Below are 1,153,433 nucleotides of genomic sequence, written 5' to 3'. Positions count from 1 at the left end.
CTGAAAATCCGCCCCTATGTCAACTGGTTCAGCTTTATCCACATGTTTATATATACCTTCACAAATATCTAATAGATTGGTAAGGCAAGACTTGCCTTTGCTAAATCCATGTTGAATTTCCTGCTGCGCTGCCTTATCTATTGGGCCGATACAGTAAAAACGTGGGAGAGCGGGCGAACGCTCGCTCTCATGGCGCGCGCACAGGCCACTCTCCTGTGCGTGCGATACAGTATCTTAATTTATTTAAATTAGGCCTGGCAGTAAAAAGAGGCGCTAGGGACACTAGCGCTTCCCTAGCGCCTCTTTTTTGACAGAAGCGGTGGCTGTCAGCGGGTTTGACAGCCGACGCTCAATTTTGCTGGCATCATTTCTCGAGCCCACTGACAGCCACGGGTTCGGAAACTGGATGCCGGCAAAATTGAGCGTCCAGTTTTCGACCCGACAGCCGTGGGCCCATTTAATATTTTTTTAAAAATTTTTTTACTTTTTTAAACTTTCAGGACCTCCGACTTAATATCGCCATGATATTAAGTCGGAGGGTGCACAGAAAAGCTGTTTTTACTGCTTTTCTGTGCACTTTCCCGGTGCCGGCAGAAACTAGCACTTACCTTTGGGTAGGCGCTAGTTTCTGAAAGCAAAATGTGCGGCTTGGCTGCACATTTTGCTTACTGAATCGCGCGGGAATACCTAATAGGGCCATTAACATGCATTTTGCATGTTGCAGGCGCTATTAGGTTTGGGGGGATTGGACGCGCGTTTTGGATGTGCTATTACCCCTTACTGATTAAGGGGTAAAGCTAGCGCGTCCAAAACGCGCGTCCAAATGCCGACTAACAGCCGACTAACAGTGCGCTCCGTCGGAGCGCACTGTTAGCCGTCGGAGCACACTGTTAGCCGTCGGAGCGCACTGTACTGTATCGGCCCATATGTGATTAGCAATTTTGCTTTTAAGAATAGCTTCTACCATTTTGCCTAGCAACAACATCAGGCTCATGGTCTATAGTTTCCCAGATCACTCCTGGAACACTTTTTTGAAAACTGGCTTTACAATGGCCGCTCTCCACTCTTCAGGAACTGTGATTGTTCTAAATGATAGGTTATAGGTGATAGGTTTGCAATTTCATGTTTGAGTTCTTTCAGAGCTAAAACATGAATGAACAGTTTGTGATTTCCATTTTCTTTCTCCCCTAATAGAAAAATGGAACATTTACAGAAAACAATCCTCTCCCCCACAAAGCCAAAGCCACAGAGAGACTGCTAAATTGGCTCAGTGTGCATTAGTCACCTTGATTAACTTATCTGTTATCAAGCTTTACATTAATCTTGATTTTGGCCCTTCAGTTTGTGAATATAAAAACATATAAAAATACTGGGTCACAGGTTATGACTGTCAGACCAGTATAATTACTGTTATGTAAGATAACAATTAATTAGTCCTCTTCTTCATGTGCAACTCTGCCATAAATTCATTAGGTTGAGTATATATATTTTTAGAAGCATAGGCATTCAATATTCAAAAGATTTATTTGGTTAAAATTGACTTGTAACCACATAAATCTAACTGATTAAAAATTCTTTCTCACCTCAAACCCTCTCTCATCCAGCTAAACTCATTGAGGTTGATATTCAAAAGCTACTGTAGCAAGCTACTATAAATCTGGCTTCTGCCCCCACAAGCGTATCATGTGTTGGAGCCTTACAATGTGGAATGAGCTGCATCTGGATCTGAATGATGTGCTTGGACCTGCCAAAAAAGGTTCAGTCCTGCAGAAATTGCAAGCTTCCACAGCCAAGGTGAAAGAATATAAAAATACATCAAAACTCCTATGTGCTCTTCTGTGAATGACAACTGTTCTGCAAGAACCAACATCCAGCAGTCACAGAAGTAACAAGTTGGGAAAAGGACTGTAATGTTTAGCCTGCCCTGAGTACAGCATTACATAGCCAGCAAAGGATGAAGCCAAAGGAACTCAGGGAGACCATTTAAGATGCAAACTGGCTGGCTCTGTCTATGTGTGAGGGGTGAGGATAGCCAGGAGTTGGAGCCAGGAAGAGAGGAATGTATCTGGCAGCACTGTAATGAGTTCTTCTCCTATTGAACTAATTATTGAGAGCAAGAGACAGAATCTGCGCTGTGAGGAAATAGCGAAACAGACAGCTATTCTTGCTTTATAGCTGAGCTACATGTAAAATCCCAACAGGGAGAGAGGAACCAGAAGCTGAGAAACTGAAAGAGTGCTTTTCCAGAGATATCCAGGCTCAGGAGCACATGGATGGATTACCCTCCTAAGAGTCTGAGTTTGTTATAATCTGCTATGCTGATGGGAGGAGCAATCAGATAGGCGTAGCAATCTGATGTATTCCGTAGGCGGAGTTAGCAATCTGTTAGAGATCTGCTAGGGAGTTAGCAATCTCTTATGCTTCGACTCCTGAGAGGGGAGGAGTTAGCAATCTGTTATGTGTGAGCTCCTCTGGAAAGAGGAGCTAGCAATCTGTTATAGTTAAACTCCTATGAAGGGGAGGAGTTATAAATATTGTTAGGAAAGCTCTGTGTTAGAGCTAGGAGTAGCAATCTGTTGTGTACTAGCTCCTGAAGGAAAGGAGTAGCCATCTGTTACCAGCGGAGTGCTTGGAGAGGACACTCAGCTGTAGAGGAATGTAGATAGGTGAATCCTTGGGCCGATGGCAGATGACTGCGCCCCCAGGAGGATATCCTGAGAGGAACCACCGGCTAGGCTTGAGTATGGAGAGACACAGATAATTCTTTTATTAGACAGGTTAGTAGAACCACCAGAGGTGGCAGTAGTGAGCTGCAATGCCCGTCAGGCCTGAAGTCCCTCAGGTACTGGAACCGTAATCCCAGGGTTGCTGAGCTGTAGAGTTAGCAATCTGTTATTATTTAGGAGAGTTGTGGGTGGATCCTTGGACGAGTGGCAGATGACCACGCCCCCGGGGGAAGATCCCGAGAGGGACCACCGGTCAGGCTCAGAGTTAGGAGACAGACACACACTAGTTCTTTTATTAGACAGTATACTGAACCACCAGAGGTGGCAGTAGTGAGCTGGAATGCCCGGCTGGGCTGTAGTCCCTCAGATACTGGAACAGCGATCCCTGGAGGCTGAGCTGTAGAGAAACTGAGATATAGTGAGTAGGCAGGGTATGCAGAGTTCATGAACTGAACCTGATGGTAACACTCACACAATGTTTCATAGAAGCCCAGGAGCTGGAATGAAGTAGACCCTCGAGGAGCGAGACCCTGATTCCAGGGAAAGCTCCGAGAGAGCGATGGTAACTCACAGATGTGGTAGGCAGCGATGACTTCCAGGAGGAAGTGAATTCAGAAGACGTCCAGGAACGAGGGCCCTCGAGGAGCGAGTACCGGTTCCAGACTACAACCTACAAAGCAAGAGAGAACGAGGCCCCCGAGGAGCGGGTACCCCTGGTTATTCTGAGAAGGCAGAGTAGAGTAGATAGAACTAATCCTTATCCATATCCTTGCTAACTCGACTGTTAGCAATTCAGAGACCTTTAAATATCTGAAGCGGATGATGTCATCTCAGGGGGACGCCCCTGAAGTTCGAGCCACTTCTGGTACTTGAGGCGGGGCTGCGCCGCACGCTCGCCCCTAGGCATCAGGTCAACGTGGCAGATTGCAGCGTCAGGCCGGTCCGGGGACGCTGGATGAGGATGAGGATGGCCGAAAGATGCCGCGGCAGCCAGCCTTCCATTAACCCCGGAGGGAGTTGCCAATGAGGTAAGGTGGGCGGAGTGGAGACGTCGGGCAGCGACGGTCGCAACAGGCTTCTGTGTTCCTGGCTATCCGCTTCTCAGAGGGCCTTCCTGCCTTGAACCTCTACCTGTCCCGCTTCTCGGGACACTCTCCTGGGACTATCTCTTGTGAGTACATTCTACAGACTTCAACGATACCAGCTTACAGAAGTTTCTCTACGGTGTACCCCGGGCTCCGGGCCACAGAGTATACAGAAACAGAAGTTGTTCCTGTATACTCTGTGTTGAGGGTTGTGCCGTTCCAGCTACGAGATCCACTTCCAGGTTCCTGCATCTCTGTCTACCTCACTAGCACCATCTTCAGTACAGACGTCCTCGGCATACCTCATTCCGCGGGCCACTACCGGATCTGCATTTCTAAGGTAATCTCTAATCATCTACAGTGTCTTCCTGGCGTACCCCACTCTGTGGGCCACTACTGGATCTGCACTTCTGAGGTAACCTCTACTCGTCCGAAGGGACTTCCTGGTGTACCCTGCGCTGCGGGCCACTACTGGACCTTCACTTCAGTGACATCACCCTGGGTATACCCCATTGCTCAGAACTGTATTTATTTACATCTCCTGCTCTTCAGGCTCTGCCTTCCTTCCTTCATAATAAAGTCTCTGCCTAACAGCTGCGTCCTGCGCTGTTGAGACCGCGCCTGCTGATGGTGAGGCTCACAGGACTCCTCCCTATGGGCAGAGACTCCTCTCATCTCAGCCCAGGGTTCACATCCATACAAAAACATAACGGTGGGTGGGTTTAGTCTGCTGGTTCTTCCTCCTGCAGGCCGGGGGGGGGGGGGGGGGGCTGGTTTCTGAGCACGGCCTAGTGAGGAGGTAGGTTGGGTCAAGACCCACCGTGGAGGTGGTTCCGGTCGCCGTGGAGGAGGGTCCGGTCACCATGGGGGTGGGTTCGGGTGGCGGGGTTGAGGCCTACCGGTCTCGCTCTCGCGTTCGCGTCTGGAGAGAGAGCTGGGTCTACCGGGATGGTGGCCTGGTCTTGGCTGGCGCCAGAGGCTCACTCACCTCTCTTTTGTAGTGTCCATGTCCCTCGCTGCCGCCTAGTGTGCGTCAGTGGGCAGGTTTAGTCTGCTGGTCCTTCCTCTTGCAGGCCGGGGGGGGGGGGGGGCTGGTTTCCGAGTGCGGCCTAGCGAGGAGATAGGTCGGGTCAAGTCCCGCCGTGGAGGAGGGTCCGGTCGCTGTGGAGGTGGGTCCAGTCGCCGTGGAGGAAGGTCCGGTCGCTGTAGAGGTGGGTCCGGTCGCCGTGGGGGTGGGTTCGGTCGGTGGGGTCGGGGCCTACCGGTCTCGTTCTCGCGTTCGCGTCTGGAGAGAGAGCTGGTGGCAGCTGGGCCTACCGGGAGGGTGGCCTGGTCTTGGCTGGCGCCAGAGGCTCGCTCTAATTCAGTTTAAACTATTTTGTTTGGTATATAAGTTACTTTGATGGAATCACCCTTCTTATTTGGAAAGTCTTTTAATTGTTTATTCCCCTATGAGAGTTTTTCATTCTTCTCAGAAGGGCTTGCTGGAAATGCCTTTCTATCTGAAGCTAGAGTTGACAGGGTGTTCTACACTCTTAACATAAGGCTTGGGGTAACTGGCACAGAGCAGCAGTTATTACCATAAGAAACTTGTTGGGCAGACTGGATGAACCATTTGGTCTTTTTCTGCCGTCATTACTATGTTACTATGTTTAGCAGACTCCTTTTCTGCGGAACTTATTGCCATTTACCGTTTGTGAAGAGTCTAATTATATCAAATTTTGGAAACTTGTTAAGGCATGTTTTTTTTAGTCAATCTTTTAAATAATTCTGTTTAAGGTTTTTGTTTTTTTTAATTTTTGTTTATTTTATGTCTGTTATTGTTATTTTATGTTATTTTATTAATGATGTTTTATTGTAAACCACTTTGCTGCTGGAAAGGTGGTATATCAAGTGCCTTAATGAACTAAACTAAATTAAACTTAACTAAACTAAACCTACACTATTTCTTTTAAAGGCAAGGTGTCACTAAATTGGGGCTCTATTCATCATGGCGATCACTGAAGTTGTGTCTATATGAGAAATTATAATTAAATAAGGCATCCAAAAAGCTTTCTGCTTCTCCCACTTCTCACTATGGACATGTGGTTGGATCATACTCTCGATCTTCTTGCTAGGAATAAAATAACCAGTAGCAATGAAGTTAATTAACTACTCATCCATTTGAAAACAAGGACATTCAACAGGGATAAAAGGTTTTCCAACACAAGGACAACCACAATGTCCATGTCTATTGAAAATAAAATGAGGAGAGACACTGACATTAAAAAAGACATGCTTATTTTTTTTTAAATATTTACTGCATTGGAGAACATTTGTTAGCAGTATCTGGACACAATGGTCGGTTCATACACAAGGAGGAGTATGAAGGGAGATAAATGGAGCACTAGAAATTGAAAATAAGGTTGAGCTCTTTGACCACAGATATTTTTTTTTGGTTTTAGCTTATATAGCTCTCTGAAGTTACAAATAAATTAACACGGTAGTATTAAATGTAGTTGCCGTCACTTGATCCTGTATGACTGCAGTATCCAGAACAGTTCTGGATACTCTTGTCCCTGTGATTTAAGATATCTGGATGATTCTTCCCTTTCAGTATCTCTTTAGATCTCTTTTTTTTTTCTAGACTGAAAATGTTCTATTACTTTCATCTTTGCATGTTATTGAAATCCCTCTCCACAGGGGATTATGTGTCATGCTCTCTTCCTGGTATCCTAGTTACTACTGTTGTGTCCTTCTCGTAGCATGGTGATTGAAGCAGGAGACTTATTTTTCTTATATTACAGTGTATTTTACAATTTCTCACTTGAAAGTAATGTGCATGCTGCATTTTTCCAGGACCATAAATCCACAATGCTTGTCTCTTCATTGGCACCAGACGTTCGGCCTTTTTCATACGTCCTCGTATAGTAGTTCTTCTTTAGAACAAACTGTAAGAAAGCCAAGGGATTTGTGTCATGAAAAGAATTTGTTATAAAAGAACATTGACTGTTATAAGAAATACTGAGAAATTGGGGAATATTTTTCATGTATAAGCTTCAAGGTTTTTATTTAATTAAAGAGTTTGCAGTTTAGGAAGACCACTGCAAATCCTCAGAGCTTTGGCAGACGTCTTCACCTGAAGAAGAGATCTGCTTTTCCTCTGAGATTTTTTTTGTGGCTAAGCTTTATCATTTACTATCTGCACTACTGAACATTTTACCCAGAACCAGCATTCTACAGAATATAAGAACATAAGATTTGCCATACTGGGTCAGACCAAAGGTCCATCAATCCCAGTTTCCTGTTTCCAACAGTGGCCACAAGTACCTGGCAGGTCCCAGAAAGGTAAATAGATTCAGTGCTGCCGAACCCAGGGTTAAGCAGTGGATTTCCCCAGTATGTATTGTAGTGAAGGTACCCAAGTCACCCGTGCAATACTGGACAAATTCTGTCCAGGGAAGCTTGGACATATGCTAGGTATACAACCAGATTTTTCTTGCCTTTTTATTAATAGGAAAGCCTGCTAGACCCAGCACTGTACAAGAGAGGAATTCTCAGATGTATGGATAACGAGGTGAACCTTCCAAGCTCACATTCTGAGGGGTGTGCATTTTGTGCCCCTCACAGCTACCAAGCAGGTCATCCTTAGCACTCTGCCAATGCATAGTCTATCCGTAGGAAAACAGACTTGTGATATTGACCAGATAATCTAGAGCAGGCCCAGCATCATGGGAGACCATTAGGAGGCATTAACTTTTCCCCCCTCCATCCCCCCAGTTTCCTTACTGAGATCCAGCAGCTTGGCAGGACAAGGTTTCTCCTGGGCTACCTCCCTGATTGTACAACAGCGATGCCAAGTTTGTTCAAAAAGAGTCGAGCCAGATGTACTCCGGGGAGCTGGTTTTTCAGGCCAGTCATACTTTTCTTGCCTGTGGCTGGATTCAGCCCATGAATCTTCAGAGTTTTTCCGCTCATGGGGATGGTGACGTCAGTAAGCCTGGTGGGGCTTCCAGGTCCCCTAACTGAAGAAGATGATGATGTGTGTGTGTGTGTGTGGGGGTGGTGAAAGCAACCAGGCTGGCAGGGTTCCCAGAGACAGAGTCAAAATACAGACAGAAAGAAGTAGAACAGGAGCAAAGAAAGAGGGAGAAGTAGACCAGAAAACAAAACCAGAGACACCAAAGGTTGGAAATCTATTTTATCTTCTGAAAAAGAGCTTTAATTCACTAATCGAAATATAAAGCTCTTTTGCCATTACTTAATTAAATCCATTACACTACACCATGGAACATGCCAGCAGGAACATGCCAGCAGGAACTTTGACTCCTGCTGGCAGGCTGTTAAGTGTTTCAGTCCAGTAAGGGACTGAAACACTTGGAGTAAGGATGCCTGAGGAAGGGGGAAAGGTGTTCAGACAGAGACCCTGAAACCACAGCCACCCCAGCTTTTCAGCAGGACCCTCAAACGAGAGCTGTAAGTGGGAAGCGGCTGAGCATTGGCATCTGAGGTGCCAGTGTTGTGCATGGCTCTTCTGGGACAAGGGAAGCAGCCCCAGAGTTTTTGGCACAGCGGCCAGACAGTAGCGCACTTCTGGATCTGGGCTGGGCCCAGATGGGGTCTTTTATGCCCTAAAGAAAAGGATTTCCCCCACATGGCCTTGAAGACTCAACTCAGAACTCTCAGTAAGAGGCCAGCATCTTAGTTCTGAGGAGCTGGGAGAGAGGAGACATCAAGACAATAAGAAGAGAAACAGTGACAACACAGACTGCATTTTTCTTTCTGTTGCAGAGGCCTGCAACTGTTCTACCTCAACCATAAATACAAACCATTGGGAGCACCAGCTCCGTGTGTGGCTTGCTTTGTACACAACTCTGTGTTCCCAGCCACCAAGGCACCATTTCAGTATCTACATGACAGTTAAATGAGACTTGGATCACCTCCACCCCTGTAACCAGGACAGGAGAGAGCTACAAAAATAAAGAATCGTGGGACCCAATTCAAACTGTGTACATTTCACATATACGGAGGATTTATACTCTGGAAAAAAATGAATTTGATGGACTGATTTGGCTCCCCCGCAGCAGTTTCCTGTTGCTTCTTAGAGCTTCTAGCTCAGTGGGAAAGTGGGGCTGGGATGAACCTTCATTCAGGACTACTTGGGTATTTTCCCCTTTATTTATTTATCCCTCCCAATTCACTTAGCTTAGTTATTGTGATGGAGGTCCTTGGTGCAGGCCATGCACCAGGGTGCCATCCAGAACCCTAAAATCATGGGTCCTAAATCCAGCCACTAGGTGTCACTGTTGCATAGTTATTAGGACTCCCTCCCCCCCCCCCCCCCCCCCCAATCCCTTATCCAACAGGGGGGCTGTGAATGTGGCCCTACTGTAGCATCCACAGCCCTGGCAATCCAGGGGAATGGAAGACCCGACGCTAGGAATCAAACCAAGCACTTCCACTGTGCCACAGGGTCAGCTCTTGCCCTCTCTGTTCTGTGCCTGTGGAGAAAATCTTTATTGGATAAGGCCTTAGAACTCAAATCAGATAACAATAAAATATGCTGAATGGAACTGCACTATGAATGCAAAAGCAGCTTTCTAATATATTCAGCTGTAAATGAGAAATGAAAACTTCAATTAGGCAAGACAGATTAATTCTGGGTGAATCATCCCTGTCCACTGAAAACAAACAATCCGTAATGAGGTAAAGAAAAATCTAGTTTTTGCTTGCCTTGACTGAGCCTCAGCTTACCTCTGCCAAAGGATATTTTCTAAAAATCGTTTTGTGTAATTAATACAGTCATTAAAAACCATGGGCCTCATTTACTAAGCATTTTGTCCCATAAACACAGATTTACTAAGAAAAGCCATAGTAAATCAGGCTGCATGAATGCATGTAGTTAAAGTTGTCAAATTGTTTCTTCAAAACACTCACCTACTTGAATAGATACATTTTGTAGTATATTTCATCATTCATCTTGCCTCACTCAGCAGTGAGAAATCACACACTGCGAACCTCATGGCCACCCAAGGAAAACTCAGCACACGATTAATTATTCTCCAAATCTTCCAGTAAGGAGTGCGCTTAGCTAAATTAGGACTCTAAACCAGTGTTTCTCCGCCCAGTTCATGGGCTTCCATACCATTCTGTTTTGTTTTTTTTAATTTTCATAATGATTATGCACGAGATATATTTGCGTACATTGGATACTCGGGTATCTATGCAAATATATCTCGTGCATAATCAATATGAAAAGCCTGAAAAGCTGACTTGTTTTGCTGTGAGGGGAGGACCCGAGGACCACCAGTGCTCTAAAGAAAGTCTTGAGCAGCAATAGGCTAACATCAAAACCTAGCTCTGAGCCCACTCTCTTTATTATGAAGACAGCCACTACCTTCAGGATGTCGTTTGCTTCCGTATACGGTATTTCCAAACTCTGATGATGCTCCATAATTAAAACGGTAGCCGCATATAAATTCTGTACCTAATTAACTATAAACGCCTGCCCCCTATTTTTCCAGAAGGTCTGTGGATGGTATAGCAGCTTCCTTATTAGTTATTTTAAGAGTAATTTTAATAAAGTTAGCGCATAATCTGTTTTTATTTCAAGCCAATCAAGCAGCTCTAACTTTACTGATAATCTAAAAGTACATTTAAAAAAAATATATTTTTATCAGAAGACAATGCAAATACAAATAGAAGTTGTACACCATTCAAATAAGACTGCTGTAATAATAAAGAGTACCTGAAAACAGTGTCACATATAGCTTAATCAAAATCATAAGCAGTGATAGAACAAACCTAAAATAGCCAAATATTGCTCAACTACTCCACACTCACCCCTCATTCACAATTCAGTTTTGTTGAGCTCGTGGACCCTTGGACTGAGGTGCAGTTGGTGCAACTTGCAGGGAGGAGCCCTGGAGGTCCCTACTGTTGGCAGGTGGAGTTGGACAAGGTAGAAGCCCAACTGGAGCTTCGCCTTTACCAGCCCATGTTCTCCTCAGGTTAAGCCTTTGGGTGCTGGGGCCAGCAGATATTAAGTGGGGGCCTCTGCTGATGATTGGAACATCCGTTGAGGTCTCTGGGATGGAGCAGATGCAGAACAGGTGAAGCTGAAGCAGATTGAGGTCAGAAGCGGGCGGCGTTAGGAAGATCCAAGGGATAGGCAGTGGTCAGTGCAAGCAGCATTCAGGAAAGTCCAAGAAGCAGGCAATGATCAGTGGTAGGCGGAGTTCAGGAAGGTCCGCGAAGCAATTGATGGTCAATACCAGGTATCCGTCCGAAGGGCAAGGTGGGACGGATAGTCAGGGCAGGATGGCAAGGATCAAGACAGGCGGGCAGCCATGGACATGAAGACACTGATGCTGGAGCTGGAGAACAGAAGAGGGACCATAAGAATTGGAAACATAGACAAGGACCACAGGAACTGAAGGCAAAAGCAGGAACTGGAACTGAGGATGCAGATGTTGAAGCAACTCACACTAAGAAGCTGTAGGGAGACCTGTTCCAAAGGCACTGGTGGAGCGTCTACCGAGGTCTTATATAGGCCAGAAGGAGTGATGTCATCCAGAGGAATCTCCTGGGTTTTCCCACTGTGGGCCCTTTAAAAGTAATGAGATTGGGTGCACGCAGGAGGAGTGGGGCCTGGCACCGTTGTCGGCGTCCTGCTACATCAAGGTGCGTTGTCCCATTGCGCTGGAAGGAAGGGCAGTTCGGCAGCTTCACAGAGCAATGGAGGAGGCCTGACGTGAGGGGTAAGTGCGGCGGTTCATGGGAGGAGTCCGTGGACCACCAAACACAACAGTTTTCCTTGTGTAGGAACAATGCCCCTTAACAACTTATATTCCTTAAATGACTTTTTGGATTCAAAACCCAATTCAAAATCTCAAAGAAGCTTTCTACTTTATCAATTGCTGCCAATGCTCCCTAGGCAGTTCATTATCATCTAACCAATGCTTATATATGGTTTCCTTCGCTAACAATACATTTCTTTTTCACTTCAGACATAGAAGCTATAATAAAGACAAATCTCCCAATAGAACTAAATAAGACTGCTCCACCTCTTTCCCCACAATCTGTTCAATACTTGAGAAAACCTCTGCCCAGAATTTTGTTAAAACATGAGCACTCCAGGAAGGAGTGGATCAATGCAGCTTGTTCATTGAAGGTAATTGGGTGAGTCCTAAAGCTTTATGACAGTTCCTTTTTCTATACAGTATGTACTCTGCGCAACACTTTGTAATGAATTTCCTGCAGGTTCATGTTGGCTGCCCAGAAACAGGAACATTCAAAGAAACATTCCATGTTTTCTCTAGAGATCTCCTCTCCCAAGTCAATGGACAACTTACAGAGTCATTTATCAAATCGTGTTATGGTGTTTTTTTCATGCGTTAAAGCGGTAATCACCATAACGCATGGTGCGATGCAAATTTTTAAAAGGGGGGGGGGTTGGGAAGGAGTCGGGGGCAGGAATTCCGTACAAGTGGGCTGGTATCGCGAAGTCATAACACACACAGTTTTAATGCCGAAAATAACTACACCTTTTTCAATTGCGTTAAGTTGTGTGATGTCATGCAAATTGCCCATAACACAATTTGTGATTTTTTCACAAATTCCATTTTGGGCATTTTTAGGCTGGGGAAGGACCTGAGATGTGGGAGGAGAGTGGGGGAAGGACCTGAGAGAGTGAAAGTGAGAGAGAGAGAGAGAGAGAGAGAGAGAGAGAGCCTCTGGGAGTGGCAACATAGTAACCAGCTATTTATGCTACTATTGGAGGCCCACCTAATAACTGGAGGTGAGATTAGGTAATAGTGTAGGGATTAGGGGTCATTTTTACATGCAGAGTGAGACGTTCCTGGCGTTGATCCTGTGTTGCTGCGATCCTGATCCTGAGTTCCTGTATTCGTTCCTGCTTTGTTCCTGATCCTGAGTTCCAGTATTCGTTCCTGCTTTGTTCCTTCACCCTGCTCTCTGGACTGACCTTGGCTCTTGACTTGGACTGTTCCTGACTACGAGTTTGCCGCCTGGCTCTGACCCCTGGGCCGGATCTGACTTCTCTCTGTTGTCTGATGTGGCCACTGGCTTGTATCCTCACTTTTCCTCATCACACCCCATGCTTGGCCGTCCCCGGGATCATCCACGCAGAGGCCCACCTAAGACCAGCCGGCCCCGGTACCCAAGGGCTCAACCTGAGGGGAACATGGGCTGGTATTGGCAAAGCTCCTGCTTGCCACTGCTTCCCATCTGGCCTCGCCTCTCGACGGTTGGGAGGCCAGATGGGGATTCGCCCTCACAGGTAGCGCTAACCCCACCTCGGGTCAAGGGTCCACCTCCGAAACAAAGTCTAGAGGACAGAAATGAGAAAAGCGTGCGGTTAACTTGCTGGTGTGGCAGTTGCTACTCTTAACAGAAGACATGGAGATCACTACCCTTAACCAATATGCCTTGATGATTCTAATGCAACTGTAACATTGCTCCCTCCTTCAATGGAATGGGAAAAGGGGAATAGGATACAGACAACAACCAAGAGGCCTGACTTCTACGGTCTGGGTACTGATATGCAGACATAAGGGAAAAGGCACAGGACGGCTTCTACAACCAAGTCCACAAGCAAAACACATCAAGCAGCACTGTCTGAATTTTCAAGAAAGCTCATCACCCAGTAAAAAAAATGTTGCTAGCTTCAATTTTGATGAGTATCACAAGGGCTTGGGGATAACTGCACAGAAGCGACTGTTACTACCCTTAAGAGAAACATGGGGACTAACCTGCACAGAGTGGCAGTTTCTACCTTAAGAAGCTTGCTGGGCAGACTGGAAGGAATCCTTTTCTGCCGTCATTTCTATGGGTCTGTTTGTGTTTGGCATCTGTGAACAAGGACAGGTATTCTCCTAAGGTGTAATGTCCTGTGTGTTTTCCCCAACAAGAAATGTAGTGGTGTTCTAGGGCCTACTGGAAGTTAGTGCTTTTTGGTGCTACATAGGTGCTGCATCACAGAGTGCCCGGTAATGGAGGGAGTTTGTGTTACTGAGGTGTCACCAGAATCTGAACATTGTTTTGTATGCTGAGTTAAAGAGGGAAACTCTTATTTCTGTCCTGCACTCATTGTTGGAGACGTTGGATGCGGTGTGCATATTTACACAATCTTGGAGGTGCTGTATTTATCTTGTATTCATCCTACATAGTCCTCAGACCTCACTGTTGATGTACAACCTTCTTTGAGAGGCTGGGAGGGTAGGGTGATGGCACCAGGAGTGCCTAGAGGTGGCAAAACCCTAAAACCACCTCTGGGTCAATGTACTAAAGTGCGTTAATGTTGCATGGACACTTTTAATATAGCTTAGTACATTGGCTCAAAGATCAAGGAGGGACAGGTTCAATAAAAAAAGAACAATGTCTTTTCTTTTTTGAGCAAGACATTCTGTAGATTTGTCAATATTAGATTCACAAATCTAATATTGACAAAGCTACAGAATGTCTACTTTTTCAGGTGAAATTTAAAAAACCGGTCATATTTTAGAAATATTTAACTGGTTATTAACAACAAAAGCAAAAGGAGTAATTTATTCTTGACAGGGCACTGAGCTTATACTGTATTATTTTCATCCCTTTTCACATACTCCCTGGGAAAACTATTATTTCCTGTTAAATGGAAATGGAAAAGTGAGTATTTGTAATGCCCTGATAATTGCAGTTGTCAGTAACCTTAGCATTATGTGTTATGCCACCGTTATTTATTTATTTCCATGATCCTACAGAAATTGATTTCAGTTTTTACTAAATTGCTATTTATGTTGTATTTCTAATTTAAGGGCTCTGACTGGCACTCTTTAGTTGCTGATATCTTGGTAGCATTCAGAAAGGAAAGACATCTGTGGCTCAGACGGCAGGAGATGGAAGGAGAAATGTTGACTTTGAGCTCAGCATTTCAGACAAGACCCACACTCTCTTCCCAGGAAGGGTAAGCCCTGTGACTTTTCTGTCCTGATAATCTATGCTTGTGTTTAGGGAGGGGTAAGGTGAGTGGTGCACAGTAAAGTCTCCAAGGTGAAGATGAAGCTTGACCAACAATCAAGTAAAATAAAATTAGAGGCTTCGTTGCAACATTAATATCTCTGAAATTTTCTGCACAAGATCCACTGACAAACATAGAAACATAGGCTAGAACAGCAGGGAAGTACTGCAAGGCCTATGTGGTCTGCAAGTTTCATCTTCCTACCATAGGGGCTGATGTAGTAAACCGCTCTAAGCCATCCGCGAGCTTTCTGCGTGGGTTTTCCGGCACTGACCTTACTCATGTATATAATAAAGTTTTTAGCATCGCAAAAACCCACACAAAACACATGCGGTTGGTTTAGCGTGGGCCCATGCAAATGGCATGCAAATAAAGCTATCAGCTATTTCTGGGCAATGCAGAGAGCCGCACAAGCAGGGAGACCTGTTAGTGCCCATTTTTGTGCACAATTTTATAGTGCCTAGGTCAGAGCCAGAGTAAAACTTAAAGCACCTGCTTGGTGGCCATTTTACTCCATTGCTAGCATTTGTGTGGCTGGGTGTAAGATGCTTTTCTTGGTGTAATCATGGATTAAATGCACTTTTCTCTGATGGTTTGGTACATTTTGCTGGTCAGCTTAAGAATAACAGCGACAGAAGCTTTATAGCATGGCAGAGAGCGGGAACAGGTTGAGAGAAGACAGTTGCTTGCTGAAGGAGGGCTCACAGGCTTTCCTGGCTCATGCCGCTCACAGAAGGGTACGCAGGCAGTGGCTATTCTGCCTGAGGACAACATTGCTGGGGCTGCTGGAGACAGATGTGGTGCATACCTATAGACTAAGTTCCAGGTTAATTCTTGCTCTCTATGAAGAAATCAAGGATGATATAGATTCTGTAACAGAGCGTGGATGTGCCATTCTTGGCTTGGTCAGGCTTCTCTGTGCCTTGCATTTTCTCGCCATGGGCTCATACCAGAAGAACACAGATGCTGTGGTGGTTGGTATGGACCAGTCAACATTTTCAAGGCAAGTAAGCCAGGTACTGAGGGCCATGATGAAGTGGGTCAGGTGGTACGTCAAGTAACCACAGCAGCTTAAGGAGTGACAGGAAATCAAGTGTGCTTTTTTGACATAGCTGGCATGCCGAATATAATGTGCACAATTGATTGCACCCATGTTGCTCTGACCTCCCCCACATGGGAGAGAAATGGCATACCATAACAGGAAGTATTTCCACTCCCTGAACATACACATTGTCTGCAATGCACAGCTGAAGATCCTCAGTGTTGTCTCCAAGTTTGCTGGAAGCAGCCATAACACCTTCATCCTTGCGCAGTCAGCGCTGACACAAAATTTCACTGAAGGGAAATACAGTGAAGCTGGTTGCTTGGTAAGTTCTAAATCAAGTCAAAACAAAGAACATACTATTCCACTATAGCATGAAGCGGATTGGGGCAGGTGTCAAAAGATCCAAAAGTTTAGCTAAAAAATTTCAATGTAAGTTCTCTGGTGCGGGTACCAAAGGTAGAATAGTATGCACTTTTTGGTACATGATGCCAAAGCATATACTAATCTGTTACACCAATGGCTGGAAATTTGCTAAACAATAGTGCACACGTTCCTTTTTTTTTTTTTTAATAGGAAATATTGGATACAGTTACAAAGTTTGGTTGCTCCCTCCCTAGTCTGCACCACATACAGCAGTGGAAGTCCATTCTAATGAGACACACGCAAAAACCAGAACAGTAATCGAAAGTACATTTGGTGTTTTGAAAAGCAGGTTCTGCTACCTTGACCACTCTGGAGGTGTGCTGCAGTATTTGCCAGAGAAATAAGTGGATATTGTAGTGGAGTGCGCCATGCTGCAAAAGATCACTCTCCAGCATGGCATAAATCAAGATCTGGATCCGGACCTGGTACCAGAGCCTGTAATATTCGTACCTGCTGCAGGTGGAGATAGCACAGCAAGGGGGAATGAGGTCTGTCGCAAGGTTGTTGCAGACTACTTCAGAGTTATGTTTTGGGATGGATTGATCAGGTGGTGTATAGAGTAGGATTCTGACTTCAAAATTTTTCTTTTCTCAGATTGGAGCCAACCCTTGTGGAGATGAATGCCAGAAGGATGCATCGTTTTTCAAAATGTTCAAATTGTAAATATGCCTGTTATTTAAAATTTTGCAATGTGCCTGTTTAATTAGTAATCAACATTTTTTTATTGCATTTCAAACCTTAAACATACAATTTAAACCTGATAGAGAGGGTTTCTTCAAACCATCAGGTAAACCAGCAAGATGAGAAAAAACATTTTTCTGAAAAGCCATAAACCCCCCTTCCCCTCTCCCTATCTTTTTTTTCAAAATAATTTTTATTAACAGGAAGACGTTACACACACTTGGGATAACAATAGCATATGCAAACAGAAAACCGCGTACAATATAAGCGTTGCACGTACATGATCGGTCCAACAACCGAACCCACTGTAAACGTATTCCTGGTTTTCCTTTTTTTTATTCTCTCCCTATCTTGAATGCCTGTTTAATTAAATCTTTTTTTTTTTAAACAATTTTCTATTTTAAATGCAATTTTAATGAAGTTAAATTTTTGAATGGCAGCCTCGTTCTTCATTGGTCTCATTCTTCATCAATGTGAATGCTAGGTCTGTGACATCCATGAAACAGAGGCCCAGCACCTTTTCTCCAGAGAGGTTTTCACAGTGGTGTGGGAAGTCTCTGGAGCAAAGATGTGGGCCTCCTTTTCATGAGCATTACAGTCCCAGCTGAGCCTTGCTTGGGTGGTTCATGGGTGTCACTGGCCCTGCGTCCTGGCTTTAGAAGGACACCAGTGTGGAAGACTTTGCAGCAAGGAAGCTAGGCCTGTGACAATTGTGAAATAGCATCTTTGCTCCAGAGATTTTCAAGACTGGTCTCAAAAATATCTGGTCCAAGGATATAGGCGTGGGCCATCCCTTGATAGACCCTAAATAAAAAAAAAAACCCACAAGACACATAAAATTTCTCAGATTGTTTATTTGACTTCAAAAGCAATTGCACAAGTAAACATTTGGAATTGACTTCAAAGTTATTGCATAAAATGCAAGGTTGCATATGCAGCAGAAGTCCACAAATTTCATCAACAGGTCTATAAACTGAGAAACCCCCACCGAAAGTCTGGCAAGTTAGAGAAAGCATCTGTTTTCTGAAGAAAGAGTTGTAGACCAGCAGGTTTAAAGTTATCTGGCTAACCTAGCTGGATTATACCTGATATTCGGCTAGGTTAGTCAGATATCTCAATCCCTCCCCAGAACATCCCTGAAGTGCTGGATAACCAGCTGAATATGTTGCATTAGCCATTTAAACGGATAACTCATGCGTTATCCATCTAAATTGTTGTGCTTGGCCGATCGAGGACACACCTGTGACTGGCAGCTCTTATCTTCTGCCCTGAGTCGGAGAGGGACCACTGAACGAAGATGCGGCAGGCCACTGCCCAGGCCCGACACGCCGTGCTAGGAACAGTGCTCAGCTGAGCGGGGCGTCCCTAGGTGTGTGTGCGGCTCAGCTCCATTTAAAGGGCCTGTGGTGAGAAACCCAATGCAGAGCCTGCAGATGACATCACATGCTCTCCACTATTTAAAGCTTGCTCAGACCTGCCTCAGATGTCCTGGCAATAGGTCGAACTCTTCAGAGTAGCTGATTGCCTCGTTGTTCCTGGTTCTTGATCCTGCTTTGGTTCCAGTGGTTTGTCTTCCTGTTCCTGGTTCCTTCCTATGTCTTCAGAGTTCCTTTATTCCTGTTTTGTGGTACCTCGTTCGTCTTCAGTGTCTTCCTGCTGTTCCAGTTTGCCTCTTTCCCCCTGGATTTAATTCTCGGCTTGACCTTGGTTCGGATCCCTGGTTTGTTTTCATTTGGATTCCTGGCTTGACCTTGAACTGCTTCTCGACCACATTGTCTTCTGCCTGCCCTGTGACCTCTGCTAGCTTCTCGTTTTGCTGTACTCCACCTACTCTTGATCTAGGTCTGCTCTCATCTCTGCTGTCTGCTGCCTGCCCTGATCTCTGCTTGGACTGACTTCATTTTATTCCTGTTGGCCACAACCTCTTCACAGAGGCCCGTGCCTAAGTCCAGCTGGCCTCGGCACCCAAGAGCTCAACCTAAGGGGAACAAGTTTCCTGTTGGGCCTCTGCTCCAGCCAGTTCCTCTTGCCGACATTGAGGACCTGTGGGGCTCCTCCCTGTTGGTAGCATCAACCTCACCTCGGTCCAAGGGTCCAGTTCCGTAACATAAATGGTTTTTAAATATTGACCTCAAGGTATCCGAGTGGGAGGAGCAGCCACATAGAGATAAGGCATCTGAGTGGAAGAAGCATGTGCACCCAAAGGAAGAGGAGGAATGCAACCAGCATCTCCACACACTGCAGAAATGAGCGTTGATGATGAAGATGCACTCACCTTCAAAAGAGAAAAGGAAAAGAGAAAAAAGTGAGAAGAAATGCAAGTAATAAGCTATTTAGCCTACTGGGGAATCAGCAGGAATAACACTGTAGAATGTTGGAGTGTGAATACTCACAGGAAGAGAAGAGACAAGCATCGGAGGGTGGTGGGTCAAGTCCTAGCAAAGACAAGGTGTCGAAGAGGGGGGAAGCATCTGCATAGAGACATCGCATAGAGACAAGACGTCAGAGCAAGAGAAGCATATGCACCAGAGGGAAGAATCGGAGCGCAACCACCATCTCCGCACACTGCAGTGATGAGTGATGATATGGTAGGGTTCAGGTACTGTTATTGGTGGTTGAGCATGGCAAGGTTAGGGATTGTCATTAGTAGTTCAGCCTGGCAATAGACTGCGGGATACTCATTGGTGGTCTGGCATGGCAGATGACATTAGTGGTCCGGCATAGGGCTGGGATGGATCCAGGTGAAGTCAACAAAAGTGGAAACTTACCTTGAGGATGTGGTTTGTGACCATGGCCATCACCTCTGTCTCTGTATAAGGGTCTGCGGCATTCTGTAGTTTCAGAGGAGGGCGTGTGCTTGCCTCCTGGGGGAACATGAGCCTGGTCAGACAGTTCAGTGTCCAATTGATATCCCGCAAAATGGAGTCAGGGCCACTTAGGACACTAGCAATGTTATCAGATGAAGTGTGAATGCAAGCCAACATCATATTGGCTGCAGATGTACTCCCTCTCACTTACATTATGACCTCTCTATGCATCTGGTGCATTTTTTTTTTTTTTTGCATTCACTCCATCTCTCTATGTATAGCCCTCCATCCAGTAGTCATACTGGACTCTACAAGTTCTTACCTAGTAATCAGTTGCATCACCAGCTGATCACCATGCCTGCCAAGGAGGGGAGTGGTGCTTGTATCAGCCATATCATCACCTGGAGACTCACTGCCCATACAGATGCCCACACAGATGCCAGGTGTGACTGGTACATCCAAGATTTCAGGCAAAGATGTGTCTTGCCACATGATGTGGAGTTCAACCATCTTACTATCCTCTTGTGTGGCTTCTGCGGTCTTGTTGGTTCTTCAGTTCCCATCAGTGTATCCTGGGTCTGACTCTCTTTGGCAGGTACCTCTTTCTCTGTCCTTTGCTGAACTCATTCTTCCACAGTGTCTGAATCTGTGCCCTCAGTATGGACACTTGTCACATAGTCTGCAGAGTCATCTGACCAGTTCTTTTGTCAGCATCAGCTGCACCTCAGATGGCGAGCCCTTTTCTGCCTGGTGCTTGGACCACTCAATCTATATCAGTTTGGCCTTAACAGCCAATCTGGTGTCCTACCAACGGTGTTTGAGCTGCTCCACTGTTCTGCTGGCTACCAACAAGTTGCTGATGTCCTTTGCACTGCTCTCCCATACCTTCCTGCCCCATTTCCCCTCCCTGGCTTCACTCAACTGACTCACCTATCACATTCCTCCTATCCAGTCCATCAGCACTCACCCACTTGTCATGCTCATCTTCTCCCACACTCACACCCCCTCTGTCATGCTCCATTTTCACCACAGCCACAAACACCCACCCTACTCTTTCAGGAACCTAAACAAGCAGACAAAAAAGACCACTCGGAATATGGTGAATTTTCATGGATGGGGGAAATTCACATAGGTTCCTGAAACTCAGCTACTGACCTGAATAATAGAGGAACAAGGCAGCCTGTGTTGTAACATAAATTACAAGTGTAAGAATACATTACATATGTAATTCACTTATCCAATAGAAAATGAAACAAAATATATTTAACAAATTATCTTGTATCTATACTTCAGAAAATTAAGATGCATATGTTCAACATTTACGTATAAGGCACACTTTACATGCGTGATTTATCACGCAATACTGAGGTCAATCTAAAAGCAGTGAACAACTTGTCCCATTAATTCTTAGAATATCTTGCTTTTTTGTAGCATCTTTTTTCTATTCCAATGCTATAGCTACATCACTTTGGTTCTCGCTTTTAGCATGTTCTAGACATCTAAATAAAGCTTTTCTGCGCAGACTCTATTTTGTGGCAAGGCGAGGTACAGCTGTGGCGGCCGGGTTTAAAGAACCCGGCAGCGTCTGACGTCACCAGGAGGGCTGTCCTGCGATTCCCGCACTGGCCCCTTTAAATGCACAGCCCCGGCGTGCGCGCGCGCCTAGGGGGCGGGGCCAGCCGCGGGCCATCGGCGGTGTCTCCCTCTCATGGGGAGCGCCGCGATAGGCCGCGTTCCAGGCCTGGGGGGCCGACGAAGGTCTCCTGCGGCCGGACCGGGCCGCGTGGTAAGTGGAGGTCCCGGGGCACGGACCGGGACCATAATAGTAATATTGTTTTTCCAAAACAGACGGGAGTCGGATTGACAGCTAGGAAGAGCAACTATTAAGAAGAATTACATCATAATTAAAGTATTATTTGGATATATAAAATAAAAATAAAAAAATATATATATAAAAAAGGGTAAAGCAAAAACATATAAGAAAGTTTGGAAGATCTTTTGGAGATCAAAGACAGTATGCAAAATAAATGGTTTTAACCATAAAGTGGTTATTACACACATAGAGCTACCGCACATAAAAACTCATCATAAAATTTCCCCTAAGTAGTTGTGGGTTGGAGATATTGTTTGGAGAGGGGAATTGAGGCTTGTAGTTCGTAGTTCAGTCTGTAAATCCAGCAAATGGCCAGCCTGCACTGCTTTATAGGCAGACATTTAATCAAACAAAGCTTGAGCAACAGTGCCTTCTTTTGAGGGGGGTCTCTGAAGCTCAGGTTATGCAAGTGGCTGCTGTCTGCTCACATAACTTAGGCAGAAGACCCTCGTAAAAGAAATTTGTGAGAGCAGTCTGATTTCTCTCATTATTGGGTCCTCTAATCCTGAGTAAATTACATACATTTCAACAAGTTTGCTCAGAAATTCAGATGGCTTCTCAGTTGGCATCATTGTACACTGTAAGATCCTTGGCCAATCAGTCTTAGTGGGGGACAATGTCTAACGCTCCTGCAAACAGCCTTTTCCTCACCTCTTCAGAAGGGGAGGTAGGGTTTGGAAATGGAGGGTTCGTACCAGTTAGCCTTGCTAAACGAGCTAAGATGAATATTTCTTGGCAATACAAGTTTTAAAAGCTGGTCCACATCTATGAACGTCGGGTTGTATATGCTAAATAAGGCCTCTAGCTCCTCAATCCACTTTCTGGGTTGTTTTCTGTAATGAAATCGTCGGCTCAGTGTGCTGCAGCAGTCAAAAAAGCAAACAAAATGTTAGGAATTAATAGGAAGGGAATGGTTAATAAAACAGAAAATGTCTTAATGCCTCTGTATCACTCCATGGTGAGACCGCACCTTGAATACTGTGTACAATTCTGGTCGCCGCATCTCAAAAAAGATATAGTTGTGATGGAGAAGGTACAGAGAAGGGCAACCAAAATGATAAAGGGGATGGAACAGCTCCGCTATGAGGAAAGGCTGAAGAGGTTAGGGCTGTTCAGCTTGGAGAAGAGATGGCTGAGGGGGGATATGATAGAGGTCTTTAAGATCATGAGAGGTCTTGAATGAGTAGATGTGACTCGGTTATTTACACTTTCAGATAATAGAAGCACTAGGGGGCACTCCAAGAAATTAGGAAGTAGCACATTTAAGACTAATCGGAGAAAATTATTTTTTACTCAATGCACAATTAGGTTCTGGAATTTGTTGCCAGAGGATGTGGTTAGTGCAGTTAGTGTAGTTGGGTTTAAAAAAGGTTTGGATAAGTTCTTGGAGGAGAAGTCCATTAACTGCTATTAATCAAATTGACTTAGGGAAAGGCCACTTCTATTACTGACATCAGTAGCATGGGATCTTCTGAGTGTTTGGGTAATTGCCAGGTTCTTGTGGCCTGGTTTGGCCTCTTTTGGAAACAGGATGCTGGGCTTGATGGACCCTTGGTCTGACCCAGCATGGCAATTTCTTATGTTCTTATGAGGCAAAGATTGCTTAATGGCTAACAAATCATTTTACGGCCATGAAACATAAACCTCCTGAGTGCCTCCCTTATTGTTAGCTAGAACTGTCTGCAAGGGAAAGCAGAGTAATATTTTCTGTTACAAAAGGATCAGATTTCTCAGGGGAGTTGTGGAGTTTCTCATGGGAACACTCAGCGCCCCTGTCATACCCTGGGTAGTTGAGGAAGCACTGCGGGGTTTGTGGGGAGCCATGGGAAGGAAAGGACGTGAGGAAGGATGGGGGCTTATGGATGGTTCAGCAAGGAGGAGGCAGATGGTCGGAAAAAGAGGGAGTGGAACAGTTAACTGCCAGAGCAGACAAGCCCTTGACCCCCTCTTCAGGGTAGGGAGACTATTCCCCCAAGATTATGGAGCACCTGACTCTTACAAAATCAGTAACACTGTTGGACACAAACAGACCCAACAGCTTATGCCTTGGCTGTGCCAGTAACAAATGCACTTTGAATCACAATACACCATTCACACCCAGGCACACCAGTACTGGGACACTGCAGGTACTGGGGCGTTTCCTTTTTCTGCCACTATACACAGGTAGGCGGGAAACCCGAATCCCTATCACAATTATCTATATATATAGCTAAAGTACAATAATGAATACTATGTGTGGTTACATGGTAAGAAACAGACTCAAAGCTGCACAAGAAACAAAGAGAGAGAGAGTGAGAGAGCGAGAGAGAGAGAGAGAGAGAGAGAGAAAAATTACCACAACTGGGGGGGGGGGGGGGGTGTAGGAATGCGGCAAAATCCAGCAGAGCAGACAGCCCAGTACCACACAGCCCAAAAAATTATGTGGAAGAGGAAAACAAAAATCATGGCACAATCAATACAATTTGAAGACCCACAAAAATCCTGGGGGTCCAGGGGGGAATCATCTTGTATGGTAAAAATCAGAAAAAAGACAGAAGAAAAGGATGGAAATTGCTGCAGAGCAGGTTCTGGGGGAGAATGAACAATTCTCCAAGACACCTCCACCCCCGAGGGTTTCAGCACCAGAACCCGTGGTGAATTTTCCCCTGATAGGGGGAATTTAAGTAGGTCCATGAAACTCAATTCTGCATATAAATGTCAAATAATAATACAAAAAATTCAAATAACATATAGACAGGATATAATCAAACTTCCCTTTGTATTATCAGATAGTATGTATATCTGAGAGCCCAGGCTATCGATTTGAATAAAAGAGAAACAAGCCTGCCTGTGTTGCAGCAGAAATTACATCTTATAAGTATAAGAGCAAATTGCATATCTAGTTCGCTTATCCAATAGAAAATGACACAAAATATCTTTAACAAATTATCATGTTGTCGCTAGGCGTAAGAATATTAATATATAACATTTACATATAAGGCACACTTTACATGGTGAAATATCACGCAATACTGAGGTCAATCTAAAAGCAGCAAACAACTTGTCCTATTAATTCTTAGAATATCTTGCTTTTTCCTAGCATCTATATTGCAATGCTTTAGCTACGTCACTTTGGTTCTTGCCTTTAGCGTGTTCTAGCCATCTAAATAAAGCTATTCTGCAGAGTCTCTATTTTGTGGCTGCTGTTATCCTCACTGAAAAAGGAATTTAACAAGAAACTCTTAAAAATTACCACAGCAATCATAAAAGAACGCCAAACATCAGCTCTAACCACCAACTCCAACCAGCTCCTAACAGCACGCAACACATTGCCTTGGAAAGAGCTTTTTTCCCCAGAAAATTTGATGGACATCTGTGCACATCAATTACATTTCAGTTTGGCCCATGTCACTTTAAACAGCTCATAAGCAACTCTGCAGTGTTTTTTTCATTAGCACCAATTTTTGGCCCCTGTTTTTTCCGCAGGTTTCTGCATCAAGGCTTTAATTTGTTTTTGTGCATGTTTTTTTTGACTTGCATGGGATTTTAGCACAGGTCTCATTTGCATATCATATTATTACATCCAATGGGGCCACCTTTTTTTTTTTTTTTTTACCATGCGTGCTATCAAAAATGGGTGCAAAAACTTGGTCTAAATTTTGGAACAGGTTTAATTAATCGGCCCCATAATGCTGTAGATCCTACTTGGTTCCTGGTTTTGCTCCCTCTTGTATTCTGCCAAGGACCTGCTTTTCTTGTCCCTTGCCCCCTTGAATTCTGATAACATATTTTCCTCCATGACTTAGGTATGTCAGAAGGCTATCCCATGCAACAACCACCCTTTCTGTGTAAAAATGCTTTCTTAGGTCATGCCTTAATCCTCTTTCCTCAAGGCTCATAACATGATCCCTTTTTTTTTTTTTGGAGATGCCTTTTCTCCAAAATATTGTTTGCTTCTTGTGCCTTACTTATACCTATAAGCTAGTTACTTGAAATATAATGAAGGTAGTACCTGCATTTAAAATAGCCAGACAGAATCATTTTAGGAGCACCTAGTGATAATAGAGCATTTTTTTGGTCCTTTCCTTCTCCCATTGTTGTAAGCTATATTTCTGTCGTCAGAGGAGGAGAGGAAGAGAGATGAAACGTGTGATGGAGATTTTTCTGACTACTCAGAAATCAAACTTAAGAAAATTTTAATAGATCTGAATAATTTTGGTAGCATAGGATATGGCAGCAGGACCTCAGTGGGGATAGCAATTGTCTGATCGTCACGAGCTGCTTCCATTACTTCTAAAATACAGCTATCCATTTACATTCATCAGCATGCCTACGAAATCACAAAATGTAAAGTTTTTAATAATTTTTCTTTCTTGTAATAGCTGCCGGGAGACTATCAGAAACCTGAAGCCTGACATTTCCTTCAACATTCTTTTATATCAATGTCTGCTGCAAGTTCCTAGAATTAATTAGAAAATAATTAAAAGCACAGTGCACCTTACTCTAGAGGTCCTTGTTGCAGCAAATATTAAAGGAAATCAAGGTGGGTGTTTTAATGCAGACTTTTCAGTATAAACAGATTTCAACAGTAGATTCAGGAACCCCTTGGCTGGAGGGGGAAGGGGGCAGGGATTTAATTACTAGTGCAAGAGCTTCTGACTTGGACAGAAGGGGATATATGCTTTGAGGAGGCCCCGGGGAAAGGAAAATAACTGGTCTGAGATAACATAGAATTTGGAGGTGGGTCAAGAGTCTAGAGCAGCCCTTTGTTAATGCCTGATTGGAATACCAGTCAACACCATCCTCCTTATATATCACTATAAGCAGAATTGATTGGGTTTTTTTTTTTTTAAATTCTTTTCATTTCAGCAGAATTTGGAAGTACAACATTACATACCAAATGTGTATGATCAAAATAACATCAAATAAATGCAGAGAGATCTAATGTGATCAAACAACAATAACTAGAGCCCAAACTCTCTTTTTTTTTTTAAGCCCTAGATATGTGTCTTTTTAACACTATTCATTATCTATAAAGAATAATTATCGCGGGCACACTGTTATCATTAATATGTCACTCCAGAGCTTGTACAAGATTCTTGTTGGCTCTGCTGGACATCATGCTTTCCCCCAGACACAGACACAACCATATTCTGTGTTCCAAATATTATCCACCCCTTGATTTAAATCCAAAATAAGCTTTTCAGGGGCTGACAACATTTTTTTTTTTTCATAATCAGCACTTGCCTCTGATCAGGTTATCACCTGGTGGGGTTCAACAAGCATTTTGCCTTTTTTTTTTTTCTAACATGCATCAGAATTACACAGTTGCAATTTCCTGACCTTTGTTAAGAGTTTTAGGAAAGGCACGATATCTTGAGAAAAGGGGGTAGGATGAAGCATTGCACTTAATATCAGGTTTGAACTTTGCATTGTGCTTCCAGCTGCAGGCATTCTGGGCTAGCATCAGGTTTTGTTTTCCTCTAGTAAAATATTAAACAGATGCAGCCCATCTGTTCCTTTTGTCCTATAGAGGGGCCTTTTTCTTTGTTTACATGGCTGGAAAGTCTTCTATTGTTCCTCTTTTGTCGTCCTTCAATCTGCTGTACCTTTCACTTTATTTTAATATCTTTATTGCCTACAGGAAGAATTGAGCTGTGAGGTTAGCCTGCATCTATGAGTCATGAATCCAGAATTTAAAGCTACCTTTACAATTACATTCTGTCCTATCTTACTTAGCCAGATAAGTAGCAGTTTTTGAGACTTATCTGGCTAAGTGGCGCAAATTTCCTACACCCGAGTATTTGTGCTCCTAATTTTAATCATTTACACGTGGATATCAGTCAAGACAGCAAGACTAACACAGGTAAGAGAAAGGGCATTATCCTTAGCAGGACCCATATTATGGAACTCAATGCCATTGGAATTAAGACTACAAAGAGAAAACAAAACTTTCAGAAAAAATCTTAAAACTTGGCTATTCAAACAAGCCTTTCAAAAAGAGAAGGGAGAATAGAATCCAGGGAAATGCAAGGTTTAAACCAGGTAAGTGCAAGGGACAAAACACCCACGCAAACAGAAATCACTAAGGATGTATGTTTTTGTTTTTAATAGAATTCATCAGTAAAGGATAAGTTACTTATAGAATGAGTCCTTGACTCAAAACTGCTATAGAATCAAACGGGACATGATAGCGTTCACTCTCATTTAACAACTAACATTGATTAAAACTATGTTACCGAACATTATGGCACCTGTGTAAACTGATAGAGGTTAATAGCATTACTTTTGTGCCTTACTGTAAACCGTTGTGATGGTACCCACCTTAACGACGGTATAGAAAAAGTTTTAAATAAATAAATAAATACATACATACATAAATCATCAAATTTTGTAACAGATGTGTGTGAAGAAAATTGCCAGTTTTACCAATTAGTCCACAAGTTTGCCCAGTCTATCTCTAGGTCACCAAGACTCTCCCAGTCCTTCAGTCTGAACTGCCCTCAGTTTACCTAGACCCCTCACCCAGTCACAGTATTTGACTATAAAGAATTTTATTCTCACTTACAGCAGATAATTAGCAGGTGTAACTATATGCAGGTAACAGACGTACACACGTTGCTTTGGCAGGTTATAAAATAGCAACTTATTCACATAAATGTTGGCCATGCCACGGAACGCCCATGGCCTGCCCCTTTTTTTTATACGAGGACATTTATTTGCGCGCCATTACTGTTATGATCCTGTTGTGGACCCCATCCCGCGGACATGCTCTCACCTTTCTCCCTCTCCAGCCCGACGCTGCTGCCTTTTCATCGTGGTCTGGACCACCGCCAAGCCGCGCCTCCCTTCTTTTTCGTGGCCTTGCTGCCGCTGCTGCTTCCTCCTGTGCGGCTGTAGCTGCGCCACCGACTCCTCCTTTGAGGGAAATCCCCGACAGGATTCCCTCCTCCTCCGCAGCCCGAGTGCCGCAGTCGGAGCTCCTCTTCAGCGGCACAGTGTCGCCGCTGTCTTCCTTCATCTTCGGGGCAGGATGTCGCCCCCAGCATGGCTTCTTTTTGCGGCAGGAAGCTGCCGCGGCCTGCCTTCTCCTCCTCCATGTGGCAGGACGCTGCTGCAGGCCTCAGCTCCATTCTCCAGCCTCTGGGGTCCCTCTAGGCGCGGGCACGCGTCTTTCCTCACTATTTAAAGGGCTAGAGACAGGAAGTATTCTTCGGCCTCGTCAGATGACGTCTTCAGGGCTTTTCCTGGACCTGCCCTATTTAAAGGCCCTGCTTCAGTTCCTCAGGGCCTTTGAATGGAGTTACAGCTCCTTCCTTGGAGTTACATCTGCTCCATGGACTTCTCTAGCCCATGGAGTTCCATCGTTGTCCATCTTGCTGCTCCTGGCCAGATGACTTCTCATTCCATATTCTTCATGTTCCTGATGTCTCCATCCAATGTCCTGGTCTTGTCCCTCATTGAATCTCCTGCGTGTTCCAGTCCTCAGTTTCCCTTCCTGAAGTCCTGGAGTTCCTCGTCTGTGTCTAGATGTCCAGTCGTCCCCTTGTCCAGATGTCCTCTCATCCGATGTCCACTTGTCCAGATGGCCACTTGTCCTGATGTTCTTCGACCACTCGCCCAGATGTCCAGATGTGCACTCGTTCAGATGTCCAGGCGTCCAGATGTCCTTACCTTCGGGGGTACCATTCTCTTGTGTACTGATCTCCTTCATTCCTCATCTCGATCCTGAAGAATCCGCAGCTGCCTCTGCTGTCCACCGAACTTCGTCTCTAGCCATCCTTCTTGGGAGTAAATCCGTCTCATTCAGTGTCCGTCTTCAGTGACTGGAGTCCCCTTCCATCTAGTCCTCTCTCAAGCGCTGTCTGGATCCTTCTCTCCGTCCTGTGCTTGTTCCGCTCCCCGCCTGGTCCACGACCAACTACTCAGGTTATGTAGGGAGCACAGCGGGACAGTGGGACTGTGACCAGTCCATGTCAGGCTGTGTAGGGTGCCCTGTGGGACAGTGCCTTCCAAGTTCCAAGAGTCTCATCTCTTCCAAGTCACCAAGAGTCTCGTCTCTTCCAAATTCCAAAGAGTCTCATCTCTTCCAAGTTCCAAGAGCCTTGTCTCTCCCATGTTCCAAAGAGTCTCGTCTCTTCCAAGTTCCAAGAGCCTCATCTCTCCCATGTTCCAAGATTTTCATCTCTCCCATGTTCCAAGATTTTCATCTCTCCCAAGTCTCCAGTCTCATTTCGTCCAAGTTCCAAGAGTCTCTTCTCATCCAAGTCTCCAGAGTCTCATCTCGTCCTCGTCTTCGTTATGTATTCTGAGTCTTCTCTCATTCTAGGATCAGGAGCCTCCCATTCCATTCCCGTTTCCAGCCCTCTGCCTCCATCTGACTTCACTGGTGCATGTTGGCTCAGTGGGGACTGAACTCGATTTGTCCCAGCTCCTGTGTTCTTGCTCTGTCTGTGCCTGAACTCGCTCACCTCCCTTGGGGCGTGCCTTGGGGCTCCTCCCTGAGTCACCCCTTGGGCCAAGGGCTCACTCTCTCCCAGGAGCAGATGATTGCACCTCTGCGTCCCTCCTCAGGGCCTGCAGGGTGCGTTCGCAGCAATTACTTGCACGTGTATGTCTGAGGTTTATAAAATAGCATTTATGTAAATATGTGTTATTTGCATGCGCATCTGCTAATTTTTACACACGCAACTCTTTGAAAATCAGAAAAATCAGTACAAAAACAATTGGCACAACATTTGGAAGTAAATAACATACTATACCCAGCTCAACATGGTTTTAGGAACAATTTTAGAACTGAAACATTACTTCTCTCGCTATCAGATACAATACTACGAGGCTTCGATTATGGGAATCAATACTTACTCGTTTTATTGGATTTATCAGCCGCGTTTGATATGCTAAACCATAATATACTATTACAGAGATTGAATGAGATTGGACTGTCTGAGAACATGCTCTCATGGTTTAAATCGTTTTTATCCAATAAATTTTATCAGGTACAAATCAATAATAAATTATCAGATAAAATAGACTTAATAACTGGAGCTCCTCAAGGATCTGCACTGTCGGCTAAACTTTTAATATTTATATTTTACCGATCTGTCATTTTTCATCTGGTCTTGGAATTTTATATTTTATATATGCAGACGACATTCAGTTACTATTGCCAATTGACGATACCATTGAAAAACCTCTGGAAACAGCAAAACTATGCTTAGATCTATTAAACAACTCCTGACACAGATGGAATTAATAATAAATATAAACAAAACTGAATTTATACATCTGGAGAGAAAACAAACAAAAATTGTACAAACACCAATTACACTAAAGAACAACCTAAAAATTGAACTAACAGAAACAGTATGGAACCTGGGGGTAATAGTAGATAGAGAACTAAATTTCAAACAACACATATCAGTAAAAGTAAGAGAGGGTTACGCAAAATTGATGTTATTAAAAAATTTCAAACCGCTACTACCATTTTCACATTTCAGATCAATACTACAGGTTTTAATATTCACAAGCACCGATTATTGTAATTCTTTCCTACTCGGTTTACCAGAATCAACGATCAGGCCATTACAGATACTTCAGAATACAGCAGCCAGATTTTTAACAGGCACGAAACATTCAGAGCACATCACTCCAATATTAGCAGATTTACATTGGCTTCCGATCGAATACAGAATTCAGTATAAAATATTATGTATGTACTGTTCATAAAATATTATATGATGATAATACCGAATGGCTTAACACTAAAATTCGAATACATGTCCCACAAAGTAACCTGCGATCCGCTAATAAAGGGATTTTGTCAATTCCATCATTAAAATCAGCGAGGCTCACACAAGTAAGGGACAGAGCAATATCACTAGCAGGCCCAACACTGTGGAACACGATGCCACAAGAAGTAAGAGTGATCACAGAGCATAAACGTTTTTAAATCTGATCTTAAAACTTGGTTGTGCACGCAGGCATTTACATCCGAGAGCAATGACACGTAGAATTGATTTATAGCTTTTATTAATTTTACTATGTGTGTAGGTTTTTAAGAATGTTTTACTTAATGTATTTTATGTTGTGCACAGGATTTTAAGATTGATGGTCATTTCATGCTATAGATTACGTTTTTAGAATTATTAATATTAGTGTTTTTTATTTTTTAATATGATTACCATGTAATAATGTATTTATTTAGATGTTTGGCACTTGTACTAATTTTATTGTTTGTATTTTATTAATTTATATTTTGTGCCATGTGAACCGTTGTGAAGGAATCGATCCAAATGACGGTATATAAACCTTACTAAATAAATAAATACATTTACCTTAACGTGCGCATAATATTTGAATTAAATGCTTTCTGAGGTTTGTCATCTTTTAAAGTTTCGTTTGAAGACATGGGAACTAAAGCATTTTCTGTTACATTCTCTGTCAGCTGCTGATACATTTTGTCTTGTGATAACAGCCAAGCAATGGAAGACACAGATTTAATAGGGACAAAGAAAACCTGCAACTTTACCAGAAAACCTGTAATAGGGACAGAGAAAACCTACAAATCAGATAAGGAAAGGAGCGTGAGTTATACAACGCAACGCCAATGAAATATGCACAGAAATACATTGCCTACTGTGCAGTGGAAAATACAAAGGGGTCGATATTCAAAAGCCATTTAGACCGATAACTGAAAATTTGTCTAAATGGCAAAATGGCGATATTCATTCCCATAGGCGGCTAATGTAAAGGGTAGCGAGTGAGTGAGCCCTTTGGGCTGTGGCAAAGTTGATGCAGCCTTGAGGGCAAACCCACGAAGCCTACACCGGCAGCTGGAGGAAGCACCCTGTAGTGGGACAGTCTGGAGCTTCACCTTTACCAGCTGCCTCTCCTGCAGGCTGAGCCCATTGGGTTCTGGCAGTCGGCAGATCTTAGGAGGGGCCCTAGGGCGATGAAGATAACAGAAGTCCGCAGGCACACTGAGGTCAGGACAGGCAGCAGACAAATGGAGAAGGGAACAGGTCAAAGTTGAGGCAGGCAGCTGGCAAGAGTGGTCAGGGTCCAGCAAGGGGTCAGATCCAGGCGGCAAGCAATCATGGTCAGGTCAAGACAAAGGGTCAAGATCTGGGGAGTCAAGCCAAGGGTGGACAGGGACATACAGAAGTCACTGGAAAAGACAGGCAAGGCTGGACGAAGACGTCAAAGCAAGGCTGGATGAAAAAGGCAAGGCATGGCAGGACAAGGTGAGAGTCACAGAAAGGAATCAGGAACCACACACAGGAGCAACACACACGACTCAGAAGTAGAAGACCCACTGCTGAGGAAAGGCAGGGAAAGCCTGAAAGCCTTTAAGTTAGGGCTATGTTGCTGACGTGACCTTAGGGCATTGCAGGCTTTTCCCACCACAAGCCCTTTAAATGTTGGCAGGTCGGGCATGTGCGCACCTAGGAGGAGCAGGAGGACACGCGGCCCAACAGCATTCCAGGCCACTCTCAGCGAGGGCTGGTGGCGGGCAGTGTCCAGGCAGCGAAGAGATGTGGGGGTAAATGCAGTGGCTTGTGAGACCATGCTGCGAGCCGCCAAATGTAACAGCTACATTCTAGCCGTATAATGAGTTATGCGGGAGGCGTTTCTGGGAGGAGCAGAGTCAGCCTGTAAGTTATGCGGCTAACTCTGATATTCTGAGTTAGCCGCTTAACTTATGCGGCTAATTCTGGTCAAGCTGTAGGGCTGTCCTAAAGTTAGCCGGAGGGTGAGGGGAGGCTAACTTTGATCCACTTTGCAATGCTCCTGGACCATCCTCAACTTAGCCGGCTAAGGTGTTTAGCTGGCTAACAACTTAGTTGGATAATTCAGGGGTGGTCAGACAGGCGCGAATTTCAGATCCCAGAGGTTTGTTCCGCTAAGTAATAACAGCAGACAAACCTCGTTGAATAACAACTTCATTATGTATTACTTTGGCAACACATGCAAAATTGTCATGTCAGTAAAGTTATTTGATTCAGAATCTGATATCCCAGAAAACATAATTTATATTATTTTACTAAAACTAAATAATTTGACTTTAAATACAGAATAAGAAGGCCTCCCTTTTATGGTTTTACGTATTCGTCTTGCTAAGGCACATGACTTTCTGATGCCCATTTAGTCATCATAGTTGAACCTACAAACACCAGGCTTAATGCAAGGGAAAGCCTGAGATTAAGTGTGGGATGTAATGGGATGCAAGGGAAGAGGCTTGCAGGTGAAGCTTTTCTTTTTTAGCTCTGTCTTTGAGAGAAGTCACCCTGCAATGAATAAATAATGAACCTGCACACTCATACGACCAGGAGCTGGTGACTAATGTAGATTTGGAAAAAAAGGATGTGCTTTTTCTCATTTACTGCAGTTCACTTGAGGATGTAGGTCCTCATGATACACCTTGAACAATAGGGATGGAAACATACAAACAAACAAACACATTGCCGGGTGCTTCAGACATAAACTCCTTTTTGTTTGCAATTCTGTTGAAAAATTCCCTGCTTCTCATTATCCAAGGGACACAACAGAGAAATGTTCTTCCTTTTCGCTGCTGAGCGCAGAAATATGGTTCAATTGCCAGTTGGTAGAGTTTTGAATCTGAGAGATGTAATGCTCTTGTCAGATTTGGAACACGTGCTAATTCAACCATTTCTCTTTTGTTCTCTCGTGTTCAGTAGATTCTGTGTTGTTACTCCCATCGGTCGCAGACGGCTGCGACCTCTCATGCTCACCTATTTTTTCCCTGCACCGTCAATCCTAGGAAGCGTGGCGGCCTCCGCCAGCCAACGCTGACCTCCCCGGCGTCTCCGGGACGGCATGGGTGCTGACGACCACCATCTTGTTTCCGGAATCACCTAAGATGAGTGCATGCACACAAGGGCCTCCTTTGTATATGTCATGGAGAGAACCTTGGGGGCATCCCCTCCAGATGACGTCAACTCGCTGCTGTACTTAAGCTGCCCGGCCCGTTGCTTCCACGAGTTAGCAAGGAGTTCCCTCATTGTTGAATCCGCTCCATTCTTGAACTTCAGTTCCAGATTCTCTCTTGGCGTGTGGACGTTCTGGGTACTGTTATTATTTAGGAGAGTTATAGGTGGATCCTTGGACCGGTGGCAGATGACCACGCCCCCGGGGGAAGATCCCAAGAGGGACCACCGGTCAGGCTCAGAGTTAGGAGACAGACACACACTAGTTCTTTTATTAGACAGTATACTGAACCACCAGAGGTGGCAGTAGTGAGCAGGAATGCCCGGCTGGGCTGTAGTCCCTCAGATACTAGAACAGCGATCCCTGGAGGCTGAGCTGTAGAGAAACTGAAATATAGTGAGTAGGCAGGGTATGCAGAGTTCATGAACTGAACCAGATGGTAACACTCACACAATGTCTCATAGAAGCCCAGGAGCTGGAATGAAGTAGGCCCTCGAGGAGCGAGACCCTGATTCCAGGGAAAGCTCCGAGAGAGCGATGGTAACTCACAGATGTGGTAGGCAGTGATGACTTCCAGGTGGAAGTGAATTCAGAAGACGTCCAGGAACGAGGGCCCTCGAGGAGCGAGTACCGGTTCCAGACTACAACCTACAAAGTAAGAGAGAACGAGGCCCCCGAGGAGCGGGTACCCCTGGTTATTCTGAGAAGGCAGAGTAGAGTAGATAGAACTAATCCTTATCCATATCCTTGCTAACTCGACTGTTAGCAATTCAGAGACCTTTAAATATCTGAAGCGGATGATGTCATCTCAGGGGGACGCCCCTGAAGTTCGAGCCACTTCTGGTACTTGAGGCGGGGCTGCGCCGCACGCTCGCCCCTAGGCATCAGGTCAACGTGGCAGATTGCAGCGTCAGGCCGGTCCGGGGACGCTGGATGAGGATGAGGATGGCCGAAAGACGCCGCGGCAGCCAGCCTTCCATCAACCCCAGAGGGAGTCGCCAATGCGGTAAGGTGGGCGGAGTGGAGACGTCGGGCAGCGACGGTCGCAACAGGTACCCGCTTCTCAGAGGGCCTTCCTGCCTTGAACCTCTACCTGTCCGGCTTCTCGGGACACTCTCCTGGGACTATCTCTTGTGAGTACATTCTACAGACTTCAACGATACCAGCTTACAGAAGTTTCTCTATGGTGTACCCCGGGCTCCGGGCCACAGAGTATACAGAAACAGAAGTTGTTCCTGTATACTCTGTGTTGCAGGATAGTGCTGTTCCAGCTATGAGATCCACTTCCAGGTTCCTGCATCTCTGTCTACCTCACTAGCAGCATCTTCAGTTCAGACGTCCTCGGCATACCCTGTTCCGCGGGCCACTACCGGATCTGCATTTCTGAGGTAATCTCTAATCATCTACAGTGTCTTCCTGGCGTACCCCACTCTGTGGGCCACTACCGGATCTGCACTTCTGAGGTAACCTCTACTCGTCCGAAGGGACTTCCCGGTGTACCCTGTGCTGCGGGCCACTACTGGACCTTCACTTCAGTGACATCACCCTGGGTATACCCCATTGCTCAGAACTGTATTTATTTACATCTCCTGCTCTGCAGGCCCTGCCTTCCTTCCTTCATAATAAAGTCTCTGCCTAACAGCTGCGTCCTGCGCTGCTGAGGCCGGGCCTGCTGACGGTGAGGCTCGGTCTCACTGTCTCTCCTGTGGGCAGAGACACCTCTCACCTCAGCCCAGGGTTCACACACATACAAAAATAAAACATGTGTATTGTCTGCATAATTCTCTCTACCAAGAAATGTTCCAGTGCACAGGGCAAGAAATAATTCCCAAGTATTCTTTCCCATAGCAGGGTAATGGGTTCTGCAGTAACAAGAAGTGACCTGGTGGTGTACTACTGCTTAAATGGTCTTGTGGCTCATTTTAGAAGAATATCTACAGGAAAATTGTGTATCTATATCTATATCTATCTATATATATATATATATATATATATATATATATATATATATAAAATATGCACCATACAAGGAACTCTCCATCACTCTCCCCCCACAGAAATAACTCACTCCCTTGAAAGGTCAGCAAGGCAGGGAAGGATGGCAGGAGCAGCCCTGACTTATAAATACTTTTGTGGCCCTAGGGGAACCACCAACATTCCAGCAAAGGGTTACATCCTTCCCCTCTTTCCCCACCTTCCAAGGGAGTGAGTTCTTTCTGTGGGGGGAGAGGAAAACCCAGGTGACGGAGAGTTCCTTCTATGGTGTGTGTGTATCTTTCTGGTGTGGTGTTCTCTTCAAGGACAGATAGGTTGGGTGTTCAAATCACATTTACTGATTAGCTCCAAAAGATCAATCATTGTCCCACAAACCTTTAGCAAATGAAACTGTACAGTTGGGCTATTTATACGGGGGTCTCTGCTGGGATGCTGGTGTCCATCTCTCCAGCTCCTGGGAGGGAGCTTGCCACTGCCTACTCATCTGTGCAACAGCCCAGTAGAAGGAGAATCCTAGTGGGAGGGCCCCATGCCATGAAAAGATCCTTCCTGAGTCCAAAGTTCAGTCTCATGCCCACAGCCTGTGTCCCGATCCCTATGGGGTGGAGATCCAATTGGAAGTCTCCCAAGGCTTAATGGTAAAACTTTGAAGGACCTCTCAGGGAGGGAGGCCAAATGTTCCAGTTCAGCTTTCAACTCTCTATCTCCTTCACCAGGTTGTGCAGAGGGGTGGGGGACAAAAACCTTCACACGAAAAAAAAAAAATGGGAAGAAAGAAAGAAAGCTATCAGGATCAGAGGGGGTTGCTCCTTTCCCAAGGCACAGGTTGTTCCCCAGAATAAGAAAAACTTATCAAAACTGGACCAAAATCTACAAAATCCTTAACTCTCTACAACGAGAGAGGCAGAACCTCTCAGACAGGGAGTGCACTGAAAAGGGATTCTCCTCTAAAAGCAAGAAAAATTGCCAAGCTGGGTTAGTAGGCCCAGCTCAGCAGGGAGAATACAAAAACAGCTCCTTACTGCTCAGCCTCTAACGGGGGGGTGGGGTAGCGAAGCGTGGGGTGGCCTGCGGAAGCCGGCAGCGATCGTACCTCAGCGGTGCTATCGCTGCCGGCTTACACACCCAATAGTGCCATCGTAAAAGGTGGTGCTATCGGGCGCAAAACTGGCGGTGAAAAGGGACCTTACCTTTTCACCATCAGCGACGTCTTCGCGGCTTCCGCCCCGGAGCCGCCCCGATTCCTCCCCTTCTGGAGCAGACGCCGCCCAGAACCCGCCCTGATTTAGCTATCCCTTTTCGCGTGCGATCCGCATAGAAAATGACCCCCTTAGTTACTCCGTCCTGTGCTCAGGGAAGCTTATAATTAGTGTTGGTCCCTAAGTCTCGTCTCCATTTGTGTAAGGCTTGTATGCTGAAAGGAGGTGACCTGACCAACAAGAGGATTGTTATTCTCTCTGCTTGTTTCATTCCGGAGAGCACCGAATAAAAGTCCTTTAGGATCAGTAGAATTTGGTGTCCGTTTTTCTCAAGATGGCAGGGGTGAATCTCTCTCAGGGAAAGACAGCAGAGTGAAGCTGTTTACATCATTGTCCCAGCTCTGTGATAAAGTGTGTGGACACTTGGCCTTCCACATAGGCCATTTTGCAGCTTGTCCTTTGAGGCACTGTTTCCAGAAGGTGGCAAGAGGCATAACTTGTATTAATTAGGCCTCTGTCTCCAGGTATGGAAATTCCTTTCCTTTCTAGATTCTGTGCTGGGGAAATCTAACTGGAATAATACTTAACATGCTAGAACAGGGGAGGAGCCAAGATGGCCGCCGCCAGCAGACGCTGAACCGAGTTGCTCCGCACTGCGCTTATAAGTTTCCTGTTTAAATCTTTTCGATTAGAGGTTCAATTTTGTTCAACATGCCTCATAAGCGCAAAGGAAGGGTAAGAGTTTATCCCTCAAGCCTACCCAGCCCAGCGGGACAACGATATATCACTGAGTTCGCGTTGGTATCTCCAGTGGTGGGAACTTCAAGCGCCGCTGTGGTGGAGCCGGGAGAAGCGGCACTATCGCCAGGCGAGATCACCTTAAGTCCACCAATACCCCGAAGCCTGCTGAGCAGCTCTCCCCTCCGTATGAGCAGTGGAAGTGTAACCCCGGATGCAAAGTCTGCTGCGGGCGAACAACGAGAGGGATCTACTCCTCTACACGGAGCAGGGCTTCCCCTCCCCCATCTGTTGGAGGTATGTGAAAGACCCGCGGAGACTTTGGTAAACGCGGGCAATGAGGAATCTCAAGGGACATCGAGAGAGGACCTACTGGGGGAATTGGGAGGAAACATTCTACGTCCCCTGGAGTTTGAGAAACCAGCAGTTATAACACTGGAAGCCATTTGGGAACTAATGGCTACCATGGCTCGTACTTTGAATACTCAATCCCAATTGATTGGCAAATTTGATTTAAAAGTTCAGTCTGTAAAAACAGAGCATATTTTGTTGATTCAAAACCATACAAATTGCATTCAAGAATTAACTGCTAAGGTAAACCAGACACAGTCCCAAAATTCCTCAATTATGAAGGATTGTTTAACATCACAAAGGAGACTGGAGTCAGTTGAGAACTATTTACGTTGCTCTAATGCAAGATTGGTTAATTTCCCCAAAGTAATGGGTGAACCGGTTTTGGTGACTTTTAAGCGCTTTGCGATGGAAACACTCAAGATTGAAGCTGAAAAGTTCCGACTGTTAAAAAACTCTTCTTTTTAAGGAGTAGTTCACAAATTCCTATTGGAGGAGAAGGGGAGGATCCCAACAACTTGACACAATACTTGGAGAATTCTGAAACGGAAATCACGGAAAGGGCCACCCTGTTTGTCCAATTTTACACTGAAATAGAAAAAAATTTCTTGATGAAAGCTTTTTTTCAAAATATTAATAATGAATTCATGGGAGGGGTAGTAAGGGTATATCCTGACCTATCACGCCCTACCCAACAACGAAGGAGATTATTCTTAGCTATGCGCCCAGAGGTTCTGGCCAAAGGGGCTAGCTTTGCTCTCCGTTTTCCGTGTAGATGCATTGTAAAATCTGCTGGAAATTTATTTGTTTTCTTTAAGCCAGACCAATTGAGAAAGTTTTTGGATGGAAGGGCCTAAGTTAAATGTTCGGAGTCAATATATAGTGAGATACCATATTTAAGTGAATAATATTTCAATAATGTACTTCTCTATTTTTCCTTTGGTTTTCCTCCCCCACCTTTTGCCTATGAAAAACAAATGAAACTGTTTGATGTATCCATTAGTTATGAATATATATACTAATGGTAGTTATATTATTTCATCTTATAACAATTTCTGTAATTTCAGTCAAGGTATATTCTTGTAATTATATTGAAAAATTTATAAATAAAGAATTAAAAAAAAACAAAAAAAACCATGCTAGAACAACCAGTGAGTAAATTGTTGTAAAGCAAAATAAGAAAATGCAAACTTACTGGCATACTTGGTAAACTCTGAATAATTGAGAAACTATTTATTCAGAGAGTGGATGCGCCAAAGGAAGCCAACAGTATGTCTCACCATGGGAGAGACACTTCAAGTAAAAGCAGCAAAACAGTGAATGGAACTGTATGACAGCAATCAGAAAAGTAATTTTATTTTGACGTTCTAATTGGAGCAGGTAATTTCTGCAGTTGCTCCTGCATGATATTTGCAATTTTTACAAGAAGCGTCGTTAAAAGCACTTGAGTTGGGCTGATCCTGATGGCTCTCAGCAACTGTGGAGTGTGCCGCATGAAAATCAGGTCCTGAGCTGAGACTTTGCTCACTGTGCTGGCTCAAACTCAGTGCTGAGACTTTGCTCACTGTGCTGGCTCAAACTCAAAAAAACCTCAACCCAAAAGATTTAAACAACTACCGCCCAATATCAAACCTTCCCCTTTTTGCTAAATTAACAGAAAAGGCGGTTCTGAAACAACTAAACGAACACCTGGACGACCACAAAATTCTATTTCCCACACAACACGGTTTTAGAAAAAACCTCAGCACAGAAACCCTACTACTCAATCTCTCTGACACCTTATTAAGAGGCTTTGATAACAAACTAGATCACCTTCTGATCCTCCTCGATTTGTCAGCAGCCTTTGACACTGTGGACCACAAAAGGCTTATTTTTAGCCTGGAATCCATCGGGCTCGCTGGAAAAACCCTCAACTGGTTTTCCTCTTTCCTTAATAACAGATTTTTCAAAGTTTTCTACAACAACTTTTCATCTGAGGCCATCCCTCTAGATACTGGAGTTCCTCAAGGGTAGGCTTTATCACCTATTCTCTTTAATATCTACCTTCTTCCTTTATGCCATCTTTTAACAAGCCTTAACATCATTTTCTACATGTATGCTGATGACATACAACTTCTCATTCCCATTACTTCGTCATTAGAAGAAACAATGTCAAAAGCAGCCTCACACCTGAAAGAAATACAAAATCTGCTGAACAATCTAAAATTATGCTTAAATATGAGCAAAACAGAATGTATATTAATTACAAGAAAAAACTTTTGTATAACTTCCACTCCACCATTCCAATTTGATAACATTCAAATTCAACTCAGAGACAACGTTAAAGACCTGGGTTTCTGGCTAGATAATGAGCTAAATTTTAAAAAGCACATCACAACAAAAACAAGAGAAGGCTTTTACAAAATTCAAATTCTCAAACACCTAAAACCGCTGCTTCATCCCCAGGATTTCAGAACCGTTCTTCAAGCCCTCATCTTCTCCAGTTTGGACTACTGCAACTCCCTTCTGATAGGCCTCCCTAATTCAACATTAAGACCTCTGCAGTTACTCCAAAACGCAGCTGCCAGAATCCTGTCTGGTAAAAGAAAATCCGACCATATATCCCCAGTACTATACTACTTACAATGGCTACCAGTTAAAAAAAGAATAGAGTATAAAGTACTCACAATCCTACACAAATCAATTCACAAAGTTGACTTCTCTGCCCTGGACAATATTATACATCTACATAAATCTTCACGTACAACAAGATCTACATATAAAGTTCAGCTGGATGTCCCTTCTTTACCTCAAGCCAAATTATCCTCCACTAGAAATAGAGCCATCTCCATCATCGGCCCAAAATTATGGAGCGCATTACCTCAACACCTCAATTCGCAAGAAAACTTTAAATCTTTTAAAAAAGATCTCAAAGATTGGTTACTCTCACAGTCGTACAATGACTGCTCACCTAATGACAACTGAACATAATCTGTTTCATATCCACCTTCACGTTCCTTTTTATGCCTGCAATCCCCTCCTTCTGTATTCCATCCTGTCTTGCAGAAACCTTTTTCTCTTTAACGGTGTCAACCGTCTACTTCAAGTGTTGCTTACACTAATAACTATTGTTCAATGTATGGTTCAATGTATTTATTGACTTTTTAAGTTAATGTTCTGATTCATTCTCTTTACACTGTTATGAATTTTAAATGTAACTGGTTTGGTTATAATGTAAACCGGAGTGAAGGCTATGTCAGCTGTACCTCGGTATATAAACAAATGCTAAATAAATAAATAAATAAATAAAACTGCGACACCCAGTGGCTTGACTCGGGACCACTCTACCTTATTATGGGGGAGCTGTGGCCTGTGGCTCCCTGGTGAGGAAGGTTGTTGCAATGGCTGGGGTAAGTTAGGTAGAGAAGGATGTAAAATAAGGGAAAACCCCAAGTAGTGCGAACAAAGTCTCATGTTGTGACACAGTCTGAGTATGAAGTAAATAAATTATTATTAGTAGTATGTAACAGCGGCCAATTCTGATTGAGTTAGAAGCCCTAAAGGAGCTGGAAGAAACTGCTGAGCCAAAAAAACTAAACAAGAACAAGGCCAAGATGGCGCCTTGAAGGAGGGACGCGTCTGTTCAGCTCCAATATCTGTGCAATTTCTTTTTTCCTTTTTGGCTCTTACCAACATCCCCAGCTGCTGTGCCAGAGGCCTCGGTCCCGCCCCACCCCCACCCCGCCCCTTTCACAAAACCCCAGGGACATACGCGCGTCCCGGGGCTTGCGCTCGTCGCCGGGCCTATGCAAAATAGGCTCGGCACGCGCGTAACCCTTTGAAAATCTGGCCCTAAGGATGGAATCCACAGACTCTCGTTCTACAAGAAGATTCACAATTTTAAATTTTGATCAGGTTATAACTGTAATGTATTTGCTTAATGACTGCATTTTTTTTTACATGTTAATATATTAAATTACCTTGCCAAATATAGTAGTGTTTTATACAGAATGATATTTTAAAGATAAAACTGATTTGATTTCACTATATGTCCTTCTTTTAGTCATTATTTTTCCCATCATGGTTTTTAAAATATCTTTTTATTGTATATTAAACAAGTCAAATTATGTTTTCCATGTATGTACCAATCGCAGGCCTTCTTTCCCGGTGCCTATAGTTCATGTTAGTAAAATGGAGGACAAAAAATCTCGTGAGTGCTTGATACAAAGGGAAAAATAATATTATGGATGTATGTGGCTGATGACAGAAAATGTGAATTGTTGTCTTTTGCCAAAGTAATTGGCACAGAGGAAGTGGTTTTCTGTTTTCTGTTTACAGCAAGCCATGGCACATTCATTAACATGAGGACAGCTAGTAATAGACTAAATAGTAAACTGATGCTGTGTTTTCATTAAATTCTAAATTTAGTTACAACGGTTTGGAAAAAGCCATCTAAGGCAGAGCCAGATGGTTTGCTGTTCATGGATAGACATAATGAACTGAAACCTTTCAGGAATCATGATTATAGGACTACTGTTGCAAGCAATAGACCATATCCTTCTCTGATCGTTGGTATTACTATTCGGTTTGAAATACACATTTTTCTTGTACTGTCAAGAAAGGGATATTCATGACCAAGGGTGACCAGTTCTGGCTTTCAGGAAATCCACAATAAATTTGCACATATATTTGCATGCACTGCATCCATTGTATGTAAACATGATTCCTAGATCCATGAAACCTAGGTCCATTTTGTGGCTCCTGAGAACTGGAGTTGGCCATTCCTCATCACTCCAGTGAATGGAGAAATATAGTAGTATATAGGGTACACATCTGGTTTAAGTCCCGTCCACTTTCCTGCCTTCAGCCAATCAGCGTTCACTTCTGGGTCACACCCCACCCACAGGTCCCACCTCCTAGCCAATCAGTGTTCACTTATGGGTTAAGACCACCCCTCCACCTTAACCTGCCCCTTTGTTGACATTCAGCCTAGCTCCACCCAAGCCATGCCCCTTTTTGCCCAAGGGGGCAGCCACTTTGGCTGCCTGGAGGCCACCATCTTGGATAACATCATGGCTAAAAGGGGATTACCATCTTGGATGACTTCACCGGAAATGACATCATGGCTAATGGGGGCAGCCATCTTGGATGACATCATGGCTAAAAGGGAAGGCACCGTGTATGGTGAATGACAACACAGTAGTGTTCCTCTTCCCCATACAGAGGGGCATGCCTAGAAAGGCCTTTCAGGAGCAGTAGGGGGGAGTGGAAAATGCAGGGCTAAAAGCAGTTTTTGTGGGGTAATAATGATAAAAATAGTTTGAATAATATATTTCTTAACAGGATATTTAAAGGCGAACCACCACATTTTTTTTTTTAATTACAGAGGTTTAACATGTAACCACAGAGCAGAATTAGCTTCCCCTTACTATTCTCCATGCAAAAAAAAGAGAATATCTTCATTAACAGTGACAAATTACCATAGCCTACACCCCCACAGCTCTGTAATACTGCACATAATATTCAAATTCTGGTGTCCTTCCTTCATACTTTGTTTTATATCTAAAAAAACCCTTTTTCTACAGTGTACTTCAGAATATGTAGAAGCCATTTAATTTAAATCCTACAGCCAAATGATGATAATAATAATTTGAATAATACATTTTTAATAGGATATTTAATGTGAACCACATTTTTTTTTTAATTCACAGGTTTAACATATAATCACAGAGAAGAATTAGGAGCTTCCCCTTACTATTCACCATGCAAAAAAAAATATTCTCATAAACAGTGACACAATACCACAGCCTGCACCCTCTCAGCTCTAACACTGCCAGAATATTCAAATTCTGGAGTCATCACTGCATTTTTTTTAATTCACAGGTTTAACGTTTACCAACAGAGCAGACTTAGGAGCTTCCCCTTACTATTTTCCATGCAAAAAAGAATACTCTCATTAACAGTGACACAATATCACAACCTGCACCCCCACAGTTAAGTTGCTTTTCTTTGGCAGAGCATAAGTATAGAATTAAAGGCATTTTTCTTCTTCTCCTTACTGATAAAAAATTTGCAAGCAGGGAGCTATACTTGATATAGTGAGGGAGGAGTAGACACACTGCCACACACCCCTCCATGCCCTGTCATAATATTATAGACTTGAAATGATGCAATATGTGTTAGAAAAACTATATTATTGAACCCCACAAGCCATTTTAAATGCTGTGCATGTTTGAAAAATAACAGCATATATATTTTTTATCATTTTAAGAAAAATTTAATTCATTTTTTCTTACCTCGGTACCAGGTCACATAGTTTTGCAGAGTTCCAGCTGGAAGCTTTTTAACATACTCTCTGGATTCCTGTTTTTTGTTTGAAATCTCTTAAAAAATATAGTAAGAGTGTCATATCAACTGCTTCCTCTCAGCTTTCTAAGAGGCTTTTTACAAATAAAAAAATTATACAGAGCAGTTTTTGAGATATGCTGTAACTGTCTAGCCATGCTGTGGGAAACAGAGCAACCGTTCCTTCATCTGTTCAAGTCTGGACAAGTCTTCATGACAGCCAAGGGAAGTCAGGAATAAGGCATGATGGGGGATGTAGTCTTTGTTACCACCCCCCCCCTTTCTTCTTGTATCTCCTAAAAGCAGATATTCTTTTGTTGTAACATGCCCAAGGACATCCAGGGCAAGTATGGAATTAGAAGAATAAAAATACTTAACAGGACATTTTAAGGTAAAAAAACCCTCTATGTTCTAAGCAAATTAAGATGCTTTGTTTGTCTACTATTTAAAAGAATTAGCATGTATGCCTTATGTCATAAAGAATGATATAAATACATGTATAAAAATATAATGTATTTCAACTGGAAAGCAGAGATGGTATGAAAGGGTCAGTTTGTGTTCTGTCCCCAGCAGTGGGTACATGTCTGTATCTGTATATACTGTAGATTAACTGTGTTTACTGCAGCCTCTCCCTTCCAGGAACACTTGATATTGAAACACTTTTTGTAACCCATGATAAAAGTCTGGGTGCCCTGCCTTTAAGAGGAGCTTTGTCCTTAAGACAAAACACACCCCCTTGCTTTCTCTCACTTGGGAAGTGTCTGCATGCCCTCTCAATCTAACTTGAGTTTTCTTAAGTGCCTTATTGGCTCAAGGGACTGCCCTTCATGCTCCCCCTGTGTCACATGGGTCCTAGGTTCGCTGCCATTGGACCTTGCCCCCTGTCCCCAGCTTGTGGAGATGTTTTCTGTAATAACTCCCTAGGATTGTTTCAGTCTTGACCATGCGGTTTCAAAACCAGGAGCACTTGTAAAGCTCTGTGATACGATCAGCTTTTTTACATTCCTTCTTATCGCTTTATTTCTAAAGATTAAATCAGCTTCAGTTCTCCTCTCTCCTACCTATTTCCAGCTACAAAGATCTTTGCCTGGGGCTATACGTTTGGAAGCAACAATTGTAAGTAATGAAAAACTACTTGTACAATAAATAATTTCAAACTTAAAGGATCTTTGTCTGAAGACTGATTGGGAAGGAAAGTTAGCTGTCTGGATGAGAGAAACTTGGATGTTTCTTATTGAGCCAGCACAGTTTGCATTTTAGGAAACATGACATTTGACTAAAGTCTGTGTCCTGTGTTCACAGACAGGAACAGGACTTTTGCATACTGGGTATTGTCGTTGCCCCATGACTGTGACCTCATGCAGCAAGAGGCAGTGGGTAGGGAAAAAAACTATACTGTAAGTAAACCAAGAATCTTCAGCCCTCAGAATGAGGCATGATGGGGGATATAGTCTTTGTAACCCCCCATCCTTTTACTTTCTTAACTCCTGGAAACAGATATTCTCTTGTAGTAGCATGCCCAAAGACATCCAGGGCAAGTCAAGAATGAGACATGATGGGGGATATAATCTTTGTCTCTAGCCCCTCTTTTCTCTCTTATCTCCTGGAAACAGATATTCTTTTTTTATATATCTCTTTGCATGGGGCAGATTTTGGAAAAGGGTAACAATGCAGTTTTTGTTTAGCAACACATAATCGTTGCTAGTTGCAGATACCCTATCAACAGTTTTTTCTAATTAAAGGTGATATGTGCACATACTAAACCTTTTGCGCTAAAGTCTGACTTGTGACAAATTTGATATTTGACTTTGAGGTCACTGGGCAGTGCTGTAGTGTACAGTGCATGTGAGTCACAGCCAAAACATGGACTCATCATCATCTTCTTCTTCTGATAAAGAGGTAAGTTTGAGAAAAAGAAAATTATTTTTTTTTTTAGAAAAATTGCACTGTGACATTTTCCAGCAGCTGTCTCTATTTTAATAGTAATCAGAGACTGTTTGTTTTTTGTTTTTTTTGTAAAATACAAGATCAGAATGCTGGAGAAATATTTAAAAAGAAGGTTAATCACACCTCCTATAAAAATACTTCAGAAAGACAGGCAGTCCAAAAATTAGTACAACAATGTAAGCGCTCTTAGTTTTATTATTATGGTGTATTGTAAGAAACAAATAAGCCAGGGTAGTGGGGTGTTTATACCACTGTATGTTTTTATTTCACAGTTGAAGAGAAATGCTTACAAATCCAAACAGAGCATGTTTATTACAGAAAGAAAAAGCATTTGCAGAAACAAAAATATAAACCTATTGGATGTGTCATTACTCACACTGGGGCAGATTTTAAAAGGGTTACACACGTGTATATGAGCGTAACTCTTTTAAACCCATCCTGTGAGTGCTGAGCCTATTTTGCATAGGCTCGGCGACGCACGCAAGCCCCGGGACGCGCCTATGTCCTGGGCTTGAAAAAAGGGGCGGGGGTGGTCCAGGGCTTGGCGAGGGCATGGCCAGAGGCCTCCAAAGGCCTACTCGGCCAGCGTGCGCAGCCTACGCCTGCCCAGGCGCAACTTAAATAATAAAGGTAGGGGGGGATTTAAGTAGAGTGGGGGGCAGGTTAGATAGGGGAAGGGAGGGGAAGGTGGGGGGGGGGGGGGGGGGCGAAAGGAAAGTTCCTTCCGAGCTCGCTCCCGATTTCGGAGGGAACGGGGAAAGCCATCGGGCTCCCCTAGGGCTCGGCGCGCGCAAGGTGCACAATTGTGCACCCTCTTGCGTGCGCCGACCCCGGATTTTATAACATGCGTGCGGCTGCGTGCGCATGTTATAAAATCGGGCTTAGATTTGTGCGTGCCAGGATGTGCGCACAAATCTACGCCCACGCGTAGATTCGAAAATCTGGCCCACAGGTTCTATGTACGAGACCCTGCAAAGTGGAAATGCATTACAAGAGCAGGGGGCACAACACTCAAGTAACTTTTTAATTTTGGGGTCTTTCAAAATGTGAAAAGCAGATGGTGAGTCTATTAATATAAAAAATGTTGCTGTATAAAGGGCATTGCCGTTATCATCGGTCTTTTTTTTCTGTTTTAGTCCCCTAAGCTGAAGAGCAGGGGGCAGCCCAAAATGCTGCACCAGCAGAACACACATCACAAGAACCTGAGCCTGTACAATGCAAGGTTCAAGAACAGGGTACAGATGAAAGCACTGAGGCAGTACAAAGAAAAGAACCAGGAGGTCCATATAAGAGACCAATAGCAAGCTGTAAGTGAAAAAAAAAACCTGTGCTTTCCAAAAATATATCATCAAGAGTTATCAAGTTATTAGTTTATCCATGGAGCTCTTTTTCTATGAATATATTAGCACAAATGCTTTTTAAATATACTATATATTATATAATATATATATAGGATATATGTCTTCACCATATAGTTCAAGAGCTGAGCACAGACAAAAACTCTGCACACCAGAGCTGTTATAGTAAGCCAAAGGATAAAAACAAACACTACAAAAGAAAACATAGCGAGTCTGCTTTTCACATTTTGAAAGACACAACAATTTGAGTATTGTGCCTCCTGTTATTTTAATGCATTTCCACGTTGCAGGGTCTTACGCTTATACTTTTGTTTCTGCATACACTTTTTCTTCCTATAATAAGCATGCTCTATTTAGATTTGTAAGCATTTCTCTTCTTGAACTGTGAAACAATAAAAACATACAATAGTATAAAAAACCCACTACCTGTTTGTTTGTTTGTTTCTTACAATACAGCATAATAATAAAACTAAGAACACTTACATTGTTGGATTCATTTTTGGACTGTCTGTCTTTTCTGAGATATTTTTATAGGAAGTGTGATTATCACTCTTTGTCACTATTTTCCCAGCATTCTGATCCTGTATTTTACAAAACAAAAAACATACAATCTCTGATTAATATTAAAATAGAGGCAGCTACTGGCTAATGTCATAGTCTAATTTTTTCTAAAAAAACCCAAAAACGTTTTAAAATTCAAACTCACTTCTTGATCAGATGAAGAAAATGATGATGAATCCATCTTTTAGCTGTGACCCATGTACACTATATTCTACAGTAGGGATGTGCATCGTTTTTTTGACGTATGAAAATATCGTGCGATATTTTCTAATCCATCAAGTATCGGGGGTCCCTGAAAACGATAGGAAAACCCCACAAAATTTTCATGTGGTTTTCTTATCATTTGGGGGGGGGGGAGGGGGAAGAAAGGGCACACAGAAAAAAAACCCCCCAAACCCACCCCGACCATTTAGATCTAACTATTTACAATCCCCCACCCTCCCGACCCCCCCAAAAACTTTCCTAAAGTACCTGGTGGTCCAGCGGGGGTCCCGGGAGTGATCTCCCGCTCTCGGGCCGTCGGCTGCCACTAATCAAAATGGTACCGATGGCGCCTTGAAGGAGGGATGCGTCTGGTCAGCTCCAATATCTGTGCAATTTCTTTTTTCTTTTTTGGCTCTTACCAACAACTATGCCGCAAAGAAAACAGAAGGGCAAACTGAGAGAGGCAGCCCCAAGTTCCTCATCGGTTGGCCTGACCCAGCAGAGGATCGAGAGCAATTTCAGCACAGACCCTGGTTGAACTCCAGAAGCAGGAAACGCTGTGACTACCAGCATGGAGCGTAGATCGGCGTCACTTGTTTCACAAACATCCTTGTATCCTGGAGCGCTGATAACTCCTTCCCCCCCCTTTGGTGACCCGACCCTAGGGTCACCAAAGGGGGGGGGGGGAAGGAGTTAACAGCTCTCCAGGTATTTGGGTAATTGGGTAATTGCCAGGTTCTTGTGGCCTGAATTGGCCACTGTTGGAAACAGGATGCTGGGCTTGATGGACCCTTGGTCTGACCCAGCATGGCAATTTCTTATGTTCTTATGTTCTTAGGATTGAACTGACCGGTGGGACGCCTGGATATAGAGCAGTCAACACCGGAGGTTGTTGGGGAAAATGCTGTGGTTGAAGCCAGGATATTTGAAGTAAGTGGAGATCCAGCTACCTTACTTCAATCGCCGGTTCAACATACTCCGGTAGACTTGGAGTACCGTGATTTGTTTGCTATAGCGCCGGTCTCTACGGGGGAAGGATGTTCTTCTAGTGGCCACAGTAATGTGGGAATCCCTAGCGGCTCTGATATGGTTGGCTCTATTTTCAAAGCTAATCTGGTCAAACCTTCTACTATTATATTAGACTCAGTATGGTCTGCTATAATGACTTTGGAAAAATCCATTTCTTCTTTAATTTTCTTAATTGTGGATGAACATTTATCGACTGGGAGGGAGGACCTGTGGGTGCAGTTTAACACAGAAGTGAATGCTGTTTGGCTGAGTTTGGGAAAAGGGGCAGGGCTTAAACTGGAAGTGGCCGTGGCTATCTGTCGAAACAAAGTTTTGACAAGATGTGTACCCTATATACTATTAATGGTTCATCAATATCAAAACCAGTAATTCCTATCTCAGTCCTTGGGGACCACCCAGCCAGTTGGGTTTTCAAGATATGTGCAGTGGATATGCATGAATGTATTTTGTACAACAGTGCCATCTAATATATCACCTGCATATTCTTTGTGGATATCCTAAAAAAAACAGACTGACCAGGTAGTCGTCAAGAAATGGGTTGAGAACCTCTGATTGAAATGACATATACTAAAAACCATAAACAGGTGGTCTCAAAAACCTGTCTTCATGGATTCCCTGATTGGCTGGAAGTCCCTGAGGATAATTCTGGGACATGGGAAACACTATCATACATGCAAGAATTAGTACAATACATCTCATTGCCAATCAAATGATGATCCTTGCTAACTGCTTGTATTTTACATTCTTTTTTTGGTGATTGAAGCCAGTGACTGGAAAAATGTACTTAGTAATGTAGAATCTTAGCTTGACATTTAACCAGTGACTCAATTAATATTTTTGTTTCATTCAAGTTGCCCTTTTATAAGCAACTACTATTCAAGAATAAGATAACAAGTGCCATAGAAACAGTTTGGATAAGTTCACACTCTCTGAGTGTAAAGACCGTTCAAGGACATCCTTGGTGCTTTTGTTTCTTCAGCAGCAGAATACATTGTAAAGGCCACAGCTATGAATCACCAAATACATTTATAAATAAATGACCTGTTTGTCTTAGATATTTGAGAAGGTAAAGACAAAAATACATAAGTCTGGTTGCCTATGAAAAGGTGGATCCCTCTGTACAAGAGAGAATAGGATAACAGTTTCCAGCCTTATAGATCCTCAAGCTTAGGGTGTTGTAGAACTAAAATTTGTCTTAGTGCAAGATTTAAAAAAAAAATAAAGCCATTTCAAAGGCATTCTAATAAGTATAAATTCTGCCATAACAATAACAAAGTTCATTGGTGTTTGTGCCCAGTGAAACAAGCAATCTGGTTAAGAAGAATTCAGATTACAGTGTAAGCCCTGGGTGGGACAGGACACTGATAATAGACCCAGGGGCACAGAAATATAATAGACCAGTTCTCCATCTTTTACTTCTGAGGTCCAGGGTCCCTGTAGGGAAGGAAGCATAGCTTCAAGGACCTTTTTTCATTAATCAAAGTACACTGGCCCTTTTCCAGTCCCTGTAGATAGCATAGCTAATCTCCACAGTCTACAACAGCAATAGAGAGGCCATGTGGTTTTCAACTCCTTTACTGACAGTTGATATATTGATTGAAGATTCTTTACAGCACTTAGATGTCAAATAAAATTGATGGACAATAATGAAGAATAAAGCTTAATAAATTTGTGACTTCACTCTTCTAGTAAAGGCTTTTTAATTTATGGAGCCAATTCCTTAACAATTTATCTCCATTTCTTTCTTAGTTGTTCAGCTTGAAGAAAGTGAAATCCTTCTTCCAGTTCCCAAATTTATCACAATCTTCTCCCCACTGTAGGATGGTTAGAATTTAGTCCCAATTACTTATCATAATACAAGAAGTCCCAAATCTGTCACGAGGGCTTGGGTCTGGAGCTACCCTCTTAGCAGCAGGGCAGGACCACAGGGCAGAAACTGGGATTATCCTATGCCTAGCCAACCCTCTCCCCCCGCATGGTGAGCGCTTGGGTTCCAGGGGCTAGCAGGACTTGGCTATGTTGACTGAACATCATGATTGAAGCTGGGCTGGTCTTCTGCCTAGCCATCCCCCTCCCCGTAGGTTAAACCCTTGGGTTCTGGGGGCCAGTAGGGCTCTACAGGACAGGCTGGACAAGGCAGGGCACTCAAAGGCTGGACGAAGTGAGCAGAGACAGGCTGAAGCTGAGGTCCGGGTGTAGGCATTGGATACTGGAACAGGCAAGATGCTGAGGACTGGATACTGGGACAGACTGAGGATTGAATACTGGAACAGGCAAGTAGCTGAGGACTGGATACTGGGACATACAAGGGCAAGACAAAGTAGGAAATGGATGCTGGGGACTGGAATGAGCAGGGCACGACTAGACCAGACAAGGCAGGAATAAACAAAGCAGACTAGGGCAGGACTTAGACAAGACAGACAAGGGTAGGAGCAGACAAGGACAACACGGAACAGAGAACACTGAGGCTCGAAGGAGGTGATACAGAAGGCCCGTAGGCCATAAGGCAGGGAGGCCACTGAGTGAGGAGAGGCTAGAATAAGCCACAGAGCAAGATCAAGAAGGCCCAGAGGCCACAAGACATAGAACAAGGTTAGAGTGGCCAGGTCAGAGAGCCAAGGGTGACTTCATGAAACAGCATCTAGGTTCTGGTAAGATAGGGTTAAATGGGACTGGAACTTGAGTGTGGTGTGAGCAACAAGGCGGAGCTTGACAAGGCTGGAGATGAAGCTCACTGAGGTCCCCTGCTGGAGAAGAAACTGCACCACAGACTGAATCAGGTGGCCAGTGAGGAGATGGCGTGGATAGCTTGAAACATAGCTCACTGGAAGCTTCTGCTCGTGGGGCGATGTCCCAGTGGACTGGATCAGGGCATGGTGAGACTACACAGTGGGCAAAACCATGTCAGTACTCCCCACTTCAAGACTTCCTCCTCCTGGGTCCTACTTGCTGAGGGGTTGGTAGCCAGAGGAGATTTGACTTTTCGGGTACTGATTGGTGGTGGTAGCATCTCTAGGGGACTGGATGGTAGGAATGGAGTCTTTTGGGAGATGGACCAATAATTTAGGCTCCCTCCAAGGCTGGAATAAGGACTTGGGCTTTCCACGAGCCTGGACTGAGGCCACTAGATGTCATGGTGGATTAGTCCCTGGCACAGAGCATCTTGGAAGCTTGGACTCTGGCACAGGGCATCTTGATGGGTTGACCTCTAGTACAGGGCATCCTAGAGACTGGGTTTCCAGCTGAGTGTTTCTTGAGAGCTGGGCTCAAATTTTTTGGATATTGAGTATCTGGGCCTGAAGCTTCCTGGCATACTGGGCCAGGTTCCCTCTGGCATTGGATGTCTTGAACAGCACCTTCCCCAGGTGCTCGATGACTGGAGCAGTGCCTCCCCCTGGGTGTTGACAGCCTGGAAGTGGGCATCTGGCAGGGCACCTCCTCCTGGGTGCTTGGCAGCCAGAATAGCACCTCCTCCTGGATGTCCAGCATCTGGAAGTGCACCTCTGTCTGGACTCTGGAAGTCAGAACTGCGCCTCCCTCTGAGTGCTTGATGCCTGGAGCAGCATCCCCCTCTGGGCACTGGGAGTCTGGAGCCAAACCTTCCTCTGGGCATTTGGCGTCTGAAAGGATGCCTCCTCCTGGGCGTTCAGCATCTGGCAGGGCGTCTACTTCTGGGTGCTTGGCAGCCAGAACAGCACCTTCTTCTGGGCATTTGGTATCTGGAAGTGCGCCTCCCTCTGGATGCTGAGAGTCTGGAACTTCTCCACCCTCTGGGCATTTGGCATCTAGAAGAGCACCTCCTTCTGGGCATTCAGCACTGGAAGTGTGCCTCCCTCTGGGTACTTGATGTCTGGCACAGCAACATCTAGAGCAGCACTTACCTCTGGGACTGAATGTCTGGAACTGCACCTCCTTCTGGGTGCTGGGAGTCTGGAACTGCGCCCCCTTCTTGGTGCCGGGAATCTGGGATTGTGCCCCCTTCTGTGCACTGGGAGTCTGGAACTAAGCCCTCTTCTGGATCAGGGCATGGTGAAGCTATGCAGTGGCAACACTATGACAACCTCATACCTCTCTTGTAGTCTTCTTAAATATCTTAGATCTCCTTCTGAAAGCACCAAGCAAGCCACTCTCCTTTAAGTGAAGCATACTCGAGTCAGTAGAGAAAAAAAAAAGCCACTCGAGGAATACCTTCAACTCCTTCCCTCTGGTAATGGGCAGGGATCCATTTCTCTCTTGATAAAACCTCCTCAGGCTATTTCTAGGTGAAAGACACCTCTTCTCCCACTGGTTTGGAAACTCAGTTCCAACAGGAACAAAAATAGAATTGGACTCAAAAGGGAAAAAATGAAGGAGAGACAGGAAGGGTGAAAAAATGTACTTATCTCCCATACGAGAAGATAGTCACGGAGGAAAAACAAATCAAATTTGAAACTTCTCTGCTTCGGGTCACTAATGATCTACCCACTGGAGGTGAGACAGCAGCAGAATCATCCCTACTCCTTGATCTAACTTTATCCAAGGACTCCCCAAATCCTCTGGGAAGGGGGTATCAAGGATCTCACGGGAAAGGTTTCCAAAAATGGATCAAAAAGAGCAACTAAGCCAAAATAGGACAGACAAAAAAGTGTTGACCCGCAAGAAGGCAGCTCAGGAACGAGTTATTTAATAAATTAGCAAATATAATTAACAGGAAACAGGGACATCCTGCCTTCTAAAACATTAAGGGGTAAATAAAAAAAACAAAACGCACGAGTATCCATGTGCATGTGGTTCCCACCGCGCACACATGGATGCGTCGATTTTATAACATGTGCATCGCTGCGAGCACATCATAAAATCCAATATCCATGTGCACATGCGTGCATGATTTTATATTGGCGCTTGCAATGGGGGTTATTTTGTAAAAAAAAAATGCATGGCGACAACAGACAACAGACAATAAAGAAGCTGACAGGGAGGGAACTTCCCCATCCCCCTAACTAACTTTCCTCCCTTTTCCCCTTTCCACCCCAACCCCTAAACCACCCTAACTACCCTATTTTTTTTTTTGTTTAAAAACTTACCTGCTCTTCCGAGCAGAAGTAAGTTGCGTGCTCCGGCTGGCTGCCGGCACGCGCTTCACCAGGACAGTGCAAAATGGCGCATACCGGGAGCTATGCGCGTGGCCGGGCTGTTTCGAAAATGCGCTTGGCACACACGTGGCCCGGCCACGCACGTATCTCCTGGGATTTCCGTGTGCCGGGGATTTAAAATCCCCCCCGCAAACGAAAATCCATACTCTAAGATGGTGGCAGGGGTTTATAAGCCACTGGAGCACACCATTTGTGGCTCCTACTTAAGGGAGTCGAAACCCAAATCTTCCTTCTCTAAAACTCTCCGAACCTCCCCAGCTACATAGTAAATTCTTTTTGGTAAGGAAACCACAGGTTCCTTACAAAACGTTTGTTGGATTAATAGCTCAGAAGCCCAAAATGCACATGGCGACGAGAAGTTTCAAGAACTATAGTCATTTAGAGCCCAGCTTTCAAAACTACCCACGGTACACCCTTTATGTGCATAAGTGGGCAGATGGAGATTTTTGCTTGCATTTTATAAACTATGGTGGGAGCTGAACCGTTTATAAAAAAATACCACATATTTCTGACCGCAAAGTATGGGCATATATTTGTAATGCAGGAGCATGCATACTTTCTCTACTCATTTTATAAAAATGGACATGTATATTTTACACGTGCAATACTTGTAACAATTTGCATGTAATAATTCCAAATTAAATGCAGAGACAGATATTTTATAAAGTATGTGTGTACTTTGCTTCTGAAAATACTTGCATGCGAACAATTTGCCCAGACAGAGCTTCACCATTTCACCGTAGACCCTCCAGTACTTCAGCTGAACCCCTACCAGTTCACCCAGACCTCCCACCCAAAAAACAAGCCTGATTTCAAATGCGTGATTTCAAATAGGGGGTGTAAAAAATGTGTGGCCAGGTCTGCATGTATACTTCTTGCAGATTAACAGCTTGCACGTGTACGAATGAACTCCACCCTGGAACACTCCTAAACTGCCCCTTTTTGCTCCTGTTAACATTTAAGCGCGTACTCTCAAAGTGTATCAAATAGCATATATGCATGTAAATGCTGCTTATGTGCTTATATGCTAATTTCATGCACACAACCCCCATGTAACTCTTTGAAAGTTGCCTCCTTAAAGTTTTTGACATCCTGGGGCAAACTACAAAACTTGATTTACAGAGACAGAACTCTGTTTGTAATTACAAATACACGTAAGCTCTTTTGCAGCCAAATGAATTTTGACCCATTATGGGAATGTTGACTCAGAATCCGAATACTGATTTTGTAAACTGCTGTGATCTCATTTTGGAATGACGGTATATAAAATGCATAAATAAATAAACGATAATTTATGTATAATTTACTACAGATTCTCCTGTCACTCCATCAGTCATGCTTGAAAACCTCTCTTTCACCATTTTTAAACGTCTCGGTGGTTACTCTCTCCTTCTCCCACCTCGCCTCACCTTATCTCATCTTATAGCAATAATTATTTTCATCAAAAAAAGTAAATTAAAGCAAAAAAAAAAAAAATCATTCTAAAACATTGCGGGATCTCCTAAGAGGAAACAGGTATGCTTATGTATGCATCAGCGAGAGCAGGGGCTCTCAGCCAGTCAGGGTCTCAGGATATACATAATGATTATGCATGAGATAGGTTTGCATATTAATGGAGGCAGTCAGTGGCGAGGCGTGTCTCGAGCATTGGGCTGAGAATCCCTGAGCTAGAGCTCCAGTACAATGCTCCTTCTCCCTCACTGTCTTCAACCTGCTTCCAGGGTGCCTCTCCCCTCCCTGTTCCTCCTCTCTCAGACTGCTCTTTTGATCCTGCCGTCCTCAGGGTGCCTTTCTGCTCTGGCACAGGCAGGCCAGGATGCCCGGACTGCTTGCATCGGCCGCCTCCCCCCTCCCTCTCTCGTACAGATGCACAGGCTGCACTATCAGAAAGCGACAAGCAGGCCCCCGGCAAGCACAGCAGCCCACCCCGCACACATTGAAGCAGGCACAGAAGGTGGCTGGGGAGGGGGCAGGGAAGAGAGGGCTAGGATCAAGATGGGGAGGGGGAGACAAGCGAGATGGGGGTCGGGCTGGGGAGAGAGAGTGCGGTGGCATAACAAAATCAAGGGCATAGAATAAAATATCTAAAACTTAACATTTACAACATTAAAACAATCACATAAGTTACACTACGTCACATGTTATATCCCTATCGATCGTTTGCATATACAGAGGTTGATATTCAGTAGGCCGTTTAGTGGACGAGTTGTTCAGCTAAGGTTAGCCGGATAACTTGTTCTGTGTATTCAGTTGGGTAAACACCCTGCTGAATAAACTTGCTTGAAGTTATCCAGCCTCATGAATATATCCGCTTAGACAGGAAGTTGTTCTGCCACACGAGGCCGGATAACGTCGTCAGGCTGCTCTGAAGCAGGCCAGAGTCATAGGCTGAGTCAGAAAGGGCTGTACCTTCACCATCTTCCTTCTGAGCCTGGCTTGAGAAATGTTCTGGATTCTGAAAACAATTCCCTTGTCCTAGTTTTGTTCCTTTTTCATCGCAGAGGGAGGCAGGCAGGCAGCCAGGAGCAGACTTTTGTCTGTTTTCCCGTTGATTTCTGACCCTTTTGTCTCCCCCCCCCCCACACACTTTTATTTCATAAAGAAAATTTCCCTCTCTGTTGACATGATGACTCAATTTATTTCTCTGCTGGTTATATGTTTTTGGGTCACCGGTTGACAGTGGGAAGGGAAAGAGGCAGTCATTGCTGCTCAGCAGTCACCAGTGTCTGTTCTGAATTACTCTTTGAGAAAAATTACATTTATGGCAAACTTTGCATAATTACTATTGAGACACTTTGTAGAGAAGACATGATATAGGTCTCTTTTGGTACCAGATTTCCCTTCGCTTGAGAACTATCCAAGTGTACAGCTCTCCGTAATTATCCTAAAAATCTATGAGCCCGATAGTCAAAGCTACTTAAGCCGGATAAGTAGCAGCTGCTGAATATCTGGCTACGTTCAGCAGTCACCTCTTAGATAGAGAAGTCACCTATATGGCTCTATATATAGATAGCTGGATAAGTCAGGGGCGGGCAATGAACATAAGAGGGTGGCACTACTCATTCAGTTAACTTAGACCTACCATAGAGCTGTTTTATTTTCGATATTGACCTCAATAACTCTAAACAGGCTTAACCAAATTCTAGAGAGAAGCTGGTGGAAGGACCCACAGCAATTGATAATTCTTCCTGTGTAGTGGGAGGGAATTGAAAGAAATTTGCTCATTGTATGCAGATATATCTCATGCTTATTCATTGTGGAAATCCTGAAAAATGGATAGCAGTTGAGAACCACTGGTTTAAGCCCTTTCACAAGGTTTACCTACCTTGCTTTCTCCTCCATTCCTAACTCATGCTCTCCTTAGTGTTCTTTCTTTCTCACTCAGATGGTTATAGCCCTCCTTAGTAAAGAATAAGGCAAAGAATTCATTCAATTTTTCTCTAAATTCTAGTCCTCTCTGAGCACCCCCTTTCACCCCTCAGTCATCTAGCAGCCTAACTGATTCCCTCACAAGCTTTTTGCTTCAAACGTGCTCGAGAAAAGATTATGGGGTAGATTCTCAAAAAAGACGTGTGGTTTTATAACGTGCGCGTTGGCGCACAGGTGTTATAAAATTCCAGGTTGGTGCGCAAAAGCGGGGGTGTACTTTAGCAAATTCACACGGTGTTGCATCGGGGCCTTCCCCAGTTCCATCCCAGTCTGCTCCAATTAAGGAGCAGACTGGGAGGGAAGTTCCCAAAACCCTACCCTAACCTCCCTTCCCCTTCCCCTATCCTACTCTCCCCCTATCCCTATCCTATCTACCTCTATTTTTTTTATTTTATCTTTTGTTCCTGCCAAGGAACAGGAGCAAGTTATGCATTCCGGCACCCTGCCGGTGCGCAATCCCCCGGCGTAGTGGCAAATGGCCAATGTGTTACGCTCCTGCCCATGGACTTCATCCCGAGGACAGGCTCTCTACTCACCGGCCTGACTCCGCCATTTCTGGGGCATTGCTTGTGCGGCCGTGTGCTGACGACATTCCTCTTCGCGGCTCTTGAAGCCGCCGCCACTGACTTCATCTTCGCGGCCTATGCGCCACCGCCAGGACCTCCAGCGCAGTGTGGAAGCCGCCTCCGGCCTTGCTCCATCGCGGCTGGATGCCGCCAATGCCATTCCATCCTCCGGGCTCTGCCTAGGCGTGAATGCGCGCCTCAGTTCTGTATTAAAAGGGCCAGTGGCGGGAAAAGCCTGCAGCACCACCAGATGATGTCATCACTGTGTTCCTGGATCACCCCTGTAAAAGGGCTCTGCTTCATTTCCTCAGGGCCTTCGGACTGGTTTGCACAGTGGTCTGTGGTCTTCCATCCGGTCCAGGTCCTCAGTGGTCTTCCTGTGCCTTGATGGATCTTCGTTCCATGCTCTTTGTGTTCCTGATCTTCTTCATCTTGATGTTCCTAGTCTCGTCCCTTGTCGGAGCTCCTTCGTCGCTTGTTCCTTGTTCCTGATGCTCCAGATGTCCTGCTGTCCAGTCGTCCTGATGTTCCATGTCCTGATGTCTCAGTCCTGAATCCGTTTTCGTCTCCAGCTCTTCGTCCAGTTCCCAGGTTCCTTGTCTGTCTACCTTTCTTGGTGTGCCACCGTCGTGGTCCGTGACCAGCCCATGGGGGGCTGTGTAGGGCGCCTCGTGGCACAAGACCTACCTTCTCATCTGCAGCGCAAGTCTCCGGAAGACTCCTATTCTTAATGCCTAGCTTCTGAATCCTGAGTCGAATCCTGAGTCTTGAATCCTGTCCCAGTCTTTGGAGTTCCTTGTGCCTGCTTTCGTCCATGCCTAAGATTCTGCCAGAACCTGCTCCACTTCAACATGGTCCACGACCAGCCACCAGCGGCTGTGTAGGGCTTCAAAGTTCTACTGCTTCGTCTGGAGTCTGCTTCGCCTTCAGCGTGGTCCGCGACCAGCCATGGACAGCTGAAACCTCCAAACAACCTGAATCCTTGTCTGAGTCTTCTGAGTAACCTGAATCCTTGTCTGAGTCCTCCGAGGATCTTGAGTTTTCGTCTGAGTCCTCCGAGTATCCTGAGACTTGTCTGAGTCCTTTGAGTAACCTGAGTCTATGTCCGAGTCTTCTGAATATCCTGAGTCTTCGTCTGAGCTTGTTCCTGCCCTCAGCCTCCGTCTGGCCTCACACACTCGTCTTTCCCAAGCAGCGGGTCCAGAAGGGCTATTGAGTAGCCGGAGGGCTACTATTGAGACCAGCATTGCGTTGCTGGGTCTCATTGGTGCGTGTAGGTCCAGTGGAGGGCTGAGCCTGCCTTGCTCCTGTTCCAGTTGTCCCTTGCCTTGTCTTCAGTCCAGCCTTGTTCCTGCTCTGTCCGTGCTGGTACTCTCCCACCTCCCACGGTGTGCATCTTGGGGGCTCCTCCCTGAGCCGACCCGAGGTCCAAGGGCTCACAATCCCCCTTGAGAAGTGACTGCGCCTCCGCGACTCGTAGCACACTGTACCGGGCACCTCTAGCCTCGCCCCGCCCCTGGACCGCCCCCTTTTAAAGCCCCCAGGATTTATACATGTCCCGGGTTTTACGCGTGTGGCTGGGCCTGTTTGAAAATTGGCCCGGTGCGCGTAAACCCCAGGATTTATGTGCGCCAGGGTTTTTAAATCTTCCCCTATATTATTACTTTTTACCTCATTGGTAAGCTTCTTCTCAAATTCTCTCTTGGCCTGTCTTACTACTGTTTTACATGTATTTTGCACTTGCCTATTTTCATCATTTGGGATCGTTTTCCATTTTTTTGAACGATGTCTTTTTAACTTTAACTGCCTTCTTTACATCACCATTAAACCATGCTGGCAGCGGTTTGGTTTTCCTTTGATCTTTTTTAATGCATGGAATATATTTTATCTGGGCTTTCAGAATGTTATTTTTAAACAATGTCCATGTGTCTTGCAAACTTTTAACCTTTGCAACTGCTCCTTTTAGGTTTTTTGGGGGTTTTTTTTTTAAACTAATTTCCTCATACTATTATAGTCTCTCTTTTTAAAGTTATATGCTAGTGCGGTAGTTATATTTAATATCCTCCTTCCAGTGATTATGTCAAAATTGATTGTATTTTGACTGCTATTGTTTAGTAGTTTCATCACAGTAATTCCTTGCACCAGGTTGTGTGTTCCGCTCTTGTTGATACTAGGACCGACTGCTCCATGAACAATCATCTATGGCATTTAGATATGTAACCTCTCTAGCATATCCCGATGAGACATTGACCCAATAAATACTAGTGCTCTCTCCCCTCCCCCCTCCCGGAGCAAGAGTTTCTTTGTCTGTAAAAAATGCATAATGTAGATTGAATGCTTATAGGCATTGAGTGATGGGATGGGAACAGGCGCTGAAGCTTTGATGATGTGGTTACTGCTGATGAGTTCCAGACTCTGCTGATTCAACTGCCTTTCTACGTGCTACCACATTTCCAAAAAAATGGGACTTTATGTATATTTTTTATGTTTTTAGGAAAAAGAAAAAAATTGTTCAATGCACAAAGCAATCTCATTTTACTCAGGACAGTCATAGATAGCGCTGGCTATGCTTGAAGTATATTTACTGTTTTACAAGCACATACCTGAGAGCAGACCTCAGGTCACTCGTGCAATACTGGGACAGTATTGATTCTTTCATTCCTGTCTCAGGATCTTTCCAGTATCGATAGTCCTGCATTTCAATATGTAGATTATCTCAGTCTTAGACTAAATATATGCACTGCAGTAGAACTCATGAACATTTATTGAGGCTATCCTGAAAACTAGACTGGTTGAAGGTCTCAGAGACTGAGTTTGAGAATCACTGAGTCTTAGGATTCTAACTGCTGCTGAATGCTAATTTAAGTACAGAAAATCATTCTTATACTCTCTTGTTCTCCTTTTCGCTCCTTCCTGCTCCCTCTATCTTTCCCCCTTTCTAGAACTGTCTTATTTTACAGGGCTGTCTGCAAGAGAGGCAAGCTTCAACTCCTATAGGAAAATCTAACAGTTTCTCTCTTTTGGTCCTTACACAGTCCAGAATAAATCGAAACCGTAAATTTTAGCAGGAATAATTGCAAAAAAAAAAATAAAAAAATAAAAATCACATTTCTATTTCAGATTTCCAAGGGTGCATTTTCTCTGTGCAAAAGAAAATGTTTCACTTTTATTAGACAGCAATAAAATGTTGTTTCCTATTAAATATTAATCCTATTTTATATTAGGATATATCAACTAATAGAACTTTAGTGCTCTTGACTTTGCCAGCTCTTTGTAATAAAGAACAGTCTTGAACATGAAATTTTTTCATTATGTCCCCTTGTAGAATTGTTCCATGTTAAATATATGTTAGACAGATATTGTAAATATTTTTTGGAAATGCAGTCATATATTTTCTGGTAATTGTATATGACTTTTACAACTGCAAGTAAAAAAAATACATTTCTAATTTAAAGTTTCTCATTTGCTCTTTTTTTTCATCTCATCTATCTTTTTTTCTGCCTTCTCTGTTTCTCTTTCTTTGAGATAAAGGTAGTAAACTGCGGCTAAACTCAGAAAGATGAGTTAGCATTTCACAACTGCTGTTAGCGCACATTAAACGGGGGACCATGCACTATCTGCAAGTAATGTTTCTTACTTCTGCAAACAGTAGTTTTAACACAGGTACTTTATCTTTTGAGAGTTTAAGCACAAAACACAATGCTAATGGGGTACTGTGATGCAAAATTATGCAAAACAGTTCATTAGCTATGAATGCAGTGTTGAAAGTATGTGTGATAACAGCTTCACTAAAGCAATATTGCAAAAAGTTTAACTACATCTCAGGGAGGTGTAGTTAAGGATTTTATAATAAAGTCTCCTGGTAAAGTATATGTCCTATTTGCCTGTTGGTTTCATTTACATGTAAATCAAGCATGCACAATAAAAAGTAGTAAAAATGATTTACCATGCTTTCTTTTGCAATGTTAAGTGCCGGTTTGTATTTATTTATTTATTTATTTACAAATATTTAGATTCCATCTACATCGACCAATGCATGCTAGGCAGATTACAATATCGTAAAACATTGACATTTTAAAATAGAATCTTGTTTTTAAACAATAAAACAAACATATCAAATCATAATTTAAACACTTACAGGTAGATTTTGTAACGCGCGGGTGCGCGTCCATGTGCGCATGCTTCCCGGCGCGCACACATGGATGTGCTGATTTTGTAACATGGGTGCGGTTTACAAAATCAGGGGGCTGCGCACACATTCCCAGCAGATTTTATAATCCGTGTGCGCATGTGTGCACAAGGGGGGGGGGGGGTAAAGTTCAGCAAATTCACACGGCCTTCCCCAGTTCCCTCCCAGTCTACTCCAATTAAGGAGCGGACTGGGAGGGAACTTCCCTACTCCCCTACCCTACCCTACCCTCCCTTCCCCTTCCCCTCTCCTCCCCAACCCCTAAATCCTACTGATTTCTTTTTTTTTGTTTTGTTCCAATACTTATTTCAGCGCCCAACCTGAAGTAAGTTGTGCGCGCCGGTAGCCGGCTAGCGCGCGAGGGTCCGGGACAGTAATGAATGGCGCTGTCCTGGCCGCCCCCTTCACCCCTGGGACCGCCCTTTGGAAGACGTCTGGCTTTGGTGCGCGTAGAGGGGGTACGCGCGCGGCTGGGCCCCTTCTAAAATGTGCGCGGCGTGCACAAGGCCCAGCCATGCACGTAACCCCCATTTTCCTCGCGCGCAGGGGATTAAAAATCAGGCCTTTAATATGCACTTCCATAAGCTCATGATTCAAAAGTTTGTCTAAACCGAAGCATCTTAAATTGCTTTGTAAATAATTTAAGATCATTACAGGCCCACACAATCTCAGGTAGCTCATTCCACAGTTTTGGCCCAATAACACCGATAGTCCTAGTCCATGACTCTTGCAATCATGCTATCTGAATAGTGGGACTTTCCAATAAGTTCTTATCTTTGGAGCATAAAGACTTTGGCTTCTTATGCAGAGCAATGTTTCAGTAGTTGCATTGATTGTGGAGAAAGCTGGATTCCTGGCAGGTTGTGGTACCTTTTACTGAACCAGTATATGAATTATTCAAAGATGGTGTTTTCCATGAAATTTTGAGAACATAGAGAGCCTATCTTTAGGGATAGTAAGGTTTATGAGAAACCTCCATCACCCAAGCATGCCATATGGTTGTCACTAAGATGTTTCTTGTATTTTTTATGTAGACTTCAGAGCTCTTTCCTATTATTTCTCTTTTTTGCTGTAGAGGGTAATTAATAAAGTCATTTTCACATGTAAAGCAGTATTTTACCTGTGTGTGGGTAAAAAGACGTGTATAGACCTGTAGGCGCATACTTTTACTGGTGTCTGTGGAGACAGGGCTTGGGAAGGGTTTGCACTCTTGTGCAAACCTCTACGTTTTCAAAATGTATAGCTATATTTTTTCCTAAAAAAAACTATTTGCCACACATTAACAGGTGTAAGGTAGTTTTGGTGGGATCATTTCAAAACCGGTTTAAAGCCTGCGGGTAACTGACTGAATGCGTGTGGGCAGTTACAAAATTACATCCTTAGTGTCTGTGCACATTTTCGGTCCTGATGTTACCCTATTGTTGCAAAGGTTTTGTACCAGAGGTACAATAAGGGCTCTGGTCCCTGCAGTAGATCTGTATAATCCAAAACACTGCCGGCCTTGATAGATCTTCAGTCGTAACTGAGTTCTTCGTGAAGTTAACTTATTTCCACTACAAAGATAACCAAATTGCATTCTGTTTATACAGGATCATAACAGCAGGAAGCACGAACATTGAAGAGCAGTCTCAAATTAGCAGATTTGTTTTTATAATAGCACATAAATACTGCAAGTACACAGTAAGAACAGCTGAATAAACAGAGAAGTATTTAATATAGCTGGTTCAGCTTGCTGATATATATATCCTAATTCATGGAAGATATCAAATGCTGATGGTCTTTTCTGGATGAATGACACAGAATCGTATGAGACTGGCACCCAGTGGAATTACTGTTGTAGACCACCCAAGTGAATACATCTGACCCATCTGCTCATGATAGAAACTGCAAACTGGAAGCTTTCTTTCCGAGAGGTGTCCATTTGTGCAGAGCCGCCAGTTGTAGCACCCTGTACAATCTGCAGTTGCTATGATGTGGTTGCAACTGCAGTTTCATTGTCATTTTTCTATTCGCACACTGTTTTCCAATTTATGATTAGGAAAAGAAAATGGCAGAACTAGAATTATAATATAATAGAAAGGCCCTGGACCTTCAAAATATTTCTGGATGTTTATATTTCCCCCCATCTGTAATAAATGCTCTGCAAGTCTTCTGCTTAAGATATTTATGGCCTGGCCTAGAACTGTTGATTTATGTTTCTTACAGCAAAGTGTCAAACAGGAAGCTCCATAGAGAGTTGGTCAGGATTGTCAGCAATGTAACAAATATTGGTTTATAAGTTATGGCATGGATTCTCAACCCAGTCCTCTGGACACACTTAGCCAGTCATTTTTTCGGGCTATCCGTATTGAATATGTAGGAGATAGATGGGCGTACAATAGAGACAGTGCATGCAAATCTATCTCCTACGTATTCATTACGGATGGCCTGAAAGCCCAACTGGCTGGGTGCGTTTCAAGAACTGGATTGAGAACCACTGAGTCATGATACACCTTTCATTTAACTCTCTCCCAAATGTATCTGAAACTGGCTTCATGTACATTGAAAACATGCTCAATGGTGGTTAACGTGCAGAGTTATTTGCACTGACGCTGGAGGAACTAAATACTTCTAGCTCCCAATAGCTTTTATTGGAACGATAAGAATCATGTGGCACATGAGCTTTCTAGACCACACAGGGCCTCATCTGAAGAAGGGAACTGCAGGGCAGGCTTTGGGGCGAGCGAGGAGCATGTGGGGCAAATACATGGGGCCCCAGCACCACAAGGAGCCCCCTTGGCAAAACTGAGTTGATATGACTTAGGCGGCATTTCAGGATGCCTGGTACTGGCTGGGGCAAATCCTCCTCAGTTTCTACCCTGGGTAACACCAGCCCTGGGGACCTATGTGGGCTTAGGAGCTAATGTGCCATTTTGTTCTTGCTGGTTGAATGGAAGGTTTGACAAGGTGGCTGAGGGCAGATAAATGTATAGGTTTCAACTACTATGAAACTTATCTCCATAGAAACAAGGTTGAAGACTGCAAAACAAACTTATCAGGTTTTATGTTTTTGTATTTATTTCTAATCTTTAGTATTTTAGTCAAGTTCCTTTAGGTGTTAAGTGTGAGATGCCCTATTAGGCAATCAAGGTTATTCTTCTGCATGTAGGTAGGATTTCAGGCTACACCTTTCACTAAACCTAAGGGAATATATATATCTTGCAATTAGAGGCAAACAAATAACTATACAAGTAATCAGGTCTGGGGCTTGTTTTCAAACAAATCTGTGCTGTAGGAAAATGACTGCAAGAGTTCAGTCGTATCTGAAATGTTTTCCACTATATAGCCCCTGCCCTGCGGGCAACCTGGGCACAGGGGCTCACATGTGAGTGCTGAGGCCATTTTCTGAGGTGGGAAGGTGGGGAAGGAAATCTTCCAAGACCTTTAAGTCTTCTGGAGGTGCTCTGCAACAGTCAAGTAAAAATAAACACATACCATCACTGGAAGTGTTCAAAAATAAAACTTCTTTATGTTTTGGTCTATATGACCAAAACATATAGTCCACACTCATGGACCAACTTTCCCATTACGGTAGGCTGTCAGGGTACAAGGGTACAATTTTTCCTATTTGTGATAAGTTGACGATTTCCCCTAGTCTCTCTGAATTCAAGGTGGTTAAGCTTGGATTTAAATATTTAGGAATAAATGTGACACAATCTTATGTTGATTTACATAAGTCAAATGATAGCACACTCCTCACTAAGGTTAAAGAAGATATTAAGAAATGGGCTGACCTCCCAATCTTGTGGATGGGTACATGCAGTCTGTTAAAGATGAACATATTTACCTCAGATATTATACTTATTTCAACATCTCCCAAGCAATGTCTCGGTGGCAGTGTTTGCCGAGCTGCACAGAGTTATGGCCCAATTTTTATGGAAAAATAAACAGGCTGGGATAACGTTAAGGCATCTTTGGATGCCTAAATGCCAGGGCAGGTTAATGTTACCTAACCTCAGGTTTTATTATTGGGCAGCGCGACTGGTATGCCTTAAATCCTGGTTCAGTGAAAGCGCATGGCTCCCTCTTGAAAAAGAACAAGCCAGGGCGGTTGAGTTGCTGACTTTATTATCGTTGCCAGCATACTTATGTCTAAGCTGGCTGACTTGTAGAAATAGCCAGAGTTTGGTATATACAATGGGGATATGGAGACAGGCGTCTCATTTTCTGGGCCCTCCTGTCGACAGTCTGTCCCCATTGGTGCCTATATATAAAAATCCCACTATTGCTCCATGTACTTTCAGACCATTTTTTTAAAGAATGGAGAGATATGGGTTTATTTGCTTTAGTACATCTTTGGGATGATGAAGGGGTCAAAACATTTCAGATGCTTCAACAAGATTATGATTTAGATGGACGTCCTTGGAGGCCTATCACCTGCTGACAGGGGTTCTGGGAAATCTTTTTGATTTGCACAGACCTTTCAGAGAGGACTTCTTAAGTGATGTGGACACCTATAAGAAAGGATTTTCTTTTATTTACTGGGGTATCCTGCAGGCCAAATACGGCAAAATAGCACCAACTGAAATTATTTATTTATTTATTTATTTATTTAAGGTTTTTATAATGGAATACTGATTTGGGGATTAATCTTGATGAAATTGTGTGGAAATTGATATGGAAACTTGCTCACAGTGCCTCGATTTGTGCCACTAAAGTGGAAGTGTCAATCAAATTGCAGCAAAGAACACATCGTACACGAGTATATTTTTCTAATCTCTATTCTGAGTCTGATGCCAGTTGTTGATGGGGCTGTGGGAAGCAAGGCACCTATATTCATATGTGGTAGCACTGTCAAGGGATAAGGGCTTTCTGGGGCAACACAGCACAAAAAATCTCAGACATCATTGATTCCCCGGTAAACCTAACATTACAGCTTGGTTTAATTGGAAGATGGGAGGGTTGGCTAGCCCCATCCAGACATAGGCTATTAATCTTGCAGCTCCTTCTCTCAGCATGGTTCACTTACTAGAAATTTAACCATGTTTTGATTTGTGCAAGGTTATGGAGAGTGACTTTTGATTGGTTGATTGTTTAAATTCAGTATGGGATTGGTAGTTTAAATAGACGTTAAGGAAATGGAGATTGTGCAGTCCATAATGGATGAAATGGCGACAGTGTTGCTTTGAACAGCTTGGCTTTTGTCAAAAGAATATGTGAAGTTTAATGATTACATTGTTTATTTATGTTGGAGTAGGGTTGAATTTGGTGGGTGTCAGAGGAGTCAGGCAAATCCTACCTGAGGATCCTGATCAGGGTTCAGGAGGGTATTCTTTCCAGTCCACTCACTGGCTGATAGGGATTTCCCTCTGAGTTGTTTTTTTTAGGTTGTATTCTTTTTCATGATAGGAACACTCGGGCCGATACAGTAAAGTCCGCGGGACAGCGGACGAACGCCCGCTCTCCCGGCGCACGCACCGGCAAAGGGTCGGTGCGCGTGATTCTGTATTTAAATTAGGTGACGCGGTAAAAACGGGGAAAAGGAGGCGCTAGGGACACTAGCGCGTCCCTAGCGCCTCCTTTTTGACAGGAGTGGCGGCTGTCAGCGGGTTTGACAGCCGACGCTCAATTTTGCCGGTGTCGGTTCTCGAGCCCGCTGACAGCCACGGGCTTGGAAACGGGATGCCAGCAAAATTGAGCGTCCGGTTTTCAGCCCAACAGCCGTGGGCCGAATTCAAAAAAATTTTTTTTTTAATTTACCTGTGCGCCTACCTGTGCGCACAGGTAGGCGCACATACCTAATAGGGCCATCAACATGCATTTGCATGTTGAGGGCGCTATTAGGGGCTGCGGGTTGGACGCGCGTTTTCCTCCCCTTACTGAATAAGGGGGTAAGGGAAACGCGCGTCCAAGAGCAGGCTAACAGTGCGCTCCATCGGAGCTAACTGTACTGTATCGGCCTGACTGTGAGATCCTGGGGCATCATCTGGACTTCAGTTTGAGATCCAGGAGGAAGATTTTTGGCTGCCCCTTCCTTCCTGCAATAGAGCAGTGAGTGCTGTCTGTTCCAAGGGGATCCCTCACATCTGGGATTCTGAGAGTGCGCGAGAGCATAAACAAGGCTCACCTAACCCTGAGTAAAAGAAAATATTGAGACCATAGAGGGCACTCACCAGGAGTCTTCATTCCCTGGGGAGAGAGAAAATTAACTCTCTGCACAAGGACTGTGTTTCATCATTTTACCAGTTTGGAAGGGGTAACCCTGCCCACTTGGGAACTCCATTTAGCCAAGCCCTGAAGGGTGGAAGTTTTCCCTATCCCTGATGTTGAGATTTATGTACAGACAGAGGAAAATACTGTAAGAGAAAAAAAAAAGAAAATTGTAGTGCTGAGGATTTTTTTATTTCTGCCATTCTGCAACCTGATTGCCCATCAGTATAGATTTTCATTGACACTGACTGAGTGACTCCAGAATGCTTATTTGGGCACCAACAGCACACACATACATACAGGCCGATAGCTTTACCCCTTATTCAGTAAGGGGTAATAGCACGTCGAAAACGCGCGTCCAACCCCACCGAGACTAATGGCGCCCGCAACATGCAAATGCATGTTGATGGCCCTATTAGTCATTCCCGCACGATACAGTAAGTAAAATGTGCAGCCAAGCCGCACATTTTACTTTAAGAAATTAACGCCTACCCAAAGGTAGGCGTTAATTTCTGTCGACGCCGGGGAAGTGCACAGAAAAGCAGTAAAAACTGCTTTTCTGTGCATCCTCCGACTTAATATCATGGCGATATTAAGTCGGAGGTCCCGAAAGTTAAAACAAGTTAAAAATAATTAAAAAAAATTTTTTAAATGGGCCCGCGGCTCGAAAACCGGATGCTCAATTTTGCCGGCTTCCTGTTGCCGGCTTCCTGTTTGAGAACCGACGCCGGCAAAATTACGGTAAGCGTCGGCTGTCAAACCCGCTGACAGCCGCCGCTCCTATCCAAAAAGAGGCGCTAGGGACGCGCTAGTGTCCCTAGCGCCTCTTTTTTACCACAGGCCCCAATTTAAATAAATTAAGTTACTGAATCACGCGCACAGAAGAGTGGGAGCTCGCCCGCTCTCCCGCGATTTTTACTGTATCGGCCCGATAGTGATAGTAATACATTGAAATCGTCAGCTCAGTGTGCTGCAGCAGTCAAAAAAGCAAATAAAATGTTAGGAATTATTAGGAAGGGAATGGTTAATAAAACGGAAAATGTCATAATGCCTCTATATCGCTCCATGGTGAGACCACACCTTGAATACTGTGTACAATTCTGGTCGCCGTATCTCAAAAAAGATATAGTTGCAATGGAGAAGGTACAGAGAAGGGCAACCAAAATGATAAAGGGGATGGAACAGCTCCCCTATGAGGAAAGGCTGAAGAGGTTAGGGCTGTTCAGCTTGGAGAAGAGACGGCTGAGGGGGGATATCATAGAGGTCTTTAAGATCATGAGAGGTCTTGAACGAGTAGATGTGACTCGGTTATTTACACTTTCGAATAATAGAAGGACTAGGGGGCATTCCATGAAGTTAGCAAGTAGCACATTTAAGACTAATCGGAGAAAATTCTTTTTCACTCAACGCACAATAAATCTCTGGAATTTGTTGCCAGAGGATGTGGTTAGTGCAGTTAGTGTAGCTGGGTTCAAAAAAGGTTTGGATAAGTTCTTGGAAGAGAAGTCCATTAACTGCTATTAATCAAGTTTACTTAGGGAATAGCCACTGCTATTAATTGCATCAGTAGCATGGGAACTTCTAGGTGTTTGGGTAATTGCCAGGTTCTTGTGGCCTGGTTTGGCCTCTGTTGGAAACAGGATGCTGGGCTTGATGGACCCTTGGTCTGACCCAGCATGGCAATTTCTTATGTTCTTATGTTCTTATGCACTCCCCAGAGGCAAAGAGAGATGTGTGTCCAAGCCACCCGTAGCACTCAGGGCTCTGAAAGAAAAAAATCTCCCCTCCTCCCCAATAGAAAAGGATCCAGGCCCTGGGGGGCTTGATCCCATGAGAGAGCTAGCCTGAGGTTCCAGCCCCAAAGACTAAACACGTCTTTTATGGTCCCAGTGCAGTGCAGTCCACCTCCGGGGATGGGGTTACATAGATATATTTAGCTGTCCTATAATCAGATTACAACATCTAAACTAAAACAAGCTGGTAAAGCAGGTATTTAATAATTTTATTCCCAGAGATGTTTCAATAAACTGAAGCATTTTATTAACAAAAAATGTACAGATCGGATATTAAATGCCTGTGTAAAATATCAAATATATTGCTGAAATATTATCTATTTTACAAATAGTGGGCCGGATTTTAAAGGATTTACGCACGTAGTGGGGGGGTTACGCAAGTCGCCGGGCCTATTTTATAAAGGCTCGGCGACTTGCGTAAGTCCTGGGGCATGCAAAAAGGGGCGGTCCGGGGGGCGGGGAGGAGTGGAGCAGGGCCAGAGGCCTCTGACATAGCGGCTATTTGCCACTGTGTCAGAAGATCGCGTGCTGGCAGGCTGCTGGTGCGCGCAACCTGCGCCTGCCCAGAAGCAGGCACAAAAGGTAAGTCAAAGGTCAGGGGGGGTTTTAGAGTAGGGCTGGGGGGGGGGGAAGGTTAGGGGAAGGGGTGGGATGGTCAGGCTAGGGGGAGGGAAATGGGAGAAGGCAGCGTGGCTCGGCGCGCGCAAGGTGCACAATTTTATGACATGCGCGCGCCTGCGCCGGGTAGCGCACGCACATATACGCCCGCGCGCACCTTTTAAAATCTACCCCTGTGCTGCTAATGGAAAAGCTACTCATGTTGTCAAAGGGAAAAATGACAAAAACTCAAAAAAAGTCTGAAACAACTCAGGAGAATTTGTAACGAGAAGGCATGAAGACTACCATAAAATTTTATTATTTTTAGTTGCAACCAAAGTAAAAAAATAAACTAAAGAGCACTTTTTTAATTTAACAAGGAGATGCGTGCACCTTTGCATGATGTCTGTTATTACTTAGCATTTCTGTGGCACTGCTAGATGTCTGCAGCACCTTACGGAGCCACATAAGACAGTCCCTTTTCTGTGGAGCTTACAGTCTAGTCAAGACATACACAGACGTTTCAGGAAATATATCTGTTACAGCAGGCATGGCTAAAAGTGACAAGGCTGTCGCTCAGGAAGAGCCAGGCTATGATATTTACTGTTACTTTACTGTTAGTTATTTATTTATTTTTATTTATTTATTAATTGTTATTTTATCTATTTATGATTACTTCTTAATTGTTAACATTATTATATATATTTTCCTGTTATTTGGATTAACCATGTTCATTGTAAACCGCTAACTTGAAGCGATAGTTACTGTTCCTTGTAAACCGGGGTGATATGTATATTATACAGGAACCTCCGGTATATAAATCCTTAAATAAATAAGATAAATAAATATTTAAAAGCAATCTCAAAAGGTGGGACTTGAATGTGACCAGAAAGGGGCGATGATGCGCCTGCTCAGGAAGACTTTTCCAGGCATATAGCAGCGTGGAGCTGTGAGCTGTCCCTGGAGAAGGGTGCAGAGAAGATCAGCTTACCTGATGGAGGAAGGAGGAGATAAGAGAGGAGAGGCAGCATGGAGCTGCAGTTAAGACACTTGTAGGCCAGTAGGAAAGTAGCAGAAGCTTGAATCGTATGCGGAAGCAGATGGGGAGCCAACTTAAGTCATTGAAATCCGCACATGGTAATGACAATGTTCATAGTGCGACTTTCTGTTTAATAAGTACGTGGGAATCCATGCCGGGTTTTTCCTCTTGCTGGCTATTATTAGTCAGCAGATTTCACCTTAGCATTGGTTTATTGTAGATTTTGTTTTCTCTGTGCACCGTCTGAGGGGGACAGCTCATCTCTCATGAACATTAAAGATTTTACAGCAGTCAAGTAAGCCGTCCATTTCAGGGGTTACTTGCTTTACTGTAGACAGCAGCTTTTCCTACTAGTTCTAGGACCTTCCCTGGCTAGGCTCTCCTATTAGGTTTCCTGGCTCTCCTGAGCCAGGCTTGCTATAGTTAAGCCTGGCCTTGGCTCCTTTCACGCCTTGCTTCAGGACACCTAAGCTTCCTCCCATCTGCCTGCAGGCAGTCACACCTTTTCTGCTTCCTTCCAGTCTGTTTTAAACTGCAAAACTCTCCCCCGCCCCCTTTCCCCCCCCCCCCCCCCCCCGGTGAGTCAGCACCTTTCTTTTTAAGCTGGATCCATCTAATTCCTGCTAAGGGTATCTTCCTCTACCCCTTACAAAGAACATCATTCAACCAACGGCAAGGCAGTTTTAAAAATACTCCGTGACATCATCATGTATTCTGATCTCCCTGAAATTTCGATTGAACTGAACTAGAATATTTCCCTTTGAGACAAAAAGAAGAAGGGATCTTAAGTGTGAGGGGGGGGGGCATGAAGCACAAGAAAAGTGTGAGCTGTGGATCACTGAGTCCTCTACTACCTGTGGCACAAATCTGAAAGAAATTGGATGAACAGTTCAAAAGGTTTGGGGGGGGGGGGGGGGTGATGGGAGGGGTTGGGCTTGGCCACAGACAGATCGACATCATGATCTTACAGGGCCCTTTCCATCTGGGAAACCAGGACAAAACACAGTCTGCATATCTTTGATATTCCTCTACATTAATGCATCCCATTACCAAATAACTAAGTTTATTCTTTCGACTCATCCTAGTCCACTCAGTTCACCTCTTACCCATCTGCTGACCCACTTTTCTCCGGTCCTTTCAGGATTCCTAGGAGAATTTTAACCCCTTAGCTTTTTCAAACAGAGCATAATGAGGTCCAGATAGAGAGCTAAGGATGTAAACATTCTGAAAGACAAGGTCATAGGCTGAGACTCTCTGGATCCAAGCTCCTGATTGGTTGAGGCATTCTTCTAGCATCCCCGTGATTGTGAGGTTATAGGAAACATTATACAAGTTTAGGCACGTGTGTCCACAAAATATTGCAGTACATATTACAGCAAGAAGAGTATGGGAATCCCTATCTGTCTGTCATTTTATAAATGCAACTTTTAATATTTATTTTAATATTTTTATTTAGATTCGATTTCTCGCTTTTCCCTATATACCTCAAAGCGAGTTACAACTACAAATAGTTCCATAAAAATACAGCAATATTAAATGGAATAAATTCCCAGAAAACCCATCCCTACAACAGAAAAGAAAAAAAAAAAGCAAACATGAGCCCATGTTCTTATTACTAAAGGCTTGTTCAATCAGCAATGCCTTTCATTTCTTGCAGAATGATAGATGACCGTTTTCTGGGAGAAGCTCTACAGGAACATAGTTCCAAAGATGGGGAGTGTAATAGTTAAATGCTCTTATGTTGGTAATTGCAAGGTCAGATTTCAGCTGGGCCCACAGCAGATACACTTATCCAGCTAATTTATGCTGGATCTTCAGCGTGCGGGCGGGCTGATGAATATACCCAGCTGGTGGGAAGTTAGCTAGATAATTTTATCCGGCTATCCTTAGGGCTGTTTTCAATCAGCCCTAAAACTTTCCAGCTAATTTATCCAGATAACTCCAAATATCAGCATTATCTAGCTAACTTATAGGGAGATTTATCAATTCCTGATAGTTTTATCACGGGAGCGGCCAAATTTACAGGCCGATACAGTAAGGAGCGGTAGGGAGAGCTGCGTTAGTGCCGGGTGCACCCGCGGTTGCCGCACGCACAGTCCAGCTCACCTACCGCTCGATACCGTATGTAAATAGCTTGCAAATGCAAGCTGCGTCTAAGAAGCGTCCGTGAAGCGTTAGGCCCACGCAACTTACTTTTTTTGCAGCCCCCCTCCGGAAACGGACATCGGCGATGAGGGACCGCGGCTCCCCTGCCTCCAGCTGCCCACGAAGATGGACGCATCGCACGGGCGAAAGCGGCCCCTGTGCGTGCAATTGGGCCGCTCAAGATGTGACGTCATGACGTTTGGCGTCACGGCATGTGACGTCACGTCTTGAGCGGCCCAATTGCACGCCCAGGGGCCTCTTTCGCCCGTGCGTCCATCTTCGCGGGCAGCTGGAGGCAGGGGAACCGCGGTCCCTCGTCGCTGATGTCCGTTTCCGGAGGGGGGCTGCAAAAAAAGTAAGTCGCTTCGTTGCTTTTCACTGCCAGTCCTCTTTCCCCTCCTCCCGAAAAGCAAGGCTGCTTTTCGCGCCTTGCTTCGGGAGGAGGGCAATCCCGAGTGTAGGATTGCCCGTCCTCTCTCCCCTCTCTCTCTTGCAACTTTTTTTATTTCGCTTTTTCGCTTTTTTCCGCTTTCGTTGCTTCGGGAGGAGGGGAGAGGACTGGGGCTGCCGCGGAGACCGGCACCCATGGACGCGGCCAGGGCAGGTGAGTGGGGGCTGGGGGAAAGTTTGCCGCCTACCCTTACCCCTGCCTCTAACGCAGGGGTAAGGGTAGGCGGTAAGTTAGCAGGTTAAACGCGCGGCAAAACGGCAGGGTAAAAAAGCGATAGTCGGGGGGGCGCGCGTTACTGTATGGGAGGGAATAGCTAATTCGATCGTTTACATGTAATATACATGCCGCGGGCGGAAGGGGTTGCCCGGTGATTTAAGGACGCGGTAGGAGTAGGTTAAAGGGGATTGTGTATCGCAGGAAGGGCTAACGCGGCTGAAAAGTGGGTAGAAAGCGGGTTAGGAGCAGGGTAACCGCGGCCGCACTTTACTGTATTGACCTGATTGTGGGGGAAGTGGGGCGTTGCCACAATATTTGGCTCCTCCCTGACAAACTATCGCGGCTATACAAATGAGCGACAAAAGCTGTACCACAGTACGGGGCTTTCCAGTGCAATGGCAGTCCACCTCGGCTGGGGGCCACCATTGCTTAAAGGGCTCAAGGTCCATAAATGCCCCACCTCCTGCAAAGAAGTAGAAAACTACCCTCGGGTGAGGCCTGGTTGGCGCCATTTGGAAAAATGGCATTGACTGGGCCTGGGGCTAGAGAGCACCGCAGACCTTCCACTGAATACTAAAAATTGCTTTTAGTGATACAGGGGTCTGCCTGCCCCCTCCAGACCATCAGGGTCATTTTTGGGGGGTTGGGGCGAGGGGAACACTAGACATCAGGGACATGCATTTATTTGGATGGGGTGGGGAAAGGAAGGGGATTGGGTTGGGGGAGCTAAAGCCTAAAGGAGCACTTTTAACGAATAAGGGGGAGAAGTGGGGGCAGGGAGCAGGCCATCGCTGCATCGCTGCATCGCTGGCATCATTCATTTTTTTTTATTTCACAGGGCCAGTGCTGCCTCGGAAGGCAGATGGGAGAAGGGGAGGATGGCGGGCAGGGGTTACCATTGGCCCCCTGGGTGTTTTGTGACCTTGGAGGGAAGGGTATTTTTACACTTTGGCACCTTTAATTTTCCCATGGGACCATTGGGTCCCCACGTTGGCATCCCCAATGCTCATGAGGAAATATAGCTACAGCTCCCTGAAATACACTAAAATAACAAGGCTGACTCTTTTGTTTTTAAGTCAGCTGTGTAATTTTATTTACATAAGATTTTCTATGCATAAGCTGCTTTGCATATATTAGTCAATTTTATGTATATAAATGCACGCAAAGCAGCTTATTTCCATAGGGAGGAAATCTTGTGTTCTATCATGCGATATTTTACAATAAACAGCATTTAACGTGCACTACATGCTGTTTAATTTGCAATATCGCCTTATTGCAGCTTAGTAAATCCAGCTATTAGCCAGATAAATCAACTCTGCCTCCAGAATGCCTCCAGTTTATCCGGATAAAATGTATCCGGTTAGTTACTTAGCCAGAACCTGGGGGCATTCAGCAAGTGTGAATTATTAAATCCTGCCATTTGTGTGGTTATGTCGCAACTTAGCCAGACAAACATGCTGAATACTGACCTCTGCATGTTTAGTGGTGTATAGTGAGGGGTTAGTTAATAATGCTTTCTGGGGTGACCATAAACAGCACTTAACTTGATTTTTCTTGTGCGTGTGTAGTCCTAAGAGAGTGCCATCTTCATTAGCTTGCTAAAGCTCATTAAATGGTGCCAACATTAATTTGTGCAGTGTGCGTGCACGTATGTGTGTGTATGCAGTACAGTAAAAGCTCCATTATGCAGCATTTTACCATTCAGAATACTCTGTTGTTTACTGGCATCTAGCCCAGTCAGCATCTTTGGTGTGGGGGGAATAACAGGATGGGAGGGGTTGGATTAGGGAGCTGAGTGGCTTTTCTTTGCTCTGTGCTGTCCACTCCAGCCTCACCCCCTCCTCTCCTGTTCCCTGCTTGAGATTAGAAGGCCTGGAGCAGGAAGCAGAAGGTACTCAGCTAGTGGGCATATCTGATTAGCTGGCCTCCCCCGTTCCCCATGCATGACAGATAATAAAGCTTCTACCTTACATTGCATTTGCACATTCAGATACATGCCTGCTGCATATCTAAATCTCTCTAAGCCCCCTTCGCCTGACAGATTGCCCTTGGGAGTAGTTCTCCAGTGACTGGCAGGCTGCTGGGTTGTTTTTTTTTTTCCCCCTTACTCATTCTCCTCTTTCACAGACATCATTGGGTGTTACTGTGCCCCTTTCCTTCCCCTCGGGCCATTTAAACTTAGATGAGGAAGAGAAACGGGAAAAGAAGACAAGGGAACTTGGCAGGCCAGCTGAATATGAGAAGAAAGAGGAAAACGGGCTGATTCAGGCCTGGATAATCTTCAGTGCAGCTTCAGCTGCCTGCTGAAGGTCAGGACTGCTAAATCAGTACTCTTTTTTTTTTTGTTTTTGTTTTCCCCAGTTCTACTCCCTAGTGACCACACTTCCACAGGACCATGGTATTCCAACACTAACTCGTCTGGCAAACCCCTGCTGGTATTATTAAAGTACGATGCACTGAATGTGTCCCCAATACCTGTGAAAAAAAAAAAAAAAAAAGGTGTAACCAGCCCAGTCTTAAGCACAAGCAGACATGGTATCTAGTTCGGGCTCCCTGGTTTCATATCCATCCAACTGAGGTTTTTTTTTTTCCATCCTCCCTCCCCAAACTCCAGTGGCCTGTAGGTGAAGTCACACCCTGCAGCTAAGCAGTAATTCATCAGGCATCAGGCAGACACCAGATCTGGCCTCCCCTTCCAGGAGTGCTCCCTTTAGAAAGCTCACAGCAGGCGCCCGCTCATCAGGCGTTTATAGGTCAGGGTTAAACTGGAAAGATAAACAATGGTGAAATTGCATTCGTTTTAATTAGTGGGAGTTGAAAGCTACTCTTCCAATGGGGTGATCCCTCTCCCCCCCCCCCCCCCCCCCCCCCATACGATAAAAGGAGAGTTGCCATGGAAACCATATCCAACCAGGCCGCAACCCTGCAGCCACATGAACAAACAGGAAACTGATGCAGGGACTCAGATCTAATCTGGCACCTGGCAAAGAACACCCCCTTGCCACGCATGCCCGTCCAATCCCAAACCGAAAGCACACAACTTTGTATGCAAAGTCTTCCCGGCCCAGGAATTTACAGTGTGACCCCCACCCCGGTGTGCCCGTCCTGCACGGGTGGGGGGGCCATAAAATTACTTTGTCAGTTCTTTGGGGCAGGAACCCAGGCTAGCTCTTTCCTGCTCCCCTTTCCCCAGGGTGTGGATCCTTTGGTTTGGGGGGGGGGGGGGGGGGAAAGGGTTCCTTTCGGGTCCTAGTGCAGGGGTGGCCTTCATCCTTTCGGTTAAGGGGGGAGCCTCTCTTCTCTGTGAGAGCTGTGTGCCCAAACAGAGATGCTGGATGCCCTGGGCGGGAGTCCAAACTTAAATTTACCGAATAAGATAGTGGCAGATGGCACAATAAATACGCTTCCAGCGCCTCAGTCTTTCTTCTCTCGGTTACAGTATCCACCTCTCTCTGGGCTGGATCCTACCACCCTCCTGGGTTAGGTGAGATGGACGTCCCGATGGGCAGGGCGACCTTTCAGCCTGGGCAGGCAAATCCCATCCACGGATAGCCAAAAGTCCTGTCCTTGCACGGGGATCGATTTCTTTCCTCTCCCCAGGGGCCGAAGACGCTTGATGGGCGTCCTCTGAAATCCTTACAGTTCTGCTACTGGCGGTAGGCAGGTTCGTTCACTTCTTTAGATTTATCTCAGTCCCTCACTCTGCTCTGAATCCCTGGAAACTGGTTCTCTTACCCTCTCCACCGCAAAAATCTTCCTCCTGGACGCGTCAACTTAATGTCCTTTTCCTTTACCACCCCCCCCCAATATAACCCCGGAGTTACTCCCTCACAACGGATCAGCACCTCTGAGGGCAGGTCTTCCTTATTCCCGGGCATCCCGAACACACGGCTCCCCGTGCCCCCCGTATCCAAGAAAGGCCCCGCGTGTCCGGTGAGGCTCCTACCAGGGAAAGCTCTAAATCCCAAAATAATCCAGAGGGTTATCCAAACAGCTAGGGAGCAGACTGGCAGGAACGCCCTCCCGACCCTGGGTTAAGCCTGTTCTCTCTCTGACTGGACCTAAAAATGCAACAAAAGGTAAGCGCCTGCCACCTCCTAACTATCCAAAAATCATCGCAAGACTGCCTCCAGACCCTCAGGAGAGAGCTGTTATAAAGTCTCCTAGGGGGGTGGCCATTCCCAGGCCCCTGAAAGGGAGGCTCTGAATTTGAGTGGGTCCTCCCCCCCCCCCCCCCCATTCACTAACCTATTCTACCTAGTGCTTCCCTGGGCTTACTGGGAGCCAGAGAATGGCTCTTGGTTACAAAGGTATTTTCTCCTGCTCCGTCCGAGCTTCCTCTTCAGAGCAGTCGAAAGCAGTTTCTCCACCAGGCTGAGGCACCAAGATCCTTCATTTGGAGCCTCCCGGGTTATTTCTCCCCATTTTGTAACCCTCCCACTTAACCTGTCCATTGAAGGGGATGGTCCTCGGTCAGGGGCTTGCTCTGCACCAATGGCCTGCGTGCGAGTCACTCAGGGATTGCAAATGATAACGAGGACGTCAGAGAGTGGGCTCCATTTAGCGTCCCCCGATCAGCAGTTAGGGGTACGGAAATGCCAAGCCACAGCCATAGAGTATAAAATAAATAATTAAATAGAATGGAGCTCTTTAAATTGCTAAAGGTGAAATGTGAAATTTTTTAAACGTAATTTGTATATATATATTTTTTTTTAGCAGCATCCACAGACTTGTCCTCTTAGCTTGTCTCCCCTTCTGCTAAGTTTTCTCCTAGAAATGTTGCAGGTGTAGACGTCAGGACGAGGCATCCTGACAATGCCCTGCACAAGCGTCATGGTGGGAAGGCTGCTATGATGGCCAGAAAACAATCACTGAGCCAATCCATTTTTGTAAAAAGTTAGTTGTTGCTTCTGAGGGAGGTGCGGTGCTCTAGCGTGCTTTCCTAGATATGCACTGAGCTGCATTATGTTGACAGTTGTACAGTGCTAATCAATGCCAGCTAGGCAACCTTCGAAAGGAGTCATAATTAAAAAAAAAAAAAAATGGAAATCTCGCTGCTGAATTCTAAAAGCTGCAACCAAGTCTGTGAAAGGGCCCAGCAGTAGGGCTGCAGAGCACCTGGAAGCACAGCACCAAGAACATATCCTCCAAAGACAGGGGACGGTAAGTTCCAAAGAAAAAGACTACATCTCCACTGTATGTTTAGTGCTATACGCCCAATGCATTTCAATATTGATGCATTTGTGCTGTTATCAGCTGTACCAGGTGTATTCTTGCCTTACAAATTCATTATCTTAATATATTAGTGATGGGGTCGAATGCTCGTCTACTGATTCTGTCTTGGTTTCCATTCAATAAGGGTCCATGTCATTTAAAAAATGATTCAAATAGCAAACAACTGTAAATAGACTCTCTCTCTCTCTCTATATATATATGTAAAGGAGTCTTATTTATTTGATTTATATTCTGCTTTTCAACACAGAATGCATTCAGGTATTGTAGGTATTTCCCTATACCCAGAAGGTTTATAATCTAAGGGGGTCATTCTCTTAACGCTATCGCACGTGAAAAGGGACTTTTCGCGTGCGACAGCTAGCTCGGGCCGGAGTCGGCCCCGGAAGAGGAGGAGTCGGGGCAGCACCGGGGCCGGCGCTGTGGACACAGCACTGGTGGTGAAAGGTAAGACTCCTTATCGCCGCCAGTTTCGTGCCGAATAACTACACCTTTTATGGTGTAGTTATTTGGCGTGAAAGCCGGCAGCGATCGCATGGCGGAGGTGCGATCGCTGCCGGCTATCGCAGGACCGCCCCCCCCCCCCCCCCCCCCGCCTCCCGTTACCGCCGGATTCTCTAAGGTCGCAGACCTTAGAGGTTCCAGGCCCTAGTTTGTACCTGAAGCAATAGAGGGGAAAGTGACTTGCCCAAGGTCACAAGGAGAAGCAGCTGGATCTGAACACTGGCCTGTGCCCTGGTTTACAGCCCCACCGCTCTAACCACGAGACTACTCCTCTACTCGTAAAAGTGGCCACGAGTACTTATTCAAACCTAGTGGTGGTGCCGCAATGTCAACATCGTGACCCTCCATGAGTATGTAAAGTCCCAAAGACTTTTTTTTTTTTTTTTTTTTGCAGTTAAAATATATAACTTAACTTATACCCCTATAGAAGACCAAGCTCAAAATGCGGTCTGTGTCTGATGATGTGATGGAGTGATACACATGCTGCAAGTTAAGTTAGATATTATAATCGCAAAAAGAAAAAAAACAAAGAAAGCCTTTGGGACTTTACATACACCTGGAGGGTCACAGTGCTGACATTGTGGCACCACCATTAGGACTGAGTAAGTGCTGGTGGCCATTTTTATGAGTAAGTCCCCCATGTGTATGTATGTGTGTGTGTGTATAGCCTATTTCAATTATTTGTTGGTTGTGATTCGAGTGATTTTTGAAATATTTAGTAACAGTTCACTCGGCAAGGTGGTTCTTGGGTTATTAGTATGAACCCTTATTCAACATCTAGTACATATAAGTCTTTAGGGGTTCCAGCTGTTTCTCCTGCAAGGGCCCCGTATAACTGGCTCTGCTTTTATTTCTCATTCACATTTATGCATATCACGTACAGACAAATTGTATTTCACATTAATAGGTCTTCCATGGTTAATTCTGAAGCATTGTTTTTACTCATTTTCCTGAAAATTCTTAAGCAAATTACAGTAAGACATAGCAGTGTGTATGCTAATGAGGCAGTTAATTGCTAGCATTTCTATGCATTAAGGACATAATTCAAACCACATTTTCACATTTTGATTTAAGTACTTCTTGGGGGGGAAAGTAGAGTTTTAAGCTTCAGTTTCCTTATTTATCTATTTATTTTAAAATGTATATTCTGCACATTAAAAAAAAAATGCTCAGGGCAGATTTGCAATGTGATATGAAAAACCTTTACAATCCCATTAACTCAGAACCCTGGAAGCAAGAGCTGATGTACCAGAGCTTTTCCACTGCTTGAATACAGCTTCAAATCATTTAAAGTGGTGGGAAAAACACAGTCTCTATAAAAATAATAATTATTATTTATAAAACAAAGAAACAGAGAATATGACAGCAGAAAAAGGCCATAAGGCCCACTTAATCTGCTCAAATACCTAACTGCATTTGAGTAAATAGAGGGCTAATTGACTTGTCAAAGGTGAAAATGGCAGAGCAGTGATCTGAATTCAGAAGTGCCTAATTTCCAGTTTATGACTTTAATACTAGATGCTTTTGGACTAAAGGCAATGTACAAATGAAAATCATACCTCTAGCTCAGTGTATAAACTTCTGGTAGTGATCTGATTACGTACATTATGCTGTTGAGCATAATTCAAAATACAAATCCAAAAAGCATTTTTGGTACCACAAGGGCCATCTTTTCATCTTTGGAAGTGCTGTAAAATCTTTCATTTACCAGCTATGGCTGTCTTTAGACCCTGCTGCTGGGGCTGGGAATTCTCCTTGTGCAAGAAGAGGTGCAGCAGAATATTTCTCATAATGCACCCGGGCACTGCCCACCCTACTTATCTCATGCCTGGAAGCAGGTTGTCAATAGCATGGGATATAGTTCCCATAAAACAGGGATGGCCAGTTCTGATCCTCGACAGCCACAAACAGGCCAGGTTTTTAGAATATCTGCAATGAATATGCATGAGATAGATCTGAATGCAATGGAGGTGTTGCGTCCGTCGGTGCTAGAGGGCTTCACCTCATTTGCCTCACCTTATTCACGGCTCCTCCTGCTTACCTAGGAAAGATGGCTACTGCCGCGTCTACAAGCCAACCTCTCCGGCGTCCTCGAAACAGCTATGGTGCAGCCTCCCGCCATGCTCCTCCCAGGTATCTATAAGTGTGTCGTTATATATCTAGATGACATCTTGATATTTTCTCAAGACATGACCACTCATCTGGAGGATGTCAAAAGAGTACTGCAAAGACTCCGTGAGAACCATCTCTACGCCAAGCTATCCAAATGTGAATTCTACAAGGAATCAGTGCCTTTCTTGGGCTACATCGTTTCCAACCAAGGTTTTCAAATGGATCCACAGACGCTGGAGAGCTTCAAGAAATGGGCACAACCCACCAGTCTAAAGGCTCTCAGACGTTTCTTAGGTTTCACCAACTATTACAGGACTTTCATCAAGAACTACTCCTCACTCACAGTTCCGCTTACAGCTATGACAAAGAAAGGTGCCAATGTTGCAAATTGGTCTCCAGAGGCAATAGCTGCATTCCAGAAATTAAAGGATGCCTTTTCGAGTAAGCCGTGCCTCCGACATCCGGATCCCACCAAGCCCTTCATCGTTGAGGTTGATGCCTCAAACATTGGCGTAGGGGCCGTGCTAAGCCAGGCCAGTGATTCGAAGGTTCCACAACCATGCTCATTCTTCTCCCATCGCTTCTCTCCAGCAGAGAAAAATTACATAATAGGAGATAAAGAGCTCCTGGCTATAAAGATGGCATTCGAAGAATGGCGCCCTTGGCTCGAAGGAGCGCAACATCAAGTCACTGTCTTTACAGACCATAAGAATCTGGAATACCTCCGCTATGCACAGCGCCTAAATCATAGACAAGCGAGATGGTCTCTGTTTTTCAACAGATTCAACTTTGTGCTAAAATACCGCCCTGGAGATAAGAATATCAGAGCAGATGCCTTGTCTCGCTCATTCCTCTCAGAGGACATTCCAGAGGAATCGCAACACATCATTGACCCAGAAAGGGTTATTTTGGCAGCTACTATCTCAGTACCTGCAGGAAAGACCATCGTACCCAAGAACCTCAGAAAGAAGTTGTTAGCATGGGCTCACGACTCTAAACTGGCAGGACACCCTGGCCAATGCAGAACTCTGGCTAAGCTACAAAACTTTTATTGGTGGCCCACCATGAAGGAAGACACATTCTCCTATGTTGCTTCCTATGCTAATTGTGCCAGACAGAAGACGCCATCCGGTTGTCCTTGGGGTTCGCTCCAACCCTTGCCAGTACCAGACGAACCATGGACACACATCGCCACAGACTTTGAGGTAGACTTACCACTTTCAGGAGGAAACAACACGATTTGGGTAACTGTAGATTGGTTCTCAAAGATGGCTCACTTTGTGGCTCTCCCTGGCTTACCCACCGCCATGGAGCTCACCAAGTTCTTCATTATGCACATCTTCTGCCTCCATTGCTTCGATTGAGGAGCCCAATTCACAGCTAAGTTCTGGAAGGCACTATGCAAGACATTTGATATTTCTCTCGACTTCACCTCAGCATACCATCCACAATCTAACGGGCAAACAGAGAGAATGAACAGGACACTCAAGCAGTTCATTCGTGCCTATGTGAACACTCGCCAGAATGATTGGAGTGAACTGTTGCCCTGGGCTGAATTTGCCATCAATTCTCATCCAGCAACCTCCACTGGATCAACACCATTCGAAGTGGTTTATGGATGACTACCACTGGCACCACTGCCACTTCCATTATCAGTGTCGTCCCCGGCAGCTCAATCTACTGCCAAAGATATTCAACAACTTTGGTCTCAGACAAAAGAGATGCTTCTTAAAGCAGGACTTCAAGCTAAAAGAGGATACGATGTTCACCATTGCAAGGCTCCAGAGTTCCAGCCTGGTGACAAAGTCTGGCTATCCACTAAGCACTTGAGACTTAAACTACCTTCAGCTCGCTTCACTCCTCATTTCGTTGGACCATTTCCCATTCTCCGACGACTAGGCAATCTCACCTATAGTCTGAAGCTACCATCTACATTGAAGATCCACAATGCGTTCCATGTCTCACTATTGAAGCCATTGATCCTTAGTGAGTTCTCCAACAAGACAACAGAAGCTACATAGATGAGGAAGAAGACATTGAATACAAAGTAGATGCTGTTCTCGATGTGAGAAAGAGAGGCAGAGTATGGAAATACCTCTTATCATGGGAAAACTCTTGGACTCCATTGACTAATATACTGGATAAAGAGATGCTACAAGACTTCCATAGATTGTATCCTCAGAAACCAAGACCTGGTAGGAAACAGCATGGACGCCCTTTGAAGGGGGGTACTGTTGTGTCCGTTGGTGCTAGATGGCTTTGCCTCGTTTGCCTCCCTTATTCACGACTCCTCCCGCTAACCTAGGAAAGATGGCTACCACCGCGTCTACAAGCTGACCACTCCGGCGTCCCCGGAATGGCTATGGTGCAGCCTCCCGCCATGCTCCTCCCAGATATCTACTAGGGCGTGCACTCGTCACCCACATCTTTATTCCAACCTTGGCGCAAACCTCGGGGGCGTCCCCCCTTATTGATGTCACGCCATCCGGGTATATAACCTCTAATTTGCTAGATCGTTGAGTTAGCAAGGACTTGATTTGGACTTGTTCCTGGACTCGATCCGTTCCTGTCTACGCTACTCTGCCCTTCCGTGCTGCCACTGGAAGCTCTCTCTCTGCCCTACGGGGTAACTGCTATCCTGGGTACCCGCTCCTCAGGGGCCCTCTGCTTTTTTTCAGGTGCCTTACAGGGAACAGGTACTCACTCCTCGAGGGCCTGGTCTCCCTGCCTCGGTGCCTGTACCTTCTTCTACAACCTGGTGGAATCGCATACTTACAGCAAACACCTAGTGAGTACTCTGACTCTCAGTCTATCTCATCCACAGTACTTCCTTGCTGGGAAACCTGCTTTGGAACCTTCCAATACCAATGGGGTGAGAAGGGCTCCCTCTGCCGAGGTCCCTGAGACTGCAATTACCAGACTGCCTCACTACTGCCATCTGGTGGTACTCTTCAAGCTGTATAATAAAGAACTAACTGTGTTTGTGCATTCTGAGTTTAGCCTAGTACTGTGGCTCCTCAGGGGGCTCCTCCCCGTGGGTGTGGTCATCTACCACAGTTCCCAAGGATCCACCCTAACACCGCTCAACCATAACAGGATGCAGTGCATGCAAATCTATCTCATGCGTATTCATTGTGGATATCCTGAAAACTAGGCCTGTTTTTGGCTCTCGAGGGCCAGAATTGGCCACCCCTGCCACAAAGCAATGGGGCATTCCCAATCCCTGCCTTTACTGTCACATGATTGGTGCTAGGTTGTAAACAGCATGGAATATTTCTGAGATAATTATATTGAGACATATTTTGCATAATTTCTTTTTTCAGGCTTATTACAAATGCTCTCAGGAACATAATTTGAGTGAATTCTTTACAGTCGGTCACAGCTATACCTACAGTCCCTGAATGTAATCCGCTTTGAAATGCTGAAAAGTAGAATATAAATAAATAAATGTTCTTGGACCAGCATTATCCAAAAATGACACTCGATGTGAGTTTTAGGGCCACCAGACAGCTCCAGGCCATCAGAAACAGTTAGAGCCCGTTCTGTTTTTTTTCTTTTAGCATACAGGCACATGCAGGTCTAACGTCATGAAAGAATAACTCCTCACGAGTGGAAAAATATCTCAAAATGAGAAAAATGAGGCTTTAATAATAATTTTGTTGAAATTGCCACAGACTAATCTAAAAAAGAAAAAATGATTCTGCTGCCTCCAATAGATGCAGCGCCGTGTGTACACGCTGTACTCGGCCTTTAATAATCCTGTAACATTTATGATTTCAGAGAACAAATAGTCACTGGAGACTAGAGCAACCATACCAGGAAATGGAAAATATTAAACAGGCAGGTAGGCTTGCCAGCTATCTCCTTTTACTTAGGAGAGGCCGACCCACTGTTAGACCAAAGCATGCAGGGACCTGTAGTTTTGATTTTCACAGGAACCTCAATAAAGAAATCAGAACTACAACTCCCTGTACACAATGGGATAAAACTAGGCCTGCATCAAGCCGTCCTGACTAAAAAAAAAAAAATAGAAAAGACTGCTAATCCTAGGGGCAAGGCAAAACATTCCAGTTTAGAAAGCTTTCTCTTTTCTGACTTTTCATTTGCTCCTTCACTTGTTTGTATACCCCCCTGACAGTGCTTATTTTACTGCAAAACACCAGTCTCTTGGTAGAATCCAATGACAAATCAGTCAAGCAGATGGAGTAGTGGATCCAGGTCTAGAGGCAAGGAAAAAACTGCTGAATTGAGCAGGGAATCCAAAATCACCCAGGCCTCTCTTGTATGAAATCCCTCTCTGACTGTTCTCCCAATCTAGTTCCCAGAAAACCATGCAGGTAGGTAAAATGGGTATTCACTCAGGTATATTTAAACTGACTTTTATTTTCTGGGGTTATCATTAGTCAGAATTTACAAAATAGCATTAAAAGTCCCTGATTAAATCAGAGGTTCACAGGTTCCCACAGCCAGGCTGTAGCAGAATCAACTCTCAGTACCAAACTTATTGGCTAGAACTTACTCTTAGAAACTAAACTATTACTTCCAAAAATGATTCTAAATGCATTTCACAGACAACTTTCTCAGTCCCAGAACATCACAAGTTCTATTCAGTTGACTCATCTTAATACCAAATCCAGTACCCAACCAATAATTCCTCTTACCTTCTTGGAGTCACATCACATCCTCCTGTGGACAGCACAAGATTCCTCCTTGAAATAAAGTTGCCACCCTGGTATATAAAATGCTAGCCCTAGACTCATGCTCATAGGTCAATGCCTTGTTTCACATATTTAACCCAACATGGGTTCTGCGCTCCTCCTAGATGGGCTTACTAGAAGTTCCTAGTATGAGGTATGCTAGACTTGTCAAAATGTGAGAATGTGCTTTCTCAGTAGCTGTCCCTGAGATTTGGAACTCTCTTCCTTTTGCATTACGCATGGAAGGGTGCACAAATACTTTCAAAGGGCTGTTAAAAATCAATTTGTTTTGCCAAGCCTATTCTTTATGAGCTTGAGCTGATGAATTTCAATACTGCAATTTGTTGATTCTGTGATTTTTGCATTTTGTCTTATGTACATTTATGAATGTTTTCTGTATTGCCTATGGCATTGGTGGTATAAAAATGTTAATAAATAAAATACATCTTGGCAAGAGTTTTCCCCAGATTCTCAAGTTCAAGCCTCTCCGAAACCTCTTTCCATCAAGATCCTCCACTGACTGTGGGACCCAATGTCACTCCTCCTCCTTCAGAACCCAGGTCGGGTTCCCTGGTTATTTCCTCTCCAGTCTTGCCTTTCCCCTAGAGGGGAAAAACCCTTGTAGAGTCCTCTCCTTGAAGAGCGACATCTTGAGCAACCCATACCCCTTGTGGGTCCATGGGATCTCCCCAATTTCTCCCACCAAATGTCAAAGTCAGGATTATATAGTCCCAAGACTACACCCCCCTAGAGGGTGTCTCTCCCCAAACCTCTTAAATGCGGAAGTCAACGATCATCCCTTCCACATTTTTTTACAGTCCTCATGCATGCATAGTAGGGATGTGAATCGTTTTCCATATCGTCTTAACGATAGAAATCGTGTGGCAGGGCAAGAAAATCGTCTTAGGCACGATTTTTTAGTTAAAAAATCGTTAAAAATCGTTTTTTCCGATTAGTGCGCACTAACTCGAGTTAGTGCGCACTAACGGGAGTTAGTGTGCACTAACTGGGAGTTAGTGCGCACTAACTGAAAATGATACAATTTGACACTTTTCAGGTCAGTTAAGGTCAGTTTAGGAATGAATATGTATTCCTATTGGCTGCCCTCTTATTTATTCATGTTACCAAGTTTCCTACTGACAGTATATGGGGGATGGGAAATGGAAACAGTTGGTAGCTTGACAAAACAAGTAATGTGATCAGTCAATGTGACTAGAACTTGTGCCCTAACCCTGATACCAGGGGTATTGTGATCTTCCTGCACACAGTGCCCTATCCCTATTAATACCAGGAGTGTTGTGATCTTCCTGCACACAGTGCCCTATCCCTAATACCAGGGGTGTTGTGATCTTCCTGCACACAGTGCCCTATTCCTGATACTGGGGGTGTTGTGATCTTCCTGCACACAGTGCCCTATTCCTGATACCGGGGGTGTTGTGATCTTCTTGCACACATCCCGGTATCAGGGATAGGGCACTGCATGCAGGAAGATCACAACACTCCTGGTATTAATAGGGATAGGGCACTGCATGCAGGAAGATCACAACACTCCTGGTATTAATAGGGATAGGGCACTGCATGCAGGAAGATCACAACACCCCTGGTATCAGGGATAGGGCACTGTGTGCAGGAAGATCACAATACCCCGGAGGAGTGAGGGTCAGGCAGCTCCCCCCTGTCTGTGAAGCCAGCCTCTCACTAGTAATGCAGGGAGGGAGCTGTCTCAGACTTCACCATCCTCCCCCCCCCCCCCTCACCCACACACCATTCACTAGCTGGGACATGGGGGAAGTCAGGAGTGAGGGTCAGGCAGCTCCCCCCTGTCTGTGAAGCCAGCCTCTCACTAGTAATGCAGGGAGGGAGCTGTCTCAGACTTCACCATCCTCCCCCCCCCCCTCACCCACACACCATTCACTAGCTGGGACATGGGGGAAGTCAGGAGTGAGGGTCAGGCAGCTCCCCCCTGTCTGTGAAGCCAGCCTCTCACTAGTAATGCAGGGAGGGAGCTGTCTCAGACTTCACCATCCTCCCCCCCCCCTCACCCACACACCATTCACTAGCTGGGACATGGGGGAAGTCAGGAGTGAGGGTCAGGCAGCTCCCCCCTGTCTGTGAAGCCAGCCTCTCACTAGTAATGCAGGGAGGGAGCTGTCTCAGACTTCACCATCCACCCCCCCCCTCACCCACACACCATTCACTAGCTGGGACATGGGGGAAGTCAGGAGTGAGGGTCAGGCAGCTCCCCCCTGTCTGTGAAGCCAGCCTCTCACTAGTAATGCAGGGAGGGAGCTGTCTCAGACTTCACCATCCTCCCCCCCCCCCCCCTCACCCACACACCATTCACTAGCTGGGAAATGGGGGAAGTCAGGAGTGAGGGTCAGGCAGCTCCCCCCTGTCTATGAAGCCAGCCTCTCACTAGTAATGCAGGGAGGGAGCTTGTCTCAGACTGGTATCAGGGTTAGGGCACTGTGTGCAGGAAGATCACAACACTCCTGGTATTAATAGGGATAGGGCACTGTAAGAGATGACTGTAGTAGATTGAATAAAGATCTGATGTTTCTGCTCTCCTCACACCAAACAAAAACAACACACAAGCAGAGAAGCCCTTCTTACAAAGCTGAGCTAGTGAGTTAAGTAGGAGGAAAAGTAAACATACTGGTGCCAGTGTGGCTACTTAAAAAATACACTTACCAACAATCAATTACATATATTTGAACTGTGTACAGTTCCAGCCAGGACCACCTTTCTAAAATGCACAGTGATTGGCAAATTCAACATGCACTAGCATTTCAGGTGCCTGCTAACAAAAATAATAAACAAACAAGTTCTAGTCAGGTGAGTGCTGATCATTACATTACTTTTTTGTCAAGCTTCCAACTGTTTCCATTTCACATCCCCCCAACCATATTGGTAACATCAATAGATAAGAGCACAGCCAGCCAATAGGAATACATACATACATATTCATTCCTAAGTGACCTTTACTGACCTGGGAAGTGTGAACACTTTGTTTCATTTTCTGTTGGTGTTCGTTAGTTTCCAGTTCCATTTCCCATCCCCCCAACCATCACCTCAGTGGTAACCTTGGTAACATCAATAGATAAGAGGGCAGCCAGCCAATAGGAACACATATTCATTCCTAACTGACCTTCAGTGACCTGGAAAGTGTTTATTTGTATCATTTTCAGTTAGTGCGCACTAAATCGAGTTAGTGCGCACTAACACGATTTAACGATTTTTAACGATAAATCGTTAGAATTTCTATTGTATCGTGTTCTATAACGATTTAAGACGATATAAACATTATCGGACGATAATTTTAATCGTTGAAAAACGATTCACATCCCTAATGCATAGTGTAATTTGAACATACATGATGCCATCTAATGGTGGTTCAATGGAATTACTCTATTAGTAATGTTCCTATTCACAGCAAATAAACCATTATCAAACCATATACAAAATAATAAGTAGAGGTCATGCAGACTTTCCTCACCCATAATCCTTTCCAGGGAACTCTTTTGTGATGCAGGCCTCTATTTGGGATGCCCGTCTCTGTGATGGGTACCATGTGGCAGTCCTGTTTTCTGGTTCCAGTAGTGCTGCTACTCGGCTGACACATTTCAGTGAGGCTTTACAAAACAGTAACCAGCAGACAGCACTTGGGCATCTCACAGATGACTTGATTCTGCTTCCCACTACAATTAATCTTTCATCTAGGGGTGATTTCTTCATCTTGGGCAGGCAACCTTTCAAAAGTGAATTGCCAAGTCTTCAACTATTTAGTCTAATTTAGGATTTGGTATTGTGTGACAGTAACAGATTCTAACCTTAATGTGTCTCAGTATTTTATTCCAGTTATAAAGGAAAATAAAAGTTTTTTTTAAAATTATTAAGAAGTAACTCTTAAAAATTAAATTAAAATAAAAAAGTACGCAGGACCAAATGGTGGCAGTGTGAGCAGACTGCTAGAATGGAGCTTGCTACCCTATGGTTTTACCTATATGACTTGTTCTATAGCCATGAGGTAGATTGAAGAAAAGAAAGGGGAAATCTCATATTACTGGTAATTCTTCCTTTACTCTGATGTCTGTCCCCAATTAGCCCCATATCGATTCCTTCATGGTCTAGGTTCTTGGCTTTGCATTTGGAGTGTGCTCCACTGGCAGGCCTGCTTGGAGTCTGGAGCATCTGGGTCCTAGTGCATCAAATATGCCCCCATAGAAACATAGCAATGATACAGGAAGAAGACCAATAGGCCCATCCACTCTGCCCAGCAAGCTTTCACACTTATTTTCTCATACTTATCTGTTACTCCGACCACTGAGTTCAGGGCCCTTATTGGTAACTTTTTAAATTCTAATTTCCTTCCACCCCGCCTTTGATACAGAGAGCAGTGTTGGAGCTGCATCAAAGTGAAGTATAAGGCTTAATGTTTGAGGGTAGTAGCCTTCGTATCGAGCAAGTTACTCCAATGTTTGTATACTCATACTGCTCAGATCAATGCCTTGTTTGATGTTGTCTGGATGTAAATTCTATTTCTTCATTCCCCCCTGCCGTTGAAGCAGTGAGCTACAGTAGATATGCATTCAAAGTGAAGTATCAGGCTTAATTTATTATAGGTAGTAACCACCGCAATAAGTAAGCTACTCCCACGCTTATTTGTTTACCCAGACCGTGCAATTCAGTCCTTGTTGGTTGATGTCTGAATATAAATCATCTTTCCTTCATTCCCCCTACCGTTGAAGCAGTGAGCTGTGCTGGATATGCATTCAAAATGAAGTAACAGGCTTAATTGGTTTGGGGTAGTAACCGCCACAACAAGCAAGCTGCTCCCACACTTATTTGTTTACCCAGACTGTGCAATTCAGTCCTTGTTGGTTGTTGTCTGAATGTAAATCCTCTTATCTTCATTCCCCCTGCCATTGAAGCAGAGATCTATGTTGGATATGCATTGAAAGTGAAGTATCAGGCTTAATTGGTTTGGGGTATTAACTGCCGCAACAAGCAAGCTACTCCCACGCTTATTTGTTTACCCAGACTGTGCTACCTTGTTGGTTGTTGCCTGAATGCAAATCCTTTTCTCCACATTTCCTCTTGCCGTTGAAGCATAGAGCAATGTTGGAGTCGCATTAACCTGGTGAACATTTATTGAATAATGGTATTAATCACCAGGTGGTAGCCATCATTCCCGCAAGTCACCCCCATCTCTTCATTCCCATCCTCCAGGCTTTATGGATCCACAGTGTTTATCCCACGCCCCTTTGAAATCCTTCACAGTTTTGGTCTTCACCACTTCCTCTGGAAGGGTTGGACTGACTATTGCTGAAGTCTTGGAATCTGCTGCAATGGAAGAGAAGCAGGGAGGAGATTGACTCCACAGCTCCATGGAAGATGTGATGGAACTTGTGGAAGGTTTGCCTGCAAAGTCTTTTGAACAGACACGTGATGTTGCGTAGCCACAGGAACAGACAGCTGAATGGCAAAAGGGCCCTGGAGAGATCTGAGAAAGGGTAAGCATTCCAATTCCATTTGTTTCAGCCTTGGGAGACTTGCTGCCTAGAAGAGCTTTGGTTTTGAAGCTGGACGAGAGACATTAAGTAAATCTACACCTCTAGCATTAAACTTTCAAATGGAAGACTGAAAATGAGTAAAACAGAAAATAGAAAACAACTGAAAGGTACAGCTACAAAGGTTAAGAGTATATAACAGGCATGGATATTTTTTAAAAATACAGTCATAGAAGCCCAGTCCAGATGTATTCCACATGGTAAAAAAGGTAGAAGGAAGGCCAAATGACTGCTGGTATGGTTAAAAAGTGAGGTGAAAGAGACTATTTTAGCCAAAGGAACTTCTTTAAAAAATTGGAAGAAGGATCCATCTGAAGAAAATAGGAAAAAGCTTAAGCATTGGCAAGTTAGATGAAAACATTGATAAGACAGACTAAGAGAGAATTTGAAAAAAAGTTGGAAATATAGTCATAATAAAAGCTTTTAAAAATATATCCAAAGCAGGAAAACAGGAAATTACGAAAAGACTAAAAATCTCTTTGCTTTAGTGTTTCCAAAAGAGGATGTTGGGGAGATACTTGTTCCAGAAACAGTTTTCAAGGGTGATGATTCCGATGAACTAACCAAATCACGGTGAACCTGAAAGTAAGGCAAACTGACAAGCTAAAGAATAGCAAATTGCCCAGACCAGATGGTATACATCCCAAGGTTTTGAAAGAATTAAAAAATGAAATTTCATATCTATTACTAGCAATTTGTAACCTAACATTAAAATAGTCCATTGTACTTGAAGACTGGAGAGTAGCCAATAGAATCCAAATATTTAAAAAGGGCTCCGGAGATAATCCAGGAAACTATAGACTAGTGAGCCTGACTTCAATACAAGGGAAAAGTCTTTGAAACTATTCTAAAGAACAAAATCCCAGATAGATAGACATGATTTAATGGGACACAGTCAGCATAGATTTACACAAGGGAAGTCTTGCTTCACAAATCTACTACATTTTTTTGAAGGGGTTAATAATCATGTGGAAAAAGGTGAGCCAGTAGATTTAGTGTATTTGGATTTTCAGAAGGCATTTGACAAAGGCCCCCATGAGAAACTCCTAAGAAAATTAAAAAGTCATGGAATAGGAAGCAATGTCCTTTTCTGGACTGCAAACTGGTTAAAAGACAGGAAACGGAAAGTAGGACTAAATGTGGAAAAAGGTAAATAGTGGAGTAGCTCAGGGATCTGTACTTGGACCGGTGCTTTTTAATATATTTATAAATGATTTAGAAAAGGGAACAAAATGTTATGTTTTCCGACTTGCGGGATGCTCCCGACGCTGCTACACTCATCCCGCTGGTTATCTGGCCTCCCTCCTATGGCAGATGCTATCAACCTCCATCCATGAGGCAAGATGCCGCCTCAGCCACTGCCATTTGTGCGCATCCTTAGGCACGCATGCAGCTGGCATCAGGTTTAAAGAGCCCGCAGTGGGAATAGGTCATGGTGCCCCTGTGATGTCACTTCTAGAGCCCTATTTATGAGCTTTCCTGCTGCCTTTTTGCCTCAGCAATGGGTTGCCTGCATCCTGTGTGTAGTGTGAATTACTGATTCCTGACTCCTGCATTCCTGGTCCTGTGTCTGCGTTGTCTCTCCAGTCCAGCCAGCCTCATCTCTCTAGTCCAGTCCGCCTTGTATTTCCAGCCTGACCAATCTTGTTTTATCCAGCCCTTGTCTCCATGCCTGCCCTGCTGTGTCAGTCTTTCTCCTTGTCTCCTAAGCTTGCCCTCGGATTGACTTCTGGATTTACTCTAGCCCGGACGTTGACCATTCTTGTTCACTCCTTACTTTTGACCTTTGCCTGGATACTGACCATTCTTGTTTGCTGCCTGCCACTGACTCCTGCCTGGACACTGACCATTCTAGCTTGCTGTCTGCCTCTGACCCTAGTCTGGCCCTGGTCCTGCACTTATGCCACTTGCATAGAGTCTCTCGCCTAAGACTGCTGGCCCCTGGGACCCAAGAGCTCAACTCAAGGGGAAAGGGTTAGTATAGGTGAAGCTCCTGTCCCCATGTCTCCCCTGTAAGCTTAGCCAACCTTCCCAAAGCAAGAAGGATCCACGAATCTTGCACAAAATTATTCAGAGTTGTTAAATCACAAGCGGATTGTGATAAATTGCAGGAGGACCTTGTGAGACTGGAAGACTGGGCATTCAAATGGCAGATGAAATTTAATGTGGACAAGTGCAAGGTGATGCATGTAGGGAAAATTAAATTATGCTGTAGTTACATGATATTTGGTACTATATTATGGGTTACCACACAGGAAAAAGATCTAGGCATCTTAGTGGACAATACATTGAAATCAGTAGATCAAAAAAGCAAAAAGAATGTTAGGAATGATTAGGAAGGGAATGGTGAATAAAATGGAGAATGTCATAATACCTTTATATTGCTCTATGGTGAGATCGCACCTTGAGTACTTGTGCAATTCTGGTCGCCACTTCTCAAAAAAAATATAGTTGCACTAGAAAACGTACAGAGAAGGGTGACCAATTTTATAAAAGGGATGGAGCGCCTCCTCTATGAGGAAAGGCTGAAGACATTAGGACTGTTCATCATGGAGAAGAGATGACTGAGGAGGGATATGATAGAGGTCTACAAAATCTTGAGAGGACTAGATTGGGTAAATGTGGATCAGTTATTTACTCTTCCAGATAATACAAGCACTAGTGAGCACGCCATGAAGTTAGCAAGTAGCACAAATTCTTTTTCACTCGACACACAACTAAGCTCTGGAATTCATTGCCAGAGGATGTGGTTAAGACAGTTAGCATAGCTGGATTTAAAAAAACCTTTGAACAAGTTCCTGGAAGAGAAGTCCATAAAATGCTATTAACCAAGCTGACTTAGGGACTAGTGTTGCGCTTGGAGGTGGACCCTTGTCCTGGAGCAGTAGAGAACGGCTCCCTGGTAGGGACCAGGAAGCACCTGCCCCCAGGGGGCAGAGCACTGGAGGAGACAGAGGCTAGGATGAGCTTCACCACTGGAAGCCCGCGGTCCCCCCAGGTGGAGCCCATAGGGACCCGGGCCGCTTGGACTTAGGTGGGCCTCGCAGGGTCTCCTGGAGAGGTAGTAGAGAGGCGTGCCCACGGACAGCAAGGGAGCATGGTCGGACTCTAGGCTGCAAGTCTGGAGGAGCAAGGAAGACCAGATCAGGAGAAGTGGTCAATGGCAGCAGAGGTCAGAATCCGAGGATCAGTCCGAGGAGTAGTCAACAAGGCAGGGGTCAGGTTCTGGAGATCAGACGAGGTCACAAGGCAGGCAGAGGTCAGGATCCAGGCAGCGAACAGAATGGTCAAGGAGCAGGCCAAGGTCAGTATCAGAGAGACAGTCCGAGGGTACTACCTGGGGAGACAGGACAGATAGACGCTGGAACAGAAGAACGCTGGAAGGCTGGAACAGTAGGATGCTGGAACAAGACTGGAACAAGACTGGAACAAGACTATGAACGCGGAGGCAAACTAGTACACTTACAGTGCCGACCCGATTGCCAAGGCAACGAAGTGCAGGCAGGGACTTCCTTATATTGTTCAATCAGTCAGGTCATGCCGCGGAGCTAGGACCCGCCCCTGGCCCTACAAGAGGCCAGGCGGTCCGCGTGCACGCGTGGGTAGGGGCGAGGCCAATGCCACTGGAGATGCCAAACTCCGGCATGAGGCCTGGTGCGCAGTGGAAGGCCCGGCAGCCACTGCTGCGGGACACCAAGGCCTGGAGGAGCTTGCGGCTGCCACTGGGGAGGCCGACCCATGACCTACAGAGGAGCTAGCGAGGTGAGCAGGCCAGTGTGTGGGCCAGATGTGGACGGGGCGCGCAACAGTACCCCTCTTCCAAGCCTCCCTCTATGCGGTCATGGCTTTTCAGGAAAGGTTCTATGAAAAGTCCTGAGGAGCTCTTTGTCGAGAATGTTGTGGGAAGGTTCCCATGAGTTCTCCTCGGCCCCATAACCCTCCCAGGCTAACAGGTATTCCCATCTACCTTGATGCCAATGGACGTTGAGGACCTCTCTTACCTGGAGTGATGAATCTGGTTCGGCAGAGATCTGTGGAGGTGAAGGATCTCCACGATAGGGCCAGTAGAGGACCAAAGGCTTTAACAGAGAGACATGGAATGTGTTGTGGATACCCATGGCACGAAGCAGCTGGAGCTGATAATACACTGCTAGCACTCTTTGAAGCACTGGAAACGGGCCGATGTACTTGGGAGCCAGGCGTTGAGAAGGAAGTCTCAACCTTATGTGTCGGGTGCTTAACCACACCTGACCAGGACAGAAGAGTGGAGCGGGACGTTTATGGGCATCAGAAGTACGCTTGGAGCGCTCAGCGGCCTGAGTAAGGTGTTCTTTGACTTGATTCCACACCTGGCGAATGGTGTGGGCCATGAATTGTGTAGCTGGAGAAGGAACAGTCAGAGGAACTGGAAGTGGTAGCCGAGGTTGTTGTCCGAATACCACGGAGAATGGAGATACATCGGTGGCAGCAGCGACGTGGGTATTATGCGACAACGGGTAGCAAATCAGACCAGTTATCCTGCTGGTCATTCATGTAGGAACTAAGGAATGTTTTCAAGGTCCGGTTGGTCCTTTCAGCTTGACCATTGGCCTGAGGGTGATAGGCCAACGTGAAATTCAAGACGATGTTAAACTTTTTGCATAGGGAGCGCCAGTACCTGGCGGCAAACTGGGGTCCTCGGTCGGATATAATTTCCTTTGGGAGTCCATAAGGACGGAAAATGTGCTTTAGGAACAACTTGGTTAGTTCTGGGGCCAATGGGAGGCTCGGCAAGGGAATAAAGTGACCCATTTTCAAAAAACGATCGATGATGACTCAGATTACGGGTATTGTTCTGGGACAGAGGCAGATCTGTGATGAAGTCCGTTGAGATGCTGGACCATGGTGCTGGAAGCGGTTGGAGTAGGCCCCAAGGCCGTCCTGTAGTTGGCTTCTGTTGGGCGCAGATGGGACATTAATCTACATAGTTACGCAAGTCTTACACCATGTTGGGCCACCAGTAATATCTTCACAGCATCCCTAAGGTTCTGGTACGACCGGGTGTCCTGCCAACTTGGAATCGTGGGCCCATTTCAGAACTCGTTCACGTAATCTACGTGGTTCAATGGATTTCCCCACTGGAACTGTAGTGGTCACGGCAAGGAATACGCAGGCAGGATCTATGATGTATCTGGGAACATCGGGAACATCCTCTGGTTCGAAGGATCTTGATAGTGCATTAGCACAGAGGTTCTTGGAAGCTGAGCGATAACGTAGAACAAAATTGAACCGTTCAAAGAAGAGCACCCATTGGGCTTGTTTAGGATTCAAGAACTGAGCTTCTTTAAGGTGCTCAAGATTCTTATGGTCGGTGAAAATGGTAAATTTATGTTGCACCTCTTCCAACCAGGGGCGCCACTCTTGGAGCGCCAACTTGACGGCAAGAAGTTCTCGGTCACCAACAGTGTAGTGCTGCTTTGTAGGAGAGAACTTGTGTGATTAGAATGAACAAGGTATCAATTTACCCTTTGGAGAAAACCGACTTAAGACGGCTCCTGCTCCAATTGCAGAGGCGTCGACTTTGATGACGAATGGACATCTTGGGTCTGGATGCTGTAGACAAGGACCAGAACAGAAAGCTTCATTTAGCGTCTGAAAGGGGCTTGTGCTTTGGGAGTCCACACAAGTGTTAGCTCCTTTCTTGGTCATGGTGGTGAGCGGAGCAGCTAGGGTAGAATAATTGGCAAAGAAGCTCCTGTAATAATTAGTAAAGCCAAGGAATCGTTGTAAGGCCCGTAGGCCTACTGGCTGGGGCCAGTCTTGGATCCCCTGGACTTTATCTGGATCCATGGAGAAACCTCGATCAGATATGATATACCCTAGGAAGGTAAGTGATTTCGCTCGAAGAGGCACTTTTCTAACTTGGCATAGAGATGATTTTATCTTAGACATTAGAGGATGATCCGAACATGATCTCGATGGGATTCAAGGTCTTTGGAAAAGATCATGATGTCATCAAGATATACGACTACGAATGAGTACAAGAGGTCTCGGAATATTTCGTTCATAAGGCATTGAAAGACCGCTGGGGCATTGCATAGCCCAAAGGGCATCACAGTATATTCATTGTGACCATCCCTCGTGTTGAATGTGGTTTTCCAGATATCTTCAGGTTGGATGCGTACCAGATTGTACATACCCCTCAGATCCAACTTGGTGAAGATCCGTGCCCCTTGAAGGCAGTCAAACAGCTCACTAAGGGGCAGGGGGTAACAGTCTTTGCGGGTTATGGCGTTGAGCCCTCTGTAGTCAATACAAGGGCATAACCCGCTGTCCTTTTTCTTGACGAAGAAAAAGCCCGCTCCAGCAGGAGAATCAGAGGGATGAATAAACCCTTTCTCTAAGTTCTCTTTGATATACTCAGACATGGCTAGGGTTTCTGGATGAGACAATAGATAAGTTTATCATTCATTTTATCATTTATTAAAATGTATTAATCGCCTAACACAAACAGGCCTAGGCGATATACAATGCAAACATACATAATAAAAACATGTAATTAACATATACTTAACACACAAAAACTTTAGTTTCACAGAAGCTAAATAACCAATAAATAACCAATTAAATAATCATTAGTTCTAAATCGTATATAGTATACCTCGCAGCCTAATTTAAGAATTATTCTCACTTAAATCACTCTAACATACATTAAAGGCACGATGGAGCAAATACTCTTTCAATAGATGTTTAAATTTTTTTTACATCTCCTAAGGACCGGAGTTCAAATGGAATAAGGTTCCTCTGAGCTGGTGTGGCAATGGAAAAGGAGGTCTCTCTAGTACAAAACAAATTTGCTTGCAGAACCGATGGAATTTCTAAGAGATACAACTGGGAAGATCTTAAGCTTCTTACAGGTTTATAGATTCGCAGTAAAGCGTTTAACCAGAATGAAGAATCTGAAGCTAAAAGCTTAAAGACAATCATGACAATTTTAAAAACGATACGATCAGTTACTGGTAACCAGTTAAGTCTACACAAGATGGGGGAAATGTGCTCAAAACGTTTTTAATGAGAAACAAGCCGTGCAGCTGCGTTAAGCAATAATTGCATCGAATGTAATGTCGCTTTAGGAAGTCCAGTGTAAAGACTATTAGAATAATCTACATGCGGGAAAATGATCGCTCGTACGACTGTAAGAAGATCATGATCATACAATAAAAGCCGTAGACCTGCAATAAGCTGAAGTTTGAAAAAACCAATTTTAATGAGAGATCTAATCTGAGATTTGAACGAGAGTGTTGAATCAAGTAACACACCCAAACTCATGATAGGTTTATCAAGAGAAAATGAGTTATTATCAATGCAGATCGAATCATGGAGAGTTGTAGAATGGGGCCGATGAATCAGCAAAATATTGGTCTTATTGGTATTTAACAAAAGTTTGTTTTGTTTTAACCAACGTTTGATAGTGTCCATACATAGATGAAGGGTGTCAACTGTTTCCTGCCACGAGTTTTGAACTTTAATATAAAACTGAATATCATCAGCGTAAATTTTAAAGCCATCCGTAATGATGGCCAACAATTTTGCAATGGGGGAAAGATATAAATTAAATAACATTGTCGACAAGGCAGAGCCTTACAGCATCCCAGCTTCTGCCCGGGCACGATGCTTCCCAAGTTCTGCCCTTGGGAGGCGTCGTGCCCGGCAGAAGTTCTATGGAGCAATCGAACTTGCGTAACGGAGGCAAGGTATCCACCTTCTGCTTCGAGAAGACATCTTCGAACTCAACATACTGAGTAGGTGTTATGGTTATGCGGTGTTTGGGTGGATTCTTGGATACTGTGGCAGCTGACCTCGCCCACGGGGAGGAGCCCCATGAGGAGCCACAGCACTGGGCTAAACGCAGGACGCACAAACACAGAATTAATTCTTTAATTATACAGTTTGAAGTACACCAGCAGAGATGGCAGTAGTAGTCTGGATTTAGCAGTCTCAGGACCCTTGGCAAAGGGGACCCTTCTCACCCCGTTGGTAAAGGGGAATTCCGGTGTAGGTCTCCCAGTAAGGCAGTACTGTGGATGAGATAGACTGAGAGTTAGATTACTCACTAGATGGTTGCTGTAGGTGTGCGATTCCATCAGGTTGAAGATGGTGGCACAGGCACCGAGGCAGGGAGAGCAAGCCCTCGAGGAGTGAGTACCTGATCCCTGTAAGACACCTGAAATAAAGCAGAGGACCCCCGAGGAGCGGGTACCCAGGTTAGCAATTACCCCGAAGGGCAGAGAGAGAGCTTCCAGCGGCAGCACAGAAGCAGCAGAGTAGCTTAGACCGGCCAAGACCAAGTCCTTGCTAACTCAATAAGCTAGCAACATAGTACAGGCTATATACCCGGATGGCGTGATGTCAGTAGAGGGGAACGCCCCCGAGGTTCGTGCCATAGCTGGAATAAAGACGTGGCGTGCGCGCGTGCACCCTAGTAGGCCCTTGGGAGGAACATGGCGGGAGGCAGCACCATAGCCGTTCTGGGGACGCCGGAGAGGTCGGCTTGTAGACACGGCGGCAGCCATTTTCCCTAGGGATGCGGGAGGAGCCGAGAAGCTGGTAAAATTTCGTTGAAATTGCCTAATTCGTCCTAAACGATTGCACATCCCTAAAGGAAACTGCCAGTGTTTGCCTCTTGTATTCTACTGGCTGTTTCCCCAGCCACAACTGCCCCAAGTTTCCACACTGGGCTTAAAAAAATGTTTGGACAATTTTCTGGAAGAAAAGTCAATAAACCATTATTAAGGTGGACTTGGGGAAATCCACTGCTTGTCCCTGGGATAAGCAACATGGAATTTGGGATCCTGCCAGGTGCTTGTGACCTGAATTGGCCACTATTGGAAACAGGATGCTGGGCTTGATGGACCTTTGGTCTGACCCAGTATGGAAAATCGTATGCTCTTATGATAATTAAGTGGCATACAGGCTTCCATGAGGGGGGGCAGAGGACTGACTTCACGTGTGAAAATACCGGTTCCCGCAGGTTTGAGGAACGGCTGCAAACGCTGAGCATGGTTACTGCAGAATTATTGGCTCCGCAGCTCCCATTGCTGTGACAGCTATAATTAATTGTGCACGTGCTCAATGAGAAAGCAGTGTTAATCGTCGGCAGTACTGATGAATAAACCCACCGCAGAGGTCTTCCTTAAAGCAGGATGGGGGAGGCCCTCGTATGTCTGCTGGTGGTGAGTGCCTGATAGAAGTGGCAGGCACGTCCTACGCCCCAGATCTCTGGAGGTGTATAAAGAGCAGGGTGCGAGGGCTGTGGGAGGGGGAAGAGAGACTGAGGAGGAGGAAGGGCCTGTCATTTACATCACAGCAAGCACTAGGTGTAGGGATCCGGATCCCCCCCTAGCTGCTCGCTATGCCTCCACGGCCGGGCTCAGTGCAGATTCCAGCTACGTCTCTACCTTGGGTCACTCTGTGGTTGAGTGACGGCGGGACAGGGCGGAGCTAGGCAGACTGCGAGTCTTGACTCACCCTGTCACTTCTGGCTGGGCATATATGGGCCGTTTTAAACCATTATCTCCCCATGTCCTATTTAGAGGACAGCTTCTTAAAAAAATGTTTGGGACATAGTGGATTAAGGCAGTGACCTGACTAAATGCTGAAAGTGAACCAGCAGTGTGACTGCCAATCAACACTGCCTCGCAGGCTTCCTACGGCACATGCGCCAGAGGCTGCCAACCCCTGGTATTTCTTCTTATGGCTTAACAGCCGAAGAGATCTTCTCCTTTTCTTTACCTTGTATCCTTCTATCCCCTTTATACATTATATCTATCTTTCAGCTCCCCCCCCCCATCTCTCCCCGCTCTCTTCTGTTCTTCCTCCTCTGGGGGAGGAGGGTGGAGGAGTGAGTTGAATTGACAGGTGAGCTCCATCAAACTGCAGCTGCTCCTCCTCCTCTTCTCCTTGATCTTGAAATGGGATCCTCCTTTTAGGTGGTGCAGTCCATGCTTTGGTGGGTTACAGTTGACCGTGAACATTTTCTCGATGCCTTCGGCATCTGGGCACCTGATTATTTGCCTGCCTAGCCTAAAGTTCTAAAAACACATCAATTCTTTTGAGCAATGGTTCCTGTAAGTTTATTTGTTCCCCACATAGGTATTTATATGCTCCCTCTAAAATTTAAGCAATGGTGTGTGTGTGCACTGCTGCTGCATACATAACTTTTAAGTGTGCAGGGTGAGGGGTAGAGGGCCTCATTGTGTGCTCTCTCCCCTCCATCCTCTCTCCCCCAAATCTTCCCCCCCCCCCCCAGCAACCTTCCCATAGTGCTGCCTCCTATCTCTGCCACCAAGAAGGACCCAAGTTCTAACTTTCTCCTCCTTTCTCCCTAGTTCTCATCATCTTTCTTTTCTCAGCTTCCATCTATTCCTTTCATTGCCATCTCGTCTCACGTCTCCTTAGCTTCTCTCACATCTTTCAGCTTCCTCATCTACACCTCCATTCTACTTTCCTCTCTCCTACACTGCCATTCCTTTTTCTGTCTCCCATTCACTCCACCTCTTTCTCCTATTCTTCCATCCTCACATCATTTCTCATCCCTATAATGTCTCCTGTCCCATCCCTCCACATTTCATATACCTTGCCTTCACCAACCTTCCATTTTTCTCCCTCTCTATCCCATCCACCCTCTGCTTCTTTTCCTCTTTTTTAGCATCTGACCCTTCTTCTTTTCAATCTTCCCAGCATCTGCCCCCTGCCTTTTCCCCAGCACCTGCTTCTCGCCTCCTTCCCCTGAATCTACCCCCTGCCTCTTTCCTCCCCAGCAGAGGTGGACCCTTGACCCGAAGTGGAGTTGGCGCTACCCGTGGGGCAAGCCCCCACGGGTCTCCACCATCAGGAGGTGGGGCTGAATGGGAAGCAGAGGCCGACTGGAGCTTCGCCAATACCAGCCCTCGTTCCCCGCAGGTTGAGCCCTTGGGTACCGGGCCAGCTGGTCTTAGGCGGGCCTCCGCGTGGTTGATCCCGGAGAGAGTATCCAAGGCAGGGAGCCAGGAAGCAGTGGAGACACAGAGTCTGAAGGAGCAAGGTAGAAGACAAGGCCAGGTTCCAGAAGCCCGGACAGACTGAAGCAAGCGAGCAGTTAGGAACAAGTTAAGTCCAGGCTTGAGAATAGGCAGGTGCCTAAGAAAGGTCAAGTCCAAGGCAGTCAGCTGGAGATAAGATCAGGTTCAAGCTGAAGTCAGGGCAGGCTGCTGGAGACAAAATCAGGTTCAAGCAAGGGTCAAAAGCCAAGGAATCTGTCCAGAGCATGGTCAGGAACAAGCGAGGGTCAAAGCCAAGGAATCCGTCCAAAGGGAAGTCAGGAAACAGGAAGCTGGAGCTGGAGCACAAGGACTGGAACAGGAACACTGGAACTGGAACACAAGGACTGGAACAGGAACATGGACACTGGAACAGGATCAGGTACTGGAACAAGAACACGAACGAGAGGCAACTAAGCACATGACAGGAAGCGAGGAGATTTGTTGCCAAGGCAAAGACCAAATGGTGGAGCTTGCCCTAGTAAGGCCGAGAGACGTCATCTGGGGCTGCGGGAAGGTTTCCCGCCATGGCCCCTTTAAAGTCAGTGAAGGTGCGTGAGGTGCGCCTAAGGCGGGCAGGCTGGAACTAGGAGATGGCAGCGTCTCCCCTCAACGCATGTGGGGAGACCTGGCCAGGACCAGAGGAGGCCGCGGAACGAAGCGGGAGTGCGTAGGTGACTGCCTACCGCTGCCAAGGAAGAAGGGCCAGGTCCGGAACCCGGGCGTCGGGGGTGAGTGGAACCAGCTGCGGGCCTGATGTGGCCAGGAAACGCAACACCTCGTGTCTCTCCCCCTCCCACCCCTAGAATCTGCCCCACCTTTTTCTCCCCTTCCACAGCATGCATCCCACTACATACATTTATTTATTTTATTTATTTAAATTCTTTTACTATACCGATACTCAAGACGAGGTCTTATCGTACCGGTTTACAATAGAACAAGGGAAAACCAATTAACAACTATATAGAAGGTAAAGTTACAATAAACAGGGAGCGAAAACATGGGAGATGGAAGACAGGAAAGATATATTAACGATAACAACTGGAGAGAGATACAATAATCAACGAAAAAACAATAGGGTAGCAAGGCATAACATAGTATATCCTGTGGAAGGTGGAGACATGGGGAGGTAAGCAGGGGGGGTGGTGTCAGGGCAGGGACTAGAGCGGGGGGGGGGGAAGGAGTTAGGGAAGAGGTCGGAGGGTGAGAGTCAATATTGGTTGATAGAGGTTACTTCAACGGTAAGCTTGTGTGAACAGCCAGGTTTTCAGTTTTTTTCTGAAGGAGAGATGGCATTGTTCCTGGCGTATATCTGGGGGAAGCAAATTCCAATGGAGCGGACCCGCTGTTGAAAGAGCTCGTTTATGAATGGAGTTGTGAATCGAGGATTTGTTAGGGGGGGCTTTGAGCGAACCTTTGTAGGCGGATCTAATCGGCCTTGCGGAAGTATGTAATTCAAGAGGGATGGCGAGTTGGAGTGTGGATTGCTGGTAGACGGATTTGTGGATGATAGAGAGAGCCTTGAAGAGTATTCTATATTGGATGGGTAGCCAGTGTAGGATTTTTAGGATTGGAGTGATGTGGTCCTTACGACGTGTGTTTGTAAGGATCCTGGCCGCTGCGTTTTGCAGCATCTGTAGGGGTTTGGTAGAGGAGGCGGGGAGACCGAGTAGTAGAGCGTTGCAATAGTCTATCTTTGAAAACAGTATGGCTTGAAGCACTGAACTGAAATCCTGGAAGTGTAAAAGCAGTCTTAGTTTCTTCAGGACCTGTAGCTTGAAGAAGCATTCTTTGGATGTAGCGTTAATGAACTTTTTAAAGTTCATTCTAGAGTCGAGGGTGGCCCCAAGGTCTCTAACCTGGCTTGCTAGTGGAGTAATAGTATTATTAGTGAAGAGGTTGTTATCGCTAGGGGAGATAACCATGAGTTCTGTTTTGGATGTATTAAGGACCAGGTTGAGACTTGAGAAAAGAAGGTTGATGGTGTGTAAGCAGTTGTTCCAAAAATTTAGAGTAGAGGAGATGGGGTCCGAGATGGGGATTATGATTTGCACATTGTCCGCGTATATAAAATGGGTGAGGTTGAGGCTATTGAGTAGCTGGCATAAAGGGAGTAGATAAATATTGAACAGGGTGGGGGAAAGTGAAGAACCCTGTGGTACTCCTTGATTTGAAGGTATAGGGTGGGATTCTTTGTCATTTAACTTTATAGTGCCTGTTGTTCTTCCCTTCCCTCTTAGCACACAGACCACCTCTTCCCTCCCTCCCTCCCTCCTGTACCTGGAGGGGAAAGACACTGAGATCACCTTGATGCAATAAGTTCTGTTTTGCTTCCCATATCCCAACCTCAAGGCAGGCCACAGGCATGAGGACTCAGCTGATTGGCTGCAGGCAGAAGCAAGTCGTGGAAGAAGGCCAGGAACAAGAGAAACTTTGACTCTGCTGTGCCCCCCTCACCTCAGGACTGCAGGAGGTGGGCAGAAGGGCTCATGCAGGCTCAGCAGAGGAGCTGCAGGCAAACAGAATGTGGAAGTGGAAGCAGCCGTGCACGGATTGGGGGGTGGAGGGGGGAGTTAAATGTTATGGTCCTCCGCACACCCACTCATCTCACAGGGAACACTGACCACCACCACCACCACCCCTGCCTCCTTTCTAAAGATGGCCGGTGTTGCATTCAAGGTGGCGGCTGCATAGAAGATGCGGATGCCACTCCTGCTCCTCCCACCTGAATGGCACTACCGCTCTCTCTCTCTCTCTCCAGCAGTGACTGCCTGCCCTGTTCTTCACTCTCCCTGATATGCCAAGCCTCTCCCAAAGTCTGCGCATCAGCCAGTAAACGCTAGCATTTCCCACATTCCCGGCCTGTCCTGTAACCTTATACATGTTTCTAACTGTGCTGGAGTCCAGAGGGACGGAGGCAGCTCTGCCACGCCATTTCCCAAAGACTGGAAGGGGAGTTTCTGTAATAATGTCTGTGTAATTACAGCCGATTTCCAGCTAAAGCCGTATAATAATTCTTAGAGGAAATGAGGCACATAGCAAAGAAAATGGAAGGCTTTCCCCAACCTTTGAATATAACCCTTAGGGGGGGAAAGTCAGACTATTTTGTTTGGGTTGTTATCATTATTATTATTTTACTTAGGTGATTGCATGCACTTTTTTTTTTTTTGAGAGTTCTTTTCTCTTCTAGAAGGAAATTAAACCCTCAAGCAAACCGGACTTATAGATGTTTTTGTCTTTTTTTTTTTGTGTCCCCCTTCTCAGACCTGACCCACACGATGTCTTAGAGGTTACATGACTGGAATCTCTGGGAACCTGACCAGAACGCGGTACAAAGGCCTTTGTTCTCTTAACCAATGACGTTCGCCCTCCCTTGCCCTAATGTTGCCACTTTTCTAGGACTGCATTGTTACAGTTACGAGCAGCGCATGAGGCAAGGAAGCAGGGAGAGATTGTATGAAATGTTCTTACTGGGAATAATGAGGATTAAAGTACTTCCTCCTTGCACCCTACCTAATCTCCTCCCCCTTCTTCTTGGAGGAAAGCCTTACCTTCTCTTTGCCTTTCCTCCTTTTCTTTCCAGGCACATCCTGCTCGCTGTTCTTCTCATTGGATTCGCTGAGGACAATTTTTTTTAAAGGAATCAGCTTGGGTAGCTAAGACCTTGAGTTGAATATTGCCCCTAAACCGACCCCCCCCCCCCCCCCCTCAGCAGCCAAAATGATGTGCACTGCTTCACAAAGAATCTACTTCTGTAGTGAAAAGGGGCAGGGCATTTTGAAATGCAAGGTCCGGGGCTACACTGTGGCCCTGGATTTTCAAAGGGAAACTCCATGGGGGGGGGGGGGGGGTTTCCCTTTGAAAATGAGCTTGCAGGGCTTTACAAACTGCCTCGTAAATCTCCTTCCTTCTTCACTGTCTATGTAACTGCATTTGTTAAACCGGGTCCGAAATTCACTAAGAAAATTTACAGACCAGAGTGGACGATCCTCCTGCTGGTGAGGAGGGCAGCACTTTCTGATGGGTGGGAAGGGGGAGGGAAGAGGAGGAGGAGGAGAGAGGGAAGAGAGCATGGGGGAGGGGGGGGGGAGAGGAGGTGAAAAACAAGAATGGTGTTATGTGAAAGCAAACCAGGACTGCACAGTGTAGGCAAACAGAGCTACAAGGAGAACCTCCTCTCTCAAATACCAGCACTACAGTGCCATGAGCCTTCATTCACAGCAGAGGTTTCCCCTCCAACAAAAAAAAAACAAAACAAGCCATTGGTTAGGGGCCCACAAACCACAGCTGCCACTAAAAGCCGGTTAACATGGACCTTGAGACCAGCCACTGGATACTACCTTTAAGAGATGACTTGAGATATAAAGAGAGAAATATGTGCCGGGTCTCATTGTGGATATCCCAAAAGCTGTGGGGTCCCCCAGGACTGGTCTGCGAAGCCCCTGCCTCGGGGGCTATGATCGCTACCTCTGTAGCATCTTACAGCATCCCCAGCTTTGACCTTTCTGGGGAGCAGAGTCCTGGCCCAGGAATCAAAAACAGGTCCTCTGCAAGGCAGTGCACAGCACTTGTAGCTCTGCCACTAGTTTGTCCCACTATAATTAGATATTTATGATAGCCAGGTTTTGCAATTTTTGTTGTTTGTTTTATTTTTCTTTTATTTTTTTCTTTAACTTTTTGAATACTATAAATTATCTTATTCCTCTGTTTTGTACGTTTCTCTGTGCGCTTAAGTTTGATGATTTTTTTTTTTTTCTTGCTTGGCAGCCTTGTCCTGTGCTTTCCATCTCAACACAAAATATTTTTTTTTAATTTTAAAATAACTACATCTTGACCGGGGAGCAGAGAGTGTAAGTGGATGCAGAGACTTGAAGTCTGTGGCCTGTGGGCTGCTGTGAACCTCCTCTCCCCTCATGCCTGTAAACAAAAGGATAAGCAGGGAGTGTCCAAGATACACAATGTATCAAGTGAAGGCAAGCCACCAAGGGCAGCATCGAATCCCGTTCCAAAACCAAGTGGAAAAGAAAGTTTAGAGCTCCAAGGGGCCGGACAGTAAGGAGAATAATTAGAATTTCCAATAGGACGCTATTGCATTTTGGATGTGAGCATGTTTAAATATTTAATTGAAAAATCCTGAAATAGCCAAGTTTCAGAAATGCATGTAGAAAGTTGATGAGGCTTATAGTAGAAATGGTGGTGATTTATAATCTTTCCCATATATTGTGCTCTAGCCCCTTCTTTCCAGGCTTTTTTTTTTTTCTTAAACGCTGTTTCAAGGTCACCCTTTTGCCAGCCTCCTTTCTTCTACACCCAGAGCCTGTACCTGGGAACCCTCTGGTGGTGGTCTGCAGTTTCCGGGTCTTCCACGGGCTTCCCAGGCCCGCGGCGCCGTGTCCATGCCTCCGGTGCGGCTCCTGTGCTAGCTGTCTCCAGTGATGCTGCCGGCAAGCAGAGAGAAGCTGCACAAGAACGCAGGGCAGGAAGCCCTTAACTCCTGCAGTTTTGATCCTGCTACTGATTGGTTTTAGGGCAAGGCACTAATCATTTGGTGGTAGGAAGAGAAGTGCCAGAAGGAAGCTCTGGTGATCTTTTTCATTCGGTTGCAGGTCCGGCTGCCTTGAGCGTCAGGCCAGACGCTCAAGGAAGCGGCCATGGACGTTGGAAGGCAGCGGGGTCTCCGATCTTGAGCGTCCGGGCGGGAACGTCCATGAACGGAAGCCCCGATCTTGGACGTCCGGAAGGGCGCTCAAGGCAGCGGGGTCTCCGATCTTGAGCGCCCGGGCGGGAACGTCCATGAACGGAAGCCCCGATCTTGGATGTCCGGAAGGGCGCTCAAGGCAGCGGGGTCTCCGATCTTGGACGTCCCGGCGGGAACGTCCATGAACGGAAGCCCCGACCTTGGACGTCAGGACAGGCACTCAAGGCAGCGGGGTCTCCGATCATGGACTCCCGGGCGGGAACGTCCATGAACGGAAGCCCCGATCTTGGATGTCCGGAAGGGCACTCAAGGCAGCGGGGTCTCCGATCATGGACTCCCGGGCGGGAACGTCCATGAATGGAAGCCCCGATCTTGGATGTCCGGAAGGGCGCTCAAGGCAGCGTACATGGACGTTGGAAGGCAGCGTTTCTCTCTTTCTGGGCGTCCGTGCTCGGAAGCCCCGACCTTCACAGACGCCCGGACATCCTTGCACGTCCTTAAGCGCCCGGACGTGGAAGGTTGGGGGTGGCCACCGAACAAGGAAGTACAGATGCTCAGGACAGACCATGCGGGGTCTGTAGAAAAGAATCATCCACTTACCTGGTGGAATGACACCCTGGATACTCTCTCCGCTCTATACAGTAAAATGCATTGCAAACGCCTACCGCTTCATAGGCGCGCTTTGGACGCTCGTTTGCCATCACTTGGATTTGCGTCTAATTTGAATACTGAATCGAGCGGCTTGTGAACCAAAATGTGCGCGCATCAAACGAGCGGGCGCCCGGCATTGCCGCGCTTTTTCTTACGCGTCGGTACTGTATCGGCCCGTGTGGGAGGTAACGCTGGAGGGGCGGGGGGAGGTAATCAGGTTGGGGAGGGGGGAAGATCGGCGGTGAGATTGCAGGTCCGTCTTTCCTGCAGGTGGGTGCCACCATCAAGGTTTCTGCCCATTCCCTTAAACTTAACCTTGTTGCTGGCACCTACCTGCTAGAAGGAAGCATTGGCACCTGCCCACCAATTTGTGATGCTTTTATGCATGCGCCCAGTCTCATCTGAGGGTAAGGAAAAACCTAAGCATTCCCAGGTGTGCATGGTAATTGGGATACATTTTACAGTGGGGGTGCAGAAGATTTGATTTTGATCCATGTATAATAGAAGCCTGCATCCCCAGCACCTCTGGTTCCAACACCTTAGAACAAAGAACCTTACCTTTAAACCACTCCTCAGCCCACCTGGCTGCTCTCTCTGCCTCCTTGAGAGCGGAATTTGCTTGTCCAGTTTTAAAATAGCACGCGCTTTACCTGCAGCTTGCCCTTTGATATGACTACGAAATTCTTTGGCCTGCAACGGTTTGGTAAAATGTAAGGGATGCGCTCCAAAATGAGGAACCTCGTGCACAAGTACTACCTATGCAAAAGCCCTCAGTGCCACCTAGTGGTCTAGGAAGAAAAATACTTTTCCAGTCCTGAAACGGCTGCTAACAGGCGAGTGAGATGTAAATGACACTGTGCGCCCTAAAAAAAATGTACCATGATGATGGTAATAAAGGAGGAAAACGCATTTTGAATTCTCTTCTTTTGCACTTAAAAGCTCAATTTGTTTCTTGGCCCCCAAAATTTGCTTTAGCTATAAGGAGTAAGGTAGAAGTGGACAAAGAAACCTCACATAAATCCAAAGTCATCAGGAGAACGATGTGAGGAAAGAGTCAAAATTCCAAATCAGCAAACATGAATCTAGATGCTTCTCAAAGCCTCAATGCAGTATTTATTTCAAATACAAATTTCAACATAACTTTGTATTATCACTGTGTCCAACTTTAAGCATTATGGTCCCCCAACATAGCCATGTTTTACCATGTGGCTTAATTGGGAGGGACTATAGCTGTCAAATTACACAAAATACAGAGTGTCAAAAACATATAAAATACATGGACAAAACAGTATGCAAATAATCTTACAGGTTAAAAAAAATAAATATATATATTACCTATGTTAAGAACTCTACACCAGTTGTACTATCTTTCTATGCTGCTTTCCCGCGTTTCTCTTCGCCCACCTGTTTTATTCCCTTGTTAATTGTATTTTCTATTCATTTTGTTATATTGTAAACCGATGTGATGTTCACACTAACACCGGTATAAAAAAGGTTTTAAATAAATAAATATATGTTAGATATTGATAAATATCGTAAACCGTTATGATGGTTATATCCAAATAGTGGTATATAAAGCTTTTTCAATAAAATTCAAAAATAAAAATTCAAAAAACTTATAGCATCTTATTACAAATTAAACAAAAAACAACACATACCTGGAGAGCAAGACAGTAACTTTCAAACCAGCACACAGGTGCACTTGTGTGCGCCAGTGCAATGGCCCGTGCCCAGGGACACGGCTATTTTATAACTTGCTTGCGTATATGCACTCATGTTATAAAATATCCTGGCTGTGCATGCATATGCACCAAATACTGCATTGATACGTTGAGATACATGTTTGCTGATTTGGGATTTTGAATCATTCCTCACATCGTTCTCTTGATGACTTTAGCTATAAGGAACCATGAACAACTTATCTTAGAGTGTAAGGCAGAGGTAAGCACCTCTGCAAACAGGTCTGGTTTTCAGGATATTCAAATGAATATGCATGAGATGGATCTGCATGTGCTGCCTCGTTCATCATAATGTTCATTATGGATATCCTGAAAACCAGACCTGTGTGTGTCTCTTCAGGACCAGAGTTGCCTACATCTGGTATAAGATTGATTATGTTTGTTTATTGCCTACCCATTAGCAGCTCTGGGCAATGCCCAGATCATTCAAAATAAACAATCAGGAAGAGTTTGATTGTCCACATACATCAAAATAACAGACAGCAATACAGGTGTTGGATTAAGAAACAGATATAGCCAACATTATTATCCTAAGATAAGTAATACATACTGAAAGGAGCATCAATTAACAAATAAAAATAAAAGAATAGAAATGATCAAATTCAAAAAAATGGCATTATGATGATCCTGCAGAATATGTAAAATCAAATACAGTCCAAAACAAAAGTCACATTCCAGATCTTAAGCAAACTCAAATGCCATAGTAAAGAGCTACATCTTCCAGTGGCTGCTGAAAGTAAGTTAATTTCAGGTCTTTAGGAATAGAATTCTACAAAGTAGGACCTATGCAAGAAGATTTCTTACTGGCATCCAATAAACCAATCTTCTTTGCAGGCAGTACACGAAGAAGGTTATCCTGAGAAGAAGAGAATGTCAGTTTTGGTACATACTAATCCAAGAGGCTCTAAAGCTATTTGGAGTCCATATTGTTTAGTGCCTAGAATATTTAATATAAGGTTAAAAGAAAAATGTAAAAAAGAAAATAAAAACAAAACAAAATAATTAATACCTTTCTAATGTTCTCTTTGAATTAAGAATCTAGTAAATAAAATAAAAATCAATAGTCAGGAGATAGCTGGGGGCAGAGCTGTACCGTGGTTGCTGAGAGCAGATCTCACAGAGATTGCTGGAAACAGGCAGTCGGCGACAAGAGAATGGATTGAAACTTGATAGCATGTTCAATAAACTTTAAATTGCATGTTGCAGGGAAATTAAATACAGCATAATTCTGATGATTTGAAAGCTTTTAGTACAGAATGATAGGAAGTAGGAAAAAATATTATTTCGAAGATAGTCAAAACAGAAGACCATTGCTAATGGGACTATAAAGCATTTTCATCCTACTTTTCATCATTTTTTCCTAAATTTCTAAGTGCTCTTTTATCATACAGGTTATAGTACAGCCTCAGTTTGCTGAGATGGCTGCTCAGTTTAAATGCTTAACTCCTCCTATTGGCTCTATTCCGCAGTGGGAGGGAGGAGGGGACGCGTGCATAGCCAGAGAAGTACTGATAGTTTCTGTAACTTGGCTGCTGCGAAATCTCATTTAGTAATTAGGACGATCCCTTTTCTAGCCCACAGAGCTCGGATCAAGCCCTCGGGATGAGTCACAGCTCCCCCTGGCCCCTTATGGAAGGGGAATGGGTGGGGCTGAACAGAAATCAGAGGAGTGAGCGTACCGCGCAGACTGCTGTGGGAACAGGGACAGTCGTGCACAGAGAGCGCTCCCAGAGACTGCTGCACAACAGTTACAGGGACAGACAATGGGTTTTTTTACTGTCAGTCTCACAGGCCAACGCAGAAAGGTGCATTTTGGCCCAAGGCAGAGTTTTACCCGCAGCTGTGTGTTAATTTTCTGCAGGAAAGCCTCGCCTGCCTGCCGAATGATGCAGTAAGGGGTTTTGCACGCAGGAAATGTGTGCTTGAAGATGGGAGTGCTGCTTAGCACCCTCGCATGGAAATCCCATGCAAACGAGGGCATTGAGCAATACTCCCCAATGCAGAGAACTGTGCTGGCCAAGCGCACTCTTTCTTATCGCTGAGAACTTAAGTCCAGGGTCAGAGATGGCGTTAAGCTTCCGGAGCTGCTGTCCTGGCATCTAAAAGTTTTAAAAATAATCTTTTCCCTTTCGCTGCCAATTACCTGGATGGGCCTAAACGTAACCCGGGTACATGGGAGAGGCCACCGCCACGTACCTGGGTGAGTGGCAGTGGCAGTGGCGACTAACGGTGTGGATTGGCCGCTCAGAGACATCCCCCTCCTTACCGAATTAAAATGTGCATTTTACTCTAAATACGCCCAGCACAATGTACTTTAATTTGAGCAGGTTATTATATTATATTTATTTAAAATATTTCTAAGTTCTTTAGATCTTTGGCCATTTACAATAATTCAAAATTTAAAGGATAATACTCATGACATTGTTATCAATGGCTGCCGCCAGTGTTTCCAGGAACGTTCGTTGCTCACTGATTCTTTGTGCCAGGGATGGCCTGGATAGCTGAGACCTCTGCCGGGTCCATGGACTCGGCAAGCTGTTAGGATTCGTGGGTTTCGTGGACCCTTGGCCCGAGGTGAGGGTTGATACCACCTGTGGGGAGGAGCCCCCCACAGGTGCTCACCGTCGGGAGGCGAGGTCAGCTGCAGCAGGAGATAATGTAGTGGCAGAGGAATCGAGCGACCTGCGTCACAGCCACGTGATCGCAGGAGCCTGTAGAGAGAGAGAGTGCCGTGAGGGATCCCGAGGAGCGGGGGAAGAGACACAGTTCGAAGGGGAACCCACAGTGTAAAGGTAGAGCTGGAGATGCAGGTACCAGAGCAGGAACCTCCAACAGGGAAACGCTAGGCAGGCCCCGAGGAGCGGGGAGCGCGAGACAGGAACTTCTGGAGGAATGCAGCAGAGACTTTCCCGAGGGGCGGGGCTGCATAGCGAGAGAGGCTCTGGGTGATGGCGTAGGCCGTCTCGCGGAGCGGGGAAGCCCAAGTCGAATCTCCGAAGTAGTGACGTCAGCAACCCCGAGGAGCGGGGCTGTGCTTGAAGGGATCTCTGATAGAGAAATGTAGGCACTGCCCCGAGGAGCGGGGGAAGCGCTGGTATAGCCACCGATGTAGGCACTGCCCCGAGGAGCAGGAAGCGCCGAGTCGAGTCTCCAAGGCAGTAGGGCAGTGCGAGGGACAACCCCGCGGAGCAGGGAAGCCGGCAGGCAGGAACTCTGAAAGGCGCAGGGCTAGCCCGAGGAGCGGGGGAAGCCTGGAGACCAGGTCTCCAACTGGAGCGCAAGCAGGCCCCCTCGGAGCGGGTACCCGAGCCAGAATAGCAGAGAGGTCCGATGCAGGAACCACGGTCCGAGGAGACAGGAGCAGTGAAGGAACTCGTTGCCAAGTCAGTTTGCAAGGGGGCGAAGGCGGTGCTTGAGAATCCCAACCTAGTGATGTCATCAGTCGGGGACGCCCCTGAGGTTCCCGCCATTGGGCCTTCAAAGGGAGGCCCGGTGGCGTGTGCCCACGTGACTAGGAAGGGCTGGACTCGGCGAGGGTGGCGGCAGCGTCCCGGCCGCCACGAGGAGCCAGAGGTATGGAGCGGTAGCGGCTAGCCCCAGCCACGAGTAGAGCCAGAGAAGAGAGAAGGGCAGCACAAGACGTGAACTGAACCAGTCGCAGCCGTCTGCGACCGACGGTCACAACGGGCCTGTGTTGAAAAGCCAGGCGTTACCTCCTACTCAGGCATCAGAGTTGCGGCCAGATTCTACCTTCCCCTCTTTGGGCAAATTACTAGAGAAAAGTGTTCCGAAGCAATTTGAATATTTCCGGGAAGAAAATAATTGTGCGGCAGTTTGGTTTTTAGGAAAAAAAGAAAACCCATAGCACAGAGACTCTTTTATTGTCCTTTTAGATTTTCTTTATTGTAAACCAGATCACGGAGCGACAGTTGTGCGAGTACAATTGGATTTAACTGCCGCCTTTGATGTCGTAAAACATAATTTTCTACTTGATCGTCTACGTAATGGAGGGGTGGGGGAGGGGAGAGTTTTAAGATAGTTTGAATCTTTTCTCAACATAGAACGCAACGAGCGAGAACAGAAGGAAATGTTTCTTCCTGGTGGAACATAGAATGTGGTGTGTGGCGGGGTTCCGCCCTCTCCTCTGCTTTATTCAGTATTTATCTACAGCCCCTCTGTGAGCTTTTACATAGAATTTTTACATAGAATGTGGTGTGCGGCGGGGTTCCGCCCTCTCCTCTGCCTTATTCAGTATTTATCTACAGCCCCTCTGTGAGCTTTTACATAGAATTTTTACATAGAATGTGGTGTGCGGCGGGGTTCCGCCCTCTCCTCTGCTTTATTCAGTATTTATCTACAGCCCCTCTGTGAGCTTTTACATAGAATTTGTACATAGAATGTGGTGTGCGGCGGGGTTCCGCCCTCTCCTCTGCCTTATTCAGTATTTATCTACAGCCCCTCTGTGAGCTTTTACATAGAATTTTTACATAGAATGTGGTGTGCGGCGGGGTTCCGCCCTCTCCTCTGCTTTATTCAGTATTTATCTACAGCCCCTCTGTGAGCTTTTACATAGAATTTGTACATAGAATGTGGTGTGCGGCGGGGTTCCGCCCTCTCCTCTGCTTTATTCAGTATTTATCTACAGCCCCTCTGTGAGCTTTTACATAGAATTTGTACATAGAATGTGGTGTGCGGCGGGGTTCCGCCCTCTCCTCTGCTTTATTCAGTATTTATCTACAGCCCCACTGTGAGCTTTTACATAGAATTTGTACATAGAATGTGGTGTGCGGCGGGGTTCCGCCCTCTCCTCTGCTTTATTCAGTATTTATCTACAGCCCCACTGTGAGCTTTTACATAGAACTTTTACATAGAATGTGGTGTGCGGCGGGGTTCCGCCCTCTTCTCTGCCTTATTCGGTATTTATCTACAGCCCCTCTGTGAGCTTTTACATAGAATTTGTACATAGAATGTGGTGTGCGGCGGGGTTCCGCCCTCTTCTCTGCCTTATTCAGTATTTATCTACAGCCCCTCTGTGAGCTTTTACATAGAACTTTTACATAGAATGTGGTGTGTGGCGGGGTTCCGCCCTCTTCTCTGCCTTATTCAGTATTTATCTACAGCCCCTCTGTGAGCTTTTACATAGAACTTTTACATAGAATGTGGTGTGTGGCGGGGTTCCGCCCTCTTCTCTGCTTTATTCGGTATTTATCTACAGCCCCTCTGTGAGCTTTTACATAGAATTTTTACATAGAATGTGGTGTGTGGCGGGGTTCCGCCCTCTTCTCTGCCTTATTCAGTATTTATCTACAGCCCCTCTGTGAGCTTTTACAGTCTTTCGGCATAACATGGTACACTGATGATATTCAGTTTTACTTGCCCTGCTCCGCAAAAACCTTTTAATAAGTGTTTGGGTGCAGTGAATACTTGGCTGTGTAATAATTCCTTATTATTAAACTTACAGAAGAGTCGCTTTTGTGGATAGGAAAATCTCGCCCCCGCCCCCTCCCCCTCCCCCGTCCCTCACACATATGTGACCCGTAACACCGAGATACTTCACATTTTCAATCCCTGTCTTATACCGCCCATGCTGGAGTTCAAATGCCCCTCTGCTTTGAAGCGCAACATTTAGGAATTATTATTGATTTTCAATTATCTTTTAAGGCACACTTGAGGCATGTAACTCAGGTGGCTTTTTATAAACGTTGCAGCCTCTAAAATATATATTACCTAAGACACGTTTCTGTTCTCTGCTTTCAGCAATCATCATAGGCCAACTTGATTATTGTAATGGCCTCTACACTGGTTTACTTCAAAGCTCTATGACCGTAACTTTCAAACCAGCGCGCGGCTGCACATGCCTACACGGGCGCGCGTGGATCGGCCCGCGCCCAGGGACACAGCTATCTTATAACTTGCCAGGCGTATATGCGCTCATTTATTTTATTTATTTATTTAGAAACATTTATATACCGGTAATTGTGGGGACATCATACCGGTTCACATAATAACTGGAAGCTTGGAAAGTACATTTCAACAGGGAGAGTAACTGGGCGAGGGATAAACAAGAGGCAGTAAGAAAGAAAGAAACAAGTAAGTCATAACAAGAGGAAAATAAATTTACAATTTACAATTTACATTTAGTATCTCCTAGGAATGAGGGGAGGGCGAACCTCTGGGGGGGGGGGGGGGGGTACGGACTACGGACTATGAGGTTATTCTGTGTAGGCATGGTTGAACAGAAATGTTTTTAGTTTCTTTTTGAATTTGATTGCACAGGGTTCAAGGCGCATGTGGACAGGCAGTGAGTTCCAGAGGGCCGGACCGGCAATAGAGATGGCACGGTCGCGGGTGGAGGAGAGGTGAGCTGTTTTCAGGGATGGAACATGAAGGGTGCCTTTGTTGGTAGATCTGGTGGCTCGGGTGGACAAGGAGGCAGTGAATGAGAGGTCGAGCCAGTTTGAATTGTGGGTGTGGATGGACTTGTGTATTATAGTCAGGGTTTTGTAGTGTATACGGGACAGGATGTTTTGCAATAGTTGGAGTGGTTTTATTGAAGACTGGGGGAGTCCTAAGAGGAGAGCGTTACAGTAATCAAGTTTGGAGGTGAGGGTGGCTTGAATCACTGTGCGGAGGTCATGCGTGTAGAGCAAGGGTCTGAGTTTCTTTAGAACATTGAGTTTGAAGAAGCCAGTTTTGAGGATGGAATTGATGTGGGGTTTCATATTGAGATTGGGATCGAGAAGGACTCCTAGGTCCCTGACAGAGGGTTGAGCAGTAAGGAGGTTCAGTTTAGGGTCGTTTGGCGGGAGGTCACGGAGGTCAAGGGGATGCGAAGAAATGTGGAGGAGTTCTGTTTTATTTGTGTTCAGAGCAAGCTGAAGGTTTGTGAGGAGTGTGTTGATAGCTGCTAGACAATTTTCCCAGTGCTCCAGGGCGTCAGATATGGAGTTGTGAATGGGAATGATGATCTGTACATCATCAGCGTATAAGTAGAATTTGAGTTTAAGGTCAGAGAGGAGGTGGCAGAGTGGTGTGAGATAGACATTGAAGAGGGTTGAGGAGAGAGATGAGCCTTGTGGGACTCCTTGTTGTAAAGGGTAGGATGCAGATAGGGAGTTTCCAATTTTGACAGAGAACTTTCTGTTAGAGAGATAGGATTTGAACCAGGCGAGGGCAATTCCTGAGATGCCGATGCTTTCTAGCCGTGTCAGGATGTGGTGGTGGCTGATGGTGTCGAAGGCCGCTGAGATATCAAGGAGGGCGAGAAGGTAGCTGTGGCCTTGTCCCAGACCTCTGAGGAGATGGTCGGTGAGGGAAAGGAGTAAGGATTCAGTATTAAAGTGTTTCCTGAATCCAAATTGGGAAACATGGAGGATATCATGGTTTTCCAGGTAATCCATAAGTTGGGAATTGACCACCTTTTCCATTAGTTTGGAGATAAAAGGGAGGTTGGAAATGGGGCGGAAGTTGGAGGGGTCTTTTGGGTCTAGGGAAGGTTTCTTGAGGAGGGGTTTGACAACAGCGTGTTTGAGGGAGTCTGGGACAGTCCCCTGGGTGAGGGAGCAGTTGATAATGTCTGCTATAGAGCTGGCTATGCTGTCAGGGATGGCTATTAGAGCTTTGGTGGGGATGGTGTCATTGGGGTGAGAGGCTGGCTTGAGTTTTCGAATGAGGCTAATGATTTCTATAGAGGAGGTAAGGTCAATTGTGGCCATTGAAGGTTGGGAAAGAGGGTGAGACGAGTGTAGATTAGTGGGGGGACAAGGATTGGTGGGGGGAAATCTGGAAAGCAGGGTGGAGATTTTAGTTTGAAAATAATTTGCCAGTTCTTCACATTTAGCCGCAGCCTCTGCATCTGGAATGGTAGGAGAGATAGGGGTGGTGAGGCTAGAGACATAGGAAAAAAGAACTTTAGGGTTATAGAATATCCTGGCTGTGCAGATAAATTCACTTTATTTCATATATATATTAGGCACTGCTTATATTTATATTTATTGCTATGTTAAATAGTTATACTTCTTATATAAAATATTATATTTCTTTATTTATTACCAGTTAAAATATTATTACTTTATTTAGCCCCAAGGGCAGGCAGGAAGAATCTGCCTAGGGAAAAAAAAAAAAATCTGTGCTCGATTTAAAAGAGAAAAAAGGGAGGGGTGGCTGCGGCCGGCCACTCCCCCCCAGCCCCCAAGTGTCCAGTCCTGCTCCATAGAAAAGTTGGCAACCCTACCCACCGAGACCCCGCCCACGTCCCACCCCTTTTAAAAAAACCTTCGAGGTGTGTGTGCTGCGGGAGATATGGGCATATCTCGGCAGCTTTTAAAATTTGATTGGCGCGCTAGCCTAACTTATTCACGATTGATGCAGGCGTCAGGCTTTTAAAATTCACCCTTATGCCCGGATTTTAACTGATCCAGAATGCCGCAGCTCAGCTAATTGCTGGGAGCTCTCAAAATACAAAATAACTTGAATTACACTGGCTCCCTGTGCAGTGGCGTACTCCGTGCAGAATTGCAATATTAATTCATAAAATGATTTAGTCAGATGCCTCTAATTTCTTAAGTAAGAAACTGCAGTTTTATAATCCCTCTCGTATTTTAAGATCTACCAGTACTAACTTATTAGGTATTCCTCCATGGGCGAGAATATAACCTGCAGCAGATGCAAACTCGAGCATTCTTGTGCTTGGACCTCGTCCTGTGGAATGGATTACCAGCAGAATTAAGGTGGATCGAGACATAAAGAGGATGTGGTGAAAGCTATTAGTATAGCTGCGTTTAAAAAGAGAGAAAAGTCCATAAGCCATTATTATGGTGGAGTTGCAGGAATCCACTGCTTATTCTTGGGATAAGCAGCTTGGAATCTGTCTACCCCTTTGGATCCTGCCAGGTACTTGTGACCTGGCTTGGCCACTGTTGGACACAGGATGCTGGGCTTGCCATGCTGTGTCCTTGATCTGACCCAGTATGGCAAGACTTATGTTCTTAGAAAATAACTTAAAGTTGTATAGTTTAATGAAGCTTTTAACTAATGTTTTATTTAATATAATTATTTCTATTTGTACTATTACATCCATTTGAAATATTGTTTTTAGATATTGTTTAATTTGACATGTTTTTTTTTTTATGAATGTCTACTATGTAATTCATCCAGAACATCTGGGTTACTTGGGTTGCAGAATATAAGATTTTTAAAAATTAATAATTAGCTGGTGTAAAAATACGCAAATAAATTGGAAAATGTACGCGTGTAACATTTAAATTAGCAAGTTATGCATATAAATGTTGGCCACGTATTGGAATGCCCATAGACTGCCCCTGTTTACACACATATATGTGTGCGCATAAGTGAAAATACGTATGTATTTTGAAATTTTATAAAATAAGAAGTATGCTCATTTTTATGCACGTAACATTTTGAAAATGAATCTTTAGGTATTTTGGTACTCACTTGATCCATATGGATTTCCTGTGTGTTGTCTACAGAGCAGCACCTTCCTGGGAGCAGGATGTGCTGACAAATCCTGCTTCTTTCATACTACCACTATTCATGCTTTTCTGTCTTGCTGTCAGCCATGTAGGGATGCCTTTGATAAAAGAAAATGGTACTGACTGACCCTCTAAATCATTTCCTTTTTGCTTTTAGTCCTTAGCATAGTATGAGCAGTTGTTGCTTTGTTAATGGACATAGATTAGCTGATTGCAGGATCATCATTCCAAGCTCCAAACAGTAAAAAGGAGGTCATAGTTGAAGTCCTACTGCCAGGTCTGCTCTTGTAGGCTGGCAAGTGGAGGAATTTACTTGTGCTACCTATTCCCTTTACAGCTGGATTATTTGAAAGATCAGAAAATAGCTTCTGTACTTGGACAAAATAGGATTTAGTGTATAATGAACTAATCAGGATTGATATTCTTATGCACTGGGGACAGTGTAATTAGATTTCAATGCATATGACTTTCTTAACAGTGGCAGCATAAACCTGGCAGCAAAATTGTCCTCTGGGATATTCACATTTATGTTGAATACAGGCATACATAAGGAGGCATCAAGTACACCCAATGGCCAAAATATTTCATCATTGGTCTTCCCTGACATAAACTTACTTTCTCTTGAATCCCAAAATCCTTTGAGTGCATGATAAACTCTCAGCCTCCTGCAGCATATTAAACGGGTGGACAGCATTGCCACTGGCTAGGTTGGACTTGTCCTGCAGATAAATGGAGGACCTTCATTTTCAGTGATTCAGACTAGCTCCTCTCCAGGGCCAGTGCAAGAATATTTGGCACCTTAGGTGAACCTTCGGTCATGCACCTGCTTCTCCAACTTACTTATTGGTGGTAGTGGATCCAGCACAGCGTTCCTTTCTTTTGCAGGGATTGGCTGCCTATATTTTTCCCCCCTACTATAATCTTTTTACCAGCAATCTGAGAATGTAAAAAAATTACACAAGGCCATTTGTCTTAGATAATAAAAATTATTTTATTAGGGATATAGTTTATACTAGGAATTGTCACAATGATTGTCAAGGAAACAAATTTGTTACTAGAAAATAGTTCAAAAGATTAATTATACTTAGCAGATACTATGTTTATGTTTATTTTTTCTTAATGAATTACAGCTTATTACATTAGTATAACAGAACAATATACATAGCAAATTAATATGAATAACTAACAATAACACTAGCAGATATAAAATATAAAAACATTACAAAAAATTAAATAAACCAGAAATAAACCTAAAAATATAAAAGGACAATAAAACAGCATAAAAAACATATACAAATATAAAGCGTAATAGAGGGAAAGAAGTTTAAGTTGGCACAGAATTAAGGTGCGGATAAACTTGTAGAAAGAAATGAATGTTAAGAGCCTTTCTAAATTTCAGATGTTCTTTTTCAAGACAAATATTTAAGTGGTAATGAATTCCATAGGCAAGGAGATAGGAAAGAAAAATATTTCCCTAGATCTTTCAAAATGTATTTCTCTGACAGAAGGAGCCACTAAAAGCTCTTGCTGAGAAGAGCGTAGTGAATGTGAAGGCAAGTAGAGGGAGATTAGAGAAGAAAGATATAAGGGGGTGCCCCAACATAAAGTCTTGAAAGTAAGGCATCCAATCTTAAATTGGATGCGTAAAGTCATTGGGAGCAAATTTAGTTTAACCAGGAAGGGAATTACATGATCGAACCTGGACTTTCCAAAAATAAGCTTAGTGGCAGTATTCTATACTATTTGAATTTCTCTAATCTGTACGGTAGAAAGATGATGTAATAACACATTGCAATAATCTAGTCTGGAGAGGACAAGTGTGTGAGTTAAGGTTTTAAGATCTGCAGAAGCCAGAAAGGGTTGAAGACGACATATAAACCTCAAGAGAAAAATAAGAAATCTGCACGAGGTTAGAAATGTGATGCAAAAGCCCAAGTTGATTGTCAAGAGTTATACTTAAGGTGGTTACAACATTCTTTACTGGTTTGTAACCAGTAGGTGTTGGGAAAAGGACAGTAGAAGCTAAACCAGTAAACCAGATTGCTTCTGAATTTACAGGATTGGTTTTAAGTTTGAAAGATTTTAACCAATCTGAAACCTTAATTAGACAGGTATTAATGTCTGAGAGCATATGAGTAGAAGCTGCGTTATAGCTAGCAACAATCGGCATGACATCTGCAGAAAAATAGCCTGAGAAACCAAGGATCTGTATTAAGGCTGCAAGAGGAGCAAGATATAAGTTAAAAATTACAGGTGAGGGAACTAGAAAATCAGCAAGACAATAACATATCACATTAGCCTGGACTTCTAGCCAAAAGTAGCTAAACAGCCTAATTGACTTACCCATAGATAAGAACTAGGAGAAAACCCCAAATCTCACCTGCAGATTGTCTCTGGTTTCTGGTATGTCCGAGGTATTTTGTTGGTCACGGAAATGGTCTCTGCTTGTTTCAGCACTTTGCTTTGCCAAGTGGAGGCTCACCTTGTCCCATGAGAGGAACAAGGCAGGTTCGGCCCTAGGCTTAAGGTGTATCAAGGGAGGGAGGACTTAAATGCTGTGCTGTGGCCTCTGCTGATTCTGGATCACGGCAAACCCGAATGCAGGAAGGGGCTGATGGCATTGTACTCTGAGGGTGATGTTTTTCTTGATAGTCAAGAAGATCTTGATGGCAGTGCCACGTATACTTTCCTCCTTGCTATTTTAAGACCTTAGCTATGCATTATTCAGTGAGCTAATGCATATGTCCATGATTAGAGGTGTGATTGGTTCCTTTTTCCCACTTTGGACATCCTCTTTGTCCTCTCTGGTGGGTAAGATTCAGGCCAGAGTAACATTGAACAGGGGCCTATGGCTGACACCTAGTTGATAATTCTTCCATTGCAGATTGGCTGACTTCTTACTAGGCCCATAAACCTGGCCATCTCTGGGGGTCCAGTGGTGTCTGTTTTTCCACACACACAAGCCTTCCATTGTCTTTATGTTTTCTCTGTGTTTACAAAGAATAGTCATCTTTATTTGCAGGTGGCTCTGTAAATGGTCTGTCTTTGCAGAACAGATAAGTCAGGCACGTACAATGTCTGACTGGAGAAGTCTATCATCTCTACATACAAAGTGCAGAGAAAAACAGGCCAAGTGTCCATTTCATGCTAATCATAGAATCCATTTTGGGCTGCATGTACAGTTAGTGAAAATTCAGGGTTCACCCCAATACTTTGGTGGTATTGGCTCTGGCACAGCATCCTTCTGGGCCTTGCATTGGTATATTTTGCTGCCTCCAAAATTCTGGTGCTCTAGGTAACTGCTTAGTTTGCCTAATAGAAGCATCAGCCCTATTCCTCTCCAAGGACTAGAGTGCATGAAAGTAACAAAGAGAGCACTGTGATTTGATATCTTTCCATGCAGCCTCTCTGAAAATGAAAAATAAAAGTTTGATTTGAGGGTCAGAATAGAAGACTATCCAAACTTTATTTTTTTATATGAACTTTTCTTGGCAAGTATTCCCATACAAATATTAGAAATGATTTTGAAAAGGATACAAAATGTTAAATACGTTTTAGTCGAGGGTGCGTCATCAATTTGGCTCAGCTCCAAACCACCTTCTTCCACAGCAGCATTTGAACCAGTGGCAATACATCAAACAGGATTTTCCATTAATGCTTTAATTGAAAGTGATCCCTAATGGATCTTTCATTTCAAAACATAAACTCATCAAATGAAAGTACTTTCTGTTCAATCGGGCGTTGACAAAGTCAGAACTGTATATAAGCTGAGCGGAAAGAAAAACAGCAGACGGACCAAAGCAGCAAGAATATCTTCAAAGCGTTCGGTATAAAAACATAGATAATACAACAACTGCCACACTGCGTCAGACCAAAGGCCCTGCTGACCCAGCATTCTGTCTCCAAGCGTGCGAGCAGTGGGTGAAATGGAAGTATATAAGAAAAGAGCAGAGTGAGCCATCCCTGAGTGTTATGTTTGATACAATCTGATTGACTGATTTTATCTTCCATAAACATGTCTCATCCCTTTTAGAAGCTGCCTATGCTATTTGCCTCTGCAACGTCCTGTGGCAACCTGTTCCACCATGCGTTGTGTGCTGAAGTACTTTTTTTTTTTTTTTTTTTAACCCTGCCTTCTTATAATTTCATCATGTGCTTCCTAGCCCTTGCACTGGAAGGCACATTCCATATATACTTTCTCAAGACAAATCAAGGTAACTGGTTTTTCCATCTGCAGGAAAAGGATACAGATAAATGGCTACCATCCAGAGGCTTTCATTCACTGGCAAATGAGTAGATTGTTATGAGCAGCTCTATGTGTTCCTCGTCACTCAGAGTACACTGGGCCCTGCCTCCCAAATGAAGTATTGTCATCACGGGGGAGAACAGGAAGCCAGTGGGACAGAGTGGAGAAGCTGAGGCCATCAGAAGGGATCTGCTTTTCACCCAAGAAGTCAATGGATTGTGAGATCTTCAAAGAACAAGATCTCTCCTGTCTGGAAGATAAGGAAACGCATGCACTGGAACCTCAGAGGGCCCCATGAATCTAAGTCAGCATTCAAGGCTGAGGGGGCGGCCACTTCATACAAACCAGGAAAGGTAGGCAGAAACCCAGACACTTCTGTTTAAAACGTTTCCCCAGTGACTAAATATATCCTGCTGGGTGCCTACTGAAGTTAACCATACTAGGAATGTGTTTATTTAGTATAAGGCTTTGAGCACTAGGAGCTGGAATCAAGGTAGGAACGTGGAACAGATGAATGGCCCTTAATAAAGACAGCTACTCAGTATCTGGTGTGACACATGGGTGAGCCTGAGCATCAGCTGCATCCGAAAGCAGCAGAAAGCACAGTGAGGACAGGAAATGGAGAGAGATTGCCCTGAGAGACTTATTTTGATTTGTGGATTTGTTGTAATCATCATAACATTGTTGTCAGTGGTAATATAAGCCTGCCTCAGACATGGTGGAAGGGTAAGGTGGTCATGGGCCACTCTGTTTTACACTGTCCACAGGAATGGCAGATTTTGGTCCCAAGTAATACTAAATAAACACATTCCTAGTATGGTTAACTTCAGTATGCACCTAGCAGGATATATTTAGTCACTGGGGAAACGTTTTAAATAGAAGTGTCTGGTTTCTGCCTACCTTTCCTGGTTTGTATGAAGTGGCAGCCTTTGGCTTTTCACCCTGATCTACATCCTTGGCAGGCTGGTGGTAGCCTTGCTGCAGATGAGAAGAGAAAGGACATTTTTAGTACACAGGAGTACTTTGGCACCATTCAATTTGATTTGCATTTTCCTTGACATCTTCCCCTTAGATTTGTCATAATTATCATTGTAAATGTCACTATCATTATAATTACACTTTAATTATTTTCTATGATTATTATGCATTGCGTGTCGAACAGATTAATATTTAATAGTGTGGCGAGTGGAATAGGCATGCAAGTAAAATTATCCAGGTAATTGTATCTAGATATTCATCTGGATTTAGCCAGATACGTCTGTCGTTGAATGTATCCAGATAAAGTTAGCCACTTAACTTTAACTGGCTAATTTTAGGACAGCTAGTTGTGTGACCAGCCTTACATGGCTAAAATTTAACCACAGCCCCAGGGACAACTCCAGCATCATCTGAATGTTGTCCGGTAACAAGTCACCCAGATAAAATTTAGCCAGTTTGGGGCGGGGGGGGGGGAGTTATATCTAAATCTCGGGTTTCTCCAGAAGTTAGCCGGACAAATGTATTGAATATTGACCTGGGTCTATTTCTTATAGCTAAAAAAGTGAGGCAATGCTTTTAGATATTATAAAGTACCCCTCAGTTGTCTAATTGGGAAACTCAGATGCACAATCTTCCTTTAACAGATTACCAAACAGCGAAAAAAAGTCTGGTCGTTCTGGATTTGAAAAATTTGTACCAAAAAATAATCCTATGTAATGCATCAGATATAGTGGATCAATGCCATGAAAATAAATATGAATGTGAAACCAATGGGCTATCAGATATCTTCTGAGCTTATTAACTTGACTTTAGTTGTCAGAATCAACCCGCTATCTGTACTCTATCATTTTTCCCTGAGCAAGTGTAATTTCCATGGCTCCCAAAAACTTACACAAACATGCAACCAAAATTTTAAAAAAAAATCCCTTCTCAAAACAAAGTTCAAAACACCCATAGGCTTACTTTATAAACTGTTCAGTCATATTATCGTGGATGCTTCTTGTCCTGTCCTGACATCGGCCGACGTTTTGACAGGATGCCTCTGTCGGGAAAATAATGAATCAAAAGTACTTAAACTGGTTCTGAAGATCATACACTATCATGGTCATACAGATCACAAAGCTGAAAGGCCAAGTGTATACAACATGGAGCCCAACACCCTAAACCACTGCCGGCAGATCATAAAAAAACGCTGTGGCCTACATGATAAGAAAGGTATTTATTTATTTAAAACATTTCTTTAAAACATGCATATGCCGCATATGTGCACAGATCAAAAGGTCAGACAAATGTTCCCTTTTGATCCTTATTCTAAAAACCCTACACTGGTTTCCGACACTTGGTCCTAGCCTATAAGACACTCAGAGGCCTGGCCCCGGCCTACCTCAGGAAGTCTCTTACACCCCACACTCCTGCTTGCCTTCTGCGCTCGCAAACTCAGGCATGGCTGGAGGTCTCGCCCCCAAAAATGATGAAGCCTCTTCAACAACAGAAAGGAAAACCTTCTCGGGTTCAATCCCAACCCTTCGGAACTCCCTGCCACCGCACACCAGGCTCGTCTTCAAGAAACTGGTGAAAAACCCTGTCTACCGTAACGCTACTGGACCGCGTCTCTGCCCTTAACAAATATAATTACTATGCTGTACGGTTTCAACAATTCCATATGTAACATGCTTTGAACTCCCCGACTGGAAAAGCATGGCATAAATGAGATGATGATGGTGTTAATATATAGATTATTTTGTGAGGAAAGCAAGATTAGGTTGTTGGGAGTAATGAGGGGAGTATAAAAGAAAAATACATTTTATGTTATATTATTCTAATGATTGGTTGCACAAACATGTTATGAGAGCAGAAGCAATGTTGCACCATATTATATTATCTTTAATACGGTAATAAAAAGATTTAAACTAAATCTGAGGCAAAGGCAGAGGGAGAAAGGGAGATGGAGACTGCAATACGTAACACCAAACAGGGCAAGCCTTTGACAACAACAGAGCTGCATGCGGAAAGCCGTTTGTTTTGGACAGATTCCAGAAATGGACAAACAGTATGTTATTTTTTTTTTTTCTTTGCACAACATAATCATTCCACCTTCTGAAATGTCTTCCGTTCCCTCCCAGTCATAGTGCGAAGATCCCCCATCGTCACAGAAACCCCTCTGGTTCAATAGATTCAGTGTTGCCCAGATTGGCATTTATAACACAGTTACATTTTCAGAAACAGGCCACTCTCTATGAATAGCTGGGCTGATCTGCCATTGCCCTGGCATGTACTGCCAAAACGCCTTGCAAATTATTTTGTACCTTCCAGAGTCATCTCTGGAACACAAAGAGGTCTCTCTCCATTCTGAGCCCTTCCCTGCTTCTCTCTCGCAGACTTGGGGGCATTGTCATTGTACTTTTTCTGCTGTGGAGAAACTGGTTCTCAGATTTAAAAATGTGGGATGGGCTCTCTATTCTCTGTGCCAGCGATCGCAGAAATAAAAAAGATACTGGGTAATATATCCCAAGGATGGACTTCTGTGATCTTGAAAACGCATGAATAGCATCATGAACAACATCAAATGTGAATAATGCTTGAGCACACATAGAGGGGTGGTGGTAACACTGGGAGGAGAGAAAGAAGGGGGCCTTAGCACTATTTATATGACGCCACCTCAATAAGACTGTGCTTCAGTTATTATTAACTGCACCTCACTTTTTCACACTTTTGAAATTTTAGAGTGCTTTGCCCTTAGTAATTAATAGTCTTTTGGAATACTGCAGGGTGAAACATTTTCCAAGGAGTCTTTGAGTCTTTAAGGAACCAATATTGTATAATGAAATTTGTGTCTAGCTGGAATAAGTTCTTAAACAAGTATTCTCTTGATTTAATGATACTCATCATTGAACACAACAAAGGGTCTAAGCCTTAGACTCAAAGCAATCTGTCTACAAATATGGATCCGGTAGGGACCTTTTGAAGAAGTAGTAAAAGTTGTCTCAGAGGCTTCACTAGTGGTTTGTGGTTTGTGAACCTTAGGCAAGTACCTGAAGGTAAAATGGAATATAAGTCAAATAAATAAATAGGTAAAAGAATCTTCATAAATTCCATTTTCTGAAAAGCTAGTTCTTAGCATTAAGAAAACCATATCCCCAAGTCTGATCCCACTTATGGTTATAGTTATGGTTAAATTTATTTGTATGCCACCCAAATCCTAGGCAGCTAACCATGTACATACACAATAAAATATTAAATATTAGTTAAACATGGCTAAGGAAATTAAAACCTGACATGGACAACTTTACACTTAAGGGCAAGGTGGGACCTTCATCCAAGAACGGATAAAATGTAGCATCAACCAACTGCTGTAAAGTGTCTGAAATATAATCCTGAGTATCCACAATTGTAACTGAACCATCTGCTGGTTTAATGGTAATAGCCATTCTATAAAGCAGCTAGGGAAGTTTTCTCCTCATAAATGATATTAGAAAATCCTTCATGACATCTCAAAAAAAGGCCAAATCATTTTTAACCAACTCATGAGAAGCATGAATAGCTGGATCAACCGGACCTTGCGGCATCTACCTTGATTTTTTTCCGAGCCAATGATAGACTCTTAAACATTTAAAGGGTTCATATTTGAAACATTGGGGGAAAAAATGTTAAAAGCCTAGAAACTCTCAGCAAATGGGAAGGAGAAGAAAGAGGAGGGATTGTTCTCTCACTTGGGTTGTGAAACACAACTGTGAGCTGGCAAAGTAAAAAAGAGGAGGCAAACATACAGGGGCTGAAACTCGTCCGAGAGCTGGCACTCAAAAGGATTTTCATCGTGTTACTTGAAGCAGGATCCAGAATCCAGGGCAGTATTGCTCTCTTTATTTTTGGCCCATCGAATGTCTGATTTTTCGCTGCAAACTCTGAAGAGTCCTTTCCCAAACAGAGTTAAGATCACCTACAGCCCACAGTTTTGTGCAGCTTAACAGAGCACTCTGCAGCCAACTGAAATCATATCCTTGAAGAAAAGTAAACTACACGAACAGAGTAAGTATTAGATAAATAATAGCAGGATGGAGAATATATAACTGGTGCATTTATTGTAACCTTTTTCTCAAAGCAGCAGCTGAACATACTCCTCGTCGGAAAAAGGTACCCATGTTTGGCCAACCCTGTTAGCCATGCTGAAGAGCTGTTGTACCTTTGGGTTTGAGTCAAGGGTTGAAGGAATTGTATGTGTTATGGAGACAATGTGCTCAATCCCAGGGAAGGAGAGGAAATGACTACCAGTAGGAAGGCAGTCCCTGCTGGCCATAAGTAGCATCACTGAAGAATCATTTTGGAGATGTCCCATCAGCCCTCAGGGCTGGCGAGAGCTGCCAGTGCTACCCTGCTATCTGGATTTGGAGGAGGTGGAATTGGTTTAAAAGAAGATAATGGGTGGAAAAAAAAATGCTGAGGGTAAGCTGATCTGCCTCAGGTGCAGCAGCAAGATATGTAAATAGAACATTCTGCCAAGTTAGGTTTACAGGGATCGGGGAGCAAGGGGTGGAAGGTGTGTGATGACTTTTTCAGAGGAGTGAGGAAACTGACAGAAAAACAACAAAAGATATAGGATTAGGATGCCAATGTATAAAATGGAAACGTGAAAAAAAAAAAAGAAAAAAACAAATAATGCATGCAGTTTCATTTGTGAAATATTGCGCATACCATTTACTAGTTTTACTAGGTAATGAGCTGCATAATTATGCAAAGCAGTTCATTACCTGGGTTTGCAAGCTAAATTTTACATGAAAATTTTTGCAAAACTGATTTTTTTTTGTGAAACATAACTACACTTCAGTAAGTGTGGTAAAGTCCATGATTGCATCATGGACTTTACCACAAAAATAATTAATGCAAATCCAAGATGGCAGCATGAAATAAGGACATATTGGTAGCCTCCATAGTTTAGTCTTTAAAATTAATTGTTTATCTTCGATATTTGCCTTACACGGTTAAATGTAAGAGGAAAGTTAGAAGAGTTTCCCTAACTCCATCTGGAATGAATCCTTCACGTCAATGTAGCTTGGAGGGATTTCTGGTGCAGGTTATGGATGAGCGGCGCGGTTCCTTGACTGTAGAGGTCCAAGCAAGCTCACAGTTGGAACTGGAGACATCTTTGAGTCCTAGCACTGAGACAATTTCTGATCTCCCTTGTTTTGAGGAGATTAACTGTAGTGTTCAGCTTCCTCTGATGACGCTAATAGATGCAACACCTGGGGGAGAGTATCTGTCATCCAAGGAGCTTGGGTGAGGGGAGCAGATGATCAGGTGGGGAGATTTGGATAACCACCCAGGAAATATTGAGACCAGGTTTTCATCACATGGTACTATGAATAGTACTTTGTTGGCAGGCCCACTGCCGTCTGAGGCATTGACCAATTTAGTGGCAAAATCCACTCTGATTAAGCCCAGTACCATTACAATGGATTCCTTGTGGTTAGCAGTGGCATCTTTGTAGAAAACAATTTCTTTTTTTGGCAATTTTAACATTGGAAAGTGCACATGGGGATAATGGATCAATTCAAGCACATGTTAATCAAATTTCAGATCTTCAGTTTGATATTAAGTCAAACAATTTGATGATTTCATGAAAGGTTGAAAATTTGAAGAATTACTCAAGGTGTCTAAATATACGAGCTATACATTTTCCTAAAATTCCTATTGTTGACCCTGTTGAGATTTTTAAGGAATATTTAGCTCAGGTTCTACATATTTCTTCTGGGGTAATTCCATCAATAAGTAAAGCTTTTTTTCTTCTAGTTTTGAGAATATATGGGGAAATAAACCTAGGAGCCTTTCAAGAAGAAGGCTCTTTTCCTTTTAATAGTCTGAATCTTACAGATATACTGGAAAGATCTAATACAACTGAAATTGAACAATGGGGGTACAGTTTTAGTATCATTTGTTTTTCCTCAAGATAAAGACTTCATCATGAAGTTGGTTTGTTATGTAATTGTACCTCTTTATGGTCAAAAAGCATGGCTTTTCCCAGATGTTTCCCAGAGTACTGAAGTTCGCAGGAAGACATTTCTGGCACTTCGCCAGGAGTCTGTTGGCCTTGGCGCAATATTTATTATATGTTTTCCTTGCAAATGTATACTGTATTTTAATAATGTAAAATATGTTTTCTTTGAGGCTTTGCAATTGCCTGCTATCTTAGATGCTAGGAAACTCCAGGGATCCTGACTGCTGGTATTTCTATTTAGTGGCATGTCTCAGTTAGGAATTATTGCTATTTGCACTCTCTATTTGAGATTTCTTCGATAAATTTTCCTTAGTGTTTTCCTCGGAACCTGCTTGGCATTTTCCATTGTGATCTCAATAGGACAAATCTTTTTCTTTGTTTTGGTTTTTTTTAATAATTGACTAATAATTGATTTTTGTTCTTGTTTGTGCCTTCACTTCTAATTGATTGTTCTTGTGCTGTATTTAAAATTAATTAAATACAAGTTTTTACAATATCAGACTAGTTCTAGTAGACCTTCACTGGTTACCAATTACTGAATGTATTCAATACAAAACTGGTACCACTGTTTTCAGACTTATCATCAGTCCCTCCTAGGTGTAATGCACTGTTGCACGTCTACTACTCAACGCGCCAATTAAGGTAATCACAGAGGGGACTGTTGGATATTCCATCTCTGGAACAAGCTAGGCTCAGTAGTCGCAAGAGACTGCCTTCTCGGTTGCAGCATCCACTTTCTGGTATTCTCTACCAGAAGCACTGGGGCAGATTTTCAAAGGGTTACGCACACCGGGCCTATTTTCAAAAGGCCCGGCGGCGCGCGTAAACTCCTGGGGCGCGTGTAAGTCCCGGGGCTTGAAAACATGGGCGGTCCGGGGGCGTGGCTGGAGGCCTCCGCACGGCTGCTGGGCTGGGGGATTGCGCGCCGGCAGATGGCTGGCGCGCGCAAGTTACAATTGCTTCTGGCAAGCAAAATTTGTGAGATAAAGGTACGGGGGTTTTTTTTCGGGCTGGGGGGTGGGTCAGGTAGGGGAAGGTGGGGGGGAGAAGGAAAGTTCTCTCCGAGGCCGCTCGGATTTTGGAGCGGCCTCGGAGGCAACGGGGAAAGCCAGCTGGTCTCCCCGAGGGCTCGGCACGCGCAAGGTGCACTAGTGTGCACCCCCTTGTGCGCGCCGACCCCTGATTTTATAACATGCGTGTGGCTGCGCACGCATGTTATAAAATCGGGCGTACATTTGTGCGCGCCGGGTTGTGTGCACAAATGTATGCCGTGCACATACCTTTTAAAATCTACCCCAGTATGTGTGTGGCCAACAGTATGAAAACCTTCCAGACATTACTTAAAACTTGGCTATTCAAGAAGGCATATTATTAACCATTTCCCTGCTAACTTTGGATATTTCTAGAGCAGGGGTGTGCAAGCAGGGAGGTGTACCCCACCCCGGGCGGGGGCTCCAAATGAGCTTCCAGGTGGTTACAAATGTCGTACAACAGGGGAAGGCACATGCGACTGCTGGAGGTCCCAAACCCACTGGCGGATGAAAATCAGAGAAAGAGGCCATGCAGCTGCCAATCAGGCCGATACAGTACAGTGCGCTCCGGTGGAGCGCACTGTTAACCTGCATTTGGATGTGCGTTTTCGACACGCTAGCTTTACCCCTTATTCAGTAAGGGGTAATAGCGCGTCGAAAATGCTCTGTTTTTCGTCCGCCAGTAAGGGGTAATAGCGCGTCAAAAACGCGCGTCCAACCCCCCCCCAAAACTAATAGCGCCCGCAACATGCAAATGCATGTTGATGGCCCTATTAGTTATTCCCATGCGATACAGAAAGTAAAATGTGCAGCCAAGCCACACATTTTACTTTCAGAAATTAGCACCTACCCAAAGGTAGGCGTTAATTTCTCTCGGCACCGGGAAAGTGCACAGAAAAGCAGTAAAAACTCATTGTCTGTACACCCTCTGACTTAATATCATGGCGATATTAAGTCGGAGGTCCCAAAAGTTAACAATAAATCAAAAATTAAAAAAAAAATGTAAAATCGGCCCGCGGCTCGAAAACCGGACGCTCAATTTTGCCGGCGTCCGGTTTCAGAACCCGTGGCTGTCAGCGGGTTTGAGAACCGACACCGGCAAAATTGAGCGTTAGCTGTCAAACCTGCTGACAACCGCCGCTCCTGTCCAAAAAGAGGCACCAGGGACGCACTAGTATCCCTGGTGCCTCTTTTTACCGCGGGTCCTAATTTGAATACATTTTTTTCTGAATCGCGCGCACAGGAGAGTGGCCTGTGCGCGCGCCGGGAGAACGGGCGCTCGCCCGCTCTCCCGGGACTTTTACTGTCTCGGCCTGAATGAGAGTAGCCCTTTTTCTATGCCGATCTCGCAATGCACAAGGTCAGCATGGAGGAATGCTGGTCCTGCCAATTTTTAATATCGTGGGGCCTGCACAGAGGAGGAAGCAGGTGTTTGGGAAATTTTAAAAATATGCATATGATTTTAATAGATGTTTTTCTATTTGCAGTAGTTCTGAAATATTTATTCTTTTATTAGGATGATTCTACTATTATAATTGATGCTTTATGTTTCTTGATTTTATTGTTTTATGAGGAATGGCAGTTCTGTTTTTCTATTGTTACACTGTAGGCAGAGTCCTGCTTCTTGGGGTTTCCATTTCAGTTTTTGGCTGCATATTGCTGGTTCTAATTTGTGATCCTTTATTCTGTTTTTGGTGAGGATCTATTTCTGCTCTGTGCGTGTGACCAAGGGAGAGATTTTGCTAGCGTGTAGTGTCTGTTTAGGGATCTATAGCAATCGGGTTTGTTTCGTTTCCCCAGTAGGTTCTGTATTGGTATTCTGGGACTCAGTGCAAAATTTACAGTGCTGCTTTTCACAGGTAGGGTTCTTGTTTGAATTCTTGGTGTTACTACTGTTACATTAAGATAAGTTTGCAGTATAGATTTTGATTGTCTTTTTTACAATGTCTCTGGAAGTGGGAGGAATTTGTGCTGCTGTTACTGTGAAGTGCCTGCCTGGATGTGGTGCTGTATCTGCCTCTCTTTGTGTTTGGGTGCATCTGATTGCTCCTATCAGCAACCTGAAGAGAATCAAAACTGGCATTTTGAGCTTCTGGCTGGCAGCATGCTTGCCTGCTATGTGCAAATGGCTCAACAGCTGATTGGTTGATGAGAAACTTTGACACATGCAACCAAGCTTTGGTGGATGGGAGGGCTCAACAAATTGTATGGATGGAAGTTTGCTCGCCCCTGTTCTAAAGCATGAAAAACTGCTGTCCCATTTACATGTCTTTTATGTTCTGTGAGTCTCACGCTTTTATGAGTGTTTTATTTGTACATCGCTTAGTATATAAGCATAGGCAATTTACAAATTTTTCAATAAATATAAAGATTAAATATTCCAGTATTGTGAGAAAAAATTTGCACGGTATCGGCTGATTCCTGCGAATTCTCTCATGGGTTAATACATTAGCGCCTAAGTCTGGGAATGTGTAGCATGTCAGTTTTCCCCATCACATGCTTTGCAACTGTTTACAGCTTTGAAAACCAATGCCACTATGCCAGCATTGTAGCACAACTTGTAATTTACTTGTATATTCGGGCCGCATCATCAATAGCTCATTCTGCACTGCCCTGCCGAACTGTGCCGGTGCGAAGGTATTTGGCACCCTAGGTGAACCTTCTGTCATGCACTCTTCTCCCCCAATTGACCTTCAGCATTACACTCCCTCCTCCAGCAGTAGTGGCTGCGGCATACTGCTCTTTTCTTTGGCGCTGTTGGCTCTGCACAGCACACCTCTGGGCCTTGTGCTGGCAGGATTTTGCCACCTCCAAAATGTTGGCACTCTAGGCAACGGTCTAGTTTGCCTAATAGAAGAACCCGCTCTGCTGCCAAAAGAAGCAGAGCTCTCAAAATCCAGTTGTAAATATATTACGTTAATCCATTAGAAAGCTGTCGCCTACAATTTGTTTGTTGACCTTTATTTCTGGGATATGGCTGAATGTGTAGCAGAAATTCATAGTTATAAGAACAGTATATGGTTAAACTGAATTACAGACCTGGGACAGCTGATAGGACTTAATGATGGCTTTGTATTCTCTATGCCCTAATTGCAACTGTCAAGGTTGTTTATCTTTTGGTTGGTTTCTTCATTCATCTTTCAGGGAAACAGCATTTTTCCTTGAGTTCCTGGCATCTATTTTTAGGCCCCTCCTGCAGCAAAGATTTGCCTGTGAATGTCACTGGTGACAGACACTATTCACTTCAAATTTTGTTCATGCTCTGCCACTGTAACTGTAAACCAGTCATTTAGCAACAGGACAGCAGTCTTTGTTAACGACAGTTTGGGAAAATAAGGGGGTCTATATTTATTTAGCTGCATTTAGCTGGATAATGTTTGGATAATGGATAATGATTGGCTGAATGCTGGCTGAGGACTGCACGAACACCGACGTCTGAAGCGTCGACTTCGATGATGAATGGTCGTCGGGGATCGGGATGATGTAAGCATGGTTCTCATAGGAATGCCTCCTTGAGCTCCTGGAAGGCAGTCACGACTTCGGGCGACCACTGGGAGGGATTTGCTCCCTTTCAAGTCATAACTGTGAGTGGGGCAGTCAGTGTTGAATAATGGTGGATGAATGATCTGTAGTAGTTCATAAAGCCAAGAAATCTTCGTAGTGCCTTAAGGCCTGTTGGTTGAGGCCAATCCCGAATACTCTTAGTCTTTTGTGGGTCCATCTAGAACCCTTGGCTTGAGACTACATAGCCTAGGAAATGGTCAGACTCCTGGTGAAAGGAACATTTCTCCAGTTTGGCATATAACTGGTTATCCCTTAAGCATTGCAGAACATTGGCAACCTCGTGGTGATGGCTCTGGAGGTCTTGTGAAAATACCAGGGTGTCGTCCAGGTAGACCACGACACAACTGTAGAGCATGCCTCTGAAGATTTCATTCATCATATTCTGAAATACTGCTGGGGCATTGCAGAGGTCAAACGGCATTACCAGATATTCAAAATGGCCGTCGCAGGTGTTAAATGCAGTTTTCCATTTGTCGCCCTGGCGTATCCTGACCAAATTACACGCTCCTCTGAGGTCCAATTTGGTAAATATCTTGACCCCCTGAAGCTTATCAAAAAGTTCAGAGATTAATGGCAAGGGGTAGCAGTCCTTCTGTATAATCTCATTTAAGACGCGGTAATCTATTCACGGCTGGAGGGAGCCATCCTTTTTTCCCACAAAAAAGAACCCTGCTCCAGCAGGAGATTTGGAAGGCTGAATGAAGCCTTTCGCCAAATTCTCTTGTATATATTCAGACATGGCCTTTGTCTCAGTCAGTGAAAGTGGGTATACCCTTCCTCGCGGAGGCTCAGTGTTAGGCAATAAATTTATAGCGCAATCAAATGAGTGATGAGGTGGTAGGGTGTCCACGGCTTTCTTTGAAACACGTCCTTAAAGGAGGAGTACTGCAGCGGAAGACCCAGAATGGATGTTGTAGTAGCTAGGCAAGGCATCAGGGACACAACCTCCAAGCACTTTCCATGGCAGGAGTTGCCCCAGTGGGACAATTGTAGAGTGCTCCAATCGAATTGTGGAGTGTGTAGTTTTAACCATGGCAGCCCAAGGACCACAGGATGTATAGCCTTATCCAGTACTAGAAAGGAAATGGTTTCCATGTGCAGTGATCCAGTGCGATGGCAAATGGGGACCGTGGAGAAGGTAACTTCGCCTGGTAACGGTTTGCCATGGATAGAAGAAAGTAGTAATGGTGGTGACGTCCAGATGGTGGGGATCCAAAGGTGTTCTACGAGTTGTCTGAGGATAAAATTTTCACCGGCCCCGGAGTCAACCAGTGCCAAGGTGTGAAATTCCTGAGCGTCCAAATTAATTGAGATAGGCAGAGTCAACAGAGAAGAGGGTGTGGTCAGGCCTAGGACTGGGAGTTTCCTAGGACTGGGAGTTTCCCAGACAGAGTGGACAGAAGGGTATCGCATGACCTGGTTGACCACAGTACATGCAAAGACCGGATCCTTGACGACGACGTTTCTCCTTTGCGATAGATGGCTATGACCCATTTGCATCAGTTCCTCCTCCTCGATGCTTGGTTCAGGAGCGGTCTGGGAGGATGGCGTTGGGCGAGTGCGTTGAGTACCTGAAGACATTCTCTTGGATCCCCTGGCCTCGTGCGAATGCTCATGCAGACGACGGTCAATGCGACCGGCGAGGTCAATCAGAGAATCCAGTGCCTCAGGAAGTTCTCGTGCTGCTAATTTGTCCTTAATGCGTGGGCTCAGACCTTAAAGAAATATAGCATGCAAGCAGCCCAGATCCCAGTGCAATTCCAACGAGAGAGACTTAAACTCGATGACATAATCGGTCAGTGATCTGGAACCTTGTTGCAGATGCAGGAGCGTAGATCCGGCGATGGCCTTTCGACTAGTGTCATCAAATATGGAGTGGAATAGGGCAAGCAAGCCCGGTAAGTCATTAGGGATTGGATCCATTCACTCCCAAAGGGGTGACACCTAGGCCAATGCTTTTCCGTCCAGGAGGGATAAGATGTATGAAATTTTGGAGACTACATCAGGGAAATATGCAGGTTATAAAGAAAAGTTTATGTTGCATTGGTTCAAGAAGCAGTGCCGGCCTCCAGTGCCAGCAAGGGCACTGGAGGCCAGAATGGTGATGCATGTGAAGTGGGGCTTGGCTTGGCAGGCGTCCGGACAGAGTCCAGCCGATTGCTCAATTGATTTATGGCGTTAGCAAAAGTCTCTAGTACCTTTTGCTGTTCTGTAATTCACTGGGCGAGGCCAGGGATGGCCTGAATCACCGAGACCTGTGCCGGGTCCATGGACTTGGCAATCTGTTGGGATTTGTAGGTATGTGGGCCCTGGGCCGAGGTGAGAGATGGTACCGCCCACAGGGAGGAGCCCTATAAGCCTCACCGGCGGGAGACGAGATCTCAGCTGTCGTCAGACACAGATGGGTTACTAGAGTCTTTATTAAAGAAGTAGAGTGACACTGCCTGCAGAGCAGGGAGTGCACGAGAAAGTCACTCAGGCATGGGGGTGCCACAGAGTCTGTGAAGTGGGGAATACCCAGGGAGGATACCTCAGTAGAGAAGATATGGCAATGGTCTGCAGAGCGGGGTACATCAATGAGGCTCCTCAGTAGAGATGATACGGTAGTGGTCCGTGGCGTGGGGTACACCGATGAGGGTTCCTCACTAGAGATGATATGGTAGTGGTCCGCAGAGCAGGGTACATCGATGAGGGTTCCTCACTAGAGGTGGTACAGTAGTGATCCGCAGGGTGGAGTACTCACAGTAGCGATGGTTCCAGGTGAAGCCCCGGGGAACAGGGCAGGCAGCATTCCAAAGCGTAAGGCCCTCTGAGGAGCGAATAGCCAGAGACGAGGAAGGGCCCCCGAGGAGCGGGTACCCGGGACGTCTCACGCCGAAGAAGCAGGAGCTGGAACAGAAGTCCGTAGTGAGTGAAGCGGAATCAGCAATGAGGGAACTCATTGCCAAGTCATAGGCAAACAGGGCCAGCTGGCTTAAGAGTCCGTGAAGATTGACGTCATCCGGGGGGGATGCCCCCGAGGTTCCCGCCATGATGTGCTTAAGACTGGCCCGAGAGCGTGTGTGCACCTAAGGAATTCCAAGGGCAAGATGGCAGTCGGCAGCGTCCACGCCGACCAGGGAGGCCTGGGAACAGGAGTGAGTAGGCCGGCAATAGCTGGTGGAGATAGCCAGTCCACCCAACGAAGTTCAAGCAGGGGAGCAAGAGGTGAGTAACAGCGGTCGCAGCCATCTGCGACTGACGGACGTAACAGCTATCAGAAACGGTTTGTCTTTTTACAGGTGATCCCAAAATCTGTAACAGCCGAGAAACCTAGGAAGGTATGGAAAACATGAGGAGGGATCTAGTGAAGCCTGAGAAATGATCTAGAGTTTGACAGCTAAGATTTTTGTTATAAAATGCAAAGTCATTCATTTGGGCTGCAAAAATACAGTATAGGAATGAAATTATTCTAGGCACAAAACAAGAACGAGATCTGGGTTTGATCATATTTGTTGATCTTAAGGTGGCCAAACAGGTGGATAAGGCAATAGCAAAAGCCAGAAAGATACTTGGGTGCATAGGGAGAGGAATATGGTCAGCAGAAAAAAAAAAGTGATATTGCCTCTATGTAAGTTCCTGATGAAACCTCATTTGGAAAACCAATGTACAATTCTAGTGATTGCATCTTAAAAAGAGTCAGTCCAGAGGGAGGCTGCTAAAATGATCAGTGGTCCTCATTTTACAGCACACGGGGACAGACTTAAATATCTAAACATGAATGCCCTAGAGGAAAGGCGGGATAAGGAAGATATGATAGACATTTAAATAGTTCTAAGGTAACAATGTGCAGGAAGTGAGCCTCTTTTAATGGAAAGGAGTCTCTGGAACATGGGGTCACGCATGGGATGAGGGTTAAAGGAGATAGACCCAGGAATAATCTAAGGAAATATTTCTTTACATGCATGGAACAGCCTTCCAGTATATATGGTGAAGATAAGGAAAAGCACAGAGGATTTCTAAAGCAGAGTTAGAGATTTTAGAGCCAAGCAGTTGTGTGGATAGGCAGATTAGGTGGGCCATACAGTCTTTTTCTGCCATCGTGTTTCTATGTTTCTATTACAAACGTCCTCTTCCATCTATGTACTGATTCCTTGACTATCCAAGCTCATCAAAAGTGAAAGGATTAAGAAAGTACAAGAACTGTCTTCATTTTTCCAGGTCAGCTGAACTCTATAAATCCATAATAAATTTAAAGGCTGAAGCTGCCAGAAGTGTTATCCGAGGCTTGTGCTTTAATTTATTTCTTCACACAATGTGTTCTTTTTGGAATTTAGCATGTTGAAGGCTAGAATTAGTCTTAAAAATAGAAAAAACCCCACATAAACAAAACTAAAATGAATAACGTTCTTTGCATTTTCTCACCTTCAAGTCATGATGTAAAACTTTATCACTTGATATTCATAAGAACATAAGAACATAAGAAATTGCCATGCTGGGTCAGACCAAGGGTCCATCAAGCCCAGCATCCTGTTTCCAACAGAGGCCAAACCAGGCCACAAGAACCTGGCAATTACCCAAAAACTAAGAAGATCCCATGCTACTGATGCAATTAATAGCAGTGGCTATTCCCTAAGTATAATTGATTAATAGCCGTTAATGGACTTCTCCGCCAAGAACTTATCCAAACCTTTTTTGAACCCAGCTACACTAATTGCACTAACCACATCCTCTGGCAACAAATTCCAGACCTTTATTGTGCGTTGAGTGAAAAAGAATTTTCTCTGATTAGTCTTAAATGTGCTACTTGCTAACATCATTGAATGCCCCCTAGTCCTTCTATTATTCGAAAGTGTTAATAACCGAGTTACATCTACTCGTTCAAGATCTCTCGTGATCTTAAAGACCTCTATCATATCCCCCCTCAGCCGTCTCTTCTCCAAGCTGAACAGCCCTAACCTCTTCAGACTTTCCTCATAGGGGATTTGTTCCATCCCCTTTATCATTTTGGTTGCCCTTCTCTGTACCTTCTCCATCACATCTATATCTTTTTTGAGATGCGGCAACCAGAATTGTACACAGTATTCAAGGTGTGGTCTCACCATGGAGCGATATAGAGGCATTATCACATTTTCCGTTTTATTGACCATTCCCTTCCTAATAATTCCTAACATTCTGTTTGCTTTTTTGACTGCTGCAGCACACTGAGCCGATGATTTTAAAGTATTATCCACTAAGATGCTTAGATCTTTTCCCTGGGTGGTAGCTCCTAATATGTTTATAGTTTATAGTTATACCGTAACATCGTGTAACTACAGCAAGGGTTATTTTTTCCTGTATGCAACACCTTGCACTTGTCCACATTAAATTTCATCTGCCATTTGGATGCCCAGTCTTCCAGTCTTGTAAGGTCCTCCTGTAATGTATCACAATCCACTTGTGATTTAACTACTCTGAATAATTTTGTATCATCCACAAATTTGATAAACTCACTCATCGTATTCCTTTCCAGATCATTTATATATATACGAGCTGTACCCGGCCACGCGTTGCCGTGGCTCAGTCTGGTTTAATTTCACAATGCGCATTTGCTCTGCTCCGGCCGTCCCAACTCCCTCCCCCCTTCCCCGACGGTGGTCGGACTGGCTCGGCGACTCTTCTACCCTTTCCTCCTCCTGTGTGTAACTGTCCGGCAGTCCCTACTCCCTTCCCCCTACCCCAGCAGCGGAGGAACGGAGCAGCCGTTTCTCGGAGCGGCGACTCGTCTGCCCTCTCCTCCTCCCCTCTGTGACACCCAGCACGTAGCGCAGAGCTCTATGGTCCACACATGTGTGGTAGAGCTGCTCTCTACTGCGCATTTGCGGTCCATCGGTCAGAGCCCATTTATATTGTAGATAGCCTGTGTTTCTTTTACGTCCAACAGATGGTGCTGTTTTTCCAAAAAAGCATGTTTTTACCTGTCACAGGTGTGACATCTATATAATATAGGTATATAAAAACACGCGCGTATTTGAATGCAATGTTGTGTCAAAATTTCAAAGAAATCAGTGAAGAACTTTCGGAGATTTAAGATTTTGAACAAACGAACATTTACATTTTTATTTATATAGATTGAAAAGCACTGGTCCAAGTACCGATCCCCGAGGCACTCCACTGTTTACCCTTTTCCACTGAGAAAATTGACCATTTAATCCTACTCTCTGTTTCCTGTCTTTTAACCAGTTTGTAATCCACGAAAGGGCTGTGAGCTCAGTAACCAACATGTACATTCCTTGGTTTGATCGACCATTAAATAAACTTCCTATGAGCATTATTATGTTAAACTTTCCTTAAACATTATGTAAATAGGTTTCCTTTTAAAATGAGTGCTACTTTGGAAATGGAATGAGATAATGGGGGTCAGGTTTGATAATAAATAATCTATGGTCCGTCATATCACAAGGTATATCATGCCCCATTGCAAACCTACCTTTTATAGCCAAACTAATGGAAAAGCTGGTCAATAGCAGACTCACAGACTACCTTGACTCTCACAATATTCTCTACCCTTCTCAATTCGGATTCAGGAAACACCTAAACACAGAATTCCTCCTTCTTTCTTTAACGGACAACATCCTGATGGGCCTTGACAAGGGACAATCCTATCTACTAGCCCTACTCGATATTTCCACGGCGTTCGACACAGTAAACCATTCTATCCTCATCAACCGTCTAATGGAAATAGGCATCTCTGGCTCAGCACTGCTCTGGTTCAAATCCTTTCTGAACAACAGGCACTACAAAGTTAAAATAAATGACAAAGAATCCCACCCCATACCTTCAAAACAAGGAGTACCACAGGGTTCTTCACTTTCCCCCACCCTGTTCAATATCTATCTACTCCCTTTATGCCAGCTACTCAATAGCCTCAACCTCACCCATTTTATATACGCGGACGATGTGCAAATCATAATTCCCATCTCGGACCCCATCTCCACTACTCTAATCCTAAAAATCCTACACTGGCTACCCATCCAATATAGAATACTCTTCAAGGCTCTCACCATCATCCACAAATCCATCTACCAGCAATTCACACTCCAACTCGCCATCCCTCTTGAACTACATACTTCCGCAAGGCCGATTAGATCCACCTACAAAGGTTCTCTCAAGGCCCCCCTTAACAAATCCTCGGTCCACAACTCCATTCAAAAACGAGCACTTTCGACAGTGGGTCTGCTCCACTGGAATTCGCTTCCCCCAGACATAAGCCAGGAACAATGCCATCTCTCCTTCAGAAAGAAACTGAAAACCTGGCTGTTCACACAAGCTTACCGTTGAAGGAACCTTGATCAACCAACATTGACTCTCACCCTCCGACCTCTTCCCTAACTCCTCCCCCCCCTCCCCGTCCCAGTCCCCGCCCTGCCACCACCCCCCCCCCCTGCTTACCTCTCCTTGTTCCCTCCATCTCCTCCATATATCCCTCCATGTTCTCCATATATCCCCCCTTCCACAGGATATATTATGTTAATAATTGCCTTGGATAAATCTTACAGCCGAGATCAGCAATCTGTTTACATCTCACTACTCCATTGTTTTTCGTTGACTATCTTTATCACTCTCAAGTTGTTATCGTTTTTAAAATCTTTCCTGTCTTCCAGCTCCCAAGTTTTTTGCTCCCTGTTGTAATGTAACTTTACCTTCTATATATTTGTTATTTGGTTTCCCCCTGTTCTATTGTAAACCGGTACGATAAGACCTCGTCTGGAGTATCGGTATAGTAAAGGAATTTAAATAAATAAATAAAAATGCTGGTTTCACACAACTGCATCTTATTGGCTAAGCGTGGTACATTTTGACACCTAAACATCTAACAAGTATAGTCCAGGTTCTTGTTCTGGCACACCTTGTTAATTGAACTGCCTGAAAAATACTCCCATGTCATACGGCTGGATAAGAATGCAGCAACCCACGAAGGGGCAGATGCAAAAAAAGAACTCTGAAAGCGGGCACTGATATTCAGCACCTGTTTTCCTAGCGTGCCCCCAGGCACCTCTCCTGGGGTGCCATGTAATATTTAAATTAGGGATCGCGTTGTCAAGGAGGTGGTAGGGTCGATTGCGCTCTAGGCAGGTGTTAATTTCAGAGCGCAAAACTGTGCGTTTTGGACGCACATTTTTTTTTTTTTTGCATTTCGGGTGAGTAACATAGCCTCATCAACATGCATTTGCATGGGATGACCGCTATTAGTTTTGCCGCGTGTTGGAAGCACGTTGTAGAGGCCATTGTGGCGAGCACTGCTTTCGAGCTGTCCTCTGAAGATGTGGTATAAAAATGGAATAAATAAATATAGAGCGATGATGAGTCCTATTTTGAGATCACTGCATTGGCTTTAGTAGTGATATTACTCACAGTTTACAATACTGTGTTTGGTGTTTAAAGCTATTCATGATTTTGCTGCGGAGTATTTATGAAATCGAGTCTTTTTATATACCCCCTATTCGGCTGCTTTAATTTTCTCCAGGTTTTTCCCTAATCTATCACTTCTCTGAAAGATACCCAGCTCAAAGCAACATATGACAGGACCTTTTGTTAGCTTCGTGGATCCTTGGGCCGACCGGAACCGATGGATGGAATGCTGTGAGGGTTTGCAGCAGTGGTCCCGACCGGGAGGCGGCAGAGGCGGGCTCGAGGATGGCTGGAGGAAGAACCACAGAAGACCCTATGCGACCAAGGGCGCAGAAGGAAGATGAAGAGGAGGCGAGGCTGGCCCGGTGGTAGAATGTCTTCACCCTGGAAGCCGGTACTCCCCCGAGAGGAGCTCGTAGGAGTTCGGCCGCTGGGACTTAGGCGATTCACCCTGGAAGCCGGTGTCCCCCCAGGAGGAGCCCGTAGGGACCCGGCCGCTGGGACTTAGGCGGTTCTTCGGAGACGAGGTCTTGACGGAGTCCAAGGTGGGGAACCAGAGGGTCACCGAAATCCAGTCCGAGTCAGGAGTAAGGGAGAGCAGGAGCCGAAGCAGGAACACCACAACTGGAAGCAGGAACACCCTGGGAACCTCGATGCAAGGCAGGGAACCCCGGGACTGCAGGGCTAATATAGCCCTGCAGCGTCTGACGTCATCTAAGGGAGGAGCAGGGCTTTCCCGCTCTGGCCCCTTTAAATTAAATGCTGAGACGCGCGCGCGCATCTAAGGGGGCGGGGCTAGCCGCGGCAGGACGCCGACTGCTCCGTCGGAGCAGGAGCGCGGCGCTAGAGGCCCCAGCAGGCCTAGTCGAGGTGGGCACGGGCCGGGACCGCGTCGGAGGTAGGTGGCGATCCCGGGGTCGACCCGGGATCGCAACACCTTTAGCTGTATGCGTCCATGTTTGTGGAATTGCTTGCTACCAGAGGTGAGGTTTCTTCAGGAATTTGTGGCTTTTCATAAAATCATAAAGTTTTGTTTATCTAAGTCATCTTTTGGCTAATCCTTTCTTGATAGCCATAAATATTCTGAGTTATCCAGATAGGATATTTTTTTTATTATGATTTAGGGTTTTGATTGGGGTGGGACATTACATGTTTTTATTTTTTTGTTTTTACTTTTTTTGTTGTTATTTATTGTTTTGATATTATTGTTTGTGCTTTCTTGTGAAATTATAGTTTATATTGATTATGTATGTGATTTATGTAGCATATTTTACATATTGTATGTATGTTTTATTGTACCATTTATTGTACCATATTGTACCATTTATTGTACCATATTTTACATATTGTATGTATGTTTTATTGTACCATGTTAGGGATGCTTTGGTGATCTAGCATGAAATAAATTGGAATAAATAAATTCAGTAAGTAAATGCAAGAGTCCTCAGCCAATCAGATTTGATTGATATCACAGAGTCAGCTGCTTTCACAGTGATTGATGACCTTACAAACGAAGCCTGACAGCACCAACCACACAAAAGCAGCCTAAAGGTTCTCTGTCAGCAGTTTGTTTAGTGCTTTATAAGCAAAATGGCATTCGTATGTATCATAAAGAAAATATATGAGCCTTCATAGAACAGTGGTTCTCAACCTTTTTTCTGCTGGGACACACCTGGCAGATAAAGCTTACATGTACGACACAGTGAACACGTGACCATCATGGGCTAAATGTAAACATATACGGCCGAATTTTAAATTGGCTACATGTGTAAGTAAGAGGAGCAGCAAGTAATAAAATAAAAAAACTCTGGCAAGGTAGGTTAGGTTTAGGGGGTGGAGAGGAGAGGGGAAGGGGAAGGAAGGTTAGGCAGGGGGTTAGGGAAGTTCACTCCCAGTCCGCTTCTTAATTGAAGCGGATTGGGAGGGAATTGGGGAAGACCCAATTGTGTCACCGCACGGACTTCGCAAAAATTCACCCCCACTTGTGCGTGCTGCCCGCACATGCGCACGCGGATTATAAAATTTGTGTGCGTGTGTGCATGCGGCCACCTGATTTTATAACATGTGCGCGCATGTTATAAAATCGGCACATCCATGTGCACATGCGAGTATGTTTGAAATTCTACCCCATACTCTGCATCCACAGGAACCTGCCCCTCCCCCCTAGTCCCCAAACAATGGATGCAAAGGAGATTTCCCTGTAAAACTCAGCATATAAAAAGATATGGTGATATAAAAAGATATACAATTGTAAACCATTGTGAAGGTCCAAAAAAACGAACATTGGTATATAAAAACTGATTAATAAATAAAATAAATAAATAAATATTCTGATTCTGGTGCTATCTCAGTAACAGAAACACAAACTCCCTTACTACCAGGTGCATTATAAAATACAAAACCTGAAAAATAAAAACACTCAGCTCATGTAGAGCAAACCTTCCATATCAGTGCAACATTAATTCCAAGAACTGAAACAGCAATAGCCCTTCCTATGAAAAGGCAGCAGTGCAGCACCAATGCATGCCCTATTGAGAATGAGAAAATGCAACGAAGAAGGTTGATACAAATCCCTACCTACTAGTAAAATACCTCACCTCAGTCACACATACAGATCTGATCTTCACCAAGTACAGAATAAAAGACTGCAAATTACAAATGTGGAGACAAAAACTGCAATGAAAACCTCAAAAAGCCACTCTGCAAGCAGTGCAAAACTGGAGAGCTAGAAACAGAAATACATATCCTCCTACACTAAGCCAAGTACGAAGAAGGAAGAAACGCACATTCCCAGAACTGACACATGATTCTTGCTTCCTGTCACTCCCCCTCCATGCCTCCATCAAGCTTCACTTCCACCAGTTACTCACCTTCATTCATCTGACACTCACATCCTTGCCCGGCATACCTGACCTCCCCATATCTTCTTCCTTGTGCTCCCTGTCCTCCCCTGCTTGACTCTCCCTACCTCCTTCATCCCACCCCCCGTCCCCGCCCATCTATCCTGACCCTTGTTTCCCACCTCCATCTGTCAGAATCCCCAACTTCCTTTCCCCCCACCCTTCACAGGATGAGGAGATCAGCAGCAGCAGCAGCATCGCTCCCAGATTCAGAAGGGGAAGATAACGTTTGTGTCCCAGCGGGGCCCAGAACAGCAGGTGTTGGCAATGTCTCGCTCTGATCTGGGTGAAGGAGGAAACAGCCTCCCACTGGGCCAGAAAGAGGAGCAGGAAGTGAGAGTCGCCTCCCATCAGGCCCAATGTAAGAGATGTCAACCAGCTCCCACCCAGGGTGATAAGGAGGCAGCCTCCTGCCGGCCCTGCGACACACTTCCTGTTACGATCCCCCCTGTTGCTGCGCTACAGGAGGTATCTTACCTTCCTCCCGGAGGCTGCTTCGAAGCCAGGGCCTCTCCTGTGCACCATCCGGGACTTGCTCCAGGGCCTGGGAGGCCTAGCGGTTCCTGAGGCCTGCCTGTGGCTTGCTTGCCGGCGTTTGGACTTCCTGTTTGGCGACGCCCTTCTCCTAGGGGCCGGCCCACAGCTCTCTACCCCACTTATAGGGCCAGTGAGGGGCGGTCCTGGCAAACTCCTCCCAGGGAGTTGCCTACAACCTCCAGTATATAAGGACTTTCTTGTTACTTGCAACTTGCCTTCGGATTGAGTGCTACAGTTGCCTGTACCTCTTCCTCGATCCAGGTCTTCCGTGGTCTGCCTTGTATTGATGGCTCCTTGTCTTGTCTCTGTCCGGATGTTTGCTTCCTGATGTTACTGACGTCTGCCTTGATGTGTTCCTGATGTCCTGATCCAGTTCCGCTTGTTCTGCCCTACGTCCTGTCTGGCTCCTGAGCCTTCTGGCCTGTTGGGCCCTGGAGTGGCCAACAGGTGGGATTCTTCCCTGCGCTCTGGAGCTTCCCTGCCTGCCAGCCGAAGGGGCTTCGGATGTCAGTATCCCAGCATCGGAGTTCCTGCTCGCCTGGATCTTCCCTGCGCTCTCCTGTTCTCAACGTGGTCCGCGACCAGCCTTCCTGGGCTGTGTAGGGCGCGTATGGGACGGGGTGGTCCGCGACTCAGTCCCGTGGGTGGGCTGAGTAGGGCGCCCTCAGGGACAGTGCCCGTGTCTCCTTCCAGCTCACCTCCCACGGTGTGGCTTTGGGCTTCTCCTTGAGTCCTGCCGTGGCCCAAGGGCTCACCACCCGCTGGAGACGACCGCGCCTGCGCGCGCTCGTAACACTTCCCAACACCTCGTGAAACACCAGCGTGTCCCGACACACCTGTTGAGAACCACTGCCCTAGAATGCAGTGCTTTTTTTTTTTTTTACCGTTTCCTCATGAAAGCAGCAGTTTCCACAAATAATTCCTGGTTTGTCATGTGTGAGTTACTGAGATACCTCCTTCCACTCATAATAAAATCTTTTGCCATGGGCACGTAGACAGAGTCACATACATGTAGCTCTTTTGGCTTGGAGTAATATGAGACGGGCTTTCCAAGATTCCTGTCATGGGGGGAAATAATATGTTTTTAAGTCTGTAGTGGTGGGAAACACCCTAACGTAATCCACTTCGATTTGTAATGGAAAGGCGGTATAGCAAAGTAATTAATCTATGAAAATAAACAGTACTCTGCCTCTGCAAAAAAAAAACCAATACAAATGTAGGTTTTGCATTTCCCAAATTGTGTCTTTACTTTCAGAAACTTAAAACAGAAGATTACAATCTTCATGTTCAAACTTTTTTATTAAGAATCACTCTAAACCTAAATACTATACACCCAAGGATAATGGCTCCTGTGAATTCCTGGGATATAATAACACAAGTTTTGCCATATTTTACATGGAAATACCCCATCCCCCTCTCCCCACCCCTCCCTTAAAAGGATTACAATCTTCAAATGTAAGCAGAGTTTCTTATATTCCATTCAAGACAATACATGACCGCAATCTGGGTGCTTTAAAGTGAGATCTTTCAGAATAATGTTCAGTCTTAGCCCTGCAAGGCTACACAGTCTCAAAGCAAAAAATACTAGTGAACTAGCACTTTCCGATCCAAGATGTTAAATCAATAATCTGGTTACCTGAATACCTATGGAATATATGTGTGTGGGTCAGTTCCTTAATCCTAAATGAGTACAGCAGCAGAATTGTCAGGATTTCTAAGTCTGGAGGGAAATATCCCAAAGATCTCATCCCCAGGAATCGGTTTCCAATCACCGGGCTCAACCTGCAAACTGGCAGGCGAGGCACAACTAGTTACAGGAACTAATGCAACAGAGAGCTTCTGCAGCATTTCTAGTTCCTATGGTTTTTAGGATATTCCTGGAGTCATTACTTCCTCTTCCCTCTCCTAGAGGCAAAGACCCAGACAGAGGTCTTTACACCACCTCATTCTCGGAGGGGAAAGGCCCAACTCTGTCTCCCTCTAGAGGTTCTTATCCGTCCTGGCAAGCACATACAGAAAGTGCACACATTAGAAGAGTAGTGTGTAACTGGTTAATACCATCTCTGATTTCGAACAGGGATTCATGGTAAATCTATTATGTGACCACAAGAGCCACACAGAGAAGAAGAGTTGGATTACAGGTTTATTTGTTAGACTTTATTCAATTTATTTAGGTAATACATTTGATTATTCACCCTTTGGATAACCATATGGCTTCAATACTAAAATCAAACACCGCACAATCAAAAAGTCGTCCCTCCCTACATAATAATTGTTGTGTTTGGCTGGCCGCAAGTACGTCCCACAACCGAAATTTCTTACTTGCAATCCCGGACCAGGAGACGTTTCCTGTGACGCCAACCAGAGAAATGCGGCCGTCTGCTGCACAGGGCCAACGTGACCCGCGAGGGATGCTGCTCAGCTGAGTGAGCAGCCCTAGGCACACACGTGCCTGTCTGAGCCAGCCTTAAAGGGCTCGCGGCAGGAAAAGTACCGCGGCGCCTCCAGATGACATCACAGACCTGCTCTGTCCAACTTCAGACACCTCTGCAATAGGTCGAATGGCTGAATGCCACACGACCACCAAAGACACAGGAACAGGAACCAGGAATCGAAGACAGGAAACAGGAACGAAGCAGGAGCAGGAACCAGGAGCAGTTCCTGCTCCTGCTTCATTCCTGCGTCCTGTCTTCGATTCCTGGTTCCTGTTCCTGTGTCTTCGGTGGTCCTGTGTCCTCATCTGGTGATTCCTTGTCCGTCTTCTCTCCTTGCTGTACTGCCTTGCCTTCCTTCCTTCCTCCTTCTGGATTGAATCTTTGGCTTTGGACCTTGGCTTGGACCCGATTTCATCTTCATTTTGGATTCTCGGCTGACCTCGGACCTCCTTTTGACCTCGTTTGATCGCTGCCTGCCTTGACCTCGGTTTGTCCTCATCTCTGCTATCTGCTGCCTGCCTCTACCCGAAATGACTTGTCTTCTTCTCGCTGGCCTTCTACTTCAGCGATGGATTCTTCATCACCCATGGGCCCGTGGCTAAGTCCAGCCTGCCTTGGCACCCAAGGGCTCACCCTGTAGGGAATGTGGGTTCGTATTCGTGAAGCTTCTGTTGGGCTTCTGCTCCAGCCAGTTCTGCCTTCTGACAGTAAGGACCTGCAGGGCTCATCCCTGCGGGTAGCGCTAACCTCGCCTCAGCCCAAGGGTCCACACTTGCAACAATAATTACATAATCTCTCCCCATATTAAGCCCTAGATCCCTTACAGCCCCAGCACCAGACCAGTCCCATTCCATCTTTATTTAACAGAAAGCCTAGCTAAATAACTGTGCCTTAACCTGTCTCCTGAATCTCTGTTTTCTTCCCTGCTGATCTCTATGGGCAATTTGATTCATAGTGATGGATCATAATAACTAAAAGCTGTACACCAGGAAACATTCACTCTGAATCCTACTAGACATGGCATCTCCAAAAGAAATTGCTGTGATGATTTATTTTTTATTTATTTTTCAATGCCCGGGTGGTCACATACCAGGACAGCATATCTACAAAACATTGAGAGAGACCTTGATGAATACACTTAAAGGCCAATACCAACACCTTACAAAAAATCCTTGACTCAATCACCAACCAATGAAGCTCCCGTAAAATCGGTATGACATGATCATGCTTTGGTTCCTTCGACTAACAACCTAGTAGCCATGTTCTGAAGCAACTGCAAATCTTTTAATCTGACCTCATATAAACCTTGATGCATTGAGTTATGGTAATCTATTCTACTATCCCTTTAGTAGTCAAAGTCAAGTCTTTAGCAGCAAATGCTTCTAAAGATGTGGGATTTTTTTCCAGGCTTTTAAACTTTGAAATCTGAAATTCAAAATGACAGCCCTATCAGTTTATAGCGATAATCTCCCCATAGTTGCTGACTTGCTTTGCACGTTGGTTTTTTAAGACCTTGGAAATTGTCTGTGTGTTTATTTTCTAAGCAGACCCACAGGCTCCAATAGCTGCTGTCAGCTAAGTTTCTGTAACAATGAGAGCTCTTTAACAGGAAACACTTTAAGGAAAGAGAATTTCATTTGCTCCCCACACTTCAAAGGGATCTACTTCAATGATTTCATTGCTAAAATGCATGCACAAATGGCTCTGTATAGGCAATTCAGTTTGACTGGGAACCACATATGAGAATCAAAGCAGGAAGGCTTACGTCAGCTCAGGGTAGTCACAGTAACATTAGCAGTCAATATTCAAAGAGGTTTGTCCGAGTAACTTTCAAGTTATCCGAAGAAACCCTAAGGTTTTAAATTCCTGCCCCTCTAACCAGATATATTTTACCTGGGTACGTTATTAACTGGGTAAACTTGATCCAGGTAGAAGAGTAGAAATGTGAAATATCCACACTATACAGAGAAAAAGAGTAACAGAGGATATAATGGCAGATAATGCCCGAGTCCTTCCTGGTGAAATGCCGTAGACTCCCATTGCTCTGGCTTTCCCTTCACTTCTTTCCCAGTAGGGATAGGAGGCGATGTCCTTTCATGGATTACAAGCTGGTTAAAAGACAGGAAACAAAGAGTAGGATTAAATGGTCAATGTTCTCAGTGGAAAAGGGTAAACAGTGGAGTGCCTCAGGGATCTGTACTTGGACCGGTGCTTTTCAATATATATATAAATGATCTAGAAAGGAATACGACAAGTGAGGTTATCAAATTTGCAGATGATACAAAATTATTCAGAGTAGTTAAATCACAAGCGGACTGTGATACATTACAGGTAGACCTTGCAAGACTGGAAGATTGGGCATCCAAATTGCAGATGAAATTTAATGTGGACAAGTGCAAGGTGTTGCATATAGGGAAAAATAACCCTTGCTGTAGTTACACGATGTTAGGTTCCATATTAGGAGCTACCACCCAGGAAAAAGATCTAGGCATCATAGTGGATAATACTTTAAAATCGTCGACTCAGTGTGCTGCGGCAGTCAAAAAAGCAAACAGAATGATAGGAATTATTAGAAAGGGAATGGTGAATAAAACGGAAAATGTCATAATGCCTCTATATCGCTCCATGGTGAGACCACACCTTGAATACTGTGTACAATTCTGGTCGCCGCATCTCAAAAAAGATATAGTTGCGATGGAGAAGGAACAGAGAAGGGTGTCCAAAATGATAAAGGGAATGGAACAGCTCCCCTATGAGGAAAGACTAAAGAGGTTAGGACTTTTCAGCTTGGAGAAGAGACGACTGAGGGGGGATATGATAGAGGTCTTTAAGATCATGAGAGGTGTAGAACGGGTAGATGTGAATCGGTTATTTACTCTTTCGGATAGTAGAAAGACTAGAGGGCACTCCATGAAGTTAGCATGGGGCACATTTAAAACTAATCAGAGAAAGTTCTTTTTTACTCAACGCACAATAAAACTCTGGAATTTGTTGCCAGAGGATGTGGTCAGTGCAGTTAGTATAGCTGTGTTTAAAAAAGGATTGGATAAGTTCTTGGAGGAGAAGTCCATTACCTGCTGTTAAGTTCACTTAGAGAATAGCCACTGCCATTAGCAACGGTAACATGGAATAGACTTAGTTTTTGGGTACTTGCCAGGTTCTTATGGCCTGGATTGGCCACTGTTGGAAACAGGATGCTGGGCTTGATGGATCCTTGGTCTGACCCAGTATGGCATTTTCTTATGTTCTTATACATTTCTACAAGGTAGCAAGAACATTTAGTATTCGGCAATTTGGGGTTGTTGGCCCCCACAGTATACCACACTATAGAATAGAAGGGATATAAGATATATAAAGCATATATATATATATATATATATACATAAAGTCCGCTCGACAAGGACTACTGACAAATTACAATTAATCATTTCCCCCCTATCATCTGCGAAACTAACCATCACGAGAAATAGAGCCTTCTCCATCGCAGGTCCTAAAGAATGGAACTCTATTCCTTCCTACCTAAGTTCTATAAGAGACTCCAAATCATTCAAAAAAGAACTCAAAACATGGTTGTTTAGACAATCATTCTCAGTCTGATCTGGATAACCTTAGTCCTTATCATATTGTATCCATATCCTTCATTACTAAGATCTCACCTAAATTGATTTGTAAATTGTTATCTGCAAATCTGTTATACGTTGCCTTTGCGGTGATGTTACCTATCACACAGTTGTTCTTACGTTATAATATGTTTCATGTATGATGTTGTTTTTCTCTATAAACCGGGGTGAAGGCAATTTGCTATACTTCGGTATAAAAAGAATCTAAATAAATAAATAAATAAAGATAGATATATAAGAGGTCATGGGATAAGCATAGGGGATCCTTGGTTGCTAAAAATGAAGAGACATGAGAAAGTACAAACTAGTGGCACATGTTTAAGTGTTTATAAGTGCCGTACTAGACTAATTCAGCATTAGGTGTTGGGCTGCCAGAATGAATGGCAAAGTGCATTAAGATGCAATGTTAGAAAGAAACACAGGCAGTCATGTGCCCAGGATATCCTGGCAGGCTGTGATGGCAGAATTGACTTCAGCAGCTGGGTCTGTCTGGCAGGTGGCACATACTATAATAACTAGCAAAAACACAGGCGCTCAAGTAGCCAGGTCTATCGAAGGCGAAGCAGGGAACCTAGGAGACTCACTGGTAAAGGCAGCTATTTAGATCAGGCTGTGATGACCGAATCAAATAGGCATCTGGTTCTGTCTGGGCAGGCTGCACATGCTGTAATTAACTAGAAGATCCAGTGGAAATGCAGGCACTCACGTAATCAGCTCTGTCTGGCAGGCTATGTAAGGGTTCTAGTTTGATGGATGTTTGGGCAGTGACCATGCTAGCATTGCTGCCTAATAACATTATGACAGAGCTTTTATCATTAGACATGAGAAAGGTGGGACAGGAGTGAACTCAGGATCTTGTTTGCTCATCTTCCAAGATGGTGGAGAACCAAGGAGGAAGACATTAAAGGCTACCTGAAATAAGGAGAGATATCTTGCAGGTGGTCACATTTTGTGGCTGGCAGCTGGGATGCATCCTAGCAGTGTGGAGAGAATCAGGCCACGTGTGACCGGGTGTGTATACTGTGCATTTGCATGGAGTGGCACACCCGGGGAGGCGGCGGGCCAGTGGCAGCAGGAGAGTTTGCGGGCCGCCAGCGGCTGAAGAAGGAGAGCACCGGTGACAGAAGGAGAAGCCTGACTTTCGGGTGCGGGCATGCGTGAGCGCATGCCCGCGCACAGTTTTTGCTCCCTCCCCCAACCCCCCCCCCCCCCCCAAGCAGGAACATCGGTGGGCTGTATGGGCGGAAGATAGCAAGAGGTCCGCAGCACCATGGTGAAGCTCATCCCACCATGGCCCAAAGACAGCAGGAGACCATGTGTGTATGTGAGCTTATATGTATGTATGTAATACCCCCCCTCCAGTGTATTTCTTCCTTGGTTTTGTTAAGGGCTACGCCCTAAAGTTAACTGTATTTATCTGTTCCTTGTAAGGGCTTCGCCCATAAAGTTCATGTTTTACTGTGAACCGATGCGATGTGCGAACGGACATCGGTATATAAGAGACATTAAATAAATAAATGTGTGAATGAGTGAGAGCCTGTTTGTGTGTGTACATGTGTGTGTGTCTGTGTGAGAGCCTGTGTGTGTGTCTGTGTGTGAGTGTGAGACTGTGTAAGAGCCTATAGGCTGAATTTTGAAACAACCACGCGCATGTTATAAAATTGGCACATTTTTTAAAATCTACCCCTATGTGTGTGTGTCTATGTGAAAGCTTTTGTGTGTGTCTGTGTGAGAACCTGTGAATGTATCTATGTGAGAGCTTGTGTGTTTGTGTATGTTTGTGTCCCTGTGAGAGGCTATGTGTCACAATATAGCCTATGTAACTCACCTTCTGTGTCAAACCTGTACACCTTTGTGAACCAATGGTTCTCACATGGAATGACGGTATATAAAACACTCAAATAAATACATAAATAAATAAAATATAGGCTCTCACAGGCTCACATACACACATAATGTAACTGTGAGAGTGAGAGAGAGGCAGCCTGTATATGTTAGAGAGAGGGAGTGTGTGAGAGAATGAATGTGTTATTGTGCATGTGTGTAAGAGAGAAGATAAAATTTGTGTGGCCCTACCTCCCCCAATCCACAACAATCTCAGGGTGACTGGAAATCAGATCCCAGGTATGGAGAGCAGATTTTAAAATCCTTATTAGTTCTAATTATTGGGTGTAATTTGATGATTCTGCTCTTTTGAAATATTTATTTTTTTCAGGAGGGGGGAATAGAACATATTTTAATTGGATTTTCTATTCATCAGATTTTTGAAAATTTTTGGGGGGGTTTGGGAAATTTTCGATATTCTAGTCATTAACTGGTTTGAAATATTCTTTTTATGAATATGATTTTACTATTATGATTGTTTTATTTTCTTGATTGTATTATTTAATGTTTTATGAAGAATGGTAATGTTCCTGTTTTTCCATCGTTGCTCTGCATGTTGACGCTGGCTTCTTGTGGGTTCCAGTTCAGTTCTTCTCAGCACATTTCTGTTTATATTATCTGATCTTTTCATTCTGTATCAGGGTCTCTCTGTGTGCTGCGTATGTGACTGAGGCGAGGTATTTTGCTAGCATGTAATTTCTGTGTAGGGATCTATGGCAGCCTGATTTCCTAATAAGAGTTTTATTAGTATCCTAGGGCCTGGTTTAATGTGTGCAGTGTTGCCTTTTCATAGATAAGTTTATTACAGTTGTGTTGGTATGGGAGGTTTACTATATTGTAATGGTAATTCTGTTTGTTCATGGCTTTCTGAGGGCCAAGCGCACACCCAATACACATTACAAAACGTCTAATCCATAGAAGCTCCAAGTGTGTTTTTTACAGAGTTTTCTAACTGGCACCACAGGAGTGCATGTAAATATAATATGCATGTTGTAAGTGATATTTTTGCCTCAGAAGACTTTACTCGAATGTTCTTTTCAATGTATAATTTGTTATATATGCATAATTTGTGTCTATAAAAGGGGTGTGTGTCTGTGGGGGGGGGGGGGGGGGGGGGGTGGCGGCATGAGTGTAAGGCTGTAAGGTTTGCCTAGGGTACCTAATACCCTTCCCTATCCATGGGTTCTGGGCGGGGGACTTGTCAGTTTATAAAAATTTAGATTGCAGGACGGAGCTGGGCTTTATTGGACAGGCCCAGGACAGGCACTGAATGAATTGGGGGGGGGGGATCCAGCACAGTAATTTTTTCGCACAGGGCAGCAAAAAAACTAGCATCGGCCCTGGACAGAATGGTTGGGCAGATCATGTGTGTTACACGCCACAGATATGCTGACTAAAAGGCAGGTGTCAAGCACTCATTACAGCAGACACACAGGCTATACAGATCACTCTGTGTCTCTATTTGTGCCTGTTCATGTAACAAGGAGAAGGCAGACATGTTGTTAACTGCCAATTGGTAATTAATCATTCTCATGGCAAATTCATGTAGCTTATTGTAACACATGCCTTGGAGAGAGTCTTGCCGGGTGGGGGTGTAAGAGATGTATCCATTTTGGGAGACAGATGAGGCTGCAATTCCCACCTCCCCTACTCTTTTTCTTCTGCCTTGCTCTATATAGCACCATTGCCAGATGTGGAGGGTTGAACAATGATTACTTTGAAGTGTCCAGCGTGTTCTCTGCATACCATTTCACCATGCTGCAGACATCAACAGAGCAAGTTTGCATGTCCAAAAAGAAATAATAAGCCCTTCTAGTTCCATGTAAAGGCATCGCCTATTAGTTCTGAGTTAAATGTGCACCGATACGATGTGCAAACGGCTGTCGGTATATAAAAAATATTAAATAAATAAAAATAAATAAAAATATTGGGATGAAGCGGATAAGTGCATTGCACACCGGAAAGAAGAAGCTGGCCTTAAATTCCAAATAAAAGGGTTTATTCAACTTTTCTGAGCTGCATCTTGGAGTATTTTTCAAACAAAGGATAGGAATACATTTATTCACCCAACGTGGCAAGCCATTTTTGACCATAAATGTTTCTGACTCTTGAGAAGGAATGAATCGGGTCGTTGCATGTATGAATTATAATATTCCACAAAGTGCTGTATAATATCACTTCCTAGCCATAGCTATATTCAAGTTCAATCAAACAGCACATGCTTCTGAACCCATGCATCACAGTTACAATGGGCAGCCAGCTCTACAATTAGCACACAGCTGCTCCAGCCTTCAAAACAAAAAGGGGAAAGTTGTAAGATACTTTAGCAATTAAGAGTAGGAAGAACAGGCAAAGCATTTTAAAATACTATTTTGGATGCTTTCTTTGGAAAGTCGAAACATTGCCAAAAGCAAGGTCATTTACTATAGAAAACTCAGCAAGCTTCAATGCTTTAATCCAATTGGGGAAACATGATTACAAATAAAAGGGTCTTTTGTCCAGCAATGATTGATTTTCCAGGATATCTGGGAAGGGAGCCAGACAGAAGGATACCTGTGCCCTCTTCCCAGTATCTCCTAAGTAATCCTTTCGGAAGCTGCTATATTCCAGCAACACTTTCTCTGCAGCCTTAGGTGTTCTCCTACTCCTAATGAAAACTGAATGCTTGTTTTTGTAAGTTTTCAACTCTTGCTTATGGAATTTCTACAGGCAGAATTTGGAACATGGAACAAAACGTGAGGCAAAAGAGGAATTTTTATAACGCTAGCTCTTCCCACCTTAAATATGTGTTATATTTGGACTAAATTCATAGATCCCCTTTCAGACCTCTGGATTGTAACTAACTAGCTTGCTCTGTGAAGAGGCTCTGATCCGCCACAGAATTGGAAGAGATTGACTGCACATTTTAGCCCTGCGTCTTACAGCAGGAGCTGCCCTTAGGCCGCGGCAGAAAACAGTGCATAAATTGACAGAAAACACTAGAGCCAGTCTCAGCTAGAGCTGATTTTCTGCCAGGCCACACCAGGTCAGCAACCTGGAACCTATCTGAACTATAGCAAATTGCTTAATGTTTTGCCCCCCCCCCCCCCCCTGCATTCGGATTGGAAAAAGTGCTGACCCCGACCCCATTTCTTTCTTTTCAGAAGATCAACGCTGGTAACAACCGCAGCCAGAAGAATCACACATTCACACACACACACACACAACACTGAAGGCCTTCAAAATAAACAACAGGCAAGGGCTGTAACTGGAGGTGGGCGAGGTGCCGTTGCCCAGGGCGCAGAACCCCCTGGGAAGGGAGAAATGAGCAGAATGCAAGCATGGGTCAGCAGTGGATGGAAGAATGCAGTCCTTCTCCTACCATCCAGGTTGGGATGAGAGAGGAAGAGGACTTGGGGTCAGAGCAGAGGGGAAGCAGAGCAAGAGGAGGAGTAAGCAGGGGAAGTGGGGGGGTCAAGCGTGGGAAGGAGGGTGAAACTATGCTGTTAAAAATGACTACCCTAGCTATGGCTCTGATACTGGGCACTGGGAATCACTAATAAGTTATGGAAATATTTCTTCATAAGCAAAAAAAACCCAAAACCTTTCTATAGAAAATATTTTTTTCATTAAATAATGAGTAATATGAGTTTTCAAGTAACACAGTACAATAAAAGAAAACTGTTGCGCCTGGGGGTGGACCCTTGTCCTGAGGCAGTGAGGAATGGCTCCCTGGTCGGACCCAGGAAGCACCTGCCACCAGGTGACGGAGCACAGGAAGAGACAGAGGCTAGCTGGAGCTTCACCACTGGAAGCCTGCAGTCCCCCCCGGGTGGAGACCTTGGGGACCCGGGTTGCTTGGACTTAGGTGGGCTTCGCAGGGTCTCCCTGATAGGAAGTATAAAGGAGTGCCCACCAGGATCAAGGGTGCGCGGTCGATGTCTTGACTGGAGGCCTGAGGGATCAAAGAAGGCCAGTCCAGAGTCTGCGATGACAAGGCTAGGAGCAGGGCCAGAATCAAGGAGGTGTGGTCAAGGATAGCCGAAGTCGAGTTCCAAGGATCAGTCCGAGAGAGGTCAGCCAAAGCAGGGGTCAGGTTCCAAGGATCAGTCCGAGAGAGGTCAGCCAAAGCAGGGGTCAGGTTCCAAGGATCAGTCCGAGAGAGGTCAGCCAAAGCAGGGGTCAGGTTCCAGAGCTCAGACGTGGTCAAGGAGGCAGGCAAAGGTCAGATTTCGGGCAGCGATCAGCATGGTCAAGGAGACAGGCAAAGGTCAGCACCAGAGAGTCAGTCCAAGAAGTACTACCTGGGGGAACGCAGGAACAGACAGACACTGGAACACGAGGACGCTGGAACACGAGGACGCTGGAACAAGGCTGGAACACGAGGACGCTGGAACACGAGGACGCTGGAACACGAGGACGCTGGAACAAGGCTGGAACACGAGGACGCTGGAACACGAGGACGCTGGAACACGAGGACGCTGGAACAAGACTGGAACACGAGGACGCTGGAACACGAGGACGCTGGAACAAGGCTGGAACACGAGGACGCTGGAACACGAGGACGCTGGAACACGAGGACGCTGGAACAAGACTGGAACACGAGGACGCTGGAACACGAGGACGCTGGAACACGAGGACGCTGGAACAAGGCTGGAACACGAGGACGCTGGAACAAGGCTGGAACACGAGGACGCTGGAACACGAGGACGCTGGAACACGAGGACGCTGGAACAAGACTGGAACACGAGGACGCTGGAACACGAGGACGCTGGAACACGAGGACGCTGGAACAAGGCTGGAACACGAGGACGCTGGAACACGAGGACGCTGGAACACGAGGACGCTGGAACAAGACTGGAACACGAGGACGCTGGAACAAGGCTGGAACACGAGGACGCTGGAACACGAGGACGCTGGAACAAGGCTGGAACACGAGGACGCTGGAACACGAGGACGCTGGAACACGAGGACGCTGGAACAAGACTGGAACACGAGGACGCTGGAACACGAGGACGCTGGAACACGAGGACGCTGGAACAAGGCTGGAACACGAGGACGCTGGAACATGAGGACGCTGGAACACGAGGACGCTGGAACAAGGCTGGAACACGAGGACGCTGGAACACGAGGACGCTGGAACAAGACTGGAACACGAGGACGCTGGAACACGAGGACGCTGGAACACGAGGACGCTGGAACAAGGCTGGAACACGAGGACGCTGGAACACGAGGACGCTGGAACAAGACTGGAACACGAGGACGCTGGAACACGAGGACGCTGGAACACGAGGACGTTGGAACAAGGCTGGAACACGAGGACGCTGGAACAAGGCTGGAACACGAGGACGCTGGAACACGAGGACGCTGGAACAAGGCTGGAACACGAGGACGCTGGAACACGAGGACGCTGGAACACGAGGACGCTGGAACAAGGCTGGAACACGAGGACGCTGGAACACGAGGACACTGGAACACGAGGACGCTGGAACAAGGCTGGAACACGAGGACGCTGGAACACGAGGACGCTGGAACACGAGGACGCTGGAACAAGGCTGGAACACGAGGACGCTGGAACACGAGGACGCTGGAACACGAGGACGCTGGAACAAGGCTGGAACACGAGGACGCTGGAACACGAGGACGCTGGAACACGAGGACGCTGGAACAAGACTGGGAGGCAAACTCAGTACACACACGATGTCGATCCAATTGCCAAGGCAAGGAAGTGCAGGGAGGCACTTCCTTTAGTAGGACGTTCAATCAGGGCGCGCCACGGAGCTAGGACCCTCCCCTGGCCTTATAAGGGACTGGGCGGTCCCCGCGCGTGCCAAGGGGCGGGGCCGACGCCACGGAGGACACCAAGCCCCGCCGTGAGGCCTGGTGCGCTGAGGAAGGCCCGGCGACTGCCGCCGCGGGACGCCGAGGCCTGGAGGAGCTAGTAGCCGCTGCCGGGGAGGCCGACCCGGGACCCGCAGTGGAGTTGGAAAGGTGAGCAGGCCCGTGCGCAGGCCGAGCGCAGACGGGGCGCGCAACAAAAACTACCCAAAAGTAATTCCCTTTATATTTATTTACCAAAAATGTATGTTCCGCGTATTATCTCAATGTTCAAACGTGGATTACAAAATACATTCATAAAATATAGAGTTAATACAAATATAACAACAATAAAACTAGATTCAAATTATAAATTCATACAAACGCACCTATGACTATTATTGAACTATGACTAAAACTGTTACTATGCTCCAACCTTCCCTCCTGTAAAAGCCTCACAAAATAATCCTGCCTTTACTCAATTTCTGAATTTTAAATTCTCTATGCACCCCCACTGATAAATGATTCCATAAAACTGGAGCACAAAGCGAAAAAGCCTTTGTTCTGGTTCTGTGCATTTTATAGTTTTGCAAACCGGGGACTGACAGCAATTCTTGTCCTGAGGAGCGCACAACTCACATTGGCACATACCCCTCCCTCAATCTTAAGAACATAAGAAATTGCCATACTAGGTCAGACCAAGGGTCCATCAAGCCCAGCATCCTGTTTCCAACAGTGGCCAATCCAGGCCATAAGAACCTGGGAAGTACCCAAAAACTAAGTATATCCCATGCTACTGATGCCAGTAATAGCAGTGGCTATTCTCTAAGATTTGATTAATAGCAGGTAATGGACTTCTCCTCCAAGAACTTATCCAAACCTTTTTTAAACACAGCTACACTAACTGCACTAACCACATCCTCTGGCAACAAATTCCAGAGTTTAATTGTGCGTTGAGTGAAAAAGAACTTTTTCTGATTAGTTTTAAATGTGCTACATGCTAACTTCATGGAGTGCCCCCTAGTCCTTCTTTTATCCGAAAGAGTAAATAACCGATTCACATTTCCCTGTTCTAGAGGGGAAGCAGAGTGGGAGGCAGCAGGGCTGGGTGTGACCTGTGTGAGGTCCTGGATGTTCATTCTCTCTTAAACACACACACACACACACACACACACACACACACACACACACACACACGCATATATGTGAGCACATCCAGTACCAGCAGAAGCAGTGAGGCTGAAAGGCATACATCTCCTGTCTCTTCACCCTTCCCCATCCACTCTGATAACCTTTCAATTGTGCCAGGAAATTGCACAAAAATCAAGGCCATGTGGCTGCTTTCATCTTGGGGTAAGCAGTGCCAACGCTTGCTGATCTGCTTTCTCTGGGACCTGGAAGAGATGGGGAGCGGGCGCGGGAATGCTCCTGCCACCAGCAGCTCTGCTCAGTTTCTGCAGGGAGCTGGGACTGATCCGTCTCCTTCTGTCCTGGAGAAAATGTGGCAGAATGCCATTCTAGGTTGTTCCAGAAATTAAGCCCCGAGTAACAGACACAAAAAAATGGGCTGAATCAGCACAAGTTTGAAACTTGTAAACCGCATCACAAAGCCAGCGTTGAAGCCTTGACGACTGGCACTACTGCACGTGGGTTTAAAACGTTTGATATTTCAATCTTCTCTTGCGTCTGCTTTTCTGCTCTGCAGCATCTGCTCCTCCTGTTCTCTGTAGAGGGAAGAGACTGGATGAGGGAGTAGAGTGGCTTTTCTCTGCTTTGCCTTCTCCAGGCTCACCCTCTGGTCTCCTCTTCCCTGCAGGCTGCCCGAAGGGGAGGGGCTGGAGCAGCTCAGGTACTCTCCCTATTAAATCTGAAAAGAAGTGGTCATTCCCCCCTCCCCAAATTAAGCCCTGTTCGTATCACATATTATATAATATGCAAAACAATGTAAAGTCAAACAGCAACAATGCCATATAATCCCAAAATAGCTCCTGGAAGATCATGCTCCGACAATTCATTTGTCTTCTTCAGAAGGAACATATCAGATCAGTGCAGAGGCAGAATACCAGTCACTTCACAACCTTTGCTTCAGCTTGTTGCAGAGATTTATTTTGTATATCACAGTCAATGTTAATGGCACTAAGGAACCTTTAATGTGGGGCCAATATTTAGCCAACCACTTGTCTCAAAAAAAAAAAAATCTAAGTTTCCACATCGAACGTAATCCAGGCTGCCAAGGGTATGTATGGGAAAATACCAAGACATCATGTGTTATGTCCTTAGTATTCACACCCATTGCCCATGCAAAGAAATATCCATTTGAAAAATCACAGGAAACCATTTTGTGGTGTTACCATCCTGAATGTTTCAGCTTAGCCTCGGGACCAGTTGACATTATTACCATAACCAAAGAGCTTCCTGTCTAGAGGGAAAGAAAATCAAATGCAATGCAGTAACATGAATTGTAAACACCCAGCTCATTGACTGGGGGGGGGGGGGCAGAACTCCTCTCCAAAACCGTACAGTGAAATCGCAAAGGTCTTTCACGTGCCAAAGCACAACATAGGACACAGTGTATGTGGTTCCCGGAGCAAAGTCTCTCTCCTTGAGGAAAAGTGGCAAGGAAAAAGTATTTACAAAAGAAAACAGATAGGGGTTGGTTTAGCTGATCTGTTTATTAATCTGTTTATTAACTGCATTGTTAATTTTGCACTGTTGCATGTGTAATTTGTGTTCCGGATTTCTGTAGATTCATGTTGTGATGTTGGTTTGCTGTTCTGCTTTGAGCATGGCTCACGGGGGAGCTGGACTATAAATCTAATAAATGAAACGAAGAGGAGCAAGGCCATCCCCGTGCTCCAGCACACAGTGCAAGCGTGGCATCTGTTGGCGGCAGTGACCAAAGCCACCACCGGGGGCAGTCTGTGCCTTCATGTGGAATGCCAAGGTGGGTCCTGTGAATCCTGCGGTTCCTTTTCCAAGGGGGCCCCTAAAGGAGAGGAAAGCAATGCCCAGCCTCACTGCCCATACTTTGAAACTTCTTTGACTGCTCCTGAATCAGAATCACCCCGAGCAGGAACAAACATGGGGTATTTTCTGCCCCGGGTCTTCGTCCTCCCATCCCGGAGGAGGCTGGGCTAGGAGAAGTGGGCGTGTTCACTGCTCCGCAACTGGACTCTACCCCATGTGCCACACCAGGGTGGAATGGTTCGTGGCTACAGCACGTCACGTCAGCCATATGGAAACCAAGCGCCATCTACAAAGCGATCTGCACAAAGGACACTGTGGCATCTGTAAGTAACCTTAGCAGAGGTCACCCGCCCCCTCGGTGTGGCAGAGCATCACAGCCAGGAGACTGACACACAAGCACAAAGACATTGCATGGATGGCTATACAGGGCAACCTGTCTGTTAAAGACCTGCCTGTAAGTGGCCTCAGCCAGCACAGGCAGTGCCCAAGAGACGGCAGAGCAGAAAAACAACCCTTCACTTGCACTGGGAATCTCTTGTTTTGCACAGAACTTGCTGATGGCCCATGGGCAGCAAATTCCGAGACTACATCCCAGGGAAATGAATAAGCCACAAATCAATGGACTGTTTCCAGACGATGCCTGGAGGCGTCTCTGCTGCATCGGAGATCTCACTCAGGCCGATTCTGTAAAGTGTGCTCGGCCGTGTGCACTGTTCGGCCGTGTGCACTGTTCGGCCGTGTGCACTGTTCGGCCGTGTGTACTGTTCAACATGCGCTCGGCTGCGTGTTTTCGAGGGGCGTCTATTACCTCTTATACTGTAAGGGGTTTAGCACCTCAAAAAGGCATGGCCAAAGCCCCTGAAAACTAATAGCGCTCATCACATGCAAATGCATGCTGATGAGGCTATTAGTCAGTCACCCGGGATTCAAAAAGTAAAATGTGCAGCCAATCAGCCCAAGGGCAGGCGTTAATTTATGAGCAACCTGTTAAAGTGTACAGAAAAGAGGAAAATACTGCTTTTCTGTACGCCCTCTGACTTAATATCCTAGCAATATTAAGTCGGAGGAAACAAAAATGTAAAAAAAAAAAAAGTGCCGGCCGGTCTGGTTAGGAGAATGGACGCTCAATTTTACCGGCGTCCTTTTTCCTAACCGATCGCTGTCAGCGGGTTTGGAAAACCAACGCTCATAAAATTGAGCATCGGTTTCCTGAACCCTCTGACAGAGCCACTTCTCCTGGCCCAAGGAGGCATTAGGAGCTGTAATCGCCCCTAGCGCCTCCTTTTAGCGCGAGCCCTCATTTAAATACAGGATCGCGCGCCCAGGAGAGGTGGCTGAGTGCGCGTTGGGAGAGCGGGCGCTCAACAGGGAGCGCCTGCTCTCCTGCGATCTTTACAGAATCGGCCTGACTCCCTTTGCGTATTTGTTGAACAGCCTGTATATAATCTTTTCAATTTATACCTACATTCTATCTTTAATTCTGGCACAAGCAATTTAAATATTCAAGTGTGAATAAAAGAATGCAAAAGAAGCCACAAGCCCATCTCCGAAGGGTTTCCACGAATTACACTTTCCACGTGACTATTTTATAGACCAATAAAGGGACAGCACTCTTTCACAGTTGGCTTCTTTTGCAATGCCAGTGGTGGAGCATAGTCTCCTTGGGTATATTAGGGACACACAGAAGAGCTAGAAGGTGGTTTACAGCTCAGGGTTACCCATGATATTCTTTCCTATGGACTGAGATGGAAGATGTTTGGAAGACCCTGTACTTTGCTGAACAGCAGTCCATCATCGAAAAAACACACTACCACTTAGCACAGCTTGGCTGGTCGTACTCAGAGAGACCCAAGAGTCTGACTACTTCCTCTATTACATACCAACCAGCTGATCCAGTCCTGCTTTTTCTCCATTGCACACACAGATTTGTACTTGTTGTTATTGTTTTCTCGTAAGGACATCAGAGGTACATGCACACAGTGGAAAACAAGGATGATCAGCCTGGTGGCGTATAAAAGAAGCAGCCTGGCAAGGCAACCCTACTGTCATCCAGGAGGTTGTAATCCAGGGATCATCAGCTCGGGTCCTTCAGGACCGCAAACAGGCCTGGTTTTCAGGATGTCAACAATTAATATTTATCAGATATATTGCATAAGCTTGGTCAAAGGATCGTTAATTTGCATATTTTAGTTACCAGGAGCGGACTGCAGGAAAATATCAGCGCGGGGGATTTTTTTCAAAACCGGCCCACAGGGTATCTGACTCCCTCAGGCACTTTTTCTCTGCAGCCCGTGAGCACGGGTCTCTGCCGCTCCCTAAAGCACACCAAGTTGACGCTGGAACCTGAAAGAATTAAGCCTCAATATCTCCAAAATAAATTTCTCATTTTTCCTAAATAAGGAAGAAATAGAGCATATTCTAGACCAGCAGGGAGTAAACAAAGCTGTAGACCCAGTTCCAGCCATTCAAATCGGTTAACATACACACAGAAATAACCTGGTCTGGCCAACCAAGCAGCTCTTGAACTAGTGAAAGTAATGAGTCAACCATACTGCCAGCCAGTGTCAGACACACACACGCTCAGTCACACAGACAGATTTATAGATTGCAGAAACTTTATATATACTGACACATACTCTCTTTCTCAGACACTTTCTCACAGACACACAGATAAACCCACACACTGAGAGCGAGAGTGCATGTGTGTGTCAGAGAGGGACATCCACACACGCACTCTCCCTCTGACACAAAGTATATGTATAGGTATGAAACATAGAAATGATGGCAGAAAAAGACCAATCGGCCCATCCAGTCTGCCCAGCAAGCTCCCACACTTATTTTTCCATACTTATCTGTTTCACTGATCACCAAGTTCAGGGTCCTTGTTGGTAACTGTTTGATTCAAATTTTCTACCATCCCCTGTCATTGATGCAGAGAGTAAGGTTGGAGTTGCAGCAAAGGTGAGCAGAAGGCTTAATGGTTAAGGGTAGTAACTGCCACATTCAAGCAAGTTACCCCGATGCTTATTTACCCAAACTGCACAGATCAATGCCTTGTTGGATGTTGTCTGAATGTAAATCCTGTTCTCCACATTTCCCCCTGCTGTTGAAGCAGAGAGCAAGGCTGGATATGCATTCAAAGTGATGTATCAGGCTTAATTGGTTTAGGGTAGTAATCTCCGCAATAAGCAAGCTACCCCCACACTTATTTGTTTACCCAGACTGTGAAGTTCAGTCCTTGTTGGTTGTTGTCAGAATGCAAATCCTCTTTCCCTGTACGTACCCGGATCAGTCCAGACCGCTGGTTATGCCTCCCTTCCAGCAGATGGAGTCAGAGAAAAAGCTGAAAGGCACCCCCTGATAACCCGGTGTGCCACCTGCGATCCTTCAGTATTTCCCTGACTCCAGCAGATGAAGGATGGCATAACCTGCGGTCCTGATCCTTTACAAAATTCTTGATTATTAATTAAGTGAAAGGATTATTTCTTCTTAGCTCCTTTGACTAGATCAGCTGGTAGTAAGTAAAAAAAAAGAAAGCACACATACAGACAGGTGACAGATTACTTTATAATAGCAGGCAAGGCTGGGCTTCTGCCCTATGGCCTTAATAAGTTGGGGGGATTTACCGGTGGGCCAGTCCCTCCCCCCATTGAATTCCAGGGATGGTTAATCCCTCTGATGAGAGCTATTGCTCTCATCAGAGGGATGTACTTTTCCCCTGGTTGAGCAGCTCTGAGAAAAATAAATAAATAAATAAATAACAAAGTACTTTTGAAACAGAGCGAGCCTGCTGAGTTCTCCCAGGTCTCCAGAGGGGGTGATTTTCTTCACTCAGCTGATTTTGCTTCCCTGCTTACCTTACCATGCTGCGGGGATCGCTTGTGGAGAGCTGGCAGCACGACTCTCACGTGAAAGCCTCTGTTCACGCTGTCTCCCTGGGGGCGAAGGGCCTTCACGGGTGCCGATTGCAGGGACAAGATTAGCTTTGCCACGATTACGCGGCTTAGATAAGAATCAGCCAACTCACAAGCAGAGGCCTGCCCCGTTCCCAATAAACGTGGGAATGGCAGCCATTTTGTCCAACTCGGGCTCCGATGCTGCACAGGGCTCAGGGGGAGGGGATTTCCCACCACTTTCTCTGCCTACGTTGAGCCCTGAAAGGCCTCACGATCCGGGGGTCTGATCCTTCTCCTCCCCCTACATTGCCTCCGGGGGGGGGCCCTTAAAGAGAAGGCATCCGTTTTCTTCACAGTTTATTTTATTACTGCACAAAGCTTACATGGAAGCTGAGACAGACTTAAATTTCCAATATGCTCCTCCTGTAAAGATCCCCAGACCTGCGGAGGATCAGGGGACTCCTAGAATCCTACTACCCCATCCAACCCCTGACGCGGAGGTACCTGTACCTGCCACTCCTCCTGGGCCCACACTACCTGACCTCCCCCTCGGCAGACGCAAGCGATGACGTGGATAATTCCGCTCAGATCGAAAGGGATGACCGTGGGTGCTCCAGTTATTTCATAGGGAGGAGCTGGACCCTTTGATTCCGCATGTGCGAGCGGAACTGGATATTCAGGCACCACAGCAGGTGGCGGGTGTTTCTTCAGGGGATTCTGTTTTGTTGCGTCTTCGGGCTCTTCCTAGAACCTTTCCTTTTCACCCGATGCTCTTACAGCTTATGACCCGGGAATGGGATGCGACTGAAGCCACCGTACGGGTTAGTAGGGCCATGGAAAAGCTTTACCCGCTGCCGGACGAATTCTTAGAATGTCTTAAGATCCCTAAGGTGAATGCGGCCGTTTTGGCCATTGCCAAGCGCACAACGATTCCGGTGACGGGAGGGGCAGCTCTTAAGGATCTCCAGGATAGGAAGCTGGAGATTCTCCTCAAACGTATTTTTGAAGTTTCAGCGCTCGGAGTGCGGGCTGCTGTCTGTAGTAGTCTCATGCAGAGAGCTATCCTTAGGTGGGTCCAGCAATTGCTCACGGCTCAGGTGATGCCTCCAGTGGAGGCGGAACAGGTGGACCACATGGAGGCAGCAGTGGCTTTGTACGATCTACGTACCTTGGAACGCATGATGTCTTCGGCAGTTTCGGCGAGGAGGCTTCTTTGGCTCCGCAATTGGTCGGCTGATGTCTCTTCTAAGTCTCAGTTGGGTTCCTTCCCTTTTAAAGGAAAGCTTTTGTTTGGGGATGATCTGGAGCAACTTATTAAGTCCTTAGGGGACAACAAGGTTTACAAGCTCCTTGAGGACAGGTCCAGGTCTTCCCGCCCCTTCAGTGCATATCAGGGTCGTTTTAGGGGTCAATGCCGTTTTCGTATGTGTGGGGGCCCGTCCTTTGCTCCTCGGCAGTCGTCAGCAAGGTCCCAGGCTTGGGCTCATTCCTTTCATGGTAGAATACCTCCTCGCGATGGATCCTCTCAAGGATTCTCTACCAACAAGGCTCCCCAATGAAGGTGCGCTGGCCCATTCCTCAGTCCCGGAGATCGGGGTTCATCTCTCCCTGTTTCACGAGGAATGGGTCAAGATAACTTCAGACCAGTGGGTTCTAGATATCTTAGAACACGGTTATGCTTTGTATTTTGCTCGCCTGCTACGGGATCTGTTCCTGGTGTCTCCTTGCGGGTCTTGGGCAAAACAGCAGGTGGTGCTCCAAACCCTGTGTCGGTTAAAGGCTCTGGGAGCGGTTGTCCCGGTGCCACCGGATGAACGTCGAACCAGCAGGTACTCCATTTATTTCGTGGTCCCCAAGAAGGAGGGCTCATTCCGGCCGATCTTGGACTTGAAAAAGGTCAACCAAGCGCTACGGGTACCTCATTTTCGCATGGAGACATTGAGGTCCGCCATTGTGGCCGTCCACAAAAGCAAATTTTTGGCCTCCTTGGATCTGACGAAGGCTTATCTTCACATAGGAATCCGAGAGTGGCACCTAAGGTTTCTGCGGTTCATGGTCTTGGGCGAGCATTACCAGTTTCATGTTCTGCCGTTCGGTCTGGCGACGGCTCCCTGCGTTTTCACCAAGGTGATGGTGGTAGTGGCAGCGTGTCTTTGGCAGGAGGGAATCTTAGTTCATCCCTATTTGGACGACTGGCTCATTTGGGCGAAATTGGAGAATCTTTGCATGGTGGCGGTTCAGTCAGTCCTGCATCTCCTTCATTCGCTTGGATGGGTAGTCAATTACTCCAAGTGCCAATTGGTACCATCCCAGGTGTTGGAATTTCTGGGAGCACTTTCAACACTACTGTAGGCAAGGTTTTCCTGCCTCAGGAGAGGATGGGCAAACTGATGTCTCAGGTTTGACGTCTTTTGGTCCTTCCTTTGCCCAAGGTATGGGATTATTTACAAGTTCTTGGTTCTACGGCGTCTACTCTGGAGTTGGTTACCTGGGCGTTTGCTCATATGAGACCTTTGCACAGGGCGTTGCTTTCCCGTTGGGACCCCAAGTCTGAGGAGTTCCACTTGCCCTTGCCCCTCCTGGATCCAGCCAGGACCAGTCTGGAATGGTGGTTGCTTCCCGATCACTTGCAACAGGGCATGGTCCTTGAGAATCCCCAGTGGATAATCGTGACAATGAATGCCAGCCTTTCCGGTTGGGGGGCAGTCTGTCAGTCACGATTGGTGCAAGGTCAATGGACAGCGCAGGAGTCCAAGTGGTCCATAAACCGGTTGGAGACCAGGGCGGTTCGTCTAGCACTGCACCATTTTCTCCCGCTCATCCAGCATCGTTTGGTGAGGGTTCTGTCCGACAATGCGAGACCGTGGTGTACATCAATCGTCAAGGGGGAACAAAGAGTCGGCCGGTGACCATCGAGGCGCACAAGTTGATGGTCTGGGCAGAGCGCAATCTGACCTGATTGGCGGCGTCCCACATAGCCAGAGTGGACAACGTCCAGGCAGATTTTCTCAGTCGTCAGTGACTAGATCCCAGAGAGTGGGAGTTGTCCGAGGAGGCGATGCGGCTCTTGATTTGCAGGTGGGGGGGTCCCCCATCTGGATTTGATGGCAACTTGGCTGAATGCGAAGGCAGCTTGGTTCTTTAGTCGCAGAAGAGAGCATGGGGCGGAAAGAGTAGATGCCCTGGTCCTTCCGTGGCCCCACGACGCACTCCTCTATGTGTTTCCTCCTTGGCCATTGGTGGGGAAAGTCTTACATCGAATAGAGTCCCACCAGGGGCCGGTTATTCTCGTAGCTCCGGAGTGGCCGTGGAGACCGTGGTTTGCAGACCTGGTCAACTTGGCGATAGACGGTCCCTTGCGTCTCGGTCATCTTCCGAATTTGCTTCGACAGGGTCCAGTATTTTTTGATCAGGGGGTTTGCTTTTGTCTAGCGGCTTGGCTTATGAGAGGAAGCAGTTGAGAAAGAAAGGTTATCTGGAGGCGGTTATTACCACTCTACTATGCGTGTGAAAGACATCTACTTCACTTACCTATGTTTGGATATGGAATGTTTTCGATTCTTGGTGCGGTGGGTTGAAGGTGTCCCCCCACCAGGCCTCGATTGTGCACATTCTCGCGTTCTTGCAGGAAGGCTTAAAGAAAGGTCTGGAGTACAGTTCGCTCCGGGTTCAGGTAGTAGCGTTAGACTGTTTAAGAGGAAAAGTTGATGGTACGTCCCTTGCAGGACATCCTGATGTGGCACGTTTTTTGAAAGGGGCCAAGCATTTACACCCGCCGGTGCATGCATTGTGTCCTTCATGGAGTTTGAATTTGGTTCTCCGTGGGCTCTGCTGTCCTCCCTTTGAGCCTATCAAGCGGGCTACGTTGAAAGATTTAACACTCAAGGCGGTGTTCCTCGTAGCTATCTGTTCGGCCCAACGAATATCTGAGATTCAAGCGTTGTCTTGCAGAGAGCCCTTCTTGCGGATCTTGGACTCTGGGGTTTCACTTAGGACAGTGCCTTCTTTTCTGCCAAAGGTGGTATCGGCGTTTCACGTAAATCAGTCAGTTAAGTTACCGGCTTTCCCAGGTTTGGATCGGAATTCTCCTCAGGCTCATGATTTGAGAAGATTGGACGTCCGCCGGATTCTTCTGCGGTACTTGGAAGTGACTAATGCTTTTCGATTGTCAGACGATCTTTTTGTCATATGGAGCAGTCCTAAGAAAGGATGTAAGGCTTCCAAGACTACTATTGCCCGATGGTTGAAGGACGCTATTGCTTCAACATACATATGTCATGGGCGGCAAGTGCCAGATGGTCTTAAGGCTCATTCGCTCAGATCTCAGGCGGCATCTTGGGCAGAGAGCCAATGTGTTTCGCCGCAGGAGATTTGCAGGGCAGCTACTTGGAAATCTTTGCACACTTTTGCTAAGCATTATCGTTTGGTCGTCCAGGCTCTGGATGTTGATTCTTTTGGCAGAAGGTGCTTCGAGCGGGACTCTCCGTATCCCACCCCATTTAGGGCAGCTTGGGTACATCCCAGCATTCTGGACTGATCCTGGTACGTAGAGGGAAAGAAAACTTGGTTCTTATCTGCTAATTTTTATTCCTGTAGAACCAAGGATCAGTCCAGACGCCCACCCAGGGGTATAGTGTTCCGGAGAGTCCGCTCGATTGATTTTTCTTCCTGCAGTGTTTTGATGGTTCTGAAGAATTTAAGAAAAGCTCCTCTCCTTTTCTGGGAACTTTAAATTCCAGTCACCCTGAGAGTGTCATGGATTAGTAAGGGGTGGGAGATATGCACAAACTTTCTTCTCTATCACATATACAAACTCCCTTATATTCTGTCTCACATACATGCTCACTAGATCGCACGTTCTCCCTCATACATACTCACTGGCTCACATGCTCTCTCAGACATGCTCACTGTGTCTCACACTCAAGCTCTTGTTCACACATATGCTCACTGGCTCACTCATGCTCTCTTATATATATGCTCACACACATGTTCACTGACTCGGTCTTGCTCATACACATGCTCACTGGCTCAATCACTCTCTTTTACACTCACACTCAGGCCCACTGGCTTAAATAGTCCTCTTGCTCAAACATATGCTTGTTGGCTCACTCATTCTCTCTTGCTCACAAACATGCTCTGGTAACCACAAGAAGCCCAACTGTATTATGCAGTGCAACAGTGGAAATTAGAATCATAATCACTCAACATCAAGCAATAAAATCAAGAGATATAAGACATCATTCATAATATTAAAACCATGAAAAGAATAAATATGTCAAAATAGCCCACAAACATAGGGGGCTCTATATTCTATATCCTTTTGTAGCTGATTTTGCAGGCGCTTGGCTGAGGCCCAGAAATAATGACAGCGTGGTCTTAATGTAAAAAATGGAAAGTTTAGCAAAACAACAATAAAAAAGACAAGCAGCAGCATTTTGTTGCATCAGCAAAAATATTGCCTGATGCTGCCTTGTAAATTGGGTCTGGCCAACTCCCTTATATGACTAAAACGTTAGCTGCATAAGTTGTGAGTGGAGCGACTTAGCCACATAACTTATGCAGCTAAGGAGCAATATTCAGTCTTGGTCGCATAAGTTAACCGGTCACATTAGATGCAGCTAAATAAAAATATATATGTGTACATTCAGTGACAAGCCGTGCCACTGAACGTACCATGTAATTTAGCCGGATAAGTTATATCCAGCCAAGTTACTTAAATGGCCATCTTTAAATATTGGGCCCCTAATGATTTAAAAAGTCACATAAATTTGTTCTAGTTCCCAAACACCAATAAAATATTTTAAAACAGCAAACACATGAAATAACACCCCATAATTTAAAATAATAAATAATTAAATAATTTTAAAAATCTCCTGCTCGCCATACCATTAAATAAATAAATACCTGGCGTCTTTTGATTTCCCAGAGATTGTTGTGGATTTGGGTGAAGGGGGCCATACCATCTTTATCCTTTCTCTCTCTCCTTCAGACACATAGCAATCTATCTCCTATACACATGCAGGCTCTCACACACTCATTCAGGTTCTGTTTCTCATACATACATGCCAGGCTCACACACGCATGCTCTCTTATATATACATGCAGGTTCTCTCTCTCATACAAATCTGAAGGGTATCATGCACACATGCAGGCACAATCTCTCTCTCTCTCATCCACATGTAGCTCTCATACACATGCAGGTGCTCGCTCTCTCATACACACACAGGCACTTTCATGCACATATGCAGGCTCTCTCTCTTTCATACACACATGCAGTCTCTCTCTCAGACACATTTGCAGGCTCTCACTCCCTCCTGCACACATGCAGGTGCTCTCTCTCATATACATACATGCAGGAGCTTTCTCTTATACTCATGCAGGAACTTTTATGCACATAAGCAGGCTCTCACTCCCTCATACACACATGCAGGCGCTTTCTCTTATACTCATGCAGGCACTTTCATGCACAATTGCAGGCTTTCGCTCTTTCATACACATATGCAGACTCTATCTCTCTCACATACCCATGTAGACTCTCCCTCATACACACATGCAGGCACGCTCTCTCATGCACACTTGCAAGCACTTTCTCTTATACAAACACACACACACACCCCCACAAACTCCTCTCAGGAGTCCTCCTTTCTTCTGTGCCTTGGTTGTGCCCTTGATACTCCTTATTTAGTGCAGGAGGGGAGGTGGGAGGTTGGGAGAAGGCAGCCCTGCTACTGCCAGGTGTGTCTTTTTGCTGACCCAGGGCCGTAAGCCTTTCTTCTGGCCATGGTGGACTGGGCCCCGTCGAGGAGCCCCCCGTGACCTGCCTCGGGTCGCGTCGGGTCGGGCTCAGTCGTGGCCCTGCCGAGACCTCCCTCGGGCTGCGACTGGTTGGATTCTGTCGCAGCCCCACCAAAAGCCTTGTTCCACGGCTTCATCTCAGCAGGAGATGAATACGTGTGAAACAGATTTGCATGCACTGGCTAGGTTCTGCCTCCAAGAGGGGATTTGGAAATGCTGACCTGATTAAACTGAGACTCTGCGATTCCTATAAAGTCTGAATACAAGTAGAGAAGCAGACTCAGGGAGAATTTATTTCAAAAAGAAAAAAAAATGTGTATTGCAATAAAAAAACCAAAGAAGGCCAAATGACAGTAATAGGCGAGGAGATGTTCTTAGCCAACTAGCTTGGAATGCTGCTTTAACAAGTGAAATCTGGGAGTTGGCCAGACCCAATTTACAAGGCAGCATCAGGCAATATTTTTGCTGATGCAACAAAATTCTGCTGCTTGTCTTTTTTATTGTTGTTTTGCTAAACTTTCCATTTTTTTTACATTAAGACCACACTGTCATTATTTCTGGGCCTCAGCCAAGCGCCTGCAAAATCAGCTACAAAAGGAATCTCTTTATTTATTTACAAATGTATATATACACTGCATAATAAATAAACTCTCTGGACGTGGTGCACAACCATACATACATACATACATACATGCATTGCAAGGTATAGTGATCAATAATAAAACCGGCATCCGCACTGACAGCCTCTCAACACCTGAAACAACCAGACAAGTTTAAAAAAAAAAAAGCATGAACAGGCCTTTTTACTTTCTCATAATATTAGAGAAGGCGCAGAAGGAAAAGTGCAGTGTGCGTCGGTGTGCGTTTGCCCCAGTTGTGGAACAAAGCAGCACAATAAGGTAACAGAGGAATGTGCTGTGATTTTTAAGAGTGGGCCCTATGGGAATAGAATAAATAGTAGGTCTTGGTCTATCTCTCTCTCACATGATTCGAGTTAGAAAGCAATGCACATGCCTGCTGAAACTACTTTGCAGTCACCGGGCTGCTGTAAATAAACTGAAAGGGGGGGGGAGGGCTCACTTTCAACCCAGAGTAATTAAACGATACAATCCAGAAAGCCTACGAGTGGATGCAAGTTTAACTGCTGGCCAGCATTTTGGGGCATTTCAATCTATTTGGGCAACTCCCTGAGCCAGACGGGAGTGTGCAGATCAATATTAATGTCAAAGTCCATCCTCTTTTAAGGTAAGAAGACGTGGAACATGGCATTATGAGTAGTGGTATCTCATAAGAAAATTACAAATGGATATTGGAAAAATAATTGTCACAGATGTGCCTGCTGTGTGGTCTTCCCGTTCCAAGGTTCAGTTTCCTGCACAGTCTTCCCTCCACCAGGAGTCCTCAGCGAGCTTTGCTCATTACCTTGCCAGTTACCTCCTCACTGACACCACTATGCTCCAGCCTCAGCCCTACTTAAGCCAGCCTGCTCAATGCCTCAGTGCCTCCTTGAGACACCTCAGCTCTCTGACCTGGCCACACTTTCCTTGCTATTCTACCTCGCCCAGCCTTGTGGCCTCCAGGCCTCCTGCCTTGCCTTGTAGCTTCTCTTGGCCTCTCACCTTGCTCTGTGGCCTCTCTTCACCTCTTGCCTTGCTCAGGGCCCTTCCAGGCCTTCTGGCCTCGCTCTGCGGTCTCTCTGTGCCCAATTGGGCTTTTCTGTCTTACCTTACAGCCTCTGGGCTTACTAGGATTACCTTGCCCAGTCTTGGGCTCTGTTGTTCCATGTTACCTGCATGTCCGGTCCTGTCCTTGTCTAGTCCACTCCTTGTCCAGTCCTGTCCTTGTTCAGTCCCATCCTTCTCCGGTTCTTTGTTCTTCCTTGTCTATTCCCCAGGCCTTGCCTTTATCCTTTGCCTCAGATCCAGCCCCAGCTTGTGCTCTGTATCCAGCCCTCAGCCAGTACCTGTGTCCAGCTCTCAGTCTGTGCCTGCCCTCAGCTTCCAGCCTGCCTTGCCTCGCCCAGCCTACCCTGCCTCGCCCAGCCTATGTCTGTAGTTAGCTCCCAGTCTGTGCCCTGATGTTCCACAGAAAACAAGTCCTACCTGCCCCCAGAACCCAAGGGCCCAACCTGCGAGGAAAGGGTTGGTTAAGCAGAAGACCAGCTACAGTTCTGTCCTGCAGCCCTGTACCACGTCTGTGGGGATGCTCCCTGACACCAGCCTGCCAGCCCATGATAATAATTTTCCTGCAGAAAAGAAAGATGGCCTGATAGTGAGGAATTTGGCAAAATGCACAGGTCTCTCTTTCCTACAGATGGTTTCTATAAAAACAGAAAACAGAACAGACCGTATGATACCCAACAAAGTTACCAAATGCCAGGCAGGAGGTGAGATTTGGGACTCTGGTTGTTACTAAACTGTGATACATGTATTGCTTATCACAGGATACCCATGCAACATGCATTGCATGCACAACATATCATCGTGTCGCATCACACAGAGAAACTATTGTCTTCCTTGCCCCTGACTCTCTTGATATCTGCCTATCGAAATAAATGCAGCAGAGTTACATGCTGGTTCTGTAGCTGCAATATTTTCATAATCGCTGTCGTATTCCATTTCTTTTGGACATAATGGAAAGTCTTATATTGAAAAAGAGAAGCGTTTATTTCCTTTAACCATTTCATCTCCGTTCTGTGCTATGAAAAATATTTAAGCCAATTTGTGTTTCCCTAGTCTTTTACACTGTATTTCTGGATTAGTGAAGTTATTCTCTTCTACTAAGTTTCCTCCTGTTCCTTTCTGCTTCCAGCCCAATCAGCTTTATTGGGCTATGGTGCCATGACCTTTATTCACATCTCCCTGGGGATTCCCCCCCCCCCCCCCTCCTCCTATTTTTATATACCACCAACTCAACTCAGCCCAGCCATCACAGCCACAGTCCCTAGAACCCAATTAACATGGACCCTTAGTCTGGCCACCAGGTGTCACTGATGTGCAATGGCTATGACTCCCCTCTTCCTCTGCACCAGTATCATCTCCAGCCCTGGCTAGCCCTGGGAATGGAAATGGACTCTGAGACTTTCAGGTTAAAGCACCGTTTTAAGCTTTTAATTCGTACGCTCTATGGTAACACTACTTATTTATTACCGGCCTTTCTTCTTTCCAGCTTGTTGTAAGCTTCCAAGTTCTCTCTCCCTGTTGATTGTAACTTTGACTTATTCCTTCCTTTTGTTATCTTTCGTTTACTTGAATTGTTACTCCAGTTATTCCCTTGTTAAATTGTAAACCGATCCGATATGGTTATTTACTATGAAGGTCGGTATAAAAAACTGTTAAATAAATAAATAAATAATAAAATATGACCTGGGAATCGATCCCAGACATCTCCGAATTGCCACTGGGCCACCAGGCCAGTCAAATTATATTTATCTTTATGGGAACATTACCATGTGTTGGTGGTCCGCGGCCCTGCCACGCTCACCCTCCCCCGGGTGCTATTGCAGCCAATGCCGGCGCCCAGGGAACTCTGGACCCACTTATCCACCGACTTAGTGTGGATCTCCCTCTCTTGAACAGCTGGACTGTTATTTGGGTCGTGACTGACCATTTCTCAAAGATGGCTCATTTTGTCCCATTTCCTGGGCTTCCCATAGCTCTAGAACTAACCCAGCTATTCTCCCAGCATGTCTTTCGCCTGCATGGCTATGTGCAGTCATTTGCAATGAAATAGGAAATAAAGACGAAATTTCCTATTTCATTTCTTTTCGGGAATAAAAAAAAAGATAGGAAAACCCTTGACATTTTGTGGGTTTTCCTATCTTTTTTTTTTTTTCAGGACTGTATTGTATCACAAACCAATTATATTGTTTAAAAAACTATGTACCAAACCATTATGGCACCTGTGTAAATTCATATATTTCATCATCCTTATTTTATGTGCCCTATTGTAAACCGTTGTGACGGACCCTTCTTAACGACGGTATAGAAAAGATTTAAATAAATAAATAAACTGCACGTCTCAGGGAAAAAAAACGAAAACATCCCAGTCCTTCAAATTTAACTAAATGGAAAGCCTCCACCCTCCTGATTCCCCCTCCCAAGACTCACTCAGTGCCCCTGGTGGTCCAGCAGGGGGCCCGGGAGCTCAGAACAATCTCCAGCTCCTGGGGGCCATCAGCTGCCAGTATTCAAAATGGCGCCAGCAGCCCTTTGCCCTTACCATGTGACAGGAATGGGAAAAGAATTTCTGATTTGGGGGTGGACCAAAATGGCACACCTCCGAACCGAAAAACGAACCAGCACGAAAATTTTTTTGTGCACATGTCTATGCCCCAGCATGTGGTCTCTGACTGAGGCTCCAAATTTACAGCCTGGTACTGGTGGTCTCTGTGTAAAAAATTTAATATATCACTGGACTTCACAATGGCATATCATCCTCAAGCCAATGATCAGGCTGAACGGACCAACTGCACCTTGCAGTGTTTCCTTCACGCCTACTCTATTGAGAGGCAAGATAACCGGGCATCTCTCTTACCTTGGGCCGAGTTTTCACATAATTCACACATTAGCTCTGCTATGGGGGTCCTCTCCATTCTTGATTGCATATGGCAGACAACTGGCATCACCTCTGCCGATCCCACTATCCGTTCCATCCCCCACGGCCCAACTGACTACCCAACAACTACAGAAACTCTAGAACTGCATGACTGAGACCCTTCAGAAAACAGCGGACAGGTTTAAGAAGACTGCGGATGCCCATTGTAGGCCAGCACCCCGTTTCAAACCCGGAGACATGGTCTGGCTGAGCATGCACCTCATCCATCTTCAGATGCCTTTGATGCAGCTTGCCCTTCATTACATCGGGCCTTTTCCCATCCTCCGTCAGTTTGGTCCTGTGACAAACCAGTTACAACTTCCCACCTCACTAGGATCCATAACATGTTTCATGTGTCCTTGTTGAAGCCGTTGATTCTCTCTTGTCCCTTGAGAAGGCCACCTGAGCCCCAGGAGTTCGCCGCTGAAGAGGACACTTTGTATCAAGCGAAAGAGGTCTTAGACGTCTGACAATGAGGCAGGAAATGGGAGTATTTGGTTGTCTGGGAAGGTTATGGGCCAGAAGAAAACACTTAGGAACCTGCTTCTAACATCCTTGATAAGAGCCTGCTGAAGGAATTCCGCGCTTTTCACCCCAAGAAGTCTAAACCCTCAGGGAGGGGGTTTAGAGGGGGGAGTACTGTTACGTTTGGCGGTCCATGGGCCTGCCATGTGGACTGCCACACTCACCTTCCCCTCTGGGCCTGGCCCGGGCCCTCCTCTTCTCACCGTGGCACTCGCCACATTTTGCTGTGCCTCTGATCTTCTGGTGCACAGTGCAGCTTCGCCGGGTTCATGCCCGTCAGTGGTACTTCCCCTCTTTGGCGATGCTGGGAGGCCTCATTCCTTTCGACACCACTCGTCCTGGGCCTCTCTAGGGTGTGTGCACACCAACCATCAGTCTCTTAAAGGCCCAGTGGTGGGAAAGTCCTGCAGGTGCCTGCTGATGACATCACGGCCTGGTTCAGATATAAAGAGGAGCCAGCCAACTATCTAGTGCCTTGGTAATAGGTCATCTCATCTTGAGAAATGCATTGCCTGTGTTCCTGTTCCTGATCCTCGCTCCTGAATGTGTTCCTGTGTTGGTTCCTGGCTTTCTGGTTGGTCCTCCCTTCATCAGTCTTCAGTGTCTTGTCTTCATCTCTCTTCACCGCTCCTTACTCTCTGAATTGGACTCCTGGCTTCTTGACCTCGGACCGGTTCCTGGCTTCTCCTTGCTTCTCCGTTTCGGCATCTGACATTTGGCTTGGATCTCGTTGCTGCTAATTCTCTGCCTGCCTCTGATCATGGCCTGCTCTTGCTCCTGACTGCACTCCGCCTGCCCTGACCTTATCTGGAACCTCGATGCTGTCTGTTCGTTGCCTGCCAAAACCTCAGCTTGAATTCGATTCCGCTCGCTTTCCCTGTTCTGGCGGTCGCATCCTCATCTCGACGGATCTCCACCTGCCCAGATAACCTGTGCCTAAGTCCAGCTGGCCCTGGCACCCAAGGGCTTAACCTAAGGGGAACGAGGGCTGGTATTGGTGAAGCTCCAGTTGGGCCTCTGCTCCGGCCAGCTCCGCCTGCGGATGGTGGGGACAGTCCAAGGGTCCACATCCTCCACACCATGTGCCAACTGTTATGAAATTCTTCTCATTTCTGTCTCCAGATATTAGCCATCCTTTGTGAACCCATGCTGCAATTTAATCAGTTCAAGCTAATTATTTCCATTCTTTTTCTGTTAAATATAATATTAAATTGTGGAGGCAGGCTTCTATATAGACTCAGGTTTAATATTTCCCTGAAAAGAGTGATTATTGCTTGTCATGACAATCACATCAGCCAACAATGTACGATTCCCTTCTACTTATCTCCATTGTTGGCTCTTTTCTGATTCACCAGTGTATGACCCTGTTTCCATCTAATAATCCCAGGAGAGCAGAAACCTGATATTGTATACTCTGGCAGCATCCTGACTTGTGTTTACCTCTAAGGCAGCTGAACACAGCTGTTTTGAGAAACAAGCATCTGGAATGGATATCCTTCATCTATTATTCTATTCATAAACTGGTTTTTCTTTTCCCCAGTCCATCTTTTGAGGGAACCTATTAACAATTTTGGTTTATTATTCAATAGTTATTCATTTATTTTTATTTCAGCAATATTCTGTGTCCCTTATTGACTTCTACGGTGTGCTGTGTCAGCTGTTTAAGATCAGATTCTAGCACATTTTATTTCTAATCTTGTTTTTATTTTGCAATTGATATTTCACCAATCATCTAGTGTTCAGTTTCTTGCTGATACCCATGAATGAAAAGCCACAAACTGTACAAATGTGAGCTTTTAACGTCTCCCACATATTTGCGGAGTATGCCTTGCATATTTGTGCTGAGTATTACCGAAACGCATGTTGAATTTAAACTTCTAATATTTTGCCTCGTGTATTTCAAATAAGTTTGTCCTAGATCCTTTCTGTGGGCTCCTTATGTTGTTAATGCTCTTGCTGTTCCTTTTTTGTTATAACATTTTTCCAGTGCAGTTTCTGTAGTGTATTTATAATAAATGAATCATACATTCTGGATTATTGTGATACTTCTCCTTGCATGTATGCTGTCCTAACAGACAATGCCACCCTTATTAAATTTGATCACATACAGAAGCCTGTCTCCACTATTCTCTATCAAATTAACTGGTTACGTCTTTATTTTGTAGGTTTTATTTGATCCTCTACTTCTCTTATATTTTCAAAAAGTGCATGCGCTTACTCTTTGTGTCTGTATTTTACTTCTGTCCAAATGTCTTCTTGTACCAAAAAATCACATCTGACATTTAGTTTTATCTGCACCCATTGTTATAAGTGCCAGAGCCAGGAAGGGAAGTAGATTGAAAGAGTTAAGAGGTTTGTTTGTTGATGACTCTTTATACATAACTCATGTGCCTTTGGTTTTTCATAAATCAATATGCATTGTACAGAGAGTAAGATCATCCTTTAGGAGACAGGAGGATATACACTCAACCTGCTCAAACTGAATTCCAGAATACGCAAAAATGTGTGAATGCAAAGAAAATTGGTAGTAGGGAGTAAGATAAATAAGAACACAAAAGGAGGAACAAGCAAGTTAATGGTTTCGGGAAACCCATCAAGTACTGCTAATTGTAGGCTCAACATCCTTCTCATTCCTTTTCTTTTTTGATTCAGTAGTTTCCTCCTGTACCTTTCTTTCTTTATTTGATTTATATTCTGCTTTTTCAGGCGGCGCCTCCAGCTTAATCAGAGCCAGGGCTGGGATCTGGTGCTGTGAGTCTTTCGTTTGCAACTTCCCGGGAATATTCCCCCTATTTTATAAACCACTCCCCCTCGTTTCAAGCTACCTAACCTGGTTATTGGAGTGACCGGCGTCGACCGGGTGCCATGTACTAGAGTTCCCTTCAGAAGCCTGCAATCAAGGGCCCTGAATCCTGCCACTAGGTGACACGAGTGATGAGCACATCTGTTTCCCCCCCCCCCAAAAGGGGCTGTGAACGCTGCCTCTGCAGCACCCTCAGCCTCGGCTGGCCCATAGAACAGAAGACTTGACTCGGGGCTCAGTTCGTTGGACAGTCACTGAGCCACTGGGCCGATCCACCTAACTTGAAAGCCAAAGAATATATTTGGGTTTTGTATATTTCTTTAAATACTCTTCATATTTTTTATATTAGTATGAAATGTAAAATTAGAGGAATGCTTGGAACTACCTTACTATTCAACTCCACTTTTATTCCAGTCCTGTCACTCACGTGAGCAGATATTTATGTCAACGGATTCTCAGAAGTTGTTTAATCAGAGGACAAATATTTTGAGTATTTCATGCCCCCTGGCACAAACACATTCTTTTTTTTTTTTGTCAGAAGATGGTTCAGGTCATTTTCTTCCATTCTTGGAAAGAACTCATCTTCTTTTACCCTTAGCATGGAATGTGATGCATTCCTTTATTTCTCTCTCTCTCTAGGTTTTGAGCAACAATTTTTCTCCATTCTATCCTGCTGTAAAGCAGGGGCAGCCTTGGATTTGTTTGTTTATGAACATTTGGTATTCCGCTTTTCCCTAAAGGTTGGTCCCAAGGCAGATTGCAATAAATTTAATGAACGGAGTCATTGGAACAGCTTATCAAATCAGAATTTGCCATTCAGGTAGAATTGGGATTCAGCATGGGAAAACTCATTGATGGCCATCACAGAGCGGTGTCACGAGACATGCAGCTGTGGGCCTTGTTTTCAAGGGCTGCCTGCCTGGGATTAACCAGTTTCCCTGCGGGCGGTTCCCCCTTGTGACGTTGGCTATGAGCTGGAAGCATTGTAAAAGCCAAGAGGAAGGTGATGGAGTCAGCCCTCCTAGGCGAAAAGCGAGGTCCATGCGGTTCTGCTGATTGAGGGGAGCTCTTGGCTCTGGTGGACATATCTACAACTCTGGTGAGAGGGAAGGGGAGTAAATGAAGATACGGTGGCAAGGGGTTACTGGAGAATGTTCTGTTCTACTACAAAGGGATAAATTCTGTAAAATTACTGAGGATGAACCATTTTAGGCTTAATCCTTTTTACTAAGCTTGGAAAATAACTATTTTATTTCTGAGGTCCTTTTAAGGTAGGTTGCTTCTGGTTGTTCTATGACAACATTTTGGGGGATGGGCCCTCCGTGTAACCTATCCGAAGTTTAAGCATAAAGCCCTAAAATAATTTTTGGAGTTGCAAATGGCCTACATAAAATCAATTTTTGGAAGTATTTGCAACTTAGGGACTGTCTGAGACAGAGAGGCCTAAAGTCCATGGAGGATAATTCCTGGCCTTGCCAAAGAAACTGTAAACAGAGGTGCACTGGTTTTTTGGGTTTTTCATATGATTTGATATTGCCCTCCTGTAGAAACGTTTTGGCAAAGGATTTTGGGGATCAGGCGGTGGAATCTCTGTGTCCTAGAGAGCTCTGGTGGGTTTTTATTGGGTGTTGATTCTACAGGAAATTTCCCTGAGCCTGGACATCATCAATGGAGCAGAACTGTGTATTGTGTATAGGCAAAACAGTCATCTTGAGAAGTTGAAAGATTGTCCATGATGATTTGTTTAAGGAATGGATGGATATAATTTCTCTTATGGCAACTTATGAAGAGATGATTGCCAGATTTCAGGAGAAATCCACAGGTTTTCAGAAAGTTTGAGGCTAATTTTTAAAGTTTAAGAAAGGTTAATGTTTCCTTGGTGCTATTGAGGTATGAATGAAGGTTAAACATACACAAATTACACAACATCACCTATCTCATTCATAAGATGTTGTGTAATTTGTGTATGTATAAGCTGCTACTTTAATAAAAAAATTGTATACAGTTTTGTAAAAAACTTTATTGTATCTGTAAGAATATTTCCCATTGGTTAGGTGTTTGTATATGATTACATATTAGGAGTAATGTGCAGTTACACCCATTTTGAAATGTTTTCATCTATTAGGTTTCCAGTATGAGTGAAGGTACATATCTCAAGATAGGTTGGTAAATACGATGATGTATGTGCATAAAACATGTTTTATGCTCAGAAAACATGATTGGGCTCAAATTGTGCTTTACATGCATTAACCTCGAGTGTTCACGCACCATGAACACCAGGCTCTGCCCCATAAACTAAAATTAGTCCCAGAAACTTTACTCCGCCTCTGACCAGGAGCTAAATTTCCAGCTTTAAGAAAATATGGGTTAAGTTAAGCTCCTCTCTGCAATGGGGAGTAATAACTATTGCCTTGATTAACATGGGGTTTGCATTCAGGGAGCACTAATTTAGGTGTACAGGTTTGCTCATGTTTGTGCGCACAGTTTCTATAAAGTTGCGTGCACGCGGATATGAGTAAACCTGTGCACGTAGCTGAGCGCACCTTCTTAAATCCAGACCTGTGTGCTTTGTCTTGTTCATGTGTGGGATCAACATTACTTGTATTTGTAAATGGAGGACTTACATATTCTTAACCTAATCAGGCCACAGGATGCAGTGCTCAAAGCACATGGTTTTAGAAATATAGAAACATGATGGCAGAAAAAGACCATATGGCCCCTCCAGTCTACCCATCTGTCCAATTTATCTAGCCCTTACAATTCCCATCCCTCCTTAGAGATTCCCTCCATTTATCCCATGCTGTCTTGAATTCTTATGTTGGGTGAGTGAGTAGTGGTTGTGGTGGTGGTGTGCATCTATATGAGGCTGATGCAATATCAGTGTGAGTAAAATGGGCACTCATGATTGACGTGTGCCGATCCATCTCTCCCAGGTGCCTGATTTAATATTTAAATGAGCTGCCAAGGTAAAAAGGAGTCGCTAGGGGAAACTGTGCAGCTCCTTGGCAGCGGCACAGCCACAACCATGTTTCCTGACCTGACCTCCAGCAACTTTCTTTTTTTTCCCTTACTCCTTTTTTCGGTTCCTCCAACTTAATTTTGCCAGGATATTAAGTCGGGGGAACTACAGAAAAGCAGTATTTTCTGCTTTTCTGTTAATTTTAGGGGCTTCTCAAGCATTAACGCCTGCTCCGAGCTACTCGCTGGTTTGGATGCGTGTTCTGGACGTGCTAATCCCCTTATTGCGTGTATAGGCATGCGCTCGGCTTAGCGCACTATATTGCATTAGCCTGTATTTTATTTATTTATTTATTTATTTTTAAACTCTTCTATACGGTCGTTAAGTTAATTCACCATCACAACGGTTTACAGTAAGAAAAAAAACAACCTATAATTGGTATAGATTACAAATTATTCATGTGCCAACACAGTACGGTAACATATTTTAATAAGACTATGTGTTAATTAAGGCATATGTCCGTTGAAAAATTGTCAAGCGATTCAAATCTAGCGTTAATGTGCAATTGGAGATATTAGAGTAAAAAACTGATTACTTGGTGCGTCAGTATCTTTCAAATGTTTTCCTCCTTTTCTTTATCTTTATAAAATGCTTGTTTAAAAAGCCAGGTTTTCAGATTAGTTTTGAATAATTTCAGATTTGTCTGTAGTCTTATTTCGAGTGGCATGGAGTTCCATAGAACAGGTCCAGCCAGCGACAGAGCTCTCTCCCTTACTTGCGTGAGATGTGCTGATTTAACAGAAGGAATAGTTAGTAGAGCTTTATTAGCAGATCTCAGGTTTCTGTGTGGTACATGTACGCGCAGTGCTGTGTTAAGCCAGTCGGCCTTTTCATCATGGATTAGTTTATGAATTATATACAATGCTTTGTATTGTATTCTTTATTCAATTGGAAGCCAGTGTAGTTCAGCAAGTGTACCTGTGATGTGGTCTCTTCTCTTTTTGCCTGTCAAAATTCTAGCAGCGGAAGTTTGCAATATTTGGAGTGGTCTAATGGTAATTTGAGGTAGCCCTAATAGCAGAGAGTTACAGTAGTCTGTGCTCGTAAATATCATTGCATGTAGGACTGTGCGAGGGAACGGTTGGGTTTGGGAGCAGGTTACAAATGGTTAGCAGAACTGTTGTGTTTCTCAGAATTCAAAATTTTTTTTTGTGAAATATTTCTCCAATAAAAGATGTTGGTTATATATTAAAAAGAAGCTTAAGTAATTAGAGCCCCTTATACTGAGTGTTTTCCCCATAGACAAGATATGATGGAAAAAAGCCTTAGTAAATGGGGCCATCCTAGTCTGGGAAACCTTATTCAGTGTATCAATGGCAAAACATTTATGCCTGCAAAATATTCAAAATTCATTGGATCATTAGGTCTTTCAGCCAGTAAATCTCTTCATAAATTAGTCTTTTATTTACAGATATTCTATTTAATGGTGAGACAAATCTTTTATTCCTAGAGTGCTGTTTAATCAGTTGGGAGATGGTTAACATTACCATCATTTAATTGTATATAATTCTGCAAGAACATGCAAGGGAAAGGCATTTCTCATTGTAGAAACCTTCGGCTCATTCTGTTTGGCCACGTTTGTGCTGCAGATAGTGATTCACATTTCCTGTTCTCGGACAATGGGGCCAGATCCTTTCAGAGGTTTTATTGACTAAAGCACATGTTCCATAAGCCAGCATGGGCAGATCCGAGGCCAAGGTACAACCATACATGTGCTTTTGAGCACTGCATCCTGTGGCTCGATTAGGTTAAGAATATGTAAGTCCTCCATTTACAAATACAAGTAATGTTGATCCCACACATGAACAAGACACAAGCCTGGATGTAAGAAGGTGCGCTCAGCTACGCGCACAGGTTTACTCATATTGTGTGCACACAACTTTACAAAAGCTGTGTGCACAAATGTGAGCAAACCTGTACACACAAATTAGTGCTCCCTGAATGCAAATCCCATGTTAATCAAGGCAATAGCTATTACTCCCCAATACAGAGAGGAGCGTTATTTAATCCATAACAGGGGGTCCGCAGGAAGTGAGCAGAAATAGAAGAAAGTCCGCGCCATGAAAGAAGAGGCCCCAGAAGTTGCCAGCACACCTCAGCCAGAGAAGATTGAAGGAGGCAGCAAGGCTTCTGGCGCACCCGTCCCGCCGGTGGCTGAAGATTAAAGGAGACCCACAGGCCGTCAGTGCACCCATTCCACCGGCGGCTGAAGACTGAAAAATGCCACGGGGCCACCGCCACTGCATCCCAACCTGCTGGCAGCCTGAGAGAGGATGAAATAACGGACCCTCCCCCAGGAAATAAAGAGGAAGAGGCCCGGGTGAGAGTGTGGGTGTGAGAGCCTGTTTAAATGAGAGAGAAGGAGTGTATGTGTCTATGAGAATGTGTGTATGACTGAGAATGAATGTGAGCGTGTGTGTGTGTGTGTGTATGTGTGAGCGTGTGTGTGTGTGTGTGTGTGTGTGAGAGAGAGAGAGAGGGACCATGTGTGTATGAGTGAAAATGAATGTGAGCATATGTATATGAGAGAGAGGGACTATGTGTGTATAAGTGAAAATTAATGTGGGTATGTGTGTGTGTGTATATGAGAGAGAGGGAGTTTGTGTGTGCGTGAGGGAGGGACCATGTGTGTATGAGTGAGAATGAATGTGAGCATGTGTGTATAGATGAGAGAGAGAGGGAGCATGTGTGTGTGTGTAAGTATGAGAGAGATGGACCATGTGTGTATGAGTGAGAATGATCATGAGCATATTTATAAGTGAGAATCAATGTGTATATGTGTATGTGTGTAAGAGAGGAAAAGTTTGTGTGCTCCCCTTCTAATCCACAGCAATCTCAGGGCAACTAGAAATCAAAGTTCCCAGGTATAGAGAGTGGGACATTTTTTAATTTTTTATGAAGAATGCAATGTTTTTGTTTTTCCATTGTTGCATTGTGGTTACCAGTTCAGTTTTTGTCTGCGCATTTGAATTAATACTTTATGGTCTCCTTATTTTGTATTTGGCAAGAATCTGTCTGTGTTTTGCATGTGTGACTTAGGTGAGGTATTCTGCTAGAATACCAGCTATACTTGCTCACGTTTCCTAACAGGAGGTATATTGGCATTTTAGAGCCTGTTGTAATATTTGCAGTATTGCCTTTTCATAGGTAGGATTGTTACTGTTTTGAGTCTGGCAGTTAGGGTGTTATGATATGGCAGGCTTGCTATAGGTACCAAATACATTTTTTACAGGATTTTGTATTATATAATTTCCCTAGTAGTGGAGGGAGTTTGTGTTACAGGCATAGGTTGGGGCAGGCGGCGAGTCTCTTTGTCTGGGTGCAGGCGTAGGTCTGGGCAAGTGGCACGTCTCGTGGTCTGGACACAGGCGTAGGTCTGGGCAGGCAGCGAGTCTCGTGGTCTGGATACAGGCGTAGGTCTGGGCAGGCAGCGAGTCTCGTGGTCCGGATACAGGCGTAGGTCTGGGCAGGCAGCGAGTCTCGTGGTCCGGGTACAGGCGTAGGTCTGGGCAGGCAGCGAGTCTTGTGGTCCGGGTACAGGCGTAGGTCTGGGCAGGCAGCGAGTCTCGTGGTCCGGGTACAGGCGTAGGTCTGGGCAGGCAGCGAGTCTCGTGGTCCGGGTACAGGCGTAGGTCTGGGCAGGCAGCGAGTCTTGTGGTCCGGGTACAGGCGTAGGTCTGGGCAGGCAGCGAGTCTCGTGGTCCGGGTACAGGCGTAGGTCTGGGCAGGCAGCGAGTCTCGTGGTCCGGATACAGGCGTAGGTCTGGGCAGGCAGCGAGTCTCGTGGTCCGGATACAGGCGTAGGTCTGGGCAGGCAGCGAGTCTCGTGGTCCGGGTACAGGCGTAGGTCTGGGCAGGCAGCGAGTCTTGTGGTCCGGGTACAGGCGTAGGTCTGGGCAGGCAGCGAGTCTCATGGTCCAGGTACAGGTGAGAGTCAGAGTCCACAGGCAGGTCAAGATTCAGGAACGCAGAAACAGAACCTCCAGGAGCGGAAGCAGGAGCCAGGAAGCCAAGGCAAGGTCTGAAGATCAGGCCTGTCTTAATATAGGCCGGGGTAAGGAGGGAGGAGCTGTGGCACCTCCTGTAGAGGGCCCTTTAACTAGTGTCCGATGACGCGTGCGCACGCCTGGGATGCCCGGCAGTGCAGATGGGCCTGGGTGGAGCTCGGCTGCGTCCTGGCCAAGGAGGAGCGTCGGCAGCGGAAGTCCGGCGGGGAGTCTGCTTGGGCGGGGTGCGTCTGCCGCGGCTCCCCGTCACCACCAGACTCCCGGGGCCGGCGAGAGGTGGGCCGTGGTGCCAGTAGGTTGAGGGAGCCGGTTGTGGGCCTCCGCGGCCGGTTCCCATAACAATGAGGTGCCACCAGAACCTGATTATTATTTTATGGTGAATGCTTTTGTTCTGCTCTGCACCCTTTGTTGGGGGAGATTCTTTGAATGCAGTGTATTGCAGAACAAGTGCAGGTTTTATAAGAACATAAGAAAATGCCATACTGGGTCAGACCAAGGGTCCATCAAGCCCAGCATCCTGTTTCCAACAGTGGCCAATCCAGGCCATAAGAACCTGGCAAGTACCCAAAAACTAAGTCTATTCCATGTAACCATTGCTAATGGCAGTGGCTATTCTCTAAGTGAACTTAATAGCAGGTAATGGACTTCTCCTCCAAGAACTTATCCAATCCTTTTTTAAACACAGCTACACTAACTGCACGAACCACATCCTCTGGCAACAAATTCCAGAGTTTAATTGTGCGTTGAGTAAAAAAGAACTTTCTCCGATTAGTTTTAAATGTGCCCCATGCTAACTTCATGGAGTGCCCCCTAGTCTTTCTATTATCCGAAAGAGTAAATAACCGATTCACATCTACCCGTTCTAGACCTCTCATGATTGTAAACCAGTGGCGTAGCCACGGGTGGGCCTGGGTGGGCAGGTGCCCACCCAACTTAGACCCAGGCCCACCCAACTGGCACCGGAACTGCAAGGCTGTCGCGGGATCCCATCCCCGCGACAGCGAACAAGAGAACCCACGCCTCGCGCGCCATCACGGCACACATGGGGAAGCGCTGCTGCGGCCGTACGGCCAACCGGTCTTCCGCGCCGCGCGCAGCTTCCGCTTCCTCCCCCCAATGCAGGAAGATCAGCTGCCTCTCCTGCTGCCACCCATTCTCCTGCTATCTTCGGACCAAACGGCCCGCCGAACGTCCTGTTTGGGGGAGCGGAAGCGCCGCCCACAGCTTCCGCTTTCTCCCCCAAAGCAGGAAGATCAGCTGCCTCTCCTGCTGCCACCGGCCTCCTGCTATCTTCTGGCGTCGGGCCGTACTGCCCGCCGATCTTCCTGCTTGGGGGGGGGGGGGAGGGAGGAAGCGGACGTTGTGCGCTGCGCTTCCGCTCCCCCCCCCCGACAGGAAGTTCGGCGGGCAGTACGGCCCGACGCCAGAAGATAGCAGGAGGCCGGTGGCAGCAGGAGAGGCAGCTGATCTTCCTGCTCTGGGGGAGAAAGCGGAAGCTGTGCACGTGCTTGAATGTGTATGTGTGGATGAGAATGGGAGTGTGTGTGGGTGAAAACTGGAGCCTGGGTGTGTATGTGGGTGAGAATGGAAGCTTGAATATGTGGGTGAATGGGAGCTCGAATGTGTGTATGTGTGGTTGAGAAAGGGAGCCTGGGTTTGTGGGTGGGTGAGAATGGGAGCTTGAATGTGTGTATATATGGGTGAGAATGAGAGCCTGGGTTTGTGTGGGTGGGTGAGAATGGAAGCTTGAATATGTGGATAAGAATGGGTGCTTGAATGTGTGTATGTGTGGGTGAGAATAGTACCTTAAATGTGTATATGTATGGATGAGAATGGGAGCTTGAATATGTGTGGGTGAGACTGGGAGCATGGGTTTGTGGGTGAGAATGGGAGTCTGGGTTTATGTGTGTGGGTGAGAATGGGTGCCTGGATGTGCGTCTGTGTGTGCATAAGAATATAAGCCTGGGGAGGGGTGAGAAAGTGAGAACTTGAATGTGAGCTTGTGGGGGGGTGGGGGGGGGGAGAGCATATGAGAGTGACAGCTTGAGTGTGTGAGAGGGAGTCTGTGAGAGAAAGCGTGTATGTGTGTGTGTGTGTGTGTGTGTGTGAGTGTGTGTGTGGAAGGGAAGAAGACAGTAATAGAAGAAAGACTCTGAAAAGGAATTAGGAAATGAGCTATAAGGGAAAAAATGGGAAAAAGAGACCAGGACCAACTGATTAGAAAAATACAAAGATCAGACAACAAAGGTAAAAATATATATCTATATTTTGAGATGTTAGCAATTTAAATATAAGCAACACAACCGCTCTCTCAAAATTTATGGACAGGTAGGAGCCGTGTATAAAATCGTAATAATAAGAAGTCTAAAGTACCACAAATCACCGTGAATTATGTTTGTATCATTAAGTAAACCTCATACTTAGGCGTAGATGTGAATGCTATGCTGCATAATTTGGCATTATTTATCAGTAAAAAAACAACTAGTAGACCTGCATGCCTACAGCCCACCCATGTTAACCTTGTGCCCACCCAAAAAATCAATTCTGGCTACGCCACTGTTGTAAACACCTCTATCATATCCCCCCTCAGCCATCTCTTCTCCAAGCTGAACAGCCCTAACCTCTTTAGCCTTTCCTCATAGGGGAGCTGTTCCATCCACTTTATCATTTTGGTTGCCCTTCTCTGTACCTTTTCCAGCACAACTATATCTTTTTTTGAGATGCGGCGACCAGAATTGTACACAGTATTCAAGGTGCGGTCTCACCAAGGAGCGATACAGAGGCATTATGACATTTTCCGTTTTATTAACCATTCCCTTTCTAATAATTCCCAACATTCTGTTTGCTTTTTTGACTGCTGCAGCGCACTGAGCCGACGAAAAGCAGTCCACACTCCCAAAATGTTTGGGAGCCCCTTGTATGGAATATGATATATGAAAGGCTAGCCAAAGCCTGGCATACATATTTATTGATTTTATTTATTTAATTGGCTTTTATTCCACCTTTCCATGACAGCGTGGAAAACTGGTTTTATCCGTGATTACCATTATCCATCTTGGACTTTGAGGAATACATTTAGAGAAGTGCCTGCCTACAGTTCAAGGGTTAATTTGCCAGCCCTCCCCCCTTCATTCCTGCCTTTGTTTTACATTCCCAGGACATAGACTGCCACAATGGTCAATCTTGGGTAAAAGGAAGTTCCACCTACATATCAGAAACATACCATAGAACAAACAAAGAAAACGTAAAGTTTTAATTATTTCAAATGCTTGCTCCTCTTGTAATTAATCTGAGTGCTTGCTGCTTGACTAGTCAGGCCTGGATTTGCCAATAGGCACACGAGGCCTATGCCTAGGGGGGCAAACATCTGGGGGACAGCAGACCAGCTGAAGATTTGCTGCCTCCCTGCTGTGCTGAATCTCACTCAGCAGAGAGCAGCCCTCTGCTTCCTGCTCCAGTTCCTCCCCCTCAGCAAACAGAACAGGAGGGGATGGCAGAGGCTGGGGCAGATCAAAGAACATAAGAACATGCCATACTGGGTCAGAACAAGGGTCCATCAAGCCCAGCATCCTGTCTCCAACAGAGGCCAATCCAGGCCACAAGTACCTGGCAAGTACCCAAACACTGAGAAGATCCCATGTTACTGTTGCTAGTAATAGCAGTGGCTATTTTCCAAGTCAACTTAATTAATAGCAGGTAATGGACTTCTCCAAGAACTTATCCAGTCCTTTTTTAAACCCAGCTACACTAACTGCACTAACCACATCCTCTGGCAACAAATTCCAGAGTGAAAAATAATTTTCTCCGATTAGTCTCAAATGTGCTACTTGCTAACTTCATGGAATGCCCGCTAGTCCTTCTATTATCTGAAAGTGTAAATAACCGATTCACATCTACTCGTTCAAGACCTCTCATGTTCTTAAAGACCTCTATCGTATCCCCCCTCAGCCGTCTCTTCTCCAAGCTGAACAGCCCTAACCTCTTTAGTCTTTCCTTATAGGGGAGTTGTTCCATCCCCTTTATCATTTTGGTTGCCCTTCTCTGTACCTTCTTCATCGCAATTCTATCTTTTTTGAGATGCTGTGACCAGAATTGTACACAGTATTCAAGGTGCGGTCTCACCATGGAGCGATAAAGAGGCATTATAACATTTTCCGTTTTATTCACTATTCCCTTCCTAATAAAAACTGTTCTATCTGCTCTGTGCAGGGAATAGGAGGTTAGGCCAGAGCACACAGCAAGGAGCAAACAAAAAACACTCTGCTTCCTAGAAACATAGAAATGACAGCAGAAAAGGACAAAATGATCCACTCAGTCTGCTCAGCATGCTTATGCCAGTATCTGCTGCACTGTGCAGGTTACTAGAGATGTGCATCGTTTTTTTGACGGATGAAAATATCGTACAATATTTTCTAATCCGTCATGTATCGGGGTCCCCGAAAATGATAGGAAAACCCTACGAAATTTTCGTGTGGTTTTCTTATCGTTTTGGGGGAGGAGAAAGGGCACACAGAAAAAAAACCCCAAACCCACCCCGACGCTTTAGATCTAATTATTTATTATCCCCCACCCTCCCGACCCCCCCAAAACTTGCCTAAAGTTCCTGGTGGTCCAGCGGGGGTCCCGGGAGCGATGTCCCCCTCTCGGGCCATTGGCTGCCACTAACCAAAATGGCGCCGATGGCCCTTTGCCCTTACCATGTGACAGGGGCTATCGGTGCCATTGGCCGGCCCCTGTCACATGGTAGGAGCAATGGATGGCCCACACCAGTCCCATCTCTACAAGTTACCCCCATGTTTATCAGTTTCCTAGATCATAAAAGTCAGGACTCTCGGATGCTGTTTGAATCCAAAAGTATCAGGCTTAGTGATTAACAGTAGTAAAAGCTACATCAGCAAGTTACTCTCATGTTTATTTGTTCCCCAAACCGTTAAAGACGGGGCCTGCTGTTGCCTGTGAACAGACGGACACCCCCCCCCCCCCCATCCTCCACCATTCCCGCACTACCCCCGGCCGCTGATCCGCAGACAGCCACCAGCAAAGTCCAATCTCGGTGCTGTCACAATCCCCCACACTGGATTACATTATTTATAATGTCGTGGAAGCAGGTGTTGAAATCATGTATGCCAATAAGGGATAGCGACAACACCGGGATCAGACCCACCAACAGCTATCCACAAATCAACAACCAAAGGCAGCGCAGGGAGAATGTCTGCTCACAAGCAGCAGCTGCCGGCCTCATCATTTTCTGCTCTTAGGCAGTGGGGACTCTGATCTCCATATCTCCGGGACACCCTCAGTTGGCACACAGCAGGCTATCTGAACTTTACATAGAAGCTACTTTCTGGGATGAAATGGTGTTCTAGCAGGCCGCAAACAAACCGAGGTCCATAACCATTAGGCTGGGGAGTGGACAAGTCAGCAGACCCTGTCCTCTATATTTAGCAGGATACATGTGCCACCTAATCAATTCACCCTACACTTACGCAGCTATTATATGGCCAGGAAACTGTAGGCCTAACCGGCCAGCGTGTTAATATGGCTGAGTAAGCCTAAAGTGATCCGGCCTTGTGAGGCTGGCTCACTGTCTACTTTCCAGGATATCTTTTACAGATATGTGGGAAAGTAGCACTCTGCCTTGAAAAACATAACATTATATTGGAGTCCTAGAAGGCCTCCTGCCACCCCTGTCCCTCAAGTGTCATCAACCCGTTGGCCCTGACCCCCTCCCCCATCCCCTTTATCATGTGAATCAGAAAGTAGATGGCACCACACCGGTACTTGCCCTTCCCCTTCCCTCCATCCCTGGCTCCCCCCAAAAAGTAGATATCATCTAGTGCTCCCCCCCACCCCCCCAAACCACCACTTCCTCCCTGGCACTGATGCTCTCCCACCTACCCACCTACCCACCCAATTCTTAACAAAAAGGCCCACTAAAGGTACTGGGTGGGAAAGTGTGCCGGGGGTAGGAGGGAGGTGTAAACTATAGCCAGATGTTTATGTATGTGGCTATAATGTAGCCATATAAGTGGCTGAAAATGGAACATTAGTTGTTTAGAGTATCACTTTACAATTGCCCTTCTAAATGGCTTTTGATGGTGGACCTTAGGATATATAATGTACTAATATAGAGAAGGTGGTATACCGTACACCCACAAATCATGTACACAACTTTCTCTGATGCAGACAAGACTCACATGCTTTCAATGTGCTCCAGAGCAGCAGAACACCACACACCATAGTAACTGTAACGTGTGTACAGCTCAGCTACCTTGCAACACACTGAAAGCTGTAGCTACAGGTGTGCTACTCCCACACTCTCTGCTTGCATTGCACAAGTGAAGCTAGGACTATTTGGCCTTGGAAGACAGATACTGTAAACAATGTGTAAGTCCCACCACCCATTTGCCAAGGAATGGTGTTTTGCATTGGGATGGCAAGTTGCAATGCATAATTGTCTTGATTTTACATACTCATTATCAGATTTAAATACTAACGCATGTTGCAATAATTAGCGCACGTCTATCACGCACTAGACCCCATTTAGCGTGCGATGATGCCCTAACGCAGTTTGATGAATGACCTCGTTCAATTGTAAGCCCTGAATGCAATCTGCTTTGAATTGCCGAAAAGCGGAATTTAAATCAAATAACTAAAGGACCAATCTCCGTCGAACAAGTGTTCTCGCCTTGAGAAAGTGATTGGCTCTAGGAATACGGATGTTCTGAATTCAGTCTCTTTCCTCCTGTCATTCAGGGACATGAGGGGAGACTACGTGAGCCTGGAGCACATACGTGAGCCTGGAGCAGATACTGCAGAGCAGCAAAGAAGGTTGTGCCCTTAGACCTCCATTTTCTGGGAGGGGGAAGGAGACAACAGGATCAACAGTACCAAGAGGTGGCAAAATCCTAAATCCATCACTGTAACTAGTGTTTTATTACTATTGCTTCTTGAGTTATTTATTGAGTGAACATTGTCCAAGATGCATAAGAAACTGCAGGGAGGGTACACATGTGTTAGATTTAAGACTGCATTAGTCCCTTCTTTCAGGTGTCTGAAGAGACCAATGTAGTCTCAAAAGCTTACATAGAAAAACAATCGTTGAAAAATTCATATTTTGTCCGATAAAAGGTGTCCGAACCTGCAAAACTTTCTTTTTTTTTTTTTTCAGGCCAGACATGACTACTAGATCTCTGCCTATACTACCAAGATGGTAGTATAGGAATGAGAAAGATGACAAAAACCATTCCGGATAAGGTGATATCTTACTAGCAGTCACACTTTATGGCTGGCAGTTGCGATATATCCTTAGCAGCGTGGACAGGAATAACTGGGAGGACTGAATGGGTCAGTGGGTCTTTTTCTGTCCCCTTCTACCATGTTACTATATGTTGGGAATGAGAGAGTAAGGTATTCTGACACAATATCTATGACATTATTTATTAATGTGACATCATGGTAATAGACGTTATTTACAGAAAGTTATTTACATACCACATGATTGCATATGCCATCCAGCACCCTTCGTGTCATCAGCCTTGTATCGAGGAGTCGTCAGGTCAGCAAAGGCGAGAAGGGGGTTTTCAGTGTCCTGCACTCTATACATCTATAGAGGCAATATCTCCTACTCCCGCTGGACACTGGAAAGTCCTGCTCTTTTATACCGTGCCGTAAACAAGGGTGCGTGCGAGAGAGAAATGATTGATCACTATCCCCCCATGTTATGTGTCAACAGTTGCTACTGCCCACTCGGACTCATCCTGTCCTTGGCATGTAGGGGTTGATCAGACCGCCTTATTCCTGACAGGGAGCCAGAAAGCTGAGCTGCACAACCTGTTTAACAAGAACATGCTTATCCTACAACATACAATCTTCATACCACAAAGCAATGTAATAGACTAAATGCCTCACCAGCAGTACTTGTTTCAAGACCTTACCGTCCGATTTCCTCAAGCCGAGAAGCGGGGGCTGACATCAGGAGCGGTCTACTGCAGGGAACTCCCAGCATGCGTCCATGCTACAGGTTCTGCTTCTGACTTTGCCCAGGCCTCTCTCTATATTTAAACAAGAGTGTTTGCGAAGAGGCTCCTGATTACTAATCCCCAGGGGAGTGATAGCATTGTTACTGGAAGCAGCAGGATTGCACAAGGAGGCCACCCTTGTCAAACTGCCTCTGCCCAGCACGTAGCCTTCCTGGGCATTGCTAGAATTTTCCCTTCACTATATTACTATGGAGGAGACCTAAAAGTAGTAGCACAAAAGGGGGTAGGGACGGGGCGGTGGAAGCACTAGGTGGACTAGACAGCCGCCTAGAGGGCCAAGGTTTTGCAGGTGGCAGCAGCAGGACTGGCTTGGGCCAGCATCGATTGAGACCTGAGCCTCCCGTTAGTGGTGAGAAGTTGCCGCTTCCTCTACCTCCCTTGATCTGCCAACTCTGCTGTGGTGGCGACCTTTGAGCGGTGCCTCATCCTAGCTTCGCCTCTGGGTTTGTGGCAGCTCCGATACTGCTGGCCGTGCGCCTAGGAGCTCACCTGCAGTGGTGGGAGCCAGCAAAAGTGCTCCTTTCTGCTTTTTCAGCACACCCTGGGGCTTGGGGAGCGGGGGGGGGGGGGGGGGGGGGGGGGGGAAACGACATCACGTGCACACCCCAGTTAAGTGCGCCAGTGTTTGCCTTGCTCACTATTGAAAAATAACAGTCCGCTGTATTTGCCAGATGACAATTTGGATTGAGTGCTGATTGTAGCTGAAGCCTTGATATGGAACTGCAGTCTACAAGGTTCAGACTTTAACCAGGTCCAGCGTACTCTACATGCTTATGTGCGAACCAAAAGAAACTCTATCCAGAAATGAGGTTAACAGAGGAAGGACTGGAGCCGAGAAACAGGCAGCGTGCTCTTCTGGAGTGTGCAGTTAGCACTCGCCCTGAGCAGCGGACAAAGCCGAGGAAACAGGAGACGGCCTAAATAATTTAGCCGAGCAGGAGAAAGGCTGACCTGTGACAGACTGTAAAATGAGGAGGCCTTTCTAGCCTTCAACCTGGTATTTAATTGATGAGGGCTTCTTTCACAATGACAAACCGCGGACAGAGGAAACGAAAGCAGGTACAGGGAGGGATGTAACTGATAGGCCGCTACGGCTAAACAAGTCGCCTTTCAGTTTCAGAAGCACAAAGCAGCTTTGAAATCTCACAGGAATCCGCAATATGTTGTGTTGGGTGCACGGCAGCGCTGCCTGCCAGGGCAGAGTCACGTTGTTTTCAAGAAGCTGGACAGGAGGGAGGGCAAAGGGGACAGCAGGCTGGAATCTGTAGGGTCATGGTTTCCTCTCCAGCTGCTGAGAAGTGCTTTTTTCACAACATGGTTTATGTTTTCTCTGCATTCTGACCTGGAAAGGTTTTATACTGTAGGAGTAGTCCTGTGATTGAAAGTGCATTTCGCTTTTTATTCCGAGTTGGAAAACAGGGAACGTGCTCCTTAAAAGTATTAATACATTATTTTCCTTCTAACAATGGGTAGTGGGTCGGGGGAAACAGAACATTTTCTTCCGCACTGCTCTGTGCCAGGCTTTGCCCATTCTTGCGTTGGTTGGTAGGACAGCGGGCATCCCTGGGGGAGAGGAGAGAAGAGAAGAAAGGAAATACACAAAGCATGACGCAGCCACAACTGGAAGGAGCAGCTTTGTTAGGCCTCAGCTTTCTCACAGGCTCTATGCTACTTTTCTCTTCCTGTTCTCAGGCCAAAGCTACAATAGTCCTTCCTGCCTAGTCACACGAGGTCTCATAAGGATGCAAATAACCTCTGAAGGGCCTGTCAGTTTCAAGAGCGGCTATGCTATGGCAGCTGGGCAGAACAAGCCAAAGCTTACCCTGTAAAATTAAGATACATCCTAGTTCCCAAATCCTTAAAATTGGTGGCTTATTTTTTATTCTTCCATTGCACAGAAATTGTGTTTTGTTTTGGTGGTCTTTGCTAATCTTATGGGGTGGAAATCTTTTTTAAAATGTATGTTTTCATGAAATTCCACTTTTGACTGACTAACTCTGCCCTTGTGGTGCCACCTGCTGCGTGACAATCTGACTGGCAGTTAAGAAAGCCAGGTCAGGCAGTCCCACACTATGCAAACCACAAATGTCACCGCCGCCATTGCTGTACAAGTGAACTGCCGGGGCTGTCGAGGGCACTGGGCGGGTGTGAGAGTTTAGGTTGAGGTGGAGGAGCAGGGCAGGGAAGGGGAGGGGAGGGGAGGAGAGGAGTGGAGAGCAAGAAGCACTGAATGAAGATTTATCCAAACTTGGGAGAGGAAAGCTGCCCAGCAGACCGTTACCTGTTTTATTTTAAAATTGTTCTTGTAGGGATTCAGGAGCAGGGCCACAGGCCCATGCATCATTGTTATTTTTTTTTTCCCACTGTGCCACTAATCTATCTATTTTCTTTTGAATAAAGTCTAAAGTTTTTCGGCCATACGCAGCTGGATAACTTTAGAACCGCTCTGAGGCAGGCCAAAGTTATTGGGTAACAAGTTAGCCAGATCACTCGCCCCCAGAATGCCTTTTTATTGTCTGGCTAAATTTTAGGCTCCAAAACCGCCCTCCTGTGCCTTCCTATTTCATTGGTATCTCCACATGTACCAGGACAGTCGTCTCCTCCACAGCACCTTCTAAACTCTCACCTAGGTGGCACAAGAGGTTCAGCTCCCTCTGCACCAGGCAGACAAGATGCCAAGCAATCTTCACGCCCCACCTACCACCCAGCTATCTCATTTCCTAATGATGGAACCACCCTCAGAATCACTTAAGGCTTCCCAGAGCCATAGGATTTTAAACAAGCAGCAGGAGGAGGTTGCTGTTAAGGAAGGCTCACATATATCTGGAGAGCCTCATTTTTCAGATTTTATTTTCCTTGGGAATGTAACTGTGTTTGTTGCAACAAGAACCAAAATGATATTTACCTGGAAAAACGACAAGTCATTTTTTTTCCCCACTGATTTTTCCCGTTTTTGTTGTGGTAAACACTGATAAGTGCCCAGGAAGAAAAAAACAAAAGCTGAAAACAAAAGTCCCTGCATGCATCATGTAATAGTTCAATGCAGGTCTTAATTCATATCTCTTTGCACAATTTGCAATAGCTACAACGCTGCACGTTAAGGAGGAGCAATCCCTTCCCAAACAAAACGCGTCTGCTTTTAACTCCCCTGAGTTTTCAGTCTTTGCTCCACCTCTCATACAGTAGTGGTGAGAGGATGAAGCCGAAGAACAAGAGGGGTCTACAGCTGTTTTTTGCAGGTAGAGAAAGTGAGCCGCTTGGCTGGATCTGAGTCATTATATATCATCAGTTTCTCTGTGCCCCTGTCCATGTCCTCCCGCTCTCTGTCTCTCTCAGTTGGGTCCAGTTACTGCAACACGCCTCTTAACCACCTTCCAGTTCAGTGTGTTGTGTTTTTCTTCAAGTTTTAAGCCTGTAAGAAGCTAGCTGGATGACATGGTGGCTTTATGCTAAACTAAGGTTACAGTGTAATAAGCCTTTACTGTCCCAGCAGGGAAGGATTATTAAGCATGCGTGCAATGCCTAAAGAACATCTAAGGTGGCCTGTGGATAGTCCTGCCCTCCACTTCACAGTATGAGCCACATTCATCTGGAAGGCTTGATGAGAAACACAGGCACTGCCCTGGATGCAAGCAAAAGCGATTTCACTTTCTCTTCATAGAAGTGTAGGCGGGTGTACATTGGACTCCTAACAGCGCACCCAGAAAAGATCATTGCAGTAGCACAAGCTTGAAACAGGCGTTACTGCTTCTGAGTTTCAAACTCGTGTTTATTCAGCCAACATACAGTCAAGAACTGTTGTGTTTCAGTTCCCTACAGATGGTAAAATACCAACCACAGTTCTTGCCGCCTCAATCCTGAATCTTGGAGACGGAGTAAAACCCAGAACTGGCCCGGGAGGAGGTGCCCAGCTAGTGATCCGATCCCTTCTCCCTATCAGCATCCTAATCAGGGTATAGAAATGCCAGCTTCATGCCCCTTTCCTGTTAGTCAGTGTTTGTCCTGCCTTTACTTATTTCATTTTAAGGACAGTGTTTTGCACAATTGCAGAAGACTCTCTTGCTGCATTAAGGATTCTTGGCAAGCTGTGTGCTACCTTTTTTTGGGTCCCTTCTGCGGTAACGTCTTGTCTTTGGGTTATTCGTGTGTTCGTCCAATGTAAGATTTCATGCAACCTGCAAGAGATCCGGCATTCTCCAGGACTAACAACAGCTTCGGGCTTTCTGTATTAGCTGCAGTGGCCAAACCAAGGGTCTCTGGTGCCCGGGGGGGACCCAATACATTTATGATGTCCCCCTTACCACCACCATCACCATCATCCTCTTTGCAGAAATGCTTTAAGGTCAAAGAAACAACAGACATTTCAACACTTTCTTTTCGCCTTCTACAAGTCTGCTGCTGAGAAAACCCAAAGAAAACAAAAACAGGTCCCCAGGCGCCTCCTTCAGCCTGGTGCCTGAACCCCCCCCCCCCCCCCCCATCCCATCTTTATGCCACTAATTTCTGCATTAAGGTGACACATGAGGATCTTGTGTCTGATCTGGCTGTAATTGAACTCGTTTCGCTTTGAAGCTAGTTTGGAGAACTTAAGAAAAGAAGCAGCTGGCCTCGCAAGCCAGAGCTCTGTGGAAATAATCAGGGTATCCATTTGAACACAAGTTGTGGAGGAGTAGCCTAGCGCTTGGAGCAGGGTTCAAATCCCACCACTGCTCCTTGTGACCTTGGGCAAGCCAGCCCTCTGGGGACAGGGAGATACCTACAGTACCTGAACGTAATCCGCTCTGAAGTGCCAAAAAGCGGAATATTAAAAAAAAAAAAAAAAAAGATGTGGCCCGTGTTCTCAAATATTAGTTAAAAAAAAAACCAAAACAAAACTTCCAAAACAAAAATCCTTAAGATGTATAATTGTAGGAAGTACAGTATTTATTTATTCCTTCAAGACAGCAGAGATTATAGTGCAGATCTCATTAAGGGCGTCTTACACTGTAACATCTGTTTGTAAACATTTGCTGCTCAGCTCCACAACAATATTATTGATGTTGCACAGCTGTGCTGATCTCAGCCATATTCTGAATCATCTGAAAAGGTGGCATAAACCCCTTTTTGTTGCTTCTTCTGCACAAAGGCGCATAGCATGTGTTCACTTACAGTGGCAGAGATCACAACTCCAAAAAAAATTCTGCTAGTAAAGCACTTTGCTGTTTTGGCTACGCTCTTTGGACCCTGGTGTGGAGGGGTTGGTGACCACAGCTCCACCTTGGCAGGACATTGGAGAGGTGTTTTGCCATTCCCATCTGCAGCCCTCAGCACCTAGTGACCCCCCCCCCCCCCCCCGATCCAAGTACTTCCCAGGCCTGATGTTGCTTGGCTTCTAATAAGGTTCTGAGGGTGACTCTGAGGCTGCTGATCTCAGATGTTCCTTTTAATGTTCAGGCATTGATGTTTAATGTCTGTTATTGTTCTGAGGGTGACTCTGAGGCTGCTGATCTCAGATGTTCCTTTTAATGTTCAGGTATTGATGTTTAATGTCTGTTATTGTTCTGAGGGTGACTCTGAGGCTGCTGATCTCAGATGTTCCTTTTAATGTTCAGGTATTGATGTTTAATGTCTGTTATTGTTCTGAGGGTGACTCTGAGGCTGCTGATCTCAGATGTTCCTTTTAATGTTCAGGTATTGATGTTTAATGTCTGTTATTGTTCTGAGGGTGACTCTGAGGCTGCTGATCTCAGATGTTCCTTTTAATGTTCAGGTATTGATATTTAATGTCTGTTATTGTTCTGAGGGTAACTCTGAGGCTGCTGATCTCAGATGTTCCTTTTAATGTTCAGGTATTGATGTTTAATGTCTGTTATTGTTCTGAAGGTGACTCTGAGGCTGCTGATCTCAGATGTTCCTTTTAATGTTCAAGCATTGATGTTTAATGTCTGTTATTGTTCTGAGGGTGACTCTGAGGCTGCTGATCTCAGATGTTCCTTTTAATGTTCAGGTATTGATGTTTAATGTCTGTTATTGTTCTGAAGGTGACTCTGAGGCTGCTGATCTCAGATGTTCCTTTTAATGTTCAGGTATTGATGTTTAATGTCTGTTATTGTTCTGAGGGTAACTCTGAGGCTGCTGATCTCAGATGTTCCTTTTAATGTTCAGGTATTGATGTTTAATGTCTGTTATTGTTCTGAGGGTAACTCTGAGGCTGCTGATCTCAGATGTTCCTTTTAATGTTCAGGTATTGATGTTTAATGTCTGTTATTGTTCTGAGGGTAACTCTGAGGCTGCTGATCTCAGATGGGCTCTTTTGCTGCCTGGGATTTTCTTGTGGAATCTCTCCCAAAGAGCATATTGTCATTTTCCAGATTCAGATCCAGAGTAGGGTCGTTTGCTTCCTGAGTGAAGCATCCACTGGCACGGTCGTGCACCTGCTTCCTTAGTTCTTGGCCTCCCTCCACTAGCTCCTCTGTACTTTCTTTCTCCTCCAGTTCCTCCTCCTTCTTTACATAGGAAATGCATGCTTTTTTGGAGTTCCTGCCCTATTTACAGCTCTTTCCTTCCCTCTTCTCCTGCTGCGTGAGCCTGTGTCCCTCTGTAACCGTCTCTTTTTAGTCAGTAAGGAGGTCCAGACAACTGATCCGTAAAGATAGACTTTTATTGCCAGCAAGATGCAGCTAAGACAAAGGCTCAGTACAACTGCATGCCCCTCCCCTTCAGGAGCAGACTCTTATGCACTTTACAGTTCTTATCTTTTACACATGCGTTCTAAGCATTGCTGAGCAAGCATATTCCGGCTGAAGGGGCTACTGACCCCCTCCCTAGACACCCTGGAACTTTCGTGAAACTTCTCCCATGTTCTGCAGGAGAGGCTGCTGGGACTTGCAGTTCTGGAAAGGAATTCGCGAGTCTGCAGTAATACAGCCCATCACATATTACATCCATTGTTCTAATCTAGGTTACAGCAGTGAGAGCTTATCAAAAAATGAAAATGTGCAATGTGCTGACAGAGAGTTTCTCAATGTCCTAATTACAGCTGTATTGCAGACTGTAAGTAAACCCGTCATGAAGCAGGGAATTCTGGTACATGAAGTCCTTTGTCAGGTTGAAGCGTTCAGACCCCTTCATTCCCCCCCTTTGATACTTATCATTCTTTATGAAAAGTATCACAACCATCACAACGCAACTGTGGAGCTGAAAGAAACAGAAACAAGAAAAATTAGCAATTTGAGTTCTCAGGGGGCCCTAATTTCCCAAACAGTCCGATGGTTTCTTCACGGGTTTGAGACGGATGGGCCCTAATGGCTCCACCCCCCTTTGTAGCCCGAACTTGTCATGTATGGGAAGATGTCCCAGGATAAAACATGAGGATGGTTAAACAGGTTCTATAGGCTCAGAGGAATACATGTACAGTGACAGAAGCTGCGTGGCTGTTTTGCGTTCAGCAATGTCCTTCATCACCCGACGAAGGCGGTTTGAGCAAGAAAGGAATAATTCAGGGTCCTAAAGACAAAACAGAATTAAACTGGCTGGGATAACAAACAAGCTCTTAAATCCACCGATCATGGAAAACCAACCACGGAATCCATTGGTCCAGTCCCAAGCACTATTCCATTGCTGGACAGGGACGTGTGCCATCTTGACCATGCGATCAGTGATGTCTTGGATAACCTTGTTTTGGTCATCTACCTGTAAACAACAATTGGAGAGGTTAAATGTTCCACAAACCCTCCTTCCTGGGCCAGAGGATAATCTAAAACCAATCTATTCTGGTACACTGCAGTCATAATTTTGGTATTTTGTTTTGCCCAGAGTTTAAGAGCGAAAGCAGTCGTTGGTGATGAGCTCCAGGACTGCCTGAAGCCTGATGATTCGATGCAATTAATACTGCTTGGAAGGGTTCCCGAGTTGCCCCTTTTTGCTGCTTCATCTGCTCTCTGATTTCCTTGACAATAGGGTTTGATTTCCTGGTGTGTGCTTTGCAATGCATTACAGCCACCTTGCGAGGTAGCCAAACTGCGTCTAGTAATTCACGTACTTCTGATGCATTGTTCAATTGTTTTCCCTCTATAATGCTCCATGCACTTGGATTGTAAGGAAGGCATATTTAGAGTCTGTATAGATATTTACAGTTTGTCCTTCTGCCAACTGCAGAGCTCGAGTAAGGGCAATTAGTTCAGCTTTTGTGCAGACGTTCCTGGGGGAAGAGGTTGAGCCTCAATGATTTCATCTTCGGATACAACAGCATATCCAGCAGAACGTATCTCATGAATGATTTGGCTGCTCCCATCAGTGAATAAAGTCCAAGCTCCTTGCCAGGGGTGATCCCTCAGGTCTGGTCTACTGTAATGTATTGTAGTCATGACTTCTTCACAGTCATGGGCAACTGGTTCAGGTGCCGGCATAAGAGTGGCCGGGTTCAAGTTTTTGCTGTCCTGTATTTGAATTTCAGGAGTTTCACATAACAGAGCTTGATACTTTACAAGACGTGAATTAGTCATCCATTTTGGCCCATGAGTTTCTAGTAGTCCTTGGATAGTATGAGGAGTTGTTACTTGTAAAGTTTGTCCAAATGTTAGCTTAACAGCTTCGGGTATCAGTAGACATGCAGCAGCAATGCTTCGGAGGCATCCCGGCCATCCTTTTGACACATTGTCCATTCCTTTTGACAGATATGCAACAGGTCGTTCCCATGAGCCTAGAGTTTGAGTCAATACCCCAATGGCCATTCCTTTCTTTTCATCGACGAATAGATGGAATGGTTTCATTACATCTGGCAATCCTAAAGCAGGTGGTTCAATTAAGGCTTCTTTTAGTTGACGTAAGCTTGCCAGTTTGTTTCCTTCCCATTGGAAGGGTTGAGATTCTGCCTCTTTACCCCGCAGCTTGTTGTACAGGGGTTGGGCAATAACTGCATAGTTAGCAATCCACAGCCTACAGTATCCTGCAGCTCCAAGGAACGCTCGGAGCTCTTTCTTGCAAGTGGGTACAGGTTGATCTCTTATAGAACTGGTGCGAGAAACTCCCAGACAACGGGTTCCTCCACGTATTTGGAAGCCTAAATACTCTACTTCCAATTCACAGATTTGCGCTTTCTTTTTACTTGCACGATACCCTTTTGAGTACAACGTCTTTAGCAGCTGAAGAGTGGATACCGCACATTCGAGGTACGTCTCTCGAAACAACAGAAGGTCATCCACGTATTGTATGACTGGCCCATACTTTACTTGATACATCTTTAAGTCTTTTGCCAGTTGCTCACCGAACAGCGTAGGTGAGTGCCTAAACCCTTGAGGCAACCGAGTCCATGTGTACTGCTGCTTTACTCCAGTATCTGCATCTTCCCATGTGAAAGCAAAAATCTTTTGACATTCCTCCGCCACCGGGACGGAGAAGAAGGCATCTTTGAGATCAATGACACTGTACCACTTGGATGCAGGGGAAACTTGAGCCAAGATTGAATATGAATTTGGCACGAGGGCTACTAGATCTTCTACTTGACTATTCACTTTCCGTAGGTCTTGTACTGGTCGATAATCATCAGATCCAGGTTTCTTTACGGGCAACAAAGGGGTGTTCCAAGCAGATCGGATTCGTCGGAGAATGCCCAAGTCGTACAGTCTCTGCAGATGTATCTGGATTCCTTGCCTGGCCATATATGGAATGGGGTATTGAGGTTGATTAATCACCTGTGCATTCTGTTTCATCTCTATCCATATGGGGGTAGCGTCGATAGCTATTCCTCCCGGGATCTGTTCGAACCATACTTGGGGTACACTATCCATCAGTTGTCTTCGTTTTTGTTGAGGGGGGTGTTGTTTTCATATCGATGTTCGATGGTTCGTTCGACTATGGGAAGATGTAGTCTCCATTCTTCTTGGAGGGGACAGATGAGTATCACTGGATGGTCCCCGAAGGAGGCTTTAACTTCCCCTGTTGGTTGAAATCTCAATGTGGTCTGTAGCTTACACAGCAGGTTCCATCCGATAAGGGATACCATGGTCCCGCCTACTTGTATAGTTCATTCTTTCTGCAGAGGGGCAGTGAGTACCTGACCTGAGGCACCCACTATAGAAACAGTCTCTTTCGTCAGGGGGGCCGATTGGTGCAGTCATGACAGATCGTTGGCCTCTGAGTCCAACAGGCCCCTGATTTTTGTTGTGTTACCTCGTGGATCTCCACCAGAGGGTCAGTGGGGATTCTTCCCTCCCAGTCTCTTCAGGCTGTATGCTCCTTGTCGCCTCCCCCGCCATCTGCCAGTGGGGGTTGTCCAATCTCCTTCCTCCTCGGCCCCTTTGTGTCGGTGCAGGTCCATTTTTGTCGTTAGTATTCATTGCAGGGCTCCCGTATTTCTTTTGCCATTCTTCACAGTCTCTCTTCCAATGGCCTTCATTTTTGCAGTACGCACACTGATTCTTTCCCAAAGGGGGGTCTTGTTCCCCCTCCTCTTCGCGGTCTGCCATTGTCTTGGCTCCTTCCCGTCCGCGTGTCCTCGAGAGCGGCGGCTAACAGTCACTTTCTCCTTCATGTCTCTACTTGCTTCTCTCTTTTCTCTTCCACTTCTCTATTTCCACATACCTGGTCTGCTATAGCTTTTAACTGGCTGAGGCTCATGCCCTCAAAGCCTTCGGCCTTCTGCAGCTTCTTTCGGATGTCGGGTCTCTATTATTAAGTTCCTGGTTGCAGGGACGGGCCCTTTTCTTCTCTTCCTGATCCCTGTTCCCATACATCTCAAAATACGATGAGAAGATCACAATCCATCTGGAAATTGAATAGGTGACCTGCGCCTGGAGGCAAATCAGTTCTGACGAGGCTGAGAAGCTGCAAAACATTGCTTCCTTCATACTTGTAAGTTTGGCATTGGGTTAATTCAATAAAGTCAACCTGGATCTGCAGGCAAGGATCCAGGGGGGGCGCTTTAGGTGTGCAGGAGTGATGATCAAACCCTTGGAAGCCTTGTATCAATTACATTGCAAACACTAAGAACATATGGTAATAGCCAGAGCCCAGCCCCCACCAGTGGTAAAAGAACATAATTGCAATATATATATATATATATATATATATATATATATATGTGTGTGTGTGTGTGTGTGTGGGCCACTACTTTATCATTTGGGCCGACTCATATTTGCTCTTGTTCCTAATCTTGCATAGTGGCCCCTTCTCTTGCCCACAACTTCCAATAATCCTTATCTTGCGCCTGCCACTGAATCAAAATTTTTAATATTAAGTCTTTGTTTTATTGTCTTTTTTTTTTTTTTACAAACGGCATCCTGTAATTCCCACAGTCAGCGCTGCACATGCTTGGCTGTCTTATCTTGCCAGTTCCTTAAAACAAGGAGTAGCTCTGCATATTTAACTACTGCTAGCCAAAGAAGCAGCAAGAAAAACTTTAACAAAGAACCCATTCTTAATCATTTCTCTAAATTTCCCAGAGACAGCTTCAAAATAAACTGCGTCAGCAAAAGGGAGTTCATACTTTATCATGCGTTCCAATGTAACTTTTAAATAACAGATAATATATAGGAGACAAGTAAGAACAATAATTAACATGGTATTAGAGAATAGAAAGATAAGCATAGGGAGGACACTGGGATAGAAGATATGAGAAAACTAAAAACTTCTGATTAGCAACGCCAGCATTGAAACGCACAGCCATATTGAATGCCTACGCACTACGTACTGACACGCAGTGGGACGCACCACCATTCCACTTTGTACTGTAACAATTAATTTGCTGCTATAAAATGTCTTAAAAATAGCCCGCATCATAAGGCACTAAATGATTTGTAAGGGACCCTTGGTTCTGGTATTTCTTTGCAAGTAGCAATCCTTTGTCAGATTACAGACAGTTTTAGCAAGGACCTTGGAGAATAAATTTAATCAGCAGAAACTCGGAGCTACAATCTTCCTTTCTTTTAATTAACATACCACAATTCTATCTTTATTCACATACGCACACCATCAACTAACTTTCAATAATGTTCTGTTAAAACAAACGAAACAATTTTCATTCACCCAGACTAGCCCAATGTCCCCTTTTTTTTTTTTTTTCTTTCTCTTCTCTCTCTGGCTCGATCCCCTTCTCTCTCCTGTAATTATCTCTGCCGTTAACCCTTAACTGCCATCAAGTTCTAAACTTCAACACCAGTAAATGCATTCTCAGTAATCAAATCAGTATTTTAACTTAACACTGTAAATTAATTTGTTGTATAGTAGTCTTGTGCAGCATCTGTAAACCAAAATCTCTTCTTATTAGGGTTTAAAACAATTAAAAATCCCTGGTACATGTGCTTGCAATTCACAGATAGCAGTTACATACATTACAATCCTTAATTAATAATTTGAAAACCCAAACGTACCAGAGAAATGTTATAGGGGTTAAACTGTCCCGCTGCCCAGCCAAATTAATTAACTCTCAAGCTCCCAACAGCAGCTAACTGCCACTGTTCAGCACACATATACAGATAAATAATTCACAATCACTTTTAATAAGTTTTCCTTAAGTAAAAATAGTCTGCATCACCAGAGTAGATCAAAAGAAATAATGCATTTGATCACAAAAAGAAATTTGTCTAACCGATCTACCACAGTAGAATTTTTTTTTTTTTTACAGGTACCTTACAGACAGACAGACACTGGGGACTTCCGGTTCCCCATTTTGCGTACTTGAGTTACCATTACGAGGGCGGCTCCCTCTACTAGCTTCTTTGCCCACGACGGAGGATTTTCAATAACTGCAATCCAAGCGGTTATGTACGGTATATCCTTAGGGCAACCCGGATTCCCTTCTTGTATAACTATATTCTGGACCCTTGTGGCCGTTTGGAAATCGAAAGTTCCTACCGGAGGCCAATTTACACACAAACTGGGCCACCTATGGGTGCATCGTTGAATCATTCCGGGTTTAGTACATTTATGTCTATCGAACACTTCCCTATAGTGTTCCGTCATGACTTTTAATGGAGTCGAACCGCCCCCTCCCATCAGGATAGAATTCACAGACAGAGGAGGGAAGGGAAGACGGATAGGTAAGGGGTCCGTATCCGTCAGACACAAAAGGGTCACAATCGCCCCGACTAGGACGCGGTCAGCCCGGCCTAGAACTGCGAGGCCATTCACTCTCTTTCACACAACAAGAAACCTATTCCCACTATCGTATGCGTTACTTCTTTTTCCTCTTTTTATGCGCGTGGCTTTCGGAATGCAATTCCTACCAAACCACCGCTTGGGGTGTGATCAAAGCCCCCTCGGTCCCCTCACGGATGGACCGGTTATTTGCTACTCTTTTAGCTATTCTTCACTTTTCCCATCATTCCCATAATACTCGCCTGCAGGGTTCTTCCGAACGTCATGAAAGCCTTCTTCCCTGATCACCAGCCCAAAGGTCTCAGAGGATCTCCGTGGAATGACCCCCTCAGATACCTGATCACTGAACTCAGCGGTGGCCACTCACCAGGCAAGTCTGGGGGATCACTCCGCCACAAAATCTCCTGGACCAACTGGGGGGCTAAAATAGCGGCCCCTGTACCTCCTGGCTGAGCTCGCCAAATGTAACCGTCTCTTTTTAGTCTGGAAAGGAATTCGCGAGTCTGCAGTAATACAGCCCATCACATAATACATCCATTGTTCTAATCTAGGTTACAGCAGTGAAAGCTTATCAAAAAATGAAAATGTGTAATGTGCTGACAGAGAGTTTCTCAATGTCCTAATTACAGCTGTATTGCAGACTGTAAGTAAACCCGTCATGAAGCAGGGAATTCTGGTACATGAAGTCCTTTGTCAGGTTGAAGCGTTCAGACCCCTTCACCTCCACCCAGGGTATCTCGGGCTTGAGCTCCCTCCTCCAACCCTCTGACCTGACTACTCTGCTCCTGCCCTGCCATTACCTTTTCCCTCTTTGCCTCTTCCTGCACTTTTGTAGGCCTCCTTCACGTAGCCTCCTTCACTCTCCCCTGACACCCCCATCCCTCCCCCTCTCCCTCCCTCTACACTTTCACATCTCACACACACCTTCCACTCCTACCCGCATGCACAGGTGCTCACCCACTTCTGTGCTCCGTTCTCTCACCAACCACATCCTCTCACTCTTCTCGTTCAGGACCCTCACCGACACTGAACAACACGTACTCACCCATTCACTCCCCGCCCCCCTCAGCCACAGACATGGAACAATGTAGAAGACACAGTGCAAGTCATGCAGACAATCTGCTTTCTCCTCTTCTGCTCTCCCTATTCCTCTGGGCTCCAGTTGTCCTCCCATTTTTATTCTCAGCACCGCCAGCCAGTCAGTGCATGGCTTCCTTTTATACAACCCTGAGGTAAGGCGGCGCGAGCATGGTCCATTCAGCATATATTTTTATTTATTTATTTATTTATTTATTTATTTATTGTTTTTGTTATACCGAGTTTCATGATAGGCATCACATCAACCCGGTTTACAAATAACAAGGAGTGTAAAGCATAACGTAACGTAAAAAACAATATTTTCAATAAGAAAATACACACATATGCATTATTATATGTAGTGCTCACATGCTATTTAGTGCTCAGGCAGAACTGATATGTGGACCCTGTACATTTTGTGTTAGCATGCAGCCTAATAATTGCATATGCACGCTATGGATGCTACACTTTACCGGGTGTGTAAAAAATGTAGTGAATCACTCTCGAAAGAGCTGTTTTAGTGTGTGTGCTAAAAATTTGTAGAGGTAGTTTCAGTGCACAGCCCACTTTGTGGCTCGTATACTGATTTAGAGAGCTCCGTCATCTATTTAAACATGTGACCCGCACGTACAGTAACTGGAAAACAGCAGAGAACGCTTACCTGTCCTTCCCACAGGTTATGGCAACTAGCAAAATGCCAGCTAGCAACTATCCTTTCCCTAAGTAAATATACTGTGCATACAATCTCTGCATCATAATTACTGAGATGCCTCCGAAAAAAAAATATTCTAAGGCCAAGAAGATTTAAAGATCGGCCTTTCCTTCTAAGGCAGAACCGTTATTATGAGCTTTGATACGTTTTAATTCCCAATCACACTTGTTTTATTTTTCAGAGCAATTTATTTACTTCATATTCCATATATTTTTGGGTGGAGAGTATTATAATCTGGCAAAAGGCACTTTTCTAGTAAAAGAAAGAAGAAGATCTCTGCAGAATTTTTCTTTTTTATTCACTTTCTGACTGGTTCCTTATGCCCTCGGGAGTCCCAAAGGGGTCAGCAATTTCTGCATTACTTTTTAACATCTTTCTCGCCCCACTCTGACCTACCTCTGAGTGGGCTTCCAAGTACATGCAGATGATATTCAGCTCTATGTGCCATTAGAACATTCTTGAGCTAAGACAACGTTTTCTATGCATTTCTATTAATAATGCCTGGCTTTCGGCCAATAGACCTGCTGTAAATTTAGCAAAAACAGAGTTAATGGTACTAAAATACCACGAGTCCAAACCTCTACTGCTAAGCATGCTAATCGATGGCCAGGAGCTTAGAGTTGTTTGTCAAGCTAAAAGTTTGGGAGGTGGAAGCTGTTGTAAAGAACAGATCTTTTAAACCTCGGCTTTTGCGCGGGATTAAACTTCTTATGCATTTCAGTAATTTTAGAATTGTTGTCTAGATGCTGATTTTACAAATTTTAGACTATTGCAGCTCATTATACCTAGATCTGCCAAATATCACTCTTCATGCTATGCAGATTCTACAGAACGCAGTTGCTCGTTTGGTTTCTGGGCTGGCAATTCACAAACATATCTCAGCTGTTTTGAAAGATTTACATTGGCTTCCTGTTCATACAAGGATCAAAAACAAAGTTACCATTCTGTATATAAGCTACTTGCCCAAGACTCATTACTAGGTTGTGATACGTTATTGGAAAGATAACGTCCAAGCAGAACTCTGTGTTCTTCCCAAGGAGCCTTGCTGGAAATACCTAGCATTCGTTAGGCTCATTTAACAGTGACTTGGCAATGATCTTTTTCAATCGCAGTACCCCACAGGGGGTTTGAACAATCCTGAAGGAAGGGGGCCACACTGGTGGTTCAATCAAGGAATTAAAAAATGGCTATACTGTTGAGTCTTGGTGCTATGAAAGCACTGCAAGCTCAGGAGGGAGTGAAGTACCAGAACATAGTGACCTCATTAGCCATGTGTATATTTTGTTGGGCCAGGGAGAGGAGCTGCTTTTGCTGTGGTAGGGTTGGGGGAAGCTCCTTACTTTGTGGCAGAATTGGACATGGGAGCAGCCACCACTCTCATCTCCAGGCCAGTTGGGTCAGAAATACCACGTTCCAGTGCACTGGGGTTCCTCCGGTGCGCCCGGCCACCGTTTGCGGTGGGAGTATCATCACCCGAGTCAGTATGCTGCCTGGATTTGCAGCCGAGACGCTGCCACCAAGCCTCTATGTGGCATGCGCGCACATCCTTTTTAGAGACAGACGGAAAGAATAGTGAACTATCTACAGGAGGCTTGCTGGTCCTGAGGCAGCATGGATTCACCAGGGAAAGGTCCTGTCAGACAAATCTGATTGATTTTTTTTGATCGGGTGACTAAAGAATTGGATCGAGGAAGAGCGCTCAATGTCATCTACTTGGATTTCAGCAAAGCTTTTGATATGGTCCCACAATGATCAAGGACGGATTCTTTAAACTACAAACCCTGAAAAAACTCAAACCCCTTTTTCATGCCCAAGACTATCGAACCGTCCTCCAAACAATAATCTTTTCCAAGCTCGACTACTACAACACACTTCTCCTTGGCCTCCCCAACACCACCATCAGACCACTACAGGTACTACAAAACGCCGCTGCCAGATCCATCACTAACATCAAAAAATGCGACCACATCACCCCCACTCTCAAAGAACTACACTGGCTACCCATCAGCCACAGAATCCAATACAAAAACCCTCATACATAAAAAAATGATCAACAACAAGATGGACTGGTTAAACTCTGCTATACTCTCATACTCTCATACTCTCATACACCCCACACAGGAACCTCAGATCCACAGACTGGGCTGCTCACCATCCCCAACTCCAAAATAGCGCACCTGTCATCTACCCAAAAACACGCCATATCAGTAGCCGGACCCACGCTATAGAACTCCCTCCCCCCACCTCAGAACAGAACCATCGACTCAAATCTTCAAAAACCACCTTAAAACCTGGCTCATCTTGAAAGCCTTCCCGCCAGAAACTTAGCCCCCCGCCCAGGCTCTATCTCTGTTTAGAAGTGAATCTTCCTTTCCCCTTTATTGCACCCCCTAAATGCATCCTCTCGCAAACCTGAATACATCCCGTAATCTTCCTCTTCCTCCTTTGGCACAAGCATATCAACCCATCCCTGCTCTCCTCACATTGCCCCCTTTTCCCCCGTAATTCCATACCTTATTGTAAATGCACCCCACCCTTTGTCATACTCTTACCTCTTTGCAAGACACCCCTGTTTTCCTTATCACCCCTTCTACCCAGTCCCCCTCATCTACCCTATTTGTTCCCCCTTTAAAAAGTCACTGTAAGTAGTTAATTCTGTTTCATTTTATTTTTATGTCTATTATCTTCAAATCACTTGTTAAATGTTATCATCTCGATGTTATTATGTAAGTTAACCTTCCTAAATTCTTATATGAGTTACAATGTAAAATAAGCAACCAATGTCTTATTTATGTTCAGTTATATGTGAACCGATGTGATATCTCGATCAAATGTCGGTATAAAAAAACAAATAAATAAATAAATTAAATTAATCTACAGACAGGAGGCTTGCTGGTCCTGAGGCAGCATGGATTCACCAGGGACAGGTCCTGTCAGACAAATCTGATTGATTTTTTTGATTGGGTGACTAAAGAATTGGATTGAGGAAGAGCACTCGATGTCATCTACTTGGATTTCAGCAAAGCTTTTGATATGGTCCCACATAGGAGATTTGTGAATAAAATGAGAAGCTTGGGAATGAGCGCCAAGGTGGTGGCATGGATTACAAACTGGTGGATGAATAGAAGACAGCATGTAATGGTAAATGGAACCTACTCTGAAGAGAGAATGTAGTTAAGTGGAGTGCCACAAGGACTGGTGTTGGGACCGGTCCTGTTCAATATCTATGTGAGCGACATTGCAGAAGGGATAGAAGGTAAAGTTTGTCTCTTTGTGGATTATACTAAGATCTGCAACAGAGTGGACACGCTGGAAGAAGTAGGGAGAATGAGATGCGATTTAAGGAAGCTTGAATAGTGGTTGAAGATATGGCAGTTGGGATTCAATGCCAAGAAGTGCAGAGTCATGCGTTTGGGGTGTGATAATCCAAAGGAGTTGTATATGATGGGGGTGAAGGGCTGTTGTGCATGGAGCAAGAGAGGAACCGTGGGGTGATAGTGTCTAGCGATCTAAAGATGGTGAAGCAATGTGACAAGGTGATAGCTAAAGCCAGAAGAATGCTGGGCTGCATAGACAGAGGAATAACCAGTAAGAAAAAGGAGGCGATAATGTCCTTGTACAGGTCCTTGTTGAGGCCTCACTTGCAGTGCTGTGTTCAATCCTGGAGTCCATATCTCAAAAGGGACATAGTCAGGATGGAAGTGGTCCAAAGCACTCCAGGAGAGAGGGGGTGCCAGCATGGCCATTTGGCTAGGGCCTACAATGTTCAAGGGGCCTACTTTTGTTGGGCAAAATTTTTTTAAAAAAGCTAACTATATCTATTTCTAACATGTATAAATAAACATTTCAATTGTAATTGAAGAATTTGCTAACAAAAAAGCTCGTAAAGCCTTCTTAAATAAATAAAAATGATTTGGGAAATTTAGAAAACGATTTCTCTTATTAAGTATCACATCAGAATCTTACTTAGGGGCCTACTTTTCTTAGCTGGCATGGGCCTTGTTCCTGCTCTCTCCAGCCCTGGTCCAGAGAAAAGCAACCAAAATGGTGTGGGGTCTGTATGAGAAGACCTGTGAGAAGAAGCCGAAGGATCTGAATATGTACACCCTGGAAGAGAGGAGGTGCAGGGGAGATATGATACAGACCTTCAGATACCTGAAAGGTTTTAATAATGCACATTTGACAAACCTTTTTTCTTTGGAAAGCAATCAGTAAAACTAGGGGTTGCGAACTGATACTCCAGGGAGGATGACTCAGAAACAATGTCAGGAAATATTTCTTAATACTGTCAAGGGAGTTAGGTCCACGCTCCATGGATAGTACAAAAAAAAAAAAAGGAGGAGTGTGGAAAATCCCAAGTCCTTCAATTTTCCAAAAGTAGTATTTATTTTTATCATTCAGAAAATGAACAGATTTTTATTTCAAAAAGATTCCTGAGGATCAAAAAAAAATTCTAAAACAGCAATTCAAGATGACCCTAGACATAGACATCATGTTTCGCCGAGGAAGGCTGTGTCGGGAGGGACCGAAAGACTCCTGACCAGACTCCTGAATGGCATTGTCTTTCTGTCCCTCCCGAAGTTGCCTTCCTTGGATAAGTTAGGAGTAGTAACCACCGTAACCAACAAGCTACTCCCCACATTTTTTGTGACTGGAAATCTTTTTTTTTTTCCCCACATTACCTCTTGCCGTTGAAGCTTAGAGTAATGTTGGAGACGCATTAACCGTGTGTATGTTTATTGAATAAGGGTATTATCTCCAGGTAATAGCCGTCATTCCCGCGAGCCACCCATTCTTCATACACATCCTCTAGACTTTATAGATCCATAGTGTTTATCCCACGCCCCTTTGAAGTCCTTCACAGGTCTGGTCTTCACCACTTCCTTCGGAAGGACATTCCAGGCACCCACCACCCTCTCCGTGAAGAAATACTTCCTGATATTGGTTCTGAATCTACCTCCCTGGAGCTTTAAATCGTGACCCCTGGTTCTGCTGATTTTTTTTCCGACAGAAAAGGTTTGTCGTTATCTTTGGGTAATTAAAACCTTTCAAGTATCTGAAAGTCTGTATCATATCACCTCTGCTCCTCCTTTCCTCCAGGGTGTACATATTTAGATTCTTCAATCTCTCCTCATAAGACATTTGATGAAGACCCTCTACCTTTTTGGTCGCCCTTCTCTGTACCTCCTCCATCCTGTCTCTGTTCCTTTGTAGATACAGTCTTCAAAACTGAGCACAGTACTCCAGGTGAGGCCTTAACAAGGACCTGTACAAGGGGATAATCACTTCCCTTTTCTTACTCGATATTCCTTTCTCTATGCAGCCCAGCATTCGTCTGGCTTTAGCTATCGCCTTGTCACATTGTTTCGACGACTTCAGATCATTAGACACTATCACCCCTAGGTCTCTCTCCTGCTCCGTGCACATCAGCCCTTCACCCCCCCCCCCCCCCCCCCCCCCCCCATCGAATACAGTACTTTTGGATTTCCACACCCCATATGCAATGCTTTGCACTTCTTGGCATTGAATCTCAGCTGCCATATTTCGATCACTCTTCCATCTTCCTTAAATCTCATCTCATTCTCTCCACTCCTTCCGGCGTATCCACTCTGTTGCAGATCTTAGTGTCATCCGCAAACAGACAAACCTTACCTTCTATCTTGTCTGCTATGTCGCTCACATAGATATTGAACAGGACCGGTCCCAACACCGATCCTTGAGGCACTGCTTAACACCGCTCTCTCTTCAGAGTAAGTTCCATTTATCATCACACATTGTCGTCTGTCTGTCAACCAGTTTGTAATCCAGGCCAACACCTCGGCACTCACTCCTAAGCTTCTCATTTTATTCACCAGTCTCCTATGCGGGACCGTATCAAAAGCCTTACTGAAATCCAAATAGATAACATCGAGTGCTCTTCCTTGATCCAATTCCCTAGTCACCCAGTCGAAAAAGTCAATCAGATTTGTCAGGCAGGATCTTCCCCTGGTGAATTCATGCTGCCTCTGGTCCAGCAATTCCTCAGACTGTAGATAGTTCACTTTTCTTTCTTTCAGCAGCGACTCCATCACTTTATCCACCACTAAGGTGAGGCTAACCGGCCTGTAGTTTCCAGCCTCCTCTCTGCTCCCACTCTTGTGAAGCGGGACCACCACCACTCTTCTCCAATCACTCGGCACCACTCCCATTTCTAGTGATCTAGTGAACAGGTCTCACAGCGGACCCGCCAGCACATCTCTGAGCTCCCTCAGTATCCTGGGATGAACCTCATCAGGCCCCATAGCTTTGTCCACGTTCAGTTTTCCCAGCTCTTCCCATACATTCTCTTTTGTAAACGGAGTTACATCTACTCCACTCCCCTCCAGTTTCTTGATAACTAGTGACGGTCCTTCTCCTGGGTCCTCTTTAGTGAACACCGAACTGAAGTATTTGTTTAGTATTTCTGCCATTTCTTCATCTCTCTCTACACATTCATCCTTTTCACCTTTCAATTTCACTATACCACTTGGAACTTTTCTCCTTTCTCTGATGTATCTGAAAAATGTTTTGTCACCTCTCCTTACCTCTTTGGCAATCCTTTCTTCCGCTTGACTTTTTGCTGTCTTGGTTACTTTCTTAGTCTCCCTCAGTTGTACCAGATATTCTTCTTTGTGCTCCTCCCTTTGGGATCCTTTATATTTCTTGAATGCTGTTCTTTTAGCTTTTATTTTGTCAGCCACTTCCCTTGAGAACCAGATAGGTTTCATTTTTCTGTTGCTTTTCTTTACTTTTCTAACATATAGATTAGTTGCCGTGATAATTGCACCTTTTAGTTTGGTCCACTGTGGATCCACATCTCTCATATTCTCCCAGCCTTTTCAGTGGAAAACCGTGATCCCCCACGGTTTGAACAAAGAAGTTGAATGGAAAGTGCTTCTGTAACAACAAGGGATATAGAGATGAGTTACACCCATCAGTAAGCGTCCTTGATAACATAACTACTGGGAGGAGGGGGGAGGGACAGAGATATGATGCGGTATGGCTCACTATCGCTGGGAGTTTTTGTGTGTATGATTGCGGGTATAGAATGGGGGAGGGATATATTTGATTGGTATTTTAGATTGAGTATGTGTGTTTTGGGCAGAAGTGAAGGTGAATACTGTTAGGGATTTGGAGTATACTCCCGCGGGGGATGATGACGTTTAGGGGGGAGGAGTTGGGAGATTTAAATTGGAGAGGGAACATGGAGAATGCCACTGATGCTGAGATACGATCAGTAGAAAGGTGTGGTTGGACAACAGCGGGTGAGTATATTTCCTTAGTGTATTTTGTGGCTGTGGTTGGGCTGCAGCTTGTGTGTTCAGTGATGAATTTTAGCGTGGGTATGGATGGGTTTATTATGGAGATTCGAATAAGAGGAAGAGGTAATAGTTTGAGTGTTTGGGTATTAAGAGTATATATGAATGTAGAAATGAAGGTGAAAATCATTAGGAACCTAGAGCATACACCTGTGGGGAATGTTGACGTATACGGGGGGAGGAGTTGGAAGGTTTAAATCTGAGAGTAAATATGGTGAAGGCCACCGATGCTGAGAAATGACCAGTAGAAAAGTGTGGTTGGATAAGAGCGGGTGCGTGTATAGTTTTAGTGTATTTGGGCTGTGGTCGGGCTGCAGTACGTGTGTTTGGTAATTCATTTTAAAGGGTGTATGAATGAGAGGAAGAAAATATGACATGTTCATTATGGGGAATGAGAATTTGTTATGTATATTACATTTTTCAGATGATTCGGATGGTGCTTTAAAAATTGTAAGAATGTGAACCAGTAGCAAATCATTTGCAGCGGTTTCTGTCACAAGAAATTGAGTGCATCTATGACAAATGCGGCAGCGGGAATTGAACATTTAATAAACGGTTTGGACTGAGAATGAAAATGGCAGTAGTTTGTACACATGGGATGCAGGGCTCGGGTTTGAGACACTGAAGGATAGCCTGTACAAAAGCGACTCTGGATATATCGATTGGAAAATCATTGTGGTGGAGTTGAATATGTTGATATTCTTGTGAAGTGCTCCTGATGCAGGCAGGACGCCACCGAAACGCCATGGCATCGGGCTTTTGAAACACTTATATTTTACTTTCCACCATGGGAATTGAGTGGACTCGTAGAAATCACTGCATTCTATGAACTGGGCTGTTGGAGTAATAACATTATGTGAATTCAGATATTTGACAGTCATCGTTGGAATTTTGATTATGGGATATTGAGCTCTGAACCATTAGAGAAAATAAAGAAAAAAAGGAAAAAGAAAAAACGCTAATGAGAAGTTAGCATTCATGTTTGGACTTATGGGATATGCACATTTGGGGTATGAAATAAGTGTGGTGTTTTTATATGTACTAGTACATTTTTAGTGTGAATGAGGTGTGTATGTTGGTTTGAATACAGTGAAAACATTGTGAATATAGAATTTATGAAATAAAGACATTTAATCAATATGATGAGGTATATATATTGATAAACTGGTGAGCAGAACAGTAATATCTTCTTGTTATTTTTGAAAAATAAGTATTATTGGACAAGGGATTTTCGGTTTTGGTATTGTTTGTAGTGATATGAAACCATACCATTTGATGATCACTTGTGCTGAGGTGGGCGCCCACTTAGACATCAGAGACATTATCTCCATTAGTGAGTACTAAATCGAGTATAGCTTCCTCTCTTGTGGGTTCCATTACCAATTGTTTGAACAAAGCCCTTTGCAGGGCATCCACTATTTCTCTACTAATGTTAGATTCAGCAGAAGGGATTCTCCAGTCTACATCTGGCAGATTAAAGTCTCCAATGATCACCACTTCTCCCGTCTTTCCCATCTTTTGGATGTCTTCAACCAGATCTCTGTCATGCTCTTCCTTTTGATTTGGAGGCCTGTAAACCACTCCAATAAAAATGGATGCCCCATCATCTTTTTTTAGGTGGCCCATATAGCTTCTTCATTTCCCCATCTTCCTTGCAGCTCAGAAGCTTGGATATTGTTTCTGACATAAAGAGCCACTCCTCCCCCTTTCCTATCCTCTCTGTCCTTCCTTAACAAGTTGTAGCCCGGTATGGTCGTATCCTAATCATGAGATTCCGTGAACCACGTCTCCGTGACAGCAACAATGTCCAAGTCTGCCTCCACCATTAGGGCTTGCAGATCTGGGATTTTATTGTCCAAACTACGGGCATTTGTGCTCATAGCTTTCCAGCTTTTCTCTTTCAGCTCACTGCTATTCCTGGACTCCTTTTGTGACTTTAGTTGAGTTTTGTTTGACCTTAGTTGAGTTTTGTTATTCACTTCACTTTTTCCCATTGCAATTGTGCAAAGGAAAGGATTATTGCCTCTGATGACAGATTCATCCATTGCAATGAGCTTTTTCCTTTGGTTACTGATCTGCAATTTCTGTATGCATTGGGTTTCTTCTCTCTTCTCAGTTAACACTTCAATCTTTTTCTCAAGAACTTCTTCAGTATTTAATACAGAGAAGGCTTTTTGTACTTGTACTTGATATAGTGTGTGTCTCTGCATCACAGGTCTAATTCTACCGGAGCCCACTGTAATCATGTTTTTTGAGTTCTTTAATGCCCTGTGTGAGTGGGGGTGGGGTTGGACTTGTGGGCTGCACAGCTGTAAAGAATGGGTGTCTGTGGTCACAGGTCTTATCCTACCTGAGCCCACTGTGTATCTCTTTTTTCTTGACTCTTGTTTTTTTTGTGGTAATGGGGAATTAATTCCTGAATATTGAAAAGTGGGTGAGACTTTCCTTATTGAAGCTAATTCAGCTTTAACATCAGCCAGCTCCTTTTTCAAGGAAGAGAGTTCTGCACAAATGGGGCAAGCCTTAAGTTTCCAGATGATTTCCCTCAGAATAAAGGCTCCACAATAGCTACATTGGATAGTCCTCATTTTGGTAGTTTATTGATGATTAACATCTAAGGAAATACCAATTTATTAATTTGTCTTGTTGCCAATTATGAATTTCGGTAGACTATATCAGAAAAACAAACCTAGAGGTGGGTGGGCAGTGGGGTAGGGTGGGAGGGAGATAAACACTTGGTCAAGCTGGGTAGAGCAGGACACTTTCTGGAGCTTTACCTCCATTAGCTATGAATGATCCTACAGCTCTTTATGCCCAATATTAGTATCTAAACAGAAATTAATAGAGCCAGCTACATGCAAAAGAGAGGGATACTGATTTAAATGCTGGACTGTTTTGTTTTTTTTCCTGTGGAATCTTAATGCAACCAAATAGTAAGAAAACAAACAAATTAATATACAAAATCCTTAACTAGAAGAGATACTACCATAGATACTACCATAGGCTTGCTGGGCAGACTGGATGTACCATTTGGTCCTTTTCTGCCATCATTTATATGTTTCTATGGATCTCTGCCTCGCTGTGCCCATCTGTTTGTATATTTGTGAACTTAGTTCTTTCAGCAACTTGAAGAGAAACAAAATGGGAGCTTTTAGCCACTGCTTGTGATGGCCTGGTGAATACCCTTCATATATGTGTGTGTGTACATAGATACATAGATAGATATAAATAGAAATCCGTCTTGGGGGCCCAACCAACTGCATGAATGGAAGGGGGAGGCCACAGCTCAAAACGTTTGCTCACCCGGTTTACCTCACACTTAGGATTATAGCGTGCCCCAAATCTTTTAAATCCTTTTTAAAACCTTCCTCTTTAAGAATGCCTATTTTAATAATTATCCCTCTCAATCTTTTTGGTGGTTGTATCTTGGTGTATTTTAACATTTTTCCTTTTTAATGACTATGTATTTTAGCAATTATTGCATTGTTGCATTACTGCATCGGTGGCTGTATCCTGCCCATGAGTCTTTTGGTGCATTTTAATATTTTCCTATTTTAATGACTATATATATTTTATTCTTCTTGTTAATCCCCTTCCTGTCTTACATATACCAAATCTTTCCGCTTATATTTTCAATTTATTTCTCTTTTCACAATATGTAGTACAAGATTTAATCATACTAGTTTCACAACCTCGCAATTTTTTGCAACTTGTATTTTAACTTATTTTATTTAAAACGTGTTTTGATCTTTTAACTTCTTAATCTCTGATTTATCTAATTTGTACTTCATCTTCTTCACCTGTTCTTTAGATGTAACTAGTATTGTTATTATTCTAACCAGCTCAATTGTTCATGTGTAAAGCACCGTTGCTAGATGTTGCGTTAATTGTAAACCGATGTGATGTTACTAAATGAATGTCGGTATATAAAAGCTACAAATAAATAAATAAATAAATAATTCATTATTGCATTTTTTTTCTATTGTTTGTCCATCTTTTTGTGAATGCCCTTTATTTAAGCCACCTAGGTAAATTTTGTATAAACGGAATATAAATAAAGAAACCATAAAAACTGTATTCTTTTCCAAGTATAAATATCATGGACCAATTTGTAGGAATGACTCCCTACCCCCCCCCCCCCCCCCACACACACACATATGTTACAGCTTATCATACATATTAATTTACATAGGCCCCATTATTTCCAATGGGGACAATTCACTAAACAAGGTGCGATAACCTGCATTGAGGGCAGCACTCCTAAGCCCACTCTTAAGAGGAGAAAAAGACTTTTGCCCATAAAGTATCTCTTTTTTTTAAAAAGTTTCTTTAAACTGCTGCTTCAGATTTCATTTCTCAGTGAGCTTCACTAAGTCAGAAAGTAAGGAATGGGATTGTGTTGTCTGATGGAGCGGCATTCCAGTTTGGAATTGTGCTCTTGGAATCTCTGAAGTTGAGGCTTAGAAAAGATTGCACGGCGTCTGATAGCACTTCTCTTCCCCAGCTCGCTGGGAGTAAACAACTCAAAGAACTTCTGAACTTGTACTTTGCTGTGTTGAATGTTCAGCCTATATTTTTTGTTTATATATGTCTTTTGTGGGTAGACTTGTTTTGAGTTCATTCTTTCTGGTCATAATTATATTCTATGAGAAGTAGCTAGCAAGCATATTTGGCTCCAGCTGTCAAAGCAAAATCTCCCACCCTTTGATTGATATACATATGTTCAGAATTATTGGACAGATGGTTGTCTAAATGTGGGGGAAGTTCTTAATCTCTATATTGTATGCATATGCAATTTACTGATTGACTACCACAGAAATAATTGGTTCATAATATTGTAAAAAGGGTTGGCTTGTATGCTATGCATATGACATAAATCATTTGTAAATAACGTCAACGGATGATAACTTAGGACTGTTGGTAGTTTACCAAGTAATAAGAACATAAGGTATGCCTATGCCATGCTGGGTCAGACCAAGGTCCATTGAGCCCAGCATTCTGTTTCCAACCGTGGTCAGTCTGGCTCACAAGTGCTTGGCCAATCCCAACAAGTATCCAGAAGAGTCCATGTATATCTTGGAATACAAAATGAATAAGTTAACTTTAAGTAGTTTGTATGTTGGTATAAATCTACTTACTGTATTTGGCATCAAAATATTTTGACTTATTTTATCATGCAGGCATACTTATTGTGTAAGTGAGTTCTAGTTGTAAGCAAGAGAGCCATACTGGAATAAAAATTGGAAAAGCAGCAGATAGCCCAAAAGCTTGGACTTCGATATTTGACATATGTTGAAACTAGTTAGAAGGAAATCAGAATAAATCTATTGGAGTATCGTAGATTGTTGAAAAGTGCTGTAGAGTTGTGAAAGAATAATTATGGGGTTATGTCGGCACTATGGAAAGATGTTGGTACAGCTCCAGGGATTTTGTCTTTCTACTTCACCAGCAGTTATGCTGGCGGTTTCTTCCAGAGGCAGAACTCAAAGGAAAGTACATGGGTTGAATCACTGGAGCCATAGGATAATCTTTTAAGCACACTTTCATAAAATATGCTTTCATATTTCATCTGCCGTCATTTACTGTTTTACTATGTTTACAGCTTGACAGCTTAGTTTGCTTGAAAAACTATTTAGAACAGAATGAAGAAAGTTAATTTAATGCCCAATTGCGCGGATCCACATCATGCCCAGCAGGTTTTGCGCTGAGGCCCAAGCTGCTGCTGCTTTAGAATTTATCATCTTAATTGACAAAAAAAAGATGAACTGTTCATCTTTTCATGAGGATCTGAGGCATATTATAGATTCCTAGAGTATCATGAGGATCTGAGGCATATTATAGATTCCTAGAGTATCAGTGCCATGAATATTTTTTATGATCTAGGAGGGAGAAGTGTAGATATACAAAAAGAGGGATATAATAAATGTAACACAAGTCATACAGGTACAACAGGTAAGGGAATTCCCTCCCTATTATATCCAGCTTGCAATCCAAGTGGGAAGAAAAGGAGACATACCAGAGATGAGAGAGTGGACAGTTCCAGGGATGGCATGATGAGCGTTCACAAAGCCAGCGGTGGGATTAATGGAGCTAGAAGAACACCTCTCTAAAGACAGCAACAAGCTGCAACTGATGAAAACCACTACTATGTTCCTTCCTCCTTGAAGGGTGTCATAAAGTCCAGGAGCCATAAACAGCCCCTCCAGGCCCTGCACACCAGAAGCAATGGCATATATCTTTCTGACATGTAATAATCAGAAAGTGCATTGGTACACTGTTTGAATAAAATAAGTCACCACACGCATTCAAATTATTAGTAGTATTACAGATCCAGTCGTATCAGCCGAGTTATAAAACACCACCACAGAGGTCTCTTGTCCTGAGGAAGCCAAACCTCTTGTTTCCTGAAAGGAAAGCTTGAGAGCTTTAACAAGTTTATAAGATAAGGGACTGCCACCTTTTGGGGGAAAGCTTTTTTTTGTCAATTAAGATGATAAATTCTAAAGCAGCAGCAGCTTGGGCCTCAGCGCAAAACCTGCTGGGCATGATGTGGATCCGCGCAATTGGGCATTAAATTAACTTTCTTCATTCTGTTCTAAATAGTTTTTCAAGCAAACTAAGCTGACAAGCTGTAAACATAGTAAAACAGTAAATGACGGCAGATAAAGATGGGAATGACCCATCTAGTCTGTCCAGCAAGGTGTTAAGGGTATAATTGCTGCTCCATGCAGATTACCCTCTCACTTTCTTTTTAGGATTGTAACTGTTGCTCCATACAGGTTATCCTCTCACCGAAATGTTACAACAAGCTACCTCAGTGCTACATTTCCATCCTCTAGCCACTAGTGATTCTGTGGGTTTATCCCATGCCCTTTTGAATTCTGTCACTGTTCTTGTCTTCACTTTCTCCTCATGGAGGGCACTGCAGGCATCCACCACCCTTTCCGTGAAATAATATTTCCTGACATTGTTTCTGAGTCTGTCCCCTGCAGCTTCATATCATGACCCCTAGTTTTACAGCTTCCTTTCCACTGGAAAAGGTTAGTGTCTTAAGCATTTTTAATATCTCTCAAGAATTTTAAAGTATGTATCATATCCTCTCTGTCTTTCCTCTCTAGACCAGTGGTTCTCAACCTTTTTCCCATCGTGACACACCTGACAGACCACACTCACATGTGTGACACACTGCTCATTACAATTCACGGCGGAAATAAAAAATAAAGGTCTAGTATTACTTTTTTTGTTAAAAATGACTCAAGGGAAAGATAAGTACTCTGTCTGAACAGAAACTGCATAAATAGTAAACATCCCATACCAAAATAGCACCAATTTCCAGCACTCAAACAGTAAATACCTTAGCTAAGAAAAGGCAACACTGAAAATATTACACCAGGCCTTAAGACACCAATACACCTCCTATTAGGAAAACGGGCCAAGCCAGGCTGCTATAGAGCACACGCCAGCAGAATACCTCACCTCAGTCACATGTGCTGACCCTCACCTAACAAAGAATAAAGAGATCATAAAGCATAACTAGAAACATGCAGACAAAAACTGAACTGGAAACCGCAACATACCAGAGAGACTGTATGCAGTGTAACAAAGGAAAAAGAGAAGCTTCACCAGTTCTCATAAAACAAATCAAGAAATATAAAATCAATAGCAGTAAACCATACTAACAAAAAGAACAGATTTCAAAATAGCTGATGAATGGAATATCTGATAATTAAAAACATATAAAAAATTTCTACATACTAATAAAATATTTTAAAAAAGCAGACACAAAGACCCAATAATGAAAAATAAGGATAAAAGAATGCTTTGCTCTGCATACCTGGGAATGACTGATATCCAGGTGCCCTGAGATTGTTTTGAATTTGCAGGAGGGATGGTTTTCTTGCAACTTTCTCCTCTCTCTGTCACACACAAGTGCTCTCTCTCAATCATACACATATACACATGTGTTTGGGTAATTGCCAGGTTCTTGTGGCCTGGTTTTTGGCCTCTGTTGGAAACAGGATGTTGGGCTTGATGGACCCTTGGTCTGACCCAGCATGGCAATATCTTATGTTTCTTATGTTCTTATGTTCATGTTCTCTCTCTCATTTACATAGGCTCTCAATCATTCACATATACACATGCATTTTCTCTCTCATTTATATAGGCTCTTAATTACACAGTTACATACATGCTGTCTGTCTTTTCACACTTTCACAAACACACACAGGCTTTCAATCACATACATACATGCTGTCTCTCTCACACACAGACTGTCAGTCACACACACACATTCTCTCTCTTTCTCTCACTTTCTCACACTTACACACAGACTCTCAATCACATACTCACATGCTGTCTCATCTATACTGGCTCTCAATCATAGACACACATGTGCTCTCTCTTAGTTATACAACCAAGCTCTTAATCATACAATCACATGATCTCTCTCACACATACAGATTCTCAATCATACACTTATATTCATGCTATCTCACACACAAAGGATCTCAATCACACACAGGCTCTCAATCACACACTCTTTCACACAAACAGGTTTTCAATCACACACACACGTACAGACTCTCAATCACTCACTTACATATATGCTGTCTCTCACACACACACACATTATTTTATTTATTTATTTATTTATTTATTTATTTATTTAAAGTTTTTATATACCGACTTTAGTATGTACATCATGCCGGTTTACATAGAACATTGTTAACTGGAAAAAAGAGTTACATGAAACTGGTTCAGGGTTAACAGAGGAGTTAAGGAACTTAAGTAGATTCAGGAGAGGAAAAACTGGAGTAAAATAACTATATGAGAAAGATCAATAACATAACTATATGAGAAACAAGGCTATATGGTAACATAGTGGAGGCCAAACCAATTGTGAGATTGCAAAGAGTAATGTAGCAGGCATGAACAATGGAGGGGATGAAGGAGGAGCCAATTGTGAGGTTGTAAATGCAATGGAGTATGCAGGATTAGGGGGGTGGGGCATGAAGGGGGTTGGGGAGATAAAGGTTTGGGCTGAAAGGTGCAGAAGGAAAAAATTTGTTTCGATTCATTTTTCGTTTTGCCGGGACCCAAATTCATTGCATTAGTTTCATAGGGGGAAAAACCAATTTGTTGATTCGTTTTATTCGTTTTTCGTTTCCCATTAAAGTCAATGGGGGAAGTATTTGCAGCCTATTTTTGGCGGCAGAATTGGGGTTTTCTTATCAATTCTGATGAAACGTCCGGGGAGCAATCATCAGAACGAGAAAAGAGCTCCAAGGTACTTAGACTGTGGCAAAGTGGCAAAAAAGTGGCATGAATAGCCTAAGGCACTGTAAAGGGGCAAAGGGGTACCAGGAGTGGCAAGAGTGCTTTAACAGAGGTGCAAAGCAGCAGCGAGAGTGTCAAAAACACACCACAGCTTCAAAAGAGAGCACCGATAACCGTTGCATGAACCCTCGAAGGCAGCACGACAGGCAAAGTGGCAAGACAAGTGGCATCAACATCCTACAGCACAATGAAGGGGGAACAAAGCAAGGAGAAAGACTAGCACCAACACACTGAGGAACCATGATAGTGGCAAGAACATCACAAGGAGTAGAGTGAGTCATCTGGTGTATGGCAGCAAGGCAGAGTGGCAGAAAGTTGATAGGGGTAAGACAGGCTGGCAGTGCGGAGGTAGTCTGCTCCCTGTGGTTTCGATAGGGGCAAGACAGGCTGGCCCCAGGGAGAGTTCCCTTTCCTTTGTGCAAGAAAGGGCTCCCTAGAATGGGTTCGCCCCTAGAGTGGGGTGGTTCCTTTGGCATCTAGTGAACTCTTGCTGGTCTTTTAAAATCTGGTGGACGTAGCAGATATACAAATGAGAATTTTGAAGGCTGAGGCGGGGGAGGTTTCCATGTGAACAGTGGTTCAACATCAGTCAGAGGGTGTTAAGAGATAGACTGGCTACACCCAGGGAGAGTTCCCTTTCCTTTACACAGGAAAGGGCTCCCTAGAATGGGTTGTTGGCCCCTAGAGTGGAGCACGAGTCTTCAAAGTATGGCGAGTTGACGTGGAGGAGGTTTCCATGTGAACAGTGGTTCTGGTTCAACATGGGTCAATGGGTACTAAGAGATAGGCTGGCTACACCCGGGGAGAATTCCCTTTCCTTTATGTAGGAAAGGGCTCCCTAGAATGGGTTGTTGGCCCCTAGAGTGGAGCACGAGTCTTCAAAGCGTGGCGAGTCGACATGGAGGAGGTTTCCATGTGAAAAGTGGTTCAACATGGGTCAGCGGGCATTAAGAGATAGGCTGGCTAAACCCGGGGAGAGTTCCCTTTCCTTTGCACAGGAAAGGGCTCTCTGGAATGGGTTGGTCCCTAGAATGGAGCACGAGACTTCAAAGTGTGGCGAATCGATGTGGAGGAGGTTTCCATGTGAACAGCGGATCTGATTCAACATGGGTTAACGTGTACTAAGAGATAGGCTGGCTACACCCAGGGAGAATTCCCTTTCCTTTGCGCAGGAAAGGGTCCCTGGAATGGGCTGGCCCTGAAAGTGTGGTGGTTCCGTTGGCGTCTAGTGATTACCCAGAAGCTATTAACTGTACTTATGTACTTCAGCTGATGACAAAGGAACATGAAGAGCTCTCAGAAATAAGAAAACTGCTACTCAAGTCCAAATCTACAATATCAACCAATGTTAACTTTGTACCCTACAGTGCCTCTGTAAACTATGGGAACACAGAGGATGAACAAGAGTACAACTACCACCAGTTTTCTATAGTACTAGAAACGTTAATGTTGGCACCTAAGAAAGATTTAGGGAAAATGGCCCATATTATGAAGGTCATGAAAACTACTGAGCATATGAAATATCCAAGCTCCAAGCCGGACAGACAGGCACAGTGTTTGAGGTCAAGCCCTTGTAGGGACGTAAGGCCTGGATGGACAGACACAATTTTTTAGGTCAAACCCTTGTAGCTATGTAAGGCCTGGACAGACAGGTACAGCGTTTGAGGTCAGGCCCTTGTAGCTACGTAAGGCCTGGATGGACAGGCACAGAGTTTGAGGTCAGGCCCTTGTAGGTACATGTGGCCTGGATGGACAGGCACAGAGTTTGAGGTCAAGCCCATGAAGGGACGGAAGGCCTGGACGGACAGGCACAGCGTTTGAGGTCAAGCCCTTATAGGGATGTACGTCCTGGACGGACAGGCATAGCTTTTGAGGTCAGGCCCTTGTGGTGACATAAGGGCTGGACAGACAGGCAGAGTGTTTGAGGTCAGGCCCTTCAGGTGACGTAAGGGCTAGACAGACAGGCACAGCGTTCGAGGTCAGGTACATGTACTGATATTATCTGGAGCATATGAGGCAGTTGGAGCTGCTGCAAGGCTTTAAATTGCTTTTATTCATCTTGCCATTCACAGGGAAAATTTGGAAACCCAAGCAAAGGCATGTTTATTTTCAAAAGCACTAGCATTTCCATCAACTCTGGTGCCACCCTTGAGCGGTGAAGGCTCATGATATCCCCTGTCATTGAAAATACACGTTCACTGGGCACACTGGTTGGTGGACATGATAGATATCACTGAGCCACTTTGGCTAGGAGTGGCCAGACAGTGGACTTGTGTGCCCAATATACCAGCGGATCTGTCTGCATGTCCTCTGTGGGCTCTGTGAGATACCCTGTCACTGACATTTGTGCTGGTGTTTCCTTTGCTTGGGTGGGCTGAGAGTCCTTCTTGCCAGCTGCTTTCGCTCTAGCCCGTTCCAGAACAGATGCTTGTTTATGGGCAACATGGCTTTGGCGTACTGAAGTGGAGCAGGAAGTACTAGCTGTCGCTGACAGAGTACTGCTCCTACTTGGGCTAGCACTACTTTCTGAAGTGCCCGCTGTTTCCTCCTCTGCTTCATGCCTAATCTGTCTCTGCCTATGGCGCTCCTGTTCACGGACTTTTAATAACAGCAGGTCCTTCACAAATGTGAGACAATCGGATTGTAGGGCGAGTTTCCCTTTCACATGGGAATCACAGACTGTGGCGAGCAAGTATGTGTGGTCTTTTGTTAAAGGTTTTAATCTCTCTTGCACCTGCTTCTGCAAAAAGTCCAGACAATGCAGCACCTCTGCTGTCATTCCCTCTTCCTGTTTAAAACCCTCCAAATTTTCCTCCAGAAAATTAACTATAGGGATGATGTCATCCAAGGTGGCACTTCTGGAACTCAGCTCCTCTGTGGCATCCTTGAAGGGCTGCAGGATTTTTACCAGTTGACTCATGACTAACCAATCATGATGCCCTAGGGGACTATGCATACCTATCTCCATTTCCAGAGAAAGGTCATGAAGGGGTGTCTGCTGCGCCACTAACCTCTGCAGCATCATATAGGTGGAATTCCACTGGGTGCCAATGTCTTGAATGAGATTCTTGTGAGGCATCTCCAAATCAGTCTGCTTTTGTCGGAGAACCTGCTCCGCCTTCACACTTCTGTGGAAGTGTGCTGCTATGTTCCTGCACTTGTGTATTAACTTATGCAGGTATTCATTCTCTTGGTGATTGGACGCCAACCCCAGAGCTGACTTCACTACCAGGGGCAGAGTGTGTGCAAAGCATCGGATGTTCTGAAAGTGCCCGTCGCATATTGCTTTTACCATGTTTGCACCATTGTCTGTGACAAAGAACCCTGCCTGAAGATTCCTGTCTCGCTGGTATAGCTGCCAGCCCGCCAGCATCTATCTAATGCATGCTAGAATATTGGCTGAGGTATGGGCCTCATCCGTCAGGTGGGTGTGAAGTAAAGCCCACCTCCACCCTGATACTTGTTCACTAATAGAGCTGCTGCCTGCCTCTGCCTCAGCCAGGTCCCACCAGTGTGCTATCAGGGAGAGGTAAGAGTATGCAGCATTCATGGCGGTCCAGATATTGCAGGTGAAATGCACATTCCCCTGTGTCTTAGCTAGCAGTGCTTGGATGCGACTGCGACACTGGTTGTACAGGCTGGGGATGACCTTTCTGCTAAATGTGGTTCTGGAGGGGACTTTGTAATTTGGAACTAAGACCTTCAGCAAATTCTTGAAACCCACATTCTCCACTACCTGCAAGGGCTGGTCATCAAGGGCAATCATTTCCCTGATGCTCCTGGTAACAACTTTTGAGACTGCCTGCCTCCTTCCCCGGTATAGCATTACCGAACACCACCCCATTTCCTCCATGGTGGGTTGTCGCTTCTGACACATGGCAGGGGGCTGCTAGCCTGCCACCTGACTGCTGGAAGGGGCTGAGTGACTCTGCTTCTTTTCAACCACTTTACACTACCTGGAAAAAGAGTCCCCTGACTGGTACTGCCACCATCCCCAGATGGAAGTACTGTTGGGTGTTGCTTCTGCATATGATGCATCATGCCAAAATTAGTTAGATGTCCCATTTGCTTGCCTCTGCTAATAGCCCTGGCACAGTAATTACACTGAGTAAAACGCGGATCCTCCATCACTTTAAAGTGGCTCCAGATTGCAGATTTCTTTCGTGATCCCTTCTCTATAGCCTTTAGGGTGGATGCTGGCACTGGAGCTGAAGTAGTGGGTGCAACCTCAGAAGCAATGCCAGGGGTATCAGTCACACTCTGTGCCTGAGCTGACTGCTCTTCCTTCTCATCATCATCAGTTTCATCTCTCCCCTGCAGCACTGAAGTGGAGGCTAAGACAGAACTAACTAATCCTCCCAAACCTTCTTCAGCTATTACTTCTTCCATTTCTGATGATGAGAATCCCACACAAGATGATTCTTCATCGGAATCAGAAGCAAACAGTGCCTGCGCTACATTTTCAACTCTAAGTCAAGGCTGCTGTCACACTGCTGCTTTTGGGTCTCGCTCTTTTGTCTTGCATGATTCAACCTCCCCTTCCCTCATCATCTTTAAATTTCAGTTTTTTCCGGCTTGAACTGCCTGCCCCTCCAGAGATTTTGGATTGGAACAGCTCCCTTTTTAATTTTAATGGGGGACTGGCACTGCCTTTTGAAGTGCCTCCTCTGCCAGTCCCAATCACTCGACCACGTCTACCTTTCCCTGACATCATGGATTTAATGTCACTGCCTAGTGCCTACTAGGCATTTTAATTAAACTTAAAAGAATTATTTCTTTATTGGTGAATGAACACCTCTGTCCCAATATATATGAGTCTGCAAAACTGCCCACAGAAGCATGATGCAGTGCTTTGACGAACACTACAACTGAGACCGCTGTATATGCACACACCAAACTTGTAACTACAAAAGTGGACTACTGGGGATTTGGCTTAAAAGAGCACTGCTGTTCAAATATATGTGAGGCTGCAAAACTGCCCACAGAAGCATGATGCAGTGCTTTGATAAACATTACAACTGAGACCGCTGTATGTGCGCACACCAAACTTGTAACTACAATAGAGGCCTACTGGGGATTTGGCTTAAAAGAGCACTGCTGTCCCAATATATGTGAGTCTGCAAAACTGCCCACAGATGCAGGGCAGTGCCTTGATATACACTACAACTGAGACTGCTCTGTGTGCACAAAAAAATGAAACAGCAGAGAAAAGTCTTGACTGGAAGCCTGAGCCAGCACAATTCCTAGTGATGCTGCTTCTTGTTTGAAAATACCAACTCACACTATCTCCCACTCACACCCTGCCTGTGCATACAACTACCTACCCCAGGGGGATGATAAGCAGCAAAATGCCACTGCTAGCAGCTTGTCTCAGTGGGAGAGAGACCATCTGAGTTCAATTTAAAAAAGTGCGGTCAAAAAAAGCCTGGCTGGCTGGCACTCCAGCAAAAACGAACAAATATCTTTTTCAATGGAAAATTCTATCAAAGTAGCTAGCAATTAAATACAGATTTGAGACACTCAGACTAGCTCTGAGTAAAGCCACCTCCCCAGACTACCCCTGCAAAGAAAGAGCGTGGCTCGCCACGTGCTTACGGTATAACTAGTACAGCGTCATCAGGAACAGCATCACAGAGCACTGAGTGAGAGCGGCGATTGGCTGCATTAGAAAAATGCTTAGCTCTGATAGGTTGCATTCTCATCTCCTTGCCAACCTGTCTGACCCACTCTATGACAGGGCTGTGAGGTCACTTATGACTCACAGGAAAGGGCTGGTTTTTTTTATGGATACTCCCACATAGCCTGCTCCTATTTCAAACGGCCGCTAAGAAATCACTGCAAACCAAAAGAATGAAACTAATATGATATGTTTTATTCGTGGGGATCGCCATGTGTTTCGCGAACCCACAAATCAAACGAACAGGGACTTATGAGTTGCAGATTGCACATTCGTTGAAAACGAATGCACATCCCTAACACAAATACCCACACAGGATCTCAAACACATATGCTTGCTCACTCACTCACTCTCTCTCTCTCTTCCCACTGAAATAGCGGCAGAAGCCACCTCCACTTCCAGCCCTCGCGGCCTTGAGAAAGGACTCCCATCGGCTGTGGGGGCTGACATTGCTCCTCTTTTGCTCTGCGCCACACTGCTCTTCTTCAGGCCGCGCATCTCTTCTTCGGGCCGATGCTGCATGCACTAGCATGGTCTGTTCTTCCCACACACACACAGCCGCTGCATACCACTTCCCCTTCCAGGCCGCGGGGGTGGGTGGAAAGAAGAGACCATGCTGGTACAGCTGACTCCAGCTCTCCTGCCAAGTTCCGCCCAGGCTATCAGCATTTTAAGCCCGGGTGGAGGATGAATTCCTATTTCGCTGGGGCTGGGGGAGCATCTGGATCAGCAGAGGACTGGGAAGTGTGGCAACACACCTGGGTGTGCTTGGTGACACACTGGTGTGTCGCGACACACCGGTTAAGAACCGCTGCTCTAGACTATACATATTTAAGTTCTCAAGTCTCATATGTCTGTTGATGCAGACTATGCACCATTTTGGTTGCCTTTCTCTAGACTGATTTATCTCTGTCTTTCTTGAGATGCAATCTCCAGAACTGAACATAATACCCCATGTAAGGCATCACCAGTGACCTGTACAGGGCATGATCACCTCTTTTCACCTGCTGACTATGCATTTCTCTATGCAGCACAGTGTATCCCTTTGAGCCTAGTCGCCACCTTGTCACACTACTTCAGATCATCAGACGCTATCGTCCTGAGCTCTCTCTCCCAGCCCGTGGACATCAGTCTCTCACCAACCCCATCATGCATAGCCCCTTTGGATTTCTGCACTCCAAATACATGACGCTGCACTTTTTGGTTCTGAATCTTAACTGCCAAGCAATTGTCCACGTCTTAGGTCAGTTCTCATTTGCTCTACTTCTTCAGGGGTGTCCACCCTGTTGCAGATTCAAACTTTTCCTTCTAACCACTCTACGGTATTGCTCACAAAAATGTTGTACAGAACCGGCCATAGAAACCATCCCTGAGGCACTTCAGTAATCACCTGAGTGAATTTCATTTTTACTACTTCCTCTGTTGTCTATTAGTCAACCAATTTCTAATCCAGACTTTCAAATTTGGGGCTCACTCCCAGGCTGCTCATTTTATTCATGCGCCTTCTATACAGAACAGTATCAAAAGCTTTGCTGAAATCCAAGTAAACTACATCCAGTATATCTAGTTCTCTAGTCAGCCAATCAAAAAAAAAAAAAAATCTATCAGATTCATTTGACACAATCTTCCTCTGGTAAAACTTTGCTGCCTCAGTTCCTGCAACCCGCTCAGTTGTAGATAGCTCACTATCCTTTCCTTCAGCAGAGACTACATTAGCTTTCCTACTAGTGAGGTAAGGGTAACCGGCTTGCAATTTCTGTCCTCCTCCTCTCTCTCACCTCTTTTGTGAAGCAAGTCGGCAACTACCCTTCTCCAATCTTGCAGCACCACTCCAGTCTCCAAGGCTCTATTGGACGGGTCCCGCCAGAACTTCTCTGAGCTCCCTCAGTGTCGTCATCTGGCCCCATGGCTTCAACCACTTTCAATTTTGCTAGTTCCACACAAACACTCTCTTCCAAAAACTGCATGGTATCTACCCCATCCCCATGTGTACCCTAGCCAACCAGAAGCAGTCCTTCTCCAAGGTCGTCTTCGGTGAAGACCGAACAGAAATATTTGTGTATCTTTTCTTCTTTTTGCTCATGTCTCTCTCCACACATTGCTCTTCATCTCCTTTCAATCTTACAAATCCACCTCTGGCCTTCTGAAACTCTGTTTATATTATGTTGGCCTGGAAACCGATTATACTTGGTTACTGTATAGTTAAGCCTTTCCTGGCATACAGAATATGGCATTTAAAACATGGAAATTTTTTTTTTCTCAAATTATGGACTGCTTCCAGTTATTCACTTGTAAAAAAAAGTCTATATCCATAATGTAATTAGAGATCCAGAATGGGAAAAAAGCCTATAGTGAATCAGTGCTCTAGTGTACACTCCATTCCCTTTCACATTTAGGAGTTACACGTGGGATCCAGTACAAGGAATTTTTTAGCAAGGTTGGGTTGAAATTTAAGCAGAAAATGAACATTGTTTACTTCCCAGAGATGTTTTATGTACGTTTCTGAAGAGTTGTGAGTGTTATTTGGATTCGGATCGTGTTTGGGACGAGGTGATCTCCAGAAAGTCTAAAAATTGTAATAACTACTAGCAGTGTATGCTGCACACTGCAGTGGCTTTGAAATTGTGTTTTGAAGCCTGTCCCTTTGTAACCCCATCTATCAGAATGCAGCTTTGCGTTCAAGCACGCATTCATATTCCAGACAGCAGCAGTGCTTCTAAACTTACCTTGGAAAATATATTCTCTTTTTGGTAATGATGGCAGTGGAGGTGCTGTATCGGAAGTACCAAAGTATACATGTTTAGATCTTCATCTCCCCTCCCCACTAAAATTAAAGCTAAAAAAAAAATGGACACTTTTGCATGCAGTAGCATGGCCTTGAGTGTAAGTAAGTGAAAATGGTCCAAGTGATGCTGAATTACAACAGAAAATAAATTTTCTGTAGCAGGATGCAAAGGGCAATTTCCAAACTCCTCTTTGTACCCGTGGGCATTGAACCTAAACTTTTAAAGGAAAGGCAAGCACATACATTGCCTGTGAAAACTGCCCATGGGTACAAAGGACCCACAGAAGATACGCCGGCTTTTTGTGCGGGTGAAATTTCAATGGAAAATTAAGGTGCCTAAATTTGAAAATGCTGTCCCTATGCATTCTTTTCCTTGCCTGATCTACAAATGCTCCTGAGAGCACCTCCCCGCAGTCTTTGCTAAAAAGCATGTACACTGCAGAAGACTGTGAGGCTGGACATTTAGCCAGATTGAGGGCGCCCCATTTTCAGAGAGCCAATTTACTGACCAGTTCATCTGGGACCTCTTGATGGGCTTACGTGTTTCCCCTTCTGTCTCTTTGGACAAGTGTGTTTCATCACAGGAAAAACCAATTGCCCTGATTTCAGTTGCCACCTCCCCCCACCCCCCCACACCTACACACACACAATCCAAGTGCTAGAGATGTCTTAAATGGCCACGTGTCTCCTATGCAGAAATCTTCTGGGAAGAGTTTGTTTCGTGCATAAGGAGAAGTGGGATCAAACTATATAGCAGCCAATAGCTTTGTGTGCTTTTAAAATGGGCTTATCTGTGGGACTCTAGGCTAGCATGAATGTGTGTAGGCTTCTGGGACTATGGTTATGTGAATTCCACTGTTGTAATATATTCCTTGTCATCACCTCTGCTGACATCACTATTTCCTACTTTGAGCAGCATTGTCTGCCCATATTTGGAACATAAAATATATTCATGTATTTATCTTTCATTAAAACACAGGCGTAGATGAATTCCCAAAATGTATTACTACCGAAAATGCTTCAAAAAAAATGTGAACTTTTTTTTCACTCTTAAAAATGAAACCTAATACAGCCCCTACTCATAGATGCTATGATACTATCATAATAATAACGATGGGAAGTGGGGGGAAGACTGACAATTTTTTTTCTGTACTAAATAAAGAATTTGAGATCTGGTGTGTATTTGGAAAAGGGATGGAGAGGAGAAGTGATTCAGGAGGATCTGAAGAGTCTGGAAGGATGGGGATCACAGATAATCAGCTCACTGAATAGTGATTGAATGGAGATTGTTACAGGTTGCAGTGGGAATCATGGTAGATCAGAAGGACAATGGTTAGTGCCCGAGAGAGTTAACCCGAACAGCTTAACCTGGGCCATGTAAGGTGAGATGCCGGAACTTAGCCAAAGGCAATCAGCGTGGGATTTGTGGAGAACAAACACAACACAAGGCAATTCCATATTTCTTTCATGTTTGAAAATAATATTTATTCCTAACTATTTATAGAGCTTCAACTGTTTTGAATTCAGCCTGATAGCTTTAGACAGTAGACCGCGCAGATGAAATGAAATACTGTTTCTCACCCTTACAGAGATGAATAAAGATGGATATGAACGAAGATAAATTGCTTTCAATTTGCGGTTATCCATTATGCTGCGCCTTCTTGGTTAGCATGCAGGTCGTCTTTCCAAGCAAGGAACCAACTTACTGGTGTCTTTCTGGATGAATATAAAGCATTATACTATAATACTTTCTGGATTGTCCCTTCCAAGTTACCAAAATGTTTTTTGACCTTCTGTACTGAAATAAAAAGGCTCCTTTTCATCTGGTTTCAATTTTACTGTTTGTGCACCTTGCCATATTTATTGTTGGATTCCAGGAGTCTTCTCCTTGTTTCATGTTCTGAGGATTTATGAGAAATTTCTGATCCAGATGTTATCTTTGGCATCTTATGACTTCTTTAAGAATGCTGAGAAAGTAAATGCAGGTTTGAACTGCTCAGTATTCCAACATGATCTCCTTATGTTCCATAATCAGATCTTCCTACTTCTGTAGAACATTTTGCTCAGATTTCTTTTGCTAATTACTGGAATAAGAAAAAAAAAAGGGGATAATTGAATTAAGGTTTAATTTTGATTTTTTTTTAATATAAATATTGTCTAGTTTCTTTATCTAGACTAGGCAGACGATGGGAAACATTATAAACTTTTAAGAGGAAAAAAGATTTGAAGAAAAAGTCATTGCAGTCAGACAAAGAGGTGATGTATTTATTTTGGGAGGTGGCGCAGATAGGACTGGGCTGGAGGCAAGAGCAGCAGGCTGCAGGTGGGACCCTCAGTCCGAAGAATGCAACAATTTTGGCACACATTGGAAAAGTTTCAATTTGGTATAAACTAGAAAAATAAGGAGTAGATAATGCTCACCTGCAAACACCAGCACTTGAATGGTCAAGTGAACTGAGAGGAAACAGCAGTAAAGAGATTAGTAAGACCAATGAAACAACATACAAAATCAAGACTGGTGCAAGAGTATTTGGTGTCCTAGGCAAACCGTCAGTCATGCACCCTCTTCCCCAACAACTCTAGCACAGCACTCCCTCCTGCCAGTGGCAGTGGTGGTTTCGGCATTGTGCTCCCTTCTTTGGCAGTATTGCCTTTGGCACAGCACCCTTCTTGCCCTTGTGCTGGTGGAATTTTGCCACCCCCAACATTTTGTCCTTCTAGACAACGGCCTAATTTGCCTGATAGAAGCATTGGCCCTATACAAAATGCTACATAGTGAAAACTTAAGGGAAAAACAATTCAAATTATTGCACAGAGCCTTTGTCATCAGGGTAATGGACTATGAAATGAAACGTAAACAGAAATGTGTGATAGGAGTAACATTAACCAAAACAATTTTTTTGCACATTGTCCAAAACGTGGGAATTTTTGGTATCAGATTATGGCCTGTATTAGGAAAGTTCTGATTCGGTCTCTAGATTGGACGAATAGAATGTAATGTCGATGGATGAAATCTCAAGAACAATACAAGAATTTTTATACACAGTGATAACAATAACAAAAAAGGTCTATTTTGATATGCTGGAAAGGTATAAAGGTTCCACATTATGGCAAAAAAGATAAAACAATGCTTAACATGTTACGGGCCCGGAGTCTGGGAAACCCACTGCTGGAGAGATATGGGACCGCAAGGCAGGACTCATGATATGACAAGGGCTGGTCTTCGCCTAGCCAGCCCCCTTCCCCGCAGGTTGTGCCCTTGGGTTCTGGGGACCAGTAGGTCTCTGCAGCGGCAGTACATCATAGTGGTGAGCACACAGGCAAGGCTTGGACAAGGCAGGCTGGAGACAAGGCTTGGACGAGGCAGGACCGGGCAGGACCGGGCAGACTTGGCTGGCAGAACAAGGCAAGGCTGGATACTAAGCAGGACCTGGAACTAGATAAGGGTGAGACAAGGCAAAGACAGAACTCTGACACAGGCAGTAGTGGAGACTGGAACAGACAGGACAAGACCAACAAGGCAGACTAGGGCAGGACTTAGACAAGGCAGACAAAGGAAACATTGAACAAAGATTACAGAAGGCTGAAGGCAGCAAGGCTTAGATCGGGCAGAACAGACCTGAAAGCCTCAAGGCAGGATACAATAGATCAGCGGTTCTCAGCCGGTGTGTTGCGACACACCAGTGTGTCGCCACACTTCCCGGTCCCCCGCTGCTCCCCCTACCCGAGCAAAACAGGTCCTCTGTCCGGGCTTAAAATGCTGATAGCTCGGGCGGAATGCGGCAGGACAGCTGGAGTCAGCGGCACCGGCATGCTCTCTTCTTCCCATCCCCCCCCAGCCCCGCAGCCCGGAAGAGGAAGTGGTGAGCAGTGGGTGCATGCACGGGAAGAAGAGACCATGCTAGGGCAGGCAGCATCAGCCCGGAGAAGAGAAGCGCGGCCTGAAGTATGAGCAGCGTGGCTCGGCTGCTGCTGCCTTTAGGGTTGGAAGTGGAGGAGGCCTCTGCTGCCTCTAGTCCGTGGGGGGGGGGGGGGGGGGGGGAGAAGTGAGTGAATGAGAAAGCATATATGTTTGAGGTCCTGTGTGTGTGTGTGAGACAGCGTGTATGTGAATGATTGAAAACCTGTTTGGGTGAAAGTGTATGTGTGTGTGATTGAGGTCCTTTGTGTGTGAGAGAGATCATGTGTATGTATGATTAAGAGCCTGTGTGTATAAGTAAGAGAGAGAGCATGTGTGTCTGTGTGTGATTGAGAGCTGGTTTAGGTGAGGGAGCATGTGAGTATGTGATTGAGAGCCTGTGTGTAAATGAGAGAAAGAGAGGACATGTTTGTAAGCATGTGAATGAGAGTCTGTGTGTGAGAGAAAAAGACAGCATGTATTTATGTGATTGAAAGCCTGTGTGTGTGTGTAAGCGTGAAAAGACAGACAGCAAGTGTGTAAATGTGTAATTAAGAGCTTTATAAGTGAGAGAGAAAAAGCATGTGTATATGTGAGCGACTGAGAGCCAGTGAGAGAGAGAGAGGAGAAAGTTCCAAGCAAACCACCCCTCCTCCTGCTAATTCAAAACAATCTCAGGACACCTGAATATCAAACGTTCCCAGGTATGCAGAGCAGAGCATTTTTTGTATCCTTATTATTTTTCATTATTGGGCCTTTGTGTCTGCTATTTTGAAATATTTTATTGGTTTCTAGAAATTTTTGATATAAGTTTTTAATTATTGGATATTCCATTCATCGGCTGTTTTGAAATAATCTGTTCTTTTTATTAGTATGGTTTGCTGCTATTGATTTTATATTTCTTGATTTGTTTTATAAGGACTAGTAATGTTTCTCTTTTTCCTTTGTTACACTGCATACAGAGACTCTGGCTTTTTGCAATTTCCAATTCAGTTTTTGTCTGGATGCTTCTAGTTATACGTTTTGGTCTCTTTATTCTTTGTTAGGTGAGGGTCAGCACAAGTGATTCAAGTGAGGTTTTCTGCTGGCGTGGTTTCTGTGTGGGGCTCTATAGTAGCCTGGCTTGTTCCGTTTTCCTAATAGGAAATGTATTGGTGTCTTAAGGCCTGGTGTAATATTTTCAGTGTTGCCTTTTCTTGGGTAAGGTGTTTACTAACAGGCCTATACAGTATGGTGCGCTCGGCCGAGTGCACAGTTAGTCCCCATTTGGCCGCGCATTTTCGATGCGCTATTTTTACCCCTTATATAGTAAGGAGTAATAGTGCGTGGAAAACACTGAAGAAGTCTCTAGTAGAGATGGTAGTGGCCCGCATGGTGGGGTACACCAGAGAATGTCCTTAGTAGAGCCGGTAGTAGTCTGTAGAGCAGGGTACGCCGGGAAGGCCCTTGGGAGAGATGACAGTGGCCTGCAGAGTGGGGTACACAGATGAGGTCCTTGTAGAGATGGTAGTGACCCGTGGAATGGGGTACGCTGGTGAAGGTGCTCGGTAGAGATGGTAGTGGTCCACAAAGCGGGTGTGCCAGTGAGGTCCTCAGTGGAGTTGGTAAAGCATTGGTAAAGCGAGATAAAGCAGAGAGTAAGCCAAAAAGGGATTTAAAAAGAGGGCCCGTGACCGGAGGCGCCACGCGCCGAAGGGGCGCGACAAAGGGGCATGCACTGCCCCTTTGTATGCCCCTTCGTACGCCTGAGGTACACCGAAAGAGAAGGAACATCAAAACACACGACAAAATCAACGCATGATGGAATCGCTAAAAGGAGGGGATGGATTGTCAACACAACCCATTGAAATCTGCATCAACAAAGGTAAATTCAGCAACGAATACAAATACTTGAGGCAATCAAAAGAAAGCTATAAATCATTAGCTATGAAAGAAACCAAATTAAGTAATCTCATACAAGTAAAAAAGACTAAAAATCCAATTACATTAAGTCTGAATAAACTGTTAACTTTAACGTTCATTCTAGTAAATGCTCAATCTATAACAAAGAAATTCCAAATAGTAACTGACCTACTGTACGACATCAAACCAAGTTTCATCACTATCACCGAATCATGGCTAAAAAAATCTGACATTATCCTAAAAAACCAAATAGCACACAGAAATTATAACGTATTTTCAATTCCTAGGATAAATAAACGCGGAGGTGGCTTAGTTCTAATTATTGAAAAAAATTCAAGTGTAAATTGATTCCAACAACACCCCCTCAAAACCATAAAATTGCATTATTTGATACTGAACTCACTCAAATATGCCTTATTTACTGTCGCCCGTCGCCCCCCAGCCTACTGGACCTAAACATATCCCCGCTAATTGAATATTTAACTATAAACCTAAACACTTCCAAACCAACCATCATGCTTCGAGATTTTAACCTTCACATGGACGTGCATCCATTATCAAACACATGCCAGACACTAAACGATATGATGCAAGCACTAGGATTCACTTTAATTACAGATAAACCTACACACAAAGCAGGACATGCACTTGACCTAACATACATCAACAACAGCTTCCTTGAACACATGAACACTAATTATAGTCAAATTCCATGGTCAGACCATTTCCTAATTCAGTCCAATATTAAATGCATAAAACCAAAAGAAATACAGAAAAATGAACCTTTAGAATTTAAATATCGTCCTCCCTTTAACACTGATATTCTAAAAAACAAACTAGAAGAAACACTAATTCACTTTGGCCACAAAGACTGTGTAGCTGCAAGAACAGAATGGCTGACGAACACTAATAAATTGGCGGATGAAATTAACCCCACTAGAACAAAAAACCCCATGGTTTAACGGGAAGATAAAAGAAATCAAACAAAATCTGAGGAAAAAAGAAAAGAAGTGGAAAAAAGACAAATCAGCAGAAAATTTAACAAAATTTCGGAGGCAACTAGCCTATTACAAAAAAGTAGACGCAAAAAAACTATTCTTTAGTTCAAAAATTGAAAAATTTGCTAACAATCCAAGAACTCTATTTAATATAGTTAAAAATCTGACTAATGATAAAACAGAGACGCCCCAAACCCCACAAGAGAATAAATGCAACGATATAGCACACTATTTCTCAGACAAAATCAAAAGCCTTAAAGCAAAGATTCCAATCTTAACAAAGCAGGAAATCTAGATGCACAAAAGAGACGTGACACAATGGTCCACATTTGACGAGGTGTCCCAGCTCGAAGTGGAATCCATGATAAGAAATTTGAATCCCGCCCCACATAAAATTGACACCATTCCCACCATGGATATAAAAAAACTAGCTGATATAACTTCCTACACAATAGTCAAAATAATTAATCTATCACTTAGCGAAGGAGTAATGCCAGACTCACTGAAGAATGCAATAATAAAACCAATACTGAAAAAGAAAAATAGTGACACAAATGTCTTCAGTAACTTTAAACCTGTTTCAAACTTACCTATGCTTGCTAAATTAATAGAAAAAGCGGTACAAAAGCAACTAGCAGAACATCTAGATAACAATAACATACTTTACCCCTCGCAACATGCCTTCAGAAAACACTATAGCACCGAAACATTACTAATCTCCCTAACAGATACCTTACTATGCAGATTTGACAGCGGAAAACACTACATTATGATACTATTAGACCTGTCAGCAGCATTTGACCCAGTAAACCATAGCATACTACTGAGAAGGTTAGAAGAAATAGGATTATAAAACAAAACAATTGATTGGTTCACATCCTACCTTAACAATAGATTGTTTCAAATACAGATAAAAAACACAATATCAGACAAAATCAAACTAAAGACAGGGGTCCCCCAAGGTTCAGCACTTTCAGCAACCCTATTTAACATTTACCTGCTGCCCCTTTGCCATCTAATGGCAGGGCTAGGTATCATACATTACATATATGCGGACGACATTCAGCTAATTCTACCAGTAGAAGAAACAATTGAAAAAACACTGAACTTTGCAATGTTGTACCTAGATATAATTAAACAACTACTAAACTAAATGGAACTAGTAATTAACATCGAAAAAACAGAATTTATACATCTTGAACGAAAAAACATTGAAATAATTCAGAATCCCATCAAACTTAAAAATGACAAAACAGTGGAGCTAACTGAGAAAGCTCAAAACCTAGGAGTAATAATTGACACGGAACTCAACCTTAAGCAACACATATCACTGAAAGTTAGAGAAGGCTACGCCAAATTAATGGTCCTTAGGAGACTAAAACCCTTATTAACCCAAGAGCACTTTCGAACAGTTCTGCAAGCACTAGTATTCGCTAGCACAGACTATTGTAACACACTCTTCCTAGGATTACCATATACAACACTTAGACCACTACAAATACTACAGAACTCGACTGCCAGAATACTTACTGATAAAAGCAGAAGAGATCATATCACTCAAACACTTGCCGATTTACACTGGCTGCCAATAGAACAAAGAGTGCAATTTAAAACGCTATGCACAATTCATAAACTAATCGATGAAAATGCCGATTGGCTAAACACTGCACTACGATTGCATGTACCACAGAGAAATCTCAGATCAGGTAATAAAGCTCTACTAACCATACTCTCGGTCAAAACAGCAAAACTGACCCAAGGTAGAGAGAGAGCACTTTCTTTAGCGGGGCCAATATTATGGAATGCATTACCACTCGAAATAATATTAATGAAAGATTTAAAACTCTTCAAAAAAAGCTTTAAAACATGGCTCTTCAAAAAAGCCTTTCACAGTGAGATTGCTGAATAAGAACACCGACACACAGCTGAAAGTCATCCAAAAGCATAAATGCTTATGTTATTATTTTTAACATACTTAAGTATTAGATTAAGAAAAGGACAGTATAAAACACATATGATTATCCTATTAATCATATAAATGGAAACTCCAATCCACATTTCATATAGGGTATATTATTGAAACATGTAACCGAAAATTGTTTGGCATCCTCTAGATAACTTATAAACAAACCAAACTTATTTATGTGCCTAAGTGTAAACCGTTGTGATGGTGTACTACTGAACGACGGTATAGAAAAGTTTTTAAATAAATAAATAAATAAATAAATAATGGCCGGCAGAGCGAGTACATCCGAAGGAGCCCTCCATAGGGATGGTAGTGGTCCTCAGAACAGGGTACACCAGGGAGGTACTTGGTAGAACAGAAGAAGGTCCGCAGAGTGGAGTACTCACGAAGAGTTGTGTAGGTTCCAGGAAAGCCCGGGGAACGGGGTAGGTTGAATCCCAGGCATAGGCCCTCTGAGGAGCGGATAGCCAGGATGAGGAAAGGGCGAGGAGTGGGTACCCGGGACGTCCACGCCGGGAAGCAGGAATTGGAACTGGAGCGAAGGTCCTCAGGAGCGAAGGTCCTCAGGAGTGAGATGAATTTAGCAAGAAAGGAACTCTTTGCCAAGTCGTCCATAGGCAGGGCCAACTGGCTTAAGTATCCGAGTGGGATGATGTCATCCGGAGGGGACGCCCCCGAGGTTCCTGCCATGTTGTGGTTTAGACTGACCTGTGTGCGTGTGCCTAGAGAGTCCCGATGGCAAGATGGCGGTTGGCGGCATCAATGCCGACCCGGGAGGCCTGGGAGCGGTAGACAGGTCGTCGGCAGCTAGTGGAGGCTGCCAATCTATCTCATGGAGTCAGGGAGGCAAAGAAGGAGGTGAGCAATAGTGGTCGCAACCGTCTGCGACCGACGGTTGTAACATGCTGTTTGAGTACTGGAAATTGGTGTTGTTTTGGTATGGGATGTTTACTATTTATGCAATTTCTGTTCAAACAGAATACATATCTTTCCCTTGTGTCATTCTTAACAATAAAACTAATACTGGGCCTTTATTTTTTATTTCCACCGTGAATTGTAATGAACAGTGTGTAACATGTGAGCGTGGTCTGTCAGGTGTGTCACGATGGGAAAAAGGTTGAGAACCACTGCAATAGATAATAGGCCAAAAAGACAGAGAACAAGGCAGGATAGGTCCGAGATCCTCAAGGCAAAACAATTCGAGACAACAAGGGTCAGGTCATGGAGCTAGGAGTGACACCATGAGAAGACTTAGTGGGTACTTGCCAGGTTCTTGTGGCCTGGATTGGCCACTGTTGGAAACAGGATGCTGGGCTTGATGGACCCTTGGTCTGACCCAGTATGGCATGTTCTTATGTTCTTAAGACAAGGAGCTTCTGGCAAGGCTGGTTTACATAAGACTGGGACTTGGGTGTGGCAAGGGCAGTGAGGAGGAACGTGACAAGACTAATGAGGCATATTGAGGGCCTCTGCTGATGGGGAGCATCATGAAGGTAGGATAAAGCTATATAATATGTAAAATCCTAACAGTACCTCCTCTTTTAAGACCCCCTCCTTCTGGGTCCCAAGTTTTCTGAGGGCTTTGGACAAGTAAACAAGGCATGGCTTGGCTGGAGTGACAAGGCAAAGCTTGACTGGAAGGTAGGATATCCAAACTGGCATCAGAAGAGTTGGCTGCTTCTGGGCACTTAGCATCAGACTGTGAAAGAGTGCCCCCTTCTGGGTGGTCAGGCTGTGACAGCCCCCTTCTGAGCAATCTGAGTGCTTAGGCAAGAGCACTGCTGATTTGGAGTGTCCAAAAGGCAGAATCATTGGCACAGCGAGAGGGGTTTCCTATTTGGAGATACCTGTTGTGAACATCGAGGGCTGCTGTGAGCTTCCTTGGGGTTCCGGTTCTAGCCACGGCAATGCCCCTTCCCGCCCTCGATGCCACCGCTGACATCATCAACAAGCAACATCTGCCTCTATAAAATCTAGAGGCCTACACCAAGTGAGTGTGGGTTTCCTATTTGAAGATACCTGTTGTGAACATCGAGGGCTGCTGTGAGCTTCCTTGGGGTGCCGGTTCCAGCTGCAGTGACGCCACCATCCCCCCCTCAACGACACCGCTGACAACTTCAACAAGTGACATCTGCCTCTATAAAATCTATAGGCCTACGATGCGAGCCGTCGGCGCATGGCTTTGTTTTGTCTTGTTTTGATGGGGGGAAAAAAGAAAATCGAAGATCTCTACGACACCTGCTTCAGCTGTATTTTGAGGCCCTATGGACAACCACTTATTGCGGATGGGTGAGTTGTCCACCAGTGACTGCGTTGGAAGCTCTTCTATGGGAGCTTCCTTGAGTCCTGTTAATTGTAAGCTTCCTGCCCAATCATCGGCTTCTTTATTACAAGATGTGAGGCTGGATTATCCCCCATTATTAAGATCTATCGCTGGGGAAGACCCAAATTCTGTTCAACAGGCAACTAATAATATTTTGTTTGGTGGCCTGATGGGTATTGATAAATCTGGTTCTGATGACCCTGAGGGTAAAATTAAAGTACCATCTATAGATATAGGTAAAGACCCTGCAAGTGTCACACTTGCTGACTTATGGTCATTGATTAAGAAGTTGGATAATGATGTAAATCAATCTATATTTCAGTTTAATGTTTTTATGGCTGAAACAAAAAATGTTATATCATTACAACAAAAGAAATTACAAGATTTGGATAAAATGACATCTGTCTTGAATACACAAATTCCATTGTTACTTAATGCTGAATCAACCCATATTAAGGACCGTTTGGTGCTACATAATGAGGTTGAAGCATTGATGAATCTTGCAATAGTTAAAAATCTTCATATAATTAATTTTCCATACATTAGATTACTATCAGCATTTGAATTGTTTAAAAACTTTTTACAAGAGGACTTGGCCTTTTCGGAAACTGAGGTACCTTATATCTCTAAGATATTTTTTTATGTATAAGATGAAGGGACCCGACCAGATCAACCAACCTCCTAATTCAGAGAGCCCTGGTCTCTCAACATTTCTTGAGGAATAGGTAGATCTAATAAGTAATAGAGCTACTTTAATAGTTTCCTTTTGTGCTGAGAGAGAAAAAGATTTGGTGTTTTACAGATACTTAAAAAATAAGGATGTCTCCTTCTGCGGACAAAAGATACAAATGTTTCCTGATGTCTCTCATCCTACACAAGTACGTAGAAGACACTTTCTTTCTTTAAAAAATAAGGTCCTTGCATTAGAAGCAACCTTTTTTCTTAAGTTTCCGTGCAGATGTTTAATTACGCTGAATTCAAACAAGTTTGTGTTTACCGATCCCTTACATTTCGAAACTTTTATTTTTAATAAAAATGCTGAGAAAGGTTTAGTAGACCAGCATTAATGTTTTTGGTTAGTGAATAAGCTGTGGGGAAAGTCTTAATAAATATTGAAATTCAGGTATATTTCTCCTTTTCTTGTTAACATATATGTTATGTTAATTTTCTTTGCTCCCCATTTTATTGGGCATATGATTGCTATATATTAGTTTATATTGAAGATTATACTTGGTATTTTGCTTTACAACAATTGTATTTTCTTTTTTCATATTGTAATTAAATGAGAAACTGAATAAAGATATAATTAAAAAAAAAAAGCATAGGCACAGGGTGACTGAAGTGTAAAACCACTGACTCAGGATCCTTGGAAAACTGGACCATCAACACCAGGTGAGTGGAGGGTAGAACCACTAACATGGGGTGCGTGGAGCATGAGACCTCTGGCTCAGGATCCCTTGACTGGATTATCGGCACAGGGTGAGTGGAAAGTAACAGTTGACATGGTAAACTGGGGCTCCTAGAGTGGCATGGTCAGACTGAGCTGCTCCTGGAGCGGCACAGCTGGACTGGAGTCCCTTGAGGTTGGCAGAGCGCAGGCAAGGCAGGCTCCCACAAGGATAAGACCGTGGCTTCAGGTTCTTCCTGAAGTGGATTATCTGGACTGGAGTTCTCTAGAGGCTGAGGTAGAGCCATGGCTGCTGAATCATGCTTCTCTTGAAGTAGAGGCTTGAACAGTGCTCTCACTTCCCTCACTGGCTGATAAAAAGTGGTCAAGGTACCTGGATGCAGAGTTTTAGTCTCTGAGCTTGAGGAAGAGTTTTAGTCTCTGAGCTAGATTCTGGAACAACAGGCAGGGAAAAAATGCAAGCCAATTTCTTCTTAGCTGTCAGCATTGAACTCGTTAACAAGTTGCTGCTACAAGATGGGATTTTCTGGGTTCTAGAGGTAGGCTTAATTAGCTGTGTTTGCCTCACGATTTCTACTGATGGGGACAGAACTTGATTAAGCAGTGCTTTCACTTGTCCCAGGGGCATTAAGCTGGAATCACAAGAAGATTTTACTTTTCCAGGTAAGGGATTTAAACCAATTGAACATGCTGTGGCAGAAATAACTGTTCAATTTAAATTAGTTGTGTATTTAGAATTAACTTGGCAAGCTGTGGTTTTCAAGAGATCTGTGCTTTCAAATAAGAATAAGACCCCTCTTCCACACCAAAGACTTCAGAACCATCCTCCAAGCTCTCATATTCTCCAAATTAGACTATTGTAACTCTACGTTACTTGGCCTCCCCTCCTCCTACACCAAACCGCTCCAAATGGTCCAAAATGCAGCAGCCAGACTACTAACTAACACCAGGAAGAGAGACCATATCTCCCCAGTCCTAAAAGACCTCCACTGGTTACCAATTCATTTCAGAGTAATTTACAAATCTATCACCTTAATATACAAAATCATTCACCAACACACTACAATTGACCTACAAATTCCTTTACGTCCACACATATCCACAAGACCGACCAGAGAAGCTTACAAAGGATGCCTCATTGTTCCACCTACCAAAACCACTAACCACAGTACCTTAAGACACCGAGCCTTCTCCACAGCAGGCCCACAATTATGGAACACTATCCCACCAGATCTCAGAAGTGAGCCATGCCTCCTAACTTTTAGGAAAAGACTTAAGACATGGCTGTTTAGGCAAGCCTTCCCGAACTCCACTTAACACGCCAACCATTAAAGACTCCACTCAGCAACTATATATTTCGGATTATGTATATATACTGTACTATTGTATATAATTAACCTCCTCTCTCTCTCTCTATTTTTCCTCCTCCCAGTTTACAGCCCCTGTTAATTGTAACTGCATCTCTTCATCACGTTTAGTTATGTTCTTGGTTTGTTCTTCACACCCCTGTTTCATGTAAACCGGCATGATGTGAACGCTTTCATGAATGCCGGTATAGAAAAACCTTAAATAAATAAATAAATAAATAAAATAAACCTATGCTGGGAGGTGTTTCAGTAGCTTACAAGAAGAACATGTCTGCATAGCAAGGAGTAGCAACCTGACACTTTTGGCATTTCCACCTATCAGGTTAAAAAAACACCCCAAAAAACAGTAGGTGCAGTCAAAATGTACCTACAGTAGCTGAATGTAATCCACTTTGAAGCACTGAAAAAAGTGCAAAAAAAAAAAGTGGAATATAAATCTAAATAAATAAAAATAAGGTGAAAGGACTCTGAGCTTGACAAACAGGGCAGTCAACATTCAATGTGGACACATTGAGTTACTAGGGCAGAAACATTACTACTCTTGGGACTTGGGACAAACCAAGGGCTGGTCTTCTGCCTAGCCAGCTCCCTCCCCTGCAAGTTGAGCCCTGAGGTTCTGGGGCCCAGTAGGTCTCTCTCTCTATAGCAGCAGTAGTACATCATAGTGGTGAGTCCACATAGGCAAGGCTTGGGCAAGGCAGGCTGGAGGCAAGACTTGGATGAGGCAGGACCAGGTAAGGCTGGATTCTAAGCAGGACTGGAATTAGATAAGACTAGGGTGAGACAAGGGAAGGACAGGACTCTGGTACAGGCAGGACTGGAAACTGGAACAGACAGGACAAGACCAACAAGCCAGACTAGGGCAGGTCTTAGGAAAGTGGACAAAGGAAACACTGAACAAAGAACTTCAAAGGTAGCAAGGCTTAGAACAGTGCTCTCTTGTGAAGATTTGATGACCTTCGGAGTGAGGAAACTCACCCAAAGATGAGATTTGTGCAATGTTCTCTCAACCTAGCTTGATGGACTCTCTACCTGGGTGTGGCAAGAGCCCTAACGCGATTTGCTAAATGAGCCTGTTAAAGCATGCACACATGCATATACTCCATTTATAAAATAAATAAATGGGTGTGAACTTCAAAACCCTGTCCTGGATCATTCTCAAAATGCTCTCTTTCTGTGCACTTACTTTTATGCTTGGCAGCAACAGTATGCGCATACTCCCACTCTTTTGAAAAATATTCTTATCTTGTATCTATATGCCTATTTTACTTGCACACACCCCAAGTAAAATTTGATCCTTACCCCCATAAAGTCATAGATGGCTTAGAGTTGACTGGATAAGCTTATGCCCCTGCAGAGTTTTAAGGCAGTCAACAAGACTATACACCTTTCTGGAGGCAAAATACTTAAAATGAACTGGAAAGAAATGAAGCCATTGACCATGATGAGGCAAGGAGCTTTCAAACAGCTGACAAAATGTCACTGGGCAATTATTCCCATCTCTCTGGCACATTCCATCTTGGCTGCCCCACTGGTGATAACTTGCTGAATATACTTAGTCATTCTGGATGATACCTCACCCACTGTCCTAGAGCACACAGGATGCTAGCCACATCCTCTCAGAAACAGATGAAAAAGCATGAATGGCCACTGTGGTCTGGAGTAGGGTCATTTCCAGTTTTCAGCAGTTCACCATTCCAGATGATTGATTCGGGTTTGGATTTTTTTTTTTGGTTTGTGTTCTGTCACTCATCGCATTCAATACTTTACAAAGGTTCTGTGCTTCGCTCTATACTCTAGCAACTAGACTTTTCCTGGACTCTCCTTGGTACATTTTTAAATAGCTCTTTACTTCTCCCCTGCAGCAGCAAAGGTGTTTATTAATGTTAGTGACAGTGGTCAGTGATGTATCTTTCTTTTGTTCATAGTGCATGAATCAAGTGGTAGTATCAGTCCACTTAAGACACATGCAGAAAAGAAAGGTATAGGTGACACCTTTTATAGTGAACTAACACTGTATTTGTGACCAGCTTTGGGGAGTTAAACTCCCTTCATCGGGTATTTCATTTGCTGCATGAATTTAAGAGCTCATCAAGCAAATTCACCAAGATGATAGGCGGGCACGTTTTCCCTCGGGACCGTGTTCATATCACATAAATAGTGAAGGATGTAATATTATATTCAGCAGTTCTTCCAGCACAAACAACACAAAAGATATGTTCCATGTCACGGGCCAACTTTGCTTCATTGCTAAATTCAGAGGCACGAGCTCCCCCTAATGAAAACATACAAGTAGGACACTGTCAGCCTTCAGGGCACAGAAAGATTAAGAAAATAAATTAAACTCAAAGGTGTTTTATTTTCCTCGTTAAAGAATAGCAGAAAGTATCTCTAATGAAATAAAATGGATCAAGAGTCTATAAACTCTCCCCACCACTTGCCAAGCACACTTACAGGTAATAATAAAAAATAAAAAAAGCAGTTTAGCCAGCAGCATTGTCTACTGCTGCACTGGCAAGGCAGAAGCCACCAGGGAGTCCTGCTCCTGCCCTGTCTAGATGGAAGATGTGGGGTTATAAGGTTGAGGGGAGGCCTGGAGGGATCAAGAGAAAACCTAGAAGGATTTTTGTTGAGATGGGGCTGGACTTATACAGAAAGTACCTACCCACTACCAGAATACCTCGCCTCGGTCTCACATGCAGCAAACAAATAACAGGCTCTCACCAAATACAGAACAACATCATAACATAGTTAGTTAGTGGTGTCGGATAAAGACCAAAGTGGTCCATCCAGTCTATCCAGCAAGTTGCTTAAGTAGTAACTGCTGCCCTGTGCAGGTTACACACATTCCCTAAATAGAAACATGCAGACAAAACTGAACTGGAAACCGCAGCAAATCAGACTCTATGCTGTGCAACAAGGGAAAAACAGCAACATTGACATTCCTCATAAAATATCAAACAATAATATCAAGAAATATAAATCAGCTATAAAATAAAACCATATTAATAATAAGAATATTTTTCATAACAACTGACAAATAGAACAACATCTAATAATTAAAATCTCATACAAAATATTTCAAAACAGAAGACGCATCAAATATCACCCAATAATTAAAATTAACAAGAATAAAATTATCCACCGCTCTCCTTACCTTTGAACTTTTGATTTCCAGATGCTCATGGATTAGTGGGAAGAAAGGGGACATACACACACACTGTCTCTCTCTCTCTCTCTCCCTCATAGAGGGCGGATGCTATATATATGTCACCAAGATGAGGTATTCTGTTAGTGTGTTGTTTTTGTGTAGGGATCTATAGCAGCTTGGCTTCCTCTGCTTTCTTCATAGGAGATGTTTTGGTGTTTTGAGGGCCTGGTGACTAAGGGAGGAGGAATAGCCTTGTGGTTAGCAGTGGGCTATGAACCAGGAGACCAGCCTTCAAGTCCCTCTGTCACTCATTGTGACCTTGGGCAATTCACTTTACCCTGCATTGCCTCAGGTACAAACTTGCAGGCCGATACAGTAAAGTCTGCAGGAGAGCAGGCAAACACCTGCTCTCCCAGCACACACACCGGCCACTCACCAGTGCACACGATTCAGTATTTAAATTAGGTCCAGCAGTAGATCCGGGTAAAAGGAGGCGCTAGGGACACTAGCGCGTCCCTAGCGCCTCCTTTTTGACAGGAGCGGCGGCTGTCAGCAGGTTTGACAGCCGCCGCTCAATTTTGCCGGCGTCGGTTCTCGATCTCGCTGACAGCCACAGGCTCGGAAACCGGACACCGGCAAAATTGAGCGTCCGGTTTTCAGCCGAATTCAAATTTATTTTTTTTTTACTTTTTTTACTCTTTGGGACCTCCGGCTTAATATCGCTATGATATTAAATCGGAGGGTGCACAGAAAAGCAGTTTTTACTGCTTTTCTGTGCACTTTCCTGGTGCCGGAAAGTAAAATGTGCGGCTTGGCTGCACATTTTACTTTCTGTATCCCGCATGCATACCTAATAGCGCCTGCAACATGCATTTGCATGTTGCAGGCGCTATTAGGTGCCGCGGGTTGGACGCGTATTTTCCTCCCCTTACTGAATAAGGGGTAAAGGAAAACGCGCGTCCAATAGCAGGCTAACAGTGCGCTCCGTCGGAGCACACTGTACTGTATCGGCCTGTTAGATTGTAAGCCCTCTGGGGATAGGGAAATACCTGAATGTAAACTGATGTGATATCTCAGATCAAATGTCATTTCATAGATAGAGTTTTTACATTTGTAAGCTGGCTGTTCTGATATAGGAGGTTTACTATATTGTAATTGAAATTCAGTTTATGCCTGGCTTTCTGCAGGCAAAGTATACACCAAACATGCATTACAATTGGCCTAATACCCAATGGGATCCAAGTGTCTCTTATGCAGGGTTTTCTAGCTGGCACCACAGCAGTGCATACAAATATAATGTGGCACCCTATGGGTAGGTCACTAGATGTCTCTAGTTCCCCATAGGAATAGGAGTTGGCAGCTCCTCCCCTGTGAGGTAGCTGAAGAGGTGGACCTGGCTGTAAGAGTCTCAAGGGGAGATTTTGCAGGGAGGAGAGAGTTTCTGTGGGAAAGGAGCCCTAGAGTGAAGCGTTCTTTCCCACTGGAGATGCCTACAGCCTTTCCCTAATTCTTTTGAGAGAATTAAACCTGTGCACATCTTGCCAAGTTAGGAGCTGCATGGAGGGAAGTAAAGCAGTTCCAGTGTTTGGACTGAGTCTGAAATAATTCAGCCTGGGCTTTGAGGAAGTTTACCCCTGGTTGAGCGGCCAGGTCACCAATTTCTGACCATACTCTGTGAGAATAAGAAGGAGAAATCCCCAACTGCAGATCAAGGGAGCAATTTTTTGAAGACCATTTCCAGGATCTTCAGGCAGGAGACAGGTGCAGGTCGGGGCATCCTGTGAAGTCTGCGGGACCCAGCTAGGACTGGGGAAGATTGATCCCAGGGAGCTGGTGCCATTCGGGGCCAGCAGGAGCAGGAAGCCACCACAGTCCCCAGTTCAAGGCAGTCAGGACCCACCCCCTGGAGCCAGGAAATCGGCACTTACACCAGGACAGTGAAAGGATAATCCTTGTACAGACAATTACACTTGGAAATTGATTTGCCATTATCATAATCAGTAAACTTTTTATTTGAGCACCCATCCTGTGTTCAGTCTCCCTGATTACGCATCCTCAGAAAATACTATCACAAGCTTCCCCCATAGAACGAACTCACCCCTGGGGACAGTGGCAAGGAAAGAAAGCCCCAAGAGACAATACATTTTGTTAGGAGATGCCCCTCAGGGAGAAAGGGCTACAATAATATTGTAAGTGATATTTTGAGCTCAGAAGACTGTATTTTGGGTGGGAGTTCCACTAGGAGGAGACAAGACTGCATGGCCCTTTAAATCTGAAGCGCCCTCTTCAGCAGTTTCCTGCTCGATTATCTGGATCTTGGAAGCAACTAAGCGGTATTATACATTCCCGAACAGTATCCCCTTTGATGCTGCTTCTGCCTATACACAATGATTTTTGGACCCCTCAGCCTTATTTACTCTTCTCACATATAGTTTAATTCGATGGTTTCAAATCTATGGAATCTTGTTTCCCATGGTTCCCTCCCAACGCAGCCCCTACAGCCACGGCCGTGTCGGGGGACTGCATTCTATGGATTTTTTTTGAAGCTTTGAGTAAATCGCTAACCTGAAGACATAATTGGAACACTTAGTGCTGTTCCAGGTAAACAAAAATATCTTTGATTGTACATCTTGCCTTGTTGGTTAGTTCATGCAAACTGCCACATCTGTAGTTCTTCTTTTTTTTTTTTTTTTTTTCGTGAAAATGGGCCCATAAATCATTTCTTGCAGGTCTGTTTTTGCAAAATTACCCAGTAATGAGTCTGCATGGTTTTGCATTGCAGTAGCTCATTACTGGGGAATTTAATTTAAACTTTAGTGTGCAGCAGACTAGGTGCAATGCTGCCATGCTCAGTTTTGTGAAAACATTTTTTTTTTTTTTTTTTTTTTGCGAAAAGGCTTTTGCATGCAGGGATTTTGCCCATTTCTGTGTGTTTGCACTGTTTTGTGAGAAAATTCGCAGCTTAATTCATCTGCTTCTTAAAATGGGAAACGGGTTGTCGCTTCTCCGCCGCCTTGGCTCCAGGCACCATCTTCTTCCTGAGTTATGTTCCTTTACAAGTACATCCTGTCTCATGGATGAAGCCTCATCCTTGCCTCGGCATTCCCTGATGGCAGTTCCTCAATTGCCATCAGGGAATGCTGATTCTGTATATTTTGAACTCATTTCTTGACTAATATTAATGAGATGTGGCAAAGGCTCGGTGCCAGGGTCAAAAAGGGGAACATGCCAGAGGAAGCAGAAAAAGAATAGAGCCGTATGAACAGAGGAAACAGAAAGCAAAAAAAGAGGAAAGTGAAACAGGAAGACCATGTGAAAACAAATCCATTAGTCATCGTTTCAAATTTAAACAAAGAATGTTCACTCTAGTCCCTTTTTTTTACATTGAGAATGAGTTATTGTCTTTTCCAATCGTATTTTTAGCATGAGATTTCTCTGTTTTTATAACCTTTTCCTTCGTTTTGCTCATAGTCTCTATAGCAATCAAAATTTCCAGCAGCCAAATGGTAAACTAATAACTAGAAGGATTATTTATTGGCAGCCAGTATCATTTAAATTAAACTTTTTTTTTTAATGCAAGCTAATTTAATTGCTTCTTAAAGTAGACATGAAGATAAATATAAGTATTGCTAATGAAGTTTTCTTGGGGTGTTAACCACAACATCGAAAGGAAGTTACAAATGAGACAGAGAAAGAAGACCAAATGAAGATAAGCAGAAAAGCATTTTAAAAACTGCTCTTAATAGAAGAAAATTTTGATCAAAAGAACCTGATTGTTATTTCTGAAGGAGAAAGATATCATATCCGCCCTCAGCCGTCTCTTCTCCAAGCTGAAAAGTCCTAACCTCTTTAGTCTTTCCTCATAGGGGAGCTGTTCCATTCCCTTTATCATTTTGGTAGCCCTTCTCTGTACCTTCTCCATCGCAATTATATCTTTTTTGAGATGCGGCGACCAGAATTGTACACAATATTCAAGGTGCGGTCTCACCATGGAGCGATATAGAGGCATTATGACAGCCCGAGTGCAGGAGATCGCTCCTGGACCCCCACTGGACCACCAGGGCTTTTGGCAAGTCTTGGGGGACCCTCCTGACCCCCACAAGACTTGCCAAAAGTCCAGCGGGGGTCTGGGAGCGACCTCCTGCACTCGAACCGTCGGCTGCCAGTATTCAAAATGGCGCCGATAGCCTTTGCCCTTACTATGTTACAGGGGCTACCGGTGCCATTGGTCAGCCCTGTCACATGGTAGGAGCACAAGATGGCGCCGGCCATCCAGTGCTCCTACCATGTGACAGGATCCGGCCAAAGGCACAGATACCCTGTCACATGGTAAGGGCAAAGGGCCATCGGCGCCATTTTGATTAGTGGCAGCCAACAGCCCGGGAGCGGGAGGATGGCCCAGAGAGGGAGATCGCGGGAGATCGCTCCCGGGACCCCCACTGGACCACCAGGTACCCCACTGGACCACCAGGTACCCCACCCTCCCGACCCCCCCCAGTTTTTGGGGGGGTCGGGAGGGTGGGGGAAGCTAAGGGGTTACTTTTAAAGGGTCGGGGTGGGTTTTTTGTTTATCGACTCGGGCGCAGCCGATAAACAAAACCGTGATCGGGCCCGATTGAAAAAAACCCACATGTGAATCCGAACCGGAATCCGAACCGATTCCGGTTCCGATTCACATCTCTACTATATGTCTGGTAGTGGCCTTCAGGGGTCTGATCAAATTCTCAATAAAGTTTTTGTTGTTGTTGGTGGTGGGGTTTTTTTTATGAAAGTGGCACCTGCCTATAAATTAAAGGATGAGCTAGGGGTGGGTGGGTTGGGAAATACAAACAGTCTAACTTCAGTTAGTCAGCCAGAGTAACTCACTGCTCTCTTGATTAACAAATGTTAGTACCTATTCAAACCAAGTCACACTACCTCAACACCTTTCAAAGGTGAGTAACTGGACTGAACTTTCCAACCTTTTTACTTAGGTATACACTGCTCCTGGCTACTTTTTTTTTGTTAGTATGTTTTTTTTTTAAATACAAATACTCAGTTTTGCTTACTAGCTGCCTTACAGACTTTTAAAAATAAACACACTACCTACTGCTTTCTAGCTACCTGACTGACTATTTAAAAATACAGTCTAACTTGTTTATTCACTCTTACTGACTATTAAAAGCACAAATACACACACTAAATAATATTCCCAAATAGTTAACTTTGCCCCAATACTATTAAGAAAGACAATGTCCCAAGCAAAAACTTACTGATTCCTTTCAGCCACCAACAAGGTGATCCTCTCCTCTCAGTGTTCCCAGGCAGGAGCCGTGGATTCTAGCGTGCCTTTCCTGCACAGCGGGCCCGGCCACCTTGCTCCAACGCGGCTGGAGCTGCCGACGCCCTCTCCTTCTTCACGGCCCGGAGGTCGCAGTTCCCGGGCTTTCCAGGCAGCTGGAGCTGCCCTCAGTCCTTCCTGCAGCGGCAGGAGCCGCTGCTGACATCGGGGCCTGCTCCACGGCCCAGCTCTTGCTTCAGCTCTGCTCCTCCAGCCACGCAGCAGCAGCAGCATGGCCGCTGTCCATGGTCCTGCACACTTCCCCCTAAGGGGCAGGGCCACATCTTCCTTGAAGATTTAAAGGGCCTGTCTCCTGGCCCCACCTGGACTCTGCCTTGGGCTTCCATGGCCACCAGTCAAGTCTGATCATTGGCCCACTTATCATGTAGTTCATTTAAAAATGACTGTAATTTCTGCAGCTGGTCATTCAGCGCGGCAGAGACCGCAGGGGTGATTTCCCTAATCAGCGTATCTGACACCCCCTCAGGAGAAAGCATGGTCTCCGCCGCCATCTTGTCCTCAGTCCCAGCGGTCTTGTCCAGGAGAGGTTTTCGTAGCCGACTCGTCATCTCAGGGTTTTTCCCAACCGCGACTTAAGTTCAAATCAGCAGACTATAGCGTCTCGACTTATCCAGGAGAGGGGCCGTTTCCAGAGGGGGGAATAGCAGCAAAATATGAATTTCGTCGCAGACTTTCAAGGAGCCCGGAGAGGGACCTCCGCTCAGCCTGACGTCATTGCCGGAAGTCCCGTTTTTTATTGTTTCTTTGTGGGCTCAACAACAGGCTGTCAAAAAGTTGTCAGATAATTGTGATGTAGTGGTTAAATCCACCGATAAGGGGTGGGGGTGGGGGCCCATCATGGAACAGAATAGAAGGGATTATGTTCAAGAAATTTATCGTCAATTAAAAGATACGACATATTATCGGTTATTACCAGGGGACTCGACTCCAGAATTACAAAATTGGATTGGAGAGATCATTGGTTTAAGCACAAAAGAGGATTTCCTTTCAAATAGAGAGATACGGGCATTGAAGTTAGATCACCCTATTTGCCCAGTGTTATATCTTTAAATTTAACATCTCCTCCGGGGCACCCGATTGTAGCCAGTAGAGGATCGATCTTGGAACCATTATCTAAGTTTTTGGATTATTTTTTAAAACCTTTTGTACAACGCACAGCCTCATTCCTACAAGATACCACTCAGATGTTGGTGCTATTACAGTCCCTTCCTCCTTTGCCTAAAGATTGCATTCTGGCAACATTAGATGTTGAAGCGTTGTATACAAACATCTCCCAAATGGAAGCTTTTGAATTATGGAAAATGTTTTGGAAATACGTGAACATCCACATCGAGTGCCCACGTCCTTTCTGTTGTCTTTACTAGAGCTGTTGTTATTTCATAATTTTTTTATGTTTGAGGACTGCTATTATCTGCAGGTCCAAGGCGTCGCAATGGGGGCAACAGTAGCCCCAGATATAGCTAACTTTTTTGTGGCCCATTTCAAGGAAAAAGTGTTGTATCCTTCAAAGTGGTTGAAGAATATACATATTTGGCAGTGTTATACAGATGACATCTTTTTTATTTGGTTAGGATCCTGTGAAGAGTAGCAGAATTTTGTATCATGGATCAATAATCAAAGCGCCAATTTGAAATTTACTATGCAATACCATCCATATTCCTTAGCATTCCTGGATATAATCATTGTTAGAGAAGGAGAAGGTTTGCAGACATTATTTCAGAAGGATACAGACCATAATCAATTTTTATAGTACTCAAGCTGTCATCCGAGGAAGTTATAGTTCAACAATTTTTATTGAGCAGAAACAAAATACAATGCCCGGGATGCATGGACACTTATACACCCCGGGAACACATGACTACAACTAGCATAGACAAACTCATTTACAGTTTATCCTCTGCCCTGCAAACTCGATTGACCCTTCTCCCCCCACCCCATATCTTTGGATTCTTGTCCACTGAAGAATACACAGAACTCCTGGGCATTCGAAAGCAAGCCAGAAAACACGTAAGATGCCAGGCTGTCCCATAGGCCTACCTGTCCAAAACGTGGAAGAGAAGTCACATTCAGTCATTTAAGATTAAACTCCTAGCACAGAGTTTAATCTTGACCCATCAGTCAATTTTTACATTTGAAGAGGGTATGCTCTATGATGTCCGAGTTTAAGATACAATCAAAACTAATGTTGTCTCGATTTTTTGAGCAAGGATATCCACGGTCCGTTGCGAAAAAAGCCTATAAGAGAGCATTATTTGCTAACAGAGGTCATCGTTTGGACTACAAAGCTGAGCGGGGAAATGAGGGGTTAATTTGTGTTTTACATTACAGTAATCAAGTTAAAGAGATAATTGGGATCTTACAAAGACATTGGTCTATACTGTCCTTACATGAAAAGTTGGGTATGCCTCCACGTTTTGCTTTTGCCAGAAATCACAATCTTCGTGATAAAATAGTGAGAGCTTGCGTAAGATCGGAATCTCAAGAAAGCCCTAGAGAGGAGATTAAAGGAAATTCCCTTTGTGACGCATGTGAGATGTGCGTGTTGGCATTGGTCAGGTCGGAATGGCAGCACCCGGGTTTGAAACGGAAATTTTTTTTTTAATAGGTCCATGAATTGCAACTCTAAATGCGTGATTTATATTCTCCATTGCCCATGTAATTTAGTTTATGTGGGTCGAACAAAGAGGAAACTCCGGACGCGTTTACTAGAACAAAAGAGTTGTATTAAGACATCAAAATTGACTGCTCCTGTTGTAACTCATTGTGTGGAAAAGAGTCATCAATTTAAAGAATTTAAATGGACTATCTTGGAGTCAGTATATATTTCGGAGAGAGGAGGAGATATTCAATCAATGTTAAACCGCCGTGAACAATTTTGGATCTTTGAATTAAAATCAGTGAAACCTGAGGGTTTGAATGAAGTGATTAATTGGTATTCCCTAATTTAAAAGTGACATCATTTCCTCCTATGGATATAAATAGTGGTGGTGGATGCCATGTTTTGTTAAAGGTCTTATGAAGAGATTTCGCAAATGCAGCTTTTTGGGGAGTGGAGCGATGAATTAAAAGGATGAGAGAAGTGATTATATCATAGAGAAGCTCCCTGATGCAGATGGGACATTGAAACATGGATCCATGTTGGGGCAATGATTGATTGAAACATCTAAGCTAAATCTGGGTTATTTTGTTCTCTTTGATGAAATAAGACACTAATAAGATGGCTCCTGCTGGGGACCTTTATTATGAGCATATGATCCGGAGATCCAGTTGAAAGTTTTTAATATAAAATGAAGTTGAGAGAGATGTTGAAAAAATTGTAAAAATAATAAAGTAAAGTTGGACTTGCAGAGAATGCAGTTTGCATTGATTACAAACTGTACTCGTGAAGGTCCAACAAAGAAATATAATAAAAAATAATATAAAAGACAAAAAAAAAAGCAAAAGAGAAACTATGAGTTTAATGATATGAAATATACAACTGGGTGACACTGTGGTATCTTTTGTGTTATTTGTGGTATGTCCCCAGATTACTGATTGTCTGGGCTTATAGTTTATGATCTTGTGGTCCATATATCTGTGCCATAAACAGAGGAGCAACTGGGACCCAAGGAGAGAGTGTGCAGTCGAGAAGTCCCTGATGGGTATGTGTAGAATTTGACCAATAAGTCTCGGTCCGCTTTGGGTCAGACTTTTCCTTCATCAATAGGAGTAATGGCAACATAAGGGGAATATCATAAGCACCTTGTCTGCAAGGACTACAAGTAACATTTGGAATAATACAGGATATAACAGTAAACCAATTAATAGTATAACTAATAAAATGAGTGCTGAATTTGGTAAAACTGGCATTGGTTGGGTGTACACAACCACAAGGGGGGCCAAAGGGACCACTGGAAAGCTAAGGTGAAACAAAGCAGTATATGCATCTGCATTAAAGCATCTATCCCTGGTACTGTAGTCAGAACGTCGCTGTAACAGGTATCGATACATTAAAACATACATGCACCGTTGCCATTTTCCACCAATACTACACCCTTTACCTTTTGATGAGAGAGGTAGTAACCCAAGAAACTTCAGGAAGTGGGTAAAAGGCGGGCCTAAAGGGATTAAAAATGTATACAACTGCACATGGTAGAGGGAGGTGGGGTTTTTCAAGTTTGGAGAGATAAGTAGAGTAGTTGGATATAGTTAGGCTTTCAAAAAGGATACAGGCATTAATGGGATAGGGGATAACAGGAGCATCTGGGTGTTTTGACACCACACCAAGGCATATTGCATTGGATAGTGGTCAAAAGTGGGACGGGATGATTAGACAAAGAAACCAGGCCAGCTTCTATTGAAAGAGCCAAAGGAGAGCATATCAAGCAATCGGAGGTATTTAATTGCCTAGCAGACTCAGGCAGCAAATGCACAAAGGAATTAGAGGTCATAGGGCTAGAAAATAACACAGAACGTTTGCAGTGGCTTATTGAAATGAAACCCTTCATAGCAGGTAATATTGCCAAAGGAGTCCAGCCCTATGCACACAAAATTAAAGGTCAGAAAAAACAAGGTAATGGCAGTAACTATTATTAAAGGAACCTCACTTTATCTGGACAAATGGATAGGGACGAATACCTATGAGATGGTAATAAGGGACTGTTCCAACTAGCTGTGCTGCTGTTGGGGTGAGTGACGTAAGTTCATAAGGTCCCATGTGGACCGGATCTTTCCATGTCTCGAGAGTGTAATTTCTTCTGATAGACCAAATCCCCTGGGGTGTAGGTGAAGCAATCTGGAGGTGGTGCCCAATCAGTTTCCAGTCGTTGAGCTTTCAGTTCCCAAAGGGCTTTCTGCAAACCAGAAACATAGGTAGACAGAGTATCAGGATATAAAGTAACATCATGAAAATACAGGTAGTCTACCGAGCATATGGGGTGCCCAGTACAGAGCTGAAATGGGGTCCAGCCTGTTTGTTTCATAGGTGAATTCCTGAGGGCTGGTAGAGCAGCAGACAGAGCCTGCAGCCAGGTTACAGGTAAAGCATTGAGAGTTTTCTCACCGGAGTTTTTGAAAGACCATAAAACCATTCTACCAAGCCATTACAGATGGGACACTATACAGAATAGGGATGTGAATCGTTTTTCAACGATTAAAATTATCGTCCGATAATGTTTATATCGTCTTAAATCGTTATAGAACACGATACAATAGAAATTCTAACGATTTATCGTTAAAAATCGTTAAATCGTGTTAGTGCGCACTAACGGGGAGTTAGTGCGCACTAACTCGATTTAGTGCGCACTAACTGAAAATGATACAAATAAACACTTTCCAGGTCACTGAAGGTCAGTTAGGAATGAATATGTGTTCCTATTGGCTGGCTGCCCTCTTATCTATTGATATTACCAAGGTTACCACTGAGGTGATGGTTGGGGGGATGGGAAATGGAACTGGAAACTAACGAACACCAACAGAAAATGAAACAAAGTGTTCACACTTCCCAGGTCAGTAAAGGTCACTTAGGAATGAATATGTATGTATGTATTCCTATTGGCTGGCTGTGCTCTTATCTATTGATGTTACCAATATGGTTGGGGGGATGTGAAATGGAAACAGTTGGAAGCTTGACAAAAAAAGTAATGTAATGATCAGCACTCACGTGACTAGAACTTGTTTGTTTATTATTTTTGTTAGCAGGCACCTGAAATGCTAGTGCATGTTGAATTTGCCAATCACTGTGCATTTTAGAAAGGTGGTCCTGGCTGGAACTGTACCCAGTTCAAATATATGTAATTGATTGTTGGTAAGTGTATTTTTTAAGTAGCCACACTGGCACCAGTATGTTTACTTTTCCTCCTACTTAACTCACTAGCTCAGCTTTGTAAGAAGGGCTTCTCTGCTTGTGTGTTGTTTTTGTTTGGTGTGAGGAGAGCAGAAACATCAGATCTTTATTCAATCTACTACAGTCATCTCTTACAGTGCCCTATCCCTATTAATACCAGGAGTGTTGTGATCTTCCTGCACACAGTGCCCTAACCCTGATACCAGTCTGAGACAGCTCCCTCCCTGCATTACTAGTGAGAGGCTGGCTTCACAGACAGGGGGGAGCTGCCTGACCCTCACTCCTGACTTCCCCCATGTCCCAGCTAGTGAATGGTGTGTGGGTGAGGGGGGGGGGAGGATGGTGAAGTCTGAGACAGCTCCCTCCCTGCATTACTAGTGAGAGGCTGGCTTCACAGACAGGGGGGAGCTGCCTGACCCTCACTCCTGACTTCCCCCATGTCCCAGCTAGTGAATGGTGTGTGGGTGAGGGGGGGGGGGAGGATGGTGAAGTCTGAGACAGCTCCCTCCCTGCATTACTAGTGAGAGGCTGGCTTCGCAGACAGGGGGGACCTGCCTGACCCTCACTCCTGACTTCCCCCATGTCCCAGCTAGTGAATGGTGTGTGGGTGAGGGGGGGGGGGGGGGGGAGGATGGTGAAGTCTGAGACAGCTCCCTCCCTGCATTACTAGTGAGAGGCTGGCTTCACAGACCGGGGGGAGCTGCCTGACCCTCACTCCTGACTTCCCCCATGTCCCAGCTAGTGAATGGTGTGTGGGTGAGGGGGGGGGGGAGGATGGTGAAGTCTGAGACAGCTCCCTCCCTGCATTACTAGTGAGAGGCTGGCTTCACAGACAGGGGGGAGCTGCCTGACCCTCACTCCTGACTTCCCCCATGTCCCAGCTAGTGAATGGTGTGTGGGTGAGGGGGGGGGGGGGGGAGGATGGTGAAGTCTGAGACAGCTCCCTCCCTGCATTACTAGTGAGAGGCTGGCTTCACAGACAGGGGGGAGCTGCCTGTCCCTCACTCCTGACTTCCCCCATGTCCCAGCTAGTGAATGGTGTGTGGGTGAGGGGGGGGGGGGTGGATGGTGAAGTCTGAGACAGCTCCCTCCCTGCATTACTAGTGAGAGGCTGGCTTCACAGACAGGGGGGAGCTGCCTGACCCTCACTCCTGACTTCCCCCATGTCCCAGCTAGTGAATGGTGTGTGGGTGAGGGGGGGGGGGAGGATGGTGAAGTCTGAGACAGCTCCCTCCCTGCATTACTAGTGAGAGGCTGGCTTCGCAGACAGGGGGGAGCTGCCTGACCCTCACTCCTGACTTCCCCCATGTCCCAGCTAGTGAATGGTGTGTGGGTGAGGGGGGGGGGGGGGGGGGGGGAGGATGGTGAAGTCTGAGACAGCTCCCTCCCTGCATTACTAGTGAGAGGCTGGCTTCACAGACAGGGGGGAGCTGCCTGACCCTCACTCCTGACTTCCCCCATGTCCCAGCTAGTGAATGGTGTGTGGGTGAGGGGGGGGGGGGGAGGATGGTGAAGTCTGAGACAGCTCCCTCCCTGCATTACTAGTGAGAGGCTGGCTTCACAGACAGGGGGGAGCTGCCTGTCCCTCACTCCTGACTTCCCCCATGTCCCAGCTAGTGAATGGTGTGTGGGTGGGGGGGGGGGGGGGGGTGGATGGTGAAGTCTGAGACAGCTCCCTCCCTGCATTACTAGTGAGAGGCTGGCTTCACAGACAGGGGGGAGCTGCCTGACCCTCACTCCTCCGGGGTATTGTGATCTTCCTGCACACAGTGCCCTATCCCTGATACCAGGGGTGTTGTGATCTTCCTGCATGCAGTGCCCTATCCCTATTAATACCAGGAGTGTTGTGATCTTCCTGCATGCAGTGCCCTATCCCTATTAATACCAGGAGTGTTGTGATCTTCCTGCATGCAGTGCCCTATCCCTGATATCGGGATGTGTGCAAGAAGATCACAACACCCCCGGTATCAGGAATAGGGCACTGTGTGCAGGAAGATCACAACACCCCCAGTATCAGGAATAAGGCACTGTGTGCAGGAAGATCACAACACCCCTGGTATTAGGGATAGGGCACTGTGTGCAGGAAGATCACAACACTCCTGGTATTAATAGGGATAGGGCACTGTGTGCAGGAAGATCACAATACCCCTGGTATCAGGGTTAGGGCACAAGTTCTAGTCACATTGACTGATCACATTACTTGTTTTGTCAAGCTACCAACTGTTTCCATTTCCCATCCCCCATATACTGTCAGTAGGAAACTTGGTAACATGAATAAATAAGAGGGCAGCCAATAGGAATACATATTCATTCCTAAACTGACCTTAACTGACCTGAAAAGTGTCAAATTGTATCATTTTCAGTTAGTGCGCACTAACTCCCAGTTAGTGCGCACTAACTCCCGTTAGTGCGCACTAACTCGAGTTAGTGCGCACTAATCGGAAAAAACGATTTTTAACGATTTTTTAACTAAAAAATCGTGCCTAAGACGATTTTCTTGCCCTGCCACACGATTTCTATCGTTAAGACGATATGGAAAACGATTCACATCCCTAATACAGAAACAAAGCAGAACTTAATTTGGAGATCCTGAGTTAACAGAATAATTAATTGCAAAAATGTGAAGCATTATCTGTACAAATACGGGCAGGAAGCCTGAATCGGGGTATTATTTGGGTTAGCAGTGTTCGTGCCATGACCTCTGCTGTTTCAGTTTACAGGGGTATCCCTCCACCCATTGGGAGAAAGGGCAAACTAGCACCACCAAATATCAGTATCCCAATTCAGCACTATCCAGATCAGTAAAGTCTGCACACCATTCCAGAAATGGGCCCTGAGGCATGGACAAATGCCCCTGTGGCACCCGTGGTCCACGCTTGGGAATAGAGACAGAACAATGTACAGTTTTTGACAAAATCGGTGCATTTCTGTTCTAAATTTGGAGCCCATAAATAATTGGACAACTGTGAAAACATCTTGGCAGTGGACAGATGTTCAGGGTAATGCAATGCATGCAAAATAAGGTGTAAAGCAGGCATGGGAATACATGGCAAACCGCTTGGAGAGTACCAGATATCCCACTTTCCCTTTCTTTCACATCCCTGTGTCTCCCGTGCTGAGGTTTCACTGATGGGCACTAAGCTTTGCATAGAAATTACCTCCTAAACATCAGGATTTACTTCGAGTCATACACATTAAACCAGCTGTCACTTCCTGAGCTGCCTTATCTGCTTGCACATTACAGTAAGAAATCCAATCCTCTTTTCCTGTGTGGGCTCTTACCCAACAGACTGAGGTTTTTAGTCCTTTGTCATATCTTTCTTCCAATAACTCCAGAGTGGCAGCCCAGGAGCGGGAAAAAAGAAATAGGCGACCCTCTGGTGTCCACAGAACCTCTTTTATGCCACTTCCGGAGCTGTGTCAAGAGAAGAAACTACACATAATGCGAATCTCTGTAGATGTTAATGACAGGGACTGTGACAAGACCTAAGCCACGGCAGACAGTTCAGCACATTGGGCACTATCTGTGTTTGGCAAGGTTCGTTGTTCTTGATGAGCAGCCTGAAAGGATTGCCACAGAAAGGCCAGGGTGGCAAACCGTGCCTTCCGCTGGGTACAAGAACCATCAGTAAACCAACTGAGAGCTCCTGGCAATGGACTAGTTCCAACAGTAATTCCCCAGGGCAAGGGCAACATCTCTACCCCACAACCATGCTCTGGGCACCAGGGAATACCCTGTAACATTTGGGACAAAAAAGCATAGGGTGGCTTTTTTTGGGGGGGTGGGGGGGTGGGGGGAGGTTTCACTGTGATCCGGGAGCTTAGTAGCAATGCTTGACATTTTCCTAGCCTGGGAGCAGAAAAACTAACCAAAGAATCCTTCAACATTTGAATATCTGAATGTGGGGCCATTAAGGAAATGTCAGCCTCAGGTATGTGCTTATGGAGCTTTTGGACTGCCTGTGCACATGCAACTATCACTTGTTCACACTCAGTGAAAGAATCCTCTGCAGTAGAAAATGATCCTGAAAAGAACACCAAAGGATTCTCTGTTTCCTCCTGAGCAGCTACAGCTGCCCAGCCCACAAATCCATGGTTCGCTATCAAATAGACGGAATGATAAAAGGGACGCTGCGCTGACTGCTTGTACCAGTTCAGAAATAATCTCCTGATCCTCTTGCGTGAATGTTATCAGGTCTGATCCTTTTACTTCCCCCGCCCCTCCTTTTACATGTCTCCTCAAGGGCTTTGATTGGGTGCTATAGGAGGGAACCATAGTCTACAAAGTTTCAATAATCCCAGAAGTTCTCTCATCTGTTCACTGTTTTGGGTGTGGCCATCCTGCAGCCTTCCTCCTGCATTTCCTTATCTATTTCTTTTCCCTGTTGACCAATCCATACTCCCAAAAATGTAACCCTAGGAAAGCCTTTGCAATCCTCATCTGCTAGAAGCAGCAGTAGTTGCTTCATCCATAATTGTACAGAAACGACCAAAAGGCCTGTGAGGAGTAGGTCATCAACATACTGTATTAGTGTTACATCGGGTGGTAATTGGATGTGGAAAGGCGCCAGAACCTTAGCTAGGACAGTGGAAAAGATAGAGGGGCATTCAGAGTATCCCTGGGGAAGGTGAGTCCATTGGTATTTCTGTCCTTCGTATTGCAAAGCTGTCAAGGGGTGTGAGGAGGGAGGTAAGAGCACACAAAAGAAGACATCTGACAAGTCCAAGACAGTGTGCATGTTCCCAAGTAGGTGGCTGGGTTTTCTTCACAAAAGAATTCAGGGGTCGACCCGATAATTAAGAAGCCAGAGGTTTATGTACCATGCACCAACAACCACTGTCCTTTTGGACCGGGTACAGGATGTATTGTACATGGAATGTGAGGATTCTATGATACCATGGGTTAACAATTCTGAAATTTCCCCTCATATTTCTATGACTGCCTCTGGGGGACGATCATCTTGGGCTCTTTGGGGGTCGCAGTTCACCACTCCACAAATTAATCTGGCCTGGCGGTGCTGATTTGGCCAAATCAAAGTGGGGATTTGGGAGTGGCCCACACATGAGAGCCTGGCAACAAAATGGGGACCGGTGAGGACTCGGCAACAAGTTGCAGTGACTGCTGCAGGAGCTGAATCGTTTCGTCCTCGAGGGGGAACAAGGATAACTCAATATCAAGTTATACTGATAGGTCTCTTCCTAAGAGTTAATGGGACATTGTAGGGAATATGAGTGGAGCTGTGAGTGTTTGGTCTAAGGATTCTATTTGGCATGGATCGGTCAACCGAGTCTGGGAATTGGAACCCTCATAAGGACTCTGATAACAGAAAATCATTGCTTGAATGACTTATAAGGACAGGGAAAGAAAATAATCACTGAGATGGGACAGTGTGTGGGGAAAGGACCTACATGGGTTTATAATAGTGTCAGTAAGCCCGGAGTGAGCAGATGGATGGGTGGTGATTGGAGAAGGCTGCGAAAAGTATTTGAAAGCAAAGAAGAAATGCATTAGAAATAAAAAAAACTTCATAGAAGTTGATTGTTAGGTTAGATTTCAAAGATGAGCTTGAGAAAAGCTCAAAGATGAGAATTCCATTGGCAAATGTAAGAAGAATGAAGGGTGCAAAGACAACTATATGAGGAAAGGATCGGACAAAGAACAGGACAGAAGTAGAGAGAAAGCAGAAGGAATGGAAAGGGACATACAGAGGAAGACAAGGGTGGAAGTCAAATAGGATGGTATACAATGGAGTCTTATAGACAAATGTGATGCTCAGGTATCAAATGACATTCAAATGCCCAAAAGATATAAATAATACACAAGGAGCAAGCAGTTTTCAGTGAAAAGGACATTGTAAAAGAAGAGATGGGAGTGAACTCATGAACGGCATCAGAAAATATTTCTTCACAGAAAGGTTGGTGGATGCATTGAACTGCCTCTCTGGGAAAGCAATAGAGATAAACACAGGAACAGAATTCATGAAAGTGCAGAAAGCTGAAGATCGTCTGGGGTCTATGGCAGGGGTGGCCCATTCCGGTCCTCAAGAGCTACAAGAGGCCTGGTTTTCAGGATATCGACAATAAATATGCATGAGAGAGATTTCCATTGGTGTTGTAACAGGAAGTAAATTTGGCAGGTTAGATGAGCCTCATGGCTCTTATCTGTCATCATATTGCATGTTTCTATGGGCCAGCTTAGGGTAAGGTGGATGTCGGGCAGCAGGAGAGGTATGAATCATCTGGTATAAACAGTGGATGATCCAGGCGACAGGGTTTTGGAATGGATGGGTTAAGAGGAGCAGATGAGATAGCATGAACCAGGACTTTTCATTAAACCATCGGCATACGCACGCCTCTGAGTCCAGCCAGTTAAAATGTCCCTTTCCCTGTACACCGTGTGCTACATTCAAGACTCAGCCTGATAATCACACCGAGTTTGTACACTGTCTTACTTAAGGAATAATGTAATCAAACAATAAGGGGCAGGAACAGTCAGAACCTCAAATGAAAACAGAGATTCAATTTTTATGTCCATTTTTTTCTACCAGTTTGAATGAGAGAAAAAAGTGAAAATTTAAAAAGATGGTTATTATAGTACAAACACACTTACATATTGTAAATGAGAATAATAGAATTAGGCTTTCAAGCATGTTGGACTGCACCAGCCCACTATATCGCCATGAATTCTGAAAGAAAGGAAGTTGTAAGACTGCATCACAGAACAATTTACTTCACACAGGCAGAATATTGAATATGCAGTACCATAGTATAAGCATTATGGGACACACACATTCCAATAAACTTTTTCCAGTTTGCCTTTTGATTCTAAAAATACCCCAAAGTGCTGAGGCTCAGCTGTGCAAACAGAAAGAATCATTGAAACAGGAAGAGAATATCCTCTGGAGAAAAGTATATTGTAATGTTTGACCCAATCAACCCACTTCTTGCTCGGCAGATACTGTACACATAGATTTGAAAAAGCTCGCCAACCCAGCCGGTGGGGGAATGTGTGCAAAAGGGATGTTGTTAGATTTGTGGACCCTTGGGCTGTGGTGAGATGGTCACAACCTACAGGGAAACCCCTGCAAGTTCTCACCGACAGCTGGAAGAGCTACGCTGGACAGAGACTGGTCAGGAGCTTCACCTATACCAACCTCTTTTCTCTCAGGTTGAGCCCTCGGGTTCTGGGAGCCGGCAGGTCTTAGGCGAGAGTCTCTATGAGGTAGGGCTAGTATCAGGCAGGGGTCAGAGGCAGGAGGCAGACAAGAGTAGTCTGTATCCAGGTGGCAATCCAAGGGCAGACAACAGAGGACTAAGAGAAGGACTGATTCAAAGGCAGGGAAGATGATGGAGGCTGAATAGGAGAGGATAGGCTGGGCTGGAACAGGAATAGGAACACAGGAGCAACTCATGCTACAGGATATAATCAACTCATTGCTGAGGCATCGGTTCGTTGCATAGATGAGGTTTAAATACCCAGCCATGTGACATTATCTCAGTGCCAGCAGAAGCAGTTCCCGCTGTGGGACTTTCAAAGTGGGTGTTGTGATCCTGCCCGTGAGAAGCGTGGGCAGGCTCTTACCTTGTTACAGCCACAGCCAGTCGGGCTGCTTCTTTCTCCCTGAATCAGCTGGGGCCGTTCCCACAGCTGTTGCCATGCGGTCTGCTCCTCGGCTGCTGTCTCTGCCTTTCTCCGAGGTGCTGCTGCGATCCCGGGACCTTCAGCAAGCAGGCCGTCTCTCCCAGTGCCTGTTTCAGTCCGGGTCCTTGCCTGGCTGGGAAGCCGTCCCTGCCAGTGCCTGCAGCCTGCTTCAGCTCTCTGCTCTGCCTGCTGTCTTCACGGCATGGAGCCGTTCCTGCAGTCAGCCCTTCCCCCGCTTCCTCTGCAGCCAGCCTTACCTCTCTCTGCTTCCTCCTGCTTCTGTCCTTGCAGCTGGGAGCTGCTCCAGTGACCTGCCTTCACCCAGCTCCAGTCCAGGGCTGCTCCGCGGCTTCCTTGGGCCCTCCACGTGGCTGAGGACGCCACCAGCTTCCAGCTCTTCTCTCCAGTTTCCTAGGGCGCGGGCGCGCGCCTCTCTGCTCCTCTTAAAGGGCCAGCCAGGTGTGGCCCCCTGCTGATCCCTCCCTGGGCGTTGTCCACCTCAGCCCTACTAAAGGGCTCAGTTTTCAGTCTGTCTTTACCTTCGCAAGGAGTTGGTTACTCCTGAGATCCTTCGCTCCAGGAAGTCATCCGTGTTCCAGCACTTCTGCAAGGTCCTATGTTTCTTGTTACCTGTCGGAGCTCCTCGTCCAGTCCTGATGTCTGCCTGCCGTTCCAGTCCCAAGGTCTGTCTCTTGATCCAGTACCTGTGTTCCAGTCCTGATGTTATCAGCTGTTCCTGATGTCCATGTTCCTGCCCTGAGGTGTGTCTCCTGTTCCAGTATCCGTGTTCCAGTCCTGATCTTACCTGCTGTTCCAGATGTCCTTGTTCCAGCCCTGAGGTCTGTCTTAATCCTTGTTCCTGATCCTGATGCTTCAACCTGCCTTGAGCTACCAGGAGTGCAGCGAATCCTGCTTTGGCTGCCGGTGTGCAGCAACCAGCTTCTTTCCTGTTACCTAGATGTCGGTGCCAGATCCAGTTCCTAATCTAGTCCATATGTTCTGCCCTTCGTCTCGTCTGGCTCCTGAGCCTTCTGGCCTGTTGGGCCCTGGAGTGGCCAACAGGTGGGATTCGTCCCTGTGCTCTGGAGCTTCAGTTCCTGCCAGCCGACGGCACTTCGGATGTCAGTATCCCAGCATCGGAGTTCGCTTCGCCTGGATCTCTCCTGCATTCTCCCGCTCTCAGCGTGGTCCGTGACCAGCCTTCCAGGGCTGAGTAGGGCGCGCCTGAGACAGGGTGGTCCGTGACTCAGTCCCGCAGGTGGTCTGAGTAGGGCGCCCTGAGGGACAATGCCCATGTCTTCCTTCAACCCTTATTCCTGAGTCTTCATCTGCACCTTCAGTACCTCGCTTCTGAATCTAACTTTGCATCTTGCACCTTGTTCCTGAGTCCACGTCTGTTTCTGAGTCCACGTCTATGCATCCAGTACCTCGTCCTGAGTCCACGTCTGTGCCTAAGTCCATGTCTATGCATCCTGCACCTCGTTCCTGAGTCCACGTCTAAGCCTGAGTCTACGTTGTTCCTGAGTCTCGTCCGAATCCATGTTCCAGTCTTCGCTGACCTGGCCTCCATCCGGCCTGCCGCTTCATGCCGTACCGTGCGGCAGGTCCGAAAGGGCTAGGAACGGTCGGAGGACTGTTCACAAGACCAACATTGCGTTGTTGGGTCTTCCGAAGTGTGCAGGTCCGGAGGAGGGCCTGTCTTCCATGTCACTCCAGCCCTGCTTTCGTCCAGCCCATGCTCGGGCATGCCACGCCTCCCGCGGCACCTCTTCAAAGCCCTCTGGGGTTGAGCCGTGGCCCAAGGACACACATCACCTAGGAGTGGGATCGCTCTCCTAGCGCTCCACAACAGTGGGTGCACACCACATGAGTGTGCACCTAGAGGAAGCCCAGACACCATGGTGGCAGTGTCCCCTCTGCAAAAAGAGGAACAGCATGTATGTGGTGTTGGGGGGAAGGTGTGTGTATGTATGGCTGGGGGCACTCTTTCATCCCTTGCACTCTCCATTTTGTCCTATCTCTTCATCCCTGTGTGGGTGGGTGGGAGGAGTAGGGGTGTGTGTGTCACATTCTCCCCACCCTTGCCCTCTCCATATGGACCCAATCTTATGATTCTCATGATTGGGATGCAGCCATCCCAGGCTATAACTTGTTTAGGAAGGGCAGAGGACTGAAAAGGGGAACGATTAGCTCTTTATGTCAAAAACAATATCCAAGCAACTGAATTCCAAGGGACGTGGGGTAGAGAAGAAACATTACGGACCATCCTAACAAGAGAAGATGGTGCTTCCATTTTTACTGGTGTCATCTACAGGTCTACTTCTGAAACAGAAGAACTGTACAGAGATCTGATCGAAGATATCCAAAAGGTGGGAAAGAAGGGAGAAGTGTTGCTCATTTTAAACTGTCGGATGTGGATTGGAGTATCCCTTCTGTGAAATCTACAAGAAGTAGAGAAATTGTGGATGTCCTTCAAGGGACTCTGCTCAAATGGTAATGGAACCCATGAGGGAGGGTGTGAAACCTGACCAAGTGCTCACTAATGGGGACAGCGTCTCTAATGTCCAGGTAGTGGGCCAAATTAAAAGGAGCCATTACAAAGGCAACAAATCTATATTTTAGAAAAGTAAACAAATGAGAAAAAAGAAACCGATCTGGTTCTCAAAGGAGTTGGCTGCAAAATAAAGGCAAAACCAACAGCATTCAAGAAGTATAAAGGATCCCAAAAAGAGGAATACAGGGAAGAATAACTGATGAAGTTCAGGGAGACGATGAAAGAAATCAGGAAAATGAAAGACCAGATGGAAGACAGGATTGCCAAAGAGGTAAAGCGAGGTTACCAATCATTTTTCAGATATATCCGAGAAAGAAGAAAGGCCCGAAGTGGTATAGTGAAACAAAAATGATGAGGAGTAATGTGTGGAGAGAGACTAAGAAATGGCAGAAATATTAAGCAAATACTTCAGTTCAGTGTCCTCTAAAGAAGACCCTGGAGAAGGACTGTTGCTGGTTGACAAGCAAGGATGGGGTGCTTACAGAAGAGAATGTATGGGATGAGCTAAGTAAACTAAAAGTGGACAAGGCCATGGGGCAGGATGAGGTTCATTCCAGGATAATGAGGGAGCTCAGAGATGTGCTGGTGGGTCCGCTGAAAGATCTGTTCAATAGATCCCTGGAAACGAGAGTGGTGCTGCAAGATTGGAGAAGTGCAGTTGTGGTCCCCTTTTCACAAGGGTGGTAGCAGAAAGAAGGTTGGAAACTACAGGCCAGTTAGTCTCACTTCGGCGGTTCGAAAATGAATGGAGACTTTGCTGAAGGACAGTGAACTATTTACAATCAGGTGGCTTGATGGATCCAAGGCAATATGGTTTCACCAGGGGAAGGTCCTGTCAGACCAATCATTGTTTTGTTTTGGGGTTTTTTTTATTGGGTGACTAGAGAACTGGATCAAGGAAGAGCACGCGATGTGATCTACTTGGATTTCAACAAAGCTTTTGATAACACAGCATCCATCCCTGCCTCTCCAGCGTCCACTCCAGTCTCTCCAGCATCCACTCAGCATCCATTCCAGTCTCTCCAGCATCCACTCCAGTCTCTCCAGCGTCCACCCAGCATCCATCCCAGCCTCTCCAGCATCCACCAAGACTCTCCAGCATCCACCCAACATCCATTCCAACCTCTCCAGCGTCCAACAAGACTCTCCAACAAGCAACTCTCTCCAACAAGCAACTCCAACAAGACTCGCCACCCCTCCAGGACTCCAGCATCCACACAGCAACTCCAACAAGACTCTCCACCCCACCAGGACTCCAGCATCCACACAGCATCCTCTTAAAACTCTACAAATCCACTCAACAACTCCACTCAAACGAATCCAGCATCCCCTATAACAACACCTACAATTAAAATGGATCTAGTCTCTAAAATGCATCAAACATTCTCAATCCCAATCATACATCACCATCTCTTACAGGAAAGAAATCTAACCAGACAAGCAAACCATCGAAACCTAAAAACACTCACACCAATCCTAATAACTCCGATAACCCAACTACTAGGCCTCACCCTATTCACTCTATCGCTATTCAATGTGCAATCTATAACCAAAAAATCACTAATCCTCAATGACTACCTCACTGACGCTAAACCAGACATTTGCGCAATAACAGAAACATGGCTGAAACCCTCTGATACTGCAATAATAAACCAACTACCGACGCTAACCTACGACATCTTCTCCCTTCCTAGACTGAAAAAGAGGGGAGGAGGAATCCTCCTTGCAACTAAAAAAGACATCAAATTCTCACAACATCCGGTCCACTCCGATACTAAACTGGAAATTGGATTCTTCACATCACATCACACCAACTCCAAATCCTTCTCGTCTATGTCCCCCCAGGACTCTTAGAATCTGACGTCTCACCCATCATCGAAATAACCACTACACTTCTCAACCTGGACGCCCCAGCAATAATATTAGGAGACTTCAATCTACACATGGACAACCCTACTCTCTCAACTAGCTGCCAAACCCTTCTACTAGCATTCTCAGCGATGGGCTTTTCCCAAATAGTCAAAAACCTGACACATAAAGCAGGACATACGCTGGACCTGATATTTATCAACAAAGGCATAAAATCATCTTCCCCACTAAAAAACTTGAAGGTACCCTGGTCGGATCACTCCCTGATTTCTACCTCATTCTCACTGGAAAAATCTATTACCCCTCATACTCCTTCCCCATCCTTCACCTACAGGAAATCCTGCAACCCCGATGACCTCACCAATCAATTGACCAAACACCTTCCCGCTATAGTTCTCACTGATCCCAATACTGCCCTACGCTCCTGGAATACTATCACAGAATCCATAGCCAATAAGCTCTGCCCCCTTACAACAAAAAAACCTCACCCAGATGCATCCAAAAAACAACCATGGTTCACAAACGAGCTGAGAAGGCTTAAACAAAATCTAAGACAAAAGGAATCTAACTGGAGGAAAAATCCAAATGCCAGAACACTCTCAGCATACAAACTCACGCTACAACAATACAAGGCCTACACCTCCAAAGCAAAAAGAGACTTTTTTGCCTCCAAAATTCACAACTTAGTCTTTGACGCGAAAGCTCTATTCAACTATGTTTCCACCCTCACCCAAGTTCCCTCACCAGAATGCCCTAGTAATCAAGCTCAAGCCAAAGCAGATGAACTCGCTCTCTTCTTTCAAAACAAAATCACGAATCTTCTTACTCAACTTCCCTCCAATATCACTCCCCTACCTCAAGCTCAAATGCCTCACATCAAAAACATTCACCTAGAAATGTTTGAACCTACCTCTTCCTCCGAAATCCAAACCATCCTTAGAAGAATGAAACCATCTTCGCACCCAGCGGACCACATTCCCACAAAACATCTCCTCTCAATACCAGACACCATCTCCAAAACTTTGGCTGACATCATCAACTGTTCGCTTTCCCAAGGTTCCTTCCCAGAAGACCTTAAACAAGCCTCACTCAAACCACTTTTAAAAAAACCCAACCTGGACCTAACAGACCCCAACAATTACCGCCCAATAGCTAATCTCCCTATCATAGCTAAGATTATGGAAAAGCTTGTGAACTCCCAACTATCGGACTTCATTGAAGATAACAAACTTCTATCCGCCTCACAACATGGATTCCGCAAAAACCGGGGCACAGAATCCCTACTTACTTCCCTAACAGACCTCCTCGTCCTAGGTACAGACAAAGGACAATCATTTCTATTGGTCCTTTTGGACCTTTCAGCAGCTTTCGATACCGTAAATCACGCTATCCTCATCAACCAATTAGCTGCGATTGGAATCTCTGGATTAGCGCTCTCCTGGTTTAAATCGTTTCTAACCAACAGAGGCTACAAGGTAAAAATCCAGAACAAAGAATCATCTCTCCATGACTCGACCATCGGAGTCCCTCAAGGTTCTTCTTTATCCCCTACACTCTTTAATATTTACCTCCTACCACTCTGCCGACTCCTTACCAACCTCAATTTAATACACTTTCTCTATGCGGACGACATCCAGATCCTGATCCCCATCAAAGAATCATACTCAAAAACCCTCGAATACTGGGAAACCTGTCAACTAGAAATAAAAAGCCTCCTCAACAGCCTCAATCTGGTACTAAACTCATTCAAAACTGAAGTTCTACTCATAACTCCTGATAACAATCTAACAGCCTGTCTCCCAACCACCCTACAAACCACTCATGTGAGGGATCTAGGTGTGCTAATCGACAATAAACTGAACTTCAAAGCCCACATCAACAAAACTACCAAAGACTGCTTCTATAAACTACAAGTTTTAAAGAGAATAAGACCACTATTCCACGCCATAGACTTCAGAACCATCCTCCAAGCCCTCATTTTCTCCAAATTAGACTACTGTAACTCTACGTTACTTGGCCTCCCCTCCTCATATACAAAACCGCTCCAAATGGTTCAAAACGCAGCAGCCCGTCTACTAACAAACACCAGGAAAAGAGACCACATCTCCCCAGTCCTACAAGACCTCCACTGGTTACCAATTCATTTCAGAGTCATTTACAAATCCATCACCTTGCTATACAAAATCATTCACCAACATACCATAATCGACCTACAAATTCCTCCCCGTTTACACAAATCCACAAGACCGACCAGGGAAGCCTACAGAGGATGCCTCCTTGTTCCACCCACAAAAACTACTAATCACAGCACCTTGAGAGACCGAGCCCTCTCCACAGCAGGCCCTCCGCTATGGAACTCCATCCCCCCAGATCTCAGAAATGAACCATGCCTCCTAACCTTTAGGAAAAGACTTAAAACTTGGCTTTTCAGGCAAGCCTTCCCGAACTCCACCTAACACGCACCATCAATAATCTCTCTGCTTAGAAGCTGTATATAGTGGACTCCATATTTATAATGTACACTTGTATATAATTAATCTCCTCTATCTCACTTTATTTTCTTACAATCCCAGTTCATTTACCCTTGTTATTTGTAACTGCATTTCTTCATCACGTTTATTTATGTTTTTTTGTTCTATTTTTTGCACCCCTGTTTTTCTGTAAACCAACATGATGAGAACGAGTTCTTGAATGCCGGTATAAAAAAAACCTTAAATAAATAAATAAATAAATAAACAAACAAACAAACAAATAAATAACTAACAGTCCCACATAAGAGGCTTGTGAATAAAATGAGAAGCTTGGGAGTGAGCGCCAAGGTGGTGATGTGGATTACAAAATGGTTGACTGTGTGTAATGGTAAATGGAACCTACTCTCAAAAGAGAACCATGTTAAACAGAGTGCCACAGGGAACAGTTTTGGGACTGATTCTGTTCAATATCTTTGTGAGTAGGTGATGTGAGGGCGGGGGTGAGTGGTGATGTGAGATTGGGTGTGCACACCCAATCTCCTTTGCATGCTCCACTTTTGTAGTCCTCTCCTACTCCACTCCCCAATGCAGTATGTGTGTGGGCATGTGGGAAGTGGTGTAGATGAGGTGTGGGATGGGGCAAGAGCGTATGGCTGGGAGACATTTTCCATCTCACTTTCCACATTGTCCCCGTTTGTGCATGTGTGGGAGGGAGGGATGCTGTAGATGGGGGTGTGTATGTGCGTATGTGCGTGGTGCCCCCTTGGCTCAGCCACTAAATGGCCCTAGGTCCCTGCTTAGAACCCTTACAGCTATGAGCCTTCCAGCCCTTTCAGCCCCTCCCATGCTGGAGGGCTGTGGGTGATTGCCTGCTCCTATTTAGTGCAGCCATTTTTAATAATCCGTGGAGTCATTTTGAGTTAGCATCAAGGCAGTGAGGATGCAGTTTTTACATTCCCTGATGATGCCACTCAGCTTTATCATGAACTTTTATTTCTGAAGAGCTTCCTCTCTGGGCACACCCTGTCAGAGGATTGTCCTGTATTTAATTGCACCGAGACAGATTTTTGCCAGACTTCCTTTGGGGCAAAAGGACTCTCAACCCAGACCCGTGAGTCCACTCTACACCCTAGGTGACGCAAGCACCACTGACAGATCCTTCTGTGTAAAGTTTTGATGGCCAAAATGTATCCTGACTTTTTTTTTCTGCTTAAACCTTGCACCCTATGGAGAAGGCTCCCCAAGGTCACAAAGAACAAGGGCTAAAGACCCTGTAATCCCTAATCTGCTCCCTAGATGGGGCAAGCAGCAGTCACCAAGAGATTTTTCAGAGAGAAAGAATTTCTCTATGGCTCATGGGGAGATTGTTTGACTCGCCCTTTCCCACAGGATTCCAGGGCCAGGAAAGCCCGGTTTCCATATTCTAAAGACTTTTCCTGCAAGAGAAGTCACCAGTACCAACATCGGGAAAGGAGGATCAAGATTCTGGAATTTCCCACTCGGATCTCCACAGCATGGGACCAGGACAAGCTGGGGAATCGTGAATAAACTGGACTCGGGTAGGACTTTTCTGTGTTTGAGGGAACCCCCTCCAATAGGATTCGCATTTGGCCCACTGGGAGAGCTTTGTGCACTTTAAAATCATCATGGGAAGCTTTTCACCAGATACCTGAGATAAAAGAACACCTATCCAGTAAAGAAACACCACCTTTGTACATCAGTCAGCTGTACATTCATTTTTATTAAAATGGTCTTAAATTTAAATGTTTACTGATGTTTTATCTATTAATTAAACACCCAGGGGTAGATTTTCTAAATCTATGAGCGCGCGAACAAAAGTACACCGGATTTTATAAGATACGCGCATAGCTGCGCGTATCATAAAATCCGGGGTTGGCGGGCGCAAAGGGGTGCACATTTGTGCAACTTGCGTGCGCTGAGCCCTGCGCGCGCTGCCCGGTCCCTCCGAGGCCGCTCCGAAATCGGAGCGGCCTCGGAGGGAACTTTCCTTCTACCCCCCCCCCCCCCGCACCTTTCCCTCTCTTCCCCTACTAACCCACCCCCCCCCCGGCCCTATCTAACCCTTCCCCCTACCTTTGTTGGCAAAGTTACGCCGGCCGGAGGCAGGTGTAACTCTGCGCGCACCAGCGGGCTTCTGGCGCGCCATCACCCAACCCGGGGGCTGGTCTGGAGGCCTCGACCACGCCTCCGGGCCGGCGCCACGCCCCCACCACACCCCCCGGAACGCCCTGAAAATCGCGCCACCCACCCGGCACGCCCCCGACACGCCCCCCCTTGCGAAGCCCCGGGACTTACGCGCGTCCCGGGGCTTGCGCGCGCCGCCAAGCCTATGCAAAATAGGCTTGGCGCGCGCAGGGGATTTTTAAAAGGGTTACGCGCGTAACCCTTTTAAAATCCGGCTGCCAGTGTCTTGTCCTGCCTGGTTTGACCCAGCATCTCACCCCTTGAGATGCAGCATCTAACACCAGACACAGACAGGGAGAAGCACACCATTGCCTGGCCCATAAACGAGTAAAGTTATGGGAGAAGTGCTAGCTGGAGCAGCCCCGAAAAAAGCCCTTGGGGCTTAAACCCCACCCACAGCAAGGGTTACATGTGGGTGAGAGCATTCTTACTCCCTCTCCTCATCTCTGTGTGTTATGGGGAGGAGGGGGGTGTAGTATTTATGGGGCCGATTCAGTAAAGTCTGCGGGAAAGTGGGTGAACGCCCACTCTCCCGGCGTGCGCAGAGGCCACTCACCTGTGCGTGCGATACAGTATTTAAATAAGGCCCGGCGGTAGAAACGGGCAAAAGGAGGCGCTAGGGACACTAGCGAGTCCCTAGCGCCTCCTTTTTGACAGGAGCGGCGGCTGTCAGCGGGTTTGACAGCCGACGCTCAATTTTGCCGGCGTCGGTTCTCGAGCCCGCTGACAGCCACGGGCTCGGAAACCGGACGCCAGCAAAATTGAGCGTCTGGTTTTCGACCCAACAGCCGCCAGCCGACTTAAAATCTTTTCCTTTTTTTACTCTTCAGGACCTCCGACTTAATATCGCTATGATATTAAGTCAGAGGGTGCACAGAAAAGCAGTTTTTACCGCTTTTCTGTGCACTTTCCCGGTGCCGGAAGAAATTAGCGCCTACCTTTGGGTATACCTTTGCCTATAGCAATAAATCGTGCTAGGCGGATCACAATTAAAACAAAATCATAATATTCAAACCTAATACATACAAGAAAAGAAAAATATAAAACATATTAGCAATAATATAAAATCAAAAACAAAATTCCTGCATAAACACCAAGGAGCAATGTTTATCCCTGCAATTCATAGGCCTGCATAAACAAATACTTATGTCAATAACGATTATGGGCAGAGTTCCACAATTTAGGCCCTGCTGCTATCTCGAATGTGTCTTTTGCTGTAGGGATTGATAATAAATTTTTATCACCAGATCTCAACATGTGATTAGGAGTGTATGGCATCAGTAGATTTGCCAAATAACTGGGACTCTCTGATTTCAAAGCCTTGTGTACCAAAACTACTATTTTGAATTCAATGCAATATCTTATGGAAGCCAGTGCAGCTCCTGTAACCTCGGGGATATATGCTCCAAATGCTGACCGCCTGATACCAAGCGGGCTGCAGAATTTTGCAATACTTAAACTGATTTTAAGGAAATACCAGGCAATCCTGTAAGCAAGTTTAGGGGTGCAGGGATCTGTCTGCTACAGGACACTGCCAGCTGTTCTCCCATTTTACTTGCGATCCTAAGTCAGGAAAAAGGTCATAGTGTATTCTCCTCAGAAACAGACTTTTATTTATCAGATTTGGTGTGATATAACATTTAGAAAATAACAAAAATTCCTGTCTCTAACATCTTGGTCACTAAGCATCAGTTTTTCCCTAAAGAAAGTTCTGTACCATGGGTAATTTCACACATGCCATAAACCTTAGCCTGCTTAATATATTAACACTTATGGCTACCTTACCTCTGATTCCAACTTCAGGCGGTATCTGTATACTGCTGAAGCAGGATCTAGCTGGAGAATATGGGCAGGGGAGAGGCTTGTTTCCTGGGCTTGGCACTGGCAGAGATCCTGGCAGGCAATCCTGGAAAGAGACTTGCTTCCGGCTTTGGTACTTGCTGAGTCGTCTGGGAGTGCCCTTGCCCCTCCATGTCTCAGATTTTGTCCCACTCTGGGCATCTGAGCAGGCACCTCGTCTCTCCGGGCTCCAGGCCGCACATAGTCTTCTCTCTTCTCGATAGCAGGGAGTGCTGGTCTGCTTCTGGCCCCCCTCCCCCTTTCGCTTTTAGGGAGGCTTCAGGACAGGTTTCAGGGTCGCTCTCAGGATCCGCTCTCCAGGTTTTCTCCTAGGGTTTGCATTCAAGGTTTGTGCCTTCCTTTTCCTCCTTGAGGGGGTCCTTCCCTTCCACCTTTCTCTTTGCCCCCATCTTATACTTTCCAGCTGATGAATATGCATAATCTTATGATTAACCTCTGATGGGTGGAGGGTCTTTTGCTGCTTTGCAGGTCTTTCCCCCCTCCCCATTACATCAGGAGGAGCCCTGCCACGTTGCAGGTCTTGTTCCCTCTCCCCATTTCTTTGGGGGGAGAACTGCCATATCTGTATGCCAAGCTTTCTGCCAGCGTCAGTGATTCCTCCATCTCTGCCATCCTCCTCCTCCCCCACCAAGGGAGAGGGTCTTTCTGACCTTTGCTTGCCTTGGCTCATCCATGGGCTTAAGCTGTTGTCCCTCTGTCTGCTTTTTTTGTTTGGAGAGACGTTTACATCAGGCAGATCTGATAAGGTATTCTTCAGTGTATCAGGGCAAAAGTTCTTCATTTTCCACTGAGACAGTGCAGTTTTAAAGTGCACCTGGGTAAAGTCTTTTACTGTGACAGTGCTTGGGGCCTGTCAGTTTCTTGGCTATTATGATTCATATTTGATTTGGTGGTAAACATGAGACATCTCCTTACAGTCCCACAAACAGGGGAGGTGCAGTAATCAACAGCGGGCAGAACAAATGAAGGCCGAAAGTAATTCAAATCCAATACATGTTTTAAATATCTCACTAGTCTGCTTAAAATATCTAGATTTTAAACATGCTGAATGTGAGCCCAACATCAAATATAAAACCAAGATTACATACTGAATCTTTAAACGGAACTGTAGCACCCAATATGGAGAGCATACTTATATTGTTTAGCCAGGCAATTAGGCTTTTGCGAAAAGAAATTGCTTCAGTCTTAGGTATATTCAAGATCAAATAGTTTTCTTTCATCCAATCATTAATTAGTTGGACATTCATTACTATGTGATTAAGGCAGCTCTAAAAGTTCTATTTACTACAAAAAACAACTGTAGATTATCAGCATGCATTCTAAATTTAATTCCCTGCTTGTCCAAAACAGAGCAAAGGGGCCGTTAAATTAATATTATTAAATAATGCTGCCGCCAATACAGAGCCCTGGGGAACTCCACAAGGAATGCTGAACCAATCAGACTGATTCTTAATAAAAGCTGAACAAGGCAAAGACAGCCCCTCCAATCCCCATAGATTTTAACCTCTCCAGCTACACATTGTGAGAAACCGTATCAAATACTGAAGCTACGTCCAAAAACAAAGCAATTATTGCTTCCCCATCAAATGCCTGGAGCAAAAAGTCTAGAACAGAACAGAGAAGAGTCTCTGTACTATAGCACATCCTAAATCTGCATTGATATTGATGCAGGACCTGATTAACTGAAAGAAAATCAGAAGGCTGCAAACAGAACACTTTGGGGTACATTTTAAAAAGTGTGCTTGCTTCCCGCCACCCATACATGGACGCGCCGATTTTATAACATGCGAGCGGTGCATGCAAGGGAGAGAGAATTTATGCAAATTCCACCCCACGACACATTCAGACCTTCCCTAGTTCCCTCCTTAATTGGAGCGGACTGGGAGGGAACTTTCCTAACCCCTACCTAAACTCCCCTCCCCTCTCCTAAACCCTACCTTTTTGTTTTAGAACTTACTTCAGCCTGGGGGACCTGAAATAAGTTGCACACGCCGGCCGGCTGCCAGCACTCGAGTCTTAGGGACAGCATTCAGTGGCGCTGTCCTGCCCCCCCCTTTGAAGAGGACCAGCAGTGATCATATAGTGGGGGTTTATGCCCATGGCTGGGCCTCTCTGAAAACGTGCCTAGCTCACGCAAGGCCCGTGGGTTAACAGTGCGCTCCGGTGGAGGGCACTGTACTGTATCAGCCTGAAAATATGGAATTTGTTGCCAGGGGAGGTGGTTAGTGCAGTTAGTGTAGCTGGGTTTAAAAAGGGGTTGGATAAGTTCTTGGAGAATTCCAGTACCTGCTGTTAATCAAGTTGACGTAAAAGATAGCCACTGCTATTACTATTATCAGTAGCATGGAATAGACTTAGTTTTTGAGTACTTGCCAGGTACTTGTAGCCTGGATTGGCCACTGTTGGAAACAGGATGCTGGGCTCTTGGTCTGACCCAGTAGGGCATGTCTTTATGTTCTAGCTTTTCAGGAATCCATCTAAATAAAAATCAAGTGAAAACACTGAAGGTACACCATTAGTTCTTATTTTGGTAGCAAAGTTTCAAAATTCATCTAACCTAAAAAAAAATCAGCTTTGTGCACTCTATTCATCAGATCTGATCAAAAAGCTTATTATTGAAGAACTACAGCCCCCTAGAGGTGAAACCTACCACTGTAAACTAGAAACATGAAAACAGATTTTAGCTAGAATATAATTCTGCCCTACATGAAATTGCTATGCTCTGCTCTAAACATCAGCTAAGATAGTGGAGGGTTTTTTTTTTTTTTTTAACATCAAATGATTTACAGGATGCACTCAATACCAGGGACTCTGAGCTCAAAAATCATGCTGGCACATTGGAGAAAGGAACTCAGTAGGAGGCAAGTACCAAAGCTATTTTTGTCCCTTATGAATTGGCCCAGATCAATTACTTAGCATCTACTAGTGCAACCCATCACTCAAAAGATGTTGAACCTGATGGACTTTTGCTTTTCATCTTACCAATATAAACAGGATTTCCCAGAAATCAGTTTATATGCAAGCTCTGCACCTACAAAAGATCTAATTAAATACAATAGGGGCCTGCTCTCGCTCGAAGTATATGGTTACATTAACAGGTTCTCAGCATGGCACAATCCCCATAAAGAGACAGCAGATGCCAATAGTACAAACCAAACATTTACCTTAGATCAAGGCAGCCAACTCTACAGCATTAATAATTACGGTGTAACAGCAAACAAGTATCATGTACAGCAATATTACCCATTAAGTCATTACATGTTGCCCAGGCAGCCAAAAACTTGGGTGTATCTCTCAAAGCCATTTATAATGTAATGATCGTACAAAAGAGTTCTAAGCAGTTAGTGTAGCTGGGTTCAAAAAAGGTTTGGATAAGTTCTTGGAGGAGAAGTCCATTAACGGCTATTAATCAAGTTTACTTAGGGAATAGCCACTGCTATGGTATTAATTGCATCAGTAGCATGGGATCTTCTTAGTGTTTGGGTAATTGCCGGGTTCTTGTGGCCTGGTTTTGGCCTCTGTTGGAAACAGGATGCTGGGCTTGATGGACCCTTGGTCTGACCCAGCATGGCAATTTCTTATTCTGAGCTGTTCATAACTTTGAATTGCATAGACATATATATATTAACATTGTAATCCATGCTCCTATAATGAAACTGAATCCTGTATTATAAATCACTATTGGGACTATTTTTAATTATTGTCAGAGAATAAGATAAAAGTAAACATGGTACAAAATCTTTATTGCACATTAACTTAAAATCCAATCAGACAGACATTCTAGGCTCTTGTGTTTATGGTATGATGTACATAGAACTCTGCATGGTCAGAATCGCATTTATTCCTCAGACTCTGACTCCTCATCTTGGCTGATCTGGAAGTAACGAAGCTCATAAGTCTCCTTATCAGCTGCCACCACACGCAACCAATCACGAAGATTGTTTTTCTTGAGGTATTTCTTTGTAAGGTATTTCAGGTACCTAGGAAATCAAGATAATTAGAAATATATAAAGACAGATTAACTACCCCTTTCAGATCCCAGAGCTTAATCATGCATGATAATTTAATAGTAAACACTAGGTTTTCGATTGTCATTTACAAACAGCAATACTAGCTCTATTATTCAATGTTAACCTATTTTTTTTGGTTCTATGGCTTCTTTTGGGAATATTCCTAAATCTTCCTCATTGGTCTTACTATTTTTCATTTTTGGAATAAACAGGTGTGAATCTATTATGACTATCTTGTAAATAATTCTTGCATAGGTCTGAGCTTTTATATTCATATTTTCCACATCTAGTTTGTATATGGGATGTACAAAAGTGTCCCAATTACTCAGACTTAACAGCATTCAAATTTAAACATTAAAATTGTCAGGGATGTAAATAAAAATAAGAATAAAGAGGGATCTTAATGAATAAATTTGTTTGTCAAACTTATTTGGAAGTGAAGCTCAGACACTCATATTAAAGATGTCAAGCAGTTTTGCACAGCACATGTTCCAGCACTAGTGGACACTCCCAATCACTACCAGGCAGTATGTTGGGCACTGTTTGCTGAAAACAGTATTTCATTTAATTGTATTTTAATTATATGTATGTAAAATATAACCACCTTTATTTTCTGCTGTATCAGTTATTCAACCTGGAATAAAAATACTGCTGCTGGTTCAACCAGCACTATAAATGTCTTAACTGTTACAGTCCAGAACAGCCATCACTTGAATCTTGCTTACAAGGATTCACACCTTTTGTTGCTATAAATGTAATGTCCTTTGATAGGGTGCCTTCACGTTATACACCTGCACTCAATTTAGTTTAGATAGATGACCTTCTTGATATCATCTTTCTTCAAACAGTAACCAGAGTAATGAAGGCAAGTACCGAGGCAAAATGACCCATGTCTGTCCAGTTGCTTTGTTGACTTGGGGTAAATGAGCATAATAAATTCACACACACACACACAGCTTCCCTTAGCCATATGTTACCGGACCTCTCTTAACCCTCTACTTGCCACTGCCCTCTATAGACGTCCCAAGCATTCCCAAAATCTGTTAGAGTGATGGCCTCCCATCTCCTCTGCTAAGAGATCATTTCATACTTCCCATGCTCACTGGGTTTTAACCAGTCTCTCCGACTAGGTCACCCCAGCTTTACTGGAAAGCCTGACTGTTTTACCACTGCTGTGCCTTGCAAGTTACCCCAGGGCTTTCATGGAAGCCCAACGCGCTCATAGCCTTGTTCAGAGCTGTAACTGCTGCTTGATGGAGGCTACTCCAAAGTCTCAGAAACAGAATGCAACTGCTCTGTGTAGGTTACGCCAGGGCTTGGTTACCATTTTCTTGTCACTAGGGATCCTCTGTTTATACCACAATTTTTAAGACTCCTGTTACTGTTTGTCTCCACCATCTCCTCTGGGAGGGCTTTCCATGAAAACTGTGTCCTGCTGTCGCTCCTAGTCTACTGTGCTTGGAGTTTAGCTCCTTGTTCTACAACTTCCTTTCCACTGAAAAAGGTTTGTTTCTGGACTTTCTAGATTGCACTATCCATGTTCTGCTCTGACAACAGTACACTGGTACTGCTATATGATTTTACTGAGGAACACTGTCCTATTTACTACTTATGCTAAGCCCCAACCTGCTGGAATCCTGTTCTATACCGTACTGCTAGGGAAATAAACAAAGCATGGCAATTCTTTAAATACTGAAAAGCACATGCACTAAAAGTCACAGATGCAGGTCCAATCCCAAATGTATAGTTAGGTTACAGCAACACATTCCAGCCTGTGAATGGAACACCTCAGATTGAAGGCTTACATAATACTCAAAGGCTCTGCTACTTGCAAGCCTGAATGCATTATCCAAAGGTCCCAATTCCTTGAAGGTCTGCATGTGTTAAAACAAATGCCCTGCTCCTGGGAAGTCTGAATTACTTATGTTTCCTGTTCCTTGAAGGCTTGGACAAATTTACTAGGTCAAGTCCCTTTTCCTTCAAAGCTATATTCCTTCTCCTACTGTACTTACATTACTACTTTTGTTCAAAGTATTTTGCAAACATCAATTCATTTGGTACTATAACTTGACCCACTGCCAATATCCTACAGCTAAGACAGGATTCCTTCCTTCCTTTGGAGAGATGAATCAAGTCTTCCTGTAAAATCTAGAATCAGGAGTCAGACATCTTTTAATCTATTGTCTAAATGGCTTTCAATTTTTATTTGTGCACATCTGGCACCACTCCAGCGTCTCTACTAAATGGCCCTTTGTACAAGCCCAGTCTAAAATATTTCCTTTTACCCATAAAATATACCTTCTGATCACATTAATTTTATTTATTTATTTTTATTTATTTAACAGCTTTTAATATACCGGTGTTCGTGCAAGCACATCACACCGGTTTACAATAAACTTGAGAAAGGAGGAAATTACAAAAAACAGGGAGTGGGGGATGGAGCAGGAGCGAAAAAAAAGGGGGGGAGAGAGAGGGAGGAAGGTAAGGAGGAAAGAGAGCAGCTGAGAAGGTAAAAGGAACGTAGCAGTATTTACAAGAGAGGTTGCTTAACGGGGTTATACATTGTTGTTTAATTACAGCGGTTAAGAGGGGGGTAAAAAGATTATATAGGGGAGAAAAATGGATGCTTACTTACAACAGTTATGGGATATAATGAAAACTTATTTGAACATTTAAAAACACAAAGATGTAAAATATTAGCTTATTTACAACAGTTATGGTTATAGCAGGTACTAAAAGGGAGCTTGATTTAAGGTTTATGGCGCAGGTTAAATGTTTTAAAATTGATAATACAGCGGAGGACGGTAGTGGGTAGTGCAGGAGTGAGGTGGGCTGGGGGGGATATAGGAACGGGTGAGGGGAGGGAGGAGGCTGGGGTGGATTAAGGGAGGCTGGGGTGGAATAAAGGAGGAGAGACTAGGGAGAGACTAGAGGGGGGAGACTGGGTGGACTAGGGGGGAAGGCTACGAGGGGCTGGAGTTGGGGTAAGCTTGCCTGAAGAGCCAGGTCTTAATGCCTTTTTTGAAGATGGGTAGGGAGGGTTCAAGACTGAGGTGTGTGGGGAGGGAATTCCAGAGGATGGGGCCTGCGATGGTGAAGGCTTTTTCTCTGGTGGTGGATAAGCAGGCTGTTTTGAGGGGGGGGGGGGGGTGAAGGGTGCCTGTGGAGGTGGATCTTGTCTGGCGTGTTGAGAGGTGGAAGTGGGGCATTTCTTTAAGCCAAGGGGGGTTATTTTTGTAGAGGGTGTTATGAAGGATGGTGAGGGTTTTGTATTGGGAGCGGAAATGGATGGGCAGCCAGTGTAGGTCTATTAGGATGGGTGTGATATGCTCTCTTTTACGTGTATTGGTAAGGATTCGAGCCATGGCGTTTTGGAGCGGTTTGATGGTGGAGAAAGGGAGGCCTTTAATGTACAATAAAACAAACTAGGACTGAATCTGGACCACACATGTATATACACACACATTCAGCATAGCTAGAAAATTATGTTCACCTTTTAGAAAACTGCTTCTCGGACATCACTGTGATCTTGTTCTTAAAACGTTCAATATGAACAATGTTCCCCAGGTTTCCAGTTTTTCCATTGACCTTCACCTTCTCCTTCAGAAACTGCTCCTATTTAAGCAGAACAAAGAATGGGACACTAGGGAAAGGAGCCCTAAGTGTCAACTAGGGAAGAGAACCCTAGTTGTAAGAATGTTAAAGTCAAAGTTAAGTATGTTTCAGTGTCTACAGAAAACCAAAATCTCCCAGGCAATAATTTTGTAAATAACTGGAAAGGCTAGTAAGACAATACATCGTGCACATCAGATCTATTGAAGGTGGCGTTCTACACAACATTCCTGTAGAATGTGTATGAAACTTCAATATTCTATTATAAAACTTATGTAGAACAGACTTCTTAAAAATTCAAGTTACTGTGCATTGGCCAGCATTCCAAAAGTTCTCAAGCTAACGGTCCCTACTCACTCTGCGGAACTTGATAATGTATTTTTGGATGCATGTACTTAGTAGTTTCTGTAAGGTATTTGCTATAATTTGTGACATCTAACAAGGACCAACTGGCAGCTTTCATAACAGCTGGGAACTGTGGGCAGGGGCAGATGTTACATTATTTAAAAAAAAATAATGGTTTATATGAAAGTTTAACAATTTTATACAGTGCCTGCTATGCACACATTTGAGATACTGCCCAGTGGGTTATGATAAATTCAGGAAGGCAGTATACTGGATATGCACCAGTTTAGCCAAGCGTTCCCATACCTGCTGGCTCTCCCAGGGTCAATGAGCCCATACCATTTAACCCCATGGGGGGGACGGGACGGACTAAAAAACAGTAACTTGAAGTGCTGAACCACACAATTTTTTTTTTTTTAATTTATGTCTACTTACAAATGTTTCAGGCTTAAGCAGAATACTGTACACTTACTGCACCACCATCTATGGTTACTTAGAGACTTCAAGTCATCCAGGTCAACTCAAGTCTTTTAGTTTAAGAACTAATCAGAAGTCTGTCATTGTGTCAAGATTCAGACTGTTCTAGGACTCAAGATCCAATTCAAATGAACATTTTAACAGTAAACTTTTTCAACTATACCACACTGACACTGCATGTTATCCACTATGTGACTATGAGAAGCTCATAGTAATTTTGCAAAACACGAGGAATTGTAAGAGATAAACATATCATATACTGACTATTTCACATTGTTTGTAACTGATGATTTTACAGAAATGGTAGAAATAATCATGGTGTAAAATCTGTTTCTTGTGCTGAAACCTTTTTTTTGAGAAAGAAAGGTGAAATCAATACTCATCTGATATTTCTTTTCCTCTAGGACAGGCAGGCCAGTCCATACAACTGGATTATAAACACCAACCAGCAGATGGAGACAGATCAGACCCTCTGGTGTCACTTTCATATACTCCTGCACTGACATCAGCCTGCCAGTATTCCTGGAAAAGTTAACTATGGACAACATTAAATTTCAAAAAAACCCTTTTTTAAACTTCCAGAAAAGTGAAGACAAACAGCGAGGACAGGAATGAAGAGGTAGAAACTTACCAGGTCTAGGCCACACAGCAAGCCTGCAAACACACAACCTGAAAGTTTAACTAAGATCAAGAAGCATAGGGCAAGAATATGAACTGACCTCCCTGTCCTAGAAAAAGAAATTATCAGGAAAATTGTAATTTCACCTTCCTCTTTATCCATACCACTGGGATGTATCAAAGCTATTTCCTCGCAGAGCGAGAAGCTGCCTGAACTGCCTCCAGCCCTGCAGTCGTAAAACATGAATTCTCATTAGCTTGAACATCCAGATAATGTCTGGAAAAAGCAGGCAAGAAAGACCATGTCGCTGCTTTACATCTCTGATAGAGATACTAGCTGCAACTCCACCCTGATATCATTTAGTAACCTTGAGATAACACAAAAGATGCCCGTCTACATCTAGGAGATGCAGCTGCTCAAATTCTCACTCATCCATCATCCCATCTAGAGGAAGCAATGAGAATTGATTTAAGTGAAATCCTGAAACTATCTTTGGCAAAAAGGATGACTGTTTGAGTTTGCACCCTATACAGAATAATCAAGAAAGATTCCCTACAAGAAAGGGCCTGCAATTCAGATATCTAATGGGCGGAAAAGACTGCAACTGTCTTTAACATAAGCGGATTTCCTTTCAGTTGCTTAAGAGGAAGAAAAGGAGGCCCTGACAAAATTCAGGACTAATTTCAGATCCCAAAAATAGCACCAGAAGTCGCATTGGCAGTTGAATATGTTTAATGCCCCTCAATCTTGAAACATCTGGGTGCGAAGAGATAGCTCACCCTGGAATATGCCCGCTATAAGCAAGCAAGGGCCACTACCTGCACTTTCAGAATATTAAGAGCCAACTCCTTAACCAAACTTTCCTGTAGATACTCCAGAATCAGAGGTATGGACACCTGAGCTGGTAGGCTCCTCCAGTCAGAACACCAATCCTCAAACACCCTCCAGACATGGATATAAACCAGGGATGTAGAATGCTTACAAGTTCAACAACACGCTCACCACAGCTGAGGAATAAGCCCTCTTTAGCAAGCGAGCCCTTTCAAGAGCCAAAATTGATCCCGATTCTTATAAAGAACTTGCTCCTGGCGAGCAAATCCTTGCACACTGGCTTATGAAGAGGACTGTTGACCAACAGGTGCCGAAGGTCTGAGTACTAAGGCTTCCAGGGCCAATGCAGAGCCACGAGTAGAACCAATCCTGGATATCCAGCTATTTTTTTTTTTAAACACTCTGCCAGCCATGGGCGAAGGAGGGAAGACATTCAGCTTGGCATCCTGTGGACAAACTTGCACCAATGCATAGATCCTAGCTGCCCTCTGATTCTGTCTGTGGCTGTAGAACCAGTGTACCTTTGCATTCACATTGCTTGCCATCAAATCCAGCATCTGACGACTCCACTGGGAAACAATTAGCCAAAAGATTTCACTTGTCAGCTCCCATTCTTCCAGGGCCAGATCATGGCAACTGAGATAATCTGCTTGAACTTTATCTATGCCTGCTATATATGAAACACTGACTGGGCCTGAAGATGCTGTTCCACCAAAGGCAGAATCTCCATTTCCAGAGAAGCTTGACTCTGGGTGCCTCCCTATGATTTATGCACGCTACTGCAGTGGCATTGTCAAGTCCGTTGTACTGCTCACCCAGTGTCTGCAAACTGAAGCACCAACCTCCATGCAATCAATGGACCACTTAAGTCTCCTCAGGAGGCCAACACCCCTCAGCCACCAGCTTTTGCCAGTGAACTCCCCATCCATGGTCACCACTGTCCAAAGTGGAGCCTTCAATTCCATTCCCCTGGCCACATATTCTCGCTTCAGCCATCAGCACAATTTTGGACTCGCCTACTTGGGAAGAGAATCTATGGTGGGCCTGGGGATTCCATCAGGAGAATAAAGCCTTCCAAGAGGGCATGTGTGCACTGGCCAGCGGAACCAATTCCAGGGTTGCCACCAAGGATCTGTAGGTATGACCACATGGAAGGACAACGGGCCACCCTGAACTCCTCTGACTCCACAAGTTTCAGAATCTGCAGCTCTGGTGGCAAAACCTTGTCTTAAGCCATAATCGAACTAGGCTCTTGGTTTCACCAGCTTCTGAGGGGGTTACATGCTGCTCTTGGACGTCCCAATCACGGCAGGCCTACAGCCACAGAACAGGGTACACGTCCACTATCGGATGGAGAGAGAGAATGCTGGCAGGTGGTTAGCGCAGAAGTATATGAAGGTGACATCAGTGAATCTGTTGATGTCTTGTCTCCCTCTGCTAGTTGGTGGGCATAACCCAGTTGTATGGACTGGCCTGGATGAAGAGGTTTCCTTAAAACTAAAGAACTTTTCTTAAGGATCTTTTATACAAGGAAGAACAGGACTTACATAATATAGAATATATGCTTGTGATACTTTTTAGTATAAAAATGCTCAATAGTACCATAAACAAAGAAATACTTACAAAATTTCCAGAATCAAATATTCCATCTTCTATGGGATGAGTAAGGTCAAGAATAAATTTCCAAGTTTTCTTGGATTTTTTATCTTTCTGTTAAAACAATAGTTATTATGAAGTAGTTTAACTACATATTAACATGTAACAAGATTAAAATATGTATATAAAAGATTAAGCCTTGAAAGTGCTGCATAGCACTTGCAGCGCTATTAACTTCTATCCATTATTTTAGTTGACACAACATAAAAGTTTAACATCTGTAATCCACATTTGCGTTGGTGATGGTGGTCACTTTATAGACTACAAGCATGGTCAGAACATTTTTTCAATGCATAATGTAGGATGCTTTTGCTGCTTTGCATTCATATTGCATAACTGTTTCCAAAAATATATAAAAATTTGCCTACATACAACAAACTGAAATATGACATGGTAAAGCTAATGACTAATTACAAAAGGTGTTTAAAAACCACAGGCAGCCAGTGGCATTAGTATGGTGGTAATATTTACCACAATGTCCAATTATAAAAGTTTTAGCCAGTGTGAAAGAAAATTCTAGTTTATAATACAATGTATGCACTACTTATTACATACATGGTCTTTCACAATAGGAGCACATTGTTTGATAGCTGCCTGCTGTGGAACTTTATTCTATCTGTGGCAGTTATTAGCCTCCATCTGAAATGAAGAGGCACTTATCAGATTGTGCAGATGTCTGTCTCTATCCCCCACCCTGAAATTTTGAATGACTGGACCTAGCTCAACCAAATCTGGTATAGAGATAGATCACTGGTGGGGGGGACAGACTTTTGATGTGCATATTTAGGGATTAGACAACATTTGTACACTATGCCATAAGAAATACACTGGGACTAGAATAGAGACTAGATAAAAATGAAATATTCTAACACTGTAAAATGAAAATGAATCCAAAGTTCAGAATGTGTTAAGTTACAAACCAGACCTTAGGGTAACTTAATGGCAATAGAGGAGGCCGTCTCCTGATTGTACAAAAAGTTTAGTTTGCTGTACTTAGTAAATTTTTAAAGTATATTTTGACAGCACTGTCAATTTAGTTCTGTTAATATGTATATCCAATTACATAATGTTGTCAAGTTACTAGCATAGCTCTAGTGAGGCACAAAGCCATAATGTAAAAGTCAAAATTACTAATAGCCATTAGGAGACGTTGATGCTCTGACTTGTGTTCATAAGATTTAATTTTTAGCACTTGGCTGCCAGTGTAGACTTGCTATGTAGCTTTTATCCCCAATCATAACATTCTTAGAAATAACAGGTAAGAACTATAGCCAAAGGTAACTGTGGGCAGATTCATATATATCAATACACACCCTGTGAGTGCTTACCCAATACCACGAGATTCTAGAGATTTTTAGCAGCATACACTAAGTCTTGCAATGTCTGACTACTATTTCTTTAATCAAAAGGCAAATGCAAGGTTTTTAAGTCTGCTTCACTGTTAAAAGTAGACCAGCAACTTTAATACTTACAAGTCACGGCACATCTAAATATCTTAAAACCAAATAAAAAAAAAATAGATATGGATTTGAAAAGCTAAGCTAAACTTAGTAAACCGAAGTTTTACATCTCCTCTTAATTTGCATCATTTATATTTTATTTTGAATAACCAAGGCCTCCCTCTAGTGTAGTTACATCCTTCTGCACTTTTTGCATTAGTATTTGTTTGCACAATTATAAAAAAGCTAGTCTAATTCTGCTTTTAGTACTTTTATATTAGCTTTAAACAGATTTAAAGTAATTTATACTTTAGTTTTATATTAAGGAAGATTACAAACTCTTCACTTCTATTTTATTTAGAAGTTTTTATATACTGTCATTTGGTAACTTCCATCCTAACAGTTTACAGCAACAGCAGAAAATTTCTAGTACATTTCAATTCCTAAAAAAAAACCCACACACATCACCATATTATCAAGACTAATAAATGTAAAATATTCCTAAAACTTAGTTAAAATGTTAATAGCATATAAATACACTATAAAAGCATTTAAATCCGTGATAAAAATAAAATGACAAGTAAAACATTCTTATTAAAAATTCATAAAATGGTAGTGAATTAATAATACAGGGGTCTGAGAACTTATTGTTGAAGAATAAAAATGTTAGCGGATTTCAGAAAAAGCCTTCCTAACAGCCAAGTTTTAATTTCTTTTTAAAAAATGTTTTTTTGAAGGCGAGTTTCAATCGGTAGTGAGTTCCATAAACTTGCACTCGCTAATGAAATTGCTCTCTCACTTGTATTAATTGGGCAGTTTTTATTGAAGGAATAGGTAAGAGTCCTTGATTCATGGATCGTAGATTTCACTGTGGTATATGTATTTTTATTGCAGTATTGAGCCAGTCTGGGTTTTTTTTTACCAAATTTTGTGTGTTAAAATTTTGCATTCAATTCTATGTTTTAAAGGAAGCCAGTGCAGTGATATTAAAACCGGTGTGATGTGGTCATGTATTTTGTATCTGTAAGAATTCTTGCTGCTGTATTTTGGAGAATTTGTAGTGGGCGAATTGTTGTTAATGGTAATCCTAGAAGCAAGCCATTACAATAATCAAGGTTAGCAAATATTCAGGCAGATACGTGGCCGCGATTACCCCGTTTCTAACCCGCTTTGTACCCGCAATTTGGCTGCATAAGTCCAACCTGCAGTTCACTATCCCTTTTAACCCATCCTTACTGCTTCTTTAAATCAACGGGTAACCCTTTCCGCCCGCGGCATGTATAATGATATGTAAACGCTCCGATTAGCTATTCCCTCCCATACAGTAACGTGCGCCCCGACTATCGCCTTTTTAACCTGCAGTTTAGCCGCGTCTTTAACCTGCTAAATTACCGCCTACCCCTACGTTAGAGGGTAGGCGGAAAAGTTTGCCCATGAAATTTCACGGGCAAACTTTTCCCCAGCGCCCACTCACCTGCCCTGGCCACGTCCATGGGTGCCGGTCTCCCATACGGGCCCGCGCTGACAGGGACAGGGACATTGACTCACAAATGTCCCTTCACTTTGTCTTTCAGCATGCCTTCTCCCGCTTTGGCTCATGTCGTCCCTTCACTTTCTCTTTCAGCATTCCTTCTCCCGCTTCAGCAGCCCGGGGCGGATCGGGCGCTCTCAGTGAGGCGGCTTCCAGCAGCCCCCGCCGGCTAAGATGCATGAACGCACGCCTGTACTTCCAATTTGGGGGCTCAAGGCACCTTCGCTGGCTTGAGCGCCCAAATGGGACATACAGGCGGTGCGAGCTCATCATGCCAAAAAAGTTGCACTGGCAGGCAACTGGAAGATTGCCAGAAAGGCTGAGCCGGGGGGGGGGGGGGGGGGGCACGGGAGGGGGTGGGGCAGCGGCTCCCCTACCTTTCCTGCATGCAGGGCAGCTCCTGCTCACCTCCCTCCGTTCCGCCGCTCACTGCCTCCCCAGTGCCATCTTGCAGCTTGTGACGTCACCTGACCCTTGAGCGTCCAAACGAAGGCGAAGGTGCACGAATGCACGTCCAAGTTGGGCGCTCAAGCAGCAAAGGCGCATGAGTGAACTCCGTGACCTCGGAGGCCCATCCGGGCGCTCAGGTCATGGTGAGCCGGAGCTGCCCCGCATGCAGGAAAGGTAGGGGAGACGCCACGCACCCCCCCCCCACCCACACACCCCCCCAGCCCTGGCTCCGCCGCTCTGGCAATCTTCCAGTTGCTTGCTGGTGCAATTTTTTGAAATGACAGGTACCAGCGCACCCATTTTACTGTATAGTGCTCTATACAGTAAAATGGATTGCACTTCATGGACGCAGCTTGTATTTGCATGCCATTTAAATACTGTATCGAGCGGTATGTGATCCGAACTGTGCACGCGGCAAACGAAGGTGCGCCCGGCACTGCCGCACTCTTTCTACTGCATCCTTACTGTATCAGCCTGATTAATAGTTGAAGGATAGTTCTAAAACCATTTTGATCCACGTGGGGCTTCAATCATTTTAAAATTGCTAATTTGTGATAACCTTCTTTTTGTTGCAATATGTGCTTTACAGTTTAGTTCATCATCAATAATGAAGCCCAAATCACAGACCTGTTGCATCGGTTTAATTCTTGTTCCTTTATCCTCTAATGTCAATGGAGGTAAAAGTTCATTAGATGATTTTCTTTCCAGCTCTATAATTTCTGGTTTGGAAACATTTAAGATGAGTTTCATATGGGTAACTTTTTTTTGTATATGAAAAGGTACATGGCAAGTTTTTTGTATACGGCTTCAATGGCCCTTAATTTTTTAGCCACCAACTTTAAAGGGGTAAGAAAGTAAGGACCCTTGAGGTATGGCTTCTAATCAGGAATGGGTAGTTGGCATATAAAAAAAAATTGTGTTTTGGGCAAGTCAGTTTATGCTTTTTTTTCTGAACTATAAATTAATATTGGATACGATGTAAGTCGTCACAAGCTGTGATAAAGCAACTAACAAATCGAAATAAAAACACAGCCCGCACACTCTGGCCAGCTGAACCAACGTTGTAGAGAAACAGCCAGCACAGCTCTTCTGATGAAGCAGTAGTAATCCTCCACACAACCTTTTCGCTTCCCCTTAGTCAGGGGAAGAGCAGGGCATCAGAAGGACACCCTACGTTTAACGATGACTTCCAACAACATTGCTCCTTAGCAACAGTTTTTAAATTAAGGTTTCCCAAGCAAGATTTACAAAACGGGATACGAAGGAGACTCTTCGACTTTTGCACTAGGACCCCAGAAACGCTAGCAAACAATTTTCATTTCCAGCCTTGGCTGCTACACGCGCTCTGAATACCAATGGCCGGCATTCTTCTCCCACGAGCGCCCAGCGCCAACACCTTACCAGGGCTCGCAAGAATCTCGACCCTCTAAACCAGATACCCAGAGGAAAAGGCCCTGCCAGATAGCACCCAGCGGCCACAGCCCGCACTCACCGGCGCCATGACGGCCACAGCAAGGAAGCAAGAGAGCAAGGTGACGTGGGCACGCGGTTTTTAAAAACAGGAATGACGTCATACGCCGCTGGCCAGCCGGAAGCAAAAAAAAAAAAAAAAAAGGCACGCAGGGCGCGGAGACGCTTCCTAACTGTTCCACTTCCCGTTGCGAACACCATAGAGCTGAAGGATTCTATCTCCCACAGCGCTCATCTCAGCGTCCTGCGTTGGAACGTGCTGGGGGGGGGGGCGGAGCATGAGCAGCTCGCCCGGTAATCACGCCCTCCTGAGGAGGCGGGGTTATGGCCCACTACGGAGGGCTTGTCTGGCTTCCGGGCCAGTGTTGCCAACCTCGCTTATTTACCGCGAGATTGGGCTTCTTTTTGTAGTCATTCGCGGGGTTTTTTTTTTTTTTTTCGATTCGCGGGTTGCTTTTAATTGGGCTATGTTTTCTGCCAGTCGCGTTTTTTTTTGGGCTTGTTGGGCGGGACTTGTGCTCTGAATCATGTTACAGTGATTGGCTGCTGCTGCTGCTGCTGCGATGCAGCCTGTCCATAGCAGGCGCACCCTATCCCTATATTGCAGCAGTAAGCCAATCAGAGCAGAATGCAAGTCTTGTTGATGCACACGACACATTTTGTGGGCAGACCCAGCCAGCACAGCACAGCATCACACGTGGGCGGAACGGGAAGGCCAGCAGCAGGGCATTGGAGCGCAACAGCAAAGGAATCCAGAGTGTGTAGCTACAGCCAGGTATCAGGAGGGGAGGAATTAGTATGTTGGGAGGGGGGAATGAGAGTGTGGGGGCCAGAGATGTGCTTGGAGGGGGCTGGGGAGAGGGGAATGAGTGTGTGCGGGGCCAGAGATGTGCTCGGGGGTGGGGAGAGGGGAATGAGTATGTGAGTGCCAGAGATGTGCTCGGAGGGGGGAATCGGTGTGTGCGGGGCCAGAGATGTGCTCGGAGGGATTAGGGAGGGGGGGAATGAGAGTGTGCGGGGCCAGAGATGTGCTTGGAGGGGTTAGGGAGGGGGGAATGAGAGTGTGCGGGGCCAGAGATGTGCTTGGAGGGGTTAGGGAGGCAAGAATCAGTGTGTGCGGGGCCAGAGATGTGCTCGGAGGGGTTAGGGAGGCGAGAATCAGTGTGTGCGGGGCCAGAGATGTGCTCGGAGGGATTAGGGAGGGGGGAATGAGAGTGTGGGGGCCAGAGATGTGCTCGGAGGGATTAGGGAGGGGGGAATGAGAGTGTGGGGGCCAGAGATGTGCTCGGAGGGGTTAGGGAGGGGGGAATGAATGTGTGGGGGCCAGAGATGTGCTCGGAGGGATTAGGGAGGGGGGAATGAGAGTGTGGGGGCCAGAGATGTGCTCGGAGGGGGGTGGGGAGAGGGGAATGAGTATGTGAGTGCCAGAGATGTGCTCGGAGGGGGGAATCGGTGTGTGCGGGGCCAGAGATGTGCTCGGAGGGATTAGGGAGGGGGGAATGAGAGTGTGCGGGGCCAGAGATGTGCTCGGAGGGGTTAGGGAGGCAAGAATCAGTGTGTGCGGGGCCAGAGATGTGCTCGGAGGGGTTAGGGAGGCAAGAATCAGTGTGTGCGGGGCCAGAGATGTGCTCGGAGGGGTTAGGGAGGCAAGAATCAGTGTGTGCGGGGCCAGAGATGTGCTCGGAGGGGTTAGGGAGGCGAGAATCAGTGTGTGCGGGGCCAGAGATGTGCTCGGAGGGATTAGGGAGGGGGGAATGAGAGTGTGGGGGGCCAGAGATGTGCTCGGAGGGATTAGGGAGGGGGGAATGAGAGTGTGGGGGCCAGAGATGTGCTCGGAGGGGTTAGGGAGGGGGGAATGAATGTGTGGGGGCCAGAGATGTGCTCGGAGGGGGGTGGGGAGAGGGGAATGAGTATGTGAGGGCCAGAGATGTGCTCTGAGGGGGGTGGGGAGAGGGAAATGAGTATGTGAGGGCGTTAAATGCTATAACAAATAAAAAGTTTCAATCTCACGTGTTTTGGGCTTGTTTTTTTGGAAAAAAAAGTGCTTGTTCTTTCATGAAAATCTGGCAACACTGCCAGAGTGTGCAGCTACAGACAGGTATCAGGAGGGAAGTAATTAGTATGTTGGGAGTGGGAAATGAGAGTGTGGGGGCCAGAGATGTGCTTGGAGGGGGCTGGGGAGAGGGGAATGAGTATGTGAGTGCCAGAGATGTGCTCGGAGGGGGGAATCGGTGTGTGCGGGGCCAGAGATGTGCTCGGAGGGATTAGGGAGGGGGGAATGAGAGTGTGCGGGGCCAGAGATGTGCTCGGAGGGGTTAGGGAGGCAAGAATCGGTGTGTGCGGGGCCAGAGATGTGCTCGGAGGGATTAGGGAGGGGGGAATGAGAGTGTGCGGGGCCAGAGATGTGCTCGGAGGGATTAGGGAGGGGGGAATGAGAGTGTGCGGGGCCAGAGATGTGCTCGGAGGGGTTAGGGAGGCAAGAATCAGTGTGTGCGGGGCCAGAGATGTGCTCGGAGGGGTTAGGGAGGCAAGAATCAGTGTGTGCGGGGCCAGAGATGTGCTCGGAGGGATTAGGGAGGGGGGGAATGAGAGTGTGGGGGCCAGAGATGTGCTCGGAGGGGTTAGGGAGGGGGGAATGAATGTGTGGGGGCCAGAGATGTGCTCGGAGGGGGGTGGGGAGAGGGGAATGAGTATGTGAGGGCCAGAGATGTGCTCGGAGGGGGGGGGGGGAGGGGGGAATGAATGTGTAGGGGCCAGAGATGTGCTCGGAGGGGGGAATGAGTGTGTGTGGGGCCAGAGATGTGCTCGGAGGGATTAGGGAGGGGGGAATGAGAGTGTGGGGGCCAGAGATGTGCTGGGAGGGGGGAATGAGAGTGTGGGGGCCAGAGATGTGCTGGGAGGGGGGAATGAATGTGTGGGGGCCAGAGATGTGCTCGGAGGGGTTAGGGAGGGGGGGAATGAATGTGTAGGGGCCAGAGATGTGCTCGGAGGGGGGAATGAGTGTGTGTGGGGCCAGAGATGTGCTCGGAGGGATTAGGGAGGGGGGGATGAGAGTGTGTGGGGGGCCAGAGATGTGCTGGGAGGGGGGAATGAGAGTGTGGGGGCCAGAGATGTGCTGGGAGGGGTTAGGGAGGGGGGAATGAATGTGTGGGGGCCAGAGATGTGCTCGGAGGGGTTAGGGAGGCGAGAATCAATGTGTGGGGGCCAGAGATGTGCTCGGAGGGGTTAGGGAGGGGGGGAATGAATGTGTGGGGGCCAGAGATGTGCTCGGAGGGGTTAGGGAGGGGGGGAATGAATGTGTGGGGGCCAGGGAGGGGTTAGGGAGGGGGAATGAATGTGTGGGGGCCACGGAGGGGTTAGGGAAGGGGAATGAATGTGTGGGGGCCAGAAATGTGCTCGGAGGGGTTAGGGAGGGGGGAATGAATGTGTGGGGGCCAGAGATGTGCTCGGAGGGGTTAGGGAGGGGGGAATGAGTGTGTGGGGGCCAGAGATGTGCTCGGAGGGGGTGGGGAGAGGGGAATGAGTATGTGAGGGCCAGAGGTGCTCGGAGGGGGGTGGGGAGAGGGAAATGAGTATGCGAGGGCGTTAAATGCTATAACAAAAAGTTTCAATCTCACGTGTTTTGGGCTTTTTTTGGGCTTGTTTTTTTGGAAAAAAGTGCTTGTTCTTTCATGAAAATCTGGCAACACTGTTCCGGGCACGCCGGGAGCAAATTAGTGAAAAGACAAAAACCATATTGCAGCTGAATTTCCAAACCCAGACCTGCTTTTCCTAATTTTTTAGTATATAACTAACTGAGCATTTAGGATGAGAAAAATAACAAAGCATGGCAACAACTGCGTGAATAGGCAAGCTTAATAGTGCAGTAATTCAACACGGACAGACCTTAAATTTAGGTTGTATAGCACAGGGGTCCCCAACCACCGGTCCGCGGACTGGGCCGTGGGAGTTTTTTGCCGGTCCGCGGCGCTGCCAAGCACCGGCAGGTGTGTCGCGCGCTCCCGGTCTCTCCCGCTGCTCTTCCTTCCCTTCTGCCGTTGCCGCTGGGCTATCAGCACGTTCAAGCCCAGCGGGAACGGCAGCGGTGCAAAAAAAAAAAAAAAGCTGTGGCATCCGCGGCTGGCCTTTTCTTCTTCCCGCCCCCCCCCCTCCCTCTGACCCGGAACAGGAAGTGATACGCGGTGCGCGGGAAGGAGAAAGAGCCGTGCCGCATGAAAAAATAGCAGCGGCGACAGCAGCATCGGCCCCCGCGCAATCGAAGCAGCTGATAATAGGTAAAGGAGACAGCAACGTGAGCCTCCCGCGGCCGATGGGATTCTTCTTTCTTGGCCTGCGGGGGCTGGAGGAGGAGGTGGTGCAGCTACCGTTTGTGCTCGGGGGGGGGGGGGGGGGGAGAGGAAGCGAGTGAGAGAAAGAGAGAGAAGCAGGCAGCCAGCATGTGTGTGATTGACTGGTCAGAGAGCTGATGTGTGTGTGTGTGTGTGTGTGTGTGTGTGTGTGTATGTGAGAGACAATGAAAGTGACTACTCAAGGAGATGACTGATGTGTATGTGAGAGTGTGAGACATTAATCAGGGAGGTGACTGATGTGTGTGTGTGTGAGAGAAAAAAAGCATGGAAGTGAGAAGTCTGGGTATGTGGGAAAGCATGGGCGTAAGAAGCCTGGTGTTGTGGTGAAAGAAAGCATGGGAGTGAGAAACCTGGGTGAGTGTGCATGCATGAGAGAGAGAGACTGCTTGGTAAGGTGACGGTGTGTGTGAGAGAAAAAGACTGGTGTGTGTGAATGTGAGAGAATGTGATTCAGGGAATGAGAAGCCTGTGCACGTGGAGAGTGAGCATGGAAATGAGAGAGACTGGTGTGTGTGTAACAGAGAGAAAGTGATTATGGGAATGAGAAGTCTGTGCATGTGAAGAGAATGAGCATGGGAGTGAGAAACCTGGGTGTGTGTGAGACACAGCGTGGGAGGGAGAAGCCTGTATATCTGAAAGAGAACATGGGAGTGGGAAGCCTGTGTGTGTGTGCATGCATGAGCGAGATCAGGTGACTGGTGTGTGTGTGTGAGAGAGAGAGAAATAAAGTGATTATGGGAATGAGAAGCCTGTGCATGTGAAGAGTGAGCATGGGAGTGAGAAACCTGGGTGTGTGTGAGACATCATGGGAGGGAGAAGCCTGTATATCTGAAAGAGAACATGGGAGTGAGAGACTGGTGAGTGTGTGTGTGTGAGAGAGAGACAGAGAAAGTGATTATGAGAGTGAGAAGCCCATATATGTAAGTAGAACACGGGAGTGGGAAGCCTCTGTGTGTGTGTGTGTATGGCATGAGAGAAACTGTTCAGGAAGGTGACTGGTGTGTATGTGCGCCAAAGACTGTTTGGGAGATGATTGATGTGTGAGAGACAGAAACTGGTCATGGGGGCATGACTGGTATGGTGTGTGTGTGTGAGTCATGGGCACTAAGGAAGAGGACCATAAGTATAGAGCTTAGCCACTACTGCTGCTTCTGGTGTGTGCCACGGCCTGCAGGGAAGGGGGGAGTAGGACAGCTGCTGGAGGGGGTAAGTAAAAGTGGCTTTTTAAGTTTATTTTTCTTGACTGCCATTTTAATTGTGTGATGTCTGCTTTTTTGAAATATTTTATTGGTGTTTGGAGAATGTTTAATAGTTTTTATGAGTTTTTAATTGTTGGATGTTATTCTGTTCATAGCTGTTTTGAAACATTTATTCTGCTTATTAGTATAGTTTTACAATTATTTCTGTGTGGGGATCTATAGCTGCTTGCTAGTTCTGTTTTACTAATAAGAGGTGTATTGGATTTTAGGGCCTGATTTAATATTTGTAGTGTTGCCTTTTCATAGATAGGGTTGCTCCTGTTTGAGTGTATTCCATAATACAGGTGTAACTGTGTGCGGATTAGTTTATATGCATTACTACAGATCCTGGGAGTATGTTAGGTTGGTTCTGTGTCTGTTACCGAGATGAAATATTTTGCTAGCATGTAAGCGTTTGTATCGGTCTTATTTGTTGTGTTTTCTCAAGAGGACATGCATTGGTGGTAAACTGCTGTCTTTTCATAAGTAGGGCTATTGAGCCTGGAAGTAGAAGGAGTTTGAGTTGCTGTTACTGAGATGTCACCAGAACCAGAATATCTTTTTTGTAGGGTGCGTTGTATGGGGAATGTCAGAATTCTGCTTTACATCCATTATTGTGGGTCAGGTTGGGTTCCCGTGGATACAAACTGTACTTTTACATCTAGCCCCATGACGATCATGGGTCAGTGTGCCATGCATATGAGAACCTATGGTGAGTTGAGTCACATTCACATTATAAATGTCATAATTAAATGATAAGTGTGCACTAAAATCCAACCCCCTCCATAACCCCACCCTCATATGACCAAAGCCCCGCCCCTTGCCCCACCCTGCCGGGCCATGGAAAAATGGTCTTGCTTGAAGCCAGTCCCTGGTGCAAAAAAGGTTGGGGACCACTGGTATAGCAGATATAAAACTATTGAGAAACTTTTTCTCCCTACCATTTGCCTTTTGGCATATTCCCTTATTTCGAATTGTGCGTGAATTTTCTTTAGGGGCACTTTGGGGCTGTGCGGATGGGCCATTATGAGAACTGCAGGGTGGTTAGGCTGTTGTGACTGTTTAATTCTTGCTTTTTGTACACTCGGGGGTCAATGCAATGAAGTGCACCCAGCCTCATGCACATGTTTACAAGCTATTGAGTGCGTGTTCAAGATGCTCTAGACTAGCACCAGCTGTAGTAAGATTAGTGCATCCAAAATGCCCACCCTAACAAATAAAAGAAATGCATACGCTTTCACGTGTAAATTCCATGTAGATGAGAGAATTAGCGATTACCCTCCCTGTGCAGGGCACCCAACAACCACTTTTTAATGCGGCAAATCTAACTTCAGCCTCGGAGATGGAGTAAAGTTAACTCGCAGTCAAGGGCTCCCAAAAAATATAGGCTACTTGGTGTTGCTACAAGTTGTCTTCCTCCCTAGTATCATTGTGACATTTGAATTTACCGCTTGCTGTAGAGAAAAACAAATGTATATTTTGACTTGACGAAAAGAAATCCACTTTTAATGGACACAATGTAGAAATCCATAGCAAGGGGCACCTAATATTTTGCTGAGGTTGCTGAGCTATATTATAACAAAGAAGCATGGTGAAGAGAGATTCTCGAAGTGAGCACCTGTTGCAGTTGGGCATCCAGTACAAAAAACGATTGAGCGCTACAGTTGCCCAATTCTCCTTTAGCATGCCCTTTTTAACACTCCTTTAAATATTGGATTGGGCACCCAGAGGGTGTGGCTGTGTGCACATTAAGACAACAGGTGCTTAATACTAGCATGTTTTCAGCTTGTGTTTTACTACATCAGCCCCCTTAGTTTCATAATTCAAAGGTTTTAACAGTGGAAATACCGTTAACATTCTAAGGCAAATTTAAGCATCAGTAATTTGTTGGGAAATTTCCTTCCATTACTCCTATCATGCTTTCATTCTCCCCCCCCCAGCTCTCTGGGTAAGATGTCATTAAGCTTCTTCTGGGCAGGTAAGATGTTTTAAATAACTACTCTTTTTTTTTAAGCATAAAGACCAATAGAAATGTCTGTAGGGAGGGACATATTCAGTCAGCCCGCAAGCAGATAACTTTAGGTGGATAACTTGTTCTGGATATTCAGCAGGATAAACTTGCCGCCGAGTATATTCACCTAAAGCCCTCAGGCTGTACAGTATGGCTGGAAAACTTAAAAACCTAACCAGCTATGTCTAACTATAACGAATTAGGTTTTAAAGTTATCCAGCCACATGTGGCCAAATAACTTGCCACTTCTGGCAATGTGTCACACATGGCCCTGCTAGCCCGCTCAGTCACCAACCCCCCTCAGATGTTTAGAAAGATGATGTGGTGTCTACCAGTTGGGCCTCCCATCTTCTGTCAGAGAATCTCTGGAAGCATAAGCTGCAGGTACCTTTATACTTTCAGAAATCCTTCGGTCAGAGCAGCGCATGGAGTGAATAAGAGACTACTTCATTCCCAGCTGGTGTTTAGCTTGGTGAGGAAGAGATAGCAGGTGGGTAAAGGGAGGGCAAGAAAGAGGAAGATTTAAATTTGTTTCTTTTAATTCCTTCTGAATATTGGAGGGGGTTTTTTTTTTTTGTTTTGGGAGGGGGCAGTAGCGGGGTGAGTACCATGCTGGGCAATTTGTTACACAGAGGGAGGGAGATGGGAATTGGCCAAAGGCCCACATGACACTTTTTTTTTTTTTTTTTTTTTAACACAGTGCCACTTATTTGGATATCTTCACAAGTGTCCCATTTAGTGGCAAGTTTTCCAGCCACACCAACCCAGATAATTGTAGACTTGCTGTGATGCAGGTCTAAAGTGATCTGGCTCAGTAGCCAGATAACATAGACCTGCCCTGGAACTCTTCTTTTTAATCCAGACCTATTTTAGCTGGATAATGACTTAGCTGGCTAAATGGACCAATATTCAAAAACTTGCTATTTAGCCAGATAACTTGTGAGTTACGTGGCTAAATGCCTTTGACTATTTATCTCTTACTTTTTCCACAGGCTGCCATGGTCTAACTAGAGTGAGAAATAACTCGGAGCTCAGCCTCTAGTATTTTAGCTGGCTGTATTGTTATGACTTGGTTAGCAGAGGAAATGTTGTGTAGTTTGTTTCCTTTTTTTTTTTTTTTGGGGGGGGGGGGGGTGCTTCATATGTTCAAAAAAATCCACTATTTCATCCCTTACTGTGTTTTCCTGTAAAGCAAAGTTGATGTCAATTCTTAAGAAGTTTCCTCAGCCCATAGAACCAGCTAATAAAATGCTGCTGAGCATTAGTGAAGCCTGGCTTGCTGTTTGTATGCATCTGCTGCTGGCCAAGCTGCTTGAAGCCATCCATCCCTGCCTTTTGGTGGTAGTTCAAGCTGAGTTACCTTCAGTGGCAGAGGTAGTTCCTTGTCCGCAGCGGGCTTAAGGGCCCAATGGAGGAAGAGGCCTTTTCTAGGGGGAGGTAAGACACAGGCTGAAGTTTTACTTTTTTTTTTTTTTACTCACCTCTTTATTACATTGTGCCAAAGCCTGGGGTGAGGGAGTGGAAGGTGATGTGACTTGGCCAAGCTCACAAGGCGCATTATCAAGATTTGAACATTGGCTTCCCCTATTCCACTTCATCTGAAGGCATAGGATAGTCCTTCTGCTAAAAGTTGCACATCCTGCACTATAATGGAGAGCAATTTCTATGCCATTTTATAGAATGTGTACACTTACAAATATCTTTCTCTCTTGTTATAGCAGTCTAATTTTTGCACCCTTTATCTTATTTGGTTTTTATACATTGTCAGCATGTGGCCCAGGGCATTTTAAGTTCACATCAAACCTGTTCTGTACATTGGCTGTAGGTTTTACTACAGCCAAAGCTTAATGTAGATGTCACCATAGTATCTCCAATGCCTAGACATCCATTGATAAACTAAGCTCTCTCAAGTAGACCTACACCCCCTTCCGGAAATATTTTCCACTAGTCTGCCCCCTCTCTAGCTACAGTATAGCCCTTGCAGCCATGAAAACAACCATAATCAAAGACTGGAGGGATGGTTATTTGCATGTGCATTGGGGCAGATTCAGGGAGAGCTAGGGGTTGGGTTGATGATTTTACCTGACAACTGTCAATAAGGGCATGTGGTAGTTTGTTTCTTTTTTTTTGAACTGCACTTGGGCTCATCATTTTGAGTATAAGATTTACATCCATACATGCACATCAGATCAAGTTGCATTACATTAGGACATGAAAAATTAGATCAAAACATCCCTGGCTTAGAAATTACTGGTAACAAGTGTAAAGGAAGGTGAAACATGGGATGCTTCCAAAAATAAGTTAATGGTATAATATGACCAACCATACACAACCCTGTCCCTACATTAGATTATATTGTTTCCTTTAAAAAAAAAAAACAACTAACAAACAAACCTCTTGCCTGCACAGTGGTCTAAATAATGGGGATCCTATTGTTTTTCTCTTTCCTTTCTGGCTGTTTTTGTTGGATAGATAGATGTCAGGGGTAGCTAACTCCAGTCCTCAAGAGAGACAAACAAACCAAGTTTTTCAAGATATCTGAATGAAACCAAACAGCCCCTGCTCTATGGAGTTCACAATCTAGATGAGTCAGACAAGTCAACATATCAGATAATTTAATAAATAGTAATCACTTAAGATGTTCCATTAAATGTTTTATTGTAAGAGGATGGAATTTATATATAGGCATGATTACAATTAGATAATTTCTAATGTTTGTTTTTGCTTTTTTCCCATATGTAAAGAATCTGGATTTAATTTGTTTTGCTGTAAAGAAGAATTATAACTTTTGCTCTTTATTCAGAAAGAATGTAATCATGCCTAAAATATTTTACTTTTCTGTATTTGAAAACATAAATAAAGAATTAAAAAAAAAGATGTTCCATTAAATGTTTTATTGTAAGAGGATCAATAGCAGCAAACATCAACGGTTCTGAATTTAAAGCAAATTCAAGCTTCTGAGCCTTTGCAATACTGTCTACTTCTTTCATGTCCTCATAAGCAAGGAGTCTCTGTGCTTATCCAGTGTTTTCTTAAATTTTATTTTCAGTCCTAGGTGCAGGACTCTACCCCAACCATGCTTGCTATGCCTATATCTGTGCATAGGTCTACCTTTACAGATGTCAGTGCTGGCCAACTATCTCTATGACCCAGATTGGTAAAATAGCCTATAAGCCTTTCCTCATCACCCTACCCTATGCAATTTTAGCACTGTAGATGAATAGTGCCCATTTTTGATATGGAATAAACCATGTCATGCACACAGGCGTGAGCATGGAGAGTGCATACTGAAACTCTCCCCTCTGAAGACATTTTTATATATTGATTTTCTTTCCAAGAATCCTGCTACAAGAGAGAAGTAGGTTATGTCCCCCTACCAGCAGTGGCAGTAGAGAAGAGTTTTCCTTGGTGCACTGTGTCAAAATGGTGAAGCACAGGAACAACTCTATTTCTATAAACGAAGCACTAACCACATCACACAGCCACATTGCGTGAAACCTTCAACAAACTTTATACTGTTTGATTGAAAGAAAATTCACTTATTCATTACGTGGTCATACCATTTAAGGAATAAGGGAGAACAAAAATAAACACAGCCAAAAGGCTCACAGGACAATCACACCCACTATAACATCTGTCTAGGACAGAAAAAGGAGAATAAGCCTTCATCCTTGATACAGCTCAACTGGACTGGGGTAGAAGCATTCATGTTTTGTCAGCCTGGCAAGTGTTATTGTCAGGCTATTTCTTAAAGCATAAAGGGTCTCCAACAGACTAAAGCCTGATCGGTCTAGCTCCTCAGGTTCTAGTCACGCCCTATGCTAAAGGAGAGCAGGTTCACCCTCTAAATGCCAGCAGTAGTGCTTACTACCACTTTTACCAGAAGAAGATCCAGAGGTTGTCTAACTGAAGCTCAGACGACGACTGCTGCTCACTTGCAGAGGCAGAGAAGCCTCCTGATCACTACGGCTAAAGCCACGCCACTAGCCATCCTCAGCCAGAACATAGCCTCACCTTCTGCACATTGCTGAAGGCAGGGCAAGAAGACCCAGGACCCAAACCGCTACAAGAAGAAGTTTGGACAGCAAGAGCAATTGAAGTAAACACATGACTCAAAGGCAGCTCAATGCTCTTGTCCTAAAAATACTGAAGAAGTAAACTACAATGATCATGATTCATCTAGTAACAGCCATAAGAGCATCCAGCAGCAATAACAGGATTAGGCAGTAAACCACCACATGAGAAGGAATACAGCCTGTTAAAAACGCTTCAAGCCCCCACAGCCATTTTCCAGCGACTCCCACTAAGATAGCAGCATGTGCTCCACCTCAGATTGAAAGAAGTTAAGTACCTGCAGACCTCTTTAACTATTGTTAAAGAGGTCTGCAGGTACTTAACTTCTGGGGGTCCCAGCCAGGAGCCTGTTCCACCTTAAAAACCTGTATGGGTAGTGAAGTTATCTAAACAGAGGGCCACAAATTCATCCCCATGAAACAAGCAAAAAGAGCGCCTCACCGAGGCGCATCTGGTGGAGCTGCCAGCTTTTCCTACACCACATCTGGGATGGAGAAACCAACTCAAGTTTCCCCCTCTGTAACTGTCACTGGGGATGGAAGCACCAGGCTAAGATGTAGCACTAAGCCCTACGCTCACAAGGCTACTTCCTGCAATAGGAAGACCTGAGGCAAGAATCTGAAAAATTCAGACTCTTACACTATTGGTGTATCCAAGGTGGGCTACGGGTGTGAGAACAAGCCAGAAAGGTGGCTAATTTGCTGGAGTAAAGTGGTATGTTCTTTTTTTTTTGTGTGTTTAAGTGACCACAGAGCTACTGCAGGGTAGCAGTTTTTAAGAGGGATATTTTCAGTGCATAGTAATTCATGCATAAAGATGACAGTTGCTGGCTACTGCCCCCCCCCCCCCCCCACTGGGCTTTATAATATACAGAACAGGCAATTATGGGCAACTCTGGCTGCATGCAGGGCAGGGGTAGGCCACAGAGGCACCAACAAGACACAGGGGGCTACTCCTGTTCAGCAGCCATCATTGCAGAGGCCAGTAAGCACCATGGAAAAGGGGGGGGGGCCCCAATTCCCAACTTAAGGCCCCCTCTTGCTCAGATGACTTGGGGGGGGGGGGGGAGGAGAGGAAGTGTAGTCTAAAGTATCCTGCTGCACCTAGTCCTAGGCCCCTCTCCTCCGCACTAGCAACTTATGTAGGTCACGCAGTAGCATCCTCATTTAATGATTTATAGGCCACCTCACTATAATATTTATGCCTCTCCCAGGCCATGTGCCGATGTTTTTAAATTTTCCTCCTTCCCACCCTCTGTCTGCAAGAGCCAAGAACACAACAGCAGCAGGGTGGAAGCATACATTTACTCTTAGTATAGTAATGGTCCAAGGGGGTGTGCACCTCTTTCCTTTCTGGATTTCTACTTAGAACAAGAACTGCACCGTGAGAAAGGGACCACAGGTTGCTTGATGCAACAAACTTCGCCAAAGCTAGATCTTTTGCCTACCTTTATTAGCATTACTTAGCAGCTAAAACCAATCGTGTTAGGAACACAGGCATATTTAAACAAACGATGCAAGCTAATATTAAATTATCCCCAGCGATGTACAGTATTAAAAAAAAAACCCATCTAAAAAGGGTTTGCTCTGGCTTAGAGGGAGCGACAGGTATTCTAGAAGAAAGATTTTCACAGAACCCCCATACCCAGTGACAGCAGACCAAGGACTGAATATCACCACACTTATGCCAGTTACAGAGCGCTGCTGCCGTGAGCAGAAGCACAGTGCATCCAGCAGCATTCTGTTAACAAAGCACTGCCAAGCATGGATTGGAGGACGTTTAAACTGGCACACTTTGTGGTGCTTGGGTATCAGATCAGGTAAGCCCACCTGACTTTTTTTTTTTTTTACCGTTTTATATATTGTTTAAAATTAGATATTAACTGTTACCTGAAGACATTTGACAAAGTAGCTAGAGTTATAAGTATAGCCTTTTATTTTCTGAAACAAGGTAGAAGATATGTCTTTGGATTTCTGAGCTTTAAGTACACTCTTGGCAGTGGGGGCCTGAAGCAAAAAAAGTTTGAAAAACAACTTACGGAAAGCCTACTGGCACCTCCCTCCCACAAAAAAAAGAGTAGCAGAGAACAGAAATAGATAAGGACTCTGGTAGGGGTTGTATTGAGCCTTCTTCCACCAAAAGTGCCAACTGAAGTGACAGTAACACAAAACAGGTTTAAAAACAAAACAAAAAGACCAGCTCACATTCACCAGCAGTAACTCACTCATATACAGATAACATTCACCTACTATCTATACACAGACAGAAGTTGTGCAGTATGCACACGAGAAGGTATGGTGGATGAAGCAAACTTTAGTGTATAAAATGTTATGCACCATCACTTCCTCCTGGATCCAGACTCCGTGTCTTGATTGAACCTGTTTTCATGTGGACCCCATGTTAAGAACATTATCAATTTTTTTTTTTTTGAACTGTACATTTTGTGCAGTCTTAAACATTTATTGGACAAGGGTGATTTTCGAATCTTAGTACAGGCTTCTATCCTCCTGATGGTGGACTCTTGTAATTGTTTTGTTAGGCTTCCCAGTCCTAACTTTGACACCTCTCCAATTGCTTCTAAATGCTGCAGCTCGTCTTATTACCAGCACCAAAAGACCTGAGCATATTACTCTGGTTCTCATTGACTTGCATTGGCTTCATATTTGAGCATATGAAGTACAAGGTTACAGTGATTTCAAATTATTTCTGCTGCTGCTGTTACTCCATGGTGTAATGGCTTGCTGCACCTGTTTTGCCCTGTCACCTTTCCTCCTCTCAGGGGCCTGCTGGATGTACCCTCACCTGCACATAGGCTCAGCTGTACAAGACTGCATTCAAATTGCAGCTCCACCTCTGGAACACAGTCTGAAACGCTAGACTGGCAGACAATTTAAAGACCTTCAGTCTCTGAAAACATGGCTATTTAGGAAGGCCTTCTATTAGTTGTCCATTGTGTCCTCCATGTACTTTTTTTTTTTTTTAATATAACTTGAAACATGTTGGTATGATGTTTGTACATTTGTTTGACATTTTATGTATGTTCTCTTATTGTAATTCACTTAGTATTTAGGCGATTGAAAATTTTTCTTTATCTTCATTCAAATTTGTTATGGAACCTAGGTCGGAGACAGCCAAGGTAAAATGAAAAGCTGATTTTAGCTTTCCTCACTGCAGTAGTTGACTATAGCCACTACAAAGAAAAACCTAATACTTTGCATGGATTTGCACTTTTATTTTTAAATTTGTTCATATTACAATAAAAATCATACATACCTCTTAGGTCTAAAACAAGATTGCACACAAACTACAGCCTTTCTAAAGAAGAACTTAAGATAAAACCATAGATTTAGCTTTACTGGTTGTCAGGTATTCAAAGTAGGACACTGCCATATTGATAATTTGTTAGTTATAATTAAGCTTTAATTGGACATTTAAAGTTGCAGTAAAAAGGAGAACAGGAGATAAGCTTCCATGGCTAGCAAACTAAATAAAGCCTTAGGCTTGTGAATTGGATAATTGGGCAGAATAGATATGACAACTGGTCTTTACTCTTCTAGTAGAAGAAGGCTGCCACCTGCTAACACAAATCTATTCCAGCCAGGCATGGACTTTTTAAATTTAAATACTTTACTGCCTAGTGGAGCAGTGTCATCCTGCAGCCAGCTTGCTGAGTAGGCACAGAAAAGAAAAAAAAACCCTATATCCTTCTTACCTGTAACAGGTGTTCTCCCAGGACAGGAGGATGTTAGTCCTCACATATGGGTGACATCAGATGGAGCCCCGTCACAGAATACTTTTGTCAAAGTTTCAGCATGCCACTAACCCTGTAACCACCAGGGGTCCCCCTTCAGTCTTGTTTGTAGAAAATGTACAAGCGAAAAATTAAATAAAACATAAGCGAACCTAGCTCCGCAGGGTGGCAGGTGGGTTTTGTAAGGACTAACATCCTGCTATCCTGGGAGAACACCGGTTACAGGTAAGCAACTCTTTCTCCCAGGACAAGCAGGATAGGCCTCTGCCAGCTACTCACAAACCTTAACCTAATTCACTACTTATACGCAGATGACGTTCAGATCTTGATCCCTATAAAAGAATCCCTTCCAAAAACGCTCTGCTACTGGGAGAACTGCCTTAAGTCCATCAACCACCTACTCACCAGCCTTAACCTGGTACTCAATGCAACCAAAACAGAAATCCTTATCTCTCCCGACCACTCAATCAGCCCTGATCAGACAGCGTCAATCCCTCAGACCACTCATGTTAAAAATTTAGGAGTCATCCTCTATAACCATTTAAACCTAAAGAAAGCAATCAACAATGTTACGAAGGACTGTTTCTACAAGCTTCAAGTTCTGAAAAGACTCAAACCCCTTCTTCATCTCCAGGACTTCAGAACGGTCCTCCAGTCAACACTTTTCTCCAAAACAGACTATTGTAACTCTCTCCTCTTAGGACTCCCAATCTCTGCCACCAAACCTCTACAGATGCTCCAGAACTCAGCAGCCAGGATCTTAACCAACACTAACCGGAGAACTCATATCACTCTTATACTTAGAAACCTACACTGGCTACCTATTAAATACAGAATCCTGCACAAAGCACTCACCATAATCCACAAATCCATTCACAACCAACTACCGCTAGACCTACAGCTCCCTTTCAAACTATACACTTCTGCAAGACCCATCAGAGAGGCACACAAAGGAACCCTTCAAGTCCCCCCAACTAAATCCACTCGCCTAATCTCTACCAAAGAACGAGCACTTTCCTCTGCGGGTCCCACCATCTGGAACAACCTACCGACTGATCTAAGACTGGAACCTTGCCTGCTAACCTTCCGAAAAAACTCAAGACGTGGCTTTTCCTCCAAGCCTACCCTTAAGTTCTAATACTTCAACAGTACCCTCTTTCAGTCCCAACCCAATCGGCTAAATATGCCCAGTCTAGCCACAACATAGACATTCTTATCAACCTAGTTTTTTCTGTCCTTTATTTCCAAGCTACTCTAGCCCCCAAGTTCACTCTCCCTGTTATTTGTAACTGCGCCTTGGCCTTCCTGTTATATGGTTATGTTCATAGTTAATACCTAAGTTCCATGTAAACCGGTCTGATATGAAGCTTGTCATGAAGATCGGTATAGAAAAATGTTAAATAAATATGGGTGAATAGCAAGCTACAAGTTGACTCATAACATAGGAGTCCAACCAGCACTCAAAATGTGCAACAGGCACAACTGTGGTGTTGGCAATAACGAGGCAGCCTGAAATTCACTGCGGGTCGAGGTAGGATGATTTGGGTTTCTACACAAGGAATTTATTCCTTAGGACAGACTGGCCAAAGACAGAATCCTGTCATCCAGCCTGGTCTAGACAGCAGTGAGCTGCAAAGGTGTGGAGAGAGCTCCATGTCGCAGCCTTGCAGATGTCAGCAATAGTTACTGAACAGTAGTGTGCTACTGATGTTGCCATTGTTCTGACGGAGTGTGCCTTCACTTGTCCCTGTAATGGAAGGCCTGCTTGTTTGTAGCAGAATGCAATGCAGTCTGCCAACCAGTTAAGAGTGTCTGCTTGCCCACTTCAACTCCAAGTTTGTTTTTATTAAAAGAGTCAGAGTTGGGTGGACTTCCTATGGACTGCGGTGCGGTCTAAATAAAATGCAAGCACATGCTTACAGTCCAAAGTGTGCAGAGCTCACTCACCCGGGTGAGCGTGCAGCCTTGGGAAGAAAGTGGGCAAGACTATGGACTGATTTAAGTGGAAGTCTTACCACCTTAGGAAGGAATTTATAGGGTGAGTGCGAAGAACCACCCGATCATGGAGGAACCTTGTGTAAGGTGAGTAGGGCACAAGGGCTTGCAACTCACTCAGCGAGCAAACGTGATGGTTACTAGGAAATGTGCTTTCCATGTAAGATATCTGGGTTCGTAGGAGTGCAAGGGTTCAAAAGAAGTGTGCATGAGTCTTGCAAGGACAACATTAAGGTCCCATGCCAGGACCGGTGGCCAAAGAGAAGGCTTAAGCTGTAATAAGCCTCATGAAGCGACTCACTAGGGGTTGAGCCGTTATCGAGGCATCCCCTACTCCCTGATGGTAAGCAGAGATGGCACTAAGGTGTACTCTGATAGATGTCTGGAGACCAGATTCCGAGAGGGGCAAGAAAAGGGATCCAAACCATTCTGTGTGCACCATAAGGTAAATCTCTTCCATTTAGAGCGGTAGGATTTCCACGTGGAAGGCTTCCGTGAAGCTACGAGGACTCGAGACACGTCACTTGAAAGACTGAGTGGTTGTATCAACCTTTCAACATCCAGGCCGTCAGAGACAGGGTCTGGAGGTTTGGGTGGCATAACCTGCGTGATTCTGTGTTATGAGGTTGGGCGATGGGCCCAGGCAAATGCGTCCTGCACAGAAAGGTCGAGAAGTATGGGGAAGCAAGCTTGGCACTGCCAATACGGGGCTATGAGTATCATTAAACCCCGGTCTTGTTGTAGCTTCATGAGAGAGTCTTGCTTATTAGCGGAATTGAAGGATTATGCATAAAGCAGGCCTGTGTTCCAGGGATGAGCAAAGGCATCCATGGTTGGTGCTTATCTGTCCCCGAGTAGTGAGTAGAAGCGTTCCACTTTGTGGTTCTGACTGGATGCAAAGAGGTTGATGGTCAGCTGACCCTCACCGGTGGAAGATTCTGCTCGCAACAGAGGGATCCAGAGTGACTCGGGCTGGAAATGTTGGCTGAGGCGGTCCACCAGTGTATTCTGTGTGCCCGCTAGATAAGTGGCTTACAGAAGTATGGAATGAGACAGGGCCCAGGCCCAGATCTGCACCACCTCCAGGCAGAGCAGATAAGAGCCCGTACTCCCCTGTTTGTTCAGGTACCACACTGCAACTTTGTTGTCTGTTTGAATCGACAACTTTGTTGAAGAGGCAGTCCTGGAATGCATAAAGGGTGTATCGTATCACCTGAAGCTCCAGAAAGTTGATCTGAGAGGTTGCTTCAGCTGCTGTCCAAGTCCCTTGAGTTTGAAGGCCTTGGACATAGGCTCCCCAACCTAGGTTGGAAGCAGCCATAGTTAAGGTCACCTGAGGAGCCGCTTGCTGGAAAGGAAGACCCACTTGTAAGTTGGCTGTGTGTCCACCAGGCAAGGGACAGATGAAGCAACAGCGGTTGAGTAGCCTGTAGCCATTGAGATTTCAGAGTCCATTGTGCTACTCATGGCGAGGCGTGCCATTGGGGTGAAACTGTAGACACCATATGGCCGAGCAACTTGAGTAGTTGGCCAGCGGAGACTCTTTTCTGATGGTGGATAAAGCTGGCAAGGGTGGACAGCGTAATCACACAAGAATGCTTTGGATAGCGTCTTGTCTGCTCCTATAAAGGAGAGATGGTAAGACTGAGTCAAATGGGATTTGGAGTAATTGTTTAGAAATCCCAATGAGTTCAGAAGTCTTATGGTGAGTCCGAGGGAGTCGAGGGCTCTTTATGAGCCAGTCGTCCAGCTATGGAAAAACATATGCCTCTGCTGTGTAATTGTGCAGCCACGACTGGCAGGCACTTTGTAAAGACTCTGGGTGCAGAGGCCAGGCCAAATGGCAGTATTGTATTGATACCTTGTATTGATAGTGACTGTGACCCATCACAAATCGCAGATATTTGCAATAAGGGAAGATTGCAATGTGGGCATATGCGTCTTGAAGGTCCAGAGAGCAGAGCCAATCCCCTTGTAGTAGAGTAAGCATGGTGCCCAGGGATACCAATCTGAACTGTTCCTTGTTCAAGGCACAGAGATCCAGAATAGGCCAGAGGCCACCAGTCCTTTTTGGAATTAGGAAATATCTGGAGTAAAACCCCTTTCCCTGCTGATTCGATGGAACCGGTTCCACGGCTCTGACAAAAAGGTCGAGAGTTCTGACGAGTATTCCCGTGTGATCGTCCCAACTCCAGCATGGATTGGGTGGGAAGTCTGGGGGTATTTTTGAAAAATTTAGATGGTAACTGTGGGCTGATGGACAATACCCACTGGTCCGTGGTAATTGGGTGCCAATTTGTTGCAAAGTGGCAAAGGCTGCCCCCCACTGGAGAATGGCTGCTGCTCTCTGGAAAGGAGTAAAAATCCAGCCGCAGGGCCAACTTGTGGAGCTGGCTGCGGTCTAGGTGTTCTTACTTGGCGCACATGTCTCCTCTGAGGTGCCCGCGCCAGTCGTGCAAGGGAATGCAGGAGGGTAATATCTGCGTGGCCTATAGAATTGTTTCCTGGGTTCCCTATGTGTGACCCTGCGGGTTACGGAGGGAATATCTGGGGAGACAGTTGACAACTAGCACAGGGTCTCATGGTGGTCTTAACTGGGCCATTGCATCCTGGATCTTGTCTCCAAACAGGTGGTCTCCTGTACAGGGTAGATCTGCCAGTTTGTCCTGCACTTCCGGACATAGGTCTGAGGCCTTCAGCCAGGCCCAACACCTAGCACTGATGCCCCCTGCTGAGACTCTGGATGCTGTTTCAAAAGGATCATAGGCAACTGACTTCATGTTTGCCTGCTTCGAATCCTTTATGTAGGATGGAGGACAAAGTCTCCTGTTGTTGCTAAGGTAATGTCTCCGCAAACTCCTGGGCTTGTTTCCAGAGATTTCTACTCTATTGGGTCATGTATAATTGGTATGCTGCTATTTACGCTCTCAACGTGGACCCTTTGTAAACTTCATCCAAATGCATCCAATGCCTTCTGGTCCTTTCCAGGAGGGGCAGAGGAGTGTGGACGGGATCATTTAGCCCTTTCATGAGCTGATTCCACGCCTACAGAGTGGTGCGGCAGCTGACTTTTTTTTTGAAAGCCTGGGGCTTGTTGGACCAGGTACGTAGCATCTGTCTTTCTGCTGACTGGAGGGACAATACCAGTGCAAGAGGTCTAGAACTTCATGCACTGGTATTGCCATTATTTCCTTTGGAGCATCTACGAATTGTAAGACCTCCAACATCTTCTGGAGAGCGTCTTCCTCCGTAAAGTCTCAGAAATCTGACAAAACTAGCAGAGGAGATGTCTTCTGGAGGAGATACTCACTTTTCTTCTGGGCATGAAGGCTGTGAGCAAGTCCTCGGAAATTATAGAGAATTTCCCCTTCTCCCAGTGAACTTCCTGAAGGAGGAAGTAAGCCAAAGCCGAGAGGACTGGACAGCATTGATGGATGCGGCACCGGCATCAATGGAATCTATGCTGGCAGAGGGCACCAGAGCAGATGAGGTGCACTTAGGCACCAGTAGCCCCGATGGCCCTGGCATTGATGGTTCCCATGGAGGGATCTGGCCAGAAATAGATTCTTCCCCCACAGAGGAACCCGGTATTGGAATCGAGACCTGCGGAGGCCTCGATGGACAACTCTGTGCAAGTGTGTCTGGTGGCAGGAGTTGGTAAGGCACTGATGAGCGTATCGAGGCGTGGTGCGAACATCAAGGGAGCTGGTTCTGGGGCCGGTGCTGGCGGCGATTGGAAGCCTCGTAAGGCTTTCAAGCACTGCCTCTTGGACCATGCGGTCCAATTCCTCCCAGAAATACAGCATGGCTTCTGGGATAGGAGGCAGGCTAGGCGTCACTGGAGCTTCCACAGGGGCCCGTGGAGTCTGTGCCTGGCACCGGATATGAAACACCTAGGGATCTTGTGTCCAGAGGAGGATGGGGGGCTCCTTCCCCGGGCCCTCTTCACAGGCGGCTTGATGGAAGTAGATGCTGACAGCGGTCGGGGACGCCCGGTGTCTTGCTTCCCTTGGCACTCTGTCCAGTCCTCTGGCACAGAGGACAATGATGTCGATGTCCGTCAGACTCCAGTCACCCTGTCCATGGTGTTCCTGACGAAGCATCTCAGAGGTTGATGGACCCTCCACAATCGGTGGTGCTTGAACTGGCATCGATGGAGCAGTATGTTTTGAAGCAAACTGCTCCATCTTATCCAGGCGAGCGCAATGGCCTTTGGGGGTCATTTGTGCGCAACTGGGGCATAGATGGACGTCGTGTGAGGGACCTAAGCACAAAACGCAAACTCGATGCAGGTCCATTATGGACATGGTCCTCTGACACTCAGGGCATTTTCTAAACCCGGTCGCTATGCAGAAAAATGGCAGGCGCACGGTAGGTGACCGTCTGGCACAGAGACTGTAAGCTGCTGGGAACCGACCGCAAGTACGGGAAAACACACTTAGAGTGGAGGGAACAGAGCGTGATGGGGTACACCAGTGAGGGATTTTTTAAGATAAACTTCAAATATTTCCGTGAGGAAAGTTGTGAGAAATTTCTCAGAGCTCCTAAACCATGAGGCAACTGCTGTGTGGGAAAAAAAAATGAAGGGGACCCCTGGTGGCTACAGGGGTAGTGGCATGCTGGGCATGCTCAGTGTGCCAGTAAAAAAGTTCTAGAAACTTTGACAAAAGTATTCCATGATGGGGCTCCATCTGATGTCACCCATATGTGAGGATTACCATCCTGCTTGTCCTGGGAGAACAAACTAGCTGCATGAGTTTTGTATGCTAATAAAACAACTTCCTTTATTGAAGAATTTTGTAGCACTTTTGCAAATGTTTTATTTTGTTGAGACTAACAAAATGAGGGGGATACATAGGAATACTAAAACAGAAAAACAAGTTATTAGTTTTTATAAGGAATCAAACAAAATACTCTGTCCCTTTTATATGTACCAACATCTCAATCATAATTCACCCCAACCTCTGTACATTGTTGGCAGAGATTTATATTTCTAGCTATATATTCAGGTAAAAGACTGCAGGGTACTGACATTGCATCAACAATAAGACAATGTTCTGTTTATTAGTGCAAATCTTAAGGAAAAAAAAAGTACAAAAGTGAAAAAATTCTAAATCAAAATGGTATAAAGGAGTAATCAAAGCCTAGCCCTACATCAAATTTTGCAGTTCTGTCTTAAGTGTACTACTTTCAGAGAAGATAAACATTTTTGACAAGGATCTTTCTGTGAAGTATAACAAGATATTTAGCTCATTCACAACTTCATCACCTTTTCCAGTTAATCCAGTACAAATGCTCAGAGCAAAGTTGGCAAGTGATTCTGCATAGCCAAGGCCTGTAAACTAGCTTGCAGAAAGTGCAGTTGCTTACCTGTAACAAGTACTCTTCTAGGACAACATGTGGGGGACATCCGATGGAGCCCAGCACGGAAACAGTTTCTAGAAGCTTTGACTGGCAGACTAAGCATGCTACCATCCGCGTGTCCACACAAGGCCCCCCTTCAGTCTCGTAACAAAAAATACGAGTGAAAACAAAAACCGGAAGGAGACCCCAACTCCATGGGGAGGTGGGCAGGATTCCTGAGGAGAAAATCCTGCTGTCCTAGGAGAACACCTGTTACAGGTAAGCAACTGCATTCACCTAGGACAAGTAGGATGGTAGTCCTCACATGTGGGTGAATACCAAGCTCCAGACTGTCCCCATTAACAGGTGAGACCAACAGCGACCGAACAAAGTGCCAACAGGCACAACTGCAGAGCTGTAGGTCAGCAGGGGACTGGCTCCCACCAGGGGCACAAGGCAGGAAGAGTTGTGTTTAGGTCTGGAACAGATTGCGCAGGACGGATTGACCAAAGGTACTGTCCTGACACCTATCCTTGTCCAGGCAGTACTGAGCCGCAAACATGTGAAGAGAACTCCACATTGCGGCCCAGCAAGTTTCGATGAAGGGAACTATTCGCGGATGAGCTGCTGTCACCATGGCCCGCACAGTGTGAGCCTTAACTCTGCCGGCCAGTGGAAGGCCTCCTTGCACATACCAGAAGGTAATCCAATCCACCAGCCAGATGGATAAGGTCTGTTTACCCACCACCACTCCCAGCCTATTGGTATCAAATGACAATTGAGTGGACTGCCTGTGGACAGCTGTACAATCTAAATAGAAAGCCAAGGCCCTCTTGCAATCCAGGGTATGAAGAGCCCGTTCCCCTGGGTGGGAATGAGGCCCAGTGAAGGTGGTGGGTAAAACGATGGACTGTGAGGTGGAAATCAGTCACAAACTTAGGCTGCATACAAAAGACTGCATAATTGTGGAAGAACCTGGTGAATGGCAGGGCCTGAAGCTCACTTACTCTACAAACCAAAGTAATCTCCACCAGGAATATTTTATTTTATTTATATTCTGCTTTTTGCACCTTTTTTAGTGCTTCAAAGTAGATTATATTCAGTTACTGTAGGTATTTCCCTATCCCCAGAGGGCTTACAATCTAAGTTTGTACCTGAAGCAATGGAGGGTAAAGTGACTTTCCCCAAGGTCACAAGGAGCAACAGCAGGACTTGAACCCTGGTCTCTACTCATAACTTTCCTGGTGTGGAACTTCAGGTTGCAGGACACAACAGGTCAAAGGGAGGGCTCATGAGCCACACCAGGACAATGTTGAGGTCCTAGGACACAGACCAAAGAGGGGGCTTCAATTGGAGCAGGCCCCTCATAAAACAACCTAAAGGCTGCACCAATATGGGTGTGCCAGCAACACTGATGGTACACACTTACTGCGCTAAGATGGACTCTGAGCTGGTTTGAAGCCCAGACTCAAGGTATCACAAGTAGTCCAACAGCCGGGGAAGGGAGCATGTGAAGGGATCCAAGCCATGCCCCACACACTAGACAGAAAATCTTTGTCACTTCAAACTGTAGGACTTCCTGGTGGAAGGTTTCCTAGAAGCCACCAGCATCTGGGAGACACAGAGGGCCAAGGGCTGAAGGACTACACACTCAACATCCAAGCCATAAAGGCCAACGCCTGGAGGTTCGGATGGTGCAAGGTGCCCCGATTCTGCATGATCAGATTGGGTGCAGTCTGCAGCCGGCTGGGAGCCCTGACGGACAGGTCCCACAGGAGAGGGAACCAGATCTGTCTGGGCCAAAAGGGCACCACAAAGATTATGGTCCATCTGTCCTGTTGAAGCTTTAGCAGTGTCTTCAAGAGGAGCGAGAGGGTATGCATACAGCAGACTTCTCCCCCAGTGGAGGAAGAAGGCATTGCAGGCCAGATGTCTGCTCCTGACAGGAAGCAGAACCTGCTCACCTTGTGATTGTGGCAGGAGGCAAAGAGGGCCACATCTGGCATACCCCACAGATGAAACAGCTTGGCTGCTACTTCCAGGTTGAGGGACCACTCGTGTGGCTGGAAAGAACGACAAGCTGGTCCACCAGCATGTTCAGATTCCCAAGCAGGTACATTGCTCGTAATGACATCCCCTGAGAAAGGGCCCAGGTCAACACCTGCAGTGCCTCATGACAGATAAGTACTGAAGCCTGTACCTTCCTGTTTGTTGATATATCACATTGCCACCTGGTTGTCTGTCCGCATCAAGACTTCCTTGCACGAAGCTCCAGAAAGTTTATCTGGTAGTAGGCTTCGTGAGCGGTCCAGAGACCCTGCATGTGGATACCCTCCACATTGGCTCCCCAGCCCTGAGAAGAGGCATCTGTGGTGAAGATCACTTGAGGCAAAGCAGTTTGGAAGGGATTCCCCTGCTCCAAGTTGGAGAGGTTTTCCCACCAGGACACAGACACCTGCAGAGTTCTGTGACTGCAAGTCTTGAGGTCTTGAAAGGCCTGTCACCACTGACTTCAAGGTCCATTGAGCCCTTTGCATGCACAAACAGGCAAGAGGAGTGACATGGACAGAAGTTGCCATGTGGCCCAACAAATGGTGCAGAAGCCAGGCAGTCACCTGCCAGCTGCTGCAGACAAAGATTGCTAGCGAGGAGAGGGCCAGAGCCTGATCATGGGGCAAAAATGCTTTTGCTTGTGCAAAATATACTCAACTGGATACAGATTTTTCTTTGAGTATATTTTGCACTGGATGGCATTGGGTAATTTTAAATAGAAATTTTTCAAAGTTTTTTTACAATATTTGCATAGAAAATAAAAAAAGGAGGAGGTTGGCGGTTCTATGATTATGTATAAACAATTAATCGCTAAAGTCAACCTCTATATTTAAGTATGAGATGGGAATTAATATAGTGTATATAAAATTATGAATCCCCACACCTCTTATTGTAAACATTTAACTGCGCATGCTAATTGACCGTCATAATAGACGTCATTGTGTGGCAATCCATGCCATATGCATAATCATTGGTCAGTCCATATACCTCTTTTTTAAATTTTTTTGTGCTTAAGTGCTCTGTGTTAAAACTCATCCATTAAATATTTACTATAATATTGAACGATATTAAACAATCTTCTTAATACTTCTTACAACTTAGCTTTTGTTTTTTTGTTAAATGTAGTAACAGCCGAGTTTCTCCAATCCGATGGTCCAAGCAATGTGACCACTACCACATTGCCGTGTCTGTGCCCGACACTGTACAGGTTTCGGACGTTATCGTCCTTCCTCAAGGGCAAGAATCTGCGCCACAAGAAAAATGAATCAATACAATTTAAACATATTTTCTCCAGAACTCAATCATGTAGCAGCTACTTACTCGTTACCGCATCATGATGGCTCTCAGCGTTTTTTGTGCATCTCTTCCGGTTTAAATTCCCCGCCACCATTTTTAAAGCCCCATGTCATTACGTAACGTAGACGTTACGTAATGACATGGGGCTTTAAAAATGGTGGCGGGGAATTTAAACCGGAAGAGATGCACAAAAAACGCTGAGCCATCATGATGCGGTAACGAGTAAGTAGCTGCTACACGATTGAGTTAAATTGTATTGATTCATTTTTCTTGTGGCGCAGATTCTTGCCCTTGAGGAAGGACGATAACGTCCGAAACCTGTACAGTGTCGGGCACAGACACGGCAATGTGGTAGTGGTCACATTGCTTGGACCATCGGATTGGAGAAACTCGGGCTGTTACTACATTTAACAAAAAAACAAAAGCTAAGTTGTAAGAAGTATTAAGAAGATTGTTTAATATCGTTCAATATTATAGTGAATATTTAATGGATGAGTTTTAACACAGAGCACTTAAGCACAAAAAAATTTAAAAAAAGAGGTATATGGACTGACCAATGATTATGCATAAGGCAGAGTGATTGAATGGCATGGATTGCCACACAATGACGCCTATGACGGTCAATTAGCATGTGCAGTTAAATGTTTACAATAAGAGGTGTGGGGATTCATAATTATTTTATAGGTTCTATGATTATAACATGCCAAATGAGGCAGGGTTGCCTACACGATTATGAGACCCTTCCAACCCTTCTACAAACATTTTTTCATTATATTTAATAAAGAGAATTCCAGTTTGGTAGGTGCATAAAATTTAAAAATATTCAAAAAATATAAAAGCTTTGCAATAGTATATACATATATGTAAGCAGGCCAAAATATTTGAGCTAGGAACATCCTACAAAGAATGGGAAAAAACACCAAAAATAGAACCAAAAGACTTATCTGGCTACAGAAACATTTGGAAGCTATTAACAAAGAGTGCACAAACTTTTGAACATATGCTTTATTCTCCGTTTTATTTTGAGTCTGTAAGGCTGCGAATAAATAGTAATTATGCTTTAAAATTGGCAGAAAACATGGAACAAAGTTAACATTAAAGTTGCATCAGCTTCTCTTCAGTTTGATCAAGGTGCCTAATCTTTTGTGCACACTTTAAGTGCCTCAGTTTAAACTACTTATGTTTTTAATGTTCAAGTCTACTACATGTAAAGAATCTATACATCCATTTTTTTTAAATTATAAAACATTTCTGCATTTTTTTCTATATGGATCTAGCTTAAGCCATTCTTGAGGCTGGTACAAGGGCACTGATAAATAAAATGTGTATTTCCCCTAAAACAGCTAAGAACAGCTCCTGAAGCTCATTACAAAATATGCTTGTATTCATTTTTCTATGAAGCAGCATAAAGTCCTCAAGTTGTGGATTAAGTGAAAGAACATGAAGGTTAAGCAGAATTTTTATATGCTTGTAAATCACTTAATGCTTATATTTATATGATTTTTAACTGTAGTATGAAATGATTGTACAGCACCCAATGTGCCACTAGATTGTCAGATTTGAAAGTGAGTCAAAATAAAGCACCAATCACAATCAACTAGACAGACCTAAAGTTTTAGATAAGGGGTGGGCAATTCCAATCCAAGGGCCACCAACCAGCCTTGTTTTCAAGATCTCAGCAATATGCATTAGATGTGTTTAATTTGTATTCTGCTTTTCAGGCACATTGTATGCAAATCTCATGCATATTCATTAGGGATATCCTGAAACCTCAAGCGGTTGTAGCCCTTGAGGATCAGAATTGCCCATCCCAGTTTTAAATCCTAAATTGGTCACAGATTTAGAAGTAACACCTTTTAAAATCTAAAGACTAATCATTTACAGCTCAAAACTAAAGTGAAAAACCTGAGCAGCTTTATTGGATTCAAGTTGGCATGAATTTGTTGTACATCTAAAAATATGTTCAGAAGAGTAAATGTAATAAATCTTTCTATACCCAGAAATCAGAGAAGCTGAAAGCAACTTTTTCACCTCAGTAGGTCTGCATGAACATGTTTACAAAATGATGTGGGGTCACCAGTAACGATTTATGGGACAGAAGAGATATTAGAGAAGGGCCAAATGGTTTCCAGTCTTCAACCCCAGGCCTGAGATACCTAATTCACCACTGGTAAAGAATTACTGGACATCAAAAGTACTTTTACTATTTTTGCCTGGGTTGGAAAAAGCCCTCAAATGTTTCAGAGATTGCTTTGTAATTATCAAAATAGCAATCTGTGGTCCAATTCACCCTGGTCATGAGCACATACTAGACACAGACCAAGTCTGGGATCACTGATCACCATTTGTAAACTTTAGTTTACATACACTAACAGCAAGTCATTCAGTAATTTGTGCAGGTTATGGCTTGTTTGACCACACAACAGGCCTGCCACTTGGAAATCAGCTCACTTAGAAAGGTTATCAGGTGCTGAAGAAGTTTTCACTTTTAGTGACTATGAAACTATAGTATGAAAAGGCTCAGGGCAAGCTTTCCTCACTGGAATCAATCATTTATATAATACACCTAGTTAGTATATTTTGACTGCACATTAGCTTAAGATACAAAATTTCCTCCAATTTTGAGCCTGTATTCTAAATGAGCAGGTCATGTATTTTGTATGATCATGGTGCCACAAAGGAAGCCAAGGCTAACAGCTATTCAAGGTGGTGGGCAACACTTATTTGCCCTAGGTCCATGCAAATGGTGAAGTCAAAGGCAAAAATCCTTAAAAATCAGAAACAAACCACCAATGGACTTAGCAAGCTGCATGAGAAACTGTCATGAAAGGCTAGTGTCCCCTAAAGTATATTTAAAAAAATAAGAGTTGCCCCTCCCTACCCCAACTACACAATTTTCATTTTGTATGCTCCACTCACAATAGTCTCCTCCATGAAAGGATAACATGCACAGGAAACTAGTCATCCACTTTTAGCTTGTACATACACAGTATGTAATCTGATCTCTGCGTTGCTATAATGGGCCCTGCAACCCCAAGCAAGGCTAGGGCCCTGGTTACTAGACCCTCACGTGTTACCAACAAGGACTCATCACTGCACCTCTTACCCTACATCCCCAGTGAGAGCACATGCCTTCACACCACTACACCTCCCTCCTCCACTGCAAGCACTTTGCTACTTCCCACTATGCAGTCAACCTGCAATATTTGTTAATCTAAGTTAGGATGCCAGCCATGCATCAGAATACTTCAACATGCTATGTACGAGAGACATACAAAGATCAAAGCACATACATATGACTAGTAGAAACTGCACAGGTATTTTATAATTAGTTATGATATACATGTTTTATAAAATATGCATCTCTACCCTGCAACATGTGCATATGTAGGCTTGTGTGCAAGCACATGCAATGCATTGTATGTACAAACTTCATATTTAAAAAATGTGCATATATTTTATGCATGAAATTGAGAGGACTTGTTTAAAACATGCACGTGTAAATGAAAATCAGATTACCATTAGTTCACCAGTTTGCCCACTCTTTAGGTCATCAAGATCTCCATGGTGCTTCAGACTGAAATCCCCCCCAGACCTCCCACTCAGTCAGTACTACAAATATTATTAATATCACTTACACCAGATAAATATCAAAGTGTAAGATTACAGAAGATGGCAAATGTGTCAAAATAAAACTCACATTAAAATGCCATTTCAGGGCAGGGCCAAACATGTGAATGCAAAAGTGAAGATATGCAGAAAGCAGAATTGCTTACCTGTAACAGATGTTCTCCCAGGACAGCAGGATGTAGTCCTCTCATGTGGGTGACATCAGCAGACTGAGCCCTATCACAGAAAACTTGTCAAAGTTTCTAGAACTTTTGACTGGCAAACTGAGCATGCCCAGCATCCCATAATCCCTGCAGCCACAGGGATCTCCCTTCAGTCTTGTTTGTTGCAAAAGGTGCGAGTGAAAAAATAACAGATTCGGACCCAACTCCGCAGGGTGGCAGGTGAGTTTCGTGAGGACTGCATCCTGCTGTCCTGGGAGAACATCTGTTACAGGTAAGCAACTCTGCTTTCTCCCAGGACAAGCAGGATGGTAGTCTTCACATGTGGGTGATTAGCAAGCTACAGGCCGACTCATTTAGTTGGACCAACAGCATACAACTTGTGCAACAGGCACAACTGGTGTACTGCTGGGAAAAATGAGGCTGCCTGAACATCACAGCAGATGGATGTGGAATGAGTTGGGATTAAACTGGAAAGACGGATTGGCCAAAGGCAGAGTCTTGATGTCCTTCCAGGCAGTAATGTGCTGCAAATCTGTGAAGAGAGCTCCATGTTGCAGCTTTACAGATGTCAGCAATCGGTAATGAACGATAGTGTGCTGAGGTTGCCATGGCTCAGTGTGCCTTCACTCGGCCCTGGAGAAGAAGGCCTGCTTTTTCATAGAATTTGATACAGCCTGCTAGCCAGTTGGGAGTGTTTGCCCACTGCAACTCCTGGTTTGTTTATCAAAATAAACAAAGTTGGTGGATTTCCTATGGACTGCAGTGCGGTCTAGGTAAAATGCAAGTGCACATTTACAGTCCAAGGTGTATAGAACTCACCCTGGTGAGAGTGAGGCCTTGGAAAAAAGGTTGGCAAGACTATAGACTGATTCAGGTGAAAAGTCAGTTACCACCTTGGGAAGGAATTTAGGGTGAGTACAGAGGACCACTCAGTCATGGAGGAACCTGGTATAGGGCGAGTATGTGACAAGTGCTTGTAACTCACTAACCCTTCGAGCAGATGTAATGGCTACTAGGAAAACAACTTTCCATGTTAGGAATTTAACATCACAGGAGTGTAGAGGCTCAAATGGAGAACACATGAGCCTTGTAAGTACAAAGTTTAGGTCCGATTCAGTAACTGGTGGCCGTAAAGGGGGCTTAAGTTGTAAAAGGCCCTTCAAACAGACTCACAAGGGGTTGCGCAATTATTGGGGCATCCCCTACTCCCTTGTGGTATGCTGAAATGGCACTGAGATGTACATGTACTGAGGAAGTCTGGAGACCAGAGTCTGAAAGGTGCCAGAGAAAGTCTAATAGAGATGGAGTGGGGCACTATAAAGCGCAGGTATTTATGGTAATGTGGGGATTTGGGAATGTGCGCATAGGCATCTTGAAGATTTATTTATTTATTTATTTTATATACCGACATTCGATCGAGATATCACATCGGTTTCCTGATAACTAAAGGAATAGTGTGGTAACAGCCCTATTTTACATTATAACATGGTAATAAATGGATCCAGAGAACAGAGCCAGTCTTTGTTGAAGAGGAAGCATGGTGCCTAGGGACACCATCCTGAATTTTTCTTTGTAGAAATTTGTTGAGATTGCGGAGGTCTAGAACAGGTCAGAGGCTGCCTGATTTCTTTGGAATTAGAAAATAGCAGGAGTAGAATCTTCTGCCCTGCTGTGCCAGGGGGAACAGTTTCCACAGCCCTGGTACTGAGGAGGGTGGAGAGTTCCGACTTTAGGTTGTATGATCTCTTTGGATCCACAGTGGATTGGGTGGTGAATTTGGGGGTACCATAAGGCAATTTTGATATCATCCCTGGGTTATAATGGATATTACCCATTGGTCAGTTGTAATGCGGCACCAGTTGGTGATAAAGTGGTGTAGCTGACCTCCTACAGGCAATTCTGGTCTTGGATTAGTAAAGTGGCTGCTGTTCGCTGGCCAGATTTCAAAATCCAGAGGCTGGGCCTGTTAGCGGGGCTGGCTGAGATCTGGACGTTTTGGCCTGCCATGGATGTCCTCTAAGGTGGTTTGGCTGGTCTCACGTGAGATGTAGGTGGGTAGTACTTGCGTGAGCGATAAAAGGGTTGTCTAGGGTCCCTTCTCATGGTTTTTGAGTAGAGGTGGGAGTTTCGGTAGTCACTGTGGAAAGTTGACGCAGGGTCGCATGATGATCTTTTAGTTGAGCCTCTGTGTCTTGTATCTTGTCACCAAAAAGATTATCTCCGGTACATGGGAGATCAGTGAGTTTGTCCTGGACTTCTGTTTGCAAGTCAGATGCTTTAAGCCAGGCCCATCTTCTGGCACTGATTCCTGTTGCTGATAAGTGAGATGCTGTCTCAAAGGAATCATATGTAGCTCAGATGTCGTTTTCCTGCCTCGAGGCCTTTCTGGAGAATGGCAGCGAGGTGTTCTTGTTGAGGGAGAGAGTCCACTATCCCTTGGACCTGCTTTCACAGGTTCCTCTGGTACTGTGTCATGTATAATTGATAGGCAGCTATGTGTGACACTAAGAGCCCTGAAAGATCGTTCAACCCAAACCATGCAAGAATTTTTGGTCCTTTCCAGGGGGAGCTGAAGAATGGAGCCGCAGTCTCTTGGTCGTCTTCTACGCAGATTCCACTACCACTGATTGGTGGTGTAGCTGTGGCTTCTGAAACCCTGGAATACGCTGGACCAGATAAGTTGCATCTATCTTTCTATTAACTGGTTGGAGAGTGCAATGGTGTTCCCATAGGCGATGTTGCAGATCCAAGAGCACCTCGTGGATGGGAATGGCCATAATTTATTTGGGGGCATCTACAAATTGAAGGACTTCCAATGTCTTGTGAAGTGTGTCCTCTTCGGTGACTAGGTCAAAAGGGATGGTCTGACATTTCCTTTATAAAATTAGCAAAGGAGAGGTCTTCTGGAGGAGACAGTCTCCTTTCTTCTGGAGGAGATGGCTCTGAGTGTATGTCCTCTGTAGAAGGGTCAGTGTCAACATCCTCCCATGGATCATACGGGGTCTCTGGCTGAGAGCCCGAGGGAGGGAAAAGGCCTGCACATCCTGGAGTATCAAGCAACGATGGAGGCTCGATGGTCTTGATGGAGGATGTGGCGGCACAGATGGAGCCTTAGGCGGCATCAATGGCAGAGGGAACTGTGGGTGCCTCTATGCCGAGAGCCCCGGACCAGGAACCGGTTCAGGCATTGGCGGAAGCGGAGCTGGAATAGGACTACAGTCCATGCCTTTGTCCTCTGAGGACCCCGGAATGGATATCGGGTGTTTTGGTAGGCCATCTTGGTACTGATGGCCCAGGCTGGGTCAGAAGGGCACCAATGAGTGTATCCAGGTGGTCGAGCAACGGTGTAAAGAATAGCAGCTCTGGTGTGTGCCAGCATAGATGGTGGATAAAGGTTTCAGAAGACATAGAGGACCACCTGTCGGACAAGTATGTCCAGCTGCTCCCTGGAAGCTAGTATAGGTAACAGCTGCAGAGGGGAGGGCAGGTTAGGTGCTACTGGCACTTCCACAAGAATCTGTGGGGGCTCCGTACCTGGCACAGATATCTGTGTGTGTGTGTGTGGGGGGGGGGGGGGTGTCGCCTCTGGGTCTCTGAGGTTGGAGGCTCCTCTTCTCGTGCCTTCTTTGCAACCGGCTCGATAGCCATCAAAGCAGATACAGTGTCTGTGCCGGTGACAGTGTACCCTCTGTGCTCAGTCAGGTCCTTCTCTGGCACAGAGGAAGACAATGCAGATACCCTGGATGTTGTCTGTGACAGATAGTCACTGCTGCTGGCGAGGTTTATCGATGGATTTTGACGATGTTCCTGCCAGTGATGACTGGGTGGATGTGGATGGAGTTTTGTCCAGGCGGGCACACCTGCCCTTCGGGGTCATTTGAGCACAGCTAGGGCATAGACATACATCGTGTGATGAGCCAAGGCACAACACAGACATCATGCGGGTCAGTAATCAACATGGTACGTGGACACTCCAGGCATTTTCTAAAGCCCGTCGCCATGGTGGAAAAAAAGGGGCCGTGAAAACGGTCAGAGGCCTGTGGGAACAGAGGACAGGTTAGCAGGAACAGACTGAAGACGGTGGAAGTTACCGAGCGACAAGAGACCCCTATGAGGGAACTTTTGTGAAGAAAACTTCAAGATTTTCTTTGAGGAAAAGTAGTGAGAAAATTCTCAGAGCTCCTAACCGTGAGGCAAACTGCAGCAGAGAAAAAAAAAGACTGAAGGGAGACCCCTGTGGCTGCAGGGATTATGGCATGCTCAGTGTGCCAGTCAAAAGTTCTAGAAATTTTGACAGAAAAGTTTTCCGTGATAGAGCTCAGTCTGCTGACGTCTCCCACATTTGAGGACTACCATCCTGCTTGTCCTGGGAGAAGCTACTTATGCAAATTTTGAAAATTCACCTATGCCTAGACAGGCTCCTTTAAATAGGGGTGCTGGACACAGTAAACATGCAGGGGTATGTTCATAGACAAGATGGCAGCTAAACCACATTGCTACAATTAATCCTCCAGAACCATTACTGGGATGAGGTCTTGTGGGTCCTCTTCTCAACTCTAGTCCATTGCTAATGTAAGTCTTCCCTAATACTGTTTTTAATTTGACTTCACTTTTTTTTTTAAATTGTGATTTTTAGACCAACCCAGAAATTATGGCTGAGCCTGGTCCAGCAGTTGGGGTAATGCACCTTTCATCCTAGCTGAAGGGTACTCACTATCAGCCACTCCCACAGAGGATTCACCAGGCCCCTGCCTCACTTTCCCTGGAAGGGGAAAAATGTTATGCAAAAAAAAAAAAAAGTCTACACAACATTCTGTAGACCTTTGGCATCCTTTGTGATTGAGTAACATGGCAAAGCAATCCATTATCTTTGAAGTGTTATTTATATTTGTTGAAATGTAGTAGTGTCCCTTATATACAAATATCAATCATGCCATGAGATTCAGGAACGCTGCAGAGGCAGTCACTCCACTCTGGCTCAGTAAGAGTCCCAGACATTCAGTGACCCCCTCTGAACAGAAATTGCACACCAGATTCTACCAGCAATCAAGTCCATGGATCTTGCTCATGGATTTTCAGGTAATGGCAGGGTGGAACACTGACCCTGGCTAGTTGTAAGTGAAAGCTCATGGGGCCAAAATACTACAAGACAATCTGGAAAAAACCCAAAACAGCTAGACCCAAAAATTAAAATGCTAGTTTTATTGAAAATTTGAAATTAGTATTTAGAATATGAATTGAAATATTGTTTTATGCAAAACACCTTAATTCTAAAAGAACCAGAACTAAAATGAAAGTTTGCCACAAATAGCATTAAAAAAATACAAAAAACTGTTCAATTTTTCAGTATCACCAGTAAAATTACTAAGTTTGCTCACTGCAAAGTGTTTTCTGCAGATAGCAGGATGAATTAATCATGAGGCAAGTGATGTTATCCAGCAGCACCAGACAGATTCATCTCTCCTAGCTAATACAGCATTGAGCTCTGAGCATTTGCAGAAGTTTCTGCACAGGTGTTTGTGAACCCCCTCAGTCTACCTCCCTCCCCCGGAAGGCGGTGGGTTAATTGTCAATAAGCAGGCTGAATTAGCCATTACATACAGAAGTACCAAATTGAGGGTTGCGTGGAGCGATTACTGTACAAGCAATCCAGAAGCCACAGTGGAGAGTAGACCACTGCAAGAACATGTTACGTAAAACTGCTTGTCTGAGTTTACTGTGTGTCCGAGAGGTTGCTTAGAAAGCAATGGGACAAAGATGTGAACTGATGAACAAGTTGCAGCTCTGCAAATGTCCGAATAGCACGGCTCTAAGATGAGCAGCAGTAGAAGCAATAGCTCTAACTTTATAAGCTTCCACTAAGTGTGATCTGTAGTCCTATTGAGGCATAGCAATGCTGAATGCATTTTACTATCCAGATAGACTATATACAATTGGCAACTAGGAATGTGCAATCATTTTAGACAATTTCAGAAAAAAATTGTTTTTCGGGTTAGCACGCACTTATCCGAAAATCGGGGGTCCCAGAAAAAAAAGAGGCCCGCACTGCAGGAAAAATTTCCCACGGCAGGCCGAAAACAAAGCCCAAAACAAAAATTATACCCGATTCACATCTCTATTGGCAACTGTTACATAAGACTGCTAGGGTCATATTTTATAATCTAAAATGTATGAAGGTCTCTTTCTCCTTCATGGACATGCAATCTTGGAAAAAAGGTAGAAAGTACAATGGATTGATGCTGAAAGTAGAGAACATCTTTGGAAGAAATTTCAGGTGAATAGGAACACACTACTGATCAAAGAATCACCATGTACAGCATATAGCAAACATGAGCTTAGAGCATGTTAAGACTTGTAGCTGAGGTAACATGAGGAATGCTACTTTCCAGATCAGTAATTTTAAGGAAAAACATCTGTAGCGGCCCAAAAGACAGCTTCATGACCTGAGAAAAGACAACATGCAAGTCCCAAAGTAGAGGATTTCATGAGAGGGTCTTATTCGGCACAAGCCTGTCAAATCTCAATATCAGCAGATAAGTAGAGATGAGTTTACTGTGGTAAGCTGCTAGGCATAAATGTATTTGACAATGTGGTGAGGCCAGAGACAGAATGTAGGCCCAAGTACAGTATGAAGTGCTTGATCTCACAAGAAACTGGGTCCAAGTTTTTTTCTGTGTTGGCACCATTTGGAATATCCAATCCATTTGAAGGCAAAGCTCATTCTGGTAGATGGCTTTGATCGCTCAAGGGAATGATGAAGATCACAACACAGAGTCTGTCCTGCCACCACTGTAATTCATTTCAAACCTGGACTGTGGTTAAATGTAAGATTATTCATTTAAGAATTAAGTACCTTTATGCTTAAGAACATCAGACATTCAAGCTAAGTTCTCAGACTATTAGCCCCTGAAGCTTTGGGCAGGTGAACCAAGGGTCCTTGTTGGGGCCTCAAGAAGGGAACTTCCCTTTTACGTTTTGTCTAATATATTTATAATCAAAGTGAAGTTTGTCTTTGGATATATGTTGTAGAAGTTCATCGTGGGATAAAAATTCATAAAGACCTTTAGGGTAAAGGTACTGGTCAACTATGAGCTAAAGCAGTGGTCCCCAACCCTGTCCTGGGGGCCCACTAGCCAGTCAGGTTTTCAGGATATCCACAATGAATATGCATGAGAGAAAACTTGCTTGCACTGCCTCCATAACATGCAAATTTTCTCTCATACATATTCATTGTGGATATCCTGAAAATCTGACTGGCTGGTGGGCCCCCAGGACAGGCTTGGGGACCACTGAGCTAAAAGGATACTGCTGTAGTTCACTTCCTTGTGGCTATAATAGCAATGTGTAAGCTTGAGTACACCGGCCCTTTAATCACTCATGAATTTATGGTTTAAGTTCATATATATATATAAAAAGTTACCACTATTTTGTAGATTGTTAGTGGCATTTGATTTTATAGTATTGTACCTGTGATCAAAGAGTTGAGTCACCTGATCCCATTGACAGAGACCCCAGTGTATATAATGGCATGAAGGTGGGTCAGCGGGAACATGTGCAGTGGCCATTGCCATATGACCTGATGCAATGAGAACTGCTCTAGCAGTCACACATTGAAAGGGTCAGTTTGTGTATGAGTAAAATCATGGCGCACAATCCCTTGCCAGAACACTCCTGCAGTGAGTCTCTCCATGCTCCAATAGATTTTTTTCTTCTAAGCAGATACTAAATTTGATTTCTCACAATTGACTAGCAAAGATCAAATTTTGTAGAAGACTGTGTAGCTAAAGCAATAGATTGCTGCGATTAGCCAGTTATCCAGGTACAGGAAAAAACTTTATGCAGGTGCATAGCTCCCACTGTTAGGCGTTTGGTAAAGGCTTTCGGAGCTGCCAACAAGTATGGGAAGATTCCACCTTGAAGCGAAAGTATGAGCATATGCATCCTTCAGATCAAAAGCACAAATCCATTCCTGCCTTCGATGTAAGGGAGAATCATGCTGAGGGAATTCATTTCAACATTAAATGTTTTGTCCAAGGGCGTCTCATCCAAAATGGGTCTTATTCCTCCTGATATTTTTGGGATGAGGAAACATTAACTAGTTCTATTGTTCAGTGGTGATGTGATTGCACTTGTTGGTGAAGGTGCATCCAGTGAGACAAATGTGGATCAAGATTTGAGTAGTGTGAAAGGAATGGTTTCCAGGAGAAACAAATTGTATCCAACTTCATGATGCGGAGGACCCCTATGAACTGGCACCATATCTCCAAGAATAATTGGATCTTGTCCCTCCCCGAGCCTAGTACAGAGTTCAGCAGATCAAGAACTAGACCTAGGCATATACTGCTGTGTAGTCTCAGGGTGATAGAATTCACGCTTCTGGTGTCCAATGCTGGACCAGAAAAGTGGTAGGTGACATTGTTGAAAATAAAAGTTGATGCCAGTGGAAAGTTGTAGAAAGTGCTCAGGGACCTCCAGAGGGTTGGACTGCTACATTCCATTCTTAATTTGTCACAGAGACCAGGTAGATTTAATAACACTTCATGGACATCTTAGATGCTGCTCGCCCTAAGCAGAGGCACACACAGCTCCAAATGAAGCACCGAATGCACTGGAAAAACTTGTAGACAGAACAGAAGGTGAAAAATGTATTACTCTGCTTTCAAAAGCTGTTGTGGGTAAGACCACCCTCCCTTCCGCAGGCTGTAGAAAAGCCTTCAGATTCTGAATACAATTGCGAGAATATTGCATCATGTAGAGATATGGGCAGTAAACATGGAGCTTTGGAAGAATTTTGCCAAAATTGTCTAGCAGCCTTCTTCAGGCCTGACACCAACTACGGCAGATGGATAACGTCAAACCACAAATTTCTAGATTCTGTATTTGAGATCCAGCTTCCCAGCTGTACCATCACCAGAGATGAGCATTTCCTATGTTCTCATCTGTAGCCAGTGTAGAATGCTTTGGACCAAGAGAGCTGCTGGTTCTGAAAGGGTAACCAATACCTTGAGGGGCCCAAAGAGCAAAGACTTCTAAACAAGGGGTCCTGACACTTTGAATGAACTTTGAATAAGAAGTATTCTGGTCAGGCATGTCTAGAATGGATTAGACAGTATATCTAAAGCCCACTGCTGAATGCAAGGGTTTACCAACCCAGGAGCACAACTATGGTGAACATGGGGGTTGGGAGGGGGGGAACTCTGGTCAACCACTTCTGAGCAACTTGATTCTGTCATTGAATAAGAATATAAAGAACACTATTAAGGTTTCTGATTAGTCATGACATTCGGAATTCAGACTAAGGCATCACCACAGTATCTTTAGATTAAGATGTAGAGAGATTTCTCCATTAGATCTGCAATCTGATCAAGTGATTGTTTCCTCTGATTTGAATGATGTGGAAGAACTTTTTTGGGGGACAAGGAAAGGTTCCTGCACCTCAGTTTTTTTTGTTTTTAAGTGACATGAAGCATACCAGAACTGGAGACTAATCGGAAGCCTTCCACTATCAACCTAGAAGGAATAAGGCTGTGGGAGAGGAGTGAAGGTAAGAGGACCACCTTCAGCAAATGGGGCTCAATGATTCATGTTCAGTGCATTGAATGCTTCAATGGAGTGTATGAGAATGCATGCCTTGACAAAAACATTTGTTGCATCAAAGGGACTTCCTTTGAATGGGCAACCATGCTCTTTTTTTTTTTTTGGAGCTGTACATCAATGGACCTTTAGGATAGTGTATTGATGCTTCCTGTGCATGGATGGATGCATCAGAACACCATGCATACTGATGCTGACATTTGCAGAACAAATGTATTACTTGACCTTGTGGCTTTGATTTGAGCTGTTGGGGGGAGTCTGAGGAGCTCCTGGTTAACTTTTATCCCAGCAAGGCTCATGCTGCTGCACTGTGGGAGGATCATCCACTGCAGCTTGAGGGACTTATGCAGTTCCTCCATGCAGTGTGGCCTGGAGTATTGAGAACACAGGTCATCTTATCCACAAGCACAGTAGTCTGCCTGGTCATGGTCCAGAACGAAGCAAGGATAACATTCAGTGAGGCCTTACCAAAGGAGTTCTTTAATCCAGTTTGGGAGTCTCCCAGCTATTTTGAGGAGGGGGCAAACTTTTTTTTTTTAGCGTTAAAAATAAAAACACGGTTTTGGATATTGTTGAAATGTTCTTAAGGTCAGTTAACTCCTGACATGGAACATTTAGTTTAGCTGAATTATGCTTAGACCCTTCTGTGGGTTCAGTGCTGTAAAGAAACTAAAGTAGGAAGACAAATGAAATTTAAAGGTGTGGCCAATACGAGGCTATGAGTATCATTAAGCCCCGGTCCTGTTGCAGCTTCACAAGTCTCTTGCTTATTAGCAGAATTGGAGGATATGTATATAGCAGGCCTTTGTTCCATGGGCTCTTACCTGCACCACCTTCTGGTGGTGCAGGTAAGAGCCCATGCCCCCCTGTTTGTTCAGGAACCACATTGCAACTTGGTTGTCTGTTTGAATTAAGACAACTTTGTTGGAGAGGCAGTCCGGGAATGCATAAAGGGCATACCGTATCGCCCGAAGCTCCAGAAAGTTGATCTGAGAGGTTGCTTCGGCTGTTGTCCAAGTCCCTTTGGACTTGGACAACAGCCAAAGCAACCTCTCAGATCAACTTTGAAGGCCTTGGGACATGGGCTTCCCAACCTAGGTTGGAGGAGTCTATGGTTAAGGTCACCTGAGGAGCCGATTGGTGGAAAGGAAGACCCACTTGTAAGTTGGCTGTGTGTGTGTCCATCAGGCAAGGGACAGACGAAGTTGGCTGATTATGTGTACCAGGGACGAAAGCAGTTGAGTAGCTTGTTGCCACTGAGCTTTTAGAGTCCATTGTGTCACTCGCATGGCAAGGCGTGTCATTGGGGTGACGTGGACTGTTGATGCCATATGGCTGAGCAACTTGAGTAGATGGCCAGCGGAGGCTCTTTTCTGACTGAGGATAGAGCTGGCAAGGTTGGACAGCATAGTCGGGCAGTCTGGTAAGAATGCTCTGGTTAGCGTCATGTCCAGATCTCTTCCTATAAAGGACAGATGGTGAGACAGGGTCAAATGGGATTTGGAGTAATTGATTAGAAATCCCAATGAGTTTAGAAGTCTTAGGGTGAGACAGAGGGAGTCTAGGGCTCATTTGGACTGGCTTTTTATAAGCCAGTCGTCCAGGTATGGAAAAACATATGCCCCTGCTGGGTAACTGTGTAGCCATGACTGCCAGGCACTTCGTAAACAATTGGGGCGCTGAGGCCACACCAAATGGTAGTACCTTGTATTGATAGTGCCTGTGCCTTACTACGAATCAAATACTTGCAATGAGGGAAGATTGCAATGTGGGTGTGTCTTAAGATCCAGAGAGCAGAGCCAATCCCCCTGTTGTAGCAGAGGAAGCATGGTGCCCAGGGATACCATTCTGAACTGTTCCTTGTAAAGAAATGTGTTCAAGGCATGGAGATCCAGGACAGGCAAGGGGCTGCTGGTCTTTTTTGGAATTAGGAAATATCTGGAGTAGACCCCCCCCTTGCTGATTCAGTGGAACCGGTTCCACGGCTCTGGCCGACAGAAGGGTCGAGAGCTCTAATATTCCTGTGTCATTGTCCCAGCTCCAGAATGGATTGGGTGGGATGTCTGGGGATTTTTGAAAAATTTAGACGGTAACTGTGGGCTATGATGGACGATACCCACTGGTCCATGGTAATTGGGTGCCAATTTGTTACAAAGTGGCAATGGCTGCTGCTCTCTGGAAAGGAGTCAAAATCCAGCCGCAGGACCAGCTTATGGAGCTGGCTGTGGTCTAGGTGTTCTTGCTTGGCATGCATGTCCCCTCTGAGGTGCCCGAGTTGGTCATGCACGGGACACAGGGGGGTAATATCTACGTGGCCTGTAGAATAGTTTCCTGGAATCTCTACATGTGCCCCTGCAGGCTAGGGTGGGAACATCTGGGGAGTCAGTTGACAACTGCTGCAGGGTCTCATAATGGTCTTGAGTGGGTCACTGCATCCTGGATCTTGTCCCCGAACAGGTTGTCTCCTATACAGGGTAGATCTGCAAGTTTGTCCTGCACTTCCGGGCATAGGTCTGAGGCCTTGAACCAGGCCCAGCACCTAGCACTGATGCCCACTGCCAAGACTCTGGCTGCTGTTTCAAAAGAATTGTAGGCATCTCTGACCTTGTGTTTGCCTGCTTCCAATCCTTTTAGCTGCGGTAATGTCTCTGCAAACTCCTGGACTTGTTTCCAGAGATTTCTATTATATTGGATCATGTATAGTTGATATGCTGCTATTCATGCTATCAACATGGACCCCTGAAATACTATAGAGTGGTGGGGCAGTTGACTTTTGAAAACCTGGGGCTTGTTTGACCAGGTATGTAGCATCTGTCTGTTGACTGGAGGTACCGTACCTGGATGGTCCCAGGTCCAGGAGAACTTCATGCACTGGTATTGCCACTATCTCTTCTAGATCTACGAATTGTAAGACCTCCAACATCTTGTGGTGTCTTCCTCCGTAACTAGCGAAAATGGCATAGTCTCAGACATCTCCTTGACAAAACTTGCAAAGGAGAGATCATTGCCTTTCCTCCGGGGGGTGAAGGCTCTGAGAGCAAGTCCTCGGAAGCTTGTGAAGAATCATCTGAGGATGCATCTTCCCATGGATTATAGGTGCTTTCCTCTTCTCCCGATGGGCTTCCTGAGGGAGGAAATATACCAAAGTCGAGAGGGCAGGAAGGCATCGATGGATGCGGCGCAGGCATTGAGGGCACCGGGGATGAGATGTGCTTAGGCACAGACTCCTGCATTGGTGGCTCCCGTCGAGGGTGGGCGTGTGGTCAGTGACCGGGCGTTGAAGTGGCAAGCTGCCGGGAACTGACTGCAAGTACGGGAAAAACACAGAGCGGAGGGAACAGTGTGATGGGAGACCCCATGAGGGATTTTTTTTTAAGTTAAACTTCAAATATTTCCGTGAGGAAAGTTATGAGAAATCTCAGAGCCCCTAAACCTTGAGGTAACTGCTGTGCAGGAAAAAAAAAAAAAAAAAAAAAGACTGAAGGTCTCCTGGTGGCTACATGGTTAGTTGCATGCTGGGCATGCTCAGTGTTCTAGCAACTTTGACAAATGTATTCCGTAACAGGGCTCCAACTGTCACCCATATGTGAGGACTATCATCCTGCCTGTCCTGGGAGAATGAAGTCTGTACAGCATGCCGAGCAAGGAGACAAGAGGAAGTCTTACTAAAAACCCTTCTGTGAAGATAAAAAAGTTTTGTAACACCTACCTGGGCTCAGCGCTTACCGGCTGAATATAGACTGTCTCCAGCTGCAGGGGTAGAGGGCTTTGGCTATCACCGCCACACTCAGTTTCCTGCATCTGCTGCCGTTCAGCTGCTTGATCAGCACAGTCTACACTGGGAACTGGCCCAAGGCACACCTCTGAGGGATCTCTGAAATCACTTCAAGAATTCTCAACTGGGAGAGGGACCTTTTAGGTATCACCACAGGAGAGGAGGGAGTGTATCTAGGGTGACATCAGCTCTGAAACCTGACTCCGTCTCCATCTGCTGGCAGAACACAACCGATTGGTCCCGAGTCCATCTGGCTACATTATAGGAAATTTAACAATTAAATTAAAAGCTCCAGTACCTTTTAAGGATCAGTAACATGGGAACTGTTGGTGACCTTCTGCCTTTTAAATAAAATTTTGCTGGAAAAGTTTTGAAAAAGGATCTTTGATAATTTTTCCCCTCCACATTCTTAAATATTCAATTATAAATAAGACTTGTTTGGTCTCTGTAGCCATTCATTATTCAAAACTTCAATGCTAAAGAAAACTATACAATCAAGCAAATCACACACAAATTAAAGCTTCCCAACTAAATGCACTATGTGAACTTATTTCATTTCTGAGTTTATGCTAATTAGAAAGCTATACATTTGCTATTCAACAAAACCATGCTCTTACACTTATGGTCTTCCCCTTACTGAAAAAATGAATTTTGAATCCTGGGATTTTTTTCTAAAAGCTACAGTAACATTGAGCAAAAAGCACTAATTTGGTGTTGTATGGTACACTAGTCACTGGATTTACAATATAGAAGTCAAATACTCAGAAGCCAAATATTTTTATATTTCATACATGTTTACAGATGAGAATTTAAAATACAGGGCAAAACAAATACAAAGTCATCTTCAACATGGGTTTTTTGATGGATTATAACAATTTCTACTGCATGTCATCACACCTACAATAGCCAAAAGTGATAAGAATTATATTTGCAGCGTACAACTGGAATTAAGCTAGATTCTAAATTGCAATTTTACAAAAATTTTTAATCAAGTATTTAAAATCTAACGATTTCTAAATCTGCACAAAACTTCAGATAACCATAGTAATTACCCAATAACTGAACTTCTGCATGTACTATTGAAGTATCACATTTCTGGAGTAAAAGCATCTGCCAGATCAGACAATATACATGCTATTCTAGGATTCAAAACTCCTTGAACTAAAGCATTTACCAGCAATATTAAATCTTGAGTCCGTTATACCTAATATAAAAGACAAGCCATACTCCAGTATAGATATGCAGACAATTCACATGTAAAACCTTTAGTTGTCAAAGGTAATATACCAACACTTGAGGCATTAACTGATAAAATAATTGTGCTGTACAAGGCTAAGATTGCAGTAGTTACTGACCATGCTTGCCCAAGTGTCATTTTCAAAATGAAATACGTAAGTACTCAAGTGTACTTTCCAAAGCCTTAACCTATACCTAAAGTGTCATTTTAGCAGAATTTTATTCATGCTTCAAATACCTAATTTTGCAGATGACACTGAAGCAACTTAGTGTACTAATATTCAAAACAAAAACTAAAGGATCTTGATAAAATGCAAAGCCCAAGGAGCTTGCCAAAAAAGTGAATCAACTTTATAGTGATGAAGTCATATAAAGATAATACTAACTTGAACTTCAAGCTGGTAATTATAAAGTGAGAAATCAATGACAGTTTCAAATCCACCTTATGCTTAGGATTAACTTGTATATTTAAATCTTAGATTTTATCCATGACCACACTAAACCATGCTTCTGATTAGACAGGCAGGACATGCTAAAATGTCACTTTCATTGTCCTTCACAGCTACCAGCATATGCATATGGTACCATTATAACCAAGGACCAATATCAGTAAGGACAAATCTGGTTTAGAGCTATGATCATTCACCTCCCAAACCAATGGAGGTAAGCTGCCCAGTTCTCCTACTAGCCAGGAGTACAGCTAATACCATAGGGCTAGAAATCACTTTGTGGCACTCAACCACCATGATTTGTCCAGCACTGAATGTAGGAACCAAATTTATTTGGAACTATAAAAATTAAGCACTAGATTTTCTACATCTAAAAATATTTTATCTATGGCTTCATGAAATTTAAAAAAAAAAAAAAAAAGGAGTGGTTTTGGTGGAAATGCCTTTCACCTACTGAATACTGGTAAAAAAAAAAGTAAAAGTTAAACCAGAACCATTTATAGAAGTTATGCAGACATGTACTGCATAAAAACTGCTCAAAAATAGGCAAATGGCTGACCTGGGGTAGTTAAGTGTCCAGAACCACTCAGCCACCCATGCCACAAAGCCATTTGACATGTACTAAATGTTCTCAGACCAATTTGGAAGTACTGCTGTAGAGCACAGCTACACAAAGTTTTACAGAAGGATCCCTATTTCTTTAGAATTTTAAATGAGGAACTGTGTAGACGTCAACTTAAGTGTTTGGTTGTACACAATGCTAAAATTATACTTGGCAGTTCATTTTTTGAACCATTAAAACACAAGAGGACTCAAGTTAACAAGACAAACACATACATTGTTTTTATTAAGGTCCAGTTGTATGTGTAGCTTCACAAAAAAATACTGAGCGAATAAGGCAGAAATTGTTTCAACTTAAAACATTAAAGTTACGAAATGTCAGCATTTCAGATTTTAGCAAACCCTTAATTGTGCCTTTTAAATATATTTTCACACTAATATCTGTTGGAGGTTCTGATCCCTTTTTGACTGAACTAGCAAAGAAATTGCACAGATGCTATCACATACACATGGCCATGTGGGTCCTTTTCAGTCATTTCAAAAGCCTCAGACAACTTTTCCTAGGACCAACATGGCTACAGTCTTTCCCTTAGTTATGTAAAAACACTTCTACAGAAACTGGGATAACTCCACCTTAAACTGAGGAATCTTTAAAGCTTCCTGGCCCTAAAATTAAAAGCTACACTACAATTCACATAAGAAGTTCTCTGCATTTACCATGTTTTCATGTATTAGAGCATTATATCATAATACATATCAAACTTGGCCTAACACTTCCTGTTGGTGATCATTACTACAAGCTGCATGATTAAACAGGTAAAAAGTACCTATAAGAGGCAACAGGTATTACAGAAGTAAATGCTGAAAAGTAAAGTTGTGTTTTGCTGTGCTTTAAAAGTTGTCCATGCATAAAGCAAATAAAGGTGTACTAGAAAAGTACTGAGCTTCTGTAAGCTTGAAATTCAGGTGTCTTGCGATGGACTCAGTCTACTAAGTGTGGGCTTTCATGCCTTTTTGGTTTCAAAACATTTGCTTTATATAACAAGTAGACCGATGGTCAATTTCTCTTCATATGCAGAGCTCAGATATACAAAACCTTGCTGCTATGAAGGTCTACAATGACAAATATTCAGTTATTTGCTGTTATGCCCCAGTGCTCAGTCTGTTGTCAAATATTAATCCACTTTACATCAATACTTGTGAAGTCCAGATTGCTGTTTCAAATAGTAAAATGACATGAAATTGCAGAAGTGCTCACATAATCCTATGGCAATACTATGCAAAAGTCTTACTTCAGAGGTTACAGTAATTTTCAACTCAACATGGATGTGCTCAAAAGGGAAAAAACACTAACACAGAACAAGTTTGCAAAAGAACTGATGATTATACACAATTGAGAATATTGCTGCCCATAGAAGTTATATTCAGAAGACAAATTCTAGGCTCTATAAGATGCAAGTCAAAGTCAGGTATTTTTTGAAAATAAAGTAGGTACAATTAAGTTCTATTACAGTTTTGCATTTATAAAAATTACTTTCCAAGTCAAGCTTCTAAATTTTGTTGAACGGAGATGCACAAATCAAAACTGTTTCATCAACAGTAAAACTTGGAAAAAATGTACTTTTCAAAAGTGAATTTAGTGCATGTTAAATGTGCCAGATCAACAGCACTGAAAACCAAAGCCCTCTATTAATCCACAGAATTGGTACAGTATGGACAGTGGCAGTGCAAGATTATCCCCCCACTGCACCTAAACCATGCTCCAAAATGGAAAATAGAAGCAACTGAATTACCCTATATTTATACCTACTCAAGCCTTAGAGCCTGTGCCAATTAGTGCCCGCGCAAGATAGTGTTTTTCATTCCTCTGTACGCTTGTCCAGTGGGAACCAGACAGACCAGCAACTCGTTTCTCATAGGCCACAGACAGCAGTAACTTTGATCATAACCAATTTGAGCTGGATTTCAACTGGTCATCTAGCAGTGGAAAGGCTGTGCCAGTTCAGTCATCCAGTCCTCTTCTCCCCAGAAACTTTAACACATGTGCTACAGCTCTTATACAACTAATAGCTCTTGTAATATGGTGTAACATGACTGAATTCTACATGCAAATCATAATTTAACTTATTATATGTTCATATCTACTCCATATCCATAAGTGGAACTTTAAAGAACTTGTAACAATCCTGCTTTCTAAAGTATGAAACTTTCAAAAAGCAGAACATTTTCAAGCTAATCCCACACAAAGTTATTTTGATTTAAAAAACTGTCCAAAAAGTCACTTATAACCAAAATTAGAATCCAAACAGCTGTACTTAAAAAAACAACGGAAGCACTGCAAATAAATTCCTGGGAAGTTCTTTACTCCTTTTAATATTTCAAGATAAATACAATAAAAGAAAAAGCAACTGAACTGCATTTTTCTATTTTTATTTTTTTTTCAGTCTGATGACAAAGGCCTCGAGTGAAAATCTGTAGCTTTAACTATCCCCCGATCTGTGCCACTTTTTACCTATGCAGCATCCACCCAACACTGAGTGCCTGTCTAAACCATAGACAGGCTGCGATGCCATTTGATAAGGTTACAATATGTATGCCAGGTTGGCATAGTAAAATACAGAGGTAAAACAGCAAGTTGCACATGGCCAACAGGATGTATTTGGGGACAAGGAGGGAGGGGAGCAAGTCAACTGGCATTTTTCATCACTTGAGTTTCGCAGTCCAAGAATTATGATTGGTACCTAGAGCTCAGAACAGTACAATTGCATATAATTTAAAAATTGGCTGTATAAGTTAATACAATTTTAGATTTGTGTAATTTAAATTTTAATATGCTGTTTAAACTATTTCATACTGTACATTGATTTGTGTAATTATAAGCCCCAGGTGCCTTTTATCGAATTAACTGAAAGCCTGATGCATCACCTGTCCATATAAACAGATATGCTCAAGCAAAAAAAATATATATATACTGACTAGAAATTGAACAGGTTTCTTGGACCCACAAACTGACCTACAGGAATGTTAAAGGTAAGACAACTATAAAGAATTCAAAACTTCCGTGATTTTGAAAATTGCCAGTTAACTTGCAAGACTAATCCAGAATCCAGCACTATTTTGAAACCATTCAAAAAGAAATGAGGTTGTTTGTGAAGGCCATAGCTTTGGTGACGATCGAACCAAATTTTAGATCTATGGTTTGGACCTGAGCAATCAGCTCGAGCCTGGTGATCCCTGTTTATTTGGTCATGGGCTTGATGGCTACAGCACATTCTTCACTCATTGCAGACAGGACTGAAATCTGAAAAAAAATGTTACAGTTCATGAACTTTTAATTCTTAGCATGAAATTATCTATGAAATTGACATGTTTTTCAGTATTAACTAGGCTTCAAAAGACCCTGTCCAAAGAATACACACATGGAATAAAAACACAAGAGTAGTCTACTAAAATGATAAATAAAACAGTGCACCAAAGTTCAAAGACAACCCTTCTATAAATTAGCTATTACTTGTTAACTAATGTTAATTATATTAAGGGGTAAAATATTAACTTTGAGGACACTACTTTGAGTGAGACAGCTTACTGGGACAGTTGAGCAGTACATATAGTCTCATCAGCTATCCTTGGACAAGAGTGTGGAGAAGAACTTGGGGTGGGGAGACTGAAAAAACAGCACACTTGAGGAATCTGAGATGTAGGCAGCATAGTTCTGCTCTCTGCAGAGGTACAGCAGGATAGTCCCGGGATTCCCATTCATCTACTGGTGACCCTCATGGCCAGTCAGGCTTTCAGGATACTCAATGAATACATGAGATCTGTGTGCACTAGAGACCCAACATTTACTAAGTTTTATATGTTTATTGTGGGTACCCTAAAAACTATACAGGTTGTGGGTTCATCATGACAGATTTGAGAAGCCCCACTACTCACATCCATGTCATACTAAGCATTTTATACCAGTGCTGGAGAAAAACCCAGCCCTGGCATAACCAGGTATGTATAACATGCATTCACATACAGGGACACACTGTGGTGGGGGGGGCCAGTAGCAGAAGCAGCCCCAGGCTGCCGGTGGAACTTAACCTTCTGTGGCTGAAAATGAGGCCCAGTGTTCCCTTTTATTTGCATGCCTACACAAAAAATGTTTCCTGTTGGTACACATAGCTTCCGCTCCCCCCCCCCCCCTCAAGCAGGAAGGCTGGTGGGCCGTGGTGGAGCTCATCCCACAGTCCAATGACAACAGGAAGCTGTGTATGTGTGAGCAGGAGCCTGTCTCTCACATAGGCTCACAGGCATGCACACCCCCACACAATGTTATCTATGAGGGAGCTTGTGTACGTCAGTGTGTGACAGAATGAAATGTTAGTGTGCAAGAGAAGAAAATTTGTGCAGTCCTCCTTCCCCCAATTTATGATGATCTCGGTGACTAGAAATCAAAAGATCCCAGGTATGGAGAGCAGAGTTTTAATCCTTAATTTTAATTACTGGGTATGATTTGATGTTTCTATTCTTTGGAAATATTTAATTTTGGGGGGAAATTAATTTTAATTGGATCTTTTATTCAGAAGTTTTGAAATTTGGTGTTGGAAATTTGATATTTTAACTGGTTTGAAATATTTATGAATATGATTAATATTCTATTTTATATTTCTTGATTTTAACGTTTTATGAAAAATGGTAAAAGCAAGTTTGCCTAACTGTAAACTGTTTTCTGTAGGTAGCAGGATGAATTAGCCATACTGTCTCGTATGTCTCCCAGGCAGCCAGAAGCAGAATCCGAGCTGTGCTCTGCAGGCCTGCGCAGCCATTCCTGTGCCATTACTCAACTCAATTGATAGAAAGCACACATGAACAGCAAACAGAAGAAAAACAGACAGAATGAGTAATGAGCTGTCCAGGGAGGAGGTTGGGATCGCATGGCTAATTCATTGTGCTATCTATGGAAAACACTGTTTACAGTATGCAAACTTTTCCCCCATCGATAAGCAGGCTGAATTAGCCATTTCTGTCTGGGAGTTTCCAGCTAATGGTCTCTTGATCACATCTTTAAGACTGGCACAGGTTGAGAGGCTTGGTGTGCGAGAAACTGCCTTCAGTGGACAGCTTTACATGTGCGTAGCAAAGCACAATATTGCCTCACCCACTGCTGCATCTGATCTAGCTTGTCAGAAGCAATAATGGGCTGTGAAAATATACAGAGATGACCAAGTAGCTGATTTGCATATGTCCACATCTGAGGTGAGCTATGGATCCCACTGTGGCTCCGAGTTGATGCACTCACTCCATCCAGAAGTCAATCCTGATGAGTAGCAGAAATGAACACACTACAAACAACCAGTTTGCCAACGTCCTTTTAGCAACCCGTAAACCTGGCATGTTCAGGTTGAAAGATGAACAGTTGAGAATTTTGCTCTGAGGATTGAGTATGTAATAAGCCAGGGCCCTTTTGCAGTCTAAAGGTATGAAGGACCCTCTGTCCATGGCATATGGTTTTGGAAAGAAAGTCAAGGCGATTGTCTGATTCGAGTGAAAGGCTAAGATCACCTTGGGGAGAAAGGATAGGTGGGTCCGCAAGGTGACTCATGATAGAACTGCAAATAAGGAGGGTAGTGCACAAAAGCCTAAAGCTCACTCACCTGTCTCACTGAAATGGCCACCAGGAACAAGAATTTCCATGTACGATTTCATGGTGGCGGATTGCATCAGTTCAAACTGTGGATGCACGAGTTTCTCCAAGACCAGGTTGATATCCCAGGGAACTAGGAGATGAATCTAATACTCTTCATGAAGAGAGACACTAGTGGATGCATTGAGATTGATCTCATGTGCGGAGTGATATGCTGCAATAGCACTGAGGTGCACTTTAGACATCGTCACAAGAATATACCATGCAGATATTGAAGTATTTGCTTTGGAGACCTTGTGAGGTCTATTGATACTGTGGCAATCCAATTGGAGTACCTGTGCCATTTGCCAGCATAACTCTTCCTTATAGATGGTTTCCTAGCAGATAAGAGTATCAATGTCCCTAAGGAAGAGGTGACCTAAGGCCTTTCTAAGCCATTAGAAGCAGAGAGAAGCGTAGCGGATGCACGAGCGTGCCTCCTTCCTGCAACAGTAGGTCTTCCTGTTTCCCAAGGGAATTGGTGGTTGAATCATTAGCTGTACAAGATAGGCAAACCATGGTTCTCTGGGCCACGCTGGTGCAATAAGGTTGAGATCTGATTAGTCTTTGTTGTACTTATGGGTCACTCGCCCTATCGGGTATATCAGCAGATATGCATAGAACAGCTTCTCCGTCCAGGGAACTGGAAACTATCTTGGGCGACCCTGTGCGTACTAGGATAGACAGCAAAGTTGCAGCTGTCTTGTGTTGGCTTCTGTCCTGAAGAGGTCCATGCAGGGGGTGTGGGTGTGTGTGTGTCTTCCATGGAGCCCAGATCCTATGTGTATTTAGGTGCAGTACATGATGCATACATTGTCATAGCAATCTGGTGCTGTAGAATTCGAAATGGTGCTCCTGTTTCCAGCACCTGGGGAGATAGCCACCAGTCTATGACGAGTCTTCACGATGTAGTGGTTGTGCTGAGACCACTGTAGAGTCCCCACTGTAGGTGCCACATATGAAGGCAGGTGTGCGATACAACATATCTAGCTGCTGCCATATGACCCAGAATGGTAAGTATTTGACGTGTGGAGGTTTGCAACTAACATTTCAAGGTGCGAGCCAGTTCACTAAATGTTTGGATCCTCTGTTGGGAGGAAAGCTTAGAACATGCCAAACTGGGTCAGACCAAGTGTCCATCTCGCACAGTATCCTATTTCCAACAGTGGCCAATTCAAGTCACAAGTACCCAAACATTATACAGATCCCAAGCTACTATTCCTTATTGATAGTTTATGGACTTCTCTAGGAACTTATCCAAACCTTTTTTTAAAACGCAGTTATACTAACTGCTCTAATATCCACTGGCAATGAATTCCAGAGCTTAACTACACACTAAGTGAAAAATAGTTTTGATTTGTTTTAAATAAGCTACTTACTAACTTCATGGAGTGCCCCCCTAGTCCTATTACCTGAGAGAAAATAACCAATTTACATTAACCAGTTAAAGTCCTTTCGTGATTTTGTAGACCTCATATCCCCCTTCAGTTGTCTTCTCCAAACTGAACAGCCCTTCCTTAGGAAAGGCTAACAGGGCAGCTGTTCCATGCCCTTTTTGGTCACCCTTCTCTGCACTTTCTCCAATGTAATTATCTTTGAGATGAAGCAACCAGAACTGCACAAAGTATTCAAGATGCGGTCTCACCATGGAGCAATACAGAGGCATGACAACATCCTCTTTTGCCATTTCCCTTCCCAATTCCTAATATTGCTTGCTTTTTTGATCACCACAGCACACTGAGCTGACAATTTCAATATATAATACACTATGATGCCTAGATTTCTTTCTTGGGTGGTAACTCCTAAGATAGAACTAACAATGTATAACTACAGCAAGGCAAAAAGACTTGAGGAAAAACTGCAAACTTGCAGAATGTTTAGATTCATAAATCTTTATTCCAAAGGAAATTCAAACACTAATAGGGGGTGGTAGCAGAAAAACTAGTGCTCCAGTCTCATGGGCTCTTGCCCTTACAGGGCTACAACCCCTCTCTTATATTGGTGTTTGAATTTCCTTTGGAATAAAGATTTATGAATCTAAACATTCTGCAAGTTTGCAGTTTTTCTTCAAGTCTTTGTTTTGCGATTTTGAATTTGAGGAACTGAGCCATTGTTTTTGTGATAACTACAGCAAGGGTCATTTTTCCCCTATATGCATTACTTTGCACTTGCCACATTAAATTTCATCTGCCATCTGAAAGCCCAATCTTCCAGTCTTGCAAGGTACTTCTGCAATTTATCACAACCGCTTGAGAATTAACTACTCCACATAATTGTGTCATCTGCAAATTTGTTCTCTCATTGTACCCCTATCCAGATCATTTATAAATATATTAAAAAGCACCGGTCCAAGTACAGATTCCTGAGGCACTCCATTGTTTACCTTTTTCCACTGCTTTAGTCTCACTTTAGTTTAGAGACCTCAAAGGCTGTAAATATAGTACCCTGGGAAAAGATCAAGACCCATCTGAGATATTCATGACATCTATAATCAGAGTCTTAACATGAAGCTCCTCCACAGTGAAAACCACTGAGATGCACCTTTTGGATGTTAGTCTTATGCTGCTTGTGCATCGAAGGTGTTGATGAATGGTAGTCCTACATCAAACAGCTATTTTTCCTTTGCCCTTTCAACGCATGCATCGATAAAGCCTGCATCAGCATCGAGTTGTGCATCATTGATCCCCCTGCGAAGACTTTTGCATGTCTTGCGAAGGTGCCATGGCGCATCCTACTTCATGTGTCGACTTGCGTCATGGTTTGCCTTCTGAACCACTGGCTGCTGCAGGGCAGCTCTTGGTTTTGCTGGCACCATCTGGTCTTGTTGGGGTTTGTCTCCCGAACCCCTACCATCAGGCTCTTTTGGGGGGGCACCTGACCTTGTCCCTTGGAAACTGGATCCAGCAATGCTGCTCATTTACCTGGGGTTAGCCTCTTCGATGGCAGCACCAGGGACGACTGAGTGGAGTGGTGTCTGTGCATAGGAGCCCGATGACCTGTTTTCCCTTAGCCTGGCAATCTTCAGAGTGTTGGCATTGGGCCCAGGCACATGTAGCAATAGCTAAGTCCATCACAGACATAACTTTGCCAAACTGGCAATATTTGAATCCGGGGGCTTTGGGTGCCATTAGCAGCACTTAAAAGTGCTTTTTGGGTACACAGAGGTGTATAATGAAGAAAAAAAGAAAAAAGGCATGAGAGAAGAATCCACATGAGCTGTGTAGGAAGAACGAAAATGGAGTCAGGTAATGGCATAGGAACAGCCATGCAGAGCACAGCTCAATATGTGGAGAAAGTTTCCACTTTGGGCCACCAGGGGGATGTCTCTGCATGGCTAATTCAGCCTGCTTATCAATGGGAAAATATTTTTCATCCAAAAATAGTTGAAAATCCACAAGTGTATGTAGCAAGTCAAAAAAAGAGTATTGTGAAAAATACACTAAATTGAAATTTCTAAAGACAAAAGCTTAATGTTCTCGCTCTTAAGGATCATAACACCAATGCAGTTACTTTTACATATGACTGGCCAAGCAGAGGAAAAGTTCTGTCTAGAGTTATTTGAAAAAACTTCAGGTGAGAATTTTGCTTTTTACAATTTGCTCATACACACTATGAACTTATCAATTGTAAATTTGTGATGAATTACTGCTCACTCATTTTTAAGTATGAATGAGCAGTAATTAATCGCAAATTTACAATTGATAAAGTCAGTGTTAGCAAATTTAAAAAAGCAATTCTCACCTGAAGTTTTTTCAAATAACTGGTGGACTGATTACATATGACTGACCAGGCAGAGGAAATGTTAAGTAACCGCTTCGGTGTTATGTTGATCCTTAAGAGTGAGAACATTAAGCCTTTGTCTTTAGAAATTTGAATTTAGTTACTCAAGTGTATTTTTCATATTGGTTTCCCATTGTTACTCTGAATATAGAGGCTGTCTTGTTGTGGGTTCCAGTTCAGTCCTTCTCAGCACGTGTTTATACTTTCTGATCTCTTTATTCTGTACTTGTCAGGATCTCTGTTCTGAATGTGAGACAGAGGTGAGGTAGTTTGCTGGCATGTAATGTGTGCAGGGATCTAACAGCCTGGTTTCCTAAGAGTTTTATTGATGTACTAGGGCCTGGCAAAATATGTGCCGTGTTGCCTTTTCATAGAAGAGGGTGCTAGCGTTTTGGTATGGAAGATTAATATATTGCAATAATTCTGTTTATTCATGGCTTTGAGGGCCAAGCCCACACACCAAACATTACAAAAAGTTTAATTCCATAGGAGTTCCAAGTGTCTTGCAGTTTTCTGGTTGGCACCAAAGCAGTATATGTAAATATAATATACATGTAATTTTTGCCTCAAAACTGCTTTTGAATGTTTTTCATGTAAAATGTGTTATAAATGCTAATTTTATTCGGTTTGTAAAGGGTGTAGGAGTAAGTGGGGGGTGGCAACATGTGCAAGGCTGTAAGGTTTGCCTAGGGAACCTAATACCCTTCCCTATACATGGGTTAGGGGGCATGTCAGTTTTTAAAAATAGATTGCAGGAGGGAGCTGGGCTCAGACAGGCTTGGGACAAACACTGAATGAATCGGGGAGGGGGCAATAACTCGCACAGGGCAGCAAAAAGCCAGCACCAGCCCTGGATACAAGACTTTATCACTTCAAGGTCGCAAAACAAAGGGTCCTAAGATTCTCTGCCCTACAAGTCTAAAAGCAATGTGTTTCATTTATATATGCATTTTCTCTTACTATTTCGCACACATTTCAGTGTTTTCCTTTACTTTTATGGATGTCTTATAGACCACCTTGATAGCAATGCCAAAGGTAAAGTATGTGTGAGCTAGAAACTAAATTTGCACGTGATGTCAACCTGCATGATTCTGCAGGATACTTTATCCTACTGTCCCACTATAGTATCCGAAATCTCAAAGAATTTACTATGTATGTGATTTACAATAGTCCTTAATATTTTAACATTTTATAACATTTAACTTTAACCTCTAGTAAAATTTAAAAACCATTGAATTCTTCAAAACAAGAACAAAGTTCATCTTAGCCCTGTTCAAGGTTCTCTTACACTTATGAACTTGTCACCCATGCAAAATTAAGTTAAACATTTTGTTATTTAAATAAAAAAGGGGATAACAGTAAATATTGCACTCTGAGGTTCATAGAGGGTCAATTGGTTGAAGCTGCCTTCCAACATTTCAGCTTACAAAGATTCAATGATAGAGGCCACAGTTTTCACAACCATGCAACTCCTAACTATATATTCAACTTACCAGTATCTCTTCACCTGCTTCATTTTTTGATTCTATTTCCTTTCCCAGATCACCTTCTGGCAGTCTCAGATCATCACGAACGTCACCACCGTCACCCAGAAGGGACATGAATTGTTCATTAATATCAAGCAGCTAGTAAAAGAACAAACTACTGTTAAATTACATAATATTGACACCACTGAATAATCTAACACATTATGTATTTAAATATTTTTAGAATCTCTCAACATGCAAATCTGCACAAACTAAATCAACTTGAAGTGGGCTCTATCTGAAATTTCAATAAACTGCAGCTAACATTTCAACTGATGCTTTTAGCAGCTGAATGACATTTATCAGAGAAAAGTAAGTACATTATGTGCACATAAGTCATTGGGAGCATGTGAACAGAATTTGAATTTTGATGCACCACCACTTATGCACTGTTCAGGCTTTAAAATTTTACACAAGATACTTCATTCATACCTTCCTACAACCTAACAGTACAGAATTATTTCAAATCAAGCTATCAAACAAAGATCAGGAAAATAAATGTTTAAAAAAAAACAGGATTGTTTAGCACAAAGTATTAATGGTTAGGACATTTACACATTTCCCAATTTAATAGAATAAAAATTCAGCAGCAATTGTCAATTTGTAGGAAGTGAAGTGAAAGATTTTAAAGGAAGCTGGAACAAAGGGTAGTTAATTTGTTCAAAAGTGTTGAAGCATGACAAGAGAATTTATAGGAACAGTGTTTAAATGAAAATTATTCCTTACCTGCTAATTTTCGTTCCTGTAGTACCATGGATCATTCCAGACGGTGGGTTATGTCCCCTGTCCAGCAGATGGAGTCAGAACGAAAAACTCAGGGGGGTGCCTTATAGCCATGCCTCCCCTGCTTCAGCTTTCAGTAAATAGAATATCCAAGCCAAAATAAAGATTTGTAAACCAGAGGGATCAAGTTCTCCAAAAAACAGTAAAACTGTCGACCCAACAGGGGCTCAGACAACAAATTTAGTAACAAAATATAAAAACTGCACCAAAACTTGTAAACAGTACTGCGTGGAAGAAAACAGACCTGCAGTATCAGAAGTACAGATAAAGAGAAAAAAAATTAGAGACAGGTTAGCAGGGATGTCCCACAGAGAAAAACCCCCAAAAACAAGGGAGGGTGTCTGGAATGTTCCACAGTACTACAGGAACGAAAATTAGCAGGTAAGGAATAATTCATTTCCCTGTATGTACTAGGATCATTCCAGACGGTGGGATGTACCAAAGCTTTCCCATCACGGGTGGGCTACGGACAGCCCTGCCCGAATGACCCTGTCTCCTAGTTGCCCGTCCGAGGACGTCTGAACGTCTAGACGATAATGTCTGGTGAAAGTATGAAGAGACTTCCAAGTGGCAGCCCTACAGATTTCTCGGGTGGATACAAAAGAGCTTTCCGCCCAAGAGGTGGCCTGAGCACGAAGAGAATGCGCCTTGACCACTAATGGCGGAGACTTACCTGATCCCAGATATGCCGCTACAATAGCTCCCTTCAACCAACGAGCAATGGATTGCTTGGAGGCCATGCATCCTCTTCGGGGCCCCAACCAGAGGACAAAAAGGTGGTCAGAAAGACGAAACTCATTCGTAACCTCCAGATAGTGTATCAGAGAACGTCGTACATCTAGCTTATGTAGATCACCCGACTCCGAAGAGGGAAAGGATGGAAGTTCTACCGACTGGTTAAGGTGAAAGCCTGACACCACCTTGGGTAGAAAAGAAGGTACCGTACGCAAAGAAGCTCCAGTAGAAGAGAATCTGAGGTATGGCTCCCGACATGAGAGCGCTTGTAACTCCGAGATCCGTCATGCAGAAGTAATAGCAACAAGAAAAATAGTCTTGAGAGTGATATCCTTGAGGGAAGCAGACCGCAAAGGTTCAAAAGGCGAAGCACAGAGAGCCTTAAGTACCAAATTCAAGTTCCATGACTGACATGGAGGACATATCGGAGGTTTTATATGCTTCACTCCCTTGAGGAATCGCAGAATATCTGGATGGGTAGACAGAAGGCTGTCATCCATCCCCTGACGTAAAGCCCCCAGAGCCGCTACCTGAACCCGGAGGGAGTTATAGGCGAGACCCAAATCCAGACCCGCCTGTAGGAAAGAGAGAATCTGTCCCACCGATGCCTGCGGAGCCTGAATATCTTGGGAAACGCACCACTCAAAAACCTTCCAAACTTGAACATAGGTGACCGAAGTGGACGGCTTTCGCGCCCGAAGCAGGGTGGATATAACTGGTTCCGGATAACCTCGACGTCTCATCTTACGCCTTTCAAAAGCCAAGCCGCAAGACAGAAGCGATCTGCCACTGGCAAAAATATTGGCCCTTGACGTAGAAGTCGGGGGAGATGACCGAACCAGAGAGGGTCGTCTACTGCTAGATGGAGAAGATCCGCGAACCACGGCCGACGGGGCCACTCTGGTGCCACGAGAATCACCAGACCCTGATGATCCTCTATTCTTCAAATGACCTTTCCCACTAGCGGCCACGGTGGAAACACATACAGAAGACACTGACGTGGCCATGGGAGAACTAGAGCGTCGACTCCTTCTGCTCCATGTTCTCTTCTTCGACTGAAGAAGCGGACGGCCTTGGCATTTCTGGCCGTCGCCATGAGATCTAGACGGGGAGTTCCCCAGCACTTGACTATCAGAGACATCGCTTCTTCTGAGAGTTCCCATTCTCCGGGATCCAGACACTGCCGGCTGAGGAAGTCCGCCTGTATGTTGTCGACTCCCGCTATGTGGGAAGCTGCCAGTCGGAGAAGATTGAGTTCCACCCACTGCATCAACCTGTCGATTTCCAAGGAAACCAGTCTGCTCCTTGTGCCTCCTTGACGGTTGATGTACGCGACTGTGGTGGCGTTGTCCGATAGAACTCGTACCGCCCTGTGGTGCAACAGGTGTAGAAATCCTTGTAGGGCGAGTCTCACGGCCCTGGCCTCCAGACGGTTTATTGGCCAGGTTGATTGGTGTGTCGACCAACGTCCCTGAATCGAGCTGTCCTGACAGACCGCTCCCCATCTGGAAAGACTGGCGTCCGTGGTTACTACCACCCAGTTTGGTAACTCCAAGGATACTCCTTGAGCTACTTGTTGTGGATTTAGCCACCAATCGAGACTTAGTCTTGCATACTCTGGAATCGGTAGAACAGCCTGATAATCCCGAGAGATCGGTTTCCAGCGGGATAGCAAAGCCCTCTGAAGAGGTCGTAGGTGAGCAAAGGCCCAAGGCACCAAATCGATGGTGGAGGCCATGGTTCCCAGAACCTGTAAATAGTCCCACGCCGTCATGACCTCGAGAGACAAAAACCTGAGGATCTGCTCGCGTAGAGCCTGCGCTCTCTCCTGAGTAAGGAACACCATCGCCACATTCGTGTCGAAGTGTGCTCCTAGAAAATACAGAGTCTGGGAAGGACGTAGTCTGCTCTTTGAGTAGTTGACAATCCATCCCAGTGAGTGGAGAAACTGAAGAACCCTGTTGACTGCTTGAATTCCCTGACTTCTGGATCTTGCTCGGATGAGCCAATCGTCCAGGTAAGGATGTACCAGGATCCCTTCCCTTCTGAGAGCCGCCGCCACCACTACCATGATCTTTGTGAAGACCCGAGGGGCCGTGGCCAACCCAAAGGGTAGAGCCCGGAACTGAAAATGTTGTTCCAGAATCTTGAAGCGAAGGAATCGTTAGTGGTCTCGAAGGATCGGAATATGTAGGTACGCCTCCGTAAGATCCAAGGAGGCTAAAAACTCTCCTGGATGTACCGCAGCTAATACAGAACGGAGGGTTTCCATGCGGAACCGAGAAACTCTGAGGGAGTTGTTTAAGGTCTTGAGATCCAGAATGGGCCGGAAGGTCCTTTCTTTTTTGGGTACCACAAAATAAATGGAATAATGGCCCCGACCCAATTCGGAGGCTGGAACAGGATCTATCGCTCCCAAGGCAAGGAGACGAACTAATGTCTGTCGAACAGCCTGGCGTTTGAGCAAAGACCCGCATGGAGAGAATAGAAACCTGTCTGGAGGAGGATGAACAAAATCCAACGCGTAACCTTGTCTTAAGATATTTAGTACCCATTGGTCTGAGGTTATGTGGACCCATGCTTCGTAGAAAAGCATAAGCCGTCCCCCCAAATGGGGAACTGGCTCGTGGGTCCTCCTGGCATCATTGGGATGATTTCTGAGCTGTACCCGTTCCATGTCCGTCCTTACCAGAACGTCAGCCCCGAAAGGACCGGTTCCAAGTATGGGAACGGGAAGAAGGAGGTTGAGGTGGCTGTTTCATGGGCCGATTTGCGCTGATTTCGGAACCTATTTCTGCCAGTGTTGAAAGATCTATAAGAGCGGGGGCGATCCTCTGGTAGCTTATGAACCGCATTTTCGTTAAGAGACTTAATAATCTGATCCAGATCTTCCCCAAAAAGGAATCTACCCTTGAAGGGAAGAGATCCTAGGCGGGTTTTGGAAGAGGCATCAGCTGCCCAATTCCGTAACCATAGAAGACGGCGAGCTGATACTGCAGCAACCATGGCTCGAGCCTGTACTCTGATAAGATCGTAAAAGGCATCTGCTCCGTAAGCCACCACGGCCTCTAATCTGTCTGCTTGCTGAGCCTCGGCATCTGGCAAAGACTGAGATGTAAGAAGCTGTTGGATCCAACGAAGACCCGCACGCTGAGCTAACGAACTGCAAATAGCAGCTCGCATACCTAGAGCCGAGACCTCAAATACCCGTTTGAGGTAAGCCTCCAACTTTCGGTCTTGAGTATCCTTCAATGCCGTCCCTCCTGTAACAGGAATGGTAGTATGCTTTGTCACTGCAGAATCTACCGCTGGGACACGGAGAAGCTCTAAGAAATCCGTCGGGAGAGGATACAATTTATCCATGGCTCTTCCAACTCTAAAGTTAGATTCTGGAGTATCCCATTCTCTTGAAATCAGCTGTAAGATATTGTGAGTGGGAAAGGCTTTTGCCATAGGATGGAGTCCCGCTAGAAGTGGATCCCCTTTCTTAACTTGGATCCGGCGTTACTGGATCTGGAGGAGGATCTATATCCATCTCCTGGAGGAAGTGTGGAATAAGCTCGTCTGGAGTAAGAGGGATTGTCGATAAGCGGGTCCACAAGAGGATCCCCATCCGCTGCTGTCTGAGGTGCTGCTGGAAGATGGAGATCCGAGAAGTCCCTGGAACTCCCACTACAGGAGGAACCTGGGGAAGAAAACTCCGCAAGGGAGTAGGCAGACATGGTATCTTAGGTGGAGGAGGCCCCCCTCCACCTGGTAGAGAATCCCTGCTATGCACAAAAGCCCTATGCATTAATACAATAAACTCTGGAGAGAAAATTCCTCAGAGTTTGCAATAGGCTGTGCAAGCGATTTAATTCCGCTAGTAGGAAAAGGCAGGGAAGAAGAGAACTGAGCCCCTGCGTCGTCTGCCGAAATGCCGGTGCTTGTCTCCTGATTCAAAATGGCCGCCGTTCCCACGCTCGACAGGAACGGAGCCTGACGCTTTCTGTGCGCTCGTTCCTGAGGGAGGTCGACTTCGTCTGGGGAAGGGCTATCCTCCCCTCCCGAAGAGACGCTGAAACGCCGACTGTCACGGGACAGGGATTCCCCCTGTACCCCGTCTCCTTCAGCCACTAAATGTCTCTGCATTTCGGCGCAAAAAAGGAAGGCTGCTCGAGCGCGCAGAATGAAAACAGGTAGTGTATAACAAGGCTGAGGGTCCAGCCCGGTTCCACCCCCAACAACCCACAAGAACTGTCAGGGAACGGGACTTCCAAACGGTTGGCGGCCCCGGGGAATGTAACTTCGCGGGGCCGCAGGTTAAAATACTTCCTCACGCCACCGGGAAGGGGGGAGGGGGGGGGATAAATGGCAATGCACATGGGCAAGAGGGGAGTGAACGGTACCACCGATATGCCCCTCTGTACCATTTGTACCTGAAAAATAAAAAGAAACTTACCTCTAAACCTGAAGGAAAACAGACAGGAAGAGGAAGAAAAAGAGACAGTAACAGTCTGTCAAGCAAGTTCCGAGAGCCAGAAAACCTGACTAAAATATTTAAAGAGAAATTTAATTTAATAAATCTTTCCTCAAACAAAAACTTGATCCCTCAATCAAATAAAGATTTTCACAAAATAGAAAAGCCTAAGGCTAAATGCTGGGGACCTCCATGTCCCCTGCTCGCATCTACTGGAGTCAGAACTATACTGAAAGCTGAAGCAGGGGAGGCGTGGCTATAAGGCACCCCCCTGAGAGTTTTTCGTTCTGACTCCATCTGCTGGACAGGGGACATAACCCGTCTGGAATGATCCTGGTACGTACAGGGAACCCATTATTTGCAGTTTTTATATACCAACATTTGTTTAGTAACCTCACATCGGTTCACAGATAAACACTGCAGCTGTGCGAACTAGAACATATGCAACAGTGCTTTACAATAAACATTTACAATAATCAATAAACTTTACAATAAACTTGTTACTTAAAAAGCATGTGTGGAGAAGTTACAGAAGTTGGGTACTAGACAAAAGTTTAGAACCAGAACAAGTGGATTTTGCTCTTTGTTCTATTATGCTTCAATTTTTTTGTAAACTTTTTTCTGGGCTATTGTGCATTAGAAGAGGGGGGAAAATGAGCGCTCTTTGGTTATATTTGCTTCTCAGAGCTGCTTCTACCTCCATCTGTGGGGAAAAAAGTGGACATATCCCTCTTAAACCTTGCAATCTAATGCTTCCTACATCCATCTTTCACCTCACTTTTCTCCATCTCTTCTAACATGTTCTACTGGCTTCCTTATTTCCATTTTGTTTCACTTCTCCATCTAAATATCACTCCCTTGTTTTTCCTGTTCTACCAGCCTGCACAGAACAGAGTAAAGTTCTAGGAATTTTAGATTTCTGCCTTCATTTAGCTGCAAGTTCTCTATCAATTACACCAAGAAACACTGACAATACATTGAATGACAGAAAAAAAATTAGAGAACAAATTATCCATCCTATTTAAAATCAAGCATGGAAGAATATAGGAAATTAAAGTTAACAAAAACAAATGTTTGTTATAGGTTAACACTCATACCCAGCAACTATCCAGTAGGTTCCATATAAGGAGAGCTTGACAGTGGCAATTACCTACTCAAAAAACCCTCAAGTTGATCAGGCTCAAAGAACAGTGCCATTCAAACTGACATTTTAAGAGGCTAAAACAGCATAAAGGACACTCAATGCAAGCATGGCCATCAAATGATATCTTGTGTATCCTGAGACATCAGTAAATAAGGAAATCCTATGCCCAAGATGTTTTTCATCTTAAAGATGAAAAACATCTTAAATGTCCACATTTTGTCAGGTTCTAACAAAAGAAACCAGTAAAGTAGCTATAGATTGAATATTTGACATGATGCTCCTGCTAGCATTAGCACTATGTTCAAAGTTCATAATTCTCTAGAGCAGGGGTCAGGAACCTTTTTGGCTGAGAGAGCCATGAACGCCACATTTTAAAATGTAATTCTGTGAGAGCCATACTAACTACAACCCCCCACCCTCCTGACTCCAAGACCTACCAAATTCATTTACTACAACCCCCTACTCTCCTGACACCCCCCAAGACCTGCCAAATTAATTTACTACAACCCCCCCAAGATCTGCCAAAAGTCCCTGGTGATCCAGCAGGGGTCCAGGGCTCGCTGACAAATCTTTAATAAAAAAGTAAAAATCTAACAAAACCCCCCACCCTCCTGACGCCCCCCAAGACCTCCAAAATTAATTTACTACAACCCCCACCCTCCTGATGCCCCCCAAGACCTGCCAAAAGTCCCTGGTGGTCCAGCGGGGGTCCAGGAGCGGTCCAGGAGTGATCTCCTGGACTTGGGCTGTTGGCTGCCAGTAGTCAAAATGGCGCCGACGGCCCTTTGCCCTATGTCACTGGGGTCGACCAATGGCGGCGGTAGCCCCTGTGACATAGTAAGAGCAAAGGGCCGTCGACGCCATTTTGATTACTGGCAGCAGACGGCCCTTTGCCCTTACAATGTCACAAGGGCTACCGCCGACATTGGTTGACCTCAGTGACATAATGAGGGCAAAGGGCCTTCGGCGCCATTTTGACTACTGGCAGCCGACAGCCCAAGTCCAGGAGATTGCTCCCGGACCCCCGCTGGACCACCAGGGACTTTTGGCAGGTCTTGGGGGGGTCAGGAGGGTGGGGGTTGTAGTAAATTAATTTTGGAGGTCTTTGGGGGGGGGGCGCCAGGAGGGTGGGGAATTTTGTTAGATTTTTACTTTTTTATTAAAGATTTGTCTGCGAGCCAGATGCAGCCATCAAAAGAGCCATATATGGCTCCCGAGCCATAGGTTCCTGACCCCTGCTCTAGAGGGATGGTGATCAGCTAATCAGCAGATATCTAGTCACAGTTTAGTTAAGAAATCTAGAGAAACACTCATGTAGTCGGCCCAACTGGGTGGAATCAGCTGCCTCTTGCATTCCATAAGGAAACCCAGTTTTAGATCTTTAAGAGACTTTGAAGGCCTTAAGAGCCTCCAATCTACCCCCTGAATAACTCAAACTCGATTACAGTATTTGTAAAATCTTGTTTATGTTCTGACTTACAAGTGAAGACCACTATACTGTCTATACATGGTCTCAAATTTTAGTTTTATTGTATGTGTTATTGTAATTTTATGACTATTCCCATTGTGAGCCACTTAGAACTACAGATAAGATGGCATAAATAAATGAAATAAAATAAGTAAATATTTGTGAACCCTGCAAACACTATCAAATTTCCAGGATCCAACTGAGAATCAGGTGTACCGACATTCACACTTCCCTAAAGGTATCAAACTTTAGAGACTGGAGGAATGGATTCAGACAAAACTGTATGAAATGATTATATGTAATGGAATAACCAAGGAGGATTTAGGGACATTTAAAAAAGTTAATGCAGTTTTTTGGAATAAATATCAAGGATTCAACTTTATGATGTAATGATTGTGTCCCAAACCAGAGTTACATTTTATGCAATACTTTACACTATGTATCAAAGACCACAAACATCTTTTAAGCCCTGCACTTGTCTGTTTCTGGGAATTCACCTGCAACTGCAGTTCCATAAAGGCTGAGATAACATTGTCAAATAGATACAGATCTTTCTAGTCCCCTAATGGCAGCACATAACATCTCCAATGTAATAGATGGCGTTTCACGTGTAGAGATTAAGGTAGAACCAACTACACCGTGTGGGACAACCTCAACATGTTCCCAGGGCCTGCTTCCATCACCAGCAGTCTGGCCACCACCTCCAAAGTACCCTCCCCCCCCACACACCCCAATATTGGGAGGAAGATAAATTGGGTGATCAAGGAGACAGCAGTTCCATCCAAAGTGGTTCTAGAAGAGCCTAGTTTATCAGATCCCAATAATGCCCTAACATTCGACAAGAGCATAGGCCCCTCAACTAATGGGGAGAGGGCCAAGCTCTGGAACAGTGGGACCTAATAGAGCAGAAAATAGATACACTACTCACAACCCGGCACCTTCTTTCACCAGAATTCTTTCCTAGAGGCGCATCCCCTTTGGCGCCCAGCTTCAGCAGCATGCCGGCTGCTGCACGCCTCCAGATGACTTCAGACACAGGGCTGAAGAAACGGGACCTTCCCCGCAACCAGACAGGAATCACTGAGAAGGGAAACCATGTCGAGGGGGTATCCTCTCTCGTACTGCCTCAGGATCACTGCACAACACTGCCTTTTGCCCTCTTATTGTACCCCCAGACATCAGATGCCAGGCTGAAGAGAGATCTTCCTCATGGCAAGACAGGAGCAGCTGAGAAGGAAAATATCTGCTTTTGCACTACCCCCATAATTATACTTAGCTTGGAGTACTACAAGGTTAAATGCCTACCCATGGTCCCTCAAACTACTTGTGAGAGCAGAATGATTTACTAAGGTGATGAAACCAAGGCAAACATTCAGGGGAAATCTTTAAGATGTAAGAGCAATTTCTGTTTGTTACTTATTATAATTGTACTTGAGATATTTGACAAGTGAATACTTGTATATATTTAAAATGCAATAAATAAAAAATTAAAAAAAAGAAGATGTAAGAGTTTGAACTGTTTTTTGTATTTTTATTTTAAGAATCCCTAAGATTTGTAGACAAAAGGTGAACAAGCAAAAATACAAGGTAATTTAAAAAGTTGAGATTTGTTTTAAATGACAAATTGTGATGATACATCAGGTAAACTAAGGGAAAGAAAGTTTGGGTTCAAGTCTAAATTTCTTACCAATATGAAAAAGATGAGTTTCTTACAGATGTGACTTGCACACAGCATGCAAAATAGGGAATATAAAATACTAACAGTAGTTAGCTTTACTTGTATTTACATCATGTGCTACTAGCACAATAGTTGTGCCTATGAGATTAATGCAGACAGAAAATGCTGTATAAGCATCTTCATTTTCTCCCAAAATCAGACTGGTAGCAGACATTTCACCACTAGACTTTACCGCATTAACTAAAATGCCCCCTGTATTCTAGTATTTAATATCATATGCTTATGCTACCACACCCTAGTCAGGGTGCTATACCATATGGATATCCAATTAAGTTTAAAATTTTAGCATGTGAAAATAAAATTATTTTCTAGTTATTGAAACAGCAAAGGGTTGAAGAACTACAGGTGGTCTGTGAGACTAGACTGGGCTTCTAAATGGCAGATGCAATTTAATATGAACAAGGGCAAAGTAAAGCATGTAAGGAAAAATAATCCCAACTACAGGTACATGATACTGGGTCCTGTGCTAGGAGTCACCATACAGCAAAAGGACTTCAGAGTCCTTGTGATCAATACTTTGAAATCTTCACCTCTGTGGCAGCAATCAAAAAGGAAAATGAAATATTAGGAATTATTTGGAAAGGAATAGCAAACAAAGCTGAGAATCTCATAATGCCTTTGTCAACCCCATTTCTTAAAAAAAAAATAAAGTAAAAAAATAGCAGATAAAGGCACAGAAGGGCAACAAAAAAAAAGGGAATTGAAAAGCTTTATGAAGAAAAGCTAAAACGATTAGGGCTCTTTAGCTTAGAAAAAAAGCCAGGGGATATGTTTGAAATATATAAAATCATGAGAGGGGAGGAACAAGTAAATAGGGAAGTTATTTACCCTTTCAAACACCACTAGGAACACTGAAACTAGCAACCAGTAGATTTAAAAGGTTGTAGAAAGGACTTTCACACTCAGCACCCAAGCAGGTTATGGAATCTTGTCAGAGGAAGTGATCAAGGAAACCAACAGTGAGATTCAAAAAAGGACGAGGCAAGCTCCTGAAGAAAAGTCCATAAATGGATATTAACCAGGTAGGCTTAGAGAAAGTAATGAAAAGCCCAACCTTAATTTATATGCACTACACTGACTAGTTCTCAAATGTGTGGCAGTCAAACCACCATTCTAGGAAGAAAAACTTCTATACATAAAAGTCAAATGCTAATTGAAGCACTCAAAACAAATAGCTGATTCCTAGATCATGTATGAAGGGGTACAATTCTCTTTTTAGGGAAAAAAGGCACTCAACTGAAGAATACATAGCCTTAGTAACAAAAGTTGTTTTAGCAACATTGGGAAACACCCTAAGTTTTAAACATAAATCCTCCCAATCCTTAATTTTAAGCAGCCAGTCCTTATCTGGATCCAATACTAGTGAAACAATCCCTGGTATTACTCTTATTAGAAGTTTCCAAAAAAGTTAAATCCAAGAAATCAGATGTTGAAGAAAGAAGAGCCAGGGTTTCTCTCAGCCATCTTAACAGTAGATGATAGCTAAAACAGGAGTCTCAGGTACTTTCAATGTCTCAAACGTCTTCAGCATATCTAGGGGACATACCAATGGTTTAAGATGCAAACTGCAGTATTTGATTTGGAAAATTTTCCAGCAGAGGTTGTCCTTAATTGTAGCAATCTCCTGACCTTAATCCAGTGATGGCCAACCTTTTGCACTCAGTGTCAAAATTCATTTAAAAAAACGAGCATAACACTACCACAAAGGACTGCTTTTACAAACTGCAAGTCCTCAAAAAACTTAAACCCCTCCTTTACTTCTCCGACTTCAGGCTAGTACTGCAATCCATCATATTATCTAAGCTCGACTATTGCAACTCCCTTCTGCTAGGTCTACCCATCAACACCATCAAACCATTACAGATGGTACAGAATTCCACTGCTAGAATTCTCACAAGCTCTAACAAAAAAGATCATATCACCCCAATCCTTCGTAACCTACATTGGCTCCCTATTAAACACAGGATACTCTATAAGGTACTCACACTCGTCCACAAAGCGACAAACAAACTAGCTCCTATTATGTTAAGCTCTCAACTCCAACCGCACACATCTTCTAGACCTATTAGAAGCGCATACAAAGGAACACTGCATGCCCCACAAATAAAATCATCATTGAGCAAACGAGAACTATCTTCAGCAGGCCCCCACCAGTGGAACTCGCTCCCCCCAGATCTAAGACTTGAACCCAATCAAGAATTCAAAAAAAGACTGAAGACCTGGCTTTTCCAACAAGCCTTCCCAGACTCTTAATGCTACTCAGACAGACATCCTAAATATGAGGTATCCCCAAATTATGGACACCGCACCAAGTCCTACTATTAGGACCCTGCAACTGTACAACAATCTTTGAGTCCAAAAGTTCATCATATTTTATTGTATCTATTTTGCAGCGTTAATATGTCATTTTCTATGTTAAATAGTTAAACTGTATATATAATTTATTTATTACTATGTTAAATTGACATACAGTTATATCGTTCCATCTGTTCTACGGTTCTATGTAAAGCCCCTTTCTCTGTTGGGCAGTTTATCGTTTTATGTAAACCGGAGTGATTTGTAGTTCTTACAAGAACTTCGGTATATAAAAATTAAAAATAAATAAAACAAAACACTGGTGGTGTGTCACTTCTAGAAAAATCCGTAATTGTGATATTTGTAGCTCTAATATTAACAAAAAGTTAATTTTAATATATGTTCTGTATTTATTAATAAAGCAAAAACAAATAATTCTTTACCTTACCTGCTTAGTGACTTTGTCACTGAATTTCATTGGCTAAATCTTCAATTAAAACACTCTCCCCCCCTCCAAAACTTACTCCCCTGGATTTTCTCATACACACTCATGCTCTCACACTCACTGGCTCCCTCACATACACACAAAAACACACACCCAGGCAGGCTCCCAGTCACTCCCGCTCCATCCTCCAGGCAGGCACCAATTCATTCTCATGCAGGCACCCATGCATTCACACACATACACCCCCATGCAGAGAGTCCCATTCATACACATGCACACACTAAAGGCAGACCAGACCCCCCTCTCTTTTGCCAGCAACCTCAGAACCTCTCTCATTCCTCTGCTGCCACTGTCACTGCTGCCGCGTGGCTATTGGGGAGATGCCAATTGCTGCTACTGACACTGAAGCCCATTCTGCTGCCTCCTCTGTGCGGGCCCCGTGGGCTTCCATTTTCTCCATGCAGATCTCGTACATTGTGAGATCTGCATAGAGAAAGTGCTATTCTTGCACATTCCCAAAGATTACATGTGCCAATCACTAAAAAGTAATTAATTTTGTTTACCTTTGCTGTCTGATCTTCATTTTCCAATTGGTTGGTCACAGGCTTTTTTTCCCACCTTCCCTTTATTTTTTTGCCAATTCCTTTTATTGTCTTTTTTTCTGTTTTTCTCTCCATCTTCTTCCCTCACACAGTCAGGTTCTCATTCTCACATGCATTTCTCACCCAGGCTCTCACTGTCACATGCTCTCATACAATCATTCATACACAGTCTCACTCCCACATGCTGTCTTGCTCAAGCACAGGCTCTCACTCCCACATGCTGTCTTGCTCAAGCACAGGCTGTCTCTGCAAACATTCAGGTCCTCACTCACACAATCTCTCAACTCATCTCATACACGCACACACCCCCTCTACAGACCCTCAGCCTCTCTCACCTCTGGGCCTCCTCTTCGCGGGTCGTCGTAGGATGGGCTCTGCGGCAGCCCTGCTACCAGGCCTCTTCCTCTTCTCGGGCCACTGCGACTTGGAATTCGCAGCTGCCTGTAAACGATGCTCCTCTTCTGCACACGCCGATGCTTCGCCTCCTTCCAGCCCACGTGGCTCCGGCAACGTTTACTTCCGGGGCCGCACAGGCAGGAAGGAGGAGGAGCATCAGCGCGTTTAAACGTGATTTTTCTTCGGGCCGCGGCCCTGCCTATCGCTGCGCCCGGGGGCATACTAAAAAACTAGTTTTAAAGGGTCGGCGCAGCCGATAAAAATAGGCTCAGCGCAGATTTAAAAAATTCCCGATAGTCCACGAAACGCTGCGCATGTCAGCAAAAAGTCTCGGCGTGTCACCTGACACACGTGTCATAGGTTAGCCATCACTGCCTTAAATCTGTAGTCTTTCCTCTCTCCTACATGTGGTTCTGAATACGCTCCAGTCTTCAAGGCCTGCGTCTTTTCCAAAGGGGAAACAGTGCTGTAAGTCTGTCCCAGTCCCACAATGTCCTTTCAGATTTAGTGAACTCTATGGGCTTTGCCAGATGAAAAACTCCCTTGCTCACCTCTTGTTCTAGGGGTTCATCCAGGTACCTGCTCATTTTAGACTCCATTCCCACTGAATTGTCAACTATGCAGATCAAACCCTACTCCTCTGAAGCTGCTAACTATAGTTGCCTGCTGCCAGCTCCAGCATCGCTCGAATGGCTCTCCCTTCTTCTGGGCTCTGGGAGCCATGTTAAACAGATCTCCTACAATCAGCACAGGACTTTGTGAGATACTACAAGTAAGGAGAGGCAGCAATGCCCCCCTCAACACATTCTGCATCTCTCTCCCCAACATCAATTCCTCAGCATTCAAAGGGATTAACTGGAACCAATGCAGCAGCAGACTGAGAAACTGGAGAGAAGTCACCGATATGACTTGTTCATGACTATCATTTATTTATTTATTTTATTTATTTTATTTATTTAAGGTTTTTATATACCGGCAATCATGAGCACATATCTTGCTGGTTTACATGGAACGGGAGTGCATTAAATACAACAACTAGAACTGTGGTGATCGAAGGAGCAGTTACAAATAACAAGGGTAGCAGAACTTGGATAAGAAGGAAGAGATAGAAAAGAATAAACGGTTAAACGGTATACAAATAAATTAAATGCTATGTAAAAATTTGTAAGAAATATGTAAGAAATACATGATTTCTTACTATCATGTAAGAAAGGGGACGAAAGCTTCACTATAGGCTGCAATCCTTAGGTGCCATCTTGCTCCTTCCCCTTAAACCATCTCAGAAAATAATTTTGATGTAGGGCAAAGATATTTATAGCATAAGACATGAGAGGAGGGAGTTTCCATGCCCCTCAAAAGTTTCATTCATTGCAGACACCATCATAAAGCTCAAGGCATCATAGAGAAACTACTGAGACCATGAAATTTTGAAAGTGACTGAAAAAACATCTACAAAACTAATCCAGTTAACCACACCACAATATTCCTGATAGTGCTACAAGACAGAATAGCTGTAGACTGTCCTGAAACAATACTCCTTAGGCATAATAGCACTAACTTTATTACCATCACCCTGTGAACATTAGGTGCACTACTTAAGTGTCAAGTATATGTAGCAGACTGAGAAAAGCAGCAAAATAGGGGAAAAGCAAGAAAACATTAAATGTAGAAGATCCTACACCCAAATGACAAAGGAAGTAATGCAGAAGCAGAGCTTCTGGAATGTTTTCCAACAGATTTTTAAAGAGGGTGTACTCAATCCATAGGTTTCATAAGAAAATCGGCATATAACAAAGCTAGTCTGCAAGACTTGATCCCTGTGTAGTTCACTGAAGGGAAATATCCACTGCTCCCAGAAAGCATGTATTAAAACCCATATTTCTAAAACAGAAAAAAAGGATTTTGGATGCTCAGAAACAGAGGCTGCAGAAACCTGATTTCAACTCAAAACAAACTCAAGATAGAGACAAGGAATCCTTATTCTTTTTCCTAATCAAAATGAACTGAACAGGATCCTTGAAAAGTCAACTGTTTATATGCACATTTTTAGTTACCCTACTCACCTACAAGCCAAAGAATTTACCTCCAAACCCAGTCATTAAAATCACTGTCTTATCCACGGGTCAATCTACATAATGCCGGTACGATAGCACTTGCATAAGCATGTCCTTCCCCCCTGCCCTCGAAAGCCAGGGTCTGATTGGTGCACTTAGAACCACATGGTTCAAAGTGTACCACTGGGACCCCATGGGGGAAGGAGGGAAAATGTATCCTCATAGCAGCAGCGAAGAATCCAGAGTTGTGGGGGAGAAGCTGTCCTACCACTACACTGGGAGATGACCGCAGGGGAGGAGGAAGGACATCCCTGAGCAATTGCCATCATTGCTCAGATAACAGGTAAATTAAGGAACTGGGAAGGTGGAAGGATTCAAACAGGAGCAGAAGCCATGGGGGGGAGGGAAGGATTCAGACAGCAGGGACAGTCAGAATAATGACATCTTGCTCTCAGGAAAATGAGCACCGAGAAGAAAAAGAGCACCTTAAACTGCATTGCTGAAGGTTATAGAACGTGCAAAGGAGGCCAATAATTGTGTAGCTGCCAAGAGAATTTGACATTAGTGAAAAACTCAGACTGGCAAAAAAATGAAGAAAAGCTACTAGAAATGCCAGTCAAAGCCTTCGTTTCAAAATTTGCCTTTTGAAGGAATGGGAAAAGCCAAAGGTCTGAAAATCCACAGCATCGTCTGGTTGATGTTCACGATTCATGAACCGATGTGGATTATTGCCTTTGTCAGTGCACAAAGATTTCACAGAAACTGCCAAAAGAGCTTGATGAAAAGATCTGTTCATTCCACAAATTAGTTATTCAGAGAATAAAGAATCATTTTGATATGAACATTGGTTATATAGATGAAACCTATGAATTTGATATGCCTGGCTATCGAACTATAACTGGCATTGGGGAGAAGACCATACTTGGAAAAACTAGTCATGAAAAGACCCATTTAACGGTGGTCTTGTCTTGCCTGGCAGATGGCACAAAACTGCATTCAGTGGTAATATTCAAGAGGAAAACAATGCCAAAGAACCTAAAAATTCCAGCAGGCATAAACGTTAGGTTCATCCTAAAGGCTGGATGGATAAGGAGGGAATGAAATGGTGGCTGTGGCGTGTGGGGTAGGTGATCAGGTGTGGGGTTAAGAAAACAGTCACTATTTGTGTGGGATATGTTCCGTGAACATAGAGGATGCGAAGTATGATGCAAAGAAAATAGCAATCACTTTGCAGTGATTCCAGGAGGTCTGACAATGCTCCAGCCTTTAGACGTCTCAACAAGCTCCAGTGGTGCAACTGGATAGCATGTGCTACTTATAGAGGGTGGTGGATGCCTGGAATGCTCTTCTGGAGGCAGTAAAGAAAAACCGTGAAAGATTTCAAAAGGGGCATGGGATAAACACTGGATCCCTAAATGCAAGAGAATGGAAATGAAGAAAAAAGTGCATGGAGGTAACTTGCGGGAATGGCGGTTACTACCATTAACTAATAAGCTTTCATACTTGATGCAATACTATCATTGCTCTACTTCAACTACAAGAGGTAACAGGGAATTGGACTCAGACAGCAACCAACAAGGACCCTGACTGAGTGAGAAACTGATAAATATGGGGGGGGGGGGACTTGTATGGCGAGGCAGACACTACCATAGGCTTGCTGGGCAGACTGCTTGGCCCTTTTCTGCCATTTGTTAGCTTTTCAAGGACCAGTTGCGGCATATGTAACAATGGATGTATTCTGGTCAAGTAAAGTTTACAAGAGGAGGGAACCTGATGAAACCAGACATTGATTTGGTAGCAAAATGGGTAAAGGATGCATGGGAGTCAATTCCATCAGAAATGGTTAAGTCGTCATTAATGAAATGCAGCATTAGTAATGCTAAGGATGGATCAGAAGATGATGCCATATATGAAGACACAGACGAGTCAGATGATTCAACAGATGGAGAAAGCAAAAATATTTACTCTGATGGCATCAAAGAACAGTTCCACGATTTGGATATTCTGATGAAGAATGTTGAGTAAAAATATTCAAGCTTGGGGGAGGGAGGCAAAAATACATACAGCAGGGACATTCTTAGTGTTTATGAGACTATTATGCTTTTAAGAAAATTGCTTTTTTTTTTAGTTGTGTTTTAGTAAGATTTCACCATTTCATAAGCCCCCTAAGGCTTTCCCTTGACATCCATAGGTGACAGATTAATCTTGATTTGGGGGCCTAAAAATACCCTCGCTTATACATGAGATATACTGTTTATGCTTGTGTATAAATCTAGCAACCTAGCTTACCTGTCTTATGGTTAATTAACAAAACCTACTTTAGGCTGAAAGTATAAGAAGCTGCTAGCCTGCATATGTCCAGAGATCCCAGAAATCTTTGGGATCCTGTTATGATTCCTCTGAAGGATATCAAAAAATTAATCCTGCCAAGGAGCAAAATCTGAGAACAGGACACTTGAGAAGTTTCCATTTCAAATACTTCCAAGTCTACTGCCCCAGGGAGCCTGAAATGTTCTGACATGTAATGACTATGGTCAGCATTAATGGTCTGGTTCACTATACTTTTTTCCCCAGACAAAAAAAGACCCTTTGTGAATCAGGCCATGTTTTCTCTATGATAGCCTGGCAGCCTCTGCCCTAATCATTTGAGTCTATTCAGAAACTGCCCCAATACTGCTTACTGTCAAAGGGCTTACATTTGCAGCCTTTTCCATTTTTCTTAATCCCTCTTAGCCTAACCATTACAGCTACTGTCCAGTGGGAGGCAATGGTCACACTGGAAGCCAGTACTAGAATGCCCTTGAGCAATGACTGAGGTACACTGTCTTCCACCACATGAATATTTGAACAATGTGCAATAACTTCTAGCCTCAGCAGCAGACAGGACTATGGCTTAAAACCACTATACTCTGCATGACAATGCTGTCACTGAACTACACCCTGGTATTGTATATTTAGAAAAATATTTAGTACATATAGCCCATTATGCCAGCCATATTCCTAGACACATTAAGCTTAAGGCCATTTTTGCTAACCACAGGAAAAGCATTTTTAACATGTAAAACCAACACACCACTACATTGTTCTAACTCCTGAAATATGTTGTGTGCAGCCGCCACTCAGAACTGGGAAAAAAAGTGTGTCAAATGCATCACTCAGACCACCAACTTGGGCCAAATATAAAGCTCAATCTTGCAAGCCAAACTTGTTTTAGTTAGGAAATGAAATGTACATAGATTTTTTCTTCTTTAAAGTAGAAATACTATTCACTCACTTGGTAGTCACACCTCTTAATATTTGGAACATCCATGTTGTGGGTGGAAGGGCAAATATCTTCATATTTCTTGCCAGTGAAAATATCAATACCAACCAGGTGAACCTACATATTCAACAAGGACAACAAATCATTTTCCATTCATCAAAAAAAGGATTCTCTTAAAGATATCTAAAGAAATGTTAAGATTTTCATTCTGTCAAAATGTTTCTAACAAGATGAAGACATCCCCCTCCTGTAAATCTTGGGCTCCTTTAAATTTGTAACAGCTTAAGCTGTTTGCAAATTACCAGTACCCAAAATAGGAAAAATGGCAGCAAAACTATCAGTCTATAAAACTTAGCTTAGTTTCATACTTCCTACTCAAGTATTTGATTCTAAACATGGAAAGCAAGGTTTTAATTTGTAATATCCAGTCTGTACATATTCAAAAGGGTACTAAATTAAAGATACATTTGTTCAAGAGTCCAGCACACAAATGCAAACAGAAAGAAAACTATTTCAATGTGAAAACCTAATGGTCCAGGAACAAGAGGATTTTGCACTTGCTCAGATATTATTTACTTGATGAAAATAAGACTGCAGCAGACAGTTATCCTCTGTTAATCTTATTTCTAAGAAACCAAGAACATACCAAAAGGAGTAAAAAATTTGGGGATGGGTACATAAGAGCATAGATTAAAGGAGGCATATCCTCTCACTATCTAGAGAATATGAGGTAGTGCCACAAGGAATTTCAGTGCAATTTTTTTTTTTTTAAAGAACTGCAGCAGTTTTGTCTGGAAACTAGTCAAGCGAAACTGCAATCAGTGTGCAGAAATAAGCACTGAAAAAGATACCCAGTAGTCAGGTTACCTAAAACTTGGTAGCTTTTGCCTAAAATTACAAAAAACAAGTTAGAAACAGCAAAAAGTTATAGAAGTTAAAAAAAAACAAGCTTAACAGCAGCAAGGAGCTAAAACAGCAAGGATAAGATTCCCTGACTTCTACAAATTAACTTGTACTTAAGTCTTCTAAATATATTTCCATCCTTGCTTCTAGCTTTATGCTTCAGACATGAATAGGGCTGAAATTTTCAGAGAAATATTAAAAAGCAACAGCTTATCTTGTAAACCATAAAGACAATATCTGATTTCAATTCAAATGGAGCCAGGCTCAGCCTGCATTAACCAGATTTGAGCGTATACAAAATTAGTGAAAAACATACAGCAAGCTTTGCTTCAAAAAACTTACTGATGTATAAATGCTCCGTATTTACTAGACAGAAAAGTTTTTATATAAACCTGAATCATAAGATACCTGAAACTATTAAGTTTACATAAAATACTATATCAATTTAAAAATGCCAGAAATAAAGATGTGGCAGATTAAAGAATAAAGATTTTACAAAATGTAAACTTTACAAAAATATAGCACGTTGCTGAATTTAGCAGCCTTCCTCTAGTCTAAGCGATCCATTTACCGTAGCAAACGGATAAGGTCTTTGACAACAAATGCAAGTAACTCTGAGTTAAGCCAACAAACTATGTTTTTATATTTACCTTGGCATGCCCGTGCTTTCCAGTCTTTGAGGTTGACATTTCAACAATCTTGCAGGGACGTCCTTTTAGTACCACAAACCCATTCTTGCGCAGAGCAGAACATTGCATGGGAAAAGTGGCGGAAGCCCCGGCATCTCCAGTGGTAAAGTCAACCTCATCGGCCATATTGAAAATTTCTACTGGGTGCTACAAAGATTTTTAAAATAGGTTTATTGTACTTTTGGTGCAAAGTTACTAAACTTACCCTCCTCCCAACTCAAGGATCAAAAAATTAAAGTTAAATGGCGTGGGTGAGGTGGGGAGCATTTGACAAACATTCATAGTTTCGGCACCGTTCAACATGCAACCCTCCATATACAGTGCAGATGTGCGGTACAGCGAACCGAGCACCCCCAATCCCACGCCCTATCCACGTGTTTAAGGAGAAAAACCGCCTGAACCCTGATCCAGGAAACGGAAACCCCGATTCAGGATCCTTGCAAAGTCATGCTTCTTTTTCTAAGACCAGGGCCTATTCAAGCGCAACGGACAAGTAAATCAGATTCGCTGAAAAAAAAAAAAGTTTAGTTTATGCATTCAGAGAAACGCTTAATAAAGAAGAAGTGATTGCACTCCACCACAGACAGTAACCAAAGAACCCAATCTACTACAGACGCACTTAAAAGAAAGGGGTGGAATAAAGGGTTGTTCTGTAACCTCCATGCAACCCTGCCTTCGGAATAAAACAAAGTAGTGGGTGAACCGTTAGGTACACGAAAGCGGTAAGAGGCGGCTGCTGCAGGACGGGCGCGCAGGCTTATGCACTCGAAAACCCTGCCAGTGTCAAGCGATTTGTTAAAATACAACGCCTCATCCGTGCCACACAAACCAAAAAAAAAATGCGCAACGCGAAAGAGTAAACGTAGTAGTTGGACATCTGTAAGCTCAGGAAGAGACGCGGGCAGCAGCAGCTAGCGGCCCTCGGAAATCTCACCACCAAGGCCGCGACGCCACAACCGGCTCGCTCGCGCGCGCGTGCCCAAGCCCGGCCCCAGCCCTTTCTCCCCCTTGGACGAGCACGCGCGCTCTCGCGCTCTCTCTCTCTCTCAGGCCCCCAGAGCTCCTCCGCCGGCCCACCCTCTTCCTCCCTCCAACGGCCAAAAGACGCGCCAAGTACCCACCCCTGCCGGGCGACGACTCTCCCACCTTTCAACAATAATAAAAAAAAAATAACTAAAAAAAAAAAAAGCACCGCCGCTCACACCAGACGGTCCGTGTAGCGGTCTCCTTAGCCCCCCTCCGGCAGCGCTGCCCTCCCTCCGCCTAAGTTTTAAAGGGCTTTTTTAAAGTTATCGCCGAGAGAACCACGCGCCATGCCAGTCCTTACCTTCCAACAAAAAAAGGAACGTCACTGCGCATACGCGCCCAATTTCACTGCGGCAACCCGGCGGGGGGTGGGGCTAAAGGAAGAATTTCCCAGCCGCCCTCGGCTTCCGGCGTGCGCGCCGTCAATTCGCTCCGACGCTACCCCCCGCGTTCCATCGCGTCGTGGGTGGGTGGGTGGGAGGGACGAGGCCGCGTTGTGACGCACAGCCGCTCGTTTGTGGGGGGGCGGGGTTAGGTGGGTTTTGCGAGTCTTTTGGGTGGGCACCGCTGGTTTCTGGCTGTAGCTTGGAAGGGCGTTAGGTAAAGGGGAAAGTATACTCGTGTTTAAATTAATTGTAAAGACAAAAAAGGACAATACGTCCTTTTTTTGTCTTTACAATTAATTTATGCATTATTAATTTATGGATTATGGATACAGGCGATCCATAATCGCCTGTATCTTTATATATTTATGTATCTTTAACATATAGTTTTTTGTTGATTATATATTTATCACTCTCCAGTTGTTTTAGTTTAAAACCTGTCCTGTCTTCCATCTCCCATGTTTTACGCTCCCTGTTTAATGTAACTTTACTTTCTACCTAGATGTTAATTGGTTTCCCCTCAGTTATATTGTAAACCGGTACGATAAGACCTGGTCTTGAGCATCGGTATAGTAAAAGAAAGAAAGAAAGAAAGAAAGAAAGAAAGAAAGAAACGTCTTGGGCTGGGTCGTACAGTTGTATGCGCCGCTGTTTTGTGTATCGGTAACAAGGAAAGGAGTGGAATAAGGAATGTAAGCTTACAGCGTTGCTGGTGTTAGGGCTCAGGAGAAGGGGAGCTGTAAACGGGTGGGGGTCCCCGAGGCGCTTCCAGGGAATACGCTGTGACCTGCGCTCACCTGCAGGCTGGGCGAGCCCTATCTAGACAACTGTATCCGCATCCTGCTATTGCTAACCTCCCATTTTAGCTATTATGGGGAAACAAAAAATGCTTTCTGTGGCTATCTAAGTTCTTCACGTTTCGCGCGATGTTATCTGTACTGAACATTTTCTCAATGGGGGGCAAACTTTTAATAAAAAGTGTTTTTTTTTCTCCGATCAGTATGAGTGTGTTGGCTACTCTTTTTTTTGTGTTTTATTTAACAGGAGACTTGCAATTGGGGGGGGAGAGATGGCATGGTATCCACACAAAAGGGTTGAATCGGCACAAGTGTTTAAGGCTTGTGTGTGAGAGTCACTAACAGGCCGATGCAATATAGGGCGCTGAGCCTAGCGCACAGGTTAACGAACACTGGGATGTGCATTTTGGACAGGCATCCATAACCCCCGGTGCAATAAGGGGGGTCAGCGTATCCAAACTTGTGCGTAGCTGATAGTGCTCATCACATGTAAATTCCTTGTAGATAAAGCTATTGGCTATTACCCTACAATGCAAAAAATCCCTGTGCGTGCACTTTTTAATGCCTGCCTAGATCAGGCATAAACTATTCCTGCACTTCAAACGGTAGCATAGCCATGGGTGGGCAGTTGCCCACCCAGTTTGGACCCAGGCCAACCCAACTGGAACTGGAAGAGAAGCTCCGGAACTACAAGGCCGTCACGGGATCCCATCCCCACGACGGCAAAGAGGAGGACCCAGGCCCGGCGTGACCAGGTGTGCCAATCCGTGCATTTGCATGGTAACTGAGCAGCACACATTGGGAAGCGGCATGCCGGCAGCAGGAGGAGAGGCTGTGGGTTGGTGGCTGTATAGGCTCTGCCAGTGGCCCATGGCTTCTCCTGCTGCCGTACGGCCCACCAATCTTCCTGCTTGGGGGGGGGGGGGGGAGTGGAAGCGCCATGCACAGCTTCCGCTCCCTCCCCCCAAGCAGGAAGATTGATGGGCCATGCAGCCCAAAGATAGCAGGAGGCCGGCAGCAGCAGGAGAGGCCAACTAATCTTCCTGCTTTGGGGAGAAGCTGTGCGTGGGCTTGAATGTGTATGTGTGGATAAGAATGGGAGCCTGGATTTGTGTGTGGGTGAGAATGGAAGCTTGAATATGTGTGACTGAGAATGGGTGCTTGAATGTGTGTGTGGGTGAGAATGGGTGATTGAATGTGTGTATGTGTGGGTGAGAATGGGAGTCTGGGTTTGTGTGTGGGTGAGAATGGGAGCCTGGGTTTGTTTGTGTGGGTAAGAATGGGAGCCTGGGTTTGTTTGTGTGGGTGAGAATGGGTGCCTGGATGTGCATCTGTGTGTGCATAAGAATGAGAGCCTGGGGAAAGGTAAGAAAATGAGAGCTTGTGTGTGTCTGCAGAGAATGCGAGCTTGTGTGTGTGGTGGGAGAACATATGAGAGTGAGAGCTTGAGTGTGTGAGGGAGTCTGTGAGGGAAAGCATGTGTGGGTGTGTTTGTGTGGAAGCGAAGAAGGCAGTAGTAGAAGAGAGACACTGAAAAGAAATTAGGAAATGAGCAACAAGGGAAAAAATAGGAAAGAGAGACAGGACCAATTGATTAGAAAAATACAAAGTTCTGACAACAAAGGTAAAAAAAAAATTATTTTGAGATGTTAGCAATTTAAATATGCCATCTTTGGGAATGTGCATTTCTTATATTTTTGTATTTTGCTCTTTCTTCAGTATTCCACTGTTCAGAAACTAGTTTCTCAGGCTTTCTATTTGGGTTTTATCTGCATGTTTCTGTTTCTAATTTGTAGTCTCTTATTTCTGTATTAGGTAAGGGTCGGTCTCTGTTTTGCCTGTGTGTGACTGAAATGCGGTACTTCTGCTAGTATGTAGTTTCTCTGTAGTAGGCCAGCTTGTTCTGTTATTCCAGTAGGTAATGTATTAATGTTTTAGGGCCTGGTGTAGTATTTGCATTGCTGCTTTTCCATGAGGTTGCTATTATTTGAATCCTGAGAGTCTGTGCTGTGACTGTATGATATGGCAAGGTTCTAGAAGTCTTTCTTTGCGGGAGTTTGTATTACTTCACAAAATAGCAGTGGAGGGATAATTTTTGCTGAGGTGGCACCAGAATTTGAATTTTGTTTTTCATGTTAGTTGTAGTGTGAATTGTCCTAGCTCTGCTCTGCACCTGTTCTGATGATTAATGATAGTTTATTGTAGTTATGATGATTTCTGGCTTTCTAAAAAGAGGATTCATGAAAGATTACATTAATTTTTGTTTTATTACATGATTAGATCTGATTGTTTTCTTTGCTTTTTACACGATATACTTGTGCGTTTATAAACTGCAATAAATATAAAATGAATTCAGATTAATAAGGAATTTTAATTCTGGTAAGTGCTTGAAATAATTGAGGTAAATTATTTTAAAGTTTCACACATGATGCATAATGGCTGTTGCGAACTACTCAGAAAGCCATTGTAAGGTGCAGTATATGGCATTATTTATCAATAAGAATACTAGTAGGTCTCAGACCTGCATGCCTACTGCCCACTCATGTTAACCTTGTGCCCACTCAAAAAATCAGTTCTGGCTACGCCACTGGCTTCAAGGGCTCGACTTAAAAACAAAAAAGCTGCTTTTGTGTGGTTCCTTCTGCTTAGTTTCATCACAATATTAACTAGGAGAACCACAGAAAGCATCACCATGTAAAAAAACATTTTTTATGTAAAAAAAAAAAGTGGGGGTGCACAATATACACACTCAGGGCCATGTATAGTGTGCCAGTAAATATATATACACACTCAGGGCCATGTATAGTGTGCCAGTAAATATATATACACACTCAGGGCCATGTATAGTGTGCCAGTAAATTAGCTGCTGTGGGATAAAGTGGGCGCTCGTAAATTGAGCTTCCATTTTGGTAACCTGCACACAGGGCACTTAATATTAATTTAATCACTGCTTCACTTACAGCCGATTGGTCCATTCACTGTCACATTAGTGAAAGGACCAAGTCCCTTTCAGAAGGCTGTCAGTGAAAAGGACCAATCAGGAACAGCCCTGTGGGGAGGAGGGAGCTCTGGTCAGGCTATTGTGGACGCACAGCCACTTCTCTTGGGCGTCCGATGCAGAGCACAAATTATCCACTGCACATCCCTTTATCTCGGTAACTTATTTGCGTATTTCATTGAGCGCACAGGAGAGGTGGATGTGCGTGCGTTCATAAAACATGCATCCACTTTGGATGCACTTTTTTTGCGCGCATGATAATGCATCATTTGCAAGTGTCCAAGATGTATAGATATAGATTTTTTTATATGTATTCTGCAACTGTATCATTGATATTGTATCAGAATAAATGGATTCACTGCTAGGTAAGGCACTCACTTTTCTGTGAGAGACTCTAAAAATGTATTTTAAATTGCACTAATATGGACAGTTTAAAAGACGAAACAGAACTACCAAACTTTGAAATTTTTATAGGAAGAAGGTGAAGATTAGGACAGGAACCGTAGCAATTTATTTATTTATTTAAACATTTTTATATACCGGCATTAGTTGTGGACATCATGCCGGTTTACATCAAAACTGGTAAAGTATGGAAATTACATTTTAACAGGGAATTAGAAAACTGGGAGGAGGGTAAATAATTAAATAGGATAGACGAGAAATAACAGTAACATTAACATGGTTCCTCGGTGTGAGCGAGGAGAGAGGATAACAACATATGTTTCCTTAGTATGAGGAAGATGGAACAGACGCAATGTGGTCTATTTTTTATTGGAGGAGGTGTGAGTTTTTATTCTGGGTAGGCATGTTTGAACAACCATGTTTTCAATTTCTTTTTGAAGTTGTTCATACATGGTTCAAGGCGTAGGTCAGGCAGCAGTGTGTTCCAGTGAGTGGGACCTGCTATGGAAAGAGCACAGTCACGTGTAGAGGTGAGATGGGCTGCTTTAAGGGAGGGCACAACTAGGGTGCCTTTATTGGTCGTTCTAGTCGGACGATTGGACTGTGTGGTTATGAAGGGTAGGTCTAGCCAGTTGGAGTTGTGGGTGTAAATTGCTTTATGCATTATGGTGAGTGTTTTGTAGATAATACGAGAGGCTATGGGGAGCCAGTGTAGGTCTCTGAGTATAGGGGTGATGTGGTCGTATTTACGAGAGTTTGCAATGAGTCTCGCTGTGGCAATGTATGTATTGCCACAGCAATGTATGTTATTTTCCCCATTATGGTCATGGCTTTGTTCCACAAATCTGCTTCCTAGGTACTAAAATTATGCTTACCCTCAAGCCCCAATTGCCCTGTAAAATTCCTTTTCCTGTTAATGTTTACATTTCTTAGTTAAGCCCTTAAAAACCAAGAGTTAGCATTTTACAGCCCTTTTCCCCAATCCAAGGGTGAGGTGAGTAAATGAAGGATTTACTTTGATACTTAAAGTATCAAAAATATATGCATCGTGTACTGATTTTTTATACATCTATGTAATATATTTACATGTTTTTATATTCCCCCCCTCCCCACACCTCCAAAAATGTTTTGATTTGAGCAGAGGGGAATTGGTTTTTCAGAATGGGTGGGGGAGGAGGGAAGGTCAGAGATGGTGTGTACAAGAAACTAGAGATAAAAAATGAGGAAAACACGGCGTCACGTGATTCCCCGCGGGTTCGCTCCGGGACCCTCGTTGGACCCAAAAGGAACTTCTGAATGCTATATTGTGTCACTTTCTTACTGAACTTGGCCTCAAATTCTACCTCTACGCAGACGATGTGCAGATCCTTATCCCCATTCACAACTCTCTCACCGATGCCCTTGCATTTTGGAACACTACCCTTGCCTCTATAAATGACTTCCTCACTAATATCCACCTCGCTTTAAACTCCTCCAAACCGAGCTGCTCCTACTCTCTCATCACCAACCCCCCAAACCCCTTATAGCTAATGACCCAGCCTTCAACACCCTATCATCCCAACTCTCTGTTAGAGACCTTGGAGTAATTCTAGACCAACAACTCAACCTAAAAAAACAGATCAATTCCATCCTCAAAGAAGGGTTTTTCAAGCTCAGTGTCATAAAGAAACTTAAACCCCTCCTCCTTCAGAGAATGCTACCCTGGGGTTCTGGATTTAATCTTTCTACCTAAGAGCCTAAATTTGGCTTCCAGAACCTCCCTCCCACATTTTCCTATGTCGTTGGTGCCCACGTGTACCACGACAGCCGGCTCCTCCCCAGCACTGTCTAAAATCCTATCTAGGTGACGCGTGAGGTCCGCCACCTTCGCACCAGGTAGGCATGTTACCAGGCGATCCTCACGCCCACCAGCCACCCAGCTATCTACATTCCTAATAATCGAATCACCAACTATGACGGCCGACCTAACCCTTCCCTCCTGGGCAGTAGGCCTTGGGGAGATATCCTCAGTGCGATGGGACAATTAAACTCCCAGAGTGGAGACAGGATGTCAGCATTCTGTTTGAAGAATACATTTTGGAAGTCTTCATACGAATCAGGTAACCCGGTCAGGGTTGTAGAGTTCAGAACGGTGACCGCTGGAGATACTTGACGCAGGCAGCGGTTTTGGCACTGGGATCCCCACTGAATTAACTGCAGGGATTGCCAGTTGAAGTAAGGTCCATGCACTTGGAGCCATCGATTTCCAAGGATTACTGGGTGCGTAGAGCGCTTCAGGAGAGTTCCCATGGAGAGAAGAAAGGCTGCGGTGCGATGGGTGATACGTCCAAGAAGATGCTCTCCTTGGATGGACGCAATGCGGAGGGGAATGTCCAGAGGCTGGAGTGGGATCTGGAGCAGTTTGACAATATCATCCAGAATAAAGTTGCCACTCGCCCCGGTGTCCACAAGGGCGGTTGTGGCAAAGGACCATGACTCTTTGGAGAGAGACACAGGAAGTAGTAGATGGGGGCCAGTAACAGTAGCGCCCAAGCTCGGGACCCCCGCCAGGCTCAGGCTCTGCAGTTTCCCGGACGAACTGGACAGGCTTGTAGGAGATGTCCAGAACTGCCACAGTACAGGCAAAGACCTTCCTTCTTACGTCAAAGGCGTTTTTCAGGAGACAAGCGCCCGCGGTTAATCTGCATCGGCTCTTCGGGTGATGGAGGAGGTGCCGGTAAGGCCTTTAGCTGAGGGTTGGTAGCACGAACTGGGCGTAAGGCAGAAGGCCGAGAGACGTTTACCTCCTGATGACGATGACATAGGTGGTGATCGCTCTTGCCAACCAAGGAGATGATATCATCTAGAGATGTGGGAATCTCACAAGCAGCCAGCTCATCCTTGAGAGCAGGAGATAAACCATCCAGATAGATTGCCCGTAGGCAGTCCTCTTGCCATCCCAGTTCTGTGGCCAGTGTCCTGAATTCTACTGTGAATTCAGTGAGTGAATGCGAGCCTTGACGGAGATGGAGGAGCTGGTGGCCCGAAACTGCCTGTCGGCCGGGGTCCTGGAAGGTTCGCTTGAACACGGAGATGAAGTGGGAAAGATGACGGAGGATGTCATCAGAATGTTCCCAGAGTGGGGAAGCCCATGCCAGGGCCTCCCCTTCAAGACGTGAGAGGATGAAGGTGATCTTGGTATTTTCGCTTGGAAACAACTCAGGCTGTAGTGTGAATTGCATAAAGCATTGGTTGAGGAAACCTCGACAGAGGTACGGATCCCCATTGAAACGGGGTGGAGCAGGAAGGGCCATAGATGCCTGTGAGGGCGTGAGCTGAGCCCAGCCCCTTGAGTTGGCCTTAAGAGAATCCTCAAGTTGAGATTGTAGTCTCTCCACAATCAAAGTCAATGTTTCTAGGGTTCGCTGTTCTCAGACGTGAGCATATAGGCCAGGGATGGCCTGCAAGGCAGGAGACTCTGCCGAGTCCATAGCCTTGGCAATTTGTTGTGCTGGAATGGCCCTCCGGTCGGACTGGAGAGTGCCTGCCACCAGGAGGCGGAGCATGGGCGGAGACAGAGGATAATAGCTGGAGCTTCGCCAATAGCAACCCGGGTTCCCTCAGGTTGAGCCCTTGGTTACCCGGGCCGCCTGGTCTTAGGTGAGCCTCGCAAGGTCTCCAAGAGAGAAAGTTCAAGGGTGTGCCCACCACAAACAAGGGTGCGCGGTCGGTGTGCAGACAGGGAAGTCCAGAGGTTGCAGGAGGCCAGAAGAGAGTGTCTGAGTGTATTTCGAGGATCAAGGCCAGAGTATCAGTCCAGAATGGTCAGCCAAAGCAGGGTCGGTAACAGAGGTCAATCCGGGCATAGTCAGGTCAGGCAAAGGTCAAGTTCCAGACGGCGATCAAGAGTAGTCAGAGTTCAGGCAGAGGTCAGGTCAGGCAGCAATCAAGAGCAGTCGAAGTTCCAGGCAGAGGTGAGGTCAGGCAGCAATCAAGAGTAGTCAGAGAACAGGCAAAGGTCAGTACTGTGAGATCAGTCCGAAGGGTACTACCAGGAATGGAGAGACGAAGGAACAGGATAAGTTCTTGGAGGAGTCAATTAATGGCTATTAATCAAGTTTACTTAGGGAATAGCCACTGCTATTAATTTCATCAGTAGCATGGGATCTTCTTAGTGTTTGGGTAATTGCCAGGTTCTTGTGGCCTAGTTTGACCTCTGTTGGAAATAGGATGCTGGGCTTGATGGACCCTTGGTCTCACACTGGAGGGTACGACCCGATTGCCAAAGCCCTGAGCTAAGGGCTGAGCTGAGGTATATATATCTTGCATGAGTGATGTCAGAATCGGGCACTGCCCAATGTCTTCCCACGCTTGGCTCTTTAAATTAAGCAGAGCTCCGCGCACGTGCACTAGGGGGGGCGGGACCGACTCCAAGGAGGACGCCGAGCCCCAGCATGAGGACTGCCACGATGCCAAAGGCCGTGAGGGTGCCAGGGACACCCGTGGAGGATGTGGTCAGACAGAACAGGAACTCGAGGCAGCGCTGGTAAAGGGTCGCGTCAGGTAAGCAGGCCTGGTCGCGGAGCCAACGCAGCCGGGAAGCGCAACACATATGGAATTATTTCCAGTATGCTAAAAACTAGTGCATTTTCTTTACTTCCCTTTTAGCACTGATTTTTTGCTTCAACCCTTGAGGTGAAGTAAAGTTTTAACTTCCATTTACTTCCATGGGTAGTTGATAAAAAAAAAAAAAAAAAAAATCACCCACTCACAGATCTGAGCAAAATGGTAGTAAAAAAAAAAGGGTGAGCTAAAATGGCTACTATTTTAGCTACCAGGTGCAGTACATATCATGATCTTATTACATCGGAAGTAAAACTTTATTTTTTTATAGCATGGTAGTTAAAAAAAAAAGGTCTTCCTTAAAGCTCAGCACCGGTTATTACTGCATTGTTATTACATCGGCCCCCTTTGTGAAAAGGAGGAGATAGGTATTACTTTTCCCTCTTCCATAAAATGACAATTTTATACTCTCCTCCTCCTGAAGATGAAGAAAGCTACAAACATGAAATATGGTTCAGTGGGTGAATACCTGCTCTCAGTTTCTCAGCGGTGAAGATGCCTTATCTGCCCAGTCTTGATAAATTGCCATAATACAGTTGGGGGAGGTTGCTTCTTTGGTCCCTGCTTTTGCTATGCAGTTTCTTCCAGCTAACGGTCTGACACCACTATGGGAAACCTTGAGGAGAAAGGCACCTTTGAACTGGTCTCTGTTGTATTTCATTGGTTTGTCTACAGATGGGGCTAGTTACCTATCGTAATCTAGCAGAGCGCTGAAGAGATTATAGAGAAGACTGAAAACTTGATTTCACACAATGATTTGCGAAACACCCTAAGTCAAGAACTTCCTGTGATAGGCTTCTTGAAAATGGCCCAATCTCCATGTGGAGAGGGTGGTCCCGGGAGGGGCAGGGTTAGGTATGGGGCGTTTTTGTATTTTCAAAACTATGCACATTTTTGGGGAGGGGGTTTGAAAAAGGACCTGCAGAAAAAGCAGTTGCTAATCTCTGTGGGTCCTTTTTATCCTGCAGCAGTAGTAAAGGCAAAACTACATGTATAATTTTAATTACCAGTACAGACTCCATGGGTAAAAACTACCCGTGGTGTTTAACCCAAATGTGGTCACTTTTAATTATTGCTGCTACTGTGTATACACCTCATAGGCTGAAACATATTTCTTTTATAATTGCTACAACTAATATACGGGCCGATACAGTAAAGTCTGCGGGAGAGCGGGCGAACGCCCGCTCTCCCGGCGCACGCACCGGCCCTTCGCCGGTGCGCGCGATTCTCTATTTAAATTAGGTGACATGGTAGATCCGGGTAAAAGGAGACGCTAGGGACACTAGCTCGTCCCTAGCGCCTCCTTTTTGACAGGAGCGGCGGCTGTCAGCGGGTTTGATAGCTAACGCTCAATTTTGCCAGCATCGGTTCTCGAGCCCACTGACAGCTACGGGCTCGGAAACCGGACGCCGGCAAAATTGAGCATCTGGTTTTCGGCCCAACAGCCGCGGGCCGAATTACATTTTTTTTTTTATTATTTATTTATTTTTTTACTCTTCGGGACCTCCGACTTAATATCGCTATGATATTAAGTCGGAGGGTGCACAGAAAAGCAGTTTTTACTGCTTTTCTGTGCACTTTCCCGCTGCCGGAAGAAATTAGCGCCAACCTTTGGGTCAGCACTAATTTCTGAAAGTAAAATGTGCGGCTTGGCTGCACATTTTACTTTCTGTATCCCGCGCGCATACCTAATAGGGCCATCAACATGCATTTGCATGTTGATGGCCCTATTAGGTGCCGTGGGTTGGATGCGCGTTTTCCTCCCCTTACTGAATAAGGGGTAAGGGAAAACGCGCGTCCAATAGCAGGCTAACAGTGCGCTCCGTCGGAGCACACTGTACTGTATCGGCCTGATAATGCACTGTTATGCACTTGCTTAGAAAGTTAAAATCATTAAATATGTACTGCTTAATTAGGTTTAGGGACCCTTAGATTCCTTGCAAAGTAAAACATATCTCCTTTTAAAGAGGTATTTTGGATTATACGGAGATAGTGTGATCCCTGTGGGAAGTTTCTAGAATGGATTAGGTTGGTGAAGATATATAAAGACTCCCTAGAGTTTCCAGAAGGATCCATGAGAAGCAGGGAGGCACGCAGATAATATAGAACTGCAGACCTAAGGCTGTATTCCCCTCTTCAAAGAGTTAAGAAGGAGAAAGGAAGTGTAAAGCTTTTCCTTCATAGTTTTCTTTTTTCAGTTGAGGATGGAGAAGAAGTGAAAGATAGCTCTCACCCTTAGGATTTTTCTCAGGGAAGGAGACATTCCTGTTTCTAAGCACCACAAGAGTTCTATTTTGAGTTGACAGAAAGAAAACCTGCACGGCAATCCACCGTGAGTTTTTCAAGCGAGAAGGAATTTCTTTAGTGGCTTCTCTAGTTAGTGTGAATGGTGCCCACAAGGGACTACACAGTAGGGGAGAAGAGGAGTCAGCGCCCACCAGGCGCAGGAAAGACGAGAGAAGACTGTCCTCCCAAGAAGCAGAGTAAAGTGGAGCTGTCGGATATCAAATACCAAGGGACGTCCTAAGGTATAAGAATTCCCAAACCTGCTCACTAAAGAGATCCTGCAGTAGAGAAGCAAGAGGATACTGTTTATGTTGTTAGTGGATGGGTGGATATGTGGATATGTAGAAGAAACAGATTCATCATATTGCGTAGGAGGTGGCTTCTTGGGCTGAGGTGGGGTTGACGCAACCCGTAGGCCCTCATCAGCAGGTGGAGTGGGTTGAAAGCTGGAGGCCACTGGAGCTTCACCTATACCAGCCCACGTTCCCCTAGAGTTGAGCCTTCGGGTGCCGGTGCCGGCAGGACTTCGGCGGGCCTGGAGGTTGGGTATCAGTAGTAGCTGGTTCAGCCAGACAGCAGCCAGCAGGTGGCGTGATCCTATCCCGGACAGGATGCGGAGCGGAAACCCTAGCACCAGGGAACTGGAGGATTCTGAAAGTGCCTGAGCAAAGGAAGGCCGAAGCCTTAATAGTCCATGTCCAGAGGATAGGGACAGAGGCGTCACTGTCAAACTTGAGTAGAAGCGGGCGGCACTTGGAAAGTGTAGCAAGCAATGTGGAACTCTGGACCCAAGAGATTCTGAGGCGAAGTCGTACGTAGCAAAGTTCAAGGAATGGAGAAAACAAGCGTGGTCAGACGTAGCAATGGTCAAGGCACGGAGAAGGCAGGTGTGGTCAGACGTGGCAATGGTCAAGGCTCGGAGAAGGCAGGCGTGGTCAGACGTGGCAATGGTCAAGGCACGGAGAAGGCAGGTGTGGTCAGACGAAGCAGTGGTCGTGCTTGGAGAAGGCAGGTAGGCGAAGTCAGGCGAAGCAGTGGTCAAATCCAGGAAGTCAATCAAACACAAGACGAGACAAACAGTGGAACAGGAACCGGGAACTTGGAGAATCAGGAACACGAACAAACAAGTACTGCAGCAACGAGCACTCGGAAACCAGGAACAGGAGACCTGTTGCAAAGGCGACGCTGAGGAGCGTGACCTGAGTATTAATGTGCTGAAGGATCTGACGTCAGCGTCCAGGTCCGCAGCCAGGTTCCCGCCACGGGCCTTTTAAATTATTCACTGATGCGCGCGTGCGCACCTAGGGAGGGGCGCGGTGCTGCTGGTGGCGTTTCTCCGCAAGGCCCACGGAGAGGCACGAGGAGTGGAGGCATCCTGGCTGGAGGTCCCGGGAAGCGGAACAGGACCGGAGGTGCTGGCGGGAGTCCGAGGTCGAGACTGGCGGCCCACTGCCGCCAGCGACGAGGAGCTGGAGCTGGAAGCTTGTGCAGAGAGGTGAGAGGACCGCACCATGGGGCTGCCGCGGGCAGCGAGCGTAACACATCATCAAACAACTATACTGTTTGCTAGATTTTCAGAAATCTAGCAAACAGTATAGTTTGCTAGATTTCCGAAAGTTTTGGAGCAGTAACATTTTCAGTTGGGACACCAGTATATGTGTACAGACTGCTCAATACAATTTTGTTACATTTTGTTTTTATAATGAAATGGGGAAAACAATTTTGTCTGTTTTAATTCAAATTATCATGGCCCTGGCCCACCACAAAGCAAACCCAAACCAGCTTCTTATCCCATCTGTGGTTGCTTCATGGGGCAGGAGCCAGTTACTCCTGCTCCCTGTAAAACAAAATGGCACAGGCTGAATCATTTTGAATTACTCCAAAATGGTGCCAGCTGACTTGAGGCTGGCATGATTTTGACGAAAGACAGTAATACAGAATGGTGCCATTTTGTATTACTGTACAGAGGGGCAGGAGTGACAGGGAATCGTATCTACTCTGTGAAGAGCCCGTGGATGGGGTAAGAGGCTGGGGGGAGGGAGGGTCTAAGGGCTCGATAAGAGTGCCTGGGAATAATTATTTTTGTTTGCTTTTATGGTGGAGAGAAAGTGCAGGCCGGACTGAGCTGACATTTTTTAAATATCTTTTCATTTTTCATTTTTCTTTGTTTTTTGTTAGTTTGTTTAGTTTTTTTTGTTTGGTTTTTTTTGTTTCAAATAAAGGACATGAAACAAAAAGAAAAAAAACCCCATCAAAATGAAAACATTTTATGTGCATACCCCTGCTAATTGGGCATTAGAGACACTTTCTCAATTCGTAAGTACCTTACATTTAGCGAATGTATCCACTTCTAATATAATTACTAGAAATCCACCCCCTATCTATATATCATATCTGTAGGCATCCATTACTTACGCACGCATTGCTTTGTTACTTTATGTAATCTGCTTTTGGCCCGCTGTAGGAATTTCATATGGTTGTAAATAATACCAGGTCAGCATCGCAGATTCCCTCATGGGTTCCATTTGTCTGAGGAAAGCCCCTTGAAGAGGGTGCAAGATCCTCTCTACTTCTGAGACCACACACAGCAGGTTAAAATCGCCCACCAAGGCCTCCTCCCCCAAAGTGGCTTCTTAAAGCCTTCCTTAGCCTAATCTAGATATTGTCTCTACTGAACAATATGTTTCTCGTAACATTTTAGCCCTTTGTACAACAAACACACAAGAGATCATGATATGGAGTTGGAAGCCATGTGAGAAAATAGTAATTTATAGGGAAGGTATTGAATATGTGAGAGCACTCTTCTGGTAAGAGATGGAAGCAAAGCTGGGATATAATTCAGGCATGCTTGGGATAGATACCGAAGCTGGTAGTAAAGGCAAAGGAAGGTGATAAAAGGAGATCCAATAGCTTCTGCCCTTATCTACAGACGTTACCCTGGACACAAAGCAGAAAGCAGCATGTTGGAAATGTTTGGGGTCAGCCAGAATGGGGCTGGGTTTCACGTAAGCTTCAAGACGCTGTTCTGATTTGGGATTTTGGATCTGGAACCAATGCATTTCATACGACAAAATTCCCAAATTCGCCTCGCCAAAAGCAACACTCCCCAAGTTTGAAAACTGAAACTGTCTGTCTCCCCAGTGACCTAGCTCCATAGCAAGTTTGTTTGAGCTAGGGGGAGAGGGAGACTTACGTAAACATCAATACAATATGATAAGCCTTTTTCCTATTGAACCAAGGCTAAAAAAGGATTGAATTAACACAAGTTTGGTATTGGAAATTAGGGGAAAAGTAAAGCTTTATATCCTTCCCCCCCCCCCCCTCACAAGCATTCATAGGTCCCTAAAAGATCTGGGGCATGGGACTCCTCTTCCCTCCCTCCCCTCCTGAGATTTTGATAATTAACTCAGTGACAATCGGCAGCTTCCCCTCCCCACAAGGACAATCCTATAAAAACCCTAACTGGACATCACACACAGGATCTCTGTTCTACATTCCCATTCAGCTGTCATCAGGGCGTCACCCTGTTAGTTTGATCCTGGCAGGGGTCCAATGGCTTTCTCCACACCCACTCCTTACCAAATTCCATACCTGTAGAGACAGGGCACCCCTAATCAAAGGAGGAGGCACCCCCAAGAACATTTTGCATTGTTGTCACAAGACGCTAGGCATGCATGTCTCCAGACAGAAGGACCTTCTAAGTAACAAAGAAACCCCTGGCCAGTTTCAACATCTAGTAAAACCACAACTAAACTTATTCAAGAGCATCAATCAATAAAAATTCTATATGGGAGTGAAGTCTGGCTAGGACAGACTGAATATAATACCCTGCATTCAGAGAAACTCCCCCAACAAAGGGTGCAGAGACAAGGACATTTCTCCATACCACTCACCATAGAAAAATATTCAAATTCTGGTATTACCTCAGTAACAGCAATACAAACTCCCTCCGCTACCAGAAGCATTGTGTAATAATTCAAAATCCTGAAAAAAAGTGCTCAGAACCTATAGGAAAACTGCCATACCATACACACTAACTACCACACTCAAGCAGTAAACTTGAGCAATGGATGGCCCGAGCCATTTTTTAAGATGGCTCCGGCTGTCCATTGCTTCTACCATGTGACAGAGGCCGGCCAATGGCACCGATAGCCCCTGTCACACAGTAAGGGCAAAGGGCCATCGGCGCCATTTTGATTACTGGCAGCCAATGGCCCGAGAGCGGGATATTGCTCCCGAGATCCCCGCTGGACCACCAGGGAATTTTGGCAAGTTTTGGGGGGGGGTCAGGAGGGTGGGGGGGTTTGCAATTAATTACATTTGAAGGGTTGGGGGGGTTGGGGGTTTGTTTGTTTTTTTTACAACCCCGTTGTAATTAATTAAATTGGAAGAGATGGGGCAGGTTTCGGATATCGTTTCGGAGTCAGCCGAAATAAAATCGGTCCGAACCGATCTGCCTGCCATGGGAAACAAAATTTCCCATGGCAGGCCGATAATCACATCTCTACAGAATACATCATCTCAGTAACACATGTAGAACATACACCCTCATCAAATACAGAATAAAGAGACCATAATGTAGAAATTGAAATATACAGACAAAAACTGAACTGGCAACTGCAAGAAGCCACACTGTATACATTGTAACAACAATAAAACAGAAACATCACCATTCCTCATAAACATCAAACAAAATCAAGAAATATAAAATACCAATCATAGAAAACCATACAAATAAAAATAAATATTTCAAAACAGCTGATTATTGGATAGAACATAATCCAATAATTAAAAACTCATATAAACATTTTAAAAAATTTAGCCAGCACCAATAAAATATTTCATAACACTCTCTCTCTCTCTCACATATACACACACTTCCACAGGCTCCCTCACACACACATGCTCTCTCTCATTCACACATATTTTCTCAGGCTCCCTCACACACACTCCCCACAGGTTTCCTTGGGCTCCCTTACACAAACAGACACAGGCTCTCACTCCCGCAAGGTCCCTCACACATATGCTTTCATTCACTCACAGACATACTCACATAGGCTCTCTCTCTGAGCCGCCCCCTCTTTTCTGGGCCTCTTTTTTGACTTCCACTGAGCTAGGAAGTTTTATTTGTTTTATTTTGTTGTACATTGTTTTGGGTCTGTCAAAGGCCGTCTATAAGCTGAACAAATGTATGTGGACATGTTTCTCTATGAATCTGATTGAATGTGTTTATAAAAAGAAAAATAAGTTTGGAGAAATCTATTTCAAGGCATTGAATGAAGATCTGGTCTTTGGAGTTTAGCTAAGACACCTATTGTACCATGTGACAGGAAGCAGAATTAGAGGGATGGCTCCGTTTGAGAGTTTATGAGGCACTATTTTATTCCTTAAAACTTTTAACATAAATACTTTTATAGGAAATGCAAATAAATAAGACCACCAAAGGGATTATTTTTGTCCTGGGAAGAAAAATATTATTCAATAATATCTATGAATTGTTGGCCATTTAATTTAAATCATATCTTTATGGGGTTGGGCATGTTCTGAATAGATTATTAAAACACCAGTACGTCTCTCTGAAGAAAAATCACACCAATAATGCTGAACTTAAATAACAAATGACAGAGTTATAAACAGCTTTGGCAGAAAATATGTAACTACCTACACTTTCAATGTGCTGAGTTTGTTGGATTGCAAAAAATAATTTTAGATAAAGTAATTTATTTATTTAAATTCATTTTATATTCTACTGATCCATTAGGGAGATCTTGGCGGAACACAATATAGCATTCATAGTAACGATCAAAATAACAGACAGAATAAAAATACAATCAATAAAAAGAAGGTGATCAGATAGAATAAAAAAAATTTCCCATAAATAATACAGAAAACTAGATAAAAATGCCTGATTAATTCGGGAAGGCTTGTTTAAAAAATAAAGTTTTAACTTGTTTTTGAAAAGTCATATAGCAGATCTGTAATCGTACTTCAGTGGAGAGTGTTAGTCCACTTGAATGCATGGAAATAAGGTTTAAAAAATATATAAGGTGATACCTTTTTTATTGGACTAACTTAAAATGCATATCTTGATTAGCTTTCAGGCTATTTGGAATAATGTAAGGAGCTGTTGATTCCCTAAAGCTAGACAAGGAATGTATTTTCAAGTTAGTCCAATAAAAGGATCTGGCCTTATAATATTTGTTTTTGCTTGCTGACCTCTATTTCCCTGAAAAAAAAAATAATTTCAGAATTATGCTAGAGAGGGGTTAGGACCTGGCTGTCACCAGCCATTTGTCTGATGCAAGTGAAAGAGACCCACATAATGACAGTCTAAGTATATTAAGTTAGCAGAGCCCTGCTGACGCTACACAATTCCCCTCCCCCCCCTTATTAATGAGCTAGCAGAGTGACCTTTCAAGGTATAATGTCCAGTAAGTACAACGTCCATTACACTGTTGACTAATGACTTTGTTTTCTTTGCTTTAATAGTTAAACTGTAACATTTGTGCTAAAAAAAACCCAAAAACACTTCTGTTGCTGAAACTGGGATGGAAGGACAAGAACAGTAGAAGTGGTTTTAAGAAAAAGAGCTTTTAGCAAAGCAGGGCACGCAATCTCTGTTACAAAATCCACATTTTTAAGGGACTTGACGTTAAACTGCACTTACACTACATTCAGAAATGTGTTTTCTTTTTTTTTTTTTTTTTGCAGTCATTCTGGAAGATGGTTAGGAATAGGTCAGGAGGGGTGTTTGATCTCTGGTGGTGAGGCGAATTAACACTTTGAAACAATCAGAGGTTCATGTGATACGGAGCATTATGTTGCTTCCAGTTAAATCAGGATCAAATAAGCTTGGGGGAGGGGGGAGCACTAATGCTTGCTATTGGTCTTGCTTCTTCTCAAGGCTTAAAAATAACCATTTATATTATTCCTAGCAAGAGAGCCTTAGGTGCATGTGATCGTTGCACCCTTAAGTATTACATGTGTCATGAATTCATTTATTATATAGAAAGTACTCCAGTCCCCTCCTGGCCTCTATATCCTTCCCCTTCCTAATTTTACTCTATTTCTGTCTATGTGTGTACATTTATAGAAAGTGTCTTGCAGATATACACAGTAATCCAAGTAAAACAATATGCATACTTCATTCAGGGAAGAACTGGTAAATACCCAGATGCATGTTATATCATTTTCAGACTAGCTGGGACAATCAGAATCATCTGGCTATACGTTTTCCTTTTGTACTTACTTTCTTTTCTTAAGCAAAATAAGTGTTTGGAATGTAAGGGGGGTCAGCAAAGTGTGCATTGGAATCTTCACAGATGCTGGATGTGCGATGTCAGAGAGAGCAGAAGTGTGTAGTGTTCCCTGACACTTCCCAGTGGGAGGAGCCTTGTAAGGGAATATGTTTAGCTAAACTCCTGAGCCCCCTTTGGCTTATGTTCTCCTTCATCTTGTCTCCCATCCTGGGAAGGTGGCTGAGGCTCCCTCAGGCCTTCTAGAAGGTAGGGAGTTTTCTTGGCATTGAATCCCAGCATCCAAACCTTCAGTTTTATTAGATCACTGTTCATTTTCTCATTCTTTCAGGTGTGTCCATTCTCTTGAAGATCTTAGTGTTGTCCACAAAAAGACAAACTTTACCTTCTAACAGTCTCCACTATATCGCTTGCAAAGATATTGAACAGGACTGGTCCCAGAACCCATCCTTGAGGCACTCATCATTGTTCTCTCTCCAGAATAGGTTCTATTTACTATTACACTCTGTTGGCTTTCAATCAACCAGTTTGTAATCCATTCTACCACTTTGGGACCCACTCCTAGTCTTCTCATTTGATTGATTAACCTCTTATGTCAGACTGTATCAAAAGCTTTACTGTAATCCAACATCAAACGTTCTTCCTTAGTCACCCAATCAAAAAAGTCAATCAGATTAATTTGACATGACCTTCCTCTGGTAAAACCATGTTTCTCAGATCCTGCAACCCACTGAACTGTAGATATAGTAGTAATTCACTATTCTTTCCTTCAGCAGAAACTCCATTAATTTTGCTTCAACTGAGGCCTGTAGTTTCCAGCCTCCTCTCTGCTACCACTTTTGTGAAGCGGGATTGCAACTGCCAATATTGTGGCATTGTGAACAGGCCCTTCAGCAGACCTGCCAGCATCTCTCTTCAGCGCCCCCTAATGGTCAGCGCCATAGGCAACCTCCTAGTTTATCTAATAGGTTGCGCCAGTCCTGCTCATGGCCTTGTCCACTACCTCACTCCTGTCTGAACTCTTGCCAACAGCATTGGCCCTTCTCCAAAGTCTTCTTTAGTGAACAATGAACTGAAGTATTTGTTAATATTTCTGCTGTTTCATTACATTTACATTTAAAAAATTTATTAATCGCTTAACACAAAAGGCCTAAGCGATATACAAAATGAACATACATAATAAAAGACAAAAAATTTTACAAAAACAAAACAAACAAACATTATAAATTATATAAAATAATAAAAATGCAATGATATCACATCTAAATATAAAATAACATTTTCACTTCAAAAACAATAATCATGAATACAGAAACAAAATGAGAATCAATTCAATATATTACAACCTGAACGCACGGGCTAGGAGAAATTCTTTATAGGATGATTTAAATTTCTTAACGCCCTCAATAGATCTCAATTCTATAGGGATTGAATTCCATTGAGAGGGTGCCGCAATTGAAAAGGAGGTCTCACGAGTACTAAACAGACGAGCTTGATGAATAGAAGGGACTTCTAAATTGTTTAATTGTGAAGATCTCAGGCATCTCGTTGGTTTATAGATTCTCAGTAAAGCATTAAACCAATGTGACGAGTTGGAGTTACATAATTTAAAGACAATTAAACCGATTTTAAAGGAAATCCGGTCCGAAACAATTAAGATGGCAGAGCACTGGCGAACAATTAAGATGGCAGAGCACTGGCGAAATTCTCTCAAAACGTTTTAGATTGGATACCAACCGAGCAGCTGAATTTAATAACAACTGAATAGAGTGAATTTGACATTTTGGTAACCCAATGTAAAGTCCGTTACAGTAATCGATATGCGGAAATATGAGCGCACGAACAACAGTCAGAAAATCCCTCTCGTAGAGCAAATGACGTAATCCAACAAGTAAACGCAATTTGAAAAAACCAGTTTTGATAAGCATTCTAATTTGAGGTTTAAAAGATAAATTGGAGTCCAGCAAGAAACCCAAACTCTTAATCGGAGACAAAAGAGAATATGAAATATTATTGATAGACAAGGAATTCTGGATAGGAATGGATAATGATCGATGAATTAACAGCATAGTCGTCTTATTAATATTGAGAAGTAGTTTATTATGTTTCAGCCAGCGATTGATTGTGTCTAAACATAAAGTAAGAGTGTCTACTGTTTCCTGCCAGGATTTCTTTACTTTAACGTAAAATTGTATGTCGTCTGCATACAACTTGAAGCCATCAGTGATGATGGCTAAAAGCTTAGTTATTGGAGCCAGATAAATGCATTGCACCTTGTCTCCTTTCAGTCTTACAATACCACTTCCTCCTTTCCCTGATATTTATTTATTTATTTATTTATTTATTTAAAGGGTTTTTTTTATACCGACATTCGTTTGCACATTGCAAAAAGCAACTGAGACCTGGAATTCCACTCTAACGGTGATTAACACACTATTGACTAACAACTTCTTAGCACTCAACACTGCCAAGACAGAGATACTACACATCACCCCTCCTAACATCTCCCTCCCCTTGCACCTAGGCCACAGCCCCCTTCCCCCATTGGCGTCAAACGAACATGTTCGCAGTCTTGGCGTCACCTTTGATAACCATCTCTCCTTTAATAAATACTTTAACAACACATTCAAAGCTTGTTACTTCAAACTACACACCCTAAAAAAAATCAAACCCTTACTACACCTCAGTGACTTTCGAACTATTCTACAAGCATTCATTCTATCCAAAATCGACTACTGTAATGCCCTTCTCCTAGGTTTACCCAAAAGCACACTTCAACCTCTGCAATTACTCCAAAATGCTGCTGCACGCATCCTCACTAACACAAACAAAAATGATCACATCACCCCTGTGTTAAAACACCTTCATTGGTTACCTGTCGCAGAGAGAATAACATACAAAACCCTCACTCTCATCCACAAAGCCCTCTATAACCAAAACATGCACTGGTTCTCTGAGCACCTTACCTTTCACAGCTCAAACAGAGCCATAAGGCAGCAACACAGAGCAACACTACCCATCCCTTCCCCCAAGAAGTATAAACTCTGTTCCACTAGAGCCCGGGCAGTATCCTTGGCGGGACCCGTCCTATAGAACAAGCTCCCTTCCTATCTGCGTCAGGAACCCTGCCACAAAAAATTTAAGCCGAACCTAAAACATCCCTGTTCACACATGCTTACTCGTAACTGCCTTCCTCCCCTCTCAATACTTTGTTACTCTGACTTATATTTATGAACTCTAAGTTATCTTAACTTATAGGACATTGTTTTATTATATGTATTTATTCACTGCTTATTCCCACCCCTTTTGTACATAATTCAGTTTTAATTTTGCAATATGCTCTAGTTGACTCGTCCCTTTTATTTTATTTATTTATTTATTTAAGAATTTTAGAATTTTTTTTTTGTATACCAACAACCGTTTGCACATCGTATCGGTTCACATATAACTTAGAATTAAGACAGAATAGCTGTCATTGAGGCATAGCCTTTACAATGAACAAGGATAACATAAGAACGTATAAAAGAGTAAATAGGTGCATGAACACTAGCAGGGTGTAGGTGATGAAGGTACTAGGAGAAAAACATTTTGAGATGGGTGCTGGGAGAAAAGTGCATACAAAGTACTAGATACAAAAATTTAGGTTGAAAAGAGGGGGAAAGGAACTGAAGGATAGGGGGAAGATACAACACAATTGAGCATTACACATTATACATCGGTTATACAATAAAAATATGAACTAATGCTTAGCAGTTAGTTGCCGGGATGGCTGTTCAATTGTTATGAATTGTTCACCGTTCTCTGTAAAGCTCGTTTGCTGCTTTTTTGTTTACTGTGAACCGATGAGATGTTCCCAACATTCATCGGTATATAAAAGCTTTTAAATAATAAAAATAATAATAAATTAAAAAAATCACATTGGTTTACATGAAACAGGTATAACAACAACGTATGAGGTTTACATGGAACTGGTTGCACAATAACTGTTATGGTTGTGGACCCTTGGGTCAGCTGAGACGGTAGATGTTATATTGTGGGAACCCACAGGAAGCGTCATAGCCGGGAGGTGGCGCTGAAGAGACTGGAGAAGACTTCACCACTGGAAGCCCGAGGTCCCACCTGGAGGAGCCTGTAGGTACCCGGACCTCTTGGACTTAGGCGGGACCCTACGCGACCAAGGATCCGGGAAGCGGCTGAAGAGGCAGACGATGAGGACGGTTGGGTCCAGGAGGCAGGAAGAGTCTTCACCCTTGGAAGCCCGCGGCTCCCCCAGGAAGAACCCGTGAGAGCAGAGCTGCTGGTACTTAGGAGAATCCTCTGGGCCAGCAAGTACCGGATACCTGAGGTGGTGGTAGAAGCCAAAGTTGGAGTCCAGGAGCGAAGCCAGGTCAGAAGCCAGAGATCCAAATCAAAGCCAGGGGCGGAAGCTCAAGACAGAGTCGTGGGACGGAGCCGATTCGGAAGCCAGAAGTCAATACCAAAACCAGGGGCGGAAGCTGAAGACAGAGTCCTGGGACGGAGCCGGGTCGGAAGCCAGAAGTCAGAAGTCAATACCAACACCAGGGGCGGAAGCTGAAGACATAGTCAAGGAACGGAGCCAGGTCAGAAACCAGAAGACAGCAGAGACGTTGCAGAATCAAATGCAGCAACTAGTAACTCAGGGGAACTGAGCGAACCTTGTTGCAAGGCCCCATTCTAGTGAAGCTGCAGGGTTTAAATACCCTGCAGCATCTGACGTCATCCAGGGCGTCCTCCTATGTTTTCCCGCGCTGGCCCCTTTAAAACTTCAGCCCCTTGGCGCGCACGCACGCCTAGGGGGTGGGGCCAAGCGCGTCGGGTCAGCAGCGTCTCCCTTGCACAGGGAGAGCCGCGGCAGGCTGTGGATCGGGCCTTCGCGGCTGAAGAGGAGTCCGTGCGGGTCTGGTCGGGCCGGCCCCAAGGTAGGAGGAGGGACCGGGGCACGGCCCAGTCCCATAACAATAACCAGGGCCGGAGGAACCACTAGGCGAGCTAGGCCTGTGCCTAGGGCGCCTAGACTTAGGGGGCGCCGTGGCAGGCAGCCAGCTCCCGACTCGCCCTGCCTCCCCGCCAATGCCACCCTCCCAACACCCCCAAGTGGTCCAGCGGAGGTCCCGGGAGCGATCTGCTGCTCCCGGGGCCTAGACTGCCACTAAGCAAAATGGCGCCGGTGGCCTTCAGCCCCTACCATGTGACAGGGGCTACCGGTGCCTTTGGTTGGCCCTTGTCACAAGGTAGGGGCTGAAGGTAACTGGTGCCATTTTGCTTAGTGGCAGCGGCAGATCGCACCCGGGACCTCCGCTGGACCACTAGGGGGGTGTCAGGAGGGTGTCACTGGCGGGGAGGCAGGGCGAGTCGGGAGCTGGCTGCCTGCTGTGGCACCCCCTAAGTCTCGGCGTTTTTGGGTACTTGCCAGGTTCTTATGGCCTGGATTGGCCACTGTTGGAAACAGGATGCTGGGCTTGATGGACCCTTGGTCTGACCCAGTATGGCATTTTCTTATGTTCTTATGTTCTTAATCATACGACTGATAGTTTGAAGAAAGACACTTGCTTTATTGCCTGAAAGCGTAAAACAAGAGAAGCTGTACGGTGTGGGTGGCTGTCCCTTGGGAGGAAAGAACCTGAAGGAAAGGTGTCATTTTGTCTTTTGATAGGAATGTGGTTTTCTTATTTAACGGTTGGGAGCATCACTTTCACTTTTAGTAAAAGTGAAAAATGCTGCAAGTCTGAAAACAAGGTGCTTCTGTGGAGTGTAATGTGTATGTGAGACAGGGAGGGTGCTTCGTGTATGTGAGACAGGGAGGGTGCTTCTGTATGTGTGTGGTGTATATGTGAGTCAGGAAGGGTGCCTGTGTGCGTCAATGTGTGTGTGCGAGAGAGATGGAGCATGTTTTTGGCTGGCTTGTGGCTGTGAGAGAGGGCATGTGTGTGATTGAGCCTGTTTGTAAGTGAAATAGAGCATGTGTGTGATTGAAAGCCTGTGTGTAAGTAAGAGAGAGCGAGAGCATTGTGTGATTGAGAGAGACTGGCCAGCGAGGTGATGTGTGTATGTGTGAGAAAGACTGATCAGGGAGATGACTGGTGTGTGTGTGTGTGTGAGAGAGAGAGAGAGAGAGAGAGAGAGACTGGTTGGGGAGATGATTGGTGTGTGAGAGACAGAAACTGGTCCTGAGGGTGTGACTGGTGTGTGTGTGTGTGTGTGTGTGTGAGAGAAGAGTCTGGTTGTGGTACCTAAGGAAGAGGACTGTGAGGACAGCTTCAGCAGCTACTGCTGCTTCTGGTATGGCCTGCAAGGGAAAGGAGTAGGAGAACTGCTGGAGAGGGTAAGTAAAGGTGGCTTTTTAAGTTCATTTTTCTTGATTGACTACTATTTTAATTATTGGGTAGTATGTGATGTGTCTGCTGTTTGAAACATTTTATTGGTGTTTGGTAAAGCTTTCAAAATTTGCACGAGTCTTTAATTATTGGATATTCTATTCATCAGCTGTTTTGAAATTATTTTATTTGTATGATTTTATAATTATGATTAATGATTTATATATCTTTATTTTATTGATTTGTTTCACGAGGAATGGTGAAATTTTTGTTTTTCCATTGTTACACTGTATAGAGTCTGGCGTGATGCGTTTTACAGTTCATTTTTTGTCTGCACATTTCTATTTATACTTTATATGGCTTTATTCTGTATTTGGTGAGGGTTTGTGTTCTGCATGTAAAGACTGAGATGAAGCATTCTTTTAGCATGTGGTTTCTCTGTAGGATCTGTACTAGCTTGGCCTGTTCTGTTTTCCTGATAGGAGGTGTATTGATATTTTAGATTCTGGTGTAATATTTTTGGTATTCTTTTTCATAGGTAGGGTTGTTTGAGTGTTGGCAGATAGTACTGTGTTGATACGGGAGGACCATGCCGAAAAATATCATAATAGGTATGATGCCATATGAATTCCAAGATGCAAAGTTTTCTTGTTGGCATCACAACAGTGATCACTACCTACTTCGGTATCTAATCTCTTGCTGCAGGACACTTGAGACTTTCTCACTTATACGTTATAATTTTTATGCTCAATAAGACCTGTCAACTTAATTGTTTAAGTCTTTTTTTTTTTTTCTCCTTTATCTTTTGGTCATCAATGTTACAATATTATTGTTAAATTTTGAACTTATGTACACTGTTCCAAGTTTCATAACCTTGTTCTATGTAATGCCTTTTGGCAATTTTCATGTTCTGTTTCAATGTAAACCGATGTGATCTTTATTTCATATAGGAACACCGGTATATAAAAATCTAAAAATAAATAAATAAATAAATAAACAGTGCATGAAATTATCACAACAACTTGTATATTAATTTTACCTCAGAATGTCATTTTTCATGTAAAATATGTTATAAATGCATAATTTAAAATTGTGTATGGGGAGGGGGCGCCAGACTGTAAGGTTTGCCTAGTGTGCCTAATACCCTTGCTCCGGCCCTGACAATAACAATAACATGGAACTGGTTGAGCACTAACAATAATAAAATCATTAAGGAATGGTAACAGGGAAAGATAATATCACAGGACCCAAAAGGCGGATTGCATCATGTATAGATAAGGTTGATAATAAGGAGATGATAAAGAAAAGGGGCAAGGCAAATAGCAATAACTACATGAACAATAACTACATGAACTTTTTACATGAGCAATAACTACATGAAAGTTTTCAATGGAATGGAGGCTCTAGAATGAGGGGTTGTGAGTTGAGGGTGAAAGGGAATAGATTTAGGAATAATCTTAAGAAATATTTACAGAGAGGGTAGTGGATGCATGGATTAGCCTCTCACTGGAGGTGGTGGAGACAAAAATGGCATCTGAATTCAAGAAAGCATGGGATAGATGCAGGGGATCTCTGATGGGAATTGTATGGGCTACATAAAATTGGACGGATGGGTAGGCTAGATTGGCCATATGGCTTTTTTCTGCTGTCATGTTTCTATGGTGCTTAATAACCTTGTACCGGCCCTGTCCATCGTCAGCTCCCATCTCCATGCTTTCCACTTTGCTGCACTATATGCCTGGAACAGCCTTCCAGAGTTAGTGCATCAGACCCCCTTCCTCACCAAGTTGCTGTCCTGCCAGAAAACCCACTCTTTTCAGGTAGTTTTAAATCTTAAACACTGGTTGTCCATGATCACAGCCTTCATGATTTAGGCCAGTAAATTTCCTGAAACTTTCCCTCTGCCTTGACTAGATTGTAAGCCCCATGGAGGAGGAACGGTCCCCTACGGACACCGCTGCATACATCTAGTAGCAATAGAGAAAGTAAAAAGTAGCTGTAGAAACTTCTCAAGCCACTGGCCCCATCTTGGGAGGATCATTTGCGTGCAGTAACAAGGAGAACAAAGGAGAAATAGTAACTTAGGAAATCCAGGCTAAATTTCAGGAACGTGGAAAGCCATTATTCATAACACCCTAAAAAATAAACATTCTGGGCACTTTCCTCCTCGTCAAAGTGGGACACTGGACCTCTTTGTGCTGAGCGAGGACTGTATGTTACCCCATCTGGAATAATGTGGAATAATTATATGATATGAAGTTGTGCTCATACGTTTACACACCCCTGGCAGAATTTGTAAGATGTGTACATTTTAAGAAAACATGAGTGATCAGACAAAACACATCTGCTATTTTTAATGTGTTTCAAATTAAACTATTATGCACAACAGAATAACACAATCATTAAACCATAGCAATATGGGAAATAATAAAATGTCCTGTTCAAAAGTTTGCATGCGCTTAGTTCTTAATATTGTGTATTGCCCTCTTTTGCATAAATGATGACTTGCACTCTTTTGTGATAGTTGTGAATGAGGCCCTTTATTTTCTCCTGTGGTAAAGCTACCCAGTCCTCTTGGCACAATGCCTCCAGATCCTGAAAATTCTTTCAGGCTATTCTAATAAAAGGTGCGGGAGAGCTGGCACTCCAAGTTGCACTCCAAGTTGCGGGAGAGCTGGCACTCCAAGTTGCTCTCCCACCGCGTGCCCAGACACCTCTCCTGGGTGCGCGATTCTGAATTTAAATTAGGCCGGGTGCTAATAAGGAGGCGCTAGGGACAATAGTGCGTCCTAGCGCCTCCTTATTAGCGGAAGAGTCAGCTGTCAGCGAGTACGACAACCGACGCATAATTTTACCGGCGTTGGTTTTCTGCTTTTCTGATCACTTTTCCTGGTGCTTTCTAAGTTAATGTGAATAACTAATAGGCTCATCAACATGCATCTGCTATTAGTTTTGGGGGGTTGGCCCCACGTTTTCCATGTGCTATTACCCCTTACCGTATAAGGGGTATAGGAGCGTGTCGAAAACGCACATTCAAACGGTTGTTTAACTGTGCTCTCAGCCGAGTGCACTGTACTGTATCGGCCTGTTTGGTTGTCTAGCATGAACTACATGTTTGAGTTCTCCCCAAAGTGGCTCAATGATGTTGTGGTCAGGAGACTGTGATGGCCACTCCAGAGCCTTCACTTTCTTTAGCTGCAGCTGCTGAAGGGTCAACTTGGCCTTATGTTTTGGATCATTGTCATGTCGGAAAGTCCAAGTGCGCCCCATATGCAGTTTCCTGGTTGATGAATGCAAATTCTCCTCCACTATTTTCTGATAAGATGCTGCATTCATCCTGCCATCAATTTTGACTAAATTCCCTGTGCCACTGTAGCTCACACCCCCCCAAAAGCAGCAGAGATCCATCTCTGCTTCATGATAGGGATGGTGTGCTTCTCGTCATAGTGTTTAAGGTTGTGACCGTAAAGTTCAGTTTTGGTCTCATCACTCCAAATATTTGTTCCAGAAGTGCTGAGGCCTCACTAGGTGCTGTTTGGCATATTGTAAGTGGGCTGTTTTGTGGCATTGGTACAGAAATGGCTTTTTTCTGGTAACTCTATCATACCATTTTTGTTAAAATATCACCTTATTGTACATGCTGAAATACTCACACTACTTTGTTTCAGAGAAGCCTGTATTTCAGTAGAAGTTGCTTGTGGATTTTTCTTTGCATCCTGACAAATTTTCCTGTCTGAAATCTTTCTTGGTCTACCTGACAGTAACTTGGTATTAAAAGAACCCATAATTTTCCACTTCTCCATGAGTTTGAACACTACCGATTGACATTTTCAAATCTGGATATCTTTTTTATATCCTTTTCCTGATTTATAATGTTGAATTACTTTTGCTCGCAGATCCTTTGACAGTTTTTTTGCTTTCCCCATGCTTCTGTAGCCACCAACGTCAATACATCCCTGGATGAAATGCACAAGGGTTCCTCAAGATCTAAGAAACTCATTGACTATTTATACACAGGCACTAATTACAATCAAGCAAGACACAGGTGTCGGTATCTACTATCTACCCTTCATTGCCATTTCTATCTATGTGTATCAAAACATTCAAGGGTATTCAAAACATTCAAGGGTATGCAAACTTTTGAACAGGACAATTTTATTATTTCCCTTATTATAGTTTGTTTAATGATTGTGCTATTCTGTGATGCATAATAGTTTAATTTGAAACACATAAAAATAACAGAAGAAAACCGAAAGGCTCATCTGCATACTGCTCCCAGCATCCCCTGGGAGAGGAGTCCAGAAGTCACCGCAAGCAATCCAGGGACTGAAATCCACATCCCCAGCTTCCAGAGGCCCCGCACCCTTTGCAGTAGAAGAGGACCGGAAGCGTGCACCTAATAGCGCGTGAATCTCAAAGCCTTCAAGGACTGAATTGCACAGGCTGAGTAAACAAATAAGTGTGGGAGTAACTTGCTTGTTGCGGCGGTTACTACCCATAACCAATTAAGCTTGATACTTCACTTAGATGCAGCTCCAGCACTGCTCTCTGATCAATGGTGGGGGTAGAAGGTAACTAGAACCAAAATGTTACTGAAAAGGGCCAAGAGTAACAGATAAGTATAAGAAAAAAACAAGTGTGGAAGCTTGCTAGGCAGACTGGATGGGCCATTTGGTTTTCTTCTGCCGACATTTCTTTGTTCTATGTTTCTATATGTTTCAATTAACTGAGGGAAGATGAGTTTAATGGTGGTTAAAGAGGATTGATAAGTATAGCTTTGGGAAATCTTTGGACTTATAAAAGTTTTGTGAAAGATGAAATAGAGGGATATATTCTTTAGAGTTTGTGTGTGTCTGAGGTAATAAGCAAACCAGAGATAGTTAATTCTAGTGTCTGTCTTTCCCACCCACTTAACCCTTGATTTTTAGGCACGAGACACTTTCTCATTAAAAATCAATCAGGGTCTTATCTAAATCATACTATTGTACCAGCCCTTATTGAAAGTTTAATCATCCCCTTGTAGGATACTAGCTGATTAATTAGTAAATTCACTTGTAAATTTAAAGTACTCTAATTCTAACTCCCTTAGTATCCTAAACTTAAATAGCAGATTAATTAGTAAATACTCCTGTAAATTTAAAGTACTCTAATTCCAACTCCCTTTGTATCCTAAACTTAACTAGGAACTCAATAAAAATAAGATGAAGGCAGCAGTCCAACAGCAAGAGGGGGGCTTTCCAGTCTTTTGCATTGAGTGTCACATGTATGATTTTTTAACCCGCCGGTGAGAGATTGTATGTGCACTCGGTGCAAAGAGCTCCTGGCTCTCAGGGAAGGAGTCCAAACTCTGGAGGCTAGAGTAGCAGACTTGGAGGAGCTGAGGGAGACAGAGAGTTACATTGATGAGACCTTCAGGGACATAGTAGTCAAGTCCCAAATCCAGTCTGGCAGCCCCAGTGCTGCCTTGGATCAGAAAGGTCTCCCAGTAAGAGAATATCACCCTGGTGTAGCAGGAAGTGATCCTGTAGCAAGGACCTGCTCTCCAGGTTCTATGTGAACCAGCATGATGGGACTGCGTTCTCGAATGCCGGTATATAAAAACCCAAAATAAATAAATAAATAAATAAAATGTATTGCCCTCTCGCACTGAGGACAAGCCTCCCAGGGCTACTGCCCAGGAGGGAAGGGTTAGGCCGGCCATCATAGTTGGTGATTCAATTATTAGAAATGTAGATAGCAAGGTGGCTGGTGGACGTGAGGACCACCTGGTAACATGCCTACCTGGTGCGAAGTTGGCAGACCTCACGCGTCACCTAGAAAGGATTATAGACAGTGCTGGGGAGGAGCCAGCACTGTCTGTCGTGGTACATGTGGGCACCAACGAAGTAGTAAAATGTGGGAGAGGTTCTGGAAGCTAAATTTAGGATTTTAGGTAGAAAACTGAAATCCAGAACATCTACGGTTGCATTCTCTGAAATGCTTTCTGTTCCACGTGCAGGTCCCCAGAAGCAGGCAGAGCTCCAGAGTTTCAATGCGTGGATGAGACGATGGTGCAGGAAGAGGGATTCAGTTTTGTAAGTAACTGGGGAAACTTTTGGGGAAGGGGGAGGCTTGGGCTCCACCTTAACCAGAGTGGAACCAAGCTGCTGGCACTAACTTTCAAAAAGGAGATAGAGCAGCTTTTAAACTAGAACAAGGGGGAAAGCAGACAGTCACTCAGCAGTGCATGGTTCGGAGAAATGTATCCTTGAAGGATACTAATCAAACAGGAGAGTTAGGGCATCCCAATAGAGAGGTTCTAATAAAAGCAAATGTAGTCCATGTGCCTATATGTAAAAAATCACCGAAGCTAATAATTTCCAAATTATCCCTAACAACTGAAAAGCAGGTTGTTAATACAAACAAAAAACACACTTTGAAATGTCTGTCTGCCAATGCCAGAAGTCAATGATGGGAGAGTTAGAGTGTATAGCAGCGAATGATGAGATTGACATAACTGGCATCACAGAGACTTGGTGGAAGGAGGATAACCAATGGGACAGTGCTATATCAGGGTACAAATTATATGCAATGATAGGGAGGATCAACATGGTGGGAGTGGTGGCACTTTATGTCCGGGAGGGTATGGAGTCCAACAGGATAAAGATCATACAAGAGACTAAATGCTCAGTAGAATCTATATAGGTAGAAATCCCATGTATGTTGGGTAAGAGTATAGCGATAGGAGTATACTACCATCCACCTGGACAAAATGGTCAGACAGATGATGAAATGCTAAGAGAAATCAGGGAAGCTAACCAATTTGGCAGTGCAATAATAATGGGAGATTTCAATTACCCCAATATTAGGGATGTGAATCGTTTTTTGACGATTTAAAAAAATCATCAGATATTTTTTAAATCGTCAAAAATCGTTAGAGTCGCGATACAATAGAAGTTCCCCCGATTTATCGTGAAAAATCGTAAATCGGGGGAGGGGGGGGAGGGCGGGAAAACCGGCACACCAAAACAACCCCTAAACCCACCCCGACCCTTTAAAACAAATCCCCCACCCTCCTGAACCCCCCAAAATGTTTTAAATTACCTGGTGGTCCGGCGGGGGGGGGGGGGGGGGGCCCCGGCGCGATCTCCCACTCTCGGGCCATCGGCGCCATTTTGTCTGCCACTAATATAAATGGTGCCGATGGCCCAATAAAAAAAAAACCCACCCGACCCTTTAAAATTACTCCCTTAGCCTCCCCCACTCTTCCGACCCCCCCCCCAAACTTTTTACACATACCTGGTGGTCCAGGGGGGCCGCGAGAGCGATCTCCCGTTCCCAGGCCATCAGCTGTGCTAAAAAAAAATGGCACCGATGGCCCTTTGCCCTTACCATGTGACAGGGCAAAGGTAGCGCCGGCGCCATTTTGAATACTGGCAATATGGCCCGAGTGCAGGAGGTCACTCCCGGACCCCTGCTGGAGCCCCAGGGACTTTTGGCCAGCTTGGGGGGGGCCTCCTGACCCCCACAAAACTTGCCAAAAGTCCAGCGGGGGTCCGGGAGCGACCTCCTGCACTCGGGCTGTATTGCCAGTATCCAAAATGGCGCCGGCGCTACCTTTGCCCTCACTATGTCACAGGGGCCGACGGTCGGGTACTGGAAAGAGCTCTGGTATATGGTCCTAGGCCCAGGATCATCAAGGTAAAGCACAGACTATTTATTTTGGGGGGGAAGGGATTGAATATAAAATAGAGGAAAAATCCCTAGTTTGTGAATGAAGACCCATGGCACCAGGATCCTTTACTCAATTTTGATTGCAAGCTGCTTTGTACCTATTTTGGATGTTTCTAGATAACCAGCCAAATCAATATGGGCAGTGTCATTAAACAACACAGCATGGAGCTGAGACTTTTCTCAAGACAAGCTATATTATCCTGCCTGCTTACGTGTAATATAAATTTACTTCTAAAATGCACCAGATTATCCTATTATTTCCGCAAGAGTCTCACTCAGCTCATCAATTGGCTTGACTTGGGTCTCTTTCAACAGAAAGGAGACTCTGGAATGAGAGATCGTGGGACGAGGGTGAAAGGAAGTAGACTGAGGAGTAACCCAAGGAAGTATTTTTTTACAGAGAGAGTGGTGGGTGCATGGAACAGACTCCCAATGGGGATGGTGGAGACAAGGACAGTATCTGAATTCAGGAAAGCTGAGGGAATGGTAGGGGTTTTAGAGTTTAGTAGATAGTGTGGTTGGGCAGACTAGATAGGCTGTGTGGTCTTTTTCTGCTGTCATGTTTCTATGATTTTGCCTAAAATGCCTACTTTGGAGTGTCATATGTTGGAGGGTATAAAAAGATCAAGAGAGTCTAAATATTAAGAGGTCATGCTGTGTTTTTTGTCTACCCATTACTAAATATCTGACAAGGCAACAAGTTGCCAAAATGCTGATAAAAGATCTGAGTAGGCAAACCCTTCAGGACTGAGGCCTTCTACATTCACAACTGCCCAGGAGAAATGATCCTTTGGAGAATCAGTTGCAGTTGAAAGTGCCCAGTCTCTACACAACCAACCTGCTGTGCTACCCTGGAATAAACATTTCATTTCAACACACATTGTTTCTTTCCGCAGGAATTCAGAGTAGTAGAGTTGTGCATCTTTACAGTATTTGGTCTGAAGTTGCATGTTTGATAGACTTGCCCATTCAAAGTTGTTTTTTTATACAAATGAATTTTATCAGTTTGAATGATAGAGGGACCCCACAGGGGATATGACAAGATGTAAGGCTGGATCTACATGTTTACAACAGCTACGATGTTCCCTCTAATTTTTGTGGGCTCTGTGTGCAAAAAAAAACAAATGTTCTCATATGCACCATAGTTGTCCAAATTTCTGTGCAGTGTTCTTTGAAACAACATTCTATTTTCCTTGTACTTTGTGCACTATGTTTTCCTGTGTTTGCCGCTTACACTGTAACAGATTCCAAAAAATAATAGGTCACAAATGCAAGAAAAATGTAAAAATTACTCAGTGACAACTAAAATACTTAAAATAGTGAAATTGCAACACTAAATGGTTAGAAGTGATGTAAACTCACTCTTAATATTATATAATCAGTATTATATTATATTATACAGTATAATTGTATCCCTTCCCCATTCCCCTGGTTTGTTTTTTTGTAATTTTCCTCTCTATAGTTCGATGTAAACCAATATGATGACTCCACTAATATTGGTATAGAAGACTCTTTAAATAAATAAATAGATAAATAAATATGCATTACATCTGCTATAGCTATTCATAGCATCTACTAGCATGACTGAATACAGGGGCCAATGAGCATCAGAACCAATAATGTGTTTCTAGGTCATTCAAAACCTTGATTTAAAACCTGTATTGCTTTACCTTTAATTATCTTTCCTGTAAAGCACAGACATGTGCACACACAAAAAATGATAAAGGTTTTCTTTATTGACAAAGTCAATAGCCACATTTTAGAGGTATGTATTTTAATATGTTTTCTGATGATCTGTACATCCCTTTAGGAATTCAATAACCGGTGTTAAAATAATACAGGAAGAATGCTAACACTGATATAAATCATTTATATTAAATTGTAAAAATATCTAATGTGTCAAACCCATTGACCTACCATGAAAAAGTTATAAATAAAATGTGTTTAATAAATGTTTGTTAGATATTTATTTGGCATTTATTTGGCATTTCCCATTACCACAGAAAGGGAGAACAGGCTTAGTGAGTCAGGCCACTTGTATTTAGAAGAGGGACTAGATTTGTTATTTTGAGGGATCTATGGGCATTTATCTGGACTCCAGTTCTTCTTCTGGTGTTCTCATTTTCAATATTCCTATATAATTTGAGTTTTTTTTGGAATTGGGAATGTGCTCTTAAACACGGGAGCACCTGTAAAGGGTACTGATCGCCTCCCTCTGGGATTTGTAAACACAAATGAGGTCATTTGCTTTGCTTTCATCTCCTTCATGCACTCTCTCTCTCTCTCTCTCATGACTGGGGGCAGGTTCTCAAGAGGTCAGGAAATCAATGCCACGATAGTGAACTGCAGAAGAGATCCGAGTGCCTACTGCAGTCAGTCACCTTCACAGCAGGGCCAGAGGAAGGAGCCTGCCAACCGGGCGGCTGCCAGGGGCCCACCTGCCTGTGGGAGGTGCTGGGGGGCTTGAATGCCCGGGCTTCGTGCCTCCGCCACTCAGCCGCTGCAGAACCAGCGGGACTCCGGGTCTCCCACCCAGCCGGGGGGGGGGGGGGGGGGGGGGCGGCTACGGCTCAGCTGAAGTGGGACAAGGAAGGCGGGCAGAGTGGAACCGATGGCAACTGCCCCTCAGCACTGGCAGCTACTGCTGTTGGTCCAGGGAGGTGGCTCAGTTGTGACTCCCAGCCCACAGACTCCACTGCCGGTAAAAATGAGAACAAAAAAAAACTGGAGTACCTTTCGTGCTAAATGAAAAAAAAAAAAGAGAGAGATAATTTTTCATGGTGGTATAGAAATATCACAGAACCGCAAAAGAAGAAAAAACTTCCTTGTAGAGAAACTGAAGCTGCTCTGTGTTCAGTGGTATTAAGCCCTTTCATTTATTCACATAACTTAAACAAAACAGTTACAATAATCAGAGAAAGACAGAAGGGCATGGGCAGCGTCTGAGATATCTGTTTCTAGAAAAAAAAAGTGGGTCTGCTTTAGAGGGAATGTTTTATTGATAAGTAGCTGCCAATTCTTTGCCGCTAGCTGATTCGGGAGAAATTATTCAAGAAATGACGGCCCCTAGTCAGAGGCGTCACCCACTTTTTATATTACAGATGTAGGTGTTTTGCGAGCTGTTGTGCAATAGTTAATAGGGATGTGAATCGTGTCCTCGATCGTCTTAACGATCGATTTCGGCTGGGAGGGGGAGGGAATCGTATTGTTGCCGTTTGGGGGGGTAAAATATCGTGAAAAATCGTTTAAAAATCGTTAAAAATCGAAAAATCGAAAAAGCCGGCACACTAAAACCCCCTAAAACCCACCCCCGACCCTTTAAATTAAATCCCCCACCCTCCCGAACCCCCCCCCAAATAACTTAAATAACCTGCGGGTCCAGCGGCGGTCCGGAACGGCAGCGGTCCGGAACGGGCTCCTGCTCCTGCATCTTGTCGTCTTCAGCCGGCGCCATTTTCCAAAATGGCGCCGAAAATGGCGGCGGCCATAGACGAAAAAGATTGGACGGCAGGAGGTCCTTCCGGACCCCCGCTGGACTTTTGGCAAGTCTCGTGGGGGTCAGGAGGCCCCCCACAAGCTGGCCAAAAGTTCCTGGAGGTCCAGCGGGGGTCAGGGAGCGATTTCCCGCCGCGAATCGTTTTCGTACGGAAAATGGCGCCGGCCATACGCGTATGGCCGGCGCCATTTTCCGTATGGAAAATGGCGCCGGCAGGAGATCGACTGCAGGAGGTCGTTCAGCGAGGGTTCCGGCGCCTCGCTGAACGACCTCCTGCAGTCGATCTCCTGCCGGCGCCATTTTCCGTACGAAAACGATTCGCGGCGGGAAATCGCTCCCTGACCCCCGCTGGACCTCCAGGAACTTTTGGCCAGCTTGTGGGGGGCCTCCTGACCCCCACGAGACTTGCCAAAAGTCCAGCGGGGGTCCGGAAGGACCTCCTGCCGTCCAATCTTTTTCGTCTATGGCCGCCGCCATTTTTCGGCGCCATTTTGGAAAATGGCGCCGGCTGAAGACGACAAGATGCAGGAGCAGGAGCCCGTTCCGGACCGCTGCCGTTCCGGACCGCCGCTGGACCCGCAGGTTATTTAAGTTATTTGGGGGGGGGTTCGGGAGGGTGGGGGATTTAATTTAAAGGGTCGGGGGTGGGTTTTAGGGGGTTTTAATGTGCCGGCTCACGATTCTAACGATTTATAACGATAAATCGTTAGAATCTGTATTGTATTGTGTTCCATAACGGTTTAAGACGATATTAAAATTATCGGACGATAATTTTAATCGTCCTAAAACGATTCACATCCCTAATAGTTAACTTCTGTGTCCCTCAGAAGCAGACCCTACTTACACACTCCTGTCCAAGAATACCCCAGATACATTTTTTTGGTACTAATGTGTGCTTTTCTTGGTTCCTTACAGTTCTGCAGCACCTGTTAAAATGCCTCAAGAACATAAAAGGACAGATACCTTGACATTAAAATTTAAGCTGAAATATTTAGAATTAATATATTTTTAGATAAAGCATAAAAAAACATAGTTAAATTTAGCATGTAAAAGGCATAATAATCTATGCACATCAGTACAGTTTTTCTGCAACTGAATGAACACTTTAAAAGAACTTCTTTACAATCATATGTAAAATATTTGCCTCTGCCATTTTGCCATGTGACTGGTATGATATCCGCTTGTAAACAAAAAAATTGCAAAGTGGACTTTTCAGAATTTGTAGTTAGATTTAAGGACCCCTTGTAGGCTGCGATGCCATTCTTTAGAATCAGACCAAAAGATGGCGTTGTACAGGAGCTTTTCAGACCATGTCGGCTCCTCCTTCCAAGCTCATTCTGATGAGACCTCAGTCAGACGATATCCGAAGTAGGGACCAGTGTGGTCTGAAAAGCTTGTGCCCTGCGACATCATTTCTTGGGCTGGCGCAGCAGAAAGCCTGCTAAAATTCGAGGTTTCTCCAGGATTACCGAAATTTGGTTACTGGAACGTTTGTAGGGGAATTGCCGTGGTTCCCGTTTTAATGTGGAGCATTTCCTCCAAAATGCGTAGAAGCTTGCACACCGCACTGCAAGTCTTTGCTTTTCAGGGTCACCGTTCAAAAAAGAGAGGGCAATTTCCTTCGACAAGCTTTGTAATTTCGTTTTTGACTCTCTCTTATGTCAAATGTGGTAATTCTTCCAATAGCGTGTGTGTTCTCAAATTGCTTGATCCTGATGGATTTATCAGCAGAAATGTTACGTGGTGCATGGATGATAAGTCACATAACTTATTATCAAATTAAACGGATCAGCATGCATATTTTGGCTTTGTACAGTGAGAATACAAAGAAAAACTTGAAGGACATTAGTGGGGGGGGGGGGGGGGGGTCGGGAGAAAGATTAATTTGTACTAAAATCAATTAAATCAAGTGTGTTGTTCTGACAATGAGAAGACAATCTCTGCTGGAGACAGCCTGACCCTACCAAACCTGGCTTCTAAATAGTGATGAGAAGCAGAGAAGACCCTTGGGAGTCTGTTTATTATTTAATATTTTTTTTTTTTTGGGGGGGCAGATGTTTCCTCCTGTTCCTTTGGGCTTCTGATGCCATCAAAACTAGGATGTTCTGGTTTTAAGCGATAGGGAACTCACAATGGACATTTTGTTTCATTTTGTGACATTTTCCATCGTAAACAACAAAAAAAAACCCCTAACCCCCTAAAATTGTGTTTCGTTTCTGCATTTTAGCCGGCACTAAATAACTAGCACACACTAAATGGTTTAGCAAAAGAACATAATAAGAACATAAGACATGCCATACTGGGTCAGACCGAGGGTCCATCAAGCCCAGGATCCTGTTTCCAACAGTGGCCAATCCAAGTCACAAGTACCTGGCAAGTACCCAAACATTAGATAGATCACAAGATGCCAGTAAAAGCAGTGGCTAATCTCTAAGTCAACTTAATTAATAGCAGTTTATGAACTTCTCCCCCAGGAACTTATCAAAACCTTTTTTAAACCCAGCTACACTAGCTGCCTTAACCACATCCTCTGGCAATGAATTTCAGAGTTTTTTTAAATTGTGAGTTGAGTGAAAAAGATTTTTCTCCAATTTGTTTTAAATGTGCTACTTGCTAATTTCATGGCGTGCCTCCTTGTCTTCTATTATCTGAAAGAGTAAATAAACAATTCACATATACCTGTTCTAGTCCTCTCTTGATTTTATAGACCTCTATTATATCCCCCCTCAGCTGACTCTTCTCCAAGCTGAAAGGCCCTAAGCTCTTTAGCCTTTCTTTATAATGCACATTAACATAATTTAGCACATGCTAAACTTCAGTAGTCCATGTTTAAATATCAGGAAGTATTTCTTCACGGAGAGGGTGGTGGATGCCTGAAACGCCCTTCCGGAGGAAGTGGTGAAGACCAAAACTGTGAAGGATTTCAAAGGGGCGTGGGATAAACACTGTGGATCCATAAAGTCTAGAGGATGTGAATGAAGAGAAGAGGCATGGGGGTGGCTTGCAGGAATGACAGCTATTACCTGGAGATTAATTCCCTTATTCAATAAACATATACACGGTTAATGCGACTCCAACATTGCTCTATGCTTCAACGGCAAGAGGAAATGTGGAAAAAAGGATTTGCATTCACAAAAAAGCGGGAGAATAGCTATCTGCTTCAACAGCAGGGGGAATGAAGAAAAGAGGATTTATATTCAGACAACAACCAACAAGGACTGAATTGCACAGGCTGGGTAAACAAATAAGCGTGGGAGTAGCTTGCTTATTGCGGCAGTTACTACCCCTAACCAATTAAGCTAGATACTTCACTTAGATGCAGCTCCAGCACTGCTCTCTACATCAATGGCAGGGGTGGAAGGTAAATAGAACCTAAAAGTTACTAATAAAGGCCAAGAGTATCAGATTATGAGAAAAAATAAGTGTGAAAGCTTGCTGGACAGACTGGATGGGCCATTTGGTCTTCTTCTGCCGTCATTTCTCTGTTTCTATGTGAAATGCAGAAATGAAAAAAAAAAACAACAAAGGTTTTCCCATGCGCATCCATAATGGAAACTGGTCTCCATTGCACTATGGTGCTCTGAGGCCTCAAATTCCCCTTTATCTTATATCCCCTCCCAACTTTCATCCAGTCATTGCAATGAGAGTCCTTGGCCAGGGTCCACATCAGGCTGCCTCTTATAGTCCTGGCTTGGGCAGTATCCCCAGCCCAAGCCAGCCCAGGGAGCAGAAGACCCAACCAAATTCAGGTTGGCCCTGGTTAACATAATTTTTGGAAAAAAAGAAACAGGGCAGTGCCTGTGAGAACCCCTTGTTGAGAAACTAGATACATGTCACTGATCCTAACTTATTCTGGCAAAAATACCAAGAAGCAAATTGCTAAACATGGACGTCTGTCAATTACTCATTTTCTGCTTTCTTTAATGTTCGACAGGCAAAAGCACCAAGAAGAGATTTCCGTATTTCATTCCTTAACACTCCTCTTTCAGTCTACCCTTTGATCCTTCTGCTCCTGTGCCGTGTATAACACAGTCTGGCGGAGGAAGGAATCTGAATCCCCTGCTGCAAGTTTTTCCCTGAGGATTTATTATACTATCTGCATATATACAACATCTTCCTCTCTCCTTTCTTTACTGCCAAGTTGCGGCAATTGCTAGATTGAAATCCCTAGACTATAACCCTACATGACCTAGATCTCTGAAGCCATGGGATCAATTGACTTTCATTCCAGACTATCGTTTCTGTGGGATCTTAATTTTATGTGAAGTAGAGGTTGAGTGCCATGCCATTTTAGTGTTTTTAGAATAAATTGATAAAATCGGTTTTCAGAAATTATCACATCTTACTCATCTCGGGAAGTTATGTAACAAAAAAACCCCTCTTTACAGTATACATGTGTATATACTTTTGTTTTTTCTGAAAATATTCTCCGTAAGCTAGTCCTTGTGCGATGGTTTAGGCATCTGTGCTACTTCCAAGGTATTCCATTTCGGTAACAGCTTTGGGTCCTCTTCGTGAACCTGTCCTCTTCCGACGGAATTCAGCAGAAATTTGCTCAAATGATTTTCCTTTTGTTTCTGGGACTTTGAAATATGTAAATATGGTAAAACCAAAAAGCAGGATAGCAAAGATGATAAACACGTAGGATCCACACAGGTCCTGGCAGAGAGAAAAATGAACACAGGAATATTGTTAGTAATATGACATGGTTTGTGTTAAATCTGTGGCCAATGGTAATATATTAATTACTAGTTACAGCTAATGCAGGGGTGGCCAATTTCGATCCTCAAGAGCCATACATAGGTCTGGTTTTCCGGATATCCATGACAAATTTGCATGAGATAGATTTGCATGCACTGCCCCCATTGTATACAAATCTATCTCATGCATATTCATAACAGATAGCCCAAAATTCAGGCTTGTTTGAGGCTCTTGAGGACTGGAATTGACAACCCTGAGCTTATGTATCATTAACAGGGAAGTAGCATTTTAGATAGGATTTAAGACAGAACGAGTAAGAAGCATTTAAATTCAATTCAATTTTCTTACAGCTATATACTGGAAACACATTCCAATGATGAAGTTGCAAGTCCAATTACAGCAGCCAGCTACTGCCATAGCTGCAGGGCGGGGCCCTTGGCCAAACAGCTCAGCAACAATAAACCAGGGGATTGGTCCAGGCCCAATTTCAAAGAAAGCTACAAAAAGGAAAATGGCCACCATGCTCAAGTAACTTGTCCAAGTATATTTGCTCTGTAAAAAATGAAAGTGAGAGCAAAATTTGTTACTGTGTAGTGCACTATGTGTATATTAATCCCTATCGTCATTTCTCAAAATCCATTACTTTTATGTTGATATCTAAAATGCAGCACAAAGAATAATGAAAGGAGCAATACCACAATGCAAAACCAGCAATCCAGTAATGAATGTAACTTTGGCTTGTTAATATATGAATGTCTTATTGCACCAAACTGCAACAAAAATTAGAAAACACAAGTTTTGTTTATTGTATTCTTGAAAAGCAGCCCAACGCACCTCTACACTCTTGTTACCTTCGGTTTGGAAATATTCGTGAATCACCTTTTGCTTCTGCCTTATATTCCCTATTCTTTCCTTCTGTTTCTGCATGTTAATTTCAGTGAGTCTTGGGTAGTGTACACAAAAAGCAGCAGGGTAGGCGATCCAGTGAAACCGTAGGCAAGCAACAAACAGAAGGATGCCAAAGAGCGTCTTTTTCAAACTTTAATCAAGGAGACGTAAAAACTCAAAATTGCCCGACTCTGGCCAAGTTTCGCCACCTGCAGTGGCTGCCTCAGGAGACGAACATTGTTGGTGCAGATACGAGTTATGAATATACATTGTTGATTTTATTCGGACCATCACCTGAACACTGTTCTTTGATTATTCAGCCCCTGAGGCAGCCACCGCAGGTGGCGAAACTCGGCCAGAGTCGGGCAATTTTATTTGAGTTTTTATGTCTCCTTGATTAAAGTTTGAAAAAGACGCTCTTTGGCATCCTTCTGTTTGTTGCTTGCCTTGGGTAGTGTACAGCCCCTAGCAAAAATAAGAAACAGGAAGCAACCATGCTGCTGACCCTTTTTAGTTAAAGTGGAGAACATGGGGCAGCCTCTTTCTGGCCTTGTCTTGCTGATAGAAAGTTTGACTTAAAAGAAAAATTGTGGCTGCTCATGTCCTATATTCTAAAGATTCTATCCCATTCTATATCGATGATACAAAACTGGCAAAAAGGACCCATTTACAGTTTGCTAATATTTTTATTTCAACCCTGCAGTTTCCTCTTGCTCCTTTGGATTTTCAGTTCTGTTGGCTTTGACATCTATTAGGTTATAAAACCATAAGCCTTCATTCACCGCTGCCCAAGGCTTTCCTCTATTCTATAACTTCTCACGTAATCCAGCTACTGCAGTGATTGTCTATGGCTGTGGGTGGGGGTGGGGGGGTCACAGACCGCAGCTCCTGAGTCTGGCCAGTAGATGTCGCCATTGTGCACAAGCTGGACCTGGGAATCGAAGCCAGGTTTTCTGCACAGCAGCACCCAGCACTGCTGCCAAACCACTGGGCTGGCTCATTTTTCTTTTCTTTTTTTTTTTTTACACCCACTATCTTTCTCCTTTCTGACATATATTAGCCCCGTCGGGGGAAGGTCAGTTAATTTAACCCCCACCCGGACGGTCTCGGCCCCGATCGCACGACCGCTCCGGCTCCGGCAGAACCTACAAACATTAAAAGAGAAAAAAAAAACCGCGCCGAGGCCCGCCCACCACCCAGCGGCCACCAATCAGAGCCAGCCCCGCTGGGCTTTAAACGGGGCTCTGCGGGCGCCATTCCTCCTCTTCGTGTCTTCAATCCTCGCTGGATCGCCGCATCGGGGGAAGGCCTGCGCGATCGGCGCCAAGCCCCGTCGGGGGAAGGTCAGTTAATTTAACCCCCACCCGGACGGTCTCGGCCCCGATCGCACGACCGCTCCGGCTCCGGCAGAACCTACAAACATTAAAAGAGAAAAAAAAACCGCGCCGAGGCCCGCCCACCACCCAGCGGCCACCAATCAGAGCCAGCCCCGCTGGGCTTTAAACGGCCCTCTGCTAGGCGCCGCGCGCCGAGCGTCGCGCGCACGAAGGAGCGCAACAAAGGGGCCTGCCCCTTTGTTTCGCCCCTTCGTGTCGACCCTCGCTCATCCCGAGCAGCACCCTCTCATACCCCCTAACCCATACCCAGAAAGGTGTTTAAAGCCAAGAGCATCCTGCCTGGAGCCGCCGCACCTGTCATCTCAGAAACAAGAACGCGCACCAAGAGAACCACGCTCTCTAAAGACAAGACATAGACCGCTCCTCCAGATAAATCCTCCATCACACTTTACCCTCACCTCAAGCGTATTATACGTAAGTGTGTCTCCTTCAAATGACTATCTCGGGGAAATGACGTTACAGTATCCGCATCGCATAACATATTCTTCCTATTTGCCTTCCCACACTGTACTATTGCATTTCTCTGTTCACTGGTATACATCTGATCAACTACATCTATCTGTTCAACTGCATTTATCTGTTCAATTGCATTTATCTGTTCAACTGCATTTATCTGTTCAACTGCATTTATCTGTTTCACTTGCATTCAGATGTTACAACAGCACTACTCTGCTCAACCGCATCTCTCTGATCACCTGCAGTCATCTGTTTTCAATTGCATTAATCTGTTCAATTGTCCTACTGTGCCCGCATCGTACAACCTGCCTCTCTCCCCAATACACATCCACTAGCCCCCCTCCCAATAATGCCTCCACACACTTACCTCTGCCCCCCCAATTACTTTTTCAGATACCCCTCAAAGCTATCCCTCCCCCCCTACAGCCAACACAACACTCAAAAAAGGCGCCTTACCCCCATCCCCATATCTCCTAACTCTCAAGCCCTCACCCTCTCCCTCATTACTCTCCTACTCATTAACGCCCAATCCCTGAAGCAAAAAACTCACCTTCTCCACGATATTTTAACTGACTCCAAACCAGAAATTCTTGCAATTACTGAAACATGGTTTAAACCCTGTGACACCCCCCTCATTAACCAACTGCCTACTGAAACCTATGACATTTTCTCTATTCCCCGCAAAAAGAAAAGAGGAGGGGGCCTTCTCCTCATAGCAAAAAAAGAATTCAAACTTACCTCACAAACCTGCAACATTCCCAATCAATACGAAGTAGGCTTTTTCAAATCACAATCCCTCCAAATCTGCCTTATCTATACCCCTCCTGGTCTACTAGAAAAAGACCCCTCCCCCTCATCGAATTCCTCACCGCCTCCCTCTCCCCTGACATCCCCACGATAATCCTTGGCGATTTTAATCTCCATGTCGATTCCACTCCACAATCCCCACCATGCGAAGCCTTCATCTCATCCTTAGACGCAATGGGCCTCACCCAACTTATTCACTCCCCAACCCACAAAGCCGGTCATACCCTCGACCTCATTTTCACTAACTCACTCATCAACGTCATCCACCCCCCTACATGCCTCCCTATCCCCTGGTCTGACCACTCCCTTATCAATACAACCCTTTCTCTACAAACCCCCTCCATCCCCTCTCCCTCTCAGCCTAAATCCTTCCAACTTTGTAAAACCTGCTCCCTAGACACCCTAGCAACGGCTTGCTCCAACATCCCTAATCACATTGACCTGGAGACAGCAGACAGCGCCATATCCTCCTGGACAGAAACCACCCAAAAAATCGCCAACAACCTATGCCCAATCATTCAAAAAACTATCACACAAACCAAATCTTCCAAAAAACCCTGGTACACCCATACGCTCAAATCCCAAAAAATCCAGCTTAGAGCAGCTGAAAGACACTGGCGCAAACACCCCTCCCCCGCCACAAAAACCATCTATTACCAACTCATGCACACATATAGAAATGCCATTCAAACAACCAAAAAAGAATATTATGCTAAGAAAATTCACCACCTCCAATTCAACCCAAAGGCTCTATTTACCCTAGTCTCAAATCTCACCAAACCTAACACGTCTACACCCCAAATCCCCTCCACACAGAACCGATGCAATGAAATTGCCCTCTTCTTTAAGAACAAAATATCCAACATCACTGCCAAGTTCACCCCTAATACCAAGAACCCTAACACCAACAGCATAACCCCTCCCACCCCACATACACCCACCATCCTCGCTTCGTTTGAACCCTCCTCAACTCTAGAAATAGAAAACATCTTAAAAAAGATGAGACCTTCCTCCCACCCCTCGGAAACCATCCCAACTAAACTCCTTCTCGCTATTCCTAAAACAATAGCCACCACACTCTCCAAAATCGTGAACTGCTCCCTGGAACACGGCCTGGTCCCTAACTCCCTGAAACAAGCTGTGGTCAAACCTATCCTAAAAAAACCCTCCCTTGATCCCTCCAATCTATCTAACCTCCGTCCTATCTCCAATCTCCCTTTCCTCTCCAAAGTCATTGAGAAACTAGTAAACTCCCGTCTCTCTGACTACCTAGAAGAATCCAACATTCTCCTACCCACACAATACGGCTTCCGTAAACACCTCAGTACGGAATCCCTACTCCTTTCCCTTACAGACACAATCATCAAAGGAATGGATGCCGGTAACTCCTACCTCATTGCCATGCTAGATATTTCCGCTGCCTTCGATACCGTAAATCACAACATCCTCATCAACACTCTCATCAGCATAGGAATTTCAGGTACTGCTCTTTCTTGGATAAGGTCCTTCCTCCAAAACCGTACCTACACAGTCCTCACCGACAACTTTACATCCCTCCCTGTTAATCTCGACTGTGGCGTTCCCCAAGGATCCTCCCTCTCTTCCACCTTATTTAACATTTACATGCTCCCCCTCACAAACCTCCTCTCCAACCTTGGTATCACACACTTCATCTATGTGGATGATGTGCAAATCCTCATCCCTTTCAAAAACTCTGTTCTCACTGCACTCCAAAACTGGAACACCATTCTCGCCTCCATAAACCAGCTCCTCACTGACATGCACCTAGCCCTCAATCCGCAAAAAACTGAACTCCTCCTCGTCTCCTCTAGACATGCAGCCGCACCCACTCTCTCCACTCTCCATTCCCCCAACTTTCTCTCCGACACAAGAAACCTGGGTGTTATACTTGATAACCAACTAACATTCAAACCATACATCAAATCTATCCTTAGCAGCTGCTATTTCAAACTTCAAACCCTCAAAAAACTCAAACCCCTTCTCTACTTCTCCGATTTCCGCACGGTACTCCAATCCATAATTTTCTCAAAAATTGATTACTGTAACGCTCTCCTACTTGGACTCCCCTCTAGCCACATCAAACCTCTACAACTCCTCCAAAACGCTACTGCACGCATCCTCACCAATGTCAATAAGAAAGACCACATCACTCCCACCCTCATTGATCTCCACTGGCTTCCCATTCACTCACGAATTATTTACAAGACCCTCACCCTCATCCACAAAAGTATTACTAATGAACACTGCAACTGGCTAAACCCACCCTTCCTCCCTCGTACCTCCACAAGACCCACCCGTGCTTCCCTCCGTGGAACCCTTATCCCTCCCTCCATAAGATCCACTAGACTCATTTCCACCACCAATAGAGCCCTTTCCCTTGCAGGCCCCTCCCTCTGGAACTCTATGCCTCTTAATCTACGTACCGAAACCTCCACACCTACTTTCAAGAAGAAACTCAAAACCTGGCTTTTCCTCCAAGCATACCCCCATTCTTCATCATCTTCACCAACTAACACGCTAGCCCAACCATCATTCCTCTCCAATACCCCCCTTTCAGAACCTACACCCAACCCCCTCCCCCACTAAAGTTTCCTACATCTCCTGTATATAACCAGTGTACAACATCTGTATATATATCCAGTGTACAACTTCTGTATATAACCATTGTACATATTTCTTCCTCGAATCCCTATTCACATTTTATCCCCATGTATCTGTTTGCACCCTCCCCCTGCCCCCCCCTTGTATCGACCCCCCCCCCCCTCATCCCTCCCCAGTTACTTAGTTATTTGTTCTGTTACTGCGTTTTACGTTATACACCGTTCTCTGTAAAGGCTATGCCTATATACTTTCTGTTGTAAGTTACTTGTGAACCGGCACGATGTGCAAACGGTTGCCGGTATATAAAATTAAATAAATAAATAAATAAAAATAAATATACATTCCACCTGTTCCCCATCCCCTCTCTCACTTTTCTCTCCACTTCCTGCTGATTCTCTACCTTCCCTGTCAATTTTCACCCTCCTCTGAATTCCTGCTGCTCATTCTCTCCTGCCAGTTTTACCTATCTATGAAATGCATGAGTGGTGCCTTGAACTGCATTCCCCTATTTTGCTGCCTGGGACTCAACTTGGGTTTGAATAACCTGTAGAGGAGGATGCACATTTTCTTTCTAATGTCGGCTGATCAGTGCACAGGATTTGGGGGGGGGGGGGGGCAGCGTAAGGTGCATACCCACACATGCACCTGTCTATTTTGCATATTGTGCTGATCTTTGAAACAGAGAAACATGATGGCAGAAAAAGACCATATGGCCCATCTAGTCTGCCCATCCGTCCAATCAATCCAGCATTACAATTCCCATCACTACCTCAGAGATCCCCTGTATTTACAGAGCCGTAGTGTGCCTATGGCCAATATGGCCAAGGCCATAGGTGCCGCTACCAAAAGGCACCAACGAGAGCAATGTGGCCGGCCGCCGGTGGGTTCTCAGCATAAGAAAAGCAGCACTGCCCCGTTGAAATTGATGGCGTGGTCAGTGCAACCTTAGCAAGTGGAAAAGCAGTGCAGCCCTGCTGGCAACGCTGCTGATTCTGGTGGGGCTGCGCTTACCACGTCGACAATTTCAGCAGGGCCGCGCTGCTGAGGAGGAGGAGGAGGAGCACGCCCTACTGGAAATAGTCCGATGCCCTTGGCCATGGGGGCTGAAGGAGATTGCTGCTGCCTCTACGTCAAGGAGGAAGTGAATGAGAGAGAGCATGTGTGTGGGAGAATGAGAGAGCATGTGTGCTTGTGTGTATGTGAGTGGGGAGAGTGAGAGCATGTATGAATGAGAGTGAGCATGTGTGCTTGTGTGTGGGACAGAGAGAGCATGTGTGCTTGTGTGGGAGAGTAAGAGAGAGCATATTTGTGGAAGAGTGAGAGTGAGCCTATGCGCTTGTGTGTGGGAGAGAGAGCATGTGTGCATGTGTGTGGGAGAGAGCATGTACTTGTGTATGTGTGTAGGGGAGTGACAGAGAGCATGTGTGTATATGATAGGGAGCATGTGTGTGCACAGCTATCCCAGTTACTCTCTGCCTGCTAATCCATGACAATTTCAGGGCATCTGGAAATCAAAAGTTCCAAGGTAATTTTTTTAAATTCTTATTTTAATTGTTGGGTGTTATTTGATGTGTCTGTTTTGAAATATTTTGTTGATGTTTGGAAGATTTGTAAATGAGTTTTTAATTATTGAATGTTATTCTAGTCATTAAATTATTTTGAATAATTCTTTTTATTGGTATGGTTTTACTTATTTTGTTTTATGAGGAAAGGTAATGTTTCTGTTTTTTACATTGTGCATACAGAATTTGGCTTGTTGCAGTTTCCAGTTTTTGTCTGTACATTTCTATTTACACTGTATGGTCTCTTTATTCTGTATTTGAGGCTCTATCTGTGTTTTGTATGGGTGACTGAAGTGAGTTATTCCATTACGGGGGAATTTTAAATCCCTGGTGCGTGCCAATACCGGGAGATATGTGCGAGGCTGGGCCATGTGCATGACGAGCGCATTTTCAGAGCGGCTTGGCCATGCACATATCTCCTGGTATGCGTGGGAGTGCTGGGCTTTAAAAAAGGGGGCGGGTCAGGGGCGGGGTCTGAGTAGGGCGGGGCGGAGGCAGGCTGGGACAGCACCATTAAGCGCTGTCCTGGTGAAGCCGGCGCGCGGAACTTACTGCTGCTCCTGGGAGCAAGTAAGTTTTAAAACAAAAAACATTTAGCTAGATAGGTAGGGTTTAGGGGTTGGGAAGGAGTTGGGAAAAGGGGGGGAAGGAAAGGTAGGGGGTTATGGAGGAAATTGGGGATGGCCTGATCTCATCGCCACACGTTCATTAAAAAATCCACCCCACCCCCCTTGCACGCCTGGGTTTTGGATTTTATAACATGTGTGCTGTTTGAGGGCTGGCAGTTAGTGCTATTTTTATACAGAAATTATTTTTTTCTCGTGGCTCTCGGAAGGTCATGCCCATGCACAAGATGCATCACAGTAGGCCTAATTGTTGCGCGCCCCGTCCGCGTCCGGCCCGCGCAAGGGCCTTCTCACCTTTCTGGCTCCTCTGCAGGTCCCGGTTTGGCCGCCCCAGCGGCGGCCGCAAGCTCTTCCAGGCCTTGGCGTCCCGCGGCGGCGGTCACCGGGCCCTCCACTGCTCACCAGGCCTCACGCCGGAGTTCGGAGTCTTCCGTGGCATTGGCCACGCCCCTATGCGCGTACTCGCGGACCACCTGGCCTTTTGTAGGGCCAGGGGCGGGTCCTAGCTCCTTGGAGCGCCCTGATTGAAGGAACTATTTAAGGAATTCACTGCCTGCACTTCCTTGCCTTGGCAATCGGTTGGCATTGTATTGTGTGCTAGATTGTCACTGTGCTCTAAGCCTTGTTCCAGTCTTGTTCCAGGATCCTACTGTTCCAGCATCCCTCTGTTCCTGCATCTGTCTGTCCGTCTCCCAGGTAGTACCCTCGGACTGTCTCTCTGGTACTGACCTCGGCCTGTTCCTTGACCTCTCTGCCGCTGCCTGCCTCCTGACCTCTGCCTGCCTTGTGACCTCGTCTGACCTCTGGAACCTGACCTCATCTGCCTCGTTGACTACTCCTTGGACTGACTCCCGGATTCTGACCTTTGCCTGATTGACCACGCCTCCTGATTCTGGCTCTGTGCCTTGCCTTGTCATCGACTACGCTGTTCTGGTCTTCCTTGCTCCATCAGACTTACAACCTCGAGTCTGACCACGCTCCCCTGCTGTCTGTGGGCACGCCTGTCTACGACCTCTCCAGGAGACCCTGCGAGGCCCACCTAAGTCCAAGCGGCCCGGGTCCCTACGGGCTCCTCCCGGGGGGGGGGGGGGGGGGGACGACCTCGGGCTTCCAGTGGTGAAGCTCATCCTAGCCTCTGTCTCCTCCAGTGCTCCGCCCCCTGGGGGCAGGTGCTTCCTGGTCCCTACCAGGGAGCCGTTCTACACTGCTCCAGGACAAGGGTCCACCCCCAAACGCAACACTAATACCAATCGGATTCCAAGCATCTCTTGCTTTTTTGCAGGGTTTTCTGGTTGGCACCACAGCAGTGCATGTATATATAATATATATATTGTAAGTGATATTTTTACCTCAGAAGACTGTGCTTTGAATGTTCTTTTTCTTGTAAAATCTGTTATTATAAATGCATAATTTTTAATTGTGTGTGAGGAGGGTGTGATGAGTTGGGGGTGCAAGGCTATAAAGTTTCCCTAGGGCCTCTAATACCCTTGCACTGGCCATGGGCATCGCTGCACAAACATTTAACAGAGTCTCCCAACTCGTGGTGTCATGTGGTGTGTAAAGGGGGAAGGCGCAGTTTTTCACTTAGCCATAGGTGCCAAATTGCCTGGCTACAGCTCTGTGAATGTATCCCATGCCTTCTTGAATTCAGATACTGTTTTTGTCGGTACCACTTCCACTGGGAGGCTGTTCCACGCATCCACCAGACCTCTCTGTAAAAAAATATCTCCTAAGATTTCCTCCTGAGTCTACCCCCTTTCAACCTCATCGCATGACCCCTTGTCCTAGAGCTTCCTTTCCATCGAATAGTCACCTCTGAATATACTCGTACGTTTAGGTCACAATTTATTTATTTTTTTTAAAGCTGGCACATGCTTAATTAGTATGAACTACAGATACATAAGACATCCTATTTGTTTTCCTCTAATGTGATATAAAGTTCATAGATTTCACATGTACACATGCTTTATGAGTTCCTAAATAAGCTTCTTGCAACTCACCAACAGCTCAAGTCCAATAGTCATGATTATAGTGCACACGCCCATACCAGCCAAACCCACAAGAAACAGAAATCGCCTTCCTGCTTTTTCCACAAGAAATACCTGTAAAAATAGAGACACAGATAAAAGTTCTGCAATAAAGCAATAAGTGACTTCACATAGATTTAGAGCCATGATAGGCAACTATGTGCAACGCAAGCAAAGTACATCCTTTGCTTTAAATTGGTTCTTTATTTCTGATCCCAGATAAATGTGTTTTTGTGTGTGCACACATGGCAGCACTTCAGTCTAATGAGATGGAGGGGAAGGTAAGATGAACTGTCACTATTGTCAGAGGAAGAGAGTAGAGCACCTCAACTTGATCAATGATAAATTTATGTGCTGAACTTACTTCCTTTGAGGACAGGGACAGTTCCTCTTTCATTCCCCTCCATGTTGTCAGATATTGATTATTGGGTTGGCATAATAATCTTATAAACAAATAATACACAAAATCGAAAGTAGGCGTGTCCTACACAGCGTGCTTTTGTTTGAAATACAGTAGAGTAGGGAGGAAGTCCCTTCCTAAGACGTAAGAGTAGGGAAGGGGTCCCCTCCTAAGATGTGGGCTCTTCTCCACTGGCCTTCTCTCAGGTGAGCAGCAGCAACCTTGTCCAGTTTGCCCCTTTCAAAGTGCAAGGATTTGCAGGCTGCTTTGAAAACAGCGGCATTTGGGGCATTGGTAAATAGAATTGATCCCATGGACTCATGCCTACAATGCCTTTGATATGATACTTAAGCTAGGGCTTCTCAAACCTGTCCTGGTGGCTCCACAGCCAGTTGTGTTTTTAGAATAGCCACAATGGATGTATTTATTTATTTTATTTATTTAAAAAGTTTGTATACCGTCATTCACAAGAAACCTCACAACGGTTCACATCGTAGAATCATAAAATCATAAAAGCAACAATAAATTCTGGTAGTTAAAATACAATAAGATATTTAAACAAAATAAAAATTATTAATAAAAGGACGGGTAAAAAAAACAAAACTTAAAAATAATCGCTTATTCGTTCTAACTACTTCTTTCCTCTAAATGTTCTGCGTAGGCCTGCTCGAAGAGCCAAGTCTTCAGTGCTTTCTTAAACGCCTTAAACTCAGTTTCCAGACATAGGTTCATATGGATATGCATGATATACATTTGAAGACCCAGTATGAATCACTGAAGACCCAGTATGCAAAATATATTTCATGTGTTGCAATCGTGGACCCTTGGCCCAAGATGGTGTTGGCGCCACCTGTGGGGGAAACCCCCACAGGTCCCCACTGTCGGGTGGCGAGGCCGGATCAGAAGCAGAGGCCAGCTGGAGCTTCGCCACTACCAGCTCGTGTTCCCCGCAGGTTGAGCCCTTGGGTACCAGGGCCAGCTGGTCTTAGGTGGGCCTCTGTGTGGATGATCCCAGGGAGTAGATGAGAGAGCACGGTGGCAACCACAAGAGAGAGGCCGGAGGCCCGAAACCCAGGGTGGCACTGATCCAGTCCAGTAGGCCAGGCTAGACAGAGAGCTTGGCCGGGCCTGGCCCAGGAGAGCAGAGGGACAAGGCGAGGCCGCGTCCGGGCCAGAGGTGAGCAGCGGAAAGCGTGGTCAGGTCTGGTCCAGAGGTCAGAGGCAGGGAGCGGTAGCGAGGTCAGGTCCAGTCCAGAGGTCAGAGGCAAGCAGCGGTAAGCAAGGTCAGGTCCGGTCCAGAGGTCAGAAACAGGCAGGAAGCCAGGAAGCTGCAGGACCGCGAGATGATCCAGTGGGCGTCGCTGGTGCCGAGAGGTGAGAACAGGTCTTTTGGGACTGTAAATTGTAACATCATGCATATTCATTGAGGATATCCTGAAAATCTGACTGTCTGTGGGGCCACCAGGACAGGTTTGGAAGCCCTGACCTAAACACAAAGATTCCATAAATATGTGTACTGTGGTAATCATAGCACAGAATGACCTTGTTTTCTAGTGTATGTCTTATCCTTAATTACACTTTAATATGCTGGGTCTCCTAGCACACATAAAATCATAAAGTAGTTGATATGACGATTGTAAAATTATTATCTAGAGTGCTTGCTAACAGAGCTATAACTAGGACATTTTAGTGCGCAGAGCAGACATTTGTGCCACAACCCCCTTAATCTCGGCTTCTCTCTCCCTTCACCTCTTCCCCTCTGCTTCTCAGTCCTCTTTCCTTCTCTCCCCACCTTGGATGGTAGGCGGAGAGTGGCACTTTTCTTGGCTTTCAATCCGCAATTGGCACACACTTGCATTTCCACTTGGGAAAGCTTTGCATGCCCCTTTTGTCCATCCTCAGTTGCTGCAGATTTAGAGACCTCATCCTGTTAAGAACAGCATTTTAAATCTGAATTTTCAAACTAAACTTCAAATGAAGATTACAAGTGGAAAAAGACCAAATGAAAATTCACAGCAAAAGCAAATGGTAGGTTTTATGCCTTTGCATTAACATTTTTAAAGATATACATGACATTTTTCAGCATGGACTTTAATATGGAAAAATATTTCATCCAACCAGATGAAAACCAGTAACGTTTTCCCATTTTGCTACATTCTCAACATTCCATTCTTCTAGTTAGTTTTTTAAATAAATAAATAACCTGCAGATTTCTGGTGATGAGGCACTGTCCGAGCTCCTTGGAAATCAGTGGCAAGGGTTCATTTTTCTTGGTTTTTAGAACTCACACGATTCTTTTTTGTTTTTTCATTTTTGCTTATTTGACCTATTACATGGACAATTTCGTTTTTAAGAAATCCGCTGAAATGTCTGGCAGTCAAAAAAAGAATATGTGTTGATAAGGCTGTGATGGTGGAAGACAAGATTGCACCTCAATCAAATTGCATTATAGATGGAATTTCTGATACTTTGCCGAGAGAGTTGACAAAATTGTTTTTTGCAGCACTGAATGACAAGTTACAAAAAGTGCAGTTCTTTAGATGAATTAAATGATAAAATGGAGCATAATAACTCCATTATTGCCGCTGTCGACCAGAAACTAGCATCATATGAAGAGCACTTAGAAACGATGGACACTTCCATAGTGCAATTGCGACGAAAGCCCGAAATGCTGAAAAACAAATTAGATGATTTAGAAAATCATTGTCACCACAATAATGTGCTCTTTATGGGCCTTCCGGAATGCCGGCAGGAAGAGGTATTGCCCTGGTGGTGTGAAACGGGGTTGCCGGAGGAGCTTGGAATCGATTGGAAAAAACGCCCAATCCTGGTGGAATGTGCTCATTGACTGGGCCCAAATGTGAGTGGCGAACATAAGCCCAGGCTGGAAATTGTTAAATGTTTGAACATCACAGATAAAATGAAATCCCTAAATGTGTATCATATGATGGAAGAGTTTCGCTATGACACTGCTAAGATTTTTCTCTTTCTGGATCACTCTGCAACCCCATATCACTTGCAGCTTCATCAAAAAGATATCAGACTTTCTCTCCAATTCCCTGCTCAGCTAAAGATTTGCTCAAATGGGAAAATGAAGACAATCACTGATAAAGAAGAGCTTTTTGTGGAGAAACATTGACTGTGTTCTTGGTCCAGCTGCTGGATTTTGTTTTTTTTTACTTCCAGTGCTGCTGGAATCCTGATGCTACTTTAATGTTAGTTTACGAATGAGAAAAGTTCTCACTTTCCGTTACCTGGTGTTCACCTTGAACTTTAGAAGTCAGTTTGTTTTTTGTTTGCCATCAGGGTCAGGGTATTTTTTAGTCTATAGCTTTTGGAACTTTATTGCAATTTGCAGTTTGCTGACATTGAGACTCATTTGTGGCAGGAGGTCTGTTACTTGTGGTTCCTGATATGTGCTGCTGGTTTCCGGAGTCCCCCATTGAGTTCATGCATGAGACCTATATCTGTAGAAGATCTTTGGCTTCTGTTCATTTTTTGGGGTGAAGGGACTTTGCTATGGGTTTGGAGGTTTGGGGGTGAAGAGAGAGGGGAGAAACTTGTAGGGGGTGAATGTATGTGGTATGAATGTGTGGTGCGTTTTGATGTTCATGTTTTTTTTTCTTTCTGAACTTTGTTTTGCTAAGTAAGAATCGATAGAGCTCACAATTGCAGGGGAAGGAATTTAGGGTGGAAACCCCTTCTTATTTCTTGTCACAAACTCGTGGTTCATAATATTTGAATTTTTGGATGCTGGCTAGTCTTAAATTATATTCATTAAATATTGATGGTCTTTATTCACCCATTAAGAGAGAGAGAGGAAATATTAAATGTTTTCATAAACATAATACTAATATTGTTTTCCTCCAGGAAATGTATTTTGATGATTTGGAGCACCAGAAGTTGTGCTGTGAGTGGCTGGGGCATTGTCATTTTTCTTTATTTTTTTAAATTTTCTTCCAGACAACAGGGTGTTGCTATTTTAATTCACAAAAATATTTTGTTGGATGTTGAGCATCAAATTACGGGCATGTTATAAAATCGGGGGTCTGCACACGCAAGGGGGTGCACGCCGATGCCCGAGGGCTTCCCCTGTTCCCTCCCCTCTAAACTGACCTTCCCACCCCTTCCTCTAACCTTTCCCCCCTAGCCCTACTCTAACCCCCCCAATTTATTATCTCACCTTTTGTGCCTGCGCTGGCAGCCTGCTGGCACGCGATCCTCCAACACAGCGGCAAATAGCTGTTGTGTCGAGGCCTCTGGCCCTGCCCACTCCCCACCCCCAGACCGCCCCACCCTGCTCACGTCCCCCAGACCGCCCCTTTAGTAAAGTCCTGGGGCTTAGAAGCGTCCCAGGACTATGGGTGTCGCCGGGCCTTTATAAAATAGGCCCGGCGCATGTAAGCCACTCTATGCATGTAAGTCCACTGGATTTACGCATGTAGAGCTTTTAAAATCCGGCCCATAGTTTTTTTCACCAGTATTGGATCAAAACTATTGCTTGGGAGTTCTACATTTGTTAGTAGGAGGTGATTTTATTGTCACTGACAATCCTCTTCTAGACTGTAAGCCACCTAAAACTCCTAAAAAAAATACCAGTCAGACATTGGTGTGGGATATTTATGTAAAGAATTATCTATGATCAATGTCTGGAGAGCTAATTACCTCGATGAGTTTGATTATACTTTTTCTTCAGTGGTCCATGGAGTATATTCTCTGAAATATGGTTTGATAAGCTGGAATCTGCTCATTTGATTGAAATGTCTATATTATCTAATCATGTGATGGTCACTATGCAGGTTGGGGTCTTGGATAGGGATTGTAGACCTTGATCCTAGAGGATGTCCCCTTTTTTGCATGAGTATAAATGTTTTACACAGTATTTGAGGGAAAAGTGGTCTGAATATAAGCAGAATACTTCCTTTTAGGAGGTTGGTCCAATGACTTTTTGGAATGCAGTTAAGTCAACCCTTCAAGGTCACATTATTTCCTACCAGGCACATCAACATAAACAGAGCCAAAGACAATTTTTGGATTTGTACAAATAGACCTTTTGCAACATATTAATATCCATAATATGACCCCTGAGGTTGCCAGTTTCAGCTGCAAAATTTGAGAAGACAAAACCTATTCACTGTAGTTCATGTCACAGTGACCACATGATTGTATTATTGTAATGCACTATACAAGGATGAAATAGATAAGGCCCTCCACAAACTTTAGATAATACAAAAGTCTGCTGCATGATTGATAGAAGGATACAAAAAGCACAGCCACATCTCACCTGTCCTACAAAAATCAATACTGTACAAATCAAAATTCAAAACGTTAGCATTGATGATTATTTAAAGCACTATCTACCTTATAAATGGGCTCTGACCGACGGCCCGCAAATGCGCAGTAGAGAGCAGCTCTACCGTGCATGCGCGGGCGGGAAAGCATGTCGGTCAGAGCCGAGCGCGACCTCTTACAACACAGCGCGGTGAGGAGCAGTAGCGGCGGCGAGGAGCAGCGAGCCCGGTGGTGAGGCGCGCGCGATCTCTTACAAGATGCCGCTGGGAGGAGCACTAGCGGCGGCGGCGAGGAGCAGCGAACCTGGTGGTGAGGGGCGCGCGAGGGAGGGATCCCCGGAGACCTCCCGTCTGCACCGTCCGAGGGAAGGGGTTGTGGATGAGGGGAAGAAAAGGGAAGATGAGAGGGGATGGAAGGAACAGGGATGTGAGTGAGTAAGTGTGGAGGAAGGCTGAGGGGAGAGGGAAGGGGTTGTGGATGAGCTGGGAAGGGATGAGAGTGAGGGATGGGATGGGATTGAGAGAGGGTGGGGAGTGACTGAGGGAAGGGGAGGGAGAATGAGGGGGAAGGTGAGAGTGAGGGGTGGGAGACAGAGGGATGTGCGTGAGTAAGTGGGAAGGGTAAGAAGGTGTGGAGGAGGGCTGAGGGAGGGGGAAGAATTGTGGATGAGCTGAGAGGGGCTTGGAGGAGATGAGAGTGAGGGATGGGATTGAGAGAGGGTGAAGAGAGACTGATGGAAGGGGAGGGAGTGGGAGGGAGAATGAGGGGGGGGGGGGGTTGGGGAGAGTGAGGGGAGGGAGGCAGTGGGAGACTGAGGGGTGAGTAAGACTGAGGGGAGGGAAGAGATGAGTAACCGAGGTGAATGAGCGAGGGGAAGGGGGAGTGAGGGAGAAAAAGTATGGAAGGGTGCTGTGTTCGAAAATGGACCGAAAATTTTTTTTTTTAATATAGCCCGTGGGCTTAACGGCTTGTATATTTATTTCTATCAGGCTTTTGCTGATATTAGAATATTATGATATTAGAATATTATATAACCATGTATACAACCTCTTCCCCACGAGTGTTGTATACAGGGTTATATAACCATGTATATACCCTGTACATAACAAATGTTATTTACCAAATCCTGTATATAACCTTCCCTTGTACCGTGGAGGGGTAACAGTGACCCCCTCCCACCCTCCCTCCTCTGTCTCGCCTAGCCTCAATCCCCATTTCTAATTTATCTAGTTGTTACTTATTTGTTACTGCGTTTACTGTTTTTACTGTTCTTTGTAAAGGCACTGCCTATATTTACTTTGCTTGTAAGTTACATGTAAACCGACACGATGTGCAAACGGTTGTCGGTTTATAAAACTATCTAAATAAATAAATAAATAAAATAACCTGAAATGTAAGACTTGAAATGACTTTACCTGGATTTGTGCCTCAAATGATGCTTTGCTGAAAATGAACAAGATTACTACAATAGCTATTCTTGTGTAAATCATTCGTATTCTCCTCTAGGCTGCTGAAGAGTTTTAGTTAGTGTTTTTCGTATAAAACTTAGTTCTGAGGTACACCTTTAAATTGCAAAGCAAAATGTGAAAGCTGCTATTTAAATGGATGCACACACGGCACTGCAAAGCTACAAATGACCTTTGCTCGTATGCTGCTGTTCTAACGTAATGTAAACCGCTTTGAGAGAATCGTGTATTCCAAAGAGCAGGTAACAAATCCAAAGAAACAAAACTGCTCACATGGGTTGGCATATGGCTCTCATTATGGCTTATTTACTTTTCACACATCCTTAAGTACAAATGAAGTGCCAAGCATTTCTATTATACCTGCTCATCCTTATTGGAGAAAAAAAACACAACCTGCTTTTTTTTTTTTTTCTCTAATAAAAATCCCATGTTGTTCACTGGGAAATTATATTTTATTTACCTATTGGCACATATTGACCAAGAGAAATTGCTTGCAGGTTTTATGTTGTAGCTTTGATATCTGGCTCGTTTTACTACCTGTCCTAGCACTTGTTTGCCATGTATATTTAAACATTACCTAATAGTGGTTGGTAATGAGTTACAGGCGTAAAGGCCCTGTTTTGCAACATCAGCATTAACGTGGGGTTGGCCCTTGATAGGGAAGAGAAAACAAAGCACTGCCGCCAGTTCCTATTGAGCTGTGATTGTGTTTGCAGCTCAGAAGAGGGCTCATCCTATAGCACTGTACATCTAATCCATGCAGGAGGAGTGGCATTGGCAGGCAAGATAACAAAGTTATATCTCATTTCTAAATACATGGCAGCCTCAACATATTTTCATTCTGGTGATGCATTTCCTTCTCAGTCTGTTCAGGAGCGGATTGCAGGAAAATAACGGCCTGGGGGATTTTTTTTCAAAACCGGCCCATGGGGTATTATCTGATGCCCTCATGCACTTTCCCTGCAGCCCGTGTGTCAACAGCTCCCAAAAGCCAAGTCCGCCCTGGAACCTGGCAGAATTGAGCCAAAATATCTCCAAGATAAACTTCATCTTTCCTAAATAACTAAGAAGTTGAGCACATTCTAGAGCAGGGGTGAGCAGCACTGCAGCCCCCGTCACATCCATGCAAATTGGTTGGGCCCCCTACACATCTGCTTATATCTCTTATAGACATTTATCTTGGGTTTCCCAGTCTGGTTCTTGAACCAGTTGCAAGTAATGACACTGCCGGCCAGTGTCAGACACACACACACACACACACACACGCTCAGTCACAAAGAGATTTTTAGTTTGCAGAAACTTTATTGGCACATACACACTGACACATACTCTTTCTCAGAAACAAAGACACACCCACACACTGAGAGTGTGTGTGTGTGTGTGTGTGTGTGTGTGTATGTCAGAAAGAAAGATACCCCCCACACACTTTCTCTCACAGACAAAGTATGTATAGGTGCGAATCTCGCTCTGTCAATCTCTCTGACACAGACACACACACACACTCTCTCTCTCACAGTCTGTATGGGTGTGTATCTCGCTCTCTCAATCTCTCTGACACAGACACACACACACACACACTCTCTCACAGTCTGTATGGGTGTGTATCTCGCTCTCTCAATCTCTCTGACACAGACACACACACACACACACTCTCTCACAGTCTGTATGGGTGTGTATCTCGCTCTCTCAATCTCTCTGACACAGACACACACACACACACTCTCTCTCACAGACAGTCTGTATGGGTGTGGATCTCGCTCTCAATCTCTCTGACACAGACACACACACACACACTCTCTCTCTCACAGACAGTCTGTATGGGTGTGGATCTCGCTCTCAATCTCTCTGACACACACACACACACACACACACACACTCTCTCTGACATGCTAATGTGCTGCTGTTGCTTATGTGCTCACACAGTGAGTGCCCCCAGTTCAGCACTACTGCATTATAGTGTAAAGTTCTTGCTTGCTGCTAACCCTTCCCTATTCTGCAGCAGCCCCTCCCTTTCCCAGTCCCATTCTCTAGGACAGTGGTTCTCAACCTTTTTTCAGCCAGGACACACCTGACAGATGGTTCTCACACGCGTGACACACTGAAAATGTGACCGTCACAGGGCTAAATGTAAATATACATTCTGCATCCTCAGGAACCCCCCTGACTCCCAAAAATGGGTGCAGAGCATAACCAGGGCATTACCCCGTACAGCTCACCATACAAAAAAAGATATTCTGGATCTGATGACATCTCAGTAAAAGCAAAACAAACTCTCTTTACTGGCAAGCACAATACCCCTCCTTAGGAAAAGAGAATAATTTACGACTACAAATATTTAACCAGGCCCTAAACACTAATACACCCCCTATTAGGAAAACAGAACAAGCCAAGCTGCTATAGATAGATCCCCACTTAGAAATAATTGTAAAACTATACTAATAAATGTTACAAAACGGCTGATGAACAGAATAACATCCAACAATTAAAAACTCATAAACATTATTAAAAATTGTCCAAATATCAATAAAATATTTCAAAACAGCAGACACGTCACATAATACCCAATAATTAAAATGGAAGTCAATCAAGAAAAATAAACTTAAAAAGCTGCCTTTACTCTCCAGCAACTCTCCTACTCCTTTCCCTTGCAGACCAATAGCACTCACCAGAAGCAGCAAGGGCTGCTGAAGCTCTGTCCTCACAGTCCTCTTCCTTAGGGCCCACAACCAGTCACAACCAGTCTCTGTCTCACACAGACCAGTAACTTCCCTAACTAGTATCTCTTCCTCACACACACACACACCAGTCACCTCCCTGACCAGTCTCTGTTTCTCTCTCTCTCACACACACACACACACACACACACACACACCAGTCACCTCCCTGACCAGTCTCTGTTTCTCTCTCACACACACACACACACCAGACACCTCCCTGACCAGTCTCTGTCTCTCTCTCACACACACACACATACACACCAGTCACCTCCCTGACCAGTCTCTGTCTCTCTCTCACACACACACACATACACACCAGTCACCTCCCTGACCAGTCTCTGTCTCTCTCTCTCACACACACAGACACACACACACAGACACACACACACACACACACACACCAGTCACCTCCCTGACCAGTCTCTGTCTCTCTCACACACCAGTCACCTCCCTGCTCTGTCACTTACAACCACACACACTGCCACTCATGCACCCATTGTACCCCCCCCCCCCCCCCCCCACACACACACAAGCTCTCACTCATGAACCCAGGCACCCATTCTATCACCCAGGCACCCATTCTACCACACACACACACACACACACACACACACATACACAAATCTGCCACTCACGTACCCAGGAATGCATTCTAACACACACACACAAAGCTGCCACTCACACACCCAGGCACCCATTCTACCACACACACACAAAGCTGCCATTCACGCACCCAGGCACCGATTCTACCACACACACACACACACAAAGCTCCCACTTATGCACCCAGGTACCCATTCTACCACACACACAAACAAGCTCTCACTCATGCACCCAGGCACCCATTCTACCTTACACATACACACTCATGCACCCATTCTAACACACACACACAAGCTCATATGGAGCCTCTTCTCATTGTTTGGACCAATAAGCCTGGCCTCCGCTTCTCAGCCGCCTCTGGCCTGACCTCCGGTGGTGTGCAGGGTCTCTCCGCTCTTCAGCCACTGGCAGCGGCGCACAGCATCTCACCATTCTTCGGCCCCGCCGATGGCGGCACACAGATCTCTTCAGTCGCCGGCGGCAGAGCGCAGCGTCTCACCATTCTTCGGCCCCGCCGGCGGCAGTGCGCAGGTCTCTCTACTCTTCGGCCCTGCCGGCCTGGCCTCCAGCGGTGGCGCGCAGCGTCTCTCCATTCTTCAGCTCCGCCCCTGGGGAGAAGGGATGCACAAGCGGGGCAGTGGAACACCGGGAGCCGCGACACACCTGCCGGTGACTGGCAAGACACTGGTGTGTCGCGACACACCGGTTGAGAACCGATGGTCCCAGAGTCGGCTGCTTCTCTCAGAGCTCAGTTCAGTCACCTCAGACAGAAGCCTCCCCAACACTGCACAGGCACTTCCTCCTGGCTTGCCCCCTTCCTTCCTGTGCCTGTAGTTTGCCTCCTCCACAACCCTCCCACCACTCTAGTGCATTCCCATTGACTGTAGTCTATACACTGTGCTTTTATGGTTCCCAGGCTGTGCTCTTCCTACCGACTCCGGGGGTGGGGGCAGAAGGAATCCATACTGTTCCCTGGGCTTTTAGGAAGAGAAAAGCCCTGGCCGAGACTAGGGAGAGCCACTAACCCAAAGTAGTACAGCTCCAGATGGACTCCTGCTTGCTCTTGTGGAGCCAATGCAGACAGGACTGGTGCAAGGGTATTAGGTATCACAGACAAACCTTGCAGCCTTGCACACACTCCTAGCCCCAACCTTCTCACAAATAATTTAAAAATATGCATTTATAATAAAAGATTTTACATGAAAAAGAATCTTCTGTGTTCTAAGGTAAAAATATCATTTATAATATGTATATTATTTACAAGCACCGCTGTGGTACCAACCAGAAAACTGAAAAAAAAAAAAGACACCTGCAGCCATATTTTATTGGGACTATTGTAAAACATGTCGGCTGTCAGAAAGCTTTAACTAAACCAAATTACAATATAGTAAACTTCCCATACAAAAACAGCACTAACTGTCAGCACTCAACACAGCAAATATTACACCAGGTCCTAAAACACCAATACACCTAATATTAGGAAAACAGAACAAGCCAAGCTTAAGAGCCTGACACAGAAAATACATGCTAGCAGAATACCTCACCTCAGTCATACATGCAGAACCAAATACAAAATAAAGAGTCAATAAAGTATAACTAGAAACATGCAGACAAAAACTTAACAAGACAGACTCTGGAAAAACAGAAACATCACCATTCCTCATTAAACATCAAACAATAAAATCAAGATATCTAAACCATCAATCACAATAGTAAAACCAGACTCATAAAAAGAACAAATATTTCAAAGCATCTGATGAATAGAACATCCAATGATCAAAAACATATGACGTTGTTTTTAAAATTTTCCAAACATCAATACAATATTTCAAAACAGTAGACATCAAATAACACCCAATAATTAAAATTAATGCTAAAAAAAAAATCCCCTGCACTCCATACCTGGGAACTTTAGACTCCAGTCACCCTGAGATTGTCATGGATTAGTCAGGGATAGGAGGTGTGCACAAACTTTCTCCTCACTCTCATATATACACCCTTTCTAACATACATGTTCATTCTTACACAAACTCCTTTATATTATTCTCTCACATACATGCTGGCTGATTCACAGACCCTGGCTCTCACACACATTCACTGGCTCACTCACACACATTCACTGGCTCACTCACACACATTCACTGGCTCTCACACACATTCACTGGCTCACTCACACACATTCACTGGCTCTCACACACATTCACTGGCTCACTCACACACATTCACTGGCTCTCACACACATTCACTGGCTCACTCACACACATTCACTGGCTCACACACACATTCACTGGCTCACTCACACACATTCACTGGCTCACTCACACCCATGCTCTGGAAACCACAGTAAGCCTGACTGTATTATGCAGTGCAACAATGAAAAAACAGAAACAGCATCATTCCTCATAAAATATTTGTTATGATTCTGCCTGTAGCGGGAGCTACGGGGCAGCCTCTCACCTCTTTTTCCTCCTTTTTTTTTTTTGGCCTGGAGGCCGACCTCTGCACGGCTGGAGCCGCTATCACCGTTCTTCCTCTTGCAGTCAGGAGGCCGCCTGGAAGCTCCTCTTCACGGCCCAGAAGCTGTCGCCGTTATTTCCTTGCGGCTGGAGCCGCCCTCGGTCCATCTTCTGTGGCGGGGAGCCGCCTCCAACATCGCTAGACCGAGGTTTGCGCTCTAGCTCTGCTCCTGCGCTCAGCGGCAGGGATGCCGCTCTCCAGTGTCCTGCCGTCCATCTCCTTAGGCGTGGGGGCCGCGCCTCTTTTCATCTTTTAAAGGACCAGCGTGGGAGAGGTTCTTCTTTGATGTCATCGTGGGAGCCTCCTCTTCAGCCCTATAAAAAGGGCCTGTCTTCATTGCTTCATTGCCTTCGCAAGGAGCCAGTCCTCCCTAGGACTTCTCTTCCATCCTGCTTCTCGTTGGCACTCTGTTCCATGTTGGAATTCCATGTCTTCGTCTTCGTCAAGGTCTCTTGTCGGATCCTGTGTCTTGTTCGTCCAGATCCTGATGTTCCTGATGTATTGTCCTTTGGATGTCTTCTCGTCCTCAGCTTCCTTTATACAGATGTCATCTGCATCGGCACTGTAAGCCTCCAGAAGATTCCGGCTTTTAATCCGCCGAGCTTCAGGTTCCACACGCCGAGTTCACTCAAGCTTCGCGCTGAGCCTTTTACTCCGAGACCCTGGGATTCTGAGGCCCTTCTCCTTTTCCTGTATCCTCTCCGGGTCTTCAGAGCCTCGTGCGTTTGCCTTGTCCATATGAATGAACTCTGCATAACCTGTATCGTGATAGCGTGGTCCATGCCTTGCCGTAACTAAATGTGGAGGACGCGCCTCGGTGTAGGCCTCGTCAGAGTCTTTGTTGTGGAACCTCCGAGTAACCTGAGATGGGAACCATCAGCGTGGTCCGCGACCAGCCTTGATTGGCTGAGTAGGTCGCGTGGTGTGGCAGTACCTATTCAGAGTTCTTCAAGTATCTTTGTGACGCTTTTGGTGTCCTTCTCTTCAAGAAACCTGAGTCCGTCGCAGTTCTTCAAGCAACCTGAGTCCGTCTCAGTTCTTCAAGTCTTCATGTCAATTCTTTAAGTATCCTGAGTCTCGTCTCAACCTTCAAGTCTTCGTCTCAACCCTCAAGTATCCTGACTCTTCGTGTGTATCACCACGTATCCTGAGTCTTCGTCTTCGTCTGATGTCTTCGCCCTTCAGCCTCTGTCCGTCCTGTCGCATTTGCTGTTCCATTCGGCAGGTTCGAAAGGGCTATCGAGTGGCTGGAAGGCTACCCCAGAGACCAACATTGCGTTGCTGGGTCTCTTTGATGTGATCAGGCTCAGCAGAGGCCAGGGTTCTACATCTTCAGCCTGTGCTTGGACACTCTTCACCTGCCTCGGCGCTTCCCGGAGCTCCTCTGTGGTCGTGTCGTGGCCGAAGGGTACACAATCTCCCAGAAATGGGACATCCTCCAGCATTCCCACAACAATATTAAGCAATAAAGTCAAGAAATATAAAACATCATTCATAATATTACTCATAAAAAGAATAAATATGTCAAGCAGGCAACAGTCAGTGAACATCCAGTAATTAAAATGACTCACATTTTTTCTGATATTTCCCAAACACCAAATATTTCAAACAGCAGACACATGAAATGACCCCCCAAAATTTAAAATATTAGAATGAAAAATCTCCAGCTTTCCCTTTCTGGGATCTTTTGATTTCCAGTCATCCACAGATTGTTGTGGATTGGGGAAGGTGATCCTCACAATCTTTATTCTCTCTCTGCCCGCCCCCCCCCACACACACATGCTGTCACACACACAGGCTTTCTCTCACTCACATATATGCTGTCACATACACAGGTTCTCTTGCTCTCACACACCCACGCAGTCTCTCTCGTTCTCATATACACACAGATTCTCACAGACACATGCAGGCTCTCTCGCTCTCTCATACATAGGCACTTTCTCACACATAAGCAGGCTCTCTCACTCTCTTATACACACGCAGGATTTCACACACACATGCAGGCTCTGTCGCTCTCATATACATGCAGGCTTGGACACGCACATACAGGCTCACTTGTTCTCTCATGCACACATGCAGGCTCTCACACACATACATGCAGACTGTCTCATACATACACACAGAAGTTCTCTCTCACACACAAACACAAGCATACACACCTACAGCTTTCAGCCTCTTTCCTCTGGGCTTTGTCTTAGCCGCTGTTGGATGGCGGCACAGCTGCTCACTGCTGGAAGGGAGGTGGAAGGAGGCCACTGCTACTGCGCAGTTCCTGCAAAGTTGGGGGAAGTAAAGGTTGCGCAGCCTTGCAGGCCTATCTCCCAGCCGTGGCTGGATGGGCTCTGGCGTGGTCTTGCAGGCCTCTCTCCCAGCCGTGGCAGGATGGGCTCTGCTGCGGCCACACAGGTTTCTCTTCGGGCCACAGCAGCCCCACATGATGGGAGCGACTGGCCCACCGGGGGGGGGGAAACCCAATCCTCTGACAGGGCAATCCCCCTCTGAGTCTGTTGCACATTCACTTGTATCTACATTAAGCCAATTGATTCTACTTTTTGACTACAATTATAGCACTAAGTCCTGGAGGGCATAAAAGACATTTGCAGCTTGCGTTTGCTTTGCTTCTATGAACCTGCTTCTTACTCCTCCTTGCCAATCATTCATTAAAGATATTGCAGTTGAGACAATGAAAACATGGAAACCTTGAGAACATGACAAAACAGATATACCTAAAAGATCCTGCCAGAATCCTTTGATTAAGATTCACTAACTATTAACTAAACATTTGCACTCTAGTAGCTGAAATGCCTCATGCCCAATAAGTTTTTAGAGCCTACTGGACTTCTAGCAGCACATGCAAATTGATTTTATCCAAAGACAAATGGTATAAAGTTTAATAAACTAATCAGCTAAATTAGTATTGCAACATAATAAGCTTCCACACAACAACACAAAGGCCACCTCCTTGGTTATCTTCGGGGAAAAAAAAAATCAAAACTGGTCTACCTTAATGCTTACTCTCACTTTACTCTCATGGATGTATCCACCTAGCAGTTCATTCTCTATTGCTATTTTTCTAGTGGTGATTTTCTGCCAGACCATGCCGTCAACAACCTGGAACCTTTTCATTCATTTAATTTTTTTTTAAGAACATGATTACTGTATGTTTCCATCTGTTTTAAAATGTCAAGGAATATCTCGGGTACAGCTAAATATAAAAACTGAATGTAAGTAAATGAGACGTAAATAAATAAACATTTAAATGTGTTCTCAATGCAACCTCAGTGTAATGTCATTTTAAAGGCTGATATTTCTTCTATATTTGGCGTCACTCCCCAAGTCAAATTTTTAGCTATTTAAAAAAAAAAATGTTTCTTCCCTTGGCTCCTCCCCCTAACATCTCCCCAGTACCCCTGGATTCTGCCTTTCCCTGTTGATATTTACATTCCTTCATGAGCGCTCCTAAGGAGCTCTGAACCAGTATGATCAGCTCTCAATGACCCAGTTGTGAGGTGAGTGAATTAAAGATTCACTTTTCGTATTGATAGACTTTTCTTCTAACTTCATAAAGTCACTGAATGATGAGGGCTAATGAAAGATGCATGACTGGTGCAATAGCTAGAGTTGAAGCCTTGACAACTGGTACCAGGGCTCACAAGCTTCAAACTGGTGCTCGTTCAGTCCCTTTGGGTATCCGCATACAACTCGCTACTGCTATGCAAATGGCAGGTTTGGACTGAAATGCAAAGTACTGCCTTCTAAAATGGTGAATGGATGGGTTTTAAGGGAAACATAGATTTCCAGGGAAATATGGTGACATCATTGCCATCTCAACAACTTTGCCAAGCCTACAATATGTAGCAGCATCAATAATGGTCCTGGGGAAAAATAAAATGTTATCTTTTCCCTACCTGCAGTTACAGTACTTCAGTAAATAGACAAAGGGTCAGAGGTACAATCCATTTTTCCCATTGACACAAAATGGGGAAAATTCTTCAGTACTTGTGGCTCAAAAGTTGAATAAGGAAGCCCAGGCGTGATACACCTATTAAATGACATCTGTCATAGCTGCTGAAAAGCTTCGTTCCACATTCATTACAGGGAATTCTTTAATTTACAATTAAATGCAACCCTATTTCTACAAAAGAAGACAACAGAAATGTTGGAATGAAAGCTGTGCACTTACTGAGATTACCGTGAACACTGTGTTCACCACACCCACTCCAATGGTTGCGTACACTGGTTTGCCAATCCCAGCTTTTTCAAAAATGTTCGTGGAGTAGTAAAAGATCTGTGGAGGTAGATTGCAATGAACCGTTAACTGGAGGACAGTAAATGGATTGAGTTTGCTTTTTTAGTTTCTGGTTATCGTTTTCTGCAGTCAAGATTCCAAACATCTATTTTAAACATGCAAACACAATGGGAAGAGTCAGGGAATGGGGGAATGGGCCCATTGAGATGTGCTTTCAATACTCTCAAAGGGAAGACCTCTGCGGCCACGCCGGCCTTTAGCTCTCCCTTAGTGTTCATAAGAAAAGGCTAACGTTCACTCAGTTCAAAAACAAAGCTCTTGATTAGCAAACATTTTGGGGAATACCTTTCAGAGATCTTTTGTTAAGACTGTGAACATTATTAAAACTGATTGCAAGGAATTACCTGTACAATTTGTTTTTTAAAACTATCGAAATAATACCTCCTTGTATTGTCATTACTGCTTGCCTTTCATCAGACAAATAATTCCACCTGCGTGATGAATGCCGAAACATGCAGCTGCTGAAGTTTTTGTTTAGGGAGCTTTGCACGGGTTTTTACCGCATTGATTCCGGAGAACTGCTGAGAAATGTGAAGGACCAGCGCCACGATGAGCGGCTGCCTGTAACTGAAGGACTTCAGAAGCTGAAAGATGGAGACTTTCCTGTCGCTTGCCGCCTCTTCTCTTTCTTTCTTCATCTCTGCGATGTCTCTAGTGGAGTCGTAGTTTCCTCTCAGTTTCTTCAAACCTAGAAAGAATGTTACGGGCACATTTCTAGTGCTTCCCAAAGCTTCGGATGTGGTAGTTCAGCCTATTCATTTGGAGAAATGATAACTTTCGTTAACGTGAACTGATCAGGTTTAAAACCTTGGGTGAAGGCCAACCACGGGGCTTACCCTACTGAGTTTCACCAGAACCTGATCAGGGAAATGTTTAAATGTGCTGCAAAATATGTGCATTGGCTTGGTTTTAATTACTTGGTTTTGAAAGTACTAATCATTGCATATATAACTAACAGTAACCAGTCTGCCACATGTTTTTGGGTCATAAGATGAAAGACAATACGCTTGAAAATAAAGAGCACGATTCAAATGGAAACTCATTACTCCAAAAGAAATAAAAAAAACTACAAAGCAACATTTGAAACTGAGCCATTGAGATCATAATTAAGCTTTGTGAATATATGTTTGCGATGAGTTTCATCCACCACATGGACTCAGTGGTGCACTCTAGAAACTAGAAGTCTGTCAACTAAATGGGGTGTTCTGGGGAAAAGGAATTGAACAGCCCCCCATCATGCTGTCAACATGAAAACTTATTTTGCATTCAGAATTTTTTTTTTTTTTTTTTTTTGGTCTGGCAGTTTTCTCCTGCTCCATTGGGTCTCCAGCTCAGTCAGAACTAGAACTAAGATCATTTGCAACTATCTGAGGGTTGCCACCCCCCTCCCCCATTTACACCTCCCCTAGCCTGATTGTTGCGGGAACCCTGCAATCATAGGCCCTGAATCTGGCCACTGGGTGCCACTGTTAAGGAATGACCATGAGCTCCCCCTGCTGGGGGGCTGTGAATCCTGCCTCCGCAGCATCCCCAGTCCTAGTCGACCCAGACCCGACTTGAAGATTGAACCGGGGACAGTCTGCTTCTTGGCATTGCAAAGCTGTGCCCACTGAGCCACCGGGCAAAGATTTGCCATTTGAATTCTATCACTTGTAAAATAAAAAAAAAAATAAAAGGAAAGGTAATAAAATGACTTCTAGAATTTTAAACTTGAGGCAACGTAGTATACAGCGGGAGAAAGGTGGCATTCACCTAAACAAAATCTTGATTTGCAAAGTCCAGATCGTCAACAACGTGCACTAGGGCTTCCAAAGCAGGAAAAATCATTCCAGTTGTAAATGGGTAATAACTATCTAATTTATGTATAAAGTGCTTTCAACACAAGTGCTCTGTATAGGGTCACATGAATTATTAGCAATATTATAGTGATTCTTGATTGGTACAATTGCTACTTGTATAATTCAATTTCATTAAAAGGGAGATTTTAAAACAGCCATTTCTATGCAAAAAATTGGGTGCTAAGCATGGAAACGATTTTTGAAAATTACACCTACAGGTACATTTTGGGGTGGATTTTAAGATCTGCGCACGGGCGTACACGTGTGCGTGCGCTACCCGGCATGCACACGTGTACGCCCGATTTTATAACATCTGTGCGCAGGCGCACGCATATTATAAAATCGGGCGTCGGCGCGCGCGAGGGGGTGCACAATTGTGCACCTTGCGCGCGCCGAGCCCGCACCGAGCCGCGCTGCCTTCCCCCGTTCCCTCCCAGGCTGCTCCAAAATCAGAGCAACCTCGAGGGAACTTCCATACCCCCCACCCCACCTTCCCTTCCCTTCCCCGGGGAGGTAGGGGAAGGGAAGGTGGGGGGGGGGGGGGTAGGGAACAGGGGAAGGTGGCGGGGCTTGGCGCGGGCTCGGCATGCACAAGGTGCACAATTGTGCACCCCCTTGCACGCGCCGACACCAGATTTTATAACATCTGCGTGCGCCTGCACGCAGATGTTATAAAATCGGGCGTACACGTGTGCGTGCCGGGTAGCGCACGCACATGTATGCCCGCGTGCAGGTCTTAAAATGTACCCCTTTGAAAATAGGCCCAGCGTGTAGGGCTTTTAAAATCCGGCCCTTTATTTTCCTGCCAGTAACCCTGCACCTAGTAATCTGTGCCCCTTTAGGTACTTACTACCAATTTTACAGTGTAGTTGTGCGTTCCCTCATCAGGACTATAAACCTTCTGTGATCGCTGGAACGCTGGTATTTTAATGTACATTGCAAAGTGATTCAGCACTGGTGATTGCAGCTGCTCCCTTGAATTGTCCTTTGGATCTGGTATGCTGCTTTTTTTTTGTTTTGTTTTGTTTTTTACGTTGCTGCCTAGCGTGGAAAGCTGCAGCCCAGAAAGAGTAATAAAATGAATTCTGTTATTTTATTGTTAATGCTATGCTATGTTGATAAGTTTGTTATTATGTGGTTAGGCTCTGTTTGAAGAGTGTCATTCCATGGAAAGCCGAGTCATCCTTATGATGAAATAAATAAATTCGAACTGTGGACTGTGCAGAGCTTTTCATGATTAGATAGTTGTGGCTAAAATCTAAATTGATCGTTACTCATTAATAATGTAATCATTAATGCATAGTAACCAGCACCAAAGAAGAGGTTCTCTCTGTCTTGCTGTCTTAGTTCCCACAGAACACCCAACCGGATCGCCGGTTAACAAAGAACTGCATTTTTCACTCTTGCCCAGTCTCAGTTACAAAGGATCACCAAAGCCTGGAGTAGGCCGCAGTACAATTCCCGAGGGTGTCTACATTTTTAATAAATACATGGAAAGTGGAACGAAGGGGAAGCCTTACTTTTTCTAGCTGCCTCTTCCTGTCCCAGGTTAATGTAAAGGTACCTCGGGCTCTCTGGACAGAAGAACAACAGAATGATCTGCAGGATGGCAGGCACTCCAGACAGTGCAAGCAACAGTGGCCACAACTGTTCACTCCCCAGCAGAAAGCTTAGACCAATAATCTGAAATGACAGGTACAGATTACAATTGCAAAGCCTAGACAGGCAGAAGCAGCACTGCTGACTCAAAGGTTATTTATAGTGAAACACTACTCTCACCCCCACACCCCCATACTAAGTCCTTCCTTATATGTGAGGTTCCAGCTGGCCTCTAGCATCCTGTTCTGGTACAGCAGGGTCCTATTAAGACCTGGCAGTGGGAGGTAGTATCTAGTTTTGACAGACTTTAGCAATCACGGCCTACCATGTTACTTTGATTTTCCTGGCGGGATACTGCAGTGGCTTGCCATTGCTTTATGCAACATTCAACACCAGGAAGCTGATGTACAAAGCTGTTATAACATAGGCTATCACATGTTAATCACATGCAAATGAGTTTGAATGTAAACCGTGCTTGCTAAATTTCTTGTGTTAACACGGCTATTATCACAAAAAAATCAACTGCACTGTCTTGGCGGTGAACATAAGAACATAAGATTGCCATACTGGGTTAGACCAAAAGTCTATTAAGTCCAGTATCCTGTCTCCAACAGTGGCCAAGCCAGGCTACAAGCACCCAGCAAGTACAAAAAACACTACGAAGATCCCATACTCCTGATGCCAGTAATAGCAGTGGCTATTCCCTAAGTCAATTTATCCAAACCTTTTTTAAACACAGCTACACTAACTGCACTAACCACATCCTCTGGCAACAAATTCCAGAGTTTAATTGTGTGTTGAGTGAAAAAGAATTTTCTCACATTAGTTTTAAATGTGCTACTTGCTAACTTCATAGAGTGCCCCCTAGTCCTTCTATTATCCAAAAATTTAAATAACCGATTCACATTTACCCGTTCTAGACTTCTCATGATCTTAAAGACCTCTATCATATCCCCCCTCAGCCGTCTCTTCTCCAAGCTGAACAGCCCCAATCTCGTTAGCCTTTCCTCATAAGGGAGCTATTCCATCCCCTTTATCATTTTGGTTGCCCTTCTCTGCACCTTCTCCATTGCAACTATATCTTTTTTGAGATGCGGCGACCAGAATTGTACACAATACTCAAGGTGCGGTCTCACCATGGAGCGATATAGAGGCATTATGAAGTTTTCCATTTTATTCATCATTCCCTTCCTAATAAGGCCTAACATTCTATTTGTGTTTTTGATCCCCACAGCACTCTGAACCGATGATTTCAATGTATTATCCACTATGACGCCTAGATCTTTTTCCTGAGTGGTAGCTCCTAATATGGAACTTAACATTGTGCAATTATGTTCCTTGACATAATGGCTCCGTATTAACATCTGCACATTTTAACATGTATAATTTTGCTTCGTGAACATGTATAATTTTGCTTTGCTTTAATGATCTGATATACATAATTATTCAGCTTATTACATTGTTCTGCATAGATGTTGTACCGAATTTCGCAATAGCTAAATAACATACTAAAACGGCAAATAAAATTTCTCAAACAGAATAGCATCATTTTGGTGCGTGCTAGAACATTTGTGAATGTCAGCACATTTAGTACATTGACCTGGTCGTTTAAGATGGCCTTTCATCCAGGTGCTAAGATCTGATGGTCTTTGCATACTCGGGCCTGTTCTGCTGTGGTCCTGAGTATGCAAAAGGCCCAGTAGGGTACTTAAAAGACTGCTGAGGGGAAAGAACTGAGAGCTCCTGGCACACACGATCTATGAAATATAGGATCAACTAACTGTAAAAAAAAAAAAGTTATTTTCTAATGCTAATGATGTGCATTGCCATACAATGTTGCTATAACCCTTTAAATTAAAATAAGTAAATAGCACTGAGGACTATGTATACAGGCAGATTTAGGAATATAAAAAATTACTAAAATAAAAATCTATTTATATGACAGAGGCCAAAAAGCAAGAAAATTAGCCTGAGGAATGGAGCAATAGATTTTTATCCGAGTAGTTTTTTTTTTTTCCTAACAGGAATGGAGCGGCATTTGAGGCTCTAGTGTTGCCTTTCTTTACTCAGTATCTGTATTTGACTATCCTTGGCAGACATGCAAGGCACAAAGTTAAAGGTTTTGTTTGTTTGTGGATGCTTATTTCCATGTGATTAGCAGCAGGCGTAACTCCATCAAATAAGGTGGGTGGGTGGGGGGGGATTTAGGTAGGACCGGGGGGGTGGGTTAGTTAGGGGAAGGGAGGGAAAGGGATCCAAAAAAAAAGCTCCCTCCAAGGCCGCTCCGATTTCGGAGGGAACGGGGAAAGCCATCGGGGCTCCCCTCGGGCTCGGCGCCCACAAGGGGGGTGCACATGTGTTCTTTATTCCTCTGGAGATCTGCTTGTTATACTGATGCGGAAGATGCCATTTGCTGAGGGCTATTGTATTACCTTGCAGCCTTTTAAAATCCCAGGATGAGTGGCTATGCAAGCATTAAAAGATGCACTGGGTACCAGCACTGCAGTGACCAGAGAAAGTGTGTTTGGTAGGGGGAAGATTACTTGACCAGGCCCTGAAGAGGAGGGGGTGCTCTGATTTACAGAAAAAAAAAAGGGAACTTAATGGGTTAAATCAATTTCTGATAGTCAACAGTGCAAAGACTGACAAAAACGCATGCGCAGAGCCCAACTGCTTGCTCCAGGACCTAAGGAAGGTGGCACGAAACACACATTCCAGATGAATGGGATCCTATTTTCTGTTTAACAGTTTTTATAACCTGCGACTTCCACCCTAAAAGCAGATTTAAAATTCACTTAGCATGAAAACTTAATGGAAGGGGCATATGGATTATCGTGTCCAATGCTGAGTACACTGATGGTGCTGCAGTGCTATAGTATCTATTATATTTGTACTCTTATTAGGGAAAGTATACACGGAGAGCGGTGGATTGGCATAGGGATAGAGAGAGACCCATTTTCTTTAGTTCGACGAAGAGAAACAAGGGCTATGATTGCAGATGAAGATCCTAGGACCTCTCTACTCTGTCAAGTTTATGTCCTGGTACCATGCCAGAGGCCCCCAGCTGATCTGGATGTGGATTTGGAATCTGGATTTACTCACATTTCCAAACCCATGCTCAAGACAATTTGAAATTCAAATGCAGTAGGTAGATCCATGCCCCAGAGAGGGCTTGCAATCTGTTGGCATCTGGCTTTTCTCTCACTTTTCTGCAATTAGGAATCCTCTGTGATTGTCCCGCGCTTTGTTGGAATTCCGTTATTGTTTTTTTTACTTCCGTCGCCTCCCCTGAAAGTCTGTTCCATGCATCCACTATCCTTTCCATGAAGAACTATTTTCCGATGCTACTCCTGAATCTACTCCCTGGGAGGCTCATATCATGAACTCTTGTCCTAGAGCTTAATTCCAACTGGAAAAGCATTGTTTATAACTTTGAGGTATTTGAATGTCAAGAAATGTTTCCCCATCATTTCTAGGAATTGAACTGGAGGTACCAGGGCTCTCAGGAGGTTATTCACCGGCTGTTCAACAGAGCTTTGCCATCAGAAATTTAAATTTGACTTAGGTCAGTCATTACTGGAAATCATTCCCATGTAAAAGCCATGTGGTGACCTATGTGAAATTAGGTGGCAGTCTCCAGTCAGGTCCTAGTGGATGGGTGTCTACACCACTAAAAGTCACCAGGACTGATGGGACAGGTTTTTTTTTTTACTGGCAATTAAAGAATAGTGACCAAGGACAGAATGTAAGTGTTGGAACTGAACCTCCAATCCCACCCAGAACAAGACTGATACCATCTATCAACAAGGCAGCCTCTTGAAGCTTACGCTGAAACTGCCAGTGCTGCACTGTTTGTCTTCTAGTGTCATCAATCTGGTGCCATTCATGAGCAGTAATTTCAGTACACACACAAAAAAATACATTTTGAAAACTGAATAAGGAAATGATCTCTTTCTCTAATTAAAGGCTCTACTGGGATGGTCGGACAGTATTTTCTCTGAGAACAAGCAGGATGCTAGTCCTCACACATGGGTGACAATCATAAAATGGAGCCCCAGCATGAAAAACGTATGTCAAAGTTTCTATAACTTTGACTTGGGCACATTGAGCATGCCCAACATGCCCTATATCTTGAGTCCACGTGGGGCCTCTCTCCAGTCTTTTCTTTTCTGCAGAGCTGCTGCATCGCGGATAGTGAGCCTTGGCTTTTTTTGGCCTATTTTTGGCAAACTTTCCGTGTGATTTCTTTGTGGTCTATAGTGGTTGCTGTACCAGAGATCAATGCTGGGTTCCTCTCAGTCCTCCCTTTAGCGTCTTAGTTAGGGTTTTTGATGGTTTTAGTAAGTTTCCTTTCGTAATTGTTACCCCTGGTGCGGCAGTGCAGTCGGTGCCCACCGGCCATCAACGGCCACTGCCAAAGAGTTTGATTTAGCATCTGGGTTTAAGCGATGCCCACGGTGCCCAAGGACCATGTCCATTATGAACTCCCATGATGACTGTGACCTCTGCCTGGGGGCATCGCATGATATCCGGGGTTGTCACAAATGCGCCCAAATGACCCTCAAAAGGACGTTGGCTTTGACTCAATAAGATGGAGCACCTCTTTGGGTCAAAGAAGTCTGAGCCATTGGCATCTGTATCAAGGGACCACGGATCCACACCGATAGACACTGATTGTCGAGCATCAAGGGAAGCCAAAAAATCATCGGCATTGGTCCCTATCAATGCATGCTGCAGGGCACAGGAACATACCAGCTCATGCTGTGATTCCCCTCGAAGCAACCATGTGGTGAGTATAGCCAGTCCTGCACGGTAGGGCATGCTGGGCATGCTCAATACGCCCTAGTCAAAGTTTTAGAAACTTTGACTAAGTTTTCCTTGTTGGGACTCCATCTGATGATGTCACCCAAGTGTGAGGACTAACATCCTGCTGTCCTCGGAGAACATCTTTTACAGGTAAGCAGCTCTGCCTTATTGTGGCAAAAAAAGTCAATAAGTAACCCTTCCGATTCTTCTAAATAGGCAACGTTTATCAAACTGTATATATTATTCATTTGGCTGTGGAGTATGCAGCTGTTATTAAGCATTCCTTTTAGCTGAAAGATAATATGCAAACCATGGCAAAGTTTCATGGGCTATAATCTTGCTTGGTGCTATAACATTTAAGCATGCAGTGACTGCATTTGTGTTTTACCTGGCTGATGAGAATGCCTGTGACTATAGCTAGCTGATGAAGAGTTCCTAAAGCCCCTCGAAGTGCTGTGGGAGATATCTCACCAATATACATCGGAACCAGTCCCGATGAAAGCCCTGTCAGAAAAAAAAATTACAGTATACACTTTGTGTTACAACATAGCCCAGCAGCCATTAAACCAATGCACAAAATAATAAACTCAAAATATCGGACACCTAAAAGAAACAGAAAAAAAGTGGGTGCACAGATGGAATTAAAATAAATTCCGAGTTTATGCAGTGTAGAGGAAAAAGGGTGTAATAAGCTGAAGTTAATTCAGCAGTGCTGGAAAACATTTTTTTTTAGATACTTCAGTTGGTGCTTGGAAAAAATGCTGAAGTTTTGCCCTTTTTTCATTCTGATTTGATTTATTTGCATAACAGATATTAGTGTTTGAAAGCTGCGGATGGCTCACTTGGTAAGTACTGTGCCCTACCGTGTGGAAGGTCCCTCTTTTGATCCCCAGCTCGAGTCTTCTGCCACCTGGGCTAGGGGTGCTGGGCTCACAGCCCCCAGAGAGGGAGACAGCCATATTATTTACTGCAGGGGGGGGTGGGGACACCATCATGACAGGTGGACACTTTTATCATGTCGCCCACATTTCCCCCCTCCCTTGGTGAGCGATGCCAGAAAAAGGTAAACTGAAAAAAATAAACTTTTATTCCCATACTGAACTCACCAATGTTTCAATCTCCTCTGATAATAAGACAATATATTTCTCATGTCACCTTTTTCTAATTCTTTTGCTGTCCTTCTTAGGAGTGTTTCTGGGTATAAAGTGCCTACGCATGTTGGGCAGCGCAACCACTGCTCCTGTTTGCACTGTACTGATGTCAGTGGTTGTCCACTGAAAACTGTGGGAGAATCCCAGCTCTGGGGCCTGATTCATCAAGGTGTTTTCCCATAGACACAGAATGGGTGAGATGCCTTAGTGAATCAGGCCCTTGGTTTGGATTGGTCCAATGCATGGCTTTTTCCTACTTGTTGGTATTTTTTTTTTGTTCCCTACACTCTGGCCCTCTGCCCTGTTATCATTTTGTTTAGTTTTTTGTTGTTTTTTTTTAAATAAAATACAAGGATGGTGTCTCTAAGAAGTGCGACCTTATCTGTTTTTTTGGGTTGTTTTTTTTTTTTTTTAAACCTCATATAGACTTGCAATAGCGGGAAATTGAAAACATTAAACGGATGCCAGGAAGACATTCTTCAATATTTACCTGCACTGAGAAGAAGTTATGGAATCCTTGCAGTAAATGCAAGGATAATCTAAAACATTTCACAGTATACAAGTATTTATTTTTTAAATTTACATACATACCACAGTAAAATCCAAGGATTAATCTACCAGCAATAACAAGGGCATGGGAAGGTCCAAATTTAGCCAACCCCATCAACAGAGCACTAATAATCGAGAGAGAATTCACTGCCATCATGGCTTTAATTCTGAAATTAAGAACAGAAGCATAAAGGCTTATCTTAAATATATAGGAAAATAACACTCAAGAAATCTGCCTGTTGTCTAGATGCATATCCTAAGCTAGCGGTGCTCAGACCAGTCCTGAGGCCCCTCCCCCACCCCCTCTTAACCAGTCGGAGTTATGGAATATCCCTAATGAAATGTGATATATTTGCATGCACTGCCTCAAGTCCATGCAACTGTACAGGGTTGCCAACTGGCTCCAGATTTTTAGGACAGGTTGATCCAGTCCTGGCTTAACCAACTGCAAGCGTGGACTTGTAGTCTTGCTTTTCTTAGGAACTGCAATAGGGAAATCAGAACTACAAGTCCCTGCATGCAATGGGGTAAAACCAGGACCAGGTCAACCACCTTGAACATCTGGAGCCAGTTGGCAACCCGATTCCTATATATCTCATGTATATTCATTAAGGTGTCCTGAAAACTCAACTGGCTAGGGTACCCCAAGGTCAGGATTATTTGAACACCACTGTCCTAGGCTAGTGAGAGAAAATGGGTGATGTATTCAAGGTGGTCTTCAAAATTTCAACTCCAGTAGCACTTCCAACTGAATATAAGTGCAGTTGATGTTGGAACGCAGCCTGCAGTAAACTAGAATTTCTCCCATTTGACGCAGTTTGTGAATTTGTTTCCTTATTTCTGCAATTTTTTTTCCCTCTGGTAGCTTAAGATGGACTAAATAAACTAAGGGCCGGATTCTCAAAAGGTTACGCGCATCGGGCCTATTTTAAAAGGGCCCGTCAACACGCGTAAAGTCCCGGGACGCATGGAAGTCCCGGGGCTTACAAAAAGGGATGGGGAGGGGGCAGGGTGGTCCAGGGGTGGGGTGGAGTCAGGCTCCCGGCACAGTGGCCATATTTGCTGCTGTGCCGGGGATCGCGCACCGGCAGTTGGCCGGCGCGCACAACTTACTTCAGCCCCAGGGCTGAAGTAAGTTTGGAGATAAAAAAAAGAAAAAAGAAAAGGTAGGAGGGAAAGGGCAGGGGAGGTAGGGGAAGGGAAGGGAAGGTGGGATGAGGGGGTAGGGAACAGGGAAAGGCTGCGCAGCTCGGCATGCACAATTGTGCACCACCTTGCGCGCGCCAACCCCGGATTTTATAACTTGCGCGCTCCTGAGCGCACAACTTATAAAATTGGGTGTACATGTATGCGCGCTGGGTAGCAAATATGGCCACTGTGCCGGGATCCTGACCCCGCCGCCTCCCCACCCATTTTTGTATGCCCCAGGACTTACACGCATCCCAGGGCTTTACGCGCGTCGCCGGGCCTTTTTAAAATAGGCCTGGCGCGCGTAACCTTTTGAAAATCCGGCCCTAAGCTTCCAATTTGTGTTTTCCGTTGCTGAGAATTACATGGGAAGTTGTTTCCACTGCCACTTCTTGCCTGTAGTAATTCTAATCTCTCATATCTCTGGTTTTTATTTAAATGACATCTCTGTGGTACAGAAGGCAATCTCTTGGCTCCAGTTAAAAAAAAATGGCACTGGCCTATGGGCCTTCCACTGCCAAGTTGTTTTACAGAAATAAAACAACTTGGTGCCGGCCAGTCCTGAGACTGACAGCAGGGGCAGGCGCGTCTGGGAATTGTTCTTTCCTCTTTTATCCTCAGAGAGTCTGGGGAAGGGATAATGGGGCCATGGATGAGGGGGAGGGGGGATTTATGTATTTATCTTTTTACATTTCTTGGCAGATAGTGCACACTGTTTGCAGAAATGAAAAATCCAAAAACCTTCAGGTTTTTTGGCGGCACCAGTCATTTATTTTGTTTGACACAAACCAAACCAAAAATGGGCTTTTTTGATTGGATTCCCCATTTATTTCAAAAGAATGCACATCCCTAGATCCTGGGCAGGTTAGCTGATTTCTTGAGGTCCCTTTTTAATGCTATTTCTCTTTGGCTTGTCTGTATTCACTGCAGTTGAATAGACAACGGGAGATTGAGAGCTGGAAGAGACAGAGTGGATCACTTCCAGACTTAAATATATTAGAAAGCAATTCTGAAATTGTCCAATTGTGTATTTATATTTTTTAGATTTTCTTGTCACCCTGATTATCAGAATATTTGTAGAACTGTGCTGCATACTGCCAATAAAGACTGTTTAAAAACTTGGCATTAGCACTGCGTAGCTACATTTGCTATATTATAATTCAGAAGAAGGTAATACTGTATGAATGTAACCCAGATGCTGGCAACTATGTTATCTGTATTAAATAAAACTAATTATAGATGATCACTGGGAACAGTGCTCTACAGTATGAGAGATAATCAAATATTCTTGGTGAAGATTTGAAATTGGTTTGATTGCACTAAAAATTGCTAGTTTATAGCTTTCTAAAAGTAATAATGTGAAATAAAGTTTAATATGTAAACTTAGTTACAAAGGAGTAGATATTTAAACAAATTGGGTTAAGTGAGTTAGCCAGATAAGATATTCAGCGGCCTGGCTAGGCGGCTGAATATATCCGAATAAGTTGCTGGTTAGCAGGGTAAATCTTAACCAGCTAACTTTAGACCTGCTATTGAGCAGGTATAACTTCTCTGGTTAACTTAACTGGATAAGTCCAAATATCGGCACTTAATTGGTTAAGTTAGCTGGATAAGTAACACCTGCCTGTTTACACTCACATCCTGTTTGCTACCTATCTGGCTACTTAGGTGGGCTGAATATTCAGCCACTGCCACTTAGCGAGCTAAGTCCCCACTTATTCGGCTAAGTAGTGCTGAATATCGGTCTGCCCGGGTTATTTTTCCCTGGAATGATCGGACATGTATGTCAGGACCATGGGATTCTTGGTATTTTATGCTGTAGGCTGGTTTGATTTGACAGTTTCATGGAAAAATGAAATACTATGTAACTATGTGTACATAATACATTTTATTTAACTTTTATATCTAGAATGTTTACCCAGAATCTCGATTATTTTTCTTTGTTCTTCCATTTGTGAATTTTGTTTCATGTTTGAATATACTCTTCAATTATATTATTTGACCATAGTGTCAAAAAAATTGAAAACAAAATGCAGCACAGGATGAAAAGATTTCCCAAATACTTTTATTAATTTGTAAATAATTGCAAAACTGCTCTGGTATCAAATTTTGTATCAGTGATAATTTTGCATCCAAATTCTAGCATGGTGAGACCAAGAGGCCAAGGTATTTTGTGCACTATTTCTTTATTTGCATGCATTTGTTTGCTACTGAGTCTATGCAAATAAGCCTTTTAGCAAAACAGCATTTGTAGTTTTTCTATGGAAAATTTCACTAAAACTCATTGAGTTGCACTGGTTAAAATGTTGGTGAAATTGTGTTGTGAAAGGTTTTTCTTGCATAGTTTAGCTATGTGATTATAACTAATAAGCTGCTTTGCATAATTTTTCATCGCAGTCACCCATCATCTATGAATGTAAACAAAATTTTGCAAGAGTAAAACTATGCATGAAAAATAGTGATTTGCAAAACAAATAGTAAAATGTAGTGCTCTTTAGGCAAATAGTGTGCACTGTTGCATTTAATGCACATGGTTAGTGATCTTAGTAAGTGAAGCAGCCTTTGCCAAACTGACAGCAGTTTAGTAAATGAGTTTCCAAAGCTTAGTTTTCTGGAGGGAGGAGGCATCAGCTTCTGTTAGTCTGAAAAAAATTTCAATAGTGATATTCCCACTCACCACTAGTTAAGGAAAGTATGTCATTTTGGTTTGTGGAATTTGAATTACATTCAATCATTTCCTTTCTTTCCATTCAAATATTAATGTTAAAAAATATTTCTTACTATCTATCTATCCATGCGATGTGGGGCGTGGGGCATGATTGCCAGCTATCAAAAAATTTACTGACAGGCAAGAAGGAATAAGAAATGACGTCCTAAAATAATGGAGAAATTACTTACCTGATAATTTCGTTTTCCTTAGTGTAGACATGTGGATTCAGGACCAGTGGGTTATGTGCTCTTTTGCTAGCAAATGGGAGACGGAGTCAGATTTCAAAGCTGACGTCACTCTAGATATACCCCTGCAGTAATCTCAGTTCTTCAGTATTCTCTTTGAAAAGCCATTGTTGAAAAGCCATTGCTTAATTAACAAATAAAACTTATTAAACTTGATTGAACTGATTGAACTGATTTCAAAAACCTGGAGACCGCCAGTGCTCTCAACCAATTAACGCCGACACCGGCCAACTGTGAGTGTCTTAAACTAGGGGTAGGCAACGGCGTACCCATATTTGCCTAGTCTTGAGGTTCACTTTCCTAGGTCTTCTTTCTCTGGGGCAGCTGTGGGCGGGATGCTGAGTCCATCTGTCTACACTAAGGAAAATGAAATTATCAGGTAAGTCATTTTTCCATTTCCTAGCGTGTAGCCAGATGGACTCAGGACCAGTGGGATGAACAAAAGCTACTCCCGGACAGGGCAGGAGGCTGCCCGTGGCCCATTTAGTACTGCCCTTGCGAAGGCTGCGTCTTCTCGGGCCTGAACATCCAGGCGGTAGAACCTGGAGAAGGTGTGTAGGGAGGACCATGTCGCCGCCCGATAGATCTCGGTGGGCGACAGCAGTTTAGTTTCTGCCCAAGATACTGCTTGGGCCCTAGTAGAATGAGCCTTAACCTGCAGTGGTAAAGTCTTTCCTGCCTCTATGTAGGCTGTCTTGATTACTTCCTTGATCCAATAGGCTATGGTCGCCTGTGAGGCTGCTTCTCTTTGCTTCTTCCCGCTGTGAAGAACAAACAAGCGATCCGTTTTGCGCACTGGTTCCAATCTTTCCAGGTATCGCACCAGGAGTCTGCCGACATTTAGATGGTGAAGAAGACATGAGCCTTCTGAGTTCTCATGTTCATCCGGAGATGGTAGGGAGATGGTTTGGTTCAAATGAAACTCAGAAACCACTTTTGGTAGGAAGGAGGGGACGGTGCGCAGCTGTATGGTTCCAGGAGTGAACCTCAGGAACGGTTCCCGACAGGATAGTGCCTATAGTTCGGAGATGCGACAAGCTGAACATATTGCCACCAGGAATACTGTCTTCAGTGTTAAAAGGCGTAGTGACAGACCGTGCATTGCTCTGAAGGAAGCTCCCGCTAGGAAGCCTAATACCATATTGAGGTTCCATAGGGGCACCGGCCATTTTAGAGGTGGCCAAAGTTGCTTAACCCCTTTCAGGAAACGAGTCAAATCCGGATGAGCTGATAGACGGATACCGTTCACTTCGGCTCTGAAGCAAGAGAGGGCGGCTACTTGGACCTTGGAGTTGAGTGACAACCCCTTTTTCATACCGTTCTGTAGGAACTCCAGAATCATGGAGATCTTGGCCGTCTGTGGGAGTATTCCGCAGTCCTCACACCAGGCTTCGAATATTCTCCAGATCTGTATGTATGCCAGAGATGTTGAGAACTTGCGCGCGCGGAGCAGGGTGTCAATCACAGTCTTCGAGTAACCACGCTTCTTCAGGCAAGTCCTCTCAAGGGCCAGACCATAAGAGAGAATTGAGATGGATCTTCGTGAAGAATCGGGCCCTGCTGGAGAAGGTCCCTGTGTAGAGGTAAGCACAGAGGGCTCCCCGCAAGGAGTCTTTGCATGTCTGCATACCATGGGTGTCTTGGCCAATCCTTGGCCACTAGTAGAACTAGTCCCTTGTGGTGTTCTATCTTGCGGATGACCTTGCCCAGTAGAGGCCATGGGGGGAAGGCGTACAGTAAGTCTTCCTCTGGCCAAGTCTGGACAAGAGCGTTGATCCCTTGGGAGTGTGGCTTTCATCTGCAGCTGAAGAACCTGGGGACTTGGGCAATGAGAGAAGTGGCCAGTAGATCCATGGCTGGGAGGCCTCAGCGATTTGCTATCAGTTGGAAGGCTGTGGTCAACAGTGTCCATTCCCCCAGGTCCAAGCTCTCTCTGCTGAGGAAGTCTGCTGAGATGTTGTCTTTTCCTGCGATGTGGGAGGCCGAGATCCCTTGTAGGTTTATCTCCGCCCATGCCATGAGAGGGTCTATCTCCAAGACACCTGCTGGCTCCTGGTTCCTCTCTGATGGTTGATGTAGGCAAGCGTTGTAGCATTGTCCAAAATTACTCGAATCGCTTTGCCTCAGGAGTCTGTGGCTGAATTGCAGGCACGCTAGTCTGACTGCTCGAGCTTCCAGGCAGTTTATGTTCCATCCCACCTCTTCCTTGCTCCATTGTCCCTGGGCCAACAACTCCTGACAGTGGGCTCCCCACCCTTGCAGGCTTGCATCCGTGGTGAGCATGATCCAGTTCGGTGGGGATAGGCTTACTCCTCTGCTTAGGTGGTCTTCCTGTAGCCACCATTGAAGCTGAGAACGTACCTCTGCTGGTAGTTGTAGGCAAATTGAGTAATCCTGGGACAGTGGGTTCCAGCGTGACAGTAAGGAGCACTGGAGTGGTCGCATGTGGGCCCTTGCCCATGGAATAACCTCCAGGGTTGATGCCATGAGGCTGAGGACTTGAAGATAGTCCCATACCTTGGGGCGGGCATTGGTTATTAATCATCGTAATTGTTCCATCAGCTTCCTTCTCCTTGGGGGAGGGAGGAAGACTTTGTTCTGTTTGGTGTCAAAATAAGCCCCCAGATACTCCAGACTGAGAGGGCTGCAGACTGCTCTTGACCGTGTTCATGACCCAACCGAGCTCCTGCAGTAGGTTCTTGACTCTGCTGGTCACCTGCCGGCTCTCTTCCGAAGACTTTGCCCTGATCAGCCAGTCATCCAGGTAAGGGTGTACCAAGATCCCTTCCTTCCTCAGTGTTGCCACCATGACCACCATAATTTTGGAGAATGTTCTGGGGGCAGTTGCTAGGCCAAAGGGTAGCACTCGGAACTGGTAATGGTGACCCAGTATCGCAAAGCGTAGGAAACGCTGGTGATCTTGATGGACTGGAATGTGAAGGCAGGCTTCAGAGAGGTCCAGGGAGGTTAAGAACTCTCCTGGTTATACTGCCATTATTACAGAGCAAAGCGTCTCCATGTGGAAGTGTAGTATCTGCAGATGACGGTTGACGTTCTTGAGATCCAAGATGGGTCTGAATGAACCTTCTTTCTTGGGAATAATAAAATAGATGGAATATCGTCCTGTATTTTGTTGGGGTGTAGGAACCGGAGTTATTGCCTTCAGAATGAGTAGTCTTGTTAGAATGGCTTCCACTGCCAGTCTCTTGGTGTGAGAGTGGCAGGGTGACATCATAAATTTGTCCCGAGGGATGCTGCGGAACTCCAGAGAGTAACCTTCTTGAATGATGTTTAGTACCCATTTGTCCGACGTGATCTCGACCCATCGTTGATAGAAGAGGGAAAGTCGACCCCCTATTTCCTCTTCCCATGGATGGGTTGTCCCATTCTCATTGGGGAGTATGGCCAGAGCCTGCCCCCAGGCCTGTTCCTCTCTTGGTTTGTCGGTTCCGAAAGGGCTGAGACCTTCCTGAGGGACTAGGTGCCTGTAACTGCGAGTTCCTGTAGGGGCGAAAGTGTTGAGAGCCTCTGCCCCTAGTTCTTCTGGAGGAGGGGCACTGGGATCTTTTACCCCTATCCTCTGGTAGCTGAGGCACTGGAGATTCACCCCACTTGCTGGCTAACTTCTCCAATTCGCTTCCAAATAAGAGAGATCCTTTAAAGGGCATCCTTGTGAGATTCGCTTTAGAGGTCTTGTCTGCAGACCAATTCCACAACCATAACTGTCTTCTGGCCGCCACTACCCAGGCTACTCCTCTGGCTGAGGTCCGCACCAGATCTGAGCTTGCGTCCGTCAGAAAGGCTGCTGCCAGTTCAATCGTTTCACTGGTATATGTTTCTAAGTTGTTTTCCTCTCCATCAAGGAGCAAACAGGAACGTGCCACCAGTGCACAGCAGGAGGCAATCTGCAGTGTCATTGCTGTTGCAACGAAGGCCTGCTTAAGGATGGATTCTAATTGTCTATCCTTTCAATGCAGCCCCTCCCTCAACGAGAATGGTTGTTCGCTTTGAGACGGCACAGACCATGGTGTCCACTTTCAGAAAATGCAGGCGTTCCTTGGTTGCTGGTTCCAGAGGGTACAAGGCTTCCAAGGCCCGACCTCCTTTAAAGTTAGCCTCCGGGGCATCCCATTCCAGGTCAATGAGTTCCTGGATGGCTTCCATCACTGGGAAGTAGCATGAAGCTTTACGCAGGGACACCATACCCAGAGTCTTCAGAGTCTGGGAAACAAGGGCTGGTAATCCATCTCTGTGGAAGAAGCGAAGCATGGTTCGGTATGGTTCCAGGCCTGGAGGGATTTCTCCTTCTTCCAGGGAGCCGCCATAATCATCCGAGGTGTCCGAGTCCCTGTCCGGGAAATTCTTAGTTAAGCGAGGCATGTCTCGAAGCATCCGAGCAAGGCTGGGAGGATCTTGTGCTTCTGGCAGGGTTTGAACCCGGGTCACAGCTGGGGCTGATTGCGCCTGAACGAAGGCTTGCAGCCCTTGGAAAAATTCTAACTAGGAGAAGGTCCCTTGGTCCATGTTAATCTCAAGTGGAGTTGGAGTAGGGGCCCCTGAGGTGCCCTCCTATGGGGAAGCCATTTCAGAGTTGCATAGGTCCGGGAAGCTATCGGATGTAGTAGTTTGGTCCCCCCTGGGCTACTTCGCAATGATGAAACAGGCAGGACTCCAGATCGGGCTGTGCGGCTCTGATGTGGCAGGCTGTGCAAAGAGAGTGCCTTCTGGGCTTCTTGAATGCCGGTGCCATTGCCTCTATTCAATGTGTGCGTAGTTATGCGCGTGAGCACAATGCGCGGGTAGAAGTAAGCGCGGCTGTGCGTGTAGTTGTGCTCGCATCGGCTGTCCGGCCTGCCCCACGCATACCACTGGTCGAGAAGGGAAGATGGCGCCGACGCCCTCGCATATAAGATAGCGCCCCCGAGGGTCTCCATGTGGACCCCTGCACCAGGATCAGGGCCTAGCCCAACCAGGGCTGTTCAACCTGATCGGTGCTCCCTTTTTACCTCTCCGGAAGAACAAACAGAATCGGTACGGCAATCCGAGCCTCGGAGATTGGAGATCTGAATTTAAAGTTTCCTGCTTACCTGGTCTCGGCACCTACCAATCGTGTGCCGGGACGGTCTCCAGCTGCGGGGGGAGAGGGCTTTACCTTCACCGCCGCGCTCGGTTGTGCACCCGCTGCCTTTCAGCCACTCTGGGGGCTAAGTCCACGCCGGGAACCGGCTACCGGACCAAGGCTCACCTCTGAGGGATATCGGAGATCACCTCAGGAATCCCCAACTGGGGGAGAGACCCTTAGGTATCACCGCAGGAGAGCGGGGCTCGATCTTCTTTAAGGTAAAAAATGTTCTTCTTTGCTGTAATTCTTAACACTATTCCAGTGTGTGGGATAGTGTCCACATCTACTAGGAGACGGAGAGATACTGAAGAGCTGAGGTCACTGCAGGGGTGTATCTAGAGTGACGTCAGCTTTGAAATCTGACTCCGTCTCCCATCTGCTAGCAGAAGAGCACGTAAATCCACTGGTCCTGAATCCATCTGGCTACACGCTAGGAAATTTCATGCCAGTAAAAACATCATGAGCAATGGTGCCAGTGTCTCCAGTTCCCTGGCTCCAGCTGTGTGAGGCAGCAGAACTCAGGAGTCTAGGATTAGGCCTCGGTGCATGAAGGGGTGAATCTCAGCAGAGTAAGTCCAGCTCTGGTGAAACGTTTGTCAGTAAAAATCTGGAAGACTGTTAGAAAAGAACATTTTCATGAGCTGGCAATGCGAGTGGGCAGGTGGGCAAGGGGAGAGATGTGTTTGTTGGGAGGAAAATGGGATATCACATATGAAATTGTTAAAAAGGCAATGACAAAATTCTGCAGCAGTTTCTGCATTGATAAAATCATAGAACATGAATGACTTTGGAGACTTATAAACAGTCAGCAATCAGATCTATAAAACCAGTATTGCTTTGTATAATCAGTCCCAAAGTCTGGAAGCCTTCATGCACATTAAGGGCCTGATTTTCAAAAGCATTTATGTGCATGAAAGGTGAGCTGTCTGCATGTAAATGGGCTTTTAGAGAATTGCTCTGATAGTATAAGCATGCACAGAAATGATTTTGCATGTACTAGAATGAGGCGTTCCTGGGGGCAGAGTTGGGGGTGGGCAAACTATTTACGTGCATACATTTGATTTTGGAAAACATACATGAAAATGCACGTGTACACGTTTACGCTGCTCCTAAGCAGGACTCTACACCCGCTAGCTTTCAAGGCGGACCTATGCGTGAAAGCCTGCTTTGAAAATTCAGGCTGAAAGTCTGCGTGTACTTTCTTCAAGCTCTGTAAGGACTGTCATAAAAATACCCTCCTGGCATATACAGAAAATCCATTTCCTACTTCTTGTAAATCAGCTGAATCCACTCGCAGAGCTGGATAAATTGTCATTACTATTCCATTGTAACTAGAAGCGTACAAAGAATGGAAAGTGTTATTTGTTTCATACCTTCCCAATTTATCTGCAATCCAACCAACAAAGAAGGAAGAAACCATCCCTCCAAGGGAAAATATGGATACAGACAGAGACCAGTATAGGGTGACGGAGGAGGAGCCGCTACTAGCCTTGTCTTCCTCTGTGACATTCATTCTTTTCTCAGGCAGGGGAATACCCAGCACATTGTAGTAATGAGCTTCTATTATCTGGATTGAAAAAAAAAAAAAAAGAAGAAAAAAAATCAGTGATGGAAAATGTAACAATCTGAATTCTGTTAAGAACAGCGAAGTCTGCTCAGCCTTAGCTCTGAAGGGATTCGTGGCATCACTCTGGAACTCACCGGTCCCCAAAAATCATGGTTTCCATTCTGCACACACTTTACCAGACCTTTGGTTTGTGTTGGCTTATTGACTTCTGGAGAATTGCCAGGCATTCTAGTTATGTGTTTTCTAGCATTTAAGTTACGATAGCACAAAAATAAGATTAAAAGCAAAGCCAGCGTAAGTCATAGGCAACCTCTGGATAACTGCAGCCTGAAATAAAGCTCTCTCCAGGGAAACCTTGGAAAGATGTGTGTTGCTCACAGCGCTATGACAATTGTTCTCATAAAACAGCTGTGTCCCTGTAAAGAAAAGTTGCAATATTTAGGATCAGCAGGTAGTTTTTTTAATTTTTTTTTATTCTTTGCAATCTTTCAGTCTCGCAGGGGAATTCTCATGTTCAAATGTGGAGACAGCTTATTGGCTGGTTATCCAGTCTGGTGATGAAGCCCATCTAGCCAGATAATGAAGTTCCTTGACCTCCGAGGGATCGCCTTTAACTATGCGAGGCTCCTCTGCTGAGTGACGCAGACAATTAAAAGCAGAAATGTGATGGGCTGATCAGAGGTGATGTGTGTGCACGGGTATATTCACAGACATATATAGCACATATATACGCACCTTCTGAGGAGCATTGATCACCCCAATTCCATACCCAAAGTGGAATGAACCCAGCACTGCAGTGAATACCGAGAAAACCAAAACGCCCGTCAGGTGCTAAGATAGAGCCAGAAAAGGAAAATGAGTTAAAAAAACAAAACAAAACAAATATATTATTTCTGTTATTCAGAATCACATAAACCAGAAGCCAATATTCAGATTGACAAACCCAATGCCAGAATGCTAATTTGGAAAGCGCTATCAGTATACACACACCACTGAACAAATACATGTCGAAAGTCGGCGCTCTGTTTCAAGTGAAAGTTCTGGTGACCCTGTTTCCATGCACAGGAGGCAAGCCTCTTTCAACGGAAAGGATGAGGGGGATCATGGGATGAGAGTGAAGGGGTAGACTCAGGAGTAATCTGAGGAAATATTTCTTTACAGAAAAGGTAGTGGTTGAATGGAACGGCCTTCCGGTAGGGGTGGTAGAGACAAAAACATTATCTGAATCCAAGAAAGCAAGGGATAAACACAGGGGATCTCCAAGGGAGTGATGGGAATTGGAAATCTAAAGTAGTTGGGTGGATGGGCAGACTAGATAGGCCCTACAATCATTTTCTGCCTTCACAATTCTATGTTCTATATTCCTTTTTAACTGAGAGACATGATTAAATAAAATGTATAGGATATACAAAGCTTCTCATAGTTTAGAGAAAATACTGGAAAACCATTTGAGATCTTAAAATGTAATTTAAGTTAATGCACATGAAACTTTTCAATAGATTTGTATGAGTTTATTTTTGATTACCTTATTCTTTTAATTGTATCTAAAGTGCTCAGAGCTGTCTATTTGGAAACATGCTTGATTACACAACTAACTCAGAAACTGCTGATTCCTCACTAACACGATAAATCTTTGATGTGATGAGATTATCAGTTCTGAAACAAACAAACCACTATGTAGTCATTTGGACTGAGAGGTCATTTTCATATTTAACTACTTCAATATTTATAATTTTTTACATTGTTTTTCTGCTAGGATGACAGTTGAGGCAGGGCACAGAACGCAAAGGATGAATTTCTTTCAGCATATGAGAATGAAGTATAGTGTTAACCCACCAGAAATAAAAATAGAAAACCAACCAACCAGCTGTGTGTGGGATGTTTCCTTGATATCAGGGATAGACTGCAGGAAAATAGCCCAGGGGATTATTTCCAAAACCAGCCCACAGGGTATCTGTCTGACTCCCTTGTGCACTTTCCCTGCAACATGTGTTTTAACAGTTCCCAAAAGCACACCAAACTGACGCTTCATAGGTATATCATGTGACCCAGACTCTGGCAAAATTGAGCCAAAAATCGCCTAACATAAATTTCACATTTTTCTTAAATAACTATTAGAACACACCCTAGACCAGGAGTGAGCAAACAGAGCTGCATACCTTCTTCCATCCATATAATCGTTTGCCATCTGCCCCCAAGATTGGTTAAAACTCTCATAATTATATCTTGGATTCATGGTCTGTATTAAAGACTCTTGGCAACCAATCAGCTCTTGAATCAGTTGCCAAGTAATGTGACAACCACACTGCCAACCAGTATAGACACACACATATTCTCTCAGACACATACACCCACACATACTTTCAGATACCTACTTTGTGCCCGAGAGAGGGTGTGTGTGGGTGTCTCCCTGTCTCTAACACAAAGACTCACACTCACACTTTCACTCTCAGTGTATGGATGTGTCACAGAGAAAGTGTGTGTATGGATGTCTTTCTGTGTCATGGAGAAAGATACCCACACGCACACACTCTCTCTGACACACACATTCAGTCATTGTGCTATTGTTCATGTTCACACAGGGAGTGCCTCCACGCTAGTACGGCCATCATTATCTAAAACGTTTCTGCTTGCTGTCAGCACTTCCTCAGCCTGCAGTAGCCCTCTCCCTCTCTCATTCCACCCCCCCCCCCCCACACACACACAGAGACTCGCTGGCTCCACAGCCAGCTGTCCCTTTCAGGAGGAATGTGCAGCCTACAGAAGCCTCCCCAACACTGCACAGGCGCTTCCTCTTGGCTCACCCCATCCCTTTTTCTGACAGTAACCCCCCCCCCCCCCATTCCAGTGTATTCCCATTGGCTGAGTGCTGCAGAGTCTGCTGCTTTTATATTTCCCCAGGCTCTGTAAAGGAGGGGAGGGGAGACCAGACTAATCTATATTACATTTACATTTACATTTAAAAAAATTTATTAAACGCCTAACACAGAATGGCCTAGGCGATATACAAAATAAACAGACATAATAATAAAAACGATGACATAAAAATAACATACATAAATATAAGTTTCATAGAAACTATCATAAAATATTCCAAACTATCATTAACGATTCTTTCAGGGTTTAAAAAGAAAATGAAGTCCTGGCTGAGACTAGAGAGACCCACATGACCCAAAGAAGCGCAGCTCCAAAATCCTGCTTTCCCATGTGGATCCAGTGCAGCTGTGTCTGGTGCAAGTGTATTAGATATCATAGGTAAAGTTTACAGCCTTTTATCCCCCAGCCCCTTCCTCCTCACATATAATTAAAAAGTATGCATTTTATAATAGTTTTTACATTTAAAAAAGCCATTCAGAGTACAGTCTTATGAGGTAAAAGTATTGCTAACAGCATATGCATTATATCTACTGCAGTGCTGTGGTGCCAACCACAAAACCCTGTAAATTAAAAATAAAGAGACACTTGGATCCTGTAGTGCATTGAGCCTATTGTAACACATGCTGGGTGTGGGTTCAGCTCTCAGAAAGCCTTGGGTAAACTGAATTACAATTAAAATATAGTAAAACCCCAATACCAAAACAGCAATAACAGCCAGCAGTCAAACAGTGACAATTCTATCTATGAAAAGGCAACAATACAAATATTACACTAGGCCCTAAAACACCAATTTGGAAACCAGAACAAGCTAAGCTGCTTAAGAACATAAGAACATAAGAACATTGCCATGCTGGGTCAGACCAAGGGTCCATCAAGCCCAGCATCCTGTTTCCAACAGAGGCCAAACCAGGCCACAAGAACCTGGCAAGTACCCAAACACCAAGAAGATCCCATGCTACTGATGCAATTAATAGCAGTGGCTATTACCTAAGTAAACTTGATTAACAGCCGTTAATGGATTTCTCCTCCAAGAACTTATCCAAACCTTTTTTAAACCCAGCTACACTAACTGCACCAACCACATCCTCTGGCAACAAATTCCAGAGCTTAATTGTGCATTGAGTGAAAAAGAATTAGTCTTAAATGTGCTACTTGCTAACTTCATGGAATGCCCCCTAGTCCTTCTATTATTCGAAAGTGTAAATAACCGATTCACATCTACTCGTTCAAGACCTCTATCATATCCCCCCTCAGCCATCTCTTCTCCAAGCTGAACAGCTCTAACCTCTTCAGCCTTTCCTCATAGGGGAGCTGTTCCATCCCCTTTATCATTTTGGTTGCCCTTCTCTGTAACTTCTCCATCGCAACTATATCTTTTTTTAGATGCAGCGACCAGAAGTGTACACAGTATTCAAGGTGCAGTCTCACCATAGAGCAATATAGAGGTATTATAACATTTTCTGTTTTATTCACCATTCCCTTCCTAATAATTCCTAACATTCTGTTTGCTTTTTTGACTGCTGCAGCACACTGAGCCAACAATTTCAATGTGTTATCCACTATGATGCCTAGATCTTTTTCCTGGGTGGTAGCTCCTAATATGGAACCTAACATCGTGTAACTACAGCAAGGGTTATTTTTCCCTATATGCAACACCTTGCACTTGTCCATATTAAATTTCATCTGCCATTTGGATGCCCAGTCTTCCAGTCTTGCAAGGTCCTCCTGTAATGTATCACAATCCGCTTGTGATTTAACTACTCTGAATAATTTTGTATTGTCCGCAAATTTGATAACCTCACTTGTCGTATTCCTTTCTAGATCATTTATATATATATTGAAAAGCACCGGTCCAAGTACAGATCCCTGAGGCACTCCACTGCTTTAGATCCCTACACAGAAACTACATCCTAGCAGAATACCTCTGTCACACATGCAGAACACAAATCGACCCTCACCAAACACAGAATAAAGAGACCATAAAGTATACATAGAAATGTGTAGACAAAAACTGAATTGGAAACCACAACAAGCTAGATTCTATATGCAGTACAACAATGGAAAAGATAAATATTACCATTCCTCATAAAATATCAAACAATTAAATCAAGAAATATGTCAGCAATAGTAAAGCCATACAAATAAAAAGGATAAATAAATATTACAAAACAGCTGAACATCCAATAATTAAACTCATATAAAACTTTTAAAAATTTCCCAAAAACCAATAAAATATTTTAAAAGAAGACACATCAGATAACACCCAATACTTAAAAACAATAAGAATTAAAAAGTCCCCTGCTTTCTATACTTTCCAGTCACCCTGATTAGGGGGGTTGAGGGAATGCACAAACTTTCTCTTCTCTCACACACACACACACACACACACACGCTCCTTTACACCCAGTGACTCATACATACGCTCTCTCACATCCACTGACACCTACACACATGCTCTCCCTTGCACCCAATGACACCTACACACACTCCCTCACTCCCACTGACACCTACACACACTCCCTCACTCCAATTGACTTCACACACATGCATGCTTCCTTGCACACTCCCACACTCTCTCTTCTCCCCTGCTGCCTTTGAATATGTAAAATAGAAAAAAAAAAGTATACTTATATTGGTGGCAAGGAGGGATCCAGGCAGGGCTACAAGCTGATAGCCCTGATGAGGAAAGAGGTAGGCAGGCCCCATGCAGGGAAGTGAGGTTATTTTTGCCACAGCTTCAATATAAGGGGGGCCATTGACAGAAATTGGTGAGAGGCATTCAGCCATGGTGAAACAGCAGTGGGATGTCTACTGGCTGCCACCGGCGGCAAAGCGACGGGATCGGCTGAGGGAAGACTGTGGGAGGTGTTTCCACCACCGCGGTAGTGAGGGGAAGGGGGGAGCAGTCCCATAGAGATCAGCGATGCTGCAGGGAAAGGACAAAAAAAAAAAAATGCAGGCCCGTAGAGATGCGGCTGCAGGTGCAGGGTCAAAAAAAAAAAAGAAGCATAGGTCATGTAACCGTTGCGGCAGCCACAGAAAAAGAAAAAAAAAAAAAAAAAACCCCAAAAAAAGATGAGCGGAGAGCCTCGGTGAGGCTCCCAGTCTGCCAGAACAACCTGCTGTAGGGCCTGGTGTTCATACCTGGGAACATTTGACTTCCAGTCTCCCTGAGATTACCATGGATTGGGGGGGGACGGGACTGCACAGTGGGACCAGATGCTCACAAATTTGCTCTCATAAACACTCTTACATGTTCACACTTACTTTCACTGCTCACTCTCTCACATTCTCACATGTCCATTTACACCTTTACGTCTGCCATTCTCCCACCAACACACTCACACACTCACTCACTCACGTCTCTCCCTCTTCCATACACACATGCCCACTCACTTTCACACCCATGCTCACTTGCACTCAGCTCTCTCCTACTCACCTACATACACTCTCAAATCTCTTCTTCCTACACAAATACACACTCACTCACTCTCACAGACATGCTCATTCATTCTCCCCCCGCCCCCTTTCAAAACGCACTAGCAACAGCAGACTCTAACTTGGGCTCCTGGAGCAGCAGCAGCCTCTTCCTTCTCCTCCTGTGCTGCGGAAGTGGACACTGCCTGTTTCTTACTCCTCGTTCGATGCACGGCCAGGAAATCGCAATGTCGATTGGCCAAGGCGGTAAAAGCGGCTGGATACAGGAAACAGGCTGCGCAGGAGCAGGTGGCGTCACGAGGAAGCGAAGTTAAGAGTTAAAAAGGTCCGGAGATGGTAGAAATCTCTGTCGAGTTCCTCCTTTTTTTCAGCCGCGCAAGACCAACGACGTTCCTTTCTTCTTTCCGGGTCCAAGCAGATTGGTTTTGCTGCAGCACCCGGAGATTTCCGGCATTGGCCCGGAGACCCCGGTAATTCTTTTAGAATTCCGGAACCTCCGGGCCAACCCCGGAGAGTTCCCAGGTCTGTCCATGACTCATGGATCCCCTAGTGCTCTCCCTCCCTAACCCCTGCCTGATCCTCGGCTCTCCAGTCCTTTTTCTATACCTTCCCTAGCAATGCTCCCCATTCGCTTGTGCCACATTGACCAAGAGCTTGGATCCGGCTTCTCCCCACAGCTGCCACCCCAGCCTGTGCCCACGCTCATAGAAAAGGCATTGATCCAGTCCCCTCCCCAGGCCATTTATCGCCATCATTAATTATCATTCATATATTCATCATCATTGTTTTAATCACCAATTCATCACTGTTCAATTCACTATTATTCAATCAATATAATCAGTATCCATATTTAATATTAATTATCAATTCATCAGGCAGACCAATGAAACCCTGCCCAATCCACCCACCTTGAGTTGAAAGTGTGCTCTTACTGTGGTGTATATATATATAGTCATCATGTTTGCCTTCTTAAAGTGCGTCTCTCTCTCTCTCTCTCTCTCTCTCTCTCTCTCTCTCTCTCTCTCTCTCTCTCTCTCTCTCTCTCTCTCTCACACACACACACATGTGCATGCATGGGAAATAGTGCTGACCCACAGATTGTATCATCCTGCCCGGGACCTGGAAATTTGTTGGAGTCTCCGGCACTCCTGTCAACAGGGCATGCCCAAAGCCCCTGAGATTAGGAGCCTGCTTGTGTGTATGTGAAGGAGAAAGGTTGTGCATCTCCCTCTCTCCTGCTAATAATCCACAAAAATCTTAGGATGAGTGGAAATCAAACATTTCCAGATATGAAGAGCAGGGGATATTTTTTCATCCTTGCTAGTTTTACTTATTGAGTGTTAGTTCGTCAATAATAATATTTGAAAAGAGTACATTTTAAAAAAAAATGTATGAGTTTTCAATCATTGGATAATCTATTTGTCAGCTGTTTTGAAATATTTGTTCTTTTTTTAATATGGTTTGACTATTATGTTTTATATTTCTTGGTTTTATTGTTTGATGTTTTATGAGGAATTGTAATGTTTCTGTTTTTCATATACAGTGTCTGGTTTGTTGCAGTTTCCAATTCAGATTTTGTTTACATGGGTGGGGGTTTTTTTTTATACTTTATGGTCTCTTTATTCTGCTTTTGGTGAGGGTCTGTCTATATTCTGCCTGTGCTAGATGAAAGTGAGGTATTTGGTTAGGGCATAGTTTCTGTGTAGAGATCTATAGCTTAAATATACTGCGTATATTATTATATTTTTATTTCAGAAGACTGTACTTCAAATGACCCTTTTCATATTAAATCTTATTACACATACATAATTTTTTTTAATTGTGTTTCTGGAGGGTAGGGCTGAGGAGGCAAAGCTATAAGGTTTGCCTAGGGTGCCCAATACCCTAGCACCAGCCCTGGCTGCACTGGCTCCACGTGGGAAAGCAGATTTCCATCTGGAGCTGCGTTGTGGATCAGGCTCTCCTCAGGCTCTGCTGCAGCAGTGATGCATATAGCCTTGACCACTGCCTAATTTTCTTTTTCTTTAGCTCTGTAGGAAGCAGGCAATATGGATCACTTCTAGCATCCCCCTTTCCAGGCAGAGCCGAGCCTAGGGAATCATAAAAGTAGCAGACTGTAGCACACGGTCAATGAGACTGTGTTGGAGTGGAGAAGGCCCCTGAGAAGTGCAGGCAAGCTACTGTCATAGAAAGGGAGGGGGTGAACCAGAAGGAGATGCCTAGGTAGTGTTAGACGTCTGTCTGAGGTGGCGCAGCTGAGCTCTTAGAGGGGCAGCTGGCTGCGGCCGTGCTGGGGCAGGGAGGCACTCACTGAATGAGCACAAGAGAAGTAGCACAACAGCAAATGTCTTTGTGTGTGTGTGTAATATCTGAGCCACTGGCTGGCAGTGTGGTTTTCTCATTACTTGGCAACTGGTTCAAAGCTGATTGATTGGCAAAAGACTTTAACACCAGACCAGGAATCCAGGATACCCGAGGGATGTAACCAAATTTATGGGGGGCCCAATTGATTGCATGGATAGAAGAGGGATTGCAGCTCAATTTTCTCACTCTGGTCTAGGATGTGCTCAACTTAATTTTTTATGAAAAAGGTGAAATTTATGTTGGAGATTTTTTTGTCTCAATTCTGTCAGGCTCTAAGTTACATCATGTATCTCTCAACGATTAGCTCGGCGTGCTTTTGGGAGGTAATGAAGCCACTATTGCACAGAAAGCCATAGGAGTGAGTCACACAAATAACAAATACCCTGTGGACTAGTTTTGAAAAAATCCTTCAGGCTCACATCTGCCTGCAATCCACCCCTGTTTCTAACACTATTGTGCTTCTGCTCATTCTTCAGCTCCGCCAGCTGTGCTCCAGCAGTGAGTCTCTCATTTCATTTTGGCCCCACCGGCCTAGGATCCGGCGGCAGGCTACAGCGAGTCTCTCTTTCTATTTCGGCCCCACCGCCTTGAATCTGTCGGCGGCCTGCAGCGAGTCTTTCTTTCTGTTTCGGTTCTGCAGGCCTGGAATCCGGCGGGGCTGCAGCTGGCTTTCTCTTTCTTTCTTTTTTTTTTTACTTTGGCTCGCAGCCAGGTCACTCTTCTTTTGCTCCAGCGGCAGCCCAGATCTCTCCTCCTCCTTTGGCTGCCAGCAGGATGGCTCTTCTTTATGCCCGGAGTGCAAAGACACAGCACCAGCAAGCAACCAATGCAGTATCCAATGCTGTATCGCTCCATGGTGAGACCGCACCTTGAATACTGTGTACAATTCTGGTCGCCGCATCTCAAGAAAGATATAGTTGCGATGGAGAAGGTACAGAGAAGGGCGACCAAAATGATAAAGGGCATGAAACAACTCCCCTATGAGGAAAGACTAAAGAGGTTAGGACTTTTCAGCTTGGAGAAGAGACGACTGAGGGGGGATATGATAGAGGTGTTTAAAATCATGAGAGGTCTTGAATGAGTAGATGTGAATCGGTTATTTACTCTTTCGGATAGTAGAAAGACTAGGGGACACTCCATGAAGTTAGCATGGGGCACATTTAAGACTAATTGGAGAAAGTTCTTTTTTACTCAACGCACAATTAAACTCTGGAATTTGTTGCCAGAGGATGTGGTTAGTGCAGTTAGTATAGCTGGGTTTAAAAAAGGATTGGATAAGTTCTTGGAGGAGAAGTCCATTACTTGCTATTAAGTTCACTTAGAGAATAGCCACTGCCATTAGCAATGGAAACATGGAATAGACTTAGTGTTTGGGTAATTGCCAGGTTCTTATGGCCTGGATTGGCCACTGTTGGAAACAGGATGCTGGGCTTGATGGACCCTTGGTCTGACCCATTATGGCATTTTCTTATGTTCTTATGTAAGTCGTGCTGCTGCTTTTAATCATGTGACCAACGTGACCGGCCCACAGGGGCATGCCCGAAGCCCCAATAGGCCCAGTCCGCCCTGAGTCCAACCCAAAAATAAACAAAGCTTGCAGCACCACATGAAATTTTGATCTTCCTAACAGGGGTCTTATCTGAAGGTTGAAAATTGTAGCTTTAGTCATAGCTTTAACTTAATTGCACATTGACAATCCTGAGTCCAGGATCTAGAATGTTATTTTTTTGTAAGGTTTTTATATTCTGTTTATTAAATTGACATACCATCTTGGGCTGTTGATCAGGCAATTCAATGTCTGAATAAATAAATACACATGAAGCTAAGTAAGATCATTTTTTGTTGTTTTGGTAGTGAACCGCATCTGGAGTTAAGTGGCAGATGAGGCTGAAGCAATGTGAAGGTCGCCTTCCTCCTCTTTGCTGACAAGGACAGAGGAATGTTGGCTGGGGGAGGGGGGGGGGGGGGACCAAGAATCAATGGGCATTGAACTCATAATGCTCACCAATAATGCCAGGCCAGTTTATAATAATAAATTCTACCCAGAACTAAAGGAGTCTACATTCTTGGCCATGTGGATCCAACCTCCACCTCCATCACCACCACCTCCTCAGAACCCTCATGCTTCTCCTGACATGTTCTGAAATTCTGATATGGATAGGATACTAAACAAAAAGGTTATTAGGGATAAACACCCACATATACACCTTTTTTTCCCCCTTCAGAAAGTAGGATAAAACCTGAATAGGTGGCAATCCTATCTGCTGCAGTACTTGATGGCCAGTGGCTCCAGAAAAGTCTTCCTATGCCTTTCTTGCTGTTGCCTTCTCTTGCATGGTGCTTAGTGAATTCACTGTTCTGGTGCTGTCTATCCTGCCTGTGTCACACCTCAGTGGCACAAGGGAATTAATAAAAACATACTGTTAAACCCTTCGGTCAGAACTGTTGGTCAGGGTCAGAAGGAACGCCCTGCAGTGCTCTAACAGTACAAATGCCATCGATGCATTTTGTGTGCAGCACTATTCATAGGTGGTCCTTGGGGGCCAGAAACGGGTTGGGTTTTCAGGATATTTCAAATGACTATGCAATGAGATGGATTTGCTTACACTTGAGGTAGTGTGCATACAAATCTATCTCATGAATATTCATTCAGGACATTCTGAAAACCTGACCCATTTGCAGCCTGCAGATGGATACCACTGGCCTACAACTAAGTCTTGACAATCAATGCTGTTCTCAATGCATCCACCAGTGGCGTACTAAGGGGGGGCGACGAAGGGGGTGGTCTGCCCCGGTTGACAACAGGGAGAGGGAGTGCCATTGCCGCCAGTATATAGAAAGGTCCCGCAGTGGCACAGAGAAGTGATAATGCTGGTGGGATTCCCACTCCCCGCCAGCAAAAGCAGGATCCTGTGGAAGAAGATGGCAGCCGCAGATGAAGAAGAGGCCCTGCAGTGTTGCCAGTGTTTCCCCAGAGCTGGCGGCAGAAGACGAGGCCCTGTGGTGCCGTTGGAGTTTCCTGGTGTCGGCGGCAGAAGAAGAGACTCTGCTGTTCAGCCAGTGGCCAAAGAAGAGATCCAAAATGTGAGCGAGAGAGCAAAAGACTGTCCCTGTGAGGGTGAGTGCCTGTGTATGAGAGGATGTATGTGTGTATGAGGGTGTGTGAGGGTGCGTGTGTGTGTGTGTGAGGGTGAGTGTATATGAGTGATTGTGTGTGTGTGTATATATATATGAGAGGGTGCCTGTGGATGTGTATGTGTGAGAGGGAGCCTTTTTGTGTGCGGGGCTGAGGGTGAGAAGGGGCTGTTCTATAGAGATGTGAATCGTGTGATCGATCGTCTTAACGATCGATTTCGGCTGGGGGGGGGAGGGAATCGGATCGTCGCGGTTTTGTTTTTGTAAATATCGTGTAAATCGTAAATCGGGGGAGGGCGGGAAAACCGGCACACTAAAACATCCCTAAAACCCACCCCAACCCTTTAAAATAAATCCCCCACCCTCCCGAACCCCCCCAAAATGCCTTAAATTACCTGGGGTCCAGAGCGGGGGTCCCGGTGTGATCTTTTACTCTCGGGCCTGCAGTGCGTTGTAGAAATGGCGCCGGCGCTACCTTTGCCCTGTCATATGACAGGTCAAAGGTAGCACCGGCGCCATTTTGTTTTTTGTCCCCCGACGTCAGGAGCGTAGGAGATCGCTCCCGGACCCCCGCTGGACCCCCAGGGACTTTTGGCCAGCTTGGGGGGGCCTCCTGACCCCCACAAGACTTGCCAAAAGTCCAGCGGGTGTCCGGAACGACCTCCTGCAGTCGAATCGTGTTCCCGTACGGCCGGCGCCATTTTGCACAAAATGGCGCCGGCCGTACAGCAAAAAGATTCGACTGCAGGAGGTCGTTCCCGGACCCCCGCTGGACTTTTGGCAAGTCTTGTGGGGGTCAGGAGGCCCCCCCAAGCTGGCCAAAAGTCCCTGGGGGTCCAGCGGGGGTCCGGGAGCGATCTCCTACGCTCCTGACGTCGGGGGACAAAAAACAAAATGGCGCCGGCGCTACCTTTGACCTGTCACAGGGCAAAGGTGGCGCCGGCGCCATTTCTACAATGCACCGCAGGCCCGAGAGTAAAAGATCACACCGGGACCCCCGCTCTTGTCCCCAGGTAATTTAAGGCATTTGGGGGGGGGGTTCGGGAGGGTGGGGGATTTATTTTAAAGGGTCGGGGTGGGTTTTAGGGTTGTTTTAGTGTGCCGGTTTTTCCGCCCTCCCCCTTCCCCTCCCCCTTCCCCCTTCCCACGATTTACGATTTTTGACGATAAATCGGGGGAATTCCTATTGTATCGCGCTTCTAACGATTTTTGACGATTTAAAATATATCGGACGATATTTTAAATCGTCAAAAAACGATTCACATCCCTACTGTTCTATAATGAGGTAGGGTGAGGCAGCTGCTTCAGGTGGCAAGATTTTGAAGCGGCAAAATTGCCCCCTGAAACCTTCCTTTTCCCCAGCTGCCTCACCCTGACTTTATTATGCCTGCTCTTAGAATTTGAAAAGGGGCAAACCCTATTAGAGTCAATGGCAGGAGCTGTAATTCTGCTCATGCTGTTGCATCTTAAGCACCTTTGACCAGGGGAGGATTGCCCTATTGAGAGATCGGGTTTCCCCCCCGATGGGCCGGTTGCTCCCATCATGTGATTTTTTTTTTTTTTTTTTTACTTCCCGGCCGAAGAGAAGAAGAAGGGCTGCTGGTGCTGTGGTCCGAAGAGAAACCTGCGGGACTGTGGCAGAGCCCATCCCGGCCTGCAGCAGCTGAAGAAAAAAAGAGGGGCCTGCGAGCTACCGCCAGAGCCTAAGCCAGTGGCAACTGAAGAAATGGCAGAAGGGGCAGGGAACCGTTGCCGAAGCCCAAGCCGGCGGAGGCTGAAGAAAGGAAGAGAAGCTCAAGCCGAGAGCGAAAAAGAGGCCACGAGACACCAAGCCAGTGGTGGTCAAAGAAAAGGAAAGGAGGCCACAGACCGCTGCCAGAGCCCAGGTCGGTGGCGGCAGAAGACTAGGAAGAGGCAAAATTTGTGTGTGTGTTGTGCGTGTGTGTGTGAGAGGGTGGTGATGGTGGGGGGTGTATGTATGAGAGAATGGTGGGAGGGTGTGTATGAGAGAATGGTGGGAGGGTGTGTATGTGTATAAATGAGAGGGTAGTGCGTATGCGTGTGAATGTTTGTATATGAGTGGCTGTATGTGTGTGTGTTAATATGAGAGGGTTTTTGTGTGTGTGTGTATGTGTGTGTTTATGAGGGAGAGTGCCTACGCACATGTGCGTGCGTGTATATGTGTGTGAGAGAGGTTAACGTTTGTGCACCCTCCTCCAATCTACAACAATCTCAGGAGGACTGGAAATCTGAAGTTCCCAGGTATGGAGAGTGGGAGGGTTTTTTTTAATCCTTGTTATTGGATGCGATGTATCTGCTGTTTTGAAATATCTTATTAGTGTTTGGTAATACTTTAAACATTTTTATACATGTTTTTCATTGGCTGAATTTATCAGCAAATTTGACATTCTTTTTATTGGTATGTTTTATATTTCTTGATTGTGTTTGCATTGTGCACAGACTTTGGCTTCTTGTGATTTCCAGTTCAATTTTTGTCTGCAAGCTTCAATATATATTTTATGATCTCTTTATTCTGTATTTGGTGAGAGTTTATCTGTGTTCTGCTTGTGGATTGAGGCTTTAGGTATTCTGCTAGCACAGTGGTTCTCAATCTTTTTTCTGTCGGGACACACCTGACCGATGATTCTCACATGCGTGACACACTGAACACATGACCGTCACGGGGCTAAATGTAAACATATACTCTGTATCTACAGGAACCACCCTGACCCCCGAACAATGGGTGCAGAACAGAACTAGGCCATTCCCCTTTCAATTTACCATGCAAAAAAAGATATTTCTGGTGTCATCTCAGTAACAGCAACATAAACACACTCTCTCCTACCAGGTGCAATAGCCCTCCTTATGAAAAACAGTAATTTACCATCAATGCATGTTCGATTGAGAAAACACAACAAATAATATTGATACAAATGCCTACATGCTAGTAAAATACTTCACCTTGGTCACACATATAGAATCGACCTTCACCAAGTACAGAAAGACCACAAATTACAAATATGGAAACAGAAACTGGAATGGAAACCCCAAAAATCCACGCTGCATTCTGTGCAAAATAGAAATATAGCACCTATCAGACTTCCAGGATCTGCAATAATGCACACAAAGTTACACCTGCATTATGGAACTCAAACAGTAACAACCCTACCTATGAAAAGGCAGCACTGCAAAAATTATACCAGGCCCTAAACACCAATACACCTCCTATTAGGAAAACAGAACAAGCCAAGCTGCTATAGATCCCTACCAAGAAACTACAAGCTTGCAGAACACCCTTAGCTGGGTCACACACGCAGAACACAGACAGACCCTCACCAAATTCAGAATAAAGTGACCATAAAGCTAATGTTTTTGTTTTTGCGTTGTTGCACTGCATACAGAGTTTGGCTTCTTGCTGTTTCCAGTTCAGTTTTTGTCTCCACATTTCTATTTATACATTCCCCGAGAAATATAAAATAATTCTAAAACTAGAATATAATAAATGTTTCAAAACAACTGATAAATGGAATTACATCCAATCATTAAAAATTTTCAAAATTATTAAAAATTCTTCAAACACCAATAAAATATTTCTAACAGCAGACACATCACATAATACCCAATAATTAAAATGGCAGTCAATCAAGAAAGATAAACTTAAAAAGCCACCTTTACTTACCCTCTCCAGCAACTCTCCTACTCCTTTCCCTTGTAGGCCAAGAGCACATACCAGAAGCAGCAAGGGCTGCTGAAGCTCTGTCCTCACATTCTTTTTCCGTAGGGCCCATGACTATTACACACACACACACACACACACACACACACACACACACACTTTCTCTCTCTCACACACCAGTCATCTCCCTGACCAATCTCTTTCTCTCACACACACATATCAGTCATCTCCCTGACCAACTTTACCATACACCTAATACCATATGGGATCCAGTAAATCGCCTTGATTACTATGAGAAAGGGAGTTTATTAAGTCTATTAAACTATTATTATTGAAAGTGTGTTTGTTTTTTTTGCAGTGTATGCCTATATAATATATATGTTGTTGTAAATGATATTTTTATTTCAGAAGATTGTACTTTGAATGTCTATTTTCCATATGTAATTTGCCTTTTTAGGTTTGGGAAGTAGTGCAGATGCCAAAGACTGAGAACAAAAAAATAACAGGCCTAAAAACTGAGTGATTAGAGCAGTGGACTGCAAGCAAAGGATGCCAGGGTTCAAATCCTGTTGCCATTCCTTGTGACCTTGGGCAAGTCACTTCGCCCTCCATTGCCTTCCCCCTGCCCTGGCCCTCGGTGATTTCACCTGCACCGGGGCATGGGCAAGGTGTGTGTGCCATTTCATCCTTCGCTTCAGGCAGCAGATTGCCTTGAGCGACCCCTGGGGATGAGAGACAGAGGGAGTGTGTGTGTGTGCATGTGTGTGTGTGTGAGAGAGATGGAGGATATGTGTGTGTCTCATACACACACACTCTCTCTCTCTCTCTCTTTCAAGCTTCCTCCATCTCTCACCAAATGGGTATATGTGTGTGAGACAGAGGGAGCATATTTTGTTTGTGTCTCTCTCTGTGTGTGTACCCCCAATCCACAACAATCTCAGGGTGACAGGTATGGAGAGTAGGGGATTTTAAAAATCCATATCAGTTTTAGTTACTTGGTGTTATTTGATGTCTGCTGTTTTGAAATATTTTATCGATGTTTAGGACATTTTTTAAAATTTGTACAGGAGCTTCTAATTGTTGAATATTATTCTATTCATCAGCTGTTTTGAAATATATATTTTTTAGTATGGTTTTACTATTCTGATTGATTTATATTTCTTGATTGTATTGTTTTGATGAATAGTGATTTTCTGCATTTCCATTGTTGCACTGCATACAGAATCTGGCTTGTTGTTGTAAGGTTTCCAGTTCAGTTTTTATCTGCATGTGTATATGTTAGTGTGTGAGAGAGAGAGACTGAGGAAGCGTGTATGAATGAGAAAGAGAGATGGAGGAAGTGTTGTGTGTGTGAGAGAGAGAGACACACAGAGAAAGCGTGTGTATGTGAGCATAGCTCTCTGCTTCAATGGCAGGGGAGAAGATAAACTAATACTTCACGCATATCCAGCATAGCTCTCTGCTTCAATGGCAGGGGAGAAGAAAAACTGATACTTCACGCATATCCAGCATAGCTCTCTGCTTCAATGGCAGGGGAGAAGAAAAACTGATACTTCACGCATATCCAGCATAGCTCTCTGCTTCAACGGCAGGGGAGAAGAAAAACTGATACTTCACGCATATCCAGCATAGCTCTCTGCTTCAATGCAGGGGAAAAGAAAAACTGATACTTCACGCATATCCAGCATAGCTCTCTGCTTCAACGGCAGGGGAGAAGAAAAAACTGATACTTCACGCATATCCAGCATAGCTCTCTGCTTCAACGGCAGGGGAGAAGAAAAACTGATACTTCACGCATATCCAGCATAGCTCTCTGCTTCAACGGCAGGGGAGAAGAAAAACTAATACTTCACGCATATCCAGCATAGCTCTCTGCTTCAACGGCAGGGGAGAAGAAAAACAACCAATAAGGGCTGAATAACATAGTCTGGGTAAACAAATAAGTATGGGTGTAGCTTGCTTGTTGCGGCGGTTACTTCCCCTACTACCTCTAACTAATCGGGCTTGATGTTTCACTTGGATGCAGCTCCATCACTGCTCTCTGCATTGATGGTGGGGGTGAAAGGGAAATGGAACCAAGGGTGCTGGGAGCCAAGAGAAACAGATAAGTATGAGAGAGAAAATGTGTGAAGCTTGCTGGGCAGACTGGATGGGCCGATTGGTCTTCTTCTGCCGTCATTTCTATGTTTCTGTGTGTGTGTGTGTGTGTGTGTGTGCATGCGTGCCCCCAGTCTACGACAATCTTAGGATGACAGATATGGAGAGCAGGAGATTTTTAAAACCCGTATTAGGGTTTTATATAGTTCCCTATTCTTAAGACATATATATCTCTTGTATCTATTTTTACATATTTTGCGATTGTTCTATGTAAGGGCCATGCCCAAAAGTTCTTAGTTGTATGTAAACCGATACGATGTGCAAACGGCTATCGGTATAGAAGAAACTTTAAATAAATAAAATAATAAATAATAAAATATTATTGGGTGTTATTTGATGGATCTGCTGTTTTGAAATATTTTATCAATGTTTAGAAAATTATATTATATATTGGGAGGGGGGTGCAAAAGGAAGTATCCACCCTGGGTGCCAAATACCTTAGGTACGCCACTGGCATCCGCTCTGTTGGTGCAGTGGAGTGTGGAAGCAGCTGTGTTTCTCTAGGTTGCCGCATTGTTCAGCCCCTTCCCCTCTCAGCAGGAGGAGAAGCAGTGCTGGTGGAGCTGGGGGGAGGGAGGCAGGGTGTTTCCTTGCCCTGGGATGTGGCATGCTGGAAGGCAGCAGAGTGTCCCATGCTGGCAGGGCTGTAATTAGGAGTGGGTGAAAGTGGCAGTTCCTTTGGGGCAGCAAAATGACTGAAATGTAAGCGCGGGCTGACAGCAGTTGAAAAATCAAGAAAGGAGAGGTGGAAAACAGCTACCAAATATCATGCTTCTCCCCTTCCTCCTTCCTACTCCTTGGTCCTCTCTCCTGAACTGGCAAAAGGAGAGCGGTAGTTTATACTCTCTGCACCCCGTGCATGGGACCTGAGAGTTTTGTGTGGTTCTGGGACTGGGAGGGGAAGAGTACCTGGGAGAAGAATGAGGATGGTGGGGTGGGGATAGATGCTGGTAGAAGGAGGGGGGGAGGGGGACAGAAGAGAGAAAGGAGGGGAAGGGGGCAGGGAAAAAGCCCGAAGACCATGGTAGGGAATGGGAGAAGTAAAGGAGAGAGGACCTGGGGGAGGGGAGGACTGGGTTTCAGGGTGGTGTGAAATCTCTGCTTGTCTATTGCTATAGAATTGGTGCGAGAGCACCCCAGCCGAGACAGCATAAGCAGTTTCAGGAGAGCAGGGCTGGCTTTCCGTCACTGAGATGCCTCTCCATTCACCATCTAGCCTCGATGCCCGCTGGGGAAGGGTGGGCAGCGTGGGCTCCGGAAGCCGGTGAAAAGCAGACAGCAAAGGCGTAGCAGGCACAACATAACAAGGAGTCTGACAGAGAAAGCCGCGCTACACGACGGAATCACGCCTACTTTGCTGGCTTTCTTTAAAAACAATCTTTGATTTTTCTTGCAGGATAAGGATAAAATAGTGCTTCCAGAGGCGCTCGCTCTCTTTAAGCACTGCCCATGTCTAGGAACTGCATTGATCTAAGAGAAAAGTGGAATCGTACTAGCCAATAGGGTGACCAGCTGCCCAGTTTTAGACCGGTCAGTTGGCTTTTAGGGGGCAATTGTGCAGTGTCCGGATGCAGAGATAACCAGATGTTGTAATGTCCGGTCAAAACGGATAGGTGGCGGTCAACGGACCCAGCACCAGCTGAGTTGCTCCAAGGACAAACTCCTGCAGCAGCGGGGCACTTCTCACACCTCTGCCCTCAACGCGTTGGGGCATCCTCGGCCCTTCACTAGTGAGGCCATCGCTCGCAGCCCCAGGTCAAAGGTTCTGGCCCCTGAAGAGAAGCACGGGGCACCCAAAGGGGATCACGGGAAGTGCCCCGCGGGGATAATATCCGTGGCTAACACCAGAGGGGGCAAAAGTGCTTGTTTACTGGGTGGGTCATGGGTGAGGCTTATTTTTGTGTTGGGTGCAGCCGCGTGGAATAGACAGGTCATGGCCTGTCTATTCCATGGCGCCGCATGCTCTGCATGCCCAGAGTTTATTGTTTTAAGAGAGGGGAGAGGATCCTGACAGAAGCTATCCCTATGTAGCAAGGGGGAAAAAAACAAAACATGTTGACCAAATTGTTTTCGCCGGAGCTGAGCAGCTGTAGAAAATGGTGATGGCCCAATGAATGGTCTGCAGGGAAACGCAAGCTGTCCAGTGCTGCAGGAAAAAGTGTCTCTATTAGAAGGCAGGGGAGGAGAGAGGGGTCCATTCTGAGCAGTGTGGCCACCGGGCTCGTGGGTGCAGAGATCGTGGCAGGCAGGGGTGGAAGGAAATTAGAACCAAAAAGTGACCAATAAGGGCCCTGACCTCAGCGGTCAGAGTAACAGATAAGTATGAGAAAAATAAGTGTGAGAGCTTGCTGGGCAGACCGGATGGGCCGTTTGGTCTTCTTCTGCCCTCCTTCCTATGTTTCTGTGACTGGGACTGCAGGGCTACAGGAGCTACAAATAGTAAAAACAACTGGGTTTCTGACTACAGCTGTGGGGAAGGGCTCATTTGAAAGACCTTTAGCTGTTGCTGGTTTTGTAGCTTCTAAAAGTATTAATTTAAAGTTAAAAAAAAAAAATGTGGGTAGACGTTTCCTATTGGTTTCTATGGGAACTCATGCATCTAGGTCAGGCACACATTGAAGCAATATTTTACAAAGGAAAACAAGATTTAACTATCAACACACCTTGTTTTATCTGAGCACTTGTAAAATTAGGTTTTACGCTCTCTTGATCTGGAAAATATTTCTAAATAAAGTTATTAATCAGAGTTGCCAGACATACTATTCATTTCTTTGGAGGAAAAAAAATGACAGTTTCTTCTATAAAACGTTCAGACCCTATTATTCAAATTGAAAGGGATCAGAGCTGGTACCCAGGAGCTTTAGAGTTGTGGTCTACCTGAGGTTGCTGTTGGTTAGCAGAAGGGGGTGGGAGGGAGGAAGAGGGCTGGAAGGATAGGAATAAATCACATTAACACTCTCTCTTCCATCCCTTCCCTGTTACTGCACTCTCTCCGCCACCCTCCCAATACCACAGGGATGACCACAATACTTTTCTCCTTCCTCTCTTTGCTTCCATAAGTCGCAGTTCCCTGGCTTGTACATCCTCACTGTACTCTAGCGTGACCAAGTGCCCAGCCTGGTCTTAGGAGCACTGTCCGGTTGCACAAGGAATTAAGATACAAGAGAGGGGAGGGAAGTTTGGGGCAGAGGATTAATATATGCACATTTATGCAAATGAAAGGGGTGGGTGGGTGGTGCACACACACACACACACCCGGCCTCGTGTCTAGTCCCGCTCTGCGAAAAAATTGGCAACCCTACTAGCCAGTGATACAACTTACTGGACCCACGTACTGTAAGAAACATTTAGAAAAAGGCTTAAGACATGGTTGTTTAGTCAAGCCTTTCCCGAACCTAACTGACTCACCTAACTGACCTAACAGACTGACTGCAACAACCACTAAGATACATTCCAGCACTATGTAAATAATTGTTCCTCTTCTTACTGTTAAACTACTCCGGCTTCTCTCCTTCCTCCCCCAGTTCCTGCTTCCCCTGTTCTATTGTAACTTTCTTGCTTCTCTCCACTTGTTAAATGTTCAAGGTTATCACTCCCCCTGTTACTTGTAAACCAGCATGATGTGATTGTATCATGAATGCCGGTATAGAAAAGCTCTAAATAAATAAGTAAGTAAGTAAGTAAGTATCCTCTATCATCTTTTGGTTGTCCACCAAAGATTTTCAGAACCAGATGCTTGGCTCCATTGCCTCAATGTGATTGCCCTGAACTTCAGGAAAAAGCAAACCTCCAGAAAAACTATTTGATGAGGGCATAAGGCATAGAAAAACCCAATAAACCTGAGCACTTGAGAATATTTTTGGTCGACCTATCTCCTTATTCTTCTTAATCAAACTGTTGGAAAGCACTGTGTGAGGCTTGCCAGATGTTGCCTGGGTGCTTCTCAGCTTTGGGAACATTGACCCTGCAAAGAGCTTCTGAGACCTGACTTTTGTCAGTTTTTAGAAACGTAGGATCCGATCTGTTTCCTCAAGGAAACAAACTCGGGAGCGGGTAAGGATCTTGCCTGTGCCTCACTGCCTCCTTTTCCATCTGGTTCCAAAGCAGTCCTTAGTTCAAAAGAGAAAAGCAAGGCACCCGTTTAACCTAACTGGAATAAGTAACTCGCTGAGGGCATTAGATAAGAGGGTCATGAATATTAAAATTAAATAGTATTCGCTAGCTAATCCCCGAAAAGAGAGTACTCAAAAAATGTAAATGTAATTGAAAGGGTCAAACAAATCCAGGAAATTTCAGAAAGTTTCCGAAAATACGTCCTGGATGAGCCTGTACTGGTTATTCAGTTTCCATTTCTTTAAAAGGGTAACAAAATTATATATATATATATATATATACATATATATGTATGTATATATATAATGTATACACGGTGAGGCATAATTACCGGACCCCTTTGGTTTTTATTGTATACCCTTTGAACAAATAGACAAAAATTGATAAAATTTAGCAGAAACGTCTTGTAGGCTATGTTATTATAAGCAACAACAACGATCTAAACTACTGGCTCAGTTTGTGTTTGAAGTGTCAGCCTTTAGCTTGAGCGCGTGCATATTAACAAAGTTTCGTCATTTGGCGCTAGGGTTCGGTAATTATGCCTCACCGTGTATATATATATATATATATATATACATATAAACAAAAAGTCAGGCAATATGTACCACTATATATCTTCCTCTAAAACAAAGGCAACAATTAGAGAAACATTGTTTTAGTAAATAAACATAGAAACCTGAAAACCTTTTTTTTTGTCTTTTAATGCCCAGCAGTATTTTTTTTTGCTACAAATCAAAGAACAGATCAAAACTGAAGGAAATAAGAAGTCAGTACCTTGTCTTCCTGCATCTTGCTCCTGTCCATTGTCCTTGCCCGCCAGCACTGGCTCCCAGGGTTTAACAGAGCCTTATCCTGGAGTCCAGATAGAGCAGATTTATAGGAGGAGGAGGAGGGAGACGTCGGGGGGAGGGGGGGGGGTCCCTATCATTACCCAATAGCCTCAATGGTACTCGTTCCCTGAGTCTACAGTTTCTTGATAGCTGCATATCTTCCAGCAACAGAGCTGCTAAAAAAAAAAAAAAGAATCACTTTGTTCATGCGTTCGCCCTAAGAATTGATCGCAACCTAGTTGAACTTCAGGTCCACGCGCCGTATACTGCGCCGCACATCCCACCACGTGTGGCTTGCGGGAACTTCTTGTCTTCCATTGTTTTTTTTTCTTTGTTATTTCCCAGTCTTACCAGATGCACCTTGGAGTGAAAAAAAAACAAAACATTTCTCGATTTTTCACGTAGGGAATCTTTTCATCAGGTACTACCCAGGGGAAAACCAAATATATCTTTGCAACATAAAACCAAAGGCCACAAAACCACTTCTAACAGTCTCTTTTGACTAAAATTGTTGAGGGTGAGTGTGAAGGCAGAAGAAAAAAAAATCTAACGCAACATTGAGCAACTGGCACACCAGGTTTAGACACCATGGAAGGAGCCTGAAACTCAGCTGGATTTGTGCAACACCTCAGCGCTATACTCTGCTTCTCAAACAACTATTAATCTTTGCACCGGCTGAAGGGAGAGAAGTAAAAATTTAACCAGAAAGGTAGGCCTGCACCAGGTCATTTCTACTTCAGGAGGGTAGACAAGATTTGCAGCCTTCGTATTGCTTGTTTTCTCATAACTAACTGGAATTCCTTCTTGTACGTTCCTTAAAATATATATATATGTGTGTGTGTGTGTGTGTAACCCTCCCTTGGAGCGTGCTTTGTGAATAAAAGTGCTGGAATGGAAATGCAACCCCTGTTGGGTGCCAGAAACTCTGCTCATGTACTGACTGGAGCCAGTGAGCCCCAGCCTCACCATGCACTGTCACATGGCTTCCCCATGGGCTCCTGGTGACCCCACAGCCAGCCCCAATAAATATGTGTGAGATACAATTGTATACGTTCAAGGCGCTCTATATGCTAAATGATCTCATGCATACTCACTGTGGATAAACTGACTGCAGGGGTGGTGGGGGGGGGGGGGTTTCAACAAACCAGGTTTGGGAAGCCCTTCTTACACCATGCCAGCATCATGCCATTTTGTAAAGGAAAAACTGGAGCATAAGAACCAACACAATCCAAGCCACCCACAATCCCACTTTCCGCTGAGGCCTCCACATATTTATTTTCCAGTTTGCAAAATTGTACCGTAATGTGGCAAATAGCTATTTTAAAGCCTGAAATCGTTCTATTGGGACATCTCTGCATTATTCCTCGGCCAGTACAATAAGTTTGCCCTCTCCTTGGGGATCAATGCTTGACCACTGAAGCCATCAATGATTTCCGTGTCCCAGATCATTCTGTCTTTAGTAAAATGCCCGACTCCACAACTTCTCCCGCCTATAGGAGATAAACCGCTGTTGACAATCGGTGTCCTTGCTATTTACTAACATAGTCCTGGGTTAAAAAAAAAAAAAAGCAGCATTAAAACATGAATGTGAGATACCATGGGGCATTGTGGCTGAGAAGATATTGTCTCCTCTCTCCCTATCCCTCCACTCCACACCTTGACACATCCATCTCTGTCGCCTTTCTTCTTCCTTGATATAAAGAACGAAAAAGGGGCATTTCAGGGCTCTGTTCTGTCTTCTGGGGCTCTCCGGCACAGCGGGGCCCATGCAATAAGACGCGTGTTAAAATGGGCGCTTGTATTGAGCCCCCAATTGTCCTAAAGCACACCCAGTCGAATCCCCTGGGTGCCCGATGCAGCATTAAGGTGAGGTGCTGTGTTAAAAAGGAGGGGCTAGGGAAACAACTGTGCATCCCTAGCGCTCAACTGCATCGGGCGCCCAGAATTGCAATGGGCGTGTGTCCGTTTTATCCTGCTTCCGGCCGATTTCGCCCCTTGCCATTGTGCAAATATATTATTTTACGTATAAAGTGTGTGTCCAGGTTTTATTTTTGTTTTTACGCACAATAGCAAGGAGTGAAATCAACCTGAAGCAGGATAAAACAGATGCACGCCCATTGCAATTCTGGGCGGCCAATGTAGCATATTTTTAAATTTCTCATGAGCCCTTGACTCACGGATTGACTTAACGCCAGCTCTGGGGTTGGAGTTAAATTTGCTGTGTTGGGCACCCGGCGATTTTCTGCATTGGGGTAATAGCTAACAGCCTCATCTATATGGAATTCACGTGTGACGGGTGCAATTGGCTACGCATTTATTTGGGCGTGCTAATCTCCTTATTGCATCGGGAGTTAGTCTACCGTGTCCAAAACGCACTTAAACCTGTGTGCACTAGGCTGGGTGCACTTTATTGCAGCGGCCCCAGAGTGAGGCAAGTAAGAGTCGCATGAAAAATGCAACCATGCCATTTTCATCTGAACAAAGCAAAGGATAGGCTGGGTGAGGGATGTGCAGAAAGAAAGTGTTGGTGGATCATCTTCATCCTCCTCCTCCTCAAGTGCCGTCCATATAAAGGTTCTCCCTAGGCATTGGGCCTTTTTTCTTTAACACCTGTCGTGACTATGTTTTAGTGTCATCACCCCTGACGACTCTGTTTCCCCCTGTCTCTTGTACTATTTTGGCTCTTTGTTAAAAATGTTGCTGAATCCTGGGGCTAGGGGCTTTGCAAGTCAAACAAAGTGGATTATTTACAAAATGAGGGCTGGGTGCAGTGCCTGCCCACCCACCCCTTAAGGCATAGGCAACTGGAGAGAACAGGTGGGTCAGGCATTGGAACAACAGGGGGAGGTGGTGTTAAGTGCACCAGAAGGGAAAATAAACAAAAATGAAGAATCCATGGGGAGCTAAGAGGACAAAAAGAAATGCAGAATCAATGTGTCCATCTAATTACAGGCTTCAAGCTTATTTTCATTGACTTTGGCCTGAGGGAGAGATATCAGAGCTCCTGAAGCCTTTGCATCATTAAACCTTTACAGTACTCTAAAAGTAACATCACTATCCAACCGGTTGCTTGATTTCCTTTTAGCCATTATTTGTGGTGGGTTAACATAGCCTTTTGTATTTCATAATTATATTAATTAATTATTTTTTTTTGTATCTTGTGCCATGATGATATATGGTCGGTGTAAGTGAGTTGCATTCTGTGTACTGTCAGATTTCATAGTGCTTCTAAAGAGACGTCTGAAAGCAGCATTTTGACAAACTTTGGTGAAAAATCCACTATTTTGAAATGTACTATCATGTGTGCATTGCTGCAGTGAATTAGCAAAAAGTTTTGACAGCATATTTTATACTTTCCTTTCCTCCACTGGAGCAATGTTTGGTGTGAGAGAGGATTCAGGGCTATTGAAAAGTCTCAGCACTAGAGACTGAGAAAAACTACAGGATTGAACATAAGAACATGCCATACTGGGTCAGACCAAGGGTCCATCAAGCCCAGCATCCTGTTTCCAACGGTGGCCAATCCAGGTCACAAGTACCTGGCAAATACCCAAACATTAAATAGATCCCAAACTACTAATGCCAGCAACAAGCAGTGGCTATTCCTTATTGATTAACAGCAGTTTATAGACTTCTCCTTCAGGAACTTATCCAAACCTTTTTTAAACCCTGCTACATTAACTTCCTTAACCATATCCTCTGGCAATGAATTCCAGAGCTTATTGGTGCATTGAATGAAAAAGAACTTTCTCTGATTAGTTTTAAATGTGCCACATGCTAACTTCATGGAGTGTCCTCTAGTCTTTCTATTATCTAAAAGAGTAAATAACCAATTCACATTTACCCATTCTAAACCTCTCATGATTTTAAACACCTCTATCATATTCCCCCATCAGCCATCTCTTCTCCAAGCTGGAAAGTCCTAACCTCTTTAGTCTTTCCTCAAAGGGAGCTGTTCCATTCCCTTTATCATTTTGGTCCCCCTTCTCTGTACCTTCTCCATCACAACTATATCTTTTTTGAGATGCGGCAACCAGAATTGTACACAGTGTTCAAGGTGCGGTCTCACCATGGAGTGATACAGAGGCATTATGACATTTTCCGTTTTATTCACCATTCCCTTTCTGATAATTCCCAACATTCTGTTTGCTTTTTTGACTGCCGGATGCACACTGAACTGACAATTTCAATGTGTTATCAACTATGACGCCTAGATCTCTTTCTTGGGTGGTGTTCCAGCCTTGTTCCTGCATCCTTCCGTTCCAGTGTCCTCTTGTTCCTGTGTTCGTCTGTTGTCTCCCCAGGTAGTACCTCTGGACTGTCTCACTAGTACTGACCTCGGCTTGTTCCTTGACCCTCCTGCCTGCTGCCTGCCTTCTGACCTCAGCTTGCTCCTTGACTACTCTGCCTGCTACCTGCCTTCTGACCTTGGCCTGCCTGTGACCTCGTCTGACCTCCAGAACCTGACTTCTGCTTTGTTTACCACTCCTCGGACTGACTCCCGGATTCTGACCTCTGCCTGATTGACTACGTCTCCTGATTCTGGCTCTATCCCTAGCCTTGTCATCGCCTACGCTGTTCTGGTCCTCCTTGCTCCAGCTGACCTCCAGTCTTGAACCTGATCGCGCTCATCTGTCTGTGGGCACGCCTGTCTGTCATCTCTCCAGGAGACCCTGCGAGGCCCACCTAAGTCCAAGCGGCCCGGGGTCTCTATGGGCTCCACCCGGTGGGACCGCGAGCTTCCAGTGGTGAAGCTCATCCTAGCCTCTGTCTCCTCCAGTGCTCTGCCCCCTGGGGGCAGGTGCTTCCTGGTCCCTACCAGGGAGCCGTTCTCCACTGCTCCAGGACAAGGGTCCACCCCCGAGCGCAACAGGTTGCCAAGGCCATGGATTCGGCGGAGTCTCCCGCCTCCAGGGCCCTAATGGGTTTGGCCGCCACAGTCAAAGAACATTACCAAGCTTTGTAATCGCTGGCTTCTTTGGTGGAAGAGCTTCGTTCCCAGCTACGAGATACAGCTATGGCAAATCCCATGGGCCTATCGGCCGCCATGCTTCCCAAAGCATCATTGGCACTTCCTGCACCTCCTCGATACAATGGGCATCCACGCTCCTGTTGTGGCTTCCTCAATCAGTGCTTCATGCAATTTGCACTGCAACCCTCGTTGTTCCTGAAGGAAATCACCAAATTGAACTTCATCCTATCTCGCCTGGAGGGAAGGCTCTTGCATGGGCCTCTCCCTTATGGAAACGCTCAGATCCCATACTTTCCAAGTTATCTGAATTCATGCTCTCTTTAAGCAGACGTTCCGAGTCCCAGGCCACCAGGTTGTAGCCAGCCATAACCTACTCCACCTTTGCCAAAGATCACGGACCCTCTCTGAGTATTTGGTGGAATTTAGGACTCTGGCCACTGAGCTTGGGTGGCAAGAAGATTGTCTGCAAGCCATCTTCCTAGATGGACTCTCCTGCGCTCTCAAAGATGAGCTCTCCATCCGTGAGACTCCCATGTCTCTAGAGGACCTGATTTTCCTTGCTGGGAAGATTGATCATCGCCTCTGGCAAAGGCGCCTAGAAGTGAAGGCTCCCCGCTCTCCTACACCATGTCCCACGCGTGTTCCTAGTCCTCCAGCTAAGACTCCAACACCACCACCCTCTTCCATGGTGGAACCTATGGAGGTGAACTGTGGGCGATTGTCTCCGACCAAACATCTCCGTCAGCGGAAGGAGGGTCTTTGCCTTTACTGTAGCACTTCTGGACATCATCTGCAGTTCTGCCCGGTTCGTCCGGGACACTGCAACGCCTGAGCCTGGCGGGGGTCCCGAGCTTAGTCACTACTGTTACTGGCCCTCAACTCTTGCTTCCCATTTCTCTGGGCATCAAGGCCCACACCTTTGCACCACTGCTCTTGTCGATACTGGAGCAAGTAGCAGCTTCATTATGGATGACATTGTCAAGCTTCTGAACATTCCTCTTCAGCCATTAGAGGTGAGCCTCTGCATCGCCTCCGCTTTGCCTCCGCATCGCCTCCATCCAAGGAGAACACCTTCCAGGGCTCATCACCCACCAAACAGTGGCTATTCGTCTTATCGTGGGCACTCTCCACGAAGAGGAGATGTCCTTCTGTGTATTAAAATGATCGACACATCCAGTTATCCTGGGGCTGCCTTGGCTCCAGGCCCACAAACCCCAGTTCGATTGGCATTCCCTGCAGTTGGTGCAGTGGGGCTCTAAATGCCAGAAGACCTGTTTACGTTCTGTATCTCCAGTAGTTCCTGTTCTGAAGTCTGTTACGTTACCTGGTTTGCCTCCACAGTACTCTGACTTCAAAGATGTCTTCTCGAAGCAGAAAGCGGATACCTTGCCTCCGTTACACAAGTTTAATTGCCCTATAGAACTTCTGCTGGGCACAATGCCTCCCAAAGGCAGAACTTATCCACTGTCTCAACCCGAGACCCAAGCTATGTCTGAGTATATTAAAGAGAACCTAGAAAAAGGGTTCATTCATCCTTCTGATTCCCCTGCTGGAGCGGGGTTCTTCTTCGATAAGAAAAAGGACGGCGGTCTACGCCCTTGTATTGACTACAGAGGGCTCAATGCCATCACCCGCAAAGACCGATATCCCCTGCCCCTTATCAGTGAGCTGTTTGATCACCTTGAAGGGGCAGGGATCTTCACCAAGTTGGATCTTAGAGATGCGTACAATCTGGTATGCATCCAACCCGAAGATATCTGGAAAACCACATTCAACACAAGGGATGGTCACTACGAATATACAGTGATGCCCTTTGGGCTATGCAATGCCTCAGCGGTCTTTCAACGCCTTATGAATGAAATTCTCCGAGACCTCTTGTACTCCTTCGTAGTCGTATATCTTGACGACATCCTAATCTTTTTCAAAGACCTTGAATCTCATCGACAGCATGTTCGGATTGTCCTTCAATGTCTGAGAAAGAATCATCTGTACGCCAAGTTGGAAAAATGCCTTTTTGAGCGCAATCGCTTACCCTTCTTAGGGTATATCTTATCCGATCAAGGTTTCTCCATGGATCCAGAGAAAGTCCAGGGGATCTGCGATTGGCCCCAGCCAGTAGGCCTACAGGCCCTACAATGGTTCCTTGGCTTTATCAATTATTACAGGAGCTTCATTGCCTATTATTCTTTCGTTGCCCCGCTTACCGCCATGACCAGGAAAGGGGCTAATACTCAGGTATGGACTCCTAAAGCACAAGCCGCCTTTCAGACGATTAAGGAGGCTTTCTGTTCTGGCCCTTGCCTTCAGCATCTGGACTCAAGATGTCCATTTGTCGTTGAAGTTGACACCTCTGCAATTGGGTCAGGAGCCGACTTGAGCCAGTTTTCTCCCAAGGGTAACTTGATACCTTGTTCATTCTACTCACAAACGTTCTCTCCTAAGGAACAACGTTATACCGTTGGTGACTCAGAACTCCTCACAGTCAAGTTGGCACTCCAAGAGTGGCACCCCTGGTTGGAAGGGGAGCAACACAAGTTTACCATTTTCACTGACCATAAGAACCTTGAGCACCTTAAAGAAGCTCAACTCCTGAATCCCCGACAAGCCCGATGGGTGCTCTTCTTTGAACGGTTCAACTTCGTTCTATGTTTCCGCCCAGGTTCCTCCGTGCTGACGCACTGTCAAGATCATTTGAACCTGAAGATGTTCCTGAAGTCCCTAATTACATCATCGATCCTGCCTGCATATCCCTTGCTGTGACCACTACAGTTCCCACTGGAAAAACCATCGTTCCACGTAGATTACATGAACAAGTTCTGAAATGGGCTCATGATTCCAAATTGGCAGGACACCTGATCGTACCAGGACCCTAGAGATGTTACGAAGACACTATTGGTGGCCCAACATGGTGCAAGACTCCCGGAACTATGTGGACTCATGTCCCGTCTGCGCCCAACAGAAACCGCCTACCGGGAAGCCTTGGGGCTTACTCCAACCTCTTCCAGCACCTACCGAGCCATGATCCAGCATCTCAATGGACTTTATTACAGACCTGCCTCCATCCCAGAAGAATACCGTAATTTGGGCCATCGTCGACCATTTTTCGAAGATGGGTCATTTTATTCCCTCTATAAAGACCAACAATTTAGGGGGGAAGTCAAAATTAAGAGGAGCAAAAAAGAATTATAAGAAATAATCCTATAATATATGATAAACAGCGTGTAAACTACCACTCCAGTAATATATCAGGGATAAACAATGGAAAGCTATAGGTTAGATACTGAGCTCACCTCCCTAGCACTTAGAAACTCTCTTAACTGTTCAGGAACAAAAAACCTCAAAATATTAGTATTTAATTTCACAATACATTTGTAAGGATAACATAGAAGAAATAAAGTACCGAGAGCAAGAACGTCTGGGTGCATTTGAAGGAAACCTTTGCGTTGTTCTTGTGCGACCTTAGCTAAATCAGGATAAATCCTGACTTGTGCACCTAAATAACTAGCATTTAAATTTTGAAAATAAGATTTCATCACAAAACTTAAGTCCTGAACATATAAAAAAGAAACAAGCAAAGTAGACCTTTCAGACACTTCAAGAGTAGAATTTTCCAAATATTGTTGACAAATTGGATAAGTCTACAATAACTTGATGGTGATCCGGTTGACTGGCACTCTATTATTAAGGAAGGAAAAGCACTCTGTCGAGGTTAGGAATTTTTTTGACTGGGATTTTCAAAATTTCAATAAAGTACTTCCTAAGCCTTAGGTGAGGTAATTCACCCACGACTTTGGGGAAGTTGGTAAATCTCAAATTCAAATGTCTGATTTGATTCTCTATAACTTTCAATTTCTTAGATAGAGAAAAGCACTCTTGAATAATTGTAGCATTAACTGCTTGTATGTCTTTATCATCCTTCCCCAAAGAATGAAATGTTTCTGAATGTTCCTGAAGGATTTTCTGATGATCTCTTGAGCAACCATATCCAGTCTCTGAGAGTGATCACCAAATGATTGGGATAAGCTCACAATCAGGTCCCAAAGTGAGTCCAATGTGACCTTTGCCGGTCTGACAAACAAAGAGGGGAGATGAGAAACAGCATGTTCACCTTCTGGAAAGGCAACTGCTGCCAGCAGACTCCCCTCTGATGTCGCTTCTGGGGCAGAGTCGCCCGCCATGCATCCCACCTCTGTAGCAGAAGCCCACCGTAGAGACGACACAAAACTTGTTTCCCCTACAGATGAAATGCCAGCAGCTCCCTCCTCTCAGGCAGCAGCTATGAGGTCATTGCTAAGCGCCCCCACAAAGTTGGCGTTCCTCTGAGTACTTGCAGACAGCAGTGGCTGAATATCCAGTAGGGTGAGAGAAACTTCCCCCAGCGAAGACAGGACTCCTCTCTCCGTCCTGCCAACGGAGCTCAAAGCCTGAACTTCTGGGGTGGAGGAAGCATACTCTAAGATGGAATGCTGGTCCAATGGAAGTGATGGCTCAGAAGGAAAAACCCTCACTCAACCCTTCCTCTTATGTGGCATATTTCAAGAAGAAAAAAACAGGTACAAGGGAAGCAAAGAGGAGCTGCTGAATATGCATTTGTTCACGCCACCATCATGAATTTTCCTCCAGATTTTAATGATTTTAATGATAGGTTACAAATTATTTCATTTTTTCATTCTTTGAGAGCCCTGGTATATATACCATCTGGTCCAGGTGATTTGCTACTCTTCAGTTTGTCAATCTGGCCTACTACATCTTCTAGGTTTACTATGATTTGGGTCAGTTCATCTGAATTGTCACCCTTGAAAACAGTCTCCGAAATGGGCATTTCTCCAACATCCTCTTCAGTAAACACTAAAGCAAATAATTCATTTAGTCTTTCCATGATGGCCTTATCTTCCTTAAGTGCTCCTTTAACCTCTTGATCACCTAATAGTCCAACTGACTCCCTCTCAGATTTTCTGCATTAGATATTGTCCTGAGGTAGTCAGCCAGAGTAGATCCTAAGGTTTTGTTACTGGTGGACTGTCTTTCGAAGGTAGTTCCACTCTTCAGGACTCTGTCACAACTGGGTCTTCCTGATGCAGGTGCAGCAGCTAGGCATGTGGTTTCATAAATAGTCCAGCTTCCTAGAGTACCACATGTAGCAGTTCCCCGTAGGCTCAGCTCCGAGTAACAGAAATTCACCAGACAACAACAATAGCAAAGTACTGAATTAATGGTTATTCCCTCTTGCCATCTCTTGCTGAGGAACCAGGCCTCCTCTTGGATTTATACCTTGAGCCAAGTTTCTCCTCTGGTATAGACACCAGGGCACCACAGGGAAAACTCCCAGGACTGCCGGACGGCAGTTCTCTCTACTGTCCGGCCCGGGTCACATTCTGCCTTTGCCAATCTTATCACCAACAAAACTTAATTATAAGTTCACCCAGTTCATAGGCAGAAAACAAACAAAAGTAAACTTTGCTCTAGGACTCCTTTCGTAGACCTCCTAGGCTCCAGCACAACACACCCCTTCTCCCCACAGTTGTGCTCCAGGCAACAGCCTTCACAGTCCTCCAAACAAAACAAAGCAACCAGTAATTAGAGTAACCTAACTCACTCTATTTCCATCTCCATTTCTATTTCGGTCTCCGGGCAATCCACTTCCACATCCTCTTCCTCAGTCGTGGAGCAGGCCCCTGATTTAAACTCCTCCGTGTCGTCCTGAACTTCCTCCTCCCTAATCATGGGTTCAGGTATGTGCATCCCTTCCCTCAGAGGGCCTTATTTTCTAAACGTATCGCACGCGGTAAGGGACGTTTCGCAAGTGAGATGCCCCTTTTCGCGTGCGATACCAAAATGGGGGTGGAGTCGGCCCCGGAAGAGGAGGAGTCGGGGCGTCACCGGGGCTGACTCCGTGAAGACGCCGCGGACGACGAAAAGGTAAGGCCCTTTTTGCGTCTGAGTTCGCTCCCAATAGCTACACCTCCTATGGTGGCGCTATTGGGTGCGAAACCGGCAGCAATCGCACCGTGACGGTGCGATCGCTGCCGGCTAGTGCAGGCCCGCCCCCCCCATTTCGGACCCCCGCCCCTCTTTCCCTAAAGTATCACAGGCCTGCGATACTTTAGAAAATGAGGCCCTGAGTCACACCTTCTGGTATATGACCAGTCCTCTCTCTCTCTTCCCATTGGTCTGTCTGCGGCTCTAAGAGCCTGGGAAATATAGTCTCCCCCTTGTCTCTCTGAGGCTTTTGTTGCCTGGATATGTCTCTGGCTCTCCCTGGGATAATCCAGTCTAGGTTTTCCTCCCTGGGTAAACAATGAGCCTCATCACAATTTATTTAAAAAAGTTTTTATTATGAGTTTCTGCCTCTATGGCCAACTTCTTTTCAAATTCTCTTTTATCCTGTTTTATTAATAATTTACATTTAACTTGCCAATGCTTATGCTTTTTCTTATTTTCTTCAGATGGATCCTGCTTCCAATTTTTGAAGGAAGATCTTTTAGCTAAAATAACCTCTTTTACCTCAGCTTTTAACCATACCAGCAATCGTTTGGCCTTCCTTCTACCTTTCTTAATGCAAGGAATACATCTGGACTGTGCTTCTAAGATGGTATTTTTTAATAGTGCTCACGCCTGTAGTACACTCAACCTTTGTAGCTGCACCTGTCAGTTGTTTTCTAACTAATTTTCTCATTTTATCAAAGTTTCCCTTTTGAAAGTTTAGAGCTAGAGCCGTGGATTTACTAATTTGTCCTCCTTCCAATCATTAAGTCAAATGAGATCATGTTATGATCACTACTGCCAAGTGGTCCTCTCTCACCATATCCTGCTCTCCACTAATAATTAAATCTAAAATAGCCCCCTTTCCCTTTGGTTCCTGAAATAATTGCTCCATAAAGTTATCATAGTAAGTGACATAGTATATGATGCTAAATAAGGATCAGTTGCCCACCCTGTCTACTCTGTTGTCCTCCTCTCTGGTTGTCTTCCACTTTGGGTAGAAATTCCCATGCTTAAAACCAACCCCAGCTCTCCATCCCCCCATGTCTTTTGCCTGAACTCTCAACCCTGTTCCTCCACTACCCATTATGTCTGCAATACGGATGTTTATATTCCATTACAATACTGTTCTCCTCCATCTCCATTGGAAGGCCATTGCAGGTGGTGCCTTCCTCTTTGGTTTTTACAAGTCCATACTTAAACTAACATCCAGGTCCTCTCCCATATTTTACCACTAAGCTTTGTAAATAATCCAAACAGTTGCCAAAGTCCAAACATTTCTATTTCTGTTTTACACTTAATATCTCACCTTCTCAATTCCAAAGAATTCCCTAAAGTGACTTATAACATAATTCATAAAAGTACAATAAATTACATTTCAGAAATTACAATACAATTCATATAATACTATTCATAAAATACAAATCAAAACAATTCAATGTACAAATTACAAAAATTAAGAACAATAAAAAACCTCCTTTAACATTCCACTAAACCCAGTTCCATGCTTGTTTATGTTAACGTTGTAACTATGGCCACTCTGAGCAGATTACCCCAGCTATCTTGGAGGCTGTATTGCCACTCATTGTACATTGGCTTGTATTCTTCTCTTTCTGGCCTTCTATTGTTCCACATGACTGAGCAAACATTCAACACTCTACCTCTTATGGCTTTATCACTTCACTCTATGTCTGTCTAAGTATGTCTAAATTCTGTCATTGTTGATACTTCTGCTGGTAGCTATTTCAGGCATCTACCACCTTCTCAGCAAAGAAGTATTTTCTCATTTCCTCTGAAACTTCATCCCTTTAATGTTATATCATGACTTCTTGGCTTATATTTTATTGAATTCTACCAAATATATGCTTTAATTAGACAAAAATACATACAGAAACAGTATGGTGTAGATATTCTTGCCCAACATGATATATTGAGACACTGGAAGGTATTAAATAATCTTTTTTTTTTTTAATGGAACATCTTAATCACTTCTACTGCCTCATATGAGCAACTAGTTACCAAAATGAATGGTATTCTAGGGCAGTTTCATTGGATCTAGTCATGATATTTTCATGACAATCTAGATACAGAATTACCAGGACAGGGCACTGTATGAGTATTTAGTGTTGAGCGGAGGTGCACATAGATGGAAACTACAGAAATCCATCACAATCTCTGAGCTAACCACATAGCTAATTGGGAGAGTAGAGGAGAGCTTTTGGCTATTAAGGTAAAGTCTATAAATACTGCATACACCATGATTATCAACTATGGCTATTGAACATTATCAGAAAATGTGAACTATATATCCCATCATTTTTCTGACAGTTTAAATCAGAAACTGTAATGAACATTTCCTCAAAAGTAATTTTATTTAAAAAGATCTTGTTAACGTGTCTCAGAGTACATTCTCCCATCTGACTCAAAAAGATATAGTCAGGTTTTTCCTTTTATGTGGTCTCACGGTCTCATCCTATCAGTCAGACCTAAAAATATTAGGAATTAAATATTTTGGTGATTGGATAATTCATATCATCACTAACTTCAGGATCAGTAATGTCTTTGTCATCACATACAAGTTATTTTATTATTTCTTAGAATATAAGAAGTGCTATGCTGCGTCAGACCTGAGTTACCTGGCCATGCTGGGTCTTCCTGAGTTACCCGGTTAATAACAGTTTATGGGCTTTATAAACCCTTTTTAAACCGCGCTATCCTAGCTGCCTTGACCATATCTTCTGGCAACAAATTCCACAGCTTTCTTGATGTGCACTGAATGAAAAAATACTCTCTCCAATTTGTTTTAAATCTCCTGTTAGCTCGAGTGTCCCCTAGTGCTAGTGTTGAAAGGCTAATTCATTGTTCCCTATGTACCCATTCTACTCCATATATGATTTTGTAGACCTCAATCTTATCCTTCCTCAGTTGTCTCTTCTCAAGCTGGAGCCCTAACCTGTTTAGCTTTTTTTTTCATAGGGGAGCTGTTCCAACCCCTTAATCATTTTTGTTGCCCTTCTCTGTATCTTTTCTAACTGACTATATCCTTTTTGAGATGGGGTGACCAGAATTGCACACAGTACTCAAGATAGAGCCACATCTACACAGAAGCATTATGATGCTCTCTGTTTTATCCTCCATTCCTTTCCGAATAATTCTGAACATTGTTTGCTTTTTTGGGTTGCCACTGCACACTTAGAGGTTTTGCAGAGTACAGTTTTATGTGCATAAATGGAGTCATCCAACAGGCCAAAAAGACACCGTCCCGGATACATAACTCTGATCTTAAATGAAAAAGCCCAGAAGCTTCCTTTTCAGTTCCCATCACATATAGGTACCATAAGTGATCATGACTGCTGTCCATTCCTGTATGAAAGAAGGGGGGTGTAGATTTTCCCATTAGTGCTGCCACAATGTTCTGGTGTCAGTACTTCATGCATATCCAGCATAGCTCCCTGCTTCAACGGCAGGGGAGAAGAAAAACAACCAATAAGGGCTGAATAACACAGTCTGGGTAAAACAAATAAGCATGGGTGTAGCTTGCTTATTGCGGCGGTTACTTCCCCTACTACCCCTAACTAATCAAGCTTGATATTTCACTTGGATGCAGCTCCATCACTGCTCTCTACATTAATGGCGGGGGTGGAAGGGAAATAGAACCAAAGAGCTAAGAGAAACAGATAAGTATGAGAGAAAAAATGTGTGAAGCTTGCTGGGCAGACTGGATGGGCCGTTTGGTCTTCTTCTGCCGTCATTTCTATGTTTCAGTAGGCAGATAGTATTCTAGATAGCCAGCCTAATGCTGGGCTGGGCTCTACTTTGAACTTAAGTCAAACATCTTTGATTTGGAGACATCTGGTCTATATTTTTTGCCTCACTATGTATATTTTTGAAGACAATGGCCCCCCTGCTGTTAAGATTCTAGAAGCTATGTTTCAGTAAATGCAGGGGATGGGTTACACCCTTATTTACAGAATTCTACTTTCCGGGACAGATCAAACGAAAGACGCACAATCATTTTCTAACCTTTTTTTTTTTTTAAACATTGTTACATTTTGGTGTACTGTAGATGGTCCTGAGCAGCAGCAAGGATGATAACTGGAGTTTTCCCCTACAGTAGTTTGCCATAGTAAAAGACCGATGAAATAAAACATGCACTTTTTTTGTATTCATGTGTTAAAGAATTGAGTTAATTCCCATGCAGTAAGCAGATGGTATGTTAATGCATCGGGAGTTTAAAAAAAAGATTAAAAGTGCACTAAAAATTAGAGCTCAGAGGTACAGTAAGCTTAATGCACCTTTTTACATCAGCCAGGTGCACTAGAAATGGTAGTAAAGCTAAAAGTGCACTAACTTTACTACCATTTTTAACTTAAAATAACTGGAGGATCTCTGGTCCAGTCCAGAACCTGTGAGCCAGAGGAACTTTGACCTAGGATTAGAAAACCCCCCTCCCCCACTCACTAACTCATCCCCACCTACCTAACAACCCCCCACTGACTCACTAACCTCCCTACTCATCTACCTATTCCCCCACCCATTCTCTAACCTAGCCACCCCCCCCCCCCCCTTGTAGGCCCCACTATTCTTACCTTTATAGGATCCTCCTGTCTTCAATGTTGGCCATTTAAAAACACGAATGGCCACAGTTGAACTCCTATTTTTAAATGGCTAGCACTGAAGATACAAAGAACCAAGAAAGGTAAGTATAGTGGGGGTCTATAAGAGGGACCTGTGGAGTAGAGGGATGTGTTAGTGAGTGGCTATGGGGTTGGTAGGTAGGCAGGTAGATGGGGCAGTGATTAGTGAGCAGGTGGAGGTAGTTGAATGGGTAGTGAAATACTTAGGTGGTGGGTTAGTGAGTGGTAGGAGAGTAGGTAGGTGGTTGGAAGGTTAGTTTGGTGGGTGAGGGAGGTAGGCTGGTGAGTAAGTGGGAAGGAAGTTTTGAGGGTGGAGGGTTTGGTTAGTGAGTAGGTAAGGGGAAGGAAGTTGTGGATTCTCTGCTCCTGGAGCAGAGGGTCTCTGATTCTGAGGTCTCAGGGCAGAATCCTCCTGGCTCGGACGTTCCCAGGGCAGAATCTGTTTGACTCAGGGGTCCAGGGACAGAAAATAGCTGGCTCAGGGAGTCTAGGGCACAGGTACCCCAGTGCTTAGCTTACATGTTTTTTTAATGCTTGGGTCAGAAAGGGAATAGAAGTTAACTCATATTTCTGGGGTTGGTGTTCAAAGGCGTTGGAATGGGGTAGGCCTCCTGGGCCTTAGCCCACCCAAATTTTGTGCCAGCATCCCTAGAAATATTGACAATGCTGATGAAGACACCGCAGCCACGCTGCTTTCTGCCTCTGTCTCGCCTTGGCCTCGCGAGAGCAACTGATCAGCGCGAGAATACAAGGACCCACGCCCCTGCCTGTATTCTCGCGCTGATCTGGTGCTCTCTCGAGACCGAGACGAGACAGAGGTGGAAAGCGTACGATGTCTCCGGCAACAGCATTTCTGCAAGAGATCAAGAGAACCTTCCCTGTAAGCTGGTAAGGGACTGGCTGAGGCCGGGGCCTGAGGCTGGTTTGCCTGGAGGTGGGGGTTTTGGAGACTGGGTGGGGTGGGGCACTGGAGCTGGAGGCTGGCTGGGGGTAGTTGAGGCTGACTGGCTTTGAGATGGAGTCAGGGTTGGAGGCTGCTGTACTGGTGCTGGGCTGGGAGAAGCAATGTACACAAATGGGAGGGGGCACCAAGCCCCTGTGACTGTGGTGGGTGTTGGGGGGGTGAGTGTTATGTAACAAAACACCCCTCATTCTCCACAAGAGCAATGACAGGAGCTCAGCAGCTCCAACATATCACCCCCCCTCCCCTATTCCCTATAGGAATGTTGATGGGGCTTGGCTTAAGCATAGGAGGAAATATATTTTTGTTTCCAGTTTTCAGGTTTTGTACTGCAGACAGGGTCTGACTTCTTGGGATTTTCATTTCAGTTTTGTCTGCCTATTTGTAATTGGTGATCAACTGTTCTGTCTTTGTATTAGATGTGGAGGAGTAGCTTAGTGCTTAGAGTAGAGGGCTACGAAAGACCAGCATTCAAATCCCACTGCTGCTCCCTGTGACCGTGGGTAAGTCGCTTTACCCTCTGTTGCTTCAGGTACAAACTTACAGGCTGATACAGTACAGTGCGCTCCGGTGGAGCTGTTAGCCCGCTTTTGGCTGCGTGTTTTCGATGCGCTATTTTTACTCCTTAAACAGTAAGGGGTAATAGCACGTCGAAAACGCGAGGCCAACCCCCTCAAAACTAATAGCGCCCGCAACATGCAAATGCATGTTGCGGGCGCTATTAGTTATTCCCGCGCGATACAGAAAGTAAAATGTTCAGCCAAGCCGCACATTTTACTTTCAGAAATTAACACCTGCCCAAAGGCTGCCGTTAATTCCGGCCGGCACCGGGAAAGTGTACAGAAAAGTAGTAAAAACTGCTTTTCTGTACACCCTCCTACTTAATATCATGGCGATATTAAGTCGGAGGCCCCAAACGTAAAAAAAAAGTAAAAATTTAAAAAAATAAAAAATCTGCCCGGGGGTCGGAAGGCAGACACTCAATTTTGCCGGCGTCCGTTTTCCGAACCCGTAGCTGGCAATGTGTTCGAGAACCGACGCTGGTAAAATTGAGTGTCGGCTGTCAAACCCGCTGACAGCCGCCGCTTCTAAAAGGAGGCGCTAGGGGCGCGCTAGTGTCCCTAGTGCCTCCTTTTACCGCGAGCCCTCATTTGCATGTTGTTCCCTCCTGAATCGCGCGCAAAGTGCGGAATATAAAAAAATCAAATACATTTGGTTAAGGTCTTTCTGTGTTCTACAAGTATGACTGAGATGAGGTATTCTGCGGTAGCCTTGCTCATGGCACTTCCTAGTAGGAAGTGTATTGGTGTTGTAGGGTCTGGTGTAATATTTAATCCATAGATATGCTGGTTGCTGTTAAGAGTCCTATGAGTTAGTATTGCTATGGTATGGCAGGTTTGTTAAATATGTCCTGGGTGTTTTTCTTTTTTTCTTGCAGGATTCTGTATTTTACAATGTGCTTGGTAGTGGAGGGAGTTTATGTTAATTTATTTAGATGACACCAGAATTTGAATGTTCTTTCTTATATGGAGAAGTGTACAGGGGAATTATTGGAGGCAGGGGGAGGGCCAGTTCTATATTAACAGAACTGGAGGTACAGGATTTATTTATGGTTTGACTTGCATATACAATGTCAAGAATTAAGCTCACTCTTAAGCCCAGGGTATGTTGGATATGATCTCAAACTCACTGCTAGTACTCTTCTTAAAACTTGCATTGTGGGAAAACAGCTTCTTTCTGAAGTTTGTATGGTATAATATATGCAGACAACTTCGAGGTAAACTTGGAAGTTCTCTTTAATTAGATGAGTGATATCCAAAAAATTACGACAGTTTCTGTAGCTTTAGGACACATTTTCCAAGCTTCTGACTGCATTTCTTGATGATAATCTTCTCTCTTGCCATATTTAGTAGTGAATAGTCCGCACTTCTATTAACAATGATCTTGTTGTCATTTTATCCTTTACCACTATGTATGGCTTTCTAGTATCAAGCTTTTTATTGGTTGGTCTGGGAATGAATAATTCTATGATTTACATGAAAAATGTATGTCAGAAAAAATGATATTAACTGTAAATGTAAAGGAAGAAACTGGCAGTGGGAGTTGGGGGTGGAGCCAGGAGGGGAGTTGGGCCAGAGCTTGGTGTCTGCACCCCCCCAACCAACAAGGCATTGCGCTGCTCCTGAGTGTTAGTGTCTGGTGCTGCGCCAGCATGGTTCCAGACCTGGGAGACCCGAATCCAGGAACTCCCCACACCCAGGAACTCCCCGGTCCAGGACCAAAAACTAACACCAGCCCCATAAGCGCGAGTTAATTGTTACTCCACCTCTGAGCCAGGAGTTTAATTTCTAGCATTAAACCAACCTGACTTAAGCCGTCGGCGTTCTGATGTGCCTCCCTGCACAGGGGAGGAACAAATAGCTAATGCCTTCACTAACTGGGATTTGTGTGGTGAGGCACTGACTTTGGTGCACATTTCTTGAGCAGTAAAAAATGTTATTAAATCCTGAGTAAAGCAATAGCTCACAAAATGTGTGCTAAAACGTGAGCAAAACAGTGTGATAAACTTAGCAGACCTTATCGCGCCGGCCCCTAAGTGAATTTGTGGAAAGGCTGCACCTTTAAATAATTGAAGATAGCTTGTTAATAGCTGTTATATTTCTCTACTTCTCCCACCCAAGGAGTAACCATAAGAAATGTTATGTACCGCAGGCATGAAACAGAGAAATCTCTCTCACTGATTCTAGAGCAGAGGTCTCAAACTCCAGTTTTCAAAATCAGTTGGATTTTTCAAGATATTTATTTATTTATTTATTTAAAAACTTTTTTATACCGGCATTCGTAGGACACATCATGTCGGTTTACAAAAAACTGAGAAGGAAAGGAAATTACAAAGAACAGGGTAGGGGGTAACTGGGTGAATATACAAATATAAGAGAGTAAAGTTAAAAGGCAGCGATACAACTATTTGCATTCGATTCGGATTAGATATGCAAAAGAACTAATATACAATGTTACATGGCATGTGCATTTGATACATTTAGCATATGGAACTTATTTACAGTGCAACATGGCATGTGTACTTGATATACAGTGATGGTTGCGGGGTGGGGGGTGAGGGGGGGAGGGGGCAGGGGGGGGGGGGAGGGTTGAAGAGAATAAGGTAAGAGGATATAGGGTAGGGTGGGATTGAGGTGAATCAAGGAAAAATCTGTTAGGATTGGGTGGAATTAGGGTATGCTTGTTTAAAGAGCCATGTCTTGATTCCTTTTTTGAAATGGCTCAGGGACGGTTCTAAGCGGAGATTGACGGGTAGGGAGTTCCAGAGGGTGGGGCCCGCAATGGAGAAGGCTCTATTCCTAGTGGCGGTGAGGTGCCCAATTTTAAGTGAGGGGGTTTGGAGAGTACCCGCAAGGGAGTTTCTGGTGGGACGGTTAGCTTGACGGAATTGTGGCATGTCTTCAAGCCAGGGTGAATTGTTGTTGTGTAGCGTGTTGTGGAGAATGGTAAGTGTTTTATATTGGGAACGGAAGGTGATGGGGAGCCAATGGAGGTCTTGGAGTATGGGAGTGATGTGGTCAGTTTTTCTAGTGTTTGTTAAAATTCTTGCCATGGCATTTTGGAGGATTTGGAGTGGTTTCATGGTAGAGGATGGGAGTCCTAAGAGGAGGGAGTTGCAATAGTCGAGTTTGGTAAGTATGGTGGTTTGCATAACCGTGCGGAAGTCATGGGCGTGGAGAAGGGGCTTCAGTTTTTTGAGGATTTGTAGTTTGTAGAAGCCCCCTTTTAGAAGGGATTTAATGTGAGATTTGAAGCAGAGTTGATTGTCAAGGGTTACTCCTAAGTCTCTGACACTAGGCGATAGTGTGTGAGATTTTGAGGCGTTGAGGATCATTTGGTGGATTGAGTTGAGGGGTTGGTTAGCTAGGATGAGGATTTCGGTTTTCGAGGTGTTAAGTGCGAGATGGAGATTGGAGAGGAGAGAATTAATGGATGTCAAGCATGTTTCCCAGTATAGATATCCCTAATAAACATGCATAAAATTTGCATATGATCAAGGCAGTGTGCATGCAAATGAATCTCATGCATATTCATTCGGGATATCCTGAAAACCTGACTGGCTTGCAGCCCTCCAGAACCAGCATTTGATTAAACTTAACTTTAATTTTAGATATTTTTTTCATATTGTATTCTGAAAAGTGAAAAGTAGACACCTCTTAAATATATCTATAACTAATAAAGTGGTGTGACAGCAATTTTTCTTTAACCAACTAAAACAACATAAACATGAGTACAGCATCAGATATCAAGACAGTGCTTAAAGATGTAATCCACTGCCTCTTGCCACACAATCGGCTGCAAGAGGTATCAGAAGATAGCACCTATAAATCATTCATCTGCTGGTTCAGTATTCCGTTACTACAAAACAATTATTACTGCCAAATTACAATCAAGGACATTTTAATAATTCAGAGTACCTTCTATCTCAGCAAACCCAAATATATATAGAAAAAAATGATCTCAATATATCAAAAGACATAGGTAAAATGGTACAATGCTTTAGGGTTCTGCTGTCATCTTTATATCACTCGTAGCATGACCCGACATAGGCCCATGTTCCAGCATACAAACCGCCTGCTTTAGGAGTAAAGTATCTATAAGTGAAAAGAAAACATTTTTTTTTTTTACAATCTTTTCACATTTCAACATGTTTCTCACAAAATTCAAAACTGTGGGGTTTTCTGTAAAATCTCACACACATATCAGTTCAGAGGTACCATGGCATCTACAACTATCTATGAACTTAGCTATCTATCAACCTAACTGTTCTCAGATCATTCTGCCTTTTCACACTTACCTTAGCTGTCAGTAGTCTGGTCTATAATGCTATTATCACTCTGTTTCCACACCTGCCTGCCTTTTGTGGATTATATCAGACCTATATTTTCTTGCCTTCTCTGTTGTTGTTATTCCTCACCCACTGCCCTGTTATAATGTATTTTCCATTCTTTTGTTGTCATGTGAACCGGCATGATGTCTCCTACTAATGCCGGTATATAAAAGTTATTAAATAAATAAATAAATAAACTGGTTAAAAGACAGGAAACAGAGAGTAGGATTAAATGGTCAATTTTCTCAGTGGAAAAGGGTAAACAGTGGAGTGCCTCAGGGATCTGTACTTGGACTGGTGCTTTTCAATATATTTATAATGATCTGGAAAGGAATACGACGAGTGAGGTCGTATACCTTTCCAGATAATACAAAATTATTCCAGATGATACAAAATTATTCAGAGTAGTTAAATCACAAGTGGATTGTGATACATTACAGGAGGACCTTGCAAGACTGGAAGACTGGGCATCCAAATGGCAGATGAAATTTAATGTGGTTTAATTTGCTGTAGTTACACGATGTTAGGTTCCATATTAGGAGCTACCACCCAGGAACAAGATCTAGGCATCATAGTGGACAATACTTTAAAATCGTTGGCTCAGTGTGCTGCAGCAGTCAAAAAAGCAAACAGAATGTTAAGAATTATTAGAAAGGGAACGGTTAATAAAACGGAAAATGTCATAATGCCTGTATATCGCTCCATGGTGAGACCGCATCTTGAATACTGTGTACAATTCTGGATGCCACATCTCAAAAAAGATATAGATGTGATGGAGAAGGTACAGAGAAGGGCTACCAAAATGATAAAAGGGCTGGAACTGCTCCCCTATGAGGAAAGGCTGAAGAGGTTAGAGCTGTTCAGCTTGGAGAAGAGATGGCTGAGGGGGGATATGATCGAGGTGTTTAAGATCATGAGAGGTCTTGAATGAGTAGATGTGACTCGGTTATTTACACTTTCGAATAATAGAAGGACTAGGGGGCATTCCATGAAGTTAGCAAGTAGTATATTTAAGAATAATTGGAAAAAAATTCTTTTTCACTCAATGCACAATTAAGCTCTGGAATTTGTTGCCAGAGGATGTGGTTAGTGCAGTTAGTGTAGCTGGGTTCAAAAAAGGTTTGGATAAGTTCTTGGAGGAGAAGTCCATTAAATTCTATTAATCAAGTTTACTTAGGGAATAGCCACTGCTATTAATTGCATCAGTAGCATGGGATCTTCTGAGTTTGGGTAAATGCCAGGCTCTTGTGGCCTGGTTTGGCCTCTGTTGGAAACAGGATGCTGGGCTTGATGGACCCTTGGTCTGACCCAGCATGGCAATTTCTTATGTTCTTATTCAGTGCCTTCTCTTTGTTCTGAATCTCCCCTTCCTGCCCCATCCCCATATATTGTATGCACCCCTATGGTTCAATGAATTGGTTAGTCTATAAGGTGCCAGATATCAACTTTCTAAAGCAGGGCTTCCCTAACTGTGGGTCAGGACCCCTGCCCTAAATGGTCGCCCTCTTCAGGTGCCAGCAGCAGCAGCATTAGTACTGGAAGTCAGCACGGGGCCTGTGAGCCATCGTGCACTCACAGGCCCTGCAGTGGCACTGCCCTTGCAATAAGTTTCTGTGGCAACAGGAAACCCTGCCCAAGGAGGGATCAGGATCGCTGGAGGGTCCATGAACATCCTCTAGCCTCAGGCCCCGTGCTGACTTTCATTAGTAAGGCTGCTGCCGCTTGCAGATCACTGGGCCAGTTAAGAAGGGGAGGGGAGGGCTGAGTGTGCATGGGTCAGTGGGGATCGCCACTTCTCCTGCTTTCTAACCCACTACTGAACCTATCCCAGTCATCAGAATGTCCTCTTTCCCCACCATTTGTCATCCGCCTTTGGCCCGGAGCCCCTAAAGAAAACGCTCTGCTGACCCTGGCCAGAGGGATGTTTGGAGGAGGGGCTGCTGAAGGGAGAGATGAGATACAGGAGGGGGTCTGAGGGTTGGATAAGGTGGAACAGGATTGGCTGTGGAGGTTAAGAGAGGGGGGGGGGGAATGATTAAAAAAAAATCCTATGGGGGATGAAAGAGGAGGTAGGGGTGATGGGGATTAGCTGGGAGGAAGGAATGTGAGAAAAGAGGTGGAGCGGAGGCTTGGAGGTGAGAATAAGTATGCGGTGAGAGAGAAGGGTTGACAAGATCAGTTGGGGGTTTTAAGAAGGAGAAAGAGAGGATCAGCTGGGGGAATGCAATAAAGGCTGGAGGAGATAGGTTGGGAGAGGAGCGGAGGTTGACCTGCTGCAGGGGATGGAGGTTGAGAGGGGATCACCTGAAGTACAGGGGAAGGTGAAAAGGAGTGATTGTTTAGAGAGGGACTGCACCCCTGCTAATTTTGTTTTGGTCATTTTCTGGGGTCATGTGAATTTTCAAGAGGTAAAATGGGGTCACATTGGATAAAAGATTGGGAAGCCCTGTTCTAAAAGTTCCCTTTTCCTGACTGTAATGTCCTGGTGATCCTTTGTTGTGTGTAGATCACAAGAGCTATGTAACCTGTTTTTAAAAAAATAGAGACACAGAAAATTGCTAAGGATTGCAAGACCCTTTCTGCCAGCTCATTCTAAAAGCAATACTGAAGAGTTTACCCAAACTCAGGGTTTACCCTCCTATATGACTCCTCTGTGATAAGACATACTCCTCATTACAAACAAACAAGAGGTAAACATCTCAGTCCCCATAGGGACATTTACAATTGGGATCAGACAATTAAAGTGCTTACATTTAATTCATTTGCATTTGAAAAACAGAAGAAGATCAAATAGTTTCTAAGAGTGGTAGATGCATGGGGGTGAAGAGGCAAAAAGCTGTGAGAATTCCTCGAAAGCCTGGAGAAGTGCCGAGGATGGGTAGAGGTGGGAAAGTGAGAGTGAAGCCAGGCAGCAGGTGTAGTCTGCAGTATCTCAGCAGGCAGGGGAAAGGGGCGGACCTGATGGGCCATGTGATCTTTGCCTTGTTTACACATATATTTTGCAAGGCATGGCAGCTGATGTGGAAGCAACCCTTTTGCTCGAGAATGATTTAATTAATGATACACAATTTCTCGCACTTCAGAGCCATGGTGGCATTGTATGTTCATGCTATTGCCTTGCATATCTGTTGCATCCGTATTGGATGAAAATGAGGGGAACAATCAGAGCAATAGTGAAAACCTGTACTTGTTTTTGTCAATGTGCTTCCACTGAAGTGGGGCATCAGGTGCAATACCGATGCTGATAAGCAATGTGTTTCTGTCCAGGTGGATTGGAGTGTACGCTAATTTTCTGCCAGGTCACTGACCTGGAACCTTTTCACTGTTGACCTGGAAGCTTTCTGAACTTGTTTCTTTTTCCCCATTACAGACAGAGCGAAAGGTGGAAGCCATCACTGGCCCTGACCTGGTACCCTTTTTTTTTTTTTTTAGAAAATTACAACTGATTGGATAATAAAATGAACAATAAATCTTCAGAACCATGAGAAAATGCTCACACAGTTGTGTTGCGTTTGCCTAACACTTAATCCTGGATAACAGCCCAAGGAGGACAAAACATGCTTCTTTTGTGATCTGTTAATCATAGTTAGAGAAGTAACTTCCTTCTGAAGCTGTTATTTGTAAGATGCTTAAGCCTTATTTGTGTCTGTTAGGATTGTCTTTCTGTTTGGTAAAAAAAAAAGAGTTTACACACAAAACAATAAAGGCAACTTGTTTCTGGAGAGTAAATTAGCCATTTTAGGCTGTATTTTTCAGCGTTAGCTTTCGTAGAGTAAACAGGTCACTTGAGCAATATCTAACTCGTTTGTTCAATAATTGCTTTGACTTTTCAAATGGACCATCAGCATGCTGACAGTTGGAGGGACCTTTCTGGGCTCAGTATGCAATAACTTCATTGCTTAAAATGTTCCACTTGCCAACATCAGGCTGCATGTTTTAAGTGTTCTCCTGACTCAGGTTTCCACCGACTACAAAACCAGTATTGTCTTTCTGATTATCATGCTCGGTCTGCTTATCACTAGTAATCATCTCATGATTGTCTACCACATCATTGTCATTGGTATTAGAAGAGGCCTCATCAGTGAAGTGCTCTGTTGCCAGTAGACTCTCTTAAACTTGAGGATCACTGTCATCCTTTATTGTATAATGAAGATAACTGTCGAGTTTTGGTAACAGCTTCAGCTGGGTCTGAACTAGTAGCTTCTTTTTTCTTTTCTGATAGTCTCTTTTGAAATTTCTCTTCATTTGGGGTTGAATTCTACACAAAGAGCAAAATGGTTGTCAGGTCATGGTAAATCGTATAATTATATACATATAATTGATCTTTAACATTTATAAACAGAAAATAGTACATAATAGGCCTATAATATAACTTTGTGATGAATGGAATCCTCGGTCAAGTGAGAAGTGTTGAATGTCGTGTTGTCGCTTCAATATGAAGTCAAAGTCTGAACCATAAATACAGAAGAGTTAGCATCAATTGATGTTGGAGTTCGGTAGGAAACAGATAAATTGGCTTATATAAATAAGTATTAGTAGCAGAGTCAGCAGTATTTTTGCTAACCTCCTATTCCGCCCCCCCCCCCCCCCCGCCAATCTAATCTCCCACAAAGAGGCACTAATAAACCAACCACTGCCTCTGAGGGGTGGGGGTGGGGGGAGAAGGGTCCATTAGCAAAGTCCTGCATTATCGTGAGGGGAAGGGGTGCAAGTGAAATCCCGTGCCTTCTGGCCACCTGGCACACCACCTGCGTGCAACCCCTTTTTAGGGTCATCCTTTTGAAGAAGGAGCACACCTTTGGGCACTGCTGAGGTCCTAATAAACCTGATGTGGTTCCGGGAGTTCTTCCAGATGTGGGGGGCATCGCAGCTTGTGCGCCAGAACCAGGACCTGTCATTCCAAGGTGCCATGCTCAGGAGGCCATGCTGAGACATCAGAAGCTAAACCCTGACAACCTTGATTACCTTCTCATTCCAGAGGACACCGAACTCTGGCTTTGCCCTAGGTTTGCCCGCCTTAGTTGTAAATGCTACCAGTGCCAGTTGGAGACAGTACCATAAGTATTCACCACAGCAATCCTGTTATGAACTGTGCGAATAAAAGCAGTTAAGATGGGAACATTGCTTCAGCATGGTGTGTAGTACTTTTTTTTTTTAAAGAAAACATAGCTGCTTGGGTATATCACCGAGGAAGATAATGGTGGCAAACATTGCCACCTGAGCTCTACCCCATCTGACTGACCTATAAAAACTCAAGAGAGCCTTTTCAGAAAGTCTTCCTGAGAGATAGCTGCATTAGTCTGCCCAGCCGCTTTGTGAGTTTAGAAGGAAGTGTGCTTTAAAGCTATGATAAAAGATATAATGGGAGTAGCTTTCCGGCAGGTCTGGCTGAATACAGTAGTTTAGCACTGTACACACTTACCCCAGGAGGAAAATTTGTACCCACTTTGCCACCTTGTGTTACCAAGCTGTGCATGGTTTAATAATAATAATAATAATAATGATAAAAGTTGAGGATTAAAGCCAGTTTGGTGGGTTGCTGTTAGAATCAGTAATGCTCAGGCCCAGGAATAATTCCGTTCATGGCAGGGATGGGGTGGGGAAGTGGCACCAAAGTCAGGAAATTCTCTTCCTCCCCCTCCCCCCCCCCCCTTTTCAGATTCAGTCCTGCTTTGAACTGCTTGGAGAGCCTTTGATTCCCGGTCACGTAGCCTGGCTGAATGTGCACCGGCTCTGGAGACAATGGCTCCCCGCCGTTCGGCTACCTGGATCCCGAAAGCTCCCGCTGAGCCCTTCCCCTGTTTACATAACTTGTGTTTCCTGGACAATGAGAGAGGAAGAGGAGCGAGCATTTTTTTAAATGATCTGGGGGGGGGGGCCTGTTCCTTAAACACAGTGCAATATTGTAAGAGGTGAACACCCTCTCAACTTACTATAAGAGGGACCATAGCAAAACGAAACACAAATTGAAGAAAGGATATCCTGTGTACTGACTGCCAGTGGCATAGCTATTACGTTAGACAGCTTCATTCTAACCTACAATTATTCCTTGGTGTTTATAAAGTCAGTAAGATCCTGTTATTTCTGCTTAAGGTATCCCTGCAATGTCAAACATCACTACACAGGGATCCGTCTTTCAGGCTGTATATGTGACTTCCAAGTCACAGCACCTCACCTTTCCTGGTTGAGAACATTGCATGTGGATTAGGAAACTCAGGATGGGACTTCCTTAGGAACAGGGCTGGCATGACCCACTATGCAAACTGGGCATTTGCACAGGGCAGCAATTCCAAGGGGGGTGACATCACATAGCTGGGCCAGACAATGGAGTCTAAACAGCGTAGAACTGACTTATCTTCTTGTCCTACTATACCCTCTTGAGCTCTTAGTAGGAGTGGTGTTTACACAGCATCAACTTCCTGTGCTGTGAAGGATCAGTCTTATGGTATGAGGCACAAGATTTATGGGATCTATGTAGCTCATATATTTAGACTGGACCCACACCACACAGGAAATTAATACTGTTAAGCACTGCTCCTTCTGTTGAGCAGGAGGAGGCCAGGCTGTAGTGGGGATCACAGGGCAGCAAAGATCTTTGTATCAGTTTTCATATATCAGCCTGGTGTCATTTCAGTCTTGGTGACTGAGAAAATAGAGTCGGTCAGTAATACGAAGCTGTAATTTTGCAAACTGTGTCTGTAAAAAAACAAACAAAACAAACAGTCCTTTTTCATATTTTTTTGATGGTGTAATACAATAGAGGGCGTGAGTCTTTAAATGCTACGGCAGTCACGCAGTTCCTTCAGAGACATCACTACAGTCCATAGGTGGAGCTGCAGTCTGGCAGTGACATCACAAGCTCATTTCCCACTATTCCTTCTCATCGTCATCATCATCCTTTATATCATGTTTTTCCAACTGGAGAGTTCAAAGTTAGGTTTACAAGGAGTACAGTGGGTACATCAGTTTTTTTTTTTAAAACAACAGTAGATCAGGTTAGGTATAAATGTTAGAACAAAGCAATAGGTAAAATACATAACACAGATAAAATAAATAGATTTTGTAACTTGGACGGTACATGAATTATCCACTATAGGCATAGAGTAAATGGACAATATTAATACAAGGGGTTTTAGGTTTGGTAAGAGGTTCAGGTAAGCTTGTCTATGGAAGGGAGGCTGTTTTGATAGTAGACTCTGTGTCTCGGTTCATTCCTCAGGCCCAAAGGTTTCTTGAAAGACCCAAGCTTTTAGTAGCTTTCTGAATGCTAGGAGGTTCGTAGCTAGCCTGATCTTGGGCGGTAGAGAGTTCCAGAGGGTTGTAGTATTACTGGAATAAATTGCAAGCAACATTAACAAAAATATAGTTAAAAAAAAGATTGATTTTTTTAAGTGATTCTATTGTCGGGTTCATTTACAGTAACATTCTTAACAAAAAAAAAAAATAATAATAAAAGCATTTTGATCATCCTTTAAGCCTTAGGCAAAAGTCCTGCAGTGCTGTCTATGCAAGCACTGTACAGTAAATTCTTCTTCTAAAAACACATAATCACAAAGTCCAAACACATTCCTTCCCAAGAATGTGATTCCAATTTGAAGTATGTTGGTTTCTGACCTCTTGTGGTGTTCTCAAACTTATGCGAGCAATTCATAGCATTAAGAAGCTCAGTCCTCCTTCTCTAACCTCTTCCTACCACCCCCCTTGGTAAGGACTGGTGCTGAAGAGTACATGCTTTGGGATGTCACAATAACTTTATGCCTTATTACAGAGCACAAAAAAGAACGTTAAAATGCAGAGCCATAGTCAGGCAAGTTGGTGTCCTAACCTTGTACACAACATAAAACACCAAGAGTTGGGAGACTCTGTTAAATATTTGGAAGGGAGGGGTGGTATTTAAAACATAACTCTTATTATTTATAACTTATAAGTACACACAAGTGTGACCCTGCTACCATAAAAGTGACCCTCAGGTGACATGGATGAGATTCTTAAATTCTATCACAACTGATTCTTAACCTCTATCCAACAGATTAGTAATCTCTACCTTGCTAAACAGTAGGGGTTCAAAATGGAGTGTTTACCTTTAAGCCATGATGAAATCAAGCCATTTTTGCTTCCATTGAATCATATGATTTTTTTATTATATTAAACTAATTAGGTTATTCTAGAGCTCATTAATAGCCAAGCAAACTCCCTCCATTACCAGGCACCTTGTGCTGCTCCACAGAACACTACTAAAATTACACTCAGAACCTTTATAGCAAACCTGTTGTATCATAACAGTATTAACACCCAGGACTCGCACAATAAAATCCTTACTGCAGGGTATGAGGATCCTGTTACACAACTTTCTCCTCTCCCTCTTACAGCATTAGCCCAATGGCTTAGCAAACAGTACACAAACTCGACTAAACCCATCTCAATCAGAACTTATTTGGCTCAGTCCCCAAGGTCACCCCCTATAATTGCTTCCCTCACTCATCAGGAGATTGTAACTTTTTATGTGAAAAATTACTTGTTATACATTCAGAATGACTGCACTTTAGCAGAATATTGTAAGCTCATTGGCAGTGGGTTTCATGTGATACCTAACAAATTCATTCATTCACTTCTACTTGGCAATGCATTGCCAAACTGAGCAAAGGGTACAGCAGGCTATTCTTGGCATGCAAACTGAGGACAAACAGTTGGAACAGTTTATTTTATTTCTTCAGTTTATATTCTGCATTTCAGGCACTTCAAAGCGGATTACATTCAGGTACTGTAGGTATTTCCCAGTCCTCGCTCTTCAGATTATACTTTGATACATCCTAACACTGTCAACTTACTACACTGGGCAGTTTGTTGCAAATCAGTTGGTTCTTCTTCCGCTTGTAGGGCTGAATTTTCAAAGCAGTATGTGGGTAAAAATTAGCATACATGGGGTAGATTTTCAAAGCAGCATGCGCGCGTCCATGTGGTGCACGGTTCTTACAGGAACTCCAATCTGTGATCATATCACCCCCTGTACTTGAATCTCTCCATTGGCTCCCAATATCATATCATATATCCAATATATATCGGCCATGATCATACACTCTTCCATTCATAATATTCACTCTCCCTGGATTTCATCTGTGTTAAAAATCCATGTCCCCGCTAGATCATTATGATCCTCATATCAAACACTCCTTGATGTCCCTCCCTCAAAAGTAGCCCGTCTCGATGAAACTAGAGAGCGTACGTTTTTTTTCTGCAGGCCCTCTCCTCTGGAATTCCCTACCAAAAGAATTGAGGAACTGCTGTGAAGGCACTAAAAACATATCTATTTAGTAAAGCATTCTTAATCAGGTTAGCAATTATAGGCTTCCTGGCCTCTCTCACCCTTGTATCATCCGATATACAAAACTCCATCAGCAAACTGATACTAACTTGTATAGTATTTCTAACACATTTTAAATTTATTGGGATATTTCTTTTTAACCGTTATTCATTGTCAAGTAAATTTTCAAAGGGCCACGCATGTAAATAATGGGGGTTACGCGTGTGGCCGGGCCTTGTGCGCACTACGCGCATTTTTGGAAGGGCCCAGCAACGTGCGTAGCGTAACCTCCGTTACGCGTTCCTTAATTGGAGCGGACTGGGAAGGAACTGGAGAAGCCCTACTCCCATCGCCGCCCATGGGATTTTAAAACTTTCCGCCCCTGTGTGCGGAGGCCATCTGCCTGCTCGTGAACATGCGGATGTTAAAATCCACCGTAACGGGGGGTGGGGGGCGAAGCAGGGGGGGCAGGCCTGCGAAATCCGGCAGCGATTGCACCTCCGCGGTGCTATCGCTGCCGGCTTTCGCGCCCAATAGCGCCACCGTGAAAAGTGGTGCTATTGGGCGCGATAAGGATTCTTACCTTTCGCCGTCAGTGAAGTTGTTGTGGAGTCTGCCCCAAGGCCGCCCTGACTCCTCCCCTTCCGGTGCAGACTCCGCCCTGATTTAGATATCGCACACGAAAAGGGACTTTTTGCACGCGAAAAATCCCTTTTCGCGTGCGATACCTTTGGAAAATGACTCCCTTAGGCATGTAGGTCCTACTTTACTTTCGTGCATAAAATATACATGTGTATATTTTTAAAATAGGTAGATAAATTATGCACATTCAATGCAGTAATATACATGGGATAGAGATACACATACTTAATAAAATGCACGTTTATGATATGCATGGATTAGAGAATACTTATGTAAATCTGCTCACACAGGCATATATACTGCTGCATGTTGTTGTTTCAAAGTTATCCTCATGGCTTATCTCAGCCTTACTGACCAGGGTTGCCAAATCTTATTAAATTTACCGAGTCAGTAAAAAAAGTAAAAATGAACAAGAGATGCACTGTGTGTCAGTAAAAATGTTACGAGCGACAGGTGTGTGTCTCCAGTGCCCTGGGCTCAAGGTCTGTAAAGTTGCAGTAATCAAGGGAGGCTCTAGGATTAGGTCTCAGTGCATAAAGGGGCGAATCTCAGCATAGTAAGTTCAGCTCTGCACAAAATGGTGATGGGGTATAACATATGTTAGTTAAAAAAAAAAAAAGTGAGGTTGTCAGTAAAAATCTGGAAGCCTGTCAGTAAAAATCAATTTCATGAGTTGGCTGCCCTATATCTGGCAAGACATTGCCCAGTATAGGAATGATTAATGTGTGTATATATCTAGATAAAGAGCTACCATTAGTAGAACACATCAGCCATGGTTTAATGCTTCAGTTTTATGTTTTATTTCAGTTGGCACCCGAAATGCTTTGTTCTAGATTATGCTCATGTACATAAGTATAAACAAAGCTTCATTAATATCCACTTCCCATGATTCCTTTCAACAAGTCAATTTGTTTGTAATACATTCACGACTACCTTATTATGTTCAAACACAATGATTCCCTTTCGTTTTTATAATGATACCTAGAAACCTACGATAAAAAAAAATCTTTTAAAGCTGTGTATTCTGAATGTGTTAAGTTTAAAAAAGTTTAATCGAGTTGCAACATAATTTAAGAAGCTTCTGGTTTAAGATAATCATAGCAACAATATAAAGAACTTGTGGCAATCCTATTCTGTAATGAGCGAGGTTGTCCAGTTGACAAGGTTTTGTTTTTTTCTAATACAAATAATTGCTGATTTCATTAGAAAAGTTATTGCTGAGTTTGTTGCATTGGCATCCTGGTGTACCAAAGAACTCATTTAATCTGATAATAATCAGTATTGAGAGGCATAAGGAAGGCCTTTGGAACTGAAGCATAGACCTGAATGGAATGTGCCTTCGTGGCAATCAATTTCATTTCAATCTGCTCTTCCATTTGTTGCCTCTATACCAATCCACCCGTTTCCTGGAGATCCCCATGGATTCACAATTTTTTAGTGTGTGGGCTGAGGGGGTGCTTTGGGAGGGCGGATAACAATTAGCCGACCAACTTTTTACACAATTTAGATTGCCAGTGAAGTTCTCTATAGGTCCAAGGAGGTTAACACTGCTGAAACATAACAGCCTGACAAAATAATAATAATAATAATAATAATAAAAAACCAAACGAGGTAGGTTAAAAACAGGAAGCGCAACACAGATTCAATACCCTATTACCACAGGCGGCCATGCTTGCAGCTAGTGAAAAGAATTCTGAGACACCCACTTAAAATTGAAATGATTTGAGTCAGAAATTATGAGGATATACCTAAACCCAAACTAAATACACATTTCTGCACAGATGTAGTTGTTTACTGTATGTTGGGTAATTTTTTTTGAGGGGCAGGAGGCGGCAGGAGAAATCAAAATGCTATCTTCAGAATTTTAGACAGAAAACTGCTCCTAGGTCCTTTAACCTTGGGTTCTCACAGTATATATTACATAGTTTGTTTGTTTTTTTTTAATGTAGGTTTAGTAATTCACCACTAACCACCTCTCTGCTATTTACACAGAGGAGAACGCAAGCATCTCAGAAGCTTCGGATTTTCCTTCAAGGTTCTGAACTCGAGAATGTGGCACCGGTATAAATCAAGGCTGCCAGAAGCAGTGATATTGCTAAATGAGCCAGGACTATGCAGCTAAACACAATGAATAGGGCCTCTTGCCACACAAGGGACTTTCAACGATACATTCCCTAGCTTCAGATGGCTTCTGTGCATTCATTTATGTTGTATTGTTACCTGAATGACCTTTTCCCTCAACAAATGTCAACTCTATTGTTTTGCCCTGATCTGTTGCATAATATAGCAATGGGAATGATATGCTATTGACTCCTTATTTCTCTGCGGGTAACTCAGGAAATGGCACCACCATTTCTATCTGCACACACAGTTATGTTACAATCCTTATAACATGGATTGACAGATGGACAGAAATGGTATTTGATTTTATTAGTCTAAGGCTAGCAGTTTAGCCATTAAAATTCCGTTTCCCAAAAGAGGAGGAAACTTATTTTTTTTTTAAAAATCTGTTAATTAAGTAGTTGCTGTCAAAAAGCAACAATTAAACTGATGAAGGCAAAAGATTCTAAAATTACCCAGCTATACAGTTATGGCCTTCAGCGCAAAGATAAAAGGTACATTTATTGTGCTGTCTCACCATTTTAAATCAGTAAATTTACAACATAATTTATATTTAATGCTATAGCAGGCAGGCAGAATCAACAACTGGCTTGTTTTCAATGCTATATCCTTCCCTATTCTTACAAAGTAAGAGACAAAGAAAAGGTAAAAATCCACAGAGCCACTATAACACAGCTTAGCCAGTAAGTAGGCCTCAAATGTTCCTATTCCCAGTTAGAAGTATGTATCTTTTCTGCTTCAAGACAACGTTGCACCCTAGGAGATCTCCAACCAAATTTTCTTCCGAGTCAAGTGCAACAATGAAGAAGAAATACACGGCAGTACTGAAGGAAGCAGTGTGTTCTACAAGGCCGTCTACAGTTCAATGGCCTTCCTTTCAGAAATCATGCCATGGCGGGGGGATAAGTGTTGGGTGGTACTTTTGTTACCAATTCATCATGGAATTTCTGTTGAGAGTCATGAAAAAGACTTGACTACTTCCTCCAGATCGCACCGATGCAAAAAATACCTGTTAAAAGAAAACCAACATTAATTTCCCAGTATTTCAAGTTAAAGTAACGATCCATCTTATTTGCTCTTTCTTGTGCACTTGTTACATGCAGAATGTCTCTGGTGCCATTTTCTCTGTGATTATATTTATCAAACCAGCTTCTGACTGCTACATCAAATATCAATAACACATGTTATTCCATAAACAACAGGTATATGAATAGAGATCAATCACAAACACCCTATGCTTATTGGAAAATGTTTCTAATGAATTATGCACAAAGAGAAGACAAAAGAAATCCACTATGTACAATTTACGACTTTATGACTGGTGTTTTTCTTGAACAGTCAGGAATAAAGGCTACAAGGACTCTAGTTTGGTTTCACAGCTTCTTCCAAAGGACATTCACTTTGGTAGAATTATAATACCTAAGTATTACTATTGATTGTGCTTAAGACAAACTATTTCTAAATATTTTCTCCAGCATATCAAACATTTTTCTTCAGTATTTACATGCACGCACTTGTTTACTTTTTTGCACAAACATTTAAAGGTGAATTTTAAAAGCCCAACATGCACATTAATTAGGGGATGCGCGAATATGTTGAGCTTGTGCGCACTGAGTGGATTTTTAAAAGCTGCTGAACTGGTAAAACTGGAAATAGCGTCTGCGCATGCCCCTTTTAAAATCCTCCAATTTACGTGGTAGAAGTGGCATTTACATGCACATGCCCACTTAAAATTTGGTGTACATGAGCGTGTGGCCAGGCTATTTTATAACTGGTGCACATATACACGTCCAAGTTATAAAATAGCCGTGTCCTTCACTCCGTCACCTGACCACCTTAGTCAATGTATGTGTCTTTCGCCTACAATGTATGAAATATGAACATATCAGTGTTGCATGCTTTGTGGTTTGTTGTTCTCCCCTGTGACACTTTTCCCCACACAACTCATTTCCTCTGTGCTGGTCTGCAGGTAGTGTTTGACCTTTGTACAGTAGTTCAAACAGAGGCTTTGGATGCTGGCTATCTCAGGAGGCTTGAACAGCACACATATCACAGCAACACTACAGAAATGTAAACTGAAACATCCTGCAGTGACATTGGACAGAGAATAGAAGGACCTTGGGTCAGGGAGCTACTGCAAGTACTCTGTGTCCTGACTGGCCCTTTAAACAGAGAGCTAGCCCTGAAGGTACTAGAATTCTCTAGTCTCAGCTGGGAGTACAGAGGGAGCTAAGGCATGTTCAGCTTATGTGGACTGCTGTTTTCCTGATCTCCCCAGCACTAGTAAGTAGTGGAAAGTGTTGAATTAACTTTGCTATTTAATCCTTGTTTTACCTGTTTTTGTTTGCGGATTAAATATTTTTTTGTTCACTGTTCTTTCTTTTTGTTAATTAAAACGTATTAGTTTGTTAGCTCTGCTTGGCTTGGATTGATTAACAATCCCAGTATTGTGTGTTTTTGGTCTATGGGTGTATTTCTAAGAACTGTCTGACTCTTGCATTGTGTGGGGTTCCAGTGTCCCTAGAAATCACCAGGGGATAGTGTGTGGGTGGGGAACTTGTCTAGAAGCAAGTAGGTACCCAGTTGGCGAGTAGGATGTTGCCAGTGTAGCAGTAAGTGCGCAGGTGCAGGCAGTGCTGGGCAGTGCTTGGCAGGACCCTCCAAGTGGCTATAGGGTTATCTGAGTGGGTGTTAGGGGTAGCACTGAGGTGTTACATGACAGTAGGATAATCCCTTTTTTGTAAATTCAAGATTTGACAACTATAATGCATCTTTCAGTGACTAGTATGTTGGATTATTGTAATATATAGTAAGTTTCCTACTCAATTTTCTTATAGACTACAATGGACTATGATTACTGTTTCTGAGTATTATACTGTGTATCTAATGTTGTAGAATTGAACCTTATACTCCCCTAATCCTCCATTCAATTTCTCATGTTATTGTTCTATGTAAAGCCTGTTGCGATATTGTGTTCAAATGTAAAACGATGGGATGTTCCCAACGACCGTCGGTATATAAAAATACTGAATAAATAAATAAATAAACTTTACCAGGGCCTAGCAAAAAGAGATGCTAAGCTTTTTCAAATATTACAAAACACATCAGCAAGCTTGCTACTTGATAACAAATGGTCTGATCATACTATGCCTTTATTATCGAAGTTACATTGGTTGCCAATTGAATAAACAATTGTGTTTAAGGTATTCTATATGGAGTTTAAAATACATTGGATGGGGATTCCCAAGTATTTAGTAGCTATTCTTGTAGACTATGTTCCATCAAGGTAATTATGCTAATTACTCTTTCACACAATTATGATCTCACTCTTTCACACAATCATGTGCAATGGCCCCAACAGGTCAGCTACACAGGCATATCTGGGATATTAACAAAGGCATCTTTAGAGAGTTTCAAAGTGTTTTTGCAAGGCTACATGTTGGGGGGTGTTCGGCAGGCGTGCTACAAATTTTGCTGCTAGATGGATGTATGAGAAGTCTGCTCTTTTGAAGAATAAGCCAAAATAAGGCAAAAACCAGTAAACATTAGGGATGTGCAGACAATATATTCGGTTCCATGTGGACATTCAATTTGTCCTTCTTTCGGTACATTTTTTTTGGTTTGGGTCATTAGTTTTTGGTGTAAACTCCCAAAACAAATGTACATCGCTAGTAAACTCTGCAAGTAAAATTGTTTCTACCAAATATTTATCTTACAGATAATGGTCACAGCCAGTGCTAAATTGGGTAACAGAGAAGAGGCTTTTGCAGTGTCATACAGGGTTATAAAGTCCACATAGGACCCTGCCTCTCCAAAGAAAATTGCTGCTGGCTAGAAAACTGACACCTCCCTTACAATGATTATGACGAAGCTGCAAGGTTCTAAAAGTACAAATGATGAAGCATCACGTGCAACTAAAGAAGTTAAAATATAGGTAGTATTCTTTGCAGTGCAGTTCTCTTCATTTCAACAGAGAGTGGATGAATTGGACGAAAGGACTTCCTTGTTGGAAGATACTGTAATACTACTAAAGGACAAACTCCACATGAATGATGAACTTCGAGATTTTGAAGATGCAAATAATATGAGTCAGAGAACCAATCTGAGAATTTAGGGAACGGAAGGAAATGATCCAGTGAACTGGAGACATTTCTGCCAAAGCTACTAGAAATTCAGTTTGTGAAGGAATTTGAGATTGAAAGAATGCACAGAATATCTTCCCTTAAAACCAGCAAAAAAACCTCCCGCATATGTAGCGATATCCTCAATTACTGGAAATCCTGCAAACAGTCAAGAAGCAGGAACCTGTACAGTGGGAAGGGAAAAAAATGAATTTCAGGGATCTAAATAAAGTGGCAGTACAGAAAATGAAGTTTCTAGTAATAAAAGAGCAGCTAAGAAATTTGAAACCAAGACTTGGATTGGTGTCTCCAGTGAAGAAGCAGCCAATGTTAATAACGCCACAACATTTGCGGACTCTGAAGGAATCAAAGGCTGTGTTGATTCTCATTCAGAAAACAAAATGGAGACACAGTGATTTTTACTTGCAGAAGACGACGACACATGGCAAATACCAAGGTGCGACTGTGTTTTATGTACCATTTTCCTGGCTGAGAGGTCACACAGGCCGGTTTTGATTTGCACAATTACAATCGCAATGAGTACCTCAGAGAGCTAGGAGGCGTCACTGTCAGTTTGTTCATGTGAAGCTTGTAGTCTGAGAGTTTCAGATCTGCAGGTAGATTTATTACTGTGAAGTGTGATTATTTGTGACAATTTATTATGAAAACAAAAAAAGAGAACTGTAGTGCCCAGGGCTGAATTTATTTATTTATTTACTTATTTATTTAAGATGACCGTGCCTATAGGCAGAAGATCAGAGGTGGGAGATTTTGCTTCTGGAAATCGGACAGCAGTAGATGCTGTCCACGTTTTTGGCGTGCCTTCAAAATTTGGCACCCAAAGCACGTGCCTATTGTTTATGCCCAAATCAAGCCTTGGTAGTGACTCCGCACAGCATGAAAAAATCTTCCAGAGATGTCAGATGGAGAGGACAATTATCAAAGGTTTTCACATGGGTAGGCGTGTGTTTACTTGAATAAAATGGACTTCTGAAAACTGTAGGTAAAAGTAGTAGGTGTGCTGTTTGTCAGCACATGTAGTATTACTCTGAGGGGGAAGAGTTAAATATACAGAGAACGTGTGCATGTGGAATTCATTTTGATTATCACTGCACGTACTTTCTGGTGTGTATTTTGCAGCTGCGGCCATGCAGATGTAAGGTCTGTAGGTACTTCTGCAATGGAGGTGTGCGCTGCTGGTGTATTTTCAATGGGAAACTCTTGCAGGTACGCAGGTGTGAACGGCTTGCAAACTGCCCGTGGACTCTGAAAATTGCCCCATAATGAGCATGTGGAAAATACATTGTAATAATCCAAGTCTGGGAGCAGATCTTCTTTAAATGTGAAACAACAGGCTTTGCTAACAAAGTATGGCTTTAATAGATAATTATGGAAATGTAGATACAAAAACTTGAAGTAAAGGAGACCGTCTGTGGAGTATGTTTTAACGTGATATGGCATGTGAGAACATATGTACTAACAAAAATGTCAAACTTGATGAGGGTCAGCTGTCATGGAGATTCTGTGTTTTACATGCATAGAAAAGGAAGGAAGCCAGAGAACTGTAGAGATATATAGTGAGTCTGTGTCAGAGATGGAGAAGAACTAACATAGATGTGAATTTAACTATAAAACAAACAGAAGATTTGTTTGATTTATTTGCCAAGAGTAAAGGCTTCCAGAAATCTCCTGGGAAATGCAGTGGACATGTAGAGTATCAACTTTTTGGGCAACTATTAGTCAACACTTACCTTGATTTTAAATGTGACTTATTGAACTTTTTTAATGACCACAGCTTCACTGAGAATCTGGAGAGGGCTTAACTATGCAAGATGTTGCATGGATAATATATGGATAATGTATGTTCTGCTTTATAGGGCTTGAAAAATGCATCCAAATTAAAAGATAACATAAGGGGGGCAGGGGGAGGACTACCATTAGGAAGTCAACTAGTTCAACTGAGGACATTTCTGGAGGCACACAACAAGATATGCTTAATACTAATAAAGGCAAATTGAATATGGTAAGCTAGATTCTGAGACATGCCATAATACTGGAAGCTGCAATACTGTTTAATTGTTTGTTCTGGAGAATGATGTGGAATCTTCTCAGGGATGTAGCTTTGGTAAAAGGTTCATAGATTAGGGCTTGGCATGTGGGAGAAATGAAATAGGAAATGGGTCGAAATTTCCTGTTTTGATTTGGATTGTTTTCAAAATGGATCGAGTTGAATTCTGACAAAATTTAATCAGAAACTTGTTTCGTTTGGGCCTAAGCCTAGGCCCAAAGCTGGGGCCTTGCTTAGGCATAGGCTGGAACCCGATGATGGGACTGCGGCCTATGCCTGAGAGCAACGCTGGGGCCTCGGCCTAGGCCCTGGCCTAATGCCAGAGCCTAGGCCAAGATCCAAGCAAAGGACCAGGCTCAGGAAATTTCCTAATGATCCGCTCCCATACTTACCAAATCCAATGCCGCATCTTGGCTCAGTCTCAATGCTGGTGACTTGACCTGAATCCAGACCCAATGCCAGGTCCAGACACCTGGAGACCGGGTCACAACATCTAGGCCATGAACTACGCCAGATTTCAATCCCAAGCCAGATGATTCGGCCCAACCCGAAGGCTGGGTCCTGATGCTGAGGCCTCAGCCTGGACCCTGGCCAAATGCTGGGGCCTGGTCTGGAGGCCGACACCTGGGCCTCAGCTCAGGGTCAGGCCCAGGTCCAGAGTTCCTCTTCGGTATCTTCTTTCTTCAGCTTTTCTTCACCAACTGATGCCATCCACGGGTCACCGTGCTGGAGTTAATTCTGATGTACGGCCTGGATCTGGGCAGAGGCCCCAGCGTAAGGATCCAGCCTTCTGGGTCTTGCATAGGGTAAAGCCTAGGCCGAGATCATGGTGACCTACTGCAGCCTTGATCTACCCAAGGCCAAGGCTTCGGGACCAGCTGGCCCTGACACCTAGGCCTAGGCTGAAGCTTTGGTCTTGTGTAGGCTTAGGCCATGGTAGGTCGCCGCAACCTTGGCCTAGGCCCCATTCAAGGTCCTGGCTTCGGCTGGGTCCTAGGCCTCATCTTCAGAATCCCCCCCCCCACCCCCGAACTGGGTAAGTGGGGCCGGGGAGGATCCTGGCCCCAGCATTTTTCCTGGTTGGAGGTATGGGAAGCCATTTCTTTTCCATTTTTGTTTGGGTTTTTGTCAATGTTTATTTCATTTTTTTAAAACTAAAGAAACAAAATAAATATTACACAATACAAAAATTGTGGGGGAAAAGCCCCCTAAAATCAAAACACGAAACAAAATTTTGCCCCTTCCCACCCCTGTCATACACTGTATATGGTGTGCTAATTAAAATGGTTGTATGGCATTTAATGAATGGATAGATGTTTACAGGGAAGATAGTTTATAAAATATCTCATATTTCTGCCCAAAGTATGTGCGCATGTTGCAGTAAATGCGTACATTTCCAATGCCAATCTATTTTATAAACATATGTGCGTATAATTTAGGTGTATAAAAATGTGTAACATGTCCACCTATTTACCCTGATTTAAATGCAGAAGCAGGTATTTTATAAAGTATATGTGTACACGGTTCTGAAAATACTTGCATATACACTGACTAATGGGCTGATACCTTCAGCAGTTCACCTAAATCCTTGAACCCCCACCTCCAAAAACGTAGACAACAGACAATTCTGATTTCAATTGCATGAGTCCATTGGCAGATGTGAAAATACCCAGACAAGACTGGTAATGTATGCACGTATACCTCTTAGGAATGAGCAGCTTTACTGTCTGAGGAAAATGCAAGGAGCTGGAAGAAAAGGTTGAATTACAGATTCTTCTTACAGCTCTTCTGAATGTTGCTCACGTTCTGGGGTAATTTTGCAGTGCGTAGTTTGTTCCGGGAGAATTCAGTAGCAGAAATCGCAAAAGGTTTGGTCTACCTTGTTTGCTGATACTAAAAAAAAAATGCTCTTAGTCTTGAGTTTCAAATGATCTGGGATAAAATTTGATTTAAAGAAAGTGAGGAATTCAACGATTGTACATTTATTTGGGAATGATGCCGGCATCTAAATTAAAATTGGTATCTCTGAGTGTGAATGGGACGTCTCACTCAATTAAAAAGGTTTTAAATTATGTTAATGCATAAAATGCTGATGTATTATTACAAGAAACACTTCTCTTTTGTACAGAATTTCAAAAGTTGAAATGGGAGCAGGCCAAGCAATATGCATTTTTGCCAGTGGAAAATGGAGTGACTGTTGCTTCTAAAAATCTTCAAAACGTTAATGTGATTAGGGTGTATTGATATTGTTGGATTGTAATCCACCTTGAGGCCTAGATTTGTTAAAGGCAGAAATTTAATTACTACTATTGTGGATCGAAAGCCAATCCACAGATATCTGAGGCTGTTTGGATCAAGAAAAGGGATTCTTTACCCAAACTAACACTGGAAACGGGAAGAAGTGAGATCCCCTTTGAAGAAGTGGTCATAGTTCTGGGCGTGACATTAGGCAGCAAGCCAAAAACGGCAAAACAAATTCCATAAGTGATAAAAACTACCTTATATTATTTACAGTTTATCCATAGTCTGAGACCATTCTTGGAAAATACTGATTCGATAAATTTAGTGCAAGTACTAGTTTTATCGCACTTGGACTGCCTGCGATGCCTTATATGTAGGTATGACGAAGACTGCTTTTAAGAAAACTACAGCTTTTATAGAATACTGCAGCCAACATAATCTTTGGAGCTTCAAAGTATTATGTTATCACTCCATTATTAATGAAATTGCATTGACTCCCAGCGAACAAGGATTAGATTTAAGATTTTATGTATGACTTTGAAAGTGTGACAAGAGATCTGCAATATTTGGCTAATGCCTTAATTCCCTATAAACCCCTGCAAGCCCTCTGCTCCTCAAAACAGGAGCTGTGGAGGGTTCACCCACTAGGTGAGATCAGTTTAGAAGGAATAAGATGGGCTCCTTTTGCTCATCGAGTGCCCACACCTTGGAATTCCATTTCGCTAGAAGCAAGACGGGAACCCAATTATGGGTTATTTCATTAAAAAAATGAAGACACAGCTTTTCTATTAGCTCATGTAGAACTAGGTCAAACCCTTTGTTGAGAGGAGGACTTAGAATAGACGTGGCCATGATGGGAGCTGTGGGCAAGTAACCTAATGAATCAGACTAGGTTTGTGGAGTTTATTCAGAATGTTTTATTTAGTTTTCATTTTGATGATTTTGTTTGATCTTATGTTTGTATGTAGTATTCTATTTGATGTTATTTTGTTAACTGCTGTGATATATGATTAACTGAGGTATATTAAATTTATTAAACTAAAATCAAGATTAAATAAGTAAGATACTGAAGGAAGTCGGGCTTCAGGTATAGCATTTCTGAGTACCAAAAAAAAACCAAAAACTTTTTCTAGGTATATATGCCCCAATAGTGGTTTCACTGGAATTCTTTCCAAGTTTTGAAAATTGTATTTCTCTTTAGGAGGTATTCTTAAAATAGGGTGAGACTTCAATCAGTCACTGGATCTAGTGTTAGATAGGCATTCTAAATATTAAATGAGGTCAATATTAAAAGGGGTTTATCTGGATAACTTCTAAATTATCCAGATAAACCCCAAGATTTTCATATCTTGGCCAATTAGCCAGATAACTTGTTTCCAGATAAGTCATTAATTGGATAAAATTTTTCCAGATACCTTGGAAGCATTCTGGGAGTAATCCAATGTGGAGTTCACTTAGCTGAAAAACTTATCTGGATAACTCCGATATTCAGAGTTAGTTCAATAAGTTATTTGGCTAAGTCTGGATGTCCCTAACAGCCAGGTTAAAGTTATCTGTAAGCATATTCCTGAATAACTTTACCTTAACTGGCTATATTCAAATAATATGGCCAGTTAAGTAGCGATCCAAAATAAAAAAAAAAATAGCCTAGTGAACCTGCTGGCCTGATTCCTCACTCCCCACCCCAGTGAAACAAATATTGGGCATTGCACTCACTCCCACTCCCCCCTAAAATATTCCAAAAACATAGCAGGCCTATAGACCTCAAAAGCCTCTCTCCCCCCCCCTCAAAATTAGCTAAAAAGAATTTGAAGGTAGGCCCAACCCAAACCCTCCCGCCTCACTTGGCACCCTCAAGTGCTGATTTTATAACATGCGTGCGCCGGCATTAGATAGATTTATCTATAGTTCAATTTTGGCATTGCTTCTTTCCTGGTATTATTTGTTTTACCCTGTGTTACTGAGATGGAACCTCTGTGAATGTTTGTGAGAACAAGTATGTCTTTAATGCATTTTTAAAGGATTTTGAAAGGCTAGCATTCTCAGATTCTCTGGAAGGGAATTCCCAAATACTGGACCTGCTACTGAGAAGGCCCACTCCCAGAGCTATTTTGCTGAAAAATCTAAAAGATTTTTATTGGTGAATCGTAGGTTACACAAGGGCTTATAAAAAGGTAAACCTGCATTAACCTAAAAGGCAGTTATTGCTGTATAATAATGTATTTTACTCGCCACTCGACTGGCAGCCAATGTAATGACGCAAGAACTGGAGTTATGTGTTCGCGCATTCCGTGCACCTATCAGAATCCTGGTCCCAGAATTGTGAACTATTTGTAATGCTCGGATAGTTGTCAAGGTAAACCTGTAAAAAAGGATTACAATAGAGTCCAGTCAGTATGAGTGCTTGGAGTACAGTTTGAAAATCCTGAGGTTTTAACAGGGATTTTAGATGTCGGAGAAGTCTTAGTTTACAGAAGGAGGTTATGACAATTGATTTTACCTGTGGTCAGAACAATAACAAGGTATCAAGGCTCATGCCCAAATTTCAGACTGTCTGAGTGATAAGTATCCTATGATCATGAAATTCAAAGTCATGTGGAGAAGTCAATAAAGGATAGGAACTCAATATAATCAACTCATTCTGTATATTTAACAGCAATTTATTATGGAATAACCACCATGTTATTGTTTTTAAGCATAATGATATTAAATCAAAAGTATTGGACCTTGAGGAATTGAAGGGAATAAAAACTAGAATATTGTCGGCATAACTAGAACATTTATGCCAAGACATGCAAATATTTTATCTAGACGGATGAGGAATATGTTAAAAAGAATTGCCGATGAAGCAGAGCCTTAGGGAAATCCAGTGGGCACAGATTTCCATGCAGAGACTACATTTCCCATTCTGATCTGCTAAGATCTATTAGTTAGGTATGAAGTGAACCATTTTAGAACAGTTCCAGATAAGCTGAAGGCATTCAGCCTGGCTAAAAGAATTTCATGATCTGTTGTGTCAAATGCGGAGGATAAAATTACATAGATAGTCCCCCCTGTGGAATCCACAAATAATGTTGTTCAAACTAGATAAAAGTAAGGTCTTGGTAGAAAATGGCTTTCTAAACCCAAACTGACAGTAGTCCAGAATGGCGTGTTCATAAAGAAAGTCTATCAGTTGGGACAATACTATAGCTTCAATGTCCTTTCCTAAAAAGGGTAAGGAAGATATTGGTTGGTAGTTTGCATATTTGGATGAGTCTAAGATAGGTTTTTTTCAAAATAGGTCTAACTGATGCTTTTTTTCAAGGAGTCAGGCAAGCAACCTTTACTTAAGAACCTAAGATTTGCCATACTGGGTCAGACCACAGGTCCATCAAGCCCAGTATCCTTTTTCCAAGTGGCCAATCCAGGTCACAAGTATCTGGCAGGATCCTAAAAGCTTGATAGATTCAATGCTGCTTATCCCAGGGATAAGCGGTGGATTTCCCCAAATCTACCTTAATAATGGTTTATGGACTTTTTTTCCAGGTACTTGTTCAAAACTTTTTTAAACCCAGCTACAATAACAATTCTCACCAAATTCTCCAGCAAGGATAAGTTTGCAATTTGTGCAATAAGATTGGATATGTCAAATTTCAATGTTTTTAAAGTAATATAGCTTAGTCTAAAAAAGGTTTGGACAAGTTTTTGGAAGTACCCAGGATGCTGGGCTCGATGGATCATTAGTCTGACCCAGCATGGCACTTCTCATGTTCTTATATTTTACATTTTAGTCTTTTCTTCAAACTAACTAGAATAGACTGTTTCTTGATATCCAATACTTAAGCCTTCCACAGTTCAAGCAGAATACTATAATATTGTACTGTACTGGCCCATAAATCATAAGCCAAGAGAAATAATTTTCATTTTGAATTTTTTTTTCTTGCTTTTATGATGCAAAACCAAAATGCTTTTTAAAATATATCAAAATGCCAAATCTTGACAGCCATTAAATCGTTAACTTCTTTCTGCTCTCTGTCTTCTCCCTGAAATCCCACTTTCCACTGTCTTTAATGTTAAGAACATAAGAACATGCCATACTGGTTCAGACCAAGGGTCCATCAAGCCCAGCATTCTGTTTCCAACAATGGCCAATCCAGATCATAAGAACCTGGCAAGTACCCCAAAACTAAGTCTATTCCATGTTACCGTTGCTAGTAATAACAGTGGCTATTTTCTAAGTCAACTTAATTAATAGCAGGTAATGGACTTCTCCTCCAAGAACTTATCCAATCCTTTTTTAAACACAGCTATAGTAACTGCACTAACCACATCCTCTGGCAACAAATTCCAGAGTTTAATTGTGCATTGAGTAAAAAAGAACTTTCTCCGATTAGTTTTAAATGTGCCACATGCTAACTTCATGGAGTGCCCCCTAGTCTTTCTATTATCCGAAAGAGTAAATAACCGATTCACATCTACTCGTTCTAGACCTCTCATGATTTTAAAAACCTCTATCATATCCCCCCTCAGCCGTCTCCTCTCCAAACTGAAAAGTCCTAACCTCTTTAGTCTTTCCTCATAGGGGAGCTGTTCTATTCCCCTTATCATTTTGGTAGTCCTTCTCTGTACCTTCTCCATCGCAATTATATCTTTTTTTAAAATTGTACACAGTATTCAAGGTGCGGTCTTCACCATGGAGCAATACAGAGGTATTATGACATTTTCCATTTTATTCACCATTCCCTTTCTAATAATTCCCAATATTGTTTGCTTTTTTGACTGCCGCAGCACACTGAACCGATGATTTCAATGTGTTATCCACTATGACGCCTAGATCTCTTTCTTGGGTTGTAGCACCTAATATGGAACCTAACATTGTGTAACTATAGCATGGGTTATTTTTCCCTATATGCATCACCTTGCACTTATTAAATTTCATCTGCCATTTTGATGCCCAATTTTCCAGTCTCACAAGGTCTTCCTGCAATTTATCACAATCTGCTTGTGATTTAACTACTCTGAACAATTTTGTATCATCTGCAAATATGATTATCTCACTCGTCGTATTTCTTTCCAGATCATTTATAAATATATTGAAAAGTAAGAGTCCCAATACAGATCCCTGAGGCATCCCACTGCCCACTCCCTTCCACTGAGAAAATTGTCCATTTAATCCTACTCTCTGTTTCCTGTCTTTTAGCCAGTTTGCAATCCACGAAAGGACATAGCCACCAATCCCATGACTTTTTACTTTTTCTAGAAGCCTCTCAGGAGGAACTGTGTCAAATGCCTTCTGAAAATCCAAGTATACTACATCTACCGGTTCACCTTTATCCACATGTTTATTAACTCCTTCAAAAAAGTGAAGCAGATTGCCTTGGGTAAAGCCATGCTGACTTTGTTCTATTAAACCATGTCTTTCTATATGTTCTGTGATTTTGATATTTAGAACACTTTCTACTATTTTTTCCTGGCACTGAAGTCAGGCTAACCGGTCTGTAGTTTTCCGGATCACTTCTGGAGCCCTTTTTAAATATTGGGGTTATATTTGCTATCCTCCAGTCTTCAGGTACAATGGATGATTTTAATGATAGGTTACAAATTTTTACTAATAGGTCTGAAATTTCATTTTTTAGTTCCTTCAGAACTCTGGGGTGTATACCATCCGGTCCAGGTGATTTGCTACTCTTCAGTTTGTCAATCAGGTCTACCACATCTTCTAGGTTCACCGTGATTTGATTCAGTCCATCTGAATCATTACCCATGAAAACCTTCTCCAGTATGGGTACCTCCACAACATCCTCTTCAGTAAACACCGAAGCAAAGAAATCATTTAATATTTCCGCGATGGCCTTATCTTCTCTAAGTGCCCCTTCAACCCCTCGATCATCTAACGGTCCAACTGACTCCCTCACAGGCTTTCTGCTTTGGAATTATTTTAAAAAGTTTTTACTGTGAGTTTTTGCCTCTACGGCCAACTTCTTTTCAAATTCTCTCTTAGCATGTCTTATCAATGTCTTACATTTAACTTGTCAATGTTTATGTATTATCCTATTTTCTTCTGTTGGATCCTTCTTCCAATTTTTGAATGAAGATCTTTTGGCTAAAATAGCTTCTTTCACCTCCCCTTTTAACCATGCCGGTAATCGTTTTGCCTTCTTTCCACCTTTCTTAATGTGTGTAATACATCTGGACTGTGCTTCTAGAATGGTATTTTTTTTAACAATGACCATGCCTCTTGCACACTTTTTCTTTTGTAGCTGCTCCTTTCAGTTTTTTTCTAACAATTTTTCTCATTTTATCAAAGTTTCCTTTTTGAAAGTTTAAAACGAGAGCCGTGGATTTGCATACTGTTCTTCTTCCAGTCATTAATTCAAATTTGATCATATTATGATCACTATTGCAAGTGGCCCCACCACCGTTACCTCTTTCACCAAATCCTGTGCTCCACTGAGAATTAGATCTAAAATTGCTCTCTTTCTCGTCGGTTCCTGAACCAATTGCTCCATAAAGCTATCATTTATTCCATCCAGGAACGTTATCTCTCTAGCGTGTCCCGATGATACATTTACCCAGTCAATATTGGGGTAATTGAAGTCTCCCATTATTACCGCACTACTGATTTGGTTAGCTTCCCTAATTTCTCTTAGCATTTCACTGTCCATCTCACCATCTTGACCAGGTGGACGATAGTATACTCTTATCACTAGTCTTCCCCGACACACAAGGGATTTCTACCCATAAAGATTCAATTTTGCATTTAGTCAAATGCAGGATGTTTAACCTGTTGGACTCTATGACATCCCGGACATAAAGCACCACACCGCATCCTGGGTGCTCCTCTCTGTCATTGCGATATAATTTGTACTCCGGTATAGCACTGTCCCATTGGTTATCCTCCTTCCACCATGTCTCTGAGATGCCAATTAAGTCTATGTCATCATTCACTGCTATACATTCTAATTCTCCCATCTTACTTCTTAGACGTCTGGAATTAGCATAGAAACATTTCAAAGTTTGTTTTTTGTTTGTATTTTCATTCTGCTTTTTAATTGATAGGGATAAGTTAGAATTTTTTGGCTCAGGTGAGTTTTTAGTTACAGGCACTTGGACTACTTTTCTTATTATTGGAACCTCACTGTCGGGATGCCCTAATTCTAATGCATCAATAGAATCCTTTAAAGATACCTCTCTCCGAACCATGCGCTACTGAGCGACTGTCGGCTTTCCCCTTTGTTCTAGTTGGTTCCTCTTCCTCTTTAACTGGAATTTCTAGAGTTCTTTTTTTCTTTTACTGTCCACTAGTAATATTTTTCTAGTCTTTTCCTTTCTTTTTGCTACAGCAGATCCATATTCCTCTCTCTCCCTCTCTCTATTCCCTTCTCTTCCTGGAGAGGGAGGGAAAATAGATGAAATTGGTAAAGTCTGGCCTTGAGTCTTAGCAGTATCCTATAAGAAGGGAGGTGCTGGGACTGTGAGATATTGCAATTTGACTGGCTGCATGATTTTGGCCATATCTCCTTTAATCTTTCCCATACACATAGGCATAGGCATAGTTTGTCTGCTTTGTTTGGCGGGGGAGGGGCAAGGTGTAGAGAGATCATATTCGGAGGGGCAGAGGGAGCCCAATTCAGCGCTTCCACCTGGAGAATTTATGGGGACACCGACTTCCCCCCATGTCTCCAAACTAGGGCCTAGCGGAATGATGAGCTGCGGCGAAAAAAAGGATGGGGGGGGTGGGTGGGTGACAGGGTGCAGCCGGCTGCATCACGGCAGTGCGGTTTCGCTGCACACTATTGCCCCCATAGTGCCACGGCAAAAGGTGGTGCTGTTTCCCGCACTACTGCTGGCGGTAATGTCTAAAACATTATCGCTTGCAGTGATGCTGCCAGCTCATTAGCCTTAACCCTGCCCAAAATCCTGCCTAGCTCCACCCCTTCCCCTAATTTAAATGTTACCACTGCGATGTGCCCATTATCGTGTACATTAGGGCATTATCGCACGTGATAACGGCCCATTGCATTTTAAAGAATGACCCTGTATACCAGTATACCCCATCCCTTTCCGGATAAAATACCAAACCCTCACCGTTCTTCACAATGTGCTCTACAAAAACAATCCTGCATGGCTCAAGGAAATGCCACACTTCCGTGCCTGTAATCGCCCTTCCAGAACCACCCTCGCAGGAACCCTACACATTCCACCCCTCAAAACTGCACACCTCTCCCTTACCAGAGAAAGAGCTTTTACCATAGCTGGCCCCACCCTATGGAACTCACTCCCCATGTCCCTCCGCCTTGAACCTTCCCTACCCCACTTCAAAAAAGGCATCAAAACCTGGCTCTTCTTACAGGCCTACCCAGATGCCAATCAAACCTAAACCCCTTCATGGCGTCCAGCCCTGCTACCCTCTAATAATGATGTATCTCAAGGAAACGTTATCTATATAATCATTGAAATGTTGTTGCCTTAATGTTTTTGAATATAGTTCCTATCTACTTTCCTTCTCTCCTTTACGCTCTGCAACCTCTATTTCTTCACGCTACTTATGCGCTTGCTCTCACCCACCCCCCTCTCTCCTTTTTCTATTCCTGCTCCCCTTCCCTTACAAATTATTTTGTAATTTCTCTTTCCTCGCTACAAGAGTTGATTGTAAACCGGCATGATATGTCCTATGAATGTCGGTATATCAAAAGTTAATAAATAAATAAATAAATAAATAAACTGCATGGGTCCATCTGCTGGCAAGCTAATAGACTATACTCTCACCAGGTTGGGCTCAGGAGAAACACCAGTGGCTGCAGACCCTGCCAGTCTCTGTCACTCTATGTTTCACATTGGGAGAGGGGGCCAAAACAGTCAGTGAGCAGCCTTGAAATAGGACAGCAGAAAGCCGACCCTCACTCAGGGCCATGATACCGCCAGCCCTGCAGGGCGGGAAGACTTTAAATCAGTAATCAGCAGGAGGGACTGGGTGTGTGCTTCCTAGCTGCAGAAACCCATTGGGCAGCAGGGCTGTGGTGCCATGGAGCATCACCAGGAAAACTCGAGCAAAAACGCAGAGCTAGTGCTGTCTTCGCCTCCTCCCTCCTTGCTTTAGCAGCAATTATTTATTTTAAAAGGTATCGCCCACCTATCTAAAATACTAGAATATCATTGGTTTTTGGATATGCAAAAAAGCTATAAAAACCTCATCTTATATTTGGGCTAATATGGCAAATATCTGATCATGCTGGAATCCAACATTAAACTGGGAGGGTGCAAATCTTCCCAATTCGATTTGGCACTTCAGCAATAGGCTTCTTGAGGCACTGGATTTAGTAGTTCATGTTAACAAGGCAATTGTGGAATATTTTGCATTTAATGATTTATGCGAGGTGTCACCTGCTACTAAATGGGATGCCTTTAAAGTAACTTTTAGGAAGCAGGAAAATAAATCCACCGTTTGGAAAGTGAGTAATAAAACACATAGAGAACCAACACATCAAAAGGAAAGAGTGCACTTTATTGATGCAAGTTCAGAAACTGAAATACAAATATAATACCATTTGTATAGTCAACATGTGAGTAAATGTATTTACTTACACAAAGGTAATATTCAGAGAGTCATAAATATGGTTACTTATTAGCATAATAATTACAAGCAAAAATTGAATAGGGAACGAAGTTAAGCTTTACAGTCATTACAGTATGATTATTTATAAGGCTAATGAGATTGCCCAACAATTTAATGCACATTCTTCCAATCTGTATTGGCCGGACACTAATGGCATTTAATACATTGGATTGGCCCCCGGTAGATCTGAAGGAAAAAAATAATAAATCCACTCTACAGTTACAGAAAAGAAAATTCAGAAAGTACTAAATATCTAACGCCTCAAAAGTCACTGGGACTGGATGATTTTACGGTGGAAATAAATGAAGATTTAATTTCCCGGCATCAGTGGCAAGATATGATGTTTGCTACAATTTCTGTGAGTTTTAGTATCTATCCCCCCAGAACAATATCTCAGCTACTTAAAAAAAATAAAAAAAGGGCTTATCCCAACAATCACTCTACTTCAAACCTGTCCACCTATTGAGATGTACATTTTCTAAGGTAAGCAAGCCTTTAAGAGTTTCAGCCTGCATGCTTATGCATCAGGGATGTGCCCTGATTTTGTTTTTCGTGCGGTTTTCGTTTCGGGTTGTTATCTGCCAAATTTTGTTTTTATAATGGTTTGGGAGATATTTATTTCGCGTTTCCCTAATTTCGGGCTTAGTGTGCACTAAGGGGACTAATGTTAGTGCACATTAAGTCCCATGGTTCTGCATTCCCATTGGCTGTCTCTTTATAAGGAGACAGTAAGGAGACAGCCAATGGGAATGCAGAACCATACCTCTAGCTAATGAACTGCTCCCCAATTGACAATTTTTAACTTATTGGTAACATGTTTTGTTAATGCGCACTAACTTTAGTTAGTACGTGCTAACATCCAGTTAGTGCAGCCTAAGTCCTATTAGGGTGCACTAACTCTGAAATAAGAAAACCAGGTAGTGCGCACTAACAGACATAGGGCCAGATTTTAAGAGGTACGCGCGGGTGTAGATTTGTACGCGCAACCCAGCGTGCACAAATCTACGCCTGATTTTATAACATGCGCGGGCAGTCATGCGCATGTTATAAAATCCGGGGTCGGCGAGCACAAGGGGGTGCAGACTTGTGCACCTTGCACGTGCTGAGCCCTAGGAGAGCCCCGATGACTTTCCCTGTTCCCTCCAAGGCGCTCCGAAATCGGAGCGGCCTCGGAGGGAACTTTCCTTTTACCCCCCACCTTCCCCTCCCTTCCCCTACCTAACCCGCCCCCCAACCCTACCTAAACCCCCCCTGACCTTTGTTTTTAAAGCTGCGCCTGCCTCCTGGCAGGTGTAGGTTGTGCACGCCAGCCAAGTGCCGGCACACGATCCCCCACCTAGAGGCCCTACAGAGGCCTCTGGCCATGCCCCACCCTGGACCGCTCCTTTTTTCAAGCCCTGGGACATACGCGCGACCTAGGGCTTGCGTGCGTCACCAGGCCTATGCAAAATAGGCTCGGCGCGTGTAACCCTCCTGCGCGCGTAAATCCAGCTGGATTTATGCGCACAGGGCTTTTAAAATCTGCCCCTTAATGCGCACTAACATCTAGTTAGTGCGCACTCAGCTTGTAAATAAGAAAACTATAGTTAGTGCGCACTAACGGGATGTAGTGCGCACTAAGTCCCGTTAGTGCGCACTAACACGAAATATGAAATTCCACAAAATTTCGTAATATTTTTTTCATTTCGGGGCACTCCCGAAACATGCCAAAATAGACAATTTCTTTGCCATTGTCTATTTCGTTTAAAACGAATGCACATCCCTACTATCCAGCCACTTCTGATCAAAACATAAGGCAAGTGAATGTGAGGGTTTTGTTATATTCTCCATTTCAGAAATATTTGTTTATAGATTACTGAATGATGAAAAATGTGTGAATGGACAATAGCAGGGTTGAAGCCTTGATGATTGGTGCTACTGTTCACAAGTTTCAAACTTGTGCTAATTCAACCCCTTAATTTGTTTACTTTCCCAGAGCAAAGCTGAGCATAATTTTGCTGAGGTCATGATTATGTCAGAGATTCGCTGCTTTCTCAAATTATAGGACTATTTCATTAATTAACTTGGACTGTAAAATTTATGCTCAGACATTAGTTTGAATATTAGGCAAAGTCACATGGATCATTCAGGTTTTTTTAAAGGGTCACTACTCCACAGATCATGCAGGACTATTTTATAATATACTGCACAGAGCTAAGGAGGTGGAAGTTCTGGCTGTAATAATTTCATTAGATGCTGAAAAGGCTTTCAATTGTGTAGAATGGGAACATTTATTTCAGGTTTTAATTTGGTTTTGGCAAATCTTTTGTGCAAATGATAAGCAGGTGGTATGGGGGCTCTAGAGCGAGGTTATTTGTGAATAATATTCTTTCAGATTCCTTTATTCTAGATAGAGGTACCAGACAGGGATCTCCCTTATCCCCACTTTTCTAGTCAGCTCTAGACCATTAGCAGCTGTTATTAGATAAACTAATGTATTTGATGGGTTTAGTGCTGACGACACTGAATGTATAAATCATTATTTTTTTTTTTGACTTGGCAGTTTCCCTCTGTTCCTTAGGACTTTCAGCTCAGCCACAACTATCCGGGAATTACCCCCTCCCCCCCCCCTCCAATTTATATTTCTCCCTAACATATCTAGATCTGGTCATTGCAGCAATGGTCCCAGGCCAGTGGCCAGGTACCAGAATGCCTGTGATCGTGGGCCCCTGGATAGGGCCACTAGTAGTCGCCCTGGGGGCGGGGAATGCTGTCTCCACGGGCCCTCTGCCATCTTTCGGATTGGCTCAGGGACCTTCCACATGGCACTGCCGGTCAGCCCCCGGGTCAGCCCAGCATATGATACATTAACCGCCAGAAGTTTTCATTCTGAAGTATTAGACACTATTGCTTTGTTTTTGGGATTTATAAGGTTACAAAATCAATTGGTCCAAATCAGAATCTCTTCCTCTTAATATTAGATTCTTACTTATGCTAATGGGAACAGGAGGAGAGAAAAGAATTGGGAGTTATATGCCATTGTAATTTAGACAAGACAATTTTGATTAATATTTGAAAATAATGAAGCTATTTAAAGTGTTGCCATTACACTTAATGCTATTAACGTGTCTATTACGCAACAGAGATAATTACATGCCAAGCATGTTGTCTATATTTTTCCAGAAACTGGATTGCAGGCTTTATGATTTCTTCTCAAAAAAGAAACCTCCACATAATCACCCTCTGAAACTTTAAAGGAGCACAGAGGAAAGTGGGATCAGCTTTTCAAACTTTCTTCTGTATAACTATGCAGCCATTTTTCAAGAAGGTGGATTGTTGCTACAAAATTGGAGGAAAGAGAGTAATAATCCTCAATAGCTGGAGATGGAAAGATAATTAGTCTTTTCTCCTCCCAAGGATGATTCTTACCAAAACTATTATGGAAAATCAGTATTAATATCAAATTTGGGAAGTTGAGTGCATTGTTGAAAATTAAGTAGAAGTCAACTATCAAAATGCTCCTCTAGTACAACCTAATGGGCAAAAATAAAAATTCTTGCAATAATCGGTCTGGCTAGAAGAGACAGGAGATGTTAAGAAAGAAAAGAACTTATAATCTTCCAAGAGACAAAAATAAATCTAATATAATCTCAAAGATTTCAGTGGATTTAGTTGAGACACTTAATATTAGCAGGGAAAAATTATATACATTCATTGTGAGGTGCTCCAGAGGTTTCTAAAATGTGTGACAAGGTGCTGGCATCTTCTAAAGTAGCTCTTACTAGCGGTTGCCAAAGGGGTAGAAAAAGGGTGGAAAAAGGACTTAAAGGCTAGGGATGTGCACATTCAATTTTTTTCACTTTTATTTCGTTAATTCATTTTTCAGGTTTTGTTTGTTTTTTGTTTTCAGGGATTTTATTTATTTTTTCCATTTTCAGCAAATAGCATGTGTTATTTGAAATAGTGTATGCTATTTGCAAACAGCATGCACTATATACCAAAAATAAAAAAAACATGAAAATTCTGATGTTTTTGCCATCATTTTCAGTTAATTTGAAATGCAAAAACAAAAAACCCCCTGAAGAATCATTCTTCCCATTTTACTCATTTGTTTCAAACAAATGTACATCCCTATTAGAGGCCTATATGGAACTTGCAGAATGGGATCATTTTTGAGCAGATAATTGCAGGTTTCTATGACTGCATCCTTCACTGAGATATATTTTATTGTTCATTGTGCAGTCTGGATACAGGTACAAATTTCTAAACTTAGGTCTACTTGTTAAACTATGTTAAAACCATGCAAAATGTTTAAAGGGACATAATGCACTGAAAACTACCCCAAAACTGAAACCTCCAGGTTCCACTTCCCTGACATATCCCTCCCACATGTGAAAATATATAAGCTCCTCTCCTGGCTCTGAACCCCATCCACCCATTCACCCAAAATACCACCCCCACCCCAAGACGAATTCCCCCCAAGCCTCCTCATCCCTTCAGGACCCCTCTCCAGCTTGATAATGGGGCAGGAGCAATCACCAGTAACTCCTCCCTCACCTGCACTGTCATCCAAACTGAAAGCAACTGACCCGATGCTTCTGTTTGCCCCCATTCTGGATGATAACTAAGGCACTTCTCCTATAACCGACCTGAGGGCTCTTGCCGGTAAGGAGTGAAGGGGTCCAGGAGGAGGGAGGAGGTAGGGGGGTCAGAGCCGGGGCTTAAATATTTACACATTTTGAGGGGGTATGCCAGGAAGGAGGTTCGAGGGGGCAAGGTTTTGGGAGGGGGATTTGTTACTGGTTGGGGGCGGGGGGGGGGGGGGGGGGTTGGAACTCAGGACATCTTGCCTTTTTAAAAATCACCTGACGGGAGGGATGTGCCCGAAAGCATCAGAGAGCAAGTTAGCCTGCCCATGCTCTTGGCAGAAGTTAACTGCACCTTATGAAGTGCAGTTAACTTCCATGGCTTAATGCAGATTACGATGATCCACATTAATCCATTTGAATAGTAATGAGCTGCTTTACATTTGTATGTGAAGTGGCTCATTTTTTTGGCATGCATTGTGCCGGATTTCCCCTGTGAGATCAGTAAAGCAGTCACTGGTGTCATATGATAATGTGTTTATAATGCATACTGAATGCCGATTTCAACTTTTAAAATTCTTTAATGTGTTATTGCAGATTAGTAAATAGGCATATTAATACTCAGGGAGAAAATAAATGTTAGTTTTGCCACATAGAGAATTCTCACATATATTTATGTAACAACATAAGGAAATTTTGGACAGGAGTGTGCAGCAGGATTAAGGATATTCTGAATATCCAGTGTGAGTATTTATTTAAAATTATTATTTGGTAATTGACTGCAATTATTGAAGAAAATTATATTGTAATATAAAATTGATAGATATTTTACTATCCTTGGCCTGAATAAATGGAAAGATTGTTCTTTTATAGAAATATATGAACATTTGTATGGAGAAAGCGGTATATAAGATTTTTCAAATGAATAAATAAATAAATATTTGATGGAATATAATATATCTGATGTACAAACATAGAAACATTATAATAGAAAAAGACCATACAACATATCTAGTCTGCCCATCCATATAAGCAGTTATAACCAAAAAATTCATAGATTTAGAAAATTTCAGGAAATCTGTATATCTATAAATTATTATGCAATCTAGGTGCTGTATTTCCAACCTTTTATGTTGTCACATTAGATAAACTATGTTGTACAATATGGTAGTAGTATCCTCCCACTGACATATGTTTCACTAAATGGAAACTGTACAAAATATTCTTGTGAATTCAATAAACATATACATCCAGCAACAAAAAAGCAAGTCAATTTGTTCCCCGTTCATATGTACTTTAGATAAGAATCATAACAGGGAGTACAGAGTGTGATTCATCAAGGTCTTTTCCTATCACTACAGATGACAGAAAAGCCTTAGTAAATCAGGCCCTTGATGATCTTTCCATAAATTTTACATGCTCATATCTGGAATTAAACTCACAATTACATACATTTAAAGAATGATCACCTGCTGGCATATTCATACACGTCTATGTTTCTGGGTCTCAATGCAAGTAACATAATGCTTAATGGGACCTCTAATGCCACCTCTGTCGTTACTAAGTGATCAAAAGAAAGCAAGCTTCCATGAGGAGCTAATACAGTTATTGGTTCTGATTAAGTGAAGAGAATAATTCATCCAATTAGTACATCATTTGTGAATGGCAGCCTGCCAGAGGCACAAGACAACAACGAAAAGACTATATGGTAGCCCTCGCCTTATTTCTTGGTTTTCTTACCTATCTGCATGGACACTGGTGGAAAAGTTGATTACCTGGCTTGGAAACAATATGGTAATCCTCAATTTATTCCGTTATGATGGAGAAGTAATTCCTGGCAAATTTAGCATGCCAGCTGTAGTTGCTTCAGAGAGCCACGTATGTTGGTCGTACGCCATTACAATAAGAACAGTGCAGAAATGTAAGACATTTTCCACTAATCACCTTCGCTAAACCACTATTCACTCAGGCCACAGAATCATACAGAAACAGATCCGGGGGAACTCAAGAAGCAGGGCTCAGCACACTTAAACTATCCCAGACAAATGCTTGCGTAACCTACTCTTTCAAACCTCCCGTGATGGCACGCGTCCCATGACATAAAATACTTTAATACAAGTACTGAAACTGGTTTACCTTATCATTCCTCTCACATAAAAATTTTAACCTCTGAGCCCGTTTGTGCATAAATACTCCATCCAAGTGTCCGGTTTCCACAGAACGGATCTCGATGGCTTTTTCTCCCCAGCCCATTATTTGGTTGGAGTGAATGTAAGCTGGAAAAAACGAAACAAAACAAATTTTCAACTCTGAACACACAACCTGGCAATACTGTCAAACAATGGGGAAAATTTTCAAAGTACTTGCGCGGGTAAAATGAGCGTATACGCACATAAGTAGTAGGGACGGTAGGAGGTGCGTGGTTGTGAGACTCATGGCCTCAGTCATTGAATCTTTGTAAAGAGAAATGTGTGAATGAGTGCAGGCAGCTTCATACATTGACTGACCCTCAGGGAACCTTGGCAAGTGCAACATTTACTGTTAAACCTTATAATTTTGTAATTTAAAAAAAGAGGTATACATTTTGCATGGGTGAGCAAAGTTCATAAGCAGAGAGAACTCTGAACAGGGCTAAGATGAACTTTGCTCTTGTAGTTTTGAGGAAAGCAGCAGTGTGTGGTGAATATTTTGTTAATATTTTACTGGGGGTTAGTTTTAGGTATATAAAATGTTAACATACAATTAGGAGTGATGCTGCAAATAACATGCATAATAAATTCTACTTTAAGCCTGATTTAGGACACTTTCTGTATATTGGGCCAGTAGGATAATGTACCCTGCAGGATCACACAGGGTGACATTACATGCAAATCAGTTTCCAGCTCATCAATGCAGTTTTTCTTTCACTAGTATTTCGCACACATTTCTCATCGTGTTATTGTTTTACATATTTTTATGGCTGTTTAATTATAAATAGCCTTGATAGCTCTGCTGATGGTGCAGTATACAATATTTTTAAATACATAAATATGATTTATGTAAATGGAACACATTGTACTCGTGTAATTGCTATTCTATAACCATCGCAAATATGCGTGTACATTACATTTCGTGTATACATATTCCACAGTCTAGGGGTCAACAGTTACGCATGTAAGTTGCTATTTTGTAAGAGACTTACGCATGTACAGTTGGCAAATTTCTCGTGTAATTTTGCAACTAATAATTATTTTGTGTAATTGATATTCTATAACCATCGAAAACCAAAACCAAACAAATAAATACATAAATATTACACTTTTTTATTGTGTACCATTGGTCTAGTGGGAGATCTGGGTGACCTAGAGGCTAAGAATCTGGAGGGTCTCGATTACCCACAGAAGGGTTGGTGAAGGAATTAGAAAACCGGTAATTTCAATTAGCATGCATGTATTAAAATATACCAACTTCTGCATGCAAATTTTCTATTTTATTTTCACAAGTAAAATATATGCACATATATTTTAAAAATTGGTAGGAAAAATATGCATGTTCAATGCATTTAAATACTCGCTTTCAATGATCTGCATGTATTCGTGCATAAACATATATACGTGTGTATGATGCAGGATAGAGTGATGCGTATTTTACAACACATGCGTCTCTGATATGTGTATCATAGATCTCCGCACGGTCATATACATGAGTATAGTTGTTTGAAAGTTACCCTCAATATGGAGGATATTTTAAAAGGAGTTACACATATAAATGTAACATACTATCGTAGCAATTTTAAAAAGCCATTTAAGCGTGTAAAAGTGCAGTTACATGTGTATAACCTATGGACAATTCAATGGCATATACTTTAGCAATTCTCAAAAGCCCACTTATATGGGCAAAGTGCATTTATACATGCAAAACCCAATTTTAAGCATGTAAATGCTTTTTAAAATCAGGCCTTTTATAATCAAGGCACAAAATAAAAGTCTCTCTTTAGCTGAGCTTTACCATCTTGTTAAGCAGCTGTAATCCTGGAAAACAACAGGCTAACACCTGTCAAACAGTGTTAAGGAAGAGGACCCTTGGGCTGAGGGGGAGTTGGTGCAATCTGCAAAAAGGAGCCCTGCAGGTCCCCGCCATCAGCAGGCGGAGCTGGCCAGAGCAGAGGCCCAACAGGAGCTTCACCAATACCAGCCCTCGTTCCCCTTAGGTTGAGCCCTCAGGTGCCGGGGCTGGCTTCACTTAGGTGCAGGTCTCCATGGAGGCGAAGATCTGTTGCATAGAAAATGATGCGGGACAGCACAGTAAGAGAAGACGGAGTCAGGTCAAGCAGCGGTCTGGGCAGATGGCAGGCAATAAGAGTCAGGTTCAGGCTGAGGTCAGAGGAGGGCAGAGTGCACTCAGGGTTGAGGTCCAGGCAGAGGGTCAGGCCAGGTGGAGATCAAGAGGTGTCAAGTCCAAGCTGGGTTCAGAAGCCAGAAGTCCGACCGAGGAGAAGGAACAATGAAGGACGAAGCGCCACAGGAATAAGGAGGAACACTGGGAGGCGGCTAAGAAGGACAGACCAGGAAGATGAGGACTCAGGGTGAAGACATAGAAGAACGGGAACACAGCAGGAGCCAGTAACAGATGTTGGGGTGAAGAACGCTGAGGCAAAGCACTACTGCGAGGCAGGGAGAGAAAGCCTTAAATAGGGAACGAGCCCTGATGTCATCAGCAGGTGCCATGGGGAAGTTCCCACCGCAGGCCCTTTAAGTTGCAGGAAGTCGGGCGCACTCACGCCTAAGCAGCCCAGCATCGGCGTCGCTCTCTCAACTGCGCATAGTCCTTTAAGTTGTGGGGTCGGCCTTACAGCCGTTTGGGGGCCTTCCCTGGCGACGGGAGCATCTGCTGAGGGCATGGGGCTGGAGGTAAGAGCAGCGAACCGGCAAACGCAACACTTAGGTGTTACTGAATGGACCTTTCGAAAATCAGGTCATTTATAAGCAAGCCAGAAATTGTAAGTTTAAAAAAAAAAATCAATGGAGAATGAAATTACCGTATTTTTCGCTCCATAAGACGCACCTGACCATAAGACGCACCTAGGATTCAGAGGGGGAAAATTAAAAAAAAAAAAAATTGTGCTAAACCGGCTCTGCGTCTGGGCGTCTTATGGAGCAAATTAGGGGAGTGCATAGTTTTTTTTTTTCTCCCCATTTTGTTTTCGGGTCTGGGGAGGGCCATTTCGGTCCACTCCCCAGATCAGAAAATTTTTCTTTCTGTGGGAACCCCCAAAACCCCCCCCCCCATCCCAACCCTTTAAATTAACAACCCCCCACCCTCCTGACCCCCCCCAAGACCTGCCAAACGTCCCTGGTGGTCCAGCGGGGGTCCAGGAGCGGTCCGGGAACGATCTCCTGGGCGTGAGCCGTCGGCTGCCAGTAAACAAAATGGCGCCGACGGCCCTATGCCCTCACTATGTCACTGAGACCGACCGCTGCTATTGGTCGGTCTCAGTGACATAGTGAGGGCATAGGGCCGTCGGCGCCATTTTGTTTACTGGCAGCCCAGGAGATCATTCCCGGACCCCCGCTGGACCACCAGGGACGTTTGGCAGGTCTTGGGGGGGTCAGGAGGGTGGGGGGTTGCAGGAAATTAATTTGTCAGGTCTTGGGGGGGGGGTGTTTGTTAGATTTTTGTTTGGGTTTTTTTTTATATTCGCTCCATAAGACGCACATACATTTTCCCCCCACCTTTGGGGGAAAAAAAGTGCGTCTTATGGAGCGAAAAATACGGTACTTTTGCTTAACTTTATCTATACTCTGTTTTTTATTGGATTTACATACCCAGGGCCAGCCCAGTGGCTTGGAGTGAATTTTGAAAGCCCAGGGCGTGTCAAAGCCAGGAGATACATGTAGAAGCCAGGCTGGCACGTGCCATGTGGATTTTAAAAGGCACCCACCTATGCGCGTATTTCCTGGTACGACCACAAAGATTTTTCTGAAAAAGGGGTGTGCTGTGGCCATTCCAGGATTTATGAATGACACCAGCGCGTAAATACTTAAGCCCACAATCGCATGCCGGGGTCCCCTACCACTTCTGCTATGGATGGCTTGTAAGTCCTAAAACAAAAAAAAACTACGCTAATCAGCGGGGTTTTAAGAGAAGGGGCCAACAGGGTAAGAGGGAGGCCAAGTAACTGGGGGGAGTTTAAGAAGTCCTGTCCTTTACTTGGCAGAACTAGGAACGAAGTCGGGAAACTGGTAATTGTGTCAGCACGAGTGTCTACTAAAATCTCTCCACTTACACGGTAGAGGCAGCATTCGCATGCACATGCATGCGTCTATATAAGTGTGCGCACATGTACGCGAGTACAGCCTATTTTATACCACATGTGCATATCCACGTGAATGTTTGATGCAAGCTGGCAAACGCTCATACATGTGTGCCCGTACATCAGTATCAAAGTCCCTATGTAAGTGTTGTGGACCTGGCTTTAGTTCATTGGGAGAGCAGTGGCAAGAGATGAAGCAGTGGCAGTGTTCACAGTCCCTAGTTGAGAAGGTTTGGAATTCCTGTCACTGGACAACAGCAACATTTAAGGGGTCGGATTTAGCATGTATGCACCCTAGATTATGAAGGACGCCAGAGTCTGTGGGCCCCCACCTCTGGCAGCAATGATGTCTGGCATATCATAGGGGGAGAGAAAAATAAAAATATGGAAACAATCCTGGTAATTGAAAATTAAGGCTTATGGCTACGAAGGGCAACTTGTAATAGAGCTGGAAACCCTAAAGAGAAGTAGGAAGCCTGCAAAACAACAAAAAAAGAGGGACATACATACCCACTGAAGTGGGCATTTCTCCCCACTGAAGTACAACATCTTTAGTTATCCGGCCGTAGGTGTTCACATATACCCCTTCATCCTCGTAGCACACCAGCATTTCCATACCCTCCGTTTTAGGCAAAATAACAATGGCATGAGGGACGATGGTGCCTTGGATCTACAGCAGAAAATAAAAGGCTCAGGAGAAATCAAAAGGTTAGAGTACATCTATTTTTAGCTCCCCTTACAATACAATTTATCCTGTCAGGAGCAGACACTGCATGGTTGCAGTTTAAAGGACAGACTGCAGGGCCTGGAACAGATGTGTTCCTAAGTGTTCCTCCTCGGCTGACTTTCAGGATCCTTAATACCTAGGGACATTAATTAAAGCCTTCTGCATCTTCACTCATCTTAAATTCCTCTGAGAAAATCGCACCAATAGATGATGTCCCGCAAAGCTTAACTATATCTCCTTGAGGGTTCCCTAAGTTTCTTTGCCAAAAAGCTAGTGATCTCTCACTAATTTATTTGCATGGAAATGGCTATGCAAGTTATGCAAATGGCCCAGTGCCAGGACAAAAAAAACTTCTTGTGATATCAGGCCATTCTTGTGGCGACGTCCATGGGTTGATGTATCAATCTTTAAGCCTAATATGTCTATAGCTGCATCATATCCAAACTCTCTCTATGCAAACTATCACTTTTATGTTATTTTTGAACAGCTTATATCTATAGACTGCCTTCTCCCATAGCTAAAAAAAACCTATTTCAATTAACTACATCACAGAAATGGTTGTAAACAAAAAATATGTACTTAAAATCGACAAAGTATGCCACATGCTGGTAGATAAAAATCTAAAACAGAGGGTCCTTTATAGGATAGATGGTCTCTATAATAAGGATGACACCACCCTAGTGAATTGTGATGATTGAGCCAGTGGTGAGTCTCTGCGCAGTAAAGCTTTAGGTGTTTTTCCTTCAGGTGTGAAGGTTCCTAATATTTCAGTCTAACGCAACATATTTCGGGAGGGAGGCTGATAGCCCCTCTCTCGACAAAACATGAAAAATTTCCATTGCGCCTCAGGTGTGAAGGTTCCTTTGCAGGAAGTAAAAGGGAAACTACATTTCCCAGATGCCCTGGGTAGTCAGCCCCTGGAAGTGTTGGGGGCAGGGAAACAAAGAGGCGATGTCTTCCTAGGGAGAAGTAGGCTAGCCTGTATAAAGAGAGGGGCCCTCCAGAAGGCAGGGAGTGCAGGAGGCAGCAGGCATCCAGGAGAGCTCAATGGAAGGCGAGGAGGATGGAGAGGCTGAGGCAGAAAGAGAACGGTGCCCAGGCACATCTTTATTCTAAAGTTAAGTCAGCCTTAAGATTATCTCTTTCCTTTTTTCACTTCTGTGCAGCAGTGTGTTGGATAAGAGTCTCTAGCACTGTTTTGGGTTAATTAGCGTTGCTAGGTCTATTACTGGAAAAGCAAAGGTAGAAGGTTTTATTTAAATGCTGAGAGCACTTATTTTTTTTTGTTGGGAACCAAGAAGGAATTACTATGAAGAAAAGGAAATGTTTTGGGGGTTAGCAGTAACTATGAGCTAGAAGCTGTGGAAAAAGGTTTATTGTATTAAACTATGGCAGCTGCTGAGAACTGTAATTAAGGCTACGTGGCTGGCCTAGGGAGTCCTTCTTCTAATGGGGTTTTTCCATCAGTATTTTATATCTGGGAGAATTAGGAGTCAGCGTTGTATTAAACTTGCATTGCCTATATCCATGTTGCAGGAAAGCATAGTAGAGTATAGAGAAGGAAGCTTGTTTTATTTTAACAAATCACTGGTTTAAAAGGATAGGAAATCCAAGCTCCCACTGATTAGGTGGAAATGTGTTTTGGGCAACACTTTAATGTTGTACGTGACTTCTCTTCTGTGAAGTTAGCTTCAATAAACTCCAGAGCACTATATTAAGCTACTGCCTGGGTGTGCAATATGTCATTTTAAGTTATGGCTAAAGGTCCCATGACTGGAAGGTGACTCTTACTTTTGGCATGGGAGAGAGGGAATAAGTACAGACCTGTCTCTATCTCCTATCTTTATGAGGGCCTCCCAGTCTAAGTAACTTTAAACCAATTGCCTCCTTGCCTAAAGGTTCCAGTGTCAGCATCACGTCCAGGAGAAGCTTCGGTGCTGCCACTGCTACAAAGGAATCTGATACTGCAGACCTTGAGAGAAAGCTACCAAGCAAGACGTCACCCCATAGGACCCGCCACTAGGGGTGCCACAACACAGTTTGTTTTCAGAAGCATTTAGAAGTTGCATATTTGTATTTGGAGCGGATTGGTCTATCGGGGGATCGGGCTTCCCCAGTGGGCCGATGAAGTTGGTCACATGATACTAGGTGCAGCATTTCTTCTGTTGTGCTATGTCCCTGCGGTTTGGTGTCCAGAGAGAAGGGCCTGGAGGAGTTGTTGGCAACTGAAGGAGAAGAGCGGCAGTAGCCACTCTGTGGCTACTGCCGCTCCGTGCAAACACTGCACGGAGCGGCAGTAGCCACAGCGGCATTCAAGCACTGCACGGAGCGGCAGTAGCCACAGCGGCATTCAAACACTGCACGGAGCGGCAGTAGCCACAGCGGCATTCAAACACTGCACGGAGCGGCAGTAGCCACAGTGGCATTCAAGCACTGCACGGAGCGGCAGTAGCCACAGTGGCATTCAAACACTGCACAGAGCGGCAGTAGCCACAGAGGCATTCACGGAGCGGGATGCCAGTGGCCAGTAGTTGGTGTTCCACCTTCACGGAGCGGAAGGATGGAGGGCTGATATTTAAAAAAAAACAAAAAACAAACAAAAAATAAAAACAGGGGTGGGTAAGAGTATGGGGCAAGGAGGTGGCCTGCTTGTTACAGCGGTTGCTACCCCCAATTGAGCTGGATGTCACTTGGATGCAGATACGGAGCTGCTCTCTAAATTGATGGAGTGGAGGGGAATTAGGGCTGGAGGGTACTGGAAGCCAATAGTAACAGGTGGGAGAGGGAAAAAGGGAAAAAAAATGGATAAAGTGCGTAGCTTGCTGGGCAGACTGGATGGGCCGTTTGGTCTTCTTCTGCCCTCATTTCTATGTTTCTATGTTATGTAAGATGCTGCAGGCTTCCACTCCTGTCACCTCCAAAGCTTTCAGGCCCTCCCTTTACTCATCATCATCGCAGCTCTGGCTCTTTGGGCCTACTCTCTCAAGCCCTTCTCCCACCCACCATTGCCATGGCAGCAGGAAATTCCACTGCCGCCTCTGCTCCTGCAGGGCGAGGCAGCCAGCAGACCTCCTGCCACTGCCTCACGGTGGATTCACTGCAGCTCGCTGCTCTCACATCAGATCTGCCTCTCCCGGTGGCAGGAGTCAGGAGGCAGAACACCCATGTGGCCTTTGCTGCCGGCTCAAGCCTCCCATTGCTCTCTGCTATTGGCTCCCCTCATGTGCCAGCCAGCAAACAACAGTAGTTAAAAGAAACCAAAAAAAAAAGCAGCATCTTGGTCTGAGAACTGGAGCCTCTTCCCTCAAGAAAGGACCTCTAAGAAGATCAACAGGCAGCCCTGCCTGGATTTCTCCTGACCACCAATGTAAGCAAAGATATATTCTCTTATTTACAGGTGGAACAGGATTAAAGCGAACATGAGAGAGAGTGCAAGTGAGTCAGTTAACATGTGTGTGTGAGTGTAAGAGAGCAAGCGAGCCAATGAACATGTGTGAAGAAGTACATGAAAGATCATACGAACCAGTGAGAATGTGTGTGAGAGAGCGTGTGAAATTGTGAGTGAAAGCGAGTGAGCCAGTAAGAGACTGTGTGAGAGAGTGCGAGTGAGACAGTGAACATGTGTGTGAGCAAGTGCATGAGAGAGCAACTGAGCATGTGTGTGTCAGTGAGAAAGTATGTATGAGAGAGAGAGAGTGAGTATGATATTGAGCATGTGTGTGAATGTTTCAGTGAGAATATAAAGGAGTTTGTGTGAGAATGAATAATCTACAACAAGCTCTGAGTAATTGGAATCAAAAGTTCCCAGGAATGGAGAGCAGGGCATTTTTTATCCTTACTTGTAATTATTGGGTTTTATTTGATATGTTTGCTGTTTTTTTTAAATATTTTATTGGTGTTTGGGAAATAAAAAACAATTTTTTATGAGTTTTTAAAGTTTGGGTGTTCTATTCATCAGCTGTTTTGAAATATTTATTTTATTTATTTAAAAAAGCTTAAATTCTTTTTATGAGTATGGTTTTACTATTATGTTTATTTTATATTTATTTAAAAATTTAGACCAGATCTATCTACAATTGTCAGTGGTTAACAACTTACATTTGTAAAATTCATATTTCTTGATGTTCCACGTGGCATGGTGATATTTTTGTTTTATCATTGTTGCACTGCATACAGAGTCTGGCCTGTTGCTGTTTCATTTTTTTTCTGCATGTTTCTATTTATACTTTATGGCCTCTTTATTCTTTATTTGGTGAGGGTCTGTCTATGTTCTGCACATGTGACTGAGGTAAGGTATTCTGCTAGCATGTAGGTTCTGTGTCAGGAACTATAGCAGCCTGGTTTGTTCTGTTTTCCTAATAGGTGGTGTACTGGAGTTTAGGATCTGATGTAATATTTTCAGTATATCTAGTTTATAGGCAGGATTGTTACTGTTTGAGTGCTGACACTTAGTACTCTGGGATAAATTTTCAAATCTACACGCAGGCATACATGTATGCCCGATTTTATAACATGCGCACGCAGGCGCGCGCATGTTATAAAATCGGGGATTGGCGCGCGCAAGGGGGTGCAAACTAGTGAATCTTGCGTGCGCCGACGCCAGTGGCCTTTCCCCATTCCCTTCCCCCTATTCCAACCGTTCCACCCCTTCCCCTAACCTAACCCCACCCCCCCCGACCTCTGTTTTACCTTTTGCGCCTGCCTCTGGGCAGGCGTGTGCGCACCGGCAGCCTGCCAGCACGTGATCCTCCGACACAGCGACAAATGGCTGCTGTGCCAGAGGCCTCTGGCCCCGCCCCCAGACCACCCCTTTTGTAAAGCCCCGGGATTTAGACGTGTCCCGGGGCTTTACGCGCATCGCTGGACCTTTATAAAATAGGCCCGGCACGCGTAAAGGTTTTAAAATACAGCCCTCTTTGTATAGAATGTTTATTACACTGTAATTCGGTTAACTCCTGGCGTTTTGAGGGTCGAGCCCATACCCAACATGCTTTACAATAGGCCTAAAACTATATGGTTGCAGGTGTCTGTTTTGCAAAGTTTTCTGTTTGGTACCACAGCAGTGCATTTAAATAATATACATGATGTAAGTGATATTTTTATCTCAGAAGATGTATTTTGTTCTTTTTCATGTAAAATTTGTTACTATAATTGCATAGAGATCTTATCAAGCTAAGTGGTGACATCTGAATATCCAGCCCCATCGAGTGCCCGCCTCTTAGCCAGCTAACTACTTACCTGGATAAGTAGCCACGATAGTGTCATAATGGGGAAGAGCTGCTTATCCAGCATACAGGGTCATTCATCAAAATGCGTTAGGCTGTTATCTCGGGCATTAGGGGTCTAACGCCTGCGATAACACAGGTGTTATTTATCATGTTGTGAATGCAAATTTTTTAAGTTTATTCAAAGGGGAGGCGTTTATGAAAATGAGGGGCATTAATGCTGTGTGCAATAGATTAATGCATGTTATCACATGCTTTTAATGCCAGAAATAACTACATGAGAGAGAGAGAGCCTATGCGGTAGCACCCATAGTAGTCAACCATTTATACCACTATAGGAGGGCAAGGTAGTAACTCGAGGTGAGGTTTTGTTGGTGGTCTAGGGTTTTGAGGCCAGTTTACCTGCACAGTGAGACGTACGAACAGCACATTATTTATTTATTTTTTATTTTTATATACCGATGTTCCTGTATAATATACATATCACACCGGTTTACAAGGAAATAAAACTGTCGCCTCGGGGGCAGCTTACATTGGAACAAATAACAATAAGGAACTTAAATAGAACTTACAGAGAACAACAAGGCCTAATAAAACTGAGATATAGCACCATTAAGAAACATATGTACAGAAGGAGAAGGGGATCGGGGTCTATAATGTCATCGTATTCCTCGGATCTTAGTTCTCCGGGAATGCTTGGGCAAAAAGCCAAGTCTTTAGTTTCTTTTTGAATGTCCTATGGCAGGGTTCTAGGTGGAGGTCTGGAGGGAGCGAATTCCAGAGTGGGGGACCCGCCATGGAAAGAGCGCGTTTCCTCAGCGAAGTTTTTGCCGGCTGGGTGAGTAGCATGTTCTTGTACGCATTTCTAGTCGGTCTCTTAGTGATGTGCTGTTGGAGTTGAAAAGTTAGGTTGAGAGGGGAGATGTTGTGTAGGGCCTTGTGTATCATCATAAGAGTTTTAAAGTGTATCCTTTAAACATTACACATAAGTGAAGATTTGACGTGATTTTGAGTGAGGAAAGTCACACAAAGATGAGATTTCTACAATGTTCTCTCGCCCTAGCTTGACATTACCCTGGTAGAGTGCATCAAGCTAGGGTGAGAGAACATTGTAGATATCTAAAATATAAACCATACTGGGTCAGAACAAGGGTCCATCAAGCCCAGTATCCTGTTTCCAACAGTGGCCAATCCAAGTCACAAGTACCTGGCAAGTACCCAAACATTAGAAAAATCACAAGCTACTATTGCTTATTTATTACCATAACAGCGGTATATGAATGTTTCTTCTAGGAACTTACACAAACCTTTTTTAAACCCAGTTACACTAACTGCCGTAACCACATCCTCTGGCAATGAATTCCAGAGTTTAACTATGCGCTGAGTGCAAAAGAATTTTCTTCGATTTATTTTAAAAGAGCTACTTGTTAACTTCATGGCTTGCCCCCTGGTCCTTCTATTATTTGAGAGAAAAAATAACTGATTTACATTAACTTGTTCAAGTCCTTTCATGATTCATATCCCCCCTCAGTCGCCTCATCTCCAAACTGAACAGCCCTAACTTCTTTAGCCTTTCCACTTGGGGCAGCCGTTCCATGCCCCTTATCATTTTGGTCACCCTTCTCTGCACTTTCTCCAGTGCAGCTATATCCTTTTTGAGATACAGTGACCAGAAATGCACACAGTATTCATATTGGGAGCAATACAGAGGCATTATGACATCCTCAGTTTTATTTTCCAATCCCTTCCTAATAATTCCTAACGTTCTGTTTGTTTTTTTGATCGCCACAGCACACTGGGCCGATGACTTCACTGTATTATTCACTATGACGCCTAGATCTCTTTCTTGGGTGGTAACTCCTAAGATACAACCTAAGATTGTGTAACTACAGCAAGGGTTATTTTTCCCTATATGTATTAGAGATGTGCTTCGGTAAACGTTTTGTGTCAGGCTTCGTTTTGGGCCCCCCTCCCCCCCGCGGAAATTTTGTTTTTCCTGTGGTTTGGGGTTTTTTCCTTTGGGGGTCCCGATTTTTGGGTTAGTCCGAAATTTCAGAAAAAAATCAATCTGTTTTCGGTTCTCCCGAACCATTACGAATTAGGCAATTTCATTGACATTGCCTAATTCGAACAAACGATTGCACATCCCTAATATGTATCACTTTGCACTTGTCCACGTTAAATTTCATCTGCCGTTTGGAAGCCCAGTCTTCCAGTCTTGCAAGGTCCTCCTGCAGTTCATCACAATCCACTTGAGATTTAATTACTCTGCATAATTTTGTGTCATCCGCGAATTTGATCACCTCATTTGTCGTACCCCTTTCCAGATCATTTATAAATATATTAAAAAGCACCGGTCCAAGTACAGATCCCTGAGCCACTCCACTGTTTACCTTTTTCCACTGTGAAAATTGACCATTTAATCCTACTCTCTGTTTCCTGTCTTTTAACCAATTTGCAATCCACAAAAGGACATCCCCTCCTATCCCATGATTTTTTAGTTTTCTTAGAAGTCTTTCAGGCGGGACTTTGTTGAATGCCTTCTGAAAATCCAAATACATCACATCTACCAGTTCACCTTTGTCCCACATGTTTATTCACCCTTTCAAAAAGATGAAGCAGATTAGTGGATCAGCTCTTCCTGTGGTAACAATTGTTCCTTTGTTAAACTCCCTAATGTTAATCTAGACAATATCTGGGAAGCTATTGCTAACTTGTCTAATCAGGTTTCACAGTTTATTTCCCAGCAGAGTGATTTCTCTAATTCTCTTCTTGCTTCTCAATCTCAGTTTACTGAGATTAAATCTCATATGGATAATTTAGAGTCTCAGGGGGCTGCTTTGCAAAAATCAGTTGAAACTCTTTCTGTTGAACATTTATTCCTGCAAAATAAGATGGAAAACCTTGAAAATATTCTGCATCGTCGAAATATTAGGATTATAAATTTTCCTAAAAAATGATGATACTTTATGGAAATCTTTATCTATCAAAGAAAATTTACTTCCGCCTATCTCTAAGGCTTATCTTCCAGATTTGAAAGTTCCAAGATTGAATGATACCTCTCCAGAGGCTGGTCCAGTTGATTCCTCTCATCTTTCATCTTTTCTTGAAAATTCTACAGAAGAAGCAGCCATGCCTTCTACTTTATTGATTACTTTCGCTTTGGACTCAGATCGGGACTTTATTTTGAAAAAGTTTTTCTGCATGAGAGAAGTTTCTTTCTTAGGTTTAAAGATCTGTATATTCCCAGATGTAGCCAAAGCAACTCAGTCTAAAAGGAAGCAATTTTTGCTTATACGCCCTGCTGTAATTAGTTTGGGAGCCTTCTTTTGGCTGTATTTTCCTTTTAAATGCATGGTTAAATTTCAAGGGGGTCAAATATTTTTTTTGATCCTTCCCAGTTAAATGTTTTTCTTAATGATGGAATTGGAAAGGATTCAGCTTTGTCTATATCTAACCCACAGCTTTTGATCAGTGTTTTGTGATTTTGGACTCTTGCCTTTGGCTTAGTTCGCACTTTTCTTTTGTAATTTGTTTCCATATTTCTTCTCTTAATTTCTCTTTGATACCTCCCCTATTAGTGGTCTGACAGCGTACTATCGAGATCATATTATTTCAATTCCTCTCTTGTTTTATTTGATCTCCTATGTACCTTTGCTTGTCAAGTTGCATTAACTTGTAATTTGATTTAAAATGATAAATAAAGTGTTAAAAAAAAATGTATTCGATTTTTGAGGCAAGACTTCCCTTGGGTAAATTCATGTTGATGGTGTCCCACCAAACCATGGGGGTTATTTTCTAAGGCTATCGTACGTGAAAAGGAATTTTTCGCGTGCGATGCTTGCCAGAGGCAGAGACAGGGCAGAGTCAGGAGTCGTCGGGGCGGCAAGGAGGCGGACGCGGCGCTATCTTTGCTGGCGGCGATAAGGTAAGACACGTGGTGCTATCTTTGCTGGCGGCGATAAGGTAAGACACGCCCAATAGCACCAAATTTCACAGTGGTGCTATTGGGTGCGAACGCCGGCAGCGATAACACTGTGGTGGTGCGATCGCTGCCGGCTTTCACAGGCCCGCCCCCCGTTACCGCGGGGATTCACCATTCTCTGCGAGAATGGAAAATCCCGACCCATGTCTATCTAAATGTTTTGTGATTTTATTTTTTAAAACAGCTTTCATGATTTTTCCCAGCACTGAAGTCAAGTTCACCATTCTATAGTTTCCCAGATCACCCCTGGATCCCTTTTTAAATATAGGGGTTACATTGCCCATTTTCCAAACTTCAGTTACAATGGATGATTTTAATGATAGGTTACAAATTAATTGAAATAGGTCTGAAATTTCATTTTTTAGTTCTTTCAGAACCCTGGGGTGTATACCATCCAGTCAGGTGATTTACTACTGTTCAGTTTGTAAACCAGGCCTACCACATCTTCTAGGTTCACCGTGATTTGGTTCAGTTGATCCGAATCATCACCCATAAAAATCTTCTCTGGAATGGGTATCTCTGCAACACCATTTTCAATACACACTGAAGCAAAGAAATTGTTTAATCTTTCCCCGATGGCCTTATCTTCTCTAAGTGCCTCTTTAACCCCTTGATCTTGCAACGGTCCAGCTGACTCCCTCGCACGGTTGTGTACATTTCCTCACTCCAAATCACGTCTAATCTTCACTGATGTGTACTGTGCTGTTCCTACATCTCATTGTGCGTGTAAAACTGGCTCCAAAACCCTAGACCACAACTAAAACCTCACCTCAAGTAACTAGATTACCCTGCTATGGTGATATAAATAGTTGACTACTATGAGACCCTTATAAAGAGGCTTGCTCACTCTCTCTCTCTTTCCCTCCCCCCCCCCCCCAAAAAAAATAAGAAAATGCCTTTCTGGGCACTGCAATAAATTTAACATGCATTACGATATACCTATGTGAAGCACTAAAATAGTGCACAGTGCAGTAATTCAAATATTATCCTAGTCACACACCTTTTTTTTTTTTAATCGCAGGCATTATTCATGCAAAATTTATAGCATGAATTAGCTAGAGATGTGCCGATATTCAGCTAAATAAGCCAGATAAGTTAGACCTAGCAGGTCTAAAGCTAGCTGGGTATACTTATCCAGCTAAATTTAAACTTGCCTGGTATATTTAGCATCGCAGCCATGCCACAGAATATTCTGGCTGTTAGCCAGATACGTTTATGTGGCTAACTTATCTAATCAGCTGGCTTTTAATTATGTGTGGGGTGGGTGGGTTCTGGGATGTGTGCAAGGCTGTAAGGTTTCCCTATGGCACCTAATACCCCTGGCCCGTCCTGGCTTCATGTGAGAAAGCAAAATTCCAGAGCTGTGCTGCTTTGGGTCAGTGGCTGTCCCCAGTCTTGGCCAGGGCTTAATCTTCTCTTTTTATAAGCCCGGAAAACAGTATGAATAACTTCTGGTTTCCCCCCCATCCCCAGAGTAGGTGGGCAGAGCAGAGCCTGGAGAGCCATAAAAGCAGGAGACTGTGTAGCACACAGTGAAAGGGAATGAACTGGGATGGTGGAAAGGTGGTGGTGAAGTGGAGGCAAGCTAAAGTGGATGACATTCAGGTACTGGAGGTATTTCTGTACGATGCGACTGGATTGAGCTCTGAGAGGAGCAGCTGGCTATGTAACCAGTGAGTGTCCTGGAGAATGGGATTGGGAAATGGAGGGGGGGGGGGGGGGCTGCTGCAGGATGGGGAGGGGCTGGCAGCAAGCAAGAACTTTGTGATGTGGAAGTGCTGGGGTAGGGGGAAACTCTCTGCATGAGTACATAAGCAGCAGCACAACAGCAGTATGTCAGAGAGAGAGAGAGAGAGAGAGACAGTGTATGTCTGTGTCAGAGACAGAGACACACCCATACACACACTTTGCCTGTGTCTGAGAGAGTGTGTGGCTGTCTCTCTCTGACAAGACACACACTCTCTCGCTTTGTGTGTGTGTGTGTCTTTGATGTCTGAGAGAGAGTGTGTGTGTGATTGTGAGAAAGTATCTGAGAAAGAAAGTGTGTGTGTGTGGCTCTGACATTTGCAACTGGTAGGGATGTGCACAACTTTTTTTTTCGGTTCGGGTTTCGGGGGTGGACAATTTCGGTCACCCGGAAACTTTTTTCGTTTCGCTTTCGGAAACGGACCGAAAAAACAAACAAACGCCGGAACCCATCAAATTTACTTAATTACAACAACCCCCCCCCCCCCCCCCCCGCCACCATCCCAATCCGCCCCTCAAGACTTACTGAAAGCCCTGATGGGCCAGCGGGGTCCCGGGAGCGATCTCTCCCTCTCGGGCCGTCGGCTGCCACTAATCAAAATGGCGCCGGCCGTCCATTGCTCCTACCATGTGACAGGGGCAGAACAATGGTCACAAGGTAAGGGCAAAGATCGCTCCCAGGACCCCCGCTGGACTACCAGGGCTTTCAGTAAGTCTTGGGGGGGGGGGGGGGGGGGTGTTTGTAATTAAGTAAATTTGAAGGGTTGGGTTGGTTTTTTTTGTTTTTTTTTTAAGCTGCTGACACTTGTACTACAATGAAAGTGCATGAGGGAGTCGGATACCCTGTGGGCCAGTTTTAAAAGAAAATTCCCCCAGGCTGATATTCTCCTGCCGTCTGCCCCTGTCTGTATTATTACCATGTTACTTTCTTTTAGGAGACATATTTTTAAAGGCACTAGGCGGCTGTGAGTGGATTTCTGAAAGTGTACATTAGGCTTTCTGCTCATTTCCAGTCACAGGTGTCTTGCAGTAGTGTTCTTTTGTAAGAATTGCTAAATTAACGAAGTGCCTTTCTGCCCTCATCAGAACAGTGTGTGGTGTTTTATCTTCACAGAGCATGTTTGCATTAACTAGGTAAGTAGAAACTTTACATAAGAATTTATCACATTTCCCACCATAGTAATAAAGTCAAAATAATCAAGAGAACGGTACAATTGCCCCAATGTGACCTGTCATACTGTTCTGGTTAGTAAGACTGAGATTGCAACCTCTGTCAGGGAATTCTATTCCTAACGTAAATTAGGCATGGAAAAAGACGAAGGTATGAAGGAGGAGACCACCATATATCCCCCCACAATAACAAAAGTCCATAAAGTAAGGCTTTTTGCTGAATTTTTGAAACACAGGCTAACTATTTGTTCTTTGATATATCCAGCAAAATTAGTTTCAGGCATTTCTTTCCAGGCAAGTTTTAACAGTTTAACCAAATTTGCTTTAGAAGATCAATAACAATTTATTACATGCTGAAGGGGCCTGCTGGTAGCTGCTTACATTGTTTTCCTTTGATTAATTCAGAGGCCGGCAGTGCAAAGTCCGTGCCATAAAAGCACAAGCAGAGATTTCAAAATAAAATCCTGTGTGCTCTTTACTGGGCCCCTCTCCAGTGCGGCTTCTTTTAACCCCTGGAGGAGGGGGGACATTTTCCTCTCATGATTATACCCAGGCAGCTGGGTAACATCTTTTGCAAATTGCCCTCAATGCAGTATTTTAAAATTTGCGGCCTTTCATTTTTAGCCAGAATTAATTTCAAATCACTAGAAATAATGCTGTGGGATCCAAATGTTTTTTCTTAATACTCACATGAGATGGTATGTAAATATCATAGGAATTTCCAGAATCCACATCAATCACATGGAATCCAGTATTTGACCCAAAAATAACCTTCAGTCTTTGACCCTCTTCCACTGTGAGATCACACAGCAGCGGTTTGTGTTGGAGATCTGCAAAAGACTTTAAAAATTCAATGTAATTAATCTTCTAATTATAAAACAACATACTGAAGCCTAGAATATCTGGCAGGTTGCTAATTTGCTCCGATGGAATAAAAGTCACCAAGTCTTGGTGACTTTTATTCCATTGTTGGGTGTATAGGGAAGTAACTTTTAACATAGGTTGGAGGTTTGTGTCTAATTTCTTGCATTTCTGTTAAAAGAGAGTGCCTGGAAATGTTAATTTGCTCTGATTTATTATCTCACCATCTCTTCCCCACACTCACCCACCCCGTCTGCTGTCTTACACAAAAGGAAGCAATATAATCAAATTAGCTAAATTTCTGCAAACTCTGTGGGTACCTTTTACCTGTGAGATTTGCCAGATTAATCAAAGCAAAACAATGCGGGTAGTTTTTGCTTTATCGCCCCATGAAAAAGCAACTGCACAAATCTGTGTCTGCTTTTTCTGGGGGTAATTTTTCAAGGCATAGTTAATTTTGATTATTTAAATTTAGGCATGTACATACCTGTCCCCACCTTAGGAAATCCCCCAAAACCCCACGGGTAAATTTATGATTGCTCTTAACATATGTACAACTTTTAGCCACGTATTACACATGGCTGGCAATAATCAACAAGTCCATTTCTGAGGGTAAAACGATACTTTCTCAGGGCTTTCATTGTTGCCCTCAGAGTTTTGGAAGGCAGAGGCCCGATTTCCAGCTGCTACACTCGGTTAAAGCAATCTCTTTCCTTAATTAAATACCCACACAGTTCTGGTTCTTCCATTTCGTTTGAAGGGAAGAGACTTTACGGTTACCTGCATGTTTCTTTGAAATTCCTGCCCTTGTTTTTCAAATATTAGGGAGTGAAATGCTAATTTATTTGTCTTTTATAAGTCTAGGGAAAATTTCCTGGGATAATTTTCAAAGTGAAAGTCTATGTGCACTTTTCCCTTTTGAAAATTGATGCAAAATCAATGGGTAAAAAATATACACAGACTTCACACTTGTGAGCGCAATTAGAAAAATTACCTTCTCTATGTCTATTTATTTATCAGGCTTAGAAAACACCTTCCCAGCTAATTTAGATGACCCAATGCAGTGTAATGTAATTAGTGTATTTTAGCCCACTTTCCATCATCCAAAATAACTCCAAAGCAGGCTACAAGTATAAATGTAAAATCAGTAATTAACCATAAAACATAATGGGCCTGATTCTGAAAAGCATTTACTCGAGTAAGTGAGCTTTTGAAAATTGCTTCAATACATGCCATTAAATTGTCCACAGGATTTACTCGCATAAATGCACTTTACTCGAGTAAATGGCTTTTGAAAATTGCTGATAGTATGTTACATTTAGGCGCGTAACTCCTTTGAAACTTACCTCCAATATAAATCATAAGCAGCTTATCCCGACCCCTCAAATCATCCTAGAATTCAATCCACACTGAGCACAAATAATAAATTACCAAATTTACAAGAACATTCACTCTCATCTGACATCCCACGCCACTTCCAACTGACCAAACAAAAATGTCTTTGCTTGTTTATGAAAGTAATTATAAGAAGCACTACAGGGAACAGATTCCATCTTGTAGGAGCTACTCCCGGAAATACCTGGTTCTCACTTTGGAGATAATTTTAACTGAAGAAACTCCACATCGAACCTCCCAGAGACTCAACCAAAGACTCTGTGAAGGCACATGGTAAACAATTTTCGCTGCCTAATAAGAAGGAGCTATACCATTCAGATACCAGAACAATACTTTAAATTCAATCCTTGAAAATTATTGGAAGCCAGTGAAGGGTATGCAACATAGGGGACCCTCAGGCCTAACGCCTGCTGCCAATAATAAAGGCGCCTGGCCGGGTACATGGACGATGCGGGTAACCTGCGCCCGCGCATCCCAAGCAGGTGGGGGATGGGGTGTCCGCACAATCCGCCTGGTGCTCTCGACGGGGCTGGAGCCGCGCTGCGGTGGTGAAATGCAGCACGACAGAGCCATGCGGCGCGACCTGATGATGTCACTGGGGTGACAACACGGGCGGGGAGGGCCAGAGGAAGCCCTGGGGCCAGGCTGAGGGGGGAGTTATTCTTGCTGTCTGGGCAATTTTGAATGCAGGGGGTAGGAAAGGGGTCATTGCGGGGTAGGCACGCAGCCCGAGAGCCATCCCTTTTTGTGTTCTGCTTCTCATGCCGTAGCTGCTGCCGCTGCTGAATCCCACCCATTTGGAAACTGTCAGTCAGGAACCGACGTCTAGTTACATCAACTCCTCCTGTTTATTATGTTGATCTGTAACTGATCTATTATTATGCTGCAGCAATCTGGGGAGGGAGTACCTGAGCCGGTAGAGGGGGTTTTTTTGCACAGGGGCAGTGAACTGCACGACCGAGTTATGATCTGATGGACTCTATTGGGACTCTCTGCCCTCAGGGTCAGGGTTGGATGGCCCTGATATGGCTTCAGAGACTGGATGTCCCTGTGCGCTGGGGCAATCACCTTGTTTGCGTGTGGCAGGCTGACTGGTAACGCCCAAGTGAGGTGCCTCTTGGAAGGACCAGGGCTTTCCTGGCCCAGAGCCGAGATGCTACATACCATTTGTATACCTTCTGTTCAGAGATGATCTTGTTGTGGCTCAGATATTTAGGTCATTAATGCTATTCTCATTGCTGTAATAAAGCTGTGGACCTCATTATACCATTTTATGTTGTGGCTTACTGTGAATGGTGTATTACATTATGGGTGAGGGTGTGCTGCTCCCTACCATGTGACAGGGTAGTCGCTACTCCACAGGTTATTCTGGCTGCTGTGTTTTGTAAAATTTGTAAGCAAGCTGCTAATCTTTTTTGGTAAGCCCTATATAAATTGCATGTGCAGTAATCCACCACTGAGGCTTGCAACACAAGTCTTAGATCTTGTGGTTGCATCAATGGCTTAAGATGCCGAATCATTTTTAAACAAAAGAACCCCCCTTTTTTTTTTGTCACCGCTTTAATTTGGCTTTCTGAAGAAAGCTTGGAATCAGGGGCAGATTGGCCTATTGGGGGATCCCCCGTTGGACCGGTTGCTCCGATCACGTGGTTTTTTGCAGCTTCCTGCCCTGATAAAGAAACCTGCGGGGCTGTGGCAGAGCCCATCCTGCCGCGGCCCGACGAGAGGACCTGCACTGTCGCAGCCAAGGCCCTCCCCTCTCCACCTTGTAGGAACCGTGGGTAGCAGTGGCCTTCTTCCACCTCCCTTCTAGCACTGAGGAGCCGTGCTGCCATCCCACTGTGGACAAAGAGAAGGCCAGAAGAAAAGGTGAGGTCTGAAAAGTTATGTGTATGTATGCTTGTGTGAGAGAGAGACTGCATATGTGTGCGCAAGACAGCCTATATGTATATGAAAGTGCAAAAGAGCCTGTGCATGTGTGAGAGACTGCATGACTGACAGAGTGAGGGTGCCTGAGACTGTGTGTTTGTGCGTGAGTGAGAGAGAGAGTGAAAGAGCCTGTATATGTGAGTGAGAGCCTGTGTATGTGTGAGAGACTGTATGACTGACAGAGTGAGGGTGCCTGAGACTGTGTGTTTGTGTGTGAGTGAGAGAGAGAGTGAAAGAGCCTGTATATGTGAGTGAGAGAGAGCGAGCCTGTGTATGTGAGTGAGAGAGAGAGAGCCTGTGTATGTATGACAGCATGTGTGTTTGTTGGAGAGGAGGAGAGAGGTAAAGATTGTGAGGCCCCCCTCCCCCAATCCACAACAATCTGTGGGTTGACTGGAAATCAAAAGATCCCAGGTATGGAAATTTTTAATCTTATTATTTTAAATTTTGGGGTGATATTTCATGTGTCTGCTGTTTGAAATATTTAATGTTTGAGAAATATTAGAAAAAAATTATATTAATTATTGGATGTTCGATGGCTATTGCCTGCTTGACATTTATTCTTTTTTTAGTAGGTTTTTAGAACATAAGAATTTGCCATGCTGGGTCAGACCAAGGGTCCATCAAGCCCAGCATCCTGGGCTTGATGGACCCTTGGTCTGATGTTTTATATCTCGACTTTATTGTTTTATGAGGAATGATGTTTTTGTTTTTCTATTGTTGCAATACATAATAGTCAGGTTTACTGTGTTTTCCAAAGCATGTGTGTGAGCAGGAGTGAGTGAGCCAGTGGACATGTATGTGAGTGAGAGAGAATGAGAACGATGAGCATTTGTGTGAGCAAAAGGACTATTTAAAACAGTGAACATGTTTGTGAGCCAGCCAGCATGTGTATGAGAGAAAATATAAGGGAGTCTATGTGAGAAAGAGCATATATGGTAGAAAGTGTACATATATAAGGGAGAGGAGAAAGTTTGTGCATACCTTCTATCCTTGACTAATCCATGACAATCTGAGGGTGACAGAAATTTAAAGTGTCCCAGGTATGAAGAGCAAAGGATTTTTTTTAGCCTTAGTTTTAATTATTTGGTGTTATTTGATGCATCTGTTGTCTTGAAATATTTTAATCATTCAATGTGCTATTCATCAGCTGCTTTGAAATATTTATTCTTTTTATGAGTATGGCTTTATCATTATATAATCCATCAATCATATCTTGATTTTATTGTTTGATGTTTAATGAGGAATGGTGATGTTTCTGTTTTTCCACCATTGCCCTGCATACAGAGTCTTTTGTTATGGTTTCCAATTCAGTTTTTTGTTTGCATGTTTCTAGTTCAAGTTTATTGTCTCTTTATTATATATTTGGTGAGGGTCTGCGTGTTTTGCATGTGTTGTTGAGGTGAGGTATTCTGCTAGCATGTAGTTTCTTTGTAGGGATCTATAAAAGCTTGGCTTGCTCGGTTATACTAATATCAAGTATATTGGTGTTTTAGGGCCTGGTGTAACAGAGTAGGTAGGCAGTGCAGAGCCTGGGGAACTATAAAAGCAGAAGACTCTGTAGCACTCAGTCAATGAGAATGCACTGGAATGGTGATGGTGGTGGTGGGCGGGGGAATGCAGAAATGGAGGCAAGCTCCAGTCACAAAAAGGGATGGGGTGTGCCGATGCAGTGCTGGGGAGGCTTCTGTAGTTGGGCTTTCCTCCTGAAAGGGTCAGCTGGCTGTGGAAACAGTGAGTCTCCTGGAGTGAGAGTGGGATTGGGAATGGGAAAGGGAGAGGGTGAGTGCACCTGCAGGCTGCGGAAGGGCTGGCAGCAAGCAAAATCTTTTTAGATAATCAGGTGGTAGTACTGGAGCAGGGACTACTCACTGTGTGAGCAAATGAGCAGCAGCAGCACAATGACAGAATGTGTGTTTCTGAGAGAGAGAATGTATGTGGGGGTGTCTTGCTCTCTGACACAGAATGACACCCATACACACACTTTCTCTATGACAAACCCATACATTGTGAGCAAGAGTGTGTGTGTGAGCGTCTTTGTGTCTGAGAGACTATGGGGTCGATTTTAAAATCCGGCGCACATGTGCGTGCGGGCATGCGCGGGTGTGTGTGTGTGAATTTTCGTAAATTACACACGGCGACGTGAGTAGGGCTTCCCCAGTTCCCTCCCAGTGCACCCCAACTAAGGAGCGGACTGGGAGGGAACTTCCCTATACCCCCATCAAATCTTCCTACCTTTTCCCCTCTCCTCCCTGACCCCTAACCCCTACCTAACTATTCATTTGTTTTTTGTTTTTCTACTTACTTCAACTTCCCAGTTGTAGTAAATTCCGCACGCCAGCCGGCTTCTGGTGTGCACTCCCCCAGGTCAGCGACTAATGGCTCGGTACTTGTGCGTGTAAGTCCTAATTTTTACAAGCATGGCCCTTTGAAAATTCGCCCATATGTGTGTATCTGACACTGGCTGGCAGCATGGTTGTCACATTACCTGGCAACTGGTTCAAGAGCCAGGAATCCAAGATATAATTATGAGAGATGTAACCAGCCTTGGGGGTGGATGGCAATTAATTGTATGGATGGAAGAGGGCACACAGGTACAACTTAGTTAATTAGGAAAAATGTGCCATTTATGTTGGGAGATTTTTGGGCTCAGTTCTGCCAGGCTCCAGGTCACATGATATACCTATGAAGGGACAGTCTGGTGTGCTTTTGGGAACTGTTGAAAAACATGCTACAGGGAAAATGCAGAAGGGAGTCAGATACCTTGTGGGCTGGTTTTGAAAAAAATCCCCTTGGCTGATATTTTCCTGCAATCCGCTCCTGCTTGGAATCCAACAGGCCTCGCAAACTTTTCACTTCTCAGCTAATGTCATTACCATATTTCCAAATTCCAATTTTTTAAAAAAAGTTTTATTTATGAACATGTGCTGTCATATGTACATCCAAAAGATCTTACATCATTGATTTCATTTTCAAAGGGGCTCTGCGCATAAAACTAGCATATACACATGTAGGGAGCATGTAGTTGCATACATGCTGTTTTCTAAATATCGACAATATAAGCATCTTTTTGGTTTCGTACACACATTTTAATTATCACAAAAAAAGGGGCGACCTAGAGATGTTGTCAGGCAGAGTCAAGAATTGCCAAGAGATTTATGTGCATACAATTAGCCAACTTCTTCATACAGTTTTACACCTGCTGACTAGCACATTGTTTGTTGTCTGAAATTAGTGGGTGGGAGGTATGGGTGAACTGATGGGGGTTCAGGGTGAAGGGCTAGAGGATCTAGGTGAACTGGAGAGAGAATGGAGGAACTGACGGAGGTAACAGTGAACTGGTGATTTCAAGAACACATGGAAGTAAATATCTGCAAAATCGTATATGCTTATACTTTATAAAATACCTGCATCCCTATATAAATCAGGGTTATTATTTGTCCATGTTATATTTTTTTTTTCACACCTAAAATTTACAAGCCTATGTTTATAAAATGGGTATTAAGTGCTTTCTTGCATTGGAATTATGCTTAGGCACTGAAACATACACCCGTGCTTTCAGAGCAGAGCTATGCTGTATTTTATAAACTGTGCAACATCCCGCTGCAAAGTTTATAAAATATTAAGATAAATCTCTGTGCATCCCCTTACGCTGCAGAAATGCAATACTATAAATAAATGTGAAAGTTAGGCTCCCTGTGTTACCATATCACGTTATACAAAAGAAAATCTGCTGTTCAAAAAAAGTTCTGCAATACAATCTCATCATATCATATCAGTGTGATAATAAATACATATGCACCCGTAAACACAACACAGCTCCTTCATCCAGCACACATTCTTCCTCATTCATGCCTGTGGCCAGACCAACGTAGCAATAATTAAAACCAATAGCAATTAAATCTAGTTTACTTTATAATATAAAATCTTCATTTGTCACTTACGAAGGCTGGTAAAATATTACAAAAGCTTTCCCAGATTTTAAATAGTCTTTGCTAACTTTTTTCTTCTGAGTATCTAAGGCTCTCCAACTGCATCCGATCGGCCATATGTTGATACCAATGTACTGAAGGTGGTGAGGAATCTTTAATCCAAAAATTTAGAACACAAAGGGGTAGATTTTCAAAGGGGTACACGCGTAGGATACACGCGTATCCCCCGAAAACCTACCCCCAACCCCCCCCGCTGCGCGCGCCAAGCAAGCCTATTTTGCATAGGCTCGGCGGCGTGCGCAAGCCCTGGGATGCGCGCAAGCTCCGGGGCTTGCATGGAGAGGCGTGCCGGGGGGCATGGTGCTGGTGACGCGATGTTTTGGGGGCGGCGCCGCAGGCGTGGTTTCGGCCCGGGGGCGTTCCGGGGGTGTGGCCGTGCCCTCCGGAACAACCCCCGGGTCGGTGATGGCGCGCCAGCAGGTGTAAATCCTGCGATAAAGGTAGGGGGGGTTTAGATAGGGCTGGGGGGGTGGGGGTTAGGTAGGGGAAGGGAGGGGAAGGTGAGGAGAGGGCGAAAGAAAGTTCCCTCCGAGGCTGCTCCGATTTCGGAGTGGCCTCAGAGGGAACGGAGGCAGGCTGCGCGGCTCGGGCCGTAGGCTGCCAGTAATCAAAATGGTGCCAATGGCCCTTTGCCCTTACCGTGTGACAGGGGCTATCGGTGCCATTGGCCGGCCTCTGTCACATGGTAGAAGCAATGGACGGCCGGCACCATTTTGCTTACTGGCAGCCTACGGCCGAGAGTGGGAGATCGCTGACACTAGATTGGTATTTATATCTCTATGGGAGGCCCACCTAGAAACTCGAGATGAGGTTTAGGTTTTAGTGTAGGGGTTAGGGGCCACATTGACATTCAAAGTGAGATGTACGAACAGAACAGTGCTGTCTTGTATAGATTTGATGACCTTCGGAGTGAGGAAACTCACCCAAAGATGAGATTTGTGCAGAGTTCTCTCAACCTAGCTTGACGGACTCTCTACCTGGGTAACATCAAGCTAGGTTGAGAGAACATTGCACAAATCTCATCTTTGGGTGAGTTTCCGCCTCCCATAGAGATATACATATACCTATCTAGTGTGAGGGCATTATGGCTAGTCTCTCTCTGTCTCTCTCTCTCCCCCCGGCATGTGCGAAAAACATCGCAACCATGATAAAGTCCTATCACATGGCTTTACTCAAATGAAAAAGGTGTAGTTAAAATTCACATTAAAGCCATGCAATACGGCTTCGCAAAACTGTGAGCCCAGCCCACTTGGCCAAAATTCCTGCCCCAATATCCTCCCCTTTTTCTCATTTGCATCGCACCAAACGTTATGGTGATTTTGCATGCGTTAGAGGCGTTTTTTGCATGCAAAAACGCCATAAAGCACTTTGATAAATGACCTCCTTAGTTTGCCGGATAAAATGGATAACCATAGGTCACGACTTTAATGAGTTGGGGAAGAGTATAGTCATAGGCGTATACTACCGTCTACCTGGCCAAGACGGTGAGATGGACAGTGAAATGATAAGAGAAATTAGGGAAGCTAACCAAATTGGAAGTGCAGTAATAATGGGAGATTTCAATTACCCCAATATTGACTGGGTAAGTGAAACATCAGGGCAGGCTAGAGAGATAAAGTTCCTGGAAGGAACAAAGGAATAAATTACAGTTTTATGGAGCAATTGGTTCAAGAACTGACGAGAGAGGGAGCAATTTTAGATCTAATTCTCAGTGGAGTGCAGGTTTTGGTGAGAGAGGTAATGGTGATGGGGCCGCTTGGCAATAGTGATCACAATATGATCAAATTTGAATTAATGAGGGGCAAGATGGCCGCTGCCTAATAGGACTGCGAGGATCCTCGGTGAAAAGCTGTTTCCTTTTTTTGAATTCCTTCTGCAGTATTATGCCCCATACCAAAAGAAGGGGGAGACTGAGAGGGGTGAGTGATAACTTACCCTCACAGAAGCCCTCAGCCCCGAATCAACGTTTTTTTCTTGGGTGCAACAGCTTCCACGCCGGTGAGCCTGGTCGCTGGGAGAGAGAAGCTGGAGCGCACGTCCTCACCTCTGACATCTCTCTGAGCCCGGAGAGCCGAAACGGCCCGCACTTCCAAGCGACATCGACACGGAACCAGGTAGTTCTTGTCCCACTCAGGTGGAGTACCTGAGTGGGACAAGAACCACTGCACGAGAAAGAGACCCCGGGGGAGAGTGGGGAGGAGACGCCTACCCGGGAGGAACTTTGGAGGAGGCGATACAGCAACCACTGGAGAGGAAACATCAGGGGATAGAAACCTCTAGCCTGCAAGGTACTGTGTTGTGCAGACAAGGTAATATGGAGGAGGGAGAAAACCGTCTAAGAGCCATGACTGCAGGGATTGGAATTTCAACATCGAACACTAACACTTTAGAAGGTATTTGGTCAGCTCTGAGATCAATAGAACAATCCATCAAAACTTTCTCTCAAATAACTTTAGACACTAGAGAACAAACGATAAAGAACAAGCTGGTATTGTCGTTTAATAAAAAAGTGGAAGATCTAGAAAAAAAGAGTTGATTCATCTGAAAAAATACAGCAGAATTTAATAGTGTCTGAAAAGATATTCAGCAAAAGACTAGAGGGAGTCAAGAATGCATTGAGGACTCACAATCTTTAGAGTCCTCAATTTTCCTGTGCAGCAATTAACATCTCTCCTAGATATGTTTAAAATTTATATGAATCAGATTCTTAAGATCACAGAGTCTGCGACACCAGTAATCATTAAAACCTACTATTTACAGCAGAAAGAACAAACAGAGCAAGTACCAGCTGGGTCTCAATTGGCAAATTTGGATTTAACTAACTTCCTGGAAACCTCACTGGACTCAGAGATTATCCAAAGGAAACCTATGCTTATTTCATTTGCTTTTCTTTCTGAAAGGAATCACATATTGAGATTATTCTTAAGAAATAGGCAGGTACTTTTCTTTGGTCATCCATTTTGGATATATCCAGATGTAATAAAAGTAACCCAGATGAGACGTAAGGAGTTTCTTTCAATGAGACCTGAGGTTTTACGGATAGGTGCCAGCTTTGTATTAAAATATCCTTCAAAATGTACAATATGTTTATCAAGAACCAGACCAGCTCAGGGCTTTTTTACGCTCACACTCCCAGGAAACTTTTATTACTATTTCGGCAATGTAATAGAAAATTAGCTGTGCACTATTGGGTAGCAACCTTATTGTAATTTGTGATATTTTGCTTATAATTGATGCTCCTTTCTGCCCCCCCCCCCCCCAATTTGCTTATAATTTTGATGTTGGTAATCACTGAAAAATTGTTAAAAGCTGTGGTATAGTTTTCTTATTTTTTTATTACTGTGAAGCCAACAACTATTTTTCTGTACAAGTGTTAAATCTTGGGTCAATTTAAAAATGTTTGAAAATAAAGAATTAAAAAAAAATTAATGACTGGAAGGAGGACAGTAAGTAAATCCATGGCTCTAGCGCAAAACTTTCAAAAGGGAAATTTTGATAAAATGAGAAAAAGTAAAAAAAAACCCCAAAAAATATAAACTGAAAGGTGCAGCTACAAAGGTAAAAAGTGTGCAACAGGCGTGGACATTGTTAAAAAATACCATCCTAGAAGCACAGTCCAGATGTATTCCACACATTAAGAAAGGTGGAAGAAAGGCAAAACGATTACCGGCATGGTTAAAATGTGAGGTGCAAAAGATCTTCATTTAAAAATTGGATGAAGGATACATCAGAAGAAAATAGGATAAAGCATAAACATTGGCAAGTTAAATGTAAGACATTGATAAGACAGGCTAAGAGAGAATTTGAAAAGAAGTTGGCTGTAGAGGCAAAAACTCAGAATACAAACTTTTTAAAATATAGCAGAAGCAGAAAGCCTGCAAGGGAGTCGTTTTTTATTAGATGATCGAAGGGTTAAAGGGGCACTTAGAGAAGATAAGGCCATCATGGAAAGATTAAATGATTTCTTTGCTTCGGTGTTTACTGAAGAGGATGTTGGGGAGATACCCATTCCAGGGATGGTTTTCAAGGGTGATGATTCAGATGAACTGAACCAAATCACGGTTAATCTGGAAGATGTGGTAGGCCTGACTGACAAACTGAAGAGTAGTAAATGACCTGGAAAAGATGGTATACACCCCAGGGTTCTGAAAGAACGAAAAAATGAAATTTCCAACCTATTTCAATTAATTTGTAATCTATCATAAAAATCATCCATTGTACCTGAAGATTGAAAGATAACCAATGTAACCCCTATATTGAAAAAGGGGTCCAGGAGTGATCCGGGAAACTATAGACTGGTGCACCTGACTTCAGTGCTGGGAAAAATTGTGGAAACTGTTATAAAGAATGAAACATAAAATATTTAGAGAGACATGGTTTGGTGGGACACAGCCAACATGGATTTACCCAAGGGAAGTCTTGCTTCACAAATCTGCTTCATTTTTTTGAAGGGGTTAATAAACATGTGGATAAAGGTGAACCGGTAGATGTGGTGTATTTGGATTTTCAGAAGGTGTTTGACAAAGTCCCGCATGAGAGGCTTCTAAGAAAACCTTAACTGAACTCTTCCCCCTTTCATCCCCATTGCTTATTGTACCATGCAGTTTTCCGTTTTGCCTCTTGTGTTAAGACTTTCTCCATTTCCACCCTGCTTTTCCCCTTTGCTCCTTCTCTTTCCCCCTTTGCTCCCCCTCCCCCCTTTTTTCCTTGTATACTTATCACTATTTCCCCCCCTAAGTCTTTTACCCGGTTATTTTGTATAATGCAGTTTTATGTGTTTATACCTGTTATTTTGTATAATGCAGTTCACCTCAATTGTTAATCTGTCCCTTTTACTCCATGCTGCTCTTTTTTTGCTCCTCCTCCTTTGCACTTTGCTCCCCTGCCCCCCCCCCATTCTATGTATTTCATTTAGTTCTATGAATACCGGTATTAAAAAGCTGTTAAATAATAAATAAATAAATAAATAAAAACTAAAAAGTCATGGGATAAGAGGTGATGTCCTTTTGTGGATTACAAACTGGTTAAAAGACAGGAAACAGAGTAGGATAAAATGGTCAGTTTTCACAGTGGAAAAATGTAAACAGTGGAGTGCCTCAGGGATCTGTACTTGGACTGAGGCTTTTAAATATATTTATAAATGATCTGGAAAGGGATACGAGTGAGGTGATCAAATTTGCAGATGATACAAAATTATTCAGAGTAGTTACATCACAAGCAGACTGTGATACATTATAGGAGGACCTTGCGAGACTGGAAGATTGGGCATCCAAATGGCAGATGATGTTTAACGTGGACAAGTGCAAGGTGTTGCATATAGGGAAAAATAACCCTTGTTGTAGTTACACGATGTTAGGTTCTATCTTGGGAGATACCACCCAGGAAAGAGATCTAGTGGATAATACATTAAAATCATCAGCTCAATGTGCTGTGGTGGTCAAAAAAGCAAACATAATTGATCCGATACAGTAAACTGTGCGGGAGAACCAGTGAGCGCCCGCACTCCCGACGCGCACCAAGTCACTTTCCTGGGCGTGTGATTCAGGAAGCAAAGGTATGTAAATTAGGGCCCGCAGTAAAAAGGAGGCACTAGGGACACTAGCGCGTCCCTATCGCCTCTTTATTGACAGAAGTGGTGGCTGTCAGCGGGTTTGACAGCCGATGCTTAATTTTACCGGTTGTCGAACCCACTGACAGCCACGGAAAACGGATGCCAGTAAAATTGAGTGTCCGTCTTCCAACCCGTGGGCCGCGGGAAGATTTTTAATTTTTTTTTATTTTTGGGACCTCCGACTTAATATCACTATGATATTAAGTCGGAGGGTGAACAGAAATGCAGTTTTTTCTGCTTTTCTGTACACTTTCCTGGAGCCAGCCGAAATTAACTCCTGCCTTTGGGCAGGCGTTAATTTCTGAAAGTAAAATGTGCGGCTTGATGGACCCTTGGTCTGACCCAGTATGGCATTTATGTTCTTATATAGCTTATAAGGCAACTTAAAGGTGAATTTTAAAAGAGATGTGCACGCATATAGAACACATGCATGTCTGTCCTATTTTATAAACTCACACATATGTGCTCAAGCACTGGAACATGAATAAATTGGGGCACTTAAAAAAGGGGCAGGATGGGGTGCTGCCAGCAGTTTCGTGCAAAGTTGCTATTTTATAATCAGTGCAAGTGGCATGCGTATGGCTGTAACCTGCACTCATTTACTTCTGCTATTGGTCAGGTGTATGTCAGAATAACTCTTTATAGCCAATTACTGACTGGATGAACTATCTGGGTAATCTGGGGGTAGTGCAGGCTGAATAACTAGGGGAGAGATATGACAGAGATAGGGGAAACTGCTGGATGAACTGGTTAAACTGGTCATTTCCTGCACACGCACATGTTATAAAATAACCTCACCTGCGTGTGTGGAAGACATTTTCTCAGGAAAATACACTATTAGCAGATGCTTGTGCAAGCGCTTAAAACCAGGAGCCCACATACGCGTAATGAGGCACATTTTGTATAATGTATACGAGTTTGCACGAATGGTACAAAATACCAGCGCATGTGTCTTCGCGCCCACATATATGTGCGTATGGGCACCTGTGCGCTCGTTTTAAAGTTATCCTCCCTAGCAATAGGATCATTTTAAACCATGCACATCTATCAAAAAATGATAATGGGAATTCTGAGCAGGCTATCAGATGATCTTGCGTAATATTTATCATTCTAGTGCTATTCAGCTTTTATAGTAAAGGTTTATCATTTGGGAAGTTTAATCCCAAATATTTTTGAGTAGTTGCCTAACACAGAGGAAATTTAGAAGGCCGGTCCATCTATGTCCAATTCGGCATGGGTCAGAGGGCCTGAACTTTGGGAAAAATTTGTTGTTCAGTTAGCGCGGGGGGGTGGGGGGGAGGGGCACATTTATTTTAAAAAATAACCCAAACCCACCCCAACCCTTCAAATTTACTTAATTACAAATCCCCCACCCTCCTGACCCCCCCCCCCCCAAAAAAAAAACTTGCCTAAAGTCCCTGATGGTTCAGTGGGGGTCCCGGGAGCGATCTCCCGCTCTCGGGCCGTCGGCTGCCAGTAAATGGCACGGGCCATCCATTGCTCCTTACCATGTGACAGGGGCCGACCAATGGCACTGGTAGCCCCTGTCACATGGTAAGGGCAAAGGGCCACCAGTGCCTTTTTGTTTATAGGCAGCCGACGGCCCGAGAGGGAGAGATCACGCCCGGGACCCAGCTGGACCAGCAGGGTTTTTAGTAAGTCTTGGGGGGGGGGGGGGGGAATCGAGATGGTGGGGTGGGGGGTTGTATTTAAGTAAATTTGAAGGGTTGGGGTGGGGGGGGGGGGTTTCTGCGTTTTTTTCCGGCGAAAATTGCCGAGAAAAAAACAAAACGAATGAAAAAAAACCCCCAATGAGCAGAACTTCTGATTTCCTAAATTGATCTTAAGCCCGACAAAGCTTCCATATTTGTGAAACAAAACCAAGATCCCAGGGACAGATGCATAAGACTTCCTGATAAAACAGTGCATGTCATCTGCAGCCACACTTCGGGGTAGATTTTAAAAGATGCGCCGATTTTATAACATGCGCGCTCTGGCACATAAAGGGGGGGGGGGGGCCTAATTTTAGAAAAGTATGCGTGGCCACGAGATCGGGCCTCTCCCAGTTCCCTCCCAGGCCGCGCCAATTAAGGAGCGAACTGGGAGGGAACTTCCCTACCCCTCTACCCATTCTCCTTCCCTCTTCCCCTCTCCTCCCCACCTCCTAAACCCTTTCGCCTACCTGTTCTTTTCTTTATTTTGCTTACTGCTCTGTTGGTGCAGAAGCAACTGGTGCGCCTCCTCCAGCCCTGCTCCCCGGACTGCCCCTTTCATTTTGCCCGGCACTTCTGCGCGTAACGAGGCTGGGCCCCTTTGAAAATGTGAACGGCGCGCGCAAGGCCCAGCCACACTCGTAACTCCCGTTTTTTTTACACACGTGGCCATTTAAAAATTCGGCCCATATTCTATACAGATTTCCCCCAACTTAAAACCAAGAATTTCTGGTAACGATCTAATTTTGAATGCAAATGGTTCAATAGTCAGAAGAGATAACACGGGAGAAAAGAGGGTAATCCTATCTAGTACTGCTCTGAATATTAAAAGTAGCAGAGAAATGCCCATTTATAATCATTCTAGCTTGAGGGTACTCATACAATAACTGTATCCATTTAAGAAAGGAATTTTTGCTATCAGCCATTGATCCCTATTGAAGACTTTTTCCACATCAAGACTGATATGGAAATTCTCCAATAAATGATGGCTAAATAGCTATAACCTTTTCAACTGTTGTCAAAACTCCTTCCCAAAAACTTAAATCATTTTTCTATGTAGACCATAAGGCATCTGCCAACTTATGTACATTAGCTACACCATGTCTTCCCTTTGCAAGGCCTGTCTGATCAGCAAATGCTAAAGACAGAACAACCATAGCCAGTCTTTTTTGCCAACACTGATGCCAAAATTGTTATAATCTACATTAATCGGAGAGAGAGAGGACAACAAGATTCAGGGTACAAAAGATTCCTTCCTTTTTTGGGGGAAGTCTGATTAGCTTCCAATGGAAAAGCTCCTTTATGAAAACAGTGATTAAAATTTGTGAGAGAGGATTAGAAATGCCCTCACGTAAAAATGTTATAATATTCAGGACCTAGGCCGTCTGCCCCCACTGCCTTCCACAATTTCATATTAATAGTGGTGGCAACTTCAAATTCTGCCTTAGCAATTGGTGCATCTAGCAATTTTAAGTGAAGAGCTCTTAAATGAGGCAGTTGCATCCCTGTAAAAAAATTGTATAACATCCTTCTCAGAGGAAGTACATTCTGCACCTAGTTTCAAAATAGAATTTTTCACCAGTCTGGCTAAAAGCTTGCAACTCTTACTCACAATGAGAAATAGTTGACTACAAAATCTTTGACTAGGGCTTAAAGGCCTTTGATGCAATAATTGACTGAAGCTCCTCCTGCTGATATCCATCTGTTCTTTTAGTTCTGATTGCATTTGTCTGGTACGATAGGATTTCAACAATCTCAGTCCAAAATCCAACTCTAAACATGTCTCAGGGAATGGCAATAAACGCACCCACGGGATTTCACTTTTCTCTACATTTAATTGTAATTGCTTCTGAGACATCCATGGGGAAACTACATCAAAAACATTTTCCCAGGAGCTCAGTGGGTTTCTCCCACGAATCCTGCCAAGCAGCCTGAACATCTGCATAAATGCACACCTTCAAGCCTCAAATAATGGAACCCAGCGAGCGCTATGTTAATGTCCACCACAACTGATGCGGCTTTTTCCCTCTGTCACGATGACCCAAGGCAATCGCATAGTTGGATGTCTAGGTTTTCAATCTTGGTAAGACAGAGATACTGTAATTCAGCTGAGCAGGTTTCCACGCCTTGAGAGTCCTTTAAGGTTCCCAGTTTGAAAATCAGGAAATCTCAATTTCATCCTCCGTCAGGAACCTGGGAGTTTTTTTTTTAATCTAATCTTTCACTTCAGGTGAAAGAAGTGGTGAGGGGTTCTTTCTTCAAACTTTGAATGCTCAGACGGCTCAAACCATATTTTAATTGCAACTATTTTCGGACAGCACTACAAGCACTTATTTTGCCCAGTTCAGATTACTGTAATTCCATCTACACTGGTATATGCCAGGATATGTTCTACCAGCCAGGCAAGTAGCACAAACCTCAGCCGCCCGACTGAGTAGAGTAAGGCAGAGAATAAGGCACTCAGAGAGCATATCACAGCTGTATTACAAGCATTACACTGGTTTACCTACAGAATTAAGAGTTAACTTCAAGATTCTATTAGTTATTCACAAAGCACAACCTCATGATACTCCTCAGTGTATCGGCGCTTTCTTGAAAATCTATAGGCGGCAAAGAAATTTGCAATCTGCCTGTGGAAAATTGGTCGATGTCCTCTCACCATGACTTATCTGCTTAGATGAGACACGGGACAAACCTTTTCAATAGCTAGCCCTAAGATATCTGACAAATATATCTATGAACCCTTGAACTAAATTTGTCTAAAAATATTGAAAACCCATCTTTTTACACAAGCTTTTGGAGATGAGAGACAAAATCAGTAGCCTAATCTGGCCTCCAGAAAGTGTCACAGCATGGGAATTTAAGTTCGGTATCTGTTTTTTGAAACCCTCCAGATAAATAAATAAATAATATATTAAGAAGAATCAGTGAGAAAGGAGAGCCCCGTGGCAACCCTGGGGATAATGGCCAAGACTGTGAGGACATAACATAAAACTCCATCTTCTGAACTCTGCATTCCAAAAAGGACATTACACCTGGGGGAATTCTGCGCTACTGCAGAATTTCCGCAGATTTCCCCCCCCCCCCCTCGCACAGATCTGTACCTTCACCGTGCAGAATCCAGGCCCCACCACTGCTCTGAGCCCAAACGTTGTTGGGGAGCGCGGCAATAATGGAGCCAGGAGTGTTCACGAAGGCCCCGAGTCTTCTGGCAGGCCAGCAGAGCCTCACTGCTGTGCTCCCGCGAGTCTGCCCCGGGCTACTTCCGGTTCTCGATCGCAGCGCTGCAGTCGTGAACCAGAAGAGCCACAGACTCTTTACTTAGGTTCCCTAATCCTTGCGGGCAGATGCCAGATTACCGGGGTTTTGGGGAAGGGAGAATTTGTTATGCTTCAAGGGTTTACACTTTGGGGCTTTTTTGGGGGGGGAGGGGGGACAGAAATATTCCCATGAGCATGTTTAGGTTGGGGGAGGAAAACAGTGAGCATGCTTGGGATTCTCAAATGTATGCATGCTATTTTTTTTACTGCTCGCCTAAATAGCAAAGTATGTGGGAAACGTTTAGTCTGTGCACTCGGCGGTTTCTCATTGTCAAAGGGGCACAATATGCATAGATTCCCTTTTGAAAACTGGTTGCAGCATGCATGGGCTAATAGATAGTGCCCATATACAGTGCCCCCCTCCCCCGAGTGTTTTCTGCATCAAATTTTGCAAAGTCTGAGCCCTGTTTATCAAGGTGGGAAGCCTTTTTCTTACCTATCATTTCTAGAGCGCTGCTAGATGTAAGCAGCACTGTACAGATAGATATATAAGACCTATCTGTGACCATCTCTTGAGCAGATGTTCTAGCTCAGGGGTGGCCAACTCCGGGAAGTGATGACGTTGTGCAGAATTTACAGAATGTGTGCGCAGAAGTTTCAATTTTTTTGGCTGCAGAATTTTCAATTTTTCAGCGCAGAACTCCCCCAGGAGAATTCGGACATACTACATTGTTTGACTGTTCCCACTATGCACATACCCAGCTGTGAGTGACTGACTTTGTCACAGGCTGCTGATAGAGCAAATAGGACCAGGAATCCTGAACCTCCGTCATCCAGTAGCAGGGTCTATCAAAGAGATCAACAAGGTCTCAGTACTGAAACCTGATCTAAAGCTGGACCAGGCTGGAGCTAATCCTCCTGACTCTTCCAAATAATCCCTAATTTGGGCAGTCACAACTGATTCAACCAGTTTGGCCAGAAGAGCGATGGCCAAACATTCCATCAGGTCCAAACTCGCCTTCTTAAGTAAAGGCTTCACAATTGCTATTTTCAAGCAATTTGAAAAATGCCCCAGCTCCGATGTATTCATGAATTTTATTAAATGGCTTAATACCGAATCAGAAAGAGTTCTAAAAAGCCAGTCTGGGCAGGGATCCAATGTGCAATACCCTTTAGCTAGTTTGTTTATCAGACCTTGAATTATCTCCACATCAAATAGCTCAGAAGGCACCAGAGTATTATTTTATCTATTTATTACAGTATTTATTATTCATCTATAATGAATTGTGCTAAGTGGAGTACAGACATATTTAAATCTTAAATACTTTTTTCTCCTCTTAATAAAATATTCTCTTTATCGATTTTCATTAGCCTCTCCAGATCCCCAATCAATACAATCTGGGTGTAAAGGCCCCAAGGATATATAAATATATGATCTTTTTTATAGAAAAAAGCTTGCAAGAGTATCAACATCATGTATTTCCTCACATTTTTTCTGGGGAAAAATCTGGAACCATCTGGATATGTTCTAGAGTATGATTTTTCTGATTTAAGAATTGTATGACAAATTCCATTTCGGCTTTCACTGTAGCCATTTTCTACTTCCTCAATTGCACCATCCAAAGTTGCTGTACTTCCAGTCCCTTAGATTTTACCCAAAGTCAAATTCTTTTCACGTGCTTTAAAGATTCAGAAAGCCATCCCACTCCCCTGGATTTATTTACCACTTTTTCACTCAAAGGATCAATCTGGTTTAAAGAATTCCTGCACAAGTCAGAAAACCTCTCTAGCAATTCTTCACCTGAGTTTGAAGTTAGCTTCTCGCCACGGCCGGTGCTTCCAGAAGGCAAACTAGGTGGTTGTCTAGCGCGCCAAAGTTTTGGGAGCAGCAAAATGCTGCCAGCACAAGGCCCAGAGGAGTGCTGTGCCAGAGCTAATCCCAGCAAGAAAGGGAGAGAAGTGCTCTGGAGCCCCTGTCGTCAGTAGGAGAGAGGACTGTGCTAGAGCTAAGTTGCGGGAAGAGAGGGCATGACTGAAGGTTCAGCTAGGGCGCAAAATGCTCTTGCAGCCAGCCCTACTTCTCACTATCTTTTTCAATTATCTCATGAAACTGCTCAAAAATGTTTTACTTCTATTTTGAAAACTTAATAGCACAGTTGAGATTTTACTTTTAAGCTCACCATGAAACAATTTAAAGAATATCATATAATGATCAGATGATATTAACTGGAGATACTCCACCTGACCTATCAATCTTTTGTTACTAAGACTGGTCAATATTGCAAAGAGGTCAAGGATATATCCCATCCTGTGGGTAGGACAAAAAATGAAGCTGAATTAAATTAGCTGCAGTTAACGCTGAAAGAAAGTTATGGGTCATATTATCTAAATGTCAATTTTTTATTATATTGTTTATTATATTGTTCTATTATTCTGATAACTGATTGTTCTATAAGATGTACATCGCTTTGGGAGATTTATTGTAATCTGTGTAAGCGATTCATAAAGGTTTCTAAATATAATAAAATAAATAAATACAATTTATTTATTTTAAATAAATCCACTGCTAATTTTGATATCAAATCAACTTCAGTTTTCTCAAGTGACTGAGGTGGTCGGTAAACTAGTAACAATGTCAACTGAAAATCTGAACCAAATTTTATCAACAGATTTTCACACTCTGGCAATGCCACTTTTTTCATTAGAAGAGACTTTTTAAACATGATTCCAGCTCCTCCCCTTGTCTTACCAATCTTGGTCAGTGAATAATATATTCGTCAGGTACTAACTGAGCCAAGATAGGACCCATCAATTCAATCAACCAAGTCACTGTGATGAAAACTCTTTGAGGCTTGATCATCTATTAAATCATGGATAATCATCGTCTTATTGACTACTGAATGTACACTGAAATACATATATAGTTCATTTGACTCATTAAAGAAGCCCCTACACTAGCCACTGTTTTAACTAGACATAAATTATTAGGACTTACTTTCCTATTCATATTTCTTTTCCCAAAAACAAAATCAAGAAATTAAAAACAACATTACTTAAAATAGGTCAAGATATCAAAACCCTTGAGGCTGCCTCCACAATACTTACCAAGAGGAAATCCTTTCCAACCCACTCAACGATTTGATCCCCATAAAGTGATGCCCTACTAAGGGAAATTCCCTCCTTGCCAACTCATCAACCAAAATCATTGATCACCCTTCATGCAATCCAAGATCCCTTAACCATCATCTGCCGCAACATATCGTATTCCATTTACTTTAATGAGCCCCCTTAAAGTTTACTCAACCACCTATTTAAAAAAAAACAAAAAACAACTTGCACTGCCATATTCTACTAAGGATCAGATATTACTTCATTATTAGTTTTTATTCTACTAAGGATCAGATATTGTTCATTATTAGTTTTTATCCAAGTTAAATCACCCTGTTCTATGTAAGACATTATAAACTATTCTTTATATTGTCATTGTAATTGTTGAAATGTGAACCGAAGTGATTAGTAACTTTGTACCTGAACTGCGGGATATAAAACTGTTAAATAAATAAATAAAATATTAGATGAATCACCTCCAGTCCCATGACAGTAATTTTTGTAAATTGCTAGTCTATAGTATCTAAACTAAGGGAAAAGCCAGGCTTTCAATCTTTTATTGAAATAAAAGTAATTCTGCTCAGATCTAAGAGCCATAGGAATGATATTCCCTAAGAATAGTGCTAATACCAAGAAAGCCCTTGCTCTCAATCGGTCTCGGCCTACTTCTTTAAAAGACAGAATGGAAAGTAAGGCTCTTTGGCTTGTCCTATAGGTCTCTTTGATGCAGACTCAGGGCCAGTGCAACCCATTATGTACACCTTGCATTTGCACGAGGTAGCAACTCCAGCGGAGCGGCATCACACAGTTGAGCCAGAGAGGTGCAGCCCAGTTCATTATGGTTCCCCCTGCTGAGCTCCTTCTTCTCCTGTAGCCCAACCTTTACACTGCCGTGTTTCCTGTCTCCCGTAACCTGTCACTGCCAAACTCCATCTTCTCCTATGGTCCACTGTTTCCACCTCTGCTGAGCTATCTTTTCCCTCCTTGGCCTGATCCTGCTGCTGCTCCCAGACCCTCATGGCCTGCTGCTGCTGAGTTTCTGTTCCCTGTGGCCTGCCACTGAACTCCTGGATCCCTATGGTCCACCATCGCCACTGAGCTCCAAGACCCTACAGCCCACCACCACTGCTGCTGAGCTCCCAGACTCCTGATGCCACGTGCCCTCTTTCTGGCGATCCTACCATTGCTCTCACTTTCCCTCAATATCCACTCCCCCAGAAGGAACAGCAGTGCTTAAACAGCATCTATTTCCCATGAGGAACGGGGTGAGTTCCGCGGTAGAAACCATGAGATTTTGGCAGCTCTTACCACGAGGCTGGCTCCATGCAGGAAGGAAGCAGACATGTTATATTAAGTACTGCTTCTCCTGCTGGCTGGTGAGGAGGATCAGGACAGCAGGCCTGTTGCACTGGGGATGGGAGGGGGAAGCTCAGAGAGGATAGTGAAAGTGAGAGGGGAGGGAGCACAGTGAGATCTTAGTGTGGAGGAGAGGGGGAACAGGATGAGAGCTTGGGAGAATAGTGAAAACCTTTTTTTTCGGGGGGGGAGAGAGAACATGTGAGAACTTTGGGGGAGAATGAGGAAATACAGTGAGAGTTTTCAGGGGAAAGGGGTAGGGCGAGAGCTTTCCAGGGGGTGGAGGATGTTAAGGAAAGATTTCTGGAGCTTAGGTGGAGGAAAGACTAAATTTGGGTTGGGGAAAAGAGTAAGAGAAGGGACATAGGATGGGGGAGTGGTGTGCAAGGGCAAGAAGATGCAGAGGATCAGAGACTGAGGAAGAAAGAACTGGGGAGAGGAGGGACAGAGAGGTCAGGGAATGGGGCAGGGGTCAGGGCAAATGAGAGAGGTGGCCCTAGGGTAGCGAGGACTGGGGAAGGAGCCAGACTGTACCAGAGATCCATTCATCAGGGAGAGCTTTCCAGGAAATGCTGGGAATGGGGTGAGATCTGAGGAGGGCTTTCTGGGAGTCAGGAGAGGGAAAGCCAAACCTAGAATGGGGGACAGAATGAGAAAGAGGGGGCAGGAGGACAGAGGATCCAGGATGGAAGGGATTGCAAGAAGGAGGCGATTCACGAGGCTCAGAGAGTGAATAAGATAGGGAAGAGGAGAGAGAGGACCCTGTTTTGGGAGAGGCAGCACATTAATTCAGGAAGATAATGTAGGAGGAAGGGAAGGAGAGAACATAAGAGAAAGAGGAAAGAAAGGAGGAGAAGGAATGGGGAAAGAAGAGCAGGCAGGAAGAGGAGATGAGGAAAAGAAGAAAAAGATGTCAAGCCAGACACACTAAAGGTTGGAAACTATAATGCCTGATAAAGTTTATTAATAACTAATCAGTGTAAAATATCCCGAGGCCAAGTTCAACGTCTCAGGACCCGGGCATGTCTCCCACACAGAATTTGCATCTTGATATCGGCTGATTTACTTTTTTTTAAATTTTTTTCTGGTGTATAATTATTAATTCTCTTGTATGCAGGACATACCCACCAGCCCTGAGACTTCTGTATTGGGTCAGTACTATTTTGTGATAACAAAACTTCAAGAATGTGCTCTTGGGAATATTTTGAGAGTAGATTACTACAATTTTCCAAGGAGCCAGGGCCATTGGGTGACTCTTTCCTTATTTTAACTCTACTGCCCTGGCCACCTATAAGCTATGTCCAGACAGTGAAAGCTATTGTTCAAAACCAAATTAGCTCACGATGGGCTCTGTTAGAATTTGGGGTGTGGTGTGTGTGTCTGTGTCGGCGAAAAGGGGGGCAGCCCAATAATTATTTGCCCAGGGTAGGAAAACAGGTAGCACCAGCTCTGTATGGACACTCCCTGCTTCTCAAGTGGCTTGAACTGCAGAGACATTCATTGTACCCAAGTGGTAGAGACTAATGTATGAAAACGTTATTACTCAAATACAAAGAGAGGTCAATATTAAAAAAATATTCAGCTAGAGGCAGCCGGATAAGTTATTCCGGATATTCAGCAGGATAATCGTCCCACGGAATATCCTCAATTAAAGTTATCCGGCTACCTTTAGCCGATACATGTAACCGGAATATTGCTCATTAGGTTTATAGTTATCTGGCCTCGGGCGGTCAGAGAATTTTAGCTTTAGCCGGCAATATTCAGAAGAAGATAGCTGGTTAAATGGCGATGCAGACTTGTTGTACTCTGCTCAAGCTGTGGATAGAGCGCAGGAAATACATCTTTTAATTAATTACATTATGTCGACCTGGGAAGCGGACGGGGAGGAGAGTGGCTGGCCCAGATCTCTTTCTCTTTTATTTTTAAAATCCTCTTACAGGGTTTGCAGATAATTCGATCTGGCAGGGCCCATGGTTACAGCTTGGGGAGGGGCTGTTATTTGGCTGTAATTCAGGTCACTAAGCCGCTGGCATACCTTTTCTTAATGTTTGCATCGTTATTTAACTGGCCATGTTCTTTTGAATACAGCCGGTTAAGACTAAAGTTATCCAGCCACACAAGGCCAGATAAGTTTAGAAACCTGCTTGAAGCCACATTTAGAGTTAGCTCACTAATTTATTTGGTTAACTCCTAATATCAAGAATTAGTCAGATAATTTAATTGGCTAACTTATCTCTGCCCTGTAATGCTCCCATAACACATTACTTGTTTGGCTAAAAGTCAGCTGGATAAGTACCAGTGATTTTGGAAACTTGCACGTTATCCAGATAAAAGCTTTTGAATATTGGCCTCACAATGTCTCTGTGTCTAACTGGATTAGCAAACATTAGATTGAAGAAAGCAAAGTGTCAGAAACCTGGCTAACATGGGTTATGATATAAAGTAGAAAGTTAATTTGAATTATCAGCACATATAACTTTTTCAAACCATGGTAAAATCGCAAATTTGTTTTTGCAACCACTACAAATACATTTATAAGGGAAACGTACCTTAAAAGCCATAAACTTGTGATATGGTTTGGGAGCCCATGCATAGATCTCTACAGAGTTCTTTAACGCAATAACCAAGAACTTAATTCTTTCATATTTCACTGAAAATGGAAAAAGAAATCATTTTAACATAAGCACCTGATTTAGCGTACGGTTTGGAGATTTCCATTCCACAAATACTTGTAAGTTCATTTGTTGCTCCTTTCCTAGTCTCATTTGCTTGACCTTTGAGTTGTAAACTGCAGAGCGACTGCCTCATGTGCTATTTTCAGATAATGGATCTCCAGAATTTTAATGATTTATTTATTTTTTATCCTTAACAGATAAAAAAAAGATTTAAACATTCACAGCAGAAGAACAAGATTACAGCAGTTCTTTTACTCTTTATAAACTTTCAAATCCCCTTTCAGTATTACAACATGATTTCTACTGGCCAAGAGTTTTCTTTGAAGAGCCGCTAAGCTGCAGGATAGAGTTTAATGAAATGATGCAAGCCTTGTCCTGCATGCACGCTGCCTTCATGCACTGAAGGCTGTAAACATTGGTTATCGCTGTATTTTAATCGCTTCCACAGTACTGTTATGCACGGAGGCACAGAACGTCTGGTCGGTGCTCTAGAATATTGACCTTATGAGCCTTGTAAGAGGCTCTAGAATGGAGGAATGAGAATCTCATGTTCTGGTTGGGAAGCTCCCAATATTTTGTTTCATTTAATGGCTCATTTCCTTGCTGGTAAAGACCTTTGAATGCATAAATGCTCCCCTGCAAAATGATGAGCAATTATTTTGGTTTAAAATTTGATTTACATCGCTTCATTTGAAAGGCACATTTACAGCCCTAATATAATACTAGCTATAATGATCGTTAAGTGTGAGCTGTTTTTGGCATTTCATGCCCTGCAGGCTAAAGGACTTTAGCATAGCCTTGGACATTAAGTGCCAGGAAATCTCCCCCGCCCTTGGCCAATGATCACAAAATCAGTAAAACAGAGATTCAATTGATTAGTCTATTTTCTGAAGGGAAGAAGGCTTATGAGATTCTAGGTGTGTGTGTGTGTCTGTCGCGCTACTAACTGTGGTTTTTGGTGTCCTATCCACACCAAATTTTCAGGACACGTCAGGGGGCTGACGAGGAGTCTGCAGAGGTATTTTTGGGGGATTCACATGCATGCGCGGATGCACGTGCATCCTGGAGGGTATTAGTTCTGCATGGAACCTTCCATCCTGTGGATATATCTTTCAGCTCTTGTCCTATTGATGCATCAGCTTCTTTTAAACAAATTCAGAGAAAAGGTAATCCCCCCTTTTATTTTTTTTTTTGTTATGGGTCTCAAGTATTATTCTCAAACATATTTATCCTTCAGGAGAAGGAAAGAAAACCTATCCTTTATCACTTACCGACTTTGTAATGCACACAGCCCTCCAAGTCACCGACAGTAATCCATCCTTGCTTCTTTTCTACTTCGGGGTCATTGTGCAATATTCTGTTTCTCAGCCACGAAAGGTAGTAGACTCGTAATTTGTTCTTTTTTCCTATTTCAAAGTAAGATGTTACAATGCTGCTTTAAAACCACCACAGCTGTATTCTCAAACAGCGCTATACGGAGGGCTATACGATAGCCTCAGGCCTGGATTTAGGGTGGCAAAATTTGGGAGATGGCAAATTTCCTGCTGTCCCCCCCCGGCCTGCCATCCTGCCCTAGAATTTGGAAGGTACCCCCCCCTCCACTGTCACTGCCTCCTCTTCCCCTCCCTAGACCTCGGCTCCAGCAGTGATCCTGAAAGCATAGTGGATGCGGCCCCCACCCCCTCTCGACTTCTGTGTGGAGGGCACTGTGATTTGGGGGGCCGCTGCTGGAGCTGAGGTCCAGGGGCACTCTGCGTATCTCGAGAGGTTTGCGGGGGAGATAAGGAGGCAGCGTGGCACAGGCACTAAATCTGTTCCTATAATAGCCTGGTTATTCCTCAGACATAAGCAGCTTGATCCCCCTCAACTCCATTATCAATAAGACCTTCTACAAGTTGTTCTCCTGCCCATAAAAACTCAAATTATTGCCTATATTTTTCCTTGTTAATTATATTGTACCTGTGACCGAACATGTTCCCAAAAGCCTCAGAACACTTTAAGGACCGGTTCCAGCTATCAGTGGCCCGGTCCACCTTAAGGCATAATGCCGCAAGGAATTATGGTCCCAGTGAGGATCCCATACTGGGGATTAAGAGTGCGAGCCCAGGAGGAGGGAGGGAGGCCTGGGACTCCAGGAGAAGTCACTCTGCTCGGGAGTAACAAGGCAGAGGAAGTCCCTTAGAATAGCTGGCCTGTGTTCCTTGTGTATTATAAGGGAAGGCAGCCCCTTCAATGTAGCCGGCCTATTTTGAGTTTGTACTAAATGTGAATGCTGACATTTCTTTTGCACTGTAAATAATAGCACTTACGGAAAACAAAAAAAAAAAGCCTTGACAGTTCATCTCTGTGCTACAGTACCACAGCACCAATGATGATGATGATGATAGGGAGGGTAATTTTCAAAGGCATTTCCAAGGGTGGAATGGTGCTTTACTGGGGAACTGCTCTATTATAAAACTGCCCACCCTATATGCCGGTAAATCTATGCATGGATATCCTGTGTGCGTGCAAGGCTGAGCGGAGGTTATCCCAGGGGCACAGCTGGGCAGAGGTTTGCACATATGGGCAATATGTTCAGATTTTTCAAAAGCAGGCATGTAGATTTTTCTCAAAAAATTTCTGAGGTCTGTATTCAGCTGCCATAAGGCTCTGCTAGTTATCCAGTTATATATATACTGTATAACCGGTTACCTTGCTGCTGAATATCCCCAGCTATCTTAAAGTTAGCTGGTTATGTATATCTGGCTAACTTCAGGACAGCCCTCTGGCCCGACCAGAGTTGGCCAGATAAATCAGCCGGCTGATTCTGAATCTCGGGTTTTCCAGTTAATTTATCCGGCCAGCTGCGCTCCTCCCTGATCTGTCTGTTCCCCACCCCTGACTTGTCCGGCTGAAAACGTAGCTGGCTAAGCAGCGCCCCCTGACTATAGCTGGATGTTCAGCAGCACCACTTAGCCGGCTAGGTGCCGTTTTGGATATTGGGCTCTGTGCGTGGGTAATTTGGGTGATGTAATTGTCAGAGCGAGCATAAGCAAGGAAGCTTGCTTTGGTGTAGCTTATGCGCAGTATTTGAACTGCAGTAAAAGAAAAGCTGCAATCTCCATCCAGCCACCTGCTTTATGTAGACTATTCCAGAATCCCCCTCCCCCACCTCAGTGAGCCCGATTTCCAGGGCTATTCAGCTACCTGGCAAAGTGCAAGCCCCGCGCCCGTTCTGCCTCTTTTTTTTTGTCCGGCTATGTTTTAATCGGGGGCAATGACTTACTCGGCAAACATTATCCAGTCTGGGGTCGGAGGTGGGGAGGAAGAGGCATATTTAAGCCTCTGCCGGACAAACTCTTTTGAATTCTGACTTCCCAGAATTCATGCACTAAGGAGTTCACAAAGTTCTTTGTGCCCGATGCTGTTCATATGAACCAGGACCCTTGTCAAAAAAAAAAAAAAAAGACTTTCTGATGTCAAATCTCCACAAACGTAAGTAACTTTAATACATTTTGTAGTATAACTTTCTGATAGGCCCCTCGAGATCTTTTAGCCAAGACAGGTTATGATGGCTCTGCTTCTGCAAATGTAAGCCTTGTACTGGGTTGACTTCCCGATACAAGGCTTACATTTTCCATTCCCTGTTTTTTCCTCCTCCTCCTCCTTCTCTCCCTCTTATCACACCTTCCACCTGTCTCCCTCTTTTTTTCTCCTCTCCCCACCCTCCACTCATCACTCCTTCCTCCGGCACCGCTCTCTTCCCGTGCTATTACTGCCACCGCCGCTCTTCTGTGTCTCCTTTTCAGGCTGGAAATGGGAGAGGGAATGAGCCTGTGCTCACTACTCTCTGGCTGTCCCTTCCCCCCCCCCCGCACCAGGAGAGGAAAAGAAAGGAACGGTGGCGTTCACTTTCAAGCTGCTCAGTCTGTGCCCCCCCCCCCCCCCTCTGCTGCTGGTTCTGCTTCTTTTACGGCTTCGAGGCTGGGACCCGAGCCAGAGGCCCAGGGAGGAGGGGGAAGAGAGCCTAATGGAGGAGGAGGAGGACAGGGCACAAGAGGAAGGAAACGTGAGAGAATACAAGTGAGGTGTGAGGGGGGGGGGGGAGTAACAGAGAGAGAGAAAGGGGCACACAGAGGAAGGAAACGTGAGAGAATACAAGTGAGGTGGGGGGGGGGGGAGTAACAGAGAGAGAGAAAGGAAGGGTAGAGGAGAGAAAGGGGGACCTGGAGGCACTGAAGAGAGAGACTGGATATGTGGGAGAGGCTGAGAAGTTAGCAGTAAGGATGGTGGGCTTGGTACAAATGGCAATGCTGGTAAGAGATAAAGATGGGATAGATGAGGGCTGGGAAGGGTAGATGGGGGCAAAAAAGCAAGAAATGGAGGAATAAGATGCAATGGAAATCACATGCAGGGGGGGTGGGAGGATAAACGGAATCATAATTTAGGTAGGGAGAATAAGGGAGTTTCCAGCAGGGATGATGAAGGCGATAGAGGTTTTTGTTTGTTATGTTTTATTTTAATTTTATTATTTTTCATTAAGAAACTATGTATTTATACCTTTCTTTTATCTCTTTGAATTGTGAATGTTTATTAATGGATATTTGCCCTCAAATGTAAACCGATATGATATGTGTACATGAATGTCGGTATATAAAAACTAATAAATAAATAACAATAATAGAGGGGTTTGGGGGAGGTTATTAGTAGAGACAAGTTATCATTGGACTAGTAAATGAATAATAATGCTACAGCCCCATGTAACGCTAATTCATTAATTAGTAACCTAATTAATTATTATAGGACAGTCAGGGCCAAGAAAAATGACTTCTCAACCGCAATTGCCGCGGTCCAGTCCAATTCTTTTCTAAAGGACTGTTTTGCATTGTTAATAATCTTCTAAAAACAGCCAGTGCTGATTTGGGAGGTACGTCTCAATTACGGGCATTCGAGATGAGTTCCAGAGTAAGAATATGAAGCTCCCAGTTCACCAGTAAGTGATCCCATTCCGATACCGAACTGGGGATGGAAAAAGATAACTGTACATGTGTGCAGAAATATCCTAGAAAATGTAATTGCCAAATGCACATTATCTTAGCTACTGACATCAGTTAAAAAAACCCCCCAAAAAACAAACAGACTGTGGAAATACCAAGGGGTTGTCAGGCATGTGGGCTACTTAAGGCCCTGCCCATACTGGCTAGTAAAATCTGCCAGGGAGGGTTTACTACGTCCTCTAATACTTCTCTTTCACAGGGAACTCTTAGGTCTGCTGCGGTATGACCCCTGTTATAAAAAAGAAAGAAAGAAACCAACCTGATTTGGATCCTAATGATTTGGATTATTATAGTCTGTCTTTCAAACTCCCATTTCTTAGGAAATAATTGGCCCAGCAACTTCAGAAGAAATAATCCGGCGATAATTAAACACCCTTCAACCGGGTTCTGGGGCAGGCTTCAGTGCATTCCCTTTACCGACTGCTTTAATGGGTAATCTGCTCCTGCCTTAGATTGGGGTGATGAGTATTCCTGATTCTTCTTTCTGCTGCTTCTCACACGCCACACTACAGCATTCTCCCGAGCTGCCTAACAGCTGGGCACAGCTGGAATTAAGTTATACTAAGGGAAGAATCCCCATGTTCTTAGTGGAACACATCAGGGATCAATTTTGTCCCCTCTGTCATTTAACATCTACTTGACTCCTCTGGACAAGATTATTTAAGGTTTTGTCATACAGCTTTTACATTTCAGCATGATTCCCAGCATTTTCAATCTTCTCTTCCTCTCCCGGCAGCCATATCCCTGTTTTTCTTTGAGGCCCACCATTGGCTGGGAGAAGTGGTGCTTAATTGCCCATTAGCTTCCTTTTCTGAATTGGGACCGATCTTATGTTATGAGCCACAAGATTATGTGGTCCATTGGCTCATGCTACGAGACTGGTCCCACACAGCAGAAGAACTTGATGTGCTATTAGACACAACTTGTCCTGCCAGCCATGTGTGTGTGGCTGGGGAGTGGGCGAAGGCAGATCTGGCTCAGACCGACAGGTTACCCCCTCTTGTCTCACAGTGCCCCAGGCAACTGCCCAGCTCGCTCTACCCTAAGGCCGGCCCTGCTTGTAATGGTACTGTCATTAAGAGATGCAAGGTTAACTGGGACAAGGTGTAGGACCTTTCCTTGTACCATGCTAAAGAAATGTGGATAATTACTTACTTTTTAGGAAAGCAGTCAGAAGTTAGCTGTTTCAAAATGCTTTTCAATTTGTGGTTTTTTTTAATGTCCTTTACTATATTTTATTCTGTTCTACTTAGCTGAGTATTTAATTCTTTCAAGTTTTTTGGATGTTGGTTTTATTTTGTTCATTGCTGTGCCTCGCCTGGGAGCTTTTGGAAGGAAAGGCGGGTGTCCATGTACATACCCGATATTGTTACAAGGACGTTAAGCCCTTCAAGCACATCCATCTGCTGAAATCGTCTCCTGTTGATCAGGTTGTAAACTTTCCCTTGGCCACTTCTGTCCAACAGCATCAGGCCGTTCTCCGTACCCACCAGGAGGTTTACACCTGCACGTTAAATAACAAGGGTGGACCAAATCAACCAATGGCCTGTGTTAAAAGACCTCCTCCTCTATTCTTGGCCATTGCAGGCTGTCAAAAAAGGACAAGGCTACGCTTGCTGAAGTACAAACCTGGCAAATACGTGAAACACCAAGACTGGAATTTATATAAACCACAAAGCAGACAAACAGTACCAGGGCAGGAACCAGCCTGCTAGAATGCGTTTTCATGGATGATGCCCAGAACTGACTGCAACACCAGTCTGGCTTCTGGAAAAGTAGACCCGTACATAAGCAGGCGTTACTTGGGAGGGAAATTTTGAAAAGGCATCTGCAAGGCTTAAAACTGCCCTCCTCCACTGTGGCTGAAAGCACAAATGGGTGGCATAACGTGTACACTTTTAGCTGCGGAGGTAAATAGCAAGCATACTTTCACTTTTAAAGTGTACATGTGCTGCTTTGCACCCTCTGCCACCTACACGAAGAGCCGGTGTAGACCACATGGGCACTTTTAGTGCATACACTTTGCTAAATTTTCACAAAAATTGCGTGGGCAGTTTCTCTTTGACAGAGAAGGTGCGAAGGGTGCCGGCTAAGTTAGCTGCTGAGGCATTTTTCCCTTTGCAAACTGCCCTGAATCCATCAATGCCGTCCACCCAATTTACGAAATTTACAGTGATCTGCACAAGATGATAATTATGTTAATGCTAAGCATTTAGCCAGAAGCTGCTGCAGTCTGAGGCGGAGACGCAATGCATTGGGTTAATTCCTATAAAGGACGTTGGACAAAGTTTGTTTATAAGCATCTTCTTGTCAAGGAAAACGCCATCATCGCTATTAATCAAGTTTACTTAGGGAATAGCCACTGCTATTAATTGCATCAGTGCATCAGTAGCATGGGATCTTCTAGGTGTTTGGGTAATTGCCAGGTTCTTGTGGCCTGGTTTTGGCCTCTGTTGGAAACAGGATGCTGGGCTTGATGGACCCTTGGTCTGACCCAGCATGGCAATTTCTTATATTCTTACATTCGTTACACATGTCCCATCTGCAGTAACACGAGAAACCAGGTGCCCACTACTGCACTCCATTAAGATTACATCACAATAAGGGAAAACAAGGGTTTAGTTGCAATAATATCAGGAAAATACATTTTTGCAGTTGTTTTCTCTTAGCCCTTCCAACAGTGTAAATTTAAGCAAGTGCGTAAATAAAGCATGATTAGTTATTCAATAGTGTTAGATTACCCCACAGAGCCGCACACAGAATTTCAGAATTAAAGCGCTTCTTGTACTTCCGGATCTCCGGAGTGTCACTGTGAGGCCGGATGTTAGTAGGATTCACGTTTACCACAGAGATTTTTCTTGCCTCGTTCAGTTTGGCTTGTTCCTGTCGCAGCAATTCACTAGTGAACAGGGCTGAAAAGGAAATATCATCTGTTCATTCATCAAAACAAAATTACATTAAAATATTAATTAAAACAGGACGCAAAGCATCTTCTGGCCTATCCAGTCTGCCCAGTTGCCTTCTGTCTGCTGTGTCACTGCAAATCCTACTTGATCTCCAGTTATCTCATTCCATCATCCTTGCCACCGCCGGCCGCTATCTGTCCCAAGCACCATTCAGTTCTGCCATCGCTTTGGTTACTTATGAAAAAGAGAAAGGCAGAGGCACCTCCCCCTCAAAAAATCATAAATCAAAAAGAAAAATGAAAAAAAGAAAAAAATGGGTGCTGGTAGCATAATCTCACTACAGTCAAACAGCAATAATGTAAAACCCAAGCACTTCAAATTAGAAATGGAAATGTAGATCACATGCTCCATGCCAGGTCCAGTGTTTCGGCCCCTGATGATCCCCTACACAGAAAGAGTGGCTCTCACACCCCCTATGGAACCTAAGAACTTCCAGGCACAGTGTAGTCATGGAGTGATGGAAGAGAAAGAAAACCTTGTCACTGAAGCACAGATGGACAAATACCAATAAGAAATGGAGAAATTTCTTACCTCATACTTTCATTTTCCTTAGTGTAGACAGATGGACTCAGGGCCAATGGGTTATGCTCCCCTGCCAGCAGATGGAGATGGAGTCAGATTTCAAAGCTGACGTCACCCTACATACACTCCTGCAGTGACCTCAGCTCTCCAGTATTTTCTTCAAAAGCCACTGTGGACATACTAGTGAAAAAACTTGATTAAAAATATGACTAAAAACGGATAACTGTAACTGTAATCAACCAAACATAAACACTGAACTCCAGTAAGAATATAGGTATCCTGATCTAGGGCCTGAAGGCTTACCCGTAATCTCTTGGAATCTATATTCAATCCTGGGTGAATCCTTGGCACAATTCTTGGGCAGCTGAGAGCGGGATGCTGAGTCCATCTGTCTACACTAAGGAAAACAAAATTATCAGTAATTTCTTCATTTCCTAGCGTGTAGCCAGATGGACGGACCAATGGGACGTACAAAAGCTACTCTCGATCAGGGCGGGAGGCTGCCCATAGTCCGGTGAATACCACTCTTTCAAAGGCTGCATCCTTTTGGGCCTGTACGTCCAGGCGATAGAACCTGGAGAAGGTGTGCAAAGAGGACCATGTTGTCGCTCGGCAGATATCGACAGGCGACAGCAGTCTAATTTCCACCCATAAGACCACTTGAGCCCTAGTGGAATGAGCTTTAACCTGAAAAGGTAATGGCTTTCCTGCCTCCACATAGGCTTCTGTGACCACCTCCTTAATCTAGCGAGCTATGGTAGCCGTGAAGCTGGTTCGCTCCACTTTCTTCCACCGTGAAGGACAAACAGGTGATCCGTCTTTTGGACTAGCTCTGAAACTTCCAGATACCGCACCAAACGTCTACTGACGTTCAACTGATGGAGGAGGCGGTATTCTTCCACTTCCTTGTTCTTATATAAGAGTGGCAATGAAATGGACTGATTCAAATGAAACTCAGAGATTACCTTGGGCAAGAAAGATGGAACAGTACGAAGCTGTAATGCTCCTGGAGTCATTCGGAGGACTGGTTCCCGACATGACAATGCCTGCAGTTCAGAGATGCATCTTGCCGAGCATATAGCCACCAGGAACACTGTTTTCAAGGTCAATAAATGCAAGAAAAGACTGTGCAGTGGCCGAAAAGAGGGCCCTGCCAAAAATTCCAATACTAGATTAAGATTCCACAAGGGAACCGGCCGCCATAGGGGTGGCCGAAGGTGCTTCACCCCTTTCAGAAAACAGGCCAAGCCCAGATGAGCCAACAGGGAGGTTCCATTCATCCCACCCCTGAAACAGGAAAGAGCCGCTACCTGCACCTTCAAGGAGTTAAGGATCAAACCTTTATTCAAGCCATCCTGCAAAAATTCCAGAATTAGTGGGATTTTGACCGCGTTCCTCACACCAGGCCTCAAATACTCTTCAGATCCACACATACGCTAGGTGCGTAGAGAACTTCTGTGCACGGAGTAAGGTGGCAATTACTGCTGCAGAATATCCTCGCTTCATCAGGCGAACCCTTTCAAGGGCCAGACCATAAGACAGAATCAAGTCAGATCCTCATGAAGGACCTGTCCCTGATCTAGCAGGTCCCTCTGCGGTGGGAGGCACAGGGGGGTCTCCACCAGGAGTCTCCACATGTTTGTTTGTTTATTTTATTTAAAAATTGTTTGTATACTGCCTTTACAAAATAGAATTTGATCAAAATGGTTAACAACAAAACAAACACAATTTTAAGATAAATAATATAAGAAATTAAAATACAATAAAATAATATCTGCATACCATGGACGCCTGGGCCAATCTGAAGCTACTAGCAGGACTAATCCCTTGTGGTACTCGATTCTGTGAATGACCCGGCCCAGCAGAGGCCACGGAGGGAAGGCATATAGCAACTCTTCTTCTGGCCAGGTCTGAACAAGAGCATTGATTCCCTGGGACCACCAATCTCTTCTGCGGCTGAAGAATCGGGAAATCTTCTCATTGTGAGATGTGGCAAGCAGGTCGATGGACGGGATTGGGATATATAGGTAGGTCTCGGACAGGTCCTAATTGTACAGCCGTTATCACGGAGTATAAGGTCTCCATGTGAAAATGAGTTACCTGCAGGTGCCGGTTGACACTCTTGAGGTCCAGGATGGGGGCGAAAGGAACCTTCCTTCTTGGGTATGATAAAATAAATGGAATAACACCCCAAATTTTCCTAGGGCATAGGTACTGGGACCACCACTCTCATCCTGATGAGCCTTAGAAGAGCCTTAGATGAGCCTCCACTGCTTGCTTCTTGTGCTGGGAGTGGCATGGAGACATCATGAATACAACCCGAAGAATAGTGCAAAATTCCAGTGCATATCCTTCTCGTATAACTTCCAGTACTCATTTGTCCGAAGTAATCTCGACCCACCACTGATAAAAAAAGAGTCAGTAAAATTTCATTTGGGGGGGGGGGGGGTGGTTTGGGACAAGCATGAAGCCGAACCTGACCCTCTTTTGGGCTGCCGGGGGCGAAAGGACCGAGACCTTCCAAAGGGTGAGACCTCTGAAATATTGAGTTTCTGTAGGGACGAAAATGCTGGGAACCCCTGGACCAACCCCTCAGAGGCGAGGGACGCTGTAACTGCTTCTTCTTATTTTCCAATAGCCGGGGGACTGGGGCTTCACCCCATTTACTGGCCAGTCTTTCCAACTCACTACCGAATAGGAGTGATCCTTTAAAAGACATCTTTGTACAATTGGCTTTGGAGACTACTTCAGCTGACCAATTCCGCAGCCATAGCTGTTGTCTGGCCGCCACCGAGGCCACTCCTCCAGCTGAAGTATGGACTAAATCAGAGCTCGCGTCTGCTAAAAAGGTGGCAGCGGGTTCCATAACAGCTCTGGGATTCATCCCCGAGTCATCCACCTCCAGAGAGAGAAGTAGACACAAGCGAGCTACTGGAGCGCAACAAGAAACTCTGTAAGGTCATTGCTACTGCGTCAAAGGCTTGTTTAAGGATAGACTCAATCCATCTATCATGCGCATCCTTTAATGGTTGTTCGCTTAGAGACTGCATAGACTAGTGCATCTACTTTAGGGAAACGCAAAAGTTCTCTCACTGCTGGGTCCAGAGGATAAAGAGCCTCCAATGCTTGGATCCCTTTAAAAATTGCTTCTAGGGCATCCCATTCCAGCTCAATCAACTCCTGAATGGCATCCAACACTGTGAAGTAGCAGGAGGCTTTCCGCAGGGAAACAAAATGGGATTCTTCTTTGGTTCCATCATAGAAACCACTCTGGGAACTCCCAGCATAAGAACATGCCATACTGGGTCAGACCAAGGGTCCATTAAGCCCAGCATCCTGTTTCCAACAGTGGCGAGAAGGTCTGGGAAATCAGGGCCGGTAATTCATCTCTATGAAAAAACCATAACATGGTTTGATACGGTTCCAATCCAGAAGGGATTTCCTAATCTTCCAAGAAACTGGGTCTGCCTTTTCATCTGTATCATCTGAGTCCCTACCAGGAATGCCCTTGGTAAGGCGAGGCATGTCTTGGGGTTTGCCAATAGAGGGGGAAAAGGGAGGGATTACTGGTTGAGGTTCCATCTGGACCAGGGCAGGAGGAGCAGCCGACTGCACCTGCACGAAGGCTTGTAGCCCCTGGTAGAATTCCATCCAAGAAAAGGCAGTTGGATCCATGCCTAGACCGGGAGGCATCGGGGTGGATCCAGTTGAATTTCCTTCTCCCGTGGATGAACCAGTCAAGGGAGCACTCAAGTGCAGTGTGCTTCCAGTTAAGGCTGTCACCAACCCATCATCTGAATGGGAGGAGCCAGGTTTAGCAAAGTCCAAGGAGGCCAGTTCTCCTTGGGCATCCTCACAGTGCTGACATAAGTTGGAATCGAAGTTAGCCTGTGAAGCCCTAATGTGACAAGCAGTGCAGAGAGCACGGTGCTAAATGCTTGAAATTGTGCGTGTAGGGGCATGCCCGAAATTGTGCGTGTAGGGGCATGCCCGAAATTGTGCGCTTAGGGGCGCGTTTGAAATCGTGCACTTAGGAACGTGCCTGAAATTGTGCGCTTAGGAACGCACCTGAAATTGTTTGCATAGGGATGCGCTTACCCTTGCGTGCACAGAGTGTGCGCCGAGCCAACGTACTACGCACACCAACATCCTATTGAAGGCAATATGGCGTGCACAAAAACACGCGTAAGATGGTGCCGAAGTGACCTACCAAATGGTATGCCGATCCAAGCCTAAAGCGGGGCCTAGCCCATCAGGGGACTGCTCAACCCACTCGCAAGCCCAATTCCCCTTACCCACTCAGGATTGGGAATGACATTGGGATGGCACGCTGCACGGAGATCAAAGGGAGGTCTACCGAAAACCTCTCTAATCGTCTCTGAATTGGAAGGTAAAGACTTTTTCTGGTTTTTTTTCTTTTAATTTACCTGGGCTCAGTGCTTACCGCTGCCTTTCAGCTGCCTGAGCAGCAAAGTCCACGCCGGGAACTGGCTACCGGACCAAGGCACACCTCTGAGGGATCTCAGAAATCACCTCAGGAATTCTCAACTGGGGGGAGGGACCTTTAGGAATCACCGCAAGAGAGTGAGGCTCAATTTTCTTCAATGTAGAATGTAGAGTTTCTCCTTCCAAAAAGTACAGCAATCTCCATAGGGAGAGGTACATCCACCATCTGCTGGAGAATACTGCAGGGATAAGGTCACTGCAGGGGTGCATGTAGGGTGACATCAGCTTTGAAATCTGACTCCTTCTCCATCTGCTGGCAGAGGAGCATAACCCATTAGTCCTGAGTCCATCTGGCTACATGCTAGAAAATATGAGTTCTGAATAATTGCACCAAATGGCAAACGTTAATATGTAAGCAGGAAAATAATAAACAGTAATGACTAAAATAAGCAGAGCTGAGACAAACAGCACATGTGAACCGGAGTGATATGTATTGTATACAGGAACTTCCGGTATATAAAAACCATAAATAAATAAAATAAATGTGTGTACAGCAAAAATCAGCAAGAGCAACTGAAAAGCAGATTGTTAATACAAACAAAAAGCACTTTGAAATGTCGGTATGCCAATGTCAGAAGTCTAAGTAAGATGGGAGAGTTAGAATGTATAGCAGCAAAGTATGAGATAGATATATTTGGCATCTCAGTGACCTGATGGAAGGAGGATAACCAATGGGACAGTGCTATATCAGGGTACAAAGTATATTGCAATGACAGGAATGATCAACTTGGTGGGAGTGTGGCGCTTTATGTCTGTGAGGGCATAGAGTTTCTGGATAAAGATCAACAAGAGGCTAAATGCACAATAGAATCTTTATGGGAAGAAATCCCATATGTGTTGGGTAAGAGTATAGTGATAGGAGTATACTACCATCCACTTGGCCAAAATGATCAGACAGATGATGAAATGCTAAGAGAAATCAGGGAAGCTAACCAATTTGGCAGTGCAGTAATACAGAAAATTTCAATTACACTAATATTGACTGGGTAAATGTAACATCAGGACATGCTAGAGATTTAAAGTTCCTGGATGGAATAACTGACTGATTCATGGAGCAATTGGTTCAGGAACAGACGAGAGAGGGAGCTGTTTTAGATCTAATTCTTAGTGGAATGCAGGATTTGGTGAGAGGTAATGGTGGCGGGGCCACTTGGCAAGAGTGATCATAATATGATCAAATTTGAATTAATGACTGGAAGGGGGTCAATATATAAATCTACAGCTCTAATACTAAATTCTCAAAAGGAAAATTTTGATAAAATGAGGAAAACAGAAAACAACTGAAGTGCAGCTGCAAAGGTTAAAAGTGTAACACAGGCATGGACATTATTTAAAAATAACATCTTAGAAGCGGAATCCAGAGGTATTCCACACTTTAAGAAAGGTGGAAGGAAGGCCAAACAATTACTGGCATGTTTAAAAAGTGAAGCTCCCCAAAAAATCCTTCAAAAATTGGAAGAAAGATCCATCTGAAGAAAATATGAAGAAGCATAAGCATTGTCAAATTAAATGTAAAACACTGATAAGCCAGGCTAAGAGAGAATTTGAAATGAAGTTGGCCATATAGCAAAAACTCATAATAAAAACTTTAAAAAATATATCTGAAGCAGGAAACCTATGAGGGCATTGATTGGACTGTTACACGACCAAGAGGTTAAAGGAGCTCTTAGGGAAGATAAGGCCATTGAAGAAAGTCTAAATTAATTCTTTACTTCTGTAATTACTATTGAGTATGTTGGGGAGATACAAGTTCTGGAGATCTAACCAAATCACGGTGAACCTAGAAGATGTAGTAGGCCAGATTGACAAACTAAAGAGTAGCAAGTCACCTGGACCAGATGGTATGTACCCCAGGGCTCAGAAGGAACTCTATAATGAAATTTCAGTTGTATTATTTATTTATTTATTTATAACTTTTCTATACCGAAGTTCAAATAACAGAGTTAATTATCACTCCGGTTTACATTGCAACCATAAAAAACAGTGACAAAGTTGTCTTACATAGAACAGGGGGAGAGAAAAACTTGGATACAGCTTAAGCATGGGGAGTAACGTGTCAAAACTGGTAAGAACTGATAAGAGTTGGCTTTTTGGGGTAACAAGATATTCCGAGGGAGGGGGTAGGAATGAGGGATTGGAAGGGGGTTGGAAGGTGGGGGGGAGGGTAGATGAGGGTTACCATAGATTTAATGAAACTAATATACATATATTAAATAGCTTAGGCAGCAGAAGAAAAAGTGCTTAGGCATATCATTAAAATCAACCATTGTACCTGAAGACCGAAGGGTGTCCAGTGTAACTCCAATATTTAAAAAGGGCTCCAGGGATGATTTGGGAAACTATAGACCGGTGAGCCTGACTTCAGTGCTGGGAAAAATGGTGTAAACTATTCTAAAGATCAAAATCACAGAGCATATAGAAAGATATGGTTTAATGGAACACAGTCAACATGGATTTATCCAAGGGAAGACTTGCCTAATAAATCTGCTTCATGTTTTTGAAGGGGTTAATAAACATACGGATAAAGGTGAACTAGTAGATGTAGTGTATTTGGATTTTCAGAAGGCATTTGACAAAGGCCCTCATGAGAGAAGCTTCTAAGGAAACTAATAAGTCATGGGATAGGAGGCGATGTCCTTTCATGGATTACAAACTGGTTAAAAGACAGGAAACAGAGAGTAGGATTAAATGGTCTGTTTTCACAGTGGAAAAAGGTAGTGGAGTGCCTCAAGGATCTGTACTTGGACCGGTGCTTTTCAATATATTTATAAATGATCTGGAAAGGCATAAACGAGTGAGGTAATCAAATTTGCAGATGATACAAAATTATTCAAAGTAGTTAAATCACAAGTGGGTTGAGATAAATTGCAAGAGGACCTTGCAAGACAAGACTGGGCATCCAAATGGCAGATGAAATTTAATGTGAACAAGTGCAAGGTGATGCATATAGGGAAAAATAGTTGGTGATTCGATTATTAGAAATGTAGATAGCAGGGTGGCTGGTGGACGTGAAGACTGCCTGGTAACATGCCTGCCTGGTGCGAAGGTGGCAGACCTCACGTGTCATCTAGGTAGGATTATAGACAGTGCTGGGGAGGAGCCGGTTGACGTGGTACATGTGGGCACCAACGACATAGGAAAATGTGGGAGAGAGGTTCTGGAAGCCAAATTTAGGATTTTAGGTAGGAAGCTGAAATCCAGAACCTCCAGGGTGGCATTCTCTGAAATGCTTCCTGTTCCACGTGCAGGTCCCCAGAGACAGAGAAAGCTCCAGAGTTTCAATGCGTGGATGAGACAATGGTGCAGGGAAGAGGGATTCAGCTTTGTAAGGAACTAGGGAAACCTTTGGGGAAAGGGGAGACTTTTCCGAAAGGATAGGCTTCACCTTAACGAGAGTGGAACCAAGCTGATGGCACTAACTTTCAAAAAGAAGATAGAGCAGCTTTTAAACTAGAACAAGGGGGAAAGCAGACAGTCCCTCAGCAGTTCATGGTTCGGAGGAAGGTATCTTTGAAGGATACTAATGAAACAGGAGAGTTAGGGCATCCCAACAGAGAGGTTCCATTAAATGCAAACATAGTTCATATGCCTATATGTAACAAATCACCAAAGCTAATGAGTTCCGAATTATCCCAAACAACCGAAAAGCAGGTTGTTAAAACAAGCAAAAACCACACTTTGAAATGTCTGTATGCCAATGCCAGAAGTCTAAGAAGTAAGATGGGAGAGAGAGTGTATAGCAGCAAATGATGAGATTGACATAATTGGCATCACAGATACTTGGTGGAAGGAGGATAACCAATGGGACAGTGCTATATCAGGGTACAAATTATATCGCAATGATAGGGAGGATCAACTTGGTGGGGGTGTGGCACTTTATTTCTGGGAGGGTATAGAGTCCAACAGGATAAAGATCATACAAGAGACTAAATGCTCAGTAGAATCTATATGGGTAGAAATCCCATGTGTGTTGGGTAAGAGTATAGTGATAGGTGTATACTACCGTCCACCTGGACAAAATGGTCAGACAGATGATGAAATGCTAAGAGAAATCAAGGAAGCAAACCAATTTGGCAGTGCAATAATAATGGGAGATTTCAATTACCCCAATATTGACTGGGTAAATGTAACATCAGGACTTGCTAAAGACATAAAGTTCCTGGATGTAATAAATGATTGCTTCATGGAGCAATTGGTTCAGGAACCAAACAAGAGAGGGAGCTATTTTAGATTTAATTCTTAGTGGAACGCAAGATTTGGTGAGAGAAGTAACGGTGGTGGGGACACTTGGCAACAGTGATCATAACATGATCAAATTTAAACTAATAACTGGAAGGGGGACAATAAGTAAATCTGCAGCTCTAACACTAAATTTTAAAAAGGGAAACTTTGATAAAATGAGGCAAATAGTTAGAAAAAAACTGAAAGGTGCTGCTGCAAAGGTTAAAAGTGTTCAACAGGCTTGGACATTGTTTAAAAATACAATCCTAGAGGCGCAGTCCATATGTATTCTGCGCATTAAGAAAGGTGGAAGGAAGGCAAAACGATTACCGTCATGGTTAAAAGGTGAGGTGAAAGAGGCTATTTTAGCCAAAAAAACATCCTTCAAAAATTGGAAGAAGGATCCATCTGAAGAAAATAGGATAAAACATAAGCATTGTCAAGCTAAGTGTAAAACATTGATAAGACAGGCGACGAGAGAATTTGAAATGAAATTGGCCATAGAAGCAAAAACTCATAATAAAAACCTTTTAAAATATATCCAAAGCAAGAAACCTGTGAGGGAGTCGGCTGGATCATTAGATGACAGAGGGGTTAAAGGGGCTCTTAGGGAAGATAAGGCCATTGCAGAAAGACTAAATGAATTCTTTGCCTCCGTGTTTACTAATGAGGATGTTGGGGAGATACCAGTTCCGGAGATGGTTTTCAGGGGTGATGAGTCAGACGAACTGAACGAAATCACTGTGAACCTGGAAGATGTAGTAGGCCAGATTGACAAACTAAAGAGTAGCAAATCACCTGGACTGGATGGTATGCATCCTAGGGTTCTGAAGGAACTCAAAAATGAAATTTCTGATCTATTAGTTAAAATTTGTAACCTATCATTAAAATCATCCATTGTACCAGTAGACTGGAGGGTGGCCAATGTAAACCCAATATTTAAAAAAGGCTCCAGGGGCGATCTGGGTAACTATAGTCCAGTGAGCCTGACTTCAGTGCAGGGAAAAATAGTGGAAACTATTCTCAAGATCAAAATCGTAGAGCATATAGAAATATATGATTTAATGGAACATAGTCAACATGGATTTACCCAAGGGAAGTCTTGCCTAACGAATCTGCTTCATTTTTTTGAAGGGGTTAATAAACATGTGGATAAAGGTGAACCGGTAGATGTAGTTTATTTGGATTTTCAGAAGGCATTTGACAAAGTCACTCATGAGAGGCTTCTATGAAAACTAAAAAGTCATGGGATAGGAGGCGATGTCCTTTCGTGGATTACAAACTGGTTAAAAGACAGGAAACAGAGAGTAGGATTAAATGGTCAATTTTCTCAGTGGAAAAGGGTAAACAGTGGAGTGCCTCAGGGATCTGTACTTGGACCGGTGCTTTTCAATATATATATATAAATGATCTGGAAAGGAATACAACGAGTGAGGTTATCAAATTTGCGGATGATACAAAATTATTCAGAGTAGTTAAATCACAAGCAGACTGTGATACATTACAGGAGGACCTTGCAAGACTTGAAGATTGGGCATCCAAATGGCAGATGAAATTTAATGTGGACAAGCGCAAGGTGTTGCATATAGGGAAAAATAACTATTGCTGTAGTTACACGATGTTAGGTTCCATATTAGGAGCTACCACCCAGGAAAAAGATCTAGGCATCATAGTGGATAATACTTTAAAATCGTCGGTTCAGTGTGCTGCAGCAGTCAAAAAAGCAAATAGAATGTTAGGAATTATTAAGAAGGGAATGGTTAATAGAATGGAAAATGTCATAATGCCTCTATATCGCTCCATGGTGAGACCACACCTTGAATATTGTGTACAATTCTGGTTGCCGCATATCAAAAAAGATATAGTTGTGATGGAGAAGGTACAGAGAAGGGCAACCAAAATGATAAAGGGGATTCAACAGCTTCCCTATGAGGAAAGGCTGAAGAGGTTAGGGCTGTTCAGCTTGGAGAAGAGATGGTTGAGGGGGGATATGATAGAGGTCTTTAAGATCATGAGAGGTCTTGAACGAGTAGATATGACTCGGTTATTTTCACTTTCGATTAATAGAAGGACTAGGGGGCATTCCATGAAGTTAGCAAATAGCACTTTTAAGACTAATCGGAGAAAATTCTTTTTCACTCAATGCACAATAAAGCTCTGGAATTTGTTGCCAGAAGATGTGGTTAGTGCAGTTAGTGTAGCTGGGTTCAAAAAAGGTTTGGATAAGTTCTTGGATGAGAAGTCCATTAATGGCTATTAATCAAGTTTACTTAGGGAATAGCCACTGCTATTAATTGCATCAGTAGCATGGGATCTTCTTAGTGTTTGGGTAATTGCCAGGTTCTTGTGGCCTGGTTTTTGGCCTCTGTTGGAAACAGGATGCTGGGCTTGATGGACCCTCGGTCTGACCCAGCACGGCAATTTCTTATGTTCTATCATGGAAATCAAATAAGTGAGTTAAAAGGTACTGTTCCTTTTTTACTTCCCTTTCCCACCATTTGTGATGGAATTTACACACCACAGATTGCACCAGGAAGACTCCCAGGTGTGAAAGAGAAAAAGATCCTTGTAAGAAGAGTGTGGTTTGGAAGGGGGGAAGAGAAAAGGAAGAGGACATGAAACAAGGGACAGCTCAGGCTCAGCTGGGTGTGCATCCCATACATTTGCACAGGGCGTCACACCTGGGAAGGTGGGAAAAGGTGGTGGGCTGGCGGCAGCTTCAGGCTGCCAGTAGAGCTCAACCCACCAGCGGCTGGAGAGGCCGGCGGCCGCTGAAGAATGAGACTCCCGGTGGCTGAAGCAGGAGACTTCCGGTGGAGCTTAACCCACCAGCGCAAGGAAGGAGAGACACCGCTGGCGCCTGAAGGAGAGGCCCGTGTTTTTATGTGTGTGTTCGTGTGCCCACTCGCAACTTCCACTCCTCCCACCCCTTCCCACCACTGCCCTGTATGTATTTGTGTGAGCTTGTATGTGTGTGTTAGTGAGAGCCTATGTGTATGTGAAAGTATGTATGTGTCTGTGTGAGAGCATCTGTGTGTCTGTATGACAGCCTATGTGTTTGTGTGTGTGTGAGAGTCTATATGAGAGCCTATGTGTGCGTGCGTCTGTGTGTATGAGAGCTTATGTGTGTGTGTGTCTGTGTGAGAACCTATGTGCCTGTGAATGTGTCCGTGAGAACCTGTGTGCTCATGTGTATGTTTGTGAATGTTTGTGTGCCTTTGAGAGCCTAAGTGTCACACACATACACATACATAATGTATCTATGAGAAAGGAGCCTGTGTTTGTGAGAGAGAGAATGTGTGAGAGAATGAATGTGTTATTGTGCATGTATGTGAGAGGGAAGATAAAATTTATATGGTCCTACCTTCCCCCATCCATGATGATCTCAGGGTGACTGGAAATCAGATCCCAGGTATGGAGAGCAGGAGATTTTAAAATTCGTATTAGTTTTAATTATTGGGTGTAATTTGATGTTTCTGCTCTTTTGAAATATTTAATTTTGGGGGGAAATAGAACATTTTTTAATTATTTATTCTTCAGATGTTTTGAAATATTTTATTGGAGTTTGGGAAATTTTGGATATTCTTATTCATTAACTGGTTTGAAATATGTATTCTTTTTATGAATATGATTTTACTGTTATGATTGTTTTATATTTCTTGGTTGTATTATTTAATCCTTTTATGAATAATGGTAATGGTTCTGTTTTTCCATCGTTGCTCTGCATGTAGACCCTGGCTTGTTGTGGGTTCCAGTTCAGTTCTTCTCAGCACGTTTCTGTTTATGCTTTCTGATCTCTTCATTCTGGGTCTGTCTGTGTTCTGCGTATGTGACGAAGTTGAGGGGGTGGGGGCGTGTCAGTTTTTAAAAATATAGACTGCAGGCGGAAACTGGGCTTTATTTGATGTGCCGGGACAGAGACCGAATGAATCGTGCGGGGGGGGGAGTGAAGCAGCACAGTAATTGTTGGCACAGGGCAGCAAAAAGCCCTAGCACCTGCCCTGGGACAGCTGGGGAATGGTGTCCTGAGCCTTCAACAGCACTTTCCTTACAGAGGAAAGCGGCCACTGGATGGGCAGGAAGACTTCTTACCAGGTACGTACTGGAGAGGGAACCTTCAGGCATTCAGATTACTGCTCAGGCAGAGAGAGTTTTTATTTTGTGCAGTTCTTGTATGCATAGCAGCATTAAGGGATTTCGCTGGTGAAAAGTGAAAGATGGCGTCAATGGTTTGAAGTCAGACCAGAGGACCCTGGCGAATGGAGAGCACTCGGCTTCGCCCCACCCCATACATTTTTAAATCATGGAAGCCTTTCGCTGAATTCATTTCAAAAGTGGCCCTCAAAAGGGAAAACTGGCTTTTAAAGAAAAAAAAAAAGTTGTGGGTGTTAAAGAAATGAAGGCACCAAGCTGCTGACCCATCCTACGGCACCTCCCCACGAAATAACCTCCGAGGTTTTTCATCAGCAGACACTTTTCATCCACAAGACATACTATTACTACCATTATTACCATTTCTAAAAGCACTGCCGTCCATATGCAGATCTGTACAGATACGTGGCAATATTACTTTCCATGTTCCACCACCATTGCTCCATGTTGTAAGAGATATTGGCCATCCTTGATGTAGAAATGTATGAACAATGTATGAAGGGGCACCTCCCCTGTCCCGAAGTAACAAACATACCATAGTAAGAAGACTGACACAGACGGAACACATTCGGATAGGCTTATGTGCCATGTATTGTAATTCTAATCTTTACATATCCAACTGATTCAAATGCTCAATATATCCCATGAGATTTAGCATGAGACTTAAAGCACAGAAACATCGATTATTCTGTACCTGTTGTAGATGACTCCTCATCATCGTCCTCATCGGTAGGAGATGTCTGGTAAACTCGGGGATCAACAAACGGAGTAAAGGAAGCTTTCGTACTACTTCCCATTCCAAACTACAAAAGAAGAAACATAATGGCATCTCAAAGAATTTCAAGTCATTAGTTGCCGTGCCAGAAAGTCGCATTTCCAGATGTGGCATCTATTTATTGTATGTAGCAGAATAGCTTCAAATTTACTTGGGGAAATTTTTCAAAAGTTTTATGCAGCTAAAATTGACTTTTAGTTGTATAAATATTCCTAGATAAAAAAAATCCGCCCCTCCCATCCAAAATTGGCTAAATCTGTGCACAAAGTGACTGTGCATAGATTTATCTGGTCAAAAGCCTGCTGGGGCAGGCTCTGATATAGCCACTCAGTGCTAAGTGGCTAAATTTGACAAGTCAAATAGGGCCTCAATATGTTTGACTCTCTACCCTCCCTGAGCCTCCAGAAAAAAAAAGGTCCCCTGAGGTCTATGACTCTCCTGGCACCTGATCTCAAAATTAGACTCACCTCTCACCCCAATCACTAATCCTCCCCCTACCCAGCACCCAATCGAAAATGCAGTTCCCCAATCTGCTGCAGGGATCCCTACTCCATATCCTCCCATGCCAGAATCACAATGCCCTCCTTCCTGACCCCCAACCTCTAAGGCCCTGAAAGTCACCCAATGGTTAGTGGGAGGAGGACTCGCATGGAATACCCGGAGGTCTCCAGGTCTGGACATGGAGCTCACATGTTCAGTTGATGCGAGCTCTCTTTCAGCAGCCTTAATATCCTCATCACAGTACTCACACTGAACATCAAGTGCTGTCTTCAGTACAAAAGTCGGCAACCATTGTGCACTGGTTCTCTCTCTGCTCACCTTTCCCCTTCGATTCACCCAGGTTTCTAAGATCTTGACCATTTTTATTATGTCGTCTGCTTTCCTCTATCCCTTTTGCTCTCTATCATGCCGTCCAGCACCAGATTAAGCTACTCTGCCCCCAAAGCCTCTTAAGTACATGACCAGCAAATCTCACTTTCCTACCGGCCAGGCCTTCCATCTTGGTTCTTCCACCTTCCATCTCATGCACTTTTTTTTTTTTATTTGAGAACATGTCCTTTTACGTTAGTATTAAAGAAAAATATTGCAATGAAAAAAAGGAACATGGAAGAAGACAAGAGCATCAAAGGAAAGAAATTCCATGGTAAGGACCCACCTTACTGCGTTCCACTGTGGGAAAAACCAGAACCCTATCTCCACACCAAAGAGAGGTCCTAATGCTGGGCTAAGTGCCAGAAAAGCTGTGTTTAGGATGTTTTTTATACCTAGGGACAAGAAGTAAGATGGATACTTATCGAATTCTCTCTCTGTTGATACGGTTTTTTTCCAGTGTTGTTATTTTTAAAATGAATCTGCCTTTATTTTGTGGAATGTATATCTTTTTTATTAGTATAACCCCACAGTACCGTAAGGAGATAATATCTGCATCATTGCCTGTATTTTCTCTTCAGTAGACTTCAGCTGAATTCTCTCTTTCCATTAATAGACGCACCTGTCAATTAGACGGTGTTTTGCACAGCAGGCATTTGCTCACCTGCTGGTTCAGGCCAAAAATAAAATCCTATGCAAAGAAGCAAACCCTCCAAACAAAATCTAAAGGAAATGGAGCTGGGTCTTTTCCGTGTTTAGAGTAGCCTGTTGCTCTTTTGTAGCACAATCTCTATGCTTTTGCTTTAGATTTAAGCAAAAGAACCTAGAGGTCAGTATTCAAACCTGGGTTTACATATGGCCCTTGATCTGACCCACCAAGTTTCAGCCGGATAAGAAAAAAAAAAAAAAAAAAAGAGTTGGCTGGGGCATTCCGAGCGGAGCAAAATTATCCAGCTAACTTAACCAGTGCTCAACTATATCCGCCTGTTATCCAGATAACTCTAGGAATTCCTCACTGAGGAATAACGTGCTATTTAACCGGCTATAATTACAATATTGCCAGCTACGTGGCTACAAAATAAAACTGCCAGGAAAAAAAACTTTGGGACCACAAGGCCCGACCCCCTCAGCCCTCCCCCACCCTCCCAGAAAAGACATTAAAATAAGTGCAAGTCGTACTGCCCCATCTTCCTACCCCCTACCCACCAAATTAAAAGGAAGAAGCGGGCGCTAGTACCCAGATGTTGCCGCCACCCCAGACTTCTCTGCCATTTTCTGGAAAATCACGACCTCCTTGTTGTGGGACCTGCTAGCGGGATAGCAATTTGTTAGAGATCTGATATGCGGATGGGAGGAGCTAGCAGATGAGAATAGCAATCCGATAGAATCCCCTCCCCAAAGGGGAGGAGTAGCAGTCTGTAGTGAACTGCCTCCTATGGGTCTGCTAAGGAATGGCAATATGTATGATGTAGACTGCAGTTAGCAATCTGTACCAACAGAGTACTAGAGATGGTGCTCAGCTGGACAGAGAGTAAATAGGTGAATCCTTGGGCCAGTGGCAGATGACAGCGCCCCCAGGAGGGAGTCCTGAGAGGGACCACCGGCTAGGCTGGAGTATGGAGACAGACACAGATAGTTCTTTTATTAGACAGGTTAGTAGAACCACCAGAGGTGGCAGTAGTGAGCTGGTATGCCCGGCAGGGCTGAAGTCCCTCAGATACTGGAACTGCGATTCCCAGGTTGCTGAGCTGCAAAGAGACTGTAGATAGTGAATAAACAGGGTTTGCAGATATACATAAACCAGCACATAAGGTCTTGAGATGGCTCAGTAGCTGGAAAGGGTTAGGCCTTCGAGGAGCGAGTACCTGGTTCCAGGGAAAGCTCTGAGAGAGCGGTGGTCACTCACAATAATCTGTATCTGGAATAGCTTCTAGTCAATAGAGAATCAGAGTGTTCAGGAACATAGGCCCTCGAGGAGCGAGTGCCGGTTCCTATATACCTTCTGAAATAGTAACTCACAAATGTCTGTACATGCAATAGCTTCTGGACAAGGAGAATCTTCAGAGTATTCAGGAACATGGGCCCCTGAGGAGCGACTACTGGTTCCTATCGGTAGTCTGAAATAATAACTACATTGTCTTTCTCTTGCGATCGCTTCCAGGCAATGGTGAGTCTTCAGAGAGTTTAGGAACATGGGCCCCTGAGGAGCGACTACCGGTTCCTATCGGTAGTCTGAAATAATAACTACATTGTCTTTCTCTTGCGATCGCTTCCAGGCAATGGTGAGTCTTCAGAGAGTTTAGGAACATGGGCCCCTGAGGAGCGACTACCGGTTCCTATCGGTAGTCTGAAATAATAACTACATTGTCTTTCTCTTGCGATCGCTTCCAGGCAATGGTGAGTCTTCAGAGAGTTTAGGAACATGGGCCCCTGAGGAGCGACTACCGGTTCCTATCGGTAGTCTGAAATAATAACTACATTGTCTTTCTCTTGCGATCGCTTCCAGGCAATGGTGAGTCTTCAGAGAGTTTAGGAACATGGGCCCCTGAGGAGCGACTACCGGTTCCTATCGGTAGTCTGAAATAATAACTACATTGTCTTTCTCTTGCGATCGCTTCCAGGCAATGGTGAGTCTTCAGAGAGTTTAGGAACATGGGCCCCCGAGGAGCAGGTACCCCTGGTAGGTCCGGAGAGGCAATGTTGCAAGAGTGAAGCGGGACCGAAGGAAATCCCGCAAGCAATCCTTTGGGTGCAAAGTAGTCTTGGACAGCCGAAGCAAGTCCAATCGGAGTCCTTGCTAACTCGATCTGTTAGCAAACGTAAAGACCTTTTAAGTTGGAAACGGATGACGTCAATACAGGGGGACGCCCCTGAGGTTCGCACCCTTGCTGGTACATACTTCGGAGCGCCCTCGCGCCCTACATCATCAGGGACATGGCGGATCCACAGCGTCGAGCCGGCCCGGGGTCGCTAGGGAGAAGCGTTATGGCGATGCCTGCGGCATCAAGCTGTCCATCAGGCACGGAGGGAGTCGCCACACAGGTAGAGAGGGTGGAGCGAGGGCGAAAGCAGGCACGAACGCAACACTCCTGGGTCCCTCCACCTGCAATCCCTATTCCACCCCTCCCCTCCCCTCCTCCCCAAACCCCTGCCAGGAGCGCGAGGATAACGCGCTGGAGGTGAACGATCACGGTGCTGTGGCAGAGGTCGGCATGAATGGAGGGGACAGGAGTGGCTTGTGATTTTCCAGAAAATATCGAGGAAGTGGAGAAGGTGGGCTGCTTTTTTTTTTTTTTTTTAATTTGGTGGGGTGAGGGAAATGGATGCTAAGCCCACACTTATTTAGAAGTGCTTTCTGGGATGGGGGGTTGGACGTGAGGCCCTGAAGTTGTTTTGGGTTTTTTTTAAAATTAAATTAAATTATTTTACTTTTAAATTTTATTTTACTGCCACATGCCCAGTTATATTTTGAATACAGCTGGCTAAGTAGTAAGTTATTTGGTTATACGCGACCGGGTAACTTTTAAATCTAACTGGTTATATTCAAACATAGCTGTTTAGGTTGAACGTCAGCCAGCTAAAGGTAGCCGGATAACATTAGGTGAGTAAATTCAGCAGGGTGTTTAGCCCACTGAATATCCGGCACAATTAATCCAGCTGACTTTAGCCCGATAACGTGTCTGCTCACCGGCTTACTGAACAGGAACCTTGCAGCTCTTATTCCTCTGCATAAAATGGTACGATGTTATTTTCTTCCCAGAACAGAGCAATTGAAAAGTGTAAACCAAATTTATAAAGTGTATCCTAAAGGACTCTGGGGGAGGGGTCCATAATAAAAAGTTTTATCCAACTAACTTTGGGATCTTAGACAGACAAACCTTGCGGTTTGAAATTTCTCTCCTCCCCCCTCCCCCCGCTGACTAGCTAAAATTTTGTGACGAGCAATAGTAGGCCTCACAAAATTTAGCCAGAGAAAAAGTGACAGTGCCGGGGCATGGTTAAACTTTGTCCGACCAGCGCTGGTATTCATTGTTGGCTGGCCAAAATAAACCACCTTACTCTGATCACCAAATAGCTATATATAGAGATATAGTTAACCAGAAAAAATTGCCCACTTAACTTTACCTGCACACAGCCAGTTGAGTGTCAGCCTCACTGCCTAAACCCATGTGGTGAACCAGCCTCTTGGCTATTAAAGGTTTTTTGTGTTTGTTTGTTTGGTTTTTTTTTTAAAGTGCATCAAAACAAAAGGAACACTCATCCCAACCTGACTATACAGGAGGTATAATATTTGCCTGCATCTATCTTGCTATCTGGCACTGGTTAACAGTCTTCAAAAGAAATATAGAAATTATTTTCAGGTAAGGACCACCTGGTCAACCTAGCCTGCTCACCTGCACCTACCGATTGCTCTGCCATAGAACCTATTCAATCTTTGATCTTCTCTCACCCTGTCACTAAGGTCCCCTTGTGTCTAGCCCATGCATGCACGAGTGATGCCACTGCTTCTATTCCTAGCATCTCCATTGCAAGTTGGCTCCAAGCATCCATCATCCTCTAGATGGAAAAAAAACATACGCTTTTTATTTTTTAAACTTTCTTTAGAGTCTCCCTCCCTTTAGCTACATATAATAACCCCTTGTCCTTGGGCTTCTCATTCTATAGCTTGTGCGCCATTTTGGTGACTGCCTCCAACGTCTTTGTATTTTTTTTGTAGATATGAGCTCCAATCTGGACACGACACTCAAGGTAGGGATTTTACCAGAAATCTGTACAGATGCAATATTATCTACCTTTTCCTGCCAGTCATACCTATCCTCATGTACGTGAGCGTAGAATTAGCTTTCCCTGCTGCTTTCTTTAGTTGATTGACTACCTTTCATGTCATCAGAGATAATGCTATCCTCGTGGATTTCGTGTTCGATGACTACCAGCTCTTCTCCTCCCCAAATGCTATGTGGCTCATGGATTTCTGCACCCCAAATGTACAAATATATGATCTTTTAAAAATTATAATCAATGGTGGTTTTCTAAACAACAACAAAAAAAGGTATTGGACTGGGGCCAGCAGCAGCATCCTCCATTTTCCAATCCTGCTGCAGTAAAGAAAAAGAAGTGACTTGTCGCAGTTCAGAAAGGATCCAGGTTGGCGACCTGGCAGGAAATCTGCATCGATGAAACTGCTCTCACAAATCCCTCGTCTATTCTTACGATTTATTTTTAAAGTACCTTTCATGTTTTCCTGATTTCCTGGCACGTCTGCTCTGTTTCAGATTTTTGTCTAATTTGCAGAAAACCACATTTTCCCTTCCCTCCCTTCTACAATATCACCTGTAAAGCCAGTGAAGAGGCTCAGACTGAGGAACAATCCTTGTGGGGTGCCACTTGTCAACTTTTTCCCCATTAAAGTGTACCCCACTGACCACCATTCTGAGTCCTGTTGCTTATCCAACTTCTCAACTAGTTTATAATTGCCAGACTGGCAACTTGCTCATCAGTGTTTCATGTGGAACCTCATCACGGGCCTCAATGAAGTCTTCAAAGGACACATCTACTACACCCCCTGATTGATCTCTCTAGCCATTTCAAAGGATTCAAAGACGTTTGTTTGGCAAGATATTCTCCTTGTGAAGCCATGTTGCCTGGGACCCTGTCATGGCTTCAAGGTACTGCCCTCATTTTTCCCAAGCCGGTCGAATTGTACAGCTGCACTCTACGTGCCTGCCCAGGCTAGAACGTGAAAGAGAAATGTAGCTTCCAAAACTCCCAGCCCCACATCCCCATCACATGCTCTCACAGTTGTTTCAAAAATACAGATTCGGTTTCTTTAATACTTATAAGAAAGAAAGAATAGGCTGGCAGTGCACTTCTTAGTAAATGTTAATGTTACCAATTAAAAGCACTTTGAAGAATAGGGCATTCCAACATGCAGATCCTGCCACCTACTTCAGCCACAGAGTCCATATCTTGCGCATGTGTTGAAACACGCCCCAGAGCCTCAGTTGGAGTACCCACGGGGGAGTGACTTTGCTGGACCAGATCAGGAAGATTGATGTGGCCGGCAAAGCCGTTACTGTCCACATGGCCAGAACGCTTTTTATCTCCTGAGCTCTGCGGAGACACAAGATGAGGAACAACACAGTCGAAAAGAAACAACCCATATCCCAAAGCAGGCAAAGATCTAGAACCCCCTTATCTGCATGCATATCTGGCAAGTAGAGAGATTTGTTTAAAGAAAGGATTAATACTGTATTAAAAAATAAAAATTTAAAAATATTCAAGGTAAAAAGAAGTCACGGAGGCCCATATTCACCCACTGTGTGGCTGTGCTAGTTAGCAGGCTATACATAACTAGCTAACTGGTGGTGTATATTCAGCAGCACAGCTGCTCTGAATGTGCCTGGCTATCTTAAAGTTAGCAGGTTATGTATAGCCGGCTAACTTTAGGACAACCCTGTGGCCTGACCAGAGTTAGTCGGATAAGTTTACCGGCTAACTCTGCTACTCCCCTCATGCCTCCCATCTACCCCTGGACCATCCCTGACTTATCTGGCTAGAATTTTGCTAGATATGGGCTGAATAGAGCCCGGTAAGTCATTTAGATGGATAGCGATTATGTTGTCCGTTTAAATGGCATTTGAATATGGACCTCATGGTGAACAAGCAGCAGAAGTTTAATAGTAAAATAAATGTGTAATTAATTACTAGTGAGCAACAGTTCATTTCAGAAGCGTCAGGGGCTCTGATAGGAAGGCGCTGAACATTGCAACTACAGCCACATAACACGTTTGATTTACGTGAACAACAGGGTCAAAGCGACACCTTCGCCTTTCTTAACAAGATAAAGGGGCAGGGGGAGAGAACTTTCAAATAATCCGTGGCCTTGTCGAGCAGGCAGGAGCTTCTATTGCGCACGCTTTAGGCTCGCTTTCAAAGCACACGAGCGCAGGTAGTGTCTCCCGGAAAATGAGTAGAAAGTCCAGTCAGCAAGAAGTGGCCGCATGTCTTCCTCCTGTCGGTCATTCGCACCGGTGGTGGTGGTGGGGAGTAGCACACTTACTTGTGAAATTGTCGTGCGCACTAATTTTTCTCCATGACCTAAGCCCGCCTCTGGGAATGCCTCCTCGCACACCCAGTTGGGAAGTGCATATGCTACGGAAGATTGTGTGCGTTTTTTAGCCTGTCGGAGGGCCATTTTTACACAAGTCACTTCACCCAGCTCAACAGCAGTTTGCCCGGGTAAATGGCTCTGAAAATTGTCTAAAAAAAACAAACAAAAAAAGAAACAAGGAACATCTCAGTATCTTTGAGTGAATGGTCTGATCCGGTGAGCAACGTTAGCCTCATTTCTCTTCAGACATTTTCAACTCATGGGAAAGCAACCAAAAAATGCAGGTTTTCCTGTAAAGTTTAAACAAAAAAAAAAAAAAAAAGGGGCTGAATTAACACAAGTCTGAAACTTGCAAGAGGCAGCACTAATCTGCAAGGCTTCAATGACTGCACTACTGCTCCCAGGCCTCACATTTGTACAAACTCAGCCCCTTTTGGCATCCGTTGCCCTCTGTCCAGTTTACTGGATGTGCGCATATTCTTTCCCGATAAAGCATGCAAATCAGAATCTATATCTGCGCAAAGGCTGCTAAGACCAGCAAAACCTGCGACTGCAGCAAGCTATTTCCAGCCAGACACACGTAGTACCTGCCGAGGGGAATACAGGAGCAGAAAACATAACCAAGAATGATGTGGCTATAACGTGGAGCAGGAAGCGCAACGCTGATCTTTTAATCTGCCAAACCCTCGTCTTAGTAAAGACGTAAGAAGAAGGCAATCATTTACTACGACTTTTTCATCATTCATCGGACTTTGAAAGGTGAAGTCCATTTTCCATGGCATTATTGCACTCCTTGGGAAATCCTTCAAGCTCCATTAAAACCTGAGGCTGCTTTCCTACTTTTTATTCCTTGACTGTGGATGTGTAAATGTCCTTTGGTTTCCGAGAGACTGCGTGGTTTGTCCTGAAGATGTCAAGCTGCATTGTTTCAGGGAATATAAATTCTGTCAGCAAGCCCTATAGTTCAGATACAACTTTTATAGGGAAAAGGCACAGGCTTTAGGCTGCTTGAGACCCACTGCTGATTTCTTCTATTTATTTACTTATTTTATTTAAAATCTTTTGTATACCGCTTATACAAAATAGAGGTCTCAGCAGTTTACAAGCTGTAACATACATGACTGGACAACTAAAAACAGGGATTCTTTAAAAGTGGGAGGTTTACAATACTGCCGTTGACTGGATATAAAATTAGAGAAAATATACTTGAAAGAGAAATAGTTTTAGTTTTTCAAAGGTGATAGAACATAGGTAGGTTTTAATTTTTTTCCTGAATTCTTTGGGATTGGCCAGGAGTCTTAGCTCTGCTGGGATGGAATTCCAAAGAGATGAACCTGCAACTGAAATGGCACTTTTTCTTGGGATTTCAAACCTGGCAAGTCTGACAGTTGGTACCTGGAGGAGATTTTTACGAACTGAACGTAAGCGACACGGGGATTGGTATAGATCAGGGGGATTGGTATAGATGCACAGCCAGGTGGCAGTAGGATTGTGGATTGAGTTAAAAAATTAACATCGGAATTTTGTAGTGAATGCGTTGCCGAATTGGGAGCCACTGGAGGTCAAAAAGGATTGGAGTAATGTGTTCTCTGATCTTCGTTATCTGTAAGAAGGTGAGCGGCAGCATTTTGGATAAGTTGGAGCGGACAGATTGAGAGTCTGGAAGGCCTGTATATAGTGAGCTGCAGTAATCCAATCCAGAAAGTATAAGGACTTGCAAAACAGTTCTGAAATCAGCAGCGTATAACAGGGGTTTTAATCTTTTTAGAAGATTAAAGGGCGGATTTTCAGAAGGCCATGCGTGTAAAATCCGGCCTTCACGCGCTTGGCCGAGCCTATTTTCAAAAAAAGGCCCGGACACGCGCGTAAAGGCCGGTACACGCATAAGCGTGGGCCTTCCTAAAAGGGGCAGGCTGGGGGGCATTTTCTGGGTGGGGCGGGGCGGACTGGGGGGCAGGGCGGGGCTAGAGGCGCCTGGCTATTTGCCGCTGTGCCGTGGGTTGCGCGCCGACACCCTGCTGGCACGCGCAACTTGCTCCTGCTCCTTGGCAGGAGCAAAAGGTTAAAAACAAAAATTAGGGGTAGTTACGATTGGGATAGGGGGAGGGCAGGATAGGAGAAGGGGAAGGGAGGTTAGGGTAGGGGGTTGGGAACTGGGAAAGGCCCTGATGCACGTATTTGCAAAATTTGCAAAATTATCTCCCCCCTTGCGCACCCTGACTGGAAATTTTATAACATGCGCACATCCATGTGTGCGCGTGCCGGGTAGCGCGCACACATGGACACGCGCGCATGCTTTTTTAAAATCTACCCCTAAGTTTGTAAAAAGATGTTTTTTACCACTTTAGAAATGTTGGCTTTTATAGACAGGTTGGAATCAAGGGTGAATCCTACGTTACGAGCATGAGTAACAATGGGAATTTTGCCGGATGGATGACAACTGATGGGAAGAAGACAGGCTGGTTATCAAATACAAGATGTTTGGGGGCAACAAGAAGAGTGGGATGTAGTGGAGAGATGAATGATTTAAGTTTTTGCAGCATCTCATTTTAATCGGTTGTGTGATAGCCAGGTTTTTATGGTCTCTAAGGTAAAGAGCGATTAGTGAAAATGTATGAGCCCAGACGGAAGTATAGAGTATGAGAAGTTGTATATCGTCAGCATAGATTTTGAAATCTATGCCTAAACCTGTTAAAATGCGACAAAGAGGAAGTAAATAGATATTGAACAACATGGTAGACAGGGAGGATCCTTGTGGTATACCAGGATGAGTGATGAGTATCAAAATTATTTTGCTGAGGGCGGTTAGAAATAAATGAGTTGAACCATTGAAGCACTGAGCCCTTGATGCCTATAAATTGCAAACTAGCGAGAAGTATATCATGATTTAGTGTATCAAAGGCTACGGTGAGGTCAAGGAGAATAATAATGTAATTACGTTAGCATCAAGGCCTTGAATGATGGAATCAAAGGAGGAAAGAAGCAGAGTTTTGGTGCTATGTCCTTTACGGAAGCCATGCTGATGTGAGTGAAGGATCGGTAACATATTATGTTAGTTGGAGGACGACTATAGATTCAATGACTTTAGCAAGAGTGGTCAGAGAAGCTATTGGACGGAAGTTAGGATGTCATTAGGGTCAGGGTTTTTTTTCTTTGAAACCAGTAAGATAGAGGTTTGTTTTAATGTGTTAGGGAATATTCCGGTATTAAGAGATAGATTAACTTGTTGTGCTATAAACGGAGAGATGTGTTCACAGCTGTCTTTTAACAAGTAACCTGGACAAGGGTTAAAGGGTGAATTTGAGATTTTTAGTTTAGGAAGTAATTGTGATACAGTAGAAGAATCTGTCTCAGAAAAAACAGACCAGAAGCATGATTAGCGGGGGTAGGCTTACTTTGGGGATAGGCAGGTGTGAGAATTCCAAGGAAATTTTAAATATTTACAGGCTGATGCAATAAGAGGTGCGGGAGAGCCGGTGCTCTAAGTCACCCGTCCGCTCTCTCGACACGCATCCAGGCACCTCTCTCCTAGGGACACTAGCGCATTCCTAGCGCCTCCTTATTAGCGGAAATGGCAGTTTTCAGCAGGTCTGACAACCGACACTGGTAAAATTAAGTGTCGGTTGTCGGACCCGCTGACAGCTATGGGTTCGGAAAATGGATGCCGACAAAACTGAGTGTTTTTGAATCCGCAAGCAGATTTTTTTTTTGGTGCATCCGACTTAATATCGCTATGATATTAAGTCAGAGGGTGTACAGAACAGCATTTTTTTCTGCTTTTCTGTACACTTTTCCTGGTGCTTTCAAATTTAACAGGGCAGGTGTTAATTTCTGAGAGTAAAATGTGCGGCTTGGCTCATCAACATGCATTTGCATGTGATGAACGCTATTAGTTTTGGAGGGGTTGGCCGCGCGTTTTTCACATGCTATTACCCCTTACAGTATAAGGGGTAATAAATAGTGCGTCTAAAATGCTCGGCCAAACGGGGGCTAAACAGTGCGCTCAGCCGAGCACACCGTTCTGCATTGGCCTGTTTGTCTTTAAAGTGATGAGCAATTTTGTTACAATAGACATTAGAGATATTGCTGTATGTTACGGTTCTTTGCGAGGTTAGGGATTTTACAATGTTGAACAAGATATTAGGGTTGCCATTGGCCATTTGTATTTTATTTGCGTAATGGGATTTTTTTTTGCATAATCGATTTCTTTTTTGTATTTTTTTTAAGTGGCTGAAATAGGCATTTTTTTCGCTTTAATGATGGATTCTTACGCCAACGTCTTTCAAGGCATCTTAACCTGGTTTTCATACTACGTAAAGTAGGTGAAAACCAGGCAGCTTTAGGCTTGGAAGCAATGATGCATTAATTTTCTTGGAGTTAATAAGGCGTTTTTCCACCAGTTACAGTTTGCAAAAGCAGAGAAAACAACAGTTTAGGGAAGGGCTGCCCAAACGGTGGATCAGGACCCCCAATGGGGTCACAAAACTTTCAGCTGGGGTCCCAAGGGCCTCAAACAACAGCACTCTTCGGGTGCCAGCGGCAGCATTAGCAGTGGAAGTCAGCATGGGACCTCGCATTCACAGGCCCTGCAGTGGCACTGCCCTTGCATGAGTTTCTGTGGGAACAGGAAGCCCTGCATGAGGAGGGATTGGAGCTGAGGCAAGGCCTGTGAGCTTGCTCTAACTCCTAACCCACCCCCCCCCCCAGGCTGACAGCTATTGCTGCTGCTGCTTGCAGATCACCATCAGGATCGGGAGCAGCCATGAGAGGAGGGAAAGGTAGAGTGTGTGTATGGGCCGGTGGAGATGGTCATTGGCCTTCTCGCCACACCCATCACTGAACCTACCCAAGAGAAAAATGAGGTCCCTGCCATCAGCCTGTCGTCTTCCCATCAGTTGTCATCCATCTTTAGCCCGGGCACATACGAAAATGTTGCCACCGACTTTAGCTAGGGTGATGTTTGGAGGAAGAGATCAAATGCAGGAGGGATTTGAGGGTTGTATCAGGTGGAGCATGAGAGAGAGAGAGAATGACAGAAGATCGACTGTGGGATGTAACTGAGGAGCTGGGGAGTGTGCGGATCCGCTGGGGGGGGTGATGTGAGAGAAGGGTTGGAAGGGAGGCAGTGAGGTTGGGTGTTAACAGAGAGAGGATGGGGATGAGAGTGAGAAAGCACAAGGATGATAAAGGATCAGCTGGGGATTATGAGAGGATGAGCTGGGTGGATACAAAAAAGACTGGCGGTGGTAAGAGCGAGGGAATGTACAACGTAAGAGCGCATTGGCTGGAGGGGAGGAAGCTGAAGTTGAAAGAGGAGGTTCTCTGAAGGGGGGAGGGGGTGGAGGTTGGGAGAGGGGATCAGCTGGATTGCAGGGAGGGTGGAGAGTGGAGCGATTGTAGGAAGGGAACCGCATCCCTGCTAATTTGTTCTGGTCGTCCTCTGAAGTCCTACAAATTTTAAGAGCTACAATGGGGTCACCCTAGCTAAAGGTCTGAGAAGGCCTGGTTTAGGGATTCCACCCCCCCTCCTCCCACAGTGCTATTCCCTACAGCTACAGCTACGCTTGAGTTTGGACCCAACTGAACGGCGAGGTATGGCTGTGTGTGATCACGCGAGGAGCAAGAAAAGTTATCGCACTGCAGTATAAGATACGGCGCTTGGCTTACGCGTGAAAGAAGGATGAGTACCCGAGTTTTCTACCGTAGCTGCAACAGCACACGCTGCACCCGTTAGCAGAGAAAATCTACTGCCAAAAGCAGGTGCAAGGACTCCCTTTCTCCTTGCCAACCAGCTCCATCTAAGCTGTTTAATCCCCCATTTGGTTAGCCCAGACATTACCCTTCAGATGTGGTGCTTGGATCCTGCCCCCTCACCAGAAGAAGGGACTGCATAACATGCATGTTTCCCAGAGAAGGAAAGAGCAGCCTCGCTCAAAGTCATTTTTCCTTTACTAAGATAGTTCAGCACTGAATGTTATTTCCCAGGTTACAGGAATTACAAAAACTCTCCAAGCACTAAAGCTCCCTCCACTGGCCTGATATGGCTATAATAAATTTCTTTGCCTTCTGTTCGACAACTAAAAAGAGTGCGAAGAGGCTGCAACAACATCTAATCCACAGAAGATACATGTCAGCTCCAAAACAAGAAGCCCCATCTGTAGTGGGAACAGACGGAAGGAACCAAGTGAAGAGGAAGCTGTGCTCTGTCTGCGCTAAGCAACACCTCAGCAAACAGTATCGGGCACTTTAGAACAAGATATTCAGTTCTAACATTAGAAAAAAATTTTAAGCTGCGCCCCCGAGCTGTCATTTATTTATTTTATTTAAAAGTTTTCTATACCGTCGTTAAGTTAAATATCATCACAACGGTTTACAGAAGGGCACGATAAAGAGAAATATGGGTGGTATAGATTACAAATTACTCGTATGCCATCATAGTACAGTAACAATTTAAAATAATAAACTAGGTGTGTAAGTTAAACCTGATTGTTAGGAACAAATTAGGCAGTTTGATTTTAACATTAATGTGCTTAAGTAGGTTAGTAAAAACTTCTAGCTTGGTGCATCCTTATCGCTCAACTAGTTTTTCTCCTTTTCTTTATCTTTATAAAATGCTTGTTTAAAAAGCCAGGTTTTCAGATTAGTTTTGAATAATTTCAGATTTGTCTGTAGTCTTATTTCGAGTGGCATGGTATTCCAGAGGACAGGACCAGCCAGGGACAGTGCTCTTTCCCTCACTTGCGTGAGATGTGCTGATTTGACAGAGGGGACAGTTAGTAGAGCTTTATTTGCAGATCTCAGGTTTCTTTGTGGTACCTGCACACGCAGTGCCGTGTTAAGCCAGTCGGCTTTATCATCGTGGATTAGTTTATGGATTATACAAAGTGCTTTATATTGTATTCTTTGTTCAATTGGAAGCCAGTGGCGTTCAGCGAGTGTTCCTGTAATGTGGTTACTCTTTTTTTTTTTTTGCCTGTCAAAACTCTGGCAGCAGAATTTTGCAATATTTGCAGAGGCCGAATTGTAGATTGAGGTAGTCCTAAAAGCAGGGAGGTACAATAATCTGTGCTAGCGAATATCATTGCTTGTAGAACTGTGCGAAAATTGTTAATTGTTAATAGAGGTTTTAGTCTTCTTAGGATCATTAGTTTTGCATAACCTTCTTTTATTTTCTGTGAGATGTGTTGTTTCATGTTTAGCTCAGGGTCAGTTATTACTCCTAGATCCCTAACTTTTATTGCTAACTCGGTGGTTTGAATATTTTTGATTGTGAATGTTGGTTGTGTGTGGTGAGTGTTTTTACGTTCAAGGTGTAAGAATTCAGTTTTGTCAATGTTTATTACCAATTCCATCTGGTTTAGGAGCTGTTTGATTATTTCTAGGTACATATTGGCTAGTTTCATTGTTTCTTCAATGGTGTTTGGAATGGGTAACAGTAATTGTATATCATCTGCGTAAATGTAATGTATGATTCCCAGTCCTGCTAGTAAGTGACATACTGGGAGGAGGTAGATGTTAAAGAGTGTTGCAGATAGGGCTGATCCCTGTGGGACACCAGTTAGCAGTTTGACTTTGTCTGAAAGTGCATTTTTGATTTGTACCTGAAAACCTCTATTGTTTAAGTATGACTCGAACCATTTTAATGTTTTGTTAGTGAGTCCTATTTCTTTCAGTCTATTGATTAGTATTCTGTGATTTACAGTGTCAAATGCTGCAGAGAGATCTAATAGAACCAGAATGTAGTGTGTTCCTGTATCGAATCCTCTTAAGATATTATCTGATAGAGCTAATAGCAACGTTTCTGTACTGTAGTGTTTGCGGAATCCATGTTGTGCTGGATATAGTATGTTGTTATTTTCAAGGTGGTTCGATAGTTGTTTTTTCGATTAGTTTGGCTATTAGGGGTAAGTTGGAGACTGGTCTGTAGTTGCTAAGATTTAAGGGGTCAAGGTTCTTTTTCTTAATAATTGGCTTGATTATGGCTCCTTTCAAGGTATCCGGCATTACTCCTTCGTCTAGTGAGAGGTTGATGATTTTAGTTAAGGTTGGAGTTATTGTGTCGGCTATTTCTTTAAGTTCTGTAATGGGTATGGTGTCGCTTTTGTGGGTAGCAGGGTTTTTAATTGCCTAATCATTTTTTCTACTTCAGGGTGTGATACCTCCTCAAATTCAGACCAGATACTGACATCTCTAGTGGGCATCCTAATCTCTTGTTTTGTAGTTATGGGGATTTTTTCCTTAGATTCTCAATTTTGTCTTTAAAGAATTGGGCTACATCATTGCATTGATTTTCTTGTAGGGTGAGATGATTGATAGTGTTGTCGCATGTTAGGTTGTTTACTATATTAAATAGGGTTCTGGCGTTGTTTGCAAACTTTTCTGTTTTTGAGCTGTAGTATTTTTTTTTGGTGTCTAAGATTGTTTTTTTGTAGTATGCTAGTTGTTTTCTGTACTTAGTTAGATTCTCGGTTGATTTGTTGTTTTTCCATTCTTTTTCTTTTTTTCTAAGTATCCGTTTTACTTCTTTGATTTGTTCACTGTACCATGGATTGTTTGACTTTGGTTCTTTAATGCGGGCCGTTTGTAGAGCATTTAGTTTGTTGGAGGCGAGCAAACTTTGTACAACCTCATTCAGCAAATTTGTGCAAAAATAATGCGGTTCCTATGCAAAATCCTGCAACCTCGAATCAGATCGGGCCTGATCCAAAGAATGACAGCACGGGTCACGGCTAAGTCTGCAGAATGCCTCCCCGGATTGGCAGATTTCCATGGATCCACTGAGAATTTCAGAGGGAGCCACATGTAAAACAAAACAAAACAAAATATTTTGGCATGGCTCACGACAAAATCCTTGGATTTCTGAAGAATCCTTTTGAACTAATTCCGGGTGGAAAAAATCTGCGCAATTCTGGACTGGTGTCCCAGGATGAGGTCCGATTGGCCAGAGTCCCGGGATATGACTTGCCTCTAAGATTCAAACACTAGCTAAGCCAAACTGTTTAGTGCAGTGCAAAATTTAAGAGAACAGCATGCAATTCTAATCAAGAATAAAAAAACCAAACAAACCTGTTCTGTTTTTGCATGCCGGCAATTTTATCTATCATCTGTTTCTGCTTGTGCCTTTTTTCTCTGTCTCCTCATTCCTTTTTTCTATTTATGTTTTTCTCCCTCCCCCTCCATTTTTCTCATTTTGCCACTTCCTCCTGTCGCTCTCCTTCCTCCAGTAATCTCCTCTCTATTTCTCCTTCCTCCAGGGATCTCCTCTCTATTTCTGCCCATCTCCCTCTTGTTTTTTTCTCTGTGCTTTGCTTCTCTTCTTCAGCCCAGTCTGTCGCTACTCCTCTCCCCACCTGTGACCTGCTGCTTTCCTGTCTGGCCCCAGCAGTGGGATGAAAGTGCAGGCTGCCGACCTCACCCGACTCGGCCTTAACCTTAATTGAGCCACGGGCTGGGGAAGCGGAGCTGGTTCGGTTTGTGTCTGACTTGTCATCTGTGAGGTCCACGAGCTGAGCGACAGGCTGGGCTCATGTCCTGAAGGGCTTGCCAGTCCCAGGCTGCACATGAGGCATTTATTATGTGCGCCACCAGAGGCAATATGGACCAACTGCATTCAGCGAACATGGCTGCTCCCAAAAGGTGACAGAATGTGTGGCCTACGGTAAAGGCCCATCATATTTTGAACACAGGGTGGCGCTGCTACTTTACAGGTGTGCTCTGAAGTATGATGCAGGACGAGATGGTACAGCTTTACTGCAGCAAATATTTCATTTGTAGAAAAGACCTGTTTAAGGGGAGGGCCTAACCAGAGATAATAAAAGATCTACAATATATAAAACAAAAAAAACATTAATTTAGAGTTTCTGAGCAATATGAAATAGGGCTTCATGCCGATTGCTGGGGGTAGCGCAGTCTACAGAAGGCGAAACACTGAGGGTGTGGAGTGTGGTTAGGGCAGCGAGCTGAGAACCAGGAAAGGCCCGGGTACAAATTTCTGCCAGTGACGCTCCTCATGACCTTGGGCAAGTTGCTTTGCCCTCCATTGCCTGAGGTACAAACTCAGGGTCTGATTTACTATGCAATTTTTCCCCCTAGGCACAAAATGAGAGAAAACCTTTAACAATTAGGCCCTCTTAGACTGTAAGCCCACAGGGGCAGGGAGTCACCTCCCTGCACCTGACTGTAACTCACCCGCAGCTCAGATTTGAAAAGGCTGGAAATTAAATCCAAATATTGGAAGCGAGTTGTGATATTAATATCAGTTCTGGCACTATCCAATGAGTCAGACAGGAGCAAAGATGGATTATAAAGGGAAAGGGATATGCTTATTTTATGTCAATGATTTCTATGATTGGCAGTTGGCAAAGGAATTGCAATGGCAAATGAGCCTGCTGCAGGTCTAAAGTATTTGTTCAGCGTGAGTGCCATGGCTGTCAGTTTCACTTTAGCAGAGTGTTTCCTTCTATTCTTTGTATTTTTTTTTTTAATTTAGTCAATCACAGGGAAAAGAAAAGCGCATTCTTCTGCAGTCTTGTGCTGTTTCTCTGAACCGTGGAAATTTGCCCTTTTCATAATATAACTGATCACATCAGAACGAGAAATGAAATAAGAGACTTACACCACTCTGCCTTTTTCCCCTCCCTCTGTCTGTTTCTCACTCTTTTCCTAGCCGTCTAAAAACTCGCAATAAAGTAGAACCATGGCACCACTAATGCAACATAACGAGGGTGTGGCTGGCCACCCGCACATTTACAGGCTACCTGTAAAATATGCGCGGTTCATGCATTTTTTTGCCATCGTTCATGATTTTGACGCGTCTCTCTTCTGAAGTCGGGCAGGAGCTGGAAGCGATGCTTCTTGGGCCGAAGCAGAGGCTCTAATATCATCTGAGAGGGGACTGCTTTTCTGCAAGGTCGTCAGTAAAACGTATCTCACACAAAGTTTTCTTTGGAGTTGGCGACCCTGAACACTAGCCCGAGCGAGCCTGAAAGCCATAGGTCTCAGAAGCTGCCCAGAGCTGGGCCCGCTTAGTACCTGTTTACCCGGCAAGAGAAGAATGATCAGAACGCTGTTGGTGGTGGAATGTGCCTCATCTGTTTTCACCGATTCCAGTGATCACGGCCCAGCACATCAGACACATCTGTCTTTATGCCCATCCCCAAGCCAATTTGATTGCCAGGGGGATGTGAGGACGGGTTTGAAAACCACTGAGGTGGTCGGCCGTGATTGCTAAGATATATGTTTGCATTAACACTCAAACTCTTTGGCCACTTGTTGAAAATCATTCTAGATTCAGAAAAAAAAACAAACAAGTCTCTCTTTTCATCTCGAGCAGTACTGCTACTTTAATCTAGACAATCGGCATTTTCAGCAGAAATCCTTAAACGCTGACTTACCTCCCTCATCATTAAAGTGCCTTCTCTTGAAATGCTGTTGAACGTGTCCACGTGAGACGTTTCCAGTCCATGGCTCGCTACCATGCCTAGCCCGTAGGATTCACTGTTTGCGGTGATCGCTGTTGGTCTGCCAGTACAATGGAAATCATCAACCACAGGTGGCCTGCACAGCTGACACAGGGTCAAGAAGTGCATTTCCAATTCTAGCCCAAATCAGCAGATAAAACGTCATTTCTGAAGCTGAGATATAGGAATTCATGTTTTCGTGGGAAGAGACAGACCATGATACACCACCACACCAGTGACTTCATTAAGCTGTAAACAGCTTTCACACTTTAAGCCTTTAGGGAAAAGCTTTCTTACATGAGTCTTGGGATGTCACTGACTGGCACGGTTCCATCGTGCGTCTCGCTTTCTCCGTCCTCCTCCTCCTCTTCACTGCTCTCTGATTCCTCGCTGGAGGAAGAGTAATCCGTCACCTTCTTCATGGGGCGGGCTGGTTCTTCAATGCGCAGCTCTCTCAGTTCTTTGGCTAATGCAGTCAGGTCCTACAAATAAAGTAATGGAAAGCCTTTTGTGAATTGTAATTTGAATAAGAGAACGTATTGTACAAGCTGCGGTCCCATTCTTTCAGCTAATGTCACAGCATAAGAACATAGCATGAGCAACAAGGAACCAGCTACAGGGAGTTACTACAGACACAGGGTTATTAGAAGCAGACAAATGTAAGACGATGTTTGCTGCAAAAAAAACAAAACAACACCGATTATAAAGCATCAACTCAGATATAAGCTTGTTTTAAACCAAAGGACCACCACCTGTGGGTTTTCCAACAAAGTATGAGAAATTATTCTGTCACAATGGTAGTGCTCAGTCACCATCACGGTAAACTGGAAAACCATTCTGCTACAGAAAAGTATCTGCTAATCCAGTTCTAATCTGTTTAAAATGTTAGAAAATACTATTTTCCTCTTCTGAAACAGCAGCAAAGTTCAACTGAACCCAAAATAGCCCTTCTGCACTGGCTCAGAGAATGAGGGCCCTAGTATGGACAAAAGCCCTCACCAGATACTGCCGACCAGTCGGAGATGCCTGCTTTGATTCTGACTGGCTCCTGCAGTGTCTTTATCTTAATTTTTATTCATTCACTTTGCTGTGTGAAGATGGATTGCAATCGTTCTTTACCCTCTCCCCCCACCAGACTAAGCACAGTAGCAAAATGCATGTTGGGGTTCAGACCTTTCGGATCCTTTGGCTATTAACTTCTCAAACCCAGTGGAGCAAGAATGGAGATGGGATATGTATCTCAGAGTGATGGAAGAACTGAAAAATGAAACTGCAGTCCTATTATTGGTAATCTGTAAACTATCATTAAAATCAGCTACAACAGCTGAAGACTGGAGGGCGACCACTATTAACGCCAGTTTTTAAAAAGGGTTCCAGGGGTGATCTGGGAAACTTCAGACTGCTGAATCTGATGTCAGTGCTGGGAAAAATGGCTGAAACTATTATAAAGAACAAAATTGCTTAACATATAGTCATAGTTTAGTGGGACAAAGCCAACAGGGATTTAGCCAAATGAAGTCTTGCCTCCCCAATCTGCTACAATTTTTTGAAGGCGTGAATAAACATGTGGATAAAGGTGAGCTAGCTGATAGAGTTATCTAGATTTTAGGAAACAATTGACAAATGTGCCTCACAAAAGACTTCTTAAGAAATTAAAAAGTCATGAGATAGGGGACAGTGTCCTATTGTGGACTGCCAACTGGTTAAAAGTTAGAAAATAGAGAGTAGGGCTAAATGGTCAATTTTCTCAATGGAGAAAGTTTAATAGCAGAGTGCACCAGGGATCTGTACTGGGGCCAATGGTTTTTTTTAATATATTTTATATATTTATAAATGACCTAGAGGTGGGAAGAACGAGTTAGGTAATCAAATTTGCTGATACAAAATGATTCAAAGTTGTTAAATCACAAAAGGATTATGAGAAATTCCAAAAGGACCTTTCAAGACTGGGAGACCGGGCATCCAAATAGCAGATGACATTTAATGGGAACAAGTGCAAAGTGATGCACTTAGGGAAGAGCAACCCAAATTATACTACACAATGCAAGGTTCCACACATTGGGAGCCACCACTCAGGAAAAGGATCTAGGCGTCATCGTGGATAATATGCCGAGATCCTCTGCTCGGTGTTACGTAGGTAATAACGCCGGAAGCATTATTTAGGTGTCAACCTAAGTCACGCAGGAAGTGTCCGGGATCGCAGAGAACAGCAATCCCGGCATGGAGAAGGGGGGGGCCACTTTTGCAAGTAACATGTGGGTGTCAGCAAGGGGTGGGAGGCAGAAGAAGGGAATTTAAAGGTTTTGCTAGCGGGGAGGAAAGGGGGTAAGTCCGGGTTGGCTGTGATTTTTTTTTAGGAAGTTTTAAAATTTGAAAGATTTAAAGGTTTTGGGCAGCTTTTTCGAACCACAGAGTGGGGAGGGGGGTAGAGGCATGTGGTATTGGGGGGGGGGGGGGGGGCTGGGCATTGAACCGGGAGGACCATGATTTTTTTTTTAAGATGATATCCTGTCACATGAGGCCGGATAACCTTAAGTCTGTTCTGAAGAGGCCTAAAGTTATCCAGCTATATCCAATATTCGGCTAGGTTAGCCGGATAACTCAATCCCTCCCCGGAATGCCCCCAAAATGCCCCTTTTTTTTATCTGGCTATCATTTAGATGGATAAGTGGCTGTGTATGCCACATTTACCATTTATATACAGATAACGTTTTGATTATCCATCTAAATGGCTTTTGAATACAGATCTCCGGAATTTTAGCTGCAAATCTGGGGAAGTAGGGGGAACAGGAAAGCTTGAACGAAATTTGAAAACTTCAAAGCAGATTCCCTCCCCGCAAAATCTGAAGACAGTCGGCAACTGGACAAAATGTGCTTTGCGTTTTTCAACACTACTTCAGATTTCTCCCCCCTTCAAAATATTTCCAGGCTGGTCTGTATTGTTCAATGGCCTTTTCTGAAGAAGCTGAAACATCTTTAGTGCTCAGTGAGCTGTTCACTTTTTTTTTCATTTGCAAAACCTGGTGCAAAAGATTTTTAAAAATTCAGTTTCTTGAAACTGGTTTTCACAAAAACGAGAAGCCGATTTTTTAGTACCTTTTTAGAGTCAAGACAAAAAAAAAAGAAGGTAAGAAATCATTCTAAAAATGAAGGCACTGCATGATGACTGAGAGAAAAATAAATCCCACAGGATATAACAGAAAGCTTTAAGAAAAGGAGAGGTCCATAGTCAAAAGCCATTTAGACGGATAATATAATAGTTTTCTGTCTAAATGGCTTACCTGGCTATATTCAGCCCTTATCCATCTAAACTCTAGTTTATGCTTCCAGCGTTGTCACTGTCAGAGCAGCGCTGGAAGAGCCCAGATAAAATAGGCATTGCTGGGATGGGGAGGGTCGGGTCAGGTTGGGGGGAGGGGCAGGTGCCCTGATTCTTTCTTATGGGTTTGCAGGGGGAGGGGGGGGGGGGACGGGGAGGCAGCCGAACGGTGTATTTAACGATCAGGACCGGGGCCTGGGCACTAACTCACATTTAAAACATTTTTTGGGAGGCAGGATAGGAGATGGCCTGGCAAGGCTCGAGTATCATGTTTTGGTGGGGGGGGGGAGGGGGATTAGCTGCCCTCTAGTTAGAACCTTTATTTTGTAGGGTAATGACAGCGCATCTTAGCCAGGTATCTTTCAAAAATATGTAGTGTGTTATCCAGCTACATAAGGCCGGATAACAAAGACAACTGCCTAATTTCAAACATATCTGATTAGGTTTTTGTTATCCAGCTATATGTAGCCAGATAACTTTAAGTTGGTTATATTCAGTGGGACGTTTATTCCACTGAATATATGGGACACGTTTTAGCCAGATAACCTGTCCTCTAGTTGGCTTACTAAATAGGGATCCCATCATTTTTCACTTTACCATGATGCAATGTAAACCTTTGATTCATAAAGCAGTACAATTTAATATAAAGGATGCTGCAGATGTGTGGAGAAGACATCTTTGATTATTTTCACATGCTTTGATAAAGACGCAGGGGGAAAAGCAGAAGGGCTAAAAAGCAGAGAGCATACGATGGGCTCGGGGTGCTCAAACAGGTCCTCGGGGACACCCTCCCTCCCCCCAGCCAGTCAGGTTTTCGGGATATCCCTAATGAATATGCATGAGAAAAATTTGCATACGTGGGAGGTAGTGCATGCAAACAAATCTCATGCATATTCATTTGGGATCTCCTGAAAACCCAAGTGGCTGGGGGTGGCCTCCAAGAACTGGTTTGAGCATCCTTGGGCTAGAGGTCAGTCTATCTCACGCAGCATGCAGATGACAAACAGAGCAGTGCAGTCTTACCACGTCTCCCTACACTAGTGACAATGTAGCCATCAATGCATTGGGTCAGAAATAAGGGGATTGGGGAGAAAAAAAACTCATTGAAAACTACTAAACTCCACAATTTCCTTCTGGCCATCTGTTCTCTTCATTAGATATCATCACAATTTTCTAGTTGACTGTTTCCAATATAATTTAGGATTACATTTTTGGAGATTGCCGGGTACGCTGAATAGTAAAGTTTGAAACATGGAACCCTTCCACTTCCCAAGCAAAACTCATCATATTATCTCTACATTCAAATCTGTTCGATTGGAGATTCAGTTTTAGGGAAATACAGTTTCTATAAAAAAAAGAAACAACACGGAAGGCATGTGGAATAGATCTCCATCACACAAGTGACACTTGCCAATAGTCACCTTTGGGCTCACTTGGTGCACAACGTTAAATACATTTTCAAGCTGTCAGAGTTGGAGGAAAATCTCTCCTGCAAACTTTGAAAGTCATCATGAGGAAGGCCACTGGAAATCTGTGGTGCAGAAATTCTGCAAAATCTAGCAGATTTCAATGAGCTTTCTGCAGAAATGGCACATCTACAAAAAAAGGGCCAAATCTGGGACCACTGATATTCTACTCTCCTGTCATCTATGTGCAATCTATGTGGAATTTCTCTATTTATCTATGGGGCTAAACATGACTAATTATCCTTCCATGACCAAAGGACTGATTCCTGAAGCATTCACTTGCCGACTATGAATGGTGCTGTCCATCTGATCTGCTAGATATTTATTAAGATGCCACTGAAGTGTCTATGCTAATCCTGATTTTTTGGATTATGAATTTATGAAAATTAGTTTATTTATTTTTATATTTCCCTTATTTCAGGCAAAATGCATATTTTATTCCACTATTTTTCATTCTACTCATGACCTCATAAAACACCATGCTTTCTCATGGGGAGAATTTTGATCTTTACTGTCTCAGTGTTGTCCTGTTATTTTACTTGGGATTTTGCATTAATTTATTCATCGCTGAAGGTTATATACATCTATGTGCTATTTCACCTAGGAACTCAAATGACCACTCTTCGAGTATAAGACCAGCAGTATTATTATATTGAAGGAAGAATTAATTTATCTTAAAAGCCACAGCAATCGCATCAAAGGTGTAATTGACAACTTTTACCCCATATCCCACCTAGCAATATTAAAAACATATGCCACCCCTCACCATGCACACTCATTATTTTAAAAAAATATTTTTTCTCATAGAATGAGACTGATGCCATCCATGCCCATAGCTAGAATGTTAGAACCCGTCCCAAGAGCCAATGTCTACTAGGAATATGTTTTCATTGAAATGAATAGGTAAAATGCAACACAAAAGGTCCATTTTTGTTTTATTTTATGGACCTCTGAAACAAATGGAGGGGGTCCATGAATTTGAACAAAAAACCTCATCACATTCAATTAAATTCCCCTTCAAGTCTAGGGCTGGTAACTGCTGAGCAAACAAACAGATACAGGAAACTTAGTAACCAACTCTTGCCTATGTGATGTTATAGCCTCCTGGCCAAGGCAGGTCAAGTTGGCAAGGAGACCAGATGGAGGGCAAATCACAGTGAAGCATCTTTTTAACTAGTCTATATGTGCCATCTGGATTAAGTGATGCTGATGTCCTCCTACTGAAAGGCCTGGGTTTATACGAGAAGCTATTTCCTCTGTAGAGTTGATAGAGAAGGATCTGTTTTTGAGAAGCACTCTCAGAGTTTAAAAAAGCTTTAAACAAATTGGCTTGGTGACTGAGAAAGAGCTGTTTCCGATCTTCTTTGCTGCTGTGGTCTCACTCACTGGGTAGGAGCTAGAAGCAGCAATTTTGTCTGTGTGACTAGCTAGTGCAGTGCAGTGAGATGAGCACACTTACAAGTGAAGATTAAGAAGAGTCATGCCAGGTTGCCAGCCTTGTTGGTTCTATTTAACTTTCTAGTTTCTAACAGTTTTTTTGTTTGTGGAAAGAGTCAGTCACTAGTGCAGTGCAAACAGCAGAAACATGCACTGTATATGTGTATGTGTGTGACAGACATTTCTGCAGACAGTAGAGTGGTACTGTGAGTAGTGGTGCAGTATCAATAAATAATTTCTTTTGTGATATCCAAATCCGAAGAAGGCACTTCAAATTCCATCATACAACTAAGATAAAAAGGCAGAGGAGGGAACTGCAGCCTTGGCAGGGATTAGAGGATTTGCTGCAGAGGCAGCCCAGTCTAGTAGCAGTAATAAATAAGGCAGTCCTGACTCTAAACTTAAAAAGATTTTTTTTTTTAACAGCAGAATAGCAGGAGTGGAAGATTGCTCAAAGAGGAAGAAAATGAAAGTTGAGCAGGTGTCACTGTCACCTGTTCCTCTTCCTCTTGTTTTGGAGTAGAGGGAAAAGGTGGGAGAGCCATCCAAGGCTGGCAATAGCAGGGCACGGGCAAGGATTGGGGACAGCAGAAATGCAAAGACAAAACTAGTAGCATGCTCCTTTACATTGGTTACTGCTTCTGAGGCAATGGGACTCCCCGAATCAGAAATTCAAAACCTAGTAGCTGAAGAAAATTTGGGAGGTTTAATCAGTAGCGTTTTAGCCTCCAGTATGGTGATGGGGGAGACAGATGATACTGATGGTGCTGAGAGCAACCTTCAGGAAAAAAGGCAGTGCAGACAGAAAGCAGGAGTGATGCCCATGCCATTTTTTCCTCATGGTGCACCCTGAAGAAAATAAGAATTGCCATACTGGGTCAGATCAAGGATCCATCAAGCCCAGTGTTTCCAATAGTGGCCAATCCAGGTCACAAGATCCCAAACAGTAGATAGATCTCATGCTGATATAGTGCAGTGATAAATAGTGGCTATTCCCTAAAAGGTAGATTTTAAAAGGGGCTGTATGCCCATAAACATGTGTATTTGCCACGCACAAAAATACATGCTGTTTTATAACCTACATATGTAGCATGCTACTGCAGAGAGAGAGAGAAACTCTTTATAGGTCTCAATCTATATATGGACCATTGTAAGAGGGCACTTTGATTTGGGGTGACTTTTCGGGAGGTGGGTTGGGGTTTGGGGGGGTGGAGTTACAGACACATTCAGAGATGTCCATTGTAAAATGGACATCCATTAAAGAATTATTGACCCTATGAGTGATGAAAAAGAATTGATTTGTATAATGCAGTGTTTTAAAATTTTACAACATTATGCACAAAATTGTTTCTTCCATCAAAAGCACTGGTATATTTTGCAGTATCATCCAGTGCTCAATACCAATCCTTTGTTCTCTTACAAATGAGGAAGAAATGTCAGGGACTTTGTCATGTCAACGGTACTGAGGAATCCTACAATTGTCAGCCCTCTTTCCACCGGTCACCGAGATTGTAGCTCACGTCTTATGCGTGAGGCTATGATGCCAGGAACTGAATGGCAAGAATATTTAGGTATGTATACAGTGACCGTCATATAGCGCCTCTTGCTGCTTATGGCTCTTGATGAAGCCCTTTAAAGCGCTAGGGCTTTCTAATCATAGGTCACGTATACAAAAGTTCACTGATAGCTCCTATAAGGAGAACATATGAACTTTTGTATACATGACCTATGACTAGAAAGCCCCAGCGCTTTAAAGGGCTTCATCAAAAGCCATAAGCACAAAGAGGCGCTATATGACGGTCACCGTATATATACCTAAATATACTTGATACAAGCACCTTTGACATAGCGGAATCTTTCTTTTCACGTGAGTTCAATTTTTCTCGCTATTCTTTGGGGTATTAACTTATTTTGTGTAATAGGAACTGAATGGTGACATCTTCATTCTGGCGCCAAAGCTCTTTTGACAAATTCTACTGATTGCAATTCACAATGTGTCATTTATCTACTGATCTGTCCCTGCTCCCTAATATATATATATATATAGGGTACACTGCCAGGAAAATAAAAACCAGTCTCATTGTACATAAAAGCCATATAAACACGCAGGAAATCCACACTCCTAGTGTGGCTCACTGCATTTAGGCTTCTTATTATTTTTCTGACCTGCCCTGGACCATATACTTGAACAGGTTGCACTCCCACCCCCACCCCCATGGTGGGGACTTAAAAGCAATCCTCAATAGACGAGAACAATTTTTGGATTTTTTTTTATTTGGACTCGGTATCTCCTCCTGGTCTGAATGAAAACGTGGAATGGTAGGCCTTGCAATATCGTCGGCGTTTTATAATATGTTCACAAGGGCGCATTGCCAAGGAAATCCTCACCATACTCATTGAATATACAAGCTGCATTAACGGTCAGGAAACCCACCCTCCTTGTCTGGCTGGCTGCAGTCAGACTCCACTCTTTCCCTGACCTGTGCTTCTCTGATATACCTGCACAGGCCCGATTTCCCCCCCTCATGGTGGTGGACACAAGAACAATCCTCTTCAGATGAGAACAATTTTGTTTGCATTTGGATTCCGTGTTCTCTTCAAGGTCGGAATGAATAAGGTGGAATGGCATTCTTTGTGGTGTCATCAATATTTCACAATACGTTTACAGCCAGTTGGTTTGTCATGCCTCGCTGGGACCATTTGATACAGGCACTGACTGACAGGTCTTTTCCCCGCGCCTGTCCCCGACAGCATTTGTTTCTCCTGTCAAAAAAAAAAAAACGCCGCGGGAACAAGTGCTTCTCTGATATACTCGATTCGGATTTACACACAGTAAGTTTTGGCCACATTATTTAAGCTGCTTTATTGTGTGGATTCGGGTGTATATGCATCATTTATCGTTTAGAAGCTTTCTTCCTGCTTGACATTACATCTTTTCAAGGTATTTTTTCATCTCGTTTAAGTTAGTGAATACTGCTGACTGTTTTTATATTTTGCTCCGGGATGTAATTTTGAGCTTGGGCTCCGGTCCATCACCGTGTGCTAATTTCTGACGCCCGACGAGGAAAAAATCGAAACGCTGCAGCATCGGGTGACATAAGAGACAGCACCTTCAGTTTGGGCAGTTCCTGTGGACTTTAGGAGTTGCTCTACAAGCTCAAGTTAAAGTTTCTTTTCTCTGGAGATTTAAGATAAGTTTTATTGGATTTATCATACTTACTTTACCTCTAGTATAAAGAATTTTTTATTTGCAACAAAAAATACTGAAAAATATACAGACCTGGGATTCTAGGACATTGGGTTTATCCTGGGCCAATGATTATAAAATACACAGGCACTTGTTTCATTCATAAAACGTAGGACACCGCATTCAATGGTGCAGTCTAAGTGCCCATTATATGAGGTCTGTTAGTGTAAAGTATTTACATACAGAAAATATTTGCACAGATTTCCTGTTGTTGGTGAAATCTTGAGTTTGTTGCTGCAGTGTTCTTTCACTGTTTCGGTTTTCACTTTTTGCATTACCACCACTCACCCAGGAAGATCATTTTAAACTTTGCTGGCTATTTGAGTCTGCAAAGTTATAATGTCTCTTTAAATTCAAAGAAGCTCAAATTTTCCTAGCTCACCAAGGCAGACTTCTACATAATCTACAATTTTTGGGCAACAATCATGCAGCATTTGGATATTTGGTGAGTATCCGACTGAGGAGCCCCTTTGTCTGAATTGACAAAATGGGTCAAAAATCACAAGTCGGCTTGAAATTCCATGAGCCACATCATGCAGGATCAGCTCCAACCTAAGCTCTACTGGACCAGGGTTGATTGATTCTTAAGATAGTTTGTATCAAATCAAACCTCTTTGATCCACCATGGTTCAAATGTAATGCCAACCAGCTCACATTCCTTCGTTGTAAAGTACAAAGACATCATGTCTGGATGAAAAATGCTCCACAAAAAGTTACTATTACTCCTATAACCTTATTATATCAGATGCACAACTAACCAGATTAAAACAGGACTTATCTGAGATATCTATAAGGCACTTGGAGACAAATGAATTTGGAGTAAACAAGATCACAGGTGATGGATAACAATTATTCTATATATATGTTTTAATCAATTTATCCACTGAGTTAATACTTTTAATCATGGATTTATTTTAGCTCCGAATCTATCCATATACACGCTTTGATTTTTGTTTCACATCCCCTCTTAAAAATGCTCCTCTCAGGCCTGAAGGTGGTACAATGTGAAATACAAATTTACTAAACTGAATCGTCCATTTATTAATACTAAATGCATTTCTATACCACCTACCATCTAAATTAAATCTCATTGCGTCTTACATTCATTATGTCAGGAGCACACACTCAGACTTTGCCAGGGTGCATGGTATGACAGCAGATTTCAGGAACAATCACAAAAGAGAGTTAGGTTAATAGCCAAATAATGATGACACGAAGCATCGGTGGGAAAGAGGATTTGAAATGGAGATGAATTAGAATGATGGTAATGCACACACATGAAACGACTTTTCGAAAAGAGAGAAAATGAAGAATTTGTCACAAAGCAGAGCCAGGGTGCTATCCTGAGCTTCCTCCCACTGCGAACCTAGAACAGGGATGTTGCACACTGGTCCTCGAGTGCAGCAAGCAGGTGGTGCTCTCAGGATGTCCACAATGAATGCCCATGAGATATAGTTGCCTATATTTGATTCAAGAACCAGGTTAATTTGCAAGGGCTGGCTATCACCACCACCAGAGCTGCTTGTGGCACTCGAGGACTGGCATTCACCATCGCTAGCCTAGAGGAAAAGAGGATTCTTGGTTGTGCAATATTATCAGGTGACTTCATAGCAATATAATTAACAAATCAAAGGCAGCTACTGTAATACACTGGGCTAGGCTCCAGCAAAAATCTTAATCATGCTGGCTGCCTCTGAGCACTAGTGCTACACCAATAAGGTTATTTGCTCCAGGGATTGGGTTCTACGTTAACTTTTTGCAGAGGTACTAAAATTGGATTCTTTGAAGCCAGTCTACTGATAAAAAAAAAACCTGTTTACAGATCCATAGCATATACCTAGAGGGAGTCTGGCGGTCACTGAGCGGTGTAACATCAGCAGTTTCAGAATGTCAGCAATAGCAACATGTGGCTTAACATGAAGGTCCAGCTCGTCAACTTAGGAAAGGCGACAGCCAACTAAGAAAGGATCACACTAACCTCATCTATAGCTTTCTTATAGCTCTGTGAGTGAGAGATGATTAACCAGCATCAGAGGAAACAGGGCAGGAAAAAGCCAGAGGAAGGACAGCAAGCGGGTTAAAAATAAAATTAAAATTGTTAGTTCAATGTTTGCGATTCTTTTTTTTTTCAATCAATACAAGTTAAAAGAAAAAAAAAGTGCAAATTAGATTTGGCATATCGATCCCACCATCCTTTGCAGCTTTATAGGCTATAAATATCAAACAAAATAATTATCTAGAAAGCCCGTGGCAGGATTTTTCTTGGGCCTGAGCCATAAAAGCACGTAAAATAAAATACTGCAAATTCCATTTTTTTTTTTACTTTTACTTGTGTGGTAGTCATCAGGCAGTGGATGAACAGCACACCCTCGCTGTGAGACCACTCCCCTGGCGTTCACGTCTAACCCCCAGATGTGCAAAGTGGCAAAGTATTTTTAAATAAATCAAGAAACATATTGTCAGCAGCTTCAGTCTACCAGAACTTTGAATGGGACGCTTTAAAAAGATGGTAACACCAATTACAGTGCACACCTGCTCACAGTGTGCTCAGCCCCCTCTACCTCCGCTCCAAAACTGCAGGCTTAATTAGAGCCCAATGTTTCTCAGAAGCAGTGTCACAGCCAGGGTGAACAGAACGCGTCTTATTCTCTAGGTAGAAGTACGTTTTCTTATTTATTTCACTAAGTTAAGGGCTGCTTGATAAATTCTGGCTTTGGACGGACGCTTTAGACTCACAGCGGGTCGACTAGGCCGAGTTATGTCTCTGCCATCTTCCTGCTTCACCTTGGAAATCTCGTGGGCTAGGACGGGAGAGCCTTCTGGTTTGGTGGTTCCTGCTGGTCAATACAACAATGAGAGTTACCGCCGGCGCGATGCCATCCCTTTCACCGTCAAAGTTAACTTACATCAGGTTTTCTATTTCGCTGGCCTCCTGTTTGCAGGTGACAGATTTCGGAGAATGCAGTCTACGAAAACATGAGGGCGGGCACAGCACAATCGTCGCAATTAACGCGAATAATCGCAAGCACTTTTCCTGACATGCATCACTGAAGCAAACAGGAGCAATTTATGGCAGGTTACATTTGCGGGTGCTTGATTGCGATGAACGTCACCCCAAATTCTAATTTAAAAATGAAGAAGCATTTCCAGTCCCGACCTGTCACATTCTATATCTGCTTAAGGCTTTAAGCCCGAGAGCTTTTACTCTGCTGCAGGTCTGGAACAGAAACACAACCACACCTGCAATACACGGTTGTGCTGTGATAGCAGACTAAGGACACCAAACCAGTACTAATGAAATCCAGGCCCCATCTAAACGGAAAAGGGGAGTCTGGGTAAGCAGAGTCAGGGCAGGGGACAAGCCACTCACCGCTCCGGAAAAGCAGGCGCCATTCACAGCTTGAGTCTAGTAAATCTGCAATAACCTGCAGCTCGACTTGAATCCCCATGAGAATCTTTAGGATTCTGTTTTGGGATATGAAGATTTGCCCCACTGTCGAAAACTTTGGCGCGTGTTCTAAGCATAGGGCATGCTGCAGCCTCCCCGCCACAGGAGGGTCATGGGACCTAACCAGCTCGCACAATTAAAACTGTGGGAGGGCTCCTACCATGTGACAGGGGCTGACCAATGGCACCGGTAGCCCCTGTGACATCGTAAGGGCAAGGCTATTGGCGCCATTTTGAGTCCTAGCAGGCCCGACAGCATGGAGGGAGAGATCGCTCGCAGGACCCCGCTGGACCACTAGGGCTTTTAGTAAGTCTTGGGGCGGGATCGGGATGGTGGGGGGGGGGGGGGGTGTAAGAAAGTAAAATTTAAGGGTTGGGCTGGGTTTTTTTGTTTTTTTTTAATAAATGTGCCCCTCCCCCCCGCACTAACCCGAAAAACGAATTTTCCCCAAAGCTCGGGGAAAATCCATTTCGTGGTTCAGGTCCCCCCCCCCGAACCACAATGAATTAGGCAATTTCGTTGAAATTGCCTAATTCATAATAAACGAATGCACATCTCTAGTGGGAATGCCAACTGGAAGCCATGCAAGTAAAGATGGGTTTTTTTTTGTTCTTTTCACAGGAGGAGAGTGAGTTTTAAACAGGGTCCAAGCTGCCACTGATTATCCAAGTAAATTTGCATGTCTGAACCAGACTGAAGGAGGCTCACCCATCCTTAGGCAACACCTACAGTGATTTGGTGGAAGAAGAAAATTCCTCCGATACGGCTAAAGAACTGCTGGAAAGGTAAACCATATGCAATTTGTGTACGTATGGGAAGGAGGAGGAAGATTTATTAACCAGTTCATCCTGACACATTGTGGAGCATTCACAGCACACTATAAAATCGAAAAGGCATTACCATGAAACCCACTCCCCCCACACATACACATTAGGTCTTTGATTGACTCGGCGTGGGTGGGTTAATGAAGAGAAGAAAGCAGCACCCAAGAATTATATTCCAGTGCAAGCTCTCTTTCTGGACACATCTCACAGGGGTGCAGACAGCAAAGAGACGAAGCTTTCACCTCGGACTCTGTTGCGCTCGCTGGAGCCAGCTTGAGATCCGGGCTGGGAGCCTCCCTGGGAACTTGGCTGAGAGCTCGGGGTGCTGGAGCTGGAGGAGCTGCCGCTGCTGGTCCTCTGGATGGGGTTCTCTGCCAGCGGCTCAGTTCTCCGCAGGTCCGGGTTGCTGTGGAGAGAAAGCGAGGCACATTCGGAGAGGCTCTTCAGGAAGCTCCGATGGTGGGGGGGGTGGGGGGACATTTTTCAAAACCGGGCATTTCGATGCAAAATCTGCAGCTACTGTTACCCTCCCCCCGGGCTTTGTGCCAATTTTCAAAGGAAAGGTAGGCACGCGCTTTTCCTCTGAAAGTCGCCGAAGGTTAAAAGCGCCCACAGAGATTTGCACTACCCTCTTTCTGTGGATGCTTCTAGCCGAAACATGAGCGTTGCCTCCCCCGACCTCACCCCGTCTCTAGGACCACCACCACGAAAATGCAGGGAAAAGTACATGCATTGTGATACTGCGTGCATGCTTTCACACGCCTACAGGAAGGGACATTTTCAAAAAATACTCCCCCCCCCCCCCCCCCAGATAAATAGCCATTTACCTGGGGGAGGGGATGAGCCCTTTGACAAGTGCCCACCCTGTAGGTGGGTAAAAGTCCTCTCTCCACCCCTGCCCGGGTTAATGGATTTTGAAAAGTCCCCTCTATAGGACTCAACTAGGATTTAAAATCCACAATATGGTCTCACTGTGCCACTAAACCCATCGTGCGACTGCCGTTCAGTTCAGCATCATTACTGCAGAATGTTAGGTCAGCAAATATTAAGCATTTGTTTTCATGTTCTCGTTGTATCATTATGGCATACACTTAACAATTGGGTGTGCATCCAATGTGCAGTAATATTCAAGGTGATTAGCAATTTTAAAAAAAATGACTAGCTGCCCCTGCCAATTCAGGCAATGTGTTATTAGTAGTATAGATCGTATTTTATGTTCTGCACTAAAACACTTCAATATAACACCTCGACTTAGCACCACTGGCTTTGATCCCAGGAACAGCCTTAAACAGGTGGTCTTAGGAGACTGTAGCGTGGTTACAGTAAACTCTAGTGGAGCAAGGAGGAGGTTTGTCTACATCACAAAAGAAGGGGTGGAATTACTGTCAGACAAAACTGCTTAATGAAGAAAGGTAGTTATCTGCAAGAAAGCCTTAAGATTGGCATAAAAGCGGGTTATATTTTTTCATTCCAACCATGCAGGTACAGCATAAAGTAAAAAGGCTGCCATGATGGTCCACCTGGACATGCAGACCCAAGGGTCAACAGGCAAATTACAGGCAACACCTTTTTCGTTTTATTGGACTCTCTCTTGAAAGCTACAAATGGATTAAGCTTGTCCAATAAAAATGGTGTGGCCTACAACTTAGGTTAGTTATTTATTTACCCTTGATATATCTGTTTTTAATTTCAAAACTCCAAAGTGGGTTACAAAATAAAAGCCAAGCAATCGGTCAATCTTCAACATAATCACAAAACCCATCTGCCTTCCCGTCTCCCCGCTGACTATAAATCAGATTGCCTTTTTCTGGAAGGGGGACAAAGTGTTTTTTTTGGAACCACCTGTCTCTTGCCCTTTCCTTCAGCATACGGGCACTGTATGTATCAAACAGGACCACACAGCCTGAATGTATGTGCGCTATAGAAAAGATAAACCATAGGAGCATTTCTCCTAGTGCTCTGCTGCGGCTTCCTCTTCTACCTGGCTCTTATTGGTTGCGTCCCCAGTCTGCTCCCCAGTGTGTTGCCATTCCCTGGGGAGTTCTTTCTCGCCAGTGCGGGGGATATGGATGTCGTACGCTGAGGCACCTGTCAAACCCCCAAAAAAAACCAAAAATAAATAATTTTTCATATTTTCATATTCTTCCTTTATTCAATTCAGAAATTTACATATTCATGCTGACCACATACATACTACACACACATACTCATGTTATTTATTGACTTATTAACCACATGTTTATTAACTGTTTAATTTATGGATTTATGAACTACATGTTTATTAACGGTTTAATATAATTCTCTTTTGCTTACTTAGTTTAATTTGCTTAATTTGCTCAATGTGAAACTTGTTTACTTAGTTTGTTCAATGTAAAAACCTGTTTACTTCATTTGTTCAATGTAAAACTTCATTTTATATTCTGTTCTATGTAAACCGCTAAATGTAGCGATAGTTACTGTTCCTTGTAAACCGGGGTGATATGTATATTATACAGGAACCTCCGGTATATAAATTATTTAAATAAATAAATAAATAAATAAAATAAAAACCCTAACATGCAGCACACAAAGATAATAAGCGCTGTACAATTATGTGCACTCGACTGCAGTTGTGTACGCTGCCATTAGGAACATTTATTTAGTTACATTTCTCGCTCGCCAATTCGTGATTGCACCCTGATGTTTAATTCATTTGCTCTCCACAGTGGTACATTTGGCATTTACCACAGTAAGCGAAATTCAAGGCTGTAAGTGCTAGGCTTAAGGGTTTAAAAGTCGTCTGCTAACATAAATGCCCAGGCCCTCTGAGAACACTAACGAGCTTATGTCGTGCGCAAAGAACGGGACAACTCCTTTAGAACACGAGGTCCTCAGAGTCTGACTCTAGGGGCGCCAGTCTAAGTGTAAAGTTTCTTATGTCTGGACTTTCCGAGATGCTGATTCTTTGTCGGTGAAGGTACACAAAGGCTTTGAATGTTTAACCAGAATTCTTATTAAAGCCTAAATAAGTTGGTTTGCTTAGTAGCTTACCTAATTAGATTTCTCAGGAGATTAATACTGAGTGCCCCCAGCATGCAGCCTTGGAGTCACCAACAGTTCTCAGCTGAATGACTCTCGGAAGCAGCGGTTCACTGTGCTCTAGGGACTTTAACACATGAAACAGCCAGAGGGAGTACAAGCAAAGACTCTACAGACTGTGAAATAAATTTATCAAGGAGACCACGAAGAGGAGACAAAGATACAGCAGGTCCCGTTGTCAAATGCAGGGGTTTAGGGATCTTCTCTCATTTTGTTCACAGGTTCCTGCAGTAAATGGGTAAGGAAACCCCCATCTTTGTAACCTACAACAGAAATGTTGCGGACGAACCACGAATACAGCCCTAAAGACGTGAAGAGTTAAGGAGCAGTGCGTGGGAAGCTGGAGCCATGGGCTAATGAACGGCTTGGACTGCCAGAGTCAGGCACCCGGAGATGGAAGAAGGGAAAGTAGCAGGAATGAATCTAGAGAATTACAGTATTTTAGTGACAAGGAAAGTATAACTCGTACACAAAAAAAAAAAAAAAAAAAAAATCAGAAAAAAATGCAGGCTCAGAAAATATGGCTGCAATCTTTCCTGTCAGGGATGCCTCCCCACAGGGCCTTATGACTTTGCTTCACTTTTTTTTAAGCATTGGAAGTGCCAGAGCAGTAGCGCTGGAAGCTTAACTCCAGCTCTGACCCAAAAGTTAAGTTTCCAGCCCTAAGAAAGGTGCGCGGGCCAAGCGCAGTGTCCCTGCATCGGGGAGTGCTGCTTAATGCCCTCCTGTGCATGGGATTTCCATGCGAGGGAGGGGGGGGGGGCTAAGCAGTGTTGCCATTTAGGAATGCACATTTTCTGCAGGCAGAACTACTTGCCGCATCGGCAGAAACCTTTTGCGCACGGGAAATGCGCATTCAAGTGCAGGCAGAAAGATGCAGTCGGCTGAACGCAGTGCTCTGCACCGGCCTGCGACCGAGTTCGGCTTCAGCAAGTAGTTTGATATTCTCTGTATCCCATTACTTACCCACAAGAGGACGCCAAGCATGCTCTAACTCTTCACCTGCCATACTTAGGTATCCGTTCTGTATGTAATGCCTCTTGGGAACGATACATTTATCTCAAAGTGGCAATTCATTTTTCATCTAATCACTGGTGCTAGCTATGCTTTCCTGCAGTACGGCAGGTGATTAAGTAACAAAGTGTCTACGTATAGACACAGACAGGCAGGGTATACATATTATTTCTTATATTACCTCCAGTATATGACTCAGTTATTGAATCTGTGCATGCTTCGGTTAATCTGGTCTTTCACGGTAACTTCTAATTATATACCAATCAGAGGAACAGAGGCAACGCTCTCTCACAGGATCGCCAGCTTTGCCAGGCACTTTTTCTACCCATGCAAATGAGCAGAGTAGAAAAAATTGCACATGAACAAAAAAGTCTGCAAAATAACTCCACCACGTTGATGCTTTCATGAGCAAGGTTTTGCGGAAATCATAATGAGCTGCTGCTTTGCATGATATTGCATCACAGCAGCTAATTAATTTTGAATATAAGTAACATTCCATATATATTAGTGAACTATGTGAAAAATTTTACTATTTGTGAAAGATTTGTTTTGCAAATGGCACTTGTGTGAAATCTCTAAATATTATGCATTATCGGTAACGCATGCTATTTAGGGACTTTGTGTGTGAAATGCTGTTTGTGAAACATTTTGCTTGTGAGTGCATTGGCTTTTTAGTTTCTTGTCTTTGTCTACCATAAAACACGTTTACAGATAGCTTGAAATTTATTTCAAAAACATTTACGGGAAATTTTAATTGAGGACTCCATTGTATTTGACGAAGAAGCTGCAACTTATTTAGAGCATTATCTTCTCCACTAAAATCAAACAGGGAATCTCTCCTGTCACAGGTCTCCAGAACATTCTATTATCTCTGGAATAAGAAGTCTTAGCACTGCAAACAACCACCCTTGGAGTCTGTATGGAGATATTACCTTTGGTGGAACGTCTTCTTCTGGTCGTAACCAAGAACTTCGATCAAATTTTTCGACGCGAGGAGGGAGTGGAGGATTTTCCGATGTTGGGTCCGAGTTCTGACGTGGCATCTCAGGGCGATGGGACACTAAACCCTCTTGAAATCCAGACATACCCTTTGCTGGCTGCTCGTGAAGTGACTGAGAACCCGACAAAGTGGTTCCTTGGGATTTGACGGTTACTAGAATTGGAATCTAGAAAAAGACCACTATGAGCATGACAGAGACAAGCTTTAAGTAAAACCACAGCAGCTTGAAAATAGTAGTAGTGAAAGAACTTTTACTTCTTAAGACAAAAGGGAGAGAAATGTAGTTTGAAAGAATCTCTCTTTGCACCTTTAATATTTTTTCTATTTTCATACACACCTCTCGAGGAGCTTTTCAGCTTTAAACGTGGCTCCGATCAAGAGGGTGACCCTTATTCAAGAAAGCATGGGATAAATACCGGGGATCTCTGAGGGAGCGATGGGAATTGTAAGGCTACATAAACTGGATGGTTGGACAGACTTCATGGGCTATAGAGTCTTTTTCTGCCGTCGGGTTTCTATTCTTGTGGGCAATTTAACTAGGCAGACTGGCCTTTCAGAAAACTGCCCTTTGTCTGCTTGAGTGAAATTATGCTCCAGCTTGCCCAGTGCGAGTAGTGCTCCCTGCAGCATGTTTGGTTTGGGAGGAGGAAAACAACGTGCATGAAGGCAATTTTGAAATGCTGTGTGCTATTTCCATCCCCCTTGGCTGCCCGCATATGAAACAGGTGTAAAGTACGAGGGTGAGCTTTTAGTGCTCACGCCTGATACTTTTCAAAGAGGAACTAGCTGAGTATTTTCTTTTTTGGAAATTAGCTGCAAGGCATGGGCGGGAAAAGGCCCTGTGTTCTTTACAGCTGTGTGGGCTAGCTGGCAACTATTACCCCTTCATGTGCCTCTGCGAAGCTCCTCCATTGAAACTAAGAGGGGTATCAAGCTCGCGCAAGATAGCATAAGAATGCGGCTGGCTGACAAGGTTGTCGTGACTTATCATGCTATGAGTAGTACCTCAAGAGACTGTGGCATCAAGTCAGTTCCACACCACTGGGTTACAGGCCTGAACAAAAAAAATTCTCCTTACATTGAGCCCCATATTCAAAATCCCAGCAGGTGAGTAAATCATCTAGATCGACTTGAAGGAAAGCACACAACACGGTGCAATACGGCAAATTATTCTAGCCCACGCATCCAGACCCACTCCCTTTTCGTCCGCATAACTTTGTCTGCTCAAAAGTTCTGTGCAGACAAAATTTCCTGGACAAAGGAGGGGGCTGTCTTTGTAAAAGGCCAGATTTATGTGAGTAAAAGCCAGTTTTATCCACATAAATCTTTTGACGCTGATCCTTTAATGCTGAAGAAGTTTAAGAAAACAAGCTGGGAGACCTGCAGCTGCACAGGGATATACGTTTAAAGAGCATATTCATACTATCTTTACATTAACAGAGAAAGGGGGACATCATTTTATTTACTAAAATAATTTTTTATTCTGTAAAGAAAATGATTTCGCCAAATTTTGATATGGAAGCTTAGAAAGTTGACTGTCAACAGGAAATTGTTCCTCCATATTCCGACTTTACTGTCAATCAAGGCAGTGGGTGACTGTACAGGTTTATTCGGCTTCATATATTAGTTATGCTAGTGCTATGTCAGTGTTTTTCTATGTACAGTATACATTTTAATGAACATCAATATCTGATCCTGGATAATCACTTCCAGTATTTTATGGTATGTTGCAATGAGAATTACCATCATGATGTTAAGTATTAAGTACTATCTGTGTGTTTTATCTTACATCTGGTGTTGGGATCTGCACCAAGAGACATATGAGCTGAAACTCGGGGAACTATATATGTGCTGCATGCCCTAGATGAGAGGTGAGGCAGGGGTGAATATGATATAGAATGCCCAAGAATCAAATGTTTTTCTGAGTGAACAGAAGCTGTAGAACTAGGGAACATCATATGGAAATCCAAGGGGGTAGACAGAGGAGCAACCGAGGAAATTATTTTTTTCACAGAAAGGGTGGCAGATGCTGGACTATTCTTCCAGACCAGCTGGTGTCAGAGAATGAGTTCAGACCTGGAGGAGCTGACGGAGACAGAGAGGTATATAGATGAGACCTTCAGGGACATAGTAGCCAAATCCAGTCTATTAGCCCTGGTTCTGCCTTGAAAGAGGAAGGTTTCCTGGTTTGAAAGCATCAACCTGGTGCAACAGGAAATGATCCCATAGCAAGAACCTGCTCTCCAGGTGGTGCATTGTCCTGTCTCACTGAGGATGTGTCTCCCAGAGCTACTGCCCAGGAGGGAAGGGTTAGGCTGGATGTCATAGTTGGTGATTTGATTATTAGAAATGTAGACAGCTGGGTAGCTGCCTGGTGGGCATGAGGATCGCCTGGTAATGTGCCTTCCTCATGCAAAGGTGGCGAACCTAATGTGTCACCTAGATAGAATTTTAAACAGTGCTGGGAAGGAACCAGCTGCCATGATACATGCGGGCACCATGACATAGGAAAATGTGGGAGGGAGATTCTAGAAGCCAAAGCAGGCACTTTTTATGTCTCAATTTTGCTTGATTTATCAGCTGCTTTCAAAACTATTAATCATGAAATTCTGATTTCTTATCTCCATGACATTGGTCTTTCTGGTTCTGTTTTCTCATGGTTCAATTCCTATTTACTCAATCTTACTCAACAAATTCATATAAACTCTGCCACTTCCTCCTGGTTTCCTCTCACTACTGGGGTCCCCAAGGGTCTGTACTTCCTGCTGTTTTATTCAATATCTATCTCACCCCTATTTGTCGTCTACTTTCAACCTTAGGCATTTCTTATCGTATCTACGCTGATGACATCCAATTTTACTTCCCAACTTGGCATACTTGGCAATCTACTTCTCAATTTATTTCTCTGTGTCTGTCTTCTGTCAAAACTTGAGTTACTTCACAATAAACTTTGCCTAAATATCTCTAAATGTGAAACTATGATCCTTGGAAATCCCTCTTTTGACAACATATCTACAACTATCACTATAGATAATATATCTATTAACATCTCAAAACACGTTTGCAATCTCAGAATTATTCTTGACGTGCAAGCTCATATTAAATCACTGGTTAAAATCTCTTTTTACAAACTATGTCTTCTTAAGCACATTAAACCTTTACTTGACCCAACAGATTTCAGAACTGTCCCTCAATCTTTGATACTTACTGGTTTTGATTATTGTAATTCCCTCTCCCATGGTTTACCTCAATCATCTTTCAGACCACTTCAGTTAATACAAAATGCAGTAGCACGTCCTTTAACTAATACTAGACTACATGAACATATTTCCCCGGTCTTATTCAACACCTGCACTAGCTACCATACAATGGAGGATTCAGTATAAAATCTTATCCACTCTCCATAACAATAAAAGTCCATGGCTCTCTGCCATTCTACATCTTTACATCCCCTCACATAACCTCAGATCTAAAAACCAATTTCTTTTGCAAGTTCCTTCCCCTAAAGCTACCAGACTTGTAGTAACTCGAGATCGGGCCTCTCCTATCGCAGGCCCTATCATATGGAACTCTATACCATCTTCCTTGAGAGATTTATGCAACAAAAATGAATTTAAGAAAGCGTTAAAAAATCATCTATTTAAACAGGCTTTCAAAGACTTTGCATACATTTTATAATCTATTAGATTTTTTCATGTGTTCGATAATTAGTATTTTATTGTATTTCATTTTACTTATAATGTTTTGTAATGTTTTTTATTTTTACCTTATTATGCTTGTTTTACTTGTAAACCGCCCTGAACATTTGAGGGTGCGGTTAATAAATTCTTTTCTGAAATTAAAGGGGGTCCATATTCAGAAGGATATTTAGTGGACAAGTTATCCGGCTACAGTTAGCCGGATAACTTGTCTCACATATTCAGTGGGAGAAACATCCTGCTGAATATACCAGCCTAAAGTTATCCGGCTACATATAGCCAGATAACGAAAAGCCTAACTGGCTATGTTTGAATATAGTCAGGTAGGTTTTTAGTTATCCAGCCTTGTGCGGCCAGATAACATGCTACTTAACCAGATATCAATGCAAGCTTACGAACAGCGCTGGAGGTGCCGGAAAGCAGGGCAAAGGATCCCTCGCTCCCAGCTCGTATCAAAAAGGTATGGGAGTGGAGATTGGGGAGGGTAGGAGGGATGAGGGGTAGGCACTCCTAAAATTCTTTGTGGGTAGGGAAGGAGGAAGAGAGGCAGCCTGAGCCTCTAATCGAATATTGGGATCAGCTTACAAAAGTTTTTTTTGGTTTGTTTTTTTTTTTTGGGGGGGGGGGGGGGGGGGGAGGTGAATTCGGTCTGAGGGCCTTTGTATTAAGCTTTGGGAGGGAATTAGCCCTCTCAATCTTTTGTTAGGTTTGATAATGACAGCGTTACTTAGCCGGATATCTTTCCAAGATATCCAGTTAAGTAACACATTATCTGGCCACACAAGCCAGATAATTTTAGACCTGCTCTGAAGCAGGTCTAAAGTTATCTGGCTAATCTAGCTGACATTCTGCTAGGTTAGCCAGATACTGGCTGGATAAGGGCTAAATATAACTGGGTAAGTCATTTAGATGAGTAGCTAATAGGTTATCTGTCTAAATGGCTTTTGAATATCTAACCCAAAATGTTTTCTTTTCTCCCTTTGTTATGTGGACAGTTTATTTGGTCCTGGTCTCTCTTTTTGGACTTTTCCTAAATTCTTTTCCAAGATCTTCTTTCCATTTTCCATTTCTTCTCTCTTCTCGTGTCGTCTTCCATTCTTTTCCTATATCTGTCTCTGACACTAATCTTTCCCTTATATCTTTTTTCTCGATTTCTCTCTTCTCTGCCTCTCTAATCTCAAGAGCAAAATTTCATCCCTCTTCTTTTCCTCTCTAATCCTCTAGTCCTCAGTCTCCTTTTCACTTCTGACCTACCTAGCAGCTTTCTATCTTCCACTCTTACCCCTTCTTATTCCTCTCATCTTTCCCACTTCCCCAGTCTCTTATTCCTTTTCCATTTTTCACCCATTCCTCAGTCCCTCCATTTCCACCTTCTGTACTCACACCCTCCTGAACCCTCATCTACCTTCCTCTGCCTCTCATCCCATCATCAGCTCCAGCTCTCTTCCTTGTCACACTTTCCCTGCTTGGCCTTTTGTTCCATCTCTTGCCCCCTATTGAACCTTCTATTGCTCCTCTTTCACAGCCTTCTGCGCCCCTTTCCCACCCTCTCTCACCTTCACAAAAGCCAACTCCCTTTCCACTGCCTCTAATACTCTCTCCAGTACTCCATGTCATTCACACCCTCACTCATACCTTCCCTAGCTCATCTAATATATTCCCCCACTCATGCTCACCCAATTGCCAAGTTCCTAATGTTTGCCTCAAATCATTGCTCAATCAGTGTGTCCCTGCTCTCTGTATCTCCAAGTCCCTGCTCTGCTTGCCCCCACTCTATCTCAGATGTCCTGCCCTCTGGATTCCCCACTTACCCCAATCACTGAGGCTCTTGCTCTTGTCCCCTAGTCACCCAGTCCCAGTTCTTCTCTTGCTCTCCCATCCTCCCAGTTTTTCCCCTGACTTCTTCCACCTCCCAGGGCCCCATTCTTTCCCTGCTCTCCCTCCCACCCATGCCTCAAATCTCCACCTGATCTCGCCCCCAGTCCCCATTCTCCCTTTACTTTCCCACCTCTAGTGCCCTAGTCCTCATCTGATCTCTCCCCTGATCCCCATTCCTCCCCTGCTCTCCCACCCCCCAATCTTCCTTCTTCACCTTATCTTCCCTCAGATCTCCATGTCATTTCTGATTTGCAGGCTCCTTCTTCTGCAGATGCAACATCTCTTTCCCCTTCCGGCCCATGGTTGAAATCCCAGCCCCATTATTTGAATCGTGGGGCTCTGTCTCTGAGGAGCCCCATTAGGTTAAAACAGTAGCTGTTTGAACTGCATGGTGAAACTAATGTTTGAACTCTGCAGGGATCCATAAAGACAGAACCCCGTGGTTCAAATAGTGGGCTGAGGTTTCAGCCATGTTGGAATACGTGCCAGCCGCCAACGTTGGGGTGGAAAAGAAGGAGCATGTTCTCCTCTTGCACTGCCGGCCCTGCAGTGGATTAGTCATTCACGCAGTGGGCTGGCAGCACCTTTGAGCAGTAGCACCTATGGCCGAGGCCATACTGGTCATAGACTAGCTACGGCTCTGGCGACTAGTACTAGCCCATCTTCCCCCAATCACAGTTTGATTTCCCTAGGTTCCTACACCCTAAACATCTGATTTGCTATAGTAAATGATAAATGATGACAGAAAAAGACACAAATGGCCTATCCTGTCTGCCAAGCAAGATTTTTCAGGGTTATAACTGCTGCTCGTGCAGGTTACCCCCACGCCTTCTGTTTAGGTATATAACCTTCTCTCTGTGCATGTTCACCTCAGTGCTTCATTATCTTCCTAGAGATCCTTGGTGTTTATCCCACACCTTCTTGAATTCCAGTACTATTTATTTTCTTCACCATCTTCCCTGGGACGGTGTTTATTTACATCTAGTTTAGCAGCCATTCTCTTGACCACGCCTTAAGATTTCCTAAACTCCTTTTTAGTTTATCACCGCCTGGAAATAACAAAACTGTTGCAGATTTTAGTGACATCTCTGATTGGCAGGACCCTCCCTTCCAGTCTCTTTTTAATGTTACTTATAAAGACAAAAAATTAGACCAACCTACAAATTGATTCCTGTGGCACGTACTATTAAATCATCGCCATCATTGCTTATTTCACGTGGTAGGATTGAAATTACTGTGTATTCACATGCAGAAGCTGAAAATACACTAGTCTATTGACCTACCTAGTTAACTAGGTCATTTTTCAAAACATGTTAGGGCATTATCGTGGGTGTTAGGGCCCTAAAACCCACGATAACACCCTAACACATACGTTATTTAATGAATTGCGCAATGCGCATGCAAATTATGAAAATGTAGTCAAAGGGGAGGAGTTTGGGCAGGGCCTATGAAAATGAGGGATTTTAAATGCTGCATGCAATAGTGTAATGCATATTATTGCTGGAAATAACTACACCCTTTTTCCTGGTGTTAAACTGTGTGATATGCCTGGGAAAGAGAAAGAGGGAACCTCTGTGATGGCCCACATATTAGTCAACTATTTATACCACTGTTGGAGGGTCAACACTTAACTCGAGGTGAGGTTTTGATGGTGGGTCTAGAGTTTTGGGGCCAGTTTTACATTCACAGTGAGATGTACAAACAGCACAGTACACATCAGTGAACATTTGTTGTGATTTGGAATGAGGGAAGATACACAAAGATGAGATTTCTAGAATGTACTCTTGCCCTAGCTTGATAGCACCTAGGTAGAGAGTCCATCAAGCTAGGGGCAAGCGTACATTGTAGAAATCTCATCTTTGTGTCCCATTCCTCATTCCAAATCACATTAAATGTTCACTGTTGTGTACTGTGCTGTTTGTACATCTCACTGTGAATGTAAAACTGGCCCCAAAACACTAGACCACTAACCTCGAGTTACTTGTTATCCCTCCTACAGTGGTATAAATAGTTGACTTATGAAGAGGCTCTCTCTTTTTTCTCTCTTGCTCTCTCTCTAGCCAGGAGCAGCCCAAACCATGCAAATGGCTGTCTGGCCACTTCTCAGTTTGCAAAGGGAAGGTATAGCAGTTGCAATAAATTTAACATACATTGCGGTAAAATACCTATGCAAAGCACTAAAAACAGCACATGTTGCAGTAACTAAAAAATTACCCTAACCACGCCCCCTTTTTTATCACAGGCGCTATTCATGCAAAATTTATAGCAAAATGATAAATCTAGGCCTAAGTTTGCTATTTATCAATACAGTATTGTTAGTTGACAGACTTTTTCGTTTGTAGACCTATATGTTTTAAGGAGCCTCCAGATGGGAAATCTTATCTTTACAGTCCATGCCAGGATTCGTTTTAGAAAATATGATGCAGATATTCAGCGCCACTTAGTCAGATAAGTTGCTACTGATCTGGGTTTGTGGCGGCATTTGAATATCTGCTTGCGTTCAGCGGCCGTCACTTAGCCGTATAACTGCTTATCCAGGTAAGTAGTTAGCAGGATGGGGGCATAACTGGGAGAAGCTACTTAGCTGCCTAAAGCCCAGATTCATCATTTTTCTATAAATTTCACACGAAAAACGCCTGCGATAATGCCCTAATGCATTCTGATGAATGACCCTGTAAGTTAGCCAGATAAGAGAGACCTGCTATTGAACAGGTCTAAAGTTAGCTGGATAAACTTTCTTGGCTAACTCAAACGTTATTTGGGTATAGTAAGTGGCGTGGCTGCACTGCTGAATATTCCAACTATGTTAGCCAGATAAGTTTATCTGGCTAACTTACCTAGCCAGCTAGGCTTTGAATATGGACCTTTATATGTTTTCTTTATTTACATGGGCAGAATTCAATTCTACATGCTATACTGAAATACTTCCCACTCTCTCAACTAGCATAGTTAGATTTAAATGCAATCTTTTTTAGAAAAAAAAATGAACCACAATATGTTAGTTTACCACCCCACCTCGGTTAGTTACAATAAAACTCCATATTCAAACACCATATGGTTCCCATGGGCAGTTCCCTTTACAATAAGGAATCCCGCGGTACCTGGGGATCCACTGGCCTGTGCATGGGTGGTGTCCGAGCAGGCTGCACAGCACCAATGCTGAAGGATTCTGATCGAGGAGGCAAGTTGGGATCAGATATCCTATTGGCCACCTTGTGCGGCATTGCTGGGGAACTCTGCCGGTTCAGTCTGGAGCGTTCTTCTACCTGGGCAAACAAATAAAAAAAAAGTCAAGAAGCCAAAAACAAATACATGTCCTGTGTTGCTTACTGGTAACCTGCATAGCCATTGTATTAATTTCCAATCAGTCCCCTATTCCACATGTATAATTAAAATCTCTCTATATATATCTATCTTTCTATCTATATATATATAAAGAACTTGAACTGCCTATAATATTTCCTTTGTCAGTGATAGTACAATCTTTTTTTGCAAAATTTGGAGCTCAGAACCTAATAAAGATTTTTATTCATAGATCACTTGCAATAACTCAACAAGACCATTCAAGTCAAGGCCAACTCAACATCTCTTAATTGACTAGATCGAGTCTCAGTCTTCAGGCCTGAGTGTTATAACATGAAATGGAAATGGGACGGATTTGAATACCTAAATACACCAATGGCTATACAGCAAGGATTTTGCTTGCTACAGATTTCTTCCCAAACCTTGAATTTGTTTAAATTTGCAATGTCCCAAAGAAAAAAAACATAAAAATTTAGGGGTAAAATTTCAAAGGCTTAGTCGGGGGCTATGTGGACAAAATTGAGGAGGGTGGGGTTTATGTAGTAGAATGGCCGAGTCTGCGTAAGTGGATTTTCAGCCAGCACGTACTTTATACCATCATTCTAGATACTGTATATGCATACATATACTTTTTGCTGCATAGCAAGCTAATATTCGAACGCAATGTATGCAGCAACCTTGGGTTTGAAAACTGGCTGAATTGCTGCAAATTACTTAAGCAGAGTGCCAGTTACATACCCTACTGAAAATTTACCCCTTTAATTTTTCCAAAAATAGCAGGCAAAGGACTTAAGCTAGACCTGAGACGTTGCAGTTTATTGTTGGCAAGACATTTTCAACTTTATGATAACACCACCTGAAAGATGAGAAAGTTCCAAGGAGGCTGAAATAGATAATTCATTTGCAAGCCAAGTAAATCAAACCCAGTTTTCCACATCTTAGTATCTTTACAGCAGTGGTCCTCAGCCAGGGTGTTAGGGACCCACTCAGCCAGTCAGGTTTTCAGGATAGCCACAATGAATAAGAATAAGATATATCTGCATACAGTGAAGGGGGTGCATACAAATATTTCTCATGCATATTCACTCTGGATATCCTGAAAATCTGACTGGCCATTTAGGGTCCCAAGGATCTAGTTAAGAATCATTGCTTTAGAGTACTAGACATATGATTTTGCTTTTAAGAGCCCCCGAGACAACTCAGTAAACAATTCAGAGATGAAACAAAAAAAACCCTGGCAGAAAGATTTTCCAAAAGCTGGCAGAAAGATTTTTCAAAAGCTGGCAGAAAAGATTTTTCAAAAGATGAGAAAAAGAATTGAAACATTCATGCACAAAACTAGTAACCTGTATCCTCCACCAATGATTAGCCCTGGTTGCCTGAAGAGAGGATGAATGCTCTCGCTGCAGGAGGATTGAATAAGCAATGAACATGGCAACAAGATGAGTTTTTCACGTGTAAAAATGCAGTGGTTGAGTATTATTAGTCAGGAAGTTGTAAGTCCCAGATGGAGAAATGAAAATGGATTTGAATGCTTCACATAAAAAAAACCAACCCAAAAGCATACACTGTTTACAGCTAAGATCAGATATCAGAAAAACAGATGCTGCAAATATTTAATTGCTAAGACATCAATGTGTGTGTGTATATAATTATATAGTTGTAGCTATATAAGCAAAAAATAAAAATATGAATGGGACATGATGATCCCCCTACTGTAGCATCCCTACTGAATTATAATGAGCACATTATATGCTATCAGCGCAGCAGAGAGGGAGCTGTGGTTTGTTGTTGTCCCTTTCTTGGAATGCGTAGGGTTAATGGAGGGCTGCTATTTATTTTTCAGTGTAAATGAAGACAGGTTGAGATTTTTTTTTTTTTTTTTTTTTTAAATACAAGGTCAGTAATCCCTTTTCATTTTTTAGGTCCAGGGTAAATAAGTCTGCTAGATTAGTTCAAACATGAAACACTGTAAGACATAGCTACAGTTTGTCAAGGACAATACAACATGCAAAAAATGATCAGTTCTGCTAGTCTCTGAAGTCCAAAAATGTGCTCTAGTTTAGCACTTCCTGCATATCAGACAATCTATTTCTTTTCTGTGCTGTTTTCATGAAAGTGGTATTTGAAGAAAGGGAAGACTTTAGATGGTAAACCGAGTAACTGTAAAACTAGTACTACAGATACTGGGGTTAGAAGGTAAAACTGGAGAAATACGTAATGCCAATTCACGAAAACAGATACAAAATGGCAAATCATACTCGTTGGCTTTAAGATGAGGAGGATGAACTTTTGAATAGTTCTAAAGGATTGCCAAGCTATGCTATAAATTAATTAATGTCACTATAACTTTCATCCACGTGTACAGTACTAGAATAAAAGTACATTTTAAGACTTCATTTTACAAGCAGAACTCTAGCTGGTTAGTACGGCAGCAAGATTAGGTCAGTCAATATCAAATGTATTTTAAGTTTTGCCTTACTATTTAATGGGATAGCTCTTGGACTTTCTAATACTCCTCTGCTTGTTGCCACACATTTTAATCACATTGGATAACCCCACTGAAGACCCAATTCTTAAACTATGAAAATGCTAACTTTTTGGAAGACTCCACCCACTGGTGATAGCTCAGACCTGTGATGTTCAAAAAAACCCAATTCAGGATTGCTGGATGACATGTTTCTCTGCCAATGTGCAAGGCAATTGTTATTATTATTATTGGGTGCATGATGAGAAAGGGGAGACAAATTAAAATGTTTAGGAGATGGAGCCAGACCAGAAGACAGTGAATCAGTAAGTGATCGTGGCCTAGAGTTGGAAGAGAATGGAGAATTAAGAGATAAAGCTCTAGAAGATCGAACTTGATCAGAACTGAAAGAAGCTGAACTAAGAGAAGGGGAACTAGAACTAGAACTAGAAGACAAAGGGAAAAAAGGAGATACATAAAGATAAGAGCTTGATGGGCAGAGAGCCAGCCAAGACAGGTTATGTACAGCCTTGCTTTTATTTTGCTCTTTTCTGTGAATATTCTGGTTGATAAATTGGCTGGAATTTAAGGGAGATGAATTCCTCTGATTAAGAATGTCCATTCTTCTGAACATATGTTCTGGGAGTGAAGATCCTAGATCTTTATCATCCACAAATGCCATCTTTCCCAATGGTGTACCACATGTACGCCAGTGTGACTTATAATGCCTTCTTCCATTGTCATTAGAGTCAATCTCTATTCTCTTAGAAGGTGAATGACATCCTAATGCTTGTGAAAAATTAGGAGAAGAACTGCTAAGGACCTTGGAAAATTCAGACTCCCTTGATGGACTATTTCCTTGTGAACGGGACCCCTTCCGTGCTAAGCCAGGTTTTCTTCTTTGTTCAGTTTCTCTTAAGGATCTCACGTCAACAAGTGGCAAAGCAGACTGTGCATCCATCCAGGTTTGTTTTGGGATCAGGTGAGTTTCTGGCTTAGAAATCTGAATATCTGGTATTTTTGCCATTAAATTATTAATGTTCAAATGGCCTGAAGCTTGGCAAGTCTGTGGCCTACTTGAAGGCTGCCAATGGCAAGAGTCAGGAGAAGGGTTATATGTAGATGACTGTTTCGAAGATGCATCTTTGGTTACCAATGGCACCTGCTGTTGGATAACAGAAGAATGAGGCCACTTAGCCGGAACAACAGGCGAATTGCTAAGGGATCGTTGTTGTACCTGGGAGTGGGATCACAAAATTAAACGATTATAACACAGACATGCTACAAAAACACTGAGAAAGGACAACAGTCTAAGGGGATCATGTGCATACTATTTAGCTTGTTATCGGCACCCTCACTTAAAAAGCATTTTCAGAGATGCTGAGACACAGCCACACAGCAGGCTCAGTATCTAAGCACCTTCATATGTTCTCTTCATAACTATTAACCATACACCTTCCTTGATCAGTTTCTCACAGTTTATGACAATCAATTCCATTTTTTTTATCCACTTTCTTTTCAATAAAGAAATAAGAACATAACTGTAAATGGCCTGTGACACAGGAATTAAAAAAAAAACTAAGCTATTTCTATTAATGTTGATTTCATCTGTGCCACAGATGTAAAGAGACCAAGTGATGATTATAACAACAAACTCCTCTCTAAATGTCGAACACATAACAAAAGACAAATCCTCCCAAACCTTGAACTTACTTAAATTTGGAATGCTCCAAAAAAAACTATAGCATGAAAATGTAGGGGTAGTTTCAAAAGCTTAGTCGAGGACTATGTGGATAAAATGGGGGGGGGGGGGTTAAGCGAGTAGTATGGCTGAATTCGCCTACGGGTATTTTCAACCAGCTAGAAGTACGCACGTATTTTCATGCGTGTCGTACAAAAAGGGACACACCCAGGGACGTAAGTTGATCAGAGAAGAAAAACACACGTGTAGAATGAATTCTAAAATATGTACACAGCTAAGCTAAGGCACATACTTTACACCACTGTTCCAGATGCTGTATGTGTATGCACATACAATATTCAGACCCAATGTATGCAGCTACCTTGTGTTTGAAAACTGCCTGAATCTCTTCAGGTTAATGAGTAGGCACCTAGAATGCAGGTTACCTACCCTGCTGACAATTCACCCCCTTAATGTTGCCAAAAAATAGCAAGCTGCGGACTTAGTTGAGTCTTGTCAGCAAGACATTTTCAACTCTAAGATGCAATGCCTGAAGGCTAAAAAAGCTGCAAGTTGAAGATGTTTAGCTTTGCATGTGCTTGTATATCCCTGCAAACTTGGCAGTTGTACATTCAAGTCACCCACTTTAACATTCAGTGAAACTAGGAATATTCTGTTTTTCTGTACCCTAAATAAAAATTACTTTACACACATTTTTAGATAGAAATCATCAACATTTGCAGCCTATCAAAGACCATGGCAGTACTCCCTTCCTTATGTTGCTGAATTGATTCCTTCTTTTGCCTTTTCCAAAGGAGCACGCCTGCGTCCGTGTGCAGGTGGTTCCCGGCGCGCTCGCATGGACGTGCCAGTTTTATAACATGCGCGCACGTGTTAGAAATTCTGTTGGCCGCGGGCACATGCGCGCCAGATTGAGGCAATGCAATCGGGCCTTCCCCGGTTCCAGTCCACTCCAATTAAGAAGCGGACCAGGAAGGAACTTCCCAGCCCCCCCGACTAACCTTCCTTCCCTTTTCCCTCTCCGCCCCGCTCAGACCATGCCCCCAGCCTGCCCCCTTTTTTCAGGGCCCGGCACTTGTGCGCGTATCGACACTTTGCGCGAGGCCGCGCCCTTTTTGAAAACGTGCGCAGCGCGCGCAGGGCCCAGCCACGCACTAAAGGGACCATTTTAAAATGCGGCCTTAAGTACCTGGGAAGCTGATATCTTGTCCTACCTCTTTAGCCCAAGCTGGTTTCTCGGCAGGATTCTGAGCTTCTTTATAATGGTAGAGTGGTTTCTTTTCCGCGCTCCTCTGCTCTTGTTGACGCTGCTGCTGCTGCTGCTGCTGCTGCTGTTGGAGAGAGACCAGGTAGTCTCTCTCTTGCTGGAGCTGCCTCTGTAGCCGTTCCGCTTGCCTCTGCTCCTCCAGCTGCTTGCGTTTGTACTCCTGTCAAGGGGCAACGAGAGAACCCCAGGGGGAGATTATTCTAACTTCAGAAATCCCCCAAACGACGAGTTGCAGACCACCCCTGTTTATTGGTGTGTTGTGATTAAATGGAAATATTCTTCAGGGCAGTGCCACGTGGACCTTTGAAGGTTTCCAGTGATGCGGCAATCAGGCACAGGAAGACAAGACACTCAATGAAATGAAGATATTTAGTCCCTGGTTCCCCTGAAGAGATATCCATAGTCATTGAGCAGAAAGAGCGTTAAAGGACCTACGAGTTCTTATGCTTATTCCGCACAGAGACAGAAAAACAAAAGACTTTAAATGCTGGTCAAAGAAAACCATGAAAACAATAAAACTAAATCAAAAACTGAACACAAAACATCCAACACTAGTAGATATCATTTCATTTGGAACAAATATTAAAAAATGAATTTATAATAAGTTCAACATACATCACATGAGTCACAAATTGGCAGTACCGAAATGCTTTTGTGCGTGTATTTAACTTATTTTTCATTTTAAAAATGTGTATACTGCATAAGCAGTAATAAAATGATTTACAATAAAAGCAGTTTACAAATTCCATACATATAATAAAAACAGTCAACATACTACGCACACTAATATGAAACACCATACAACCATCAACATTCAAATAAATCATTTTTGTCCACAAATTGGAAACTAGGATAGGATAGGAAATTCGACATGTCGCCCCCGGTTAGGGATTGGCAAGGGTCACTGCACATTGCTCACCCCACAAGGACCCCATTACGGATCAGCAAGGATCTGAAAATCTGGAAGAAAACTTTTTTTTTTTTTTTTTTAATAGAAAGCAGTTTTTTCCTCCCTAGGAGGTCTAGTGCTTTATGCTCACGCTATAAAGTAATTATTGTGCTAAAGCATTTCAATAAAGCCAACTGTCTCTCTTTCGCATTGCTCAGAGCTAAGTGCAGGCTGTGTAATATGCATGGATGAATTTTTATTTCAGAGCGAAAATGGTAGCTAAACCTTAAGCAATGTCAGTGCCTCCTACTCATACCAGTTTGCTACAAGTAGGGGGGGGTGTCCTTGAAGGTGATGGGGGGTGGGGGGGGGGGGGAGATTTGCTGGGTTGGTGTTTGTAAAGCAGTTCTTAAAAAAAAAAAATAAACAAAACTGAGAACTTTAAATCCATCTGCTATCTTTCCTTTTTCCATTCGTTCTGACACGCAGCACGAATGGGATGCTTCTGAAATGGTTCCGGAATGCTATGCTGGATCATGACGCAAGGCAGAGGACCCTTCTCAGATGTCTTCTCAGTTTGCCTCTTTTTTTTTTTTTCCCTACTTAATTGAACATTGACGGTTTTTATTTTGGTTTGCTAAAAACAGATTGTTTAGTCACAAACCTCAGTTTTGTTGAGGAGAAGGCACTGTTGCTTTAACTCATAGCAAACTAGCTTCATAGAAAGAGGTATCAGACTACAATAATGTGATTTTAGATTTATTGTTTAAAACAAACAAGCATAAAAAAAATGCCACAGCCAGGATACCAACTGAGGAAGGTCAAATAGAGGAAAACATTAATAGAGCTACTTAAAGCCTCAAGCTCTTTTGAAAATACAATACAAACAATGCACATTCAATAGAATCTCAGGGACATATATTGCCATATAAACCTTTCAGTTCATATGCAGCCCTCTGTTTATTTCACTAGTAAGGACTGCTGAGGTGAACAGATTATTCATCGGGACAATTCTATAGCAGCTTTTAATTTAAAATACAGGTTTATTGAAGCTTTAATGTAAACATTTCTGGAGGGAAGTTTACAGTCATAATAATGACTTCCAAAGCTGTGCACTTCCCACTGTTAATGCCCCCCTAGTAGTCAGGACATTAAGAGTCCTTGGCATCTTCCACTGGGGTATTAATTGCCAGGAAGTGTTGTTTCTATAGGTAATTGATAACCAAGGCTGTGGGTTTCATGAGCTTAAGAAAGCAAAAAAAAAAAATCTCTCATGACAGAAGGTAACTTCTGGAGCCATACAGTGCCTTGAAATCAGCAGTTCCCAATCCCGGTCTTTGTGACCCCCCCCCCCCCAAAAAAAAAAAAAAAAAGAGGTCAGCGGTTCCAGTGTCACCTGAATATGCAAATTAGCCTGCTGCTTACACCAAAGATATGTAAATATTTCATGCATCCTCTTTGATGGTTTCCTGAAAGCCAGACCTGTTTGGGGAGGAGACAGGAGATAAGCGCTGCTCCGTCCTGCAGAGCCCACGTACTACCTGCAGCGGCTCCTTAACGCTAGACAGAGAGAGCATGCATGCAGCCAGACACACACTAGCAACACACAGCAGGGCAAGCGGGATCTGGCCCTCCTCATTACCAGAAGCAGAGCCTGCTCCTGCAGTAACTGCTGCTGCAGAATCTCTAATTGCCTCTGTTCCTCCTCTAACTGTCGCCGGATGTATTCCTGGAGACATGGGGCAGCAGTGATGGGAAAGAGAGGGGAGAGGAAAAAAACAAAACAAAAAACAGTTGAAAAGAGGGAAAGAGACAAGAGCAGAGATACACAGCATAAGGAGGGCAGGAAGAGTTAGGCAAGGGGATCAGCTTGGCCCCCAGACAGTTCCCAAGGAAGGAAAGGGCTTAAAACTGAATCCAAATTTACAAAGCTTCTCCTGGCCAACTGATCAAAGTCACATGACACTTTTTTCTTTTTAATGCTTTTCTACAGCAAAAGAGTTCATTATTTTTCTTTTAATGGCCCCCTTTCTTTAACATACTATGGGGGATCTGTATCCAAAAGATGTAAAATAAAACATTTTATGAATCAGGAATGAAAGGAGACAGAGGCATGTAATCATAAGAACATGCCATACTGGGTCAGACCAAGGGTCCATCAAGCCCAGCATCCTGTTTCCAACAGTGGCCAATCCAGGCCATAAGAACCTGGCAAGTACCCAAAAACTAAGTCTATTCCATGTAACCATTGCTAATGGCAGTGGCTATTCTCTAAGTGAACTTAATAGCAGGTAATGGACTTCTCCTCCAAGAACTTATCCAATCCTTTTTTAAACACAGCTATACTAACTGCACTAACCACAGCCTCTGGCAACAAATTCCAGAGTTTAATTGTGCGTTGCGTGAAAAAGAACTTTCTCCGATTAGTTTTAAATGTGCCCCATGCTAACTTCATGGAGTGCCCCCTAGTCTTTCTATTATCCGAAAGAGTAAAAAACCGATTCACATCTACTTTTTAATGGGCAGGGCAGGTTATCAGCTCCACCTCATCATCAGAAGAGTTACAATTGCTTGGAGACAGATGAGGGGGGCAGCAGTCGTGGAAGGGGAGTTGAGCATTGGTGAGGAGGCTGAGCTGATGCTGATTGAAATATGGAAATTCTCTACCCAAAGTGGTAAAAAAAACAAACCCCAGACTGGGATAGGCCAATGGGTATCTGCCATCTTTTACTAGGAAGTCCATAATGAGTGGCATAGCAGGTGGCAAGTTGGCCAGATAAATTTGCCTGGATAACTCCGAGATATTCAGCAGGAACAACTCCCACTAAATATCACCCAGTTAGGTTTACGTTTATCCTGATAAGTTTACCCTGATGACTTTAGATCTGCTCACCACCACAAGCAGACTTACCTGGCTAGATATAGCCAGGTGGTCCTGAATATAGGTACTATCCAGGTAAATTTAAGTCCTACTCCTGGAATGCTTCCATGCTGCTGCTTCTTTTTTTTTAACAAAGTCAATTTTAGTTGAAAACTTTCCACTGAGAGGAGAAGGAAACTCAAAACCCGACCTTAGCCAGACAAACCTCTTGAACATTCACGTCTGTGTTACTATTGTTTATGCCGTTTGCAGCTGCAAAATGTGATAAGAAAATACCATTAGACTTTTTATGTGAAGTGATGAAAAGCTGTGAAGGTGACACAAAATTACATCAATCTTTTGAGCAACACTGGACAAAAATATAAAAATAGATTGGAAGTGATATGCTATTGATAAGTTCTACCATTGGCCGCTGGTGGCTGAAAAAAGAAGGTGATGACCACTATTGTCATTGCCCTGCGCCCTCCAATCATCACCATTCTCGTCCTGTACCACCCCAACATCCAATGCACCCCCATCCTCTATTGGCCCCCTCCATTTGGCCTCTCTTCCTCTCCCCCACAATCTCTTCTCTCTTCCCCTTCCATTGCCCTGTCCATCATCCTCCCCTGCCTCCTTTTCGTGTCTCTGGTCTTTTCATTTGCTTTTGCTGGTGCAAGCACACCACCACATCTGCCCACAAACTGCCACGGAGTTTCACAGATTTTGGAAAGGTTTTTTTTCTTTTTTTAAACTGGAAAAGTGGACATCATATGCCGGAGTACCCCAAATGTCTTATGACTTCCTGATACCAAGGGATATCATCAATGGACATAAAAGGTTACTTCCCCCCTTGACTGTTAATAGCTGTATGAAGCATTTTCCCCATACACACAAAAGAGGAAAAACTCTTTAGTACATCAGCCCATTTATCAAATAACACTAGGTGACAAACCTTAACTGGTAGAGTTGGATCATTTTAAGTGGCCTTTAAAGTAATTGCTAACAAATCTACCCATGATTATAATACATTAATCTGGAACAATGTAGGACATTGTTGCCTCCCTTCCAGCAGATGGAGACAGAGAAAGTTTTACTGGCACTGCTACTTAACCACACGTGCTACCTGCAGTTCCTCAGTATTAATCTATACCCAAGCCAATCACAACAAATTTTTAAAAAGTCACCACTTTCAAAAACTTAAAAAATATGAAAAGAATGAAAATATTCTCTGCTACAAAAAACTGAATGAGGATGACTCTCCCCCTCAATAGACTGGGCAGATTCTGGACTGATCCATGGTACTACATGAACAAAAATTAGCAGGTAAGAACCAATTTTCCTTTCCCTATATGTACTCAGATCAGTCCAGACATCTGGGACCTGGAGAGTCCCACTCGCAGAACACTCTCACCAAAAGAAGGGGAAACCATACTTCCCACATCTAGATGATAGTGTCTTCAAAAGTATGTAGCAACTTCCAAGTCGCTGCTCTGTAAATCTCCTGTGGAGAAACAAGCTGGGCCTCCACCTACGAGGCTGCCTGAGAATACATAGAATGAGCATGCAATCCCTCTGGAACTGGACGACCTAGAATAATGTAGGTGGAACCAATAGCCTCCTTAAGCCAATGAGCAATGGTAGCCTTAGAAAGCTGAAAGCCCCTCTTCGGCCTACTCCACAGAACAAAAAGGTGATAAGGCCTCCTGAAGTAATTAGTTACCTTGAGGTACCTCAGTAAAGCTCTTCTGACATCTAACAATTTGACCTCTCTCGCATGTGGAGCGGACGCGTCCACCATGGGAAAGGCTGGAAGCTTCACTGTCTGATTCATGTGAAACGCAGAAACCACTTTTGGCAAAAAAGAAAAAGAAGGTACTATCCTCAACGAGACCCCTGAATGCGAAATCTGAAGGAATGGATCACGACACGACAGTGCTTGCAACTCAGAAATCCTCCTAACTGAACATATGGCCATTAGAAAAACAACCTTTAGAATCAAGTCCTTCAAATTCACTCTCTGAAGAGGTCAAAAGGAGCCTCACATAATGCCCTGAGGACATGATTAAGATTCCAGGATGGAGAAACCTGTCAAAGTGGAGGATGCAAATTCTTTGTCCCCCTAAGGAAGCGAATAACGTCCAGATGAGCAGAAATAGAGGAACCATCTATCTTGCCACAAAGATAACCTAGAGCTGCCACTTGAACTTTAAGTGAGGTAAGAGTCAAGCCTTTGGTGAAACCTTCTTGCAGAAAGGACAAAATGTCAGAGACTGGTGACCTGAGAGGGTGAACACCTTTGGTGGAGCACCAGGACTCGAAAACCTTCCATACTCGTACATAGGAAATATTAGTAGATTTTCTCCTGGCTTGCAACAATGTAGTAATGACTGCCTCTGGATAACCCCATCTGTCTCAACCGCTGCTTCTCAAAAGCCATGCCACTAGACAAAAGTGAGCAGCTTGCTCAGAAAATATGGGTCCCTGACGCAGAAGACCTTCCAGATGACCCAAGAGAATTGGTCCGTCTACAGCCAAGTTGACCAGATCCATGAACCACGAATGGCACAGCCATTCTGGTGCCACCAAGACCACTTCTCCCTGATGCTTTTCTATATGACGCAATAACTTTCCCATGAGCGGCCAGGGAGGAGACACAGAGAAACACCCCCTGCAGCCAAGGGAGTACCAGAGCATTGACCCCTTCAGCCCCGAGCTCTCATCTCTGACTGAAAACGAGTCACCATTAGATCTACATGGGGGGCCCCCATCGCTTGCGAATGAGTTGAATCGCGGACTCCAACAATTCCCACTTGCCCGGATCTAACACCGACTGACTCAAGAAATCTGCTTGGACATTTTCGACCCCAGCTATGACAGATGCTGCCGTTCGCTCCAGGTGCTGCTCTGCCTAAAGAATTAATTCCTGTGTCTCACGGGCTACTCCTTGACTCTTGGTTCTGCCCTGATGATTGATATAAGGCACTGTCATTGCATTGTCCGAGAGAACTCTCACTGACCAACCTCTCACTAATGGTAGGAATTCCTGTAAGGCTAAGAGGACTGCTCCAGTCTCTAGCCGGTTGATAGACCACACAGACTCTTTCCCAGACCAGCCATCCTGAGCTGATTGGTGCTGACATACTGCTCCCCAACCAGAGAGACTGGCATAGGTAGTAACTTCTACCCAATCCGGAACTTCAAGGTCCAGACCAGATTGGAAGTTAGAAGCCACCAGGAAAGGATCTCCCGAGTGACGCCCTCTCTGAGACCAGGTTCCACCAAGACAAAAGCACTCTCTGCAATGGTCTCATGTGAGCAAAAGCCCATGGCACTAATTCCAGTGTCAAGGTCATAGAGCCCAGAACTTGCAAATAATCCCATACCTTGGACACCTGTAACTGCAACAACTGCTGAATCTGCCCCTTCAGCTTCAGAGCGCGCTCCTCTGAGAGGTACACCTTGCTGACTAGAGTGTCAAACCGAGCCTCCGGATATTCCAGGGACTGCGTCGGTGACAGGCGACTCTTCGCTACATTTACAACCCAACCTAGCAATTGGAGCATCTTGAGAACCCTTTGAACTGACTGGTGACAAAGAACCTCCAACTTTGCCCTGATAAGGCAGTCATCCAGATACAGATGCACCAAAATCCCTTTCTTCCGGAGTACTGCTGCTACCACCACCATCACCTTGGTGAAGGTGGGTGGCACCGTAGCCAATCCGAAAGGAAGGGCCTGAAACTGAAAATGTTGCCCCAGAATCATGAATCGCAGGAAATTCTACAAGGCCTGATGAATGGGGATGTGCAGACAGTCCTCTGTTAGATCTAGAGGCGCCAGAAACTCCCCTTTGCAAACTGTTGCAACCACTGACCAGGGTTTCCATCCTGAAATGCGGAACTTGGAGTGCTGCATTTATCTTCTTCAAATCTAAAATCAGATGGAAAGTCCCTTCCTTCTTTGGGACCACAAAGTGAATGGAATATCTTCCCCTGCGAGGTTCTTCACGGGGAACCAGAACCACCACCCACAGGCGATGCAGACGGTCTAGTGTCTCTTGAACTGCTACTTGCTTCTCTAAGGAGCCGCACGGGGAAATTAGAAACAAATTGCGTATGGGATGAGCAAATTCTAAAACGTAACCGTCCCTTACCACACTGAGAACCCACTGGTCTTGAGTAATATTGGCCCAATCCTCATAAAACCTAACCAGGCGACCTCCCATAATGGGAACGACGGAGTTGATCAGCCTCACCTCATTGCAAGGACTTAACACTGGAAGCACTCTCCCCGGCAGCGCCTTGGAATGGCCTTCAAGCACCCCGAAAGGATTGACCCCCAGAGTGCCCCCAAAGAGAAAACTGCCTTTGGGGCCCGGACTTAAGTCTTGACGGCCAAGATCTAGCCGAAAACGAGAACGTACCTGAAAAAACCCTTTGCCCTTAAGTTATTCCTCTGACAACCTTGGGATTTTATTATCCCCAAGAGACTGCCCCAAGGTCCTCCCCAAATAAGAGTCGATCCTTGAAAGGCAGTGAGCCTAACTGTGCCTTGGAGGAGACATTCATGCCCAGTTTCACAGCCAGAGCAACCTTCTGGCAGAAACTACAGATGCCATAATGAGCGATGAGGTATGAACCAAATCATATAGAGCATCCGCTCCATAAGCAACTGCTGCCTCAACTCTTTCAGCCCTGTCTGCCTCCTCACCAGTGGTTGGAAGGTTCTCTTGCATCTGCTGCACCCAAAGGATACATGTCTGTTGCATAAAACTAGTACAAATAGCTGCACGAAACCCCAGGGCTGAGACCTCAAAAATCCTCTTGAGGTATACTTCCAACTTTCGATCCTAAACATCCTTCAACGCCACTGACTCTACCACAGGGATGGTCGTCCTCTTGGTAACCGCTGACACCGCAGCATCAACCATAGTGAGAGAATAAAGCTCCAATGCCAGTTCTGCCAACAGATAAAGTCTCACCATGGCCCTTCCCATCTTTAACCCGGAATCGGGGGCTCCCTATTCTGCTTCCACCAACTTCTGTATCAACTTGTGAAACAGGAAGGCTGTGGGGGGACCCCGCGTCTCAACAAGGCCCATATCCGCCCAATCCAAATCAGAGTCCTCCTGTGGGATATTAACCCCAAGAACCTGAAAAGCCAGTGGCAGCAAGGCCTCAAGCTCTTCCTTTCTAAAAAGGTGTACAACCTTCGGGTCATCCACTTTGGGTACCGGGATTGTCATATCATCTCCTTGACCCACATCTCCGGCCACTGGAACTACCGGATCCACCAGAATATCCTGGTCCTGAGTCTCCTCCACCCTTATGGGAGTCTTGGCAGACTCATCGGAGTCACCCCACCCAGGCCAGAACCCAAGGGGGAACCTAATGACCTCTGGACCGAGTGACTTGCTTTCCCCATAACAAATCTGTTTTAGGTCCATCATACGCCCCTCCATAGGCTGGGCCGGAAGGGACCGGGGCTCCCTGGCTGCACAAGCTGCCTGCTGCTTGGCCCGGTAAGCCTCATGCAGCAGCAGCAGCAGCACAAAGTCTGTAGAAAAAGGCCTAACAGTACCAACCTTTGCAGGGAAAGCACCAGAAAATGACAGCCTGGGGCTCACTATCTCCTCAATGCACCCTGATCATGGTCTGAGACAGAACGGCAAAAAACAACAAGGGGACAACCTTATGTCGTGGAAGGATTTTATTGTTGACATAAGGTTGTCCCCTTGTTGTTTTTTGCCTTGGCTACGTGGGATCGCCTTCCGATTTGTTTTACTGAGACAGAACGGGCCAGAGACAAACATAGAGGTGCATTCCCCTCTCCTCCAGCAGCGCAGGAACGGCCGAATGCAAATCCAAAATGGCTGCTGTTCCCATGCTGATCAGGAAAGGATCAGCACCCCGGACAGCACCCCAGAGCGATGGCGGAACGGCAGCAGAGGACCCCTGACACTGTTTGGGGCAGATCGACGATCGGATAGGCCCTCCCCTTCTTCTGAACCACGGCACAAAGACTGAGCCTGCTAAGCCGCGACCACATGGAGCCGCACGCACAGCAGGCAGAGCTGCAGCCTATCTCTGAGTGCCCAGCGGTAAACAGGCAAGAAAAAAAAAGAGAATAAACTTACTTCATCCGCTTAAAAACTGAGGAGGGAGCCGCTCACCTAGAAGAGCTGTGAAAACTGCCTTTCCTCTTTTTTTTCTTTTAACTTTATTGAAAATTCAATAACTACGAACCAAGCCAACAAAAAAGAATAGGCTGCCTCCAGCCACCTAAGCAAGCTTCGTGAAGGGGAGGGATCTGGACCACCAAATCTTTACCCCACAGGGCGCATGGTTCGAGCACACACAAGGGTCACTAACCCCCTGCTCGCCCGCCTCAACCGGACAGGGAAGAACCCACTGGGAGGAAGGCTCAAAAAGAAAAAAATTGTCTCAGTTGCAGAACTGCAGGTTTGTACCTATCTTCCGTCTGCTGGAGACAGAGAAATACTGAGGAACTGCAGGTGGCACGTGTGATTAAGTAGCAGTGTCAGTGAAAGTTTCTCTGTCTCCATCTGCTGGAAGGGAGGCAAAACCCAGCAGTCTGGACTGATCTGGTTACGTACAGGGAAATAGAGCACATAATATCATAATTTAGAATAACAAACAACAGGATAGAATGAAAGAACAGTGTATGAACAAGAGTTCCAAAAAACCCAGATTTTGTATTTTAAGAACCCTCTCACGAGTTACCTTCTCGTGTTCTGCCCGCCTCCTTTCTTCCTCCCGGCGTATCTGCTCCTCGTAGCGCCGCCGCTGGTCTCTTTCCTGCTGCTTCCTCATCTCCTTCTCCCTTCTTTGTTGCTATGGATACAAATGTACATAAAATGTCCGTTATAACCAAGGTGGGTATTGCCCTGCGACTACACGGTCGTCCCTTGCAAATCCAGCGGCCAATTTCTTCCGCTCTTAACAAATGGACTCGCGCAACTGGGGCCCTGCATCTCGAGGCCGTGATCATCCGGGTGGGACAGCGTGGCAGGATGGGAAATTTTGAGCGCTACATGCAGCCTGAAATGGTACCAGCCTTCACTGACTTTAAGGACACAACACTGATGATCAAGGTTTTGCTGTTTTTTTTTTACAAGCCTGCGCATCTAATAATAATAATAATAATAATACCTACAACACTAAGGTGTACTTTTAATTCTTATATGTAATTATAATACCTATACGTGCTCACAAATCTTGTATGCAATCTGTAACATCTATATGCACTAACTCTTAGCAAACGAAATCTGTATTTCTCTACCAGTCGAATCGTGTAAACCGTTGTGATGGTGAAACCGAACGACGGTATATAAAACTCGACAAATAAATAAAAAAAAATAAAATAAATCTACACAAGGACCTGCAACGGTAGCTGCTGGTTCCACCACGGCTGTGGCGGTGCTGCAAAGTAAAATTTAAGATGAAATGTATTTCTTTCTTTCTTTCTTTTTTTTTTTTTGTTTAAGGTAAACCTTATGGTCTGTTAATCTTTTCCAATACTCGTCAGGTAGTAGCCTTAAACCTAAACTACCTTCTCCACATGTCCTTATTCCCAGTGAACACTAAGGCTACTTCTCAGCTCCCTTGGAGCTAAAATTTCTTTTTCCTCAAAAAGGTTGGTACATTTTCAGACCAGTTTCACAGAAATCAATACTGATTTTTAATTGCATGCCACTCAAAAGCCGTTGCCAAATGCAAGCTATTGATCGCAGTGCAGGAGAGGAGGAACATGCATCTTCATCTGCCCTATGGGTTCCAGGACAGACACAAAGGTGCAACTTTAACATCTGAGTGGGAGTCGGCCCTTCACAGTAATGATCCTCCCTGTGGCAAGTGTAAAATTCAGGCTGAACAAAAACTATGGGGCTGGGGGAAAAAAAAAGGTGCCTTTGCTCGTCTTCCTCTGACCACAAATGCAATTCATTACAAAACTGTTTGCAAGGGCCCATTTTCCTCCAGGTGATCCTAGGCAGGGTCCCATAGCAAGAGTCTGAAATTCATTGGCATATTTGCATAAATTAGTGTACATGTTATATTAATCCTCATAAAAAGTCTATTTATTTTAAATGTATTTTTAAAATATTTAATATTCAACCTCTCGTGTGCGCCTGAATAATTTCTTTAGTCGATATTTCTTTCCTTTCTCTAGTTTGCTTTTCTCCTTTTGCATTTTTTCTTATTTTCATTTCTCTTTTTTTTTTCTTTACCCCCCCCCCCCCCAATCCATCTCATTGCCTGCCTTCTACATATCTCCACCCCTCCCTAAGGCAGGCCCAGATTCTTAATTAGATGAAGCAGGCATAAGCCTAAGGACTGCTGACTTTGCAGGGGGTGCCAACCAGAAGTGATGTCGCCACAATGTGCATTGGGCACTTGAAAGCCATCTTAAATTTTCAGTGGGGAACCCTCCCCAACCTGCTCTGCTGGAACTGTCCCCCCTACCGCTAGATGTTTGGAGGGGGATCTCCCCATGCCTAGAATTGAGGCAGGGTCAGCATCAACCTGTACATTTACCGTTTGCTTGAAAATGTCTTCCAGCTCTCCCTCTTGGCCTGCACTGGAAAGAGCAGGCCAGGACTCAACCATGCCACACCAGCTCCCTCTGATGTTATGGGAAGCTGGTTGAAAATTTACTGTGATGCCAGGCAAGAAAAGCAATCCACAAGGAAAGGAGAGGCTAGGCATGGAAGAGGGGGATGCCCCTACCACAGGCGTCGGAAGTGGGACTCCCCCTTCCTGCACAGTGTCTGTCAATCTGCTAGGCAGGGCAGCCCGCCCCTGAAAAACGTTTTTACTGTAAAAAAAAATCCAACAGACTGTCAGTAAAAACATTTTTCAGGAGTTGGCAACCTTGCCTTAAGGGCCTGACAACAGTAAATCCAGTTTTGCCCAAAGGCACTTCTGTTTATCTCTCTCCCCCTTTAATTTAAATGTATTCATTTAATGAACCACCATTATCATGCATCAGATTTAATGAAAGTGGTGCACATACTGGGGGCAATTTTGTTACGGTTGACATATGAAAGTCAGCAGGAAGGCATATAAATTCCACCAATTTTCAAAGCGAATTTACACGCCTATGTTCACTTTGACAATAATCCCACCAAAAACTACCCACATACAATTGTCCTGATTAAAGGATTGCTGACATTTTTCAAGAAAATTCTGACACTTAGGGCCTGATTTTTAAAAGCATTTACATGTGCAAAACTGGGATTTACAAATGTAAATGCACTTTACCCGTGTAAGTGGGATTTTGAAAATTACTGCAACATATGCCATTGAATTGTCAACAGGATTTGCTCTCATAAGTGCATTTTACACCCATGAATGGCTTTTGAAAATTACTACAGTAGTATGCTACACTGACGTGCATAATTCCTTTGAAAATTCACCTGATACTTTTGAAAATCTAAAAAGTATCCACAAAACTCCAAACTCCTCCCCAACTCCCCCCACCCTCGGGAATGCCTCCACACACGCATGTTTTTACCTGCATTTGGTTGGGCAGTTTTATACCAAGCCCATTTCCCCAAGCAAAGCAATGTTTTACCTGCAGAAAACACCTTTGAAAATTACCCTTACTGATATAATCAAAGGCGTTGTATGGGTAGCTCTGGAACTTTACCCGGATCAACAAAAAAAATTAGAATTCTAAATTTTCTCCCGCTCTCTGGCTAATTACCCAAACCAAAAGATAGCTAGATAAAAAGAGGCAGCGATGGAAACATTCAGGGACGCGGCTAAATTTTAGCTGGTGAGCGCTGATATTTGGCACAACTCGGCTAAAAGTAGGCAGGTAAGTCTGGCTGGAAAAAATAATTGGTGCCCTAAAGTTACCCTTCTACCTATACCTGGGTATATTCAGTGGAATACTTATGCTCTGCTGAATATCTGGATAAAAGTTAGCTGGGTTACCTTCCTGCTCACTGGCCTCAAGTGACGGGAGACCCCAAAAATAGGTCCTGGTTACTAGAGATTTGTTCCTGGAAGAAAGGTTCAGGGATGTCCCTTAACCTCTACTTATGGGTTATTGTGCTGAGTCACTGGGGCAGAGGTTTAATAAGGGATCCGGCATATTCCCTTAAGGGAGGGTTATGAGGAAGAACCACAAGGGGGGAGGTCCTTTGGCATCAATATAAGATGGCATTCGGAGCAGGAGTTGTTCTCATTGCTGCAGATTTTCTAAGAGGTTGCTTGGGGAGTAGGGAGCTCTTATGGCTGCTTAAGGTTGCCTCTGTTTGGCAGGGCTAAGCCAGTGAATCATTGCTGGGCTCCTGAGTGGTGTCTGGATACAATCTAGAATATGGACCACGACAGGCTTGTGGATATTTTGGAGACTGTGACTGAGAAGCATTCCGCATGGGGAAGTGAGTACTAAAAAAAATGTATCTGTGTTCTGAAGAAGAAGGTTTCGTTGTTCCTGTTGATCTTGCTGCTAATCAATATTGTAAGAGCCTGTGAACCTGATTAAATGAGTGAATTTCGATTCTGTTTGGCTCTGACTTTCTAGAAACCCCAGAAATAAAAATTCTATTTTGCTGAAGACACTGAGATTCTTCTTTACTCCAAATTGTAGGTTTGAGAGAAGCACCTGTAAGCACCATGGAAGAAATTGGGAGTACAGTCGGAGGGGGGGGGGGGTCACAGAGGAAGATTTCTTTTGCAGAGTTTTCCTTATCCAGTTTGGTAAATGCCATCCTTGCATCTGTACCAAGTCCACTACGCCATCTGGTTGAGCATTATAATTTTTTTGTGAACCCATAGAAATACTGGTGCTTAAGCTCTCAAACAGGCATCACACACCTCTCAACATTTTATGTGCCCTAAAAGGAAATTTCATAAAAATGGCACCCAACATTGGGCCTGGGTGGCATTATCAGGGTGAAACTGAGTGTTTTAGAGGCAAAAAGTTATGTTTTACAACTTTGGCATGGTTTAGAGAACTTTGGCAAAAAACTGCACACATTTTTTAAATGGCCACTGTTCCCACCGTGAGCCTACAAAGATGGAGAAAATGCACCATGACTTGAGAAAGAAAGGCCTAGTATGCAAGTCTTTGACAGCATTGAATACACTGGTGGCTACAGCTAGTGAGGTGCTATGAAACCAAGCACATGTTCTACACGTTAGGCTTAGCATGAGGAGCAAGAGAGAAGCTGTGTGCACAGCCTACTCAGCAAGCAGCAGCAACAGATTTAATCTAGGGGACTAGTAGAGAAGCTGCACACAAAACCTCATCAGAGTTGAAGAAGAAGCAACAGTAATTGAACAAGATGTCCAAACCATTCCAGTATGGGTGCAAAATGGCAGTCTGCCATTGCACTCTGACAAGGGTCGGTCTTTGGTTTCAGGAGCATCTGCTATCAGTACAGCCAGCATGCCAAGTATGAGTACCAACCCCTTTCTAACATCCAGGGTAAGAAGCTCATATGGGCTACAAAAGCATCCTTAATTTGGCCGCATTTGGGAACAGATTCATCTGTCCCTCATGGGATGCACCACGACAAGATCGACCGAGTGCATAGAAAGTCATAACAGGTGATGAATCTGTAATGCTTTTGCTACAGCTCATACTTGTATACCAAGAAAAATGCCAGACAGCTAATGCCCCCAACAGTATTCCTGAGGCCCCAGCTTGTAAGTGCCTTGGAGCAGGTGGTGCTTAGCACCAGGACAGGGCTATCCTCCCCAGTGGTGTCAGAGGGAAGTGGTGGCAGCATTACCAGCCAGGTGGGAGTGGGAAGAAGGAGTAGAGGGAATTAGCATGGGTCTCGCTATCTAGGACTCAGCTGAATACCAGCACTATGGTAGTCGAGAAAGTAAATATGCTGGGAGAAGTGTCACCAAGGCCCCAGGTGAGCCCTGTTTCTGCGATGAAACAGTGGGAAGATGAGCCTGATCCCAGACTAGCTGGAAGTCCAGAGGAGCCACAGTCATGGTTAGTGGAAGGAGAGACAGTAGAGAAGCCTAAGTGTGGGAAGCCAGCCCTGAGGAAACCTCTGGAAGGGGTAGGAAACCTCTGGAAGGGGTAGGGTCTATCCATCAGAGTCTCCTGCCTTGCTCATCTCCAGCGACCGTGGAAAGGGGCGAGGTTGTTGCTCAGATGTATGATCGATTTTGAAAAATAAGGTACCGGGTCATGAGGAAGGGATGCACGAACAGTGAACCTCTCTCTCTCTCCTACAGTACACAGTCAACAGCACGGGCTGTGGGAACTCAGAGCACGCGCAGTGTTGCCTCTCCCCGCAGTCCCCCTCCTCCTTCAAGCATGCGCTTCCAGTTCTGAAACAGGAGATGTGAAAGTAAAGGAATCGTTGCCTGTGGGGAACGGCAGCACTCCGCATGCTCTGGATCCTTGCGGTTTCCATATTGATGTTCTCTCTTTACAAGTCTATCATTGCAGGTCCGGGTGCAGCTTCGCTGGTTGCCCTTAACCTTCCTCAGTACCTCTGCTCCTACCTGCGCAGGCTGCTGTTATGGTTCCCTCCTTCTACTTTTATGAGGCTGCTGACACCATCTCCTCACGCCTCGGTCTACGTGGGCAGCTGACACTGTTTCCTGCTCTTTTGGCCTGAGGCAAAAAGGCCCTGGGTCGGTGAACCAGCTTGACCAAGCATAAAATCACCACCAGTGACTGTCAGAGGGAACAGACAGTGTGGCAGAGGACAAAACCATGAGCTTATACCCTACGATTCTGTGGCGAGACACATAAGGGTCGATTTTAAAAGCGCTGCTTGTGCACAAATGCCCATATATGTGAGTATGCAGGCCATGTGTGATCAATGCGGGTTTTAAAAGCAGCAATTTATGTGTCTATTTGTGCGTACGCAAAAAAGTAAGGGGCAGAAAAGGGCATTCTACGACGGGGCCAACAGTTACCCCTGTAAATCTGTATTTTAAAACTGGAGGCCGCAGCACGCTGTAGTTTGTTAGCCGCGTATATCTACTGCGGCTCCCGATGAGGTGTAAGTCTGCAGAAATCGCTTTATAGGGCATACACGGCAGGATGAGGAGTTCGGTTCAACTGGGGGGGGGGGCATGCAGGGTGAAGAGCCAGAAGGGTCTGGATGACCCCGAGATTGACGGGGCAAACTGGTGGACAAGTTGGAAAAACTGTGAATGTCCCTTACGCGAGCATGTTTTAAGATCCACTTACCTACGCACATTAAAGCTGGCAAAGTCCCATGGAGGATACATGAAGTAGGTTTTCTCGAGTAGCCTCTTAAAATTAGGAGCATACTTAGGCGCGTGGTAGGCATATTTTAAATCATTTGCGTGCAAGTTCTCACCCGATTTAAGATTCCAGCGTATCTCCGCTCGTGCACTGATACTCATGTGTATGGGCGCCCGCACGCTCGTTTTAAAATCAGCCTGATATTATGCAGAAATTGTTCTGGTCACAGAATCGTGGCAGACTGGAGGAGATGAGTGTGCAGTTTTGTTTCAGTCAGCCAGCACAGTGGCTCAACAGCACCTTGCTGTTCTGGCTGTTCCCAAAATCACAGATATGATCCTCAGCCACGATTTTGGAAGCTGCCAATTGGGCACGCAGAGCAGAAGCACAGATGTGAAAGCACATTTGCAAAGGAAGTGAAAATGATAAAAACCTGGCTTTTTGCTTTGCCAAAAATTAAAAAAAAATATCTTGCTTATGCAAATTTTGTAGCCACAGAACTTAGACAGATCAATGGAAGGTGCAATTAAAATTTGGCTGTTTTCTTCCTTTAAAGCGGAAATTCTTTCATAGTCAACCATTTCGCGGGTCTATGAATTTTGTGGATTTTTTTGTGACACTCTTTGCAAAGTGAAAATTTTACTCTTCACAGAGCCTTAGCAAAATGCATTCAGCTGGGAGCACTGAGTTTCAGATCAGGCTGGGAACCAAATGTGAACGAAGGCTTAGTGAGAAAAACAGAACAACAATTTCTGGCACTCTGCTTGAGAGATTCCATCAATAGAAGCCACGTGGCCATAAAAAGTTTTCCTCTAAGTGTTTCCATGCCTGGTGGTAATAATGAAAGAAGAGAGAAAGAGAAAAGCTGATCAAGTGACTGCAGGTTAATTGCATGAAACAGTCTGAACGGGATGTCGACGCATCAGTGTCCTGGACATTAGTACAACTGGCCACCGGAGAGCAGTAGCGTGTCAATAAGAGATTATTCAGAAAATAAGGAGTACATTTTCTGAGCGGTCTAGATTAATTTATCATGAGCCAGCAGATTAAAAAAATGTAGCTATTATAAGCTTTTTAGAATCATAAAAAATTTAGCTCCTGCTTTCCCTTTGGGCCTAAAATAAAAGGTACTATGCATATATGGTGACATGGAATATCCAAATTTGATTCATTAGTAATTTAAGCATACAAAGGTCTCACTGAGAATAAAATCAACCATGTCATGATGGTGTGACAGAGTAAACACTACAAATCCATGATTCTTGCAAAGAATGCTTATTTCTTATCACTAATTGCCAATGCTCAAAACAATCCAACTGTCTATCACTTTTAAATGACAAGTATGAAATAATTGCTTGTCATTTTGCTGACAAAATCCTGAAGATAAACATGGACCTCAATGGCTCAAACACCTGTGCACCATATAAACCAATACCAGAATACTTTCATTTTCAAGAAGTCTCCAGTGCCCAGACTGTATTGATCCTCTTTGATCTCAAGTCATCACCTAGCTCACTTGCCCTTGTCCAGCTAAATCAGTTAGAGCAGCCAGACTCAGTCTAGCGAAGATTGGTAAACCTCTCTAAGGGGTTCATTTATCAAAGTGCTATATGGCGTTTTGCATGTGAAAAGCACCTTTAATACATGCGAAAACGCCTTTAACACATGCAAAAACACCATAATGCATGGTGCAATGCAAATTAGGAAAAGGGGAGGAGTTTGGGACGGGATTTCTGGCCAAGTGGGCCAGCTTTGCAATTTACGAAGCCATATCGCACGGCGTTAACGTGGATTTTAACTACACCTTTTTCATTTGCGTTAATGCCGTGCGATATGGCTTTATCGCACTTTGCGATGTTTTCGCAAATAGCGTTTTCAGTATTTTAAGCTGCTAGGGGGAGAGAGAGAGAGAGTGAGAAAGGTACTAGGTAGGTATTTATACCACTATAGGAGGTCCACCTAGCTACTCGAGGTGAGGTTTAGGTATTAGTGTAGGGGTTAGGGGCCACTTTGAATGCAGAGTGTGACGTACGAACAGAACAGTGCACTCTTGTGAAGATTTGATGACCTTCGGAGTGAGGAAACTCACCCAAAGAGGAGATTTGTGCAATGTTCTCTAGCTAGGTTGAGAGAACATTGCACAAATCTCGAGTACCTCACCTCGAGTAGCTAGGTGGGCCTCCTATAGAGGTATAAATACCTACCTAATTTGAGAGTCTTATAGCTAAGCTAGTCTCTCTCTCTCTCTCTCCATCTCTCTCTCTCTCTCCATCTCTCTCTTCCCCCTCCCCCCCCCAGTGATTGTAGGTAGGAATTGCAACAATTGTGGTACTTACCGCAAAATGTGAAAAAGTTATTGCAGTCTGCGGTAATACCTATGCGAAACGCTAAGATAGTGCACTTTGCGATAAATGGCCTTTTATCATAAAACATTCCCTTTTCTTATCACATGCAATATTTAGAGCATTTTGATAAATCCAGGCCTAAGAGTGTTATGCTTATTTAAAAGATCACCGTTCATCCACTCTTCAAAGTTGTCTACCTAAGCCCCAAGATCTTAGACAACTTTAGCCCATATGAAATACCCCACTGCTGGCCAAAGTTATTGAGAAGGTGGCCTTTCATCAACTCCAGACCCTGTTGGTTGAAGGGTAAGCCCTGGACAAATACTTAAGGCTTTCTGACACTTCCTGGGAGAATCTGGCATTCAAAAATGCCCTTTGAGAAGATATGATGCTAAAACTTAACATGTGAAAGAAACTTGGGAAATTTGTTGTTTCTACTTATTCACAACACCTTGCAGCCCATGAAGCAACTACCGCGAAAAATGATATCGTGTCAGGCTTGGCGGTATCGGATATACTAAAGGGGAAGTATACACTATACTATATAAGCATCACTATATTAAATGAGAAAAATTACACAATTATATTAATGGGCTGATTACACAAGACCCAGTTGGCCGTCACTGAACATTAATTTATGTTCTAAATCCAAAGGGTGGTATGATGGTCCTACTTTACTAAATTAATGTATATTTTTTGATACTCTCAATTTACTTTTGCAATATGTCTCTGCACGTTTTGGACAAATACTTGACAGGATTCTGGAAGAGGCACAACACAATAACAGTGCTCCTTGCTCTACTAGATTACTTCTTCAGGTCCTCTGTTGCAGGAAATTTCTCTACCTCGATCTTACTTAATTTTTCGGCCACCTTCAACACTATTGACTATGCCATCCTAATACGTAGTAGACTGTCTGGCATTGAGGTTGAGGGCCTAGCCTTAAAATGGTTTCAGTCATTTCTAACTGAAAAACTCAACAGGTTATTGTAGCTGATTTCTTTTCTGTCAAGCTCTTGTCCTGCGGTGTAACCACAGGATCAATCCTCTTACCACCCCGGACAACATCTAAGTCAGACCACTAATTGAAATTATTAGGAAATCCAAACTTCAATGTTTTGTCTTGGCCAACAACATTTGTGTCTTTATGTTATTGCTAATTACAGTGACCCAGCTGTAGAAAAGATTAACGATTGTCTTGCAGAGCAGGCAATAGGCCACTAACAAACGTCAAATAACCCCAATAAAACGGAGGTACTAACTGTAGGTATATCCCTGAGCTTCTTAGAGGTAAAGTTGGTTCTGAATGGCATCCCTTAGTCAGTTTATCTGAGGTCTGATGCCTAGGCATCCTCCTAGATATCAAATTGGATGTTGAATCCCAAATCTACTCAATGAAAAGGAACACCTTCTTCCACACCTCAGATGACCAAAGCAGATAAAGCCATCTATGGATAAGGACAATCTAGCCACTCTGATATATTCATTGTTCATATCTTCATTCAACTACTGCAATGCACTGTATATGGGTCTCCCATAAAAACGTTTAAATTATCTAGTTTGTACAGAACACTGTGGCACGGATGTTATCTGACTGAGGCTACATTAGCCTGGTCTTCCTGAACCTGCACCGGCTTCCAGTCCTCTACCAGGCCCAATTCAAAGCCCTCCACGTTGCCTTTATGTCACCAAATAACCAGAGCCCACTGTATCTGAAGGATCGCCTGTCCCCTTACAACCCCTCCTGCAGACTGAGAACCAAAAATGAAGCACTCCTATAGTTTCCTGCCCCTAAAGACTGTAGGTTGATTTATAATCTGCAAGCACACCTTCTTCTGCTTATCTCCAGGCTCTGGACCTCTCCCCCAAAAGAAGCCAGGGTACCAGTGATGAAGTGGAAGAAAGTCTACAATCTCTTTCAAAATGTTTACCTTTTGTTGCCTTATAGCCTGTACGTAAAATGCATTAAAACAGTGTTTGTTCCATGTGTCCACATAATCTACACCGCAACTGGAAAATTAAAAATATATTCCACAATTCTTTAGAAAATGTAATAAAAATAAAAACATGGAATAGCTTGGTTAGATAAGTGCCTATCCCCTTTGTACTTCTGTAGCAATCCTAAATACTTAAAGCTCTGATGTAAGCAATCGCCTTCAAAAGCATATACCCCAAGTGAACTCCCTCCCCCCCCTGTGTTAAACTGAATTATTCACATGATTGTATAAAAGAAAAATAAAATACATAGGATAGCGAAGACATTCACACTGAACAACCGAAACAAAAGAAACCTCACATGTGCCCCAATATTCAATCTACAAAAGGTAAGTGTTATGTTCCCTTTTCATAGAGGAAGAGTCTTCAAAACCAAGCTGAAAGGCTTATAAATAGCCCTACAGCACAAATCTGATATGGCCAGCATTTTACTGAAAAGCTGTTTCAGGGCAATTCTGCAAACGAACTTGGACAAAATTAGATATATGCAAATTTTAAAAAAAGAAAATCTTGTCGTGGCAGCAAACACTTAAAAATCTTGTGGAAAAAAAATCCTCGAAATAAAAATAAATAAATAAATAAATAAATAAATAAATAAATAATGAGGTCCATATGCAAAAGCATTTAGCCAGTTAAATGAATATCTGGGCACATATCCAGCTAAATTCTAGCTGCCTAATAAGCTGGGAGGTTAGAATTTAGCTGGCTAAGTTAGGGGCGTTCCAAGGACATAACTGGGAAGAGCTAAGTTAACTGGCTAACTCCAATATCCAGAGTTACTGGATGAATTAGCCAGATAAATCTGGTCAATCCAAAGAACATTCCTAAAGTTAGGCAGCTATGTACAATAGTGGGGATGCACTATTGAATATACCTCCAAAGTTAGCCGGATAAGTTTATTCGGCTAACTTTGCTAGTTGGACTGTGTCTGAATATGGGACCTCAATATGTACAGCGGCAGTCTGCCTACCACAAGTCAAATAATGGCACAAGTCATGTGGCACAGAAAGCAAGGTTATATAGCTACAAACACAACCAATCAAAAGTCAGCAGGAGATTCAAAACAAGCAGTAACCAATCTCCTTGTGAACATGATAAAACTCAGCCAATCAAAACCCTTTTAGCCAAACCAGGGATGACCCCTGTTTATTCAACAGAATGATAAAAAGAAGAGGGCTTTATATGTTACAAGCCAGTCCTCAGCCACACACAGAAGACCTTTAAACAAAAGGATCAATCAAATATCCAAAACCCATTCATGCACAGAAAAAGTAAAAAATGAATGACTATTGCCTAGAGAATTTATGTGCAGACTTTTTAAAATAAAGGATGTATGTAGGTCCTGAACCCACCCAGACCCCATCCTCTAGAACGCCTCTTCCCCTATGTGCCGAAAAATATGTGCAGACAGTGTGTGTGTGTACGTAATTTTATGCACTTATCAGTCATGAAATCTTCTAAAGCAGTGGTTCTCAACCTTTTTTCTGTTGGGACACACCTGACAGATGGTTCTCACATGCGTGACACACTGAACACATGATCATCATAGGGCTAAATGTAAAAGTACAGTTTGCATCCACAGGAACCCCCCTGACCCACAATTATGGATGTAAAGCAGAATTATGACATTCCCCGTACAATGCACCTTACAAAAAATATATTCTGGTTCTAGTGTCATCTCAGTAACAGCAACACAAACTCCAACTACCAGGCTCAATAGCCCTGCTTATGAAAAGACAGCAGTTTATCACTAATGCATGTCCTCTTGAGAAAATACAACAAATAAGACTGATACAGTAAAATACCTCGCCTCGGTCACATACACAGAACTGACCTAACATATTACCAGGATCTGCAGTAATGCACATAAACTAATCCGCACACAGTTACACTTGTATTATGGAATACACTCAAACAGGAGCAACCCTATCTATGAAAAGATAACACTACGAATATTAAATCAGGTCCTAAACACCATACACCTCCTATTAGGAAAACAGAACTAGCCAAGCAGCTATAGATCCCAACACAGAAATAACTGTATAACTATACTAATATGCAGAATAAATGTTTCACAACAACTATGAACAGAATAATATCAAACAATTAAAAACTTATAAAATTATTTAAAATTCTCCAAACACCAATAAAATATTTCAAAACAGCAGACACATCACATAATATTCAGTAATTAAAATGGCAGTCAATCAAGAAAAATAAACTTAAAAAGCCACCTTTACTAACCCCCTCCAGCAGCTCTCCTACTCCTCTTCCATGCAGGCCAGTAGCTCACACCAGAAGCAGTAGTGGCTGAAGCTCTGTACTCATGGTTCTCTTCCCTAGTGCCCACGACCAGTCTCTCTGTCTCTTACACACACACATACCGTTACACCCCCATGACCAGTTTTTCTGTCTTTCACACACCAATCATCTCCTGACCAGTCTCTCTCTTACATACACACCAGTCACCTTCCCGATTAGTCTCTCTCTCATGCACACACACACACACACACACACACACACACGGGCTTCCCACTTCCATGTTCTATCTTACATATACAAGCTTCTCACTCCCATGCTGTGTCTCACACACACCCAGGTTTCTTACTCCTATGCTATCTCTCGCCACATGCACAGGCTTCTCATTCCCATAATCACTTTCTCTCTCACACACACACATACCAGTCACACTCGCATACCAGTTTCTGTCTCTCACATACCAATCATCTCCTGACCAGTTTTTCTCTTACACACACAAACACACCAGTCACCTTCCCAAACAGTCTCTCTCTCATGCACACACACACACACACACACACACACAGGCTTCCCACTCCCATGTTCTATCTTACATATACAGGCTTCTCACTCCCATACTGTGTCTCACACACACCCATGTTTCTCACTCCTATGCTAGCTCTCTTTTCATGCACAGGCTTCTCATTCCCATAATCACTTTCTCTCTCTCACACACACACACTCCAATCATCTCCCTGGCCAGTCACTTCCATTGTCTCTCCTATATACATCAACTCTCTGACCAGTTTCAATCACACACATGCTCTCTCTCACACATTTTACATAGATGATCTCAATCAAATGCTCTCACTTACACACAGGCTCTCAGTCATAGTTACACATGCACATTCTCAATCACACATACATTCTCTCACTTACACACAGGCTCTTAATCACACATACATTCTCTCATTTACAGACAGGCTGTCTCTCTCTCTCTCTCATTTCCTGCCCCCCTCCCCCGAGCACAAATGGTAGCTGCAGCAGCCTCCTCCTCCAGCCCCCGCAGGCAAAGAAAGAAGAATCCTATCGGCCACGGGAGGCTAATGCTGCTGTCTCCTGTGCCGGTTTCTGGCTGCTTCTGATTTTGCTTCGGGCCCACGCTACTGCTCGCTGCCGCCGCTACATTTTCATGCAGCACGGCTCTTTCTTCTTCCCGCGCACCCCACTGCACATCACTTCCTGTTCCGGGACAGGGCTGGGGCAGGTGCGGGAAGAAGAAAAGGCCCAGCCGCAGTTGCCATCCTCCACTAACACTGCTGCCGTTCCCATCCAGGCTTGAACGTGCTGATAGCCCAGGTGGCAACGGCAGCAGTGGAAGACTGTCTCTCTCTCGCTCGGTGAAGGAAGAGGGGGGAAGAGCAGCGGGAGACCGATAGCACGTGACACACCTGCCGCTGCTTGGCGACACACTGGTTGAGAAGCGCTGTTCTAAAGGGCCATTTTAGCAGGGAAAGCACTACTGTACCCACAAAAGTCCCTTTAAAAATTGACTTCCCTCGCTATTTGAGTGTCTCTATCATACGTCTCCTCTATCACCTCTCCTCTAGGGTGTATTAGTATGAGGATTACCACTGAGAAGACTGAAGAATGCTTCAAATATCAGTGTTTAGTGGATTTGGTTGCTTACCTCCCAGATTTTTACAAGGTAGAAATACATTCTCTACGGAGAACAGTTTTTTGTTTTTTTTTTTCTTTTTTACTTCTGCGAAAGGCAGGGGAAGTGAGGCAGAACTGGATGCACAATGACTGCCATACGTACGGCCACCTGTCATTAAAGGGCAGCTGGCTACTGGGTCTGCCAGCTGGGAGTGCCAAATTACTTACTGTACCAGCCCACGTGGAAGGAGCGTGCCAGCTCAGTGCAGAAAGAGCACCTGTTCTGAAAGGCTCAGAAATCCATAGTCCACAGAAGTCTTAGCGTCTACATATTTTTTAAATTTATATTAAAAACATTATTATTTTTTTTTTTACCCTAAATATAGCATCTTAACAAGTTGGGCTGATGACTCTCATTTCCTTTGACATTTTGCTGGTTTCCAGCTGACTCATTCATTCAGCTCTGCTTTGTTTATGGGGCCCGAGCGTCATTCGGCTCTACAGAAACTCCACAGTGCATCTCGCACTGCTGTGCAGACTTACAGAGACTAAAAGCTCAGAAAATGAATGGCATTTTCTTTTTTTTTTTATTATTATTTTTTTTCATAAAGCTCTTCGGCATGGCTCACAGAGTTTCAAAAATGAAGTGTGTTTTCATTAAAATGGGATGGCCTGTATCTTAGACAACATTCTTGCCCCGTTTTACTTGTTTATTTTTCAGTCCAATCTGTTCAGAATGGTAGTCGACAGGGCACACCTAGCCAGTCACACTTTAGCATACCCACCGTGAACATGCATGAGAGAGATTTGCAGGCACTACCTCCACTGTAAACAAAGCTCTCTCCGTGCATCCTCAGTCTGAAATCCAGACTGGTTAGGTTGAGAACTCCTGGTTTAGAGTCCAAACAGGGGAATCAGTTTTGTTCCCATGCTGTTCTCCAAAAGGACACAGCTTCACATTCAAAAGCATTTAGCCGGCTAACTGAATATTTGGGCACATATCCAGCTCAATTCTAGCTGGATAATGAGTTAGGAAGCTGGAAATGTAGCCAGATAAGTTAGGGGCATTGGGAGGAGTTGAGCTAACTGGCTAGCTCAGAAATTCAGAGTTATCCAGATGACGTAGCCAGTTAAGCCTGGTCAGGCCAAAGAGCTCTCTTATAGTTAGCTGGCTAATTGTAAGAGAGCCAGCTACGTTCAACAGAGCGGCTGCCCTGTTGAATATACCTTCAAAGTTAGGCAGATAAGTTTATTCAGGTAACTTTGCTATCCGGACTCTGTCTGAATGTGGACCTCACTATGTTCACACCCAGCCAATCAGAGGGAAAAAACGTACTTTCAATTTTTAAAATCCCAGATCGAAGCTCTGACAGCTGCAGAGTGAGTTACAGAGCAGATTTGTAGACTTGGGAGATTTGTAGACTTGGGAGATTTGTAGACTTGGCAGATTTGGGAGAAAAAGTCAGTTAAATGTGAGAAGCCAGTTCCCTGGCCATGCTTCTTCTCCCCACCACTGTATGGGTTAGGGGGGACCTGCTAGACAATGCTGCTCCCCGCCCCTCCTATCATTCCTGTGGAATCTCCCCCCTTAATAACTTCACTTGCTTGAATGGTACTCAGCTGACCTGCTCCAAAGCCGTGCTCTTAATAGGGTAAACATATCAATTCTTTGTTTTTACAAGCGTATGGCCGTAACTCAACACCTCACTTTCCATGTGCAACTGTATCTTTCTGTGTGTGTACATGAGAAGGTGGCGCGAGCTTGTCTTACACCGCCGAGGTTAACATGGGAGCGCAGGCAGGGAGGGGGAGGGGGAGGGGGAGGGGGGGTGAGGTAACCGACGGCAATGGCTACAATTTTAAATTGCTGCGTTGCCATTGGTTGCCCTGCTGGTAAGCCGGGGTTTTCGGCGCGATGAGAGGCAGTCGGGAATCAGCAGCGGAGCGAGCGGCAGATTTCTGCTTTTGCTCCGGTGGTGATTGCTCGTCGCCTTGGCGGTTTTTTTTTTTTTTTGTTTTTGGGTAGTTTTCGAATTTTTTTCTGGCAGGGCGGTTCTCGGCTGTGTTAGGGCAACATGAGGAGCGCTCGAGCCAAGTCGTCGTCGGCCTGGCCCCCCCCCCCCACGGGGGCGGCCTCCGATCGACTGCGGGCGGCCGCTGGCAGCGAGGCACGGGTCCCAGGTCCGGCCCAACCCCCCCCCCCCCCCCCAGGCCGGCAGCGGTAAGTTTGCTCAGACCTGGTGCCCTTCCGAGCGCGGAAGCTGCCGCCGGTTGCTGGCCTCCCGCCCTACCGGCTAGGATTCCTTCGCGGCCTTGCCCTCCCCCCCCCCCCCCGCTCTCCGATTCGGGGGAGAGCAGCCCCGAACCGGCCGATGCCCTAATTTCTCCGCCGCCTGCCTCATACAACCGCCCGCCCCCCCCCAATACCTCTTCGCCGCTAAGGGCGGAGGCCGAGATTTCGCTTAAGGCGTCGGGCCGCGAATTTGAGTGCCCGCCGGGTCCACCGTTGGGGCCCGGTACTGGAAAGCCGCGTTCCCACTGATTTCGGGGAGTCCCCCGGCCGTCCGAGGGGAAGCGGTGCCCCCTGCACTCGCTCCCGCGCTCAGCAGGTGACGTGGATCGCGCGGTAAGCACAAGCTCGCCCCTCCCCGGTGGCTGCTGTGATGTAGACGCGCTTGAATCAGGCCTCTTGTAGCAGTGGGTGGAGCCGAGCGCAAGGGGGAGGAGAAATGCCCTTTTTAGGCGAGCAACAGCTCTCGGTGTGGCCTGCTCCCCCCACGGGGCAGCGATCCCGGAAGCCAGCACGTAGGGAGGGCAGGAAGGGAAAGCAGCCGGCCTGGAGACAGGCGGTGGGGGTGGGGGAATATAGAGCACGCTGTGCAGGGGAGGGTTTTCCCCCCCACCCCGGTCCCATGGTTACTGCTTCGGCCAGGCAGGGGGTGCTGGGAGGTTCCCTCAGCTGCCTTGATTGCGGACTTCCTGGGACACTACGTGGGTTCTCGGCTTGGAGTTAGCTCCCAGGCTGTATCTGGTGTGAGCAGAGGGAGCTTGGAGGGTATTGGGGAATGGCAGCAGGAAGTGGGAGACCAACTTGGGGAGGAGGTTTTTCCAGCAGCCGATTGATTAGGAGATGAGTCCTGGGGGGGGGGGAGGGAAGGGAGTGGCGTGCTCAGCACACGGCGTTTCAGGGTACAGGACCGCACCTTAGCAGTTTTGCGAATAGGCAGGGGGCGGATGGGGTAGTGGGATCTTTTCCAGATGCGGAGGACATGGTGGTCCCAGGGACGTCGCGGCAAGGCGGGAGGACATGAGGACCAGACGGACGGTTTCAAAGGGACGTGCAGCGGAATCACTGAGCAGCGGGAGTTCTGGAAAACGAAGCATCGGGAGTGGGAACAGGCATGACCACTGGGGGTGAAGCGCGTGAAAGTAGAAGGTATGCCAGGAAGAAAAAGAGGTCATGGGTCAGCAGTTCTTCCAGCTCGTCTTCATCTTCTTCGAGCTCGAGTGATTTAGGTCTGGGACAGCACACAGTGTTAGCAGAGGGTCCCAGGCATGACATGGGGGCACCCGGCACTGGCTTCCTTAACTGAATTTGGAAAGAGGTGCCTAAAAGCCTAGATAAGCACATTCGCAGGCGTAAATTTGTAAATATATTCAAATTATTAGAGGGTAGATGGGGGCGGACGGAAGGCCAAAAACAAGGCCAAAAAGAAGAATAAAAGAGACGGGGCTGGCCCAAAATTTTCAAAGAATATAGTTAATTGGGTTTGGGGTTTCTTACACTTGGCCAGTGTGGTTAGCCATTTTGATCCCACCCAATTTGGGACTTGGGGCAATCAAGGATTAAGAAGGTTGGGGCATTCAAGGATTACGAAGGTTGGGCTTGGCTCAACTACGACGAAAAGGTCCGTGACAAAATGGCAGGGAATAGATTTATGTCCTGGGGCACGCAGGACATTCATCTGTGGCTTACTCAGATGACGAATAAGGGAGTCAGTGCCAGCAAAAGCGGAGGGGTAGGGGGAGGTGCAAGCAGTAGCACAGCAGGTTATGGTGTTGGAGGGAGTAAGGGTGGTTCCTTTCGTGGATCAGGAATTATTCGCAAGGTCAAACCAGGAAGCAAAGCCACAGGGGATGGATCTGACCTCTGCTGGAGGTTTAACAAGCTTATGTGTTTGTTTCCAGAGTGTAAATTCTGGCACGTATGTGCCTCATGCGGAGGTGCACATCCAGCTACGAAGTGCTCGCAAGGACAGAATACTGCCCTTAACAAGGGTAAACTATGAAGCCCTCTATCATAAGGTGGAACCACCGATAGAGCTCTCCGCCTTAAAGGAGAGGTTGCGGTGTTATCTGGACTCAGCGGCGGCTGCGTTGTTGAGTGTTGGGTTTAGCGTTGGGTTTCATATCCCATATGAGGGTCCGGGGGTGAGCGAGGAATTCTAGATCAGCTTATAGAATGGTGGATGTAGCTCGGGAAAAGTTACATGCGGAAATTCAATTAGGAAGTGTGGTGGGGCCTTTTGATAGGATGCATTTGTCGCCATTGGCGGTCATCCCAAAGAAGGTGCCGGGCAAGTTTAAGATGATCCTGAATTTATCGTATCCGGAGGGATCGTCTGTAAATGACTTTATTCTGCGACGAGAGTGTACAGTGAAATATGCTTCCTTTGATGAGGCGATAGCTTTGGTGCGTAGTCCTGGGCCTGGGGCGTTGCTAGCCAAAGCGGATATAGAATCCACTTTCAGGCTATTACCAATTAGCCCTTTGAGCCTCCCTCTATTGGGTTTCTATTTTGAAAGAGGTTATTTCGTGGATCGTTGTTTGCCCATGGGTTGTACGATTTCGTGCACGCTCTTTGAGGCCTTTAGCACGTTCATTTATTTATTTATTTATTTATTTTTAATTTTTATATACCGGAATTCCTGTATACAATACAAATCAGTCCGGTTTACAGTAAACGAAAAGATTGCCCCAGTCTGGGAGGTCAGACCGGGGTTGATTACATCGAACATTGAACATTGAAAAATAACATTGAACATTGAACATTGAAAAATAACATTGAAAAATAACAATTAACAATTAAACATTGAATGTTCATCCAATGGGTCACGATATAGTACAACGTTTGCGAAGCCATGTTACAATACTTGGACGATTTCTTGTTTGTGGGACCAAGTGGGTCAAGTGTCTGTCAGCGTCAGTTAACAGGTTTCCTGGAGGTAGCTAGGTACTTAGGGGTGCCCATTGCGCAGGAAAAAACGGAAGGGCCGGCTACTAAGCTTACTTTCTTATAGGCCGATTCAGTAAAAGTCGCGGGAGAGCCGGCGAGCGCCCACTCTCACGATGCGCACACAGACCACTCTCCTGTGCGCGCGATTCAGGAAGGAACAACATGCAAATGAGGGCCCGTCGTAAAAGGAGGCGCTAGGGACACTAGCGCATCCCTAGTGCCTCCTTTTTGACAGAAGCAGCGGCTGTCAGCGGCCTTGACAGCCGACGCTCAATTTTACCGGTGTCGGTTCTCGACCCCACTGATAGGTACGGGTTCGGAAAATGGACGCCGGCAAAATTGAGCGTCCGTCTTCCGATGGGGCTGCGGGCAGATTTTTAATGTTTTTTTTTAATTTTTACTTTTTTTTTTTTTACTTTTGGGCCTCCGACTTAAAATCGCTATGATATTAAGTCGGAGGGTGTACAGAAAAGCAGTTTTTACTGCTTTTCTGTACACTTTCCTGGTGCCGGCAACTTGGCAGGATGATACGTGGAACTTGATCCGATAATCCCTGGCACCGGCTACTTGGAGATCGTATCTGGCAGGCAGAGGAGTGGTGTCTCATTTTTTTGCAGACCTTGGGGTGGAAAGGGGGGGGTAGTGCGAGAGGGTGATGTGGTACAGTTTATCTTGTGGGCAAAGGGGTCGGGTTGCTCATTGGCATCCATGAGATGCCAATTAGCGGGTTTCGCATTTTTTCAGAAACTGGGGGGCTGGGGATACCCAATTAGCAGTTTTTTGGTACGACAAGTTTTGGGGGAATAAATGGAGACCTATCCGGTATTTAGACCTGTTGAAAATAGCGGAGCACTTGGCGGGGGTGTGACGGTCTAGGTATGAGGTCTTGCTGTTTCGAGCTGCGTTCTCCTTGGCTTTTTTTGGAGCCTTGAGGGTCAGCGAATGGGTCGGCAGATCCAAGGTGAGCAAGGATGGGGTGGGACTGAGGGCCCAAGATGTTTGGGTTTACGAGCACCGTGTGACTTTGCGTATTCGGAAATCCAAGACGGATCAAAAAGGAAAAGGGTTTTGTGGCGGAAAACCCGAGCCCCAAGTTGTAACGTGTTGCATTGGATTGTGAAGGACTTTGGAGTGGGGGGGGGGGAAATGCTTGTGTAGTTTGGGGCTGCTACACGGGAAGGCCTAAGAGCAAGGGTGGGGGGGCCGATGCTCAGGCCACACGCTTACCCTCGCTGGTGCCATGGCGGGGTAAGAGAACGTCGAAGTAGTCTTAGCACTGGGATGCGGTGGTAAGTGAAGAGGGGCACGATGGAGGAGGGGGAGGGGGAATATGTGTTTGGTGTTTATGTATAATAAGTTGTGGGGCTCGGGATGTGTTTTGTAATAAACTGCAGCCTTGTTTTAAAGTCATATTGATGTTTCTGGGTAAATGGGAAGCGAGCTGCTGGTCTTGCTTTCCTGTGTTAATATATATATCGTTCTCTGTTTCTTTTTCTATCCATGTAGGTGTCTCTCTGTATTCGTGCCTGTCTCTCACTCGCTCTCTGTATTTATGTGTGTTTCACTTGCTGTGTGTGTGTGTGTGTCTCTCTCTCTCCTGGTTTTAGTTGGGACATGTACTTAGGTCAAGCAGCAAACAGCATTTCCACCATAATTCCTGCTCTCTAGTCTGAGCTCATTGTTTGTTTTTTCAGTTTCATATTTCCTATATTCATACATTACAGTAGATGCCCTAGCTCCTAGGAACAATTTGAAATCTGTTTGGAAACTTAGAAATTCTACTTTAAAAAAAAAATATCTATATATATTTTCACTTTTCTGCCATCGTAACTATCTCAGCACGGACCGGAGACAAAAGAATGTATGAACCCTTTCTCCATGTACTGTACCTTAATTCATCCAGCACGCGCATGCAATTTCTAACAGAAGAGAAGGGCACCCCGACAAAGTATCGGAGTGCCCAGGGATAATGTGGGTGCCAGGCACTATCCACACCAGCACCCAGGGGGGGGGAGGGGAGGGGAAGGAGCGGGAAGAGTGGGCCGCCATGTGCGCGTGTCCGCTCATTGGCCACCACCCCCCGAGGACAAATCCGGTCCTTGGGGAGGCGGGTCGGGATCCACAATTGGTTCCCCAGGGAGAGGGGAACCAATTGGCTGGAACCCAGCCGATTAGGTTCCCAGGGAGCACCGGTAGCCCCCTCTTTGCCTGCCAACGCTCCCCGGACTCGCCGACGCTCCCCGGACTCGCCGACGCTCCCCAGACTCGCATCGGGCCTGCCAGCCTTCTTTCACCCAAGGCCCACTACTACCGCGGAAAATCTTGCCCTAGTGTTCCCCGGCCTTGCCTTCAGCCCCTGCTTCCCATCTAGGACTCTTTGCATTCTTTAACAAAAAAAAATCAAAAATATATTCCTCACAATGGCCCTTTTCAGCCACGGCAGGCTCCCCTGTGTGAGTACCCATTCCAGCCCACCTCTCTACCGCGGCCAGAGGACGTGGTTAGTTCAATTAGTATAGCTGTGTTTAAAAAAGGATTGGATAAGTTCTTGGAGAAGTCCATTACCTGCTATTAATTAAGTTGACTTAGAAAATAGCCACTGCTATTACTAGCAATGATAACATGGAATAGACTTAGTATTTGGGTACTTGCCAGGTTCTTATGGCCTGGATTGGCCTCTGTTGGAAACAGGATGCTGGGCTTGATGGACCCTTGGTCTGACCCAGTATGACATGTTCTTATGTTCTCCTCTAAACTCCGTCTCCCAAAGGGTACTTAGTTGGGTCTCCCTCCCCTTTTGCTTCCCTTCCCCCCCCAATTTTACCTAATGCACTCCATATGTTAATACCCTTCTCCATGCTACCTGATCACCCTGTTTCCCGTTTCCCATATGGTCCATGTTACTGATTACTATTTAATGAAGTTTATTTTATTCGGTTGTGCTCCATGTACTCGTTGTGCCATGCAATTGGCGTTCTATCGATTACTAGGTAATGAAATTTATTTTATTCATATGTGCTCCATGTACTAGTGCGCCGTGCTATTAGCGCTCTATTTCTATGTTCTATGTAAACCGATACGATGTGAAAACGGTTATCGGTATATAAGAAACTACAAATAAATAAATAAATAAATAAATAAATAAATAGCTTTAAAAGTGACCCCCCCTGGGGGCAGAAGCATCTGTAAAAGGGTCCAAGCTCTGGTGATTCTTTCAGGAGCTGATGTCAGCAGACAGCCAGAAGATATCCTTCAGAGAGGACAAGCCTGAAAGCGTCATCCAAAGCCTAACGTCAGGTTGAAAGTTTGCATGCTAAAAATGGGATTTTAACCAGTAAACTGAACATGTATGACTTTGAGGCCACAGAATAGTCAAACCCACACAACATTGAAGGTTTTATTTTACTAACTGACTTCTCAAAGCAAGCCCCTTGAATACTGTTCAATGTTTTGTTTTGCGTTTCTTTTTTTTTTAAACTCTCACCATATGCAGCGGGCTGAACATTGCAAAATGAAAACTGTTTTTTTTTTTCCATTGCAGTGACTAGAGACTTTTTTATCTCGCTATTGTTAAGCAAGTCAGAAAACCACTAATTTCCTGAAAATGGCTAGAAGCACCTACAGGAGGACGCAGAATGCCAACTGCTAGCGGAGCAACAGTATTGGGTGACAATGCACTGCCTAAGACGGCTAGAGGAACACGATTCTCACATCTAACAAGTGCGATAGAAAAACTAACTTGATATTACAGAATTTTTACTAGAATTAAGGCAAAATACCCTCCCCTTAAGACACAAAGAATTGAGCAAGTGCATGTTAGGGATGGGCTACAAATCCATGACCTAGGATTGCAAACGTACTGTAAATCTACCTATAATCCTCGGCTTCTCCTATGGGCAAGATACCATAGATCATCATGAAAGACTATGACCAGGAAACAGAATGACCAAAACCCCCAATATAGCTTCCATTTTCCATCCAGCTCTTAAGGGAATTAACCAAGACATAATCCTTAACCCACTGCAACTTTCTGGCTTTTACTCAATTTGCACCTCAAAAGTGCTACTTTGACCCCTCTACAAACCAGTTTTTCACCTTTTATTTTCTGGAGCTGGGCCTCTGGCAGCAGCTGCCTGGCCATTTTGCTGATCAGATACAGCACACTCTGCACAGCAGCCAAGCAACATTTTGAATGGAAACGAGTGTGTGATTTGACGCTTCTGCAAGCTTGAAATGGGAAAGGACATTAAAGAACAAAACCTCCCAACCATGGAAAGCATAGCCTTTGTCCAGCACTTCACCGATGCCCTACATTTTCTTCCATTTTTAAGTTTCCAGGCTGGGGCAGGGACAGAGGTCCATGAAATCATGAGTGGGGGTGTAACAGGTAAACAGAGGACGGTTATTTACCCTATCAAATAATACTAGAACCAGGGGACATGTCTTGGAATTAACAGGTAATAGATTTAAAACAAATTAGAGGAAGTCTTTTTTCACTCGTTGCTCAATCAAGCTATGGCATTTGTTGCCAAAGGATGTGGTCAAAGCAGCTAACATAGCTGGGTTCAAAAAGGGTTTAGACAAGTTATTGGAGGAAAAATCCATTAACTTATTAAACAGGTGACAGTGGGAAACCCACTACTTGCCGCTCGGAGCGAGGATCAAGAAACCGAATCTGCTTTTTGGGATGGACCACTGCTGGGGGGCAGGACACTGGGCCTGATGACCCTCTGGTTTGACCCAGCATGGCTCTTATGTTCTTAACTGGGAACCTGGAAGAAAATATAGGTTATGCGCACTGTTCCCTCTAAGCCGCGAATGTGTGCGGCTGCGCACAACATTTCTTGCGGCCTCGCACAACTTTTATTCCCCCTACCCACCCACCCCCGTGCAGGAAGATCGGCAGGGCCGTGGTAGAGCTCATGTCATCACGGTCCGAAGAAAACAAGAGACCCCCAGATCTCCAGGTGCTCCTTCTCCTTCCTGCTTGTACAACTCCAGAAGGAAAACACTGCCAGAGCCACGCGGGCAGGAAGGGGGAGGAGCGACGGCCCGTGTGAAGAAAAGGAACAATGTCTGTGGCAGGGCCGCTGCGGATCCCACCTCGCAGCAGCCCGAGAAGTTCAGGGCCACCGCGGAGCCCATCCCACAGCGACCCACGAAGAGGAGGCCCAGAGGCGAGAGGGAGGCCGAGGCCCTGTAGAGCATGTGTGTACAAGAATGAGTTGAGATATTTTGTGTGTGTGTGTGTGTGTGTGTGTGTGTGAGAGAGAGAGTGAATTGAGAGACTGTGTGTGGGAGTGAGAGTCTATGTTCTGAGAGACAGCATGTGAGAGGTGTGTGTGTGAAAGACAGACTGTGTGTGAGAGCAAGAGTCTGTGTTTGATAGTGAGACAGCATGTGAGAGAGCCATAGCATGTGAAAGTGAGAGCCTATGTGTGAGAGAGAGTGAGAGAGAGAGAGACAGCATATGATAATGAAAGCATGAGTGTGCGTTTGAGGGAGTAAGGAAAGAAGGCAGGTAGAAAGAGAAGAAACAAAGAAAAAAAAAAGAAACCTTGTAAAGGAATTGGGAAAACACTAAAAGTGAACATGGGGAAAAAAAAAGTCTGGGTCCAACCTGTTAGAAAACTAAGATCAGCTAGCAAAGGTAAAAAAAAATTTTTTTAAATTTTAGTGATTGGCATATGTTATCTTTGGGAATGTGTATTACAAATTTGTATTTTGTTCTTTCGGGCTTTCCATTTTATTTTTGTCTGCATGTTTCTGTTTCTAATTTGTAGTTCCTTATTCTGTATTAGGTAAGGGCCTCTCTGTGTTCTGCGGGTGTAACTGAGGTGCAGTATTTCTGCTGGCATGGAGCTTTTCTATAGGGCTTGATTTGTTAACCCCAGTAGATGGTGTATTAATGTTACAGGACATGGTAAAATAATTGCATTGCTGCCATGTTGTTGTGTCAGTCGGTTCCCGACGCTCTCTCTCCGCCCTCCTTACCTCTTTGGCGCCTCCCTCTTCGCCTGCGGGAAGATTGGCTGCCGCGGCGTCCTTCTGCCGAAGTCCTCCGGCGTCCCCGGACCGGCTCCACGCTGCAACCCGCCATGTTTCCTGGAGGCCTAGGGGCGCGCGCGCGGCGCGGCCCCGACTGAAGTACCGGCGATGGCGCGAACCTCGGGGGCGTTCCCCGAAGATGACGTCACCCACGACGGATACATAAGGTCTTAGAATTTGCTAACAGATTGAGTTAGCAAGGGTTACACTACCTAAGCTACTCTGCCTCCTCAGACTTACTAGGGGTACCCGCTCCTCGGGGGCCTCGCTCTCTCCTTTGTTTTTCAGGTGACAGTCTGGAACTGGTACTCGCTCCTCGAGGACCCTAGTTCCCAGACTTAACTTGGCACTCTCTTCTGCCTGGAAGTCATCACTGCCAACTACTTCAGTGAGAGTTATCATCGTTCTCTCAGAGCTTTCCCTGGAACCAGGTACTCGCTCCTCGAGGGCCTACTTCATTCCAGCTCCTGGGCTTCTATGAGACATTGTGTGAGTGTTACCATCTGGTTCTGTCCATGAACTCTGCCTACGTTGCCTACTCACTATATTTCAGTTTCTCTACAGCTCAGCCTCCAGGGATCGCTGTTCCAGTATCTGAGGGACTACAGCCCAGCCGGGCATTCCAGCTCACTACTGCCACCTCTGGTGGTTCAGTATACTGTCTAATAAAAGAACTAGTGTGTGTCTGTCTCCTAACTCTGAGCCTGACCGGTGGTCCCTCTCGGGATCTTCCCCCGGGGGTGTGGTCATCTGCCACCGGCCCAAGGATCCACCCACAACTCTCCTAGATAACAACAGATTGATAATCCCAAGCAGACTGTTAACTCCGAACTGAACACATGTCACAGATAAGGCTGCTGCTGTTTGAGTCCTGAGATAATGCTGGTATTGTATGGTATGGTAAGATTCTAGGTGGGGGTTTTTTTTGTTTTTGTTTTGCAAGGGTTTGTGTTCTCAAACTGTTTGGCAGTGAAGGGTCTGCAGTTACTGAGATGAGTGAGGGTGTGTGGAAGAGGAGGAAAACTGAGTGAGTGTGCATGTGAGTCTGGGGAGTGAGTGAGAGGGATGGGAATGAGTGTGTGTGGTTGTGAGAATGAGCATATATGCGTGAGAAAGAGTATGAGAATGAATATGCAAGGGAGTTATAGTGCATGTGAGAAAGTTTGTGTGCATGCTGCTACCAATGTTTCTTCTAAGGATTGGGCTGCTGTGATCATAAAATTGATAAGCTTTCTGCATCAAAAAAGAAAAAAGGTACTGCTCACAGAGTAATGAAACCAAAATGTTTTGCACATAGCAACCCAATCCTTAGAGGGAACATTGCTGCCCATGCAGTAACCCAGCAAAAAATACATGAGAGAATGAACACTACGCATCCTTTTAGCTGGGTAAAAAGCAGGTGGTCCCAGGGCATGTTTAGGTCTGAGTGGGAAATAATGCATGTGGAGTTGAATTGCTAACCCTACACCTGCTATTTTCAAGGAAAAAAGTATCCGCAGACCAAGCAGGTGCAAATGTCGATGGGTATTTTTTCCCCCAGAGCACTTTTCAAAGGGAAAGTCTGATCATGATTTTTCCCTTTTGAAAACTGGGGCACAGCTCATGGATAAAACTACCCATGGACTTTTCCAAAATTGCCCCCTTGATGACACGGCCATCGGTACCACTCTTCGCTCCACCTTCTTTTCTCAAAGCTGCTCATTTGCACACCCGGTATAAAACATGTTGCCGAATACTTGCAGGAAGCATTTACAATGCAGTTTTGCTCATTTCCTCTCTGAAAAAATGCACCAACATCTTAAAAATGGACACAAAGCCTGCAAACAACCTTCACAATTATTCTCTGTTCTGCAAGCTCTGAAAGCCAATCTATGATGGTGTGAAGGCTCTACAGACTTGGAAACAGCCTAGAGATACGGCGTGGATAAGCTATCAGTGCCATAGAAAACAGGGTAAAAGGAAGAGCAGAAGAAAAAGAAGGGATGCGGCTTTAAAGACTCTTAGGGATTGTCTATAACAGAACTCCGCCTATCTGGAAGCAACCCAGGAAGACGGTGCAATTAGACCATCAGGAAAGCAGAGGGCTCTGCAAAGGAGAAAATAAAAGGGAGACAGGAAGTGATGCCACCACAGCCAGGAGGCTACTGGGTAATCAGTTCCAAGGGGGGTGGAAGTCATGGAGATAAGCATGGCCAATAAGGGCATGCTTTAGGCAGAAAGAAAATTAACTTGGAAAAGCTGGAGAAAGCAGCTAATGTCAGGGTGCCAAGAGCAGTCCTGGCCCGACTGAATGGAGCCAAGATAAGTCAAGGACAGGGGCAGTTCTATCATGAGGCAAGGTGAGGCAGCGGCCTCAGGTGGCAGAATTTTGAAGCAGCAAAAAGTGCCCCTCCAAAACCTCTACTGCAGCGGCCGCCTCACCCTGCCTCCAGAGTCAAACATCAGATCAGGCAGGATAAACCCAAACCTCTGCCCAATCCACTCAGTGGCAACACTCATCCCTAACCCCAGGCAGCAGGAGTCGCGTTTATCCCAATGTCATCGCCTGCTGCCGCAGGGCCAGTCTGGCAACTGAAATAAAGGCCTCGGCTCTATGGGTGAGTATGGGTGACTGGCTGTGTGTGTGTGTTGGAGGGGGATGAGAGCCTGTGTGCATATATGAGAGGATAGCTGGGTAAGGGTGTATGGGTGGGTGGGTGAGGGGGGGGTGTAGGTGAGGGGTGGGTGTGAGTATAAATGGGTTGTGTATGTGTGTGTGTGTGTATGAGAGTGCGGTGGGGTGGTGGGGGTGGTATGAGTATATGAGAGGGTGGTGGTGTGTGTGTGTGTATATGAGATAGTGTATGTGTGTGTGTATGAGAGGGTGGGTGTGTGCATATGTATATATGAAAGGGCTTTTGTGGTGTATATGTGTATGTGTGTGTCTATAAGCGAGAGTGTCTGTGCACATGTGCGTGCGTGTATATGTGTGTGAGAGAGGTTAACGTTTGTGCACCCTCCTCCAATCTACAACAATCTCAGGAGGACTGGAAATCTGAAGTTCCCAGGTATGGAGAGTGGGAGATTTTTTTTTAATCCTTGTTATTGGATGCGATGTATCTGCTGTTTTGAAATATTTTATTAGTGTTTGGTAATACTTTAAACATTTTTATACATGTTTTAAATTGGCTGAATTTATCAACAGATTTGACATTCATTTTATTGGTATGTTTAATGTTTTATATTTCTTGATTGTGTTTGCATTGCTTATAGAGTTTGGCTTCTTGTGATTTCCAGTTCATTTTTTGTCTGCACGCATCAATATATATTTTATGATCTCTTTATTCTGAATGTGGTGAGAGTCTATCTGTGTTCTGCTTGATTACTATAAAAAAGGGAGTTTATTAAGTCTATTAAACTATTATTATTGAAAATGTGTTTGTTTTTTTGCAGTGTATGCCTATATAATATATGTTGTAAGTGATATTTTTACTTCAGAAGATTGTACTTTGAATGTTTATTTTCCATAGGCAATCTGCCTTTTTAAGTTGGGGAAGTTGATACATTTTAAAAAGGAAATGAATGCATAAGTTTAAATATGTGGGGAGGGGAGGGAAGGGGGAATGAAAGACTGTAAGGTTTGTCTAGGACATCTAATACCCTTGTATCAGCCCTAAGAGAGAGTGTGTCACACACACACACAGACTCCCACCGTTCACCAACCTCTCACACCCCCAGGCAATAGGGAACGGAGGAGTCCTATTTCTAGATCCAGGAGGTGAAGCGGCCAAAATCCACCCCACCCAATTAAACATTTCTCTGGCGCCCCCTAGTGCGGATGCCGAAGACTAAGAACAAGATAATCACAGGCCCAAAAACTGAGTGGTTAGAGCAGTGGACTGCAAACAAAGGAAGCCAGGGTTCGAATCCTATCGCCATTCCTTCTGACCTTGGGCAAATGACTTCACCCTCCATTGCCTTCCCCCTGCCCTGATCCTCGGTGATTTCACCTGCACCGGGCCATGGGGAAGGGGGAGGTGCCATTCATCCTTTGCCTCAGGCAGCAGATTGCCTTGAGCTGTCACTGGTCAAGGGTTACCACCTAGGTAAGGGTATCTGTGCAAGCAGTTGGGCGAGTTTGCTGCTGATTGTAGCAGCCTGGACAAAGTACTGTACAAAGCTATTTGGTTGCTGTGCAGGACTGGTCAACCTGTATATGAGATACCTGACTGTACTTGCTGGAAGGCCTTGGTTTTGCAGGGAGTGGAATCCTATTCCTGCCTGTGAAGGAACAAGCTACATGAGAAAATATACAAATTTCATTTCAAGTGTTTGACTGACTTCCTGCGATCTGGCAGGAGTCTGGACAGGGTCATGAACCGGTCACACAAAGCAACACATGCTACAAGAAAATTATCAACAGTTTTTTGTCTTGCTCTTGTCATGCAATTGTTAAGTTACCTCTTCTAATCGGCGCCTTTGCTCCTTCTGCTCTTCAATGCGCTTCTGCCGCTCGGCCAATAGCTGTCGCTTGTGCTCCTCATTTTCCCGCTGCTGTTGTTCCAGCTGTTGGCGACGCAGTGCCTCCGAACGCTCCTTATTTGCTAGTTGGAGCCTCAAAAAGTCCCTTCGCAGTGTTGACTCACCAGGTAGATTCAGAATAGAGCTTCAGAAGGATGGGTCAGTGGTCATAGTTTCAAAATAAAAGTCATAATTTAGCCTCGCGTTATCAGGATTCTACATCTTCCCTCCCCCCTAACCTGCCTTCCAAACGTCTAAACATCTGTCCACATCCCTTGAGTGAATACAGAACATTTACATTTGGCATTCAGTTAGGAGAATATGCTATGTAATGACAGAAATTTGATGATCAATATTTTGTGATCTATCCGTCCTCTTTCCATCTGAGAGAAGAGTGAGCAAGGGAGGGGATGACTCCCTCATTTTGGCAGATCCACCATCCATTTCTCACTGGAGAAAGGAGTCCATTCTCCACTAGCCAGAAGTTATCCTTCCTTCTGGCTTGGTGATGGACCTCCTACATGTAAATTCATGGTTCGCATTTTCTGAGACCATAATGATTTGGGTCATATACATTCTATCTTGCTGGTTCAAAGGAGTCTGCATTTCTCAAAATAACAAAAAAAAACCCTAATCTTTTTATTGATCATCACTCCAGTTACATGGGTTACAAATTTAAAAGTGCGTTACTGACTGGCCATAGATGAGGCAGAACTGCATTTTTATACATTCTTTAATTGTATGCTCTTTAATGTCCCATTGGGCAGAGTTTGCCTAACTAGAGTCATGTCATGTTTTACTATTAAAAAATGGGAAACAGAGAATGTAGCAGAATAGGCCAAAAGAACCATAGGTCTCATAATGGCTTTTATTATTAGATTACCACAGCAAAACCCATTGTCTGTATATCCATTGTTTAACTGGGAAAGAGAGCCTACTGAGACTGTACAGTCTTCTGAAAGGGAGGGAGGGAGGGCAGCAGTGCCCTGTAATCTGCTTCTCTATTAAGCTCTGCTTTGTGACATTATGTTCCTTACTGTGGCAATGGTAGCCCTGCAGTCTGTAAAAGCCTAGCGCTGGGAGACTGCTAATAGGTCGGTTTAGGGGTTAGGGGACTGAGTATCCGGGGCAAGTGGTTAATGTCTTTGATGAGACGAACTAGGATATCCCCTCCCCCCCTACCCGCCTACAAGGACATCTCACTACTGCTCCAACCACGGCCATACTGTAATGAGTGGTAATTGCACAGGGACACCGTGCCAGGGCATATTATAAATATACTGCGTTATCGCCAGCAGATCGGCAGACATTTTACAGGTGGCAATGGCGGAAAGGTAAAGGTTGTCTATTTTTACCTGGGCTCTCCGGAGTCATTCTCCTCTTCCTCTTCCTCGCTCCCGCTGTACTCATACTCTGTCTCATCTGCAAGCAAAGCTCGATTTCAGTGCGTGCGGCTGGAGCTTTTCTAGCGAGAAGAATGTTCCAGAACAAGAGGCTATCGAATGAAGCTGGTGGTGGTGGTGGTGGTGGTGGGGACATAGGTGGGGCACGGGCGGGCAGGTTAGACGTAGGAGGCACGGTATTTCTTCCCAAAAATGGTGGTGGGATGCGTGCAACAGTCTCCCAAAATGGAGGCAGAGGAGCAGAAACAGTAAGAGAATTCAGGAAAGCCTGGGACAAGCGCAGAGAAGTTGTAGAAAAGCAAAAGGTACAGCAGGAGATAAAACAGGGCTTGTGCTAGTAAGGGGAAGTGGCAGACTAGGAAAGCAGGCTTTGAGTTCTGTTTGCTATGAGGTCCATAAAGAGTAAGCCACGAGGGCAAAGCTATCAGGATCACTGTAACCAGATAGTCAGCGGAACTCAACTTCCACTGAATACACGCGGGCAAAGTTATCCAGATATCTTTCATGCTCACCGGCTAACTCAATATTGCCGATGATGTAGTTAACATGGAGAACCTGGCTGCACGCGGCAGGATCCCGCTCCTTTCTGGTCAAAAGGTATAAGAAAATGAGTGATGCCACCCACCCCCCTCTGATGTTACACAAAAAGCTTCTGCCTCATCTCTCCTCTTAATCCTGCCCCTCACTCTCCCCCCAGATTTTTATTTTTTAAAGGCCGAGGCTTCGGGTCCACTCCAACCCCCACCTGCACTCTCTCATGACCCGGCCGGAGCCTCCACATCCAAGCCAGGAGGTCGTCGTGTCTTACTGCTCTCCTGGTGTGCAGTGTTGCTCAGACAGCAGTGCTGCGTATGCTGGACAGCAGCAGCGCAGTAAGGGTTAACTACCTCCTAGTTTGGGATTAGAGGTTTTGCAGGGTGGGGGCATGGTTCTGGGTGTATTGGAATGGTGGGGGCAGAAGGTGGCCTGGAGCAATGGCCTTTCAATTTTAAATATCTGAGGGGGGGGGCAGGATTAAGAGGGGGTATAGAGTCAGAAGGTTTTTTTTTTGTTTAACATCAGAGGGGAAGGGAGTCCTGGTGCTGAATATTCTATTATATCTTTTTGCCAGAAAGAATGAGGAGATCCCGCAGAGACAGAGAGCGTCTGTTGAGCCCCCTCTGTGTTAACTATTTTAAAACGAGGGCAATATTCAATCTGGCAGTAAACATTTGTCCATCTAACTTTAGGCCAGTGATCAGGATCGGAGCTAGCTGAGTAAATCAGCGCTAGCCGGGGTAAACTATCAGCGCTAGCCAGAAAAACTTAAACTCTCTCCCTGAAATAATCTCTGCATTCCCTTTTTATCCACTTAAATTTTAACCAGGTAATAATTTGTCTAGTTAAAATTTAACTGCTGAGAGGTGAGGGAAATTCAAAACTTGGGGGTCTGTCTGGCTGACTTCAAAGTTATTCCGGTAAACTCTTTTGAATATTGACGTCTATCTATTTTTCCCATAGACACACAATGGGAGATAACCTTTAGCAAATAGGCTGCTCTATCTGCCATCATAATCATGGTTTTGATTATCTTTATCTTTCAGGTGTTAAAAGAAGAACTCTCCCCCATTTTATCCTCACAATATATTTCTGGCTACTTGCCCACGTTGGCAGTTTTACAATAACAAAACTATACCATCACCCCCCCCCCCCCACACACACCCCCGTCCGCAGTCTCTCAAGAAAGAGCTAAGTATCTCATGCATGTCCATCGCTGGCGTTAAGTAGATGAAAACCCCTGGACAAAAAACAGCTTACGATGTCATCAGCTAGGTGACAGCTTGTACCACTGGACAGTGCAAGAGTTCAGCTTTAAGACTCGGGCTCTAATTGGAAACTACAAATGTTGAACTCCAACTACGACTGCGCCTCTGCAAAATTATTTTGCCCATCCACTTCTCATGCCAGACAGAACATCAGAAGATAAATGTACTGTGATTGCACCTAAGCTCTGTGTGCGTCCTAGAGGAAATGGTAAAAAAAAAAAAATGTCAGATATAAGCATGGGAAAAATAAAGCTTGGACAGAGAAAGGCACAGTCATGATAACCCATTACACAATGGTGCCAGGCAGGGCAGAGCTCATGTATGACCAGTCTTCCATTATCTTTAAAGAAGAAAGCACTTCCTACGGCAACACAAAGCTTTGATCTATCTGTTCCACATAACAGCATGCAGCAGGAGGTGGAAGCGTCTGCCGAAAGCACTTGCAACCACCATCCTCCATGTTAAAAAAACCCCCCCAAAAAACAACAGAACTTCTGCTTTGATAAAGGTAGCATGTTCAAAGTAACGATGAAGCGAACCGGGAGAATGTAAACGAAACGGCTCCTCTCGCCAGAGTATGGCACTTTGCATCTGTGAGAAGCAACCTGATCCCGACACCCAATCCACTTGCAAAATCCACTTTAATTGCTTCTGCTTTGTTGAGAGGAGATAAAATGGGCTGTGAATGAGACATGTTACTGCTAATCAGAACACAGGAGCGCTGATTTCCATGAGAAAGCCAGGTTTCACACAAAAAGCGAAGGAAAGCAGGACCTCTCTCTCTCTCTCACTCTCGGCATTGACACAAGTCTTGTATATCTTAACCTTCAAAAAGTCTACAAAGAGGACCTAATTGAGATTCAGGGAAAGCTGCATTAGCAGTGCATTTCATTTCAGAGGTAAATACATCCTTATATTTGTTGACACACAGGGAGAACAATTTTCAGAGCCCTTTATCCAGGAAAATAGTCATTCACTTGGATAAAATGGCTTAGCTGAAAACTGCCTTCGCTCTGCCTGGCTAAAAATGTTCAGGGGTTTCCATAGCACGTACACTTTTAGTGGAACTAAAAAAAAAAAAAGACATTTCCAGGGGCGTGTTTAGGTCAGGGGAGAAAAACAGTGCCTATACTTTTAGCATCATTATAAAGAGGCGTTTCCAGGGGCGTGTTTAGGTCGGGGGAGTAAAACAGGGCCTATACTTTTAGAATCATTATACTGAGACATTTCTAGGGGCGTGTTTAGTTCAGGGGAAAACAGTGCATGTAATTGACATTTTCAAACTTAGACTTGCTATTTTCCCCCCTCTCAGCTGCCCACACAAATAGCGGGTGCAAAGTATGTGGGTGATTTTGGCAGGGGTAATTTACCCACCCTCCTGTACATTATGATTAACATAGGCTACTCAAACTGGTCTCTGTACGAGTACATTTTCTATTGCTGTCTGTGCAATAAATGATTTGTTCACTAAAACAGAAATGAGAATAAACTGTTTGATTTATGACTCAAAAGTAGATCATTGAGTAAAAACTATTAGGATGATTTCACCACCAGCAATACATAGGGAAGAGATTTTTAAAAGTCATTCCAGATCTTCAGGGGTAACTGCAGAAAGACTAGATGATTCTTTTTCTAGGTAAAAGTTAAAAATGTCTTAAGAATATTTTAGTGTTCAGTCTCGCATCAAATATAAAGCCATAAATCCAAACAGCCACTGTTTCCTAGTTTTAACTTGAAATAAATGGAAGGCATTTCAAGCTGACAGAGAAGATTTCTGGATGGCTGTGCAGGGCAAAACTGAGGGTATAATCGGCAACACTTTGAAGATTTTTAATGTAAGAATCCAGCAAACCATTTTGCTCTTAGAATCTAAGGACAAAGTATGCGCTTGCTGACAACGGAATATGGAAAGCCAAAATACAAATATCAGCACAGAGGACAGTGACCAACTGTAACCTCAAGAGCACCTGAATGGGAGGGTGGGAGGGGGTGAACGTGAACCTAGGTATCCATTACTCACAATTCTAGAAAGACACCTGAGTTCTACTCACCTTTCTCACCCCGTTTCTTCTTCGTCCGGTCAATGTGATCCTTCAGCTGAATACGAACCTGCCGCTCATTGGGCTGGTCCCGTATAAATGGATGCTTCATCAGCTGTTCAGTGGTCGGTCTCTGGCTGTGATTCTTCACTAGGCAGCTCTCAATGAAAGACTGGAATTTTTTAGACCTGAAATCAAGGTGAATTTACAGATGACGTCCTCTTATATATTTTTTTTTAATCTTCACTTTTTGTACAGGGCAGAGGAAAGGATGCCACAGGACCTGATAAATCATGAGAAATACTTTTACGCCTCGACCATGGATATGTTAACTTGCATATATTTGCTACGAGCAGTCCTGCAAACATCGTATTTGTATTTTGTAATGCCATAGCAAAATTTGCAGAAAACAGGGGGCCAACATTCAAAGCCATTTATCCGGGGAAAGAGCAATTTACCCCCAGTAAGTTGGCCTGCCTGGAAATGGCCCTCCCACAAGGAGGCGGGGATTAAAGAGAGCTTATCTGAAAGTATATATGCTACTTTACTCTTCCTTCCTCCCTCCCACTGCTGCCAACTGCACAAAAAGCCGGTGTAAAGCATGCGAGCACGTTTAGGTTACGTTTCTTTTCCAGAAATCAGCTGCAAGTACGATTGGTATAAAAAGACCTTCGTACTTTATAACGTCGCAGGCTATCTGAGATGACCACCCTCTCCTGGCTGCAGTGCAGCTTTTCGCAAAATATCTTGCCAATGTTCGGGTTACAATGTTCGGGTTACAATTTATTTTTTGCTCGCAGTTATGTTTTACATGTCGAACAGCTGCTCTGTGATGTCATCGGCCCCTTCTGACAGCTGCTTTGCTGCTACTGGCTAGGACACAGTTATGCAAATGATTTCTTTATCGTTCATCCCATTGGGGAAGCAAACAACCCTAACCCTTCTATGACATCTTACAGTATGCAGAGAGGGAATATACAAGTGGTGATGCATAATTAGGAATTACTAAAACTAGGATAAAAACCAGCTCTGCCTCTTTCTCCCTTCTTTCACTCCCTGTGAGCTTGAGGTGCAGGAGATTCTCTGATTTCAGCCTAACAATAATGCAGGACACTTGGTAAAAAGTGATTTGCCTCAGATTTGAGTTACCACTTCCCTACTCACAATGAAAAAAAAAAATGGGGTGGCACCATACACCAGGTGTAAAAACCAGATAGTTATTTTACAAAAAAATGCTTACATAATTATTTCTATTTAAACTTTTTTTTTAATGGAAAATCACCCTAGGATGTCATGGGACCAAATCCTTTAGTGTCACAGTCCTGTCGGTTTGCAAAGTGGGAGGCAGCAGTTCCTTTAAATAAAAATGTAGTTTTTTTCTTTTTCTTTTTTAATTATTCTTCCTCTGGCCATGTCCTTGACCCCATCTGCCTTGTTTTTTTGTTTTGTTTTTTTTTAAGAAAAAAGGGAACAGGGAATACATTCTTCATGGTTCAGTAACCTGAAGCAGAAAGCTTATAGGAAGGGCAAGGTAATTACAATCAGCTAATTTCTTACAAGAAAATAAGCTGCAAGAACATGTGTCATCTAAAGCCCAAACAGTTCCAAAACACCAGGGAAAAATTTCACTGTTTCATTAGCAAACCATGTTTAATAAACACAAACCTTTCACTTGGTTCCCAGCGCTCAAATCCAGCAGCATGCAGGCACCTGTAATGTGAGCCTGGGATTCAGCCCTCTTCCAAACACATCTACTGCCTTAAATGGCCAGTACCATAGACGCACTCTCTCACGTTAAGCGGTTTCCACTTTTGCCTCACTTTCTAGGAATCTGATCCTTGGTGCGGTAAAGGTGATAATTCATTGTTTATTTGAAGCATGGTCCAAAAGGTATGAATATTTTTTGGGGGTTAAAATAGTGTACCATCTGTGTCCGTGGTGTGTCCCAGACACCGTAAAACCCCTGTGTTTTGAGTCTTACTGGTAGTGCCCAATAGCTACTGCAAGCATGCAGTCGAGAGAGTGTGTGTTCAGTCAGGCCGCAGCTTGAGTCTGGTATGGGAAGCAGTGTGGCAGAGGAGTTTCCTGCAAGGCGGTGAGCAGGGAGGCTGCCATTAGGGTGGAAGCTAATCTCCAAGTTAAGCCCAGAGCTCCTGGGAGAAGTGTGACTCCCTACTTATAAGAATGTCTGATCAATAATGACCTGGAACAATGAGTAGAAGGGAACCCTGCCCTCTCAACACACACACACACACACACACACACACACACACTCTAAGGAATACACTAGACCTTATTTTATGGTAATGCTGGGGCAGAAAAGATTCACAGGGTAGTATTTGATCAAAAGGGAAGCGTTCTGAAGTGAACAACTGAGAAGGATCCTTTCTTTGGGCAAGCTGGAGAGAAGCCACACTCTTTACAATTCCCAGAGCTTTATTCTGAGTAGTATATCTGAGATTGGAGTAAGATGTATTAATGATTCTACTATCAAGCTATAAACCATGACCCTGAAGCTCCTAGTCAAAACCATTAGCAGGAGGAGGTTTGTATTGGCACGTGAATAAGAACCTAAGAACTTCCCAAACTGGGTCAGACCAAGGGTCCATCAAGCCCAGCATCCTGTTTCCAATAGTGACCAATCCAGGCTACAAGTACCTGGCAAGTACCCAAAAACAAAGTCTATCCCATGCTACTGATGCCAGTAATAGCAGTGGCTTTTGTCTAAGACAACTTAATTAATAACACTTAATTGACTTCTCCTCCATGAACTTCTCCAAACCTTTTTTAAACCTAGCTATACTAACTGCACTAACCACATCCTCTAGCAACAAATTCCAGAGTTTAATTGTGCATTGAATGAAAAATAATTTTCTCTGATTAGTTTTAAATGTGCTACTTGCTAACTTCATGGAGTGCCCCCTAGTCGTTCTATTATCTGAAAGAGTAAATAACCGATTCGCATTTACCCATTCTAGACCTCTCATGATTGTAAACACCTCTATTATCCCCCCCCCCTCAGCCGTCTCTTCTCCAAGCTGAAAAGTCCTAACCTCTTTAGTCTTTCCTCTTAGGGAAGATGTTCCATCCCCTCTATCATTTTGGTCACCCTTCTCTGTACCTTCTCCATCGCAACTATATCTTTTTTGAGATGTGGCGATCAGAATTGTACACAGTACTCAAGGAGCTGTCTCACCATGGAGCGATACAGAGGCATTATGACATTTTCTGTTTTATTCACCATTCCCTTCCTAATAATTCCTAACATTCTGTTTGCTTTTTTGACTCCTGCAGCACACTGAGCTGACGATCTCAATGTATTATCAACTATGACGGCTAGATCTTTTTCCTGGGTGGTAGCTCCTAATATGGAACCTAACATTGTATAACTACAGCATGGATTATTTTTCCCTATATGCATCACCTTGCACTTGTCCACATTAAATTTCATCTGCCATTTGGATGCCCAATCTTACAGTCTGGCAAGGTCCTCCTGCAATTTATCACAATCCATTTGTGAATAATTTTGTATCATCTTCAAATTTGATTAACTGACTCATCATATTCCTTTCCAGATCATTTATAAATATATTGAAAAGCACCGGTCCAAGTACAGACCCTGAGGCACTCCACTGTTTACCCTTTTCCACTGAGAAAATTGACCATTTAATCCTATTCTCTGTTTCCTGTCTTTCAATCAGTTTGTAATCCATGAAAAGACACCGCCTCCTATCCCATGACTTTTTAGTTTCCTTAGAAGTCTCTCATGAGGGACTTTGCCCAATGCCTTCTGAAAATCCAAATACACTACATCTTTATCCACCTGTTTATTAACTCCTTCAAAAAAAATGAAGCAGATTTGTGAGGCAACACTTGCCTTGGGTAGGAACAAGAACTTGGATGTTCACAATTATTTCAAGTACTGGCTCCAGTACTTGGGGTACAGGGGACTAGGTCATTGAGGATTTTCACTTGTGGACCACTACCCCACCTGATTGACCACTTACTAAAGAACCCAAGACCATCAATAAAACTTCTCGAGCATTCGGTTACATTATACTGGGAGGCAACAATGTATCAATGTTACTAATGAAGCATGTCACCTTGTAGGCCTTATCCCCTTTGAGCTTACCATTTTCAATGACCGCTGTACACTAAATTTTCCAACTGAGCCAGGCAAACCTAAGAGTTTGATCAAATCCTGTTTTTTCTTCTATTGCATGCCGGGAGATGTAATCCTGTTTTTCTTAGGAAACAAACTAGTCCTTCAGGTAAGCAACAGGGTAAAACCAAGACTGGATTAGCCTCAAGTTGGCCTGAATCGGTTGGTGACCTCACTGTACACTTGAATGTAGACTGACCAGCTGACATGACAAAATGCTTCCCCAAGTGTGAACAACAGGAAAAATAACAGGATGACATTTCCTACCATGTACCCTTGATGAGAAAAGAACTTATCAAGTTGCTTTTGACATACTTTTTGGTTGCTTTAGCATATTTGGGTTTTCAGAAGGCAGTTGACAAAGCTCCTCATGAAAGACTCCACAGAAACTAAAAAGTCACGGGATAGGAGGCAATGTCCTGCTACGGTTTGCTAACTGGATAAAAGATAGGGAAATAGAGAGCAGGACTAAATGGTTAATTTTCCAAATCAAGAGAGGCGAAGTGGTATGCACCAGGGATGTGTACCAGGACCGGTGCTGTTTAACATTTACATAAATGATCAGGAAAAGGGAGCAATGAGCAAGATGTTCAGAATTTACAGATACCACAAAATTCTTCAAATCTGTTAAAACACAAGTGGACTGTGAGGAACTGTAGAAGGACCTTGCCAGATTTGGAAATTAGGCATCTATATGGCAGATAGAATTTAACGTGGACAAATGCAAAGTGATGCATGTACAGGAAAATTATTCTAACCATCGGCATACAATGCTGGGTCCGGTATTAGGGGGTTACCACCCAGGAAAGGGATTTTGGAGTCATTATGAACGATACTTTGCAATCCTCAGGTCAGTGTGGGGCGGTGGCCAAAAAAAAAAAGCAAATAGGAATTATTCGGAAAGGAACGGAGAATATCATGATGCACCTTGGGTACTGCACGTAGTTCTGATCACCCCCCATCTCAAAAAAGATATAGTGGAACTATAAAAGGTAAATGGGGTGGAAAAGCTCGCTCATGAAGAAAGGCTGAACACAACTAATTAAGCTTGGAGATGAGAAAGCTCAGGCGCTTATAATATCATAAGTGGGGTGGAAAAGGTAAGTAGGGAAAGATTATTTATCCTTTCAAATAGCATTAAACTATGGGGACACTCCATGAAATCTAACAAACTGGAGAAATTATTTTTTTCACCGAACGCACAATCAAGATGTGGAATTTGTTGGGTGATCCAAGGCATCTAGCATAGCTGGGTTTAAAAGGGTTTGGACAAGTTCCTCAAGGAAACCATCATTAGCCTAACAGACATGAAAAAGCCACCACTTATCCTTGGGACGGGATCTATTCTTTGAGATCTGCTGGGTATTTTATTTATATTCTGCTTTTTGGTACTTCAAAGTGGATTATGTTTAGGTACTATAGTTATTTCCCTAACCCCAGAGGGCTTGCAATCAGAGGGCCTGATTTTAAAAAGCATTTACATGCTTAGAATTGGGTTTTTCACCTGTAAATATACTTTACCAGTGTAAGTGGCTTTTAAAAATCGCTACAATATATGCCATTGAATTGTCCATAGGATTTACCCAAATAAATGCACTTTAAGCTGGTAAATGTCTTTTGAAAATTGCTAGAATTGCAGTTACATTTACATGCGTAACTCCTTTTGAAAATGATCTCCAAAGTTGGTACCTAAGGCAATGGAGAATAAAGTGATTTGTCCAAGGTCACAAGCAGCAGCAGTGGGATTTGAACCTTGCTTTGTAGCCCACTGCTTAAATCGTTAGGCTACGCCTAATAATCAGGACTGGCCACTGTCAGGGGCAAGAAGCTGAGCTCAATGGACCTTTGGCCTGACCTAACATGCACGGCACATCTTACGTTTCTACGTTTGAGGTCTCGGATGTATCAGCAATTCACTGTTAACTTATCAGTCATATATTTCCCCTTTTTCCCCCCAAAAACATTTTTTTTTTAATGCTCTCAGTCTAAGAACACAGCCCTAAAACTGATCCCAAATTTATGCATATTTTACCACAGTGCACCATCATGAGAGCATTTCAATAAAGCTGACCTGGGTGTCAAAGCGCTGCATTCATCATTGTCCCGTCTACTCCCCTCACCCCCTCCCTAACACTGAGTTAAATGGTAGTTTTTGCCTCTTCTCCTGTACACTAAACCACTCTTTTACAACAGAAATCTTTCAGAACTAATTTTTAAAAAGTTTTCTTTAGATTTAGCTTACCCAGCTGATGTCTAAAGACCAGAGTAATCCACAAGCATCAGACGGAGCAAATACTGCTCTCCAAAATCAGTAATCAAGTCACCAAGGAGATGCAGTAATATAAAGTCAGTCCCAGGGGGACCCTGTGTTGAAAAAACCTTGTGTCTTTTGAGCAAAGGAGTTGCCGATTTGATGAATAAAAATAATTTCACATTTAAAAATCTTTGAGACTTGGGACTGACTTTATATTACTGCATCTCCTTGGTGACTTAAAGACCAGAGTAGACATCAGCTCAGAATAGCAGATTTAACAAAAATAGGGGGGGGAAAAGCCTTATTTTGTACAATCTACAAGTGCTCTGGTTTTCATCAGTATGCATTTGCTGTTGAAATTGCAAAAGTAAAACCAAAGCCTCAGCTGAGCTGAAGTCCCTGCATTCCTGATCCAGGAAGATAAAGTGTCCTTTACTGGAATGCATTCAATGTTTCCACTGAAGGAAAGCAATCTCTTTGCAAAGGAAGGAGATGCCAAGTCAAGTCTGAGATGGCTGCAGGCGACGTAAACATCTTTCAAAAAGTCAACTCTTAAAAAGAGGAATGACAAATTAGGGGAATTTCTCCCCCACCCAGAGAAAAGATGATGGGTCAAAAAAAACTAATACCTTGCGGGAAACATTCTTTGTGGAAATCAATAATCATAAAAAGTAATTTGATACTTGATGGTATTTAAAAAAACAAAAGTCAGTGTGTCACAGTGACTTACCATTTCTTCGATTTCAGCCTAGGAGCTGGGTTCCGGGGAATAAGAAACAAGGCTCTCATAGGGTGCATATCACAGAGTGCTAGGAAACGACGGAAGATGAATTAGAAAGAAGACACAAACAGTAGGGATGTGCATTTGTTTAAAACAAATGTCGTTTTCATAAAGAAAAGATCAATTTTTGGATCATCATGAATGGAATGAACCGAAAATTGACTTACCCAAGAACATCTGAACTTTTTTGGGAATGTTCCAAATATCGAAAAGAAGGCCTCCTCGCTGCTGCCTAAAGTGACTGGAGCATCCCAAGGTCCCTCTACTCCCCCACTCAAATAAGCAAATAAGCCAGGGCCAGGGCAATATAAGCTGAGCAGGGGCCTCCACTCTCCCCCTTGCTCTCCACAAGTAGAGCCTTCCCAGCCTCCACTTACACCTTCTGTGGAGATCTTCCATTTGAGTGATCAGCAGTTGCTCCTGCCCCGTCAGCTCCCACTCCACAACAGCACTGAACACCCCTGAGACTGGTGCTCTTTGTTGCACAGCCATACAACAAAATGGCACTGGCTGGCCTGGATGCTGGTGTCATTTTGTTCTATAGCCATATGCTTTCTGGCCGTATAACATTGGCATCGGTCTCAGAGCTGGCCAGTGCCAATGTGGAGCAAGAGTCAGTGGGGCAGGAATGGCTGGGGATCGCTTAGGGTTTTCCAACCGGCTCCAGATTTTCAGGACAGGTTGATCCAGTCCTGGTTTTACTCCCCCTGCATGCAGGTACTTATAGTTTTGCTTTTCTTAGGTAATGCAATAGGGAAAACAGAATAAGTCCCAGCATGCAATGGGGTAAAACCAGGACTGGATCAACCTGCCCGGAAATTCTGGAGCCAGTTGGCAACTCTAGGATCACTTCTGCCCCTTTCTACACAGAAGAACCCCGAGGAAGGAGTAAGTGAGCGCTGGAGAGTACCTGGCCCTGGCTTATTTGAAGAAGATGAAGAGGGGCCAGGGAGGCTCTGTCTTGACTCAGCTCAGCCCAGCGTTGGGAGGCCCCAGATTATTTGTGGAAGGGTTAATGAGTGAGGGGAGAAGGCCGTCTTCACTTTAGGCAATGGCAGTGGGGTCAGGGGATGCCCAGTTTTGCTTCTTTTTTCCATTTTAAAATGTAATATTTATTTCAATTTGGCAAACGAGCCAACTGAAATAACATTAAACAAACCGAAATTTGAATATGCTCCCCATCAAAAATGAAAAAAAAAAAAAAAAAAAAGACATGAAGAATTCCCCCCTGTGCATTTTTAGCCACCAGTACGGAGCATGAAAAGAGAGGTTAACCAGGCTGCATGCTAGGCCTTCAAAACATCTCAGCCAGAAGCAAACCAATACGCATCAGGCTCAAAACAGGAAGACTTCCTGTTTTTGAGCCTGATTTCACCAAAATCTGTGGGAAAAATCAATTGTATTTTTTTTTTTGCTGCGGATCCTGGGGAAGTCCAGAGCAGTCACTGGACAAAACGGTGCCCTTGGCAAGGGTTGCTTTTGGTGCCTTCCTTTTCAGCTTTGTGAGCTCACAAACCGGCTCAAAAGGGTGGTGCGGTGCCCCAGGCAGTCTTCCTTGGCCATGCCTTGCCACGGCCCTGGAGGATTTCACCCCCGTTGTGGACTCTGCATGGTGACTAATGGCAGAATTTTGCCAGCAATTGATCTCGCTGTTTAAAAGAGGTTTATGAACCAACCTGTCAAACCTGTGGGGTGTTTTGTTTTTTTTTTTCCCCTTGGCTCATCCAGTTGGCAGACCTCTTTTGAAGATGTCTGCAAAATAAATGCAGCAGCGCTACATTTCTTTTCCTCGAAAATAATGGAGAAGAACCAGAAGGTGACTGATTTTCCCTTTCTGGTTTCCATTCAGGGAACTAGATGATTGAAATTTTTGAAATTTCATTCATTTGTCTCCTCTCACCAACTGTTGATCTTGGCAACGCTACATGTGGCATTTTACCAGGAACTTGTGTTGGTAAAGTCCTGATACACAGAGTTCCAAAAAAAAAACAAAAAAAACCCCTTAAACTGATTCAGGGCAGATAAGGAAATATTTTCAAAGTCTAATGCACTGGCCATAATGAAAGGTGCATAATCGTATTCTCAAAAGCTGTCAAGTTCAACAAAGAAAGATGTTTTGGAAAATGGGAAAGAAATGCAAAAAAGATTTAGAGGGGAAATTCAGTCAAGAAACTGGGGAAGGTTTTTGTCTTCTGTACTTGCAGATTTATTGGCCTTCCTAAACCCCTTATATAGAAAGTCTTTTCCAGCATAGCAGCTGGAATGAACTGCAGCCCTTAGAGCAGGGGTCGGTAATCTTTTTGGCTGAGAGAGCCATGAACGCCACATATTTTAAAATGTAATTCCATGAGAGCCATACAAGACCTACTAAATTAATTTGCTACATCCCCCTACTCTCCTGACGCCCCCACAAGACCTGCCAAATTAATTTACTACAACCCCCCACCCTCCTGACCCCCCCCCAAGACCTGCCAAAAGTCCCTGGTGGTCCAGCGGGAGTCCAGGGTTCGCAGACAAATCTTTATTAAAAAAAAGGTCACTCTCTCCTCCCTCCTTCCCCCAGTCACTCTCTCCTCCCTCCCTCCCCTCAGTTACTCTCTCCTCCCTCCCCTGCTCCTCGCCGCTGCTACTACACCTTGCCACCGCCACCGCTACTCCCCGCCGCCGCCCCTCACCGCCGCTACTGCTCCTCCCAGCGCCATTTCGTTTTTGCAGGCACGCACTGCTCTGACCGACGTGCTCGCCCACGCATGCGCCATAGAGCTGCTCTCTACGGCGCATTTGCGGGCCGTCGGTCAGAGCCCAGATGGAGCAGACGGAAGATCTCGGGGGGGGGGTGGGGGTGTTCCCTTCCCTTCCCTTCTCTCCCTCCCGCGCGCCGCCACCGCCATCGCCACCACTGCTCCTCGCTGCCGCCCCTCGCCGCCACCGACGCTACTGCTCCTCGCCGCCATGTTTGATTTGTCTGCGAGCCAGATGCAGCCATCGAAAGAGCCACATCTGGCTCGCGAGCCATTGGTTCCCGACCCCTGCCTTAGAGCCTTTCTGCATTAGTTACAATGGAAATATAGCAACATTTCAAACCAAACTTACGGGGAGCACCTTCTGCCATCTCGATGGCTGTTATTCCCAGTGACCACAAGTCACTCTGCAAAACAAGATGAGAAACACAATTAGCTTTGCAATAGTTAGCGCTGTCATAGAGGGTTGATTGAGTCTAGTTAATCATCATAGTTTCTCAGCCCTCTAGTCTGGGAAGCATTTGCATTAACACTTTTACTGGGAAGCTGATCTGAACTTGCCAAGCAGGGTCAGATCTGGCTAATACTTTGATAGGGGACCACCAGCCTGCCAGGGAAACCAATGATTCATAACTAAGCACTGTAAACTGCATACATAAGTTACCAGTCTTTTTCTCCCCTCTGTAAATCACTGGAAACTTTTTTTTTTTTAATTATTATTTTACAAGTGTTTTTCTTAGCAATTAAAAAAAAATTATATATAGGTGCATTGTTGTTGCACGGTGATGCTTTTTCAGTGATGATTGACTGAAGCTTTTATCTGTAAAACTCAGAGAAACAAGACAAATGTCAGGACAGGAAGTGGATGAACCATGAATGAATACAGGAAGAACCATGCTCTGGCAGACTGCAGCAACTTCTGTCCATCCTCTTCAAGTTGCAGAGCACCACGTAAGGAATACTGCTGCTTAAATCATTTGTGAACAAGCACAGAGCGTTTTAACTCCTGTATATAGAGTTGGAATCTTTGCAGCTTGCAGATGTGCAGCAGTGGCCTAGTGATTAGAGCAGCAGGCTGAGAACCAGGAAGCCATGGTTCAGATCTTACTTCCACCTCTGATGCTACTGATGTGGCCTTGAGCAAGTCACTTTGTCTACCTTACCCAAGGTACCAACAAGCAGGATGACTTTCAAAACTGCTCATGTGTCCATTTATGCATGTATATGGGCACATGCAAAGTTGCTACTGTATTTTATAACCTGTGTGCATGTATGTGAAAAGCATGAGCCGTGCCAAGTTCAGACTAAGCAGTGGCATTTAGCCGGGTATTATTATTTTTTATTTTTAGATTTTTTTATACTGGTGTTCCTGTATGAAATACAGATCAGATCGGTTTACACTGAAACAGAACATAAATTTTGCCTACAGGCATTACATAGAACAAGGTTACGGAACTTGGAACAGGGTAAACTAGTTCAAAGTTAACATTGTAATGTAAACATATTTGCTAACAAGTCTCATTGAGCAGCAAAAACAAAAACATAAAAGCAAAACAGTAAATGTCACATGAGTCCTGCAGCAAGAGATTGGATACAGAGTCGAGTTCCTCACCATCGCATACCTGGGGTATGCGATGGTGAGGAACTCTTGCTGGCTGTAGGGGAAAAAAATGCTTATGGTCCTGTATGTACGAAAAACACTACTTGTCCATTTAAATAGTGTTTTACAGATTTATCCGAGTATATAAGATAGCCGGATAAGTCTAAAAAAAGTACTACTTATCTGGATAAGTTCAAATTTGTCCATCTAAGTAAAGGCAAAGGCGTTACTTAGCCAGAAAAGTCAGAATTTAGCCAGATAAGTATGCACAATCGATATACCCACATATTTGTACTTTGAATTTTAGGGGGATATGAGAATAAATGTTACTCATGTTATCTATTTATGTATTTATTTATTTATTTTATATACTGTCGTTCGGTTTCGCCATCACATATTGTTGTGTTCCGCGGTTGTGGACGGCCACGACCGCGGCCTCCTCCCTTGCCTGCTGCGGCAGCTTCTAAAGTAACCCACGAGCCTGTGCCCGTTGCCCCGGCGCGGGTCCCTGGGATGGACGCCGGGTGGGGAGCCGTCCCTGCTCCTCCCTCGCGGCGTCCGGCAGTCTTTCCTCCGCGGAGGAAATCCAAGATGGCCGCCACCATCTTTAGGCGTGAGGCCACGCCTCCTCTCTAGATTTAAAGGGGCCAGGCCCCTTTAACAACTTACAGCTGTGTTCAATGAGCCAGAGCAGAGGAAGTATAAAAGGAGACTTCCTCTGCTCATTCCTTGACTTGGCAATGTTCCACGTAGTCGAGTCTGCTTGCTTCGGTGAGTCTTCTAGAGCTTTGATCCTTGTTCCTGTCTCGTCTTGGTGTTCCTGGTTCCTGACTTCAGATTGGCAAGCAGTGATTCCTGGTGTGTGACTTCGGACTGGCTAGCGGTGATCCCTTGGTGTGTGACCTCGGACTGGTGAGCGACGGCCCTCTGGCACTTGACCTTGGACTTCTTCTGGACCACCGTCTCCAAGGGCCCACCTAAGTCCCAGTGGCCTGGATCCCTACGGGCTCCTCCCGGGGGGGACCACAGGCTTCCAGGGGTGAAGCTCCAGTTAGCCCTTGCACCGATCTCTCGACTCCTTGACCTCTCAAAGGTCCACCTAAGTCCCAGCGGTCCGGGTCCCTACAGGCTCCTCCTAGGGGGACCGCGGGCTTCCAGTGGCGAAGACACAGCTCCTCTCCTTGACATCACGACTCTTCGTCTGCCTCCAGAGTCTCCTCAGTCTCCGGTGTCGAGGGTCAGCTGGTCACATATTCTGTTCTGCCTCGCCACCCGACGGGAGAACCTACGGATTTTCCTCCTACGGTATACCATCCTCCCATCAGCCCAAGGGTTTACAAGCCTGAGCATAACACATATTTAGATGCATTTACCCCCCTAAATCAACTTTTATATGCACAAGTCAGAGGATTTTATAACATGCATGTGGCAAAGAAATAACCATTTACCGATTAGTCTAGCAATTCACCCAGACCCCCCAACCAGTTATTTTATCACTTTTAAGATGTTTACAATCACTTACTTCAGATATTGAGCAGGAGTAAATATACGCAATTAAAAGACTTGCATGTTCTCACTTTGGCAGGCTGCATATTAGCAACTTAGATGCGTAAATGTTGGCTCTGGCCCGGAACACCCTTGGCCCGCCCAACTTTTTTTTTTTTACACACAGAAATTTACTCACGGTCCCTGATTTATGTGCTTAGATTGCGTTTTTTAAAAATAGCATATACTTGCATATATGCTAGTTTACGCGTGCACTTGCTATTTTTTATGCTGGCAAGTTTTGAAAATTCATTTTTTATTTATTTATTTATTTGTTTATTTAAGTTCTTTTAATATACCGATGCTCAAGACAAGGTCTTATCGTACCGGTTTACAATAAACAAGGGGGGAAATCAGTTAACATAGGAAGCGAAAAGTTACATTAAAACAGGGAAATCGAACATGGCTGTTTGAAGAAAAGGATAGATTAGAAGAGTCAGTCAGCAAGGAGCGGTTGCTTCTCTGTTAAACTTAAATACATATTTACATAATGGAGATTCAATTGCCATGTTAACATACATGAGCGGTTCTAGAATAGCAGATACTTAATGCAGCTGGGAGAGGATATCAACCGGGGGGGTGGAGGTCCTTGCGGGTACAATGGGTTTCTTCAGCGATAAGCTTGGGCGAAGAGCCAAGTTTTCAGTTTTTTTCTGAATGTGAGATGACAATGTTCCTGGCGTATGTCTGGTGGGAGAGAGTTCCAGTGATGTGGTCCCGCGGTGGAAAGCACTCGTTTTTCGATGGAGTTATGTTTAGTGGAACTGCTGGGAGGAATTTGTAGGGAGCTTCTGTATGCAGATCTGGTTGGCCTTGAAGAGGTAATTTGAAGGGTATGGTGAGTTGCAGAGAGGATTGATGATATATGGCTTTGTGAATGATGGTCAGAGTCTTGAAGAGTATTCTGGAGTGTATGGGTAGCCAATGAAGTATTTTTAGTATCGGTGTGATGTGGTCCATCCTGCGCATGTTAGTAAGGATCCTGGCTGCTGCGTTTTGCAGCATCTGAAGAGGTTTAGTGGAGGAGGCCAGGAGACCAAGCAGGAGAGCGTTGCAGTAATCAATTTTTGAGAATAGTATGGCTTGAAGGACAGATCTGTAGTCATGGAAGTGGAGGAGAGGTCTTAATTGTTTTAGGACCTGAAGTTTATAAAAGCCCTCTTTTGTGGTGTTGTTAATGAATTTTTTTAGGTTCATTCTGGAGTCTAGGGTGGCTCCAAGGTCTCTCACTTGACTTACTGATGGTATGTTTGTGGTGCTGGCTGGTGGGTTGTTATCGTTGGGGGAGATGACCAGAAGCTCAGGTTTGGATGTATTGAGAACCAGGCTGAGGCTCGTGAGAAGGATATTAATGGCGTGGAGGCAGCTGTTCCAATAGATTAAAGTGTCGGAGATGGGATCCTTGATGGGGATAATGATCTGCACGTCGTCAGCATAAATAAAGTAGGTGAGATTGAGGTTTTTGAGTAGTTGGCATAAAGGGAGGAGATAGATGTTGAATAGGGTCGGGAAAGCGAGGAACCCTGGGGTACTCCTTGCTTGGACGCTATGGGTGAAGATTCTTTGTTGATTATTTTTACTTTGAAATACCTGTCACTTAGAAAAGATTTTAACCAGTGGAGTGCAGATCCTGAGATGCTTATTTCCATCAGGCAGTTGATGAGGATTGTATGGTTAACTGTGTCAAACGCAGCAGGTATGACTGACCTTTGTCGAGGCCCATCAGGATGTTGTCTGTTAATGAGAGAAGAAGCGACTCTGTGTTCCTGTGTTTCCTGAATCCGAATTGTGCTGGGTGTAGAATGTTGTGTGTGTCCAGGAAGTCTGTGAGACGAGAGTTGACCAGTTTTTCCATTATCTTGGCTATAAAAGGTAAGTTGGCGATTGGGCATAAGTTTATAGGGTTGGATGGGTCCAAGTTGGGTTTTTTTAGTAGTGGTTTCAGGGAGGCTGTTTTTAAAGCATTCGGGACAATTCTGTGAGAGAGCGAGCAGTTCATGAATTCGGCCAGTGGTTTGGCGATGGTGTTAGGGATTGTGAGAAGGAGTTTGGTCGGGATTTAGTCTATTGGGTGCGATGAGGGTTTCATTTTCTTGATGATAGATTCAATTTCTAAGGGTGATGTGGGATCAAAAGCTTCTAGGGACTGTTTGAGAATCCTTGAGGAGTAGTTTTGGTGAGGTGGAGGCTGGTAGTTTAAAGTAGAAATGGAGGTTGTTGGTGGGATAAGTAAATTTTTGATTTTGTTATCAAAGAAAATTGCTAGCTCTGTAGATTTGTTTTGGGCCTCTTCTTCTGGGATGGTGGGAGGATTAGAAGTGGTGAGTGCTGTCACATATGAGAATAATATTTTGGGGTCGTATAGGAATCCGTGTATTTTTTTGGCGTAGAAGTCCCTTTTTGTGCGAAGAATGGTGGCTCTGTAATATGTCATTGCCGTTCTGTAGGAAGCTTGTGTGGTAGGTGAGGGATCCTTCCTCCAGCGTTGTTCTTTGTGTTGAAGGTCTTGCTTGAGTTTTTTTAATTCTGTGGAAAACCAGGGTTTTTTGTTGGTACGGGCGGGGTTGATCTCTTTGGATGTTAAAGGACAAATTTTGTCCGCTGCTGCACGGGTGATAGTTAGCCAAGAGTTCAAAGCATTGTCCAGATTTGTGAGGTCCAGGTTAGATAGGTCTTTGGTAAGGGTGTTGTTGAGGACTTCCATGGAACATGGTTTTCTGAATTGGATCGAGGATATAGGGATGTTGGTGGTCAGTTTTTTCTTTATGGATAGTTTGACTTCTATCATTGAGTGATCTGACCACGGGATGGGTGTACAGGAAGGAGCCGAAGTGGATGAGATTGGATCATTTGTAAATATTAAGTCCAATGTGTGTCCTGCTTTGTGCGTGGGCTTATTAATAATTTGTTTGAATCCCATAGCTAGTAGGGACGGCTTCACAATTGGCGGATGGGGAAGGGGAGTCAACATGAATGTTGAAGTCTCCAAGGAGTATGGCTGGTGCGTTAGTGTTGATGTGTTTGGCTACCAATTCTATGAGAGGCAAAGGGTCAGATTCTAGTAGCCCAGGCGGGGCATAGATCAGACAGATTTGGAGTGGGAGGATTTGAATAGTCCGATTTCAAGTTTGGTCGCAGATTTAATTGGGTGTTGGGCTAGTCTCAGATCTTTTTAGCGGCTAGCAGTAGTCCACCCCCTCTTTTTTTTCTCTCTGGGAATAGAGAAAAGGTCATATAGTTGTGTCGGTAACTGGTTGATTAGGGGTGTGTCTGTGTTTTTCAACCAAGATTCAGTGATAGCACATAGGTCCGGTTGGGTGTCTAAGAGATAGTCGTTGAGCAGGTGGGATTTTTTTGACAGGGATTGTGCGTTGAGGAGGATTAGGGTGATTAAAGATAGGCCCAGGAATTGAGTTAGGGGGGAAATCATGATGGGAATCAATGATCTTTTAGGTCGTTGGAGATTGAGTATGTGTGTGTTACCTCTATTGAAGGGTGAATGAGGGATGATGGGGATAGGGAAAGTTTGTATGCTCCAAACCAAAATTACTGTTAAACCACAAACAATCTGATGAAATTAGTAGCACCTACAGTGAGGAAAACATTTTTTTGCTCTCATGTACCAGACCTCATATATAGGCATGAATTGTAATGCTAAATAGCATGTAATTAATATGCCAGATGCTATAATCATAGGTCACTAATGAGTATTTTGATTTGCTTAGTGAGTCCAGTATACCAAATAGTGATTGTGAAGATATTTTTCAAATTTCACAAATTGTAGAAACAAATATTTTAGAAATTTCCAACTTTCAAACGCAAGCTTGACACACACACACACACACACATATACATAGAGAGGGAGAGAAAATTCTAATATGTAAAATGTTGGCTGTCTTTATGTTTTGATATATTGTCTATAAATTATATATGACCCAACTTTAGGACAGTGCCAAAAACTTTTTTTGTGCTATATATATATATATATATATATGTATATTTGAGAATATACAGAAGATAACAACTACTATTGCAAGTTGCATTTCAACAGGGCTACCAAGGTAAAACTGCCTTAAAAAGTTGAAAAAAAAGTTAATTGAATCAGAGCAAGTCTGTCACTGTTTTGAACCCCAGAAATATAGGGAGAAATTGAAGAAAGCTAACAGGTTGATAAAACTTCCAGAGGTATCCCTGTTAGCCTGAAGCAGCAAAAACACAGAGGCTAATGGCACCTTATAACAGATTTGTTATCAGCTTTGCAGGACAAAAATTGACTTTGTCAGATGCAAATCACTGGTTTTCATTCGCTTGATGAGAGTAGGTTTATGGACCTTTGATAAGAAGGAGTGACTTGCCAGCCATCTTCATACATAAAGTGAGGTTGCAGTAAGATCGGTGATCAGCTGACATTTCCCTTTTGGAGAAAACAAGTAGCAAGGAGCTTCAACTACAGGAACGACATTAGATTACATGTTAGGAAGAGCATTCTAACTTTACAGGCAGTAAAGTCCTGGAACAAGTGGAATTTCTGGTACTGGAGGCTACTAGAGAGCAGGTCAGACAACAGTTTAACTGAGGTGATACAGGCACAGTGTATCCTGCTTGGAGAAAGAAGGACGGACAAGATAACCTCTTGAGATCCCTCTCCAACCTATCTTTTGATTCTATGGCTTTTCTTTAATGCTTCTCAGAGTGAGCTCCTGTGGGATGGTGATGGCATGGGTGCAGGCTGTGGCAAACACTGAATGAGTTGTACGATCACTATGGTAATAATTATTTATTGAAGTGGATACGGTGGTTAGGCCCTGTGTAAGAGCTGCTATTTGCTGTTGCACAGCATTTGTGTGGTCGATCTGAGCCTTCCTCAACTGGATCACCTCTGCCCATGTATGGTGAAGCTACAGTCCATGTCTCCTTTCAATGTGGTTTAGTGTGGCCTGCACTGTTGGATCTACTTCTGGTGCTGATGGTGCTTCAAGAAGTGGAGTTGCTGATTGCTGAGGTGCTGTGTGTGGTTCCAATGATTGCATTGCTAGGCTCATGGGATGAGCTGGCTGGGTGTCTTTTTGTAACTTCCACTGGACTCATGGTATGCTGGAGGCACTCAATTAAGCTTGCGAGGTTGAGGCTGGTATCAAGGGGTATGGTCGACCTAAGGGGTTTTAGTAGCTGCTGCTCCTCCTCCTCCTCTTCCTCTGACCACAGTGTCTCAGCATCCATAAGAAAGGGGCTGCTGAAACTGGGGGCTATACTACTGTTACCTGCGGCTGCACTGTGATACTGTGGCCTTCATGGCTAGGACCGGGGGTTTCCTGGGTGAGAGCTATGAAAACAAAGAAGAATATATAAGTATGAATGCTAACAAGTGCACATGTTTTGGATTAGATGTGCACTTTGCATCATTCAATGTGAGCATGCTATGCAAAAAAAAGTGTGGACATCTGTAGCAGACTTCACATTTACAGATGATGTGACTTACCTGCCCCGGCTCACGTCACGTCCAGGGCCTCGTCAGTGCCCTCAAAGACATCCTGTCCCAGCCGTTCAATATGCTGCTCCTCCATCGGCATCAGGACAATTGGGCAAGGGGCTCCTCCTCCTGTCTGGTCATGTATTTGTTTCTGCTTGCCACCTTATTCTTTAACTGAGCCATTATATTCTGGTAGCAATGGGCCACCTGCTCTCCAGCCTTCTTGATGACACTTTATCATGATATGGTCTATGCAAAAGTCCACCATATCTGGCCCTTGGCAGCCCTGGCAGTGGTCACAGCCCAGTTGCCAAAGAGCAGGGAGTAATTTTACAGGATGCCGGCAATGAGCTGCTCATGGTCTTCCATGCTGAAATTGTAGGCATTTGGCTCAGACGAGCTGCTGCATGACTGCTGGAGGATTGGGTTGGCACTTTAATGTCTGGAGAGTGGTGTAACTTTCTACATTCTTGCTCCCACTCCCTGCTCCCCTCCCTTCCTTTCCCCATCCTGCGCTTGCCCTGATATCACCCTCATCCTGTCTGTCTAACACTATCCTACCATCCTCCTCCATCCACACTCACCTGCCTAGACCCTTCCCCTTCCCGCCTCCTCCTATCGCTTCCCTCCTCCCTATTTCTATTCCTACTCTTACCATTCCTATCTTCCTCCTCCTTTCTCCTCCCTCCTCCTCTTCTTCCTTGTCTCTCCTCTTTCCCCTCACCACTTATCTATTCTGTCCTCATCTCTCCACACAACTCACCACACCACTCATCAACTCACCACCACTCCTCACCACTCCTTCACTCCTTACCACTCCTCCACACTCCTCTACTCCTCCCTCAGTCCTCCACTCAAAGGGACAGACAGACAAACTAAACAAACACACAAAAACTAGCACTCTTCTTTTGCACACAGATAAACAGAGACAAAGGTAAAGGTAAACAGATGAAACACAAGAAACAGAACAACGCAATCAGGTAATCAACTAATTAACTCCTCTAACCAATGCCTACACCTCCAACTACTCACCAAAGTCCTCTCTTCCTCTAACTCCTGACACACCCTCAAAGAGGCAGCTGCAGTAAACCAGTATACAGTATATAAAAAGAAAATAATGCACCATATGTAAAATGACACATGATGTGTAAAATGATGCACGATGTGTAAAATGACACATGAAGTATTAGTGCTTTTCACAACACAATAGAGTATCACGTGGCATGATAATTAGATATGTGGTGTGGAATTTCCTTAATTTTCTAACCATGGTCATCTTTATATTGCGACCCGTATGACATAGTGAGGGCAAAAGTAGCGCCGGTGCCATTTTGAATATTGGCAATACGGCCCGAGTGCAGGAGGTCGCTCCCGGACCCCCGCTGGACTTTTGGCAAGTCTTGTGGGGGTCAGGAGGCCCCCCCAAGCTGGCCAAAAGTCCCTGGGGGTCCAGCGGGGGTCCGGGAGTGATCTCCTGCGCTCGTGACGTCAGGTGACAGGAACCAAAATGGCGCCGGCGCTACCTTTGCCCTGTCATATGGTAAGGGCAAAGGGCCACCGGCGCCATTTCTATTAACACAACCATGGCCCGAGAGCGGGAGATCGCGCCGGGACCCCCCCCCCCCCCCCGCCCCCACTGGACCCCAGGTAATTTAAAACATTTTGGGGGGATTCGGGAGGGTGGGGGATTTGTTTTAAAGGTTCGGGGTGGGTTTTAGGGTTGTTTTGGTGTGCCGGTTTTCCCGCCGATTTACAATTTGACAATTTTTTAACAAAAAAAACCATGACGATCAGATTTCCCTCCCCCCCCAGCCAAAATTGATCGTTAAGACGATCGATCACACGATTCACATCCCTAGAAAATACACATGCCTGGTAAATGACAGGGGGAACAAAGAGGGATATTTGGATGGGCATCCCCCTTATTGAATTCCTCACTGACAACCAATAAACAAGACATTCCTGAGCCTATGCAAGTCTGCAGTGCTCTGGGAACCACGTTCAGGGGGGATAATACTCACCAATCTCAACCATGACTGCTCCCACTGCCTGTGGGGTGCAGGGGTTTGGGACACTTTATGGCCCAGTGCCCCCACCACAAATTAGCCCTGCAAAGTAAGATGCCAGCCCATATAGAAGGCTCTTGAGCTATTAGGGACATATGGGACTAAGGTTGTCCCAGAAATATCAGAACATGAGACAGGGTCACGTGGATTGCCTACACAGTGTCGTCTCAAGTAGTGAAGGGCAGGCAAAGGGAAGGTTTGAATTAATGGAACAAGCTTGGAGATCCTGCATGATAGGGGAGGAGGAATCGCCTAGTGGTTAGAGCAGTGGACTATGAACCAGGAGACCAGGGTTCGAGTCCCGCTGTCGCTCCTTGTGACCTTGGGCACGTCACTTTACCCTCCGTCGCCTCACGTATAAAAACTTAGATTGTAAGCCCTCTGGGGATAGAGAAATACCCTCAGTACCTGAATGTAAACTGAGATCAAATGTCGGTATATAAAAATAATAAATAAATAAATAAGGTGTCAGTCTGTTCACACACTTTGGGGACATTAAAACCTTCAAGGCGAGCTTAAATAGAAACTTTGCACAGAACTTGAATTTGGCACATCTTGAATTTTGACTCAAAATGCAGCTTTCAGTAAGAGTATAACATGCAAATGCCTATAATTTGATTTAAAAATGTATACTGGGCCAACTGGATAGCTCAACAGCAGTATTGCGTGCTGTCCTGTGCCAGAGCCGATTTCTGCTCCCTGGTCATGGCTGGGGATGCTACAGAGGGGAGTAATGTTCACAGCCCCTGGGAGAGGAAGCCGCCGCAATGGTGACACTCACTGGCTGGATTTAGGCTGCACATCTTATACGTTCTAGAGGGACCAACTGGACAAGGATTATCACTGCAATGGCTAGGTTAGGTGGAAGGGGAGGGGGGGGATTATAAAATATGGGGAAAACTCAAGGTGTTTGTGAATGGAAGTTCAACCTCGTCATAGCCCAATAGGCCAGATCTGATTGAGCTGGAACCCCAAAGGAAAAGGAGAAAACTGCTGGGCCAAAATTAGAAACTGTTTATCAGTTAATACCGAGCAGTCAGATGCTACACAATACAAAGTAAGCTTTTTTTTTTTTTTTTTTTTGGAGACTGACAATTCAGAACTAAATTCTCTGAGGGATTTGCCCGACTGAAAATCACAGTCATGTCCAGCCCTGGTTTGATGTGCTTTGTGTCTGCTTCCTGTTTCCCTCTGGTGTTCTGCTTTCTACACAAATAAATTTCCTACTTCAAATACTGCCCAACAGAGTTCTCTCGTCTGCTTCATGAAATAGAACAGCTTGTGACACGAACTGAGCTAGCATGGGTCCAACCTTTTCCTTGCAACAAACAGAACATAAGTTTGGCTGACGTTTCAAATGTTTTTGGCACATCCCTCTCAATATACAGATCAGGACACTCACAGTCACAGTGTGGTCCTCCAAACACATCATCACAAACACCTAGGTAGCAAAAAGTATCAAACCAGCCTCATTCCCATTCATTACTATAACGGCTTGGCCGATTGTTTGAAGTTTGCATTTATATGACAAAAGTGCTGATTAAAATACTGAGAAAGATAAGGGTTCTTAATTGGCCACAGCACAACTGACTTTTGGCCAAATCCATTATACTGGATGCTGTGTAAAATAGAACTATGTAAGTACTAATTAATAACCCTGTATCAGGTGCATTAAAAAAAGAACACAGATTTCAGTGTCTTCAGTAAAGGCACCATCCCTCCATGTTCTAGCTTAGTAGGTAGTCAGCTGCTACTGGAGAGATTAAGCTTGAGTGAAGCAAAACAAAAGTAACCATGTTTTGCTACACAGCAGTGCAAAGAGAACTTAATCCATATTTTTACATCCTTCTATCTAATGCAGTCTGGCCTTTGTTATGAGTTCAGAAAATCATTATTCTGATGCACCTTTTATTAATATAAAAGTTTATTCTTCAATTAAATCAAGTGGCCTTTAGTCCTCATCAACATGGTGACAGATGACTAATCACTTACTATCAATGATGCTAGCTGGCCGACTGCAACATGACCACAGAGTCTTGTTAGTATTCTTACACAGATCTCATTAACTAAGACGTCAGTCTCTTTTGGAAAGAAAATGTGGCAGGTTATCTAACGCAGCACAAATTTTGCTCTCATTTTGATTCTAAGAGCCTACGAAAAGAATCTATTGAATAAGGCCCTATAGTCTATAATTAATCAAAAAAGGAAGCTCATTCCCATAAGACTAGTACAAAGTGGCAGTTATTGTGTTTCGGGACATGCAAGGAACATACTTTGGGGTCAGTATTCAAAAGATCTAACTTAAGGAATTAGGCCCCTTGATCTGTGTCATGGGGAGTGAGTCCTTGGGCTGTGGCATGGGGAGTGAGTCCTTGGGCTGTGGCATGGGGAGTGAGTCCTTGGGCTGTGGCATGATTGATGCGGTCTGGCAGGCAAAGTAGCTGGGCCCATGCCGACAGCACGCAGCTGGGACTAGGACTAGGTTTTACCTTTACCAGCCTCTTCCCCTGCAGAAGCCGGCAGGACGTAGGTGAGTAGCCCAGCAAGAGAGCGGTCAGGTGGAGTTGGAGGATAGCGGATGTCAGGCCAGACAGCAATCAGACAGTGGTCAAGGCAGGTGGCAATTGGGCAGAGTCTGAATCTGGGAAGAGGTCAGGGCAGGCTGCAATCGGGCAGAGCTGGAATCCAGGCCGATGTCAAGGTACTAGAGGAGAGCATAAGACAAGAGACAAGGAGGTGGCAGGAACAGGGAAGGAGCAGAGCAAGGACTGGGAAAAGGCAAGAGAAGACATGGACTGCAGCAAGACTTGAATGGGAGACTCAGGAACAAGGCAGGAGCAGGAGACCCTGGAACAAGGCAGGAATGAATGAGCAACCAGTTCTGCAGGTAGATAGCACAGGAGGGGACCTATGGCTGAGGCACCATCTATGCGCTCAGCTGGCATTTAAATAGGCTGGCAGGCCTGACATCATCCAGGAGAGCCATGAGGGATTCCCGCCAGGAGGCCTATGTAGGCCGGGTGTGCATGTGCAGGGGCGGTGGCATCCATGCTGCAGGTAGAAGTTGACAGCGTCTCAAGGGTGAGTGAAGTTGGCCACAAGATGTCCCTGTGGTCGGCAATACGTTACTATCTTTATTCATGAAAAATGCCCCACTACTGAGAGACAATATTTAATGCCTATTTTCACTAGTTTCCTAAACAAAAGTGCTTAGAAAGTTGGCAGGTCCAGGGATGGGGAAAATAATTTAGGAGCTCACTGATTTCCAGCGCTAGGTAGCCTATCCTAGGGGCCTACATTTAGGTGAAGAAATGGCAGATCTAGATTTAGAAGCCCTCAGTTTTAGGTAATTAAGTCTCATAAACTTTCATTCTAAAACTTAGGCACTTAAGTGTGGCTGAACTTAAGCCAAACTTATGAGGCCTAAAATGGAGGCACCTAGGTCAGACTTTGAAAAAATGGCCCCACGTTTCTTAATGGCCACGTTCATAAAATGAACCTTCAGCAGCTCCAGGACAATGTGAGGTACCTCCAAATTTATGAAACAATGGAAGGATCTGCTAAAGAAGCAAATGATCAAGCCAAGGGTTGACTCAAATGTGCAGTGTTTGATCTTATTGGAAAAATCACCCTTGTAATATGGGTATTCATAAGCACTGCATGTCCAGCTTCCATAGTGAGATGAGGATGACGACAGAAACCAGCTTTATCGATACCTAATACTATGTTCATTACCACCTATGGGGTTTCTGTTGATAAAATGCCAGTCACTTAGACCTAAACAAAGGATTTTGAAAAAGAGAAAATAATGTAAAGTCATTCTTTTGACTGAGTTTTTAATGTACTAAAAAGCTCACCAGACTGTGATGTGTTGAACAGGAAAACTATTAGGCTGGTACAGAAGGAAATGGAAGAAAGAGACCTTGGATTGTTTCCAGCTCTTCAAGCTAGCCAGGGAGGGAAGAAGCAATATATACGCAGCAATCACAGTACTTCGGGAGGAAGGAGACGGAGAAGCCAGGATTGCTCTAGTAGAGACACATCCTGGCTAGCTCTATAGCATTAAAGCTGGCAAATGCGGCCTGCTCTAGCCAACAAAGCACCAAGAGGCAGTAATTGCAAGCCAATGTCAGAGAGAAACAGGACAAGATTTGGATGTCATTTCTAGTACCTCACAGACTTTTCCTCCTCCCTCTCTAACCCCATGCCCCAGCAAGAGGCCTTTCATTTCTTGGAATGTGTAGTTATTTGCAATAAATCAGAACAGATTGTACAGCAAGTGCAGTATGGTCCACTCTCTAACACTCAACAACAATTGAATGTCATAGGGTGGGAGGAGACCCTAAAAGGAAAAAAAACAGGTACACAGCTATGAAATCATACAGGAGATTTAACTGGTGCTGAGGTGCATTTTGAAGAAAGCAGCAGTCGGGTAAACTTCCCCTGAACTTCAGTAAACAGGTCTGCAAGTACCTATAAACCTGGCAGCTCCTCAGATGAAAGAAAAGCTCTTACAAATTACTCTGAATCGAGCTACACCTTCTCTCAGCAAAACCGGAGCTAATTTGAATTGCAACAGGAACATTAGTTACAGAATCCCATAAAGTTTGCTTTCCTTAAGCTATAATCACAGAAGAAAAAAATACATTTAGAAGGCACGCAATAGCAATTTTATAGCTTTTCATCAACTCACATTCTACGTATTTGATACAAAACAGGAGGAGGGTGAGAAAACATGAGTCACTTTCATAACATTAACAAAGACCAGTTTCTGTAGAGATCCTTTTGTGGAGAATAGATGCTTAGCCTGAAAATGATCTCTAGAGTGAAAACCACTGTCGTTTCGGAGTATCGAAAGACATCATCAACAGGAGAGATGTTTCTGTACCATAGCAGCAGGCATTATTAAATAGCACCCCTATGAATTTACATACATTATAGGCAGGCTGGGGAAGAATCCTGTTCTCCCTTTTCTTAGCAAACTTCTAATTACTGATGATTATGATAATATGGCAGCACCTTTTAAGCTCCCACAGACTTACAATTAGACGTTCAAAATTAATTCTTTAAAATGAAAATCATTGAATCTCATAATAAATAGTTTTTGCAATATGATACCTTGTTTCCTGCCTTTCATCAGCCACAATACAACATTAGCATTTCATTAACAAACACTAGCTATATAATTGTGCACCTTGAAGTCGTATGTTGCATCAGGATTTTCATCACAGGCAATGACCTCAGGAGCCATCCAATAGGGTGTTCCAATGAAAGTGTTTCTCCTGCCCACTGTTCGATCTAACTGAGCACTGACGCCAAAATCCACTGCATAAGAAAGAGTAAAAATGGAACTTCAGGCAATGTGTACTGTACAAGGCAAAATTCACACAGAACTTGCTGGGAATGGGTTGGTGCTTGGAACATTAAAAATGCATCCCTGCCCCAATCATGTACATGCATGCACATATACATATATACCATTGACATTAAAAAGAAAGGAAGAGAGCTTTCCAGCTATTTGCACATCCTGTATCTATTGCTCCTATGCCCCAAAACAGGTCTCTTATCATGCGTCTATGGCAAGACATTTTGAAAATGGATTCATACAAAACCTATAGTTTAAGGAGGCCAAGTGAAGCTCAGCCTCATGACTGGTAAAGGAAGGAAATTGAAACAGAACCATTAAAAATTAAATTAATTATAGAAAGAAGACCTATGCCATACGGAAACAAAATTAGAAATACTGTGTTTTTCCCATATTATTTTCTTTATCATGGAATCACAGAGAGGATAGGGTATTTCAGAATATTATAGTTGTTTCTTTTTAAAACAAAACATACTTATAATAAACTACTCCACAATAATCAGAGTGCATTATTTGTCATGACGGTCAAATTCAGCTTTAACAGTCTGTATGACGCATACATTTGTTGATACCATTTCTGTTTACAATAAAGAGGGAGAAGTGCAGTTCTGAATGGGTTTCCAAAAACGTACGGATTTATATGCACCCCAAATAAGGCACAATAAAATCTTTACAAGAGTTGAGGTCACTTGATTTGTATGGATGGTCATACTGGTGAAGGAATGGGTTTTAGAAGAGTGAAAGTGTGTGCAGTCAGTTGAAAAGTTATAGATTTCCAGAGCAATTTCCAGAATTGCCACTACTTTTTTACATGCTGCTTAACTTCTGTACTTTAAATTACTATTCCTGCAGAGATAAAAGTTAGATACAAGCCAAATTCATCAATCTTCACACCCTTTATCATCTCAAGAGTTCTGATGAACCAAGATTTTCCTTGCCTCATCTCAATTTCCTGCAGCTTCATCATCAAGCCACACAGTTGACCTACTGTACATTCACCTAAGTGGGAAATATTCTCAATGAAGTCAGATTCTCAGAGATGAATTATTACTACTACTGGCAAGACTGAGGTTTCTAGCTTGGAGATTGGAATCTAGATGTTTCATTTTGAACAGAATCATTCTGTTCAAAGTAATTGTAAGAAGATAATTTTAAGCAGCTTAGCTAGATCCCTGGAAGACTTTGTGATGGATCAGAACAGGCTGTAATGATTGATGATTGTGGATCACAACTGCGTAAATCAAAGACTAAGACATATGATGTCTCTTAACACCTGGGAAGATCAAATACTAAAGACCAGTATGGATACCAATGAGCTGATAATGAGTTAAGACATTTGGTGTCTCTTAATAAATGGGAAGATCAAAGACTAATACTGAAATGCCTTCCTGGTTGTAAAAAGTGCAAATTGAAATACTTAAGTGCTTGCAGAAAAAAAAAGTTACATAAGGAATTGCATTTGTCCATTTTATTTGGATGGTCCAAAAGAGCAAAGAGTGAATCAGCTGGTTCTTTGGGGGTCCCCAAGCTCACAATCTTCCAGGTTTTTCAAGGACACTGTCTTAAGAGGGACCACATATAAGGGAAGTGTTCTTTGTCTAATATTTTATTATTTCTCTCTGTTTCCTTTTTACCTTTATTGATTTATATTCAGCTTACTGTGATGCTGTATTTGTTTTTTATATTACTTATCCATATATTTACAACATTTAGTAAACTAGGTTTTGCATTACCAGACTGTGTGTAGAATGTTATATGGCAAAATATAAAGTATACCCCCATACGGCCACCACGCACATTTGGCGTCACAAACAGGATTATATACATATTATGTCATTATGACATTTTATTGGGGATGGGATTAGTGATTATTTGTTTTCCAGAGCGTTAGACATTTACAAAAAGAATATGTGTCCTTTTTACTGTTAATACTGGGATCATATGTAAGTCTAGTACTACTCCAGGTGACCAGGCTTTTGATAGCGTCTCTGGATGGACTAGTTACAAACACTTTTAATGTTCTAGCACAATTACTGAACCAAATAGACATTGCAGATTTAAGGGACCTTATAGCATTAGGACAAAATTTGGATTTGATTTCTGAGATTGTTAACTGTCTTTTCCAGCAAAGGTTGGCAAGTGTCAGGAACTGTTTAGAATCAGGTCTTATGCCTTTGCCTGATTGCCATTACAGTTTTGACTATCATTGCAATAAAGAACTGCTGTGTGCCCAATTCCCGAAACAGAGAACAGCTCCAGATCCAGGAATCACAGCCCAGACTCAATTTATATTTGTAGTAGACACGCACAATTGTCTAGGGATTTAGGGATTGTCTATTTCTGTGTTTGTGCATTTGAGTCTAGCCTGGTACTGCAGTTCCCCCCGGGGCTCCTCCCCGTGGGGGCTCCTCCCCGTGGGAGTGGCCATCACTGCAGCTCCTAAGAATCCACCAAGCACCTCAAAACCATAAAAGATTGCTAACTCCATGGATTCAGCTCAGCTCACCACGTTGCAGGCCATTCCAGGCCTGGCCCAGTGAATCTCCAAACAACAGAACTCGCTGGATAGCTTGACTGTGGCCTTTAATCTACTGCACTCACAGATGAACGCCTCTACTATCACAGGTAAAGAAGAAACACTGCCAGAAGTGATGGTTAAGACTGTTGTACCCTTCTCCACTCCTACATGCTTCTCAGGGGAAGCTTGGAGATGTAGAGGATTCATCAAGCAATGCTGCATGCATTTTGCCCTGCAATCTAACCACTTTCCTACAGCATACGCCAAGACCACAAATATCCTGTCTTATCTGGACAGAAGAGCACGGGCTTGGGCTTCTCCGCTGTAGGAGCACGGAAGGATCTTACCGGGTTTTTGGAACTGTTCAAATCTGTATTTGATAACCCTGCCCGGTATACTACAACAGGATCTACATTGGTTCATCTGAAGCAAGGTAATAAACCTTTACCAGATTTCACCATAGAATTCAAGACTTTGGCTTCAGAGATAAATTGGGACTCGAGATGCCTGAAGACACTCTTCTTTGAAGGCCTGGACTCCCAGCTAAAAGACGAACTGGGGGCTCGAGAAATGCCTGAGACCTTGGAGGACCTGATGAAGTTGGCCACAAGAATTGATCACCGACTTTGGGATAAGGTTCAAGAGGTCAAGAGTTCCAGGAGACCTAGCCAGGGAGAAATCCGAGTCAAGACCATAACTAAGCCTATTCAGTCTAATCCTGTTGCTGGCAAGGAAGAACCAATGCAACTAGGCCATAGTCACCTGACTTCTAAGGAGAAAAGAACACAAAAAAGATTGGGCCTCTGCATCTATTGTGGACAAGCTGGCCATGCTGTACAAACATGCCCAATCTTTCTGGGTAACTAGCAGACCTAAGTCCTATGGGAGGACTCTTCTTAGGTCTAACTGCACCCTCTCCTCCACTCTCTCTTCCATTCCCCTTGATATGCAGACCACTTGAATTTCAGACTCTTGCCCTAGTGGACTCTGGGGCAGGAGGAAACTTTATACTAAAACATCTAGTGGAACATCTGCGGATCCCCACCACTACCATGACGTCTCCACTACTATTATCTTCTATCCGTGGAGAGCCTTTACCGGGTGAAGTAACCCTACTTACTGAACCAGTAAGTTTAAGGACAGGTGCTCTTCATACAGAGACCATTTCCTTCTTTGTACTAGGGAAGGCTATGCACCCCTTAGTACTTGGGTTACCGTGGCTGCAAAAGCACATGCCTCAATTCAACTGGGCTACTCTGGAGCTTTCACGTTGGGGTCCAGATTGTCATGGCAAGTGCCTGAAGGAAGTCTCTCCTATACCCTGCATGCCAATGACCCTGTTGTTGCCTGGGCTGCCACCTCAATACGAATCTTTTCAGGATGTATTTTCTAAAGAAGCCGCTGACGTACTACCTCCACACAGATCCTACGACTGTGCTATCAACTTGAAACCGAATACTGAACCACCCAAGGGAAGGGTCTACCCCTTCTCTGTGGTAGAAAATAAAGCGATGTCTGAATACATTCAAGAAAATCTTCAAAAGGGTTTCATAAGGCCATCCAAGTCTCCTGCTGGGGCAGGCTTCTTCTTTGTGGGGAAGAAGGACGGAACCTTACATCCATGCATTGATTATCGTGGTCTAAACGAGATCACGGTCAAAGACCGCTATCTCTTACCACTCATCTCAGAGCTATTTGACAGACTACAGGGAGCCAAGATATTCTCCAAGCTTGATCTTAAAGGAGCATACAACCTTGTTTGTATTCGTTCAGGTGACGATTGGAAGACAGCGTGTTTCCATCAGGTTTGGTACATGTACTCTGCATACCCTGCCTACTCACTATATTTCAGTTTCTCTACAGCTCAGCATCCAGGGATCGCTGTTCCAGTATCTGAGGGACTACAGTCCATCCGGGCATTCCAGCTCACTACTGCCACCTCTGGTGGTTCAGTATACTGTCTAATAAAAGAACTAGTGTGTGTCTGTCTCCTAACTCTGAGCCTGACCAGTGGTCCCTCTCGGGATCTTCCCCCGGGGGCGTGGTCATCTGCCACCGGTCCAAGGATCCACCCACAACTCTCCTAAATAACAACAGATTGCTAACTCGTACCTGATTGCTACTCCCAACAGATAGCAGCTCCTAACAATTCTGCTTCGTCCGCTGCCTGCCCTGACCTCCGGCTTGCTCACCGTCTCTTCATCCTAGCCGCCTGCCTATTCCTGGATTCCGTTGCCAGCTGCCAGCCTTGACCGCTGGTACGTCTGACTACATTTCTGCCTGCCTCCTTCAAGGGATTGCCTTTGTCTGGAGACCCACACCTAAGTCCTGCTGGCCTTGGTACCCAAGGGCTCAACCTGTGGGGTACAAGGGTTGGTATAGGTGAAGGTTCAGTTGAGTCTCCAATTCGCCTGCACCCACCTACCAATGACAAGGACCTATAGGGGGCTCCCTCGTATAGGTAGCACCAACCTCATCTTGGTTCAGGGGTCCACTCCCCTAACACCTCTATTGTGGATATTGAAAATTCGATTGCTTTAACAGCAATTACTAGTGTTAAAGTTTTAGAACTTGAAAGGACACAGGGAGTTGTGTTAATAGCAGAGAGAAAGGAGGGTGAGAGGGGGATGCAGGAAAGTGTTTCTCATATGCAAATACAAACAGAGGAGAAAACTCATTTAAATGAATTGATTTTTCAGTTTAAAAATTATGTACAGATTGATGGGGAATTAAAGATATTTACAGAAAATGAATTTGATTTAGCAAGAATGTTTAATTCTGTTTGCAGTGAAGTAAAATCTGTATCTGGTCAAAGTGGCAACTCTTGTGAAATTGACAACAGGGAATGTATATCCCTCTTAATGGCTAGCATTGTATTTGTACAGAAACTAATAAGGTTTGGGTTCTTTAAACGTTGGATAAATACTTGAGTGAAATGGATCAGCATTGCTCTAAGGTTCCGATCTGGAAATAGAGAGAGCAGCTGTCTTGTCTATTTAAACTTTCTTTTTCATTTCTGCATCAGGCATAAATGTAATGTAATCTATATGTCTGATAGTGAAGATCCCGCTACAAGGGGAGATGAGATTAAAAGAAAATTCTTCTGGTCCTGAATCAACAGACCAGAACCCCTGTCACGTCACTAAATGTGTTCATAACTTTTTATTTTTTATCCCTAATATATGTAATGAAACATTATAGATACTGTTTATTTATTGAAAGAACCTGAATGGCAGAATGAGTTGAAACATGCATTTAGTTTTCGGAGTGCCTTGATGTTTGAATAAAGCTGATGTTTATAGCTGTTTTTATGGAGATCTGATATAAAAGATGAGATAAGCTTCCTTCTTATCTTATTGCTTTTTACTTCAGAAATTATAGAGAGGGATTTCTTCCTATCACAGAGTTTCTTTAACTTAATTTGAATTTTTGTTTATTTTATATCAGGTATTAATTCATACAAATGCATCTGTCTTAATGATGGAAGTGGAAAGGTTTTGCTTTAATGACAAACTTTGAGAACACAGTCTCGAGAGAACTGTACACTCTATGACCAAGTGGAGGGAAAATCATCACATTCTTTGCAACAGAAAGACCCCTTCAACCTTTCATTTTATGGACTGGTGCTTAGAATTTATGTATAAGCTCTGTCTTCATGTTTTCTTGCTTTTATTTGTTTTATGATGAATTCGTTTTATGAAGCAATTTGTCTCTAATTGAAATATAATAACTATCATAATGAAATATTTTTATGATATACTTAGTTAATACTTAATTACATACATACTTGCAGATGCCACTATTTTGTTTCTCACATACATGATAATGATGCCGTTTTATTAGTCCTAAGTTGCTACTCTCTGTGTTCCTGGTAATTGCTGTCTGTATGTCCATCCAACATTCAGATAGTAATTTTTCTTTTTAGAAAGAACTAGATAGATTTTTGAAACAGGAGTTTGTTTTTGTTTTTAACCTCTTGTACCACCAGTGGGTGGGGGAGTATATGCCACACCTGAGTTTAACTGTTCCAGATACCTAAACATAATGATTAGCAAGCAGCACTGCCAGTGGGAAATGCTAATAGGACCAGAGATCATACATCATCGCAGGGTGGAGAGACACCGAAATAGCTGCACCTGTGGAGCTTTTCTTATGCAGGCAACACTGAGCACAGTGCGCCTGACATTGAATACACAATGAAAAAGCTGGCCTTTGTACTCTGACAAGCAGGTGGCCCCCAAAAGTCAGAATAGGCTAACCGTGTGTACCACTACCTGAATGGAGACCGCAACAGATGACAGAAGATACTGAGACTAAGCTGCGGATTCTCTTGGCAGATCATAGGTACGCTTTGCTATTTTAAATTGGCCAGTTTCTGGGTCAATTAAACTCTAGGTGTACTTGAGCTTAGATGGGTTTAACTAATAATTGATGAGGGTCATGTGACCAATTACAGAGAAAGAGCAATAGACTAATAGACTATGCTTTCATCTTTAGTGAAGGTAGTTTGTATACTGCAGACATTGTTAGATCTGCTTGTCTGTTTGTAATCAGAATGAATTCACAGGCCCTGACCAAGTAGAAATGCTGCATATTTTTGTTTCATCTCTATTTCTTGACTACCTTTATGAACATCATATATAAAAGACTGTTGCTTCTTTGATTACTTTAACCTTTTTTTGAAATTGCATTTTACATGCTTAGTATTAGAATCATTCACAAATATCACATGATATGATAATTAAGGTAACATGCATACACGTAGTATGCCCCGGGCCCGGATGGCTACCCCGCCGAATTTTATAAATGTTTGATTGATAAGATTTCTCAACCCTTACAGTCCTTATTTTCGGGCCTGGTTACTGTTGGGAGCTTCCCCGAGCACATGAATCATGCCTATCTCACCCTTATTCCTAAACCAGGGAAAGAGCTGCTATCTCCTGAGTCTTATCGTCCGATCTCTTTGCTCAACTTCGATCACAAACTAATGGCAAAAATCTTGGCAGATCGCTTGGCTACCGTATTACCGTCTTTGGTGGGCGCTCATCAGGTTGGCTTCGTGCACAAAGGTTATGCTTTATCTAACATCCGTCAGGTGCTAGTGGCAATGGAAATGTGCCGTGGTATGCACACTCCCTATCTTGCTATAAGTTTTGATGCTGAAAAAGCATTTGACCGGGTGGAGTGGCCGTATCCATTCTATCTTCTCCGATGGATGGGATTTGAGGGTTTCCTTTATGACGCCACAAAGATGTTGTATACTACGCCACAAGCGTCTATTTTGGTGAACGGGGAACGGTCTGAGCCTTTTTTTTATTTCACGTGGCACTCGACAAGGATGTCACGTGGCACTCGACAAGGATGTCCCTTGCTTTTTATCCTTCAATTGGAACCATTATTACTGGCTATACAGAATACTCCCAAGATCCGCGGGGTGTTTATTGGGGAAGAAATATTCAAATGCGCCGCATTTGCTGATGACTTATTGGTCTTTCTTACCAACCCTTTGTCCTCCTTACTATTGCTTCTTGACCTGATTGGAACCTTTGGAGCATTTTTGGGCCTTCGGCTGAACAGGGAAAAATCTTCTGCACTAGCTTTCCCTGACGTGCTCCGCGAGCGTTGGCAGGATGCATTTCCTTTACAATGGGCTGATCACAAGTTTCGTTATCTGGGGGTCTTCTTGTCCGCAGATCCGTCTCAAGTTTATCAACTGAATGTCCCCCCTCATCAAAATTACACAGGATCTGCTGCATCAGTGGCAACCCCTGCCTCTGTCCTTATACGGTCTAGTCCACTTGTATAAAATGGTCATCCTCCGAAAATGGCTTTATCTTCTTCAGAATTTACCTCTCTTTCTTCGGCGCCGGGATATGATGAAGTTAGACAGTGCCCTGAGACTCTTTCTCTGGAAGGGTAGGAAAGCTAGACTACCTCTCTCCTGGCTGCAGGAGCGTTGGGAGGGGGGGGAGGGTTGGGGGTCCCTAATCTCAAATTATATAACTTAACCTGTAATATGCGTGTGATTCGAGAATGGATATTGGGTGCGTCCTCACACATTCCTTCGGTTGTTGATAGTGCCTTGGTGGTGCCTTTGGGCCTCACTTACGTTTTACAGGTGGAACCTAATAGACTTTCCATTTTTTTGACCACTTCAGTCAATATTTATCCTATTCGCCAGTCATGGGTCCATTTAACTAAACACTTACAGACGCCGCATGTTTGCGCCTACTTGCTGTCGGTATCTGGCAACTCTGATTTTCTTCCCGGTTCTCAAACCTCTGCTTTTCAATGCTAGGTGGGCGCCGGCGTCACACGCCTTGGGCATCTGCTTAACGAGGATGGCTGTGAGCAGTCCTTTTCTGACATTCGGGATTCCTATGGTTTGGGGAGGTCCTCAGCTTTCCCATATCTACAAATAATCTATTATATGAATGCCATACCTGCTGCATTTAGACATCCAAATACGCTCCAGAGGTTAGGACAGATTCTTCAACTGGTTAAACCTTCCGCCCCATCTCTCTCCTTTTATTATAAACAACTGTGTCAGATTGGGCGGGTGGATATATACACTACGCTTGCCTCCCGATGGACGGAGGAGGGGGCATTTGTTGTCACTAATCAATCTTGCATGTTTGTTACTGTCGGGTGGCCAGGATTTTGCAAAACTCCTATCATAGGGAGCTACAATATAAATTTTTAGGAAGGGCATATATCTCTCCGCAGATGACATATCGCCAACGTCTTACAACGTCTGACAGTTGAGGATGATGCCCACGAGTCACTGGCACCTTGTCTCATGTTTTTTGGACTTGCCCGGCCAGCCAGCTCCTTTGGACGAAAATTGCAAAATACCTGGCCACCATATTAACCCTTTCCATTCCAGTAATGCCTCTGTGGCTTCTTTTTGGCTGCATACCGCCTCTTCGAATACGAGACCCCAGAACCCGTCTACTGCTCCAAAAGGCTAGTTTGGTGGGGAAACAAGTGATTCTTTTGGGATGGAGAGAGGTGGAGCCGTTATCATTCTGGACCTGGAGAAACCTTTTTTACTCACTCATGCACATGGAATATCTGTCGTCTCGCAGTTCACCTCGCCACAGAGACCGCTTTCTGGCTATTTGGGAGCCTTATATCCAGACTCTTCCTCATCGGGCTCGTAGTCGATTACTCAATGACTGATAACATTTATTTTCTTCCTGGACTTTGATGATTGGTCTTGCAGGGATTGGGATGTCTGGTAGCATGATTGACTGTTATTTTGTTATATTTGGTGGTTTTTTTCTTTCCTTCGTTTTCCCATGATCTTTTTTGGCTTTGCTTAGAGACTCCTGGGTTGGGGGGGGTGGGGGGAGACGGGCTTACTGTTGGGGGATGTCCATGTCTGTCATGACTGCCTAGTTTGAACCGGGGAGTGTTGAAGTGTGCCGCACTCCTCGTCTGTATGTTTAATTTTCTTGAAAAATCAATAAAAATCGTTTACACTTAAAACAGGAGATTGAGAGTCTAATGCAAACTCTCTCCTAGCACTGAGTGCTGGAATAAGTTGACAGCTATCTAAGATTAGTAATAGTTTGAAGATTAAGTTTTATGAATACATTTTAGTTTTGGTGCACAATATTTTGAGACATGATGTTGAACAATAAGGTAGAATCTTTCAAGGTTTAAGTGTCTATAATTTTATAATTATTTTTACACATTATGTGGAATCATATAAACATATAATTCAATTAAGAGAAATAACAGCTACTTTAATTGGCCCTGGATTTGCTGTTAATACCATGAGGATTACGCCATACACTCAAACACTTATGGTTGTCAGTGTTGTGTAGAAGTTACTGATTGTACCCCTATAATTCTTAATTTAACCAAGCATCTAGAATACAATTATAAACTGCCCTTGATTAGTTACTTGAACCAGAGTGATGAAAATTTGTATCTTTATGGGAACAAATTAAAGGATGGAGAACAAAAATAATCTATTTCTTCATAGGATTTGCAGGTTACATTGCAGTAGCTTTCATTGTAATGTGTTTAAAGGTACTATTGCACACTTTGTTATTCATCTCATGCCCATTACCATACATGAAGAGCCACTTAAATCAAGAGCTGAGAACTCATATACATAATCATCCAAATCAGTTCTATACAAAGAGATGGGGATGGAGTAGAGAATTTTAGGCAGCTTAGCTAGATCCCTGGAAGAGTTTGTGATGGATCAGAACAGGCTCTAATGATTAAAGATTGTGGATCACAACTGGGGAGATCAAAGACTAAGGGCCTTATTTTCCAGACGGATCGTACGCGATACCAAGATGGGGGCAGAGTCGGCCCCGGAAGAGGAGTCGTCGGGGCGTCACCGGGGCCGACTCCGTGAAGACGCCGCGGACGACAAAAAGGTAAGGCCCTTTTCGCATCCCAATTCACGCCCAATAGCTACACCTTCTATGGTGGCGCCATTGGGTGCGAAACCAGCAGCGATTGCACCGCGGCACTGCGATCGCTGCTGGCTAGCGCAGGACTGCCCCCCGGGTCGACCCCCCCGCCCCTCATTTCCTAAAGTATCGCAGGCCTGTGATACTTTAGAAAATGAGGCCCTAAGACATCTGGTGTCTCTTACACCTGGGAAGATCAAATACTAAAGCCTAATACTGAAAATAATGAGCTGATAATGAGTTAAAACATTTGGTGACTAGTACTGAAATGCCTTCCTGGTTGTAAAAAGTGCAAATTGAAATATTAGTGTTTGCAGACCCTAAGGTTAAGTCAGAGAAAAAAAGATATATAAGGAATTGCATTTGCCCATTTTATTTGGATGATCCAAAAGAGCAAAGAGTGAATCAGATGGTTCTTCTGGGGTCCCCGAGCTATAATCTTCCAGGTTTTTTAAGGACACTGTCTTATAAAGGGAACACATATAAGTGAAGTATTCTTTGTTGTTCTTTGTATAATATTTTATTATTTTTGTCTGTTTCCTATTTACCTGTATTGATTTTTGTGCGGCATATTGTGATACTGTATTTGCTTTTTATATTACTTATCTTTGCTGATTTATTATCCATATATTTACAACATTTAGTAAACTAAGTTTTGCTTTACCAGACTGTATGTAAAGTGAATGACATATCTCCATATGGCCACCGCGAACACTAATCCAACTTGAGGAGCAAACATCAAACGGTATAAACAATGAAGATGAATTTTAACAAACTCTAGCAATCTACACCATTACATTATTCTGCAGAAGTAGGTACGCATGTGGATACGTGCCTAAGAACATAAGAACATAAGAAATTGCCATGCTGGGTCAGACCAAGAATCCATCAAGCCCATCATCCTGTTTCCAACAGAGGCTAAACCAGGCCACAAGAACCTGGCAAGAACCTAAACACCAAGAAGATCCCATGCTACTAATGCCAGTAATAGCAGAGGCCATTCCCCAAGTCAACTTGATTAATAGCAGTTAATAGACTTCTCCACCAAGAAATTATCCAAACCTTTTTTGAACCCAGCTACACTAACTGTACTAACCACATCCTCTGGCAACAAATTCCAGGGCTTATCTGTGCACTGAGTGAAAAATAATTTTCTATGATTATTCTTAAATGTGCTACTTGCTAACTTCATAGAGTGCCCCCTAGTCCTTCTATTTTCCAAAAGTGTATATAACCGATTCATAACTACTCGTTCAAGACCTCTCATAATTTTAAAGACCTCTATCATAACCCCCCTCAGTCATCTCTTCTCCAAGCTGAACAGCCCTAACCTCTTCAGCCTTTCCTCATAGGGGAGTTGTTCCATCCCCTTTATCATTTTGTTTGCCCTTCTCTGTACCTTCTCCATCACAATTATATCTTTTTTGAGATGCGGCGACCAGAATTGTACACAGAATTCAAGGTGCGGTCTCACCATGGAGCGATATAGAGGCATTATGACATTATCTGTTTTATTCACCATTCCCTTCCTAATAATTCCTAACATTCTGTTTGCTTTTTTGACAGCAGCAGCACACTGAGCCGACGATTTTAAAGTATTATCCACTATGATGCCTAGATCTTTTTCCTGGGTGGTAGCTCCTAATATGGAACCTAACATCGTGTAACTACAGCAAGGGTTATTTTTCCCTATATACAACACCTTGTCCAAATTAAATTTCAACTGCCATTTGGATGCCCAATCTTCCAGTCTCACAAGGTCCTCCTGTAATGTATCACAATCTGCTTGTTAATTACTCTGAATAATTTTGTATCATCCCCAAATTTGATAACCTCACTCATCGTATTCCTTTCCAGATCATTTATATATATATTGAAAAGCACCAGTCCAAGTACAGATCCCTGAGGCACTCCACTGTTTACCCTTTTTCACTGAGAAAATTGACCATTTAATCCTACTCTGTTTCCTAGGCTCCATTCTTGTCAGGGCTGAATTTAGACATAGGCACATGCCTTGGAAACCAAATCCTAAATGTGTCCCTGCTGTTTTCTGCTTTCCAGTACGAGAGAAAGAAGGGAACCCTTTACCTTAAGTTCTCTGCCTATGGGCTCTGTCATCTTAAATCTGGTCATGATTCTTGGGCCCAGTTCTTAGCTCCTGAGCAGTTTAGGTCATCGATATACTAAAGAGTGAAAAATGTTTCAAAGAATGCTTTGCATGCTAAAACACAAAATAATGATAGTGTACACTATTTTCGTTTTAGCATGCAAAGCGCATTTTGCAAAATATTTCTTCTTTGCAAACAGTAAACTTTTGCACCTAGTTTTATACTAATGTTATTTAAAGGAATAGTTAATAAGATACTGTGATGCAAAACTATGCAAAGCAGCTTATTAGCAGCATGTAGTTTTTGCTTTGCAAAATGTTTTTCAAACAAAAATAACTATACTTCAATTGGTGCTATTTTTCTATCGGATTCATTTGGATAGCAGACCCAGTAGAAAAATAACACAAGCTAAATTGTCATACTGTGCAAAACATTTCTCCCAATAGTTTTTATTTATTTATACTTGATATGCCGCAATTCCATACTCAGTCTAATTTGTAACAAATAACAACATATTTAAAATCTCATCCTATGCTCTTCTCATCGCTCTATCCCACCCCTATACCAGCTTCTAGGGCTGTAGAGGCCACACTCACAGTCATGGGGGGAAAAGGAAACCTGGCATTGTCCAACAGTAGCATGTACCAGTAAATTAAAGAGTACACGATTACTGGGCTGCGGTGGGACCTGGGGTTTGTGTCCCTTGACCAATGAACGTCTGCTATGACAAATAAGCAAGTCAGGAACAAGAAAAAAAAAGAATGAGAGAACCCCATAAGAGACCAGTGATGATCCAGTTTAGTTTAGCCGCCTTCAGAATAACAATGAGCACGTGTGGGACAGGTTCCTTTGAGTTGGAGACCAAGCGATCAGAAGAAACAATAAGACTAACAAATGCCAATTCAAATGGAAATACCCCCCCCCCCCCCCCCAGCAGCTTCACTTCATAGCAATCTGTTTATAAACACACTTTACTGGGCTCCGGAGGTGTTCTTTTAAGAGACAGTCACCATAATTTTACTATTTAAAATCCCTGTTCGCTGAATCTCTGGATGCCATATTTAACAGGACTGTGCCTTTTGTTTTGAAATGACATGAAAAACACAACAAAACAGGCTGATTTATTTTGTGTCACTTCCAAACAAAATGAAAAAAAAAAAAAAAAGCAAATCACCAATGAATTTTGTTTTTATTTGGTTTAATTTCAATAGAGCACGCTAAAAATGAAGTGATAATAAATGAAATGAAAATGAAATTAAAAAGTTGGAAACCCTCCACAAAACAAGACAAAAAAGTAGTGTGCACACCCCTAGTGTGTAATCAATGTACTGTGGCATTCCCTCGTTAGAACGCATCAGGGAGTATCAATGCATGCATTACTGTTACAGCAGGCTACGATTGGCTGAACAACTCTCAGATTCTTCTAGGCAAGAGGATTAAATGCTTGGATGCAAAGGAGTGACCTTCCTCTGGGGCCTTGCAATATTTGTGCAAGTGAGAGCCACTGTGTCAAATGAGTTGGGGAATGAATCCAGTTGGACACAAATGAGTGACGAGTTAATGCAGCAGCTGTAAATAAATCTGTAAAACCAACAGAAATGAAAGACGTTTTCAGGGCAAACCTGCAGCCCCTCCTTCCTCGATCATTAGGATTCAGACTTGTTCTTACCCAGCTTAACTTCAGCATTCTCTGTCAGCAGGACATTCTGACCCTTTATGTCTCGGTGAATCACCTTATGCTGATGCAGGTGACTCAGACCCTAGCAAAGAAGAATAGTCAGTCAGTACAGATGTTCCCTCCTTAAGAGCATTGTTTTTCTACAAACTCACAAATGAAAAAAAACATGTTTACATGCACGGACAAAATGAATCACTTTTAGACAAAATCACTGGAGGTCTGGCTCAGTGATGTCTGAGGTTTCAGGTCTGCAGGAGCACCTACCTACACAAATGAGCTCAATCGCATCCCTATGTATTTCTGCACCTTGGACATCTAGTGAACCCATTTACTAGAGAGTGTTCAAATGTGCTAAACACTTGGCCTTACCACTAAGTACACGTTAGCACCTTTGTGTGAACGTTACTGCATGACTTTCGGAGTTAAAGCGGCATTTGCATGCCAAACATTAAAATGAGATGCTAACATGAAAATTATGCAAAGCTGCTGATTTAAAAGAAGAACACCTTGTATTAATGCATGCATCCTCATTAATATTGTTAATGAAAAACTTTACACCTCTAAATGTATAGGTAAAGGGGCAGATTTTGAAACCTACACACGCGGTGTACATTTGTGCGTGCTACCAGGCGCGCGCACATATGCGCCTGATTTTTTAACATGCGTGCGCAACTGCGCGCGCATGTTAAAAAATCAGGGGTCAGGACGCACGAGCCCTCGGGGAGACCAGCTGGCATTCCCCATTCCCTCCCCCACCTTCCCCTCCCTGTCCTGCCCCCAGCCCGAAACCCCCCCTTACCTTTGTTGTGGAAGTTACGCCTGCCAGAGGCAGGCGGCCGGCGCGCAATCTCCCGGCCCAGCGGCCATTCGGAGGCCTCTGGCCATGCCCCGCCCATTATTTCAAGCCCCGGGACTTACACGCGTCCCAAGGCTTTATGCGCACCACCGGGCCTTTTGAAAATAGGCCCGGCGCACGTAACCCTCCTACGCGCGTAAATCCACCTAGATTTACACGCGTTAGGCTTTTAAAATCTGCCCCAAAGTGTTTATGCTAAAAGCACTCGCTAATGCAGTTTTTAATGCATGTGTCTGCATATTTTCCATGGCTTTAGGAGTAAAGTTTCAAACACCTTGGGGGTTGTGCATGTAAAATCTGTATATTTATTTTATTTATTTAACAAGGTTTATATACCGACGTTTGGTGTTGACCTTCACACTGGTTTACAGTTTCTTTGTAAAAGAACAATCATAAAAATATAAAAATACTCTTATTCTAATAGCAAAATAAAACAAACAGTAGAACTATAAAATAATAACTTAATGCTTAGAAACAATATAATTACCCATTAAGTAAAATAAAATTAATCACCGACTAAGATGCAAATCATAATACATAGGGCAAAAATTAAAAATCAGAATAAAATATAGTTCACAGAATAATCACTGGTTAGCAACTGTTCCAAATGCTTGTTAAAAAAGCCATGTTTTCAGTGCTTTTTTAAAAAAGTTTCAAATCTTTCTGGAGTCTTAGCTCAACAGGTAAGGTATATCCATGCGTAAGTAGACTCTGTGCATGGTAAGGACATTTTCACAAGGGTGGGTGTATGCCTGTACAATTGTTTCCATGCAGAATAATATGTTCATACAAAGGAGGAATTTCGAAGGCATGACAGGGAGGGATTTGGAAGTACACACTCAAATCTATGTTTGTTATAAATGGAGTATGCACATGTGTCATCGACCATGCTTTTACATCTGCTAACCACGTTGCGAAAATTAAATCTGACTTCTCTTTCGTCTGCAGTTTTGGGGTGGGTGGGGCACTGGAGTAAGGGGTGAAGGGTGGAGCTGAACTGGTGGAGGCTGTGGGTGAACTGGTGAAGGCCTTGGCAAACTGGTGCTTGGAAGCACCATCAAAAGTAAGTACTTTCATAAGCGAGATACATATGTACATCAGCCAACTTTATAAAATACCCACCTCTGTACATAAACCAAGGGTTATTGCGTGCACGTTACAATTATTAATGTGTAAAATACATACGCATAATTTTATAAAACAGGTGAAGAAACTAGGTGGATCCCTGCATATAAAAAACATGCATATACTGAAACATATGTGCGTTTTTGAAGGCAGTCATGTGTGTCACACACTTTATAAAATACAGGTGTAACTTTGGGCGCGCACCTGCTTTTGTGTGTACATGCTGAGCTAGGTGCACTCTTGAAAATTACCCTCCCTACATGCTGTTCAGTATGAAGGCAATTTTCGAATCAGCCCGCCCAGACTTTTGTGCAGGCTGTACTTGGCTGGGAAAGAGCGTGCACACATTTGAGAAGGCAAACGTTCCTCCCGAGTCCTGGCTGAAAAGCGTGCATGTTGCAGAACCCTCCCTGCACTTTTACCTGGGATGAGCGATTTTCAGACAGAGCCCCTGTTACCAAGTGTCCGACATATGTGCATGCACTTTTCTGAAACATTTACATCAGCAGATCTGATGTTTTTGCACACAACTCTAATTCAGTAGTGAATCCTTTGTAGTTTGGACCACTATTACTTATATTCACACTAGAAGTTAAATCAGAGATCATGCTCCACATTAATCCTGGAGTACGTAATCCCATTTAGGAAGAAAGTTTAATACCAGAAATAACTATATATGGGTTGAATGTATGTGTTACCCCCCTGCTGAAGCACATAGGATGATAGTGTTTTAATGCCCGTTTGTGAGCTGTGAGATGAAAAAATGATTGTAGTAGACCTGGCTCAGAGGCTAGGGCTAGGTCCCACGGTTCCCAGACATTTACTTTTGAAATTCATCCTCAAACCATGGATGTTGTAAAGGTAGCAGAAAGGCCAGGGCACACTTTTCCAATGCCTGGGAAATAAGTGCATCTTTCCCTTAGGGGCAGGAATGGTAAACGCACCTCAAACTGCAAGAATGGCGACGATATCCACTGGGGCAGACAGACATGACCCCAATGGCTGAATTCACCAAAGGACTTTATTAGTCCATTGTTTCAGCTTCCAATTATTTTCTGTTTGTGTTCGTTATGAGCATATTTAGAATTCACACTATTAACTGTGATTATCCCAGTGAATTAATTTGGCATTCAAATTAGAGAACAAAATATGCACATCCTACTGCTAAACTAAACTCCTTTCACCCACTATCTGCAATGCAGCAATGTACCTTAGACTTAAAAAGAGGCATACATAATTTTGCAACTATATTTATGGATTTAAGTAAATGTTATTTTGATGCTGTCATGAAGGTTAGATATTTTTCCTAGGCAGACCCGTAACATCACATTTTTCAAGCTAAGGCAGGACCCTTCAGTTCTACTTCCTTCCCGCGAAGAAAGAATCACTTTAGTTTCAACATATAATAAATCTAACCCATTTGCTTTTAACAAATGAAAGTTCAATTAAGTAGGAAATATAGAGCCTGATTTTAAAAAGCATTTACATGCTTAAAATTGGGTTTTACACGTGTAAATGCATTTTACCCATATAAGTGGGCTTTTGAAAATTGCTACAGTATGTGCCATTGAATTGTCCATATGATATTCACATGTAAGTGCACTTTAAGGGGTAGATTTTCAAAAAGCGCGATTTGGCGTACGATTTGGCGTACTTTTGTTGGCGCTGGATTTTAGTAGATACGCGCGTAGCCACGCGTATCCGCTAAAATCCTGGATCGGCATGCGCAAGGCTATCGATTCCATGTAGCCGGCGCGCGCCGAGCCGCGCAGCCTACCTCCATTCCCTCCCAGGCCGCTCCGAAATCGGAGCGGCCTGGGAGGGAATGGAGGTGGGCTACCTAACCCACCCCCCCGGCCCTGTCTAAACCCCCCCCTTACCTTTGTCGGGGGATTTACGCCTCCCGGAGGGAGACGTAAATCCCCGCGCGCCAGCGGGCCGCTAGCACGCCGGGACGCGACCTGGGGGCGGGACCGGAGGGCGCGGCCACGCCCCCGGACTGCCCCAGGCCGTAACCACGCCCCCGGACCCGCCCCCGAAACGCTACGTCCCGCCCCGAAAACGCTGCGTGGATCGGCCCCGCCCCCGACACGCCCCCCTCGGAAAACCCCGGGACTTACGCGAGTCCTGGGGCTCTGCGCGCGCCGGTAGGCCTATGTAAAATAGGCGCACCGGCGCGCAGGGTCCTGCTCGCGTAAATCCGGGCGGATTTACGCGAGCAGGGCTCTTAAAATCCGCCCCTAAGTATGTAAATAGCTTTATAAAATTGCTACGACAGTATGTTACGTTTACTCATATAAGTTCTCTTAAAATTGCCTCCAGATGTTCTTACTGAGGTTGCAGAATCTAAATATGCACCCTCCTAGCTTTTGCTGAAGCAAAGTCATTACTTTTCCAATTAGTTAACTGAGCTTGGAGTCTTGTTTTTCATGGGAAGAATTGAAAGATTTGGAGGTTTCTCTTATTACAGAACAACATAACATAATACAGTGTGCTTCAAAAATCAGGGGAGATGCCTGAGATGTAACTAAACACATTCATTAATACGTGGAGCTTTCCTGCTTCCTTAGGAACCTATGTTCTAAAGACATTCTCCCATTTTGTGTCTACATGGAAACCCCAAACCTTGGCTGGAGGACAAACAGAAATGAGCTACCAGGAAGTACAAACAAACAAATTCTAATCAGGATTACGAGGACAGGACACTGCACCATCCTGCGGTAAAGAGTCAAACATGTTGCTCCATCATTGATCTTAGTAATTTTGCATTAATTTCAGTTTGCTAAAGCTCCTTAAACAAGATGTTTCATTAACAGGGAGAATCTAAGTCTTATGCCAATCTCTTCATATTTAGGTGAAGTGTTATTTGTGGAGGTTTTTTTGCACATTCATTGATGAGGTTTTGGAAAGATCAGGCAGGTAACCACCTAGAAATGTTGATAGTGTGGTGCATAACTTTCTGAAATAAATAAAAACAGATTGCTGCTGCTTGAAACTTGAAACTCTCAGACTCACGGCTGATTTCAGCTACACCTCTATCCTTGGCCTTCTTAATCTGACTGCATATTTTGAATGCTCATTAACAGGCATCACTGAATGTACTGGGTCAGTGAGGGACTCAATGTCCCTTGAAACATCTGCCAACATCTTGTACTGCCATTTTTGTTGTCTTCTTCTAAGACCAAAATGTTGGCTTTTTATCTGGGAATGTAAACAGAGAAATCCATTTTAAGAACCTGTTGAATTACCTGCTGTTTCTAAGTTATATTAGAGAATATGGAGTCCAACCTTCTTGGTTTAGTGCATCCCTGGTCAGGATAAAAATGTGCTGTCTTCTTTGCTCTGTCAGGCTTCCCTTATATCAGGGGCAGTTCTATCATGAGGTGAGGCTGCCACCTCAGCTGGCAAAAGTTTGGGGTGGGGGCCGGTGGCAATAAATGCCCCCTCAAAACACTCCTGCGGCAGCCACCTTGCCTTGCGCAAACACACGATTAAGGAAGTGCCCGGAGAGCCACGGGCAGAGCACATCCCGCCGCAGTCCAAAGAGGCACCTGGCAATGTTGCGGCAGATCCCATCCCGCCGCAGCCCAGAGAGAGGAGGCCCAATGGGGCTGCTGCGCAGCCCATCCCTCCTCTCCCCTGGCTAGGTGCCCCCCTCTCACCCTCTTTCTTACATAATCAAAATAAAATTTATTGGGCTGGCCCAGTAGCTCAGCGGCAGTGTTGCACCCGGCCTGAGGACCATTGTGGTCTTCCACAATCTCTTCTCCTGCACTTTCCTATGTCACTGATACTCACCTGTACCAAGACAGCCGGTTCCTCCCCCAGCATCCTATCCATGTGATGCGTGAGGTCCGCCACCTTCGCGCCAGGCGGGTAACTTACCAAGCAATCCTCACGTCCACCAGCCACCCAGCTATCAACCTTCCTAATAATTGAATACCAACTATAACGGCTGTCCTAATCCTTCCCTCTTGGGCACGCGCCCCTAGAGACCTAACCTTGATTAGGCTATTTGTATGTTTAATAGGGTATTTTATGTATATTTTGTTTTAATTGTTTTTTATGTTTGCTTTTATGGATATTTAATTTATCTGCCTAGAATTGAGGATACAGCAGATTATACATTTTCAAAATAAAATAAAGTTATCCAGCTAAATCCAGTTAACTTAACTCTATCCCGGAAGGCCCCCCCAGAATGACTCCAATTTATGTGGCTAACTTTTATCCAGCTAAACTGGATAAATGGGAGGTGATTAGAGTGGTGGAAAATTTAAAATCCACGGTTTGTCCAGCTAAGTCCCATAATTCGCTGCACAAACTGCCTGAATATTGACCCCTCATGGTTTTAATTTTTTACATGACAATTTGGGGGTTTTTTAGACAAGAAAAAGAACATTTAGCCACTGTATTCAACTTTTTTTCAACTAATACTTCTCTCTATGAACATACCCGTAGAATCTCTCTGCAGATGTAAGCAATCCACTCTTCCTTCAAAGTGTTCCCTTTTGTATTCTTGATCAGATCTGTGACAGATCCCGCACCACAAAACTCCATCACCAGCTAGAAATGAAAAGCACAAAAGGCAGTTATGCCCAAGCCACATTAAGTGCATCTTGATAAAGCCGTGCAGAATCTAGCTATCCGTATGTGTAGTACCAAATTCAACGCTCTTCACAGAAGGAAATAAAGGAGCATAATTGCCTTTTCTTTATAACATTTATGTACTGGTTAACAAATTCTGATTATTTTCAAGCTTCTTTAAAAACTTGGTATTAATAACCAGGAAAGCTAGACTATGAGCCAAAACAGCTGACTAAAGTTTGATTCCTCAGTGTCTTATATGATTATCACACAATTCCCCCTTATTTCCTATGAGAAATTACTGTATAGAAGCTTCATGCTGTGTATAAACTGATTAATAAAGTTGCAAAGCATTTTCTTTATTCTTTATTATTTGGCCTTCATAAAACTTGCGAAGCAGGGATGATAGGGATTATATGGCTGAAGAATATTTCCAACAGAGCAATTCAATAATAAAAAAAAAAAAATCTAAATTTCTCTGGAGTGCTGATTATTGTGATATAAATCATAAGATATGGGTAAAATCAACGCATGCGCCGAGATACCACACACATTATGAGGCTCTGTTAACAGCTCGAAAGGCATAACATATAGAACCTACTAAGAAATACTGATACACAGAAAAGTCTGGTAACAGTCAATATTGCACTCAACAGAATGAGGCTTCATTTTTTTAATACTAAGATAAGAATAAAGTACGGGATTTATTTGATTGGTTCAGTTCATAAGGCAAGGCGTGACAAGGCCCGGAATGGCCTGGAGATGTAGCATCACCCAATCAGTTAAATCCAGCTGGGTGAAATGAACAAGGCTGTAGATGTAGAGCATAGGACGAGAGAGATCAAGAAAGGTCAAAGAAGCGTTTAGGATGGGAGTATGAATGGGGGCTGAGGGAGTTGATGGCTCTAGGCAAGGAAAAGTAGAAAACACAAAAATGAGAAGGGGACAAGATAAAGACAGAAGGGGGCAACAGTTGCTTGGCAAAGAAAGCCTAAAGAGGGTTCCTCTAGGGAGGGAAGGGAAGTAATGATTCAAGCAAAAGATCTTTAAACTGCATCATGTGAACTAACTGCGTTATTTAGTGAACTGGCCTCACTGGAAATAATGGGGCCCACGGCAATTAATGCGTGCATTAATCCATGCTAACGTCAGCATGAATTACCACACTTTAGTGAATATGCCTCCTGGTTTGGAAAATCCAGAACTATATGTATTTTCTCCTCCAGTCTAATCTCGCCTCTGGTAGAATGCAAGTAAAAATACATGTGTTCTGCCACAATGCGCATACATTTATCCGCAAATGATTGGCAATTTTCAAATCTATTTACCCAGTTAAATGACTTTTGGAAACTGTGGATACACAGTTTTGGACATTCATACGGTAAGATAACACATGCCTAAGATAACACAGCACCCACACATTTAAGAGATCAGAATAACCATTTTATATCCTTCAACCAAGCATTGAGGCTAATCATTCCCTCATCCCATATTTTGGGCCGCTTCATTCTATTAGTTTAAAGCCCTTGGAACATTCAAATTCACTTTACAGCTTATCTCACCTGACCTGATTTGGGATAGTCAAAATCACATTAAACAAGGCAACAAGTCTGCACTCTGCCTGAATGAGGCAGTCAGCCAAGAAGCCCAGAGACCTATAATCAACAATTCTTAAGTGCAGAATTCCAAATGGACAAAAAGGGGTAGATTTTAAAAGCCCTACGTGCGCCAAATCAGGGACATACGTGCGATTCTAGGGCCGGCACGTGGCGCACTTACTTTAAGAAGCGTCCATGGACGCGTATATCTCCTGTGACACACACAAAAGAAAAAGTAAAAGGGGCAGGGCATGGGCGTGGTGTAGGCGAGGCATGGACATTCCAGGAATTTAAATGGAAACCAGCGCATAAGTATTTACACCCACAAGCACGCGCCGGGGTCCCCTACTGTCTAACTTTACTTCTGCTATAGATGGTATGTAAGTTGTAAAGCAAAAAAACCCAAGGCTAGTCAGTGGGGTTTTAAGGGTTGGGGCAGGTAGGGTAAAAGAGAGGTTAGTTAGCTAGGAGGATTAGGAAGTCCTATCCTGTAACTGGGCAAAGTGGGAATGAACTGGTTTAACTGGTAATTGCATTAGCGTGCGTGTACATTAAAATCTCCCCTACTTATGCAGCAGAACCTGGCCGCGGACACGGATGTTGATGTCAGTTCCCTTAACATATAAAAGCTCTGGCAGCGTTCCTCAGTGTTGCCTTTGCAACAGGTCGCCTTGGTCTCCTGTTCCAGTTTCCGAATTCAAGTTGCCTTGTGTAAGTCTTGTTCCTGTGATTCCTGGTTCCTGCTCCTCGTGTTCGTCTCGTCTATTGGATCAACTGCCTGGTTCCGACCTCTGCTACGCCTGACTTCGCCTGCCTTCTCCAAGCCTGACTATTGCTACGTCTGACTTCGCCTGCCTTCTACAAGCCTGACCACTGCTATGCCTGACCACGCCTGCCTTCTACATGCCTTGACCATTGTTACATCTGACCATACCTGCCTTCTCCGTGCCTTGACCATTGCTATGTCTGACCATGCCTGCCTTCTCAGTGCTTTGACCATTGCTACGTCTGACCACGCCTGCATTCTCCGTGCCTTGACCATTGCTACGAACAACTTCGCTTCAGACATTCCTGAGTCCAGAGTTCCACGTTGCTTGCCTCACCTTCTAAGAGCTGCCAGCTTCTATTCAAGCTTGACAGTGACGCCTCTGTCCCTATCCTCTGGACATGGACCATTAAGGCTCCAGCCTTCCTTTGCTCAGGCACCTTCAGTTCTACCTTGTCCCTTGATGCTTGGGTTCCTGTTCCACGTCCTGTCCAAGATAGGACCATGCCACCTGCTGGCTGCTGTCTCTGGGCTGAAGCATCCCCTACCTATACTCAACCTTGAGGCCTGCCTAAGTCCTGCCGGCCCTGGCACCCAAAGGCTCAACCTGAGAGGAACGTGGGCTGGTATAGGTGAAGCTCCAGTGGCCTCCAGCTTCAGCCCACTCCACCTGCTGATGGTGGGGACCCATAAGCCCTCGCCTGTGGGTTGCGTCAACCCCACTTCAGCCCAAGGATCCACCTCCTATACAACATAGCCCTTCCTATGAAAAGGCAGCAATGCAGCACCAATGCATGTCCTACTGAGAATGAGAAGCTCAATAAAGAAGATTGATACAAATCCCAACCTCCTAGTAAAATACTTCACCTCAGTCACACATACGGATCCAACCTTCACCAAATATAGAACAAAAGACCACAAATTACAAATATGGAGACAAAAGTCGAAATGGAAACCTCAAAAAACTACTCTGCGTGCACTGCAAAACTGGGAGCTAGAAACAAAAATACATATCCTCCTACACTAAGCAAAGTTCAAAGATAAAAGAATGCACATTCCCAAAAATGACACATTATGCCTCTTGCACCCCGTCACTCCCATTCCATGTCTCCATCATCCTTCACTTTTCCAAATTACTCCCTTTCAATCATCCGCTCACACTCACATCCCTGCCCCGCACTCCTGATCCCCCTCATCCTCTTCCCTGTGCTCCCTCTCCCTCCTGCTCGATTCTCTCTGCCCCCTTCATCCCATTTCCCTCCCTGCCCAGCTACCCCAACCCTCTATTTCCCATCCCTTCCTGCTCAGCAGCCCCACACTCCCTCTCCCTTCCACCTTCATCTTCCCAGCAACCCCAACCTCCATTCCCTCACCCTCCACAAGGTGAAGAGATCAGCAGCAGCATCACTCCCAGACTCAGCAGGGGAAGATAAAGTTTGCATCCCATCAGGACCAGAATAGCCGGAGCTGGCAGTCTCGCTTTGATCTGGGTGAAGGAGGAAACAGCCTCCCACTGGGCCAAAAAGAAGAAAAGGAAGTGAGAGTCGCCTCCCATCACGCCCAATGTAAGAGAAGTCAACCAACTCCCACCCGGGGTGATAAGGAGGCAGCCATCTGCTGGCCCTGCGACACACTTCCAGGACCTCGCGACACACCAACGTGTCCTGAAACACCTGTTGAGAACCACTGTCATAGACATCAGAAAACAGCCAATAATGAGGAAGAGACACAACCATTTCAATCTTCTTCAATCAAGGAATCCCTTTCAGTCTTTTACTAACTTCCCCAGATGAATCAAATGATTGAAAGTGGTGCACTCATTCTTCTAGAACTCTCCAGAGGAGAAAGAAAAGAAAGAGAATTTATGTTCCTCAGAAAACCCTACTGCAGAATGCCAAAAGCTTCTTGCAAAGACAAATATTAATTCAACATACTATTTAGCATGTGGAATCTGGGTCATTTTGTCTCAAACTACTAAATAATTTTAAAATACCTCCAGTAGTGCACACTAACGTTAGAATTACTGTCTTAGTCTATTTTGAGATTAATCAAAAACACTGTATCTTGTATTTTTAATTGCAAGGGTTTAGTTACCAAAGAAGTTCTTTGCTTCTTCGGTAATTATACTTAAAGAAGTAAGTTTAACAGACAAGTCTGCAAAATATTCCAAGGACTCAGAAGTATAAAAGGACTACAATAATTCCTCCAAATCAAAGTGCTATTACTCTTATGCCAGTTTTCTTGGAGAGTTGGACTACTTTACATTTATCAGCACATCAGTCACTTGCAATATATCCAAAACATTCTACAGTGACCCTAATGAAGAACCTTGTGTTACTCATTCTTTTCATAATCATGATAACTTGAGCAAGTTGTTCAACTGATGCTCAAAGTCTCTTGCATGATCCTGTAAATTGTGGCTCTTCATCAGATAAAACTGAGGGAAATGTCACGAATTATACATAGGCACAATCATCCTCCACAAGACCAGCAGCTAGAATTACAGAAACAAAGCATTTCCCTTCCATTACAGAGAACATGCAGAATGTGTTCACTCAGGGCATCGATGCCATCTTGAATTTGATGTTCCTACTGTCAAATGAGTAACAGAAGGAAGACGTGCGTGAAGACTGTGCGAAAAGTTCAACATGTACAAGCTCACTAATCAGTGAATAATAATAATACTTGAAGGGGATGTCAGTAAAGCTATCTGCGGTCTGGCAAACCCCAAAATAAATCAAAGCAAAAGCATGCGGGTATTTTGGCTTGGATTACTATTGCCCCCACCGCCCCCCAAAAAAAATATATAACCACACAAATCTGAGTCTGCTTTTTGTGTGGATACTTTTCTAAAGCAAAACAGCACATATAGTTTTGAATATCTAAAACTGTGTGTGCAGTTGCCTCCCCTGACCCCTGATCCTGCCCCCTCCCCCATACGAAATACATAGGGGAAAGTATGTGTGCTGTTGAAGCATGTGCAGCCTTTTACCCACGCAGAGAGTGGTAAGAATCAAACATCCCATTTCCATGGGTAAAACAGTGTCACCCACAGAAATGTCTTTCATTATTGCCCTCTAAAGACTTAAGATAGTCCGAACTGTGATAAAAAGAACAAGTCTTAGTGCATTTTTTAAACTCAGTTGGGCGAGAAAGAAGAGAGACAAGGCAATTCATTAGTCTATTAGCTCCTTGATTCCTTCCAGTCGCTGTAGCTCAATTAGCACGTGGCACCTAAATGCCCCGTTGTCCCGACAGGTGGTAGAAGAATCCTGATGATAATGCTGTCTGTCAAACCTCTGCCTTATTTTCTGAGAGATTTTAATCTTTATTGAAAGAGCTTGTTTTCCTCCCTGCAGTATCAGAGCTCTGGCTTGTTGATAAAGAGAATTACTTGTCATTATCAGATGCAGTTTTATTTCAGCAGAGCCCTGGTGAAGAAGGAAACATATACATCTCCAAAGGACGACCGACCAACTCGCATCAGAATTTTATTCAATGAATGCAATAAACAGTTATCATTGGAGGGATATAAAAATCATGGCTCTCTGCCAAGCAATTTCCTTGAAATGTAAAATAGATAGTATTCAGCCAAGTTGTGCGCCAGGAGGTTTTCTACTTCAGCACTTTTTTTTTTTTTTTTTTGCATCCCGAGCGCACACAAATGAAAGAGTTTTGCAATTACCCAGAGCTTGCAGGACTTGAGCTATAGGTTAAAAACAGTCAAATGTTTAGTAGGTTTCCATAAATAGGGTGACAAGCTGATCCGGTCCTGGCTATACCCCCACCACCATGCAATAGACAGAGGGAGTCCTGGTTTGTTTGTTTTTTTTCCAGAAAAATCAGAACTGCATCTCCCTGCAAGCAATGGGGTAAAACCAGGACTGGCTTGGCTTCTCCTCCTTGATGCAGAGCTTTACGGTCACTCTTACCAGTGAAATGCAAGGCACTCCAACTTTCCATAAAGAAATTTAAGAACAAGAAGTCACAATATGAAGCTGGAAGAAAGAAGGATCAGAGGAAACTAGGAAATACTTCTTTACCGAGAGGGTGGTAGATGCGTGGAGTAGTGCCACGATGGAATTTAAGCATGCTTGGGACTGATACAGGGGGCAGTGGTAAGAACAGGGAGCTTGGCTAAACACTGGGGGCCTAGGTGTTGATTTAGGCTTAGAAACTTGTAAGCTCATCTACCTAGAATGGCAGAGGTCCAACGAGGAAAGAAATAAAAATTGACTGGGATAAGGGCATTCTCTTGCAGGTGGTCAAGCTCGTAGGGCTGACTGCTGGGATATCTCCTGAGCTACTGTAGGGACAACTGGCCAGACTAATTGGTTTTTATCTGTCGATAGCTCATATGTTACTACACTACTATGAATCTCATTCAGCTTTTAACTTAAGCTGCATGTCTCACGGGAGAGGCTGAACCAGTCCTGACTAAAAACACATTTATCTCTGTCATAAACAATCTTGATGTGTTAAATACAGTATATCAAAATAGTGGTTTTATTCATCTTTTAGAAATGCATGGATAGGCGTATCTATTTATATAGATACATCATAGAAGATGTTTAAAAATATCAGTTTCATTCTGCAGCTACTGCAGAATGAAAGTCTGTGGGTTATCAACTTCCTCTTTCAGGTGGACGTAAGGGGGGTTTCAAAACCGTCCCTTGCTAGAGTGGTATCGGTGCTAGCACCGGCGCTGTACGAAGTGCACGAAGACAAAAGTAGAGTAGGAGTGTTAGAGGAATTTGGCCCTCCCCGTGGGAGGTGTCATGAGTTTAACAAACGTCCTGTGCTTTCATGGTTCAGGATTCTTCACGTCTCTCACTCACGGGGAGAGGTCACTTTTCAGGATATTTCTCTGGCTAAGAGAGGTGGTGGTGGGGGGTTTCTCTCCAAAGGGAAAGGATACCAGTCCTGCTTCCCATCCTGGGAAGGTGACTGGAGTCTAAGTTTGGGGTGCTCAGCATTCAAGAAGACTGGAAAGGTCTGGTCTTGGGGGGGGGGGGTCCCAAGCATGGATTCCTGAGATATTCTGAAGATAAAAGGTTTTTGGGGAAAGAGAGAAGTTAAGCTCCATACTCCCTATCCTATGTAAGCGAGATACCTGCAGAGATTGGAGGAGGAGGATTGTCCTTTATTTGTGGGGGTCAGGGAGAAGACGGCCTAACGAATAATCGGAAGCTCATCTGGTTTGGAATACGGGGAAGGAAAAAAAGAGAGAGAGAGAGGCATCCAGAGAAGCGGGTACCAGGGGAAGTACCTGACCCACAGTGCCCACTTGCCAGGCTGTGCAGCATTCGCTACTGTTTGAGAAAGCAATTTGTCTTTCATTTTTGTATAGCGACGGCGCATTAAGTTACAGTGGGCCTGCTGCGAATGTTTGTTTCCTACAATCAAGCAGCCGTGTTGGAAGCAAAGCTGGCTTCTTTTCAAGTCAAGGCTGACTCCGCCACGAATAAACGCAAGGAGCTTTGCGTAACAGCGCGCCGGCTGATGTGTCAGGCAGGTGCTCTTCATTCTCTTCATTACGCTGTGGGGACTTTACACATTGTTTTAATGATAAGATCGTTCTGGTTCTTTCCCTGGCAGTAATTCGGATGTGGCCTTCGCTCCCTGTGGCTCTTGGTAGAACTTTGAGCATCTTGAAGGTGGAGGATACTTTGAGGTCGTTAAACAAATCTAGCCCAACCACCTGCTCACTAGATCCTTGTCCCTCAGTTTTGGTCAAGGCCTCCCAAGATTATTTGGCATCACTGTTAACCTCTATTACAAACAACCCTCTGTGAGCTGGTAAATTCCCTGTTATTTGTAAGCATGTGTTGGTGAAATCATTATTATAAAAGCCTTCCTTAGATCCTTCTGTGGCCTGTAGCCAGTTTGACTTTCCTATCAAAATATATTGAGTGGGCTCTTTTGAGGCAATTGGAAACTTTTTTTTTATCTGATAAGGATTGTCTTGCTTCTTTTCAATAGGGGTTTCAGCACAGGTATAGCACCGGGACTGCTTTGATGGTCCTGGTGGATGATTTGAGATTGAGTGTGGATCTGGCACTTTGCCAAAGCTTGATCTTACATTTGGTCCTACTTCATGATCCTATACTTGGGTCTATATTTATAATTTTTGCTGTTTTGCTGCTATTTTTTAATTTTATTGTTTCATTTGATCAAATTGGTCAGCTTGTTTTTATTTGTGTTGCATAATTCCAATGTTTTTGTACTTCACTTGGAGATTGTGATATGTGATGCATCAAGTGTGAATGAATAAATACATCGAGTGACCAGTGGAAGGATTTTATTTTTTTGGAACAGCTATACTGTTTTTTGTTCCTTACTGAGCGAGTTACAGAAAAGTTGCAGGTGAAAAAAAAACCTTAAGAGCCTTGGAAGACTCTCTATTCACACCCTATGAGGGAAGAACCCGTGAACTCCTATATGCTAGAACAAACTGGGGCAGAGGCTATTCGCACAATAAGTTGCATGTGTTCCACCAAATAAGACACTATTCAGTCTTATAGCCTTTCCCGTGGGATAACCCAGATACTTTAGAAGAAAAATTCTGCCTACCCACAGCTGGTCATCCATTCCTGGGGGGTTCTTCTTAATAAATGCACCATAGTAGGTAGCAATGTTCCGATGATGAGAATATTTCTTTAGCATATTAATTTCCTGCTTGATCTCTTCCTCTTCATCCTAAAAGAAAATTGCATAAGATAAATTAATTTAAAAAACCCTCAGCTTCTAAGACTGAAACAAAAATGAAAACTGTGCCTATGGCACACATCAGAACAAGAGACTTAATGTGGTATTCTATGCTCATGAATAGCATTTCTGGATAAGTCTTACATTGGTTGAATAAAAAGATCTCAGACTTTAAAAACCTTTGTGATTAAGGCCCTTGATTTGAAAAGACACTCATTATCCATGGATAAACGGCAGGGGGAAATGAAGAAAGGTGGATCTATATTCAGGCAACAACCAACAAGGACTGAATTACATAGTCTGGATAAACAGATAAGCATGGGTGTAGCTTGCTTATTGCGGTGGTTAATACCCCTAACTAATTAAGCTATTTCACTTAGATGCAGTTCCTACACTGCTCTCTACATTAATGGTGGGGGTGGAAGGGAAATAGAATAAAAAAGGTTGGGTTTGTTCGAGGCCGTTACGCCCTTCATAATATTAGGCTGGTTACTTCCGCTATGGCGCTGTGTAGGAGAGTGGGTGACCCTTTTTTGGTGGCAAGTTTGGATGTTGAAAAGGCCTTCGATAGGGTTGAATGTAATTATATGTTTCTTCTACTTCAACATCTGGGGTTTGAGGGCTTTTTTCTAAATAAACAGTGTCCGTTTATTGTATATGAACCCAACGGCATCTATTATAGCTAATAATGCTCAGTCTGGCCCCTTTGCTATTCAGCGCGGTACCAGACAAGGGTGTCCATTGTCTCCCTTGCTTTTCCTCTTAACTCTAGAGCCCTTGCTACTTAGCATTGTCTCGGGGAGGGGGATTTTCCATATCTGTAAATGAGTTTGCTGTTATTTGTAATAAGTTCCTGGGCTGTGGAAGTGTCAACACAGCCTGGGTGGAATGTATTTGTCTTTTACTCAATAAAAATTGTTTGAACATAGAATAAAAAAGGTTACTAAGAGCCAAGAGAAACAGATAAGTATGTGAGAGGAAAAAAAAGTGCGAAAGCTTGCTGGGCAGACTGGATGGGCCGTTTGGTCTTCTTTTGTCGTGATTTCTGTTTCTATATAAATAAAGTGGTTACAAACCTGTCCCTATTGTCCCCATGTTCTGTTGGGTTTTCAGGATATTCACAATGATATGTATGAGATATAGTCACATACAGTGAATTTATTTTGTGCTGAAAACCTGACAGGCTATGGAGTCAATAAGACAGGTCTGGGAACCGCCGCACTGAAGATTATTCATTGGCTTACGGTGATTTAAAGACTCTTGAATGAGCATACAGACTTGACAGATAATGCAAAAAAAAAAAATCATATTTTGCAAAAAGAATACATAGTGCTGGCAATAACTCTTACTTGTTCTCTTGATCTTTGCTCAGCTGTATTGAGGTTTTACGTGAAAATCTCAGGGCAATAATATAAAAACTCTTTTCTTGCAGAGGGATTTCCATCTCCTCCATTAAAATGTGTCACAGTGTTATCAATTCTAAAAAATCATAAACTGAATGCTGATGATTTAACTAATTAACATTCAATTTCTAAGGTTTTGTTTCTAGCAAAGGTTATTGAGAATACGGTACATAAAGTTATAGGAATTCTTGGAGGATTACAATGCCCTGGGTCAACACCAAACTGTATATGTACAATCCGTAGCTCACATCTGCATTTGCAAGGAGGCTACAGACTAGAAGCAGATATAGGTTAAACAAAGTGGCTAGCAAGGAAGAGCCCTGAGAGACCCCCTATTCCTGAAGGGTGCCAGTGTGAGGATGCTTGGCCAAATCAAACCTGGAATTTCCATTCAGCTAAAAAAAAAAAAAAAAGATTACTGGTATGTTTAAACATTAACAGGACTGAACTGATATTATTAGAATGTTTCCCATAGATAAATTGCCCTCCTCTATTTCAATTTCAGAACCATACAATTTTATTCTCTTCCCAGATGAAGAATCTTGAAATAATAATAGGCAAACCCATCTTTAACCTAAAAGTAAACAAAGTAGTCAAAAATGCCTTTTATAAGTTACACATTCTGAGAAGACTAAGAGCTTATTTATCATCAGATTACTTTCATATGATCTTGCAGTCATTCGTGTTATCTGGATTAGACCACTGTAACTCCTTATATTTAGACCTACCTGGATCAACAATGCACGCATTACAGAGATCACAGAATGCAGCCATGATATTCTTAACTGGAGCTTATTTAAGAGATCATGTTACTCTAGTACGTTATTCTTTACATTAAAACATATAAGACATGCCACACTGGGTCAGACCAAGAGTCCATTAAGACCAACGTCCTGTTTCCAGCAAGGGCCAATCCAAGTCACAAGTACTTGGCAAGTACCCAAACATTAAATAGATCCCAAGCTACTTTTCCTTATTGATTAACAGCAGTTTATGGACTTCTCCTCTAGGAACTTATCCAAACCTTTTTTAAACCCAGTATTTTTAGTATTAATTGTTTAGCTGTGTTTTTGATTGTGATTTTATTATTTTTAAGTTTATTTATTCTTAACCGATATGATGGAACCTCGAAATGTCGGTATATCTATATAAATAAAAATGTTAAATAGTTTGTACGTCGTCGCTAATCTCGCCAACCGCTTAACCGAATGCGTTCAAATTTGCACACAACATTCACTTCCCATACGGGAAGGATCTTATACACTTACTTTACATATAGGTCACACCTGTGACAGGTAATACAAGTTTAAAAATTGTTTACACAAAACAGCAACATCTGGTGGCCGTCGGCGCAAGCGCAACCTCTTACACCTTTCACACACACTCACACACCACACCCCACCCCCACACAGGGCTATTGTCTTTCATTCACACTCCCTCATAACACACAGAAATCCACACTCATCACACCACACACCCCCACCCACACGCCTGCCAATGTCACTTACTTCACCCACCCTCCCAAAACACACCAAAGCACGAATTCCTGGCTGCTACATTGGGAAGCCACGCATTTCACACACCCTCCGATTTTAAATTAAAGTACCCTCTTCCACCCACCCACGCACTGCACTCCGATCACACACTACACCTGAAACAAGTCCGTGCTTCTCCGCCAGCACCACAGGAACGGTCCGGGACACATCGCATTCAGTAGGGCCGTCGGATGCCAGCAACAAAAATGGCGCCGGCGAACCTTGCCCTTACTATGCTATACGGCGACAACAGTGACGTAGGTACACCATGTGACATAGTAAGGGCAAGAGCCTGTCGGCGCCATATCCTCAGCGGACATTTGCCCTTACTAGGTCAGGAATCCTGACGCACCACTTTCACCGGTGAAGTTTTGCGACATGGCAGCCGGCGGAACAAACCCTAGCACACACCCTCGCCACCGGCTGGCAGTTTACACAGGTAGCCGGGGAGGAGCACGGTGGGGGACCGTTCTTATTTTCCTCCGTGCGTTTTTCACGGGGGGGGGGGGGCACTCATTCTCCACATCTCCCGAGAGGGGGGCTGTAGCGTGGGTTGCTCTATTTCACCGGGTTGGGGGGGGGGGGGCCAGGAAGGTGTGCTTGCATATTTAAACTATTCTTTGCTGGTGATGTTCATTTGGGGTAAAAAAAAAACAAACACACAAACTATAACCTTTACTGATCTCTGAAAGCTAGCGGATTAGCCCTCCAAAAGAAACTTCTCTACAGACACATTACTAGGTGGATTAGTCACTCCCCTAAGGATCACAACCTCCCACTGACTGACCACGTTTATACACACCAATTCATTTCTTATCTATCAGCGTCGTAACTGCTTTTTAAGGTCTGGATCCTCTTACCTAAGAAGGCATAAATTTTTGCCCTGTGCATTTCTCTTGCTCTTCGGACATTACAGTCCCATTTCCCTTGATCCTTTTACACACCATTCATACATCTCTTGCAATTCGATACAGTTCATTACCGCCGGATCTTCGCCAAGAGACTTGTCATCCAACTTTTAAGAAAAACCTAAAAACGTGGCTTTTCAGGCAAGCCTACACAGAATCACAAGATCACTCCGACACCGGTCAAAGAGAAAAATAGTCCAACATCAGATCCTCGATCAGCCATACTCCCCTCCAGATCTAACCACGTCAGATCTGAACAACACACCTGTTTAAGACTCCTTCTCTGATTCATCAGTCTCCTTTTACTCATGCACTACTCGGACTCTGCACAGCAACAAGGTCTATGTACCCACATATCACTATTTAGACTACCCCTCTAATTATTCAAGATATATACTCATGCCTTAAACATCCTTTGTATTTATCCACGTCCTGTTGACGAGTTATTAGTATTATTATAGTCTATGTAATATTTAAATTTGTATTATCTATTTATATTTTATATGATATGTTATATGTTATATGTTACTCATATGTTAAGAAACGCTGTTTAATGTAACGCCTTTATTGCGACAGTTTTGTTCTATGTAAACCGACCTGATTCGATACTTGTATTGAGAATGCCGGTATATAAAAATCCGAAATAAATAAATAAATAAATAAATTCACCAAATTGATGCCTCGCAGAAAATCTAACTTACGTCGGTGTACTTGCGCTGCGCTAGTGGCACAACGCCTTAGAACTAGGCGCACGGAGGAGGAACGGGCAGCAAAAAAACAGCACAACAAGGAAAGAATAGCTGTAGGAAGACAGCAGGAAGCGGCCGAGCAACGTGCATCCAGACTGCTAGAGGCACGCTTGCGATCACGGCAAGCACGTTCCGCTGCTCACAATCTCCTTCGTTCACAACACCATGCCCATGAAACGCTGACAGTGGCTGAAATCCCTCTAACATCGACAGCACCTCAAAGTCAGCCATGGATCCTACATCAACTGGCCAAACATTATAATCGACTTGCTTTCCGATACAACCCACATCAGGATTATACTTTCATACGGCATGTTCTCATTGGCTCTATGACACACGTGTGTCCATACTGCAAGGCTATGAAGAAACAAAGGGGATGTGTTGCTATCAAAAATTTAAGGACCAATATCATAGAAGCTACAATCTTGACAGGACCTTTCAAAGGTGAAGATGTACTCATTCCTTGCATCCCTATCATTCCAACAGATATGCCATTTCAATTTAAAAGATTGCAATTCCCAATTAGATTGGCATTTGCAATAACCATCAACAAAGCTCAAGGACAATCTTTACACCTCTGCGGTTTACATCTACAAACCGATTGCATGTTCACGAGTATGCAAACCTGACAATTTGTATATCTGCACTAACGATGGAACAATAAAAAATGTCGTATACCCACAAGCATTGCAAAATTAAACATATTACAGATATCCCCTGGCTCTGTTCTGTTTTATCAACTTAACCAGGCTCAGCCACAGCAACGCGTGGCAGGGTACAGCTAGTAAAAAATAATAAACTATAAACTGCGTTAACCACATCCTCTGGCAATGAATTCCAGAGCTTAATTATATGATGAGTGAAACAATTTTCTCAGATTTGTTTTAAATGAGCTACTTGCTAACTTCATGGAGTACCCCCTAGTCCTTTTATTATCTGAAAGAGTAAATAACTGATTTACATTTACCTGTTTAAGTCTTTTCATGATTTTGTACACCTCTATCGTATCCCCCCTCAGCCGTCTCTTTTCCAAGCTGAACAGCCCTAACCTCTTCAGCCTTTCCTCATAGGGGAGCTGTTCCATCCCCTTTATCATTTTGGTCACCCTTCTCTGTACTTTCTTCAGTGCACCTATATCTTTTTTGAGATGCGGCAACCAGAATTGTACACAGTATTCAAGGTGTGATCTCACCATGGAGCGACAGAGGCATTATGACATTTTCCGTTTTATTCACCAATCCCTTTCTAATAATTCCCAACATTCTGTTTGCTTTTTTTTTTTAGTGTAGCTGGGTTTAAAAAAGGTTTGGATAAGTTCTTGGAGGAGAACTGCTATTAATCAAGTTGACTAACGGGTCGAATTTAAATCCCCAGTGCGCACAAATACCGGGAGATACGTGCACGGCTGGGCTGCTTGGAAAATGCGTGCATGCAGTCCAGCCACCCGCATGTCTCGCGGTACAGGCAGAAGTGCCAGGTTTCTAAAAGGGGGCGGGCCAGGGGAGGGCTGGGGCGGGAGCGGGAGCGGGGTGGGGGGCTGTCCCGGTAAAGCGCCCATAAGCAGCCGGCCAGCGCGCGGAACCTCTGCTCGTGAGAGCAAGTAAGTTTTAAAACAAAAAAAGTTTAGGAGAGTTAGTGGGGTTAGGGGTCATGGAAGAGAGGGGAAAAGGGAGGAAGGATAATTAGGGGGTTAGGGAAGTTTCCTCCCAGTCCACTCCTGGGAACTGGGGAAGGTCCAACTGCGTCTTTGCCTGCTTTTAAATAAAATCCCCCCCCACCCCGTGCGCGTGTGAGTGGGCACTCGCACTCACATGCATGTGCCGATATAAAATCAGGTGCGCATGTGCGCGCGGGTAATGGGTTTTATAGCGCGGCAACGGGCGAATGTTATAAAATCAGTGCATCCTTTTTAAAATTTACCTTTTAGGGAATAGCCACTGTTATTACTGGCATCAATAGCATGGGATCTACTTAGCGTTTGGGTACTTGCCAGGTTCTTGTGGCCTGGATTGGCCTCTGTTGGAAACAGGATGCTGGGCTTGATGGACCCTTCGCCTGACCCAGTATGGCAATTTCTTATGTTCTTATGTCCTGCTGTTACATTTACTCAGTTGAAACCTTTAACATTGATCCATAAGGTACTAAGTAGAGAAGCACCAGACTGCGTAAGTGCCTTATTTAAAGTCTATAAGCCCCTGATAGCCTTGAATCGACAGAAGACATCTTTTGGATGCTCCCTTGGCACACCTTGTCTGTTTGGATGAAATGCGATTGAGAGTTTACTGTTGCAGGCTCCCAGTTGTGGAACTCTCTGCCTGATAAGCACAGAGGTATCGAATGCACTCAGATAATCCAGGAAAAAAAAACTAAAGGCATTTCTTTGAACACAATAGACCCTCAGTCTCTACTCATAGCGTAAGGAGTAGAGACTAAACACCGGACTGCGCGCTGCAAGTTGCTTTGCACCGCTGATTCACATTAATTTGTTCCTTGATGATTCTGCACCACTTTAACACATTCAAGAATCATGGCTGTCTAAGCCCCTGAGGCAGCGGCTATTCAGCTGCGAAACGCGGCCTGAGTCGGGCATTTTTAAAGAACACGCATCTACTATAATAAATATTTGAAAAAGATCAAGGCATCTATTCTTCTTTGTTATCCTGATGGCTATTATAGATCGCCTACCTCTTTGATTTTTGGGACCATGCATTTTGTTTTAAGACATTAGTAGAGCTATCAATGTTTGTTTTAATATTATGTATGTTTTTTTTATTGTAAACTGCTGAGAATTTTAGATTGTGTGATATAAATATTTTTTAAAATAAATAAAAATGCACCCACCTATAAAATAATGTGTACATTCTATATACAAATATCAAATATGAGGCAAGAGGAGCTGAGAAGCAGTGTACGCTATTGTAACCCGCCACACGTTTTCTCAGAGCCCACTTAACAGAAGCTGTGACTGACAGAGACCAGCAGCAACGTTTTACATTTCTCAAGCCTCCAGCCTTCTAGCTGCTGGCATCATTTTTTCAGTGAGTAGGTGGGTGGTACTGGTATTGTAAAAGGAAGAACCGGTGAGAAACAAAAGTAAAATTTCTTATTAATATGCACTTGAATGAAGGAATTTTAGATAAGAAACAAGTACATTAGGTGAAAAAAACAAAAGCAGACTTTCTACTTAAAAAATTCTGCAAGCTAATGCCAGCAGTTTGAAATAACCCACGCAGAACTTTGTGCTACAGAGGATTTGTCCTAACATAATGTACTGATGGATTAACCCACCCGGGCTTGATCCTCAAGCTTGGATTTCGTTCCACATTCCAGCCAGGGATGCTGTGGAGGCAGTATTTACAGATCCTGGAGAAGAGGGAGTGTGAATCATGGCTTAAAGGTGATACCTACGGGCTGGAACCAGGGCTTACACATACTGGGTTCAGGAAGGAACTGTGATCTAGGATCGCAAGTGCCTCAAAGGGCAGAATTCTTCAGGCACCAGCAGCAGCATTGGTAGTGGAAGTCAGCACAGGGCCTTTGAGCCAGCACGCACTCACGGGCCTCGTGGTAGCCCTGCCCTTGCATGAGTTTCTGTGGTAACAGGAAGCCCTCCATAGGGAGAAATAAGGATCACAGAAGGGTCTGCAAAATTCCACTGGCTCACAGGCCCGATGCTGACTTTCATTCCTAAATGCTACTGCCAGGAATGAAAGTCAGCCATGACGGGAAGGGTGGGAAGGGAGATTGTAACTGCTCTTCTCTCCTCAGCCACCACTGAACCTACCCAAGAGAAAAATGTTGCCCCCTGTCAGTAGCCTGCCCTCTCTTTCCACCATTTGCCATCCACTTTTGACCTAGGGTCTAAAAAATAAATTGCTGCTGACCATGACAAGAGGGATATTTATAAGTGGAGCTATTTGAAGGGAGGGATCAGATGCAGGAGAAGTTTGAGGGCTCAATCAGCTGAAGAGGGATTGGTTGTTGAGATTGATTTGGGGGGGGGGGGGGGGGGGGGGCGCATGACAGAAGATCAACTGGGTTATGTAAGAAAGGAGCCAGGAGTGAGAGGGAATTAATTGGGATGGATGTTAGAGAAGGGTTAGAGGAGAGAAGGTAAGGTTGGAAGGTGAGAGAGAGGGCATGGGTGATGGAGTGAGAAGGACGGAATGACAGAGGATCAATTGAGGATTATGAAAATGGCTAAGAGGTGAGAAAGGATCAGCTGGGACGATGCATAAAGGGTTGGATAGGGTGTGAGAGGGAATGAGCTGGGAAGGTAAAAAGAGGTGCTCAGCTAGAGGGGCAGAAGTTGAGAAAGGAGGTCCTCTGGAAGGGACAGGTTGAGAGAAAGGATCAACTAGAGCGAGTGGAGAGTGAGAGTAGAGTGATTGTTGGAAGGAACAGCACCCCTGCTATAATTTGTTTTCACATCCTCTGGGGTCAGGTGAATTTTCAAGGGCTAAAATGGGGTCACATTGGCTAAAGGTTTGGGAAGCCCCGTGTAGGTTTGTGAGTGAAGATCTGTGGATCCATAGCTTAACAGAGATCAGTTCTGTTTGAGCTGGAAGCCCAAAGGAGCAAGATGAAACTGCAGAGTCAAAAATATAATGAAACCCCTCCAAACTGCACACATTTTTGGGTATTATTTCTCAATAATGTCCAACCTGCACTGGGCGTGTAAGTTTTTAACTATGCGAGTGTTGCGCCGGAGGTGGACCCTTGGGCCGAGGTGGGGTTGACGCTACCCGTAGAAGGGATCCTACGGGTCCCCACCATCGGCAGGCAGAGAGGGCTGATGGATGGAGGCCGGCTGGTGCTTCACCAATACCAGCCCTTGTTCCCCGCGGCTTGAGCCTTTGGGTGTCGGGGCTGGCTGGACTTAGGTGGCCTCCGTCAGTAGTCGTCGATGGGTTGTACTGGACGAGGCGGAGTCCCAGAGATCCGGGCACCAATAGGAACACAGTCTGACAGAGGGCAACCGAGCAAGAGCAGGCCGAAGCCTGAATGAACCATGTCCAGGACAAAGGCTGCAGAGGTGTTTTAAAGCAAGCTGGGATCAGGACTGGCAGCAGTCTGGAAGCAGTGGCAAGCAAGGCTGAGGTCTAGATGAGGAGAGAGTCAAAGGATGGTCAGACGAAGCAGAAGTCCAGGGCTGAGAGAAGCAATGGCGTGGTCCGGGGCTGGAGAGAGGCAACGGAGTAGTCAGGCAATGCAGATGTCCAGGGCTGGAGAGAGGCAACGGAGTAGTCAGGCAATGCAGAGGTCCGGGGCTGGAGAGAGGCAACGGAGTAGTCAGGCAATGCAGATGTCCAGGGCTGGAGAGAGGCAACGGAGTAGTCAGGCAATGCAGAGGTCAGGGGCTGGAGCGAGGCAACGGAGTAGTCAGGCAATGCAGAGGTCCGGGGCTGGAGAGAGGCAACGGAGTAGTCAGGCAATGCAGAGGTCAGGGGCTGGAGCGAGGCAACGGAGTAGTCAGGCAATGCAGAGGTCAAACCAGGTTAGCAATCCAAAGGAGAGATGAAGGAACAGGAACACAGGAACAAGGAAACAGGAACGAAGGCAATCAGGATCTGGAACCAGGATCTGAAGAGGCAACGAGTACTCGACTAGCGAGGGGACCTGTTGCAAAGGCAATATGAGAGAGTGGAGCCCGGGCTTATACCGGAGCTCTGCTGACATCATCATCTGGGGGTCGCAGCCAGGTTCCTCCGCGGGCCCTATTTAAGGACTAGCTGTGCGCGCGCGCACCTAGGGAGGGGCCCAGTGCTGGTCAGGACGGCGTCTCTCCGCGGGCCACACGGAGAGGCCAGACGTGGAACTTCAGGAGCTGCAGCAGAGCCGTAGGCCCCAGGGGCAGCCCAAGGACGGACCCAGCGGCCCACAGCCACCAGAGACGAGGGACCAGATGCTGGATCACTTTGAAAGAGGTGACGGGGCCGAGCCGCGGGTCTGCTGCGGCCAGTGCACGTAACAGCGAGTAGAGCTAAAGTCTGCGTATAACTTGTGCATGCAGACGTTAGCCAGAATTTTCAAAGGGCACACACACACACATAAGTTCACTTTGAAAATGCTTGAATAATTGACCCAATACAAGCATAGATTAATTTGCATAAAAGTATACCTCCTCTTCAGAACACTGTTCTCTCTAAGTGGTGCGCATGTGTGCACACACACACACACACAGAGGTCGTGAACCGTGCACACACAGGAAAACAGGGAGGTCGTTTTTTGAAAGCGTCGCTCGGGCAAAAATGCCCATGTCAGTGTGTATGTGGGCCGCACGAGAGCAACGCACATTTTAAAAGCTGCGATTTACGCGTGTATATACCCATGCCTGTGCCAAGAATAAGGGGGCGGTGAAAGGGCAGGGCATGGGCGTTCGGGAGCAGGGCCAACACTTATGCACCTATTGCCAAATTTTAAAATCAGAGGCCGCAGCACGGATCAGCTTTTTATCCACGTAACTTTAGTGCTGATGAGGAGCAGGTCTGTAGATCTCGTGTTTTAGGGCTCACAGGACAGGGTTAGGGGTCCGGGTCAACTGGGGGGTGTGCAGGCTGAAGAACCAAAAGGGTATGGATGACCTCAAGATTGACTGGGCAAACCAGTGAACTGATTTGAAAAACTGGGAATGTCCCTCGCGTGAGCACGTTTAAGATCCACCTACATTCGCGCGTTAAAGCCGGCAAAGTCCTATAGGAGATATGAGACGTAGGTTTGCTCGAGTAAGCTCTTAAAATTAGGTTCATATTTACACATGGTAGGTGTATTTTAAATCATACACGAACAAGTGCGCGCATGATATAAAATTCCAATGTATCGCTGTTTACGTGCTCATACGCGTGTGCATGTGCGCACGCATGTTCGTTTCAAAATTGGCCTGATAGTACACACAAGAAATCCCGATATTATTTGCATTATACTGGCTCATAGAGCACAAATATGAACTCAGCTTATAAAAAGTTGCACAAAATTTGTTTTGCACAAATTCCCTTTCAAACATTGGAAGGAACGTTGCTTCAGAATGTGTAATTTATGTAGGTTAACGTACATGCAAAGAGAATAACTTTCAAACAACTGCTCATGGTCGCATATGGCGCATATATGTGGAGATCTGCAATAGTATTTTCTAACCCATGAGAATAAGATACACGTGCACTATAAAATACACAAACTTCTGCCTCAAATCTACGCATGTATGTATGCTTATGCGAGAATACTTGCAATGCACTGAAACCCAATTTACGTGTGGAAGTCGGTATATTGTAAAACATATGCACGTAATTGAAATGACCAGTTTTCTACCAGTTTGCCCAGTCTCCACCAGTTTGCCCAGTCCTTCTCCAAGTCATTTTACCCTCCTGGTTCTTCGGCCTGAACTCTCCACAGTTCACCCAGCCAACAGCAGATAACAAGCAAGTTGGATATCAATTACGTAAGACAATTAGAGGGCGTAAAACTATCAGGTCGATACTGTAAGACCGCGGGAGAGCGGACGAACGCCCACTCTCCCGGCTCGCGCACCAGCCCTTCGCCGGTGCGGGCGATTCAGTATTTAAATGTGACGCGGGAAAAACGGGGAAAAGGAGGCGCTAGGGACACTAGCGCGTCCCTAGCGCCTCCTTTTTGTCAGGAGCGGCGGCTGTCAGCGGGTTTGACAGCCGACACTCAATTTTGCCGGCGTCGGTTCTCGAGCCCGCTGACAGCCATGGGCTCGGAAACCGGACGCCGGCAAAATTGAGCGTCCGGTTTTCGGCCTGACAGCCGCGGGCCGAATTCAAATTTTTTTTTTTTTTTTTTTTACTTTTTTTTACTTTTGGGGACCTCCGACTTAATATCGCTATGATATTAAGTCGGAGGGTGCACAGAAAAGCAGTTTTTACTGCTTTTCTGTGCACTTTCCTGGCGCCGGAAGAAATTAGCGCCGACCTTTGGGTCAGCGCTAATTTCTTAGAGTAAAATGTGCGGCTTGGCTGCACATTTTACTTACTGGATCCCGCGCGCATACCTAATAGGGCCCTCAACATGCATTTGCATGTTGAGGGCCCTATTAGGTGCCGCGGGTGGGCCGCGTGTTTTCCTCCCCTTACTGAATAAGGGGTAAGGGAAAACACGCGTCCAGAGCAGGCTGACAGTGCGCTCCGACGGAGCACACTTTACTGTATCGACCTGCATGTGAGTTAAGTTTCCAAATGTACATGCATAAGCCTCTTATAAAATAGTAAATTAAATATGTAACTGTTGGCCCTGCTTTGAAACGATCCTAGACTGCCCCTTTTTTTTCACCATATATGTGCGCACAAAACCAAAACTATGTGCGTACTTTTGATGTTTATATAACAGCGATTACGTAAGTGCAAGCTACTTACGCATGTATAATCCCATTTTCCACATGGAAGTGCTTTGAAAATTCACCCCATACTTTTTAAAATGAATAAGTATGTGTGTAAGTCCCAACTCAGAAATCCTCTCCGCACCGAGCCCTGGTCTATTTTGTAAGAGCCATTCATGCGCATAAAACTGGATTTTATGTGCGTAAATGGCTATCAGGGTAGTGGTCTGTGGGGCTGAATGTCTATGATGTTTTTGCTAATTTGCTATATATATATTTTTTTTTCATGGCATATAGCACCTTAGGTGGGAGTGAACTTTGTACTTTGCTCAGGGCTGTGAGATTGGGGGTGAGGTATCAAATGGAACTAAATAAATAACCAAATCCTGAAATACAGAAGTTTTAATGAAAATCCAATTCATTATTAGGTAAAACAAAATTTTTAGCTGTGTCCTCCTATTCAGGAAATGCAACCTTTGTGCAATATTGTAAAAACAGCATAGAGGTTTACTGACTGCTCAGGAAAAAGGAATTTCTCATTTACATTTCTTCTGAAGGACCAGATTCTGTTGCTGTTTGTTTGCACTTCTGTTGTCCCAAAACTTCTCTGGAGCAATTTACTATAACTTGTGTGTAGCATTTCCATTCTCTCTCAAGGCTGCAATCCAGGCAGGCAGAAAAATGCAGCAGTTTGTGGACGCTTTTATTCAAAATATTTGTTTTGGAATCTCTGATTGGAAAACTAGTTGTTAATTTCCACAGCAAAGTAATAGCAGGGCCTGATGTCTGTGCAGTCATCCACAAGTCAACTTGTTAACCAGAGTAACATCATAAGAACATAACAACTTGCAATACTGGGGTCAGACTGAGGGTCCATCAAGTCCAGTATTCTGTTTCCAACCGTGGCCAGTCCAGGTCACAAATATCTGGCAGGATCCTAGACGGTAAATAGATTACATGCTGCTATCGCACAGTGATAAGTAGTGGCTGTTTCTCAAGATGGTAACTTATAAACAGGTGCATAGGTGCACATGTGCGCACATTCGTCGGCCCGTACCCAGGGACATTGCCATTTTATATATGATACGCACGTATATGCGTTCATGTTATAAAACAGCCTTTTTAAGTGCGCAGTTTTAAGTGGAAGCGCGCCTATGGTTGCAAATACTATTTCTACCACATAAGTGGGGAGGGGATTTTAAAAGACACATGCGCTGACGCCATTAACAGTTTTATCAATTTGTTCCCAGTTCACCCAGGTAAGGGACAGGACTTCCAAACCCCCCTAGTTTAATAGCCTCTCCTCTCCCCTGTTAGTCCCGACCCTTAAAACCCTGCTGATGTGTTTAGATTTTTTTGTTTTATGATTTACCTGCCATCCATAGCAGAGGTAAAGTTATGCGGCAGGGGACCCTGGTGCACGACCTGTGCATGTAAGTATTTGCGCGCAAATTTCAAGGTGAAATCCAGGAATGCCCGTGCCCACACCCTGCACCCTTTACGCAACTTTTCATTTGTGCGCGTAGTGGCAAGTATATGCTTTTAAAATCCGCTTGGTGCGCGCCGGCCTGAATTGTGCAGCACATATCTCAAAGGGTTGGTGTGCGCTGGGCTTTTAAAATGTACCTTTAAATCTACTTGGTTAATAACAGTTTCTTGACTTCTCCTTCAGGAATTTGTCCAAACCTTTCTGAAACCCAGTTACACTAACATCCTCTGGTAATGAATTCCAGAGCTTAATTGTGCATTGCGTGAAAAATAATTTACTCTGATTTGCTTTGAATGTGCTACCTACTAACTTCATGAAGTGCCCCTAGTCTTTGTATTTTTTGAAAGAGTAATAAATAACTCATTTACATTTACCCATTCTATTCCACTCATGATTTTATAGACCTCTATCATATCTCCCCTCAGACATCTGTTCTTCAAGCTGAACAGATCCAACCTCTTTAGCCTTTCCATGTAAGGGAGCTGTTCCATCCCCTTTATTATTTTGGTCACCCTTCTCTTCATCTTTTCCAATGAAACTATATCTTTTTTGAGATGCGGAGACCAGAACTACATACAGTACTCTGAAGCAATATAGCGGCATTTTGACATTTTCCGTTTTATTCTCCATTTCTTTCCTAATAATTTCTAACGTTCTGTTTGCTTTTTTGGCCACCGCTGCACACTGGACTGAGGATTTCAAAGTATTGTTCACGATGTTGGGGATATCAATCCTAATGCTGGCCCTCCAAGGCAACTTTCTCCCCACTGGAGCATATCAGTTGCCTCTTCTCTCTCATCTCTTCCTTTCTCATGCTCCCCAGGGAATGGCCAGGGTATTTCCAACAAGCTTGTCTACAATTAGCTCTTTCTTTCTCACACTGTTCATCTTCTTGCTTGACCAAGACCAGGTTTTCCCCAGAGGACTCTGCTTCAGTTTCTGCTCTCTGTCATGGAGGTTATCTTTTCTCCCATATTCCGCACATAGAAGGCCACAGTCTCCTCCTGTAGGCTTTAACTCCTCCTTCCACCTCAATTTCACTCTTTTTCTTCCGTTGAGGCCTACTCCAAATGCCTATTCATGCCACTCTTTCTCTGGATAGCTTTCATTTATTGACCCCATTAAATTCCCTTCCTCCTTTTTCACCAACTTTGATTCCTGGCTATGCTTCCTTGAGCAATCTTCTCTTTCCCTTGTTCTTGGGGACTTCCCCTCCAAGCTCACTGCCCCTCTTCCTCCCTCTGTTCCTCTCAAAAACACTCGTCATCTTCCCGGTCCCCTCAGCCCATAACCTAAGAGAGTCATCTTCGATTCCTCTCTCTCATTCTCTACACATATCCAAAACTGCTATAAATGTGCTGTTTCTTTCTATATAACATTGTCTTCCTTTCCAGTCATACTACCAGCATCCTTATCCATTCCCTCATCGACTCCCGCTTAAACTATTGTAACCTGCTCCTCACGATCTCCTGGCAAGCCATCTCTCTCCACTACAACCTATCCAAATTCAGCTGTGCGACTTAGCTTTCACCAAAGTCACTACCCCAATGTAATCTCTCTTCTGAAGTCACTACATTGGCTCCCTAGCCGCTCCTGCATACAGTTCAAGCTCCTCTTTCTCATCTACACAGTTCCTTCATTCTGTAGCTCTTGCTACCTCTCTTCTCTTCTCTCTCTCTCTATGCTCATCAGACAAGTCTACTGCTAATTCCCTACTCCATATTTTCCACCTGGCTGCACCATGTGCTCAAAATAGACTTCCTGAATTGGTGCGTCACATTCCCTCTCTCACCTTATTTAAATCCCGTCTAAAGATCTACCTTTTTGAGGCTGCTTTCAAATCATAGGCCTGATTGTCTGCTTTTAATCTAATTTTTTTAACCATTGTATTACTTTATGAAATGCCCAAAGTCTCTTGCCCTGAATATTTGTCTTATTAGACTGTAAGCTCTATTGAGAAGAGACTATCTTTTTTCTGTTATTTGTAAAGTGCTGTGTATGTCATGTAGAGCTGTAGAAATGTTAAGTAGTAGTAGCAGCAGTGGTAGTAGTAAGGCACCCATGTCCTTTTCATGGGCAGTAACTCCTAATATGGAATCTAACATCATTAAACTATAGTGTGGGCTACTTTTCCCCATGTCAATCATTGCGCTTGTCACATTAAATTTCATCCACTATTTAAATGCCCAGTCTCACAAGATCCTCTGCAATTTTTCACAATCCGCTTGTGATTTAACAACTTAGAATAATTTTGTATCATCTGCAAATCTGATCATTTTACTCACTGTTCCCTTTTCCAGATCATTTATAAATATATTAAAAGCACGGGTCCCAATACACGGCCCTGAGACATTCCATTGTTTACCCTTCTCCACTGAGAAAACTGACCATTTAGTCCTACTCTCTGCTTCCTATCTTTTAACCAGTTTGCAATCCACCATTGCCTCCTATCCTGTGACCTAATTTTCTCAGGAGTCTCTCATGGGGGATTTTGTTAAATGCCTTCTGAACATTCAAATACATTATATCCACCACCTTACCATTATCCACATGTATATTAAACCCTTCAAAAACGTAACAAATTTGTGTGGCAAGATTTCCCTTGTGTATATCCATGTGTGTCCCATTAAACCATGATTTTCTATATGTCCTGTGGAGCCCTTTTTAAAGATCAGAATTACATTGACCAACCTCCAGTCTTCAGGCAAGGAGGACGATCCCAATGATAGGTTACAAATTACCAGTAACAGATCTGCAATTTTATTTTTTATTTCTTCCAGAACTCTAGGGTGTATACCATCTGGTTTGGGTGATTTGGTCCTCTTTAATTTGCCAATCTGCCTTATTATATCTGTTGCGTCCGTCGGTCCTCGACGGCTTCGCCCCGTTTGCCTCACCTTATTCACGGCTCCTCCCGCTTACCTGGGCAAGATGGCTACCACCGTGTCTACAAGCCGACCTCGCTGGCGTCCCCAGAACGGCTATGGTGCAGCCTCCCACCATTGCTCCTCCCAGGTACCTACTAGGGTGCGCGCACGCGCGCAACCCAGTTCTTTGTACCACCCTTGGCACGAACCTCGAGGGCGTTCCCTCATGCTGACGACACGCCATCCGGGTATATTACCTTCACTCCTTTGCTAGCTCCCCGAGTTAGCAAGGACTCAAATCCGTTTTTGTCTACACTACTCTGCGGCTTCCGTGCTGCCGCAGGAAGCCTTTCCTCTCTGCCCTTCGGGATATTGCTAACCTGGGTACCCGCTCCTCGGGGGCCCTCTGCTTTATTTCAGGTGCCTTACAGGGAACAGGTACTCACTCTTCGAGGGCCTGCTCTCCCTGCCTCGGTGCCTGTCCCTTCTATCACAGACCTGGTGGAATCGCATATCAATAGCAAACACCTAGGGGTAGTTTTTTAAAGTTATGCATGGGCATAGATTTGTTTGCGCAACCCGGTGCGAACAAATCTACGCCCGATTTTATAACATGGGCGTGCTGCTGCGCACATGTTATAAAATCCAGGGTCAGTGCGCGCAGGTTGCACAATTGTGCAACCTGCGCGCGCCGAGCAGCCTGCCTCCGTTCCCTCTGCCTCCACCCACCTTCCCCTATCTAACCCACCCCCCAGCCCTACCTAAATCTCCTTGCTAACCTTTAGGGGCGGATTTTAAAAGGAGCGCGAATAGCCTACTTTTGTTTGTGCTCCAGGCGCAAACAAAAGTACGCTGGATTTTAGTAGATACGCGCGGAGCTGCTAAAATCCTGGATCGGCGCGCGCAAGGCTATGGATTTTGTATAGCCGGCGTGCGCCAAGCCGCGCAGCCTACCCCCGTTCCCTCCAAGGCCGCTCCGAAATCGGAGCGGCCTCGGAGGGAACTTTCCTTTGCCCTCCCCTCACCTTCCCCTCCCTTCCCCTACCTAACCCACCCGCCCGGCCCTGTCTAAACCCCCCCCTTACCTTTGTCGGGGGATTTACGCCTCCCTCCGGGAGGCGTAAATCCCCGCGCGCCGGGCCGCAACCTGGGGGCGGGTACGGAGGGCGCGGCCACGCCCCCGGACCGCCCCGGGCCGTAGCCATGCCCCCGTACCCGCCCCCAAAACGCTGCCAACACACCCCCGAAACGCCGCGACGACCGGGCCCGCCCCCCGACACGCCCCCCTCGGAGAGCCCCGGGACTTACGCGAGTCCCGGGGCTCTGCGCGCGCCGGCAGGCCTATGTAAAATAGGCTTCCCGGCGCGCAGGGCCCTGCTCGCCTAAATCCGCCCGGTTTTGGGCGGATTTAGGCGAGCAGGGCTCTTAAAATCCGCCCCTTAATGAAGAAGTTACGCCTGCCTCTGGGCAGGCTTAACTTGCGCGCGCCTGTTCTCCATCCCCCAGCACGGCGGCTGTGCCGGAGGTCTCGGTCCCGCCCCCGGCACACCCCCAGGCCGACGCCTCGCCCATGGCCCCACCCCCGGAACACCCCATTTTGCAAGCCCCGGGACTTACGTGTGTCCCGGAGCTTGCGCGCGTATCTTACATGCGCAACCCTTTGAAAATCTACCCCCTAGTGTGTACTTTAACTCTCAGTCTATCTCATCCACAGGATCTCCTCGCTGGGAGACCTGCTGTAGAACCTCCTGACGTCATCAAGGAGAGAAGGGCTCCCTCTGCCGAGGTCCCTGAGACTGCAACTACGAGACTCCCTCACTACTGCCACCTCTGGTGGCTCTCTTCAAGCTGTTTAATAAAAGAACTCTTGTGTTTGTGTAGTACGAGTCTAGCCCGGTGCTGTGGCTCCTCACGGGACTCCTCCCCGTGGGCGTGATCATCTCCACAGCACCCAAGGATCCACAAACACACATAATTACAACATCTTCCAGCATCACCAATGAAAATAGTTTCTGGCACGGGTATCTCCTCAACAACCTCTACAATAAACACTATCAGGGAGGGGAGGTGATCCACAAAAATTATTGAACATCAGAGAACAGCAATGGATCTTTAAACTAAATACGATACAGCCACTAGGTCTCAACCTTTCGGTGGAATGGTTTTCTTTGGTTTAAATGCCCATACACATTTTTTTACGTCATCATTTACGTAGCACAAGAGGATTGGTCACGTATTGGTTAAAAAAAGGGCGCGTTTTCTTTCACTTTGGGTGGAAGAAACGTAACATCGGCAGACGCCGCCATCTCCAGCCGCTCCAATATCATGTTTGTGTTGCTGAATTCCCACTACAAGCGATAAGTATTTACAATTTTTGGTATGTTTTATTGATGTACTTTTTTTATATTAACAGCTATTTCGGCCCCCGACGAAGGTACGCGCCGAAACACAGATCCAGTGTCGGGCTTTTTCCACACTAGCCTCTTATGAAGAAATATGGCGTTTCTTCACCACTATAATTAAGCTAAGTGCTGGTCAAATACGACTAAATGAACAGGAAATTTGTATCTATTTAAGTGACTATTTTATTCACGTGATTTAGAATATTGTTTTCACGGAAGCAAAAAAAAACCAAAAAGAAAAATCAGTTTATCAAAGACCTATGGATTATATACGTTGGCAGACTCAATACATGCTAAACTAGCATTACTTACTATGCCGTTGTATGAGGTCTGGTACTTGGAAAAATATTTTTTCTCACTTGAGGTGTTTAAGTATTATGGTATTTAATACGTGGTTGCACAGAATTTTTTGAGAGATATAAAATAATTAGAACATATAAGTGCTTTCTTGCCTTGGAAATCTCTGTGCATCCAAATACACATGCAAATGCTAAACCACAGATAGGTTTGAAAGTTAGGAATGGAAAAGCTTTAACAACTTAGGGGTAGATTTTCAAAGGGTTACGGGCGTAACCCCCAAAAAGCTACCCCAAACCCCCCCTGCGCGCGCCGAGCCTATCTTGCATAGTCTGCCGGCGCACGCAAAGCCCCGGGACGGGTGTAAGTCCCGGGGCTTTTCTGGGGGGGGGGGTGTTGGGGGGGGGGGCGTGTTGCGGCCGGCGCGACATTGGGGGCGTGTCGCGGCCGGCGCATCATCGGGGCATTCTGGGAGCAGGGCCGGGGGCGAGGTTCCGGCCCGGGGGCGTGGCCGCGGCCTCCGGACCAGCCCCCAGACCGGAACATGGCGTGCCGGCAGCCGGCCCGGCGCACGCAAGTTACGCCTGCCTGAAGCAGGCGTAACTTTTGGATTAAAGGTAGGGAGGGGGTTTAGATTGGGCCTGGGGGGTGGGTTAGGTAGGTGAAGGGAGGGGAAGGTGCGGGAGGGTGGAAGGGAACGGAGGCAGGCTGCCAATTTTGGGCAGCCTTGTGCGCACCGACCCCGGATTTTAACAGATATGCGCGGCTACGCGCGTATCTTTTGAAATCCGGCGTACTTTTGTTTGCGCCTGGTGTGTGAACAAAAGTACGCGCTCCCGCTTTTTTTTTTTAAATGTACCCCTTAATTTTGAGGCTTTCGACAGTCTTCAACTGGGTATCATACATAGAAAGAGCAAAAAGCGTGCAAAAGGCTTACTCTTGGTTGAGGAAGGGAACAGCAATGCTATATATTCATTTTCCAACTCAGAATTCCTGCAGCAGCAGAAATATTTCAGTTCTCCCTATATATCATGTCCCTCTGCCTCCCAGGCATGTTAAAGAGAAGAGAGGGGGGATTATGAAACACAGACTCTTTACTGTTTTCATTTTTATGCATTTTCTTAAATAAGCAGAGTATGTTTTTCTTAAGATCATTGAGATAAAGGGTTCTGTCAATTAGCCAGAGGACATGTTAACCTCCAAATGACTAATGTTCTTATAAAGGATGCTTCACTACCAACTATTGAATTTGTCTGGCACAACCCTGCAATGAATTTTGTCAGCAATATTTTCAAATAAATTCTGTCAAAAGGCAAAAAATGGCAGGGGCATTGAAACCACAGGGCCAAACCGAAAGCTTGGACATTTGCGTGCGCCATTTTGAAACAGTACATCTTTTACTGAAGGACTGCGTTTCCTGGTACTTCGGAAAGGGAGAAAAAGCCATAGAAAAAATTCACGTGAGCAAACATAACTTGTGCAAAAAGCACAATGGAACATCTGATCAAAAAATGCTAAAAAAGTAGGAACTGGGCAAAAGCCCCAGAGCATTTCCTAACTAGCAGCAAATTGAGTGAGAAGAACCATTGCAAGAGGCACCACAGGAATGGATGTGATGCTTGTCTCAATAATTCTCCCTGAATGGTTGTGCCCACAGACCATGACTGCTGTGGTGGGAGTAGTGCCCACAAACTACGACTGCTGAGGATGTGAAAATAGGCAGGAGTATAAACACTGACAAATTAGATGTAAGACAGCTGTTAGACAGGCCAAGAAAGACTTTGAGAAAAAGCCTGCAGTAAGGCAAAAACTAATAAAAACTTTTTCAGGTGCATTCGAAGCAAAAGGTCTGTGAAGGAGGAAGCTGGGCTGCTGGGTAACCGGGGGGCAAAAGGGGTGCTCAGGAAGAGCAGGGATATAGCAGAAAAACCGAATGAATTCTTTGCCTCAGTCTTTACATTAAAATTGACAAATTCCTAAGGAAGCTACGCAATTAACCTTTGCTTGTGTATCAGCTTAAAATTAGGAGCACACATATGCGTGCTAGGTGTTTCTCCGATAGTACGTGCGCCCTTGTGCGGACAATTTAAAATTCTGGTGTATGTGTACTTGCACAAGTATATGTGCATATATTGGCACCCGCACGCTCATTTTAAAGTTATCATCCCTATGTAGGAAAGTGGAAAGTGATGCACATAGGGAAATATAATCCCAACTACAGCTACACAGTGCAGGATTCTGTATTGGGTATTTACTACCCAGGAAATGAACCTTGGAGTCCTTCTGAAAACAGGTGGAAATCCTCTGCGCAGTAGGGCAGATTTTATAAATCTGCACACACGCGTACTTTTGTTCGCGCACCAGACGCGAGCAAGAGTACGCGGGATTTCAATAGATACATGCGTAGCCGCGCGTATCCATTAAAATCCGGGGTCGGCGTGCGCAAGGCTGCCCAAAAATCGGCAGCCTGCGCGTGCCGAGCCGCGCAGCCTACCTCCGTTCCCTCCGAGGCCGCTCCGATTTCGGAGCGGCCTCGGAAGGAACTTTCCTTCGCCCTCCCCCCACCTTCCCCTCCCTTCCCCTACCTAACCCCCCCCCCCCCCCCGGCCCTGTCTAAACCTCCCCCCTACTTCTATCACGAAAGTTACGCCTGCTCGAAGCAGGCGTAAGTTTGTGCGCGCCGGGCCGGCTGCCGCGCTCCATGTTCCAGTCCGGGGCCTGGTCCAGGGGCCGCTGTCACGCCCCCAGGCCAGAACCACGCCCCGGACACGCCCCGTCACTCCAGACACGCCCCCAAAACGCCGCGTCGCTCCAGGCACGCCCCTGACACGCCCCTCCATGCAAGCCCCGGGACTTACACGCGTCCCGGGGCTTGCGCGCGCCTCCAAGCCTATGCAAAATAGGCTCGGCACACGCAGGGGGGGTTTGGGGGAGGTTTTCGGGGGGTACGCGTGTATCCCTTTGAAAATCTACCCCAGTGTGTGGCGCTGGCCATGAAAACAAACAGAATTATTAGGAATGATCTGAAAATGAATGGAAAATAAAAACAAAATATCATATTGCCACCGTATGCAGCCATGGTGCAACCACACCCTGAGTACTGTGTTCTGTTCTGATTTCACCATTTCAATGAAGACGAAGCTGAACTAGAAAAGATGCAGAGGAGGGCAACAAAAATGAAAGAGAGGATGGAATGGCTCCCTTATGATGAGAGGCTATGCAGGCCAGCCATGACCCCTCTTCAGCTTGGAAAAGAGGCAGCTGAAAGGGGGACATGACAGGAATGTATAAAGTCACGAGTGGGGTGGAATGGATACGTAAAAGATGATTTTTTTTTTTTTTTTTTTACTCTTTCAAATAATAGTAAAAGAAGGGGGACACTCCATTAAACTAATAACCAGCAGATTCAAAACAAACCACAGAAAGTTATTTTTCACTCCGCGCGCTATCAAGTTGTGGAATCTGTTAACAGAGGACGTGATCAAGGCGACCAGCATCGCGGGGTTTAGAGGTTTGGACAAGTTCCTGGAGGAAAAATCCATAACGCGTCATTAGCCAGGCAGACTAAAGAAAGCCATTGCTCTCCCTAGGAGTGAGCAACAGGAATTAGATCAGCTTTACGGGATCTGCCAGGTACTTACCATCTGGATTGGCCATTATGGGAGACAGGATGCTGGGCTCAATGGACATTGGTCTGACCCAGCAGGGGTCTTATGCTCTTAGGTGTAACACAGAAGCTGCGCTTTACTTTAATAACTAGTCTCTCTGAAACAGATTTCCCCCAAACTACGAGAAAAATTAGTTTTTTGGGTTTGTATGGGGGGGAGGGGCACTTTTTTTTTTTTTTTAAATAAAAGCATTAAAATTTAGTATAATATAATACAACCCCCCCCTCCCACCATTCCAATCCCTCCTCAAGACTTACTAACATCCCTGAGGTCCAGCAGGGTCCCACGAGCGATTTGTCCCTCCCTGCCGTCTGGCCTGCCTCACTCAAAATGGCACGGGCTATTGGTGCCATTGGTCAGCCCCTGTCACATGGCCATCGGCGCCATCTTGTGCTCCTACCATGTGACAGGGGCTGACCAATGGCACCGGTAGCCCCTGTGACATAGTATGGGCAAAGGCTATCAGCGCCATTTTGATTACTGGCAGCTGATTGCGAGATCGCTCTGGGACCCCCGCTGGACCCCCAGAGACTTTGGGCCAGCTTGGGGGGGGGGGCCTCCTGATCCCCCCAAGACTTGCCAAAAGTCCAGTGGGGGTCCGGGAGTGACCTCCTGCACTCGGACCATCAGCTGCCAGTAATCAAAATGGCGCCGATAGCCTTTGCCCATACTATGTCACAGGGGCTACCGGTGCCATTGGTCAGCCCCTGTCACATGGTAGGAGCACAAGATGGCGCCGATGGCCATGTGACAGGGGCTGACCAATGGCATCGGTAGCCTCTGTGACATAGTATGGGCAAAGGCTTTCGGCGCTATTTTGATAGAGACAGGCCTGAAAGTCAGACAGCACGGAGAGAGAAATCCCTCGTGGGACCCCGCTGGACCACCAGGGATGTTAGTAAGTCTTGGGAAGGGATTGGGATGGGGGGGGGGGGGGGGTTGTATTTAATGTATTAAAGTGAATTTTAATGCTTGGGGTGGGTTTTTTTAGCTTCGTTTTCCCGTGTCATTTTTTGGGCCCGTTTCGTTTTTCCCCATTTAGTTTTTGGTCGTTTTTCCAAAAAACTAAACGAGGAAAAACGAACTTTACCCTGAAGCATCCAACTCAAAAGACGACTCGGTAGAAAAAAATGAAGCTCATCTCTACTGCTAAGTGTAAAAGACTGAGGACCATATGCATTTCACATAAGCCATTCTCTAGTAAACAGGTGCCCTTTCCCTCTGCTTTTTGACACACAAGACTTCTTTAGCATTTATTCTTTGATATGAAATTTGTTTTCTCCTCCCAGTTAGTAAATTATGGATGCAAACCAAAAGTAGAAATAAAAAAAAGAAAGATACGTTACCCCAGTCACATCCATCACTTTAATGGCAGCAAGTTGTCCTGTTTTAACATGGCGGCCCTGAATAAAGGAAAAAGGAAAGTCTGTCAGGTGAATTTTCAAAGGTGTTACACATGTAAATGTAACATACTCTCATAGCAACTTTCAAAAGCCATTTATCTGCACTTAATGCGGGTAAAACCTATTAACAATTCAATGGCATATATTATAGCAATTTTCAAAAGCCCACTTTACATGTGTAAATGCATTTACATATGTAAAACCCAGTTTTATGCATGCAAATGCTTTTGAAAATCAGGCCTTTTGGTTTGTACTTTTTGAAAATAAATTGCACATTAATGTAAATGGTGCTCTCTGCACAGCCAGACTAGTATTAGGGGAAAGAAACTGAGCTGCCACAAAATTTGTTACCACATCATTGGCCATCAAACAGTAGATGTGTTTGGCAACATTTTTGTGCTGTGGCATTCTAATAGCCATATTGGGCCTGAAGAAAACTGGACTGGAGAAGGTTTTAATACCTTTTATTGAGCCAATATAAAAATTATTCAGACACAATGACATACATCAGCTTTTGAGACCACAAGTGCCCCTTCTTCAGACGAGCAACATCATCTTTTATAGGTCTAATAGAAATATCACTCATTTTCTCAAGGGTTCCTCTTGAATGTAATAGGGATTCACTTAATATTTATCATTAAATAATCACCACCATTGTCTATAATGCAAAGGAAGATTATTACTGACCAGTGCTGGATATATGGTAACTGTTGACAGAGAAAGACCACTTAATCCACCCAATCAACTTAGGCACGCCGGCCTCAACACTGTGCCAACCTCTTGTCCTCTTCTTCCCTCATCCTCACCACCCCCTATGTATTTATCCCAAGTATAATTTCACTGTTTTCACTACCATCTCTGCTGCTAGGTTATGCCAAGTGTAGGGAACCTGTTAGTTCCCTACTAGGATTCAGTCAGGATATACCATTAGTGTGGGGAGGAGACATTATAGTAATAGTGTGGGTGTAAAGCTCCCCCACATGGAAGCTGACAAATGGAAGCTCCTCTGGTATTTAGCACATTGCCACCATCGTTCTGCGTGGATTCCCTATTTTCTTTTGTAGAGGCAGCATTTCTTGGCTGTCCTCTGATTTTCTCTATTGAGTTGTTGCCTTCATTGAGCCTTTTATTTGGATGGGAGTTTCTTTCCACCCACCCAATCCCTTTTACATTTGTAAATTGATTTATTTAAGTTTGGAGCCCCCATTAACTAGGCACTCAAGTTTATTAATTTAATTTCTGCTCTGTCATCAAATGGGAGAGGTTCCCTTCATGTACATGGAACCTGAGACCATCAAGATCCAAGGAGAAGGATGACATAACTATTCTGGTGAGGAGAGGGGAGAGTAGGATTTGGAATGGACCCACAGAAGGGTCTACTGGAGATTTGGAGATGAGGAACAAGAGGTATCACCCTGACACTGAAAAGGAGATGAGGAGAAGGACTTGTGCCATTCAGGCACTGTGAGGAGAGTAAGGAATGCGAGGAGACAGCATGGAGGAAGTAGGAGATACATGACTGTGTAATATGAAATCCATCTTTAATTCGTCACCCTCAATGGGAGGAAAGCAATCATCAACCTAAAGATTATATCAATTGACTTTACTATCTTGAATTTAAGGATAGTCATAAATTTATTTAAAAGCACATCTACCATCTAAAAGTGAATCAATCAGCAATAAAGAACTTTATTTCATCGTCTTACAACCTATCAGTAAAAGTACTGTTGGAAACCATTAAATCCATCCGAGTGTTTCCTTGGTTAATGCTGTGTTCTTCACTGCCAGGGACATGACCTGTGAACTGGGAATTAAGAGTAGCAATGCGAAGGAGCTTGAACGTAATCTCCCTTCCCCCTCTCAGGGAACCCTGCAATATCTTTAACCATCTGAAAGTTGGCCTCTGGAACTACTCTCTGGAGTCAACCACTACAGGAGTTATACAGGTCTCGCCGCTACCTCCTCAGTAAAGAAGAATTTCCTTATATTTCCTCTTAACCTCTATCCTTCCAATGCCACATCACGACCCCCTTAGCCCCGAGCTTCTTTTTCTAGAAAAGTGTTAGCTCCTTTGATTTTATTAAAGCCTGAAAAATATGGGAATATTTCTATCATTTCCCCCGTCTTACCAGTGACACATACTGCTTCTTTCTAAACATAATTAAACACTATAATTAACAAAAAAAATGTGTACTAGTATCGATAAATAAAAAATGAAATAGAACAAGAAGTTGGATGACCCAAAAATAGGTGATTGACTTTCATCCGTAAAAATGTTTCTTCCAACTTGAAAGAAGCGTAAAATAAGTTTCATTTTGGGAAGAGACAGCTCATGTGGATAATAATGCAACTTAAGTCCAAATGAGATCCTGTGGGTATAAAATGAGTAGGCTGAACTTTGTTCCAATGGGGTCCATCACACAATCAAGTGAATTTATCATCTTTATTAAACTACTGTATCACAGTCATGATTAAGCAGTGAATGGCCACTGAATGTGGCTACCTCTTTGGCTTGGGGAACGATTCATTTTCTTCTGCATAAACCTCTTTTTCCCAAAATATGCTTCACATGCAAGAACACATGGAAAAAGATTGTTGTTTACAAGGCACAGACTTCAGTCAACCTTGTTGAAAAAAAAAAAAATCAAAAACATGAACCAACAAGAAAACGCCTCTTTTGTGGAATTGGATTGACCTAAGAATTAGGGGGTTTTTTTGCACTTGCAAATTCCACATCCAACGCTTTAAAAAAAAAAAAAAAAAAAAAAAGTTTACATGAGACAGCTCTGAGCAAGTCTGGATGAGAAAAGTTTTGATATCTAAATTAAAAAAGCCATGCATGACAAAAGCCTAACAAGCTTTCTCTGATGTGAAACAGATCATCGCAGGATGGTGGTTTTTTTTGCAGGTAACCAGCGTTGTAAGAGTGGGTCGTGGCTAATACCGAAATTTTCCATGTACAATTTTCTTACCCTCCTCCCACAGAAAATCAAAAGGGATTAAGAAGTTTTACACAAAACTAATCAAGTCTACTTTCCAGAAGGTGTGTGTATATGTAGATCCAAAGACCCCATCTCTGTCAGAATTCCCTTGTACTGAATATTTAGAGGCCAATGTACTAAACTGTGCTACTGCTTTTGTAGGATTAATGTACAGTAAACGTTCTGGGAGCACATGCAACCTAGTTTATGTAAATTAGCACTTTAAGTGCATGTTAATTAGCGCACAAGAGTTTGAATGCATACACTGAAAGTAATGAGGTAATGGAATGCAAAAGTATTCATTGCCTATTAGTGCACAGAAAAATAATGAGCGTTAAAATGTGCAAATGTGAACCCAGACCTGTTAATGCAAAAGCATGAACTACATGTCTGGGAGGCATGGTTAAGTTTTTGTGATAACATCCATCTTTAATGCACTAACTTTAATTCTAGTAAATGAATGCACATCATTAACGTGGGCTATTCATGCACACTAACTAATGCATTTATTGACCAAATTTAGTAAACTTTAGTACACTGGCCTCTTGGTGTGTCTAGAACACTAACCATCAAAGTTACAAAGGGAAACACCCACGCACACACATACACAGAGTAATCTCATAGGCCAGCTTCCCTTCAGAAAATAGGCTGAGCAATTTCTCTATTTTAAGAACAAAAGCCTGCAAGACCTGGTTTTGTTCAGTTTTTTCAGATGCAGCTTTTGAAAAAAAAAATATATATATATGTACACACATATACACACACAAATATATTTATATTTGTGTAATAGTCTACAATTCAAACTGTAGCGTTTGACCTGAAGATCATCTGTTTCTTTCTATACTGTGTTTTTTTTTTTTTTATCAGAACCTGTTTCTATTGTGCATATCTGCATGGAAGTGGAACAGTCTGATAATCAGAACATTAAAAATTTTAAATCAGACAAAATTCTGGGCCACAAGTTCAAAAGCACCCACTAACTCTCTTGTGTGACCCAGGAGGGTAGCAACATATAGCTGCACATCAGTTTACCCAATTACAATTCAACAACCACCGCCACCGCCTCGTTCATGCCTCCTCACTGAGAGGTGCATGGAGCTCGAAAAACGGAAAGGAGCCATCAGGCCATCCACCACCAGAGATGGCTACATGGATATGTGTCCACATAAGTGAACTTGTAACCATACTGTACTTCTGTTTGGCATCAGCTATAAAATTAAAAAGTATTATTATTATACCACAAATGGGAGAGCATGAAATCAAATAAGGAATTTAAGAGATCAAGCATGGTTACACACACCAAGAAAGTTACAAATGTGTCCTACTTATAAGATGCTCTTAGGGACGATCTAGGACCATACATAAAACATTTTAATTGACTCATTCTACAGGGTGAGCTAAAGCACCGGTTCTCAAGCCAGGCCTCAGGAGCATCTTAGTCACTTTGAATTTCAGGCCATCCATAATGAATATGCATGAGATATGAAGTGGCTGAAAGGTGGAATATAAATCTAAATAAATATAGCTGCACACATTAGCCTGGTTCTTGGACTCTACCACGTGCAGCTACGTCACCTGCATATTCACTAGGGGTAAACCTGAAAACCAGACCTGGCTGGGGAACCTGCTGAGAAAACTGGGCTGAGAACCACTAAGCTAAAGGGGCAAGGTAAGCAGAGTTCAGGAGCTACAGAGAGATGCAGTGCCAATTATAACGAGGCCGGCCGAGCAAACAGAGCCGAAAACCCACCCAATAACGGCCTTTCATAATCATCCAATTATGCATTCACATTAGCATTCCCTGGGCATATTATTTTGGGTCATCCAAAGAAAAATCTATTCATTTACATAAACCTATTTCATGAAGAAAGTTTACTCACACAGAATCTTCTAAGTGAAGCCCAAGACACTATTTTTGCAAGCCCTCTTTTCTCCTCAACACGTAACATATTCGGTGGTTATTATTACTGGTCTACATATGGTGATTTGCTTCAGCTTTTAATACACGGAGCATCCTTTTCCCAGGCTTCTCATACACAATAAAGATCGTAATATGTTCTTCGGGAGCAAACGTGGAGAAGGGCAGGTGACCAAGTCTGCATCCAGGGAGAACGATGTTAAAGGACGGATCACAAACCCATTAGAACTGAGAAAAAATACGCGCCTCTCTCTGCCATGTCTGTGCACAAGCAATCACAATGCTGTCGGTGCATTTTAAAGTACCCATTACTGGTGCGAACACGAGTGCTCGCCCTCGGGTCGCCAAGATTCATTTCCGATTCCGGACCAAAGAAAATATTCTCTGGGCCTGAGAGGATTTGGCCCTGGTTTTGTTCTTCCTCCTCTCACCCTCAGCACGACCCCTGTGCAAAAATGTATTACAGCCACCGGAGAAAGTGATATGATTGTTAAATGTCACTTTCCTGCACTACTTCACAAGGCAAATACAGGCTGCCACTTCCAGTCAGTAACGAAATAATATCAGAGCCCTTGGAGAAGCTGGGTCTCTGGCGTCACTGCTGCCATCGATCTGCATCTGGCGATGCAAATGGGTTTTTTTCCCTTTGCTACCACTGCTAGTCCCTCTCTTGGGGGTCAGAGGTTTCCACAAGCACCGCAGGTCCGAGTGTGTGTGTGAGAGAGAGGTGAGCGCGCACACACACACACACACACACACACACACACACACACACGTACTTCTATAGAAACAGCTACTCGCTACGTGGCAAATCTTTTATTAGGAGCAGTTTGAGAATAGGCTCCCTGGAAGTAGTTAAATATTACATGAAATAGATAATCTGTGCTGTGCAGCTCCATTACTGTCTAATAGAATTAGCCAATATAAAAATCTCATGGGCTTTCTCTCTGAAAATTCAGGCGTTAATCAGGGCTGCTCACCTGGCGCCGAGACCTCCCCGGGCTAACAAACAATCTGTCTGCAAGAAAACTAGAACTCGGAACAAACTCAGAGGGTCCAAAGGCGATCATTTCATACACTTCATTAAATACTGCACTATCTGCTAAAAATGTGCTTATTCAGAAACACAAACCTTCTCCTCCACCACTCTTCATGGCATAAACACTATTAGATTCACTACAATAAACATGGCCATTTCAAATGAGTGTCTGGGAGCATAATAAATCAGACATAAAATAATCAATTAGCTTACTCCCCGCCCCCATATCGAGACTGGGCCTTCCTAGTGTTAGCCGCTCTGAGCAGAATAGTACAGGAATAGGTGAGCCCCATCGTTACCCCTGTCAATCTGAGGCAGCAGGCGGCCTAGAGCCGACTACGGTTACACCAACCCACGGGGGGGGACCTCTCGCACATTGGTGGATGGCCCAGTATTGCTATCAGTAAAGATATTCTAACCCTCCCCCCTGTCAAACGAGAAACTAATGCAATGAAATGAAAAGACAAAAAGCGCCTTCGTCTCACATTTCTGCTTCCTCTGCAGTGTGTGTGTGTGTGGGAAAAGCTGAGTCTTAACAGCCAAGTTTCCTACCGAAGCACATATTTACAGTCCTTACCAGTAATAATAAACCAGCTGCCTCAATTTGCATGGACGGCTCCTAATTACTCTGTGGTAGCAATATAGGTGCTGCAGTATTGACCTCTCACTAATGGACCTAAGCATTTTACCCACCCTCCAGCACCAGGGATTAATCAGGTGCAGGGCCCTGCTTCCAGGGCCCCCAACTCGAGTCCCCGTGACGGAATCTATTTATTTATTTATTTATTTAGAAGCTTTTAGATTCCATGTCTTCTAATACAGTATTTGGCGCAGATTACAATAATAAAACATTCATAAGAACATAAAAATACAGAAACTATATATATATATATATATATATATATACATACACATACAGGGCTTAATTTGAAGACAAAAAGGAAGTGGAGCTGTGGAAGGGGTGAGATTGGGCTAGGCTGGAGATCAGGTGTGACATGTGCAAACGAGTGGACCAGGGCCAGGTGCGAACTCTATCGCTCACACACACACTCACACTCACACACTCTCACACACACACACTCACACACACACACTCACACACACACACTCACACACACACACTCACACACACTCACACACACACTCACACACACACACTCACACACACACACACACACACACTCACACACACACACTCACACACACACACACCGCCCTGAATCAAAGTCACGTGGCTGCCCTAGTCTCAGGGTAAGCAGCCTCTTCCTTCTTCTCTGCTTCCTCCCAGGGCTGGGGGAGGGGCCATAAATCATCCATGCAACTACTGGCTGTTTCCTCAGGGGGGGGGGGGGGGGCCGGATCTGATTTACACTGCTGGCTTTGCCCCCACATGGCTCGCGCCCCCTAATGGTCAGCACCCTAGGCCCAGGCCTAGCCCGTCTAGCGTTTCCTCCGGCCCTGGGTGGCAGAATGCCATTCTGGATTGTTTTGCCAGAAATTAAGCCCTTGGTAATGGACACCCAAAAGGGCTTGAATTAGCACAAATTGGAAAGCTGTGAGCAGTAGTGTTATTCATAAAGGCCAGAGTAAAGCCTTCACAACTGGCACTCCTGCTTACAAGTTTCAAACTTGAGCCAATTCAAGTGCTGGTTCTTTGTTCCGCCCTGCCTGTTCCAATATTACCCCTTCCCCTTCTGTTCCCTGCAGTACAGAAGAAGAGAGGGAGGTGGAGGGGAAACAAGAGGGGAGGGGGCTGGATTAGGGAGCAGAGTGGCCGTTTTCTTCTCTATCAGATGCAATACCGTGCGCTGGCTGCAGAGCACGGCTCAACACGCGATTGGACGCGCGTTCCTAACTCCCGATGCAAAACGGGAGTTAACGTGTCTAAAACATGCATCCAACTGAGCGCATAGCTAATAGCACTCAGCACACGTAAATTCATGTTGATGAGGCTATTAGCTATTTCCCCCGATGCAAAAAAAAAACCAAAACACAATGTGCGCCCAACGCACATATTTTACCCTCAAAAATGAACACCTGCCCAGGAGCAGGCATTAATTCTTAAGGAGCCCAAAAAGTTTACAGAAAAGCAGAAAATACTGCTTTTCTGTATTTATTTAGATTTTTTTGTCGAAGGAACCGCTATAGAAATGTTAAGTAGGAGTAGGAGTAGGAGTAGTAGTAGTAGTAGTAGAAACCTAAAAAAAAAAAATAATAATAATAGTGTGCCGGCAGTCAGGTCAGGAAAAGGGATGCTCAATTAACGAGCGTCCATTTTCCCAATCCGCGGCTGTGCACAGGTTAGGCAAACTGTATGCTCGTAAAATTGAGCGTCCGTTTTTTTAACCCGCTGACAACCACCTCTCCTGGGTGCTCGCTGCCGAGGAGGCGCTAGGGTCCCACAATTTCCCCTAGCGCCTCCTTTTTTTTTTTGTTTTATAAATGTATTAAAGTTCAACCAAACATTGCATGTTATGCATGGTTAACAGAAAACATGCCTTGGTTCTGTAATAACACTCCGTGACTTTCCCCCTCTCTGCCCTTCTCCCCCCACCCCCCCCATCTTTCTAACCCCCTCTTCCACCCCCTAACTAGATACAACAAAAAATACTACCTGCCACTTAGTTTTAGGCAGATAGGACCTTCAAAGAGGATACTCTCACAGTTCTGTTTATAAGGATGGCTAGCAGGATTCTGTTGGAAACATCGTACATGGGTTGCTATCTACACCGAGAAAGAAAGGAGCTTTCGTCAAAATATGGAGTCCTCACATACAACATCTTCCTAGCGCCTCCTTTTTACCGCGGCAGCCCATTTAAATATTACCCTGGGAGCCCTGGAGAGGTGCATCAGAGTGTGTTGGGAGAGCGGGCACCGAAACTGCATCATCCTGTATGTGCTCCAGGCTCACTCACCCCCATCACCTTTTTCTTCCCTGCAGGCTGCCTGGAGGGGAGGAGCTGGAGCAGGACACCCCTGCTGCTCTGCCTCTTTAAGCCTCCAAAGAAGTACTGGAACTGACTTCCAAGTCATTCCCCTACAAATTAAGTCCTGTATATATATATATCAATATATCTAAAACTTAACAGTATATAGCATTAAAGAGGCTTTATACTTTGTAGAGGCTTATAACATCTTCCTAAAATTCTGTGTGTCACTGCTGTCACGTAAATCAGGCGGCAAAGCATTTCTTTGTAGCTGTACCCGGAGTCCCCTGAACACGTGCCAGAGTGAGCCAGGCTTTTTTCTCCAAAGGAATCAATAGATTAAATCCTGCTTTTCAGTATTCTGCTACTGTCTGACAGCCTGGAAGCTCTCAATCTAATTAAAATGCACGTCTAATATGCATCTTTTAAATGACCTAATGGTACGACTTCTTTTTTTTTCTTCAAACCATCTCTGTTCCCACTCTCTCCCACCTCCCTCTTCCCAGTGACTGGTAGGCAGCCCCCTCCGCCCCCCCTACACCCAACACATCCTCTCCCAAAAAAAAAAGGCCCTTACATCAACTGGCCCTTAATCCACCTGAAGGTGCAAATGGTGGTGGTCATAAATGCCAGGGAGTTTGCATAAACCCTGCTAACTGAATACACAACAGCCCAGGAGGAGCTTCCTTGTATTTCATACAACAAATACAAACCTCTGCACCCATTGACAGGCACTTACCATGTAATCACTGACACAATTCAAGCAGGAAACTGGGTTTTTCCTACTCTGGCATCTTTCCTTCCCACCCCTCCATTTCTCTTTCGAGCCTTTCATTTTCATGAATGAACGCGTCTTACATGCTTCATATTTCCAAAATCCATTTCCTAACAATTTACTTTGCGATTACAAAATGGTAGTAACATTGGCCATAAAAGGTCCTTAATCACTAAAGGCTGCTTCCACCACGCAGAATGGGAACCGTCCTTTTTGATTAAGGCCTTACTTAAACTGCTACCCGTGACTCCTGCCTCTCACAGGGAACTCGGATAACGAGGCTTCAGAATGACAATTTAATAAGGATTTTTTTTTTTTTTTAAATAGAAATAAAATCCCTGCTTGCATCCTTGGCACACGCTGCTAAGAGAAAGTCCGGCCTAGAAAAAAATCAAAGCGGGCAAGACATTTACAAACACAGAAGTGTCAGGCAGAACTAATGCAGCCGCCTTACCTTCCCGAACGCATGCGTCCGGACACATATCTAGATTGGCCCCGACAGGTCCTGAAAATCTGACATGGAGACAACACTAAACTCAAGTAATTAGGGGAGGATACAGAGGCACACACACACACACAGACATGGATCTATCTCATATGCGTTCTACCCTTCAGAAAGTAGGCAAAAAAAAACAAAACAACCAACCAGTAATGTGTGTATGTGATATTCTCCAGACAGTCACAGTCAACATGTTTCTCCTTCATAGATGTGATCAGACCACTCATTCAACTACATTCCTTCCATGTGGCAGATGCAAGCTGGCTACAATGGCACAGGCTGGCACAGCAGTGGAAGGGATACTGCAGTTTCTAAGAACAGCCCCGAGTGTTTGTGTAGTCGGATTCATTTTGTCCCCGGGCTTCAAGCCTTTCAAATAATATGAACAGAATTAGGTTGGAGAGAATCCCAGAGTCTTCTGGGAACGAGTATTATCATCAAGCAACCTAGAGCACGTGACTGCGCACAGCAGAATGTGAAAAAATGACTGGAGCGAGCAGGCAGCCAGATCTGCAAAGTCAGACAGAAAGTTCTGTCACTGCCTTTCCTGAAGAAATATTGGGCGATTCCCATTTGCAGCAGCAGCACTCTGGCAGAAAAACACTCGCTATTAAATTACTCGGGTTGACATCTCTGAGAGGTGTTCAAGGATGGACTGCTTTCTGGCAGGTCCCTCTGGGGCAGCAGGACCTTCCTCGAGCTCTCATTCCCCTGTCGGTTAGCGTTACATTAATGGAACCAGATTATTTCACCAATAATATTATGCAAGGAGTTTGCCTCTTGGGAATGGCCAGACTTTAGTATGTGAGAAGAGGATTAGATCAAGGGCTTGCTCTGGGGGCGGTGTTACTTCAGTTTCGGCCAAGCTTTTGATACTGTCCCGTCTAGGAGGCTCAGGAATAAAAATGAGCAGCCCGGGAGAGGGCCCCGAGATGGCAGATTTATTTATTTATTTTAATTAGTTTTTTTATATACCGGTGTTGGATCAGAAACTGGACAAGGGGTAGACAACAGAAGAGTTACGGTGAGGAGTGGTGTGCCTGAGGGATCAATACTGGGGCTGGTTCTATTCAATATGTTTGTGAGATACTGTGGAGGGGTCAGAAGGAGAACATTTTGCATTTTTGTGGTTACTAAGATCTGCAACAAAGTGGACACCCCTGAAACAGTAGACAGAATGAGAAATGATCTAAGAAAGCTTGAAGAATGTCGAATGCTTGCAGTATTTTATGAATGCAAATATTTTGAGGGTATTGTTTTGAAGGCACAGATATTATGCTTTAAACTTTATAGGGAAAATTCCAGCTTTTTAAAACCCATTTCAGCATACTGCAAAGATGTATTAACTCCGCTCATGTTTTAATTAAGCATGTTTTGAGGGTTGTTTTTTGGTTTTTTTTGAGGACTCAGCAATTTCCTCTTGCTCCTTTGGGTTTCCAACTCAGTCAGAACCAAGACTGGCATCTGGCACCATGAACCTTCATTTACAACTGCCTAACCCAGTCATTGCAACTCACTTGCCCACCTGCCTAGCCAGGTACTGTAGTGACAGTCCTAAGGTGCCATGCACCACGGCTCTGTCTCTGGGACCCTGCGATCATGGACCCAAAATCTACTCACAAGGTGTCACGATGGAGCAATGGCTGGGATTTCCTCCCCCTAATGGGCTGTGAATGTTGCCTCTACAGCATTTCCAGCTGGCCCGGGTAGCAGCAGAGCTCACCCGGTTCTCTACATGGCACTGCACAGCATTGCTAGAGAACCACTGGGCTGGCCCGTTAAGTTTCTTCTAAGTATTTACAAGTATAAACATGTGAAGGATGGCACGGTGAGCTGAGAACCAAGCAGAATTATGTTCAGCAGAGTACAATAGACACTGAGGAAGGGCTGAACAAGTTTTGTAAACTAGTCTAGTTTTGCCAAACAATTCCTTCCTTCTTCCCTTCCCCCAAACCGTAAGCAGCCACTGCTCCTTGAACACTGCCCTCCCCTGTTCCTCTGGGCCTCTCTTCCTCCCCAACTCTTTGGGGGAGGGTTCCTTCCAGATGAGGATTCATCCGCTTCCTCCAGTGGAGTCCAATCGTCATTGGGTGCCAGCTTAGCTCCAGAATCGGTGTCAGATGAAGAAACCCTGGACCAACCGCTGTCCATCACAGTAAGGGATCAGTCCTAAGTGACTCCCAGCCACTTAGGGGAAATAAATAATCTTTACAGACTGTCACTTGGAGAGAAGCTCATTGCTTGGAAGGTGCTGGGCTTTTTGGTCTCCACTACCCATGCGTACCCGGGTACTTGATGAGCTATGAGGAGGAGAACAGAAAGAGCTGGATGGCAGAACATGCCAATGGCAGCATTGTTAAGGATGCATCCAAGCTGCAGTATGCTCCCTTGATAGAAAAATTGCAGAGCTGAAGCTAGGCTGGAGCGTCTACAAGCATGCTATGGTGTATCACCTGAGGAGCGATACACCACATAAACGTCTTGCTCCCAAACGGAGTGACTGTCAAGAAACCCAGTCCCCGCACCACCTGTTTCAACAGAAAAAGATCCTGTGGGAGATACCCCTCTGATTGCCCTATGAGGAGGGTGAAGAATAGATGAACTGTTTCCTAAAGAGGGACTTCCAGTTTTCGCTGTCCTTTTGTTGTTTGTCTCTGTTTTCTTCACAGCTCCAGTCCCAAGTTCCAGTGGCCGGGGTACCCTGAAGTTCCAGTGAAAGACAGAGTAAAAAACTGTAAGCCTGCCCTCCAAGGGAGGGTGAAGTTACTGAGGTTCTGTAGGGCGATTCCTGAGAGCAGGTGGCTTGAAGATATGGACACCCATTTTGTTTATGGACAATACGGTTATTATCCTTTTGGGAAGAGATGCACTTATTAAGTTACTACTATGTAGTGGGGTGTTTCCCATTATTTCAGTTGTGAAATGAAGTTCATTTTCTTATTTAAAAAAAAACCCCAGAAAATCCTTCTGGGAAAAAAAAACAAACCATGAAAATATCTAAAAATGCATAAAAAGTGGTGTTCATGATTCTTTTTGAAAATTAATTGTTCAACTTCGTGTTTCAGCTGGGACCCATCCAAAGAGGTCTCCAGGAGTAAATAATGTATTCTTCTGTTTCCGGTGGTGGTGTAGATGTCCTTTTCCTGCTGCCTGGGTTCCCTGTTATTAATAGCTTTTCCCTGAAGGCTGGAGGTCTGTGTTGGTATAAGAACTGGCCATGGGGATACCTGTCAGCTGGCTGGAGGTTGGCCAAGACTGGCTCTGATATTCTCATGTGCTGGTGTTAAGAATAAAGCTGTGGGTTCGAATTTGAATTCCCATGTATGTATGTACCACATACACAGGGTAACAAAATGTTGTTACCCTGTGTATGTGGTACATCCAGGTTCCCCAAATTTTGTTTTTTTGGGGGAGGAGGGGAGGAATGTGGCCCTCCTATGGGTGGGCCACTGTATGTCCCTAGTTCCTCATAGATAGGACTAGGAATTGGCAGCTCCAACCCTATGAGTTAGCTGAAGATGTGGACCTGGCTGTAAGAGGGTCAAAGAGAGTTTTTCAGGGGGAGTCGAGGAGAGAGTTTCGATGGGAGAGAAGCCCTAGAATGAAGGGTCCTTTCCCACTGGAGAGGCCTATAGCCTTTCCTAAATTATTTTGGGAGATTCAAACTGGTGCACATCCTGCCAGGTTAGGAGCTGCGTGGAGGGAAGTAAAGCAGCTACAGAGTTTGGACTAAGTCTAAAATATTTGAGCCTGGGCTTTGAGGAAGGTTACACAAGACAGGGGCTATCAGTGCCATTGGTCGGCCCCTGTCACATGGTAGGTGCACTGGATGGCCCGTGCCATTTTTAAAGATGGCGCCAGCCGTCCATTGCTCCTACCATGTGACAGGGACCAGCCAATGGCACGGATACCCTGTCACATGCTAAGGGCAAAGGGCCATCGGCGCCATTTTGTTTATTGGCAGCAGACGGCCCGAGCAAGGGAAAATGCTCCCGGGACCCCCGCTGGACCACCAGGTATTTAAAAATTTGGGGGGGGGGGGGGGGTCCAGAGGGTAGGGGGATACTAACAAACTCATTTTAAAGAGTCGGCTGTATTTTTTGGTTATCGGCTCGGGCGCAGCCGATAAAAAAAACCCGATCGGACTGCAAGATAAAAATTTCACGATGTGAATCAGAACTGGAATCCGAACCAATACCGGTTCCGATTCACATCTCTAATCAGCACTTACATGAGGAAAGTGAAAGGATAATGCTTGTATAGACAATTAAAGGTGTGCATACATTTTTTTTCCCCCTGTTTTGTTTTCGGTTCGGGAGGTGGGCCATTTGGTCCACCCCTGGATCGGAAATTTTTTTTTCAATGCCAATTTTGTTTAAAACCCCCCCCCCCAACCCTTCAAATTTAATTAAATATAATACCCCCCATCCTCCCAACCCCCCCCTCCGAAGACTCACCAAAGTTCCCTGGTGGGGGGGGGGGCCTGGGAGCAATCTCTTGCTCTCGGGCCGTCGGCTGCCAGTAATCAAAATGGTGTAGGCAGCCCTTTGCCCTTACCATGTGACAGGGGCTACTGGTGGCAATGGCCGGTGCCATCAATGACACCAGTAGCTCCTGTCACATGGTAAGGCCAAAGGGCCACTGGCACCATTTGATTATTGGCAGCCGATGGCTCGAGTGCGGGAGATCGCTCCTGGGCCCCCCCGCTGGACCACCAGGGACACTGGGTGAGTCTCGGGGGGGGGGGGGATTGTATTTAATTAAATTTGAAGGATTGGGGCGGGTTTGGGATTTTTTTTTCCTAGATGTGCACTTCCCAAAAAAAAAAAAAAAACCAATAGGAAAACCACATGAAATTTTGTGGCTCTTCCTTTCATTTTTTTTCTTTCCCAAAATGCAGCGAAATAGGAAATATCATCTTTCTTTCCTATTTCATTGCAAATGACTGCACATCTCTACAGACAATTACTACACTTGGAAATTGATTTGCCATTAACAATCAGTAAACTTTATAGTGTGTTCAGTCTGCTTGATTACGCATCCTCAGAAAATACTATCACAAGCAGCAACACAAGGAGAGGTCACGTCCCCCATCTGGCCCATAGCAGAAGCTTCCCCCATAGAAAGAACTCACCCCTGGGGACAGTGGCAAGGAAAGAAAGCCCCAAGAGACAATACATTCTGTTATGTACCCTCTGAGGAGAAGCTCCTTAGGAAGAAAGGGTTACATTTACTTGAGTGTTTTGGGTTTTTATCTCCCATTTTTGGAGTTCATGTAATATTTTCAGAAAATCTACATGTTTCATGCCTTGATTCAACATCACATTTATATCTCTACCGTAACAACAAGAGTCCTACAATGAGGTTACCCCACAAACGTGGCACTAGTGTCCTGAATCTGAAAACGAGTATATTTACTTCTCTGAATACCATCTGCATTCTTGTAACTCAGGTCCAAAGTCAAAACATCTGGCCAACACATTATTGAAATCTCATCTGGTAGGCTGCTGGCATTTTTTTTCAGACACAGACACAGGGCGAGATAGCTTCAGCCTCCTTCAATATTTAACTGAATGCAAGTGTCTGTGTATTTCAGGAGCTAAAGACTATGCAAACTTACTTTCTGAGGAAGGAAACTTGAGTGGCAAGTAAAGTGGCCACTTCACCAAATCAACCCAACAAGCTGATCCAGTCCTCCTTTCGACCCCATTGCATACCTGGATTTCTAGTTAAGATATGACCTGGGGGCTAGGTGGCTTGCCCTATTGGCAACCTAGATTGCAGTATGGAAGTTTCAAAATAGCAGTCTTTCTGCAAAACTGCCCAAAAGTCACCTGCAAGCCCCTGTCCCAACATGCAGTAAATCAGTGGTCCTCAACTGAGTCCTTAAGGATGCCCCCAGCCTGCCTGGTTTTCAGGATACCCACAATGAACATGAGGAAATATATTTGCAAACCACAGTGCGTGTAAATGCATCTTGTGCACATTCCCTGTGCATATCCTGAAAACCAGATGGGCTAGGGGGATCCCCAAGGACCCAGTTGAGGACCACTGCTGAAAATTAACATTCGGATTCCAATCAGAAATGCCTGTTTGTGAAAGGGTAACTTTGCTACATGGTCATGGTTCTTTACACCTGAAGGTAATTAACACAATGGTGGCATTACAATACTACTAAAATGCTTTTTGGCTTTTCCAGTTTCCACTCTTGCCAATGAACAGAAAGATGTCTCTTCACAGCATTCAAACCAACTCCATTCTTTTCAAGATGAGATTAAGAACATGCCATACTGGGTCAGACCAAGGATCCATCAAGCCCAGCATCCTGTTTCCAACAGTGGCCAATCCAGGCCATAAGAACCTGGCAAGTACCCAAAAACTAAGTCTATCCCATGCTACTGTTGCTAGTAATAGCAGTGGCTATTTTCTAAGTCAACTTAATTAATAGCAGGTAATGGACTTCTCCTCCAAGAACTTATCCAATCTTTTTTAAACCCAGCTACACTAACTGCACTGACCACATCCCCTGGCAACAAATTCTAGAGTTTAATTGTGCAGTGAGTGAAAAATAACTTTCCCTGATTAGTTTTAAGTGTGCCACATGCTAACTTCATGGAGTGACCCTAGTCCTTCTATTATCCGAAAGAGGAAATAACTGATTCACATCTACCCGTTCTAGACCTCTCATGATTTTAAACACCTCTATCATATCCTCCCTCAGCCGTCTCTTCTCCAAGCTGAACAGTCCTAACCTCTTTAGCCTTTCCTCATAGGGGAGCTGTTCCATCCCCTTCTCTGTACCTTCTTCATTGCAACTTTATCTTTTTTGAGATGCGGCGACCAGAATTGTACACAGTATTCAAGGTGCATGTTAGGATTTGTGGGTTTCATGGACCCTTGGCACGAGGTGAAGGTTGATACAGCCTGCGGGGTGGAGCCTCACATGTCCACGCTGTCAGGAGGCGAGGTCAGCTGCAGCAGGGGACACGATGGTAGTTCAGTAGAGAAAGAGTCCTGCGTCACTGCCACATGATCACAGGTGCCTGAGCAGAGAAGTACTGTGAGGCGCCCCGAGGAGCGGAAAGAAGAGACACAGTTCAGAGGAGTCATGGTACTCAGGTAGGACTGAAGATACAAGTACCAGAGCAGGAACCTCCGACAGAGGAGCGCTTAGGCAGGCCCCGAGGAGCGGGGCGCGTGAGACAGGATCTTCTGGAGGAGTGATGCAGAAACTGTCCCAAGGGGTGGGACAGCGTAGTGACAGAGTCTCTGGTGTAATGACATAGGGGCTGCCCCGAGGAGCGGGGAAGCACAGAGTTGAGTCTCCAATGTAGTGATGTAGGTTGCCCCGAGAAGCGAGGCTGCATAGAGTAAGGTCACTGGTGTAGAGACGTAGGCACTGCCCTGAGGAGCGGGGGAGCGCAGTCGAATCTCCGATGTAGTGACGTAAGCTGCCCCGAGGAGCAGGGAAGCTTAAAGTCTCTGGTGCAAAGACGTGGGCACTACCCCAAGGAGTGGGGGGAGCATAGAGTGCAGTCACTGGTGTAGAGACGTAGGCACTGCCCCAAGGAGTGGGGAAGTGCAGAGTCAAGTCTCCAATGTAGTAAGGTAGACACTACCCCGAGGAGCAGGGAGGCACAGAGAAGGGATCTCAGAAAGGCAGTTCATGAGGCAACCCCGAGGAGCAGGGAAGCCAGCAGGCAGGACCTCTGGAAAGGCGCAGGGACTACCCCGAGAAGCAGGGAAGCCTGGAAACTAGGTCTCCCACAGGAAGCGCAAGCAGGCCCCTGAGGAGCGGGTACCCGAGCCAGAGTACAGAGCCACAGGTAGAGATCCGAGGCAGGAACCACGGGTCCGAGGAGACAGGAGCAAACACCAGTAGGCGAAGGAACTCACTGCCAAGTCCGCAAGCATAGGCCAAGGGAGGCGTATATGAATCCCCAGCTTGTGATGTCATCAGTCGGGGATGCCCCTGAGGATCCCACCATAGTGCCTTTAAAGTGAGACCCGGTGGCGCACGCGCGCGCGCACCTAGGAAGGTCTGGAGTCAGCATAGAGGTTGGCGGCATCCCAGCCGCCATGAGTAGTCTTGAGAGCCAGGAGGTATGTGGCGGAAGCGGCTAGCCACAGCTGTGAGTTCACCCAGAGAGGGCAGCAGGGCAACACATGACGTGAGTTGGGTCGGCCACAGCCGCCTGCAGCCGACGGTCATAACAGTGCGATCTCACCATGGAGCGATACAGAGGCATTATGACATTTTCCATTTTATTCACCATTCTCTTTCTAATAATTCCCAACATTCTGTTTGCATTTTTGACTGCGTAGCACGTTGAACCGACGATTTCAATGTGTTATCCACTATGACACCTAGATCTTTCTTGGGTGGTAGCTCCTAATATGGAACCTAACACTGTGTAACTATAGCATGGGTTATTTTTCCCTTTATGCATCACCTTGCACTTATCCACATTAAATTTCATCTGCCATTTGGATGCCCAATTTTCCAGTCTCGCAAGGTCTTCCTACAATTTATCACAATCCGCTTGTGATATAACTACTCTGAACAATTTTGTATCATCTGCAAATTTGATTACCTCACTCGTATTCCTTTTCAGATCATTTATAAATATATTGAAAAGCTCGGGTCCCAGTACAAATCCTTGAGGCACTCCACTGTCCACGCCCCTCGACTGAGAAAATTGTCCATTTAATCCTACTCTGTTTCCTGTCTTTTAGCCAGTTTGTATTCCACGAAAGGATATCGCCACCTATCCCATGACTTTTTACTTTTCCTAGAAGTCTCTCATAAGGAACTTTGTCAAATGCCTTCTGAAAATCCAAATACACTACATCTACCGATTCATCTTTATCTACATGTTTATTAATGCCTTCAAAAAAATGAAGCAGATTTCTGAGGCAAGACTTGCCTTGGTTAAAGCCATGCTGACATTGTTCCATTAAATCATGTCTTTCTATATGTTCTGTGATTTTGATATTTAGAACCCTTTCCACTATTTTTCCTGGCACTGAAGTCAGACTAACTGGTCTGTAGATTCCTGGATCGCCCCTGGAGCCCTTTTTAAATATTGGGGTTACATTAGCTATCCTCCAGTCTTCAGGTACAATGGATGATTTTAATGATAGGTTACAAATTTTTACTAATAGGTCTGAAATTTCATTTTTTGGTTCCTTCAGAACCCTGGAGTGTATACCATCCGGTCCAGGTGATTTACTACTCTTTAGTTTGTCAATCAGGCCTACCACATCTTCTAGGTTCACTTTGATTTGGTACAGTCCATCATGAAAACCTCCAGAACGTGTATCTCGCCAACATCCTCTTCAGTAAACACTGAAGCAATGAAATCATTTAATCTTTCCGCGATGGCCTTATCTTCTTCTCTAAGTGCCCCTTTCACCTCTTGATCATCTAACGATCCAACTGACTCCCTTGCAGGCTTTCTGCTTCAGATTTATTTTTAAAAGTTTTTACTGTGAGTTTTGCCTCTATGGCCAACTTCTTTTCAAATTCTCTCTTAGCCTGTCTTATCAATGTCTTACATTTAACTTGCCAATGCTTCTGTTGGATCCTTCTTCCAGTTTTTGAATGAATATCTTTTGGCTAAAATAGCTTCTTTCACCTCACCTTCTAACCATGCCGGTAATCGTTTTGCCTTCCTTCCACCTTTCTTAATGTGTAGAATACATCTGGACTCTGCTTCTAGGATGGTATTTTTTAACAATGACCAGCCTCTTGCACACTTTTTACCTTGTAGCTGCTCCTTTCAGTTATTTTCTATTTTTCTCATTTTATCAAAGTTTCCCTTTTGAAGTTTAGCACTAGAGCCATTGATTTGCTTACTGTCCCCCTTCCAGTCATTAATTCAAATTTGATCATATTATGATCACGACTGCCAAGCAGCCCCACCACCGTTATCTCTCTCACCAAATCCTGTGCTCCACTGAGAATTTGATCTAAAATTGCTCCCTCTCCCGTCGGTTCCTGAACCGCTCCATAAAACTGTGATTTATTTCATCCAGGAACTTTATCTCTCTAGCATGTCCCAATGATACATTTACCCAGTCAATATTGGGGTAACTGAAATCTCCCATTATTACTGCACTAACAATTTGGTTAGCTTCCCTAATTTCTCTTAGCATTTCACTGTCTGTCTCACCATCTTGGCCAGGTGGACGGTAGTATTCTCCTATTACTATACTCTTCCCCAACACACAAGGGATTTCTACCCATAAAGATTCGATTGTGCATTTAGTCTCATGCAGGATATTTATCCTGTTGGACTCTATGCCATCCTGGATATAAAGCGCCACACCGCCTCTTGGATGTTCCTCTCTGTCATTGCGGTATAATTTGTACCCTGGTATAGCACTGTCCCATTGGTTATCCTCCTTTCGCCATGTCTCTGAGATGCCAATTAAGTCTATGTCATCATTCATTGCTACTTACTCAAAAACCAACCACTAATTTCCCAGTCTAAGAAGTAAGGTGGGAGAATTAGAATTATAGCAGTGAATGATACTAACAACTCAAAAAAGCACAGCACGGCAATACTTATGGAAATTGTGAGTCAACTAAATACTCAAAAACCAACCACTAATTTCCCAGTCATCAGATCAATATATTGACCCTTACTAATTGACCATCATAATAGGCATCATTGTGTACTGCTATACAGCTTTTTTTTTATCACTCTGCCTTACGTTTAATCATCGGTCAGTCCCAAAAAAATGTTTTAAATTATTTTTTGTGTGCTCCGTGAATACTTCATCCGTGAGATTAAAATTACCATCAATTTTCCTTTTCATTACAGTTCATTGCAGTTCATAAATTAAATATTAACTTATCTGGAAAGTTGTCCATGTATTATTTCACATGAAGCTGTCAGAAACTTATTGTTTCCATGCCCGAATTTATCATGCTGTTAGCCAATTGCGGTCTCTCTGCCCGACACGGTACTGAATTGTGAAAAAACGCCGAGATCCGCCATGCCGTTGTGATAAAGGAGCCCTTGATAAAGGACGTTTATAGGGTCCGAAACACAGTACCGTGTCGGGCAGAGAGACCGCAATTGGCTAACAGCATGATAAATTCGGGCATGGAAACAACAAAACCATACTGTTTGATGATCACTGGTGCTGAGGTGGGCTCCCACCCGGACGTTAGAGACATTATCTCCATTAGTGAGCACTAAATCGAGTGTAGCTCCCTCCCTCATAGGCTCCATTAACATTTGTTTGAACAGAGCCACTTGCAGGGCATCCACAGTCTCTCTACTACTGTTAGATTCCGCAGAAGGGATTCTCCAGTTTACATCCGGCAGATTAAAATCTCCAACAATCACTTCGTCCTTCTTACTCATCTTTTGGATGTCTTCACAAGTGCAGAATCTGTCTTGTACCCCTTTGTACTGGAAAACATTTTTGTTTTCATATTGAGAAATGAATTTTCAGATTAAAAAATAAATTAAACTGATTATAAAAAGGCTCTGTAAACAGGAGAAAAATTAATGGAGCCTTTCAGCCAGGGTATTGGCATGGTAAGTCTACAAGCTATCTCGTCTCTGCTCCACAATACTATCTAAGTGCCAGTAAAATTGATTTTCTGTGCTAATGAAAGGATTGCCTTTTCTATTTATAACGTCCTGCTCTTTTTCATTGTGCACTATGTCGTAGGGCATGGACCAGGTATATTTTATTTACCAGAGCAATTGCACGTTTGAATTTCAGAAGGAGAATTTTAAGCCAAACATTACATTAGTTGGATCCTCTAATAAATTTCTCAAGCAGCTGTACAAATCGGCAAGGTTTTGGTTTTGTAACTACAGGTTTTTTGTTTTTTTTAAGGAACTAATACAATTTGCATACTTTTGGTGGGAAACTAAAGCAATGCTGGTTTCCAAACAAAAACTGTGTGCCTGGAACAGGATAAATTAGTCCTGGTCACAAATCAGTGACAGGGTGTGCAGCAGATTTCACTGATTCCTATGCAGGGCAGTTAGAAAGGGTGGGTAAGAGGGACAGCTGCCCATGGCACCAGGCCAGAGGGGGCCTTAGCGTTCACTCCCCTCTGCCCACCCTCCAGGCCTGGTGCTGGAGCTTCCCCACTGTAATGACGGAGTCCGAAGTAAAGCTCTGATGTGGTCAGCGACAGGTTTAGGATTTCCTGCCCCTGGGCACTGTTGGTGCTGTCATCCTCCTCCTGTAAGGTCAGACATCAGGGAGTAAAATGTCTTAAGACAGAGTTTTACAGTTTTCTGTGACAGTCAGGGGTAGATGCTATTGCAAAAATTGGAAAATTCTGAAGCACGCTGACAAACATTTCCATCTTTAATACTACTTTAAGAAAAAAAAAAAAGACGTTTTCCAACCTTGTTTATATATGTATCATTTGTTTTCAATAGATAAGGCAAAGGAATCTGGAGTATCAGTACAGGGAGGAGATCTCAGGGATGGGGAGAGGAGAACGAAAGGGAACGAGGACCAGTGAAGGAAGGAGGGCCAAGAATGGGGTGAGGAGAGAAAGCGAGGACCCGGGGATGGAGAGAATGGGATATGGGGTAGAATGAAGAAGGGACAGGGAATCTGAGACGGGGGAAGAAGGAGCTTTTGGGATTGAGGATGAGGAGAAGGGAGTAGGAGGGGGTTGAGTTCCGGGACCTGGAGAGAAGGGAAAGGAGGTTCCAGGATCTGGGGAACAGAATCTAAGATCAAGGTGGCGGTGATGGTTATGGGAGAGGAAAGAAGGCAGAAGTCACTACTGTGCTCCAGTACTGCTCCCCCTTTTATCTTCACTCTAACCTCCCACCCAATCTGCCATCCACCCACCCACCCATCCAGTACTAACCCCTTCTCTCTCACACACAGACACCCCCCCCCCCCACCAGTTGAACCCCTCTCATCCGCCAGCCTCTCTCCACACCCCCAAGGATCCTCCACTCAGTCCCCTCCTAACCTTCCCAAAATGATCCTTCTTTGCTCTGTCTGCTCTAGACTCATGTTCTGCTCCTGAATGACAGGAGGGGGAGAGGCTGGATTAGGAAACACAGTAGTTGTTCTTTGATCTGCTATGTTTGCTCCAGGCTCACCCCTCCCCTGCAGGCTGCGTAGGAGGGGAGGGGCTGGATCAGAAAGCAGAAGGCTGGAAGGCAGCAAATCTTCAGCCAGCCTGCTGACACTCCCCCCCCCCCCCCCCCTCCACACACACACACACCCCCGGAGTTTTGCCACCCTAGGCACAGGCCTAGCATGCTTATTGACATATCCAGGCCTGGTTGTGAACCTTCTTGTGCCACTGGCTGCATCATGATGGGGAAAACCACCCCCCTCCATGATTGCTCCGGGTACCATTTTGCCCCCTGATGGTCCTGTTCCTAAGAACCTGACAGGGGCTATCAGGATGTGAAGGCTTCAGTTGTGATCCCCAGGAACTGGACTGAGACCGTCAACTGATTTCTCATAGGTCACCATTTTAAGTGCCTGTTGATCTGCGCTGGATTTAAACCAGTGACCTCGAGGTGAAAGGCTCTGTAATGCTGTCAGGGGCGGATTCGCCTATCGAGCCTTCGGGAATACCCCGGTGGGCAGGTCCGGACAATCACATGGCTTGTGTTGGGTCTCAGTGGCTCCATGCTTGGGGTCCCGTGGAGTCTCCCACGAAGTGCTCTCCTTTACTGTAATTTTATGGCATTAGCAGTGGTGCCTGCTGCTTTCCTGTGGCACTCCCTCCCGAGATCAACCATTACCGTGGCTGCAGGAAATAGACTTCCCTCTGCTGCATTTCAGCCTGCTCAGCCCGTCGTGCTGCTTTGAACCCTCTCCCCCTCCCCCCCTCCATGTTCTGGCTGTGGGAAAAGCAAATTATTTTTAGAAAAGCACTGAAGCCTTCCAGCCCCCTTCCTCCCATATCAGGGGACTGGGATGCTACCTTGGGGAGCAGCAGTAGGCAGCCTACCTAGATCCTGGGGCCCTGCCAGGATCACCCCTGACCACCAATGTAAGAAATATATTTTTTATTTACTTTTCTGGGGTGGAGACCACGTGTGAGTCAGAGAACCTGTGAGAGTCAGTGAGCATATGTAACAGTCAGCCTGTGTAAGGGAGCATGTGTGCGAGTGTGAGAGACAGAGTCTGTGTGTCAGTGAGCCTCCGAGCAAGGAAGCACATGAGTGAGTCAGTGAGCCTGTGTTTGAGCAAGAGAGAGAATATGTGAGTCAGAGAGCCCAGAAGGGAGCACGTGTGCGAGCATGAGGGAGCATATGCATGGGGAGCGTGTATGTGAGTGAAAGAGAGAAAACATATGAGTCAGTGAGCCTGTAACAAAAGTGTGTGTGTGTGAGCTAGAGAGTGATTGTGTGAGTCAATGATCCTGTAAGGGAGCATGTGTGCGAGCATGAGGGAGCATATGCATGGGAGCGTGTATGTGAGTGAAAGAGAGAAAACATATGAGTCAGTGAGCCTGTAACAAAAGTGTGTGTGTGTGAGCTAGAGAGTGATTGTGTGAGTCAATGATCCTGTAAGGGAGCATGTGTGTGAGCGAGAGTTCATGTGAGTCAGTGAGAATGCATGGGAGTGCATATGAGTGGTAGCTTGTGAGTGAGCATAAAAGTATCTCTGAGAATAAACATGTGTTAGAGCGTGTGTATATATGAGAGAGGAGAAAGTCTGTGTGCACCCCCACCCCTAACTAATCCACACCAATCTCAGGGTGACTGAAATGAAAGGTTTTCAGATATGGAGAGCAGGGGAAATGTTTTTTATCCTTACTTTAAATTATTGCATGGTGTTGGAGGAATCTGCTACTTAAAAATATTTTATTGGTGCTTGTGGAAATTTTTTAAAATTTTGAATAGTGTTTTTAATTATGTTGTATTCATCAGTTTTGAAATATTTATTTTTTGTTAGTATGCATTTACTATTATGATTAATGCTTTAAATTTCTTGATAAAGAGACCAGCTTGTTGAGGTTTCCAATTCAGTTTTTGACTGCATGTTTCTATTTATACTTTGTCTTGTTATTGTGTATTTGGTGAAGTCTGTCCGTGTTCTGCTTGTGTGACTGAAGTAAGGTATTCTGCTAGTGTATAGTTTCTGTGTGGGGATCTATAGCAGCCTGGCTTCTTCTGTTTCCCTCTAGGAGCTTTATTAGTTTTTGGGCCTGGTGTACTATTTGTGGTGTTGCCTTTTCATAGCTAGGATTGTAAATGTTTGAGTGCTGGCAGTTAGTGCTGTTTTGGTATGGGAGATTTACTATATTGTAATTGTAATTCAGTTTACTTATGGCTCACACCCACTGCCTAATTCCATACGGGCTCCAAATGTCTCTCTCTCTCTCTATATATTTTTTTTTTTTTGCAGGGTTTTTGGTTGGTACCACAGCAATGCATGTAAATACAATATTGCATGCATATTACATGCATGTTAGTGTAAAATGTCCTTTTACATGTAAAACCTGTTATTCTAAATGCATAAATTTTTAATTGTGTGTGGGGAGGGCAGGGCCGGCAGGTGTGGAAAAGGGTGCAAGGGCACCTAATATTCTTAAACCAGATCTTGCTGCATTGGGTCCACAGGTTTCCACATGGAAACCTTTGGGTTGCTTTGGGTCAATGGCTCTGCCCAAACCTGGCCATGGCTTAATTTTTTCCTTTTTTTTAAGCTCCAGAGGAATGGCATGGCTCACTTCTGGTCCTCTCTGGAGTAAGTGAGCAGAGCCTAGGGAACCATAGAAGCAAACATCCTGTAGCACACAGTCAATGAGAGTAGGCTAGAATGGTGGTGGTAGAGTGAGTGGCATGGAGAGGTGGAGGCAAGCTACAGTCACAGAAAGGGAGTGGGTGAATCAAGAGGAAGTGCCTGTGCAGTGTTGCTAAGGCTTCTCTGGCTGAGCTCTAAGAGGGGCAGCTGGCTGAGGAGCCAGTGAGTCTCCGGGACATTGGGGGTGGCAAGAAGTGGTGGAAATTGGTAAGGGAGGGTGCTGCTGCAGGCTGGAGAAAAGTTGGTAGCAAGCAAGAACGTTACATAACGAAGCGGAAGTGCTGGAGCAGGAGTACTCACTGTGAGCACATGAGCAGTAACTTGATGGCAGAATGTATGAGTCTGAGAGAGACGGCATGTGTGTTTCTGTGTCAGAGCAAAAGACACCCACACTTTCTGACACACAATGTGTGTGTGTGTGTCTTTATCTCAGACACACACACACTCACATTCTCAGACAGGCACACCCACACACTGAGAGCAAGAGACTGTGGGAGAAAGACACCACTCGTGTTATCTCTCTGACACAGTGTATTTGTGTGTGTGTTATCTTTGTGCCTGGGAGAGAAAATGTGTGTGTGCCAGGATTTGGCTGGCAGTGTGGTTGTCTCCTTACTTGGTAACTGGTTCAAGAGCTTAACTGATTGACAAGAGATTTTAACTTCAGATCAGGAATCCAGGAATTAAAAATACAAAGATGAGAGAGAGAGTTGAGAGATGTAACCAAACTTATGGGGGGGCCCTAACTGATTGCATGGATGGAGCGAGGACTGCAGCTCAGTTTGCTCATCCCAGTCTAGGATGTGCTCTAATGCTTAGTAATTTAGGAAATGTGAAATTTATAATGGAGAATTTTGGCCTTTTTTTTGCCAGGTCATAGGTCACATGATGTATGGTACATCTCACGGGGCCAGCCTGACCTGCTGTGGAATGATGTGCTGCATGGAAAGCACAAGGAGAAGTTGAACAGATACCCCCGTAGGCTGATGTCTTCCTGCAATCCACCCCCGAATGCCATGACAATTCACTTGGAGCCATCCAAGTCCCAATTTGATTTGATTTGTTTCTTTTCCAGGACATATTTCCTTTCTATGTAAGGGATATGTACTGGTAATAAAAAGATGTATTCAAACCCACAGTGACTACAACGCTAAGGCCTTATACATAGTATAATGTGCAGTTTCTCTCATGTTGTGTCTGTCGAACAAATTTTTATTAAATTTGACTTCAGTGGATTCATAAACTGAATCAGCTATGCACCAAGATCTCAGTGAAAAGTAACTCACTTTATAATGTCACTGACCTAGCCAATCCTGAATCCAACACAATTTATCTGAAATACTTGAACTGCAGGTACAAAATGATTTTAATGGGTTGTTTTTCTCAACATTTTTTTCTTTATTGCACCTACAATCTTGTAGGATATAACAGGCTTTAGAAAACGCAAATAAATTAGCAGATTTTGATTATATCCATTTAACTGATATATATATATACAATTACATGGATGTAAGAAGAGTCTCATCCACATGATACGTGTTCATTCCCCCATAAACACAAACCTTTCAAGTTTTATCAGAAGTCAGATAGGAAATGTTTAAAATTACCACAACACAGATTCAGATAGTGGCAATAAGACATGGTTGACCTTCATGCTCGTGCATCACAACAGATGTGTGGTGTGTAATTGCAGGGTAACCACAGACGCCCTGCGGAGCTCCATTGTGTCTTTCTGCTACACTGATCTCATGCTCTAAGTGAGAATTATATATCTGCAAAAAAAATACTGCTCTCTCTTACTCGTTCTTTGTTCAGATTCATCTGGGTATTGACCCAAACTTGTGCTTCACGCCTGTTAAACTATGGAGCGCAAAGTTTCTTTTTTTTTAACCAATAATAAAAATAAAGAAATGTCATTCTTTGGAGAAATGATTGTGTTCCTGTAACTATCAATCATCCAAGTGACTCTTCACTGAATCCATCTAGATTATAATAGGATTGAACAAGTTACTGGAAGAAAAGTTCATAAACAATTATTAGCCAAGAAGACTTGAGAAAGCCATCATTTATCCCTAGAGTGAGTAACAAGAAATATATCTACATTGTGGGATCTACCAGGTGCTTGTGACCCGGACTGGCCACTGTTGGAGACAGCATGCTGGGCTTAATGGACTTGGGCCTGACCCAGGGGTGCTCAAACCAGTCCTAGGGGGCACTCCAGTCAGGTGAGTTTTTCAGGATATCCCTAATGAATATGCATGAAAAATATTTGCATGCACAGGAGGGATATCCTGAAAACCTGACTGGCTGGGAGGGGGTGGGAGGAGAGATAGGATCAGTTTGAGCACCTCTGGTCTAACCAACATGGCACTTCTTATGTTCTCATGTTCTCTGTTACCTAATCACGTTTCACACCAACCATCAGCAGATAGCGCTAATTATCATATGCCTGTAAGTTTTTTTTAATTACTGTAATTGTCTCTTGACAAACACATTCTTACAAATTGCAAAACACATAGCTGTTTCCCTCAAAAGTTTGGATGCTTATCTAGTTTGATTAGTGTCCTTCACACTTCTCATGCATTCTCATAGTGTGATTTCTTTTTTAACCACACATTTAGCCAAGCTTTTAATCTAACTACAATAAAGATGAATGTTGCCCCATGCCTGCATTGTCGATATGCAAATTGAGTTCCACCTCCCTCCCTGTACTCTCCAGCTCTGCCCCTTTCTCTCTGTATGGAAATTGAACCCTGCCCCCCTCTCTCTGCATTCTGAGAGCTCCCTCAAGGACATTGCTGCTAATGCTCGACCACCAGTGGTTCTCAACCCAGTGTTCAGGACACACCCAGCCAGTCTGATAGGCAGGATCTCCACACTAAATATGCATCAGACAGATCTGCAAGCACTAAGCTTCTACTATATGCAAATCTATCTCATGCATATTTATTATGGATATTTTGAATGTCCAGCTGGCCGGGAGGGGGAGGTGTCCTGGGTCGAACATTACTGCTCTAATCTGACCCACGAAACAGGGCATCTCCACAAAGTCATAAGAACATAATAACATGCCATGCTGGGTCAGACCAAGGGTCCATCAAGCCCAGCATCCTGTTTCCAACAGAGGCCAAACCAGGCCATAAGAACCTGGCAATTACCCAAACACTAAAAAGATTAATTGCTACTGATGCAATTAATAGCAGTGGCTATTCCCTAAGTAAACTTGATTAATAGCCGTTAATGGACTTCTCCTCCAAGAACTTATCCAAACCTTTTTTGAACCCAGCTACACTAACTGCACCAACCACATCCTCTGGCAACAAATTCCAGAGCTTTATTGTGCGTTGGGTGAAAAAGAATTTCCTCCGATTGGTCTTAAATGTGTTACTTGCTAACTTCATGGAATGCCCCCTAGTCCTTCTATTATTCAAAAGTGTAAATAACCGAGTCATATCTACTCGTTCAAGACCTCTCATGATTTCAAAGACCTCTATCATATCCCCCCCTCAGCCGTCTCTTCTCCAAGCTGAACAGCCCTAACCTCTTCAGCCTTTCCTCATAGGGGAGCTGTTCCATCCCCTTTATCATTTTGGTTGCCCTTCTCTGTACCTTCTCCATCGCACCCTCCCGGCCCTATCTAGAACCCCCCCCCCCCCCCCCCACACCTTTATCTGAAAAGTTACTACTGCCTCCGGGCAGTAGTAACTTATGCGCGCCGGCACGGCAGGCCCCGACACAGGCCGCCCACACCCCCCCCCCCCCCGAACACGCCCCCGATCCAAAATCACGCCCCCGACCGCCCCTTTTTGCAAGCCCTGGGACTTACTCGCGTCCTGGTGCTTCCTCGCGCTGCCGAGCGTATGCAAAATAGGCTCGGCGCGCGCAGGAGGGTTTTAAAAGGGTTACGTGCGTACCTTTAAAATCCGGCCCTTAGGGAATAGCCACTGCTATTAATTGCATCAGTAGCATGGGATCTTCTTAGTGTTTGGGTAATTGCCAGGTTCTTGTGGCCTGGTTTTGACCTCTGTTGGAAACAGGATGCTGGGCTTGATGGACCCTTGGTCTGACCCAGCATGGCAATTTCTTATGTCCTTATGCTTTCTAAATTAATTCCATTTGGTCAATGAAGTAAAACCTGAAAGACCAAATATGCTAATTCTTGAGACCCTACAATCCCTACAGCAAAACCAGGAACACATCCAGCACAATACTTTAATGAAGTAGCTAAGCAAATGTTTTTCTTAAAAGTATGTTGCCTGTTAATATAAAATAATACATTTTTGTTCCTAGCAGAGATCTGGCCAAATACTTTTCTAACAGAAGATAAATCTTAGCCTAAGATATTTTGTTTTCATCTGCTTGCAGGAATTTATTCCTCATGTGTTTATCTTTTTTTTCCAGTTCACATGGTGTCAGCTCTAACTTATAGCTTAAGATTGCATAACTTCACTAAAAAAAAAATGTCTTCCTAACTAAACTTCCTATTTCAAAAATGAAGAGAATTCTGGTATTAGTTTAGCCTTTGCTGTAATGCTGTAAAGACGTAATGCTCTTATACACACATCTGGATATGACGTAATGCTCTTATCCACACATCTGGATATGAAGCCTGGCATGTGTTTTCCTTCTATGAAAGGGATGGTGAGGAAGACTTTCGGGTACCACAGTAACAGTGTCGATGGCAGCAGAAAAAGACCAATTGATCCATTCAATCTGCCCAGTTAATGGCATGGTAATGATGATACTTGTAGTTCTTCTCTTTTTCAAACTGTTCTTATGCATTTGGGTTTTGTTCTGTACCTGTCTCATCCTTCCACTCAAAATTCCTGCCAATCTGCACCTTAAAGTAACATTACTGCTTAGGATTCCGTTGTTGCATATCTCCCTTCCACTGAATCCATTCTTACAAACACAGGTAAATGTCAGGGCTAAGGCCATACCGAGGCAATTGCCTCAAGAAAAACTGCTGGTAGGGTGCCAAGAGGTGGTGTGCTTTGGCCCGTGCAGGACAGAGCATAAGAACGTCATACTGGGTCAGAACAAAGGTCCATCAAGCCCAAGCAAAGAAAAACAACTCTGTTCCTTAATCCATCCATCTCCTGTCTTCTCATTCAGGGAAAAGAGGGGAGAAGTGAGCCAGAAGGAGACACTGTAGAGCAAAGAGTAACCACTATCCTTCCTAATCCAGCCCTCTCCTCTTGTTCCTCCTCTCCTCCTGTCTGTAGGGACCTGGAGGGGAGAGGTGAAGCTGGAGTGGACAGCAGAGCAAAGACGAGTTCATAGTTCTGATCACTTATTCTGTATTTGGCGAAGGTCTATGTTCTGCATGTGTAATCGAGGTGATGCATTTTTCTAGGGTGTAGGTTCTCTCCGTTCTCTGCAGCAGTTCAGCTTGCTCTGTTTTCACAGTAGAAGGTGTAGTGGTCTTATCTGCAGACTCTGTAAGTTTGATCCAGAGCCTCTGGAAGTCTTAAGGAATTTCTGGGTCTCCAGGCAAACACAGGAAACTTCTGGGAGCAGCAGTGAAGGGCCCTCGTGGACCCCAGACGAGGAAGCCCTGAGGGGTGGGCCTGTGCAGGGAAATCCCGGCATTTATAAGTGCACCGAAAGAAGGAGTCATCATCATCCCTAGGCCTGCACACCCAGCCTAAGAAGCAGAAGGTGCATGGACCTGCCTGCCCTGAAGAAAGAGGAAGAGTCCTATGGCAGCACAACCCCAAAGAGGAGGCTGCTGCCATAGGACTGGTGGCTTCCAGAGGAGGAGAGAATGAGCCAGTGTGTTGGAAAAAGAGAGAGAGAGAGAGAGAGAGAGGCCATGATTGTATGTACATGTGTTAGTGTGTGTGTGTGTGTGCGCATGAGAGAGTGTGGGAAAGAATGAGAGAACTGAGTGTGGCAGTGAGCATGAGAGTGTGCGTATGAGAGAGGAGAAAGTCTGTGCACAAGCTCCCACCCACCACAACAATCTCAGGGTGAGCGGAAATCAAAGCTCCCAGGCATGGTATTAGTGTTCTAGGACCCCAGAAAATATTTGCAGCGTAGCCTTTTCATATGGTGTTGTTACTGTTCCAAGTCCTGAAGTTAGTGCTCTTTTGATATGGCAAATTTACTTATATAGGTTCTGAGTGGCTTCTTTGCAGGGTATTGTGTTACTTCACAAAGCATCTGGTAATGGAAGGAGTTTGGGTCACTATTATTGAAGTGACAACATAATTTTTGAATGGTTTCCCTAAAACAAATACAGGCCGCTTCATTAAAAAGTGCGGTAGAGCCAGCACTCCATGTTGGGCGCCCGCTCTCCCGACACCCAGGCACCTTTCCTAGGCATGCGATTTTGTATTTAAATTAAGGCCCACGCTAATAAGGAGGCGCTAGGGACACTATTGCATCCCTAGCGCCTCCTTATTAGCGGAAGTGGCGGCTGTCAGCAGGTCCAACAACCGACGCTTAATTTTACCGGCGTTGGTTTTCGAACCTGCTGACAGCCACAGGTTCGTAAAATGGACACCGGCAAAATTGAGCATCCGTTTTCGAACCCGCCGACCAGATTTTATTTTCTTGAACTTTTTTATTTTTTTATTTTTGGGTCCTCCGACTTAATATCGCTATGATATTAAGTCAGAAGGTATACAGAAAAACAGTTTTTTCTGCTTTTCTGTACACTTTCCCGGTGCAGTCTATGATTAGCGCCTGCCTTTGGGGTGACAAACTAATAGGCTCATCAACATGCATTTGCATGAGATGGGCACTATTAGTTTTTGCAAATTTGGCTGCGCGTTTTCAAGGCGCTATTACCCCTTACAGCATAAGGGGTAATAGATGCGTGTCGAGTCAAAAATGCGCGGCCAAACGAGTGCGGCCAAACGGGTGCTAAATGGTGCACTCAGCTGAGCACACTGTACTGAATCGGCCTGTTAATAAGGGGAACAGCCTAGTTCAGCCCAGCTAGACATATCAGAGATAACCTTTAAAATCATACAGTATGGATTTCTTCTACTTGATAAATATTGGTATTTCTTGATTTTTTTTTTTTCGCAGTCTACCCCCCCAAAAAATCACAGATACATTCATCAGACACTGGGGCTTGATTTCTGAAATATATTTGGGTTATGTATATACCAGAGATGTGCTTGGGGTAAAAATTTCGTGTCAGGCTTAGTTTCGGGGCCCCCTGCGGGAATTTCATTTTTGCCGTGGTTCGGGGTTTTTTTTGTTTTTTTTCGGGGGCCCCGATTTTCGGGTTAGTGCGCACTATCGGAGTTAGGGCGTTCTAACTCCCATTAGTGCGCACTAACTCCCGATAGAGCGCACTAACCTGGCAGAGTTAGTGCGCGCTATCGGGAGTTAGCGCGCACTAACTCAAAAATGAATTTTTTCCTAAATTTCGAAAAAATTCAATCCTTTTTCGGTTCCCCCGAACCATTCAGAATTAGACAATTTCGTTGACATTGCCTAATTCGGGAAAAACAATTGTCCATCCCTAGTATATACTGGTTATACAAAAACGACAAGGCCCTTATCACCATGCTCTTACCAGCCTGCATGGGCCGGAAGGAGGAAGATGCTTTCACGGGCCTACATGCACCAGAAGATGGTAGAGGCATGTTTCCATTGGTCCACATGGGCCTGAAGAAGGTAGGCTCATGCTTGTGTCGGCCTACACGGGCTGGAAGGAGAAGGTAGCATGTGGCTGCCCTCCCGCCAGCCTTGGCAGACAAAAACAGCTGCAGCCATGGGCTGGCACCATGAGATTAAGAGGGAAGGATGAGGGTGCTGGGGTCAAGGAGATGAAGGAGAGTGGTAGTCAGCAGGGAAAAAATAAAAGGGGTCCGATCACAAAAAACCAGGGCCTCTTAAAGCAGCGCTGCTGGAGCCAGAGGTATAAAATGGGAAAAAATGCACTAGCAGGCTATAAATGAGATCTGGGAGCCCAGATACTTGAGCCACAGCCAGACTAGGACTGATAGCTATTGAGATTATCTACTAGGCAAACAGAGAGGCACGCCTCCGCAAAGATAAAAGAAAAGCAGGAAAAGCGGTGGAAATTAGGATGACACAAAAGTGAGATGTTAGAAAACTTGAAACATGTGTCACAAAATAGAACATCCCACATTAAAAAGTGAGTCACATACATTTAAAGCCTTGACATGCACTGAAGAGATTTTTGGTTGGCGTCACATAAAATCCACACGGCTTGGATATAATTGTATGCCAAAAGTCTGAATTTTTTTTTTTTTTTTTAATTTCTTACAAGCGTGAAAAAACTTTATGGAACTGGTGACTATAATCACTTCATCTGTAATAACGCCCAGCGTTAAAAAAAAAAAACAAAACTTCCTGAGGTCCATATTCAGACAGTCTGGATAGCAAAGTTAGCTGAAAAAAACGTATCCGGTTAACTTTGAAGATATATTCAGTAGGGCAGCCGCTCTACTGAACATTGCCACTATCTTAAAGTTAGCCAGGTAACTTTATGTCAGCTCTTTGGCCTGACCAGGCTTAGCTAAGTCATTATTTATTTATTTATTTAGGGTTTTTATATACCGACATTCTCGATATACATATCGAATCAAGTCGGTTTCCATAGAACAAAACTGTCGCTGGTAAGGCGTTACATTAAACAATAAACAGAGTATTGAACAAAAAAACGTACGGCGTTACATTAAACAATAAACAGAGAATTGAACAATAGAACGTAAATCAATAAATATTAAATATAAAATATAAAATAGACTACAAAATTTGTCAAATAACATGAATAAATGATACGGTCATCTAGCTAATTCTGAATATCTGAACAAGCCAGTTAACTTAGCTGGCTAACTCAACTCCTCCCAGTTACCCCCCCAGAATGCCCCCAACTTATCTGGCTAAATTCTCCCCTCCTACCTTATTAGCCGGCTATGTGCCCAAATATTCATTTAGCTAACTTCTCAGTTAGCCAGCTAAATGCTTTTGATTCTGGACCTCCTAGTATCTGACAGTCATACCGTCACTCGTGAGTATGGCAGAGAAGCCCCTTCTTCTCCCCCAACACTGAAGTTTCAGCCACATACCTGCTTCTGGGCTCTTCCAGTTCCAGCCTCTGTGATAATACAAAAGACCCCAGAATATGGCCGAAGCATTGAATTCAGGGGCAGAATATTTAAGCCTCGCTTAGGTGGAAGGGGCAGTGAGATACTGTTAACTACCTTTTACTTTCATTGTTACCCCCTAAATATCCCGTACCACTCTTCCAATTCCCATACCAACTGCGTGCAGTCAAGCTTGGGCACACTCTCCTTAAACAAAAAAAATCTTCTCCTTGTTTTACTTATGTACCATTCGTTCAGTACTGTACAGCTCTACAAACTGCTACACCCAAAGTGCTAAAAAACCAACAACAAAAGTGGTAACAGCATTAGGCTTGGAATGACTTGACAATATAAGCCACTAACTAAAATGGCTTTTCGCCTTGACTCACATTTTGCATTGGCTTATTAATGACAGCCACATATTGGAATCTGCATTAGGGAAGCACATTACTGTACATGGTGGAACATTTAAAAAAAAAAAAAATGGAACAAATGTGCAAAATTATCTATATACATTTGCAATTCAAACAGATGCATCTACACACTGACTAACAGAAGGGCTAAAAAAGGTAATTAAAAATAAACTTCCTTACACTGTGACTCACATTTAAGAGCTTCTGAAAAAAAACCAAAATGTTCATAAAACTGTTTACTGAATAACTCTGATGAATTGTCGGCATGCTACAAAGAACAGACATTTGAAGAAGTATAAAGGGTGAAAGAGAGATACAATGTTATCTTGCCCACACAGACAGCTCTGCTAGCCTGGTACTACCAGTCTGCAAATTAAAAATGTCATTCATATCAAGTCCACCTACATAGGATACAGTAGATTTTACTATTGCTATTAAAATTTAAAAAAGAAGGTGTTCCTCTTTCTACTACAAAGATACCTCAACAAAACTTGAATATAAGCACAGCAAATTAAAACAATTAATGCCTTACCCAAAGGGCAATTATTGAGGGTATCAAAAGGTTTTTTGGTTTCGGCCTCCCTCAACCAGGAATCCCAAGCATAGATCCCTGTAATTCAGAAGTCGCTGTCAGCCGTGTGTGCTAACCAAATCTGGGGCATGGCTCGCAGACCCATCCTGTGAGTCATAAAAAGCACAAGGCAGGTCATCAGGTGGAACATGCCTGGTTACATAAGGCCTTTAAAGGGCTTCCCAAACCTGTCCTGAGAACCCCACCGCCAGTCGAGTTTTCAGGATATCCACCGTGAATACGCATGAGATAAATTTCTATGTATTAGAGATCCAGTTTGGGCAAATTTATTTCATGCGTATTCACGGTGGATATCCTGCAAACGCTACTGCCTGTGAGATCCCCAGAAAGATGCAGGAAGCCCTAGGTTAGGCTTCAGATTCCAGACATAAAACCTCATTATGGTTCAGATGGACTGTTTCTCCGAGAGTGCCTATGGAAAACAGGTTAAGCCTTCAGCTCGGGACTTCCAAGCCCTGTCTTGGTGATTCCACGGCCGGTCCAGTTTTCAGGATATCCTCAGTGATTATGGAGAAGCTAAATGTACACACCCTGGAAATTCAGCATATTGAAATTTATCTCATGCATATTCTTTGAGGATATCCTCAGTGCTTTTTTTTCTCTAGAAAGAAAGGTGCCAATATCCAGCTGCAGGGCCATCCTTGGGGGGGGGGGGGGGGTGGAGTGACGGGGTTTGGAAAATTGGGCAACTGTCCCACTCCCTGCCAATGGCTGCTGGATTCAACAGTAACGGCAAGCTGTGTGCAAACTGTTGCATTCAGCGGCCTGCGGTCTCCTCTTGCGAGCTGCTACTCTTACCCCCTGCCCCGAGTCATCTGCAGGAGTCCCTAATGCCAGGGCAGGTCCGTCCCCCCCCCCTCCCCAGAAGAGCACACAGCAGACCATCATGCTTGACAAGGCACAATGTGCCACAAGCGGAAGACACCGCTGACTCCAACAAGGCTTCCCCTAGTCATGCGTGCATCCAGCTTTCTTAAATTTAAAGGGCCCGCGGTGGGAAATCCCCCACAACACCTCCTGATGATGTCAGGAGTCTCTACCTATAAAAAGGCCACCTTGGCAGCACTTCCATGGTAGAGTTGCTGCCACAGTCAGAGTCCTGTCTTCAACTGCAGCCTCAGCCAGAGCTCTGTCTTCAGCAGCAGCCTCAGTTGGAGTCCTATCCTCAGCTGCAGCTTCAGCCGGAGTCCTGCCTTCAGTCACAATCAAGTTTGTCTTCATCCTCAGCCTTAGCCACAGTTTGTTTTCAGCCTCAGTCTCAGCCACAGGCTGTCCTCAGTCTTCATCAGCTGCAATGTGCAGCCACCGCTTGGCTGTTGGCCCACGTCACCTCCTGTTACCCCTCTGTCATCCTTCATCATCAGAGACATTCTCCTAAGACCTGCTGGACCCTGGAACCCAAGGGCTCAACCTGCGGGGAAAGGGGCTGGTAAAGGCGAAGCTCCAGTCCATCTCTGCTCCACTCCTCGCCAGTCTGCAGTGAGGACCTCCTGGGCTCTCTCAATAGGTGGTGTCCACCTCACTCCTACACCAGGGTCCACAACCTCAACACAATCTGATTTCCGATGGACTCTTAAGAAGGTCCTGTTTTCTCTGTCTCTCTCCTTCCTCCCTCCCTCCCCAGCTGGTGCTTTTCCCTCTGTCTCCTCTCCCTCCCCTACCTGCTCAGATTTAGATCCAGGAAACTTTATTGTCATGACTTAATTTGTATTGTAATATATAAAGTGGTTAAAAGAAAAAAAAAGAATAGAAATATAAAATCATGCTAATAACTATAAGACTGGGCATATTCTGGACCAGTTAATTCTCCCAGAATCTCTGGTTAATCAATCAGTAGTGACAGATGTCATAGTTAAAGTTGTTTCTTGGGCAGATAATAGTTTAATTACCTTTCAGGGAAGAATGGATTATTCACAAGCATAGGTGTTAACTGTGATTCAGTGGAGCTATTTGCTTCATTGTTAATTGTCTTTAGTCTTGCAAAAAGTTGCTCTCTATACAGGAAAAAACTATAACCCATAAATTTGGGAGGGTTTCATGGTTTAATACAGATCTAAAAAATAAGAGGACAATTCGCGGAGCCAAGCATAGGTGGCACAGATCCCCGACACTAGAGAATCTGGCTCTTTTTCAGGAAGTCCGCACCTAGTATAAGGCCCTTTTTATCACAGTACGAAAGCAGTATTTTTCTTCACAAATTTTAAGTTCCTTAAATCGCCCTCGAGAACCTTTTAACATTGTGAATTGGCTTTTGGGACCTTCTGATGGAAGGCATCCTTGGGGGGAAATTATGCCTGAAGGTTTTGCTGATTTTTGCAAGAGTAAGGCAGATGTGCATCTAGTTAAGGGTTTGTTACAGAAGTTAGAAGTAGATGATTTGGAGAATGATGTACTTGAAACACATTGGGATACATCTGATTGTGTTTCAAGTGTTGAAGTTGAACATGTTTTGGTAGGTCCAAGGAACTTATATCCACTTCACGTAGACATTTTTGTGGATGTTACCTGGCAAAAAGTAAAAGAGATGCACCCTGATAAAGGTCAGATGTTACATCCCTGAGTTTTGGGGGGAGGAGTCAAGATGGCGGCACGCACTGAGCCCTAAGTCGGAGCTCTCTGGACTTTTGTTGAGTTTATTTTCCTTGAAGAAATGCCTGCTAAAAGAAAAGGGAAAGTACAGACCTACCCGTCTGTGCAAACTCCCTCTTCAAGTTTCCAACCGGAGATAACCGGCTTTATGTGCCCCGCGTTCCAACAGAGGAGAACCGAGGAAGCTGATGTGCACGACGGCATGGGAGAGCCGTCTGTGCCGGCAGGGGAGGGTCTCAGCCCGGAAGAGAGGAGACCGCCTGTGCAGAGAGCTGGCGAGGAGCTAGAAGGGGAGGAGCCGGTGGTGATTCAAACCGGCACCCCTACAGAGAGCCCCTCGTGTTTGTCGGAAGGAGTTGATCCGGGTCCCTCCACCTCGAGCCCGGTGGAAGAACAGAGAAATGCGGTGATATCTGAGCCCAGCGGGAGGCTGGAAGAAAGCATGAACGCCGACAATTCCCTCAGGCAGCAGCTAATAGCTATACCAACACGGCCTGCACAGGTAACGTTAGATTCTCTATGGGACTTTATGGCTGGGATGGCCTCTGCAATAAATTCTCTGAGTGACAAATTGGAGCAATCTAACTCGCAAAGCCTTCAAAAATCCACTGATATACAAAAACAAGTCGATTTACTGAAAGGAAAAGTCAGTGGTTTAGAAGAGAAAAGCAATGAGTTTCAGAAGTATAAAATAGCAGCGATTAAAGACCGCGAGGTTCTATCTAGGCGGATGGAATTCCTTGAAAATAAATCTAGACATTTAGGGGCGGATTTTAAATGCCCTGCGCGTGTAAATCTGGCCGGATTTACGCGCGCAGGGCCCTCGCGTGCCGGCGCGCCTATTTTGCATAGGCCGCCGGCGCGCGCAGAGCCCCGGGACCCGCGCAAGTCCCGGGACTTTGTAAAAGGGGCATGTCGCGGAGTGACACGGCGTTTTGGGGGTGGTGACGCGGGCGTGGTTTCGGCCCGGGGGTGTTCCGGGGGCGTGGCCGCAGCCTCCGGACCAGCCCCCGGGACCGGAACACGGAGCGGGACTGCCGGCCGGCGCGCGCAAAGGTAGGGGGGGGTTTAGATAGGGCCGGGGGGGTGGGTTAGGTAGGGAAAGGTAGGGGGAGGGCGAAGGAAAGTTCCCTCCGAGGCCGCTCCGAAATCGGAGCGGCCTTGGAGGGAACAGGCAGCGCGCGCTGGGCTCGGCGCGCGCAGGTTGCACAAATGTGCACCCCCTTGCGTGCGCCGACCCCAGATTTTATAAGATACCCCTTAAACCTTCGTTTGACAAATTTTCCCAGAGTAGTAGGGGAGATTCCATACACCACTTTGAAGAAATTCTTCATGGAAAAATTAGAAATTACTGAAGAACATTTTCCATCTATCAACACCTGCTTTTTTTCTTCCCTTCCCAAGACAGAAAGTGCCAGTAATGTTCCCTTTGCAGGAAATTTAACGGGTTTTCTGGAAGATTCAACCCTGGAAGTTATAAATAGGGGGAACACTTCTGGTATCCTTTATTACATCGAAGGATATTGGCTTGGTGATGAAGTCGTATTTCAGGAAATATCCTATAAACTTTCATGAAGCAGCAGTGAAAATATTTCCAGATTTATTAGCCCCAGCCACGCGGGCCAGGCGTCGAGGTTTTTTAAACCTCACACAAGAGGCTGTCGGGCTGGGCTTTACAGTAAAAATTTTGTTTCCTTGTAAATGTTTCCTTTCAAAGGGTAATGAACGCTTTGTGTTTTTTACGTCAGACCAGTTAAAAGAATTTATAGATGCCAGGAAAATTAACATCTTAACCCAGTAAGATTGATATGGAGTGTTGGTAAAGTGCATCTGCCATCAGTCTTTCTATAGTTATTTTTTTGTGTTGTACTTCCTTAAAAGATTTCAAACTTCCTATTGGAAAATATAAATAAAGAATTAAACACAGATGTTACATCCCTGCCATTTTTTCTTCTCCCCAAAATTTTGCTTTGCTGTTAATCATAACAAGCAAAACGTGCACGGAAGGTGCACGGCGACTCGCAGGTATAGAAAATGCACGCTTAATACGCGGACGCAGAATAAAGTCCCCAGCACACGCTGCACTCAAGACCAGTCATCATCACAGCTGGTCTGGTTATTTAAGCATCTTTTCATCTCTGGCTTGGAAGCTAAGTTATCGTGAGCGCACCGAACAGCTGCAGACCAGCGCTCCCAACGGTGTATTTCACGTGGATGCTACCTCTCAGATTTCCTGCTTTGAGAGACAAACTCTAATTAGAATGCATGGCAGGTCATTTTCAAAAGGATTTACGTGCGTAAGTGGGCTTTTGAAAGTTTCTACGATATATGCTACCTTTACTTGCATAACTCCTTTGAAAATTCACTCCTTAAGGTGCACCGATGGCACGTCAGCCTTCGAAGGTTTTGAGACTGCTTACATCAGAAATGTGTTTGTACAAAACACATTTTCAATATTGCACATCAGCCTGAGAAAAATGCTACCAATTTAAAATGCGAATTAAAAGCGGAAATGTCACCTACTTGCTGCAAAATGTCTAATTTGCAGTAAATAGGAAAGCAAGGAAACATCTACAATAGAAAATATTTCAGAGAAACAGAGTATGACAGTAGATGAGGACCAATAGGCCCATCTGGTCTGTCCAATTCTATTCCTGGTGCAATACCATAAATCATTTTGGGCTTCCCCTCACCCAGCCTTACCACTACTTTGCAGCTGGGGGAGCCAATATTTTTATAAAATTTTGAAAAATCTCAAAAAAACTGTAGCAGGAAGTCTTGTGATTTGTCATGCTGACGAGCGACTTTGTTTTCAGAGCTTTTCAACTGGGGCCGAAAATGCTATAGCACTCAATCCGTCCATCTGTTCTGGGGACATACATTTTGCAAAAGGTGACCAACTGACTAACTGAATGAAATCAACTATGACTCTCACTGTTGCCGATGGGCAGTATTGGATCCGGGGTACCAACATAATAAAATATATATCTACATTTTACATTTATTTATACCCTGGCCTTTGATGACACTTGAAAGCAGATTACATGCAGGTGCTGTAAATATTTCATTGTGCTCTAAGACCTGACCTACACCAAAAGTTCACACCTATACATGATTTCTACTACCTTGCTGGTCTTTAAAAAAATCTTTTACCACCAATCAACATGCGTCTTAATCAATGAAAGTACCACTGTTTTTGTCGGTATTTAAATTAGACTTGGGTACATCACTGCAACTTTCCTTTAGATTTACTACCACTTATCGGTTCTGTGGCTCTACTCGAAATATGCAGAGTGGTACAAAAACACATAAGTGACAATCCCTTCTCATTTGAGCTTACAGTCTAATCAAGACAAAGATTTTAGCCGCCATTGCCTATTACTGTGTACGCAATTCAAATATTTACAGAATATGAAGCATATTTAATCTTATTGTGCACATCATCCCTAGCATGTTTCTATTTATATCTCTGTAAAATAATCATAGACTAAAGTGACAGATTACATAAACTGCTATCAAAAACTGACATTTCAGGAACATAAGGACAGATAATATGGTATTTCAAAAAGAACATGGAAGCTTTTTAAGGCTACACTGGGACAGTTTTAGAAGACTCCTTTTATTTCTATAATCTGTGGGTCTCAACTAGATGATGAGCTCTATGGAGCAGGGATATTCTCTTATGTAGACATATGAAATCTGTTTTGAATTTATTGGAGTTTTCTGACTTACAAAGTATGATGTAAACGAATGCCTTGACCAGCATCGTCCCTTAACGTGTTGAGATTCTTCTCAATGTATTTTTGGTAGGAAGCAAGATTTCTCTCATGTCATCTCCTAGTTACGCCGCAGTTTTTAGATGGTTTTGGCAGTATGTGTTACTTTATTTTGTTTTTGTTGTATTGGACCAAGCGAGTAATATAGTTTTTAAAATAAATCAATAAATGTGTACAGTGCTGCATGTGCCTAGTGGCGCTATAGAATTAAGTACTAATAAGAGTGCTCATAGTAGAAATAAGAACCGATCTTTCTGTCAGTTTTATTGAGATTTGTTTTTGATCAGGTTATATTTCTTAAGATATATAGGAGAATTGCATGTCAAACTGAAAAAAAACCCTTTGTATTAAGTTTTGGTAAGAACAGAGGTTTAACACCATTATGGATTATTACACAATTCATAGAAGATGGCCAAAACAACCCATAAGAACATAAGAACATGCCATACTAGGTCAGACCAAGGGTCCATCAAGTCCAGCATCCTGTTTCCAACAGAGGCCAATCCAGGCCATAAGAACCTGGCAAGTACCCAAACACCAAGAAGATCCCATGTTACTGATGCCAGTAGTAGCAGAGGTTTTTGCAAAAGTCGCACTCGTGAAGCTAATTTCATGTGGTTTTACAAATATTGAGCTGCTTTGTATAATTTTGCATCAACGGTGATGAATCAGAATACAAATTTTACATGTGAACTAAAAGGGGAAATAGCATATGCTATCGCAAACAATACACAGTAACAGCCCTTTTAGCACACACAACAGTTACTGAGCAATTTTGCACTGCTTAGTATACCAGCCTGCTATTAGTGCTCTTTTTCACGGGACTGGTTTTTCCATACCATTTAGAATCAGAAAAAAAATCCTGTTCTACAGCTGTGTTACAATACAAATTCTGAGCCACCTTTAAACACTCTTGGACTATTTTTTTTTCTTACAAATCCCTTTACAATTGTATGCTGATGTCTGTGACTGAAAAGTTCCACTTATTTAAAAAGATTGACAATGGGGTTTTCTTTTTTCCTGCAGGACAGAAACCTAGTAGCCAAGTCATACATATCATAAGAGTTTTCTACAAGTTGCTTTTTTTTTATGCCAATGTACAAACAATGACCAGAATCTTTTTACTAAGGAAATAAAATTGATAACAAGGAGACAGGTTTATTGTTTTTGAATTTTGTATTGCTAGGAAACTAAAGCACATTTACTGTAAACATTTAGATACTGGAGAGCTATATCACCTTTCCATAGAGGAAAGCAGTAAAATCAATCTGTGTTCTCATTATCCAAGGATAGGAAGATTCTGTCACCACACTGCAATTCTCTCGACATTTCAGCTGATGGCAATAATCCTACCCTTACATTCGGTGACATTATTCTGTATCACTGTTCACCAAGATAACAGATTTTATAGACAAATGAACAGATTGCAAAATAATTAAAAAAAACACAATCTTCAGGACAGATGTAATAAGCCTCGCTGAGCCTACCGTGGGCTTTCGCGCGGGTTTCTTGACACTAATCTCGCTCAGCAATTTAGTATTTAGCACACACAAAAAAAAAATCTGCGGCAAGCTTAGGCCTAGATTCATCAAAATTTCGCATGAACAACACCTGCGATAAGGAAAAGCACAGGTATTTTATTGCAATCTGCGTAAAATGTTTGCAAACTGCTGAGAGAGGGAGAGAGACTCTATAAGGCCTTCATAGCAGTCAACTATTTATATCACTATAGGAGGGTCATCTAGTAACTCGAGGTGAGGTTTTGGTGGTGGTTAAGGGTTTTGGGGCCAGTTTGACATGCAGAGTGAGACGTATGAACAGCACAGTACATCTCTCTCTCTCACCAAAATGTGATTTGCAATATTTCTTGCAAATCACATTATGGCCATTTCGGGCACATTGCACAGCTTAACATCAAGAAAAAAGGTTTAGTTATTTCTGGCATTAAAAACATGCGATATTGCCCCTTATTTTCCTTAATCTCACCCAAACCCCTCCCCAATCTCTCCCCTATGAAAAATGTGCATTTCTGCAATGCGATAACATTAATATCGCATGCGTTATGCCGTTAATGTGGGCATTAATGCCATAACAGTATTTCGATGAATGACGCTGTTAGTGCCTCTGATGCAAATTGCTGGGTAAGAAGCCTTATTAGCTATTACCCTGCAATGCAAGGAGGCATGCTAGTAAGGAGGCTGCCTAGCACACCTCCATTTTCTGCAGGAAATTTTAACTCCTGGTCAGAAGCAGGTGTTAAACTTTCCATGGAAGATAGGAAATCAGGAAACAAGGTCAGACTAGGTTGAGTAGGTGTGATGAGTTCTCCCGCCCTTCCCAAACCCCCACTCTCACCTTCAAAAAAGTGTGGCCATTCTGGAACCCCCTCCTACCCATTTTCACTGCCTGAGCCATCCAAAATCTCCCCCATCCCTATGCAGCCCCTGCTGGAGAGACCTTAACTCCTCCATGAGGGCTGCTTGCACACTGACATTGGTCACAAGTCTTGCCTCACAAATCTGCTTCACTTTTTTGAAGGAGTTAATAAACATGTGGATAAAGGTGAACCGGTAGATGTAGTGTACTTGGATTTTCAGAAGGCGTTTGACAAAGTTCCTCATGAGAGGCTTCTAGGAAAAGTAAAAAGTCATGGGATAGGTGGCGATGTCCTTTCGTGGATTACAAACTGGCTAAAAGACAGGAAACAGAGAGTAGGATTAAATGGGCAATTTTCTCAGTGGAAGGGAGTGGACAGTGGAGTGCCTCAGGGATCTGTATTGGGACCCTTACTTTTCAATATATTTATAAATGATCTGGAAAGAAATACGACGAGTGAGATAATCAGATTTGCAGATGACACAAAATTCTTCAGAGTAGTTAAATCACAAGCAGATTGTGATAAATTGCAGGAAGACCTTGTGAGACTGGAAAATTGGGCATCCAAATGGCAGATGAAATTTAATGTGGATAAGTGCAAGGTGATGCATATAGGGAAAAATAACCCATGCTATAATTACACAATGTTGGGTTCCATATTAGGTGCTACAACCCAAGAAAGATCTAGGTGTCATAGTGGATAACACATTGAAATAGTCGGTACAGTGTGCTGCGGCAGTCAAAAAAGCAAACAGAATGTTGGGAATTATTAGAAAGGGAATGGTAAATAAAACGGAAAATGTCATAATGCCTCTGTATCGCTCCTTGGTGAGACCGCACCTTGAATACTGTGTACAATTCTGGTCGCCGCATCTCAAAAAAGATATAATTGCGATGGAGAAGGTACAGAGAAGGGCTACCAAAATGATAAGGGGAATGGAACAACTCCCCTATGAGGAAAGACTAAAGAGTTTAGGACTTTTCAGCTTGGAGAAGAGACGACTGAGGGGGGATATGATAGAGGTGCTTAAAATCATGAGAGGTCTAGAACGGGTAGATGTGAATCGGTTATTTACTCTTTCGGATAGTAGAAAGACTAGGGGGCACTCCATGAAGTTAGCATGGGGCACATTTAAAACTAATCGGAGAAAGTTCTTTTTTACTCAACGCACAATTAAACTCTGGAATTTGTTGCCAGAGAATGTGGTTCGTGCAGTTAGTATAGCTGTGTTTAAAAAAGGATTGGATAAGTTCTTGGAGGAGAAGTCCATTACCTGCTATTAAGTTCACTTAGAGAATAGCCACTGCCATTAGCAATGGTTACATGGAATAGACTTAGTTTTTGGGTACTTGCCAGGTTCTTATGGCCTGGATTGGCCACTGTTGGAAACAGGATGCTGGGCTTGATGGACCCTTGGTCTGACCCAGTATGGCATTTTCTTATGTTCTTATGTTCACTCCACTGGCAGCAGTCAGTGGAAGGACCAATCCCCTTTCAGATCTGAAAGTGCAGCCTTCTGAAAAGAGATTGGTCCTATCACTGTTAGCTGACACTGGAGGAATGAATTAATGGGCAGCCAGTGAAGGAGTGAATAAATTATTACTGTGCACTACAATTTACTTGCCTATTCAAGCAACACTATCCATAGCTCATTCTGCACGGCTTGATGAAGCAACTATGGCTCTTAGAAATGTATTATGTTATTTCAGTGATCAGGCATCGCTTACAACATTTTTTTTTGCTGACCCTTATTTTTCTATACAGTTAAGTGGAGCAACATGGAAACTATATTACTTCTCACTTTACTAGGAAATAGCAGAAAGCTACTTTAAAAGGATAATTTACTACATTTAATCATTTTGTATGAATCCAGGGAATTGTATGATGCAGTCCGAAGAACTCCCACACACACACATCAGCTTACTCGAATGGTGTGTGTGTATATAGTTTATTTTACTTTACCTCTATTAGATTGCAACCACAGAGGACCAGACTTAAGTGTTAATTTATCTTATAGCCGATATACTTAAAGTAGACATGACTTATCACAACCACTAAGTAATATTTAATATGAAACTATGTTACAGTATTTGATGGCACCTGTTTAGTTAATATAATTCAACACATTTAAGTTTGAAATTATGTGCCTTATTGTGAACCGTTGTGACGGCAGCTAGCTTAACGACGGTATAGAAAAGATTTTAAATAAAAATAAATAAATAAATACTGCAAAACATATATAGGGTAGTTTTTCATACGGCCTGCGTGGCAGAAATACTTTTTTTTGAGACTTTTCTAAACAAACATGTGCGTAAGTTTGCTTTGCAAATTCGCAGGTTAAGTGGCCAGTTATGCGAGGAGATTCACTTGGACAAGGCTACATTCCTCTTCGGAGGGCACTCTGTGCATGTGCAGTGAAGCACGAAGTTTTCAAAAACCCTTCCATCCCAACTCTGCTCAGTTCACGTACAAGAGCACATGACACCGCGTCACACATCTACTTTTACGTGCACGGAGGAGACATGGATCCAGTCCCCAAGAATCTGGCAGAGACTACGGCATAGATTCACTTCTTGTCGCCCACTTCTTGGATTAAATGATAGCCTTCCCAAATTTACCTGGCCAATAATTATCCATGGATTTTCCTCCAGGATCTTATCCAAACCCCTTTTAAACTCAACCGTGCTATCTGTCTTGATCACATCCTCCGGCAACAAATTCCACAGCTTATTTATTTATTTTAACATTTTTTTTATATATACAGCATAAGTCAAAATATTGTTCTATGCAGTTCACAAACAGAACGTACACCATCAAATCAATAAAAACAATAAAAACATTAAAATACATAACAAAAGACAACATAGGTGGGTACTAGGATCTAAAAAGAGATTTGAGGGATTAGCTTGCAGATGTTGGACCACTGATTCCCTAGGCTAGGGGGGATTAGTGAGATGTTATGGCGGAACCAACCCATTAGCTTTGTATATCTGATATTCTGGGTTAAATATGGCTGATCAAGTATGCTTGCTTTCATGGAATGTGACAGGACTGGGGTCCCCAATAATGAGAACCAAAGTTCTGGCATCACTCCGGAGGCACAAAACCAAGATTGCATGTTTGCAAGAAACACATTTAAATGACACAGAGCATGCTAAACTGACTCAAGATTGGGTGAATTAGGTTCATTATTCCTCAGCTATAGCTAGAAAAGGAGGGGTCGCAATACTATTGGGCAAAGGGGTGGCATTTGATCATGTATCCACACATAAAGACAAGGAAGGCCGATATATCATCATTACTAGGGATGTGAATCGGGCTTCGGACGATTGAAAATATCGTCGATATTTTCAAAATCGTCAGAAATCGGAGGCTCCCCCAAAATGATAGGAAAACCCCACAATATTGATCGTGGGGGTTCTCTTATCATTTTGGGGGAGGGCGGGAAAAACAGCACACAAAAATAACCCCTAAACCCACCCCGACCCTTTAAAACTAACCCCTTAGCTTCCCCCACCCTCCCGACGCCCCAAAAACGTTTTACAGGTACCTGGTGGTCCAGTGGGGGTCCCAGGAGCGATCTCCCGCTCCAGGCCGTCCTCCCACTCCTGGGCCGTCGGCTGCCACTAATCAAAATGGCGCCGATGGCCCCATTTGACAGGGTATCCGTGCCATTGGCCGGACTTTGTCACATGGTAGGAGCACTGGATGGCCGGCGCCATCTTGTGCTCCTACCATGTGACAGGGGCTGACCAATGGCACCAGTAGCCCCTGTGACATAATAAGGGCAAAGGCTATTGGCGCCATTTTGATTACTGGCAGCCGATGGCCCGAGTGCAGGAGATCGCTCCCGAATCCCCGCTGGACCACCAGGGGCTTTTGGCAAGCCTTGGGGGACCCTCCTGACCCCCCACAAGACTTGCCAAAAGTCCAGCGGGTTGCCAAAAGTGCAGCCTAGGGTTGTGACGCTGCTCTGTTACTGTGTCAGTCCTTCCTCATTCCCAGCAAGATCTCTGTCCAGCTCTCTCGGAGGTTCAGTGCAATTTGCCATTGGGTGGCTGATAATCTCCTGCTGCTTCGAAGGCAGCAGGACTGTTTGGCCAGTTAGTGGGGCCACTTCTTTTTGCTGCCACTTTCCAATTACAAATATTCGGTTTTCTTTAAATGCTGTTGTCAGCTTTGAGTTTGGAAAGCATTTTGATCCTTTCGCATTACCATTCAGGTTGGGCTTTTTAGTTAGTTGATGCTAATGAGTTTATTGATTTGAGGGTTTTTTTTTTTTCATTTCATGGTATCGGTAGCTTCTTAATACTCTTCTGCTTGCCTGGAATCGCTGTAGATTCACATCCTCTGAAGAGCCAAGGCCTGCCTTTCGTTCTTATTCCAGAATATCTGTTTGTCCTTGGTACACCATATTTCCTTCTATGTCAGGGCTTTCCAGACCTATACCTGTGACTCCACAGCCAATCTAGTTTCCAAGCTATGCATAAGGAATATGCATGAAATCAATTAGCATTTTCAAGATCTCCAGTGCATGCAAATTTGTCTCATGCATATTCATTGTGGAAATCCTGAAAAAAAGACTGGCTGTGGGGTCTCTAAAACAAGTTTGGGCAGCCCTGTTCTAGGTTTTCAATTTCCCCAAGGTCCCTCAACATTGATCTTTCCACAGAAGCCTTACAAGCGGGGTGGAGGGGGAGCAGCCATGTGCACTCTTTTCTGGATATAGTTTTTACTACAGTATATTGCTGACTGTAAAACGTCTGCTGTCCTCTATAGTCAGTCTTGGCTGGCTAACAAACTGTTCTGTACCACAAACCATTAAGGATTTAAACAAGCGGTTACAGGCCCAACGCATAAAGCAGGCCATACTCTGGATGTAATTTTCACAAACTCCCTAATAATATCAGATCCACCTCAATGCACTCCCATACCATGGTCGGACCACTTCAGAGTTGACACTAGATGTACCGTGAACAATAATCTTCGCCAGACATACCCGAAACACAAAACTATTGAATTCAGGAAGAAATGTAAAATGGAAGACAAACCAATGGGATTTAAACAAGCGGTTACAGGCCCAACGCATAAAGCAGGCCATACTCTGGATGTAATTTTCACAAACTCCCTAATAATATCAGATCCACCTCAATGCACTCCCATACCATGGTCGGACCACTTCAGAGTTGACACTAGATGTACCGTGAACAATAATCTTCGCCAGACATACCCGAAACACAAAACTATTGAATTCAGGAAGAAATGTAAAATGGAAGACAAACCAATGGGATTTAAACAAGCGGTTACAGGCCCAACGCATAAAGCAGGCCATACTCTGGATGTAATTTTCACAAACTCCCTAATAATATCAGATCCACCTCAATGCACTCCCATACCATGGTCGGACCACTTCAGAGTTGACACTAGATGTACCGTGAACAATAATCTTCGCCAGACATACCCGAAACACAAAACTATTGAATTCAGGAAGAAATGTAAAATGGAAGACATAGAAGCTATAACGGATGAGAGCAACAAATTAGATCTCTCGAACGCCAACTCAGCATGTATGACTTGGCATCAAATCACCAGTGACATCGCCAATCGTCTTTGTCCGCTTATAACTAAAGAGATCAACTCTGAGAAGAAAGACAAGAAACCTTGGTACACAACTGAACTCAGAAAGATGAAACAAGAGCTTCGTAAATTGGAAAAAAAATGGATCAAAAACCATGACTCGATTCAGCAACAAAAATTCAAATCACTACTCCACAAGTACCGTAAATCAACCCATGAAGCTAAAAAAAAACTATTACTCAACAAAAATTCATCAATACCAGTTTAATCCACGTGCCCTTTTCCGATACGTTTCTAATATAATCTCCCCCACAACTAACATCTACCCCGAAGATGAGACCAAAAATAAATGTGAGAAATTAGCCGCCTATTTCCAGGACAAGATATCAAATATCATGGCTCGTTTTACATCTCCATATCGGCCAACAATTCCAGCACTAACAAGCTCCCAAAATGATTCACCCACACTCTCAAATTTTGAATTATCTACTGTATCAGAGACTGAAGCAATTCTAAAAAGAATCAAACCAGCATTACACCCCGTTGACATTATGCCAACAAAAACGCTCCTAGCCATGCCTACTAGAATAGCCCCGGCGATCTCCAACATCATTAACACCTCTATAACAGAGGGAGTCTTTCCCACACAACTCAAACATGCTATAATAAAGCCTACCCTTAAAAAAGCAGACCTGGATCCATCTGAACCGGCTAATTATCGACCAATATCGAACCTCCCGTTATTATCAAAAATACTAGAAAAGGTCATAAACAAACAACTAACTGACTATCTAGAGGAAAATCATTTACTCTTCCCGTCGCAATATGGATTTAGGAAGAACCATAGCACCGAAACACTACTAGTGTCCCTTTCAGACTCCATACTAAAATCCCTGGATACTGGTAACTCATATTCTGGCCCTTCTGGATATCTCCTCAGCATTTGACACGGTGAACCACAATACACTCCTCTCTCTCCTTTCACAAATTGGCATCACCAGCACTGCCTTATCCTGGATACAATCATTCCTGAAAGATAGGACTTACAGTGTCAAAGTGGGACACCATACGTCAAAACCTAGAAATCTGTCACAAGGTGTCCCTCAAGGATCCTCACTTTCCTCAACTCTTTTCAATGTATATCTATCTCCACTCTGTAAACTACTGAAGAAACTGGATCTCCGGCATTTCATATACGCCGACGACGTCCAGATCATTATTCCAATCAAGGATTCACTTGCTAAGGCCATGGAAACCTGGGAATCAGCACTTACTGAAATAAAAAATCTACTCATGGAAAACTTTCTTGCAATCAACACCAACAAGACTGAATTACTCATTTAACACCACACAAGAACACCTCAACCAACACGCAACATGATCCTTCCTCAACAACAGACCATACCAAGCTAAAGCAGGTCCGCAGCCTTGGGGTCATTATTGATAATCACCTTACTTTGAACAATTTCATCTCAACCACAATCAAGAGTGGCTTCTTCAAGTTACATACATTGAAAAGAATTAAACCGTTATTACATCCTCAGGACTTCCGGACTGTGTTACAAGCCACAATTCTACCAAAGATTGACTATTGTAATGCACTACTACTGGGTCTCCCTAAAAGCACAATTCAACCTCTTCAGATGTTGCAGAATGCCTCTGCTCGTTTAATTACTAATACTCGATGGCATGAACATATTACTCCAGTACTCATGTTCCTACATTGGCTACCCGTATCCTTCAGAATTACTTTTAAAGTTCTCTCACTCATCCACAAATCAATTTACAACCAAGAGATGCAATGGTTCTCTGATCAGCTCATTTTTCGCACCTCCAACAGACCAATTAGAAATATTCACCAAGCGAAATTAGCTGTCCATCCACTAAAACACATCAAACACGTTTCCACCATAGACCGATCATTCTCCATAGCGGGTATCAAAATCTGGAACAACATGCCGTTGGACCTGCGTCTTGAATCCTGTCACAAAACCTTCAAACAAAACCTTAAAACATGGTTGTTTGAACAAGCATTCACTCTATGAATCTCATCTAACCTAAAAATTCAGCTATCCCTTATTATTCCTCACTGGCTCCAAGTTCTTTTCCTCACATTTTGTATTTACATTCTGCTATTCCATACCCCCCCACTGTTACTCAATTTAGGCTATTGTATTCAATGTGACATTGGTCTCGCTGCTGACAGTTAATTTGCTCCTGCGAATACATGGTTATTTATATTTTATTGTTTGATATTTAATGATGTATGCATATTATCTTTAAAACCCTTGTTTCTGTAAAGCCTGTTGCTGTTAAATTCTTCGCAGAATGATGAATCCAGGCCTAAGTTTGTACCTGAGGCAATGAACAGTGATGTGAGCTGACTTGCGCAAGGTCATAAGGAACAGCAATGGGATTTGAATTCTGGCTTCCCTGGTTCACAGCCCACTGTTCTAACCTGAGGATGCAATTCTAGTAGCTCATCATCATCAAGGAGCGCTTAATGGACCTTTTATGATCGGTCTACAGCAATTCTACAACATGTGGGTGTCATTCTGATACTTTTAAAAACAAGGTAGTAGCGCCATTGGTGACCTCCTATTATATTAGCACATACATATAACTAAGTTATAACACTAAAGTTAATGGTGACCTCCCAACGTCCTAGATCTCATATATGATTACAAATCAGGAGCAGGACCATTAGAAAGGTGATGGCTCTTCTGGCCTTCTTGTTCATAAAATGAAAGTAATGGGAGGACAAAATCTCAAAACAGACTCACAGACGTTAACTTTGAAGCTGTCAAAATAAGTAGTGGAGAAAACACAGAGACACAAACTACCCACAAACACCAACACTGAGAAGTGAGCGGCGATAGAGACAAACCAATGAAAGGAATAATGTGTATACATGTAGATATACAATCAAAAGATATAAACATATAGAACAATATAAATAATTTAAAAAATATATTAAATATATATTTATGTAAACAGGAGAGCCAATGTATCTGTGTATTAGAGCACTACCATCTAGGGTCTATTTTCTGTTTCTGGCCTACAGTTAGAGATCTCAGTGAAAGGCATTATACTTAAGACTATGAGCAGAACTCTGTAGGGCAGAGGTGGCCAACAATGGTCCTCAAACACCACAAACAGGCCTGGTTTTCAGGATAGCCATAAGGAATATGCATGAGATAAGATTTGCATACATTGCAAACAATGCATGCAAACCTATTTCATGCATGCTCATTGTAGATATCCTGAAAATCAGATCTTTTTTTGTAGTTCTTGAGGACTGGAGTTTGCCACCCCTGCTGTAGGCAATGTTATCAAATTTTGTATGAATCACTAATTAGACTCCAAACATGCATTAAGTAATCCCATGTTCATACTGTAGGTGTGGAAACATTATTATTAGGCACATTTGCAAAGATGTATTTGTGTATTTGTTTAACCATGTTTAGGAAGTAATGAAATACAGCCAAGAAACTTTCAAGTCTTTACTAACAGATCTGTACCTAAACTTGCAGGGCTTTTGAAATTTGAAATACACATGGGGAAGAACATAATCCATATAAATTATATATATGTTATGCAGTGTTAAAATTATGCCTCTCCCATTAAGATACCTAACGTCACTCTACCTCCCGTTATCTCAAGTACTTACCTAGATCATAAATTCTTTGAGGCAGGGAACTTGTAAATCAGGCATATATGCTCATATGAAATTCTTGTACAGTACCTTAGCGACATTAATAAATGGTAAAAAAAAAAAAACAACCACCATATGGTTTATTTTTTAAAAAATTCAGTGCTACTACTTGGGGATTTGCTAGTTTCCACTTCAATTATTCTTATTTTAAACAATATATTTTCTACTGTATTAGTTTATCCAAATCAACCTGAAATGACACTATGCTCCAGGTGAATGCGTACAACTGCATCTTGCTGAAGACTTGAAAAATGTTAGAAAAAAATGTGCTCGCACCACTAATATCCACACAAACTCCGATTCTGGAAGACTGCAAAGACGTGAAAAGGATGAAAGCAAGTTAATAATGGGTAGCTATTTAAAGAGGCTCATTGATTCAGAGCCGTGCGCATGCAAGCAGCAATTTAGCAAACAGAAACCCATACTTTGGCTGGCCCATATCTTGAACAACAGAAAGAAAACCGTGACAGTTGTACAATACAGCCTACACCAAGAGGCAACTAAATGACCTATTACAGAGCAGGAAAACAGAGCTCGCCGACCCAGTCACACAGAAGAGCTCTTACCAGCGGACCACTAATAACACACTGCAGGACCAACAAGAAGATATACCTGGAGGCTGCATCCCTTGGAGTAGCACTAATTGGCTGATAGTTATATCAATGACAAGCAGGTGGCAGAGTTACCATGACAGGAGGTGATCAACCCAGGAAAGAACGCCACATACAGCATATCACTAAAGATGGCACCGTGGCGATGCCTATATTTGGTTTTACTGACATTTGTGATAATTGCAATATATATTTTATACTACCTACAGTACAGAGTAATTAGAGATACCCACAGTTATAGGTGTGTGGGACCTATTGACAATTTTTCAAAGGCTTTACATTACCCAGCTGCTAGAGTACATGTTTTATTTTTATTCACTGAAGTTAGCAACACATTTTTTTTTTGTTTAAAAAATACAGAGGAAAAATTCAACCATGGGGAATCTGGATAATTTATACTGGATATTTAGTGGTGTGCCTGCGCTGCTGAATAGACCTAGCTGAGTCAAAGTTAACCCAGTAAGATATATCATTTTGCTATAATTTTCATGAAAATAGCAACTGCATTAGTGTGTGTGTGTGTGTGTGTGTGAGAGAGAGAGAGAAAGAGAGAGAGACAGACTCTTTTTAAGGTTCTCATATAAGTAAACTATGCTACTATAAGAGGGGCAACTAGTAACTCAGGGTGAGGTTTTGGTGGTGGGCTACATTTTGGGGGGCAGTTTTACATGCACGGTCAGAACTATGAACAGCACAGTAGACATCAGTGAGGATTTTATGTGATTTGGAGTGTTGAAAGGTACACAAAGATGAGATTTCTATATTGTACTCTCAACCTAGCTTGATAGCAGCTAGGTAGAAAATGCATCTGCATGAGTTCAGAATGCTCCCTCTTACAGTGGTTTAAAAGGTTAACTAATATGTGTGCCTCCCCAGAGGCTCTCTCTCTCTCTTGCTCCCCCTTCCCCTCTCCCTGTCTGAAACAGGATCTGCAATATTTATCGCAAATCCTGATTCGGCCATAACGTACAGCTATCGGAGTAATAATGCCAAGAAAAAAAGGTGCAGTTATTTCTGGCATTAAATCCCATGATAGCATGCGTTACGCTATCGCACGCAATGTTAAGCGCCCCTCATTTTCATTTACTCTTCCCAAACTCCTCCCACTTTACTAAATTTTTAAAATTTTCATAAACATTTTGCAATGCGTTATTTATCACATGTGTTATGGAGTTATCGTGGGTGTTGATAAGGTCCTAACACGATTTGAAAAAATGACCCCCTTAGCTGGATAATGCTGAAAATCTATGTTTATCTGACTGACCCCTAGATTTATCAAAATGCTATAAATAAAGCGGAAATAGCACCCACGATAAAAAAAAGGGGGTGTGTAAAGGTACAAGAGAAGTTGATTTGTACAATGAAACTCTACCTAGCTTCAAACATGCTAGGTAGAGTGTGCAACAAGCTAGGTAGAGAGTACACTGTAGAAATCAACTCCTCTTGTAAATTTCAATTGAAATGTCAGATAATCTTCAGTGATGTGTACTTTGGAATTCGTTTCTCTTACTGTGTATGTAAGACCATCCCCAAAACTACCCTATTCCCCCCAAACCCCACCCTGAGTTAAAAGTGCCCTCTCTTACAATGGTATAAAATAGAGAGGGCCATTTTAATACCTATGTAAAGGTGCTTCCTCTCTTTCTCTCTCTCTTACATATACAATAAAAATCTTTTCCTAGTAATAACACACAGCTATCACGAGAACAATGCACAGAAAAAAGGTGTAGTTATTTCTGGCAATATAACCCGCATTACTGTGTGTTACTCTATCACATTTGATGTTAGGAGCTGCTCATTACCACTAACTCTGCCCAAACTCCTCCCACTTGCATGGCAAATGTCGCATTTGCATACTAACGCATGTTGCGCTATTTACCATGCGCGTTATGGTGATATCACGAAACGATAAATGACCTTGATAGATAGCTGATTATGCCTAGGCCCCATCCCTGAGTTATCTTGAAAATGTTTTGGCCGGATAAAACGTTAGCCAGATAAATCCCAGGCGGTGAGCATAGCCTGATACTGAAACAGCACCATTTGTCTGGCTATGTCCAAACATATAAATCTAAGCCACTTGAACAGTGATATTTAATCAACAATGAATCAACAAATTGAACAAACTATTCGATCACTGTACTACCCTAAAGGTACCGCATATTCTTCTGTCTATAATCAAAGTGTGTTCACTGCTATATACGGTTTTTTGTTGAACTTTTAATAACCTACACGCAAGTGGAACCACTATTTTTTAGTGCTCAGAAAAATGTTTTTAAGGTTGGGGTTTCATACAATCGTGTGGGCACCCCTGCTACATACAAGCATATTATAATCATTAACCTGTCAACCTCCTCCTGTTTTTAAACTTTTTTTATGTGTGTGCTACGAACTTTCTGGTGAAATTCTTTGTTAAAAAATGTTTTCTGTCAATGTGTTTGTGACATCCAACAAAATGATACTTGTGATGTATAAACCAAGAGTAATTTTAGAGAAGCTCCAAAAATGTTTCCAAGCTGTTCTGAAATGTGTCCTCACCACTACATCCGACGCTCAAATTTTAACATGAAATTGGTCTCTATATCCATCTGTTACTCGTCAAAGTATACTTAAAAGTCCTGACATGTACATGTTTCAGACGACAAACGTCTTTCCTCAGGGGGTGTGCAAGCGGGTGGTATCAAACACACAAATTAGCTCAAATTCAATATAAAATTGAAAAAGAACTTGGCCACTTCCCTTGAATTCCGCGGCAGAGTCTTTGTTACCACCAGAAGTTTTCAGAAATCAGTTCATCTCTATGTTCATGTCGCCTTGGTATGCGTCTTTTCGAAACAGATTGCCGTGTCTCGTCTGTCGGGACTTTTAAGTGGTTGATGCATTGTTGTATGTCCAAACGTAGCCAGGCAAATGGTGCTGAATATGAACATCCATATATTTTATTTTCGGCTCTGCTCCTTTGGGGTTTCAGCTCAACTGGATTCTGCTTTTACCAGGCTTTGGTACCCCGAGTCTTCACTTGTAACTACCCCCTTAATTTATAAGCCACCTAACTAGCCCAACCGTTGAAATGACCTAGCCCAGAAGCCATTAGGTGCTTAGATTCCCTCCACCCAGAAGTTGAAGACACTACCTCCAGCCACAGCGAACTTGGGGAAACGGAAGTCCTGACTAGGATTTTAATCCAACTCCTCTACATGGCTCCCTTCCTGTCCAATACATGAAGGATTAAGGATTAAATGCAGTCATGAATGATAAGCTGGTTAAAATAAATTGCTCATTTGCAAAGAGAGTAAAAGAAGGCCTGCTCCAGATAGATTTCCTACCCTTCCGCCAAGTGTAAAGTTTTAAAAGTATCAAAAGTGCTCCCACAGACATGAATGTGAGTATGAAGAACTGTGGCAATGCTACAGCCTAGAACGTTTACCAGTATTGACCAGAAGTAAAACCTTGCGGGCACCAAAACCAGGAGATGCACGTCTCTCGGACCCACGCGCACCGCGCCCTTTTTAAAAGGCCCATGGCAAAGCGCGGATTTCCCCATTACGTACACAAAACTATTTTTGCCAAAAAGGAACGGGGCATGGGCATGGTCTGGGTGGGGCATGAATGGGACATAGGCAATGCTGGGTCTGTAGCATGAATCCAACGCATGAGTATTTAGGCCCACAACGGTTCGTGGGAGTCCCCTACCGCGTAACTTCTGCTATGAATGGCGTGTAAGTACAAAGAAAATCAGAGGCTAGTTAGTGAGGTTTAGGGGCTCTGGACTAACAGTGTCAAAGGTTAGCAAACTAACAAGGGGGGATTAGGAAGTCAGACTGGGTAACTGGGTGAACTGGGAACAAACTGGGACAATGGGCTCCAGCATCGGTGTGCAGATCTACTGAAACCCCCCCCCCCCCCCCCACTTACGCAGTCCAGGTGGCATTTGTGCAAGCATGCGCGCCTCCATATAAATTGGAGTGCACGTGTATGCGCGCCCAGGCTATTTTATAACATGCGCGCGTATATCTTTTATTTCTCTCTTTCTTTTCTTTTGTTTTATTTAATATAAGGATTTCATGTGTGTAACTTTATGCTCCATGTTTTTGTTTTAACTATTGTACACCCTTAAGATTGCTTTACAGATTGACGGTATATCAAATAAATAAACAAATAAATAAACACAGTACATGCGCTTATGTTATAAAATAGCCACACGTGCCGGCAAATGTGTGCCCATGTGCACCCAGGCGCAGACTGCTGGAACAAATGAAAAGCGTGAATGTATTTGGACAAATGAGTGCTAGAAGTCTGACAATGGAACGGAGGGAGAATGCCTATTTTGGCTCCTCTTCCTGCATGATCCAAAAATCATTTGACCGACCGTGACTCATTGTTTCATTTACTTGAGGGCCATCTCCCAAGCTTTTATCCTCCCCTTCTCTGGCTTCTGCTAGACTAACATGCACGAGACCTCACACTTCCAGCTTCTGTGCCCCTAAACTACAGGACAAGTCCCCTCCAGCGCTATGCCTGGAAACTCGTCACTTCACCTTGCGGGATGAAAGTCAAAGCTTGGCCATTTAGACTCCACAGCAGAGACTCATCCCTCCATTACTTATCTACCTAACTCTTTCTGGCCACAAAGCCCATTAGATTCACCCACTTCTGGGCCATTTCAACCCAACTATTTCTGAACCACTAACTTGTAATTTACCTCTTCTCTGTATGTCAGCCATGTTTACCCTTTCCTATGTGCTCAATGTTCTTACATTTTAGGCACTCTACCCTGTGCCCACCTTCAGGAAAATATGGAATATTAAATGTTATTCATAATCATTGACTTTTGCAACAATTCTTTGTAGTTGTTTTTCCTAACATACCCCTTCCAGATGCTAAAAATAATTTGGGTGTCTCAAGTCCATAATAAATAAAGATTTCCTGAAATGGTGGACCCAGCAGTTTCCTCTTGTCCCTGCTCCTTTATATTTCAGGGCTGGGATCTGGGGCCAGGAACCTTCACTCAGAACTACTTAGGGGTATTCCCCCCACCCCCCCTGTTTTACATCCCGACCCCAACATAACCAGGCTGGTCACTGCCACAATGATCCTGGGCCGGGCTCCAGGCCTTCTTCTAGAACCCTCCAATCACAAGCCCCGAGCGTGGCCACTAGGCATCACCCTCGAGCACTGACCACAACTCTCTCTCTCCCCCCCCCCTCCACCCCCACCCCCCGGAGGCTGTGAAGCCTCCTCCCACAGCAACCCCAGCTGCAAATGACCCGGGGATAGAACCAGGGGCTTCCCATATGGCAATGCAGCATTGCCACAGAGCCACCAGGCCAGCCCACTAGCAATATAATACAATTCAATCGTTATTGGACCTAAACAATTCAGCCTCATTATTTGTATTTATGTTTCAAAAGAAATGTTTGACGCTAATAAAATCAGCCAGGATAGCGTGCAAAGATAAGATTAGAAGTTACCGCTCAAGCACAAGTTAAAAATAGATTTTAAAACCGAGCTCATGTCAGCAGCAGTGCAAGAGAAAGAACACACACTGACAGGTCTAATTATTACATTCCCTCGTTTTGTTCGGCTGGAGAGCAGCAATTAAATCTCAGCATAGATGGAGAGTAAATGCGCTGCACCTGCAGTACAGGGCTTATATCTTCAGGCAATTTCAGCATCCCAAACCCTGCCCATGTCAAAAGGAATGACTTGAAATGACCCAATAAAAGAAAAACTAAATTGTTACAATACAAAACGCTCCTTCCAGGATCATCATCCTACTGTAAAACTAAGAAACTGAAGACATGTATGCATCCAGCATAACACGGGGTAGGTGCTTTGCCTAGTCTTCTTCACACTCTGGTTCCCTCACACCCTTGACTTTAATGATTTTCAGACTGTGCTTCAGTCGTTAAGCCTAACAAGTCTTGACTATTGCAATATAAAATTTATCTGGGACTCCCTGCTACCCTCATAAGAGCCCTATAAGTAGCGGAAAACCCGGCTGCCCGCCTCCTTACTGGAGATGGCAGATTTGATTATATTCCTCCAGTCCTCTGCGCTTTACACTGAGTCGAATGGCAAGTGAGATTCACAACTTTTAACCCGTGTTCACAAGGCTTCAAAAATATGCAAGCACCCCTATTTAAATATTCAAGCATTAGTGCCATCCTTAAAATACGCAGGGCCTAAGAGGAAGCTGAGATTAGGCCGGTGCATACTTGAGGTGCCATCATCTCGTACAATTAGGTTAGCTGAGCAACGTGATCGACTATTTGCCGTGGCTGGTTCTTTGTTTTGGAATCAGTTACCAGAGACACTCTGGAAGGAGCCTTGCTTGAAAAAATTGTAAAAGGTCCTAAAAAACATACTTATTTGGAGAGTCAATTAGTGGTATATTTCGTAACGGTTTAACTTCTATTCCGGTGAGGCTTAAGCTTAGGTTATTTATTCCAGGGAGCTTGTGTATTTTAGATTGTTTGTCTGTATGGTAATTAGATCTGTTTTATGAATGTTATCTGTAAACCGCTTAGAATGTAGAATAATATGATATAGAAATGTTTAAATGGATAAATTCATGGACAGTCCCACTCTTCCGACAGTCCCACTCTGAGGAAGTTTCGGGGTCTAGTACAATGGAGTAGTCTTTAATGATTAGTTAGTTTAATTTTACTGTTTGCTTGTATTTTTATTATTATTTTTATTGATTATAATTTTTGTCTGTCTTTTTATGAATTGTTTTATGAGCCTATTATAAATGGTGTAATGTTAAACTGCATAGGAATTTTGATATGCGGTATATAAATATTTTTAATAAATAAATAAGTAAATAAATATGTACTGGGCAGCAGGGAAGGCCTCACCTGGGTCAGATAACCAAAGTGTCGGCACCTCAGTAAGAGATTCTCCTTCCAAATTTCAGCCAAATCCATCCACCAAGAGGGGCCTCAAATACATACATATGAACAGATAGACAGATGGACACAGTGACAGCAATAAGTATTCTGCACTAAGGGGCAGATTTTAAAAGCCCTGCTCGCGTAAATCCGCCCGGATTTACGCGAGCAGGGCCTTGCGCGCCGGTGCGCCTATGTTCCATAGGCCTACCGGCGCGCGCAGAGCCCCGGGACTCGCGTAAGTCCCGGGGTTTTTCGAGGGGGGCGTGTCGGGGGCGTGTCGGATCGGCGCGGCGTTTTGGGGGCGGGACGTGGTGTTTCGGGGGTGGGCCCGGGGGCGTGGTTTCGGCCCGGGGCGGTCCAGGGGCATGGCCGCGCCCTCCGGAACCGCCCCCAGGTCGCGTCTCGGCGCGCGGGGATTTTCTTCTCCCTCCGGGAGGCGTAAATCCCCCGACAAAGGTAGGGGGGGTCTAGACAGGGCCGGGGGGGTGGGTTAGATAGAGGAAGGGAGGGGAAGGTGAGGGGAGGGCGAAAGCGAGTTCCCTCCGAGGCCGCTCCGATTTCGGAGCGGCCTTGGAGGGAATGGCGGCAGGCTGCGCGGCTCGGCGCACACCGGCTACACGAAATCGGCAGCCTTGCGCGCGCCGATCCAGGATTTGCGCGTATCTACTAAAGTTACTAAACAAATGTCGGTGTATAAAAACTGCAAATAAATAAATAAATAAATGAATTATAAACACGCCATCCCAGTAAAGCCAAATAACTTGTATTAAAAAATGTATTGCTTGCATAATTAGGAATGCCTAAGAAAAGAAGCCCTAATTATGCAAGCAATACATTTTTTAATACAAGTCATTTGGCTTTACTGGGATGGCGTGTTTATAATTTATTTATTTATTTGCAGTTTTTATACACCGACATTTGTTTAGTAACTTCACATCGGTTTACAGAGAACATGAACTAGCAACCGTGAGCTTTACAGATAAGATTAACTTGGGGAAGATAACAAATTAACTGAGGGAGGGGGGTGGGGAAGAAGGGAAAGGGGAAACGAATTAACTGTGCATATACATAGAATAAATAAGAAAATATATGCAAATATACAAATTAAACTGAGAAATGAATGAGCTTATATGAAAATTGCGCCTTGTGCACCTTGGCTGCATTTCAGAACCGCCTACTTCTGGACTGATAAGGAATGCTAGTGGACTTCAGGATATCAGGTCCATGTTCAGCCTCTGTGTGATTTGGCTAGTTAGCAGAATAAACTTATCCAACAGCCTATATATATTCATATATCCAGGCATCTTAACTGTAAATTTGTATTTATTTTTCCATTAATTTGGGGTTCTCTGAGAGTACAAAAAAATCAGTGTTTATCAGTGTTTTTGCAGCACAGGTACTTTTGCTGGGTAACTTCACCAAATGAATCAAATATATATATTTGTGCAGCTGGGGAGGCACCAGCGCGGAAAAGACACAAAAATGGAGCAGATGATCCAAGTCGGGCAAATGGTTGGGGGTGAGGGAGTAGTAGTGGGGAAGTAGTATTTATCCAATTTTTATTGATCGAAATCTAAAATCAGAATCCCTGGATGGGAGCTCTGGATTCTTGTGAGCTTGGCTGCTCTCTAATGAGAACACATTTAGATCCTAAGCAGGAAATGCAGGGCTTCTTAATAAGCCCACAGGTCGTGAAGCAAACCAAGAAGGATGCTTTAACCTTTTTAAATAATGCTGTTTTTGCTTCTAGCACACAGGCTACACTAAATAACTAATGCTTTTACAGACGGCCAAGCCAATAAACCTCACGTGGACTGACGCCTGCTGGAACTAAGGTTCACATGAATCAGACCCTAATACAGACCAACGGACACAATCACAGACTTCAAGTGGAGAAAGGATCTGATGGCAAATTCTCCAAACAAGTCCTTTCCTTACATTATGCAGTTAGGAATGGCCGGATTGCTCATTAGTTAATGCAGTGAATGAGACACCTGGGGCTTGAGGCTTTTCACAGTCTTTCAGCTTGGAAGTTATGTGAAGACGACGCTTGTGGCAGCACCTGCAGGTACATCTGAAGAAGGGAATCAGAGGCACCTTGCAAGGGAACTGACATCCCCAAACTGACATTGCTCCTCAGTTTTCAGCCTTTCCTATATCCTTGTGCCTTGTTTTGCAAGTGCAGTAGGTCTGCCAGGTCACGGGCGGAGCACTCATCTTCCAGCTGTTAGCATCTTCTCGGATGCTGCTAAGTCTGTGGCTCACTGCCACGGCTACAAATAGCAGAGCTTGCAGATACCTCCCATGCAAATTCATTATGGATATCCTGAAAACTAGAGAGCAGCTTGTGCAAAGCTTGACACGACCTTGTCTGATCAAAAGACAATTCAATGGTTACAATTAACTGCTCCCATGCGGATAAGGAATAGATAGAAAAGGGCACAATGCATGATGGTACTACGTGGCACAATATATGGTTCCTGACTTGTAGCTTCCAAATGTGGGCCCACTAGAGGTGTGCAATGGGCTTTTTTTTTTGTGACACTTTCATTTTGTGCCATTATTTGCTTGATTTCATTTTTTTTAATGTTTTGGGGGTTTTTTTGTTTTTTCCCCAATTTCATGTTTACTGCGCACTAAGTTCCATTAGTGCACACTAACTATATTGGCAGAGGCCTGCTAAGGGGGGGGGGGGGGGTGAGGGGGCAGTCAGCCCCAGGTGGCAACAGGAGAGGGGTGCCATTGCCGCCGGCAGGAAGGTCCTGCGGTGGCGTGGAACCAGGCCCCACGTGACCAAGTGTGCACACTGTGCATTTGCACGGGGTGGCACACCCGGGGGGGGAGACTGCGAGCCGGTGGCAGCCGAAGAAGCAGAGAGGCTGCAAGCCGCCGCCGGCCATCGAAGAGGTCTGTATTTTGCTTCCATGTGTACAGCTTTCACTCCCCCCTAACCCCTGCCAATCAGGAAAGCCTGCGAGGCCATGATGGGCAGGGCTGGTGAAAGTCTGCCTTCCCTTCCAGCCTCGGGCTCCCAATGATGTTGATGCTGTTGCTGGGGGTGGGGGGGGGGAGGGAAGGGGCCTGAGAGGTGTTTGAACCTCTCAGGACCCTGCCCCCTCCCACCCGCAGCAGCATGGTCATTATTGGGAGTCCGAGGCTGGAAGGGAAGGCAGGAAATCCTCAAGTGCGCATGCAGCAAAGAAGCTCGTGTTATCTGCTGCGTGCGCACACTCGAGCAGGAAAGGAGCAGGAACAGGGGTGCACGGGGAAGAGGAGGAGGAGGAGAGGGACTGAGGGATTAAGTGGGAGAGTGGAACTTTGCAAATTGAAGGGAGAGCAGTAACTCAGATTGGGTGTGTGTGTGTGGGGGGGAGGGGAATTGAGGGAGCGAGCAGAAGAGAGGGAGAGAGAGTGGCCCCCACGTGGGAGAGAAGCCAGGGTATGGGACAGCAGGTTTTTGGCCTGGGGGTGGGGACAAGAGCAAGGATTGGGGGGATTGAGTGGGAGAGCAGAAAGGTAGGGAATGGAGAGAGGGGAAGAGCAAGGACTGGGTGATGAGATGGGGTGAGGATGCCTGTGGAGGAAAGAGCAAAGACTTTGGGATTGAGTTGGTAGTGGGTGCACGGCTGAAGTTTTGCCTAGGGCACCTAATAACCTTGCACCAGCCCTGATGATGAAGCTCATCCTACTATGGCTCGAAGATATCAGGAAGCCCACGGGGCCATGGTGGAGCTCATCCCCCCAGGGCCGGAAGATAACAGGAGGCCATGTGTGTGTATGTGTGTGTGAGTGAGAGCAAATGTGTATCTGAGTCTGTGTGTTTGTGTATGTGTGTGTCTGTGCGACAGCCAGACACACACATACACACACACACACACACACATAATGTATCAGTGAGGGAGACGGAGCCTGTTTATGTTAGAGAGAGGGAGTGTGTGAGAGAATGAATGTGTTATTGTGTGTGTGTGTGTGTGTGTGTGTGTGTGTGTGAGAGAGAAGATAAAATTTGGGTGTCCGTACCTCCCCCAATCCACCACAGTCTCAGGGTGAGTGGAAATCAGGAGATTTTTAAAATCCTCATTAGTTGTAATTATTGGGTGTAATTTGATAATTCTACTTTTTCAAAATATTTAATTTTTTGGGAGGGGAATAAACATTTTTTAATTATTGCATTTTTTTATTCATCGGATGTTTTGAAATATTTTATTGGTATTTGGGAAATTTTGTATATTCTTTTCATTAACTGTTTGAAATATGTATTCTTTTTATGAATATGATTTTACTATTATGATTGTTTTATATTTCTTGGTTGTATTATTTAATCCTTTTATGAATAATGGTAATGGTTTTGTTTTTCCATCGTTGCTCTGCATGTTGATGCTGGCTTGTTGTGGGTTCCAGTTCAGTTCTTCTCAGCACGTTTCTGTTTATATTTTCTGATCTTTTTATTCTGTATTTGGCGAGGGTCTTTCTGTGTTCTGCATATGTGACCGAAGTGAGGTATTTTGTTGGCATGTCATTTCTGTGAAGGAATCTATAGCAGCCTGATTTCCTAATAAGAGTTTTATTGGTATTCTAGGGCCTGGGATAATATCTGGTGTGTTGCCTTTTCATAGATAAGGTTGTTAGAGTTGTTTTGGTATTGGAGGTTTACTATATTGCAATGGTTATTCTGTTTGTTCATGGCTTTCTGAGGGCCAAGCTCACACCCTATACGCATTACAAAAAGTCTAATTCCATAGGAGTTCCAAGGTGTCTTTTTTGCAGAGTTTTCTGGGTTGGCACCACAGGAGTGCATGCAAATGTGTTGTTGTAAGGGTTATTTTTGCCTTAGCAGACTGTACTTTTGAATGTTCTTTTGCATGTAAAATTTATTATAAATGCATAATTTAATTGTGTGTGTCTGTAAAGGATGTGGAGGGGTGTGGGATGGTGTGTGTACAAGGCTGTAAGGTTTGCCTAGGGTACCTCATACTCTTCCCTATCCATGGGATCTGGGGTGGGGGGGGTGCATATCAGTTTTTAAAAATATAGATTGCAAGGCCTGGGACAGACACTGAATGAATCGGGGTGGGGGGGGGGGGGGCAGCACAGTAATTTTTCGTACAGGGTAGCAAAAAATATCTAGCACCGGCCCTGAGCAGAACAGTGACATAGCGGAGGAAACCCCACCAGCAAAAAGCAAGGAACTGCAGTGGCAGAGGCCAACAGCGCTGCCGGCATTTCCTGGAGCCTGCACGGTAGCAAAGAACAGGCCCAGCATTGCTACCAGTGCTCCTGGTGCCGGCGGCAGAAGAAGAGGCCCTGCAGTGCTGCCGGCAGTCGAAGAAGGGAGAACTGGCCCTGTGAGAGTAAGTGCCAGTGTATGAGAGTGTGTGTATGAGTGTATGTGTGTGTATGAGTGTATGTGTGTATGAGTGTATGTGTGTATGAGTGTATGTGTGTATGAGTGTATGTGTGTGTGTGTGTGGGGGGGGGGTGTATGAGGTGTGTGTGTGTGTGTGTGTGAGGGGGAGTGTGTGGTGTGAGGGTGTGTGTGTATGTATGAGAGGATGCCTCTGTATGTGTGTGTGAGACAGGAATCCTATGTAAGAGAAAAAGAGGAAGCATGTATGTTTAGAGAGAGGTGGAGGAAACATATGTCTGTCTCTTTCACTCAGACACATACACTCACACACACACACACACACACTCAATCTCCCTCCGTCTCTCACCAAACGTGTATGTGTGTTTGTGTCTCTGTGTGTGTGTGTATACCCCCAGTTCATGACAATCTCAGGGTGACAGGTATGGAGAATGAGGGATATTTAAAATCTTTATTAGTTTAATTACTGAGTGTTATTTGATGTCTGCTGTTTTGAAATATTTTATCAAGTTTTAGGACATTTAAAAAAATTTGTACAGGCGTGCTAGTTATTAAATATTACTCTATTCATCAGCTGTTTTGAAATGTATATTTTAGTATGGTTTACTATTCTGATTGATTTATTATTTTGAGGAATAGTGATTTTCTGCTTTTCCATTGTTGCACTGCATACAGAATCTGTTTGCAGTTTCCAGTTCAGTTTTTGTCTGCATATGTGCATGTGAGAGAGAAAGAGAGAGAGGAAGTGTGTGTGTGTGTGTATATATGTGTCTGTGTTAGTGTGTGAGAGAGACACAGAAGAAGCATGTATGTGTGTGAGAGAGAGAGATAGAGGAATCATGTCTGTGTGACAGAGGGTGTGTGTGTGTGAGAGAGGTACAGAGAAAGTGTGTGTGTGTTAGCATAAAAGAGACACACAGGAAGTGAGTGGGTGTGTGAGAGAGATGGAGAAAGCATGTCTGCGTGTGAGAGAGGTACAGAGAAAGTGTTTGTGTGCGTGTTTCTCACACAAACACATGCTCTCTCTGTCTCTCATCAAGCATGTATGTGTGTGTATGAGAGAGAAGGAGCATATTGTGTGTGTGTGTGTGTGTGTGTGTGCATGCGTGCCCCCAGTTTGCAATAATCTTAGGATGACAGATATAGAGAGCGGGAGATTTTTAAAACCCTTACTAGTTTTAATTATTGGGTGTTATTTGATGTGTCTGCTGTTTTGAAATATTTTATCGATGTTTAGGAAATTATATTATATATTGGGCGGGTGGGGGAGGGGGGGGGTTTGCCAAAGAAATATCTGCCCCAGGTGCCATATATTATAGGTACACCTCTGTATATTGGTACCTGTAATAAACAGTGAAACACTACCTGCCTCCTTTCAGCCTTTTTTTTTTTTTTTTAATGGTTTTAGTCACCCCCTAAACCAGTATCTCTCTCAATCTCATCACTCACCCCTACTCCAGTCTCTTACTCTCTCGTACGTCATCTGCCACATCAGTCTTGCCTTCTCTCACCAGTCACTCCCCCTCAAACCAGTTTCCTCTCCCTGTCTCAACACCAGTCACCCCTCCCACACACCTCTCTCACACCAGTGCAGTCAGGCCCACCCCCACACCAGTCCCTCTCTCACCAGTCACCCCAACCAGTCTCTCCAGTCACCCCCAATGCCAGTCTCTCTCACGCTCATCAGTCACCCCCTCATACCAGTTTCTCGCTCTCTCACCAATTACACGCCCCACCTGTACCTCTCTTTCACCAGTCACTCCTCCCCCACCCCCACTCCAGTCTCTCTTTCTCTCTCTCACCAGGCCATACGACAGAGGACAAAAATACACCTTAGTGAGAAAAGATATTGCATTACTCCCTCCAATAATCAATAGACAGCAAAGCAAACATCAAAAAAATCCAATATTCAGTGCTGACTGAGTGACAGCCTGCCCAGTGTCACAAGTGCTACTCTATCTGGTGTATGTAGGAGTGCTGCACTTAAATGTATAATTTACAAATGGGAACTGACACTGTGCAGTGTGTGACTGAGGTCAGTGGGCCACAGGCTAGAGAGAAGAGGCCAGGACACAAGACAAAGGACAAACAGAAAGCTAGACAATTAAAATCTCACACTGAGGGCAAAGCAGACAGTAAGACACTGTCAGATTAATAACAAAGAACTGCAGCAGTCAGTGAAAGATTACACTGCTACTGTGTTGCATACTACAGAGCTTATACACTAATGCTCTACCTTGCAGGCCGGGTGCCTCCCAAAATTGATACCAACTAAATCAAATCAATCAGCTATTAATACAAAGATGATTAATTAGAAACTTGAAAAAATATTAGTATACCTCTTTTGAGAGAAATAGTAATCTCTTCAATTCACCCAAAGCAAAGCAGCAACCAGAGCCCCCCTTAACATTTCTGCACTCCAGTCAAATTAGAAAAAAAAAAGAAAACATTTTTAAGGTTTTGGATAGGAAATAAGAAATTCTTTAAACAAAACAGTTGTTTTTATGTTGATTATTTGAAAAAATTTATTTGTGCACTTTTCCTTTTCTTAGGTTTTGCCAAAAAATAAAATAAAATACAAATACAAACACATAATTGGTAGAATCAAAATACACTTTTACCAATTACCATGTATTCTTACAAAAATGAAGCAGGATTGTGTGATTCAAATTATGCATATCCCAAAATGAACACGGATTGGTAAATTCAAACTATGCCCTTGCATTGCATGCTTATGCTGACTAGAAATGATGCCATTATTACTTATTTGTTTACAGGTAACTAGCCAAATGGCACCTTCCCCCTCCCCTATACACACACCACCTTGCAACTATGGCAACACAAACAAATAAGCCAATGGGAATGCAGAATCATAGCTTTAGCTAACAAACTGCTCCCCCATTTGACACTTTTAAACCTACTTGTAACATTTTCAGTTGGTGCGCACTAACACGAAACCAAAAAAAAACCAACACAAAATTTCTGCATTTTTCTTTTATTTCATGGTTGCAACGAAGTGAACCAAATCCACATCCCTAGGTAGGGCCCACTGTGACAGTGAGCCACAGGAATTACCCATAAGGAATTAAGTAGGATAGAGTTACGAGTAATAAGATGCAAAAGAAAGGAGTAAGACCTAGCAATGAAAGCCAAGAAAAGCAGGTAGAACAGAAAATAAGAATTAGCAAGCTATTGCTCTGCAATTAATTGGCATGTACCAGTCACATCCTTACTAGAAGAGAAGCACTCTAGATGGCTAATAGCCAGAGGTACTTTTAGAGTCGTTTGCAAAACCACAAATGTAATTGAATTGTCCTTTTCAATGAAACACCTAAAATTATTACAGGAATTAACTTGTCTGAAAACTTTACCCTTCAGATTATGTCAACCCAGATCCATGAGACATGTAGATAGGATGTGAATGGCTCCCAGAAAGCACCGTCTGAAGTCAATGGATTAGGAAAACATTCCGCTCCCACTTAACGGTTTTACTATTGAGCAAGTTACCCTGTGTGTGTGTGTGTTATTTCAGTTTGGCCTTCTTCGCCACCTGTTCCTCCAGCTCTTAAAAGCAGAGCAGGATAATGACCATGAACGGCCAACTCTTGTGAACTCGTGAGCACAAGGAAAAGGTGAAGAATGACTCCAAAGTGCGCTCTTGGTGTTGGGTCATTGGGGTCTCGCATCAGATCTTTTGTTCTTCAGCGCCACTGACTGAATCCCCAAAGAATAAAAGGTGGTATCAAACATCAAGCGGCTGCTCACAAGGTCAAAGAGAAACTGGGCAGCGCAGAGCTCCGACAGCAGTTCTCAGTACTAAATCAAACTACTTTGTTTGCAAGTTGTGACCTTTTATTAGACCAGCGTAAGTATTATCAAAAGATGATGATGAGTATAAAAGACGACGTCACTTCCTGGAGGCTCGGGCTCTATGTAATTTTCATGTAAATGATGTATATTTTGCATATGATTATTACATAGCTACGGCTTTTACCTTGCAAGACCAAAGGCCCAAATGAATGATTCTTTCTTATGCATTTCCAAGGATAATAAAAATAGAGTTTCTCTTTCCAATGGGTTGGGTTTGGTTTTTTTTTCCCACACAATCAATAAAGAAGTGACCAATAAAATCCATGATTTATTGCCTTCTTTCCCATACAGCTCAACTAACTGTGGCCTTTACAGAGCAGATATTCCTCATGAAATATTTATGGCTCAGAGTATTACTCCCTGCAGATAAAGAATGCTTACCAAGACTAAACGTAATTAACTTCAAATGGAACCCTGCTACAGTGAACTCCACTACAGAGAATTTCCTGACAGAATGAACATTTCGGTTCAAGTCCTGTTTCCTCCCAGTGAAGCTATATGGAGCAAAAACCCTGGTGACACCCAATGATTTTCCTGTTACAGGAATAATTAGCGAGTAGCACATGCTATTTTAATGAGCACATCATCCGTATGGAAGCCCTTATGCTTATCTTGCAGCCTAATTTCATACATAAAAATATCATTCCTAATTGCAGAGTTACAAGATAGGTATAAAAGCTATGAAAGCATATGTGCCTATTTTTTTTTTATTCCAGAAGTTCCCAAAGTATGGTCTGGTCTCACCAATAGGTCCTGGGTGTCAGTAGGTGTTTGGGCCCAAGTGTTAGATCCAAAGGCTTGCAGGACAGACAGGCCGGGGTCTAGAAGCAGGTGCAGAGGTTCCTTAGTCAGATGCCAGGAAACAGAAGATCGGGTATAAGGCCAGGAGCCGGAAACCACCTCAGAAGGCTATTGAGGCAGCCTTTGCTAGCTCACCTGATTTCCCGGGGGGAGGGCTAATCACACACCCGCAATGGCTTAAGCATTATTTTGTCTTTCTGTGGCTCTTCTCCCAATTCTCTGCCTTTGATATCTTCAGGTCACTGGTTCAACTTCTGGTGATCCTGACCATGGGTCACAAGATAAAGGCCCATTGATATCACTGGACCAGGAAAATTAAACACATAGGGGCCTATTTACCAAAAAAGCACTAACACATGTTAAATGCTGCTGTCACCATTCAACACACGTTAATGCAGTATTAGAAGAGTTCCATTAACATGCAGGTTTATTACTGTTGTCATCTGCATAGCGCTATCTGACGTGCAGTTTACGCACAGTCACATACAAGAAATTTACAATCTAATCAAGACAGACAGACAAGACAAAAATATAAGAGGCTTTGGGTTAAAAAACAGCAAAGCATGTTTCGGATGAAATGAATTAGGTGGATTGCAGGTGGGATTAATTGAGGAGCTGGCAACTTTTAATTGAGCAAATCTGCAAGGAATGAGATCTCTCAAGCGTTTACATAAGAAAAACAGCCAGTAGGGTGGGTGACTTTCTAAGAGAGACAGATCTGGACCTAAAAAGCAGCTTTCAGTCTCCTCCCAGCAAGCCTTCCACAGAAAGTTAAGCATTTTTCAAGCAAATGGTAAACCAGAAAACATAATAAAATTACTTATCATCCAAGGGAGATAAACTGGTCAATGCCAGTCCAAAGGGGAGCTACTAAAATGATTAGCAATCTTCACTATAAAGTTTATAGGGTCAGGCTTAAAGATCTAAACATCCAAGAGGAAAGGCGAGATAGGAAAGATATGATAGAGACATTTAAATATCTCAAAGGTTTCCATGCACAGGAGGCAGACCTCTTTCAATGGGGCCGATGTATAACCCACAGTCGGACGGGAGATAAACAGGCGCTAATCTACCCCCTAATGCAATAGGAGGATTAGCGCCTATTTACCGCGCGTCCAACGTGGAGTGAATGAGATAGCGCTCATCACATGCAAATGCATGTGAATGAGCCTATTACTTATTCACTCCAAATGCAAAAAGATAAATGTGCGTCTCAGGCGTTAATAGCTGAGCGCATTGAAAAGAGGTACAGAAAAGCAGAAAATACTGCATTTCTGTACTTTTTTTTTTAAAGTAAAAAAAAATAAAATAAAATACCTTGGCAGACCGCCGAGTTATGAAGACCGACGCCGGTAAACTCGGCCTCGGTTTTCATAACCAGCCATCTGCCAGTAAAGAAAATGTCCGCTGATACACCCAGCAGCCGTTTTTATTACTGGCAGACAGGCAGGTTATGAAAACTGAGGCCGTTTACCGGCGTCAATCTTCATAATCGGCAACAGTGGCGGGTCGCGTTAGGAAAGAGGTGCTAAGGTCACGCAAGCGACCCTAGCGCCTCCTTCCTAGTGCAACCCCCTAATTTCCATATTGCATGGCGCCCCCCTTTGCAGGCGCCATGCATGCATTAAAAAAGCAGGCGCTGAAAAGTCAGCGCTCACTTTCAGCGCACATAATTGCATCAGCCCCAATGTTAGGAGGCTCTGTTAAGACAAGCTTTTAATACAGAAATAATAATCAATCCGGAGGCGGGGCATGAAACGGCAGATGACATTTAATGTAGACGAGTGCAAAGTGTTGCATGTAGGGGGTTCCACATTAGAAGTCGCCAACCAGGAAAAGGATCTAAGCTTCATCGAGGATCCTCTGCTCATTGTGTGGCGGTGGCCAAGAAAGCAAATAGAATGCTAGGAATTATTAGGAAAGGAATGAAGAATAAAACAGAGAATATCATAATGTCTCTAATTTTCTCCATGGTGCAACTGCAACTTGAGTACGTGGGCAGTTCTGGTCACTGCATCTCAAAAATAGATATCTCTGACAGTTTGCAAGATATTGAAATCTGGATGACATCTATTTATTTATTTATTTATTTATTCAATCTTATATACCGGCTTTCAAGTTCATTTCAAGGCGGTTTACATTGATTGAAGTTGCAGTAGCAACCTTCAAACACATATATACTAAAAACAAAACATGGTACATGACTAAAATACATTAAAACCAAAAGCTAGCTGACTAAAAATATATTAAACTAAACCCTATCTATTCAGTTGATTTAAAATGTACAAAATACAGAAGCAATGTGGATCTCTCATTCATCTTTTCCTGACACTTGTTCTGGGCTTACAATTGTTGGAACTTTTGTTTCATTTGCTGAGTCAATCCGAAATCTTGGGTTCTTATTTAGACTCTGGTCTAACCAGCATCCTTCATATACAAAACCTTTTACAGGTGGGATTTTATAAATTACATTCATTTACTTCAACACTTAAAATACTATCTATCGATATGTGACTTTAGAAATGTGATCCAAGCTACTATCTACAGTAGATTATGGTAATTCACTGCTGATTGGTCTTCCTAAATTTCAGATAAGAACTATTCAGATACTTGAAAGGTTTTAATGATCCAAATTCAACGACAAACCTTTTCCGTTGGAAAAAATTCACCAGAACCAGGGGTCAGGATTTAAAACTCCAGGGAGGAAGACTCAGAACCAATGTCAGGAAGTATTTCTTCATGGAGAAGGTGGTGGATGCCTGGAACGCCCTTCCAGAAGAAGTGGTGAAGATCTAAAACATTGGGGTTACATTGGCCACCCTCCAGTCTTCAGATACAATGGACGATTTTAATGATAGTTTACACATTTTTACTAATAAATCTGGAATTTCATTTTTTAATTCTTTCAGAACCCTGGGGTGTATACTATCCAGTCCAGGTGATTTGCTACTCTTCAGTTTGTCAGCCTGGCCTACTATATCTTCCAGGTTCACCGTAATTTGGTTCTGTTTATCTGAATCATCACCTTTGAAAACCATTTCTGGAATGGGTATCTACCTAACATCCTCATTAGTAAACATGGAAGCAAAGAATTCATTTAATCTTTACGTGATGGCCTTATCTTCCCTAAGTGCCTCTTTAACCCCTCGATCATCTAATGGTCCATCCAACTCTTTCACAGGTTGCCTGCTTTGGGTATATTTAAAAAATATTTTATTTTGCATCTACAAGCATTTCAAATTCATTTAATTTGACAATACTCACGTTTTTCCTATTTTCTTCAGGAGGATCCTTCATTCAATTTTTAGTGGAAGTATTTTTGGCTAAAATACCCACTTTCACCTCACATTTTAACCATGCCTACAATTGTTTGTCCTTCCTTCCATCTTTCTTAATGCTTGGATTACATCTGGATTGCACTTCTAAGAGGGGATTTTTAAACAATATCCATGCCTACTATACACTCTTAACCTTTGCAGCGGCATCTTTCAAATGCAAATACATTTATTTATTTCCACAGTTTCTATTCCATCGATACAACAATCTCAGCGGATTACACTCAATATACACAATAAAGCATAACAAAACTTTATGCAGCACAACATATTAACATGCGAAAACAACTAAAAAGTAACATTGCTATTCATCTCTTGTACATACATTGTACTAAGTTGTTTAGAAGTGTAACATATACCATCAAATACACTTAAATCAAATAAAAACATAAAATATACATAAAATAATATACTGCCATTCTAATTACCAAAAGCCTCAAACAAACAGAAAACTTCTGAGCTGCTTATGATACAATTTAATATTAGTGATCAAATCCAGGTTTTAGGGCAGAGAATTCCATAAAACAGGACCAATGAAAATGCTTGTGATCAAGTCTTAATTAAGTGATTCTCTTTCAGAGATGGAATAACTAATTAAACATCATTATTTGAGCGCAAAATTCTAGTCAGAAGTTCTGATAAATGAGGAGCAGCCCCTGTAATGACCTTAAAAATGAGAACCAAGATCTTAAATTTAATTCACTGTTCTACTGGAAGCCAATGAAACCAAAACAATTAGAAAAATATGCTTGTCACACCGCATGGATGCATTAAAGTGAGCTGCAGAGTTTTGAAGCAACTTCCATATAAATGAAACATAGAAACATAGAAATAACGGCAGAAGAAGACCAAACGGCCCATCCAGTCTGCCCAGCAAGCTTTCACACTTATTTTTCTCATACTTATTACACACATACTTATTACACACATAATATTCTCATACTTATTACACACATATTTTTTCTCATACCACTGAGGTCAGGGCCCTTATTGGTAACTTTTTGGTTCTAATTTCCTTCCACCCCCGCCACTGATGTAGAGAGCAGTGCTAGAGCTGCATCAAAGTGAAGTATCAAGCCCAGATGGTATGGGGTAGTAACCGCCGCAATAAGCAAGCTACTCCCAAGCTTATTTGTTTACCCAGCTTGTGCAATTTAGTCCTTGTTGGTTGTTGTCTGAATATAAATCCTCTTTTTCGTCATTCCCCCCTGCTGTTGAAGCAGTGAGCTGCACTATATATGTATTCAAAGTGAAGTATCAGGCTTGATTAGTTTGGAGTAGTAACCATCACAACAAGTAAGCTACTCCCACACTTGTTTACCCAGCCTGTGCAATTTAGTCCTTGTTGGTAGTTGTCTGAATATAAATCCTCTTATCTTCATTCCCCCCTGCCGTTGAAGCAGAGAGCTACTTGGATATGCATTGAAAGTGAAGTATCAGGCTTATTTGGTTTGGGGTAGTAACCACCGCATCAAGCAAGCTACTCCCACGCTTATTTGTGAATGCAAATCCTTTTTCCCACATTTCCTCTTGCCGATGAAGCATAGAGCAATGTTGGAGTCGTGTTAACCGTGTGTATGTTTATTGAATAAGGGTATTAATCACCAGGTAGTAGCCCTCATTCCCACAAGCCACCCCTATGCCTTTTCTCTTCATTCACATCCTCAAGACTTTATGGATCCACAGTGTTTATCCCATGCCCTTTTGAAATCCTTCACAGTTTTGTTCTTCACCACTTCCTCCAGAAGGGCGTTCCAGGCATCCACCACCCTCTCCATGAAGAAATTTTATTTATTTATTATTATTTAAAGTTTCTTTTATACCGATGACCGTTTACACATCGCATCGGTTTACAGTTAAAAAGGAACAAATGGGCAGAACCCTTACATATAACATTGAAAAAACAGGTTAACTTTTGGGCAGGGCCCTTACATGTAACTGAGAACAAGGTGGTTAAAAGTGGGATAGGGTATAGAGCTGACTATGACGCGAGCGTCCGTGATATCAATAAATAGATACAGCAAAATCAGCAAAATCAATATAGATACAGCAAAATCAGCAAAATCAGCAAAATCAGCAAAATCAGCAAAATCACAACTATTTACAAAATACTTCCTGACATTGGTTCTGAGTCTTCCTCCCTGGAGTTTTAAATCATGACCCCTGGTTCTGTTAATTTTTTTCCAACGAAAAAGGTTTGTCGTTGATGTTGGATCATTAAAACCTTTCAAGTAGCTGAATAGCTCTTATCTGAATAGCTCTTATCTGAAATTTAGGAAAACTAATCAGCAGTGAATTACCATAATCTACTGTAGATAGTAGAAAAGCTTGGACCACATTTCTAAAGTCACACATCGATAGATAGTATTTTAAGTGTTGAAGTAAATGAATCTCTTCTAAAAGAGCACCAGCGTGATCCAGAAAACTATAGATTGGTGAGCCTCATTTCAGTGACAGGAAAAATAGTGGAAACTTCTCTAAAGAACAAAATCACAAAACATATAGATAGACATGATCTAATGGGATACAGGCAACATGGATTTACCCAAAGGAAGTCTTGCCTCACAAATCTGCTACTTTGTAAAGGGGTTAATAAACATGGGATAAACGTGAACCAGTAGATGCTGAGTATTTGGATTTTCAGAAGGTGCTCAACACCTCATGAGAGGCTTCTAAAAACAAAAGTCATGGGATAGAAGGCAATGTCCTTTTGAGGTTTGCAAACTGGTTAAAAGACAGGAAACAGAGTAGGATGAAATACTAAGTTTTCTTAGTGGAAAAAGGTAAACAATGGAGTACCTCAGGGATCTGTATTTGGACCAGTGCTTTTCCATATATTTATAAATGATCAGGAAAGAGATACAGCAAGTGAGGCAATCAGATTTGTAGATGACACAAAATTATTCAGAGTAGTTAAATCACATCCGGATTCTGATAAGTTGCAGAAGGGTCTTGCGAGACTGGAAGATTGGGCATCCAAATGGTAGATGAAATTTAATGTAGACAAGTGCAAGGTGCTGCATATAGGGAAAAATAACCCTTACTGTAGTTACACGATGTTAGGTTCTATATTAGGAGTTTCCACCCAGGATAAAGATCTAGGGGTCATAGTGTACAATACATTGAAATCGTCAGCACAGTGTGCTGCAGCAGTCAAAAAAGCAAATAGGATGTTAGGAATTAATAGGAAGGGAATGGTGAATACAATGGAGAATGTCATAATGCCTCTGTAATGCTCCATGGTGAGACCGGATCTTGAGTGTGTGTGCAATTCTGGTTGCCGCATCTCAAAAAATATATAGTTGCACTGGAGATAGAACAGAGAAGGGCAACCAAAAGGATAGAGGATGGAACAGCTCCTCTTTTAGGAAAGGCTAAAGAGGTTAGGGCTGTTCAACTTGCAGAAGAGATGGCTGAAGTGGGCTAAGATAGAGGTCTATAAAATCATGAGAGGACCAGAACAGGTAAATGTGGATTGGTTATTTACTCTTTCAGATAATGGAAGGTCTAGGGGCACTCCATGAAATTAACAAGTAACACATTTAAAACAAATAGGAGAAAATTATTTTTCACTCAATACAAAATTAAGCTCTGGAATTCATTGCAGGAGGATGTGATTAGGGCAGTTAGTGAAGTTAGGTTTAAAAATAGGTTTGGATAATTTCCTGGAGGAGAAGTCCATAAACTGCTATTAATCAAGTTGACTACTATTACTGGCATTAGAAGCATGAGATCTATTTAATGTTTAGGTACTTGTCAAGTACTTGCATACTCGATTGGCCACTGTTGAAAATAGGATGTTAGGCTTGATGGACCCTTGGCCTGACCCAGTATGGCAACTTATGTTCTTAAGTGGTATATAAATTATGTTGGTATGTTTTATTTATTTATTTATTTATTTAGCATTCGTTTATATACCGAGGTATAGCAGACATTGCCTTCACTCCGGTTTACATTATAACAAACCAGTTACATTTAAATTCATAACAGTATAACAGAAATTGAATCAGAACAATAACTTAATAAAAGTCAATAAACACATTATACATTAGATATGACTGTATGCAAATCTTGAAGGGGGAAGGTTGATACCGAAACAAAATGAGAAGAGGTTTCTGCGAGTCGGGGCGGGTCAAAGGAGGGGGATTGCTGGCATAAATTGGAACGTGTAGTGGATGTGATAAAAGATTTATGCTCTGCTGACATTGGGTGAGCAGCCATTGCAGGACTGTGAGAGTAGCCAAGCTTTAAGTTCTTTTTTAAAAGATTTAAAGTTTTCTTGCGAATTGAGGTGTTGAGGTAATGAGTTCCATAATTTTGGGCCGACGATAGAGATGGCTCTATTTCTAGTGGAGGATAGTTTGGCTTGTGGTAGCGAAGGAACATCCAGCTGAATTTTATATGTTGATCTTGTTGTACGTGATGATTTATGTAGATGTATAATATTGTCCAGGGCAGTGTAGTCTGCTTTATGAATTGTCTTGTGTAGGATTGTGAGGACTTTGTACTCTATTCTTTTTTCAATTGGTAGCCATTGTAAGTTGTAGAGTACTGGGGATATATGGTCGGATTTTCTTTTACCAGTCAGGACTCTGGCAGCTGCATTTTGGAGTAACTGCAGTGGTCTTAAGGTTGATTTAGGAAGGCCTATTAGCAGGGAGTTGCAGTAGTCCAAACTGGAGAAGATGAGGGCTTGAAGAATGGTTCTGAAATCCTTGGGGTGAAGCAGAGGTTTTAAGTGTTTGAGTATTTGAATTTTGTAGAAGCCTTCTCTTGTTCTTGTTGTGATGTGTTTTTTGTAATTTAGCTCATTATCTAGCCAAATACCAAGGTCTTTAACGTTGTCTTTCAGTTGAATTCGAATGTTGTCAAATTGGAAGGGTGGAGTGGATGATATACCAGAGTTTTTTCTTGTAATTAGTATACATTCTGTTTTGCTCATATTTAGGCATAATTTTAGGTTGTTTAGCAGCTTTCGTATTGCTTCAAGGTGTGAGGCTGCTTTTGACATTGCTTCTTCTATTTTCAGTCTATTCTAACCAGCCTAGAATGAAAGACAGTGCGAGTAATAAATGCTTTTTAAAAAATGAAATAATGAGCCCATCCAGTCTGCCAGTTGAGAGTTCCCCACTTTGGTTAGATGGGCATATATAACAAGAAAGATCCAACAGAAGAAAATAGGATAACGCATAAACGTTGGCAAATTATATGTAAGACATTGATAAGACAGGCTAAGAGAGAATTTGAAAAGAAGTTGGCCGTAGAGGCAAAAACTCACAGTAAAAACGTTTTAAAATATATCCAAAGCAGAAAGCCTGTGAGGGAGTCAGTTGGACCATTAGATGATCGAGGGGTTAAAGGGACACTTAGAGAAGATAAGGCCATCGCAGAAAGATTAAATGATTTCTTTGCTTCGGTGTTTACTGAAGAGGATGTTGGGGAGGTACCCGTACTGGAGAAGGTTTTCATGGGTAATGATTCAGATGGACTGAATCAAATCACGGTGAACCTAGAAGATGTGGTAGACCTGATTGACAAACTGAAGAGTAGTAAATCACCTGGACCGGATGGTATAACCCCAGAGTTCTGAAGGAACTCAAAAATGAAATTTTAGACCTATTGGTAAAAATTTGTAAACTATCATTAAAATCATCCATTGTACCTGAAGACTGGAGGATAGCTAATGTAACCCCAATATTTAAAAAGGGCTCCAGGGGCGATCTGGGAAACTACAGACCAGTTAGCCTGACTTCAGTGCCAGGAAAAGTAGTGGAAAGTGTTCTAAACATCAAAATCACAGAACATATAGAAAGACATGGTTTAATGGAACAAAGTCAGCATGGCTTTACCCAAGGCAAGTCTTGCCTCACAAATCTGCTTCACTTTTTTTGAAGGAGTTAATAAACATGTGGCTAAAGGTGAACCGGTAGATGTAGTATACTTGGATTTTCAGAAGGCGTTTGACAAAGTTCCTCATGAGAGGCTTCTAGGAAAAGTAAAAAGTCATGGGATAGGTGGTGATATCCTTTCGTGGATTGCAAACTAGCTAAAAGTAAGGAAACAGAGCGTAGGATTAAATGGATAATTTTCTCAGTAAAAGGGAGTGGGCAGTGGAGTGCCTCAGGGATTTGTATTGGGACCCTTAGTTTTCAATATATTTAAAAATGATCTGGAAAGAAATACAACGAGTTAGATAATCAAATTTGCAGATGATACAAAATTGTTCAGAGTAGTTAAATCACAAGCAGATTGTGATAAATTGCAGGAAGACCTTGTGAGACTGGAAAATTGGGCATCAAAATGGCAGATGAAATTTAATGTGGATGTGCAAGGTGATGCATATAGGGAAAAATAACCCATGCTATAGTTAAATAATGTTAGGTTCCATATTAGGTGCTACAACCCAAGAAAGAGATCTAGGCGTCATAGTGGATAACACATTGAAATCGTCGGTTCAGTGTGCTGCGGCAGTCAAAAAAGCAAACAGAATGTTGGGAATTATTATTAAAAAGGGAATGGTGAATAAAACAGAAAATGTCATAATACCTCTGTATCGCTCCATGGTGAGACCGCACCTTAAATACTGTGTACAATTCTGGTCGCCGCATCTCAAAAAAGATATAATTGCGATGGAGAAGGTACAGAGAAAGACTACCAAATTGATAAGGGAAATGGAACAGCTCCCCTATGAGGAAAGACTAAAGAGGTTAGGACTTTTCAGCTTGGAGAAGAGACGGCTGAGGGGGGATATGATAGAGGTGTTTAAAATCATGAGAGGTCTAGAACGGGTAGATGTGAATCAGTTATTTACTCTTTCGGATAATAGAAAGACTAGGGGGCACTCCATGAAGTTAGCATGTGGCACATTTAAAACTAATCGGAGAAAGTTCTTTTTTACTCAACGCACAATTAAACTCTGGAATTTGTTGCCAGAGGATGTGATTAGTGCAGTTAGTATAGCTGTGTTTAAAAAAGGATTGGATAAGTTCTTGAAGTCCATTACCTGCTATTAAGTTGACTTAGAAAATAGTCACTGCTATTACTAGCAACTGTAACATGGAATAGACTTAGTTTTTGGGTACTTGCCAGGTTCTTATGGTGTGGATTGGCCACTGTTCGAAACAGGATGCTGGGCTTGATGGACCCTTGGTCTGACCCAGTATGGCATATTCTTAAGCATGCGGGCGCCTATATAGTATATACTGTATGACTGTATGTATGTGTGTGCGAACACACATATGCAAGAATTTTAAATCATACATGCAATATTTAAAATGCACCCATTGTGCATATGTATGCTCCTAATTTTAAATGGTTACACGAGCAAACAGTTTGTGGGTCTTCCTTAGGACTTTTTCAGCTTTGATATGTGCAGGTATGTGGATTTTACAATATGTACACATGAAGGACATTTCCATTTTTACCAATTAGTCCACCAGTTTGCTTGAGGTCAACCAGGCCCCTCTAGTTCTTCAGCCTGCACTCCCCCCCAGTTTACCCAGACCCTTCACCAGGTTGTTTTAGGCCTACAACGATATTTCCGCAGACTTACACCTCATCCAGAGCAGAAAAATCAGTAGAAAAAAAATAAGCCTTTTTCCCCCCCCACCCCCACTGATCTTTCTCAAATTTTTGTGCATTATAATAAACACTGATAAATTCCCAGGGAAAATAAAATAAAAACGTAAAACGAAGGTCCCTGATCACACATCAGCTTACAGCCATAATGAAAGGAACAGTATAAGAGATTGTGGTTTCCCTCCAAGGTCACTCAACTGTGGCTGCTCCCAGAAGCTAACCTGCCTTCTTACAGAGGCACAGCAACTATGCTGAATGGAAAGGTGGCTAACTTCAACTACCCTTTGTGCTATTTACAGCTAAAATACAGCTCACTAAGCCACCAGAAGAAAAGCAAATAACCACTATTTTCTCTGTACTCTGCTCTATAACCCCGTGTTCAGCCTAACAGGATGCTTCTTTCTGGTGAACTCAGCAGGAAGCTGAAACACCTCCATAAAGATTAGTTCTCTTAACATTCACTATGTGTTATGTCTCTAATCCCAGAGAAAATAATTTACAAATGACCTGACGTAAATAAGCGCACTCAGTGTTACGGTCCCGGTCGCGACGGTCGCGACCCGGCCCTCACCTCCTCGGTCCCGTTCCGTCTCCGAGAGCCTGCAGCCTGTTTCGCGGCGTCCCCACGGGGGGATGCCCCTGAGAAACCCTTCCTGGACGCCGTCTCCTTAGGCGCGTGTGCGCGCAGGAGCCGCACTTATGAAGGCCTTTTCCCGCCACTGAAGGCTCCGCCTTACCCCTGGCGTCAGACGCTGCGGCCTATGTAAGGCCGCCGCGGAGCCCAGAACTTCGCCTTGCAACGGGGTTCCTTGCGGTTCCCAGTTGCTCCGAGCCCCGGAGTGTGCTATTGCGTTAGCAGCTCCGTTCCTGCCTAAGACTTGCTACGCTTCTGTGTCCAAGTCCTGTCTTTGCTCCTGCCTGGTTCCAGTAACCTGTCCTGCTTCAGTTCCAGCTTGGTTCCAGTACCTGTCCTGCTTCAGTTCCAGCTTGGATCCAGTCACTTGTCCTGCTTCAGTTCCAGCTTGGTCCCAGTAACCTGTCCTGCTTCAGTTCCAGCTTGGTTCCAGTACCTGTCCTGCTTCAGTTCCAGCTTGGATCCAGTCACTTGTCCTGCTTCAGTTCCAGCTTGGTCCCAGTAACCTGTCTTGCTTCAGTTCCAGCTTGGATCCAGTACCTACCCTGCTACAGTTCCTGCTTGGTTCTAGTAACCTGTCCTGCTTCAGTTCCAGCTTGGATCCAGTAACCTGTCCTGCCTCAGTTCCAGCTCGGTTCCAGTAACCTGTCCTGCTTCAGTTCCTGCTTGGTTCCAGTACCTGTCCTGCTTCAGTTCCAGCTCGGTTCCAGTACCTGTCCTGCTTCAGTTCCAGCTTGGATCCAGTACCTGTCCTGCTTCAGTTCCAGCTTGGTTCCAGTACCTGTCCTGCTTCAGTTCCAGCTTGGATCCAGTACCTACCCTGCTACAGTTCCTGCTTGGTTCTAGTAACCTGTCCTGCTTCAGTTCCAGCTTGGACCCAGTTCCTGTCCTGCTTCAGTTCCTGTCTGATTCCGGATCCCTGCCCGTCTGCTTCAGCTCCAGCTTCCGTGATCTCCTAAGTCCCAGCGGCTGGGCTCCTATGGGCTCCTCCCGGGGGAGTACCAGCTTCCTGGGTGAAGCTCACCGTCCATCACCTGCCTGGTATCCGCCTCCCAGCCTGCCCTCAAGCAGAGACTATAGTCCATCTCTCTCCAGTCTCCTGCAGGCCGGCCCAAGGGTCCACTAAACAGCTTATTCACAACACTCAGCAGAAAGCACAATTTTACCTGCAGTTGTGTGCATATTTTTTTTTGCGCTCAAATGTTACTCCCAATTCAGCAAAGAATTCTGTGCACAGAAAATGTGTGCGCAAAACTGTGTGTTCTGTTTAATGCCCTTGTGTGGAAATTATATGCTAATGAAGACATTAACTAAGCTTTTCTTTCCACTGGAAATTTTACTCCTGGTTAGAGGTGGAGTAAAGTTTCCAGCACTGGTGTCAGTCTATGGGCAGAATCAGGAGTTCTGTTGCCAGGGCTTGCAATCAGAATTTATGTGCAGAAAACATGCCGAGCACACAGATTAACTGTGCACATTTTTCAGTCAGCGCATTAGTAACTCATGACGGATTAGCATAACATTTGCTGGCTGCATTGGGAGTTAAACCTTTTTTTTTTTTTTAATTAACCTTCACGTTAAGGAACTGTGGACGGAGGTGGGGTTTTCTTTTGCACGATGGGATAAAGATAAGCAGTGAGAATAGTACGTGACAGTGCAATAGCGGTAAAGGGACACAAAGTCAGGGAGTTTCAGAAGCCAACTTGCAACAGCTTTCATCTTTACTCATCCCAGGCAAGCAGAACACGCAGACTTTTTTTGCGCAGAAACAGACTGGATCTAAGAGGACAGAAGTTGCGCCAGCAGGCCTTAAAGATGGTGGCATGAAGATGGGGAATGCCCAGAACGGATCGAATGGTAACAAGCCAAAGTAAAGAGATTCTTCAGTTGAAAGAACGAGAAAGCTTCTGAGGGAACAGATGTTCCAGGAGAAACCCGACCCAAGAAGGTCCTGTTGTACATCTTTCCACCTTGGCCAACATGTCCTGAGAAAAGTAGAATTAGAAAAGGTAGAAGTAGTTTTGATTACACAAAACTGTCCAAGAAGACGGTGTGCAGATTGAATGAGGGGAGACCATCCTCTTGTCTTCCCAGATGTGCAGGAACTCCTACACCAGGGACCAATTCAAATGAAAGACCCTTCTCCTTTTTGCCTCACAGCACACCTATTGAGAGGGAATGTGTTGAAAAGAGGCGATTTCGACTTCATTAATCTCTAGAAAAGGCTCCACTTCTATAATACTACATATACAGGTATGGCGTTTTGTGTTTTTCTGCAAAGGTATTCCAGTTTCACCTTGGAATGCACAATTCTGGTCGCCGAATCTCAAAAAAGATATAATTGCGATGGAGAAGGTACAGAGAAGGGCTACCAAAATGATAAGGGGAATGGAACAGCTCCCCTATGAGGAAAGACTAGAGGTTAGGACTTTTCAGCTTGGAGAAGAGACGACTGAGGGGGGATATGATAGAGGTGTTTAAAATCATGAGAGGTCTAGAACGGGTAGATGTGAATCGGTTATTTACTCTTTCAGATAATAGTAAGACCAGGGGGCACTCCATGAAGTTAGCGTGTGGCACATTTAAAACTAATCGGAGAAAGTTCTTTTTCACTCAACGCACAATTAAACTCTGGAATTTGTTGCCAGAGGATGTGATTAGTGCAGTTAGTATAGCTGTGTTTAAAAAAGGATTGGATACGTTCTTGGAGAAGTCCATTACCTGCTATTAATTGAGTTGACTTAGAAAATAGCCACTGCTATTACTAGCAATGGTAACATGGAATAGGCTTAGTTTTTGGGTACTTGCCAGGTTCTTATGGCCTGGATTGGCCACTGTTGGAAACAGGATGCTGGGCTTGGTGGACCCTTGGTCTGATCCAGAATGGCATGTTCTTATGTTCTTATGTTCTTGGAAAAAGAATTAGACAAAGGTTTAGATTACAAGCCACTGAAGGTCCAGTTGGCTGTTACTGTTTGCTACAGGGATAGAGTTAAGGGCCTTAAAGTTAATTCATATCTGGATACATCTTGATTTTTTAAAAGGGGTAAAAAAAAACCAGTCTACTTTCAAAACTTTAATGCCTGAGTGGAATCTGAATCTAGTTCTCAAGGTACTGACCATGCCACAGTTTAAGCCATTGAAGAGAGCTTCAATCAAGGACCTAACGCTGACTGTATTCTTGATTTATTATCGCTTCAGTAAGAAGAATTTCAGAAATTCAAGCTATATTATGCAGGGATCCTTTTTAAAAAACTGAGGTGATTTCAGTTATGATTATTCCAGGCTCTTCATTTTTGTCAAATGTCGTTATGACCTTCCATTTGTTTTAATCAATTTTTATTATCCACAGCAGAGTCTATACAAGACTATAATAAGGCATGTGAAACCGTAAATGATACAGCCAACTAGGCATAAGAAAAGAATTACATACAGAAACATCTAATTACAATGCACAGATAGTTACAACAAGGTACACATACAATGCAAACCAGAGAATCTATCCGCTTGGATAAAAGGTTTTCTATTTTTTAAACATTTGACCCCTCCCTCCCCTAACCCACCCCTGCTGACAACAAGGTTATTAGCAGACATGCAGGAGAAATACACACATCATAAAAGGGAGACGTAAGTAGTTTTAGGCATAGTCTTTGCACTAGCAAACTGTTTGGGAGATTGTTCTGTTTATGGTTCCAGCTGCAATAAAGCATCGACACCTAAGATACTACTCCTGGGAATCTAGCCAAGGTTGATAAGGGAACCAACTCTTGCGAAAGGCTGGAAGACTATCAAGATGAGTCACAGTTATACGAGTTATCTGGAACAGTAAATGAAGTTTCTGTTAAAGCAGGGCGAGGCTAGGTACTGTATCCATTTTCCAGTGTTGTGCGACAACTATACGTGCAGCAATAAAAACTTGTTGTATGAGTCGTTGTGTGTCTTTATTTAAATCATCCAGTGGAAGGGTTAAGAGCACATGCCAAGGTTCAGCCGTAAATGAGTTATTAATAATGGAGGATGTCCAAGATATAACAGACCTCCAGAAGTCTTGCATTCTCGGGCAACTCCACCACATATGGTAGTACGTGCCTACCTCGCCACACTTTCGCCAACATTGATCTGATATGCCTAAGTTTTATTTGTGCAATTGTTGGGGCGTGTAATGCCAGCGATACAGCAACTTATAGCAGTTCTCCTGGAGACTGGAAGATATAGAGCACTTAGACGCTGAGGTAAATATGGATTCCCAATCCTGACCAGACAGTTGTTTTGAAAAGTCCGAAGTCCATGCTTCCCGCACTCGGAGGGCTCCCATATCTGTTCCACTGAGGATAGCATATATTTTAGATATAACACCTCGCATCACATGAGCATTAAGACATATATTTTCAAATAATGTGGTGGTAATCCGCAGGGAACCCTGTCTAATCCCTTGCTTAAAAACATGATATACTCTGGCATAAAGCAAAAAGTCTACTTGGTTCAATGAATAACGGATACCCACTTCCTCCCGAGTCATAAGGGTACCTTGATTTTGAATATCTTTTATTTGTACAATACCTGCACGGACCCATGTAGCAGCTGGACTATTCAACTGAGGATGAGGGAGAAGTGCGTTTCCAAATATATGGGTTAGAGGTGTGTGAGTGAAAGGACCTACTATCTTGGAGCGCCAGCGTGACCACACCTGTAGTGTATTTAAAGCATATGGTAGATAGGTTACCCCTTTCCAAGTGTGCTTATGTTGCCATGGCAACGCCGACAAAGGTTGCGCCCCAGAAAATGACTGTTCAAATAGGGCCCACTGTGGAAGTGCATGCAATCTATGAAGAATGACTAAGGCACGTAATTGAGCAGCGCTATAATACCAAGCTAAGTTAGGTACATTTAAGCCCCCTCTCTGCTTTGATAAATATAGAGTGTTCCTGTTTACCCTAGGGGGACTTTTTTCCAAATAAAACCAAAAATGAGTCTTTGCCATTTTTTCAGCATTAGGGCTGAGATAAGAATCGGTATAGTGGTAAAAAAGTACAATAGCCTAGGTAGGACGTTCATTTTAATAATGGTGATGCGGCCTAACCATGAGAAAGTGTCCCTAGACCATCTTTCCAAGTCCCTCTGAATGGATTGTATTAGTGGTGTGTAATTAAGTGCGTGCAATTTGTTGGCACTTCTACCTATACGGACCCCCAAGTATTTTAAGGCTTGATCTGCCCATTTAAAGGAAAAACTCTGTGCAATGCTATGAACTTCAGAAATGGGAAGGTTGATATTTAAAAGTTCCGTCTTGTCATAGTTAACTCGTAACCCAGACACTATACTAAACGAATTTAACTCTGCTGTAAACTCCCTTAGAGATTGAGAAGGTTCAGTGAGCATTATATCGTCTGCAAATAATGAAATTTTAAAGTGATTGTGGTCCTTGGCAACTCCTTTGATGCTCTCCAAGGCTCATATGCGAGTCGTGAATGGCTCCAAAAACAATGCAAACAGCAAGGGCGATAATGGACAGCCTTGCCGTGTGCCACGACCTATAGGGAAGGCATCACCATAACCGCCATTAATCTTTACTCGAGCTGAGGGGCAATCGTATAATTTGGTGACCCATTGTATAAAATAAGAGCCAAATCCCATATGTTTAAGCGTTTCAAAGAGAAAGGGCCATTGAACCAGGTCGAATGCCTTTTCCGCATCTAGAGATAGGAGAACTGCAGGGATATTAAACTGTTGGACATATTCAATTAAATCTATAATCCTTCGGACATTGTCAGCGGCTAGTCGACCAGGTACAAACCCTACCTGATCGGGATGGACTAATTGGGGCAACACAACATTTAACCTGGCAGCCATAATCTGAGCTAGAATTTTCAAATCTAGATTTATAAATGACATTGGCCTATAAGAACCGCATAGGTCAGAATTACGGCCCGGTTTGGCTATCACCAATATTCCTGCAGTATTAGCATGAGCATCTAAATGAGCATTATCCCTTAGAGAATTAAACATTTCCATCAAGGGAGCCGCCAAGGTTGATTGGAATTTTTTATAATAGGCTGCGGTGAATCCGTCTAATCCTGGTGCCTTTCCCACTTTCAATGTCCGTATAGCCTCATCGACTTCTAACAAGGTTATGGGTTTATCAAGAAGTTCGGATTGGCTAGAGGATAGCTTCGATAAGTCTACCGAATCCAAATATTCTTTAATAGTGGATTCAGTCGCTGGAACTCCAGCAGAGTACAGAGATGCGTAGAAGTCTGCAAAAGACTGCCGGATAGCAGCCGAGGATGTCACAGTTACCCCCCTGCGGATTGGAGATTTTTGCTACTATTGTTTGGGCTCAGGCAGCCTTCAATTTTTGGGCCCTGCCTTATTACCTCCTTCGTAGTACCGTTGCTTTAAAACAGTAAGAGAGTGGCAAATAACGGCGTCATCAATCGCTCTCAAGGAATCCCTGACCTTCAATATTTTTTGGTAAATATGTTTATAGAGGGACTGCTTATGACGCTGCGTCAGGCTATCAAGCTCGTGCATCAAGGATTTACGATGTTGTTCACGCTCCTTATTGCAATGAGCCACTCTAGCAATTTGTAAACCACGGACCACAACCTTGGAACATTCCCAAACTATCGTCGGTGACATTTCCTCAGAGCCATTTAGCTCAAAGTACGTTTGAAGTTGAGTGTCTAATTAGCGTACAAAATCTTTATCGCGTAGCAAGTTATCATTTAGCCTCCATATTCGAAGTCCTTTGTCGGACTCCCGCAACTGAATCTCCACCCAAATAGGGGCGTGATCAGACCAATTAATACTGTCAATGCCCGATTTACAAACTGCATTTTGGATAGAGTTTAGAAAAAAATAATCAATGTGAGTATATGTGCTATGTGGTGCTGAGTAGAACATATAAGAGCGGGAGGTAGGATTTCTCTGGCGCCATATATCAATCAGACTCCATTTCCTAAGAAAATCATTCCATGCCTTCCTCAAGCCTTTAGCCTGAGCGCTTCTATGTGTGGAGTCTAGGCAACTATCTCTAACACCGTTGAAGTCGCCTGCTATGATTAACTCACCCACAGCATGTTGCTGAAGTACCCCATCAATAGTTTTCCAAAAGGCCACCTGATTTACATTAGGAAAGTAAACATTAAGTAAAGTATACACGTGGGATCCTACCCTGATTCACAATAGCAGGTATCTGCCGTCGGCATCCGCTAGTTTAAATAAAGTTTCATGCACAAAGGAACTGGCAAGTAAAATGCCAACTCCCGTATACCTGTAGCTCTTGGTACTGGCAGCCCAGTGAGCAGCTTGATATTGGGGGTAAACCAATAGTCGTTCATGACATTTTCTAACATGCGTTTCTTGTACGAATGCCACCTCCGCCCACTGGGAAAACAGCTCTTGTTTAAGAAATTGCCTTTTCCGCGGGGAGTTTAGCCCTTTCACATTAAGGGAAATAATACGGGTAGCCATTTATCATACAAGTCTGTGAGAGCCCCTCCAAGTAACTACTGCCAGCTTCAGGCTATAAGTATGCCCCCACTCCCCCATCCTTAGTATATATATATATAACCGTTTCCCTCTATGGATGAACCCCACTCCCACAGTTCACTATAGAAAAGAAGAAAAATGATAGCACCTGTTGTCAGCAAACAAAATTTAAGGCCAATCCATCCCAAAGTAATTGGATTGGCTGTGTCGGGAGAAACTAAACCTCTCCGACGAAAACAAGTACCCATCCATTCTCCCCTCCCCCCCCCCCCCAACAGGCATTGTAGCAATGTAAACATCTATTCCCGTAAGCTTATCAGAAAAAAAAAATAAAACAGAGTACAATAATATAATAGAAGAACCGTCAATATGTACTACTATAAGTATTTGAGAAAAAGGCAAACTTAAAACTACATAATTAGAAGTGATCAATGCACTACCAGTACTGTAATTATTTAGTAAGAGTCGCAAAATACTGCACTCAGGATTCTTCAATCACCATTTTAGTGGCGGACAGTAATACTCTTCATCCCTTGTCTCCAGTTGCAGTTGGAAGGCCTCCCGGTTGTCGATGGAAGCGTTTGCCCCCTTTGTTTGCTCTCTGCCATCTTATGCTGTTATCCAGTTTGTTGGCAGGAGCAGAGGTTTTTGGGACCTGGAATGAGGTGGGCAATTGTGCCTGATGAAACGCATCAGCCGCTTCTGCCACCGACTTGACTTTGTGATACCCTGCACCTGGAACAGTAAGCCAAATGGGAATGTCCAGCGGTAATGTATGGAACATTCTCGTAGGTTTGTCGTGACCTCGCGCAAAGCATAGCGCTTAGAGACAGTGAGAGAGGCAAGGTCTTGAAAGACAGACAACTTGTCATTCTGCCAATTGATGTCCTTTAATTTTCTAGATTGGTCATGGACCCGAGATTTTTGGGTGAAACTATGAAAACATAGAATTATATCCCTTGGTCTAGAGTCACTTCGGGTTCCCAGGGCACGATGCGCTCTTTCTAATTTTATATCTGATGGTAAGATTTCAAGAGTCTCCGGGGTTTTCTCCCCTTGATTAAGAATGAAAGCACATACTTGCTGTGCCACCGCATAAGCGTCTGAATACATATCAGTCTCTGGTACTCCATGGATTCGAATATTATTTCTTCTATTTCTGTTTTCTAAGTCTTCTAATTTTTCAGAGAGAACGGAGATATCAGAACGGACGGTGTCTTGTTGTGCTGAGAATTGTTGAAGAGTCTCAGAATGCTGGTCGATTCTTGTATCGATCTCGTCTACTCTGGTTCCCAATGCGTTTAAGTCTTCCTTCAAATCCGCCATGGCCGCCATGAGGTCCGACTTTTGTTGGCGCAGTTCAGACCACAGCTCGACAAACCAGTTTCGGATTTCATCCCGGGTCGGTAGGTTAGATTGAGCATTTTCCGCAGCCAAACTAGCACCGGGGAGCTCTGATGGCATATCTTACAGTTTTTGTTGATTTATATATTTATCTCTCTCTAATTGTTTCTTAGTTTAAACTCTGTACTGTCTTCCATTGCCCAGGTTTTATGCTCCTTGTTTAATGTAACTTTACTTTCTACCTTGATGTTAATTGGTTTCCCCTCAGTTACATTGTAAACCGGTACGATAAGACCTAGTCTTGAGCATCGGTATAGTAAAAGAAATTAAATAAATAAATAAATAAATATCTTCAGTGCGGTCAGACTCGGCAGGTAATGGCGCTGTTAAGCACGCTTCAGGCCCCGAGTCAGCCACCAGCTTCCCATATGAGAACTGTTTTAGATCAGCCGTTTTTCTCTTAGAAGCCATAAAGTAGTAGTTAGTAGAAGTTATACAGCACCATTATCACTTCCGATTGAAATTTGAGCAAAAATTACCACTTTTGACGGTTTTTAGGCTGTGGGGGACGGAGCTCCGGTCCTATGCGACTGCTCTCATCGGCAGCGGAAGAGCGCCCCCATGACCTTCCATTTGATTCAATCCATCCATTTATCAAGTTTTAAAACAGATGAATGCCACAGGAAAAAAAAAAGTCCTTGAGATATCTAGATGTCAGATACACTTTGATGAAATATTTAGAAGTGACAAACTTTTCTAGGAAAACAGATCAGTTGTTCACCTTGTACGCGGGAGTTTGCAAAGGCGAAGTGGCATCTAAGGCCACTATAGCAAGATGGCTTTGGGAAGCGATATCATCAGCATATTTGCTGAAAGGGAAGCAAGTTCTGCAAGGTCTAAAGGCACATTCTTTCAGGCCAATACAGTACGGACGTGCTTACAAAGCGTGTCCATTTTCGGCACTCGCACTTTGAACGCCCGCTCAGCCCCCTCTCCTGGGCATGTGATACAGAATGCAAATGAGGTGTCACGCTAAGAGGAGGCATTAGCGATAATTGTGTGCCCCTAGCACCTCCATGGCCCAGGAGAAGTGGTGGTTAGTGCACAGCCACGGGTTAGGAAAATGGACAGTCGTAAAATTGAGGGTCTGTTTTCCTAACCTGACCCACAGGCACATTTTAAAAAAACATTTTTTTTTAATCTTTTTTTTTTACCTTTTGGTTCTTCCATCTTAATATCGGACTGCTCAGAAATTAATGCCTGCCTTTGGGCAGGCGCTAATTTCTGAGCATAAAATGTGCGGATTGGCCGCATATTTTTTTTCCTGTATCCCGGGCGAATGACTAATAGCCTCATCATCAGAATGCACAAGACTGTCTCTATTAATGTCGCTAGTTGTAATGTAAACCGAAGTGATAATTAATCTTGTTAATTGAACCTCGGTATATAAAAGTTTTAAATAAATAAATAAATAAATTTGCATGAGATGAGCGCTATTAGTTTCGGGGGGGGGGGGGGTTTGGACGTGCATTGTGGACGCGCTAAACCCCTTATTGTATAAGGGGTTGTGGACGCGCGTCCAAACCGGGTTAAAAGTGCTCTCAGCGGAGTTCACTTTACAGTATCAGCTTGTTTGAGAGCACACTCAACGACGTGGGTGTAGATGAGAGCGGGTAGTCTAAAAGAAATGTGTAAGGCAATATTTTGATTAGTTTTGTTTACGTGAAAAGAAATAAACATCAAAGTGGGGAAAAAAAAGGAAACAAAGAGGCCATGCTCCTTCCTCCCCACACCGCCAAACCTTCCTCTCTCACCAACACTGCTGAATTTTAAAAAATTATCCCCCCACCCCAATCCCGCCATGCCTTATCCTCAATCTTTCACAGTCCAATTTTACCCTATCCACAGATCTCAAGCCCTCTGGGGCTAAGGAAATACCTATAGTACCCGAATATAATCCGCTCTGTAGTGACACAAAAAAGCAAAATATAAATAAAAAAATAATTAACCAACTGGGTCATTCATCAAAATGCGTTAGGACTCTAACGCATGCGATAAGGCCCTAACATGTGTTATAAATATCGCAACGCATGTTAGTATGCAAATTTACATTTAGCATGCAAGTGGGAGGAGTTAACAGAAATGAGAGTCTGCTAGCATGGAATGTGGAATGTGATAGAGTAACGCGTGATTCAAATCAGAAAACTACACCTTTTTTTACGGTACGGTGAAAAAAAAAACTTTATTGCATGCCTGCAGCCGTTATTGCGGATCCAGTCTGGATCTGGATCAAGTCACAGAAAGGTCCCACGCTGTGCCCCGCCTCACCAAACTACTGACCCCTCTGCATTTCATGGCAACCAGCTCCTTCGAAACGACAGTAGGGGTCATGGGGGGGAATGTCCCAAATCACTTTTTCTCACTGCCTGGACCAGGTCGTAACAGCAGTCTCTGACCGCATTAATTGCTACAAAGTATTTCCTCCGGACAGGCAGGACTTCATGGACTTGAAGAAAGGCTTTTATGCCTTCGCAAACTTTCCCAATGTTCTGGGAGCTATCGATTGCACTCACGTGGCCGTCATTCCACCCCGTGACAGGGAGGAGATGTACCGCTACAGAAAGCTCATCCACTCCATCAACATGCAAATGGTCTGTGATGCTCAAATGTGCATCCTTGACATGGTGGCCAGGTACCTGGGAGCCATGCATGATTCCTTTATACTTAGGCAATCGGGCCTGTGTGAAAATTCTGAGGACAGCCTCTAAGGTGATGGGTGGCTCATAGGAAAGAGAGATGCTTCTTTCTCTATTCTATCTCTGGCTATGAGTTTGTGGCAAATGGCACGGACATGAGGGTATGAGGAATGTAACAGCATCAGTGACATGACAAGTGGCTTGCACACTTACGTCTGCAGGCCATTGCCCCAGGGCCTGCCTTTTTCTCTCCATGCTGCAGAAGCCTGTTAATCTTGTGAGAGCAAACAATGCACATGCCATAAAATTTGGAGTATAAGCAGGCACTATACACTTTCTATGTATTCACTTTCCAAGTGGCCTGTTCCTATCCTCCCTTTTGGAGCAGATGAAATCTAACTGGTTAATCACAAGCCTGAAATGTCCAAACTGCTGGTACTGCAAGATCACGTGTGAAATGTTAGTGATGGATCAGCTAGGATGACGAGCACAGTTTGTCTTTACCACTACACAGCTAAACCAGAAGCAGTGGCCTGTGTATTTTGGGGACCAGGCATATTCCCTGTGTCAGGGTTCACAAACTGGTATCTGGAGGACATACTGCAGAGCAGCCAGGCCCTTGTCTAATCAGACCACGAGGCAGCGGTTTTTCTGCTAGGACAGGTGTGGCAGCTCTTATATATTGCTTCAAGTTTGGCTGACTGCTACAAATGAATAGCCTTAGCTTGGTTGTGAGGACCTGGCATGCATTTGTTGGAATGCCAGACGCAATTTAGTAGTCTGGAAGATCTGAGCTAGATTCATCTACTGCTGTCTTGGACATATACTGTCCCAGAACTACGTGGCATGCACTTAGGGTAGGGAAATTGGCTTTTAAGGCTCAGGCTAAGCCACAGGTTAGCTTCTACTGATAAACTGCAGGAGGACCTTGCGAGACTGGAAGATTGGGCTTCCAAATGGCAGATGAAATTTAACATGGACAAGTGCAAGGTGATGCATATAGAGAAAAATAACCCTTGCTGTAGTTACTCAGTGTTAGGTTCTATCTTAGGAGTTATCCAGAATTACAAATGTGTGCTGCGTTGACATTCAGGTGGATGCATACAAACAAGCATTATTATTGAGTAAATGGAAACAACTTATTAAATCATTAAGAGTCCTTTTAATCAGGGATGAATCCAAAGTGCAATCCTTATAAAATAATAATCTAATAAACTTGTCTTAGAACATCAATGGCCTGAAAAAGTTATTTAAAGTTCAGTCCCCCAACACGGGACCATGTTTCGCAGAGCTGCATCAGGAGGGACAGAGGAAAATTCAATTGAAAAATCCCATTATAAGGAGAACTGTGTAGATAAACAAAATACAGTATAATCATAGATGATAAATGCCTGATAAAAAGGAATTGTCAAAACAAATCTGCATCAGAGAAGCAGATTCAATTTGTGAATTAGCAGCAGAGAGTACACCGAAGTACGAGCAGCTAAGAAAATGAGTCTAATCCGGTTATATCAAATACCAACAGCTGGTTCACTGTGCCGGAAAAACAGAATCAGTGTTTTCATCAGAGGAAAAGAATTTCGAGTTTGAAGAGGCACAAGGAACATACTTGGTCCGGCTATTTACGCAAATCAATCATTGGTTGTAGATCACCAAGAGAAGTTTTGTGAAAGCACTTTAAAGTGAAGTGAAAAGGTAATTTACTTAAACGAGCTCCATAGGGTGTCCAAAGATAGTTTATTAGATTATTATTTTATAAGTAATGCACTTTGGATTCATCCATGATTAAAAGGACTCAATGATTTGCATTGCTCTCTGCTTCAATGGCAGGGGAGAAGTAAAACTAATACTTCACGCATATCTCTGCTTCAACGGCAGAGAGCTATGCTGCCGCTTAACCAACTAATCATACTTAATATTTCACTTGGAAGCAGCTCCATCAATGCTCTCTACATTAATGGTGGGGGTGAAAGGGAAATAGAACATAAGGTTACTAAGAGCCAAGAGAAACAGATAAGTGTGAGAAAGGGGAGGTGTGAGGCTTGCTGGGCAGACTGGATGGACCGATTGGTCTTCTTCTGCCGTCATTTTCTATGTTTCTATTTTCTATGTTTCTATTTAATAAGTTGTTTCCATTTACTCAATAATAATGCTTGTTTGTACGCATCCACGCAGCACACATCTATAATTCTGGATATTTCCTATTGGTATGACTTCTGCGCATCAGTCTACTTTATTTTTGTGGTATTTACCTCTATCTTTGGAGTTACCACCCAGGAAAGAGATCTAGGCATCACAGTGGATAAACATTGAAATCGTCAGCTCAGTGGTTTGTGGCAATCAAAAAACAAAAAGAGTGTTAGGAATTATTAAGAAGAGAATGGCAAATAAAATAATGGATGTCATAATGCCTTTGTATCACTCCATGGTGAATACTGTGTGCAATTCTGGTCAATGCATCTTAAAAAAAGATATAGTTGCACTGGAGAAAATACAGAGAAGGGTGACCAAAATGATAAGGGACATGAAACGGCTGCCCTATGAGGAAAGGCCAAAGAAGTTAGGGCTGTTCAGTTTGGAGAACAGACGACTGAGGGAGGATATGATAGAGGTCTACAAAATCATGAAAGGATTTGCACAAGTTAATGTAAATCGGTTATTTACTCTCTCAGATAAAGAAGACTAGGGGACATTCCATAAAGTTAGCAAATAGCTCATTTAAAACAAATCAAAGTAAATTCTTTTTCACTCAGCGCATAGTTAAACTCTGGAATTCATTGCCAGAGGATGTGGTTATAGCAGTTAGTGTAACTGGGTTTAAAAAAGTTTTGAATACGTTCCTAGAGGAAAAATCCATAAACTGCTATTAATTAATAAGCAATAGTAATTTGAGATTTATTTGTTTGGGTACTTGCCAGGTACTTGTGACTTGTATTGGCCACTGTTAGAAACCAGATACTGGGCTTGATGGTCCCTTGATCTGACCCAGTATGGCATATCTCATGTTCTTATGTGCTGTGACTGATGCCATAAATCTGTCTTTGCCGCAGGAGAATCTGGGTATGGTTGCAGGATCTGGCTTCTCGCCCCCGTTGCCATTCCCATATTATGTTCTACCCACTGTGTCATCGAATGTACCTTCAGAGTTCTCAAAAGTAGATTTCGAAGTTTGGACAAAACAGGTGGAGCTTTAGTCATGTGGTGCTGCTGTATGTACCCAGATAGCAAGTATCAGTTACAGTCCTAATGCTATCTGTGGCCACCCTAGAAAGCACATAGGCTGAGCACTTCCGGGGCAGGCAGCTTGCAGATTGATCCTTTTCCAAGGTCATTTCCTATCTTTCCGTGGTTTTATAGTTGCAGTTCCTTGCTGATCCACATGGCTGGCAGGACTTATCAGCCAGCTAGAAGAGCAGGTGTCTTACAGGCTGTGTCTCATGTTGGGTTTGTGACTGTTACAGTTAGTGGTAAGCAGGGCAGGTTTGCTGATACTCTCAGTGATCAGCTCTTTGTATCGCATAAAGGCTAGAGAAGGTATTGTCAGATGACCACCTCAGGAGCCTACAAGCTGGCTCCATAGTAAACTAGCCACAGTGCAGAATGTATAGGCCTACTGCTCCTAGAGGTCTCATGTGGTTGGCATGGTGGCTTATGCGCTTACTGACTTGGTCTCTTGCAAGACGCGCATTTAGTGCCACCTGAGGCCTTGAGGGGCCTATGACAGTACCTCAGACACAGTACATCTCATATATGCCTCTTACATTCCCCCTAGGCCGCTCTCTGTTTATACCTTGTGCTGAGAGAGGGGGGGTGAGATGTGAAACTTGCCAGCCTTAGACCTCAAATATGCAGTCTAATGTTTTGAGATGCGCTGACATCTGCCTGTAATGCACACCTTCCACCTCCTGCCCCTGAGGCTTTTCCACCTTGTACCTGGAGTGGGCCTCATAGTCCAGTTAATTGAGTGTGCAGAGCTTCAGCTGCAGGAGAAGCTTTCCAGTTTTGAGATGGGGGTTGTGAGTGTTAAGAAGCTGTCCACTGAATGTGGGCATGCAGGGATGGCAGTAATGTGGAAGGGCAAGGACCCCCCTAATGCCATCTATGTTGGGGTTATTCAGATAAATGGTTTGGGGAAGGGGTTAGTGCCAGCATCTGGCAGATACCTGGTGTGGGGTGGGTATTACAGGGTTGGTTTGCTTAGCAAGTGCCTGAGGTCTGGTGGCGGTCCTATTTGAAGTTCCCTTTTTCCGGACACTGGTCTCCTTACCTTCATCTCTGTAGAACATATCATGGACAACTGACATAGAGGCTGCCACCCCATACCCCATCATTTGACACTCACTCTGCCATCTGTACATGCTGGCAGAGTAAGGCTACCTGCATTCTGTCATATGCAGTTCAATAGGTTTACTGTACATACATACAGATGGTGACACAGATCTGCTGTAGAATCTAGGGTACAGGTTTAGCTTAAAACTTTCAGCACTTCACTTTTCCACTAACCAACCTTTCCATTTGCCACCGCTGTTTATTAGTTGACTGCTGGAACAGGGTGTCAGCTGCTGTGCGACAACTGAGAAGGAGGAGGGAGTTGTGTCATGTAGAGAATGCCCACAGGCCAAGAGCAGAAGGCCTAAAGGGCTGTTACTGCTGCTGCTGCTTGGGACCAGGCAGACTTCCAGACACTGGCTGGCACACCTGTAGTGGCCTGGTTTGGGGATCTGTATATAATGTGTAAGGTAAGGATGATCTTACAGGTAGTATCCAGATCCAGAAGGCAGGCCACTACAGGGATGGCAGCCAGTCTGTGGAAGTCTGCCTGGTCCCAAGCAGCAGCTGCAGCAGCCGCCCACTAGGCCCTCTGCTCTAGGACTGTGGGCATTCTCTTCATGACACTATTTCCACACTCCTCCTCCTCCTCAGTTGTCACACGGCAGCTGACACCTTGTTCCTGCACCCTGCAAGTAGGTGACATATTTTTCTTAGTGTGAAACCTAAAAAGGGTTGGGTACAGATAGCCTTTGAAGTGGAGTCATGACACAAGTAAGGGGACCCAAGGTAAAGTCTTGTGTTATGATTACTGTAACTTCCCCTTAACACCACGCAAGCTCTACATGTACACAGTGTACTCTGTGGGCCATACACCTGCAGCTGCACATTTCAGCTCCCTACAGATGAACCACACCTTGACCATGAGCCACTTTTCAAGAAGCCCTCTGACAAAAGAGTGATGAAATGAGAGCATTCAGTGCCACAGGCAGAGAGAAGGGCCATTGTATGGTCAGAGGTGATATATCTTCACTATGGAAGAGGTTACTGGGTTGTTATAGCTCCACTATGACCAGCGCATAGCTGTACAATTCATTGGGCCCCCATAGAGTGAACATATAGGTACTGCACCTAGAGCCAAACATTTCCACACCTACTGTACCGGACAGTGTATGGAGCCAAATACTAGCTAGCTACTGTCCATCTCACATACAGGCCCATGTAACCAAGAGTTAGCTAACAGTATGCTGTGTGAAGAAGGCAACAGGAGACAATACTGAAGTTCCCCATTAAGGAGCTTCTTGTTTAGCTCTTGCTGTCTTCCATAGGAGCATACAATGAGCATTCAGTTGTATGGAATAGCCCACATGGTCTTGCCTGCTAGATAAGTGGCTAGTTGGAACATGCAAATAGCATGCACGGTCATGTAGAAGGCAAGCCTTGTACCTAGTGAACTGTTAAAACAAAAACCATACAATGAAATGACCCAACCAGAAAGTGTATTTTTCAAACCATTGACCACTTTATTAGCGAACAAATGTAGTCAACTGTTCCAAATAAAGTTAATGTCTTTGGTAATCACATTCTGCAAGGACAAGATAGCACATAACATTGTACATGAATGGAACAGCACACTCTATGTAGACCTGAACATACATTGTTTGAAATTGCATCATTACATATACAGACCTAGCATCTTATCCTTTTGGCACAATCCTGATTACAGCAAAGAACACAGAAAGCGAAAGTAACACCCCCAATAGCTACAGTACAGCTCTAATGTTAGAGCTGATAGAAGCCTTATTATGGGGCCGATGCAATACAGTGCGCTCAGCCGAGCACACTGTTTAACCCGTTGACGCGGGTTAAATAGGCGCTAATCCACCCCCTAATACAATAGGGGAATTAGCGCCTATTTAACAAACATCTGATGTGGAGTGAATGAGTTAGCCCTCATCACATGCAAATGCATGTGAATGAGGCTATTATTCATTCACTCCACATACAAAAAAAATAAATGTGCGTCTCAGACGCACATTTATTGCTCAGTTATTAACGCCGCACTGAAAAAAAGTACAGAAAAGCAGAAAAAACTGCTTTTCTGTACTTTTTTTAAAGTTAAAAAAAACAGAAAAAAAAACACTCTGCCGGCCGCTTTGAAGACCGACGCCGATATGCTCGGCGTCGCTTTTCATAACCGGCAGACTGCAGTTATGAAAACCGACGCAGAGTTTATCGGCATCGGTGATCATAACCGGCAGACCGCCGGTAACCTCGGGGTCGCGTTAGCAAGGAGGCGCTAGGGTCGCGCTGGTGACCCTAGCGCCTCCTTGCTAGCGCAACCCCCTAATTTGTTTATTGCATGGCGCCCCCCCTTGTGGGCACCATGCGTGTTCTAAGAAAGCGGGCGCTGAAAAGTCAGCTCCTGCTTTCCGCAAATTTTATTGCATCAGCCCCTATGTGATGGCAAGAAAAAGGCCCCAGGAAGTCCATGTTGAAAGAGCGCACAAAGGGGGGACAGCCTGAGGGCCGAGGTTAGGTAGCAGGCAGCAGGACCAGGACTGGAGAGTGCAGCACGGAGGCCAAGGACCAGGAGAAGACACAGCAGCATGGAGAGAGGAGGCCCAGGAGAAGACACAGCAGCATGGAGGCAGGAGGCCCAGGAGAAGACACAGCAGCATGGAGAGAGGAGGCCCAGGAGAAGACACAGCAGCATGGAGAGAGGAGGCCCAGGAGAAGACACAGCAGCATGGAGGCAGGAACCCCAGGAGAAGACACAGCAGCATGGAGAGAGGAGGCCCAGGAGAAGACACAGCAGCATGGAGAGAGGAGGCCCAAGAGAAGACACAGCAGCATGGAGGCAGGAACCCCAGGAGAAGACACAGCAGCATGGAGAGAGGAGCCCCAGGTAAAGACACAGCAGCATGGAGAGAGGAGCCCCAGGAGAAGACGCAGCAGCATGGAGGCAGGAGCCCCAGGAGAAGACGCAGCAGCATGGAGAGAGGAGGCCCAGGAGAAGACACAGCAGCATGGAGAGAGGAGGCCAAGGAGAAGACACAGCAGCATGGAGGCAGGAGCCCCAGGAGAAGACACAGCAGCATGGAGAGAGGAGGCCCAGGAGAAGACGCAGCAGCATGGAGAGAGGAGCCCCAGGAGAAGACGCAGCAGCATGGAGAGAGGAGCCCCAGGAGAAGACGCAGCAGCATGGAGGGAGGAGGCCCAGGAGAAGACACAGCAGCATGGAGGGAGGAGGCCCAGGAGAAGACACAGCAGCATGGAGAGAGGAGGCCCAGGAGAAGACACAGCAGCATGGAGGCAGGAGGCCCAGGAGAAGACACAGCAGCATGGAGAGAGGAGGCCCAGGAGAAGACACAGCAGCATGGAGGCAGGAGCCCCAGGAGAAGACACAGCAGCATGGAGAGAGGAGGCCCAGGAGAAGACACAGCAGCATGGAGAGAGGAGGCCCAGGAGAAGACACAGCAGCATGGAGAGAGGAGGCCCAGGAGAAGACACAGCAGCATGGAGAGAGGAGGCCCAGGAGAAGACACAGCAGCATGGAGGCAGGAGCCCCAGGAGAAGACACAGCAGCATGGAGAGAGGAGGCCCAGGAGAAGACACAGCAGCATGGAGGCAGGAGCCCCAGGAGAAGACACAGCAGCATGGAGAGAGGAGGCCCAGGAGAAGACACAGCAGCATGGAGAGAGGAGCCCCAGGAGAAGACACAGCAGCATGGAGGCAGGAGCCCCAGGAGAAGACACAGCAGCATGGAGAGAGGAGCCCCAGGAGAAGACACAGCAGCATGGAGAGAGGAGGCCCAGGAGAAGACACAGCAGCATGGAGAGAGGAGGCCCAGGAGAAGACACAGCAGCATGGAGGCAGGAGCCCCAGGAGAAGACACAGCAGCATGGAGAGAGGAGGCCCAGGAGAAGACACAGCAGCATGGAGAGAGGAGGCCCAGGAGAAGACACAGCAGCATGGAGAGAGGAGCCCCAGGAGAAGACACAGCAACATGGAGGCAGGAGCCCCAGGAGAAGACACAGCAGCATGGAGGCAGGAGCCCCAGGAGAAGACACAGCAGCATGGAGAGAGGAGGCCCAGGAGAAGACGCAGCAGCATGGAGAGAGGAGCCCCAGGAGAAGACGCAGCAGCATGGAGAGAGGAGGCCCAGGAGAAGACACAGCAGCATGGAGGCAGGAGCCCCAGGAGAAGACACAGCAGCATGGAGAGAGGAGGCCCAGGAGAAGACACAGCAGCATGGAGAGAGGAGGCCAAGGAGAAGACACAGCAGCATGGAGGCAGGAGCCCCAGGAGAAGACACAGCAGCATGGAGAGAGGAGGCCCAGGAGAAGACGCAGCAGCATGGAGAGAGGAGCCCCAGGAGAAGACGCAGCAGCATGGAGAGAGGAGCCCCAGGAGAAGACACAGCAGCATGGAGGCAGGAGCCCCAGGAGAAGACGCAGCAGCATGGAGAGAGGAGGCCCAGGAGAAGACGCAGCAGCATGGAGAGAGGAGCCCCAGGAGAAGACGCAGCAGCATGGAGAGAGGAGCCCCAGGAGAAGACGCAGCAGCATGGAGAGAGGAGCCCCAGGAGAAGACACAGCAGCATGGAGGGAGGAGGCCCAGGAGAAGACACAGCAGCATGGAGGGAGGAGGCCCAGGAGAAGACACAGCAGCATGGAGAGAGGAGGCCCAGGAGAAGACACAGCAGCATGGAGAGAGGAGGCCCAGGAGAAGACACAGCAGCATGGAGAGAGGAGGCCCAGGAGAAGACACAGCAGCATGGAGGCAGGAGCCCCAGGAGAAGACACAGCAGCATGGAGAGAGGAGCCCCAGGAGAAGACACAGCAGCATGGAGAGAGGAGCCCCAGGAGAAGACACAGCAGCATGGAGAGAGGAGCCCCAGGAGAAGACACAGCAGCATGGAGAGAGGAGGCCCAGGAGAAGACGCAGCAGCATGGAGAGAGGAGGCCCAGGAGAAGACGCAGCAGCATGGAGAGAGGAGGCCCAGGAGAAGACGCAGCAGCATGGAGAGAGGAGGCCCAGGAGAAGACACAGCAGCATGGAGAGAGGAGGCCCAGGAGAAGACACAGCAGCATGGAGAGAGGAGGCCCAGGAGAAGACACAGCAGCATGGAGAGAGGAGGCCCAGGAGAAGACACAGCAGCATGGAGAGAGGAGGCCCAGGAGAAGACGCAGCAGCATGGAGAGAGGAGGCCCAGGAGAAGACGCAGCAGCATGGAGAGAGGAGGCCCAGGAGAAGACGCAGCAGCATGGAGGCAGGAACCCCAGGAGAAGACGCAGCAGCATGGAGGCAGGAACCCCAGGAGAAGACGCAGCAGCATGGAGAGAGGAGGCCCAGGAGAAGACGCAGCAGCATGGAGGCAGGAGCCCCAGGAGAAGACACAGCAGCATGGAGGCAGGAACCCCAGGAGAAGACACAGCAGCATGGAGGCAGGAACCCCAGGAGAAGACGCAGCAGCATGGAGAGAGGAGGCCCAGGAGAAGACGCAGCAGCATGGAGGCAGGAACCCCAGGAGAAGACGCAGCAGCATGGAGGCAGGAACCCCAGGAGAAGACGCAGCAGCATGGAGGCAGGAACCCCAGGAGAAGACGCAGCAGCATGGAGAGAGGAGGCCCAGGAGAAGACGCAGCAGCATGGAGAGAGGAGCCCCAGGAGAAGACGCAGCAGCATGGAGAGAGGAGGCCCAGGAGAAGACACAGCAGCATGGAGAGAGGAGCCCCAGGAGAAGACACAGCAGCATAGAGGCAGGAACCCCAGGAGAAGACACAGCAGCATGGAGGCAGGAACCCCAGGAGAAGACACAGCAGCATGGAGAGAGGAGCCCCAGGAGAAGACACAGCAGCATAGAGGCAGGAGCCCCAGGAGAAGACACAGCAGCATGGAGGCAGGAGCCCCAGGAGAAGACACAGCAGCATGGAGAGAGGAGGCCCAGGAGAAGACACAGCAGCATGGAGAGAGGAGCCCCAGGAGAAGACACAGCAGCATGGAGAGAGGAGGCCCAGGAGAAGACACAGCAGCATGGAGGCAGGAACCCCAGGAGAAGACACAGCAGCATAGAGGCAGGAACCCCAGGAGAAGACACAGCAGCATGGAGGCAGGAACCCCAGGAGAAGACGCAGCAGCATGGAGAGAGGAGGCCCAGGAGAAGACACAGCAGCATGGAGAGAGGAGCCCCAGGAGAAGACACAGCAGCATGGAGGCAGGAACCCCAGGAGAAGACACAGCAGCATGGAGGCAGGAACCCCAGGAGAAGACACAGCAGCATGGAGAGAGGAGGCCCAGGAGAAGACACAGCAGCATGGAGGCAGGAACCCCAGGAGAAGACACAGCAGCATGGAGGCAGGAACCCCAGGAGAAGACACAGCAGCATGGAGAGAGGAGCCCCAGGAGAAGACACAGCAGCATGGAGGCAGGAACCCCAGGAGAAGACACAGCAGCATGGAGGCAGGAACCCCAGGAGAAGACACAGCAGCATAGAGGCAGGAACCCCAGGAGAAGACACAGCAGCATGGAGAGAGGAGGCCCAGGAGAAGACACAGCAGCATAGAGGCAGGAACCCCAGGAGAAGACACAGCAGCATGGAGGCAGGAACCCCAGGAGAAGACACAGCAGCATGGAGAGAGGAGCCCCAGGAGAAGACACAGCAGCATAGAGGCAGGAACCCCAGGAGAAGACACAGCAGCATGGAGGCAGGAACCCCAGGAGAAGACACAGCAGCATGGAGGCAGGAACCCCAGGAGAAGACGCAGCAGCATGGAGGCAGGAACCCCAGGAGAAGACACAGCAGCATGGAGGCAGGAACCCCAGGAGAAGACACAGCAGCATGGAGAGAGGAGGCCCAGGAGAAGACACAGCAGCATGGAGGCAGGAGCCCCAGGAGAAGACACAGCAGCATGGAGAGAGGAGGCCCAGGAGAAGACACAGCAGCACGGAGAGAGGAGCCCCAGGAGAAGACACAGCAGCACGGAGGCAGGAGCCCCAGGAGAAGACACAGCAGCACGGAGGCAGGAGCCCCAGGAGAAGACACAGCAGCACGGAGAGAGGAGGCCCAGGAGAAGACACAGCAGCACGGAGAGAGGAGGCCCAGGAGAAGACACAGCAGCACGGAGAGAGGAGGCCCAGGAGAAGACACAGCAGCACGGAGAGAGGAGGCCCAGGAGAAGACACAGCAACACGGAGAGAGGAGGCCCAGGAGAAGACACAGCAGCACGGAGAGAGGAGGCCCAGGAGAAGACACAGCAGCACGGAGGCAGGAGGCCCAGGAGAAGACACAGCAGCACGGAGAGAGGAGGCCCAGGAGAAGACACAGCAGCACGGAGAGAGGAGGCCCAGGAGAAGACACAGCAGCACGGAGAGAGGAGGCCCAGGAGAAGACACAGCAGCACGGAGGCAGGAGCCCCAGGAGAAGACACAGCAGCACGGAGAGAGGAGCCCCAGGAGAAGACACAGCAGCATGGAGAGAGGAGCCCCAGGAGAAGACACAGCAGCATGGAGGCAGGAGCCCCAGGAGAAGACACAGCAGCATGGAGGCAGGAGGCCCAGGAGAAGACACAGCAGCATGGAGGCAGGAGCCCCAGGAGAAGACGCAGCAGCATGGAGAGAGGAGGCCCAGGAGAAGACACAGCAGCATGGAGGCAGGAGCCCCAGGAGAAGACGCAGCAGCATGGAGAGAGGAGGCCCAGGAGAAGACACAGCAGCATGGAGGCAGGAGCCCCAGGAGAAGACACAGCAGCATGGAGAGAGGAGGCCCAGGAGAAGACACAGCAGCATGGAGAGAGGAGGCCCAGGAGAAGACACAGCAGCATGGAGAGAGGAGGCCCAGGAGAAGACACAGCAGCATGGAGAGAGGAGGCCCAGGAGAAGACACAGCAGCATGGAGAGAGGAGGCCCAGGAGAAGACACAGCAGCATGGAGAGAGGAGGCCCAGGAGAAGACACAGCAGCATGGAGAGAGGAGGCCCAGGTGAAGACACAGCAGCATGGAGAGAGGAGCCCCAGGAGAAGACACAGCAGCATGGAGAGAGGAGGCCCAGGAGAAGACACAGCAGCATGGAGAGAGGAGGCCCAGGAGAAGACACAGCAGCATGGAGAGAGGAGGCCCAGGAGAAGACACAGCAGCATGGAGAGAGGAGCCCCAGGAGAAGACACAGCAGCATGGAGAGAGGAGCCCCAGGAGAAGACACAGCAGCATGGAGAGAGGAGGCCCAGGAGAAGACACAGCAGCATGGAGGCAGGAGCCCCAGGAGAAGACACAGCAGCATGGAGAGAGGAGGCCCAGGAGAAGACACAGCAGCATGGAGAGAGGAGGCCCAGAGAAGACACAGCAGCATGGAGAGAGGAGGCCCAGGAGAAGACGCAGCAGCATGGAGGCAGGAACCCCAGGAGAAGACGCAGCAGCATGGAGGCAGGAGCCCCAGGAGAAGACGCAGCAGCATGGAGGCAGGAGCCCCAGGAGAAGACGCAGCAGCATGGAGAGAGGAGGCCCAGGAGAAGACACAGCAGCATGGAGAGAGGAGGCCCAGGAGAAGACACAGCAGCATGGAGAGAGGAGGCCCAGGAGAAGACACAGCAGCATGGAGGCAGGAGCCCCAGGAGAAGACACAGCAGCATGGAGGCAGGAGCCCCAGGAGAAGACACAGCAGCATGGAGAGAGGAGGCCCAGGAGAAGACACAGCAGCATGGAGGCAGGAGGCCCAGGAGAAGACACAGCAGCATGGAGAGAGGAGGCCCAGGAGAAGACACAGCAGCATGGAGAGAGGAGCCCCAGGAGAAGACACAGCAGCATGGAGAGAGGAGCCCCAGGAGAAGACACAGCAGCATGGAGGCAGGAGCCCCAGGAGAAGACACAGCAGCATGGAGGCAGGAGCCCCAGGAGAAGACACAGCAGCATGGAGGCAGGAGCCCCAGGAGAAGACACAGCAGCATGGAGAGAGGAGGCCCAGGAGAAGACACAGCAGCATGGAGGCAGGAGCCCCAGGAGAAGACACAGCAGCATGGAGGCAGGAGCCCCAGGAGAAGACGCAGCAGCATGGAGGCAGGAGCCCCAGGAGAAGACGCAGCAGCATGGAGAGAGGAGGCCCAGGAGAAGACGCAGCAGCATGGAGAGAGGAGCCCCAGGAGAAGACACAGCAGCATGGAGAGAGGAGGCCCAGGAGAAGACACAGCAGCATGGAGGCAGGAGCCCCAGGAGAAGACACAGCAGCATGGAGAGAGGAGGCCCAGGAGAAGACACAGCAGCATGGAGAGAGGAGCCCCAGGAGAAGACCCAGCAGCATGGAGGCAGGAGCCCCAGGGGAAGACACAGCAGCATGGAGAGAGGAGCCCCAGGAGAAGACACAGCAGCATGGAGAGAGGAGGCCCAGGAGAAGACACAGCAGCATGGAGAGAGGAGGCCCAGGAGAAGACACAGCAGCATGGAGAGAGGAGGCCCAGGAGAAGACACAGCAGCATGGAGGCAGGAGCCCCAGGAGAAGACACAGCAGCATGGAGGCAGGAGCCCCAGGAGAAGACACAGCAGCATGGAGAGAGGAGGCCCAGGAGAAGACACAGCAGCATGGAGGCAGGAGCCCCAGGAGAAGACACAGCAGCATGGAGGCAGGAGCCCCAGGAGAAGACACAGCAGCATGGAGAGAGGAGGCCCAGGAGAAGACACAGCAGCATGGAGGCAGGAGCCCCAGGAGAAGACACAGCAGCATGGAGGCAGGAGCCCCAGGAGAAGACACAGCAGCATGGAGGCAGGAGCCCCAGGAGAAGACACAGCAGCATGGAGAGAGGAGGCCCAGGAGAAGACACAGCAGCACGGAGGCAGGAGCCCCAGGAGAAGACACAGCAGCACGGAGAGAGGAGGCCCAGGAGAAGACACAGCAGCACGGAGAGAGGAGCCCCAGGAGAAGACACAGCAGCACGGAGAGAGGAGGCCCAGGAGAAGACACAGCAGCACGGAGAGAGGAGGCCCAGGAGAAGACACAGCAGCATGGAGAGAGGAGGCCCAGGAGAAGACACAGCAGCATGGAGAGAGGAGGCCCAGGAGAAGACACAGCAGCAGGGAGAGAGGAGGCCCAGGAGAAGACACAGCAGCATGGAGAGAGGAGCCCCAGGAGAAGACACAGCAGCATGGAGGCAGGAGCCCCAGGAGAAGACACAGCAGCATGGAGGCAGGAGCCCCAGGAGAAGACACAGCAGCATGGAGGCAGGAGCCCCAGGAGAAGACACAGCAGCATGGAGAGAGGAGGCCCAGGAGAAGACACAGCAGCATGGAGGCAGGAGCCCCAGGAGAAGACACAGCAGCATGGAGAGAGGAGGCCCAGGAGAAGACACAGCAGCATGGAGGCAGGAGGCCCAGGAGAAGACACAGCAGCATGGAGAGAGGAGGCCCAGGAGAAGACACAGCAGCATGGAGGCAGGAGCCCCAGGAGAAGACACAGCAGCATGGAGAGAGGAGGCCCAGGAGAAGACACAGCAGCATGGAGAGAGGAGGCCCAGGAGAAGACACAGCAGCATGGAGAGAGGAGGCCCAGGAGAAGACACAGCAGCATGGAGAGAGGAGCCCCAGGAGAAGACACAGCAGCATGGAGAGAGGAGCCCCAGGAGAAGACACAGCAGCATGGAGGCAGGAGCCCCAGGAGAAGACACAGCAGCATGGAGAGAGGAGGCCCAGGAGAAGACACAGCAGCATGGAGAGAGGAGGCCCAGGAGAAGACACAGCAGCATGGAGAGAGGAGGCCCAGGAGAAGACACAGCAGCATGGAGAGAGGAGGCCCAGGAGAAGACACAGCAGCATGGAGAGAGGAGGCCCAGGAGAAGACACAGCAGCATGGAGAGAGGAGGCCCAGGAGAAGACACAGCAGCATGGAGGCAGCAGCAGCAGCATGAGATGAGATGAGATGAGAAACAGCAGCATGGAGGCAGCAGCATGAGATGATATGAGGCAGACATCAGCAACAGGAGCAGGAGATGAGAAGAGGTAGCAGCTGGACTGTTACTGGAGGCCACATCAAGGAGGCTGGAATACGGGCAGAGCATCAAGGAGGGCTTGAGCTAGGCAGCAAGACCACAGTGGCAGACAGTAGAGCGTCCCTTCTGCTAGCCAGCACAGAAACTCTGTAGCGAGGACAAGCCCAGAAGGCTTTGTCGATCTAGCCAGCACAGGAACTCTGTAGTGAGAACGGGCCCAGCAGGCTTTGTCGATCTAGCTAGCACAGGAACTCTGTAGTGAAGACAGGCCCAGCAGGCTTCATCCATATAGCCAGCACAGAAACTGTGTAGAGAGGCCCAGCCAGGCTTGTTGGTACAACTCTTCTTATTTAGCATTCGATGCCACCACCTCTGCTGCCTCATGGCACCTTGCCATGGCGTGACTTGCCACTTGGGGGAGCATGTCTTTTGGGGGCCTACCCCTCCGGTGTCTATCAGGCTGGGGACTGCTGCAGGGCGTGGAGTCCTGTGATGCTGGGGAAGACATGGGTGGAGACTCGGGCATCTTTTGAAGGATTTGTATGAGGACGTTTGTCATTGTGTTGATTGATGTGGCCAGCATCGTTACACCCTGTGTGTGCTTGGCAGTCTGATCCCACAGGGTCTGGCTCTGCCTGTTCACAGCCCTCCTGAGGCACACTAGCTCAGTCCATACCTGGCGGAGGTGTACCCCATGTATGTTTTATTTGTACTCCTATTATTTGGCATTTGATGCCACCACCTCTCTCTCTCTCTCTCTCTAAAGAATTACAACATTACGTTCACATCAGATATGATATCATTTCTGCGTGGTTTCATATTCAAAGGAGGATAATCTTTAAAGCGATTTCAGTGAATAAAACAGTGCTCTCTCATGGAAATGGGTTTTACAGAATCGTCTGACCGATACAAAGATAAAAGCACACGCATAAGATCTGTATTCATGTACTTCTTTTACCCACAGTTTGAAAAGGTGTTCCCACACACATCAGCAGATGTAAATAAGTGTGTGCGGATAATTTTGGAATGATAATTTTCAAAGGGTAAGGTATGCACTTACAGGTCAATATTCAAAACTCATTCAGACAGATAACATAATAGTTATCTGTCTAAATGGTTATATTTTGCCCTTATCCAGCTAAATTCTATCACTAGAAATTAGCTGGATAAGAAGGGGGCATTCCAGGGGTGGGCAGGAGGCATTTTGGGGCAGCCGAGCATTAACCATATAAGTTATGCGGCTAACACCAATATTCGGAGTTAGCTGCTTAATCAATGTGAATAACTCTGCTTGTCCATAGGGCTAACTTTAGGATACCCAGGTATATTCAGTGTCACGGCTAGTTAGTCGGATATATATTTATCCGGCTAATTAGCCGAGCCGCACAGCAGCTGAAAATGGACCTCTTAGTTTTCCTTTGACAACTGGTATGAAATCTATGAATGAAAAGAAACTGCAGACCTTAAACCAATGCTTGCAGTTACAAAATTGCTCTTGATATGGTTGCCACTGGCTATATGTTAACCTTTTCATAGAAACAAAGAACATAGAAATGACGGCAGAAAAGGACCAAATGGTCCATCCAATCTGTCTAGCGAGCTTATTGTAGTATCTACTGTGCCATGCTGGCTATTTTATTTATTTATTTAATACTTTTTATATACCGATTTTTCATGCGAGCATATCAAATCGGCTTACAGAAGTTGGCAAATATTCATTTAAAAATATTTGCATTTCCAAAAGAGGAAAGGAAGTAGATACATAGTTTCATAATGTAAATAAATAAAATAGTAAACTAAAAATAGTAGGCTAAATAATCCTACAATTTAAACAATTTATCCCCATGCTTATCAGTTTCCCAGATCATAAAAGTCGGGGCCCTCGGTTGCTGTCTGAATCCAATTCCCCTTTTTCTCCACCACTGAAGCAGAGAGCCATGATGGAGTTGCATCAACAACCAGCAAGTTACCCTCATGCACTCTTTTCTTCATTTCCATCCTCTAGCCTTTAGGTATCCACAGTGTTTATCCCATGCCCCTTTGAATTCTTTCACTGTTTTCGTCTTCACCACCTCCTCAGGAAGGGCATTCCAGGCATCCACCACCCTCTCCGTGAAGAAATATTTCCTGACGTTAGCTCTGAGTCGTCCTCCCTGGAGTTTCTTTTTGTAATCCCTATTCTACTGATTTCTTTCCAATGGAAAAGGTTTCTCAAATGTGCATCATTAAAACCTTTCAGGTATCTGAAGGTCTGTATCATGTCTCCCCCTGCACCTCCTCTCCTCCAGGGTGTACATATTCAGATCCTTCAGCCTCTCCTTATAGGTCTTCTCATACAGACCCCATACCATTTTTGTCACCCTTCTCTGGACCGCATCCAGCCTGTCTCTGTCCTTTTTGAGATTTGGGCTCCAGAACTGAACACAATACTCCAGGTGAGGCCTCACCAAGGACCTGTATAAGGGGATTATCACCTCCTTTTTATTACTGGTAATTCCTCTCTCTATGCAGCCCAGCATTCTTTTGGCTTTTGCTATCGTCTTCTCACATTGCTTCACTATCTTCATATTTCCAGACAATATTACCCCAAGATCCCTCTCTTTGTCCGTGCACATCAGTCTTTCACCCCTCATCACATACAGCTCTTTTGGATTACCACACTTCAGATGCATGACTGAACTTCTTGGCATTGAATCCCAGCTGGTAATGTATCACATAAGGTATATTTTGTTTCCTAATACAATTAAATCACAACCACATAAAGGAAACACTGTTCACTCTATTGCAAATAATCCATTTATAAGTAAGTTCAACAATTTTAATGTGGAAAGTTAATTTAGTTAACACACGGGCCGATACAGTAAAAGTCATGGGAGAGCAGGCGAACGCCCGCTCTCCCGGCGCACGCACAGGACACTCTCCTGTGCACGCGATTCACTAAATTAATTTATTTAAATTAGGGCCCGCGGCAAAAAGAGGCGCTAGGGACACTAGCGCGTCCCTAGTGCCTCTTTTTAGGCAGGAGCGGAGGCTGTCAGCAGGTTTGACAGCTGACGCTCAATTTTGCCGGCGTCGGTTCTCGAGCCCGCTGACAGCCACGTGCTCGGAAACCGAACGCCGGCAAAATTGAGCGTCCGGTTTTCAACCCGTGAACTGCGGGCCGATTTCAAATTTTTATTTTCTTTTTTTTTTAACTTTTTGTAACTTTTGGGACCTCCGGTGCCCGGAGAAATTAACGCCTACCTTTGGGTAGGCGCTAATTTCTGAAAGTAAAATGTGCGGCTTGGCTGCACATTTTACTTACTGAATCGCGCGGGAATATCTAATAGCGCCCGCAACATGCATTTGCATGTTGCGGGCGCTATTAGGTTCGGGGGCGGGGGGGTTTGGATGCCCGTTTTGGACGCGCTATTACCCCTTACTGAATAAGGGGTAAAGCTAGCGCGTCGAAAACGCGCGTCCAAATGCCGACTAACAGTGCGCTCTGAATCCAATTCCCCTTTTTCCCCACCACTGAAGCAGAGAGCTCGGAGCGCACTGTACTGTATCGGCCTGACAGTAAGTGTCTCCTTTACTTATTTGATTAATTCCTTAAAAATTAAATATTAATATGTTATTCTCAATTATTCAATATTTATATTTGAATTACATTTTCAGTGACATACATATGATGACACTTTATGAAAGAACAGTACCAATAAGATTGTTTTCTTGCACATTGAAGCATGGTTGGTCGCACATAACTGCCCCTACAATAGAAAGATTAGACCATGCGTAGTGACTTATTGAGAAGGTAAATTTATTTATAAGTTGTAAAATTATGGTAATATCTGGTTGGATGAACATTAACTAGAAGTTTCCCTGTCTCCTTTATTACCGGTTCTATTATATTATTTACCTTTAAGAACATAAGAACATAAGAAAATGCCATACTGGGTCAGACCAAGGGTCCATCAAGCCCAGCATCCTGTTTCCAACAGTGGCCAATCCAGGCCATAAGAACCTGGCAAGTACCCAAAAACTAAGTCTATTCTTTCAATGTTCCTTAATCATTTAAGGCAGAAATTAGCAGTTCCTAGTAATCATTAGGTCCTTGTTATGGTTTTAACACTACGACATAAGTGACTATCTAATCTATATAATTAATATACTTTGGACTCTTCCTTTCCCTCCATTTTCGGGTCTCCTCTACCATCTCCTTCTGTTCGGCTATATATTCCTTATGTCAAGTTTTATTATTGAAATATATTTTATGATTTGTACATTTCTTAATTACATTTATACATGTTTTAATTTGATTTTTAAATTATACAATTTTTAAATTATACAGTTGCATTGATGGTTCATCGATATGTATACACTTCATATTTACTTTATTTATTTGCACACAGCCTCTAATTAAGGCGAAACTTGGCCAGAGTTGGGCAAGAGTATTTTTTTCAATACTATGCTAAAGACTTCTTTACTATTTATTTATTTATTTAGCATTTTTCTATACCGACTTTCCAATAACAGAATTATTGATCAATTCGGTTTACATTCTCAACAATAACAATGACAAGTAAATGTCTTACAATGAACAGGTCGAATTAACTTGGGTTAAGATATATGGGGTTAATAACATAATTAAAAGGTACGGTGCCTAATGTAGTCTAGCTAAACAGGTGGTATTATAATGTTGTTAGATAATTAGACTGCCAAAGAATATGTGATTTCTAGAGGTCTATACAGTTCTCTAGCGTGTTCCCACGGAGGGGATCATTGGCAGGGATATTCCGCAAGTTGATGTTAAGGGAAAGCTTGGTTGAATAACCAAGTCTTGAGTCTTTTTTTAAATGTAGTGGAGCATTGCACTGATCTGAGATCTGACGGGAGAGTGTTCCAGATTTTAGGACCTGCTGTGGAGAAAGCTCTTTTGCTTAATGCTGACTTCATCGGTGGGATATGAAGGTTGTTTTTGTAGGCTTGTCTCACTGGTCTGGTAGAGGTGTGGCGTTGGAGAGGGAATTTGAGCTCGAGTGGTGCCAGGTTGTGTAGTGCCTTGTGGGTTACTGAGAGCACTTTGAAAAGTATTCTGAATTTGACGGGAAGCCAGTGTAGGCTTTTTAAGATGGGTGAGATGTGGTCTCTTTTGTTGGACTTGGTTAAGATCCTCGCTGCAGCGTTTTGCAGCATTTGTAGCGGTTTTATGGCGTTTGCAGGTAGACCCAGTAGAAGTGAGTTGCAGTAGTCTATTTTCGTGAGAATGATTGCTTGTAGAACTAATCGGAAGTCTTTAAAATGTAGGAGAGGTCTCAGTCTTTTTAGGACTTGTAATTTGAAGAATCCGTCCTTTACGATGTTATTTATGAGTGATCTGTAATTCATTTGATTGTCCAGTATAATTCCTAGATTTCTGACTTGTGGGGTCATTGTTAATTGGGTAGACATGATGGTACTTGGAAGTGTGTTGGTTCCATTTTGGGAGATGAGGAGATATTCTGTTTTGTTTTGATTCAGGATCAGGTTGAGGCTAGTGAGTAAGTTGTTGATGGCTTGTTGGCAAGAGTTCCAGAAGTCCAGAGTTTTTTTGAGAGATTCCGTAATTGGAATCAGTATCTGAACATCGTCTGCGTATAAGTAGTGGATGAGATTTAGGTTGATGAGGAGCTGGCAGAGTGGTAGGAGGTAAATATTGAATAATGTTGGAGAGAGTGACGATCCTTGTGGGACTCCTAAGTTGCAGGTGACTGGTTGAGATTCTTCCTTGTTGACCTTGACCTTATACTGTCTGTTCTGTAGGAATGATTTGAACCAGTTGAGGGCCTCATCTCTAATACCTATGTCTGACAGACGATCTATTAATGTGTTATGATTGACCGTGTCAAATGCTGCTGTTAGATCTAGGAGGATGAGGAGACAGGGATGTCTGTTTTCAAGATTCAGTAAAATAGAGTCCGTTAGTGAGATTAGTAGAGTTTCAGTGCTTCGAGATTGGCAGAAGCCGAACTGCGATGGGGAAAGAATGTTGTGGTCATTTAGGTATTCTGTTAGTTGTTTATTTGCAACTCGTTCCAAGATTTTTGCGATGAACGGTAGATTAGCTATTGGACGAAAATTAGCCGGGTTTTCTGGAGAAAGATTAGGTTTTTTTATTAGTGGTTTTATGATTGCCATTTTTAGTGGGTCGGGTACAAGCCCTTGAGAGAAGGAGCAATTGATGATTTGTGCGATGGGTTTGGAAATGGTTTCAGCATAAGAGATGAGGAGATTGGTGGGTATGGTATCCTGAGGGTGTGAAGAAGGTTTGAGCTTTTTTAGGATATTTTCGACCTCTAAGGATGAGGTCGGTTCGAATTCCCTAAGGCTAGCCTTTTGTGATGGGACAGCAGCTCGAGGTATTACTGGTGTAGTATAATTAATATTATAATTATTATTGGATTGCGTTAGTAGGTTTGGGATCTTGTTTTTGAAGTAGGTTGCCAGTTCTTCTGCTTTGCTTGCTGCTTTATCGTCTGGTATGGATGTCGATGGGGGTTTAGTGAGGGATGAGACCAAGGAAAAAAGCGCTCTCGGGTCGAAAATGAAGTGGTGGATTTTTTGTGAGTAAAAGTCTCTTTTTGCTTGGAGGATGGATATTCTGTAATGGTGCATCGTGGTTTTGAATGCTGTGATGTTGGCATATGTTGGGTTTTTGCGCCAATGTTGTTCTTTTTTTCTGAGATCCTGTTTTATGGATTTTAGTTTTGGGGTGTACCAAGGTTTTCTGTTGTCCTTGTTTGCTTGATGGGCTTTGGTGATAGTTGGGCATGTAGTATCGGCCACTTTTTTGGTAATGTTGTTCCAGGACGATATGGCTGAGTCCGCGTTCGTGAGGTCCAGTTGGTTAAGTTCATCTGATAGGCTGTTGCTGAGAATTTCCTGGCTGCACATTTTCTTGAATTGGATTGTGTTATTCTGCTTTTCAAGGGGGGTAGGAAGCTTTATCTTTAGTGCGGTGTTAATCAGCTTATGGTCTGACCAAGGAACTGGAAGGCATGTAGGGTGGGAGGAAGGAGTAAGTTCCTGGTTAATGAAAATGAGGTCCAGCGTATGACCAGCTTTGTGGGTGGGTTCCTTAATTATTTGTTTGAAACCCATGAAGTTTAGTGTGTTTTACTATACAATGATTGGTCTTACCCTACTTTTGTTGCATTGATAAATGTAGGCCATCCTTACCATATAATCTTTATTGCTCCATACAAGGCTTTATCCTCCAATGTATCCAAATCCACATATTTTACACCAGGGTTTAAGCCAGGCATTGAAAATATCATATAAACTGATGGATCTATTCCCTCCTACCACACACTTATTTTAGGTACATTAAATGCCAGTTTACAGGTCTATGTTTTTTGCTATTGTTGTCATTCTGCTATTTTTTGAAAAGCTATGATCTTCCATAATCCCAAACAGGCCAATTATTTTTTTTCACCTATTTTTTTCCTTCCAAATTTTACTCATCTCATCTACAACCGACTTTCATCCTCAGAAATTCTCATGTGCCACAATTTGGCAACACATATCTGCTTTACCTTTCCCCTGTGAATTGTGGCAACACGGCATCCTAAAATGTTTATATTTTAACTGATGTTAAAGTAAATATTAGCTACAAATATTTGAGTTTATTTTTAAATTTTCAAAAGTTTAACCTTCAGACTGTGTAACTGTTTGCAAAGGAAAACATATGAGCATACTTTCCCGTTGAAAACTGCCCTGAGAAAAAAACAGCATGTTTAGATTTGAAAATCTAATTTCCAGTTGTTATTCCCTCCCCCAATTTAACCACACCTCGAGCTTGCCTACTTTTTGCCCAGTTATTTTATACGGGTGATTTTAAGTGGCTAAGGGCTGGACAGACAGCCATTTTACACAGATAAATCAGTATTTACCTGATAAATGGCTTCTGGAAATTGCCCTCTCATGTATATTGAATTGTTGAATTGTACTTGTTGTAAACACTTTGAGTAGTATGTTATATAAGAGCAGCAGGGTATAAATCAAAGTTGTGTTGCAAATTTACTTTACATTGAAATTACTGACAGTGTTGATATATTTTCATATTTATTTCCTCCCAAATCTCGGAAGATGTGTTTCTATATTTAATTTTATAGATTTATTTTTTTTTAGCCAATTATATAAACTGTCAGTTTCTTTTTCAGTTAAAGATAAAATGAGGTATTGATCCTTTAAGACTTCTATTTTTAAATATATTTGGAGCTTTTAATCTCTGAAAATAACCTTATACATCTCAAAAGAATGTACCATCCTCTGCTAGACTGCTGTCTACCATTTAACTATTGCAAACTTTTATCTATAAGCTACCAGCCCTTGACAGCTTGTAACAGGCATAAACATGTATCCATATCATTGTTGTATATGTTGCACATGTCAAAAGGAATATCTTTCAAGATAGGACTAATGAATATTGTTATATTGAAAAATAATTATTTAATTAACAATGTATGATTCCTTTGAGCTGCCCCCTTCACTGAATTGTGATGGGCAATGGTAGCAAATCAGCCAGCGAGCTCCATATTGAAAAATGGCAGCGCCAGACCCAGAGCCATAGGGTGTGCTCCAGACCCCCAATGGGCCACCAAGGTGGTTTCAGTAAGGACCAGGAGTGGGGGGGGAGGTTGGGGGGAGAAAGCTCCAGGGTTTGTTTTTTTTAAACAAAAGGGGAGGGGTTTGGAGAAGGGGCGGGGTTTGTACCCAAGTTTTACTTTTGTTTGAAACTATTTTTTTCCTTCTCTCAGGCACCTCATCGGGCATTGGGGTGTGGGATAGAGGATCTTGAATCCCTGGGGATCTGGGCAATATTGGGGGAGGGGGGTGTTATTCAGTCTGCTAGGGCCCTTTAAATGATTGCTCCAAGAGCATCAGGACACATATTAGCATCCCAGTGTTCCCAATGAAAGTTGGCTACAACTCCAGGGTTGTAGCTAACTGTCCAGAAAATAGCGCGCCTGCAATTTTTCAGGAAAGCTGTGTTACGTTATTTACATGAGATAGCCTAGTAATGAGCTCCACTGCATGTAAAACAGCTCATTACCATACTTGCGATATCAGGGAAGAATGATGCTCAGCATTTTAAATAACACTCGGTGTTTAAAATACCGCGTGCAATGACTGCGTTAAGGTGTTTATCACATGGTAAATACCTAACACAGCTAAGTAAATGACCCCCAAAGAAGGTCATTTAAACTATATTAGAGCATAGAAAATCCAACCCATTTCAAACCATGGTTTTTGGGCTGAAACCGGATCAATGATTGTTCAGTCAGCTGCCGCATGCCAATTTGTGACCTGACACTCGAATAGCCTCAGTCCTGAAGATCCCACTTTGGAAAAATAAGAAATACATCCCTTGGAATAAAAATAAAGTATAAAGGCCTTCAAATGCTAAGGAAGCCCGAAGATTCAGTGCAGGATTATTTACTTTAGGAAAAAAAAACGTAGGTATTTGTTTTAGTTGGCAAGGGAAAAGCTTCCTGTTTCTTCTTTTCTTGGCTAGGCGAAGTGGCACGCTGAACGCGTTTCCTTCTGAAATAAATCATTTGGAACAGAATTGCTGCGGAAAAGGTCGCCTTTGGCTCTCAAAAACTTAATTCCAACCGCAGGTGTTCACCAAAGCAAATGAAATCCTGCGCCCAGAGGTTTGGGGACCCAGGTGAAAGACGGCGTGCTGGAAACGTGTGGGGAAGGGGACCAGAATTCCACACCACCACTCCCTCATTACCACCATTTGTTTGAGGCCCACTATGTATATTTCCTCTCTGAAACGGCATCGTTATTTTTCAGTAAGAAATCCTATTTGATATGTAAAAGAAAAAAATATTTCTCTTGTTAGTGATCTCTGGCCTCTGAACTTGAGTGTGTATGCGTGTGTGTGTGTGTGTGTATGCGTGTATGCGTGTGTGTATGCGTGTATGCGTGTATGTGTGTATGCGTGTGTGTATGTGTGTGTGTGCGCGCGTGTGCACGTGTGTGTGTGTGCATGAGTGTGTGTGCGTCCGTGTGTGTGTGCATGAGTGTGTGTGCGTCCGTGTGTGTGTGCATGAGTGTGTGTGCGTCCGTGTGTGTGCGCGTGTATGTGTGTGTGTGCATGCGTGTGTGTGTGTGCATGCATGCGTGTGCGTGTGTGTGCATGCATGTGTGTGCGTATGCATGTGTGTGCGTGTGTGTGCATGCGTGTGTATGCATGTGTGTGTGTGTGTATGCGTGTGTGTATGCGTATGCGTGTGTGTATGCGTGTGTGTGTGTTCAATGCTTTCTTTCCAGTTAGCCCAGCGTTTTGGAACTTGCAATCTTCCCCCGTCAGGGTCTGGAGGAAGAATATGATGATATAGTTGTCCAGCGAGCTTTAACAAGGAAGCAAATGCATGGCCAGACACCTGTGATATCTGTAACTAGGGTAGTTCCAATTAAAAAATGAAAAAAAAAAAATCTGGGGCTAGTAGAGGGCCAGATTTGTTTTCAACAGCTGCCACTTTACATTTTGACATTTGTTTTAAATACTGCCCAGTATATCAAAGGTTCAGGACGGCCACGCAATGATGGTGAACTGAAATCTCTCTTTCTTAATGAAACACAAAATCTGTGGTATGAAAACCTGCTTTCCCAAATATAAGAACACTGAATATCTTCCCCTGTTTGGAAGTGAGGAGCTACAGAAGGTGTCAGCCCTGAGCAAAGGCTCAACAGATGACAGTCAATCACTTTTTATTTTTGCTTTCTGAAGATGTTGTTGCAGAGTTGGGCAAGGTCATAAAAGGTAAAATATACCAATCAGATTGTAAAATGGCAGCACTGCATTCTGACAACCAAGAAATCAAAACTGAGGGTACAAATAAGATCTTCTGTGTTGGGACTGTTGGGGCAATCCCATGGAGTTAAGGGCAAAAGTATTGACATTTCAGCCAAGCTCAGTATCCCCTGCTAGCATATATATAGAGAGCTGCACCAAATTACTCAGAGAAAGCAGCACCAGCCCTGTTTGGATATGATCAACAATCCAATATTTTTATTCACCTTTTCCAGAAATTGCTCAAAATGGACAACAGCAAAATGCTCAACAATATTATGAACATAAGTGGGCCGGATTTTCAAGGATTTGCGCACATAGAGGGGATTACGCGTGCTGGGCCTATTTTATAAAGGCCCGGCGACACGCGTGAAGCCCCGGGACACGTCTAAGTCAAGGGGCGGTCCAGGGGTGGGGCCAGAGGCCTCCCGCACAGTGGCCATTTGCCACTGTGTCGGAGGATCGTGCATCGGATCGCGGCCCAGAGGCAGGCGCAAAAGGTAAGATAGAGTTCGGGGGGTTTAGAATAGGGCTAGGGGGTGGGAAGGTTAGGGGAAGGGGTGGGAAGGATAAAATAGGGGGGAGGGAACAGGTGATGGCCGCGGGCGTTGGCGCGCACAAGGTGCACAACTGTGCACCCCCTTGCGCGCGCCGACCTCCGATTTTATAACATGCGTGCACCTGCACGTGTAACTCCATCCAACAAGATGGGGGGGGGAGATTTAGGTAGGGCCGGGGGGGTGGGTTAGATAGGGGAAGGGAGGGAAAGGGGGGGGGGGGGGACGACAAAAAAAAAAAGTTCCCTCCGAAGCCGCTCCGATTTCGGAGCAGCCTCGGAGGGAACAGAGGCAGCCTGTGCGCGGCTCGGCGCGCGCAGGCTGCCGGTTTTGCGCAGCTTTGCGCGCGCCGACCCCGGATTTTAAAAGATACCCGCGGCTACGTGCGTATCTTTTGAAATCCGGCGAACTATTGTTCGCGCCGGTTGCTCGAACAAAAGTACACACGCGCGTATTTTTTTAAAAATCTGTCCCACTGGTTTCAGCATTTTATTCCATAAATGGGGGTGGGAGCCATGCTAAAAAAAAAAGACCTTATTCCTAAGGCTCACCAACCTGGTTTCAGGCATGGAAAAAGCAGCCAGCATTCTGCCAGGACACAGAACAGAGTACAATAGAACAGTTGAAGCTTTAAATAATCCAGGGCCAAGCTATTTATAAATCAGCAAGAATACACGGTGCTCAATATTCAGTGCCATTTAACTGCATAATGGCGATGGCTGAATATCCGGCTCCATTTAGCAGTCGGCATTTAGTCAGATAAGTACTTAACCGGATAAGTATTTACAGTGGCTTCCAAAAATATTCGACTCCCTAAAAAGTCAGCAATTTGTGTGGATTACAAATTACACACAGATTGTTCCAGACAGTATGTTTATTGCAAACCAGTGAGGTAGATTTTAAAAAGCATTTATTCGAGTAAAACTGGGTTTTTCTTGAGAAAATGCACTTTACTCGAGTAAGTGGGCTTTTGAAAATTGCTATAATATATGCCATTGAATTGTCCATAGAATTTACTTGCGTAAGTGCACTTTACTCGAGTAAATGGCTTTTAAAAATTGCTACAATAGTAGCTACATTTACGCATATAACTCCTTTTGAAAATTACCCCCAGTATGCTCAAAGTAAATTTTCAAAGCCCAATTCATTATTTCTCTGAATTTTTGTAAAATATAATGAAAAAACTGAAAAATATGCTGCTTGCATAAGTATTCAACCCCTTTAGACGAGTACTTGGTAGAACCACCTTTAGCTGCAATAACAGCTTTACGTCTGTTGGGGTAAGTTTCTGCCAGCTTTGCACATCTTTTCAGAGTGATTTTTGCCCATTCTTCCTGGCAGATTTACTCCTGCTTTTTCAGGTTCAATGGATGATGCTTATGGAAAGCAATTTCAAATAGTGCGACAGATTCTCGATTGGATTGAGATCTGGACTTTGACTTGGCCATTGTAGAACATTCACCGTTTTGTTGTTCAACAACTCCCTGTGTTGCTTTATCCTTGTGCTTGGGCTCATTGTCCTGCTGAAAGCTGAACTTTCTCCCAAGTGTTAGTTTTTTAGCAGACTGAAGCAGGTTATCTTGCAGTATCTCCCTGAATGTTGCACCATCCATCCATCCTTCAGTTTTAACAAGATGTCCAGTCCCCACTGAGGAAAAGCATCCTCATAACACGATGCTGCCACCCCCATACTTTATTGTTAGGATGGTGTTTGCTGAGGAATGGGCAGTGTTAGGTTTGTGCCACACACAGCATATTGAATTTTGGCCCAAAAGTTCCATTTTTGTCTCATCTGACCACAAAACCTTATCCTACATTTTAGCTGGGTCCTTCTGATGCTCTCTTGCAAACTCTAGATGTGATATGATGTGTTTTTTCTTCAGTAATGGCTTCTTTCTAGTCATCCTCCCATGCAGGCCAGCTGTATGCCAGCTCTTGATAGTGCTGACTGGTGCACCTCCACTCCACTCAGCTACTGAACTCTGTAGCTCCTTTGAAATGACTGTTGGCCTTTGTGCGGTTTTTCTCACAAGTCCCTTTCTTACTCTGATGCAGAGTTTTGAGGGATGGCCTTGTCTAAGCAATGTCCGGGTGGTATGATATAACTTCCATTTCCTCACAATTGAACTAACAGCGCTCACCAGGATATGCAAGCACTTGCATATTATTTTGTAGCCTTTTCCCATCTTGTGCATGTCTATAACTTTTATCTTTAATTTCTTTAGAATGTTCTTTGGTCTTCATTTTCACAGCTTTCCTTCAGATTCACAGTCTGATCAATGGTACTGGAATTAGGGGATCTTTTATCCAGAAAAGCTGACCTTTTTCAATGATTCACAGGTAGAGGCCAATTGTAAGCCAGTTGTTAGGACAACATCTTTCACCTGTGTAAGCTTGGAGCTTACACAGCAAAAGGGTTGAATAATTATGCAAGTAGCATTTTTCAGTTTTAAATTATATTTTACAAAAAATGCAGAGAAATGAATTGTGACTTTGAAAATTAACTTTAAGATCATACTGGTTTGCAATAAACATACTTAACCAGATAAGTAGCAATATTTAACATTAAGTTAAGTTAACTGGATAAATTGGACCTACTCGCAGGTCTAAAGTTAGCTGAATAAGACTTATCCAGCTAATTAGCAATTTTTAAGGAGATATTCATTAGCATATGCTGATGAATATCCCTTGTAAGTTATCTGGATAAGTCTTATGCAGGTAACTTACTTAACCGGATACCTTACAAGGGCATATAATGGCATAAACCATGTAAGAAGATTCACATGTAGTGTTAGATCTGCGTATATACTTCGACCCTGTGGTAGGAAGTAAACATTCAATCCCTTCCAAAGTTAGGTTGCAAAGAGAACAATCTCCACATTATTTATGGCCAAACAATGCAAAAAGAGGGTCTTTTGAAGCCAGTAATCTAGAATTGACAAGCACATCTCTAATGCCTCTAGAAAAAAACAAATCAGGTTGTGTCTTGAAAAATTTTATGAAATACCAGCTCAGTATTTCTGTAAGTTGTAATATGTTGGACGCACTAAAAGAACTGTAAAAACTAGGCTTATCGAACACTGTAGTTGTCTCATTGCATTGCAAATAACCATATTTTCTCCAATTTGAGATGGACTGAGCTGGTTCAGGTCAAAGCTTCGAGATAGAGATCTGCTTGCAATACTTAATTAGCCAGAATGGATTTTTACTTTGAACTACTATGTTCCTCGTGGTCTAAAATAAGAACTTGATTGGCATTCTTTATTGTGATATGTGTCCTGATTGGCTGGCTTTTAATATTATTTTTTTGTTTAAATAGATCTTTCATACGGAAGCAACATCAGGCATCATATTAAATAACTGATAGACAGCAAGTAGTGAAGCCACCTTTAAGAGCAAAGCCAATCCTGATGCAGATGTTTTTAGTTATGGAATCTGAGTAAAAAAATACCTTTTTCTGGGTTCTTAAAGGTCTCTATATTTGATGGATTGACTATATAGAGAAACACAGTGGATTTATAAGAAAAAGGAACATTTTATGTTTTGTAGAGCTTAGCAAGTATGTTATTATTCTGAGCTGCTGTTATCTCAAGTAGTGAATGTACTGTTAGATTTTTTTTTTAACATCTTGAAGTCAAAATATGGAGTGAGCTACGTGCTGACTTGAAGGATGGATTGTGCAATGTTGCATCAGACCTTGCAAGTGATACCTAGCACAATAAAATTGATAACACCTAGTATATATGAAAAATGGGCATCGTTTAAATATTCGGACTTGGTTAAATGATTGGGAGCAGACCCTAAATTAGGTCTGTGATTGTACAAATTATGTGTCAATAAGAATAATGATGTGATATAAGAATGCATGTCATCAGGGAATAAAGCACTGATTGGTTACATGCCCTGTTAATGAAAGATATTAGGGATGAGCCTTTGGGGGCTGGGCAAAGTGCAGATGAATAGAGCAACTATGCCATAGCCTTATAGAATATTATCTCTACTAAATATAATGAAAGATGAAATGTTGCATATCATTTTTTTCTCTTCTAAGTAAAAGCCAAACTAACAGTTGCTTGATGGAGATGTTTAAGAACCAGGTCCTCCCACAGCTGAGATTAGGCTGGGAGGTTAAGAACATAAGAACATAAGAACATAAGAAAATGCCATACTGGGTCAGACCAAGGGTCCATCAAGCCCAGCATCCTGCCTCCAACAGTGGCCAATCCAGGCCATAAGAACCTGGCAAGTACCCAAAAACTAAGTCTATTCCATGTAACCATTGCTAATGGCAGTGGCTATTCTCTAAGTGAACTTAATAGCAGGTAATGGACTTCTCCTCCAAGAACTTATCCAATCCTTTTTTAAACACAGCTATACTATGCACGAACCACATTCTCTGGCAACAAATTCCAGAGTTTAATTGTGCGTTGAGTAAAAAAGAACTTTCTCCGATTAGTTTTAAATGTGCCCCATGCTAACTTCATGGAGTATCCCCTAGTCTTTCTACTATCCGAAAGAGTAAATAACCGATTCACATCTACCCGTTCTAGACCTCTCATGATTTTAAACACCTCTATCATATCCCCCCTCAGTCGTCTCTTCTCCAAGCTGAAAAGTCCTAACCTCTTTAGTCTTTCCTCATAGGGGAGTTGTTCCATTCCCCTTATCATTTTGGTAGCCCTTTTCTGTACCTTCTCCATCGCAATTATATCTTTTTTGAGATGCGGCGACCAGAATTGTACACAGTATTCAAGGTGCGGTCTCACCATGGAGCGATACAGAGGCATTATGACATTTTCCGTTTTATTCATCATTCCTTTTCTAATAATTCCCAACATTCTGTTTGCTTTTTTGACTGCCGCAGCACACTGAACCGACGATTTCAATGTGTTATCCACTATGACACCTAGATCTCTTTCTTGGGTTGTAGCACCTAATATGGAACCCAACATCGTGTAAGGTTATTTTTGTTTGGATCATAAATCTTATTATACAACAGAGTACATCGAAACATGGCCCGTGTTGGATTATACAGGTCAGGATAAGATACGGAAGACTGCAATAAATGTTAAAATAGCCCATGTGCTTTTAGGTTAAAAGCAGACAGAGCAGAAAGATTCCAAATTACCCCTGTTAACTAATAAACAGATTGTTAATTCAAACAAAATACTTTGAAATGTCTGTATACAAATGATAGAAATCTAAAAAATAACATGGGAGAATTAGAATGTATAGCACTGAAGGAAGAGGTAGATATAATTGACATCTAAGCAACCTGGTGGAAGGAGGTTAATCAATGGGACACTGATACCACAGTACAAATTATATTGTAATTTATTATCGTAATGATAGAATGGATCAAATTGGTGGAGGCGTGGCACTATATGTTAAAGAGTCAAACAGGATAAAAGTTATACAGGAAACAAAATGTACAGTAGAATCTTTATGGCTAGAAATCCAATGTGAGAAGGGGAACAGAACAGTGGGGGTGTACCTCCAACCATTGGACAGAATGAACAGACGGATGATGAAATGCTAACAGAAATTAGGGAAGCTAACAAAAATAGCAACACAGTAATAATGGGTGATTTCAATTACCCCGGTATTGATTGGGTAAATGCTACATGAGGATATGCTAAGGAGGTAAAATTTCTAGATGAAATAAATGACTGAACGCATAATTAAACTCTGGAATTCATTGCCAGAGGATTTGGTAAAAGCTGTTAATGTAGCTGGGTTTAAGAAAGATTTAGACAAGTTCCTGGTAGAAAAGTCCTTAAAGCATTAAGGTGGATTTGGGAAAATCCACTGCTTGCCCCTGGGATAAGCAGCATGGAATCCATTGACCTTTTAGGATCCTGCCAGGTACTTATGATCTGGATTGACCACTGTTGTAAACAGGATACTGGCCTTTTGCTCTGAACCAGTATGGCAAATCTTATGTTCAAAGATAAATGAGTTTTTCAAGTATATGTGTGTGTTTGATCATAAAAAGAGAGACTGGCTTTAAGTGTTTTTATGTGTAATATAGAAAAGAACAAAAGGAATATATACATTTTAAAATGTTTCTACATCTTAATTTTCATGAAGTGATCTGTGATTAAAACATTATGTGATATTTACAATACAAGTATTATCACACAATTATGAGGTCTTTATGTGATATCTATGCCATATGCAATATTAAATTTGAATAGTGGTAAGAGCTTGTACTCTGTATTTTTTGAGCCAACATATCTTTTATGGAACCAGCCAAAAGAACTTATGCTTATAGATGTTATTGTGCATTAACTGTGTGGGACCTCAATCATGCACAGAATTTTTGGTTGGTTGCTCTCAATCTGTAGGCTGCAGTAGACACTGATCATCACCCAACAGCTGTTAAATTTCCGAATTGTGTAATTGCCTGCTGTTTTTAACAAAGAGCATTAATTGAAGGGCGAGCTAGTGGCGAAGTGATCTCCGTTTACTGCTCATATGACCTACCTACTATACCAACCCAAGCACTCAGAGTGAACCACAAAGGTAGAATGAAGTGCATGGGATCTAAAAATAATTTAAAATAAAGAAACCCTTTAGAGATGCTGGAAATGGTCCTTTTATGCCTGACTAAAGAGCACATATTAGTCAGATTTCTGTTCTTGTTTCTTAAATATTTTCTTTTCCGTATATGTTATAGAAACCCTCATAACCCCTACTCACGTCAATGCCAATATAGAAAGCTTAGCAAAGAGATGAGCTAAATCAAAGTCAACCTGAAGCTGAGATATGGCATACTGGATTATAATACCAAGACACTCAATTTACACAGGTAATTTTGATGTTTAAGGAACAAACTTGTAATGCACCCAATTAGTGGTTGAGGCATGATGATTAGAAGGAAAGGCCAAAGACCCCTAAGATTTGTTATCCGCTTTAAATTAATTTGAGTTAACCATGTTATTAGCCCTCCCTCTACTCCCTCCCCCACATTAAAAAAAAGAAAATCACATATAGTACTCATGTCTTACTGCAATGATAATCACTATAGTATGAACTAGCTGAAAGTATACATGGTAAAAGTGCCCATGCAAGTATATGAACTATTTGAAAATTGCCACCCCTCCCCACAGGTGGGAGAACTAAGAGAAAAGAAATTCACATAGTGAAGACCATATTCCCATGGCTTCCTTTCCAGCTTCCTCCTTTTCCCTTTAATGCTAATCTCACTGCAAGGCAGGCTGATAGCTGAGCCTCTGGCAAGGTACAGCTAATATTACTACTACATATCATTGTTTAGCACTGCTAGATGTATATACTCTTATGGTTTTCACATACATGATTGTATTCTTGGAAGATAATTCAAACCAATGTGAAGGATATCTATGAGTTTTGAGGGTATGACATTTCCCAAGCAAAATGATGACCCCCCTCCTCTCTGCTCACATTACATTCACAAGATGGCTAAAAAAAAAAAACTATAATTTTGTTATTTGAAATAATTTTATTGCATTTTTTTAATGTAACACTTCCCTAACGTGAAAACAATTTTGTCTTTATCTCATTTTATAAAGGGATATTTTTGATAGCAGCTAAATCAGACTTAGCAGAAAATCAATGCCTGTATATGAGAGCTGGTATTAAAGTCATCCTTGCAGCCTCCTACGATTACTCATTGCTGGGGACTGGAAAAAAGTGTTCCTAATTGAAATCACTATCACACTGCAGTAATCCAGTAGCCATACTGGGCCTAGAGAAACCTGGAATCTTTGCAAGTTACATAGAAACATAGAAATGACGGCAGAAGAAGACCAAACGGCCCATCCAGTCTGCCCAGCAAGTTTCGCACTTTTTTTTTTTTTTCATACTTATCTGTTTCTCTTGGCTATTAGTAACCTTTTGGTTCTATTTCCCTTCCACCCCCACCATTAATGTAGAGAGCAGTGTTGGAGCTGCATCTAAGTGAAATATCTAGCTTAATTAGTTAGGGGTAGTAACTGCCGCAATAAGCAAGCTACACCCATGGTTATTTGTTTACCCAGACTATGTAATTCAGTCCTTGTTGGTTGTCTGTATATAGATCCACTTTTCTTCATTCCCCCTGCCGTTTATTTGAGCCAATGGAACGACTGACGAAAGGTCCTCCGTGTTCTCGAAAGCTCATGCACCCCCATGACAGCAAGTTTTTTTGTAAAAAAACAATAACTGTAAGAAATCCTTGGTCTGTGCATTCAGAGAAGTCACAAACATTCAAGCAGAAACTCTTTATTTTGTTGCAGGCGCGATTAAGAGCGCACATCAAGCTGAAGAATCACCCCAATGGAAATGGCAGCTTGTTCCTTGCTTTCGCCAAGCCTTACAGGTGCGATGCTTTTCCTGGTTACTGGCTAGTGCCATTCCGAGCATGCTTCCGGGTATATCTACAGATTAATTGCCTTCTTCACACAGAGTTGTAAGAGAGAGAAGGGAGCCAAAAAACGTAGGCACAGTGTACTCAGTCTTTATGGACAACATACGAACTTTTCTGACGGGACATATATATACTATATTGTTACTATTGAAGTTTTGTGAAAAAATACATATTATTGTTTAAGATATATGAATTTTTCTGACGGGATATATAGATAAATATACTATATTTTTGAGAAGAGAATAGTTACAAAGAGTTCGAGCTTTGTTGGGCTGTTACTGTTTCTACTACACTGCTATAATGTATTATTCAGAAGACTCTACAGTAAACTTTTTTTTTTTTTTGTTGGAGCACAACTATTGGCTGCTCATTGACTTATTTATAGGGAGTATCCTTGACCCAGTACTGGCCCTTCAGATTATCCTGCCCCCAGAGAATGTTTTCCCCCACCTTGGGAGAGTGACCCCAATGCTCCCCAAGGTTGGAAAAGTCACCCCTGGTGGAACAGGGGCTACATTTGCTTGATACCTTTTTGAACTCGTTTTATTTTCTATCCTATATTTTAGTAATATTCTGCACCCATATTTTATGCATATTGATTTTCTTTACTTTGAAAGTTGATAAAAGACTCGCCAGCTCAACGTGTTGGTCGAAATGCTACTCATGGTGATGTAGCACTAAAACGTAGCACTGTACACCTTTTAAAGTCATTTTGTCTGTGATCAGGAAACTGGTGCTCTATGGGGAAGTTCTAAGGCACCCCCGGTCCAGTTTTCAGGATATCCACAATGAAGATGCATGAGGGAAAACTTGCATGCTATGGAGGGTCCTGGCTGGGGGTCCCTCCAGGACAGGTTTGGGAGCCTCTGTTCTAAGGTAACTGCACAGCCAATCAGGCAGTCATGAACTTCAGTGCCCAATACCCCGCTCTGTAGGGTTTGGTGGGCAGCTGCACGCAGAGCACTGGGCAGCAGAGGCAGTAACTTTTAAAAAGTCTTCTTTCTGCTCTGAGAATTTATAGTGCTAGAGTTCTGAGTTGGCTCGCTTGAAATGCCTCTTTTATAATTATAACCATAACACTCCTGTGCATTCTGAAAACCAAAGGTAACCATTTCTTTTAAATGATGGGATAAAGACTAGCAGCACGGTTTCTCTATTTTCTCTCTCACTCAGATGCAGTAGTAAATATGGTAAAAACATCCTGTTCACAGAATAAAGTCATGTGGTCAAGACAATGTTTCAAAGTCTAAGATGCACCTTAATGTGGGAGATGCAAGGGGTTAGACTTACACAGATAAGGTGTCTGCATGCAAGGAACAAGATGGCTGAACACCAACAGCGACATTGTCTCACGTGCGCACGCACACACATGCATAAATGTCTATATATGCATATGCATCCACCCAGAATATATGCTTCCACTGGAAAGTCGCACATTATGCTATTGATAACAGGATTTTTGGAATAGTTTCTCTCTTTTTTTTTTTTTTATTCCGAGAACAGAGCAACATTTCCTGTTGCATAAGAAAATTTCTTCGGTGGAGAGATATCTGGCTGCATCACAGCTAAAAGTCAAAAATCAAATTGCAAACAGAGCAGCATTTGCTGATCTTAGGCATCACGTCAATAAGAGATGTGGAGCAGGTGTGCTGGATGCATCCTGTTGTTATCTAAGAGAGTGTTGCCTCCTCCAGGGATCTAGTTCTGTCTCACGTCTAGCTTCTGTCATTCAGCAGAGACTGTAAGATGTGGTGCCTGGCTAGTGGATTAGACGATACAAATGTATACCTATTGGAGGGTTAAGTCTATCTTGGTGAGTAACTAGAAATTAACCATATAAGTTAATCAGGGAATAAGAGGGCAGAAAAATGGGTTTTTTTTAGCCCTCTGAATTACACATGAGGTCAGGCAGTCAGATTCTGAATAGTTTAATAAGACGGTTTCTCAAATTATACAGAAAGCTAATAACCACTGCAGCTTAGCAGAATGGTTATGTACCCACACATGCTGGCTATATATAATCCATACATACTCGCTACAGGAAGAAAGATGTGGGTTAGTACATTTATTGTCACTGGAAGGTACAAGATCTCTCAGCTGTGAAGGGTAATTACTGTTTCTCTGGCAAGAAAGTGAAAGAGTCATTATTCATAGCTGTAGGTTATAAAAGGTCTTTCTTATGTTTGTGTATCTTCCAAGATGTGAGAGACTCTGCTTATGCTATGGGGTACTAATAATTAGAGCGACTACTTCCATGCACTCTTCTATCACCTCTCTTCATGGTCCATAAGTTTGGACTTATCCGGTTAAGTGGTGGCGGCGTCTGAGCATTCAGCCACATTCAGCGGTCACTACTTAGCTGGATAACTATTTATCCAGCTAAACAGATACGTATTTATTTGTTAATTATTTTAACCCACTAAATCAGCAGCGAACAAAAATTTAAAAAACAAAGCAATAAAGAACATAAGAAATGGCCATGCTGGGTCAGACCAAGGGTCCATGAAGCCCAGCATCCTGTTTCCAACAGAGGCCAAACCAGGCCACAAGAACCTGGCAATTACCCAAACACTAAGAAGATCCCATGCTACTGATGCAATTAATAGCAATGGCTATTCCCTAAGTAAACTTGATTAATAGCCGTTAATGGACTTCTCCTCCTAGAACTTATCTAAACCTTTTTTGAATCCAGCTACACTAACTGCACTAATCACATCCTCTGGCAACAAATTCCAGAGCTTTATTGTGCATTGAGTGAAAAAGAATTTTCTCCGATTAGTCTTAAATGTGCTACTTGCTAAGTTCACGGAATGCCCCCTAGTCCTTCTATTATTCGAAAGTGTAAATAACCGATTCACATCTACTCATTCAAGACCTAATACTGTATCATAAAAACATTAAAAATTACATGAAATCTAATGTAAAATAGGTTTCCTCACAAATGGCAAAAATCCTTAATATTCTTAATCTACTGAATCAAAATAATCATGTCTTTATTTTCTTTCTTAAAGCTAAGAAATTTGATTCTAATCTTAGGTCCTGTGACATGGAATTCCACAACGAGAGCCCCCAAGTTACAAACATCCTTTTCTTATAAGCCATCATTCTCACTTTCTTTCTGGGTGGGAACCACACACAAAATATCATTCTGAGAATGCAAGCTGTCACTTGAGGTGTAGTGCTTGATCCCTTTCTGTAGATACTTTTCCCCTACTCCATGCATCACCTGTGACAAGATCTTAAACTGGGCTCTAAAGGCAACCAGTGTACTTGTTGTAACATGGCGTAGCGCTCATCCTTCTGGGATAACAGAAGATCAATTGAGCAGCCATATTTTGGACTATTGTAATGGGTATAAATCTTTCTTTGAGAGTCCTATCAATAGTGCATTGCAGTAATCTAATAATGGATAGATCAAAGCTTGCACAATTACTCTAAAAACAGAGAAATCCAGAACTCATCTGAGCCTCCTAAACTGCCTTCACTTAAAGAAAGCTCTGCGTATTACAGAAGAATCATGGGGAACCAAACTAAACTATCTATCCACTAGCACCCCTAAATTCCTAAGACGTTTGCTGTTACTTAATTCAAAGTATCTCACTTTCAAAAAAAACCCCATCTGACAACACGTCTTCCCCTCCCACTAAAAGCTTTCGAGACTCAAATCAGTTCAGGATCTTCCTCAAACCTTCATTAATCCTACCCATAGCCTAAACTGGATCCTTTCCCACCTGAAAGACTAATTAAATGTCATCTGCATACATAAACCCAACAGATCCCAAGGATTGAATCAATTTACCCAAAGGTTGTAAAAACAAACTGAACAATAAAGGCAATACACTTAGGGAGTCTTGTGGCACCCCGCAATCCAATTTAAAAGGGACTGACAGATCCTCTCTCACCCGAACCGCTAATGATCATTCCGACAAGAAAGAAGAGGTCCAACCACGAACTTGACTTCCCAAACCCAGCTAAGTACTGGGCAGGACGGGTGCTACTTATCTTGTTAACTTAGCAGGGTAAGCGGCATTATTCAGTTTTATCCGGTTAAGGTAGCCAGGTAAGGGCTAGATTCATCAGAATATCACATGTGATAGGAAGAGGGGAGGGGCGTGTTTTATGGTAATAGCCTATTTATTGCAATGTGTGTGTTATCTTAGGTATTAGTGCAAAGTGTAGGCTCTACCTGGGTAACATCAGGCTAGGTTGAGAGAACAGTGTACAAATCTCATCGCTGTGTGTGAGTTTCCACACTCCGAAGGTCATCAAATCTTCTCAAAAGTGCACTGTTCTGTTTGTACGTCTCACTCTGCTTGTAGCATAAATAACTAATTACTACAAGGACCTTATAGATATAATTCTTTTTTTTTTCTCTCTCTCTCTCTCTCTCCAATCTGTGCTATGGGCTTAACACCAATGAAGAAGGTGTATTTAAAACTGTGCAATTTAATGTTTAGGGCTTTGCAAAGCCAGCCTACATTTACAAAATTTCCACTCCAGTCCCTCCCCTTTTTAAAAATTAGCATCGCACCATGCGTTATGGTGCTTTTTGCATGCATGAAGGCATTTTTCGCATGCGAAAATGCCATAACGAGAGTTGGGAAATGACCCCCTATGTTAGATCTGCTATTGAGCAGGTCTAAAATGAGCTAACGTTATCCAGGCATATCCAGCGATGCGGCCGCGCCACTAAATAACCTGGCTAAATTTGCCAGTTATGTTTATCTGGTTAACTTTCCTAATCTGATAACTTCTACCTCTTTATCTGCTAGGCTCTTCAGTAATGAGACTGTTGGATGTAGTGGGTACAGGGGACCTCCAAGGACCCTAGCACAGATGCTCCCCTGGGATATGGCAGGAGGGGTGCAGACCAGGCTTAAATTCCAGCTAAGTGGTCCCCTGAAGTGCAGGAGGACCCAAGGAAGAAGGGGTCCTATTTGCAGCTGCACTCGGATTTTCTCAGATAAGATCCCACCACCACGGACCCTCTAGGCCTGCAGCAGGACCCAGCTATAGTGATCTCTTGGCTTGGTCTGAGAGACCTGCTGGGCACCGTTTCTTTTTCTGCAGGTCTCTCTCTCTCTCTCTCTCTTTCTCTCTGCTTACAAGCCTGTGTTTAGTCTGTAGCACTGGGTGGCTGCACATAAACAGGCAGGGGTCTTTTGTGCAGGGCACCCCCTTCCTGCGTCTGATGACCTTTCTCATGGGCTATCATGGATATAGAGAAAAATAAGAGGAGCGCGCTCTCTCTCTTTTTTTTTTTTGACAATTATTTTTACTTCACACCCCTCAGCTCCCCAATATTTTCAGCTCCTCACACTGCTGCCCCCCCCCCCCCCCCCCCAAGCATTCACCCCCATTCACCCCTTTCCCTCAAATCATTCTGGACCTGGCAGGAGCTCTGGGTGAGTCTCTCCTTCCCGCTGCTGGATGCCAGGTCCCTGGGAGTACAGTGGATCTGCTGGACCTGAGGCAGTGTTCACGCCAGCCGCTCCTCTCCGTAGACGTGCCCTCTGCTCCAGGCAGGGTAGACAGGAGGATGAGCAGGGCTGCCACAGGGAGCTGCCTGACTCTTCTGTCAGCCACAGCCCCACCTCTCTCCCCCCTCCTGTCTTCCAGTGCTGCTACTTGCAAGCAGGTGGATGAGCCTGGAAAAGCCTCTGCTCCCTGCCCCTCTCTCCCCCCCCCCCCGTTCCCACTGTAATCAGAGGCACCTGTGAGGACAGGAAGGGAGGGTCTGGAGCAGGAAGCAGAATGGCTCCTCCCTGCTCTGTTTTGCTGTGCTTGCTCTCTCTCCAGCCTCTGCATTGGTGCTCGGCTGCCATGGGGACAGGAGGGCAAAGGTCACCTCTTGCCCATGAAAGAGCCACATGTGGCTCTCAAACCACAGGCTGGCCATCCCTGATCTAGCCAGTTAAGCTTAGAGAGTTATCTGCTTATATTTAGCAATGCAACAATGTATTCCATTATGACATCACATCTAAGGAACTGAATAGCAAATCACCAAATCCAATTTAAAATTCTCATTTTAAAGGGCAGCTGCCATCTCTTTTTTTTTTTTTTTTTTTTTTGTGTCTTTTCTCCAACTGCCTCACATCTCCAGTTAACCTTTATCTTGACCAGCAAGAAACGTTCAAACGCCTCTGTCATACAAAATTGTCTTCAAAGTCCTATTTCAACAAGCATAAAGGGTACAGCATTTTGCCACCCCCACTCCCCCACATCTGATTAGACGACGTCATCATAATCCCCACGTTTTAACAAGCTCAACCAAGAGGTGACAGGAGAGAATCAGGAGCTGAACTGGCAGTAATTTAATCAGTGCGGTAGGCGACAAACTGTGCTTCTCCCCTGGGATTCAAACAGCATTCAGCTTCTTCATGTTGGAAAAACACATTTTTCTTACATTGCCATGGTTTTCCAAGGCTTTTCTCCTTAGTGGTAACATTTTTCATTCAGCTGTGACAGATTTTAATTGGCACACACAAGTCCCTAAAGAAAAAAATCAATTTCTACTGTACGGAGAAAAAAAAAGGGCCTGGATTAATTATAGAAAAAGTTCCATTCCAGACACAACTGTCCGATATTTAATTAATCCTCCGATGCTGGAACCTAAGAAGGAAGAGGTGTCAGCTAATTGCTGTTGATTGTAACTAAAATGATTCTACCTTTCAGATGAGCGGGGAAGGGTGTCTTAAGGTATCCTGCAGGATACACCCCATGAGGAGCACAGTGGCACAGTGGGCAGACTAAAGAGGTTAGGACTTTTCAGCTTGGAGAAGAGACGACTGAGGGGGGATATGATAGAGGTGTTTAAAATCATGAGAGGTCTAGAACGGGTAGATGTGAATCGGTTATTTACTCTTTCGGATAATAGAAAAACTAGGGGGCACTCCATGAAGTTAGCATGGGGCACATTTAAAACTAATCGGAGAAAGTTCTTTTTTACTCAACGCACAATTAAACTCTGGAATTTGTTGCCAGAGGATGTGGTTAGTGCAGTTAGTATAGCTGTGTTTAAAAAAGGATTGGATAAGTTCTTGGAGGAGAAGTCCATTACCTGCTATTAAGTTCACACAGGGGTAGATTTTCAAATACCGCGAACAGGCCTACTTTTGTTGGTGCTCCAGGCGCAAACAAAAGTACGCTGGATTTTAGTAGATACGCGCGGAGCCGCACGTATCCGCTAAAATCCGGGATCGGCGCGCACAAGGCTATCAATTTTGTATAGCCGGCGCGCGCCAAGCCGCGCAGCCTACCCCCGTTCCCTCCGAGGCCGCTCCGAAATCGGAGCGGCCTCGGAGGGAATCCTCTAACGCCCTCCCCTCACCTTCCCCTCCCTTCCTCTACCTAACCCTCCCGCCCGGCCCTGTCTAAACCCCATCCTTACCTTTGTCGGGGGATTTACGCCTCCCGGAGGGAGAAGTAAATCCCCGCGAGCCAGCGGGCCGCTAGCGCGCCGGGACGCGACCTGGGGGCGGGTACGGAGGGCGCGGCCACGCCCCCAGACCGCCCCGGGCCGTAGCCACGCCCCTGGGCCCGCCCCCGGAACGCTCCCGACACGCCCCGAAAACGCCACTGCGCTTGGTCCCGCCCCCCTCCGAAAACCCCGGGACTTACGCGAGTCCCGGGGCTCTGCGCGCGCCGGTAGGCCTATGTAAAATAGGCCTACCGGCGAGCAGGGCTCTGAAAATCCACCCCTTAGAAAATAGCCACTGCCATTAGCAATGGTTACATGGAATAGACTTAGTTTTTGGGTACTTGCCAGGTTCTTATGGCCTGGATTGGCCACTGTTGGAAACAGGATGCTGGGCTTGATGGACCCTTGGTCTGACCCAGTATGGCATTTTCTTATGTTCTTATGTTTATTTATTTATTTAACATTTTTATATACCGAAGTTCCAGCAACAATGTAGCTAATCACTTCGGTTTACATATAACATTGGAGTGACTTAACAAGTGTGTCTTACATGGAACAGGAAAATGAACTTGGAGAAAATTGAATAAATACTAATAACAAATAACATTAAAACAACAACAGTAGTAATAGAAATGTTATATACAGGTGATTAAAATGAATCAATTATGAATTAGGTATCTGCAAAATAGATAAGAGGGATTGGAAAATTAATTCTTTAGTTGTTGAGCTAAGAGGTATTATATTGCATAGACCTGGAGGGGGGCTTTGTGAATAGTACTCAATCGTAGGCTTGAGAGAAAAGCCAAGTTTTAAGTCTTTTTTTAAAAGTGAGGGGGCATTGTTCAAGCCTGAGATCCGATGGTAGAGAGTTCCAGTGGATCGGACCTGCAGTGGAGAAGGCTCTTTTGTTTGACGAAATTTTGTTCTTATGTTCTTACGCTGAATGGCATTCATTATGCTGCGTGTACAAAATGAGAAAACGCTCGCAAATATGGGAGATCCATTTACTAAAGTGTGCTAAAGCTTTAGGGGTGAATTTTCAAAAAGAGTTACGAATGCAATAATTAGCATGTACGTGCCTAAGTAGCCTGTACTCACGTAATCGCTATTTTATGAAGTTAAAAATGCGCGCATAATTTACGTTTTGAGCGCACATTTGTGCATGTAAAAAAACGGGCTGTCCAGGGGTGCTCCAGGGTGCATACGTTGCTATTTTCAAAAGCATGGACATTTGGCAACTTACTTGTGCGATTTTGCACCCGCTAATTATCTGGTTAACCGATTTTAGATTTGTTTATTGGGTATTATTAGCTGGGTGGGAGGTCTGGGTGAACTTGGAGGAGATCAAGCTGAAGAAATCAGGAGAGTCTCAATGGTCTGGGAAAAGACTGGGTGAACTGATGGACTAATTGATAAACTGGTTAATTACTATTCACCCAGGTTTTCAAATATGCTGACCTAACGCGCGTAAATTGGGTTTTATGCAAGTCCTACTTTATTTTTCAACATCTACTTTTAAAATAGGAACAGTACGCACTTTCAATACATTGTATGCATTCATGCATAAGCATAATATGCACGTATATTTCATAATACGTGTTTATATGATGATAAGTGCAGGCTATAAAATACCGGTGTGGATCTCAACCATACGTGCGTATCTGCCGCCGCATGGAGTTGTTTGAAAGTGATCCTCCCTACGCGCATTAAACACCGGTTCTGGCTTCCAGTGCATGTTAAAAAAAAAAAAAAAAAATTGCAGGGTTAATACAAAAAAAAAAAAAAACAGCCCCAACACAAAAAATATTAGGGAGGGTAAAATCTCCTCATACCTATTGAAGTAAATTTTCAAAATGTTGGCATGCATAAAATTGGAAGTTGCATACCAAATTAGCCTAAACGCGCTTAAGCCGCATTTTGCCAGAGGCCGAAGTACTTGCACTCTAGCAGCGTTGCCCATTAATCAGGAAAATCACGCACAAGTTGCTGCTTTGCAAGTGGTATAAACCCGCTCATTACCAAACTTGTCTCTGCACTTTTACACCTCCTAATGTAGTCACAGAAGTGAATTTCCACTCGGGTCTTTTGTCTGCAGTCTCTGGGTGGGAGGTCTGGCTGAACTGACAAGTGAAACTTGCAAGCAAGATACAGACCAACAGATGCAAGAAGAGAGGGGCATGGAAGATGCGACTTAACGAAGGGCAGTTGGAGAAACTGGTGCATCTTTTTTTCTATCAATTGCAAACATACTTAGAATTATAGAATTAATTCTTAGTATGAATTTTATTTTTAATGGCATTTATAAATTGAGCTTGAAAGTTTCTTGTTATGGAGAACACTTTCAAGCCTAAGAAGAATTAAACAAGCTTTGAAATGTATTGTGATGGAGCTAGAGAGAACAGACTGGAGGAGGTGAGAAAGAGAAACCCCCAAGGCAGGGGACATGGAGGAGGGAGACACTACAACTTCCATCATACCTAGTGAATGGGGAGATGAAGGCAGCTCTGGGGTGGGGGGGGGGGGGGGGGGGGGGGGCGGGACTTCAGGAAGGTGGGCGGGCCTAGGTACAAGGCCCACAAACACAGGTGGGGGTAATACAAGGGAGAAAGGAAGTGTGGTTTCATCCCTCAGAGCGACTGCAGAGGAGGGCAGCCAGGTTCAGTCTGAGAAGCTTCCAGAAGCGGAGCCTGTGAAAGTACGTGAAAGATCTTGTTTGATGGAAATACTGCTGTCAGAGTGAAACGGTTGAGTCACGAAGGACTCCGCACTAGTAGTGAGAGGAAAGAAGAGAAGTGAATCATGAACCTGCTGAGGTAGTTGAGTTTGGCCGCAGTGTGGGGGAGGGACGCTGTCAATCACTGATGAAGTTTTGCCACTGGAAGCGACGGGAGATAATTGAGGTTGCTGCACGGGAGGGTAGGGCAGCGTTGCCCGGGTTAGGCAATGGACTGTTTCACAGGACAGAGCTGAGATACTAATAAGTAGCATGACAAGAGGGAAATGGGGAACAGAACTGTGTTGATGGGTCGTTGGTCTCATGCCTGAAGTGAGGCAAAGCTGGCGCAGCTGCAAGAGAGCAGAATAAGGTTTTCGCTGTAGACATATTGGAGTTTTCTCTGGGGACCAGACTGAAACGAGCTACAGCTATTTCTCTGAGCTTTACAGAATTCTAATCTGAGGAGCCTGCAGAGACGAACAGGAAGGCTAAGTGTGGACTGTGTTCTGAAGGATTTGACCCAACCGGAGGGTGAAGACTTCACATTTATAATATAGTAAGAGGAAGAGGATAAACATTGTGACAGGATCAGTGGCAATGCATGATTCTTGCTATATTTTGCATGATTTTAGCCTCAATCCCCATGGCAGCATCCCGGCTTCATAAAAGAAATGCACTTCTCTCCCAGCCCCCTAGACAATCACATCCACGGCAAACCTATCCATCCACTGATATTTATATTTCCCAAGGAAACTTTGCAGCCTGAATGCTGCTTGACCATTTCTGAGCCAACCATGAAGTAAATGTTACATTCTCACTTTGGAGAGATATTTTAAAGAGGATTGGTTTATGAATGTAATTGAAAGATACAAACGGACAGCAGCCAGAGTTGAAACCCTGATGACTGGCGCTACTGCTCACAAGTTTCAAACGTCTGCTTATTCAACCCCATTTTTGTGTGTCTGTTACCAAGTGTCCAATACATGTGCACATTTGGAAAAGGCTTTCTTAAAGTTAATAAATGCTGGTTTACTCCTTCAGGATTCCTCATTCCAGTAACCCTAACCAGGGGCAGATTCTGGCAAAAAAACTGACTGGGGAGGGGGGAGTGGGAATGATATAGAGGGTGGAGGAGGGGGAGGAGTCTCTCAGCCTCCCTTCCTCCCCTCCACTCACCAGTGTCTGTCTCCCTTTCTCTTCCTTATTTTACCTTTGGGACTGTGGATCCTGTTAGCTAAAGCACAACAGGCTTCTCTCTCCCCTCATGTCTGTCTGACCTGCTTGCCCACTTTTCACTGCTTAAGTCTCCCGTGAGATTTCTCCATTTGCCCCAAGTTCACCATTTCTTGTCACCTGCATGCACCTGCTTCCCAGCTGCTTAGTTTTCTAACCCAATCCTTTTCTCTTTATGGATGGGATGAGCATTTAGCCCTCATCGGAGGGTTCTTAACCCCCACAGGTACAGTTCCAGTGTGCAGTGTTTGGGTGTAGTCTGAAACAGCACACCCTCCTCCTCCGATCCCTCTCCCACACCCAGCCACCTCTCTGCAAACGCCATGCCTAGCAACTCTGGGGTTGTGGTCACCCTGAGAATCCGTCTGGCTTGGGGATGGGGGGGCACCATCAACTTTCTCTCTTCCACTCCCCTCCCATGCATTCTCCGTCTGACACTGGACCCGGGCATAATGGTGGAAGCTGTTCTTCAAAACAAAATTACTGAACACATAGAGACGTGATTTAAGGGGAGAGAGTCAACAAAGTTTTTGCCAATTTACTAGATTTTTATTTTTTTGGAAGGTGTAAAACGTGCAGATAAAGGTGAGCCGGCCGATACAGCGCACTTGGATTTTCAGAAAGCATTTGATAAAATCCCCCATGCGAGACTCATCAGGGAACTGGGAGGTTATGGGCAGGGGTGGACTGCAGAAAAAATACCAGTCCACAGGGTATCTGTCTGACTTCCTCGTGAGCTTTCCTTGCAACGCATGCTTCAGCAGCTCCCAAAAGTAAGCCAAGCGGTCCCTTGAGAGCCAAGGTATATCATGTGACCTGGAGCCTGGCAGAATTCAGTCAAAATATTATCCACTATACACAGCTTAATATATAATGTCAAAAGTCCATGGATACTCACCACTTTGCATTTCTATGTTCCCTCTCGTAGCTTAGGGTCAACAAATCAGTTCCCTCGAAGTTCCTCTCCTAGAAGCACTAGGCTTGCAGTAACTCACCAACAGGCATTTCCTATCGCTGCTCCAACAACATGGAATTCTATCCCACGTCATTTGAGATCCCTATCTAATACAAAGGCCTAAAACACCATCTATTCAGTCAAGCCTTCAAAGATTTGTGTGAATCTTAAATAATCTTCTAAAATCTTGCAATGCATGCCTCCTCTAACCTCATCTTTATTCAGGCTTTAATATCCAGGCTCTGTACTGTTTATATATATTAACCACATCTTTGTTCATTTTTATGTTCATTTTATTATGATTGTTTTATTGTAACGTGCCCCGAACGTTGGAAGGCACGGGCAATAAGTCCTTTTAAATAAATACATAAATAAATAATCTCCAACATAAATTTCACATTTTTCACAAATAACTAAGACCAGGGATGAGAAACATCTGCACTCCCCCTTCCATCTATGCCATCGGTTTTGTCTGTACAAATTTTCACCTCTCTTTTTCATATACACACTCATATGCTCACTCACAAACGCTCACTGATTCACAATTGCTCACACACATGCATGCTCTCTCTCAGAGCAAGTGGTGTTTTGAAGTGCGGCCAACAAGGTTAACATGGCTGGGCAGTAGGCATACAGGTGTAGCCCTACTAGTTGTACTCTTATCAATAAATTATACTTTAACGTGCAGCTGACAAAGGATTTCTAAATAGTCAGCAACAGCTGTCATGCATCATGAGTGGCATGTTAGCATATTTTAACTCAATTATTTCAAGCACTTACTAAATCAAAATGCCTTATTATTCTGTATTAATTTTTATTTTAGATATATCACAGTTTAGAAATAAAACAAAAAGAATATCATGTAAAAAAAGCAAACAACACATAAAAGAAACATCATATTCACTCAATTGTGTAATAAAACAAATATCAATGTATTCTTTTAAGAATCCTTTTTCCGGAAAGGCAGAGAACATAACTCATAAGAACAAGTACAGAGCAGAACCAGGACAACCCAACATGCCAAAAAAATATATTCAAATTCTATTGTCACCTCAGTAACAGCAAAGCAAACTGTCTCCACTGCCAAACACTTTGTGAAGTAACACAAACTTGCAAAAAAAAAAAAAAAAAAGACTCCTAAACCCTTGCCATACCATACCATACCATAACACTAATTCTCAAGATTCAAAAAGGGACAACCTTATCTATGAAAAGAAAGCAATATGAATATTACATCAGGCCCTAGAACACTAATACACTACTTTCTGGGGCAATAGAACAAGCCAGACTGCTACAAATCCTTCAAAACTACCACAAAGAGAATGGAGAGTAGAATCCAGGGGAAACGTAGGATGCGGTCAGCAGAACTCCCACACACACACACCATCTTACTCGAATTGTGTGTATTTTATTTTTATTATATTTCAACAACATAGGACTAGATTTAAGTATTAATTTATTTTATAGCTGATATCGATAGAGGTAGACATGACTTATCACACCCACCAATTAATATTTAATATGAAACTATGTTACAGTATTTGATGGCACCTGTTTAGTTGATATAATTTAACACATTTAAACAACATGAAATTATGTGCCTTATTGTGAACCGTTGTGACGGCAGCTAGCTTAACGACAGTATAGAAAAGATTTTAAATAAATAAAAATAAATAAAATGCTAGCAAACATACTGCATTTCAGTCACAAATGCAGAATACAGATCCACCCTTACCTAATAGAGAAATAAGGGGCTACAAATTAGAAACCAAATGCAGACAAAGCTGCAATAGAAAGCCTAAGAAACCAGATTCTGAACAGTGGAACTCTAAAGAAAAAGCAAAATACAAAAATATAAGAAATCCACCTTTCCAAAGATGGCGTATGTTCCAATTGCTAAAAACAATTTTTTTTTTTTTTTTTACTTTTGATCATTTTAGGGCGAATTTTAAGAGCCCTACTCATGGTTAATCCAAGAGATACGCGGGTGAATGGGACGCATGCGGGCTGTGCAGATTTTAAGAGGCCCGCAGCCACGCGCGTATCTCCCGGTACGTGGATAAAAAAAGGTTTGGCGAAAAAGGGATGGAATGGGGCGGGTCATGGGAGGGCTGGGTCTGCACCCATGAAGCCAGTTACGCACACTAGCGGGTGCTGGGATCCCACAACCACGTAACTTGCTTCTGCTATGGACAGTGTGTAAGTAGTTACATTTAGAAAAAAAGGGCAGTCGGTGGGGTTTTAGGGCTCAGGGCTAGTAGGGAAGCAAGTTAGGTAGGGGGTTTAGGAAGCCTGCTCCTTTCCTGGGGGGAAATGGGAAATAGGCCTATTGCATTGCCAGCGTGCATACTAAAATTCCCTCTTACACGCTCGAGACTGGATTTGCAAACATATGCGCGAGTCAATATAAATTCATGCACACGTGCGCACGGGTAGCCAATTTTATAACAAGCACACATAAACGTACATACACTTGCACACGCACGTCAGTCTGAAAGTTACCGTCTTTATTTTTTATAATGGGTTCTTGTCCCAATTTCTTTTTCCCACTTCCCCTTGTTTGCCTTTTCCTAATTCCTCTCTCTTCCGGTCTTCTTTTCCTAATTCCTCTCTCTTCCACACACACATGCTTTCCTCCCCCAGGCACCAGTGCTATTTAGCATATTCATAATTGATCTGCAAAAAGGAACAATGAATGAGGTGAACAAATTTGCAGATGACACAAAATTGTTTCAAGTAGTTAATGTTATGTCTGTCGGCTATGGAATCTGTTGCCAGAGGATGTGGTCAAAGCAACTAACATAGGAGAGTTAAAAAGAGGACAGGACAGGTTCCTGAAGGAAAAGCCCATAAACAGTTATTAGTCAGGCAGACTTGGGAAAGCCAGCGCTTATCTCTGGGGGTGAGATACAAGAAATAGATCAACTATTTGGGATCTGCTGGGTATTTGTGACTCAGACTGGTCACTGTTGGAGATAAGATGCTGGGCTCAATGGATCTTGATCCAACCCAGTATGTTCTTGTGTTCTCCCCCCTCCAGGGATGACCCCAGCACTCTCCCCCTGCCCAGACCCAACCCCAGCACTATTCCCTTCCCATAGCATAGGCACGTAGGGCTTGTACGAGGGATCTTACTCATCAGACCACAGCCCTCTGCTTCCTTCTCCAGCCTCTCTCCTCCCCTCCCAGGCAGCCTGCTGGAAACAGAAGGGGAGGATGTGAAGCAGAGGCTGGAACAGAGAGAGCTCTCTAATTCAACCACTTTATACCAGCCTTACAGGGAGAAGAGGGGAGGGGTGAATTTCAAGTGGACAGAGCAGAGCAGAGCAGACCAAAGAAGAGTTTGCTTCCTAATCCAGCCCCCTCCTCTCCTGTTCGCCTCTCTCAGAAAGCCTAAAAACTTCTCCCAGGCAGTTCTACAGGCCTGGCCCACCAGGGAATGCCCAATCACCCAACAGGGCAATCCACTCCTGGGCCATTTCAGAGTCTTCTGCTCTGCTGGGATTGTAATCTTGCGCATAGTCAAGAGTAACGGTAACATCACTTGTACTTTTCATCGATTCAAAAAGTAGAAATTCTTCAGTGATGTCAAGCTTGCTGTTCATACCTCCTACTGTATATGGAAACCTACCCCACCCTCCAACTGAGTTAAAAGTGCCCCCTCTTAGTGGTATAAAGAGTAGAGTGACATGTTCTTCTCTACAGAGGTGCTCGCTATCTCTCTCTTCTGTAACACACCTGCGGCGGATTCATCAGCACGTGAAGGGAAAATCTGCACAGGTGCGATACATTTAGCACAACTTGAAGAAATTACCTATGCGATGCGGGACCAGGGAAATTAGCCTAACCACACCCATGTTTTATCATGAACACTATTTCTGCTATAAATATAGCATTTTGATAAAACTAGGCCTAAGTTTGTACCTGAGGCAAAGGAGGATGAAGTGACTTGCCCAAGTGGTCATCAGGCGGTCGTCAACACCATTTTGTAAGTAACTAAAAATGGAGTGGAGGAGAAGCCTAGTGCAGTGATTCTCAACCGCCATCTCGCAAAACACCAGTGTGTCGCCAAGCACCGGCAGGTGTGTCACGGCTCCCTGTGTCCCACTGCCCCAGTTGTGCTTCCCTTCTCCCCAGGGGCAGACTGGCCTATCAGGGGATCGGTCATCCCCCGGTGGGCTGATGCAGTTGGCAGCAGAGTGACGCTGCGTGCCACTGCCAGAGGCCAGGCTGGTGGGGGCTGAAAAGCGGAGTGACGCTGCATGCTGCCACTGCCGGAGGCCAGGTCTGTGGCAGCTGTCCACTGCCCCAGTTGTGCTTCCCTTCTCCCCGGGGCGGATTGGCCTATCATGGGATCGATCATTCCCGGGTGGGCCGAAGCAGTTGGTAGCAGAGTGTCGCTGCATGCCGCTGCCAGAGGCCAGGCCCACGGCAGCTGAAGAGTGGAGTGATTCTGAGTGCCACCACCAGAGGCCAGGCCGGCAGCGGCTGAAGAGCGGACAGATGCTGTGTGCTACCGCCAGAGGCGGCTGAAGAGCGGAGGCCAGGCTTATTGGGCCAAACAATGAGAACAGGCTCCACGTGAGAGAGGAAACTTGCTTGGGTGTGTATGTGTGTGAATGGCAGATTTGTGTGTGTGTGATAGAATAGGTGCCTGGGTGCATGAGTGCAGCTTTGTTTGTGTTAGAATGGGTGCCCTCGTGTGTGAGAGCTTTGTTTGTGTGTGGTAGAATGGGTGCCCTCGTGTGTGTGTGAGAGCTTGTGTGTGTGGTAGAATGAGTGCCTGGGTGCGTGAGTGAGAGCGTGTGTGTGTGTGTGTGGTAGAATGGGTGCCTGGGTGCGTGAGCAAGAGCATTTGTATGTGATTGACAGCTTGTATGTAAGTGAGAGAGCATGTGTGTGATCGAGACAAAGACTGGTCAGGGAGGTGATTAATGTGTGTGTGTGAGAGACAAAGACTGGTCAGGGAGGTGACTAATGTGTGTGTGAGAGACAAAGACTGGTCAGGGAGGTGACTAATGTGTGTGTGAGAGACAAAGACTGGTCAGGGAGGTGACTAATGTGTGTGTGAGAGACAAAGACTGGTCAGGGAGGTGACTAATGTGTTGTGAACCCACCCATGCGTCCCCTACCTCTCGTGGCCAGTCGGGCCGCTGATGTCCTCTCAGCGCGGCAGTCCGCCGCTGCGCTGTCCACCGTGGCATGGAGGCTGCGTTCCACTCCTGCCCTGTGCGGCAGGGCTGAGCCACTGGGAGCCTTCCCACACAGCTGGGACCGCTGCTGCCGCTCCTGCTCTTCCTGACGTGGCTGGAGCTACTTCTGGGGTCCTTGGGCGGCAAGGGAGTTGTCCCTGCCGGTACCTGCAGCCTGCCTGTGCTTCTTCTTCTTCTTCTTTCTTCGCGGCTGGAGCCGCTTCCACTGCCTGCCTTGCTCCTCTTCAGGCCCTCCACATGGCAGAAACACCACCAACGACCCTGCTCTCGCTCCAGCTTCTCCCTAGGTGTGGGCGCGCGCCTCTGCTCAGGATTTATAGGGCCAGCGGCGGGAAAAAGTCCCGTGACCCTCTTCAGTTATGTCATCGCCCTGCCTTGCTTCAGCCCTATAAAAGGGGCCATTTGCCAGTCCATCTGGGCCTTCGCAAGGAGTTAGACGCTCCTGGATGTTCCTGTCCTTCGCTCCAGGAGTCCTCGTTGTTCCATCGCTTCTTTAAGATCCTGTGTTTCTTGTTCTTCGTGGGAGCTCCTTGTCTTGTCCTGATGTCCATGATCCAGTCCAGATGTTTGTCTTCCGTTCCTGATGTCCACGGTCAGTCTTGATGTCCGTCTTCCAGTTCCTGTAGTCCGTGATCCAGTCCAGATGTCCGTCTTCCGTTCCTGATGTCCATGATCCAATCCAGGTGTCCTGAACCCCTGGTTCCTCGTCACCACCTTTCCTGGCGAGCCATGTCGTGGTCTGCGACCAGCCCCACAGGCGGGCTGAGTAGGACGCCTTGTGGTACAAGGCATACAGCTCCGGGAGACCTCTGCTTGAAGCCTTGTCCCTGGTCTACGGAGTTCCTTGAGTCTGCTCCGTCTATGTTTCAGTCTCTGCTTGAACCTGTGCCACTCCAGCGTGGTCCGCGACCAGCCAGACAGCTGTGTAGGGCGCGCCCCAGTGCAGGCCTCTACAGTTTCTGGGGCATGTTCCTCTCACTCCTCCATTACCTCGTCTGGATTCTGCTTCGAGTCCAGCGTGGTCCACGACCAGCCCCTCGGGTGGGCTGTGTAGGGCGAGCTGCGTCGCAGTCTCAACCCAGCTCTTTGCTCCTGAATCCTTGTCTACAGTACATTGCTCCTGAATCCTCGTCTACAGTACCTTGCTCCTGAATCCTTGTCCAAGTGTCTTTGCCTGAGTCTTCGTCTGAGCCTTCCATGTTCCAAGACTTTCGTTTGCCCCTGGCCTCTGTTCGGCCTGCCGCTTCTTGCCATTATCCAGCAGCAGATCATTCAAAGACCACCATTGTGTTGTTGGTCTTCCCGGAGCATGCAGGTCCGGTGGAGGGTCAGTGCCTTCAGTCTTCCTTGTCTTTGGTCCAGTCTTGCTCCTGCTCCGGATTCCATCGTCTGTCTTCACTCCAGCCTTGCTCCTGTCCAGCCCATGCTCAGGCATGCCTCGCCTGCCTCGTCACCTCTTCGGAGTTCCTCTGGAGTCAAGTCGTGGTCCAAGAACACACAATCCCCTGGAAAGCTGAACTGCTCTCCTAGCGCTTCCTAACCTAATGCGTGTATGTGAGAGACAGAGACTGGTCAGGGAGATGACTGGTTTGTGTGTGTGTGTGTGTGAGAGACAGAGACTGGTCAGGGAAGTAACTGGTGTGTGTGTGTGAGAGACAAGCTCTCAGGTTGGTGTCTGGTGTGTGTGTGAGACACAAAGACTGGTCAGTGAGGTGAGTGGTGTATATGTGAGGAAGAGAGACTGGTTAGGGAGGTTACTGGTATATGTGTGTGTGTGTGTGTGTGTGTGTGTGTGTGAGGAAGACATACTGGTCAGGGAAGTGATTGGTATGTCTGTGTGAGAGAGACAGATTGGTCAGGGAGGTGACTGGTGTGTGTATGAGGAAGAGAGACTGGTTAGAGAGGTTACTGGTGTGTGAGACAGAAACTATGTGTGAGTAACTGGTTGTGGGCCCTAAGGAAGATGACTGTGAGGACAGAGCTTCAGCAGCCATTGCTGCTTCTGGTGTGTGCTATTGGCCTGTGATGGAAAGCAGTAGGAGAGTTGCTGGAGAGGATAATTAAAGGTGGCTTTTTAAGTTTATTTTTCTTGATTGACTGCCATTTTAATTATTGGGTATTATGTGATGTTTTCAAATATTTTATTGATATTTGGACAATTTTTAATAATTTTTATGAGTTTTTAATTGTTGGATGTTATTCTGTTCATCAGCTGTTTTGTAACATTTATTAGTATAGCTTTACAATTATTTCTGTGTGGGGATCTGTAGCAGCTTGGCTTATTCAGTTTTCCTAATAGGAGGTGTATTAGTGTTTGGGGCCTGGTTTAATATTTGTAGCGTTTCCTTTTCATAGATAGGGTGTTACTGTTTGAATGTGTTCCATAATGCAGGTGTAACTTTTTGCAGGTTAGTTTATGTGCATTTTTGCAGATCCTGGGACTATGTTATGTGCTATATTTCTATTTCCATTTCTCCAGGTTTGCACTGCATGCAGAGTGGCTTTTTTGGTTTTCCATTCCAGTTTCTGTCTTCATATTTATAATTTGTGGTTTTTCTGTACTTGGTGAAGGTCAGTTCTGTGTGTGTGACGAAGGTGAGGTATTTTACTAGCATGTAGGCATTTGTATCAATCTTATTTGATGTGTTTTCTCAATAGGATATGCATTAGTGGTAAATTACTGTCTTTTTTCATAAGGAGGGGTACTGTGCCTGCCAGTAAAAGGAGTTTGTTTGGCTTTTACTGAGAGGTCATCAGAACCAGAATATATTTTCTTGTATGGTGAGTTGTACGGGTAATGCCCTAGTTCTGCTCTGTACCCATTGTTGGGGGTCGAGGGGGTTCCTGAGAATGCAGCCCAGTGACGGACACATGTTCAGTATGTCACGCATACTGAACCATCTGTCTGGTGTGTCCCGGACAAAAAAAAAGGTTGAGAACCACTGGTCTAGTGGTTAGAGCAGGGCGCTGCAAACTAGGGAAGCCAGCATTCAAATCTTGCTACTGCTTCATTTTTAGTTACTTACAAAATGGTGTTGACTAATTTTATGGCTAGGGCGCATTTCCATAACTTATTTACATTTCAAAAAAAAGGAACATAATTATGTATCACTATTAAAATACTGCTTTTGGACTCACGCTTATTACATTGACTTGATTGTTCATGATTAAAGAGTGTCAACCTTGATGTCTGGAATCTTGGAATTCATTTTCATCCAAAACACCCTGGTACTACATTTGAAGCAAGTTTTTGGGTTTTTTTTTGGCTTACGAATATCACAGCCTGCTTTTCACTACTTTTGTTCTAAAGCGAGGTTTAAAGCACATGTCCCTGATGACCACTTGTAGACAAAATGGCCCCCCTCCATGCTGACTGGACTGCACACACTGAACGGTGACTTAAAATCTTGGAAAAGACATTCTTTTGAGTTTCATTGCACTGTTAAGCTGACCTTTAAAGTTAAATATGGGCAAGATAAATAAAACCCAGTTGTCATGCAAAATCAGGGATGCCGCATGGGTTTTATTGGCCATCTAGGACAGTGAAAATTTGTTACACAGCAGTGGTTGGTGGGGGGGGGAGTGCAGCAGCTTGAAAGGGTATGGGAGGAGAAGGAAGGCACAACCGCCTGGTGGGCAAATTTATGGCAGTAAAATGGTGCTTTGGCACTCTTAGAATGAATACCTCCTGGTACCAGGGAGTTCACACATCTGCAGGGGCAACGCGCTGTCCCTCCAGTGCACGACTCATGAGCCACACTAAGGAAGCTGTGGCTGTAGGTAAGCAGGCCATGGGCGGCCGAGAAAGCACTGCAGAAACTCAGGGTGAAGGGTAGTCTGGCTGGCCACAGACCACTCCTCTGCTGCTAGCAGGTTCCCAGAAATTCTCTGAGGTAAAAAAAAAACAGTTTGAGCGAAAAAGCATCAGAACAAAGTCAGCTGCTGCCCTCCCACGCTGGCCCCGGGCTGCTGGGGTCCTCTGCATCTACAAGCCTTGGTAAAGCTGCTGCAGATGTTATCTGCAATTTATTGCACCTACAATACACCCGAGGGTACCCATCAGATGGCAGGCCATGCTGCAGGCGCCAGTTTAAGTGGCTTTAAATTAATCTTTCTGCATTTCATGGCTACAGGCCCGCACAAAAATGCAAACTTTTTTTTTTTTTCTGATTTAATTGAAGATTTATTTTTTTGCATGTTTGTAACGTTTCTTGTGACTACATCTCTTACATAACCTCTTCCCCCCATCCACCCTCACCCTTCATGTAGTGAAGCAATCGGGTTAATGTTAGGCAGGAATAGTTTAACCAGCAGTTCAAGAGAGCGTTTCAAGCAATTGTGCACAGAGTTAGCTATGCTGGAATACTTTCCGGTAGGTGCACAGCGCCCGCCAGACTCGACAGGAGAAAATATCTTTTTAATCGCAAATGATTTTCGCCATGATTTTTAGTGACTCTTGCCCCCTTCTCCAGCAGTGCTCCACTCCGCCCCCCCTCCCCAATGCTGAGCCTCTCCGGAGTGCAGGTCGTGGATAAAATCTGAAGTCGTCAACCCTCCCCTCTCCCCTGCCAGATTTTAAAAAGGAGAGGTGCTGGCAGGCTCTTTTAGGCATGGGGGAAGGAGGCGGGGGGGAGAGGAGGGGGGGAAAGAAGGGCTCAGATTCACGGGTCCCTCCCTCCAACTTCTGTAAGCCAACGAAACTTATGAGGGAAGCTGGCACCGCTTCAGCGCCTACTGACTGGCACAGCGCGGGTTAGACAGCAAAGGCTTGGTGGAGGGAGGGTGTCTCAGAGAAGACAGCCTCCAGATTTCAGAGAAAACTGCAATTTAAAAAGTTATTTTCTCCAAGAATATAAATCACTTTACAGCATCTCTCTATTTTAGTGATACGCCGGGGGGGGGGGGGGGGGTGTGTGTGTGAAGTCACAACACAGAAAGTTTAATTTTAAAACAATGAGGCAATTTAGCTCTAGCATATGGCAAAAAATCATCACCCCACGCTCCTGCGATAGGACTACAGCTAGCTGCATTCAGTTGTAAAAAGTACTAATTTTGACTTGTTCACTGTTCAGACTGAGCAGACCAGACTTGTCATTGCATAACATAAACAGAGAATATTGTATATGACTGCAAATACGCTGAAAGCTATCAGATGTTAACACGATCCACTCCGCAGTGTAAACATCCTAGAATGGCCCTTCTTGCTTTTTCCACTGCAAGAAGCAGAAACCTGATTTACATACTTTTAAGCATACAGTTAAATGCGCAGCATTTTTCCCTGGCTACCGCCTGCATTCCCAGAAGAAAGAAGATAGAATATCGCTTCACCCGGATAAACTGGCCGGTTGTAAATGGCTCTTCTTCAGTCTGCCTAAGGGTACACAGGCCTGGGGGAGAGATGTCCCCATGGGGGATGGGGGCACGTGTTCTGTGCAGGTTTCGAAAAACGCGATGACTGAGGTTTTAAACCTGCACGCATGAACTAAACGCTGGTGCAAAAGGTCTGCCTGTACTTTATGCCCGTGTTGCTATTCCATGGGAAAGGAATCCCTTTGAAATTTTGTGCAGAGTCTGTGCATAGAACGTGCCAAGTTTGCAGCCAGGCTGCCTGTCCTACAGGAAAACTATCATACAGGACAAAGTTTCCCATGGGCGGCCTGGCTGCAAAGTCGGTGGGTACTCCCGACCCCGCAGAATACCAACACTGGCACAAAATACCTGCGGGAGCATTTGCAGCCGTCTTTAGCTCGTGCAGAATTCTACCAGAAAGCAACACACGCAGATTTAAAACTTCACTCTCTGTGTGTGATTTGTGGAACCCGCATAAAACAAGCTCCCCTCTTCCCCCAACACGGGGATACCTCGCCCTTTAGTCTAACTAAAGGCATGTGTAGCATAAAAGAAGGGAGACTATGAAATTTATTATTATTTATTAATTTTGATGAATCGATTTCCTACATATGAATATCAATGTCACATACATAATCAAAAACAAAACATAACATACATTAAAGCTAAGTGAATTGAACACATTAAAATTCAAAATTTTAAAACAAATAAAATTAAAATTCAAAATCTTAACAAAGAGAAAATAAAAAAAATCAAATACAAATAATAGTAATAATAAAAAACCTTAAATACATGTATAAAATTTAATGAAACTTAAAATACTTGTAAATCAGAAAAATATTAATCTTGGAAGGCATTTGCGAAAAGAAACGTTTTGAACAACTTCCTATATTTGACAGTTTTTTCAAGATGTAATGCCAAATAAAAACAGGGAGGGTAATTTTCAAACAGCTTGCATGGCGGTAAAAAGCCAGTGTGTGCATTGAACACGCAGACTGTATTGAGGGTTTTCAAAAAAAACTTATGCGACTTAGTTCACTTTGAAAATCTGTGGGTGAATGGTGTGCTACATGCAGAGATTCACTCATGTGATGTTACACCTTCTCTTCAGAAGTCCTAATATGCGCACATGCACGTACTTTCTAAAATCAAAGTGCATGCGTGTTAAGTGCGGCCTCCGCCCCGCTCGGGTCTCGTAGAATTATGTGTGAAACAGGTTTCCATGCAAAGCTTTATGCAAACGGATCCCCGGCCAATACTGTAAAAGACCATTTACGATTATTAAAAAAAAAAATCAGCTTCTATGCGCGTAAATGGCTTTGATCATCACCCCCATAAAAGCAATCTCCATGCCTGTTTAAAAATGGACAGTAGTGCACTGCAATCAAGTATTCCTGTTAATAGCATTTTCTTTAAGAAACACATATCTGACTACAAGCTTGCAACAGAATTGACGGCTGCCGAGTCTATCTTCACTGATACGAGAGAAATGCATAACTCAGAAGCAAGCCTACAATAAAGAAACCATGTGCAATGTGGATCTACGCTCTGGCAGAAGAAATGCCAAAGGCTAGTGCAGGTCCACCTTAACCAATTCATCATATAAGATGGTGTACTAGCCTGTGCCATCAAAGGCCTTTTTAAACAGAAAAGTCTTCAAATTTTCTTTAAATACTTTTGTGTCTGCAATTAACCGCAGAGAATCAGGTAGCGAATTCCAGGGCCTACAATTGAAAATGCACATTTTCTGGCGAGATCTAATCTTGCTAATTTGCTGGATTTAATACATTTTTGTCTGGAGATCAAAATTGTCTGGAAGGTTTATAAATTTGGAGAGAAGCACATAACCAGATAGAGGAATTATTATGGAGAAAATTGTGAATCAAGATTAAGATTTTATATTGAACTCAAAAGAGGATTGGTAGTCATAGGCAAGGCAATTGAAATCTAGTCCTGGAATGATATACGTGTGTAGTTTTAAAGCATTTATTTATTTATTTATTTTTAATTTTTATATACCGATGTTCCTGTATAGAATACATATCGCACCGGTTTACAAGGAACTGAACAGTAGCTGGGATACCATTTTATTATTTCTGTAGCTGGGATACCATTTTATTATTTCCCTTATTACTATGATTTCTCTATGAATTGTGCTATTATTCTTTTTTTTTTTTTTTTTATTTATGCATTTCAAAAAATTATAACAAAAAAATTACAATGTATACAAGATAAAGAAATATTGTTAATTCACAATATGATGAAATCATTAACATATCATATAGCAAAATCATATCCGTTTTTTCTCTAAGGTAAATTCAGGAGATACAGAGTATACATGAGCGAAATAACAAGAATTAACTAACCACAGAGAGGGAAGATAGACTAACGCCACCCTACCCTCTCTTGCAATCAGAGATAACAGCAAACTCTACTTTTACTCTTAACCCATTCCTGCGTTTGGGGGATGGGATTCTAGGAAGGCCCATATTTATGTTCCATATACCATATTTCGCATCTACATGGGAATCTCAACATAAATCTAGCACCTCTAGCAAGGACATCTGATTTTAATCTAAGAAACTCCTTCCTTCTCATCTGTGTTGCCCTTGCCAGATCAGGATATATCCAAATCAGTTGCCCATGAAACTTCTCCAGTCGATGTCTCAGAAATAGGCGTAACACATTCTCTCTCAGATGGAAATAGGAATGAAACAAATAATGATGCTCTTACGGATATTTCAGTGTTAATCGTTGTTTCCAAAGTTTCAGAAACATTCATGGATACCTCTGATTGTACATTTCCCACCTGGCTTCCTGAAGATGTTTTTTGAGGAAAATAATAGACTTTTGCTATAGCAGGAATAGACTGTTCTGGTATTTTCAAAATGTACTGTAAATATTCCTTGAACATTTCCCTAGCAGATATTAATTTCTGATAGGGAAAGTTCAAGATTCTTAAATTAGAGTATTTTAAAGTAGTCTCTATATATTCCAATTTCTTTGAGTTGGATAGCTCAGTCTTAACGAGATTTTTCTGAATAATCTCAACTTTTTCCAATCTTTCACCATTAATTCCCCATTTATTATTACTCTGAACTACAAAATTTTCCAAGTCAAGTACTCTTTGTTGGGAATTTGAATTAATTTTGGTCAAATTTATAATTGCTTTTTCTAAAAACTGAATTGCTTGCCATAAGGTATCCGTGGTAATTTCTGCTCCCTTGTTAGTTACAATTATCTCTAACGCAGGCCTATCCTGCCCCACTCCCCCCACAGCTTGGTCTCCACCCCCCTGCCCATGTCCAAGCGGAAAATTTTATTCTCCAGAACCTTCTTCTACTGTAAGAGGGTCCCTAGATTTCATTATAAAAGTGGATGGTGGGGAAGGCGTGTTAGGAGCTCTGGGGCTCAATGAGATGGCTTCAGCCTGTGGTATAGGTTCTCGCTCTGAAACTACAACCAATGCGGCCTTTTCCTCCGGTGACATGTCTGCTGCAGCCATGAAGAAAGAGGATATCTGAGGCTGAGTTGACAATGGTAAGGGAGACGACGATATTGCCTCCCTTGGTATGTGGCATAATGTTAAAGGAAATAATCCATATAGTTATTGACCAAACAGACCCCTCTTTCTTTATGTATATCACTGTTCAAATAAATCAGTCTGAAATCTCCTGAAGTTGGGGGTATTCAGAGCAATTCAAAAATTATTATTTACTTACTGAAAAATCCTATGAGTCTTTCTGGACACAAAATCTTCAAGGAGAGAGGAGTTAAAGATACTGCCTGACGAAATCCAAAAAAGTTGCGCGCGCCAAAGGCGCCATCCATTGCTCTTACCATGAGACGGGGCTGACCAATGGCACCAGTAGCCCCTATGACATAGTAGGTCAAAGACTATCGGCGCCATTTTGATTCTTGGTAGGCCCGACGGCCCAACGGCACGGAGGGAGAAATCGCTCGCGGGACCCTGCTGGACCACCAGGGATGTTAGTAAGTCTTGGGGAGGGATCGGGATGGTGGGGGGGGGGGGGGGGTTTGAATTATAGTAAATTTTAATGCTTGGGGTGTTTTTTTATTTAAAAAATAAAATGTGCCCCTCCCCTCATACAAACCCGAAAAACAAATTTTCCCCGAAGTTCGGGGGAAATCCGTTTCAGGGTTCGGGGCCCCTGACCCACGATGAATTAGGCAATTTCGAAAAAATTGCCTTTCGTGATAAACGAATGCACATCTCTACTCCACACTGAACTTCCTGGCTCCACTTGCTGCGGCTGCAGGGCTGGCACCGGAGGAAGGCATGGCGGCAGCAATGACGGTGCGCACCAGCGCCTATAAAAGCTTGGCTGCAGAGGCGGATTCCTACATTGCCTATGACTAAATCCAGGCCTGATTACATCCACCTACAAGCTATCTAAATTTCCCCTACTGTTTAACCATTTCAGATCCAAGCATGAGGTAAATGAATGTGCAGGTTTTTTTATATTCTCCTATCAGCAATAGAAAATCTGTCACATTGTCCTCCTAACTTTGTAACAAAAAGCCTGTAATCTTGGGGTAACTCTAGGCCTGTTACGCGCCCCGCCCGTGGCCATTCCGAGCGTGGGTCTGCTCACCTTCATGGTTCCATAGTGGGTCCCGGGATGCCCTCCCTCGAGGTAATTGCCAGCCCTGCCAGGCCCCAGCGTCCTGCGGCAGCGATGGCCGGGCCTTCCACTGCGCGCAAGGCCTCATGCCGAGGCTCAGCGTCCTCTGCTATGTTACCCATGCCCCTATGCGCGCGCGGACCACCTGGACTCATGTAGGGTCAAGGGTGGGTCTTAGCTCCGCGACGCGCCCTGATTGATCCCTCGATATAAGGAAGTTCCTGTCTCTGCTTCCTTGCCTTGGCGATTGGGTCGGTTTGTTCTAAGATTGCCTCTGTGCTTGTTCCTGCTCTTGCCTGTTCCTAGTCTCGTTCCAGGATCCTTCTGTTCCAGTTCTGTTTCTGACTTGTTCATGCATCCTAGTTCATGTGTCCTACTTGTTCCTGTGTTCGTCTGACTGTCTACCCAGGTAGTACCCTCGGACTGCCTTACTGGTACTGACCTCAGCTTGCTCTTGACCTGCCTGCCTGCCGCCTGCCTCAAAGACCACAGCCTGTTCCTGACCTGCCTGCCTGCCACCTGCCTCAAAGACCTCAGCTTGTTCCTGACCTGCCCGCCTGCCTGCCTCAAAGACCTCAGCCTGCTTTTGGCCTCGTCTGAGCTCCGGTACCTGACCCCTGCTTTGCTGACCATTCCTCGGACTGACCTCTGGATCTTGACCTTTGCCTGCCTGACCTCGTCTCCTGATTCTGGCTCTGTTCCTCACCTTGTCATCACCAACTCTGTTCTGGTTCTCCTTGCTCCAACCAGCAGCCACCTTTGAACCTGATCGTGCTCCCCCTGTCTCCGTGGGCACTCTGGACTTTCATTCTCTCAGGAGACCCTGTGAGGCCCACCTAAGTCCAAGCGGCCCGGGTCCCTACAGGCTCCTCCCGGGGGGACCTCAGGCTTCCAGTGGTGAAGCTCTTCCCAGCCTCTGTCTCCTCCAGTGCTCCGCCCCCTGGGGGCAGTTACCTCCTGTTCCCTTTCATGAGGCGTTCCATCTCTGCCCCAGGACAAGGCTCCACCCCCGAGCGCAACAAGGCCCACGCTTTTAGTGACACTTCACATATCAGTTTTCAAATCCTCTTTCTACAAATTACAGCTTGTTAAATGTCTGAATCAGAAGGATTTCCATGTGGTACTGCAAGCACTAACACTCGCCAGATTTGATTATTGTAATTCTTTATATTTAGGTTTACCTTACTGCACAATTCACCCATTACAGTTAATTCAAAATTCTGCAGCCTGCATCCTAACAAATTCAAGCCGCTAAGATTAGATATATCTACTATCCTGTTTTCACTACGCTATCAATCCTCTTTTGAGTTCATTATAAAATCTTAACCTTGATTCACAATTTACTCCATAATAATTTCTCTATCTGGTTACGTGCTTCTCTCTAAATTTATAAACCTCCTAGACAACTTTGATCTGCAGGCAAAAATGTATTAGATCCAGCAAATTAGCAAGATTAGATCTCACCAGAAAACATGCATTTTCAATTGCAGGTCCTATTCTCTGGAATTCGCTACCTGACTCTGCGGTTAATTGCAGACACAAAAGTGTTTAAGCAAAATTTGAAGACTTTTCTGTTTAAAAAGGCCTTTGCTGACACAGGCTAGTACACCACCTTAACTGATGAATGCAGAACTGTAACTTTCTTAGTTCATATTATTTATTTCATGTAATATAAAACTTCTGCTTTTCTTTTTATATGACAATTTTCTTTTAACTAAATAAGTAAATAAAGATAGATTTTTTTAAAAAGATGTTTCAAAGATGAATGCATATGAAAGTTTTGTGAATGGATAGTAGCCAAGGTTGAAGACTTGTTGATTGTTAGTGCTGTTCTCAAATTTCAAACTTGTGCCAGTTGAACCTCTTTTTGTGTCTGTTACCAAGTGTCCAATATATGTGCATGCACTTTTCTCTGAAATGCAATGCTTATTTCTATACCTGCTCCCAAATCAGCATAAGAATATAAAAACACAAGGAATGCCATGATGGGTCAGGCCAAAGTCCATCGAGCCCAGCATCCTGGCTTGTCAGGCTCGCAAGAACCCAGCAGATCCCAAAAAGTAAATCCTACTTCTTGTTACTCTCTCCCAGGGATAACAATGGCTTTCTTTAGTCTAGCTGGCTAACCTTCCCTAATGGTGATTGCTTTGAAGGCAAAGTGATTCCCTGTGGAGCCCGGTACGCATATGTCCTAATTCTAGCCAGTAGGTGTCACCACTGAGCAATTTTCTGGGACTCCCTCCTTCTCAGGGCTGTGAACGCTGCCTCCGCAGCATCCTCTACCTCGGCTGGCCTGAGGAGCAAAAGCTAGTCCTAGGAATCAAAGCGGGGTCTTCCCTATGGCAGTGTCATTGAGCCACCCAACCAGCCCAAATCTTTTTAGTTTAATAGAGAAGTCTAGAGCTTTGAGTGCGCACCTACAATAATCTGACTAATTGAAATAAAAGTATTAGAACAGTGCACTGTGCAATCTCTCTCAAAGTAATTACGTACAGTTGTATAGTGTTGCAGCCATCGTTATTCTCAGGCTTTGATTACTGCAACATGCTCCATCTCAGAGTTCCAAATACAGTCTTAAGACCTTTATAACGTTGCTCAAAACACTGCCGCCCATGTACCGACTGGATCGGGCATGAGACAAGATATTACTCCAATTGTGAACAAGCTTCACTGGCTGCCGAAAGCATGCCGAATTAAATATAAAGTCACCATGATAATGCATAAACTGCTTGAGCCACCATGGGTCAGAGCCATACTGAAGATTTACATTCCTGCCCATACCTTATGGTCATCACCGTCTCGGCTTCTCTCCACACCTTTGGTTAAATGTGTACAGCTGGCTGCGATGAGAGCATGCACCTCTTCTATAGCTGGTCCAGTCGTCTGGAATTCATTACCAAAACAACTTAGGCAAACGGCTTGTACTACACCAGGGCGGGTTCAAGGGTTTTAGATGCCCTAGGCAAACGTTCTGCTTTGCGGCCCCCATCCCCCCACCAGTCCAGGGTACGGATCCAGCCCCGACCTCATTCACTCAGATAGGCCCCCTCTTTTACACACACTCGTTCCTTGTCTTATGCACACACGCACTCTTACACAGACTTCTTTCCCTCTCTCACAGATACCATTGTTCTCTTCTACATACACACACACTCACACACACTCACACACACTCACACACACACACTCACACACACTCACACACACACTCACACACACTCACACACACTCACACACACTCACACACACTCACTCACAGAGGCGCTGCTCGTGGCCCGCCGAGACTCTGCTTCTCTCGGCTGCGAGCAAGATGGGCTCCGCTCACGGCCCCACATGGCTGCTCTTTGCTGTCCCCTAATGGCTGGCGCCCTAAGCGACCACCTAGTTTTCCTGTAGGGACGCGCTGGCCCTGTGTCCTACGAGCTTTAGGAAGGCCTTGAAAACTCATTTATTTCAACTGGCCTTCATCCTAGAACCTTAGATGAAGATGCAGAATTTTGCAGACGCGGGCTAGAAGTGGCATTAAAGGATTCTAGTCCTGTGTCAGGGGTTTATGTGATCTTTATTCATGGCATGTCTGTGTTTTATTGTGTTGTCATTATGAAAGGACCAGTTCTTTGTTTTCTAATCATTCTGAATTGGGGGTTTGTTTTTGTATTTTTATGTATGTTTTTATTGTTAACTACTTTGAGCTTTGTCTAAGTGGTCTACACATTTTTTAAAATAAATTAAAAAAAGAAACCAGCATGACCAACTTGAATGGCAGTCTCCATTGAATGCATCTGCATGGATGAATAAAATGAAGATACATACAACACAGGGGCAGAAGGTCAGGGCCCAGATTTAGTTTCTGATTCCTACTGGCACAGTGGTTGTGGAGTATATACAACTTCCAGAAGATGCCACTGCCTACAATACCATGTCACGGTCCAAAAATGCCATTTTTCTTCTATACTGCAACACCCTAAATTACAGCATTGAAAGGCCACTATCCCCGTTGGGACGAACGCACGCCAGAGTAACAGTTAACTGTTCATACCTAATTGATATCTTGCTCTGAAAGACAGCAGAGATGATTTCATTCTAAATGGCATTAAAGAAAATATTGAAAAACATGGGGTCAGGATCCTCTATGCAGAATTGTAAAGACCTTCTGCTCTGCTGAAAAAGGAGGTGAGGAAATTGTTGTGTTTTTTTTAAACAAATTTACATAATACAAGACAAATGGGTTGCATCAAATCTTCACAGACATTATCCACTCACTCTTGTTTTGTAACCTTCTTTGTTTGGTTTAAGAAAAACTTGCTGTTACTTCTAATGTCAGCTATTTTAGAGCCGGGGCTATGATTATTGTATACATGAAGTTTCGAGATGACTAACACAGCCACCTAAATTTCCCAACTCATTACAACATGCAAAATGAAAATATTAATGGCAAGGCAGTGAGTGGGTGGGTTGGGGGTGGGGAATGATCACCGCCGCTTCCTTGCTGCTTTGAGGAAGTAATTTCCCTGGCTTCAAACTTCCTATCACTTACTACGTATATCTGACACCAGCAGATACCCTGTTTATGCTTCTGCTCGATCTGTCCTTTTTGGCCCCAAGTTCCAGCTTTTTTTTTTCCTAGGAAAGCAGGAAGTACACAACTGTAATTCATGTAACAATTTTTCAAGTTATGAACCGGTCTTTTAAGCAGCTTCATAGCAACTTTCAACAACAGGAAAGTCAGCAAACCCTTGGATTTCTTCCCTTGCGAGTAAAAGTTGACGAGCTGCTGTGGAAGCTTCAGAAGGAAATGGGGTGTTACAGTGCCAAAACTTACTTATCTCGCATTTCACTTGCTATTTCATTTCCTCTCCCCTCCTCTTCCATGTCACAAGTGACCACGGAAGGTGAATCTCTCCAGAAGACATCAACATCGCCATTTGAAACAGCCCATTTCTGCATAAGAACTTCCATGCTGGGTCAAACTGAGGGCCCATCAAGCTCAGTATCCTGTTTCCAACAGTGGCCAACCCAGGTCACAAGTACCTGACAGGATAGCAAACAGTAAACAGATCCCATGCTGCTAATGCACAGTGATAAGTAGTAGCTTTCCCCAAGTCTACCCGGTTAACAACAGTTTCTTGACTTCTCCAAACCTTTTTTAAACCCAGCCATGCTACCTGCCTTTACCACACCCTCTGGCAATGAATTCTGGAGCTTAATTGTGCATGGAGTGAAAATAAGTTTCATTCACTGTATTCAAAGAACCTCTAAATTATGAAGTGCACTAGACAGGAGAGGAGGAAATTCACCTGCTTATAGCCCAGTTTGCTGATCAGTATTAAACCATGGCATGCTAACTAGGGATGGGTGAGTCATTTTGGATTAAGTACAAAACTGCTTCTTACGGGGGCAGGCAGGGGCTTAACAAAACTGCCACCAACTTTGACCCATTGTGGTTCAAACTGAATTTCAACCCTGGGACTTGAGAAAGAAAAACTGAATCCAGAAGCATTTATGTCTGCTATAATCCCTCTAAATGGCAAGATGGAAATATCTGTGCTATGTACCCATTTAAATGAGGGTTAGTTTATTTAAAACCAAACTGAATTGGATCAAGTTAAATCTGGTAAATTCAAATCAGTTGAAGAGACTCAGATTTACATGCAGCCAAGTTACTCGGATATTGAAATAAAACTCAGAATCAAAATAGTCCACCTGCACCAGAACTTGAATGATATTTACATCCTTTAAAACAAAATAAAGAAAAATCCATGGTTTGTGTAATGGTAAGAGAAGTGGCATAGCAACTTAGAAAGGACTATAAGCAATGTTTAGGTAAGTTTACTAAAAGCAGGGGACTGCGCACCTAGCCCTCCACAGTTCCACCAGTGCCTCTCTGTTCCAGCCTCTCCACTGCACTTTGCTCCAGTGCTGGTCAGCGACTCCCTACCTTGTTCCCAGAAAAGTCCTCCAAAAAGCTCACTGGCAGGTAAGGCTGTACGAAACCTTGGAAGAAAATACATTCTTTGGGAAAGATTTTCCTCAGGATCGGGAAAGCCACTATGTATTTTAAAAAAAGAGAGTTATACACTTCATCTCGGCTGACTTTAGAATCAGAGTGAAGTGCCACCAAGTCTCAAGCCTTTCTAAGCTCGTTAAAATACTGCTTGCTCATAGGCAGTAAAAGTAGAAAATAGACAGCAAAACCTCTGGGCTGACAGTACACTTCCCTAACTTGTTACCAGGCAAAGGACTACAAGAGACGCAGCTCAGTAAAGAAAAGGATGGAAAAAGTGATAGCTGAACTCACAGGACTGCATTGCCACTTAGTGCAAAGTGAATAACTCTTGCAAGGACAATGCCCAACCAAAGCAGCCGTACAGAGTTTGATCTGTCATGCACTTGTTTGTGGTCTGGAATTCGAAATTCTACCTACAGAGGGTTAATTTTCTTCCATCAAGTCCCAATTCCTTACCTTGAAGAACATGAATATCATACTTTAATGAATACTCTATACAGTACCTTTAACACACCGCAGATAAAAACGAAACAATGCAAGATAATCACTTCTACACTGAAGTTACCACTCTGCAAGATTAATTAAAACAAGAGGCTGAAGTTCCCTGGTATTGATTGCGTACATCTTGGAAGCCATCTGCACATGATTTGACAACCATCTCAAAATTCTTGAAGATGTATCGTTTAATAAGTGCATTTTGCAATCTATCGGGCCGATACAGTAAGGAGCTGTAGGAAGAGCTGCGTTAGTGCCAGGCGCATCCGCGATTGCCGCACGCACAGTCCGGCTCACCTACCGCTCGATACTGCAAATGCAAGCCGCGTCCAAGAAGCGTCCGAGAAGGATTAGGCCCGCGCAATCCATTTTACTGTACAGAGCGCTATACAGCGCCTATACAGTAACCTGGGTGCGCTGGTACCTGTCATTTCAAATGACATTTGAAATGACAGGTACCAGGAAGTGGACGGTTCTCCTACGCTCGGGATTGCCAGTCCTCTCTACCCTCCTCCCAAAGCAACGAAAGCGAAAAAGGAGAAAAGCGACATGTGAAGTGTAACTTACTTTTCTTGCAGCCCTCCTCCGGAGACGCACCGCGGCTCCCCTGCCTCCTGGAACAAAAGACAGCCGGCGGCGAAAGACAGCATGGGCCCTCTGACACGATCGCTCCAGCTGCGGCCACTTCTCCTGCGTGCATTCAGCCTGTGCGCGCAATTTGGCCGCTCAAGGCGTGACGTCACTACATTTGGCATCACGGCGTGTGATGTCGGCACTGCAGTGCATCAGCGAACGCCGATGCTTAGCTGCATAACATTTTGCTCAAATAAAATTTAGCCAATTGAAAAGAGGGAGGATGGGGGGGGGGGGGTTCCAGGGACGTGACCTAAATTTAGCCAGGCAGCACAGATATTGTCTGGATAAATCTAGCTGGCTAAGTCCAGACAGGGCAGGGAGGAAGGGCAGCAGACTGACCAATGTAGGTAACCCTTATAGCCACGCCCCTTCCCAAGGGAGAGTCAGGTGATGCGGCCAGGGAATGTTAACCCCTTTCTGTCTGGTTCAGAGAATGACCTGTGCTATCAGTCCTCCAACAGTTACGCCAGATACAGAGCCAAATGCAAAGGAATTAGGCATCCTAGGCAAAACTTCAGCCTTGTAGCTCCTCCCCCCAAACTAGTTTTTGAAAAGTAATATTTTGCATAGTATGAATAAAACTTCTGCGTTTCTGATTACAGATTTATTTTATATGAAAAGGAGACCATGATACTGTCTTAAGCATGGTGGATGATGGCTGCAAAAAACCAACTCACCCATCTAGTCTGTCCAATTATTCTGGCCCACATTGACAAGGAGATATATGAGCTGTCAACCGTAGAAGCAGAGATGTTGCTAGATACTTAAACGGCTTGGGCCCGGAGGATCCCCCTCTTGAGATTTTGGTACTTAAACGCAATCATCATAAGTACCCCTCTTCCTCTCCGCCAACACAAGTCCTGGGAGCATAGACAGACACAGGCCTGCTGCTGTGTCCACTCCAGCCCATCCCTTCCTGTCCCTAGGCAAAAAAAGCAGCACCTATTCTGGAGGGAAATGACAGGAGCCGAGGAATTGGATTTGGGAGCAGAGTAGCTGGTGTGCTCTGTCTACATCAGCCTCCCCCTCTCACCTCCTGCTCCCTGCAGCATGGGAAGAAAGTTTAAAAAGTTTGCAACTCAAGTCCTGTCTGAGATGAAGAAACAAAATGAGTCAAGCCACTTAGAAACACATTAAACTTAAATCACAAAACTAAGGCCATGGTGAGAAGCAGAACTTGGTGTGGCCGTTTATTTGTCCACACAAAAGATGTGAAGACAAAAGTGATTAGAAGTGCTGATGGCTCCTTGACTTTCTGCAGCTTACGAGACCTATGGTTTTGCTGTCACTGCTGCTGCTGCTCTTTGCCGCTCCCTCACTCCCACCACCCCCCCCCCCCCTCAAGAAGCTGACAGCCTAGGGACCACCTAGTTTTCCTAAATTTAAATTTAAATTCTTTTATATACCGAAGTATAGCCGAAAGCCTTCACCCCGGTTCACATTGTAACAAATTCATACATGTAACAGCAATTAAACTTGTAAATAATTACATAGAAATGTGAGAGCAACTCAGAGAAGCTTAATGCTTAAGCTGGCCCTGAGCGGAGACATTTATTATCAAAAGATAAATAGAAAGAGTGCCGTGGTGCTTCCTCTTCTCGTTAATGTGCTGTGGCTTTTTGGGGGGTTTTTTTTGCATACAGTCTACTCTGATTGCTCCCTCTCTTTTCTTGACTGGGTCTTAACACATAAGATCTTCAAACAAACAAATGATTCTGCTTTGAAAAGAGAGCTGCCAGTCTTTCTAACAATTTCAAAAGCTTCAAATTATTTCATTTGTTTAAATCTTACAGATTAATATTCAACCACGGGCAGTTTGAAAGTCAATTATACTGAAATGCTTAGTCATAGTACATAGGCTGCAAAAGTACTGTATTTATACAGTAAGAGATAAGTTATTTCCTTCCATGGTTTTTGGACTAGTGAGACCAAGATCTGTAAGGTCTATCCCAGCCCTTTTGTGGTTTCTGGTATTGAATAGAGATCAGATGATAACCAGGAGAACCAGCCTCAAAATTACAGTGCAGAATAATCTTTTAGATATTAGCTCCAGCGTATATGACATAGCGCATCTCAGTGGTCAGCTTTGAGGTTGGATGTGGAAACAAAAAATATGACAGCAGATAAGGACCTCAAAGTCCATTTAGTTAAGAAAGGTAAAGTTTATTTGGTATACCAATTTTCAAAGCAAATTTCGGAACGGTATACAATAAAAACAGATAAAATGTATAACCATAACTAATAAGCACTAGAATATAACCAATCAAAATAAACAAATTAATCCAAATAAAGCAAAGTATATAAAAAATGTAAAAATTAAGAGACCCCCAGTTGATCTTTGGATTTCTCCTGATTTCTGTATAACTGGAAATCTTCTGTACTTATCCCATGCTGTCACTGTTTACCACCTCTCCCAGGAAGCCATTCTGTGCATTACCAGCCTCGGATAACATGCATGCGTGTCCTTGCCGCATGCTCTCAGGGCATTTGGGCAAAGTCCCCAATGGCCCCTCACAAGGAACCTCAAACAACAAGGGAAGAGAGGACAATTATTCCATCTTCGGTGGCCTCAGGAGGAGTGGAATATTGTCTTATCTGGTCCCCCTGCAGCTATCACCCTGGCTCCTTCCTTTGCAGATCTGAGCGGGATTTGTCCTCTTTATAATGTAATCTGTAACAGAAGTCTGCCATTGGGGGTGGGCTGGCCCTGAAGGGGTGACAAAAGGAAGAGGGGCATTGGAGCAGGTACTGTTACTTGGGAAGTGATTGAGTATGCAGCTTCTGTTTTTGGAATGAGGGTTTTGCTTAGGTTTTGGTAGTTAGGTGATCAGGTATGGGATCAGGATTAGGTAGTTTAGTATATTGCACTTGGTAGTTAGATGGGCAGGTGTGGGATGGGGATGAGGTGGTTTAGTATATTGTACTTTAGTAAATGGGAAGGTATGGGATGGGATTTGGTAGTTAAGAAGCTGCCATACTGTATCAGACCGAGGATCCATGAAGCCTACATCCTGTTTCCAACAGTGGCCAATCCAGGTTACAAGTACCTAGCAAGTACCCAAACATTATATAGATCCCATGCTTCCAATGCCAGTAATAGCAGTGCCTATTTCCTAAGTCAACTTGATTAATAGCAGGAAGAGTTGGGTTCTACAGCTGAAAAAGATTCCGGAGGATAGACTGGTTGATGGCCATCTTGTCCAGACAGTAGTGAAAGGCAAAAGTGTGGAGGAAACTCCACATCGCAGCTCTCAAGTGGGCCACTGAAGTTGCCATGGCTCTGATAGAATGAGTTGTGGCATGACCCCCAAGCTGCAGTCCCGTCTGAGTATAGCAGAAAGAAATGCAATCTGCCAGCCAGTTGGACAGGGTCTGCTTAGCAACTGCAACTCCCGTCTGTTCCTGACAAAAGAGATGAAGAGTTGCATAGATTGCCTATGGCCTTCTGTTCGCTTCAAGTAAAAGGATAAGGCTTTCTTACAATCCAGACTGTGCAGAGTCTGGTATGAATGATGCTTGGGAAAAAAGGTGGGTAGGATGATTGACTGGTTAAGATGGAAATCCGTCACCACCTTCGGCAAGAACTTAGGTTGCGGAAGAATTCTGTGTGAGGTGGATACGTCACTAGGGCCAGAAGCTCTCTGACTCTGCATGCTGACGTGAGCGCGATCAAAAAAATGACCTTCCAAGGTCAGGTACTTCAGGTTGAGAGGTGCGCAACGACTCGAAAGGAACTTTCATGAGCTGAGCCAACACCACAATGAGGTTGGGGCTGGGGGTGTGTGTGTGCCAGACTGCAAGGTTTGCCTAGGTTGCCCGGTACCCTTGCACTAGTCTAGCTCTGACTGTACTGGCTCATGTGGGAAAGCAGGATTCCATCTGGAATTGTGCTGCTTTGAGCCAGGCTCTTCCCAGTCTTGGCCAGGACTTAATTTTCTTTTCTTTATCTTAAGCCCTGGAGGAAGCTGGCAGCATGGATCACTTCTGGTTCCCCTTTCCCTGGAATAGGTTGGCAGAGCAGAGCCTACAGAACCATAAAAGCAGCATTCTATGTGGCACACAGTCTGTGAATGTGCTGGGGTGGGGCCCTGAGAAATGGAGGCAAGCTACTATCATAGAAAGAGAGGGGTGAGCCAGAAATAAGTGCCTGTGCAGTGTTAGTTTCTGTCTTCTGTCAGAGGTGGCTGGGCTTTGAGAGGAGTAGCTGGCTATGGAATCAGTAAGCCTCTGGGAGAGAGAGAAGATGCTGAGAAGAGGTGAGAATGAGAAAGAGAGCGCTGCTGCAGGCTGAGAAAAGGTTGGCAACAAGCAAGAAGTTTTGCATAGCGATGTGGCAATGCTGGGGAAGGGTGGCACTTGCTGAGTGAGCACATGAGCAGCAGCACAACAGCAAATGTGTGTGTGTCTGATCCACTGATTGGCAATGTGGTTGTCTCATTACTTGGCATTACTTGGTTCAGCATTTGATTGCTTGCTAAGAAACTAACACCAGACCAGAATATATATGAGAAATGTAACCAAACGGGGGGGGGGGGGGGGGGAGCAACAGATTGCATGGATGGAAGAGGGATTGCAGCTCAATTTGCTAACCCCTGGTCTAAGGTGTACTATATTAATTGTTTAGGAAAAATATGAAATTTATTGGAGATTTTTTGTCTCAATTCTGCCAGGCTCCAGGTCTTATGATGTACCTCTCAAGGGTCGATGGGTGGTTTTGGGAGCTGTGCTGTACAGAAAGTGCATAAGTGAGTCACAGATATCCTGTGGGCTGGTTTAGAAAAATATCCCCTGGGCTGATATTTCCTGCAATCCACCCCTGCCCTTAGCAGTTTTCCCTGTATATGAAACGTCAATGAAAACAGGAAAATGGAGGAAACAAAACCTAGGCATAAACTCCATTTTATGCATACATGTGCTTTTTTTTTTTTTTTTTTTTTTTTTTTACATGTACATTTTTTGAAAATTCACCTCTTAGTCTTCTTCCTGGAGGTGTGGAGGGTCTCTGATGCACATTTGGACTGGACTAGACTGATGCTACTGTGCCAACAGTAATGCACCAATTTGCTCAACGCAACAATATGTTATTGTCCACAGCTTTAGTGTATGCATGCATTTTGCACTCCCTAAGACCCTGTCCCGCAATGAAAGCTTTCCTGATGTGAAACCCAATACAGTTGTGGAGCATTTTATTTTCACTGGACTTTGGGAGTTGACATTTACCCTCACAGCTGAATGTGACCTTATTCATGTGTTGCAGTTACTGCAACTTTAAATTTGAATATAAGTAAATCATTCTCACATAACCTTTACTCTAACCAGTTACCTGAAGACCTGAAGTATCATTTTACCCCTAACAGCAGCACTTTTCCAGCTATAGATATATTATAGCAATTTGGATGCTGACAAGAGTGTAAATCACACCTCGGCAAGAGTTATTGATGACCTCATTCCAGGGAAACATTACTGTATATTATCACTTTTTCCCCATCATGCCTTCTGACTCTGAAATAAACCACTACTCGCTTGATTTGGTTTTATCGCATAATAACTGTAACAGATATCACTACCTGTTCCAAAAATTGTACATGCACATGAAATTAACTCATTCCGGATTATTGCTTTCAATTACTTACCGCGCTAAAATAACAAGACCCCTGATATGATAAGGAAATCAAATATTTGTGACTAATGGTTAGGTAGGATTCAGGTATCATGCGTTCTAGGATTACAGATTACATTGCCCTTAATTTTAATTACACAGTTGTCATGTTGCCCAGTACAGGCATCTCTTAGCCACACTGCTGTGATGAAATTCTTCACTGTTCCATATTATGCACAAAAAAATTGCACAATTTTTTTTACCAGCATTTTTTAAAAGGACAAAGGTAAGAGATGTTGCAGTACATAAGCTTTTGAGACAACACATCACTTTTTCTGATTCAACTTTGGAGCTGCAGGAAGGATTTTTATGATGATGCCATTTTTTTTTCCAGGACCAACACAGTCACTAGAACTGCATTCTGATCCACCCCGTTAAAACCATTTTTCCTCCCAGAAGTTGTAGGAAATCAAATCCATGAGCAAAAAAATTCTTTCTGAAATGAAGAAGCAAAACTGCCTTATAGGACCTTTGCACCCAAAAACATAAATCTACCCTTATGTTCTTTGCTCTTCCCATTACTAATGCTCCACAAGGAGCAGTTCCACCAGGAGCCAGAGCTGAGTGCAAACAGCGGTGCCCGGTAATGATATTTCAAAAAAATAAATGTATCCTAAATTCACTTTGGCTTCATTTCAGTGAACATGGTAACACTTAGGGGTGAATTTTAAAAAGCACTGCTCGTACTAAAAGGCCCATATATGCCAGTATCTGGGCCATGTGCAAGCAACGCATATTGTAAAAGCAGGAAATTATGCACATATATACGTGGGCACAAGTAAAAAAGAGGTGCGGAATAGGGCATCTCGCGGGTGTTCCGGTGTGGGCCCAACAGTTACACACGTAAAACCTTATTTTAAAGCCGGCGGCCAGCGCGCAGTGGCCTGTTAGCAGCATATATTTACTACCGTCTGCAGGAAACGCTATTTAGGCCTAACACGCCAGCAGGAAGAGTCTGGGTCAACTGGGGGGGGAGGGGTGAGCGCAGGCTGAAGAACCATAGGGATCTGGATGACGTTGAGATAGACTGGGCAAACTGGTGGAATGTCCTTCACGCAAAGCATGTATTAAAATCTGCTTACCTGCATGTGTTGAAGAGGATAAAGTCCGAAGGAAGAATCGCGAAGTATGTTTGCTCGAATAACGGCTTAAAATTAGGAGCACACACATATGCACAGTAGGCATATTTTAAATAATACGTGCGCAACTGTTTACGTATGGTCGCCTGTACACTCGTTTTAACGTTACCTCCGTCATAGCGGCCGATTTTAGAAGCCCAGCACTCGCAAATCCCAGGAGATGTGTGTGTGTGTGGGCAGGCCGAGCGCATTTTCAGAGTGGCCCGACCTCACGCGTATCTTCAGGTTCGTGCAGAAGTGCCAGGTGGTCTAAAAGGAGCGGGGTGGGGACCGGCCGGGACAGGACCATTTTGCCAGCGTGCGCCACTTACTTCACCTCCAAAGAAGACGTTTAAAAATTTAAAAAAATTAGAATAGTGAGGTGGGGATTAGGGGTCGGGGCGGAGGGGGAAAATGGAGAAAGGCTAGATAGGGGGGTTAGGGAAGTTCCCTCCCAAGTTCACTCCTTTATTGGAGCGGGCTGGGAGAGAACTGGGCAAAGGCCTGATCGCATCGCCGGCATCCGTTTTATAAAATAACCCCCCATGTACGCCGATATAAAATCGGGTGCACATGTGTGTATGGGTACTGGATTTTATAACATGTGCGCACTGCCACACGCATGTTATAAAATCGGCGTGTCCATGTGCGTACGCCGCGAACTGCGCACACATCTTTGAAAATGTACCTCATAATGTTTATCTCCTGCTCTTCAAGTTGCTTTTTCGCCTTGCTGATAACACTGTGTATTTGCGAGTAAGAACATCCCTTAGATGGATCTGCATATTAATTCATTGACAATGTCTCCCTTTTTATTTCCTTATGTAAGAGTATCACAAAAGTTGTCCTTTACTAATTATCTATAGTAAGGCTTTGCGCTGGGGTACCTCACCTTACATTTCCTGTCTGTTTCCTATCAACCAGGGAGATCCTACGATCTACTCAACAAGAACCTAGTTCTACTGTCATCAGAGGAGATCAGGTTGGAAAGAACTAAAGAAATTTGTTTCTCATACTTAACTCCTAGCCTATGAAACTCCTTCCCATTGACTTTACGCTTGGAGAAAGATTATTTTAAAATTAGGAAAGCTTTAAAGACTTATTTGTTCATACAAGCTTTCCCACCAGATTAGGGCAAAAATTCATTTACTACCTGCTCTTTCATAGGTTTCCTCTTATTATTCTTACTTTGGATCATTTTTAATATAATATTTTATTACTGTCTTTTGTTTATTTTATATACAGTTTAATTTGCTTTTTTATTGTTGTTTTTCATTAACTATTGACTATTGTTTTAATTTTTACACTATTTAGTTTATTATGTTAGTCTCATTATACCTGTATTGAATATCACATTGGTTTGCCTTGGTAAAGATTTTGTGATTAATCAAGAATGAAATAAACTAAACTAAACTAAAATCTTAACAGTGATGTTAGAAAAAGTGAGTGAGTGGTTATTATAGACCCTCCCCAATGGGAGATGGCTTGGGCCAGATTGAAATCTGTTTAGAGGCCTCCAGTGACTGTTTAATTCTTCTTTCTTTTCTACTTCACCCTCCTTTGGAGAAGGTGTCTAAGGCTCAGAATTAGAACCTCAGGCCTTCAAGGAGGGAGAGGAAGCTTGGGATCCAGGAGGATCCTGAATAGGGCAGAATCCAGAAGCAATCTCTTGGTAAGAGGGGAGTAGTGCCAATATTTCTTGTGTGCATGGGAGAGATTTCCAGTTGTAATCCAAGAGGTGGCATTTTATTCTAGAGCAGAGAAAGTCTTCCAGATTTCAGCAGATTCTCAGAGGAAGAACACTCAGGATTCATAAAGGAGAATTTCCTATCTAGAGAAGGATTCATAAAGGAGAGGGTTCATAAAGGAGAGTTTCCTATCTAGAGAAGAACATTTGCTAACATTACTTAGATTCCAATACAGAAAGTGTCCCAGGGCTGGAAACATCTCTAAAGAGTTCCCTGCTAGCGAGTTGGGATGAAAGGAAACTCCTAGTGCTGCAGATTCAGTGATTATAATTATTGACTGTCTGGTTGCATTAGATGAAAATCTGCTAAGTTATCTACATTTACCAATTACCTCAATAAATCATTTTGGAACACCACCAACCTTGTCTGGCTGACTAATGTGTAGTAAGGTATGGAAGAAACCCGAAGGCTAGGGGTCCTGAAATCTTGTTTCCAACACTCCTGTTCCCCCCATCAGAAGGACCCCAATGGCTTGTTTCATGGCCCCTCAGCTTCCTGATTTCCACTGATTCAGTAGAAGAGCAATTACACTTAAAGACTAGCTGTCCCCAACAAGAGTGGCCTGAGAGAGCCTAAGATCATTATGTATTGAAGCTAAGCAGGGTTGGGCCTCCCTATTACCTGGATAGGAGACCACCAAAGAAAATCAGATGCTATGGATGTTGTGCTGGAGGTGGACCCATGGCCTGGCGCAGGATTGGTACGGCCCTCTGAGGGTTCCCAGAGGGTGACTGCCGCCAGGAGGCGGAGCACATGAGGAGATAGAGGCTAGCTGGAGCTTCACCAATAACAGCCTGGGGGCTCCTTGGGTTGAGCCCTTGGATTCCCGGACCGCCTGGGAATAGGTGGGCCATTGAGGGTCTCCCGGAGAGGTAGCGGAGAGGTGTGCCCACCAAGAGCAAGGGTGCGCGGATAGTGGAGAATAGATGAGCTAGCTGGAACAGAGGGTACTGGAGACCACTGTAATGAAGCAGGAACTGAAGGTCCTCTGGTCAGGATAGGCAGCACCTATTGCTCTAGCTGGTAGAAGGCCGTGGGCAACATCAGAACAGGCAGGCCTGGTGGTCACAGGAGAAGCAAAGAGAGTGTCTGTATGAAGCACAAGGGTCAAAGCCAGGGTATCTGTCCGAGGGTGGTCAGCCAAAGCAAAGGTCAGTTCCAGGTATCAGTCCAAACGAGGTCAGTAACAAGCAGAGGTCAGTTCCAGGTATCAGTTTGAGCATGGTCAGTAGCAAACAGAGGTCAGTTCCAGGCAGAGGTCCAAACATGTTCAGAGGCAAGCACAGGTCAGTACCGAGTATCAGTCCGAAGGTACAACCTGGGAAGTGGATCAGGAACAGGAACAGACACTGGAGCACAGGAAGGACCTTGGGAACACTGGAACGCAGGAGCACTGAAGAAACAGGAACACGTACTGGAACAGGAATGCAGGAACACTGGAACAGGCAAGGAACAAGGAACGCAGGAACACAGGACGGCAACTAGCTTCTCACTAAGGAGACGACCCGTTTGCCAAGGTGAGGAACTGGGGGATAAGCCTCGCTTAAAATACTAGTACTAAGTGACGTCATCAGGAGGCATCTGGGTAGAGGTTCCCGCCCTGGACCCTTTAAAGGGCGGGGTGTTGGCCGCGCGTGCCTAGGGGCATGGCCGAGGACATTGAGGACGCGGAGCCCCTGCGGGAGCTTCGCTGAGAGGCCTGCATGGAGGAGGAAGCCGAAGACGGCCGGTGGAGATGCTGGGAGCGCCAGGAGGAGGCAGCCGCGGCAAGGGAGGATAGACCAGGAGCCACGGAAGGTAACCCAAAGTGAGCAGGGCCGGCCGTGGCACCAGCACGGCCGGGACGCACAACAATGGGGATTCAAAAACCACTGGAAGATTGTCAAGAAAATAATGCAAGTCACCGTTTTCAAAAAATGTTCAGTGCTCTAATTAGAGGCTTAAATTTAAGCATATTTTCAGCTGAACATTTCTTAAATTTAAGCTTGCAATTAGTGTTGAAAAATACATCAGTACAAGATGCTAGATTTTCCTTATGCTAAGCCCACTCCCATAGCTGTCCACTTTTTAGGTGCCTGAATTTAGGTGCATAAACTTACTTTGTTTTCAAAGGGGCAAATTTAAAGAAGATAAGAAAAAATAAACATCCCTTCCCTCCTTAAATTAATATTTGTGTTAGATTCCTAGCTTTGAGGGTACGTTTTGAGCTGTCAAGTGAAACATCTCAAATGGATTCCAATTCTTAGCTCGATTTTGCCCATTTTCCTGTTCTATTTTTATCTATTGTTCTCACCTACTAAAATCCTGCTTTGCTCTGTTTCAGGGAGAGTGCATGCGTGCGTACATGTGTGTGTGTGTGTGTGTGCGCATACTTCAGCCATGTCTGGTAGTCGACCCACTTTACAATCACATGGTTTCTTGAGTTTGCAACTCCATACTAAAATGAGACTAAATGAGACTTAGATAATAATCACCGCTCAGTCGTCTCTTCTCCAAGCTGAAAAGTCCTAACCTCTTTAGTCTTTCCTCATAGGGGAGCTGTTCCATTCCCTTTATCATTTAGGTCGCTCTTCTCTGTACCTTCTCCATCGCAACTATATCTTTGTACACAGTATTCAAGGTATGGTCCCACCATGGAACGATACAGAGGCATTATGACATTTTCCGTTTTATTCACCATTCCCTTTCTAATAATTCCCAACATTCTGTTTGCTTTTTTGACTGCCGCAGCACACTGAACCGACGATTTCAATGTATTATCCACTATGATGCCTAGATCTCTTTCCTGGGTGGTAGCTCCTAATATGGATCCTAACATTGTGTAACTATGGCATAGGTTATTTTTCCCTATTTGCATCACCTTGCACTTATCTACATTAAATTTCATCTGCCATTTCAATGCCCAATTTTCCAGTCTCACAAGGTCTTCCTGCAATTTATCACAATCTGCTTGTGATTTAACTACTCTGAACAATTTTGTATCATCTGCAAATTTGATTACCTCACTCGTCGTATTTCTTTCCAGATCATTTATAAATATATTGAAAAGTACAGGTCCCAATACAGATTCAAATCCACTTTGCAGCTGTTGCGTGTCCTGTCTGCAGTAGGCCTGTGACCGGGCCTACTCACTCTTGCAGCTGTGTTCCCGGACCATCCTCGCACGCGGCTGTGGGCAGCCATCTATGCCCCAGAGCGCCTGCTGCCTTCTCAGCTGTTCCTGGCTCCTCCATGAACCTCCTCAGCTCCCGGTGGGCCGTCATCCAGCCTCCTGCGGACCGTGGCTTAGGCGCACGCGCGCCTCTCGCAGATTTGAAGGGGCCGTGGCAGGAAACTAGCCCACGGCCCCGAATGATGACATCATCAGGCCCTGCTATATAAGGCAGGGCCTGCCACTATGCCTTGGCAACAGGTCTCCACGCTTGTTCGAGTGCTAGTTGCCCTTCGTTCCTGGTTCCTGCTCCTGACTTTGTTCCTGGTTCCTGATCCTGTCTCCATTTCTGGTTCCTGTTCCTGACCCATACCTTGGTCCCTTCCTTGTCTTGCTAGACTGTCTTTTGGCTTTGACCCATGCTACGCTAAACCACACTCAGGATTGACCCTCTGGCTTTGACCCTTGCTACGTTGGACCATGCTCAGGATTGACCCTCTGGCTTTGACCCTTGCTCCGTTTGACTCCACACCTTGTCTTGCTCAGCCGCCTGCCCTGACACCAGCCTGCCTTGACTACCCCTTCGGTATCTCCCTGGACTTGGCCTTTCAGGCTTCGGCCTTCTATTACCTGGGCGCCACCTGTCTCTGCCCTGTTCCTTTTGGCACCCAGGTCTCTGGATCCCTGCCTTGTCCGGACCTACACCGGTCCCTTGATACCTCTGCTGGTCCTCGGCAACCTTTGCACCTCATCTACTGGGAGTCATCACACGGACTCCCGCCTAAGACCAGCCGGCCCCGGCACCCAAGGGCTCAACATGTGGGGAGCGAGGGCTGGTATTGGCGAAGCTCCAGTTGGCCTCTGTCTCCTGGTCAGCTCCACCTCCCGACGGTGGGGACCCATGGGGCTTGCCCTACGGGTAGCATCAACCCCACCTCGGGGCAAGGGTCCACCACCAGTGCAACAGCAGCACAGAGAGCAGCAGACTACACTGGAAGATAAACCTGGATTGGACTCACGTCTCAGGACTGGCAATTCTAGGAGCTTTGTAAACCATAATCATATTTCTCATCTATTTCCTAAATGTTCTATATTCATTATCTTCAAGTGCTGTCTTCGATATTATGTCTATATTACTGCGCCAAAACAGTGTTGCCAACTTCCTCCCTCTTTTATACTCATGTTTTTGATCTTTCCAGTTCAAAGAACTCTGGTTTTTATCACCTTTTTTGCTTCGTAGGAATTTCGGGGTTGCTGAAAACAGAGAGGGCCACCCTGTTGCTACCGTCTCAATTCTGTTTTAAGTGCTAATTTTGGTATCGCAAAGGATAAGCAAATTATTAAAATATGTAAGGGAACGACGACCGTGCATATGGACAGTTAATGTTTGCTTTGCTATTTATGGTACTCTCTTTTCTACAAGTCCATAGGGAGAAAGGCATGTACAAATCTTTTTATTTTAGCCCAATTACGTCCAAATGACAATGGCTCCCAAATCCCCAAGGAAGCGATGAGTGGCAGCTTATGAGCAGCAACTACTCCTATATGTTGTCTGCTTGACTGCTCATATGAATGATAAAAAAACCTTGCTCTTTCTGAATTCCAGGTGCCTTCATAATCTGAGGTACAGAAATGTATGTGACCCATTAGACAGGCTAGATCAGGGGTCAGGAACCTATGGCTCGGGAGCCAGATATGGCTCTTTTGATGGCTGCATCTGGCTCGCAGACAAATCTTTAATAAAAAAGTAAAAATCTAACAAATCCCCCACCCTCCTGACGCCCCCCAAGACCTGCCAAAAGTCCCTGGTGGTCCAGCGGGGGTCCAGGAGCACTCCAGGAGCAATCTCCTGGACTTGGGCTGTCGGCTACCGGTAGCCGACAGCCCAAGTCCAGACTATGTCACAGGGGCTAGCGCCGCCATTGGTCAACCCCAGTGACATAGTGAGGGCAAAGGGCCGTCGGCGCCATTTTGACTACTGGCAGCTGACAGCCCAAATCCAGGAGATCACTCCCGGACCCCCGCTGGACCACCAGGGACTTTTGGCAGGTCTTGGGGGGGGGGTCAGGAAGGTGGGGGGTTGTAGATTAATTTTGGAGGTCTTGGGGGGGCGTCAGGAGGGTGGGGGAGTTGTGGTTAGTATGGCTCTCACGGAATTACATTTTAAAATATGTGGCGTTCATGGCTCTCTCAGCCAAAAAGGTTCCCGACCCCTGGGCTAGATTATGTGCAACAAGAATGTGCATTTCCCATTGTTGCACCTATTCTCTGGAACTCACTTCCTGGAGAAATTAGGTCAGTAAGGTACCCAAATAAATGTAAATCTGTTTTTAAAAACTCATTTGTTTAAGCAAGCATTTAACTTACCCTAATTTTTAGTCTAACTGATAGTTTGGTGATGCTGCTATCCATACTGTGTTTGAAGATATCGTTTTAAGTTTTTGTCTGGTTTTAATCTTTAATATTTTACCATTTTTATGGTTTAAGATTTTATCCTTTTGTCTGTGTTCTATGTTTTATTGTCCATGTTTACTTGTAAGCCGCTGTGGGCCTTGGTATTAGCAGCCTATAAATGTACTAAATAATTACATACACAATGGTATTAGACACAAAAAAAAGTTTGAATTAGCACAAGTTTGAAACTGTGAGCAGTAGTGCCAATCATCAAGGCTTCAACTTTAGGAAACATGTTTACTCTTCTTTGAATATTCTCTTCTTGATTTGGGCTCTGTGATGATGGCCCCCTTTCAGGGCAAAGGAAAAATGAAGGTTGCTCACAAAGGAGGTGAGTGCAATGGCCTGTGCAGCACGTTTATTCAAGCATAGCCTTAAAATGCTGTCTTCTCACCTATCAGTTTGATAGAAGCAGTCACAGCATTAGTTCTTTGTCTAGCAAGGCTCTCCTGTAATGTCCACATATCTCTCTACCTATATCCATTTCTGTCTATGCATAAAGTCTAGGTACTTACAACTGCTGAGGGTTTCAGAGATCGGTTCCTTGTACTCACAGCCCACTGAGCTTCCCTCTTGTTCCTGGTCTCTTAGGAACTTCTCGTTCTGCCACTCCCTTCCTCCAAGCTCTCAAGAGCTTCTCTGCAGGATAATCCCTAGGCTTTCTTCACTCTAGCAGCCTGCAAGTTGTTTTGGTTTTTTTTAATATAGTCCTTTAGCTGCAGACTCATTTCACTTAGCAAAGTCTGGCGGGGTAGCCTTCTGGACATATTGTCTTCTCAGAGTTTCACCCCAGGGACTCATCATATGAGGACTGGCTCTTTCCAGCATATTTCACACTAAGTCCTCCCTGCAATTGGTCTCTTAATGGATATCTCTGGTCTACAGCCAAAATGCTTCCAAAATGAATATAGGAAGTGATGCTTAATTAATTGGACGGATGGGCAGACTGGATGGGACACATGGTCTTTTTCTGCCGTCATGTTTCTATGTATATACAGACCAAGCAGAATATCTTGAAAACTAAAACCAGTCAACAGTTTAAGCATCATTTTTGTTCTCAGTGACCCAGATTTAGAAAGTTTGACTAAGAACATAAGTATTCTGCTTGGTCTGTATATACATAGAAACATGACGGCAGAAAAAGACCATGTGTCCCATCCAGTCTGCCCATCCGTCCAATTAATTAAGCATCACTTCCTTAGAGATCCCCTGTATTTATCCCATGCTTTCTTTAATTCAGATACTGTTTTTGTCTCCACTACCTCCACTGGGAGGCTATGCTATGAATCCACCACCCTCTCTGCAAAGAAGTATTTCCTAAGATTACTCCTGAATCTACCCCCTTTTATCCTCATCTTATGAAGAACTAGAGCCTCCTTTCCATTGAAAAAGGAACACCTCCTGTGCATAGAAACCTTTGAGATATTTGAATGTCTCTGTCATCCCTATCTCGTCTATCCTCTAGTGTATACATGTTTAGATCTTTAAGTCTGTTTCCATATGCTTTAGTACAAAGACCATTGACCATTTTAGTAGCCACTAGAGATGCGAATCAGAACCGGAATTGATTTGGATTCCGGTTCCGATTCACATGTAGGTTTTTTTGCATCGGGCCCGATCGCGGTTTTGTTTATCGGCTGCGCCCGAGCCGATAAACAAAAAACCCACCCCGACCCTTTAAAACTAAACCCTTTGCTTCCCCCACCCTCCCGACCCCCCCAAAAACATTTTACAGGTACCTAGTGGTCCAGTGGGGGTCCCGGGAGTGATCTCCCGCTCTCGGGCCGTTGGCTGCCACTAATCAAAATGGCGCCGATGGCCCTTTGCCCTTACCACGTGACAGGGTATCCGTGCCATTGGCCGGCCCCTGTCACATGGAGGGAGCACTGGATGGCCGGTGCCATCTTTAAAAATGGCGCGGGCCATCCAGTGCTCCTACCATGTGACAGGGGCCAGCCAATGGTACGGATACCCTGTCACGTGGTAAGGGCAAAGGGCCATCGGCGCCATTTTGATTAGTGGCAGCAGACGGCCCGAGAGCGGGAGATTGCTCCCGGGACCCCCACTGGACCACCAGGTACCTGTAAAATGTTTTTTGGGGGGGTCGGGAGGGTGGGGGAAGCAAAGGGTTTAGTTTTAAAGGGTCGGGATGGGTTTAGGGGTTATTTTTGTGTGCCGTTTTTCCCGCCCTCCCCCAAAACGATAAGAGAACCCCCATGATCAATATTGTGGGGTTTTCCTATCGTTTTGGGGGAGCCCCCAATTTCTGACGATTTTGAAAATATCATCCGATATTTTCAATCGTCCAAAGCCCGATTCACATCCCTAGTAGCCACCCTCTAGACTGACACCATCCTGTTTATATCCTTTTGAAGGTGCAGTCTCCAATATTATACAAGAATTCCAAGTCAGGTCTCACCAGGGACCTATATAGGGGCAATATCACCTCTCTTTTTCTGCAGACCATTCCTCACCCTATGCAGCCAAGCATCTTTCTGGCTTTTACTGTTGCTTTATCCACCTTAAGATCATCAGACTCAATGACCCCCAGATCTCACTCTTCCTTTGTGCTTAGAAGAGTTTCATCTCTAAAACGATCCCTCATTTTTTTTGCATCCTAAATACATTACACTGCATTTTTTAACATTAAATGTTAGCTGTCAAACCTTAGACCATTCCTCGAGCTTCACCGGATCACTCCTCATGTTTTCCACTCTTTCCTGGCTGTCCACCCTGTTACAGATTTAGGTATCATTGGCAAAATGGAAAAGCTTTCCAAACAACCTTTCCATTATGTCACTCACAAAAATGTTGCAAGGAACAGGGCCAAGGACCAATCCCTGAAGCACACCTCCTCAAAGAAAACTCCATTTACCACTACCGTTTTTTGCCTCCCACTCAACCAGTTTCTAACCCAGACAATCATTGTAGGATCCTTACCAAGGGCACCAATTTATTTAAAAGACTTCTGTGCAGAACCATGCCAAAGGCCTTGCTGAAATACTACACCATTGCTCTCCCTTGATCCAATTCTCTAGTCACCCAATCAAAGAAATTTATCAGATTCATCTGACAAGATTTACCTCTGGTAAAACCATGCTGCCTCAGATCTTGCAATCCAATGGATTCCAAAAATTGCACTATCCTCTGTTTTATCAGCGATTCCATTAGTTTGCTCATGACAGAGGTCACACTAACTGGCCAGTAGTTCCCAGCCTCCACCTTACTTCCACTTTTATATCACATCTGCCCATTTCCAGTCCTCTGGAACTACTCCAGAAACATCCTGGTGCTTACCAACTGTCCCCGTTGGTAAGCACCAGGTCCAGTATCGTCCCCTCCTGTGTGAGTTACGTTACCAATTGACAGAACAGTTCTCTTTGCAGAGAATCCAGGATCTTCCTGGATTGGAGAATACTGCAGTTGGAATGTCCCAATCAACATCTGGAAGATTAAAATCCCCTATAACAGTGATCCTGTAAATATCCTCCATTAAATCTCTGTCCATCTCCTCTATCTGTGATGGAGGTCTTGTATATTACAAAGCAACAAGAAACAACGATGTACCCAACCATCAAGATGTCAATCAACATACAAGGGGTAAGGATTAAAAAAACTCAAAATGTCCACTAAATCTGCACTTTTGTTTTATTAAGCGGTGCTCATAGCAAGTCAGCATTATAACCAAATTCTGGTGTACAGGAGTAAGCAGTCCCCTGATATGGACCACGTTTCATGAAAACTTCCGAACCGGAGGTTCTGGTCTGACATGTCAGTGAGACTGCTAATTCTTTAGATGATGATCTAGAAGTTGAGGCTGTCAAGCCTTCACTTTACCTGAGTTGTTTAAATTTTGATTTTGTAAGATCCTTTCCAATGCAGTTTTCATGAAACATGATCCATGTCGGGGACCGCCGACTCCTGTACACCTACAAAGATGAATTTTTTGCGGATTTAGTGGACATTTTGAGTTGCTTATATCCTTCCTCCTTGTATGTTGACTGGTCTGTATCTCACACCTATATAAATAGATGTTCTATTCCCACAGTGCCTCCTCCTTACCTACCTCATAAGCTCAGCAATGCAGTTGCTTTAATACTGTTTATTGCCGCCTCCTCCTTTGCTTCTGACCTTTGATTTGGGAATTGCAGAGGATAAGTGAGTTAAGAAGGGGAAGTATCTCCAATTAAATCAGAAATGATGAATTTAACTGTACATTGTGTGGCAAGAAAAAAAATGGCGTGGAAAGCATTCCAGTTGTAAACACATTTTTCTCACAAACAAGGCAGACAACTACAAGGAGTTGGTGGAAAACCTCAAGGCATACAAAAGCTTTGGCTGCAACATGTCACTAAAGATATATTTTTTGCACTCTCAATCAAGATTTGTTTTTCCTCAAACTGCAGAGCAGTGAGTGATGAGCATGGCGAAAGACCACCAGGATACTGCAGCCATGGAAAAACGGTGTCAGGGCAAATGAAGCCCAACAAAGCTTGCAGACTATTGCTGGACAGTGGCAAGAGATGTTCCATTTTAAGAGACAAGCCAAGAAGAGCCGAGCAGCCACTGACTAAGGACTAAACTATGTACATATATATATATATATATGCATAATAGTTTTTGACATTTTGTTTCATAGTCAATTTTATTTCTATAATCTTTTTGCCAACGTAATTTTTAAAGTGTTACATAAGCAAGATAGGCGAGATATTATGCAAGCATATATACACGAAAAAAAATGTACATTCATGATTAAAACTCTACTATCTATGTAAAACTTAAATATCATGGAAATAGTAGCCAATCAGCTGGTTTAATTGTTATATTTCATTTTAGTACATCAACATCAATAATAAATTGTACATTTTATTGCCGAAGCAGACGACTTCTAAAAATGTGTATACCAATGTATTCATAAGAGGGTCTATTCATCAGAAGATCAATTGCACATTCTTACCTTAATCTTTTCAGTGTACCTGAGGACATTATGCTACAAGTGTTGTGAAGGCAAAGATGTCTTCTATTTGAATTAAGATTTGAACGTGAAAATAAATGGAAGGGTAGATGATGCTGGTGCAAACTAAAAGGTGAGGGGAAGGGTTTCCTTACATGATCAGCTATCAGGAAGGTGGCGCACAATGGAAGGAAATGACAAAAACTGTCTTAGATATGGAGTGATATCCTACAGGCCATCATGTGCTATGGCGGCAGCTGGGATAGTAGTCCTGGGGGAATTCTGCGCTACTGTGGAGCACAGAATTTCCCCCATGCGCAGAATTGCCAAATTCTGCACAGAAAATGGCAGAGACCCTGGCATTCCACAAAAGGAGCGCACCGTTCGTGGCGAAGATGAAGACCCCAGCATGCCGGTCGCAGCAAAAATGAAGGCCCCCCGGCGCGCCGGTCATGCTGAGGATGAAGGCCCCCAGTGTGCTGGTCGCAGCGAACATGAAGGCCCCCAGATGCTTCGGGATGCACTCTACTCGCAGCAAAGATGAAGGCCCCGGTGAGCATGAATGTATACAGAGAAGTGTGTGTGTGTGAGGAGGGAGAGAGGAGGGGTGTGAGAGAGGGGAGGAAGGGGGTTGTGAAAGAGGGGTGGGGGTATGAGAGAGAGGAGAGGGAAGGGGAGGATCAGAGATTAGTAGAGGTAAGGGAGTGGGAGAGAGAGAGCAGGGGGAGGGGGTGAGAGACAGAGAGCAGGGGAATGAGCAGGGGTGTGGGATAGAGATCAGGGGAGTGTGAGAGAGACCAGGGAGGGTAAGCAGGGGAGTGTGTGAGAGAGAGCAGAGGGGTGTTTGAGTGTGGGTGCCAGAGAGAGGGAGCCTGTATGAGGAGATTGTGAAGGAGTGTGTATATGTGTGTGAGAGACTGGGAGCTGGTGTGTATGAAAAAGGGATCCTGTGTATGTGAGGGTGCTAGCCTGTGAGAAGGGATTGTGTATGTGGGAGAGAGAGCCTGTGTGAAGGAATGCGTGAAAGAGTCATAGGAAGCCTGTGTGAGAGAGAAAGGAAGCTTGTGAGAGTGTGCATGCAAGAGAGAGGGACCCTGTATGAGGGGATGTGTGTGTGTGAGAGAGTGAGGGAGCCTGTATGAGGGTGTGTGCATGTGCACTAGAGAAAGGGAGCATGTGTGTGAGACAGGGAGGGACAGTATTGAGAATGGGGTCAAACTCTGGGAGTGGAGATAGAGTGGAAGGGGTTGAGCCTAGAGGAGGAGGGGAGAGATACTGGCAGGTGGAGGAGTTGGGGCCTGAGAGGGCAAAGTGGCCAGGGGAGTAGGGAGAACGAGTGGAAGGGACACTCTTACAGTGAATTTCTAGGGAAATTCTGCATCTTTAAGTAATAACTTTTTTCTGTATTAATTTAAAATGAAATACTTAAGGGCCGTCATGTAAATTGTGTTATTTTGACCAATATAAAGTTTGCACAATTTTAAGTTTTTGTGCACAGAATTTATATTTTTGTGTGTAGAATTTTCAATTTTTTTGCACAAAATTCCCTCAGGATTAGGATATATCCTTGGCAGAGTGGACAGCAATAACCAGCCATTTTTGCCATCATCTACTATCTTACTATGTCACTATATATATTTATTACTGGACAACATAAAGTTACCATCCAACAAAAGACAATTTTATCTTTTTCCTCGACTCCCTCATCAGTGACCATACAAAATAGTTAGCCTTCACTTTAAATGGGTTGCAGTCTGAGCTGAACAGGATCAGAGTACTGATTTCTGAGATTAGATGATGATCAGAGACTCTCTCTGCCCATAGTGGTGCGCATCAGAAAATAGTAGAGTTGGATTTTTAAACAGAGTGCAATTTTCAATAGCATTTCCACTTGTAGAACGAGACATTATCTGTAAAAACAGCTTACTATAAAAATAACTGCCCACCCAATATGTGGGTAAATTACTTGCCTACGTCTTCTATGCGAGCAAGTTTACCCAGCATGAACGGATGTATCCCAGGGCAGGGTTGGCATGGGGATTTCAATTTGCGTGCACGCTTTTCGGATTTCCAAAAAAAGCAAGCATGTACATTTTCAGGAAAATGTCTGGTGCGCAAATTATTTGATGTAATTGTGTAAGATTTTTTTCAAATCAAGCATACATTCCTAAGTTTGCTTTGAACATTGGTGTAATTTAGGCATGTATTTGCTGACTTTCTAATCCAGGCCATTACAAAATTACCTCCAAAGTGGTTAAAATAAAAGACAGAAAAACATGTACACAAAACAGTGAAAACAACATTACAATAAAATTACAGGATACAGAAAGGACAATAACAAGGAGAATTTCCGGGTTCTGGTGAAGGTCCATAGAGTTCTTGGATAATGTTTCTGACTTATCCCTAGATTCATCAAAATGCTATAATTATAACATGATAAGAAAAAGGGGCAAGACTATGATAATATTATTGCACACTATCTTAGTGCTTTGCATGGAGACAGACAGACAGACACACTCTGGGGTGGCACACATAGTAGTCAACTATTTATAGGAGGGCCAGCTAGTAACTCAAGGAGAGGCTCTGGGGCCAGTTTCACATGCAGAGTGGGACGTACGAACAGCACAGTATACCTCAGTGAAGATTTGACGTCATTTGGCGTGAGGAAAGTCCGAATAAAATGAGATTACTTCAATGTTCTATCGCAAATTCTGTCATGGCCGTTTCGGGCAAATTGCACAGCTTAACACCAGGAAAAAAGGTGTAGTTTTTTCCGGCGATAAAAGTGTACGATAATGAACCTCATTTTCATTAATCCCACCCAAACCCATTTTATGTTTAAGTGGTATCTCTGTTGTAGTTTCAAAAGCCAGACCCAGTGGTGATACGAACATACAGAATGACAGCTTCCTTGATTTAAGCAAAAAAATAAAAATAAACACACACCTATTCCTAGGAAGTGGCCTTGCCACGCCTCATAAGATTACTCAGCACACAGTACACAATGCCAGCATTCTCAGGAAACCCTCCAAGATTATGTTTCTGTCTGCCAAAATTACGCAACCTAACTTTGTTTCTTCCGACCAAAACACGTTTGGCCTTTGATCTTTACCCTCATTGGAAAACGTTAATATACCAGGACTTCCACGGATAAACACGGCAGCTGAAACGCCCCCAAGCTTCTCCAAGCCTGTTTTATCATTGTTTCATGACTATCGATTAAATAACAGCCTTTTTAGCCAGATAAGAACTGGGGACGGATTTTCCTCAGGTGCTTAACTCTTTCATAGGATTTTTAAATTCAATCTATAAACACCTTCCACTGCAGAGGGGCTACTGCAAATATAAACTGACAAATTCAGAAATTATGCTAATGCCCAACCGGTAGTGCTTTAAATTTGCACAAACATTGCAAAATCTTAGCAGATCTCTGCTGTGAAATAAAGCTCACCCATGGGTTTTCACTCCAAACCCTCTGAAAGATTTCCACTACTATGGAATCAAATGTATTTATTGAAAAACATTATACGTCCACTTTTTCTCAACCTTAAGTTGTACAAAGTAGGTTGAAATGCTGTGGGCAGACCCTGATGAACAACGTGCAGGGATTTCATTTTTAAATCGTCACGTGTACTTTGCGGAGGGGGAGGGTGAAGAACACGGGAGGATTTAAAAACAAAATCCCTGCACATTGTTCATCAGGGCATTCCAGGCATCCACCACCCTCTCCGTGAAGAAATATTTCCTGAAGTTGGTTCTGAGTCGTCCTCCCTGGAGTTTCCTTACATGCCCCCTAGTTCTACTGATTTCTTTCCAACAGAAAAGGTTTGTTGATTATGCATCATTAACACTTTTCAGGTATCTGAAGGTCTGTATCATATCCCCCCTGCATCTTCTCTTTTCCAGGGTGTACATATTTAAGATCTTCAATCTCTCCTCATAAGTCAATTGATTGAGACCCCCCACCATTTATTTTGCCCTTCTCTGGACCACCTCCATCCTGTCTCTGTCCCTTTTGAGATTCGGTCTCCAGAACTGAACACAATACTCTAGGTGAGGCCTCACCAATGACCTGTGCAAGGGGATTATCTCTTCCTTTTTCTTACTGGTTATTCCTCTCTCTGTACAGCCCAGCATCCTTCTGGCTATAGCTATCGCCTTGTCACATTGCTTCGCCATCTTCAGATCTCTAGCCACTATCACTCCAAGGTCCCTCTCTTGCTCCTTGTACAACAGCCCTTCATCCCCCATCACATACAGCTCTTTTGGATTACCACACCCAGATGCATGATTCTGCACTTCTTGACATTGAATCCCAGCTGCAATATTCCTTGACCTCCATTCAAGCCTCCTTAAATTGCTTCTCATTCTCTCTACTCCTTCTGGCGTGTCCACTCTGTGGCAGAGTAACCACTAAATACAAGGCTGGTATATTTTCCTCACACATACTAGAATTTTTTTTTACATATTGTAATGTAACATAGCTAAGCTCAGGTGGGTGTTGAGTGGCTTGTAGTTTCAAATAGGGATGTGCTCTCATTTTTTAATGGCATGGCCTATGTCATTTCATATTGTTTCAAAACTGAAACAATAGTATGTTTCACAAAATTGTGTTTCTTTTTCGATTTAGTGTGCAATACGTCCATTTAGTGCACACTATTGTAACTTGAATAGTGCACACTAAAATTAAAAAGAAAAAAGAAAGAAAAGACACCTCACAGATTTAAAAAAAATGAAAATGGGCACCTAATGAAACTAATCAAACACAAAATGATGTAATTATCAATGCACACCCTAGTTTTAAATGAAACATCCAATATTTCCAGTTTACTACTCCAATCCAGAATTCCTACAGAGCATTCTTACTGCAGGTATAGCATTTAATGCCAGAGCCTGAGGGTAATTAAATATTTTTAGAAAACTGAACCTCAGAACTTTAAACATGTTTTTACATCAGTGCCTTCCAAAAATATATACCTGCGTGTCATTGTCAGATGAATCGGGTGTAAACTATCCCTAAATTCCCTCTGATTCCCAATCCTTACATGCCCAACAATAACCTTCAGAGCCACAGCCAGGCAATTTAGCACCTACAGCCAAGTGAAAAGTCGCGCCCTCACCCATTCAACAAAGCATGACACTACGAGCTAGGAGACTCTCGCAAATGTTTGTACAGCAATGCCCAAGACCGGTACAGCCTTGTACACCCAACCCAGCTTGTCACATCCTCCCTACACACAATTAAAAATTATACATTTATAATAACAGATTTTACATGAAAAAGGATATTCAGCCTGAGATAAAATATCACTTGTAATATGTATGTTATATTTACATGCACATCTGCGGTGCCAACCAGAAAACCCTGCAAAAAAGCAAAACGGAAACTTGGAACCCATATGATACTAGGCTTACTATAACACAGCATGGGCATTGGGCTTGACCCTCTGAAAGCCACAAGATAAAAAATACACTTTCAAAATAGCACTAACTGCCAGCACTCAAACAGCAACAACCCTACCTATGAATAGATAACACTGCAAACATTAAGACAGGGCCTAAAATACTAAAACATCCCTGCTCTCTCTCTCTCTCTTGCTCTAACTTCCCTCTTGAAATAGCAGCAGCAGTCTCCTTCATCCCTCGCAGCCAACAGGACTACTTCTTGGGGTCAAGTCGGTCGATGCAGCTCTGCCTTAGAGCTCCTTCCTGCAGAGCAGATCATACCAATCCTCCTCCTCCAGAGGCCCTGCTGCCAGTTCTGGTAAGGCCATGGTGTTGCTCCTCCTCAGAGCGACATCTCCCGGCAGCACTATTGCAACCTTTCAGGTAGCAGCGCCTATGGCTGAGGCCATATTGGCCATAGGCAAGCTATGGCTCTGTTAACCTTCAACCAAATCACCAGCATATAAATCTCTTTGTATATGCTAGGTACTCCCCTCTCTCTTCACTCATCAATATATTGATAGCTTCCTTTTAAAACAAAACTATTATAACACCTTTGGGGCATGTAGACCACTGAATGCAAAGAAATACAATAATTGCCTGTCAATCACCTATAAAAATAGACTACAATAAAGCAACAGCCTTCATCATTTCTAGAAAAGTTGCTTTTTAATTAAGCAACTAATCTTCAAGAGAAGAGAATCCATCAAATCACAAGTGTTGCAGAGTCCTTTGTGTAGGTATTCATAAGCTCTCAAAAAATATATGTCAAGTCTCACCCAAAGTTTAGAGAAAAACAACAGCGTCCTCTGCGATTTCAAAAATTCTATTTTTTTTTCCCCTTGATGAATGACTTAAGTTTTGCTGGGAAAAGTAAAGTGACACACATTCAAAGGTGAATTTTAAAAGCCCGCTGCGCACATCCATTAGGTAATGCGCAAAGAAGTCGGGCTTCTGCATGCCGACCGTATTTTGAAAAGCGCTCAGATACACATGCAAACGCGTGGTGCGCTACAAAATGTCCACGAAGAGGTAGGGCATGGGTGTGCTCTGGGCTAAGAGCTGTGCGTGTCCCCTGACGCGCAACTTTACGTTTGCTACGGATGATGTGCAAGTTATAAAATAAAACAATTTCTGAAGGGTTTAAAGGGCCTGGGGTAAAAAGGGGGCGTGTAGGTTATCAAACTAGGGGGGGACCTAGCTGTTAACTGGGTGAACTGGTGGATGAACTGGTAAACTGGGAATGGGGTGGGCACGCACCCCTGTTAAAATCCCCCAACTTATGCAGTAGAAGCGGGATTTGCGTGCCCATGCGCACACCCACTTAAAATTTGGTGCACATGTGCGCGCGGCCAGGTTCTTTTAGAACACGTGCGCATATATGTCCGCGAAAAACAGCCGTGTCCCTGGGCACAGGCTGATGAACGCGTGCAAATGTGCACCCGCATGCCAGACTGAAAGTTATCATCTTTCATTTTATGAATTGCTTACATACAGAGCAAATTATTTCCTTTTCACCCCTACCACTACAGAGTGGTCTTGCAACAGAAGGATTTTCTTCCCTTCATATCAGAGTTCATGTCATTTATGAAAAGCCCTCAGAAGTTCCACCATGTGCACACAATTTAAGTTCATGCTATGACTATACATGGAGCCGTTCTGTTTTGGATAATAGGACTTAGGCAGTGAACTCTTTCTACCCAAAGTGAGCCATGCCATGAGGTCCAAACCAGCCGGGATTCAAGGGGAGAGCTTAAACCATTATCAGATACACTTTCTGGAATGAGGACCAGTCTGATGTTATTCCTCCTGGAACAATTCTCAAGATAATCTACCTTGTTTCCCAGGCATCTACTGAGAGCTCGGCATTGTGCTAGGGAAGTTTCTAGAATGTGAATGTGATCCTCTGCAGCAGATACCTAGCCCTCAATGGAAGTTAAATTTTGTTGGAACTCTGATATTCTGGCAACAAGGCTTCCTATTTGGTCAGCCAGTTTCCCAAATTTAACTTCTACGGCTTTTGTGACCGCCACTGTTACTGCTGTTATGTTACTGCTGTTAACTGCGTGTCTAGGGAGGCTCCAGTGCCTGCTACAGTGGCATCTGCCATCTTAGCTTTGCCTGCTTTGGTCTTGTCCTTCTCTTTACGAGGCAATCTTCAGACCACCCCAAAAGTGCCGACACCCATAAACTCCAAAGATGAATCCCCTAATCTTGGTGAAGGGTAGGCTGGTGTTTGCCGACAAAAAAATAGCAGCGACTGAACTGCAAAACAAGAAAAAGGAGAGAGGATCCCCGGAGAGGAGAGAAACATGGCCTTCTCCGCTTAATGCAGCACATGATCCCCAAATCAGATGTAAACTAAAGCTGAACAAAAGCTGATCCTGCTACCTCAGGAAAAATTAAACAACAACAAAAAAAACAAAAAAAAATCAGGATAACACCCTAAAATAAATAAAACTTAGGGTTACCTTTGCAAAGCAGCTCAAATCAATTAGAAAGCAAGACTGCCCCTCTCGCCCACATTTTACCTTCATGTTTCTACTACAGACTGGTCAAACTCAGAGCACAAAGCTAAGCAACTGAGTGCCTCCATGTATGAACTCGACCTGTGCTCACTGTCCACATGTACATGAACAGAATGAATGAATAATAACCAGCAACAGCTTGCTTATCCTTCAGCATATTCAGTAAGTTACAAATATTTTCAGGGCACTGGAATATTACCAATGCAAAAAAAAGCTGGGAGTTCTGTTGCCATAGCTACAGCTATCGAGCCTGGAAAAAGACCAAGCTAGAAGCATTCCAAGACACATTATAGGTATCACTTTCCTTTTTCTGTGAATGGAGTTGGAAAGGCTGTACTAACACTTCTTAGCTTAAAGCACAGTCTTTGCACCTATAAAAATAAATATACTGCCTACGAAACTGCACAAGAAGATACTATAAAGCTGATGGAGTGCATGAAATTAAACTCCTTACTATAGCAGCCCTGGTCTCTTTGACAATGACCTGCCAGGGGATTTAAAAATCCATGTTGTACCCTTAAGTACCAATCAATCAGAGCCAAATTATTTCCGATTGCAAGTTACCTAATTTTTTCTTCAATTTATTTGAAGAAATCAGTTTGGAATCTTGAAGGAGGCCTAACACCAATACACTGATATTTGTACTATGCTTTACGCCAAAAGTAGTGAAAATAGTGTTATAACTTAATATCCTAAATCTGTATTAACTGCTTCTGAGTGCTGTTGATTACCAGTTGTATGCAGAAACAGATTATAGATGTTTCCAGATTCCAACAGTACAAAAATAACTACTCCAATGTTTCCACGGATAAATAGTATGTCTTAATAGAAAGCATGCACAAAGAAATTCTTTTGAGACCTTCTTTATTCCCTGAGGCAGAGAGAGGATCTCGAAATACGGCTCTGTGTTGGCAAGTTGCTGAGCATGGAGGGAAGCACATTACATTATTGTAAAATGTTTTTATATGTATACACACAAAATTGGAAAACTAAATTGAGGGACTGATGTTTATACTCTGGATAGCCTGCATGCATAATCAACATATCTGAACAGCCGTCACTTCAAAATTATTGAGGCTCAGTTTTTGTTGGAATGGTTAAAGTTTTGGTGAAGGTTCCTTTGATTGTGATATCTTAACATTCACGTTCAGACTCATTATATGGGACTTTCTCAACGTATTTTTCCTCAAACATCATGTTTTGATATTTTGAAAACAATGTTCCAGGTCTCACCCATGCATCAAAACCCATCTGTAATCTACCTCTGTGGTCAGAGGAACGTTAGAAGTGTGCAGGGGGAAAAAAAAAAGTTTTTGTTTTTAGTTCATTTTTTTAGAAGTTTGTTCCCACGAAATTCAGTTCGTGGAATGTTTGATTCGTTTCATTCTTGTGAAAAAAAATGAAGTAAACATTAAAAAAAAAAAGAGAAAAAAAACCAAAAACCGGGTTTCCCAAGGCTTCCTGTCCCTCTCTCCCACCCACCCAGAAAAATACCAGGCCTAGGATCCCTCTCAGCCCCTACTTGCCCGGTCTGGTGAGGATTTATCAGCAAGTCCTAGGGCCAGGCCGAAGCCTCAGCTAAGGACGCTGTAGGTAGCCACAATCTCTGCATCAGCCTAAGCCATGGCCTGGCCTGAAGGGAGGATCCTGACGTCAGAGCCTAGGCCGGAGCCTGCCGACAGCGCAGCCTGGACCGGAGAGCAGTTCATGATGCCAGGGCCTCCACCCAGATCCAAGCCCAACATTAGGGCCTCAGTCCAGATGCTGGGGCCTGGCCCACAGACTGGGTCCCAAAGCCTGGGCCTCAGCCTAGGCCAGAGCCTGGGCCCAGACCTAACACTGTGACCTAGCCCAAAGGTCGGTCAACAGGGCCTCAATTCATACCCTGGCCCACGGCCTCGACTCTGACCCTGGCCCAAAAACTGTGTCTCTACACCAGAGCTTCAACTTGGGTCCTGGCACTGGGGCCCAGGCCCAGGCCCAATGTCCAAGGATGTCCTGGATGCTGAATCCCAATGCCTGTGGCTCAGCTTAGCATCAAGCCCAGGCCCAGATCCTAGTCCTCAGAGCAGCTCCGAAGATTTCTCTTTTTACTTTCCTTCTTCACCTGATGCTGCCTGCTGGGGACATGTTGGAATTAATTTACCCCAGAAGAAGCCACCATTTTGATGTACGGCACTGAAGGGTCTGGGCCAAGGCCCCGGTATAGTGTCAGTGCCTTCATGGGGCACTGACACTACGTCGGGTCCCCACGCATCGGGACCCAGCTTCCAGGGCAGATCCTGGCGTCGGGTTTGGGTCTGGGTTGAGACCCCAGTGTCAAAACCCGGCCTCAGGGCTGAGCCGTGATGTCAGGCCTGGCCCAGGCATCAGGCTGGGTCACGATTCAAGACCCAGGAGTAGGAAGCCAGCCTGACTGCTTCTGTGCATACCTGACGGATCAGGCAAGTGATTGTTCTGGGGGGGGGGGGGGGGGGGGGCTTGGCCGATGTCCCAGCATTGGCCCAGGTCTAGACCAAGACTCTGGCATTGCGCTTGGGTCTAAACCATAGCTCCTGCTTTGGCCTATGCCCTAGGCAAGGCCCCGGTTTTGGGCCTAAGCCTAGGCTGAGCTGCCAGTGTTGCGTTCAGGCATAGGCCGCGGCTCCTGCCTAGGCCTGATGCATTAATTTAAAATGAATGCAACAAATAAGGTTCATTTCATTCGAGGGGCCCTCCATTTGTTTCGGGGCCCCCAAATGAAATGAATTACCCTTATTCATCATGTTTTGCGCATTAATTTTAAACAAATGCACATCTCTAGGAAACATACAATATGATGGCAGATAAAGAGCCATAAGATCCATCTAGTCTGCAAAATGTATTTCTCTTCACTTCTTCTCACCTGGGGATCCCCTGTGCATATCCCATGCTTTCCTGAATTTTGTTACTGCTCTTGCCTCTACTGTAGGGGTGGCCAACTCCAGTCTTCAAGAGCCACAAATAGGCCTGGTTTTCAGGATATCCATAATGAATATGCATGAGCTATATTTATATACAATTGAAGCAGTACATGCAAGTATCTCTCATGCATTGTCATTACTACTATTACTACCTCCAGTAACACTACTTTTATTTTTTAAATGCTACTAGACATACATAGTGCTATACAGATACAAATAAGAAAAGTCCCTGCTCCATCGAGCTTTTAATCTCAGGTCAAATATACATGACAAACAAGAGTGTGTGGGAACTGTATTTATTGTAGAGAAGTACTAAGGATTAATAGCAGCTTCAAAAAGGTGATGCACTAATTCAGAAAGTCTATTCCAGGCAACAAGATGTCAGGAGCTGGCGATGGAGGAGAAGAGCAGATAAGAGTGACTTGCTAGATGAACAGACTTCATGAGGAAGGGTGTAGGAAGAGAGAAGAGGAGATAGGTAAGAGGAGCTGCAGAGTGAATGCATTTATAGGTGAGTAAGAAAAGCTCGAACTGTATGCATAAGCAGACAGCGACCCAGTGTAGCGACTTGAAAAGAAGCGTTACATGGTCATAGCAACCCTGAAAATAGATAAGTCGTGCAGCTGAGTTTTGAATGGATTGTAGTGGAGAAAGACAGTTCAGCAGGAGACCTGCAAAAAGCAAGCTGCAGTAGTTTAAGTAGGAGGTGACAACAAAGTGGATGAGCATTTTGGTAGCATGTTCAGAAAAACGGAATGGATTTTAGCAATATTATAGAGGAAGAAGCAGTACGTTTCAACAGTGTCTTGAATACGCATAGAGAAGAATATCAAGGCATCAAAGATTACATGATTGAGAGAGCTGGGAGGATGAGAGTGCCATCTACACAGAAAGAAAGAAAAGGAAGAGGAGAATCGATTTGCGGAGAGGGTAGGGGGGAGTAGAAGCAAAAGTTTCGACTTTGGCCATGTTAAATTGAAGATGGTGATGTCATATCCTGAAAACCAGATCTGTTTGTGGTTCTTGAGGACCAGAGCCAGCCGCCCCTGTTCTCCTACCTCCAGTGGAATGCCATTTCATACATCCTCTGCCTTTTCTGTGAAGAAATATTTTCTAATGTTACTCCGGAATCCACTCACTTTCTAGAGCGTCCGTTCGGCAGCCAGTTAGCACCAGGCAGTTAGTGTAGATATTCCACTTTTTTTGTGTTAACGTGCAAGTTAGAACTGAGACCATGCTACGGAAGATCATTTTTAGCATGTCCTTGGTAAAATTTGTCGCACAGCACGGAAAGTCCAGATTTAACATTCTTGTTAAATTTTTATCAAGTTGCAAGCTATAATATTTTTGCAATAGTTTTCGTATATATTTTTTTAACCCAGCAATTTCCTCCTGCTCCTTTGTACTTCCAGCTCAGTCTGAACAGGGGTTGGATCTGGTTCCTTGAGCCTTCACTCACAACTACCTGGTGATTTTCCTTCCTACCTTTTTTTTATATCCCCTACCCCTGATCCCAACATATCTAGTCTGACTGCAGTGATGGTTCCAGGTCAGGATCCATCTAGCAGGGTTTCTTCCAGAGCCCTGAATCCAGCCAAAAGGGGTAGCCCTTAAACAATGACCACGACTCTTGCCCCCCCCCCCTCTCTACTTTCCTCCAGGCTTATGCTGTCTTCACAGCATCCCCAGCTCTCGTCCCACCTGACCCCTGGGAGTGAAAGACCAAATCTGGGACCTTTCCCCATGGCAATTGCCAACAGAGCCAACCAGGTCAGCTCTTTCAGTTACTTTTATTGCATGTGTCTGAATGCAAATTCTTGGGTCCGTAGGACATTGTGAAGGCAAATACTAAACTTTAGCTCAAAATAGGATTAGGCAGTTACTGAAGATAGAGCAATCGCAGGCTATTTAATGTAACAGTCAAGGATGTCACCCCAGCTTCAGTGATGCTCTACATTATGACTCCGAGTCCTTGAAGCTGGAAGGCTTACAACATCTGGGAGACAACACTATACATTCCGTATTTCTTGTATACGTACCTGCTGTGGATACCCAGTTTGGCAAGTCTCATGCAGTATCACTACAGAATGCAACCAATAGCACATGACTAGGGACTAGGATGGTAGTGAAGAGTTCAGAAGGGAACTATGCAGTCTGAAAAGTTCATGTGCAGTTAACTCTCTCTAGATAACTCCCGTACTGTTTCAGTAAAAGATCACAATTTCCCAAAGCCACTGCCATACTGTTAAATTGTGTAAGTTTATTTTGTTCATCTTGCATGGTTTATTTTATGAGAAAGCTGAAATGTGTAGAATCTAATGTCAATTTTGTAATGGAAAATGTTTGATAAAGGAATTTTTGAAAAAGAAAAAAAAATTAAATAAAAACAGGATGATGATCACACCCTGCTCGGAATCCAGGGTGGAAGAAAATAGTCATTCAATTTACAGTAAAATGATGCAAACACTGAAGTGTGCATGTTTCAGCTTGTTTTAACAACAACAAATGAATACAGAGATTTGAATAGAAAATCCTCCTCCATACAGTCCCTGCAGTGTAACCACTATGCAATCAGTGAAGAGAGCCAGAAGGAGAAGGAGTGTCTAATGATTACAGCAGCACGTTGAGACCCAAGAACATAAGAACATGCCATATTGGGTCAGACCAAGGGTCCATCAAGCCCAGCATCCTGTTTCCAACAGTGGCCAATCCAGGCCATAAGAACCTGGCAAGTACCCAAAAACTAAGTCTATTCCATGTAACCATTGCTAATGGCAGTGGCTATTCTCTAAGTGAACTTAATAGCAGGTAATGGGCGTCTCCTCCAAGAACTTATCCAATCCTTTTTTAAACACAGCTATACTAACTGCTCTGACCACATCCTCTGGCAACAAATTCCAGAGTTTAATTGTGCATTGAGTAAAAAAGAACTTTCTCCGATTAGTTTTAAATGTGCCACATGCTAACTTCATGGAGTGCCCCCTAGTCTTTCTACTATCCGAAAGAGTAAATAACCGATTCACATCTACCCGTTCTAGACCTCTCATGATTTTAAACACCTCTATCATATCCCCCCTCAGTCGTCTCTTCTCCAAGCTGAAAAGTCCTAACCTCTTTAGTCTTTCCTCATAGGGGAGCTGTTCCATTCCCTTTATCATTTTGGTCACCCTTCTCTGTACCTTCTCCATCCCAATTATATCTTTTTTGAGATGCGGCAACCAGAATTGTACACAGTATTCAAGGTGCGGTCTCACCATGGAGCGATACAGAGGCATTACGACATTTTCCGTTTTATTCACCATTCCCTTTCTAATAATTCCCAACATTCTGTTTGCTTTTTTGACTGCCGCAGCGCACTGAACTGTCGATTTCAATGTGTTATCCACTATTTTGCCTAGATCTCTTTCTTGTGTAGTAGCACCTAATATGGAACCTAACATTGTGTAATTATAGCATGGGTTATTTTTCCCTACATGCATCACCTTGCACTTGTCCACATTAAATTTCATCTGCCGTTTTGATGCCCAGTTTTCCAGCCTCACAAGGTCTTCCTGCAATTTATCACAATCTGCTTGTGATTTAACTACTCTGAACAATTTTGTGTCATCTGCAAATTTGATTATCTCACTCGTATTTCTTTCCAGATCATTTATAAATATATTGAAAAGTACGGGTCCCAATACAGATCCCTGAGGCACTCCACTGTCCACTCTCTTCCACTGAGAAAATTGTCCATTTAGTCCTACTCTCTGTTTCCTGTCTTTTACACATTTTGTAATCCATGAAAGGACATCGCCACCTATCCCATGACTTTTTACTTTTCCTAGAAGCCTCTCATGAAGAACTTTGTCAAATGCCTTCTGAAAATCTACACCATCTACTGGTTCAACTTTATCTACATGTTTATTAACTCCTTCAAAAAAGTGAAGCAGATTTGTGAGGCAAGACTTGCCCTGGGTAAAGCCATGCTGACTTTGTTCCATTAAACCATGTCTTTCTATATGTTCTGTGATTTTGATGTTTAGAACACTTTCCACTATTTTTTTCCTGGCACTGAAGTCAGACTAACTGGTCTGTAGTTTCCCGATCGCCCCTGGAGCCCTTTTTAAATATGGGGGTTACATTAGCAATCCTCCAGTCTTCAGGTACAATGGATGATTTTAATGACAGGTTACAAATTTTTACTAATAGGTCCGAAATTCTATTTTTTAGTTCCTTCAGAACAGGAAAGACAAGATTCAAATCCCACTTTTCTCGCTGATGGTGTTTGTGACTTTGAGTAAGTCCATTGCTCAGGAACTATCATAGGGGATTATTTACTAAGGTGCAGCATCAATACAAAAGGATTTACTAGATTTCAGTACCAAGTACTACAGTTTAGTGAATCCTGTGGTAGTTTTCTGTGGGTTCCCGATCACAGCAACGCACTATGGCAGCCTCCCATCATTGGGTTGCCAGGTTTTAAAGGGAATGCAAGGGCCCCAGAGAAGACCCCCCCCCCCACCCTACTGGAGTGATTGAAATATCCCTGGGGGTCTAGTAGGACCCCCCCCCCCCCCCAACTGCACCTCAACCTATTAAAAAAAATACAAATGTATAAGAAGGCCCCTTAGGCCCTGCCCCTAGTTAAGAAGCTCCACAGCTTGAAAAATGCTCCCCACTCCTCCTGCACCCACTTTCCACCTCCTGAACTTCTCTAAAGCTTACTTTAAATCCTGGTGGTCTGTCGGGGGCAGGAGTAACTCCCATTTGCTCCTGCTCTGCTGGCAACATTTTTCCAAATGGCACCAGTTGCCCACAGGCTCTCCTTTCCTGCTCTCGCATGAGTTGCTGGGGTCAGCCAGTGCCATTTTGAGAAATGGTGACAATAAAGCAGGAGTGAGTGGGGGGGGGGGGATGTCACGCCTAGTCTCGCTAGACCACCAGGATGTCAAGTAAGCTTTGGGAGAGGTCCAGTGGCATTTTCCTCAGGCCTCTTAAGTGAAAGGTGTGGCCTCTCAGGGATTCCTATAGATTTAATTTTTTTAATCGGTCAAGGTGCAGGAAAGGATAAGAAAAGGGGGTCAATAGATTTTTACCCATGTTAAGTGCACTTAGTGCAGGTAAATGGGCTTTTAAAAATTGCTGCGATAGTATGTTATGTTTACATTTCCCTTTGACTGACATAAGTGCTTTAAAGTTCTTTTGGAGCCAATATAGCATCCTAAATAAGCAACTAGCAGGTATATGGTGTTAGGTCTGTTATTGTTGTATTGGCTTTTTATTTTTTTGTCATTTTTTTTAACGTATACATTATATATGCATGTATTGTACACCTCCCTGAACTTTGAAGGTTGTGGCTAATAAATATTTTAAATAAATAAATGAATACATAAAACCCTTGGGGCACCCCGCATTTTAATTTCCATTTAAAAGACTCCATATCTCCTGATACCATTCTCTGAGTACAGCCTGTTAAGTAAGAATGCACCAATTAAGGAGAGGATCCCTAGCACCGAGATCACATAGATAACCCAACAGCAAGGCATGGCCTAAGGCAGGGGTGGCCAACTCTGGTTTCTCAAGAACCACAAACAGATCTGCTTTTCAGGATATCCACAATGAATATACATGAGATAGATTTGCATATAACTGTGGCAGTGCATGAAAATCTCTTATGTGCATGTTCATTATAGATATCCTGGAAACCAGACATGTTAGTGGCGCTTGAGGACCAAAGTTGGCTACTCCTGATCTAAGATGTCATTGTAGCAAATATCAAAATAGCAACATGTCCTTTGTCTAAAATTAGATGAATATCATCTGTGAGAGCTAAGAGTATTGTCTCAGAGCAAAACTCCCTCCAGAAACCGGATTGTTAAGGATCTAGTCTAATAATGGCCTCTACAAATTCATCTAACTATATAAAACACATTTTTTCAATAATCTTTCCCAGCAGGTAGAGATTCGAGACTGGCCTAAAATTTGATGGCAAGGTATATATATATTTTTTTTTAACTGGACAAATCAATGCCTGCTTAAATGGGGATGGGAAAACATCTTCTTGCAAAGAAGCTGTAATAATATTGCTCAACTGTTCCAATAAGGTTGCGTTTTCCAATACTGAATAGCCAAGATGGCCATGGGTTCAATTCAAGAAACAATCCAAAAGAGCTGTACATCTTGGGTGGGTGAATGGTTGTTGTGCACGGAGCAAGAGAGGGACTTTGCGGTGATAGTATGTAGCGATCTGAAGACGCTGAAGGAAAGTGACAAGGCAATAACTAAAGCCAGAAGAATGTGGGGCTGCACAGAGAGAGGAATAACCAGTAAGAAAAAAGGAAGTGATAATCAGCTTATACAGGTCCTCAGTGAGGCCTCAATTCTGGAGACCGTATCGCAAAAGGGACAGAAGCAGGATGGAGGCGGTCCAGAGAAGGACGACCAAAATGGTGAATGGCTTCCATCAAAGGACTTATGTGGAGAGATTGAAGGACCTAAATATGTAAACCCTGGAGGAGAGGAGGTGCATGGGAGATATCATACAGACCTTCAGATACCTGAAAGGTTTTAATGATGCATAATCAACAAACCTTTTCCATTGGATAGAAATCAGTAGAACTAGGGGTCAAGTAATAAAGCTCCAGGGAGGACGACACAGAACCTTCAGGAAATATTTCTTCACGGAGAGGGTGGTGGATACCTGGAATGCCCTTCTGGAGGATTGTGGTAAAGACAAAAACGGTGAAAGATTTCAAAGGGGCATGGGATAAACATTGTGGATCCTTAAAGGCTAGAGGATGGACATGAAGAAAAGAGTGCATGGGGGTAACTTGCTAGTGTGACGGTTACTACCCTTAACCAATAAGCTTTCATACGGTTGATGCAATTCCATTATTGCTCTCTGCTTCAAAGGCAGGGGGAAAAGGGGAATTAGATTCAGATGGCAACCAACAAGGTCATTAGATTTTACAGTCTGGGAAAATTAATAAGCATGAGGGGGAAACAAATAAGCATGGGGGTAATTTGCTAGTGTGGCGGTTACTGCCCTTAACCATCATGCCTGATACTTGGATGAAACGCCAACATTGTTCTCTGCTTCAACGGCAAGAGGTAACAGGGAATTGACTCAGACAGCAACCAACAGGGGCCCTGACTCTGATGGTTTGGGAAACGAAGTAAGGGGGTGACTTGTATGGCACTGCAGATGCTTCCATAAGCTGGCTGGGCAGACTGGATGGTCCTTTTCTGCCATCATTTTCTATGTTTGTTTATTTATTTATTTATTTTATTTGTACAATTTTTATATACGAAGTTCCCCGTAACCTCTATAATGTACTCCCTGTGCTGATTATCATGTTTTTCCCTTTTTCGATATTCCCTATATTCCACTCGTTATGCTTGTTCAACTACAGTTCTACTCTAGTACAATTTTGTTAATTATGTTCTTATTGTTGGCTGTACAAGGTTTAGTTAAATTATGTTCTTATTGTTTGATGTAATTTCCAACTGTTGGTTCACTGTAAACCGAACCGATATGTACTTGTACATGATCTTCGGTATAGAAAAGTATTTAAATAAATAAATAAAATAAATAAATATACCATTGTACAGAAACAAGTTTCTATCATTACGGTTTACATTCCAATTAAAATAAAACATAAAATATGAATAATTAGAATACATAATTAGAATAAAAATTACAAAAACAGGATTAATAAAATAAGTAAGACTAAAAGATAACTACATTCATTACTAACAAGTAAAAGTAAAAGCTAGAAAAAGTAAAAAATTAGAAGAGTCTTTTCATTCGGGGGTCAGCTATGAATGCCTGTTGGAAGTACCTTGTTTTTAGCTCTTTTCTGAACTTTCTCAAATCCGGTTGTAATCTCAGGTTCTGTGGTAGAGAGTTCCAAAGTTTCGGACCTGCGACTGAGATAGCTCGGTCTCTCACCTCACTTACGTGGGCAGATTTCACGGTGGGAACTGTAAGGAGACCCTTATTTGCGGACCTTAATTCCCGTTGAGGGACATGAAGTCCGATTGACATGTACAACCAGTCAGACTTTTCTCCATATAAAATCATGTATGGTACATAATATTTTATGTTTTATTCTAAAAATTACCGGCAGCCAATGAAGGCTTTGCAAGACTGGGGTTATGTGGCCTATTTTTAACCCCACTACATCCAGAAAATAAGAAAAGTGGAAAAGAAAACCGCTGATTCAGTGTTTTTCTCAGCCTCCTGTGTCACAGTGAATAAATGCTTCGGCTCATCACACCAACACTCTTGGACATACCGTAATCACTTAGGGGCGGATTTTAAAATCCCTGCGCGCCGGCGCGCCTATTTTGCATAGGCCGCCGGCGCGCACAGAGCCCCGGGACGCGGGTAAGTCCCGGAGCTTCCTGTCGGGGGCGTGGCGGGATGACGCGGCATTTAGGGGGCAGGGCGCGGTGTTTCAGGGGTGGCAACATGGGCGTGGTTTCAGCCCAGGGGCGTGGCCGCGGCCTCCGGAACAGCCCCCGGGACTGGACCACGGAGCGGGGCAGCCAGCGGATGCGCGCAAAGTTAAGGGGGGGGGGGGTTTAGATAGGGCTGGGGGGGGTGGGTTAGGTAGGGGAAGGGAGGGGAAGGTGGGGGGAGGGCGAAGGAAAGTTCCCTCCAAGGCTGCTCTGAAATCGGAGCGGCCTCGGAGGGAACAGGCAGCGCGTGCTGGGCTCGGCACGCGCAGGTTACACAAATGTGCACCCCCTTGCGCGCGCCGACCCCGGACTTTATAAGATATGCGCGGCTACGCGCGTATCTTATAAAATCCAGCGTACTTTTGTTCGCGCCTGCTGCCATCTGAATAACAAGCCCTTTTTGCCACAAGGATGGCTTTAGCATACACATTATAGAGCCTTGCACACTTTTCTTTGCCTGTCCTCAGTCTAGATTTCTGACAAAGACTCTCTTCTCTAAACCAACAACAAAATACTGCTTTAATGGCACAATAACATTAAGAGCTGCGGTAAGTGAAGAATTCTAAGGATCAACCCTTACCCTCAACTGGTACAGTCAGCATGTCTGCTGAAAATTATTCAGCATATCAATACTTTCTTAGGATCCAAGGCTTTTTTAGATCTTAGTGATCTCATAGTCTTAGGCTTCTTGACAATGAGACAGGAGATAAATTCAAATGTTGTTAAAAAGAAATCCGTCCATGAAAGAGGCTCAATAGCCACATCCTCAGTCTGAATACCTCCTCTATTTAATTAAAGATAGAAAAGCAAGATCCTGCACAAGTTGGGCAATATGCATTGGCTGCTCAACTATCTGTGAAAACCCCAGAATATCCATGGAATTTAAAAAGCCACGAGCAACAGAACTGTCCCCGCCAACGTGCAAGTTAAACCCCAAGGGCTTGATAAACTTAGAAAACAACCCCAGTGTATTTAACCCTTTAACCTTGTCACAAAGGCATTTTGTATTAATGGAACAACATTTCATTCTGCCCTGAACCAAAACAGTAAGCTGCTTGCAACATGAGAAGAACAATAAAGTTTTGTATACACCAAGTGGTGAAGGTAACTATGTAAATTTGTGCAAGGGAGCCACAAAACCTCAAATACAGCGCCATAAAAATTCTCTCTGACCCCTCGCTACAGAATCAATGAAAGATGAGCTCCTGCAGAAAAAACCTACTGTCGCTGCACTGCCATGAATTGAACAGGTCATGCCTACACAGTTGGCAACTCAAGGACTTCCGCTTCTGGCAATGGACTGCCAGGGCCTTGGCTAGATAACAGGATAAATTCTCTACCATTTGCTGAAAAGCTTTCCCGTTGCTGTATGGCACTGTGGGTACATGTATCCAGCCAAGGACTGTTTTGCTTTTAAACTTGAAAAAATGTATTTTCTCAGTCATTTTGGAGGCAGCAGGCATCAGAAATCTCATTTGTTGCATGATGGTGCTATAACCTATTGCTGGGTTTTGAGTAGGAGCCCACACTTCCTCAACTCCCCACTGGGTGAGCACTTTCTGGACCCAAACTACTTCATCAATGACCTTATGATCAGGATAATTACAGGAAATTTTAAATTATTTGATTGCAATTCCATACTGATCATCAAAGAGGTTTACAAATTAAAATATAATTTACACAATATAAAATCAAGTATAATACAATAAAGCATACATTACCATTTATAACTATAGAAGTCCATATTCAAAACATTTAGAGGGATAATGTAATAGTTATCCATCTAAATGGCTTACCCAGTTATATTCAGCCCCTATCTGGCTAAATTCTAGCCAGGTAACTAGTAACTAAGATGGGGTGTGTTCAAGGGCAGGCAGAAGAAGTGGATTTAGCCGCATAAGTAAACTGGAGTTAGGCGGTTACCTTCTGCTGCTAACTCTCCCCTAGATTCATCATTCTTCTATATTTATAGCAGAATGATGAGTCTCAAAAAAAAGGGGCAGGGTGATAATGGGCAGCCGGCCGCATCACAGCAGTGTGGTTTTGCCTGCCGCGGTGCAGCCGCAACACAATAGTGCCATGGGAAAAGGTTGTGTTATTTTCTGTGGTGCTGCCGGCGAAAATATGGAAAACATTATCGCTGGCAGTGCTGGCGGGCGATAACCATGCCCAAATCCCACCCACACTCCTCCCCTTTCCCTAATTAGCAAGGCATCACCACGATGAGGCCATTATCGTGTGCGGTAGGGCTTTATCACGTGAGATAAGATCCTAATGCACGCGATAATGGCCCATCACGGAATAAAGAATGACCCTGTCTGGTCGGGTGGTAGGGCTCTCCTAAAATTAGCCGGTTATATATAACCAGCTAACTAGCACAGTGGTTGAATATCGATCTCATAGTTCTTTTAAAAACACAATAAATAAAAAATAAATCAATAAATAAAACAATGATATTGCATCAAAACCAATACAAAAATTGAGTAAGCAAAATCAAAACCCTTCATTTAAATTAGGGATTTGAGAAGAATATCCCATATGCTTTTGAGACCAGCCATGTTTTCACACTTTTCTGGAAATTTAGATAGTTAAGAACATGAGAACATAAGAAATTGCCATGCTGGATCAGACCAAGAGTCAATCAAGCCCAGCATCCTGTCCCCAACTGAGGCCAAACCAGGCCACAAGAACCTGTCAAGTACCCAAACACCAAGAAGATCCCTTGCTACTGATGCAATTAATAACAGTGGCTATTCCCTAAGTAAACTTGATTAATAGCAGTTAATAGATTTCTCCAAGAACCTATCCAAACCTTTTTTGAACCCAGCTACACTAACTACACTAACCACATCCTCTGGCAACAAATTCCAGAGCTTAATTGTGCGTTGAGTGAAAAAGAATTTTCTTCGATTAGTCTTAAATGTGCTACTTGCTAACTTCATGGAATGCCTCCTAGTCCTTCTATTATCCAAAAGTGTAAATAACAGATTCACATCTACTCGTTCAAGACCTCTCATGATCTTAAAGACTATCATATCCCCTCTCAGCCATCTCTTCACCAAGCTAAATAGCCCTAACCTCTTCAGCCTTTCCTCATAGGAGAGCTGTTCCATCCCCTTTGTCATTTTGGTTGCCCTACTCTGTACCTTCTTCATTGCAACTATATCTTTTTTGAGATGCGGCGACCAGAATTGTACACAGTATTCAAGGTGTGGTCTCACCATGGAGCGATATAGAGGCATTATGACATTTTCTGTTTTATTAATCATTCCCTTCCTAATAATTCTTTACATTCTGTTTGCTTTTTTGACTTCTGCAGCACACTGAGCCGACGATTTTAAAGTATTATCCACTATGATGCCTAGATCTTTTTCCTGGGTGGTAGCTCCTAATATGGAACCTAACATCATGTAACTACAGCAAGGGTTATTTTTCCCTATATGCAACACCTTGCACTTGTCCACATTAAATTTCATTTGCCATTTGGATGCCCAATCTTCCAGTCTTGCAAGGTCCTCCTGTAATGTATCACAGTCTGCTTGTGATTTAACTACTCTGAATAATTTTGTATCATCTGCAAATTTGATAACCTTATTCGTCATATTCCTTTTCTAACATCTAGTGTAAAGGCTGTTTGATGAGTATGTTCCAACCTAATCATTGTGGGGAAGAAGGGGGTCCTGCCGCATATAATGTAAATGGTGTAATGGCTTGTAAGGCTGTAAATGATTTGCTAAATACAGAGTGTGGACCTCTATGCAAAGCCTTAAACACAGGGAGGATCATTTTCAAACAAATGCGCGTAGTGGCATCTATGCAACTATATGGCCATGAGAAGATCTACAAAAGTAATTTATAACCTGCGTATTTGATGAAATTTGGTCATTCTTTATAAGTGTGGAATCAAATTTTACTCCAAGAGTCATTGCCATGTTTCCAGGATACATCTAACAAGGTGGGAAAGCAATTTAAAGACTGGCTAGATTTACAAATCCACAAAACTTCTCTCTTTAAGGAGTTAAGTTTTAGTTTTTGTTCTCTCAACCACGAGGCTATAGCTGCCAATCATGAATTTAATTCCACCAGTTTGTAATTGAAGGCTCGTTATAGGAAACAATCTATATTATATACCATCTGTGTAAAAGTAATCACTAAAACCATGTTCCTGAATTAATGTGGCTAACAGTGTCAAGTACAAATGAAAAAGAATTGGGCTTAACACAGAGCTCTGAAGAACCCTGAAATGTAAGGGATTTAGCAGGCAATTTAGATTGTTCTATGTAACCTTAAATGTTCTATTAGTTAAATATGAACGAAACCATTGAAATACTAACTTTGTAGGCATTGCAGCATTAAAGTGTTATTTACTGAGTCAAAAGTGGCACTCATTTTGAATAGGACCACAAGTGCCTCCTTTTCTAAACCAGTATCTGTCTTAATTTTATGAGTTAATGCCACAAGGGAGGATTCCATGCTAAAACCTAGACTAAATTCTGATAGTCTCAGATGAAGAACATTGACCTTATTTAAACAGTCTACAATGGATTATAGAACATTTTTTAAGTAACCAGAAAAGAAAAATTAGAGACAGGTCTTTAATCGTTGAGTTTAGACAGATCAAACTTGTCTTCCTTGGGTACAGGCTGAATTAGCACTTCTATCAATGAAAGTGGTATTAGGCCTTGATCTAAACCAGAATTAATTATAGACAGGTGTAGTAGAGATCTAATTTCAGTAATCTGACATGTTTTGATGGAATAGGATCTAGTGCAGATATGGAGGATCTCATTGTTTGCAGCATTTTTTTGATACCTACTTCTGAAATTTTATTAAAATGGGAGAACTCATTCTGTCAACATTAGAAGTTAACTCTTCCTGAATATCAGTAATTTTTTCAGTGGTTATATCCATTGTTCCAAAAGAAGGCAAAATATTACTCTTTCCCCAAAACTCAGAGATTAGTTTGGATGATCATCAGCCTACTTTAATCCAGGAATACAAGACTTTTGAAGTAAGAATGATCATACACTTTGGAATTGACAAAAAAGTTCTCAAAGACCTAAGTTTCTTATCTCATTATGAGCCATAACGTTTTACTGCCTGTGACCTTCTGATCGCCCATCAAAACCCGCCTCAACCTCAGTCTTCTTCATCTGAACATTGGAATGCCTTTTGTGATTCACTTAAATTTCCTGATCATGCTATCTTTTGCTCATTCTATTCTGATTTGAGGATGAGTTCTAACTCTTGAAAGGTAGTCAAGAAAAGTATTAAGTTAGTCCAATAAAAAAGTATCTTATATTTTGTTTTTATTTATTAACTTTTATTTTTGTGCATTCAAGTGGACTTGCACGGCAATCGAATTTCTTTACCCTTCATAAAAGTGGAAGCAGAGAAGAAAGTTGATAACTAAAGGCCAGTTAGTTTGAGCTCAGTGGTGAGTAAACTGACATAATCACTACTAAAGGAAAGGATGGAGTATCTTGAATCCAGTAAATTACAGGATCCAAGGCAGCCTGGTTTTATCAAAGGAAGTAAACAAATCTGATCAATTTCTTTGACAGGTGAACACAGAATTAGATCAGGGGAATACTGGGTATTGTGTACATCGATTTCACTAAAGCAGAGCCACATTAAGGCAATGATGAACCTTGGGCCCTCCTTGTTTACCTTTGTTTTTAAAAATATAGCATACATTTTGATAAGCTATATTTATTACTGATTTTAATCATGGAATGATAAAAAAAAAAAAACCCAATATATTTAAGAAAATTGGTTAATTATATACTTCATTTTTTATTCACTATTATACTCAACATGTTTTTCTGGCTTTTAGTCTAATAAACTTTCAGGCCGATACAGTACAGTGTGCTCCAACGGAGCGCACTGTTAGCCTGCTCTTGGACGCGCGTTTTCCCTTACCCCTTATTCAGAAAGGGGAGGAAAACGCGCGTCCAACCCGCAACGCCTAATAGCGCCCTCAACATGCAAATGCAAATGCATGTTGATGGCCCTATTAGGTATGCGCGCACAATTCAGAAAGAAAAATGTGCAGCCAAGCCGCACATTCTACTTTCAGAAATTATCGCCGACCCAAAGGTCGAGAACAGACGCCGGCAAAATTGAGCGTCGGCTGTCAAACCTGCTGACAGCTGCCGCTCCTGTCCAAAAAGAGTTCTTTTCAGTACTTTCATATATAATATTGCAGAATGGCTAAAAGCAAAGGTTTGTCTTTTTGTGGATGACAGCAATATCTGTAAGAGATGGACACTCCCAAGAGGAGAAACGATGAGGCATGATCTGAGTAGATGAGAAATGGTAAAGTGTTGGGAAGCTAAGCTGCAATACACACAAAAAAAAAACCCTACCCAGACCTAAATGTAGCTTACTTTCCAGGACATGCATGTTCCCGCATCTGCAGCCTGCATATATGCATGTGTAACCACTGCTCGGGGCACATTAACTAAAGAGTCCTGGTGCTGTCACAGAGCTGGTCCAAGCACCAGCTCTGTGGCTTCAAAAATCAATGGTCAGGGAAGGTGTTACAAAATGACCTGGCTCAGAGGGCAAGAGGATGCAGGACAGGGCAAAAGAAAACAGACAGCTTTTCCCCTCTCTGCTCTTCTATACTGCTTTCCATACTTATGAAACTTCAACCCTCCTTTTCAGAGGGCCTCTGCTGTGTCAAACGCACGTCCTGGAATTCACAGAGGTAGTCTTGCACAGGGCAGTACAGTTCTAACTCAGTGGCACACGGAGTGGGGAGGGGCAAATGCTGGGCTTAAGGGGGATGCAGCTGAAGTTGGATGATCAGGGTGACACTATCAGTAGCTACCTCTGCCTGCTTCATTTACTTAGCAGCCCGCAGGGTTAGTAATAGCGGTAGGGGCCAAGGCTAGAAGATCAACGGCAGGGGGCAGGGATGGCTCCAGTAGCACAGTCACAAAAAACTCGCCCAAGATACACACCCAGTGTATTCCAGAAACCCTTGAAAGTGAGAACACACTAACAAAACTGAATAGGTTTCACTGGTCAGTTTTCTTATTTATAATATAGCCACATATAAGATTAACCACACACAGGGGCGGATTTTAAAACCCCTGTGCGCGTAAATCCGGCAGGAATTACGCGCGCAGGGCCCTCGCGCGCCGGCGCGCCTATTTTGCATAGGGTGCCGGCGCGCGTAAAGCCCCGGGACGCGCGCAAGTCCCGGGACTCTCGAAACGGGGAGGGAGGGGGCGTGTCCAGGGTCGTTCCCGAAACGACGCGCTCTCGAAACGGGGAGGGAGGGGGCGTGTCCGAGGTCGTTCCCGAAACGACGCGGTGTTTCAGCAGGCGTAACTTTGCCGACAAAGGTAAGGGGGGGGTGGGCGAAGAAAAGTTCCCTCCAAGGCCGCTCCGAAATCGGAGCGGCCTCGGAGGGAACAGGTAGGCCGCGCTGGGCTTGGTGCGCGCAGGTTGCACAAATGTGCACCCCCTTGCGTGCGCCGACCCCGGATTTTATGAGATACGCGCGGCTACGCATATATCTTATAAATTCTGGAGTACTTTTGTTCGCGCCGGTGGCGCAAACAAAAGTACCGGCGCGCGTATTGTTTGAAAATCCGCCCCAATTGTTTGTAGGACCCACACTCACAGAGTTTGTATATCAGTCAAACTCATAATTTGGTCATATGTCCCTTTACTTCATTCTTATTTTCAAACTTCAAATTTTTTTGTGTTTTCTTATTTCCATATTAAAATATAAAGTCTTCCTGAAAGCTGCTGTACTTCGATGTTCATCACAGAACGAACATAACGTAAGAACATAAGATACTAAATGAATCACAGGATTCCACAAACCCAGGGCTTATTTTGTGGGGAAACACACACTAGAATGGAGTTCCACCATTTGTTTTTCAGACTGAACAGGCAGAGCAGAAGGGGGGTTTTCTGATTCAATCCTTCCCCATCCAGCAGCCTGCATGGAAGAGGAGGAGGAGGAGTAAACTTGGAACCTGCTCCCTAATCCACATCCTCTCACCCCAACCCCATTCTTCACCCCCTTCCTTTCCTGTTCTGCAGGCACTGAAAAGGAAAAAAAAAACAGACCAAAAAGGAGTTGAATTAGCAAAATTTTAAATTTTGTAGGTATTTTAAAAAGTAATTTGCAACATTCCAGGTTTAATAACTGACATTTGACTTGTGGCGATGTATTACTCTAGTTGATTGCATCTAGCACATGCAGTTTTTGATTTTAGGAATTATTTTGGGTGTAGGGAGGCTGTGTGGCGAAGACTTTAGCTTTGCTCTTCTCAGCTCTCCCTCCTCTCAGTCTTCCCCTTACCCCCTTCTCTTTGGTTTTCTTCAAATCCACAATCCAAACTTGAGATGTCTGTGATTCGTCAAAGTCTTTTCCAAATCAGTACCTAAAGGAAAATCCCTCGATACACCAAGTCCCACTGTGCCAGGCGGAGCTGTGCTTTTCTACTACTCATAAAAGCCTTACATTTCGATGCTGCTGAGAGAGAGACATTTATATTTGGCCCCTAGACAGTGATCATGCAAAGAACTGCAGGAAATCACTGAATCCACATCCCCCCCAAAAAATGGAAAATGCATTCCCTTCTGTGCTGAAAACCCGGGCCATTGTGCAAGAAAAAATACCTACACAGTTCAGCAGCTGTAAATATGTTTCCTGGATATTGCTAACAGAATCCCAAATACTTTATAAGGTTTACATTTTTTTTTTAAAGCCTCATACAGAAATTTCAATTTCTTTATATAATGGAATTCTTTAGTTTATGACACGATAAATGGCCGAGCCGCACAGCAGACATTTCACCAGTTTTACATTCTGCTTTTCTCCGTCACTTTGCACAAATACTATTTTCCGCGACTGAGTCACACACAATAGATTCTTCTATAAAGCACCGCAGTCACATTTTCCCCAGACTGCAGCGGTTAACCACACACAGGAGAGGCCACTATCCATCACACACCAATGCCACCAGAAAACACATTAGGCAGGCATAAATACATTTTTTAACAAGCAACCATGGTTCGAAATGATGTCAAGCTCCCCTGACTTATCCTCCATTAGCAAAGAGAAGTTTGAGTTGGAAGGTATCGGGGGGAAATCTCATAAGAGATTTCCCCCCGATTTGTTATAACACACAAATATGTTACAAGCGAGAAGTGGAGCTGAAGGGACTTTTAATAGTGTTAGGCAGGTCCCAGGCATCTCAGGGATGCTGAAAAAGTTTATCACACAGGTCTTAAGTATGCATGTTTTATAATTTAACAGTACCAAAATTCTACTTGTTGATTTCTAGCAAGTGCTGAACACAATTTTGCAGCCATTTTGTTGGAATTTCTTTTTTTTTGGGGGGTGGGGAATTAAATAATGACTTATCGCTTAAACATCTGAATTCAGGAGAAAAAGGTTAAACAGATTAGAGACCAATATGTAATATAAGAAAATAACATATCAGAATTCAAACAGCCTACAGTACTAGGAAAGATGCAAGTTTCTGGTATAACAAAGGTAAAAGAAAGATCATGCAGGCCCTCAATTTAATCTAAAATGAAATTGTAAGAAAGGGGAAGAAAGAGGCATTTTTATAACCTAACAACCCAGCCAAGAGATGAAACTTCTGAGAGGTTAGGAAGGGAACTTGCTTATCACTCAGAAGTAAATATTGGAGCCATTTTCTACTGCGGTCTGAAGTTTCAACCCGGTGTTATCTGTTCTCAAAATCAGCTCAACAGAGGGTAGCCCATTTATTTTGCATAAACTCTGACAATAATAGCTTTAAATACTGCTCATGCACAGTACCCTTGTGAAGCACCAAAATGAAAGCGTCTGGGATTACCACCTCTGGAAGGTACATTTATGCAGGACACCGGTTTGTGATTTTAAATGCGGACAGATAACATTTTTATGAGAAGCCATTAATACAAATACTTGTTCACTCTACAATGTTTGGCAATTATTTTTCTTCATTTACCTTAAAATACGTTTGTGTGACCACTATGTCAAGAGCTGAGATATGGACTTACAGGCATTGGGTTATTCTATACTAGTGCACTGTACTGGGGGTACCTCAAGGATCATCTGTACTGGGGGTACCTCAAGGATCACTGTACTGGGGGTACCTCAAGGATCATCCCTGTCACCTACTCTGTTCAATATTTATCTTCTCCCACTTTGTCAACTACTAACCAAACTCAAGCTAATGCATTTCTTATATGCGGATGACATACAAATACTCATCCCTATAGCGGATTCTCTTCAAAATACCTTGTCTTTCTTGACCAAATGCCTCGCAGCAATCAACACCCTACTCTCCAGCCTCAACCTGGTACTAAACACCAACAAAACTGAAATCCTTCTTATAGCTCCAGAAAACTATATCCCGCTCTTCCCCACAACCGCCAACCAATGTCCCAGCATCTCAATTGACCGCACTACCCAAGTGAGAGACCTGGGTGTACTACTAGACAACCGACTCAACCTCAGCAAGTTCGTTAACAACACCACAAAAAAATGCTACTTCAAATTGCAAGTATTAAAAAAATTAAAATCACTTCTTCTCCACCGTGACTTCCGCCTGGTACTACAATCCATCATCCTCCCGAAACTGGATTATTGCAACTCACTCCTGCTGGGTCTCCCTGCTTGCACCATCAAACCACTTCAGATGGTCATGAATGCCACAGCCAGAATTCTCACAAACACTAAAAAAAGGGAACATATCACCCCCATCCTACAGCACCTACACTGGCTGCCGATTAAATATAGAATTCACTTTAAAAGCCTTATGATGATACACAAGGCCATTCACAACATCTCCCCTCTCAACCTTACTTATCAACTCCAACAGCACTCCTCTAAGAGACCGACCAGATATGCGTACAAGAACACGCTTCTTACCCAGCCAGCAAAAACGTCTCTAAGGAAACGCGCTCTTTCCACGGCGGGTCCCCCTCTCTGGAACTCGCTCCCTCCGGATCTCCGCATAGAGCCCTGCCACAGGACATTCAAAAAGAAGCTAAAGACTTGGCTCTTCGCCCAAGCCTTCCCGGAGAACTAAGACCAGAGGAATACAATGACACTTTACACCCTGATTCCCCTCTCCCTCTGTACTTACGTTTCTTATAGTGCCATATCTCAGTTTAATGAGGCCTTGTTGTTCATTGTAAGTTCTCTGCAAATTCCTTATTGTCCAAGTACTTTTTTGTTACTCTGTTCTCATTGTAAGCTGCCCAAGAGGTAGTCCAAGTTATTTATTGTTAGTTTTTATGTTTCGTTGTAAGCTGCCCTAGAGGCATCAGTTTGATTTCACTGTAAACCGGTGCGATATGTATATTATACAGGAACATCGGTATATAAAAATAAATAAATAAATAAATAAATAATACTGAAGTGCAAAAGCACTGGTGCCTCTCAAATCCAATCTTTAAGAATCTACCTCCCCCATTCCTACCAACTAAAAAAGGCCAGAGTAGCCCAAATATTAAAATGAATTTAGTTATTTGGCCAAATGCAAGAAAATGCATCTCGTAAATGTTCATTATGGATATCATAACAACCAGACTCCTTTGGGGGATTGGATTTGGAAACCACCGCTATAAGTCAAAGGAGAAAGGAAGAGAATCCAGCCATGCTACTACCTTTGGCCATTTATCTCATGATGCTTCTTTGTTCTAGTCATCCTCTAGAATGGAGGCTTGTGGCAATAAAACTACAAGCAGAGTTTTTACATTTCTGGGCCTCCCTAGAAGAATATGGAATCTCTTTCTTGGGAGGCCCAGCTCCTAATTGGAGGATAACTGCCATAATTAACATTTGTTGGATACTTAATCCTGAATATGCTAAACTCAACGTCTCCTAATTTGTTAAACTGAATTTCTCAATGTGACAAATCTATGCCACCACCATAAAGGACACTTAGATATGATCTTTATGGTTGGTGGCATTGATTTGCAAAGACCTGTGAAGGCCTGCTAGACCTACCATTCAGTAAAATGAGAAGCAGTTCTTCATTGCATAGTGGTGGTATTGCTTCCAATGAAACAATTCTTTCAGTTTCAAAATGTGAATTTTAAAAATCAGATCATGGATACCTTCCAACTCATTCTCATGGAGAGGGCGACATCTTCACTGGAAGATCTCATCTTCAAATATATCCTTCACTTCCATTAATTTCATTGGCACCATGTAATTAAGAATAAGAATTATCCCTGATAAGAAGTTTTTCAAAACTAGTCCTGGGGATCCACAGCTGGGTTTAAATTTCAGAATCTCCTTAATGGCCATTCATGAACTATATTCACATAGATCTGATCTAAGAACCTGTCTTATTTGCATATTTTGGTTATTCTAAAAAGCAAATCTGACTGCAGGCATGGAGCGATGAGTTTGGAAACTATGTTCTCCTGGCTCTGCTGACAAGTGTAAATATCTAATTCATTGGCAACTCAAAAGAAGAGTGAAAAAAAATGGACAAGGAATAGAACAAGCCATCATATGTCACTGGGTAGACGTTGATCCTTGTGCCGTGATGATAAAACGAATTTGAAAGTAAAATGGAATAAGGCCCCTCCCCCCCTCCAACAAAAACAGGAATTATCACATCACTACATGCTCTTGGGAAAAATTTCATCAGCTAGACTAAATGGTTGATTCTATGAGATCATATCTTGATACTGTGGATGAAAAAGAGATTCAGCAGAAAGCCTGTGAAACTGTTACATGCTTCAATTTATTCTGGGCTCTTACCTTGTAGACCTGTCCATATGTTCCATTTCCAACGAGTTCCACCAGCTCAAAAATACCTGCAGGGTCCTATACAAATAAAAAAGCAGAATTTTAAAAAATATACACAGCAAACAAAAAGAAATGCTTCAGGCTTTTAAATTACAGTCTCTCTGAATGCACTGTACTGAAGTGCCAAAGCAATGCACCACTCTGACCTGAGCAAATCCAGAAAATATTGCTTTTGCAATATGTATAAAGAAATTTATGTAGAACTAAGAAGTTATAATCAGCCATGCTAGGCTGCACATAATTGTTAACTATAAGTTAAATAGAATATCTAGTTTGATTGCAATTGTTCTTTTTGATGAGAGTGGTGTAATTACTTAGAAATGCCCTGCTTCAGAAACTTCACAGTTGAGAATATTCATGTTTCTAGCTTTGTCACAAAATGTTATCATGCAAAAAGCCTAAACCAAAAATGTATTATACACAAAATGCATACACAAACGTTTCTGGACACTCACCTAAGAGAAGTAACAATCTAGTCTATACCTGTTACTTATAAAACTGGTTCCTAGAAAAATCCATTTGTAACATTAAAAATAGTATTAAATGGCAGTCAATAAAACATCTTTTACATGACATCCTCACTGCAAACAAGTCCATTCCAATGTATTGCCAAAACATTTCTCTTTTTGTGTGTGTCAGTTTTCTCAGGAAAATGACTCCACACTGGCTGCAAAATATTTAAGGAGGCAATGCATGCTGTTCTGAGCAAAAGCAGGGGCAGTCATACTTCACTGCATGGTAGATAGTCAACCCTCCATCTTAACATTGGGTTGCTTCATATTAACATGATCAGTTATTTTATTAACTAATGGAGGCGGAGAGGAGACATGATAGAAGTTTATATAATCATGATTGTGCTACAGGAAAAGTGTCCATAGAACATAATTAGCTAGGTACACTAGGGGAAGCCTATCCCTAGGAGTGAGTAATAAGAAATAGATATATATTTCTTTGGATCTACTGGGTACTTATGACTCAGACTGGCCACTGTCAGAGAAGGTTGCTGGGCTCGATAGATGTTGGTCTAGCCCAGCATGGATTTTCTTATGTTCTTATAAGTTATTTTATATAATGAAGGTATTTTGATGTGCATCTTAAGATGATTAGCTGATTACATATGTGAATTATTATACTTGTCATCAAAATTGCAATGTATGTAAAATGAGTATGATGCAAAACTCTTGTAAATCATTTTGAGCTGATTTTAAACAAGGCAATCTATAAATGTAAAAATAAAATAGAACTCCAAGGGGTATGTCAATGCTGTCTGCCTGATCGCATGTTTCTTTCTCTCGCTCCCTAGGAACCAACGGGGTTCCTACATTTTACCTGCTATTTAAACACCGCAAATGTCAGGAATAATGTTAAAAGGGAAAGGTGTGCTGTGCTACTATCGAATTGAGCATATTTGGAGACGATGGCGGGACACCCTAAGTGCACTGGCCTAACTTAGAGACCTGTCGGGAGACACAATAAAATGTTAGCGGAAGGCCCAAGTGTGGAGGATCCTTCTCAAGGTCTCTCCGAGGCAGTCATAAAGGATCTCACCCAGGCTGTTTTGGCTGCTCTCGTGGACCAGTTGCAATGCATTCAATCTTCCATAGATGAGGTGCATGATAAAGTAGAAGCTTATGTGTCAGCTTTCTCCGGGGTGCAAAATACTCTGGCGGTGCATGAGGAGCATCTGGCCATCCTGGAATTGGGTGCGACTGAGATCACAAAACTCTGGAAGACAAGCTCGAGGATCTGGAGAACAGAAGCCACAGGAATAACCTGTGGATTGTGGGGGTCCCCAAACTGGTGCATGGGGATGAACTGGTGTGGCTCTGTGAAAAATGGATCCCAGAATAGTTACAGCTAACATGGGCGACCGGCCAATCTTAGTTGAGAGAGCACACCGGCTCGGGGCCCAGGGAGCAAGATCAGTTGCAGCCTCACCAGGTCATAGGCCTGGATTCTCTAAGGTCACAGACCTTAGAGAATCCGGTGGTAACGGGGCGCGGAAGGGCGAAGCGGGGGGCGGTCTTGCGATAGTTATTCGGCGCGAAACTGGCGGCGATAAGGAATCTTACCTTTCGCCGCCAGCAATGTGTCTGCAGAGTCGGCCCTGCTGCCGCCCCAACTCCTCCTCTTCCGGGGCCGACTCCGCCCCGAGCTAGCTATCTCACGCGAAAAGCATTAGAGAATGACCTCCAGAGTTTGCTACTTGAACTATATGGACAAGGCCAGGATCTTACAAGCTTATAATAATAAACAAAATTTCACCTTTCACCAAGGCAAACTGCTGATTTTTCCGGATTTCTCCACTAAAGTGCAAGCGGCACACTGGGAGCTTACCCTATGCTGCACGCAGTTTTATCACCATGGGATCAAGTTCTCCCTCCAATATCCAGGGCGGCTGCAGGTTTTCTTCCAGGGCAAGACCAAAATGTTCTCTTCGGCTCAAGCAGCATAGAGGCTTCTCGACTGATGGTGATCTTGGCCTAGTGCTTCTTTCATTCGTTTTTCTAGGTGGCCTGGTTGGGGTCCCTTGTATCAGGGTTTCTCCTGCCTATGATCTTTTGGGACCTGCTCTATTTTTCTTTCATGTTTTTTTTTTTTTTCCGTTGGATGTGGTGCTTTTGCCCTGGCCCTCACCACCACTTGTGACTTTATTAGATGATTTTTGGTTTTTTGGTATATGATTGGTGAGGGAAGGGGCTGTTCAACTGGGAACCCCACTGGTTCCGGGAGCTCTCGGTTGGTAATGGGCACCTCTTGCTGGTGAGGGAGGAAGAGTCCACCTGTTCACTGGTGCTTTGGGGGTGCCCCTCCTGACTGAGGGGTTGAGAGTTCGGGTTGCTTATTTGGATGGGGGGTTTGTGTGATGTAAGGATGGTTTGTGTGTATGTGTGTAAATGGAGTTGTGCATTTATTTATTTATAACTTTTATATACCGAGGTTCAGGTAACAGAGTTACAAATCACTTCGGTTTACATTCCAACATCAAACAAAACAATGACATAAGTTATGTCTTACAAAGAACAGGGTGGAACAACTTGGATACAAATAACTTGGTAGAGCATGGTGTAAACAGTAGGAAGAGCTAGACTTGTGGGGCCTAGAGCCTACTGGAGAGGGGAAGGCTGACTAAGGGAGGGGTAGAGGGAAAAGTGCTACTATAGCTTTATTAAAAATATGAAAGACGGATACTTGGAGGTTGCCCTGGGTGGGGACAGTCCGAGGGAGCTGTGGAGGCAGAGTAATTATTAAGAGAATGCTTGATAATTACTCAATTATTGGCCCACTAGGGTTTCATAATTACTCATAATTAGTTGGCCCACTAGGGTTTCATCTTCTTTGTTTTACTGGGGATTTTCAGCTTTTTTTTGGGGGGGGGGAGTGGATCTGTACTGGGGGATCCCTCCCTCTGTGGCAGCTCATAGACTGCTTTGGATATATGCTGTTTCCTGTTTCCATGTCTAATCTTGTTTTTTCCACTATTGATATTGACGGGTTGCATTTGCCGATTAAAAGAAAAAGCTTTTAACTGATGTGTGGAAATGTGGGGTGCATGTAGCTTTCCTTCAAGAAACACATTTGGATGATGGGGAACACCAAAAACTGCAGAGAGAATGGGTTGACCATTAATTCTTCTCATTTTTTAACTCCCGACAGAGAGGGGTGGCCATTTTAATCAATAAAAAGGTTAGCTTTACGAATAATAAATGTTATTCTGATCCCAATGGCCAATTTGTTATTGAAGTGGGGGAACTGCAAGGATTCAAGATGGTCCTTGTCAACATAAATGCCCTTTATGTCTATTCCCACAGATTCTTTTCTACTGTTCTGACCAAGGTAGTGGCTTAGGATGATTATGCAGAGATCGTAGGAGGTGATTTTAATGTGGTAGATAACCCTTTCATGACTTGTAAACTCCCCAAGACTCCAAGAAATCTCAGGCCTATCTAGGGATGGGTTTCCTGTCCAAAAGTTGCAATTAACTGATGCCTGGTATACTCTTCATTTAGCGGATAAGGAATTTACTTTTTATTCTCATATGCATAATGTATACTCTAGATTGTATTACATTCTTATATCTGAATTTCTTTATAAGTTGGTAGCTAGTGAGATTCATGACATCCCTTCTTCTGATCATGCCCTGATGCTTGTTACGCTTGAATTGAAAAGCCCTGCGGCCCTCAGGAATGTTGTCATCACTCTTCGCCTGCTTCAGCCCTATAAAAGTCCCTGCTTCAGTTCTTCAGGGCCTTCGGATCCAGTCTTCACAGTGTCTGTGGTCTTCTTCCTGATCCAGGTCCTCCGTGGTCTTCCTGTGCCTTTATGGATCTTCATTCCATGTTCTTCGTGTTCCTGAACTTCGTCATCCTGATGTTCCTGGTCTCGTCCCTCGTCATACCTCCCTCGTTGCCTGTTCCAATTTCCTGATGTTCCAGATGTCCAGCTCTCTTGATGTCCTGAGGTGCCATGTTCCATGTTCCTGATGTCCGATGTTACTGACCTGACTGTTTCTCTCATCTTCAGGTCTTCGTCCAGTTCCCAGGTCCCTCGTCTGTTCACCCTTCCTGGCGTGCTACCATCGTGGTCTGTGACCGGCCCATGGGGGACTGAGTAGGGTGCCTCATGGTACAAGGCCTTCTTTTCGTCTGCAGCGCAAGCCTCCGGAAGACTCCTGATTTTAATGCCTTGCTTCTGAGAATCCTGAGTCTTGAATCCTGAGTCTTGAATCCTGTCCCGGTCTTCGGAGTTCCTTGTGCCTGCTTCCATCCATGCCCAAGTCTCTGCCAGAACCTGCTCCGCTTCAGCGTGGTCTGCGACTAGCCACAGGTGGCTATATAGGGCGCGCCCCGGTGCAGGCCTCTACTGAATATTCGTCATGTTCCAGTCTCAAGTTACACTTCTTCGCCTGGAGTCTGCTTCGCGTTCAGGATGGTCCACGACCAGTCATGGGCGGCTGTGTAGGGCACGCTGCGATGCAGTTCTCACCCAGTACTTTCGCCTGACTCCTGAATCCTTGCCTGAAACTTCCGAGCAACCTGAATCCTTGTCCAAGTCTTCTGAGTATCCAAGTCTTCTTCTGAGTATCCAAGCCTATGTCTGAATCCTCCGAGTATCCTGAGTCTTCATCTGTGTCTTTGTGTTCCTGCCCTCAGCCTCTGTCTGGCCTCACACACTCGTCATTCCCAAGCAGCAGGTCCGGAAGGGCTATCGAGTGGCCAGAGGGCTACTCTCGAGACCAGCATTGCATTGCTGGATCTCATTGGTGCATGTAGGTCCAGTGGAGGTCTGAGCCTGCCTTGTTCCTGTTCCGGATATTCCTCGCTTTGTCTTCAGTCCAGCCTTGCTCCTGCTCCACCCATGCTCGTACCTGCTCACCTCTCGCAGTGTGTCTTGGGGCTCCTCCCTGAGCTGTGCCTTGATCCAAGGGCTCACATCCTCCTTTGAGATGGGACTGTGCCTCTGCGCTCCTAACAGGGCCTGATGGGCGCCCTCCCTAACATTCCCTTTCTAATAATTCCCAACATCTGCCGCAGCACACTGAACCGACGATTTCAGTTTGTTATCCTCTATGACGCCTAGATCTCTTTCTTGGGTGGAAGCTTCTAAAATGGAACCTAATATTGTGTAATTATAGCATGAGTTATTTTTCCCTATATGCATCACCATGCACTTATTCACATTAAATTTCATCTGCCATTTGGATGCCCAATTTTCCAGTCTAACAAGGTCTTCCTGCAATTTATCACAATCCGCTTGTTATTTAGCTACTATAAGAACATAAGAAAACTTAAATACACGAGCAAGGGGTTTTTTTTATTTTATATACTCTGCTTTTTGCACTTTTTTTTCAGCACTTCAAAGTGGATTACATTCAGGTACTTTAGGTATTTCCCTACTCCCAGAGAGCTTACAATCTAAGGGGCAGGTTTTCAAAGGCTACGCGCGTAACCTGAAAAAATCTGCCCTTGCATAGGCTCGGTGGTGCGCGCAAGCCCCGGGACGTGCGTATGTCCCAGGGCTTCGAAAAAGGGGTGGGTCCGGGGGCGGGGCCGAATCCTCCGGTACAACAGCCTGTGCTGGAGGATGGTGAGCCGGTGCGTGCAAGTTACGACTGCCTTGGGCAGGCGTAATTTTTGAAATAAAGGTAGGGGAGACGATTTAGTTAGGGCTGGGGGGTGGGTTAGATAGGAGAAGGGAGGGGAAGGTGAGGGGGGGGTGTGTGAAAAGTTCTCTCCGAGGCCGCTTCGATTTTGGAGTGGCCTTGGAGGGAACGGGGAAAACCATCGGGGCTCCCCTCGGGCTCCCCTCGGGCTCACATCAGCTCTATCTTTTGTATCACTTCTTCAATCTCTCCTCTCAGCTACTGTGGGTCTAGAAGATTGAAGAGCAGATGCAAGTGGTAGATCTGATATTGCAGATGCTCAAGGATCCAGAGCACTCACAGAGCTGGTACCTATGGGACACATTTAAAATATTTATATTCTGCTGATCCTACAAAGTATACTCATCAGAGTACAGAAACATAAAATACAATTTAAAAAAAATAATTAAAAAACACATCAAAATAAAAAGACTAAAGCATATACAAAAAATACAAAGACAACATAAATGATAAGCAAACAGAACCATCAATTAACAATTGAATCTCGTCCAACACTGAATACTTGGGAGAAGAAAAAGCCTTAGCCTTTTTCTGAAACACAGTATAATCTTCTTCAAGATGCAATGACGATGGAATAGAGTACCAAAGCAGCAGGCCAAGAACGACAAATACTCGAGCACGAGATTCAGCTAAATGCACCTATTTAAAGATCAGAATAACCAGGCTTTGCTGACTGAAAGAAAGCAATGTCTTATCTGGAGTGCAAGAAGTCAAAACTGACTTTAAATATTAATTTGTCTTCACTTTAAATTTGATCCACCAGGATACCGGTAACCAATGGAATTTCTTAAAAAGAAATAAAGGTGCAAAATGGTTGTGAAAAGCACAGACAAAGACAAGCTGCTGTATTCTGAATAAATGGAAGATAATGCAGTTGAAATGCTGGAATTGCCAAGATAAAGTGAGTTACACTAATTGATATAGGATAATACTTTCAACCTCCAATCAACATCTTTTAGTATTATAACCATCCTGGTATCCTACCCCTAAGCATTATAATCATCCAGAATCTTCATTACTTATGATTTTGTCTTTATTGTTAAACTACATACTTGTACTGAACAATTCATTGTAAATCTCAAACATCCATTTTTGGAAATTCCTCCATTCTACAGGTTTATTCACTTTGTTAAAGTTTCTATTTTGTCTTCTTCTTGCTCCTAGTTGTACGTCTCCTTGTTTATTGTAACTGCATCTATATTATGTATATTTCATATTATTTCGTTCTCTATTCCGGTTATCACCCATTGTTTATTGTAAACCGGCTTGATGTGATATTATCACGAATGCCGGTATAGAAAAAATTAAAATAAATAAAATAAATAAATAAATAATACCATGGCCTGTAACACTGATCAGAGATTTTCACCAGAGTCAAGGTTTTAACTTACAGACCAGTTTCAATTTGAAAAATAATCTGGCCACAGCACTGCGGGGCCAATGCAATATTTGTATGCAGAAAATGGGCGGGCGCTCAGTGTTGCACGTCCATTTTCCTAATGCACGCCCAGCCACCTCTCCTAGGCGCGATGCAATATTTAAATTAGGGGTCACACTAAAAAGGAGGTGCAAGGGAAAATTTGTGCGTCCCCAGCACCTCCTCGGCACTGAATGCACAGGAGAGGTGGCTGTCAAACGGGTTGGGAAAACAGAAGCTAAAATTACAAGTGTCCATTTTTTCCCCGATACCAGCATAGACACAAGATACATAGCTTGGACTATGTATCTTGTATGTGTATGTTGGGTGTCCAGAAATTTTTTTTTCAAAAACTTTTTTTTTTAAACTAAATCTGCTTTATTTGATTCCCCCCTACTTAATATCGCTACGATACTATTAGGAGGAATCACAGAAAGCAGGATTTTTCTTTTTTTTCAATGCACCTTTGAGTGTGGCATATCTTTACGCTAGCTCCAGGTTGGCGTAAAATTTGTCACATTGCAATGAGCACATTAGCCGTGCAGGAAATGTTTTGCATCGCAGGGATTAACTAATAGCCTCACCTACATGGAATTTATTAGCTACGCAGCGATTTAGGTTTTGGATGCCTAAGCCCTGAAATGCATCGGGGGTTATGGATCTGCGTCCAAAACGCACATCCAATCACATGTTAAACTGTGCGCTAGCCGCTGCGCATGGTATTACATCAGCCCCTAAATGTGGGTTGTCATAGATAATTTAGTAACAAGGATGATACCTAAATTCTTAACTTTTGAAATCACAGAGAGAATAATGTTTCCAATTTTGACTTTCAACAAAGGAAAAAGTTGGCTCCAACTAATCCATAAAACCTCAGTTTTATTGAGGTTGCAGATAAGCCCATGAGAGGCCATCCATGTTTGTACTATATTCATAAAAGATAAAATAATGAGTACCAAGTCAAAGAAAGAAAACTAGCTAAATATCATCTGTTGAAACCAATATAGCACATCCAAAGTGTTACGCCTGTCAGTCGCAGACGGCTACGACCTCTCATGCTCACCTCTTTTTTCCCTGCACCATCAAGTCTGGGAAGAATGGCGGCCTCTGCTAATCCCTGCCAACCTCTCCGGCGCTGCTGACCACCATCTTGGACCTGGAATTACTTAGGAGCGCACGCAAGGGCCTCCTTTGAACACGTCATGGCAGGAACCTCAGGGGCGCCCCTCTCGATGACGTCAGACCGATAGCGTATTTAATCTGACCGGCCCTTGCCTTCCTCGAGTAAACAAGGAGTTCCATCTTTCTGAATCCATCTCATTCAAGGACTTCCTGTTCCTGATTTTGGTCTTGGCATCTAACGCTCTGAGTACCCGTTCCTCGGGGGCTCTCCTGCGTTCTCGGCTATCCGTTCCTCGGAGGGCCTACCTGTCTGACTGCTACCAGACCTGCTTCTCAGGTCTCTCTCTCTCTCCAGGAACCATCTATTGTGAGTACCTCTATTGACTTCTACCATACGAACTGTATTGAGGATTCCCGTGGTGTACCTCAAGCCTCAGGCCACTACTGCCTTTCGTCAGTAGAAGCTATTCAGCTTTCCTGCGCTGCAGAGTATTGACTCACCATCTACGGGAGCCATTTCCGGGTTCTGGCATCTCTACCAGTTCTTCAACATCTACTGAACAGACATCTTCGGCATACCCTGCTCCACGGGCCACTACCGGATCTGTATTCCTGAGGTGCCTACACTCGTCAGAAGGGATCCCCGGCATACCCCGCTCCGTGGGTCACTACCAGATCTTCTCTTCTGTGGTCTCGTTCTGGGTATTACCCATTGCTCTGGACTGTACTATTACATCTCCAACTCTGTGGACATTACTTTTTCCTTCCTTCATAATAAAGTCTCTACTTCTAGCTGTGTCCCACGCCTCAGAGACTACGCCTGCTGATGGTGAGGCTCAGAGAGCTCCTCCCTGTGGGTGGAGACACCTCTCATCTCAGCCCAAGGGTTCACTTTTTACATAAGCATAACACAAAGTAGTCACAACTTTACATAAAGAGGAGTAGATACACACTGTAATGTCCTGAGGAAAGCGGAGAACCCACAAGGATGCCTGGGCCTATCATCTTCCAACTGAATAATGATCGATTTGAATTTCCTCGGAAAATCTGGTCTCATAGGTGAAATTTAAACCAGCTTATGATGCCTTGGCCAAAGCCAAAATCAAAAGGATGTCTGAGTAACAACGAATGAGCAATGGTATCACGAGCAGAGGATATATCAAGACATACCACCATACAGGAGGAGCCTTTATGAATACTAATTTGTAATGTATCAATAGTAGATGAAAATAATGCCACTGTGCCATAGTTTTCAGGAAATATATATTGCCATGGATCTAAAATTTGCTCATCTCAAAATTTCAATCTGTTCAATTAACTTCCTTAAAAAATGGAAGGTATGAAACTGAGCGATAATTTCCCAAATCGGCAGGGTCCAGATCTGATCTTTTTAATAAAGGACATACAATTGCTTTTTTCAAAGAAGCCGGAAAATGGTCATCAGCAAGAGATGAATTAACAATAATGGTTAAGATACCACCAAGGAAATGTTTAGAAATATTGATCAGCCACAAGTGGCAATGGGCAAATTGAGAAGTAGTGACATTCATCAGTATTAAAGTCTGCAATACCTCCGTTTTATGTACAATGTAAAATTTCTCCAATTATACAGAAGAATGTAGAATACGCTCAAAGGCTTTTCACTACTGAAGAAAAGAGCTTTAGGCTTAAAGCACTAACTAGATTTTTTTTTTTTTTTTTTTTTTTAATACATCCTTTACATTTTTACTATAGCACTTTTATACCTCTCATAGACAAATATTCAGCTTTACCTATTACTGAATAGGGTTTACACCATCTTCATTCTGCATGACATAATTTACATCTCATGTCATGAAGCTGAGGTGTGTACCAGCGAGCACTGTTTCTTTGTTAATCAAGGTTTTAAAATGTGCAACCAGATCAGGAGTCTTTATTATGCTTGAATCCCACAGATCAACCATAGAGGTGAATGAGATATTCTCAAATTCCTGAGCAGTTACTCTCCAGTTACTTGCAGATTATATGGATCAATGTGGTTATGGAGGGAGGAGGGGGCAGGGTGTTTGTTTAACATCATGGTAGAATTCAGATTAAATGTCACACAAACTGATCAACGAATGACCAGACCCTGGCACTTCAACAATAGTCAAGTTAGTCACTTTTCCATCTTTAGCAAAACCTTCATTAATGACAGTTTAAATCAAGGGTGTGACCTGCAGACTGAGGAGGACACTTTACTAAGAACATAAGAACATAAGAAATTGCCATGCTGGGTCAGACCAAGGGTCCATCAAGCCCAGCATCCTGTTTCCAACAGAGGCCAAAACCAGGCCACAAGAACATGGCAATTACCCAAACACTAAGAATATCCCATGCTACTGATGCAATCAATAGCAGTGGCTATTCCCTAAGTAAACTTGATTAATAGCCGTTAATGGACTTCTCCTCCAAGAACTTATCCAAACCTTTTTTGGACCCAGCTACACTAACTGCAATAACCACATCCTCTGGCAACAAATTCCAGAGCTTTATTGTGCGTTGAGTGAAAAAGAATTTTCTCCAATTAGTCTTAAATGTGCTACTTGCTAACTTCATGGAATGCCCCCTAGTCCTTCTATCATTCGAAAGTGTAAATAACCGAGTCACATCTACTCATTCAAGACCTCTCTCATATCTCCCCTCAGCCATCTCTTCTCCAAGCTGAAAAGTCCTAACCTCTTTAGTCTTTCCTCATAGGGGAGCTGTTCCATTCCCCTTATCATTTTGGTAGCCCTTCTCTGTACCTTCTTCATCGCAACTATATATTTTTTGAGATGCGGCGACCAGAATTGTACACAGTATTCAAGGTGTGGTCTCACCATGGAGTGATATAGAGGCATTATGACATTTTCCGTTTTATTAACCATTCCCTTCCTAATAATTCCTAACATTCTGTTTGCTTTTTTGACTGCTGCAGCACACTGAGCTGACGATTTTAAAGTATTATCCACTATGATGCCTAGATCTTTTTCCTGGGTGGTAGCTCCTAATATGGAACCTAACATCGTGTAACTACAGCAAGGGTTATTTTTCCCTATATGCAACACCTTGCACTTGTCCACATTAAATTTCATCTGCCATTTGGATACCCAATCTTCCAGTCTTGCAAGGTCCTCCTGCAATGTAACACAATCTGCTTGTGATTTAACTACTCTGAATAATTTTGTATCATCTGCAAATTTGATAACGTCACTAGTCGTATTTCTTTCCAGATCATTTATATATATATTGAAAAGCACCGGTGCAAGTACAGATCCCTGAGGCACTCCACTTTTTACCCTTTTCCACTGAGAAAATTGACCATTTAGTCCTACTCTCTGTTTCCTGTCTTTTAACCAGTTTGTAATCCACGAAAGGACATCGCCTCCTATCCCATGACTTTTTAGTTTTCGTAGAAGCCTCTCATGAGAGATTTTGTCACACGCCTTCTGAAAATCCAAATACACTACATCTACCGGTTCCCCTTTATCCACATGTTTATTAACCCCTTCAAAAAAATGAAGCAGATTTGTTAGGCAAGACTTCCCTTGGGTAAATCCATGTTGACTGTGTTCCATTAAACCATGTCTTTCTATATGCTCTACAATTTTGATCTTGAGAATAGTTTCCACTATTTTTCCCGGCACTGAAGTCAGGCTCACTGGTCTATAGTTACCCGGATCGCCCCTGGAACCTTTTTTAAATATTGGGGTTACATTGGCCACCCTCCAGTCTTCAAGTACAATGGATGATTTTAATGATAGGTTACAAATTTTAACTAACAGATCAGAAATTTCATTTTTTAGTTCCTTTAGTACCCTAGGATGCATACCATCCAGTCCAGGTGATTTGCTACTCTTTAGTTTGTCAATCTGGCCTACTACATCTTCCAGGTTCTCGGTGATTTCGTTCAGTTCGTCTGAGTCCTCACCCCTGAAAACCATCTCCGGAACTGGTATCTCCCCAACATCCTCATTAGTAAACACGGAGGCAAAGAATTCATTTAGTCTTTCTGCAATGGTCTTATCTTCCCTAAGAGCCTCTTTAACCCCTCTGTCATCTAATGGTCCAACCGACTCCCTCACAGGTTTCTTGCTTTGGATATATTTTTAAAAGTTTTTATTATGAGTTTTTGCCTCTATGGCCAACTTCATTTCAAATTCTCTCTTCACCTGGCTTATCAATGTTTTACACTTAACTTGACAATGCTTATGTTTTATCCTATTTTCTTCAGATGCATCCTTCTTTCAATTTTTGAAGGATGATTTTTTGGCTAAAATAGCCTCTTTCACCTCACCTTTTAACCATGATGGTAATCGTTTTGCCTTCCTTCCACCTTTCTTAATGTGTGGAATACATATGGACTGTGCCTCTAGGATTGTATTTTTAAACAATGTCCAAACCTGTTGAACACTTTTAACCTTTGCAGCTGCACCTTTCAGTTTTTTTCTATTTTCCTCATTTTATCAAAGTTTCCCTTTTGAAAGTTTAGTGTTAGAGCTGCAGATTTACTTATTGTCCCCCTTCCAGTTATTAGTTTAAATTTGATCATGTTATGATCACTGTTGCCATAAGTAATGTACAATCCTCATTAGCTGCTAATAGGTAGGACTGTTTATAATATACATACTAAGTTGGAATCTCTTGCAAATAATTTGAGAGCTAAAAGCTTTTGTATATTAAATTTCCCTAAAACCAGATTAATTTCTTCATTAGAATAGTTTAAGAAGTATACAGGTGAGATTTGCAAATCTTGTCAAATAAGATTATTGCTCTCTCAAGATGTATTTTCATCCCCGAGTTGAAGAGGAAAATTTAAAAAGAAGGCAGCATGGATGTATTAATTCCATCTGAGAATCCTAATCATATTGCTTTCTTTCAGGACTCACAAGGTAACATAGCTACTAGATTTATCTTTGTTTCAGATTCAGCTAAAAAATTAGTGCTTCCATAATATTTTAAATATAAGAATAATGTTTTCTGTGATGCTAGGGTGCAGATCTTTCTGGATGTTTCTCAGGAAACTCAAATGCACAGGAGATCTTTCTATTATTAAAATATAGGGTTCTGTCCCTGGAGGGGATCTATTTTCTTAGTTTCCCTGTAAATGTTTAGTAACCCTTTAGGGAAATAAGTATATTTTCACTGACCCAGCACACCTGGAGACTTTTATGTTACTTAATATAACCATTTTGGGGAGTAATGGAAAATCAATAGGGTTTAATTAAAGTAACTGATTTAACTAGCTAGCAAATTGGAACATAATAGCTATATTTCTGTTTTTCTTAGTTTATTTTCTTTTTAGGCTCCAATATAATGTGGATTTGAAGGGAGCATGCAATTATGTAAGTTTACTTTTATGTGATTGTTTCCTTAATTTGACACCTCTTTCTTGGTTTTTTATTCAGTTTTTTTTTTGTGTGTAAATACCAAAAAAGGTTAATTTATAAAAAAAACATGTATAGAATCTGTTGGATCTATATAAAAAGTTAAAACCACTAAGAATAATTAATTTCTGAATGTTCAATTTAATCATTGAAAAGGCTTCAGCTAAGTTCATAGGGTCTGTTGTAGGTGGGATAGACTACACGTATACTAAGTACTTTAGATATAATAAGACCGCTATACACCCTTGAATAATTACAAATTCAACAAGATTCAGAGACTGTTCTTAAAAGACGATAAATGCCACACCCCTTCTTCAATTGTTCCTTGTTCTAGTATTTAACCTAGGGAGCATAAGAGATGCAAAATAAAATTGTCAATCTCTAACAGCCAGGTTTTGGTTTCACATAGAATATCATTAGAATGATCAATTAGCAAATCAGTCAAAATAGAAACTTTGTTTCACACCAATCTGACAATCAAAAACATTGAAATATTAAAAGGGATATGCTCGTCATTAAACCTAACAGACCCAAGGTAATCTCGGTGGAATAGTGTTGCAAGTTGCTGCTTAGCCCATTCATGACCCACTGACGTTTCTCTGGAACACACAGCTCAGAGCCATTTGCCGTAAAAAGCAATTTTATTCCATGCATAAGTGTTCACCTCACACTTAATGCTTTCAGTTCCTGTCTTAAGAGACCAGGACAACCCAGGGAGGGTACACTGGTAATCATCCACAGGCCAGCCCAATTCCCCTGGGTCGAATACAACCTGCTTTCCAACTGTACCTTTACAGATTCAAAATCTGTAACTGAAGTATGTGGGCATCTCTGCTTCTGGATCTGGGCAAGCCCCCTCTCCAGGTTCTCCCCCTTACGAGACACGCTGATTCTTTGCAGTAGTGCTGTCTCCACATTATTAACACACCTTTCTGTCATCCCATCTTATCAGGTTGTTTCTGCTTGTGTGAAACCCCTGTTTCATCACAAACAAATAATGCTGGTGGTCTTGATAACGAGGACTTCTGCCTTTTAAGCTTACCAACAGCATATTGACCGTACCCAGAACTAACAGAATTCATTCAGCTACAATGAAGGTGAGCCTAGACAAGCCTTTGTGACCAAAAAAAAAAAAAATGAAAATAAAACAAAATAGAATATTGTAACTATAAAATCTGTTTCTCTAGTAAAAATGAAGTTCAATTGATCAACAAACCAGGGCCTAGATTCATTAAAATGCTACAAATTTTGCATGATGCTGCTTGGTCCAATGGTCCACAGATGTCTATGCTCCTCTGTGACAGAATATAAAATTCAAGCCCAAACTCTCATGGAGAGATTTATTGAATGAGGATATTCATGATCTGTGATCAAGAAAGCATATAAGAGGGCCTTTTTCGCCAATAGAGATATCTTTTAATAAAAGCTAATAAAGATGCTCCTTCTAGGATGGTTTGCATTATTCCTTATTCATCAAGAACATCACATATTCAAGATATTATTTTATGATATTGGCCCATATTAGCTTCCTTGAATGGTTTTAGGGAGAATCCCATTTTTGCAGTGAAAAAAACGGCGAAACCTATGTGCATGGTTAAGCCGTCGGGCAAAAGTAGTCAATAGTACCAACAGTGATTAGGGATAAATTACATGTGGATCATGTATTTATATGTATTTATAGACCTAAAGACTAATCCATTGTCTAAGCCTGCTACATTTGTTTATATGTTAAACTCCGTTATTTTAAACTTAGTTATGTTTAACTTATTATACTAATTGTGTGCTTTCGCTCTCTACTCTCCCATCCTGTAAACCCCTTGTTCTTTGTAACTTTATTTTCATAGTTAATTGGTTACCCCTTGTTTCAATGTAAACCGGTACGATAAGACACCAGTCTTGAGTATCGGTATATCAAAAGTATTTAAATAAATAAATAAATCATGTTCAGTCTGTCCACATCTTTTGACATTAGACACAATCGTTCCAGTTTAAAATATCCTTATAAGTTACCAGGATTTTATACGTGCAATACCAAAGGTAGTGTATACACCATTATTTGCCCATGTAGTCTCATTTATATAGGACAAAACTACACGAAAAGTTAAATCGAGGATTATAGAACACAAGAGTTGTATTCGTTCAATGAGGAAAAATGCACCTTTAGTGGACCATTGGATCAAGCAGCATCATTCTTTGAAGGTTTTAAAATTTTGTATGGTGTGGCAAATACAATTGCAGAATGGAGGAGATTTGTCTCTGGCTTTGAGACATTTAGAACAACGTTTTATTTTTTCATGGTGCACCACAATTTCCATTGGTTTAAATGGTTCTATTGAGTGGTCTGTGTTTTTGTAGAAATCATCATTGGGGTAAAAAAATGTTTGTAGTATAGAGAATTGAATAGAGAAATAAAAGTAATGTGCAATACAGTTTTTGATATGTGGAATAATTTCGCAGTGGTCTGTAATGTATAATGATTGTAGGGTTGACTGGTTTAATTGATAGTTTCTTTGGAAGAAATAATTTTTAATTAGTAATGAAATCTGTTGATGAGTAATAGTTTATTGATTTGGATTAGCTATAATCATTGGAAACCTTAATTAGCATCAGTATATGTAAACATTCACGCTTACTGACATTACGTTACATGGGATTGCATACGTGATTATGGTTATTTCCGGTTTGAAGGTAAGCTGCGGGAACAATATTATGGTTCGGTTACGCAGGTGGATATTTATAGATTAGGTGTAGAGATTTTTGTTAGCATGTAGCTATAAAAATCTGTTCTTGAATTGTGGTTACTGCTTACAAGGGTGAAACGAAGAATTCTTTGTCGGGATGAATGGGTAGAGCTCCCCGATTGAATAGAGGAGAATTGTAGCAGAGGATTACCTGCTACAATTTGAAGAAGAAAATTTGATACAAATAAGAGGAAGATCAAGCACATGAAACATTTGGTGTATAAGTTCACTAGTGACCTGATGTATTCATTCTTTAGTAACCTAGGGAGGCAAGACATACACTAGGCTCTTTCATTCCTCACTCTCAATAAAACAACACACACTTTGTGGCATTACAAAAGGCCGCAGTTTATTCTTCATAACCCGAGCTCGCACAACAACATTTCTGATCATAACACTTATAACAATTATGAACAAGCCCCCCCACCCTCTTTTCTCCTCCCTCCTTGGCGCCTCTAACACCGCGTCCCAGGGGTAAAGCATACAATCCCTTCCCTTCTTACCCCACCTCGTCCCAGCAAGGGTAAGCCATGGCCTTGAGCTTCAGCCCCCTGCTCGCTGGCCGTCTCGTGTAGCAGCCCCCCCCCCCCAACTACACGAGATGCACCCCCCCCCCCCCCCCACGCCATTTTAACAATGCATTATTCACAAATTCAACTTGGACTCAGGTTTCCGCCTCCAACTGCGACAAAGATTAACCACCAACACCAACATTCCCCAATAACAGTACTTCCTCTGGGTGGGAGGGAGGGACAGAAAGCACGCACGCAGCCTGCCTCTGCAGGTCGCCGGGTCCGTCTGGCAGGGAACCTGCCATGTCACCAGCCCAGCTGCCTACCTCGGCCAATAGCGGTGCAGCGATTTGAATCGCTGCACTCGCCGGCCATTGCGCACTCCTGTGCTCAGCCCCGCCCCCTTCCGACCCTGCTTCTGCCGTCGCGCACTTTTCCCAGGTTACTCTCGGCGGCGCAGAACGAGCCTGCACCGACGGTCATTTATAAAAAAAAAATCGTATTAGATAAATTGAGAATTTTGGTACACACTGATAGTTAATACTACATGAACAATTTTCATATGGCATTTGATTTGTTGATTGTGTTTGAATTGAATTGAAGCGCAAGCTACATTGTAACACTGTTATAGTAACTGTGTAAAGGTGATACTGGTACATTTCTGCCTTTTAAATGTGTGCGTGAAGGAGTGAATATTTAGGGGGTGTAACAAGTGTGACTCATGTATGATGGGATTTTTTTAATGTGTATAAAGAAGGTAATGTTTGAATTTAAACAGTCTCCACCATATCACTAAAACCCTTTCTCCATTTCATACAGAAAAAACTGCCTGCAGTGTGAGAGAATGCTGAATTAACCCCTGCCCTCAGTCTGAGTCACTCTACCACAATTTAATAGTACCACTATTTACCATTTCTAAAATGCTATTAGACATATGCTGAACCGCATCTTATGCTTATTGCATCTTATTATAATCTAATCAAGACAAACACACATGACAAATAGGGATATGAATTGTTTTTCTGACGTTTTGAAATATCAGTACGATATTTCAAAATTCGTCAGATATCGGAACCCCCCCGAAACAGATAGGAAACCCCACGAATGGTTCGTGAGGTTTTCGTATCTGTTTGGGGGGAGGGGAGAAAGGGAACACATCCAAACCCCCCCCCCCCCAAAACCCACCCCAGCGCCATCTTTAAACATGGTGCGGGCCATCCATTGCTCCTACCATGTGACAGGAGCCAGCCAATGGCACTGGTAGCCCCTGTCACATGGTAAGGGCAAAGGGCCATCGGCGCCATTTTGTTTACTGCCAGCCGTTGGCCCGGGAGCGGGAGATTGCTCCCGGGATCCCCGCTAGACCACCAGGTACTTAAAGAAAGTTTTGTGGGGCTCGGGAAGGTGGGGGGATTCTATAGAATTTGATTTTAGGGGTCAGGGTGAGTTTATCGGTTTTGGGATCGGTCGCAGCCGATAAAACAATGGCGACGATTCCGATCCCACGATTCTGATTGCAGATCCAATTCCGGACCCGATTCACATCCCTAATGACAAACAGGCCAATGACAAGTGTATTTACTATGGAGAAATGGTTAGTATTTGAAAGAAGTCTCAAACAGGTACGGTTTTCCCCCTCCATCCCTCCCCTCCAATCTCAAGCTATCCCTAGGGTCTAAACATGAAGAAGCAATCCTGAGCCATCCCACCCTAACAGCGCTGCATTCCAAAATGGTTTCGGCCATCTGTTGGTGCATATTTCATTTTAAAAAGAAGCATATCCCTAGCAGAAAGGGGAAAAAATTAGCAAAAACCCTTAGAGGAGTTTTTTCCTGCATTCACAAGATAGGTACATGAGAAGAATTTGGGTGTTATTAAAAAGGCCAGGTGTTTCTCATGCCGGTCCTGGAGCAGCCCCCCCCCCCCCCAGCCAGTTCGGCCTTCAGGACTTCCGCAATGAACACACGACAGAGATTTGCACGCAGCGAAGAAAGTTCATACAAATCCCTCGCATGCACGCTCAACGCAGACACTGAAATCTGATTATGCCATTCCAATCAGATCAGAGAGAAAGGGGCTGATGGAATGTAGGAACCCACCCCTGGGGAGGCCATTTTACATTTCATACTTGACAAGAAAAAACATATACAAAAGTATGATACATCATACCTGCATTATTTATTTATTCATATTCACATTTCTAAACACCTCTCCCAGAAAGGCTACCCTTGAGCATATTTCATTTCACGCTAGGATTTAATAATTTTCAAGTACTCCTATTTCAGATTTTTTTTTTTAACTTACCACACAAACAACGTACTCAAAGGTTCATATAATGAAATTTGAACTTTATATACTTTAATTAGTTTATTTAGATGCAGCAAGTCAACCAAATCAGAAGTGTATTTGGTCTGCTAAAAGCATTATCCATATAAACAACTTGTAACTTCTCACCTAATTTATAATCTCCTATCTTCTTTACTCTATATTTCCTTATTTTTTTTTATTTTTATTTTTTATCAAGAATTTTTACTTTTAAATCCATTTAATCATCGCCACAGAACAATTGAAAGCAGTGAAAAAAGTGATGCAAAGAAGGAGAAAACCTCAGGCAGTGCACCCGCAGAAAATAATCAGCTTTCAATTTCTTGCAGTGCATAGCACATCAAGCTGCCATCATGGGAATAAACCCCTTTTAATAATTTATATAGTTCACATATCTCTTCAAAATATCTTCAGATGCAACTTTAATAAATCCTAAAAAGCATATCTTAAATGTCAATATCAGACTATCAGTACGTATCTTGTCCAGATGAAGATCAAACGCCGACACGGCCAAGTTTCGCTGCCAACGCTGCTGCTTCAGGGTGTTCACACTATCAACGGCTACAGCAGGTTTTTCTCCTTCTTTGCATCACTTTTTTCATTGCTTTCAATTGTTCTGCGGCGATGATTAAGTGGATTTAAAAGTAAAAATTCTTTATATTAAAAAAAAAAATAGAAAATATAGAATAAAGAAGAGTGGAGATTATAAATTAGGTGAGAAGTTACAAGGTGTTTATATGTGTAATTATCTTGTGTGGATACACCTGAAGGGTCATATCTGAATTTTGTGATTTATCGGCTGCTAGCAAGCATAACACCTTGGTGCCCCAAATTAATCTGGTACGAGTTTCAACTGATGCAACCATAAACATAGAAACATAGAAATGACGGCAGAAGAAGACCAAACGGCCCATCCAGTCTGCCCAGCAAGCTTCCCTCATTTTTTCTCTCATACTTATCTGTTTCTCTTAGCTCTTGGTTCTAATTCCCTTCCACCCCCGCCATTAATGTAGAGAGCGGTGCTGCTATGCAGCATGTCCACAGGTGACTGATAGCAAAATGCCAATGGCCTTCAGTGATGGTTAGCAGTGAAATAAGAGAACTTAGACAAATAAGCAGTCACAGGCCAAGCAGTAGAGGCAGTTCCAGGATGAAGTGAGGCCATACTCAGGCCTGGCGCAACCGGGTATGCACACCCGAGAGAGGCGACGAGCCAGCGGCAGCAGGAGAGGTGGAGGGCTGCCGGCAGCTGAAGAAAGAGAGAGGTGCAAGCCACCGGTGCTCAGGCCACCGGTGGCCGGAGAGGCCTGTCTCAGTTTGCATGTGTGCGCACAGCTTCAGTTCTGCCCCCCAAGATGGCGGAATAAGCAGAAGATGATATCTGGATTACAACAGCTGTAAAGTTAGATGAAACCTGCAGCAAACATCTCCAATCGACTTGATCTCTTTGCACATTGGATCAAGGTCCCATTCTGTCAAGACTTGGGTGGAAGCTGGTATGCAATTGCTTGCCACAATGAAAAAAAAAAGGGTCATACGGATATCTTTCACAGAAACATCATCTAGCATATGCTCCTATCCCCAAGGTGACCAGCTAGTGCCAACACAAGCAGAACTGAGAGTTATGGTGATCAGCTGGTACAAAGCTGACATCTGTAAGAAGGTTGACTAACATCTGGATACACTGGAAATATGAGTATGTGATTGGGCAGTCCTCTTCCATTTAGCTTAAGTTACCTTACACATAGTGGGGGCCATTTTCAGCTGCTGACCGGCCAGATAAGTTTAGTTGGATAAACTTATCCGGCTATCTCTGGTGGGATATTCAGTGGCGCAGTTGCACCACTGAATATACCTAACTATTTTAACATTATCTGGCTACATTTTAGCCAGATGAGTTATCCAGGTAAAATTTAGCCAGATGTATGGCAGCAATATTAAAAAATCTGCCACAGGTTGATATCTTACCCTCTGACGCAGTGGATTCACAAAATATGGTTCCATGGCAAGTACCATGGATGATTTATGAACTAAGGGCCTGATTTTCAAAAGGATTTACATGCTTAAAATTGGATTTTACACGTGTGAATGCACTTTACCCATGTAAGTGGGCTTTTGAAAATTGCTACAATATACGCCATTGAATTGTCCAATGACTATTCGTATAAGTGCAGTTTAATGGTTTTTGAAAACTGCTATGATAGTCTGTTGCATTTACACATGCAACTCCTTTTAAAATGACCTCCTAAATGTTTGAGATTAGCTTTTATCTCCAATAGTTTGAGGCGGAGAACAAATAATATTCGCATAATAAAAATTTGTAAAACAACAGCGGTTAAAAACAAACACTCCACTATTTTGATTCTAATGATGCAAGTAATGCGGCGAGAAAAGATGGAAAATGGCTAAAGAAAGTTAGTGTCCAAATGCTTTTTTGAAAAGGAATGATTTAAGAGATGTTGCACAACTGACATGGTAGGCCTGCAGTAGAGAATGCCCATGCATGTGTCTCAACCAGATGACCAAGTCACAGTGAAGGGAGGTTGAGGAGGTTTTGGTTTGACTGAGTTTCGTGAAGGAGTCTACACTTTTAGGGTGGCCCCAATCCATGGACTATTGATATTGCAGAGTAATTTGTGAATTGTGGCTGCTGGTTTAGAGGGAATGCGTATTTGAATGGGACACCGGTATAAGGCCTGTAATATTGGTGTGACATGGTAATGTATTTCTGCACCTGAAGAACCCAGGTTTTGCTATTCTGAACCATCTGCAGAGGTTGCAGGCTGATCTGAGCGAGTCCTGTGTACAGGATATTACAGTAATCTAGTCCAGTGAATATGAAAGATTGTAAGATGGGGCTTGGTTTAGGCAGATGGCACTTAGATTTGCACACTGAGGATAGCATCATTATCACATTAAAAAGAACTAAAGCGTACATATTAGTTTTTGGTGACATTATCCACAGACTTATATTTTGATGTTCCTACATATCTATGCTCTGAATTACATCCAGGTATTTATTTTTTTTGGACGTTTGAGTAATTTCCTTGTATGCTCAGATACTTCTAGTGTTTTGATATTACGTAAGAAGGGCAAGTATGCCACTGTCATCAGTGTGCGCACTGATTCCTAACGTTGTTGCTGATAAAAGCAAAGCTAAATTCTACACCAAGCCTGACCAATTCCTTTCTGCAGATTCAAAGGAGAAAGAATTAATTCTTCTTGCTGCGCATTAACACCAGAGGCAGAAGATGCATGAATTTCTGGAACAGAGCTATTAGCATGAAAGGAGCGCGAAACTCCTCCTCCCCCTGACAAAATGTGCAGACCAGGAACTCATTGACAGCACCACACACCAGAAAAATAAACAGAAGACATGATGGCAGCATCCACAAACTCAGAATTGGCACTTGACTGACTACATTAAAACTAAAGCCAAAGCCAACAACACCACCACACACTAGGAATCCAGGAACACATCAGTGGTAAGAAAAACAAACTAACAGATGAAAGACATTTAAAGAAACTAGAGGGACTCTCATAACAACCTCCAGTCTAATTCATAATAATATAACTCGTAGTTTTTAGAATCGGTCACAATATTTCTATTAATATTCCAAATGCCCAAACATTTCATTCAAAAATCAACAGTCAATTTTTTTGTTCATACGGATAGAGGCTTATTAGATCGTATTGAATAGGGATGTGAATCGTATTTCTGACGATTGAAAATACCGTACGATATTTTCAAAGTCGTCAGAAATCGGGGGCTCCCCGAAACAGATAGGAAAATCCCACGAAATTGTTCGTGGGGTTCTCTTATCATTTTGGGGGAGGGCAGGAAAAACGGCACACATAAACAAGCCCAAAACCCACCCCGACCCTTTAAAACTGCTCCCTTAGCTTCCCCCACTCTCCCAGCCCTCCCCCAAAACGTTTTAAAATTACCTGGTGGTCCAGTGGGCGTCCCGGGAGCGATCTTCTGCTCTCGGGCCGTCGGCTGCCATTAATAAAAATGGCGCCGATGGCCCTTTGCCCTTACCATGTAACAGGGTATCCGTGCCATTGGCAGGCTCCTGTCACATGGTAGGAGCACTGGATGGCCCACGCAATTTTTAAAGATGGCGCTGGCCATCTATTACTCCTACCATGTGACAGGGGCCGGCCAATGGCACGGATACCCTGTCACATGGTAAGGGCAAAGGGCCATCGGCACCATTTTTATTAGTGGCAGCCGACGGCCCGAGAGCAGGAGATTGCTCCCGGGACCACCACTGGACCACCAGGTAATTTAAAACGGTTTTTTTTTTGGGGGGGGGGGGGGGGGGGGTTGGGAGGGTGAGGGAACCTAAGGGAGCTGTTTTGAAGTGTTGGGATGGGTTTTTTGTTTATTGGCTCGGGCGCAGCCGATAAAAAAAAAAACCCGATCGGGCCGCATGAAAAAAAAATTCACATTTCTAGTATTGAACGACTGTGTGCGATGGGGTTTGTTTGTATACCACCACCACCCCCCCCCCCCTTATAACTTGGAAACAGCTGAATGCAGGTCCATCAAATTAGGGGGGGCCGATGCAATAAGACGCGCGTTAAAACCGGTGCTCGTACTGAGTGCCCGTTTTCCTAACGTGGGCACAGTCACATCTTCTGGGCGCCCAATGCTATATTTTAATGAGCTTCTGCATTATAAAGGATGTGCTAGGGAAGAATGATGCACCCCTAGCGTTCAAATACTTTGGGGGCCCAGCTGTGGCTCTGCGCCCACAATTGCAACGGGCGCTCAATATGAGCATTGTTTTATCCTGCTTCAGATCGATTTCTAGACGCCCAATCTACATGCACAATACTAAGGGGCAAAATCAGCCTGGAGCGTCACTATTGTGCGTGTGTATTATGCATCCAGAATTTTTTTTTCTACTAGTTCTTTTGAACCTTGTGAACTCAATGCACAATTAAGCTCTGGCATTCATTGTCGAAGGACGTGGTAAAGGTTGTTAGTGTAGCTAGGTTTAAATTTATTTATTTTAAGCATTTTGTAGCCTGCCTATAGTAACCAGGTTATGCTAGCTGGGTTAACGCAAACAAAAATAAAACATCAAACAAAACAACACACACACACACACACACACTGTTGTGCGTCCCAGTCACTCTAAGGCTGTGCCCGGGCCTGCTCACCTTGTTCCCAGCTCCACAGGTCCTGGGCCTTCCTCCCTCATTGCCGCAACCAATCAGCTGCACCTCCGGCTGCCTCCAGCGCTTCGGTGTCCCAGGCCTAGCTCCTTGCCCCACGCAGGGGCTTGGTGTCCTCCGCTGCCTCAACTCTGCCCCTAGGCGCAGGCGCGCGGATCACCCAGCCCTTTAAAGGGCCAAGAGCAGGAAACTCCTCCGTGGCGCATCCCGAAGACGTTACTTAGTCTCAGTATTTAAGCGAGGTCCTGCTCCTCAGTCCCTCTCCTTGGCAATCAGGTCATCACCTCTGTGTGAGCTAGTTGCCGTCCTCGTTCCTTTGCTTGTTCCAGTCTTCCTGCGTTCCTTGTTCCTGTGCTTCTTCCAGTGTTCCAGTGTTCCTTGTTCCTGTCCCAGTGTTCATGCCTTGCTCCTGTGTTCCTGTGGTCCTTCCTGTGTTCCAGCGTCTGTTCCTGCGTTCCTAAGTCCTGTTCCTTCTCAGACTGTTACCCGGTACTGACCTCGGCTTGTCTTGACTATGCTCGGACTGACCCTTGGAACTGACCTATGTTTGCCTGTGACCACACCTGGACTGATTCTTGGAACTGACCTCTGCTTGCCTTTGACTACGCTTGGATTGATACCTGGAACTGACCCTTGCTTTGGCTGACCATTCTCGGATGGATACCCTGGCTCTGACCCTTGCACTCTATTCGGACACTCTCTTTGCTCCTCCTGAGATCACCAGGCCTGCCTGCCTCGACACCACCCGCAGCCTCCTTTGAGCTAGACCACTAGGCTTTGCCTATCCTACCCGGAGGACCTTCAGTTCCTGTCTTGTTCCAGTGGTCTCCAGTACCCTCAGTTCCGGTCTAGCTCGCCTGTTTGTTGACAGCCGCGCACCTCTCCTCTTGGTGGGCAAACCTCTCCATCATCTCTCCAGGAGACCTTCTGAAACACTGTTCCACAGCATAGGACCAACAATAGAAAGAGCATGCTTTCTTGCCTCCTAAGGATGAGCAGTCTTAATAGTAGGAACTTCTAAAAGATGACTCTTGGCGAAGTGCAAAAGTGTATTGGGAATATATGTATTAAACACGGTAGACAAATAATTTGTCACAGAAATCTGCAGAGATTTATAAACCATAATACTTTAAATTTTACACATTGCTGTTATGATGCTGCTCGCAGATCTCATCTCACGAGCAGCCTCTCACCTTGCTCCACTGCGGCCCAATGCCGCAGGTTGCCTTTTCACGGCCTAGGCCGCTCCGGACCGTCTCTATCGCTCCTGCATCTTCGTGGCATGGAGCCGCTGCCAGGACACCTCATCTTCGCAGCATGGAAACCGCCACCGGATACCTCTTCATGCGGCCCCGATGCCGCTGCCATTGCTTCTCCACGCGGCAGGGATGCTGCCAACGCTAATACCTTGGGTATTAGCGTTGGCAGCATCCCTGCCTGTCCTTGGGTTTCTAGGCACAGCACGCGCCCCTCAGCACAATATTTAAAAGTCCAGTGGCGGGAAAAGCCCCGCGGCCCCACCTGATGACTTCATCAGCCTGCTCCTTCACCAGCCCTATAAAAGGGCTCTCTTGCACTTCCTCGGGGCCTTCAAATCGGATCTTCATGGTCGTCCATGCTTCTGTCTCCAGTCAAGGTCCTCCGTGGTCTTCTTGTGTCTAGATAGCTCTTTGTTTCATGTTCCAGATGTTCCTGGTCTCCTCCGTCTGATGTTCCTGGACCTGTTCTTTGTTGGAGCTCCTTCGTCATCTCTTCAGTGTCCTGATGTTCCATGTCCTGAAGTTCCTGATGTTCCGTGTTCCAGTCCTGGTCCTGATGTCTTCATCGCCAGCTTTTTGTCCTGTTTCCAGGTTTCCTGCTTGTTCACCTTTCCTGGCGTGCCACCATTGTGGTCCGTGACCAGCCCATGGGGGGCTGTGTAGGGCGCTTCATGGCACAAGGCCTGTCTTCACGTCTGCAGTGCAAGTCTCTGGAAGGCCCTTGTTTTTAATAGAGATGTGCATCGTTTTTTGTGTTCGTGTCATTCTTCGTTTTTCGGCCGCCATGGAAAATGTCGTTTTTTTTCAGTTCGGGTCTTTTTTTTTCGCGAAAAATCAATTTTTAGTTAGTGCACGCTAACTCCCCATTAGTGCGCGCTAACTCCCCATTAGTGTGCACTAACAAAAACCGTTAGATTTTGTTACGTTTTGTTACTTTTTGTTAGTGCGCACTAACGGGAGTTAGTGCGCACTAACGGGGAGTTAGCACGCACTGACTCCCGTTAGTGCGCACTAATTGGAAAAACGAATTTTTGCGAAAAAATGGGAAAATCCTGATTTTTTTCGGGCTCCCTGAAACATGCCGAATTGGACAATTTCGTTGCAATTTTCCAATTCGGCAAAAACGAATGCACATCTCTAGCTTTTAATGCCGAGTTCTGTTCCTGAATCTGAGTACCAAGTCTTGAATCCTGAGTCTTGAATCCTGTTCCCAGTCTTCGGAGTACCTTGTTCCTGCTTCCGTCCATGTCCTAGACTCAAGCCAGAACCTGCTCTGCTTCAGTGTGGTCTGCTACCATTCATGGGCAGCTGTGTAGGGCGTGCTTCGGTGCAGGCCTCTCCTGAATCTTCGACATTTCCGATTCCAAGACTTCACTTTCTCGCCTGGAGTCTGCTTCGCTTTCGGCGTGGTCCACGAACAGCCATGGATGGCTGTGTAGGGCGTTCTGCAGTGCAGTACTCACCCTGTACTAGTGCCTGAATCCTGAATCCTCGTCTGAGTCTTCCAAGTTCCTGAGTTCCCTCTCGTCTTGTTCCTGCCCTCAGTCTCCATCTGACCTCACGCACTCGTCGCTCCCAAGAGGCGGGTCCAGAAGGGCTACCAAGTGGCCGGAGGGCTACTCTTGAGACCAGCATTGCGTTGCTGGGTCTCACTTATGCATGTAGGTCCAGTGGAGGTCTGAGCCTGCCTTGTTCCAGTTCCTGATGTTCCATGTCTTGATCCTGGTCCAGTCTTGTTCCTGCTCCAGCCCATGCCTGAACACTCTCACCTCCCATGGTGTGTGTCTTGGGCCTCCTCCCTGAGCTGCGCCGTGGCCCAAGGGTTCACAATCCCTCTGGAGCAAGCCACTGCACCTCCACGCTCGCACTAGTGTAACACGTACTCATACAGGGGCTCCCAAAACCAAGTGGGCCACAGATTTTTGTAATAATTATAGGGCTCGCAAATGGGCTTTGGGAAACCTCATATAAAGGGAATTACAATAATCAATTGTAGTTAAAATGATGGCCTATAATCGTGTGAAAATTAGATTGGTCGACCAAAGGTTTTAGATGATAAAGCAATTTCAGTTTTGAAGTATCCTTTTTTATCAGCAGATCTTAATATTGTGCTGGAGGTGGACCCTTGGCCTGGTGCTGGATTAGTGTGGACCTCTGGTCGGACCCAAAGAGTGCCTGCCACCAAGAGGCGGAGGAGAAGACAGAGGCTAGCTGGAGCTTCGCCAATAGCAACCCGGGGTTCCCTCAGGTTGAGCCCTTGGTTACCTGAACCGCCTGGTCTTAGGTGGGCCTCGCAGGGTGTCCTAGAGAGGATGTGCAGGGGAATGCCCACCACGAACAAGGGTGCGCGGTCGATGTCCAAGCAAGAATGTCCAGAGGTCGCAGGAGGGCAGAAGAGAGTGTCCGAGTGGATAGCGAGGATAAAGACCAGAGTATCAGTCCAGAATGGTCAGCCAAAGCAGGGGTCAGTACCCGTAGTCAGACCAGGAGTAGTCAGGTAACGTTCCAGGCAGTGGTCAGACGTGGTTAGTGGACAGGCAGAGGTCGGTTCCAGGCGGCAATCAGACGTGGTCAGTGGATAGGCAGAGGTCGGACTTGGAGAATGCAACATTGTCAGGCAGACAGCAGTAAGGTTTGGAATCAGTCCAAATAAAACCGGAACCAGCTTGAAAGGAGCCAGAAGCAACTAGGGAGGAAACCTGTTGCAAAGGCAAGCTCTGGATGTCAGAGCTTGCCTTATATAGGGCTGGAAGAGTGACATCATCTGGGGAGGCCCGGCAGCCCTAGCGCACCGCGGCCCCTTTAAATCCCGCGGAGAGGCGCGCGTGCTAGGGGAAACCCTGAAGAGAGGGGAGCTCGGCGGTGGCGAATCAGCTGCAAGATAGGCCCTGAAGGTGGACGGCGATGGCGTCCCCACTGCACCACATGGCCGAGGGAAGCAGACAGAGCCACGGAAGAGAGGTAAGGGGAGCCGGCCACGGAACCCGTGGCCGGTGGTTGTAACACTTAACTGGTGATTTAGGTTAAACAAGAATCAAAACAGAATCCCAAATTCTGAACATGTTCCATGAATACCACATCCACCCCCATTTATAAGGATGGATGTTAAATCTTTTGGTCTTGGTTTTGGAGAAATTTAAAAGCAAGGCATTATTTGCTGATTTGGAAGAAGATATTTGAGACAATACAGATTAAAAATTATTAAAATACAGGAATATACAACTGAGTATCATCAGCATATAATTTAAACTGCATATTAAACGTGTTTAATAAAATATATAATTGTTGTTTATATATTAAAAAGTGCTGATACTAAAATTGAAGATCTCCTATTTTAGAAGAGTACCAATTAGAGGATAAAGCACCTATTTTAATTTGCTGCTGATGAAAAGACAAATAAGTAAATCATTGAAGAACCTTTCCATTTATATCTAAAGCACACAATCTAGATAATAAATTGTGTGACTGACCAAAACAAAAGCAGAAGTAATATCTAAATATACAGCAATTATCACTGCTCCTGCATTCAAGTTCTCAGTAAATAGTCATTCCCTGAGACTAGTAAGGTTTTTCTGCTATAGTGCGAGGGAAATCCCCACTGGTTGACATGCAAAACATCTTTCAATTACACAGAAGCTTTTTCTAGTAACTTCCCCAATGATATTGTATTTGAGATTGGCCTATCACTTGTTGGATTATCAGCAGGCAAATTGCTTTTATTTAAATGGGGCGTACTTTAGATTTTTCAATATGTCTGCCACAACACCTTCTGAAAGAGATAAATTAATCATTTCAGAAATAGCACCTATGAATACATACTTCAATACAACTAAAGTCCCTATAGGATACGGATTGAGAAGACAGGAAGTCTACATCAGCCAGAACACGCTCTCTCAACCCTTGAAACAGGTTCGAAAAATTATCTACCACATGATGGGAGGTTAACGGCAGACTCTGTGGATGTAATGTTTTTAGAAGCACTTTAGCTGCAAGCATGTCAGATTTTTTAATTTAAAAAAATCAGCAAAAACGTGAAGAACAATGTTTCTACTGGACAAACGTTGACTTGGAGGCTCAAGAAAGTTATTCATAATAGTGAATAACTCATAAGGGCTATTTTAAGAAACCGTGTAAAAAATGACCTACATACATGCACTGATGAACAAAGTTCTATATTTAGCCTAGACATCTCAGAAGATGCCTAATACAGGGAAATCTGCACCATTTTTGCTCAGCCTTACGCAAGGTTCTTTTTCTATCTCTAAGCTCCCAAGTGAACCAAGGCACACTGCCATATCTACAAGCTCGTGTAATGGTAACATATATAACACAGTAACATACAAATGATGGCAGATTACGACCAAATGGTCCATCCAGTCTGCCCAGCAAGCTGCTTATGGTTGTAACTTCTGCTCCTTGCAGGTTACCCCCAAGCTTTCTATTAAGGGTAGTAACTGCCACTCTGTGCAGGTTATCCCCATGCCTTCTGTGCAGGTTACACCCTTGCACCTTTTACTTCATTTCCAACCTTTAGTCTCTAGGGATCCCTAATGTTTATCCCATGCCTTTTTGAATTTATTTACTGTTTCATCCCCACCACCTATTCCGGTAAGGCATTCTAGACATCCAATTCCTCTCTGAGAAGAAATATTTCCTGATGTTGGTTCTGAGTTATCACCCTGGAATTTTATTTCATAATTCCTAGTTCTACAGTTTCCTTTCCAACAGAAAAGGTATGAAGTAAATGCATCATTAAAACCTTTCAGGTATCTGAAGGTCTAAGAACATAAGAAATTGCCATGCTGGGTCAGACCAAGGGTCCATCAAGCCCAGCATCCTGTTTCCAACAGAGGCCAAACCAGGCCACAGGAACTTGGCAAGTTCCCAAACACTAAGAAGATCCCATGCTACTGATGTCAGTAATAGCAGAGGCCACTCCCTAAGTCAGCTTGATTAATAGCTGTTAATGGACTTCTCCTCCAAGAACTTATCCAAACCTTTTTAAAACTTAGCTAATTTAACCTCACTAACCACATTCTCTGGCATTATATCTCTCCTGCATCGCCTGTCTTCCAGGGTATATATATTTAGATCCTTCAGCCTCTCCTCATAAATCTTCCAATACAGACCCCACAGTATTTCTGTCACCCTTCTCTGGACCGCCTCCATCCTTTCTGAGATACGGTCTCCAGAACTGAACACAATACTCCAACTCAGGCCTTATGAAGGACCTCTACAAGGGCATTATAACCTCCATTTTCTTACTGGTTGTTTCTCTTTATATGAAGCCCAACATCCTTCTGGCTTTAGCTTGTGATCTGGATTGGCCACTGTTAGAAACAGGATACCTGGCTTGATGGACCTTTGGTATGGCAATTCTTATAGGCTTGATGACCCAGTTTGACAATTCTTATGTTCTTATGGACAAAACTGATAAATAATTCACATTTAATCTTTCATCTTTTTAAAGAACTGGTCCATCAGGCTAGTAAGGAAAGAAGTCATGGACTTAGTGGGAAAGGCCCAAGTGTTCTCTTTACATTTGATCCTAAGTAAGAGGAAAAACAAGTAAACTAAAGGGAAAATGTTTTTCCTTGACCTACACGATGGAACTCACATAGGACCCTAATGCTGTCCATCCTACATTTTGGATTCCCTGACTTCCTTAAAAGCAGATCTTGAGGCAATTGTTCATGTATTTATGAAGCACATGAGAAAATAAGACTGATTCTTAGCCCTCAGAATTCTAATGTTCTTCATCAATGAGCCATCCAAATCTCTGGCAAACAGATTCATAGTGACTCTGTATAAGGTCTGATACAAGGATCTCAGCACTTCAAAATCTTATGACAGCAACAGGAGCTGGAAAAGAGGGGGTGGCAGAACATAAGAACATGCCATACTGGGTCAGACCAAGGGTTCATCAAGCCCAGCATCCTGTTTCCATCAGTGGCCAATCCAGGCCATAAGAACCTGGCAAGTACCCAAAACTAAGTCTGTTCCATGTTACTGTTGCTAGTAATAGCAGTGGCTATTCTCTAAGTCAACTTAATTAATAGCAGGTAATGGACTTCAGCTCCAGAATTTATCCAATCCTTTTTTAAACCCAGCTACACTAACTGCACTAACCACATCCTCTGGCAACACATTCCAGAGTTTAATTGTGCGTTGAGTGAAAAAGTACTTTCTACGATTAGTTTTAAATGTGCCACATGTTAACTTCATGGAGTGTCCCCTAGTCTATTATCTGAAAGAGTAAATCATCAATTCACATTTATAGTATTCTGCAGAGCAAAACAACAACACAAGGCCACCTGTCTCACTTGAAAGCAGGGGCACAAATTATGACAGTCTGTCAATCCCAGTTTACCCTCAGTAGCCTTACTTGGACGCACAGATAGGAAAAATATGGAAGGTAAACATTCTCCATTGCAAGCAATTGCTGAAGAAGACACATTGCAAATTGCCCCCTCCTTCATATTCCCATTCTTCTGTAATCTCAATCATTATTACTGTCAATACTTAACATTGTAAGGAGTGAATTTTCAAAGGAGCTGTGCGCATAAAAGTAGCATATATTGGTGCAATTTTCAAAAGCCCACTTACATGCGCAAATCTATTTACATGTGTAAAACCTTTTGAAAATTTCGCCCTATGGAGCGAATGTAAAAGTAGCGGTTTTCAAAAGCCCTTTTATGCATGTAAAGTTCATTTATGCACGTAAAACCCAGTTTTACACATGTAAAACCTTTTGAAAATGACCTCCCTAGTCTTTGATATAAAGTCCTATAACCTTTTGTGCCTGGTTTTTCAAAATTGCTAGGTTGCATTCCTAAACATATGCAATTCTATGGAAACTGATTGTTATGAATCCTGCTGCCCGCGGGTCCCCCCGCGAGCAGGCTCACTCACCATGCTGCCGCTGCTTCCCCCGACACGGCAAGGACGCCGCCGCCGGGCCTTCTCCACGTGGCTGGAGCCGCAGACTTGCTTCACCATGTGGCCCGGAGGCCGCCTCGAATGGTCCTCTTCACCGCGACTGGAGCCGCGGATTTCCTGCCGTCCCCTGCGCGGCCGGGACCGCCACCGCTGTCATCGTGGCACGGAGGCCACAAGCCCCAGGCTTGAATAGCGGCTGGAACCGCCCCCGGGGCCTCCTGCAGCGGATGGAGCCGCTGCCATCATCGGGCCTGCTCCTCAGGCCCAGCCGTGCGTCTGCGCGTGGAGTCGTCGGTGCATGCCGCTGTCCGCAGTCCTGCACAGCTCTTCCTGCCTCCTTAGGCGCCAGCGCGCACCTCTCTGCTGGATTTAAAGGGCCAGGCACAAGAAGTGTGCTGGCCCCACATAGGGAGTGGACTTCCTGTACCAGCCCTATATAAGGGCTGCCCCGTCAGTCAGTGTTTGCCTTGCATCGGAGTTGCTTCACTCTGGAGGCTCCTGCCTGCCAGAGCTCCATCAGGTCTTCATCTTCTCCATGGAGTTCTTGTTGTCACGCCATGTCAAGTTATGTCTTCGTTGCCTGAGGTCCCCATCCGGGTGTCCTGGTGTCTCGCTTTGATCCTCCGTTTCCTGATGTTCCAGGTTCCTTGATGTCTTGCTCCTGTGTCTTCGTCTTCAGCGCTCAAGCCTTCCGGTACCTGTTAGGCCGGGGGTCCCTCAGATGATGTCTTGCCCGAGCATGTACTAGCCTACAGGTGGACAAGTGCCCTGTGCTCCTGAGCCGTCTTGTCCTGCCAGCCTTTGGTGGAGCTTCGGACGACATCGGCTCCGTCGTTAGAGCTCTGCTTCGACTGGATCCTTCCCTACGCTTGTCCCGCTCCCAGCGTGGTCCATGACCAGCCTCCTCGGGCTGTGTAGGGCGCGCAGTGGGACAGGGTGGTCTGCGACTCAGTCCCGCGGGTGGGCTGAATAGGGCGCCCTGAGAGACAGTGCCTATGTCCTTCTGCCCAGCTTCTCGTCTGGACGTCGTCAGTTCCTCGTCTCATCCTGGATGCCGTTGCATCACTCTTGGTATCATGTCTTGTTCCTGATGCCGTCGCATCGACCACTGGTCCGGGATGCCGTCGCATCGACCACTGGTCCGGGATGCCGTCGCATCAGTTTTGGTGTCAAGTCTTCGTCCGCGATGCCATTGCATCGATCCTGCTGTCATGTCTTCGTGTCAAGGCCCGTCTGCCCTCGAACTCAGGCCAGGCCTGCTACTCCATGCTGTTCCATGCAGCAGGTCCGAAAGGGCTCGGAATGGTCGGAGGACCATTCACATTCCAACATCATCTGTTGTTGGCCATGGGAGCTTGCCGGCCTGGCAGAGGGTAAGACTGTCAGTCATGGTGGAACACGCCGTCAATCCTCGGTCCAGTCCTGGATCCGCCTGGGGTCGGGCTGAGGCCCAAGGGCACACTAAAACACCTGAAGTGTAACACTGATGGTGCTTAAATAATAAAGATGATTAGTACCAACGCATGGCGAGCTGAGATATGGAGTGTGAAAAAGTAGAGATATTTTTTTAGCAATAAATTAAAAATTAATAGAAGTGAATTTCTTCCCTATATGCTGACACAAAGCAACTAATGTTGACTCCTGCCCAGTGCTATAACACCAACAACTTGCTAGAGCATATTCTATAATCTGCTTGTTTTTCTACCTATGTAATATACCGTTCTTCATTATATGCATTTCATTCTTTCCCCATCAAGGTAATCTATCATGTCAGAAAGACTAATAAAAGTAAAATTCCTCTTTAGGCTGCTAGAACGCAGTTGAAAATTCAGCAGAGCCAGAGCAACATGACTGGAATGTTAGTTATTTAAAGATAATCTGTTCTCAAATATGTCTTCTACACTTATGCAAGCATGTAAGATGAAATCCTTGGTTGGACTCGTCTTATAAAGATTCCTTTTGTTTCTGTCAGACAGATGACGTTCTTCTACCTTGACTTCAACTAAGTGAAACATAAGAAAAATGTGAAATTCATCTCTCCGTGAGAACCACTTCTATTTCCGGTGAAGGCGATTGCCACCGTAGTGGCATTCCGGAACGCCATGTGGAAAGTCTGACAACGCCAGAGGTGTTTCTGAAAAAAAAAAAAAAGACTGCACCCAGTTTCAAAACTGAACTAGGAGAAAGGAATGAATTGTGGAACTCAGAAGAGACAATGACTGCAGGGGAAACAGTGTATTTATTTAAACATGCAGACTGGAAGTCTAGCAAAGCGACGCGTAACCTGAAAGGTTAACCTATCGCACTGACAAAGCTTCTACCTTTCTGTCCTTTACATTTCATCAGTATAAGGACTTCCCTTTACCATTCTTTTATTTAGCTTCGAAGCTCAGTACAATGGAGCAGTAGTGTTCCAGGCTCTTTCTTAAGCTACCCCAGTTGAAACTGAGCAAACATCTCAGTTTAATTGAGATTCCACGATATGATGAATCCATGAGGATTCCCTTTCTGAATGGATTTCCTGCCATCCTCAGACTCAATACTATTTAGGACATAAAGGGAGGACTGAAAGATATTCATTTCCCAAGTAGCTAACAGACACCAAAAGTTAAAACACTCAGGAAATCAAAGCAACAGGGATTTTTTTTGTATTAAATTCACTTGTTTTTGATTTAAAAAATGAATCGTCCCTAATTAAATATCTACCACTTTCTTGATTTTAATACAGATCAACACAGAGCTAAGGTAAAAAAAAAAAAAAAAAAAATCTACTCATGATGTTATTACAAGGTTTTTAATAACCAGGGAAAATAAAGATTAGCTGTCAGCCACTTGTGATTTGTTTTCACCTCACTGACAACAAAATCTCCTCTCTCTATTTCATGTTAAATTATTTGCCAATAACCTTTCTAAATGCTATAATTTGATGTCTGACTCAAATTTCAGATTATCTTAGCTGACCCTTATCAGTAGCACCACCATGTATGGCTTTCTGTTACAATACGATAAAGGAGTTTGCATGTTTGGCCTAGAAAAGCAGTGCTCGCCCAGCAGTAGAGGCCTGAAGCTTCCCCGCACCGTGGCGTGGGTCGTCCTCACTGGATCCCGATTTCACACCCCGGCCCTGCCCTGCACACGCGATGCCAAAAGGTTAAAAAAAAAAAACAAAAAAAACCCCGGCTGCAACAACTGTATTTTCGTCTTAAAACTTGAAACGGTTTGAATTAAAAGAGAAGTGACAGAAAGAGCAAACTGGGCAGACACAATAAAGTAGTACCAAGTGCCACAGACAGGAGGCGGTGAATGAAGAGGCGCCAAAGGCTGTGCCCAGAATTAGCCACAGACTTTACGCAAGGGCAGGAAGTCCTTTCACATCCAACAAGCCAAATGCTCGGGAAGGTACAATAAGTAATTGGATAAATCAAAGTTGTTGAAGATCGGTGCTGAAGGAGGAGGAGAGGAGGGGGGGGCAGGGGGCTTCTAATTTCCCTTCCTTGGCTCCCCCTGCAGAGCGATTCTTCCCTCACTCCCACTCACGGATGGAGGGATCCAAGAGATTAACCATCCTCTGCCAATATGCTGCTTCCTACCTGGCATGAGTCACGAAAGAGGCCACGTTTACCGACACGTGACACAGTTTAGTTCTCCTTTTAGAACCACTAGAAACTTTTAATCTTTTCAGATATAATCAAGTCCCTCGTGAACAGTTATCCAAAACAATCGACAGTCACATCCACTTCAGTTACCACCATGTCCCAGTTTTGTGACTTCAGGCCTCAACTGACCCGACAATCAGTTTGTCCTGGTGCACTCTTAATAAAAGCTTGGGTTTTTCTTTTTCACCTTCCGCTTGGGAATTCTGGGTGACACCCGCGGCTAATTATAGAGACAGAATTGCAAGAGAATCACGGATGTGGCCTTTAACTGAGGAAAATATTCAATACAGATAGGATGCTGACAGAAAAAGCGCTCCTCTCCTGAACGAAAAATTACACTCCTAAGCTTTAAGCCTCCAAAATGATCGGTTAAAGAAATAAAAGATATTTATTCAAGCCAATGTGGAACCAGAGAGTCCTTTTCCAGTTACCTGGCCAATAAAGAGCTGAGTTTAATAGCTGAAGCCCCTCTGGACAGATCTCTGGGCGCTCTCACCAGCTGGTGTAACTACAGAACGATTCGAGGGGACTGGAATTTCTTCACCACTGTCACCCATGCCAGCATTCTGCACAAAACTAGATACACACTTTCTGACCAGTTCCAAGAAGCTCAGAAAACCTGACTTACAGGTTTATTTTTATTGTTACCCTTTTTTCGAGTAATATATTAAGCAGAGCAAAAACAACTTTTTTTTTTGACTAATTGTCCTTGAGAAATAATAAGCAATTGCCATATATATAAATATAGTAATATTTGTGAGTCATGGTTCACTATGCTGTACAAAACAGGGGTGTGTGTCTGTGTTTAGAGACTGTGTGTATATCGTGTGTCTGTGAGAGACTGTGTATTAGAGAGAAGGAATGGGTGTGAAAGCATTAGCATGTTTATGAGAGGGGGAGTGTGTAAAAGAATGAATGTGTTAGTTTGTGTGTGTGAGTAAGGGAGCGAGAGAAGATAGTTTGTGCCGCTCTACCTCCCCTAATGCGCGATAATCTCAGGGTGACCGGAAATCAAAAGATCCCAGGTATGGAAAGCAGAGATTTTTTAAAATCCTTATTAGTTTTAATTATGGGGTGTAATCTGATGTTTCTATTGTATTTAAATGTATTTATTTATTTATTTTCTATACCGACATTCATGACGCCTGTCATATCACATCGAATAAGGGTAAATTAACATTAACTTAATCGTAGCTAGGGAGCTACTAATAGAGTTAAGAGAAGAGGTGAGTTACAATGAACGAGGGTTACTGGAACTTGGAGGATGGAAGAGAGTAAGGACAGAGGAACATTTTTTAAATGTTTTTTTAAAGATTAGAACATTATTCTATTATTGAATTTTTATTCATCAGAGGTTTTGGAATATTTTATTGGTGTTTGGGAAATAGAAAAATTTATGCAAGTTTTTTTTTAATTGGATGTTCGACAGCTGTTTTGACATTTAATCTCTTTACTAGCATGGTTTTAATATGAATGATGTTTTATATCTCAAATTTTGTTTGATGTTTTGAGAGGAATAATGATGCTTCTGTTTTTTCATTTTTGCACTGCATAACGCAGTTGGGCTTGTGATTTCCAATTCAGTTTTTGTTGGCACATTTCTATTCTGTATTAGGTGAGGTGCTACAACCCAAGAAAGAGATCTAGGCGTCATAGTGGATAAAACATTGAAATCGTCGGTTCAGTGTGCTGCGGCAGTCAAAAAAGCAAACAGAAATGTTGGGAATTATTAGAAAGGGAATGGTGAATAAAACAAAAAATGTCATAATGCCTCTGTATCACTCCATGGTGAGACCGCACCTTGAATACTGTGTACAATTCTGGTCGCCGCATCTCAAAAAAGATATAATTGCGATGGAGAAGGTACAGAGAAGGGCTACCAAAATGATAAGGGGAATGGAACAGCTCACCTATGAGGAAAGACTAAAGAGGTTAGGACTTTTCAGCTTGGAGAAGAGATGGCTGAGGGGGGATATGATAGAGGTGTTTAAAATCATGAGAGGTCTAGAACGGGTAGATGTGAATCGGTTATTTACTCTTTCGGATAATAGAAAGACTAGGGGGCACTCCATGAAGTTAGCATGTGGCACATTTAAAACTAATCGGAGAAAGTTCTTTTTCACTCAACGCACAATTAAACTCTGGAATTTGTTGCCAGAGGATGTGGTTAATGCAGTTAGTATAGCTGTGTTTAAAAAAGGATTGGATAAGTTCTTGGAGGAGAAGTCCATTACCTGCTATTAAGTTGACTTAGAAAATAGCCACTGCTATTACTAGCAACGGTAACATGGAATAGACTTAGTTTTTGGGTACTTTCCAGGTTCTTATGGCCTGGATTGGCCACTGGTGGAAACAGGATTCTGGGCTTGATGGACCCTTGGTCTGACCCAGTATGGCATTTTCTTATGTCTCTATTTTAAAGGTCCAGTTCTTGTGTAACTAATTCTTGCTGTGAAAATGATGGTACTGATCATAGGCTTTTACGGCATTATGGTTCTCTCTTCCTCATTTCTATTTTAAACAGAAGTTTGCTCTTTATTAATTGCATTTGCATACAGAAATCGGTTTTGAATGTTCTTGCAGAAAATATTTTTTCATTTACATATTTTATTGTAACTACTGTTAGTAGATTACGGTAGGTGTTTGTTTTAAGGGATTAGCTAATGTTCCCTCTAAAGATTGGGTTGCTGTGAGCATTTATTTGATAGGCTTTAAAGTAGTGCTCACAGGCGGGCAGATACAACCCCCACAAAACTAATAGCGCTCATCACATGCAAATGCATGTTGATGAGCCTATTAGTTGTACCCATGGGATACTGAAAGTAAAATGTGAGGCCAAGCTGCACAGTTTACTCTCAGAAATTAATGCCTGCCCAAAGGCAGGCGTTAATCAGGGACAACACCGGGAAAGGTGTACAGAAAAGCAGAAAAAACTGCTTTTCTGTACACCCTCCGACTTAATATCATGTCGATATTAAGTCGGAGGTCACAAAAATTAAAAAAAATTTAAAAAGCTGTCCGCCGGCCCGCGGGTTGGAAAACAGATGCTCAATTTTGCCGGCGTCCGTTTTCCGAACCCATGGCTGTCAGTGGGTTCAACAACAGACGCCGGTAAAATTAAGCTTCGGTTGTCAGACCCGCTGACAGCCGCCGCTTCCGCTAATAAGGAGGCACTAGTGTCCCTAGCGCCTCCTTATTAGTGCAGGCCCTAATTTAAATAAAGAATCGCACACCCAGGAGAGTTGCCTGGGCGCGCGTCGGGAGAGCGGGCGCTTGCCTCGGAGCGCCGGCTCTCCCGCGGAGTTTATTGAATCGGCCTGAGGGTAATATAGGAGGCTGGACTGTGTTCTAGGGCACATAGCAGCGGCAAATATTCTGGTGCACCACCAACTTTAGTAGTCACCCTAAGCCCCTGGTACAAAACAATAATATATAACATCTCTGAGCAGAAATCTGAAGGAAATTGAAACTGTTCCTCTAAAGATCTTGGGGGCAAATTAAAAAAAAATCAAAAAAAAGAGTTGCTTGCGTTAAAGGCTCATATATGTGAATATCTGGGCCGAGCGAGAGCAACTCTTATTTTAAAATGGCCCAATTATGCGTGTATATGCTCATGCGTGCATGCGAGCAACCCAACGCGCAGCAAAGCAGGGCAGAGTTAGGGCATGTCGGGGCGTTCCTGGGCGGGGCCAATATTTACGCACGTAAATACGGATTTTAAATCCCATGCCCGCAGCAGCATGTGTCGGGCTGTTACCCATGTTTGTTTACTTCTGCTCTTGATGAGATATAAGTCTGAAGAAAACTCATTTTAGGCCTAAAACACCTGGGTGAGGGGTCTGGGTAAACTGGGAGGGGCGGTGCAGGCTGATGAACAAGAGGAGTCTGGATGACCTAGAGATAGTCCAGCAGTTTGCCCAGCCTAAGTGGTGAAACTGGCTATTTCCTTTTTGCATGCATGTTTTAAAATCTGCTTAGCCGCACCTTAAAGCCGACCAATTTCTAAGGAAGATGTGCCGACATCTGCCTGTGTAACTGCTTAAAAGTAGGAACACACATACACGCACTGGGGGGCAGATTTTCAAAGCCCACGCGTGTAAATCCAGGTGGATTTACACGCGTGGGGGGGGGGGGGGGGTTATGCACACCGAGCCTATTTTGCATGGGCCCGGTGACGCGCGCAAGCCCCGGGACACGTGTAAGTCCCGGGACTTGAAAAAGTGGGCGGGGAATGGGGCGACGCAACCTACACCTGCCCAGAGGGAGGCGTAAATAACAAAATAAAGGTAGGGGGGATTTAGCTAGGACTGGAGGGCGGGTTAGGGAGGGGCGGAAGGAAAGTTCCCTCCGAGGCCGCTCCGATTTCGGAGCGGCCTCGGAGGGAATGGAGGAAGGCTGCGTGGCTCAGCGCGCGCAAGTTGCACAATTGTGCACCTCCTTTCGTGCGCCGACCCTGGATTTTATAACATGCGCGCACATGTTATAAAATCGGGCGTACATTTGTGCACGCTGGGTTGCGCGAACAAATGTACGCCCAAACGTCCCTCTTAAAATCCGGCCCTAGGTGTATTTTAAATAGAATGTACACACTTGCGCAATTTAAAATTCCCGCATGTGTGCACTTGTGCGCTAATGCACACGTATGCGCGCACGCGTACATTTTAAAGTTATCGTCCCTCTGAATATGTTTTTAGTTGCTGATATGATGGAGTCTATAGGTCACACTACAGGAAGGAGCCAGAAAGAGTAATAAAGCTGCAGGTACAGAGCCAAAAAGCAGAAGAGCACACATTAAGCTGCACAAGAGAAGGAAGAAAAAAAATGGAGTTCCTGCGTGGAGCATTAAGGAGAGAGAGGGACCCAACTGCATCCCGGCCTCACCCAATGGCCTACAAAAGACTAGTGGGTCACAGAGCTAAAGATGAATGGGACCGCACCAGCACCACGAAACCAGGGAGATCAGCGGACTCCAGAAATACCTGGAGAGATCTGGATGACTCAAGGAAGGCTGCACTTACAGGGCAAAAGTGAGGCAATGAGCAGAGTCTCTGAAGGAGGATTGACAAAGGCATTCAGGGCATCATCACCAGTCATAGTGATAGTGACAACACTGCTGCTGTCCCACGTTGGCAACAAAACCTAGCATCTACCAGTGCCAGAGAAAGTGCCCTTGATGGGTACCATACCATCCTGAAAGAGCAAGCAATGGGAAAAGGAGATAGCGCTTGTCACAAAGAGGCCTGATCATCCTTAAGTCAACTCAGGGATCTCAGCTGAGCCAAGACCATTTTCCACTTTTTATGACAGGACCTTCAGAATCCATTAGCCGTGAACTCCTACAGGGTCTGATAATTTAATCTGCATGTGTTCGCAGTGTATAACGGATGGACTGTCACACTGCAGCCAAACCAATTATACTTAAGCATTCTGGGAGAATTTACGCCCAGAGTGCAAGCGCTATTCCTTGACATTAATAGCAACTATGAGAAGGGAGAAGGGAGAAGAGTCTCGGTTGTGGAGACCTCTGATTTGGCATCATTAAAATCCATCCATACTGTTTTCAAAGGATTACATTTTATCTGTTAACATTGGAAGCCTCAGCTAGAAGAGAGCTCAGAGCATCAGGCTCAGATTTTCCCACTAACACTTTCATTTTTTTTTTCATGGTCTGCTACTCTGTCTTCTTTAATGGTTGAATTGAAAGACACCTGAATGACAAAAGAACACATTTCTTCTTATAAACCTGCTAATTTAAGCACTAAACAGGCAGTTTTACCAGTATCACCTGTTCCGTACTCATGGAAATATTTTTTGAAAATATTGGGTATTGTGCATCTTCCATTCTAATAAAGCAGTAGGAGTAAACCAAAAAGGAAATAAGAATACAAAACATGCGTGGTTTTATTTATTTATTTAGCCATTTTACATTCCGTCATTCCAACTGAAGATTTCAACGGTTTACATCATAATTATTATAGGTACCAATTACATTCACTTGATGTGTTTATATTTCATAAATTTTTGGCGTAAGTCACATTTTAGGCAAAAGACACAAACATTGACTGACTGAGGCGGCCAGGCGAAGGAAAGATATAAAGCGATGGAGTAGCAGGGGTGAGGGAGCAATTATAACAAAAGGTGCTGGAGGGATGAAAAGAAGAGGGTTTAGAGAAGATGTTTCTGATACATTTAGGGGTAGATTTTAAAAGGTAGGCGTGGGCCTCCATGTGCGCGCGATACCCAACGCGTACACATGGATGCCCGATTTTATAACATGCAAGCGTAACATGCGTGCATGTTATAAAATCGGAGGTCGGCACGCGCAAGGGGGTGCAAATTAGTGCAACTTGAGCGCACCGAGGCCCAGACCTTCCCCCATTCCCTCCCCTAATCTAACCTTCCTACCCCTTCTTCTAACCTTCCTGCCCCCTATCCCTATCCTAAACCTCCCCCCCCCCCCCGACCTTCATTTTTTTGCGCCTATCTCTGAGCACGCGATCCCCTGGCACAGCCCCCCTGGGGCTGAAGTAAGTTGCATGCGCCGGCCAATTGCCGGCGCATGATCCTCGGCACAGCAGCAAATGGCTGCTGTGCCAGGAGCCTCTGGCCACGCCCACGCCCGCCCCCCCCCCACCCTGGACCGCCCCTTTCTGCAAGCCCTGGAACTTACACGCGTCCCGGGGCTTTACGCACGTCACTGGACCTTTTGAGGATAGGCCCGGTGCGTGTAAATCCTTTGAAAATCCGGCCCATATTATTTAGCAGGTTTACAGTTCAAGTGATCAGTGCACTTACATCTAAGATTAATACGACAGGGTCTTTTAAAGACCAGCAGCAATAGAAAGTGGAGAAAGAAGGTATAGGAGCAGTTTCCAAATTGGATCCTGATCCCAATGAGGTCATACGTGCAGCCAGGTGTTTTTTTTGGGTTTTTTTTTTTTAATTAAATCAAGCACATGACCACTTTGAAGGCCATTCTCCCACCCTATTGTGAGCAGCTGATGCTACATGAAGCAAGCCCACATTTTCTCAATGGCCACATGTCTTTTTGGCCAAGGAGGAGAGCTCACAGTGAGAGAGACAGAGGTATGGATGGGTAAAGTAAAAAAAAAATATGTGCCACCAATTTTTCATCCCGCCCCCACCCCGTGCCAGTCCAGGCCCAGGACAAAATTCTTCCACTGGTGCCGGAATTCTCGTTCACCATCTCTCGCCCCCTAATGCCCCCCCCCCCTCGACAACTGCTGGCCCAGGCCCAGGATAAAATGCTGTCACAAGTACTGGCCTTCCCCTGCCACCAATAGTCCCCCTCATCTGCTGCCACTGCTGGGCAGAGCCAGCAGGAGGCAGACCACGTTCTCCTCCTCTGCCAGAACCATGCAGCGCTATTCAATGACCCCTATGGTTCAAAAATATAAAACTCTGGTAAAGGGAGGGGGAATTGCAAGAGGAGATAAACTGGAGGAACGCGAGAGAGAGGGGATCGACTGGGGGGCGAGCAGCAGATAAGAGAAAGGATTGACTGGCAGATATGACAGAGGGACTGGGGACAGGAATGAGAGATTATCAAGAGATGTTGCTTGATTGTTAATTTGTTTTGGTCTTGGTCTGGGATCATGTGAATTTTCAGTTGCTAAAATGGGACCATACCAGATAAATGTCTAGGATTGGGCTGCGTTATAGCCTAGAGCAGAGAACTCCTAACTTGTACTATAGCAATAATACTTCTGTGTTGTTATATTAACCTGCTTCCTAGCCCTCTGCCAGCAAGAAGGAATCTGTATTGCCAGGTCAGTCATAGACCAAAACCCTTTGCTAATCTGAAATGAACACATTTTAAAATATAAATTCCCCAAATTCTGTGTTATACTTGAAATCACCCTAACTCCTTCACCAGACATAGGAGAAGGTCAGGACTGCAACAGTCTTAAAATTGCATGATTTGCAAACTATACAGACTTTGATTTAAGCCTAAGTAAAATGTTTTATACAATCCCAATACAAATATATCATTAAGATCACAAGGGCCCTTTTTTTTTTTTTTTAACTTCCTTGATTTAAACTTTAATACCATCTGCAATTGTTTTTGGCACTTTCAAAAAAAAAAAAAAAAGGCCTTATGATTTTGACAATATAGAAACCCTGCAGATTTGAAAAGGCGTCAGTACTGAGTGTTCTATGAAACTCTCCTAAAAGAGAAACGGGTCGACATGTGGGATTGTTTTTGGCATTTAACAAATGACTATCAAACATACATGACCTTTTAGCATAATGCTACAGGGTGGAATGAATAAATAATTTGCGATAATGGAAAGATGCACACAGAGCCATTCTCTGGATGAAAATCTCTCTTTTAAAGACCCCGTGCATCCTGTCAGAAAAGAAATATTTATGAACTACCAGTAACCCAAAGCTTCCATCTGTAGACTCCAAAAAAAAAAAAAGCCCAAGCTTTTCTGACAGCGAGATCTTACTATCCCTCTACTCAAGACCTCGCCTCATGCTTTTTTCATTTGCATAGTTCTCATGAACTGGAAGACATTTGCAGTATTAAAATCTTTCACGTATAGGGATTCGGGGGGGGGGGGGGTGTCTGCATCCCCTTTTTATGAGAGCAGTTGGAGAAAAATACCGAATTGAAATTTTTTAAACCAAACCCACCACTGTAAAAATCACATGAAGTCATTTTTTGCCCATTTTATTGGCTAAATCCCTATCCGTGTGATGACTGTTGCCGACGATGACATGAACTCTTGTCCTCAAAAGCTGCTGCATCGATAAATCTGTTAGTCCATAGGATGGCACCAGGCTCTGAGTTCTTTTTATTCTAACAGGTTGCCTTGGGTTACTACAGGGTTGATATTTCTGATCTAAAAAAATTGTGGCTTGCCTCTAAGAGAAGCTCTGATGAGGTCTTGTATACAAATTCCAGTAGAAACCTGAAAAGCTATCCTTAATTAATAATTAGTACAACCATGCAGCATAATCTAAATCCATAGGCATTCACAATACTTTCTGGAAATTACAGGGCTCTGCCCATGTGCTCAGCGTGAATAATTCATATTTGAACCACAATGTTTTCGCCCATCTGGTATTTGCATTGGATTAGAATTTAAAAAAAAAAAAAAAAAGAAAGCGCCAACAGCAGAAAAAGAAAAAAGGATTGCTACTCAGAATGGAAACACGCTCAATTATTAATATACATTTTGAAGAGAAAGGGCCTCAATCACATCTCTCTCACTATGTTTGGGTGTGGACAGGAAGGAAAAAAAAGGGTCACTCCTGACATTCATAAAAAAAAAAAAAAATCCACTTCCATTTTATTTCAAGACAGATTCATGAACCCAAAGGAACAGGGTTACCCAAACCTGTCCTGGGCACCTTCAGGAGATCCACATTGAATATGCACTGGAAACTCAGCGTATGCAACTTTATCTCACAGGTATCCATTGCAGATATCCCGGAAGCCCAGCTGGCTGTGGGGTCCCGAAGACATAGGGAAGCCCTGCAATAGAAACTTTATTCCAGAGAACATGTCTGCTGTGGAAACTTGGGTCCAGTGCTCAAGAAATAACCTATTTCACAGCCTTCCTTACCCTCTGCCTTCACCTTTAGGATTCTCCAACTCTAGCACTGGTCTTACACCAGAGCAGGCCTGAAGTGCCACCAGCCGAGCTTCTACCCCCCCCACTACTTCCCAAACCTGTCTGGTGATCCCGCAACCAGTTGAGTTTTTAGGATCTCCACAATCAATAAGCACGAGACAAGCCTGCACGTTGTAAGTCTCCATTGTGGGCACATTTATCCTATACGTAACTGGATGTGGTTATTCCAAAAACTTGACAGGCCATAGGGTCACCCTTCTCTAGTGCTAACATGATTCTCTGCCCACACAGCATTTTCATCAGGAAATGTCGAACTCTGCTAGCACTTTACCGTTGGACTCACTCAAGGCTCGGTTCAATTTTACATTTTTCAATTAAAAAAAAAAATAAATAAAATAAAATAAAAAAAAATATATATATATATATATATATATATATATATATATATAAGCCATGTATTCAGATTATGAAGCACTCTCATGATTTCTGAAATCAAAACAATTGTGAAAGTCTCATTTTAAGAGCAAAACAGAACAAATGTTTTAATTTTTTTTTTTTTTTTTTTTTTAGACTTTTACACAATCATGTTATGCGTCATTTCATTTCCGAATGTTGAGGACCCAAGCCAATGCTTTGTGTTTACTTCTGCTTGGGCTTATAGGCAGACTGTAGTCAGCAACCTGGAATGCCGAGGGCTGCCACTATTATGCCTGAACTAGAAATAAAAAGGGGCCTGCCCCAGGTAGCTGTGAATGAGGCCTCATGGCCCTATAGCCCAATAAAGACTAACTCCAATCCAGCCGGAGCTCCTGAACCAACAAATAACGCTGGCGGTCCCTTATAATAAAGGACTGCTGGCAGCCCTGGCACTTACTGTCACAGAAAACAGAAATGCATAGCAAAAGGAAAAAAAAAATAATTCTAGCTTTATATATAATAAGACTATAGGGCCTCATTTACAAAGCATCTTTCCTATAGACACAGAATGGGAGAAAAGCCTCAGTAAGTCAGCCCTTAAGTTTTCTACTAAAGACCAAAACAAAAAATAAAATAAAATGAAAAACTGTTCAAATGAATTATCTGCAAGTATTACCCAGCTTTATTTATCTAAAATGCACTTATGCTTCAAGGATACGAAAGAAAAATTACCTTTGCAGAGTAGAAAGTTTCCATAAAATTTTCCTTACATAATTATTTCAGCTTTATAATTGATAGGAATAAGCTTTGATGCAAAACCTATCTCCTTAACCAATCTGTAAAATGAAAACCAAAACCAGATTTCTAGAAATGCACCTTGAATGAAGGGGAAGACTGTCAATAAAAAAAAAAAACAAAACAGGTGCAGTAGTACTCGTTACTGTTTAACACCAGGGCTCTTACTCACTTGTGATGCTTTTCAGTCAGAAAACTGGAGACTTGGCAGTGCACTGTGAGCAGTAACCCAAAGGTTCAAAGGACTTGTTGGTATTTCATAAGCATAAAAGGTTATCCTTGAAAAAAATACCGAACCTGAGCAACAGAAGTAAAATGCAACCGTCTCAGGAAATTAGGCAACTTGGTCTTTTTTTTTTTTTTTTTTTAACAAGACCTACTACATACTGCTCTGCAATTCATATGATGTATGATTTAAAGTGTATAATCTGCAGCCACGAAAGAGCAAGATTAATCTGATGAGAGATAAGAAAAGCAGGAAACCCTTTTCCATAGAAGTGCTTGCATGTTCTAAGAAAGAGAAACAGTTTTATCATGGAACTAAGAAACAAAGAAGTCGATATCCACCACCACTTAGGCCTGGATTTATCAAAATGGGATAGCAAAAGGGGCATGGCTTATGCTAATAGACAGTTTATTGCAATCTGTGATAATTACCTATTCAAAGAGCTAAGTTAGTGCAAATTGTAATAATGTTTTCAGACTTTGTGATAAGTGCCAGACCTGTTGTATTTCCTGCATACAACAAAAGAGAGTGAGAGAGACTAGCCATGATGCCCTCCCACTAGATAGGTATTTATATCTCTATGGGAGGCCCACCTAGTAACTCGAGGTGAGGTTTAGGTATTAGTGTAGGGGTTAGGGGCCACTTTGACATTCAAAGTGAGACATACGAAAAGAACAGTGCTCTCTTGTGAAGATTTATTTGATGACCTTCGGAGTGAGGAAACTCACCCAAAGATGAGATTTGTGCAATGTTCTCTCAACCTAGCTTGATGGACTCTCTACATCTACCGCATTGTATCTGCATTATTTTTCACATCGTACTTTGAGTAATCCACCAGAGGTGCATTGCCAACCAAAAAGGCTTTTATCGCAAATGGCGGATTGGGCTGCTGACGAGAGAGAGAATGAGAGGTTTTGGGGAGTAGTTTTACATGCACAGACAGAGGTATGAACAGCGCAGTTAACATCAGTGAAGATTTTCTGTCATTTAGAGTGATGAAAGTTAAAAGAGGAGTTGATCTCTACAATCTACTCTCTACCTAGCTTGATGCTCTCTCTCTACCTAGCTACAATCAGGCTAGGTAGATAGTACATTGTGCAAATCAATTCTTTGACCTTTCATCACTCCAAATGACAAAAAACCCTTCATGGATGTCAACTGGGTTGTTCATACCTCTGATTGTGCATGTAAAACTGCCCCCCCCCCCCAAACCTCACCCTGAATTACTAGTGCCCCTTCTTACAGTGGTATAAATAGTAAACTTATATGTGAGCCTCTATAGAGTCTCAGTCTCTCTCTGCTAAATGACCCACTGTGTTAGGAAGATAAACACTCAATAACAGATTTAACTTATTTCACAGATTTATAATCTGCAATTTCAATGTGGATTACAACCAAAATATCAATAAAGAATACAGCACACTAAAACAAACAATTAAAAACTTCAGAGAACAAATAGGTTTTCAACTCCTTTCAAAATATCATATAATCAGTAATAAAGCAAAGCCCATTCGCAATAGTGTGCCACAATTCAGGACCCAAAACAGAAAAGAATTTAGAGCAAATGCCAATTAATCTAACAGATGGAAATGATACAGAATGTAGTGGGCAAGCAATTGCATAAGGGATTATGTATTTCTTTAAACAAAAGGAATCAGAATACAGAAATTTATGTACCAAAGACTATATCTTAAACTTCATCCTCTGCTTTATTGGAAAGCCAGTGCAATTTTACTAAATAAAATATGGGGCTAGTATTTCTCCTTAAGTCAAAAATGAATCTGACCATAGCATTGTGAGTAAGCTGTAATATATGCATAAGGAATTTGGGTAATCCATATAATGAATTACAATAATCCAATTGGGCACAAACTATAGACTAAATAATTAATAAAATTCAGGCAAGGGGAAGATATTGTTTCAAGGGACTCAATAACTGCAGTTTAAAAAATGTGACCCACAACACCTTCTTCACTTATGCCATTAAAGTTAACCTCAAATCCGAGTAAGTCTAAAGTTAGCTGTAAAACTTATCTAGCTAACTTTAAGCTACTTGGGTCTATTCAGCGGCACAGCCACAATTCTGAATATCCCAAACAAGTTAGTCAAATATGTTTCTCCAGCTATCTTGTTCAGCCGGATAGTGGCTGAAGACCAACCTCTAACTTAGGGGGTCATTTTCTTACCGTATCACACGCGAAAAGGGACTTTTCGCGTGCGATAGCTTCACAGGGGCGGAGTCGGGACAGCGTCGGCACCGGAAGAGGACGAGTCGGGGCAGCACCGGGGCGGACGCGGCGAAAAGGTAAGAACCCTTATCGCTGCCAGTAGCGCGCCCAATAGCACCACCATTTACGATGGCACTATTGGGTGCGAAAGCCGGCAGCGATAACACCGCGGTGGTGCGATCGCTGCCGGCTTTCGCAGGTCCTCCCCCCGCTTCGCCCCCCCCCCCCTGTTACCGCGCGATTCAAAGAGCTCTGTGCCGTAGGAAAATCCAGGCCTTAGGAACTGCACTTTGTGATGCAAATATTGAAGTAGGTATGATGAATCACTGAAGAAACACAGCTCTAAAACAGAATAAGAACAAGAGGCCATGAGTTACCAGCCTTCTTCCTTTCTCCTTTACCTGCCTTTCTGAATAAGAAATTCAGACAAAGTAGGGTGCAACATTTTAGAATAGCAGCACAAGATCAGAGGTCATTAGCAGCTTGACAGTATTAAAAGATGCACATCGAGAACTAAACTCTAAATAAATCGACATCCTAAGACTGAGCAGCATCTCAGCGCAATATTAGCGACTGATGCAAAATAAATAAGTAACACCTCAGCAAAGCAATCAGCACTCGAGGTGCTGCCAGTTTCTCGTAGTCAATTTATCAAATTCCTAGGGTATGGGAAGTGGTGGGCTTGGCATTAAAGACCCGACAGAAGAGACGGGCTTTTGTTTGCTTCCTGAAGTGAAAGTAATCAGGTATTTGGCAGAGCTCTTCCAGGAGAGAGTTCCATATGGCAGGTGCTGCTCTGAAGAACGATCAGTTGCAGGTATCTGTTCTTTTGATTTCTTTTGTTAATGAAATTATGGAGATTTCCCTTTGAGGATCTTCGTGGCCTGAAGGGCATGTATAAAACGACAGCTAGGTTCATCTCTGACTTGAGCCTAGAAAATCAACGTTAGGGTTTTGCGTTGGATTCTGTAGGAACTGGTAACCAGTACAGTTGATGTAGGATAGGTGTGATATGATCATATGGTTTGTGCCCTACTGTTAGTCGGGCAGCAGAGTTTTGTATTAACTGGAATTTGTGACGGGCCTTGTCTGTTAGGTTTTAGTACAAAGCATTGCAATAACCAGGCCATGTGGTTATCATGGCATGAATAACTGTGAGGTGGTTTTGCCTTTTTTCATGAGCAGGCACAGGCTTTGTAAGTTATGCAATTGAAAGTGGCAGTTCTTCTTGACTGCTGCTTGGATCTGTGGGAACATGGTGAGTTCGGAGTCCAGCAATACTCATATGGCATACATTAACATAGTAATGACGGCACAAAAAGACCAAATGGTCCATCCAGTCTGCCCAGCAAGTTTCTTATGGTAGGAACTGCCACTCCATGCAGGTTACCCCCATACATTTTGTTAAGGATAGTAATATTAACAAGCAACTGTCAAACCCATAACAAAATTACTGCTGGCAACATTTTTGCAGGCTGAACAGCCTTCTTGATGCTTCAGACAATGCTGCTTGAACGTGCTTTGCTTCTGGACTTTTGGATGTGGCTGTAGAAGCAGTCCTGCACTTTTTCCCTAATGTCGATGTTTCAGTACCCGGGACTGTAAAGGTCTGGGCTCAGCGCTGGCTGTTGTCTGAATCCAATTCCCCTTCCCTCCCCACCCACCCGCTGTTGAAGTGGAGAGCGATACTGCAGTTGCGTCACAATCATGAAAGCTAATTGTTAGGCATAGTAGTTTCTGCTCTACGCAGGTTATTCCATTGCACTCTTTTCTTCATTTCCACCTCTAGCCTTTAGCGATCCACAGTGTCTATCCCATGCCTTTTTGAATTCGTTTACTGTTTCCATCAACTTTCAACCTTTGTTTCTAGTGGGAGCTCATTGGTTCCAAAAGGAACTTGTCTGTGTATTTTTTGTATCCAGAGGCTCTCCATCATTTTGAAATTCCAGATAGAGTTTGTCGTTTTTAGTCCATTCTTCGATGGTTGTGAGACTCATCATTAGTAGTATGAGTTGGACATCTCAGCATAGACATAGGCCTTTATAATAAAATCTTTTTTATTCATTTTCAATCAAAAACAATGGAAAAAATAGCTATTACAAAGGATCGAGCACTATGGTTGATTCTGCCCATAGGCTCTCAGGATCGCGCAGAGTACAAACACAAACAGAACAAACTCCTCGTTCCCCACCCCCCTCAGGTAGCTCTGATCTCCTTACCCTCCCTCCAACCCCAGCAGTTCCAGCTTCAAAATAAGGGTCCCCCGCTGAACAGTCATTAAGAATTAAGCTTCTGGCTCTGTAGGGTAATGACTGTATATATAAGCTCCAAAATCAGCAAGAAAGTCTTTTTCTGTTTATTCCACATTTTTCTCACAAAGGCACATTTGATGTGTACGAATTCTCCACTGAGTAATTGTTGGTGGACTATCTTCGAGCCAATTATGCAGAATCGTTTTCTTGGCTAACACAAGCACCTTTTGTATCCACAGCCTGGAAAACTTTTGTCCCCTTGCTAAAGCACTTAAATTATCAAAAAGTAAAACATGCTGCAGACATGGCAATTCTATATTTGTGATTTTCTGAACATAGCATATTACTGGCCGCCAAAATGAACTAATACTAGGACACCCCCAAAACTGATGCTCCAAAGTTCCCGTCATCATTTGACACACTGTACAGAGGTAGTCAGTCTCATTTTACATGCCAATTGTCTCGATATATAACACATAAAAAATTTATATTGCGTTTCCCGCAGATTTCTGCTATAGGCAAGGGTACGAATGCACTTAAAGCAATTCAAATATTGCTCCATTGTCATGTCCAACTCCAGTTCACTGCTCCAGTTCCGTTTAAGTTGCTCACAGTCCATTACCGGTCTTCTATTCATCAAAAACCTATATGTGAAAGATATTGTGTGCCAAACCGGATCCTCCACATCAAAAAAAAAATCAGCTAAGTGTTCCCTATTTTCAGTGGCCCAATCCTGTACACCAAGAGATTGAATATAATGCCTAACTTGTAAGAAGGCATAGTAATGTTTCTGGTCTAAATTGAATTCTTCTGCTAGCACCGGGAAGGACTTGACCATCCCTTCCTCAGTAAGAAACTGGGAAATCCATTTCAAAGCCAATGAACCCCAGAGCACAAAAGTATGGCTAGTGGTGCCAGGCATGAAATGCCCATTCCCTATTATCGGCAGCAATTGCATAATGGAGCTGTTTAACTGAAGCAGTGAACAGAGAAATTTCCACACTCGGACTAAAGGAGTCAATAAGAAGCTCTGTTTCAAAGTGTTATCTTGAAGAGCTACTGGCGAGTGCAAAAGGAAGGATGAAGGCCTTTATATCAAAGGCTTGGACCAGCTGTGCTAGTGGTCGGAGATATACGTTAAAAAGTACTGGTGACATCATGGAGCACTGGTGGACCCCACAGTTCCAGAACCAGGGTGCCAACGAGATGCCAGCAAAATGTACAGACTGCTGCCTGTCAGACAGGAAGGAGGTGAACCAGGTTAGGATCTTGCCATTTAAGCTGGCCTCTGCTAGTCATTATAGCAAAATAATGTGATCTAAAGTATTGAATGTTGCTGAAAAGTACAACAGTACCTGAACCACTGCCTTTTCAGGAGCTCATCTAATAGGGCAGAGAGGATAGTCTCTATTCTGTGACCTTGTCTGAATCTTGATTGATATGGATCCAGCTAGATTCTTTCTGCCAAGTAGTCATTTAGTTGAGATCCTGCTGTTTGTTCTACTAATTTATCCAGAAATGGGATATTAGACAGATACCAGGTGATAGTTTTCACGTTTGTCTGGATCTAGCATGGCCATTTTCTGTAGTGGCCACACCATGGATTATTATTATTTTTTTTTTTTAGACCTGCAGGTAGCAGGCCAAAGAAATGAAATAATTTACAATTTTGGATGCCTAGATTTTGAGGCCCCTGCTTGCTAGCTTCACTAACTTGGATAACCTCAGGTTGTTTGTCGCAAGGTGGCACGTGCTGTTAATAAAGAATATATCAGCTTCTCCAGAATCTAGAACCTCCAGTAAGGCCTGAAGTACTACAGTAGTGTTTTCCATCCCAGTTCTAGAGGCACACCTAACTAGTCTAACTTTCTGAACTGTCACAATGAACATGCATAAGATAGATTTGCATACATTGAAGACCCAGAGTTTGCAAATCTCCCATATACATATTTATTCTGGATATACTCAAAACCAGACTGGCTCGTGTGCCTCCAGGATTGGGTTGAGAATCACTCTACTAGAGAGGCTGGGAGGATCATGCACCGTAGGGAGAATGAGTGCTAGATACACTGAAGAACAGGGGAGAAATGGATGGGGACTGATGTCATGCAAGACATCCTGAGATTCCACAGCAAACTCTGACCTCACACGCCATCAACTCAGTGAAGATGCACATGTCAAAGTGGTGATGCCCAAAGCTCCCAGGGGATATTGGAAGCTGCAAGGAGTAGAGAGAGTGCTGCAAAGTCAGAAAGGAAAAAAACCCAGTAGAGTCAATAATCCATCAGATGCAATCACAACGTGTAAAGAGGAAGGAAGGACCCCAATAGGGAAAAAACATGAATGGTTCCAAGGTCTGGAGTGAAGCAGAAACTGCCAGACTCATGCAGGATTGGGGCACAGGTACAGTAAAAAGAATTACTTTTGCCTCAGTTGTCAAAAACTTTTCCCAAAAAAGAGACAGAAAAAGTAAGCATCAAGGATAAATAATTAGAATCAATGAATGCATATCAAAGAAAATTATTCTAGCAGCTTATTAAAGATTTATGAGGCTACACTGGGAATTTTGTACTGACTTCTGGTTGTCTTGTTATACAAAAGAAAAAGTCAGACGGCTTCTGCTGTTGTTTTGTTGGTAATTAATTCTCTCTGGTTCCGCCATCTCCCTTCTACGCTTGCCAACTTCCCCCACTAATTCATCCCCCAGAACACTAGTAAATGCTCATAAAGTGTCAGCTGTGACAGAAACTCCAGTCTGTAATTACCAGGGAAAAAAAATATATTGAATGCAATGTTTGAGAAATCTGCTCTCCTTCCCTATATAACCGACTGCACATTTGTGAATTCCACCGCACCCATCACACATGAATTCTGCAGGCTTTGTGCTTCAGCAGACAAGCACGTTCCAACAGGGGGAAAGACGCCAACAGACAGAGGGACCGAATTTTACTTTGCAAACCATTTGCAAGCATTTCTTTTTTACTGGAATCCCATTTACCCATTACAGGCATCCTAATTTACACATCCCTGTGGAGTGACGAGGACTCCGGAGATCCTGCCGTACTTACTGCAGCTGATCGATATTTAAAGTTCAAGGCATTACTGGAAAGAAGGCAGACTTCTACTGTGGTCAGGCAACATAAAAATTGCCATTTACTTACGTTCCTACCTGAAGAAAATGCAGCACTGCTATTTTTCAATACGGCGCTGAAAGCAGACAGTTTGTACAAACACAGATGCCCCGTGCACATTTGGATTTGAAGCATGCTGCAGGACATACTGAGCAAATACCAATCAAAACTTTGAAACATTTTTCAAACACCTCACTTTGCTCGAATAGGTCACCAATGTTTCAAGTTTTTGCAATTCCCAGCGTGTTTAAGTGTTACGGCAGCATGCACAGTTCTAGTAGCCGTATGGATCCTGCAGAAAACTACTGTGATGCCATTTACTAAGCCACAGAAAAAGACACACAATAGTGAGCTTCTGAGATCACATGCAACACGACAGCAGATAAGCAGCGTATGGCCCGTAGACCCCAGGCAATCTCTGGTTTTCCCTTCATTTCTTTGCAACTAAGGATCCTTTGTGCTTATCCCAGGTTCTCTTGATTCTCTTGAATTCTGGGACTGTTTTCGTCTTCTCTACTGGAAGGCTGTTCCATTTATTCACTTCCCTTTCTGTGAAGAAATATTTTGTAAATGTTATGCCCCAATACCCCTCTTTAAGCTTCATATTATGTCCTCTTCTTCTAGAACTTCCCGTGAGGCAGTGCCCCTACTGTTCCCCTATTTTCCTGTGCAGTTCCAGGTTACAGGCCTGGTCCATCTTAAATCCACTAAGGAGAGTATGCTCTGTGGGCAGGATCCTGTGGGGCAGGTGGGACTCAGCGGGCATAACCAGAGACTGGGAAATAAGAATTGGGATCCAGGTAGGGATAACCAGACCAGGCCAGGTCTCCGGGAGGAAGGCAACTCCTGTATACAACACTGTCCAAACACTGAGCTGAGATGAAGCAACACACTATAAGTAAAGAGTGTACACTGTCTGAGGAGAAGACAGTCTATGTATGGCATGTGTGAGGTTATAATAAAGAGTTACTGTTTTAGGAAAGGCTGGAGTCAGTCTAGTTTGTCTCCAGATCTGTGGGAATCACTGCTCATTCCCACACTTCCCTTTTACAGAGAAATGTTTATTTCTTGTGCATTATTTACAGCTTTGTGATATCTGAATGTCTCTATTACATCCCTCTCTCTCTTCTCTATAGAATGTTTGGTGATGACTTCACACCATTTCAGTAGCCCTTCTCTGGGCTGCTTCCATCTATATCCAATTGGAGGTATGGCCTCCAGAACTGGTTATAATAGATAAAGTTTCACCAATGGATTGCACAGAGGTTTCTACTAATTATGCCTCCCCTTAAGCATCAGGGCATTCCTCTGGCTCTAGCCACCACCTTGTCACACTGTTTTGCAATCTTTAGATCATCAGGTCTTTCTCCTAAATGATGCACGTCAGTGTCTCACTGCCCATTTCTGCATCCCAAATGAGCAATTCCTCTCTTTTCATATTGAATCTTATTGGCCAAACACTTAAACTGTTCCTTGAGCTTTCTTAGATCATCCTCATTTTGTCTACTCCACTCTGCTGTAGATCTTAGTGTTATCTGCATAAAGGAAAAAAAAATCTTCCCTACTAACCCTGCTGCAATGTCACTTATGAAAATGTTGAACAAAACTAGCCCCAGGACTAAACTCTTAAGGCACTTCCCTGAAATTCTCTTTCCTTGACAAACTTCATTTGTATTTATCACTCAACCAGTTTCTAACCCAGATGACTACCATCAGGCACACCCCTAGACTGTTCAGTTTGTTTATAAGTGTCTCTTTTTGGGGGCAGTATCTAAAACCACTGAAATTCAAGTACACCCTATCCAGCGCTCATCCTGCTCAAGAAATTGATCAGATTTGTCTAACAGAATAAAACACGTTGCTACCTTGGATTTTACAATCCGCTGGAGTTAAGATCCTTCATTATCCTGTCTTTTAGCAGGGACTCCATTCATCCTCAAGCCAGCATTTCCCACCTTTCAAAGCCAAGCCCAAGGCACACCGACATTACCTAAAATACTGTGTGGTACACACCAACCTCCCCGGGACAGGCAATGCGGATATCGAGAGGACTCGAATGGTCAAAAGAAGAGCCAGGGAAGCAACTCCAGTTGCTTCCCTGGCTCCCTTCCACATATTAAAAACAACGAAAAAGGGAGCACAAACAACACATGAATTTGTCATAATGGGCCAAGTCTACATATAAGCGCAGGAGAAGGGAAAAGGGATGCAGGCAGAAATGACGGCAAAAAAGAACCAAATGGTCCATCCAGTCCACCAGGCAAGCCCATGATAGTATCTGCTGCACTGGTCAGGTTACCCCACTGCTTATCAGTTTCCCAGACTGTAAAATCAGGGCCCTCATTGATTTCTGTCTGAATACAATTCCCCTTTTCCCCCTGCCGTTGAAGAAGAGAGCAATGTTGGAGTTGCATCAACAGTATTAAGACATTGATTAAAAGGTAGCAACCACAACACCAGCAAGTTACCCCATGAATTCTTCATTTCCATTCCTCTAGCCTTTAGGGATCCACAGTGTTGATCCCATGCCCCTTTGAATTCTTTCACTGTTTTTGTCTTCACCACCTACTCCAGAAGAGCATTCCAGGCATTCACCACCCTCTCTGTGAAGAAATATTTCCTGACATTGGTTCTCAGTCATCCTCTCTGGAGTTTCGTTTCAAGACTACTAGTTCTACTGATTTCTTTCCAATGGAAAAGGTTTAACGATTGTGCATCATTAAAACTTTTCAGGTATCTGAAGGTCTGAATCATATCTCCCCTGCACTTCCTCTCTTCCAGGGTATTCATATTCAGATCCTTTCTTTATCATATCTCCCCTGCACTTCCTCTCTTCCAGGGTATTCATATTCAGATCCTTTCTTTATCATATCTCCCCTGCACTTCCTCTCTTCCAGGGTATTCATATTCAGATCCTTCGGCCTCTCCTCATAAATCTTCCGATGCTGACCCCACACCATTTTGGTCACTCTTCTTTGGAGAGCCTCCATCTTGTCTCTATCTTTATTGAAATACAGGCTCCAGTACTGAACACAGTACTCACCAAGTACTGTACAAAGGCATCACCACTTCCTTTTTCTTACTGGTTTATTACTCTATGCAGCCCAGCATTTTTTCTAGCATTAGCTATCGCCTTGTCACATTGCTTCATCACCTTCAGATCACCAGACACTATCACTCCAAGGTCACTCTCCCAATCCGTGCACATCAGTCTAACACATTCAGCTCTTTTGAATTACCGCACTCCAGATGCATGACTCTTCACTTCTTGGCATTGAACCCCAGCTGCCAAATCCTCGACCAGTCCTCAAGCTTTCTTAAATCACTTTTCATTTTCTCTGTTCCTTCAGGCGTGTCCAGTGCCATGAACTTACATCCCTCTCTTCCCCACTTCCCGTAATTTTAACCCCCAATCCCCATCTCGCCCAATCATGACAGCCCATGATTCCCTCTGGAACCCATCTAATCTGGTCAGTAGATGTCACTATTGAGTGCTGTGTTTCCTTTCTTGTCAGGTGCTGTGAACGCTGCCTCAGGATCAGATGGCCCCAGGAGCAGAAGACAGGCTTAGTTCTACTTAAATTTTCCTAACCCATCTGGAAGTCAGTTCTCAGCTTTAAACTTCAAAAAAGAAAATAAATGTCTTTGGCAGCTACAGAAGGCTTCTTAAACTGGTTTGACACCAACTTTTCAAATGCATTGCATGAAAGTTAACTAAAGACTACTTTGCCTATCAAATCTCCTTGATATCTTGGAAACCCCACTCTCATTTGCAGGATGTGATTCCTCATGCTCACTCCAAAATTAAACTTGCCACAAGCGCAACATACATGTAGTCTGGTTCATGCCACCTTGCTTATAACCACCAGCTGGGTGCTTTTGAAAGGGTATCTAGTTGATAGGAATGATGACAATGTCCAGAAGCAGAGGAAGGGCAGGAGAGATGAGGTACTTCTGTAATGAGTATTAGGCACTAATGTGGGGTTCAGTTATCCCCATCTCTGCCTCCTTCATTTTCACAGGCATGAGTGACAATGTCCCTCTAATAAAGTATGCAAGAGGTGCACAGATCCACAGCCAAACAACATTTTTTTTTAATTACTACCTATTTTACTGACCATAGAAACAATACCGTTCTACATCAGCTATCAAGAGCAGTAACAAATGGAAGAAAACAATAAACTACTGACACACAACATTTTCACAGATTACAAAACAACCCTTCAAAAGAAGCACATGGTCAAATGATTTTATTCCAAAAAAGACATGAAATGCTGAATGTGAATGAGGGGCTCAACCTGTTAATGGCAAAGGAAAAGAACTGGTTGACATCAATATGCACCCGTGGACATATTTTTAGGCTCTCTGCAAAGCCTACGGGCTTGTTCAGAAGATTTGGTTATCTGCTCTTGCAAAATCCCAGAAAAATGGATATAAAACCTTAACACCAAATTCATTTGCTTGATTTTAATGGAGATTTATTGTTTCTTCCGTTAGTTTAACATCTTAAAAAGTGTAATTACATACAGAGAATAAGTGCTATGCAACCATATTCAGATAAGCCAGACTGGGCTCTAGTGCCATCATGGAACAGTCAGCTAATGACCCATTATGGCACATTGAGTCACCAGTTGGCGTAATGGTTCCACAATACCAGCAATACCATGTTTCAAAGCAAAACAATGCCATCAGAAAGTCAACAATGTTTGCTGGAAACAGAAAATAAAAATCTCTATTCTGAGCAATCCATAATTTTTCTTCCTTTAAAATTTGGAATATTAATATGTCTGGCTTCTAAAAAGAATAGAATGGCATACATTGAGCTTTGACTCTTTGGAATATGTGACTGATAAAATTTGCTGCAGAAAATTTACTGAGAAGTACACACAAAAAAAGACCAACAAGGTTTACTTCTCAGGCACTAAACTCTTGAGAACATATTCACCGACTATGCAGTATTAGTGGCCGCACTCAACTCAGAATAAAAAGTCATAGATCTGTCAGCAGTGAATTTCTAAAACGTGCCCCCACTCGTACCAGCTGTCAGCAGTGCAATACTTAGCCGTTTGCACATGTCTCTTTATACACAATAGTTTTCAAAACATGTAAAGTTTATGGTGTCAGCTATCAAGGGATTAGCCAAAATCTCATTGGGAAATAGATTGCCTCAATAGGAACGCAATTTGTGTAGGATAAACCATCTCAATTTCACAAATCTAAGCAGCTCACAAATGTAGTTTGTATTTATTTATTTCAAAGATTTGTTTCCCAAACTTAGCCGCAATTCAGGGTGAGATATTAATACTTCCTAATGACAATAACAAATCGCAACCCCTAACGAAGATGTGGAGAAATATGCATTAAAGGCTGCAGGACGTCACAACTTGACCACGCATAGCCTTCAGATTCATTTGGACACTCCTATGCATCATTTAGTATAAGTGTTATGATGGATTTTCATGCCTTTACATAGAGCAGAGTTCTATCACCCAAATTAGTCCTGTAGAGAACTGGGTTCTATTAAAGTTGTAACATCTTTGATTGGACCAACATACGGACAATCCAAGAGAGAGATGTTGTATAGGATATGAGGCTCTTACTGCAAATCTGCAAAGCCAAGCAATAGCCTCCTTGTTTAGTGAGTTCAGAGCTCTTAATTACCCTCTTAGGGCCTGATTCACTAAGGCATTTCTCTCATTTTATATCTATGGGAAAATGACTTCATGAATCAGGCCCTTAGGCCTGGATTTATCAAAATGCACTAAATACCGCATGTGATAGAAAAAGGGGTGTGATTTATGCTAATAGGCAGTTTATCACAATTTGTGCTAATCCCTATGCAAAGAGCTAAGTTGCTGCAAATTGTGATAACTGCCAGAATGTGGTATTTCCTATGTACAATCACTGGGGACGACGACCATGTTTACTGAGAAAGAGAGAGAACCTAGCCATAATGCCCTCACCCTAGATAGGCATTTATATCTCTATGGGAGGCCCACCTAGTAACTCGAGGTGAGGTTTAGGTATTAGTGTAGGGGTTAGGGGCCACTTTGACATTCAAAGTGAAGATCTGATGACCTTCGGAGTGAGGAAACTCACCCAAAGATGAGATTTGTGTAATGTTTTCTCAACCTAGCTTGATGGACTCTCTACCTGGGTAACATCTTTTTCAGATTTGCATCACACCAAAAATTATGGTGCAATCGTATGCGTTAAGGGCTTATCACATCCGTTAACGGTGATTTTCGAATGCGTTAAGCCCTTAACGCATGTAAAAATGCCTTATAGCATTTTGATAAATTGACCCCCTTAGTTTGCAACAGAGACATACAACTTTAAAACATGCGGAAATATAAATACTTTAAAATATGCAACATAGTTTTTGTCTCTTCCCACGTGTATAATGAGTTGGCTCTGAAGTCTTTGCACTGAAGGCTAGCCTTGTGTGCACTCGCCTTTGCCTGTCCTGAATCTGTGTAGCGGGGATCTTTCTTGTGCTAATTCACAGCTAGAAAGTTGATAAGTGCGATGTGACACAAGGATCTTGCTTGTGAATCGTGCTATAAGGGTTCTAAAGAACCTTCAGAGGCCACTTAGCATAAATAAAGGGATACCTCAGCCTAACAAGAATCCATACTTGTTATAGATGACTTAGCTATCAGCTGAATAATGTACTAAACTGTTACTTTTAATTTTACCATTAAAAAAATGTTTCCTATACTTAGCATTAATACCAATGTTATTTGAAGAACAGTTAGGGGCTAATTCAACATTCTCCTGCTTCTTGGTTTTTGTTCTGTCTGATGAACTAGTCTGGCTTCTGCTAGTGACCACCACCATTGTGCAGCTGGATAGGGGCTGCAAAAATAAATGTGCAAACTTTATATTGGTTGAACTTTGCAGCAGTAGCCCCTCAAAATGGCACTCAGATCCTCAGCACCAAAGTGTCCATACAGGCAGTGCTCCAGAGCCCCGCGATTGTGTGGTCACAGGAAAAACAGCAGAGTAAGTTTGTTGCTATACATTTGACATTCTACTGTAGAATCAACATTCCTGAAAGCTCTCCCACTCTTAATTCAATCTTTTTAGCAAATCTACAGGGTGCCTTCCTGCCTTCAGTCTCAGTTCTCTCTCTCTCTGCTCCAGGCCATCCCCTGCAAACAACCTGAGGGCACCTTGTCCTTCTGTTGTTCCCCCCCGCCCCACCCCTGTTCTTCCTGTCCAAAGTGAACAGGACTGGGGGGGAAATAAGACAGCTAAGTTGGAGTGGATAGAGAAAGCATTCAGAATGTTTGACCTCTCAAAGATCTCTTGAACCTTATCAAATCAAAGATACTTTTGCTATAATTCTTGGATGGAGTAATGACACTTTAGAAGAATTTTGTCTTTATACAGAGGTTCTTGCACCTGCATTTATAGTCAACCCTAAACCTGTTACAATGATGTGGATGTGGAAGTCTTTTGGAAGTCTGCAACTGGACGTTTTTGGAAGGAAATCTACAACTGCTGGTGTCCAATAGCTGGAAGAAAGGGCATTCATTTCAGAAGTCTTGAGTTGCGCTACTGTTGACAAGTTTCAAGCTTGTGTTAGTTCAGCCCCCCTCCTCCCTCCTTTTTGGGTCTGTTACCATGTGCACAATATATGTGCACAAAGTTTTCCGTGCAATTAACAACATGACAAACTACTATTACTGAGGGCATGTTCAGCATACATAAGCTCATATACTTGGAAAGACAAGGACTTTCTCAAGAAAATATACAAAAAAAAAAAAAAAAAAAAAAGGATGGTTACACCATATTTCAATTCAAAACAAAAGCGTCATTTCACAGTTAAAAGTTTGTAACACACTGCCAGGCATGCATCCTAACAACCCAATATGTTTCCAGAAACCTCGGGCACACTGGATTTTTAAACTCTACTTTGCAGTAATACAATTGTTGCTACTTTTTTTTTCTTATGTAGTACTCCCAAATCAATGAGCATCTAGTTGCTGTTTTGGATCAAAGCATTACTGTAATACAAGATAGACATGGCCTCATTCATTCAATAGTCTAGCCACTGCAACAGGAATGACAAAACAAATGTAGCATTCTCCAGGAAAGGTCTGACTCAGCGCTCGATTTTTGGCAATGAAACAAAGAGAATGTCAGATACTCACTGCACTGAATTTGCTGGCCTCAGTCTGAAAATATGAAGAACGGCCTAGCAAATGACATTCTATAGTGGATGTTCAGCATTTCCTAAACGTAACTCAGCCCCAGCCCCAGTCCTCCCATGATGCACCAACCATCCTGGCACAGTCAGAGTATAAGAGCATAGGAACACAAGAAGTTCCAGGTTGGGTCAGAGGTCCATCAAGCACAGCATCCTATCTCCAATGGTGGCCAATCCCAACAAGTAGAGCCAATTTCTGGTTGCTGACTTCCAGGGATGAGTGGTGGGTTTCCCAGAGTTACCTGGTTAATAAGAGTTTATGGACTTTTCCTCCGGGAATTTGTCCATCCTCTTTGTAAACCCAGTTATGCTAGTTGCTTTGACCACATCCTTCGGCAACAAATTCCACAGTTTGTGAATTCCGTGAAAAGACGCTGAATTCACAGGTAGCAGATTTCAAACAGTTTTAAATTTGCTACCTGTTCAAAGATTGTTCCCTAATCTGAGGGGTAGATTTTTAAAAACAGCGCGATCGCGTACTTTTGTTTGCGCAGCAGGCGCAAACAAAAGTATGCTGGATTTTATAAGACACGCGCATAGCCGCACGTATCCTCTAAAATCCTGGATCGGCGTGCGCAAGGCTGCCGATTTTGGGCAGCCGGCGCGCGCCGAGCCGCGCAGCCTGCCTCCGTTCCCTCCGAGGCCACTCCGAAATCGGAGCGGTCTCGGAGGGAACGCTCTTTCGCCCTCCCCTCACCTTCCCCTCCCTAACCCACCCCCCCGGCCCTATCTAAAACCCCCCCCCCCTTACCTTTGTCCGTAGATTTACGCCTGCGAGAAGCAGACGTAAATCTACGCGCGCCAGCGGACTGCTGGCGCACCGTCCTCCGACCCGGGGGCTGGTCCAAAGGCCAGCACCACACCCCCGGTCCCGCCCCCGAAATGCGTCATCGGGTCCCGCCCCCTTCCAAAAACCCCGGGACCTACGCACGTCCCGGGGCTCTGCGCGCGCCGGCGGCCTATGGAAAATAGGCGCGCCAGCGAGCAAGGCTTTTAAAATCCGCCCGTTAGTATTTGCAAGGGTAAATAACCATCCCTTATTTGCCTGTTCCACCTCCCTCTATCAACCCCTCTCAATTGACTCTTCTCAAAGGTAGTCACTCCTAACCTGTTTAGCCTTTCTTCATAAGGGTGCTGTTCCATCCCCTTTGCCACTTTTGCTGCCCTTCTCTCTACCTTTTCTAATTCTGCTATGTCTTTTTGAGATGGGGGTAACCCGAACTGCATACAATACTCAGTGTGGTCACACCATAGATCTATACAGAGGCATTCTCCATTTCTTTCTAATTAATTCACAGCATTGTTTCTTTTTTTTTTTTTACCAGCAGTGAATACTGACCTGACAATTTCAACGTACTGTCCACAATGATTCCAAGATCATTTACTTGTGTAAAGTTAGGGATTATTTTTCCCCACATATATCACTTTGCACTTCTTTATGTTAAATTTTATCTGCCATTTAGATGCCCAAGTTCCCCAGTCTCAGAAGGCCCTTCTTACAGTTCTTTTTCATAGTCTGCCTGAATATTTTTTGCCACCTCTCGGGTCACTCCCTTTTCTAGATCATTAATAAACAAGACCAGTCCAAGGACGGATCCCTGAGCACGCCACTATTCACTACTTCTCCCCCAGGAAAACTGACCATTTAGCTCTACTCTTGGTATTCCATCATCAGTTTCTAGAGATGAAACCAACTCCAAAGCATGCCCAAGTGAAATGCCAGCTTTCGTTCTGAGTGTGTGTTTTAGGGCAGGTTCTAATTCACTTATACAGTTGCATTTTTATTTTCTTGCTGTTTTGCCTTTGTTGTTGCACATTGCATTTATTTAAGTGGTATTCTCTAGGTGTATTTGTTGTTTATTTTATGGACATGCCCTTGTTGTAATCCACTTTGAGCATGATCTTATGAGGGGGGTGGACTTAAAACTAAATATGTGACTTCTGCACCTGCATCACTATGGCGATTACACCATTCCACCGCTCTTTTATATGCTCATTTCAGAGTAATAAATCTGCACCACAATTAAAAGGAAAAATATATACGCTAGCAGCATTCAAGATATATAAAAGATCCCAAAGGGAGGAACACAAAGAAGAATATCTGATTCAACTGAGGGAGACAAAGAAATTAATCAAGTTGGCAAAAAGTCAAGCGGAAGAGAGGATTGCCAAGGAGATAAAAAATGGAGACAAAACATTTTTCAGATACATCAGCGAAAAGAGAAAGATCCAAAGTGGTATAGTGAAATTGAAAGGTGGTAATGATCAATGTGTGGAGGGAGACGAAGAAATGGCAGAAATATTAAACGAATACTTCAGCTCTGTGTTCACTAAAGAAGACCCTGGAGAAGGACCATCTCTACACAACAAAAAACTGGTGGGAAGTGGAATAGATGAAAATCCTTTTACAGTAGAAAATGTGTGGGAAGAGCTAAAGAACCTGAAAGTGGACAAAGCCATGGGGCCTGATGGGATTCATCCAAGGATATTGAGGGAGCTCAGAGATGTTCTGGCAGCTCCGCTGTGTGACCTGTTCAATAGATCCCTAGAAACGGGAGTGGTGCCGAGTGATTGGAGAAGAGCGGTGGTGGTCCCGCTTCACAAGAGTGGGAACAGGGAGGAGGCTGGCAACTACAGACCGGTCAGCCTCACTTCGGTGGTGGGAAAAGTAATGGAGTCACTGCTGAAAGAGAGAATAGTGAACTATCTACAGTCCGGAGAATTGATGGACCAGAGGCAACATGGATTCACCAGGGGAAGATCCTGTCAGACAAATCTGATTGACTTTTTTGACTGGGTAACCAAGGAATTGGATCGAGGAAGAGCGCTCGATATCATATACTTGGATTTCAGCAAAGCTTTTGACACAGTTCCGCACAGGAGACTGGTGAATAAAACGAGAAGCTTGGGAGTGAGTGCCGAGGTGGTGACCTGGATTGCAAATTGGTTGACGGACAGAAGACAATGTGTGATGGTAAATGGAACCTTCTCTGAAGAGAGAGCGGTTTTAAGTGGTGTACCGCAAGGATCGGTGTTGGGACCGGTCCTGTTCAATATCTTTGTGAGCGACATTGCGGACGGGATAGAAGGCAAGGTTTGTCTTTTCACGGATGACACTAAGATCTGCAACAGAGTGGACACGCCGGAAGGAGTGGAGAGAATGAGACGGGATCTAAGGAAACTGGAAGAGTGGTCGAAGATATGGCAGCTGAGATTCAATGCCAAGAAGTGCAAAGTCATGCATATGGGGAGTGGAAACCCGAATGAACTGTATTCGATGGGGGGGGGAAAGGCTGATGTGCACGGAGCAGGAGAGGGACCTTGGGGTGATAGTGTCTAATGATATGAAGTCTGCGAAACAATGCGACAAGGCTATAGCAAAAGCCAGAAGAATGCTGGGCTGCATAGAGAGAGGAATATCGAGTAAGAAAAGGGAAGTGATTATTCCCTTGTACAGGTCCTTGGTGAGGCCTCACCTGGAGTACTGTGTTCAGTTCTGGAGACCGTATCTTCAAAAAGACAAAGACAAGATGGAAGCGGTACAGAGAAGGGCGACCAGGAAGGTGGAGGATCTTCATCGGATGACGTACGAGGAGAGATTGAAGAATCTAAATATGTACACCCTGGAGGAAAGGAGGAGCAGAGGCGATATGATACAGACTTTCAGATACTTGAAAGGTTTTAATGATCCAAAGACAACGACAAACCTTTTCCGTAGGAAAAAAATCAGCAGAACCAGGGGTCACGATTTGAAGCTCCAGGGAGGAAGATTCAGAACCAATGTTAGGAAGTATTTCTTCACGGAGAGGGTGGTGGATGCCTGGAATGCCCTTCCGGAGGATGTGGTGAAGACCAGAACTGTGAAGGACTTCAAAGGGGCGTGGGATAAACACTGTGGATCCATAAAGTCAAGAGGCCGCCAATGAAGAATGGGTGACTCACCAGAATGATGGCTACTGCCTGGAGACAATACCCTTATTCAATAAACGTACACATGCTTACTGTGACTCCAACATCGTTCTAGCTTCAACAGCAAGAGGAAATGTGGAATAAAGGATCTGCACTCACAAAGGGGGGAGTAGCTGGCTTGTTACGGCGGTTACTACCCCAAACCAAATAAGCCTGTTACTTCTATTTCTATGCATATACAGCATAGTTCTCTGCTTCAACGGCAGGGGAGAAGAAAAAACTGATACTTCACGCATATCCAGCATAGCTCCCTGCTTCAACGGCAGGGGAGAAGAAAAAAGGGTTCACAGTCACAAAGCGGGGAGTAGCTGGCTTGTTACGGCGGTTACTACCCCAAACCAAATGTGCCTGATACTTCACTTTCGATGCATATCCAGCATGGCTCTCTGTTTCAACAGCATGGGAGAAGAATAAACTGATACTTCAAGCATATCCAGCATAGCTCCCTGCTTCAACGGCAGGGGAGAAGATAAACAACCAATAAGGGCTGTATAACATAGTCTGAGTAAAACAAATAAGCATGGGTGTAGCTTGCTTATTGCGGCGGTTACTACCCCTACTACCCCTAACTTATCAGCTAGATATTCACTTGGATGCAGCTCCATCACTGCTTTCTACATTAATGGTGGGGGTGGAAAGGAAATAGAACCAAGAGCTAAGAGAAACAGATAAGTATGAGAGAAAAAGTGTGTGAAGCTTGCTGGGCAGACTGGATGGGCCATTTGGTCTTCTTCTGCCGTCATTTCTATGTTTCTATGTAAGCATGCACATCTTGAGTATTTTTTTGTCCATTTTTTCCTGCCTCTTCCCTTCACCAACGTGAATCTAAAGCACTGAGGTGGCCTTCTGCAGAGCAGCAAGCAAGACTCAGATCCCGAGCTGCTGGATGTACAGTCACAGGATGGAAACACTGCTTTTTCAAGTCTCAAAATTTTGCCTTAAAAAAGCAGACATCAGCATTGTGCAGCTCCCACCAAAGACAACACAACTGGCAAGTCTTCCTCCTTAGACCCACCATGGCTGTGTATTTGGGGAGCAGGTCAGGTTAAAGGACAGAGTTTATTTATTCATCAAATGTCTTTCTCTGTGCTCATTAAGAACCTGATTCACTAAAGGCTTCTTTCTCATTCTATTTTGGGGGGTGGGGGGGGGGGGGGGAGGAAGCTTAGTGAATCCGGCCCTGGATGAATCCTCACACCATAATAGTTTAGAGCATAAGATGTGCCACTCAGAGTCAGAGCAAAGGTCCATTGGGCTCAGCATCCTATCTCAGACCGTGGTCAAGCCGGGTCACCACTACCTAGCAAATCCCAAAGAGTAGACCCGTTCCTTGTTTTGATGGGAAAAAAAATGAGTGAAGCAAAACCATACCCAGGGACCCAAGACAACTGTGACAGTCTTCTGAGCGGCAAATTTTGGAGACAGACAAAAAAAAAAAACAAAATTATGGGCAAGATGTAAAATAAGCAGCACAGCAAATGGAGGTGAGAGCTGTCATATCAGTTCACTTCCCCTCACTGTATGACCTTCAATAAGCCATGTACTCCCCATGTGCTCCGGTGCAGGTCTTGAAATTTTGGGACAGAGTCATTCTAATCCTATCAACAACATGGTACAACAGTGTGCACACTGATCCCACTATATAATATTATAATGCTAATTTGAACATTTGAAAATGAGGTTTTAAAAGCCCCTCTTCTCTGTAGTGCTGCCTCATTAACTGCATGTATCCAACACACTCTCTTTATACACCTAAGCATGAAAAGGACTAAGAATTTAAATGCAGGATCAGACACCAGATCACTGAAGCATGGTGAGCTACAATGACAGTTGCTTTTTTTTAGCTGTATCAACAGAACACTGCAGCTCTTCATGTCGAGAGCCAATAACCCAAAAGCCACAGAAGCCCTGCCCTTCTAACCTAGAAACTTGACGGACCAATGTAGATGTCTGCTCTTCTCCTGCTCTTCATTCTCTTTCTAAACAGACCAAATGAAGACATCAAAGCGATACCTCATCGCCATCCAAACAAAACACTGACCTTGCAAGAATTAAAAATAATAATTAATAACAATAGTAACAATCGCCACCTTCTGAAACACTGGAGCTTCTGCTACATGAAGACCTATCTTATGTAACCGTACATCCAAAGTTATTCTCAGAGTCCACCTCTCACCAGCTTGCTCTCCAGAAAGTTTTCTGCACCTGCCCAATTCAGACTGAGGCTGTGGAGGCATCCTGCCCACAACAGCGTATACTGAAGGGGCTGTAATGTCAAGGCAGTGCAGGGATCAAGAGGAGCTTTCAGCAACCTCACAGACAATCTAGCATACAAAGGTGGGTAGCTTGAGGCAGAGAAAAGCAGAGTCTCAACTGCACTGAAAGGTCTTTGGGTATGCAGTCCTGTAATGAAAATGTTTTAGTTTGGTTTTTTTTTAGCTATCACATTTGTCTTTGGATGAATGTCTGCAGGTCACCAGTGAGGGGCAAAACAAGGAGTCCCCCCTTTGGGGAACTCCATCAGGGGGTGAGGGAGGAAGTGAGTTATGTAAGTAGGGGATAGGCTTTTGTGTTAATGGGTTGGAATCTCTGCCTTTCTTGAGAATGATGGTTGGTTTTCGGAACGATGTTGGTTATTATTGGCTACATTATACTGGATATGCTGGGTTTTTTGAAGTATTGCTATTTTATGTACTTTAGGTTGCATGGTTTTTAATTGTATTGTTTTGATTGGATGGTATTTTTAGCTTGGTATAAGCTAGGAGAGGATGTGAATAATGTTGTCATGTTATTATTTTATTGTATTTTTATACTGATTTGTAACCTGCTATGAGTCTTTTTTGGGGAAAAGGTGACATAAATAAGAAACAGAACTAATAACTTGATTACTTGTCTGTTCATGCAACTACAAAAATGCAGGAAGTGCTGCACATACCTCTCTTAGAAAAGAGTATACAGGCCTACAACAGTGAGGTGCCTTCCCGATAGAAAGCAATTACTCAAGATTTTTTTTTTTTTTTGCTTAGATAGCATATTTACTATTGATTGCGGATTCAAACACTGTGAAATGACTGGAAGGCCTGGACCGGTTGCTACTGTTTGTGACCTTTCCTTTCGCAATGATTTCAGAATGCTTTAACTTGAGTTTAGCAAGCTCAGTTTTCCCAAGCCAGCTCAAGGGACTTTCTCCAGAAAACCCAGCCAAAAAAAAACAAACAACTTTTCACATGTTCTCCACAAATATCCATGCATCATACATTATTACCTGTCCAGACCATAGAGAGATGCTGGCTGGTACATCAAGAAGCCAAAAACATTTTTTTTTTTAAAAGGCAGAGTTCAATCAATCAGTCTTTAGAATTAATTAATTAAAGAAAATAGTATTCCCAATCCATGTCTGTTGTAGGGTTCTAGGGAACAACAAGTTCACCTTTTCACTGGGCTTGAAGGATGAAAAGGAGATTTAAAAAAAACTCCGCTCATATAAAACACTCAGAAATCTTCCAATATGCTCAGCCAGGACTATTTTACACTTTATGTGTTCAATATCGGGTTCAGGTGGAAAACTGAAAAAAGAAAAAAAGTTAATATCTTCTTCCAACAAAGAATGGTTTTTCCTAAGAAAAACAATCCCCGGTACACCTGATTTTTAAAACCAAAACTAGATAGAAAAAAAATGTATTGCCTATAATATTAAATAGCATTTAGAGAAAATATAAAAATGCATGAAAATGCTGCAGGGGTTTTTTTTCCCCCCCCCCTTTTTATGGGTTCAACAAGGTGTCCCAAGGAGGGTGTGTACCTAAATTTACCAACGCCCCAACTGTGTCTGAGAAGATAATAGCAATCGTCAGTCCAGTCAGCCACACTCCCCCTCCCTCCTTCAGTGTTTCACAAATATTGGGTACTGTTTTGCAAGCACGATGAATACTTCCTTTGCCTAGAGTACCTGGTACCCAAAAAAAAAAAAAAGGAAGTCTTGTCTGATTAACATAACAAGGTACAGGCAGTCCTTATTTTACAAGGGTGATCTTTAAGGAAAAAAAACCGAAAAGAGGCTTATAATTTTCCAATACAATAACAATAGCATCAAACATGGACTCTATAACGAGGTCGTCTTTAGTCGCTCTTCTTACAGGGGCTGAGTCAGCTCGCAAGAATGTACATATTATGCAAATCGACTGCAGCTATACAAAGAAATGTCATAGGCGTGAAATCCAAAATCTGCCTGAAAGCTTTTTTTTTTTTTTTTTCTCCAAAGGACTTCCTTCAAAGGAAAAAAAAAAAAATTGTAACCTGGAATAAAATTAGCACATTTTACAACCGTAAAGCGACAGGTCGGCTGCTAGCCTTTAAAGGTGACAAAGGCTAGGTTTAAAAAAAAAAAAAGGATAAAAAAGGTTAGAATCTAAATAAAAGATCAGCCATATAAGGGCGCCTCATAATGCAATACTACTGTAACAGCCAGCACAAAGCACAGAATTGACTGGAGGGATATTGAATGAAATTGAAACAATTAAAAAATTAAAATATACTTAAGTCTACATATTAAGACACCTTTCAAACAAGAAAACCGTATTCACTTAAAGGAGTAGCTTAACGCCCATCATAATCAGGTCCTTAGAAGTTCATATGCCCAAGCTGTGCCATGCAATAATTAAACTGCAATATAATGCAACTGTACATATTGCAAAGAGCATCTGACCAACGATAAAGCAGCCCACGGTCATCGATCCTGCTGTTGTTTGGTTTGGGTTTTTTTTTAATCACAAATGTGTCACACAGACAATGTAACTGCAAACTCAATCTTTGTAAAAGGGAGAAAACGAGGGAGTTTTTTTGTCCTCACCCTTAGCGCCGAGAGATCTATCTCGTCTAGGCTGCGAGCCGGCGAATCGCTCGCCATGTTTACTTCTTTCCGGTGAAAATGACAAAAATCGTCCCCTTTATTCCCCTTTCGATTTACTTCTCTCTCTCTCTCTCTCTCAGCCTGCGCACGAGCCCGGGCGATCCGTGACCCGGACCAAAAATAATTTGCAAAACAACCCCCCCCCCCCAAAAAAAAAAATAATTAAAGGGGGGAAAGAGAACCCCCCCAAACTGCAGGAATCCGGTGCGATCCTGGGGAAGGTGCGCGGGCAGCGCCAGCCTCACCGGTGATGGCGAGTGGGTGGATCGAGGCAGGACATGCTTTCTGCCTTCGCCCGGCTACTGCTGCTGCTGCTGCAAGGAGCCCGATCACCTCCCCCGAGCTGGGAGGGGGGGGGGAAGCAGCAGCAGCACGCGAGCGCCTGTCACTGCATCCTGGGAGGGGCGTGGCCGGGGAGGGGCGTGCTCGGCGTCCTGGCGGGGGGGGGGGGGGGGAGCAGCAGCACGCGAGCGCCTGTCACTGCATCCTGGGAGGGGCCAGGCCGGGGAGGGGCGTGGCCGGGGAGGGGCGAGCTCGGAGTCCTGGCCGGGGAGGGAGGGGGGCTGGAGCACGCGAGCGCCTGTCACTGCATCCTGGGAGGGGCGTGGCCGGGGAGGGGCGTGCTCGGCGTCCTGGCGGGGGCGGGAGCACCTCCCAGCGCCGCCCGCCGCCGCTATGCCCGGTGCAAAAATGGGTGACGAAGGCGATCGGCGGTGGGTGCGCGGTAAGGGAGGGCAGGATCCGGGCCGCTCGCTCCCCGAACCGCATCCCCGCCCGGATAAGTTCGAGCCGTAATGAGCGGTGCCGGGAGAAGAGAAAGGGTGGGCGAGGGGAGGAGGAGGGATGCACCGAAACGGGCAGGTGGAAGGATGGCAGTGGGAGGGGAGGAATGGAGAGAAGAGAGGGGGCGGCTGAGGAGCCGAAAAATGAAGCAGGAAGGGAATGAAAGTGAGGGGTAAGGGAGGGGAAGGGGGGAGGATAGGTGGAAAATGCTTCAGCAACAGGGAGGGACCCTGATCAAATCCCCGATCAAATCTTGCTTAAATGGTTTCTGGCTGTCCAGAGCGTCTGCAGGGCGTTTAACAGCTGCCGCTGGGGTAGACACTTGGTCTGCTACCTTATGCCTCGCCGTGTACGGGAAGGAACCTCAGAGGAGGCGTCATCCAGATGTGCATACTAGACAGAGGTTTATAAGGCCCAAAGGGCAGCTTGTAGCTGCATCCTGTTCACTACAAATACTACAGGTTAGGGTAGGGATTGTTGAGAATCTTATCAATTTATCGTTGCCACTGACATGTTTATGACAGGTTAGGATAGCACCAGGTCACTTTAGATATATTTGCATCCTACTCAGGCTGGTTTTTAAAGCCACCACGTTTTTCTCCAAAGCAAGCAGATAACATCTACAGATTTGTTAAATCAATCTTTTTGGTCAAACAGTTTCTTGGGAATTGACCTATATTGAATCATTTTTTGCAAGTTACCCTTTTTATTTTATTTTTTTAAAGCTTCCTTATCTAGCCCACTCATCACAGCCACAGTCCTCAGCCAGGGGCCACAGGTCAGAGCTCCTGCTGGAACACACATCCCGAGCTTCTGTCTGTCATACGACAGCTGAGATTCCCTGTGAATGTTACCTCTGCAGTATCTTCTGCCACTGTTCCTGGGAATCAACCCCATATTTTCCTCTTGATATCCTGAAGCATTGCACTGAATCACCAGGCCAGCCCAGAAACCTGTTAATTCTGTAATGATCCCAAAAAACAGCATGGAAGCCGATCCAATATAGCAGGAATGCAGACGAAACAAGGATAGATCGGTATCAGAGAGAATTTTTATTGATCATATAATGGAATGCAATGCCCGACTGGGCTGCTTCAGGGGCTGTGTCAACAATAAAATGAATAGATTAATAAAATAAACAGTAATAAATACATTAAAAATCGTATATAGGAAACAAAGACATAAAAAATACATACATAAAAAAGTACACACATATATGCTCAATATATACAGCATAAAAACATATGTATGACCAGACACATATATATTCACACATAATTTACATATAATAATAAATATAAATTAAAAATTAAAATTACCTATATTGTTACAAACTGCCTATGAAACTGATGGCAAGTCAAGCCGTAATCATAGTCAATAGATCTCTCTCTGGAAATTAAGGCACAGCTTCAATTCTGTTCTATTGGGATCATATATGCTGTTGATTAGTGCACTGCAAAAGTTGGCGAATACTTCTATCTTTTTATACTTCTAATTTTTGCTTTATAAATTTGGAATACTAAATGGAAGTTTGATTACTGGTATACAATAGTGTGCACAACCTCTATGTGATACGAGCGTGGGAGTTACCTGCTTACAGGCCGATACAGTAAGGATGCGTAAGAAAGAGTGCGGCAATGCCGGGCGCACCCTCGTTTGCCGCACGCAGTTTGGATCACATACCGCTCGATACAGTATTTAAATGAGATGCAAATGCAAGCCGCGCCCAAAGCGCGTCCATGAAGTGGTAGGCGTGCGCAATCCATTTTACTGTATAGAGCACTATACAGCGCCTGCACAGTATCCTGGGTGCGCTGGTACCTGTCATTTCATGTTCATGCGCCTGCTGCCTTGAGCACCCAAATTGGGCGTACAGGCGTGCGTTCCTGCACTTTCGCCGGCGGGGGCTGCTGGGAGCCGCCTTGCATAGGGAGCGCCCGATCCGCCCCGGGCTGCTGAAGTCGCTCTCGCCGCCGGCTTCCCCAAGGAGGCAGGGGAGCCGCGGTGCGCACTTCGGGAGGAGGGGAGAGAGGACTGGGGCTGCTCCGGAGCTGCCAGCACGCCCGCACGGGAGACCGGCACCCATGGACGCCCTTCTGCTGCTGCTGCTGCTGCTGGGGGCTTGCGTGGCCGCGGCCAGGGCAGGTGAGCGGGGGCTGGGGGAAAGTTTGCCCGTGAAATTTCGTCTCTCTCTGCTGGGGCTTGCCTGACGCTTGTCAAGCTGGCAATCCCCGATGCCCGAGCGTAATCCAGAAATGATTTTCGCCCTGCGCCTTGCTTTATTTTTTGTAACAATTTTTCCCCCTTGTGCGAGAAGCATTTTTTTCTGTGGATTGGGTTGGTTTGGGACTGGGCGGCTAAGTTCACCACACTAACGCCAGGGTCAGGGCCAGGGTAGGAGGTAAATTTGCAGGTTAAAGACGCGGCAAAACAGCTGGTTAAAAAGGCGATAATCGGGGCGCACGTTACTGTATGGGAGGGAATAGCTAATCCAATCGTTTACATATCATATACATGCCGCGGGCGGAAAGGGATACGCGTCGATTTCAAGAAGCGGTAAGGATTGGTAAAAACAGATAGTGAATCTCGGGTTAGACTTAAGCGGCCAAATTGTGATTTCAAAGCGGGTTAGAAACAGGGTAACCGCGGCCGCGCTTTACTGTATCGGCCTGTTAGATGACAGTGTAAACATTGCTTAAAGATTTGACCGGGAGTAGAGAATCTATAAAGTGGGTTTTTTTAATATTAATGTACGTGTACTTCATTTTGAACTGTGGTATGCACTTCCCGCAATATTCAGCGAGAACGGTGCACTTGGCTGTTTAAGTTAAATGAATGCGTCCACTTTATGTTGTGTTTTGAATGGTACTTAATTTTCAACCATTGCAGTGCGAATGCGGCATTGCGAACAATATAAAGAGCTTTATTCTTAAATAATGTGTTTATAACTACTTATAGTGTCATGCTTTTTTTTAATGAGCGCATGTGATCCAATCTAGAATTGCAATCACGCATTTAATATTAGCGCATTCGTTTTTGGATGTTAGATAAAAGCACTCTATCACTACACCTTTATTATTAATAAGAAACTATAAATAAGCAAGGGTTTCAAATTATCTCTGGCACCAATCCTTTTGGTTTTCGAATGTGCAAATTCTATAATGTAAACACCTATCGTGCCATTTCGGGTAAGATACTATGGGGGTAAATTTTAAGACATGCGTGTGTGTGTCCATGTCTGTGCGTGGCCACGTGCGCGCGCCACCCGGCACGCGCACATGGGGTTGGCGCGCGCAAGGGGGTGCACAGTTGTGCACCTTGCGCACACCGAGCCACGCTGCCTTTCCCCGTTCTCCCCCACCCCACCTTCCCTTCCCCTAACTCCCCCGCCCTTTCCCCCCTACCTTTTCCGTGGTTTTCCTTTTATTACAAAATTTACTTCAGCCCTGGGGTTGAAGTAAGTTGCTGGCACGCGATCCCCGGCACAGCGGTAAATGGCCACTGTGCCGGGAGCCTCTGACCCCTCCCTGCCCCTGGACCGCCCCTTTCCCAAAGCCCCGGGACCTAGACGCGTCCTGGGGCTTTACGTGCATCACCGGGCCTGTATAAAATAGGATATTTGTACTGTATAAATTACTTTTTTGAATTATATTTATGCACTATTCAACAGCATTTATCATCTCAATAGAACAGAATTGAAGCTGTGCCTTAATTTCCAGAGAGAGATCTATTGACTATGCCATCAGTTTCATTGGCAGTTTTGAACAATATAAGTACTTTTAATTTTTAATTTATATTTATTATTATATGTAAACTATGTGTGAATGTATATGAGTCTGGTCATACATATGTTTTTTATGCTGTATGTATTGAGCATATGTGTGTACTTTTTTATGTATGTATTTTTTATGTGTTTTTATTTATGTGTTTCTTATATATGATTTTTAATATATTTATTAATATTTATTACTGTTTATTTTATTAATTTATTAATTTTATTATTGACACAGCCCCTGAAGCAGCCCATGTTGATGGGCGAAACTCGGCCCGAGTCGGGCATTGCATTCCATTATATGATCAATAAAAATTCTCTCTGATACCGATCTATCCTTGTTTTGTCTGCAGTTCTGTAATAATGATATGATTGATTTGAGGATATATTGTACAGAGATAATATCAGACGATTAACAAATGATTTTAAATAAATACATGACATTTCATCTCCTAATATGCTGCCTAGAGATGCTCAAAATATTGTGTCCCAAGTGCAGGAAATTCAGGTTTTCACCCTTGCTAATAATGAAAGTCTCGGTACTTTTTGCTGTTATTCTGTTATCAGTGACCGAGTGATATTGACTAACATTTTCATGAAAATTTCTGGAGAAATTTCTGTCGATTTTATAAGAATACGTGAATTTTTACCTTTCATGTAAACCCTTTAGACTATTAACGCCAACACCTTTTGCCATTAAAGCCTCTGGTGAAAGTTTTCACTCATCTATAAAACCTGGGGGATTTTTTGCAAAGGTTCATTTATCTATTTATTTTTATTTAGCTTTTCATATGTTCCACAACCTCCAGAATGGTGGAGTACAAAACAAAATAAAACATACAAAATACCTTATGTAACACAAAAGCATTACACATACAGCATGAATGTTATGCAAATTGTAAATCAGTAAAAAATATAACTAGTTAAAAGCAGCATTAAAATAGAAGATCTTAACCTGCTTTCTAAAAATTGTAATATCTTAGTGTGATGTAAATCTGCAGTTCACCATTATGTTGCAGCATCACTTTTAATAATGTGGTGGTTTGGAGGGGGGCGGAACCAAGATGGCCGCTCAGTAGCTGAACGCTGCGTTGAGCTCCAGAGCTTTAAAACTAATTTTCTTGCTGCGAATTGCCTCTAAAATGGGACGAAAGCCGAGAGGAGAGCCTTACCCTGCAGCACCTCCGAAGGCTTCTGTCGCCGGTCCCATGGATGCACACGCAGCGCACAGAGAAACTTGTGCAGGACCCCAGCCGCTGGAGAGAGGGGAGGAGGGGGTCCCTGGCTCAGAATCGCCACTAAGTCCTGTTGAAGGAACACCGCCCGGGAATCCGGCCCCGATATGGAGCTCTCTAGAGTCGAGAGATCTGCCGCCAGACCAAGGAGCTTCGCGTCGGACCTCAGCAGGGTACGACCCAGGAGCGACGGCGTCCTCAAGCCCAGGATTGCCATCGGGGCAGAACGGGGAAGAAGGAGATGCATTACTGGAGGAGCAGTTGGAAGTATTCCCGAAAGAACTTTGCCAGTTGTGGTAAGACCCAGCTGTCTTTTACCCTAGAAACAATATGGGAGACAATAGTGGATATGAAAGTGTCTACATTGTCACAAATGAAACCTGTAAATGACTCTGTAAAAGTTCTGGAGGATAAAGTCAGGGTAATGGCTAATTCAAATGCTGATTTGGAGCAACAGATTGCAACTATCAGAGACCAAATCAGGAATATACAACAAATTCAGAATGCCACTATAAAAGAAAGGAGGAGCATTTCAGTGAAGCTGGAGCATTTGGAAAATGCAATAAGAAATAGAAAACTTAAGGTTTATTCATTTTCCTCCGATTTCATTACTTTCTCCTCGAGATGCCTTTAAAAGATATCTTCGGGAAGTACTGCATGTAGGGGAAACTGAAATGCCACCGATAAAGATTTTTTACCTCCCAAAATTAAAAAGAACGGTGGAACAAAATGGAGGATTAACAACTTTGGTTCCTGTTAGTGAACAACCTCCAAATATTTCAACTTTTCTAGAGACTTCTGACACAGCTTGCGACACCAGCAACACTAACTGTAAATGTAACTCTTGAGTCAGACAGAGCTTGGCTCTTAAAACTCCTGTATTGGACACAGAAAGGACCAGTTTCTAGGATGCAACGTAAGGTTTTTCCCAGACGTTGCACAGGAAACACAAAAGGAGGAGAAAGGCTTTTCTCCTCATGAGACCACAGGTATTACAGCTTGGGGGGGCATTTTTCCTAAAGTTCCCTTGCAAGTGTTTGGTAAAACACGAAGGAAATTCCTATGGGGCGGATTTTAAAAGCCCTGCGCGCGTAAATCCTTCCCGATTTACGCGCGCAGGGCCCTCGCGCGCCGGCGCGCCTATTTTGCATAGGCCGCCGGCGCGCGTAAAGCCCCGGGACGCGCGTAGGTCCCGGGGCTTTCGAAAAGGGGTGGGAGGGGGCGTGTCCGGGGGCGTTCCCGAAACGACGCGGCGTTTCGGGGGCTGGCCCGGGGGCGTGGCACCGGCCTGGGGGCGTGGTCGAGGCCTCTGGACCAGCCCCTGGGACCGGAGGACGGAGCGGGGCTGCCGGCGACGCGCTCAAAGTTACGCTTGCTTTCAGCAGGCGTAACTTTGCCGACAAAGGTCGGGGGGGGGGGGGTTAGGTAGGGGAAGGGAGGGGAAGGTGGGGAGCGGCCTCGGAGGGAACAGGCAGCGCGCGCTGGGCTCGGCGCTCGCAGTTTGCACAAATGTGCACCCCCTTGCATGCGCCGACCCCAGATCTTATAAGATACGCGCGGCTACGCGCGTATCTTATAAGATCCAGCGTACTTTTGTTCATGCAAGTATTTAAAATCTACCCCTATGTGTTTTTTGACTCCCCCCACAGCTGTCACAATGTTTGGCAGGGAAAACAGCCGTAAGCTCCACAGAATCCACCGTGTTCCTCTTAAAGTTATATGGATCTCTGTACTGCTACTGAGGAAGTCTTTATTTCTTATGATTGTGTTAAATTACATTTTCCTTTAGGTTGTGCACTTCCGTCCCCTCCAATTGAGGACTAACATTACAGAAGGAAATGAAAAACATTTTCAGAAGTTAATGTTTTCCTGTTGTGACATAGTGATGCCTATCAAGATTCTTATCTTGTATAATTTTGTAAAATTGCATGAAGATAAAATAATTGAAAAACATAATAATAATGTGGTGGTTTGACAGGCTCTTTCATCATCTATCGACGAGCAGCTAACAAGTTATCTGGAAAGCGAAAAAATACATTTCTCATGCACCTGTAACTGCCAAAAGCCCAAAACTAAATCTGAAACTATAGTTTTCCAAAATGTAATAAAAATCTTAGTATGAAAAGACACATTCAGGCCGATTCTGTAAGGTCCGCGAGCAAACGGGCGCTCAGTGCTGAGCGCCTGCTCTCCCAACGCGCGCCCAGCCACCTCTCCTGGGCGCGCGATCCTGTATTTAAATGAGGGGTCGCGCTAAAAGGAGGCGCTAGGGGCGATTACGTTCCCCTAGCGCCTCCTTGGTCCAGGAGAGGTGGCTGTGTTCAGCGGGTTCAGAAAACCGACGCTCAATTTAACGAGCGTCGGTTTTCCGAACCTGCTGACAGCCATGGGTTAGGAAAATGGACGCCGGGAAAATTGAGCATCCATTTTTCTAACCTGACCGTCAGGCACATTTAAAAAAAATTTTTTTTTAAAATATTTTTAACACTTTTGGTTCCTCTGACTTGATATTGCTAGGATATTAAGTCGGAGGATGTACAGAAAAGCAATATTTTCTGTACACTTTTTTTGGGCCGCTCAGAAGGGCAGGCGTTAATTTCTGAGCATAAAATGTGCGGATTGGCCACACACTTTTTTTTTCAGTATCCCGGGTGACTAGCTAATAGCGTCATCACCATGCATTTGCACTTGATGAGCACTATTAGTTTCAAGGGTGGGAGGGGGGTTGGATGCGTGTTTTCTACGCGCTAAACCCATTACTGAATAACGGGTAGAGGATGCACGTTTTTCAACGCGCGCCCAACTGCAGGTAAAACAGTGCGCTCAGCTGAACGCATTTTACATTATCGGCCTGAATGGAAATATCTAACATTTTCAGATTCATAATAGTGTGGGGGTTCTTCTCAGGAGCATTACGGCCACTGGGAACATTTGTGTGAGAAATTTATTTGGCAGCTAAAAAAATCCAAATTCCTTCCACCCCTCCCCCCCCCTTTTGGTTCAGCTCTGGGGAGAAACTTGTGATTAAAAAAACCTTCAGCTGTTACACTCCCAAACTCTGGAACAAGATACTAGGGCCCATTCGCCTTGAATCATGCGACTTCACCTTCTGTAAGAAAGCTAAAGCATGCCCGTGTAACCAGACCTTCCTTCAGGCTGATCAAGAAGAATAAGCAACTCCATCACCGCGGACCCTGTACCATAAGCAAATATAAAGCCATCCGTTCTGCCTGTACAAGCATGGAGGAAATAGGGCCACTCCTGTTTTTGTTCTAATCGGTCCCCACGAGCGTCCTAGGCTTCAGCTCCCACAGCTCCCTCCTTTCCAGCAGCAGAGGTTCGGAAAGACATGTGCCAAAACACCACTTCCTATACCTTTTCAATAACAGATTTATTTGGTACAATAGCAGGGAGTGAGTTGAAAACGGGGGTCAATAAGGTGGGTAACCGGTAGTTACAAGTAGATTAATTGTAGTCTCTGGAGGATCACTGGCAGACAAATCAACCTAATAAATGAAGGTTGACCGACGTGCCGCAAATGCGCAGTAGAGAGCAGCTCTACTGCGCATGTGCGGGCGAGCACGTCGGTCTCAGCCAGCGTGAGAAAAAAAAAAACGGGTGGCAGCGGCGGCGGCGGGTGGCAGCGGCGGCGGTGGCAGCGGGCGGCGGCAGCGGCGGCCAGTAGCGAGGGAGGGAGGAGAGAGAGAGAGGGAGGGAGGAGAGAGAGAGAGGGAGGGACGGACTGAGTGAGTGGGGAGGGAGTGACTGAGTGAGAGGGAGGGACTGAGTGGGAGGGAGGGAGGGATTGAGTGAGGGGGAGGGACTGAGTGGGAGGGAGGGACTGAGTGAGAAGGAGGGAGGGGGAGGGACTAAGGGAGAGACTGAGTGAGAGTGGGGGAGGGAGGGACTGAGTGGGAGGGAGGAGTGGGTGAGTGTGTGGGAGGGAGGTAGGGGGTGGGGAAGAGTGAGGGGAGAGGGAGAATGAGGGAGAGGTGAGAGACAGGGATGTGAGTAAGTGGAAGGGGGAGAGGGAGAATGAGGGAGAGGTGAGAGACAGGGATGTGAGTAAGTGGAAGGGTAAGAAGTTGTGGAGCAGAGAAAAAGGGAGTGGAGGAGGGCTGAGGGGGAGGGGATGGGATTGAGAGAGGGTGGGGAGTGTGAGGGAAGGGGAGAGAGGTGGGAGTGACTGAGGGAAGGGGAGGGAGGTGAGAGTGAGGGGAAGAAGGCAGTGGGAGACAGAGGGTGAGTAAGACTGAATGGAGGAAAGGGGAGGAGTGAACGAGGGGAAGGGGGAGAGAGGGAGAAAAAGTGTAGAAGGGTGCTGTGTTAGAAAATGGACTGAAAACAAAATGTAATGTAGCCCGTTTTAACGGGCTTAACGGCTTGTATAAAATAAACCAATAGATTTAAAGTACTTTCAATTAGCTTCGACTTCTAATTGCTACCAACTGAACAAAATTAAGATGCAGACAGAAGTCCAACAGTGAGAGGGGGGCTATCAAGTCTTTAGCACCAAGTGCCACATGTATGATTACCGCTTGGTGAGAAATCGCTTGTGTGCCTTAGGCGCAGAGAGCTCCTAGCCTGCAGATAAGTAATCCGATATCCGGAGACTAGAGTGGCTAGGGCTCAGGCTGGTGGCGGGGCAGGCTGTGCCGGGCTGGGGGTGGAGGGGCTTGTCATAGGGGGCTGGTTCTGCTGGGGCTGAGGGCAAGCTATAATGGGGCTGCAAGGCGGAGGCAGGCTGTGCTGGTGTTGCAGAGAAGGGCAATTCAGAGAGGCCTCTGGGGGAATTTCTATGGGCGTCACCTTTATACAGCATGGGGCAGATTTTTAAAGCCCACGCGCACCGGGCCTATTTTCAAAAGGCCCGGCAGCACGCATGTATGTCCCGGGGCAAGAAAAAGGGGCGGGGCGTGGGCGGGGCGGGCATATGGCTGGAGCCTCCAGGCACAGCTGCCATTTTGCTGCTGTGCCTGGGATCGCGGGCCGCGCATCTGCTGGCAGGCGCAACCTAGGCCTGGCCGGAGGCAGGCGCAACTTATAAAATAAAGGTAGGGGGGAGGATTTAGGTAGGGCTGGGGGCGGGTTAGATAGGGGAAGGTGGGGGGTGGAAGGAAAATTCCCTCCGAGGCCGCTCCGATTTCGGAGCGGTCTCGGAGGGAACGGGGAAAGCCATCGGGGCTCCCCTAGGGCTCGGCGCGCGCAAGGTGGACTAGTGTTCACCCCCTTGCGTGCGCCGACCCTGGATTTTATAACATGCGCGCGGCTGCGCACGCATGTTATAAAATCGGGCGTAGGTTTGTGCGCACTGGGTTGCGCGCACAAATCTACGCCCGCGTGTAGTCAGTCTCTCTCTCTCTCTCCATCTCTCTCTCCAAATTTAATTTCCAGGAGCCTCAGAGTCCCATGAAATGTTGATCTCTGGAATGGCGATTCACCATGTGGCTCTTTCCTAGGTCTTCCAGGATCCACTTGTGGGTCAGAGTTCACAGATTAAGGTGGGTATGATGCCCCCTTGAGGTACTTGGAAGCCTGTCTACAACTACCCACAAGAGAAGGGAGCCCAAATTGTGAAAGATGATCACCTTTCACTGCCAGTGGGAGAGCCCAGCCTCTTGATGATCTGTTGACAGGACTGATTTGCATCCCCCTCCTTACCTCCCAGAGCACCCGTGGCAGCTGACAAGCAAGCAAAGCTGCTGCCTCTAGCATGAGCGGAGGGAGAGAAGCACCTGATCATGGAACTAAAAAGCAGAGGCAGCAGGCACTGCAAGGGACAGATTTACCTCCGGTAAATGTTAAGATTTAGAAAGTATTAAACAATTCTTGAGTTTTCCTGTTAATGGGTTACAAATTGTTTCACTACTGTATGTAATGTTAATGCTTTGTTTGACAAGTTGAACTGTATGCAAACTGGAATTGCACATTTCCTTTGCAAAAAAGCGTGATTAGCTGAACTACAGGGTTCGTATTCTCCTGAAAATGCTCTATATTGTTCTCTCTCATGCTGCTGGAAAAGATCAACAACTGAAAATAAATACATTTTGGTGCACATCTAAAATAGATACCCCATAATCCCCTCTGCCCTGGGCATTTACCACCAAGTCATGTCTTTCCTAGAATTTGAATAGATTATTCTAATTCAGGCTTATCAGGACTCTCAATGTTGAACACTGCAAAAATTGCATGCAGAACTCTGCAGAATGATTTTTAACAAAGTAAATCATATCGCCAGTCCTTGACATTCATTGGTTTCCATCCGTGTTTAGGCCAGATTACATGTGGTTTGGTCTGGGGGCTGAACTCAGTTATTTGCCGATGGCGCCAGTCTCCTATGTGAACTGGGTTTGTATGCTGGATAGAATTGACCTGTGTGACTGGTCAACTCGACTTTTTTTCTGGCATGGTAATTTGCTCTGTGGGAGATATGAAGTGGTGGCAAATGTTTTAATGGGGCCCACAGTATTATTTAAGGCTTTACAAACTCCTGTCCGGCTTAATCCAGAGGCTTATTGATGAAATATAAAGTTGATCCCTATTACTTGATGCAGTACTGCTAGTTAGATTTACAGTTTATACTTCTGGTATAAACAAACAACTCACCTCCACTCAAAAGAGAGCAATTTCACTTGGAAGCCCCAAACTCTGGAACACCCTCCCAATAGAACTCAGAATACAAGAAAACTTAAAAACTTTCAAAAAGAGCTAAAAACATGGATGTTTACAAAAGCCTGTTAACTCACCCACTGACTCAAAAACTCCGCTCCCCTCCTAGCACACAAGGAAAACAGAGTTGTGATTATTACTCAGTTCTGTAATATGTTTTGATTAATCTACAAACCTATTTCATAAATGATATCTTCTATGTTAACAACCATATGAACCGTTTTGGAAACACTGTTAAAACATCGTAACTTTGTAAACCGTTGTGATGGCGAAACCGAACGATGGTATATAAAACTCGATAGATAGATAGATAGATAAATAAATAAATAGTGACCCTGAAAATAGTGTTGCCATGATGGAGGTGGAATGGAAGACCAAATGATATCTTTTCAAATTATCTTCCCCATATTAGTAGAGGGTACACATTTTTAAATCAAGAATTAAATGTTTTATATAAGGATATCATTGATATATTTTATTTATTTATTTATTTATTAAAGGCTTTTATATACCGACTTTCTTGATACAAATCAAATCAACTCGGTTTACATATATATGTTAATGTTTTAATTAAAATGCATCAACTGTTTTCTCACCCATGCAGTGCATAATTCTATGTGTAAGTTAATGTTATAAAGCATGCCTTAGTGTGCTTATACCTGTGCTATATGATGGTCATTCATATTCATTGATATAGATGAGCCTTTGGTAACACATCTATATTTTCAAAGTGAGATCATTATTGGTGTTTGTTTGTGATATTCTTACACTTTGGGGTTTCATAGTATTGTACATAATTCTATGTCAGCCTGGTTGCAGTCAGGAGCAGGGCAGGACTGCAGGGTTGGACTGCGGTTTATCTTTCGCCTAGCCAGCTCCCTCCCCTGTAGGTTGAGCTCTCGGGCAGAACATCATGGTAAGGCAGGCTGGACAAGGCTGTGCAGGCCAGGCTGGATGTTGTGGCAGTTATAGGCCGGAAGCTAAGGACTGGATAATGGAGTAGAGTGGAAGCTGAGGATGGGATACTGGAGCAGGGTGGACAGTCACAGGATGGAACTGAGGACTGGATACTAGGCACGGGCTAGGACTGGATACATACTGGGCACATGCTGGGCTGGATACTGAACTGGGCTGGATACAGACACATGCTGGACTGGATAGTGAACTGGGGATGGAACTGATACAGACTGGGGCAAGATGAAACAATGGCAAGGCAGGGAATGGCTACTAGGAACTGAACTGGGCAGGGCAAGACAAGGCCACACAAGGTCGGGACTAGACAAGGCAAACAACGATGACTAGAAAAAGACAACACAGAACATTGAGGCCCGAAGACAGCAAAATAGAAGGCCTGTAAGCCACTAGGCATAAGGCCCAGACAGGCTGCTAGGCAAGACACAAGGTGAGAGGAGGCCCAGAGGCCACAAGGCAAGGAAAGGTCTAAGTAGGCCACAGAGCAAGTTAAGAGCAAGCCCGGAGGCCACAAGGCAAGGAAAGGCCTTAGGCCACAGAACAAGGTATATGGTATGAGCAGGCCTGGAGGCCTCAAGGCAAAGAAAGGCCTGAGTAGGTCACAAGTCAAGATACAAGGCAAGAGTAGGTCCAGAGGCCACAAGGCTAGGAACAAAGTAAGCACGGACAGGTCAGAGAGCCAAGGGTGATTCCACGAAAAGTCATCGATGGACTGGACAGGCTGGCTTAAGTGGTGCAGGAGCTGCTGAGTTAGGTAATGAGGAGGTGGTTCAGGTAGCTGGGAGCAGAGCTCGCTGGAGGCCTCTGTTGGTGGGGAGGTGTCATGCAGGTAGAAGCAGGGCATAGTGAGGCTGCACGGCAGATGAAACCATGACATTTTTTTTTACATTTTTCTTGGGGGTCAGTGTCTCCAAATGAGTTTGTTTTGCATGTACCTCATTCGTAAACCAGGATATGTTAGGAATGATCTCAGTCTCAAATTTACTGCTAGTGCTCTTCTGGGGCAGTATATCCAAATGGGTTTATTTTGTGCATACTTCAACTGGAGTAAACCTTATTCGTAAGCCAGAATGTGTTGGGAATGATCTCAGTCTCTCATTTTACTGCTAATGCCCTTTCTAATGCTTGCATTGTGCGAAAGACAGCCTTCTTGTGGAGTTCACAAGGTGTAATGTGTATGATCAACACCTCAAGGTGCACTTGGAAATTTCTTGATCAGGTCTATGGCACCCGGTACTGTTAGGGCTATTTCTGTATCTTTCTGCCATGTTTCCTTTGTGTCAGATTGCATTTCTTGCTACTTAAGCATCATCACTTTCTCCATACAACTGTACTGTGTTTGCGCAATGCCTGGAGATAATTTGCGTTTAGACGCTTGATAAACTGATGGAATTGAAACCAATGAATTAATCCACTGGGGACCCTTCTCTGGCCCTGGCTGTTCTCCATTTCTTTCAACCCCGTTCTTGCTCTATATCTTTCTCTCTAAAGGTCACTGTAATACTGTGCATGTGCCTCCTTCTAAAGGGCCAAAGGAGACGTGTTTATAAAGCAGACTGCGTGCCCTGAGAGGGGCTGGAAATAGATTGATTTGTTCTGTCAAACGTAGAAGGATTCTTAGTACATATCGAACCATAAGAAAGGCTCAGAATTGGGAGAGGTCCTTTTCATGACTGAGGTCCATAGTGTAGCCAGATGGTTTAATTAGTAATGCCTTTGGAAACTGAAAACAGAAGTCTGTATCAGCACATCCCGGGATTCTGACCCATTATTCGGCCTGTGCCTTGTGATTTGTATTTCCCACTTCTTCCTTCTCTCCTCAGCTTTCTTTCCCAGCAGGCACAAGCTCCAGTTCTCCACAAAAGCATAAAGAACTGTGCCTGGCCTTCATCTGCCTATTTTTTTGTTTTGTTTTGTTTTGGGTTTGTTTGCACTGCTGTCTTGATTATTTCTGTCTGGAAAATCTCATAGCTGGCAAGCTGCTGGTAGGGTCTGGACGCAGGAGTCAACTTTTAAAACTGATTGGGGATGCTGAGCTCAGCACAAGTTATACCCTTCCCTGGATAAAGTAAAGCAGTTTGTTTAATATTGGACATGCCCAAGCATCCACTGCACCTATAGAGCTGCTGCCTATGGGTCTGGATGCTAATAGGAGTTGAATGACTGGATAGTAAGGCCGAAGCTTTTGACATGATCTTAAAATCCCTTTGAGGTAGACAAGACATTTAGGTGGAATATTTGCTGACCTCTCCACCATTAATACATTCTAACAAACCACATTGCCAGCCTCTCTTCCTATCATTGTGTTTTTTTGTTACGATGTGAACATGTGGAATTTCTAGGTTCCTGCACTCTGAGATCCCTTCAAAGGGAGCTTCTTGCGGTTACTGCTCTTTTATCAAAATGCCAAGTGAGATAAATGTCTCTCCAGAGCTGAAGACGTAAGGACATTAATTTGACAGTAGGGCACTGGAAGAACAGTCATTTCCAATATCTAGTATTTAATCTCAGCGGTCTCATGACACTTCTAGTGTTTAGTTTTGGAAGTTGAGAACGGAAGCCTTTTACTCTGCAGAATTCCTGAGCCATGGAAATGACTGAAGAGCTGAAGATTTGTTTTCCTCCTGCTGCAGAAAAAGTCTTTGTGAATATTTGCCTCTGTCCTACTCTTGGCATGATTTTTTTTTTTTTTTTGGTACACCTCTGAATTTCCTAGCATCAAGGCCAAAACAGAAGTTTGCCACTGTACATACATCCTTTCACATATGTAGCATAAACATATATTTATGAGCAGCTGTGGCAAATAACATTGTGGCAAGCCGAGGCATCCCGGTGCTTGGCAACCCTCCGTCTCCCCGTTGGGCGGTTTAGTATTACCCTACCCCCCTCCGTAGGGCATTACCCTCCCTCCCCTCCTATTGGGCTGTTTTGCACTGCCCCTCACACACACACGTTTTGGGTCCTGCATACCAGCTGCTAGCCCCAGCTCAGGTCCTTCTTGGTTACTTCACCGGGAAGTGGGCTGCCTGGGTCTCGAGGCAGCTGTCAACATCGCAGTTGCCAGTTTGTGCGCGCGGGCCTGACGCCCCCTTTCCGGGTCAGGCCTTTCAAACTGCAGTATTCTGTTTTTTTTTTTTTTCACAGGAAGCATAGCCCCCCTTCCTGGTGAGGCAAGAAACAGGCTACCTCCTAGCTGGCATCCTCTCTGTGAGTCCCCCACCCTGTTTGAGAAGGCAGCGAGGACTGGGGGCCATTTGGAGTTCTGAGTCTTCCTCTTCCCCAGGGCCCACAGCGCTGCTTCAGCACTCAGGCTTCCTGCCTGTGTCTTTTCCTCGGCGCTTCCTTTGGCGACCTCGTACATGTCTTTTCTGCCTCTCTTACGAAGCATGTAAAACCTTATCTCAAACATTTAGTGCAGTGTTTCTTCTGGATGGTAAACTCTTATAGGAGCCCTTGGTTATAGCAGGCTGAAGTTATACCTTGCTGATAAAATACCTCTTGTGTAGTGTTAGAGCAACTAAATTGTGCTTAAATGTGCATTATAATAAACAATCTCTTCAGCCCACCTCTACATGAAAATCTTAAAAAAAAAAAAAAAAAAACCCCAAAAAACTAAATTATCTTTGGTATCTTATCCCGTATCATGTAGTGATTTTTTTTTTGATCTTCCGTTATTGCTTTTTTTTTTTCACTGTATGATTACATCTTAACTGCCTTATTGTTTTTCAAAATCTTGCCTTGAAATGGTTTTAAAATGTAATAACTGAAAAATAAATGGCACTGGCGCTTCTCTGCGTGAGCGATCAGCTTCCGCTTTTCCACCTGCACTGGACTTGTTCTCTCAGAAGAGGACGAGAAGTCCAGGGATGCGCTGGGCCTGAAGCAGGATTGGCTCAGCCGGGCAGGTGATACGGGTCAGGCGCTAGCTCTACCTACTCTGTGGAATAATGATTCCTGCTTGCCAGATTCACCTGTTTTCATTATGACTGAGTAGTAACAGTGATGAAACGTGTGGTACAGACTTTTGCAAAACCTAGAAGTCAACAAAATGCCATCAGTTGTTCCAGTGTAGCATTTTTACCATCAATGCAAAATGGGGAGAAAAAGCTTTAGTGTAGGAGGCCCATCAGAAGGAGTCACCATCTGTTACTTCTAGCTGAAAAATAACTATCGGCAAAGTATTAGCTAATGGCAATTTAGACATTTTTTCCTACAAAACTAGAGCATCAAACCTTGCAAAACCACCAAGTTACTGGAAGGATGTTTGTTTTTTTATTTTTTCAAATTATTGCAAGGGCCAACATCTAGATTACTAGTTTGATACAACTAATACACTAAGCAGCCTACAGAGTTGTAAAAGGCTTGGGTGCTCTTATCACGCATTCTTTACACTCATTTCCATTGAGAAACTAACCTGGCTGGGTTCTCTGTCAAAACTAGCATGACGCATGCACGCTAAAAGGGCCTAGGCATGTTGCACCTGCTGTTTTGTGTAGAAAGCCGAGAGGGATAAAAACTGCACGCAGGCTTCGGAAAATGTCATGCATTTTGGTTCACTTTCCTCTCCATCCCCAGCAGGTCCCAGGAATGTCTCCTCACCAACTGGCTAAAAAGTGCACACGCTGCGGATGCCCACACCGTACTGGCAGCGGGCAGAAGAGGGCAGTCTCCAGACTGGAGCAGTCCTCGGCTTGTTGATCTGTGTTAATGCGGATGGAGCCTAAATCATGATTTTTAGAACTGGCCAGAAGGGCATGAATTTTCAGCTGCAAAATCATATTAAGTCATTCAAATTGCGGCGGTTCCTTTGGAGGGGAGGGAAGTCCTGTATCCCACTAAATTGGCTGAAGGTTCGCTGGGGGAGGGGGTGGTTTGGGGGTGCCAGACTTGGGTGCTTACAACTTGGTGTGCAACTTAAGGATTATTCGAAATTGGCTGACGGATACCCCAGTTTATACTCAGTTATATGCCAACGATGCTTTAATGGCTCCCCTGGGTCCTGTCTAAGCGGTCCAATCCAGCTCTGCTAATCTCCCATCTTTTCTCATACACACAGCCTTGGTGCGCCCGCTTAGGCAGACGTGGAAGAGACTGACAAAGTTGCTAAAGATACCCTCTCTATGTGCTTATTTTTACCGGTGGGAGGGGGAATGCCGAGTTCGCCCCAGGCTATCAGACCTCTAGTTTTGCGGTTTGTTGACCAAGGAGGGGGTGCTTCTCTCCTTCAAGGAACTCCAGGAGCTTTAAGGCTTGGTGGTCACACACACCTTCCCTTATCTACAAATTGGGCATTACATACGGGCCCATACAGGATGTGTATAAGAATCCCTCGGTATTCCATACCCTAGATCAGGTGTTCCGCTTTGAGAAAGCTACAGCCCCATCTCTGTCAGCATATACAGAAGCACTCGGAGGTCGATCTATGTTCAACTTTAGAATCACGTTGGAACAGAGATGGAGACTTTGTTGTTACTCAGTCCATTTTAAGAGCGTGTTTTCGGCGCTTAGCCAGGATCTCGATCAATATGTATTATAGAGAACTACAATTTAAATTCCTAAGTCAGGCATATGTGTCGCCCCAAGTGGCCTTCCATTTAACTATCGCCACTTTGGCCGGATGTACCCGTTGTGGGCATGGCATAGGTACCTTATCTCATGTTTTCTGGTCTTGCCCTCCCATACAGCGCTTATGGCACCGCGTGGCAGATTACATGGCTGATCTATTGGATGTAGCTTTCCCAGTTACTCCTCTCTGGCTATTATTCGGGTGTATTTCCCCGATTCGGATTCGAGATCCTGGCTCGCGCATGCTTTTACGCAAAGCCTGTCTTGTAGGTAAGAAGATCATCTTATCGTTCTGGCGATCTTCCGATACCCCGTCCTTTTGGGCCTGGAGAAATTGTCTACATGTCATGATGACAATGGAATGTCTGGCATCCCGGAAATCCCCACGCAGTAGGCGACGATTTCTTGTGGTCTGGCAGGCCTACATTCAGTCCCTCTCGCATCGTTGCACGTAGCCTTGTAGTGAATGATTAACCACAAAGCTTTATATTGAATGCTGAACCCTGCTGGCTTACACTGTTTTGGCAGAATATAACTCACCAAACTATTCCTATGTATTATTCGGGGGGGGGGAAGGGACAATTGCTGACTGTTCATTGTTGATGTTTAGTTCTGAGGAGGGCTCAGGACCACACCCTACTCAGTGTTGTGCTAATGTTGCTGCAAAAATTTAGTAAAACGTTTAAACATAAAGTCATTGATCCTTTTAATAAAATGAATCAGGCAAGGGGGGTCTAGATTCACTTTCTGGACCCATCTTCAGAGCAAGGGACATTTTGGGGGGAGCAAGCATTGCACGAGAGTGAAACCTCCAGGTGAGATTCACGGCGCATGTGCAAAGGGTGAAGGGAACCATGGTCTGTGCCCCCCCTGTCACTCCAGTGGCTCTTAAAGACAGGAAGGGGGTATTTAATTGGAGAAAACTCCCACCCCTTGGCAATTATAAATAAAGGTCCATGGTGTTCTTCTTCCCCTTCACCTTATGGGCTGGCACAGGTTCCACCTGAGCTGGAGGCTGTAGTATAGAGGAAAAAACCATTGTGAAAGATATTTTTGTTCAGCATATGAGGCTGGATCCTCTCGTACTGAATTGAAAATAAGCGGTCAGTAGAGCTTCTCGATGAGACTTGCTCCAACCGAAATAAAAAACTGCAATATTGAAGTCTATAAAATGTTAAATTCTGGAAATAAGCTTCAGGGTGTCACCTGCTTTATGATTAATAAAGATGTATAAAGGGAATAAATGTATGCAACTGTACATACCACTTATTCCAGAAATAACACTATTCGTACCACCTGTTGCTTGAGATGACCTCCTCACTTGTTCACATAAGTGTGGATTGCGGTTCACACCCCCCACCCCCCCAAACCTCTTCCCTCCCGCAATAGGTGCGTTGTTCCGGCGGCTCACAGGGGCCTGCTACAGGCTGGGGGACTCACCGCACCCCGGTTTCAACAGGCCAGAACTGCACAAAATCCGCAGGCAGCTGAACAGTGAGCAGGCAGCCTACACATGGAGCTGCATGCTGTGTGCATCTGCCTGCATATTGCGCAGAAGTGGCTGCTGAAACAAACACAGCACACACGAATGGACTGCATGTCATACAGTGCATGGTGATACTGTTGCTTTAAGATGGTCCAATGTTGCTGGTGCTTGAAAACTACATTCATGAACAAACTGCATCCCAAGCTAAAAATCCAGTGGCTGATCCGTGTTAGCTCCTTAGCTTACCCTACATGTAATGCTGTTTTAATGCAATATGATGTGCTTTCTTCCATACCCTGTGATTTGTTGTTACTAGCACCATCTAGAGTACAAGTTAAGGCCTCAGATGAAATTTAGAAATATACTTGATAATGTTTCCCAGACCGTTGCTATATCGTATGCTGGCCACAGCGCATGGCTCGACACACGATTGGATGCGCATTTTGGACGCGTGTCCATAACCCCCCATGCAAAATGGGGGTTAGCACGTCCAAATCGTGCATCCAATCAAGTGCATAGGTAATAGCGCTCATCACGTGTAAATTCATGCTGATGAGGCTATTACCTATTTCCCCCAATGCACACGTTTTAACCGGCAAAAAATATCGCCTGCCCAGAGGAAGCGTTCATTCTTCAGCAGCCCCCCAAAAAATGATAGAAAAGCAGAAAATACTGCTTTTCTGTTCCTTTTTTTCAATTCCTCTGACTTAATATCATTGCAATATTAAGTCGGAGGAACCGAAATAGAAGAATTAAAAAAAAAAAAAAAAAAAGTGTGCCGGTAGACAGGTTAGGAAAAGGGATGCTCAATTAACGAGCGTCCGTTTTCCTAACCCGCTGACAGCCGCTTCTCCTGGGCACCCGCTGCCAAGGAGGTACCAGGGGCGCACAATTTCCCCTAGCGCCTCCTTTTTACCGCAGTACCCGATTTAAATATTAAACCGGGTGTCCGGGAGAGGTGGATCGGCGCATGTTAAGGGAACGGGTGCTCAATCATGAGCGCCCATTTAACGCGTGCCGATATTGCATTGGCCTGTCTATGCTGAATGAGTGACAAGAAAACAGAACTGTTGTGTTTACCCCAAGCAACATAAGCCTCTTTCTGTCATGAGAGACATCAGACATAGTTTCTATTGGATGACAGTAAATACCCATGAACTTCATCTACAGTGGTACTTTATCATTTTACATAAAGTATTGTGGTTGCCCTGTTAGAAATAAAAGTCAAACAATGTGGGTCTTAGCTTCCTGTCAGACTAAATTAATACATTTGGAGTCGATTCACCCATTTTGAGGCAGGAATGGAGGCAGAAGTGAATAGCTATTTGGCCAGGTCAGTAAATAAAAATAACCAAAGCAGGAGCAGAGGCTGTGCAGGAGGCCCAATAGGGCAGACATGGGATGATAATTAAGTGTCAGTCCTGCTGTGGGCCATGGGATGCATTAGCAGTTTCATTACCCTGTGCGAGAGTCTATTCCTTTTCAGACATGCAAGGGCACACTGGTGAGAGTGGCCCTCTGTATAGGGGTATTTAGATGCACTGAATATGTACTTTATGAATCAGTGGTGTGAATGGCATGTGTATAAATGTGATATGGTGTAATATGTTTTATTGAAATTTTATATATATGCATATGGTCCACGCTTAGGGGTAATTAATGTATGTATAAAGGGTTGTAAATTAAATAAAGTATAAAATTATGGTGGCATTATAATATTGCCGAGTGTTCCTCTGATGTTGATATATGATCTATATTTTGAACAGAGGTTGTTCTGCACAATTTTTGTGTACCTCTGTAGAAAAAGGCAGAGCACACTGAGCGTGCTCAGCTTGTGATGCTGGCACAATGTAAGAAATGTAGAGAGTACAAGCTCCCTACTCATCACATCACAACTACATAGGGAACCCTATTTTTATAGCATTAACATTCACAATTTACTATAATCTCATAACAATTTTGTTATCAATATTGCCACTTATCAGCAGTGCTTAACATAATACATACACATCAATTTTTTATCATTTTATTAATTACATCCACTGATGTTTACAATAATTCAAAAACATGTGCAACCCAATATACATGAATATACACACTTATATACACAATATACACAATGTAAGAAACCCAGAACATCTGTCCACACTTCCATTGCCAGACTGCCTCATTTGCATACTCTCAGACCGTTTTTTCTCTCCATGGGAATCAGTGGGTAAAATCCCAGCACATAAACACAGAAAAAAATGCTTATTATAATCACCCAGCAAAGCAAGCCACAGCACATGATTAGCTTGGGCCAAAATGTGAAAGAAATATACCCAGCATTCTCTATCCTTCCCTCTGCACTAGCCACACCTTTTTCTTCCTGACCCCATGCAATCCTCAACTCCCGCACTGCCGTGGTGGCCTCCCGTTCTCACAACTTCCTTCCATAAGGCTAGCAAGGCTGGCCACCAAACCTAGCTGACCCCTGTCCCCTTGTGCAAAACTGTTCACCCCTAGGGGGTGATGCCCTCAGAGCAGGTGTTTCCTTGGGAAATGTAAATATCAATGGCGAGACAAGATAGGCAGAGGAGTGCGACCGTTTAGGAACAGGAGGGGGGAGGGAGAGTAGAAAAGAAAAAAAAAAAAAAAGAAGGTAGCTTGGATGCTGACCTTGGGGCAGAGGATAAAATCTCAACAATTTAGGAAAAATCACACATTGCTACTGATCCTGCCACCATCCTCATCCTCCTTCTATTTAAAAATTTCAAAGTCTGGTACAATCTAAGAGAATTAAACAATTCATTAAAAATAGCTGGGGAGCTCTCGTAGCCAAGTGACAATCTCTAGCCACTCAGGGGATCCATAAGAAAGCAAAATCCACCTAACTGTAATTACACAGAATGGCACATGTGCATTTATTGGACGCATGGTAACCGGCACAAAAGGGATTGAATTAGCACATGTTCGAAACTTGGTGACCACGTGATCCGATGCCTGGGTGAGACGTGTGCTCGACTCGTTCCCAGTGCCCCCTCCGTAAATCACATATTTCTACCGGTTGTGGCAGTTTCATCGACCACCTGTAGCTTCCCCGCACTATCTAGACGATTTCCTGCGACGGGACCGCGGCGAGGTGACCTCTAAACCGCAGCTCGAGAAGAAACCTTCCCGTAAGCCGCTGGACAACAAAAGGGCGGAAGGCCCTCCGAGTCCGCCCCCGTCATCGGCCAACACTGTCTTAGTGGAGGAAGTGACTTGGGCAGAGGTGCAGGCATCAGATGGCTATTTTCACGAGCTTTCTCAGCAAGTTCAGTCGGGAAATGAAACGTTAAATGCAATTAAGGCACAGGTAGAAGATACGCAGCAGAGGGTAGCTGCGGTGGTGTCCGACACGCAGGCCCCTCAGCAGAAGCAGGGTGCCCTGGAAAAATACATTCCTGCTTTGGAAGCAAAAGTAGAAGACCTGGAAATCTGGTCTTGTTGGAACAACCTTCGTTTTGTGGGGTTTCCTGAACCCCTATCAGATTGTGAAGTACATTTTTTAATGGAGGTCTGGCTGCTGCTGGAGCTGGGTCTAGAAACCCTAACTGGGCGATGCTTTGTGGAATGTGCTCATCGCCTGGGGGCCTGTGCTCAAGGTTCCACTAAGCCCCGCACTGTAATTGCTCGACATTTAAACTTTGCTCATAAAATAGCTATTTTGCAAGCATATCGGAAGAAGTTAGCGCTGCTGCATGATGGCTGTAAGATTTTGATTTTCCAGGACTATTCTACTCCTCCCATTTTGGTGCGGTTCTTTTTAATCGGCACACCAAATTTACTCTGCCTTATCCTGCGAGACTCCGGTTGGAGCACAACGGCGCCTGGAAAGTTTTTGATACAGCAGCGAGTGCCCAGCAATTTCTGGACTTCACAGGTGAGAAGTGACGCGCCTTTCGAGATTCCAGAACTCCATGGTGTTTTCCTGTTATTAGGGATGTGAATCGTGTCCTCGATCGTCTTAACGATCGATTTCGGCTGGGAGGGGGAGGGAATCGTATTGTTGCCGTTTGGGGGGGTAAAATATCGTGAAAAATCGTTAAAAATCGTTAAAAATCGAAAAAATCGGCACATTAAAACCCCCTAAAAACCCACCCCCGACCCTTTAAATTAAATCCTCCACCAAATAACTTAAATAACCTGCGGGTCCAGCGGCGGTCCGGAACGGCAGCGGTCCGGAACGGGCTCCTGCTCTGAATCTTGTCGTCTTCAGCCGGCGCCATTTTCCAAAATGGCGCCGAAAATGGCGGCGGCCATAGACGAAAAAGATTGGACGGCAGGAGGTCCTTCCGGACCCCCACTGGACTTTTGGCAAGTCTCGTGGGGGTCAGGAGGCCCCCCACAAGCTGGCCAAAAGTTCCTGGAGGTCCAGCGGGGGTCAGGGAGCGATTTCCCGCCGCGAATCGTTTTCGTACGGAAAATGGCACCGGCAGGAGATCGACTGCAGGAGGTCGTTCAGCGAGGCGCCGGAACCCTCGCTGAACGACCTCCTGCAGTCGATCTCCTGCCGGCGCCATTTTCCGTACGAAAACGATTCGCGGCGGGAAATCGCTCCCTGACCCCCGCTGGACCTCCAGGAACTTTTGGCCAGCTTGTGGGGGGCCTCCTGACCCCCACGAGACTTGCCAAAAGTCCAGCGGGGGTCCGGAAGGACCTCCTGCCGTCCAATCTTTTTCGTCTATGGCCGCCGCCATTTTCGGCGCCATTTTGGAAAATGGCGCCGGCTGAAGACGACAAGATTCAGAGCAGGAGCCCGTTCCGGACCGCTGCCGTTCTGGACCGCCGCTGGACCCGCAGGTTATTTAAGTTATTTGGGGGGGGGGTTCGGGAGGGTGGGGGATTTAATTTAAAGGGTCGGGGGTGGGTTTTAGGGGGTTTTAGTGTGCCGGCTCACGATTCTAACGATTTATAACAATAAATCGTTAGAATCTGTATTGTATTGTGTTCCATAACGGTTTAAGACGATATTAAAATTATCGGACGATAATTTTAATCGTCCTAAAACGATTCACATCCCTACCTGTTATTATTCAGGGAGGGCTTAAAAACTGCGGTTCATGTTCCTGTTCCATTCTGTGGTTTGGTCTATAACGTCCTGGTATTTCTTATGTCTCCAGGGACTCTCTTTTTACAGGATTTGTTGCTGAAATTGATAAAACCAATTGCCAAGTTAGGCTGGAGCGCATGGGCCTAAATGGAGGATGTGCCGGTACGGATATTGAAGGTGGTTTCCATGTTTCCTTCTTTTGGAGGTTTTTTTGTGTTTGGAGGTTGGGGATTGGGTGGCGAGGTTCTGGGTTGGAGGGAGGGGCGAAGCTAGAGGGCGTGGGTACGGTGCGGTGGAATGGGTAGTTACTGAGTGGGACATGGACTGTTAGTTTCGTGTCCTATAGGGGACTTGGGAGCAGTTCAAGTTGGTGCTGATTCCCTAGGTTGGGAGAGCTCAGTGCTATGCTTGAATGGGAAGAGTACTACAACTGCTGGCAGGAGCTACGAGAGCTGAGATTTTTGTGGTGGCTGGGGGCGGTTTTCGGAATTGCTGATTCCCTAGGCTGGGGGGGGGACCAGTGTGGGTCGTATGGGAGTTTTAACAGGATTCACTGTTCTTACTTTTGGATTAAATATAGTTGACGATCTGAGGGTACTCTCGTGGAATATAGCGGGCTTGGGATCCCCCGTGAAACGAGCTAAAATGTTAACCTCCCTTCGCAGGCATAGGCGCAGATTGCTTGCTTGCAGGAGACACATTTAAATGACCAACAGCACAACAAATTGCTTAGAGACTGCGTAGGTCAGGTTTATTACTCCTCAGCAGTCAATAGGAAGGGAGGTGTTGCTATTCTTGTGGGCAAGGGGGTAGCATTTGAGCACGCAAACGCGTATGGAGATGGTGCAGACAGATACGTGCTTATCTCCGGGAAATTATTTGGCCGGGAAGTTATTGGGTGTAGTGCTTATATACCTAATGTCTATTCACTGTAATTTTTTAAAGAACTAATGCAAGTCTTGATAATTCGTGTTACAGGGACTTTATTGTTAGCAGGGATTTTAATTGTGTAGTGGACCCCTCAATAGACAGAAGATCCAGAGTGTCCAACTCTAAATTGGGGCCAAATAAGGGTATACCATTTTTTATATACCATTTTTGTGCAAACAGTTACAATTATTGGATGTTTGGAGGGTTATGCACCCAGAGGAAAAGGATTTCACTCACATTTCGCGAGCCCATGAATCTATATTTCAGATTGATTATATTTTGGTTTCCATAGCAACTTTACCCAGATTCACAAAGCGGAAATAGGGCCCGCAGAGTTCTCAGATCATTCCATGCTCTGGGTGGATTTCAAGTGAGGGGATTCAGGGATAGGTCAGCGCAGATGGAAATTCCCCACCCATCTCTCGGGTGATGGTGATTTTCAGGCTTGTCTTAAGACCAAACGGAAGGACTATGAGGATCACAACTCCCTTCATAAGTCAAATCCTCTGCTATTTTGGGAGGCAGGGTAGTCTGTGATTCGGGAGGAGACCACAGCTTATGTGATTAGGAAAAACAGGTTGCTAAACCGGCGAACAGTTGAATTGGAGCACGATTTTCAGAAAATTAGAGCTTGATTTATAGACTTTGCAGCTACAGCTAACAAACAGCTAAATTGCAAGTCCCTGTATAACTCAAAGTGTTATATCCATCAAAAGACTACGAGGAGCTTATTATACTCCTTGCATAAATGTTATCGCTTTGGCAACAAAGTTGGTAAGTTATTGGCCAAACGAGGGCATAATTATATAGAAGCCCTGAAGGACACATGTGGGGTGCGAAAGTTATCTGCTGAGGACACCTGTAGGATTTTTAGGTCCTTTTATGAAAAATTATATAGCAAGGACACAGTAGAGGGGGCTAGTGAGGTAGAAGACCATTTCTTTCAGGGGTTACCTTTGCTGATGGTGACAGAACAACAAATGTCCTGGTTAAATAGACTATTTACTATTCCTGAAATTATAGAACGTATTAAGTCTCGTCCCTTATATAAAGCCCCGGGCCCAGACGGACTTAATGCAGACTTTTATAAGGTATTAAGTGGAGAATTAGGTGTAACCCTCAAATAATTCTTTTCTGAGGCTTTACAGCAAGGTGCATTTCCCAGGGTTGGTAAACAGGCGTACATCACGGTTCTCCCAATGGAGGGGAAAGACCTGGTGCAGCCAGCCTCTTATAGGCCTATATCCCTTTTGAATTTTGATTTGAAACTTTTTGCTAAACTTCTCGCCACCCAGTTGAATTTGGTACTTCCAACTTTAATTTCCCAACACCAGGCAGGTTTTGTGAAAGGCAGGACGGCAAGTAAACATATAGTCAGATTGTGGACAGCAATGACTCAGTGTAAAGTTTCCAATACACAAGCGCTGGTGGTGGGTTTTGATGCCAAAAAGGCATTTGACCGGGTCATCTGGTGCTATTTGTTTTCAGTACTGCATCGTCTTGGCTTTAAGGGTGACTTTGTCCGCAGTGTTTGATTATTGTATCAGAAACCTTGTTCTATTATGCATATAGTAACAAATACAATTATAACAGCAAAGAAATTGGGTCTTAGGAATGAAGAACCCGGTTCTTTCACAAATAGTGAATTATGAATCAAATAAATATAGCATTCACTTTCTTTTCTTACAATCACTGTATTTCTTCTAACAAATACATAAATCTAGCTCTCAGTGGTCTTTTGTGAATTATTTTTGTGTTTCAAAAATATGGAACCTCTTATCAAGAAAACACAAAAAAATGAATTCTCAGGTGAGTATTTTCTTAAGTATGTATCCCTTTCTTTGAGTATGGTTTATGAACATTTGATAGCTCAAAGAACATCACCAAGGAAATATGCCTCCTTTCTGGACATTTGGCAAGTCTACCTAACATCCTTAAATGAAAAGGCACAAAATGATCTGTTAGCTCTCAGGTAGTAGGGGCCTTTGAGACACTTGTGTTTTCCGGGTGGATCAAAGCTAGTCAGTTATGGGCTGTCCCTCTTTCCTGAAGGAGGAGTCATGACTCACATTATACGTATTTCTCATGTTCCTGATCAAGCTCTGCTAGAACATAGGGTGGGGAGGGATGGGCAGTAGGGAAATATTTAAATTCACCTTGCTTAATCTTTATAATTTTTTTATCTTGTACCTTTTTTTTTTGGAAAATGACAAATAAAGTCTAAACAAAAGTTTGAAGCTTGTGGGTAGTAGTAGCACCAATCTTCAAGACCTCAGCTGTAGCTGCTATTCACACATCTTTCATATGCATTCATAATTCTGTATGTTTATAATTTAAGAGAAATAAAAAAAACCTCTGAAATGAAAATACACTTTTCATTCAGTGACCTCATGCTTGACTCAGGAAAGGCTGGGTATTCTGGCTGCAACTCTTTGAGAGTTTCTTTAGGAAATTTAAATAGCAACAGGGAAACAAGGTATATATGGGAATGGGATTGGATAGAAGTAACTATGCATGGCCTCATCTGAAGGCCAAATAATAAATATTAATAGCACAAGGTACCTCTCAGCTGTGGGGAGACATTTAAAGAGATAATAGTCTAGGTAGGGGATAAGAAACAGAAGAGAGGCACTGGGAACAATGGAGGGGATGAACAACAGGAAAGGATCTAGGGCTGATGAAAAGATTGGTGACAGAGGAAAGTAATTGAAATAAATGAGGAGTGGAGAGGGAGTAAGTGCAGAGGGTGAAAATGAGACTAGAGAGAATAGGAGGCTGCAGAATGAATGAGAGAGCAAGGAAAATGGCTGGAAAGAGGGTGAGAGTGGGAGGGAGATAAGGAGAATTGCAAAAAAAGGATATTGAGGTCTTTGAGGTGAGTGAGGGAGAAGGAGGGAGTCACATCTAGCTATGCAAAGATAGAGAAGCAGAAAAAGAAATGAAGAAAAGAGATGAAAATGAAAGATCAATTACAAAGTAAGATGCAGGGAAGAAGTGAAGAACTGGAAAATGGAAAAGAGACCCTGGACAAGCAGGTAGGAGAAGACAAATAAGGAAAGTAAAAGAGAAATACTAGGACTAACACAATCAGAAAAAAATAAGATATCCAGACATTGGTAGAAAAACTTTGTATTTTTGGTTTAGCAATGGGAATATGTCACTTGTTGAAGCATATATAGCTTACATCTTTATATTTTATTCAATATAGGAGGAAATATATTTGTTTCAATCTTGTAGTATTGCACTGGATGTGGTCTGGTTTCTCAGGGTTTCCAATTAATTTTTTGGCTGCCCATATTTAATTTGTGGTCCCTTATTCTTTATTTACTATTTGATGAGGGTTTGTCCATGTTCTGTGTGTATGACAGAGATGATATTTTCTGCTAGTATGTAGTTTCTATGTTTATTTATTTATTTATTTAAGGTTTTTTTATACCGGCATTCATGAAGCATTCACATCATGTCGGTTTACATAAAAACAGGGGTGCAATGAATACAACAATGAACATAAATAAATGTGATGAAGAGATGCAGTTACAATTAACAAGGGCTGTTGAACTGGGGTGGAGGAAATAAAGAGAGATAGAAGAAGTTAATTATATACATGTATACAATATATACAGTGTACAAAACATACAGCTGCTGTGTAGAATGTTTGCTGGGATCTATAGCACTCCAGCTTGTTGTTTTTTTCTCTGGTAAGAGGTATATTGGTGTTCTATGGCCTGATGTAATTTTGCAGTGTTACCTTTTCATTGGAAGGTTTATTACAGTTTGATTCTTGAAAGTTGGATCTGATATGCTATGGCAAGTAACTGTTTCTAAGAAAACAATATTCGGCACTTCAGCTGTCACTATATTTAAGCAATGCAATGACTAGCTATCTGTCTGCTGTGTTTTTAAGCAAAATCATTTTTTATATGTAACTATATTTCTTTGACTGTGCATCTAAGCTTTATTATGGGTATCATTTTCTTTTCTCTATGTAAAGCAATGTTCTCATGAATGCAATTATACTGTTTTCTATTCATTTAAGCAGTGCAGATTAAGATATATCACTTGACAACATCCATTTTGTGTAAGAGCTGACTTTTCCCTAATGTGTTACATCAAAGTGACTTCACACCCTCTGTCCCTTCATTCTAACGTTTGTAATGCTCTTAATGAGATGACACGTGAATTTAAATATTTTTTTTGTATGATGAGTCACCATATATGCCCCCTGTTTTCTTATTTACTTTTGATTCTAAGGTGTGTTTCTTCAATCAAACCCATCTATTGCTTTTGACTGGTCTGTCTGTACACCTGTATTAGAGGTGCTTCCCATGGGATTTGGATGGAAGTTGGTGGGAGATCCTTGCTCATGGGCGTGGTCATCTGCCACTGTACCCAAGGATCCACCCAAACACCGCTTAACCATAACACACAGTAATCATTTGCACAGGGTAGCACCTGCCCTGGTCACAAGGAGCAATAGTGGGAGAAACAGGATTGGAATCCTGGTTTTCAGCTCATTCCTCTCACCAGTAGGCCACTCCTCCACTACCATACCAGAGATCTGTGATTGTGGTGAGAGGCAGCCCTTACAGTATATGTTTTAGTCTTCCCATTGCTCGGGGCCACCCCTTGCATGAAGTCAACTCACAAACACTGAAATGTGCTCATCAATGGAGGGAGGGGAAACATTTAAAAAACGACTTTGTTGGGTGGACAGCACAAGAAGAAGAAGACGATTAGGTTTCTCCCAAAGTTCATTGAAGTAGTTATTAAGAAGATGGCATCAAATGCCTGGTATAGCCACTGAGGTCTTATCCTACATTTATAGGGATGAATTCACTTGTTCAAGGACTGATTTGGTAGATAACTGAAGAACAGCATTAAGTGAAGGCTTAGTTGTCCAAAGCTGGGCCAGACATGCATGTTTTGCAAGCTGAGGACACCTGCTCTAATGACGAGCAGATATCTATAAATCGAAACACCATTAGTCTTTTTGAAGAACACACAGTTGACTGAAAAGGTGAGAATGGTCCATTACAAAAAAAAAAAGGAACACGTAACTATCATGTAAGAGAAATGAATTATACTGCAGTATAATTAAACTGGGTTTCAAGAAATATATAAATTATGTTCTATATAAACACGTGTTTTTCAAGCAAATGAAACTGTTTATTGTATGTCAAATCTAGAACACTCTGATTTTCTTTATCATGTACACATTCAGTTAATTTGATGAATTCTGACATTCTCTATCCCTCAACAAACATTTCTATAGATTTATTTATTCTCATAATCAAGCACCATCCATCTTTATGATGATAAAAAAATAAATCCAGGACAGGTGTGAGCATTTTACGATGCCTGGTTTCATTCTTTGGTTATAGAAAACTGCTCATAGTTATGACAACATTCGTTTTGTGAATTTCTATGTAATAAGCATACCGTTAAAAATTAGAGACAGTTTTTCCCTTAATTTGGAAATTAGGAAAGAATAGGGGTCAGCTGGTAACCAGAGGCACTAACCAATGGCATGACAGCTTTCAAAATCCTTGATGTCTGTCAATGACAGGGCAGCTTTAAAAATTCTCAGTTACATCACAATCTGATCTGCCCCCACTGGGATTACAATGACGTTAATTAGCTTATTTTCCTACTGGAAGTAAAATGATAAAGTGATACTAAAGGGCTAGTTCACAAAAGGAGCATGATTGAAAGCATTAACGGGTGTTAAAAATGCTGATAAAGTGTACAGTCTAGTTTACATGTTAACAGTGCTTTTAATAAGCATAAATTAAACTTCTGTTATAAGGAGGTCATGTCAGGAATGGTGGGTCTCCAACCAGCAACCATCTAGAGCTCAGACTGCAGACCTTCATGATTAGTCACAAGGCCAGCTGATCTTAGCCACTACTTAGGTGCTCTATGCCTGGCAGGTGCAGTTCACGCCCCTGGAAGCTCCCAATTGACTTTGAGCATGTTCCCAGATTGGAAGTTGGATATAAAAACCACATGCTTGACACACCATTGCTGATCCAGTCTCCTGAGGCCTTGCCTGTGGAAATGCTGCTCAATCAGTCCTGATTCTTGATCTATACCTAGGTCCCTGAAGCCTTCATCCTGTTTGGGCCTTCAAGGGATTGGAACATCAGTCCCTGGCCATAACCTACACCTTTGGGTCCAACCTATGAGGAACGGCCATGGTGTCATGCAAATTCACCGTCTGGGCAACATGCATTGTGGACCATCTCCTTTGGCATGATTTCTGTTTCTAAGGCCCCTGGTCTCCCACAGACTCCTTTCTTGGAAGGCAACCCCTGTGACACCTGACAGGTCATGACATGCAAACCTGTACAAAACAGTTCATTATCTAATAACATGTTAATGTTTGCAAAAGTTAACACAGAGCCTTCAACACAAAAAAATGTATTGTGTCTCACGGAGATATATATGTTTTTATGATGTGTTAACAAGTTAACTTTAATATTTGTGAATTAACTAAAAACTCATCTGCATGTCATTAATATAATCCATTAAGAGCTAATTAATGTGCATTAATAACCAATGTCAACACACTTTAGTACACTAGCCTCTAAGTTTTAGGGGTGTTGAGGGCACATGAAAAAGTGTGAGTGAAGGTGTTACTGGCCACTCTACTGTCTCTGGCACCAAGTTGAATGAAATTGCATGAATGGTTCAAAAGTTATTTTAGCAGGGGATAGGCACACAGATATTATGAAGTTGATTGCTAGCTCGCAAAATTAGCCAGATAAATTGATCTGGCTAACTTTTGGTGGGATATTCAGTGGTGCAGCCACAGCATTAAATATACCTGACTAGTTTAACGATAGCTGAATATGTATTGTGACCATCGCTGCCCGACATCTCCACTCCGCCCTCCTTACCTCCTCGGCGACTCCCTCTTGCTCAGGTGGAAGGGTGGCTGCCTCGGCGTCATTCTGCAGTCTTCCTCCGGCATCCCCGGAGCGGCTCGATGCTGCAATCCGCCATGATTCACAAGGGTCTAAGGGCGCGCGCGGCGTGGCCCCGACTGATGTACCAGCAGTGGTGTGAACCTCAGGGGCGTCCCCCTGAGATGACGTCATCTGTATCAAATATATAAGGTCTCTGAAATCGCTAACTAATCGAGTTAGCAAGGATAAGGAAACTTTCTAAGCTACTCTGCCTCCTCGGACTTACCAGGGGTACCCGCTCCTCGGGGGCCTCGCTCTCTCTTTCTTTTTCAGGTCACAGTCTGGAACCTGTACTCGCTCCTCAAGGGCCCATGTTCCTGGACTGGTTGCTGAATACCTCTTCTGCCTGGAAGTCATCGCTGCCTACTACACCAGTGAGTCACCATCTCTTTCTCAGATGTGACTCGGTTATTTACACTTTCGAATAATAGAAGGACTAGGGGACATTCCATGAAGTTAGCAAGTAGCACATTTAAGACTAATCGGAGAAAATTCTTTTTCACTCAACGCACAATAAAGCTCTGGAATTTGTTGCCAGAGGAGGTGGTTAGTGCAGTTAGTGTAGCTGGGTTCAAAAAAGGTTTGGATAAGTTCTTGGAGGAGAAGTCCATTAATGGCTATTAATCAATTATACTTAGGGAATAGCCACTGCTATTAATTTCATCAGTAGCATGGGTTCTTCTTAGTGTTTGGTAATTGCCAGGTTCTTGTGGCCTGGTTTTGGCCTCTATTAGAAACAGGATGCTGGGCTTGATGGACCCTTGGTCTGACCCAGCATGGCAATTTCTTATGTTCTTATGTTCCCTGGAACCAGGTACTCGCTCCTCGAGGGCCTAACTCATTCCAAACCTGGGCTACTTCTATGAGACTATTGTGTGAGTGTTACTATCAAGGTTCGGTACTGGAACTCCTCATACCCTACCTACTCACTATATTTAGTTTCTCTACAGCTCAGCCATCCTGGGATCACTGTTCCAGTATCTGAGGGACTATAGCCCAGCCGGGAACTTCCAGCTCATTACTGCCACCTCTGGTGGTTCCATATACTGTTTAATAAAAGAACTAGTGTGTGACTGTCTCCAACCTCTGAGCCTGACCCGTGGTCCCTCTCGGGATCTTCCCCCGGGGGCATAGTCATCTGCCACCGGCCCAAGGATTTATTTATTAATTTTATTTATTTATTGGTTTTTATATACCGGCATTCATCCAGGGATATCGCGTCGGTTTACAGTAAAAACAAAACAAAACGTCAGAGCGTTGTACATAGAACATAGAACATGGTGACAATAATTATTGTCCACCCACAACTACCACAAATAATAACAATATGTTTATCAGGCTAACTTTAGGACACAAGCAAATTGTGAGAAATTGCAGGAGAACCCTGGGAGACTGAGCATCCAAATGGCAGATGAAATTTAATGTGAATAAGTGCAAAGTGATGCACATAGGGAAAAGTAACCCACACTGTAGTCACTCAATGTTAGGTTCCATAATAGGAGCTACCACCCAGGAAAAGTATCTAGACGTCATTATGAACAATGTGTTTAAATCTTCTGTTCAGTGTGTAGTGGCAGTCAAAAAAGCAAACAGAATGTTAGAAATTATTAGGAAAGGCATGGGGAACAAAACAGAGAATATAATAATACCTCTGTTTCGCTGCATGGTGCGACCACACATACAGTATTGTGTGCAATTCTGGTTGCTGCATCTCAAACAAGATATAGCGGAACTAGAAAAGGTACAGAGAAGGGCGACCAAAATGATAAAGGGGATGAAATAGCTTCCCTATGAGGAAAGGCTAAAGAGATTGTAGGAACAATTCAGACCATCATTTTCTCAGCATATCTATTAAGGAACTTGTTCTCTATGAACCAAACAAAAATGGAAGAAGGACAACAAAGCATTTTATTTAAAAAAAAAAGATGGATATTCTTCTATAAGAGACAGAAGTGAGAAATGCAGGCCTTGCAGAAAGAATGCCTAGGTTATAAAACATATAACTGGCATGGACACCAGTCTGTCTATCTCGAGCTTTGCAGAAACAAAAGGCTTAGATATTGATTGGAGGACTCTTATCTCATGTGGAGACCATACAGTTCTGTATGCTAAAATGAACTTTTCACTTTTTAATAAGAAAAAATGTAAAACTCCCAATCAGAGCTTGGCTCTCGTCCATATGCACTGACTATGCATGCATTATGCATTCGCTGCTATAAAAGTAAGCAAAACAAAGGAGCCAAAAGTCTGCCATCAGATAGAGCCTTTCACCAGACAGCTCCCACTAATACCAATGGACAGACCACTAATACCAATGGACAGACACCTCAAGACCAGATCAAGGAACCTGCCTGCATGCCTGCCTGATCTTCGCTGCAAACAAACACTAACCAGAGATGCCTGTGCCCAGCTGCTAAGCCTTCCTGACCTGCACACACATAAACATAGATACAGGTGTCTTCAGTCTCCTTCAGCTGCTGTTTGTCAATGAGGTGACCGAACAAGCTAATTCTTTATTAAAAGTTCTGCTGTTACTCTTTGTTTTGGGGTAGATAACCTGTGATTGCTCTAAATTAAATCCATGCAAACTTTTGGTCAATAATCTGTTGTGATACTTTAGAAACTAAGAAAATGCATCTGTTTAAATCACTAAAGCAATTATATAAATCAATTAGCGTATATTTTGATTGAAAAAACTCAATAAAATATCTGATTTTAGACAAATAGAATAAATCCTTGTTCTGATTAAAATGAATTCTGATTGACAATAGTTTGAGTAATTAATACATTCATAAATTACTGCACTTTATATAGTTGGAGGTTCAGATTAATATTTATATTTATGGTGCTCTATTTCCTACAAGGTTACGACTCCAGCTTGGAGATGGCTGATGGGAGACATGACGGAGGTCTATAAAATCATGAGTGGAATAGAAAGGGTAAATGCAAATCAATTGTTTACTCTTTCAAAAATAAAAAGATTAGGGGACACTCCATGAAGTTGCTAAGCAGCACATTTAAAACAAATTGGACAAAATATTTGTTCACTACGTGTTCATGTCCCACATAGGAACCTGAGATCTGCTAGCTCACAAAGCCCTCCTAACCATCTCTTCTGTTAAAACAGCAAGACTGACCCAAGTTAGAGAATGGGCTCTATCCTTAGCCGGACCAATACTATGGAATACCATCATGCCATGCCCTTAGAAATTAGACTACAGAGAGATTTCAAACTTTTAAAAAAGAGTTTAAAAACCTGGCTTTTCAAACAAGCATTTTACAAAGAGAATGGAGAATAGTGGAATAACAAATTCTGGCAGCAGAATATCAGCACGCAGCACCTAACTCAATATGTGTGATTTTATTATGTTATTTCACCTTTAACATATAATATACATTCCAATAGAGTTATACATGTAATTAATACTGTTAAATGCAGGAAAAGGACAAAATTTACAACATTCAGCAAATAGTCTTTATTTTGAAACTATGTTACCGGACTTTAATGGCACTTCCTATAGATAGTATTAACATATACAATTACCAAATTTCTATATGTGCCTTTCTGTGAACTGTTGTGAGGGTATATAACTTAACGATGGTATAGAAAAGATTTTAAATAAATAAATAAATTTACATTATGGAATTCATTTCCAGAGGATGTGGTTAAAGAAGTTAGTATAGCTGGATTTAAAAAAAGGTTTGGAAAAGCTCCTGGAGGAAAAGTCCACAAACTATTATTAACCAAGTAGACTTAAGAAAAGCCGTTGCTTATCCCTGGTCATTAGCAGCATGGTATCTATCTTACTATCTGGGATCCTGCCAGGTATTTTGGGACTGGCTTGGCCACTGTTGGAAAGTGAATACTGGGCTTTATGAACCCTTGGTCTGATCTAATATGCTAGCCCTTATGTTCTTACACTATGGCACAACAAGAGTTAGCTGGAAAAATTATCTGGCTAACAACTCATCCAGAAATGTCCCCAGAATGGCCATATGTTATCTGGTTAAATTTAGATAGATAATGAGTTATCCAGTTAAAATCGGGCTAGATAAGTGCCCCAAATATTTAAAAGTTGGCATTTAGCCTGATAACTCATGTTATCCAACTAAATGCCTTTGAATTTTGACAACCTTACTTATCCTTACAAAACCTTGAATTTTGAATTCTGACCTTACTTATCCTATAAAAAAAACAAGGCTAATGAAGAATTTTCCTATCCACTAAAGAATCCCATTTTATGCCTGTAGCAAAAGTCTGTAGCCCACAAATTGATCCCACTGTTGGCTGTCTTGGCAGAGAGGCCAGGATTGCACAGGCATGGAAACGGAATCATCCTCTCACCCCTAGTAGTGGTCCCTCCAGGGTAAGATTGGGGAACATTGGCAGAGCAGCGAGGGGCAGTGTGCACTGTTGCTGTCCAGCCAGTGCCTGTCTTGTGGATGAATGAAAAGCTTTCATTTCCAGTGCTGTCAGTCTGATACCCTTCGTAAGCATTACATTCATTAAAATCCATGCTCCTCCTAAGGTGAAAATGACAAATGAGTCCCTAGTGCAATGCACGCTGCCATGACAACCAAACATGGTAGCATTTGCCTGAAATAATATGCCTGGTATTTTATGTCGTAGTGTTGTACATGGGTATGTCAATAAAATATGGTTTCTAAAAATAGATTGAGGTTTTCATTATCTGTTTTTTTATACCCTTGCAGAAATACCCTCTCTCTCGCCCAGGTTAGAGGGTACCATGAGAGTCTCCATGGTTAAAATCATGCTACATGCAAATTATATGAACAAACAGCGATAGCTCATAATTAGTTTTATGTACTCGTTCATTACAGCCAGGAACATAGCCTGTTTGTTTCAGTGATTAAAGCCCCCTTGGCATTCAGATAGAAGGGTGGCCTCCCTCCCTGCTCGCCTCCACCCTGAGGAGTCATGAGAAGGTCCTACTTTCCTCCCTGGTCCTCCCCTTCCCCCAGATAACCCACCCTTTGCCCATCTTGCTATGTCTGTAATTGCAGTATTTTCAAAGAACATAATAGTGTCAGTTTTGTTTTCTGAAAAGCGAAGAAATCCTAGTCAGCAGCGTTGGATAATTTTGCTTAGTTTAGAGCAGGTGACTGTTCTCCCGTTATGAGCGGACGTACATACAGGTGTATCGACACATATTTCCCACAACCATTATACCTGCATGAAAAGCAGGCGGAGAAGTCCTAAGTATCGATGTTACCGCCAAGTCTGCCGTTTCTAAACCTCATATCATTACCTTCTGTTCTGCAGTTTTCATGGGAAACCTAGTCTTTGATTTTTCTTAAAAGTAAACAAAAATATATATATTTGTTTCTTGTGCATTATTTATACCTTTGAGGTATTTGAATGTGTCTCTCATATCCCCTCTTTCTCTTCTCTTAAGTCTCATTCCATAAGGCTTTTAGCACAGATTTTGCACCATTTCAGTATTATTATTATCCTTATTATTTATATAGCATATACTGAATATAGGCAGCACTGCAAAGAGATAGAATGGACAGTCAGGTTTCTTAGAGCTTATAATCTAGCCAAGACAATTAAAAAAAGATAGAGGCTTTGTGTTAAAACAGTGAGGCCATGTGTCAGTATGGTGCAGGGCTGAGGGGTGCCAGTAAACAAAATGGCACCGATGGCCCTTTGCCCTTACCATGTGACAGGGGCTACCGGTGCCATTGGCTGGCCCCTGTCACATGTTAGGAGCAATGGATGGCCCGCGCCATGTTTAAAGATGGCGCCGGCCGTCCATAGCTTCTACCATTTGCAAAAGCTCCTACCATTTGCAAAAGCTAAACTTCTTTTTGGAAATGCAAGAATCCTAGTTCTTGCCTGTGCTCACTTTCAGGCTGAAAACACACAAAGCTACTCTAGAGGCAAGAGACTGATGCACTGCTATGCCTCAGATCCTCCTGTCAATAATATATCACTATCAGAACGCACTGTAAAGAAAGCTGACATTGCTGAAACTGTTAACATAAAGTTGAAGCAGATTTAGATTAGGAACAAGAAAACTAGAGAATGGGGTGTATTTCAAGCTGCTTTGTCATATATTTAACGGATAAAGGTCTGCTGGAAACTTCAAGGAAGTGTAAGTTGAATTATAAACAATTTGCAAAGGCTTAACGTTGAGGTGTTTTAAGATGGGTTTCTTAGAGGATTGAATAGACATGGAAATGGGATGCTACTTTACAAGCAGCCTTGATTGTAATGGAGGAGGATGTTTCAGTTCTTACATTTTGTCATCTCATCAAGATATTTCAATTAAAGCATATTGTTTACATAACAAAATATGCAGTCTTCTCAATGATTGCAATTATTTTGATCTTCAGGAGACATTTCTCTGTCTTTGACCATTGTATATTCCCAAGGAAACGGATATAATTGTAGACATGACTTCAATGTTAGCTCACGTTTTTCCTTTGGTCTTTAATAACTGGTGACACTCTGCATCAGGTTAACATGAATGTGTTATATTTTTGCAATCAGTTGACTATGGATATTTTTCCTTTCCATGTCTCCTGGGACACACTACATTCACTTTCTGCCTAAAAGGAACAATTTAGTCAAGAGTAATTTATTTTTCAACTTTATCAGGCAAACATATTTTATCTTATGCTGTGAGTAGAAAGGCACCGTGACATGTATTTAAGAATTCGATTTAATTCTGAAACAAATGATCAAAGTTAACAAGTGCAAAACAATTTCATAATTCATGCTATTTTCATTGGATAATATGACTCAATGTTATGGTCAAGTGACCAATTTGTAAATTTTAAGCACTGGGAAATAATATCAATTATTCAGATTTATATAACATCTTTCCTGCAAATAAATTGTGCTTTACAATTTAACACTTATTTATAAACCAACCACTGGAAGAGCAGAAACACAAGATGGTCTTTGTGTGTGGAAAGTGGGCAACTAAGAAAAAAAACAGTGTTGTGTAAGGATGATTTCGTGTGCCCTTGGGCCTCAGCCCGACCCCAGATGGATCCAGGACCAAACTGAAGGTTGGTGACGTGTCCCAGGATGGCAGAGACACGGTCTTACCCTCTGCCAGGCCTGCAAGCTCTCAGCACCAACAACATGATGATGTTGGTAGGTAAACGGTCCTCCGACCATTCCGAGGCCTTTCGGACCTGCCGCTTGGATCGGCATGGAGCTGCAGGCCGGCCTGAGGATGACGGCAGACAGAGGCCTTGACACGAAGACATGACACCAAGGTTGATGCGACAGCATCACAGATGAGGGTAGAAACAAAGACATGACACCAAGGCTGTTGAAGACATGACACCAGGGCTGTTGAAGATGTGACACCAGGGCTGTTGAAGACATGACACCAAGGCTGATGCAACGGCATCAGAAACAAGATGAGGAACTTGACAACGTCCAGACAAGACGAGAAGCTGGGCAGGTAGACATTGGCACTGTCTGTCAGGGTGCCCTACTCAGTCCACCTTCACGGGCGGACCCAATGGGCTGGTCGCGGACCACCCCATCCCACTGCGCGCCCTACACAGCCCGAAGAGGCTGGTCACGGACCACGCGGAGAGCGGGACAAGCACAGGGAAGAATCCAGCCGAGGCAGAACTTCAACGACAGAGCCAGATGTCATCCGAAGCACCACAAAGGCTGTCAGGACAAGACGGCTCAGGAGCACAGAACACCAGTCCACTGCCGGTATCTCCCATGATGGCCACCCGTCACCCGGACATCCTCGGCCAGCAGAACAGAAGGCTCCGGAGCAAGAACGAACACCAAGGAGGGCTAGAACACCAGGAAGCGAGACGTCAGGAGATGAGACACCAGGACACCTGGACAGGGACCTCAGGCAATGAAGACATGGCATGATGAGACGACAAGATAAGACGAGGAGCTCCATGAAGAAGACAGATGACCTGATGGAGCTCTGGCAGGCAAGAGCCTCCAGGACTGAAGTAACTCTGATGCAAGGCCATGAGGAAATGCAACTACAGCCCTTTTATAGGGCTAGCACAGGAAACAGTCAGTAGGTGGGGCCCAGGGCATATCCGGCAGTGGGCCCTTTAAATTCAGAAGAGAGGCGCGGCCGCACGCCTAGAGTAAGCAGGAAGCAGCAGGACTGTGCAGGACCGTGGACAGCGGTCCTGCACAGATGTCGATGATGCAGCCGCAGGGCTGGGCTTGGAGACAGGCCCCAAAGATGGCAGCGAAGATGATACAGAAGTTGGCGGCGGCTCCAGCCGTGAAGCAGCACGGCAACAGGCCCGCCATGCCGGGAAAGCAGGAAGAAGTCCGCGGCTCCTGCCGCGGCGAAGAAGCAAGGCTGACCGCGGCACCGGCCGCGAAGGACGGCGGCTCCGCGCCATGATGGCAAGGCAGCAGCAAGCGAGGTGAGGAGCCTACTCGCGGGAGAACCCGCGGACAGGTTCATAACAGAACCATTGACCAAATAACATGTTTTTCACTAAATGAAAGGCCTAGAGGAAGACCACCAATACATGTCAGGACTAAAAGATGTTAGAGAGGTAGATAGATTCAACTCCATTTACAGAGGATAGAGTTTGCCTGGAACGAATGAAAGTGATATAGTGGACATAGCAGCGGGATAATAAGAGAGAGATTTTGGTTTCAATTTATTCGTTCATGCTTTAGAAACAGAAGCAGTTCCAGAGGACTGGAGATCAGCAGATGTCATCTCTTTTTAGAAAGTGGGAGTAAGGAGGCGGCAAGTAATTACAGGCTAGTTAGTCTGACCATAGTTGTGGGTAAAATAATGGAGTCACTATTACAAGAAAAGATGTTTTATGAATACACTGCTGTGATCTGATTTATAATCATGAAAGGTGATGTCTAAAATTATTTAAAGTAAAACTAAAATTAACTTAGTTAAGATAGTGGAGTATCTTAAATGCAGTAAATTATAGACTCCAAAGCAGCTTGTTTTTACTAGTGGGAGATCTTGTTGAACAAAACTGATAAAATTCTTTCAGTGGGTGACCGAGGAACAACATCAGGAGAGAGTGTTAGTTCTAACATGTTTAGAGATCTGAGTGAGGTTTTTGACAGTGCGCCACACAGAAGGCTTATAAGTGAGCTGGACAACCTAGGGATGGGTCTTAAGGTGACAAATTAAGATAGGAATTTGCCCAGTGATGGGCAAAGTTTAGTGGTAGTTGGAGTTCACTTTAAGGAAAGGGAGGTTATCAGTGGAGATCCTGAGGGATCAGTCTTGGCTTTGGGTCAGTTTCTTCTTAAGTGATTTTGCAGAGAGGCATAGTGGAAAGGTTTGTCTTTTTTTTCAGATGATACTGAGGTCTGCAAAGATGCCCTTAAAAATGCACAAAATGCCTTACCAAATCAGACCAAAGGCCCATCAAGCCCAGTATTCTGTCTCTGGCAGTGGCCAATCCAGGTCACAAGTACCTGGCAGGTTCCCAGAGAATAGATGCAATCCTTCCTGCTCATAACCAGTGATAAACAGTAGATTTCCCCCTCCAAATCTACATGTTCTAATAATTATTTATGGATTTTTCCTCCAGGAACTTGTCTAAACCTTTTTTAAACTCAGTTGCTTTCACCACATCCCAGGCAACAAATTCCACAGTACAATTGTGCGCTGAGTGAAAAACTATTTTCTCCAATTTGTTTTAAACGTGCTACTTATTAGCTAGTCCTAGTATTATTTTAAAGGATAAATAATACCTTCAGATAATTTGTTTACCCATTTGTCTTTTTACTGTTCCTTGTTTACCTATTCCACCCTGTTCATTCAAGATTTTATACGCCTCTATCATATCTTCCCTCAGCCATTTCTTCTCCAGGCTGAAAATCCCTAACCTATTTAGCCTTTCCTCGTAAGGGAGCCATTACATCCCTTGTATCATTTTGGTTGCCCTTCTCTGTATCTTTTCTAGTTCTGCTGTGTCTTTTGTGGTAGGTGAAGAGAGCAGCACACAATACTCAAGGTGTGATCACAACATGGATTGATACAGAGGCATTATGATACCCTCTGTTTTAATCCTAATACCTAGTATTCTATTTGTCTTTTTAGCCATTGTGGTACATTGAACCAAGGATTTCAAAGTATTATTCACAATGATTCTGTTATGCTCGGCCAGTCCACGGGCTAATACCACTGACCGCCGCTCTCACCTCTACCCCGGTCCACTGCAGCTATCTGGCACACACGGCAGAAACTCTGCCACCTGTCGCAGCAGTATGCTGCCAGTAGTCAAGGCAGAATTGCCGCCACCAGATCCTGATGCAGCAAGTCCTCCTTTTGGTGTGCACACGTGCCCCCCTGCCTAAATTCAAAGGGACCATGGCAGGAAAAGCCCCGCAGCCCCTCCTGATGAGGTCACAAGGCTTGGCCTCAAAAGGCCCTTGCTCCCTGCAACTTGTGCCTCGGCAATAGGCCGACCACCTTGTGTAGTGCTAGTTGCTACTTTGAGTTCCTGCTCTTTGTTCCTGTCTTCCTGGTCCTCGTCTTGGCAGTCCCTGTTCATCTTCTGAGTTCCTCATCTTCGCCCTGTGGTCTGTCTTCAGTCCTTCGGTGTCTACTCTTGCCTGCCTGTGCTGTTCCTCGCCTCCCAGCCTGCCTGTCCACCCCCCTTTCCCTCGGACGTCTCTCTGGTTCCGACTTTGGCCTGCTTGACTACAACTGAATGCCTGCCACTGATCACTGCCTGAATCTTGATTACGATTGAACTCCACCCACTTCTGAGCACTGCCTGACTCTTGCCCATGGCCTGAACGCCACCTGCCCTGACTGCTGCCTGTCTCTGACTACACCTGTACTCAGTCTGTCCTGGACCCTGCTCTGTGGCTCCACCATCTCCACGGATCTCTACCTCGTCAACAGAGGCCCATGCCAAAGTCCTGCCAACCCCGGCAGCCGAGGGCTGGTATAGGCGAAGCTGCAGTTGGGCCTCTGCCACAGCCAGCTCCGCCAGCCAATGGTGGGGACCTGCAGGGCTCCTCTCTTTAGGTTACTCCAACTCCACCTCAGTCCAAGGGTCCACGCCCACAACAAATTCTAAGATCCTTTTCCTGGGTGGTGACAAATATGAAACCCAGTACCATGTACCTATAGTTTTGATTATTCTTACCTATGTGCATCACGTTGCACTTGTCCACATTAAAATTTCATCTGCCATTTAGACTGCTGAGAAACAAACCGGAAATCGATCCAATGTTGCAAGTAACGACAAAACGAAGAAGAAGATCGATAAGCACCAAGGAGTTTATTATTGTAATAAAAAGGCCCGACTCAGGCCGAGTTTCGCTCTATTTGGAGCTGCTTCAGGGGCTGTTAAATCATGAAAGCGGTGTTTGCAGCACTCATGCGGATATAATGTCCTTAAGATCCATGTGTTATGTTAAAAAGCTCTGTGCAAGCAGGTTTTTGAAAACAGCTGGAGTAGTGCATTACCAATTGTCCATACAGATTCCTTGCTGTAAAACTTATAATTCTGTAAACAAAGCATCTTCTGACCACGGCAAGCCAACTATATATATAACAGCCCCCGAAGCAGCTCCAAATAGAGCGAAACTCGGCCTGAGTCGGGCTTTTTATTATAATAATAGACTCCTTGGTGTTTACTGATCTTCTTCTTCATTTAGATTCCTGATCCTCGTCTCATATGGTCTTCTTACAATTCCTCACAATCGGCTTGTGATCTAACAACTCTGAAGAATTTTATGTCATCTGCAAATTTGATCACCTCACTCATCACTCCCTTTTCCAGATCATTTAGAAATATATTAAAAAAAACATTGGTCCCAGTACAGATCCCTGGGGCACTCCACTATTTACATTTTACTACTGAGAGAAATGACCATTCAGTCCTACTTTCTGTTTCCTATCTGTTAGCTAGTCACCAATCCACAATAAGATATTGCCTCCTATCCCACAACGTTTTAATTTCCTGATGAATCTCTCATGAGGGACCTTGTCAAATGTCTTTTGAAAATCCAGATATACTATGGGGCGGATTTTAAAAAGGTTACGTGTGCCGGGTCTATTTTAAAAAGGCCCGGTGACGCACATAAGTCCTGGGGCTTGCAAAAAGGGGCGGGTAGGGGCTGGGCGTGGGTGGTTCAGGGTGGGGCAGGGGTGGGGTCAATGGCTCCTGGCCCAGCGGTAAAAGGTAAAATAAAGGTATGGGGGGTTAGAGTAGGGCTGGGGGGGGGGAGGTCAGGCTAGGGGGAAGTTCCCTCTCAGGTTGTTCCGATTTCGGAACGGCCTGGGAGGGAACGGGGGAAGGCAGCGCGGCTTGGCGCACAATTGTGCACCCCCTTGCGTGCGCCGACCCCTGATTTTATAACTTGCGTGTGTCTGTGCGCCCGCACAGACACGCGCAAGTTATAAAGGATGCGTGCGGGCGCACATGTGCGCCCGCACGCATAACGCAAGTTATAACTTGCATAACGCAAGTTATAACGCAAGTTATAAAGGATGCATGCGGGCGCACATGTGCGCCCGCACGCATCCTTTTAAAATCTACCCCTATATCAGCTGACTCAACCTTGTCCTTCAAAAAAATTCCAACAAATCTGTACAATGAGACTTCCCATTGCTAAATCTATGTTGGCTCTGCCTTGCAATCTATGTCTATCCAGATGGCCAGCAATTTGGTTCTTCACCCTGGCACCCTTAGTAGATAAAAGGTACATATAATAGTTGTGGAAAATAACAGAGGTGCAATAAAAAACAACAAGGAAATCATGGTTCAAAATCCTACTGCCACTCCTTATGACCATGGGCAAGTCACTTTACTCTCCATTGCCTCAGGTACAAACATAGGGCCTGATTTACTAAGGCTTTTATCTCATTCTGTCTTTATGGGAAAAAAATGCTTAAGCGGTTGAAGCCCTTAGATTGTGAGCCCTCTGGGAATAGGGAAATACCTAATGTACCTGAATGTAATCCACTTTGAAATGCCCAAAGGCAGAAAAATAAACAAGAAAAAAAGTGGATAATCATAAAAATGCAATAATGGAGAACGAAGCTAAAACCTTAAAGACAACAGAATTTAACAAGATGCTCCATGCAGAACCGGCTTTCTGGAAAGTACGGGCATCTATGCCCATGGATCCCTGAAAATTACCCCTTCTGGATCCCCTGATATGCACTGAAAATTTGGTGTGGACCTGACACTAAACAAGAAAGTTGATAAGGGGAACAAATAAACCGAATATGGGATAAAATAAAAATATCACTTTATTGGTTGCAAGTTCCAAGGCGCTTTTTAACCTTGCCTACACAAAAGTCTTGGGGAAACCTGTGCTTGATCCTAATTCAGCAACCTCTGCCCCTAAAGCTTAAGAACACTTATCATTACACTAGCCATTGTTGTCCTGAGCACATGCTAAGGGATTTCTCTGGTGGAACTGTTTAACTGCATTGCAAAATCTTCATTCTGGCTAAGTATTTTCTGCTTATTTTTACTTCTTTTTGCTTATTGATCTGAAGTTGTGTAGGAGCTTGTGTAGAAAGCTTCTGTGATTATTTACTGCCTGTGTTTTAACTTCTTTCTAGTCTGTTTCATTTTGTGTAGAAGCTTGTGTAGAAAGCTTCTGTTGATTATTTCCTGTCTGCAAAGCTATCAGCTTTTAAACTGGGAAAATCTCTCTAGTTTGGGGTTAGCTGGCACAACTAAAAAACTGGGGCATAAAGACTGTTTTTTTAAAAAAAAGAATTGACCAAAAGGCAAAGACAACAGTCCAGAAGTGACGTAATCTAACTAAATTGGGTGTGGCTCAGACCTGTGCAAGGTAATCAGAGCAAGGAAGGGAGCCATTGTTAGCCATTGTTGTCCTGAGCACATGCTAAGGGATTTCTCTGGTGGAACTGTTTAACTGCATTGCAAAATCTTCATTCTGGCTAAGTATTTTCTGCTTATTTTTACTTCTTTTTGCTTATTGATCTGAAGTTGTGTAGGAGCTTGTGTAGAAAGCTTCTGTGATTATTTACTGCCTGTGTTTTAACTTCTTTCTAGTCTGTTTCATTTTGTGTAGAAGCTTGTGTAGAAAGCTTCTGTTGATTATTTCCTGTCTGCAAAGCTATCAGCTTTTAAACTGGGAAAATCTCTCTAGTTTGGGGTTAGCTGGCACAACTAAAAAACTGGGGCATAAAGACTGTTTTTTTAAAAAAAAGAATTGACCAAAAGGCAAAGACAACTGTCCAGTAGTGCCCTGCTTTACCCAGCTCGTCCCAGGCTAAACTGTTTGACTCCCTCCCATCCTACCCCTCTACCCACCCACCCCTGGGGCTTGTTTCTAATAAAGACTGCCTAGATTACCATTGGCAGCAAGATAAATTAGTACATTGGTTACAGTCAAGGAAATAAAGCCACAAATTACCAAGATGAGGACTATCCAATGTAACTGCTGTGGAGCCTTTATTCTGAGGGAAAGCATCTGGAAACTTAGAGCTTGCCCAATTTGTGCACAACTCTCATCCTTGAAAATGGAGCTGACTGTGATTAAAGATCAATTAGCTTCAATTAAAAGAATTACACCCACATTGCATTACTCAGAAAATAATTCCCCAATACCACAAACAAACCAGGAGTCAAGAAAAGGAGATCCATTAGGCTCAGGTAGGACCCACAGTCACCCATTCTTGACAGAAGAGCAGCCAACAGGTATACCGCCCCACTCAAACAGGTCATCAGGAAATTCTTTAAAAACCAGGAATACAGTTGGCTCTGGTAGAATTAGACCTGTGATGAGGAGACACACAATGTACCAAATGCAAAAAGAACAACAAGCCTTCTCTAAAATAAAAACTGAAGAAGTTCTTGAGAAAAGCATTGCAGTATTACCAGAAAAGAGAGAGAAAACACAATGCATGCAGTATTTAAAGATCCATAAGCAAAAAAAAAATCTAATTGAGATGGAAAACTCTGTCAACAGTGGCACTACCGCAAAAAGAAATAGTGAAGTGAATAACAAATCTCAACAAATATCTCACAAGGAGTCCAGGAAATGCAATAACCGTAAAGAGAGTACCTGGAAGGCTATGACCACAAATGCTCATAGTTTGGGAAATAAAATCCCAGATCTGCAGGCCCTAATGGCTGAGGCAGAATTGGACATTGTTGCTATCACAGAAACATGGTTCACAGAATCTCATGAATGGGATACAACAATACCAGGCTACAACTTGTTAAGGAAGGACAGAGAGGATAGAAAAGGGGGAGGTGTGGCTCTTTATGTCAGAAACAACATCCAAGCAACTGAGCTACAAGGAAGTTGGGGTATTGAAGAAGCTCTATGGGTCGACCTAAAAAACGATGACGGAGCATCCATTTATATTGGAGTGGTTTACAGGCCTCCAAACCAAAAGGAAGAGCTGGACAGAGATCTGGTTAAAGACATCCATAAGATAGGTAAGAAGGGAGAAGTGGTGATCGTGGGTGACTTTAATATGCCAGATGTAGACTGGAAAATCCCATCTGCAGAAACTAAAAATAGTAGAGCAATAGTGGATGCCATGCAAGTATCTTTGTTCAAACAAATGGTGTTGGAACCCACGAGAGAAGGAGCTATACTCGACTTAGTGCTCACTAATGCAGATAATGTCTCAGATGTCCAGGTGGGCGCCCACCTCAGCAGCAGTGATCATCAAACGGTATGGTTTAATATCACTAAAATAATAGGGAAAAGAACCACAAAGACCCGAGTTTTACAGTTCAAAAACACAGACTTTGAGGAAATGGGGAACTACCTGGAGGAAGAACTTAAAGGATGGGAGAACGAGAGAGATGTGGATCAGCAGTGGACCAATCTAAAAGGAGCAATCACCAAGGCAACTGCTCTATATGTTAGAAATGTAAAGAAAAGCAAAAGAAAACTGAAACCTATCTGGTTCTCAATGGAGGTGGCTGACAAAATTAAAGCTAAAAGAACAGCATTCAAGAAATATAAAGGATCCCAAAGGGAGGAGCACAAAGAAGAATATTTGTATCAACTGAGGGAGACAAAGAAATTAATCAAGTTGGCAAAGAGTCAAGCGGAAGAGAGGATTGCCAAGGAGATAAAAAATGGTGACAAAACATTTTTCAGATACATCAGCGAAAAGAGAAAGGTCCAAAGTGGTATAGTGAAATTGAAAGGTGGTAATGATCAATGTGTAGAGAGAGACGAAGAAATGGCAGAAATATTAAACGAATACTTCAGCTCTGTGTTCACTAAAGAAGACCCTGGAGAAGGACCATCTCTAAACAACAAGAAACTGGAGGGAAGGGAATAGATGAAAATCCTTTTACAGTAGAAAATGTGTGGGAAGAACTAAAGAACCTGAAAGTGGACAAAGCCATGGGGCCTGATGGGATTCATCCAAGGATATTGAGGGAGCTCAGAGATGTTCTGGCGGGTCCGCTGTGTGACCTGTTCAATAGATCCCTAGAAACGGGAGTGGTGCCGAGTGATTGGAGAAGAGCGGTGGTGGTCCCGCTTCACAAGAGTGGGAACAGGGAAGAGGCAGGCAACTACAGACCGGTTAGCCTCACTTCGGTGGTGGGAAAAGTAATGGAGTCACTGCTGAAAGAGAGAATAGTCAACTATCTACAGTCTGGAGAATTGATGGACCAGAGGCAGCATGGATTCACCAGGGGAAGATCCTGTCAGACAAATTTGATTGACTTTTTTGACTGGGTAACCAAGGAATTGGATCAAGGAAGAGCACTAGATGTCATCTACTTGGATTTCAGCAAAGCTTTTGATACGGTTCCGCACAGGAGACTGGTGAATAAAACAAGAAGCTTGGGAGTGAGTGCCGATGTGGTGACCTGGATTGCAAATTGGTTGACGGACAGAAAACAATGTGTGATGGTAAATGGAGCCTTCTCTGAAGAGAGAGCGGTTTTAAGTGGTGTGCCGCAAGGATCGGTGTTGGGACCGGTCCTGTTCAATATCTTTGTGAGCGACATTGCAGACGGGATAGAAGGTAAGGTTTGTCTTTTTGCGGATGACACTAAGATCTGCAACAGAGTGGACACGCCGGAAGGAGTGGAGAGAATGAGACGGGATCTAAGGAAACTGGAAGAGTGGTCGAAGATATGGCAGCTGAGATTCAATGCCAAGAAGTGCAAAGTCATGCATATGGGGAGTGGAAATCCGAATGAACTGTACTCGATGGGGGGGGAAAGGCTGATGAGCACGGAGCAGGAGAGGGACCTTGGGGTGATAGTGTCTAATGATGTGAAGACAGCGAAACAATGCGACAAGGCGATAGCAAAAGCCAGAAGAATGCTGGGCTGCATAGAGAGAGGAATATCAAGTAAGAAAAGGGAAGTGATTATTCCCTTGTACAGGTCCTTGGTGAGGCCTCACCTGGAGTACTGTGTTCAGTTCTGGAGACCGTATCTACAAAAAGACAAAGACAAGATGGAAGCGGTACAGAGAAGGGCGACCAGGAAGGTGGAGGATCTTCATAGGATGACGTACGAGGAGAGATTGAAGAATCTAAATATGTACACCCTGGAGGAGAGGAGGAGCAGAGGTGATATGATACAGACTTTCAGATACTTGAAAGGTTTTAATGATCCAAAAACAACGACAAACCTCTTCCGTAGGAAAATAATCAGCAGAACCAGGGGTCACGATTTGAGGCTCCAGGGAGGAAGATTCAGAACCAATGTCAGGAAGTATTTCTTCACGGAGAGGGTGGTGGATGCCTGGAATGCCCTTCCGGAGGAAGTGGTGAAGACCAGAACTGTGAAAGACTTCAAAGGGGCGTGGGATAAACACTGCGGATCCATAAAGTCAAGAGGCCACCAATGAAGAGTGGGTGACTCGCCAGAATGATGGCTATTGACACAATACCCTTACTAAATAAACATACACATGCTTACTGTGACTCCTACATCGCTCTAAGCTTCAACAGCAAGAGGTAATGGAAAAAAGGATTTGCACTCATAAAGAGGGGAGTAGCTGGCTTGTTATGGCGGTTACTACCCCAAACCAAATATGCCTGATACTTCACTTTCAATGCATATACAGCATAGCTCTCTGCTTCAATGACAGGGGAGAAGAATAACTGATACTTCACACATCCAGCAGAGCTCTCTGCTACAACGGCAAAGGAGAAGAAAAAGGGTTCGCACTCAAAACGCGGGGAGTAGCTGGCTTGTTACGGCAGTTACTACCCCAAACCAAATGTGCCTGATACTTCACTTTCCATGCATATCCAGCATGGTTCTCTCCTGCATCGGCATGGGAGAAAGACTGATACATCACGCATTTCCAGCATAGCTCTCTGCTTCAAGGGCAGGGGAAAAAAAAAACAAAAAACAAAAAACTGATGCTTCACGCATATCCTGCATAGCTTCAACGACAGGGGTGAAGAAAAAAAAGGATTCGCAATCACAAAGCGAGGAGTAGCTGGCTTGTTACGGCGGTTACTACCCCAACCAAATGTGCCTGATACTTCACTTTCAATGCATATCCAGCATGGCTCTCTGCTTCTACAGCAGGGGAGAAGAAAAAAAAAAAAAAACCAACAAGAGCTGTACAACATAGTCTAGGTAAAACAAATAAGCATGGGTGTAGCTTGCTTATCGCGGCGGTTACTGCCCCTACTACCCCTAACTAATCAAGCTAGATATTTCACTTGCATGCAGCTCCATCACTGCTCTCTACATTAATGGTGGGGGTGGAAGGGGAATAGAACAAGGAGCTAAGAGTAACAGATAAGAATGAGAGAAAAAATGTGTGAGGCTTGCTGGGCAGACTGGATGGGCCATTCGGTCTTCTTCTGCCGTCATTTCTATGTTTCTATGTTTCTATGTTTCTATTCCAGCTAGGCCGTCACATTAATACACAGCAGAGTCAGACCGACTCCTTGCAGCAAAGCAGGAGTCTCGGTGCTCACAGGAAAGAAAGAATATGGTCAAGGGAGCAAGCGACAATTATCTCAGTGAAAGAAAAATGTTTCAATGTCTACGTGAAGTCTCGTGCAAAGACCTTATGGTTCCATCTTCACCAAATCCATCAGGCAGCGTTAGAACATAAGAACATAAGAAATTGCCATGCTGGGACAGACCAAGGGTCCATCAAGCCCAGCATCCTGTTTCCAACAGAGGCCAAAACCAGGCCACAAGAACCTAGCAATTACCCAAACACTAAGAAGAACCCATGCTATTGATGCAATTAATAGCAGTGGCTATTCCCTAAGTATAATTGATTAATAGCAGGTAATGGACTTCTCCTCCAAGAACTTATCCAAACCTTTTTTGAACCCAGCTACACTAACTCGTCTGCTTTTGGTCTGTAGCACCGAATGACTCCTCTGTTGGGCTGGATAACGTGGGAAATTTCTCAAGCACCTAAGCAGCTACCGGGATAAATGACTCTGGCTTTTGAAATTGCTCTCCCAAAACTATTTTTCGCTATTGCAAAAAAAAAAAAAAAAAAAAAAGCAGCAGCAGGGCCAGGACAGGTAAAGTTCGTTCATGGATTTCATTTTAACCTGCAAACCTCCTGGGGACGGGGGGGGGGGGGGGGGGTGTGGGGGGTGGATTTTAAAATTGTTCTCTTCATGCGCTTAGGGCTTCAGACGTTCAGCAGCTATTATAAAATATCTGTGCTTCGTTTCCTTGTCCAGCTGCTGCCACTTCAGGTACAATTCATCTTTATTCTACTTGAATGTCTCTGTTTTTGGAGTTTAAAGTTGGAAGTGGAAGGACTTTTCTCTTAAGACGTTGCATAACCCGTTTCAATCGCTCTTCACCATCCCTTTCCCATGAATAGTCACTCGGCAGTTTGTTCCCTTCTGCATACATTTCCTTTGCCTATTTAAATAGATTTTTTTGTTCTGTTCTTGCAATATCTCTGACCTTCTGTCTCTCCAGTCTCTGTCTCAGTTAAGCTAGCTGCTACAGATGGAGATGCTTTCTCATTTTTTTTTTTTTTTTGGACACATTTCCAATCATTTATTTCTTGATCCTTTCAGCTAGGGTTCCATCAGGGAAACTGTGACCATGAGATTTTTGTCGCAGTCATCAATATACTGCCTTTCATTACGAAACATTACATCTATCATTTGCCTGTCTTTGAATATCGTTATTAATGGTCTTATCTTTGGCATTTCGGCTATTCTTTTTATCGCTTTTCTGGTTATCTGATTAGCTCAGTTTTTTTTTTTTACAAGGAAAACCACATTTTTGACTTATAAATGATTAGGCCTTTAAATGTGTGTGTGTGTGTGTCTGTATTTATCTCTATTATTTCCCCCTTCCTCTCTGTGTTCCCCAAAATAACTTCTGAACCATTTATCCAATTTTACTTAGATGTCTGCTACAGATAGTCTAGTGACCAGTGACCACAGGGACAGTTCTATCATTAGGCAGGGTGAGGCGGCTGCCTCAGGTGGCAAATTTTGAGGCAGCAAAAGTGCCCCCCTCAAAATATCTGTACCTCAGCTGTCTCATCCTATATCCAGCTAGAAAATGCCCATAGTAGAAACAGATTAGTGGGGCATATTTATGACATACCCGTGGGGATCCCCAGCCCATGGGTAGGAAGAAGACAGCGGGGGCAAGAATTTCTGATGTGCTCTGATGGTTTTACTATTATAACTGTTTTACATTTCCTGATTTTTGTTGTTTAATGAGGAATGGTGATATTTCTGTTTTTTCATTGTTGCACTTCATACAGAGTCTGGCTTTCAGCAATTTTCAGTTCAGTTTTTGTCTGCACGTTTCTATTTATACTTTATAGTCACTTTATTCTTTATTTGATGAGGGTCTGTCTGTGTTCTGGTGTGTGATGGAAGTGAGGTATTCTGCTATTGTACAGTTTCTGTGTAGAGGTCTATAACAGTTTGTCGTGTTCTGTTTTCTTAATAGGAGGTATATTGGTATTTTAGAGCCTGGTATAATTTTTACAATGTTGCATTTTTATGGGTAGGATTTTTACTGTCCTGGCAGTTAGTGCAGTTTTGGTATCAGAGGTTTACTATATTGTAATTGTATTTCAGTTTATTCATGGCTTTTTGAGGGCTAAGCCCAAACTATACACTTTACAATAGCTTAATACCATATGGGCTTCAAATGTCTTTTTTGCAGGGTTTCCTCAATGGCATCATAGCACTGCATGTAAATATTGTTGTCAGTGATATTTTTACATCAGAAGAATGTACTTTGGATGTCCTTTTTCATGTAAAATCTGTTATTCATGCATAATTTTAATAGTGTGTGGGAGAGCTGGGGGAATTGGGGAGAGCAAGGGTGTATAAGGTTCGCTACCCTTGCACTGGCCCTGAGAGTGTGCACTATGCACGCACAGACCCACCATTCACCCGTCTCCCACTTTCCCAGGATGCAAATAATGGGGAAGGGTAGGAAGCAGACGGTAGGGTTTCGAGGAGTGTGGCAGGATTGCCAGCTTCTTAAAAATATCACTGACCCTCTTAGCTGCCACACCTCTGAGAATTCTGACCCCTGCCTGCCCACTTCCCTAGCAAAAGGCCAACTTAGTGATTTGACCTGTGCTGTGCCATGACTCGGGGGTGGGTAGCACCATCTCTTCCCTTGCCTCAGGCAGCAGATTACCTTGAGCCATCCCTGAGTGACAGACAAGTTTAATTCCAGCACTCTAGGTGCTTATATATAATTCCAAATATCTAATATGTCATATTAAGCAGCAGGGAGCCCACCGGTCCTGGCCGGATAGCTATGTAGCCCTTAATATCTTCTCTGTTCCCAGCAATTCCTATTCTGGACCCAAGAACCAATCCAATTCCCCAGAAGTGAGATAACTGGCTCTCCCAGTGAGTCAATGTAAGGTTTCCACATACAGGTTGGCACTTCTGTGGCTCAGAGGAAAAGCACTGGCATCCAAACCAGCCCGTCAGTGCCATAGCTAACTTATGGCCTATATGACCTCAGTCATAGATGCTAGTGAAGCAAAGGCTCTGCCCTGACAGTTTCCAATCTGGGCCGGTTTTGGTGTAGGACTGCCCCCGCAGTGGTCCAATGCATCTGGGACCATCGCCAGCCACAACCACATCCCTCCACCTGGAAGTCTGCAGTAGTGGTGGGAGCTGTCCTTGTGGTTCCCGCTGCTGTCCTGCGACGCCTCCTCCCCGTGTCTGACTCCTGCAGCACCAGCTCTTACTTCTGGATTTGTGGTGGCATGCCAAGGCTGCCGAGCTATGTTTGCAGGACTATCACCGGCAGCCTTTTTGAGTAGCAGCAGGGACTGTCCGGCAGTGCTCCCGCTGTTCTTTTTCTCACCAACCTAACTGTAAATTCTGCCTCAGGAACCAAAAGGTAATTGAGCCACAGCAGAGAAAAGAGGAAAAAACCTCTGAACATAAGAACCTAAGAAATTCCCATACTGGGTCAGACCAAGGGTCCATCAAGCCCAGCATCCTGTTTCCAACAGTGGCCAATCCAAGTCACAAGTACCTGGTAAGTACCCAAAAACTAAGTAGATCCCATGCTACTGATGCCAGTAATAGCACTGGCTATTCCCTAAGTCAATTTTAATAGCAGTTAATGAACTTAGAAACATAGAAATGACGGCAGAAAAGGACCAGTCTGCTCAGCAAACTTATGGAAGTAATTTCTGGCCATACAAGCCACCTTTATAATTATCAGTTTTTCAGACTGTCAAAGTCAGGGCCGAGAACTTTTCCAAACCGAGCTACACTAACTGCACCAACCACATCCTTTGGCAACAAATTCCAGAGCTTTATTGTGCGTTGAGTGAAAAATAATTTTTTCCAATTAGTCTTAAACGTGTTACTTGCTAACTTCATGGAATGCCCCCTAGTCCTTCGAAAGTGTAAATAACCGATTCACATCTACCCGTTCAAGACCTCTCATGATTTTAAACACCTCTATCATATCCCCCCTTAGCCGTCTCTTCTCCAAGCTGAACAGTCCTAACCACTTTAGCCTTTCCTCTGGGGCCATAACTTTACTGGATGGAGCAACCAAGCTGCATCAACTCCAACACCAGGTTTAATTATATATTTTTTTCCCTCATTACAATTCCCATGCAGTTATCCAGGGTACGGGAGGGCTGGCATTGCAGGAAGAGTGTGTGCTCATGGTTTTCCCCAGTGGGAGGCCTCCCTGTGTGCACAGTTCAATGATCTTCTGAACTGCATGGGGCTTCATATGTACAGAGTCCCATCTGTTTCAAACTAGAGATCACTGAACCGTGCTGGACAGGAAAGAGAAACATTTGTGGAGAAGCTACAAAGAGCTGCACTGAGTCCTGCTGATGCTGGAACACTTGATGAGAAAAAGATGGATAAAGTGGTGCACCCTTCAGGAGGTGGGTGGAGGCAATGATAAGACTTATGCCTGATGTAGTAGGAGGGGTAGAGGATGGGTGCCTTAAGGGGTAGGAGAGGGGGAGAACAGGGGTGCCCAATCAGTAAAAGGGAAGAAAGGAGTTACCTGATGGGGAAGGGGTGTGAGAGGATGGGTCCCTGATGAGGGAGTTGGTGAAATGCTGATCCTGATAGAAAATAGGGTGGAGGGAAAAGGAGAGAAAAGGGTACTTGATAGAGGAGGGGAAAGGGTGAAAGGGGTGCCTGGTGATGGAAGATTGGTAGAGGATGGCTCCATAATGAGGGAGTAGAGGAAAAGGTATACCTGCGGGGGAAGGAGATGGAAAAAGGCGAGAAGGGGTTCCTGATGGGAAAAGGGAGTGGTGGCGGAAGGGGATGCTTGATGGGGGAGGGGTAGGAGAAAAATGTAATAGTCTTCCAACTCATGGTGTAATATGCTGTGCACAGCATGTTAGGATGGTGGACGCATGTGTGGGGGGGTGAGGTTGGCGCAACATACAGGGTAGGGCCTGTAGGTCCTCACCGCCAACTGGCAGAACAGATGGTGCACAGACTGAGCTGGAGCTTCGCCTATACCAACCCCTTTCCCCTCTGGTTGAGCCTTTGGGTTCTGGGGGGGCCGGCAGATCTAAGGTGGCAGTCTCTGGGGTGTAGGCAGAAGAGTAGATCCAGGGCCAGGTGAAGCTTGAAAGCAGGAGAAAGGCAAGAATCTTGAGAGTCCAAGCTATGGTCAATGGCAGGCGGCATGATTAAGAAATCAGTTGCATTTTCTCCCTTCTCCAATCAGCGCCTCATAGCACTGTAAATGAGCAGGACATTGTAGATGAAGGTTTCTTTGCCGCTTCGGATGCACGGCGGTGCCACAGCACAAAGGGATTCGCCGCTGTCATATAAAAATGTAAATGATGGCACAGGGCCTCTTCCCTTCTGGTGACAACAGAGAGGTTACTACTGGGAGATAGGGTAGCCAACTAGTTTCTCTTTTACCAGGAAAGGCGGATTTCTTGGGGAATTCAGAGCTACAAGTCCCTGCATGCAGAGGGGTAAAAACAGGACCGGATCAGCCTGTCCTGCAAAAAAAAATGGAGTTTGTTGGCAACTGGGTGACAGAAAGCCAGCGACTGTAGGAAGAGGAGGATGAGAAAAGAAAGAGAGGAGGCCAGTTGCTTAGTAAAAGGGGGCAGACAGGAGGTAGTGGCTGTTAGAGCAGAGTTGGGATGGGGGGAGAGGAGAGAAAAAGGAGAGCCAGAGTGAGACAAAGGGCGAGTAGGGGAAGCAGGGCCCGTGCTTCCATTAGGCTTAACTAGGCGGTCGCTTACAGCCCCCAAATTTAGGGGGTGGCAAAAAAAGGCTGAAAGGGGCGCTGCTCCAGAGCCTGTAGAGCAATGTGCTGGAGCTACTGCTGCCAGCAGCTGGGGGAGTCCAAAGATTTGCTAGGGCATCAGCCCCGATGGGAAGTCAGCTTTCCATGATTTCGAGAAGAAGCCTGCAGAATCATGGGGGGAGGGGGGAGGCTTGCTTTTAAGGAGCTAAACAACGAATGAAAGTTTAGACTGACTAGGAGTAGCCCTGGATTCCATATTTACAGTTGTTTCGCCTTGAGCTACAATGAAAAGGTGTGAGGTAAATGCACTGACTAACTTAAATAAATAAATATAGTTCCCTAAAATTACAGCTAAGAAAATGAAACACATGTACAAGTAAAACATTTCTGGGCAACGTCTGCCTCCTTTAGATGAGAAATTGTTTTTGTCCTATTTTAAGGGAAATTTAGCTACTTTGAAGAATAATTTATTTATTTTTTGGAAATGAAAAGCTTTGTCTCCAGTCTGCTCGGGAAATAGCCTTAGATGACTTGGCGATGGGAGCACATTGTGATCCTTTTTTTTTCAGGAGGAAAGAATAAGGACAGAACGGGGGCACGCGCTCAGCGTTTTGCTGTTGGCTGGGTGCATTGTCTTTGCCAGCAGAGCTAAAATTACTGAAGTTCAGAGGAAGAATCAGTTTTAGAGTTTCGGTCTTTGGCCTTCAGTTAACGAGACATTTCGCTCCTCGGCCTTCCTGCAGCTCGGGGCCACAAGCCGAAAGATGCAGCAGCAGCAGCAGCAGCGCATAAAAGACTGCGCCAGGAATGTGTTGCGTCGCGCTGCACTGCACCGCTGCTCTCTCACAGGCTACTCTGGCTTTTCGGCTCTTGGGAAACCAGTCCATGCCCTGCATGTACAGTGCTGTACCCCAGTACCTTGCAGCTTTCTTTGAGTGAAGGATGCCTTGACGGCAAATATCAACACCAGAGGGACTGCATCCAAGAATCGTAATTTTCAGATGATCTAGCTGAGTTTCTTTGGAAATAATTCAAAAGATGTTATTTAAATCACAGCAGGGTGGAAAGAGTGCAAACTTATTTATTCAGGATGGCAATGAAATTAAATGTTTCAGCCTTAAAAGGGCCTTAAATAGAGAGGTAACAATACATGCAAATTGTGGCAGAGGAAGTAATCATGATTTTAATGACGAAATGCCCTTCCTACACAGTATCTTTCTTTATTGTGTCTCTGAACTGCTAGACGGGTTCACAGAAGAGAAGTCTTTAAAGGAGGCTTAGTTGACAATGCAGCGTAGTCACGATTCACAGGAGCAAAGAAACAAGGAAGCTGTCTATCTGATAATAACAAACATTTATTTAAGAGTTATTTGAAAAATATCCATTTCTGGCAACATAGCAAAAAAGGGCCTTATGGACTCTTTACCATGAAGTAGGCTCCTCCCAATGTCAGGGCATATTGGAAATGCAAGAGTAGTGAATGGACTAAACCACTTGCTATGACCTTCCCTCCAGGAGTGGCAATAATGGTACAATTCAAGGGGGCAATATGGTGACGCACAGAAAATTTTGGTCAGAAAGAGGATGGAAGTCGAAGTGGGAAAAATTTAGCCTTATGTCCCCGAGCAGCAGTGAGTTGCAGAAGGCCACGTAGTAGGGCTCCATGGCGGTTCTTCTATCAGCTTATTGTACTGTATCTGTTAACTGCTTGCAACAGTTGGAGTGGAGCATATTCCCACATTGAGGGAGTAAACCTCTTATTCCTGCGTCTGTCTTCAGGGGAAGAGGATCAGAAGGTACTGTGACCCTTGCAGGGCACAGAGATCTGTGGGAGTCAATGGTGGCGGGAAGGAGAAAGAGATTAGCTAATTCAGTTGATACATCCAGGTAACAAACCAATTCCAAACTGTGTGAAAAGGAGAAAGGAGAGAAAGTCCTTGGAGAGCCAGTAACTCAGCATCAGTCCAGAGGGAAATTTCAGGATGGAAGTGAGACAATCCCAGATCAGGATCAGAAACACTGTTTCTACCTGTGCTTATAGAATTTGGGATTTATAACAAAGACTGATATACATCCCAATTTATTATTGTATTTCTACTATTTTTATTTGTAAACTGCTTAGATCTTACAAACCTTTGTATATAGGCGGTATAAAAATAATTTTAAATACATAAATAAAATAAATATGTTTACAGTAAATATTTTATTTTGACAGGCAGGGAAGCTCGCATTCTGAAGATGGTTGTGTAGATGGTTTCGAAGACAGCGTTTTGGCTTCCTGGACCATGAATGATGGCATAAGGAGGGCCATAGTGTCTTTCAGAACAGACTGGCAAAGCTACTGAGGAAGCTTTTAAACTAAGGAGCACTGGGGATAGGTGGACAAAGTCCTAGGGTAAGTAAAAGTAGTCAGGTAAGTAAACTTTTAAACACTTCTAGAAATGAGAAAAAAAAAAGGGCAGCATCTGGAAAGCTATGTACACTAATGCTCATAATATGGGAAGTAATGTCTTAGATCAAGAGACTGTAATGGAAAAGGCAGTCAGAGAGATGTGAGGTACCGAGAACCATGACTGGGATGTAAGTTATACCAAGCTATAATCTATTCAGGAAGGACAGGATAGGAAGAAAGGGAGAAAGACTGGTGCTATACAAAAAAAATATTAAAGCAGCAGAACTGCAGGGCTTACAAGTTAAGAAGGTGGCATGGTGGGTTAATCTGGAAAGAGGGAACAGAATATCCTTCCATACTGGTGTGATATACAGATCTCCGCAGACAGATGACATGGATAGAAATTGAAGATATTCATAAAATTCCTATGAAAGTGGAGGTGCTATTGCCAGTTGGTTTTAATGCAAGGAGGTCCCAGATTGTCTGCAGGAGGAACGGTTCCAGTAACTGGTATCAAAACTGACGGAGGGGGATACTGAACCTGGTGTTTACAAGTGGGAAGAATGTCATACCGGGGGATCCCATGGGATCTAGTGGGGGTCAGTGTTAGAGCACAAGCAGTAGTGGTTTATTCAAAGGAACAGGTCCTGGACCAGAAAAACTAACTTTGTTGAGATGGGGGACTACCTCTAGAAGTCATAAATCAGTTGGGGGTAAAATAAGGGAAGTAGAAGTGCAGTGGGTAAAACTAACATGAGACACTGTAAGGGCAAGAAACCTTTTTGTTAGAAAAGTAAATAACGTTAAGAGGAAAAAGAGGCATCTGTGTATAAATGGGGATCACCTTCTCGGTCTTGGAAAGCACTGGATTTACTCAACCAGAGTGGGGGAAAAGAGTCTCTGGGGCCCATCAGTTGGGGGCAGGACAGGCCTGCAAGGCCAGCTGGCCAGAGGCGACCTCCAAAATAAATGCGCTCCACTCTGAGGTTGTGCAACAAACAGAAAAAAAAAGGTTTACCTAAGCAAAACAGTCTTTTTCAGCAGGTACAAAAATAATCTCCACAGCAGAAACAACAAGTAGGAAATTCAAACACAAGAATGCCAAAGTTCCATATTCTTCCAAAACAACTCTCCAGAATCAGATCTCATGCAGCATGCCACTTTCAAGATTAGCCCCCTGCTCCTTCTTCCCAGCTTCTCTGCTGTTCCCCAGGATAAGTTACAGAGTCGCTCTTGCTTTTGCTCCCGGTAGATGACACACGAAGACCCTCCCACTGCTCTTAGCGGTCAGGCATTCCAGGTCCCAAATCTGGACCATTCAAAGAACGGTTCCCTTCTTTCCCCAGAGGCATTCCAGGAGCAGGCAGTCAGGTTGGGACAACTTCTCTTTGTTGCGCCTCCCTTCCTCCCACTTCTTTACTCTTTGCACCATGTTGCAACTCTTTACCAGTCTGAATTTCCTATGCAGCTCTTCTTGTGCCTCATGGGAGGCAGTTTTATATTCTTTCCTTTGTACTTTCTCCTTTTGGAGGAAGGAATCCACCATCACCCACCAGCCACACATCCATCCCTTGGACCTCCCACTGCTAAACGCTTCCCAATATTAACCAATACACTCACTTTGACCTTTAATAGGGCCTAAGCTGCCCTAAATGTGTTTTTTTTTTAAAGAAGTAACTGAAAAGGTAACAGAAAAAAACATTAGTGTTCATAAAGTGGAAGAGATCACAGAAGAGGAAGACAGACAAAAATATCTGGAAAAGCCAGGAGAAGCCAGGAAAGCAGTCAGGACAGGAAAAAGTGGCAATAGAAATAAAAAGTTAAACTGGGGGACAAGATTTAGTTTTTAGATATGTTAGTGACAGGAGGAAGTGCAAAAATGGGATTGTAAGACTCAAAAGTGAAGTGGGGGAATATGCAGATGCTGACGAGGAAAAAGCAGAATTGTTTAACAAATGTTTCTGTTCAGTGGGATGTGAATCGTGTCCTCGATCGTCTTAACGATCGATTTCGGCTGGGAGGGGGAGGGAATCGTATTGTTGCCGTTTGGGGGGGTAAAATATCGTGAAAAATCGTTAAAAATCGTTAAAAATCGAAAAATCGAAAAATCGAAAAACCGGCACATTAAAACCCCCTAAAACCCACCCCCGACCCTTTAAATTAAATCCCCCACCCTCCCGAACCCCCCCCAAATAACTTAAATAACCTGCGGGTCGTTAAAAATCGAAAAATCGAAAAACCGGCACATTAAAACCCCCTAAAACCCACCCCCGACCCTTTAAATTAAATCCCCCACCCTCCCGAACCCCCCCCCAATAACTTAAATAACCTGCGGGTCCAGCGGCGGTCCGGAACGGCAGCGGTCCGGAACGGGCTCCTGCTCCTGAATCTTGTCGTCTTCAGCCGGCGCCATTTTCCAAAATGGCGCCGAAAAATGGCGGCGGCCATAGACGAAAAAGATTGGACGGCAGGAGGTCCTTCCGGACCCCCGCTGGACTTTTGGCAAGTCTCGTGGGGGTCAGGAGGCCCCCCACAAGCTGGCCAAAAGTTCCTGGAGGTCCAGCGGGGGTCAGGGAGCGATTTCCCGCCGCGAATCGTTTTCGTACGGAAAATGGCGCCGGCAGGAGATCGACTGCAGGAGGTCGTTCAGCGAGGCGCCGGAACCCTCGCTGAACGACCTCCTGCAGTCGATCTCCTGCCGGCGCCATTTTCCGTACGAAAACGATTCGCGGCGGGAAATCGCTCCCTGACTCCCGCTGGACCTCCAGGAACTTTTGGCCAGCTTGTGGGGGGCCTCCTGACCCCCACGAGACTTGCCAAAAGTCCAGCGGGGGTCCGGAAGGACCTCCTGCCGTCCAATCTTTTTCGTCTATGGCCGCCGCCATTTTTCGGCGCCATTTTGGAAAATGGCGCCGGCTGAAGACGACAAGATTCAGGAGCAGGAGCCCGTTCCGGACCGCTGCCGTTCCGGACCGCCGCTGGACCCGCAGGTTATTTAAGTTATTGGGGGGGGGGTTCGGGAGGGTGGGGGATTTAATTTAAAGGGTCGGGGGGGGGTTTTAGGGGGTTTTAGTGTGCCGGCTCACGATTCTAACGATTTATAACAATAAATCGTTAGAATCTGTATTGTATTGTGTTCCATAACGGTTTAAGACGATATTAAAATTATCGGACGATAATTTTAATCGTCCTAAAACGATTCACATCCCTAATGAGACCACAGAAAACTGCCACAAATAGGAATGAAAGTGAGTTAGACCTCAAACTATTTTTGGAAGACTGTGCTTGTGAGAAGTTAGAATATCTAAAAGTAAAAAAAAGCAATGGGGCTGGACAAGTTACATCCGAAAGTGTTGAGGGAAGTTCTGGCAGCTTCACTCTCTGACCCTCTTTTAGAGTCAGGAGTAGTTCTGGAGGACTGAAGACAGGCAGAAATGGTTCTTCTTCACAAGAGTGGAAGTAGAGAGTCTGAAAACTACAGGCTGGGTAGTCTGATCTCAGAGTAAATTAATGGATTCGCTCTTAGAAGAGAGGATAATACAGTTTCAGGAAGCCAATGGATTACAGGATCCAAGACAGCATGGTTTTACCAGAGAGAAAGATCTCGTCAGACAAATCTAAACAATTTTATTGACTAGGTGACCAGGGAGTTAAATCAGAGGAATGTTAGATTTAGGGGTAGATTTTAAAAAGAGCACGCGCGACGCACATATGCGCGCACTACCCGGTGCACACACGTGTACGCCTGATTTTATAACTTGCGCGCGCAAGTTATATCTTCAGGGATCGGCGTGCGCAAGGGAATGCACAATTGTGCACATTGCGCACGCCAAGCTGCGTTGCCTTCCCCCGTTCCCTTCCCCCTAAGCTAACCTTCCCACTCCTTCCCCTAACCTTCCCCCCCTAGCCCTACTCTAACCCCCCAAAATTATCTTACCTTTTGCGCCTGCCATGGGGCAGGCACAGGTTGCGTGCACCAGCAGCCTGCCTGCACGTGATCCTTTAACACAGCTCAATGGCCGCGGTGTCGGAGGCCTCTGTCCCTGCCCCTGCCCCTCCCATGGACCGCCCCATCCCACCGCTGCCCCACCCCCGGCCTGCCCCTTTAGTAAAGCCCCGGGACTTCCCGGGGCTTTACACGCATCACCAGGCCTTTTTAAAATAGGCCCGGCGCGCGTAATCCCCCCTACGTGCGTAAATCCTCTGGATTTACGCGCATAGGGCTTTTAAAATCCGGCCCATAGTGTACTTGGATTTTAGCAAGATCTTTGACTTGGTTCTGCATTGGCAACTTATAAATAAATTGAGAACCTTAGGTATGGGCTCTAAAGTGACTGACAGGTTGAGTGGGAGGCAAGAAAGTGGTAAATGGGGTTCACTCTGAGGAAAGGGGAGTTATTAGTGGTGTCTTGCAGGGACTGGTCCTCAGAACAATTCTGTTTAACATTTTTACTGCAGAAGAGCTATTGGCAGACCAGCTGAGGTCTTGGACCGCTGGTAAGTTGGTACAGCCTATTTTGTGCACACACAAAATAGGCCTTAACAGGAGCAGATGAATCAGAGCAGCTGAGGTCTTCCGCCTAACCAATCAACTCCCCCTTGGGTTGAGCCCACAGGTTCTGGCAGCCGGCAGGACTTACAGGCTGAGCTGAGGTGAAGGCAGAGTTGTCCAGTCCAGGGTTAAGGCAGGCTGAGAGCAAGGCAGAATTACAGTCCAGCCCAGAGTCAAGGCAGGCAGAGACAGATCCAAAGGAGGACAATACAGGGCAGACAAGAGAGAGGAATAAGGATCAAAAGAACAGACACAGAGGCAAACCAGGAGAGGAGCAGAAACAACTGGAATCAGACTGGAACAGGCATGGAGACACAAAGAAACACTGGCAACTAGCACTGCTGAAGACAAGCAAGAGACTTTTTGCAAAGGCATTGAGTGGACGTTCTGAGCTTCCTTTATAGTTGGGAGGAAGTGATAACATCAAGGTAAGTTCCAAATAACAATGTCTATAAGAAGGGTTCAAGAACTGCAGGAAGTTCAGCCATGTTCCTGGGATGCTGCATGATGCTGGAGGTGCTTCAGACTAGAGGTGAGGGGCGTAACAGCTATCATGAAAGGTGTGTCTTTTTGTGGATGATAGCCATTCCTCTAAGGGTCGAGATCCAAGATGGCACTGTAAGCACTTGTCAGCGTGGTGTGCGTCTCATCTGAATTTTCTAATTCTTACCTTAGCTAGCCTCATGCTGGTTGGAAAAGGGCTAAAGAGAGGATTGTCTCTGCTGTATTATCCATTTCCCTCTCTTGCCATCCCAATGGATGTCCATGTTGTGTGAGGTACAATTAGATTGAGAGTGGCATCATTGGGGTTAGTATGAGAGAAAGAGGTACTTGTTTCTTCCCCCGATTTGTTTACATTGCTTTCCTTGATCATAAGGACTCCACCTGTGAATCCCATGGCAGTTTGGACCCTGACCCCACAACTGGAAGTGTGGGCTGATGACGCTGATGTGACTGTTTCCACTGCAGAGAGCGTGAAGCCATGTGGTTCAGCTGTGTATATCGGTTTAACTTTCTCTGGAATTCTAGAGGGTGTTTCTGCCTTGAGCAGCCAGCGGGCTGTTGAAGAAGGACTGCCTTTATCTTCTGAATTTATTTCTGAAGGTATTTCTCTATTGGTGCAAATTTCTTTGGCAAGACCTTCTCAATTCACTCTAGTCAATTTGGGAGGCTACAGAAGGATTGGGCTATCTATTTCGGCATAATTGAATTCTTTAGTCACCAAATGTTCTGATCTAGAGGATCAGGTGCATGCTCTGGAATATTCTAAAATCAATCTGGGTCAACAATCTGACATTCTGTTGTGCACCCCGTCCATGGGCCTGCTCACCTCTCCAACTCCACCCAGGTCCCGGATCGGCCTCTCCGGCAGCAGCTGCTAGCTCCTCAAGGCCTCGGCGTCCCATGGCAGCAGTCGTCGGGCCTTCCTCAGTGCACCAGGCCTCACGGCGGGGCTCAGCATCCTCTGTGGTGTCGGCCCCGCCCCCAGGTGCATGCGCGCAGACCGCCCGGACTCTTAGGACCAGGGGCGGGTCCAAGCTCCACGGCGTGCCCTGATTGAACATACTACAAAAGGAAGTGCCTGCTTGCACTTCCTTGCCTTGGCAATTGGGTCGACACTGTGTGTGTACTAGTTTGCCTCCGTGTCTCATCGCCTGTTCCAGTCTTGTTCCAGCGTCCGTCTGTTCCTGCGTTTCCCCAGGTAGTACCTCTTGGACTGACTCTCTGGTACTGACCTCTGCCTGCTCCTTGATCACGTTGATCGCTGCCCGGATTCTGACCTTTGCCTGCCTCCTTAACCAGGCTGATCGCTGCCCGGATTCTGACCTTTGCCTGCCTCCTTGACCACGTCTGACCTCTGGAACCTGACCCCTACTTTGGCTGACAACTCTCGGACTGATCCTTGGAACTTGACCTCTGCTTTGGCTAACTACTCATGGAGTGATCCTTGGAACTTGACCTCTGCTATTGTTGATCACACCTCCTTGATTCTGACCCTGCTCCTAGTCTTGTCATCGCAGATTCTGAACTGACCTTCCTTGATCCCTCAGGCCTCTAGTCAAGACATCGACCGCACACCCTTGATCCCGGTGGGCATACCTGTATACTTCCTATCTCGGAGACCCACCTAAGTCCAAGTGGTCCGGGTCCCCAAGGGCTCCACCCAGGGGGACCTCAGGCTTCCAATGGTGAAGCTCCAGCTAGCCTCTGTCTCCTCCTGTGCTCCGCCACCTGGTGGCAGGTGCTTCCTGGGTCCGACCAGGGAGCCACCCTACACTGCTCCAG

At 44.0% G+C, this 1,153,433-nt stretch overlaps 4 protein-coding genes and 1 long non-coding RNA gene across 17 annotated transcripts; all 5 read right to left on the bottom strand.

Moving 5' to 3' along the window:
* Nucleotides 1-242,192: 242,192 nt before the first annotated feature.
* Nucleotides 242,193-267,952, bottom strand: LOC115098722. The gene is made up of 3 exons (XR_003858599.1): nt 267,742-267,952; nt 243,192-243,224; nt 242,193-242,854 (listed from the first exon to the last, which is right to left on the bottom strand). It is a non-coding gene; the product is annotated as an uncharacterized LOC115098722 (long non-coding RNA).
* Nucleotides 267,953-291,275: 23,323 nt separating this feature from the next.
* RPL22L1 (ribosomal protein L22 like 1) lies at nt 291,276-304,152 on the bottom strand. Its single transcript, XM_029615554.1, has 4 exons — nt 304,012-304,152; nt 299,067-299,153; nt 295,053-295,174; nt 291,276-291,529 (listed from the first exon to the last, which is right to left on the bottom strand). Exons 1-4 carry the CDS (start codon nt 304,018-304,020, stop codon nt 291,388-291,390), a joined length of 360 nt encoding a protein of 119 aa, XP_029471414.1. The 5' UTR covers nt 304,021-304,152; the 3' UTR covers nt 291,276-291,387.
* A 45,611-nt stretch (nt 304,153-349,763) lies between these two features.
* On the bottom strand, nt 349,764-382,888 carry EIF5A2 (eukaryotic translation initiation factor 5A2). Its single transcript, XM_029617035.1, has 5 exons — nt 382,782-382,888; nt 381,416-381,601; nt 379,875-379,979; nt 360,449-360,580; nt 349,764-352,808 (listed from the first exon to the last, which is right to left on the bottom strand). Exons 2-5 carry the CDS (start codon nt 381,578-381,580, stop codon nt 352,746-352,748), a joined length of 465 nt encoding a protein of 154 aa, XP_029472895.1. The 5' UTR covers nt 381,581-381,601; nt 382,782-382,888; the 3' UTR covers nt 349,764-352,745.
* A 39,314-nt stretch (nt 382,889-422,202) lies between these two features.
* SLC2A2 (solute carrier family 2 member 2) lies at nt 422,203-495,118 on the bottom strand. The gene is made up of 11 exons (XM_029616921.1): nt 494,448-495,118; nt 472,649-472,744; nt 471,720-471,913; nt 461,124-461,248; nt 459,770-459,885; nt 454,497-454,659; nt 451,639-451,826; nt 451,013-451,117; nt 433,808-433,909; nt 423,798-424,001; nt 422,203-423,407 (listed from the first exon to the last, which is right to left on the bottom strand). The coding sequence occupies exons 1-11, from the start codon at nt 494,475-494,477 to the stop codon at nt 423,204-423,206; spliced, it is 1,527 nt and encodes a 508-aa protein (XP_029472781.1). The 5' UTR covers nt 494,478-495,118; the 3' UTR covers nt 422,203-423,203.
* Nucleotides 495,119-526,660: 31,542 nt separating this feature from the next.
* Nucleotides 526,661-1,086,249, bottom strand: TNIK (TRAF2 and NCK interacting kinase). Of its 13 annotated transcripts, none has more exons than XM_029617206.1 (34): nt 1,086,039-1,086,249; nt 1,013,596-1,013,661; nt 798,008-798,064; nt 772,877-773,002; nt 763,808-763,918; nt 757,366-757,456; nt 742,465-742,595; nt 726,942-726,996; nt 723,798-723,876; nt 716,664-716,839; nt 712,760-712,826; nt 711,345-711,549; nt 680,908-681,018; nt 672,945-673,031; nt 670,361-670,573; nt 668,268-668,681; nt 664,776-664,940; nt 656,031-656,264; nt 652,988-653,094; nt 651,249-651,412; nt 649,471-649,571; nt 648,713-648,736; nt 637,563-637,747; nt 637,200-637,326; nt 624,642-624,806; nt 617,745-617,853; nt 603,425-603,595; nt 602,044-602,187; nt 596,919-597,053; nt 595,522-595,622; nt 570,439-570,588; nt 557,406-557,565; nt 552,740-552,879; nt 526,661-529,019 (listed from the first exon to the last, which is right to left on the bottom strand). In XM_029617206.1, exons 1-34 carry the CDS (start codon nt 1,086,093-1,086,095, stop codon nt 528,936-528,938), a joined length of 4,512 nt encoding a protein of 1,503 aa, XP_029473066.1. In that variant the 5' UTR covers nt 1,086,096-1,086,249; the 3' UTR covers nt 526,661-528,935. The 13 variants fall into 13 exon arrangements, with proteins under 13 accessions (XP_029473066.1, XP_029473067.1, XP_029473071.1 ...); XM_029617207.1 differs by having other exon boundaries at nt 649,471-649,568; XM_029617211.1 differs by lacking the exon at nt 624,642-624,806.
* Between the last annotated feature and the right edge of the window lie 67,184 nt (nt 1,086,250-1,153,433).

This window comes from Rhinatrema bivittatum, chromosome 9 (genome assembly GCF_901001135.1).
Source record: "Rhinatrema bivittatum chromosome 9, aRhiBiv1.1, whole genome shotgun sequence".
In the NCBI taxonomy this organism is placed as follows: Eukaryota; Metazoa; Chordata; class Amphibia; order Gymnophiona; family Rhinatrematidae; genus Rhinatrema; species Rhinatrema bivittatum.
This window is presented reverse-complemented; position numbering and strand designations above follow the sequence as displayed.

Coding starts and splice junctions, on each gene's coding strand:
- RPL22L1 (XM_029615554.1), bottom strand. Junction 295,175..299,066: donor TATTTGATTCTGGAAATTTT/GTAAGTATTTCT, acceptor CTGCTTAAATAG/GAGCAGTTTCTGAAGGAGAA. Junction 291,530..295,052: donor GAGAAGCAGTTTTCTAAAAG/GTGAACATAATT, acceptor TTGATTTCCTAG/GTACCTGAAATACCTTACAA.
- EIF5A2 (XM_029617035.1), bottom strand. CDS start 381,580: ATGGCCGATGAGGTTGACTTTACCACTGGAGATGCCGGGGCTTCCGCC. Junction 360,581..379,874: donor TTAAGAGGTGTGACTACCAA/GTGAGTGAATAG, acceptor TTCTTTTACTAG/CTGCTTGATATTAATGAACA. Junction 352,809..360,448: donor AAGCAGGTGAAGAGATACTG/GTAAGTTGAATA, acceptor ATTTTTTTTCAG/ATTTCAGTCCTGTCTGCAAT.
- SLC2A2 (XM_029616921.1), bottom strand. CDS start 494,477: ATGGACAGGAGCAAGATGCAGGAAGACAAG. Junction 472,745..494,447: donor GCAAGATGCAGGAAGACAAG/GTACTGACTTCT, acceptor GCTCTATCTTAG/CACCTGACGGGCGTTTTGGT. Junction 454,660..459,769: donor CAGGCATTCTCATCAGCCAG/GTAAAACACAAA, acceptor CTGTCATTTCAG/ATTATTGGTCTAAGCTTTCT.
- TNIK (XM_029617206.1), bottom strand. CDS start 1,086,095: ATGGCGAGCGATTCGCCGGCTCGCAGCCTAGACGAGATAGATCTCTCG. Junction 798,065..1,013,595: donor CATATGGACAGGTCTACAAG/GTAAGAGCCCAG, acceptor TCCTTTATTCAG/GGCCGCCATGTTAAAACAGG. Junction 597,054..602,043: donor CGTCCTTGTAACAATATCGG/GTATGTACATGG, acceptor ACTTTGAAATAG/GAAAAAAGAACAAATTACGA.